We start from the raw sequence: 1,099,172 nt of genomic DNA on the forward strand, positions 1-1,099,172 counted from the left end.
GCCTCAGCCTCCCAAGTAGCTGGGACTACAGGCGCCTGCCACCACGCCTGGCTAATTGTTTGTATTTTTAGTAGAGACCATGTTGGCTAGGATGGTCTGGATCTCTTGACCTTGTGATCTACCCCCTCAGCCTCCCAAAGTGCTGGGATTACAGGTATGAGCCACCGTGCCCAGCCTGTATATATTAAAATTTATACATTTTTAAGATATTAAAATTTCCAACTGAGATTTAGCTATTTTTCTTTTTGCTTATTTATTTTGAATTACAGTTCATGTGATCCTTCCATTGAATAATTTTAAAAACAATATTTTTCAGTTCTGGAATTTCCATTTATCTCTATTTTGAATAGGTTCCAGGTCTCTTGGAAAATGTACCATTTTTGAGTTTATTAACCATATCAACCATAGTTACTTTAAAGTCTCTGCCAGGAAGTTCTGGTATCTGGATTACTTGTTTATCTTTTTTTTTTTCTTTTATGCCATTGAGTTCTATTTTGTAACATGCCTTGTATATTTTTATCAAATCCAAGATGTTGCAGATGAAAAATTTTGAAGGCTCTTGGGGATATTTCTTTATCCAAAGAGGGTTAAATTTTCTTTTGGATCATTATTAGAGTACTGGTAACTCCCTCTGCCCCCACTGAAGGCTGGTTTTAGCTTCACTAAAGACTGCCCTATTTCTGTTTTCTCTTTACTTCTGGGCATAATCCTGGTCCTAGTGCGTGATTGATCCTTACTCCTAAGGCATGACCATTCCATGATTTCAACTGAAAGTCGGGGGTTCAAGAAGGCTCCTTACCTGTGGGGCTTGAACTCCATCCTCTGTCTCCCCAGCCTGGTGCTGCTGCTGAAATCACTGCTCAGCATTTTTGCCCTCCAGCCACTGTCATCTACCTGCCTGTACTCACTTGGAAGACTAGAAGTTCATACCCAGGCTTTCGCCCCTCTTCCTGGGTACACATAGTTAATTAAGGCAGCTGACAGTCAAAGATGAATACCCGGGGCGGATGCAGTGGTTCACACCTGTAATCCCAGCACTTTGGGAGGCAGAGGCGGGAGTTCACAAGGTCGGGAGATCGAGACCATCCTGGCTAACATGATGAAACCCCCATCTCTACTAAAAATACAAAAAATTAGCCAGGTGTGGTGGCAGGTGCCTGTAGTCCCAGCTACTCGGGAGACTGAGGCAGGAGAATCGCTTGAACCCAGGAGGCAGAGGTTGCAGTGAGCTGAGATCGCAACACTACACTCCAGTCTGGGTGACAGAGCAAGACTCAATCTCAAAAAAAAAAAAAAAAAAAAGAGAGAAATAAAAAGATGAATACCCAGGGAAAACATTTTAGATATCTGATGAGACCAGGAACAATGAAAGGAAGAAAGAAAATGGAACCTCCTATACCAGGAGAAGCAGAACTAGTGTAACTACTGGAGGGGTGAGGAGAAGAGCTGCCCAGGCATCTGGAGTTTCAGCTGGGGTTCAGCTCTGCCCCATCACCCCAGGCTGAGGCATTGCTTTCTTATGCATGACCATTATGGAAAGAACAACTATCCCCAGTCTAGGCTTTCAGGACATGGTTACATGTTTATGTGTGTTTAATGCTCTCCTTATTGGGGCTAAGCAAGTTGGGTATATATTGGAATGAAAAAAGTTGAAAGTTAGATTCTTTTAGGGTTGGGTTTTTTGTTTGTTTTGTTTTGGCCAGGTCACTAGGATTGAAGGTGGGAGAGACAAATGAATTGAAGAATTGGAAGAGTTATTGAAGACATAGGTCCTGGAATCTAAATTGGAAAGGAAACGAAGTTAGGAAAAGAATGATTTTAGATGTCAAGTGATGGGAATGTAAAATGGCTCTTGATCAAAGACCTCTGAAGCTTCACATCATATAACCAGTGCATCACCAGCTCCATACATCAATATCGCTCTACAGCAGTTTCTCTAGGACAATGGTCCCCAACCTTTTTGGCACCAAGGACCAGTTGCATAGAAGACAATTTTTCCACAGACCAGTGGCAGAGGGATGGTTTCAGGGTGATTCAAGCACATCACATTTATTGTGTACTTTATTTCTATTATTACATAGTAATATATAATGAAATAATTATACAACTCACCATAATGTAAAATCAGCAGGAGGCCTGAACTTGTGTTCCTGAAACTAGGCAATCCTATCTGGGGATGATGGGAGACAGTGACAGATCATCAGGCATTAGATTCTCAAAAGGAGCTTGCAGCCTAGATCCCTTACATACGTAGTTCACAATAGGGTTTGCGCTTCTATGAGAATCGAATGCCTCCGCTGATCTGATGGGAGGCAAAGCTCAGCTGGCAATGCAAGTGATGGGGAGCAGCTGTAAATACAGATGAAGCTTTGCTCGCTCACCGGCCGCTCACCTCCTGCTGTGTGATATGGTTCCTAACAGGCCATGGACCGGTACCAGTCCATGGCCTGGGGTTTGGGGGCCCCTGCTCTAGGACAAACCAAAATAAACTATACTTCCTCACTTGGAAAATGAAAATAATAATAGTGTCTTATTTATAGGGTAGTTGTGTATATGTGAAGTATTTAGAGCAGTTCTCAGCACATGGTAAGTACTCAGTAAAGACTAGATTTATTGGCCAGCCGGGTGCAGTGGCTCATGCTTGTAATCCCAGCACTTTGGGAGGCTAAGGCGGGTGGATCATGAGGTCAGGAGATTGAGAGCAGCCTGTCCAACATGGTGAAACCCCGTCTCTACTATTAAAAACACAAAAATTAGCTGGGTGTGGTGGCGGGCACCTATAGTTCCAGCTACTCTATTACTGAGACCAGCCTGACCAACATGGGTAAACCCCATCTCTACTAAAAATACTAAATTAGCCAGACGTGGTGGTGCATGCCTGTAATCCCAGCTACTCAAGAGGCTGAGGCAGGAGAATCACTTGAACCTGGGAGGTGGAGGTTACAGTGAGCCGAGATCGTGCCACTGCGATCCAGACTGCGCGGCAGAATGAGACTCCATCAAAAAAAAAAAAAAAAAAAAAAAGACTGGATTTATTATTACTATAGGAAACACAACTTTCTGCTCTGCCACCATCTGTGCTGAGTATCACCATAAGGCCAGCCTGCCAGTGACTATTTGGAAAAGCTGTAGCATCTAGCAATACTTCCAACGTGTCTTCTGTTTCCCAAATAGTAATACAAAATATGAAACAAAATGAACAGTAGAGGAAACATTTTGAACAGGAAACCATGTCTATCTCCTCTGTAAACCTGTCCATTTGAAATGTGGATTACTGCATCTTGGATTCATTCAAGGCAATGGAAATAACCAAACTTTCTGCCTTCAACTACCTGGTCCAAGGAAATCAATCCTGTCTTTCCTCTCTAATCTTAATCTTCCCACCTGGATCTTGTGGTTTTAAGCCTGCCTAGTCATAAAGGCCAACTGCAAATATTTCAGCTTTATTGGAACTCAAGAGCATTCTGGGTTTGTTCTTTGTGATTCTTCCCTTTTATTTCACTTCCACCTAACTTTTAACCTTTTTTTTTTTTTTTTTTTTGAGATGGAGGAGTGTCACTCTGTCACCCAAGCTGGACTGCAGTGACCCAATCTCGGCTCACTTGGCAACCTCCACTTCCCGAGTTCAAGCAATTCTCCTGCCTCAGCCTCTTGAGTATCTGGGACTACAGGCACCTGCTACCACACCTGGCTATTTTTTTTGTATTTTTGTTAGAGATAGGGTTTCACTATGTTGGTCAGGTTGGTCTTGAACTCCTGACCTCAAATGATCCACCTGCCTCTGCCTCCCAAAGTGCTGGGAATACAGGCGTAAGCCCCTGCGCCTGGCCGCTTTTAACGTTTGATGTTATATTCCATTTCCAGCATCTAGCTCTTAAATTTTGATATTATGTTCTATTTCCAGCTGTGTCCTTTTTTTTTTTTTTTTTGAGACAGAGTTTCACTCTTGTTGCCCAGGCTGGAGTGCAATGGTGTGATCTCGGCTCACTGCAACCTCTGCCTCCCAGGTTCAAGTAATTCTCCTGCCTCAGCCTCTCGAGTAGCTGGGATTACAGGCATGCACCACCACATCCAGCTAATTTTGTATTTTTAGTAGAGATGGGGTTTATCCATGTTGGTCAGGCTGGTCTCAAACTCCTGATCTCAGGTGATCCACCCACCTCGGCCTCCCAAGGTGCTGGGATTACAGGCGTGAGCCACCGCGCCCAGCCTACCTTTTTTATTCTTAAGAGTGGACTTAGTTTTACCAACTTTGATGATTTGAATTCTCTGAGGCCCATGTCTCCTCCTGCTCCTGACCAGCTCTTGTAGGTTCCCCCCTGATTCCAGCCCCCAAGAAGCTACTTTCAGCTTTGAAATTTATGTGCCAGCTTTGCCTACCCCCTGAGAAAGGGAGATTAGATCAGGTGCTTTGCATCTGGTATTTTGCAGTTTTACCAAAAGTGATGATTATGACCCCTCAGCGTAATTTCATAGCCACCAACAATGTTCTTAGGTTTGGATAGCAATCCAAATATACTTTAAGCTACCATCAGATTAAACTGTCTTAAGAAAGTAGAATTAACTGTCATTATTTGTGGATTCTGAATTTGTGAATTCAACAACTCACTAAAATTTATGTGTAACTCAAAATCAGTAACTGTTTCACTTTTGAGGTCATTTGCAGACATGCAGGGAGTGGCAAAAAATTTTGAGTTCTCCAAGGGTGGTTCCCAGCCTTGGCCAGGTCAAAGAAGATGACACCCTGTCCACCTTGTTTCAACCCTCATACTGCAAACAAGTATTCTTGACTTGATATAGTTAGTGCCTTTTTTTTTTTTTTTTTGCATCTTTGTTCTTTATGTTGGTGATTTTGTTGTTTAATGTCAGCCCCAGGCATAGTGCTGAAGTACTGTCTCATGTTCCTAAGTGCAAAAGGGCTATGATTATGTCTTTTTTTTTTTTTTTTTTTTTTTTTTTTGAGACAGATTCTTACTCTGTTGCCCATGCTGGAGTGCAATGGCGTGATCTCGGCTCACTGCAACCTCCACCTCCCCCAGCTCAAGCCATTCTCCTGTCTCAGCCTCCTGAGTAGATGAAACTACAGGCACACACCACTGCACCCAGCTACAGTTTTATATTTTAGGAGAGATGGGGTTTCACCAAGTTGGCCAGGCTGGTCTAGAACTCCTGATCTCAAGGGATCTGCCCACCTTGGCCTCCCAAAGCGCTGGGATTACAGGCATGATCCACTGTGCCTGGCCCTGATTATGTCTTTTGGAGAAAATATCTATGTTAGAGAAGCTTAATTCAGGCATGAGTTATACTGCTGCTGGCTGTGAGGTCAGTGTTAGTGAATCAACAGTATGTATTAAATAAGGTGTCTTTAAACGGAAACACCCCAAAAAACAGGTCGTGTATTGATCAATTGATGAAAATGTGACCAGAGGCTTGCAGGAACCTAGGAGTATTTTCCCTAGGAGTAATCTTTCAGTATTCCCTAACTCAAGTGTCTGTGATGACTTTATAGAACATAACCAAGAATGATGAAAATGGATGGTGTCCAGGATGGGAACATAACATGTACAGCATCAGCACTTTCATATGAAAGTCTCCCAACAGCACAGGTGCAGCTGTACGTTCCACCAGTACACAGGGCACATTCAGTTCAAGAGCTGAGGTCGATACGGTGTAGACTCTGTAATTATATGGAAGCCTCCACTTTTGTTTGCCAGAATTTGTGCAAAGTCCTACTTACTTTCTTCTCAAGTCAAGTGTAGTCTCTAGACGAGATATATGGCAGCAAACAATGTTGATGATGAGTTCCAGGCACTGCTAACATTCTGTATTTTTAAACTCAGCACATACCTAGGCACAGTGCTGCCAGAGAGTAAACTCATAGTTATCTTAGTGGGTACACCTGGGTCCAGGAAAATAGGATTTATGTTTGCTATTTACCCTTTCCTCACAATAATAAATCTGCAGGTTTTTTTTTTTTTTTTTTTTTTTGAGACAGAGTTTTGCAGTTGTCGCCCAGGCTAGAGTGCAGTGGTGCGATCTTGGCTCACTGCAACCTCTGCCTCCCAGTTTCAAGGATTCTCCTGCCTCAGCCTCCCAAGTAGCTAGGATTACAAGCATGCACCACCACGCCCAGCTAATTTTTTGTATTTTTTAGTAGAGATGGGGTTTCACCATGTTGGCCAGGCTGGTCTTGAACTCCTGGCCTCAAGTGGTCCACCCGCCTCTGCATCCCAAAGTGCTGGGATTACAGGTATGAGCCACCACACCTGGCCAAAATCTGCAGTTTTATATCAAAATGTATCATCAGTGACAGTCCCTAAGGGCAATTGCATGTTTTTCTGACACCATAGTTGTATCACAATATATCACAACTGTTAGCATTATGGACTAGAAAAGCAGTACATTTACTGTTTTTTCAAAACTAATTGGACTATCCTTGATACCTACCATCCCCAGCCTGTTTGAGATGCAGTAAGGGGCTCAGGTTGGTGCCAAAATATTGGGCACACCCTCAGCCATGAGTTACCATGATTAGCGGCAAGCGCAGATGAAGCCTTGTCCTGGTGTGTGCCCTTGGGTTCTTTGAAGCTGATGAGTGATTTAGAACATTGGCAGCCAAGTATAAGCTGGTCATATGGAGTCACACATGAAGCTGAGAGATGTCTGATTCATCTCATCATGAAAGCTGTTACTCTTATCAAAATTTCATCAACTTTGGGGAATGATTATGTTGCTGACTAGAGATCAACATGGAAATCTGGGTATAAAAAGCAGTCAGGGAGGCTGGATCCTTTCTTTCAGTGGCTGCCTCAAATCCAGCAGGCCCTTGAATAATGTCATTTTGTCCAACGTCATTTTGTTATAATTTTGATGGGAAAAAAGAAATTGATTCCCAGCCCGGGCTGTTGTCAGTGTGGAGCTTGCATGTTCTCTCCGTATCTGTGTGGGTTTTCTCTGGGCATTCCAATTTTCTCCTGCATCCCAAAGATGTGCACTTTAGGGGAATTGACGTGTTGACATTGTCCCAGTCTAAGTGAGTGTGAGGTGTGCGTGACTGTGCCCCGTGATGGCATTCATCCAGTCTAGGGTTGGTTCTTGCCTTGTGCCCTAAGCTGCAGGGACAGGCTCTGGCCCCCTGCGACCCTGAACTGGAATAACTATCTAAATCATTATTTTACTTGTGTTTGTTAATCTGTCTTAAATGTATATATGGCTCACATTATTTATTTCAGTGTTTAATATTAGAAGTGTTTTGGTATTTATTTAGATGTTTGGTGATGTTTTTCTGACCCCCGAAAAAAGAAAACAGTAATATACAATAAAAACTTAACTCTTTTTTTTTTTTTAATTTTTTTCAGAGACAAGGTCTTGCTCTGCTACCCAGGCTGGGGTGCAGTGGTGCAATCATAGCTCACTGTAATCTCAAACTCCTGGGCTCAAGTGTTCCTCCCACCTGAAGCTCCCAAGTAACCGGGATGACAGATGTGGGCCACTACTCCTGGGCTAATTTTTTTTTAATTTTGTAGAAATAGAGTCTCACCATGTTGGTCAGGCTGGTCTCAAACTCCTGGCCTCAAGCAGTCCCCCTGCCTCAGCCTCCCAAGTTCTGGGATTACAGACATGAGCCACCATGCTGGCCCTTAACTCTTGTTTATATCAATTAGATTATGGCAAAGTTAGTTTCGTTATACATCATTTCACTTAAAGTTACAGTTTCCAAGAACCTATTGATGATGATAAGTGAGGGCTTACAGTACATGTCTTGGAGATAAATCATTGTGAATGCACAGTCACCTCTCAGGCTAAATAAATATTAACTCAGGAACACCAGAATCCAGGTCAGTTCCAGAATCTGACCTCATTCTTCCCTCTTCCCTTTGGATAAAGGTGTTTCTTTGTTTATGAGAACTATAGGAATGCCTCATTTTTATGCAAATATAAAGCAAGTGCCCAACCACCGCATTCACCTAAATGCAGATGTTTTGGAGGCTCAAAACTCAAGGGTCTCCACCCAGGATCCCTACATACAGAAAAGACACTTGTCCAGGATGGGGGCTAAATCTTTGGAGTTGAGTGTTATGTTTTTATTTTGCTTTGTTTTTCATAGTTTTTTGTGCAAAAAATGAGTGGAGCAAAGTAGCTGAGGGAACTGACTGTATGCTAGTCTTTTTGAGATTCAGAACTAGTGATACGTTGGAGTCCAGGTGACAAGTGTGGCAGGGAGTGGAAACCCTGTTGAGAGACGGGGACTTGAGAAGCATGGAATAGTACCTTTGGTGAGGATGTTGATGTTCTCTCAAGCTATTCCATCTACATTGGCAATGATGAGGCTCCCGATGGAAGCTTTTGAGAATCAGACTATTGGGGATTTGCTGCAGGAAGAGTTGTGACAATCAAGCCATTTAAATCTGAGTAATAAAACCGCATGATATTTCATTTTCCCCTGCAGGCTTTTGAAGCCTTTGATATCCTGTTTACATCAAACACATTTACTCCTAAGAAAATCTTTAGTGTATACAATTCCACATACAGATATTTTAAATGACTAACTACTTTGGCTTAGAAGAGTACAAATGACACCCCAGTCTTTTAAAATTTCAATTAGATTAAGTTTAATCTAGGCTAAATTCATTGATTGATCACCTCAAATATTGAAACATAATTGCCTCAAATATTGAAACAATAAAGTAGTATTGTTCCTTAATTTCTTAGTATTTTCTCTACTAGAGATTCTCTTATTGTAGGATTTTGAATGAATTTCATGGATGGTTTCTTTTCTTTTCTTTTGAGTGGAGTTTTGCTCTTGCTGCCCAGGCTGGAATGTAATGGCGAGATCTCGGCTCACTGCAACCTCCGCCTCCCGGGTTCAAGCAATTCTCCTGTCTCAGCCTCCTGAGTAGCTAGGATTACAGGTGCCCTCCACTATGCCTGGCTAATTTTCGGTATTTTTAGTAGAGACGGGGTTTCACCACGTTGGCCAGGCTGGTCTTAAACTATTGACCTCAGGTGATCTGCTTGCCTCAGCCTCCCAAAGTGCTGGGATTACAGGCGTGTATTACGGGAAGTCAGGGACCCCGAACGGAGGGACCGGTTGAAGCCATGGCAGAAGAACGTGGATTGTGAAGATTTCATGACATTTATTAGTTCCCCAAATTAATACTTTTATACTTTCTTAATGCCTGTCTTTACTGCAGTCTCTAAACATAAATTGTGAAGATTTCATGGACACTTATCACTTCCCCAATGAATACCCTTGTGATCTCTTATGCCTGTCTTTAATCTCTTAATCCTGTCATCTCGTAAGCTGAGGAGAATGTATGTCGCCTCAGGACCCTGTGATGATTTTGTTAACTGCACAAATTGTAGAGCATGTGTGTTTGAATAGTATGAAATCTGGGCGCCTTGAAAAAAGAACAGGATAACAGCAATGTTCAGGGAACAAGAGAGATAACCTTAAACTCTGACTGCTGGTGAGCTGGGCAGAACAGAACCATGTTTCTCTTCTTTCAAAAACAAATGGGAGAAATATCACTGAATTCTTTTTCTCAGCAAGGAACATCCCTGAGAAAGAGAATGCCTGAGGGTAGGCCTCTAAAATGGCCCCCTTGGGTGTGGCCATCTTTTATGGTCTAGCTGTAGGGATGAAATAAGCCCCAGTCTCCCATAGTGCTCCCAGGCTTATTAGGATGAGGAAATTCCTGCCTAATAAATTTTAGTCAGACCAATTGCTCTCAAACCATGTCTCCTGTTAAGATGTTATCAATGACAATGGTGCCCGAAACTTCATTAGCAATTTTAATTTCGCCCCAGTCCTGTGGTCCTGTGATCTCACCCTGCCTCCATTTGCCTTGTGATATTCTATTACCTTGTGAAGCACAAGATCTCTGTGACCCACACCCTATTCGTACACTCCCTCCCCTTTGAAAATCACTAATAAAATCTTCCTGGTTTTGCGGCTTGTGGGGCATCACAGAACCTACCGACATGTGATGTATCCCCCGGATGCCCAGCTTTAAAATTTCTCTCTTTTGTACTCTGTCCCTTTATTTCTCAACCTGGCCGACGCTTAGGGAAAATAGAAAAGAACCTACGTGACTACTGGGGGCAGGTTCCCCAATAGGCGTGAGCCACCTCGCCCAGGCAGATCTGTTTTTTATTTCCCTTTAAGATGGAACTTCCCTTTTTTTGAAAAAATTTTACTTTAAGTTCTAGGGTACATGTGCACAATGTGCAGGTTTGATACATAGGTATACACATGCTATGCTGGTTTGCTGTACCCATCAACTCGTCATTTACATTAGATATTTCTCCTAATGCTATCACTCCCCCAGCCTACACCCCACGACAGCCCCCGGTGTGTGATGTTCCCCACCCTGTGTCCAAGTGATCTCATTGTTCAGTTCCCAGCTATGAGTGAGAACATGCAGTGTTTGGTTTTCTGTCCTTGTGATAGTTTGCTGAGAATGATGCTTTCCAGCTTCATCCATGTCCCTGCAAAGGACATGAACTCATACTTTTTTATGGCTGCATAGTATTCCATGGTGTATATGTGCCATATTTTCTTAATCCAGTCTATCATTGATGGACATTTGGGTTGGTTCCAAGTCTTTGCTATTGTGAATAGTGCTGCAATTCACATACGTGTGTATGTGTCTTTATAGTAGCATGATTTATAAACCTTTGGGTATATATCCAGTAATGGGATTGCTGAATCAAATGGTATTTCTAGTTCTAGATCCTTCAGGAATCACCACACTGTCTTCCACAATGGTTGAGATAATTTACATTCCCACCAACAGTGTAAAAGCATTCCTATTTCTCCACATCCTCTCCAGCATCTGTTATTTCCTGACTTTTTAATGATCGCCATTCTAACTGGTGTGAGATGGTATCTCATTGTGGTTTTGATTTGCATTTCTCTGATGACCAGTGATGATGAGCATTTTTTCATGTGTCTATTGGCTGCATAGATGTCTTCTTTTGAGAAGCATCTGTTCATATCCTTTGCCCACTTTTTGATGGGGTTGTTTATTTTTTCTTATAAATTTTTTTGAGTTCTTTGTAGATTCTGGATATTAGCCCTTTGGCAGATAGGTAGGTTGCAAAACTTTTCTCCCATTCTGTAGGTTGCTTGTTCACTCTGATGGTAGTTTCTTTTGCTGTGCAGAAGCTCTTTAGTTTAATTAGATCCCATTTGTCTATTTTGGCTTTTGTTGCCATTGCTTTTGGTGTTTTAGTCATGAAGTCCCTGCCCATGCCTATGTCCTGAATGGTATTGCCTAAGTTTTCTTCTAGGGTTTTTATGGTTTTAGGTCTAACATTTAAGTCTTTAATCCATCTTGAATTAATTTTTGTATAAGGTGTAAGGAAAGGATCCAGTTTCAGCTTTCTACCTATGGCTAGCCAGTTTTCCCAGCACCATTTATTAAACAGGGAATCCTTTCCCCATTTCTTGTTTTTGTCAGGTTTGTCAAAGATCAGATGGTTGTAGATGTGTGGTGTTATTTCTGAGGCCTCTGTTCTGTTCCATTAGTCTACATATCTGTTTTGGTGCCAGTACCATGCTGTTTGGCTACTGCAGCCTTGTAGTATAGTTTGAAGTCAGGTAGCATGATGCATCCAGCTTTGTTCTTTTGGCTTAGGACTGTCTCGGCGATGCGGGCTCTTTTTTGGTTCTATATGAACTGTAAAGTAGTTTTTTCCAATTCTGTGATGAAAGTCATTGGTAGCTTGATGGGGATGGTGTTGAATCTATAAATTACCTTGAGCAGTATGACCATTTTCACGATATTGTTTCTTCCTATCCATGAGCATGGAATGTTCTTCCATTTGTTTGTGTCCTCTTTTATTTCATTGAGCAGTGGTTTGTAGTTCTCCTTGAAGAGGTCCTTCACATCCCTTGTAAGTTGGATTCCTAGGTATTTTATTCTCTTTGAAGCAATTGTGAATGGGAGTTCACTCATGATTTGGCTCTCTGTTTGTCAGTTATTGGTGTATAGGAATGCTTGTGATTTTTTCACATTGATTTTGTATCCTGAGACTTTGCTGAAGTTGCTTATCAGCTTAAGGAGATTTTGGGCTGAGACAATAGGGTTTTCTAAATACACAATCATGTCATCTGCAAACAGGGACAATTTGACTTCCTCTTTTCCTAATTGAATACCCTTTATTTCTTTCTCTTGCCTGATTACCCTGGCCAGAACTTCCAACCCTATGTTGAATAGGAGTGGTGAGAGAGGGCATCCTTGTCTTGTGCCCGTTTTCAAAGGGAATGCTTCCAGTTTTTGCCCATTCAGTATGATATTGGCTGTGGGTTTGTCATAAATAGCTCTTATTTTTTTGAGGTACGTTCCGTCAATACCTAGTTTATTGAGAGTTTTTAGCATGAAGTACTGTTGAATTTTGTCAAACGCCTTTTCTCCATCTACTGAGATAATCATGTGGTTTTTGTCACTGGTTCTCTTTATGTGATGGATTATGTATATTGGTTTGCATATGCTGAACCAGCCTTGCATCCCAGGGATAAAGCCAAACTGATTGTGCTGGATACGCTTTTTGATGTGCTGCTGGATTTGGTTTGCCAGTATTTTACTGAGGATTTTCGCATTGATGTTCATCAGGGATATTGGTCTAAAATTCTCTTTTTTTGTTGTGTCTCTGCCAGGCTTTGGTATCAGGATGATGCTGGCCTCATAAAATGAGTTAGGGAGGAGTCCCTCTTTTTCTGTTGATTGGAATAGTTTCAGAAGGAATGGTACCAGCTCCTCTTTGTACCTCTGGTAGAATTCGGCTGTGAATCCATCTGGTCCTGGACTTTTTTTGGTTGGTAAGCTATTAATTATTGCCTCAATTTCAGAGCCTGTTATTGGTCTATTTAGGGATTCAACTTCTTCCTGGTTTAGTCTTGGGAGGGTGTATGTGTGCAGGAATGTATCCATTTCTTCTAGATTTTCTAGTTTATTTGCATAGAGGTGTTTATAGTATTCTCTGATGGTAGTTTGTATTTCTGTGGGATTAGTGGTGATATCCCCTTTATCATTTTTTATTGTGTCTATTTGATTCTTCTCTCTTTTCTTCTTTATTAGTCTTGCTAGTGGTCTATCAATTTTGTTGATCTTTTCAAAAAACCAGCTCCTGGATTCATTGATTTTTTGAAAGGTTTTTTGTGTCTCTATCTCCTTCAGTTCTGCTCTGATCTTAGTTATTTCTTGCCTTCTGCTAGCTTTTGAATGTGTTTGCTCTTGCTTGTCTAGTTCTTTTAATTGTGATGTTAGGGTGTCAATTTTAGATCTTTCCTGCGTTCTCTTGTGGGCATTTAGTGCTATAAATTTCCCTCTACACACTGCTTTAAATGTGTCCCAGAGATTCTGGTATGTGTGTCTTCATTCTCATTGGTTTCAAAGAACATCTTTATTTCTGCCTTCATTTTGTTATGTACCCAGTAGTCACTCAGGAGCAGCTTGTTCAGTTTCCACGTAGTTTGCAGTTTTTAGTGAGTTTCTTAATCCTGAGTTCTAATGTGATTGCCCTGTGGTCTGAGAGACAGTTTGTTGTGATTTCTATTCTTTTACATTTGCTGAGGAGTGCTTTACTTCCAATTATGTGGTCAATTTTGTAATAAGTACAATGTGGTGCTAAGAAGGATGTATAATCTGTTGATTTGGGGTGGAGAGTTCTGTAGATGTCTATTAGGTCTGCTTGGTGCAGAGCTGAGTTCAAGTCCTGGATATCCTTGTTAACCTTCTGTCTTGTTAATCTGTCTAATATTGACAGTGGGTTGTTAAAGTCTCTCATTATTATTGTGTGGGAGTCTAAGTTTCTTTGTAGGTCCCTAAGGACTTGCTCTATGAATCTAGGTGCTCCTGTATTGGGTGCATATATATTTAGGATAGTTAGCTCTTCTTGTTGAATTGATCCCTTTACCATTATGTAATGGCCTTCTTTGTCTCTTGTGATCTTTGTTGGTTTAAAGTCTGTTTTTTCAGAGACTAGGATTGCAACCCCTGCCTTTTTTTGTTTTCCATTTTCTTGGTAGATCTTCCTCCATCCCTTTATTTTGAGCCTATGTGTGTCTCTGCACATGAGATGGGTCTCCTGAATACAGCATACTGATGGGTCTTGACTGTTTATCCAATTTGCCAGTCTGTGTCTTTTAATTGGGACATTTAGCCCATTTACATTTAAGGTTAATATTGTGTGTGAATTTGATCCTGTCATTATGATGTTATTTTGCTCGTTAGTTGATGCAGTTTTTTCCTAGCACTGATGGTCTTTATAATTTGGCATGTTTTTGCAGTCGCTGGTACTGGTTGTTCCCTTCCATGTTTAGTGCTTCCTTCAGGAGCTCTTGTAAGGCAGGCCTGGTGGTGACAAAATCTCTCAGCATTTGCTTGTCAATAAAGGATTTTATTTCTCCTTCACTTATGAAGCTTAGTTTGGCTAGATATTAAATTCTTGGTTGAAAATTCTTTTCTTTAAGAATGTTGAATATTGGCCCCCACTCTCTTCTGGCTTATAGAGAGAGTTTCTGCGGAGAGTTTTGCTATTAGTCTGATGGGCTTCCCTTTGTGGGCAACCTGACCTTTGTTTCTGGCTGCCCTTAACATTCTTTCCTTCATTTCAACCTTGGTGAATCTGATAATTATGTGTCTTGGGGTTGCTCTTCTCAAGGAGTATCTTTTGGTGTTCTCTGTATTTCCTGAATTTGAATGTTGGCCTGCCTTGCTAGGTTGGGGAAGTTCTCCTGGATAACATCCTGAAGAGTGTTTTCCAACTTGGTGCCATTCTCCCCATCACTTTCAGATACACCAATCAAACGTAGATTTGCTCTTTTCACATAGTCCCATATTTCTTGGAGGCTTTGTTTGTTTCTTTTTACTCTTTTTTCTGTAAAGTTCTCTTCTTGCTTCATTTCATTCGATACTCAATCACTGATACCCTTTCTTCCACTTGAACGAATTCAGCTACTGAAGCTTGTGCATGTGTCACGTAGTTCTCGTGCCATGGTTTTCAGCTCCATCAGGTCATTTAAGGTCTCTACACTGTTTATTCTAGTTAGCCATTCATCTAATCTTTTTTCAAGGTTTTTAGCTTCCTTGCGATGGGTTCGAATGTCCTCCTTTAGCTCGGAGAAGTTTGTTATTACCAAGTTTTTGAAGCCTACTTCTGTCATCTCGTCAAAGTCATTCTCCGTCCAGCTTTGTTCCGTTGCTGGCGAGGAGCTACAGTCCTTTGGAGGAGAAGAGTCACTCTGATTTTTAGAATTTTCAGCTTTTCTGCTCTGGTTTCTCCCCATCTTTGTGGTTTTATCTACCTTTGGTCTTTGATGATGGTGACATACAGATGGGGTTTTGGTGTGGATGTCCTTTTTGTTGATGTTGATGCTATTCCTTTCTGTTTGTTAGTTTTCCTTCTAACAGTTAGGACCCTCAGCTGCAGGTCTGTTGGAGTTTGCTGGAGGTCCTCTCCAGACCCTGTTTGCCTGCGTGTCACCAGCGGAGGCTGCAGAACAGCAAATATTGCAGAACAGCAAATATTGCTGCCTGATCCTTCCTCTGGAAGCTTCATCTCAGAGGGGCACCCTGCTATATGAGGTGTCTGTAGGCCCCTACTGGGAGATGTCTCCCAGTTAGGCTACTGAGGAGGTCAGAGACCCACTTGAGGAGGCAGTCTGTCCATTTTTAGAGCTCAAACTCCATGCTGGGAGAACCACTGCTCTCTTCAGAGCTGTCAGACAGGGACATTTAAGTCTGCAGAAGTTTCTACTGCCTTTTGTTCAGCTAAGCCTTGCCCCCAGAGGTGGAGTCTACAGAGGCAGGCAGGCCTCGAGCTGTGGTGGGCTCCACCCAGTTCAAACTTCCCAGCCGCTTTGTTTACCTGGTCAAGCCTCAGCAATGGCAGACGCCCCTCCTGCAGCTTGGCTGCCACCTCACAGTTTGATCTCGGACTGCTGTGCTAGCAGTGAGCAATGCTCCGTGGGCATGGGACCTACTGAGCCATGTGTGGGATATAATCTCCTGGTGTGCCGTTTGCTAAGACTGTTGGAAAAGCACAGTGTTATGGCGGGAGTGTCCCGATATTCCAGGTACCGTCTGTCCATCTGTCACGGCTTCCCTTGGCTAGGAAAGGGAAATCCCCCAACCCCTTGCGCTTCCCAGGTGACGTGATGCCCTGCCCTGCTTTGGCTCACACTCCGTGAGCTGCACCCACTGTCCAACCAGTCCCAGTGAGATAAACCAAGTACCTCAGTTGGAAATTCAGAAATCACCCGTCTTCCGCATTGATCATGCTGGGAGCTGTAGACCGGAGCTGTTCCTATTTGGCCATCTTGGAATGATCCACCTGCCACATTTTCTTTATCCAGTCTATCCTTGATGGACATTTGCATTGGTTCCAAGTCTTCACTATTGTGAACAGTGCCTCAATAAACATACGTGTGCATGTGTCTTTATAGTAGAAGGATTTATAATCCTTTGGCTATATACCCAGTAATGGATCATTATTTCTGTTTTTTCAATGGCAATTGTCTCCTGATCTGTTGGCTTCAGTATACTTGAGTAATGATAAAATCTACATTTTAAAACACATGAGATGTTTTTAATGTATATTTGCCTTCGTTTCTTTCAGCAATATTTTGTGGTTTTTCTTGTGCAAATCTTTCGTCTCCATTGTTGTTTATTCCTAAGTATTGTATTCGTTTCCATGCTATTGTAAATAAGATTGTTTTCTTAATTTTCATTTTGGATTGTCTGTTGTTAGTATATAGAAATGCAAATAATTTTTGTGTGTTGATTTTGTATCCTACAATTTTGCTGAATTTATTTTTTGTGTGTAAGTATGACTAAGATCGTGTCATCTACAGAGATGTTTTTACTTCTTTCTTTCCAATTTGAATGGCTTTTATTTTTCTTGCCTAATTTTTCTGGCTAGAACTTAAATTTCTAGCCCATGGAAAAAGCAGGCATATTTGTCTTTCTCCTGATCATTGGTGAAAGACTATGATGTCAGCTGCAGATTTTTATATATGGCCTTTATTATGTTGAGGAAATGTCCTTCTATTTCTAGTGTATTGAGTATTTTATCATTTAAAAAAGTTAATATTTTTCTGCATTGATTGAGATGATTATGTGTTTTTTCCATTCTTCTCTGCATGTGGTGCATTAAATTAATTGATTTTGTTTGTTGAATCCTCTTTGTACTCAAGGAGTAAATCCTCCTTGGTCATGATATATAACCCTTTTAAAATGCTGGTGAATTTTAGTTGCTAATATTTCTGTTGAGGAACTTTTCATCAATATTCATAATCTTTCCTTGTCATGTTTTTGCCTGGCTTTGCTATCAGGGTAATCCTGGTCTCATAAAATGAGTTAGAAAGTGTTACCTCCATTTCAGTTTTCTGGAAGAGTTTGAAAAGGATTATTGTTTATTCTTCTTTAAATATTTGGTAGAATTCACTGGTAAAGCCCTCTGGTGCAGGATTGTTCTTTGCTGAGTGGTTTGATTACTGATTTTATGTCCTTACTAGTTATAAGTCAGTTCAGATTTTGTATTTCTCCATGACTCAGGCTTGGTAGTTGTATGTTCCTACAAATTCATTCGTTTCATCTATGTTATTCAATATTTTGGCATGCAGTTGTTCATAGTACTCTGAGATCATCCTTTTTATTTCTGTAAAATCATAAGTAATGCTCTCACTTTCATTTCTGGTTTTAGTTATTTGAGTCTTCTCAATTTTTCTTAGTCCGGCTAAAAGTTTGTCAATTTGTTGATCTTTTCAAATTATTAAGTTTTGGTTTTGTTGAATTTCTCTATTATTTACCTATTCTCTATTTATCTCAATTCCTTTTTTCTGCTAAATTTATGTATACTTTACTTGTCTAATTCCTTAAGGTGTAAAGTTAGGTTATTTATTTGAAATTTTTATTTTTCTTTAACGTAGGTATTTACAGCTATAAATTTCCCTCTGAGTACTGCTTTCACTGCATCTCACAAGTTTTAGTATGTTGTGGTTTTGTTTTTATTTGTCTCAAGGCAGTTGCTACATTTTCTTCTGATTTCTTCATTTATCTTTTGGTTGGTTAAGAGTGTTTTGCTTAATTTCCACATATTTATGTATTTTCCAGTTTTCCTTTTGCTATTGTTTTCTAGTTTTATTCCTTTGTGATAAGAAAATATACTTTGTATGATTTCAGTCTTTTTAAATGTAATAAAATTTGTTTTGTGGAGTAACATGGTTTACCCTGGATATGTTCTGTGCACACTTGAGAAAAATCTGTGTTCTGTTTTTGTTGGGTGGCATGCTCTGTGTATGTTAGGTTAAATGGGCTCTCTCTGTTTCCTTATTGATCTTGAACCCAGGAGGCGGAGGTTGCAGTGAGCCGAGATTGCACCACTGCACTCCAGCCTAGGTGACAGCAAGACTGTGTCTCAAAAAAAAAAAAAAAAAAGAAAAGAAAAAAGATATGCTTGTCAATCTATGTAAAATAACCACAGAGATTTTGAAAGGAATCGTATTCAATCTGTAGGACAAATTGAGGGGTATTACCATCTTAACAATATGGAGTCTTCTGATCATGTAAGTGAGGCATCTTTCCATTTACTATGATTTAATTTCTTTCCATTTCTTTCTTATAGTTTTCTGTGTAGAACTCTTGCACTTCTTTTGTTAAATATACTTTGTCATTTTAATTGTTCAATTAAAATTGAACAAATTGAAAAATTGTTTGTTAAGTCTGGTTCTAGCACTGATCCCTAGAAAACTTAAAAGAGACACTTTATCTCTCTATTTTTGTCCCCTATAAGTAATAACATGGTCCTGTATTCATTTTTTAAAACTTTGAAAAATATGCATTTCCAAAGATTCTCACATTCATTCATTCATTTATTCAGCAAACATTTATTAAACACCTTCTATGTGCCAGGCAGATACAGATATCTGCCCTTATACAGACTAAAGCCATAGAATTTAATATTGACATATCAATAAAACTCAGTAAAAATATTTAAAATAGCCTCTGAAAACTTATATCACTTATTTGAATCTTTTATCAGACTTATACATTATATTCAAGTTTTTTTGTTAAAACTTGAAATACCACATATATCTATAAACAACTACCTCTAAAGAAAATGGATAGTTCATAAAGATTATTGCTAAAATTTTGTGAGCTTTTTCTTCCTTTTTATCTTATTTTTAATGTTTGTTTCTAACCATTGTGAGTGAATTAAAATGTATTTAAATTTTTTAAATACCTTCTGGGTGAGTACATAAAAAGAAAAGAGATGTTAATATAAGTGGTTTATAGCTTCATTTAAGTGTTTTTCATGTCTTAACAATATAAGGTGAATTACTGGGGAGATGATCTCTGGGCTTTTAAGAATCACAGTACTGCCACTCACTAGCTGACTCATTTTGATGAAGCTTCTTGACTTTCTGAGCCCTGATTCTATCCTTTATGGATAGATTAATGGAGATGATAATACTCATTATTTAACCCATTTTAATTGTAGACGTTAAACTAGATAATATTTGTGAATGTATTCTGAAAACTCTAAGGCACTGTATGGATGTATTATTTTACATGATATTCGATTTCTGTCAACTCTCCCACAGGAGTACCAGCTCATGATAGGAGTCAGTAATTGGATGCTCTGGGCAGCCTATTTCTTCACGTTCCTCTCTTTGTATTTTATTATCATCATTTTTATGTGCATAATTTTCTTTGTCAAGGCAAGTGTCTATTTGGCTGCAGCATGTTGTGGATAAACTTTGAGAGGGAAAGTAGAAACATGGTGTGGGGCCAGATGGGCCTCGGGTTTCTAGGGGATGAAAATGTGGCTTTTGTTGACTTCACAGTGGAAACTCAGAGACTGCTTAGTCTCTCAGCAAACAAAACTTTAGACCTAGAGGGATGGGCCATCTGTAGGAAATAAATTGTTAACTCTCCATCTCACTAAGCAGAGTCATCAGTTTCACTAAGACTATTAAAACACTTATGGATGTTTCATTTTTCCTCTTTGGTTTTGGTGTGATACCGCTTACAGCATGACTAAACTGGTTTCCTAATTGTTTTGCTAGGTTGAACCTGCACCAGTCATCCAAAGCAGTGACCCAACGCTTATCTTTATCTTTTTGCTGTTTTATGCCATCGCCACAATATGCTTCAGCTTTATGGTTAGCACTTTCTTCAGTAGAGGTGAGTCTGAGATTCCAGTGGTGAAATATTCTCAGTAACTACACTTTAGCTGCCAACTCATCTACAGCCTCTGTTTACACACTCTAACCGAAAAGACAAATATCATGTACACGTGAAATGATTTGGAAGGGAATGAAGAGAGCAATGACAATTAATGTAGCACAGGATACATGTGAAAAAAGACAAAAACCAAAATAAGATCATGTCTGTGTGTTCTTTCTAACCTTTAGCTGCTACTTCATGTATGGTATTTGTCCAACCCTTCCAGCAGGAAGGGTTGAGATGGAGATGGCTTCTGTATATTCCATTGGAGGGACTGATGTATGCTAGTATCTGATGATGAGAGTGATATATGTGAAGAGAAAGAAAATGGCAGTGCTACTTCAATGAAAGAAAGGGTTCTTGCACTTAATTAATAGATCCTCATTGTGTGTCTTCTGTGTATTTGTGTGTTTTTGTTTTGCTTTCTTTTCTGTTTTGTTTGTTTGTTTTGAGACAGAGTCTCACTCTGTGGCCCAGGCTGGAGTGCAGTGGCTCAATCTCGGCTCACTGCCACCTCCACCTCCCGGGTTCAAGCGATTCTCCTGCCTCATCCTCCCGAGTAGCTGGGACTACAGGCGCCTGGCACCATGCCCGGCTAATTTTTGTATTTTTAGTAGAGACGGGGTTTCACCATGTTGGCCAGGCTGGTCTTGAACTCCTGACCTCAGGTGATCCACCTGTCTCAGCCCCACAAAGTGCTGGGATTACAGGCATGAGCCACCGTGCCCAGCCTATGTATCTGAAATATACTGTCTGCCCCACAGAGCTAATATTGACCTTGGGGACATGAATATTATATGCACAAAAAGTAGTTTATAAAATACATTAGTCAGGGTCACATGATTTGCAGAGTACAACTGGGGACCCAGGAAAACCAGTGGTATAATTCCAGTCTGACTCTGAAGGCCTGAGAACCAGGGGAGGTGGTGGTGTAAATCCCAGTTCAAAGGCTGGAACAGACTAATGTCCCAGTCAAGAAGGCAACAAGGAAGAAATGAGAGCAAATTCCCCCTTCCTCCACCCTTTTGTTCTTTTCAGGCCCTCAACAGATTGGATGATGCCTGCCCACATTGGGGAGGACCATCTGCTTTACTGAGTCCACTGATTCAAATGCTTATCTCATTTGGCAACCTCCTCACAGACACACCCAGAAATAATGTTTAATCTGTATACTCCATGGAGAGTCAAGTTGGCACATAAAATGAACCACCATAAGAAGACATGCAGAGAACAATGAAAATTAACAAAGCATAGTGTACACATTTAAAAAAAAAAAAATGGATTAAGATATTCCAGGTCGAGGCCGGGCGCGGTGGCTCATGCCTGTAATCCCAGCACTTTGGGAGGCCGAGGCGGGCAGATCACGAGGTCAGGAAATCGAGACCATCCTGGCTAACATGGTGAAACCTCGTCTCTACTAAAAATACAAAAAAAATTAGCCAGGCATGGTGGCGGGCGCCTGTAGTCCCAGCTACTCGGGAGGCTGAGGCAGGAGAATGGCGTGAACCCGGGAGGCGGAGCTTGCAGTGAGCCGAGATCACGCCACTGCACTCCAGCCTGGGGGACAGAGCGAGACAACATCAAAAAAAAAAAAAAAAAAAAAAAGATATTGCAGGTTGAGATAGGCCTGGAAATGCTATGCTTCAATCAAGGTAGGTTTGTGAAGGATTTGAAGATGGGAATGAATAGGAAGTCAAGTCAGTGGATGCAGCTATACATTCATTCATTTGTTAACATTTTTGGATATCTGTGACTGGGCATGGTGGCTCACACTTGTAATCCCAGCACTTTGGGAGGCTGAGGTGGGTGGATCACTTGAGGTCAGGACTTCGATACCAACCTGGCCAGCATGGTGAAACTCCGTCTCTATTGAAAATACAAAAATTAGCCATGTGTGGTGGTGGGCACCTGTAATCCCAGTTACTCAGGAGGCTGAGGCAGGAGAGTCACCTGAACCTGGGAGGTGGAGGTTGCAGTGACCCGAGATCGTGCCACTGCACTCCAGCCTGGGCAACAGAGTAAGAGTCCGTCTCAAAAAAAAAAAAAAGAAAAATGTGGATATCTGAACTTGTACCATGTCTAATATACAAAGACCAAGAAAAATCATTTCTTTTCCCATTGAGGGCTCACATGCAAAGTGTTTTATGAATTTACAGCCTCACTAGAAGGAGATGAGAATTCCTCATGCTCCATATTCTTGCCAATATTTAGAATTGCCAAGCTTTTAATTGTGCCAAATTAGGGATATGAAATGTTATCGCATAGCAATTTAAATCTACATTTCCCAATTGTTAATGAAGCTGTGTGTTACTAATATGAGTCATGTGTGTCTCCTCTTCTGTAACTGTTAGCGCATTCTGATTTTTTATAGTTATTGAAATTTTCTGACAATATTTTTACTTAAAGTCTATTTTGTCTGATATTCATATAACCACCCTGATCTCTTTTTGTTATTTTCATGGAGTATCTTTTTCCATCCTTTCACTTTCAACCAGTTTGTATATTTGAATCATTTTTAAAAAATCCATTCTGCCACCCTTGCCTTTTATTGAAGATAATAATACAGAACATTGGCCGGGCGTGGTGGCTCACACCTGTAATCCCAGCAGTTTGGGAGGCTGAGGCAGACACATCACAAGGTCAGGAGTTCGAGACCAGCCTGACCAACATGGTGAAACCCTGTCTTTACTAAAAATACAAAAATTAGCTGGGCGTGGTGATACGTGCCTGAAATCCCAGCTATTCAGGAGGCTGAGGCAGAAGAACTGCTTGAACCTGGGAGGCAGAGGTTGCAGTGAGCCAAGATCGTGCCACTGCATTCCAACCTGGGTGACAGAGCGAGACTCCATCTCAAAAAAAAAAAAAAAAATACAGAACTGACATCTGCCGTTTTGGTATTTGTTTTATATATGTCATATCTTTTTTCTCTCATAGCTTCCATTTTGAGTCCCATCTAATTTCCTTTTCTGTATATTTTCTAGTTCTTCTCTGAGGGGATAATTTGGATTTTACAATTAGTATCTTAAACAATTTAATTTGGGTTAATAACAATTTAGCTTTAATACTATACAAAAGCTCTTCTGTCAAGCTTCAGCCCCTCTTTGTGTTGGTATTTTTGCAAATTACATCTTTATATTGTGTGCCTATTAACATGTTTATCATTATTTTATGCATTTATCTTTTAAATCATATAGAAGGAAAAAGAAACCATTATCATAACACTGGCTTTTATATCTGCCTATGTAGTTACCTTCACTGGAGCTCTTTATTTTTTCATGTGACTTCATGTTACCATCTAATGTCCTTTCATTCAGCTGAAAGAACTATATTATAGGGCAGGTGTATTAGCAAATTTTCTTAGCTTTTGCTAATCTGGCAATTTCTAATATCTCCTAATTTTTTTTTTTTTTTTTTTTTTTTGAGACAGAGTCTTGCTATGTTGCTGAGGCTGGAGTACAGTGGCCTTTCTACTACAATGAGGAATTCTGCCTTGGGACTTGAGAGAGGTAGCAGTCCTAGGGTGTGGGTTAGGGGCATTCACTGAAATACCATGTAGCAGCGTAACCTGTGGCTATTGAAATGTGGCTGTAGGAATATTGCTCATGACTTGACTTCTGCTCTTGAATATTCATAGCTGGGCAGCAGAGAGCGATGTGAGGACTATACTTATGGCATGATACCATTTTTATTGCAAATATATAGGTATATGTGGAAGTTGATTAAAAATTTATGTGTGATCATTTTTACAGTGCCTATCTCTAGGTAGTAGGATAATTTTTATTTTTCCCTTTGTCTTTTATTGTAGTTTCTCAGTTATTTCCAATAAGCACTGCATTAATTTTATAGTTGTAAAAAATGTTGTTTAAAAGTCAGGGAGCCCAGGCGTGGTGGCTCATGCCTGTAATCCCAGCACTTTGGGAGGCTGAGGCAAACTGATCACCTGAGGTCAGCAGTTCGAGATCAGCCTGGACAACATGGTGAAACCCCGTCTCTACTAAAAATACAAAACTTAGCCAGGTGTGGTGGCACATGCCTCTAATCCCAGCTACTTGGGAGGCTGAGGCAGGAGAATTGCTTGAATCCAGGAGGTAGAGGTTGCAGTGAGCTGAGATTATGCCACCGCACTGTAGCCTGGGTGACAGAGCGAGACTATATCTCAAAAAAAAAAAAAAAAAAAAAAAAAGCCGGGTGCTGTGGCTCACATGTGTAATCCCAGCACTTTGGGAGGCCAAGGTGGGCAGATCAAGAGGTCAGGAGATCGAGACCATCCTGGCTAACACGGTAAAACCCCATCTCTACTAAAAATGTCAAAAAAATTAGCCGGGCGTGATGGCGGGCGCCTGTAGTCCCAGCTACTCGGGGGGCTGAGGCAGGAGAATGGCGTGAACCTGGGAGGCGGAGCTTACAGTGAGCCTAGATCACGCCACTGCACTCCAGCCTGGGCTACAGAGCAAGACTCTGTCTCAAAAAAAAAAAAAAAAAAAAAAAAAAAAGTCAAGGAGAGGAGATTTCTGTCAGGCACAATTTCTGTCAGGCACAGTAGCAGGAACCAGATTGAATTCTCTTGCCATTGAAATCTGGACAAAAATCTGTGAATCGGCTGTCCTAAGACATTAGACAAGCAACAGCACAGGACCGTGATCCTGAGAGAAGGAACATGAGAGGAGGGGACAGGGAGATGCCAGGCAGAGATAGCTACATCACTGCATGGAGGAGATGGGTTGGAGTTGAGAGAGGCTGAGGCAGCAGAAAGTTGTGGAATCAAGTTCTTAAGAGCAGAGGGTTACACGGGGACCTTCTTGGGTGTTTGGGGGATTCCAAGGCAGGCATGAGCTCAATGGCTCCTAAGCTCACCCCAGGCTGGGTGGTGGTTGGATTCCCACTAGCCAGAGTCCTCAGTGATCAGTCACTGCACTAGCTGGCCATGCCTACTGGCAGGCTAAACTGTCCCTAGAATAAAGGCAGAGCTTAAGAGAGCCTGAGAAAGATCACATTAAATCACAAGTAACAACACTTTTAAAAGAAAGACAGCAAAACCTAGACACCCAACAAAGTAAAATTCACAATCTCCGGTATCTAGTCCAGAGTACCAGGAAGCAGGAGATTGTGACCTATGATCAGAAAATCAGTAAATAGGAAGGGACCCTGTCTGGAATTAACTGACCAGGACATTGAAATCTATTAAAATTACATTCAGGAATTTAAAGGAAAAAAGGAACATAGCAAGGAGAGAAATAGAAGACATAAAAAAGAACCGTATGGAACTCCTAGACTCGAAGAGCGAGGAGAGTTGCTGCCAGGCTTGCCTTCCATGTGTTTCGGGTACGTGCATTTGGTAAGGTTAGCGGTCTGCTTCATCCAATGGGGAATCAAAACCCAAGTTAAATGACTTGCCAGGACCTTAGTGAGCAAGAAGCTGCTGTTATATAACCTGACGACTGCCAGATATGTTGGCCTGCGTCATTAGGATACCAGAATCTTGAAAGGGTAAATTTAATGAGCTGAAATTTCATAGCTGGAAATGTAGACTCAGAACATTTGCACAGTAGTAGACGGTGGTGTAACATTGTGTGAAGCCGAGTGTTTTGCTGGCTGCGCTGGTGTGCAGGAGCTTCCTCGGAGCCCTTGTGGTTGGAAGGTGCACTCTGTAGCACACCCATTCTTAGCTTGTCTACCCTGTGGCCCCAGTGGAGCGTTTTGGAGCTGCTGGGAGGAGCTGTCCAGGGACAGACTGTCATGGTGGCAGTGGGCTGGAAACTGTTGTCTTTGGGGAAACGGTTAGAAATTGAGATTTCACAAGGTTTGATAATGGTTAGATGCCTGGAGAAGCAGCACATAAGTGAAGAATTAGGCTGGTTTTGTAGGTGCTAAGAGGGTCAGTGGAGGAACAGCAGCTCCGCGGAGGTGGGCTTCAGCCCAGCTGGGATTTTGTCATTTTCTTCCTGGGGTGCACAAGGCTTGCTCGAGGACCTGTGGTGGTGAGTGCTCTGTAACTGCTCAGGCGGACAGGAAACCGCCGTGGAGCACGCAGCACTGCCTGGCGGTGGTTGCTTTGGGACATGACCCATCACTGGAGGTGCTCAGGTGGAGTCAGGGTCTTTGGCTGGAGCCAAGCTCTCCACATGCAGCATGCAGGTGGGCATGTTGAATCTCCTTTGAATCTCATGAATTTGAGATTCTGATTTAGTGTAGCTAGGCAATTTCTAGCATATTGCAAGTATCAACATTCTGTTATGTGGCTGGGCACAGTGGCTTACACCTATAATCCCAGCATTTTGGGAGGCCAAGGCAGGCGGATCATTTGAGGTCAGGAGTTCAAAACCAGCCTGGCCAACCTGGTGAAATCCCTTCTCTACAAAAAAATACAAAAAAAAAATTAGCCCAGCATGATGGTGGGTGCCTGTAATCCCAGCTACTTGGAAGGCTGAGGCAGGAGAATCGCTTGAACTTGAGAGGCGGAAGTTGCAGTGAGCCAAGGTCACACCACTACACTCCAGCCTGGGTGACAGAGCAAGACTCTGTCTCAAAAAAAAAAAAAAACCAACATTTTATTGTTACTTTAAAAAATGTATTCAGTGGAATCTATGTACTATGGCAATTTAATACCTACCATTAGCTATTGGTAAAAAATACATGGAAAGCTTTTCTCTCCCCTTCCCCTCTCCGCCCCTCCCCTTCCCCCTCTCCGCCCCTCCCCCTCCCCCTCTCCGCCCCTCCCCCTCCCCTCCCTCCTCCCCTCCCCCCTCCTTCCTTCCTCTCTCTTGCCCTCCCCTCTCTTGCCCCTCCCCGTCCCTTCCCCCGCTCACTCTGTTGCCTGGAGCTAAGTGCCATGGTGCCATCTCAGCTCACTGTAATCGCCTACTCCCAGGTTCAAGTGATTCTCCTACTTCAGCCTCCCAAGTAGTTGGGACTACAGATGCGTGCCGCCACACCTGGCTAATTTTTGTATTTTTAGTAGAGACAGGGTTCACCATGTTGGTCAAGCTGGTCTCGCACTCCTGACCTGAAGTGATCTTGCCTGCCTTGGCCTCCCAAAGTACTGGGATTACAAGCGTGAGCCACCACGCCTGGCCCGCTTCTCTTTAATAATCAGAAATTTTATGTCTTTCATTTTTCTCCTTTCATTCATATCAACATTCTACTTCTCTCACAGAATTTCATCTTTCTGCTTCCCTCCCCTGTCCCCTCGAGATGGAGTCTTGCTCTGTTGCCCAGGCTGGAGTGTAGTGGTGCCATTTTGACTCATTACAACCTCCGCCTCCCAGGTTTAAGTGATTCTCCTGCCTCAGCCTCCTGAGTGCCTGGGATTACAGACCCCCACCACCACACCTGTCTAATTTTTGTATTTTTAATAGAGATGGGGTTTCACCATGTTGGCCAGGCTGGTCTTGAACTCGTGACCTCAGGTGATCTGGCTGCCTTGGCCTCACAAAGTGCTGGGATTACAGGTGTGAGCCACCGTGCCCAGACTACATTTTTATGCTTAAAAGCTTTTTAAAATTAGTCATTATAATTCTCTGCAACAAAACTACGTGTATACAATGAAAATTAAAGTTTTTCTGTGCTCTTAATATTCTAAGAGTTTAAGAAAATTATGATTGAGACATCATTACAGTGAAAATTAATACACAGTACATCAAAGCAAATGTATCTCATTTTGATTAAACACAGCAAGTAAAATTTGTTGGAAATGTATCTTTAAGTGCGTGGATGAGACTTTTGCTCTATTAGTTTAATTACCCATGGACAAATATTGCCAGCCTGAAACAGCTTTTAATGTCCACTTTAAGAACTTCATTCATTTAAATAAGTTGGGACTAAAAGGGGTTTTGTCATAGCAGCATCACGCCACTCTCAGGCCCTTCTGCATTCCATGTCGGAAACCTCAGTTCCTAAGACTCACTCGTAGTGATCTCTGCAGAAGAGTGGAGATGCAGTGAGCCGAGGAAAAATGAAGCATTTCCTCTTCTCTGCTGTGGGAGTCGAGAGTGAGGGACGGGGGTGCACACATGCTGCACAAGGCAATGCCTAAGAAACTTCTCGTTCACCCCGTTCACACCTGTTGCCCCCACAGAGCCGATGATGAGCACCCCACCTCCTGCCAGAGAGCTCCTGCAGCCACAGCCGCAGCCGCAGGCCCTGCACTACGCGCTGGCCAACGTGCAGCAGGTGCAGATCCACCAGATCGGAGAAGACGGACAGGTGCAAGTAGTACGTACCCTCTCCACCTCGCACCTTGGGAAAGGGGGCTGCGGGGTGGGCCACGGCAGGGCCCTGGCGGCTTCCACCAGTTCCGCTGTGTTTCGGGAGCACAGTGATAGCTTGGGAGGAGGCACAAGGTTCCCATTTAAAGTAGAGGTCATCATGGCCATGAGCTCTTAACATTTCACAGGTGGGGGCGGCTGCTGCAGAGCCTAGGGATTGAAGCACATGGTGGGGTGGGGCGTTCAGTCAGCTCACCTCAGTCCTGCCAGCAGGCAGGCGGGCAGTCAGCTCCAAGGGTCAGGCTGTGCAGTGGTCCCTGCCCCAGCTCGTGCTCCTGGGAAGCATCGGAAATATTTCTCAGCTCAGAAGTGCAGGCGTCCTCTTACTGAGGGAAAGAGTAATTTCCTTCTAGGATCAGTGGCAAAAGCTTGAGGTCATTGTTCCCATGCAGCGTTTCCCTTGGAGTTACTCAGCACACCCAGGTTGGGCGGGCACTGTCCCAGCAGCAAGTCAATGTCCTGCCTTGCCCATGCGGAGTTCTCTGTTGGGGTTTTGTGACCCAAGCTGTGGTCAGTCTGATGCGCCTAGGGGCTCGCTCCCGGGTGAAGTCCCTCTACAAACACCTCCTGGATTCTGTGGCACGAGAGTAGGGGGCGGCTGAGAAGAAGACTTTTCTGGAAGCTTTGCTGAGTGACTAGAAATTTTACATGCACCACTAGACATCGCCTATGTTTTTAGTGGCACCAGCCCCCTTGGGCCCTCTGAAGACAGGTCATCGTGTGCCTCCGTGTTACCAGGGCTTTCTCCTGGAAACAAGGTCCTCCACTGTTGAGAGTGGGTCGTGGCTCTCATCTCAGTGTGGCTTCAGCGTGCTGTCTGGAAGAGGGAAGGCTTCCAGAAAATTCTGGGGCTTTTAGAGGGGGCATTACCCTTCCTCTTCCAAAGGAGATGAGACAGTTATGAATAGTGAATCTTATTTAATAAGCTTATTAATTTATTTGACATTCACAATGGCAGTTCCTCTCATCTTGTTAGTAAGAAGTTCTTTGAAAGCGTTCCAGAGTAGATAACTTTGTCATAAGGCTTACATAGAACATTCTACAGGAGTTTAAGATCCATTTCGACTAAGAGAGAATTTCAAATAAGATAAGTATTCATTTCATTTACAGGTTTATAGGAAATATTTGTCTGCCCATATGTATAAACAGTGGATTCTTTGATTTTTTTTGAATCACATTTGTTAGTGTTTCCTCAAACTGTTTAAATAGTCATATGAGTGTTTCTTTGATTTGAAAAATGTTGCCTGCCCTGTTGTGAGTGTAGGCACGCAAACAGCTCCCCTGCTTCAGCCATACACTGCTTGCGTAGCCTCCCAGCATCCCCAGAGAGCTGAACGTATCATTTGAAAAGAGGTGTCATTGTGATTTTCTATTTCCCCTCTTTTCTGTGTGTCATGCACATTTTAAAATTTACTTGTTTAGTAACATTTAAAGATGTATATATCTTTCCTGGGACCTATTGCTCCTTTGTGAAGTACTGGAACATGTTCTGTGTTACACAGTACCCCCCCTTACCCATGCTTCCACTTTCCTAGGTTTTAATTACCCATAGTCAACTGTGATCTGAAAATATTAGATGAGAAACTCCAGAAATAAACAATTTGTAAGTTTCAGATTGCATACTCTTCTGGGTAGTAGCATGATGAAGTCTGATCGTCCTGCTGTGTCCAGCCTGGGACGTGAGTCATTCCTTTGTCCAGCATGTCCAAGCTGTGTGGCACGTATGGGCAGGAAAAAGCATAGCATATACGGGGTTCCGCACCATCCACGGTTTCTGACGTCCACGTGGTGGGGGGAGGGGGCGCTTCTTGAAACCCTCATGGATGAGGGGGACTACTGTGAACCAAAAGCTTAATTTAAAGAGGTGACCACAGACTATATTGCACTATTCAGGATTTAGTTATCTTTTTGAATTGTAAACAGATAATCAAGAACAAACATTCCGGAAGATGTTTCTTGTTTCCTTTGCTTTTTATTTTCTTCTGATGCTTCTTGGTGTCTTTTCTTGCTGCGGATCCCACAGGGACACCTCCACATCGCCAAGGTGCCGCAGGGGGAGCAAGTCCAGATCACGCAGGACAGCGAGGTGAGTCATCTCTCGCTGCAGCCCTGTCCCTGCAGGCACTGTGCCCGCATGCTCCTGACCTTCATCGGTGTCACAGTGCGAGGGCAGCAGGGAGCCCCCAGGATGGGGAACATGGGCGAGGGCTGCAGGACTCCGCTTCCAGGGTGCACATAGCAGGCCTGCAGTCTCTGTGGCCTCACTGCCTCCCCCTCCTGTCCGTTGGTCTCCACAGCTTCTGGTCTGTCTTGGCAAAGATCTCCTGGGTAGATGTTTCTGCTTCTGGCTCGAAGTGCCCTCTGAGTACCCTTCTCTCCCTGTCTGGCCCTGCCCTTCCTGCCAGGGGAGGGCCCCAGTGTGGCCGAGATGGGGTCTGCCCCTGCACAGGTGACCTGACATACCCCCTCACCTGCCATGTGGCCCCAGCTTCCTGGTGGCCTCTACGGGATTAGTGCCGATTTCATAGGATGGTGGGGAATCCCACAAGGTGATGCTGCCAGTCCTGAGAGCTGGTCATAGCCCTGACGCACCTGCCATGTCTGTGATTGTCTCAGTTTCTGGAGCTCTACCCAGCCACGCGCTCAGAAGTGCGGGCTCAGCTGCTGTTGGGGTCTGGAATGTGAAGGCGGGAGTGACAGTCTGAGTTCTTGGAAAGCCGAGGCCGGCCGGTTGCGATGCTCCGTGTTTGCGTGCCAGAGCAGGACTGTCTTCCGGGTGGCTGGTGACCATCCTTCGACTCTGGGCTGTTTCCTGCAGCACAGGCAGCAGCAGGCACAGGGCAGTAAGCAGCGCACACGTGCTGTACTGAGTGACCGTGGTGCGCTCTGGGGGATGAGGAACATGGCTGTTTCTAGGTCGTGCCAATGGCACCAGCTTTGTGTTTGGTGTATAGTAGTGTATCGCTACGAAGATCTCAGGCTTCCCCACACACACCAGCAGCAGAGACTAGGAAGCCCGGGTGCTGAGGTCAAGGGGACTCATGGAGATGTTGGCGTGCGAGGGCTCCCGGGAGCTCATGCTGGGTGCAGGTGCTGTGGGGGAGCAGAGGAGAGAGAAGCCCTGCCATCGGGGACTCATAGCGGGCGCAGAGCCTCCTGCCCAAGTGCCCATGAGCAAGACTGTGGACACATGCATGCCGTGGCACGTGGAGCACCAGGGACTTGGGCGTGTCTGCTGGCAGTGGCTTTAATTTGGACACCAGCAGTTCCCAGTGGGTTATTCTGAGAGGGGAGCACATGCATAAGGGTTCCGGGGCGGAATGAGGAAGAGGTGAAAGGGGAGGAATGAATTCATATGGGGGCCATGAGCGACTGGGAATGAGTGGGCTCATCCACACAGCGACATGACCAGGTCACTAAGAAACATATGGTCAGATGGATGGATGGAAGGAAGCACCAGGGCGGGGAGCAGGTAGGGGACGGTCCCAGGAGGCCAGAGTGTCCAGGAAGGGGCAGGGCCTGGTTCTGTGTCTGTGGGTGGGCCAGGGACCATCTCCCTGGAGATGTCGGGAGATGCGCCTGTCAGCTCAGCAAGGTCAGGTGCAGGAGTTGGGGGCCTGAGTGGCTGCGAGGTGCAGGATCCCAGCAGCACCTTCCAGTGCAGGAGCTGCCTTTGAGGGGCAGGGGAAGGTTGGCTTCTCAAGGCACAGACAGGTGGGGGCTGGGAGGCTAAGCTCACTGCCAGAGACCTCAGCCAGAGTTCTTGAATACCTGGAAGCCTATGAAGTTCGTCGGAATGCTTAATTTCCTTAGAGTCATTGAAAATGCAGGAAAATTGAAACGGCAGCAAAAGAAAAAAATCAACACACATTTGCTTTTTATAGTTTATGCTAAAAAATCTTGACTACTGGAATTTCAATTTTTTATTATTAGTTTTATCCTTCAGTTTTCAAAACTGAATCCATCTTGTATAGGTGATTGTCTTTCATTTTCATTAGGAATTGAATGCAGTAAGTTAGAAATTGCTAATAATACTAACGATGGCTTTGTGATAAGTGACAGTATGCAGTCTCCTCACCATAAATTCATACCATGTTCATTTAAAATTATTTTGTTAAAACAGGATATCTGCAAATAAACATTTAGCAGGGTCTAACAGACATAAAACAGTTCCTTTTTACAACAAATGAAAATGAATTTCTAACTGGAGAGCTCTTAGTAGCTCTGTGGTTGAGTGAGTTGGTTCCTTGCGTGCAGCCCGTGACCTGGCGTGGTGATGCCGCACAGCTCAGCAAGGCGTCCCCCTTTGGGGAAGCTGGGTGACATGCACATAGCACCTCTCTCTGCTACTTTCTGTACTTTTTGTGAGTCAGATTCTTTCAAAATAAAAAATGAAGTAAAAATGACATTTTCATTTGGGGTCAGGGTGGGGGAATGGGTACAGTGCTTTTTGAGTTGTTTGTTCATCTTTAAAATAATAAATAGTACCTAGAAATCTAAATATTTTGTTTTGGGGCTTTTGTTGCTACTGGAGGTTGAATTTTTGCAGAACTAGTGTTTTTCTTGTTATTCTCAAGTGGCCTGTGATGTGTCTTGGCGTGTTTGCCGTGTCTGCGGGTGTCTTGGCGTGTTTGCCGTGTCTGCGGGTGTCTTGGTGTGTTTGCCGTGTCTGCGGGTGTCTTGGCGTGTTTGCCGTGTCTGCGGGTGTCTTGGTGTGTTTCTACTCATGACCGTTCCTCCTCTCGTTCTTTGTAGGGCAACCTCCAGATCCATCACGTGGGGCAGGATGGTCAGGTGAGTGTCCCAGTCCCCATGCACATGCGGGCATTGCGCTGCCAAGGGGTGGGGTTCTCAGGGGAGGGGGTGGGACGGTCAGGTGAGTGCCCTGGTCCCCATGTACATGTGGGCATTGTGCTGCCGAGGGGTGGGGCTCTCATGGGAAGGGGGCGGATGGTCAGGTGAGTGCCACAGTCCCCCTCTCACATATAGGCCATTGTGCTGCCAAGGAATGGGGGCTCTCATGGGAGGAAGCGAGGGTGCAAAGGCCTCTCAGTGTGAGCCCCAGAGCAGGACTGGCTTTCCTCACCATGGCAATGCACAGGCCTGGAAGGGGGAGGGCGGGGCTTGGGGGTTACATTTGCTGCTCTGTAGGATTTCAGCAGCTTTTGCATTATGGCGGAAACATGCCCTCCCACCCCCACCACCCCACCCCCTTCAGATGGTTATTTTCTGCACACGCATGCGTATGTTGATGGTGGTCATATCTGCACAGATAACTCTGTTAGAAAAAGGTGGTTTCGCTCCTGTGTATTGCCATCAAACTCACAAACTTGCCTGCTTTCTAATCCTTGACAAAAAGAGTGACCATTGGTTGAACACCCCAGTACGAATGGTCTTTACAAAATGATGTGCTCCGACGGTGCGGGTCCTGGGGAGGGTGTTGCTGTGCAGGACAGAGTCAACTCTCTGGTGGTTTTGAGGCTGTGTGTTCCTAGGTCCTGGTGAAGACCCTTTCTGTTCAGGAGATGGCTGTCACCTCTGGATCATTGAAGAATCTGGGTGATCTTCCCATTTCATAAAACAGAAGCTGGGAAGTTGACAGTGAGAACCATAAACAGAACTCACTGTGTAGAAAGATAATACTAATTTTTCAAAACCACAGCACACTGTCCTTCGAGAAACCTGCATGTGTTCCCTTTGTCAAGGCCAGGCCCTGCAGATCTCTGACCCGACTGAGCCTGGGGCACCCCCAGAGTGAGGTGCTTAACACAGAGGGGGACAGAAGGGCATGTGCTCCCGTGGGCTTTCCGTTGACCCCTCAGAGGCACCTTGGGAGAAGGGCTGCAGACCCTCCAAAACTGGTTTATGTCAGAGTTTCTTAGTTGGAAAGTTTCATCTTAAAGATCAGCACGAGGTTTTCTCAGGTAGTCCTGCAGCATCGCTCGTCTGTAAGTATGAAATTGCTGCTCTGGAAAAGAGCCAAAGGAATGCGCAGCTTTTAAATCCACAGTTGTGGCTTTGCGCTCACTCCACTGGGGTAATGAGGCTGCGGTCGGCGCAGTGCAGGTCAGTTCTCCGCGCCTTTGTCCCCCGTGGTTCTCACGGTCACGGGGGCAGCAGAGGACAGGGCTCATAGCTGGCGGTCCGTCTTAGTTTTCTGCAACATAGTGGTTTATGGTTCTGCTGGTAGTGGAACTGTATCATAGTTGAAACGCTGCTGGACGTTTAATTCCTAGGAAAAGTAAGGCACGTCACCTTCGATATTCCCTTGTTCCTGTCTCTACCCCTGAACAAAATCCACTTGGAATTTTAAAGATAGAACCAGGCTTTTACACTGTATCACTGCAGTGCTTCTGTTTGTGATTGTAGACAGAATTCTCCCAACTCTACTGTGGGGACAGAGATTCCAGCTTTTCTCAGCAGGCATGGAGGCCCATTGGCTCCAGCACAGATCTGAGTTCAGGAAGGACTCAGGGCTGATGTCGGAGGAGTTGCTGTCTGGATTTCTCTGAACAAGATTCCGTTCTGGTGTCTCTCGTTCCTCCGTCACTGCTGCCGCCCCACGTGCCTTTGCACTGCAAGCAGGGTCGCAACTGCTGCTCATTCCCGCCTCTTCCGTGGCCCCTCCGAGTTCCCACTGTCTCTAAGTGGCCTCACCGCAGAATGAATAAAGCTGCCGTACTACCACTTTTTATGTGAAACAAATAATAATTTATAAATCACCTTTTTTTTTTCCCCTTGTGAACTCTCATACGCTCCTGATTCCTATTATCGGTCACATTTCTGGGACCTCAAATCAAAGACGGCTTCAGGAGAGGCCGGTGCTGCACTCAGGGTAACGGGCGGAATCTTGGTACACGGTCCCTGCTTCTCTTGGGAAGGAAACTGCTGTGTGATTTAAAGAAACCGCTGTGTTCAACTGAAGCTGCCTTTTCTGGTAAATCTGTGTAGTGAACCCCCTCATTTTCCATTTGTGGAAATTCTTTTTTTTTCCCATCATTTGGCCAGTTCTCATTCCTGCTGAGCTACACCCTGCTCATGCAGGCTTTGTCCTCCGGGCTGGCCACACGTTTGGGAGACAGAAGGATGTTTCAGAAAGCACAGAGAAGCCCACTCACCTCGATGTTGTTGACTGGGCTAAGAAGCCCCAAGCCGTGGTGGGGGTCACACAGCCCATTCGCTCTCCTCCCCGTCCCCATTGCCTACAGAAGCCCCGAGCAGTGCGGGGGACACACGGCCCATTCGCTCTCCTCCCCGTCCCCGTGCCTACAGAAGCCCTGAGCTGTGGGGGCGGTCACATGGCCCATTCACTCTCCTCCCCATCCCCATTGCCTACAGAAGCCCCGAGCAGTGCGGGGGACACACGGCCCATTCCCTCTCCTCCCCACCCCCATGCCCACAGGAGGATAGTGCATGCAGGTCTAGGGCTCTCTCTTCTCCAGCCAGACTTGATCTCAGAAGCATCCTTCATGTGACACTGCAGATGGCTCAGCTCCCCGTCCTGTCCCAGAGGCCCTTGGCCTGCCCTGGTGTGAGCACTGGCTTGATTGACGGGAGACCCTGCAGCCCACGCTTGTTCCAGGTAGTTGGGGGAAGGCGAGGAACAGCACCCCAACTGGAGTAAGAGAACACAAAGAAATGGACGCGGCTGCTTTAAGTTCCTAGATCACTGAGGATTGGCTTAGTATTCCCTTCTGATTCCCTAGTTCCAACTGTCATTTAGGAGTGGTTATGTGGCAGTAGACTCAGAATCTGACAGAGCAGCTAGAAATCCTCTTGGGAGGGTGGCCAGGCCTCCCCTCTTCCGGCCGTCCGTTTTCCATCCTGGGGCTGGGGCCTGTGCCCTGCGCCCTGCACCCCACATCCTGCACACCACCCCCTTTCCTTGTGCTGGGCTCACACTTGTTGCTGTTCTCCTCCTATTCCACTTCTGAGATGATTGTTGCTATTACTTCTTGTAGTTAATTGATTATTTTCAGAATTAGTGGACAGCTTCTCTGAAAATAGCCTCCATTCTTAGTTCCACGGAGGGAGGGATGTGCGCTGTGCTTGTGGATTGCTGCTGGGGCGACGGGTTTGAGGCCACGTCTGCGGCCAGCAGCAATGTCAGTTCCAGGAGGACCTTGGTGGCTGCGGTGCTGGGAAGTGCCATTGTGCTGCGTTGGTGTGACCCTGTGGCACCTGCTGCCAGGGGACCATTCTTTTTGAGTCATGTTTTCTTCAAATTAAATATTGAGAGATTCTAGTCACATCCCACAGTTGCCATTTGCTGTCTGAGTAGAAAATATGAAGAATCGCCTGATTTGAAGCTATGTGGTCAGTTTCATGTCCATAGCAGCCTTGCTTTTCTTCCTTGCTGAGAGATGGAATGCCCCGTCTCACGCTCTTTCTGCCATTATGTCTCTGTCTGCTCTGATACTGAGGTTCCAGGAGGGCTGCCTTGGCCTCCTTTCCCTGTAGCCCACGACCCCCGCATTCTCTGGCTTCTTTGCCGACAGTTGTGGTGTGCGCTTACATCTGGTGCTGGGTTGCAGGCAGGGTGGGACTCACAGCTGTTCGTTGACTCTGGGAGGGCTCCCCTGGCTGAGGCTGTCTGCTGACAGGTGCTCTTCAGGTGAGCGTGAGCCTGCACTAAGGAATGCTGATTAGAGTCCATTTCAGGCCCTGTTGGGCACACTGGGAGTGCGCAAGAGCCACAGAGCCTGAGAGACACAGTAGGAGGGTGGGAGATGCAGTAGGAGGGTGAGAGATGCAGTAGGAGCATGGGAGATGCAGTAGGAGGGTGGGAGACACAGTAGGAGGGTGAGAGACACAGTAGGAGGGGTCGGGAGAGCCACCTGCACCAAGGCCTCAGGACAGCGAATGGCACAGCCATGGGGAGGGTGACTGCCTGTGCAAGGCTGGAGGCCATGGGCACCCAGGTCCAGTGAGGTCGGATGGAGCCCCCGGTGCTCAGCCTCCTGTGACCAGTGTTGGGGGGTAGCAGTAGCGGATGGTGCATCCCAAATGTGGGCAAGAAGTTTGGAAAGATTGGTGGAGCACCAGAGGCTTCATAAAGAGCCATTTGGGAAGACAAGGTTCAGGGGATGGTGGTGGGTGCACATGTGTGGGGACGCACTGGCTGCATGGTGCCCGCTTCCTCTTCCCCGAGCCGTGCTCTCCAGCGCTGTGTCTCAGCCTCCCCTCCAGGAGCGCTCACTTCCTCTCAGCTCTGGGCCCCTGTGGCCTCTGCTTTGCCAGCTGCCCAGCCGTGATGACTAGTTTCCACTCCAGTGCTATCTCTGTCTTTATTGTTCTTTTTGACCTCTAGGTGCACATGCTGTCGTGCCCCAGTGTTCCAGCATCGCTGACTGGGAGAGGGAAGAAGAGGTGAGGGAGAGGGAAGAAGAGGTGAAGGGCTTTCTTAGAACACTGACATTGAAATTGCAGCTGAATCTTTAAAAAAAAAATGTTTTGTGCTGGCTCACATCTGTAATCCCAGTACTTTGGGGAGGCAGAGGTGGGAGGATCGCTTGAGCCCAGGAGTTTGATGCCAGCCTGGGCAACATAGCAAGACCCTGTCTCTACAGAAAAAAAAAAAATTAGCCACATCTGGTGGCATGCACTTGTAGTCCCAAGCTACTCATGAGGCTGAGGCAGGAGGATTGCTTGAGCCCAGGAGACCCAGGCTGCGGTGAGCCATGATTGTGCCACTGCATTCCAGCCTGGGCAACAGAGCAAGACCCTGTCTCAAAATAAATGAAGTGTACAATTCAATGGTTTTTCAAAAAATTAAAATACTTAAAAAATTATTTGGAACCACTTTGGCTGGTTTCAAAGGTTGTGTATTATCTTTCCTCCTGAATAACAACTTTACATAAGAACAAGCATTCAGTTCACTGTGGGAGGTGCCTAAGTGAGAGTCTCAGTCTCGGGCTTTGTAGAGCTGAGCCCCTGTGTGTGTGTGGACGTGTGCTGCCCTCCTCGCCTCCTGCCCTCCACCGCGTCCTCATCATGCACCTAATCTGCTGCCTTCCAGGGAAGCCAAACAGCCACTGCTGTTGGAGTTGAAATTAAAATGCAGTGGCTGGTTCTGGTCATGGCTCCAGGCATGGGTAGCTCCTTCGGGTGAGCTGTGTAGAGCTGAGCCTGGGTCTTTGGCTGTTTAGATGCATTTGTGGCTGTGTTCTGGGTGCTTCTTCGTTGAGAGTGGAGTTGTGGAGAAATGGCTCCTTCATCAGCTGAATACACTGTGCTGATTTCTTTTGTCCCTGCCTCACTGGGGGTGTGAGGCATCCGGGCAGCATTTTCCTTTACTGGACAATCCCCTAGTGTTGGCTTTGTTGCTCAGTGAGTATTTGAAATTAATTATTTGCTGCCCTGGGCATGAAGATCAAATGATATCATAGCAGAAATTCGGAATGATTTAAGTAGAGGTGTTATTGTATTGCCCATATGGTTAACTTAAGGGATTGCAGAATTGGTTTGAGTAGAGGACAGGCCTTGTATGGTAAATTAGACCAGAATCAGGGGCATCTGGAATTCCCTGAAATTCCCTGGAGCAGGGAGAGGCAGTCTGGTGTGCCAGCGATTCACAGAGCGAGAGAGTACGTTCAGACAGATGGTGCCAGGAGTGTAAAATAATTTATTGTCTAAGGAATTTCAATTTTCAGTTAGTGGTAAGGATAATAGAATCTTTAATTTGGTGCAGATTTTCAGAAGATTCTGAAAAACAAAAAAAGCCCTTAAAAATTAAGAGTTGTAAGGATTGAAATTTGCAGGGAGGTGGATGACTTTATTTTTGAGTGCATTTTAAATGAAAATTGATGGGTTTTTTATGAGGTCATGGGAACTTTTGCATGAGGTGGATAGACCAGTTGGCCACTTCAGGGGGCTGGCAGGGGAACCGCTGGTTGGTCATACCCGCATCTTGGTGCAGCTGCTTTGCTGCCGTGGGTACCCTGAGCCAGTGCTGCGTGACCTGGGCAGACTCCCTATAAAGGTGAACTCGCATTCTGCGGCGATGCTGCCTCTGGAGTGATGAGTGCACGCGAGCTGCATGGCTGGACTCTACCAGCATCTGCGCAAGCCACAGCAGGAAGCAGCTTTCCATCGCGGTTCTAGAACCCTCCTCTCTCACTCATGCGTGTGCACACACACAGTCGGAACAGGTCCACAGGACAACAGGCCACAGCGAGAAGGCAGCTTTCCATTGTGGTTCCAGAGCCCTCCTCCCTCACTCACGTGTGTGCACTTACACGGTCCGAACAGGTCCACAGAATGGTATTACTGTGTGCTGATTGCACTAATATTTTTTATTCTGTTTTCTGTTCTGCTTTTCTGTTTCTCTTCCTTTTTGTCTCTTTGAAAACTGGCTATGACACATTGCATTGATTTTGCAACCCACACTTTGAAAAATACTGGAATAGATGATCGCTAATGTCTCTTTCGTAAGAGTTTGTAGTTCTAAAAGTTGTAATTGAGTAGCTGGGACTATAGGTGTGCACCACTGCATCTGTGTAATTAAGTAATTTTTAAAAATTTACAACTATATAGGCCGGGCACGGTGGCTCACGCCTGTAATCCCAGCACTTTGGGAGGCCGAAGTGGGTGGATCACGAGGTCAGGAGATCGAGACCATGCTGGCTAACACAGTGAAACCCCATCTCTACTAAAAATACAAAAAATTAGCTGGGCATGGTGGCGGGCGCCTGTAGTCCCAGCTACTCGGAAGGCTGAGGCAGGAGAATGGCTTGAACCCGGGAGGCAGAGCTTGCAGTGAGCTGAGATCGCGGCACTGCACTCCAGCCTGGGCGACAGAGCGAGACTCCCTCTCAAAAAAAAAAAAATTTACAACTATATAAAGTTTACACTGCAAATATTAATATTCTTCCTCTCATATTTTGATAAATCAAAAGATAATTGTTCTTGAATTGGGAAGCTTTTTAAAAAATCACATTCAATCTAAGAAAAATGATTATAAATGTGCTAGTTAAAAAAATGTTTAGCGTGCTTCTCAGGGCTTTTCATCTAGATCAGGAAAATTAGGATTATCCGTGTCACTTGGGCATTAGAGTGAAGTTTCCCTGCTTTTCATCTAGATCAGGAAAATTAGGATTATCCGTGTCACTTGGGCATTAGAATGAAGTTTTCCTGAGAACTGCAGTCAGGTTTTTGGCATGGCTGGCCTTCTGTTGGTCATATGTTAGGCATGGAATGGAAGATGGCTCGATGTTTGCTGCGGCTGTCCATGCCCCTCTACGCCATCCACAAGCCTCTGACCGAGTTATCCGTGCATGCATTTGAGCGTTTCTTGCAGGAGAGGCCGGGGCCAAAGGAACGCTTCAGTTGCGCTGGGCTGTGCCAAGGGGCCTCAGCAGGAGCAACCCTTGGGGGCCAGAGCCCAGGCTCTTCCAGCAACAGGAAGGACCTTTCTTCCCTCTGCAGCACCTGTCGAACAAAACATGCTGGACTCCCTCATTCATTCCCGGCAGAGAAGCACTCCCCTCACCCCCCACAGAGCCCTGCTATGCCGGGCACTCAGACCAGCCAGAGGTGGGGGAGCCTGTGAGTAAAGTGGAGAATTGGAGGTGTGGTGCCACCCTGACCACAGCACCTTTCTTCTCCCTGAGGCCACCTCCTCAAATACTCTTCTTGGCCACAGATGAGGGCCCAGCTGTGGTTGGCAGATCTTTTGGGAGATAACTGGATGTGTGGGGGTGGGAGAGTTGCCATGGGTCCCAGTCTCAGGGCGGCCGCTCCCTCAGTGTCTGTCGTCTTGGGATGCGGCAGTGTCGCTTCCTCGTGCTTCAGTGCCCTCTTCACTGCGGTGGGGTGGCAGCAGCACCTGCTCAGGAAGTTGGTGGGCTTTGCTGGGTGCACACGGCCCACGTGGCACTCACCAGCCTCTGGGCTGCCCTTGGCAGGTGCCGTCCACACTCCAGCACTCAGGGAGGGGCGGTGCAAATCCTCAAAAACTGACCACACAGGCACTGGCACCCAGGTGGTGAGTAGGCAGGCTGTGGTCTGCAGACAGAAGCTTTACCCTGTATACGTACGAGGAGTAACAGCTGCTCATTTGAGTGAAGTCACTGGACTGCGGCCCTTAGAGCCTCCTGACGCGGAGGTGGGCCTTTCACTTCTGCCTTTTGCATGTGTGGAATGTGTGTGTGTGTGTGTGTGTGTGTGTGTGTGTGTGTGTGATTTTAGAGATACTGTTTTAAAACTGTGTACTCAAAGCATTAGTTAATTAACTAGGAAGTTTTGTCTTGTGAAAATGATGACCAGGACTGAACCTTTTAAAACAGATCATCTGAACCTCATCGCTGTAAAGCAATCTGGACTACAAAGTTCATTCTTTCACGTGAATTAAATGGTTTGGTAAAGAAATACTGAGCGTAACATGGACGTGCTCTAGTGATCTTAGGGAGCTGTGAGCTCGTGCAGTCTTGGGTGGGAGTTGGCATTGTTTATGTTCTTTTTTAAATTTTTTAAAAATGTTTTTAATTTTTATATTTTTGAGATGGAGTCTTGCTCTGTTGCCCAGCCTGGAGTGCAATGGCACCTTCTTGGCTCAATGCAACCTCCGCTTCCTGGGTTCAGGTGATTCTCCTGCCTCAGCCTCCCGAGTAGCTGGGATTACAGGTGCCCACCACCATGCCCGGCTAATTTGTGTATTTTTAGTAGAGACAGGTTTCACCATGTTGGCCAGGCTGGTCTCGAACTCCTGACCTTGTGATCTGCTCACTTCGGCCTTCCAAAGTGCTGGGATTATAGGTGTGAGCCACTGTGCCTGGCCTTGGTACTTGTGATATTTTGATACATGCCTAGAATGTGTAATGACTTTGAACAGATGTTTGCTTTTTTTTTTTCTTTCTTTGAGCAGTCTCCCGGGGCTAGGGTAAGTTCAGAGAGGCTCCTAGATCTTTGTTTCTTGTTTATTTCACCAGTTACTCATTTTCAGAAATGAATCAAAGATCTAGGAGCCTGAGCCTACTCTAGCCCCCGGAGACTGCCCAAAGAAAGAAAAAAAGAAGCAAAGATCTGTTGAAAGTCATTACACATTCTAGGCATGTATCAAAGTACCACAGGTACCCTATAAATATGTACAAATATTATGTATCAATAAAATAATTTTAATAATTTTTTTTAAAAAAAAGATCTGTTGGAGCCAGGCATGGTGACTCACATTTAGAATTGCTTGAACCCGGGAGGCGGAGGTTGCAGTGAGCTGAGATCGTGCCACTGCACTCCAGCCTGGGTGACAGAGAGAGACTCCGTCTCACCAAAAAAAAAAAAAAAAAAAAAAAAAAGGATTCCTGTCCCTGTTGAATTTTCTGCCATGCTTCTGTGCTCCTTCAACAGCCAGGGACGGAGGGATCCAGTCTGAGAAAAGCCAGCATCAGGGACTACTTCAGTCCTCATAGAAATCACTGCCAATGGCTTTGGCTACCTCCTGTGTCCTGGATTATGTCTCTGCAGCTTCCCGTCTCCCGGACGCCTCCCTGAGTCCCTGTGTATGAGTGACTTAGTGTTACAGGCTGGGTGAGGAGCTTTGCAGGGATTTAGCTTTTCTCAGGGCCACCTGCCCTCAGGCTTCCTGGGCCCTCATACTTCTTCTTGTTTATATCTTATCTGCCTTTGGGGGAATGACCTTAGAGGAATTGGTGTGAGTAAGCCATGAGGTTCTTGGTCCACTTCCATCCAGCCAAGGGCAGCTGGCAGCTGGGCACTTACATCCAGCAAGGCAGAAGCAACCCTGGCTTTGAAGTCAGACTGCTAGGGTGAGTCTGAATGGCCTCGGGGAAAGTTCCCTCTGAGCCTTCGTTTTTTTCACTTGCGAAGGCGATAGTCTCGCCTAGCTTGAGGGTTTGTCAGGGGGATTCAGTGAGAACCTCATTTGAAGCAGCTGCTTTAGTTCCTAACACCTAATAAATGTTTAACCACTTACCCTCCTCTCCCACCACCCTTTCAACTTTGAACCTCTTCCTCCATGTCATCCCTTCTTAAGGCGCTGACCTTTTGGCCACAAAGAATGGCTCTTTTTGTTCCCATCAGGACTAGAATTCTTATCTTTTTGTTGCTTGGCCCTGGTAATCAAAGAACCACCAACACATTTGCAAGGCATCTCCAGCCTTCTCGTTCTGGCCGCCCCTCTCTGTCTTAGGGAGAGTGCTATACCGGTATGGTGATGAGATGAACGAAAGGGCAGTCTCTGGCTGTTTTCTGCTGATGAGGATGTGCTGAGCAGCCTCCTGCAAATGACAAGCAGGGAAAAGACCAAACTAGCTTAGCTCATTAGCTGGGCATGGTGGTGCCCGCTTGTAATTGCAGCTACTTGGGAGGCTGAGGCAGGAGAATTGTTTGAACCCGGGAGACTGAGGTTGCAGTGAGCTGAGATCGTGCCACTGCACTCCAGCCTGGGCGACAGAGCGAGATGCCATCTCAAAAAAAAAAAAAAAAAAAAAAAAAAAAAAAAAAAAAAGACAAGCTTGACTGCCTTTGTCTTACAGAACAAAGGACAGGAGATTCCACTTTACCCCCTCATTGTCACACCATATTCAGTTTTCTGTATATCCCACAAAGTAGCATGCTTTTTTGAAAGCAGGACACCGTGTTTACTTTCTCTTGACACCTAGCATAGTGTCTGCCACTACACAGGTTGTTCAATAAAATTATGTTCACTAAACAAATACATCTTGGTTGGAAGGAAGGGCATTATTCATTGCGTGCAGTACTGTATTTCATGGTTCCTGAGGTACCATATACCAGGATCACTACAGTTTGCTACAGGGAAAGTGATTAATTTTTAAGGAACAAAGCAAAAGTTAATGAAAAGCAACCCAGAGCTCTACACAGACTTGGCTTGCTGTCTTTGTAGCCACTGGAAACCCAAGTAGCCAGTACAGAATACAGTATGGAAAAATGAATTATTTTCCATTCCACTTGGGAAAGGAGAAAGAACCACTGTCGTTACTGGCGTTTGATGCATTTGATGGCATGACCTTGGAATTTGATTTTTTTTTTTTTTAGATGGAGCCTCACTCTGTTGCCCAGTCTGGAGTGCAGTGGCATGATCTCAGCTCACTGTGACCTCTGCCTCCCAGGTGCAAGTGGTTCTCCAGCCTCAGCCACCTGAGTAGCTGGGACTATAGCTGTGTGCCACCATGCCTGGCTAATTTTTGTATTTTTAGTAGCGATGGAGTTTCACCATGTTGGCCAGGCTGGTCTCGAACTCCTGACTTCAGGTAATCCGCCAACCTCGGCTTCCCAAAGTGCTGGGATTACAGGCATGAGCCGCCACGCCCGGCTGGAATTTGATGTTCTTTTAATCACTGATATATCATCATCAGGTTATGGATTGGCAGTCAATTACAAGGTGATCGGGGCCATTCAGAATATACCAGAGACACAGTTACTGTTGCTGAGCTGCCTGTAAAATTGAAGCCTAATCTTCCCTTTCTGTTGGGCAGCCTTGGGCATCGAGGATCTTCTGACTTTGAAACACTGGCTTCCCTTGCTTTCTGTGATGCCATAGCCTATTGGCACACTTTCTTCTTTTCTGATCCTTGTTGGCATATCACTTCCATACCCTCAAATATTATTCATCCTTGGATTCATTGTTGGCTCTTGTTTCTATGCATACTGTTTGGATTCCTTGGTGAAGTTGCTCTGTATGTGCCTGTCATTCTTAGTCATACCCACAGCCCGGAGCACTTCCTCAAACTCTGTCTCATGAATGTCTCTATTTGGTGTACAGCACGGGCTTGTCAGTCTCCAAAACTGAATTCTGATCTTCATCCATATGTGTTCCTGTGTTTCTTGCTTAGTAAATGGCTCTGCCCTTTACCCAGGTCCCCTGGACAGCTCTTGGGCTTCCTCCCAGCCTTCTCCTTCTCCCTTTCCTCTGCCCCAAAACCAGTCCCACAAAGAGCACTGTTTTCTGTCTCTCACATGGGTCCCTGAGCCACTCGCGTTTCCTCCATCATCAGTGAGTTCTCTTCTTTCTCCCCGACTTGTGTTTTCCTGCCTTCAGTCTTGATCAGCTCTGATGCACTTTGCATATCATGGAGTGGTCTTCTTTAATTACCATCCCACTCCCCCACTTATTCCCCGTAACCCACTAACTTAAAGCTCTTCCATGGGTCTCTTGTAGAATTGGGACAAAGTATCGAGTGCTTGATATGGCTTCTTGGGCTCTCTTCGGTGCTGGCTGTGTCTGTCTCTGTTCTACCTCTTATGCCGTGCCGTACGCCAGGGCTGACAGGCAGCGGCAGGTCCAACATCACAACTCTTTCATCCAGTTTGCAAATAAATGATGGCCTGAGTCCCACAAGCTCCCCTCCTGCCACACCCCTGCCTTGGGACTCTTGAGACCTCTCCATAATTCAGCAGCTAAAGCACTAATGCCAGATCCTGTGTGGGGCAGGGCCTTCAGTGCCACTGCCTGTGCTTTGCTTGGTGCCTCTCAGTAATTTAGATGATTCAGTTCTGTTTTTTTTGTTTGTTTGTTTGTTTTTTTTGAGACAGTGTCTTGCTCTGTTGCCCAGGCTAGAGTGCAGTGGTGCGATCTCGGCTCATTGTAGCCTCTGCCTTCTGGGTTCAAGTGATTCTCATGTCTTGGCCTCCTGAGTAGCTGGCACTACAGGTGTGTACCACCATGCTGCCTAATTTTTGTATTTTTGGCAGAGATGGGTTTTCCTCATGTTGGCTAGGCTGGTCTCGAACTCCTGGCCTCATGTGATCCACCTGCCTCAGCCTCCCAAAGTGCTGGGATTACAGGCGTTAGCCGCTGTTCCTGGCCCAATCCTGTATTTTGAACAGCTCTCCTGGTTTCTATTGTCTTGAAACTCTTCAAGTCTGGCAGTTCTTTCCCTTCTGCTACCTTCCTTCCTTCCCCAGCTCTCACCCAAGCTCCTACTGGCCAAACTTCTATTCTCTCTTAAAAAAAAATATGGCCGGGCATGGTGGCTCATGCCTGTAATCCCAGCACTTTGGGAGGCTGAGGCGGGTGGATCATGAGGTCAGGAGATTGAGACCATCCTAGCTAACACGGTGAAACCCATCTCTACTAAAAATACAAAAAATTAGCCGGGCGTGGTGGCGGGTGCCTATAGTCCCAGCTACTTGGGAGGCTGAGGCTGGAGAATGGCATGAACCCGGGAGGCGGAGCTTGCAGTGAGCCGAGATCGTGGCACTGCACTCCAGCCTGGGCAACAGAGTGAGACTCCATCTCAAAACAAAACAAAACAAAACGAACAAAAAAAACTGGTAAAATATACATAATGAAATTTACCATTTCAGCCATTTGAAGTGTACAATTCAGTGTGAGTGTACTTAATGTACATTCACATGTCATACAGTAATCATTACCACCATTCATCTCAGAACCTTTCCATTTTTACAAACTGAAACTGTGTACTCGTTAAACAGTAACACTCACTCCCTCCAGACCCCTGCCTCTGGCAGCCAGCATTCTACTTTCTGCCTCAGTGCATTCTACTACTTTAGGTTCCTTGTACCAATGGAATCATGCAATATTTGTTCTTTTTTTGTCTGGCTTTATTTAGCATAACATCTTCAAGGATCGTCCGTGTTGTAGTATGTGTCAGAATTTCCTTCTTCTTCTTTTTTTTGATGGAGCCTTGCTCTGTTGCCCAGTTTGCTAGAGTACAGTAAGTAGCGCTATCTCAGCTCACCACAACCTCTGCCTCCTGGGTTCAAGTGATTCTCCTGCCTCAGCCTCCCAAGTAGCTGGGACTATAGGCAGGCGCCACCATGCCCGGCTAATTTTTGTATTTTTAGTAGAGACGTGGTTTCACTATGTTGGCCAGGCTGGTCTCGAACCCCTGACCTCGTGATCCGCCTGCCTCGGCCTCCCAAAGTGCTGCAATTACAGGCATGAGCAACCGCGCCTGGCCCAGAATTTTCTTCCTTTTAAAGGCTGAACAATATTTTTGAGGGTATGTAGAGCCCATATTTTGTTTATTCCCATGACAGTTGGGTGTCTTCCACTTATGGGCTATTGCGAATGGTACTGCTGTGAATATGAAGATACAAATACTTGTTTTTTCCACTTTTAGTTCTTTTGGGGCATATACCCACAAGGACAGTGCTGGATCATATGGTAATTCTATGTTTAATTGTTTTTTAGAAACCATCAGAGGGTTTTCCATAGAGGCTATACCCTGTTGCATTCCCACTAGCAATGCACACGAGGTCCATTTTCTCCACCATCCTTCCACATCCTTGCCAACTCCACAGCCTTGCCAGTGCTGGCTTTTTATTTATTTTTTGAGATAGAATCTCGCTTTGTCACCCAGGCTGGAGTGCAGCAGTGTGATCTTGGCTCACTGCAGCCTCCACCTCCCAGGTTCAAGTGATTCTCCTGCCTCAGCTTCCCAAGTAGCTGGGATTACAGGCATGCGACACTGTGCCTGGCTAATTTTTGTATGTTTAGTAGAGGCAGGGTTTCACCATGTTGGCCAGGCTGGTCTTGAGCTCCTGGCCTCAAGTGATCTGCCTGCCTTGGCCTCCCAAAGTGCTGGGATTACAGGCGTGAGCCACTGTGCCCGGCCAATGCTGGCTTTTTAAATTAGAGAAAAGGTATACAGCTTTAATTGTATACATGGGGAGAACCAGAGAGTGATTACCACCCCCTTTTTTCATATATATATATATACACACACATATATACATATATATATATATGTATAGTAATTTTATTATTTTTTGTAGGGACAGTATCTTACTATCTTGCCCAGGCTGGTCTCGAATTCCTTGCCCTAAGTGATCCTCTCACCTTGGCCTCTCAAAGTGCTGGGATTACAGGCCTGAGTCACCGTGCCTGGCCTCCTTTTTTCTGTTTTCATAATTGCCATCTTAATGGGTGTGAAGTGGTGTCTCATGTGGTTTTGTTCTCTTCTCTCTTGAAGTTTCAGAATTGTTTTCAAAAAGCCATTCATGAGCTCCCTACATGGTTCAGCTGGACTGTGCCCCTCCTATAGTCCTGAGTTCTTCTTCCATCAAACCTATGTATGGAACTACTTGTTTTCTTTTTTCTTTTCTTTTTTTTTTTTTTTTTTTTTGAGATGGAGTCTGCTCTGTTGCCCATGCTGGAGTGCAGTGGCGCAATCTTGGCCCACTGCAGCCTATGCCTCCTGGGTTCAAGTGATTCTCCTGCTTCAGCCTCCTGAGTAGCTGCGATTACAGGTGCACATCACCATGCCTGGCTAAGTTTTATATTTTTAGTACAGACGGGGTTTCATCATATTGGGCAGGCTGGTCTCGAACTACTGACTTCGGGTGATCCACCTGCCTTGGCCTCCCAAAGTGTTAGGATTACAGGCTCATCCTTGTAGCTCTAGTGTCTTGCAAGGTACCTGGCCACCTGCACAGTAGAGGCCACCAAAGGACTGCATTCAAAATAACCACTTGAAGACCCTGACTTCATAACATGCTGCTCATTTTCCCGGGAAGCCAAACCCCTACTCTCAGTGGTCTGTATGCATCTTTAGTCAGTGGGAAGCGGTGATAATATCCCCACAACTGTAAAACGAGAGAGACCGACTTCCTTGATCTTCAGTGGGGATTTTTGAAAATGGTTGATTGCACTCAAAGCAGAATTTGTATTTTGCTTCATTGGGTCACCTTGGGCAACAATTTCATTTCTGTAGAAAATTAATTTTGGAGGAAGCTGCATGTGCCAGGGGAGCCCTGGGTCCATCCTTTTGATGGTGAGGGGAAGTCCAGTTCCTCACTCGCCCATCCCTGCTTTTGGTTCCCTGTTGGTGATTTTCTTTTGTATTCCTGCACGTGCAAATCAGCTGCTTTTGGTAAGGGAAGCCTTGGAAGGATGTCTGCTGAAGGTGCAGAGAAAATGCAGAGCTCCGTTCAAGGTGAAAAAAGTGGTTGACAACTGGCAGAAAGAAGCTGGCCTTAGGGAGGAAGTCAGAAGCCAGGGTGCTGTACCCCTTGGGCTGTGTGTTAACTCCTGGGTCACTGGATCATGGGGATGTCCACAGGGTCCCTCGGGGGTGGGTTCTTGACACCCAGGGTGGCAGGGACCTGGGCCGGTGGCTATTTACTAAGGGGTATGAATGTGTCCCAGCATGTTAAGATCTAGTGGAGCTGGACTGATACCTATTGGCCGAATGTGACCTCTGCCTGTTTCAAAGGTGTTTAATCCTGATGTCTCATAAATTAAGACTCAGGCCTGTAATCCCAGCACTTTGGGAGGCCGAGGTGGGTGGATCACTTGAGGTCTGGAGTTCGAGACCAGCCTGGCCAACATGGTGAAACCCTGTCTCCATTAAAAATACAAAAATTAGCTGGGCATGGTGGTAGGCACCTGTAATTCCAGCTACTTGGGAGGCTGAGGCAGGAGAATTGCTTGAACCCAGGAGGCGGAGGTTGCAGTGAGCTGAGACCATGCCCTGGCACTCCAGCCTGGGCGACAGAGCAAGACTCCACCTCAAAAAAAAAAAAAGTAAAAAAGACTCAGTTTGGCCTCTGAGTTGTCAGTTTTTAGATCACAGTTATCCAGCCTGAGTTCCGTGGGTCCTTTGCTTTGCTCCTTTCAGAATGTAAATGACTCTTCAGCTCATGATGGCGTATGCCCCTAAAAGGAAGTGAGATACAAGTTTTAGAAGTCCTTCTTAGAAATTTTCCTTTTTTTTTTTTTTTTTTTTTTTTTTTAAATAAGAGACAGGGTCTTGCTCTGTTGCCAGGCTAGAGTGCAGTGGTGCAATCATGGCTCTCTGCAGCCTTGAACTTCCTGGCTCAAGCGATCCTCCCACTTCAGCCTCTCAAGTAGCTGGGACTGCACATGCATGCCACTGTGCCTGGTTAATTTATTTCCTACTCTTTAATAAAGGAGGTGGTATGCTGTAAACTCTTGTAGGATGCGGGTGTGTTATGCTGAGCCCTGGTTCTGGAAGGCAGTCTTGTGGCTAGTTGGAAGATGGTAGAGTGACAGAGCTCAGCCCCTTGTTGGCACTCTGCTCTGCCAATCCATTTGTGCCTTGCAGTCAGGCTGGCTCAGTTTGGGATGTGACAGATTTAGGAGCACTTGTATTCACTGAGTTCTCAGGCTGGCACATGAGTGAACTTGGTTTACCTTTGTTCCTGGCATGGCTGATACCATGTGTGGCTGATTCTGTTAGAGTGTGCCCTCAGATTCATCCCTCTGTCTTCTTTGGCTTTGATAGAACCCAGATTTTGCTTGAGGCTGTGGTATGTACTCCTTTATCTCGGTGAGGGATTAAGCCAGTTTTGAGTTTTGTTCTTTGCTTTCTTTGCTCCCTTGTGATTTTCTGGGATTACTTGTTCTTTCCTGATAAAAGGGGCGATAAAGCTGGCTTCATCCCATTCCCTTTCTTCCTGCTCAATTGTAAATGAGATGCCCAAAGTTAGGACAGTCCTCTGTGACAGCGAGGTCAAAAGGTTGGAGGTTTTGGCCTGACATAGCCTTTGTATCACTGGCCTATTTCCAGACTAGCCCAGCTCCATGGGGTTGGATTTTCTTTGTGTGTGGGTTTTTTTGTTTTGTTTTGTTTTTAGAGACAGGGCCTTGCTCTGTTAACTAGGCTGGAGTGCAGTAGTGCAATCATAGCTCATTACAGCCTCAAACTCCTGGGGTCCAGCCATCCTCCTGCCTCTGCCTCCCAAGTAGCTGGGACTACAGGTGTGTGCTGCCACACTCGGCTCCTTGTAGTTGGGTTTTCTGTTTCCTTTTTTTAGAGATGGGTTCTTACTATGTTGCCCAGGCTGGTCTTGGGTTTTCTGTTTTTTTCTTTTTTTTTTTTTTTTGAGACAGAGTCTTGCTCCATTGCCCAGGCTGGAGTGCAGTGGCACCATCTCGGCTCACTGCCAGCTCCGCCTCCCGGATTCACACCATTCTCCTGCCTCTGCCTCCCAAGTAGCTGGGAGTACAGGCGCCCACCACCACACCTGGCTAATTTTTTGTATTTTTAGTAGAGATGGCGTTTCACCGTGTTAGCCAGGATGGTCTCGATTTCCTGACCTCGTGATCCACCTGCCTCAGCTTCCCAAAGTGCTGGGATTACAGGCGTGAGCCACCGTGCCCGGCGGGTTTTCTGTTTTTTTTGTTGTTGTTGAGCAATGCTTTGTTTTGGGGCAGTGTTGTCACATTGATGAGACACCCCTCACCCCCCATGGCTGTGGAGCACAGGTGTTGCTCAGCACTTGGTGTGTTCTTGGTCTTCTATAGATGATTGTCAGATGACTGAAGAACATGCCCTGTCTCACTGCATTATTTCCTGTGGTTGCAAATGATAGAAAATTCTTTAGATTGATTTAAGAAAAAAAAAGATGAAGGACATTTATTTATTGACTCAAGTATCTAAGAAATCATCTTGGAGTTGAGCTGGATTCAGGGGGCCTGCCCTTCTCCCAAATCTGTCTCCATCTGTCATCCCTCAGCACCGCTTCTCTGTGGTTGGGTGTCTTTCCAGGTGGGGGGTCTCTACATGATGGGGTGGAAAATGGCCCCAAGTAGCTCCAGGTTTCCAGGATGATGAGAGATCCTACTTCTAGGACGGGGTCGGCACACTCCCTCCTTATGGGTCATATTATAGGGTTTGTGAGCCATGCAATCTCCATCGCAGTGACTCAGCTCTGCCACTGGAGCAGAAACTCAGCCACAGACCATATGGGAGCAAATGGGTGTGGCTGCGTTCCAAGACCACTGTGCTTACAAAAACAGTTTGGAGGCCAAATTTGACCCCCAGGCCATTGTTTGCTGACCTCAGCTCCTGGAGGAGACAAGGCCTCTTTTCTGGTGGCTCTGGTAGAACTTGTGCGAAGGGACCCTGTGGTCCAGGGCTGAGACTGGGGTGAGGTTAGTGACACACTCACTTTGGCCACAAAATTGAAGGCGGTACCAAAAAACTTATCAATCAAGATAAATACTATTTTTATGTAATATTAAAAAAAAATGAAAGTTGCATATGCCATGGTTCCGGCCAGTTAATTGCCTGCCCTGGGTTAGCTGTCCACCCCTGCAGTAGGGGGAGGTTAGGATAGTGCTGAAGGATCCCAGTGGAATGTGTTTCCCATAGGAAAGAGGGGTGGTCTTACTAGAAGAAAGGGAAAGGGACCAGGCTCGGTGGCTTACGCCTATAATCCCAGTGCTTTGGGAGGCCGATGCTGGATGATCATTTGATTCTAGGAGTTCAAGACCAGCTTGAGTAACATAGTAAGACCCTTGTCTCTACAGAAAAAAATAAATTAGCCGTGTATGGTGGTGTACACCTGTAGTCCCAGCTACTCATGAGCCTGAGATGGGAAGATCGCTTGAGCCCAGGAGTTCAAGACTGCAGTGAACTATGATCGTGCCACTGTGCTCTAGCCTGGGCGACAGAGTGAGACCTTGTCCGCACCCCACCCCTCAAAAACAAAACAAAACAAAACAAAACCCCAAACAAGGAAAAGGAATGCTGTTTGGTGCACGTGTAGTAGTGATATTAATAGTTGGTTTTCGTTGAGCACCAATTATATGCCAGGTATGTTAATAACTATGGCTAACATTTATTCACTGCATTTATTGGATACACTTTACATGTATTCCTTTTTCTCATTTTTCCCTCATAGCAATCCATACACATAGGTACTGTTCTCCCCACTGTACAGATGAAGAAAGTAGAGGACAAAATAAGTTTCCCAAGGTCACACAGTGCCTGAACTAGAATTTGGGACAAGGTTTTTGTCTTCCTTGTGGTCCCCAAGGAATGAATTCTTGGGCATCGGTGATAGTTAAGTCTTGATAGAAACTTTCCCAAAAGCCTGGTGCTGTTAGTCATCCTCTGTTAATAGGTGTCCCGGGGCAGCTCTTCTCAACACCCCTTCCTGGCACTTGTTCTTGTTGGCATTCGGCTTTCAGGTGTTTGGAGAACCAGAAGCCCTTGCCCGCTTTTTGACTTAACCCCATGTTTCAAAGCAGATCAGTGTATATCCCTAAATTAAATTACGGACACCGCAGGCGCTAATTGGCAGGTGAGCTGCCCTTTAAATAGACCACATTAACTCTGGCAGTGGAAGCGGAACCCTGCTGGGATAATTCTTATCATCAGCAGCATCACCCTGACAAGCTTTAAAAGGATTCTGTAGCAGTAAGCAATTTTGCAGAATTGAAAGGTGAAAACACACTTTAAAGCGTTCATGTAGATTCAAGGTCGGAGGGAGGTGACTGCATTTTTCAAGACAGGCTGCAAGTGAGAGTCACTTGACTGGAAATGTGATGGACGTACCGACAATGGTCTGGGGTATTTTGAAATACGTTGTTGGCCGGCTGGCCCAGGGCGTTGTTGTCGCCAGATTCCCCGTCCTGGTTTCTGAGTGAGGCGGAGAGTGGAAGGAAGGCTGTTTTGTACAGTTGTGTGGATTAGACTGATCGGATGAGCTTGGGAAGTGGATTAGTTTGACATTTAGGGATTGAGACAGAAGACAGTCTTGAGGGACCTGCCCTCTTGCTGGTTTTTGTTATTCCTGGGAAGTTTATCCTAAATGATCCCAGTGATTGTCTTGATCCACAAATACTTATGCACGCTCATACGGATGTATACATTTAGATGCTGCTAACACAAAAAGGAACCCACGCGAATGCCCTCTGCTATGAAGAGAATTAATTATTAAGCAAATGCTGATTGGTCATCATGGACTGGGCACTGTGCTCGGTGCTTTCCTTCCCTTTCTAGTTACCCCAGTAACCCTGGGCGATTCTGCACTTTTGTGTTGATTTTATGGGAGAGGATTTTCAGGCTTAGCATGGTTGAGTGACTTGCTCAAGGTCATTTGGTTGAATGGACTTTTTCTCTGTTGTCCTGCCTGCTAGACTGGAAGCCCCTTAGGGACGAGTTCTTGTTGTCTCTAGCTGGTGACACATAGCCTAGCTTGGTTCACAGCTCCCAGGAAGAATGCAGTGGATCCTAGTGAAGTTGAATTGAAACATTAGAGTGAACTTAACTAGCCTGCCATGCAGTTTCTGGAGATGGGTGTACTTGCCTCCTTCTGGAAGGCAGGTTCAAAGCCTTTGTCACATTTCAGAGGGGACTGTGAGCCTGTTTAGCTCCTAGATTGGAAGCCAGGTCCGACTGCAAAGACTCAGCTTCCCCCACTTGGAATATTAAACAGTTGTGAACGTGATCATTTTGAAGAGGGCCAAGTCCCCTCATTTTGCAGGGCAGTGTGATTTAGTGGTTTGCAGTGAGCTCTGGGGTCCCTTTCTGCCATACTGTTTACTAACTGTGTTGCTGGGCGAGTCACTTCACTTGTCCTGGCTTCAGACCTTGTCTTTCACATGGAGATGGCCTTGGTTGTGATGATGTCAGATGTAAAGTGTTTACTGCAATGGCTGGTGCATAGTTAATGCTCAGTAAATAGTAGTTGCTGTTGCTGCTGTTATTATTATTGCCAGCATGAAAAAATGTTAAAGAGCCAATGTTAAGTGAAGAAAATTGATCACAAAATTATGTATACACTAGCATTACAACTATGAAAATATCTGGGGTTGGGCAAGGTGGCTCCTGACTGTAATCCTAGCATTTTGGGAATCTCAGGCAAGAGGATCGCTTGAAGCCAGGAGTTTGGTACCAGCCTGCACAACATAGCAGAATCTCATCTCTACAAATAAATAAAAATTAAAAAATTAGCTGGGCATGGGGGTGCGTGCCTGTGTCTCAGCTACATGGGAGGCCGAGACAGGAGGATCACTTGAGCCCAGGACGTTGAGGCTGCAGTGAGCTCCAGCCTGGGTGACAGAGGGAGAGGCCCTGTCTCAAAAATAAATAAATAATAATTAACTTAAAATGTATATAAAAAATTTTAAAAATCTGTGTACATGTGGATAAAAAGTGGTGGGATGTGAGGAGATACAAGTAGTTGTAGGAATGACCGTCTTATGGATAAAAACAAACTTTCTTAGGTTTCCCATAACGCCTTAAATCTGTTCCTATCCTCAGACTGAGTAATTTGACATGTGGAAATCTTTCCTAAGGAACTAGGAATGAGGACAATTATTTATGTATAGGGGTGTTCTTTACTGTACAGAGGGAAAGTTGGCCATGTGCCATGCCCTTAGCAGTATGGAAATAGTTGTTTTACTGGAAAGCCATCAAAAATCATCTTTGAAAGACTTTTAATTGTAATAGGAAAATGTTCATGCTCTAGACAAGAAAATAAATGAATCAGGATACAAAATTACACATACAAATATGTATGCGTATACACTCATACAATATGATGTGGTTTTATTTATTTATTTTTTGAGACAGAGTGGAGTATAGGGGCATGATCTTGGCTCTCTGCAACCTCCGCCTCCTGGGTTCAAGTGATTCTCCTGCCTCAGCCTCCCAAGTAGCTGGGACTACAGGCGTGTGCCACCATGCCCAGCTAATTTTTGTATTTTTAGTGGAGACATGGTTTCACCATTTTGTCCAGGATGGTCTCGATCTCTTGACCTCGTGATCTGCCTGCCTTGGCCTCCCGAAGTGCTGGGATTACAGGCGTGAGCTACCGCGCCAGCCTGTTTTTTTTTTTTGAGACAGAGTCTTGCTCTGTCGACCAGGCTGGAGTACAGTGGTGCGATCTCGGCTCACTGCAACCTCTGCCTCCTGGGTTCAAGTGATTCTCCTGCCTCAGCCTCCTGTGTAGCTGGGATTACAGGCACCTGCCACCATGCCTGGCTCATTATTGTATTTTTAGTAGAGATGGGGTTTCACCATGTTGGCCAGGCTGGTCTCGAGCCCCTGACCTCAGATGATCCGCTCGCATCGGCCTCCTGGAGTGCTGGGATTACAGACATGAGCCACTGTGCCTGGCCTGATGTGTTCTTTTCTTCTGGCTGCTGTAACAAAGTAATACACAGTTGGTGGCTTTTAAACACTATAATTTATTCTCCCACAGTTCTGGAGGCCAGAAGTCCCCAATCCATTTCACTGGGCTAAAGTCAAGGTGACAGCAGGGCTGCTTCCTTCCAGAGGCTTCAGGGCCGAATCCGTTTCTGGCCCTTCCAGAGTCTGCTCGCTGCCCACCTTCCTTGGCTATGGCTGCCCCATTCTAGTCTTTGCTTCTCTGGCCACATCATGTCCTCCTCTTCTGTGTCAAGTTTCTCTCTGCCTGCCTCTTATGAAGATCTTGTGATTACATCAGCCTCACAGGGATTATGCAAGATAACCTCCCAGTTTCCAGATCCTAACACAGTTGCACAGACTCTTTTACTATATAAGGTAATATTCAGAGAATTCTGGAGCTTATGACGTCGATATCTTTGAGGATTATAATTCAGCCTACAGCAAATGTTGATTTTTTTTATAAAAAAGAAAAGTGCAGTAAAAAAGACTGAAAATTCTTGAAAATGTCAATATTGGTCTTTTCTGGATGAGAGGTTTTAGAGTCATTTTTATTTTTGATATACTCTTCTGTATCTCCCACCTTTTTTTCTTATTTCATTATTGTTTTTGAGGCTGAGTCTTGTTCTGTCACCAGGCCAGAGTGCAGTGGTGCAATCTCAGCTCACTGCAACCTCCGTCTCCTGGTTTTAAGTGATTCTCCTGCCTCAGCCTGCCCGGTAGGTGGGATTACAGGTGTGCGCCACCATGCCCAGCTAATTTTTGCATTTTTAGTAGAGATGGGGTTTTACTGTGTTGGCCAGGCTGGTCTTGAACTCCGAGCCTCAAGTGATCCACCACATCAGCCTCCCAAGTACTGCGATTACAGGCATGAGCCACCGTTCCCAGCCTCAATTTTTATTTTAGATTCAGGGTGTACATGTGCAGGTTTGTTACCTGGGTACATTGTGTGATGCCGAGGTTCAGGGCACGATTGAACCCATCTCCCAGGTAGTGAACATAGTACCTGGTAGGTAGTTTTTCCGTCCGTGCTCTCCTCCCTCTCTACTCTCTCTAGCAGCCCCCAGTGTCTGTTGTTTGCCATCTTTATGTCTGTGTGTACCCAGTGTTAAGCTTCCATTTATAAGTGAGACTATCCACTATTTCGTTTTCTATTTCTGTGTGATTCGCTTAGGATAATGGCCTCCAGTCATCCATGTTGCTGCATAGGACACAATTTTGTTCTTTTTCATGGCTGCATAGTATTCCTTTGTGTAAATGTACCACATTTTGTTTATCTAGTCCACTATTGATGAGTATCTGGGTTGATACCATGTCTTTGGTGTTATCTCCTACCTTTTCCATGCTAAGGGGATACTCTGTTACAATCTCCAACATTGCCTAGAGGCTTTGTGTGTTCCTCTCCCAGTGCTGAGTGCCCCAGGCCGAGTGCCAGGCGCCTGCACCCTCTCTCCGTAGAGCCCGTGTTCTGGTACTACGTGAAGGAGGTCCTCAACAAGCACGAGCTGCAAGCGCTTCTACTCCCTGCGCCACATCGCCTCAGACGTGGGCTGGGGCCGCGCCTGGCTGCGCTGTGCCCTCAACGAACACTCCCTGGAGTGCTACCTGCACATGCTCCTGGCCGACCGCTGCAGGCTCAGGTACGTGGCCGGGATGGGACCTGGAATGGGATGGAGCAAGGGGTGAAGATCTTGGAGTCTGTAGTCAGACCACCTGGATTTTCATCCTAGTTCCCCGATCTGGGGCAAGTGGGCCTCCCTCTGACAGCTCCGGAGTGTTCTGCTGAGCTGTGGAGAAACTTGGGGGAGAATCATTGAGAGACTGCCTGTAACGGGCTCGGCATGGCACTTGCATACAGCCAGCTTGGATGTGGAGAGAGCTGTTGTCCTAGGACATAGCTTCCTCTTCACTTTCTGGATTTTTTTTTTTTTTTTTTTTTTTTTAAAGACAGGGTCTTGCTTTGTTTCCCAAGTTGGAGTGCAGTGGCATGAACACGGGTCACTGTAGCCTGGACCTCCCTGGCTCAAGCAATCCTCCCACCTCAGCCTCCTGAGCAGCTAGGACCCTAAGTGTATGCCACCCTGCCTGGCTAATTTAAAAAATTGTTTTGTAGCGATGGGGTCTCAGTGTGTTGCCCAGGCTGGCCTCGAACTCCTAGGTTCAAGTAATCTTCCCGCCTCAGCCTCCCAAAGTGCTGGGATTACAGGTATGAGCTACCATGACAGGTGCAGAATTTTAATTTGGGATTCTTGCATTCATTCAATCCCAAACTGAAAAACACATGGAAATTTTACATTGGGGAAGGAAGTCATTTTTGTTTGTTTGTTTGTTTTTGAGACGGAGCCTCACTCTGTTGCCCAGGCTGGAGTGCACTGCTGCTATCTGGGCTCACTGCAACCTCCATCTCCCCAGTTCGAGTGATTCTCCTGCCTCAGCCTCCTGAGTAGCTGGGATTACAGGCGTGTACCACCATACCCAGCTGATTTTTTGTATTTTTAGTGCGTACGGGGTTTAATCATGTTGGCCAGGCTGGTCTCGAACTCCAGACCTCAGGTGATCCGCCTAGGCCTCCCAAAGTGCTGGGGTTACAGGCGTGAGCTACTGTGCCTGGCCGTGGCCATTACTTTTGCTCTGAGAATGGTGGACTAGACAAGTTGTTTTGTGTCCTTGAGTGATACGGAGTGACCCTGATGAATCCTGTTCTGGTTCCTTAAGTAACTTCCTGATCAGCACCGCCCAGATCTTCAACAGTGAAATTTCACTGAATTCAATAAGTGGGCAGTTTGTGAGTAGTGTGGCATGTTCCCTTGATTTTATATCTTGCCCTGTGTTCCCTAGTTTAGGTCTCCTCTTCTGCTTTATCTACTGCTGTGGTCACCTCTCTACTGGTAATGTCTCAGATCTTCTGGGATTGTGCACTGGGGCTCTTAAAAATACCCTTAAAGTTCTCTGTTGCCTGTGGCTCCTTGTTCAATTGTATGGCAAGACTCTATGTGTCCAAAATGGGAGGGCTTGGGAGCCAGGAGGACTGACACTGACGACACCTGTGTACTGCTCACGGTCGGAGTTCGGAGGCTGAGAATGTCTGGACCTCTAGGGCATTAACCAGCTTTAGTTAAGGAAAACACACTCCTGTTTCTTTCTTTCCTTTTTTTGGAGAAGAAGTCTCGCTTTTTTGCCTAGACTGGAGTGTAGTGGTGCGATCTTGGCTCACTGTAACCTCTGCCTCCTGGGTTCAAGCGATACTCCTTGCCTCAGCCTCCCTAGTAGCTGGGTCTACCAGTGCCCGCCACCATGCCTGGTTAATTTTTGGTATTTTTAGTAGAGACGGGGTTTCACCATGTTAGCCAGGATGGTCTCAATCTCCTGACCTCGTGATCCTCCCACCTCGGCCTCCCAAAGTGCTGGGATTACAGGTGTGAGCTACTGTGTCTGACCTACTCCTTTTTTTTGAAGTGAGTTTCTGTGAAGCTCCTTCCAGCATATCATTTACGGGTAGTTCAGAGTTACATACTCAGTCTCAAAGTTGAAGTGACCAACAAGGAGAAGTCAGTCCAGCAGGTAAGAATCACAGTTGACTTTACCTGGATCACCAGCCACTTCCCTAGCTGGATGTTGGGAAAACACATTCATTTAGATGCGTGAAAACGGGCTCAGATTTTTAAAGGATTATGATTTTAGGAATCAGGTGCAGTCAGAATGTCAGCTTGAGCATGTGGTTTGTACGTCTACTAACATTTTCTGGGAAAGTATATTGGAAATGCTCCTCTTCTTTCTTTCTGTCAGTTGTATTCAGTCACTTCAGTGGCTAATTTTTCCAGTCTCTCACCCAACTACAGGTCATGTATCCCTGACTTTGCTTTAGTGAAATTGACTTTTTCCTTGATTAATTTAGAATTCAATGACCTGGCGGGGAAGTTATGGCACTGGGGATTTTTGGTTTCCATTGCTTAACAGGAAGTCAGAGAGAGCTTGGAAGCTGGACTCGGGAGACCTGCTTTTAAGCCCTGGCTGGACCATTTATTGGCTAGATGACCTTGGACAGGCCCTGTAGGCTTCCTTGACACCCCTACCCCAACTGCCATCTAGATTTGTGGGGCATTTTTAGCCTCCTAGCCTTTTCCAAGGATAATGTGGGCTTTCAGGCCTGTAACCTAGGCAGGCATTATATTATTATTATTATTATTATTATTATTATTATTATTATTATTATTATTATTTTGAGGTGGAGTCTCGCTCTTTCGCCCAAGCTGGAGTACAGTGGCGCAATCTCTGCTTACCAAGCCTCTGGGTTCAAGCGACTCTCCTGCCTCAGCCTCCCGAGTAGCTGGGATTACAAGCACCTGCCACCATGCCCAGCTAATTTTTTATATTTTTAGTAGAGATGGGGTTTCACTGTGTTGGCCAGGCTGGTCTTGAACTCCTGACCTCTAGTGATCCTCCCACCCTGGCCTCCCAAAGTGCTGGGATTACAGGTGTGAGCCACCGTGCCTGGCCAAGGCAGGCATTATATTAAATGCCCTGGTTGATGAAGCCATAGAGGCTCTGTAATTTCTGTCTGAAATGGTCTCTTCTTGTATTAGGCAAATCAGGCGAGCCCTGTTGGCAGGCTTGGATTTCCTGTCTGTCTCTTGGGGACATTGCTTGAGTGGAAGTCACCCACCTGACTGCTCCGTTCCACTTTGCTGCTTTATAAATACATTTACATATCATGTCTATTTTAGTACTCTAAAGCTGAGGGTCGGGGGGGACCAGCGAGGAAGTTGTAGGATGTATGTGTTCAATCTTCTGTTTGTAACCAGAAGCTTTAAACCAGCAGAGACCTCAGACAAATCATATCCCTCCTGGGGTGACCAGGTGCAGATCTTCCAGGGAGCCGTCTAATGGAATTTCCTGGTTAATGGACACAGAGAACCACTGCTAAGAACGATTTCCTTTTCTCTTTCAATCTGCAGTACTTTTTATGAAGACTGGTCTTTTGTGATGGATGAAGAGAGGTCCAGTATGCTTCCTACCATGGCAGCAGGTAAGCCTGGCCCAGATCAGGGCGCCAGGCCTTGTGACACATGGCAGAGGGGCTGCCTTGGGGCAGTTCCACAGCGCCATGGAATGTTGTGATTCTTCTGTCCCTCAACAACTCAATGAGTCACTTGCTGCTGTCCTTCTTTTACTAGCACTGAATGTTGGTTTTTAAATTTTTATTTCTTTAAAGAGAGAGCCTCACTCTGTCACCCAGGCTGGAGTGCAGTGATGCAACCTCAGCTCACTGCAACCTCCGCCTCCTGGGTTCAAGTCATTTTTCTATCTCAACCTTCCGAGAAGCTGGGATTACAGGCGCCTGCCACCACGCCCAGCTAATTTTTGTATTTTAATAGAGATAGAGTTTCACTATGCTGGTCAAGCTGGTCTCGAACTCTTGGGCTCAAGTGATCCACCCGCCTTGGCCTTCCAAAGCGTTGGGACTGCAGGTGTGAGCCACCATGCCCAACCACAGTGTTGGGTCCATTTATCTAGAATGTGAGACCCTGGCAGAGAAAGCGAAGATTTGAAGGTTTTTAGTTGGGCTTTGGAGATGTAATATGCATTGCGGGGAATTGGAGGTGGGAGACCTATCTTTGAATCCTGGCTTTACTCCTTGCTACCTGGTGACCTGGGGCAGATGCCGTAAGCTTTGCTGCCTTTTCTTTCCTCTCTGTGAGGTGGGAATCATGCTGTCTCAGCAGTCATCTTCATGGGGCTGTGAGAGAATCATGTGAGATCAGGAGTCGCACACACGACGAATCAACATGGAGAGACCCTGGGTTGATGTTAGTCGGTGGACTGTTACATTGTTCACCCTTTGACTCAAAGGGTGAAGGTGGAATCAGCTGGACTGAAGTGGGCAACTTGCTTCCTCTTTCCAAGTTCTTTGTTGCCTCCTTTTTGTTTTTCCTTGAAAATTTATACTAAACTCATATATCTGGGCTTATGTTAGTCCTGTCCATTGATGAGAAAAAGAATTTGACCATGATTTCCTTTGTAGATCATAAGATGCCCAGTGTAAGTTTCTGTCCACATTAATGATGATGATGTTACCAGTGCACATTTGATGGTTTATGGAGCTGAGTGTTTTGTGAGAGATTGCCTTTAATACTTACAATCCTGTGAGGAAGATAATATTGTCCCCATCTTACAGATAAGGCGACTGGAGTACAGGGAGATGATAAGTTGCTGGACCAAGGTCTTTTTTTTTTTTTTGAGACGGAGTTTCACTCTTGTTGCCCAGGCTGGAGTGCAATGGCATGATCTTGGCTCACCACAACCTCTGCCTCCTGGGTTCAAGCGATTCTCCTGCTGCAGTCTCCTGAGTAGCTGGGATTATAGGCATGCACCACCACGCCTGGCTAATTTTGTAGTTTTAGTAGAGATGGGGTTTCTCCATGTTGGTCAGGCTGGTCTCGAACTCCCGACCTCAGGTGATCCGCCTGTCTCAGCCTCCCAAAGTGCTGGGATTACAGGTGTGAGCCACCATGCCCAGCCTGGATCAAGGTCTTGTAGCTAGTAGGTGGCAGTGCTGGGATTTACCCCCAGGCAGCCTGATCCCGGGACTTGTGCCTTTACCTCCTCCCAGTTGAATTCTTATTCATATTCATCTTCCTGGCTGTTAGGGAGAGAATGTGGCATGACTCAACTCCCATGATAACGGATGTCTGCTGACCCCAGTTTCATGGGAGGTTGTTTTTTTTTTTTTTTTTGAAGCCGAGTCTTGCTCTGTCACCCAGGCTGGAGTGCAGTGGCACGATCTCGGCTCCCTGCAACCTCTGTGTGGCAGGTATTTTTATACCTATTTAAGATCAACGTGTCTCCTCTTCTGTAATCTGTTGTCTGCAGCTGTCTTCTCTTATTGGTGGTATGACTGCCCATCAGCAAGCACTCCAGACTTTTCCCTTTTTTTGGACAGGTCCGAACTCCATACTCTTTGCGATTAACATTGACAACAAGGATTTGAACGGGCAGAGTAAGTTTGCTCCCACCGTTTCAGACCTCTTAAAGGAGTCAACGCAGAATGTGACCTTGCTGAAGGAGTCCACGCAAGGAGTGAGCAGCGTGTTCAGGGAGATCACAGCCTCCTCTGCCATCTCCATCCTCATCAAACCTGAACAGGAGACCGACCCCTTGCCCGTCGTGTCCAGGAATGTCAGTGCTGGTGAGTGGGAACTGGTGCTCGAGGCGGAGCAGAGGGAATCAGAATGTGGCTGATGGGGTGGACATACCTCATCATCTGAAAGTCATTCCAAGGGGAATGGAGTCCAGTGCACTTGCGTTTTCCATTTGTGTTTCTGTTTCTCATCCTCATTCACTCTGAAAGGGCTCTGATGGCCTTACCTAGATGTGAGAATTGCTGGGTGGAAAAATGAACAGCTCAACCAGAGCGAATGGAAAGTGAGGGTGTGAGAGACACCGGGAGCCAGATGACGTTGATCCTCATTCATTCATTCCTTTATTTGTTCCTTCATCGTATTCTGTGTGTTAGGCGGTGAGCCGAATAGGAAAGACAGATTGCCAGCAGGTAGCCTGCAGTCTCCTTTGGGATGGGTGTGGGTGGGTAGTTCATGACAAAATATATAATTTAGGATCCTTAGGATAAAAGGGATGAAAGCCAAGCATAGACTGCTATGGGGAACATCTGCCATTGGGCTTGCCTCTGATTGGGGATGGCATTTAAGGCCTCAGGAAAGAGAGGAGTTGTCAGGTTTGACTCTAGGCTCTGGGGAGGCAAAAGAGAGTTGATTCAGGCTGGGCATGGTGTCTCATGCCTGTAATCCTAGCACTTTGGGAGGCCGAGGCAGGAGGATCACTTGAGTTCAAGGGTTCTAGACCAGCCTGGGCAATGTAGTGAGACCCTGTCTCAATTTTTTAACTTTTTTTTTTTTTTTTTTTGAGACAGAGTCTCGCTCTATTGCCCGGGTTGGAGTGCAGTGGCATGATCTCAGCTCACTGCAACCTCCACCTCCTGGGTTCAAGCAATTCTCCTGCCTCAACCTCCCGAGTAGATGGGACTATAGGCATGTGCCAACATGCCTGGTTTCTTTTTGTATTTTTAGCAGAGACAGGGTTTCCCCATGTTGGCCAGGCTGGTCTTGAACTCCTGACCTCAGGTGATCTGCCTGCCCTGGCCTCTTAAAGTGCTAGGATTACAGGCGTGAGCCACTGTGTCCAGCCTGTTTTTAAAAAATTTTAATTAAAAAATTAAATATAAAAAAAGAAAGTTGATTCAGTTAAGATTAATTTGGTGAGAAGTTTTCAATACCCTTTGATTCCTTTGGGACATTAAGATGTTACTACAGCAAAATTGGAAATTTTGTTGTAGTATGTATGTGTATATATGTAGAGACAGGGTCTTGCCATGTTGCCCAGGCTGGTCTTGAACTCCTGGCCTCAAGTGATCCTCCTGCCTTGGCCTCCCAAAGTGCTGGGATTACAGGTGTGAGCCACTGCATCTGGTTGAAATTGGAAATTTTGGGCTTAAGTACTTAGTATTCTCAAATCTCTTAAACAAGGCAGTAACTGTGGCCATCCCTTTGGAATTATTGATGGTGACCCTGCATGAACCTTGTAGGAGATAGGGCTGTTGACAGCTTTGTGTAACAGACACTGAAATTTCTACACCCACAGGAGTAGCAGTCCCACCCATTTTTGGAACTGCTTTTGAGGTGATCTCAGAGTTGTGCTATACCAGTGAGGCCTCACCACATCACACATTGGTTTAGACAGATTGGGTTTTTGGAATTGGCTCAAAGTGTCTTACATCCAAGTGTGATGATTAAAATAGGGGCACAAAGTGTCTTCTGTGAGAGCTGGTCACTAAGGCAAGCTTGATTTCTTTTTCAGTTAGCATTTGCTATATAACAAGTGATTTAAAAATGTAGTGGCTTAAAACCACCGCAGTTCGTTACTTTTTTGTGTAGGTTGGCATGGTGGCTCTGCTGCTGGGCTCCTTCGGCTCACTCATGGGAGCTCGTGGTTAGATTGGAAGATCTAAGATGGCCCCATCCACATGTCTGGAATCAGTGCTGGGGCTGCTCAGATTCTACTCATGGACTCTCATCCTCCAGTCGGCTGAACTGGCTTCTTTATGTATGGGGTCAGGGCCACTGTCCAGGAGAGCAAAGGCAAAGCTGAGACCTTTTAACGCCTAGCTACTAGAACTCACACAGTGTTATTTCTGCCACTTTTTTTTTTTTTTTTTTTTTTTGAGACAGAGTCTTGCTCTGTCACCCAGACTGGAGTGCAATGGCGCAGTCTCAGCTCACTGCAACCTCTGCCTCCCATGTTCAAGAAATTCTCCTGCCTCAGCCTCCCAAGTAGCTGGGATTACAGGCACCTGCCACCACGCCCAACTAATTTTTTTTTTTTTTTGTATTTTTAATAGAGACGGGGTTTCACCGTGTTTGCCAGGCTGGTCTTGAACTCCTGACCTCAGGTGATCCACCCGCCTTGACCTCCCAAAGTGCTGGGATTATAGGCATGAGCCACCGCACCCGGCCCTTTCTGCCACATTCTTTTGGTAAAAGCAGGGCATGGTGGCTCATGCCTATAATCCCAGCAATTTAGGAGGCTGAGGTGGGAGTATTGCTTGAGGCCAGGAGTTTTGAGACTAGCTTGGGAAGCACAGCAAGACCTCATCTCTACAAATAATAATAAAATTAGCTGGGTGTTGTGGCATGCACCTGTAGTCCCAGCTACTCGGGAGGCTGAGGGCAGAGGATTGTTTGATCCCAGGAATTTGAGGTTACAGTGAGCTATGATTGCACCAATATACTCCAGCCTGGGCAATAGAGCGAGATGCCCCAACTCTTAAAAAAAAAAAAAAAAAGGCAGAGCACTACGCCAGCCAGATTCAAGAGGGTGCAGAAATAGACATCACCTCTGGCTGGGAGGAGCCACAAAGACCCATTGCAAAGGGGCATGGCACAGGAATGGCAGGAATTTGAGGCTGCTCAACACTTGACTACACCCCCCAGCTGGTTCTCCTGGTCTCATCTACCAGCTATGAGAATATTTTCCAAAGTGAAGCATTGAAGATCATTTTGGTAATGGTAGCATCCTTCACATCAAAGTGACTGCTTGGAAGGAACAGTTTCAAGGTGTGCTCTGTGGTGTGTTTATTTAAATCAGTGGGAGAGGCCTGCATCCATTCTGCTCAATCTTCTGTACACAGATTTTCACTGAGGATTTTAAAAAGTCTGAATTCATGTTACAGTGTATTTCTCACTAGAATAGTATTTTCCACAACCTGGAAGTGAGTTGGTTTCATCATCCTTTTGTCTTGCCTACTTTTTCTTATACTGTATCTTTTCTTTTTTTTCTTTTTTTTTTTTTGCCAGATGCCAAATGCAAAAAGGAGCGGAAGAAGAAAAAGCAAGTGACCAACATTAACTCATTTGATGATGAGGAAGATGAGCAGAACTCTGGGGACATGTTTAAAAAGACACCTGGGGCAGGGGAGAGCTCAGAGGACAACTCCGACCGCTCCTCTGTCAATATCATGTCCGCCTTTGAAAGCCCCTTCGGGCCAAACTCCAATGGAAGTCAGAGCAGCAACTCGTGGAAAATTGATTCCCTGTCTTTGAACAGGGAGTTTGGGTACCAGAAGCTTGATGTGAAAAGCATCGATGATGAAGATGTGGATGAAAACGAAGATGACGTGTATGGAAACTCATCAGGACGGAAGCACAGGGGCCACTCAGAGTCGCCCGAGAAGTAAGTTCCCCTCACGCTTCTGTGTGTGTGTGTGTGTGTGTGTGTGTGTTTGTATGTAAGATGGAGTCTCACCGTCCCCCAGGCTGGAGTGCCGTGGCGTGATCTCAGCTCACTGCAACCTCCACCTCCCGGGTTCAAGCGATTCTCCTGCCTCAGCCTCCCGAGTAGCTGGGATTGCAGGCACCTGACACCACACCCAGCTAATTTTTGTATTTTTAGTAGAGATGGGGTTTCACCATATTGGCCAGGCTGGTCTCAAACTCCTGACCTCAAGTGATCCGCCTGCCTTGGCCTCCCAAAGTGCTAGGTTTACAGGCATGAGCCACCAAGCCCAGCCTCCCCTTGTGCTTTTAATGAGGGGGTTAAGTTCACCGTTTTCTCTTTCTATGGTATTGGGTGAAATAGGTCTGCAAGTTTTATATTTGCCCAGGGTATCATTCATTCTTCAGGTGTTGATTTAGGAGTGTTATTTGGAAGGAGTGTTATTTGCTCTTCCCTTGAGAACTGAAAGAGGGGAAGAGAGTACATTTGAGGGCACTTAATACAAAGTTAATGTCAGAATGTGTGCCTTGAAATTCTTGCTTTATACATACATCTGTAATTTTCATTTCACAGGGTTCACAGGGTTTCACAGTCTGATGAGACTGTGCCTGTTATTGTTTTTTATTTTTACTCTGGATTTTCCTTGCATCTGACTTGCCACTAGCACAGGAAGCTCAGGACGAAGGCAGCGTTAGGAGAATAGTTGTGGTATGGTGACTTCTGTGTTTATCTGCAGGGGTGTGAATAGCTGTAATATCCACTGCACCTGCTGCCTTAACAGTGGAGTTGGCCAGGCGCAGTGGCTCACACCTGTAATCCCAGCACTTTGGGACACCAAGTTGGGTGGGTCACCTGAGGTCAGGAGTTTGAGACCAGCCTGACCAATATGGTGAAACCCCTTCTCTACTAAAAAAATACAAAATTAGCCAGGCATGGTGGTGCATGCCTGTAACTCCAGATACTTGGGATGCTGAGGCAGGAGAATCGCTTGAATATGGGAGGCAGAGCCAAGATGACACCATTGCACTCCAGCCTGGGCAACAAGAGAGAAGGTCCTTCTCAAAAAAAAAAAAAAAAAAAAAATTCCCAAAATACCCCAAATAAGCTAGTTACCTCTTAGGCTTTGTGGTGCACAGTGCCCTCCTAATCATGACTACTGCAAAATCCAGTCCATTAAAGTGTAAAATGAGGCCAGGTGCAGTGGTTCATGCCTGTAATCCCAGCACTTTGGGAGGCTGAGTTGGGAGGATTGCTTAAGGCCAGGAGTTTGATACCAGCCTGGGCAACATAGCAAGAACTCCGTCTCTACAAAAAATAAAAAGTGTAAAATGAATATACAGAAATGTATCTCTCTATTTGACCTAAATCTTATGGATCGCACCATTGCACTCCAGCCTGGGCAACAAGAGTGAAACTCCGTCTCAAAAATAAAAAATAAAAAAAACATTAAACTTCAAGTCCGGGTGCAGTGGCTCACACCCGTAATCCCAGCACTTCAGGAAGCTGAGGGGGGTAGATCACTTGAGGTCAGGAGTTTGAGACCAGCCTGGCCAACATGGTGAAACCCCATCTCTACTAAAACTACAAAATTAGCCAGGCATAGTGGCAGGCACCTGTAATCCCAGCTACTGGGGAGGCTGAAGCAGGAGAATCACTTGAACCCAGGAGGTGGAGGTTGCAGTGAGCCGAGATCACACCATTGCATTCCAGCCTGGGTGATAGAGCAAAGCTCCATCTCAAAAAATTAAAATAAATAAAATAAAATAATAAAATAAATTAAACTTCAGAAGGAAAGAGAGTTGTAGCCTTGATTCCTTTTTTCCCAAGACACTCCTTGAGGCCTATGCAAATTTTCCCAACTCCTCAGCAGTCACAGCTAAGTGGGCCAAAGCAAGGGCTAGTGGAAGGAGTGATCGCAGACCCCATGACACCCTTCACACAGAGCCATAGATGACTACTCAACTTACGGTCACGTCACCATGGGAGAGTCACCAAACAGCATCTCTCTCTCTGAAATGTCAACATCTATACACCCATCTAGTGTCTGGTTTAGGGTGGAAATGTGGGTGTAAGAAAAGTAATTTAGAGGTAATTACTGGCAGCTGAGGGGAGGAGACTGTTCCTCACCCAGCCTTGGGTTAGTGGAGATTTGGTGCAATGGACAAAAACAGAGGTTTTGATTTGGAGGCGAAGAAAGGGGGCAATGGCTCCAGAGGCCAAGAGCAGAGAAGGACAGCCAGGAAGTGGGCTGAGCATGGTGGACTCAGGAGATGGGGAGCCCCATCTTGGGATGCCTCAGAGACATTGTGGAGGGGGCCTGGTTTTCCTTTTTGAACATTTTTTATTGTTATTATTAATTAATTAATTTATTTATTTTTTATTTTTATTATTATTTTTTGAGATGGAGTCTCACTCTGTCATCCAGGCTGGAGTGCAGTGGCATGATCTTGGCTCACTGCAACCTCCGACTCCTACGTTCAAGCAATTCTTCTGCCTCAGCCTCCCGAGTAGCTGGGACTACAGGTGCACGTCACCACACCCAGCTAATTTTTGTATTTTTAGTAGAGACGGGGTTTCACCATATTGGCCAGGCTGGTCTTGAACTCCTGACCTCGTGATCCACCTGCCTCGGCCTCTCAAAGTGCTGGGATTACAGGCATGAACTACTGCACCCGGCCCTTTTCTTTTTTTCTTTGAGACAGAGTTTCACTCTTGTTGCCCAGGTTGGAGTGCAATGGCACAATCTCAGCTCACCGCAACCTCCACCTCTTGGGCTCAAGCGATTCTCCTGCCTCAGCCTCTTGAGTAGCTGGAATTACAGGCATGTGCCACCATGCCCTGCTAATTTTGTATTTTTGTAGTAGAGACGGGTTTCTCCATGTTTGTCAGGCTGGTCTCAAACTCCTGACCTCAGGTGATCTGCCCGCCTCAGCCTCCCAAAGTGCTTGGATTACAGGGGTGAGCCACCGTGCCTGGCCTACAAACTGGTCTATCAGCAAGGTCTTTATGACCTGTATCTTGTGCCAACCTCCTGTCTCATCCTGTGACTTAGAATGCCTTAACCTCCTGGGAATGCAGCCAAGCAGGTCTTAGCCTTATTTTACCCAGCCCCTATTCAAGATAGAGTCGCTCAGGTTCAAATGCCTCTGACACTCCTGCCTCAGCCTTTGAGACAGCTGGGACTATAGGCACACACCACCAGGCCTGGCTAATGTCTTCATTTCTATTTTGTAGGGACAGGGTCTTGCTATGTTGCCCAGACTAGTCTCAAACTCCTGGCCTCAAGCCATCCTCCCACTACAGCCTTGTAGAGTGCTGGGATTACAGGCATGAGCCACCACGCCAGGCCTTGGTTTTTCTTAGTATGTGGGCTAAAGTCATTCAATGTTGATGGTAAAGGAAAATGGGGCCGGGCACCGTGGCTCACACCTATAATCCTAGCACTTTGGGAGGCCCAGGGGGGCGGATCACCTGAGGTCAGGAATTCAAGACCAGCCTGGCCAACATGTCAAAACCCCATCTCTGCTAAAAATACAAAAATTAGCTGAACACGTTGGCTCATGCCTGTCATCCCAGCACTTTGGGAGGCCGAGCTGGGTGGATCACTTGAGGTCAGGGGTTTGAGACCAGCCTGGCTAACATGTACTAAAACTACAAACATTAGCCGGGCACAATGGTGGCTGCCTGTAATCCCAGCTACTCAGGAGGCTGAGACAGGAAAATCACTTGAACCCGGGAGGCGGAGGTTGTAGTGAGCCAAGATCGCACCACTGCACTCCAGCCTGGGCGACAATATAATAATAATAATTATTTTTTTTTGACAGAGACAAAAAATAATAATGATACTTTTTTTAAAAAAAGGAAAATGGGAGGTGATTGTAGAAGGTAGAGGATTTGGAGTGATAGTTCATTACAATTGTAATAAGGACCACAAGATGCTAAGAGTAATGAGATGTAGCGGACGTCTGCTATTTTTGCCTGTTCAGCATCCACTCGTTCTGCTTTGTGTGATAGCACCCCAAGCTTCCTTTGAACCAGTCCTTCCTTCAGCGGAGGCCGACCCCACCCCTTCACTCTGTGGGGTGGCCACATGACCCAGGTCTAGCCAATCAGCACATTCCATCCCGGAGCAGCAGCTGTGTGCCCCTAGCCCAAGCTAGGCTGCTCCTGGCTTTGTGTACCTATTAGGGGAAAATGTGTTCTCTTTTCACTGCAGTTGCTAAGCATGTGGGATGTAAGCCTGGACTTGCTGGTGGCTGCCTTTGCCACCGCTTAGGGAGATTCTGGCCAGGCATGAAGCCGGCACAGAGTAAATGAAGCAGGGCCAGGAGATGAGGAGAGATGGATTCTGATTGCATTATATGAGTACTAGGATCTGTGTCTGAAATCCAAATGGCTTTTTCTTTTCTTTTCTTTTCTTTCTTTTTCGAAACGGAGCACACTCTGTCACCCAGGCTGGAGTGCAATGGCACGATCTCAGCTCACTACAACCTCTGCCTCCCGGGTTCAAGTGATTCTACTGCCTCAGCCTCCCGTGTAGCTGGGATTACAGGCGCGCACCAACACACCCGACTAATTTTTGTATTTTTAGTAAAGACAGGGTTTCACCATGTTGGCCAGGCTGGTCTTGCACTCCTGACCTCACGTGATCTGCCCCACCTTGGCCTCCCAAAGTGCTGGGATTACAGGTGTGAACCACTGCGCCCAGCCCCAAGTGGCTTTTTCAATTACATGAGCCAACATATTCTCACAAGTCCATTCGAGTTTGGTGTCTGTTACTTGCAAATAAGGGAGTTCTGATTGGTTCCCAGTGAAACCTCATCTGTAAGACCTCTGAGCCACCAGTATCCACGGGGCTTGTCCTATAACAGCTCCTGTGCAATCCAGTAACCTTGAACACTGGAAGCCACTGAGCCCTTCTGTGAGTAGATGCACACCTCTGAGGCTAAGATTACTGGTGTACTCATTGGGACCAGTTTGGTCTCAGTGACTGAAAACTCAACCCAAACTTGTTCATTTGGAAAGGAAAAGTCAACCAGGCACAGTGGCTCATGCCTGTAGTTCCAGCGCTTTGGGAGGCTGAGGTGGACAGATCGCTTGAGCCCAGGGGTTCAAGACCAATCTGGGCAACATAGCAAAACCCTGCCTCTACAAAAAAAAAAAAAAATTCTTTTTTTTTCGAGACAGAGTCTCGCACTGTCGCCCAGGCTGGAGTGCAGTGGTGCAATCTTGGCTCACTGCAATCTCTGCCTCCCGGGCTCAAGCGATTCTCCTGCCTCAGCCTCCCGAGTAGCTGGACTACAGGCGTGCACCAACAGGGCCAGCCAATTTTTGTATTTTTAGTAGAGACAGGGTTTCACAATGTTGGCCAGGATGGTCTCGATTTCTTGACCTCGTGATCTGCCTGCCTCGGCTTCCCAAAGTGCCGGGATTACAGGCATGAGCCACCGGTGCCTGGCCTCTACAAAAAATATTTTAAATTAGCAGGCATGATGGTGCATGCCTGTAGTCCCAAATGGGCAAAGTTGTTCTCTGATTGGCTGAGGTCTTTGTCACCTGCTCCACCCCTGAGCTGGAGCCCCACCCAAAGTAATTGACTGAAAGGGGGTGTTCTCCAGTGGGAAATTAGGTAAGGTTTACATTATTTGGCCCTAACTCTTCACCCTTCCCCCTACCCATGCCCTTGGCCATGTAATTTTGCAGTGCCCTCCTGTCACAGGCAGGATGACCTGATGCCTCTTTTTTCTTTTTTGAGATGGAGTCTCACTCTGTCGCCCAGGCTGGAGTGCAATGGTGCAATCTCAGCTCTCTGCAACCTCCACTTCCTGGGTTCAAGAGATTCTCCTGCCTCAGCCTCCCAAGTAGCTGGGATTACAGGCGCCTGCCACCACACCCAGCTAATTTTTGCATTTTTAGTAGAGAAAGGGTTTCGCCATGTTGGCCAGGCTGGTCTTGAACTCCTGACTTCAGGTGATCCTCCTCGCCTGCCTTGCCTCCCAAAGTGCTGGGATTACAGGCATGAGCCACCACGCCCGGCCCTGCCTCTTGAGCTGGGGAGTTCAAGACCAGCCTGGGCAACATAATGAGATTTCAGCTCTATTAAAAATAATAATAATTAAAAAAAAAAAAGAATGGCCCTACCTTTCACTGGCAGGGAAGGGTGGAGGGCCCTCCTGTCATCTCCAAATCATAGTACTGTCCCCACCAGCCATAGCTGATCATTTTAGGAGTGGTTCCAAGGAGTCCCAAGCTGGGCCCATTACAGCCTCTCCTGGAGGGTTACAATTGGATGAGAAGCCAATCGATATCCTCTATAATTAAAAATATAAGAACTTAGGAGTCATGGGGCAGCTGTGTTTAGTTGAAAGCCTAGAGAAGCAGAGAGAGTCCATGTGTTTGTTACTTACGGTAATGCTGGCTGCTGGAACAGATAAGCCCCGAAATCTCTGTGGCTTAACATCACAGAAGTTTATTACCTGCTCAGATAACAGTCTAAGGCAGATGTGCCACATGGCGATTCAGGGACTGCTACCTTGTGGTTCTGCTGTCTCTCGGGGCCTCGGCTGGTAGATAGCAAACAATGCAGACAGGAGAAGACAGATCCATGATCTTAACCATCTCAGCCCCAGACAGGGGACCGCGTCATTTCCACCCACCTTCCATCAGCAAGAACCAGTCACATGAGCACATCTAACAGCAATGAAGGCTGGGAAATACGTGCCCAGGAAGGGAGGAATCAGTTTCTTTGCAGAGGAGAGAGGGAACAGAAGAGAGGGAAAGGGGGAAAATAGAGAGACGGAGGGAGAGAAAGAGAGAAGAACTAATGAGCACAGAACTAAGAAAGCCCAGGCACAGTGGCTCACATCAGTAATTCTAGGGCCTTGGGAGGCAAGACAAGAGAATCACTTGAGGCCATGAGTTCAAGGGCAGCCTAGGCAACATAGTGGGACCCTATCTCCACAAAAATAATAATATTATTATTATTAAATAAAATAAAAGGAAGAGACAGCCATGAAGATAACTAGCTGAGGCCAGGTACAGTGGCTCATGCCTATAATCCCAACACTTTGGGAGGTTGAGGTGGACAGATTGCTTGAGGTCAGAAGTTCCAGACCAGACTGAATAACATAGCAAAACCCCATCCCTACTAAAAATACAAAAATTAGCTGGGCGTGGTGGCAGGCACCTGTAGTCCCAGCTACTCGGGAGGCTGAGGCAGGAGAATCACCTGAACCTGGGAGGCGGAGGATGCAGTGCGCTGAGATCATGCCACTGCACTCCAGCCTGGGTGACAGAGCGAGACCCTGTCTCAAAAAAAAAAAAAAAAAAAATCACCTGGCTTGTTAAAACAGATTCCTGGACCCCACCCCAGAATTTGATTCAGGTTGGGAGTGAGGCCTGTGAAGTTGCATTTCTAGCAAATTCCCAGGTGATGCTCATGCCGCTGGTCCCAAACCACACTGTGAAGTGCCAGTTCCAGACTAGGAGACTCCAAAGAGACACTGGAGCCAACCACAATGTGCAAACCTGATTGGGTCCTGATTTGGAAATTAAACATCTTTAAAATGCATTCAGGGAATAATTGGGTTCATTTGAACGTGGACTCAATATTAGAAAATTTCTATTGATTTTCTTGGGTAGGGTGGTGACATGTGGCTGGCTATAAGGGAAGATGTCTTTATTTTTAGGAGATTCACATTGAAGTCATTATAGGGGTCAAGTGACATGATATCTACAGCTAACTTTTATTTCACTTATTTATTATTATTATTATTTTAGAGACAGGGTCTTGCTCTGTCACCCAGGCTGGAGTGCAGTGGCATGATCGTAGCTCACTGCAGCCTCAAACTCCTGAGATCAAGCGATCCTCCTGCCTCAGCCTCTCCAATAGCTGGGACTACAGGCCCACACCACCATGCCTGGCTTACAACTAACTTTTAAATGTTGGCCAGGCGCAGTGGCTCACGCCTGAAATCCAAGCACTTTGGGAGGCCGAGGCAGGCGGATCACTTGAGGTCAGGAGTTCAAGACCAGTCTCGCCAACATGATGAAACCTCGTCTCTACAAAAAATACAAAAAATTAGCTGGGCATGGTGGCAGGTGCCTATAATTCCAGCTACTCAAGAGGCTGAGGCAGGAGGATCACTTGAACCCAGGAGGCGGAGGTTGCAGTGGGCCAAGATCATGCCACTGCACTCCAGCCTGAGCATTAGAGCGAGACTCCATCTCAAATAAATAAATTAATTAACATTTCAGCAAAATACACACATGCACACAGACAAAGAAAATATGACAAAATGGTAATTATTGAATTTCAGGATAGGTGTATGAGTGACAATTATACCACTTTTTCAACTCTTCTATGTTTAGATGCTTTAAATATTTAAAGCTAGGGGCTGGGTGCAGTAGCTCATGCTTGTAATCATCATATTTTGAGGGGCTGAGGTGGGAGCATAGCTTGAGCCCAGCAGTTCGAGGCTGCAGTGAGCTATGATCACACCACTGCCCTCCGGGCTGGGCAGCAGAGCAAGACCCTGTCTCAAAAAAATATAAAATAAAATGAAATAAATCTGGGGAGCACGTGGGGGAGGGACTAGTGCATCACAGCCTAATTGAACGAGCAGGAGACTGCCATGGGATGAGGCCAGGCCCAACTGTGTCAGTCCCTCTGGGTCATTCTAAGGACTTCGGATTCTATCCTGAATGCATGAGGAAACCCTTGAAGGCCTTAAGCAGAGAGTGACATGGTCTGATTTTCTTTTAAGCTGTAGCTTTGTTTTTGAGATGGGGTCTTGCTAAATTGCCCAGGCTAGTCTCGAACTCCTGGGCTCAAGTGATTCTCCTGCCCCAGCCTCCCAAGTAGCTGAGATTACAGATAAGTGCCACCACGCCCAGCTAATTTTTGTATTTTTAGTAGAGACGGGGTTTCACCATGTTGGCCAGACTGGTCTCAAACTCCTGACCTCAAGTGATTCGCTTGCCTCAGCTTCCCAAAGTGCTGGGATGACAGGTGAGAGCCACTGTGCCCAGCCAATTGTACATTTTTAAATAACTCAAAGAGTGTAATTGAATTGTTTGTAACACAAAGGATAAATGCTTGATGTAATGGATCCCCATTTACCCTGATGTGATTATTATGCATTGCATGCCTGTATTAAAACATCTCATGCACCCCATACATATATATGCCTACTATCTACCCACAAAAATTAAAAAATGAAAACATTATCCTTTTGATGCTTGGCCACATGGAGGACACAGCAAACGGTTCATGGCCAAGCACAAGAGAGCCACTAATGTCTGCACCAGGAAGGGATAATTATCCAATTATAACCCAGAGGCAGCCTCTGGTGTCAATAGCTGATTGTTCTGAACAAGTCCAGATTCTATGCTTCCCCAAAGCTGTGTGAAATTTAAAAATTCATAATCATTGGCAAATGATAATCGTAATACACATGCCAAGGCACTACCCAGACCAAGGAAATCCAATTCCCTTGGCACCAGGATCAAATCCAAGATCCCCAGGGGATTCTTTCTTTCTTTATTTTGAGACGGATTCTGCTCTGTCACCCAGGCTAGAGTGCAGTGACGCAATCTCAGCTCACTGCAACCTCCACTTCCGGGTTCAAGCACTTCTCCTGCCTCAGCCTCCTGAGTAGCTGGGATTACAGGCACCCGCCACCACGCCTGGCTAATTCTGTATTTCTAGTAGAGACGGAGTTTTAGCACGTTGGCTAGGCTAGTCTCGAACTCCTGGTCTCAGGTGATCTGCCCACCTAAGCCTCCCGAAGTGCTGGGATCACAGGCGTGAGCCACCACACCTGGCCTCAGGGGATTCTTGATTGCAGCCAGGCAGAGCCTGCAGTCCCAGGGTGGGGAGTTCCAGCAGTCCTATGAAGGACTGGCTCCAGGGTCCCTGAGCACAAGGTTGCAAGGCCATGTTGTCACACTCTGGACCTCTTGTTTGTTTGTTTGTTTTTTGAGACGGAGTCTCGCTCTTTCGCCCAGGACGGACTGCAGTGGCACGATCTCGGCTCACTGCAAGCTCCGCCTCCTAGGTTCATGCCATTCTCATGCCTCAGCCTCCTGAGTAGCTGGGACTACAGGCGCCCGCCACCGCGCCCAGCTAAATTTTTTGTATTTTTAGTAGAGACGGGGTTTCACCATGTTAGCCAGGATGGTCTCGATCTCCTGACCTCGTGATCCACTTGTCTAAGCCTCCCGAAGTGCTGGGATTACAGACGTGAGCCACTGCGCCCAGCCAACAGATAGGTACAGTCTTTATCTGTTCGTGTGGCTATAAGAAAGTACCAGAGACTGGGTTATTTATAAAAAATGGAAATTTTGGCCAGGCACAGTGGCTCACGCCTTTAATCCCAGCATGCTGGGAGGCCAGGGCAGGTGGATCGTGTGACCTTAGGAGTTCGAGATCAGCCTGGGCAACATGACGAAACCCTATCTGTACAACGCTAAGAAAAAAAAAAAAAAGCAGGGTGTGGTGGTGCATACCTGTAATCCCAGCTACTCGGGAGGCTGAGGTGGGAGAATCACTTGAACCCAGGAGGCAGAGGTTGCAGTGAGCTGAGATCGTGCCACTGCACTCCAGCCGAGGTGACAGAGACCCTGTCTCATACATACAAACAAACAAAACCCAGAAATTTCTTTCTCACAGTTCTGGAGGCTAGGAAGGCCAAGATTAAGTTACCAGCAGGTTGGTATCTGGTGAGGGCATGGTGGCCATTTCCAATATGGCACCTTGCTGCTATGTCCTCCCGGGGGGACCAGTGCTGTGTCTTCAAGTGACAGAGGGATGTAAGGGCAATGAAAGGGCCTAGCTCGTTCCTGCCAACCTTTTTATGAGGTTACTAATCCCATGCCCTCATGACTTAATGATGCCCCACCTCTTAATACTACCAGACTGGTGGTTAAGTTTTAACATATGAATCTTGGGGAACACATTCAGACCACAGCAGATATATTGTAGAAAAGAATAGTCCGTAAATTCCCAGCAGTAACACTTCGCATATTTTGCCTCTTATTACTTGGAGTATACTGTGTTTCATATGGCTTTTTAAACTTTGTAAAAACTGCAGCAAGTGCCTGATTACTTAGGGCTTCTTTATCTAGTGACAGACTATTTAGTCCATTAATTTTGTGCTGTACAACAGGAAAGAGAGAGAAAATGACTTCTGCAGAGACTGAATCATCTTTATGTCCTCTATGGTAGTTGGCACTTAGTAGATATTGAATAAAAAACAGGCTGGGCAAGATGGCTCATGCCTGTAATCCCAGTACTTTGGGAGGCTGAAGCAGGTGGATCACTTGAGCTCAGGAGTTCAAGACCAGCCTGGGCAACATGGTAAAATCCTATCTCTACAAAAACTATAAAAAGTAGCGGGATGTGGTGGCATGTGCCCATAGACCCAGCTACTTGGAAGGCTGAAGTGGGAGGATTGCTTGAGCCCGGGGGGTGGAAGTTGGACTGAGCCAAGGTCCAGCTCCAGCCTGGGCCACAGAGGGAGACCCTGTCTCAAAACAAACAAATCTCTTTAACTCCCAAAATGGAAAGTTCTCCAAGATATATGTTAAGTGATTAAAAAAAAAAAAAAAAAAAAGGGCCAGCCTGGCATGCTGGCTCATGCCTGTAATCCCAGCACTTTGGGAGGCCGAGGAAGGCAGATCACCTGACGTCAGGAGTTCGAGACTAGCCTGACCAACATGGGGAAACCCCGTCTCTACTAAAAATACAAAATTAGCCAGGTGCGGTGGCGCATGCCTGTAATCCCAGCTACTCGGGAGGCTGAGGAGGAGAATCGCTTGAACCCAGGAGGCGGAGGCTGTGGTGAACCGAGATAGCACCACTGCACTCCAGCCTAGGCAACAAGAGCGAAACTCCATCTCAAAAAAAAAAAAAAAAACCGCATCTCTACTAACAATACAAAAATTAGCTGGGCAAGGAGCTAGGTGATTATAGTACCAGCTACTCAAGAGGCTGATGCAGGAGAATCACTAAACCGCATCTCTACTAAAAATACAAAACTTAGCCAGGCAAGGAGCCGGGTGACTATAGTACCAGCTACTCAAGAGGCTGATGCAGGAGAAACACTTGAACCCGGGAGGTGGAGTTTGCAGTGAGTTGAGATTGCACCACTGCATTCCAACCTGGGCAACAGTGCGAGACCCTGTCTCAAAAGAAAAAAATAATATAAAGTGACCAGGTGTGGTGACTCACACCTGTTATCCCACCACTTTGGGTGGAAGCAGGAGGATCACTGGAGCCCAGGAGTTTGAAACCAGCCTAGGCAACATAGTGAGACCCTGTCTCTATATTAAACACACACACACATGCACACACACACACACACACAAAGGCAGCCAGACTATGCACTAGGAACTGCCCTGGGAATCCCTTTGCGTTCTCACAACAATCCCATTTCACAGATGAAGAAACCAAGGCACAGAAATATTAAGTAATGTGTCCAGGTGCGGTGGCTCACGCCTATAATCCCAGTACTTTGGGAGGCTGAGGCAGGCAGATCACGAGGTCAGGAGTTCGAGACCATCCTGGCCAACATGGTGAAACCCTGTCTCTACTAAAAATACAAAAATTAGCTGGATGTGGTGGCAGGTTCCTGTAATTCCAGCTACTCAGGAAGCTGAGGCAGGAGAATTGCTTGAACCCGGGAGGTGGAGGTTGCAGTGAGCCGAGATCACACCACTGCACTCCAGCCTGGGTGACAGAGCAAAACTCCGTCTGAAAAAAAAAAAAAAAAAGAAGAAGAAGAAATACTAAGTAACTTGTCTGAGGCCACTTAGTTACCAAGACGTGGGAGCTGGGACTTGAACCCAGGCAGTCTGCAGTCTGACTGGATTCATGCCTGCAGCCTCTGCACTCCTGCTACTTACTGTGTGAGAAGCGCCTGTTCTGTGGAAGGTTGTGGGCTGAGATCTTTCCATGAGTTCCACTCATTTACCCCCAAGGCTGTTCTTAAAGACAGGCATGACAGTTATGCCCATTTTACAGATGCGGCCCTGAGGCTCACAAGGGCACGCCACTCGCCCATTTCCACAAAGCTATAGCTCGTTAGCGGAGGGCAGAATTCGGCCGCCTCTCCCCTAGCTCGAAGGCTGTGATTGACACAGAGGTTTTTGTTGTTGTTGCTGTTGTTTGTTCTTTTTTCTTTTTTTTTTTTTTTTTGAGACAGGGTCTTGCTCTGTCATCCCGGCTGGAGTGCAGTGGTGCGATCTCAGCTCACTGCAAACTCTGCCTCCAAGATGCAAATGATTCTCGTGCCTCAGCCTCCCAAGTAGCTGGAATTACAGGTGTGCACTACCACGCCCAGCCGTTTTTTGTAGAGATGGGGTTAGTAGAGATTTGTTTAATAGAGATGGGGTTTCACCATGGTCTCTACTAAACCCTGTCTCTACTAAAAATACAAAAATTACCCAGACGTGGTGGCACATGCCTGTAGTCCCAGCTACTCAAGAGGCTGAGGCAGGAGAATCACTTGAACCTGGGAGGTGGAGGTTGCAGTGACCCAAAATCATGCACTCTAGCCTGGGGTCTCGCTTTTGCCCAGGTTAGAGTGCAGTGGCACAATCACAGTGGCTCACTGCAGCCTCAAACTCCTGGGCTGAAGGGAATCCTCCCACCTCAGCCTCCCAAGTAGTTAGGACTATAGGCATGTGCCATCCTGGCGAGTTAATTTTTTGTGTGTTTTTATTCTCTCGAGACAGAGTCTTGCTCTGTTGCTCAGGCTGGACTGCAATGGCGTGATCTTGGCTCACCGCAACCTCCACCTCCGGGGTTCAAGCAATTCTCCTACCTCAGCCTCCCGAGTAGCTGGGATTACAGGTGCGTGCCACCATGCCTGGCTAATTTTGTATGTTTAGTAGAGACAGGTTTCGCCGTGTTGGTCAGGCTGCTCTCGAACTCCTGACCTCGTGATCCACCTGCCTCGGCCTCTCAAAGTGTTGGGATTACAGGCATGAGCCACTGAGCCTGGCCTGGTGAGCTAATTTTTAAATTTGTTATAGAGACAAGAGAGACAAGAGTCTCTCTTATGTTGCCCAGGCTGGTCTCGACCCCCTGGCCTCAAGTGATCCTCCCACCTCAGCCTCCCAAAGTGCTGGGATTACAGATGGGTGTCACCGCACCTGGCCTCTGAGGAGGATTTCATTATAAACCTGCCCTGAAGGGAGGGAATCCAATTTTACGAGAGGGTGTAGCCTGGTGAGGCCTGGATGACCTCCGGAGGCAGGGGCTTGTGCCTGGGCTGAGGCCTAAGGGACAATGGGCAGACATGAAGTTGCCCCAGGCAGAGGGTACAGTGTGGGCAAAGTCAGGAAGTGGCAGGGCTTGGATCACTCCAGGAAGAGAGAGGAGTCATGTGTCACAGGAGCTCGAGACCCAGAGAGGGAGGCAGGCAGGCAGGCAGGGACCAAGCTTGGGCACAGCCAGGAAGGCAGGACAGGGCATGGTGGGGCCAATGGAATCATTACCCAAGACGGGGATTTTCAGGGAAACAGCTTAGATAAGGCCAGGCGTACAGTAGCTCCCACCTGTAATCCCAGCATTTGGGGAGGCTGAGGTAGGAGGACTGCTGAGCCTGGGAGCTCGAGACCAGCCTAGGCAACATAGTGAGACCCCATATCCATAAAAAATTTAAAAAAGGAGTTTGTGTTCCTGTAGTAGCAGACTTGGGAGGTTGAGGTGGCAGTATCACTTGAGCCCGGGAGTTCAAGGCTAAAGTGAGCTGATTGAGCCATTGCACTCCAGCCTGAGCAACAGAGAGATACGCTGTCTCAAAGGAAATACAAATTAAAAAACCAGCCGGGCATGCTGGCGTGTGCCTGTAGTCTCAGCTACTTGGGACACTGAAGTGGGAGGATCGCTTGAGCCCAGGAGTTCAAGGCTGCCGTGAGCTATGATTGTGCCTCTGCAGTCCAGCCTGGGCGACAGAGAAAGACCCTGTCTCTTAAAAAAAAAAAAATCTTAGATAAGAGGATGCTGTGCCTCCCTGGGGGTCTTCAGTCACCCATAGTCCTGGCAAGAGAGGAGGGCCAGGAGAGAGCTTCACCCACCTGCTGTCCTGCCCATATGACATCCGCAGGTGCTGCCATGGCCACGACTGATGTTACACTCGAGCTGAGGAGGCCGGCTGCAGCCCCAAGACAGAGCGCTACTCCTGGCAGTGCGTCAATCAGAGCGTCCTGTGCGGTGAGTCCCCAGCACCACCATGCCACCCACCCCGAGTATCTCCTGGGCATCCTGGCATAGCCAGATGACTTCCGTGCCCCTGTTGCAATAACCACTGCTTCCAAGTCTCTATAGACCACCCCTTGGGTATATCTAATGTAAGTGATATTTATTTTATTTATTTTTTGAGTCAGTCTCGCTCTGTCACCCAGGCTAGAGTGTGCTGATGTGATCTCGGCTCACTACAACCTCTGCCTCCTGGGTTCAAGCGATTCTCGTGCCTCAGCCTCCCAAGTGGCTGGGACTACAGGCATGCACCATGACGCGCAGCTAATTTTTGTATTTTTTTCAGTAGAGGTGGGGTTTCCCCAAGTTGGCTGGGCTGGTCTCAAACTCCCCACCTCAAGTGCTTTGCCCGCCTCGGGCTCCCAAAGTGCTGGGATTACAGGCATGAGCCGTGGTGTGTGGCCCTAATGTGAGTGATCTTTAACACTGAGCACTTGAAAAAGAAAACCCTGAAGAAACCTAATTCTTTGATGTCTGGACGACAAGGAAGAAGATAGAAATGGCATCAGATAATAAACAGTGTAAATGTTTATCAGAAAGAGGCTGGTGGTCGGGACAAGTAGGAGGATCGCTTGAGTCCAGGAGTGCATCTCTACAAAAAAGTTAAAGGATTTTTTAACATTGGCCAGGCGTGGTGGCACACATCTGTGATCCCAGCTACTTGGGAGGCTGGGGCAGGAGGATTGCTTGAAGCCCAGGAGGTTGAGGCTGCAGTGAGCTGTGATCGAGCCACTGCACTCCAGCCTGGATGACACAGCAAAATCCAGTCTCAAAAAAAATAATAATAATATTTTACATAACCAACCACTTCTAAAGATTAAAAAAAAACCCCTATGATTAAAAACCTCAGGTCCCTCAGGCAATCATACCAGATATCGAAACAAAGCAATAACATAAGGACTGCAGTATTTATTTTATTTTTATATTATTTATTTATTCTTTGTTAGTTTTTGGAGTGTGGGTTTTGTTTTGTTTTTTGAATTTTTTATTTTGTTCTACTCGGTTTTATTCTTATTGCTCAGGCTTGAGTGCACTGGCCTCTTCTCAGCTCAACCTCCGCCTCTTGGGTTCGGGTAATGATGGTTCCACGTCAGCGGCCCTCCGCCTCTTGGGTTTGCGTGACGGTTCCACGTCACCGACCCTCCGCCTCTTGGGTTCGGGTGATGATGGTTCCACGTCAGCGGCCCTCCGCCTCTTGGGTTTGCGTGACGGTTCCACATCACCGACCCTCCGCCTCTTGGGTTCGGGTGATGATGGTTCCACGTCAGCGGCCCTCCGCCTCTTGGGTTTGCGTGACGGTTCCACGTCACCGACCCTCCGCCTCTTGGGTTCGGGAGGTGGTTCCATCTCAGCCGCCCTCTGCCTCTTGGGTTTGCGTGGTTTTTCTGCCTCAGCCTCCTGAGTAGCTAAGGGAGGTGTCTTGAGATTATCATCGGCTGAGGGTGGAAGCGGCCCCCGCAGACGCTCGGCAGGTGTCTTGATATTATCATCTGCTGAGGGTGGAGCTGAGGGTGGAAGGGGAGTGAGCTGACGCTCGGAAGGTGTCTTGAGATTATCATCCGCTGAGGGTGGAAGCGGCCCCCGCAGACGCTCAGCAGGTGTCTTGATATTATCATCTGCTGAGGGTGGAGCTGAGGGTGGAAGGGGAGTGAGCTGACGCTCGGAAGGTGTCTTGAGATTATCATCCGCTGAGGGTGGAAGCGGCCCCCGCAGACGCTCGGCAGGTGTCTTGATATTATCATCTGCTGAGGGTGGAGCTGAGGGTGGAAGGGGAGTGAGCTGACGCTCGGAAGGTGTCTTGAGATTATCATCCGCTGAGGGTGGAAGCGGCCCCCGCAGACGCTCGGCAGGTGTCTTGATATTATCATCTGCTGAGGGTGGAGCTGAGGGTGGAAGGGGAGTGAGCTGACGCTCGGAAGGTGTCTTGAGATTATCATCCGCTGAGGGTGGAAGCGGCCCCCGCAGACGCTCGGCAGGTGTCTTGATATTATCATCTGCTGAGGGTGGAGCTGAGGGTGGAAGGGGAGTGAGCTGACGCTCGGAAGGTGTCTTGAGATTATCATCCGCTGAGGGTGGAAGCGGCCCCCGCAGACGCTCCCCGCAGACGCTCGGCAGGTGTCTTGATATTATCATCTGCTGAGGGTGGAGCTGAGGGTGGAAAGGGAGTGAGCTGACGCTCGGAAGGTGTCTTGAGATTATCATCCGCTGAGGGTGGAAGCGGCCCCCGCAGACGCTCGGCAGGTGTCTTGATATTATCATCTGCTGAGGGTGGAGCTGAGGGTGGAAGGGGAGTGAGCTGACGCTCGGAAGGTGTCTTGAGATTATCATCTGCTGAGGGTGGAAGCGGCCCCCGCAGACGCTCGGCAGGTGTCTTGATATTATCATCTGCTGAGGGTGGAGCTGAGGGTGGAAGGGGAGTGAGCTGACGCTCGGAAGGTGTCTTGAGATTATCATCCGCTGAGGGTGGAAGCGGCCCCCGCAGACGCTCGGCAGGTGTCTTGATATTATCATCTGCTGAGGGTGGAGCTGAGGGTGGAAGGGGAGTGAGCTGACGCTCGGAAGGTGTCTTGAGATTATCATCCGCTCAGGGTGGAAGCGGCCCCCGCAGACGCTCAGCAGGTGTCTTGATATTATCATCTGCTGAGGGTGGAGCTGAGGGTGGAAGGGGAGTGAGCTGACGCTCGGAAGGTGTCTTGAGATTATCATCGGCTGATGGTGGAAGCGGAATCCGCAGACGCTCAGCAGGTATCTTGATATTATCATCTGCTGAGGGTGGAGCTGAGGGTGGAAGGGGAGTGAGCTGACGCTCGGAAGGTGTCTTGAGATCATCCGCTGAGGGTGGAAGGCAGGTGTCTTGATATTATCATCTGCTGAGGGTGGAGCTGAGGGTGGAAGGGGAGTGAGCTGACGCTCGGAAGGTGTCTTGAGATTATCATCCGCTGAGGGTGGAAGCGGCCCCCGCAGACGCTCGGCAGGTGTCTTGATATTATCATCTGCCTGAGGGTGGAGCTGAGGGTGGAAGGGGAGTGAGCTGACGCTCGGAAGGTGTCTTGAGATTATCATCCGCTGAGGGTGGAAGCGGCCCCCGCAGACGCTCGGCAGGTGTATTGATATTATCATCTGCTGAGGGTGGAAGGGCATGATATGACGCTCGGAAGGTGTCTTGAGATTATCATCCGCTGAGGGTGGAAGCGGCCCCCGCAGACGCTCGGCAGGTGTCTTGATATTATCATCTGCTGAGGGTGGAGCTGAGGGTGGAAGGGGAGTACGGACGCTCGGAAGGTGTCTTGAGATTATCATCCGCTGAGGGTGGAAGCGGCCCCCGCAGACGCTCGGCAGGTGTCTTGATATTATCATCTGCTGAGGGTGGAGCTGAGGGTGGAAGGGGAGTGAGCTGACGCTCGGAAGGTGTCTTGAGATTATCATCCGCTGAGGGTGGAAGCGGCCCCCGCAGACGCTCGGCAGGTGTCTTGATATTATCATCTGCTGAGGGTGGAGCTGAGGGTGGAAGGGGAGTGAGCTGACGCTCGGAAGGTGTCTTGAGATTATCATCCGCTGAGGGTGGAAGGGGATGGAGCAGACACTCGGCACGTGTCTTGAGATTATCATCCGCTGAGGGTGGAGCTGAGGGTAGAGCTGAGGGTGGAAGGGGAGTGAGTAGACACTCGGGAGGTGTCTTGAGATTATCATCCGCTGAGGGTGGAAGGGGAGTGAGCAGACACTCAGGAGGTGTCTTGAGATTATCATCCGCTGAGGGTGGAAGGGGAGTGAGCACACACTCGGGAGGTGTCTTGAGATTATCATCCGCTGAGGGTGGAAGGGGAGTGAGCACACACTCGGGAGGTGTCTTGAGATTATCATCCGCTGAGGGTGGAAGGGGAGTGAGCAGACACTCGGGAGGTGTCTTGAGGCTCAGGGAGTTATCAGTTATAGAATGTTGTTGAGTTGGAGGAGGTGGCTGGTGGCCCATCCTGTTTTTTAAAGTTTCAGCTGTGAGGTAGGGCCAGTAGGGCAATCCTGAAGAATGACGATGCTCCGCTGCCGCCATTCTGACCTGTAGGGCCAAAGGAGGGAATGTTTTCACACATATTCATTTGATGGACAAAATTACCGCCACCAACACAGTCTGCACCTTCTGTTGCTGGTGATAGATTTTTGCACCTTTCCATCCTCCAGGTTTCAAAATAGCAGTATCAGTGTCATAATATCACCCTTCCACTGAGTACTGCCGACAGCTGGAGGGTAAAGGAAAGTCATTGGGACACACTGTTGTCTCCACATGCCACTGTGTCTGTCTGCAAATGTAGGCAGGCTGGGGTCCTGCCCCAGGGAAGACAGAGTCATAACAGAGTAATAAAGAAGCATGTTTGAGACACAGGAGTGTCTATGTCTATCCTCATTCCTCCCTCACAGCCATCACCAGAGCATGTTTCTTGCACCAGGTCAACAGACAGTAAGAGACAGTAAGAGAGGCATGAAAAGCCCACTGTCCACACATGTTGCAGCTTCTTTTTGGAGAATGTTTTCCAGGCCTTTTATGTTCTGTCTCTGATTCTCAGAACTCTGCAAGGTCAGTGTGACCACCCTGCTCCAAATCTAAGAAAACAGAGGTTTCCAGAGGAAGGAGAAATTGTGCCCAGGGTCACACAGCTTGCAAGAGGCAGAGTGGAAGTTGATTCCAGCTCTGCCTGCAGGACCCTCTCATTTCCCCTCTGTTTCCCTTCTTGACAAAGGATCTTCTTCACTCTGGAGGTGCCACCCATGAGAACAAAGAGCTCTGGAGAGATGTGGATTCCTGAAGAGCTGCAGGGGAACTGGGAGAGGGTTTTCTGACAGAACAATCTCACCTCAAGAAGTCACTTAGGCATGGCTGTAATATTTCTTTTCACTCCCAGGTAATACCAAATTGTAAGTGCACTAGGACATAAAGAATACTTTTGTCCATGGAAAAATGAGGTGGGAATTCTAAACAAAGCAAGTTTTAAAACTGTGTTTCACTTCAAGTGTACAAGTCCCATCACGTGTAATCATAGGACTCGGCAGCTTTTGAAGGTACAGAGGCCACACAAGAACCAGCTTAGCTGAGCATCATTTAAGGCCTTCATTTGGAATTGTCCCTGTGGGTAATAAGTTACATTCACTCTTCACTAGTTTACAGTCAGGGCCCATCTGCTATTACAAATACGGAACCTCTGACACTTAGAATATTAGATCAGGGGCCCCACTGGGTGGGGATGAAGGTGTTTTTGCGCAACACGGTTACCAACAGGGATGGGACTGTGATGCTTGTAGGCAGCCTTTCTCTCTGCCATCTCCCTCTGCAGGGCTTGAGCACAGAGCTGTAGGGAGAAAAATGTATCCATGTCCTGACCTGGCAGACTATGTCCAAAAGCAAGGAAAACAAGCAAACTTACCCAGTTGCAAAGAGCCTTTCTTGCAGAAGGGGGGATCTGAAAAAGCCAACACATGAGAAATTGAATGTTGAGAGAGTCTAAGGGCCGTGGCATCATCTGCATCAGCACTGAACTATCCTGCAACTGCAGGGAGGAAGCTCCTTACTTTGCATTTGTGGTAGTCCTCTGCTCGCCGCCGCAACTCTTGCGCACGTTGAAACATTTTCCTATGGATTACAATCACTTTCATCAGATAAAGCACCACTTTCAGGATGATTTTAAATAATCTGCCATGTTTCTGTTATCCTCACAACTGTACCCTTACACAATCTATCTCTACCTAGAAAACGTATTTCAGATGGCTAGAAGAGTACAGTCTGAGCCGGTCACGGTGGCTGACGCCTGTAATCCCAGCACTCTGGGAGGGCGGGGCGGATGGATCACGAGGTCAGGAGATTGAGACCATTGTGGCTAATATGGTGAAACCCCTTCTCTACTAAAAATACAAAAAATTAGCCAGGCGTGGTGGCAGGCACCTGTAATCCCAGCTACTCGGGAGGCTGAGGCAGGGGAATCACTTGAACCTGGGAGGCGGAGGTTGCAGTGAGCCAAGATCACGTCATTGCACTCCAGCCTGGGTGACACAGCGAGACTCCATCTCAGAAAAACAAAAACAAAAACAAAAAAACTGTACAGTCTGATCCAAACTGTTGCTGTATTGATTCCTCCTCTTGCTTACTGCCTGCTGACTTCTGAGATGATAGTTTCCTTCCCCATTCTCAGTACATCCCTAATTCATCCTTCATTGAGCATCTTTTATCATAAAGCTGTATTCTCTTTGTATTAATATCCTTACCGTGTTTCACAGGGCAGAAACAGCTGGGCTTATAAACAGGCATAGTCCTTTTGAAGGATGTGGTTGATCCTACAACAACACACTTTCCTAAGGATGACAACAACTCACCCCACCCCTAGAATGGCTGGTATGAACCGAGTTTCCACACAGTCTAGCTGGCAATGGGGTCAGGAGACGTTTTGCTACTTCACATCTTTTGGTCACTGGTAAATATTAAGGTACTTTGTTTTCTGTTTTGTGAACTCTCTCTCGCTCTCTCTCACGATATGTCTTCTGACCGTTTGTTTCTATTTCTGCATTTACTGGGTCTAAATACTGTACAAAGGTTAAAAACAACACTCCAATGGGCGTTTCCCAAGAGGGTGGGGTACAGTTTCTGAACTCACTTGTAGGTGTGTATTTCTTTCATATCCAATTTCCCATTTTCCTCTGCCTCTGATACCTGCCTCTCCTTTTCTGCATGCTCACATTCTTTCACGCTTAGTTTCCTCAGATTAGAAGGGAGAGAAATGCACACACATGATCCACCAGCCCGTGTGGGATTCCCTCTGCCCTTCTGGCATCTGAAGGCTGTGATTCAAAGATCCCCCCTGCAACCTTCCCACAAATGAACCAACTGATTCTCACAACCGAAGGGAGAATTGACACCTCCCATTGAGGGACAAAAAAAAGTCACACTCTGGCCTGCTGGCAAGTCACCTGTCATTTCCAGCTCATCTTCATAGTTCCATAGTTAGTCCTATTCTTTAGTAAATATAAAGACTATTAAAAGCTTCTATGAGGTGCACTATGTGTGTCTCTGGGGTCAGTCTTGTGCTTGACACAGCGAAAGCTCATTTTAGTTCAGTGTGAAAAACCAGACCTCACCAATTCATCACAACTAACTCCATCGGAAGCAGAGGATTGCTCCTCATCTGACTCCTCCTGTGTGAGACCTGATTCTCAGTCAGAGGCTGATGCCGGAACTGAGACCATCAGCCATAGAGAGATCCTTCCAGAATAACCCCGCAGTTCACTACTGCACTTTGCCATGATTCAGGACTGGAACTCTTGTCATCGACTTTAAAGATCCTGGTTGAGAGAAAAGGCAATCTGAATGCTGGGCGCATCTATTGAATTAGAAATGATCGGAATGGCTCCTAAGTCAGGGTGTTATGTCCTGAAAATAGGTGACAACGGCAAACCATCCACCCTGGTGTTGACTGACTTTAACAAGGTTCAGTTCACAGAGATTGAGGGCAGAAAAAGGAAACGGCCTCAAAAGGGTAAGTTTGCTGTGTTGCCCTCACACCACTTGATTCATGGTCCTGATCCTAAGGATCTCACCTGATACTTGGCTTTATAGGAAGGATGTGTAAAATTCCCAGAACGCTAGGAAACAGGGGCGAAAACACTTCAAAGAGAAAGTTAATGAACTTGTTTCTGACCACAAGGCATCCTTCAGCACATGCTGTCTGGAGTGGCCTCAAACAAGGAGTGTGTGGTGTGGTGCTGAGAATGCAATGGGAGCAGGGTCCTGTCCCCACGCTAAAGAAGCTCACAGCTTAATGCAAATGAGAAGCCAGTGAGGACATCACTACTCCTGCTGTGCACTTGGGAACTAGAAACACAAAACCTGACTCTGGAGGGAAGCTAAGGAAGCATTCTACTCTTGAGTTGACATAAGTGCATCTGAAGCTTCTGATCTCCGATGAGAACAATGGGGGACACCAAACAGAATATAAAACCCATGATTGAATACATCAAATTGCTAACATGGCAGTAAACAGACATGAGGTGAAGATGGAGAAGAAGGAAACCCAGGACGAAAGTCAGCCTCGCATTTGGAACCCATTTCCCTGAGTTTCATTGCTGAATTCCAGAAGGAACTACTGAGATGCAAAGAAGCACAGCAGCTTTTGCACACATGCGTGGGATTAGATGGAAAACAAGTGGATTGAGGGTCTGCCAATGAAAGCGACCCATACTGAAGTCCACTGGCTCTGGTTGAGACCCAGAAGAGTCATGCATCAGAATAAAGGTGGACAGGAAATACCCTGGCCTTTGTAGGGACTGAGCCTGCACCGATGACTTCAATTGCAGCCTGTATGGAGGACCCCTGACCATCCCCCAGAAGTAGACTCCCATCTCTTCTGCAGCAAGATAACATGCTACTAGGCCTCAATTCATTGCTAAACATTTTTTAACAAGTATCTCACATTTAACAAAAAAAGATCAGTCATATGGCAGCAAAATACAATGTCATATGACCAAAACATGAAAGACTGTGAAAATGAATCTGGAGGTGACCCAAGCATTGAATTCAACAATCCAGGCTGGGTGCGGTGGCTCACACTGGGAGGCTGAGGTAGGCAGATCACCTGAGGTCAGGAGTTCAAGACTAGCCTGGCCAACATGGTGAACCCCTGTCTCTACTAAAAATACAAAAATTGGGCCGGGCACGGTGGCTCACGCCTGTAATCCCAGCACATTGGGAGGCCGAGGTGTGCGGATCATGTCAGGAGTTCTAGACCAGCTTGGCCAATATGGTGAAACCCCGCCTCTACTAAAAATACAAAAATTATCCGGGCATGGTGGCATATGCCTGTAGTCCCAGCTACTCAAGAGGCTGAGGGATAAGAATCGCTTGAACCTGGGAGGTGGAGGTTGCAGTGAGCCAAGATCATGCCACTGCACTCTAGCCTGGGTGACAGAGTGAGACTCTGTCTCAAAAAAAAAAAAAAAAAAAAAATTGGTCAAATGTGGTGGCACACACCTGTAATCCAAGCTACTCGGGAAGCTGAGGCAGAATTGCTTCAAACTGGGAGGCAGAGGTTGCAGTGAGCCAAGATTGCACCATAGCACTCCAGCCTGGGCGACAGAGCGAGACTCTATCGCAAAATTAAAAAAAAAAAAAAAAAAAAAAAGGCTGGCTGTGGTGGCTCACGCCTCTAATCCCAGCACTTTGGGAGGCTGAGGCAGGTGGATTACCTGAGGTCAGAAGTTCGAGACCAGCCTGGACAACATGGTGAAACCCCATCTCTAGTAAAAATACAAAAATTAGCTGGGCGTGGTGGTGGGCACCTGTAATCCCAGCTACTTGGGAGGCTGAGGCAGGAGAATTGCTTGAACCCAAAAGGCAGTGAGCTGAGATTGTGCCATTGCACTACAGCCTGGGCAACAACAGCAAAGCTCCATCTCAGGAAAAAAAAAAAAAAAAAAAAAGAGAAAGGAAAACCAATGCCAGTACTAGCAACTCCTCTTCCTCCGAAAAAATGAAAACAAGAATGTAGGAAGGGAAAGGAATTATACAGCTTAAACTAATGAAGCAGAAAGGACAAACTCAATTTTGAACCCACTGAATTTGCCACAAATATTGTAGAAAATATTCTCAAGGACTTTACAGTTGTCTACTTTGATTGGCACATGGTTCATACAACAGTATTTGTGTCAAGGCACATCTTACTGTTTTCTGGCGGTCTTCCTCTTTCCATTGATTTTGTCATGATGGTTGATTTTCGTTGTCACCTTCCTCTTACGGATTTTAGCTCTAACTTTTGTTTCCACATGTCTCCGTAGAGTAATGACGTCTTTCAGGCCAATTTTATTTCCTCGAAAGGAAGAAACTCTTTTCTTTGTGTGCATACAAATGGACCTCAGCCCTTGGTGAGAGTGAGGAGAGGAGAAGGTGAGAAACCTGAGGGCAAGAAGCTGTTCTTTCCCTTTCCAGGGCAAACTCATTTCCACACTATGCGGATTCCAACAGAGCCATACCTTCCTGTCTACGGCGGTTGGACCTCCAGGCTCTCTGCTGTACATCCGTGGATCCATCATGTCCATTTCGAGACCAGAAGATAGTCTTCAGGAGAGACACCTAGGAAATAATAATATAAGAATGACGGCTGGGCACGGTGGCTCATGCGTATAATCCCAGTACTTCGGGAGGCCGAGGCAGGTGGATCACGGGGTCAGGAGTTCAAGACCAGCCTGGCCAAGATGGTGAAACCCCGTCTCTACTAAAAATACAAAAATTAGCCGGGCATGGCAGCGGGCGCCTGTAATCCAAGCTACTCGGGAGGCTGAGGCAGAGAACCGTTTGAAGCTGGGAGGCGGAGGTTGCAGTGAGCCGAGATCACACCACTGCACTCCAGCCTGAGCGACAGAATGAGACTCTGTCACATACACACACACACACACAAGAATGACATGAGGCTGGCACGGTGGCTCACTCCTGTAATCCCAGCACTTTGGGAGGCCGAGGCAGGCGGATCACCTGAGGTCGGGAGTTTGAGACCAGCCTCACCAACATGGAGAAACGCTGTCTCTGCTAAAAATACAAAATTAGCCAGGCATGGTGGTGCATGCCTGTAATCCCAGCTAGTCGGGAGGCTGAGGCAGGAGAATCACTTGAACCCAGCAGGAAAAGCTTGTGGTGAGCTGAGATTGTGCCATTGCACTCCAACCTGGGCAACAAAATTGAAACTCTGTCTCAAAAAAAAAAAAAAAAAAAAAAAAAAAATAGGCCAGATGCGGTAGCTCACGCCTGTAATCCCAGCACTTTGGGAGGCCGAGGCGGGTGAATCACAAGGTCAAGAGATGGAGACCATCCTGGGCAACATGGTGAAACCCCGTCTCTACTAAAAATACAAAAATTAGCTGAGCATGGTGATGCACGCCTGTAGTCCCAGCTACTCGGGAGGCTGAGGCAGGAGAACTGCTTGAACCCAGGAGGCAGAGGTTGCAGTGAGCCAAGATCCCACCACTGCACTCCAGCCTGGTGACAGAGTGAGACTTCGTCTCAAAAAAAAAAAAAAAAAAAAAATGACATGAATATACTTCACACAACTGAACTGTACACTTCAACACGGTTAGATGGTAATTATCATCTTATAAGTATTTTACCACAGGTTAACATGTTTCACAACTTGAAAAGGAAGTAATTACCTTCAGCTCTCTGAGTTCTAGAATTTGTAACATTTCATCCCCTGCTCCTTCCTGATCTGCACTGGAGCATCTTCCTTCTGTCCCTGCTCTACTCAGAGTTCACTTTCCCTTCCCTCACATCAGCTTCATTGAGGCTGGTTTGAACTTAACGCAAAACATTCTCACTAATGACTGAATTCCCACCAAGATTTCCATATTATCACAGTATGCTTTTAATCTTCTAAGATATTAAATATTTCTTCTCATCATAGCTAAAATGCAATGCAAATCCCATCTCAGATGTGGGTCAGATACCTATGAATCTCCTGAGGTGGTCATTGAAATGACTTTTTTCTTGAGACAGAGTGTCACTCTCAACCGTGCTGAAGTGCAGTGGCGCTACCTTGGCTCACGGCAACCTCCACCTCCCAGATTCAAGCGATTCTTGTGCCTCAGCCTCCCAAGTAGCTGGGATTACAGGTGCCTGCTACCATGCCTGGCTAATTTTTGTCTTTTTAGTAGAGATGGGGTGTCACCATGTTGGCCCATCTGGTCTTGAACTCCTGACCTCAAATGATCCATCTGCTTCAGCCTCCCAAAGTGCTGGGATTACAGGCATGAGCCACCACACCTGGCCTGAAATAATATCTTTCAAATTCTTTGTAGAATTTGTTTTTTCCTGATTTCTGCACATAGGATAAAAAAAAAATCATGTACTAGGATTTCGAGAGAAGCAATGGGTAATCTAAAAAGATGAAAAGAGCAACCACGTCAATCCCACAGCTACTGCTAGATTTCATAGGAAAGGTAGCTGGCCCAGTTTGGAGCTAGGGGAAATGTCAAACACATGAAGAAATGAGAAGCCAAGAAATGCCATCACGCATGAATGCTTCATGGCACCCATGATGTCCCTGCTAAGGAGGTAATGGTATAGATGACTAGATGACAAGGACAAAGATGAGAGGTGCGAAGTTGTCCAAGTCCAACAGCTCAACTGAACTTTCCTAAGTGGAATTGTTAAAAAGTGGTAAATTTAAAAACTTCCCCTGGCTCACGTGGTGGCTCACGCTTGTAATCCCAGCACTTTGGGAGGCTGAGGTGGGTGGATCATTTGAGGTCGGGTTTTGAGACTAGCCTGGCCAACATGGTAAAACCCCGACTCTACTAAAAATACAAAAATTAGCTGGGCATGGTGGTGGGCACCTGTAATCCCAGCTACTTGAGAGGCTGAGGCAGGGGAATCACTTGAAGCCAGGAGGTGGAGGTTGCAGTGAGCCGAGGTCACACCATTATACTCCAGCCTGGGCAACAGAAGGAGACTCGTCTTCGGGGTGAGAAAAGAAAAAAAAAAAAGAAAAAAGCTTCCTCCAATTTATACCGAAAATTCTCTGTTCAGGACTAAGTGGCATAGAGAATGTTAAATGTGCCTAGATATCTTCATAACTCATATATTTTCTGTTTTCTACATATCTTGAAAGGCAGTGCCAAATGACGTGTAATTATCTAGGTGGTAAAACTGAAACATACTTCCTCTTCCCTTGAATATAAAAAAGCATTGTGGTATTAGTACTTTTATCTTGGATCATTGTTCAGAAGGAGGTTCAGCCCCCAGACAACCACATTTTTACTGTCATGAATGGCAAGACAAAATGTAGAGCTCAACTTACCCAAAGGAAAAAAGGCTCAAAAGACAAATTATGGCACAACTTAGCAGCCAAATTCTTACCAAGTACAGACTTTTGACATACTGATCTCTCTCCAGTTCCAAGTCGGAACATGCACTTTGAATGATGTCATTCAAAATTACCCTGCCCAGACACACTTTTCATTGATTCTCTTGGAGGGCAGTTCTAAGAGTCTCTGGGGCTTTCTCTGCATCATGAGACGCAGTGCAGTTCTGCCCTTCACCTTCCGGCAGTTTGTCACCTCGTCCCTATGACCTCACAGGAACTTTGTCTCAGGCCAATTGTTTGTTCCTTGGCCTCTTTCATTTCCCCTAAAAATCATTTGCTGCCCCTCTAAATGGCCTACATCTCCATCTATCTCCCTCTCCCCTCAGAAGAGGGTGCTCTTTAAGCATCAGCCATCCGGCCCTTCTAGCAGTCTCATTTTTCAGCTGGTTCCCATGTTTATGCCTGTTCTATGTTTTTCTTTTCCTGTTAAGCTGTCTGTTGTCAGCTCATTTCTGCAGTGAATCTTCAGAGAGGAGATTGGAAGCTTTCCTTCCACCCATACGATAGAACTATAAAGCAGAAGAGTTTAGAAAGAATTTCCTATTTAAGTGACGAAACCTCATACTCCATTTGTGATAAATAGCACAAAGGTTAAAAAAACTTATTTTTGACCAAAAGCTCTGTTGACATTCTATTAAACAAACACCGACCTATTTAATTTTCATAATGCAAATGGCAGATGTTTTCATAATTCTTATACTAATAAATCATTTCCCTGATTTTTTGGGTAAAACCACATATTCATAATGAAGTCCAGAAATGTGAATTGTTTTATATAATTTATTCTTATTTGTGATTACAAGTATACCTCTACAGAAAGTTAGTATACTCACCCAAAGGTAAACTATCCAGAGGGTAATGACAACTTTATAACTTGTCGGAAACGCAATAATGACATGTAACCAAGGACTTCCACCAAAGTCAGTCCCACGATGATGATGGTCAGCCAGAGTATTGATAACCTGGAATAATAATAGTTGAAATAATGAAAAGGTCAATGACACTGACAATATTTCACTCAGAAAGAATCATCCTTAGAAACCGTCAACCTCCTCCAAAAGGTAACCACATCCCTCAGATATCACCGTGGGATTCCACTGCTACAAAAAAGAACAGAAGTTAGAAGTCACATGTTTTTCAGATGGCTGGTAGTGTTTTCAGGCATTGCAAATGTGGGGTGTTGTCTTTCTTGGTATAAAGCAGGGATATCCAATCTTTTGACTTCCCTGCCTATATTAAAAGAAGCAAAGTTGTCTTGAGCCACACATAACATACACTAACACTAACAATAGCTGATGATCTAAAAAAAACCTCTTTTTTTTTTTTGAGACAGAGTTCCGCTCCACTCAGTCGCCCAGGCTGGAGTGCAGTGGTGCAATCTCGGCTCACTGCAACCTCCAGCTCCTGGGCTCAAGCCATTCTCCTGCCTCAGCCTCCCGAGTAGCTGAGATTACAGGTCTCTGCCACCATGCCCGACTCATTTTTGTATTTTTAGTAGAGATGAGGTTTCACCACGTTGGCCAGTCTGGCCTTGAACTCCTGACAGGCGATCTGCCTACCTCGGCCTCCCAAAGTGCTGGGATTACAGGTGTGAGCCACCGTGCCCAGCCATTTTTTTGTTTTTGTTTTTGTTTGTTGTTTTTGAGATGGGGTCTCACTCTGTCACCCAGGCTGGAGTGCAGTGGTGTGCTCCCGGCTCACTGCAACCTCTGCCTCTCAGGTTCAAGTGATTCTCCTGCCTCAGCCTCCTGAGTAGCTGGGAGTACAGGTGCCTGACAGTGCACTCAGCAAATTTTTGTATTTTTTGTGGAGATGGGGTTTTGCCATGTTGGTCAGGGTGGTCTCGAACTCCTGACCTCAGGTAATCTGCCCGCCTCAGCCTCCCAAAGTGCTGGGATTACACGCATGAGCCACTGTACCTGGCCAAAATCTCCTAATGTTTTAAGAAAGTTTACAAATTTGTGTTGAACTGCATTCAAAACTGTCCTGGGCCACATGCAGCCCGTCACTCATGGGTAAGACAAGCTAAGTATAAAGTAATTATCTTATCTTTTCTTTTCTTTTTGTTTTGAGACAAAGTTTTGCTCTGTCACCCAGGCTAGATTGCAGTGGCATGATCTCAACTCACTGCAACCTCCGCCTCCCGGGTTCAAGCGATTCTCCTGCCTCAGCTACTGAGTAACTGGGATTACAGGCGCCTGCCACCACGCTCGGCTAATTTTTGTATTTTTAGTAGAAACAGGGTTTCACCATCTTGGCCAGGCTGGTCTCCAACTCCTGACCTCATGATCCACCTGCCTTGGCCTCCCAAAGTGCTGGGAATACAGGTGTGAGCCACTGCACCTGGCCAGTAGTTATCTTTTCTTTAAAGTTATTTACTTGTTTTTTAAATTGATGTATAACATTGGATGCATTTATTATATATCACATGGTAAAAGAATCCCTCTAAATAATACTTCTCTCTTGGATTATATGAATCTTTGTCATTTAAATCTCAGCATAAGTAAAAAAAAAAAAAATACAATGAAGAGATTACTTCATTCACAAATAAGTATCAAATTTTAGTGCTTAAAAATTAACAAGGTGGGCTGGGCGTGGTGGCTCACGCCTGCAATCCCAGCACTTTGGGAAGCCGAGGTGGGTGGACCACGAGATCAGGAGATTGAGACCATCCTAGCTAACACGGTGAAACCCGTCTCTACTAAAAATACAAAAAATTAGCAGGGCATGGTGGCACGTGCCTATAGTTCCAGCTACTTGGGAGGCTGAGGCAGAAGAATCACTTGAACCCGGGAGGCAGAGGTTGCAGTGAGCCGAGATCGCACCACTGCACTTCAGCCTGGGTGACAGAGCGAGACTCTGTCTCAAAAAAAAAAAAAAAAAAAAAAAAAAAAAAAAAAAAAAATTATCAAGGTGGAGATCATGAAAATGGCATGAATAGTGTGGGATTTCTCTAAGATTGTTGATATTAATTCCATTAGACTCTTATGTGAGTGAAGACGAAGACTTCCCCTGAGTAAGTTCAGACAGCTTGTGATAACATTTCTACGTCGATTCCTCAGGATTTAACTATATATTCTTGAAAACATCTCAATTTTAAATGTTTCTTTCAAGATGGTGAATTAAACAGAGATAGCCCTTCAACAGGTTGAACTCAGCATATGCTGAGTCTGAAATGGAAATGATGAAGTTAGAGAACCATACAACAATGGTAATGATTTCAGAAACATGGTGTTGAGCAGAACAAAGCAGACACAAAAGAGTACCTATGGCATGGCATGCATCTGTATACGCGAAATTCCAGAATAAGCAAGCTAACCTATGATAAGAAAGAGACTGGCTGGGAAGACTGAGAGTTCACTTTCTGGGGTGACATAATAGTGTAGATCTTGGCTGGGCATGGTGGTTCACGCCTGTAATCCCAACGCTTTGGGAGGCCGAGGCGGGCGGATCACCTGAGGTCGGGAGTTCAAAACCAGCCTGACCAACATGGAGAAACCCTATCTCTACTAAAAATACAAAATTAGCTGGGAGTGGTGCCACATGTCTGTAATCCCAGCCACTCGGGAGGCTGAGGCAGGAGAATCGCTCGAACCTGGGAAGCAGAGGTTGCGGTGAGCTGATATTGCCCCATTGCACTCCAGCCTGGGCAACAAGGGAGAAACTGTCTCAAAATAAATAAATAAATAAATAAATAAATAAATAAAATAATGTAGATCTTGAAAGGGGGTTGGTTTATGCTGGTGTATGTACTTTCCAAAGTTAGTAAACTTACACTTAAGGTTATATATTTTGGCCAGGCGCGGTGGCTCACGCCTGTAATCCCAGCACTGGGAGGCTGAGGCAGGCAGATCACGAGGTCAAGAGATGGAGACTATCCTGGCGAACATGGTGAAACCCCGTCTCTACTAAAAATACAAAAAATTAGCCGGGCGTAGTGGCGGGCGCCTATAGTCCCAGCTACTTGGGAGGCTGAGGCAGGAGAATGGCGTGAACCCGGGAGGCGGAGCTTGCAGTGAGCCGAGGTCCCGCCACTGCACTCCAGCCTGGGCGACAGAGCGAGACTCCGTCTCAAAAAAAAAAAAAAAAAAAAAAAAAAAAAAAATTAGCCAGGCGTGGTGGTCTACTAAAAATACAAAAATTAGCCAGGCGTTGTAATCTGAGCTACTCAGGAGGCTGAGGCAGGACAATTGCTTGAACCCCAGAAGCGGAGGTTGCAGTGAGCCGAGATCTTGCCACTGCACTCCAGCCTGGGCGACAGAGTGAGACTCTGTCTAAAAAAAAAAAAAAAAAAAAAAAAAGTCATCAAACCAGATGACACAAATCAAATGACATTTCACTTTGTTTTGGTCCATTTTCTTTGTTAAAAACAAGAGTGCAGCGGGGCCATCTCGGCTCACTGCAACGTCCAGCTCCTGGGCCCAAGCGATCCTCCCACCTCAGCCTCTCCAGTAACTGGGATAACAGGTACGCACCACCAGGCCCGACTAATCTTTATTGGAATTTTTTGTAGAGATGGGGTTTCGCTATGATGCCCTGGCTAGTCTTCAACTCCTGGACTCAAGTGATCTGCCCACCTCGGCCCCCTAAAGTGCTGGGATTACAGGCCTGAGCTGTGTAATTTCATGCCACGTGATACAGCCCAGTAAAAAGGAAGAAACCCCACGGGTCCAGCGTCTACTCACAGAGATGCACTGATGGCTGATAAATTCCAGTAGGAGCCCAAAGAGGAGCCAAAAGAGCATCCACCGCACCCGCATGTCCTGGTCCTTTCAGGGCGCCCTGAGGCGGCCAGGACAGAGGTGGAGGTGGCTTAGGGCAGGGGGGAGGGAAGGGGACGGGGACCGGGGCCGGATCTGAGTTGGGGAGGGGGAGGGGGAGGGGAGGGGGAGGGGAAGGGGAGGGGAAGGGGGGAAGTAAGGGAAGGGAAAGGAGGAGAAGGGGGCTGTTGGGCACCTGGAGGAGGTGGAGGAGGAGGAGGAGAAGAAGAAAGGGGTCTGGGAAAGGATCCGGTTCAAATTAAGTTCTCAAGCGCTGGTGGAAGGTTTAGCTACAGGTCACGGAGAAGATCAGGGAAGCAACAGGACACGCGGGGCAAGGGAGCGTGAGGCTTAGGAGCAATCAGAGGGAGACAAAAAGGTTCTGCTATCCACCAAACCTTCTTCGGTCTGGGCCCTCCCTTACCAACCCTGGGGCTTTATACTCCCTCTCCACCAATCCCTGATGACCCCGGTGGTGCCTCACAATGGACAGTGCCTCACAATGGACAATGCCAAGTAGCGCCCGCATCATTCCAATGACCCCTCCCCCATCTCAGTCTCCCACACTCCTCCCAAAGACAGGTCCTCTCTGGAACCTTCACAAACCTGATTTCTGGTCCTCCCCAACCAGCTCCCTGTCCCTGCTTCTGGGCGCTCCTTCCTTCCTGAGCTCCCAGGGTTCCTCAAGGTCACTTATGGCGACAAAACATAAAAAACAAATGATGGCAGGATGGCAGGAAGAACCTCATACCCAAGCAGAGTGCCAGGTTTTACAGCCTCCGCTCAGCCATTCATATCCTAAGCAACAAAACATCAGCAGGGTGCGGAAGGTCCCGATAGTAAACCATCTCCATCACATCCATGTAGCCATCCGTCCATCAACCTGTATCTCAGGAACAAATGTAGATACATTCATTTTAAGCATGCCTGGTACATTTACAAAAATTAACCTGACTTATTTTGTTCCAGCAAATCTCAATATATTTGAGAGCAATCAAATCACACAGCATGTTTCTGATCATATAACTGTGCTAGAAGTCAATGATTAAAAGCTAATTCAAAATTATTATTTGCTTGGAAATTCAAAGTGCCCTTATAAGACATAAACATAAGAAAGAATCCAAAATGAAACAAGATTGCCTTTCAACTCAATAATGAGATCATAACATGGCAATAAAATGTCTCCCTCTGGCCTGGGAATTCCTCTTTGTGGCACAAGGTTGTGTGATCTCAAATCACCGCTAACCCACCTAGACATTTTAACATCCGAAACCGAGTGATGACGTCCTTATCTATATCATCTTACTGCCTGTGTGTGTGGACTTTAAATTCTGAACCCAAATGAGGGGGAGAAAACCAAGTTGACTTTCATGACTGAGCTCTCAGGGACGTCCAAGGAATCTGTGCATTTCAAGAAACAAAGTTCATCAGCTTCTCTCCTAAGGTATTTGCCCACAATACCCAGAGGGCTTGGCAGCATCATGTGTGATGGGTGGGGAGCTCCAAGCAGGTGGGCAGGACCCAGGGGCCTGGTGACCAGGACAGACCCCCACTGTCCATCACCTTTCCTGGCCCTGTCCTCTGCTAAACTTCCCACAGGCCTTCTGCCCGATCACACAGAGTATGCCCAAACTCTCTCAGGCCTCTGGCAGCTGAAAACCACTGCTTTAAATCCCTTTACCATTTACTATGACATAAGGTTATTGTAAACAGGAAATATTCTATTGATGCTACAAATGGAAAGCCAATGCCTTTACCATAAATAGAAAAACAACCCTAAGAAGCAAGCAAAACAAAAACAAAACAGGGGCTGGGTGTGGTGGCTCACGCCTGTAATCCCAGCACTTTGGGAGGCCGAGGTGGGCGGATCACAAGGTCAGGAGTTCCAGACCAGCCTGGCCAATATGGTGAAACCCTGTCTCTAATAAAATACAAAAATTAGCCGGGTGTGGTGGTGGGCGCCTGTAGTCCCACCTACTTGGGAGGCTGAGGCAGGAGAATAGTTTGAACCCGGGAGGCAGAGTCTGCAGTGAGCCGAGATTGCACCACTGCACTCCAGCCTAGGCGACAGAGCGAGACTCTGTCTCAAAAACAGCAACAACTACAAACAAACAAAAAACAGGGTTAACAAAAGTATGGAATTCAATTCTTTTTATATGCTGCAGCCATGTTCCTGCCCTAGATTTGGCTGGGCATGGTGGCTCACGCCTGTAATCCCAGCACTTTGGGAGGCTGAGGCAGGCGGATCACGAGGTTAGGAGTTCGAGACCAGCCTGACCAACATGGTGAAACCCCGTCTCTACTAAAAATACAAAAATTAGCCAGGCATGGTGGCACACGCCTGTAATCCCAGCTACTCAGGAGGCTGAGGCAGGACAATCCCTTGGACCCGGGAGGCGGAGGTTGCAGTGAGCCGAGATCGTACCATTGCACTCCAGCCTGGGTGACAGAATGGAATGAGACTCTGTCTCAAAAAAAAAAAAAAAAAAAAAAGCAGCCCTAGATTTCGGTTGTGGTGGTTGTAAAAGGAGAGACCAAGTAAGTGGGGGTTGAAGTCAGATTAGAGCAAAAGTGAATGGCAGAGAGTACTATAATGTCCATGAAGGGCTGCTAGAGTCACCGTGATCATAGCCCAAGCAGAGATAGGGAAAGGAAGATGTGAGCAGAGTTTGGGGTCTCGAACAATGGAGGTTATTCGTGCAGCCCAGGAAAGGCTCCCCAAAGCCAGGATCAACCTCCCTTGGAGGCGGTCCCTCATGGAGGCATGGTCAGGCACCTTAGATTTGAGACCAGCTATGTTGCTGCTGACCAGCTGTGTGACCCTGGGCTGGTTTCCTTCCACACAATGGGAGTGCCAATGGCTGCATGCATGCAAAGACCGTCTGAGGATAGGAGGAAGCAATCTGCTGAGCACCCGTGTACCTGAGTGTCATCACCTCCCAAGGGCATCCTTCGTTCCAGAGCTGGCACCTTGGAAGGCCCTTGGTCACTGAAGGCAGTGATGATGGTAACAGCAGTAAATCATCATTTACGGCTGATGAGGGAAGGCCAGGGGTAGGGCTCCTAGGTCCTGGATAAGAATGAGGGTCTGGGCACTCCTGGGGACAGCTGAGTGGTAGGACTCCTGGGTCCCCAGGGGGCAGGTCCATCTTCAGTGGCATTGGGCCTAGGCTGGGATGCTGAGTTATCCACTGGAGCATCAGCAGTACAGGCAGGCACAGAGGCAGTGGATCCATCGGAGGTGGCAGGTGTAGGATCGTCTGGTGAGCAAGTAGAGTCACCAAATCTGGCTGACCACTACCCCCACTACCCCCACTATCCCCACAGACGATGCCCTGTCCCTTGCCTCATGCTCCGGCAGGGTACAGGCTCGCACCTGGGGCCTCAAGGAGCATCTCTCTAAGACCTCTGTGTCCTGGTCATTGAATGGGCACTTGAGTCACCCAGGGCCATTGGAACAAAGAGGAAGAATCAGGCCCCACGATGTTTTGGGAGAGTGTTTAGCACAGGAAAATGCGCAGAATACACGCACGACACGGGGGCACTGTCAGTGTGGGAGCAATGGTTTACAACCTCCAGCCCTAATCTGAGCACTCTCACCTGTGCAATCTGAAAGGAACAGGAGACTTGCAGGAAAGACAGTGCCTGGATTTAACTTAAAGGAACTAAAAATGTTGGAATTTTTACTCTTGATATCCTTCCAAATCAACTCTCTCAATGTTCCCATCCTCAAAACTATCATATGGGGTAACTGAGGCAGTCAGAGATTTACTGACTCAATGTCACTCAATTGATTCTGAGTTCACTGCTGATTACATCCGACCAAACTGCTTTTTCTGAAGTCTACTCCGTTTAATCATGCTGGTGATGATTTTGTGCGGCTCTGGGACAAACTCCACCTGGCTGAAGATAAAGCAAATCTGCGGTGACTTAGTCCTCCTGTCATTTCCCATCAGTTCCCCACTCTCCTCCTCTGCCCCTCCACAGTCTCCCATGCAGGCTGACACCATATGACGGCCTTAATGGAGTCCACCGAGTATTTCAGGTTCTCTCCTGGGCCACTTGAAAGTGGATGTACCCATGGGATTTGCTTTGACCCAGGAGATGTGCGTGGAAGTGAAGCGTGTCACCTCGAGGCAGAAGAGTTGGGAGCCATTGAGACGGGCCACTCTCTCCTTCATCTCTTAGAGCAGCTGACAGCTCCCATATGGAGGCTGCTCCTTTATTCTCGTGGCAGGATGAGGGCATGTGGGGCACAGGGCACAGGAGAGCCATGGAGGATGTGCAGCATGGGCAGGAAAAGAGCCTTCAGTGGTGTACATTTCCATAGTTTGGGGCTGTTTCTTACCTACAGTGATACCTAGCCCATCCTAGCAGGCATGCACCATCTACTCCACACTCTGTGATGCAGACTAGCCTGCCGTCAGAACACGAACTGGTGGTCAGACACAGGTAGGTTTCAGTTCCAGCTCTGCCTCTTATTGACTGCAACCTCAGGCTTAACTTTCAGTCTCTGAGCCTCAGTTTCAACTCTGTAAAATGAGGTGGCTATACCATCTCAGGTTGCAGAGAGAATTAAATGAAATATAAGTGCATGTAGAGCATTGAACCCAGGGCCTGGCACACACAGTGAGTACACAATGTTAGCCAGGTAGCTTCATAATGCATACTGATTGTCAATATTCAGACAATGCAGTAAAGTGTTACCAAAAATAAAAGTAAACTTATTTGCATATGTATTCTTTCAATCTTTATTTTTAAACAGGGTAAAACTATGCATATTCTTTCATAGCCAGTGTTTTTCTCTTCATAGTATATTGTTAAAATAATTTTACTTGGACCGGGTGCAGCGGCTCACACCTATAGTCCCAGCACTTTGGGAGGCCGCGGTGGGCAGATCACGAGGTCAGGAGTTGACACGAGCCTGGCCAATATGGTGAAACCCCATCTCTACTAAGAATACAAAAATTAGCTGGGCATGGTGGCACACACCTGTAGTCCCAGCTACTCAGAGGCTGAGGCAGAGGAATTGCTTGAACCCGGGAGACAGAGGTTGCAGTGAGCCAAGATTGTGCCATTGCACTCCAGCCTGGGGGACAGAGTGAAACTCTGTCTCAAAAAATATGTGTGTGTGTGTGTGTGTGTGTGTGTGTGTGTGTGTGTGTGTGTGTGTGTGTGTGTATCTATATAAATCTCAAAAATAAAAGATCATTTTTGAGATTATCATTTTAAAAGACAAGATAATGTTCAACTTAATGACTAATTTAATTATTACTATTGGACTTTTTGTAGACTGCACAGAGCATTCAAAACAAATGAAGGAGAATAAAAAATATGTATTACATGTTATAAAATAAATGTGATGTGGTTAACTCTTTTATTCAAAGTTATAGAACATACATATGTACTATAGAATGTATTATTATGAGTCATGTTAAAAAGTAGTTTAGAAGCTGTTGATTTGAATTTCCTTTTCAAATTTTGCAGGATAATTTTTTTTTTTTTTTTTTGACAGAGTCTCGCTCTGTCGCACAGTCTGGAGTGCAATGGCGTGATCTCGGCCCACTAAAACCCCCACCTCCTGAATCTAAGCAATTCTCCTGTCTCAGCCTCCTGAGTAGCTGGGACTACAGGCTCACACCACCATGCCCGGCTAATTTTTGTATTTTTAGTAGGGACGAGGTTTTGCCATATTGGTCAGGCTGGTCTCAAAGTCCTGGCCTCCGGTGATCCACCAGCCTCAGCCTCCCAAAATGCTGGGATTAGAGGCATGAGTCACCATGCCCAGCCTAAACTTGGCAAGCTAATAAATCACCTTTTTAAGTGTCGTTGGGCACTTGTCTGGTTGTTTTTCTTTAGGTTACCATGCCAGCAATGATTCCTTTTGAGTTTCTGACAGAAGATAGTGGTTTTCATCCAAATAAGTCAACTACTCTACCCCATCCCTAAGCCACTTGTATGGAAAGAAAAAGAGGAAGAAGCCAGTACTGTGACTGCGTAAGCTTCCCCCAGCATCACCGGCTATGAGATGTGTGGCAGCTGAGACCCGGGAACTGCTCAAGGGCACCAGGCCCCATCTGTCTGCACTCACTCACCTTCCTCAGGTACTCGCATGGGCATGTCACTGACTTTACATGCTGCTGCAGCTCCTTGGTGAGCTGGCCCTGGTCATGGGACAGGAACTGTGGGGTCAGGACAATAGAGAGCTTCACCATTTGCAGAATGAGAACAGGGGCTCATGATGAGTGCCAACCTATTAGATAATTTAAAAAAAAAAGTGTTGAATGAGTGGAAAAACAAGGTGATGTTTGAGTCTATAGTGGTCAAGGGCTTCAGAAAAGGACAGAACCAAGTTCAAATTCCTGTACTTTGAATTTCTACTTCATGCCATGCAAAATTACTTTACCCCTTTTAACCTCAGTTTTCTTCTGTGTGAAACAGGAACAATAGTTTCATTCGTCATTCAGTTTCTCTCAAGATTTCACGAGATCATACCTATAAAACATCCAAGTCATTTAAATGTATCATCATTTCTGTCATAATTAGTGGGATCCATTTCACTATTATTGGATATACAGTTCTGTGCCTGAAACCTACAAAAAAACAAAATGTTAAGTCTAAAAAGCATTAGTGATTTCTCATTTTTATATTACTAATTATAACCCTATTTAATCACACAAGGCCTTGTCCGCGGCAGGTGCTCAATAAACACTTGTCGAATCAATGCATGTGGGCTCCGGAGCCACACTGTTTAGATTCTATTCTGCCTCCACCACTTATCAGCTGTGTGATCTGGGTAAGATAATTCACCTCTTTATGTCTGCACTTCCCTCTCCATAAACTATATATAATGAGAATCCTTAGCTCATTCGGTTGTGGTGAGGGGTGAATGATTTGGCACACAGGAGGGGCTTGTTAAACATTAGCTGTGATGATCTCCTTCCAAATCTTCATTTTCAGAGCCACAGATGAGGCCATAGTGCAACCAGGTGACCTTAGAGTGTAAGTACACATGATCGCCAGCTATGCTCTATCTCCACCATAGGTCCAAGACTGGGTAGTTCTGGCCTGGAGGTTTCTGCTGCATCTGCCTTCTCAGTGTTCACCTAAGGACTTTTGTATTTTCCTCCTCGCATCCCCACAGATGGGGTTCAGGCTGCCGGACACAGCTGGGTGATGCCAGGGCAGTGGTCACCTGTGCCAGCCCCGTGAGGTAGCTGGAGGATCATTGTTCCTTCCTTCTCGGGCTCTGGGCAGATGCCAGGGCTGGGGTGACCCATGCCCTCAAGTTTCTTGCTTTGGTGGGCCACATTTTCCCTTGGCAAAGAGGGTAAAGGTCACAGGATGCCGGAGAGCTGTGACTTCTCTGTGCCCTGGGCCCAAACTATGAAGACCTGACACACTATGCTAAAAGTCCAACGCTGGGTGCTCCCCAGAGCTTCTTGCCTCACCGCTTCTGCTGAGGGAGGAATGAATACTATGTCCTCCCAGAGCTTTGGGAGCTTGTAGCAAGCAGCCTCCCCAGCGCAAAATCTCTTGGAAACCTCTAACTGTGTCTGAAACATTAGTGCAAATGTTGCATCCTATTTCCCATATGTCCGCATGTTTTAGAAAAAAACCCTCAATTTCCTAAATATGCAAGAAAAATCGGTATTGTAGGACAATGTGACTTTTTAAAAAATGTTATTTAAAAATCTTCCCCACCTCCTTTTCTGCCCTCCAAGACTGCCAAATACTTGTTGAACATATATTATTAAATGCCTACTACATGCCAGCCATGATTCATGGTCTTGGGGACACAGCAGAGAACGAACTGACAGGACTCCTCTCTTATGTAACTCACATTCTTATATGATAATGATAAGGGTTAACATTAATTAAGCTGTCACTGCATGTTAGTCACGGTGCAGTCATTCCCACACATTATTACACTTAAACCTGCTAGCAAGCTTGCAAGGTAGTTAGTTGTTTTTCCTTTAAAAACTGAGTCTCGGAATGATGAAGCACTCTGTCCAATGTCACACAGCTAGTAAGTGTGGAGACCTTGCATCCAATCAATGCCCGTCTCATTCTAAAGGCCATGTTATGTGTTCTCCAGCCCATGGAGAATAATTTTAACACAGTCAATGAAATTTCTACACAACAATGTTCTTGTCTCAAGTCCAAGAATGCCTCCTACACCTCCTATAATACTGGCTTTCTGGTGAGTAAAGATGCCATTCTCATGTGTAATCAGGTGGCAAATGGAGATATGACCAAAGTAACCACCTGCCTACACTCATAACCCTGTACACACTCTTCCTGTGTCGATTCAATTCAAGTACCCCTTTTGATCACTTAGCAAATCTGACCTTTAAAAGGGTTAGGGTTTTTATATCCATGTAAGTTTCTGTATTGCTTTGGAAGTCTCTGGTTAAATTAATACTCTTTTAATAGTGACCTGTGATTCTGTTTTGATCAAGTGTTTTCAAACTTGACATCTTTGATGGGTTTCTCCAGTGTCAAAATCCTAAATCAAGTCTTTTTGGCTTAAAACTAACTTTGGGATTTTTTTCAGCTGCATCCCTTGGGGAGTCTAAAGAATGTATCTCTCATCTTGTAGAGGTATTAAGTGATTCGATTTATTTGGTAGATTAAATGGGCAGGCATTGTCAAATGTGGCGATACTGCATGGGAGGGCACTGTCAAGTGAGGTGACATTAGATCTCATCTCAGTTATATTTATGGGTATGTTGTTGATATGCGTGTTCCAAAAATTGCATACATTTATACAAATTTAATATGATTTGTAATTTTGATAGTTATGCTAAATATTTGCTAAAGTTATATTTGTATAAACATGTCACGAATGGCTGGGCACCGTCACTCATGCCTGTAATCCCAGCACTTTGGGAGACAAAGGCACGTGGATCACCTGAGGTCGGGAGTTCCAGACCAGCCTAATAGAGTGAAACCCTGTCTCCACTAAAAATACAAAAATTAGCCATGCCTGGTGGCACATGCCTGTAATCTCAGCTACTCGGGAGGCTGAGACAGGAGAACTGCTTGAACCCAGGATGCGGAGGTTGTAGTGAGCCGAGATCATGCCACTGCACTCCCGCCTGGGTGACAAAGGTAGAATCTATCCAAAAAAAAAAAAAAAAGTTATTATTTCTGAAGATTGTATGAAATTTATAAAAGTCTGCTGGCCCTGATATGATGCTGTCAGTCATGATTCTGATTACTGTCTTAAAATGCTGCACATAAGTAATTAAATTTCCTTGTGAACTGGGAAGTTTCATCAGACTTTTATCATAACTATTGTTTCCATCATCCACAGTTACTGTTTTGAATTCTTCTCTAAAAATATTTGTAATTGGCAATAGTCCAAATTTTCTTTTGTTTTCTTTCCTGTTTTTGAGACACAGTCTGGCTCTGTCGCCTAAGCTGGAGTGCAGTGGTGGGATCTCGGCTCACTGCAAACTCTGCCTCCCGGGTTCACGCCATTCTCCTGCCTCAGCCACCCAAGTAGCTGGGACTACAAGTGCTGCCACCACATCCAGCTAATTTTTTGTATTTTTAGTAGAGACAGGGTTTCACTGTGTTAGCCAGGATGGTCTCAATCTCCTGATCTCGTGATCTCCGCGCCTCGGCCTCCCAAAGTGCTGGGATTACAGGTGTGAGCCACCGTGCCCAGCCTAATTTTTGCATTTTTAGTAGAGAGGAGGTTTCACCATGTTGGCCAGGGTGGTCTCGATCTCCTGACCTTGTAATCCGCCTGCCTCAGCCTCCCAAAGTGCTGGGATTACAGGCGTGAGCCACTGCAACTGACTTTTTTTCTTTTTCTTTTTTTTTTTTTTTTGAGACAGAGACTCACTCTGTCACCCAGGCTGGAGTGCAGTGGCATGATTTTGGCTCACTGCAACCTCCACCTCCTGAGTTCAAACAATTATCCTGCCTCATCCTTCGGAGTACCTGGGATTACAGGTGCGTGCCACCGTGCCCGGCTCATTTTTGTATTCTTAGTAGAGACGGCATTTCACCATGTTGGCCAGGCTGGTCTCAAACTCCTGGCCTCAACTGATCCACTCTCATTGGCCTTCCAAGGTGCTGGGATTATAGGCGTGAGCCACCACAACTGGCTCAGTAAATACATTTTTTATTATCAAAAAAGAGTAGTGTATGGTTGGCGTATTCTGTGTAGAATGTATTTTATTGATGTCTGCTATTTTTATAATTTCTGAGTTAAGTACTTTTTAATTAATGCTTTTTAGTTTTGGGCAGATTCAGTTGACTAAAGCACCTCATTTCCCAGATACATGAAATAAAATATTTGGCTTCTTTTCCAATTTCACACTGATGTTATTTTGTGAAAATCAGTGCTTTAAGATAAATCGTTATACGTTAAGATAAACATGAGAAACTTGATCTAATATTTAATATTTATTCAGTTCTACACTTTATTAACTTCTACACCAGCAGATTTAGACATTATGTAACCATCTCAAGAAGTTTCACTTGGATGTAATGCTTCACGCTTGTAATCCCAGCACTTTAGGAGGCTGAGGTGGGAGGACTGCTTAAGGCAAGGAGTCTGAGACCAGCCTGGGCAATACAGCAAGATCCCATCTCTATTTTAAAGAAAAGTTTCACTTTGGGAGGCCAAGGCGGGTGGATCACAAGGTCAGGAGATCGAGACCATCCTGGCTAACATAGTAAAACCCCATCTCTACTAAAAATATAAAAAATTAGCCGGGCGTGGCGGTGGGCGCCTGTAGTCCCAGCTACTCGGGAGGCTGAGGCAGAAGAATGGCGTGAACCCGGGAGGCAGAGCTTGCAGTGAGCTGAGATTGCGCCACTGCACTCCAGCCTGGGCGACAGAGCGACACTCCATCTCAAAAAAAAAAAAAAAAAAAGTTTCGGCAAATTCCATCTAAGAATTCCACCAGAGTTCTGTTGTCTCCAATGTCATCTTCCACAGATTTCAAGTTGTGAAGCCCTGAACTGTTAATTTATCTTGAGAATGTATATTTAAGCTTAATTTAAGACTATATACCTAAAAATTGAGCATATAATTTCTATAATTTGTTTATGTAAGTTTCTGTAAGTCATAAGTATGTGGTTTCCAAGTGTATAATTTATCTGAATGTAATAGGCATTAATATATTTTTACATTACTGGGACCATAGTACAGAAATTTCTAAATGGTTTGTAAAATAACTTGTTATTTGTGTTGTTGTAAAAGCAGTTAATACAATGGAAAAACTCGTAATAAGAAGATACAGTTTAACATCAAAAAGTTTACCCAAGGTAATTATGAGTACTACCTGGCAAAACTTCACGGAAGCTGTGGTATCACTTTTATGATGGAAGAATGGTGTTTGCATTTTGTGTAAAAGTACTTGCGGCTGGGCGTGGTGGCTCATGTCCCAGTGCTTTGGGAGGCGAAGGCAGGTGGATCATCTGAGCCCAGGAGTTTGAGACCAGCCTAGGCAACGTGGCAAGAGCCTGTCTCTCCAAAACCTACAAAATTTAGCCAAGCTTGGTGGTGTGAGCCTGTAGTCCCAGCTACTTGGGAGACTCACGCTGGAGGATCTCTCGAGCCCAGGAGGCAGAAGATGAATAAATAAATGGAAGCAACTGAATGGGATGAGGTCTCTCTTGAAGGAGAGAGCAAAAGAGATTTAAATAGTAACAATTATAATAAGGCTGGGCGCTGTGGCTCACGCTTGTAATCCCAGAACTTTGGGAGGCCAAGGCAGGCGGATCGGTTGAGGTCAGGAGTTCAAGACCAGCATGGCCAACACGGTGAAACCCTGTCTCTATTAAAAATACAAAATTAGCCGGACATGGTAGTGCGTGCCTGTGGTCTCGGCTACTCAGGTGGCTGAGACAGGAGAATCGCTTGAACCTGGTAGGCACAGGTTGTAGTGAGCCGATAAATATAAAAAGTATTAGAGTACTAACAGAGGAAAGTTTCCACTGATCACCTTTTAGCTTTAAATAATGCAGAAGCATTTGCCCAGTTTACTTGTAATTAAAAATCATGCATCATTCACAATTTATATCTTTTTTGTTTGTACAAAAATGAACACAAGTTATTCTCTTTTATCTGTATTGTGATTGGTTTGGTGAGAGGGAATTAGGCCACTTGAGAGTTTGTGTGTGTTTACAATTTTCTGGCCAGGCACGGTGGCTCATGCCTGTAATCCCAGCACTTTGGGAGGCCAAGGCGGGCGGATCACTTGAGCTCAGGAGTTCGAGACCAAATTGGGCAACATGGTGAAACCCTATCTCTACGAAAAATACAAAAATTAGCTGAGTGCCGTGGCTTGCGCCTGTCCTCCCAGCTACTTGGGGGGCTGAGGCAGTAGGATCGCTCAAGCCCAGGAGGTGGAGGTTGCAGTGAGCCAAGATCACGTCACTGCACTCCAGGAAGGGCAACAGAGCAAGACTCCTTCTAAAAAAAAAAAAAAAGAAAGAAAGAAAAGAAAATTAACTTTGGTATTTCAGGTTGTATTTAAATGGAGACTTAACATGAACTATGTTCATAACACTTGACCAAATTAAGTGTAGATCGTCTCTTTAATAAAGAGATCATCTGGAACTGCAATTTCTAACTCATACATCATTGCTACAAACCTTATTTGTTTACTGTTTCTCTTCCAAGGACCATCAGTCATCCTTTAAAATTCATTTCAAGCTCTGAAAAGATATTTTTTGTTACATGGGCAATTTACTTTTAGTACAGTAAAATGTTATGTGAATTTCTACAGTATGTTTGCCAAAATGAATTATATCTAGAATACGCTTAACAATATATTCTGGAGGCAGCTTTCATTTGAAATTAGGTTCACCTTCTGAGAGTATGAAAAAGTTAATGGGTTTTTGTGCCTGAAGATTTTGATGTTGCATTTGGCTACATTTAATCCACTTTCACCCATAAGTTTTAGCATCTAAAAAAATTAAATCACTGCTAATGCAATTAAAATGCATTATGAAATGCATTTCTGTCCAGGCTGGAGTGCAGTGGCACAATCTCGGCTCACTGCAAGCTCCGCCTCCCTGGTTCACACCATTCTCCTGCCTCAGCCTCCCTAGTAGCTGGGACTACATGTGCCCGCCACCACGCCCGGCTAATTTTTTTTTTTTTTTTTTTTTTTAATGAGGCGGAGTCTCGCTCTGTTGACCAGGCTGGAGTGCAATGGCATGATCCTGGCTCACTGCAACCTCTGCTTCCTGGGTTCAAGTGATTCGCCTGCCTTGCTGGGATGACAGACGTGCACCACAATGTCCGGCTAATTTTGTATTTTTAGTAGAGACATGGCTTCACCATACTGGCCAGGCTGGTCTTGAACTTCTGACCTCAGGTGATCCCACCTTGGCCTCCCAAAGTGCTGGGATTATAGGCATGAGCCACTGTGCCCAGCTTAAGATCTCTGTTTTAATGTTAATGCTGGTCAGTTGTGTCTGGATTCCAGAGGGAGGAAGGTAGAATGAGGCATGTTGACACCTCCCCTTCCCATCATGGCCTAAGCTGGTCTTTTCAGTTTACTTTGGAATGTCCTTGCTCAACAGGAAGGGTCCATTCAGTCGGACTGGGTGGCTTAGAATTTTATTTTTGGTTTACATCTCAACTATCACAGCAGCCGGGCGCGGTGGCTTCACAGCTGTAATCCCAGCACATTGGGAGGCTGAGGCAGGGGTATCACCTGAGGTCTGGAGTTCTAGACCAGCCTGACCAACATGGAGAAACCCCCCGTCTCTACTAAAAATACAAAATTACCCGGGCGTGGTGGTACATGCCTGTAATCCCAGCTACTCGGGAGGCTGAGGCAGGAGAATCGCTTGAACCTGGGAGGCGGAGGTTGTGGTGAGCTGAGATCGTGCCACTGCACTCCAGCCTGGGCAACAAGAGCGAAACTCTGTCTTAAATAAATAAATAAATAAACAAACAAACAAACAAACAAACTATCACAGCATAAAGTAGGAATATTTCGTTACTGTCTAGTTAAACTGGTTAATGCAGAAAGGAAGTCTGGTAATTCCAGTTTTAAAGTAAAATTTTGGACATTGTAGGATTGATTATTTGGCATAGTTGTGATGTTTGTTCCTGCGTTATGGTTTTGTTGGCAGGGCAGCCTTTAAGGACCTGTATATTTTCTTCTAGACTCTATATATTCCCTGTGAGTATTAGTTGTATGGTCAAACTGGCAAATTTTACCATAGGTATAAATAATAGAGAATGTGGAAGAATAGTGAATAGTGTCAGAGATAGTTAAAAGTCCATACAATAGTAGAGAAGGTAGTAAGTAATAGTGGCTTGGACTAAATATTTGTTGAATAAATGTTTTAAAAAACAGGCTACCTACAATTTGTGTTGAAGATATGAATGAATGAAGTTTCCACACCTTTATGTGGAGACCTGATAAGTAAGCAACAATAAGGAAGGGTCCCCAGGTTGGGGAGAGCCCCAAGTTGAGAACAATAATGAACAATTATTGTATGAACAATTGTTAGAGACAGCTAATCACAAACAACCTGCGGGCACAATGACCTCATTCCACACGTAGCACCCTTCAGCAGGACCCTATAAAACTTTCCTCCAGCCCTTGCCTCTTTGCAGGTAGCCCCTTCTCTGCTGAGCTGCCCACTGCAACATATTTTCACAATTTCTCTAATAAATCTGCCCTTCTTTACCTACAACTATCTTGGTAAATGGCTTTACCACCTGCAAAACTGACCCTAGGTTGTTGCTACCCGATATGGTTTGGCTGCGTCCCCACCCAAATTTCATCTTGAATTGTAGTTCCCATAATCCCCATGTGTCGTGGGAGGGACCCGGTAGGAGGTAATCGAATCATGGGGGCAGGTTTTTCCCATACTGTTCTCGTGATAGTGAATACATCTCACTAAATCTGATGGTTTTATAAAGGGCAGTTTCCCTGCACGTGCTCTCTTGCCTGCTGCCATGGAAGACATACCTTTTTGCTCCTTCTTTGCCTTCCACCATGATTCTGAGGCCTCTCCAGCCTTGTGGAACTGTGAGTACATTAAACCTCTTTTTCTTTATAAATTACCCAGTTTCCAGTATTTCTTCATAGCAGTATGAAAAGTAACTAATACACTACCCGAGACATCTTAGGAGATTTGTAATAGCTGTAATGCCAGGTCCACCATATTTTTAGCATAAAGCAAATGTTTACGCGTGATATGACTGCACGGGCTTTCTTTCAGCTGGAGCCATAGCAACTCAAGTAGTAACCCTATCTTAGTCTGATTAAAAGTAAATATTAGTCTGGGCATGGTGGGACATGCCTGTAATCCCAGTACTTTGGGAGGCTGAGACAGAAGGATTGCTTGAGCCCAGGAGTTTGAGACCAGCCTGGGCAACATGGAAAAACACCATCTCTACAAAAAATACAAAAATTAGCTGAGCTGGTGGCACACACCTGTAGTCCCAGCACCTTGGGAGGGTGAGGCAGGAGGATCTCTTGAACCCGGGAGGTGGAAGCCGCAGTGGGCAATGATCATGTCAGAGGTGTGTGAACCAGAGCAACTCCATCTTAAATAGGAGCCGGGAAAAATGAGGCTGAAACTACTGGGCTGCATTCCCTGATGGTTAAGGCATTCTAAGTCACAGGATGACATAGAAGGTCAGCACAAAATACCAGTCATAAAGACCTTGCTGATAAAACAGGTTGCAGTGAAGGAGCTGGCCAAAACCCACCAAAACCAAAATAGAGACAAGACTGACCTCCCATCATCCTCCCTGCTACACTCCTACCAGCACCATGACAGTTTACAAATGCCACGGCAACATCAAGAAGTTACCCTATATGGTCTAAAAAGAGGAGGCATGAAAAATCCACTCCTTGTTTAGCATATCATCAACAAATAACCATAAAAATGGGCAACCAGCAGCCCTCACGGCTGCTCCGTCTATGGGGTAGCCATTCTTTTATTCCTTTACTTTCTCTCTTTTTTTTTTGAGATGGAGTCTCCCTCTGTCACCCAGGCTGGAGTGCAGTGGCGCGATCTCGGCTTACTGCAAGCTTCGCCTCCCGGGTTCATCCCATTCTCCTGCCTCAGCCTCCAGAGTAGGTGGGACTACAGGCACCCGCCACCACACTTGGCTAATTTTTTTGTATTTTTAGTAGAGATGAGGTTTCACCGTGTTAACCAGGATGGTCTTGATCTCCTGACCTCGTGATCCACCTGTCTCGGCCTCCCAAAGTGCTGCGATTACAGGAGTGAGCCACCGTGCCCCTCCTCCTTTACTTTCTTAATAAACTTGCTTTCACTTCACACTGTGGCATCACCCTGAATTCTTTCTTGCACAAGATCCAAGAACCCTCTCTTGGGGTCTAGATTGGGACCCCTTTCCTGTAACTATCATGCTACTGCACTCCAGCCTGGGCAACAGAGCAAGGCCCTGTCTCAAAAAAAAAAAAAAAAAAAAAAAAGGAACATGACTTAATACATTCATTTTGGAGGGTAAGTCTCTCAAAATAGGCCTTTCACTGGGGGAAAATGGTAAAAATACTCCCTGGTAATTCAAGAATTGGAGACTCCTGAGATGCTGCTCATATTAGCTGAGCACTTATCAATACTTCACTTTTTTCCATATATACTCAAGGAACAAGTGCTATTTAAAGTGTTTCACTCCACTGTGCTAGGTGCAAGACTATAAAGAGGTGTGAGGATCAACACTTTTATGAAAACCAGTGTCATTCTGGATATAGTTTCAGATGCTAGTGCAAAGGAAGCTCTTGGTATACGGAAAAAGTATTCAACAATAAATTAGGCATGGTTGCTTCCATTTTCTGCCTCACATACTTTTTTTTTCGTGGTTGAAGTGATATAATGTCTATGATATTTTAGATTGGCAGTTGCAAACTAGTGGTCCTCAGCGTGCTTTTTATGACACCTACAAGGTCTGAAGACTTTGATTTCATATTAAAAATCTGGGTTTCAGGCTGGGTGTGGTGTTGCATGCCTGTAATCCCAGCACTTTGGGAGGCTGAGGCAGGAGAATCGCTTGAACCAGGGAGGTGGAGGTTGCAGTGAGCCAAGATCGCGCCACTGCACTCAAGCTTAGGCAATAGAGCAAGACTCCATCTCAAAAAATGAATAAATAAATAAATAAAATCTGGGTTTCAGGCCAGGTGTGGTGGTGCACTCCTGCAATCCCAGCACTTTGGGAGGCTGAGATGGGCAGACAGCTTGACCTCAGGAATTCCAGACTAGCCTGGGCAACATGGCGAAACCCCATGTCTACAAATAATACAAAAAAATTAGCTGGGTGTAGTGGAGTGTGCCTGTAATCCCAGCAACGTGGGAGGCTGAAGTGAGAGGATTGCTTGAGCCTGGGAGGTTGATGTTACAGTGAGCTGAGATCGCCCTCCTACACTCCAACCTGGGCAACAGAGCCAGACCTTGTCTTAAAAAAAAAAAAAAAAAAAAAAAAAAAAAAAAATTCTGGGTTTCTGGCATCTCAAAAAAAAAAAAAAAAAAAAAAAAAAGGAAAGGTCAGGGCACATGGCTGCTACAGTCCTCTATTAAGCAATGTGCCACAGCAGGGGTGCCTGACCCCTGGGCCATGGACATGTACTGGTCTGTGGCCTGTTAGGAACTGGGCCACAGAGCAGGAGGTGAATGGTGGGTAACAATTGAAGCTTCGTCTGTATTTCTGGCTGCTCCCCATTGCTTGCATTGCTGCCTGAGCTCTGCCTCCTGTCAGATCAGCAGCATCATTAGATTCTTACAGGAGCATGAACCCTGTTGTGAATTGCACACACGAGGGATCCAGGTTGCATATTCCTTATGAGAATCTAATTCCTGATGATTTGTGGTGGAACAGTTTCATCCCAAGACCATTACCATCCTGCGCCCCATCCCTTGCCGCCTGTGGAAAAATTGTCTTCCACAAAGCCGGTCCCTGGTGCCAAAAATGTTGGGGACTGCTGTGCTTTAGAATCTGCCATGAATCTGCAGCCTCTATTATATAGCTCCCTATAGACTTTGCTTCCTACCGTCTTACGTTCTGCCTTATAGGCATTTGACTTTGCAACCCTTGTTTTTGTTAGTATGCTACGCTGGTGACATTGACCAAATTGACCACACATTAATTATAAGCTTAGTTGGTGATGACCTCAACGGAATAACGTGACATAAGTATTGTGACAATACTTCTTGCATGTATCTGCAGGTGGAATTGTAAACCTGGTGGTCCGAGATGGTCTAATTCCATCTTCCTATGTATCTCCTTATATTAATAGTGGTAACATTTGTGGTGGTGATTCAGCATTTCAATGCCTCTTCTCATGGCAACAACAAACGTTTTCCTTCTGAATCAACATTAACCTAGATGTTACTGCGGATCAAAATTAGACTCTACATTTTCAACCACAGAAATACCGGGCAGTAAAAATTTTTCTTAATATTGATTGCCTACATAGGTTGTGTAATTAGCATATGTTTACAGTTCTATGATTTCTGCGTGGCTGCTACAGAGCTGGAGGGGGTAAAGCAACAGTATTTTCTCAGTTGTGCGAGCAGCATTACATTATAATAAATAGGTAATATTAAACTGGGCTGATGAGAGTTGCAAAAGACTACTTTAATGTTCATATGGAACCAAAAAAGAGCCCGCATTGCCAAGACAATCCTAAGCCCAATGAACAAAGCTGGAGGCATCATGCTACCTGACTTCAAACTATACTACAAGGCTACAGTAACCAAAACAGCCTGGTACTGGTACCAAAACAGACATATAGACCAATGGAACAGAACAGAGCCCTCAGAAATAATACCACACATCTACAACCATCTGATCTTTGACAAACCTGACAAAAACAAGAAATGCGGAAAGGATTCCCTACTTAATAAATAGTGCTGGGAAAACTGGCTAGCCCTATGTAGAAAGCTGAAACTGGATCCCTTCCTTACACCTTATACAAAAATTAATTCAAGATGGATTAAAGACTTAAATGTTAGACCTAAAGCCGTGAAAACCCTAGAAGAAAACCTAGGCAATACCATTCAGGACATAGGGATGGGCAAGGACTTCATGTCTAAAACACCAAAAGCAATGGCAACAGAAGCCAAAACTGACAAATGGGATCTAATTAAACTAAAGAGCTTCTGCACAGCAAAAGAAACTAGGATCAGTGTGAACAGGCAACCTAGAGAATGGGAGAAAATTTTTGCCATCTACTTATCTGACAAAAGGCTAATATCCAGAATCTACAAAGAACACCAACAAATTTACAAGAAAAAAAACAAACCCCATCAAAAAGTGGGCAAAGCATATGAACAGACACTTCTCAAAAGAAGACATTTATGCAGCCAACAGACACATGAAAAAATGCTCATCATCACTGGCCATCAGAGAAATGCAAATCAAAACCGCAATGAGATATCATCTCACACCAGTTAGAATGGCGATCATTAAAAAGTCAGGAAACAACAGGTGCTGGAGAGGATGTGGAGAAATAGGAACACTTTTACACTGTTGGTGGGACTGTAAACTGGTTCAACCATTGTGGAAGACAGTGTGGCGATTCCTCAGGGATCTAGAACTAGAAATACCATTTGACCCAGCCATCCCATTACTGGATACATACCCAAAGGATTATAAATCATGCTGCTATAAAGACACATGCACACATATGTTTATCGCGGCAATATTCACGATAGTGAAGACTTGGAACCAACACAAATGTCCATCAATGATAGACTGGATTAAGAAAATGTGGCACAGATACACCATGGAGTACTATGCAGCCATAAAAAAGGATGAGTTCATGTCCTTTGTAGAGACATGGATGAAGCTGGAAACGATCACTCTCAGCAAACTATCACAAGGACAAAAAACCAAACACCGCATGTTCTCACTCACAGATGGGAATTGAACAATGAGAACACTTGGACACAGGAAGGGGAACATCACACACTGGGGCCTCTTGTGTGGTGGGGGAGGGGGAAGGGATAGCAGTAGGAGATACACCTAATGTAAATGACGAGTTAATGGGTGCAGTACACCAACATGGCACATGTATACATATGTAACAAACCTGCACATTGTGTACATGTACCCTATAACTTAAAGTATAATTTAAAAAAATAAGTAAATAAATAAATAAAAAAAGAAACAATTGCTGGCTTTGCAATTCTCTTTCCTCCAAAATCGCCAAGGCCTCAATTTACTCATTGCTGAAAAAGGACGACTCTGTATATTTTTAAATGAAGAGTGTTGTTTTTACCTAAATCAATCTGGCCTGGTATATGACAACATAAAAAAACTCAAGGATAGAGTCCAAAAACTTGCCAACCAAGCAAATAATTATGCTGAACCCCCTTGGGCACTCTCTTAATTGGATGTCCTGGGTCCTCCCAATTCTTAGTCCTTTAATACCTGTTTTTCTCCTTCTCTTATTCGGACCGTGTGTCTTCTGTTTAGTTTCTCAATTCATACAAAACCATATTCAGGCCATCACCAATAATTCTATATGACAAATGCTCCTTCTAACAACCCCACAGTATCAGCCCTTACCCCAAAATCTTTCTTCAGTTGAATCTCTCCCACTGTAGGTTCCCATGCCGCCCCTAATCCCACTCGAAGCAGCCCTGAGAAACATCGCCCATTATCTCTCCATATCACCCCCAAAAATTTTCGCCACCCCAACACTTTACCACTATTTTGTTTTATTTTTCTTATTAACATAAGAAGACAGGAATGTCAGGCCTCTGAGTCCAAGCTAAGCCATCATATCCCAGTGACCTGCACGTATACATCCAGATGGCCTGAAGCAACTGAAGATCCACAGAAGTGAAAACAGCCTTAACTGAAGACATTCCACCATTGTCATTTGTTTCTGCCCCACCCTAACTGATCAATGTACTTTGTAATCTGCCCCACTCTTAAGAAGGTTCTTTATCATCTCCCCCACCCTTAAGAAGTTTCTTTGTAATTCTCCTCACCTTTGACAATGTACTTTATGAGATCCACCTCCTGCCCCCAAAACACTGCTCTTAACTCCACCGCCTATCCCCAAATCTATAAGAACCAGTGATAATCACACCACCCTTTGTTGACTCCTTTTTCGGACTCAGCCCGCCTGCACCCAGGTGAAATAAACAGCCATGTTGCTCACACAAAGCATGTTTGGTGGTCTCTTCACACAGACACGTGAGACAGGAGTTCGAGACCAGCCTGGCCAATCTGGTGAAACTCTATGTCTCTACTAAAAATACAAAAATTAGCTGGGCATGGTGGCGGGCACCTGTAATCCCAGCTACTCGGGAAGCTGAGGCACAAAAATTGCTTGAACCCAGGAGGCAGAGTTTGCAGTGAGCCAAGATCACACTGTCAGGCCTCTGAGCCCAAGCCAAGCCATTGCATCCCCTGTGACTTGCACGTATACATCCAGATGGCCTGAAGTAACTGAAGATCCACACAAGAAGTAAAAATAGCCTTAACTGATGACATTCCACCATTGTGATTTGTTTCTGCCCCACCCTAACTCTTCAATGTACTTTGTAATCTCCCCCACCCTTAAGAAGGTACTTTGTAATCTCCCCAACCCTTAAGAAGGTTCTTTGTAATTCTCCCCACCCTTGAGAATGTACTTTGTGAGATCCACCCCTGCCTGCAAAACATGGCTCTTCACCCCCTATCCCAAAACCTGTAAGAACTAATGATAATCCACCACCCTTTGCTGACTCTCTTTTCGGACTCAGCCCGCCTGCACCCAGGTGAAATAAACAGCCATGTTGCTCACACAAAGCCTGTTTGGTGGTCTCTTCACACGGACGCGCATGAAACACACGACTGCACTTCAGGCTGGGCGACAGAGCTAGATTCCATCTCAAAAAAAATAAAATAAAAAGGAGTCACCTCCCCCGAGAGGCCTCTGGACCACCCCATCTGAGCAGGCCACTCTTCCTTCTCTATCTTACCATCTTGTTTCTGTCCCAGTAGTTAGGGCTACCTCCAGTAATCCTATTTGTCCCTTTACTGTTTAGTGCGTCTCGCTTGACTAGAAGCTCCATGAAAGCAAGAGACCCTACCTGCCTCCTTCGCCACTAGACCCCCAGGGCCTGGTATGTGGTGATCGCTCAGGGCCCATTTTCTTCCTTTCCTCCTCCTCCAAGGGTGGGGAAAGAGCATCAGAAGGTCTAGGTGGCCCCAGGCCCAAACAATGCTCCTTTAAAAGGAAACTAGATTGTTACAAAGGTCAGAGGCTGAAAAGTTATTTCCGCCTTTTATCCCTCTAAATTCTTCACTTCCTGAAAAAACAAACAAACAAAAAAGCCACTGAGGGCCCTTGGACTAAATCCAGGCCTGAGTTGCTGGGCAGAGGTCAGTCTTGTCCAGACATGGGAAAAAAATAACTCGAGTCAGACAGGTGGGTCACCACAGAACTAATCCAGCCTGCAAATGGCCTGTGCAATCTTCAGCTCTGTCCAGACCTGCCTCCCTCTGGGGATGCCTTTAAAGGTGATGAATGATCTGGATGAATGGGCTTAGAAGATAAGAGGGAAAAACAAATATCACAGGTCAAATCGTTATTTGTCTTCAAGTTTAACACCGTCTACTGGACTAAAAGATGTCCAAAGAATAGTTGTTCAACTATGTAAATTCCTTTTTTTTTTTTTTTTGAGACAGAGTCTCGCTCTGTTGCCCAGGCTGCAGTGCAATGGTATGATCTTGGCTCACTGCAAGCAACCTCTGATTTTAGTATTATTAGTAGAGACAGGGTTTCACCATGTTGACCAGGCTGGTCTCGAACTCCTGACCTCAGGTGATCCACCTGCCTCGGCATCCCAGAGTGCTGGGATTACAGGCGTGAGCCACCGTGCCCGGCCAACTACATAAATTCCTAACAACGTATCTCCAGAAAGTATAGGCACAACAGCACATGCAGTCATTCCTGTAATTAAGTGCTCCGGGAGGCCAAGGCAAGAAGATCCCTTGAGCCCAGGAGTTTGAGACCAGCCTGGACAACATAGCAAGACTGTGTCTCTACAAAATATACAAAAATTGGGCTGGGGATGGTGGCTCACGCCTGTAGGCCCAGCACTTTGGGAGACCAAGGCAGGAAGATCGATTGAACTCAGGAGCTCGGGACCAGCCTGGACAACATAACGAGACCCAGTCTCTACTAAAACTCAAGAAAATTAGCCAGACGTGGTTGCATGTGCCTGTAGTCCCAGCACTTTGGGAGGCCAAGGTGGGTGGATCACCTGAGGTCAGGAGGTCGAGACCAGCCTGGCCAACATGGTGAAGTCTCATCCCTACTAAAAATACAAAAATTAGCCAGGCACGGTGGCACACACCTGTAGTCCCAGCTACTTGGGAGGCTGAGGCAGGAGAATGGATTGAACCCGGGAGGCAGAGGTTGCAGTGAGCCGAGATGGCACCATTGCACTCCAGCCTGGGCAACAGAACAAGACTCCATCAAAAAAAAAAAAAAGAAAAGAAAGAAGAGAAGAAAATTAGCCAGGTGTGGTTGCATGCACCTGTAGTCCCAGCACTTTGGGAGGCCAAGGCAGGAGGATCAATCAAGGCTAGGAGATTGAGACTGCAGAAGGAAACCCTGTCTCTAAAAACAAGGTCCAGCTAAAATCAGGGTCCAGCTCCACCACAAGCGCAGCTCCAGGGGCTGTTGAGTTTTGCCTCTACCATTCCAAGTAGTCTCTGCTCCAGACCAAGTCCCACCATCTGGCAGTCATGTCAGTCCAACCACAGTCATATCAGGGCACTTCCAGTCATTGAGTGCCCCTTGAGGAGGCTGGAGGAGAGGCCAATGACATTTGCACTTGAGACTCCAGAGTCTAGATTTATAACCACTATGTTACGGCTGCCAGTGTGGCTGCAAGGACACTTCTTTCATTCATTCATTTACAATAGATGTAGCATCTGCTGTGTGCCAGATGCCATTCTAGGTTCTAGGGAAACAAGGCAGAGCCCCTGTTTTCCAAGGCATCCACATTCTAGGAAAGACTGCTACCAGCCTGGCGTGGTGGCTCATGCCTGTAATCCCAGTACTTTGGGAGGCCGAGGTGGGCGGATCACTTGATGTCAGGAGTTCAAGACCAGCCAACATAGTGAAACCCCGTTTCTACTAAAAGTACAAAAATCAGCTGGGCATGGTGGCACGTGCCTGTAGTCCCAGCTACTCAGGAAGCTAAGGCAGGAGAATCGCTTGAACCTGGGAGGCAGAGGTTCTGGTGAGCCGAGATCATGCTACTGCACTCCAGCCTGGGCAACAGAGTGAGACTCCATCAAAAAATAATAATGATAATAAAATAAAGACTGCTACTAAACAATAAAATAACCAAACCAGATAGATGACTTCAGGTGGTGGTAAGAGCTTTGAAAGAATAAGCAAGGTAACTAACTGGTCAGAGGAAGGGAGATGGGTGCATTCCCTCAGATAGACCGCCCCAGAGGTCTGCCTCTCTGACATGACATTTGAGCAGAGACCCAACAGGAAAAGGAAGAGGCTGCTCTATGGCCGGGTACGGTGGCTCACACCTGTAATCCCAGCACTTTGGGAGGCCCAGGCGGGCGGATCACGAGGTCAGGAGATCGAGACCATCCTGGCTAAGACGGTGAAACCGTCTCTACTAAAAATACAAAAAAATTAGCCGGGCGTGGTGGCGGATGCCTGTAGTCCCAGCTACTCGGAAGGCTGAGGCAGGAGAATGGCATGAACCTGGGAGACGGAGCTTGCAGTGAGCCGAGATCGCGCCACTGCACTTCAGCCTGGGCGACAGAGTGAGACTCCATCTCAAAGAACAAAAAAAAAAAGAACCAAGAGGTGTCCAGGCGAAGAGAACAGCAGATGCAAAGGCCCTGTGGCAGAAACAATCTTGGTATGCTGGAGGAATAGGAAGGCAGCCAGTGCAGCTGGAGCAGGATAGGTTAAGGGAGGATCAAGGTGATGAGGGCCTGGAAAGAGGGGCTGGGGTCGAATCACCAGATCCTGTTGGTTGCAATGGAAGAGCCTGGAGTTTATTCTCAGAGCAGTGAGAAGCCACTGGAAAGTTGTTTTTTTGTTTTTCTGTTTTTGAGACAGAGTCTAGCTCTGTCACCCAGGCAGACTGCAGTGGTGCAATCTTGGCTCACTGTAACCTCTGCCTCCCAGGTTCAAGCGATTCTCCTGCCTCAGGCTCCCCAGTAGCTGGGATTACAGGCACATGCCACCACACCCATCTAATTTTTCTTTTTCTTTTTTTTTTTTTTTTTGAGACAGAGTCTCTGTCACCCAGGCTGGAGTGCAGTGGCGCAATCTCAGCTCACTGCAACCTCCACCTCCCTGGTTCAAGCGATTCTCCTGCCTCAGCCTCCCGAGTAGCTGGGACTACAGGTGCATGCCACCATACCTGGGTTAATTTTTTGTGTTTTTAGTAGAGACAAGATTTCACCACGTTAGCCAGGATGGTCTCGATTTCCTGACCTCGTGATCTGCCCACCACGGCCTCCCAAAGTGCTGGGATTACAGGCGTGAGCCACCGTGCCTGGCCAGCCACCGGAAAGTTTTATGTAAGCAGGGGAGTGATCTGTTTTATCATTTAGAAGGATACACACCTCTTCTTCTTTTTTTAGAGACAGGGTCTAGTTCTGTCACCCAGGCTGGAGCCCAGTGGCACAATCATAGCTTACTGTAACCTCAAACTCCTGGGCTCAAGTGATCCTCCTGCCTCAGCATCCCAAAGTGCTGGATTACAGGCATGAGTCACCATGCCTGGTCACACTTCTCATTCTTTAAACCAGACCTCATTTGTCCATCTCCCCCATCCCCCGCCCCACCCCACGGACTGTCCTATAATGCCCATACAACAGGTCACTGTTTAGAAAGTGCTACAAAGTTACAAACACAGTCCCTTCTGAGCCTCCCACCAATGTTGGTGGGTACAAGGTCAAAAAAAAAAATCTCATCTATCTAAGGGGCATAGGAGACTTTTTAGTTAGAGGGCCCAATTATAGTCCTCCTGAAAAGATGCCAAAAGTCCCCTTCAACACTTAGCAAAGATTCAAGAAAGATGAATCTCACATTCTTTGTATGGGAAATGAGGAACTTGACATCTTCAATATAATGGATTCCACTAAAATAAGATGACGATCAATAGGAACCAACTAAAAAAATACTTGACTAGCTGTTATTGAAAGGCTGAAATTCAGCTGACATAAGCAGTATTAATATTGAGCTAGAAAATAATTCGCATTGAATTCAGCCCAACTTTTGTTTTCTGATTTGGGTCTCTTCTAAATTTTTTTTTTCTTCTGGACATTGAGAACAATCCAATTTGAAGGCCTCAATGCCCAAATCTACACTCTTGTTTTATTCTATATCCTTGGTTTCTTCTTTTTTTTTGAGATGGAGTCTCATTCTGTCGCCCAGGCTGGAGTGCAGTGGCGTGATCTTGGCTCAATGCAAGATCCGCCTCCCGGGTTCATGCCATTCTCCTGCTGCAGCCTCCCGAGTAATTGGGACTACAGATGCCCGCCCCCACGCCCGGCTAATTTTTTTGTATTTTTAGTAGAGACGGGGTTTCTCCGTGTTATCCAGGATGGTCTCGATCTCCTGACCTCGTGATCCACCTGCCTCAGCATCTCAAAGTGCTGGGATTACAGGCGTTAGCCACCGTGCCCGGCCCACACCTAGGTGATTTTTAAAGTTCTTCTAGTAGAGACAGGGTCTCACTATGTCGGGTCGCCGTGTTTGATGTCAGTTTTCCCTGCCAGAATCTACAATCTCCTTGATCACCATTATATCCCAACGAAGAGCTCAGTACCTGGTACAAAGCACATTTGATCAATACTTGCTGAATAAAGAAATAAAAATGAAGAGGCACTCCAGCCTGGGCAACAGAGTGAGATGGTCTCAAAAAAACAAAAACAAAAACAAAAAACGACTGGAAAGGAGATGAGGGTACTTGTGAAGCCATATTATATGACACGCTCTGTGCTAGGACTTTTATATACCTTGTCTCATCTCTTCATCTCATATAATCCTTACAAGGATCTCAAAAGTGGGGAAATCCCCATATAACTGAAGACGAAGGCAGTTCAGAAGTTCACTGATTTGCCCTAAGGTTCCTCAATTTGCAAACGTCAGGCCAATGATCCAACCCCAGGTATGTTTGGCAGTGAAGGACCAGTTGAGTCACAGCTGCAAGTAACCACCCTGCAGTGGTCCCTATCTTGGCCGTTAGCTTACATTGACATTTAACACTCAAATTTACTCAGTAACACCAGCTATCATGTTTTCCACTAAAACTCCACAGCATTCTGGCAACTTTTCTATTTTAGAGCAATAAAGTAAATTGTTAGCATCCCTTTGACATATAAATATTTCTACAAATAGTAATTCTCTAGCCATTCATTTGGAGTATTTAAAACTCAACATTCATAGCACATTTTATGTGACAAAGAACTTATGTTCAGAACACAAAAATAAGTCGTACGTCTTCATTAAAAACAGGTGAAGAATTTGAACAAACATTTGCAAACTAAAATACAAATGAAATACACTCAACATCATTAAACAAGAAAATAAAATTATGAGATAATCACTAATAATCACTACATATGCACCACAGTGATTAAAATTTTTTTAAGTTAAGCCACGTGACCCAACAAGGTGCATTCACTCAAGAGAAACGCAAATATATGTCCACTCAAAGACTTGCACATGAATGTTGAGAGCAGGTTTATACTGAATAGCGCAATGTGAAAAAACCCCAAAATCTAGCAAAGGATGAAGGGAGAAATAAACTGTGGTATATACATACAATAGAACACTACTCAATAATAAAAAGGATTATATTCCTGATACATGCAATATGGGTGAACCGTAAAAATATCATGCTGAGCAAGAGAAGCCAAACACAAGAGAACATGTTGTTATGATTTCACGTACATGAAACTTTAGTAAAGACAAGTCTAATCCATAGTGACAGAAAGCAAATCAGTAACTGCTGACAGGGGCAAATGAGGAGATGATCCCAAGGGAACCTTCTGGGGTAAGACGCTGTTCTCTATCTCGATCGTATTGGTGGTCACACAAGTGAAGACATGTTAGAACTCATCAAACCATACACTTAGAATGTGTAATATAAACCTCAATAAAGCAAAATTTAAAAAAAAAAAACCACCTTTAATTTTCTCTTACAAAAAAAAAAAAAGGAAAACCACTTAACTTTAATTTTCTCCAACAACTGATTCTGGTACACAGTATACCTTAATGCCTGCATCCACGGCCTCACGTCATGCTGTTTACATGAACGTAAAGCTTCGCCGAAGAGTGGAATAAGACAGTCCTGCCAGAGAAAAACCAAAATTACTCAACGTAAAACAGGCTGTTGATATGTTTGCAGATATATAGCAAGTCTTAAGTCCAAGACTGCAATATAGTTTGGCTACTTCAGATTGATTGCAGTAGTTTTATCTATTACACTATACCCTTACATCATTTATCTTCTACTCACAAGAGGCAAGCACACAGTAAGAGAAAGCCTTTTGTTTTGAAGGGAAATCTTCTTCAGAATATTAAGTCTAATTTATCAATATACTTAATAAAGCACATTACAAAAAAAAAAGTCACAGCACATTTACTATAAAGCAGACTGCAGAAAAACATTACAACTAATGCTTTATTATGAAGTTCTCGAAGATCACCATTCATTCAGAAGCCCCCATCTCTGGTCGAACTTTACCCCATTTAGGATGAAGAGGAGAGATCTTTGTTTGCAGCAAATCTAAAATTTACGTGATCTGCCTAAAGGAACTGTCTTTACATACACCACCTCCCACCCCAAAAATAGAAGAAAAAACTGAGCAATTTGCCATCCTTGCGATTATCTCAGGTTCTTCCATCTGCCCCATGTACTTCCCAAATGAAAGACTGCCTGAAAACAGCATGTTAGATTTCTGGATTTACCAGCTTGCCCAACTACAAATCCTATTCCAAAAAACTCAAAAAATAAGGTCTTTGTTCTACAGTAATGACCATTAATAGTCATAAGAGTGTGCTTGTAAAAATATACAGACCTCTGTTGAAAGTCTGTTAGAAACTGTGGTCTCCAAAGCAGACGAGCAATACAGCTGCAAGGTACTTAGAACTGGCAAAGACTGTGAAACTGTTAAAGTAGAAAGTCTCAGAGGTCCAATAGCGATGCGGGATGTTTGCTTCAAGTACTTTACCACATTTCTGAAACAAAATATTTACTGTCAATTAATAAAAATTACAATTCATAACCACTCAAAGAATAAAGCAATTGATAAGATGCTATCAAATTGACATCCAAAGTTAGGGGGCAGTAAGAGGAGCAGCCTGCTCTATAATAAAATGGTATCAGCAAGTCAAGACATTTGCTTTTGGGGATTTTTACATTTTATTTCATTTCAACCTCAGTTTTTGTTGGCAAGCAGCATTCATATATCATATGACTTCTACAACTAAAATGAAGCTATTAGCACTAGTATTTAGTAATCTAGTAACTCTCCTTCCAGCCCTCTTCACCCCATGTATGTTTATCACATGATATACACAATGTACATTTACCTCCGTAAGAGTAAACTTACTCAGTTATAGACTGCCACTTCTGATCTTGTTCTATCGGGTTTAAAGCAGTTGCCAAACAAACAGAACTTCTTAACAATGGAACTTCAATGGATTTCTGAGGTTCCCTTGGATCTGGACTTCACATGTTACGAAGCAGTTTTTTCATGTCTACAGAAGTTAAATGAAATGTCATTAAGTTAATGTGCTTTTATTATAAATTTTGATTTATGTTTGGCATTATTAAAAACTAATCACCAATGAACAGCTCCTTTAATATTTCAGGCAGTTAAACACTATAAGCATTACTGAGAGCTATATAAAAATCATACTTCATACAAAATTACTGTACCTCAGACCCCTAAAAAGCAGTTGCCTTCAAAGGCTCAAAAATCAGTAAGTCGAGGTCAGGCGTGGTGGCTCACGCCTGTAATCCCGGCACTTTGGGAGGCCAAGGTGGGTGGATCACGAAGTCAGGAGTTCAAGACCAGCCTGGCCACGATGATGAAACCCCGTCTCTACTAAAAATACAAAAAATTAGCTGGGCACGGTGGCAGACACCTGTAATCCCAGCTACTCAGGAGGCTGAGGCAGGAGAATCGCTTGAACTCAGAGGGCGGCGGAGGTTGCAGTGAGCCGAAATCGCGCCACTGCACTCCAGCCTGGGCAACAGAGTGAGACTCTGTCTCAACAAAAAAGAAAATCGGTAAGTCAATCTACTATTTAAGGGGACAAATCTAGACCTGCATTAGCAAATCTTGCTCAATCCAGAATACTCATTAAACTTTTTAATAACATCTTATCAAGTGTTCCATTTGTGATAAAGAACTTAATTAACGAGCCACATCAAGATGAAAATCAAGAAAAATATTTAGCTGAAACACTACTTTGTCCTTTATCAAACAAAATGGCTAGATAAATCTCAAAGTATTAAGGTGGTCATTTTTTTTATTTGACTTAATTTTAAGTGCTTTTCATTTCCCAAATCAAACATAAATAGGGCAGCCCTAAATTTGTTGCTTCACATGGGATTCTGCCCCCACAAAAATGTAAAATAACTTCCAGATTTTCCAGTAAAATATACTAAGCCAAACATTTTGAGCAACTTGTCCACTAAAATAACTTTAAAACTATTTTCTCAAATACCTACCTATTTTTTCTTTTGATCCTCCAGCAAGTAGATTGATATTTTCTCCTGGTAACAATTCTAATTGCTCGGTACATTCGACAAATTTTCCAGACTCAAAGCTGCTTAATGATCTGTAATTAAAATATTGGTTAGCTTGTATTCCTATGCAGCCTGTGGAACCATTAAAAAAAACAAACAAACAAAAACAGAACAAATCCTAGGAAGACAGCAAAGTACACAGCACTTTTCTGACAAAATTCCTTCCACGAGGATGCCATTATTTTGGTTTTTATGTTGAAGATGTGACTACCACTTAATTAGTACTCAAATTGGAGTGGCAAACCAGAAAGTCACAGCTACAGACTTTCAGTGGAGCTGACTCGCCCCTGTGTCTCCTTCCTGTTTTCATGTGTTGCAGCCTGTTCTCTTCAGAGCCTGACACACTGACAGTAGACCTCTGCAGGACAACTTTGACACCCAGTTCTCTCCAAGCTGCCAGTGAGCTCCCTGTGCAGCCTCACTCCTCACCTACAGCATGAGCCCTTGCACAGCTCTCCCAGCATCACAATCTTGTATCTCAGTCCTGGCTTCTTTCACTGCTGGCATCCCTCCGTCTCTCCCTTTTTCACCTACTTTTCTTTTTTCAAAGAATTCTTCTCTTTCATCTGCTTATATGAAAAATAATGACACCTCTGAAATTCTTTCCTGTAGTTCTGCAGCATCAATGCCAGGAAGACAGGCCTCATCCTCCCAGCTTCTATGCTGCTCCTTTCAGATCCCTTACCCTGTCCCCATTTTCATGACACGGGCTCTCCAGCCAGGAAGAAGACACTGTTTCTCACTCTCTCTCTTTTCCATCTTTGCCTGTCCCTCTCGCTGTGTAACTTCCCTTATAACTCAGCCTGAGGCCAGTGCTAGAAAGGCACATCACCTGACTTATTCTGTGCCTGATTCTACCTAGATCAGTGCAACCACTGGCTTCTCAGGGGGACCCTTGAGTACTGGGCACTGATGAACTGCTGCCAACACAGTCATCATTTCTGCCATTAAAAGGTCCTAAGTCCTCTCCAGTGGCAGGTTCCCCAAGTCCCCACTATGCTCTATAATGCCCTATGCTTTCAGCTAATGACTCAGTCCTCAGAAAAAACAAACAAATAAACAAAAAAACACAGGCTTTAATTTCCTCTACCCCTACCCCCAATCCACCATACACTGCCGAAATTCTGTCTATACCAACTTTGACTGCTTTCCTTGAGGCAGAGAAAAGGTGAGGGCCAGTTAATCTATCAATGTTCTTTCTCCTGTTTCTTCAACCTCTGCTTTCTAGTGGCTCCTTCCCCTTGGCCAAAAGAACATAATCTCTCCAACATTTAAAATAAACATCTCATATTTCCCTCCAGCAACAGCTTCCTATCCTCGACTTCAAGAAAAACTCACTGACCAAATAACTTACCTCAAGCTTTTCATTTTCAAATGTCTCTACCACTCAATACTATTCAATCTAGCTTCTTCTGTCTCTCTACAAAACTCTTTTTCCTTATAATCCCTAGAGCATCTGACAAGGCTGACTACTCCCATCTGGATGTCCTATATCTAGGGCACTTCCCTTCTCAATGTCCCTGTATTTTTTTGAATGGCTTCCTCTTCTATCCTTTCACAAAAATGCTAAACTAGGATTCTGACCCAGGCCTTCCTTCCTCTTCACTCACTATTCTCCAGAGGCTTCTCTCTGGTTTGGTTGCTTACAAAGGCTCTAGAGTATAGAGACTGAAAAGGAAAGAGGGCCTTTTCTGTGTACTAATCATCTGCAAATCTCTCAAGCTTAGACTGTCTCCTTAGTTCAAAATCCAATTCTTAACAGCTTACCCAACAATCTCATCTGCACATTTCATTAGAAATCTTAAAACATGGCTTGTTCTCTGTGTGCTCCTACTCCAGTTAATAGCATTGTTTCTCTTCCCTCTACCATTGCCCCCATAAATTAATGGTCTCCATGCTTCCATACTTGCCCCGCACCTCCAGTCTCTTCACCACAGCAGAATGAACCAAGTCAGATCACAACACAACTCTGTTCAAATCCCACCTGAAATTTTCAGTCTTACTAGAATAACAGCCAAAGTTCTTTTCTCAGTTCCCAGCTACTTCTCTGCCCTTATATCCTACTGTTTAAGGCGCTCCTAAACACACAGGCCTCCCAGCTATTTCCAGAACACTCCAAGCCCATCATTCTCACATCAGGTCTAGGCCCAAAGGGCATCCTGATGGGCATGTCTTGACCTTGTGTCTTCCCTCCAAAGAAGGTCAGCTTTACCTAACTGCTTTCCTTATGGCACAGAAAAGGTGAGTGAGGTCCAATTAGTCCTTCTATCAATAATCTTTATCTAATCTTTGCTTTAAAAGGTTGGAATTTGTGTCTGTTTTATGTGCTGCCTGGGTCACAGCACATGCTCAGTGAAGCAATTACACATTAACCCATTTAGCAGTAGAAGGCAAGGGTATCAGACAAAGTCTAATGACCTTTATCTTCCCAGCCAAGTGTCTGCAACAGAGTGAGTGCTCAGTTTTGAATTACAGAATTAATAAAAGCACAGAGGAATGAGAAGAAAGTTTAATTTACAGATGTTCACAAACTCTGTCCTCATTAGAATAAATGTTTTTGATATATTCAGACCTCATTTCGAAACAAAGCCATCAAATGTGATTCTTTCTAAAGCAGTACAAATTTTTCTTTATATTCACTCTGGCATAATCTTCAAACTGTATTAAGGTTTTAGAACGACAGGTTCTGAAAATTAATACCAAATGACTATCTCAGCAGTGTTTTCCCATTATACAAATACCTTCCCTCATCTCTGATGTCAGTTTCCTGTTGTCATTTTCATAATGGCAGTAAGTTAGAAATATAACCATTTTGAGTATTACTGCATATGACCAATTTTAATATTTTTTTTGCCATAGGAAAAACATCATAGTTATTGGAAATTTGTTTTATAACTGGAAACAGAAAGCCTTACTTTATATAGTTGAAGTCAGCTTTCAGGTTGAGGGAAGTGCTACTGGTACTCTTTTTCAAGTCATGGATAGCGTTCTGCCATTCCTGCACAGCAGCCCAATCGGCAGTTGAGATGTAGCACTCACATGCTTTGTTTCCTAAATAATTTATAACCTCAGGGGAAGAGTCAGTCGGTTTGGACAGCACACTTTTTCTGGATTCACCTGAAAGTATTTTATAAAATAAGAAGAGAGAGATTCAGATCAATTAGAAATATTTCAAAGAGCACAGAAACCTAAAAACATGATAAGATCATCAGTACGAAATATATTACTATAACTTTTGCTTTATTTAAAAATGCTGAACGCTCACCATTCAGACAATGTTTCAGGCTGGCACTCTTACACCCAGCACTGGCTAAGGTGAGCACCGATTTGTCAAAGCTGGAGATGCAGCAATCAACACCTGTCATGGCACACAGGTGTTCCTGGTACTCCACAGAGGCCTTTTCAAACCTGAAAAGCAAATTGAAGCAGTCTTATTTCTTTATTTATCTAACTACTTACTTTTTTTTTTGAGATGAAGTTTTGCTCTTCTTGCCCAGGCTGGAGTGCAATGGCACTGTCTCAGCTCAGTGCAACCTCTGCCTCCCGTGTACAAGCGATTCTCCTGCCTCAGCCTCCTGAGTAGCTGGGATTACAGGCACTCGCCACCATGCCCGGCTAATTTTCTTGTATTTTTAGTAGAGACGGGGTTTCACCATGTTGGCCAGGCTGGTCTTGAACTCCTGACCTCAGGTGATCCGCCTGCCTCGGCCTCCCAAAGTGCTGGGAATACAGATGTAAGCCACCGAACCCAGCCTACCTAACATGGCAAATTTTGTTTTTTTAAATATTGAGTGGGAAAAACAGATCATAAAACCATGTGCCTATGTACGCTGATGTTTTGGTGAAGAATGGAGAAAACGACATGAAAGAAAAAAGAATTACAAAGCGTATGGATATGGAAATATGGGACTACAAAAGGACACACAACAGAAGTTACTACAAAGATATGGAAGTATGAGCAGTTCTTTTATTTTCCTAAGTTCGCAAGATTTCATTAAACTAACATAAATGGACACAGAATATTATGGTACAAGCTCCTCTACCCGGAGGAAGCAATGAGTCTGAATGTAGAGTTCACAGGACTAACGAGCAAATACTCTGACAATAAAGGGTAATTTGTATCAGACTCTGAGGGGGAAGGAGCTCAACTAGGGATCAAGTTCAAAAGCATTTATAAAACAACTGACAGGTCTTGTTTTACAGTGTGATTTGCCACTAATTCTTAAATAAGAAAGGCACTCCAGTATTGCTGCTAACTGAAGAACAAACTGAAGATGCCTCCTGGTGAAGGGATTTATAGCAAGCTTCAATGCTGAAAGCAAACAAAGCTGTTTTAAGATTTGGCTACAATGTCAGTGAGTAATACAAAGAACTTAAACATAAAGTAATTCTATCACCCATTTCCTTCCCTCCAACCTACCTCCCTTCAGCCTGTTGAGCCACTGAGTTAATCCACAGAAGATGTTTTCCAACAATAGATGATGACCAGACAGCAATTCCCTGTATAGCTTCAGGACAATGAAGTTCACATAGTGCTTCTACCACCATCATAATGCTTACTTCCAATTCATTCCCCTGAAAACGCATTCAGAAAAGTTAGTCACCCAATACCATTAAAACATAAATCCCTATAAAATTTACAACTGATCACAGTCTGTGCCTGCTTAAAGCCAAATGTATTTAACAATTATTGTCACAATTTTCACATTATTTAGCTCAGAATTCTTTAAAATGTTACATATAAAATAGCCACAAAGGGTGACTAACAGAACCTTAGCAGCACATGGATGTTTGTACCCCCACCCCAAAGTTACCCAAAAACATTTAACCTGTGACCTCTGTAGGAATAACACATGGAGTAAAAAGAAAGCAAAAATGAAATATAAATAAACAGGAATTAAGGAATGATTAACTTCATGTGTTTGAATACTGCTTGACATTACCTGAATTGCTAAACATTTTGTTATTTTTGGATTCCAGTTATTTATTGTGAGCCCACTTTCAATCCAGGAATTACTCAAGCATTTGTCATACGTTATAAAAACAATTTCTCCTGGCCAGGTGCAATGGCTCATGCCTGTAATCCCAGCACTTTGGAAGGCCGAGGTGGGCGGATCACTTGTGGTCAGGAGTTCGAGACCAGCCTGGCCAACATGGTGAAACCCTGTCTCTACTAAAAATACAAAACTTAGCCGGGTATGGTGGTGGGTGCCTGTAATCCCAGGGACTGAGGCAAGAAGAGGCTTGAACCCGAGAGGCGGAGCTTACAGTGAGCCGAGATCGCACAACTGCACTCCAGCCTGGGCGACAGAGTGAAACTGTGTCTCAAAAAAATAAATAAATAAATAAAAATTTTCCCCCATAAACAAATTTTCAGAATTACCTTTAAAGTTCTAAACTTTGCACGGAAGAAATAGAGTTTTAACGTGTTCTAACATGAATATTGTTTTAACATGAACAAAAACATGAACATTATTTTGACTTCTAACACTGTTTTAACACGAATAAAATAGGTAACTCTGGCAGTTGTTGCTTTTACAAAATACAGGATCAAAACCTTTGAAAATGAATCCAAGCTTTAACTTATTTTATCCATAGATTAAATCATACCAAAGGAATTAAACCATGTTTTTCTTATTAACAGACTTAAAATGAATTTCAAACACACCACTTTACCTGAGATAGGCTGGTTGTTTTCATCTCTGTAAGCAAGTCAAAGCCATGTCTCACTGTCACTGCAGGCTGGCCTGCCAACAATCCTACCCTCATGATGGAGAGTCGAATCCGCGTTAGCCAGTCCTGACAAGTTTGGCGATTGGTATACAAAAAAGTTCTAATGACCTTTACGATAAGAGAAAGAAAAGCTCAGGACTGGTTCAATTTGTAGGTAAGGATGTCTCACCTATATATAAACCAAATACACAAGTCTATTGTGATTTCAGCTCTGCACATACTGCCAGCTGTGACCATTAAACTGCTATAAAACAACACTATCTCCCGGAAACCAACCTTGGGAGGTGAAGTTAAGGCATTAGCACATCCCTCGTATGCATTATACATTAATTTCTCCAGATTTTCCAGATACTGCAGAAGAAGAACAAGTCTAAGTTGGTTGTTACCATGGCCTTCATCACTGTCTGCAGTTGTCCACTGACTAACATCCTGATCAGGGTTTAATGTGTGACCTGCGAGACTTCGAATGATACCTGAAAGCAAAGACAACATTCTGAATTTTTAAAAATCTTAAAAGTTCCTAGAATAAGTGTGAGTTTTTTATGACCAATTCACATTTATCAAGTATCCTCTGTCTACCCATCATTTAAAAATAAAAAATCCCAACATGAAAGATCTTTCATTTTAGGGGAAAAAAATATATATTTTTTCCACACAACTCCCATAAGTTTTGGAAAAAAAACAAACATATTTCCAATGCAATTATTCAATGAAAGCTTATTCTAACAAACAAACCTGAAAATTATTGACTTTTTTCAAAAAAAATCATATACCCTCAAATCTTTAACAAAGATTTAAAAATCCATTATTTCTCAATAAGGCTTTGAAAGTATTCACATCATAAAGCTTGAGCGAGTTACCTTCAATTGTCTGGAAGGTGTCTTGAGCTCTGCCCAGTGGGGTTCTCAGCTTAGAAAGAACAGTGAATTGTGCAGCTTCCCATATGGCCCACTGCCAAAGGATAGCATCTGTCTTCAGGAGATTGCGTGGAATTGTTGACTGGTCACGCTTATCCAGTCTCTGGCAGCTATAGAACAGTCTTTCCAACCAATTGTCCTTCCTGGGAAAAGTAGTTTCATATTTAAAAGACAATGACAACTTCATTTTAATAATGAAAAAAAAATGCAAGGGGAATGGGAATAAGGAACTGTAATTTTCCCTACTCCAAAAAAAGGCAAAACCTATGAAATTGAGAAGCATTATGTCCCCCCCTCTCATTTTGAGGTCTTGTATAGTTAACAGGATGAGGTACAGTGTGGAAGGATGATTAGGGTAAACGGCTCATGCCAGTCAGGAATGAAACTCATTCAATGCAACTAAGCATCTCTAGAATATCTCCACCCCCACCCCACTCCCCAAAGTGTTAATGACATCACATCAGTTAACTGTTAACCACATTTCATTACTCAATTTCAAAGCCCATTTTTGTTTCTACAGATGCTATCTTCAAAGCAATTTTCCTATTGATGAAAACTGAAATAACCCATATGAGAAGAATGTTACTTGATACTCTGCCACCCCCAAACATATTTTCTCTTCAAAACTGCATGTAAAGTCAAGGGAATCTTAAAATTTTCTTTCCCAGATAAAATAGTCAAAGAAATGTCTTACCCTGTTCTATGAGAGTTCCCATACAAAATAAAACTAATAACATCAGAGAAATCTTGGGGGTGGAATGTATTACTTGGTGCTTTACTCATGTGACTTCTTAATGCTAAAGAAATTTCTTGAATTTCTGTGTGATTGTTATCGCTGTAGACAGAAAATAAAGTTGTTGTTATGCAAAATATTTTAGCTTAAAAGGTTAGCACATACTGTAAGTGGATTATTTACTTATTAACTCACTGGAGGTAAAAATATAGTAAAATTGAGACTTTCAAATGGATACAGAGATGTGATTACAACTTTAGATCCTTTTTTTATTCACCTCAGATGGGTCATGTGCCGACATCATAAGAGGATTTGAGGGAGGCATATCAAACATGTGAACATAAAAACCCAATCATTATGCTTATCTATTACAAAAGGATCAAGTTTAGGCTCTTAAAAGCTCCCAAATCAACTTGATCAAAAACAATAAAAGATTACTGTTTAGTTTTTCAAATATCTGAGCTACTAAGAAACATATTTTGGCACTACATGAGTTATTCTATACTAATTATTGTGAGCCTATAAAGCTCATTAAAAATTTTTAATTTTCTTGCAGACCTGCAAAATTTGGTTATTTGACATCACTTCAATCACTGACAAGCAGGGCCATAAAAGATGTGTCATTAATGCTCTAATAGGTGATCTGTCTTCTCCTAAAGTAGACAACCAGTAGAGGCTGTAAATATCACAGAACGTCTTTGCTTCAAAACAACTGTTATACCTTAGGAAAACACCTAAAGGAATTGATTTCAACAGTTTTCCAAATGCTTGTCGAATACAAGTTCCACGGTGCACTAGTTGGACACGGCAAACATCAACACATCTATGAAAGAACGAAATAGACAAAGCAGGTGTGTTAACAGTTCCAGGTTATTAGGGTTAATGTCAAAAGACATGATCTTAATTTCATACCTCTGTAAAAGATCATCTGGCAAGGAAGAGGATAGAGCATGTAGACTGCTGCATGCCTGCAGACAGATATTCACATCTTCAACGAGAGCTATTAAACATTAAAAGACAGTTACTTTCAGCTGGCCAAAAGAAATTATATCCCAGTTTGTCATAATTATCTGAATCCATTCATTCATTCAACAAAGAGTGAGTGCCTACTATAGACTAGGCACTGTTCTTGTCCAGAATCCTCATTGACTGTCACATTTGGAAAAATGACACATTCAACAAAACCCACGTAATGTAACTGATGGGTCATCACACAAAACTTTTTCTGAGAGAAAATGTAAAAGTATATGTAAACTATAAACATTCACGTTAGCTTAAAAATGTGACAATCACTTCAAAACATTTTTCTAATACTAAGAATGAAAAAAAATCAAGACTGTGTATCTGTCATTAAAATGAGGATTACACATCTTCAGGTCAGGAAAAGAGCTCGATTCATGACCATCTCCCATTACCAAAGACCCTTTTAAGGACTGATAAACAAAATAGAAAAAAAAAACCAGAGTCTTACTGTCGGCTAAAAGGCCTTTGCAAAATTTATGGAAAGACGGAAGACAGAATAAAGGTGCATATGTTTCGGACTTCTTCATTACAACAGCTACTTCCAAAGCCCAAGTCATTAACAGTTTCCTGAAACACAAAATATACAGTTGACTGTACATTAAAAAAAAAAAACAACAAAAACAAAAAAAAGTTAAAAGCCTAGTCTTCTTACATTGGTTTTCTCTTGGTTTTTCAAACATCTCAAACAATAAAAAATAAAAATAAAAAATGAAACTATAGAAATTACTGTCAAAATTGTTGTGTGCCTTTTAAGAAAACCTCCCAACGCAGCATGATAATAGCAAAGAGGCCGGGCGTGGTGGCTTACCTGAGGTCAGGAGTTCAAGACCAGCCTGGCCAACAACATGGTGAAACACCATCTCTACTAAAAATACAAAAATTATTGAGGAACTGCCAAACTGTTTTCCACATCAGCTGCACCATTTCACATTCCTATTGCTAACTTATAAAGATTTCAATTTCCCCATATCCTCAACAACACTTGTTATTTTCCATTTTTTAATAATAGTCATCATAGTAAGTGTGAAGTGATAGCTTGGAGTTTTAATTTGTATGTCTCCATTGACTAATGATGTTGACATCTTTTCAAGTGCTTATTGGCCATTTGTTTATCTTCTTTGGAGAAATGTTTATTCAAGCCTTTTGTCCATTGTAAGATGGACAAAAATGGTTGTCTTTTTGTTGTTTGTTTACAACCATTTTGTTTTAAAATGTTTTGTCTTTTTGTTGTTGAATTGTAGAAGTTTTTTATATACTTTGGGTATTAAACCTTAACATATATACAAAAAAAAAAAAAAAAAAAATACAAAAATTAGCCAGGTGTGGTGGCGGGCACCTGTAATCGCGGCTACTTGGGAGGCTGAGGCAGGAGAATTGCTTGAACCTGGGAGGCAGAGGTTACAGTGAGCAAAACTCCGTCTTAAAAAAAAAAAAGCAAAGAATATTAAAAATCTATATATATTCTTCTATGAAACACTGGGCGTGGGGGATTGAGGTTTTTCATGTATTTCTTTTCAGAAAGAATAAGAAAGCCTAGATTAAATAATAAAACCAAATTATAAGGTGTTTGACAATAAAGAAGCTGCTCTACCTCACCTCTATAATCCACATTTTTTTAAATTTTTTGTAATCCACATTTCTTCTTCTCAAATTATAAAGGCAAATTAACAAAGTTAGGAATGGTTAATACTATATAATATCTGTTACCTCGTGTCCTGGTTATCTTTCTTAAGTAACATTCCCAGAAGATTTAATATAATTGAGAAATGTTTCTTTGTGGCCATAGTTACAGTGCCAATCACAGCTCCATCAAACAAAGAAGGAGAGGAAGAACTGAGGCTACTAAAGATAAAGTGATCATGCCTGAAAGACAAAGCATAGATTATCTTTTCATCTTTAATCAAAGAAAGCAAGCAAGTCCAAAGTTAAATCAACATACATCTTCAAAATCTATCCATTAAAAAAATAAAATGTTTTGTGGGGTTCTTTTCTTAAGAAAAATTTGTGAATACAGTACCTGGTACAATGAGGATACAATGTGTAGAGCACAGCATACTGAATGGCAGGGAAGTGAACAGCCAGGTCACTGTGCACAATCATCAGATTCTTACTCAGAAGTGCAAAGACAGTTGGAGATAGCGCCCACATCTGATCATGTACAAAACAAAGTAAGTTTATGGCTTCTCCAAAATAAGCACAAGCATACAGAGTTTATCCTTCAAAACAGGGGTATTTGGACATTTTTAAATTAAAATTACAGATTGGAAGGGATCTAGTACACTACACCTGGGACAAATACTTTTTTGTGAAGTCAGTAAAGCCTTTGCGTGCAATATAGCATCTCTATGCAATGCAGCAACTCCTCGTCTATCGCTACAGTAAGAAAACAGCCACAGGTCAGGTGTTGTGGCTCACACCTGTAATCCTAGCACTTTGGGAGGCTAAGGTGGGCAGATCACTTGAGCCCAGGAGTTTGAAACCAGCCTGGGCAACACAGCGGGACCCCATCTCTACTAAAATTACAAAAAGTAGCTGGGCATGGTGGCGCACACTTGTAATCCCAGCTACTCGGGAGGCTGAGGCAGGAGAATCGCTTGAACCTGGGAGGCAGAGGTTGCAGTGACCCGAGATCATACCAATGCACTCCAGCCTAGATGACAAAGTTAAGACTCTCTCTCTCAAAACAAAACACCAGCCACACACAAAACACAGGAATGAGAGTACCTGTGTTCCAAGAAAACTTTCTTGAGTCGGAGTCTCTCGCTCTGTCGCCCAGGCTGGAGTGCAATGGGGCGATCTCAGCTCACTGCAACCTCTACCTCCGGGGTTCAAGCAATTCTCCCTGCCTCAGTCTCCCAAGTAGCTGAGATTACAGGTGCCCATCACCACGCCCTGCTAACTTTTGTATTTTTTTAGTAGAGATAGGGTTTCACCATGTTGGCCAGGCTGGTCTTGAACTCCTGAGCTTGGGTGATCTGCCTGTCTCAGTCTCCCGAGGGATTACAGGCGTGAACCACTGCGCCCAGCCCAACAAGAACTTTCTTTACAAAAACAGGCACTAGTGTTGTGATGGTTGTACACTTCTGTGAATATAGTAAAAATCAGTGAATTATACACTTAAAATAACAGACAAAAAACAGGTGCTGGGCTGTATTTGGCCCACAGACCATAGTTTGCTGATCTCTGGTCTAAACAGAGCCCTTTGTATGTGCCTTTTGCGGAAGTAGACTGTATTTCCTCAATTTTCCATATACTGCAAATGGCAAGGTGCCCTGTTCAATAAGGAAACAGAGGCACACCCTGCCACCCTACACCTTTTCCATCCATCTTTTTCCTTTACACTGCCAAGACACTCCACTCCACCTGACTGCCCCATCCCCACCCACTTTCTCCTTATTTCTAGAGTACAGGACATAAACATCTTTGAATCTGTAAATAATGTGAATAATTTTCCTCAAAAATCAAGCTTTCATGTTTGAAGAAGAGTTTATTGTGACTTCAAACATAAACTGTAACTGGTAATAAGCGAAGCAGCTATGGAATTATACAAGGCAATCCAATCAAACAACACGGAGCACATTGAAGCGCAAACATCAAATTTTACCTTCTTCCTCCTAAAAACTTTATTCCCTAATTACATCCATTTCTTTCTTTGTTTCTTTCTTTTTTTTTTTTTTTCTTTTGAGACAGAGTCTGGCTCTGTAGCCCAGGCTGGAGTGCGGTGGTGTGATCTCAGCTCACTGCAACCTCCACTTCCTGGGTTCAAGCAATTCTCCTACCTCACCCTCCAAAGTAGCTAGGATTACAGGTGTGCACCACCACCCCTGGCTAATTTTTCTATTTTTAGTAGAGGCGAGCTTTCACCATGTTGGCCAGGCTGGTCTCAAACTCCTGACCACAGGTGATCAGCCTGACTTGGCCTCCCAGAGTGCTGGGTTTACAGGTGTCAGCAACCGTGCCCAGCCTACACCTATTATTTTCTATTAAAAATGATGTTTTTCAACTCTGTGTGGTCCAATAGGAAGAAGAAATACACAAACCATAAACAATAAATACAAATCAAGAGCAGGGCCATGTCGAATTACTTAAAAAAAAAAAAACCACACGGGCTGGGCGCGGTGGCTCATGCCTGTAATTCCAGCACTTTGGGAGGCTGAGGCAGGTGGATCACCTGAGGTCAGGAGTTTGAGACCAGCCTGACCAACATGGTGAAACCAAGTCTCTACTAAAAATACAAAAATTAGCCCGTCGTAGTGGCAAGTGTCTGTAATCTTAGCTACTCGGGAGGCTGAGGCAGGAGAATTGCTGGAACCCGGGAGGCAGAGGTGGCAGTGAGCCGAGATTGCACCACTGCACTCCAGCCCAGTTGACAACAGCATGACTCTGTCTCCCCCCCAAAAAAAAAAAAAAAAAAAAAAAAAAAAAAAAAAAGTCCCCCCACCACCACCAAAAGGAAGACTACAGGTTCAGTATCCCTTATTCAAAATGCTTGGGACCAGAAGTGTTTCAGACTTTGTATATGTTTGGATTTGAGAATACTTGCATATATATAAAATGAGATATGTGGGGGATGGGACCCAAGTCTAAAGACGAAATTCACTTATGTTTCATAGACACCTTCTATTCATAGCCTGAAGGTCATTTTATGCAATATTTTAAATAATTTTGGGCATACAACAGTTTGGACTCATCACATGAGGTCGGGTGTGGGATTTTCCACTTGGGGCATCATACTGGTGCTCAAAAAGTTTCAAATTTTGGAGCATTTTAGATTTAGGATTTTCAGATTAGGGATGCTCACCAGTAAGTGTTATGAAAATATTCCAAACTCCGGCTGGGCATGGTGGTGCCCACCTGTAATCCCAGCATTTTGGGAGGCCAAGGCAGGTGGATCACCTGAGGTCAGGAGTTCACAACCAGCCTGGCTAACATGGTGAAAACCCATCTCTACTAAATACAAAAAAATTAGCCAGGGGTGGTGGTGCATGCCTGTAATCCGAGCTACCTGGGAGGCTGAAACAGGAGAATCGCTTGTACCCGGGAGGCGGAGGTTGCAGCGAGCCAAGATCGCGCCATTGCACTCCAGCCTGGGCAACAAGAGTAAAAACACTATCTCCAAAAAAAAAAAAAAAGTATTCCAAAATCCAAAATCGAAAACACTTCCAGTCCCAAGTATTTCAGATAAGGAATATTCAACCTGTATGAATGTTCCTAGGGAAAAACAGACAGCCAAAATATAAGACCATGTATAAGAACTAACTTCAGTACACAGAAAGAAAAAAGTACCAGGGGAAGAAGAAAGAGACCGCATTTTAAAACAACTATACAAATTTGAGCTGTAAGAAACACTGACATTTTCTGTAAGCATGCTAGAGCAAATAGGAGAAATTCATAAGACATTTTCTAGAAAATAAAACTAATATAAAAAAACTTATCAAGATTTGTCAAGGAAAAAGAAGAAAAGTTAAATATAATGGCAAGAAAACATTCCTACCAATTTTATTTATCCAGGCATGTCTTAAATATGGCTGTTTGTTACATACAGTGATTCTGCAGACATGTTGACATAACAGTGAAATACATAAATATGTAATGTGGATAAAACAAAGTCATTACAATTAAAGACTCACCCCTATTAGTGAGTTTTTGGCATTTCCAATTGTAGTCAAATTTAACTACAAATTTTGTAGTCAATTGAGGTCAAATTTAACTACAAATTTTGCATTGTCTACATTGAACACATGATTCTTAAAAGCCTCATGTTTTATTTCAGAACAGGACTCAGGAAGCTGCAGACTGTGCAGGAGGTTGTTTAGGGCACAAGTCATTTCTCCCAATATTAACTTATAGGCAGTCTCCAAAACAGGAATATTCTTCAAGCTGAGCACTGCTTGATAAACAGCACGGGCTACAGCAACAACCTGAAAAACAAAAAATTCAAGGAAGTGATAAATGGAAAATAAATCTTCTAAAATTATATGGAAAATAAATCACTATCTGTATTAGTGCTGATGATACAAATAAATTTAAGATCGATCAATTCACTGTCTGTAGCATTTAATATTTTAATTTTTTAAAAACCAATCAGAAAACTGACACAGATCAGTATGCTATTTCAAATCTATTAAGTTTTATCACAAATAAAGAGTACTATAAATGAAAACTGTCAATAGGAAATTTCCAAAATGGCCGTTTTTGTTTTTTTTTTTTAATAATCAACATCAAAAGACATATGCAAACAGCAGTTTAAGACTGGGTTTCTTAAATCTACCAGGAAAGTCTGTGGTGGATTTGACTAGGGGGTGGTTGAAAAGCCAGTCATTTTTGTTTACCAAATATACAGTACTTCTTAATTTATAACTTTATAAATGTGTCAACTTGTTTTACCCTTATGAAAATTTAATAAATTTAATAACAGCAAAAGATGCATAGTCTGAAAAGAGTATCTGGCACACCATTCATGAAAGTATTCAGTATGATTATCAAGAAATATAAATTTAAAAGAACAAATACAATCACTATATTCTAAATCAAACATTTCACATTTCACTCAATTTCACTTATATAGCCTGGGGTAAGCAACATTAGGTCCAACTCTTCAGTGACTCAAGTTGTCAAAATTCATTATCAGTGTATTACTTACCTCTTTTTCTTTATGATAACGCAAGAATAGTAGTTTAGATGATGGTATAAACAGTTTTTCTACAAATGATGATGGCAGTTTCGTATTTATCTGTTCAACAATCTAAAAGAATAAAATTTTTAAAAAATGAGCTTCTCAAATTACAAAAAGACATGGAGAAACCTTAAAGGCACACTGGTAAGTGAAAGAAGCCAACTGAAAAGGCTACATACTATATGACTCCAACTACATGGCATTCTGGAAAAGGCAAAACGATGGAGACAGTAAAAAGATCAGGGGTTGCCATGGGCTTAAGATGGGGGGAGGGAGGAGTGGGGAGAGGGAACGAGGAAGGAGTGGGTAGAACATAAAAGATTTTTAGGGAAGTGAAACTATCCTGTATGATACTGGTAATAGGGGAAACATGTCATTACACATGTTAAAGTCCATAGAATACATAACACAAAGTAAACTATAAAATTAGTTAATAATAATATATCAATATTCACTCCTTTGTAATAAATGTACCACACTAACACAATATGTTAATGAGGGGGAAACTGTTGGGATGAAGAAGGTATATGGGAACTCACTGTTTTCTGCTCAATTTTCTGTATATCTAAAAAATGAAGTCTTTTAATTTAGAAAAATATATCTAAGCTATATTTTAAGGCCTTAATACTGTGACATTAAAGTGTTTAGACACCTAAATAGGACACACGTATTTTACAGTTATCATGGGCATTTTTTCACATTAGCAAAGAGAGGTGTAATTCTGGCAGAAATGCTCAGCAGAATGTCATCTAGAATTTGCTTTAAAATAATCCAGTTGGAGATGAAAGGATAGCAAAGAGGCCTAGATGAAACCAGATGGGCCATTTGTTTCTAATTATAGAAGCTGAGTGTTAAATATGTACAAATTTATTATACTATGCTCCCTATTTTTATGTGCTTCAGAACGTCCATAATAAAAGTGGGGGGAGGATATTTATGGTTAAGAAATTAAAGGAGGCCGGCCGGGCGCGGTGGCTCACGCCTGTAATCCCAGCACTTTGGGAGGCCAAGGCAGGCAGATCACGAGGTCAGGAGATCGAGACCATCCTGGCTAACATGGTGAAACCCCGTCTCTACTAAAAATACAATTGTGCCACTGCACTCCAGCCTGGGCAAAAGAGCGAGACTCCGTCTCAAAAAAAAAAAAAAAAAAAAAAAAAAAAAATTAAAGGAGGCCAGGCATGATTGCTCACACCTGTAATCCCAGCACTTTGGGAGGGCAAGGCAGGAGGATTACTTGAGACCAAGAATTTAAGGCCAGCCTAGACAATGTAGCGAGACCCCTTCTCTCCAAAAAATATAAAGGTTAGCCAGGCATGGTGGCATGCATCTGTAGTCCCAGATAGTCGGGAGGCTGAGTGGGAGGATCACTTGAGCCCAGGAGTTTGAGGCTGCAGTGAGCTCTGATTGTACCGCTGCACTCCAGCCAGGGGAATACAGCAAGATCCTGTGACCAAAAAAAAAAGAAAGAAAAGAAAAGAAAAAAAGAAAGAATCTGGTGCGTAGAGCAATGTTTCCTCAGAAAAAACGAGTAAAGCTACAATGAGACTAGCTATCAACCACTAAAAATAGAGGCCTGGCAGAGTGGCTCATGCCTATAATCCCAGTACTTTGGGAGGCCAAGGCAGGTGGATTGCTTGAGCCCAAGAATTCAAGACCAGCCTGGGCAACATGGCAAAACTCCATCTCTACAAAATAATATAAAAAATTAGCCAGGTGTGGTGGTGCACGCCTGTAGTCCTAGCTACCTGGGGGGCTGAGGTGGGAGGATCACCTGAACCCAAGAGGTCAAGGCTACAGTGAGCCAAAATCATGCCACTGCACTTCATCCTGTGCAACGGAGTGAGACCCTGTCTCAAAAAAAAAATTGCATTAAAAATAAAAGTAAATAGACACTAAAATGAAAGCACAGATTATAAGACTGATGAATGTACTCTAAAAAAATTATATAATAAAGCAAAGCCCTTATTTTTTTTCTTTTTTGGAGACAGGTCCTTTTTTGTCACCTTGGCTGAGTGCAGTGGCACAATCAGAGCTCACTTCAACCTCAAGTTCCTGGGCTTAATCGATCCTCCTCCATCAGCCTCCCGAGTAGCTAGGACTGCAGGTGCACACCACTACACCAAGCTAATTTTTGACTTTTTGTACAGATGGGGTCTCACTACATTGCCCAAGCTGTGCCAGAATTCCTGGATGCAAGCAACCCTTCTGCTTTGGCCTCCCAAAGCGCTGGGATTACAAGCATGAGCCACCATACCCAGACAAAGCCCTTAATTTCTTACATATCCATTTAAGGGCCTGAATAAACCAACACATTAAAAAGGAAAAGAATAATTCACATACCAGCGTGAGTAAATTCAAGACTGAGATGATATAATCGGTACCACAAGTCTGGCAATTCTCCAGTTGGTCTAATCCATATGTAATGACCATGTCACAATGTATAGTCATGCTAGGATCCAAGCTGCCGAGCAAAACACCAACACGCTCATTAGCAGCTGTCAACACAGCCTCAGAAAAAAACACCTGGTTTGCAGCCGTCACACATCTCATTACTCTGTACAGAACCTGTAAATGGGGAAAACCAGCAGCTTTTTAAAAAAATTCACGTGCTTCCACAAAGCAAGAAAATACTTTCTATTTAATGCAATTTCAACTGAAAATTAACTGCTTGCCTTGCCAGCAGTCTCTTAATATTCTAGTTCTCAGTAGCTGAATAATAATGATGCCTTTACTACAATATGTAAACATGATCTTGGCTAAAAAATCCTAAAGTGCTACTATGACAGGAAATGGAAGCTGCCATCCTCTATTTCCCACATACCCAACTTCGTTTCTCCCAATGTCACTAAATGGCTGAAGCTCAGAATCTTTATCATGAAATACACCACGACAGTAATGGTATTGACAGCATGGGAATAGCCTGCCCACACATACTACAAGCTAGCTCTTGGGCTTTTGGGAATCAATCTTTCAAAACTGAACATACAAGTCACTTTAAGCTTATTAAAGTTTCTATCTACTGATGGTCTCTTTTGAAAGATAAGCACTCTCATGCTTGCCACATAATATCTTCAAAAATCATATTATTTCCAATACACACACACACAAAATCCCCCACTTAACTATAATGGCCAATAATTGTGTACTAAATTTCTAATAAAATAGGGGAGAAAACAGAGCAAATGTTAAAAAATATTTCTATAATATTTAACAACCAATACATACAGGATTTTATTTAGTCTACCCATAGTTTTCATTAAAAGTATCCTTAGAGGTTGGGCATAGTGACTCACATCTATCATCCTAGCACTTTGAGAGGATTAGCTGGAAGGTTCTCTTGAGTCCAGGAGTTTGAGACCAGCCATGTCAACATAACAACACCTCATCTCTACCAAATTTGTTTCTAAATTAGTTGGGTGTGGTGGCTCACACCAGTAGTCCCACCAACTACTTGAGAGGCTGAGGTGGGAGGATCACTTAAGCCTGGGAGGTCAAGGCTGCAGTGAGCCAAGATCGTGCCACTGCACTCCAGCCTGGGCAACAGAGACCATGTCTCCAAAAAAAAAAGAGTGGGGGGGAGAGGGCGGAGGGGGAAGCATTCTTGGCCATGCATGCACAGTGGCTCATGTCTATAATCCCAACACTTTGGGAGGCTGAGGTGGGAAGACTGCTTGAGGCCAAAAGTTCAAGACCAGCCTGGGAAACACTGAGACCCCATCTCTACAAAAATAAAAAATTAGCAGGAGCTATGCTGGGAGGATCACTTGAGCCCAAGAGATAGAGGCTGCACTGAGTCGTGATGGCACCACCCCACTTTAAAAAGGAAAAAAAAAAAAAAGCTGGGTATGGTGACACCCGCTTGTAGGGCTGAGTGAGGTGGGAAGTTCACCTGGGCCCAAGAGTTCAAGACTACAGTGAGCTATGATTGAACTACTACACTCCAGCCTGGGTGACAGAGTGAGGTTCCAGCTCCAAAAATAAATAAAAAAAATAAAAACCCCACCATTCTACCATTCTCAAAGGCCTAAAAGATCCTCATAAATCAATATACACCTATCCTATAAATTATGTCCCCTTTATTTTATGTCTGAATTAACGGCTTTTTATTTCAACTCTGTACAGTCTTCAAACAACCACCTTTTAGACATTAAAAATGAAGCAAAGATATTAAACCATTTTGAAACCATATTGGTTTAAAATACCGATATGCTGGTTTCATTTATCTTTAAGTTCTGACATTTCTGCTCAAGTACACAACTTACTATATAATCAGTATCCTATTTTATTTAGCAACATGTTCAGCAAAAGTATATGCTCCTAAAAGCAAGTTTTATCCTAACGGTAAAATTTTCATCAGTTAGATTAAATTTTTTATGACGGTATCACACATGCTTCTTTCTCCTTATTCAAAGCAGAGTACAATGCCTGGGGTTCATTTCTTGTGTCTTTTCCACTGAACCCTCACTGGATGTGCTATATACAGTGCAGCTAATGTCTGAGGCTGCTGAAGTGTGGCAATCTAGCTACCTCATTTTTAATTTGTTTATGTTCTTTGATATCAGGCTATCAAAGAATATAAAGATACACAAGTTTTCATATGAGTTCCATCTTATGCTCAGAGAAGATTACTTTCTGAGGCTTCTCCTATAGTGTGCTATTCGTAATATGTTGAAAAACTAAAAGGAAACCCAATAATTTAAAAGTAAAATTATAAGAAATATTATTTAAAAATGAAAGAATGAGATTTAAAAATTCAGAGTGGCCTTTTGTCATGGGAGGGTAGGGGAGTTGGATGAAAGGAGGATGAGCTATAACAGGATTCCCTGCTTTTCTGGTTGTTTAAGAAAGCAGTCAGACAATATATACATATATACATACATACATACATGCTAAACAAATGAAGGATTAATAACAGTTCACCTGGTAAAGAGAAGCATTTACAATGTAAAACAATTTTATTTTTGAATGACACTTCAAATGCCCAAAAGCACTTACATCTGTTACGTATGCCTCAGTAATTGGAGGGCCCGAATTGGGCTGAGGCTTTCCCCAGTGCTCCTCACCACAGTACTAAATACCCGGAGAAGCGCAGCCAGCTTTGGTAATGACACTGATGGAGGAGGGACGTCTTCATCCACTGATTCCCCAGAGGCCACATGGCTGAGGTCCTAGATGTGAATTCACAGCATTCTTAATAAGTAGTACATTGTTTAAAAAAACAAAACAAAAAAAAAAAAAACTCTAAAATATTTCAATCAATTCATTTTAGAATAGATTTTTAGGCTTTTAGAAAGAGAACTGTGGCCCATGAGAATATTCATGACTCTGAATATAAAAATGGGTTTTACCTAATTATTTCAAAAAGCCAACATTAAACCCAATAGACAACAAATTAAGGAAATAATCTCTTAAATCAACTCAGAAAGCTGTTGGGGAAAAATAAATTCTAGCACATATGCTCTAGTTATATGTAGGTATAAATGAAGACGGAAGCTTTTGCCACTCCTGAATTAGTTTTTGGCTAAAAATCTCATTCTAGGTATTCTTTGAGCCACTCAGCTCAACAGTAAGTCCTCCAAACCAAGAGCATGCACATGAAGAGCAAAGGGAGATTACAAGACCTGGTCTACAGATGTGTAACTGAAGAAGTACGATATATGAAAAGGACAAGATTCGCAAAAACTAGGATACCAGAACCAATGTATACATCTACCTAAAATTAAGCACCAAAATAACAGAAGAGAATGAGATCTTAAGGATAACAAGGGGAAGCATCTCTACAAACTAGAATGTGTGGCTTATGAGAGGTAGATCAGCTTTAAACGTGGGCTGTGAAAAAAGACATTCTAGGTGTGGGGGCAAAGAAAAAACAACGCAGAAGCAAAACATTTCCTTGCTTTTCTAGGAAAGAGTAAACACATCAGTACAGCTAAAGGTACTGAATTCCTGTTGACTACAAGCAGCAAAGATGAAAAAAACAAGATGAGGCCAAAATCTTTATGGGAGCCTTGACTGGTTGATCTGAATAGGGGAGAAACACAAAGAGATTCAGATAAGAGATGGCACAGAGTTAAGCCATGACAGTGGGGCCAGAAAAGCCAAGTACCAGTAACAGAGGCTTCAGCAGCGCTCTTAAAGCTCCTATGCTATATTCGTACAGCCACAAAAGCTGGCTGAAGCCAAGGCTTGTCCTCCAAAGTACGATTCAAGATCTCCTGTACATATGTAAGAGGAAAATCTTTAGGAGCTTTTGGTGTTTTGTGTTTTTTTATAACACAACATCAATTTGCTTTAAGACTCTGAAGACTGGGAACAAAAAATAAAAATAAATAACAAAATATGTCTTTAGAAAAATACCAGCTACCGAGAGTATGTAAAGCTTTGCGAAATACGAAGCTTGCAACGTTTCTTTTAGTCTCTCCAGTAATTCTCCTGGTAACTTAAACACATCTGAAATAAATGTTTAAAATACTGACTGGGCACGGGGGCTCATGCCTATAATCCCAGCACTTTGGGAGGCCGACGCGGCTGGATCACCAGTGGTCAGGAGTTTGAGACCAGCCTGGCCAACATGGTGAAACCCCGTCTCTACTAAAAATACAAAAATTAGCTGGGCGTAGTGGCGGGCACCTGTAATTCCAGCTACTCGGGAGGCTGAGGCAGGAGAATCATTTGAACCCAGGAGGTGGAGGTTGCAGTGAGCTGAGATCGTGCCATTGCACTCCAGCCTGAGTGACAGAGCGAGACTCCGTCTCAAAAAGAAAAAATTTTTCAAAATATTGCAATGGGCTTGTAATTTCTGCTTAAATGTCAGGAGGTCTGAGCCATTTTAAAATAAATCTAGCACAATTTAAGATTTTTTCTTAACCAAAATTTTAAGAAACAGCTTTCTATATACTCACCTCAGCATATGCTTCCATGTCTTCTAGAAACTGACCAAGTAGAGGCGTAGAAAATGCAAGATCAGCTACCCAAAATGGCTCCAAACTCTGCAACCACCCTTGGAATCGCGTAAGAAATTGTGAAAGGGTAGGGGGGAGAAAAAACACCAAAAAATCCAAATTAAAAAAAATAAGAGGCTTCTTTTAAAAAGTATCTGGTTTTCAAGCAGCATACCCTAAAACATGTCCTATATCATAAAATTAAGACTGCTAAACATGCTGATCACGATTAACCAATACCTCTTTAATTAATACCTCCTTAATTTCTGCAGAAATTAACAGGTAAATGTTATTTCCTTACTTTTTCAGTAAATTTCATATCTATATTGTCACTACACATGACTTAAGACTAAAATGCCACAATCTACCATTGGCCCGGCTAATCCCAGGGCCACATCTAACCATTAAAGGTGTATACTCATCTCCTCAGTGAAAATGAAACAGACCACTATCACCTGAATATCTTATTTTCAAAAGTTTATTACACCAAGTAAGTTACGAGAAACTATGACACTTGAAACAAGCTGAAATGTGCAAATGAGCCACGCTAGTCATTCACTTAACTCCAAAAAAGTGGGAAACAAAACCACTTCTCATTTATGACAATTCTCCAAATTAACCCTATATTTCCTTTTTTAAAAAAATAACCAGAAAAACAATAAAATGTGACAAATAACTTGGATCTTCCATTGTCCACTTCAGGGTATTGCCACTGCAATATATTCTTACCATATACTTTCCTACCAGTACAAACTACAAATAACTTGGGTAAGTCCTGTCTGTACTTACTCTACCCACCTACTAGTAATTTCCTCTGAAAATATATATTTAGCTAACAAGTCATGTTCATTTACAATAAAACATTTCTCTGAATTAGTTTTCTTGCATTATTAAAGAAATGGTATTGATAGATGGTCACTGGGGGACCACTGCTCCTCCCCGACAGTATTTAAATAACTGGTATAGGCTGCAAGACTTACCAGATACCTGCTGCGTGAGCGAAGGTTTCTGAGTATGATCTCTATGCCATCCAACTAATATACCAACTGTATCCTTGATGGAAACAAAGAGAGAGGGGGCCAATCATTTTAAGATATTACTGCAATCCACCTGTGGACCATTTCACAGCAAAAGATCCTAAAAGGAGCATCTATGTTCTACCTACTTGACATTCTAGAAACTTAGAAAGGGGAGAGGGGCAGGAAAATAAAAGAACTACATTTCTGACAACAATGAAATAGTTTATTTTCTTCAAATATTTTAAGGTACGAACGTCAGAAAGAAAAATGCGGCATTTAACCCTGGAACCTCAAATATCACTGATTATATTCAAAGGAGCAGAGGCACTGTTTTCCATCTGATTCCTCAGTTCCTCACACACACAACCATCCCCCTCACCCCATGATCTGAACAGCGGAATGAGGAACTCACCCTAAAATTAGTGCTGAAAATATGAGGGTAACATCGAGCCACCAAAAGAATGCACTTAACACATTTGCAAAGCAATTCTGGTGTATCCACATTTTCAAGAATTGACTGCAGGCTGGTCATTACAAGCTTAAAAATAAAAGTTACAAACCGTGAACATTCAACAAAATAGGGAGAAAACAAGCAAATTAGGTTCATTATTTACGAAGTGCCTACATAAAAACCTGAGTATGAGACCAAGAAAAATAGATTCTGTAGTTTTAGTTAAAAAAAAAAAGAATTGACTTGTAAATCCCAACTGCTTGGGAGGCTGAGACACAAGAATTGCTTGAACCCAGGAGGCAGAGGTTGCAGTGAGCTGAGATTGCACCGCTGCACTCCAGCCTGGGAAATACAGCCAGACTCCATCTCAAAAAAAAAAAAAAAAATTAATAAATAAATAAAATAAATAAACTGAAAATATTTCGCTCCACTAAGCTGTTAAGCTAAAAACAGATACTGTTTTCTCTTCTTCAATGTTTGTTAATATTAGTCCTTTGACATCAGTTAACATTAGTCCTTAATAACATCTGTTTACAATATCCCTAAATGCTCTCTTTAAGATTCTACCTGTGATTAAATTTCAAATACAAAAAAGTAAAATGGATTTGGGAAACTTTTCTATAAAGTACAACAATTACTTTGCAATCCAAAATATAAAGCAAATTTTATATAATTTATGCTTTAGTATATTAGTACTTGCTTCATATTAAAATTAAGGAAGATCAGTATGGCACCACACATGAATAACATGCAGGCTCAGGTTACCATTATACATAAATTTTTAAAATAAATATATGGCAAAAATAAAATAATAAATAACTATTTGTCATTCCATTGAAAGAATATTTATTTTGCAGCTGTTAAAAAACATTTTTCCCTAAAAAAGGAAAAGCTGTGCTTTACATAGCAATCTTATCAAAGAAATGCTAGAATCAGAAAACCATCATTTTAGGCTGGGTGCAGTGGCTCACACCTGTAACCCCAGCACTTTGGGAGGACGAGGCAGGTGGATCACCTGAGGTCAGGAGTTCAAGACCAGCCTGGCCAGCATGATGAAACTCCGTCTCTACTAAAAATATAAAAATTAGCAGAGCACAGTGGCACATGCCTGTAATCCCAGCTACTCAGGAGGCTGAAGCAAGAGAACTGCTTGAACCTGGGAGGCGGAGGTTGCAGTGAGCCGAGATCGTGCCACTGCCCTCCAGCTTGGACAACAGAGCAAGATTACGTCTCAAAAAAAAAAAAAGAGAAAAAGAAAACCATTATTTTGCAATAGCCAATGTTATAATCTACACAGGCACAGACTATCAATGCTAAAAATCATTTAAAAGACATCTTGGGGTAATTACAGAAATTTGAATATAGAACACATATGTAATAAAATTCATTTTCTTAGGTATGATTACAATATTCTTGTTATACAGAAGAAAAACCTTATTCTTGGGAGATGCATACTAAAACATTATGGGGTGAACTGTCATCATGTGTATGGTTTTCAGATGCTCAACAAAAGTGTGTGAGAAAATAAAACTGTGGCAAAATATTAGTAACTGGTAAATCTAGGTGAAGCATATATTGTGAAATTATTATCGTATTTACAGGTATTTATTTTACTGGTGCATCTATCTTTCTATGAATGTGAGAATTTTCACAAGAGCTGGGAAAATGTTCATAATTATGCATGCAGAATAAGCCCAAGCTGGTGGCATTCTGTTCAGTTACAGGTAATTTTCTGAATCTTCCCTCAAATTTTTCTCAAACCTCTATAATCAAGGGGAAAATGTTTCATTTTGTTTTGCTTTTTTGAGACAGGGTTGCCTATAATGGAGTGCAGTAGCTTGACCATAGCTCACTGTAGCTTCAACCTCCCAGGCACAAGCGATCCTCCTGCCTCAGCCTCCAAGTAGCTGCGATTACAGGTGCATGCCACCATGCCCAACTTATTTTTTTTCCTTTTTTTTTTTTTTTTGTTTGATAGAAACAGGGTTTCACCATGTTGCTCAGGCTGGTCTCAAACTCCTGGACTCAGGCAATTCACCAGCCTCAGCCTCCCACAGTGCTGGGGTTACAGGAGTGAGCCACCATGCCCAGTTAAAAATACATTTTTTATTAAAAAAAAAAAAAAAGAATATTCCTTATATTTCCTTTATATTTTTTAAACTACATACCCAAAATAAAGCATATCAAAAACTGTAAAAAAAAAAAAAAAAAAAAAAAAAAAAAACCCTAATATCAGATATTCCAAACACAACAATACCATAATTTAATCACTTAAAATCTTACTCAAAACTAAATCAATGATCTTTTAGGCCAGGTGTGGTGACTCATGACACTAATCACAGTACTTTGGGAGGCCGAGGCAGGAGGATCACTTGAGGTCAGGAGTTGAAGACCAGCATGGCCAACACAATGAAACCCCATCTCTACTAAAAATACAAAAATTAGCCAGGCTAATGGCACACTCCTGCAATACCAGCTACTCGGGAGGCTGAGGCAGGAGAATCACTTGAACCTGGGAGGCAGAGGTTGCAGTGAGCCGAGATTATGCCACTGCACTCCAGGCTGGACAACAGAGCAAGACACTGCATAAAAAAAAAAAAAAGAATGATATTTTAATATATTCAGATACACAAATATGAAATACAACTAAGTAGAGCCGGTATTCATTTACACATAATTATCTTATACCATTTGGAATAAGAATTTGGGGCACGTTAGCAAACCAAAAGGCTCAGAAAGAAGTTGTGATATTTAGTTCTTGTCTCCCTCTACAAATGTGAAGCACTCTTCTATCCGGCATTACTAGTGGAGTTCCTATTTTCAACTTTGCAAATTCTGGTCCTAAGCAATCTCAAAAAAAACATTTCTAAAAACCAAAGGGGAAAAAAATCTTTTTTTTTTTTTTTTTTTTTTTGAGACAGAGTCTGGCTCTGTCTCCCAGGCAATGGTGCGATCTCGGCTCACTGCAACCTCGGCCTCCCAGGTTCAAGCCATTCTCCTGCCTCAGCCTCCTGAGTAGCTGGGACTACAGGCGCGTGCCACCACGCTCGGCTAATTTTTGTATTGTTAGTAGAGACGGGGTTTCACCATGTTGGCCAGGATGGTTTCGATCTCTTGACCTCATGATCCGCCTGCCTCAGCCTCCCAAAGTGCTGGGATTACAGGCGTGAGCCACCACGCCTGGCGTGTAAGCCAATTTTTTAGAAGAAATCTCTCCCTCTCTCTCCACATATATGCATATATGTATGTAGCACTGATCCTTGAACAGTGTATCCTTTACTCAAACTGAGAAAGAGGAATTTTTAAAACATATTTCCTATCAGTAGATAACCCCTATTCTATGATTCCCTTCTTCAAGCTCCCCTCCAAGGACATGTGTTAAAGGGACAATTTTCTTCCCAAGTATATCATGCATTTTTTCCCCCTTCATTCTTACCTGCATTACAGATGAAAAGGCTTTCTTTTCTCCTACAGTCTCTAGTGCTTTGTAGGTGGCACATAAGTAGAGGAGTTTAACTTCATCTTTTGCAGATGAGCTAAATTTGCTAAAAATCCACTTGAAGATCTTCTCAGCCTCATAGCTCAGAGAAGCACAAAGAAGGCCGAGACAGCAAGCTCCCTCCTGTCTCAACTCCTGAAGCAATTTGCTACTGTGTTTATTTTAATGCAAACAAAAAACACACACAAAAGGCTTAAGTTTTCTATGATGACACGAGTAATACATCTTACAAAAGAATGTCTTAAGTGGTTTTTTAAATTTCTATTCAAACTACATAAAAGGTTGAAATTTTCTCCACTCTAAATACTACATTCTGTCTAGCCTGCATTGCCCTCAAGTATCTGTCTGACATCACTTTCTTTTTACAAAATCAATTATTTACAAACAGTGAGGGAAGGCCCAAAAATGCTAAATTCCATCTCAAACTGTATTAAATAACTCTCAGAAAAGGGCAGCAACAAATAAGTAGATAAAACACTCTATACATAACTACATTCTACATAATATCCAATATGTAATGACTATAAAATAAAAAATGGTAATAGTTAAATACAGAAACTTAAAAGGATAACAGTAATGATTTACATAGAACTTTAATAAGTAACTCTATAAAACAAAACCATCAAAAGGCACTAAGGTTTATGACCAGCTGAGATAAATTTTGGGTACTTGCCAACACTGCAAATCTTTGGGAATCACCATAACAAAAAATGACCACACACCTCTGGAGACTCTAATAGCCAGAGAATATATGGTTTGGATCCACTCTTACCCAAAGAAGGAAATTCCTTTTTACCTCTATTCTCTAAGCAGTTTCAAATTCTCTTGTTTACAAAAACTAATTTTATTCTTCATGCCTGCATCAAGAGTTTATGCCATTCCATAAGTCAAGACTCAGTTATCCAGTGAGACTAGCAAATTAAAAAAATAAAATATTCCAGCCAGGCACGGTGGCTCATGCCTGTAATCCCAACACTTTGGAAGGCTAAGGTGGGTGGATCACCTGAGGTCAGGAGTTCCAGACCAGCCTGGCCAACATGGTGAAACCCTGTCTCTACTAAAAATACAAAAATTAGCTGGCAGTTGTGGTGCACGCCTGTAGTCCCAGCTACTCGGGAGGCTGAGGCAGGAGAATCACTTGAACCCGGGAGGTGGAGGTTGCAGTGAGCTGAGATCGCACCACTGCACTCCAGCCTGAGCGACAGGGTGAGACTCCGGCTCAAAAAATAAATATTCTTTTCAAGTGGATTCCATTTGTATTCAACCGTAATTAACACATAATTAATGCAGATAAAAATGACAAGACCCACTGTAATGTCAATAAATGTTCATAAACAAAGCCAGTGGGTTTGTCTTCTTGTGTATTGTTAAGTAATTTCTAAAAATATATTTTAAAGTCATTTAAACCGAACCATTATTAGTTACTTACCTTTCATTAAGCACATCATGTACAGCAGCCAAGATATCCAATTGTTTAACTAGTACCTTTAAAAGAAAACACATTTATAAAAACTTCAAATTCCTATACTTTTAAGAATAGCATTGTGTACTTTTTTATTTGTCTTCCCTCCAAATTCTAATTCAACAGTACTTTACTTTCTTTATTATTCCCACTCCCCAATGAGCATGTATCAGGAATGTCATGTTTCCTTTCAGCCTATGAAAGAAATTCACCCACTGGAAACATAGAGCTGTGATCATCAACAAAAAAATAAACTCAAAAAGCTTGTTTCATTTACTTTGAAATCCATTTGAAAAATTGACTGACGGATGGAGGGATAGATGGAGAGATATGTGACAAGGCAGTATTTAGGGTAAAATGTTAACGACAAAAATTAGATGATGGGTTTAACAGATTCAATGTCAAATTCTTTCAACTTGCTATATATTTGAAACTACTCATAATAAAATTTGGAAGGAGGAGAAACTTGCTTTGATCCAAGTGTCATCTGCCTCACTAGACCATTTTCATTAATTTTCTCCTGCTCATTGTCAAGTTCTTTTTTTTTTTTTAAGATGGAGTTTCACTCTTTTCGCCCAGGCTGGAGTGCAATGGCGTGATCTCAGCTCACTGCAACCTCCGTCTCCTGGGTTCAAGCGATTCTCCTGCCACAGCCTCCCATGTAGCTGGAATTACGGTCATGTGCCACCACACCCAGCTAATTTTGTATTTTTAGTAGAGATGGGGGCTTCACTATGTTGGGCAGGCTGGTATCGAACTCCTGAACTCAGGTGATCCACCCACCTTGGCCTCCCAAAATGCTGGGATTACATGCATGAGCCACCACACCTGGCCCATATCAAGTTCTTAATTGGTGTAAAGAAAGTGAAGAAAAAAATTTAACCCTTCCTATACTTTGTTACATTTCTGTTGTTGTTTTAAGAGACAAGGACTCCCTCTGTCGCCCAGGTTGACATGCAGAGGTGTGATCATATCTCACTGCAACCCTGAATTCCTGGGCTCAAGTGATTCTTCCACCTCAGCCAGGTGTAGTGGCACATGCCTGAAGTCCCAGCTACTCAGGAGGCCACAGCGGGAGGATAGCTTGAATCCAGGAGTTTGAGACTGCAGTGAGCTATGATTGTGCCACTGCACTCCAGCCTGGGCGACAGAGCAAGATCTTGTCTTTAAGAAGAAAAAGAAATTACATATTAGAGAGCATTAAGTTCTTGATCATCATAATACAGACTTTCCCCATTCTTAAACTACTCAAGGTAGCATTACCTAGTTTATTATGGAAACACAAAAATCCTCATATTTCCAAACATACTATACTTACCAGCTTATTTTCTGGTTGCTGAATAAATTCTTTCAACTGCTTTACAGTAGCCAATCTTCGGTCTCGGTCGTTTTCCCGGGTGATCCTCTGAAGAAGATTTGACAGTCGAGACTCATCACAATAAGACATTGATCTCTCTGTGAATATATAAACATTTTGTTGTCCACTGAGTATAAATAAGCAAAGGAAATTTTAAATTTTAAAATAATTTTAAAATTTTTAAAATTAAAAATTATTTAAATAATAATTAAATTATTATGGGGGCTCATGCCTGTAATCCCAGTACTTTGGAAGGCGGGTAGATCACATGAGTTCAGGAGTTTGAGACCACCCTGGGCAACATGGTGAAACCCTGTCTCCACAGACACACAAAAAATTACATAAACTAGCCAGCCAAGGTGGGGTGCACCTGTAGTCCCAGCTACTCGGGAGGCTGAGGCAGGAGAATCACTGGAGCCCGTGAGGCGGAGGTTGCAGTGAGCCAAGATCACCCCATTGCACTCCAGCCTGGGTGACAGAGCAAGACCCTCTCTCAAAAATAAAATTACATCAAAAGTCACAGTCCACTGGTCAATAAAAGCTCAGGGAATATAGGTCCTATCGCTCTTTTGTTCAACTCTGTATTCCAAATCCCAGCAGAGTGCCTGGCACATAACAGACCCTCAAAAAAATATTTGCTGAAGGAAACAAGAAATGAATAACCCTAGGCCAACTGAACACCTCATTCCAGAGGACTGGCTGGGAGAGAAAAAAGAAAGGCCTTAGTAACAACTTTCTTTGGGTCCATTCCAAACTGTTTTCAACATGCAGGTAAAGAGCCCGGGTGTAGGTAAATTAAACAACTTCCAAGGGGTATGGATAAAGTCTCAATCGAGTAAAAACAGGATATAGGCTTCTACTTATCATCTAGGTATCCCACTGGAGGAAAGCCTCTTATTCACATTATCATCATTTCCCTGGGATGAAGTTTTGGGGAGCCATAATCACACATTTAGTTCAACAAATGTCTAATTATCATCTACCACATGCAAGGCATGCCTCCACTAGAAAGGTAGCAAACCACAACTTTTCTCCCTTTATTTTTTAATCACAAGAACAAGCAAACAATAGTGAATACTATTAGTATATTAACGATGCCTTTAAAAACTAGATTTTTGCTGGGCGAGGTGGCTCTTGCCTGTAATTACCCAGCACTTTGGAAGGCCAAGGCAGGCAGATCACTTGAGCACAGGAGTTCGAGACCAGCCTTGGCAACATGGTACAACCCCATCTCTACGAAAAATACAAAAATTAGCTGGGCACAGTGGCACATGCCTGTAATCCCAGCTACTCAGGAGGCTGAGGTGGGAGGATCGCTTTAGCCTGGGAAGCAAAGGTTGCAGTGAAATCACACTAGCGCATTCCAGCCTGGGTGACAGAGCGAGACTGTCTCAAAAAACAAAACAAAACAAAAAACTCAATTTTTGCAAAACATTTTCAACTGTGCTATTTACCATAATTAGCCAATACATACGTAAACAACAAATCACAAAGGGTCTGACAGTTTCATTTCTAAGGTATGAGAAAAAATTGATAATAAAAGAAACCAGAAGGCTGGGCATGGTGGCTCACACCTGTAATCCCAGCACTTTGGGAGGCCGAGGAGGGCAGATCACGGGGTCAGGAGTTGGAGACCTGCCTGGCCAACATGGTGGAACCTCGTCTCTACTAAAGATACAAAAAATTAGCCGGGGCCGGGCGCGGTGGCTCACGCCTGTAATCCCAGCACTTTGGGAGGCCGAGGCGGGCGGATCACGAGGTCAGGAGATCGAGACCATCCTGGCTAACAAGGTGAAACCCCGTCTCTACTAAAAATACAAAAAATTAGCCGGGCGTAGTGGCGGGCGCCTGTAGTCCCAGCTACTTGGGAGGCTGAGGCAGGAGAATGGCGTGAACCCGGGAGGCGGAGCTTGCAGTGAGCCGAGATCCCGCCACTGCACTCCAGCCTGGGCGACAGAGCGAGACTCCGTCTCAAAAAAAAAAAAAAAAAAAAAAAAAAAATTAGCCGGGCGTGGTGGCACGCTCCTGTAATCCCAGCTACTCGGGAGGCTGAGGCAGGAGAATCACTTTAATCTGGGAGGTGGAGGCTGCAGTGACCTGAGATCGCGCCATTGCACTCCAGCCTGGGTGACAGGGAGATACTCCATCTCATAAATAAATAAATAACTACAAGGGGGAACAACACACACTGGATCCTTTTGGAGGGTGGGGGGTGGGAGGAAGGAGAGGATCAAGAGAAACAACCAATGGGTACCAGGCTTAATACCTGGGTGATAAAATAATCTATACTACAAACCCTCATGACACAAGTTTACCACTGTAACAAATCTGCACTTGTATCCTGAATTTAAGTTAAAAAAAAAAAAGAAACTACAATGACTGAGAGAAGAATAGGATTTTTACAAATCCGTAGCCCATAGAGTATTTCAATAAGGACAGATACCAAATATGTCATCAAGTTACCAGCTGGGAAATTAGGCTCTACTTACAATTCTGTCACTAGCAAACTACATGACCCTGAGCCTTTGAAGAAGAGGAATTCTCTACTGAACTACTTTAGAGTCGCTGTTTAGCTTCTATAATATCATAAGTCTAAGGCTTCAAACACTCTATTTTAACAAACAGCATACATAGCCTTTGAATTCATTCCACTTGTGAAAACATAAAAAGAAATCAGTTTTTTAAAAGTTATATACCAACAATAAAAGCTACAGGCACAAAGATTTTCACCAAGATACACGAAGCACACACACAGTATAAAAAATAAAAAAAAAAAGTCAAAAACTAAACGTCCAAAAAGTAATTACATCTGACAAAGCCCATAACTCAGCTTTACCGATAAGTTTCTCTTTAAGGAAAAAAATTATCATTACCTCTAATCCTCTGAACTTTCTTTTTTGTTGTTGTTGTTTTGAGACGGAGTCTCGCTCTGTCGCCCAGGCTGGAGTGCAGTGGCGCACTCAGCTCACTGCAAGCTCTGCCTCCCGGGTTCACACCATTCTCCTGCCTCAGCCTCCCGAGTAGCTGGGACTACAGGCGCCCGCCACCGCGCCCAGCTAATTTTTTGTATTTTCAGTAGAGACAGGGTTTCACCGTGTTAGCCAGGATGGTCTCGATCTCCTGACCTCGTGATCTGCCCGTCTCGGCCTCCCAAAGTGCTGGGATTACAGGCGTGAGCCGCTGCACCCGGCCAATCCTCTGAACTTCCAAGGCACTCACCTATACAGTGAGGCTATGTCATAAGGCAGAAATGCTATCAGTGTATTTAACTTTAGAAAAGTGCCCACTCAAGGCAGGGCCCGGTGGCTCACGCCTGTAATGAGCACGTGTGATCACTTGAGGTCAGGAGTTCGAGACCAGCCTGGCCAACATGGTGAAACCCTGTCTCCACTAAAAATGCAAAAATCAGCTGGGTATGGTGGTATGCACCTGTAATCCCAGCTACTTGGGAGGCTGAGGCATGAGAATCACTTGAACCTGGGAGGCGGAGGTTGCAGTGAGCAGAGATTGCAGCACTGCGCTCCAGCCTGGGTGACAGAGCAAGACTCTGTCTCAAAAAAATATATTGAAAACAACAACAACAAAAAAACCAGAAAAGTACCCACTCTAGGGGGCGGGGGGAAGGAGAGCATCAGCAAGAATAGCTTAATGGATGCTGGGTTTAATACCTAGATGATGAGATGATCTGTGCAGCAAACTACCATGGCACACGTTTACCTACATAACAAACCTGTACATCCTGCACATGTACCCTGAACTTAAAAGAGAGAAAAAAAAAAAAAAAGACAGAAAAGTACCCCCTCTCTACATATATCTATATCCTCCACAGGCCCAAGAGTTCAAGGACTTGCTGTAGTAGGAGCCTACTATGCACTATACATTCAATATCCACGATAATTGGGTAAACCTTTTCTGTAAGATCTTATCCAGTCTTCTAATCTTGTTTTAAGAGAATTCTCTTTTAAAATGTACTATAGCCTTTCTAGTGGGAAATTAACAATTCACAGGAAAAGAATGTAAACAATTTTTACCTGCACAGTAGACTAATCAACTTATGCCTTTGCAAGGCATTAGTAAGAGGCATCCAGAATAAGAGGAGATACAAGTCTTTGGAAGGTGTATGTGATTGGTCCCCGTTTTCCCAGCCTTACCCTGTGATTTCCTCATGTCTTTGGTGGCTAAAGCACAACTGCCATGCTGAACACTGGTGAACTCAGGGCTGGTCACATTGTTAACCCTCAGCTCTTGCCCCAATGACTTCCGACCATAAGTATTTTCCCCAGATCCCCCATTGACACCGTAGCCACCTACAAACAGCCATGTGTACGTCATTTAAATATGATTGTTCGTTTCATTCAGTCAATTTCCTGATAGCTCAGGATCTTATGACTCAATCTGCAGCTCAACCAGCCTTTGCTTCTCCTACCTTTTTCCTGTACTGTCTGCCTTGAAAATCATTTTCATTTCTTTTAATACACCTTTGAAGTTAAATTAATTTTATTTTGATCCCTTCATTGGAAAATAAGCAAAGAAATGAAAACTAAATTAAATCAAATTTTGCACCTTGTTTTAAAACTTTCTTGAAGTTTAGAGACAGTAGCCAAGAGGAACTTCAACCTTAGCTAAATATTTTTGAAAATAAAAACAAAAATAGTATTGTATCTTTTTTGTAAGAAAACTGCATTGATGAATTATGTATGGAAAAATTTTAAATTTTAAAAATAATAAAGTGGATAAACGTCCTATGAAGTTTTCAGAAATAACACTGCATTTGTTATTCATATTTTAAATATATTAGAAGAAAGTGAGAAAGTTGGGGGTGTAAGAAGGCAGGAAGGTGGGATAGGTAGGTTCAAAAAACATGCTTGTAGCAATAAGAAAATATATATACCCTTTTCGTCATTCTGTATGTCAGCGTGGACTCTGGTATCATCGTGCCTTTGCCGAGACACCACAGCTGAATTTGAAGGTTGCAGTCCGTAAGAGGAAGAACCACCTCTATCTCTGGATGAAGAATATTTTAAATTACCTGGGTCGGCTGATGCACTATCAGTTCTATAAAAAGAGAAAAGTTTAAGATTAGAACTTTAAATAACATAAATAAATCTTTCTTTAAACAAGCCTCTCTTCTCCCAAATTTTACATTTAACCATTACTATTGTATTTAGTGTAATATGCACTATATATTATATGTAAGCACTCAGCCGTCTAATAAGAAGTCTTTCACTGGGAAGAGAGTCTCAATGGATGAAATGCCAACTTTTCACTCTCTTCTACTGTTCTAAAGACCCATTCAGAAATATGAATAACTACTGGGATTAGGGTGACTTTGCTGGTTTTAGCATTGAAAGTCTCCTGTCCCAGGCAAAACAGGACAATTGGTTACTCTGGTCCAGTGTTCTCCTCACATGACTTGATAATAAGAATAATTCTTTCTAAATTCTCCCCCATGGAGACGGTTAATCAGTCAAAACATTTCAGCCTTTCCTGTCATAAAAATAAAAAACACTGGCAGCATGTCAGGGACGGGCAATGTCTTACCAAGTTATTTTCTAAGTACTGATTAGGTACTGTAGTATTGAAGACCCCATTGAAGATGCCTTAATTGTAAAGAGTAGCAATCAAAATTTTAAAAAGTAAAAAAGAAGACATTTTAAGAAAATAAAAGGTATCAGAAATGCAATAAAGTTATATCAGAAAGTTGTAGTTCGTAATCTATTTAAAATTCAGGTACTGTTTAGAATAATACCTGATGCTTATTAGTAAACAAGTAGGGTACAGCCAAGGGTAAAAGTGTGTCCTCATCTAAGTATCTGCTCTATGCTTCAACTGCCTCATAAGTAAAACAGAGCTGAGTTACAAGACTTCTCATGAGTGTTACTCTTTCAGCCATCAATCATAAACTATCAAGAAAGAAGACAACAAAATAATCTGTTATAGCATATGAAAAATCCAAGTAAGTTCTTCCCCTACTGATTTTCTCCTGAGAGGAACAATTTTGAGGAAAAAAAAAAAGAAAAAGAAAAAGAAAATCACTTCTATGATATTTACTAAAAATGCTTTCTCAACCTTTTAGAACCTGAATCTTTTAGAAAAGTTTAGGACACTGGCAAGGCCAGAAACTAACCTATTCCTCTACGCTTTGCCCCTCCCTCTATGGTGTAAAAGTGACAGCAGTGTTTGTATACTGTATATATTTCGTTTAGAGTTTATTAGTCTTTCCTTGCTCCCAAAAATACTAAACATAAAACTTTGCATGAGCTCAATCAGTTGGACACCTTGATCTGCACTTACTGCAATCACTGTTAATACAGAATGCAGACAATAGGTCCAATTAAACTTGGATATCTAACTGGTACAAGTCATTACTTATAAAGGATCTCAATCTGAAACTTCATGAAATTCAAAACCTAGCATACTAAAATGACTAAGGCTCCATAAGGAGTATCTTCTAATATTCAGAGTTCACTTATTCATAAAGCTAAGTACTTCGAACATAAGGGAAAATAAAATCTATGGAATTTCAAGAAAAATGTATGAGAATATTTTCTGAGTATACTAAGTCTATAAGCATTAAAATATTAACTCAATGGACCATAACTTTTTTAAACTAATGAAAAGACATTCCTTATGTACCTAAAAATAGCACACTTAACATGCGTCTATATAAATCATAGCATACCATTACTTTCTGAAAGGAGACTGAAACGTTAAGAGAGCTTATAATCTTTTCTGACAGGGTTTGAACTTTATATGTATGCCACAGTAAGCTCTTATTAGATGAGCGAATAAAATAAGCACTTGACTAATTCAGAAACACAAAGATAACTGAAGTCTGCCAATATTTAAACGTATCTTCACTTCCTGTTTTCATCATGTTTACTTATCTCCTACACTACCTTTACTATTAAGAGTTAAATGTTTGTATCATTTTCTGGTGACACAGTAGTACCATAAGGCAGCAGAGAATACAAGTTAAAAAAAGATCTGGGCTCAAATCCCAGCTCCAGCACTGAAAAGTATGTGTGCTTTTGCACAAATTACTTGATCTCCAAGCCTTGGTTGTCTCTTGCATAAAATGAGGATGATACCTATCTAACATGTAAGGTTGTTGTGAGGCTGAAATAAGATAATGAATTATAAAGAAACACTTAGTTTGCAGGGTATGTTAAAAGTTGTTATGACCATAATACAAAATAAACTCAAAGTTTCCAGTCTAAAAGACAATGTACAAACAGTTCATGAGTATATGAATATAATCAAAACAAGTTTTTACAGTCAATATAGAGCAACTTAAATACTTCACTGAAGAAAGCAGGTAATCTGTTGCTACCAACAATGTGTTTCCAACTAGGAAGCATCTGATTTCAAACTAAACTGTAAAACCAGGAGCAGCTTCCCCGTTGGTTAGAAATAAGGTTTCTAAATCCCCTAAGTTATGAACACTGAGATTTTTTTCCCAAAAAAAATCTGTTTTCAGAAATATAACAAAAAAAACTGGAATAGAGCCACCGTCTCAGAAATACCTCAAAACTCCCTAGTTGCCAAATTATTTTAATACAAATTGATCAAAGCATCCCCAACCAGAACTCAGGTTGTAAGCATTCTGAACCTAAAAGCACAAAATGGTTTAGCATTTATAAGAAATTTCTATTTTTATACAATCTTGACTGCTTTGGTTTCAAAAAATGTCAATGTCAGGCTGTTAGCACCAACAAGATCATCCCAGTCCAATAAATAGAGAACTGTTAAAGAAGGGAAATGAGCACTTAAAATGAGGCAATCAAAGCCACAAAATAGAAACTGCAGATTTGAACTCCAAGAAGCAGGCATGAATGTTAAGACTAGTTAGTTAGAAGAGCTGAAAGGGATATCATCTGCCAGAATTAGTGTCTCAATTTAGTGAAAAAAGAAAATCTATCTGTTAAGTCTAAGAATCCTAGCAAGGATCCAAAAATACCTCTACAGCCCCTTTAATATTCTAAAAATATCATGGAGAGAAAAAAAAAGAAATGCATAAATTTCCCCAAAACGATCAAACTGAAGTTAAAGCCTGATGTACATGCCACATGAGAGGTAAGTTTCTAAAGCTCATACCTCAAAAATCGCCTTTGTGATGTTGTGCATCAAGTCAATCTGTAAGACAGTAGTTACAATATTAGTGAAGACAGTGGGTTAAAACATTTGTTGTTCAAACATGGAGCAAATATCATTCATGAGTTAGGTGCCTTTAGTTGAACTATGGTCCCATTAGGGTTCATACATTAAAGCAAAAATTGAGGTGGAAAGACACTCTGTGCCTTACAGGATAAAGAGGCTTACTGTGGCAACCAAAAAAATTTTAGTACATAAGAGAATTTAAATGTTAACTATAACATACAAATCACATGCAAATATAGTTACCACTTATTTTAGTTACCTATTCTCAATATACAGAAAAATGCCACAAATCTAGGAGGCCATTCGTTTCAAATGACCGGAATCCTTAGACCTCACACCAACAAGCCACCATGTGCTGGGGATGGTATCGCCTGACTAAATGTAGCCTTGCAGTCCATTCTTGTAAGTATTAGAGAGAAAAAGAGAGAGAGCGTCGTCTCTGGAAAGTGTGAAGTCAGGGAATTCCCTACTAGGAAGCAATTCCATAAAGCACCCCAAAATGACTTGATGCAAACACCACACCTAGTGGTGACACTGGAATAAGCATCATATTACTTCAAATTGCTTTTACCTAGGTTTATTAAGGGATTTTGCTCTCATGGTGAGATCTAATTTGTAATGGATATAAACCAGGAAATGAGATTTGCACTAAAGCCAATGAAGTAGGAATGTACTTATTCTCTAAAGCAGCAAAGATAGTCTCACTGTCACAGAGCAGTTATAGGATATGTTGCTTTCCATACTAATGGTTAATACCACTTGGAAATGATTTACCCTTCAAAAATAAATTCAAGGTTTTCCCCTGTAATGCCTCTTACCTGGATTCAAACATGCTTTAATGAGGAATAAGAGAAAGGGTGAAACTATGAATAACCCTGGGCCTTGTATCATTACATTAGAAACACTGCTCTAAATATGAGTCTATGGCTAAAATATTAATTTGGGAGGCTCAGGGAATTTATTATACAAATCTCTTCTTGCAGAGAACTTTAAGTTCAAATTTAATAAAACAAAACAGAACCATTCCATGTCAAAATTGTAAATGAGTATGCATCAGTTTTGCAATACTGAAATATTAAATTACTATAATTTATTGGTAAAACTACCTTAGCTACCTAAGTATTAAGTGTCTATAATAACCAAATCTTAATTATCCATTTATGGGTGATTTGTTTCCTTTTTTGAGACAGGGTCTCACTCTGTCACCCAGGCTGGAGTGCACTGGCATGACCATAGCTCACTGCAGCCTCGACCTCATGGGTGCAGCCTCGACCTCATGGGTTCAGCCTCTCAAACAGCTGGGACCACAGGTGCATGCCACTCCATTTAGCTAATTTTTTATTTTTATGTTTTTTGGAGACAGGTGTCTGATTATGTTGCTCAGGCTGCTCTCAAATTCCTGGACTCAAGCAATCCTCCCACCTCAGCCTCCCAAAATGCTAGGATTAGAAGCATGAGTGACCACATCTGGACTGTCACCAATTTTTAACTGTCTGTCAACTAAACAGCCAATATAGACTGATAAAATATATTTAACTATTGTAAAATTGTAAAGAATTGTATCTTCACCAAGGAGAGGTCTGGCTTTTACCTGTGAATTCTGGAAGGTAATCTCTAAACTCTTGAAATGTCATACCTAATAAGAGGGTCCTGGCCAGGAGCAGTGGCTCACACCTGTAATCCCAGCACTTTGGGAGGCCAAGGCGGGCAGATCGCTTGAGGTCAGGATTCTGAGACCAGCCTGGCCAGCATGGTGAAACCTGTCTCTACTAAAAATACAAAAATTAGCCAGGCATGGTGACGGGCACCTGTAATAATCCCAGCTACTCAGGAGGCTGAGGTTTCAGTGAGCTGAGATCATGCCACTGCACTCCAGCCTGGGCAACAGAGCAAGACTATCTCCAAAAAAAAAGGGGGGGGGGCGGCGGTGGGGGAAAGTGTCCTTGTTCATCTGGGGGCTTTAGGCCACAGCACAGTCTAATAATGTGGCTTATGGTGGGGGCTTTGAGTCACATGGATCAGCTTGGCCTCCAGTGGGGCTGGAGACTAAGGTTAGCCACATGGGCATGCAACCATGGAACCCCAGTAAAAACGCTGGACATAAAAAATAGAGTGAGCTTCCCTGGTTGGCAATAATCCATGAGTATGGTCGCACACCAGTGCCACCAGGAAGGTGTCATTTTTCACAACTCTACAGGGACAGGACAATTAGAAACTCCAACATTTGGAACTTCCCCGAACTCTGCCCTATGCACCTCTACCCTTGGCTCGTTCTAATCTGAATCCCTAAACTGCAATAAACTCTAACCACGGGTATGAGAGCTTTCAATGAGTTCTAGTGAGTCCTCCTGGCAAATCATCCAACCTAAGAGTGGTCTTGGCCAGGCACAGTGACTCAAGCCTGTAATCCCAGCACTTCGGGAGGCCCAGGCAGGCGGATCACTTCAGCTCAGGAGTTTGAGACCAGCCTGGCAATATGGTGAAACTGTCTCTAAAAAATATAGAAAAACTAGCCAGGCGAGGTGGTGTGTGCCCACAGATCCAGCAACTCAGGTGGCTGAGGTAGGAGGACTGCCTGAACCTGGGAGGGAGGAGTTCAGGGCGCAGTGAGCCGTGATCATGCCACTGCACTCTCACCGGGGTGACAGAGAGAGGCCCTGTCTCAAAAAAAAAAAAGAGTGGTCTTGGGAACCCCCAAACTTGCAACTAGTATTAGAAGCAAGGGTCATCTTATGGACTGGACTCCCTCTTACTCTGCACTCATATTTAAAACCATTAAATATACTGTAGCTCAAAAAAAGTTGCTTGTTTGTTTTGAAAAAGGGTCTCACACTGTCGCCCAGGCTAGAGTGCAGTGGTGCAATCCGAGCTCAAGCAAACCTCCCACATCAGCCTCCCAAGTAGTTGAGACCACAGGCTTACTCCACCACGCCCAGCAACTTTTGTATTTTTTTGTCCCATTCTCTACAACATTCCCAAAATGTTGCCCAAGCTGGTCTCGCACTCCTGAGCTCAAGTGATCCACTCACCTCAGCCTCCCAAAGGGTTGGGATTACAGGCATAAGCCACTGCACCCGGCCATAAATTTTGTTTTTTAATAACATTTCCAGCAAACATGATAAAGATTTGACTTCAGTGTTGCTTATTTTCCTTCCAAGGAACCTCTAATATTCTCTACTTTCAGAACTCCAATCAAATTAGCCAGAAAGAGCAAACGAAGCCAATAAATCCAGGAGGGCAATAGATCTGATTTTAACCCTTGTTTCACATGCACAATTGTCTTCAGAGAAAAGCTGAAGAAAGTACCCCCTCACCTCCATGCCCCAATGCTCCTTTTCTCTGACTTCAAGTGGGCCTCTGATGCTGCCCACATTTCCCTCACCAGGTTTCTTTCCTTTCCAAAACATCTGTAAAACTTTCTGCACCTTTTTCCTTCTCCCACCACTACCAGTGGATGACCTTATAGATTTCTGCTCCATGAGAAACAGAAGCCATTTGACAGCACCCTCAGCAAGAGCTAACATTTTAGCTCCTAACAAGAGCTAGTGGGCAACTGATCCAAGCAGTTTACATATGTTTATCATGTCATTTCGTGTTCAACACAATCCTATTAGTTATAACTTGATAACTAAGGTTTCATAACTGGCCTATGGTTGCACAGCTTGCAAAAGGCAGAGTCAGAACTCAGACCCAGTACTGTCTAATGTTTGAGCTCTTCAACACTCCATCACTGCCTGTCATCTTCCTTCTAATATATCCACAAATTCACCTGCATCTGCACATACAGCTTTTCTTCCCATCATCTTCGCATAATGGAACAAATAAACCTCCTATCCATAGAAATCATCTGTCTATTCCCCCCATTTTCCAAGGTATGTCTTGTCTTTTTTTTTTTGAGATGTAGTCTCGCTCTGTCGCCCAGGCTGAAGTGCAGTGGCGTGATCTCGACTCGCTGCCTCCCGGATTCACGCCATTCTCCTGCCTCAGCCTCCCGAGTAGCTGGGACTACAGGCGCCCACCACCACGCCCGGCTAATTTTTTGTATTTTTAGTAGAGACGGGGTTTCACCATGTTAGCCAGGATGGTCTCGATCTCCTGACCTCGTGATCCGCCCACCTTGGCCTCCCCAAAGTGCTGGGATTACAGGCTTGAGCCACTGCACCCGGCCTGTTTCTTTTGTACGTTGCAAAATCTCCCATTTTACTACTGCTTATCACATCATCAACATATGAGCACTCTCAAAAGTCTTACTTTAAAAAAAACAAAAACAAAAACAAAAAATGGCCGGGCACGGTGGCTCATGCCTGTAATCCCAGCACTTTGGGAGGCGAAGGCAGGCAGATCATAAGGTCAGGAGATTGAGACCACCCTGGCCAACACGGTGAAACCCCGTCTCTACTAAAATAGAAAAAATAAAATTACCTGTGCGTGGTGGCACGCACCTGTAGTCCCAGCTACTTGGGAGGCTGAGGCAGGGGAATCATTTGAACCCGGGAGGCAGAGCTTGCAGTGAGCCAAGATCGTGCCACTACACTCCAGCCTGGTGACAGAGCGAGACTCCGTCTCAAAAAAAAAAACTAAAGGCCGGGTGCGGTGGCTCACGCTGGTAATCCCAGCACTTTGGGAGGCCAAGGTGGGTGGATCATGAGGTCAGGAGTTCAAGACCAGCCTGCCCAATGTAGTGAAACCCCGTCTCTACTAAATATACAAATATCAGCCAGGCGTGGTGGCGGGCGCCTGCAATCCCAGCTACTCAGGAGGCTGAGGCAGGAGAATCGCTCGAATCCGGGAGGCAGAGGTTGCAGTGAGCCGAGATTGCACCATTGCGCTTCAGCCTGGGCGGCAGAGAGACTCCATCTCAAAAATAATCATAATAATAATAAAATAAATTTAAAAATTAAGAAAATAAGGCCGGGCACGGTGGCTCACGCCTGTAATCCCAGCACTTTGGGAGGGCGAGGCAGGCAGATCATGAGGTCAGGAGTTTGAGACCAGCCTGGGCAACATAGTGAAACCCCGTCTCTACTAAAAATACAAAAAATTAGCCGGGTGTGGTGGTGGGCGCCTGTATTCCCAGCTAGTTGGGAGGCTGAGGCAGGAGAACTACTTGAACCCCGGAGGCGGAGGTTGCAGTGAGCCGAGGTCACGCCATTGCACTCCAGACCGGGCAACAGTGTGAGACTCTGACTCAAAAAAAACAAAAAACAAAAAAACCCTTTAACTGCCTTTCTCCCTCTATCAATCTAATAGCCTGGACTCTTCACAGACAAACCTGTTGAAAAATTTATCTTCCTTGCCTTCATTTACTTTTTAACCCACTTTAATCTGGGTTCCACCTGCAACACACCACTGAAGCTATTCCTACTAAGGTAGGAACTGCCACTCAAGGCCTTCTTGGCTCTAAAATCCCATGAGCCTTTTTCAGTTCACCCTACAATTTCTCAATACCACTCTAAAGTTTATGAGTTTTTTAGTTAACTTTAATCCAGTGACTCTTTCTACTTTATCCCAATCCAAGTATTCTCCTCCTTCTTCACTTCATTTTTTTTTTTTTTTTTTGAGACAGACTCTGACTTTGTTGCCCAGGCTGGAGTATAGTGGTGCAATACTGGCTCACTGCAACCTCCACCTCCAGGTTCAAGCGATTCTCCTGCCTCAGCCTCCCAAGTAGCTGAGATTACAGGCCCCTGCTACCACACCCGGCTAATTTTTGTATTTTTAGTAGAGACGGGGTTTCACCATGTTGGCCAGGCTGGTCTCGAACTCCTGACCTCAAGGGATCCACCCGCCTCGGCCTCCCAAAGTGTTGGAATTACAGGCGTGAGCCAACGTGCCCGGCCCCTTCTTCACTTCTTTAACCAGCTTAGATTTCATTGTGTATCATTTCAACAACACTCTTGCCTATACCCTTAACTCTTAAGATTCTCATCACACCCATCTGGCAAAACCCCAATCCTGGATAAACCCAACGATCCATCAATAAGCACCACACTCCCAGGTCCTCCAGTGTTTACTTCCCATTCTATACATGCACTATCCAGACATTCCCATTCTCTTCAAATTCCAAAATATCCTATCACCTCCCCTCCCCATACACACATTCTACTTCACCAACAAGAAAAAAGGTACCAGCTGGGCACAGTGGCTCACGCCTGTAATCCCCGCACTTTGGGAGGCCAAGGCGGGTGGATCACTTGATGTCAGGAGTTGGACACCAGCCTGGCCAAAATGGTGAAACCTCATCTCTACTAAAAATACAAAAATTAGCTGGGTGTGGTGGTGCGCACCTGTAATCTCAGCTACATGGGAGACTGAGGCAGGAGAATCGCTTGAACCCAGGAGGTGGAGGTTGCAGTGAGCCAAGACTGCACCACTGCACTCCAGAGCCTGGGCAATAATAAGAGCGAAACTCCGTCTCGGGGTGGGGTGAGGAAGATACCATAAAATACCTGTACCCGATTCTAGACCTTACTGAGGATTCCATCTACTTCCACCTTACTGTAACTTTTCAAATACTTTTCCCACTGAACTAAATCCCCCCCATAAACATGCAACACTTTCTAATGTATTCCATTGAAAAATACAAAAACATATAAAAAGGAAAAACTCCATCAATCCCACATGTCCCTCCATCAAACAATCTGCCTTTACTTGCTGCAGCCAAACTAAAGTTGTCTAGATTCCCCTCTCCCATTTCTTCACTTCTTCTAGCTCCTTAACACACACTGGTCCAATTTCTGCCCCATCACTCTTGGCAAAATCCATTATGACCTCCAGGCTGCTAAATCCAAGATACAGTTCAGGCCTCAATCTGCTCATCCTTTCAGCAGCTTTCACAGGGCTTCTGAGTAGGGTTGAGCAGTTTTGCCCTGCACACAGGTGCCCTGCAGAGGAATGAGGTGGGCTGAATGAAACTCCTTTTTTAAAAATTCTTGGCTGGCATAGTGGCTCACGCCTGTAATCCCAGCACTTTGGGAGGCTGAGGTGGACGGATCACTTGAGGTCAGGAGTTCAAGGTCAGCCTGGCCAATATGGCAAAACCCCATCTGTTAAAAATACAAAAATTAGCTGGCCGTGGTGGCGGGCACCTGTAATCCCAGCTACTCGGGAGGCTGAGGCAGGAGAATCACTTGAACCCAGGAGGCAGAGGTTTCAGTGAGCCGAGACTGCCCCACTGCACTCCAGCCTGGGCAACAAGAGAGAAACTCCATCTCAAAAAAAAAAATTGTTTATGCCAACTAATTGTACACCTAAATGCACCAAGTTCCTGACTTTCTCCTTGCATTTATTTGTTTATTTATTTATTTATTTATTTATTAGGTCTCACTCTATGTTGCCCACGTTGTAGTGCAGTGTGTGATTACAGCTCACTGCAGCCTTGAACTCCTGGGCTCAAGAGATTCCTCTGGTCTTAGCCTCCCCAGTAGCTAGAACTACAGGTATGGAGTGGCTCTCTGCCTTTATTTCTAACCCAAGCTACCTTACAACCTTAAAAAGAGACGCTGCTTCGCCGGGCACAGTGGCTCTCACCTGTAATCCCAGCACTTTGGGAGGCCGAGGCGGGCGGATCACGAGGTCAGGAGATCGAGACCATCCTGGCTAACACGGTGAAACCCTATCTCTACTAAAAATACAAAAAATTAGCCAGGCGTGGTGGCGGGCACCTGCAATCCCAGCTACTCGGGAGGCTGAGGCAGGAGAATGGCGTGAACCCAGGAGGTGGAGCTGGCAGTGAGCCGAGATTGCACCACTGCACTCTAGCCTGGGCGACAGAGTGACACTCCATCCTAAAAAAAAAAAAAAAAATTTATTATATACATACACACACACACACACACACACATACACACACACACACACACACATCTCCCCAGAAGCATCAATATTTACTGAATTAGAGTATTTCATTACCTGTTATAAAAAACAAACAAAAAAACCTTCCATTATACTAATTTATAAAGGAATCAAAACAAAATGGGTTGGCGGGTCCAGGCACGGTGTCTCACTTCTGTAATCCCAGCACTTTGAGAAGCCAAGGTGGGAACTCGAGGTCAGGAGTTCGAGACCAGCCTGGCCAACATGGCGAAACCCTGTCTCTAATACAAAAATTAGACGGGCCTGGTGACATGCGCCTGTAGTCCCAGCTACTCGGGAGGCAGAGGCACATGAATCACTTGAACCCAGGAGGTGGAGGTTGTACTGAGCCAAGATTGTGCCACTGCACTCCACCCTGGGAGACAGAGTGAAACTATGTCTTTAAAAAAAAAGGCGGGGTGCAGTGGCACACACCTGTAATCCCAGCACTTTGGGAGGCCGAGGCAGGTGGATCACCTGAGGTCAGGAGTTCACGACCAGCCTAACATGGTGAAACCCCATCTCTACTAAATATAAAAAAATTAGCCGGGTGTGGTGGCACATGCCTGTAATCTGATCTACTTGGGAGGCTGAGACAGGAAAACAGCTTGTACCTGGGAGGCGGAGGATGCAGTGAGCCGAGATTGCACCATTGCGCTCCAGCCTGGACAACAAGAGCAAAACTCTGTCTCAAAAAAAAAAAAAAAAAAAAAAAAAAAAAAAAAGTTGGGGTGAGGGGAAGGTTCAACTTAAAGATACAATTACTAAGTGTTTCATAAGGAATGACTTATTTCATAATGGAGTAGGAGTTTGACACCAGCATGGGCAACATGGGGAGGCCCCATCTCTACAAAAAAGTAAAAATAAAAAATTAGCGTGCCAAGCATGGTGGGTCACACCTGTAATCCTGGCACTTTGGGAGGCCAAGGAGGAAGGATCACTTGAGCCTAGGTATTCAAGACCAGCCCAGGCAGCATGGCAAAACCCCGTCTCTACAGAAAACAAAAAAAAAATAAAGTAGCTGGGGGTGGTAACATGCACCTGTGGTCCCAGCTATTGGGAGGGTGAGGTAGGAGGACTTATTGAGCCTGGGAGGTGGAGGCTGCAGTGAGCTGAGATGGTTCCACTGCACTCCAACCTGGGCAATGGAGCGAGACTCTGTTTCAGAAAAAGAGAGAGGAAGCCAGGCGTGGTGGCTCACGCCTGTAATCCCAGCACTTTGGGAGGCCGAAGCGGGTGGATCACCTGAGGTCAGCAGTTCAAGACCAGCCTGGCCAACATGGTGAAATCCCATCTCCACTAAAAACACAAAAATTAGCCGGGCATAGTGGCATGCACCTGTATTCCCAGCTACTTGGGAGGCTGAGACAGGAGAATCACTTGAACCAGGAGGCGGAGGTTGCAAGTGAGCTGAGATTGTGCCACTATACTCCAGCCTGGGCGACAAAGTAAAGCTCTGTCTCAAAAAAAAAAGAGAGAGAGAGAGGAAAAATAAATTAGCCAGGTGTGGTGGTATGCACCTGTGGTCCCAGCTACTCAGGAGGCTAAGGCGGGAGGATTCCCAGAGCCCAGGAAGTCAAGGCTGCAGTGAGCAGTGATTGCACCACTGCACTCCAGCCTGGGCAACAGAGCAAGAGCATATCTCAAAAAAGAGGAAAGAAAAGAAAAGAAAAACATAAAAACAAATGTTCCTTTAGTTTTAATTTTTATTTTTTAGTTTATTATGGCTGTTTTACTCTCCCCCAAGTAAAACAGCCATACACAATTTGCTGAAATTTTCCTTAGTGTACTTTGAAATCTGTGGAACAGAACTGGCAATCGCTAAATTCTATTTGACTCTAGTTCCATTTAATATTAGACTGGTGTGGAAGTAACTGCGGTTTTTGCCAAAACCGCAATTACTTTTGCACCTACCTAATAGGTATAAAATATGTAACTTCACTTAATTTTATCCTTTATGTATCTCCCTATATTATGTACCTATGGACATCAAACTTAGTACAGACTGATAAAAGGCTGAATAGACAACTCTGGTTTCAAAAATCCAGCTTCTCACAACATCAGACATACTAGTATACAGCTTTTCTAATTTCACAACACATTTCCATTTTTTGGTCTTTCACAATAGAGAAGATGTGTGTACTTTTGAATACTCTGATCTGTCTACAATCTACCAAAATTGGAAGGTGTTTTTATTATACAGTTTCATCCTTTTAGAAATATAGAAAGATCCTAAGTTTGGGCACAGTAAGACACTCAATATAGATCTACTACTAAACAAGTAAGACCAATTACACAATTAATGTCCTAATACCCCGAGTGGAGAAGTAAAATCTACTTGTTTTCTGTTGACTTGAATGCCTTCTCTTCTTTGTTGAATTAATCAATCTATTTGACTCCAATGTCAAATTAATCAATGTCACTTTAGAATATTAAAATGTACAATTATGAATTACACATTTAATTTTAAAACACATCATTCTGATCTCTGTCTTGATTGATACTAGAAGATTATCTTCCAAACTAAGGTGGAAAAAATGACAGACTTTAGCTATTGGCAATGATAGGTCATTTTTTTAGGGAAGAGGAGTAAAGAGGGCCACCTCCATAGGTCAGATATCCCTTTGTTCTAAGAAGCCACCACCCCTGTTTCTTCATATGAAAAAAACCAGAGGCATCCAGTGGTTCCCAAAACCTTCTCAACTTTACGCTTGAGGAACCCACAGATTTCAAATAATACAACTGACCTAAAACACTCATTTGTTTAACCATTCTTTTTTTAACTTTTTATTTTTTTTGAGAAGGAGTCTTGCTCTGCTGCCCAGGCTGGAGTGCAGTGGTGTGATGTCGCTCACTACAACCTCTGCCTCTCAGGTTCAAGTGATTCTCCTGCCTCAGCCTCCCGAGTAACTGGGATTACAGGCATGCACCACCACATCCCGCTAATTTATTTATTTATTTTTTTTTAGTAGAGACGGGGGTTTCACCATGTCGGTTGGCCAGGCTGGTCTCGAACTCCTGACCTCAGGTGATCCACCCACCTCAGCCTCCCAAAGTGCTGGGATTACAGGCGTGAGCCACTGCCCCCGGCCTGCTTAACCATTCTTAAATGTCGGGTGCAGTGGCTCACACCTGTAATCTCAACACTTTGGGAGGCTGAAGGTGGGCAGATTGCTTGCGTTCAGGGGTTCAAGACCAGCCTGGGCAACGTGGTGAAAACCCCATCTCTACAAAAAATACAAAAATGAGCCGGGCTGTTGGCAAGCGCCTGTAGCCCCAGCTACTTGTGGATGCTGAGGCAGGAGGCTTGAGCCTGGGAGGTCGAGACTGCAGTAAGCCAAGTATCTGTGCCGCTGCACTCCAGCCTGGGTGACACAGCAAGACCGTCTCAAAAAAATTGACAGAAGAGTTGACTGAGAGCACAGTGAATGAAAAGGAAGACTATAAGCCAGTGCCATATAAATGCTTACTGTTGGAGGTATGCTTCTATGGAACACGGGTTTGCTCTCTTGCCATATGACATTCACATATTCAGCCACCTGGAACACTTCCTGTCAGTATGTGTGAAGTATCATGTGTGGTCAAAATTGTCTCAACAGTCATTTTCCACACCAACTGGCAAACTAACACTAAAAGAAATCAACAAGTATTGCTTTTTCAAAAGCCTAAATCGGCTGAGTGCGATGACTTACACCTGTAATCCCAGCACTTTGGGAGGCCAAAGCAGGCGGATCACCTGAGTCAGGAGTCCGAGAACAGGCCGGCCAACATGGTGGAATCTCGTCTCTACTAAAAATACAAAAATTAGCTGGACGCCTGTAATCCCAGCTACTCAGGAGGCTGAGGCAGGAGAATTTTTCCCTGTAACCGGGAGGCAGGGGCTGCAGTGAGTCGAGATTACACCACTGCACTCCAGCCTGGGAGACAGAGCAAGACTCCATCTCAGGAAGACAAAAAAAAAAAAAAAAAAAAAGCCTACATCAAGGAAAACAGAACCAAAACACCAGGGACAAAATGGTACATAAGAGGCAAAAAAATTTTCACCAAAATTATTCAGATGAACAATAATAAATGTGCCTGCATCTGAAGATGTTCTAAACCTTCATTTAAGCAAGAAGCAAGATCAAGATCTGTTCCGTCAGTTACCTGGAGTCTGTCATCTTTCTGAATAGGGGACAGAATCACCTCAAATTTAACTAATAAAAATTTATGACTTGGCAAACACCCCAGGTATTTTTATTGACTAACAAATCAGCTATGACAATCTTAGCAACAAATCAAGTTATGCTATGGGGTATGTCCACACTTCCCTGTTCCCTCTACAACAGGAGAAAATCAAATTTTTCCAACATCCTAACAAACTGTTATTGCCTGTAACCAAATGTATCACAGTATCGTCTACCAAGGCGTTACATCCTGAAACTTTCCTACAAAAAGCACAGCTTCAAAGAAACCTTGCAAGCTTTCTTGTAAGCTCCTCCCTTCCCCCATCGCCCCTCCCCAGAGCCAAGAAATAAAGCACTTGAAAGAAACAACATGGATAATATTTATTAATAGCTCATGTACATATTCCATAACTACATAAGCCATTTGGCTTCATACCTGTCAGCAATGAAGTCAGCTGGCCCTAGCACGTGGCTGCGACTCTTCTCTATTTATTTAGAACTACAAACTACAATTTACACTTTTCCAAAAGCTGTAGGACTATTTGGGAAGGGCACTTTATTCTTCTAAAAGGTTACTAAATTCTCTTATATACTTATACTGATCACAATACTGAAAAATAATAGAAAATCCATTGTCATTCATTTACCACCTAATTTGTTAGATGCCAGAAAATCAAATTTCACACATTTCAATAAAAAGGCAAAACTAAGCATGTCAATCATAGGAAAAAAAATACTTAATCAACTAATTTTATTTAAAGCACTCACAAACTCTTAAGTGGTACAAGACAAGTCAACGCTGTTTATCGAACAATATTTTTTTTTACGACTAAACATCTCAATTCTAGACTCAGGCACTAATTATTAAAGTCATCTAGTTATATACACCAATTCTCAACAGACACAGTTTTTTTTGGAAAGGCATATTAAACAGACTAAGATGTGTACTACCCATTAGCCAAAGATAATTTTATTGATTTTTCTAACGAGTCTTCAAATGTTACATTCTAACATCTTAGCAAATTATTTCCAAATACTGCTGGAATTACATGTAACTATCAGGAAACAAAAGGGCTTCTCAACAACTTGTGCGTTCTACATTATCTGGCCAGTTTCCGGACAATTATAATACAATTGTGCTCCAAAGTAGGAGAGTTCCATGAATCAATTACCCCTAAAATATATTTCTGTATATTTAAGGAGTTCTAAGCATTGGGTTAAATTCCAAACAGACTCTGAATACAAGCATTTATTTAGTAAGAGAGGTTAGAATAAATCAATCCTAAATTAGGCACAGCTGCCCTCCCCCCATTGATCAAAAAGACAGGAAATTACATTTATTTAAAAAGTTAATGTTCCTAATATATTCAAATCTAACTAAGCCCCAAAACGGTCTGACATCAAATCCTCCATAAAAGAGGAAATTCTCTAGACTTCTAAGTGGGTGCCCAGAGTTCACTCAAGTGTCCAGGTATGAATTACGATTCACCAGAGTAACCGGCCTTGCACTTAGGGAAAACTTCCATCGCCCAAGACCAGAGTAGGTCGATCCCATCAACAGTCACACAATCTCATCTCACGCTCCACTAATGAATGTTCTGCCTAAAGTCAGAGCAATGCCTTAGCTGGAGTTTTGTTTTGGTTTTTTCAATATTACCACGTGGGGGTCACAGAAAGGAACAGAGGTTAGAAGAGCTCTCACGTGGCGGCTGAAAGACTGGGGAACCGAGAAAGTGAATGAGTAACAGGGAGGGTCCTGTACTCTCAGAATCTCCCAACTCGGGGTCAGGGGGAAGCGGTAAGTGGAATGCCCCCCGCCCCCCCACCCCCGCCTCTTTCTCACCTCCTGGTCCCGACCCTAGGCCAGTGCCACCGCCGGGAGCCCCGGGTCTCGGCTTCAGCCCCGGGCTGAACAAGCAGGGAGGGGAGAGGCACTTAGGCCTCGCCTCCCCGCGGCCTTCCTCCCCCAGCCGGGGCGGAGGAGACCCAGGAAGCCGCGCCCGGCTCCCGGGGGTGGAGGGCCTAGGCCGCGCCTCCCAGCCCCGCGGCCCTAGGCCTCCGCCCGCCCGAGGCGGAGCCCGGGAGGTCGGGGCGGGGTCCCGGGCCGGTCACCCACCTGGGTTGCCAGTCATTCCAGCTCCGCGAATAGTTGGTGCCGTTGGTGCCGCCGCCGCCGCCGCCGCCGCCGCCGCCGCTCAGCCGAGACCCCGGGGCTCTGCGGCTCATTACCTTCCCCGACACGATATGGCCAAGCGCCGCCGCCCAGAGAAGCGCGAGTCGCCACCCGAACCGGCCGCCGCCAACACCCCGCTCCGGCCCGGGGCTGAGAAGGAAGCCGAGAAGGAGGAGGAGGAGGAGGCGGCGGCGGGCGGGGGAAGAGGACGACCGTTTCGGGTTCCGCCTGAGCCCGCAGCACAGGACGAGGAGGCGGGAGCGGCGCGGTGAGAGAGAGGCGGATGAAGGGGAGGCGACGTCTCTTCCAGGGCCCTGCGCGGCCCACGTCGCCGGGGCCCCCGAGGAGGAGGACGACGAGGAACAGGCGGTGGCGGCAGCTCCTCACGCTCACACGGCCACTGCTTCCCCGCCTCCCGGCTCCGCTCGCCGCGCCGCCGCTGTCGCACGGCATGCTGGGAGCGAGAGGCGGGGTCGGCCCCGCCGTGCCTGCGGAGAGAGGCGGGTCCTGTCGGCGGGGCGGGGCCGATAGCAGGCCGCCCCGCCCCCCACGGCCCCAGGCTCTTGGACGGCGAAGAGGTCTGGGCGTAGCGGTGACGAATCCTAAGACGGGATCTCCACTACTGCGGCCACACACTTTTCTCCCAAATGCTTCCCGGAAAGCACCGGAGGGCCAGGCAGTCAGGTGTAAACAGGCGTCCAATCAAGGACCTGCGGTGGGGGGGGGGGGGGGGGGCGGGCTGTTGCCCTGGGGTGCGCGCGCACACAGGCGCGCCCTTGGATTCACGTGTGCCAGTTTTCCCACTTTCTACGGGGCGGGGTGGAAAGTGAAAATAGTCAGATCGACAGGTGGATATCCACCTTCCCAACCTCCACCTGAAATGTGCCCATCGAGTCCTAGCACCTTTTACCATTTCTTCCCAATGAAAAAAACTAAACGATGGAAGGGAAGGGAGTACCCACGACCACCAAACCCTGTCCTCTGCAATGTGAAATGTGCTTTGAAGTCCTCTCACCCTGAGGCTTGCCCGCCTTCTGCTGGTGAAAGAAGCTGGGGGCTAGGCGCGGTGGGTCACGCCTGTAATCCCAGCACTTTGGGAGGCCGAGGTGGGCGGATCATCTGAGGTGAGGAGTTCCAGACCAGCCTGGCCAACATGGAGAAACCCCGCCTCTACTAAAAATACAAAAATTAGCCGGGCATGGTGGAGGGCGCCTGTAATCCCAGCTACTTGGGAGGCTGAGGCAGGGGAATCGCTTGAACCCAATAGGCCGAGGTTGCAGTGAGCCAAGATCAGACCATTGCAGTCCAGCCTGGAGAACAAGAGTGAAACTCTGTCTCAAAAAAATATAAGAGAGAGAGAGAGAGAAAGCAGGGAGGGAAGAAAAAGGAAGGAAGGAAGGAAACGAGGGAGGGAGGGAAGGAGGGAGGGAGGAAGGAAGGAAAGGAGGGAGGAAAGGAAAGAAAAGGAGAAAAGAAAGAGAGAAGGCCGGGCGCGGTGGATCACACCTGTAATCCCAGCACTTTGGGAGGCCGAGGCGGGCAGATCTCGAGGTCAGGAGATCGAGACCATCCTGGCTAACACAGTGAAACCCCGTCTCTACTAAAAATACAAAAAATTAGCCGGGCGTGGTGGCGGGCGCCTGTAGTCCCAGCTACTCCGGAGGCTGAGGCAGGAGAATAGCGTAAACCCGGGAGGCGGAGCTCCCAGTGAGCAGAGATCGCTCCACTGCACTCCAGCCTGGGCGACAGAGCAAGACTCCATCTCCAAAAAAAAAGAGAATCAGCTGGGTAGAGGAGACGTACCTGACTGTCTACCCCATGACATGCCCCATGCCCCAGGGAAAAAAATTCCCTAAAGCATCTGATGCATAACGTGAATGCATACACATTTTTTAAAAGGTGGGCCAGGATGCTCCTTAAACAAGTGCCTAAACCTTATCTGCATAAGGAGTCTTAACCTATCATTTTATGTTGCAAAGAAAACGTCTTTATATATCGCTTGTGCAATTAAAAATTGTTACCAAAAGTACTTGAAGATTACGAGGAGTTGACACCTCCACACACATGCATATCCCCTCCACCTTGGGCTCCTTGCTTATGGCCACCAATCCCTCACTAAGGGAGGATCTTGCCAGTTCTAAATGATGGGGACTACAAAAATTACAAAAATTACCCGGCGTGGTAGCGCGTGCCTGTGGTCCCAGGAACTCAGGAGGGTGAGGCAGGAGGATGACTTGAGTCCAGCGGGTGGAGGCTGCAGTGACCTATGATCCTGCCACTGCACTCCAGGCTGGGCTGCGGAGGGTAGGGAGGGAGGGAGAAGAAGAAAGAGAAAACGCGGGGCACCATGGATGGCTGACTCCTGTAATCCCAGCACTTTGGGAGGCCGAGGTGGGTGGATCACTTGAGGTCAAGAGACCAGCCTGACAAATATGGTGAAACCCCGTCTCTACAAAAAAATACAAAAATTAACCAGGCATGGTGGCGCACGCCTGTAGTCCCAGCTATTTGGGGAAGCTGAGGCATGAGGATTGCTTGAACCCAGGAGCCAGAGGTTGTAGTGAGCCGAGATCGTGCCACTGAACTCCGGCCTGGGTGACAGAGCAAGACTGTCTCAAAAAAAAAAAAAAAAATCATTTAGATGAAGTGATTCATGCCTGTAATTCCAGTGATGGGAGGCTGAGACTGGAAGATCCTTGAGCCTGGGAGTTATAGGCCAGCCTGAGCAACATAGTGAGACCCCCATCTCTACAAAAAAAATATTAAATTTTTTTTTTCAGACGGAGTTTCACTCTTGTGGCCCAGGCTGGAGTGCAATGGTGTGATTTCAGCTCACTGCAACCTCTGCCTTCCAGGTTCAAGTGAGTCTCCTGCCTCAGCCTCCCAAGTAGCTAAGATTACAGACACATGCCACCATGCCCGGCTAATTTTGTATAAAAATTTAAAAATTTTTAAAATTAGACAAGTTAGAAATTGCTTGAGCAACTGGACACAATCTCTGGTACTACCTTTCTTTTTCTTTTTTATTTTTTTATTTTATTATTATTATTTTTTGAGAAGGAGTCTCGCTCTGTCGCCCAGGCTAGAGTGCAGTGGCGCAATCTCGGCTCACTGCAAGCTCTGCCTCCCGGGTTTAAGCCATTCTCCCGCCTCAGCCTCCCGAGTAGCTGGGATTACAGGCGCCCGCCACCAAGCCCGGCTAATTTTGTTTTTTTGTATTTTTAGTGGAGACGGGGTTTCACCGTGTTAGCCAGGATGGTCTCAATCTCCTGACCTCGTGATCCGCCCGCCTCGGCCTCCCAAAGTGATGGGATTACAGGCGTGAGCCACCGCGCCTGGCCCTCTTTTTCTTTATTGGTCAAAATATTATCCAACTAGGCATATGGATGTGGAGGCATGCCTGTGATCCCAATTACTTGGGAGGCTGAGGTGGGAGAATCGCTTGAGCCCACGAGTTTCAGGCTGTGGTGAGCCATAATGGTGCCTCTGCACTCCAGCCTGGGCAACAGGATGAGACCATTTCTTAAGGGGACGGAAAAAATCACTCTGGCTGTGGCAGATTTCCTTAGGATAGATTCCGAGAAGTGGAGTTATTGGGGAAAAGGCTGTTAATGATTTTAAGTCTTTGGATACAGACTGTTAAGTTGCTTTCCAGGAAGTTTCTGCCAATGATAGTGTGATACTTTCTGTGTCCTCACACCACCCTTTGTCAACACTGAGTGTTTTTGAGGGTTAATTATTTCTATGAGAGAAGTTAAAAAAAAAAAAGACAACAAAGAAATTGCTTCAGGTGGGGCATGGTGGCTCACGCCTGTAATCCCAGCACTTTGGGAGGCTGAGATGAGAGAATCACTTAAGCCTAGGAGGTGGAGGTTGCAGTGAGCCTAGATCGTGCCACTACACTCCAGCCTGGGCAACAGAGTGAGACTCCATTTCAATAAAATAAATCAAATGAATCAAACGTGAGCAACTCTCATAACTTCCAACATTTTTTTCTTCTTCCTGTTGGTGGTTCTGCCTCTCTGGCTCCATTAGGATTTCCCTACTCCATTTCAGTCATGGGAGCCGAGTTTCTGTTCCTGAAACACACCAGGCCTTTCTGGCCTCTGGATTTTTGTACTTGCTGTTCCCGCCATCTGGAATGCCTTCCCTGCATTTGTTCCCATCAGGGTTGGGACTAGCAAAGTGACAGGTGATGGAGTTGCTGAGGGTGCAAAATTTAAGGAGGCACCTACTCCCAGGGTCATGCAAAAGCCAACTTTGCATTTGCACAATCCTGTGAGTGAGTCCCTCCTTAAATTTGAGGCTGTACTGTAATCCCAGCTACTCAGGAAGCTGGGGCAGGAGAATTGCTTGAACCTGGGAGGCAGAGGTTGCAGTGGGCCGAGATCCTGCCATTGCACTCCAGCCTGGGCAACAGGGCGAGAATCCGTCTAAAAAAAAAAATGAGGCTCTAGGCACCACATTTGCCCTACTCTGGCCCCTGCCCTGATTTTCCTGGCCTGTCTCATCTCCAGACAGGTTTGCTTTGACCTCCCTGCCCATAAAAGCTGGCCAGTGCCCTTTCCAGGTACTCTGTCATATACCCTATTTCTTTCCTTGGTAGTACCCAGCACCATCTGCAAGTATTGGGTTTCTTTGCACATTTAGCATCTGTCCAACCCTTAGTATATCAGCTTTGCAAGAGCAAAGGTCACATCTATCTCAGCCTACCTCCTCCATACTCAGCACACAGCACAGCACCTGACCATAGGAAGCACTCAAGAAATGGGAGGAATGAAATGGAAATTATCTAAAATAAGGATCAAGATTGATACAGAAGTATTCATCTCAGTTTTACTTATTAATAGCAAAACAAAAACAAAACACCTGGAAACTATACTAATGCTCAACAATAGGAAACTGATTAGGATGCAGTACATTCAGAGCTGAAATTTTCTGCAGCCATTACAAATTATATTTGTGAAGATTTTTTTTTTTTTTTTTGAGATGGAGTTTTGCTCTTGTTGCCCAGGCTGGAGGGCAATGTCTCGATCTCGGCTCACTGCAACTTCCGCCTCCCGGGTTCAAGCGATTGGTCTGTCATTTTCAGACCCCACAGAAACACAGGTGCTCCTGCCAGGCCCCCGGGGACTGCCTCCAGGAGTCATTTGTAATGACAGGGTGCGTTCTGCGCACGGTTTCAGAGTCTGTCCAAAGGGCCAATGCTGGGGCTGGGGCAGAAACGGTCCAAGGCCTGTGAGCTGTGCAGCTTTATAGGCAAATGAAGATCGTTTACCCAGAATTGCCTGCTGGAGAGAGCATAGAGGAAGTGGCGGCAGCTTCACCAGTTCCAGGAAGCCCAGGCAGCCTGGTCCCCCAGGGTGCACCTGGCACAGCAGTTCGCACAGGGCCAGAGAGCGGCAGCTGACCGCTGCAACTACAGCTGGCCTGACACCGGGCACAGGTACCAGCCCAGCCCAGTCCCGCCCAGCGCAGCCTGCGGCCCCTAGCGGAGCCAGCACCTGGCAAACCTGACACCCAGCCTTGGAGCTTGGGCCCCCCTCTGCAGCTGGCTGGGGCTCCTGAGACAGCTTCTTTGTCGGAATCCACTCGGTACACACACGGTCCCTAACTTAGTGGCTGCCCAGTGAACATGGGGCTTAGTAGAACCAGTACCTTCCTCCCTGGCCCCTTCAAGTCTAAATATCCCCTGCTCTGAGTACAAGCTTCCACCTTCTCCACCGACAGACAGCCCCCACCATCTCCACCGACAGACAGCCCCCACCATCTCCACCGACAGACAGCCCCCACCATCTCCACCGACAGACAGCCCCCACCATCTCCACTGACAGATAGCCCCCACCATCTCCACTGACAGACAGCCCCCACCTTCTCCACTGATAGACAGCCCCCACCTTCTCCACTGATAGACAGCCCCCACCTTATCCACTGATAGACAGCCTCCACCATCTCCCGTGTCATCCCCTGGGGGGACTTGTAAAAGCAGTGGTGGGGGAGTGGGATGGAAACCCAGAGCTTCTGATCAGGCAGGTCGGGGGAGAGGGAGACAACACATCTGCACAGAACAAGGTCCCAGGGAGGCCGGCGCTGCTGGTCCAGGGAGCACCCCCCAGCACAGGCGCGTGCTTCCCTGATGGACACGTCACCGCCCTGGGCTCCAGAAAATGAATGTCTGACCCAGTGACCCCTGTCCTCACCCAAGGCCAACCTCACCCCAGAATGGGCTGGAATGCTGAGCCTGCCCATGCCGGCTCCAGATCCACCCGCCTCCCCACCATTGCTGGCCACAGAGAGAGGTCAAAATGGTCCGGAAACCCCAAGGAAAATGAAGCAGTTCCAGGGCAGGGAAGCAAAGGCAGTGTTTCCTTTTTTTTTTGAGACGAAGTCTCCCTCTTGTCGCCCAGGCTGGAGTGCAATGGTGCGATCTTGGCTCACTGCAACCTCCACCTCCTGAGTTCAAGCCATTCTCTCACCTCTACTTCCCGAGTAGCTGCAGCCTCTGCCTCCGGGGATCAAGTGATTCTCCTGCCTCCTGCCTCAGCCTCCTGCCTCAGTAGCTGGGATTACCGACACCTGCCACCACGCCCACCTAATTTTTGTATTTTTAGTTGAGACAAGGGTTCACCATGTTGGCCGGGCTGGTCTCGAACTCCTGACCTCAGGCGATCCACCAACCTTGGCCTCCCAAAGTGTTGGGATTACCGGAGTGAGCCACCGTGCCTGGCCAGGATGGTCTGCTTATAATGGCTCAATTTTGATGTCCAGTCTCTGCAGAGCACAAGGCCCCCGCTTTGGGCCAGACATACAGATGTCCCTGGGCAAGCACAGAGATGATCCCAAGGCCCTGGCCCCACCTGTCTGCTCAGTGTTGAATCAGGTTTCTGTGAAAACAAATTACTAACAGGCTGGTGTCACATTTTCAAATTCTGTCACCAGGCCTTGAACACATGTCTTTGTACTTTTTTCCATTTTTAACCGGGGCTGAGTTACGCCCAACCACACTGTCCTGGCTGGCACGGGGGAAGAGGTGTCAGCTGCTGTCCAGAATGGGGCTGACACATTCATTTTAAACAGGCCAGGAAGATGCAGATTTGGCAAGCTCTGAAATTTGCCGACACCCCAAGTCGAGGGTAAGCAGGAGAACCAGAAAAGGGCAGCTTCTCATGTGGTCAGGTTCTCCTGATGCAAGCGTCCTGGTGGATTTGGGTTTCCCAAGGGTCCTGACTCCAGGAGACCCCCAGGACCGACAGGAAGGGCCACCCCTCCCTCTGAAACTCTGAAGCCAGGCCACCCGGTGCTGAAATGCTGTGTGAACTCGGGAAAGTTCCTTCGCAGGGACTGAGCCTCCCTTTCCTGTCTCCAACAGACTGGAACACTGCCTCCCATTGTATGGGTGAAATACCTCGCGGACATGTCTTACGGCGCCCCATGAAAGCATCACCATTAATCTGACCAGTCACCGCAGCATTAGTATCTTCAGGGCACAGATGAAGCCGTGGGCACCAGTGATAAGGAGTTGCCACTGCTGGCTAAGTGCGGAGCCTCACACATCTGTGGCCCAGAAACCCACACCCCACTCCAAACCCTCTATAGCTCCAACAGTTATGCTAACAAGAAAAAGGAGTGAAAACCCGCTCCAGTTACGGTATTGTGGAGGTGGAGGACACTTGTGGCAGCCAATCCAACACCTCCATTTTATAGCTGGTGTAAACATAGTTCAGAAAGGTTGTCCCACTTGCTGAAAGTCACACAGCAGTTCCTGGGCGGCAAAGTGAGGACATCCAGGTCTCCTAAATCTCACCCTCGTGCTCTGCCCACTTGACTGGGCTTTTCAATCCTGGCTGTCAAAGAGAAGCACCAAGTCCACTTGGGCTCCTGGCCAGCATCCAGGCCAGTCCAACTCAACAGCAAGCGGAAGCAAATACCACACAATGAACTCGTTGAACAGACTCTGCGCTCAGGCTTAACCAGTGCACAGCCTGCACACCCGACAGGCGGATACAGCTGTTCCAAGCTAAGGCCAGGGCCTCTCCCCAATCCCAATGGGCTCTGCAGGTGCAGTGATGGAAGAATCCCTGGTGACAGGGAGCCCTTAGCTCTGAGCAGGACCTGAAGCCATCTCAGGGCTTGCACCGGTCCAGATGCTGCTGCACAAGTGCTACAGGGGCTCCTGCCCTGCCCTCCTCACCTGCCCCCTCACCTGTCAGGGATGTTTGATTCCTGGCTGGCCCCTCCCCTACCTGACCCCTGCCAAAGACCTACGCCACCCCAGGCTCCCAGCTCTGAAGCAAACGCCAGAGAAGTCAAGCGCCTGGCTGCGGGCCACACAGCTTGAGGGACTCAGAGCTCCAGGGACAGTGCCCGGGCCCTGCTCAGGCCTTCTGCAGAGGCTCTGGGCTCTTCCAGTTGACTCAGCTCACAGGGCCCCTACACGGTACCAGGTGAAGACACAGCCCCAAGAACTCCCAGGCTCTGAAGCCACACATGTGAGCTGTGGGCAGAATCCTGCATTGGCCTCCAGCAGCTCGAGAGCACAGGGACAAAGCTGGACTGGCCCCAGGGTCACCGTGGCCTTGGTTTTGTAGCAGCTGCAGTTTGAGCACGTACACCAAAAATAAAATTCTAAGCCCCCTAACTGACTGAAGGGACCCCTCCTATTGGCCAAAGGGATATTCCAAAGTTAACCTGAAAAACGAGCTCAGGTCATGATGGGAAGAAGGGTCACACAGGCCTTGTTATACCCCCTCCCTCTGGAATTCAGGTACAGCTGACCAGCACTAACATTCAAACACAGATCTTGGCCTGGCTCAGTGCCTCATGCCTGTAATCTCAGCACTTTGGGAGGCTGAGGTGGGCAGATCACGAGGTCAGGAGTTCGAGACCAGGCCGACCGACATGGAGAAACCCCATCTCTACTAAAAATACAAAATTAGCTAGGCATGGTGGTGGCAGGCACCTGCAATCCCAGCTACTTGGGAGGCTGAGGCAGGAGAATCGCTTGAACCAGGTTGCAGTGAGCCGAGATCATGCCACTGCACTCCAGCCTGGGTGACAAAAACAAAACAAAACAAAACACAATATTGGTCTCCACAACCTCCTGTCTTACCCAGATACTCCTTTCTATTGATTCCAGGTCTTTAGCTAATAACTCTTTCAACCAATTGTGAATCAGAAAATCTTTTGCCAGGCACGGTGGCCCATGCCTGTAATCCCAGCACTTTGGGAAGCCAAGGTGGGCGGATCACCTGAGATTAGGAGTTCAAAACCAGCCTGACCAACATGGTGAAACCCCTGTCTCTACTAAAAACACAAAATTAGCTGGGCATGGTGGTGCATGCCTGTAGTTCCAGCTACTCGGGAAGCTAAGGCAGGAGAATCACTTGAACCCAGGAGGCGGAGGTTGCAGTGAACTGAGATCACGCCACTGCACTCCAGCCTGAGTAACAAAAGCATCTCAAAAAAAAAAAAAATATATATATATATATATATAAAGAATAAAGAAATCTTTGAACCCACTTGTGACCAGGAAGCCCATCCCCACCTTGGAGTTGTCCCGCCTTTCTCGGCAGAACCAACAAATACCTTTCACATACTGACTGATGTCTGCCTGTAACTTCTGTCCTTGTACAAGGTATGAACTCCAGCTGTGGCCCACCCCCTGGGGCACATGTCCTCAGGGCCTCCAGGCCTTGGTCCTCACATTTAACTCCGGATAAATCTCTTCAAATATTTTACAGAGTCTAGCTTTCTCGTTAACAAGCAGCTCACACATATAGTGTCTCAGCAGTGACAGATGCTGGCCCACCCCGAGGTCAGGATGACTCAGCAGGGATCGAGTTTGCGGGCGTCACGCTCCAAGGCCCGGAATAGGAGGTTGGTGCTCATTCCTCACATAGTGGGCAAATCCTAGGGCAGGGGAGGGGCGGGCAATGCCAGAGAATGGTCCCCACCTGGGGCGGTCTGACGGCCAGGGATGCAGAGAAAGAGACGCCTCCCACGCTCCCGGAGGGCACGAGCTGTGGCCACCCCGGAGGGTCCGCCTTCCAGAGGGAGAGTTCAGGATTTGGCCACAATCAGGGAAGGAGACGCTGCGGGGGGGCCCTCCTGTTGGAAAAGGGCAGCGGCAGGAAGGGGGTGCTGCCACAGGGCCTCTGGGGAGCGCGCGGGCACACAGTACCAATCTGCGTGCATACACATGCCCTGTCCCTGCAGACGGGCCAGGCAAGGCCTGCCCATGGCCAGCCATCCAGGTGATGCTCCAGGGAGGGCCAGGCCTACTGGGGAGCAGAACCCTGTGGCTGTCCAGGATACCTGGATGTGAGTCTGGGAAGGATGGAGAAGGGTGGAGGAGCGCGAAGAGCCCCTAGGGGTTGCTGGGGAACACAGATGAGCCTCTGACCCACCTGTGTCCTTACCTGGGCCGACTGGGCCACCCAGTCTTGCTGACACCTCCCCAGACCCCTGGCACCCACCAGACTCCCCAGGCGTGGCTGTGTGCTCCCCTATGCCTGAAGACAAACGGTGGCCTCAGTGTAGAGGTGGGCACTGTGGCCCCTGGCTCCTGGCTTGCTCCTGCCTCAGTTTCCCCAGCTGTAAATTGGGGATTATCACTGGCTTCAAAGGCTGGAGTGGAAAGTGGTGGCCAAGAGGTGCCAAGAGGTGGTGCAAGCGTGTGCCCTACCTTGGACACCCCTCTCCAGGGGGTGGCTCTCACCCTGGCCTGGGCCCTCGGGGGTCTGCACAGCCCACCCTTCTGTGTGAAGGCGGCTGGTACACATTCCTGGGCAAGATTCTGCACATTCTGCTGGATTATGAAAGAGGTCTGTGACCCAAGGAAAAAGGGTCAGAAGTGCCCGTTAGGCTCTCCTGTGTGGCTCAGGTCATGTGCTTCTGTGAACTCGCCCTAGGGCCTTGCCCCGAATCCCGTGATGCAGCGTGACCTGCCCAGGCGCTGGCGGCACTTTCATGTCTGGCTGGGAAAGTCGGATTTCAGCACTAATCACTGGCTGCCGCCTGCAATGAGCCCACGGCTTGAGCTCTGGGGCCCACCCAGCTCCTTAAACACGCAGAACCTTTGCTAGCTGAGCCAGGGTCCCAGCTGTGGGGGGTTGGGGATGGAGGGGTGCAGGGATCCCAAAACCCAACCCGGGGCCAGGTTTTACACAGGCCTGGACTGAGAAGTGGGGCTACAGGCTACAGGTGCTTGATACCCCGGGGGGGCCCTGGAACAGGCCTGGACTGAGAAGCGGGGCTACAGGTTACAGGTGCTGGATACCCCAGGGGGGTGCTGGACACACCAGGGGGGCGGATAGAGGCAGCCAGGCAGCCTGAAGACCCTGGGGCAAAACACACACAGGCCCCCTCTGCTCTCTGGTCACTGCTAACTGGCCAACTGGCCTTTGAGTCCACTGACCACAGCTAAGCCCACAGCCATCAAAACCCACCCCTTACACCCTTCACCCTTTAGGGAGGGGCTCAGAGACAGTTGTGGCGATTCCTACTTCCACCCACAGCCCCCCGACCCTGGGCCTGTGCCGAGTGTGGGTGGGTGACATCATCTTGCACCCAGAGCTCCAGACTAAAGGAAACCCTGGCTCCTGTCTCTGGCTCTTCCCTCCCTCTCTTTGTTCCCTTGCTCCTTTCTTTTTGCCAAAGGAGAAGACAGTGAGGCTGAGGGCTGCTCAACATGCACAGTGAGCAGGAGATACAAGCACGTGGAGGGACGGTCACAGCCCGTGCAACTGGCACCTTCACACACGGAGGCCTGTGATTCCCAGACACCTGGCGCTGGGGCAAATCCCATTCCACAGCCAGAAACAGGCTCGGCAGGGCCAGGTGGATTTCTCAAAGCCTTGGTTGCTTTTGGCCTGACGCTAGCTGGACAATGTCTCAGCTCACAGGTTCCTAAACGCACACCCGCCCACACCAATCTGCTGAGGAGTGACAGCCATGGGGAGGAGACCCACCTCACTCCAGGGACCCTGGCACCGTCTCCCATGAGGCCAGGTGTCCTCAGCCACCCGCAGCCAGAGTCCCGCGAGACCGATGGACGGCCTGCCCCTGCGTGACGGCACGCCTGGGACTGTCCCAGCAGGCTCCCATGCTTCACCCAACTGGGACAGGGAAACAGGAGGGGGCTACTTCTGCTTTCAAGGCATGGAGGAGCTGTCTGCAGGCCACTTCCCGAACACCTATGCGCTTGGGGAACTGACTGAGACTGAGCCGGGGTATCTTCTCCACGATGTGGTGAGCCCATCAGGCCCTTCTTCTGAGAGCACCTCCCTGGAGGTGGAAGCCCCTGAGGCCCACAGCATCTTCTGAACCTGTGAGTTCCCACTTACTGAGAGCTCGCCTGGGCCAGTGCCAGTCCACGGCTGTGGCCGGGACTTTGAGTAGATGCTACCCTACTTGCTATGCAGAGCCAGCTGGGGCCCAGGGAGGTCAGATAAACTGCCCAAACCAAATCCAGGCCCAGCCAGAATCTCAACTCCAGCCTTTGCGCCTTCTGATAAAACCCAGCATTGCTTGAATTTCCAGTACACGCTGCCAAGTCTTCATCAAGCAATAAATAACCCACACAACCCTACTGTCATGCCAAGTTCCATATGGCCATCCAGAAAGAGACACATGGAGCTGGTTCCTCTCATCTTTATGACCCGTGAAAAGCGCACCAACACGAAGACACGCGTGAAAGGACCTCATCTCCTAACCAGACTGACAAGCAAGGGATTTTTTCCACTCACCGTCAGTGGGATGGTTCTAAGCACCGAGGCCAACCCATTTCACACGATTATTTCACAAAAAGAAACTTTCTGTGGGACGTGCCTGGGCGACTGAAAAGACAGCCAGCAAAACTGAGAACCTTGTTCGCAAATCCGTACCCTCTCCCAAGGCAGCCTCAGAGGCCCGAGGGCTGAGGATCCAGACCCGAAAGCCACTGTACCTTCTGTAGGATCAGGCTCAAGGACTAAGGGGGTAAAAGGTGCCCTTTCCCTTCCTAAGCAGAAAATTCTGGAACCCAACCTTATGTGTGATCATTTAAAAAAAAAAAAAATCAGCTGGGTACACTGGCTCACGCCTGTAATCCCAGCACTTTGGGAGGCCGAGGTGGGCGGATCACCTGAGGTCAGGAGTTCGAGACCAGTCTGGCCAACATGGAGAAACCCTGTCTCTACTAAAAAATGCAAAATTAACCAGGCATGGTGGTGCATGCCTGTAATCCCAGCTACTCGGGAGGCTGAGGCAGGAGAGTCACTTGAACCCGGGAGGCAGAGGTTGCAGTGAGCCGAGATCGTGCCATTGCACTCCAGCCTGGGCAAAAAGAGCGAAATTCCATCTCAAAATAAATAAATAAATAAATAAATAAATAAATAAATAAATAAAATAAATCACTTTCTATGGCTTTTCACTGCTCCAGGAACAATGTCCACAGATCAAACGCCGAGCCTCTCCTTCACACCCTGGAGCGCCCATCCTGCCCACTGGTCCGGGCTCCAGGCTGCCCCCTGCACCTGTCAGAAGTCCCCCTACAAGGGCAGGGTCTCCCTTCCTGGGACATCCACTGCCCTTCTCCGAGCTGAAGTCAGAACGACCTGAGAATCAGCTTGGAGTTCTACCAGACTCAGCCAAGCCCACCTCTGCGACAGCACTCCTTTCAAGGGGGCACCAGCTGCAGGGAGTCTGTCCCTTACAGACCCGTGACCCCGTGACAGATGAATAAAGTACAGACACACAGATATTCTGCTCTGCCAGTCCAGCTGAGTGTTCCAGCCGCTTATAGGCTCCCTGCTGAGTCCTGTAAACAGTTGCTACTTGGCCCTGATCAGCTAGTCAGACGCGCATTTATTCAGTATGATTAATTAACAAAAGCTTGAGTCAACACCATTAGAGTGTAACAGACATTGTGGACTTACCGGGTAAAAAGCATTTAAGCACCCAGGGTCTTAAGATTATATGAGTAAACAAGCTAGCTAGGTAAACTACTCTGCCTTTCTTTTATTTCTATGTTTATTTGTTTAACTAAAGGTAAAGGGATCAGGCCGCCTTCAGCCAGAGCTAATTACCAAAGTTATGCCAACTTCTCGGCCTTCCAAGATTTGTGTCTATTTCTATAACTACCTCTAATATCTTTCCCACCAGAATGATTGAACCCCAACACACCTCCCTCTCTCAGCAGGGTCTGCCTGTTCAGAGAACACAACTTCTCCTTCTCGCCTTACACACAGGGGCAAGAATAGATTCACTCTTGCAGAGAGCACATCCCTTTCTGTTACTGAAAATCACTTTCCAAAAAAAAAAAAAAAGCAACACATACACACATACTCACCACATACACAGGTGGGTCAGAGAAAAAAAACAAGTACAAATGGCTTAGGGACATGAGAAGTGTGGCCCTAACTTTCGCTGAAAGGGATCCTATTAACATTAACCCTCACCTCTGGGTCAGAAGGGTTGGCACTCTAGAGCCTGCCTTGAGGCTTTACCTACTGGGACCAAAAGGACTGCTGGAAAGCTATTTTAGGCCGGGTGCGGTGGCTCAAGCCTGTAATCCCAGCACTTTGGGAGGCAGAGGCGGGTGGATCACCTGAGGTCAGGAGTTCAAGACAAGCCTGGCCAACATGGTGAAGTCCTGTCTCTGCTAAAAATACAAAAAATTAGCTGGGCATGGTGGGCACCTGTAGTCCCAGCTACTTGGGAGGCTGAGGCAGGAGAGTCACTTGAACCCGGGAGGTGGAGGTTGTAGTGAGCCGAGATCGCGCCATTGTACTCCAGCCTGGGTAAGAGCAAAACTCCATCTCAAACATAAAATAAAATAAAAATAAATAAATAAAAATACTTTTTAAAGCCCTATTACCACAAAATAAATCCAGGAACGTGTGACTTGGTACAGCCTCTTTGGAAGGCACATTAGCTATTACATTAGAATCCACACCCCGCCGGGTGCGATGGCTCATGCCTGTAATCCTAGCAAATTGGGAGGCTGAGGCACATGCCTGTAATCTAAGCTCCCGGAGGTTGAGGCAGGAGAATTGCTTAAAACCAGGAAGCAGAGGTTGCAGTGAGCAACGAGCCTGGGCGACAGAGACAGACTCTGTCTCAAAACAAAAACAAAAACAAAAAACAAAAAACCACATAACCTTTTCCCATTTGCACAAAGCTGGGAAACCCCAAATGCCCTCCACAGGGGTCTACGGGGGGTCGGGGGGTGGGGGCGGTGAGCACACTTGTTCCTGCCGACACAGGGAAGTCTTCTTAGCAGCTAAAGAGGGCAGCCTCTGCGTACTGCCTGGGAACATGGCAAAACCATTTTAGGCTTAAAAAAAAGGTGGAGAACAAGTTGTACATTATGATCTTTTAAATAAATAGGCCAGCGATATATTTGTAACAGAAGCAGCTCTGGAAGCGTACACTGTCAGCCACAGAAACTCTGGGGCTGGGGGGTGGTAAAGGAGGAGAAATGTGTCACCCAGGCAGGAGCTTAGTGGCACCATCTTGGCTCCCAAGTTCAAGCAGTTCTCCTGCCTCAGCCTCCGAGTAGCTGGGACTACAGGTGTGCGCCGTCACGCCCAGCTGATTTTTGCTTTTTTTTTTTGAGACAGAGTTTCGCCTTGTTGCCCAAGCTGGAGTGCAGTGGTGCGATCTCAGCTCACTGCAACCTCCACCTCCTGGGTTCTAGTGATTCTCCTGCCACAGCTTCCCGAGTAGCTGGGATTACAGGCATCTGCCACCACGCCTGGCTAATTTTTTGTATTTTTAGTAGAGATGGGGTTTCCCCATGTTGGCCAGGCTGGTCTCGAACTCCTGACTTCAGGTGATCCGCCTGCCTCGGCCTCCCAAAGTGCTGGGATTACAGGCATGAGCCACAGTGCCTGGCTGGTTTGAATTTTTAAATGATGATGAATTCATGTATGACTGATGTGATTTTTATTAGAAAGAGAAAACTAGGCAGCGCCCCATCCTATGTCTCCTTCCTGGTGGCCAATGAAGCATTTCCCACAACTCACTCCTGGCACCAACAGGAAGTCAGACACTCAGCACCCAGGGGCTGCTTTTTTTTTTTTTTTTTTTTTTTTTGAGACAGGCTTGCTCTGTCACCCAGGCTGGAGTGCAGTGGCAGGATCTCAACTCACTGCAAACTCCACGTCCCGGAGCATGCCTCAGACTCATAAGTAGCTGGGATTACAGGCGTGAGCCACTATGCTCAGCTAATTTTTGTATTTTTAGTAGAGATGGGGTTTCACCATGTTGGTCAGGCTGGTCTCGGACTCCTGACCTCGGTAGATCTGCCTGTCTTGGCCTCCCATAGTGCTGGGATTATAGACGTGGGCCATCACACCCAGCCAACAGGGATTCATTTTTTAAAGGTAAGAGTGCAGGCTGCATAAGCTATTATCCATGTCGTTACATACCAGGCGGGCATGTACCTAGGCGAGAGGGAGACTGAACCAGTGAAATTCTAATGACAAAAAAAAGAAATCAGTCATCCCCTACATTCACATGTCCAACGCCCAGCTGGAAGCCACAGGCTCTCCCCACTCCTGTCCTACGATTTTTCCCGGCTTTGACCTGCATGGTGGTGCGGCTGCTCCGCTCAGAGCCTCAGAGAAACCACACAGAGCCCTGCTGAGTCTTGCCCTCGGGGCATTCTCACATTTATGAAGAAATGCCTCCCCCTCCCCCTTCTCCCCAAAGTACGGTGTGGCAGAAAACAGCGCCAACAGGTCCTGCCAGTCAGAAGCCACTCCCCTGATTTCATGGCTCAAGACCCCAACTATAAATTAACCCTTCCCACCTTGAATGTGTACACACACTACTGAGATCCAGGCCGATCCTTGCCATGGGATGAACCTGAGAATTGCCAAGACCCGCCTTCCCACGCCACCCAACCAAATCATGTGGTATCTGGTACAAGTCATTTTCCCCCTGAAATCCCACAAGAAAACTATTTTGAGGCCGGGCACGGCGGCTCACGCCTGTAATCCCAGCACTTTGGGAGGCCGAGGCGGGCGGATCACAAGGTCAGGAGATCGAGACCATCCTGGCTAACACGGTGAAACCCCGTCTCTACTAAAAATACAAAAAAAATTAGCCGGGCGTAGTGGCGGGCGCCTGTAGCCCCAGCTACTCGGAAGGCTGAGGCAGGAGAATGGCGTGAACCCGGGAGGCGGGGCTTGCAGTGAGCCGAGATCGCGCCACTGCACTCCAGCCAGGGCGACAGAGTGAGACTCCATCTCAAAAAAAAAAAGAAAAGAAAAGAAAACTATTTTGAAAAGCAGTTCTCTCTGGCCTGGTGAAGAACACACCAGCACCATGCCCACCAAAATAGGAGCCCCATGGCTGTTTCCCAGAGTAACCTGGGACCCGAACCTCCATTCACTGTAACACAGACTGAATCTGCAGCCAAGCTCCGCTCTCTCACTACTGGGCAACCCTCAGGGGGGATCCCTTAGCCTAAACCAGCACCAGTCACTACCCGCACACGATTTTATTACTACTGTTTTCTTATGAGTCAGCCCGTGTCACTGATTCCTGACGAGCTGGTGTGGAGAGCAGAAATGAATAATTTTCTTTTTAACTGCAATTTCGTTTTCACCAACCAGTCAGCAATCGGAGCTTTAACAATAAACCGGTTGCTCAGTTACTCCACGTGGGTGCCACGCAAGAGGCTGGGAGTATTGCTCAGCGGGGCCAACGGGAGGCTGGCACTTGCCTGAACCGCTTAAGTGGGGGAATGAAATGCCCACCGAAGGGCAGGGCAGGGACCCTGCTGTCCCGTCACTGAAGATATTCCCAGCCTGTGGGGAGAAGTGTAAAAGAATGAATGAAAGAAACGCACTTGGTTTCTGGGACCAATGACCTTAGCCTAGAACTGCCGGGACGGTCCAGGAACGCAAAAATGTAGAGATGTGGGAGCCAGGGGCGTAGTGATGCAAGGATGCAGGGACCCAGGGACTACGACCTCCCAACCCCCGGCCCGCGCCCCGTACTCACGCACGGAGTGGCAGGCTACGAGCTTGGCTGCCTCCTCGGGCACCGGGCAGGTGGGGAAGAGCGGCTTGAGCAGGTAGGTGGCGAAGACCAGGGCCACGATGTACTGCGATGAAGGCCGGATGATGAGCAGCTCGATCCAGAGCTTGAGGAAGGCGGGCAGCGAGCCGTAGACGTCCAGCATGTAGGCGTAGTCGCCGCCCGATTTGGAGATGGTGGTGCCCAGCTCCGCGTAGCAGAGCGCGCCCACGATGGAGAAGACGCCGCACGCGGCCCACACCACCAGCGCCAGCCCCGGCGAGCCTGCCTCCTTGAGCACGCCCGTGGGCGTCACGAAGATGCCCGAGCTCATGATGGCGACCACGATGACGGCCACGCCCTTGAGTAGCGTGATGTTCCCCTGCAGGGTCACGCCCTCGCCCTCGCCTGCCGGCGCCGCGCCGTCCGCGCGCTTGGCGGCCATCATCTTCTCCCGCGCCTCTTCCTTCTCCTCGGCCACCGGGGCCGCTAGCGCGCGCCGCTTCGGGCCCGCACCCGCCATGCTCTGCTTACCGGCCGGGCCTGGGACACCCGGGAGCCGCAGCCGAGCGAGGATTGTGCGCGCCGCTCGCCGCCCGCCGCCCGCAGCTGCGTCAGGAACCCCGCCCGCGCCGCCTTTTAGGCCCCGGCCCACTGGCCCCGCCCACCGTCCGCGGCTCCTCCCCGACCCGTGGCCCGGCCGCGGCCCTCAGCCCCGCCCCCTCGACCCAGCTCGGAGCACGTGCGTCGTCCGGCCTAGCCTGGCAGGCGATTCCCAGGCCCGCGTGGTCCTCGAAGGCCCCCGTACTCCTGCGCCATGGAGACCCCGGCCTCGCGACCTACCCCCCCGGCGCCCGCGTCATCCCAGCCCGTCCTCCCGGGTGCGCCTGGGCGGGGCCTGGCAGTCAGGGCGAGCCCCTTCACCCACTGGCCCGCAGCCTCTCGTCAAGCCTGGGAGCGGGCAGTGCACCAGGGCTGGCCTGAGGCCAAGGATGGGGTTTGGGGTACCCCCCGAAGGGAACCTAGGCTCCTGTCCCGGATGGGCCGAGGGGATGGAACCGCCCCCACAACCAGCTCCTGGGGCACGGGGGAGGGATGAGAAGATGACCTGAGGGGAAGCTCCTGCAGCCTCCTTCCAGCCTGGGGGCTGCATCAATGTGGCTGGTGAGCCGCGAACTGAGACGAGGGAAGAACCGAACCGAGGCCACCCAGTAATTCCCATTGTATCCCAAAAGAATCTTGCCAAAGATGGCGATCCGGTGCCCGTAGCTTTGAGAAGCAGTAATAACACAGGCTTTGGGAAGCCAGCACTCTGCCTGAGCTCAATTTAATCAACAGAACCGGGGGTTCACCGGGAGCCATAAGACCCCCACCCCCAAATCTAGCTGGGAAATTCAAAGGCAGGCTTCAGTGTGAAGGGGCTTTAAAGCTTGTTATTCCTGGGGAATGCGAGAGGCATCTTAGCTAAAAAGGGTTGAGAGGTAATTTCAGTTAGAGGCGAGAGCAGGATGCCAAGGCTCCTAGGCCTGGAAACGGGAAGGAATATAAATACTGCCCCGAGATTGACCAGACTGGTGAGCAGCCAAAGACCTGTTCAAAGGGTGTGTGTGGGTCAGGGAGGAAGCTCCTCGGTATCCCCCCAACCCGGGGTTCCTTGGCGTGTGTCCTAACGAGTACTTGGAAGCTCACAGCAGGCATGTGGGGAGGCCTTTGTTCTGGGTGAGCGTTCAGCCTCCCAGGGCAAACACGCAAACACCGGTTGCAGAGCTGGGTGTTCACAGCAAGACAGTCTGCTGGGCAGATGCCTCTGGAATCCACAGAATTCTGAACAATAGCCGTGGTGGAGGGGGGGTCAGAATCCCTGTCGTGCTGGGACCTCTAGCTGCAGCCAGGAATGTCCAGGCCCCACCCCGGGGAGGAGGCGGCTGAGGAATGCCACGGCTTGTCATTCTGGACCTTGCTCGCCCCCCGGTATGGCAGGCATTCCTCTGCAGTGATAAAACCAAGCGAAATCTCAGCAGCCCAGGCAGCCACCGGCAGGGGAGTGCGGAGGTCGCACAGATACTAACTTGTAATCTGCCGTCCACGCTGCGGGCTGTGGAAGGTGCAGAGAGCCCTCCATCCACCCTATTCTTCCCGCTGTGCCTGCAGAGGGAAGGAGACAGTACCACCATGGCTGGACAAACTCACCGAGTGCTCACTGAGTCCTCCCCTAGATAGCTTCTTGTGCAATAGGGTAGGTGCCAGTTAGGAGCAAGGTTAGAGATTATAGGGCCAGATTTTTTGCTTAGGTTCAACTACGCAAAATAAAAATAGACTTTGCATGCATTTCAGGCACTGGGCTGACGACCGGCCACCAGGGAGGCTCCGCCCCACTTCTTAGCTTTGGCCCCAACGTTAGTCTTGTTGCTGCTCTCAGGCGTGCTCTGCGTGTGAAAGATGACTTGGAGGCTGGGCGCGGTGGCTCACGCCTGTAATGCCAGCCCTTTGGGAGACCAAGGTGGGAAAATCTCTTGAGCCCAGGAGTTCAAGACCAGCCTGGGCAACATAGGGAGACCCCGTCTCTACAAAAAATACAAAAACTAGCCCAGCGTGGTGGTGGTGCACCTGTAGTCCCAGCTGCTGGGGAGGCTGAGGTAGAAGGATCACCTGAGCTGGGGAAGGTTGAGGCTGCAGTGAGCTGAGATCACGCCACTGCACTCCAGCCTAGGCGACAGAATGAGACCGGTCTTTTTTTTTTTTTTTTTTTTTTTTTTTTGAGACGGAGTCTCGCTCTGTTACCCAGGCTGGAGTGCAGTGGCGCGATCTCGGCTTACTGCAAGCTCCGCCTCCTGGGTTCACACCATTCTCCTGCCTCAGCCTCCCAAGTAGCTGGGACTACAGGCGCTCACCACCATGCCCGGCTAATTTTTTGTATTTTTAGCAGAGACGGGGTTTCACGGTGTTAGCCAGGATGGTCTTGATCTCCTGACCTTGTGATCCCCCCGCCTCGGCCTCCCAAAGTGCTGGGATTACAGGCGTGAGCCACTGCGCCCGGCGAGACTGGTCTTGAAAAAAAAAAAAAAGATGACATGGAAGCAACAGTAGGAGCCGGGGTCAGAGTTCAGGCCCGTCCATCCGTGGATGATGGATAAACCCAGCGTAGTCCGCCATCCCTTGGAGAGTCATTCAGCTGCACACAGGAAGACGCGCTGCAATGTGCAGGACCCCTGAAAACACTGGGCTGCGTGAAAGGGTCAGTGACCACGGGTTGTATGATTCCGAGTGCACGAATGTTCAGGACAGGAGGATCCAGAGAGACGGACGAGATTCGTGGCTGCTTAGGGCGGGGGGAAGGGGCGATGGAGAGTGAGGGCTGAGTGGATGGGGTCTCTCTTTGGGGTGATAAAATGTCTTGGAACTAGATGATGGGGATGGTTGCCCAACACTGGGAGTGACTTAAACACCACGGATTTGTACGTGTTTAAATGACTAACGGTTAATGTTATGTTATGTGTGAACTATACATCCAAAAGATAAAAGCAGTTCAGGCCTAGAATCGAACGGTCCTGGGTTCAGATCTCACCTCTACCACTTGCTGGTTAATGTGGCACCAGGCGAGTGACTCGGCTCAGCTTTCAAAGTCTCAGTTTCCTCTTCTGTGAAGCAGGGAGACACCTGCGCCCGCCTCCTGGGGACCAGCAGGTAGAAGACCCTGAGCCGCTGGCATTGCCATCACTGCAGAACTGTGCTCCCAGGGCTGGCAGGTGGAGGACCCTGAGCCTCTGGTGTCATCCTCACTGCAGAACTGTGCTCCCGGGGCTGGCGGGTGGAGGACCCTGAGCTGCTGGTGTTGCCGTCACTGCCGAACTGTGCTCCCAGGGCTGGCCGAATGCCTGGCTTCCACCCTCAGACTTTCTTTCCAATGTGTGCAGAGGGAACACGGAGGGACAGCAGTTGCAGCAGCCCACACTTGCTGTGTCGGGCATGGTCTCAGTGGCTGGAGCGTGAAGATGGAGGCGGGGATGGGAGTGGGCGGCTCTGAGTCAAGGGACACCTGGAGCCCCCAGAAGCTGGAAGAGGCAGGAGGGGTCCTGGAGCCCCCGAGGGAGTCTGGCCCTGCCACCACCTTGATGTTGGCCTCTGGCCTCCGGGACTGTGAGAGAAGAAAGGGCTGTTGTCCTAAGCCCCTGTTTGCAGACAAAGGGAATAATCTCAACATTGAAAAAATATGGCCTTAATCTTTAGTGCGTAGGTGGCAAACTTACCTTCAGGATGGCAGAGACAGATCTTTTTTTCCTGTTGACAGGCATTTTAACATTTCCAGAGACACAGGAGCCAGGTTCTCCTGCTTGGCCTCTGCAGTATGAGCCAAACCTGCCTATTGTTAAGTGATTGAATGAGTTGATGCTCACCTTGAACTTTCTTCCACTCTACCCTGGATTACAAGAAGAATTCATTGCTCAGCCCACGTCCCAGCATGAGGCTGGAAGCAGCTGTGAATTTTGTAGAGACTGGAGGGCCCTGCACTCTTTGCAGCTGCCAGCTTCAGCGCTGCTTTCTTCGGCTACTTTGCCCCGCCTCTCAGTTTTGGGGACAGTGGCTGCAGGGCAGATGCCATTCAACCAGGTCAAATTTCCATGTGAGGATGGAAATTTGTAGGTTATAATTCAATTCTCTATTTTGAAAAATATCCAGGTGGATATTGTTTACCACCAAAACAATGACTTCTATTGTGTGGGCCCGAAAACCAGGCTGATGCATGCTACGGCATGGGTGTGTGGTGCCTGCTCCGTGTGTGAACCATGCTGCTCCGTGTGTGAACTGTGTCTGTTCCATGTGTGAACTGTGTCTGTTCCATGTGTGATCCATGCTGCTCCATGTGTGAACCATGTCTGTTCCATGTGTGAACTATCTGTTCCATGTGTGAACCATGTCTGTTCCATGTGTGAACCATGTCTGTTCCATGTGTGAACCATGTCTGTTCCATGTGTGATTCATGCTGCTCCATATGTGATTCATGCTGCTCCATGTGTGATCCATGCTGTTCCATGTGTGAGCCGTGTATGTTCCATGTGTGATCTGTGTCTGTTCCATGTATGGTCCATGCTGTTCCATGTGTGAACTGTGTCTGTTCCATGTGTGAACCATGTCTGTTCCATGTGTGAACTATCTGTTCCATGTGTGAACTATCTGTTCCATGTGTGAACCATGTCTGTTCCATCTGTGAACCATGTATGTTCCGTGTGTGAACCATGTCTGTTCCATGTGTGATTCATGCTGCTCCATATGTGATTCATGCTGTTCCATGTGTGAGCCGTGTATGTTCCATGTGTGATCTGTGTCTGTTCCATGTATGGTCCATGCTGTTCCATGTGTGAACTGTGTCTGTTCCATGTGTGAACCGTGTCTGTTCCACATGTGGTCCATGCTGCTCCATGTGTGAGCCATGTCTGTTCCATGTGTGATCCATGTCTGCTCCATGTCTGATCACACCTGCTCCCTGTCACTCATTTTGTCTAGACTTCTCAATGATGACAGCCCCCAGTTAACTGGATTTAAGGTAGTTTCTAAACATTTGTAGCCAGATCCATCTAGTATCCTGCAATTCATTCATTGACTCAGCAAACATTTCACAATAGCTAGACATACGCCTGGCTTTGTGAGAATGCATGTCCTCATGACACCCCAGCCTGCGGGTGACCCTTTCATGTGCACCCCTGTGATAACGTGGGATGTGCAGGAGCCTGGGTGTGGGGGGAGGGGATGCTGCTGCCTGGGGCTGGCACTGACGAAGGAGGATGAGCCCAGGAGAGGGAGCAGCGCCTGGAGGCCCAGGGGCAGTGCACAGCAGTCCCCGAGCTTACAAGTGGGAGCACTGCAGCCCATGGCGCCTGACCGCGTTTATTCTGTGCCATGGGCAAGCAGAATGGTTGAGGATCCCGCCCCTGGGGGCTCACATTCCAGAGGAGGATGCAAGCATCATGCAGCAACACATGCCTGATGCCAACAGCTGGGGAGGGGACACAGGGAGACCGTGGTTGGGACAAGTGTCTGAAAGCTGGTTGAGGATGGAAAGGAGTGACTGTGAAGCAGCCGTGGGGACAGCAACCCCAGCCAGAGGCCCACACACACAAGGTGACGTGGAAGAGGGCCAGGCTGCGAATCTTGCTGGGAGAAGCTCGTGCTCGATCCCAAGCCTAGTGGAAAGCCTCAGTTTTGAACAGGGCAGCAGAATGGCCAAGTGTCGGTTTCTCAAAAAAACCCACTGTTAAAAGAAAAAGGGATTTGAGGGAAGAGGGGAAGAGGCTGGAAAGGAAGTGGCTAAACTGGAAGCCCAGCTTGTCACTCAGGCTGCAGCAGAAGGGACAGAGAAAAGTGGACGGACTTGGAATAGGCAGCAGTTTGAGGGTCCTCCAGCAGAGCGTGCTGCTGCCCTGGGTGCAAGGAGTGAGGGGAGAGGAGGGCCCAAGGGGGCTCCCGAGATTGCCTGTGGCGTCGGGTGGATGGAGGAACCATTTATCAAGACGGGGTTGGTGGGCACAGAGTTGGGGATGCAGCAGTGCATGGACAGCCCACCTTTCAGCAGGAGGGACAAGTGTCAAAAAATGACAGCTCCGTTACTGCTGGGCACCGCTGTGTGCCAGGTGCCATCTGGGGGCTCAGCTCAGGCTGAGGGAACAGGAGGAGCAGGTGTTGAGCAGGTGGTGTGGGGCGGGCGGGGAAGGGTGCCCTCAGGTCCATCAGAACAGCCACAAGAGCCCTGGGGTGGGAGGGGGCCGATATTCTGGTCGGCACAGAGTGGGCTGCCAGGAGAGGGTGGGGGCGGAGGGGCAGGAATGTGGATTCTGTCTCAGGGGGGCAAGGCTGAGGGGATGTAGCTGGGCACATGGCCTGCTCTGAATTGAGCTTGGTTCTCTGGAGGGTCGATGGGAAGGATGTGCTGGGGATGGGGAGGAAGCGGAGGAGGAGGAGGCGGTGGCAGCTGTGAACAGGCAATGCTTCTCACACAGGTGTATCTTTATTAAACAAGAAAATAACATAAAAGCAAAGGGAGGAAGCCTTGAACCTTAAAAGCTGGGCCAGAAATTCTACAATACAATCAGAAGCCACAATCTGGTCACAGTGAGAGCCCTTCCCGCAGAGCCGCAGACATTGGCCGCTGCCCCTGGGGCGGGAGGGAAGCCTCCTGTTTGTTTTTTGTCCCGTTGCTTTGAGGGCTGGAATCAATGTCATTTTCTCTCGGAGTGTTTCTGGTTTCATCTCAGTGTGTCCAGGCTCGGATGTCTTCCTGGGAGTATCTCCGTGTCTCAGGATTAACACCAGTTTTTAAAAATAACTGACAAAGGCCATTTTTCAGGAGACAAAGATGTTGGTGCGTGCAGAGGGCCCCCTGTGTTGATATGGAAAATGAAGGTCAGCCACTCCCTGCTTCTCTTGGTATCTTGTTGGACACGATGTCAATGTGGGGCTGGTAGAACTGGAGCCCAGGGCCCCTCTGGCCGCTTGGGCCTTTCTCTGTCTCCAGGTCCCCATGGAAATGGGCAGCCCATGGAGAATGGCTGAATAGCTGCTGTCTGCCCCCATCCCAAGCTCCAGGTTCAGACACCACCCCCTCCATTGACTGTGTCACCCCTTCCCCACCAGAGGAGCGGGCTATTCTCACAGCGCTGCAGGAAGCCCAGCCAAGTGCCTTCCTCTGGCTGCTGCTTCCATCAGCGTGAACTGCCCGGCATTGTAGGATAAGTTTTCTCCTGGGTTTTAAGGTTCAGGACTCTCTCTTTGCTGCACTTTTTCCTTGACTAATTGCACAAATAAGAGAAGGCAAGAGTGAAATGCTGCGTATCCCTTGGCCTAGCGGGTCAGCGACAACTTTCTCAACTTGTCAAGTGAGCCTCAGTTTCCTTATTAAAAACCAGGGATGATTTTGTAGAACTTGTCGCAACTCAGTGGGAGTGCCGTGGCCCTTATGCCCAATGACACCATCCTGTCACTTCAGGAGTTTCTCATAAAACACCATTCCCCAGACCAATGGCGCTGCGAGCTTCTGGGGCGTGGGCTGGGCCCAGCATGTCAGTGCGACCCACAGCGGGGCTGGAGCTGCTGAATGTGCACAACACACTTCACCCCGGGCCTGGTTCAGGAGCGGGCAAGGCAGCTGTACACCCTGTCCTTCAGCAAACTCCTCTTGATCGATGGAATCGAAGTCAGGAGCATCACCTTAGACGCAGAACAGAAACGTGCCCATTTCCCAGCTTGGTGCTTTCCCACTTCTACTTTGACTCCTTCAACCCAATCCTCTTTCACCCGCATCACCACCAAGTGTGATCTCCTTTAAAGAGCCAGACACTTTATTTTGGGGGGGCATGGAGGGGTGGAGTCTCACTCTGTTGCCCAGGCTAGAGGGCAGTGGCACAATCTCAGCTTATTGCAACCTCCACCTCCTGGGTTCAAGCGATTTCTGGCTAGATTTTGTTTTGTTTTGTTTTGAGACGGAGTCTCGCTCTGTCACCCAGGCTAGAGTGCGGTGGCCGCCATCTCGGCTCACTGCAAGCTCCGTCTCCCAGGTTCAAGCGATTCTCCTGCCTCAGCCTCCACAGTAGCTGGGATTATAGGTGCATGCCAACACGCCCGGCTAATTTTTCTTTGTATTTTTAGAAAAGACAGGGTTTCACAATATTGCCCAGGCTCGTCTCAAACTCCTGACCTCATGATCTGCCCACCTCAGCCTTCCAAAGTGCTGGGATTACAGGCGTGAGCCACCGTGCCTAGCCTTAGTTTTTTTTTTTTTTTCTTTTTGAGATGGAGTCTCACTCTGTTGCCCAGGCTGGAGTACAGTGGCACGATCTCGGCTCACTGCAACCTCCACCTCCTGGGTTCAAGCAATTCTCCCTGCCTCAGTCTCCCGAGTAGCTGGGACTACAGGTACATGCCAGCACACCCGGCTAGTTTTTTGTACTTTTAGTAGAGACGGGGTTTCACCGTGTTAGCCAGGATGGTCTTGATCTCCTGACCTCATGATCTACCTGCCTCAGCCTTCCAAAGTGCTGGGATTACAGGCGTGAGCCTAGTTTTTGTATTTTTTTTTTTTTGGAGGCGGAGTCTCACTCTGTCGCCCAGACTGGAGTGCAGTGGCACAATCTTGGCTCATTGCAACCTCTGCATCCCGGGTTCAAGCAATTCTCCTGCCTCAGCCTCCCAAGTAGCTGGGATTACAGGTGCCTGCCACCATGCCCGACTAATTTTTTGCGTTTTTTTTTTTTTTTTAGTAGAGACGGGGCTTCACCATGTTGCCCAGGCTGGTCTTGAACTCCTGACCTCAGGTGATCTGCCCACCTCAGCCTCCCAAAGTGCGGGGATTACAGGCGTGAGCCACCGCGCCTGACCTAACCTACTTATTCTTTATCTCCCCGGAATGAAACGGCTTTTATCACCTTGGGAAACAGATTAGCATCTGCTTATTTTTCTGTGCTTATCTGACTGTAAGGTGACATTGGAAGATAATTTAATTAGGTTGATTGTAAAACTTTCTCTCTTCTGGGAGGAATATTTTTTAATGCTATGAAAATAAAAATACTGGGCCAGGCACGGTGGCTCATGCCTGTAATCCCAGAACTTTGGGAGGCCAAGGTAGGCAGATCACCTGAGGTCAGGAGTTCGAGACCAGCCTGACCAACATGGTGAAACCAAATCTCTACTAAAAATGCAAAAAAAAAAAAAAAAAAAAAATAGGCTGGGCGCAGTGGCTTGCGTCTGTAATCCCAGTACTTTGGGAGGCTGAGGCGGGCGGATCACCTGAGGTTGAGAGTTCAAGACCAGCCTGACCAACATGGAGAAACCCCATCTCTAGTAAAAATACAAAATTAGCCAGGCGTGGTGGCCCATGCCTGTAATCTCAGCTAATTGGGAGGCTGAGGCAGGAGAATTGCTTGAACCTGGGAGGCAGAGGTTGTGGTGAACCAAGATGGCATCAATGCACTCCAGCCTAGGCGACAAGAGCAAAACTCTGTCTCAAAGAAAAAAAAAAAATTTGCTGGGCATGGTGGCGGGTGCCTGTAATCCCCGCTACTCGGGAGGCTGAGGCAGGAGAATTGCTTGAACCCGGGAGGCAGAGGTTGCAGTGAGCTGAGATCATGACATTGCACTCCAGCCTGGGTGACAGAGCGACACTCCATCTAAAAAAAAGGAAAAGAAAAACACTGTACTGATTTTGGATTTTTTCCAAGCAAGTAATAGGTAAAAAGAAACCCAAACTGGCTTACATGAAAGGGCACCTATTGGCTTGTGTAACTGATCAGGTGCAACCATTGCTATAAGCTTGATCCAGACCCGACGCGGTGACTCATGCCAGTAATCTCAGCACTTTGGGAGGACGAGGCAGGCGGATCGCCTGAGGTCGGGAGATCGAGACCAGCCTGACCAACATGGAGAAACCCCGTCTCTGCTAAAAATACAAAATTAGCCAGGCACAGTGGTGTACGCCTGTAATCCCAGCTACTTGTGAGGCTGAGGCAGGAGAATCACCTGAACCCGGGAGGTGGAGGTTGCAGTGAGCCAAGATTGCGCCACTGCACTCCAGCCTGGGTGACAAAGCAAGACTCCATCTCAAAAACAAAACAAAACAAAAAACAACAAAAAAAAAGAGGGTGAAAGGCAGCCCCAGAGTGGGAGAAGAGATTTGTAAAATGGACAAAGGCCTTATAATTGGAATATATAAAGAACTCCTAAAAATCACTAAGAAAACCACAGACAGCCCAAGAGAAAAATGGGCAAATGGCTCAAGTAGGTATCTGGTGAAAGAGGATATGCAGATGGCCAATGAATCTGCACAAAGTGCTCCACATCATTAATCATTAGGGAAGTGCAAATTAAATCCACAGGAGACACCTGGGCACACCCTCCAGAAAGCACACAATGACCTGCTGGCAAGGACAGGAACGACCACTTTGGAAAACTCTTTGGCAGCACAGCCAAACTGAGCCTTTCCACTCGAAAATGCCCTTTGCTCAGAACCCAGCAGCAGCTCCAAAGTCTCCACCCAGCCTATGGGGCCCCAGTACCCACCCTTGCCTCCCATGCCTCTCTCCTCACCCCTGCACTTGGCTGCCCTCACCCTCGGGCTGCACCTTGAACACCAGAAGGGTGCTCCTGCCTCCAGCCTCTGCCTGGAATTCTCTGCCCTCGGGTAGCCATGTGGTTCACTCCTCCTTTGGTCTCTGCCCAAATGGCCCCTGTAGAAGAGACCTCCCCACCCAGCCATGTCCTCTCCCTGTGACTTACCACCCCAGACTTTCTGTGTTGATGCATCATGGTCTACCTCCTTCCATCAGAACGTGAGCTCCGAGGCAAAGGCTCTTCAGACCTGAAACAGTCTAGGCTCTGTCCCCAGAGTCTAGAATAGAGCCTGCCACGTAATTGGCACTCAATAAATGTTACATGAATTAATGGAAACCATCCTGGCACAAGTGGTAGCTCTCTTTCCACAAAAAGAATGAGCTTGCCAAGAGAGAGACAACATCACGAAAGAGAGACAGAAAAGCCACACTCAGACCCAACATTGAGTTCTGGATCAAGTCTTTTTTTTTTTTTTTTTTTTTTTGAGACAAAGTTTTGCTCTTGTTTCCCAGGCTGGAATGCAATGGCGCGATCTCGGCTCACTACAACCTCTGCCTCGCGGGTTCAAGCAATTCTCCTGCCTCAGCCTCCCGAGTAGCTGGGATTACAGGCATGCACCACCAAGCTCGGCTAATTTTGTATTTTTAGTAGAGATGGGGTTTCTCCATGTTGGTCAGGCTAGTCTGGAACTTGGCCTCCCAAAGTGCTGGGTTTACAGGCGTGAGCCACAGCGCCTGGCTCCTATGTTATTTTTTAGGAGCTTTATTGTTTTACCTTTCCTATTTAGATCTATAGTCTGTCAGGAATTAATTTTTGTGTGTGCTGTGAGGTAGGGGTGTGAGGTATGGTGAGAAAAAAGATTCATGGTTCCCCATTTGGATATCCCGTTGGCTCGGTGGGGTGGCTCATGCCTGTAATCCCAGCACTTTGGGAGGTCAAAGCAGGAGAACTATTGGAGCTCAGGGGTTCAGGACCAACCTGGGCAACATAGTGAGACCCTGTGGATCGACAGATGAATTGATCGATCAATCAATACATAGATAGATAAGTATCCAAATGATCCAAAACTATTCACAGAAAAGCCCATCCATTCCCTACAGCATGACTCAGGGATCACAAATGTGTGGAACCTTCTAGACATGCTATTCTTTTTCATTGGTTGATTTGTCCTTCTCTGACAGGTACCACATTATCTTAATTAATATAGCTTTTTATTTTTATTTATTTATTTATTTTATATGGAGTCTCGCTCTGTCGCCCAGGCTGGAGTGCAGTGGCATGATCTCAGCTCACTGCAAGTTCTGCCTCCCAGATTCAAGCGATTCTCCTGCCTCAGTCTCCTGAGTAGCTGGGATTACAGGCATGAGCCACCGCACCTAGCTAATTTTTGTATTTTTAGCAGAGACAGGGTTTCGCCATGTTGGCCAGGCTGGTGTCGAACTTCTGACCTCAGGTGATCTTCCCACCTCGGCCTCCCAAAGTGCTGGGATTACAGGCATGAGCCACTGCGCCTGGCCTACTATAGCTTTTGAAATAGGTCTTGACATCAAATTGTGTATGTTTTCTGGTTTTATCCTGCCAGATTACTTTTGGTTGTATTTTTGGTAGAGACGGAGTTTCACCATGTTGGCCAGGCTGGTCTCAAACTTCTGACCTCAAGTGATCCACCTGCCTCAGCCTCCCAAAGTGCTGGGATTACAGGCGTGAACCACTGTGCCTGGCCTCACAAGAATTCCTTTTTATTTTGAGACGGAGTTTTGCTCTTGTTGCCCAGGCTGGAGTGCAATAGTGCAATCTTGGCTCACTGCAACCTCTGCCTCCCGGGTTCAAGCAATTCTCCTGCCTCAGCCTCCCAAGTAGCTGGGATTACAGGCACGCACCCAGCTAATGTTTGTGTTTTTTATAGAGACAGGTTTTCACCGTGTTGGCCAGGATGGTCTCGATCTCCTGGGTAACAACGCTTCCTTCCTTCAAAGTCAGTTCTGCTATTCATGTGGACCTAATGTCTCTAGGATCTTGTGCCCTCATTAGTGGCCTGGAAGGACGCCCAGACCTTCCAGTTCATCAGGGGTTGAAGTGGGCGATAGTTGTTCACCATCATCTTCTTCTCTTCACCAAGTGCAGAAAACAGGAGAGTACGAAATGCAGAGAGCTGGAATAGAGGGCAGCCAGGGTGAGCTTGGTATGAGTGCAGGGTGAGCCAGCCCCCGGGTGTCCCTCAGGCCTTGTGTGGTCTCCTCCCATGCTGAATCAGGATGGCCTGAAATGACCAGTAAAGATGGTGGAAGTGATGGTGTGTGCAGGGCCAGGTTATAAAAGGCATTGCCGCTTCCGCCTTGGTCTTTAGGATCACTTGCTCTGGGGGGAAGCTGGTCACCATATTGGGAGGGTACTCAAGCAGCCCCGAGGAGAGGCCCACAGGGAAAGGAGCTGAGGCTCCCAGCCAACTGCCAGCGCCAACTTGCCATCCACTTGAGAGGGCCAACCTTGGAATGAATCCTCTAGCCCTAGTTGAGCTTTCAGATCGCTACAGTCCCAGCTGACACTGGGCTACAATTCATGAAAGATGGTAAGCCAGAGCCACCCAAATTCACAACCCAAGGAAACTATGGGAGATAATAAATGATTGGTTTTTGTTGTCGTTGTTGTTGTTTGAGACAGTGTTTCGCTCTTGTTTCCCAGGCTGGAGTGTCATTGGCAAGATCTCAGCTCGCTGCAACCTCCGCCTCCCAGGTTCAAGCGATTCTCCTGCCTCGGCCTCCCGAGTAATTGGGATCACAGGCATGAGCCACCATGCCCGGCTAATTTTTTTTTTTTTTTTTTGAGATGGAATTTTGCTCCTGTTGCCCAGACTGGAGTGCAATGGTGTGATCTTTGCTCACCGCAACCTCCGCCTCCTGGGTTCAAGGGATTCTCCTGCCTCAGCCTCCTGAGTAGCTGGGCTTACAGGCATGCACCACCACGCCCGGCTAATTTTGTATTTTTAGTAGAGATGGGGTTTCTCCATGTTGGTCAGGCTGCTCTCAAACTCCTGACCTCAGGTTATCCACCTGCCTCGGCCTCCCAAAGTACTGGGATTATAGGCGTTAGCCACTGTGCTCAGCCTAATTTTGTATTTTTAGTAGAGACAGGGTTTCACCATGTTGGTCAGGCTGGTCTTGAACTCCTGACCTCAGGCGATCCACTCGCCTCGGCCCCCAAAGTGCTGGGATTACAGGCATGAGCTACTGCACCCGGCCCAAATGATTGTTTTCTAAAGCCACTATGTTTTGGAGCTATTTGTTACACAGCAATAGATAACTAACACCTATAATGTAAATGCTAAAGTAACATTTGAATTTACTTTTCACTCAAGGAACTAAAAGACTACTTTTTATGGCTGGATGCAGTGCCTCATGCCTGTAATCCCAGCACTTTGGGAGGCCAAGGTGGGTGAATCACCTGAGGTCAGGAGTTTGAGACCAGCCTGGCCAACATGGAGAATCCCCATCCCTACTAAAAATACAAAATTAGCCAGATGTGGTGGCTCATGCTTGTAATCCAGCTCCTCGGGAGGGTGAGGCAGGAGAAGCGCTTTAACCTGGGAGGTGGAGCTTGTGGTGAGCGAGATCACGCCATTGCACTCCAGCCTGGGCAACAGGGAAACTCTGTCTCAAAATAAATAAATAAATGAAAAATAAAAAAAGACTTTTTATGTATTATCTCACTTGTTCACAGAATATACTTATGAACTCTGTGAGGCAACTCACGCATTTAATTAAATTCAGAAGTGAGATTATGTCTACATGCTGACAGCATACTGGGCCAGTTAGCCCTGCATGATGATCCAGCGCCCCCTAGAATTGCGCGCGCATGGTGCACGTGGCCTCCTGGGCCATGACCACAGTGTGCTCATCCACATTTGTGGTCTGCACATTTGTTGACTGTCTCAGAAAGGCAGCCTTTCTCCTCCCCTGGAAAACTCCCCGCCTTCCAGGACATGTGCCTCCCTGGCTCCCCTGCTCAGGATAAGGAGCTCCTGCCCTGCATTTTTATATGACACCGGCCACCCTGGCTTAATACTATTGGCTTCGTTTCTACTTTCCTGCCAGACAGCAGTATTCTGAGACGAATGCCCTGTTCCTGTGCCGCCCCTCCACACCTGCCCCCCTCCCACCCTCTCTTGGTGGCACAGACCCAGAATGGGCACTTGTCACATATATGCTTGTTGAGTAGCATAAGGGCCTTGCTGACAAGGGGCCACCTTCAACAAAAGCCTTCCCCATGTCCAACAGCTCTGGTTTGGAGGTAGGCAGATATTCTGCATCCCACATCTCCACGTGCAAATGACATCATGCCATGGTTTGTATATAAGGGAATATTTTCACAGGCCCAGGAGACTGAAAGACCCTCTAAGAGCTCACCTGGAGCCCTCAGAAAGAGATGAGCCAGAGATGCTAAGTCCTGCTGCGACTGCTGAGAAACGTCTGCCGGGCGGGGGCGGGGCATAGGCAGCATGCCTGTGGCTCTGAACTGCCTTGGACAGACAGAATTGCTATAGATTCTTAAGATTTCCAGAAAAAAATGATAGTATAACTTTTATTTATTTTTTATTTTATTTTTTTGAGACAGTCTCACTCTGTCGCCCAGGTTGGAGTGCAGTGGTGCCATCTCAGCTCACTGCAACCTCCGCCTTCCAGGTTCAAGTGATTCTCCTACCTCAGCCTCCCAAGTAGCTGGCACTACAGGCACACGCCACCATGCCTGGCTAATTTTTGTATTTTTATTTATTTATTTATTTGAGATGGAGTTTTGCTCTTGTTGTCCAGGCTGGAGTGCAGTGGTGCGATCTCGGCTCACTGCAGCCTCCACCTCCCGGCTTCAAGTTATTCTCTTGCCCCAGCTTCCCAAGTAGCTGATATTACAGGCGTGCACCACCACGCCTGGCTAATTTTGTAGATTTAGTAGAGACGGGGTTTCACCATGTTGGTCAGGCTGGTCTCGAACTCCTGGCCTCAAGTGATCTGCCTGTCTCAGCCTTCTAAAGTGCTAAAATTATAGGCATGAGCCATGACGCCCAGCCCAATAGTATAACTTTTAAAAATGTATACAAGGATTATTAACTAATTTTCGAAAAAAAAAAAAAGCAATGAAACTATTTAGATAAGAAAAAGGAGGCCGGGCTCGGTGGCTCATGCCTGGAATCCCAGCACTTTGGGAGGCCAAGGTGGGCAGATCACCTGAGTTCAAGACCAGCTTGGCCAACATGGTGAAACCCCGTCTCTACTAAAAATACAAAAATTAGCCAGGCGTGGTGATGGGTGCCTGTAATCCCAGCTACTCGAGAGGCTGAGGCAGGAGAATTGCTTGAACCCAGGAGGTGGAGGTAGTAGTGAGCTGAGATCGAGCCACTGCACTGCAGCCTGGGCGACAGAGCGAGACTCTGTCTCAAAAAAAAAAAAAGGAAAGAAAAGAAAAAGGAAGAAAACAAAAACCATGCAGACCCATGACGCTGGGACAACTCCCATGGATGCCTTGTGTGTCTGTGTGTGATAGATTAGGGCGTTGCTCAGAACATGCTCGCTGTGATCACTGGAACCGCTGTCCAATCTCAACAAGCTCCTACTTCAATTGGAACTTTCTTCTTGTGTAAGAACACCCCAAATGCATGAAAGAATATATATAACTCCTCAAGGCTCTTATGCAGCATCTTAGTGACGCTGCCAAGCAAGAGAGACGCCTTCCATGAAGCGCCATCATGCCAGTTACGGGCACGGCTCACTTGGCTTGGGGCCACTTCAACGGGCTCCTTCTGGATGATCCAGGTGACCGACTCGGTCAGCGGCGGGGTGGTGAGCGAGCCCACATAGGTCCAGTAATCCCAGCAGGTGGGCAGCAGAGCGGAGGGGTCGAAGGGGCGCATGGCCGCCTGCGCGTCCTGAGAGACCGAGAAGCACAGGCCGTATCAGTCCTCAGGTGGGACTAGGAGCTTCCATCTTGTCTCAGCACGGGAGGCCTTCATGGTGCTTGGAAGGAAGTGCTTTCCCCGAGATAAGGCCATGAGGCCACTGCTGTCACACTTGGAAGCAGTGATAAGAAAATGTGAGCCTTCTATACAGAGCAAGGATTCCTGCCAACTTACATTGGTGGGAATTACATTACATTACACCAGCTTATGTTGGTGCTTACATTTTTCCTTTTGAAGTCATTTCTTGGGGCGCAGTAGCTCACCCCTGTAATCTCAGCACTTTGGGAGGCCGAGGCGGGTGGATCACTTGAGGTCAGGAGTTCGAGACCAGCCTGGTCAACATGATGAAACCCTGTCTCTACTAAAAATACAAAAATTATCCAGATGTGGTGGTGGGCGCCTGTAGTCCCAGCTACTCAGGAGGCTGAGGCAAGAGAATTGCTTGAGCCCAGGAGGCAGAGGTTGCAGTGAGCTGAGATCACGCCACTGCACTCCAGCCTGGGCAACAGAGTGAGACTCTGTCTCAAATAATAATAATAATTAATAAATAAATAATAAAAAATTAAAAAGCCATTTCTTTTAGCATACCTTGGCTGCAAAAAATATTACTTTTTATTGTGATAAAATATACATAACATAAAATTTACCGTCTTAACCTTTTTTTTTTTTTGAGATGCAGTTTTGCTCTTGTTGCCCAGGCTGGGGTGCAATGGTGCGATCTTGGCTCACTGCAACCCTTCGCCTCCCAGGCTCAAGTGATTCTCCTGCCTCAACCTCCTGAGTAGCTGGGATTACAGGCACCCGCCACCACATCTGCTAATTTTGTATTTTTAGTAGAGACGGGGTTTCTTCATGTTGGTCAGGCTGGTTTTGAACTCCCAATCTCAGGTGATTCACCTGCCTCAGCCTCCCACAGCGCTGGGATGAGAGGCATGAGCCACCATGCCCGGCCCATCTTAACCATTTTGAAGTGTAAAATTTGATGGCGTTAAATGCAGTCACATTGTGGTGCAACCATCTCCACCATCCGTCTCCAGAACTTTTCCATCATCCCAAACTCAAATTCTGTCCTGACCCCACTAAACACTATGTCCAGCTTCCTCCCCCAGGCCTGGCACCCACCATTCTGCTTCCATCTCTCTGAATCTGAGGACTCTGGGGACCTGATGTGGGTGGGATCCTGTGGTTTTTGTCTTTTGTGTCTGGCTTATTTCACTGGGCATAATGTCCTTCAGGTTTATCCACATTGGAGCATGTGTCAGGAGTCCCTGCATTGTTGCTTTTTTTTTTTTTTTTTTGAGACAGAGTCTCGCTGTGTCACCCAGGCTGGCGTGCAGTGGTGTGATCTCGGCTCACTGCAAGCTCCGCCTCCTGGAGTTCAAGACCAGCTTGAACTCCTGGGTTCATGCCATTATCCTGCCTCAGCCTCCCCAGTAGCTGGGACTATAGGCACCCGCCACCACGCTCGGCAAATTTTTTGTATTTTTAGTAGAGACGGGGTTTCACCATGTTAGACAGGATGGTCTCGATCTCCTGACCTCGTGATCCGCCCACCTCGGCCTCCCAAAATGTTGGGATTACAGGCATGAGCCACCGTGCCTGGCTTGCCTGGAGACATTTCTACTGCTACCTTACCGATCAGGGTATCCAGTATCTCCGTGATTACCTTCATCTGTCCCTGGAAACTGTGCCTGCCACCCTACGCTGCAGCCGTCCAGGGACTGGCAGGCCTCGGCCTAAAGGTCTGGAGGGTGGGCGACCTGCAAGACTCACAAGAGGGGAAGCCGACAGACATACCTACAGACGGAGTGCTGTGCCCCTGGTGCCGATAAGAAAGCTGAGGCTCGGGCTGGGTCAGCAACCGAATTCCAGTTTAGAGGCAGATTTGGTCGTGGACATGGCCAGCCACCTCCGTAAAATTAGAGAGGATTATTTTGCATTGAATACACTCACAGCCAAAAAACAAAAAAAAAAGAGTCAGGGTCTTACTTTGTCAACTAGGCAGGAGTGCAATGATGCCATCATAGCTCACTGCAGTCTCTAATTCCTGGGCTCAAGTGATCCCCCCGCGTCAGTCTCCCAAGTAGCTAGGACACCATACCAGGGTTTAAAATTAATTGTTTGTAGCCAGGGGGTCTTGCCATCTTGCCCAAGCTGTTCTCCAACTCCTGGGCTCCAGTGATCCTCCTGCCTTGGCCTCTCAAAATATTGGGATTACAGGCATAAGCCACTGTGCCCAGCCAGCTCTTTTGGATATATACCCAGAAGTGTGTGATTGCTGAATCATAGGGTAGTTCTATTTATAACTTTTTATTTTTTTTATTTTTTTGAGGCAGAGTCTCACTCTGTCTTCCAGGCTGGAGTGCCGTGGCATGATCTCGGCTCATGGTGGTTGGGCCTGGCCGCAACACAGCCCTCATCAGCGTCCCATGCCAACCAAGCACAACTCTGCACCTGTCCCTGGCCAGCACTGTGGGACAAGAGTCCAGTCCAAAGTGACAGAGTCTCTGTCTGGAAGGAAGATGGCCTCCCTGCTCAGCCACATCACATCACCTTGACTTTGCTGGGCCCTGGCCTTCCAAGGTGGAAGCCAGCAACCTAGATGCCTTGGGCTTGTCTCCTAACATCAAGCAGTGAGGGTCAGGGTCAAGAGAGGCGGCTGAGCTACCAGAAGGAAGCCCAGGAGTGTCCACGCCGGCAGACACATGCATCAGTTCTGTGCACACGTGTTCACGTTTATAATTATCCAGTTAATTAAAAAAAAAAAACAGCATTATAGGCTGGGCACAGTGGCTCATGCCTGTAATTGCAGCACTTTGGGAGGCCAAGGCAGGCAGATCACCTGAAGTCAGGAGTTCAAGACCAGCCTGACCAACATGGCGAAACCCCGTCTCTACTAAAAATACAAAAATTAGCCAGGCATGGTGGCAGGTGCCTGTCATCCCAGCTACTCGGGAGTCTGAGACACAAGAATTGCTTTAGCACAGGAGGCAGAGGTTGCAGTGAGCCAAGACTGCACCATTGCACTCCAGTCTGGGCAACAGAGAGAGACTCGGTCTCAAACAACAACAACAGCAACAAAACCCACAGCATTATTGTGATAGAATTCACATACCATGCAACTCTCCCATCTAAAGTGTACAACCTGGTTGGGCGCGATGGATCATGCCTGTAATCCCAGCACTTTGGGAGGCCGATGTGGGAGGACTGCTTGAGGCCAGGAGTTTGAGACCAGCCTAAGCAACATAACAAGAATCTGACTCTACAAAAAACACAAAAACTAGCCAGGTGCAGTGGTACATGCCTGTGGTCCCAGGTAGTTGGGAGGTTGAGGTGGGAGGATGGCTTGAGCCCCGGAGGTTGAGGCTGCAGTGAGCTGTGATCATACCAGTGCACTCTAGCCTGGGTGACAGAGTGAGATCCTTTCTTAAAATAAGTAAATAGGCCGGGCACAGTGGCTCATGCCTGTAATCCCAGCACTTTGGGAGGCCAAGGCGGGTGGATCACCTGAAGTCGGGAGTTCGAGACCAGCCTGACCAACATGGCGAAACTGCGTCTCTACTAAAAATACAAAATTGGCCAGGCGTGGTGGTGCATGCCTGTAATCCCAGCTACTCGGGAGGCTGAGGCAGGAGAATCGCTTGAACCTGGGAGGCAGAGGTTGCAGTGAGCTGAGATCATGCCATTGCACTCCAGCCTGGGCAACAAGAGTGAAACTCCATCTCAAAAAAAAAAAAAAAAAAAAACCAGAAAAAGTAAATAAAAATTGAAGTGTACAATTCTATGGTTTTGGGTATATTCACAGTTGTGCAGCCATCCCAAGTCAATTTTAGAACATTTTCAGCACCTCAAGGAGGAAGCTTGGTACTTTTTAGCTCTTCTCCCCACCCCCGCCGTGCTGCTTCTGTCTCTGTGGGTTTCATAGGAACTGAGTCATGTAACATGTGGAACATTTGTGTCTTGCGTCTGTCACTTAGTACGGTGCTTTTGAGGCTCACCCACACCGCAGCGTGAGTTAGAGCTGTGTCCTTTCTGATTGCCAAGTAATATCTCATTGCATGGTCTAGCTGGGTTGACATCCCATTGCACACTCTAGCTGGGCTGTGAAGGAGCAGGCTGCTTGTGCACATGGGTAACAGATGGATGTACAGTGAGACGTCAGTCTGTGCACATGGGTAACAGGTGGGTGCACCGTGAGGTGTTGGTCTATGCACATGGGTAACAGGCGGGTGTGCAGTGAGACGTCAGTCTGTGCACATGGGTAACAGGTGGGTGCACAGTGAGGTGTTAGTCTGTGCACATGGGTAACAGGCGGGTGTGCAGTGAGATGTCAGTCTGGTGCGCGTGGGTAACAGGCAGGTGTGCAGTGAGGCGTCAGTCTGGTGCACGTGGGTAACAAGTGGGTGTGCAGTGAGGCGTCAGTCTGTACACGTGGGTAACAGGTGGATGTGCAGTGAGGTGTCAGTCTGGTGCACGTGGGTAACAGGCGGGTGTGCAGTGAGATGTCAGTCTGTGCACATGGGTAACAGGTCGGTGTGCAGTGAGACGTTGGTCTGTGCACATGGGTAACAGGCAGGTGTGCAGTGAGATGTCCTCTCCTCCTGCCGGCCACACGTCCCCGCTCCCAGGGCACAGATGTGCCAGTCACTTTCTGAGCAACTACTTCAAATCTTCAGAACAACCCTTCAAGAAGTATTTCTAGTTTACTGATGAAGATAGACAGACAGATATAAACAACTTGCCCAAAGCCACGTTGCCAGTCAGGGCCACTGAGGCCTGGCCCGTTCCAAGGTGCGGGCTCATCTCTCCCTCCCCAGGACTGCAGGAATCAGTCGGGGGAGCGGCAGGCCCCAGCCATTCCACTGCGTGCAGGTTTCCTGCCAATTAAGCTTTCCAGCCTTGGGCTGAGAAGAGGATGCCTGTGTGTTGCCTCATCGTCCCCAGGAGTTCCTGTCCTGTCTCTAAGATGCATGAGGGCTGGAGCAGCCATGTGGTTACAGAAAGCTGCTCCCCCTCAGGGCCCCCAGAGGAAGTCAGGGCCCTTCCTTTATGCGTGTGGTGAGCCCCAGGCAGCTAGAATGGGACACCGGTGAGCACACCAATGAGGCTGAAGACCATCACATCCATTATCTGAGCACGGATGGCCCAGCTACCTGTGGAAAGCACCACAAGCCTTTGCTGGCGGAAGTGGGTTGGTGACTTGTTCCACTTTTCTCTTATTTATTTATTTATTTTGAGACGGAGTTTCGCTCTTGTTGCCCAGGCTGGAGTGCAATGGCACGATCTCGGCTCACCACAACCTCCACCTCCCGGGTTCAAGCGATTCTCCTGCCTCAGCCTCCCTAGCAGCTGGGATTACACGCATGCACCATCACGCCTGGCTAATTTTGTATTTGTAATAGAGATGGGGTTTCTCTATGTTGGTCAGGCTCGTCTCAAACTCCTGACCTCAGGTAATCCACCCGCCTCAGCCTCCCACAGTGCTGGGATTATAGGCGTGAGCCACCGCTCTGTTCCTGGTTTTGTCTTCTTTCTCTTAAACAGGACCCCGCATTTTATGAGCGTCAAGCCTCACCCAGCCTAACTCCGCCCTTGGTTTGTCCTCTTAGAGTCTCAGTTTCCCCAGGTGTACGACAGGCAGTGTGGTGGCTGTAATGGGCTTCCATCAGTGCCTGCCACATGGGCGTGGGGCTCGGTAGGTGCTGCCGCTGCTGCTGCCAAAGCTAGAAGAGCCCCCACAGGGCATAGAGCCATTCCCTGGATCCCCTGGACCTGGTGGGCTGTTTCCAGCTCCACAAGGCAGCCAATTCCCCGGTAGCCCTGACTCTTGCGAAGGCAGGGAGGAGGGGGGGCCCCAGCAGCCTGAGGAGCTTGCAGCTTGTCCAGGCATGGAGGGTGGGGACCCTCTGTGGGCAGTTTTTGCCAAAACTTCTGGCTATGGTGAGAGGGTCAAAGGCGAAGCCTCGAGGTCTCCATTCTGGGAGTGTCTGCCCAGGGTCACCGGGGCCACACTGGGGCTGGGCCTGCGTGCTGGGAGCTGAGTGCATAGTGACAGGTCAGCACTGGTAGGGGCCTGTGCAGATGGGACGGCGCTGGGGGTGGGGGTGGGGGTCCGGGCTTCCAGGCGGCGCCTAATGTGGTTTTGGTTATAGACACTGCCTGTGTTTCCCTCTAAGCTGCTGAAAAGCTCAGAAATGTGCAGCAGGGCCTGGAGCTCAGCCTGGGTTCTGACTGCATGTGGGAGGTGGGCGCTGGGACGACTGGGAGTTCAGGCTGCATGGAGCCACTTCCTGGGTTTAAAAACGGGCTCTTCACCTGCCACCTGTGTGCCCGGGCAAGGCCTTCTCTGCCTCTCTGAGCTTTGGTTTCCCTGTGTGTGCAAGACAGATGAATCACAGGCCCTGCCCCATGGAGTGATTGGAAGATTCAGTGTGATGATTTATATGGAGGGCTGTCGCTTCTTTGAACCCTTCCCACCGAGGTGTGGGGTGATGTCGCCTTGCCCTGAGCCTGGGCAGGTGCTCCTGGTGGGAGTGGTGAACAGGATGCCGCAGGAGCAGTGCTTTGTGACTCTGGAAGCCAGGGCAGAAAAGACATCGTGTCCATCTGGCTCTTTCTGGAAATGCACCCTTGGAGCCCTGAGCACTGCATAGAAGCCAGCTGGGTCCCCAGGGAATGACCGTGGCAGGCATTCCTGGAGGGTCTCTGCCGAGTCAGTCCCACATCAGGGCCCGGACCAGCCTGGAACTAGGAGAGATGATGGGGACTACGTGACTCTGGTCTTTCCTGCCCTAGTTCAGGACAGCTTGTTCCTTAACTGGAGGAAACCAGGAAAGCAGCCCAGAAGCTGCAGATGAGCCCATCCCTGGGTGAGGACTGCTGAGTCCGAGGGGGTGAGAGGCAGAGCTGGGATTTGAAGCCAAGGCCATCTGCCCTTGAGCCTGAGGCCACCACGGCCCCGTCCTGCCCTGCACTGCCCACCAATCAGGAGTTAGATTCAACCACACTTCTAGCATTTTCCATCAGAAGGCCATCATTCTAAAGTTTCATGGACTCCCAAAAGGTAATAGCTCTCTCTGGGAACCAGCTGACTGAAAGCACCCGCAGCAACAAAAAGCGACTTTAACCTTAGTGATTGGGCTGGTGGATTTTCGTTTCGTGACAGGCAGCAGCAGCCTGTGCATTCCACAGCAGACGTGTGTGTGTGAGTGTTGGCCACAGCTGGGCCTTAAACTCAACTGCACATTTCACCAAGAACCAGACATGCTCCTTATTCCATTACATGGTGAGAATGCTGCTCTAGTGTGGATTTTTTTTTTTTTTGGAGACGGATTCTCGAGCTGTCACCCAGACTGGAGTGCAGTGGCATGATCTCGGCTCACTGCAACCTCCATCTCCTGGGTTCAAGCGATTCTCCTGCCTCAGCCTCCTGAGTAGCTGGGATTACAGGAGTGTGCCACCACACCCAGCTAATTTTTGTATTTTTAGTAGAGATGGGGTTTTGCCATGTTGGCCAGGCTGGTCTTGAACTCCTGACCTCAGGTGATCTACCCACCTCGGCCTCCCTAAGTGCTGGGATTACAGGTGTGAGCCACCGCGCCCGGGCTACTGTGGATGTTTAACATCTCCATTTCACAGGCGAGGAAGCTGAGGCTCAGAGGTGCGCAGCTCAGGAGTGGTGGATCAGGGCTCTGGACCCAGGAGTCCAACTGTGGGGCTCTCTGATACACTGTGCTATGGGAGAAGCTCCCAGAAGTCCTAGGCTAGGAGCCTCTAGGCGAGAGGGTTGTTCAAGTCTCTTCCCATTCCCTGACCCGTGAAGCATAGACTCTTGCCCCCAAGGCTGGGTCTTTTACCTCCTAAGGTCTTTTTTTTTTTTTTTTTTTTTGAGATGAGTCTCGCTGTGTCACTCGGCCTGGAGTGCAGTGGCACAATCTCAGCTCACTGCAACCTCCATCTCCCAGATTCAAGCAATTCTCCCGCCTCAGCCTCCCGAGTAGCTGGGATTACAGGCACCCGCCACCATGCCTGGCTAATTTTTGTAGTTTTAGTAGAGATAGGCTTTCACCATGTTGGCCAGGCTGGTCTTGAACTCCTGACCTAAGGTGGTCTGCCTGCTTTGGCCTCCCAAAGTGTTAGGATTACAGGCTTGAGCCACCGCACTCAGCCTCTTAAGGTCTTTTAATTTCTCAAAGGTCTAACTCGGCCAGGCGCGGTGGTTCACGCCTGTAATCCCAGCAATTTGGGAGGCCAAGGTGGGCGGATCACTTGAGGTCAGGAGTTTGAGATCAGCCTGGCCAACATGGTGAAACCCCGTCTCTACTAAAAATACAAAAATTAGCCAGGCATGGTGGTGGGCGCCGGTACTTCCAGCTACTCAGGAGGTTGAGGCAGGAGAATCAATTGAACCTGGAAGGCGGAGGTTGCAGTGAGCCGAGGTCGCGCCATTGCACTCCAGCCTGGGCAACAGAGCGAGATTCTATCTCAAAAAAAAAAAAAAAAAAAGAGTCTAACTCTTTATTTTCAGCTGAGGGGATGAGCCCAGAGATCAGCATCAGGACCAGAGCTCAGTCCGCGGTGGCACTTCCTCCCCTGTCCCGGGCATCATTCCTCCCCTGTGGTTTGCCTAGAAAATTCTGACTTACCCCATGGGGAAGAAATGCTCCAGAACCTTCCCCAGGAGGAAAACAGCCCTTGGGTAAAGGGTCCTTCACAGCCAGCTCTTTTCTTTCCCACCAAGAGGTGGGACCACCTGGTGTGGAAGGTGGAGGCTGGCTGGGAAAACAACCCCTCCCCAGGTTTCCTCTGGCTGTGGAGCCGCGCGGAGGAAGAGGATGGGGCGTCAGAGCTCTCAGAACCGTGGCCTTGTGAAGTTTCTGAGCAGGCAGATGGGGCGGCGGGGGGTGATCTGGTCCCAGTCCCAGGAGGCCGCCCCGAAGCCAGCATCAAGGCGAAGGCCACGTACAGATCAAACGGCTCCTTGAACCGCGAGGAAGGGCTTGCCCCAGCTCCATCTGGACCAGCCCGCACCATTGTTAACACAGGTTGAAGCCTCATCCTTCCGCACATCTGAGGCTTGCGTTGACTCCTTCTGCCCTGGAATTCTTTTGTTTGCTGCTGAATAAATAAACTACATTTCTTTGGAATTTCTCCTTCTCCCTCAAAGCCTTTTCTCAGCTGATCTTGGAGAAAGGCGACACTCTTGTCCCCGTCATCTTTTCGAGCTGTGCTGGATGCAGGGAAGCGTATGGAGAGCTGGGCGCTGGATGCAGGGAAGCGTGTGGAGAGCTGGGCGCTGGATGCAGGGAAGCGTGTGGAGAGCTGGGCCGGAGAGCCGCGGTTTGGGCAGGTTTCTCTCTGCCCTTGGGCTTGGGGTCGGACAGGGACGTTCAAGGAGATGCTGGGTGGTACATGAGTCAACATTCTTAAATGTTATTAGTTAGGGATTTGAGGTTTTTGTTTCAATCTGTTTTCAAACAAACATTATCATTAGTGAATATCATCACCCAGGACAAGGCTAAAAATTTTTCGAGCTAATCAATTTAAAGAAAAATATTAAGTAGGCTGGGCGCGGTGATTCACGCCTGTAATCCCAGCACCTTGGGAGGCCAAGGCGGGCGGATCACCTGAAGTCCCCAGTTTGAGACCAGCCTGGCCAACATGGTGAAACCCCGTCTCTACTAAAAATACAAAAATTAGCTGGGTGTGGTGGCGCACACCTATTGTCCCAACTGCATGGGAGGCTGAGGCAAGAGAATTGCTTGAACCCGGGAGGCGGAGGTTGCAGTGAGCCGAGATCGCGCCACTGCATTCCAGCCTGAGTGACAGAGGGAGACTCCTCGAAAAAATAAAAAAGAAAAGAAAAATATTCAGTAGAAAGTTGTCCCATTGGCAGGCAGATACGTCAAAGTCTTCAGGATCTTGCCTGCATGACTGAATTTTGGGAACTTCCATTGAGCCCAACACCCTTATTTTATGGAGGAGGAAACAGGGTCCCAGAGCAGTGGTGACGCATTCAAAGTCAGAGAGAGCTAGCTGTGGACACACGAGCATCAACCCTGCAGAATCCTGTTTCCAGAACTGGAATCACAGCGCCTCGGCGGGGCTCTTTCCACTATGAGATTTCTTTTTCCTTGCAAATGAATCGCTGCACTAAACAATTTTGCTTGTCAAATTATGCTGATTTCTTTCTTTTCTTTTTTTTTTTTTTTGAGATAGGATTTCACTCTTGTCACCCAGGCTGGAGTGCAACAGCGCAATCTCAGCTCACTGCAACCTCCACCTCTGGGTTCAAACGATTCTCCTGCCTCAGCCTCCCGAGTAGCTGGGATTGCAGGCATGTGCCACGACACCCTGCTAATTTTGTATTTTTAGTGGAGGCGGGATTTCTCCATGTTGGTCAGGCTGGTCTCGAACTCCCGACCTCAGGTGATCCACCTGCCTCAGCCTCCCAAAGTGCTGGGATCACAGGCGTGAGCCTCCGCGCCCGGCCTGCTGATTTCAAATATGCAGCTTACCTTATGTTTTACTTCCAGCAAGATGTCCACCAGCCTCTGCAGCATCTGATGATGGGCCCCGAGCTGCGTGGCAGACACACAAGGGGTTAGCTGAAAAGGCAATGGGTGGCGGGGGGAAGCTCACTCCACTGTAAATACACCACGTTTTAAAAGCAATCCTAGGCCAGGCACGGTGGCTCACGCCTGTGATCCCAGCACTTTGGGAGGCCGAGGTGGGCAGATACCTAAGGTCAGGAGTTTGAAACCAGCCTGGCCAATATGGTGAAACCCTGTCTCTACTAAAAATACAAAAATTAGCTGGGTGTGGTGGCACACTCCTATAGTCCCAGCTACTGGGGAGGCTGAGGCAGGAGAATCACTTGAACCCAGGAGGTGGAGGTTGCAATGAGCCGAGACCACGCCACTGCACTCCAGCCTGTGTGACACAGCGAGTCCTGTCTCAAAAAAAAAAAGCAATCCTAATGATGGATCACCACTTTCTTCATTAGATCTACACCCCAGCAAGTGATTACCTTTAAAAACACGCCTATCACAGAAAGCATTCTCTCCCACGACAGCTTCCTTGTAATTTTGGTATTTCACAGAATTCCAGTGAACTAAATGCAGCTGAAACACAATGGAAAGAGAACTTAAATTGATCAGCAAGAAATAAGACAGTCACTTCCCCTTCTGAATGGCTGACCTATGTGTCCACTTAATCATAATGAAATGGCCAGGCGTGGTGGCTCACACCTGTAATCCCAGCACCTTGGGAGGCCGAGGTGGGTGGATCACGAGGTCAGGAGATCAAGACCATCCTGGCTAACATGGTGAAACCCCGTCTCTACTAAAAATACAAAAAAAAAAAATTAGCCGGGCATGGTGATGGGCGCCTGTAGTCCCAGCTACTCAGGAGGCTGAGGCAGGAGAATGGCATGAACCCAGGAGGTAGAGCTTGCAGTGAGCTGAGATTGTGCCTCTGCGCTCCAGCCTGGGTGACAGAGCGAGACTCCGTCTCAAAAAAAAAAAAAAAGAACTAAGTTGTTGCAGCCAGATGTGTAAGATCCCAGCACCAGCAGCACCTCTGAGCTCCCAGGCACTTGACGAAGCCATGGGAAGGAAGAGCCTCAGTCTTCCTGGTGGTGGGAAAAAGGAGAGGATCATGTTAACCTCATCCAATAGAAATGGGTGGTTTCATTATTTTCTACTTCCTAGTTATCCTTGGACAAGGATTACCAGAAAAAACTCAGGCCTCGGCTGGGCGTGGTGGCTCACGCCTGTAATCCCAGCACTCTGGGAGGCCGAGGCGAGTGGATCACGAGGACAGGAGTTCAAGACCCGCCTGGCCAAGATGGTGAAACCCCGTCTCTACTAAAACTACAAAAATTAGCTGGGCGCGGTGGCAGGTGCCTGTAATCCCAGCTACTCAGGAGGCTGAGGCAGGAGAATCACTTGAACCTGGGCAGCAGAGGTTGCAGTGAGCCAAGATCGCGAGATCATGCGATCGCGCCACTGCACTCCAGCCTGGGGAACAGAGTGATACTCAGTCTCAAAAATAAATAAATAAATAAAATATCTGTTCATCAAAAACAAAGTTGCAGATAGAGATACTAAAATAAAAGGCATGTTGTTAAATGAAAGGAAGCACACAGAAGCCATTGTTGTGCTCATTCTTGGAACTATTTATAAATATGTGTATGATGATGACAATAGATATCACTCCCTATTTATAAAATGTCCAGAGGTCACCTCTGGGTGTGCGATTACAAGCAATTTTCATTTTTTGGTTTGGGTGCACTCTAGTTCCACATTAACTGCAGCATTACTTTCATAACAACAACAAGTTCAAAAAACAGAAAGAGTCCTCAACTTGAAAAAGCATCAAGAAGTCAGGTGAGTGGGTGAGCAGAGGTGTGATAAAGTGAATATGGCAAAAATGATCATCACAGGACTGAGACGTCAAACTCATAGATTCTTCTCGTTCATTTCTTTTCATTTTTTCATATGTTGCAAAAATTTCATAATAAAATATTTGGGGAAATCTATAAGGCATCACTTATCACCCAAAAAAACTACAAAAACCAATTCCCAGCATTGATCCGCACTCATTTTCTCTACTGACTCCCACTTTGGAATGTTGAAAATAAGACTGCTTTAAGAAGATGATCTTGGCTGGGTGCAGTGGCTCACGCCTGTTATCCTAGCATTTTGGGAAGCTGAGGTGGGTGGATCACTTGAGGTCAGGAGTTCGAGACTAGCCTGGCCAACATGGCAAAACCACATCTCTACTAAAAATACAAAAATTAGCAGGGCCTGGTGGCACGCACCTGTAATCCCAGCTACTCGGAAGGCTGAGGCAGGAGAATCGCTTGAGCCTGGGAGACGGAGGTTGTGGTGAGCCAAGATTGCACCAATGCACTCCAGTCTGGGTGACAGAGTGAACCCTGTTTCAAAAAAACAAAAAACAAACAAACAAAAGAAGATGATCTCTATTGCAAAGATGTTCAGCTTCTCAGCGGAGGGCCTTGTGGATTTGCTAGTCCCTACAGCTGCAAGCACACAGCTGAGTGAAGCGTGGCAAAGAGCTCAAGCTCTGACTTTGAATCCCAGCTGTCTGGCTTTGGCAAGTTCCGTAACCATTCAGAACCTCAGTCTCTTCTTCCGTTAAATGAGAGAACTTAAAGTGCCTTCTTCGTAGGAGAGGAGTGTGACTAAACGGGTGGGGCGGCCGACGGTTCTGGTTTGAGCACTGACAGTCCCAGGCCCCAGGAAATCCTTCACATCTGAGCGGCAGGCATGGCTTGTTCGCCCCCCACCATAGAGCCGGAGACATGGAAAGCGTCCAGATATGTGCCGTTAGGCCACGTCTACAAACCTCTGCGGGGTACACGTGGCCGTCCACTGTGTGCTCTGAGCCCCCCTCATTCACTGCTCCCCAGTGGAAGTGAAATTGCTTCAGTCTGTAGTGGTTTTCCAAGGGCCCGCCACTAATTCCTGGAAATAAAGGCAGCGAGACGTGTGTGTCATTTTGTCTGTTTGTTGAGCTGTGGTGTTACCTGAGGCATTGTCTACATTAGGGTTATATGAGTTCACTCGCAAGGGGTTGCTGTATGGTTGAAGTGACAAGCCAAAGGTGGGCTCCGTGAAAGGTGGGCTCTGTCTGTCCCATTCACTCTGCCCCCCGCCAGCCCAGCGCCTGCCCAGAGGTTCACAGTAAATGTGGAATGAAGGCAGGGTCCCAGTGCTGCCACTGGGTGGTGGTGAGGGCCTCATCTCCCTGCAGGCAGAAATCGATAAAGAAAGTTTCTGAGATGCCTGCCTGTCCTATAAGATTTCCAGACTTTAATTTAAAAAAAAAAGATGTCTTCCAAATATTTTTTAAAAGCAGCTTAAATCCTATCACCAAATAACATTATAAAATAACACAATGAGCAAAGTTTTTGTTTTGTTTTATTTTAAGACAGAATCTTACTCTATCGCCCAGGCTGGAGTACAATGGCATGATCTCAGCTCACTGCAACCTCCACCTCTGGGTTCTAGCGATTCTCCTGCCCCAGCCTCCTGAGTAGCTGGGATTACAGGCATGTGCCACCAGGCCAAGCCAATTTTTGTATTTTAAGTAGAGACAGGGTTTCACCATGTTGGCCAGGCTGGTCTCAAACTCCTGATCTCAGGTGATCCACTCGCCTCTGCCTCCCAAAGTGCTGGGATGACAGGTGTGAGCCACCGCTCCTGGGTGAGCAAGGTTTTTAAATAAGCAGACCCTGAGCTATAGCATCAGTCCTGATCTCTGGCAGTCCCTGCTTAATCTAGGCCCACCACAGGGCCAGCTTTTATTGGAACACTCCTTCCGTCCTAAGTCACCCTAAACACTCGCCTTGGAGTCAGCGCTCTCCACCTGCAGGACTTGGGGTGCCCCTCTCCATGGCACAGTGCCAGGTGCAGCCTCCCAGGAGCTTCCTTCTCCTGACACGTGGGGCTCAGCCATAAGCATCGCTCACTGAGGCCTCTGGCTCTGCCTCACAGAGTCATGGCTGCCATCCCCAGGTCCAGGTAGTGCTGGGAGTCTGCCTTTTAACGAGCTCCCCAGGGGTTCTGATGTGGGTGGCTTCTCCTGTGTCTAAGCACTTTGTCACTAACAGATTTCCATCAACAGCTGCTACAAATGTGGTACCTATTCCACACGTTTTCATTGAAAGGAGCACAGTGTGCTCCTGGGATGGCTGGGCAAGGCTGGAAGGCGCCAGCAGAACTGGAGCACTGATCACGAATTCGCGGTGGCCCGAGTGCCTCCCGTAGCTGTGGAGGAGCCTCGTGTCACCCGCCTTGCTCATGTCACCTCCCGCTGTGGCAAAAGCCAGGAAAGCACTGAGCGCATGACGAATGCCTTGGGGAGCTTGACACTGCTGACTCCTGGTGGTTTCCTGACACCAAAAGTACTTGGGCTGGGCGTGGTGGCTCACACCTGTAGTCCTAGCACTTTGGGAGGCCGAGACGGGTGGATCACTTGAGGTCAGGAGTTAGAGACCAGCCTGGCCAACGTGGTGAAACCCATCTCTACTAAAAATACAAAAATTAGCTGGGTGTGGTGGCGGGCGCCTGTACTCCCAGCTACTCAGGAGGCTGAGGCAGGAGAATTGCTTGAACCTGGGAGGTGGAGGTTGCAGTGAGCTGAGAACGTGCCACTGCACTCCAGCCTGGGCGACAGAGTGAGACTCAGTCTCAAAAAAAAAAAAAAAAAAGTACTCATAGTTGGAGGCACCAAGGTGTAAACTGGAAAATGGAAAATGGATTTGGCTTTGGTCCAGTCAGGGGCTAGGCAAGTGCTGGACCAAGCCACAGAGCTGCTCACTGCCCCTCTTCACTCAAAATCTCAGTGTTGGTCTGGAGCAACCTCGGAGTCATATGTAGTTTTAAAATTCTACCATTATGAGCAAGTCTTCTATTCTCCTTAAATATACACAGATGAATTACATCTCAATTTTTAAAAATACACAGAAAGAGTGCTTCACACAATCAGCACATAAAATCACTTTGTTAGGCCAGGCACAGTGGCTCACGCCTGTAATCCTAGCACTTTGGGAGGCCAAGGCAGTTGTATCACTTGAGATCAGGTGTTCAAAACCAGCCTGGCCAACATGCTAAAACCTTGTCTTTACTAAAAATACAAAAAATTAGCCAGGTGTGTTGGTGGGTGCCTGTAATCCCAGCTACTTGGGAGGCTGAGGCAGGAGAATCGCTTGAACCTGGGAGGTGGAGGTTGCAGTGAGCCGAGATCGTGCCAATGCACTCCAGCCTGGGCGATAGAGCGAGACTCTGTCTCAAAAACAAAACACAGGCGTGAGCCACTGTGCCTGGCCTCCAAAACACAATGTAAGGAACTTACAGAACCACAAAATGCAAGCACGGTGAGCTCTGTGCTCGCTTCGCCTCGGCCTGTGTCCGTGGTAGAAAGGGGGTTTGCAGCCTACCAGCCCCAGCGGCATCAAAGTGCATTGATGGGTGGCTGAGGGTGGAGCCTGCCAGGGGGTCTGCCTCTCGCTCTTGGGATGGGCTCACTCATGATAAGTTTACTGTGTGGAAATTCATGCATGTCTGTATCATCTCTTCTAGAATAGAAATGCCTAGAAGGCAGGGATGATGGATGCTTCATGGACAAGTTAGACTGGACCCAGCCTGGTAGATGTCATTTGTAAGACTGAGTTAAGTCCCATCCAGTTGCACTCTTAGGACAGAGGCTGTTTCTGGGCTGGGCATGGTGGCTCACGCCTGTAATCCCAGCACTTTGGGAGGCCAAGGTGGGAGGATCACCCAAGGTCAGGAATTCAAGACCAGCCTGACCAACATGGTCAAATCCCACCTCTACTAAAAATACAAAAAATTAGCCACGTGTGGTGGCAGGTGCCTGTAATCCCAGCTACTTGGGAGGCTGAGGCAGGAGAATTGCTTGAACCTGGTAGGCGGAGGTTAAAGTGAGCCAAGATCGCGCCACTGCACTCCAGCCTGGGCAACAAGAGCGAAACTCAGTCTCAAAAAAAACCAAAAACAAACAAACAAAAATGGCTGTTTCCGTCTGGACCATCACTGTATCAACACGACTTAGTGCAGGAAGGGGTCATTGAAGGCACACAACGAACCCTCACGGGATGAATGAATACAGGAATGAATGGGATTAGTCAGTTCATTGATTTATTCATCGAATCACTCGGTCGGTAAGCAGCTCTGTGTGTTACAGTGGAATCGAGCCTTTCCCACGGCAGTTTGGGAACCGCCTGGGATTTCTAGGAAAGTCCACAGAACACAGAAATAGTTAAAGACCTGGATTTGCAACTCAGCTCTGCTTCTAACTTGCTGTGTGACCCTGGGCAAGTAGCTTAGCCTCTCTGAGCCTAAGCCTCTCTACCTGTTAAACGAGAAGAGCGGGAAGGATAAATGGAGACAAGGCAGGAGGCATTTTGTAAAGTGTTGTCTGATGATGGCAGTGGTGGTGATTGTGCATCGCACACCATTCAGGGGCTCCGCAGCTTCATCTGTGTAAAGAGAGTTACTACACGTTTCTCCTGGTCCCAGCTCAAGCACTCTAGGGTTCTACGTAGGCACATAAATAGGGTTCCAAAGAGCGACGCCAACTGCATAAGGCATAAGTCCACTGACAGCCGATGCCTGCCAGACCCCCACCCACAAAACCTAGTAGAAAAGTCACCCTCCAGAATGTGGCCAACCAACAAGGGCCAGGAACAGGAGCTGCTGGGACCAGAAGGGACTTGTGAGCCCTGAGCCTCTGCAGGGTAAGGTGCTGTGCTAACTCTGGGGCTAGAAGACTTTCCCAAGGGTTTCCAGCAGGGCTGGAGCCCACAGGCATCTCTTCACCTTTCCCGACCCCGAGCTGTCCCAGAATTCTTCTTCTTCTTTTTTTTTTTTTTTTTTTTTGAGACGGAGTTTCACTCTGTCGCCCAGGCTGGAATGCAGTGGCGTGATCTCAGCTCACTGCAACCTCCGCCTCCCGGGTTCAAGAGATTCTCCTGCCTCAGCCTCCCAAGTAGCTGGTACTACAGGTGGGCACCACCACACCCGGCTATTTTTTTTTTTTTTTGTATTTTTAGTAAAGACGGGGTTTCACCATGTTGGCCAGGATGATCTCGATCTCCTGACCTCATGATCCGCCCCCCTTGGCTTCCCAAAGTGCTGGGATTACAGGCGTGAGCCACCGTACCCAGCCTGTCACAGAATTCTTTACTGCGGCAGCCTCTGATGGGCTGGATCCTCCGCCTCTCTACTCATTGGAGTAAGAGACAAGTCAGCCCTTTCCAATCTGCCTCCTGAGGGGAACCATGGGGCCCTCGGGACATGCGGCCCCTCCTCAGGCTGGCTCGGGGCATCTGCACCCCTGTACCTGAGCAAGGGACTTGCTTGAAACGGCGGCCACCCTGGGCTGGGGACCAAGCACGCTCAGGGGAAAACCCAAAAAGGCTACTGTGTCTCACTGGCTCTATGATACGCAAATGAGGAGGGAAGCGAAACGTTCGTTCTTCTAAGAGGGTAACTGCAAAGGAAGTCTGGGCCGCTGCGTTTTCGGGAACAGCAGGTGCGGTGGCCGATGGATAACTCGGGCTGGGCTGGAGCGGCCCCTGGTGGCAGTTCGGTGAAGAGGCACCCGGAACCTGGCAACGTGGCCCGCGCGGGGCGCACGCATATCAGGAAGACACAGAGGCCTTTTTACTGAAAATGCCAGCGGGTGCGGATTCCACAGGCTCCTCTTCAGCATCAGTCTAGTGTGGGATTCATACACCTTGAGCCTCTTTCAAGGTGAAACAGAGAATCTCACTGAAAACTTTAAATCCCACTGTAAATTCCAAAATTAGACCTGCGCCGCGAAGACCGCCCACCAGCAAAATGCCAAGCGTATTTCTTTAAAAACTGGAAAGCCGTGTTTCGCTGCTCTTCCTGTAGACAATACAGCATGGGGGCAGGAGTGGGGTCTGGAGTCGGACGCACGTTCAGAGGCTGGGGTCACTTCTCCCAAACCGTGTGCAGTCGGACGCACGTTCAGAAGCTGGGGCCGCCACTCCCAAACTGTGTGCTCTAGGTCCAGCTTTTGCACCCCTCCTAGCCTCAGTTTCCCCATCTGTAAAGTGGGGATGATCCTTGAACCCCCACCATAGGACTGCTGTTACGATTAAGTCACATGGGAAATACGAAGTCCTTAGCACAACGCTTGACATAAAGGAAGCACTCTAAAACAAACAAACAAACAAACAAAAAACAACGAACTGGAAGCCACTGAAGCCTTCATGGGGTGAAACAGCTGATTAAGGGGCAAAGGCTCTCGCTGGCCAGGTTCTGGCGTGTCCCGGGCACCACGCATCCTGTCCATGAGCTCACGTCGTTGTCGTGATGGAGAAGGCTTGGTGCATACCAGAGTGCGGCGGAGGAGCTGGCCTTCACTGGGCACCTGCTACCTGCTGGGCATTGCGAGGTAACTTTATGTTCCTCCCAGGATGAACTCCTCACAATGGCCCTACAGAGCAGGTCCTGTGAGTCCAACTTTGAGATGAGGAAATTGAGACGCAGAGAGGTTCGGTCACCTGCCCCATTTTAGCCGGCAACCTCACCCAGGTCTGACGGTCCAGGCCCTCAGCTTTTGTAGTAGGGTTCAGGCCAAACTCTGCTACTTGCCTTGCCAGTAAAGTTAGGGACCCAATTTAAGGCTGCAGACCTGGATAAAATAATCTCAAAGTGACTTCTTTTTTTTTTAGGTGGAGTCTCACTCTGTCACCCAGGCTGGAGTGCGGTAGGGTGCTCTCGGCTCACTGCAACCTCTGCCTCCCAGGTTCCAGTGATTCTCCTGCCTCAGCCTCCTGAGTTGCTGGGACTACAGACAAGTGTTACCACACCCCACTAAATTTTGTTTTTGTTTTTGTTTCTTTGAGATGGAGCCTTGCTCTGTCACCTGGGCTGGAGTGCAATGGCCAGATCTTGGCTCACTGCAACCTCCACCTCCTGAGCTCAAGCGATTCTCTCACCTCTGCTTCCCGAGTAGCTGGGATTATAAGCACCCACCAGCATGCCCAGCTAATTTTTGTATTTTTAGTAGAGGCAGGGTTTCACCATGTTGGCCAGGCTGGCCTTGAACTCTTGACCTCAGGGGATCTGCTGCTTCAGCCTCCCAAAATGCTGGGATTACAAGCATAAGCCACTGTGCCAAGCCTAAAGTGACTTTTCGTAATGACAATACAATGTCAGGATATTCTCCTTAATCAAAAAAAAAAAAAAAAAGGCAAGCCCAATTCACGAAAAGGGGTCTTTAAGCTGCCAGCCCCCATCCCCCAGACTCTGCTATCGGCAGGGCTGGTCCACCGGGCAGCACTGGCCACTGTTGCCTCAGCGTTCTGTGCAAGCAGGTGCGTCAGAACCGGCTCATGGAGATATAATTGAACGATTGCCTCAGCGCGTGCCAGACTCTCCAAACATAATAACAGATGACGTTTGGGGTCGGCTCCAGGCGGTGACGTGCTGGCCCCAGAGAATATTGTCTCTGCTATTACAACAGATGCTGTTAATAGCTATCTATTTGTAGTTCGGGGCTTTTACCAAGATGAGCAGGCTTTTGGCAGGCACGGGTTGTTTGAAGGCTTAAAATTAGTACAAGAGAAGTTTGAGATGTTCTAATTACTGGAAATTTCAAATAACACGATGCCGCAAGGGACCGGTCTGCTTCCGGTGCCACTCTCGGGGGTAATGCACGTTCCCAAGCTGTAAATGGGGAAGGCTGAGGGCTTCTGTGTGCCACCTCCCCAGGCAGGCAGGGGCCGCAGCCACTGCAAGCCCCTGCCCACAGAACTCGGCGATGACGGAACCTAGACTGCTCCCTGGAAGTTAGCCTCTGAGACCATCACATATTGGCACTGGTTTGAAAGCCAGGCAAATGTGGGCTCCAATCCTGGCTTCACACGGTGGGGCTTTGCAAGTTGTTTTATAGGTCTGTGGCCCAGACTAGACATTTGTAAAAGGATAATGATGCCTATGGCAAGGATTGAGTACTGTGATGCTTACAAAGTACCTCCCTAACAGTCCCTGGCATGCAGTGAGAGCTCAAATAATGGTAGCCACTTACTATTATTATGACTGGTGTTATTGTTATTATTAAAATTACTGTCATCGCCCAGGCACGGTGGCTCACACCTGTAATCCCAGCACTTTGGGAGGCTGAGGCGGGCAGATCACTTGAGGTCAGACGTTTGAGACCAGCCTGGGCAACATGGTGAAACCCGGTCTCTACTAAAAATACAAAAATTAGCCGGGGGTGGTGGCACGCGACTGTAGTCCCAACTACTTGGGAGGCGGAGGTGAGAGAATCGCTTGAAGCCGGGAGGTGTGGAGGTTGCGTCACTGCACTCCAGCCTGGGCGACAGAGGGAGACTCCATCTCAATAAATAAATAAACAATAAAATAAAATAAAATTGCTATCATCACTGGCATCGTCATCATCTCACTACAGCAGAGATCCGCAGTTCCCCGAAACAAATACCACGAGTCTCAAGGTAAGACCTGCACGTAAGGATGTCGAAAGATAAATATGTCTTAAGAACATGTCCATGAGAAGGGGCTTTGCCAGCCATGCAAGCATAAAAGAAGAAAAGTCCCTCATTCATCCAAAAACACCCGCTGAGTTTCTCCCGCGTGCCGGGCACCACGCTCAGTACGGGGGACAGAGGGAGGAGGCTCTAGGCTCTGACTTGCCCTTGCAGAGCTTGGAATCCAGGAGTGTCAGACGGTGGTAGAGATAAAAAGCTGTGTGTCTGAGAGGTGAGGGCGTGGGCTTTGGGGCCCTAAACTTGCTTGGGACGCCCGGGAGGGCCCCCGTGGAAGCGGCGTTTCAGTGGAGCCCTGAAGATGGGTTTCTATTTGTCAGGTGAAGATAATGGCAGCTCCAGGCAGAAAGGGACGACCAGCGGAAAGGACCCTGGTGAGAGCAGCCACCACGACGGAACAGGCAGAAGCACCAGCTGGCAAAGGCACTGTCAGGGGCAGCGGGAGATGGGATTGGAAGGGCAACAGGGTTGGCGCCCGTGGTGGCAAAAGGAAGGGGGGCCTTCGCCAACAAACCCCAACAGGGTTTTTTTTTTTTTTTTTTTTTTTTGAGACAGAGTCTTGCTCTGTCACCCAGGCTGGATGCAGTGGTACAATCTTGGCTCACTGCAGCCTCTGCCTCCTAGGTTCAAGCTATTCTCCTGCCTCAGCCTCCTGTAGCTGGGATTACAGGCACGCACCACCACAACTGGCTAATTTTTGTATATTTAGTAGAGACAGGGTTTCACCATGTTGGCCAGTCTGGTCTCAAACTCCTGACCTCAGGTGATCCACCTGCCTCGGCCTCCCAAAGTGCTGGAATTATAGGCGTGAGCCACCACAACCTGGGGAGGTCAATGCTGCAGTGAGCTGTGACGCAGCACTGTAGTCCAGCCTGGGTGACACAGTGAGATCTTGTCTCAAAAAAAAAAGTATTCAGCAAAATATATATTTGAAATAAATTTCATACCTACGAGTAAGTTTTCTAATATCCAATTATTATTTTACTGTTAACATGCTCAGAACTGTATAGCTCAGGGGTATGATTCTTCCCACTGACATTTTCAAAAGATGGTTTATGATTCCTTGATACAGTTACAGAAATGTTGGTTCTGCAGGGAAGATTATTTTACTACATTTTATAGATTTATTTATTTAATAGTGACCCAAAGATATACTATCCAGCAGCCAGTGAATGTAATGGTTAAGTTTGTTGTTAATGGAGATCTATAACTGGGGTAATTAATTGGGCAAGAAAACCAACATATGATCTCTTCTAGTTATCTGGGATAAGGTACTTCATGTAGTAAAGTTAGAAATGGGTTGTCTTAATTGTTTTATACATCCAACTCATATTAAAATTTGTGCCTGGGTGCAGTGGCTCATGCCTGTAATTCCAGCACTTTGGGAGGCCTAGGCGGGCAGATGACTTGAGCCCAGGAGTTTGAGACCAGCCTGGGCAACATGGTGAGACCCCATCTCTACAAAAATACAAAAATTAGCCAGGTGCAGTGGCGCCCGCCTGTAGTCCCAGCTACTCAGGAGGCTGAGGCTGGAAAATCACGAGCCCAGGAAGCAGAGGTTGCGATGAGTCAAGATCATGTCACTGTGCCCAGGCTGGGTGACAGTGAGACCTTGTCTCAAAAAAAAAAAAAAAAAAAAAAAACTTGCAACACAAGTCCACATTTTGCACAAAGAAGAAACAATGACAATGAAGTTCTAGTATATGAAAGGAAAAGGGCTATTCCTTCCACTCAGCCCACTAAGCATGCTTGCATTCTTTCTTCAGCAAACATTTTTGAGTGCCTACTGGTATTAGCACTGAGCTGGGAACTGGGATACAAAGAGTCCTAATATATATATATATATATATATATTTTAAGAGACTTGCGGTATTGCCCAGGCTGGGATGCACTGGCATGACATGATCATACCTCACTGCAGTCTCTTGGGCTCAAGCGATCCTCCCACTTCAGTCTCCCAGGTAGCTAGGACACGGGTGCATACCACCATGCCTGGCTAATTTTTTTTTTTTTTTCAGATGGAGTCTCACTCTGTCACTCAGGCTGGAGTGCAGTGGCGTGACCTTGGCTCACTGCAACCTCCACCTCCTGGGTTCAAGAAATTCTCCTGCCTCAGCCTCCTGAGTAGCTGGGATTACAGGTGTGTGCCACCACGCCCAGCTAATTTTTGTATTTTTTGTAGAGACAGGATCTCACCATGTTGCCCAGGCTGGTCTTGAACTCCTGGGCTCAAGTCATCCACCAGCCTCAGCCTCCCAAAGTGCTGGGATTATAGGCATGAGGCACCCCACCCAGCTCTTAAAACTAATTTTAAAACTGCTTTTTGAAAACAAGTGCTTTCCATATTTACTAAAGCAACAACCTGGAAATTCTCAGGCAAGAACTGGCTCCTGCTTGTTTAATGACCTCTTTTCATATTAGGACTAAATTGGTGGTTTTATGCCATGTTAAAGATTAGGCTACTTAGGGAGAAACGAGCTAATCTTATGTATTATACTTGGGGCTGGTGGACTTTGTTCTTTCAAAGTATCAATTCTGTATCATACTCTTGATTCTGCTGTAGCTCTGAAATGCTCCATTGTAAGTTTCTTATTCTTTTTCTTTGTTTGTTTTTTCTTTTTAAAGGCATGGCCTCACTGTGTTGCCCAGGCTAGAGTGCAGTGTCAGATCATAGCTCACTGCAGCCATGACTTCCGGGGCTCAAGCAATCCTCTCCTCTCAGCCTACTGAGTAGCTGGGACTATGGGAACATGCCACCATTTCCAGCTAATTATTATTATTATTATTTTTTGGTAGAGACAGGTCTCACTATGTTGCCCAGGCTGGTCTGAAACTCGTGGGTTTAAGCAATCCTCCCTCCTTGGCCTCCCAAAGTGTTGGGATTGTAGGCGTGAACCACTATGCCCAGCTGTAAATTTTTGTATTAATGTTTTTCCATATTATTGACCTATAAAGCCATTGAAGCATAGTGCCTTGAAAGGAAAGCAAAAAAGTAAAAATAATAATAATTTAAAAAACCCTCCTCTGAATTGCTCATGTAGCCTACTATTGGGTCAACTAGAAGAGTGAGAAATAGCCAGCAGTTAGAACATTCCACATATTCTGAGTGTCAAATTTTATTACTTTGGTGAGACATGACTTCCCGCTTTCAGCACTATGGGTTTTTTGTTTGTTTGTTTTCAAGATGAAGTCTTGCTCTGTCACCCAGGCTGGAGTGCAGTGGCGCGATGTTGGCTCACTGCAACCTCTGCCTCCCAGGTTCAAGTGATTCTCCTGCCTCAGCCTCCTGAGTAACAGGGATTACAGGCGCATACCACCACACCCAGCTAATTTTTGTATTTTAGTCGAGACCGGGTTTCACCATGTTGGCCAGGCTGGTCTCGAACTCCTAACCTCAAGTGATCTGCCTGCTTCGGCCTCCCAAAGTGCTGGGATTATAGGTGTTAGCCACTGTGCCCGGCCAGCACTATGTATTTTAGAAGACAATATTAAAAAACATGCACAAATTACAACTCCAAAAAATTGTGTACATATAATCGTATTCATTTGTTAGGATTGCTGAAATGAACATTGGGATAATCACTGTGTCTTTGACAAGGTTCTTTAAATTAAGTCCAGTTGCTAACTGTAATGAACATGAGTACTTGTGGCATTCTAAATTATTAAAAATATTTGGCCCAAAAGATTATGGCTCATGCCTGTAATCCCAGCACTTTGGGAGGCTGAGGCAGGAGTGTCGCTTGAGCCCAGGGGTTTGAGACCAGCCTGGGAAACATTTTTTGTAGAAACAAGGTCTCACAGTTGCCCAGGCAGGTCTTGAACTATTAGATACTTGATGGGATTTGTCAGAGGCGATCCCTTCCAGTTGAGAGTGTCTTAACTCATTTCTACTAAAAGCATATGACCATCTTCTTAGAAACTGAGGTTTTTCCTTCTGATAAATTTGTATTAGAGACACCATTTTATTTATTTTTATTTTATTTTATTTTTGAGACAGAGTCTCGCTGTTTCACCCAGGCTGGAGTGCAGTGGTGTGATCTCAGCTCGCTGCAGCCTCTGCCTCCTGGGTTCAAGTGATTCTCCTGCCTCAGCCTCCCAAGTAGCTGGGACTACATGCATGAGCCTTAATGCCCAGCTAATTTTTTTTTTTTTGTACTTTTAGTAGAGACAGAGTTTCACCATGTTGGCCAGGCTGGTCTCAAACTCCCGACCTCAAGTAATATGCCTGCCTTGGCCTCCCAAAGTGCTGGGATTACAGGCATGAGCCACCGCGCACTGCCACCATTTTATCTTGAAGAGATTTTTAGTTCATATCTAAGTAAAAAATCCTCAGCTCCAAACTCACTAGCTGTGTAACTTTGGCCAATTTAATTAACCTGTCTAAGCCTCAGTGTCTTCTTCAGGGGTGTTGTGAAATTAGTAGCAATGAGGGAAATGTTCCAACAGGGTGCTATGGATTAAATTTTGTCTTCCCCAAATTCATATGTTGAAGCCTTAAACCCTAAAGAGATGCTGTTTTGAGATGAGGCCTTTGGAGGTGATTAGGTTTAGTTGAGGTGATGAGGGTGGGCCTGCATGATGGGATTAGTGTCCTCATAAGAAGAGACATGAGGCTGAGCACAGTGGCTCATGCCTGTAATCCCAGTGCTTTGGAAGGCTGAGGCGGGTGGGTCACAAGGTCAGGAGATGGAGACCATCCTGGCCAACATGGTGAAACCCTGTATCTACTAAAAGTACAAAAATTATCTGGGCGTGGTGGGGTGTGCCTGTAGTCCCAGCTACTCAGCAGGCTGAGGCAGGAGAATATCTTGAACCCGGGAGGTGGAGGTTGCAGTGAGCTGAGATCGCACCACTGCACTCCAGCCTGAGGGACAGAGCGAGACTCTGTCTCAAAAAAAAAAAAAAGAAGAGACATGAGAGAGCTCCCTTTCTCTCTCTTTCTCCCCCCATTCCCCTTCCTTCTCCCTCTCCCTCCTTCTCCCTCCCTCTCCCTTATCCTCTTCCCTCCTTTTCTCTCTCCCATACAAGAAGCTAGTTTCCTGTCTACAAGCCAGGTAGACAGTCTTCACTAGAATCCAACCATGCTGGCACCCTGATCTCAGACTTCCCAGCCTTCATAACTGTGAGAAATAAATGTCTGTTGTTTAAGCCACCTAGGCCGGGTCTTGGGGCTCACAATATAATCCTGGCGGTTTGGAAGGCCAAGGTGGGAGGAGGCTGAAGCCCAGAGTTCAAGACCCGCCTGGGCAACGGTGAGACCTTGTTTCTACAAAAAAAAGTTTAAAAAAATTAGCTGGGCTTGGTGGTGTGTTCTTGTAGTCCTAGCTGTTTGGGAGGCTGAGATGGAAGGCTCACTTGAGTCTGGGAGATTGAGGCTACAGTGAGCTATGATTGGTCTACTGCACTCTAGCCTGGGTGACAGAGCAAGGCCCTCTTAATAAATAAATATATAAATAGCTACCCAACCTGTACTATGATATTTTGTTATGGCAGCCCAAGCTAAGACATAGAGCCAGGCAAATAGTAAGCCTTCGATGCATCTCACACCATTATTCTTAAAAGGGACATGTCAGGCTGAGCCCAGAAAGGAGAAATTCCCTCTCTATTCTTGAAGTAGCAACAGTTTATAGGGACTCAAGTTTTCTTTTCACGAATTCGAAAGAAACTATACGGACACATTCACCTTACTGAGGTTTCTCTGGCCTTGTCCATTCTGAGCTCCTGTTTTTTCTGCAGAGGTGCTCATTGATACTGACTTGGTGATCTTGAAAGGATTCTCTGTATTTCTCTTTTTTTAAATAGAGATAGGGTCAGTCTTGCCATGTTTACCAGGCTGGTCTGAAACTCTTGGCCTCAAGTGATCCACCTGCCTCAGCCTCCCAAAGTGTTGGGATTACAGGTATGGACCACTGCGCTGGGCCAGGGTTGTCTGTTTTTATATGAATGACCATAAAGTTATTTCACTGATGCCATCAGGAAGCAACCTTATTAATTTTATGTATTTTTGAGCTGATGTTGATAGCAGAAGAGTGGAAAGGAGTCAGACTTTGCTTTAGTCTCGTGATGTAGAAGATCCTAAAGATAGGATTCAAGGTGAGAGTATGATCATTTATATGGCCCTCTTCACCTCACAGAGCTGAATTTACCAATAATTTGGCAGGTATAAGCTAGGAAAATGAAGTAAAAGGGTCCAGACAGTAATATTTTAGAATTCTGTTACCTGCGGGTGGATACTTTCTTCTTTTGAGAATAGAAGATTAGGCTGGGTGCAGTGGCTCATGCCTGTAATCCCAGCACCTTAGAAGGCTGAGGCAGGCAGATCACTTGAGTCTAGGAGTTTGAGACCAGCCTGGGCATCATAGCAAGACCCCGTCTCTACTAAAAATACAAAAAAAAAAAAGTAGCTGGCTGTGGTGGTGTGTGCCTGTAATACCAACTACTCAGGAGGCTGAGGTAAGAGAATCACTTGAACCCAGGAGGTGGAGGTTGCAGTGAGCCAAGATTGTGCCACTGCACTCCAGCCTGAGTGACAGAGCAAGACTCTGTCAGAAAAAAGAAAGAAAAGAGAGAGAGAGAAAGGAAGAGGGGAAGGGAAGGAAGGGAAGGAAGGAAGAGAGAGAGGAAGGAAGGAAGAGAGAGAGAGGAAGGAAGGAAGGAAAAGGAAGGAAGGAAGGGAACAGAAGATTAGTTGAGCATAGTGGCTCAGTGCCTGTAATCCCAGCACTTTGGGAGGCCGAGGTAGGCAGATCATTTGAGCCTAGGAGTTCAAGACCAGCCTGGGAAACATGGCAAAATCCCATCTCTACAAAAAATAGAAAAATTAGCTGGGCATTGTGGCATGCATCTGTAGTCCCAGCTACTTGTGGGGCTGATGCAGGAGGGTCACTTGAGCCCAGGAGGCAGAGGTTGCAGTGAAGTATGATTATGCCACTGCACTCCAGCCTAGGTGGCAGAGTGAGACTCTGTCTCAAAAAAAAAAAAAAAAAAAAGAAGATTGTGAGCAAAAATTGAATGCAATTTTTTTCATAAGCAGAGGTGTAATGGTTATTATTACAAAAGATGATATTAAATTTATTTATGTATTATCTCTTTGCCTCCACCAGAATGTAAGCTTTGTTGAAGGCAAGGATCATTGTTGATTTATTTACTCTGTATCCCAGGCATCTAAAACAGTAAGTGTGCAATAAATATTTGTTGAATGAATCAAAGCATAAGCAAGGCTTCAGATTCATTTTTCTATCAGAGATTCATTTAAAAATGTTAAGGAAATGAGAGGTGAAGACATCCTAAAGGCATAATACTCAAAGTAGTCAGTAGGTTCATTGATAACCCAGAGGAAAATATATAATATTATAGAGGAAAAGAAATTCTCTGAAATCATGGCATCTCTCCTAGCTTGGGATAACATTTTAGCAGAAAGACCGAAGAACTCTTCCAAGAAACATCAAGCAATTAAATGAAGTAGTAGAAAAATCACCAGTACTTTAAAGTAGATGAAGCCATTAAAATAGTTGCAGCTTCAGTAATCACCATGTAAGCCTGTAAGTGGTGGGTCTTAGACCACAACATGGTAGTTATCAAATTGCTTTATTCATCGAAATGTTCATTCTCCTGGCTGCCCTTGAACTTCCAGCCTAAGGCTTTCTCTCTGCAGGGTTGTCAGCATGCTCATGCAAGGCTTTGCCTCTGCAGATTATCAGAGGTGTACTCCATGCCCCTCTCACCATGAAAAAAGGGAGAAAAAGACAATTTCGTCTCAGAGATAGAAAATCTCCCAGAGAGAACCCCTGGCAGCTGGAATCCATTTTTTTCCCCCTGAAGCTGGAATCTGTTATAACTACAGAACACTGAAGGATAATGAGGTTCTGCTGCTAAGCAAATGCTGGGACAAAAAGCACAGAGGTGCTGCAGCCAGGCAGAGACTGGGCTTTTCATGAAACCCTGTGTCTCTGAGCACATATTGCAATAATTCTCTGACTAGCTGCTCAAGGCCTTGGCTTCGTGGCTTTTTACTCCGTTTAAAGGTCTTGATCAGGCCACTTCCGTTTTTAATGTTTGAGAAATGTCTGATTTATGCTGCTTCAAAGTGGAACTTGGGTTTCTATTACCTTTTTGGCACCTTGCACCCATTGTTGGCCTAATTCTGCTGTCTCGTCTATCTTGTGGTTCCTATCAGTAAACAAAGTCCAGGAGAGGCGTCATGCTTGTGAACACCTCCAACATCAAGTTCAAAAGTACAATCATGACCTTGTCCTGTCGTTCTCAGAATCTGGGCTCAGCTATTTCAAACCTCCCATGTCTTCACTGGTAGTGGTCAATTAGAAATCACTGAATCCTTTCCCTAGAGTGGTCAGAGACAGCCAGTTTATGGTAATTTGGGCACAAGTGCCAATTGGAAAGGTGCATTATTCAAACCACTTTGGCTACAAGTGACAGAAATTCAATGCAGGTTAGCTTAAATAAAAAAGGAATTCGGGCTGGGAACAGTGGCTCATGCCTATAATCCCAGCATTTTGGGAGGCCGAGGCGGGTGGATCACCTAAGGTCAGAAGTTCTAAACCAGCCCGGGCAACACGGTGAAACCCTGCCTGTACTATAAATACAAAAAATTAGCCAGGCATGGTAGTGCACGCCTGTAGTCCCAGCTACTCTGGAGGCTGAGGCAGAAGAATCACTTGAACCCGGGAGGTGGAAGTTGCAGTGAGCCAAGATCACGCCACTGTACTCCAGCCTGGGCGACAGTGAGACTCTGTCTCAAAAAAAAAGAAAAAAAGAAAAAAAAGGGAATTTATTGGCTTCTGTAGCTGAAAAGTCAGGCAGATTTGGATCTCAAATTATGTCATTAACTAGTTTCTCTGACTTACCCTCTGCGTTGTGTATAAGCTTTTCATCGCATGGCAGCAAGATACCTCCATGTTCACATAGGGCTAACAGCCCAAGATGGTGAGGAAACATGCACTTTTGTTCCAGTAGCACAGAAAAAGTCCCCAGGTGGACGCTAATGGGCACTGTATGAGTCAAGTGCTCATGGCTGAGGCAGTAGTTGTACCTTGACACATGAAGTCCTCTGACCAGATCTGGGCATGTACCTGACCTTGGGGATGGAAGTGAGGCAGTCCAGCTCCACCAACTCGTAAGGACTGAGACAGTTTACTAGGGAAGAGGGGAAAGCGTGTTTCTTACAGGAAGAAATGCGGGCAGACAAAACACCATATACCCCTTAAATTAGGTTTTCCACAGATAATTGAGGTGGAGCAGAAGGGTAACCACATTTTGACAGCATCATCAGTATGTGGTGAGTGGCCCAGCATTTGACCCTGGCCTCTGTGGTCATCTCAGAGCCCAGAAAGTAGCAGCAGAAGAGCAGAGCATGGGTAGGTAACCATCAGTTCTTGGATAACTGAAGGGTGATCTTGAGGAGCAGTGAGTCTGTGGGATGGCCATGCCTAACAAATGTCATCCAGTTCAGAGCACCAAGGACATTCCCAGCTATGGCTTTTATCTTTTATCTTCTTCTTCTTCTGGTTTTGCTCTGTCACCCAGGCTGGAGTGTAGTGGCATGATCTCGGCTCACTGCAACCTCTGCCTCCCAGGTTCAAGCAATCCTCCCACCTCAGCCCCCTGCGTAGCTGGGACTGCAGCTGAGCGCCACTACACCCAGCTAATTTTTGTATGTTTTGTAGAGATGGGGTTTCACCATGTTGATCATGCTGGTCTTGAAGTCCTAGGCTCAAGCAATCTGCCTGCCTTGGGCTCCCACAATGTTGGGATTACAGGCATAAGCCACCATGCCTGGCTCCAGCTGTGGCTTTTAGAGGAGGAGGTAGTGGTGGCCGGAGGTTTTGCACATGATTCTAGGCAGAACCCTCCTAGTTAATGCCTACTTGTCCTTTAGAACTCAGCTCAAATATTTCCTCTGGGGAGCATTCTCTGGCCTCCACTTGCCCAGCATGAGCCAGACCCTCTAACAATGAGCTCTCATTTAATACCTTGTTTTTCTATCATAGCACTTTCTACAGTCATCTTATATAATCATGTGTAAATCAAACTTATGACTATTTAAATAAGACCTATCTCGCACACTAGGAGGTAGGTAGGCTCCATGAAGATAGAGACTTTAGCAGTTTCACCTACCATTGAATACCCAGTATTTAGTCCAGTGCCTAGCACATTAATAATCACATGGGACCTATTTTTTTTAGATGAATAAGTTATATACAGAGGTTCTGGTAATAGCCATTGGTTCTAGTATGAAAATGTAACAAACTGCCTCCTCTTCTTCTATCATATAGTTTGACTTTTTCACATCTTTCCTCAATTGGTAGAATTAATAAGGTGCTATTTTAGATAACCCATGTCACCAAAAAGAAGCTGCAGACTGGACAATCAGCCTCTAAGTAATCAAGGGCCCCCTTTTACTGTGCATGATTTAAATGAAAAATACAATCTATCTGGAATGTAACTGAGAACCATAGGAATCTTTGGGCTTCGTGAAAGTTCTTAGCAGAAAATCAGGCCATGTCACTTCTGAATAATATTATTAACCCTGGTTTCCTCTTGTAACCTCTAAGTGTGTTGAATGGAAGTAAGTTTAGTACTAGAAAGGAATGCACAGATCCTACCACTTTGTTTAAAACCTGTTGGATGGGCCAGATGCAGTGACTCACCCCTGTCATCCCAGCACTTTGAGACGCGAAGGCGGGGGAATTGCTTGAGGCCACAAGTTTGAGACCAGCCTGGGCAACATAGCGAGACCCTGTCTCTACAAAAAATAAAAAAATTAGCTGGGTGTGGTGGCACGTGCCTGTAGTCCTAGCTATTTGGGAGGCTAAGGTGGGAGGATCACTGGAGCCCAGGAGTTCAAGGCTGCAGTGAGCCATGATTGTGCCACTGCACTCCAGCCTGGGCAACAGAGAAAGACTCAGACTCTAAAAAAAAAATAAAAACCTGTTGGATGGTAATTTCAAGATAAATTATTACAAGTACACACATGTACGTGCCTATCCTTTGTGCCTTTGTCCCCATCCTTGGTCCTCTGTTGTAGCTGTTGCATTTTTCACCAGGCATTGTGATCACAGGTTGACATGTCAGCTTCCTCTGGTATGAGCAACTGGAAGGTAGGGGTGACTCAGCTATCCATAATTTGAAAGAATCAAAACTGTTTGATAAAATATCTTACTTTTTTTTTTCTTTTTGAGACTGAGTCTTACTCTGTCACCCAGGCTAGAGTGCAGTGGCACAATCTTGGCTCACTGCAATCTCCACCTCCTGGGTTCAAGCAATTCTTCTGCCTCAGCCTCTGGAGTAGCTGGGATTACAGGTGGCTGCCACCACACCCGGCTAATTTTTATATTTTTAGTAGAGACGGGGTTTTACCATGTTGGCCAGGCTGGTCTCGAACTCCTGACCTCAAGTGATCCATCCGCCTTGGCCTCCCAAAGTGTTGGGATTACAGGCATGAGCCACTGTGCCTGGCCAAAATCTCTTACTTTTTAAATGGTTTCATAGATAAAACTTTTCCGAATCCTTTGTTAAACAAATTTGAATTAATAAGAAGCCATTGGAGAAACTATGTTCTCTATCTTCTTTCCCCCCTAGTGCAGTTTTAGATCTTCATGATGCTATGTTTAGTTTGATTTGCCTGGTCCCACTGGGCATTGCAATAATTCATATTCTGGCGTGGAGCCCATTTTCAGTCAGAAACAAGACAGACTACATGGGGACTCTTCAAGGCCAACACCGGCTGTTATGGGATTCAAACAAAACTTCAAGTGTTTGTTCTTATAGAGTTTACATCGTACCAGAAGGCAAAACTGTTCATTTTAACCTCTAATTTGTTTAGAAAACAAAGCAAATAAAACAAAAAAGAAATCCTACAAGTTTTAGAGCTTTTTGACTCTAAATTAGAAAGTTAAATATCAGGTGTAAGGCCTGTCCGTTGGCTATTTCCAAGCAGTCTTGTAGCTTGGACACAGCTGTAACTCTTCATCAATGAATTTCCATATGTGGATTGGTTTGGGTTTCCCAGAGCCCACTGGGAAAACCAACCACATGGGCTGTGCATGCCACTTCCTTTTATTTTATTTATTTTTTTATTATTTATTTATTTTGAGACAGAGTTTCACTCTTGTGGCCCAGGCTGGAGTACAATGGCGAGATCTTGTCTCACTTCAACCTCCGCCTCCCAGGTTCAAGCAATTCTCCTGTCTCAGCCTCCCGAGTAGCTGGGATTACAGGTGCCGGCCACTACGCCTGGCTAATTTTTGTATTCTTAGTAGAGACGGGGTTTCACCATGTTGGCCAGGCTGGTTTTGAACTCCTGACCTCAGGTGATCCACCCACCTTGGCCTCTCAAAGTGCTGGGATTACAGGCATGAGCCACTGCACCCACCCTATTTTTTATTTTTTTGAGAAAGAGTCTTGCTCTGTCACCCAGGCTAGAGTGCAGTGGCACAATCTTGGCTCACCGCAACCTCTGCCTCCCAGGTTGAAGCAGTTTTCATGCCTCAGCCTCCCGAGTAGCTGGGACCACAGGGGTGTGCCACCACAACTGGCTAATTTTTTAAAATTATTCTTCTATTTTTAAAATTTTTATTTTATTAATTTATTTTTCAGAGACAAGGTCTCGTGCTGTTGCCCAGGCTGGAGTGCAGTGGTGCGATCACAGCTCACTGCAGCCTCAATTTCCCGGGTTCAAGAGATCCTCCCACCTCAGCATCACAAAGTGCTGGCATTATAGGCATGAGCCACCATGCCCAGCCCCTTTTATTTTTTAAACCTCATGTTGCTTCTCTGACCAATTTTATTAGTGAGACAACAGTTTTTTGTTTTTCATTAATGCTGCATCATCATCATCTGTAGATTCACCTGTGATTTTATAGCGGAGAAGGTCACCACACAACGTGATTTCAAAATAAATTATAAACTATTGTAATCAAGACAGCATCGTGCTGACATAAAAACAGACCAGTGGGCTGGGTGCTGTGGTTCACACCTATAATCCCAACACTTTGGGAGGCCGAGGTGGGTGGATCACCTGAGGTCAGGAGTTTGAGACCAGCCTGGCCAACGTGGTGAAACCCCATCTCTAATAAACATACAAAAAATTAGCCAGGTGTGGTGGTGCATGCCTGTAATCCCAGCTACTGGGGAGGCCGAGGCAGGAGAATTGCTTGAACCTGGGAGATGGAGGTTGCAGTGAGCAGAGATCATGCCATTGCACTCCAGCCTGGGCAACAAGAGCAAAAACGCCATCTCAAAAAAACAAAAACAAAAACAAAAATGAAAAACAAACAACAACAACAACAACAACAACAAAACCCCAGACCAATGGAATAGGATAGAAAGCCCAGAAAAAAACACAGGCATTTACAGTCAATTGATTTTCAACAAAGGTGTCATGAACACACAACAGGGAAAGGACAGTCTCTTCAATAAATGGTGACGGGAAAACTGGATATCCACATCCAGAATGAAATTGGACCCTTTGGCCAGGCACAGTGGCTCATGCCTGTAATCCTAACACTTTGGGAGGCTGAGGCGGGCAGATCATGAGGTCAAGAGATCGAGAGCATCCTGGCCAACATGGTGAAACCTCGTCTCTACTAACAATACAAAAATTAGCCGGGCGTGGTGGTGCATGTTTGTAGTCCCAGCTACTCGGGAGGCTGAGGCAGGAGAATCACTTGAACCCAGGAGGCAGAGGTTGCAGTGAGCCAAGATCACGCTACTGCACTCCAGCCTGGTGACAGAGGGAGACTCTGTCTCAAAAACAAACAAACAAACAAAAAAACCCCAGAAATTAAACCCTTAGCTCTCACCGTATATAAAAATCAACTCAAAATGAAGTAACAACTTAAACATAAAGCCTGAAACTGTAAAACTGCCAGAAAAAAACAAAAGAGAAAGCTGCAGAACATTGGTCTGGTCAATTATTTCTTGGGTAGGACTCCAAAAGCATAAGCAGCTAAAGCAAAAATAGACAAAAGAGATTAGGTCAAACTAAAGAGCTTCTGCACAGCAAAGGAAATAATTAACAAAGTGAAGAGACAATCCACAGAGTAGGGTAAAATATTTGCAAACTATATATCTGACAAGGGGCTAATATCCACAATATATAAGGAACTCAAAAGAACTCAATAGTGAGAAAACATGACTAAAAAATGAGCAAAGGATGTGAACAGATTTTCTATTTCTCAACAGAAGACATATGAATGGCCAACAGATATATGAAAAAAATGTTCCACATCGCTAATTATCAAGGAAATACAAATTAAAACCACAATGGAGGCCAGGTGTGGTGGCTCATGCCTATAATCCCAGCACTTTGGTAGGCTGAGGGCAGGCGGATCAACTGAGGTCAGGAGTTCTAGACCAGCCTGGCCAATGTGGTGAAACCCCCGTGTCTACTAAAAATATAAAAATTAGCCAGGCGTGGTGGCGGGCACCTGTAATCCCAGCTATTCAGGAGGCTGAGGCAGGAGAATTGCTTGAACCCGGGAGGTGGAGGTTGCATGAGCCGAGATCATGCCATTGTACTCCAGCCTGGGTGACAGAGAAAGACTCCATCTCAAAAATAAATAAATAAATAAATAAATAAATAAATAAATAAATAAATAAGTCCACAATGAGGTATCACGTCACACCTATTAGAACGGCTATTTTGGCTGGGCGCAGTGGCTCACGCCTGTAATCCCAACACTTTGGGAGGCCAAGGCAGGCGGATCATGAGGTCAGGAGATTGAGACCATCCTGGCCAACATAGTGAAACCCTGTCTCTACTAAAATACAAAAAATTAGCTGGGTGTAGTGGCAGATGCTGTAATCCCAGCTACTCAGGAGGCTGAGGCAGAGGAATCGCTTGAACTAAGGAGGCAGAGATTGCAGTGAGCCAAGCTCATGCCACTGCACTCCAGCCTAGGTGGCAGAGCAAGACTCCGTCTTAAAAAGAAATGGCTATTATCAAAAAAGTAAGAGGTCAGCATGGTGCCTACGCCTGTAATTTCAGCACTGGAAGGCTGAGGTGGGCAAATCTGCTTGAGGCCAGGAGGTCAAGACCAGCCTGGGCAAAATTACTAAACCCAGTCTCTACAAAAAGAAATAATAATACAAAAAATTGGCCAGGCATGGTGGTCCATGCCTGTAGTCCCAGCTACTCAAGAGGGTGAGTGGGAGGATCACCCAAACCCAGGAGTTCGAGGCTGCAGTGAGTTGTGATCAAGCCACTGTGCTCTAGCCTGGGCCACAGAGTGAGACTTCTACCATGGTCAGTTTCAAGATATCAATGTGATATCACTGAACACAAATTTGGAAATTGATGAGTAGTCACATACCATTATAAAGTATTTCCACCACGCTGTCTCAAAAGAAAAAAAAAATGACAGGCCAGGCGCGGTGGCCCATGTCTATAATCCCAGCACTTTGGGAGGCCAAGGTGGGTAGATCACTTGAGGTCAGGAGTTCAAGACCAGCCTGGCTCACACCTGTAATCCCAGCATTTTGGGAGGCCAAGGTGGGAGGATCACTTGAACTCAGGAGTTCAAGATCTCAGCCTGGGCAACATGGTGAAACTCCATCTGTACAAAAAATACAAAAATTGGCCAGGCACGGTTGGTCATGCCTGCAATCCTAGCACTTTGGGAGGCCAAGGTAGGTGGATTGCCTGAGCTCGGGAGTTCAAAACCAGCCTGGGCAACAGCGCGAAACTTCATCTCTGGTAAAAACACAAAAAATTAGCCAGGCGTGGTGGTGGGCACCTGTAATCCCAGTTACTCAGGAGGCTGAGGCAGAAGAATCGCTTGAACCTGGGAGGCAGAGGTTGCGGTGAGCCAAGATCGTGCCATTGCACTCTAGCCTGGGCAACAAGAGTGAAACTCCAACTCAAAAAAAAAAAAAAAAAAATTAGCCGGGCATGGTAGTGCACATCTGTAGTCCCAGCTACTCTGGAGGCTGAGGCAGGAGGATTACTTGAACCCAGGAGACCGAGGTTGCAGTGATTGGAGATCACGCCACTGCACCCTAGCCTGGGCAAGTGAGACTCCGTCTCAAAAAAAAAGAAAAAAAAGAAAAAGATCAGATTTGGGAAATTCAAGACCAGAATTAGAGAATAACCCAGATTTATATGGCACACTCTTAGGGTCAAGAAAAGGGAATTCAATTTCAGTGATTTTAAAGAGGTTTTTTGGAAGTATATAGTAGGCAAACTCATAGGCATCCAGGAACAGGAAATCATGGTTAAGCTATACAAAGACTGGAGTGGGAAAGCAGGGACTGAGGTGACTTTTGCTGTTTCTGACACCTCTGCTTCATTTCTCTGTCTCTCTTTTTCTTCTTCTCCCATTTTTTTTTCTTTTTTTTTTTTTTTGATAGAGTCTCACTCTATTGCCCAGGCTGGATGAAGTGGCATAATCTAGGCTCAATGCAACCTCTGCCTCCTGGGTTCAAGCCATTCTCCCACCTTAGCCTCCCAAGTAGCTGGGATACATGTGTGCAATTGACCACATCCAGCTAATTCTTTTGTATCTTTAGTAGAGATGGGGCTTCACCATGCTGGCCAGGCTGGTCTCGAACTCCTGGCCTCGAATGATCCACCCACCTCACCCTCCCAAAGTGTTGGGATTACAGGCATGAGCCACTGCACCTGGCCCCTTCCCCCACCCCACCAACACACGAGTTCAGTCGCCCACCTTCATCTAACTGATTCAGATTCTCTGTGCCTGTTCAGATTTTCTTAGCCAAGAGTGATCATCAGCTCAGATGGACATGTGTAGACATTGGTGTGCTGGAAATGCTTAAAACTGACTCTTCGAAAAAAAAATATTATGCATTCTATACATATGTAACTTACTATAAATTTTACGAATCAACAGAGTCACAAAATCCAGACTGAATAAATGCTTGATTACTATTCAAGTTACTCCTGTCATTGACCAAGGAGTGTAGTTCCAACCTAAATGTTGTTTTATATTTTTGTTTATCTTAATGAGTAAGACAAAAGTGAAACAATGAAGACCCACTTCAGAACTTCACTTGGTCACTAGTGATGTGAGCAACTTCTTTGCTGAATTAAATGATAGGTTTTGAATACTGGGAAGAATATTTCCTTAATTAGTTGTGCATTTGCAGTGTAATGGCTAAAGAAATGACAGTTTTGGGTTCAGTCTTTACAAGCATCTTTTTTACTACTTTCTTAAGTCTAGACCCGGGGTAGGCAAACTATAGCCTGTGGGCCAAATCCAACCCATGGCCTGTTTTTTTGTACAGCCTGAGATCTAACCACCAAAGAAGCAGAGACTGTACATGGCTCACAAAGCCTAAAATATTATCTGGCTCTTTATAGAAAAGGTTTGCTGACCCCCTTGTTCAGTCAATTAATAAACCAACACAATAATTTATACTGATTTCCATTGTATAAATACTTCTACCATGGCCAGTTTCAAGATATCAATGTGATATCACTGAACACAAATTTGGAAATTGATGAACAGTCACATACCATTATAAAATATTTCCACCAGGCTGGGCATGGTGGCTCATGCTTGTAATCAAGGAGTTCAAGACCAGCCTGGGCAGCGTAGTGAGAACTCTACAAATAAATACATAAATAAAAATTAGCGGGGTGTGGTGGCATGCATCTGTAGGCCCAGCTACTTGGGAGGCTGAGGCAGGAGGATTGCTTGAGTCAGGAGTTCAAAGTTGCAGTGAGCTGTGATCACACCACTGCACGTCAACATATATATATCAGATATTAATAACCTTTAAGAGCATAAATAGGCCAGGCACAGTGGCTCATGCCTGTCTATAATCCCAGCACTTTGGGAGGCCGAGGCGGGTGGATCACTTGAGGTCAGGAGTTCAAGATCAGCCTGACCTATATGGTGAAACCTCATCTCTATTTAAAAAAATACAAACATTAGCCAGGTGTTGTGGCGGGTGCCTGTAATCTCAGCTACTTGGGAGGCTGAAGCAGGAGAATCACTTGGACCCGGGAGGCGGCGGGTGCAATGAGCCAAGATCGCACCACTGCACTCTAGCCAGGGTAACAGAGCAAGACTCCGTCTCAAAAAAAAAAAAAAAAAAGATATAGACATGTTGGCTGGGCGTGATATCTCACGCCTGTAATCCCAGCACTTTGGGAAGCCAAGGTGGGTGAATCATTTGAGGTCAGGAGTTCCAGACCAGCCTGGCCAACATAGTGAAACCCCCATCTCTACTAAAAATACAAAAATTAGCCAGGGGTGGTGGCAGGCACCTGTAGTACCAGCTACTTGGGAGGCTGAGGCAGGAGAGTTGTTTCAACCCAGGAGGTAGAAGTTGCAGTAAACCAAGAGTGTGCCACTGCACTCCAGCCTGGGTGACAGAGCAAGACTCCATCTCAAAAAAAAAAAGAAAAAAGAAAAAAAAAAGAAAAATATAGACATGTTATCAGGCACAGTGGCTCATACCTGTAATCCCAGCACTTAGGGAGGCGGAGGTGAGAGGATTACTTGAGCCCAGGGGTTGGAGACCTGCCTGGGCAACATAGCAGGACCCTGTTCTCCCAAAAGGAAAATAAATAAATAAATAAATAAATAAATAAATAAATAAATAAAGATATAGACATGTTAAAAGTAAAAAGACTTAGGTTGGGTCCAGTGGCTAATGCCTGCAATCCCAGCACTTTGGGAGGCCGAGGTGGGCAGATCACTTGAGGTCAGGAGTTTGAGACCAGCCTGGCCAACATGGTAAAACCTCATCTCTACTAAAAATACAAAAACTAGCCGGGTATGATAGCAGGCTGCTGTAATCCCAGCTACTTGGGAGGCTGAGGCAGGAGAATTGCTTGAACCTGGGAGGCAGAGGTGCAGTGAGCCGAGATTGCGCCACTGAACTCCAGCCTGGGCAATAGAGTGAGACTCAGTCTCAAAAAAAAAAAAAAGTGAAAAGACTTTAAAAAAATAACAGGCAAGGTCGGGCACGGTGGCTCACGCCTGTAATCCCAGCACTTTGGGAAGCCGAGGCGGGCCTATCACAAGGTCAGGAGTTTGAGACCAGCCTGGCCAATTGGTGAAACCCCCTCTCTAATAAAAATACAAAAATTAGCTGGGCACTGTGGCAGGCGCCTATAGTCCCAGCTACTCCAGAGGCTGAGGTGGGAGAATCTCTTGGACCTGGGAGGCAGAGGTTGCAGCGAGCCGAGATCATGCCATTGCACTCCAGCCTAGCGACAGAGCGACACTCTGTCTAAAAAAAACAAAAACAGAAACAAACAAAAAACAGGCAAACGCACTAAGCAAAGTTGCAGTAACTGTATTCATAGTAGACAAAGTAGACTTCAGAAGAAGGAATGTTATCAATGATAAAGAGGAAGACCATATTATGAAAAATGGGTCAATTAATCAAGAAGATAAAATAATCCTAAACATGTATGTGCATAACAACAGAGCTTCAAAATTCATGAAGCAAAAGCTGATAGAAGAGAATGGAGAAATAGACAAATCCACAATTACAGGTGGAGATTTCAATACTTCTCTTTTAGAAATTAACAGAAAACACTGGGCAGGGTGGCTCACATCTGTAATCCCAGCACTTTGGGAGGCCGAGGTGGGATGATAGTGTGAGCTCAAGAGTTAGAGACCAGCTAGGGCAACATAGTGAGATCCTGTCTCTACTAAAAACAACAACAACAGCAACAACAAATTAGTCAGACATGGTGGCATGTGCCTATAGTCCCAGCTACTTGGGAGGCTGAGGCAAGAGAATCATTTGAGCCCAGGAGGTTGAGGCTGCAGTAAGCAGTGATCATGTCACTGCACTCCAACCTGGGCAACAGAGCAAGACCCTGTCTCAAAAAAAAAAAAAGAAAAAACCCCACAAAGACAAAACACCAAAATCAAACAAACAAAAAAATAAATCAACGGAACAAGTAGAGAGAAAACCAATAAGTATATAGAAGATGTAAGCAATACTCTAACAAAACTTGGACCAATTGACATTTATAGAACACACTGCCCAACCACAAGAGAATACATGTTCTTTTTCAGTCAAATGGAACATTTACCAAGATAGACCATCTTCTGGGAAATAAAGCAAACCATAACAAATGTAAAAGAATAGTAACCATATAAAGTATCTCCTTTGATCACGATGGAATTGAATTAGAAACCAATAAGAAATATACTTGGGAAATTCTCAAATATCTAGAAGTTTTAATATACACTTAGAAATAACTCATAAATCAAAGAGGAACTCACAAAGGAAATTAGAAAATGTTTTGAATTGAACAGAAGTAAAAACTTCTGTTCAAAATTCATGGGATGTAACAAAAACAGTGCACAGAGGGAAATGTTTGGCATAAAATGCTAATATTAGAAAAGGGTCTTGGCCAGGTGCAGTGGCTCATGCCTGTAATCCTAGCACTTTGGGAGGCCGAGGCAGGAGGATCACTTGAGCCCAGGAGTTTGAGACCAGCTTGGGAAACATGGCGAAACCACATCTCTACAAAAAATACAAAAATTAGCCGGACATGGCGGTGTGTGCCTGTAGTCTCAGCTACTTGGGAGACTGAGGTGGGAGGACCACCTGAGCCCGGGAAGGTCAAGGCTGCAGTGAGCTGTGATCATGCCACTGCATTGCAGCCTAGGTGACAGGCAAGACCCTGTGTGAAAAAAGAAAAAGAAGAAGCAAAACAAGAAGAAAGGGGCTCAAATCAATGATCTGTGCTTTTATTAAGAAGTTAGAAAAATGAGAAAAAGAGCAAATCAAACCCAATTTAAACAGAAGGAGGAAATAATAAGATCAGAAACCAATAACATTTAAAAAACAAAATCAATTATGCCAAAACTGTTTCTTTGAAAACACCAATAAAAGCGATAAACGTCTTGCTAGACTAGTCAAGAAAAAAAGAAGACATGAATTTCCAGTATCAGAAATGAAAAACAAGGCATCAGTCCAGATTCTGCAGATATATAAAGGATAATACGGAAATATTATGAAATCTTTATATCAATAAATCTGACAACTTAGATCTTTTCCAAGAAAACTCCAGACCCAGATGGTTTTACTGGTAAATTCTACCAAATATTTAAGAAAGAAATAATACCAATTTAACACAAACTCTTTCAGAAGATTGAAGAGAACACTTCCTAGTTCATCTTATCAGTATTACCCTGATACTTTAATCAAAGACATAAGAAAACATAGACCAGTATTCTTCATGAATATAGATACAAAAGTCTTCAACAGAATATCAGCAAATCTAATCTAGCTAATATGAAAAGGAAAATAAATACAACTAAATGGGGCTAATTGTGGAATGCAGTGTTGATTCAACACTCAATGTTGAAATCAATCAGTGTAATTTACCATATCAACAGAAAAAGAATAAAAGCCCCATGACCATCTTACGTGATGTAGGAAAAGCATTTGATGAAATGCAACATCCACTCACGCTAAAAACTGTCAGCCCACTAAGAGTAGAAGTGCAATTCCTCAACCTGACAAAGTCCTCTACGAAAAAATGTGTGGCTGATATCCTGCAGAGGTGATATTACTGAATGCTTCTGTCCTAAGATTGGGAAAAAGGCAAGGATGTTTGTTTTTTCTACTTCTATTACAAATTATACTGGAGATCCTAGCCAGTAAAATAAGACAAGAAAAATAGATTAAAGGCATACAAATTGGAAAGGAAGAAATAAAACTCTATTAGGAAATGTTTAGCAAAGTCACAAGATACAAGGTCAATATATAAAAATCAATTGTATTTCTATATACTGGGAATGAACAACTGGAAATTTATATTCGTTATTTATTTATTTGAGACGGAGTTTTGCTCTTGTTGCACAGGCAATGTCTGTCTGGGCAATTGTCGTGCAATGGCGTGATCTCGGCTCACTGCAACCTCTGCCTCCCGGGTTCGAGTGATTCTCCTGCCTCAGCCTCCCAAGTAGCTGGGATTATAGGCATGTGCCACCACACCCAGCTAATTTGTATTTTTAGTAGAGATGGGGTTTCTCTATATTGATCAGGCTGGTCTCGAACTCCCTACCTCAGGTGATCTGCCTGCCGAGACAGTATCTTGCTCTGCTACTCAGGCTGGAATGCAGTGGTGCAATCATAGCTCACTGCAGCCTCAATCTCCTGGGCTCAAGTAATCCTCCCACCTCAGCCTCGTGAGTAGCTGGGATTACAGGTGCATGCCACCATGCCCAGCTAATTAAAAAAAAATTTTTTTTTTGTAGAAATGGAGTCTCACTATGTTGCCCAGGCTGGTCTCAAACTCCTTGCCTCTGGCCAGGCGCGGTGGCTCATACCTGTAATCCCAACACTTTGGGAGGCCGAGGTGGGCAGATCATCTGAGACCAGTGGCTCAAGACCAGCCTGGCCAACATGGTGAAACTCTGTCTCTACTAAAAATACAAAAAAATTAGCAGGGAGTGTTGGTGCACGCCTGTAGTCCCAGCTACTCAGGAGGCTGAGGCAGAATTGCTTGAACCTAGGAGACTAAGGCTGCAGTGAGCCGAGATCATCCCACTGCACCCCGGCCTGGGCCACAGAGAGAGACTTAGTCCCTGCTCCAAGAAAAGAACAAAAATGAATCTCAACCCATACCTTGCACCAATGGATTTTAGACCTAAATGTAATATTTAAAACCATACATCTTTTAGAATAAAACATAGGAAAAAATCTTTGTGACTCTGGAATGAGAAAATTTTCTTAAATATGATACCCAATTGCAAATCATAAGTGAAAAAATTAGTAAGTTTGATTTCAAAATTTAAAACCTCTGATCTTTGAGAGACATGGTTAAGAAAATGAAAAATGTGAACCACAGACTGGAAGAAAATATTTACAAAACAAAATGCCTATTCGATAAAAACTTCTATGTAGAATATGTGAAGAACTGTCACAATTCAATTATAAAATGACAATCAACCTAACTTAAAAAATGGTGGTCTGGGCACAGTGGCTCTTGCCTGTAGTCCCAGTACTTTGGGAGGCTGAGGTGGGAGGATCACTTGAGGCTCAGAGTTCAAGACCAGCCTGGGCAATGTAGGGAGACATCATCTCTACAAAAAATTAACAATTAGCTAGGTATTGTGGCATACACCTGTAATCCCAGTGACTCAGGACGCTGAAGTGGGAGGACTACCTGAGCCCAGGAGTTCAAGGTTGCAGTGAGCTATGATGATCATGTCACAGAACTCCAGCCTGGGTGACAGAGGAAGATCTAGTCAAAAAAATAATAATAATAAAAATAAAGGCAAAGTTTGTAATTAGGCTTTGTTTCCCTACCCAAATCTCATCTTGAATTGTAATCCCCATAATCCCCATGTGTCAAGGGCAGACTAGGTGGAGGTATTTGGATCATGAGGACAGTTTCCCCTATACGGTTCTCATGATAGTGAGTGAGTCTCAGGAGATCCGCTGGTTTTATAACCATCTGGCATTCCCTGTGCTTGCACTCACTCCATCCTGCTGCCCTGTGAAGAAGGTGCCTACTTCTCCTTTGCCTTCTGCCATGATTGTAAGTTTCCTAAGGCCTCCCCAGCAATGTGGAACTGTGAGTCAATTAAACTTTTTCCTTTATAAGTGACCCAGTCTCGGGTATTTCTTCATAGCAGTGTGAGACCCAACTAATACAGTTTGTATTCCATGGATGACTTGAAAAAACAAAATAAAAATGGGCAAAGATTTGAACAGACACTTCACCAAAGAAGATATACAAATGGAAAGTAAGTCCATGAAAAGATGCTCAACATTATTGGTCATTAGGAAAATGTAAATTAAAGCCCTAATGAGTCACCCGTACATAACAATTAGAATAGCTAAAATAAAAACTGAATACCAAGTGCTGACAAAGGATGTGGAGCATCCAGAACTCTCATACATTCTTGGTAGGAATTAAAATGATACATCTACTTTAAAAAACAGTTTGGCAGTTTCTTTTAAAGTTAAATATACAGCTGACATATGATCCAGAAATCCCACTGCTAGCTTTTTTCCCAAGAGAAACAAAAACTTATGGCCGGGCGTGGTGGCTCACGCCTGTATTCCCATTTGAGATCAGCCTGGCCAACACGGTGAAACCCTGTCTCTACTCAAAATACAAAAATTAGCCAGGCCTGGTGGCGCATGCCTGTAGTCCCAGCTACTAGGGAGGCTGAGGCAGGAGAACAGCTTGAACCTGCGAGGCAGAGGTTGCAGTGAGCCGAGATCGTGCCACTGCACTCCAGCCTGGGTGACAGAGCGAGTCTCCGTCTCAAAAACAAACAAACAAACTAACTAACTAACAAAAACAAATGGAACAGAATAGAGAGTCCAGACATATATGAAAAATTAATATGAAATGTGACTTTCTTTTAGGTTATCTCAACATATTATTTAAAAATAATTATTTTTGGGAGGCTGAGGTGAGCAGACCACGAGTTCAAGAGATCAAGACCATCCTGGCCAACATGGTGAAACCCCGTCTCTACTAAAAAATACAAAAATTAGCTGGGCGTGGTGGTGCATGCCCAGCTACTCTGGAGGCTGACGCAGGAGAATCGCTTGAACCCGGGAGGTGGAGGTTGCAGTGAGCTGAGATTGCGCCACTGCACTCCAGCCTGGCAACAGAGTGAGACTCTGTCTCTAAATAAATAAATAAATATCTCATTAAAAATAATTTTAAGACGTTTAAGGCCAGGCGCGGTGGCTCACGCCTGTAATCCCAGCACTTTGGGAGGCTGAGGTGGGTGGATCACGAGGTCAGGAGATCGAGACCATCCTGGCTAGCACGGTGAAACCCCGTCTCTACCAAAAATACAAAAAAATTAGCCGGGCGTGGCAGCGGGGGCCTGTAGTCCCAGCTACTCGGGAGGCTGAGGCAGGAGAATGGCGTGAACCTGGGAGGCGGAACTTGTAGTGAGCCGAGATTGCGCCACTGCACTCCAGCCTGGGCGACAGAGCTAGACTCCGTCTCAAAAAATAAATATATAAAAAATTAAAAAAAAGACGTTTAAGTACTTTTTAATTATATAAATTACATATTACTTTTGCTGAAGATTCTGAATCAGTATACCTGGGATAGCCAAGGAAGCTGCATTTTAACCAGCACCACAGGTGATCCTGACGCTAGTGATCTGAGGCCTGTTTTGAAAAACACTAATGCGCTGGCCAACATGGTGAAATCCCGTCTCTACTAAAAATACAAAAATTAGCTGGGTATGGTCGCGAGCGCCTGTAATCCCAGCTACTTGGGAGGCTGAGGCAGGAGAATCACTTGAACCCAGGAGGCAGACGTTGCAGTGAACCGAGATTGTGCCACTGTACTCCAGCCTGGGTGACAAGAGCTAAACTGCATTTCAAACCAAACCAAACGAAACCAAACCAAAAAAACCACTAAGGCGGCTGGGCACAAGAAGAATTGTCTTGGGCCGCACATAGAATACACTAACACTTGCTGGGCATGGTGACTCACGCCTGTAATCCCAGCACTTTGGGAGGCCAAGGTGGGCGGATCACCCGAGGTCGGGAGTTCGAGACCAGCCTGACCAACATGGAGAAACCGCGTCTCTACTAAAAATACAAAATTAGCCAGGCATGGTGGTGCATCCCTGTAGTCCCAGCTACTCGGGAGGCTGAGGCAGGAGAATTGCTTGAACCCAGGAGGCGGAGTTTGTGGTGAGCTGAGATCACATCATTGCACTCCAGCCTGGGCAACAAGAGCGAAACTCCATCTCCAAAACAAAACAAAACAAAACAAAAACCTCTAAGATCAGACGCAATGGCTCATGCCTGTAATCCTGATACTTTGGGAGACTGAGGCAAAAGGATCCCTTGAGGCCAGGAGTTTCAGATCAGCCTGGGCAACGAGGCAAGACCATCTCTGCAAAAATATCTTTTTTTTTTTTTTTGAGATGGAGTTTCACTCTTGTTGCTCAGGGTGGAGTGCAATGGCACAATCTTGGCTCACTGCAACCTCCACCTCCTGGGTTCAACCAATTCTCCTGCCTCAGCCTCCTGAGTAGCTGGGATTACAGGCACGCACGTGCCAACACGCCTGGCTAATTTTTTGTATTTTTAGTAGAGACGGGGTTTCACCATGTTGGCCAGGCTCGAACTCCTGACCTCAGGTTATCCACCCGCCTCGGCCTCCCAAAGTGCTGGGATTACAGGGGTGAGCCACTGTGCCCGGCTTGCAAAAAAAAATTTTACAAAAGTAAATAAACACTAGGAGGCGGTAAAGCATTGTGGTGAAGAATGAGGGTTCTGCAACCCGACTGCCTAGTTTAAAATCCTGCTTCGGCCAGGCACGGTGCTGTAATTCCAGCACTTTGGGAGGCTGAGGTGGAAAGATCACTTGAGCCCAGGAATTCGAGACCAGTCTGTGCAATGTAGCAAAACCCGGTCTCTACAAAAAATACAAAAATTAGTTGGGCATGCCTGGGTATGGGTGCGTGCCTGACGTCCCAGCTGCTCAGGAGGCTGAGGTGGGAAGATCACTTGAGCCCGGGAGGTAGTGGTTGCAGGGAACAGAGATCATGCCACTGCACTCCAGCCTGGGTGACAAAGACCCTGTCTCACAAAAAAAAAAAAAAATTCCTGCCTCAACCACTTATTTATTTATTCACTGTAAAAGCAATGGAAGCTTTCTCTGCCTTAGATTATTTTCTATAAAAAGCTGGTAATAATAGTATCCACCTCATTTGATTGTTAGGAGGATTAAAAGAGATGGCAGACCAGGCGTGCTGGCTCACGCCTGTAATCCCAGCACTTTGTGAGGCCAAGGCAGGTGGATCACTTGAGGTCAGGAGTTTGAGACCAGCCTGGCCAACATGGTGAACCCCCGTCTCTGCTAAAAATGCAAAAGTTAACCAAGCGTGGTGGTGCACGCCTATAATCCCAGCTACCCAGGAGGCTGAGGCAGGAGAATCGCTTGAACCCTGGAGGCGGAGGAGGTTGCATGAGCTGAGATCGAGCCATTGCACTGCGGCCTGGGTGACAAAGTGAGACTCTGTCTCAAAAAAAAAAAAAAAAAAGATGGCATATGGAAAGCACTAGCACAATGTCTGGCGCTTAGTGGTGCTGTCACTGTTCTAAGTGACATGCGGTACCCTTGCAGTGCTGTTGTAGGAGGCTTTCTTTCATGGAGAGTAGGCTGTGGCCCAGATCTAGAATGTCATGGAGTAAAAATATATCTATTTCCATTTCATTTCTAGAGTTGTTTTTTTTTTTCCCTCCCAGGTACTTCACAGTAGACCGGGCAAGCCTTACAGTATGAAACAGAGCAGGTGTGTGTGTGTGTGTGTGTGTGTGTGTGTGTGTGTGTGTGTGTGATGAACATACAGGGGTAAGAAAGGCAAGGATTTTTATTTCAGGTCATAAGAAGGTGATAATTTGTCAAGCACATAGTTCTCAAAGGAAAAGATCATCTCCCTTTATAAACATTGTCACAGGTATGGTACTATTTATAATAAATTCTTGTTTTACGGAGGATTATGGAACTCTGAATTTGTGAGACTTGGTTTTTTAAAGAAAACAAAGAAAATTATACCACTTCTGTTGCATTACTAAGTACAGATGTATTTATATTAGAATTTGGAAAAAATTCACATAATTCATAATTCACCAAAGAAAGTAAGCAGGTGATGGTCCATACCTTTACGCATGGGTGGTCTTGATTGATTAGTATTTATTTATTTACTTACTTTCTTTTTATTTTTTGAGACAGAGCTTCGCTCTCTCACCCAGACTGGAGTGCAGTGGCATGATCTCAGCTCACTGCAAACTCCCCTTCTGGGTTCAAGCGATTCTCCTGCCTCAGCCTCCCGAGTAGCTGGGACTACAGGTGCGTACCACCACACCCGGTTAATATTTGTATTTTTAGTAGAAACAGGGTTTCGCCATGTTGGCCAGGCTGGTCTCGAACTCCTGACCTCAAGTGATCCACCCACCTCGGCCTCCCAAAGTGCTGGGATTGTAGGCGTGAGCCACCACTTCTGGCCAATTGATTACTATTTTTAAAGACAAGGTAGTTGGGATTATGTGATTTTTCCAAAATCACGTGGAAAGTGTAAAGGAAATACTAGAATGTGGGCTTCCTGCCTCTTGATATAAATCAAGCATGTCCAACCCATGGCCTGTGGGCCACATGCGGCCCGGGATGGCTTTGAATGCAGCCCCACACAAATTTGTAATCTTAAAACTTCATGAGATTTTGGCCCGGCGAGGTGGCTCACACCTGTAATCCTAGCACTTTGGGAGGGCGAGGTGGGCAGATCACCTGAGGTCAGGAGTTCCAACTCCTGACCAATATGGCAAAACCCCGTCTCTACTAAAAATGCAGTGCATGGTGGTAACGTGCCTGTAATCCCAGCTACTCGGGAGGTTGAGGCAGGAGAATCACTTAAGCCTGGGAGGCGGAGGGCAGAAGTTGCAGTGAGCCCTGATTGTGCCACTGCACTCCGCCTGGGCAATTGTCTCAAAACTGTCTCAAAACAAACAAAACCACATTATGAGTCTTTTGCATTTTTTTTTTATGAGAAGGAGTCCCTCTCTGTCACCCAGGCTGCAGTGCAGTGGTGTGATCTTGGCTCCCTGCAACCTCCACCTCCCAGGCTCAACCAATTCTCCTGCCTCAGCTTCCCGAGTAGCTGGGACTACAGGCGTGTGCCACCATGCCTGGCTAATTTTTGTATTTTTAATAGAGACAAGTTTTCACCATGTTGCCCAGGCTGCTCTTGAACTCCTGGCCTCATGTGATCCACCTGCCTTGGCCTCCCAAAGTGCTGGGATTACAGGCATGAGCCACCATGCCCAGCAAGTGTTAGTATATTCTGTGTGTGGCCCAAGACAATTCTTCTTCTTCCAATGTGGCCCAGGGAAGCCAAAAGATTGGATACCCCTGACCCCTGATGTAAATGTTTACTCCAATGTTGATGGTAAAGATAGAGCTGGTGGCCAGGCACAGTGGCTCACACCTGTAATCTCAGCACTGGGAGGCCAAAGTAGGCCGATTGCTTGAAACCAGGAGTGTGAGACCAGCCTGGGCAACATGGCAAGACTCCATCTCTATGAAAAAATACAAAAATTACCCAGGCGTGGTGGCATGTGCCTGTGGTCCCAGCTACTCGGGAGGCTGAGGTGGGAGGATCACCTGAGCTTGGGGAAGTGGAGGCTGCAGTGGGCCAAGATCACACCATTGCACTCCAACTTGGGTGACAGAGTGAGAACCAGTCTCAAAAAAAAAAAAAAAAAATATATATATATATATATATATATCTCCCCATATGTGTATATACACACCACATATATACATCATGGAGCCATATATGTATACATACGTATATGTGTGTGTACAATAAATTTGGAGGGCTAGGCGCAGTGGCTCACACCTGTAATCCCAGCACTTTGGGAGGCCGAGGCGGGGGGATCACCTGAGGTTGGGAGTTTGAGACCAGCCTGACCAACATGGGAAACCCCATCTCTACTAAAAATACAAAATTAGCTGGGCGTGGTGGCACATGCCTGTAATCCCAGCTACTTGGGAGGCTGAGGCAAGAGAATCGCTTGAACCTGGGAGGTGGAGGTTGCAGTGAGCCAAGATCACGCCGTTGCACTCCAGCCTGGGCAACAAGAGTGAAACTCCATCTCAAAAAAAAAAAAAAAAAAAAAGATTTGAGCAAAGACATGCAAAGTCACCTTTAAAAAAGGCAGGTCCCCCAGCAGCCCATTTTTTTTTTCCTCCCATCACATTTAAGTCATGTGTATGGGATCATGAAGGAGGTGATAATTTGGGGTTTTGTCAGTGTATGTTTCTGAGAGTGAATGGTTCACAGCTGACGAGTATCCAACAGAACCAGTTACACAGGAGATTGAGGAGTGGCTGTCATGGCTGTGACAGTGCATGATCTCAAGTTTTCAATCTGAGACCTCCTAAGGAAAAAAGGAAAAAAAAAAAAAAAAAGGCAGGCCTCAAGCCAAGACTTGACTTCAAATTGACTGAAGTATAACATAATTGTAGAAATAACAGCTCATTGCGGTTGGAGGGTGAGGAGGAGGTTGGTCAGCCATAAAAACATAATTTTTGTAATTTTTTGTAGAGACAGGATTTTACCATATTGCTCAGGCTGGTCTCAAACTCCTGGGCCTAAGCAATCCACCTGTGTCGGCCTCCCAAAGTGCTAGGATTACAGGCATGAGCCACCATGCCCAGCCTATATGTATGTTTTAAAGTGTGGTTCTCAGACAGCAATTTTATTTCTCTATTTCCAGAGATTTTTCAGGGCGATTTTATGATTAACTCCATATACAGCTTAATATGTCAAAAAGACCTGACTTAAATTTTTTTCTTGAAACAGCCTTTAACATATGTCAAAAATATAATATATTCCTGATACTTGTGTCCAAGCAGATATAAGTTCTAAATAGGGCAAAGGATCTAATGAATGCTTGATGTCCTCAAATGTGCTATGATTTACCATCTGTCAAGATGAAAATACACCCATGTATATGCAGCTATTTAAAGTATCATAGGCTGGGTGCAGTGGCTCACACCTATAATCCCAGTACTTTGGAAGGCTGAGGTGGGTGGATCACTTGAGGTCAGGAGTTTGAGACCAGCCTGGCAAACATGGCAAAACCCCATCTCTACTAAAAATACAAAAATTAGCTGGGTGTGGTGGTACATGCCTGTAATCCCAGCTACTTGGGAGGCTTAGGCAGAATTGCTTTAACTCAGGAGGCGGAGGTTGCAGTGAGCCGAGATGGCACCACTGCACTCCGGCCTGGGAGACAGAGCAAGAAAGAAAGAAAAGAACGGAAAGAAATAAAAGAAAGAAATAAAGGAAAGGAAGGAAGGAAGGATAGAGAAAGAAGGAAGGAAGGGAAGAAAGAGAGAGAAAGAAAGAAAAGAAAGAATCATAATGGGGTCAGGCGTGGTGGCTCATGCCTTGTAATCCCAGCACTTTGGGAGGCTGAGGTGGGTGGATCATGTGAGGTCAGGAGTTGGAGACCAGCCTGGCCAACATGGTGAAACTCTGTCTCTACTAAAAATACAAAAATTAGCTGGGTGTGGTCGTGGGTGCCTGTAATCCCAGCTACTGGGCTGAGGCAGGAGAATTGCTTGAACCAGGAGGCGGAGGTTGTAGTGAGCCAAGATTGTGCCATTGCACTCCAGCCCGGGTGACAAAGCAAGACTCCATCTCAAAAAAGAAAAATAAATAAAATAAAGTATCATAATGGGCTGGGAATAGTGGCTCACGCTTGTAATCCCAGCACTTTGGGAGGCCGTGGTAGAAGTATCACTTGAGGACAGGAGTTAATGTTGTCCTGAAAAGATGGGCTTCAGAGGGAATTGAAGGAGAGGAAGTTGAAGAGGAAGCACTAGTCCACATAGCAAGATCCCATCTCTGTGAGAAAAAAAAAAAAGTATAATAATGGAGAAATTCCAGCACATGAATCAAACAGGATGTTGCAGATTCTAAACATGAATCCAATGTACTGTCAAAACTGTACAAGGATAACTTAGATTTTTTTTCCTGAAGCCTTCCTTCATTGAATAATTATAATGAACATTGTAGATGTGGTAATTATCTGTAAATATGTCTCCTTATGAAAGCAAAAACTGGATATAATGAACCTAAAGCAATTTGTTTAACTTGTAAGATGTCTGTCCAAAAAGTAGCAAATTTGGCTCCACTGTCATTTATAGTTTTGGTTATAAAAATGGATTTATGTTGGACGGAGAACAGCATGCTCTACATTCACACATAACAAACTACACTTTATTGTGGTTCCTGAGCAAAGCCAGCTTCTCCATGCCCTCTGGGGTGGTGTGAGAGGGGGAAGCTGGAATCTGAATGGGAAAAATTCTTCATGGTGGGGGAGAGCTGCTAGCCTCTGATGCCTGCTGCTGTCACATCTCAAACTTCTCCAAAAGACTTGAGCGTAGAAAGCTAATGAACTTAGGCCGGGCACGGTGGCTCACACCTATAATCCCAGCACTTTGGGAGGCTGAGGCAGGTAGATCAGTTGAGCTCAGGAGTTTGAGACCAGCCTGGGCAACGTGACGATACCCTATCTCTCAAAGAAATACAAAAATTAGCTGAGTGTGGTGGCATGTACCTGTAGTTCCAGCTACTCAGGAGGCTGAAGCAGGAGGACAGATTCAGCCCAGGGGGGCTGCAGTTAGCTGTGATCATACCACTGCACTCCAGCCTGGGAGACAGAACATTACACTGGTCTGAAAAAAAAAAAAAAAGAAAAGAAAAGCTAATGAACTTAGAAATAAAGTTTCTATTGTAGAAAAACTTAATAGCTGTTATCAGTATTGACTTTGTCAATTTCAAGAAACTGTATAGCACAAAGAATTCTTGGTAAGAGGAGACCATAAAGGGAGATGAAAACTGTAGCGGGAGTCTTACAATGCCACAGTTTTGGTGATCTGATAGCCAAATGCCTTTCCTCTGATTGAATGAGTTGTGCACACAATAAATTTGAGGAAGATCCTGGGCTAACTTGTAAAACAAGCTCAGATTAGCTGTGGCTATTAAAAAATCAGTCATAGTTTTCACTAGAGAAGGGAGATATTTCTGTCTGATTTTCAGGATGGTTGATTACTCAAGTATCCTCTTTCGTAAATGTATTCTTCCTCATTTTCTGATCAGTTTTGGTTGTGCAAAAAGAAAACAGTGGTTTTATTTCATGCCAGCAGAAATGTGGTTATTTTGTGGTATGTTTTACAAACACTTTAAGATCACTTATGTTTATGTATATACACATTTGGTCTATCGTAAAAAATTTACATTTTAAGTTTTAAAAGATTTCTCATAATACAGGACACTTCCCCCATGTATTTCATATAAACCATAAGTTTTAATGTTTCATATTTATAAAATAAGAAGCCTTTATAATTTCAAAATAAATACCCACGGTGAATTTGGTGGAGAGGAAGCAGTCATTTAGAAGAGCAAGCCCACATACATGCAAAAGAAAGCAATTAAGAGGCCAAGGACAGGGTTGTTTCGAAAGGATATTTAAAACTAGATGAAAGATATTTGGACCTTCAAAAATGCCCTAGAAACTGAATGAAAGCAACAGCCTTCTGTCTTTTGTCAGAGCTCTGACTCATAGACCTGTTATTGGAAGGACATTATTTAGTTGAAATATATATTTAAAAATACTTATATTCCTTTAAGTAGCTTATACTGTATGTGAAGATGTCTTTTAAGGATTCAGAAGCACAGGCAGAAGGATCTGTATAAATACAGAAGTGGGCTGGGCGTGGTGGCTCACGCCTGTAATCCCAGCACTTTGGGAGGCTGAGGCGGGGTGGATCACCTGAGGTTGGGAGTTCGAGACCAGCCTGACCTACATGGAGAAACCGCCTCTCTACTAAAAATACAAAAAAAATCAGCCAGGCATGGTGGCGCATGCCTGTAATCCCAGCTACTCAGGAGGCTGAGGCAGGAGAATCGCTTGAACCCGGGAGGCGGAGCTTGCAGTGAGCCGAGATCCCGCCATTGCACTCCAGCCTGGGTAACAAGAGTGAAAGTCCATCTTGAAAAAATAAAAATAAAAAAAAAGCACAACTTAGGTGGTACAAAACATGTGTATTAAAATGCCTAATTTAGAGGCCAGGCATGGTAGCTCATGCCTGTAATCCTGGCACTTTGGGAGGTCGAGGCAGGCAGATCACTTGAGTCCAGGAGTTCAAGACCAGCCTGGGCAACATGGCGAACTGTGTCTCTATAAGATAACATAAAAAACTAGCCGGGCATGGTGGTGTGTGCCTGTAGCCCCAGCTACTTGGGGGGCTGAGGTGGGAGGATCGCTTGAGCTAGGAGGCGGAGGTTGCAGTGAGCTGAGATTGTGCAACTGCACTCCAGCCTGGGCAACAGAGACCCTGTCTCAAAAAATAATAATTAAATAAAATAAAATGCCTAATTCACACAGTTCTGTTGGAGAAACTGATTCATTTGGTGGAGCCCAGGATTTAGGTTGAAGGACTCTCCCTAATTAATTTGTCTTATAGTAGACTAAGTTTAAAGTAGATGGCTGTTCATCTCTTGGACTGCTTAAGTAACTTGTCCAAGGAGAGCTAGGTTTACATCTGCCTTATGATTCCATAATAACCACCACAGCTACTATCTGAGAGCTGACTATATATATAGGGGATTGTGCTGACAGCTGCCCAGACAACTCATTTCGTTTTCTCCAGGACTCTGTGAGTGTATGTGAGGGACACTGGGATTCCTCACATTCTAGAAGGCTCTGATGAGCAGTCGGAGGTAGCAGGTGGGACTCTACTCCAGAGGTTGAGCTCGGACACTGGAGTGGACACTGGACCAGATTAAGAACTAGCCAAAACAGGGCCTGGGCGAAAGTAGTTTTAATCAGACATGCTCACCAGTGTGCCATGTCGATTTACCACTGCCATGGCAACACTCGACAGTTACTGTCACTTTCCATGGCAGTGATCCAATGACCTAGGAGTTACTGCCCATTCCCTAGAAATTTCTGCATAAACAGCTCTTTAATCTACATGCAATTATTTATTTATTTATTTATTTTTTGAGACAGAGTCCTGCTCCATTGCCCAGGCTGGAGTGCAGTGACATGCGATCTCGGCTCACTGCAACCTCTGCCGCCCGGGTTCAAGCGACTCCTGCCTCAGCCTCCTGTGTAGCTGGGATTACAGGCGCCTGCCACCACACCTGGCTATTTTTTGTATGTTTAGTAGAGATGGGGTTTCACCATGTTGGCCAGGCTGGTCTCGAACATCTGACCTCATGATCCACCCACCTCAACCTTCCAAAGTGCAGGGATTATAGGCATGAGCCACCATGCCCAGCCTCCCACTTTTAGTTTCAAGTACAGGCTGGGTACAGTGGCTCTCGCCTATAATCCCAGCACTTTGGGAGGTCGAGGCAGGCAGATCATGAGGTCAGGAATTCGAGACCGCCTGGCCAACATGGTGAAACCCCGTCTCTACTCAACATAGAAAAATTAGTTGGATGTGGTGGCGCATGCCTGTAGTCCCAGCTACTCAGGAGGCTGAGGCAGGAGAGTCACTTGAACCTGGGAGGCGGAGGTTGCAGTGAGCTGAGATCGTGCCACTGCACTCCAGCCTGGCGACAGAGCGAGACTCCATCTCAAAAAAAAAAAAAAAAAAGTGGGTATAAATATGGCTACAGAACTGAACTACCCTCAGCTGCTACTCTCTCCCTATGGGGTAGCCCTGCTCTGCAGGAGCAGTCATGGAGCTGTAACACAGCCTCTTCAATATAGCTGTTTTCTTCTACCTCTGGCTTGCCTTTGAATTCCTTCCTGATAAAGCCAAGAACCCAGAGGGCTAAGCACCACTTTGGGACTTGCCTGTCCTGCACTATCTCCATTTCTGTTGTCACAATTATTGGGGATACCTGTAGTCCAGGAGGAACTTGGGAAATCTGGAAGCTTTCAAGTTTGGCAAGGGGATGTCAAAATGACCACAAAGCACATTTCCTCAAGGCAGCTTTCCCTGAACACTCTCCTTCCCTCATGCCCTCCACGCCTAATTAAGTCAGATCTGTCCAAGTTCTCGTAACAGTATACAAATCCTTTCTCGCTCTCAGCAGTTTGTAATTATGTATTCGGGTCAGTCTCCTTACTAGACGGTAAGCTCTATGAAGGTGAGACATTGTGTTTATTTTGCTTTCTATTCCCGTAAATCCAGGGCCTGGTATATTCCATGTACCCAATAAATATTTATTGCATATGTGAAAGTGGCATTTCTTTGTCTTTTGGTTAATATTGCTGACATAAACAAACAGATGTGCGAATGATGAGGGAGGAAATCATGGGAGTTCAAAAGGTTCTGTAAGCAGGTGAAATGCCCTGGCGGGTACAGACTGGGTACATAGGTGAGCCAGCTGGGAAGAATTTTATATATCAGAGGGGAAAAGACTTTCCTACTAAAAAGACAGGCATCTTTGACAAGTAGGTAACTTGAGTTTACTCCCTGAGTTTTATTTTATTTTTTGAGACATGGTCTTGTGCTGTCACCCAGGCTGGAGTGCAGTGCTGTGGTCATGGCTCACTGTAGCCTCGACCTCCCAGGCTCAGTTGATGCTCCTGCCTCAGCCTTCTGAGTAGCTGGGTGTATAGGCACACACCACCTCACCTGACTAATTTTTGTAGTTTTTTTTTTTTTTTTTTTTTTTTTTGGGTAGACACAGGATTTTGTCATGTTGCCCAGGCTGGTGTGGAACTCCTGGGCTCAAGCCATCTGCCTGCCTCAGGCTCCCAAAGTGCTGGGATTGTAGACATGAGCCACTGTGCCCAGCTGATTTTGCTTTTAGGTTTGAATTTTTTTTTTATAGTTCTGTGTTTATTTGTTTTACTTTGTTTTTGGAGACAGACTTTTGCTCTGTCAGCCAAGCTGGAGTGCAGTGGTGCGATCTCAGATCATTGCAACCTCTGCCTCCTGGGTGCAAGTGATTCTCATGCCTCAGCCTACCAAGTACCTGCACAACCACACCCAGCTAATTTTTGTATTTTTAGTAGAGATGGGGTTTCAACATGTTGTCCAGGCTGGTCTTGGATTCCTGGCCTCAAATGATCTTCCCACCTCAGCCTAGTTTTGTGTTTTATATTCTTTTCCCCACTCAGTTTGAAATGTCATGAGGATAGACACATGTGTGAAGATAGACACATTATTAAGAGATGCTATCGTCATGGGTTCTAAGAGAATGTTTTACAGAGAGTAGCTTTGCAGAGACCAAAGTCTCTGACAGATCATCAGACATTAGATTCTTACAGGATGGCCACCTAGATCCCTCACGTGGGCATTTTACATTAGGACTGAGCATCTTTATTATGATAACTTTGGTTGATGTTTTGCAGTTTAAAAAACTCTCAGATCATCTAATTCTCACACACGTCTTGTGAAGCAGACAGCTCAGAACCATGGCTCTTAGTTTACAGATGAGGAAAGAGAGGCTCAGATGAGGTTGATTTACCCAAGTTAAAGTGAAAACAAATTAACATTTTTTGAGTGTTTACTAAATGTTGAGGCACTTATTAAGCCCTTTATATTTATAGTATATAACATGATATTCACTGCATCCTTATGAAATAGGTAACCATTATTATTATTTCCATTTTACAGATGAGGAAACAGACATGTAGAGGTCAAATAATTTGCCTCAAATTGCATAATCAAGAAGCATAGAGCCCAGCTTAAAACCCAGATAGTCTGGCTCAAAGTGCAGATGATAAACTACCATGCTAATGAGTAGCACTGGGAGTTCTCCAATGAAGCACACGATGTTACTTGTATTTGCTACTAACGTCTTCTTTTTTTTGAGATGGAGTCTCACTCTGTCACCCAGGCTGGAGTGCAGTGGTGTGATCTCAGCTCACTGCAACTTCCACCTCTCAGGTTCAAGCAATTCTCCTGCATCAGCCTCATGAGCAGCTGGGATTGCAGGTGCAGGCCATCACCCCTGGCTAATTTTTTTTGTATTTTTAGTAGAGACCGGGTTTCACCATGTTGGCCAGGCTGGTCTCAAACTCCTGACCTTGTGATCCACCCACCTCAATCTCCCAAAGTGCTGGGATTACAGGTGTGAGCCACCGCACCTGGCCAACTACTAACATCTTCTAACCCCTGGTTCAATTCTGCTACTTGAGGCTTTTTTTTTTTTTTTTTTTTTTGAGATGGAGTTTCACTGTGTTGCCCAGCCTGGAGTACAGTGGCATGATCTCAGCTCACTGCGGCCTCTGCCTCCTGGGTTCAAGCGATTCTCCTGTGTCAGCCTCCTGAGTAGCTGGGATTACAAGCATGAGCCATGGTGCCTGGCCTAGGCTACTAATTTTTTTTTTTTCAAAGCTGTCTGCAGTTTTGCCTTGACTTAGAATTCATCAACTGGAGCCCACAGTGATATCATTGCACAGGATTGAAGTTGTATCAACTAAATTCAGATAAAGATCTCCTACGTTAATTAATTAAACAAATTGTTGAGTACATTTGCTAATTTTGTTAGAGGTGCTCATTGCTTAATAACTACAGGACACATTCTATTGAATATACTGGGAAAAAGCTGTATCTTTCTCTGAAGGTATACAAAACAATATTAAGAAGCATAAAAAATATCTGTCCATAAAAACATGATTATGGCCAGGTGCAGTGGCTCACGCCTGTAATCCTAGCACTTTGGGAGGCTGCAGCAGGCGGATCACGAGGTCAGGAGTTTGAGACCAGCCTGGCCAACATGGTGAAACCCCATCTCTACTAAAAATACAAAAAATAGCCAGGCGTGGTGGCAGGTGCCTATAATCCCAGCTACTCAGGAGGCTGAGGCAGGAGAATTGCTTGAACCCGAGAGGCAGAGGTTGCAGCAAGCCGAGATCGTGCCACTGCACTCCAGCCTGGGCAACAGAGCAAGACTCCATCTCGGGAAAAAAAAAGTGATTATATGAGTTATTTTTATTTTTATTTTTTGATACAGGGTCACCCAAGCTGGAGTGCAGTGGCACAATCTCAGTTCACTGCAGCCTCAGCCTCCCAGGCTCAGGTGATCCTCCCACCTCAGCCTCCTGAGTAGATGGGTCTACAGGTGCATGTCACCACGCCTGTCTTATTTTTGTATTTTTTGTAGACACGGGGTTTCTCCATGTTGCCCAGGCTGGCCTTGAACTCCTGGGCTCAAGCCATCCACCTGCCTTGGCTTCCCAAAGTGCTGGGATTACAAGCATGAGCCACCCTGCCTGGTCTATATGAGTTCTTTTTAAATCATTATCTCTTCAAGGAGATAACAATCATCAATAGGTTTTGTACAGATCCAAACTCTCTGCTTGTGGATTCTCTTAACATGATACTTTGTAATTGAAAAGAGAATATGAAAATGCCAAGCTTTGTAACTTCAAAGAACAACAATAACAAAAAGCCTTTGCCTAGAGATCTAGATAGGAAAGTGATCCCGCCAAAATTTTGGGCCTGTGTACAGGGCTGTGACCCAAGTGGGACACCTGGGGTCAATGAGCAGAGTTCGGTGCAGAGGGTCATTTGTGTATCTTTTGAATATTACTAACTGCATCTCAAGATCATGTTAGAACGAGTATTGGCTATTTGGCTTTTTGTGTCATCTTGCCCCTTCCCGTCTCCATTATGGAGAATTGAGGTTTTAATATACGGTAGTGACATTCTAGTAGATGAAGGAAGGGGGCTGTCCCCAGTGGGCAATCTGAACTTCTGCTTCGTATATTTACTCTTGCTGTTTTCGTTTCTCCTCATTTGTAATTCAGGAGGCTCTCTGAGAAGAGACAGCAAAGCTTCTTAGATGGATCGAAAGACCACGAGCTGGGATACCAAGTTCTATGAAAAGGTCAGCTATTGAATTTACTCTGCTACCTTCAGGCAAATCATTTGATCATCGGATGCTCTGGTTTCTTCCTGTGCCTGCTAAATGTAAATAGCATGGGTTTGAGTGTTTGGTGGTTATTATAGAGTATTTTAAATGTATGAGTGATTTATTTTTCTAGGCCAGCTGCTCAGATATAAAACAAAATCTGCTCCTTTGAGCTGTTAGGCTTCGTGGCAGTCAACTGACCCCAAAATCCTTCTGACTACAGCAGCCATCTACTTGCTTGTTCATCTGATAACATTTTGCAGTCTCTCAGCTACAGCTATGTGGTCTCACTCTATAGCTGGGGCATACCTTTTTGTCTCCTTTGTCTTCAGAAAGGAAATATGCCATTTTATGCACTCCTGCTGCTTTCACCCCCACTTTAAAAAGATGAAGGCTTCCTTTTGTGACAGAGTTGCTTTGTCTGTTACACTGATCCTAAGAGACAGGAAGGAGAGGTGTCATAGTAAATAAACAGTTATTGGACTTGCTACCATAGTTCCTTTTTGATGACTTGGGCCAGGACCACTAGAGGTTTGAACTAGATTTAGTAAGGCTTGGGCTTTTCGGGGTTTTGGCAGGAAGCAGTCAGGGAGTATATTGGAAAGAGAGAACACAAAATACCGAACCCCACCCACCCTGTGCCTTTTTGTTTGTTGTTACAGCCTGTTACATTAGGCAACAAGATATCCTTGTTAGCCAAAGGTGCCAAGCTGAGATTCTTAAAAGCTAATGAAAGAGCTGTTGGGCCAGGTGCGGTGGCTCACGCCTGTAATCCCAGCACTTTGGGAGGCCGAGGCAGGCGGATCACGAGGTCAAGAGATGGAGACCATCCTGGCCAACATGGTGAAATCCCGTCTCTACGAAAAACACAAAAATTAGCTGGGCATGGTGGCGCGCACCCGTAGTCCCAGCTGCTCGGGAGGCTGAGGCAGAAGAATTGCTTGAACCCGGGAGGCGGAGTTTGAAGTGAGCCGAGATCGAGCCACTGCACTCCAGCCTGGAGACAGAGCGAGACTCCACTCCGTTTCAAAAAAAAAAAAAAAAAAAAGCTGTTGGGTAAGGAATGATTTTGTTCCCCATCTGTGGCTCACCACCCCACTGTTTCATAAATGAAAATCTCTGATGTGCAACGCTGAATTAACCAAAAGGCTTACTTCTTTTGTTTTGAACTTAGACACATTTACATTATTTCTGGTGCAGTTAAATTAAAAGCACTTTCCAAACAAACCTAGGAAAGTATTAAAGTTAGGGACTCCCACGAAATGTTACTCCTTAATTGTGGCTTGGATAATAGCAGGAAGAACTGCAGACAGGAACACAGTGTAACTAACCCTTCAGTTCTGAAATGTTGCTAGGTCTCCTCGTGTTATAAATGATCAAATAAATATCCGGGTTAAACACTGCTCCCAGAGCTGAGTTCACTCTTAAGAGTGTTGGGTCCAACTTCCCTGTGCTAATTCAAGGAAACAAGGCAGCCAAGGAGTCTAACTTGAGGTCTTCATTCTTGGGCAGGGCCATCAATACATCTAAAACATTACTTGTGGGTACCCCAGCTGCGGTAGCTTCCCCAAAAGGCAGAATTTTCACTCATTCTTTATAGAAACACGTAGCCAGCAACTTCTCAGGCTTGGGGAACGGGGCAGGCGGGTCGTGGTGGTGGGGAGAGTAGAGGAGGGAGTCTGGCAGGTCGGTTCTAAATGTAAACTGGAAACTACGCATCCGAGCGGGCAACCATCACTGGCACCATTCGTCTCCGGGAAGAACCTGTGTGTGTCAGGATGCACGAAAGGAATGACTCCCCTCTTTGCGCCCCCGGGGTTAACTGCACGACCCTGTCAAAGTCCCGCCGTGGAGTGGGATGAGGGTCGAGAGGTAACCCTGTCAAAGTCCCGCCGTGGAGTGGGATGAGGCGAGGAAAGACTGGAGGTCCTTCCAGCACCACCTTGGAGGGGCAGGGAGGCTGCAGTTACCGCCTTCGGAAGTGATCTCCTCAGCCCTCAAAAAAATTAAAACCACCTCCGCCATTTACTAGAGGCCAAGGCAGGGCCGGGACACGAGAACGCGCTCCGGGCGGATGCGCGCTCCCTTTGTCCCGCCTCCCAGCGGCCCGCTCATTGGACGGAGGGAGGGCGCCGGGGGAGAAAGCGACGCGGCCGCTCGTAAGTGCTCCGGATGGAAACTGGTGCAGGGGGCAGCGGCGTTCCGCGGCCGGAAGGGAAGGGGGAGGTGCCGAGGCTGCGCGCCGGCTGCTCCTCCCCACCCCCAGCCTTTGCCCTGAAGGGGGCTGGATGGGCAAGGCGGCCGCGATGGCTCGAGCTCGGGCGGTGGCGGCGGTGGCCGGAGGCGGCGGTGCCTCCTCCTCCTCGCCCCGGCGCCGGCGGTGATCCGAGCGAGCGGCCGCGGCCCCCGATGAGACTGCTGGCGGGCTGGCTGTGCCTGAGCCTGGCGTCCGTGTGGCTGGCGCGGAGGATGTGGACGCTGCGGAGCCCGCTCACCCGCTCCCTGTACGTGAACATGACTAGCGGCCCGGGTGGGCCGGCGGCGGCCGCGGGCGGCAGGAAGGAGAACCACCAGGTACGGGCTGGGGCCGGGGCCGGGGCGGGGGCGTGGCGGCCCGGCCTTCCCGCGCTGGGCCCGGCTATTGTGCGGGACGGCTCCGCGAGGGGGCGGCCCGGCCCTCGCCCCTCCGCCTCGGCCCCTTGGAAAGTTTTCCCCGCGCCTTCCCCGCCGGGCGTCGACTCCGCGAGCCCCGGGCACCCGGCCGCGGCCCCGCGAGCGCCTTTTGTTCCGCAGCGCAGGCGGGGCATGGCCTCCCGGGCCCGATCGTGAGCGGCCCGGAGCCCCGCATTGTTCCTGGGTCCCGGGCGGTGACTGCGGACGCCCGGCAGCGGGACTGGGGAACTTTGGGGCCAGAGCGTGGCTGGGGGCGCCCGCCTGGCACCGAGGCCTGAGACTGAAGAGACCCGGCCAGATCCATTACCCCGAGAAACAAAACGAAAAGCCAGCCCCTCTTGTTGTCTCGTTGAATCCCAGAACGTACAAAGGGTCGTGAAGAAATGTAACTGTACATCGCAAGCCATTGAACTCTCCAGGCTGATTGGGGTGACATTTCTCCCTAAGCACTTAAAAAATGGGTTTGACAGGTTGTCGCTCCCATCCTACGGAACCTTCCCCTCCTACCTAGCAGAGATCTCCTTTAAACTTGGATTTAGTCAGCCTGCTAGAAAGATTGTGTGTGATGAGGAGGAAGATTATGCAAGTTTTACAGGAAGGGTTTTTAAAACAGAACGGGACGGGAGGGAGTTTTAGTTATGCATCGTGAGCGTTACGCTGTGACCGGGTAGGTAGGCTTTTCATTAGCTCAGTCTTGCGCCACTTAAACGTGTACAGGTTAACTGTAGAATTAAGTGAGATATTTCGTATATGACCTTAACATAGTTTGCAGTTAATGTTAAATTCATTGAAAAGAGGCTTTTGAACTCTGCCAGAGTGTTGGCTTGTCATAGCTAGCATTTATAATACATTTTGCTTTTCCATAGAGTATTAATTATTCCCTATATCATCTTGTGTCTCATCATTTTCATATATTTCTCATTTTCCTACATTACTTTTTTATTATGCCAGGTGTTCAGAGAATTTACACCCAGGTTGATTTCATGTGTTTTAATGAGGGTAGAGAATTGTCTAAGAAGGAGATAGAGCAATTTAGAAAAGTAGCATTTAGTCTTTAGTAATATGTATATTGGGCTTTTTTCTATTGTTAAAGGAATCCTAAATTTCTGTAAATTTTTTTGAAAGCCTCCAGCCATTGCAGTTTGTTAGGTGCAATATCAGTATCATTGATCACTTGTATGATATGGTTAGGAATGTATGTAAACTTAAATTGCAAAACCACATTTATTCCTATGGATTATTTGCTTACACTAGTTCATTCTTATAGAGACAACTCAAAGGTACTGTACCGTTGACTGTACAGTTACCAGAATGTCACATATGGAACAATGGGGTAGACAATGAATTAGAAATGTCATTTTTAACATTTTTAAGCAGTTGATAGAAATAAGGTCCTGGATAGGAGAAAAAGCGATTTATCTCCATTGATGGGGGATTATGGTTGAGTCTCTTAGCTATTGGTATTTATAACACTTATCATGATTACCCCTACTGCAGCCACTTGGTAGGTTTTTAGTGCTCATAAAAGAATTGCACTTATTTTAAAATTGAAACACTATTTCAACACTGTGATGTGTATGGAGGCGGAATTGCAGCTGTAGACATAGCCTCAGAATATCTCCCAGCAGAGGATACTTTCTGACTGTACCTTTTAAAAGCTGAATCTGTTAAGTTCTAATGAAAACTAATACTGGTTTCAGATACGTTTATTTCAGATACCGTATTTATATTCTGTGTGTGTGTGTGTGTGTGTGTGTGTGTGTGTACCCCTTCACTAACAATTCAGCAGATAATTTCTTTAGGGTGAAGACTTAATATGGTGTTTTCTGAATATTTGGGGGATGGGTCAACTCTTTTCCTTAGAATAATGAATCCAGACATTATTTTGACATGAATACATTCATATTATGAAAATAATCGTGCATGAATAAAGATTAAAAGGAACAGAAGAAAGGTGTGTAGAAACCACCATGAGATAAAGTAGGAAACTGTCCTTTCTGCACTGTGGCTGGAGTTGATAATTTGTTTTCCACTTAATATTCCAGGATCCTGGGTTTGCCTTATAACTTCGTTGCTTGTGAAGTAACTGTAACTGTTTTTCCTCCTTCAGATTAATAGTTTTATACAAGGTCTTCTAAGTGTTCAGTTGGGTGTGTGAGTTCCATAGCCAGCCACATCTGGGCCTTTTGGAGTTGCATAAAAGTAGGGTTGTGGATTTGATTGAACCATACTTAGCAAAAGTGTTCCTTCTGGTTATTTTATTAAGGAATTATGATGGAGGATTCTGTGGTTAAAAGAGAGATCTTGGGCAATGTTTATTCGTTAAAAATGGCTATTTTGTTAGTATAGTTTGGAGAGGCAAGGCTCCTTTGGGCTAAAGCTGCTCTAAAACTGTAGTAGCAGTGCCATTTTAGTAACTTGGTTTGGTGTGCTAGCTTCAAAACTGGGATTATGTTTCACTTTGGGCAAGCAAGAAGCAGGGTTTCACTTAGAGCAGGGAAGTGGCTGGGAGGCCAGACTGGTCTCACAGACTTATTTTACAGCCTATGAAATAAGAATAGTTTTATATTTTTAAATGGTTACCAAGAAAATATCAAAATAACATTTTGTAATACATGAAGTTTCATTTATGGAATTCAAATTTATTTCAGTGTCTACAAATAAAGTGTTTTTTTTTTGAGATGGAGTCTCGCTTCGTCACCCAGGCTGGAGCGCAGTGGCCCAATTTTGGTTCACTGCAACCTCTGCCTCCCAGGTTCAAGCAATTCTGATGTCTCAGCCTCCCGAGTAGCTGGGATTACAGGTGAACACCACCACGCCCAGATAATTTTTGTAGTTTTCAGTAGAGATGGGGTTTCACTATGTTGGTTAGGCTGGTCTCAAACTCCTGACCTCAAGTGATCCTTCTTCCTGGGCCTCCCAAAGTGCTGGGATTACAGGCGTGAGGTACTACACCCAGCCCACAAATAAAGTTTTATTGAAAGAGAACTACCACATTCATTTACCTGTGGTCTATGAGCTCCCTGGCTACAATAGCAGCATATTTGCTACTGTATGGCCTGCAAGCCTAAAACATTTACTACGTGGCTTCTTACAGAATAAAGACTTTTTCCAAGAGAAATTCCCAGCTTCCTTAACAAACAGCTTTTTTTTTTTTTTGGAGACAGGGTCTCACTGTGTCACCCAGGCTGGAGTGTAGTGGCACAATCTCAGCTCACTGCATCCTCGACCTCCTGGGTTCAAGCGGTTCTCATGCCTCAGCCTCTCCATAGCTGGGATTACAGGCACGTGCCAGCACACCTGGTTAATTTTTGTAGTTTTAGTAGAGACAGGGCTTCACCATGTTGGCCAGGCTGGTCTTGAACTCCTGGCCTCAAGTGATCTTCCCACATCGGCTTCCCAAAGTGCTGGAATTACAGGAGTGAGCCACTGCAACCAGCCTCCAACAGCATATTCTTAATCACAGGTTGCAGGGTGGGTAGATTGACTCACTGGGAAGAAATAGAGGCAGGCAGTGAGAAACTAGTAGATATTGTCACTTTGCAATGTTGGCAGACTCAGAATTTAAAAAGACAACAACAAAAAACTTAGGATCTATTCTTTTTGATGCATTGCACCTAGTGCTTAAAGTTAATGCAACTATTATGGAGCTACTGAAACTTTGAAAGGACCCTTAGGCCCCAGGTTCTTGGTAATAATAGCGGTTCAGTAGCTTCTCAATTGATGGAGTGAAAAAATTGTTATAGAACTCGCTGAACCAAACCACAACGATTTCTCCGGGTGACATACTGCAAGGTTTTTTAAAAGCACAGATAACATTCAATATCTGGAATTATTAAGTTGTAACTTAAAATTGCAAGTATGTGTATATTTTTGTGACTTATTTTTTCACTTTCTTATATAAGCTCAGAACTGCGCTATGCCACAAGTGATGAAGAATTCAAGAAAGAATTAAAATCCTTTTTTTTCCCCCAAATGAAAAAATACTTGGACAGCATAGCCAGAGCCAAACACTGTGCTAAAGGACAGAGTGTTTCCTGTCCCTTTACCCCTCACTTACCCTGTGGAGGCAGACTGGAGTCAGGCATGAGTTAACAATGCTTCAAGGATAGTCAGCCAGCTAAGCCGGACAGACACTGATGGATTGGCGTCCTTCTCTGAACTGCCTTCGAGAGTCTGGAGGCCTTTGCAGCTGAATACCAAAGAGACTTCAGAAAGGATTTCTTTGCTTCCTCATAATCTGTGTTGAAACCCCAAGTGTTTGCTTCAGTTTCACAGAACACTAGAATCTCTTTCTTGTGCTGGATATACCAGGAGTCTTTATGTTTCTCTTTGAAGGTGCCCTAGAAGACCCTAATAGCTTCCAGTAAAAAGCTCTGTTGTGTAGACCCTCTGAAGCTTTGTTAAAATTTTAGGATTATCCTGTCCTATGGGGAGTGAGTATTTAGTATTTGCAATGAGGATTGCCAGTAATTGGTTATTAAATCAAAGCTGAAGCCATTTAATCTGTTTTAATTGATTCCCCTCATGGATATGAGGGTGCCTGTCACTGTACACATTGAAATCTCACATAAAGAGGTTATTGGGTTGAGTTTATATTGTTTGTGGGAAAATGGTGAATGGTCTGAATATTTACGCCTATGCTGTGCTTAAATGCAAGGTGTGCATGGTGAAATGTCTGGACTGAGTTGACTGCATTGTAAAATCTTAGAATGTGAATTTTGAATCCTTAGCTGTCAAGCTCTGTTGATGGAGTTGGTCTGGCCAACTTAGAAAAGATTCTGTGTTCATAGATCCTGAGCAGTGGAGCTTTTCTGATTGTTTTTGGTAGCCCTGAATGCCTTGGGTCTTTGATTACCCATTTCTTTTGAGAATGGCTGGATGCCTAGACCTACAGTTTGGTTTTTAGGCATTCCCTTGAACTGTACTTCTCCTCTGACCAGCCCTTGCCTTGGAGAGAAAGGGGAAGGAAATATGAAGAGCTACTGGCCTTCTATTGTGTGCCAGGCACTTCAAATATATTATCCCCAGTAGTCCACATAGAACTCTTGGAGGTTGGTGGTATCATCCGCACTTTACATACAGAAAAGTGAGGGTGAGAGAGAGAAGAGACTTGCTCACCAGCACAGAGTTAATGGATGATAGAGTTGGGCTTTGCACCCAGCTTTGGTTTCAAGGCAACACATTTTCTGCTGCTTTATGATGCCCCTCCTGGTAAACCTTGTGTTGTCTGAGGGGTGGTAAAAATAGGCTTGCCTTCTTTTTTTTTTTTTTTTTTTTTTTTTTTTTTTTTTTTTTTGAGAAACAAGTTCTTACTCTGTCACCCAAGTTGGAATGCAGTGGCCTGATCATATCTCACTGCAGCCTCAAACTCCTGGCCTCAGTACATCCTCCTGCCTCGGCCTCCTGAGTAGCTTCTAAATCTTTTGTAGAGGCAGGGTCTTGCCATGTTGTTCAGGCTGGTCTCAAACTCCTGGCCTCAAGCAGTCCTCCTGCCTCAGTCTCCCAAAGTGCTGGGATTACAGGCGTGAGCCACTGCTCCTGGCCTAGGCTTGCCTTCTGAATAGGAAACTGCCCTCATTCTAGTGAGGCCTCTGTGTAGACACTGAAGTTAGGTAGCTGTGTGCACAATACTTGTTGAAGATTTTGTAGTTTGTGAATTAGATGAGAATAAGACAGCTGCTTGAAGTTCTGGCCTTTATCTGGTTTGTGCATGCTTTTTTTAAGGCTTAAAGTTGAAAAAAGATTCTTACATGTATTGTCATTTTTTCCTGACATCAGCCATTCTCTAATTTTCCATCACCAAGTGGGTGTTTAATTGTTCAATCCTGTTCTGACATTAACTACCTGGAGTTAGGGTCACGCTTTACAGAGTTAAGAGCTCAGTCCCACAAGACTGCCCTCACTTCAGAGGCCAGCTGGAAGTCCTGGGTTCCCAGGCTGCCAGTGCTTTTGTCCACCTTGAACAAATTTGGGAGTTCCCACAACTCTACCTTCACCCTACCCCACCCCACCCCCTAATTTCCTATAATAGAATGACTCATAGAACTTAGGAAAACACAGGTGCGGTGGCTCACGCCTGTAATCCCGGCACTATGGGAGGCTGAGGTGGGTGGATCACGAGGTCAGGAGATCAAGACCATCCCGGCTAACAGGGTGAAACCTGGTCTCTACTAAAAATACAAAAAAATTAGCTGGGCGTGGTGGCACGTGCCTGTAATCCCAGCTACTGGGGAGGCTGAGGCAGGAGAATCGCTTGAACCGTGGAGGCGGAGGTTGCAGTGAGCTGAGATTGCGCCACTGCACTCCAGCCTGAGCGACAGAGCGAGACTCCGTCTCAAAATAATAATAATAATAATAATAAACCACTTAGGTTTACTGGTTTATTACAAAGGATACAATTGGGGAACGGCCAAGTGGAAGAGGTGCATAGGGTGAGGTGTGGGAGGTGGTGTAGAGTTTCTCTTTCCTCTGATGAGCCACCCAACCATCATATCAATGTATTCAGCAAACTAAAAGCTCCCAGGACCCCATAGTTTAGGGGTGTCATTACATAGGCATGATTAGACTCAGTCTTCAACTCCTTTCTCATCCTTGGAGATTGGAAGGTGGGGCTGAAAGTTTGAACCTTATACCCACATCCTGGTCCCCATCCTGAAGCTGTCTGGGTCTCCCACCCCTATCAGGAGTCATCCTGTTAGCATACAAAAGATACTCTTATTACCCTGAGATTCCCGAAGGGTTTTAGGAACTCTCTATCAGGAACCTGGGACAAAGATCAAATATGTATTTTTTATTATACCACATCATCTAAAATCAGTCAGTTTTTAAAATTACTTTCTGACTCTGCTAGTGTGCTTAAATCCTTTGTATTTTGGGAATGTTGTATTTTGGATATGTTGTATATCACATGTTTGATTAGTTGATAAACTCCAAAAATAATTTCAGAAAAACTTTTAACCATATTTGGTCTGATTAGCAAATCTAATTTTATAGGAAAATTGCATTCCTACTTTGAACGAGTGATTCATCAACCAAGGTTATATATAAATATTAGGAGGAGTTCATGGGCTTAATGAGAAATTTTTTTTTTTTTTTTGACAGTCTTGCTTTGTCGCCCAGGCTGGAGTGCAGTGGCACACTCTGGGCTCACTACAACCTCTGCCTCTCTGGTTCAAGTGATTCTTTTGCCTTAGCCTCCCAAGTAGCTGGAATTATAGGTTCCTGCCACCACGCCTGGCTAATTTTTGTATTTTTAGTAGAGACGGGGTTTCACCATGTTGGCCAGGCTGGTCTTGAACTCTTGACTTCAAGTGATCTGCCCACCTGGGCCTCCAAATTGCTGGGATTACAGGTGTGAGCCATCGTAGCCAGCCAGGAAATTTTTAAGACAGTATGACCTAATATTTAATAACTTCGGTTGGCGAATACTGTCAGACATGCATTCAAAACGCGTGGCAGCCACCTGATTTGGCTGTTTACTGCCTGGCCAATTATTAGTATCTTTGCAGTTGTGTTGCCAGTAGGGAGAATATTGCTATTTACTGTAATTTTTAGATATCACATCCTGTTCTGTACTTGGCATCAGCAGATGACTGAATGGAATCATTCTCATTTGATTAGAATTTGTCATTTAAAAGATTCCCTTGTTTATTTAGATGAAACAACATTTGAGTGAGCTTTAAAGGCAGATGCTAATAAGATGCTTTTTCAGACATGGTAGGCTCCAGCCAAGGAGTCCAGCCTCACAGTAGAGTGGGCGTGTAGTCCTGTCAGTGTGTGAATTTAACGGGCATAGTACTTTGTTCTTGCCTGTGCACCTTTGTCTCTGTAGTCTTTAAGGAGCACACATTTAAAGAACTCACCTGCGGCTGGGCGCAGCGGCTCACGCCTGTAATCCTAGCACTTTGCGAGGCCGAGGCAGGCAGATCACCTGAGGTCAGGAGATCAAGACCAGCCTGGCCAACATGGTGAAACCCCATCTCTACTAAAAATACAAAAATTAGCCAGGCGGGGTGGTAGGTGCCTGTAATCCCAGCTGCTTGGGAGGCTCAGGCGAGAGAATCACTTGAACCCGGCAGGCAGAGGTTGCAGAGAGCCTAGATCACACCACTGCACTCCATCCTGGGCGACAGAGCAAGACTCCGTCTCAAAAAAAACAAAGAACTCACCTGCTTGAAAGTACACAGGAGCATACAGACAAGCCACCCAGTGCTGCGAGCTTAGCGTAGCTTTTTATCTAAGCTGGTTGTTTGGAGAGAGGTGAAACCAGGAGTCCTGCCCATTGGGTTAAAGGGGTTCCTGCAGATTTTTTCTCTCCTTGGTCCTTGGTATTTCACCTTAAGGGCAAGGTGACTGCTCCTTTAAGGCTCTGAAGCTCCTCGCCAAGATCATAGTCACATTACTTGTTTCCCTTGGTTTCTGATTTTATTTTCACTCTGGAATGTAAGTTCTCTGAGGCCAGCGAGTCCATCTTTTAATTCAGTCAGCTGGAGTCCCTAGACCATAGTTAGGCTGGGATAGTGGGAAACACTACTGGAGAGTCAGTACAGTGACATTTTGTGGGTAAGGCCATGTATGGGTTCTCAAGCAGTGGCAGTTTTGCCTCCCAGGGGACATTTGGCAATGCCTGGGACATTTTGGGCTGTCATTTGGGGTAGTGCCACTGTAACCTGATGGATAGGCACTAGGAATGCTGCTGAACATCCTACAATGTGCAGGTCAGCCCCTATAACAAAGGATCATTTAGCTCCAAATGTCAGTAGTGTGAAGGCTGAGAAACCCTGGCTTACAGGACTTTAGTTACTATCTAGACCAGATTATCTTTTCTCTACACACATGTAGTTCAGTTTAATTGGCAGGATAGTCCTGCTTTCTTTTCTTTAGCAGACACACTGGGTAGAGTTAAGTGAAGAGAAGCTTCTTTGAAAGAAACGCTTATAAAACAACACGTACCTGGAGCAGGAGCTTGAATCAGCTGGAGCTGCTTAGGGACCCTATGCTTCCCATTTATTCAGAAATTGCAAGGTGGTAAATGAAATGTAAAGCACATGGCTTGGTGCCTGGTGCATGATAGGTGCTCAGTTGGTGTCTTCCTTCATTGCTTGCTTCCTTGCTTGTGGTAATGCAATTTTGTGGTGAGTGGGTAGCTGTAACCACTGGTTGCAAAATTAGGTTTAAGCAAGGCCTTGCAGAGTTTGAGAAATTGACAGAAACCCCATGGCAGCGATCTCTGTGGTTATCCTTATGTTTCCTCTAGGATTTTGTTAGAAACTCCAAATTCTGTTTAGGCTGCCTGTTGATGAACATTTATTGTTTGTCTGTATCTGTGCCAGGCACTGAAGCCATTCATTTTCTCTGCCTTTATGAAGCTCTCAGTCTACCTGGGAAGATAGGCACTGAACATGCGATTGTCTACAATTATTCAATTCAGAGATTGTAAATATTACCAAAGGGACAAATGGGATGTATGAAAGGGTATTAGAACAGGGGGCCTAGCCTAGCCTTTCGTAGGTATATTTTCCTTTGAAAAGAAAATATACCTAGGAAATATTTAGGCTGAAGTTGAACGAACCAGGTGAAGAGAGAGTGGGTTAGGTGGTGGGAAATGTTGGGGGGCAGAGCAAATACCATGTGAGACAGCCACGGGAAAGGGGCCTTCCAGAAAAAAGAAGGAAGGGGTGGAGCTGTGTGATGGAGTGAGGGTCCAGGGGTCATGGGTTGGTAGGGAATGTCATGAGGTGAGGCTGGAGACACAGAATGAACAAAAATCGTGCAGGGCCTTATAAGCCATATTAAGCATTTTGGATGTTATCCTAAGATTCCTGTTAAGCAGGGTAGTGATGTGATCAGATTTGCATTTAAAATTTGCATTTTAAGAGGTTTTCTAGGTTACTTATGTTTTCAGGCCACTTTTAATTTCTGGAAGATCTAACTGCCACCTGCATATTTAGGGAGGGGTGTGTGTGTGTGTTTAAAAAACAGCTTTATTGGGATATAATTCACATACCATGAAATTTATCCTTTTAAAGAGTACAATTCATTGATTTTTAGTATAATCACAGAATTATGCAGCCATCACCAGTATTAATTTTGGAACATTTCATCACCCCAAAAAGAAACCTCATGTCCATTAGCAGCCACTCCACATTGTCCCAGCTCCCCAGCCCCTGGCAGCCACAATCTACTATCTACTTTCTATCTCTGGATTTGCATATTCAAGACATTTCACGTAAGTGGAATTACACAGTATGTGGTCTTTTGTGACTGACTTATTTCACTTAGCATAATGTTGTCAAGGTTCATCCATGCTGGAGCATGAAGCAGTGCTTCATTCCTTTGTATGGCAGAACATGCTATTATTTTATATGAATCTATTATCACATCTTGCTTATCCACCATTTGATGGACATTTGACTTGTTTGCAGTTTCTGACATTGCTGCTGTGAAATCGACATTTGTGTCATGCAAATGGTCAGAAAGGACATACGTTTCACCTTTCTTTTTAAAGAGAAGAGCTTTGCTCTATTTTTGTTCTGTAGCACATTCTGTTCAATAAGCAGTTTCTTTCCAGAAAGACCTGTGTGACAGTAAGGGTTCAACCACACGTGTTAATGTTGATGAATTGAGAAAAATGCTATTAAAAACTTGAGTTTTCCTCTTGGTGCTTGAAAGCACTATTTGCAGCTAATGGTGCCAGTTCCTGCTTGGTTCTAGAAGTCAGAATCTATTGTTGTTCTAGTCCATTTACAAGTGGATGCCAAGGAATTCTTAGCTCCTCTGTTTCACTTGAATGACTTCTCATCCACATTAATAAAATGTACCTGATTGCCTATTATCAAGGTGATGGCTTTCATCTTGATTAGCCATTTCAGAGAATAAAAAATAAATAAAAGTCAGAGTGGCCTCCATATTACAGAGTTCAGAACGTGCACCAGGAGGTCATGAGTATAATAAAAAACGGTTTATGACCTGCACTGGAGCATAACTTCAGGCACAATAAGTATTAAGAATTAGAAAATCATTAAGCAAGAACATTTTCAGACCAAGGGAAAAAATGTAGGCAGTGAATGTAAAAAGCTTCATAGCTTGTCATATAGAGTAGGAAAAATAAAAACAGTTTTATATATAAAGTCCAAGCAGTTTTGATAACTGTGATGAAATGGCAAATTAGCACAAATTAGTCCACAACTGGAAAGGTTTGGTTTACCCAGTTTAGGGAACAGAGTTTGTAAAATGATTAATCTCTGAAATTTAACGTGCCTGTTTGTTTGTGTTGATTTGTAACTAGTTCCTTTTAACGTTAGCATCAGGAATGTTACTTAAGATTTCACTGAACATTAGTAAGCTTAGGATGACTGTAAAGCTGGTCTACCAATTGTGCAAGCACTTATGGGACGTCTACTGCTGATAAAAGGTCGTATTTGTCAAGGGGAAGCAAATTACTCTTGGCCAATTGACTGGGAAAAATTTGTGTTTCATGGCAGATAATGGGTTAATAATAATTGATATACTTTGTAGTTTCATCACTGTACTTAAGGGGCTTATTCTTATTTCTCAGGCTATGTTAGAGGAATCTCACTGCTATTATTATTGTAGGATTCTCACTACGTGCTTTGTATTATGTTGAGGACTTGCCTGCATTATCTTGTTTAATCCTCATCGTACCCTGCCAGGATATATAGACCCCAGTGACATCTCTAGTCTACAAATGAATGGAGGCTGAGAGATTTAAGTGATTTGTCTGAGCTCACATAGGAAGGGCAGAGCCGGGACTTGATTGTGGGGCTGACGCTAAAGCTGATGTACAGTCTGCTTCCCCACCTCTCTGGTATGCTGACTCATTTATTATGAAAGATTAAATTTCATCTACAGGTGAAGCTTTTTGAATTTTGTTCTAGAATGTGGATTCTGGGTAGAGCCAATTCCTGGAAATCTGGTTCTTAGCATGTTACTATTTGGTCTTCTCGTTGATTGCAGTATGACCTTAAGTAACTTCTTAATCTTTCTTGAGCACATGTTGCCTCTGTAAGAATGTCATATGACCTATTTGTAAAGCATACCTCAAGATTTCTAAAGATCTCTTTTACATAGTCCACAAGAGGAAAGGCAACTTAATCTGGTCACTGGAGTGTTAAATTCTGTTGCTTACTTTGCTATTTGGGTTTGTTTGGTGATTTTGAGTTAAGGCATTGGATTATGTGACTGTTTTCTTGTCTAAAAACAAGGATGCTGCTAGCTGTTTGCCTTCTGATGTTGAATCTCAGTGAAAGAGAGGCCAGCAGAGCTTTCTAAATCTCGGGTACAGTGACTGAAGCACTGGGCTGGGAGTCCGAGTGCCTGAGCTGTGGTCTGGTTCTGCTGCCTACTAAGCTGAATGACCCAAAAGCCTCTCCACCCTTCCCTCACCCACTCTACCTACCTTGAGGGCTGTAAGAGAATTAAATGAGAAGTCATGTCTGAAGAAGTACTTTATATTTTATAGGTTATATGAGTATACGAAATGATTATTCTCAGAGTATCATGAGATGGTAATATTTGGAAATCTTAGATGTGATTTAGTCTTCTGGTTTTTTGTTTTTGGATTTCTTAGGTGACACTTCGGTTGTGTGTTTTAATTTTTGTTCTTTTTTTTTTTTTTTTTTTAGTGGTATGTGTGCAACAGAGAGAAATTATGCGAATCACTCCAGGCTGTCTTTGTTCAGAGTTACCTTGATCAAGGAACACAGATCTTCTTAAACAACAGCATTGAGAAATCGGGCTGGCTATTTATCCAATTATATCATTCTTTTGTGTCATCTGTTTTTAGCCTGTTTATGTCTAGAACATCTATCAATGGGTAAGTGAATCTTGGACATTTATTTTTTTCTTTATCCTTAGGTTTACAAAAGGAAAAACACAAAAAGAAAAGTTATCTTGTTCAGCATGTTGACTACCTGAGCTACAATACTTCTACTAGTCAGAACCTTGGCAGTTGGTCCAGCGTTCTATCTTTCTGTGGTTCTGCCCTTTAAATTCACCATAACGTGACAGCCTCATTAGTATGTTTATTCATAGCGGGAGTTACTTACGGTAGTGCTTCTTGGCTTTGATGTACATAGGAATCACCTGGGGGTCTTGTTAAAATGCAGATTATGAGTTAGTACATCAGGGGCTAGGTCTGAGAGTCTGCTTTTTTTTTTTTTTTTTTTTTTTTTTTTTTTTTTTTAAAGACAGTCCTGCTCTGTTTCCCAGACTGGAGTGCAGTGGCAATCTGGGCTCACTGCAGCCTCCGCCTCCCGGGTTTAAGTAATTCTCATGCCTCAGCCTCCCAAGTAGCTGGGATTACAGGTGTGCACCACCACACCTGTCTAATTTTTGTATTTTTAGTAGAGACGAGGTTTCTATGTTGGCCAGGCTGGTCTCTAACTGACCTCAAGTGATCCATCCACCTTTGCCTCCCAAAGTGCTGGGATTATGGGTGGGAGCCACTGCACCTGGAGAGTCTGCATTTTTAACAAGCTCTTAGACGATGCCAGTGATGCTGAATGCTGCTGGTTCTGGACCACAAAGTAGCAAGACTCCTGGAACCAAGCCCTGAAGCTGAGGGCTTTACGCCCTTAGGCTGAAAAGTAAGATCTTTGCCTTAAACATACTTCGCAGTGGCAAATTTTTTTTGGGAGATATAATTAGTCAGCCCAACAGTGGATGATGGCTTATTTTGAGTGAAGAGTCCTGCATCTGTTCTTAAATAATGTCTAGGTTCACCAGAATTTTATGAACTTATTGTGGAATTCTCTGTCCCCAGAGTGGTTCCCTCATATAAATCCATAGAAAAAGCTTTAGGAGTTTTTTTTGTTTTTTTTTTTTTTCAATCCTTTCTTGGCCATGTTTTCAAGCATTCCTAAGGACCTAGAATCTAAAATGCCAAAGAGAAAAGCAACAGGCTCAATGGTTAAGAAGCCTCATTGGACCACTCAAACCACTGGTTGGGCCCACTTTTCTTTTCCCTTGAGGTTTGGAGCAGTTTCTACTGACTGACTGGATCCCCAGTGTATCATCTGGTCCTAAGTCTTCAGGCACCGCAAGCCATTTCTCAAGATTTCTCAGTTGATTTTCTTCATTGTTTATGTGAAATTGCCATACGTTTGCTTTGGCAAACAGTTGTTATTTTTATATGGGTGGTTGAGTTGATACAACTTGGTCTGACATTTTGTTCCTTAAATTGGTTATATTGAATTTCTGTTCTATACCATTTATTCTTCCTTTGGAATTCAGATGAGTCACTGTAGCAGAGATTCTTATCCTTTCTGGGGTCCTGTAGCTCTTTGAAAGTGATAAAGGTAGGAATCCTCTCTTCAAAAAGTGCTTACATTCAACATTTTGTGTATGATTTTGGGGGCTTCAAACTTTTATTTCCCCTTTCCTCTACCCATAAGACCCTGGTTAAAATTCCGTGCTCTAGAATTTCACAGTTTGATCAAAGAGGCAATGCAGTTAATAAACCCCTTTTGGCTTCCCTTACTTAAAACTCTTCTGCTTTTTCCTTCTGATACCCACCCTGCTTTCAGTCCTTCTTGCCTTGTGTCCCATTCTCAGCTAAAAACTAAATTTTAGGGCCCATCAGTACTTTCCGGTCATGGCAGTGGGAGATAATTACTACAGGTGGCCATCTCTCACAGAAATCATTACTGTAGTACTGTCTTGTATTACCTTAGGATACTTATCAAACTTCCTTTATTTTGGAAAGGAGAAGGCCAAGTAAGGAAAGACTTAGTAGATGTTCCAGAGTTTATTTTATAAGGAAGAGGTGCATCTCTCCGTAGACTCTTAAGTCTAGAGAGAACTTAGATTGTGATCAGAGAACCTAGGATGGTTATTAAACACTAAAGTTAAACCCAAATTAGAGGGTCATATCTCTTCATGGTTTGTGTTTATGGGAAACTTTGTATTGGGCTCAGTATTTTAGGTGATACTGTTTTTCATTGTGCGAGACTGCCCCCCACACTGCAGGAAGTCTAACTTTTCTGGCCTTGCCCACTAAATGGCAGTAGTACCCCCAGGTCCTTGTGATTACTGGAAACTCTCCTGTCTACTCCCATTGCCCCCTAGAGGGCAAAATCAATCCTGGTTGATAAACACTGGGCTTGATGGATTTTGATTTATTTTTTGACAGTGTTAATCTTTTTGTAGAGCCCCTGTTGCTAATGTTCTTTCGAAATAGGACAATGCTTCCCCTCTTTCTCTAGTGCCTTCTTTCTTTCTTTTTTGGAGACAGGGTCTCGCTCTGTTGCCTAGGCTGGAGTGCAGTGTCACAATCATGGCTCACTGCAGCCTTGACCTCCTCAGGCTCAGGCAGTCCTCCTGCCTCAGTCTCCCAGGTAGCTGGGACTAGAGGCTCATGCCACCGTGCCTGGCTAATTTTTGTATTTTTTATAGAGACGGGGTTTCACCATGTTGCCCAGCTGGTCTCAAACACCTGGTTTCAAGAGATCCTCCCACCTCGGCCTCCCAAAATGCTGGGATTACAGACGTGAGCCACCATGCCCAGCCTCTAGTGCCTATAAATGTAGACCAGTCAGATGAACTTGTGAGCTCTGAGCTCAGGTGACCTCTTGTTCTAGAATTTTATAATTATCATGTCAAGATTCCTCACATCCCAAGGAGATGGCTTGGGAAGCACGCTCTGGGAAAATTTAAGCAAAATAACTATTTTGTGACTTACTTTTGGTCCTGTGGCAAGTCAGCATCAGTATTTGAAATTCGCCTCCCCTCAGCCATGCTGCCAGTAGCCTCTTTCTGCTGTGACTGGTTTCTGTGTTAAATTTTGTACAGCTACTTCAGCAAGTTCAGATTTGCTTATTTTCTTACTGTAATATATGAACAATTGAGGATTAAAACAACTTGTCTTTTATGAGACGTGATTTTCTTTGGTAAGCAGTTGTAGTCGGTAGCATCACGTTTAGTGGTCTCTGAGGTCTTTCTCCAAATTTTTAGCATTTCTATGGGGGCAGAAGATTTACTGTAAACTTGGTTAAACTCTCCTATGGCCTTAATGGGAAAAGGAAGGGGGACTTTGTTACATGAACTCCATTATTTGTATTTTTTCCTAAAACTGGTCTTACCTTGGGCACCGTGTTGCATGCATCTTTCCAGTCACTGTATAGCAGCAAACATTCTGTACCTTATGATTGTTTCCAGAGAGCAGCAGTACAGAACAGGTTTCCCTGCCACTTCCTGGACCAGTGGTCCCCAAACTGTTTTCTAGGGTCTGAGGAGGAAGTGCCTCAGGAACTGCTTCAGGCTGCAGAGAAAGGCCTAGAAGTGGGCTGGCCACAGCTCCTGGGCTCCCAACCTCATTCGAACAGCAGCAGCTCTCTTAGGATCTTATGTTATCTGTGAGTTCCACTTCATTTAAAGAAAGGGTTCTGCTGCTTAAAGGAGGGTTGAGAATCCCTGTCCTAGATAAACTAGAATTTCAGAGCTAGAAAACAAGTCCTAAATAGGGATTGCGCTTTATTTCCCAGAGTGATGCTTCCATGAGACTTGGCTGGACCTATAGTTGCTTTTCTGAGGGTTCTCTTCAATCTCCAGTTAAACTCCCCTCAGTCTCTTTTTTCAAAGGCATCACTATGGTTTTGAGTGTTTTCTAGGACCTTTAGAAATAATAGGACCCAGACAGTTGTAACCATATAAACTGACATAAGTACGAATCTACTTTAATGCATATTAACCGACATCACAAGGACCACTCTTTTCCCTCTTTTCTCTAGTGTCTCTTAAAAATCTGTTATACTAAAGCTCTTTTTTCCTGATCCATGGTTTAGTTCCATATTTGAAATCACTTTTTTTTCCTATTTGGTTTCTCTGCTACTGTGGTCTGGCTGTGTTAGCTTGTCATCTTTTTCAACTGATAAACATGTTTTCTGTTACTCCTTCCACTTTTCCTTCCTATTTTGACTTAAGTTCTTCACATTCATCTCTTACTTATTTCTTCTTCCTTCCCCTGTCATCCTTTCCACTTTCCACCTTTTATTTCCCTCCTCCCATGCTTTTTTGGGGCATTATTTGCAACTCCAAAGACAAATGGTATCTGGAGGCATTTTCTTATTTTATTAACTTTGTCTTCTAATCATAGAAATGACATAAAAGATAATATCTTTGCTGGGCACGGTGGCTCATGCCTGTAATCCCAGCACTTTGGAGGCAGAGGCGGGTGGATCACGAGGGCAGGAGATCGAGACCATCCTGGCTAACATGGTGAAACCCCTTCTCTACTAAAAATCCAAAAAATTAGTCAGGTGTGGTGGCGGGCGCCTGTAGTCCCAGCTACTCAGGAGGCTGAGGCAGGAGAATGGCATGAACCTGGGAGGCGGAGCTTGCAGTGAGCAGAGATCGTGCCACTGCACTCCAGTCTGGGCGACGGCAGAGCGAGACTCTGTCTCAAAAAAAAAAAGAAAAAAAAAATTAGGCCAGGCGCAGTGGCCCATGCCTGTAATCCCAGCACTTTGGGAGGCCGAGGCGGGTAGATCACCTGAGGTCAGGAGTTCGAGACCAACCTGGCCGACATGGTGAAACCCTGTCTCCACTAAAAATACAAAAAATAAGCCGGGTGTGGTGGTGCATGCCTGTAATCCCAGCTACTCAGGAGGCTGGGACAGGAGAATCGCTTGAACCCAGGAGGCGAAGGTTGCAGTGAGCCGAGATCATGCCACTGCACTCCAGCCTGAGTGACAGAGTGAGACCTTGTCTAAAAAAAAAAAAAATCTTAACCATGTAATAAGTGATTATGGTTGTTGGTGCTGAGTCACTATATTCACTTTGTGTGTGTATGTGAGGGGTGCTTAATTTGCATAGACACTTCCATTTTTGTCCTTTTTTTCTTTCAGGTTGCTAGGAAGAGGCTCAATGTTTGTGTTTTCACCAGATCAGTTTCAGAGACTGCTTAAAATTAATCCAGACTGGAAAACCCACAGACTTCTTGATTTAGGTGCTGGAGATGGAGAAGTCACAAAAATCATGAGCCCTCATTTTGAAGAAATCTATGCCACTGAGCTTTCTGAAACTATGATATGGCAGCTTCAGAAAAAGAAATACAGGTATAATTTTCTTGGTTTTAGATGCATTTCTTCTTGAAAGTATATTATTTAAAGGATATGAATAAAAAATGATCTTCCATGATTAGAAATTTAAAAAATCATCTCATACATAATTAACTGGAAATGTAGAGAAATAATCTTCTGGTAGCAGTATTTTTCTGGAGCGGAGGGGTTGGCACTATAGGTAAGAAAAGCACTAGCGAGAGACAACTTGGAAAAGGCAGATCAGAAGAAGGGACTTCTTCCCTAATCAGAATGTGGCATTCTCAAAAAAAATTTTTTTAAGTAGTGGTAAAATACACATAGCATAGAATTTACTGTTGTAACTATTTTTAAGTGTACAGTTCAGTGGTATTAAGTACATTTACATTGTTGCATAATCATCACCACTATTCATCTCCAGAAATTTTTGTCTTCCGAAACGGAAACTCTGTACCCAATAAACAATAACTCCCCATTTTTCCCTCCTCGTAACCCCTGACAACCACCATTCTACTTTGTCTATGAATTTGACTATTCTGGGTATTTCGTATAAGAGGAATTATATACATTAGCTCCTTGTGACTGGCTTATCGCATGTAGCATAATGTCTTCAAGGTTTACTCATGTTGTACCATGGGCCAAAATTTTCTTTTCTTTTCTTTTCTTTTTTTTTTTGAGATGGAGTCTTGCTCTGTCACCCAGGCTGGAGTGCAGTGGCACGATCTCGGCTCACTACAACCTCTACCTCTCAGGTTCAAGCAATTCTCCTGCCTCAGCCTCCCAAGTAGCTGGGATTACAGGCATATGCCACCATGCCTGGCTAATTTTTTTGTAGTTTTAGTAGGGATAGGGTTTCACTATTTGGCCAGGCTGGTCTCGAACTCCTGACCTCAAGTAATCCAAAGTGCTGGGATTACAGGTGTGAGCCACTGCGCCTGGCCCAAAATTTTCTTTAAGGATGAATGATAATTCGCTGTATGCATGTACCACATTTTGTTTACCCATTTATCTGTCAGTAGATATTTGGGTTGTTTCTACCATTTGGCTGTTGTGAATAATGCTGCTATGAACATGGGTGTACAGATACCGACTTGAGCCCCTACTTTTACTTCTTTTGGGTATAGACCCAGAAGTGGAGTTGCTGGATCACATGGCTAAGTCTGGGTTTAATTTTTTGAGGAATTGCAATACTTTTCCATTGCTGCTGCACCATTTTACATTCCCACCAGCAATGTAGTACAAGGGTTTCAGTTTCTCCACTCCTTGACAATACTTGCTATTTTCTGTTTTGTTTTGCTTTTAGTTTATAGTCATCAGTGTTAATCTTGGTTTTAAGGTCATCTGGAGTTTGAAAGACTAGGAAGAAGGGCCTTTTTTTTTTTTCTGGAGATGAAGTTTCACTTGCCCAAGCTGGAGTGCGGTGGCGTGATCTCAGCTCACTGAAACCTCCACCTCCTGGATTCAGGCAATTCTACTGCCTCAGCCTCCTGAGTAGCTGGGACTACAGGCACATGCCACTATGCCCGGCTAATTTTTTTTTTTTTTTTTTTTTTGTATTTTTAGTAGAGACAGGGTTTCACTATGTTGGCCAGGCTGGTCTCAAACTGCTGACCTCGTGATCTGCCTGCCTTGGCCTCCCAAAGTGTTGGGATTACAGGCGTGAGCCACTGCACCCGGCTGGAAGAAGGGTATTCTTATTTCAGTATGATTTATTGATTGGGAGATTTCTATATATTGGCTCAGTGCAGAATCAGGGAGGTAGAGCTGGAGTCAGCCTTTCTCTGTGATATTTTTGGAAGTCTGGTTAGCCTTAGAAAGAAAGGAGAAGAAATTATGTAATCACTCACTTTCCTATCCACATGTTTCTACTTTTACAGATTAATCCTAGAGATAGAGCATCAGTGTAGCTTTTGGAGCAGGACTGGTTTGAGCATTTGCAAAACATGGAGATTTTTAGCCTGGAGAAGGGAAGATTTCTGTGAACAGATACGCTGTGGGATTTTTATATGGAAGGAAAGGAATAGGTATAGTCTCTGGTGTAATCAGGCACAGCTACGCCTTAGAAGTTGAGTTACAGCTTAGGGAGATCGACCTTCCTAGCTTGAACTGTTTAAGTCCTTATCACTGTCAGTGTTTAAATTGCTGTTAGGGTTGTTATAGGAAGAGACATAAGGAAGGTGTGAGTTTGAACTGAGTGATTTGAAAGCCCCTTAGCTTTAGCAAGCTGTCTCAGATAAGGTTCTGGTGGGTCTGCATGGTGATAATTGACATGTTTTCCTTCAGTTAGAGATTAATTCGGCATTTCAAAACTTAGAATGCTTTGACCTTTGTTATAACAGTGGCTTAAGTCAGGCTGAATTCCTAATCTGATTCCACCTCCCCCCCTTAAAAAAATCCATGCTTTGAAGTGGGTCGAAGAGGAAGGTGTTAAACCCATCTTCAGATGATTGACCGCCCCAGCCTTCTTTTGCTTTGATGCTAAGTGCCTAAATGGAATTTTCAGGGAAACTTCAGATGTTTGAAATTAGTAATATATCTGGAGTGTACATGGTATGTAAAGATATCTACCACATAAAAAATACTTGGTTTAATTTTTTCCCTAATATACAGCACATAAGCCAAAAATCTGCAGTTTGACCTGCATGGGAAATTCATACTGATTGGCATTCCTTTCATAATATTAGTATGAAGTGAAAACATTTTCACAAAAGTGGTAAATTTTGTGACTATTGGTGCAGTTTGAGGTTTTAATGAGGAAGTAGTATCTTTATTTCCTAAGATTAGAGGTCACCCAATCCAAGATGGCAAGGCAGACTTTCAGCTGAATTTTACATTTTTTTCTTCCTTTTGAGATTAGAGCTATTTTCTATTTCTCTTCAATATCTGGGCCATGAAAAACAGGCTTTTTATTAATTTATATATATATATTTTTAGAGACGGGTCTCTCTCTGTCACCTGGGCTAGAGCATGTGGCGTGATTATAGCTCACTGTAGCCTTGAACTTCCGGGCTCAAGTGATCCTCTCACCTCAGCCTCCTCAGTAGCTGGGACTACAGGTGCCTGCTACCATATCTGGCTAATTTGAGAGAGAGAGTGTGTGTGTGTGTGTGTGTGTGTGTTTTTGTGTGTTGTGTGTGTAGAGACAGGAGTTTCATTATGTTGACCAGGCCAGTCTTGAACTCCTGGCCTCAAACAGTCCTCCTGCCTTGGCTTCCCAGAGTGCTGAGATTACAGGCATGAGCAAAACACACCTTTTTAAATAAAGGTTCTGTAATTTTTTTTTTTTTTGAGACAAAGTCTCGCTCCATCACCAGGCTGGAGTGCAGTGGCACAATCTCAGCTCACTGCAACCTCTACCTCCCAGGTTCAAGTGATTAGCCTGCCTCAGCCTCCCAAGTAGCTGGGATTACAGGCGCATGCCGCCACACCCAGCTAAATTTTTTGTATTTTAGCAGAGATAAGGTTTCACTGTGTTGCCCAGGCTGGTCTCGAACTCCTGAACTCAGGCAATCCGCCCGCCTTGGCCTCCCAAAGTGCTGGGATTATAGGTGTGAGTCACTGCGCCCAGCCAAAGTTTCTGCATTTCAAAAATAGGTCAATAAACAGAAAATGGCCAGGTTTTTCCTTTGTATTCGCAAGTTGTCATTGTTTATGCCAGAAAACCCAATTGTAAAACTAAAGGATGTGGTTTTGATTTTTACAGCAAGACAGTTTTCTTTATATTGTTAGTGTTTCATTTTTTATTTAGGAATTATCAAAATACAGATTGCTTATTTCCTAAGTTTAGAGCTCTCCCAACCCGAGATGGCAAGGCATCTTTTTTTTTGGGAGACGGAATCTCTCCCTGTTGCCCAGGCTGGAGTGCAGTGGTGCCATCTCGGCTTACTGTGCAGCCTCCGCCTCAGCCTCCCGAGTAGCTGGGACTACAGGCGCATGCTGCCACGCCCAGCTAAGTTTTTGTATTTTAGTAGAGATGGGGTTTCACTGTGTTGCCCAGCTGGTCTTGAACTCCTGAGCTCAGGCAATCTGCCCGCTTTGGCCTCCCAAAGTGCTAGGATTATAGGTGTGAGCCACCATGCCTGGCCTTTTTTTTTTTTTTTTTTTTTGAGACAGGATCTTGCTTTGTCGTCCAGGCTGGAGTGCAGTGACACAATCATAGCTCACTGTAACCTCAAACTCTTGTGTTCAAGCCATCCTCCTGCCTCAGCTGCCCAAGTAGCTTAGCTAGGACTACAGGTGTGTGCCACCATCCTTGGCTATTTTTAATTTTTTATAGAGATGGGGTCTTGTTGTGTTGCCCCAGCTGGTCTCAAACTCCTAGGCTCAAGCGATCCTCCCAAAGTGCTGGAATTACAGATGTTAGCTACTGCACCTGACTGCTTTATCATTCTCTAAGGAGAAATATATTTTACATCCTTCTGGAAGTATTAACTCATTTTCTTGAAAATAATAATCACTTGAATAGATACCCTCATTCTAGGTTTAGAAATACTGTTTTAGAAAAAGGAAAATTCTGACAACTTGTTAGGATTCCTGGGCTAATACGCAGTTTTAGTGGGGCTAAGCAATTTGTCTTCATCAGTGGAACTGAGTGAGTTTACAAATAAAAATCACAAAACAGAAGTAAGAATGCACTTGAGCTTCTATAGGTATAGATTTAACTGTCTTAGTGTTAGTCACCTTTTTGTGTTATGAGCATATATTTCTCTTCCAAAATTACCAACACAGAGGCTACCTATCTGAAACTCATTCTGAGGTAGGTTTAGTGAGATTATTCTAGATTAGAACATGCTGATGATGTTTGGCTTCTGCTTCATTGCAGATAGACATCAGATTTTTTTTGTTGTTTTGTTTTTAAAAATCAAATATATAATTTGTGTTTTACAATTTGTGTCTTTAAATTGGCTGCTTAGCTAAGGCGTTAATATATACAAATAGTCCTTTCTTTATTCATTTCCATTTTTTAGAATGGGAATTGATGACATTTTTGTTCTGAAAGTAGTCTTCTTAGTAATGTTTGGAAACTCTTGGAATGAGCTAAATTGAATTTCCAAAATTGCTATTACAGTTGACTTAGTACAACAAAGTGATTTTAAAGCCTGAATGCTCTACTTATTTCAAACAGTATTTAGTGCAATGAAACACCTGCACCAGTAAGGAATCTGACTAGTCCCTGGAAGTTTGTTAGGCTGCTATTTGGAAGAGGCTTTAGTTTGACAAAAATATAGATTGAAAAGAAAATGCAGCTAAGTGCTTTGTGTTTTTAAAATTCTGCTATTCAGAAATGCTCTAAATATCATTATGCTAATGAGGTTTTCAAAACAACCCTCATTATACTTTTAGAATTTTCTGAGCTATCTTACTGTATCTGCTCAACATTACTAAAGACTTGTTTACCAAAGATCCTTTTTTTATGTTTCCTTTTTTACCTGTCTCTATCATAACATATCTCACCTACCACATTCTGATTGGTATAACCAAGCAGGAGTAAGTAATTTGTAAAATTGCCTAATTGTGTGGCTAACAAAGACTCTTGATATAAAAACTCCCCCTTTCTAGAGATAACAACATTGTAGAGGACTGAAAATGTTCTCTGTGTTCTGTGTACGTGTGTATGAAAGTGAGAGATTGAGGATCGAGAGTGGTTTTTTTTTAAACCATGCTCTTAATGTTAATAGGATGTCCTGGGCTTTATCTTTTCTGTATAGTTTTTGTTTTGTTTTGTTTTGTTTTGAGATGGAGTCTGGCTCTGTCCTCAGGCTGGAGTGCAGTGATGTGATCTCGGCTCACTGCAGCCTCCGCCTCCCTGATTCAAGCGATTCTCCTACCTCAGCCTCCCGGGTAGCTGGGATTACAGGCACGCGCCACCACACCCAGCTAATTTTTGTATTTTTAGTAGAGACAGTGTTTCACCATGTTGGCCTGGATGGTCTCAATCTCCTGACCTCATGATCCGCCTGCCTTGGCCTCCCAAAGTGCTAGGATTACAGGCGTGAGCCACCGTGCCCGGTCCTTTTCTGTATAGTTATTCAGATATGAAGATTCTCAAGTATGAAATATGTCTTTCCTGGGAACGGAAATGTGCTCAAAGGTCATAAGTTATCAATGGAAATTATTTTATACCACTCCCAGCCATTTTTAAGAATAGAAGGGATCCTAGGAATAGAAAACATTAATTATATGATGCATTTTTTGATTAAGTTCCAATGAATGGTAAAAAGCTGGACTCTTGTTCATTAACTGATATTCAAAAGAATTTGATGTTTTAGTTTCATAACTTTGTCAGGTTACATCTTCATACTTATTAAACATGATTAGTTCTTGTAAAGGAAACTTCGTATGTGTTGAGATTTGGAAATAGGTGAAATGCTAAATTTAAAGAAATATGGGCCAGTCGTGGTAGCTCACACCTGTAATCCCAGCACTTTGGGAGGCCGAGGCAGTCGGATCGCTTGAGGTGAGGAGTTCAAGATCAGCTTAGCCAATGTGGTAAAACCCCGTCTCTACTAAAAACACAAAAATTAGCCGGGCATGGTGGCAACTGCCTGTAATCTCAGTTACTGGGGAGGCGGAGGCAGGAGAATCACTTGAACCTGGGAGGCAGAGGTTGCAGTGAGCCGAGATTGCTCTACTGTACTCCAGCCTGGGCAACAGAGTGAGGCTGTGTCTCAAAAAAGAAAAAATTAAAAAAAAAAAAAAATGGTTGCTATTTTTCTCTTCCTTGGCCATGTCATTATTGCAAACATAAATTATAACAGAAGATTTTGAACTTAATTTAGAAGACAAAGTTAAAGCCTTTATTGTCATCTCAGTTATTTTTAAAGATGTCTTTAGAGGGACTTTATGTTAATACAGTTATTTCTGATTTTTCTAGAGTCCTTGGTATAAATGAATGGCAGAATACGGGGTTCCAGTATGATGTCATCAGCTGCCTGAACTTGCTGGACCGCTGTGATCAGCCCCTGACTTTGTTAAAAGATATCAGAAGTGTCTTGGAGCCAACTAGAGGCAGGGTCATCCTTGCCCTTGTCCTCCCCTTTCATCCCTATGTGGAAAACGGTAAGTGTGGTCAGTCAGGCTAGCTCTTACTGAGGATAGCTGTTTATTGGTATTTGTGATTTTGTGCTGTGTACAATTAAATATTGTCTAGTATGTCTTATAATAGCCTGCAGTTTAAAGTAATCCAGTTAATCCATGTAAAACACCATCTTGGTTAATGTTCACCTTAAGGTGGACTTTATAGAGGTCTAGCATTCCCCTTGCAGTGGTAATAATTAATATTTAGCTGGGTCTGACTGCTTGAGATTGAAAGCTAAAAATGCAACTGTATCTCTGGTTTTAAATGGAGCTTGAACCATTTATTTATTAGCTTTACAACTGAATCGAGCAATAAACAGTGCCTTTAAATCTGGTCGTATATACTTGCTGAATGTCATGGCTGTTTTGTTTTCCGTTTTGCATCTCTTGTGCCAGACTCTAAAAATGATAAATGCTTTTATCTGTTTTTTTCTCTTTTGAAGACCATGTGTGTTGTTGCAGCATGTATCATTTCTTTCTGTAACATTTGATTTTTTGATTGCATGGTCTTGCTCTTCAGCAATATTGAATGAAGAATATGTTAGAAGAAACGGGTTGATTTCATATCACTTCATAGTTACTGTGACTTCTGGCCATTCTGACTTAATGCCACATTAAGTTATAGTTTTAGTTTGTGTGGTTTGCATTTTAGGTCATCTTGAAAGTTATGATTTTAAGTCTCCTGCATTTTCATAAGTTAATGTACATTAATATAAAATTATTTATTTTATGAATAATACAAGTTACTATTTAAAAATCTTCAGTGTTTCATTTATTTTTTTGAGACAGAGCCTTGCTCTGTCGCCCAGGCTGGAGTGCAGTGGTGCGATCTTGGCTCACTGCAACCTCTACCTCGTGGGTTCAGGCATTCTCCGGCCTCAGCCTTCTGAGTCCCAAGTAACTGGGACTTCAGGCACATGCCACTATGCCTGGCTAATTTTTGTATTTTCAGTAGAGATGGGGTTTCGCCATGTTGACCAGGCTGGTCTCTAACTCCTGATCTCAGGTGATCCTCCTGTCTCTGCCTCCCAAAATGCTGAGATTACAGGTGCGAGCCACCATCCCTGGCTGAAAAATCTTCAGATTTTCTATTTCACTGCCTCGATTGACCTTGACTTCAGAAACTCTTAAGAGCTCACAGACATTTTGAAGAAATCTATTAGGATTTTGCAAATGTCATTATTATCAAATATGAAAATCTATGTCTTAAGGAATAATGCCCGTTTCATATAACCATTGGATTCTGTGTGGATTTGTGGTGTCACAAATTAATTTAATTTCTTGTATGTGTTTTTTCTCCCCAGATCTTAGTGCCTTCAGATTTAATGCTTGTCTTAATATTTACCAAATGGTTTCAGATTTGTGTTGATAATGGGGAAAATGGGGAATTCTTTCGATATAGAAGGGTGTGGAAAAGAGCAGAGAGAACAGATCTCCCCTTTCCCATCTTAGATCTCCATTTTTATGTTCCTGTTGTCGAGTGGTTTGTCATGGTAAAGAAAAAATGCTTTTAAATGTGAGTGTATATATATCATCTATATGTTGCAAAATGTCCTCCTTCGTGATTCAGCAACCTGATCTTACTTCAGTGCTACTCCTTCCTGTGTAATTAAGCCTCAGCTCCAGCTCTCTGTATTGCACTCACTAGTCATCAGGTTGGAAGGTCCTGGGTTCCTGTGTCCTGTTGGGCAACCGCATGATAGAACTTTAATGCTACTTCCTGGCATAGCAGGAGATGAAAGAGCAGGGGGAAGAAACATCAATCTAACCACGAATTTTATTTCCTTGTGTTTCTGATGCTAAAAATGGAGAGGAAGTCAAACTAGACAAGAGGGAAGTCTCCATGAAGTGTGGAAAACAAGCTCCTTGATTGTGGATGTGCAGAGCTGCCTGTTGAGTCTGAGGAGTCTGGCATGTGACACACTGCAGACCTGAGACAAGAAGCCTTGTTGCTATGGGTGACTTTTAGTGACCTATAAATTTTGCAGGCGCGCCACGGCACTCTATTATTGCTTTCTTTCTCTGAGTCACTAATTAGATCCTGATGATTTCCATGTGAAACCATGAGGACTGGGAGATGCAAAATGGTTTTGCTGTGTAGATTCATGAATGCTGGACTGTTGGAGGATATCTGAGTGTGCTTTGCATACTTGGCTTAATTTGTTTTTTTTTAACTAAAAGTAGTTGTAGGTGAAATGATTACTTAGGTAATTGTTTTGGTAAATGGCTTGAAGTTGAACCACAGCAGTTTTGCTATTTGGAAAAAAAATGAAAAAAATACCATTCTAATTTCAGTTTATTTGGTTTACTGACCCAGTTTTGGCTAGGGGTTATTGAATCTAGTGAGAATTATTTTAAGCACCCCCCAAAGAAGGAAAGATATGAAGTCAAGAGAAGGATAATTATATTGTAAAAATAAAAATTTAATGATGTTTAATTTTTCAAAATTGTAATTTTTATTAAAAAGTAATTCAGTAATTAAAAAAAAATACTTCAAGCAACTTACTAGAGGGTTTACAATAAAAAGTTTCTGGGCTGTGCGTGGTGGCTCATGCTTGTAATCCCAGCACTTTGGGAGGCCAAGGCAGGCAGATCATGAGGTCAGGAGATCGAGACCATCCTGAGTTAACACAGTGAAACACCATCTCTGCTAAAAATATAAAAACAAAATTAGCCGGGTGTGGTGGTGGGCGCCTGTAGTTCCAGCTACTGGGGAGGCTGAGGTGGGAGAACGGCGTGAACCCAGGAGGCGGAGCTTGCCGTGAGCCGAGATTGCACCACTGCACTCCAGCCTGGGTGACAGAGCCAGACTCCATCTCAAAAAACAAACAAAACAAAAAAAGTTTCTCATCCAGTCCAGTTCCACAATCTTGTTCAGGTTTCTTGAATATTCTTTAAAAGATAGTCTATGTAAATGTAAGTCTGTATGTACATTAAAAAAATTATACAGGCAGTTCCCAATTATAAATAACTTCTGTTGCCTTTTTCCACTTAAATGTATCTAGGAAAGTAGTTCTTACCAGCACATATGTCTCCACATGGTTGTCTACATGTAAGCTGTAGATGCTGGAGCTGGCGTGGACTGGTTCATGAGAGCTGATTGTTGTTTTGGTAGGAATTTAAGTGAACTGGTTGTTAAACATGGCCATTATTGAAATTGACCATGATGGGAGTATTTACACTATAGAAATTGGCAAACACTGCAAATAGCCATTTTCTTCTCCAAGCTGGTAGTTACACATTTACCAGCACACCACTAGATGTATAACTTTACTAGAGGAGGTCTCTAGATAGCAATTTGCTTAGTAATGTTTAAAAACAAAACACCCTCCCCTGTCCTCCCCCACTTTTTTTTCTTTCTTTCTTTTTCTTTCTTTTCTGAAAGGGACTTGCTCTGTTGCCCAGACGGGAGTGCAGTGGTGCTGTCACAGCTCACTGCAGCCTTGACCTCCTGGGCTCAAGCTATTCTCCCACCTCAGCCTCCTGAGTAGCTGGGACTACAGGTGCATACCACCACACCCATCTAACTTTTGTATTTTTTTGGTAGAGAGGGCGTCTGGCGGCGTTGTCCAGGCTGGTCTTGAACTCTTGGAATCAAGTGATTGGCCTGCCTTCGCCTCCCAGCGTGTTGGGATTATAGATGTGAGCCACTGCACCTGGCCTTGTTTCTAACTTTAATGAAAATATTACTACTTTAAATATGATGCTAATTTTTTTTTTTTTTACTTGAAGTTGCTGTTGTTTGGCTTGAGATGTTTCTTTTTTTTTTTTTTGGAGATGGAGTCTCACTCTGTCACCGAGGATGGAATGTGGTGGCACGATCTTGGCTTACTCACTGCAACCTCCGCCTCCTGGGTTCAAGTGATTTTCCTGACTCAGCCTGCTGAGTAGCTGGGGTTATAGATGTGTGCCACCACACCCGGCTCATTTTTGTATTTTTAGTAGAGACAGGGTTTCGCTATGTTGGCCAGGCTGATCTTGAACTCCTGACCTCAAGTGATGCCCCCTCAGTCTCCCAAAGTGCTGTGATTACATTTCCCTCTTAAAGTTGTGTTATAGACTGCGTGTTTGTTTGTGTTCCTCCCAGATATATATTTTGAGGCCCCCACCCCCCATCGTGATGGTATTAGGAAGGGGTCTTTAGGAGGTGATTAGGATTAGATGAGATCATGAGAGCAGAGCCTTCCTGAATGGGATGAATGCCCTTTTAAGAGTTCCGAGAGACCTTGCTTCTCTCTACCTTCTGCCATGCAAGGATACAACAAGAGGTCAGCAGCCTGTACCTAGAAAGAGGGTCCTCACCAGAACTCATAAATTTCTATTGTTCTGTGTCTGGAATTGGTGGGTTCTTGGTCTCTCTGACTTCAGGAATGAAGCTACAAACCTTTGCGGTGAGTGTTACAGTTCATAAAGGCGGCCTGTCTGGAGGTGTTAGTTCCTTCTGGTGGGTTCCTGGTCTTGCTGGCCTCAGGAGTGAAGCTGCAGACCTTTGCGGTGAGTGTTACAGCTCTTAAAGGTGGCACGGACCCAAAGCGTGAGCAGCAGTAAGATTTATTGCAAAGAACGAAAGAACAAAGCTTCCTCAGCATGGATGGGGACCCAGCAGGTTGGTGCTGCTGGCTTGGGTGGCCTGCTTTTATTCCCTTATCTGGCCCCACCCACAGCCTGCTGATTGGTCCATTTTACAGAGAGCTGATTGGTCCATTTTACAGAGAGCTGATTGGTCCGTTTTGACAGAGCGCTGATTGGTGCGTTTACACCTTTAGTTAGACACAGAGTGCTGATTGGTGCGTTTACAATCCCTTAGCAAGACACAAAAGTTCTCCAAGTCCCCTACCTGATTAGCTAGACACAGAACGCTGACTGGTGCGTTTACAAACCATTAGCTAGACACAGAGTGCTGATTGGTGTGTTTACAAACTTTTAGGTAGACACAGAGTGCTGATTGGTACATTTACAAACCTTTAGCTAGACAGAAAAGTTCTCCAGGTCCCCACCCGACCCAGAAGCCCAGCTGGCTTCACCTCTCAATGGCACTGGCTGCGGGACTTTGCGGCACCTAGCCTGGGCACTCCGACAGCCCAGTGGGAGCTTGTCCCCCGATCAAGCCCAGCAGGCGCTGGCTGGTGGCGCCAAGTGCGGGGCCTGCCGAGCCTGCGCCCACCCGGAACCCACGCTGGCTCCCGCCTGCACCTCTCCCTTCACACCTCCCTGTGAGCAGAGGGAGCCGGCTCTGGCCTCGGCCAGCCCCAGAGAGGAGGCCCCTACAGTGCAGCCGTGGGCTGAAGGGCTCCTCGAGCACAGCCAGAGCCGACGCCGTGGCCGAGGGGGCGCCGAGAGCGAGCGAGGGCTGCTAGCACGTTGTCACCTCTCAATCCCCCGTCTAAACAGGATACCCCCAACTGCTGTTGGGAATTTGGCTGATGACCACTCTAGCTACTTCCTGCTGGATAGGGGCGAAGAAGGGGCCCTGCAGTTGTAGTGTCCTCCAGAGGGGAACTCTTTAGGCCAGTGGAAGGGCCAGCGGGTTGGTCCAGGGGTCCTCGGTAGAAGTTGTTAGTTGAGCTCATTTGGGGTTCCATTTGTAAGACCATCTATAGCTTGATGGCCTCCATTCTAGAGGAAACAAATTTGACAAGAAGGTTAAAATTACAGGGCCCAAAGGTGAGTAACAGCAAGATGGCTGCCACAGGACCTAGAAAGGGGAGAAGCCATGTTGCCCAACTCCAGAGGTTGGTACAAGAGTTTGAAAGGTGGTGTCTGATTTCAGAAGCCTTTTCCTGTAAACGCTGGGCGGCATCTCGTACTATCCCTGCCTGGTTAGTGTAAAAACAACACTCTTCTCCTAAGAAGGTGCAGAGTCCTCCCTTCTCAGCAGTGAGGAGGTCTACGCCTCAGGGGTTTTGGAGAGTCACTATTGCCAGAGAGTCTATTTGGGATTGTAGAGTATGGATAGATTTTGTTATTTCTTGCAAACTATCTGAGAAATCCTTTGATAGTGTGTAATAGTAGGATAATGAAGTAGATAAACTGGCTATTCCGGTTCCTGTAGCAGTAGCCATTCCTAACCCTATAAATAGGGGTATTAGTTGTATGGCTCTGTGCTGACGGACTTGAGCTTTGAAGAGTATTGATAGGGTCTGATTTCCACAAGATTAGAAGTTAGGATAATATATGTTTACACTGTTAACTTTTAGCAAACTTTACTTTTGTTGAAAACCTTTTAAGTTTGGGATTTCAATTATTCTTTGCTATTAATAAGACCTCGTTTAGTGTATATTAACTTAGAATTGGTATAGATGGCTCCTTCCTGATTCTGTAAGTACTTTAAGGCTCAGCTGAGTGCAAACAGCTTGCAAGTTTGAGCAGACCAATTATTAGGCAATTTTCCTAACTCTGTTTCTACAAGAGTTTCCTTATCATTTACTGAATACTCATTGTGTCGTTTTTCCTTAATCGCCCGGGAGGAACCATCTATCGTCCTGTCCTGAAGGGAGTTCCTCCTATGTCTGATTGGACCTTTGTATGGTGATTAAGATTTAGATCCCCTGTTAGGAAACCTGCTGGGTTAAGGATTTTTGATAGGAAGGCTATGGGTTGTCAGTGGCCTCAGTGCTTTCGCGCTACGCCCTTGTTTACACTGACAACAAGGTGGTATTGGAGTGTTACAGGGTTACAGAGAAGACCTTCAATTATCAATTATAGGTTTTAACTTTACCCTGGCTTTTAAAGGAATAGGGTACACTGTTTTTTCTTTACTACTTCCATCTCTCTTTCTCTTTGACTTTTTCTTTGTCTCTCTCTCTCACTGACTCCCTCTTTGTCTCTGTCTCTTTGACTTTGTCTCTTTCTTTCTTTCTCTCTGACTCCCTCTGTCTCTTCCTCTCTTCCCTTTCTGCTGGTTTTTCCCTGCCTCTGCCAGCCACTTATCCTGCTGTTCTCCCCTCTCCTTCCCCTTTTGATGGCTTTGGCAGTGTAAGACTGCCGCCTCCTTGGGTTTTTGCACTGCATGCAAAAACTCCATAATTGCCTTGTGGTATTTAATGGGGGTTCCCCCCAGAGGTTAGGAACTCCCTTTCTTTCCATATTGCAGCATTGGCATGTAGGATTACATAAGCATACTTGCTATCTGTATACACATTTATTCTTTTTCCCTTTTCCAGTTCTAAGGCTCAGGTAAGTGCCACTAGTTATGCTAACTGGGCACTGGTCCCTGGGGGAAGAGGCTTACTTTCAAGTACGGTTACATCATGAACTATGGCATAATCTGCCCTTTGTATCCCATTCTCCACAAATGAACTTCCATCGGTATATAGGTTAAGGTCAGGATTAGCTAGGGGGCCTTCTAAGAGATCATCTCGGGCCACATAAGTCTGGACTATAATTTATTGGTAGTCATGCTCGATTGGTTCCTCATCCTCTGGGAGAAAAGTGGCAGGGTTGAGGGCCACGCACATACGTATTTGAAGCACTGGTCCCTCAAGGAGTAGTGCCTGGTATCTAAGCAGGTGGTTGTCTGATAGCCATAAACTTCCTTTGGCACCTAGTATGCCACTTACATCATGAGTAGTCCAGACAGTGAGATCCTTTCCTTGTATTATTTTGATAGCCTCTGACACTAAGATGGCCACCGCCGCAACTACCCGTAAACAGGCCAGCCTTTTGCTACTACATCAATTTCCTTACTTAGGTATGCCACTGGTTGTGGGGTCATCCCACAAGTCTGAGTAAGGACTCCAAGAGCTATCCCTGCTCTCTCTGTGATGTATAAAGAGAAGTTTTGTTCTGTGGGAAGGCTTAAAGTCAGAGCTTATACTAGGGCCTGCTTTAAGGTTTTGAAGGCTATTTCTGCCTCTGGTTCCCCTTCTACTAGATGAGTATTTGCTCTCTGGGTCTCCTCGATTAGAGTATAGAGGGGCCTGGCTATCTCGCTGTATCTGGGGATCCATAGTCAGCAAAAGCCCGTGATTCCAAGGAACCCCCGCAACTGTTTTAATGTCTTAGGGCAAGGATAAGCCAGTATAGGCTGTATTTGTTCCTTGCTGAGGGCCCTCATTCCTTGCTGAGGGCCCTGGTCCCTCTGGCTAAGATTAGGTCTGGATATTTGACCTGCTGTAGGCAAAGCTGGGCCTTTGACCTAGACACCTTGTACCTTTGATTAGCTAGAACGTTCAAGAGATCTAGAGCAGCCTGCTGGCACGAGGCTTCTGAACTGGTAGCCAAAAGTAAATCATCCAAATACTGAAGGATCAGAGTGTCTGGACTTGAGAAGTGTCCTAGATCTTGGGCCAGTGTCTGACCAAACAGGTGAGGGCTATCCCTAAACCCTTGGGGCAAGACTGTCCACGTAAATTGGGATGTGTGGTCTGTGGGATCCTCAAAGGCAAAGAGAAACTGGGAGTCAGTGTGCAGGGTAATACAGAAGAAGGCATCCTTGAGGTCCAGAACAGTGCACCATTCTGCCTCCTCTGGTATTTAAGAGAGCAGGGTATAGGGGTTGGGTACAACTGGATATAGAGGAATTACTGCCTCATTGATGAGTCTAAGATCTTGCACTAGTCTCCACTGACCGTTCAGTTTCTGTATTCCTAGAATTGAGGTGTTTCAGGGACTGCTGCATTTCCATACTAAGCCTTGAGCTTTTAAATGTTTAACAGTATCCTGTAATCCTTTATGAGCTTTAGGCCTTAAGGGATAGTGCCTTTGATAAGGAAAAGTGGTGGGGTCTTTTAGCCTGATTTGGACTGGGCGGGCATTTTTTTGCCCTTCCAAATTGTCCTTCCAATGCCCAGACTTCAGGGCTGATTCCCTCTTCAAGTAGGGGACAACAGATGGGTAACTTGTTCCCCATATTCATGTAGATAATAGCTCCAGCTTTGGCTAATATACCCCTCCCTAATAAGGATGTGGGACTTTCAGGCTTAACAAGAAAGGCAAGTGAAAAGAGCAAAGTTTCCAATTACAACTGAGGAGGTGGGAGAAATACCTGGTTACAGGCTGTCCCAGGATTCCTCGGATGGTAACGGACCTTGAGGACAGTCATCTGGACAGGAGATTAACACTGAGAAGGCCACACCAGTGTCCATGAGGAAGTCAATCCTGGCACTCAATAGTTAAGCATACCTGGGGCTCAGTGAGTATGATGACATGAGCTGGCGCTTGCCCCGGGCACCCTCAATCCTGTTGTTGGATCATCCGGTTGGGGGCTTCTGACCCAGAGAACCTTTGTCTTCTGGGGCAGTGCACCTTCCAGTGATTGCCCCAGCATAGTGGACATGGATGAGGGGGCGGCTTATTTCTCATTGGACAATCTTTCTTAAAGTGTCCTTGTAAACCACATTGATAACAAGCCCTACCGGGTGATTGACCTGCCCCATTTTCTGTCCTCTCTGAACCACCAAGGTTTGTTTGTCTGAAGGCTATGACTAAGGCTGTGGCCTTTCTCTGATCTCACTTTTCCTTTTGGGCCTGTCCCTATTATAGAACACCGAGGTTGCCAGGTTAATAATGCCTCCAGATTTTGTTCAGGGCCCAGGGCTTGCTTTTGGAGCTTTCTCCTGATATCTGCAGCCGATTGGGTAATAAACTTACCTTTTAGGATCAATTGACCCTTGAGTGATTTGGGCGACGGGAGTATATTTTCTTAAGGCCTCCTGTAGCTGCTCAAGGAAGGCAGAAGGATTTTCTTCCTTTCCCTGAGTTACGGTGGACAGCATTGAATAATTCATGGGCTTTTTCCTAATTCTCCTTAGTCCTTCTAGAACACAGGTCAACAGATGTTTACGACTCCAGTCCCCATGATCTGCATCAAGGTCCCAGTGGGGATCTGTACTGGGGACGGCTGGCTGACCAGTAGGGAATTTATCCCTTTCTTCGGCTGTCATTTACTTGACTAGGATACCAGGTATCTCCAAACTCTCGGGCTGCAGCTAAAGCCGTATTCTTTTCATTAAAGGCCAGGGTTTGATCTAACAGTAGCATGACATCTCTCCAAGCGAGGTTGAAGGTTTGCCCTAGACCCTGTAGGACATCTGTGTACCTATCATGATCATCTGAAAACTTCCCCAGGTCTGCCTTGATCTGCTTTAAATCAGAGAGGGAGAAGGGGACATGTACTCAGGTTGGGCCAAATTCCCCTCCCCCTACAGCTTGAAGGGAACATAACCGATAGCCTGGGGAGGTTTGTGGTCCTTTGGAGATTTCTTTGCTTATTTCCTTCTGGGCAGGGGAGATTAGAGGAGGATTATCATTAATAGGAGGGGGAGCTATAGGGAGGCTAGGATATGGGGGGTAAGCTGAGCGGTCCTCCTGTGGGATGTAAATTGCAAGCTCTGTATAGTTGTGTATTCTCGTGTATTCTCCTTCAATGAAAAGAAAGCTTGGACATAAGGTATTTCACTCCATTTGCCTTCCTTCTTACAGAAAAGGTCAAGCTGCAGGATAGTATTGTAATTTCTACTTCCCTCAGGTGGCCATTTTTCCCCATCAGAGAGAGAATATTGGGGCTAGGCCATAGTGCAGAAAAAAATGAGCCGCTTCTTTTTCAGGGTTTGTGGGTCAAATTGGTCCCAGTGGCTTAGGATGCATTTCAAGGGTGAGCCTGTTGATGCCTGTTTCCCATCTGAAAGACAAAACCGCCTGTGTTTTTGGTTTGTTTTGTTTCTCCCCCTGCCCAAGAACCTGCAGCAGTCCCCGGACCCTGCTAATTGGAATAGTTGCGCTCACCGAAGCAGCAGCAGAAACGGTAGTTTTCCTCCCAGACCACAAGGAGGACTGAGGAAGGCCGGATTTAGTGGCCCTTACTGACGCATTCTCGAAAACCTGCACCCTTGCCTGTCCTCGTAGACCACAAAGACTGAGAAAAATTGGATTTAGTGGCCTTTACTGATGCATTCTCAAAAACCTGTTAGAGTCCTAAGCATTCTCCTGTTAGTATTGGGACCTTACCTGTGTCCTATAAAGATGTTGTGCCTCAAAAATGAAGTGGAGGGCCATACCCTGAGGGAGGGAAGGGATCTCCAGGGTTGGAAGAGTGACACCTTTTGTCCTCACTTATATGAATAGGAAGGATACAATTTCTGAGGCTCCCCATATCCTAGCTTCAGGAATAGCATTTGTTAGGCCTGCTTTTCTAAGGAGGGATCCTAAAATTCCAGAGTTCCCCCTATGACGGGGCTTTGGGCAAAAATTATGTCTTTCTGATTGGTGAGCCCAGGTGCCTAAAGAAGGGAGTAGACTCCTGGAGTTTATACTAGAAATCATCCTCATAGGAGAAACTGGAAAAGCACCAGAGACAGGGAGTGATTTTGAGAAGTGGGACTAGCCTCAGAGACTCCAAGAGGTGAGAGGAAGTTTGTCTGACAGGCGTTAGGACCCAGGAGGCAAGGGTCAGGGTAGATAGAATAGATGGGCTAGTCTCGCTTGGGCGACATTGAGAGTTCTGCTCATGGCCGCAGGGTCAACCAACTTCTTGTTGGGACCCCGGAGCTGAATGGCTTTCCTCTCTGTCGACCCTCGGTTCAGCCCAGAAGTACTGGAAAGGCGGAAGCTGGTTCCAGGCCAACCACCGCTCCCAACTCTGAAGAGTCGGGGGTTGTTAGCCCTTTCCCAGAAAGCCTGACACCCATGTCTTTAGCCCGGTGGCTGCGCTAATCACTTTTAACTGGCTGACAGGTGCCCAGTATTTAGCCCCCGAACTCTAAGGAAAAATAGGACAGAATAGCAAGTGAAAAGGGTCCGATGGTACTTACCGCTTGGCGATAGGCGATAGTCTCACCACTTGGCGATAGGTGATAGTCCCATCTGGGTCGCCAAAATGTGTCTGGAATTGGTGGGTTCTTGGTCTCGCTGACTTCAGGAGTGAAGCTGCAGACCTTTGCAGTGAGTATTACAGCTCTTAAAGGTGGCACGGACCCAAAGAGTGAGCAGCAGCAAGATTTATTGCGAAGAGTGAAAAAACAAAGCTTCCACAGTATGGAAGGGGACCCGAGCGGGTTGCTGCTGCTGGCTCTGTTGGCCTGCTTTTATTCCCTTATCTGGCCCCACCAACATCCTGCTGATTGGTCCATTTTACAGAGAGCTGATTGGTCCATTTTACAGAGCACTGATTCGTCCGTTTTGACAGAGCGCTGATTTGTGTGTTTACAAACCTTTAGCTAGACACAGAGTGCTGATTGGTGCGTTTAGAATCCTTTAGCTAGACACAAGTTCTCCAAGTCTGCTACCCGGCTAGCTAGACACAGAGCGCTGATTGGTGTATTTATAAACCATTAGCTAGACACAGAGCACTGATTGGTGCGTTTACAAACCTTTAAGTAGACACAGAGTGCTGATTGGTGCATTTACAAACCTTTAGCTAGACAGAAAAGTTCTCCAGGTCCCCACCCGACTCAGAAGCCCAGCCAGCTTCACCTCTCAATGGCACTGGCTGCGGGACTTTGTGGCACCTAGCCTGGGCACTCCAGCAGCCCAGAGGGAGCTTGTCCCCTGATTAAGCCCAGCAGGCACCAGCCAGTGGCACCGAGTGCTGGGCCTGCTGAGCCCGTACACACCCGGAACCTGTGCTGGCCCGCGTGCGCTGCGCGCAGCCCGGCTCCTGCCCGTGCCTCTCCCTCCACACTTCCCCGCGAGCAGAGAGCCAGTCCGGCCTCGGCCAGCCACAGAGAGGGGTCCCCACAGCACAGCGGCGGGCTGAAGTGCTCCTTGAGTGCGGTCAGAGCGGACACCGAGGCCGAGGAGGCGCTGAGAGCGAGCGAGGGCTGCTAGCACATTGTCACCTCTCAATAAGCCACTCAGTCTATGGTAATTTGTTTTTGCAGCTCGAAGTAAAACAAGTTGTTTCAGTATTAATTCTTTTTTAATTGTCATAGGAAACCCAAATCTAAACAGAAAGTTACAGCTTAGGCTGGGTGCGGTGGCTTATGCCTGTAATCCTAGCATTTTGGGAGGCCAAGGTGGGCAGATCACCTGAGGTCAGGAGTTTGAGACCAGCCTGGCCAACAGAGTGAAACCCCATCTCTACTAAAAATACAAAAATTAGCCAGGCATGGTGGCAGATGCCTATAATCCCAGCTACTCAGGAGGCTGAGGCAGGAGAATCACTTGAACCCTGGAGGCAGAGGTTGCAGTGAGCCGAGATCACGCCATTGTACTCCAGCCTGAGCGTCAAGAGCAAAACTCCATCTCAAGAAGAAAGAAAAAGTTGCAGTTTAATTCTTTTCTGGATGCTCAGATAGCAGGACAATTAGTACTGTTGGGGTTTGTTGAATGGTCTTTATGGAAAGGGGTGAAGCTTCATGGTGAGGGACTGAAGTATGCTACATATCTCAATTTAAATGCTGAAGGAACATTTTTCTATAGAAACATTGTTCAATTGCATTTATAGAAGGCATTTGAGGGCCTACTGTGTACCAAGTGGAAATATAAAGATAAATGAGAATCACGCTTTTGCTCTTAAAACACAGAATAGTACACAATATAGATAGAAACAGATAATGGCAGGAAATTGTGGTAAGAAATATGTCAAACTAAGTACTGAAGAATTAGAGACGAATAGATCTGTTAGCCTGTGGGTGAGTTAGGGAAGGTTTCATGTTGAGGTGAGCTGTGTTTGTAGTCTGAAGCATTTTACCAGGCTGAGGGGAACAGCATGTGCAAAAGCATGAAGGTGTGAGTAAGGTTTGTGTGGGGGTGGAGCAAGTTCAGTATGACCCGAGGATAGTTTGCAAAAGAGGCCTTTGATTGTATAGTGTAGCACTCAGTAAATAGTGTTGGCGCCTGAAATCAATGACTGTACATCCCAAACTAATCTCAAAGCTATTTCCTTTTGGTGTGGGTTTGGTTTTGTTGTTAATTTTGAAATATACTTTTGAACACTGAAATCTCTGAAACTGCTAAGATCTCTAGAAGTGTAATTGGGAAAGAAACTTGCTTGTAGCTTTAACAAAATAAGAAACTCTTCCCAAATAAAACTTATTTTGAAGTTTGAAAATATATACTTTTGGTGAGATAGATGAATAAATGAATGAATACTGTGTATACACCAGATATTCTTATATAAGACCTAGAGGAATGGAACTCTTTGCGAAAGTATATTCCGTATTTCAGCTTCAAAATCAATCTTTGAAACACGGTCCTTGCTTACATGGGAAAGGCATATTGTGAGTCAAATACTAGTTTATCTGAGGGATTTTGTCTCCTGGTTAGACAATGAACAGTGTATTTTCAGTCCTGGAATTCAGTACCAAAATGTAATGACTCCCAGAAATGAAAAGCAAATGATCGAATTCAACACTTCTGTTCATTTCGATGGTATTAGTGCTTGCCCTTTTTTGCAGTCTGGCTTAGAAGCTCATTACTTTACCTGAGCTAGTGGTCTCAGAGTGGGGAAGTACACACTGCAGAGTACACAAGACAGTTTATTTTGGAATATGGCAGGAAAGTATTAGCATTTTTTATTTATATTGCTGCTTATGCCATTGTTTAATTTGTTTTTGTGTATAAGGTACAAAGGTACATTTTCATGCATATACCGTATACAAAACACATGTGGCCCCACACATATACACATGTGCACTCACGTGTACACACAGATACACACAAAAAAATGAGGTTCCATGCTGCCTCCTTTCCCCTGCCCATTTTTCTGGGCACATAGGATCAGGAAAGTTTGATATCACTGATTTAAACCATCAATGCAAAAACACTTTCAAAGGAATCTTAAAATATTTAACAATTCTAAGTTTTATAAAGAATACACCTTAGGCAATACCAGTTTAAAAGAAACACTTTATTTTATTTATTTATTTATTTATTTATTTATTTTTGAGACAGTCTTGCTCTGTCACCTAGGCTGGGGTGCAGTGGCGTGATCTCAGCTCACTGCAACCTCCGCATCCTGGGTTCAAGTGATCTCCTGCCTCAGCCTCCCAAATAGCTGGGATTACAGGTGTGTGCCACCAAACCCCGCTAAATTTTTTTGTATTTTTAGTAGAGACGGGTTTCATCATGTTGTTCAGGCTGGTCTCGAACTCCTGATCTCATGATTCACCTGCCTCAGCCTCCCAAAGTGTTGGGATTACAGGCGTGAGCCACCACACCCGGCCTAAAAGAGACACTTTAATGAAATAAACATAGTAGGTTGTAAGGTTGTAATTTGTGTCTAATAATGAATGCATACTTATGGGCACTTTAGATTTTTTTATACCAAAGTAGCTTTCAAAGGACAATTTATATCATGTTTTCTTAGTGAAGTGGTAATGAATTCCATAAATATCCTTGTACCATGCCTCCTATCTGACATTTCCCTCCTAAATTGGTTAAAAATCAGTATTATAGACTGTGCGCGGTGGCTCACGCCTGTAATCCCAGCACTTTGGGAGGCCATTTCAGGCAGATCATCTGAGGTCTTGAGTTTGAGACCAGCCTGGCCAACATGGTGAAACCCCGTCTCTACTAAAAATACAAAAAAAAAAAAAAAAAAAAATTAGCCGGGCGTGGTGGTGCGTACCTGTAATCCCAGCTACTTGGGAAACTGAGGCAGAAGAATGGCATGAACCCGGGAGGTGGAGGTTGTAGTGAGCCGAGATTGCACCACTGCACTCCACCCTGGGCAACAGAACGAGACTCTGTCTCAAAAAAAAAAAAAAAAGAAAAGAAAAAAAATCAGTATTACAAACGTGCTTGTAAAGTAGATGTGTTGCCCACATCTTCCCTGGTGCTGTTATTTGGCACAACACTGACATCTAGAGTCCGTTGTGGCTTATTTGTTCTGAAGTTACCTCTGTTTAACCTTCAGCTTTGGATTTTCTGTATTTTGGCTTTTATGGTCTTACTCTAGCCACTATATTATTCTCATTTTGCTGATAGCATGATGTAAGTTACTTTGCATACCCTGGCAGGCAAATGTGCGTTACCCCACTGCCCCATTACAACATCAGAGGAAATAACTTTACTAAGGTGCTTTTCAAAATGAATGTCTCTAACTCAAATTTTGTCACGTTGTCCCTCCCAACTTATTTTAATTGTGCCATGATTTCCACAAACCATAAAGGTGATTCTTCCACTCAAGACTGAGGCACATGGTTTGGCTTCAGATCTTCAGGATGGCAGTCATCACACATCTCATGTTGAATGAAACAGACTCAGGATACAAGTTTAAAATAGAATTTTTTTTCTTGGCAAATTTGGAAGGTATTTTTCAGTTGCATTTTGTTGGGTTTTAGTATTTTGGTAATGACTATTAGTTATAGTTTCCTTACATTCTGACATCCTTCTTTGTAGCCAGTTGTCTTTTCAGTTTACCTTTATTTTTTTTTAAGACCTGATGATATATGTTCATTAACACTGCCATAGCTCCTGGAGTTGGATTTTCAGTGACTTCATTGAAAATTAAAACGTTTCTATGGCCTTTCATAGTTGGAAAGTACTCTTCTGTTTTCATAAGTGTTGTTATCTTTCTCCTGCAATAATAAATAAATAGAAAGCCATGTTTAAGGTTATGTAACCAATGAAGCCAACTGCCAAGGAACATGCAAACCACTGGGCCATCTTGGATTCTGGGTCCTAAGTGTCCATATGGTAATCTTAAAGGCCAGATTACCGTTTTCCCCATCCGTATTTAGAGTAGGATGTGGGAACTGAAAAATACTTTTTTTTTTTGTTTGGATGCTACTGTCAAAATCGTGGCTGGGAGCTTTACAATTCTCACTTCTAAGACTGCTTTCAGGCCACATACCTCGGCCTTGTTGTTGAAAACATGTCCCAGCCTCAGAAAGAAAAATGATTTGTAATTACTCAGCATGGCATCTTAGTAATTAGACCACCTATCTTTATGTATTCATATATACACTGTAGGATGAAACGACTACTTAGACAATATTCTTTCCTTGGCAAAAATCCTTTGTGAAAGTTAGATTTTTAGCGCTTGCTTTGGCAGCACATACACTAAAATTGGAACAATATAGAGAAGATTAGCATGGCCCCTGGGCAAGGATGACACACAAGTTCGTGAAGCGTTCCATATTTTTTTAAAAAGAAAACAATTAAAGTAAAAGTTGGACTTAAAAAAATCGCCTTATTTCAGTCTCCTGATGCATTTGCCCTCTTGGCTGCTGTTTAAGAGGAAAATATCTTTACTAGTTTATCAGTTCAGCTTATTTTGTGCTCGCTTTGGCAGCACTTACACTAAAATTGGAATGATACAGAGAAGATTAGCATGGCCCCTACACAAAGATGACATGCAAATTTGTGAAGCATTCCATAAATTTTAAAAAATAAATAAAAATAAATTAACCTTATTTTGTATACATTTTAGCTTATTTGAGCTATCTCATCATGCATCATGGAAACAAAGTATCTGTTCTATTGGCATTAAGATAATATTTTGTTTGAAGAACCTGTTTATATAAGACTTTAAAGGAATACTTTCAGGATGTATTATAGATATACATGTATTCTTTTCAGTTCAACTCCAGACACTGGAGAAATACTTGTTTTTTAATATCATTAGCTGCATCTTTTCTAATGTGAATTTATTTTTGCCTTATAAGTAACAAGTAATTTTTTTTCATAATTTGACCCACAAACATTTGCAGTATCTACTGAACGCCTACCACTGCATGCAGGATACTGTACAGAGTAGCTTTTAATCTATCCTTTTAAAGCATCATTGTCTGTATTGAAAACATTGCTCGTGTCTAATGTGTTTCTGAAAGTTTCCATGTCACTAAGATGCCAGCCTGGGGCTATTTAATATTGTATCAGATGTCTTTTGTTATGTATTTATTAAAACAGGTTCTATATAAAAATACATTCTTGTGAAAGTTCTCTTTCAGACTCTTCTGAAGGAAAACATGGTTCTTGACAGCTCCTTGGCAGCTTAGTTTTTTCAAACGTGCTTTATATCTGTATTTACATTTTTTTTTGACATTTTACACTTACAGATTGCTGATTTGTTTCCACATGTCTCTTATGGTATAGTTCTTGAGCAATTTCCTGAAAAATACGCCGAGCACTCTTCTTCTATAAAGACAAATGAGAAAAAAAAATTCTCTTTTGGGAATATAAGCGATGATAACGACGCATCATCAGAACTTTTCTTGCTCTATTGCCACCGGTCCCAAAAACTACCCCCTCCCCCAACACATATGTGCCTACAGTTAACTCTTTTGTATTTGAGAACTTTAAATATAATTTATGGTTGAGAACTGTCCAATTTAAGTCACAGTTTACCCCTTGAGATTATTTTGTCATTGAGTTTCTCAACAATAGGAAATAGTGTCTGCAGTTGAAAGTTACCTTGATATTCTGTTTAAACTTAACATTTAAATATTTAAAAGCTAAAAAATATTTCAGTTTTGAAATCGTTACAACCAGCCACAATTTAAAAAATATTTTTCAAGTGTTGGTCTGTACCTTTTGTGAGTCTTCTTTTATTTCTTTGTTTCTTAGAGGGTTGGATTTTGACTGCCAAGAAGAGAAGGAAAGTCTATGAAACATTTTATGTACTCATAACAATGGTGGCAGATATCTCATGCCCTAATAAGATTAAACTAACTTAATATTTAAGTGATATACAATGAGACTTAATTTTTACATCATTTTTGAGATGCTTTTACTCCATTAAAAACTAATTGAACAAACTGACGTTGATTGTAGGATTTATAGTAATCCTAACACAATGGTATACATCTCCCTTCTTATACACATAGCCAAAAGGTATTCTTTTTTAATAACTTTAGCCCTTTTTGAAGATTTTAAGGCGGCTTTTAGTTTCTTCATCAACCCATTTTTGTTCTTAAAGACTGTTCTTAAGGCTTTCGTAGATAACAGTAATATCTCGCCCTCCACCTGCCCACACCTCACCCCTACAGCAGAAAGATAGCATAGTGGATGGCTCTCTTCTTAATCCCATGCTACTGGGCTTTAAAGAGAAAACAGCAAACTATGTCCCCTGGCTAATAATTTCAGTGATGAGAATGTATGATGCCTTCTTCCAAAGACCTCTTCTGCAGGTGGTGTTCCCTGCAGATGCACAGGAAAATGTTAATTAGGGAGCTCTTGCTGAGGCCCATAACTTGTGGAGAGATAGAAATTATTTTTCTTTTGATAATATTCAAGGATATAGGGACATTCCATGCAAGAGGATTTGACTTACTTTGGAGAGGAGTATGAAGGCCACGCACACACCGGTCACATAGACAGAGAGCAGTGATACAAGAGCTGTCAGGAAGCTCCGCAGTTCCTTGCTGAGCAGCTTAATTTCTTAATGACAAAAACAGAAAGAAGCACATTGACTATTAAAGCCTATTCTTTCAAATACATGTGTAAAGTATCCTTCACACTGCGTTTTAGAGGTGAAACGTGAACTTACTCTGCTTGCCTATTCGTATAAAAACTAGACCTCAAAAGGTACTCAAGTATGTAATAGTTAAAGCCAGTTCATCAGTTCTTTAAATGTGTTAAACCAAAAATGTTACTCGTTTTTAAACATTAAAAAAATTCAACCAACCATTTGTCATATTGCTAAGCATCACTTTTTAGATAAAGGATTATTTGAAGTTAGATAAACATTTCCAGACAGTTTGTTCAAGGGCATCTAAAATCTCTTTTGGTAGAAACGGTTTACCAGTATCATCAAGAGTCTGCCTATGTGGTTAAGATATTTTCATATGTATTTGTTAAGGGTGATATTTATAGCCTTGGAACTAGTACACATAGCTGAAGAGTCCCATCTGTGAAAGAACCTGGGAAGGCCATACATTGAGGAGCGCAGTGCTCACTGCGTGCTTGAAAGACAGGCACTTTTGCCAAATGTGCTCTTCTTTCTTTATGATAAAATTCTGGAAATAGAGTTATTGAATCCATTTTCACATTCGGAATTTCTCTCTCCTTGCAGAAATTGTCTTGTGCTCTGGGTAGGGATTAAGTAACATGCCATGTCTTCAATTACCTGACTATTTGGAGTACAAAATACAATTAGATTTGTACTTACTGTCTGAATAGCCTGTACTTTCCAACTAAATATCCCATAGATGAGACTGAGTGTGATGGCTCATGCCTGTAATCCCAGCACTTTGAGAGGCCGAGGTGGGCAGATCACTTGAGATCAGGAGTTTGACACCAGCCTGGCCAACATGGCGAAACCCCATCTCTACTAAAAATACCAAAATTAGCTGGGCGTGGTCGCACATGCCTGTAATCCCAGCTACTCAGGAGGTTGAGGCAGGAGAATCGCTTGAACCCGGAAGGTGGAGGTTGGTTGCAGTGAGCTGAGATCACGCCACGGCACTCCAGCCCGGGCGACAGAGCAAGACTCTTGTCTTAAAAAAAAAGAAAGAAAAATCCCATAGATGCTTATCCTGTGAATGCAGTTTATGCAGCATACATTTTTATTTGTGAAACTAACAAATTAACCACATCTATACAACTAAAATAAAAAAGCTTCAGTGTGAAAATAGGAGTTCTGTAGAAGAGACAGGAAGTTGCCATGTCTGCCTTAACACTTTCAATTCTGCCTTTCACTTTCACTTCACTTTATATAAGCCTTGCAGCTTTGAGACCTTCATCTTTTTACAAGCCATTTTTCCCTTTGACTAACATGTTTTTAGAAGGCTAATGCAGTGAGACATACAAATCTCTAAAGCTGTGTGTGTTTTCATATCAGTAGCTAACATTTGTTATTTGCTATATGCCAGGCACTATTAAAAATGCTTTAAGTGCCTTAACTTATTTATAATTTAGCTGACAGATGAGAATAAACTAAGGTTAAATGACATTTGAATATCAAAAGCCCATTAGAACCCTCGTAGTTTAAAAGCACAGGTTATAATACTGGATGGTCTCCCTTCCTCAGAGTCCTATTTTGAAATCGAAGGGCTGGTTGATTTTGAGTTCATGTTTTAACAATCTCTGCTCATCATACCAGGGTCCTTCCTAAGGGAAGAGACCCCAACAAGGCGAGGAGTTGCTGCTGTTCTCTTTTTTCCTTCAGAATCATGTAAAGCTTTTTCTCTGAAATTCCCCCTTTTTTTTTCTCGGGAATGTCTTAATCTCAGTTTACTCAAGGGAATGACTTGGTGAAATTACTGATAGGATTTAGCTATGTTTGATGTCCTCGCTCGGCTGAGGAATTGTCATGGGTTTTATCAAATCTCAGGAAGTGAGAGTCATCACTTTCCGTTCACTGATGTCCAGGCAGAATGGGAAGGGTCAGGGATCCCTGAGTAGCTTCTCTCCAAATCTGTGCTTATTCTCCATGTTGCATAGTTTCTGTGGGTCCAATTTATTGATCTTTTACACTTCTCTAGTGCTTTGTTCTAGGTGGTGCATTACCAGACTAGTTCCTGAGAAAGCTGATAGTTACTCACCACAAGGTTCCCTTTGGACATGGTACTTTACACTAAATCACTGTAATATACAAAAGAGGTGAACATGGTTGGTTAAACATCACCATGTAGGGAGAATAGAGCACCCAGCAAATCACTGACTTTGTGTTAGTGGATGTTCGAGATGGATTGGAGTAGTTCTTTTGTTTTTCTGAGATGGAGTCTTGCTTTGTTGCCCAGACTGGAGTGCAGTAGTGCGATCTCGGTTCACTGCAACCTTCGCCTCCTGGGTTACAAGCGATTCTCCTGCCTCAACCTCCCAAGCAGCTGGGACTACAGGTGCATGCCACCATGCGCGGCTAATTTTTGTATTTTGAGTAGAGATGGGGTTTCACCATGTTGGCCAGGCTAGTCTTGAACTCCTGACCTCAAGTGATTCGTCCACCTCAGCCTCAAAGTGCTGGGATTACAGGTGTGAGCCACCACGCCCAGCCAGTTGGAGTAGTTCTTTAGTCCAAACCTCATGGTGACTTGTGTTCAGATCACACCCATCACTGGCTAGGGTATTAACTTAGCAAATTTATCTCCTGATTTCTACATGTGAGTGAGGTAATGATTTTACAGGCCTGAACAAGATGCAATGATGCACTGAAATAAAGCCTCGCTGACTGACCTCTTACCACCAGTGTGGTCCCTCCTCCTGTCTGTTTAGCTCTCGCTTCCGGCACACTGGGGAATGCTATTCCACAGATGTAAATTGCACTGTCATTTGAAGTCACTCTGTTTACAGTGAGGGAAACTTGGTTTTCTTTGAGGGCCTCCCTCACTGTGAACTTGTCTGCCTCACTTTTGCACCCGTCCAAGCACAGGTTCTCAGGCTGGTGAGCACCGTAGCGAAACCACAGGCATGTTGGTTGCTCAGAAGGGCATCCGGTTGCGGAGAAGGTACACTTTATGGTGACGGCCTCATGAGTGTAGTCCACTTCTAGGTACCACGGTTGTGTGACAGAGAGAGTACAGGCGCCCACAGCACCTGTGGGAGGAAGCAGATGAGTGGGTTAATGGGCCTGCCACCTCACTTTGTGCTTTTATTATATTTTTGAGGTAGGAAACCCAGCCATTCTGTTATTTTTCTTACCTTAATCCCAATATAAATAAGACTAAAAATAAACACCAGTGGTCCTCACTTGCCCCAACTCCTCCTGTTTTCTGACCTTGACCTGCTGGGTCACATGATGTCTGTTCACTGGAGGCCAGCCCTAGAGAGGCTTCAGGGGAACAGAGTCCCTGTGCAGGAGGCCTGCATAGAGGTGGCACCGTATTGGACTCAGAAGTTTGGGGTCCATCTGTGACTCTTGCTCCTTACAAGCTTTCCTTCGATCCAATCACTTAATCTCCTGCCTGCTTTCTTGTCCGCACCCTGGCCTCCCCAGAGTGCTGTGTTCAGTGTGGTAACCTGTGTCCCCAGACGAACGTTGCTGCCGCTGATGGAGCCTATGAGCAGCAGCGATGTTTGTGCTTTGTGGGAGTTGAGATCGCCAGGAATTCATGGCCATTCACAATTGTTTCTTTGTGAGCCTGGTGTCCCTTTGGGAAACATGATAAAAGGCAACATGTACACCTGTGGAAATGCAGCCCTGGCTTAGCCTACCATGTCTTTGATTACTGAGCAGGGACCATATGAGCTCGCCAGGCCATAGCTAAGCAGATTTGGTTTCTCCCTGGCGTGTGTGCTGCTTTGTAGGCCCTTGTAGCATTTATCTTATTTAATTAACAATATTGTGATAAAGAGCACAGACTTGAGTTCAAATCCTAGCTCTGCCTGTTCCCAGCATTATAATCTCAGTATCTCAGTTTCCTCATTAGAAAATGGGGATAGTATTGTTGACCTCATGCAGTTAGTGTGACGTTCAAGATGATGCCTAGGAAGTGTTTACCTGCCTAAGCTATAGTAAGTATTAAATACAAGGGAGCGATTGCTGCTGCAGCCGCCACTGCTACTGTTCCCACAGTGTCAGATGGCTGTTGGAGAGATGGTTGTGGACGTCTAGCCACAAGGTGTTCACAGAGCTGGGATTAGTCACCCACTCCAGTGTACTGTCCACCATGTGGTGCTCTTCCAAGTTATGAGGATTGAGTCCCCCACCTTGGCCTTTATATCCCAGGCATGTGAAGCTGGAAAGCCACTCGAGTGCACAAATGGAAAGACCCGCCCTAAACCCTTCTTTTGCGGCAGGGGAGGCCATAGGTAAAATAGTATTGGTTGAGACAAATTGGAATTTGTCAAGTTTTTGGTCTGAGTTCCGCCTGGTCATATATTCCCAAATGGTCCTATTTGTGTGAGTTTGTCCTTTGCTACTGTAAATGAAACTGAAAAGTCATCCAAGTGGTCTGATGCTTAATTTTCAGACAGGGGCTTTTTTCTCTTAGCGTTTCTCTTATGGATCCCCATTCATAACAGCAGAGGAATTAAAGTTAGAATCATGGCGTTTGTGATGCGAGTCTCTTCTCACCATGTTTTTTTGTTTTTGTTTTCATTTTTGTTATTGTTTTTGGACAGAGTCTCTGTCTCCCAGGCTGGAGTGCAATGGTGCAATCACGGCACACTGCAACTGTGACCTCCCAGGTTCAAGCCATCATCCTGCCTTAGCTTCTCAAAAGTAGCTGGGACTGTAGGCCTGCAGCACTGTGCCCAGCTAATTTTTGTATTTTTTGTAGAGACAGGGTTTCACCTTGTTACCTAGGCTGATCTTGCACCCCTAAACTCAAGCGACCCGCTTGCCTCGGCCTTCCAAAGTGCTGGGATTACAGGTGTGAGCCACTGCGCCTTGCTCTCTTCTCATCATGTTATATTTTAGTATTTGTGCAACATGAGATGAGCTGGGAGCTCTGTGGTGACCTGATAAATGCAAACCAGACAAGAGGGTGCAGTCACCTGGAGGAGGCCTGCAAGCTTCTCTGAGCTTCGTGTCTGTGGGAGGCCCAGCTCAGCTCCATCTCCAGCCAAGGGGATTGGATTCCCTCTCAAGTCTGAGAAATACAACCTCATGTCTCCTGCCCAGACTCAAGCACCTTACAAGTACAGTGAAACATTTTATAGTATATACTGAGTGGAAATTTAAAATGGAATTGGGTCTGCCAAAACTTAGCAAAGTTAAGCACTGTCTCAGTCTCAAGTCATCTTTCAGATAATGTTTTTATTTTTATTTGTAAAATTATTTTTAAAAAGTGGACGATTCCATTATTTACACATTTTTATTTTTGAGATAGGGTCCCACTGTGTCGCCCAAACTGGAATGCAGTGGTGTGATCTTGGCTAACTTACTGTAGCCTTTGTCTTCTGGGCTCAAGCAATCCTCTCACTGCAGCCTCTGGAGTAGCTGAGACTATAGGTGTGCACCACCACGCCTGGCTAATTTTTTTATTTTTAGTAGAGACAGGGTTTTGCGATGTTGGCCAGCCTGGTCTTAAACTCCTGGGCTCAAGCAATCCACTCGCCTCAGCCTTCCAAATTGGGTAGTGTTTTTAAAAGGGAAGCCAAAGAGCCAGGCGTGGTGGTGTGGCCATTAGTCACAGCTACTCAGGAGGCTGAGACCGGAGGCTGATTGAGCCCAGGAATTCCAGGCTGCAGTGAGCTGTGATGGCACCACTGCACTCCAGCCTGGGCAGCATTGTGAGTCCCTGTCTCTATTAAAGGAATAGAGTCTGGACGTGCACTCCAGCCTGGGCAGCATTGTGAGATCCTGTCTCTATAAAAGGAATAGAGGCTGGGCATGGTGGCTCACGCCTGTAATCCCAGCACTTTGGGATGCCGAGGCGGGCAGATCACCTGAGGTCAGGCGTTCGAGACTAGCCTGGCCAACATGGTAAAACCCCATCTTTACTAAAAATACAAAAAATTAGCCAGGTGTGGTGGTGGACGCCTGTAATCCCAGCTACTTGGGAGGCTGAAGCAGGAGAATCGCTTGAACGTAGGAGGTGGAGGTTGCAGTGAGCTGAGATTGTGCCACTGCACTCTAGCCTGGGTGACAGAGTGAGACTCTTGTCTCAAAAAAAAAAAAAAAAAAAATAGAGGTTGGGGTGGCGGGGATAGCTGACTTTCAACACTTTTCTTTAAAAACTAGTAGTATAGGATAAAAACAGGTATTTGTAACTTTGGAATTTCATATCTCTACTTATTTCCACCTTCTTCCCAATTAGGCTATGTGTGGGAGAAAACCAATTGTAATGATTTCCTCTGTGAGCAGGAACTTGTGATGAAACTGTGGTTCCCTCCCCCAACCAGTTAGGCAACCTATTAACAAAAAAGAGAAGTTTGGATATGTCACACCACAGCCTGCTTCTGTGAATGATTTCTTTTAAGAATCCTCATATTCTAGGAATTGTTTTTTAAACACAGTATCCAATGAAAAGGTTGAAGATTTATTTCCTCCATGGAGGGAATAGAAAGATTATTCTTATTATTTTAAAAAACCATATTGAGGCTGGGCATGGTGGCTCATGCCTGTAATCCCAGCATTATGGGAGGCCGAGGCGGGCGGATCACGAGGTCAGGAGATCGAGACCATCCTGGCTAACACGGTGAAACGCTGTCTCTACTAAAAATACAAAAAATTAGCCGGGTGTGGTGGCAGATGCCTGTAGTCCCAGCTACTCGGGAGGCTGAGGCAGGAGAATGGCGTGAACCCGGGAGGCGGAGCTTGCAGTGAGCCGAGATCTTGCCACTGCACTCCAGCCTGGGTGACAGAGCGAGACTCCGTCTCAAACAAACAAAAAAGCCATATTGAAAGTAGGAAGAGAACTAATTCTTGACATTTAAACAAAGCTGTCTCTCTATCTAGTAAGTAAGAAGTAAGTAAATGTCTTGCTCTGTTGCCCAGGCTGGAGTGCAGTGGCACAATCACAGCTCCCTATAGCCTGAAAGTCCTGGGCTCAAGTGATCCTCCTGCCTCAGCCTCCCAGGTGGGTGGGACTGCAGGTGCAGTGCAGGTGCCATCACGCCCAGCTATTTTTTTTTCTTGTGTAGAAATGGGGGTCTCATTATGTTGTTCATGCTGGTCTTGAACTCCTGAGCTCAAGTGATCCTCTCACCTTGGCCCCCAAAGTGCTGGGATTACAGGCATGAACCACCACGCCCAGCCCAAAGCTTTATTATATTAGATTTCAAATTTCTAACATATCAAAGTAGCGAAGTAGTACAGTCAACCCCCTGCCATCACATGGCTTCGACCCAATCTTGTTTCTTTTCTCCTCCCACCTACTCCCTCACTCCCATATTATTTTAGAGCAAATCCCAGCCATTTTATCTGCATCTTTCAGAATATATCTCTAAAAGACAGGAATTCTTCTTTAAAATAATGCTAATTAAAATAGTCTATGAAAGTAATATATACTTATTAGCAAAAAACAGGTTATTAAAAGTAGAAGCAAAAAGTCACCCATAGTCCTTTTGCCTGAAATAACTCCCATTAACATTTTGATATATTTCTTCACAGATGAGAAAAAATTAAGAACTTTCCCCCCTTCCCTGCCCTATAATCCAAATTGTGTGGGCAAATCTGAGATTACTAGATGTATTGGAAATCCTTTCTCTTTCATAGATAAAAAAACAGAAGTAGACAGAATTTTAAAAATAGATATACTATGGGATGGCTATTGGAGTCATGGCAGTTTTTTTTTTCTTAAATGAAAAGTACTTTTATAGAAATTGTTCTTTGAAAATATTCAGCAAATAATCATTTATTGCTTTCTATGTGCAGATCAAGTTTGTATGATAATTAAATTATTGATAACTTATACCTACGATTTTAAGAATATTTTCAACCCTTTGGTCAGATTGTCTCCAATTAGCATAATAGCAAAGAGACTTTTCAAGGTTAATATGAAACTTTTTCTCAGCTATTTTTTTATTGTCTATTTCTCAGGGGAAAAAGGAAACTTATCCTCTTAGGCAGTTTTCATAATGTTATACATTTAAAAATTAATCTGAAGGAGCTTAAAATATAAATGCATTAGGTGAAAAATAGCAGTTGATTTAAATAAAATGAAGGAGGAGAAGAAAAAGAACCTTACCGACACAAAATAGAATGAGATTGGTTTGCAGATGGCGAGCGATGTTGCTTCTGCTCGCAGTCCCCATTTCTGTGTATGCCGGGGCGGGTTGGGGTGTGTATTTGAAAGGAAAGTTGGCTTTCTTTTTTCAGAAGGGAAGAAGAGCTGAAGAGAGGAACCTCTTATGAAGGAACCATAATCAGGAACTTTTTGAAATTGTGCAAGGATGGCTTCACCATTTAACATTGAGATTTTGGCCTGGAGCACATTTAGAAATGTGCATATCTTTTTTTTTTCCATGGATTTTACAGTTGTCATAGGTGTTAGATGTTTCTGGGTGAGATTTTGATTTACACCTAGCACATATTTCCAGGAAGGAGTATTGTTTGACAAATAATTCGTACTTGGATTTTTCAGAACAGTTCAGTCACTGTCTAGGGTACCTGCTCTGGGTGCCACTCTGGGCCAGTAACTGCTGGGAACAAAGAACAGCAGAAGGAGAAGTGGCTTTGTGTAGAGATGAGAAAAGTTAGTAAACAACACATTCTAATGCAGCGAATAAATAAATTGTCTGTTATTAACTTTTTGTACTCCAGTTTTGAATCCAAAGACACCTGCCTTCCCCCCTTTTTTGACAGGGTCTCTATCACCCAGGCTGGAATGCAGTGGCAAGATTGCAGGTCATTGCAGCCTCAGCTTCCTGAGTAGCTGGGACTACAGGCATGCACCACCACCCCTGGCTAATTTTTTTTTTTTTTTGTAGATTCTGTGTTGTCTAGGCTAGTCCTGCCCTCAAGCGATCCCCCTGCCTTGGCCTCCCAAAGTGTTAGGATTACAGGTGTGAGCCACCATGCCTGGCCCAAAGACCCCCTTTTAATGTGTTGAGAAACAAATATGTGGGCCCTCTGTCCTCTGTGTCCTCTCCCCCAGCACTTAGTGGTGATTCAGTAAGGGTCTTCTTTGTAAAGCAGCAGAAACAGACTCAGGCTGACTTAAAAGGAAATTTATGCAAACATTTGAAGGTAGATCCTAGAGTCACTGGGAGGGCTAGTGAATCTTGTGTGGGGTCCACAGCCAGGAAGAATGCCTCAAATCACACCATAAACAGGTCTGAAGAGGATGCTACTGCCACTGCCAAACACTAGGTGCCATCAGCCCTGTTGTCAGCATCGCTCAACCACTGCCCCAGCCCCTTGGTCTCACTGCCATTGCTCCACCCCCAGAGAAGGAGAAGCTCACATCCCCACTACTCTGGGTCACTGGCTCTCCATTCCAGGGCATGGGCAAGTGTGCCTGGCTTAGGCTGCGTGCCAGTGCCTCAGCTGCACGGCAGGCCAGGAAAGCGGCTCCCAGGCCTTGTGTCTCTCCCAGACTCTGGGCAGGCAATTCCCCAGACATGGGAAGAGCGTCATCTGCACCACTGAAAATTATGAAAAATCTCCCCACCATGATATGATGTCTGTGCCCTTGGCATCTGCTCATGATATATTTTCTCATTAACAGAAAGTTATTCTCAGTCTGTTTTGTTTTTTTTTTTTTTTTTTTTTTTGAGACAGAGTCTCGCTCTGTCGCCCAGGCTGGAGTGCAGTGGCACGATCTTGGCTCGCTGCAAGCTCCGCCTCCCGGGTTCACACCATTCTCCTGCCTCAGCCTCCCAAGTAGCTGGGACTACAGGTGCATGTTGCCATGCCCAGCTAATTTTTTTGTATTTTTTTTAGTAGAGACGGGGTTTCACTGTGTTAGTCAGGATGGTCTTGATCTCCTGACCTCGTGATCCGCCCACCTCGGCCTCCCAAAGTGCTGGGATTACAGGCATGTGCCACCACGCCCGGCCTCAATCTGGTTTTAACACTTCAACAGATGTATGTAGTTTTTGTATCACCATAGCACCTAAAAAGTACCCCCAAAGTTAAATATACTGTCATCTCTGTGTGTGTGTCTGTAGTCAGTGCCAGGTTTGTATGTGAATTTGAGGACCTTCCCTAGTCCCCTTGTCCCCCAGGCATCTCCTGCTCATAGGTTTGGAAATGACTGATAGAGGCTTCATCTCTAGTCCAAGAAATGCTGGACGGTGTATCCATCCTACTGTTCCATCTCTCTCTGGTCCTGGAGCTTAATGTTTATGAAATTGTTCTGAAAAGGCAAAGAATGAGTCAACTTCCCTAGAAAAACTCCCCAATGATCTGCTTTTCTAAATTAAAATCCTTCATGAGCCTGTTTTTATTTTCAGCCTAATAAATCTCTCTAGGTAGTAAGTTGCATAAGTTTACTATGCCAGTGGTATTTTCTTGCATTTGTCCAAAACTGTCCTTCAGATATTACATGTTGCTCTCTGTTTCAGTATTCCAGCATTTAATGACCAGTTTTCCAAACCCATTAACCATTACACCCTGCAGTCAGTCTATTGGCAGATACTACCCAAAACTGTCAGAGAAGATAACAGTGTGGGGCCTTGGATCCAGACAAACCTGGGCTTACATTTCCATACTGACACTCATTAACCTTGCAAGCGTGGGCAAGTTCTTCACCCCTTCTGAGTCTGTTCTTTATCTGCCCACCTGTCTCAAAGAGTACCTGGGAAGTACAAAAGAGGTAACTCATGAAGCCCTCAGGCTTGGAACGTACCAAGTCCTTGGTAGATATGGCTCCTCCCTGCTTCCCTCTTTAAATCACTTGTTTGTTCAAGAATTTAACTGAATGTTCTTATTTGTATTAGTAGGTGGCAAGTGGGAGAAACCATCAGAAATTTTGGAAATCAAAGGACAGAACTGGGAAGAACAAGTGAATAGTCTGCCTGAAGTTTTCAGAAAAGCTGGTTTTGTTATCGAAGCTTTCACCAGACTACCATACCTGTGTGAAGGCGACATGTATAATGACTACTACGTTCTGGATGACGCTGTCTTTGTTCTCAAACCAGTATAAACACGTGGAGGTCGAAGTCTTCAGAGTCCGCACCCTCCGGGATGTGCCCTTGGAAGAGGGTCTGTGTTCACAATTACGTGAAGGGAGGACCCTTGGGGACCGCCATTCTAAATATCATGTAGGAATTTAAAAAGCCAAAATACTAATTATTTCTTTGTAGTGTGTAAAGGAATGTTTTTAAAAGACAAAAACCCAACTCTTTGTGGATTTTTATCAACTCTTTACTCAGAGCCACTCTCCAATGCAGGTCACACTCCAATTATGATGGAAGATATTTTTTATACTTAATTGCAGTAGGGACTCATTCCCAGACAAAGCAATAGTCACGACTTCATGGAACCAATCAATGGATTGTTTTTTGAAGACTGGCAATAAAGCTGTCCATTCAATTCCAAATACTGGTTTTAAGGTATAGCCACTGATATTCTTTCATGTTTAGAAATTCTTTCTGTTATTATTCAAGAAAATGTTTTTAATCATGCTAATAAACTTTTTTGGAGATGACTTTGGCATCATGTTTGAATTCATATAAAGCTCCCCTAGCATTTTTTATTGGTTTGGCTTCAGGAGTACCCAAATAGTAGCATTATGAGAATGACGCAGACAATTTGAATAGGGGGGAAGGAAGGCTTCAGACTTGGGGGAAGGGGAGATTATTGCAAATTGCAGTGAACACTGAGTCAGTAAAAAAAAAAAACAGAAACAAAAACCCAGCCTCATTCAGATACAGAACTTCAGGGACCCCTCCCCCCACCCCCCCAGTTAATGCTGCTGTGAAAAATGCAAAATAACCTGGTTCTGACTTTGTGATCACTCATGTCCCATACACTGAACTTTGTTTTTTTCTGGACAATCTCAGGTTCTCAGAATTGAAACATTCAGTTTTGTCTACTGACAAAATGCAACTAAAAATGTTTTAATTCAACTTCTTACTCTACACTTATATACCTCTCTCCCAGAGCTTGGCTCTTCCCTGAAATCCTTAAAGGAGTTTATTATTTGCCAAGAATATGGTTTGATGAAGACCGTGTCAGACTCATGCATTCTGGAATCCGTGAGTGCCTCCAACCATAAACCCAGAAATGCTGCCATAGAGGAACCCATTAGCAAGATCAATAACCATCGTGGATATTCCAAAGAGCAGAGCATTTAACCCAGAATCTGAAATCTCAGTAATAACAGAAATGTCAATATGAGATTGTGGTTATTAACAATATGTTATCCTCACTACTTTATTTCTTTTTTCATCCAGGTGTTTCATTAAGTATTCTCATTTATATGCTCATAGAAGTCATCAGATCAACACATTCACTCCAACACCTGGGTATAAAGGCGAATTAAAACCTGAAGAATTACTTTATTATTCATTAAGAACTGCATTCCCACATCCTCACACCAATATCTTCCACTGTTACTGTGCAGTCATAATAAGAGTTGGGTTATGTGATTTATGCAAAATTGTTATTGGTGTGTTCTAATGATTTTTTTCCAGGAATTCAAGTAAGTGAAGTACAAATACTTAGCACCATAGATTGTAAAAATAGAAAGAGGAAATGAGAAAACTTAATGTCGTTCTTGTACAGTTGAGTTTTGCTTCTTTATAAACTGTCTGTTAAAATCAGGGGTTGCTGTTAGACTGTCAAGCAGAAGTGATGGATGTTCAAGGAGGCAGGTTGCCCCAAAGTGTTTTCTAACTTTCAAGTAGAGAACTTTATGCTCTAATAAGAAAAATACAACTCATTCTTAACCACCCCCCCAAAACAGAGAAAACACATACATTTATGCATTTTAAAGATAAAAAGTAGTTTCTCAAAAAAATCTGAAGTTCTCTGAAAACCAGCTTATTAAAAGTGCTGTTTTGTGGTGAAAATTGAAACCAAATCCACTCACATTTCCTATCGGGTCTTGAAATTCTTGGTGGTGTGTCACCATTCCACTAGATGGCAGTGTTGCTTACTGAGTGTCAATGGCTTTTTTCCCCGTAAATGGAATCATGTTTTTCTCCCCCAAAGTACAATAAAGCTGCCTTGTCTGCACCATTCCTCGTGTAAGTGCTTCATATCAAGTTAAGACTGTACTAGAGAAATTAAGAAGAGCTTTATTTGTGGTAAAAGCAAGCTAACCAATTGACCTTAAAGGTTGAAATGCAAGCCACACCTCTGATTCCTAGCTCCCTGCACCTGCATTTTAAGCTCCTAAAGTGCTCAGACCACTGATCTCAGAGAAGGGGAGGAAAGGAGGTACAGTGCCCTTAGTCATTTATCCCTTGTACAGAGTAGTTAAAAGCAGTACTGTATTTTCTGCCATCCAGTGTGACCTGTCATCAGTTTTTACATGGTTGGCTTTTAACAGAAAAAAGTTGAGTTGGAAAATAAAGTGTAGATGTTTCAAGTCTTCCTGAGCAAAGCTTTGTTTTCACTTGGTTCTGAGTATAGTATTAATAGGCTATACTGCGTATGTTATTTACAGTATTAATGAAGCAAGATGTTTTCATTAATTGCTTCCCACTACTTGGTTACTGATGGAGGTGTTACATGATCCTTTTTCTCCAGCAATGTCAGTATAGTATCATGGGCTTCCAGTGACTAAAGTGACCTACCATGTTAGTGCAGATGCTTAAGCACCCCCAGTTACCTTATATCCAGTGCTTCCGCCGGCTAGAAGATAGTGCATGGAATCAGGGCAGCCTGGACTGAGTTGTACTGTCTAGGAGTGCACTGAGCACAAAACTGGGCTCATAAGTAACTTGAGACAAATCAGGACTATGTTGCCTAGGCTGGTCTTAAACTCCTGGCCTCAAGTGATCCTTCTACCTTGGCCTCCCAAAGTGTTGGGACTGCAGGTGTTAGCCACTGTCCCTGGCCTAGCACTCCCTTTATCTTGCAAAACTGAAACTATGTTCATAAACACAACTCTCCATTGTCTCCACCCCACCCTCTAGCAACTATCATTCTACTTTCTGTCCCTTTGACTACTCTAGGTAGTCATGATCCGCCCCATGATCCAGTCACCTCCCATATAATTGGAATTACACAGTATTTGCCTTTTTGTGACCGGCTTATTCTTCTTTTTTTTTTTTTCCTGAGACAGAGTCTCACTCTGTTGCCCAGGCTGGAGTGCAGTGATGCAATCTCAGCTCACTTCAACCTTTGCCTCCTGGGTTCAATCAATCCTGCCTTAGCCTCCTGAGTAGCTAGGATTACAGGCGTGCACCACCACTCCTGGCTAATTTTGTATTTTTAGTAGAGATGGGGTTTCGCCATGTTGGCCAGATTGGTCTCGAACTCCTGGCCTTGTGATCCGGCCTCCTAAAGTGCCAGGATTACAGGCGTGAGCCACCGCGCCCGGCCCATGACTGGCTTATTTCACTTAGCACAGTGCCCTCAGGGTTCACCGATGTAGAGGGTGTCAGAGTTTCCTTCCTCTCTTTTTTTTTTTTTTTTTTTTTTTTGAGACGGAGTCTCTTTCTGTCCCCCAGGCTGGAGTTCAGTGGTGTGATCTCGGCTCACTGCAGCCTCTGGCTGCTGGGTTCAAGCCATTCTCCTGCCTCAGCCTCCTGAGTAGCTGAGATTACAGGCGCCTGCCACCATGCTTGGCTAATTTTTGTATTTTTAGTAGAGACGGTTACACCATGTTGGCCAGGCTGGTCTCAAAACTCCTGACCTCAGGTGATCTACCTGCCTCGGCTTCCCAAAGTGCTGGGATTATAGGCGTGAGCCACCGCACCGGCCAGAATTTCCTTCCTTTTTAAGGCTGAATAATCTATTGTATGGATAGACCATAGTTTGCTTATCCATTAGTCTGTTGGTGAACTCTTGGATTGCTACTACCTTTTAGCTGTCTGAATAACCCTGCTGTGAACATGAGTATACAAGTATCTTGTGACCCTGCTTTTAATTCCTTTGGGTATATAACCAGAAGTGAAATTACTGGATCATGTGGTAATTCTATTTTTAATTATTTGAGGAACCACAATGCTGTTTTCTGCACCATTTAACATTTTTGCCAACAGTTCACAACCGTTCCAATGTCTCCACATCTTCACCAACATTATCTTGTTTTGTTTTGGGATGGAGTCTTGCTCTGTTGCCCAGGCTGGAGCGCAGGGCATGATCTCGGCTCACTGCAAACTCCATCTCTTGGGTTCAAGTGATTCTCCTGCCTCAGCCTCCCGAGTAGCTGGGATTACAGGCACCTACCATTACACTTGGCTAATTTTTATATTTTTGGTGGAGATGGGGTTTTGGGGTTTCGCCATGTTGGCCAGGCTGGTCTCGAACTCCTGACCTCAGGTGATCTGCCTGCCTTGGCCTCCCAAAGTGCTGGGATTACAGGTGTGAGCCACCATGTCCAGCCTGTTTTGTTTTTTTAGTAGTAGCCATCCTAATCGGTGTAAGGTGGTAGCTTGTGGTTTTGATTTGCATTTCCCTAATGACTAGTGCATCATTTGTTTTTATAATACAACTTGTATGGCATTTGGCTTCATTTACTAGTAAATTGTGCTTTGTAGCTTGCTATCTATATCAGTATCACTGAATTGGACTCAGTATTCAGTGATAACAAAATACTTCTTTTTCACTGTGAAATTGTATACTTTTGGAGAACAGGGAGAATATTATTACATAACCGAACTTAAGAATTCCCTCTGGATTTGGGTCAGTATGCTGTATTCACATGAATTAAATAATATGCTTTTGTTAGAAAGTCACTTTAAAATTACTTTCAATACATGTAAAATGAAAAGTAAGTATTTTTTCTCTCAAGTAAATGCCCATGTAAATTGGGATGTCTTATATACCTGTACTTCTTAAGTTCTGGAAAATAAGAACAGATAGAGTGCCCAAATGCTATTTTCTTATATCCTGTTTAGGATTCAACACAGAACGCTGGTTTTAAACGACTGTGAACTCTCAACACTTTTCCAAATGCTAGAGTTCAAGTGAATACATTGGCAATTCTTTTTTTTTTTTTTTTTTTTTTTGAGTTGGAGCCTTCCTCTGTCGCCCAGGCTGGAGTGCAGTGGTGCAATCTTGGCTCACTGCAACCTCCACCTCCCAGGTTCAAGTGATTCTCCTGCCTCAACCTCTCAAGTAGCTGGGATTATAGGCATGTGCCACTATGCCCTGCTAATTTTTCTATTTTTAGTAGAGATGGGGTTTTGCCATGTTGGTCAGGCTGGTCTCAGACTCTTGACCTCAGGTCATCCACCCGCCTCAGCCTCCCAAAGTGCTGGGATTATAGGTGTGAGCCACCTCGCCCAGCCTCCATCTTGTTTTTATTATTTATAGGGTGGCCATGACTGATCGTAAAGCCCTACTGGTTTTTCCATTATAAGTAACACGTTTGTATTAGTCCTTTCTCACACTGCTATAAAAACACACTTAAGACTGGGTAATTTATAAAGAAAAGAGGTTTAATTGGCTCATGGTTCTGCAGGCTGTATAGGCTTCTGCTTCTAGGGAGGCCTCAGGAAACTTACAATCATGGTGGAAAGTGAAGGGGAAGCCTGCATGTCTTACATGGTGGAAGGAGAACTAAGAGAGAACCAAGGAGAAGGTACCACACACTTTTAAACAACTGAGCACTCACTCACTATCACGAAAGCAGTATTGAGGGGGAAGTCAGCCCCATGATCCAATCACCTCCCACCAGACCCCTCCCCCAACACTGGGATTACAATTCCACACAAGATTTGGGTGGGGACACAAAGCCAAACCATATCAACGTTCATCGCAGAAAAAGTATAAAATGAAAATTAACTTTACTTACCCCATAAACTTGAGAGAACCACTACTGACAGTTTGGTTTATGCCTTCCAGACTTTTTTTTTTCTGTGCATGTATATATACACACATTTATAAATGTTTAAACATTAAAATATGTAAAAATGAAAAGGTCCTTTTATTGTTCTGAGATGAGTCATGTGAGACTCCTAGACACCTATATTCTAAATCAAAAATTGACAAAGGATGGAAGCCATTTCCTGTCATTTAAAGCTTGAGGTTAAGCTTTTTTTTTTTTTTTTTTTTTTTTGAGAAAGAGTCTCACTGTGTCACCCAGGCTGGAGTGGTGGCATGATCTTGGCTCACTGCAAGCTCTGCCTCCCGGGTTCATACCATTCTCCTGCCTCAGCCTTCTGAGTAGCTGGGACTACAGGCGCCCGTCACCACGCCTGGCTAATTTTTTGTATTTTTAGTAGAGACGGGGTTTCACTGTATTAGCCAGATGGTCTCGATCTCCTAACCTTGTGATCTGCCCGTCTCAGCCTCCCAAAGTGCTGGGATTGCAAGCATGAGCCACTGTGCCCGGCTGAGGTTAAGCTTTTTATTTAAAGGATTAAACAAAGACCCTGGGGATAAAAGGATGTTTTTGAGGATGCTGGACATTAGCATTATATAAATTACTATCAGATGGGCAGCAGAATGCTGCAATTGGTCATTTCTGAAGATAATGTTTTAATTGTGCCACTGACAAACTAATGTTAGCGTTGGGCATTTCAATGATTACTTTGAAATATTACGGGTATTAGATGTGTTTCGTTAAATGTGAAGGATTGCAAGGAAACTTCTTGAGTCCACAACTATTTTCATTAGGAAAGATGCAAAACAGTTATGCATAATCCTATCATGCAAAGCTAATATTTTAATGCATTGCCTACCAGATTTTTTTTAATTTTTTTTTTTGAGGCAGAGTCTCATTCTCTTGCCCAGGCTGGAGTGCAGTGGCATGATCTCAGCTCACTGCAGCCTCTGCCTCTCGGGTTCAAGGGATTCTCCTACCTTAGCCTCCTGAGTAGCTGGGATTACAGGACGTGCGCCACCATGCAAGCTCATTTTTGTATTTTTAGTAGAGATGGGGTTTTGCCCTGTTGGCCAGGCTGGTCTCAAACTCTTGACCTCAAGTGATCCACCCACCTCAGCCTCCCAAAGTGTTGGAATTAGAGGTCTGAGCCACCCCACCCAGCCTTGCCTTCTAGTTTTTTGTTTTGTTTTGCTTTGTTTTTGAGATGGAGTCTTGCTCTGTTGTCCAGGTGGGAGGGCAGTGGTGCCATCTCAGATCACTGCAACTGCCACCTCCCCAGCTCATGCAATTCTCCTGCCTCAGCCTCCCAAGTAACAGGGATTACAGGTGCCCACGACCATGCCTGGCTAATTTTTGTAATTTTAGTAGAGACGAGGTTTCACCATGTTGGCCAGGCTGGTCTCAAACTCTTGACCTCAAGTGATCAGCCTGCCTTGGCCTCCCAAAGTGCTGGGATTACAGGTGTGAGGCTCCACACCCAGCCCCTAGCTTCTAGGTTCAATAAAAGTTCAAATACATCTATTTCTTACCATTGGCTTTTTTGTTTTGGATATAAAATTATTTCCTTGTGCTAATTATGTGGTCTTTGTTAAGAACAATTTTAATGACTGTGTAATCCACAGCGTTTATGTATCCATTTATTTAAGCATTTCATTATTGGTGGACATTTAGGATGAATTTTTTTCTACCACTCTGTGTATGTATACATCTATTATAGGTCATACTATTATTTTTATTATGGAAAATTCCAAGTACATAAAAAAGAAAGGTAATAATGAATCCTCCCCAACCAGCCTCAGCAATTATCAACACATGGCCCACCTTGTTTCATCCCTACTCCCACTACTCCTTGGTTCCACTATTGCCAAGCAAATCCCAGATGTCTCATTTCAGTTTTGTAAATATATAACTGTAAAAGATAACCACTCTGAAAAGATAGCCACATTACAATTATTCATTAAGAAACCCGGCAGGGTGCGATGGCTCACGCCTGTAATCCCAGCACTTTGGGAGGCCGAGGCCGGCGGATCACCTGAGGTCAGGAGTTTGAGACCAGCCTAGCCAACATGGAGAAACCCGGCCTCTGCTAAAAATACAAAAAAATAAGCGGGGCGTAGTGATGGGCGCTTGTAATCCTCTTTACTTGGGAGGCTGAAGCGGGAGAATCGCTTGAACCTGGGGGCGGAGGTTCCAGTGAGCCGAGATCGCGCCATTGCACTCCAGCCTGGGCGACAGAGCGAGACTGTCTCAAAAAAAAAGAAAAAAGAAATGAAAGAAACCCAGCCATTAAATATCCAGCGACCACATTGCTCCAATTTTCTTATAATTTTTTTTTTTTTTTTTTTTTTTTTGAGACGGAGTCTTGCTCTGTCGCCCAGGCTGGAGTGCAATGGCACGATCTCGGCTCACTGCAACCTCCCCCTCCCGGGTTCAAGCGATTCTCCTGCCTCAGCCTCCCAAGTAGTTGGGATTACAGGCGCCCGCCACCGCGCCTGGCTAATCTTTGTATTTTTAGTAGAGCCGGGGTTTCGCCCTGTTGGCGAGGCTAGTCTCGAACTCCTGGCCTCAAGTGATCCGCCCGCCTTGGCTTCCCAAAAGTGCTGGGATTACAGGCGTGAGCCACCGTGCCCGTCCTATAACTTCTTTTAACGGTTTGAATTCAGATCTAAATAAAGGTCCCATGTAGCGATTGGTGGATAGCTCTCTAGTGCTCCCCATCCTCGCTTCCTAGCTGCCGCCCCGAAGAGTGGCTGGGGAGCAGGCATTTGTGCGTCTTGCAAGCTTCGACAGATAGGAAGTCCCAGGCGGGGACTGTGACCCCCGCCGCTGCCCTGGCTGAGTTCCCACCTGGGCCGCTGCAGGGAGGAGGTCGCAGAGCTGCCGGCTGGCGCCGCCCCGCCGCTCTCCTGCCTGCCCGCTCCCCGCATGAGCCCCGCGGCCCCGCCCTGCGCCACCCGCCCGCCCGTGGGACTCAGTGCGGCCAAGCCGGGCTCCGCAGGTGAGGCGCGCGCGGGGGCCTGGGCGGAGGACTCACGGGGCAAAGCGCTGGGGGAGCGGGTGGGCGCCCACCGCTGGGCCTCCCTAGGGAAGGGGTGCAGGTGATGGATGGCGTGGGGGACAGACCGAGAGAAAGAGGGTGGGCAAAGTGTGGGTGCAGCGGCTTTAAGGGCTCCTGGGATTGGAGGGCACTTGGAGGGGGGGGACGATGAAACTTCGAGAAAAGGGATCCAAAACTACTTAGTAATATAATAACAGCGATGACAACTGTTGCAATAACTATCACAATGATTATTTGTTATAATAATATAGCAGCAGTAAAAACAATAGCATTAGTAATAATAGCTACGATTCATTGCATTCTTATATGTGCCAGTGCTGGGCTTAGTTCTTTATGTATTTTATGTATAAAGTAATGCCTACCTCATAACAGTTGTGTGGAAGAAATGGAAAAATGCAGGTAAAGGCCGGGGCTCACACCTGTAATCCCAGCACTTTGGGAGGCTGAGGCAGGAGAATCACTTGAGGCCAGGAGTTCGAGACCAGCCTGGCCAAAGTGGTGAAATTCCATCTCTACTAAAAATACAAATATTAGCCAGGTGTGGTGGCGGGCGCCTGTAATCTCAGCTACTCCGGAGGCTGAGGCAGGAGAATCGCATCAATCCGGCAGGTGGAGGTTGCAGTGAGCCGAGATCAGGCCACTGCCCTCCATTCTGGGCGACACAGGGAGACTCTGTCTCATGAATGAATAAATAAATAAATAAATAAATAAATAAATAAATAAACAAATAAAGTTGATAGTTTTTTGCCAGGGAGGTATGAGTGCCATGCCTACTATGCAGAGGAGGAAATGCAAGCCTATAGAGGTTAAGGAATTTGCCCAATAGCACACAGCTGGTTAAGGTTTGGTTCAGGTTAAAGCTGGGGTCTTATCCCTGGGGTGGCACCTGCCACCTGGAGTTTTAGGTTCAGGGCTGCTGAGCTGACACTGGAGAGCAAAGCCAGTGAGCGTTGGAATCATTTAGCTCTGGGTTTGCCACCTGGCTGTGCATGCATAGCTGTGTGACCTTGGGCAGGTCACTTGACCTCTCAGAACCCATTTGCTCATCTGTGAAGTAGAGATAATGGTAATGCTTGCCTCAAAGATTCTACAAGAATTAAGCGAGACAATGTATGTTAGAGAGGCGTGTACTTAGTTCTGTCTCATTAAATGACTGCTGGGATTAAGGTTACTAGGGAGCCCCACAGCCCTGCATCATAACCCCCTCCCTGCCATTCGCTTGCTGTGTGATCGTTCATGTGCACTGAACTCATCTGTGAAACTGAGTACGGTAACCCTTCAAGGCTGGTGGAAAGAGTAAATGGCAGGGAGGAGGGTTTGGTGTGATGCCCGGCTCATAGAGGATGCTCAGTGAGACCAGTTTCTTCCTTTCTTTCCTTCTTTTCCTCATTGAATCCAAAGCCATTTGTTCTCCGGAGACTTAGGAGAGAAGAAGGGGAATAGCTGTGCCTAAAATCTCACTATTAGTGGCAGGGCTGGGACAGGAACTCAAGTCTGGGCATCTCTAGTCCACCAAGCTCCCATCCCCTTGACTGCTTGAATTTTTTTTTTTTCCAGCCAGGGTTTTGCTCTGTCACCCAGGCTGGAATGTAGTGACATGTGATCGCGGCTCACTGTGGCCTCGACCTCCCAGGCTCAGGCAATTCTCCTGCCTCAACCTCCTGAGTAGCTAGGGCTACAAGCATGCACCCAGCTAATTTTTAAATTATTTGTAGAAATGGAGTCTCCCTATGTTGCCCAGGCTGGTTTTGAACTTCTGGACTCAAGTGATCCTCCCACCTTGGCCTCCCAAAGTGCTGGGGTTACAGGAGTGAGCCACAAAGCCTGGGCCTACTGGACTTCTACAACCACTGTGAGCTGGGCCATTCCAACACCAAGCATTTGTAATCAGGCTGGTATTCTATAAGCCAGACACATTTACCTATTTTGGATTAATAGTCATGAAATGGCATTTTTTTTTTTTTTTTTTGGTGGAAAATCTCCCAGCTAGTGTCAGTATGCCTAGAGTTATGTGTTCATGACCCAGAGCTTAAATGGAGCAGCCTTGCAGACAGTGAAACTCCATGTAATTGTGAATTAATGGTTTGTGTCTGGGCTGGGGTGTCCCAGCAGGAGGGGAACCTCCTAGCATCTTTGCAAATTTCACAGAAGATGAAGTGACTCTGATCCATGGGTTGACCAACTCCTCCGGGTTTGCCTGTGACTTTCTGGTTTCAAAATGGAAAGTTTTGAGTCCTGGGAAACCTTTTGGTCCCGGGCAACTGGGAAAGTTGATCACCTTGCACATCCAAACATTCATAGTTTCTCAGGAAATTGTCTTCATTTCAGGTTTGTGGTTATTGTTGCTGTTTTCGAGTAGTTTTCACCACAGGGATCCTTGCCTGACTGATTTCCTCCAGTCTGCAGTGGGGGAATCTTTCAGTGGGGAAGGGGTATGGCCCATAGAGAAAGCTATCGACCTCCAAATCATCATCGCCCTGCCCAGTCCTTTCAGTCCTTTTGACCAATCTGCTAAAAAAGTGACCCAAAGTGCCTTTAATGAAAACCAGATCCTGATGGGCTGCAGTTTCTCGCTGGAAAAAGGACATTATGCACAGCAGAAAGCAAGGCGTCTGTTTCAGTAACCTGAAACCTCTCTGTAGGGTTAATAGAGGGGCCCGAGCAAAGAGCACAAGAAGCCACATTGTCTGGGAAACTGGAGAATTGTGAATGGGGCCAATGTCCCAGGGCAGCTGCCCAAAGGGAAGGGAGAAAAAAGGGTCAAAGGTTCCCCAAAGCCCCAAATGACCCAAACCAGGAAGACTTCTAATTGGAGTTGAGCATTCCAGTTACAGGATGGTGATGGTGGGCCAACACACCTACAAAGTGCTTTGGGATCAGGTTTGCTCAAAACCTGTTAGAATGCAGGGCTTTTGGTGTCTGGGAACTTCAAAAGTTTTACTGTTTTTGTCCTGGGCAGTAAAGTAAGCATAATTGTTTTCAAAGCTGGTTGTGGAGGTCCCCTTGGGGGAAAAATAATCCATTTGCATAACAAGTTAGACAATACGAGGGAAATCTGTATTAAAGAATGCTGGGATGGCGGCTGGGCGCGGTGGCTCACGCCTGTAATCCCAGCACTTTGGGAGGCCGAGGCGGGCAGATCACAAGATCAGGAGATCGAGACCATCCTGGCTAACACGGCGAAACCCTGTCTCTACTAAAAATACAAAAAATTAGCCGGGCGTAGTGGCGGGCGCCTGTAGTCCCAGCTACTTGGGAGGCTGAGGCATGGTAACCCCAGCGTGGGTAACAGAGAGAGACTCTGTCTTAAAAAAAAAAAAACAATTAAATAAATACATAAAATAAAAGAAGGGCTGGCAAGCTTTTTCAGTAAGGGAACATGGAATACATATTTTGAGCTTTGGAGGCCGTGTGGTCCCTGTCCCAAGTACTCAACTCTGCTATGGTAGCAGGAAGCTGCCATGGACAATAGGCCAATGAATGGGCATGGACATGTGCCAATAAAACTTTATTTATAGACACTTAAATTTAAATTTCACACAGGAAATTTTCATATGTCAATAAATATTATTCTTTTGGTTTTAAAAAACTATTTAAACAACCTAAAAAATCATTTTAAGCTCATGAGCCACGCAAAATCAGGTGGCCATTTCCATTTGGTCCGTGGGTGGTACTTTACTAACCCCTCCTTGAAACAATAAGGACTCCTTTAAAAATATAACCACAGTTTCATTATCAAACTTAAAACTATTAACAATAATTCTTTAAAATCTTCAAATATCTAATCAGGGGTTCAAATTTCCTCAATTGTCTCACAATTTTTTGGGTTTTTTTGAGACAGGATCTTGTTCTGTCACTCAGGCTGGAGTGCTGTGGCATGATCATAGCTCACTGCAGCCTTGAATTCTGGAGCTCAAGAGATCCTCCCATCTCAGCCTCCTGAGTGGCTAGGACTACAGGTGTGCATCACCACGCCAGGCTAAATTTTAAATGTTTTTATAGAGATGGAGTCATGCTGTGTTGCCCAGGCTGGTCTCAAACTCCTGGCCTCAAACAATCCTCCGCCTTGGCCTCCCAAAACACTGGGATTAGGTGTGAGCCACTGTGCCTGGCCTAATTTTTTATTTTATTTTATGGTATTTTTTGTTTGTTTGCTTTGTTTCTTTCTTTTTTTTTTTTTTTTTGGAGACAGAGTTTCACTCTTGTCATCCAGGTTGGAGTGCAATGGGATGATCTCGGGTCACTGCAACCTCTGCCTCCCGGGTTCAAGAGATTCTCCTGCCTCAGCCTCCCGAGTAGCTGGGATTATTAGCATGCGCCACCATGCCCAGCTAAGTTTTTGTATCTTTAGTAGAGATGGGTTTTCACCATGTTGGTCAGGCTGGTCTCAAACTCCTGACCTCAAGTGATCTGCCCGCCTCGGCCTCCCAAAGTGCTGGGATTACAGGTGTGAGCCACCGTGCCCAGACATGACGTGTTTGAATCAGGATCCAAATAAAGTCTAGATTCTACAAGTGATCAATCTTTTGTTTTTGAGTTAATAGGTTCTCTTTCTCTCTCTCTCTGTAATATATTGGCTAAAGAAACTAGGTTGTTTGTTTTGGGGAGTTTTCCACAGTCTTGATTTCTCTGGCTGCACCTAGTCTACTCAACGTCTTGGCAATGGGGGTGCCATGGGTCTCAGTCCTTAAAACTCACCTAATTTCTCCGTAAATTTACTTTCTTGGTGATATCATTCAGGGTTTAAATACATGCTGACTATCTGGGGCCGGGTGCAGTGGGATTACATGCCTGTAATCCCAGCACTTTGGGAGCCTGTGTCAGGTGGATCCCTTGAGGTCATGAGTTTGAGACCAGCCTGGCCAACATGGTGAAACCCCGTCTCTACTAAAAATACAAAAATTAGCCGGTGCGGTGGCACAAGCCTGTAATCCCAGCTACTCGGGAGGTTGAGACACAAGAATCACTTGAACCTGGGAGGCAGAGGTTGCAGTGAGCTGAGATCGTGCCACTGCACTCCAGCGTGCGTGACAGAGTGAGACTCTGTCCCCCACCCCAAAAAAACCCCCAAAACAGAAGAACAAACAAAAAAGCAAACACAAAAAACCACTGACTATCTCTGTTTAGATAGCTGCTTCTGACAGCACCTCTCCCCTAACCTGCAGGCTCAAACATCAAACTGCCTACTTGCTATGCTATCTGCACTCTAAAAGGCTTCTCAAGCTTAGTATGTCCAAAACTGAGCTCCAGGGATCCTTCCCTAAACTTGGAACTCCTATGGTTTTCCCATCTCCCTCTCTACATGCTCAGGCCAAATCCTTGGCGTTGTCTTTGACCTGTCTATTTCTTTTATTCCCTACATTCGATCTTTTGGTTCCGCCTTCCAAATACCTCCAAAATCCAACCACTTCTCACCACCTTCACTGCTATCAATGACCAAGTTATTGTCATCTCTTTCCTAGATTGGTCTGCCTGCTACAGCCATTGTTCCACTCCAGGGTATTCTCAACACAGCAATCAATGTGCTTGATCCAGTTAAAATAAAAGTCAGGGCCAGGCACAGTGGCTCACACCTGTCATCCCAGAGCTTTGGGAGGCTGAGGTGGGTGGATCACTTGAGCTTAGGAGTTCGAGACCAGCCTGGCCAACAGGGTGAAATCTCGTCTCTACCAAAAATATAAAAATTAGCTGGGTGTGGTGGTGGGCACCTATAATCCCAGCTACTTGAGAGGCTGAGGCAGGAGAATCACTTGAGCCGGGGAGGCAGAGGTTGCAGTGAGCTGAGATTGTGCCACTGCACTCTAGCCTGGGCGACAGAGTGAGACACCATCTCAAACAAAACAAAACAAAAACAAAAACAAGTCAGAGCATCCATCCTGGCTAATATCCCTTCAGTGGCTCCCACCTCCCTCCAAGTAAAAGTCAGAGCGCTCACAATGGCCTGAAAGACCCTACTCACTCTGGCCCTGATACCTCTCCAACCCCATGTCCTACTGTTATATCCTCTTCGTGCAATTTACTGAAGAACATGCAAATTATGCTCCTAATATCAAAGCCTTTGCACTGTCATTTTCTTTTCTTTCTGGAACTTTCTTTCTCCAGATATTCCCGTGGTTCATTCCTTCACTTCCTGAGGTCTCTGCTTAAATGTCACCTCCTCAGGTCTTCCCTGACCAAACTGTCTATAATAGTACCTGCTCCTTCTTTGGCTCCTTTTTCCTACCCTGTTGTATTTTTCTCCATGGCACTCATCACTCCCTGACATAATATAGTTATTTGATTATCTATTTTCTGCCTGGTTCATTCCAACACACCAGCAGGGAGTTAGTTTTGTAAACTGCTGTATTCTCAGAGCATAGAATAATGCCTGGCTCACAGCACTACTCAACAAATATTTGAAGAATGAAAGCATGAAATAATTACACAAACATAAATATGTATTATAGCTGTGCTTGGTGCTATAAAAGAGAAGTATTGGCCTTTTCTTCTGGCTAATTGCTTTGGCCTGGTCAGAGAATTCAGGGAAGGCTTCATTGAAGACTTGAAATTTACAATGAATTGATCTTAGCCGGGCAAAGAGGAAGGGGAAGAATCCTCTGGGCCGAGGAACAGCCTGTGAGAGGGTCTTAATCTGGGGAGGATAGCACCTTGGAGGGACAGACAGATGGCCCGGGCAGGAACCTTGGGGAATGAGGGGCAAAGAGGAGGGTGATACAGCCACTGGAAAAGCTTTGGGCTTTATCTTGAGGGTAATGGGGAGAGGCGGAGGGTGACATGAGTTTATTGAGATGGTGTTTTTCAAAACAGCATCTGTTTGAAAACAGCAATCTGGTTTCTTTGCTTATTTAATAAACTTGTATACAGAGCTGACTTTGTGTCAAGCCCTGTTTGAAGTGATTCACTATTAACAACTCATTTTACCCTCATACGACACAGTGATGCTGGTACCATCATTAATCTCATTTTACAGACGAGAAAATTGGAGTGCAGAGAGATTAAGAAACTCGTCCAAGGCCGGGCTCAGTGGCTCACACCTGTAATCTCAGCACTTTGGGAGGCCAAAGTGGGTGGATCACTTGAGGTCAGGAGTTCGAGATCAGCCTGGCCAACATGGTGGGAGCCTGTCTCTACTAAAAATACAAAACTTAGCCTGGTGTGGTGGTGGGTACCTGTAATCCTAGCTACTCAGGAGGCTGAGGCAGAAGAATCGCTTGAACCTGGGAAGCAGAGGTTGCAGTGAGCCTACATTGCACCACTGCACTCCAGCCTGGGCAAGAGAGTAAGACTCCATATCAAAAAAAAAAAAAAGAAAAAAGAAAAAAGAAAAAAAAAAAGAAAGAAATATGTCCAACATTGCACAGCTAGTAAGTGGCGGAGACGTGATTCAGAACAGGTGACTGGCTCCACAGTCCATGCTTTTCCATTTCTGTTTGATACTGACTTTTGTGAGGTATAAATTTACAGGCAATACAATGCACACTAAGTGTACAGTTCAGTGAGATCTGATAAATGTATGTATCTGTGTGACAACCACCACAATCAAGATACAAAAAATGGGGGCTGGGTGCAATGGCATCCACCTGTAATCCCAGTACTTTGGGAAGCTCGAAGGGAGGATTGCTTGAAACCAGGAGTTTGAGACCAGCTTGGGCACTATAGTGAGACCCTATATCTACAAAAAAAATTTTTCCATCACTCCAAGAAGTTCCCTTGTGCCCTGTTGCAATAAACTTTTCCCATTGTACCCTAATAATGCCCCAGACCAATCCTAATTTGTTTCCTGTCACTGAAGATTATTCTAGGTAACCTAGATAACCTAGAATCTAGATATTCTAGATAACTTAGAGTTTCACAGAAATGGAATCATATGTTATGTGGTCTTTTTTGACTGGCTTCTTTTGCTCAGCATAAGCATAATGTTTCTGAGGTTCATCTGTGTTGTTGCCTATATCAGTAGTGTATTCCTTTTCCTATGCATATAATATGGGTTTTTTCCCTTTGGGTGCTTAAAAATTTATTATTTTATTTATTTAAAAAATTGACATATACGCCGGGCACGGTGGCTCACGCCAGCAATCCCAGCACTTTGGGAGGCTGAAGTGGGCTGATCACCAGAGGTCAGGAGTTCCAGACCAGCCTGACCAACATGGCGAAACCCCATCTCTACTAAAAATACAAAAATTAGCTGGGTGTGGTGGCGCATGCCTGTTATCCCAGCTACTCAGGAGGCTGAGGCAGGAGAATCGCTTGCACCTGGGAGGCGGAGGTTGCAGTGAGCCGAGATTGCGCCACTACACTCCAGCCTGGGTGACAGAGTGAGACTCCATCTCAAAAAAAAAAAAAAAAATTGACATATAATAATTGTACATATTTATGGGGTACATAAAGATGTTTTGATGTGTATAATGTATGGTGATCAGTCAGGGTAATTAGCATGTCTACCATCTCAAACATTTCTCATTTCTTTCTGTTCAGTATCTTCCTTCTAGCTATTTGAAACTATATATTATTGTTAACTATTGTCATCCTACAGTGGTACAGACTACTATAACTAAATTAAAAAACAATTGTGTGGCCAGGGATGGTGGCCCATGCCTGTATTCCTAGCACTTTGGGAGGCCGAGATGGGAGGATTGCTTGAGGCCAGGAGTTTGAGATCAGCCTGGGAAACATAGCAAGAACCCATTTCTACAAGAACTAAAAGAATTAGCTGGGCATGGTAGTGCATGCCTGTAGTCTCAGCTTCTCAGGAGGCTGAGACCAGAGGATCACTTGAACACAGGAGTTCAAGGCTGCAGTGAGCCATGATCATGCCACTGCACTGCAGGCTGGGTGACAGAGAAAGACTCTGTCTCTCAAGAAAATAAAAAAGAATTTGAAATAACTACAGATTCATAGGAAGTTGCAAAAGAAATATCCTGTGTACTCTTCACCCAGTTTCCCCCATTGGTTACATGTTATGTAACAATAGTACCATATAAAATTCAGGAAATCATGGTACAAATTCAGGGCTTATTCAGATTTCACTAGTTTTACATGCACTCCTTTGTGTGTATATTTTATATCGTTTTCTTCAATTTTGTGACATGTGTAGACTAATGTATCAGCTACCCTAATCAGGACCCAGAACTCTCCTGGTGATCACAAGCCTCTTTCATGCATCCCTTGACAGCCTTATCTCCCTCTCCCCATGGCAAATACCAATCTAGTCTGCATTTCTATAATTTTATTTCAAGAATGCTTTATAATTGGAATCATTAGTATATAACTTTCAGTGATTGGCTTTCTTCCCTCTGCATAATTCCCTTTAGGTGCATCAAAGTTGTTGCCTGTATCAATAGTTCATTCCTTTTCATTGCTGAGTAGTATTCAATGGCGTGGACATACCACACACAGTGAGTTTAACCATTCACCTACGGAATGACATTTAGATTGGTTCAATTTTTCAGCTACTATGAATAAAGATGCTATGAACATTTGTGTACAGGTTTTGTTTGTTTGTTTGTTTGTTTTTTGAGTTGGAGTCTCACACTGTCACCCAGGCTGGAATGCAGTGGCGTGATCTTGGCTCACTGCATCACTGCAAGCTCTGTCTCCTGGGTTCATGCCATTCTCCTGCCTCAGCCTCCCAAGTAGCTGGGACTACAGGCGCCCACCACCACGCCTAGCTAATTTTTTGTATTTTTAGTAGAGATGGGGTTTCACCATGTTAGCCAGGATGGTCTTGATCTCCTGACCTCGTGATCCACCCGCCTCAGCCTCCCAAAGTGCTGGGATTATAGGCGTGAGCCACCATGCCCAGCCTGTGTACAGGTTTTTATGTGAACATAAATTTTCATTTTTCTGGGATAAATGCCCAAGAGTGTAATTGTTGGGCTGTACGTTAAGTACACATTTAATTTTATAAGAAACAACAAAACTATTTTCCAGAATAGCTGTACCACCTTATATTCTCATCAGCAATGTGTGAGTGATCCAGTTTCTCCTCATTCTTTCTAGTTAATGGCATTATGGTTACATTTATTTATTTATTTTTGAGTTGAAGTCTCACTCTGTTGCCCAGGCTGGAGTGCAGTGGTGCAATCTTGGCTCACTGCAACCTCTGCCTCCCAGTCACTGCAACCTCCGCCTCCTCGGTTCAAGCAATTCTCCTGCCTCAGCCTCCTGAGTAGCTGGGACTACAGGCATGAGCCACCATGCCCGGCTAATATTTGTATTTTTAGTAGAGATGGGGTTTCACCATGTTGGCCAGGCTGGTCTCAAACTCCTGATCTCAGGTGATTCACCCACCTCGGCCTTCCAAAGTGCTGGGATTACAGGCATGATTCACTGCGCCTGGCTTCATTATGGTTTTTTTTTTTTTATTTTAGCCATCTGATAGGCCTATAATTATACTGTGGTTTCAGTGGTCATTTTCCTAATGGCTAACAGTGCTGAGTATCTTCCCATGTGTTTATTTGCTATCTGTATATATACTTTGATGATATATCTGCACATATCTTCTGCTCGTTTTCTGATTGGATTGCTTATTTATTTTTTAGTTTTAAGAGTTTTTCAATATAGTCTAGATGCAACTCCTTTTTGCTGGATTTTTTTTAAAAATCTTTTTTTTTTTTTTTTTTTTTTTTTTAGCAATTTGATTATTATATGCCTTGGCGTGGCTTTATTCATGATTCCTCTGCTTGGGGTTGGTTGAGCTTCTTGGATCTGTGGATCTGTAGTTCTATCAAACTTTACACAAATTTGGTCATGAGGTCATGTTTTCTTTCTGTCTTTCTTTCTTTCTTTCTTTCTTTCTTTCTTTCTTTCTTTCTTTCTTTCTTTTTCTTTCTCTCTTTCTTTCCTTCTTTCTTTTTCTTTCTCTCTCTCTCTTTTTTTTTTCAGTCTCATTCTGTCACCTAGGCTGGAGTGCAGTGGTGCAATCTTGGCTCACTACAACTTCCGCCTCCCAGGTTCAAGTGATTTTTGTGCCCAGCCTCCTGAGTAGCTGGGATTACAGCCACCACACCTGGCTATTTTTTTTTTTTTTTTTTTTTTTTTTTTTTATAGAGATGGGGCTTCACCATGTTGGCCAGGCTGGTTTTGAACTCTTGGCCTCAAGTGATTTGCCCACCTCAACCTTCCAAAATGTGGGATTACAGGCGTGAGCCACTGTGCCCTGCTAATGATTTATTCAGATATTTTTGTGCCACCCCCTCCTTTCCTGGGACTCCAGTTACACATATTTCAAATAGTTTCATATTGCTCCAGAGCCCTCTTAATTTTTTCAGTCTTTTTCCCCCTGCATTTTACTTTGGATAATTTATTTTGCTATGACTTCAAGTTCACTAATTTTTCTTCTGCAGTGTCTAATATGCTGTTAACTCTATCCCGTGTATTTTCCATTTCAGATATTGTATTTTTATCTCTAGAAGTTCCTCTTGGGGTTTTTTTCGCACCTACCATGTCTCTCCCTTTAACATGCTCGCAGTTTTCCCTACTTTCTTGAACTTCCAGAGTGTATTTATAATAAACATCCTTGTCCATTAATTGGATCTTCTGTGTCATTTCTGGATCTGTTCTATTGATTGGATTTTTCTCCTGATAATCAGCCATATTTTCCTGCTTCCTAGTATGCCTGGTAATTTTTATTTATTTATTAAAAAATTTCTTTGAGACAGGTTCTCGCTCTGTCACCCTGGCTGGAGTGCAGTGGCATAATCATGGCTCATTGCAGCCTCAACTTTCCAGGCTTCAGTGACCCTCCCACCTCAGCCTCCTGAGTAGTTGGGCACCTGCCACATCCCTGGCAAAGTTTTGCATTTTTGGTAAAGACAGAGTTTCACCATGTTGCCCAGGCTGGTCACAAACTCCTGAGCTCAGACAATTCACCTTCCTTGGCCTCCCAAAGGGCTGGGATTATAGGCATGAGCCACTGTGCTTGGCCTGCCTGATAATTTTTGATTAGATCTGGACACTTCGGATTTTACATTGCTGGATTTTTTTTTTCTTTTTTTTCTTTCTCCATCTTCTGGTTTTCTGAAGTTTCTGGGTTTTATGATACTGCTTTAAATATTGTTGGGTTTTGTTCTGGAATGCAATTCAGTTACTTGGAATCAATTAGATCCTTCCAAGACTTGCTTTTGAGATTTGTTAGGGCAGATCTGGAATAAACTTTAGCCTAGGGCTAATTTGGCCTATCATGGAGGCAATTGTTCTTTGATGATTGACCCTGATGCCCAATGTGTTTGGAGGTTTTTCCATTGCAGCTTGCAGGAGCTATTCTCATTCCCCTGTGAGGTCCAAGGATTGTTCTGCCTACTGGTGGTTCATTCTCCAGCCTCAGGAGGTTTCTTACATGCAAAGGTAGATAAATATTCAGCCAAAGTCTCAAAAGACCCTTCTTCAGATCTCCAGAACTTTCTCTCTGTGCAACTTCCTCCTCTCCAAGTATTCTTCTTATGGATTCTAGCTGCCTTGATTTCCCTGAAGTTCCACTCCGTCTCTTCTGCTCAGTGAGACCTGTAGGCTCTGTTTGGATTCTCCCTCCTTGTGCTGTTGGATGGAGACTCCAGGCAGTGAGCAGGAGCAATTATAGAGCTCAGCTTGTTTGCCTTCCTTGCTCAGGGATCTCAGTCTTGTGCTACCTGCTGCCCAATGTCTGAAAAACCTTTGGATGCACATATTTCAGCCAGCTTTTTAATTGTTTAAGGCAGGACGGTTTATCCATTGCCAATTACTCCATCATAGCTAGAATAAAATTATGATGAATTTCTTTTTATTGTTATTACTGAATGGTATCCCACTGAATGGAGATCCATGTTTAACCTTTCACCTGTTATTGGATATGTGATTGTTTCCAATATCTGGCTACTATGAATGAAGCTATATAAATCTTTGTGTAGACATGTTTTCATTTCTCTTGCTTAAATACCTAGGGGTGGCATTTCTTGATCATAGGGTATTGTATATTTAACTCTGTAAGACACTGTCAAACAGTTTTTCCAAGCAGCTGTATCAGAGTTCCTGTTGTTCCATATCATCACCAACATTTGATAGTCAGTCTTTGAAATTTTTGCCCATTCTAGTGACTTTGTAGTGGTCTCGTTGTGAGTTTAATTTGCTAGTTCTTGTTAGCTAATGTGATAATCATTTGTGTGCTTATTGGCCATTTTTACATCTGTTTTTATGAAGTTTAGCTTCATATCTTTTTTTTTTTTTTTTTTTTGAGACGGAGTCTTGCTCTGTCGCCCAGGCTGGAGTGCAGTGGCGTGATCTCGGCTCACTGCAAGCTCCGCATCCAGGGTTCACGCCATTCTTCTTCCTCAGCCTCCTGAGTAGCTGGGACTACAGGCGCCCGCCACCACGCCCGTCTAATTTTTTTGTATTTTTATTAGAGACGGGGTTTCACCGTGTTAGCCAGGATGGTCTGGATCTCCTGACCTCATGATCCGCCCACCTCAGCCTCCCAAAGTGCTGGGATTACAGGCGTGAGCCACTGCGCCTGGCCAACTTCATATCTTTTTAACATTTTTTCCCCTTGGCTTGTCTATCTTCTTATTGAATTATAAGAGTAGTTTTTGTATTCTGGATATAAATTTCTTGCAGATAAAATAGAGTCTATACTTTTTTTTTTCCAGAGTCTCGCTCTGTTGCCCAGGCTGGAGTGCAGTGGCACAATCTTGGCTCACTGCAACCTCTACCTCACAGATTCAGGCACTTCTCCTGTCTTAGCCTCCCAAGTAGCTGGGACTACAGACATGCACCACCATACCCAGTTAATTTTTTATTTTTAGTAGAGACAGGGTTTCACTATGTTGGCCAGGCTGGTCTCGAACTCCTGACCTCAAGAGATCCACCCACCTTGGCCATGCAAAGTGCTGGGATTACAGGTGTGAGCCACCATGCTTGGCCCAGAGTCTACTTTTGACTATACCTTTTTGCTGGATTGAGAGGAGTTGGGGGTAGTGGTAAGATAAACAGGCCATTGTAGTCACCAAGGAGAGAGATGATAGTGTCTTAGACAAGAATGGGGGTTTAGATGGAGGAAAGTAGGTGAGTTTTAAAATTATTTTTAAAAAAGACTTCAAGGGATTCTGGGTGTACTTGGTTTTTCCTTTTGTCTTCTGAATGTCCATATATATATATATGTTTATATACATGTATATATATGTGTGTGTGTGTATATATATATATATTAAAAAAACATGAATCACTTCTATGCTTAAATTAACTACAGGAGAATGTCTCAGGAACCTACGACATACTCCCTTTTCCTATTCCTTTTTCTGAGCCATGGAGTGTCGAGTTATACAGTGCCAAATTCCAGGCAGGGTAAGTCCTGAGGGAAGAATCACCCTTTGTGGTTTCCACACAGTTTAGGGAATGAGGTGGGATAGATACATTAGGTACATGATGCTGTAAGTTGTTTTTGGGCTGTGTGTGTGTGCATGTATGATTTTTCAGGATTATTCTAAGAGGATTTTTCAAGCCACGGTTTTCTCAGAGTGGACAGTTATAATTAAAATTCACTAAAAATTTCCTTCATGAGTGGCTTTCTGGGGCTTTTCCTCTAACCCATATTTGTAGTTTTGAAGGTCACACAATTCAATTCTAGTTATACATTCAATGGCTTTCTTACAGATTTGCATCCATTGTTGCAAAACATGGCGGTGAGTATTCTATTTTCTGTTAATCAGAGTCCCCTCTACTGGAATTGCCAACTTTTGGTTGTTATACTTGATGTTATCTCTTTGCCTTTTAGGAAGAAATAATAGATGGAAGCTATCTGAATGGTAATGTGCCCCCTTGATCTCCACTTGCTTCTTCTAAGAATTTCAAACAGAATGTAGCTGTGATCTCTCTGGAATGATTCCTTTTAAAGATGTCTTTTCATTTTACTCCCATTGTAGCACTGCTGGATCTCATACAGTTTCAAAGGTAAAATGCCCTAGAGGAGAGGGGAAGGGATGGTATAGATTTTTAATAAAAATTCTTAATGGAAGTCTCTTAATTGTAAAAAGTAATATGTGCTCATTACAAAAAATGTCAATCAATGCACAATGTGTTAAAAGTCAACAAACACCCTTGCTCCACGGGCATCATTCCTCCTCACTCTAGCATAAGGGCCAATTTTTTTTCTTTTTTTGAATGGAGTTTCGCTCTTGTTGCCCAGGATGGAGTGCAGTGGTGCTATCTTGGCTCACTACTGCAACCTCTGCCTCCGGGGTTCAAGCAATTTTCCTGCCTCAGCCTCCTGAGTAGCTGGGGTAACAGGTACCTGTCACCATGCCCGGCTAATTTTTGTATTTTTAGTAGAGATGGGTTTTCACCATGTTGGCCAGGCTGGTCTCAAACTCCTGACCTCAGGTGATCTGCCGGCCTCAGCCTCCCAAAGTGCTGGGATTACAGGTGTGAGCCACCGCAACCGGCCTAAGAGCTGAAATTTATTGAGTGCTTTCTATGTAGTGGGTATTCTACTAAGCGCTTGGTATAGAAACAATCTAATCCTCACAAGTGCCACACAATGTAGTTCCCATTGTTATCCCATTGCACACAATGGTGAAACTGAGGTCCAGGAAGGGTAAATCAAGGACACACAACTGGGATGTGAACCAGTGGCCTGGCTCCAGGACCCATTCCCTTTACTGTTGCATTATAAGCTGCATACAGACAGATACCAGGGACATGGGGCAGGGAACTAGGTAGTGTGGAAACGCCAATATTAATAAACAATTCTAATATGATGAGTACTATGATCGATAAGAAATAGGGGTCTTGGGGCCTCATATCAGGGATACCCAGTTATGTTAAAGTGAAAGACTCCCATAACCACTCCTTTCCCTAAGATAACACCAATGGGTACTTTTGGATATATTCTTTCAGTCTAAGTATTTTATTTGTTTATTAATTTATCCATCCATCCATCCATCCATCCATCCATCTCTTTATAAGATTACAGGCCGGGCGCGGTGGCTCATGCCTATAATTCCAGGACTTTGAGAGGCCAAGGTGGGCGGATCATGAAGTCAGGAGTTCGGGACCAGCCTGGCCAACATAGTGAAACCCTGTCCCTACTAAAAGTACAAAAGAATTAGCTAGGCATGGTGGTGCATACCTGTAGTCCCAGCTACTCAGGAGGCTGAGGCAGGAGGATCACTTGAACGCGGGAGGCTGAGGTTGTGATAAGCCAAGATTGAGCCACTGCACTCCAGCCTGGGCAACAGAGTGAGACTCCATCGCAAAACAAACAAACAAACAAACAAAGAAGCAAACGTAAGATTACAAAAGGCTTTTCATAGGCTGGGCATGGTGGCTTATCCTGTAATCCCAGCACTTTGGGAGGCCAAGGTAGGAGGATCGCTTAAGGCCAGGAGTTCCAGCCCAGCCCGGCCAACATGGCAAAACTCAGTATCTACTAAAAATAGAAAAATGAGCTGGATGTGGTGGTGCACGCCTGTAATTCCAGCTACTTGGAAGGCTGAGGCAGGAGAATCGCTTGAACCTGGGAGGCGGAGGTTGCAGTGAGCTGAGATTGCACCACTGCACTCCAGCCTGGGTAACAGAGTGAGACTCTGTCTCCAAAAAAAAAAAAAAAAATGAGAAAAGGCTATTCATGGGCATTTACTGTGTGTTGGGCACAGTCTTACGCAATTTTCATGTGTGAACAAATTTTAATCTCACAGTTGTTAACCATATTTCATATAAAGGGAAACTGAGGCACAAGAAAATTTATCAAATTGTCTCAAGCCACACAACTAAGTGATGGAACTAGGATTCAAATCCAGTTTGGAGCCCACACTCCTAACTATGCTATTCCAGCCTCTCATGGTGTACCTAGCGTCTGCTTTTAAATGTACATCTTTCTAACACAATCAGTTTGGATTGTAGTCAATCTAAGCAGATTGTTACGGGAATTAGAATATTGCATACAGCTTAGAAATTTGGGAATTGGCTTTGAGAGAATGGGATCCAGGCAGATTCCTAGAATTGGAAACTATCCTATCACTGTGCCTGGTTAAGAAATTTTTTACTTCAGGCTGGGTGCAGCAGCTCACTCCTGTAATCCCAGTACTTTGGGAGGCAGAGGTGGGAGGATTGCTTGAGCCCAGGAGTTTGAGACCAGCCTGGGCAACATAGTGAGACCCCATCTCTACAAAAAATTAGCTGGGTGTTGTGGCATGCACCTGTGATCCCAGCTGCTTGGGTGGCTGAGGTTGGAAGATCACTTGGGCTGGGGAGATTGAGGCTGCAGTGAGCCGTGATCGCGCAACAGAGCAAGACCCTGTTTCAAAAAAAGAGAAAAGAAAAAAGGAAAGAAAAGAAAAGAGAAACCTCCCACTTCCAAGTACAAAGTCCTAACACCCCTGGTCCATCCCTACCTGTCCCCTGGGCACTTAGCTAGTACAGTAGTGCTTGTAGGAGAATCTGTCATTGTGATCTTTTCCTGTCTGTCTTCAACTGAAGCTCCCACGTGTGGACGGATGACCTGTCCCACAGAGTCCTGGCCTATCTGAATTCCCGGAATGTTGCCTTCACCATCCCCAGCCTGCAGGTGTGTACCTGAGACCCATCTATATGTTCCCATCTCAGTGCTCAGGGATTGCAAACTCAGGGGCCAGGTAAGTTGGAGAAGTGGGCTGGATGTAGAGATAGTCTTTGCTTCTGCAAGGAAAAGGGTTCTGTCCAGTTTTTCTTGAAACATGATATAAGCTATTTTGTCTTTCTTTCATTTTCCCACCTTTGATGGAGACATGGTATATTAGGATATAGGCTGAGCTGCTATAACAAAAAGACCCCCAGATGACAGCAGCTCAAACAATTTAGTTTATTTCTTTCTCGTACAATAGTCCAGAGCTAAGTGGGAAAGCCACAGAGAAAAGGCAGCTCTATTCCATGAGGTTATCCAAGGACCCAGGTTCCTTTTATCTTTTTGCTTTGTCATCTCCTGGGGAGTTATTGCCCATGTGGTGGAAACACCTCTTCCTTTCTCCAATCCAGGGGATGGGTGGGAAGAAGAAGACAAGGGTAGCATCTTCTCTTCTGAGGATATGACGCAAGTTACACAATTCCCTCTGCACACATTAGATTGGCTCACACACCATAGTCACATCTTACTGCAAAGGAGCCATGTACCCAACTAAAAGTTGAAGGGTTCAATTGATAAAGAGCAGTGAGAGAGTGGATATTTGGATATAGTGATCAGTCTTTCTACCATGGGTCCAAGAAATGTACTACTGTAATGAAAACAATAGCACAAGCGTGTTGATAGGTGGCAAAGGATATTTGCCTTAAGGGGCAATAGGGCTCGTGCCTGTGGTGGTGACTGCGGTGAACTGCACAGCACCTGCCTGACTGTTAGCCTAGTGTGGCATGTTGTGTCTTTATCATCACACTGTGGATAACACAGAAAATTGGAGAAAAATTCTTTCAGTATTGAGAAAGTTATTCAGTTTAGCAAAAGACCATTTATGTCATTAATTAATGAATAAAGTTCTGACATATGTCTTCATTGTTTCCATTTTTACTTATGTTTGAATGAAAATGGAAACATCAACCAACATTGATATCACAAATATACTCAGAGAGCTTGTTGTCTGCCAGGTCCCAGGACAGCCACTAGCTGGAGGTGGCTGTTGGCCCCACATGGCATCTGCTTTTCTTTTCTTCTTCATCAGTCAGGGAAACTGAAAGAGAAGCAATGCTTGCCACTTTTCTCTCTAGCAGTAATGGATACTCATGAGATGTATCCACTTTAATCTGATACGTTTCTTCCTGTGTATATACCATATTTATTTATTCATTTAATATCTACTGAGTTAACATCTGCTTTCTGCCAGGCATAGCTCTAGACACTGAGGACTCAGTAGGGAACAAGGCAGTCATGATACTACCCACAAGGACCTTTCATTTTAGGGGTGAGGCTTTAATTAAGCCATTATTCACCTTGGTCAAGATAGAGAATAATAGCTGGCACTATTGAGCACTTACTGTGTGCTAGCAACTATTGAAAACACTTTACACACTGAATCCTCGTAATAACTCTATGTGGTAAGTCCTTTTATTGCCTCCATTTTGCAGATAAGAAAACTGAGGCCCAGAAGAAATGTTGCTGATTTAGCAAATAAAAATACAGATGTGACTCTGCGTGGTGGCTCATGCCTGTAATCCCAGCACTTTGAGAGGCATAGGTGGGAGGATTGCTTGATACCAGGAGTTGGAGACAAGCCTTGCCAACATAGCGAGACCTTGTCTCTACAAAAACAAACAAACAAACAAACAAAAAATTAGCTGAGTGTGGTGGTGTGGCCTGTAGTCCCAGCTACTTGGAAGGCTGAGGCAGGAGGATTGCTTGAGCCCAGGAGTTTGAGGTTACGGTGAGCTATGATCATACCACTGCATTTCAGCCTGGGCAACAGAGCAAGACCCCGTCTCTAAAACAAAAACAAAAACAAAAAACAGATGTCCAATTTCGTTTGAATTTCAGATAAATAATGAGTGATTTTTTTTTTTTTTGAGACAGAGTCTTGCTCTGTTGCCCAGGCTGGAGTGCAGTGGTGCCACCTCAGCTCACCACAACCTCCTCCTCCCAGGTTCAAGCAATTCTCCTGCCTCAGCCTCCTGAGTAGCTGGGACTACAGGTGCATGCCATCATGCCTGGCTAATTTGTGTATTTTTAGTAGAGATGGGGTTTCACTATGTTGGCCAGGCTGGTCTCAAACTCCTGACCTCATGATCCGCCTGTCTTGGCCTCCCAAAGTGCTGGGATTACAGGTGTGGGCCACCTTGCCTGGCAAACAATGAGTGATTTTTTAAGTTAAGTATGTCCTATGCAACATTTGAGACATACTTATACTAAAAAAAAAAAAATGTGTAGTTTTTCCCGAAATTCAAATTTAACTGAGCATCCTGTATTTTACCCAGCAACCCTAGTTAAGTAACTCGTCCAAGCCACACAGCTAGTAAGTGTCAAGGTGGGGATTTGCATGTGGCTTGTCTGGGTCTAGAGTTCACCTTTTGCCCATGACATCACACTGGGCATGTCTGTTTAACGGAGATTTAGAGAACAATTCCCCAGACAGCAGAGGAAATCTCTTTCAGGAGAGGCTGATGGCTTCTGCTCCTTGCCCTGTAGGGGGCGCCACAGAGTATGTTCATTTCGCCTGTATTTTGCTCCTGCGCTGGTAGCTTGGGTTTGGGCACAGTGCCATCTGGGGTTCTAAACTTCCTGGACAAAGGCCAGCTGCTGCTGATGGGAAACTCAATCACCTACAGGGACCAGGCAGGCCATGGAATGGGGGAATCGGGCTGGCTGGGCCTGAGAGTTACTTCAACAAGCAGCTGTCCCTTGGCTTGCCAATTATTGCCTAAAAGGGGATGTGCGCCCGGTGTTGCCAAACCTTTACTTTTTCAAGAGAAGTTGGAAATCTTGATCTTGTGAGGAATCCCCTTATTATTATTATTATTATTATTATTATTATTATTATTATTATTATTTTTTAGGTGGAGTCTCGCTCTGTCACCAGGCTGGAGTGCAGTGGCGTGATCTCGGCTCACTGCAACCTCCGCCTCCCGGGTTTAAGCGATTCTCCTGCCTCAGCCTCCCAAGTAGCTGGGACTACAGGCGTGCGCCACCACACCCAGCTAATTTTTGTATTTTTAGTAGAGACGGGGTTTCACCATGTTGGCCAGGATGGTCTTGATCTCTTCACCTCGTGATCCACCCGCCTCGGCCTCCCAAAGTGCTGGGATTACAGGCATGAGCCACCGCGCCCGGCCCCTCATTTTTAAATGTTGGCGGCTAATGAGGAAATTTGGAGGTGGCCAAACCAGACTGCTGGCCACTAGTTGTGGTCTCTGCAGGGAATGAGGGGGCCGGGCTGGGCCGCTGGCCATGGTGCTGACCATGTGCTCCTGCTCTTTCTGTTCTCACCGACTCTCCCAACACCCCAAATACAGGCAGCCGTGGAAAACCACCTGGAGCAGCGTCTGCACCAGCCCCAGAAGCTGCTGGAGGACCTGAGGAAGACAGACGCCCAGCAGTTCCGCACTGCCATGAAATGCCTCTTAGAAGACAAGAAGGACGGCTTGGTGAGGAGCCCTTGGCATCCCGGGGATAGAGGAAGTCCAGCACCACGTGGTGTTTGTTGAATTGAATAAATGGAGCCTGACTTAGGCCTTGGCACTTCATTGTCTCTTCCTCTCTCCTTCTGCCTCCTCCAACCCCCTGGGGGCTTTAGGACCTAAGTTTTCTCACTTACTTTCTCCAAAGTTAAAATGAAGAGCCTTACAATTTTTTATTTTATTTTTGTTTTAGAGTCTCACTCTGTCACTCAGGCTGGAGTGCAGTGGCACAATCTCAGCTCACTGTAACTTCTGCCTCCTGGGTTTAAGTGATTCTTGTGCCTCAGCCTCCCAAGTAGCTGGGATTACAAGTGTGCACCACCATGCCTGGCTAATTTTTGTATTTTTAGTAGAGACGAGATTTTGCCAGGCTGGTCTCAAACTCCTGGCCTCAAGTGATTTGCCTGCCTCGGCATCCCAAAGTGCTGGGATTACAGGTGTGAGCCACCATGCCTGGCCTAATTCATATTTTTGTCAGTACTAAGAAATGACGGGTCCTAATTAAGGATCTGAGAATCTCCTGGTTGTTTGGGTCAATAAACATCCACTAGTAAAAATTACTATGCACCAGTGGACACAGAGATCCTCCTGCACTCAAGGAGCTCACGGTCTGGAGGGGAGACAAAAAACAGGAACAGTTAATTTCCACAAAATGAGTTTAGTGATCCAAGAATATCACAAAGCAAGGCCTCTGAGACCTTAAAAACTGGGACTTAAAAAAGGTAAGTCATTTGCTCAGGACACACAGATAATGGAGGCCCTGGGACTGGAACCTGGGAATGCCTGACCCTAGTACCCATGGGGCTTAACCGGTAGGATTGTCATGAGAATTAATCAGATGATGCGTTTGCTCCAAGCTTGGCACAGTAGAGTCAATGCTCAGTAAAATGGAGGCTTTTTTTTTTTTTCTTAGAGACAGGGGCTTGCTCTGTCATCCAGGCTGGAGTGCAGTGGTATAATTATAGCTCACTGCAGCCTTGATATCCTGAGCCCAAGTGATCCTCCCACCTCAGCCTCTCAAGCAGCTAGGACTACAGGTGCGCATTAGCACACCCAGCTAATTTTAAAAAATTTATTTTTTAGGGACGGGGTCTCCCTGTGTTGCCTAGGCTGGTCTCAAACTCCTAGGCTCAAGCGATCAACCTGCCTCAGCCTCCCAACATGCTGGGGTTATAGATGTGAGCCACTGTTCCAGGCCAATCAGTCCTTTTCAAAATCTCCCCAGATGGGCTGGGCATGGTGGCTCATACCTGTAACCCTAGCACTTTGGGAGGTTGTGGGCAGATTGCTTGAGCCCAGTAGTTTGAGACCAGCCTGGACAACATGGCAAAACTCCATCTCTACAAAAAACAGCTGAGCATGGTGGTGTGTGCCTGTAGTCCCAGCTACTTGGGAGGCTGAGGTGGGAGGATCGCTCAATCCCAGGAGGTTGAGGCTGCAGTGAGCTATAATCACACCACTGCACTGCGGACTGGGTGACAGAGCGAGACCCTGTCTCAAAAATAAAATAAAACTTTAAAAAAGCTCCCCAGGTGATTCTGATGTGCACCCAGAGATGAGAACCACGGGCTTGGAGGAAAGACGCATGAGTCCCTTTAATGCATTATAGAGTTTGGTTCAAGATGCCCTGGGGCCACATAAGGGAGGGAAATCTGATCTGAAGTAGGAAGTTGGAGGGATCAGAGACTTCACGAAGGTGATGGCAATGGAGCCCAGACTTAAAGGATGAGCTAGATTTCACCAGAAAAAGGAAAGATGCAGAATTCCAGGTAGACCAAGGGCCTGATGTATGCTGGTCAGGTGTATCTGGAGAGTGGGGAGGCTCCACAGTGAGTGGAGCAGGTAAAGGCCTTGACTTTGTTCTGCAGGGAATGGAAAGTTCTAGAAGTTTCAACATAGCAGCATGGTGTTAAACAGTGATCCTGACTTTCCCCACTGTTGCAATGTGTGGTCCCTCCCAGGGCTTCCAAATTGAGAGGCAGCTCTCAAACTGACCCTGGCTTCTGTCATTGCTTTAGGACCTGAAAGACATCATCATCGACTTAGGAGAGATTCGAGAACGAGCCTTGCAGAGCCCTGGCGTGAACCGCAGCCTGTTTCTCATCACACTGGAGAGGTGTTTCCAGATGCTGAACTCCCTGGAGTGTGTGGAGATCCTGGGCAAGGTGCTGAGGGGGTCCTCAGGGAGCTTTCTCCAGCCAGACATCACAGAGCGGCTCCCTCGGGACCTGCGCGAGGATGCCTTTAAGAACCTGTGAGTGGTTCCTCCGAACTTTTTTTTTTTTTTTTTTGAGATGGAGTTTCACTCTGTCGCCCAGGTTGGAGTGCAGTGGTGCAGTCTCGGCTCACTGCAACCTCTGCCTCCCAGGTTCAAGTGATTCTCCTGCCTCAATTCCAAGTAGCTGGGACTACAGGGGCGCCTACCACACCCGACTAATTTTTGTATTTTTGTACAGATGGAGTTTCACCATGTTGGCCAGGCTGGTTTCGAACTCCTGACATCAAGTGATCCACCTGCCTTGGCCTCCCAAAGTGCTTGGATTACGGGCATGAGCCACTGCACCCAGCCACTCCCACCTTCTTAACTCATCACAGTATCCTTCAGGGGCTGCCGTGAGAATGCAAAGAGATCTCACCTGGCAGCAGGGAGAAGACAAGTGGGGACAGGTTGATATGCACGTTTTGGAGCAAAAGCTTAACATCTGTAGAGTTAGGCTGGGTGTGGTAGCTCACACCTGTGATCCCAGCACTTTGGGAAGCAGAGGTGGGTGGATCATGATGTCAGCAGTTCGAGACCAGCCTGGCCAACATAATGAAACCACGTCTCTACTAAAAATACAAAAATTAGTTGGGCATGGTGGTGGGCGCCTGTAATCTCAGCTACTTGGGAGGCTTGAGGCAGGAGAATTGCTTGAACCTGGGAGGTGGAGGTTGCAGTGAGCTGGGATCATGCCACTGCACTCCAACCTGGGCGACAGAGTGAGACTCCATCTCAAAAACAAAAACAAACAAACAAAAAACAAAAACAAAAAAACCCACATAAATAAATACAGTGGGAAAAAAAGTGTTACTAAATCCTAGCTAGATATGTTGCTTGCTTAAGTGTGTTAGTCAGATTGGGCTGCTGTAACAAAAATACCATAGACTGTGTGGCTAGTAAACAAGAAGCATTTATTTCTCATGGTTCTGGAGGCTGGGAAGTCCAAGATCAAGGTGCTGACAGACTTGGTGTCTGGTGAGGGCTCGCTTTCTGGTTTATAGGTGGCACCTTCTCGCTGTGTCCCCTTGTGGTGGAAGGGGTGGGCAAGCCCTCTGGGATCTCTTTTATAAGGGCACTAATCCCATTCATGAGGTATCCAGCCTCATGACCTAATCACCTCCTCAAAACTCCACCTCTTAATACCTTCATGTTGGGAATTAGGATTTCAACACATGAAATTTGGGGAAACGCAAACATTCAGTCCACAGCACAAAGGCTCTGAGCCTGGGTCTTGTTCCATTGATTTAAAAACAATCTGAGTGTGTTTTAAAGATTCACTGGCACTAAACTGAGACTTTGTTCTTGAGGGACAACAGAAGGAGTGACAGAGCACTGAAAAAGGAGGACTTCTCCTTTTGAGATGCCATGCCAGCTTAGATTGGTTACACCTAGCCCTGCATGAAATTGCGCTTTGATGTAAACCAAATTCGAGGATTGTGTCTAGGACTTGAAGGGCCATAGGCATTGCAACCACCGCCAACTCCCTCCTTTTACTAATCGTAGTGCTTTATGGCCATAAAGCACTCTTTCTAAATCTAAAAATGATTTAGAAGAAGGAAAAGACCAATATGATGATAACAATGTGGGAGATTCCTTTTATCTTTTGTAGCCAAATGACAGTAAGGAAAACAGACAGTATGCTGACCTCATCGTTTCTCTAGGTTGCCAGTTTTTTTCACTAAGATGTATATAAATGAAACCCTTTTGCTCTGCAGGCTATTATACTATTCCTTTTAAATTCAGCATCTCTTCCCTCCTCCGTTCATGCAGATTGTGGAAGAGAACATCATTGGGAGAGAGAGTTTATTGGTTACTGCTCACCTGAGTAAGCAGTAAGCCCAAGTGGCAGAAAAACCCATTCAAACTGGCTTGAAGCAAAAAGGGAATTATTGGAACATGTAATTGAATAGTTTTAGGTGTAGGGCTGACTTCAGACGCAGCTGGATCCAGAGACTCAAATGATGCCATCAGAAACATCTTTGGCTCTTTGTCTTATATGCTGAAAACCACTGAATTGTGCACTTTATTTATGTAATTTTTTTTTTTTTGAGACAGAGTTTCACTCTTGTTGCCCAGGCTGGAGTGCAATGGCCCCATCTCGGCTCACTGCAACCTCCACCTCCCAGGTTCAAGTGATTCTCCTGTCTCAGCCTCCCAAGTAGCTGGGATTACAGGTGCATGCCACCACGCCTGGCTACTTTTTGTATTTTTAGTAGAGACAGAGTTTCATCATATTGGTCAGGCTGGTCTCAAACTCCTGACCTCAGGTGATCCGCCTGCCTTGGCTTCCCAAAGTGCTGGGATTACAGGTGTGAGCCACTGCACCCGGCCCAATTGTGTACTTTAAATGGGTGAATTGTAAGGTGTGGGAATTATATCTCAACAGAGCTGCCCCCACTTCCCCAAAAAAGGACCAAGAGGTGAGGAAGTGGAGACAATATGTATGGAATATTCTTTGGAAGGTGTTTAGCTGTGAAGGGGAAGAGGAAAATGGGAAAAATAGTTACATATACCTAAGGAGTGTGTTTGGGGGTATTTTTTGTTTTTAAGTTCTGGGGTACACGTGCAGGATGTGCAGGTTTGTTACATAGGTAAACGTGTACCATGGTGGTTTGCTGTACCTATCAACCCACCACCTAGGTATCAAGCCCAGCATGCATTAGATATTTTTCCTAATGCTCTCCCTCCCCCACCCCACCCCCACAATAGGACCCAGTGTGTGTTGTTCCCCTCCCTGTGTCCATGTGATCTCATCGTTCAGCTTCCACTTACAAGTGAGAACATGGGGTGTTTCATTTTCTGTTCCTGCGTTAGTTTGCTGAGGATAATGGCTTCCAGGTCCATTCATGTCCCTGCAAAAGACATAATCTTGTTCATTTTTATGGCTGCATAGTATTCCATGGTATATATGTACCACATTTTCTTTATCCAGTCTATTATTGATGGGCATTTGGGTTGACTACATGTCTTTACTATTGTGATTAGTGCTGCAATGATCATGTGTGCATTTATCTTTGTGACAGAATGATTTATATATTTTTGGGTATATACCCGATAATGGGATTGCTGGGTCAAATGGTATTTCTAGTTCTAGATCTCTGAGGAATCGCTACACTGTCTTCCACAATGGTTGAACCAATTTACATTCAAGAAAGGGAAGGTTTTTTTTTTTTAAATATACTTTAAGTTCTAGGGTACATGTGCACAACGTGCAGGTTTGATACATAGGTATACATGTGCCATGTTGGTTTGCTGCACCCATCAACTCATCATTTACATTAGGTATATCTCCTAATGCTATCCCCACCCCCTCCCCCCACCCCCCAACAGGCCCCGGTGTGTGATGTTCCCCTTGCTGTGCCCAAGTGATCTCATTGTTCAATTCCCACCTATGAGTGAGAACATGCGGTGTTTGGTTTTCTGTCCTTGTGATAGTTTGCTGAGAATGGTGGTTTCCAGCTTCATCCATGTCCCTGCAAAGGACACGAACTCATCCTTTTTTAGGGCTGCATAGTATTCCATGGTGTATATGTGTCACATTTTCTTAATCCAGTCCATCATTGGAGGACATTTGGGTTGGTTCCAAGTCTTTGCTATTGTGAATAGTGCCACAATAAACATACGTGTGCATGTGTCTTTATAGTAGCATGATTTATAATCCTTTGGGTACATACCCAGAAATGGGATTGCTGGGTCAAATGGTAATTCTAGTCCTAGATTCTTGAGGAATCACCACGCTGTCTTCCACAATGGTTGAATCAATTTACATTCCAACCAACAGTGTAAAAGCGTTTCTATTTCTCCACATCCAGGAGAGGGAAGGGTTTTAACACAAGACAGCTTTGGGTCACATTTGCTGTTGTGACTCCCTTTTTAATGCAGCCCCCACCTGCTTGTTATTAGCTGATGCCTGTGTTTGTGTCATTTAGATCTGCAGTGTTCAAAGATCTCTACGACAAAACCTCGGCTCATTCCCAGAGAGCTCTCTATTCCTGGATGACTGGAATACTGCAGACATCCTCCAATGCCACTGGTGAGCCTGTACTTGGAGGTGGGGTCACTTTTTGGGGGAAGAATATCTTCAGAAGAGGTGTTTCATCTCTGAAAACATGGATTTGATGTTGTTCTCTTCTGATTTTTACCACCTCCCACTGCTTCGAAAAACAGTTTGATGTGGCTTATGGAGTAAAACACATACTCCATTTCGTCAATGCAATTCGCACATGTGGAAGTCTGAAATAATGATGTGTTTGTATTTCATAATCTATGTTGTGTCCTAGTTTTTCAGTGGAATATAAATAATGATGGTAACTTAGATTCAATGTGAACCTTGAGTAGGGGTACAAGTTCAAAATCTGTATAAAAAAATCTATATTAAAATGAGAGAAGAGGCTGGGCGTGGTGGCTCACGCCTGTAATCCCAGCACTTTGGGAGGCCAAGGCAGGAGGATTGCCGGAGGTCAGGAGTTTGAGACCAGCCTGACCGACATGGTGAAACCACATCTCTACTAAAAATACAAAGATTAACCGGGCGTGGTGGCGGGCACCTGTAATCCCAGCTACTCAGGAGGTTGAGGCAGGAGAATCGCTTCAACTGGGGAGGCAGAGATTGCAGTGAGCTGAGATTGCACCACTGCACTCCGGCCTGGGTGACAGAGCGAGACTCCGTCTCGAAAAAAAAAAAAAGAGAGAGAGACAGAAGAGAATTTTATTAGGAAATCTAGGCAATAAAACACAGAAATTTAACTCTGAGCGTCCTGGCTACCAAAGCAGGTAGGTCAGGATTTATTTATTTGATGGATGTTGCTTAAAGCCTCCTTGTGTCCTAGAGCAGTCAAATTCATAGAGACAGAAATTAGAATGGTGGTACAGTTTCGATTTTGCAAGGTTCAAAATATTCTGGATATGGCTGGTAGTGACGGTTGCACAATAGTGTGGATGTGAATGTACTTACTCCCGCTCAACTCTACACTTAAAAATGGGGCCAGGTGGGCCGGGCATGGTGGCTCATGCCTACAATCCAGCACTTTGGGAGGCTGAGTCAGGCAGATCAACTGAGGTCAGGAGTTCGAGACCAGCCTGGCCAACATGGTGAACCCCCTTCTCTACTAAAAATACAAAAAATTAGCCTGGCGTGGTGGTTCATGTCTGTAATCCCAGCTATTTGGGAGGCAGAGGCAGGAGAATCACTTGAACCCAGGAGGTGGAGGTTACAGTGAACTGAGATCATGCAATTGCACTGCATCCTGGGTGACAGAGTGAGACTCTGTCTCAAAAAAAAAAAAAAAAAAGAAAGAAAGAAAAGAAAAGAAAATTGGGGCCAAGTGCGGTGGCTTACACCTGTAATCCCAGCACTTTGGGAGGCTGAGACGGGCAGATCACTTGAGGTTAGGAGTTTGAGACCAGCCTGGCCAACATGGCAAAACTCTGTCTTTACCAAAACAAACAAACAAAAAAACAAAAGCCAGGTGTGGTGGCGTGCGCCTGTGGTCCCAGCTACTCAGGAGGCTGAGGTGGGAGAATCACTTGAGCCCGGGAGGCAGAACTTGCAGTGAGCTGGGATTGTGCCACTGCATTCCAGCCTGAGTGATGTAGTGAGACCTTGTCGCAAAACAAGCAAACAAACAAACAAACAAACAAAACAGCGATAGAAAAGAATGGCTATATAGATTAGCAATACAAACAATTTCTCAGATAGCTTCAATTTGTTAAACCTTTAATGTCAGTAATGTAAACAGAATAAACTTTTTAAAAGCCCATTATGTATCAATAGCTGAAGATAGAGAAGGAAACAAAACAAAGTCTCTGCTCTTACGGCCCTATTGTTTTATTGTGGGAGTGTTGGTGGAGACAATTTTTTTAAACATGTAAGTAAATAAAGAGAGAGAGAGAACTTAGAAATTTAGATACTGGTAGCGGCTATGAAGAAAATAAAATAGTTTGTTGAGACGGAGTCTTACTCTGTCACCCAGGCTGGAGTGCAGTGGCACAATCTCGGCTCACTGCAACCTCTGCCTCCAGAGTTCAAGTGATTCTCTCAGCTCCTGAATAGCTGAGAGTATAGGTGCCTGCCACCATGTCCAGCTGATTTTTGTATTTTTAGTAGAGATGTGATTCCTCCATGTTGGCCAGGCTGGTCTCAAACTCCTGACCTCAACAGATCCACCTGGCTTGGCCTCCCAAAGTGCTGGGATTACAGGCATAAACCACTGCACCCAGGCAGAAAGGATATTACAGGTACTTTAGACTAGAAGAGCGCTTGGCAAATGTTTTCTGTAAAGGACCAGGTAAATATTTTAGGCTTTGTAAGCCTACCATCTCTGCCTCAACTATTCAGCTCTGACACTGCAGCTTGAAGACAGCTGTAGACAATAGATGAATGAGCATGCCTGTGTCCCAGTAAAGCTTTACTAATGGATGCTGAAATTTGCATAATTTTCATGTGTCACCAAATAGGATTCTTCTTTTGATTTTCCTTTCAGCTATTAAAAAAGGTAAAAAGCAGGCAGGGTGCAGTGGCTCATGCTTGTAATCCCAGCACTTTGGGAGGCCCAGGCAGGAGGATTACTTGAAGCCAAAAGTTCAAGACCAGCCTGGGCAACATAGCAAGACCCCATTTCTTAAAAAATTTTTTAAAAAATAGCCGGTGTCCTGGTACATGCCTGTAGTCCCAGCTACCCTGGAGGCTGAGGGGGGGAGGATCCCTTGAACCTAGGAGTTTGAGACTGCAGTGAGCCGTGATGGAGCCACTGGACTCCAGCCTGGGTGACAGAGCGAGACCTTGTCTCTAAAAAAAAGTCCAAAATAATAAATGTAAAAACCACTTTTGGCTCATGGGCTGTATAAAAACAGGTGATGGGCTGAGTTTGCCCCATGGATTGTAGTTTGCCAACTCTTGGACTAAGGAATCAGGGAAGACCTCTCAAGTGGGTGACATTTGAATCAAGACCAAAATGAGGAGATGGAACCAGTCACGTAAGGCTCTGGAGAAAGGGCATCCCAGAGAGAAATCCCAGGAAATACAAAGGCCCTGAGATGGGAATGAGCTCGGTGTGGGGAAAACATAAGGAAAGCAGATGGGGCTGGAGGATGGGGAATGCCAATCAATCTTTTCCTGGAATTCAGCTCTGAGATTTGTGCATAATGAACATTAAACAACATCATAATCAAAGTCTCAAATGCATAGTAGAATTCCCTCTGCCTGGTGCATAATTGTGGTCTCCAGGAATCAGAGTCTCACACTGGGTAACCATGAGAAAGCCTCTCTACCTTCAGACTTCTCTGTCTTTATTGCCAGAGTTTAATTAGGCACAGACTTTCCTTCTAAAATTCTTATACGGTGCGCTTCATTATTAAACTACAGTGAGTTAAAATTAATTCTGTTTGGACTTAAATTGTTTTTTCATGAAGGCCCTTGAGGGAACTGGAAATACTTTGGCTGTTAAAAATATCCCAACCTTGCTGGCCAGGTGTGGTCGCTTACACCTCTAATCCTAGCATTTTGGAAGGCTGAGGAAGGAGGATTGCTTGAGGCCAGGAGTTCAAGGCCAGCCTGGGCAATGTAGTGAGACCCCCCCCCCCCATACAAAAAAATTAAAAGATTAGCCTGATGTGGTGATGTGTGCCTGTAGTCCTAGCTACTAGGGAGGCTGAGGCAGGAGTTTGAGGCTTCAGTGAGCTATGATCATCCAACTGCACTCCAGCCTGGACAACAGAGGAAGAAAAAAAAAAATCCCAAGCTTGGGGATGATTGATCTACAGAAATACAGTTTATGCTTAGTAATAAGTTAAAAAATAAACAACTAAGCTTGGTTCTTTGTGAATGTGTGGTTCTAGCCTCAAAAGTTTCCAGCCCTCTATATAGGCAAGGCAAATGTCCAGGGTCCCCATCTAGAGGATCGTAGGAGTCTGCCTGTGTCACCCCAACATCTTTGATTCCTGGTTTGGGAGAGGCACTCCATATTTTCTTGTGAATCAGTCTATATAAAAGTTGATTTCTCCATCTTGTTTTGGCATCTGTCATTGCCCACGGCTTCTGCAAATAGCTCTTGATGTTAGAGTCACTGCACCCTGTAAATGCTCCCCACTTCCTTCATTTTCCCCAAATGCCTCCAATACAATATCGTGTGTAAATGTCTTTTGCTAAAGAGCTGGGGAGCATTGGCAGCCACTTCCAGCTCAGTGAAACTTGAAGTCTGATCCTAGACTTGAGATATATATATATATATATATATATATTTTTTTTTTTTTTTTTTTCTGAGATGGAGTCTGGCTCTGTCACTCAGGCTGGAGTGCAGTGGTATGATCTCAGCTCACTGCAACTTCTGCCTCCCGGGTTCAAGTGATTCTCCTGCCTCAGCTTCCTGAGTAGCTGGGACTACAGGCGTGCGCTACCACGCCTGGCTAATTTTTGTAGTTTTATTAGAGATGGGGTTTCGCCATGTTGACCAGTATGCTCTCGATCTCCTGACCTTGTGATCCACCTGCCTCGGCCTCCCAAAGTTCTGGGATTACAGGCTTGAGCCACCGCACCTGGCTGACTTGATGGTTTTTAAAATTCCACTGACATCTCAGTGATGGGGAATTTCAAAAGCCAGAACGGGGTGTCAGAGAGAGTCCTCTGGGAATTCAGTGGAGGGAGAAAGTACTTCTCGTGAAGGAGATAAGAGAAGGCTTTAAGGGAGAGGAAAATTTGAGCTTGATCTTAAAGTAGGATTTGGATGCAGAAGGGGTAAGGAAAAGCATTGTAGGTGGTGAGCAGGGCCAAGGCCAGCCAAGATTTGGAGAATGTTTTGGGGAGGTACAAGTAGTTTGCTTTGGTTCAAGTATAGTAACATGGTGATAATCAGTGAGGATGATCCTTACTAGTGGTAGTGATGCAAGACAGTCAAACATATTTCATGTTGCCAGATTATTATCATTATTATTATTATTAGACAGAGTCTCGCTCTGTCACCTAGGCTGGAATGCAGTGATGTGATCCCGGCTCACTGCCACCTCCACCTCCCGGGCTCAAGAGATTCTCCTGCCTCAGCCTCCCAAGTAGCTGGGATTACACCTGGCTAATTTTTCTTTGTATTTTTAGTAGAGACGGGATTTCGTGATTACAGGTGTGAGCCACCACATCTGGCCTCATGTTTCCAGATTATTTAGTAACCAATCGAATGAAAAAATAAAACTACATTTTGTGGGTTTTAAGTATTAAAAATAACCTGCATTTCTTATTTATTTATTTATTTTTAATTATTATTACTTTTTTAAAGAGACAGGGTCTCACTCTGTTGCCCAGGCTGGAGTGCAGTAGAGTGAGCTGTAGCCTCAAATTCCTGGTTTCAAGCAATCCTCCCTTCTCAGTTTCCTGAGTAGCTGGGACTACAGCTGGCTTTTTTTTTTTTTTTTTTTTTTTTGTAGCGATGAGGGTCTTGATATATTGCTCAGGCTGGTCTCAAACTCCTGGCCTCAAGCAATCCTCCTGCCTCAGCCTCCCAAAATGCTGAGATTACAGGTGCCTGGCCAGAAAGAATAATCTGTATTTCTAACAAGTGGCCAGGTGACACAGATGTTGCAATTCCAAAGACCACACTATTGAGTAACAAGGTCTGAGGTGGTGCGAATCTGTGTTCACATCCTACGTGTGATCTCACAGGTAGGCCCTACGTATATGATTGTTGAATGAGTTAATAACAAATTAATGTGGCTGGGCATGGTGGCTCATGCCTGTAATCCCAGCACTTGGGGAGGCAAGAGGCGGGCAGATCACCTGAGGTCAGGAGTTTGAGACCAGCCTGACCAACATGGTGAAACTCTGTCTCTACTAAAAATACAAAAATTAGCTGGGCATGGTGGTGGGTGCCTGTAATCCCAGCTACTTGGGAGACTGAGGCAGGAGAATCGCTTGAACCGGCAGGCGGAGGTTGAGATGAGCTGAGATCACACCACTGCACTCCAACCTAGGCAACAGAGTGAGATTCTGTCTCAAAAAACCCCGAAAAACAAAATAACGAATTAATGAATGCAAGAAGTAGGTCTTGACAGCAAAGATGCTGTTGACTATCACATACCAGTGTAAAGGCTTTTATTTATGTATGTACTCATTTATTCATTTCTTTATTTTTTGTAGATGACTCTGCTTCATGGGTCAGTGCGGAACACTTATGGGTTTTGGGCAGATACATGGTTCACCTATCGTTTGAAGAAATTACGAAAATTAGTCCTATAGAAGTAAGTTGGAAAAGTACATTTATATGTCACCATTACTAATACACTTGGGGTAAGGTGTATTCTCAAACTCTAATGTTCATCCAGCCAGTCAAGGTGCCTTGGAAATTGTGTACCCTCCTCAGCCCAATAGACCTTGGGCCTCTGAAGAAAACTATTGGAAGAAAGTTTCAAGTGGGCAGTCATGGGATTGTTTTAGTGTGGAAGGGCTAAGAAAAGAAAAAGAATTGTGGACAACTAAGATCACATCTCTGATGTGAGCAAACATGATTTAAAGGGATTGTTGGCTATGAACCAAAAATCATTTAAGGGTATTTTTGTACTGGAGAAGGCCAAGGACAAAAGATATAAAGTTTCCCATCCTTGGGATCATGAACTCAAAGCAAAAGCAAAATGGATTAATAGCTACTTCTATTTATAGCTACTTCTGTTAATAGCTACTTGAGCATGAGCAATGGTTAGATTTTAATTCTAGAGTTTACAGTGGAGAAATACACACATTCTAGGATTACTTAACTCACTAGTCAACCTGTCCCTCTCCTTTTGATGTTGACCCAATGACACTAAAATCCCTTGGGCATCATGATTCTTGAATGCGGTCTCCAAAGAATGCTGCCAACACAAAGGGATTCATGAAGAGACTGTGGGCCTTGCTTCCAATTTTTCTTCTTCTTCTTCTTCTTTTTTAAGTCATATGTGCCCTGACTCTTCTGGCCAGTGAGAGAAGTGTTTGCATCAAATGACTGGCCTGTTCAAGGACCCATTGACCCAGCAATGTGTGGTTATTATGAAACCAGAGGCAGAACGAGCTTTCTCTCTTTTACCTAGGGGGCTGGGAGTATTTCAAGTGTCTTCCGATTTTTATAACCCGCAGTCCTAGAATTAACCCCGCACCCCACTGCCATTTACTCTCTCAATGTAGAGTTGCTTTGAGTAGGTAACAGCTTAAATTCTTAGAAAGCTGAGCCCCCTAGAGGAAATTTCTAAGGTCAAGCACTCATTTGCAACTTTTTATTCGCTAAAAATGTAGAGAAGGGAGAAGTCAAGAATAACACTGCTAAAAGGGAATTTTATTTTATTTTATTTGTTTATTTATGAAATGGAGTCTCGTTCTGTCGTCCAGGCTAAAGTGCAGTGGCGTGATCTCAGCTCACTGCAACCTCCTTCTCCCAGATTCAATTGATTCTCCTGCCTCAGCCTCTTGAGTAGCTGGGATTACAGGCACATGCCACCATGCCTGGCTAATTTTTATATTTTTAGCAGAGACGAGGTTTCACCATGTTGGCCAGGCTGGTCTTGAACTCTTGACCTCAGGTGATCTGCCTTGCCTCAGCCTCCCAAAGTGCTGGTATTACAGGTGTGAGACACCGCACCCAGCCTAAAAAGGAATTTTATATGGACAAAGAGTACGATCCACAAAGGAGAGACAACTTTATGAGCCCCTTTGAGCACAGCATAATACTGTCTCAAAATATAGAATGTGCCGGCTGCCGTGGCCCATGCCAGTAATCCCAGCACTTTGGGAGGCCAAGGCGGGAGGATCACTTGAGCCCAGAAGTGCAAGACCAGCCTGGGCAACATAGTGAAACCTCATCTCTACAAAAAAATTTAAAAATTAGCCAGGTGTAGTGGTGTGTGCCTGAGGTCTCAGCTACTTGGGAGGCTGAGGTGGGAGGATCACTTGAGCCCAGGAGGTCGAGGCTGCAATAAGCCATGATCACACCACTGCACCCAAGCCTGGGTAAAAGAGTGAGACTGTGTCTTGGCCGGGCGCAGTGGCTCACGCCTCTACTCCCAGCACTTTGGGAGGCTGAGGCGGGTGGATCATGTGAGGTCAGGTGTTCAAGACCAGCCTGGCCAACATGGCGAAACCCCGTCTCTACTAAAAATACAAAAATTAGCCGGGCATGTTTGCACATGCCTGTAATCCCAGCTACTCAGGAGGCTGAGGCAGGAGTATCACTTGAACCCGGGAGGCTGAAGTTGCAGTGAGCTGAGATTGTGCCACTGCACTCCAGCCTGGGTGACAGAGCGAGACTCCATCTCAAAAAAATAAAAATAAAAATAAAAATAAAAACAAAAATAAAATAAAAAGAGTGAGTCAGTGTCCCCCCAAAATTATATATATAATTTATAATCTGCTAGAAATACAAGGAAGAATAGATAGATATGAGTCCTGTAGTAGTAGAAGACTTGCACGTGGCACCCTTGGACATGTGGGCCAAAAAGGAACAAGAATGTTGGGAATCTGAATAGTATATTTAATAAGTTGAATATATATGCACCAAACTTTGTGTCTTACAAAGAGAACACATACTCTTTTCCATCACCCAAGGGCCATTTATAAACTCATTCATCTATTAAAAAAATTCTGATTCTTCAAAGCAGAAAGTTTGTGGACCACATTCTCTGACCTCCATATAACAAATCTAGAAATAAATGTGCAAAGATTAGCTTTTAAAAAGCCCAGTTTCTCAGATATTAAAAAATAATTCTTTCCTAAAGAATAGTTAGGTTGAGGAGGAAACTAAAGTAGCAGTTACAGACCACTAAGAAATCAATGACAATGAGGCCAGGCATGGTGGCTTACGCCTGTAATCCCAGCACTTTGGGAGGCCGAGGCGGGTGGATCACTTGATGCTGGGAGTTCGAGACCAGCCTGGACAACATGGTGAATCCCCATATCTACTAAAAATACAAATATTAGCCAAGCGTGGTGGTGGGCACCTGTAGTCCCAGCTACTCCGGAGGCTGAGGCAGGAGAATTGCTTGAACTCAGGAGGTGGAGGTTGCAGTGAACTGAGATCATGTCACTGCACTCCAGCCTGGGCGACAGAGTGAGACTCCATCTCAAAAAAAAAAAAAAAGAAAAGAAAAAAAGACATCAATGACAATGAGAACCAGGAGGTGTATCCAAGTGTCCATGATGGGGCACAGTGCAGACCACCAGGGTGGGGCCACACTGGGCCACTTCCACCCTCCTCACTGATATTCTCGTCCTTGTCCACCAACTAGATTGGGCTGTTTATCAGCTATGACAACGCCACCAAGCAGCTGGACATGGTCTATGACATCACACCTGAGCTGGCCCAGGCGTTTCTGGAGAGGATCAGCTCCTCCAACTTTAACATGAGGAATACCTCCACCATCCACAGGCAAGCGCATGAGCTCTGGGCCTTGGAGCCCTTTCCCAAGATGTGATCTAAGCATCAGAATTCTCTGAGCAGCAAAACACCCAGGGAGGGAAGGGAGGTGGCTGGTCCATCTCTTTGAATAGTCCCATATTTCTCTGTGCATGTGAGGAGAGGTGTCTGCAACTTTTTTTATGAAGAGGTTATGAAGCTGGGTGAAAGGATAAATGCTTTCTGAGCATCTCCTGTGTGCCAGGCATTTTATGCAACCTTATCAAGTGCTAATTCTGTCTCTCAGCACAGAAATGAAACATTTTAAATACTCAGGACTGGGTCCTGTTCCAAAGTGAATGTGTGATTTCCGTTTAAGTTGAGTCAAGTGTTGGAAATAACTCATGGGTCCCCATATATGAGAACCGCTTGTTATCAGACTCTTAGCTGGGGAGCCCCTGGATGAGATCAGCTCTAGAATTTAGTGACTGTAATGTGATCCTCCCTAAAACCATTCCCAGCAGGGGAGGAGGGACAGGAACTCTACATTCCAGGGGTGTCAGGAAGGGAGTGGGCAATGGGAAGGAGGTGGTGAGTACAGCTCAATACTCCCTCCTTTTCCTTTTATTTATTTATTTTTTTGAGACAGAGTCTTGTCCTGTCACCCAGGCTGGAGTGCAGTGATGTGACCTTGGCTCACTGCAACCTCCACCTCCTGGGTTCAAGCAATCCTCATGCCTCAGCCTCCAGAGTAGCTGGGACTACAGATGTGTGCCACCATGCCCAGCTAAATTTTTTGTATTTTCAGTAGAGATGGGGTTTTGCCATGTTGGTCAGGCTGGTCTCAAACTCCTGACCTCTTGAACTGCTGACCTCAGGTGGTCTGCCTGCCTTGGCCTCCCAAACTGCTGGGATTACAGGCATGAGCCACCACGCCTGGCCCATTCAATCCTGTTTTTTTTTTTTTTTTTTTTGAGACAGAGTCTCACTTTGTTGTCCAGGCTGGAGGGCAGTGGTGCAATACCAGCTCACTACAACCTCCACCTCCAGATTCAAGAGATCCTCCTGCCTCAGCCTCCCAAGTAGCTGGGATTACAGGCGTGTGCCACCACACCCAGCTAATTTTTGTATTTTTAGTGGAGACTGGGTTTCGCCATGTTGGCCAGGCTGGTCTCAAACTCCTGACCTCAAGTGATCCACCCATCTTGGACTTCCAAAGTGCTGAGATTACAGGCGTGAGCCACTGTGCTGGGCCATCATTCAATCCTCTTGTGTCCGTCTCTCAAGGTCTTATTATTGCCACACTGCTCCCATCCCATATTACCTTAAGGTTTTTCAAATGAGCCACTCTTAGGGAATGTACTCATAGGAAACAATTACATCTGTTTCACCTACCTTTAGTAATTTTCACTTATTAGCATGTGTCTCATTTTTCTATGGTTTCACACACACAAAAATAGCCTCATGATTAAGAACATGGGACCTCGAGCCAGACTTCGTGGCTTAATCCTTCCCTGCTGCTTACTAATGGTGTGATCTTTGCTATTTTTACATCACCTCTCTATACTTCCGCTTCCCCATCTGTAAAATGGGAGATAAAAATATGCCTACTGCATTAAGGTCTTTGTAGGGATTTGCACACTTGACACATAGTAAGTGCTCAATGAATAATATTTTTTCTTTTTATTTATTTATTTATTGAGACGGAGTCTCACTCTGTCGCCAGGCTGGAGTGCAGTAGCACAATCTCGGCTTACTGCAACCTCTGCCTCCTGGGTTCAAGTGATTCTCCTGCCTCAGCCTCCCAAGTAGCTGGGACTACAGGCACACGCCACCACGCCCAGCTAATTTCTGTATTTTTAGTAGAGACGGGGTTTCACCATGTTGGCCAGGATGGTCTTGATCTCTTGACCTTGTGATCCGCCCGCCTCGGCCTCCCAAAGTGCTGGGATTAGAGGCATGAACTACCACGCCAAGCCTATTTTTCTTTTATAATTTATTTTTTTAAATTGATAAATAAAAATTATATCTATGGTGTGCAACATGTTTTGAGATATATATTCATTGTGGAATGGCTAAATCAAGCTAATTAAGTTATCATTACCTCACATACTTTTTTTGCGGTGAGAACACTTAAAATCTACTCTTAGCAATTTTTGAGTATATGATACATTGTTATTAACTGTAGTCAGCATGTACAATAGATCTCCAGAACCTATTTTCCTATTTAACTGAAACATTGTGTCCTTTGTCCAAGTCTCTCCAACTCCCTTCCCACCTCCAGCCCCTGGTACCAACCATTCTAAGGCTCTGCTTCCATGAGTATGACGTTTGTTTATTTGTTTTTCAGATTCATAATATAAATGAGGTCATACAGTATTTGTCTTTCTGTGCCTAGCTTATTGCACTTAGCATAAGATCCTCCAAGTTCATCCATGGGGTCCCATATGATAGAATTTCCTTCTTTTTCAAAGCTGAAGAGCATTCCATTGTGTATCCACCAAATTAAAAAAAAAATCCATTCATCCACTGACGTGTTGGACACTTAGGATGATTCCATGTCTTGGCTGTTGTGAATAGTTATTCTCAACGTGGTTATTAACGTTCAGCCCTCACTTCCCCTGAGTCTTCTTTACTCGAAGTTAAGCAGATCTCTTTTCCTCATGAGACACACTTTCAAATCTTTTCCCTGGACCTGGCAGCTCTCCTGTGGGCATGTCTGAATATGTCAATATCGCTCTGAGAGGGTGGAGCCAGGCTGACTGTGGTCAACTAGGTAGTCTTCATTCTAACTCTAAGAGCATTCATTAATGAATGAGTGCTTGGTTTCCACCAGGATGTATGCAAATCAGTTGGTATACCACTTCTCATTTAACTTTCACAATCATCCTCTTTCTTTCACTCATGTTTATTATGATGTGCTACGATGAACAAAGAAAACCTCCCATTTATTAGAGGCTCAGAGAGGGAGAGGCACCCTGTCTCTGTACAGTATGGGAGTACAGAGTGTGCACTGCAGAACTGTGTATAGCGGCCTCACAGAGAAGTTAAGTAACTTGGTGGAGAGCAAACATCTCACAGAGCTGGGCTTCAAACTGCAGTAGGCCTGAATCAATGCTCTTAATGATTAGAAACATTGCTCTCAGTTATACCAGGGTTCCAATCTCACTTCTGCCCTTCCATTGTTTTCCTCCAGTCTTTTTTGTTTTCCTTCTGAAATCTTTGCATCATCTGGGTGGGTACCAGAAGGCATCCTAGAAACAGATCTCTGCCTCAGAGAATCCCTCAGGGTGAGATCAGCTCTAGAATTTAGTGATTGTAATGTGGAAAATGGGGAGTTTTCTGTGGCTACCGGCACCTTTCTTTCCTTATTCCCTTTATTCATCCCAGGTGGAGAGATGGCATAGGTGGATGGATCTACATTTAAGTCCCAGCTCCACCGACTTGCCTTGGACAAATCAAATCTCAGTTTCCCCATCTGTGAAATGGGGCTAATGAGAGCACCTGCCTTGTAGGGTTGCTGTAATGAGATAATGCAGGTAAACGGCTCAGTGCAAGACCTGATAAGTGGTAGCTGCTATTAATATAATCAAGACCCCATTGGTTTGGACTGGGGAGGGGGTGTCGTGTCCACCAGCTCTCAGCGCTCTGTTATGGAACCAAACTGGGTCTGTTTGCCCATGCGCAATGGAAAACCAAACACTGAAGCACTAGGTTTTTGTAGAGAGAAACGGTTACTGTGAATCAACTGCCAAGGAGACAGAAGACAGTGCTCAAATCTGTGTCTCTGAGCTGGGGACTGGGGCAGGTTTTATAGGCGGAGGGTAATGAGACTTGATCTGATTGGGTCTTGCTACAAGGTGATGCTGGGAGGTGTGATCTGATTGGATCATGCCATGAGGTGATGCCAGGACTCATTCTGATTGGATCGTGGACCATGCCATGTGGTGTCCACTTCATAATTCAGCCCCCATTCCTTGGTCTCGTCTGAGCAGTTAGGTTCCGCCTGTGGTTGCACATTTGGTTCATCTGAGGATGTTCAGGTTATGTGACCTTCAACCTGGGAGTCCGTGGCAACTGAAAAACAACTCACCATTTTATTACACAAAATTGAACCAGAATGGGCTGGTTCTGCGGTTACACCTCCACCACCATCCCTCCTCTTCTCACACAGGCTGGGGCTGCTGGTTTGTTTCTACAATGACCTGGAATTGCTGGATGCCACTGTGGCTCAAGTCCTGCTTTACCAGATGATCAAGTGCAGCCACCTGAGGGGCTTCCAGGCTGGCGTCCAGAAGGTACAGCTGGGGTGCAAGGCCCTGAGGCCTCTGCCTCAGTGTCACTAGCCAGAGAAATGGGGAGAACAGCCTAGCTTAGCCTTTGGGAGAAAACACACAGCATTAGTCGGGATTTAAGTCCAGTCACAGCAGATGGCATCTCAAATACTGAGGTAAGTGTAACATCGAAGCCCAGACAGAAAATAGCAAAGGAACAGACCCTGGGGAGATCAAAATTTAATCAGAAAGCTGTCTCAGCCAGGCGCGGTGGCTCATGCCTGTAATCCCAGCACTTTGGGAGGCCAAGATGGGAGGATCATTTGAGGCCAGGAGTTTGATACCAGCCTGGTCAACATCATGAGACCCTTGTCTCTGCAAAAAATACAAAAAAATGGCTGGGCACGGTGGTTCACACCTGTAATCCCAGCACTTTGGGAGGCCAAGGCAGGCAGATCACCTGAGGTCAGTTTGAGACCAGCATGGCCAACATGGTAAAACCCTGTCTCTACTAAAAATACAAAAACAGGCGTGGTGGCATGCGCCTGTAATCCCAGCTACTCAGGAGGCTGAGGCAGGAGAATTGCTTGAGCCTGGGAGGCAGAGGTTGTGGCGAGCTGAGATCGTGCCACTGCACTCCAGCCTGGGTGACAGAGTGAGACTCTGTCTCAAAAGAAAAAAAAAAAAGCCATGTGCCTATAGTGCCAGCTACTTGGGAGGCTGAGGTAGGAGGATCGCTTGAGCCCAGGAGTGCCAGCCTGCAGTGAGCTATGATAGTGACTTTGCACTCTAGTTGGATGACAGAGCAAGACCCTATCTAAAAAAAAGAACAGAAAAGAAAAGAAAGGGACAGCTACTTCGAACTTAAATATGCATACAGATCACCTGGGGATCTTAAATGCAGATTCTGATTCAGGAGCTCTTGGTTGAGGCCCAGGACTCCCATCTTCCTCTTCTTCCTCCTTCTTCCCTTGGCCTCCCAAAGTGTTTGGATTACAGGTGTGAGCCATTGCGCCCAGCTGACGCTGCACTTCCAACAAGCTTCCAGGTGATTCTGGAACCGCTGCTCTGGTGAGCACACCTGGAGCGGCAGGAGATAAAGCAGTGGTTCTCAAACCTGCCTCTAGATTAGTAACATCCCTGCCAGGTGCCACCCTCAGAGAATCTGATGTTATTGTTCTGGGGTGTGGCCTGAGGTATGGCCTGATTTTAATGCTTCTCAGGTGATTTCAATGCAGCCAGGATTGAGAACACTGGATTGCAGGGTGGTTATGAGTTCCCAAGACCAGATGAGCAAACACGCTCTCTCTCATTTTCCTTCCTCTCCATCTCTCTCTTCTTCCTTCCAGTCAAGTCTCAATTCTACCCCCTTCCATTCCACTTTTTGTGGCCCTTTTCAATTTGCTTAAAATCGAAACGATGACATGAAAATAATATTAAATGAAATTTTGATAAAGCCATCAATAATTTCACAGCAGTTTCCCACACATCACCATAAAGTCCCCAAACACATTTGACATTTGAGAGTGTGGTCATCTATTTTGGTCAGCGCATCTTTTTTTTTTTTTTTATAAGATTCATTTTTTTTTTTTTTTGAGTTTCATTCTGTCACCCAGGCTGGAATGCAGTGGCATAATCTCAGCTCACTGCAACCTCCACCTTCCGGGTTCAAGTGGCACAATTTCAGCTCATTGCAACCTTCGCCTTGCCTCAGCCTCTGGAGTAGCTGGGACTACAGGTGCATGCCACCATGCCCGGCTAATTTTTTGTGTTTTTAGTAGAGATGGGGTTTTACCATGTTGACTAGGCTGGTCTTGAACTCCTGACCTCAAGTGATCCACCTGCCTTGGCCTCCCAAAGTACTGGGATTACAGGCGTCAGCCACCGAGCCTAGCCTGTGAATGCATATTTTTGTTTCCAAGGAAAAGAATCCGTCCTAAGCAAGCTCAAGCAAAAATAAGAAGATAAATGTATTTTAAGGCCCAGGGGTCTCAACATGTGGCAGCCCTGACCAAGGAGAAGGTGGCATGCAATTAGATACGAGGGAGCCCTTTGGGATCATCTAGCTCAGTTGTTCTCAAACTGGAGGGTGCATCTAAATCACAGGGAGGGCCTGTTCAAATACAGCTTGTGGCAGCGCTCCAGTTTTGTGGAAGACAATTTTTTGGCATCAGGGACCGGTTTTGTGGAAGACAATTTTTTTCCGTGGACTGGGGCCGGGGGATTGTTTCAGGATGATTCAAGTGCATGACATTTATTGTGCTCTTCCTTCCTTCCCTCCCTTCCTCCCTCCCTCCCTCCCTCCCTACCTTCCTTCTCCTTCCTTTTCTTTCTTTCTTTCTTTCTTTCTTTCTTTCTTTCTTTCTTTCTTTCTTTCTTTCTTTCTTTCTCTTTCTTTCTCTTTCTGTCTCTCTCTTTCTTTCTTCCCTCCTTCCTTCCTTTCTTTCTTCTCTTTCTCACTCTCTCTCTTTCTTTCTTTCCTCCTTCCCTCCCTCCCTCCCCCTCCCCCCCCCATCCCTTTCCCCTTCCCCTCTCCTCTCCTTTCTTGATGGAGTGTCGCTCTGTTGCCAGGCTGGAGTGCGGTAGCACGATCTTGGCTCACTGCAACCTCTGCCTCCCAGGTTCAAGCAATTCTCTGCCTCAGCCTCCTGAGTAGCTGGGACTACAGGTGCACGCCACCACGCCCAGCTATTTATTGTATTTGTAGTAGAGACGGGGTTTCACCATGTGGCCAGGATGATCTCATTCTCTTAACCTCGTGATCCGCCTGCCATGGCCTCTTAAAGTACTGGGACTACAGGCGTGAGCCACCACGCCCGGTCTGTGCACTTTATTTCTATTATTACATTGTAATATATAATGAAATAACTATAGAACTCACCATAATGTGAAATCAGTGGGAGCTCTGAGCTTGTTTTCCTGCAACTAGACGGTCCCATCTGGGGGTGATGAGAGACAGTGACAGATCATCAGGCATTAGATTCTCATAAAGAGCGCACAGACTAGGTCCCTTGCATGCACAGTGCACAATAGGGTTTGCTCTTAGGAGAATCTAATGCCGCTTCTGATCTGGCAGGAGGCAGAGCTCAGGCGGTAATGCTCACTGGCCTGCTGCTCACCTCCTGCTGTGGCTGGTTCCTAACAGGCCAGGGTCCCGGTGGTCCCCATCTGTGACCCGGAGTCTGGGGATCCCTGGATTTCGGAGCCCCACCCAGTCTCTGATTCAGGAGGTCCGGGAGCAGCCTGGCAATCTGCGTTTCTAACAAGTTCCCAGGTGTTGCAGATGCCGCTGGGTGTGCTCCACACTTTGGGAGCTGCCACTGTAGTCCACCCCTTCGTTTTACAGATGTGGAAACTGATTTCTAGGTAAGGCAGTTGCCGAACTTAGAGAACCCAGGCGCTTTGACAGTTGTTTCTTCTACTTCACTCTGCTGCCCCCCAGTGGCTATTTCAATATTGCCAGAAACCCGTTTTGTGCACCTGCCTGAAATGACTACGTTATTACGTAAATTCGGGTGTTAAAATATGAACCATTCTTGTTTTTTGTTACAGAGCTCATTGTATAGTAGGTGACTTTATCACATTCCTTACCGAAAGCAGCTGTAACGCACACTTTACTATCATTAGGCAGGCATATTGCAATAAAATAATTATTAAAATGATCATAGAAATGTGCAAAGAGGTGCAAGAGATAATTTTAAGAAGAGTAAATTGTGCTTCTGTTCATATTACAACTCTGTAAAAACTATGTAGTGTCTCTATATTTATAAAGGTATAAGAAATCTTGGAAGCATATACACCCAATTGCTAATCATGGTTATTTTTATGTGGTAGGATGTTCAGGAGACTTTTACTTTCTTGTACTGTGAAGAGTTATTTTTGGCTGGATGTGGTGGCTCATGCCTCTAATCCCAGCACTTTGGGAGGCTGAGGCATGTGGATTACATTAGGTCAGGAGTTTGAGACCAGCCTGGCCAACATGGTGAAACCCTGTCTCTACTAAAAATACAAACATTAGTGTGGTGGTGGGTGCCTGTAATCCCAGCTACTCAGAAGACTGAGGCAGGAGAATCGCTTGAACCCGGAAGGTGGAGGTTGCAGTGTTGCAGTGAGCCAAGACCACACCATTATACTCCAGCCTGGGTGACAAGAGCAAAACTCTGTCTTAAGAAAAAAAAAAAAGTTATTTTTACACAGATTATAAATTATCGTGAAAAGGCCCCTGGCTATTTAATGAAAGGAAAACAGCCTGTATATATGGATATAGAGTTCAAGGTCACCAGAGGACAACAGATGCTATAAGAGTGTGGTGTAGTTATAAAAGGAACATTTCTTTCTGACATGGATTAAGGTTGATTTAATAACAAATTAATATTTAAATGAAGTACAAAGGGAATTTTTGGCACATGAAAGCTAAGGCCAGAAGAGGTGTCCTCCGTGTGGTGTCTCACTGTCTGGGCATGGCAGGAGTCCCTTTCCTTCATCGTTTCTGAGCCCAAAAGCTTTGATGGAACAGGGTCAAGGGAGGTGCTGTGGAGTCCTAATAGCCCTGGATATGGTCAGAGGGAGCCACCGCCCTGCTTCCTGTCAACACTCATTCCAGTTTGCTCTCCTTCCAGCTCAAAGCAGAACTCCTGGACATTGCCATGGAGAACCAGACCCTCAATGAGACCCTGGGTTCTTTGTCGGATGCAGTTGTAGGTTTGACCTACAGCCAACTGGAATCCCTCTCCCCCGAGGCTGTGCACGGAGCCATCTCCACCCTCAACCAGGTCTCAGGTTGGGCCAAGAGCCAGGTCATCATCTTGTCTGCCAAATACTTGGCCCATGAGAAGGTCAGCTGGAGTTTTAAACTCTTTTTTATTCCCCTAAGATGACCTAAGTGTATTAGACCTGCCAGGCTGCCATAAAAATATACTGTAGATTGAGTGACGTAAACAACATAAATTTATTTCTCACAGTTCTGGAGACTGGGAAGTCCAACATCGAGGTGTCAGAAAGGTAGGTTTCATTCTGAGGCCTCTTCTCTTGGCCTGTAGGTGGCCGCCATCTTGCTGTGTGCTCACCTGACCACATGAGAGCAAGCTCTCTGGTGTTGCGTCTTACAAGGAAACTAATCCCATTGGATCAGGGCCCCACCTGACCCTCATTATCTCATGACCTCATCTAACCCTTAAAGGCCTCTTAAAGGTCTCACCTCCCAATGCCATCACATTAGGGGTTAGGACTTTGACATATGAATTCTTGGGAGACACAAATATTTAATCCATAACAATCAGTTATACACACACAGCAGGGGGCAACCAATCAGTAAGAAGATGATGCTGAGGAGGACTGCCTGGGTTCAAATCCTTGCTCTGCCATTTACTAGCTGTGTGACACTAGGCAATTTGCTATTTTCACTTTGACTCAGTTTCTCTATTTGTAATATGTGGACAACAATAGCACTTACTGCCGGGCAAGGTGGCTCACACCTGCAATCCCAGCACTTTGGAAGGCTGAGGTGGGAGGATCACCTGACGCCAGGAGTTTGGGACCAGCCTGATCAACATGGTGAAATCCCGTCTCTACTAAAAATACAAAAATTAGCTGGGCGTGGTGGTGCATGCCTGTACTTCCAGCTACTTGGGAGGCTGAGGCAGGAGGATGGCTTGAACCTGGGAGGCAGAGGTTGCAGTGAGCAGAGATTGTGCCACCACACTCCAGCCTGGGCGACAGAGCAAGACTCCATTTCAAAAAAAATTAAACAACAACAACAACAAATCAGTAGCACTTATCCTGTAGCATTGCTGCGAATATTATGTGAGTTGGTACACATGAAGAAGCTAGACCACCAGGTGACACCACAGAGTAGGAGCTCAAGGGGCATTAGCCATCCCTGAGTGGGATCAACGTGTGGGACTCATCCCAGGATTTTCCTGCCTGCTGTTAAGCTGCTATTAGGTTGATGCAAAAAGTAATTGCGGTTTTTGCCATTACTTTGGGATTAGGGATGATGCTATTTTATTCCAATCTTGGGCTGCAGAGAGGGAACTGTCAGGCAGACAGTCCTCTTTGGTGGGGACAGGAGTCTTAATCTGTGTTCTTGCTGCTCCTGGGGTGGAAAATGGACATTCTTTTGGGGACAATTAATGTCCCTGGGTTGGGTCCAGTCCAGAGGGCTCCAAATCTGGGAGACTTGAGTTCTAAGCATTTTGGTGTCATCTAATTTTTTTTTTGATACGGAGTCTTGCCCTTGTCGCCCATGCTGGAATGCAATGGCACAACCTCAGCTCATTGCAACCTCCGCCTCCGGGTTCAAGCAATTCTCCTGCCTCAGCCTTCCGAGTAGCTGGGATTATAGGCACCCACCACCACACCCAGCGAATTTTTGTGTTTTTAGTAGAGACGAGGTTTCGCCATGTTGGCCAGGCTGGTCTCGAACTCCAGACCTTGTAATCCGCCTGCCTCAGCCTCCCAAAGTGCTGGGATTACAGGCATTAGCCACCGTGCCTGGCTTTTGGTGTCCTTCTCGTTTAGTCCACACTCCTGGCCACTTCCCAGGATGCAAACTGGCTCACAAGGATTGGATTAGGACCCATTCCAATCAAATAATAATAACAAACATTTGTTTATTTTTGGCTTCTGGATATTAATTTTAATTACTTTGAAACAACATAATTTACTACCAGATGTTTAACAAGCACCCATTATAATTGCTAAACTGTGAATTTAGTTTTAACTGTGTCTGACCAACTATACAAAACTCATCAATTTTTATTTTGACAAAAGGTAGTAGGCTGGGCATGGTGGCTTATGCCTGTAATCCCAGCACTTTGGGAGGCCAAGATGAATGGATCACTTGAGGCTAGGGGTTTGAGACCAGCTGGACAACATGGTGAAACCCTGTCTCTACTAAAAATAGAAAAATTAGCTGGCCATGATGGTGCACACCCGTAATTTCAGCTACTTGGAAGGCCGAAGCAGAAGAATTACTTGAACCCAGGAGGCAGAGGAGGTTGCAGTGAGCCGAGATCATGCCACTGTACTCCAGACTGGGCTGAGCTACAGAGCAAGACTCTGTCTTAAAAAAAAAAAAGAAAAAAGTAGTAGGAATCCCAAAGAATAAAGGAGAGACTACTCCTTAAAGGTCATGTTTACTAACCTAGCACCGTAATTCTAGTGTTAGTACCTCCCATGCAGCTTGAAGGAGGATATGGGAAGAGGTGAAGATGTTGAAAATGTAAGGGGCCCCATTTTGCTTGTTCTAAAGCAAAATACCACAGTGTCTCACAAGGAAGAAAATCACTAGGCCAGGCACGATGGCTCACGCCTGTAATCCCAGCACTTTGGGAGGCCGAGACAGGCAGATCACGAGGTCAGGAGATCAAGACCATCCTGGCTAACACGGTGAAACCATGTCTCTACTAAAAATAAAAAAAAAAAAATTAGCTGGGCATGGTGGCGGGTGCCTGTAGTCCCAGCTACTCGGGAGGCTGAGGCAGGAGAATGGCGTGAACCTGGGAGGCGGTGCTTGCAGTGAGCCGAGATCGCATCACTGAGGTTGGAAATGAAAACAAAAGCTTTTGATTCAGGTGGTAAAATGAAAACAAAAGCTTTTGATTCAGGCGGTAAAGGGGTTTAAGAGTTATAGAGTAGAATCCATGCATCCAGAAGGCAGTGCTGGAGTCGGCCTCAGGAACTGGGGGGTTTCTTCTTCTTTTTTTGTTTTTTGAGACAGGTTCTCACTATGTTGCCCAGGCTGGAGTGAAGTGATCTGATCTTGGCTCACTTCAGCCTTGACCCCCCAGGCTCAGGTGATCCTCCCACCTCAGCCTCCTGAGTAGCTGGGACCACAGGCACATGCCACTACGCCGGGCTGATTTTTGTATTTTTTTGTAGAGATGGGATTTTGCAATGTTGCCCAGGCAGATCTCAAACTCCTGGGCTCAAGCAATCTACTCGCCTTGGCCTCCCAAAGAGAAGGAGTAGGGAATTTCTTCTTGGCATCCAAGTCTTTTTAAATTTCTTCAAGTTTTTAAAGCTGGGTTTGGTATGTCATGGTTCTGAGCCAGATATATTCCAACCACATTCCCCAAAGTAAATCCAAGTGGGAACTGGAGCAGGATGTCGGTAGAGAGGGCGAGGGAGGGATGAAGGGCAGCTGCAGCTCCGAGGGCTGGTCCTAGCCTGCTTCCTCCATCGCGGGGCCAAGGGAGGGAGGGTGTGGAATAACAAACATTTACTGAACACTTACTATGTGCCAGGTTGTGTTCTAAGTGAATTAATAACTTAATCCAACAATCCTCTGAAGTCAGTAGTGCTGTAGTCTTCATTTTCCAGTTCATTCTTGTGAGGTACAGAGTGTGTAAGGGAACTGGAAAAGGCCACGTGAAAGTTACGCAGCTGGGATTGAACCCAGGGCACCTGGCCTCAGAGCCATCTTGTTTAACTCCTGTGCTCACTGTCTCCATTATGGCACCATGACCAATGCCCACGCACTCCCACTTTCTGACTCAGGTACCAGGCCAGCCCATTCATCTGGTCTCTTCTAGCCTCGTGGTGACTTTATGTTGAAGGCTTTGAATCCTTGTTTCTGGACCTTGACTGGGGCTCCATGGGTCCACCTTGACAGTCCTCTCTGAATTTGATTTTAGGGAGTTGAGGGAGACGGTTTTGTTCCCTCCCAGCCCAGGACAAAGTGGTTTGTCTCTTTCCTAATACCCAACTCTTCCTACTGAGGGGTGAGGCCACTTTTACTCAGAAGGCAAGAGGTCAAAAGGTCTTGCCTTCTTTGAAGACAGCATGAGATCACCCATTATACACAGAATAACTAAAGGAACCCACTCAGCTGTCTTTTCATAGAACCAAAGCATGTCCTTGATTATATGGAAAACTATCTAGCATCTTCACTCTAAAGGAAGGAAAAAAAACCCAAGTATAATTTCTTTCTTTCTTTCTCTTTCTTTCTCTCTCTCTCTTTCTTTCTTTCCTTTCTTTCTTTTTTCTTTCTTTCTTTCTTTCTTTCCTCCTTCCTTTCTTTCTTTTCCTTTCTTCCTTCCTTCCTTCCTTCCTTCCTTCCTTCCTTTCTTTCTTTCTTTCTTTCCTTCTCTCTTTCTTTCTCTCTCTTTCTCTCTTTCTCTCTTTCTTTCTCTTTCTTTCTCTTTCTTTCTTTCCTTTCTTTCTCTCTTTCTTTCTTTCTCTCTCTCTCTCTTCTTTCTTTCTTTCTTTCCTCTCCCTCTCTCTCTCTCTCTTTCTTTCTTTCTTTCTTTCTTTTCTTTCTGACAGAGTTTTGCTCTTGTTGCCCAGTCTGGAGTGCAATGGTACAATCTCAGCTCACTGCAACCTCTGCCTCCTGGGTTCAAGCAATTCTCCTGCCTCAGCCTCCCAAGTAGCTGGGATTACAGGAACCTGCTACCATGCCTGGCTAATTTTTGTATTTTTAGTAGAGATGGGGTTGCACCATGTTGGCCAGGTGGTCTCGAACTCTTGACCTCAGGTGATCCACCCGCCTGGCCTCTCAAAGTGCTGGGATTACAGGCGTGAGCCACCATGCCTGGCCAACTCTCTTTCTTGATAGAAGGAAGGAAGGCCTGTGGAGGCAGCATCTGTCTGGCTCACTGCTGTGCCCCTAAGGTGTCACCCATCCCTATACTTGGCACATAGATGGGCTGAGTGCACGTTGGAGAGGTGAAAGGCGGGAGCAGAGCCTGACTGCGCAGCCGCTCCTCTTCCAGGTGCTGTCTTTCTACAATGTCAGCCAGATGGGCGCACTGCTGGCTGGGGTCAGCACCCAGGCCTTCTGCAGCATGAAACGCAAGGACATCTCGCAGGTCCTGAGAAGTGCCGTCTCCCAGTATGTATCCGACTTGTCACCTGCCCAGCAGCAAGGTATCCTCAGCAAGGTGAGAGGAAGATGTCTGGTGCTCAGCCACATGTCACAGGGGGTATGTTTTTGGGGTTGGTGAGTGGGCTGTGACTTTGGGCCATGAACCCAGGGCTGGGATTGTCTCAGCTGTTGGTGTCTGGGGTGGCTCTGCCTTCTCCTGGTGGCACACCTTCCTTCCTTTCCAGACGGAGCCCTTCAGTCATGCTGTCATTCTTCCCAGACCCCTTTGTTCTGCCAGACAGTCTAATCTGGAAGACTTTTCTTAAATCAGGTTTCCTGATCTTATAACACTTCAGGTTCAAGTTTGTTTTTTTTTTTTGAGACAGTCTTTCTGTGTTGCCCAGGCTGGAGTACAGTGGTATGATCATAGCTCACCACAGTCTCCTGGGCTCAAGCAATCCTCCTGCCTCAACCTCCTGAGTAGCTGGGACCACAGGCATACATCACCATGCCTGGCTAATTTTTTTAACTTTTTGTAGAGACATGGTCTTGCTATGTTGCGCAGGCTAGTCTCAAACTCCTGGCCTCAAGCCACCATGTCTGGCTAATTTATTAATTTTTTGTAGAGATGGAGTATTGCTATGTTGCCCAGGCTGGTCTCCAACTCCTGGCCTCAAATAATCCTTCTGCTTCGGCCTCCCAAAGTGCTGGGATTATAGGTGTGAGCCACTGTGCCTGGCCTAAAATTTGTTTTTCAAATCTAAAAATAAACCCAAAGTCCTAGGGTGCATCTGAAAGCCCTTTTCATGGTCCACAGCCATGTCCGTATTCTGTTTTTTTGTTTGTTTGTTTAGATAGGGTCTTGCTCTATTACCCCAGCCAGCATGCAGTGGCGTGATCTTGGTTCACTGCAGCCTCCACCTCTGGGGCTCAAGGGATCCTCCCACCTCAGCCTCCCAAGTAGCTGGGACTACAGGCCTGTGCTGCTCACTAATTTTTGTTTTTCTAGAGATGGGGTCTTGCCATGTTGCCCAGGCTGGTCTCAAACTCCTGGGCTCAAGTGATCTACCTGCCCCGGCCTCCTACAGTGCTGGGATTACAGGTGTGAGCCACCATGCCTGGCCCCTTTTTTACTTGTCAGGGAGTCTTTTGACATCTTGCTCTATCAGGTCCGTTCTGTCCAATGGCAAAATCTGTTAAGAAACCAAAACTTGGCCAGGTGAGGTGGCTCACGCCTGTAATCGCAGCACTTTGGTAGGCCAAGGTGGGCGGATCATGAGGTTAGGAGATTGAGACCAGCCTGGCCAACATGGTGAAACCCCGTCTCTACTAAAAATACGAAAAATTAGCCGGGTGTGGTAGTGCACTTCTGTAGTCCCAGCTACTCGGGAGGCTGAGGCAGGGAAATTGCTTGAACCCAGGAGGCGGAGACTGCAGCGAGCCAATATCATGCCACTGAATTCCAGCCTGGCGACAGAGGGAGATTCCCATCTCAAAAAAAGAAAAAAACCCTAAAACCTAAGGGGTTTGGCCTAAAACACCAATACCTTGCAGATAGCAAGTAGCCCATACAGTTAAAATAAAGAAATAAGGAGCACGGGTTTTGGAATCAGACAGACTTGGGCTTGAATGTCACTTACTGACTTTCAACTCATCACACTTTAAGTCTCTGTTTCCTCACCTGTGAAATGGGGATGATGCTACTCTCCACTTCCTAGGGTTGCTGAGCGGGTCTGATGGATTTTATTGCCTGTGATGTAGTGCCTGGCCCTTCCTCAAAGCTCAATGCATTTTTTACAATGTTGTTTTGTTGCTTCTCGCTTCTGGCAGATGGTCCAAGCGGAAGACACTGCCCCAGGCATCGTGGAGATACAAGGGGCTTTCTTTAAGGAAGTGTCTCTCTTTGATTTAAGGAGGCAACCTGGATTCAACTCTACAGTCCTGAAGGATAAGGAACTTGGAAGGAGCCAGGTATTACCATGAAACACAGATCGATCCTGTATTTCTGACTATCTGTCTTGTGAGAATGAATGGTCTGTTTTAAGGTTAATTTGATAAAAGAAATTTATTTCTGTGGGATTAGTATAGGAGGCAGAATAGTATAGTGTTAAGAATTTGGACAGGCTGAGGCAGGAGGATCGCTTGACGCCAGGAGTTCGAGACCAGCCTGGGCAACATAGCAAGCAAGATCCTGTCTCTACAAAAAGTTAAAAAATTAGCCAGGCATGGTGATGCATGTCTGTGGTCCCAGCTACTCAGGAGGCTGAGACAGGAGGATCACATGAGCATGGGAGTTCCGCAATGCAGTGAGTTATGGTCATGCTACTCCACTCCAGTCTGGGCGACAGAGCGAGACCCTGTCTCTTAAAAAAAAAGTTAGACAAGACCTGAGCATGAATTCTGGCTCCCACTTATTTATTAGCTTTGGAGAAGTTCCTTATATGGCCTCAGTTTTCTCATGTGCGAAATGGGGATAATTTTGATAATAAAATGAGGGTCACTGATACATGCCACCTGGGCTGTGTACTGTAAGTATTCGCGGCTATTATGTGTATTATTAAATGCTGTGAGCATTGAGGCCGCTTGGGGGGATGGTGCTGTTGAAGTGGATGCTCTGCCTTAGTACCATCGTTGACTACCTTTGTATTCAGTCAGTCTTCATTACATGCATCCAGCAAATGTTTATCAAGCACAGCCCAACAGTGCGCCAGGCACTGCTCACAGTGCTGAGTGTGCAAAAGTGAATGAAACGACACAAATCCCTGTCTGTTCCAGGCGCTCTTGCTCAGGGTCTCTCATGAGGCTGGATGATGTCCCGCTGATCTATTGCTGTGTCACAAACCACCTCTAAATTTAGTGACAGTGGCAACCGTTTTATTTTATTCTGTTTTATTTTTTGAGACAGAGTCTCTCTCGGTCACCCAGGCTGGGGTGCAGTGGCACAATCTTGGCTCACTGTAACCTCCTCCTCCTGAGTTCAAGCAATCCTCATGGCTCCACCTCCTGAAGTAGCTGGGATTACAGGCACACACCATCATGCCCGGCTAATTTTTGTATTTTTTATAGAGACAGGGTTTCACCATGTTGGCCAGGCTGGTGTCGAACTCTTGACCTCAAGTGATCTGCCCGCCTTGGCCTCCCAAAGTCCTGGGATTACAGGCGTGAACCAGGGCACCCAGCCAATAGTTTTATTTTGGAAAATACATTCTGCCACCGAAGACTTCAAGATACTTTTGTCTCGGCCATTGAGCTGATGGGATTGCTGTTTCCTGAGATGGGGAAGACCATGGGAGGGTCCCAGAATTTGACCCTGAGCCCAGGAAAATCTCTGGGGCCACAAACAGTGTCCAGAACTTTCCTCCATCGTCCATTCCTTTTGCCTGGGCTTTTGTGCTGCTTTTTGGCTCTCAGCTACCATGTCTAATGCTAGCTCATAATTTATTCTGTCTGGGGAATGATACTCAAAGTTTCAGAGTCTATAAAATAGACAAATGTAGTACTTGATTGCGTCTGCAAGTTAGGGATTCTGTAAAATTATGTTCCTTAAAACAAATGACTCCCCTGTCTACTAGGCATTGTTCTAGAGTGCTCATTGGGGGGTGGTTTGAAGACAGTGCATGCTGCTAGCTGCAGGTACTTTATTGCTGGTGCTTTCTAGCCCATCCTGGTTTATTCTGGGATGCCTGGTGTTCAGAACCTGGCAGGTGCACATGTGAATAGGAGACACAGGGAGTTCTCAACTGGTCAGCAGCTTCCTAAAGCACAGGAAGTAAAACTCCAGCCCTGCCACCAATGTCTTTGCCTCTCATCTGCCTCATGGGGTGTAGAGAATCATCTGGAGTGTGAGAGTGGGGCTCTGGAATTACCTTGACACTGGTTCAAATCCAGGCACTGCCACTTAGCAATGGTCTAGTCCTAGGTAACTCACATAGCCTGTTAAGCCTCCATTTCCCCATCTGTAAAATGGGATTGTGGAATGCCTTCCTGATAGGGCCTCACAGTGTTGGGCACACGCTGAGTGTGCCATCAGTGCTAACGATCATTCTCTTCTCGCAGGCTCTGTTCCTGTATGAGCTTCTGTTAAAGACCACCAGAAGGCCTGAGGAGCTTTTGAGGTAGGAAAATGTAACTCGGCCTGGGTGCTGAACAGGCCTTTCAGAGCCTTCTGCCAGAGCAGCCTACTTTTCCAGGTGGGAGAGTTAGGCAGTCACATCTGTAGCTTGTATCTGATCATATCTGCCTTCTCTCGCTCTTTCTTTCCTCTCCTCCTCACTTCCTTCCTCTCCCGAGTGCCTTGTTTTGTTTTCTAGTGCTGGGCAGCTGGTCAAAGGCGTGACCTGCTCACACATTGATGCCATGAGCACTGACTTCTTTCTGGCCCATTTCCAGGATTTTCAGAACAACTTCGCCCTGCTTTCACCCTATCAGGTACCGTTAAAGCATTTTCCAGCTTCTAATTCTCTCTCCCTACCCCAGTCACTGGGCCTGGATTGGCTGTGGCATCTAAAGATCTTTATGCCAGAATCATTCAGACGCAAGTGATGACTTAGGGCCAAAGATTGAGCCAGGTTTTTTCCAGTTTCTTTTTAAACAGCTCCAAATACCCACATCACTACAGCCAAAGAATCAACAGATTGGTTATTCCATACTCAAATTTAAGCCTTAAAATATATTCATAAGGGACAGTATTTTGTGTGTTCATAATTATGTTCCCGTGGGATGGAAGGTACTCCTTCAGCTAATATTCCAACACTTTCCAGGAGTAGCTGTGAATGCAAACAGTACTCTGAGAACATTTTCTTTCTCACTTAAAACTTCATTTTCTAAAAGGTTATGGAGGCTATTTAACCTTTGGGGAGACTAGAAGCAGTAACTGATTTCTTTTTTTTTTTTTTTTGAGACACAGTCTTGCCCTGTCACCCAGGCTGGAGTACAGTGGCATAATCATGGTTCATTGCAGCCTCAACCTCCTGGGCTCAAGAGATCCTTCCGTCTCAACTTCTTGAGTAGCTGGAACTAAAGGCACACACCACCATGCCTGGCTAATTTATTTATTTTTTGCAGAGATAGGGTCTTGATATGTTGCCCAGGCTGGTCTCAAATTCCTGGGCTCAAGTGATCCTCCTGCCTCAGCCTCTCAAAGTGCTGGGATGACAGGCATGAGCCACTTCACCCAGCCAGTGACTGATTTTTCAGTGTCTAAGCTAGTAAACACAGGCCTTACAGCATTTGAACTTTTGGTGTGAACCGCTGGCTTACAGACTCCTGTAATGGATATTAAAAAGCACCTTCTCAACTCTGGCCTTGTGTTTCAGACCAGAATGAAGAATTTCCAAAGAGTAAATTATCTCCCAGAAAACCAGGAAGCATAGAGTGCTTGGTGTATAATCCTTCAAGATCATTACAGGAATATGCAAAGTTTTAATGAAGCTCTCTCATTCCCTTGGACTGTTAATTCTGTTAGTGATTCTCAAAGTTGAGCTTGCATCAGCATTGTGTGGAAGGCTGTAAAAACACAAATTGGGGGCCCCACTCCCAGAGTTTTACATATAGTAGGTAAGGGGTGAGGCCTAATACTTTGCATTTCTAATCAGTTTGCTGGTACAAACCACTGAACTATATTAAAAGACCTGCCCAGGTGGGCAAGCCAATAACTGAGCAAATGGATGGAAGCTAGACCTGCTTTGAGGAAGACCTACATGTTCGAGCAGGAAGAGTTGCCCCAGTGAAGGTGCTTTCCTAGGCTTCCAGCTCTCAGAGCCTTCAAATACCAGTTAATTAGAAAATTTGCCTTTCTCGTTTATATTTTTACTAAAACACATTATTATTATTATTATTATTATTATCATTATTATTATTATTGAGACAGGACCTTGCTCTGTTGCCCAGGCTGGAATGCAGTGGTTCAATCTCACTGCAACCTCCGCCCCTGGGTTCAAGTGATTCTCCTGCCTCAGTCTCCTGTCTAACTGGGATTCTAGGTGCGCACCACCACACCTGGCTAATTTTTGTATTTTTAGTAGGGACGGGGTTTCATCATGTTGGCCAGGCTGGTCTTGAACTCCTGACCTCCAGTGATCCACCAGCCTCAGCCTCCTAAAGTGCTGGGATTACAGGCATGAGCCACCACGCCCATTCTGAAAACACATAATTATTACACACACACACACACACACACACACACACACACACACACACACACAAACAACCAATACAGAGAAAGTAAAATTTCCCCAAATTTTCCCCAGAGCAGTTGTTCTCAACAGAGTACTGTTTTGCCCTCTTAGGGGACTTTTGGCCATGTCTGCAAACATTTTTGGTTGTCACAACCGGAGCAGAGCTACTGGCCTCTAGTGGGTAGAGGCCAGGGGTGGAGCTCAACATCCTACAATGCGTAGGACAGCACCACTACACAGAGGTACCTGGTCGAAAATGTCAATAATACTGAGGTGAGCAACTGTGTTTCAGAGGTAACTATAAAGAACAGTTTGCTATTACTTTTGAGAGTTTTCTTTTATATATAAAATATAGGCCGGTCACAATGACTCATGCCTGTAATTCTAGCACTTTGGGAGGCTGAAGTGGGAGGTTCATTTGAGGATAGGACTTTGAAACCAACCTGGGAAACATACAGCAAGACTCTAACTCTACAAAAAAATACAAAAATTAGCCAAATATGGTGGCACATGCCTGTAGTCCTAGCTACTTGGGAAACTGAGGCAGGAGGATCACTTGAACCTGGGAGTTCAAGGTGGCAGTGAGTTATGATGGAGTCACTGCATTTCAGCCTGGGTGACAGAGTGAGACTCTATCTCTAAACCAAATTTTAAAAAAGTATCTATATGTAATATAAAAACCACAAGTGGGCCGGGCACAGTGGCTCACGCCAGTAATCTTAGCACTTTAGGAGGCCGAGATGGGTGGATTACTTGAGGTTAGGAGTTCGAAACCAGCCTGGCCAACCTAAAAAAATTTTTAAAAAATACAAAAAAAAAACCCCAAAAAAACCCACTAAAAATACAAAAAAAAAAAAAAATTAGCCGTGCATGGTGGGGGGTGCCTGTAATCCTAGCTACTCGGGAGGCTGACGCAGGAGAACTGCTTGAACCTGGAAGGCGGAGGTTGCAGTGAGCTGAGATTACACCACTGTACTACAGCCTAGGTGACAGAGTGAGACTGTCTCAAAAAAAAAACAAAAAAAAAAAACACAAGTGAGCTCATACTATACATGCTGTTCTGTTTATATATATAGCTAAGATATATATATGTATAAAACTATATATATAGTTAAGCTATATATAACTATATGTATAGTTAAGCTATATATAACTATATGTATAGTTAAGCTATATATATAGTTTAACAGAATTGTGTGTACAATATGAGCCCATTTGTGGTTTTTACATTATATATAATATAACTATATATATGCACATGCATAAAATAGCACAGACATCATTTAGTGTTAATATATATATAAATCTACCTTATTAAAACAAAGTAGGTGCACTATTCCATTGTATGTATATACCATAATTTACTTAACCAATCCCCTGCTGAGGAACATTAAAATTATATCTCCCTTTCTTGCAGATATAAGCAAAATTGCGATGAGCATTCTCACACTTAAATGTCCGTGTTCATGTTTGTTATTACCTCAGCGTTCTCATCCATAAACTGGGCACAGTAGTGGTACTTACATCATAGGGTGCTCTATTGCATAAATGAACACGTATGAAGCACTTAGAATAGTACCTGGCACATGGAAAGCACTGTGTTTGTTCTTCTTCTTACTGCATTAAATCCCCAGAACTGCTTAATCTTTCAGGTTAATTGTTTGGCGTGGAAATACTGGGAAGTTTCCAGATTGTCTATGCCACCTTTCCTCTTGGCTGCACTCCCGTAAGTGAACATCAGCCCCCACCTTCTGGCTCATCAGTGAGATCGGTGGGAATCACTGAAGTCAAAATGATTCTCTCCCCACTGGGTTTTCTTCAGGAACCAGAGGCAGAGTGGAGGATGCCTTAGAGAGTTAAGCCCTTGAGATCCAGGATTTCAATTCTGAGTATCACACAGACATTTGAGACAGACCTTCTTGCTTTTCCTGTTATCTAAAAACCAAGCCAAAGCAACCCAAGCCTGAATGAGTGTCAGTGAGGCAGGTCCCATCTGGCCTGGCTTTGCGGCTGTGCCAGGCTCCAGGGGAATCAGAGTTGAGGGGAGCAGTAGGCGTTTCTCCTGGCATGTGTGAGCTTTTGGGCCTGCAGGGTGGCCCTGCTTTTCAAACATGATCTGGACATTGTTTCTCTCCTTCTCTCCTTCTTTATTTCCCTCTACCTTTTTTTGCTCTTATTGTCTTCGTTCATTCAAAAAAAAAAAAAAGTTCATTGAGTACTTGCTGTGTGCTAGTTCTCAGATAGCTAAATTTTCTATCTGAAGATTTAGAAATTCCTATTAATTTATAAGACCTTATAATCTCATGGTGGGAGAGGGAATAGACAAACATGAAGCCAATTATATCAGGTTGATATTTGGTTGAAAGCAACAGAACTGAAACTGAAACTGGCTTATGCAATAAAAGGGAATTTTTTGTTCAGGTAACTGGAAAGTTCAGAGAGGGACTTCAGGCATGGCTCGATCTAGGGGTGCAAATGATGTCATTTGTCTCTTGTCCCAGCTTTTCTCTGTTGGCTTCACTATCAGGCAAGTTGTTCCTCTGTGGGAACCCTGGAAGATCTAAGGTTAAATTTTCCCAGTTTCATATTCAGGGAAAATAGAAAAATGTTCTCTTCCCATCATTCTCAATACACATCTTGGGTTTGACTCTCATTGACCTTAATTGGGCGAATTTGTTTTCCTTGAACCAATCAGTGAGGTTGGGAGGATGGGTAACTTTGACTGACTTCAATCTGTATTGCACCCCTGGAGCTGGAGAGAAACCACAAGGACTTAGAGTGAGGGAGATGGTTCTCCAAGAAAAACTAGGTGCTTTCCAAGAAAGCCAGGTGCTGTTACACACCTCTGTTAGGACAGAGGTGGAAGAACATGTTTGGGGGAAGATGTTGAATCTGGTTCTTGAACAGTCAAGTGGTGGGTTTGACTAGGCCAGATGGGTTTCATGCAGCCTTTCTCAACTTTTTTATTGCCTTCCAAAGGAGAGGCAAAGGGGAGGGATAATGAGGACTGGACATAGAGGAGGGAATATCACCCATAGACTGGAGAGACAGGGGAGACCGAACTAATGCTGGATAGAGAGTTTAAGATGGACATTCCAGGCAGTGGAATGGGGATGTCCGGTTCAGCAGTGGGTAAGAAAAGCCAATCACTCTGGGAACACATGGGGGTATATCTGCAGAGTAGATAGGGGAGAGAAGGCCAGAGAGTTAAGGGACATCAGATCATGGGGGCTTTGTAAAGTGAGGTGTTTCACACATATTCTGTGTGCAGCCATCAGATTTATATTTCAGAAAGATCATAGCCACTACCCACATAGAGGATAGAATGCAGGGAGGCTGAATGGAAAGAAGGGAGACAGCTGAAGATTATTTCAGTAACCCAGATCTTGGCATGGCACTTCTACCACTCATTCATGTCTCAGCTCAAATGGAACTGCCTTAGAAGGGGCTCGTTTGATTATCCCCATTGTCATTCTCTTTTACAGAGCCATTTTATTTTCTTCCTTACATTAATTAATTAATTAATTAATTTATTTATTTTTGAGACAGAGTCTCCCTCTGTCACCCAGGCTGGAGTGCAGTGGTGTAATCTTGGCTCATTGCAACCTCCGCCACCTGGGTTCAAGAGATTCTCCTACCTCAGCCTCCCCAGTAGCTGGGATTACAGGTGTGCGCCACCACGCCTGGCTAATTTTTGTATTTTTTGGTAGAGACAGGGTTTCACCGTGATGGCCAGGCTGGTCTCAAACTCCTGACCTCAGATGATCTGCTTGCCTCGGCCTCCCAAAGTGCTGGGATTACAGGCGTGAGCCACCATGCCAGCTATTAATAGCTCAAATGTCTTGTTTTGTTCACTGGTTTCTGTGTTTCTTCTCTCTGCTAGAATTAAGGACCACTTGTGTCTTGTTCATTGTTATATTTGGTGCCTAGAACAGTGCCTGGCTTACTGTAGTTGCTTTGTAGATATTTGCTGGATGAATGAAGAAATAAATAAGACAGTGGTACTGGGAATGGAGAAGTTAGAATAGATTTTTTTGTTGTTGTTGTTTTGAGACGGGGTCCCATTCTGTCACCCAGGTTGGAGTGCAGTGGTGCGATCTCAGCTCACTGCAACCTCTGTCTCCCAGGTTCAAGTGATTCTTCCACTTCAGCCTCTAGAGTAGTTGAAACCCCAGGTGTGCATGCCACCATGCCCAGCTAATTTTTTGAATTTTTGGTAGAGATGGGATTTCACCATGTCGCTCAGGCTGGTCTCAAACTCCTGATCTCAGGTGACCCACCTTGGCCTCCCAAAGTGCTGGGATTATAGCTGTGAGCCACCACACCTGGCCAGAAGTAAGAACAGATTGGGATAATGCTAAGGAGATAGCAATGACAGGCTTGGGATAAAGAAAAAAAGGAGTGTGGGATAGCATAGAGGCGGAAGAACATGTTTGGGGGAAGACGTTGTATCTGGTTTTGGAACAGTGAAGTGGTGGGGTTGAGTAGGCCGGATGGGTTTCATGCAGACTTTCTCAACTTTTGTTAATGCCTTCCAAAGGAGAAAATTTTAATTTCTCCTGAATGAAAGAAATTATACACTGAGGAAAAATATTTTGAGTAGGAATGAGCTTCAGTGGGTTACAGATCGTTGTCATAACAGTCTTTTTTATCTCCATCCAAACCAGTTTCTCCTTCTTGAGGGTGACTTTGACCCTGTTGAGAATACATTGTCAAGAGCTGAAGGATCAAGAGTGGAAGGCAGAGTTCTGGACTGGAGATGACAGAATTTCTCTTTCCACTCTTTTTCTTATCTTTCTTTCTCACTTTCTAGTTATTCTCTCTCCTCGTTGTCTCTTTTTTCATCTACTTTTTCCTTTCTTTTTCATCTCCCCTCAACCAGTCCATCAATCAACATGTCTATTTACGAGAACCCATTCTCTGATCAATGCTCTGGGGCATAGAAGAGGAGCATGATGGGAAGTTTGTTCCCACCCACAGAAGAGGGTCATGATGGGAAGTTTGTTCCCACCCATAGAAGAGAGCATGATGGGAAGTTTGTTGCCCATTCATGGAAGAGGAGCATGATGGGAAGTTTGTTCCCACCCATAGAAGAGGAGCATGATGGGTGGGAAGCTTGCTACCTGCTGCAGGGAGCCAAAGCATCACTGGGAAGAACAAACATTTAAAGAATGTCTTTGGGATGAGCTCTTGGGCAGGCGGACCCTGATTTTAGGGGCCAACAGGAGCAGCCATGTGTTCCTCCTCTTGTTCTCCCCATCTCTCTCCAGGGCCCGCTACCTGGCTTCTGTCCCAGCCTCCCAGTGTGTGCCCTTTCTGATCAGCCTGGGGAAGAGCTGGTTGGACTCCTTGGTTTTAGATTCCCACAAAAAGACTTCAGTCCTCAGGAAAGTGCAGCAGTGCCTGGTAAGAAAACTCTTCCTGGGTGTCCCCTCCCTCTGGGTATCTGTGGCCATCTTGGGGAGCCCTGTGAGGGATCTGGCTAGGATCTTGAGCCTGCTGTGATGGCCAGAAGTCTGACTGGTGGGTCTTGAAGCTTACTCTAAAGTTGCTGGTTGGAACAATCTTTTCCATTGGTTCTGGAGACTTCTGCCCCACGGCCCAAAGGAGGGGAGGCTACTCTGGAGGAATGGAAAGAGCACAGTACCCAGAGACTGGGTGCCAGTGATTGGTTATGTGGCTTTGGGTGAATCACCTTTCCTCCCTGAGCCTCAGTCTTCTCATCTGTAAGGTGGGGGGAGTAGCACATCCCCCTTAGAGTTTTTTTTTTTTTTTTTTTTTTGGGACAGAGTCTCACTCTGTCACCCAGGCTGGAGTGCAGTAGCACGATCTCAGCTCACTGCAACCTCTGCCTCCCAGGTTCAACTGATTCTCCTGCCTCAGCCTCCCAAGTAGCTGGGACTACAGGTGTGTACCACTACACCCGGTTATTTTTTGTATTTTTAGTAGAGACAGGGTTTCACCATGTTGGCCAGGATGGTCTCAAACTCCTGACATCAGGTGATCCATCCACCTCGGCCTCCCAAAGTGTTGGGATTACAGACATGAGCCACCATACCTAGTCTCCTCATAGAGTATTGAAAACATGACATGGGCAATGTATTATTTAATGTAAAGGCTCAAAGGCCAGATTGTCTGGGTGTGAATCCTAGCCTTGCCACTAGCTGGCAGTTTCTTTTTCTTTAAAAAATGGATAATAGTAGTACTTACTTCTTACAGTTACTTTGAAGATGACTAGATTGAGACCCACAGATACTCAGGACGGTGCCCGCACATAGGAAACACACAATAAATGTGAACTATTTTTGTCATTTTGTGAAAGTGCAAAAGAGCTTTGAAGGCTTTCAAGTGGCATACAAACTTTGAAGTGCTGTTTTCATTGTTGTGGTGCCAATAGTATAATGGTGGTTGAAGTCTGGAATATTCTCAGAGCAATAACAGTGACAGCAGCGCTCAATTACTGAGTGCTCCTGGTGTGCCAAGCCAGGGTTTTCCAGATTTCTGAGGCCTGCATCCCTGGGGAAGATCAGGTCCTGTTCCATCTCTAGGAATCCATGGCAGGGTAGGCAGTTAAGATCCTGGAATCTTTAAGAAGTTTGGGATCGGAACTTTTTTTTTTTTTTTTTTGAGACAGAGTTTTCCTCTGTCACCCAGGCTGGAGTGCAATGGCATGATCATCTAGGCTCACTGCGACCTCTGCCTCCCGGGTTCAAGCAATTCTTGTGCCTCAGCCTCTCGAGTAGCTGGGACTACAGGCATGTGCCACAATGCCTGGCTAATTTTTGTATTTTTAGTATAGATGGGGTTTCACCATGTTGGCCAGGCTGATTTCGAACTCCTGGCCTCAAATGATCTGTCTGCCTCGGCCTCCCAGAGTGCTGGGATTATAGGCATAAGCCACAGTGCCCACCCCACAGGATGTGTTTCTAATGGCTCACGATCTTATGCTCTGTTGGAACTGCCCATTGGCTCCACTTTTTGGGTTCAGGACGACTCCATTGCTGATGAGTACACTGTGGACATCATGGGGAACCTGCTGTGTCACTTGCCGGCAGCCATCATCGACAGGGGGATCTCCCCCAGGGCTTGGGCGACTGCTCTACACGGCCTCAGAGACTGCCCAGACCTCAACCCTGAGCAAAAGGCTGCAGTGAGGCTCAAGCTCCTGGGACAGTATGGGTGAGGAGCGGCTGGGTTTGGCTTTTGGTGGTGTGGTATGCTCTGTGGAGGGACACTCAACCTTGGCTCTCCTGCCCTGCAAACAGAGTCTCTGGCTTAGGATGAGATAAAATTCTTATGCTTATTTTGGAAATGTGACCTTTCTTCTTTTGGCTTCAGATTTTTTTTTTTTTTCTTAGACGGAGTCTCGCTCTGTGGCCAGGCTGGAGTACAGTGGCACGACCTTGGCTCACTGCAACTTCTGACTCCCTGGTTCAAGCGATTCTCCTGCCTCAGCCTCCCGAGTAGCTGGGATTACAGGCATGTGCCACCACGCCCAGCTATTTTTTGCATTTTTAGTAGAGACTGGGTTTCACCATGTTGGCCAGGATGGTCTTGATCTCCTGACCTCGTAATCCACCCACCTCGGCCTCCCAAAGTTCTGGGATTACAGGCGTGAGTCACCGCGCCTGGCCTTGGCTTCAGATTTGCTGTAAAGTGGAATCAATAGTAGCTGCCCTAAAAATCTCAAAGAGTTGTTTCTTACACAGCTTGGCATATGAAGGGGAAATTTGGAAAAGGTGGCCCTTTACAGATGCAAGGTAGTGGTATTATTATTAGTTTAAAGACTATTTTTTTTTTAAATGGGGTCTCGCTCTGTCACCCAGGCTGGAGTGCTGTGGCACAGTAATGGCTCACTGCAGCCTCAACCTCCCTGGGCTCAGGTGATCCTCCCACCTGAGCCTCCCAAGTAGCTGGGACCACAGGTGCACATCACTGTACCCAGCTAATTTTTGTATTTTTTTTTAAGGGATGGAATTTCACCATGTTGCCTAGGTGGGTCTTGAACTCCTGGGCTCAAGGGATTCACCCACCTAAGCCTCCCACAGTGTTGGGATTATAGGTATGGGCCACCATGCCTGACCCTAGAGACTATTTTTAATACTAGTTTTAGGTTCTCAGAAAAATGGAGAAGATAGAGATTTCCCATATCTCTCTGACCCCGTACACGCATAAGCTCCCCATGATCAATATCCCCCACCAAAGTTGTACATTTGTTAGAACTGATGAACCTATGTTGACATTATCGTCATTGGATTCTCATTATCATCCATAGTCCATATTTTACATTAGGATTCACTCTTGGTGCTTTACATTCTATGGGTTCAGACAAGTATATAATAACATGTATTCACCATTATAGTATCATACGGAGTATTTTCACTGCCCTAAAAATCCTTCCGGGCTTTGCCTGTTCATTCCTCTCTCACTCCTAATTCCTGGCAACCACTGATACTTTTGCCTTTTCTAGAATATCATATATTTGGAATCATACAGTAGATAGCCTTTTCAGATAGACTTCTTTCACTTAGTAATATGCACTTAAGTTTTCTCCAGGTCTTTTTTTGGCTTGATAGCTCATTTCTTTTTAGTGCTGAATCATATTTCATTGTCTTAATGAACCACAGTTTATTTAGCCATTCACCTACAGAAGGACATTTGGTTGCTTCCAAGTTTTGGCAATTATGGATAAAGCTGCTATCAACATCCATATACAGGTTTTCATGTAGACGTAAGTTTTCAACTCCTTTGTGTAAATACCAAAGAGTGTGTTTGCTGGGTTATATGGCAAAAACATGTTTGCTTTTGTAAGAAACCAACAAAATGTCTTCCAAAGTGGCTGTATGATTTTGCATTCCCACCAGCTGTCACTGCTAATTGGGCAGACCTCCTTTAGAGATGTCGCCAAAGATAGTGTAATGCTCTTCACTGTAGGCATTTATGATCTATACAAGAATAACAGTGGATTCTGGGTCAGTGCCTTTATTTTATCCTGCCAAGTTCAAGAGAAAGGTTTTTTCTTATTCTAAGAGAAGACTGTTATGGTAAAGTAAAAGGAAGAAATATATAATTACTCTTCTATTGAGGAGGGAGAAGAAGGACACACTGTGATGTAAATGGCAGAAATTCAATAATTTAATTCAAACTAAAGAGAACGGGAATGTATTGAATTCAGGAATGGAATGTAACGGGAAACTCCACTGGTGGTCTTCAGGCATGGCTGAATCCCGTGTCTCAAATGATATCTTCAGGAATATGTTCCTCCCATCCCTCAGCTCTGTGTTCCTTGGTGTGGTCTTTACTTTTTCCACTTGGTAATATGAATGTCCTCCAATATCCTCCCCTACTGCCAGAGATACCAGAGAAAGGAGAGCTTCTCTGATAGTTCCATCAAAACTCCCAGGGATGACTCTGATTGGTCAGCCTGCATCACATGCCAATTTTCTTGGTCAAGGAAGTGGGACCATGTGATTGACATGAGTATAAGACAATCTATTCCTGAAAGAAAAGGGTGCTGGGGGAAAAGGCAACAGATGTCCACCACAGCATGTTTTTTCACTTTACTGGTTATTATCTCTTTTTAGACTCCCTCAGCACTGGACAGCCGAGACCACGAAGGACTTGGGACCCTTTCTAGTACTTTTCTCAGGAGATGAATTAAGCTCTATAGCCACAAAGGTAATGTTGTGCTCCATCTTAAGAAGGCTGAAGGAGTTTGAAGGGGAGAGAAAGTGTGGTCAGTTATACAGCATTGGGTTTACTGCTGTCTATGGTTCTGGAAGCTTCCTCCCTGCCTCCAAGGGCTAAGATGTTTCCAGCTCCATTCCAGGATGTGCAAGGTTCTGGAAAAGGGAGTGAGTCCACAGCTAAATGAACTCAGGCCCTTTTGTGTGGCCCCCCAGGCAGATGTGTGCAGACAGATATTACTTAGCTACCACTCTGCTATTAGTGTGCATCTCACACGCACGTCTGTTCTGGCTCTCACACTGGCTGGTGCCCTATGCACATGCACATGTATGTCCAGTGTATGCAATCACATGTGCAAGCACATTTAATCCAATAACAAGTCTTTATTGATCATTACATTTGGGCATGACGCTTTTCTAGGAGTAAGGCTCCAGAAGTTAGACAGTCTAGACCAAGGGGCATGCAAAATAAGCATGAATTAGTCATTTGTGCTGCATAACAAAGCCACACAATCTCAAGGGCATAGAACAATTCGCATATGTTCCTTGCTGCCTGATTTGTGGGTCGCTGGGGCAGCCCTGCTCTAGAACTTGTTTTTCTTACCATGAAGGTATGAAACTACCAAAAAAGGGAAGGGATAAGTACAATTCTCCTTAAGTCCTAGGTTGGAAGTTGGCACGCTGTCACTTCTGCCACACTCCAATGGCCAAAGTAAGTTACATGACCAAGACCAACTTTAATGGGGCAGGAAGGAGTCTCCTTCCATGGAGGTGGAGGGCAGGAAAGGAGTGAATGTTTGCTGAATGACAATCAGATCCCCCACAAAGCACATCCACACACTCTCATACCTGCACTTGCAGGCACAAGGTGCACATGGTCACACATGCTCAGCAGGGCCTGAACACACACAACTTCACCTAGGATCACACGCAGCACATTCTGAAGTCCAGTCACAGTAAAATCATATTCTGGATGTCTGAATATATAGTTATAAGCAGTTGATGCACACATGTTTATTTTTATTTTATTATTTTATTTTATTTTGCGATGGAGTCTCCCTCTGTTGCCCAGGCTGGAGTGTAGTGATGCAATCTCGGCTCACTGCAACCTCTGCTTCCTGGGTTCAAGTGATTCTCCTGCCTCAGCCTCCCGAGTAGCTGGGATTACAGGCCCCTGCCACTATGCCCAGCTAATTTTTATATTTTTAGTAGATATGGGGCTTCACCATGTTGGCCAGCCTGGTCTTGAACTCCTGACCTCAAGTGATCTGCCCGCCTCGGCCTCCCAAGTGCTGGGATTACAGGCGTGAGCCACCATGCCCGGCCCTGATGCACAAATGTTATATATCCATCTATTTTTTTTCCTTCCTTGTTTTTCTTATGTTTAGATGTTTATTATTATTTTTATTTTTCCATAAGGTATTGGGGTACAGGTGGTGTTTGGTTACATGAGTAAGTTCTTTAGTGGTGATTTGTGAGATTTTGGTGCACCCATCACCTGAACAGTATACACTGCAACATATTTGTAGTCTTTTATCCCTTGGCCCCTCCCACTCTTCCATCCAAGTCCCCAAAGCCCATTGTATCATTCTTATGCCTTTGGGTCCTCATAGTTTAGCTCCCACATATCAGTGAGAACATCCATATATCTATCTAATCTTAAAAAAATCAACTTCTGAAATTGAAAAAGTCTTGCATCAACACTGTGAAATCTCAAAAACACAGTGTAGAGTTAAAAAAAAACCCAGATTGCAAAAGAATATCTATAGTAGGATACAAAGTAAATAAATAAATAGTAGCTGAATTAATTTAAAGCAAATGTAAGCCAAGTTTATATGTAAGAGAAGTGTAAAAGTGAATGCCAAATTCAGAGTGACAGTTACTTCTGGGGAAGGAGGAAGGCAAAGAGTGAAGGAGGGACTTATTATTTATATTGTGATGTTTTATTTCTTAAGTTGGGTTGTGAGGACATGGGTGTTTTGTTGTATTATTCTGTATACTCTTTTTTTAAATACTGGAAATGTTTAATAAAGCAAGTAATACATGCTCCTGGTTAACAAATCCCAATCGCACCAAAGGTAATAGGATGAGAAGCAAGTCTCCCTCCCACCCCAGACTTCTAGTTCCCTAGCCTCCCTCTTCAGAGGCAATTGCTGTCCCCAATCTCTTCTGCATCCTTTCAGAAATATCCTGAATATCTATATAACAAGTTTTATATAGGTATAAAAATACCTATATAACAAGCCTCGCCAACATGGCGAAACCCTGTCTCTACTAAAAACACAAGAGCATATACACACTCTTCTTTAGAAAATACAAAATGGAAAATGCCATTCACTCCGCTATGCATATTGCTTTCTAAAAGTTAACTGTCTTAGAGTGGTTGCCTTCAGCCTCAGCTGCACATTAGAATCACCTGGGGAGATTCCAAGAGGGACCAATCCATGGTATCCAGCCCAGCCCGACTGAGTCAGAATCTTTAGGGGCTGGCTCTGGGTGTCCCAGGTGACTCTTAGGTACAGCCAGGGTTGAAGAACTGCTGGCTTAGACTGTGACTCTAATTCTGAAGATGAGACTAGAAAGGGGAGCTACATAGGCTGAGAGGCTTGCTCTCTGGGTGAGCCGGGACCCAGTGAGGCATAGCTGTTTGTAGAGCCTGATGGATTATCTGGGCCCATGGGCAGGCCTTCTAATAAAATCCCAAGTCTTGACAAAGTGTATTCGTTCTAGATGAGAAATGGCACTTTCTCCAAGGCAACCCAAAGTCCCCTAAGTCCCCTCATTGCTAGTCTCCACCCAGGATGTTGAGACAACCCTTCTTCACCTCCTTTTCATGACAAATGTTGTGTTAGGCAATTCTTTTTTTCTTTCTCTTTTTTGAGATGGAGTCTAGCTGTGTTGCCCAGGCCGGAATGCAGTGGCACGATTTCGGCTCACTGCAACCTCCACCTCCTGGGTTCAAGTGATTCTCCTGCCTCAGCCTCCTGAGTAGCAGGGATTATAGGCATACACCACCATGCCGAGTGAATTTTTGTATTTTTTGTAGAAACGGGGTTTCACCGTGTTGGCCAGGCTGGTCTTGAACCCTTGACCTCAGGTGATCTGCCTGCTTGGGCCTCCCAAGTGCTAGGATTACAGGTGTGAGCCACCGCACCTGACCTGTGTTAGGCAATTCTTGCATTGCTATAAAGAAATACCTGAGACTGGGTAATTTATAAAGAAAGGAGGTTTACATGGAATACTATGTGGCCATAAAAAAGAATGAGATCGTGTTCTTTGCAGGGACATGGATGGAGCTGGAGGCCATCATCCTTAGCAAACTAATGCAGAAACAGAAAACCAAATACCGCATGTTCTTACTTATAAGTGGGAGCTAAATGATGAGAACACGTTGTCACATAGAATGGAACAGCAGATACTGGGGCCTATTGGAGAGTGAAAGGTGGGAGGAGGGAGAAGATCAGCAAAAATAACTAATGGGTACTAGGCTTAATACCTGGGTGATTAAATAATTTGTACAACAAACCTCCATGACACAAGCTTACCTATATAACAAACCTGCCATGTACCCCTGAACTTAAAATAAAAGTTAAATTAAAAAAAATAAAATAAAAAGGGCCAGGTGCAGTGGCTCATGCCTGCAATCCCAGCAGTTTGGGAGGCCGAGGCGGGCAGATCACGAGGTCAGGAGATTGAGACCGTCCTGGCTAAGAGGGTGAAACCCCGTCTCTACTAAAAAATACAAAAAATTAGCCGGGCGTGGTGGTGGGCACATGTAGTCCCAGCTACTCGGGAGGCTGAGGTAGGAGAACGGCGTGAACCCAGGGGGCAGAGCTTGCAGTGAGCCGAGATCGTGCCCTGCACTCCAGCCTGGGTGATAGAGCGAGACTCCGTCTAAACAAACAAACAAACAAACACTGCCAGGCACAGTGGCTCACATCTGTAATCCCAGCACTTTGGGAGGCCGAGGTGGGCGAATCACTTGAGGCCAGGAGTTTGAGACCAGCCAGGCCAAGATAGTGAAACCTTGTCTACAATAAAAATAAAAAAAAATTAGCCTGGCTTGGTGCTGCATGCATGTAATCCCAGCTACTCAGGAGGCTCAGGCACGAGAATTACTTGAGCCTGGGAGGTGGAGGTTGCAGTGAGTGGAGATCACACCACTGTATTCCAGCTTGAGCAACAGAACAAGACTCTGAAAAAAAAAAAAAAAAAAAGAGACAAGAAAAGAGGATTGATTGGCTCATGGCTCTGCCGACTGTACAGGAAGCATGATGCTGGCATCTGCCCAGCTTCTGGGAAGGCCTCAGGAAACTTACAATCATGGCGGAAGGCGAAGGGGGAGCAGACACATCTTACTTGGCCGACACAGGAGCAAGAGCGTGATGGGGGAGGTGCTACATGCATTTAAACAACAAGATCTCGAGAGAACGCACGCACTATTGTGAGGACAGTACCAAGGGGATTGTATTTAACCATTCATGAGAAATCTGCCCCCATGATCCAATCACCTCTCACTGGGCCCCACCTCCAACACTGGGGATTACATTTCAATAAGATTTGGGTGGGGTACACATCCAAACTATGTCAAATATAAAGTTTAGTAAAAACTTAGAAATAGCACCAAACCAAAAAAGGGGTAGGTACACATACATTTTTTTTGTTTTTTTCTGAGACAGGGTTGTACTCCCATCACCCAGGCTGGAGTGCAGTGGCATGCTCTCGACTCACTACAACCTCAGCCTCCTGGGCTCTGGTGATCCTTCTGTCTCAGCCTCCTAAGTAGCTGGGATGACAGGCTCATGCCACCACGACTGACTAATTTTTGTATTTTTAGTAGAGATGGGGTTTCACCATGTTGGCCAGGCCAGTCTTGAGCTCCTGACCTCAAGTGATTTGCCTGCCTCGACCTCCCAAAATGCTGGGATTACAGGTATGAGCCACCACACCTCGCCTAACCTACATTTTTTGTCGATATTACCAGATTGCTCTGCTAATAGTGCACAGTTTGACAGTCCCACGGAAAAATGAATGTGCCCAGCATTAAGTATTAGCACTTCATTTTATTTTTGACAATCTGATGGGTGAAAAGTGATTTACTTATGTTTTTTAGACTTTATTGGATTTTTATTGAAGTTGAGTATCATTTTATAGGATTCTTTATAGAGACCACATTAGTGGGACTAGGGAATAGATTTATATGAGAAGTTGCTATAACAAAGAATGAAGGCAGTAAGTAGTGTGACAGTTTCAACTCTAATTTCAATCTGTATTTAAGGGGTTTTAATTATTATTCCTCTTCTTTCATCTTCTTTCACACAGTTTCCTGAGATCCTTCTGCAAGCAGCTTCCAAGATGGCCAGGACCCTGCCCACTAAAGAATTCCTCTGGGCTGTCTTTCAGTCTGTTCGGAACAGCAGTGATAAGATCCCCAGCTATGACCCTATGCCTGGTGAGTGTTTTCAGGGTATCTGAGCCATTGCTGACATAGTAATTAATGTTTTGGGCAGGGTCCCTGACATCAAGAGGCCTCCTTATGCAGGGAACTGGATGAAATGTCTGCAAAGCAATAGAATGACAAAATCTATAAGCAAAAGAATTACACTTTTGGTTCAGGTGCGGTTGCTCAAGCCTGTAATCCTAGCACTTTGTGAGGTTGAGGCAGGCAGATCACTTGAGGTCAGGAGTTCGAGACCAGCCTGGCCAACATGGCGAAACCCTGTCTCTACTAGAAACACAAAAATTAGCCGGGTGTGGTGGTGCATACCTGTAGTCTCAGCTACTCAGGAGGCTGAGACACGAGGATTGCTTGAACCCAGGAGGTGAAGGTTGCAGTGAGCTGAGATGGCACCACTGCACTCCAGCCTGGGTGACAGCGAGACTCTGTCTCAAAAAAAAAAGAGTTACACTTTTGTAAAGTGACCTGGAATCATGTCCCATACTCCATACCCAGGCTAGTAGGTTTAATGCGTGAATATGTGTAACAAACATTTCAGTAGGATTGACTTAGAGGACCAACATGGATTAGTGGTTTAACATAGCAGTGACAGGGCCGGGCTGGCTACATTTCACTCCTGAGTCTGCCACTTACTGGCTGTGTGGCTTTGGGTAAGCTCTTTAACCTCTGTGTGCCTCAGTTTTCATCCTTTATCAAATGGGGATAATGAAAGTCTCTACCTCACTGGGTTATTGTGAGAATTAATGGGTTTAAACCCAGAAACATGTTTACCGGAATGCCTGGCATGTAGCAGATCTTTAATAAGTATTATATATTTTTAAAATTTGATTTTTTTTATTTTTTGAGATGGAGTCTTGCTGGAGTGTCACCCAGGCTGGAGTATAGTGGCATGATCTCGGCCCACTGCAACCTCCACCTCCCAGATTACAGCAACTCTCCTGCCTCAGCCTCCTGACTAGCTGGGATTATAGGCATGTGCCACCACGCCTGGCTAAGTTTTGTATTATTAGTAAAGACGGGGTTTCACAATGTTGGCCAGGCTGGTCTTGAACGCTGGCCTCAGGTGATCCACCTGCCTTGGCCTCCCGAAATACTGGGATTACAGGCGTGAGCCACTGCCCCCGGCCTAAAATTTGATTTTATAGAGGCAGGGCCTCGCTCTACCACCCAGGCTGGAGTGCAGCAATCATGGTTCACTACAGCCTCGACCTCCTGGACTCAAGGGATCCTCCCACCTCAGCTTCACAAGTAGTTGGGACTACAGGCATGAACCACCACATCTGGATAATTTTTTATTTTTTTGTAGAGATAGGGTCTTACTGTGTTGCCCAGGCTGATCTTGAACTCTGAGCCTCAAGTGATCCTCCTGCCTTGGTCTCCCATAGTGCTGGGATTATAGATGTGAGCTACCATGCCTGTCCAAGTGTTAGATATTTTATTATTATTACCATGCACCTACTAAGTGCAGACTGGGGCCAGGCATGAGGAGACAAAGTTAATCACCCCCAGTGATAGTAGTTGACAGTCAGTGCTTGCTTTCATCCACCCAACAAATATTCGTTAAGCACCAATTTTGTAAATAAAGAGCTTACTTTCAAATGGAGGGTAGCAAGACAATAAATTTCCATACATAAGTAAAATATATGGTATATTGTATGAAAAGTGCCAAGAAGGAAAATAAAGCAAGGGAATGCACCACGAGTGTTGAGAGGGGACTGTCATGTGAAAAGAGAATCATGAAGGAACATCTTATTGAGAAGGTGACATTTGAATGAAGACCCAAGGGAGAGTGGGCCATGTGGATATTTTCAATTAGAGTCTTCCAGGCAGAGAGTGCAACAGGACCACTTCCATGAGTGGGAGGTAAGGGCCAGTGTGTTTGGAGGGGAGTGAGAGACAAGGCCAGCCATGTAGTGACTGTTAAAGGAAACCCTAATGACTTTGGCTTTTACTCTGGGTGGAGGCATCGTGTGACATCGAGCAAAGAAGTATCACAATTGGATTTGTGTCTACCTTGGGTGATTATCCCTCCATGCATTATCTTGTTCTCCCGTTTTTTTTTTTTCTTGGTGAATGTGGGGTTTTATTGGGTAATGGAGGTGGCTCTCGGTGGGATGGATGGGGAGCTAGAAAGGGGATGGAGTGGGAAGATGATCTTCCCCTGGAGTTTGGCTGTCCTGTGACCAATCTCCTCTCCAACTGTCCCCAGCCAAACTCTTCTTGGCCTTCAGATGCTCCTTTCTCTGCCATGCTGCTCTTCTGCTCCTCTTCTCTTCTGTTCATCTGCTCATCTGCTTGTATGCTCATGGAGCCTGGGGTTTGGGGTTTATATGGGTACAGGATAGTGGGATGTGGCAGGCCAAAACCTAACATTTGGGCGTGAAAACAGGAATGCCTATTCCCATTTAGGGCTGCAGATTTCCAGGCTTGGGTGTTCTCTTGTTTTTTAAATGAAGGAAACTGGGGCTTAGGAGACTAAGGGACTTGTCTAAAGTCACAGAGTTAGTAAATGGCAGTTCTTGGATTTGTACCCAAAGTTGGTGGTGACCACCACTGGCTCCCACTGCCCTCAAGGTCTAGCAGTCCATGTCATCATATTGCAGAGCTCTTACTGTGTGCATGTGGTACACAAAATAAGGCTTTCCATGCTCAGGGGAAGGAAGCTCTGGTATCAGTGCATAGTTTGAGTGTTCTTTAGTTGGTTCTGGGTATTAATTGCTGCTGTGCTTTAGTGATTGATGGATTAGCAGAATTACCGCTTGGTTTTATATTAATTTGTGTGTGTGTGTTCACTCACTCCACAGATATTTGCTGAACACCTACGATGTACCAGGCTCTATTCTAAGCCCTGGACAGACACAGTGATAAGACCAAGTTCCTGATATACTAGTCAACCATTCTGCCCTCTCTAGTTCTGTGCTATCACTGATGTTGTTTTCACTAGAGGGTGGGCTGGGGGTTGGCCTAGGGAGGGATGGGTCTTTAGTCCTCTCCAAGTGGCTTATGATAAAGATGTTTGAGGACCACAACTGGCATCTTTGATCTGGTCTACTTTTGCCTCGTGATTGGAATGCAGTGAATTTCCATTGAAGGTGCAATGAGAAGAGAGAGGCCATGGGGCTCGGGAAATACCCTGGCCTTGGGTGGGGTTGGTGCATCTGTCAGCATCAGTGGTGGTCTGCGGCTAAGATAAGAAATCCAGGGTTGCTCTTAAGGATCCTAGAGTTTTCTCCCAGGTTGGGCACATCAGATCCAGCAAAGACAATATCTCACTTGCATGTTGGTTGGTAGCTGGTTTGAGTAGGTAAGGTTCACATTATTCAAAGACCGAAATGGATGTTTTTCCTGTTGCCAAGAGAAATGCAATAGGCTCATTTCTCTTTTCTCTTGGGATGGGAAAGCCACAACCCCCACTATGATTTTCATGGACAGCAACTCATCTTCCTGGTTTTTATTTTTTATTTTATTTTGACACAGGGTCTCACCGTTACCCAGGCTGGAGAATAGGTGTGATCACGGCTCACTGCAATCTTGACCTCCCAGGCTCAGGTGATCCTCCCACCTCAGCCTGCTGGGTAGCTGGGACTACAGGCATGTGCCACCATGCCTAGCTAATATTTTGTAGTTTTTTTTTTTTTAGAGGTGAGGTCTTACCATGCTGCCCAGGCTGGTCTTGAATTCCTGGGCTCAAGTGATCCTTCTGCCTTGGCCTCCCAAAGTGCTGGGATTAAAGACATGCGCCACCGCACAGCCCATCTTCCCATTTTTATAGGAAGGCTGCTGCATAATTTTGGAATCTTTATGCTGGGCTGCAAACTCAAAGGCATAGGGGGTAAGATAGGCAACAGAAATTGTGTATCGAGTGCTTACTGTATGCGTGGCACTGTTCTAAGTGCTTTACATATAACACATTTAGTTTTCACAACCATCCTATGAGGCGATTTTATTTCCATTTTATAGACAAGAAAACTGAAATACAGAGAGGTTAAATAGCCTTGGATTTGAATCGAAAGTCAGGACTGTTCACCACCAGCTCTTACTGCCCTCAAGGAATTTGTAGTTTAATTGTAATGTTGCACCGCTCCTAGTTTGTGCATGTGGATGTGCAAAAAGCTGGCATTTCCATGACTTTGTTACCCAGTAATTAGCAAGAAATGGCAGAAGTGGGATTCAAACTGGTCCCTGCCTCCTGCTCTCTGCTTTTACTCTGTAGTCCCTTCCATGCATAAATCTGACTGGCAAAGAATGTTACTCATTTCAATACACTAACATTTCCTGAAATTCTCTTTCCTCTTCTCCTTCCCTGCATCTCTCCTTTCTTCAGGTTGCCATGGAGTCGTGGCCCCCTCTTCTGATGACATCTTCAAGTTGGCCGAAGCCAACGCCTGCTGGGCCCTGGAGGACCTGCGGTGCATGGAGGAAGACACATTCATCAGGACCGTGGAACTGCTGGGAGCTGTCCAGGGTTTCAGCCGGCCTCAGCTGATGACCCTGAAGGAGAAAGCAATACAGGTGAAGCCCACCTCAGGGAGGAAACATTAAACAGAGGAAAAAAGAAAAACACCAAAACCAGTTCAGCATTTCTGCACATAGAACCCTCCTCGAGCAGTTTTCCCATACATCATCTTGAAATTTTACTGCATCAGCTCAGTGATATTGTGATCTCCTTATCTGAGAAAGGAGGAAATTTCCAGTTCCTCCCTCTTAGGGCTGTGGCAGAGAATGGGATGAGATGTGTCTTGGCATCTAGCAGATGCTCAGTGAATCAAGTTCTGTGGATGTCCCAGTGCCTCTGACCAAGGCGGTTTGCAGGAATTAGGCTTTATTCCTTCACCTGGAGAGCCCCAGCTGCTGCTCACAGCAGGTTTTCTCAGAATCATTTGCAAATTTGTCTGAAAATATAACAGAAAGGAGTAAAAAGAGGACTGGAAGTAGCTTTCCATCTTTAAAAAGGTCCCTTTGTTGGCTGGGTGCAGTGGCTTATGCCTGTAATCCCAACACTTTGGGAGGCCGAGGCGGGCGGATCACGGGAGGTCAGGAGTTCGAGACCAGGCTGGCCAACATGGTGAAACCCTGTCTCTACTCAAAATGCAAACATTAGCCAGGCGTGGTGTCATGTGCCTGTAGTTCCAGCTACTCAGGAGGCTGAGGCAGGAGAATGGCTTGAACCCGGGAGGTGGAGGTTGCAGTAAGCCAAGATTGCGCCAGTGCACTCTAGCCTAGGCGTCAGAGCTGATACCTTGTCTCAAAAATAAATAAAAATAGGCTGGGTGCAGTGGCTCATGCCTATAATCCCAGCACTTTGGGAGGCGGATCACGAGGTCAAGAGATCGAGACCAGCCTGGCCCACATGGTGAAACCCCATCTCTACAGGTGGCATGCACCTGTAGTTCCAGCTACTCGGGAGGCTGAGGCAGGAGAATTGCTTGAACCCGGGAGGCGGAGGCTGCCATGAGCCGAGATTGCGTCACTACACTCCAGCCTGGTGATAGAGCGAGACTCTGTCTCAAATAAATAAATAAAAGGAAAAGGTCCCTTTGTGGCCTGTTTTAGCTTTTCTTTCTTTTTTTTTTCTTTTTCTTTTAAGACAGAGTCTTGCTCTGTCGTACAGGCTGGAGGGCAGCAGCGCGATCTGTGGTTCACTGCAAACTCTGCCTCCCGGGTTCAAGTGATTCTTGTGTCTCAGCCACCTGAGTAGCTGGGACTACAGGCACAAGCCACCATGCCTGGCTAATAATTGTATTTTAGTAGAGACGGGGTTTGTTTGGCCAGGCTTGTCTCAAACCCCTAGCCTCAAGAGATCTGCTCACCTTGGCCTCCCACAGTGCTGGGATTACAGGCATGAGCCACTGCACCCAGCCCTGTTTTAGCTCTTTACATGGTTGTGGAATATCTAGTTACCCTCAAGGGTTAAACAATTCAATGTCTTAAAATTATAAATATAACTGTATTTATGTATTATATGAGTACTTCAAGTTTATTGTAGAAAAGTCAGAAAATAATAAAGAAGAAAATCAGTGATAATCTTTTACTCACTGTTGATATTTTGATAAGCACTGTTCAGCAGATAAGCACTGTTGATATTTTGGTATATTCACTTGAAGCTTACCAGACTCCAAAACTATGTATATAAAAAATATTATTTTATATATTTCATACATATATCTCATGTTTTACAAAAATGATATTATACTTACCTACTATTCAATAACTTGCTTTCTACACCCAACAGTACAGACTGCATATTTTTTCATATCCAAAATGTACATCTATGTCAGTATTTTATTTATTTATTTATTTTTTGAGATGGAGTTTTGTTCTTGTTGCCCAGGCTGGAGTACAATAGTGTGGTCTTGGCTTACTGCAACTTCTGCCTCCCAGGTTCAAGCAATTCTCCTGCCTCATCCTCCCAAGTAGCTGAGATTACAGGCATCCGCCACCATGCCCGGCTAATTTTTGTATTTTTAGTAGAGATGGGGTTTCACAATGTTGGCCAGGCTGGTCTCGAACTCCTGACCTCAAGTGATCTGTCTGCCTGGCCTCCCAAAGTGTTGGGATTACAGGCGTAAGCCACAGCATCTAGCCTATATCAGTATTTTAAATAGCTTTGTAATACAATTAGCCTTCCATATCAGTGGGTTCCACATCTGCAGATTCAACCAACCTCAGGTAGAATGTATTTAGAAAAAATGATCCAAATAACAATATAACAATAAAAAACAATACACATAAAAATACAGTAGCATTTTTGACATAACATTTTGTACATATTTACATAGCACTTATATTGCATCAGGTATTATAACTAATCTAGAGATGATTTAAAGTATACATGAGGATGTGCATAGATTATATGCAAATACTACACTATTTTATATAAGGGACTTGAATATCCATGGATTTTGGTATCTTTAAGAAGTCCTGGAACCAATCCTTGGTGGAGGTATCCACAGGGGCAACTTCATTTTATTTATGGTTAGTTCTTATTTATTTAGCTAATTGTTAGACTTTCAGGTTGCATTAAAAAAATGCCTCAATGTATGCCTTTATACATATACTGTTGGGTACTTGTCTCATTTACTCAGGCTAAATTCCCAGAGGTGGAATTTCTGGGTCAAAGAATATAAATACTTTAAAAGCTTTTGATACAGATAGCCAAATTGCCCTCTCAAGAGTATGTACCAACTTATATTCTCAACTACAACAAATGAGGGTATCCCTTACCTTGTATCTTTCCAGTATCGTAAATGGTGATAAGTCTTTATACTTCTTGACATGTGATGAATCAACATGGTCTGATTGTTTTTAATGTATATTTCTTTAATTATGACTGAGAATAAAGTTTTCCCCATACATTTAATTTTTCTTTTGTGAATTCCTTGTTGATGTCTTTTGTCTATCTTTTTTTTAAAACAAATATAGTCATGTTTTTATTATTGATTTAAAAGAGAGCTTTATATTAAGATTTACCCTATGTCTTTTTAATTTTTATTTATTTTTTATTAAGGGATAGTTGACAAATACAAATTATATATATTTATGGTGTATACATATATACAATATGATGTTTTGATGTATGTATACATTGGGGAATGGTTAAAGCAAGCTAACATGTCAATCACCTTTCATACTTGTCCGTTGTCAGTTTTTGTTGTGAGAATATTTAACATCTACTCTCTTCACAATTTTCAACCATTCAACACATTATTATCAACTGTGGTCACCATGCTGCACAATAGGTTTCCCTATGTCTGTTTTATTTTTATTTCTTTGAGACAGGGTCTCGCTCTGTCACCCAGGCTGGAGTACAGTGGCACCATCTTGGCTAACTGCAACTTCTGCAAGTGAGTCTTGTGCCTCAGCCACCCAAGTGGCTGGGATTACAGATGTGCGCCACCATGCACAGCTAATTTTTTTTTTTTGTATTTTTAGTAGAGGCAGGGTTTCGTTATGTTGGCCAGGCTGGTCTTGAACTCCTGGCCTCATGTGATCTGCATGCCTTGGCCTCCAAAAATGCTGAGATTCCAAGTGTGAGCCACCGCACCTAGCCTCCTTATGTCTATTTTAGATACTGCCTTTGTCCATTCAGGCTGCTATAACAAAATATCATAGACTGGTAACTTATAAACAGAAATTTATTTCTCACAGTTCTGGGGGGTGAGAAATCAAAAATTGAAGCACTGGCAGATCCAGTATCTGGTAAGGACTTGTTTTTCATAGATGGTGCTTTCTCACTGTGTCCTCACATGGTGGAAAGGGACTAGCTTGTAGCTAGCTCTCTGGGGTCTCTTTTACAAGGGCACTAATCCCACTCATGAGGGCTCCACCCTTATGACCTAATCATCTCCCAAGGCCCAACCTTCCAATACTATCACATTGGAGATTAGGTTTTAACATATGCATTTTAGAGGGGCACAAACATTCAAATCATTGTAAATACCATCACAGTGTTCAGTCTAATCTATTTTCTTTTTTTGCCTAAAGGTTTGGGACATGCCATCTTACTGGAGAGAACACCATATCGTCTCCCTGGGGCGCATTGCTCTGGCTCTTAATGAGAGTGAGCTGGAGCAGCTGGACCTCAGCTCCATAGACACTGTGGCTTCCCTAAGCTGGCAAACAGAATGGACCCCGGGACAGGTGGGTGGATGTTTCTGGGTCTTTTAACTATTCCATATTTATAAGAGCTGCCTTCATATCCTTACTGTTAATTTCCTCATGATGGTCATTTTTGAGTCTGTTTCTGTTGACTGATTTTTCTCTTAGTTATGAGTCATATTTTCTTTTTTTGTTTGCAAGCCTAGCAATTTTGATTGGGTGATGAGCATTGTGGATTTTACATTGTTGAGTATTTGATTTAGTTGTATTTCTTTGAAGAGTATTGGGCTTTGTTCTGTCATACACTTAAGTTACTTTCAAATCAGCTTGATCCTTTTGATGCTTCCTTTTGAGTTTTGTTAGGGTAAAACCAGAGTGACCTTTATTCTGTTGTTAATTTATCATCATTACTGTGACATGATTCCTTTGAGGATGTTACCTAATGCTCCATGTATTTCAAGATCTCTCTACTTTGGCTGGTGAGAATGTGAACTATTTCCAGCTCCATATGAGCTCTGGAAGTTGCTCAGCCTAATCCTTTCTGATTACTGATGACTCTTTTCCTGCCTATGTGGAGTTTCACTCTTTGCATGTGCAAAATAGCAGTCAGTACTAGACATCTCTGCAGCTTTCTGGAACCCTCTGCAGTTTCCTCCTCTCCAATACTTTGCCCAAGTGATAAGTGCCGTGGCCTCTCTGAACTTGGATATCTGTATCCTCAACTCAGCTGGGCCACTGGGCTTGTTTTGGTTCCTCTTCCTGATCCATGTCTTGGAAACTGCTTTTTGGCAGTAAGTGAGGGTAATTTTAAGGCTCATCTTGTTTGTTTTTCTTCTTCTGGGATTATGATTCTGTTGTTCCATATCCGGATGCAGTTGTCTGATGTATTTTGTTAAATTTTCTAGTTGTTTATGGTGGGTGGCCAATTCCTATGTTAATTAATCCTTCATGGGCTAAAGAAGAAGTTCTTCCCAGAATTTTAATTGTTTTGATTGGGAGAGGAGTTTAGGGTGTCTAATCCACTGTACTGCTGGAAAGGGAAGTGTTAGCCCTTCCATGTTATCTTCGTTCTTAGGCAGCTCTCTCAGTGGTCATTTTCAGCACTAGGCTTATATACAACCTAATTAACAAGCCCATAAAAATGTGCCTCTTCTTTATTAGTTTTTGGAAAAGCCTCAGCATTGACTCCACTCATGTAGTTGCCCGCCCCTGAGCAACCACTCTGGTCAGGGGTTGAATATGTTGGTTGGCGAGGCCTGCATCAGGGAGCGGAGTCCATCTTATCAGCATCTCATGACCACATGAGCCGAGTGGGGAAGGATATGTGGTGGGCTGATTAAGGTCCCCGAAAGATGTCCATGTCTGAACCCCTGGAAGCTGTGACTATGTTAACTTATGGAGCAAAAGGGACTTTGAAGATGCGATTAAGGATCTTGAGATGAGGAGGTTATCTTGGATTATTTGGGTGGGCCCAATGTAATCACAAGGGTCCTTTTAAGAAGGAGCAAGGAGGGTCATAGATAGAGAAGGTGACATGATAATGGAAGCAGAGGGACCTAGAAAGAGATCTGAAGGTGCTCTGCTGCTGATTTTGGAGATGGAGGATGGGGCTATGAGCCAAGGAAATGCAGGTGGCCTCTTGAAGCTAGAAAAAGCAAGAAAATGAATTCTTCTTAGAACTCCCAGAAGGAACCCATCCTTCTAGTCCATTTTAGGACATACAGTCTCCAGAACTATAAGAGAATAAACGTGTAGTTTTAAAGCCACTATGTTTGGGGTAATTTGGTAGAGTAGCAATAGGAAGCTAATGGAGGGTAATTTTCCAAAGAAAAAGTGTGGACGCTGAGCAGCCAAAACCAATGAATGTCCCCCTACTCTTTTGAGCTTTTTGTAATCACGGTGGCCATGTTTCATAACTCTGAGTGGCACCATTCAAACAGAATACACTGTGAATGGTGCACCCCTGGAGCTGGGCAACATGCAGATCCTGGCCATGAAGATTACATGAGTTAATACTTGAAAACATTTTGAACAATGTCTGGTACATAGTAGTCAATAAAAATTAGCTGTTTTTATGTTGATATTGACATCATTGCATTGTCATCATCAACATTATCATCATTACAGCCCCTTTCTCTGGGTTAGTCTCCTCCTTTGCAAGATGAGAGGGTTAGCCCCAACAATCTGAGGTTCCTTCCAGTCTGATATTCTATAATCCCATGGTTCTTTGACTCTAAAACTGGTTTTGACTAGTTTGAGAAGTGCCACATCACACTGTGCTATTAAAATCATTCTATTTGCAGGCTCGGAGAAACAGAAAAATACATGCAGAAACTAGGGTATCTCCTTCCCTTCGCACCGATTTTAATTCTCATGGATGGCAGTGAGATTTATCAATATGTTTGAAGAGGATATGAAAACCTAACATTTGCATGTATCATTTGTAGTCAGTTCTTCAACTTTAGCTCCCAATCAACCTTAAATGCAGGTTTCTAGATTAATAGTCAGACCTGACGGAACTACATTAACAGATAGTTCAGCTCAAAAACCAATATAAGGGAAAAAACTATTATAGAAGCCAGAGGGATGAACAGAGAGATTGAAATCTTAAAGCTATTCATTTTTCAACAGTTAATATTGCCTAAAAGTGTTGGTATTAATTGTCTTGGAATCATTACATATACACTGGTCTCGTCACTCAAGGAAATTTATTTTAACTTATCACCTTGCAGGCTGAGCTTGCATTTTCCGGGTTTCAGTGGCAAGGACAATTTAATACCATATCTTCAAAGTAATTTTATTTAAATTGTATTTTTGCACTTTCATTTTAAAGTGAGCGTGCCTGATAGTTGAGGAGCCCAAATTGCTCTGAGTCAACTAGTGAAACCTGATTATGAAGACTTAATAAGAAAAATTTGAAAACTAACTTGAATCTCCATCTTTTCTCCATAGCCAAACACCTTCACTGGCTAAGAGTATGGGCCCTGGAATCAGACTGCCTGGGTTTTGATCCTAGAACCATCATTTTCTTTTCTCTTTCTTCTTCTTCTTTTTTTTTTTTAGAATGAGTTTTGCTCTTGTTGCCCAGGCTGGAGTGTAATCTCCACTCACTGCAACCTCTGCCTCCCGGGTTCAAGCAATTCTCCTGCCTCAGCCTCCTGAGTAACTGGGATTACAGGCATGCATCATCACACCCTGCTTATTTTGTATTTTTAGTAGAGACGGGGTTTCTCCATGTTGGTCAGGCTGGTCTCCAACTCCCGACCTCAGGTGATCTGCCCGCCTTTGTCTCCCAAAGTGCTGGGATTACGGGCAGGAGCTACGGCGCCTGGCCAGAACGATCATTTTCTAGCTGTGTGATCTTGGCCTAGTTACTTAACCTCTCCTTGCCTCAGTTTGCTCATCTGCAAACTAGGGATACTATTAATACTTACCTCATAGTGTTATTTAGGAGGATTAGATGAGATAGTATGTGTAAAGTGGTCAAAGTGGTGCCAGCACACAGTATGCACTCAAGAAATGTTAGCTACAATAAATGTTAGCTATTACCACTTTGGATATACAGTCCCATTAAGTCAAAGACATATAAGTCTAAGCATGGTGTTACTGCATCCCCCGCCCCCATAGTAGCTGTGAGCTTTGTAATCATGGAGGACAACTTGATGAGGACACTGACCAGTCCGATTTTCAGAAACATGAGAAATCTTCCTGAAGCCAGTCTATTACATGAAGGCAGCAAAATGAAGCATGTCAAATAATATATATTGCCCACGACTTTTGTAAGTCACTCACTCAGATGTTGTTTCATTCATTCATTCATTCACTCATTCATTTACTTACTCAAGAAGTACTTATTGAACTCCTACTCTGTGGCAGGCATTATGCTAGGTGCTGGGGACTCATTGGTAAACTACCTGGATATGGTCCTTTTCTTTTGGGAGCCTACTTGGTGATACAGACAAAAAAGTGAGTAATCAAAGTGAAAAATTTGAAAAATCACGATAAGTGATGCGGAAAATGGACAAGGTGCTCATGGGAATAGTGGGAAGAAGGGCTGTTTGAGATGAAAGAGTCCAGAGGGCAGTTTTCTCTGAGTAGGTAGCATTTAAACACACCTGAGGGGTGGGAAGCACCAGCCCATGAAGACGGAATTTCATTGCAACATTTCACAATCTTCCTCAACACTTTCTCTCAACACCTTAATGATCTATATTGTGTGATGGGGATGACTAACATTAAACGGAGATGGGGGTCGGGCATGGTGGCTCATGCCTGTGATCCCAGCACTTTGGGAGGCTGAGGTGGGTAGATCACTTGAGGCCAGGAGTTTGAGACCAGCCTGGCCAAAATGGTGAAACCCTGTCTCTACTAAAAACACAAAAAATTAGTTGGGTGTGGTGGCGGGCGCCTGTAATCCCAGCTACTTGGGAGTCAGAGGCATAAGAATTACTTGAACCCTGGGGGATGGAGGTTGCAGTAAGCCAAGATCATGTCACTGCACTCCAGCCTGGGTGACACAGTGAGACGCTGTCTCAAAAAAAAAAAACAAAAAAAAGCAAAGAGAGTTGGGAAGATTGACTATAGCCTGTGATTTTCGCTTCCACTTAGGGGTCTCTCCTTGGATGTCTCCTCATCTTTGCCTTGTGAGGTCTTATAATCTCTTTTACTTGCTCCCATGAGCACTGAAGGAACCAGACTTTATTTTGTGAGACAGAGTCTCCCTCTGTCACCCAGGCTGGAGTGCAGTGGCACAATCTTGGATCACTGCAACTTCCACCTCCCAGGCTCAAGCAATCCTCCCACCTCAGCCTCCCAAGTAGCTGGGACCACAGGCACGTGCCACCATGCCTGGCTAATTTTTGTATTTTTTGGTAGAGACAAGCTTTCACCATGTCAGCCAGGCTGGTCTCAAACTCCTGACTTTAAGTGATCCTCCTGCTTCGGCCTCCCAAAGTGCTGGGATTACAGGTGTGAGCCACCGTGCCCAGCCCAGACTTTATTTTGTAGCTGATCTTCATAGGATTGGCTTGGATGCCTCCTCAGGTCCTACATAGGTAGATAAAATGAATCAGCACATGTTTAGTTACAAGTGGCAGAAAACCCAACACAAACTGGCTTGAACAAATAAAGGGGCTGGGTGCACTGTGCAGTGGCTCATACCTGTAGTCCTAGAACTTTGGGAGGCTGAAACGGGCAGATCACTTGAGGTCAGGAGTTTGAGACCAGCCTGGCCAACAGTGAAACTACTTCTCTACTAAAAATACAAAAATCAGCCAGGCATGTTCATGCCTGCCTGTAATCCCAGCTACTGGGGAGGCTGAGGCATGAGAATCGCTTGAACCTGGGAGAGGGAGGTTGTAGTGAGCAGAGATCATGCCGCTGCACTCCAGGCTGGGTGACAGAGTGAGACCTTGTCTCAAAAAAAAAAAAAAAAAAAGGAATTTATTGACTCCCATTACTGGAAAGTTCAGGGGTAGTGTTCAGATACAGCTGGATCCAGGATCTTCAACACTCTGGGTGGGAATCTGTCTCTTATCATGTTTTTGAACTTTGCTTTTCTTTGTGTTGGCTTCATTGAGAGACAGGCTCTATGCCTGCATGTGGTAGGTTCCAGCAGATCCTTGTGTATATCCTTCTAAGTTCAAGTCCAGAGTAAAGAAAGCTCTTCCCCTAATGCTCCACTCAAAGTTCTGGTTGACTCTGGTTAAATCACATGTCCAATCCAGAACCAGTGACTGCAGCTAGGCTAAGGTATGAATTGAAATTCATCACTCCTGGAACTTGGTGCAGTTAGCTTTGACTGAACCACATGAAGCAGGAATACAAGAGAGGTGGTTCTCCAGAGGAAGTTATGAATGATGAATAGCCACTGTGCTAGAATTATGGAGACTTATGTGTCAGCCGCCTTAAATCAAGGCTTAGTTTAAAATAGTTTAACACCAAAGCATTTTGTGTGCTACTCTTGGAATTGAAGAGTAAACATTGGAATTGAAGGGGTGAACATATTTCTGTAGGACCACAGAGGAAGAAAAAATCATTAAGGGGTAAACATATTTCTGTAGGACCATAGAGGAAGAAAAAATCATTCTGGCTGAAACCTCATGAAGAAGGTGACATTTGAGTTGAACCAAAGAAAAAAAAAAAAGAATGTCTGCACTTGGAAGTGCAGAAGGGCATTTCAGATGAAAGGACTGGTTTGAACAAAGGCAAAGAGACAGGAAATTATAAGGTTTTGTTGGAGGTTGTGGAAAGGCTGGGTGCGGTGGCTCATGCCTATAATCCCAGCACTTTGGGAGGCCGAGGTGGGTGGATCACTTGAGGTCAGGAGTTTGATACCAGCCTGGGCAACATGGTGAAACCCCGTCTCTACAAAAAATACAAAAAGCCAGATGTGGTGATGTGCACCTGTAATTCTAGCTACTTGGGTGGCTAAAGCACGAGAATTGCTTGAACCTGGGGAGGTGGAGGTTGCAGCGAGCTGTGCCACTGCACTCCAGCCTGGGTGACAGAGCAAGACTCCGTCTCCAAAAAACGAAAAAAAAAAAAAAAAGGGAGAAGAAACGTTGTGGAAAAAGATGCTGGAAAAGTTTGGATCCTGATGCAGAAGAAGTTGTATGTCCAAACTGTCTGAGGGTCATAAGAGTGACTGAAGGAAATAAGCAGCAGACACACAGGACACAAGTGCCTTTAATATTGGTGAAGGATGTAAGAGATTCATTGCCTGAAGACACTTTCATAGATTAGGGGACATACTCAGTTGAAGTAGTATCTTAAGGACATGAACTTGGATGCAGAGGCCAGGATGGTTTGGAGTGGGGATTCCAGAGGAGTAGGATGGGAGATCAGTCAGGAGACTACAGCAACAGCTTATTTATCCCCTCAGGCCTGGGGACCTTGATCATTCCTGGATGGTTTATCTTTTATTCTTACTATTTTTTAGGCTGAATCCATTTTGCAAGGGTACCTGGATGATTCAGGATACAGTATCCAGGACCTGAAGAGCTTTCATTTGGTAGGACTTGGTGCAACCCTGTGTGCTATAAACATCACTGAAATCCCACTTATAAAGATCTCAGAATTCAGGTAACTAAAATATGAATGTGCAAAATGGCAAATGGGTTAATTCATCCATCCATCCATCCATCCATCCATCCATCCATCCATCCATCCATCCAGATATTCCACCTCCTGACACTTGGCACCTTTCTGGGCTAAAATCCCACTGGGCTAATGGGATAAGCTGGATCTGCTGTCCCTGCTGAGCCTACTGTGCAGTGTGTGTGTGTATGTGTGTGTGTGTGTGTGTGTGTTTGTTTGTTTTTGGCTGAAGAGTCCAAGCTCATATTATATCCCTCCCTCTTTAACCACTACCAGGGTGGTAGTGGCCAGAATTGGGACCCTGCTCTGCAGCACACATGTCTTAGCCGAGTTTAAGAGGAAGGCTGAAGTTGTGTTTGGGGATCCCACTGAGTGGACCAGTTCTGTCTTGCAGGAGCTTGGGACCATTGCAGGTAAGACTCACCCTGAGCATACCTTTCTCTCTCTTTCCAAACTTAAATGTGGGGACACAAAATAAAACATTATCCTTGGCCATGTGTAGCAAACATCAGTGGCGTTACAGTAGAACCTACATTTCATGATTTGAAGTTGCAGAGGGTGGGTCTGCAAATCTGCTTTTAAAACAAGCTCTTTTGGAGATTCTTGTGTACACTAAAGTTTGGAAAACCGCTAGTTTAGAATGTGATTTAATTGGCCCCTAAGTAGGTTTATACAAAATTTGAAAGTGTGTAAATTGAAGTTCCTTCTGGGCATGCGTTTCACTGTAGGAGGCCAATCAGGGCTAATGTGACCCACATTTTTTTTTTCTGAGTTGATGAAGGAACTTGATTCCCCAGTGTGATTTCCAGGGCCTTTTGTAAGGAATGATGCCTGCCTAGAACACTCAGATCTGAACATTATGCAGCACCATTAATAAAACAAGCGGAGTTCTGATGGCTTGAACTAAACCCCCGTGATTCCTTTTTCTCCCCAGCTGGATTAACTAAGGCAGAGCTCCGGATGCTTGACAAGGATTTGATGCCATATTTCCAGCCATCAGCAATAAAATGCCTTCCTGATGAGATATTCAAAGTAGGTGCTCAGTTCTTCAAGGAGAAATGGGAGCTTGACCCCATTTCAAATCACACAGGGAAACAGGTGATGGGCCTTGGAATTTAGAGGCTTGTGACCAGGCTCTGCTGATGGGGTCAGAGGAGATCTGTGTGAGTTTAGGTGTTTTTAAAAAACATTTTTCTTAAAATTACAATATGTAGTTTAATTATATTTATTTTTACGGTCATCTTCTCTTCTTCTAGCAGGTGGTACTGATTTTCTACTTATGGTGGTATGACAGGTTCATAAACCCTTACGAAAACCCCTGGGGACAGATATAGTTCAGAATTCAGAATTTCTCAGATTTTGAAAAGATCACCCTGTACATTTACTGTATGTAACTTCATACCCCCAGCAGTGTCTGGGGAAGCACCTTGTAAGCAAACACATTAATATTTCTGTGAAGAAATCTGTGACAAGCCACACTAATTGGAATAAATAGAGACTATAAATAAATAGCCTCACATTACTTCAGGTCAAGTTTTGCTGATAAATAAGTTTGACTTAAACTTTGGGGGAAAACTTGCAGTTTTCAGATTATTTTTGGACTTTGGAATTGCAGATGAGGGATTGTGGACCTCTGTAACATTTCCTTTTAAGATATAATTAAATAAAAATATTTTAGTTGATTTAGGTCAGGCATGGTGGCTCACACCTGTAATCCCAACATTTTGGGAGGCTGAGACAGGCCAATCACCTGAGGTCAGGAGTCTGAGACCAGCCTGGCCAATGTGGTGAAACCCCATCTCTATGAAAAATACAAAATTAGCTGGGCGTGGTGGTGGATGCCTGTAATCCCAGTTACTTGGGAGGCTGAGGCAGGAGAATCACTTGAACCCGGGAGACAGAGGTTGCAATGAGCCAAGACCACACCATTGCACTCCAGCCTGGGCAACAAGAGCGAAACCATCTCTCTCTCTCTATATATATATATTTTTTTCTATATATATATATTTTTAGTTGATTTAAAGAAAAGTATTAGGAAAATCACAAGAGGACAGGTGAAAAACTGCTATGAAAAAATTGAGAGGGTGAAATTGGATCATTTGAAGGAAGGGAAGCAGGGTATCTAATGACAGGTCCTTTTTTTCTGTCTGTATACAAGATTAGGGGAGTGTTTGGTGGGAATAGTCTGCTCTGATGAGGAGGCAGTCATTCTGGTGTTCCTGTTTGCTGCGTAATGTGGGAACACATTTTGTCCAGCACTTCTGGATAAAACACACAAACCAGGCTCGACAAACTCCCCCAGTGCCACATCACTTGTTCATTTCAAGAAAGATAGCTGAGGCCGGGTGCAGTGGCTCACACCTGTAATCCCAGCACTTTGGGAGGCCGAGGAGGGTGGATCACCAGGTCAGGAGATTGAGACCATCGTGGCTAACATGGTAAAACCCTGTCTCTACTAAAAATACAAAAAAATTAGCTGGGGTGGTCACATGTGCCTGTAGTCCCAGCTACTCAGAAGGCTGAGGCAGGAGAATGGTGTGAACCCGGGGGGCGGAGCTTGCAGTGAGCCAAGATCGCTCCACTACACTCTAGCCTGGGCGACAGAGCGAGACTCTGTCTCAAAAAAAAAAAAAGAAAGCCAACCTTCAATCACTTCAGCATCCTGGACAGTTCCGAGCACATTGCAGGCATAATAGCTGTTTGAGGGCAATAAATAGCAGTCCTCAAAGCCATTGAGCAAATACCTGCTTCCCCTCTGGGGCACTCTGCATGGGACAAGCAGCTTGGTCTTGGATGCTGGCATTTTGCTAAGCACTTTCTCTTGGTCTTGTTTGGAGTGCTGTTGTGCTGCTTCCTTGTACAGGTATTTATCTATTCCAGAAATCCCTACTGATCACCTACATTGTGGCAGGCTCCAGGGTAGGTGCACCTAAGGATGCACAGGTGAAGGGGTTATCACATAGTGCCTTCAGGGGCCTAAAAGGTAACATAAGGTGCAGTAGGCTGGGTAGAGACCGAAGTGAACTGGAGAGCCTTGTCTAAATGTGGAGGCTGCTTCTCATTCCTAGCACATTCATGCAGTGTGGCCATGTGGGCCCAAGATTGCTGAATTTTCCTTTTCACTTTTTTCGAGAAGAAGTCAGAAATCTTCATTTTCATATGGAATTGCTTGATAATTAAATGTTGGCAGCCAATCTGAATTTATTTTTGAAAACACAGTGCCGTAGGCCTAGAGATTCAATCTGGCCTGTGGGTCGCAAGTCAGCAACATTGATAAAAGAGATAATTTTTAGAATACAGACTCTGTGTTAATGGTATATGGAAGCCAAAAAAGTACCTCTCTGACCACCCCACCGTGTGTGTGTGTGTGTGTGTGTGTGTGTGTGTGTGTGTGTGTGTAGTGAGAGGAGAGGAGGTGATGCTGAATTTTAATTTTTTTGAGACAAAGTCTCACTCTGTTGCCCAAGGGAGTGCAGTGGCACAATGATGGCTCACTGCACCCTTGATCCCCTGGGCTCAAGCAATCCTCTCACGTCAGCCTAAGTAACTAGGACTACACACTTGGCTAATTAAAAAAACTTTTTGTAGAGAAGGGGGGTCTCACTGTGTTGCCCAGGCTGGTCTCGAACTCCTGAGCTCCGTTAATCATTCTGCCTCAGCCTCCTAAAGTGCTGGGATTGTAGGCATGAGCCATGGCGCTTGACCGACCAGATGCTGAATCTTGGAGAACAGCTGGCGATGAAGAAGAAACAGTGTTCCAGGCAGAAAGAGGTGCACAGGAAGATGCTGCCTCTAGGGAACTGTAAATATTGGCACCCACTCTCCTGGAGTGAAGAATGCCATGTGTGAGGCTGGAGAGGTGGGCAGAGTTTTTTCCAGGAGCCTGAACTGTGTTCTGGAGTGGGGTTCCTGGAAGGGCTTTACACAGAGGGATATGATTCCAGGGAAGTATCTACCTGGACAAAAGAGGAGGAGAGGGTGACTGACAGGAGAGGAAGGGATGAGGGAGCATAAGCATCTTTCCCAGATTCTTCAGGGCCTTTAGAAAATAAACATGATGATATAGAGTCCCCTTCGTATTCCAGTCCCATTGGAACGAGTCACCAAGTCCTTTGATCTGGAAGTGACTTCAGAAGACACCTTGTTCACAGTCCTTGAAGACATAGTCTGGCTGGCAGAATTTCCAACTCATGTTGTCCATAGCAGATATCACCAATAGATGACTGCATTTTCCCTCCATGGAGCCCTCACAGAGCTCATCACATGGTGCTCAGGCAGTCAAACCAAAGGATCAGAATCAGTCAGCAGAGGAGATGAGTTCTCTATGCCGTCTCACATTTATCCCCAAAGCCCACGGAGGCTGTGTAATTTGTTCAAGGTGACACAGCAAGTATGTGGCAGAGCAGGGGCTCGAATTCAGGCCTCTGATCTTTAAGGCCTGTGTTTCCCCCTCCACATCAGTGTTTCAGGAGGTGGAAGACTTGAAGCACTGGGAAGCTGTCCTGCATTGCATTAAACAACATTGCCACATAGGGAGGAAATCATGCTTCCCTTTTCAACTCTCCATTAGTACTTCTAAATACCTCAAGAAGGAAGTGTCAATTTAACCCTGTATAGTACATTTTATATTCTCTCTCTCTCTCTTTTTTTTCCAAGAGGCCAGGGGTTCAGATATTGTTGGCGGACAAATCTAGCTAGGATTCAACAATATTGTTTTATTTTTATTTTGCGGCTCCTATTTAATGCTTGCTTATGGCAAGTCTGCCGGCTTTCCATTTTTGGAAACTTCCATTTTAAATTTTCTATTTTTAAATGCATTTACTTTGGTAGTGCAAGAGTGATCTAATTTTAAGGAAATATCTTAAAGAGGACCACACATGATACACACAAGGGGATGGCAAAGTTGTGTGCATCCTGCGCGGACGCCCGAGATGTGGGAAATCCGGGGAGGGGCCCCGTGTGAGGGTGCTGCCCCTTTGCCTCCTGCAGGAGCTGTCCGCGGAGCAGATCGCCTCCCTGGGTCCGGAGAACGCCGCGGCGGTGACCCACGCCCAGCGCCGGCGGCTCAGTCCACTGCAGCTGCAGAGCCTCCAGCAGGCGCTAGATGGCGCCAAGACTCACTCCTGGCAGGACGCGCCCGCTAGCGCCGGTCCCACTAGAACCTCATCCTCGCGTTCTCCCGCAGGTGAGCAGAGCCGCCCTCTGCCCCGCGTCCCAGCCCCACTCTCCTTCCTTGTCCTCCCTGTCAGGCCTGGGGTGGGGAGGTTCTTAAGATTCAGAGCGAGGTCTCTGACAGTCACTGGGGATTCTGCCCTCAGTGAAAAACCCAAAGTCCCTATCAAGCTTCCCTACCAAGCTTCAGAATTAGTGATTCTCAACTATGGCTGCCCTTGGGTGGGGGGCATTAAACATCTTCCAGTTCTCCCGCCCCTACCCAGAACGCATAACATCAGAAACTCAGGACTAATTTCATTTTAGCCGCTCCTTTGCAAACTCCCTCCTCACTATCCAATAATAATGAACTATTATTATTATTATTATTTTGACTCAGAGTCTCGCCCTGTCGCCCAGGCTGGAGTGCAGTGCCGCGATCTCGGCTCACTGCAACCTCCACCTCCCAGGCTCAAGCGATCCTCCCACCTCAGCCTCCCAGTAGCTAGGATCACAGGTGTGTGCCACCACACCTGGTTAATTTTTGTATTTTTAGTAGAGATGGGGCTTCACCATGTTGGCCAAGCTGGTCTTGAACTCCTGACCTCAGGTCATCTGCCCACCTCAGCCTCCCAAAGTGTTGGGATTACAGGCGCGAGCCACCAAGCCTGGCCTGTCCAATATTAATTAATTCAACCCATGTTTACTGGGCACCTACTATGTTCCAAGTCCGCAGTAGGGGCTGGGAATACAGAGGTGACCAAGATAGATAAGGCCCTCTTGTAAATGAAGAAGATATTTCAAATCTGACAAGACCAGGGAGGGTGATAGTGACTGAGGGCTGAGCTAAGATAGAGAAGCCTCCCCAGGGAGTGGCATTGGATCCTGGGAACATGGCCTTCTTTCCTTTTTCTCCCCCATGCCTTTCTTACAGCTCTCCCCATTTCCCCTTCACTTTCTCACTTCTTTGTGATAACTTCTGTTCTTAACACCACATTTGGACCATGCTCTGGGGAGATAGCTTCTAACAAGATGGGGAACAGAGATGTTCCCTGCCCTCATTGAGCTCTCAGTGCAGCCTGGCGGGGAGGGAAGACATGTACCCTGGTGAACATGAGGCAGGTGCTGGGTGCTGAGATGGGGAACACACATGGGTCAGGAAACCTCCTAAAGTCAGTGATGTCTCAGGTGAGACACAAGGTGAGAAGAAGATGGGCTTAGCGAGGTAGACAGTGTCTCAGGAGTAGGTACCGGCATGGGCAAGTGCCCAGAGAAGTCAGAGGACTTGGTGCTTGACTAAAACCTCCACTCCACCTTTTCCTGACTTGAATGTCTCCCTGTCCTGCCTTCACATAGGGATGGTGAATTGGAGTATTCCCCATTTCTACAGCCACAAGTGGCCAGAGGTGGCACTTGAAAACATAAATCATGCCTTTTGATGTATTATATTATTACTTTAAAACACTTTTCATTGAGGCTGGGCACATTGGCTCATGCCTGTAATCCTAGCACTTTGGGAGGCCGAGGTGGGCGGATCACCTGAGGTCAGGAGTTTTGAGACCAGCCTGGCCAACATGGCAAAACCCCGTCTCTACTAAAAATACAAAAATTAGCCGGGTGTGGTGGGGGGCACCTGTAATCCCAGCTATTCGGGAGGCTAAGGCAGGAGAGTTGCTTGAACACTGGGGGCAGAGGTTGCAGTGAGCTGAGATCATGCCAGTTCACTCCAGCCTGGGCAAAAGAGCAAAACTCCATCACAAACAAACAAACAGCAACAAAAAAAACTTTCCATTGAAATATGATATGCATATATTTGAAAGTTATTTGTAAATGTTATAGCGTTTTGCATGAATAGATAATATGTGCAATAGATAATGCACAGGGTTCCGAATATATAAAGTCTGCAAGGCATGTGGTGAAATCTTTTCCTCCAGCCCCTGTCCCCCAGCCACCCTGTTCCCTCCCCAGAGGCAACCAATGTTAGCAGCTTCTTGTGTATTTGTCCAGAGATATTCTATGCATACACAGCAAATCAAATATAGATGATCTCTGCACTTTTCACAAAAGCTTATTATACACCTTATTCTGCACCTTGTATTTTTCACCTAACAATATACTTTGGAGGGAGTTCTGTATCTGTGCACAGGAGCTGTGCCATTGTTGGTTTTATGGCTATGCCGTAACTGTATTCAACCAGAGGTCTGTAGATGGACCTTGCAGTTGTTTCTATTTTTTTTTTTTTTTTGCTGTTATGAACAATGCTGCAGCTCCTGACCTGATATAATTTGCATCTGTGCAAGTATGTCTGTAGGATAAACTCTTCAAAGTGAGATTGCTAGATCACAGGGTCTGCATTTATAATTTTGATGGATGTTGGTCGGATGTGGCAGCTTATGCCTGTAATCCCAGCACTTTGGGAGGCTGAGGCAGGTGGATCACTTGGGGTTAGAAATTTGAGATGAGCCTGGCCAATATGGTGAAACCCCGTCTCTACTAAAAATGCAAAAATTAGCCAGGTGTGGTGGCACATGCCTTAGTCCCAGTTACTAGGGAAGCTGAGGCAGAGGAATCGCTTGAACCTGGGAGACAGAGGCTACAGTGAGCCGAGATGGCGCCATTGCACTCCATCCTGGGTGACAGGGCGAGACTCTGTCTTAAATTTTTTTTTTTAATGGATGTTGTCAAATCCCCTGCAGAAAGGTGTGACCAGTTTTCCCTTGAAACAGCAGTGTCAGAAAGTGATGAGGGCCCCTTAAAAAGATGTTTCCTGCATGTCCCTGGCTGGGCAAGATCCTGGATGCCCCTCCTTCATTCACCCCAAGGGCCTAAGTGAGGGCTGCCATTGGATGAACCCTTCCTATGGACCAGAGCCCTAATCTTTTCTTTCCTAAAGTTGCTTAATTATCAGAATCACCTGGGAGAGATGCTTAAAATACAAATTCCTGGGTCTCCTGGCAGACTTGCTAAATCAGAATCTCCAGGGGATCCTGGAATTGGTGTTTCTAACAAGCTCCCTAGTACATGCTGACTGACACAATCTCATTTAATTCTCACTCCCCCACCCCTCCTCCTCTTTGGGGATCATTGTTCCCATTTAAGAGACGAACAAATCAAGGCTCTGCATCAAGTGGCCCCAGAGAGAGACTCGGGGAGTTGGACATCATGTGTCTACCTTCTGCTTGCTGCCAGAACTTCATGTGTACTCTTATTTTGTATTTGCTTTTAGGAGCTCTCCAGTCGTGGGGTCTTTGGCTTGGTTGTCCCCTGCTGGTTCTAATGGCCAAGCTCCTGTGGTGAGTGGCCTGAGCGCATCGTCCTGTGTTGCCCCAAGCAGCTGGCCAACATGTGTAGAGACAGGATGCTCCAGATGGTGGGACACCCTTCCCTGGATCCAGACCCTCATCTAGGGCAGGGAAACCCTGGGGCCTTGATGGTGAAAATGCACCCCAAATGAAAAATAATTATTAAAAATGATCTTGCAAATTATTTTTAATTTTTTTAAATTTTAATTTTCATTAGTACATAGTAGGTATATATATTTATGGGGTACATGAGATGTTTTGATACAGGCATGCGATGTGTAATAATCACATCATGTAAAATGGGGTATCCATTACCTCAAACCTTTATCCTTTGTGTTACAAACAATCCAATTGTACTCTTTTAGTTATTTTAAAATGTGCGATTAAATTATTATTGACTATAGGGTCGGGTGCAGTGGCTCATGCCTGTAATCCCAGCACTGTGGGAGGCCGAAGCAGGTGGATCACCTGAGGTCAGGAGTTCAAGACCAGCCTGGCCAACATGGTGAAACCCCATCTCTATAAAAATACAAAAATTAGCTGGACATGGTGGTGTGCGCCTGTAATTCCAGCTACTCGGGAGGCTGAGGCAGGAGAATCGCTTGAACTGAGGAGCCAGAAGTTGCAGTGGGCAGAGACCATGCCACTGCTCTCTAGCCTGGGTGACAGAGTGACGTTATCTCAAAAAAAAAAAAAATTACTGTTGACTATAGTCATCCTGTTGTGCTATGGAAAAGTAGGTCTTACTCATCTTTCTGTTTTTTTTGTACCCGTTAACCATCTGCCTCCTCCCCACCAACTCTCCCATTACCCTTCCCAGCCTCTGTTCACTCTCCTTCTACTCTATCTCCATGGGTTTAATTGTTTTGATTTTTGATCTTGCAAATTCTTAAGCCCACTCATCTCCTCAGCAGGAAGCCCTTCTCTGTCCCATTGCAGCCTCTTTTGTTTTCCAGCTTGGAGACAGAGAACCTGTGGGGAAGGAAGGGTGTTTTCTGTTAACAGCACGAGACCCTTACAATCAAGTTGCTGCCCTCACTTTAGAGAGATACCAGAGAGAGGCAGTGCAAGAAAAGGCACCATTTTAGCCAGGGCCTCATCTAGTTTCTACTTGGGCTTAATTTCACTTTCTTGAAGCTACAGGCTACATTGGATTTCTCCTCTACGATATTTAGCAGAGCTGAAATAAATGAATCCCTGAGCAGAAGCCAATATTCTTGCCTGATTGCTGGGACTAATTGATGTTTTGGTGGGCATTGCATTGGTTGGAAGTTAAAACATTTAACATGGCTCAACGTTAAATCAATTTAAAAATACATTTTTCAGGTGTCTTCCATTTCCTTGGGACTCAGCTGAATGGATGGCTGTGAAGTTATCATTAAACTCTCAAAATATTCCCTGTTTTTGGTGGAGATGGTGGTGGCTCTTCTGGTTTTAAGTTGCTCTGGGCTTTGGGGAATTGGTTGAAATAAAAAATAAAAGTACATTGGGTAAGTCAGTCACTGATGTGATCCTGGCGGGCTGAGAAAACTCCACCCACTGGCTCGATCCTGCTAGAATGAAGTTACTTCCGGGAATTGCCAGGATGCTTTTAGCCTTAGGTTTAGGAAGTCAGGGCTCAGGGAAGGGGGGCAGCAGTGGTGTTTGCAAACACCTTCTCGAAGACAGCATCACAGCTGCTTGTCAGGGCGTTTCCCTGGTGGCATCCTAGGTGCTTCTGTTCTGCCATCAGCACACCTTGGGTTCTCCTCCTAGTCACCTATCCACAGTAGACATCTCATCTGGAGGTAAGAAAACTGCATGTTTCCGAAAATCTTGGTGTCCCTAAAAGGCGGTGGATTTTACAAAGCGTCATGAGTAGGTGTTGCAGAGGCTGGAGTGTATTTTCAGAGGTCACGTGGTTTTATAGAAAACTAAGACTGCAGTGTGAAAGGTGTGATCCTGTGATCCTGCACGTGTTATTTAATGTCTGACTTGGTTTTCCTTCATCCTGGCAGGGAAGTAGCAGCAAATGGGTGCTCCTCAGGTACAGAACATTAATTTTTTTTGTTTTTGTTTTTGAGATGGAGCCTCACTCTGTCACCCAGGCTGGAGTGCAGTGGCATGATCTTGGTTCGCTGCAACATCCACCTCCCGGGTTCAAGTGATTCTCCTGCCTCAGCCTCCTGAGTAGCTGGGATTACAGGCATGCGCCACCATGCCCAGCTAAGTTTTGCATTTTTGGTGGAGACGGGATTTCACCACGTTGGCCAGGCTGGTCTTGAACTCCTGGCCTCAAGTGATCCGCCTGCCTTGGCCTCCTAAAGTGCTGAGATTACAGGCATGAGCCACCGTGCTTGGCCCAGAGCATTAATTTTCTTACAAACAGCAGCCCCCAGTTTAGCTGGGCTGGACCAGCTGCTTGGAGAGGGGTTCTTGATGAAAACGTGTCTGCACAGACTCCCATGAGGATGTCCTTGGATCTCAATCGGTATTCTCACTTTCTGCCAGTCTTGGATTATCCTGGACAAGAAAAAGCAAACAGTAACAAAATCCACTCTCCTGCGAGTCAGGCTTCACACTGCCGACTTCATGTAGCTTTTGTATTTCATCTCTCTTTCTGGTCATTTGTTTCTGATCTAATTCCTGTTTCTTTCCTCCCATCTTGAATAATGACTCCCATTACAGAGGGCTGACTCTGGGTCAGGCTGTCTAAGGGCTTTCACTGTGTCATTAGCTCATTTCATTGTGGCCATGCTCCTGCCAGGTAGGCACTGTTAGGATTCCCATTTTCCAGATGAGGGGACTGAGTGTGAGAGAGGTTAAGGAGCTCTTGTCTAAGCTTCCCAGATAGGACAAATTTGAATCCTGACTTCTTTATCTCTGCACTGTGCTGCCTCCTGGACAGGTGTCCTTTAACTTCTCTAATAAGTCAGATCAGAGAGAGATTCTGTAAATCCCTTCACCTCCTCCTCTGGTGGGAGGACAGTTTGCCTCACAGCACATATAATTGGTGATCGCCCCAGGCAGGAAGACAAATCTAGCTGATGCCCTGCAGGAACCCCAGGGTCTCAGGTTGAAATGCACAGTCCTTTGCATGCAGGAAAGCAGCAGGTCACGCTGGCAGGTGCTGCTCCCATTCACCTTTCAATGTCAGCTCTCCTGATGGATTTCTAGCCTCCATCCTTCACAGCCCTCCTCAGCTGGAGGCAGGGATCACTGGCACTTGTATGCAGATCACAGCATGTTGGCTCTGGTTCTTATCAGTCAGGACCTGTGCCATTCTGGCTTCTAAATTTTTTGAATATCACCCCAGTTAGATCCTTTTGCAGAATCTCTACCTTCAGGCCCGCTCCAGACACCAAGCCTGGCTTGATGGGGGCTGCAACTTCAGCCTAACATCCAGTGGAACTTACAATGAAGTTATCCTCTCTAGTCCTGGTACCCAGGGGTTCAGCCACAGCTGCTTGTGATGGGCTGTACTACCAAACAGAGGTTACTGTGTCTTGGGGCATGTGTGTGCTTACTCTGCTTTACTGAAGTCATGGAAGAGAGTTACAACACAGTAAACAACTTAATATTCAATACTAGGCATTTTTTGTCCTTAAAAGTCCTTTGCCCACTTTTGCCTCTTGAGGGGCCTTTAGAAATATTGGGCCAGGCGTGGTGGCTCATACCTATAATCTTAGCACTTTGGGAGGCTGAGGCAGGAGGATCACTTGAGGCCAGGAGTTCATGTCCAGCATGGGCAACATAGGGAAATCCTGTCCCTACCAAAAAAAAAAAAAAAAAAAAAAAAAAAAAAAAAGGCTGGGGGCAGTGGGTGGGTCACTCCTGTAATCCCAGTATTTTAGGAGGCTGAGGCGGGCAGGTATCTGAGCTCAGGAGTTCAAGACCAGCCTGGGCAACATGGTGAAACCTCGTCTCTAGTAAAATACAAAAAATTAGCTGGGAGTGGTTGCACGTGCCTGTAGTCCCAGCTACTTGGGAGGCTAAGCAGGAGAACTGCTTGAACCTGGGAGGTGGAGGTTGCAGTGAGCTGAGATTGCACCACTACATCTGAGTCTGGGCAACAGAGTGAGACTCTGTCTCCAAAAAAAGAAAAATTAGCCCCCGCCTGGTGGCACACACCTGTAGTCCCAGCCACTCAGGAGGCTGAAGTGGGAGGATCGGTTGAGCCCAGAATTTTGAGGCTGCAATGAACTATGATTGTGCCACTGCACTCCAGCCTGGGTGATGGAATGATCTATATCTATCTGTGTATGAGATATATATCTCATATACAGAAAAGCGTAATACAAACTACCTATGGTATTGGAAGAATCCCAGGAATCGTTGGAGGTCTTGAATGAATTTGAAGAGGGTACTCGTTCAAGACTAGTTTAAGACACACATTTTGTAGATGTCCCAACTAGACACTGTGTGGCCTGGGAATATAGATGTAGATAGATATCTATATCTATCTATATATGAGATATATAGCTCTCATATCTTATATATATGAGATATATTTCATATATATAAGAAAATAATATATATGAGATACGTATAACTCATGTATATGATAATATATCATATGTATAAGATAATATATGAGATATATATCAAAGATTATATTTAGATATATAATATATCTAGATTATATATAGATATATAAGCTATATATAATCTTATATATGATATATATTTCTTATAAATATATTATAACATAATATAATTGAAAAAAAGTAAACATTGCAGAATTCCCAGGCCACACAGTATCTAGTTGGGACATCTACAAAGTGTGTGTCTTAAAGTAGTCTTGAACTGAGTACCCTCTTCAAATTCATTCAAGACCTCCAACGATTCCTGGGATTCTTCCAATACCATAGGTAGTTTGTATTACGCTTTTCTGTGGTCGCTTCCCCGATTACTGATTGTTTCAGAAAGAGACATGGGCTTGGCTGATCCATGGAGATATCTGCAGCTTGCCAGCAGCTGAAGTCTTTATTTGCCTTTATCTCCGTTGTGGCCTCTGATGAGCCAGACTACAGAGATGCTGATGAAATCTGGGAGGCAATGGTGGAGGCTGTAGTTTCCCAGGAGAACTCTGGCCCTGGGGAATTCCTTCCAGTCTCTGAGTCCCTGTGGCACATCTCCATGTGTGGCGGACTAGGTGATTGCTCCTAGTGATTCTGCTTAGTTCCTTTATTAGAATTATAAGCTTTTTGCCATGTGACTTTGTAGTACATCTCAATAGGTAGAGTCTAATTCCTTGCCCTTCTAACTTTGGGCTTTGGTCATTGGAATGTGAGCAGACACATTTTCCCCCAGCAGAAGTTTTAAATGTGCTGCATGATTTGACTTGACCTCTTGGCAATTGCTTCTCATGTGAAGGGACATGTGGAGCAGACCTGAACTCAACCCAAACCTTGGAGCCAAGCTGAGCTCAGCAGAACCTAGCTGAGCTCAGCCAAGCCAAACCCAGTGTAATCACAGCCAATCTGAAGACTCAGAAGCAAGAAACAAATATTTGTTATAGGGATCTATTGGGATTTGAGAGCTATTTCTCTTTTTTTAAGTTATTGTTATTTTTTGAGATGGAGTCTCACTTTGTCACCCAGGCTGGAGTGCAGTGGAGTGATCTCGGCTCACTGCAACCTCTGCCTCCTGGGTTCAAGCACCACTAGTGCCTCAGCCTCCCGAGTATCTGGGATTACAGGCAGTGCCACCTTGCTTGGCTAATTTTTGTATTTTTTGGTAGAGACAGGGTTTCGCCATGATGGCCAGGCTGGTCTCAAACTCCTGACCTCAGGTAATCCACCCGCCTTAGCCTCCCAAAGTGCTGGGGTTATAGGCATGAGCCACCGTGCCAGGCCTAGGGAGTTCCTTGTTATTGTAGCAAAAGCTGTCTTATATATCATGTCATTAACATGCCCACCTTACACAGTGCTGGTCCCATTCTGATGACAGGAAGATGATACATTTTATCCTTTACCCTTACCATCATTTACTATGTACACTATGCCCATTTGTCAAGCTCTTCTGCCTCCAAAAAGTGCTATGGTACTTGATACCCGATAATAGTCTTTAACTTCTGTCATGCACCCATTTATTTCCCATCTTCAAGACCAAGGGTCGTAGAAATCACAGGAAAGCTGGGGTCAGAACTTATACTCATAACATGGTTGTTCCACCTACTTTGCCATGGCAGACTTTGTATCTCATGGCTCACTTAACTACTTCCCTTGAGCACTCACTGTTCTAACACTCATTTCCCCCAAATCTACAACTTAGCTTCTCTCCCTGGTGCAGTCAAGGCCCTTTTACCTGGAGTCTCCCAGAAGGATTTTCAGGTCATGTGCTATATTAGCTCATCCTTAGGGAAGAACGTTCCAATTGAAGAAGCCATCTGACTCTCCCCCAGGTGTGTGGTCATCTTCTCTGCTCATGCTGGAAGATGGAAGACCCTTTGAAGTAACTTAGTTCAACAAATCTGCCCTTAAGTTGTCTTCCCCCTGGGGATCTGCCCCATCTTCGTCTTCTCCCTGCCACACCAGGTTCATTGAGAGCTCACTCTCCCCCACGGTCCTCTCTCATGCTCCCTGGCATCTTGCAACAGGGAACTTGAGATGCTGATGGGCAGTTGGGTGGATTCTCAATGGTGGCCAGTCCAGCTCCAGGACCTGCCATACTGGCAAGGGTTTTGGGTTGGAGGAATCGGCATGACAACTCACCAGCCTGTATTCCACCCGAATGTAAGCTTCTGTGGGCAGGAGGCTCATCTGTCTTGTTCGCTGCCATGTTGCTACTGCCAAGCAGTCCCCAGTAGGCTGGTCATGGCTGGTGTCCATTACATATTTGTGCAGCATATGGGTGAACATACACACGTCCTTTCTGAAACAAAATTGAACTCAGTAGGACACTCACTCAGGCAAAGATTGGGAAGCTTTAGATCCATTCTGGAGGAGGGGGAGATAGAATCAGAATATATTCATTTAACAAACATTTATGGGGAACCTACTTTTTTGGCAGACCTCATGCTACAGAAACAACAGTACACAAAGCCCTGCTTTCATGAAGCTTACAGTCTACCGGGGACTGGGAGAGGCGGACCATAAACACACACATGCACACATATACATGTTCACATCCACACACCCCTGTATCAGATAGTGATAAATATTATGGAGCAAAGAAATCTGGAGGAAAGGATCGAGAGCTCCAGATGGTGATGGTAGGGATAGGGGTGGTGCAGAACAAGCTTTAATAAAACATTAGGTGGTCAGTAAAGGCTCTGCCCTCAAGAGGGATACAATCGCTTCTTAAAGGTCCCACCTCTCAATGCTCCCACTTTTGGGATTCAGTTTCAACATGAGTTTTGGGGGGTCATTTGAATCAAAGCACATGGTGTCCACCATCAGCTCTAAGTTTACAGCCTAACACTTCCGCAATAACAAGAAAGAGAGAGAGAGAGAGAGAGAGAGAGAGAGAGAGAGAGATCTTTCCTAGTTACTTCAGCAAAAGTCCCCAGGTTAGGTCTGATTGGGCTTGCTTGAGGCAGGTGCCCATTTCTGATCTGACCACTGTGGCCCAGACAATGGTTACACCAATTGGCCAAGGCTAGGTCTGATTACCCTAAATCCTACCACAAATAACATTGACTGAGCAGGAAAGGACTGATTCCAGAAGAGATCAATTACTAACATGTGGTAGGCAGAATTCTGAGATGGCCCCCAAGATCCCTGCTCCCTGGTGTGCACAATCTGTGCAATCTCCTCCTCTCCAGTGCTGCACAATTAGAGGATGTGATGGAATAGCCCTGCCCTGACTGGGCTACTAGTTAGTTGATTTTGAGTTAATCAAAAGGGAGAGCATCTGGGTGGGCCTGACCTAATCAGGTGCACCTTTAAAAGGGACTAGGCCCTTCCTGAAGTCAGAGATGCTCAAAGTGTGAGAAAGCCTATGGAGAGGCCACAGGGCAAGGACCTAGGTTTGTCTTTAGGAGGTGAGAGAGGTCTCTGGTCGATAGCCAGCAAGAAAAAAGACCTCAGTCATATTGATGCAGGGTAGATGAACTCCAAACTGGGGCTTAGCCTGTGAGGGTTCTTGGCCTTGCCCAGGAAAGAATTCAAGGGCAAGCTGGAGGTAGAAGAAAACAGCTTTACTGAAGCGGTGGTGTTACAGCTCCTGCAGTGTTACAGCTCCATGACGGCTCCTGCAGAGCAGGGCTACCCTGTAACCAGAGAGTGGCATCTCTGGGCAGTTTTGCAGTCATATTTATACCTGCTTTTAATTATATGCAGATTCAAGGGTGGTTTCTGCAGAACTTTCTAGAGAAGGGGTAGTAACTTTAGGTCATCAGGTCATTGCCATGGAAAGGGGTGGTAACTCCCAGGTATTGCCGTGTCAATGGTAAACTGACCTGGCACACTGGTGGGTGTGTCTTAGGGAAAGCTGCTTCCCTCCCAGCTCTGTTTTAGTTAGTCCTGAACTTGGTCCGGTGTCCAAGCCCCACCTCCAGAGTCAAGTCCTGCCTCCTATCTCAAGATAATCAGAAGGAGCGGAAGTCTGAAAACAACCAATCATCCTGGAAGAAGACCCTGAGCTTTAGATAAGACTACAGCTCCAGCTGACACCTTGATTTCAGCCCCATGAGACCCTGAGCAGAGAATCCGGTTGAGCCGTGCTTGGATTTTGACCTATAGAGCTGTGAGATAATACATTTGTGTTGCTTTAGTTGATGCACTTCTGTCAATTTGTTACACAGCAATGAGAACTGAATAAGGGAGAAACAAATGCTGGGTAGACAGAAGCGACGGATGTGCATGAGGAGCTGAGACAGACAGCTGCCTGGAATTGAGCCTTACTTAACCTGGAAGGTATGACTATGTCTGTGAATCCTCATTGGAAGAAGTTTTATTGGTCAGACATCCTGTTCCATGTCAGCCTCTCCCTCTAGGATCTTTTGCTTCCTGCAAGGAGTGGGGCCTGGTATGTTTATCTTTTGCATTTGTCATTCATAGTGACTCAGCATCAATTCATCCTTTCCCACAGTATTGTGAATTTCCTTTGGGGAAGCACACTTTTGGTACTCTCCAGTGGATTAGGTGGCATTAGCCCCACCTTCACTCCAGTGCTGGGCCCTGATTCCCTTAAGTCAATTAGCATACTCCATTCCCCAGGCCATAATGACTGATTCAGGGATGGACCAAAGAGAGCCAGGCTTTGGATTTTTTATTCAACTGTCAGAGTAAAGAGAAAGAACTTCTCTTTCCTCTGCACATGAATTGGGCAGCCATCTTGAAATAGTAAGAAGAGAAGCTTTATAAAGGAATGAAATTAAGAAATGGAGTGAGAAGAATGGAGTTAAGAAATGGTGTGAGGTCAGGCATGGTGGCTGACACCTGTAATCCCAGAACTTTGGGAGGCTTAGGTGGGTGGGAGGATTACATGAGCCCAGGAGTTCGAGACCAGCCCTGGCAACATAGTGAGACTCCCTGTTTCTATAAATAATGAAAAGAATTAGCTGGGCATTGTGGTGCATGCCTGTGGTCCTAGCCACTCAGGAGGCTGAGGTGGGAGGATTGCTTGAGCCTGGGAGGTTGAGGCTATAGTGAGCTGAGATTGCACCATTGCACTCCAGCTTGGGTGACAGAGTGAGATCCTGTTAAAAAAAAAAAAGAGAAAGAAGGAAAGACAAAAAGAAAAAGAAAGAAAGAAGGAAAGAAAAAAAGAAAAAAGAAAGGGTGTGAGAAACACTGGGTCCTGGCAAAAGATGTTGGCACCTGCATCAAACCATACCTGCAGGTTTGCCCCTGGACCTTTCAGTTATATGAACAAATATGGGTTGGATTTCCTTATACTTACAAGTAGTTGGGTTGCTTTCTTTTTTCCTGTTTATTTTTCTTGCTCATGAGATGCACACAAATTGTTTTTTATTATGGGTATAAGTGATCACAAAGTGCCCATTTTCTCTATAACCTGAACAGAGAGAGTATGGGCATCTCAGCTTCACTGGGCCACAGCATCAATCTTTACCCTGAATTCAGCTTTGATGCACCTGAGTGCCTGATGAGCTACAGGGATCCTGTTTCTGAAAACTTTACGTGGGTGACAAAATAGCAAAATAGTGTGTGAGGCCTTTGCCTTGAGACCTGGGTTTGTTCCGGAGACAACTCTAATGGAGGAGAGAGATTTGCTCCTCCCACTCTCCTCGCTGACATTTGGCCTCAGGGGACTGAGTCATACCCGACTGACTCCATGTATATAAGTGTGAATGGCAGTCTGGTAGTCCAACCAGGTGATGCTTCCTGTCCCCGGAGGGTAGCCAATATCATCTCCTGCTTTTCTTCCTTCTGATTTAGCATCACTCAGGGCAGGAATTCTGGGCTGGAGGAGAGGGGCCTATAGTTCTCTTGTATGGTCTGAGTTTGCTCACACAGCAACCTGCTCTTATCTAGTCTGATTTTTTTCAACAGCATCCTGTTGTACCTTGTCATCTGGCTCTGTGGACAGGCCTTTCTGGTCTTCACACTGATGCAGGTTTGTTAGTTTTTTTCCTCCTTGTTAATGTATAGTCAGGAATTTAACATCCTTGACTGTCCTCATCATCGGACACCCTCACTAGTCTTGTCAAGTCTTAGCTATACAAATGAAAGCATGGAAGCTTGGAGGTGATATGTCATGATGCTGAATCCTAGGACTGAGCCCCGTGAATATGCTGTTAAGGTTCTTCAATCCCCACTTGCCTTCTGGGCCTGCCGCTCTTGCAACATCCTTGTGTCATGCTCAAAGACCTTTGCAGTGCCCAGTTCTGTGTTTCCTAACAGCGTCTTTGTTTTGGGTGCATTCTTTGATATTGGATGCTTGAAATGGACTAATCAGGTCCTGGCAGGCAATGGATGCACATTAAAATCAATTACTTGAGGAGAGTTTAGCAAAGAGAGTATTTACAGAAGCATGGACTGGGTTAAATGAAACAAAGGATGTGAGGAACTCTGGAACTGTCAACAGCACAGAGCCCTTACCAACCAGGTCTAAAAGGGAAGGGGAGAGAGACTCCTGGAATCCAGAAAGAACTGTAGTGTGATTACTCAACCTTCCTACCCACTGCATAGACAAAACCAGTTTGCTGAGACTGTGGTATTGCAGTGAAGAAAGAGTTTAATTAACTTGAGGCTGGCCATGTGGAAGAACTGGAGTTATCACTCAAATCAGTCTCCCCAAAAACTTGGAGGTTGTGGTTTTTCTTTTCTTTTCTTTTTGAGGTGGAGTTTTGCTCTTGTTGCCTGGGCTGGTGTGCAATGGTGTGCTCTTGGCTCACCACAACCTCCGCCCCCCGGGTTCAAGTGATTCTCCTGCTTCAGCCTCCCAAGTAGCTGGGATTACAGGCATGTGCCACCATGCCCGGCTAATTTTGTATTTTCGGTAGAGACAGGTTTTCTCCATGTTGGTCAGGCTGGTCTCGAACTCCTGACCTCAGGTGATCCCCTCACCTTGGCCTCCCAAAGTGCTGAGATTACAGGTATGAGCCACCGCACCCAGCCTGTGGTTTTTCAAAAATAGTTTGGTGGGCAGAGGACTAGGCAATGGATGCTGCTGATTAGTTGGGGATGCAATAGAGGTGTGGGAAATGGTCCTGGTGCTCTGAGTCCACCTCTGGGTAGGGGCCACAGGACCAGTTGAGTCATGAGTTACAAGTCCAGGTGGGGTCAGTTATTTGCCAGAATGCAAAGTCTGAAAAACATCTCAAAAGACCAATCCTAGGTTCTATAATAGTGATGTTATCTATAGGAGCAATTGGGGAAGTCACAAATCTTGTGACTTATAGAACAATGGCTGGTTCTAAAACTATGCCTAAGACTATGCCTCCATTTTAGCAGAATTCAGGCCCCTCCCTAATCTTGTGGCCTTTCCTTAGTTTTACAAAGGTGGTTTCAGCCCTGAAACAATGAGGGAATCAGTTTTAGTGGAACACTATTATCATCCTTGCTTTCAAATTAAACTATAAACTAAATACCTATCCAGGTGCAGTAGCTCACACCTGCAATCTCAGCACTTTGGGATGCCAAGGCAGGCAGATCGCTTGAGCCCAGGAGTTCAAGACCAGACTGGGCAACATGGCGAAGCCCCATCTCCACAAAAAATACAAAAAAATTAACATGCGCCTGCAGTCCTAGCTACTCTGGAGGCTGAGGTGGGAGGACCACCCTGAGACCAGGGAGTTCGAGGCTGTGGTGAGCCGTGATCATGCCACTGCACTCCATCCTGGGCGACAGAGTGAGGCCTTGTCTCAAAAAGCAAATAAATAAAATAAAAAAATTCATCTCATGATTAACTTGGCCTATGCCCAGGAATGAGTGAGGACAGTTAGCCTGTGAGGCTAGAAACAAGATGGAGTCAGCAACACCAGATTCTCTCACTGTCATAATCTTTGCAAAGGCAGCTTCAGTAGCTGTGAGAAAGAGCCGCCCAACAAGGGCTGTAGCAGCTTTTCCCAGTGGCGCCAATGCTTCCCTAGTCCAGGCTCTGGGGAATTCTCTCTTGGAAGACGCAGCAGGCTGGAGTTGAGGGTGGGGACTTTAATCCTCCTCTGCACATTGCCAGGAACCACCTTTTCCCTTCCAGAGCAGACTTTCATTTTAAAAGCTATTTTGTGTTCATCTTCTGAAAGCCCATGTGTTTGCTCATTTCCAGGAGAATTTTTATGACTTCTACACTTTTAAAAAGCTCATGTGAAGCTGCCTGGCTTTCTGTCTAGGTTTTGGATACTTTCTTCTTGCGCCTCCAAATCCGCTGTCCGTTCTTCTCAACTCTGGTGTGCCCAGGGAGCCAGACTGGCCAGTGGGGACCCAGTAGGAGATTGGAGGGTGGAAGGGGAGGTCAGGGTATTTATTCCTTTGGCTTCTTTCCTTCCGGGCTGAGAGTTTGCAGTAGCTCAGTTTCTCCCTAAAGGCCACAGTTCCTGTTGGGCAGTTCTGTCTTACAGCGACAGCTCTCTCTGGGTTCCAGGATTCTCTCTCTCTCTCTCCTTCCCTTTTAGACCCCACTGTTGATAATACCAGCGTGCTCCACATCCTTGTTTTCTCTTAATCCTGTCCACACTTCTGTAAATAATCTCTTTCCTAAACTGTCCTCAATTACCCCATTGGAGTGTGCATCTGTTTTTTGCTGGGGCCTTGATTGCTCCATTTCAAACACCCAGTGTCAAAGAATTCACCCCTGAAGGCTGCAAGGGGAACCTCAGGGAAGCTTCTGCAATGTCTCTCTGTTTCCAGGTGGTAGTCCACCTCCGGCGTAGCCTGAACCAGGTCAATTAATGCTGCCTATTTTATATGATCAAGTTTGTCATTGAGGTCGTGAAGATGCATACCTCTTACTTCTGGCTTGGGGACAGTTGGGCACTGCCCCGTAGTTAATGACTGTGGATACAGTTCTCAAATTAATCTGGGTGTCAGCTGAGTCCATCAGCCAGTGAGTAGCCCCTGATTGCATGGCCAAGGAAAACCAAAACTTCACCAGGGTTTCTGCAAATGACTGTCTCAGGACTCCTTCTGGTTGCATGCTATCGATGTACCTCCTTGCCCCAGGTGTGAATCCTCTGAAATAATTCATAGTGGAACATTGTGGTAGACAGCTTCTAAGATGACCCCAAATGATCCCTGCCACCTCATATTCACGTCCTTTTGTGACCCCTTGCCCTGACTGTGGGCTGGACCTAGTGACTAGCTTTTATTTTTTTATTTTCACTTAAAAAATAATTTCTCGGCCAGGTACGGTGGCTCACGCCTGTAATCCTAGCACTATGGGAGGCTGAGGCGGGCGGATCACGAGGTCAGGAGTTCAAGACCAGCCTGGCCAACATAGTGAAACCTTGTCTCTACTAAAAAAAAAAAATGCAAAAATTAGCTGGGTATGGTGGTGCGCTCTTGTAGTCCCAGCTACTTGGGAGGCTGAGGCAGGAGAATCGCTTGAATCCAGGAGGTGGGGGTTGCAGTGAGCTGACAGTGAGCTGTCTCTTTTTTTGAGACAGGGTCTTGCTCTGTGGCCCAGGATGAGTACAGTGACACAATCACGGCTCACTGCAGCCTTGAACTCCTGGGCTCAAGCAATCCTCCCACCTCAGCCTTCCAAGTAGTTGGGACCACAGGTGCACATCACAATGCCTGGCTAATTTTTAATTTTATTGTAGAGAGGAAGTCTCCCTATGTTGCCCAGGCTGGTCTTGATTTCCTAGGCTCAAGTGATCCTTCTGCCCCAGCCTCCCAAAGTGCTGGGGTTACTGGCATGAGCCACTGCGAACAGCCTATAATTTCAACTTTTATTTTAGATGTAGGGGATACATGTGCAGGTTTGTTACATGGGTATGTTGTCTGTTGCTGATGTTTGGGGTATGACTGGTTCTGTCATCCAAATAGTGAGCATAGTTTGTCAGCCCTTTTGTCTCTCCCTTTCTCTCTCATCTAGCAGTCCCCGTTTTTTTTTTTTTTTTTTTTTTTTTTTTTTTTTTTGAGACAGAGTCTTGCTCTGTTGCCCAGGCTGGAGTGCAGTGGCATGATCTTGGCTCACTGCAACCTCCACCTTCCAAATTCAAGTGATCCTCATGCCTCAGCCTCCTGAGTAGCTGGGATTACAGGTGCTTGCCACCACGCCCTGCTAATTTTTGTATTTTTAGTAGAGACAGGGTTTTGCCATGTTGGCCAGGCTGGTCTTGAACTCCTGACCTCAAGTGATCCGCCCAGCTTGGCCTCCCAAAGTGCTGGGATTATAGGTGTGAGCCACCATGCCCAGCTGTAGTCCCCAGTTTTTATTGTTCATATGTTTATATCCATGTGTACCCAACGTTTAGCTCTTGCTTATAAATGAGAACATGCAGTATTTGGTTTTCCATTCCTACGTTAATTCACCTAGGAAAATGGCTGCCAGCTGCATCTATGTAGCTGCAAAGGGTATGATTTTGTTCCTTTTTATGGATGTGTAGTATTCCATGGTATATATGTACCACATTTTCTTTTTCCAATTCTCCATTGATGGGCACCTAGGTTGATTCAATGTCTTTGCTTTTGTGAATAGTGCTGCAATGAACATATGGGTGACTAGCTTTTAATCAGTAGAACACAGCAAAGGTGATGGCATTTCAGTTTGAGATTAGGTTACCAAACACACGGACTTCTGTCTTGCTAGCACACACTCTGTCTTGCCTTCTTGCTGATACTGAACCTAACTTGGGTCCCCCTGCCCAGCACAGCAAAACCAAACATTGATATTGGGATTGTAGCAAGAGGAAGTAGGGTATTTATTGGAGGGGCACCAAGCAAAGATAATTAGTTAATGCTTAAGTCCCAAGCTCCCGGATGGCTTATAGGTAAGGATTTGTAATTGCAGGAAGGCAGAGGTTACATGCAAAGTTATAAATCAATATATGGGAGGCTCTACATTGGTTTGACCTAAAAAGGCAGGACGTCTCAAAGTGGGAACCCATGGGTCAAAGGTAGATTTAAAGATGTTTTGATTTGTAATTGGCTTAGGAGGAGAAGCCTTGTCTAAAAATTTGAGATCAGTGGAATGTTAGTTCTGGCCTGGGGTGTGACTTCCTCTACTCCCCTTAGGAAGAAATTTAGAACTGAGAAAAGTGTTAAGAGTTTAGCCTTCAGGTCCCCCTTATCTGAGTTGTGTTGCTGGACCTTGTGTGTTGCTGGACCCATTTAGTGGGGAGTCCTCATTTTTGAAAAACAATCTATGAACATTAGTTTTTATAGGGAAGCCAAACATCCCATGATTTTAACTTTTTTGCCCATTATTCTAAGCTACTATTATCTTCTTGCTTATTAAGTTGTTTATTGATGTATTTATTTATTTCTGAGACAGAGTCTTTCTCCATTGCCCAGGCTGGAGTGCAATGGCATGATCTCGGCTCACTGCAACCTCCACCTCCTGGGTTCAAGTAATTCTCCTGCTTCAGCCTCCTGAGTAGCTGGGACTACAGGCATGCGCCACCACTCCTGGCTAATTTTGTATTTTCAGTAGAGATGGGGTTTTGTCATGTTGGCCAAGCTGTTCTTGAACTCCTGACTTCAAGTGATCCAACTGCCTCGGCTTCCCAAAGTGCTAGGATTACAGGCATGAGCCCCCGTGCCCGGCCTTATTTATTTTTTAAGGGCTAGCTAAGTGCCTGGAATTTTTCTTAAAGGAACTTAAGATTTTTCTTTATTTCTATGTTTGAGGGTGGGAGTGCTGCATGTCCCTAAGAGAGGTCCCTGTTCTGCCTCATTGCCTGCTTGCTCTGATAAATCAAGCTGTTGTGTTGTGAGCTGCCCTTCGGAGAGGCCCACGTGGCAAGGATCTGAAAGCGGCTTCTGACAACAGTTCATGGGAAACGAATCCTGCCAATAATCATGTGGGTGCACTTGGAAGTGGATCCTGCCCCAGTTGAGTCTTGAGATGAGACCTAGCTTACACCTAGATAGCAACCCATGGGAGACCCTGAAGCAGGGGGCCCATCTTCGAATTCCTAACCCACAGAAACTGTGAGATAATAAATGTGTTGTTTTAAGCCACTGAGTTTTGGAATAATTTGTTACACAGCAATAGATAGCCGATATAGCAGTGTAGACTTTAGTTGATGATTCCGGTGGGGAGACCAAAGTGAAATTTACATTGCACACTTCACAAAAAGTAACTAACTAACCAACCCATCAGTCATTTCTGTGCTTCCTCAGCCCTCTCAATGCTGAGGGCTCCTCTTTCTTGCTCTTGTTCTCTCTCAATATCATTTTCTAATTTGGCCATGTCTAGCTTCATTGCATATTATCTTTCTCTGGATTGTCAGTTTTTTCTGTGTCCATTTTGGCAGAGAATTTTAGTTTTTTATGATTTTTTTTCTTTAGAGATGGAGTCTCACTCTGTTGCCCAGGCTGGCCTCAAAGTCCTGGGCTTAAGCAATCCTCCCCACTTGGCCTCCCAGAGTGCTGGGATTACAGGCATGAGCCATCACACCTGGCCCTTTCTACTTCTACTCCCAAACGTGTTGGCCAACTCCTCAAGGTATTCAGCAGGAAAAAATCCTCTCTATTAATGCAGCGCACATTTCCTGGGCAGCAGTGTGGGTTATAGATACATGAAATATCTATTACATAAGTCTCTCAGCTTCTTCCTGCATATATTGCTATTCAACTGCTTAAAGCTATTGAAAAATTCATGCAAACAAAATTTTAATCTAACAGAGAAAATATCTTTGTGACATTGTTCAAATCAAGTTATATCATGTATGAAGGAGAAGCACATTCCACCGAGAAAAGCTTTTTAAACCCTCTGCTTTTTGACATTTTAACCAGTATGTTAGATAAGAAGGCTGGTATGGAAATATAGTTAGCAACATTGTTGGAAAATATAGGCTAGAAAAGAGTTCAAGAATATGTATCCATTGAACTTGATGAAATAATTTTAGAAGCTGAGGCTGTGAAATCTTGACAGCAAAACTGAAGAGACACTGTAGAGTTCCCATTTTGCAGATTTATATTTGGTTGGTTCATGCAGGCAGACTCCAGGAGAACTAAGACTTTGTTAAGTACCTAACACATACCCAGTAAGAAGGATAAATGTAGGTGTTCACATCAGGGTTTTAAACACGTGATCCAATAAATCAGCAAAAAGGCAGCAAAGCAATTGTAGTAATGGTTAAAAAAAAAAAAAAAGGAGTGGGGAAGACTTCAGGAGCAGGAATTGTATAAAAATACATCCAAATGTGGCTATTTCTGACTACTTCATTTAAATGTGAGCCTCTATCCGTTCTCACCTGGATTCCAGCAAGAACTTCCTAGCAGTTTTCTCTGTTTGAGATTTGCTTTCTTGGGGTCTATTTTCAACAAGGCAACTGGAATAATACTTAAAAAAAAAAGTATCAGGCTGGGCACGGGGGCTCATGCCTGTAATCTTGGTACTTTGGGAGGCTGAGGTAGGAAGGATCACTTGAGGTCAGGAGTTTGAGACCAGCCTGGGCAACATAGCTAGACTCTGTCTTTACAATACATAAATAAATAAGTAAATACATACATTAGTCAGGTGTGGTGGCACATGCGTGTAGTCCCAGCTGCTTGGGAGGCTGAGGTGGGAGGATCACTTGAGCCTGGGAGGTTGAGGCTGCAGGGAGATGTGTCCCTGCCACTGCATTCCAGCCTGAGTGACAGAGTGAGACCCTGTCTCCAATCTCTCTCTCTCTCTTCTATCTTCTATTTAATTTATCTATCTATCTATACACACACACGAAGTATCAGAACATTATTCATGATAGCCAAAAGGTTAAAAAAACCCCAAATGTCCATTAGCTGAATGGATAGTTAAATTGTTGTACAGTATATCCATACAATGAAACATTACTTGGCAATTTAAAAAATGAAGTATGAGTAGTCATATTTATAGAGACAGAAAGTACAATGGTGGTTGCCATACCAGGGACTGGGGTGGGGTGGGGAATGGGAATTGTTGTTTAATGGGTACAGAGTTTCAGTTTGGAGAGGTGACAAGAGTTCTGGAGATGGATGGTGGGTATGGTTACACAACAGTGTGAATATACTTACTGCCATGAAACGATACACTTGAAAATGGTAAAGATTGTTAAAAAAAAACTCAAAAGGACTGAAGTGCTGATATATGCTACAACATAGACGAACCTTGAAAATCTTATTCTAAGAAGCCAGATGCAAAATGTCACATGTAGTATGATTCCATTGATATGAAATGTTCAGAATAGGCAAATGTATAGAAAGTAGATTAGTGGTTGCCCAAGGCTGGGTAGGGGTTTTGCGGGAAGGGTTGAGAAAATGGGGAGTGATGGCTAATGGGTAAAGACTTAAATGGGTGATGGGATGATAAAAAGTTCTAACGTAGATTACGGGCAGGTGCTGTGGCTCATGCCTGTAATCCCAGCACTTTGGACCCGAGGCAGGTGGATCACTTGAAGCCAGGAGTTTGAGACAAGCGTGGCCAACGTGGTGAAACCCCATCTCTACTAAAAATACAAAACTTAGCCAGGCGTGATGGCACATGCCTGTAATCCTAGTTACTTGGGAGGCCAAAGTGGGAGGATCGCTTGAACTCAGGAGATGGAGGTTGCAGTGAGCTGAGATCACGCCACTGCACTCCAGCTCTGGACAATAGAGCTAGACTCTGTCTAAAAAAAAAAAAAAAATTATAATGATGGTTGTACTACATTGTGAATATATAAAAATCCATTGAATTGTAAACTTTAAATGGGTGAATTTTATGTCAATTAAAGCTATTTTTTAAAAAAGACCTATATGAAAAACTTGAATTTTGGGGAGTTAGTTGTATTAACCAGGCCCTATCCAGTCTTTTTTTCAAAATTAGAGATGGGGGTCTCACTCTGTCACCCAGGCTGGGGTGCAGTGGCGTGATCATAGCTCACTTCAGCTTCCCAAAGAGCTGGGATTACAGGCGGATGCCACAATGTCTGGCTAACTAAAAAAAAATTTTTAAGAGATGAGGGGTCTCACTATGTTGCCCAGGCTGGTCTTCAACTCCTGGCCTCAAGTGATCCTCTCGCCTCAGCTCACAGGCGTGAGCCACCATACCTGGCTTATCTAAGAAAGCCACCATACCTGGCTTATCTTTCTCTCATCTTGAGAAAGAATGAATTCAGTTTGGTTACTGCACATTGAAGAGTAAGCTATCCTCAACATCCAGTAACACACCATAGCCTTTCCAAAGGTAGAAATGGTGATAGGGTCAAATAAGTATTTGTTTCACAGCATTTGAAGAAAAAAAGGCAGATTATGTTATTCCTTTGCTCAAAACCTTCCAGTGGTTTTCCATGTTAATGAGTGGAAACTAAAGTTCTTAAAATTGCCTACAAGGTCCAATACACTCAGTTTCCCACCTGCGACTTGTTTGAGCTTACCCCCTACTTCCTTCAGCCATGCTGACCTTCTCCCCATCCGTCCCATGCCCTGGACCCACTCCTGCCCCAGGCCTTTGCACCTGCTGGCTGTGACCTCCGCCTCCGAAATTGTTTTGCCAAATTCCCTCATAGCTTGCTCACTTATACCTTCTTTAGTTCAAATGTCACTTCTTGGCCACCTGTCTGGCCACCCGCCACGGAAGTGCATTCCTGACATTTTCTGCTTTTCCGCTTTTCTTCCCTCCTTCATTTTTTTCCCATGACACACCTGCACAATACACAGTTTGTTCATTCTTTGGTTCATTGTCTCCTCACACCCACTCAAGAATGTAGTACAAAGGCAGGGATTTTTGTCCATCTTGTTCACCGCTGTATCCTCAGTACCTTTATAATGGTGTTTGGCACATAGTAGTAACTCAATAAGTATTTGTTAAATGAACAAATGAAAAGCTGCCATGTGTTCAAGAAGTCATTGTGTGTTGCATAGGAAAACAGTAGCTGTTAAGGAGATACCAGCATCCTACAAATAGTGGAGGAAAATGCCATGCAAGTTGCCAAATTGATTAAAGTGTGCCTTTTAACTTGTAGACTCCGGAGGGTAGCTTACACAAATATGAACAATTGTTCCCTTATATGTACAATTTGCCCCTGATTTTTCATTCCAGCTGTCACACAATTGCCTGGAGGATATTTTTTTTTTTTTTTTGAGACGGCCGTCACCCAGGCTGGAGTGCAGTGGCATGATCTCGGCTCACTGCAAACTCCACCTCCCAGGTTCACACCATTCTCCTGCCTCAGCCTCCTGGGTAGCTGGGACTACAGGTGCCCGACACCACGCCCGGCTAATTTTTTTGTATTTTTAGTAGAGAGAGGGTTTCACCTTGTTAGCCAGGATGGTCTCGATCTCCTGACCTCATGATCCGCCCACCTCGGCCTCCCAAAGTGCTGGGATTATAGGCGTGAGCCACCGCGCCCGGCCGAGGATTGTTAAACATCATTTAATAAGTGGGTCTTTGCTGCCCTTCTCCCAGGAATAGAGTGTATAGAGTTGCCCATGTGAGAAGCAGCCAAAGCCCAGGTCAGCACCTGCAATGAGGAGTGGCTGCCTGGTTGAATGGAGCGGGGCTTCTGTTTGAAACCTCACTGGTTTTCTCTGTTGACAGCATCTTGATATATATGGCATGTGTCTCCTGACCTTAGTGGCCTCTCACAAAACTCTGGAGCATAACAGTGCATCTCTTTGAGATTCTCTTAGCAGCATAGTCCATAGGTGAATTCTCTATGGACTATGTGTCTTATATTTTAAACCAATTTAAACCAAACCCATCACAAAAGTACCCTCCAACTTTGGTGAAAACCTGTCCAGCCATTTTCTTATGATATTGTAAGACAGAAACTTAATTTTTTTTTTGGAGACAGTCTTGCCTTGTTGCCCAGGCTGGAGTGCAGTGGTGAGATTTCAGCTCACTGCAACCTCTGCCTCCTGGTTTCAAGCGATTCTTATGCCTCAGCTACCTGAGTAGCTGGGACTGTCGGCACACACCACCACACCCGGATGATTTTTGTATTTTTAGTAGAGACAGGGGTTTCACCATGTTGCCCAGGCTGGTCTTAAACTCCTGGCCTCAAGCAATCCACCCACCTTGGCCTCCCAAAGTGCTAGGATTACAGGCATGAGCCACCACGCCCAGCCTGTATTTTAATCTCCAGGTAAAATAAGAACCAGAAAGACTGGGTCTTGTGTTTGCAGTATGTGGAACTGCAAATTAAGACTTTCAAATAAGGTTGAAGCCCGAGAGACAATGGTAGGTAAGGGATGGGTCTGTGGAGGGCTCTGGACAAAAACCTATGTCTACCCACAATTGGTATGCAGATTATCTTGAGTAGTTGGGATTACAGGTGCCTGTCACCATGCCTGGCTAAGTTTTGTATTTTTAGTAGAGATAGGGTTTCACCATGTGGCCAAGCTGTTCTCAAACTCCTGACCTCAAGTGATCCACCTGCCTTAGCCTCCCAAAGTGCTGGGATTACAGGCATGAGCCACCACATCAGGCCTAGAAATGGTATTTAAGGTTTACTTATCTGATAACCTGATTTCCTCCCTAGAGAAAGAATTAAATTGTTTTTAGCTGATTGAATGGGGGCTTGGGTGACATTTCAGGAGAGTTAGAAAGTGTACGTGTATATTTAAAGACTGATTTGTAAGTTGACACTTGAATATATGTAAGAGTAGTCAACTTGGTTTGAAACAGTCTTTTTTATTCTTTTTGGTTTATTGGTAACTGTGAGTTGATTTATCCCTAAAATAGTTCAAAGCCTTTTCTGTTTTAGCTCTGGGAATAATGTTTTTCTTCTTTTCAAAGATGTAATATTTCTGTTAACACTATAGAAAGATAAGAAAGATAAGAACCTTCAGGGCTCTTTGAAGACAAAATTGTATTCTGAATTGGGCATTCATTAGACTGAGCGGATAAATCTCTAAATCTGGGTTTTATGATTTTAGGTTTGTTTGTTTAATGGATTTCTTTGCTTAAACTTCAGGTGCATGCATGATAATTTTGAAGAGCAGAGAGATGGACAAATGTGATTTGATTTATAAGTCTTTTCAAAGGCATTTGAAAATGTATTTCAGGTTTAGTTAAGCTTATTTTTCACACTCTTAGTTGAAGGCAGGAGTGATTGTTTTCCTCCCTCCACACCTCGAAAGATGGAATGGTTTTTCACTTATAAATTTTTCCATCTCAGAAAAGGAGGAGCAGAGGTTTTCTAGAAGGGTTAAGAATAAAGGTGGGGAAGGCAAGCCCTTGTTACCATAAGAGCAGGAATCCATACGGAAGAGTGGCTGGTTTAGATTTGCTGGCTTGAGAGTGGATTATTTTATCCAACTCTTGATCAGTGTTGTGAGAATTAAGTAAGATAATGGATTTAAGGGGCTTAGAAGTGTCCAATCAATGTTAGCTACTGTTGTTATTCTCAGTACTACCTGTAGGCTTGATGGATATATTTGGAGACATTTGTACCAAGGGTTATGGGGCAATAAGTGCGTGGTTCACCATTTGGCCCAGTGAACTTTTCAGGACTTAGGATGAGGAAGGCGGGAAAAGCCCTGGGGCTGGCAGGTTTAGAGGGAGACTCTTGCATTATGGTCCTGAGAGCCCCAGGATAGGAGATGACCTTTATCACAAGATCTGAGAACTGCTGCTATCTCGGGCTTCTGGGATAATGAGCTGGAAGCTCACACTCTGACAATGGAGGGATTTTTTTTTTTTTTTGATGGAGTCTTGCTCTGTCACCCAGGCTGGAGTGCAGTGGCGTGATCTCGGCTCACTGCAAGCTCCGCCTCCCGGGTTCTTGCCATTCTCCTGCCTCAGCTTCCCGAGTAGCTGGGACTGCAGGTGCCCGCCACCATGCCTGGCTAATTTTTTGTATTTTTAGTAGAGACGGGGTTTCACTGTGTTAGTCAGGATGGTCTCAATCTCCTGACCTCGTGATCCACCCTCCCCGGCCTCCCAAAGTGCTGGGATTACAGGCATGAGCCACCGTGCCCGGCCCAATGGAGGGATTTTTTATAGCATTATGTCTACCTGGCTTTTCATATGACTTGTGTCCTGCTCATGCAGCTTTGATGACTTCTGAAGTACAGATGTTCCTTGACTTACAATGAGGTTGCATCTCAATAAACCCACTGTAACTTGAAAATATCTTAAGTAAAACTTGCTTTAATACACCTAACCTACTGAACATCATAGCTTAGCCTAGCCTACCTTAAACATGCTTAGAACACTTACATTAGCCTAAGGTTGGGCAAAATCATCTAAAATAAAGCCTGTTTTATAATAAAGTGTTGAATATCTCACATAATTCATTGAACATTGTACTGAAGGGGCAAACCAGAATGGTTGTATGGGTACTTGAAGTACAGTTTCTACTGAATGCACATTGTTTTTGCACCATTGTAAAGCTGAAAAATTGTAGATTTAACCAATGTAAGTTGGAGACCATCTGTGTTTTGTTCCTCCTTAAAGCATACAAAAGTGTAGCCAAAGAGTGTTTCAAAGCTGGATTACATAATGAATTATTATTATTTTTTTTTGAGATGAAGTCTCGCTTTGTTGCCCAGGCTGGAATACAGTGGCGTGAGCTCGCCTGACTGCAACCTCCGTCTCCTGGGTTCAAGCGATTCTCCTGCCTCAGCCTCCCGAGTAGCTGGGATTACAGGCATGCCTGGAATTACAGGCACACGTCACCACACCCAGCTAATTTTTGTATTTCTAGTAGAGACAGGGTTTCGTCATGTTGGTCAGGCTGGTCTCAAACTCCTGACCTCAAATGATCTACCCGCCTTGGCCTCCCAAAGTGCTGGGTTTACAGGTGTGAGCCACTGCACCTGGCTGAAAATCCAGATTTTTGTCCAAGATTGCAGAATAAATTGCCTGGGACAAGTCAATGAGTGAGGAGAGATAAGTCAATGGACTGAGAAGGGGTAAACTCAGTCTTGCATAAACAGAATACAGAGGGGATTTGGGTGGATGGGGAGCAGTGAGTGAATGGGCAAAGATAGGACAAAACCAAGCCCACTTAAAGAACAATAATATTACAAAGGACAAAGTTGAGAATAAGAGGCAAAGGGAGGAAATTTAAAAAGCACATTTTTGAGCACTGACTAGTGATGCTTTCCCTGCATAATCTCATTTAACCAGTTTAACAACCTTAAAAAGGAAGTAGTAGTGTTCTTATTTCATAGATGAGGAAACTGAGGCTTGGAGACAGGAGAAATGTTCAGAGAAGACTGTTTCTAAAAGGGTATGTGGTTAGCTATATTCTAAACATTCTTGATACCTCCCCCAACCCCCCTGCCCTTGAATAGTCACTGTCTTCCCAGCCATCATCTATTCTACCTTCAAAACATATCCCCAGTTCATCCACTGCTTCCCATTTCCTGCATTGTCACCCTAGACTACCACTGCGTCTCAACATATACAGCCTCTCGATTCTCCTATTTCCTAATCTGCCTTCTGCTTAAATTGTTCTTTCAACAAAATCCAGAGAAACCCCAAACAAGTGCACATCTGATAAAGATACTGCCCTCATTAAAACCCTCAAAGGCTCCCTTGCAATTACTTTAAGAATCTCAAGTGCTCATGCTGGCCTGCAAGACCCAGCATGACCTTGTCCCTGCCAGCCTTTCTGGTTACATCTTCTTCATCATCTCCTTCATCCCGGTGCCCCACCAATGCAGTCCTTTCATGTCTCTAACTGCATCCTCGCTTTCCTTCTCCGTGGTCTTTACTCATGCTCTCCTTGCTACTTAAAATACTTTCTTTCCACTTTGCACTGACAAAGTGACTTGTCTTACAGTTCTCACTTTAAACATCACTTTTCTAACTTTCCAAATTAAGCCTCCTGTACTTATTAAGAGTGGCATATTTTTCTTTGGGACACTTCACAATATAGAATTATGTACTTGTTTGTGTGATAATTTTTTTTTTTTTTTGAGTTGGAGTTTCGCTCTTGTTGCCCAGGCTGGAGTGCAATGGTGCGATCTCAGCTCATTGCAACCTCTGCCTCCCCGGTTCAAGCAATTCTCCTGCCTCAGCCTCCCAAGTAGCTTGGATCACAGGCATGCACCACCATGCCTAGCTAATTTTGTATTTTTAGTAAAGATGGGGTTTCACCATGTTAGTCAGCCTGGTCTTGAACTCCTACTCCTGACCTCAGGTGATCCACCTGCCTCGGCCTCCCAAAGTGCTGGGATTACAGGTGTGAGCCACCATGCCCGGCCTGTGTGATAATTTGTTTAACATCTATATCTCCCTAGTAGACTATAGCTCCACCTGGTGAAGGAGTGTGTTTTTATTGCTCACTATTGTATTTCCAGGGCCTCATGAAGTGCTGCCAGGTAAATAGGCCCTCCATAAATATTTATTGAATGAATACGTGAATGAATGAATGAATGAACTGCACCTAGGATTGCTGACAATTCTGGCTTTTGGGACTTTAGTGTCATTTTTCATTTACTTTCTTAAAGAGCAGTAAGTTTAAACTTATACTTTCACCTAGAAGACAGAAGAGTTTTTGAAGCAAAACCTTGAAGCTCGTGACGTGTGCCACGTAATGAATGGATGTCCACCCAATTCAAAGTCCCTGTGTTGTGATCTGACATGACCTCTGAGCTTGCCACAATGAACTTGACCACAAAGACACTGCGTGCACTGCCAACCACAACTAGCAATTGAGTAGCAAGCAGTGGTGTCAATCTTAAAAGCCTAAGATATTCTTAGATGCTTATTTTTATAATCAGTTTTATTATAGAGTTGCTAAAATGGGCCCAAACCATATGTCTCTCCATCGAGAAAAGTCAGCACTGACTGCATGAAACAAAACACTTGCAGAGACATTGAAAAGCCACTTGTTTGACTTTGGAAATAGAGCGCTAGTATTTTTTGCAACTCAAAAGACAAGCCTTGTCTTGGAGCAGTACAAGGAGAAGTGCAATCAAACCAATAGATAAAAAATCATTTGTCTCTTCATTCGAGGTCGGTTTAGAATCACTATGAAAGGTATATGCAATAATAGAAAGCCTGGTGAAGCCCGGAGCTGCAGAAAAGGGTTGAAATTATTTTGGGTCAAAAAGAGGCAGCCAAGTTGAAAAAGGTGCCCTTATTGAGTGACACCATCAAATGGGTTCAAAAGACGTGCTTGAAAATTGGTGGAGAGTCCCAGAGGCAGCTAGTTCTTTACATTTTGATGAAAGGGGGAGACATCCATGACTTGGCTATTTTGCCATCTTTAAAATAATGAAGTCTAAGAAGGTATGCTGATTTTCCCAATGCTGAATGGTATAGCAGCTGGTGAATTTTCAATAAGATACACTTTTCTCCTGTTCTAGCAAGTTTTGATATTTGCCATTTGGTTCCAGAAACTTATTGTGTCTATGTTCCTAAAGCACTTTGACTCTGAGAGAGAGGACAAACTGAACCTGATATATGATGTTTGTGCCCCTTGACGGAGGCTGAATTTTCTGAACTTGAATGATCAATACAACAGTGTCTTGCTAAAAATTGTCTCGCAGAAAATTTTTCATTCATTTTTCTTGATGGCAAGTAATGTATTCCTTCATCAGAACAATTAAACATCTTTAATGATTTTTAAAGACAGGGTGTAATTACATGCACATGATAAAAATTTAAGCAGCACCAAGGGCGTACAGTGAAAATTAAGTCTCTTTCCTGACTGGAGATCATAGTATGAGTGTTTCATGGCTCCTTTCAGAGAGATTCCATGTCTAGCATTTATACATGCACATAAATTCATTTCCTTTTTAAAATTAACACAAATGACAGCATGCTGTATTCTCTCTCTTTTAAAACATTGAGATGGGGTCAGGCGCGGTGGCTCACGCCTGTAATCCCACACTTTGGGAGGCCGAGGCAGGCAGATCTCCTGAGATCGGGAGTTCAAGACCAGCCTGACTAACATGGAGAAACCCCGTCTCTACTAAAAATACAAAATTAGCCGGGCGTGGTGGCACGCACCTGTAATCCCAGCTACTCAAGAGGCTGAGGCAGGAGAATTGCTTGAACCCAGGAGGCGGAGGTTGTGGTGAGCCGAGACTTTGCCATTGCACTCCAGCTTGGACAACAAGAGTGAAACACCATCTCAAAAAAAAAAAAAAAAATTGAGGTGAAATTCACATAGCAAAATTAGCCACTTTAAAGTGTACAATTCGGTGACATTTTACTCCATTCACACTGTTGTTCGGTTATCACTTCTGCCTAGTCCCAAAACGTTATGTTCTCTTTTGCAATTTACTATTGCTCTTTCACTTAAAAATCTATCATGGAGATTGTTCCATACTAATACATATAGATTCATGTCTTCCATCTTCATCCTATGGGTAACCCTTGTGCCAGACCTGGAGATGAGCTGCTCAGATCCTCCTTAAACAAAGGCTCTCTGTCCAGCTGTGGGGAGTGAGGAGCTGATAGCCTTAACCTGGCAGCTCTTTCAGGGTCCCCTTAGCTGTTAAGTCATGGTCATGCTCTTCTTGGAGTGGCTCCCATCCAGTGACTGAGGGTACAAGGGCCTGACCATTTCTCTAACAGGCAATCTTTGCTGCCTTCTGAAATGGTGGTAGCTCTAAATTGTGCTCTAATGGCCCCTCCTGCCCAATCCTATCTCTTCTGCTTTTCTGGCAGAGGTGTTACTCCCTAATGAATCTTTTGCATTCTATCCGGGCATGCGCTTCTCGGAGAACCCAACCAACATGTACAGTATCTCATGTACACAGTCTTCTAAGGATTGACACTGAGGTTGCTTCTGGATTTTTGCAATTACAGATAGTGCTGGATACAAATCTTTGCAAATATACCTTGCACGCATGCATGAGAATATCTGGAGAATAAATTCCTAGGGTCTAATTGTGGGTCTATTTAAATTTTGCATAAAAATTTGATACATGTTTTCTAACCACCTGCTCCTCCCAAGAGGTTGCACCAGCTTACAGTCCCACCAATCAGGGAAGAGGGATTTTTTTTTTTTTTTTTTTTTTTTTGGGACAGGGTCCGGTCCTGCCACCCAGGCTAGAATACAGTGGCGTGATCATGGCTCATGGCAACCTGGTCTTCCCCAGTTCAAGCAATCCTCCCGCCTCAGCCTCCCCAGTAGCTGGGATGATAGCCGCATGCCACCACACCCAGCTAATTTATATTTTACTTTTTGTAGAGACAGAGTCTCACTATGTTGCCTAGGTGGATCTTGAATTCCTGAGCTCAAGCGATCCTCCCACTTTAGCCTCCCAAAGCTCTGGGATGACAGGTGTGAGCCACCATGCCCTGCCTGAGAATTGTCTTCTCACACCCTTGTTAATAGAACTATTATCACATTTTAAAATGTTCTCAATTTTGTAGGTGAAAATATGTCATAGTAGTTTTAATTTGCTTTTATTTTATGATGAGTGAGGTTGATTGTATTTTCAACTCCTTAAAAATGATGACAAGCAAATGAAAACTATTTCATACTAAAACAAGCAGAGAAGATAAACATTTGCCATGGAATCTTGAGATAAAACACAATGCTTTAAAGAAATCCTCCGCTTGTAGAGGGCTACTTTGTGCTAAATTTCCATACATCTTTTGGCACAAATTCTCCTTCCTATTAAGAAAACTGTGATAGAAAAATTTGAGAAGTCCCGCATATTGATGTAAGATTTTCTTAAAGTACAGGAGGAAAGGTGTCTACCTGTATAAGGGATTTCCTGAGTACTGAATCTATTAGGTTTGGACATTAAGCATGTCATAATTTAATATGTATAATGAGTTAAAATGATTTTTTTCGGGAGTTGTTGTGAGTTGGCAATTAGAATGTTTTAATTCCTACCATTGGTTACACTCTGTCAGGCTCCATGAGATAAAGGTAATGGCAGAAATAATTACGTTTCCTGTTTTCCCAAATGAGTCTAAGGAGGAACCAGGGCAGGGAAGGCTAAGCTCCCATTTCAAATGTAACAGCTGTGAGTGCAAAGGACCAGTGGGGAATTTGTCCTGTCTGATGACAGGGGCAAGTTGAGGTGACATAGGAAAGGAATATCATAACATTCTGAGCTTTGGTCACAGACCAAGGCTATATCTATTAATTAATGGTCTATTTATTTTTATTTTTATTTATTTTTTTGAGACAGAGTCTCACTCTGTTACCCAGGCTGGAGTGCAGTGGCATGATCTCGGCTCACTGCAACCTCCCCCTCCTGGGTTCAAGCAATTCTCCCGGCTTAGCCTCGTGGGTAGGTGGGATTACAGGTGCACAACACCACGTCCGGCTAATTTTTGTATTTTTAGTGGAGACAGGGTTTTGCCATGTTGGCCAGGTTGGTCTCAAACTCCTGACCTCAAGTGATCCACCCGCCTTGGGCACCCACAGTGTTGGGATTACAGGTCTGTATCTATTCCATTTGGATGATGTTTTGAGACTCATTTTGCTTCTTTGTCTCCCTTAGGAGCAGGAGACTTGGTGAGGTATATTGATTAGACTAGAGGGTAGGCTGCTGTCACAAAGAAGCCCTAAAATGCAGTGCTTCAAAAATATGATTAGGACTTATGTTTTTCTCATGTTATAATCCAGGTGGGCCCAGGGTTGGATAGGTAGCTTGGTTCTGTGAACTCGTCTAGGGACTTGGGTTCCTTCTGTCTTATTGCTTAGTCATCTCCTGGAGTTTGTTTTTATTCATGTGACTGAAGCTGACTCACCAGCATCACATGCATGTTCTGGCTCATTGGAAGGGTGAAAGAGAGGAAGTGGAGGACCAGCAGTTCCCTTTTTAGGAAAGTGATGAAGATACTGACACATCACTTGCACTCACATTCTGTTCATGAGAATTTAGTCACAAGGCCACATCCAGTTGCAAGGGAAGCTGAGAAGTGAGATCCCAGTAGGGTGACCACATGCCCTGTTAAAACTCCATGGGAGGGTATAAATGGAAGAAGAGAGGATAAATTTTGGAGGACAATTAGCCATCGATGCCACATGGACTCAGAGCCTGGCAGAATTATGATCCAAGAAAGGCAATAGGTCTACGTCTATCATTAGCCACATCCATTCCAAACCTCCTGAACTGGCACCACAAGTGGGCAAGATAGTGGCAGGGGAGAAGGTAGCACCACTTTCTTCTTTGATCCTTCAAATAGGCCAGAATCTGTTATCAAGGGTGCCCAGTTAACTAACTTGGAAGCCATTCAGTCATTCGACAGATAATTAATGGAGCATCTGCTATGTGTCTGGCATTGCCTAGGCACTGGGTGCAGGGATGTCCTTGTGGAGTTTCTAGGAGAGTGGAGGAGGTAGATGTTTAACAACAAAGAACTTTGCTAGATATATAATTACAAATTATGACAAATGCCATGAAGGAAAGAGTAGAGGATTCTGTGAAGAACTTGAGATATGGATTTCATTCATATTAGAGATAGAGGGAGGTCTTGGAGGGAGTATTTAAGCTGAGATCTAAAAGATGTGCTGGAATTGGCTGGTGGATGATGAAAGGGAAATAATGGTCTAGGTAGACTGTCTTAGTCCATTCAGGCTGCCGTAACAAAATGCCATAGGCTGGGTAGCTTATAAACAATAGAAACTTACTGCTCACAGTTCTGGAGGCTGGGAATTCCAAGATCAAGGCATTGGCAAACTCGTATCTGGCAAGGGCCTGCTTCTTTTTTCACTGTATCTTCACATGGCAGAAGCAGCAAATGAGCTCTCTGGGTTCTCTTTTATAAGGTTACTAATCCCATTCATGAGGGCTCCACCCTCATGACCTGATCACCTACCAAAGATTTACCTTCTAATACCATTACCTTGGAGATTAGGATTTTGACATGAATTTTGGGACACAGACTATAACACAGAGGAATTAGAATAGTAAATGAGAAGAGAAAGAAATTGTGTGGCTGGAGAGAGAGGCAGCATAGTTTTTCTATAGACTTGTAGGCCTATATGTATCAGAGAGCTATTGTTGCATATCAAATTCCCCCAAAAGGTAGTGACTTAAAACAATAGTCCCTTATTACTTCATGATTTGGCAGGCTGGCAGTCTAGGCTAGACTCAGCTGGGAGGCGTTCTGGATCTAGGCTGAGCTCCCTTATGCATCTGGAGTCAGCTGTGGGTCAGCAGATGCCTCTGCTTCTGGGGTAGGCTGGTTGTTGGCTGGGGCACCTCAGCTCTCTTCCACATGGTCTCTCATCCTCCATTAGGCTAGCCCAGGCAGGATTGTTCACATGGTGGCAGGGTTCTAAGAGAAAGTTGCTGCATGCAAAGCCTCTTGAGACTCATGCTTAGAACTGTCACGCCATAATTTCTGCCACATCTATTGGCCAAAGCAAGTCCCATGGCCAGCCTAGATTCAAGGGGTGAGGAAATAGATTTTAACTCTTGATGGGAGGAGCTGCCAAGCCACATTGTAAAGGGGGCAAGATAGAGGGAGGGGTGAATTATCAAGGGCATTTTTGCAACCAGGTAGGAAATTTGTGTGGTTGGAAGTCACAGGAGATTTTTAAGCAGGGACCAGCAATAACAGGGCACATAGCCAAGGTCATTTGTGCTGCACTGTGATGGAAACTTTCAAGAGCTTGTGTCTTACCTTGCCGTTGTGGTTATGAGTTCTTAGGATGCAAAGTCTGCGATGTCCTTTCCCAAGGCTGGACACAGTGCCCATCTGCCAACTCAACTCCCTTGGTTGCAAACAAGAATTGAAAGCTCTGTTTTCAGCACCTCCAGGTTTGCCAGTGAGGTGTTGTTGAGGAGATTTCACACAGACAGCTTAACTTGTTTGGAGTTGTGAAGCTAATACCATCACCACAAGCTGAGCTGTGAAGAATCCCAGACTTGTCTAAATTATAATTTGTTTGTTGGGCCTTAAGGGGGTCTGAAAAGCCTGTTCCAAATTCTTTCTCTCCAACACAAAAGCATATTTACCCAAACTGGCATTTCCCCTTTTGAGCATGTTTTTTTTTCAATGATAGTGTTTTGCCAACTATGGTGTGCTGGTTGTTAAGCTATTGTCTCTCGATGAACCCATGAACCCATCCTTCTAGACTTTTCTCTGCAGTAGCCTCTCTGCTTTCTCTCTCTCTCTCTCTCTTTCTTTCTTTTTCTTTTTTTTGACAGAGTTTCGCTCTTTTTGCCCAGGCTGGAGTGCAATGGTGCGATCTTGGCTCACTGAAACCTCTGCCTCCCAGGTTCAAGTGATTCTCCTGCCTCAGCCTCCCAAGTAGCTGGGATTACAGGCATGCACCACCATGCCTGGCTAATTTTGTGTTTTTAGTAGGGACGAGGTTTCTCCATGTTGGTCAGGCTGGTCTCGAACTCCTGACCTCAGTTGATCCACCCGCCCTGGCCTCCCAAAGTGCTGGGATTACATGTGATAGTTTTTCTATAGCCTTGTAGGCCTATATGGATCAGATAGCTATTGCTGCATACTGAATTCCCTTAAAGGTAGTGGCTTAAAACAATAGTCACTTATTAGTTCATGATTTGGCAGGTTGGCAATTTAGGCTAGACTCAGCTGGGAGGCGTTTGTGTGACCTAGGCTGAGCTTCCTCATCTGCAGTCAGCTGTGGGTCAGCAGATGCCCGTGTGATGTTGGGGTGGTGCTCTGTGGAGCACCTTTTCCCGTCACCAGCCAGATGCTCTGTCATGAGGGAGACTGGAAGGAAGGAAGAAGGGGAAGGGACACCCTCCTTTTTGTTTGCTTGCTTTTCCAGTAGCATCTCTTCAGCAGTGATTCTTTACCCTGGCAAGGGTCATTGATTACAGAGGAAATTGTTCCAGTTTCCAGTTTCTTTCCCTACACTGCTAGAATCAGCCTCAGGAGCTCCCTTAGAGACACCAGCATTGTCAGGGGCCAACCCTCTCCTCATAGGGTCCCAGCTCCTGGTGGTTCCAAACTTCTAGGTTCTAATAACCCCATGCTCTTCCCTTTATTCCTTCAGGACAGTAACTGCTTTACGTAGTTCTTATCTCCTTGTTAACTCAAGGGTTCCCTTTTTTACTTTTTTAGTTCTCCCATACCGTTTAAAAAATTCTGATAAAATAAACTCATGCAGTTTCTGTTGTGTTGCCCAAACCTTGGCTGTTATATATAGTATATAAGATTATTTTAAATGATACCCACTTGAGCACTCAAACAAAAATTTGAATGGGCATTTATTAGTATAATATATATTATGGAAAAATATAATGAATACACAAAACTCATTAGTTCTTGAATATTATTGCTTAAGATTAAAACAATAAATTAAGAATGGGTTAACTTAAAGAACAATATTATGCAAATAGGACGAGTGGAACACAAGCAAAATAGCTGTGGGTGTAGGCTAGCTGCTGGCTGGGGCACTTCAGCTCTCCTCCACGTGGTCTCTCATCCTCCATTAGGCTAGCTTTCGTAGGCTTGTTCACATTGTAGTAGAAAGCATATGCATGCCGGAGAAAGCATATGCATGCAAGAAATTTTGAGAGTACGCTAGTGAGGTATGTCTACCCTGCCCATTACTGTAATAAAATGACCTTTTAGAAGGAAAATCATCTTGATTCCAAAAAAGGATCCCGATAGAGAGATTAGAAAAGTCATAAATTCAGATTTCCTACGTTTCTTTACATTCCCAGGTCCATATATGATGTCACCAGGGTTCCCAACGTAGCAGCCAACCGTGGTCATTCCCCAGCACCTGAACTCTATCCTATAGCTGACTGTTTGCTGGGTTTGAAGGCTGAACTTTACATATTCAGATCAACCAACAGTTGAGAGGGTTGGCTGCCATTTTGAAAGTCATATATAGAAAGAGCTGCACAAAAGCAACCAGTGGAGTCTCCAAAGTTGGGGGCCCACATATTTGTGTTTCATCATCATGGTGTTGCTGAGCTCTGAGTTGCTTTCTGGGCGGCAGTCTGGAGGTCAAATACCAGACCTGGGAAGACTGTGTAGCGAGGTTGGAGAGGGAGTTGGGGAGGCTTGAGGAGCCACTCAAATATCTTACCTGTAGCTGACAAGGCACAACCCGTAATGACATCCTGTTCTCAGAACTCTAATGCTATTTTTTTTTTGCTTTCATGACAAGGAGTTGAGGTAGTTATCTTTGTTCCAAGCAACTCCAGATGGGTGAAAGTCAACCCACACAGTCTGGAAAGGATACTAATCCTTCAAATCAGAGACTTCACAAGAAGCACAGAGGTGGCCAGGCCTAATGAGGTTACCCCAGTGGAAACTGTGAACCCAAAATGTGACTTCTGGATTATGTGCAAATGAGTAGAAAAGTGCAGCCCACTAAGTGGGGACCTGGCATTAGACAGTTGTCTCTGGAAACACTTCAGCAAAGGCTAAGTGGGGAACGTGTCCCTCCATGACTGACACTCAGTGTCATAGCTTTAATTTTATTTCACTTCTGAGAGGAAAGTTGACATAGGTGAGCTACAGATGGAAAGGAAGGGGATATGAAGAACGATTTCTCTTTTACCTAAATGTGACAGCAAAAATTTTTCAATTTATACATTCAGTCCTTCACAGAGACTTCTTAATCTTCAGAGAGATTGTGATGTGCTGAAATTTTCTGGTTGAATGTTTTCCTTTAGGAATGGTGGTTCAGAGATAGAGGCAAAACCAATTGAGAACCACAATTTTTCTAAGATAGCTAACAGTTCCACTTGAAATGATCAATATGATATAGAAAAAAATGGTTCTTTGGTTTCTGCACTGATTTTAATCTTTTTGGAATTTTTTTATACACAGTGTCTTAAAAAGGACCAGGTTTGCTATTTATTGATAGATCTTCCTGAATGTCTCATCACCAAAACTTTTTTTAAAACATTGTTTCCTTAATCACTAAAGTTTGCCAAGTGTAGGAATGAAGTATATCAAGGCAACTTGCTTGTTCTTGATTTCTGAATTATTTTTGACTTGTTCCTTTTCTCTGCCTATATCCAATCACTTCCCAAGCCCCACACACTGGGGCCATTCACTCATTCATTCATTCGACAAATATTTATTGAGCACCCGATATGTGCAACCTTCTTCCTCAACCTGGAGATATTTATCCTCAAAATTTTCATTCAACGCTTTTTATTGTGGACCCTTAGCATCTGGTGACATGAGGTATCTGCCATTGGCCCAGAAAGTGTTCTGACATCTTTGGCATCACAAGCATCACTTAGATTAGTTTATTGCCTCTCTTGTGTCAAGGCATAAGTATGATAATGATCAGGTTTGCATATATCCATCAATTTAAATAGAGAAATAAATATAACAGAGACAAGGCGCGGTGGCTCACGCCTGTAAGTGAGGTCAAGGTGGGTGGATCATCTGAGGTCAGGAGTTCGAGACCAGTCTGGCTAACGTGGTGAAACCCCATCCCTACTAAAAATACAAAATTAGCCAGGTGTGGTGGCGCATGCCTGTAATCTCAGCTCCTTGGGAGGCTGAGGCAGGAGAATCACTTGAACCCGGGAGGTGGAGGTTGCAGTGAGCCAAGATCGCACCACTACACCCCAGCCTAGGAAAAAAGAGTGAAATTTCATCTCAAAAAATAAAATAAAATAAATATGACAGTAATCTCTGTTTATTAAACACATAATGTGCCAGGTACTATTGTGGTCACCCTGCAAAGACATGGACCCCACCACCCAAAATTTGTTTTAGATGTCAAGACTGATGATACACCACATGCACCAAGAGGGTAGGAAAAGGTTTATTGCTCATATAATGAAGCTTTCTGAGAGAGCAGGGCAGATTCCCAAGCAGGTCCAAAAATGGTTTCAGAAAACCAGGCAAGGAAACTCCCTTAGCATTTATGGTGGTTAGGGATGGGGATGGGGATGGGGATGCGATGGGGATGGGGATGAAATGTGGGTCTGGTGGGAGGGCTAGGGCTTGTTGGGTATGAATTTCCAGCTGGTGCCAGAGGAGAGAGCAGCAGGCTTTCTTAGCTTGCCCAGATGTGGGGCAGAGGGGGAGAGGGAGGGTGGAAGATGTTAGCAGTCCCATATCAAAAGTGGAGGCAGACTGTTTTTCCCTCTACAATTTTTTTTATTATGGTAAAATACACAACATAAAACTTACCATCTTAACCATTTTGAAGTGCACGGTTCAGTGGTATAAAATAAATTGATATTGTTGTGCAACCATCACCACCATCCATATCCACAAGTCTTCATCCTGTAAAATGAAAACTCTGTACCCATTAAACAATAATTTCCCCACTCTGTCTTTCTGCAGCCGCTGGGGACCACCATTCTACTTTCTGTCTCTCTAATTTTGACAACTCTATGGGCTTCCTTTAAGTAGAACCATACAGTATTTGTTTTTCTGTGACTGGCTTATTTTACTTAGCGTAATGTCCTACAAAATCATTCATGTTGTAGCGTATTGCAGAAATTCCTTTTTTTTTTTTTTTTTTTTGATGGAGTCTTGCCCTTGTCACCCAGGCTGGAGTGCAATGGCACGATCTCAGCTCACTGCAACCTCTGCCTCCTGGGTTCAAGTGATTCTCCTACCTCAGCCTCCTGAGTAGTTGGGACTACAGGCACAGGCAACCACACCCAGCTAATTTTTAAAATTTTTTTATAGAGATAGGGTCTCACTATGTTGCTCAAGCTGGTCTTTTAACTCCTGGCCTCAAGCAATCCTCCCACCTCAGCCTCCCAAAATGTTGAGATTACAGGCGTCAGCCACCACGCCTGGCCTTTTATAATGTTACTAATTTCATAGAAATTTAACAGACTCTTACAATACTAGAGAAACATAAATAAAAATATTTTAAATAACTCCCATCAAGAAAGCATAAATAACTTACTTTGTGATTGCAGCAAAAAAGTTAACCACTGAGGGCAGGCAAATCTTCAGGGGATTTAGCTGGCTCATCACTATCCGCTCAAAATTCAGACTCTGAGGATACTGCAAACCTTTGGTTTAAAAAAAAAAAAGATTTTTAAAGGTACAAATAAGTGAAAAGTGTAAGATATCTTTAAAAGCACAAATTATCACACATTTAAAAAAAACTTAAAAAAATTATTTGCAGAAATGCTTTCAATAAAGGTCCATGCAGATAGTCACACAGTATATGGCCCAGAAGAGTATCACTAGGCTAACCACATTCATTGGTCACCAAGGCAGCTTCTCTAAAGGAAACTTAGGAAGTAGCAGGCTGTAAGATTCCACGACAACGTGAAGTTCATACGTTTGTAAGCTCAGTGTATGCTGAGCTAATACAGAGGGAGAAAAAGACCTTGTGATTTGGTTTCAGCTAACAATCACGACAGGCAACAAAACAAAACAGCAATTTGATTCTAGCTTGCATGTCTCGTTAGTGAAGCTGAGTGCTGTTTTCAGGTGCACAGTAGTCATCTGTAGTTTTTTTTCTAAACAAGAAAACTCCAAATTTGCCTTCTACCTCAACGGACGGCAAATTTAGACAGAAGCCACTTTCTTAGACTTAGTGAATACAATTCTTTCCTACATGAGTAAAATAAAGACATCACATTTATTTTAAGAGGCAAGCTGACCAACTTGTACTTAAGTATATTTTCTTAGGAGTTTCTTTGATGCATATTTCAATAAAAATTACCTAAATGGGATGTCACTGCTTACAAAAACAAGATATTTAATTCAGATTCCTGGCATTAATTTATACAAAGAAAAGCAGAGCTTGTATTTACTTACCTTGTGATAAAACCTCATCCTACTAGTTCATACAACATCTTTTAGAAGCATGTAGGATGTAGGTAAACATATATAATGCAACACGTACAACTGTCAGTTTAGAGCTGTGGCTGTTAACCTAAGGAGACTGCAACCCCCACAGAGGACACCTGGCAGTGTCTGGAGACACTTTTAGTTGTCACAGCTGGGGGTGGTCAGGGACTGCTGTTGGCAGCTAGTAGGTGGAGGCTGTTAAACATCCTACAGTGCAGAGGACAGCCCCCGACGATGAAGGATGATGCAGCCCAAATGGCAATCATGCAGGGTTGACAGACCCTGGTTTAGAGGAAGTGACCCACAAAACCATATGAATTATTCATAAACATAAACAGAACAATTTACAATGACTTATAAACACTGTTCTTGGAGACTCTCTTCAACTAAAATACGCTAATCTAGTAAGTTTCAACTGATAGATTTGAATTATAAGTAACTCTTAGAAATTAGCAAAACAATACTGGTCAATTAAGTCTCAAGGCTTCAGGCAGAGTGTAATCTATATAAACTCAAACTTTAGGGTCAGCTGAACCTGGCTTCAGTTTTCTAATCCTGCCAGTAACCATGTGATCTTGGGAAAATGACTTCCCCGTGCTTTGGTGCTGTCTGTAAAGGGAGAATACCTGCCATTTACTGGGCTGTTACAAGGACAACAAAGAGAAGGTGCATCCAACTGAAGCTTTGTACAGGGCGCTGGCACAGCCCAGGGCTCAGCCTCACCTCTGGAGACATCTTCACATTTCAAACCTTCAAAGGCAGAAACCTCTTTCTTAACCTCAAATCCATCTTAAGGGGTTTGTAGGGTTCTCAAGCTCAAATCTATCTTAAGGGGTTTGTAGGGGCCTATGAGCTGCTTGAAATTATTATTAGAAGTTTGAGTGTACATGCAGTTTTCTGAATCCAGTTTTTATAAAAATCTCAAAAAAGTAATGAATCACCATTCTGAAGGGTGACAAGAACACAAGGAAAATCCAGTCCAGCACTCCCACAACACTGACCTTCTTTCAGGTTTCCGCTCAAAAGCTGCTTGTGTCTAAAAACAAAGGTGTAGAACACAGCTTGGCAGGCTGAGTAAAATGGTCCATGGAGAGCAACATCGCAGAATGCCTTTGTTCCCGAATCCTGGTTATTAAGGTATATGTGCAGCCAGTTAACCAAAAGATCTAGGCATGGTTTTACAGTACTAGAGAAAAGAAAAATTCAAGTCAACTTTACACTTCATAAAAAAACCAGAATAACATAAAAACACACAACTGCCTTTCATTACAAACCATGCTAAGTAAGTTCATAGGTTTCTTTAAATAATACCCATGGGTACAGAGGAAAAGCAAAGAAAGGAAGGATAAGGATGGGTGCGTAGGAAGACAACCTTCCAATTACAAGGCAGAGTAGCTCTGACCTTCTAGGAACAGGTGAGCCCCTAAGAACGTCCCAAGGGATGGAAAGCAGGTTCTCCTAACCATCTCAAAGGCACCCCTCTTAGGGTGATTGGCCAAATAGGACATGTTCACCAACACGTCTCAAGAGAAAGACAGTCTGGTGGACTTCAGTATTCCCTGATGCATCCAGTCAAGTCCTATGGGTGAATAATTTTGTTCTTGGGGAAGGGTTTCAACAGCATCCTTGTCCAAAGATATCTTCATGGGCCACTGAAAGAAACTGGCCTCCTAGATAGGTCTATTACCTTTAAAAGGGTTTTTCTTCAGCTTTAACAGATACAATAGATTTGGAATGCAAATGAAAAAAATGACAAACCTACAAAAAGAATCAAAACAGTATACAACACTGTCCTCTATCCACAAAACAAATGGATCTTTAAGTGCAACCACACAAAAGAGATGACAAAAGCCTTACATACAGGGTTTTATATATAAAAAAGGAGACACTTTATTCTAAAATCACCACTTAGAAATATAAACATCTTGCACAGAGTAGGAATTTTATTCACTTTAAAAACATGCCAAAAACATATGGGAGATATTTCTGACTTGAGACAATGCTATACTCTTTTTAAAGCATGATATTAAAAAGTACTCGGCAAATTAGGCTACTTACATAAGAGAAATAAATTTAGCTCTTGCCAAAAAGCTTCCAATATAATTTCCAGCAGCCTGCCTGATGATGGCAGGATTACTTGGATCCTGCAAGTTTTTCCAAAGATGTTCCAAAAATGCCTCTGCGAATCCCTATAAAAAGAGAGGGCATCGGTGTGATATTTTTTAATGCCTAAGATAATCTGACTATCAAAATCCCAAGATTTTTACTTCACCAATGTAGGGAAAAGTTCTACTATCTCATAACTATCTCATGGGCTTCATTTTTAAAACACGTTGAGAGAATATCATTAGAAACAAAAGGCACCTCGGGTGTTAAATAATCCAATGGATCCCAAACCTAGCTAAGCATCAAAATCAACCCAGGGCCAGGCACAGTGGCTCACGCCTGTAAATGTAATCCCAGCACTTTGGGAGGCCGAGGCGGGTGGATCACCCAAGGTCAGGAGCTCGAGACCAGACTGGCCAACATGGAGAAACCCTCTCTCTACTAAAAATACAAAAATTAGCCAGGCGTGGTGGCAGGTGCCTGTAATCCCAGCTACTTGGGAGGTTGAGGCAGGAGAATCACTTGAACCCAGGAGGCAGAGGTTGCAGTGAGCTGAGATCATGCCACTACACTCCAGCCTGGGTGACAGAGTGAGACTCCATCTCAAAAAACAAACAAACAAAAAACAACAAAAAATTCAACCTGGGAGGTACAAATTCAATAGGTTTGTGACAGGGCTTTGGAATCCACATATTATAAAAACTCTTCAAGTGATTCCAATGTCAGCCAGAACTAGTGACCAACAATAATTCACATCCCATGGAGCTCCACATGGGCACTCCTGTGAGTGCAAAGCACCTTCCGGTCTCTGGACACACTGAACTCAACCATGAACAGAAATACGGACTAATGTACAGCTGGTATTTGAGTTAATTATGCCAATCATGGAAAAAAACAGACACAGCTTCTCACCAAAGGGTGTAACTTCCAACTTCTCCTAAATAGCGCTGTTCTAAAGCTAGGCACGCCCATGTGGGCAGACTGAATTCAACCTTCTTTCCCATGACCAACACTCTCCTGACCTCTAGGAAGCCACAAAATCGTTGCAGAGAAGGAAAAGCCTTCTATATTCTTTCCCCCACCAAAAAAAAAAAGAAGAAGAAGAAGAAAAGTCAAAGCCTAAAGTTTTTAAAATTCTAGATTAATAAGTTGGTTTGGGCTAGTTACAACTCAACCCTTGGAAAGAATAAAGGAAATACTGTTAATTACCCCATATGAGATTTTAATAGAGAAAGGCTTAAGGGAAGACCACCACCTAGTGACCAAAGGCAGGATGACATTTTCAGAGCACCTAGCTGGGCTGGCAGGCAGCAATCTGTTTTCTCTCCAAGTGTACTGAGAAGGGAACGTGGGCCAGGCACAGTTGTTCACACCTGTAATCCCAACGCTTTGCGGGGCAGGAGGCGGGCAGATCACTTGCGGTCAGGAGTTCACAACCAGTCTGGCCAACATGGTGAAACCCCGCCTCTTCTAAAAACACAAAAATTAGCCAGGCATGGTAATCTGTGGTCCCAGCTACTCGTAAGAAGTAATGCTATAAAGTGTACAAGTGGTAAAATGCAGAAATTAAACAGTTATGCTTTTCCATTAGCCACGCCCTCACAGACAGCATCTGGCTTACAAAAACAAACACTGAAAGTTACAACAACAAAAGTGAAACATACTTCACCAAACCCAAATTCAAAGCCTTGGAAATAGACCAATTATGCTAAGTGCTAAATGACATGGCAGCAAATTACTCATATAAGGAATCGTTTTCAAGTTTGCTAAACTATTTTAATTCTTTCAATCTAAAGCCTTAACAAAGATGAGCAGCACTAGCTGTTTCCACCCTTTGATTATGATAAACTTCATCTCCACTTTCATTAATAAACTGCTAACCATATTAAACAATCCTTCCGTGGAATCTGTCCCACCACAAGTTTGATTTGCTGTTTCTTCAGCATCTTCAATACCCTGCCGGGATGCATTCACCTATAACAAAGGGGGGGGAAAAAAGAATAAAAGGATTTAAAAAATACAACTATGTTATTTTGGGATGGAAATTCATCTGATATACACACGTTCAAGGTGTCCAGATTAGTGCCTTATATCACACCCCAACACAATACACAATTATGGTGCAAGCCTGTAAACTGACCTAGGTCATGAAGGAATTTAAATATAATAAACCAAGCCCCTTTTACTACATACTTATATAAAATCGACAACTATCACATGATGCTCTATGTCAGGTAGCCTCAACAAATTCAACATTTATTCTAGCTCTGATATGGTCTGGCTCTGTGTCCCCACCCAAATCTCACTTTTTTTTTTTTTTTTTTTTGAGGCAGAGTTTTGCTCTTGTTGCCCAGGCTGGAATACAATGGCAAGATCTTGGCTCACCGCAAACTCCGCCCCCCAGGTTCAAGAGATTCTCCTGCCTCAGCCTCCTGAGTAGCTGGGATTACAGGCATGTGCCACTGTGCCCAGCTAATTTTGTATTTTTAGTAGAGATGGGGTTACTCCATGTTAGTCAGGCTGGTCTCGAACTCCTGACCTCAGGTGATCCACCGGCCTCAGCTTCCCAAAGTGCTGGAATTACAGGCATGAGCCACCACGCCTGGCCCCAAATCTCATCTTGAATTGTACTCCTGTAAGTCCCACATGTTGTTGGGGGGGGGACTGGTGGGAGATAATTTGAATCATAGGGTAGGTTTCCCCCATACTGTTCTCATGATAGTGAATAAGTCTCACGAGATCTGATGGTTTTATCAGGGGTTTCCACTTTTACATCTTCCTCATTTTCTCTTGCCGCCACCATGTAAGAAGTGCCTTTCACCTCCCGCCATGATTCTGAGGGCTCCCCAGCCATGTGGAACTGTAAGTCCAATTAAACCTCTTTTTTGGCCAGGTGCAGTGGCTCACGCCTGTAATCCCAGCACTTTGGGAGGCCGAGGTGGATGGATCATGAGGTCAGGAGATTGAGACCATCCTGGCTAACACAGTGAAACCCCATCTCTACTAAAAATACAAAAAATTAGCCGGGCATGGTGGCACGTGCCTGTAATCCCAGCTAATCAGGAGGCTGAGGCAGGAGAACTGCTTGAACCCGGGAGGTGGAGGTTGCAGTGAGCCGAGATCGCACCACTGCACTCCAGCCTGGGCAACAGAGCGAGACACCATCTCAAACAAACAAACAAAAACATCTCTTTTTCTTCCCAGGCTCAGCTATGTCTTTATCAGCAGTGTGAAAATGGACTAATACAATCTCTATGCACAAGACACTCACAGACACATTGTGTAATAAACATATCGTCAATCAATTGAGCAGAAAAATGATGAACTGCAAGCCAAATGTGCATGATGCAATATTTATTTTGGTATATCACCATTCAAATATCTTAACATACCACTCAAACCATGCCATTTTTTATTAACTATGCCTGACCTTCTTTGTAAACATTCTAAAATGTTCCTTAAGTATATACCAGAGAAAGACTATAAAGAGTACATATACAGTTGGCCAGAGAGGTGCAACTCCAAGGGAGCACTGCACCAGTGAGCCCAAGCTCCAGCTCTTCTAAGACCTTGTTCCATCTTCCTGCTTTCCTATAGCATCAATGTTTTCCTCCACCAAAGCTCCTCTCCCCTCAGTCCACAAACCTGCTCACATCTCCCCACTCCTAAACCACGCCTCTTAGCCCTGCTCCATCCCCTCCTTCCACCACAACCCTGCACCAAGGTCTCTAACAGCCCCAATTCTGCTTCCCCACCATCCACATCCTCTCCCGAAATGCAGTTTCTGCGTCTTCACTGACATGGTCCTCCAGAAAGCAACAAAGACTACCTTCTAACCACTAAATCCAAGGACTGTTGCTCTTTTCATCTTTCTAAAAAATGACAGCAGTATCTGATGCTGCTGACCAAACTCCTCCTTCCAGCGGATTCTTCCTGAGCATCCAGACTCTTGGTTTTCCCCATACTTCTGATCACCCTTCTCCTCCCCTGTCCTAAACTGCATCTTTCCAAAGGTTTATGCTCAGGTCCCCATCTGCAGCCACGACTGCCTGTGAGTATTCTCTGGTAGGCTGCCCACCAGCAACTGAACCTGGCCAAGATGGAACTACTCTTCCAACTGCCTCCTCTTCATATTTTTTTTTTCTTTTTTTTTGAGACAGAGTCTTGCTCTGTCACCCAGGCTGGAGCAGAGTGGCACAATCTGGGCTCACTGCAAGCTCCACCTCCCAGGTTCACACCATTCTCCTGCCTCAGCCTCCCGAGTAGCTGGGACTATAGGTGCCCACCACCATACCCGGCCAATTTTTTATATTTTTAGTGAGACAGAGTTTCACCATGTTAGCCAGGATGGTCTCGATCTCCTGACCTCGTGATCCGCCCGCCTCGGCCTCCCAAAGTGCTGGGATTACATGCGTGAGCCACCACACCCAGCCTCCTCTTCATATTTCTAACTACCATTAATGGCAACACCAAGATTCGATTCCACAGGGAGCAACTATTGAAGGATTCCTTTCCCTTACTGTCTGCCTCCCCTCCTCCAAACCAGTCTCAAGGACCAGTTCACCTTTCCTCACAATGTCACTAGAATCTACCACTTCCTTTCATTCCCACTGCACCTTAGTGCGGGCCTCCTTAAACAAAGTTTTAACTGTTTATAATTATAATCTGCCCTTAAGAAAGGCCAAACAGGAAAAATCACTTCCGTAGGAATCCCTTCCTGACCCCACTGTGATTCTATCAGGTTCTCTAACTCATAATGTATGTTTCATTCATGGCATTTTCCACAACCATACTTTTACATTTGGATAACTATGTATTTAACGCCTTGTTCTCCAATCATGAGAAGGAACTGTCTACAACTCCCAGCACATGCACAGATGGAGTTCAAGACACATTCAAAGAAAGGAAGCAAAGAATGGTGCTAGTGGTTTCTTTTCTTTTCTTTTCTTTTTTTTTTTTTGAGATGGAGTCTCGCTCTGTCGCCCAGGCTGGAGTGCAGTGGCACGATCTCAGCTCACTGCAAGATCTGCCTCCCGGATTCAAGCAATTCTCCCACCTCAGCCTCCTGAGTAGCTGGGATTACAGGCACCCACCATCATGCCTGGCTAATTTTTTTTTTTTTTTTTTATAGAGACGGGGTTTCGCCATGTTGGCCAGGCTGGTCTTGAACTCCTGACCTCAGGTGATCTGCCTGCCTCGGCCTCCCAAAGTGCTGGGAATAAAGGCATGAGCCACCATGCCTGGCCAAGTGGATTCTTTTCTATCACTGACTATTGTTTCCACATACTGTGATTATAACAAATTCAAGTCAGTAAATGAAAATAAAAAAATAAAAAATAAAAAAAAGAAAATAAAAATAGATTACTCAATACTTACATCCAGCTTGAGTAGTTTTTCAATAATAAGCTCCAGAATTTCATGCCTCAAGGTTGGAAAATATACACTAATCCTTAGTAAGTTATGAACGTAACATTCCTAAAGGAGAAAACGTAAGATAAAACATTTCAACAGAGAATAAATATTTCACAGTTATGTAAGAAAAACATCAATTACATGACCTTTAGTTTCAAATATTGAAAAAGAAAAAAACAGACTATCCAGCAATACAAAAACTATACTGTTTCTACATGTATTATGTTCGGTATAATCATTTCAATTATCCCCAGTAAATGAAATTTTTAATTTGCATAACTATAGGTTTTTAAGTAGCTGTATTGATAAAACTCATATATCATACAATCACCAACTTAAAGTATACAATTTAAGTTTTTAATATATTCAGTTATGTGACCGTCAACATAATCAATTTCAGAACATTTATTTTTCTTTTAGAGACAGGGTCTTGCTCTCTCTCTCAGGATGAGGTACAGTGGGTGCAATCATAGCTCACTGCAACCTTGAATTCCCGGGATAAGCAATCCTTCCTCCTCAGCCTCCCTAGTAGCTAGAACTACAGGTGCACACCACCACATGAGGTTAATTCTTCCTTTTAGGGAGACATTTTCTCACTATGTTGCCCAGGCTGGTCTTCAACTCCTGGATCTTCCCACTTCAGCCTCCCGAAGTGCTGTGATTATGGGCATAAGCCACTGCACCCAGCCAGCAATTTTGTAACATTTTAATCACTCTAAAAAGAAATCCTACATCCATTAGTGCACCCCTAAAAAATGAAGACCTTGGCAACCACTAGTCTTTCTATGAATCTGCCTCTTTGAGACATTTCATATAAATGGAGTCATATAATACATGTTTTTAGGGTTCAATCATGTTGTAACATGTAAACCATTCCTCTCATATCAATGGAGTCATACACAGTTTGTGGCATGTTTTTAAGGTTCAATCATGTTGTAACATGTAAACCATTCCTTTCCTATCAATGGAGTCATATAATACACAGCCTTTTGGCATGTTTTTAGGGTCCAATCATGTTGTAACATATAAAGCATTCCTTTTCATTGCTGAGTAATATTCCATTGTACCATGTTTTGTCATCTGTTCATCAGTTGACAGACATTTGAGTTGCTTCTACTTGAGGCTATTATGGATGCTGCTGCTATGAACATCCATGTACAAGTTTTTCTGTGGACATATATTTTCATTTCTCTTGGGTATAAACCCAGAAATGGAACTGCTGAGTCACGTGTTAATTCTACATTTAACCTTGAAGAAATGCCAGGCTATTTTCCAAAACGGCTGCACCATTTTACATTCTCACAGCAACATATGACAGTTCCAACGTTCCCATTTCTCCATATCCTTGTGAACACTTGTTACTGTCTTCTCGTTCTGATTATAGCCATCCTTGTGGGCATTAAGTGAAATCATTTCCCTGATGGCTAATGATGTTGAGCTTCTTTTCATGTGTTTTGCAGAAATGCCTATTCAGATCCTTTGCCCTCTTCAGTTGGGCTATTTGCCCTTTTATTATTCAATTATAAGAGTTCTTTACATATACAAGTCCATTACCAGACATAAAATTTAGAAATATTTCCTCCCATTATTTGGGGATTCTTTTCATCTTCTTGAAGATGTCCTATGAAGCATAACAACGTTTAATTTTGAAGTACAATTGATGCATTTTTTCTTTGGTTGCTTGTGCTTAGGCATCAAATCTGGAAATTACTGCCTAATCCAACATTATGAAAATGTACTCGTTTTCTTCTCAGAGTTTTACAGTTTTTACACTTCATGTAGGGCTTTTATTGAGTTCATTTTTGTATATGGATATCCATATGCTTCACTCTTTTGCATGTTCATATCCACTTCTGCCAGCAGCATTTGTTGAAATGACTATTCTCCCCTATTCAATTGTCTTGAACAACTGGTTAGTGTATGTTAGTCTTCTGTCCCGTAACCATGCTGAACTCATTTATTATCTCTAAAATTTCTTGTGTGTGTGTAAACTTCTTAGAATGACATATAAAATCACCATGCAAAAGAGAGTTTACGCCTTCCTTTCCATCTGGATGCTTTTAATTCTTTTTCTTGCCTAACTGCCTTGGCTAGACAAGCAGCAAGAGCGGAAATCCTTGTTTTGTTCTTTGTCTTAGGAAAAAACTTTTGGTCTTTCACCACTGAATATGATGTTAGCTGTGGGTTTTTCAGATGCCCTTTATCAGGTTGAGAAAATTTCCTTCTGTTTTTCTCATAAAGGGATATTGGTGTTTGTCACACACTTCTGCATCTACTGAGATGATTATGTGGTTTTTGTCCTTTGTTCTATTGCTACAAAATATTTTATTAATTCATTTTCAGGTACTAACTCAATCTCAGCCGGTCACGGTGGTTCACGCCTCTAATCCCAACACTTTGCGAGGTGGAGACGGGTAGATCGCTTGAGGTCAGGAGTTCAAGACCAGTCTGGCCAACATGGCAAAACCCCATCTCTACCAAAAACACAAAAATTAGTGGGGTGTGGTGCCCCATGTCTATAGTCCCACCTACTTGGGAAGCTGAGGTGGGAGAGTCACTTGAACCCTGGAGGCAGAGGCTGCAGTGAGCTGAGATGGTGCCACTGCACTCCAGCCTGGGTGACAGACAGAGACTGTCCCCCCACCCCCGAAAAAAAAAATCAATCTTGCATTCCTAACATCAGTCGCACTTGGTCATGGTACGTAATTCTTTTTGTATGCTACTAGATTCGGTTTTCTACTAAGGCAACCACTATTAATTATTAAAAACTGCACAGATGATCTGAACATTGTACAAAAACTTAAGCAGAATTCTTCTATGGAAGGCTTTGTTTTCAGGTTAAAATAAGGCATGTTCACAATTAGTAATACATGAACTATTATCTTCTAGTAATTCTTGCCCGTATGAGCATAAAGCCACTACAGATATTCCGGAAATGAACTCAGACCTTGACTTGCACATAGTAATAACAGAAAAAGGCACTGCGAATCCCCAATAGCCGCTTTATAAGAAAGGAATCTGAGTCAAATTCTTAGACATCAGTTTAAAGTCTAGAAGACAAAGTAACCTTTAAGAAAAAGACCTAACATCAGCCGGGCACGGTGGTTCACCAATCCCAGCACTTTGGGAGGCCGAGGCAGGCAGATCACAAGGTCAGGCGTTCGATAACAGTGTGGCCAATATGGTGAAACCTTGTCTCTACTAAAAATACAAAAATTAGCTGGGCATGGTGGTAGGTGCCTGCAGTCCCAGCTAATGGGGAGGCTGAGGCAGGAGAATTGCTTGAACCCGAGAGGCAGAGGTTGCAGTGAGCCAAGATGACGCCATTGCACTCCAGCTTGGGCGATAGAGTGAGACTCGGTCTCAAAAAAGAAAAATAAAAATAAAGACAGAAAAAGAAAGAAAAAGACCTAATATCATCTAAAATGAAATCATACAAACAACTTTTCCATGATGTTCTCAATGAAAAGATTTCTTACCAGTGTTCTCTCTGATTTTCGAACAAATGGAAATTTTTCCACCAGTATTGGCATGAGAAACCACGGTGCCCTATTTTTAAAAAATTAAATCAATCCATGTTGACTTTACTTTCTAGAAAAGGAATAAAAAGGAAAACTACCATTCTAAAAGCAAATATCGATAGACATAGGAGGCAAACAGGAACCCTTACCTCAAAGAACTGGAACTTTTTTTGTTTTTTGAGACGGAGTTTCGCTCTTGTTGCCCAGGCTGGAGTGCAGTGGCACAATCTCGGCTCACTGTAACCTCTGCCTCCCGGGTTCAAGCGATTCTCCTGCCTCAGCCCCCCAAACAGCTGGGATTACAGGCATGCGCCACCACGCCCACCTAATTTTGTATTTTTAGTAGAGACGGGGTTTCTCCATGTTGGTCAGGCTAGTCTCGAACTCCCGACCTCAGGTGATCCGCCCGCCTCAGCCTCCCAAAGTGCTGGGATTACAGGTGTGAGCCACCGCGCCCGGCCAGAACTGGAACTTACAATGTATAGCTTCTGAGAAAGTCTATAACAACTTAGAGAAAATAAGCTTCTGTTAACTCTGATATCAACAGCAAATCAAAGAGGGAGCTTCTCTCCCACAGAAACATAACAGCACTTTTGCTGACATTTCCCACTACACATGTATATTATTTTTAAAAGAAGAAAAAATAATCAAGTTGGATTTTTTTAAGTTAACAAATAATCAACAGACAGAGGGAACTAGAAATCCACCCCTCCAAAAGAAACCCACAAACCTGAAAAGCTTTTCTTAGAAGTGCAATTTTTATTCATATGGCATGACACAAACACACCCAGGGGTTTCTCACTGAAAAATTTTGGATAGCATATCTGTTGAAGATAAAAACAAAATTCCAACCACCATACAAAATTGGGGGAGAATCTGCATACGAACTTTGAAAAACAATTAAAGAGAATAAATAGAAAATGGAAATGCCACTTTTTGTAGAATGTAATGTTTCCTCAAGTGGATACAAAAAAAAAAATGCAATGTAAGACTCAAGCTTTAATACTATTAACATTTTATAATTTTTACTAATTGATTACAATTTTCTTGAGAATTAAACATTCAAAATAAGGAAAAGTATACTCATGATGGTACATATCTTGCTATTATTTGCAAGGCTCTGTGATATGTGTCAAAATTTGCAGGAAGATCTGAAAGAAGAAAAGTTCAGAGTATGAGCATCAAAACAAAACTGAAGGGCGACATGCTTGAAACTAAAAATAAATGCTGGCCGGGCACAGTGGCTCACGCCTGTAATCCCAGCACTCTGGGAGGCCGAGGTGGGTGGATCACCTGAGGTCAGGAGTTCGAGACCAGCCTGACCAATATGGTGAAACCCCATCTCTACTAAAAATACAAAAATTAGCCGGGCATGGTGGCAAACGCCTGTAGTCCCATCTACTCAGGAGGCTGAAGCAGGAGAATCACTTGAACCTAGGAGGTGAAGGCTGCAGCGAACCAAGATCACACCACTGTACTCCAGCCTGGGCAACAGAGCGAGACTCTGTCTCAAAAAACAAACAAACAAACAAAAAGTGACATACTTGAAGCTAAAAACACATGCTAACCAAAACGGAATAATTTATCAGAGAAATAATAATTTCAAGACTTTTCTCCACCAGCATCAATGAAAATTAAATGGACTAATTATATAAATAATGCATTCAGGACAACTGACTGCATATCAATGGTAAATATAACAAAAAGATTACATCAAAAGTTGTCATTTGTTGCAGTCTACTTATTAGAATAGATGCCAGGTATTCTGTGCTTTACTTTTTTTTTTTTAAAGAAGACAGAGTCTTGCCACCAGGCAGAGCTTGAACTCCTGGGCTCAAGCAATCCACCCACTTAAGCCTCCCAGGTAGCTGTGACTAAAGACACACACTACCCTGCCTAGTTCTACTTTAAGCCTTTTTTAAGAAAATATTTGAAAAAAAATGTTTTTTTGCAGAGACAAGGTCTCACTATGTTGCCCAGGCTGGTCTCAAACTCTTGGCCTCAAGTGATCCTCCCATCTTGGCCTCCCAAAATGCTGGGATTATGGGTGTAAGCTACTGTGCCCAGGCTTTAAACCTTTTTATACTTACTATCATCTTCATCATCAGAATCTGAAACATCTACATCGCCTTCCTTAATGATCACTCAGGCTTTTGAGGGAAAAAGAAAATATGTTGTTCTGTCATTGATCTAGACAATGAATGGCTATACAAAAAAAGTTATTGACCTAGACAATGAACAGCTATAAAAAAAGTTATTTTTCCATAATCCAAAGTTAGCCCAATGATTAATTAAATGCACAATCTGAAAAAAAGTAATGCAACTTTATAGTTTTTAAATGGCTAAAAATTCCTAGATTTCACCAGGAGTTCAATAAAGCAAGTTATAATTCATCAAACTCACAGCAACAAATGAATCTAGACACCTCCATAGGGGTCATTACGGGGAATATATGTCTACCAGACCTGGTGCCAATATGCATCTGGAATCTTCCATGGTAGCAGTCTCTCATATATAAGGGGAAGGTGGTATTTTAACAAAGAAGTATTAAAAAGAAAAGAAAAGAAAATTCCAAGCAAGCAAAGAGTAATGACTTACGAGGCACAAAATGGGAAGCAATCATGCTGAGACACGGTCTGAGGAAAACAGTCTATGCTGATACAAGATTACCAAGAAAAGCCAAATACTCTTCCACTACTGTTTGACTTCTATTCAACCAAGGCAATCTCTAGAGTGGGGGAAGAAAGATAAAAGCAGCATGTTATTAATATAACATATACTATTACCAAAGTTCTGAATTACATACTTGACAGTAAAATAAATGGTGAACTTACCAATATAATACTGATAAGTTGCTCAAAGTCTTTTGTCAAGTACATGACAGAAGAACGGAATTCTAGCAGCCAGTTGATGATCTGGTCATCCTTAAGTTAAACAAAGAGTACTTTCAAAATCACAAATCCTCTAAGATAACAGAAATTTACAGCTATCTTATATCAATCATTTATCAAGAATAGGTTGGGGGGAAAAGGTCACAAACTTGGAAGGAAATCAAAACTGGGTATTAAAACAGAAAAAGATGTCACAATAAACTTAATCGTTTTAAGAAAGTAATCTAGTAACTCTAATACACAGGAGAAAGACTTAAATGCAATACTTCAGCCTGATCACTTTTGTTTGCCCTGAAAAAGTGAAATCACCTCAAATGTTGACACCTGGGACTTTTAAAAACTGCAGAATTCTAGCAGATTGAAATATTAGAAGATCACAAAGGAACAATAGCTACCTCTATTTCCTCTATATTCAAGCTGACCAGGAAGCATGCTGATAAAATTCAGTCTAGGCTGATCAATTGGGGTCATGAATAAACATAACTTTTCTAAACCAAATCTGTGGCTGAGTTTAAATATATTATGATGTGTTTGTTCTGTATAAATGATAGCCCCATTCCTCCATGAAATATTTTTCAGGCAATCAAATTACTGTTCATAGTAATTGTTAGTGACATGAGAAGAACTGCTAAATTTGAAACGCAAGGTATAAAATACAGTGTCAATTATGTAAAATATTACTATATTAATTATATTCATGCATATATACTGCACAGGACAAAAACCATTAAGAAAAAGCCCCTAATTTGTGGAAGGCTTAGACATATAAATAAAAGCAACACAAGGTCATCATACCTACAGGGATATTCATATGGAGTTATCATTTAGTGAGAATACACCATATGCCAGGCATGGTGCCTGACACTCCGCATATATATCTTCTTCTAATCCTAAGAACTCTGCAAGATGTTTAGTTATTCCCATTTTGCTGTTCAGGAAGCTGAGGCTAAGAACGATTAATAAGCAATCTGCCCAACCAAGAGGCCAGTAAAGAAGCAGGTCCAAACCCATCTGTCTCGGTCAAGGCTATCCTCTGTCCACCATCCCACATGCCTCCCTATATGCGGAGAAGAAGCTGTCCCCTTTTCCCCACCTTAATTCAGCTACTGAGTGCTTACTATGCCATATCCATGTGTCAAACTCCCACAGATCAACCATTTTCTGATGAAATCCCAAGTAGCCTGGCAGTAAAATAAAGTAAAACCACAACTCATTTGTACTATGGTAATTTCATATGTCCAAAACTGTTAAGGATAACATTAACGGTAGCTCACTAAGGCCAAAGGCATGTAGAAAACAAGCTAAGTTAGTGTGTAAATAAAATAATCTATCCTATCTCTTTTCCACTAAAAAGACTGCAACAAAACTATAAGGATAACATTTAAACTGTACCATTTTTAAAAGTAAATCAGGCTGGGGGTGGTGGCTCACACCTGTAATCCCAACACTTTGGGAGGCCGAGGTGGGTGGATCACCTGAGGTTGGGAGTTCGAGACGAGCCTAACCAACATGGAGAAACCCCGTCTCTACTAAAAATACAAAATTAGCTGGGCGTGGTGGTGCATGCCCATAATCCCAGCTACTCGGGAGGCTGAGGCAGGAGAATTACTTAAAAAACTCGGAGGCAGAGGTTGCAGTGAGCCAAGATCATGCCACTGCACTCCAGCCTGGGCAACAAGAGCAAAACTATGTCTCAAAAAGAAAAAAAAAAAAGTAAATCAGTTGCAGACTTTGATGCTTTAGTACTGAACTATTATTATTTCTACTAGCAGGCAGGAACAGTGGCTCATGCCTGTAATCCCAGCACTTTTCGGAGGCCAAGGCAGGAGGAAACTGCTTGAGCCCAGGAATTTGAGACCAGCCTGGGCAACATAGGGAGACCTCGTCTCTAGAAAAATTAGCCAGGCATGGTAGCACATGCTTGTGGTCCCAGGTGCTCGGGAGCCTGAGGTGGGAAGATTGCTTGAGCCTGGGAGGTTGAGGCTGCAGTGAGCCATGATCGGGCCCATTACACTCCAGCCTGGGTGACACAGCGAGACCCTGTCTCAAGACGAAAAAAGTTCTACTTGCAACACTCCACACAACTAGTGCAATTCTTGGTATGTCAAAATACCAAGAATGAGAACTGCTGATACAAAATACAGTGGAACACAAAGAAAATGTCCCTTTGTATCTGGGAAAGGAGGCAGGGGTCAGGAAAAGCTTTAAAGAGAAAGTGATGCTTCAGCTGTCTTTAAACAGTAACACAGTTGAGTCTTTTCTGGAAGTTCTGCTTCTTACAGAAGGAAAAGTATGTTTTCAGAAAACTGAAAAATGTTCAGTATGGCTGGCATGTATAGTGACCAAGCCAACAGATAATAAATCTGGGGAACAAAGAAGCACCAAATAGACCATGGAGGGCCTTGTAAACCAGATCTGTAACTAGAGAGATCTGGAAGTGTGGGAAATAGACTCAATGAAGGAACAACCATGTGCTTAGAGAGAACCAGGGAAAGCTCCATGAAAGATGGAGCCCAGCCAAGAGTGGACATGATAAGTTTGGAGCATCTATGATGATTCTGGGTAAATGCATCTAACAGACAGTTAAGAAACAAGTCTAGGCCGGGTGCAGTGGCTCACGTCTATAATCCCAGCACTTTGGGAGGCTGAGGCGGGTGGATCACTTGAGGTCAGGAGTTCGAGACCAGCCTGGCCAGCATGGTGAAACCCCAAATCTACTGAAAATACAAAAAAATTAGCTGGGCGTGGTGGCACAGCTACTCAGGAGGCTGAGGTGGGAGGATGGCTTGAACCCAGGAGGCAGAGGTTGCAGTGAGCCAAGATCATCCCACTACACTACAGCCTAGGTGACAGAGCAAGACTCTGTTCTGCCCATCCCCAAAAATGAAAATGAAATAAGTCTGGAGCCCACAAGAGCAATCTTGGCTACAGACACAAATATATTAGGACACAGGTAGATTTCAAAGCCATGAAGGGAGATGAGGAGATCACACAGAAGAATCAACAGAGTGAGAAAAGAGTCAAGTTTTGAAGCCCAATCAACACCAAATTTAAGATCAAGAACCTATCGAGAGATACTAGAGCTTAAAGGATCACTGGCCGGGTGTGGTGGCTCACACCTCTAATCCTAGCACTTTGGGAGTCCAAGGCGGGTGGATCACGAGGTCAGAAGATCGATACCATCCTGGCTAACATGGTGAAACCCCATCTCTACTAAAAATACAAAAAATTAGCTGGGGGTGGTGGCGGGCGCGTGTAGTCCCAGCTACTCGGGAGGCTGAGGTAGGAGAATCACTTGAACTCGGGAGGTGGAGCTTGCAGTGAGCCAAGATTGCGTCATTGCACTCCAGCCTGGGCGACAGAGCAAAAAAAAAAAAAAAAAAAAAAAGAGAGAGATTAAAGGATCAGAAGACAGGAGGATCAGAAACACTGAAGTTTTAAGAAGTGGGTGGCCAACAGTGTCGGCTGATACAAGGAATACAAGGCTTAAAAAAGTAAGTCCACTGAGGCTGGGCTCAGTGGCTCACACTTGTAATCCCAGCACTTTGGGAGGCCGAGGCAGGCAGGTCACCTGAGGTCAGGAGTTCAAGACCAGCCTGGCCAACATGGTGAAACCCCGTTTCTACTAAAAATAAAAAAATTAACCAGGCATGGTGGCGGGTGCCTGTAATCTCAGCTATTTGGGAGGCTGAGGCAGGAGAATTGCTTGAACCCAGGAGGCAAAGGTTGCAGGGAGCCCATATCACACCACTGCACTCCAGCCTGGGTGACAAGAAGGAGACTTTGTCTCAAAAAAAGTCCACTGAAATCAGCATGTAAAAAAAAAACATGGGTAATCTGTCAGGGTAATTACTACAGTGATAAGAACAGTGGACTTAAATGTGAGTGAGAAATGATACAGCACAGTCAGCTGGAACAAAAACAACAGATGACAATTACTGCCCTTACTTTGAGTCAGAGACTGTTCTAAGTGCTTCTTGCATATTAGCTCATTGAATCCTTGTTAAGTATTTCCATGTTTAAAGCCAGGCACAGTGGCATGCACCTATAGTCCCAGCTTTTTAGAAGGCTGAAGAGAAAGGATCATTTGAGGCCAGGAGTTCAAGGCTGTAGTGCACTATGATCACACCTGTGAATAGCTAGAGCAACACAGCAAGACCACATCTCTTAAAAAACAAAACACTCCATATTTTTTAAATCTCTATTGTTTTCTTGGTTTCACACAGTGGAAAATAGAGGCAGAGAGGTTAAAACAATTTGCTCAAGATCACACACTGGATAATAAAATTGGAATTTCATTCCAGGCAATCTAACTACCACTGCCATGGTAATAAACCATTCTCTTCAAAACTGGGCAGTAAAGGAAGAATGGTGAAACAAAATGTATTAAGGTTTTACTACATGATAGGTGTATCTCGAACCTGGAAATGCTGAAACAGTGGTTTGTTTTTTTTTTTTGGTTTGTTTTAGCTTTAAAGAGACAAAAGAGTTGCATGCAGCATGGAGGAAAGAGGTAGTAATCTAATAGAAAGGAAGCATTAGAGCAGGGTTTCCCAGCCTCAACACTGTTGTCATTTGGGGCTGGATCACTCTTGGTTATGGGAGGCTGCCCTGTGCACTGTGAGATGTTTAGCAGCATCTCTGTCATTCACCCACTAGATGCCAGTAGCACCCTTTCCTCCCAGTTGTGACAAAAATATCTGCAGCCATCACCAAATGTCTTCTAGGGGGTAAAACTGTCCCTGGTTGAGAACCACCAGATTAAAGTAAGGGAGGACCATGGAGAGAGCAAGTTCTGCAGAACAGAATGGGACCCAAAGAGCAAACTATGTCTGTATAAAGTGGCAATAATTTTGCTAATGATCAAACACAAAATTAATTACCTTTATGTCTGGATCTAACAGCTGGTTCTTCAACAACTCAAAGTCATTTGTTTCACCCTTAACAAGAAGGGGAAAGAATTAAGTTATGCTTTTGTTTCCTGTTTAGTATCAACAGCAAGACTTTTAACCGTACTTTAACATCAGATGAAATTATAAAAGGAACACTAACTTTCACATGTCAATTGCGGATTATAAAATCATGACTACAAAAATTTAAACACTCATGTTAGTGCAGCCAGAGGGCTTGGAAAAAGGAAAATGATAAACTACATTTAGCTATACTTCTGTATTGACATTTGAATATAATAGTTGATACTCCTGCGAATTCTCAAAAAGCATGAGGGGAAAAAACAGCCAGCTCTAATGATCTAATTCAGGAGGATCTAAAAAAGTATTCACTCAAATATGGATACAAATGGATATTTCATATAAACATACGGTTACTTAACATTTTCCCTCTACTGCTGAGATATAGTAGAAATGCTTCTAAACTACCACAAAAACAAAAATCCCTATTCAGAGAACCGGTTTACTGTCCCAAAGTAATGCTTAGGTAAGTTCCTCAAAAAATAAAATGCTGTAGGCCAGGCATGGTGGCTCACATCTGTAATCCCAGCACTTTGGGAGGCCAAGGCGGGTGGATCACAAGCTCAGGAGTTTGAGACCAGCCAGGCCAACATGGTGAAACCCCGTCTCTATTAAAAAAATTAAAAAATTAGCCAGGTGTGGTGGTGCGTGCCTGTAACCCCAGCTATTCAGAAGACTGAGGCAGGAGAATTGCTTGAACCTGGGAGGTGGAGGATGCAGTGAGCTGAGGTCACGCCACTGCACTCCAGCCTGGGTGACAGAGGAAGACTCCAGCACAAATAAATAAATAAATAAAATGCTGTAATTGTTTTTAATTCTAGCACTTGCTAAAGTTAAAAGATGCTTTGTAAATAAAGCATTTGAAGAGGTGAAACCTCAGTAAAGACATTATTACTCTCTCATTATTACCTGTGAAATGGGCCAAGGTGGGGGAAAAAAAGGACACTATTACTCTAATTTTGCACTGACGGCATCATGCTATTATTAAATATTTGATTTCAACTGGTATCTTAATTAATCTTGCTATTTCTATTGGTCTTTAGTATAACAGCAATAGTTGTATTCTGACCTGACCAAAAGCAAACCTCACACATTATCTCCTCTTACCTTTTTGTACTTCAGCAAGACTTCTGTCACAGTTCCACCAAACCGAACAGTTTTTCTTGGGGGAGAATTGAAAAAATCATTCTCTAATGCACGCATATTTGAAATCCTGTGGAACCAAGATTAACAAGCTATTAAGTTCATGAAAATAATAAAAATTATAATAGCCAACCTTTATTGAACCAACATAATTCAGTGGGACTATTGTTAAGGCCTCTTTACTGGTCTCCCTGCTTCCACTCTTAACCAACAATCCCTCCTTTGCTCAGCAACCAATAACTGTCTTCCCACTGCACTTACAGTAACAATCCAAATCTCTCAGTGTGGTCTTTAAAATCCTACATTAATCTGGCCCCCGCCTACCTCTCTCACCTCATCTCCAACAACTTGTTTTACTACAGCCATCATGTCTTTTCTGCTCTTCAAACAAGCCAAGCTGTTTCTCATTTCACTTACTGTTCACTCTATTGGAAATACTCTTTTCCCAAATCTCTACGTGGCTGGATTTTTTTTTTTTTTTGAGATGGAGTCTTGCTCTGCTGCCCAGGCTGGAGTGCAGTGGTGTGATCTCAGCTTAACTGCAACCTCCATCTCCGGGTTCAAGCAATTCTCCTGCCTCAGCCTCCTGAGTAGCTGGGATTACAGGCACCTGCCACCACGCCTGGCTAATTTTTATATTTTCAGTAGAGACGAGGTTTCGCATGTTGGCCAGGCTGGTCTCGAACTCCTGACTTCAGGTGATCCGCCCACCTCGGCCTCCCAAAGTGCTGGGATTACAGGCGTGAGCAACCGCGCCCGGCCTAGATTTTTGTCTTCATTCAAGTAGAAGCTGAAATGACAGATGTCTTCCCAATGAGAAATCTCGAACACTCCTTCTCTCCCTTCTCCCTCCCCCATTACCTTGTTGTATAACTGAAATCATCGTGTTCGTTTATTTATTGGCCTGTGTACTGCCTTCCCACCCTATGCTGTAAGCTCTGTAGAAAGCAGGGACATTAGTGTCTTTGGATAAACCACTGTCCCCAGTGTTTAACACAGTAAGCAGGAGCTCGATAAATATTAGGAATCATATTACGCTAATTGTTTTACAAGGTTTGCTTCACTTACACGTAGTAAATTAATGAAAAAACATAGCATCCTAATGACTCTGAAAGTTAAACGCCAAGAGTGCTATGGGGGTTAGGGATTTTAAAAGTGGAGCAAAATAAAGACTGCGAAACAAATACGTGTGTCGAAACAAATTTCAAACAAAAAAGATGTAATATTCAATTTGCCATGAGTGACAACGTTCGGCTGATAACCCACATAGCCCAGGGAAATCCCTTCCAAATTTGGACGAAGAAGAGGGAAGGAAGAGGGGTCAAGGCGCAGAAGGCAGTACCCAGGCCTGGGAAATCACGAAGAGACACAGTCGGGAAAGTGGGCCTCCAGAACAGAGAACATACTCACTTTTCCAGGCCCCACCCATGTCTATTACCCAGTTAGGAGGAATGAGCTCATTTCTGTGAACGTGAGATGACCCTCGACCCCGTGCTCCTATCACACGCCATTAGCTTTGTCCCACATCCTTTCAATCCGCTCCTCTAAGCGCGGTCCTGAGCTTTGGTCCCAGACGCGCAGAAGGAAGCGGCCTGAATCTTACCCAGTCCTCGACGCGCCCAGCGTCTTGACTGCAGAGGACGAAGCGGCCGCATCTCCCGACAAACAACGTGTGAAGCAGCGGTGCCGCCATTGGGCCGAACTAACGCGACCGCTGCGCCTCAGGCCGGATGCCCAGCTCCTTCCAGCCACAGCCTCTGTCCCGGAAGTTGCGCGTGCCAGCGCAACCTTCAGACAATCAGGGGCCCCGTGTGGGGAGGGCGTATGCTCTCGGCGGGCTAGAGCGCCGCTAAAACGCGCTCTTCGTTCTACTTGGAGGACTTGTTCCAGCCAGCGTGAGTGCGCGAGTGTAAGGAGAGACGGGAAGGATCGGCTCCATCCAGCCCTGAGGATCCCAAAGAAAGGGTGGAAACACCCTGGATGTGCTAAGCTGTGGCCAGGTACACTCAAGTGTTAATTTTTTGGAGTCAAAGCCTCCCTCAGTCAGATCGAAGAAACTGAAGCACTTGTGACTGACCCAGATCTTCACGGAGGAAAGGGGATTCGAACCCGGCTGACCCAGGAGCCTGGGCTCTATACTCAGTGCAGCATTCTCACAGACACCCAAGATAACGTTATCCTCATGGAAACGAGCTCGACGAAGTGACCTACCCCAGAGCCTCAAGGCTGTGATGATGCTGGCATGAGAAACAACAGGAGAGTTACCAAGAGGTGTTACCCCCTTGACTTTATTTATTTATTTATTTATTTATTTATTTATTTATTTATTTTCTTTTGAGACCGAGTCTTGCCCTGTTGCCCAGGTGGAGTGCAGTGGCGTGATCTCAGCTCACTGCAACCTCCGCCTCCCCAGTTCAAGCAATTCTCTTGCCTCAGCCTCCCAAGTAGCTGGGATTACAGGCGCATGCCACCACACCCGGCTAATTTTCGTATTTTTAGTGGAGACGGGGTTGCACTGTGTTGGCCAGGCTGGTCTTGAACTCATGACCTCAGGTCATCCACCCGCCTCGGACTCCCAAAGTGCTGGGATTACAAGCGTGAGCCACCGCACCCGGCCAAACTTAAATTTTTAAAAGAGGAACAGAAGTCAGCCAGACCAACAAAAGAGCGACTGGTGTTCCAAGCATAGGAAACAGAGGAAACAGAGGCCAAAACCTCGGGACTGTGGAGGATGTAGAGGGAGAGCCGGGGCTGCCCCTACTCTCAGGGAGGGGGAAAGGTTGCAACTTTGGAAACTGTACAGGCCTATCAAAAATACAAAAATATCCAGCCTGGGTGACACGGTGAAACTCCATCTCTACAAAAAATTTAAAAAATAAAAATAATAAAAATTATCTGGGTGTGATGGCACACACCTGTAGTCCCAGCTACTCGGGAGGCTGAGGATTGCTTGAGCCTGGGAGATAGCACCACTGCACTCCTGCTTGGGCAACAGAGTGAGACCCTGTCTCGAAATAAATAAATAAATTTTTTAAAATGCATATGTATGGGCCCGGCGCAGTGGCTCATGCCTGTTATCCCAACACTTTGGGAGGCCGAGGCAAGTGGATCACCTGAGGCCAGAAGTTTGAGACCAGCCTGGCCAACATGACAAAACCCTGTCTCTACTAAAAATACAAAATTAGCCAGGCATGGTGGCAGTGCCTTACTAATCCCAGCTACTTGGGAGGCCGAGGCAGGATAATAGCTTGAACCCAGGAGGCAGAGGTTGCAATGAGCCAAGATTGTGCCATTGCACTCCAGCCTGGGTGACGAGCGAAACTGTGTCTCAAAAAAAAAAAAAAAGTGTGTGTGTGTGTGTGTGTGTGTGTGTGTGTGTGTGTGTGTATGTATCTCTCTCCAGGAGTTCAAGACCAGCCTGGGCAGCATATGGTGGTGCATACCTGTAGTCTCAGCTACTTGAAAACTGAGGAGGGAGGATCGATTGAGCCCTGGAGGTCAAGGCTGCAGTGAGCTGTGATTGCACCCCTGCACTCCAGCCTGGACAACAGAGCTAGACCCTATTTCACAAAATAAAATACAGCAATTTGGTTTTTTTGTTTTTTGTGTTTTTTTTGAGACAGTCTCGCTCCGTCACCCAGGATGGAGTACAGTGTCGTGATCTCGGCTCACTGCATCCTCCGATTCCCAGGTTCAAGCGATTCTTGTGCCTCACCCTCCCCAGTAGCTAGGATTACAGGCATGCACCACCATGCCCTGCTAATTTTTGTATTTTTAGTAGAGACAGGGTTTCACCATGTTGGCCAGGCTGGTCTCGAACTCTTGACCTCAAGTGATCCACCCACCTTGGCATCCCAAAGTGCTGGGATTACAGACATGAGCCACCACGCCCCACCAGCAGTTTGTTAAACATAAACCATAGCTCTGTTTTGCAACAGTGTAAAATCAGTAACTGTCTTTCCTGAGTCTCTATTTGGTCCTTACTGAGTTCCTTGGGAATGTTGGACAGGAATCATCTGTGTCTCAAGGACAGAGGAAATAATTGCACCCTAGTTCACAAAGATACTTCAAGATAACTGTTTAAATGAGAATCTCTTCTTCACTTCCAAGGCAAAGCGAAGCAAAAACAAAAAGCAACAATAGCAAAACAGCAATTTGACAATTATCTGTTTTGTTTTGTTTTGGTTTGAGACAGGATCTCATTGTCTAGCCCAAGTTAGAGCGCAATGGCGCGATCACAGCTCGTTGCAGCCTCGGGCTCCTACAGCTTATGCAATCCTCTCACCTCAGCCTCCCAAACCCACACCACCAAGCCCAGCTAATTTTTTGTATTTTTGGTAAATACGAGGTCTCACTTTGTTGCCCAGACTGGTCTTGAACCCCCGGCCCAAGTGATCCTCCCACCTTGGCCTCCCAAAGTGTGTCTCCCCACCTACACTCCCATTCTTTCCCTTAAAAAAAGTCTGAGTCTGGGTGCAGTGGCTCACACCTGTAATGCCAGAGCTTTGGGAGGCTGAGGCAGGAGGATACCTTGAAGCCAGGAGTTTGAGACCAGCCCAGGCAACACAGCCAGACTCCGTCTCTACAAATAACACTTTTAAAAAACTTACCCAGGATACCCAAAGGACTATAAATCATGCTGTTTTAAAGACACATGCACACATATGTTTATTGCGGCATTATTCACAATAGCAAAGACTTGGAACCAACCCAAATGTCCAACAATGATAGACTGGATTAAGAAAATGTGGCACATATATGCCATGGAATACTATGCAGCCATAAAAAATGATGAGTTCACATCCTTTGTAGGGACATGGATGAAATTGGAAATCATCATTCTCAGTAAACTATCGCAAGAACAAAAAACCAAACACTGCATATTCTCACTCATAGGTGGGAATTGAACAATGAGAACACATGGACACAGGAAGGGGAACATCACACTCTGGGGACTGTTGTGGGGTGGGGGGAGGGGGGAGGGATAGCATTCGGAGATATACCTAATGCTAGATGACGAGTTAGTGGGTGCAGCGCACCAGCATGGCACATGTATACATATGTAACTAACCTGCACATTGTGCACATGTACCCTAAATCTTAAAGTATAATAATAAATAAAAAATTAAAAAAAAAAACTTACCCAGGCATGGTGGCACATGCCTGTAGTTCCAATTATTTGGCAGACAGAGGTGGGAGAATCACTTGAACCCAGGAGTTGGAGGCTGCTGTGAGCTATGACTGCACCACGACACTCTCTGGCCTGGGTGACAAAGCAAAATCTCATCTCTTAAAAAAAAAAAAGGGAAAAAAAGCTTGACATATATAAAATAATATGTTAATGTAAGTTATAAGAACATAATGGGCTGGGCGCAGCGGCTCCCGCCTGTAATCCCAGCACTTTGGGAGGCCGAGGCAGGTGGATCACGAGGTCAGGAGATCGAGACCATCCTGGCTAACACGGTGAAACCCCGTCTCTACTAAAAATACAAAAAAAAAAAAAATTAGCCGGGTGTGGTGGCGGGCACCTGTAGTCCCAGCTACTTGGGAAGCTGAGGCAGGAGAATGGCATGAACCCAAGAGGTGGAGCTTGCAGTGAGCCGAGATCGCACCACTGCACCCCAGCCTGGGCAACAGAGTCAGACTCCGTCTCAAAAAAAAAAAAAAAAAAAAGAACATAATGAACACCTGTGAACATATCACCCAATTTAAGAAGCCGAACATTAACTAGGACAATTGACACTTACTGTGTGCTGCTCTCAGATCCCACCTTCTACCTGCTTTCCTCCCAAAAATAGTCACCATCATGATTTTTAAAAGTCATTTTAGTTTTCTTTGCATAATTACCATATTTATACTCCTAAACAATGCACTATATTTACTTTTATTTGTCTTTGCATTTTATAAAGTTATCTCCATGCTGTATTATACTGCTGTTTGTTTTCAACATTATGCTTTTTTTTTTTTTTTTTTTTGAGACGGAGTCTCCCTCTGTTGCCCAGGCTGGAGCGCAGTGGCATGATCTCTCGCCGTCCTCCCACCTCGGCCTCCCAAAATGCTGAGATTATAGGCAAGCCACCGCGACCAGCCTGAATATTCTTGTATCGTTTCCTGATGTATGTGTACAAGTGTTTTTCTAGGGTGGAACTGTTGGGTTGGAGGGGGCACAAAAAGCTTTTAGGAAAGGAGAAAGGAACAAATTGGATATCTACGATTTTTTTTTTTTTTTTTTGAGACAGAGTCTCTCTCTGTTGCCCAGGCTGGAGTACAGTGGCACAAGCTCAGCTCACTGCAACCTCTGCCTCCCGGGTTTAAGTGATTCTCCTGCCTCAGCCTCCTGAGTAGCTGGGACTACACATGCCCGCCACCACACCTGGCTAATTTTTGTATTTTTAGTAGACATGGGGTTTCTCCGTGTTGCCCAGGCTGGTCTCAAATGCCTGACATCAGGTGATCTGCCTGCCTCGACCTCCTAAAATGCTGGGATTACAGGTGTGAGCCATCGTGTCTGGCTATTAGTTTTCCTATTTAGAAATTGTTCATCTGGATCCTCCCTACCTTTCAGCCATTTGCAATACATTTGTTGAGCATAAAGAGTGACCTTCTTGGCTGGGCGTGGTGGCTCACGCCTGTAATCCCAGCACTTTTGGAGGCCAACATGGGTGGATCACCTGAGGTCGGGAGTTCGAGACCAGCCTGACCAACATGGAAAAACCCTGTCTCTACTAAAAATACAAAATTAGCCTGGCATGGTGGCACATTCCTGTAATCCCAGCTACTCGGGAGGCTGAGGCAGGAGAATCACTTGAACCTGGGAGGCAGAGGTTGCAGTGAGCCGACATCACTGCCATTGCACTCCAGCCTAGGCATCAAAACTCCCTCTCAAAGAAAAAGAGCAACTTTCTCAAAGAAAAAGAGCAACTTTCTTGTCCACAGCAAAGAATCACTGGAAGCCATTTGATGCAATATGACCTCATCTCTCTAGCCAGTGTCGATTGGGTTACAGGAGGGCACCAAGAAGCTTCGAAGGCTGTGCCAATGTACACTTCCAGCAATATCTTCTTAAGCTTGAGTGCAGCTCCTTATTTTCCCAAAGCACAGCTAAGACTAAGGCTGCCAAGTTTTTAAAAAGATTTAAAGGAAACTCTGAGCATTATACAAGAAAAATACTGGCCAGGCCCTGTGGCTCATGCCTGTAATCCCTGTACTTTGGGAGGCTGAGGCGGGTGGATCACTTGAGACCAGGAGTTCAAGACCAGCCGGGCCAACATGGTGAAACCCCATCTCTACCAAAAATACGAATTAGCCAGGTGTGGTGGCAGGTACCTGTAATCCCAGCTACTCGGGAGGCTGAGGCTGGAGAATCGCTTGGACCCGGGAGGCAGAGGTTGCAGTGAGCTGAGATCGCAACACTGCACTCCAGCCTGGGCAACAGAGCAAGACTCGGTCTCAAAAAAAAAAAAAAAAAAAGGAGAAAAAGGAAGCCTTAAAACTAAATGCATAATTTCCTGTTGTAATTCTTTGGCCATGTCCGTTCTTTGTGGAGCCTCTATTCAGTCAAATTGTCCTGTGGGCCAACTCATCTTGGCAGGATAAAAGCCTCCTTATCCAGTCTTGCCTTCCCCAGAGAAAATAAAGGGGGTGGGGGAGGGCCAAAGAAAATTAAGACCCTCCCCCTCCAAAAAGAGAAACAACAAAAAGCATGCAAGGATTAACATGCTATCTGCAAAGTCACCACCCTGCCCACAGTGTGGCCTTTCACTTCACTGAGTAATATATTGTTTGTAATACAACAATGTAATCAGCTTCTTCATTCCAGAACAAAATTTTGCTTTACTATCGTCATATACCCAGAAGACCCATTAAACTGTGTTTTCAAAAGAGCAGCCTTTCCTTAGAGATAAATTTTACAGCTACCCCTAGAGTAGTTCTGTTGGCCAAAGCCTCTTAGCTTGCTAGTGAAAGAAATGAAGTCAAGCCAGCTTAAGCAGAAAGGAGAATTTGTTCTGAGGATACAAATATATAGTAAGGTACCAAAAAAGAATTTATCATTGGCCAATTTGGATAAGGTGCCCTCCTGTAACCCTCCTGTAATCTAATCAACACTGGTAGAGAGATGAGGTGACAGTATACCAAATGGCTTTTGATGAATCTTTGCTGTGAACTAGAAGGGATTAAGTTATGCTCAACTAATGGTTTGCAAATGGCTGAATGGTAGGGAGGATCCACACGAACAATTTCTAAATAACAAAACCAATAGCATGTATCTCATTTGTCCTTTTTCCTTTCCAAAGAGTCAACAATTAATGTATGAGTCAATTATCTTTATAAAAACTACATTCATTAACACAAATGCAAGATCTCAACTATATATCTTTAGTTATATACATGTATACACATATATGTGTATGTATGCATACATTATCCTCAAAGACAACTAATTTAGAGCGTTCCTCATCCCAGTATCTCAGAGAAATACAAAGCAGTTTCTTAGACTTGGCATCATTGAGATTTTGGGCCAACCAGATACTTCTCTGTTGGGTGGGGAGGAGGCTGTTCTGTGCATTGTGGGATGTTCAGCAGCATCCCTTGCCTCTACGCAGTAGGTGACAGTAGCATTCCCCTCCTCCCCACTGTAACATTCAAAAACATCTCCAGATGTTGCCAAATGTCCCCGGGGTACAAAACTCTTCCAATTAAGAACCACTGGTATAAACAAGTCAGCTGGGAGTGGTGGCACACACCTGCGGTCCCAGCTATATGGGAGGGTGAGGCAGGAGAATTGCTTGAGCCCAGGAGTTTGAGACCAGCCTAGCCAGAATCTCTGCCTAGCCTAGGCAGACCTCTACAGAAAAATACAAGAATTAGCCATAGTGTTGGTGTGCACCTGTAGTCCCGGCTACTCAGGAGGCTGAGACGTGAGGATCAGTTGAGCCCAGGAGGTCGAGACTGCAGTGAGCTATGATCTCCCCACTGCATCCCACAACAGGGACCCTATCTCAAATAATTAATTAATTAATGGAAGAAAGAAAGAAATCCTAGCTTTGTCATTTACTCTATTACTTTGGGCAATTGCCTTATGTTTCCAGAACTTCAATTTTCTTATGTACAAAATGGGAATAACTTTTTGAGCTATTTTAGAGCTATCGTAAGGATCAGAGCACATAATCACAAACCACAAAATATGTCACAGTGTACAGGACAGGGCAGGTTCTCTGTAAATGACAGTATTTGCCCATTTATTTTTCTGTAAATATGAAATATACTAGGATACTTGATGTGGTTACAATCAGGTGGAAACTGACCTATGAGGGAGACAGACAGAAAAGCACGGTCTTTTTTGTTTGTTTGTTTGTTTGTTTGTTTTTTGAGACGGAGTCTCGCTCTTTCGCCCAGGACGGACTGCAGTGGCATGATCTCGGCTCACTGCAAGCTCCGCCTCCCGGGTTCATGCCATTCTCGTGCCTCAGCCTCCTGAGTAGCTGGGACTACAGGCGCCCGCCACCGAGCCCAGCTAAATTTTTTGTATTTTTAGTAGAGACGGGGTTTCACCATATTAGCCAGGATGGTCTCGATCTCCTCACCTCGTGATCCACCTGTCTAAGCCTCCCGAAGTGCTGGGATTACAGACGTGAGCCACTGCGCCCAGTCAACAGATAGGTACAGTCTTTATCTGTTCGTGCGGCTATAAGAAAGTACCAGAGACTGGGTTATTTATAAAAAACGGAAATTTTGGCCAGGCACAGTGGCTCACGCCTTTAATCCCAGCATGCTGGGAGGCCAGGGCAGGTGGATCGTGTGACCTTAGGAGTTCGAGATCAGCCTGGGCAACATGACGAAACCCTATCTGTACAACGCTATGAAAAAAAAAAAAAGCTGGGTGTGGTGGTGCATACCTGTAATCCCAGCTACTCGGGAGGCTGAGGTGGGAGAATCACTTGAACCCAGGAGGCAGAGGTTGCAGTGAGCCGAGATCGTGCCACTGCACTCCAGCCTAGGTGACAGAGACCCTGTCTCATACAAACAAACAAAACCCAGAAATTTCTTTCTCACAGTTCTGGAGGCTAGGAAGGCCAAGATTAAGTTACCAGCAGGTTGGTATCTGGTGAGGGCATGGTGGCCATTTCCAATACGGCACCTTGCTGCTATGTCCTCCCGGGGGGACCAGTGCTGTGTCTTCAAGTGACAGAGGGATGTAAGGGCAATGAAAGGGCCTAGCTCGTTCCCGCCAACCTTTTTATGAGGTTACTAATCCCATGCCCTCATGACTTAATGATGCCCCACCTCTTAATACTACCAGACTGGTGGTTAAGTTTTAACATATGAATCTTGGGGAACACATTCAGACCACAGCAGATATATTGTAGAAAAGAATAGTCCGTAAATTCCCCAGCAGTAACACTTCACATATTTTGCCTCTTATTACTTGGAGTATACTGTGTTTCATATGGCTTTTTAAACTTTGTAAAAACTGCAGCAAGTGCCTGATTACTTAGGGCTTCTTTATCTAGTGACAGACTATTTAGTCCATTAATTTTGTGCTGTACAACAGGAAAGAGAAAGAAAATGACTTCTGCAGAGACTGAATCATCTTTATGTCCTCTATGGTAGTTGGCACTTAGTAGATATTAAATAAAAAACAGGCTGGGCAAGATGGCTCATGCCTGTAATCCCAGTAATTTGGGAGGCTGAAGCAGGTGGATCACTTGAGCTCAGGAGTTCAAGACCAGCCTGGGCAACATGGTAAAATCCTATCTCTACAAAAACTATAAAAAGTAGCGGGATGTGGTGGCATGTGCCCATAGACCCAGCTACTTGGAAGGCTGAAGTGGGAGGATTGCTTGAGCCCGGGGGGTGGAAGTTGGACTGAGCCAAGGTCCAGCTCCAGCCTGGGCCACAGAGGGAGACCCTGTCTCAAAACAAACAAACAAACAAATCTCTTTAACTCCCAAAATGGAAAGTTCTCCAAGATATATGTTAAGTGATTAAAAAAAAAAAAAAAAGGGCCAGCCTGGCATGCTGGCTCATGCCTGTAATCCCAGCACTTTGGGAGGCCAAGGAAGGCAGATCACCTGACATCAGGAGTTCGAGACTAGCCTGACCAACATGGGGAAACCCCGTCTCTACTAAAAATACAAAATTAGCCAGGTGCGGTGGCACATGCCTGTAATCCCAGCTACTCGGGAGGCTGAGGAGGAGAATCGCTTGAACCCAGGAGGCGGAGGCTGTGGTGAACCGAGATAGCACCACTGCACTCCAGCCTAGGCAACAAGAGCGAAACTCCATCTCAAAAAAAAAAAAAAAAAAGGAAACCGCATCTCTACTAACAATACAAAAATTAGCTGGGCAAGGAGCTAAGTGATTATAGTACCAGCTACTCAAGAGGCTGATGCAGGAGAATCACTAAACCGCATCTCTACTAAAAATACAAAACTTAGCCAGGCAAGGAGCCCGGTGACTATAGTACCAGCTACTCAAGAGGCTGATGCAGGAGAAACACTTGAACCCGGGAGGCGGAGTTTGCAGTGAGTTGAGATTGCACCACTGCATTCCAACCTCGGCAACAGTGCGAGACCCTGTCTCAAAAGAAAAAAATAATATAAAGTGACCAGGTGTGGTGACTCACACCTGTTATCCCACCACTTTGGGTGGAAGCAGGAGGATCACTGGAGCCCAGGAGTTTGAAACCAGCCTAGGCAACATAGTGAGACCCTGTCTCTATATTAAACACACACACACATGCACACACACACACACACACACAAAGGCAGCCAGACTATGCACTAGGAACTGCCCTGGGAATCCCTTTGCATTCTCACAACAATCCCATTTCACAGATGAAGAAACCAAGGCACAGAAATATTAAGTAATGTGTCCAGGTGCGGTGGCTCACGCCTATAATCCCAGTACTTTGGGAGGCTGAGGCAGGCAGATCACGAGGTCAGGAGTTCGAGACCATCCTGGCCAATATGGTGAAACCCTGTCTCTACTAAAAATACAAAAATTAGCTGGATGTGGTGGCAGGTGCCTGTAATTCCAGCTACTCAGGAAGCTGAGGCAGGAGAATTGCTTGAACCCGGGAGGCGGAGGTTGCAGTGAGCCGAGATCACACCACTGCACTCCAGCCTGGGTGACAGAGCAAAACTCCGTCTGAAAAAAAAAAAAAAAGAAGAAGAAGAAATACTAAGTAACTTGTCTGAGGCCACTTAGTTACCAAGACGTGGGAGCTGGGACTTGAACCCAGGCAGTCTGCAGTCTGACTGGATTCATGCCTGCAGCCTCTGCACTCCTGCTACTTACTGTGTGAGAAGCGCCTGTTCTGTGGAAGGTTGTGGGCTGAGATCTTTCCATTAGTTCCACTCATTTACCCCCAAGGCTGTTCTTAAAGACAGGCATGACAGTTATGCCCATTTTACAGATGCGGCCCTGAGGCTCACAAGGGCACGCCACTCGCCCATTTCCACAAAGCTATAGCTCGTTAGCGGAGGGCAGAATTCGGCCGCCTCTCCCCTAGCTCGAAGGCTGTGATTGACACAGAGGTTTTTTTGTTGTTGTTGCTGTTGTTTGTTCTTTTTTCTTTTTTTTTTTTTTTTTTTTTTTTTGAGACGGAGTCTCGCTCTGTCGCCCAGGCTGGAGTGCAGTGGCGCGATCTCGGCTCACTGCAAGCTCCGCCTCCCAGGTTCACGCCATTCTCCTGCCTCAGCCTCCCGAGTAGCTGGGACTACAGGCGCCCGCCACCACGCCCGGCTAATTTTTTGTATTTTTAGTAGAGACGGGGTTTCACCGTGTTAGCCAGGATGGTCTCGATCTCCTGACCTCGTGATCCGCCCGCCTCGGCCTCCCAAAGTGCTGGGATTACAGGCGTGAGCCACCGCGCCCGGCCCTTTTTTTTTTTTTGAGACAGGGTCTTGCTCTGTCATCCCGGCTGGAGTGCAGTGGTGCGATCTCAGCTCACTGCAAACTCTGCCTCCAAGATGCAAATGATTCTCGTGCCTCAGCCTCCCAAGTAGCTGGAATTACAGGTGTGCACTACCACGCCCAGCTGTTTTTTGTAGAGATGGGGTTAGTAGAGATTTGTTTAATAGAGATGGGGTTTCACCATGGTCTCTACTAAACCCTGTCTCTACTAAAAATACAAAAATTACCCAGACGTGGTGGCACATGCCTGTAGTCCCAGCTACTCAAGAGGCTGAGGCAGGAGAATCACTTGAACCTGGGAGGTGGAGGTTGCAGTGACCCAAAATCATGCACTCTAGCCTGGGGTCTCGCTTTTGCCCAGGTTAGAGTGCAGTGGCACAATCACAGTGGCTCACTGCAGCCTCAAACTCCTGGGCTGAAGGGAATCCTCCCACCTCAGCCTCCCAAGTAGTTAGGACTATAGGCATGTGCCATCCTGGCGAGTTAATTTTTTGTGTGTTTTTATTCTCTCGAGACAGAGTCTTGCTCTGTTGCTCAGGCTGGACTGCAATGGCGTGATCTTGGCTCACCGCAACCTCCACCTCCGGGGTTCAAGCAATTCTCCTACCTCAGCCTCCCGAGTAGCTGGGATTACAGGTGCGTGCCACCATGCCTGGCTAATTTTGTATGTTTAGTAGAGACAGGGTTTCGCCGTGTTGGTCAGGCTGCTCTCGAACTCCTGACCTCGTGATCCACCTGCCTCGGCCTCTCAAAGTGTTGGGATTACAGGCATGAGCCACTGAGCCTGGCCTGGTGAGCTAATTTTTAAATTTGTTATAGAGACAAGAGAGACAAGAGTCTCTCTTATGTTGCCCAGGCTGGTCTCGACCCCCTGGCCTCAAGTGATCCTCCCACCTCAGCCTCCCAAAGTGCTGGGATTACAGATGGGTGTCACCGCACCTGGCCTCTGAGGAGGATTTCATTATAAACCTGCCCTGAAGGGAGGGAATCCAATTTTACGAGAGGGTGTAGCCTGGTGAGGCCTGGATGACCTCCGGAGGCAGGGGCTTGTGCCTGGGCTGAGGCCTAAGGGACAATGGGCAGACATGAAGTTGCCCCAGGCAGAGGGTACAGTGTGGGCAAAGTCAGGAAGTGGCAGGGCTTGGATCACTCCAGGAAGAGAGAGGAGTCATGTGTCACAGGAGCTCGAGACCCAGAGAGTGAGGCAGGCAGGCAGGGACCAAGCTTGGGCACAGCCAGGAAGGCAGGACAGGGCATGGTGGGGCCAATGGAATCATTACCCAAGACGGGCATTTTCAGGGAAACAGCTTAGATAAGGCCAGGCGTACAGTAGCTCCCACCTGTAATCCCAGCATTTGGGGAGGCTGAGGTAGGACTGCTTGAGCCTGGGAGTTCAAGACCAGCCTAGGCAACATAGTGAGACCCCATATCCACAAAAAATTTAAAAAAGGAGTTTGTGTTCCTGTAGTAGCATACTTGGGAAGTTGAGGTGGCAGTATCACTTGAGCCCGGGAGTTCAAGGCTAAAGTGAGCTGATTGAGCCATTGCACCCCAGCCTGAGCGACAGAGAGATATGCTGTCTCAAAGGAAATACAAACTAAAAAACCAGCCGGACATGCTGGCGTGTGCCTGTAGTCTCAGCTACTTGGGACACTGAAGTGGGAGGATCGCTTGAGCCCAGGAGTTCAAGGCTGCCGTGAGCTATGATTGTGCCTCTGCAGTCCAGCCTGGGCGACTGCAGACTGCAGGACTTTTTTAAAGACCCTGTCTCTTAAAAAAAAAAAAATCTTAGATAAGAGGATGCTGTGCCTCCCTGGGGGTCTTCAGTCACCCATGGTCCTGGCAAGAGAGGAGGGCCAGGAGAGAGCTTCACCCACCTGCTGTCCTGCCCATGTGACATCCGCAGGTGCTGCCATGGCCACGACTGATGTTACACTCGAGCTGAGGAGGCCGGCTGCAGCCCCAAGACAGAGCGCTACTCCTGGCAGTGCGTCAATCAGAGCGTCCTGTGCGATGAGTCCCCAGCAGCACCATGCCACCCACCCCGAGTATCCCCTGGGCACCCTGGCATAGCCAGATGACTTCCGTGCCCCTGTTGCAATAACCACTGCTTCCAAGTCTCTGTAGACCACCCCTTGGGTATATCTCATGTAAGTGATATTTATTTTATTTATTTTTTGAGTCAGAGTCTCACTCTGTCACCCAGGCTAGAGTGTGCTGACGTGATCTTGGCTCACTACAACCTCTGCCTCCTGGGTTCAAGCGATTCTCATGCCTCAGCCTCCCAAGTGGCTAGGACTACAGACATGCACCATCACGCCCAGCTAATTTTTGTATTTTTTTCAGTAGAGGTGGGGTTTCCCCAAGTTGGCCGGGCTGGTCTCAAACTCCCCACCTCAAGTGCTCTGCCCGCCTCGGCCTCCCAAAGTGCTGGGATTACAGGCATGAGCCATGGTGTCTGGCCCTAATGTGAGTGATCTTTAACACTGAGCACTTGAAAAAGAAAACCCTGAAGAAACCTAATTATTCGATGTCTGGACGACAAGGAAGAAGATAGAAATGGCATCAGATAATAAACAGTGTAAATGTTTGTTTATCAGAAAGGGGCTGGTGGTCGGGACAAGTAGGAGGATCGCTTGAGTCCAGGAGTGCATCTCTACAAAAAAGTTAAAGGATTTTTTAACATTGGCCAGGCGTGGTGGCACATATCTGTGATCCCAGCTACTTGGGAGGCTGAGGCAGGAGGATTGCTTGAAGCCCAGGAGGTTGAGGCTGCAGTGAGCTGTGATCGAGCCACTGCACTCCAGCCTGGGTGACACAGCAAAATCCAGTCTCAAAAAAAAAAATAATAATATTTTACATAACCAACCACTTCTAAAGATTAAAAAAAAACCCCTATGATTAAAAACCTCAGGTCCCTCAGGCAATCATACCAGATATCGAAACAAAGCAATAACATAAGGACTGCAGTATTTATTTTATTTTTATATTATTTATTTATTCTTTGTTAGTTTTTGGAGTGTGGGTTTTGTTTTGTTTTTTGAATTTTTTATTTTGTTCTACTCGGTTTTATTCTTATTGCTCAGGCTTGAGTGCACTGGCCTCTTCTCAGCTCAACCTCCGCCTCTTGGGTTCGGGTAATGATGGTTCCACGTCAGCGGCCCTCCGCCTCTTGGGTTTGCGTGACGGTTCCACGTCACCGACCCTCCGCCTCTTGGGTTCGGGTGATGATGGTTCCACGTCAGCGGCCCTCCGCCTCTTGGGTTTGCGTGACGGTTCCACATCACCGACCCTCCGCCTCTTGGGTTCGGGTGATGATGGTTCCACGTCAGCGGCCCTCCGCCTCTTGGGTTTGCGTGACGGTTCCACGTCACCGACCCTCCGCCTCTTGGGTTCGGGAGGTGGTTCCATCTCAGCCGCCCTCTGCCTCTTGGGTTTGCGTGGTTTTTCTGCCTCAGCCTCCTGAGTAGCTAAGGGAGGTGTCTTGAGATTATCATCGGCTGAGGGTGGAAGCGGCCCCCGCAGACGCTCGGCAGGTGTCTTGATATTATCATCTGCTGAGGGTGGAGCTGAGGGTGGAAGGGGAGTGAGCTGACGCTCGGAAGGTGTCTTGAGATTATCATCCGCTGAGGGTGGAAGCGGCCCCCGCAGACGCTCGGCAGGTGTCTTGATATTATCATCTGCTGAGGGTGGAGCTGAGGGTGGAAGGGGAGTGAGCTGACGCTCGGAAGGTGTCTTGAGATTATCATCCGCTGAGGGTGGAAGCGGCCCCCGCAGACGCTCGGCAGGTGTCTTGATATTATCATCTGCTGAGGGTGGAGCTGAGGGTGGAAGGGGAGTGAGCTGACGCTCGGAAGGTGTCTTGAGATTATCATCCGCTGAGGGTGGAAGCGGCCCCCGCAGACGCTCGGCAGGTGTCTTGATATTATCATCTGCTGAGGGTGGAGCTGAGGGTGGAAGGGGAGTGAGCTGACGCTCGGAAGGTGTCTTGAGATTATCATCCGCTGAGGGTGGAAGCGGCCCCCGCAGACGCTCGGCAGGTGTCTTGATATTATCATCTGCTGAGGGTGGAGCTGAGGGTGGAAGGGGAGTGAGCTGACGCTCGGAAGGTGTCTTGAGATTATCATCCGCTGAGGGTGGAAGCGGCCCCCGCAGACGCTCGGCAGGTGTCTTGATATTATCATCTGCTGAGGGTGGAGCTGAGGGTGGAAGGGGAGTGAGCTGACGCTCGGAAGGTGTCTTGAGATTATCATCCGCTGAGGGTGGAAGCGGCCCCCGCAGACGCTCCCCGCAGACGCTCGGCAGGTGTCTTGATATTATCATCTGCTGAGGGTGGAGCTGAGTGTGGAAGGGGAGTGAGCTGACGCTCGGAAGGTGTCTTGAGATTATCATCCGCTGAGGGTGGAAGCGGCCCCCGCAGACGCTCGGCAGGTGTCTTGATATTATCATCTGCTGAGGGTGGAGCTGAGGGTGGAAGGGGAGTGAGCTGACGCTCGGAAGGTGTCTTGAGATTATCATCCGCTGAGGGTGGAAGCGGCCCCCGCAGACGCTCGGCAGGTGTCTTGATATTATCATCTGCTGAGGGTGGAGCTGAGGGTGGAAGGGGAGTGAGCTGACGCTCGGAAGGTGTCTTGAGATTATCATCCGCTGAGGGTGGAAGCGGCCCCCGCAGACGCTCGGCAGGTGTCTTGATATTATCATCTGCTGAGGGTGGAGCTGAGGGTGGAAGGGGAGTGAGCTGACGCTCGGAAGGTGTCTTGAGATTATCATCGGCTGATGGTGGAAGCGGAATCCGCAGACGCTCAGCAGGTATCTTGATATTATCATCTGCTGAGGGTGGAGCTGAGGGTGGAAGGGGAGTGAGCTGACGCTCGGAAGGTGTCTTGAGATTATCATCCGCTGAGGGTGGAAGGCAGGTGTCTTGATGTTATCATCTGCTGAGGGTGGAGCTGAGGGTGGAAGGGGAGTGAGCTGACGCTCGGAAGGTGTCTTGAGATTATCATCCGCTGAGGGTGGAAGCGGCCCCCGCAGACGCTCGGCAGGTGTCTTGATATTATCATCTGCTGAGGGTGGAGCTGAGGGTGGAAGGGGAGTGAGCTGACGCTCGGAAGGTGTCTTGAGATTATCATCCGCTGAGGGTGGAAGCGGCCCCCGCAGACGCTCGGCAGGTGTCTTGATATTATCATCTGCTGAGGGTGGAGCTGAGGGTGGAAGGGGAGTGAGCTGACGCTCGGAAGGTGTCTTGAGATTATCATCCGCTGAGGGTGGAAGCGGCCCCCGCAGACGCTCGGCAGGTGTCTTGATATTATCATCTGCTGAGGGTGGAGCTGAGGGTGGAAGGGGAGTGAGCTGACGCTCGGAAGGTGTCTTGAGATTATCATCCGCTGAGGGTGGAAGCGGCCCCCGCAGACGCTCAGCAGGTGTCTTGATATTATCATCTGCTGAGGGTGGAGCTGAGGGTGGAAGGGGAGTGAGCTGACGCTCGGAAGGTGTCTTGAGATTATCATCCGCTGAGGGTGGAAGCGGCCCCCGCAGACGCTCGGCAGGTGTCTTGATATTATCATCTGCTGAGGGTGGAGCTGAGGGTGGAAGGGGAGTGAGCTGACGCTCGGAAGGTGTCTTGAGATTATCATCCGCTGAGGGTGGAAGGGGATGGAGCAGACACTCGGCACGTGTCTTGAGATTATCATCCGCTGAGGGTGGAGCTGAGGGTAGAGCTGAGGGTGGAAGGGGAGTGAGCAGACACTCGGGAGGTGTCTTGAGTTTATCATCCGCTGAGGGTGGAAGGGGAGTGAGGAGACACTCAGGAGGTGTCTTGAGATTATCATCCGCTGAGGGTGGAAGGGGAGTGAGCACACACTCGGGAGGTGTCTTGAGATTATCATCCGCTGAGGGTGGAAGGGGAGTGAGCACACACTCGGGAGGTGTCTTGAGATTATCATCCGCTGAGGGTGGAAGGGGAGTGAGCAGACACTCGGGAGGTGTCTTGAGGCTCAGGGAGTTATCAGTTATAGAATGTTGTTGAGTTGGAGGAGGTGGCTGGTGGCCCATCCTGTTTTTTAAAGTTTCAGCTGTGAGGTAGGGCCAGTAGGGCAATCCTGAAGAATGACGATGCTCCGCTGCCGCCATTCTGACCTGTAGGGCCAAAGGAGGGAATGTTTTCACACATATTCATTTGATGGACAAAATTACCGCCACCAACACAGTCTGCACCTTCTGTTGCTGGTGATAGATTTTTGCACCTTTCCATCCTCCAGGTTTCAAAATAGAAGTATCAGTGTCATAATATCACCCTTCCACTGAGTACTGCCAACAGCTGGAGGGTAAAGGAAAGTCATTGGGACACACTGTTGTCTCCACATGCCACTGTGTCTGTCTGCAAATGTAGGCAGGCTGGGGTCCTGCCCCAGGGAAGACAGAGTCATAACAGAGTAATAAAGAAGCATGTTTGAGACACAGGAGTGTCTATGTCTATCCTCATTCCTCCCTCACAGCCATCACCAGAGCATGTTTCTTGCACCAGGTCAACAGACAGTAAGAGACAGTAAGAGAGGCATGAAAAGCCCACTGTCCACACATGTTGCAGCTTCTTTTTGGAGAATGTTTTCCAGGCCTTTTATGTTCTGTCTCTGATTCTCAGAACTCTGCAAGGTCAGTGTGACCACCCTGCTCCAAATCTAAGAAAACAGAGGTTTCCAGAGGAAGGAGAAATTGTGCCCAGGGTCACACAGCTTGCAAGAGGCAGAGTGGAAGTTGATTCCAGCTCTGCCTGCAGGACCCTCTCATTTCCCCTCTGTTTCCCTTCTTGACAAAGGATCTTCTTCACTCTGGAGGTGCCACCCATGAGAACAAAGAGCTCTGGAGAGATGTGGATTCCTGAAGAGCTGCAGGGGAACTGGGAGAGGGTTTTCTGACAGAACAATCTCACCTCAAGAAGTCACTTAGGCATGGCTGTAATATTTCTTTTCACTCCCAGGTAATACCAAATTGTAAGTGCACTAGGACATAAAGAATACTTTTGTCCATGGAAAAATGAGGTGGGAATTCTAAACAAAGCAAGTTTTAAAACTGTGTTTCACTTCAAGTGTACAAGTCCCATCACGTGTAATCATAGGACTCGGCAGCTTTTGAAGGTACAGAGGCCACACAAGAACCAGCTTAGCTGAGCATCATTTAAGGCCTTCATTTGGAATTGTCCCTGTGGGTAATAAGTTACATTCACTCTTCACTAGTTTACAGTCAGGGCCCATCTGCTATTACAAATACGGAACCTCTGACACTTAGAATATTAGATCAGGGGCCCCACTGGGTGGGGATGAAGGTGTTTTTGCGCAACACGGTTACCAACAGGGATGGGACTGTGATGCTTGTAGGCAGCCTTTCTCTCTGCCATCTCCCTCTGCAGGGCTTGAGCACAGAGCTGTAGGGAGAAAAATGTATCCATGTCCTGACCTGGCAGACTATGTCCAAAAGCAAGGAAAACAAGCAAACTTACCCAGTTGCAAAGAGCCTTTCTTGCAGAAGGGGGGATCTGAAAAAGCCAACACATGAGAAATTGAATGTTGAGAGAGTCTAAGGGCCGTGGCATCATCTGCATCAGCACTGAACTATCCTGCAACTGCAGGGAGGAAGCTCCTTACTTTGCATTTGTGGTAGTCCTCTGCTCGCCGCCGCAACTCTTGCGCACGTTGAAACATTTTCCTATGGATTACAATCACTTTCATCAGATAAAGCACCACTTTCAGGATGATTTTAAATAATCTGCCATGTTTCTGTTATCCTCACAACTGTACCCTTACACAATCTATCTCTACCTAGAAAACGTATTTCAGATGGCTAGAAGAGTACAGTCTGAGCCGGTCACGGTGGCTGACGCCTGTAATCCCAGCACTCTGGGAGGGCGGGGCGGATGGATCACGAGGTCAGGAGATTGAGACCATTGTGGCTAATATGGTGAAACCCCTTCTCTACTAAAAATACAAAAAATTAGCCAGGCGTGGTGGCAGGCACCTGTAATCCCAGCTACTCGGGAGGCTGAGGCAGGGGAATCACTTGAACCTGGGAGGCGGAGGTTGCAGTGAGCCAAGATCACGTCATTGCACTCCAGCCTGGGTGACACAGCGAGACTCCATCTCAGAAAAACAAAAACAAAAACAAAAAAACTGTACAGTCTGATCCAAACTGTTGCTGTATTGATTCCTCCTCTTGCTTACTGCCTGCTGACTTCTGAGATGATAGTTTCCTTCCCCATTCTCAGTACATCCCTAATTCATCCTTCATTGAGCATCTTTTATCATAAAGCTGTATTCTCTTTGTATTAATATCCTTACCGTGTTTCACAGGGCAGAAACAGCTGGGCTTATAAACAGGCATAGTCCTTTTGAAGGATGTGGTTGATCCTACAACAACACACTTTCCTAAGGATGACAACAACTCACCCCACCCCTAGAATGGCTGGTATGAACCGAGTTTCCACACAGTCTAGCTGGCAATGGGGTCAGGAGACGTTTTGCTACTTCACATCTTTTGGTCACTGGTAAATATTAAGGTACTTTGTTTTCTGTTTTGTGAACTCTCTCTCGCTCTCTCTCACGATATGTCTTCTGACCGTTTGTTTCTATTTCTGCATTTACTGGGTCTAAATACTGTACAAAGGTTAAAAACAACACTCCAATGGGCGTTTCCCAAGAGGGTGGGGTACAGTTTCTGAACTCACTTGTAGGTGTGTATTTCTTTCATATCCAATTTCCCATTTTCCTCTGCCTCTGATACCTGCCTCTCCTTTTCTGCATGCTCACATTCTTTCACGCTTAGTTTCCTCAGATTAGAAGGGAGAGAAATGCACACACATGATCCACCAGCCCGTGTGGGATTCCCTCTGCCCTTCTGGCATCTGAAGGCTGTGATTCAAAGATTCCCCCCTGCAACCTTCCCACAAATGAACCAACTGATTCTCACAACCGAAGGGAGAATTGACACCTCCCATTGAGGGACAAAAAAAAGTCACACTCTGGCCTGCTGGCAAGTCACCTGTCATTTCCAGCTCATCTTCATAGTTCCATAGTTAGTCCTATTCTTTAGTAAATATAAAGACTATTAAAAGCTTCTATGAGGTGCACTATGTGTGTCTCTGGGGTCAGTCTTGTGCTTGACACAGCGAAAGCTCATTTTAGTTCAGTGTGAAAAACCAGACCTCACCAATTCATCACAACTAACTCCATCGGAAGCAGAGGATTGCTCCTCATCTGACTCCTCCTGTGTGAGACCTGATTCTCAGTCAGAGGCTGATGCCGGAACTGAGACCATCAGCCATAGAGAGATCCTTCCAGAATAACCCCGCAGTTCACTACTGCACTTTGCCATGATTCAGGACTGGAACTCTTGTCATCAACTTTAAAGATCCTGGTTGAGAGAAAAGGCAATCTGAATGCTGGGCGCATCTATTGAATTAGAAATGATCGGAATGGCTCCTAAGTCAGGGTGTTATGTCCTGAAAATAGGTGACAACGGCAAACCATCCACCCTGGTGTTGACTGACTTTAACAAGGTTCAGTTCACAGAGATTGAGGGCAGAAAAAGGAAACGGCCTAAAAAGGGTAAGTTTGCTGTGTTGCCCTCACACCACTTGATTCATGGTCCTGATCCTAAGGATCTCACCTGATACTTGGCTTTATAGGAAGGATGTGTAAAATTCCCAGAACGCTAGGAAACAGGGGCGAAAACACTTCAAAGAGAAAGTTAATGAACTTGTTTCTGACCACAAGGCATCCTTCAGCACATGCTGTCTGGAGTGGCCTCAAACAAGGAGTGTGTGGTGTGGTGCTGAGAATGCAATGGGAGCAGGGTCCTGTCCCCACGCTAAAGAAGCTCACAGCTTAATGCAAATGAGAAGCCAGTGAGGACATCACTACTCCTGCTGTGCACTTGGGAACTAGAAACACAAAACCTGACTCTGGAGGGAAGCTAAGGAAGCATTCTACTCTTGAGTTGACATAAGTGCATCTGAAGCTTCTGATCTCCAATGAGAACAATGGGGGACACCAAACAGAATATAAAACCCATGATTGAATACATCAAATTGCTAACATGGCAGTAAACAGACATGAGGTGAAGATGGAGAAGAAGGAAACCCAGGACGAAAGTCAGCCTCGCATTTGGAACCCATTTCCCTGAGTTTCATTGCTGAATTCCAGAAGGAACTACTGAGATGCAAAGAAGCACAGCAGCTTTTGCACACATGCGTGGGATTAGATGGAAAACAAGTGGATTGAGGGTCTGCCAATGAAAGCGACCCATACTGAAGTCCGCTGGCTCTGGTTGAGACCCAGAAGAGTCATGCATCAGAATAAAGGTGGACAGGAAATACCCTGGCCTTTGTAGGGACTGAGCCTGCACCGACGACTTCAATTGCAGCTTGTATGGAGGACCCCTGACCATCCCCCAGAAGTAGACTCCCATCTCTTCTGCAGCAAGATAACATGCTACTAGGCCTCAATTCATTGCTAAACATTTTTTAACAAGTATCTCACATTTAACAAAAAAAGATCAGTCATATGGCAGCAAAATACAATGTCATATGACCAAAACATGAAAGACTGTGAAAATGAATCTGGAGGTGACCCAAGCATTGAATTCAACAATCCAGGCTGGGTGCGGTGGCTCACACTGGGAGGCTGAGGTAGGCAGATCACCTGAGGTCAGGAGTTCAAGACTAGCCTGGCCAACATGGTGAACCCCTGTCTCTACTAAAAATACAAAAATTGGGCCGGGCACGGTGGCTCACGCCTGTAATCCCAGCACATTGGGAGGCCGAGGTGTGCGGATCATGTCAGGAGTTCTAGACCAGCTTGGCCAATATGGTGAAACCCCGCCTCTACTAAAAATACAAAAATTATCCGGGCATGGTGGCATATGCCTGTAGTCCCAGCTACTCAAGAGGCTGAGGGATAAGAATCGCTTGAACCTGGGAGGTGGAGGTTGCAGTGAGCCAAGATCATGCCACTGCACTCTAGCCTGGGTGACAGAGTGAGACTCTGTCTCAAAAAAAAAAAAAAAAAAAAAAATTGGTCAAATGTGGTGGCACACACCTGTAATCCAAGCTACTCGGGAAGCTGAGGCAGAATTGCTTCAAACTGGGAGGCAGAGGTTGCAGTGAGCCAAGATTGCACCATAGCACTCCAGCCTGGGCGACAGAGCGAGACTCTATCGCAAAATTAAAAAAAAAAAAAAAAAAAAAAAAGGCTGGCTGTGGTGGCTCACGCCTCTAATCCCAGCACTTTGGGAGGCTGAGGCAGGTGGATTACCTGAGGTCAGAAGTTCGAGACCAGCCTGGACAACATGGTGAAACCCCATCTCTAGTAAAAATACAAAAATTAGCTGGGCGTGGTGGTGGGCACCTGTAATCCCAGCTACTTGGGAGGCTGAGGCAGGAGAATTGCTTGAACCCAAAAGGCAGTGAGCTGAGATTGTGCCATTGCACTACAGCCTGGGCAACAACAGCAAAGCTCCATCTCAGGAAAAAAAAAAAAAAAAAAAGAGAAAGGAAAACCAATGCCAGTACTAGCAACTCCTCTTCCTCCGAAAAAATGAAAACAAGAATGTAGGAAGGGAAAGGAATTATACAGCTTAAACTAATGAAGCAGAAAGGACAAACTCAATTTTGAACCCACTGAATTTGCCACAAATATTGTAGAAAATATTCTCAAGGACTTTACAGTTGTCTACTTTGATTGGCACATGGTTCATACAACAGTATTTGTGTCAAGGCACATCTTACTGTTTTCTGGCGGTCTTCCTCTTTCCATTGATTTTGTCATGATGGTTGATTTTCGTTGTCACCTTCCTCTTACGGATTTTAGCTCTAACTTTTGTTTCCACATGTCTCCGTAGAGTAATGACGTCTTTCAGGACAATTTTATTTCCTCGAAAGGAAGAAACTCTTTTCTTTGTGTGCATACAAATGGACCTCAGCCCTTGGTGAGAGTGAGGAGAAGAGAAGGTGAGAAACCTGAGGGCAAGAAGCTGTTCTTTCCCTTTCCAGGGCAAACTCATTTCCACACTATGCGGATTCCAACAGAGCCATACCTTCCTGTCTACGGCGGTTGGACCTCCAGGCTCTCTGCTGTACATCCGTGGATCCATCATGTCCATTTCGAGACCAGAAGATAGTCTTCAGGAGAGACACCTAGGAAATAATAATATAAGAATGACGGCTGGGCACGGTGGCTCATGCGTATAATCCCAGTACTTCGGGAGGCCGAGGCAGGTGGATCACGGGGTCAGGAGTTCAAGACCAGCCTGGCCAAGATGGTGAAACCCCGTCTCTACTAAAAATACAAAAATTAGCCGGGCATGGCAGCGGGCGCCTGTAATCCAAGCTACTCGGGAGGCTGAGGCAGAGAACCGTTTGAAGCTGGGAGGCGGAGGTTGCAGTGAGCCGAGATCACACCACTGCACTCCAGCCTGAGCGACAGAATGAGACTCTGTCACATACACACACACACACACAAGAATGACATGAGGCTGGCACGGTGGCTCACTCCTGTAATCCCAGCACTTTGGGAGGCCGAGGCAGGCGGATCACCTGAGGTCGGGAGTTTGAGACCAGCCTCACCAACATGGAGAAACGCTGTCTCTGCTAAAAATACAAAATTAGCCAGGCATGGTGGTGCATGCCTGTAATCCCAGCTAGTCGGGAGGCTGAGGCAGGAGAATCACTTGAACCCAGCAGGAAAAGCTTGTGGTGAGCTGAGATTGTGCCATTGCACTCCAACCTGGGCAACAAAATTGAAACTCTGTCTCAAAAAAAAAAAAAAAAAAAAAAAAAAAAAAATAGGCCAGATGCGGTAGCTCACGCCTGTAATCCCAGCACTTTGGGAGGCCGAGGCGGGTGAATCACAAGGTCAAGAGATGGAGACCATCCTGGGCAACATGGTGAAACCCCGTCTCTACTAAAAATACAAAAATTAGCTGAGCATGGTGATGCACGCCTGTAGTCCCAGCTACTCGGGAGGCTGAGGCAGGAGAACTGCTTGAACCCAGGAGGCAGAGGTTGCAGTGAGCCAAGATCCCACCACTGCACTCCAGCCTGGTGACAGAGTGAGACTTCGTCTCAAAAAAAAAAAAAAAAAAAAAAATGACATGAATATACTTCACACAACTGAACTGTACACTTCAACACGGTTAGATGGTAATTATCATCTTATAAGTATTTTACCACAGGTTAACATGTTTCACAACTTGAAAAGGAAGTAATTACCTTCAGCTCTCTGAGTTCTAGAATTTGTAACATTTCATCCCCTGCTCCTTCCTGATCTGCACTGGAGCATCTTCCTTCTGTCCCTGCTCTACTCAGAGTTCACTTTCCCTTCCCTCACATCAGCTTCATTGAGGCTGGTTTGAACTTAACGCAAAACATTCTCACTAATGACTGAATTCCCACCAAGATTTCCATATTATCACAGTATGCTTTTAATCTTCTAAGATATTAAATATTTCTTCTCATCATAGCTAAAATGCAATGCAAATCCCATCTCAGATGTGGGTCAGATACCTATGAATCTCCTGAGGTGGTCATTGAAATGACTTTTTTCTTGAGACAGAGTGTCACTCTCAACCGTGCTGAAGTGCAGTGGCGCTACCTTGGCTCACGGCAACCTCCACCTCCCAGATTCAAGCGATTCTTGTGCCTCAGCCTCCCAAGTAGCTGGGATTACAGGTGCCTGCTACCATGCCTGGCTAATTTTTGTCTTTTTAGTAGAGATGGGGTGTCACCATGTTGGCCCATCTGGTCTTGAACTCCTGACCTCAAATGATCCATCTGCTTCAGCCTCCCAAAGTGCTGGGATTACAGGCATGAGCCACCACACCTGGCCTGAAATAATATCTTTCAAATTCTTTGTAGAATTTGTTTTTTCCTGATTTCTGCACATAGGATAAAAAAAAAATCATGTACTAGGATTTCGAGAGAAGCAATGGGTAATCTAAAAAGATGAAAAGAGCAACCACGTCAATCCCACAGCTACTGCTAGATTTCATAGGAAAGGTAGCTGGCCCAGTTTGGAGCTAGGGGAAATGTCAAACACATGAAGAAATGAGAAGCCAAGAAATGCCATCACGCATGAATGCTTCATGGCACCCATGATGTCCCTGCTAAGGAGGTAATGGTATAGATGACTAGATGACAAGGACAAAGATGAGAGGTGCGAAGTTGTCCAAGTCCAACAGCTCAACTGAACTTTCCTAAGTGGAATTGTTAAAAAGTGGTAAATTTAAAAACTTCCCCTGGCTCACGTGGTGGCTCACGCTTGTAATCCCAGCACTTTGGGAGGCTGAGGTTGGTGGATCATTTGAGGTCGGGTTTTGAGACTAGCCTGGCCAACATGGTAAAACCCCGACTCTACTAAAAATACAAAAATTAGCTGGGCATGGTGGTGGGCACCTGCAATCCCAGCTACTTGAGAGGCTGAGGCAGGGGAATCACTTGAAGCCAGGAGGTGGAGGTTGCAGTGAGCCGAGGTCACACCATTATACTCCAGCCTGGGCAACAGAAGGAGACTCGTCTTCGGGGTGAGAAAAGAAAAAAAAAAAAGAAAAAAGCTTCCTCCAATTTATACCGAAAATTCTCTGTTCAGGACTAAGTGGCATAGAGAATGTTAAATGTGCCTAGATATCTTCATAACTCATATATTTTCTGTTTTCTACATATCTTGAAAGGCAGTGCCAAATGACGTGTAATTATCTAGGTGGTAAAACTGAAACATACTTCCTCTTCCCTTGAATATAAAAAAGCATTGTGGTATTAGTACTTTTATCTTGGATCATTGTTCAGAAGGAGGTTCAGCCCCCAGACAACCACATTTTTACTGTCATGAATGGCAAGACAAAATGTAGAGCTCAACTTACCCAAAGGAAAAAAGGCTCAAAAGACAAATTATGGCACAACTTAGCAGCCAAATTCTTACCAAGTACAGACTTTTGACATACTGATCTCTCTCCAGTTCCAAGTCGGAACATGCACTTTGAATGATGTCATTCAAAATTACCCTGCCCAGACACACTTTTCATTGATTCTCTTGGAGGGCAGTTCTAAGAGTCTCTGGGGCTTTCTCTGCATCATGAGACGCAGTGCAGTTCTGCCCTTCACCTTCCGGCAGTTTGTCACCTCGTCCCTATGACCTCACAGGAACTTTGTCTCAGGCCAATTGTTTGTTCCTTGGCCTCTTTCATTTCCCCTAAAAATCATTTGCTGCCCCTCTAAATGGCCTACATCTCCATCTATCTCCCTCTCCCCTCAGAAGAGGGTGCTCTTTAAGCATCAGCCATCCGGCCCTTCTAGCAGTCTCATTTTTCAGCTGGTTCCCATGTTTATGCCTGTTCTATGTTTTTCTTTTCCTGTTAAGCTGTCTGTTGTCAGCTCATTTCTGCAGTGAATCTTCAGAGAGGAGATTGGAAGCTTTCCTTCCACCCATACGATAGAACTATAAAGCAGAAGAGTTTAGAAAGAATTTCCTATTTAAGTGACGAAACCTCATACTCCATTTGTGATAAATAGCACAAAGGTTAAAAAAACTTATTTTTGACCAAAAGCTCTGTTGACATTCTATTAAACAAACACCGACCTATTTAATTTTCATAATGCAAATGGCAGATGTTTTCATAATTCTTATACTAATAAATCATTTCCCTGATTTTTTGGGTAAAACCACATATTCATAATGAAGTCCAGAAATGTGAATTGTTTTATATAATTTATTCTTATTTGTGATTACAAGTATACCTCTACAGAAAGTTAGTATACTCACCCAAAGGTAAACTATCCAGAGGGTAATGACAACTTTATAACTTGTCGGAAATGCAATAATGACATGTAACCAAGGACTTCCACCAAAGTCAGTCCCACGATGATGATGGTCAGCCAGAGTATTGATAACCTGGAATAATAATAGTTGAAATAATGAAAAGGTCAATGACACTGACAATATTTCACTCAGAAAGAATCATCCTTAGAAACCGTCAACCTCCTCCAAAAGGTAACCACATCCCTCAGATATCACCGTGGGATTCCACTGCTACAAAAAAGAACAGAAGTTAGAAGTCACATGTTTTTCAGATGGCTGGTAGTGTTTTCAGGCATTGCAAATGTGGGGTGTTGTCTTTCTTGGTATAAAGCAGGGATATCCAATCTTTTGACTTCCCTGCCTATATTAAAAGAAGCAAAGTTGTCTTGAGCCACACATAACATACACTAACACTAACAATAGCTGATGATCTAAAAAAAACCTCTTTTTTTTTTTTGAGACAGAGTTCCGCTCCACTCAGTCGCCCAGGCTGGAGTGCAGTGGTGCAATCTCGGCTCACTGCAACCTCCAGCTCCTGGGCTCAAGCCATTCTCCTGCCTCAGCCTCCCGAGTAGCTGAGATTACAGGTCTCTGCCACCATGCCCGACTCATTTTTGTATTTTTAGTAGAGATGAGGTTTCACCATGTTGGCCAGTCTGGCCTTGAACTCCTGACAGGCGATCTGCCTGCCTCGGCCTCCCAAAGTGCTGGGATTACAGGTGTGAGCCACCGTGCCCAGCCATTTTTTTGTTTTTGTTTTTGTTTGTTGTTTTTGAGATGGGGTCTCACTCTGTCACCCAGGCTGGAGTGCAGTGGTGTGCTCCCGGCTCACTGCAACCTCTGCCTCTCAGGTTCAAGTGATTCTCCTGCCTCAGCCTCCTGAGTAGCTGGGAGTACAGGTGCCTGACAGTGCACTCAGCAAATTTTTGTATTTTTTGTGGAGATGGGGTTTTGCCATGTTGGTCAGGGTGGTCTCGAACTCCTGACCTCAGGTAATCTGCCCGCCTCAGCCTCCCAAAGTGCTGGGATTACACGCATGAGCCACTGTACCTGGCCAAAATCTCCTAATGTTTTAAGAAAGTTTACAAATTTGTGTTGAACTGCATTCAAAACTGTCCTGGGCCACATGCAGCCCGTCACTCATGGGTAAGACAAGCTAAGTATAAAGTAATTATCTTATCTTTTCTTTTCTTTTTGTTTTGAGACAAAGTTTTGCTCTGTCACCCAGGCTAGATTGCAGTGGCATGATCTCAACTCACTGCAACCTCCGCCTCCCGGGTTCAAGCGATTCTCCTGCCTCAGCTACTGAGTAACTGGGATTACAGGCGCCTGCCACCACGCTCGGCTAATTTTTGTATTTTTAGTAGAAACAGGGTTTCACCATCTTGGCCAGGCTGGTCTCCAACTCCTGACCTCATGATCCACCTGCCTTGGCCTCCCAAAGTGCTGGGAATACAGGTGTGAGCCACTGCACCTGGCCAGTAGTTATCTTTTCTTTAAAGTTATTTACTTGTTTTTTAAATTGATGTATAACATTGGATGCATTTATTATATATCACATGGTAAAAGAATCCCTCTAAATAATACTTCTCTCTTGGATTATATGAATCTTTGTCATTTAAATCTCAGCATAAGTAAAAAAAAAAAAAAATACAATGAAGAGATTACTTCATTCACAAATAAGTATCAAATTTTAGTGCTTAAAAATTAACAAGGTGGGCTGGGCGTGGTGGCTCACGCCTGCAATCCCAGCACTTTGGGAAGCCGAGGTGGGTGGACCACGAGATCAGGAGATTGAGACCATCCTAGCTAACACGGTGAAACCCGTCTCTACTAAAAATACAAAAAATTAGCAGGGCATGGTGGCACATGCCTATAGTTCCAGCTACTTGGGAGGCTGAGGCAGAAGAATCACTTGAACCCGGGAGGCAGAGGTTGCAGTGAGCCGAGATCGCACCACTGCACTTCAGCCTGGGTGACAGAGCGAGACTCTGTCTCAAAAAAAAAAAAAAAAAAAAAAAAAAAAAAAAAAAAAAAAAAAAAAATTATCAAGGTGGAGATCATGAAAATGGCATGAATAGTGTGGGATTTCTCTAAGATTGTTGATATTAATTCCATTAGACTCTTATGTGAGTGAAGACGAAGACTTCCCCTGAGTAAGTTCAGACAGCTTGTGATAACATTTCTACGTCGATTCCTCAGGATTTAACTATATATTCTTGAAAACATCTCAATTTTAAATGTTTCTTTCAAGATGGTGAATTAAACAGAGATAGCCCTTCAACAGGTTGAACTCAGCATATGCTGAGTCTGAAATGGAAATGATGAAGTTAGAGAACCATACAACAATGGTAATGATTTCAGAAACATGGTGTTGAGCAGAACAAAGCAGACACAAAAGAGTACCTATGGCATGGCATGCATCTGTATACGCGAAATTCCAGAATAAGCAAGCTAACCTATGATAAGAAAGAGACTGGCTGGGAAGACTGAGAGTTCACTTTCTGGGGTGACATAATAGTGTAGATCTTGGCTGGGCATGGTGGTTCACGCCTGTAATCCCAACGCTTTGGGAGGCCGAGGCGGGCGGATCACCTGAGGTCGGGAGTTCAAAACCAGCCTGACCAACATGGAGAAACCCTATCTCTACTAAAAATACAAAATTAGCTGGGAGTGGTGCCACATGTCTGTAATCCCAGCCACTCGGGAGGCTGAGGCAGGAGAATCGCTCGAACCTGGGAAGCAGAGGTTGCGGTGAGCTGATATTGCCCCATTGCACTCCAGCCTGGGCAACAAGGGAGAAACTGTCTCAAAATAAATAAATAAATAAATAAAATAATGTAGATCTTGAAAGGGGGTTGGTTTATGCTGGTGTATGTACTTTCCAAAGTTAGTAAACTTACACTTAAGGTTATATATTTTGGCCAGGCGCGGTGGCTCACGCCTGTAATCCCAGCACTGGGAGGCTGAGGCAGGCAGATCACGAGGTCAAGAGATGGAGACTATCCTGGCGAACATGGTGAAACCCCATCTCTACTAAAAACACAAAAATTAGCCAGGCGTGGTGGTCTACTAAAAATACAAAAATTAGCCAGGCGTTGTAATCTGAGCTACTCAGGAGGCTGAGGCAGGACAATTGCTTGAACCCCAGAAGCGGAGGTTGCAGTGAGCCGAGATCTTGCCACTGCACTCCAGCCTGGGCGACAGAGTGAGACTCTGTCTAAAAAAAAAAAAAAAAAAAAAAAAGTCATCAAACCAGATGACACAAATCAAATGACATTTCACTTTGTTTTGGTCCATTTTCTTTGTTAAAAACAAGAGTGCAGCGGGGCCATCTCGGCTCACTGCAACGTCCAGCTCCTGGGCCCAAGCGATCCTCCCACCTCAGCCTCTCCAGTAACTGGGATAACAGGTACGCACCACCAGGCCCGACTAATCTTTATTGGAATTTTTTGTAGAGATGGGGTTTCGCTATGATGCCCTGGCTAGTCTTCAACTCCTGGACTCAAGTGATCTGCCCACCTCGGCCCCCTAAAGTGCTGGGATTACAGGCCTGAGCTGTGTAATTTCATGCCACGTGATACAGCCCAGTAAAAAGGAAGAAACCCCACGGGTCCAGCGTCTACTCACAGAGATGCACTGATGGCTGATAAATTCCAGTAGGAGCCCAAAGAGGAGCCAAAAGAGCATCCACCGCACCCGCATGTCCTGGTCCTTTCAGGGCGCCCTGAGGCGGCCAGGACAGAGGTGGAGGTGGCTTAGGGCAGGGGGGAGGGAAGGGGACGGGGACCGGGGCCGGATCTGAGTTGGGGAGGGGAGGGGGAGGGGAGGGGGAGGGGAGGGGGAGGGGAAGGGGAGGGGAAGGGGGGAAGTAAGGGAAGGGAAAGGAGGAGAAGGGGGCTGTTGGGCACCTGGAGGAGGTGGAGGAGGAGGAGGAGAAGAAGAAAGGGGTCTGGGAAAGGATCCGGTTCAAATTAAGTTCTCAAGCGCTGGTGGAAGGTTTAGCTACAGGTCACGGAGAAGATCAGGGAAGCAACAGGACACGCGGGGCAAGGGAGCGTGAGGCTTAGGAGCAATCAGAGGGAGACAAAAAGGTTCTGCTATCCACCAAACCTTCTTCGGTCTGGGCCCTCCCTTACCAACCCTGGGGCTTTATACTCCCTCTCCACCAATCCCTGATGACCCCGGTGGTGCCTCACAATGGACAGTGCCTCACAATGGACAATGCCAAGTAGCGCCCGCATCATTCCAATGACCCCTCCCCCATCTCAGTCTCCCACACTCCTCCCAAAGACAGGTCCTCTCTGGAACCTTCACAAACCTGATTTCTGGTCCTCCCCAACCAGCTCCCTGTCCCTGCTTCTGGGCGCTCCTTCCTTCCTGAGCTCCCAGGGTTCCTCAAGGTCACTTATGGCGACAAAACATAAAAAACAAATGATGGCAGGATGGCAGGAAGAACCTCATACCCAAGCAGAGTGCCAGGTTTTACAGCCTCCGCTCAGCCATTCATATCCTAAGCAACAAAACATCAGCAGGGTGCGGAAGGTCCCGATAGTAAACCATCTCCATCACATCCATGTAGCCATCCGTCCATCAACCTGTATCTCGGGAACAAATGTAGATACATTCATTTTAAGCATGCCTGGTACATTTACAAAAATTAACCTGACTTATTTTGTTCCAGCAAATCTCAATATATTTGAGAGCAATCAAATCACACAGCATGTTTCTGATCATATAACTGTGCTAGAAGTCAATGATTAAAAGCTAATTCAAAATTATTATTTGCTTGGAAATTCAAAGTGCCCTTATAAGACATAAACATAAGAAAGAATCCAAAATGAAACAAGATTGCCTTTCAACTCAATGATGAGATCATAACATGGCAATAAAATGTCTCCCTCTGGCCTGGGAATTCCTCTTTGTGGCACAAGGTTGTGTGATCTCAAATCACCGCTAACCCACCTAGACATTTTAACATCCGAAACCGAGTGATGACGTCCTTATCTATATCATCTTACTGCCTGTGTGTGTGGACTTTAAATTCTGAACCCAAATGAGGGGGAGAAAACCAAGTTGACTTTCATGACTGAGCTCTCAGGGACGTCCAAGGAATCTGTGCATTTCAAGAAACAAAGTTCATCAGCTTCTCTCCTAAGGTATTTGCCCACAATACCCAGAGGGCTTGGCAGCATCATGTGTGATGGGTGGGGAGCTCCAAGCAGGTGGGCAGGACCCAGGGGCCTGGTGACCAGGACAGACCCCCACTGTCCATCACCTTTCCTGGCCCTGTCCTCTGCTAAACTTCCCACAGGCCTTCTGCCCGATCACACAGAGTATGCCCAAACTCTCTCAGGCCTCTGGCAGCTGAAAACCACTGCTTTAAATCCCTTTACCATTTACTATGACATAAGGTTATTGTAAACAGGAAATATTCTATTGATGCTACAAATGGAAAGCCAATGCCTTTACCATAAATAGAAAAACAACCCTAAGAAGCAAGCAAAACAAAAACAAAACAGGGGCTGGGTGTGGTGGCTCACGCCTGTAATCCCAGCACTTTGGGAGGCCGAGGTGGGCGGATCACAAGGTCAGGAGTTCCAGACCAGCCTGGCCAATATGGTGAAACCCTGTCTCTAATAAAATACAAAAATTAGCCGGGTGTGGTGGTGGGCGCCTGTAGTCCCACCTACTTGGGAGGCTGAGGCAGGAGAATAGTTTGAACCCGGGAGGCAGAGTCTGCAGTGAGCCGAGATTGCACCACTGCACTCCAGCCTAGGCGACAGAGCGAGACTCTGTCTCAAAAACAGCAACAACTACAAACAAACAAAAAACAGGGTTAACAAAAGTATGGAATTCAATTCTTTTTATATGCTGCAGCCATGTTCCTGCCCTAGATTTGGCTGGGCATGGTGGCTCACGCCTGTAATCCCAGCACTTTGGGAGGCTGAGGCAGGCGGATCACGAGGTTAGGAGTTCGAGACCAGCCTGACCAACATGGTGAAACCCCGTCTCTACTAAAAATACAAAAATTAGCCAGGCATGGTGGCACACGCCTGTAATCCCAGCTACTCAGGAGGCTGAGGCAGGACAATCCCTTGGACCCGGGAGGCGGAGGTTGCAGTGAGCCGAGATCGTACCATTGCACTCCAGCCTGGGTGACAGAATGGAATGAGACTCTGTCTCAAAAAAAAAAAAAAAAAAAAGCAGCCCTAGATTTCGGTTGTGGTGGTTGTAAAAGGAGAGACCAAGTAAGTGGGGGTTGAAGTCAGATTAGAGCAAAAGTGAATGGCAGAGAGTACTATAATGTCCATGAAGGGCTGCTAGAGTCACCGTGATCATAGCCCAAGCAGAGATAGGGAAAGGAAGATGTGAGCAGAGTTTGGGGTCTCGAACAATGGAGGTTATTCGTGCAGCCCAGGAAAGGCTCCCCAAAGCCAGGATCAACCTCCCTTGGAGGCGGTCCCTCATGGAGGCATGGTCAGGCACCTTAGATTTGAGACCAGCTATGTTGCTGCTGACCAGCTGTGTGACCCTGGGCTGGTTTCCTTCCACACAATGGGAGTGCCAATGGCTGCATGCATGCAAAGACCGTCTGAGGATAGGAGGAAGCAATCTGTTGAGCACCCGTGTACCTGAGTGTCATCACCTCCCAAGGGCATCCTTCGTTCCAGAGCTGGCACCTTGGAAGGCCCTTGGTCACTGAAGGCAGTGATGATGGTAACAGCAGTAAATCATCATTTACGGCTGATGAGGGAAGGCCAGGGGTAGGGCTCCTAGGTCCTGGATAAGAATGAGGGTCTGGGCACTCCTGGGGACAGCTGAGTGGTAGGACTCCTGGGTCCCCAGGGGGCAGGTCCATCTTCAGTGGCATTGGGCCTAGGCTGGGATGCTGAGTTATCCACTGGAGCATCAGCAGTACAGGCAGGCACAGAGGCAGTGGATCCATCGGAGGTGGCAGGTGTAGGATCGTCTGGTGAGCAAGTAGAGTCACCAAATCTGGCTGACCACTACCCCCACTACCCCCACTATCCCCACAGACGATGCCCTGTCCCTTGCCTCATGCTCCGGCAGGGTACAGGCTCGCACCTGGGGCCTCAAGGAGCATCTCTCTAAGACCTCTGTGTCCTGGTCATTGAATGGGCACTTGAGTCACCCAGGGCCATTGGAACAAAGAGGAAGAATCAGGCCCCACGATGTTTTGGGAGAGTGTTTAGCACAGGAAAATGCGCAGAATACACGCACGACACGGGGGCACTGTCAGTGTGGGAGCAATGGTTTACAACCTCCAGCCCTAATCTGAGCACTCTCACCTGTGCAATCTGAAAGGAACAGGAGACTTGCAGGAAAGACAGTGCCTGGATTTAACTTAAAGGAACTAAAAATGTTGGAATTTTTACTCTTGATATCCTTCCAAATCAACTCTCTCAATGTTCCCATCCTCAAAACTATCATATGGGGTAACTGAGGCAGTCAGAGATTTACTGACTCAATGTCACTCAATTGATTCTGAGTTCACTGCTGATTACATCCGACCAAACTGCTTTTTCTGAAGTCTACTCCGTTTAATCATGCTGGTGATGATTTTGTGCGGCTCTGGGACAAACTCCACCTGGCTGAAGATAAAGCAAATCTGCGGTGACTTAGTCCTCCTGTCATTTCCCATCAGTTCCCCACTCTCCTCCTCTGCCCCTCCACAGTCTCCCATGCAGGCTGACACCATATGACGGCCTTAATGGAGTCCACCGAGTATTTCAGGTTCTCTCCTGGGCCACTTGAAAGTGGATGTACCCATGGGATTTGCTTTGACCCAGGAGATGTGCGTGGAAGTGAAGCGTGTCACCTCGAGGCAAAAGAGTTGGGAGCCATTGAGACGGGCCACTCTCTCCTTCATCTCTTAGAGCAGCTGACAGCTCCCATATGGAGGCTGCTCCTTTATTCTCGTGGCAGGATGAGGGCATGTGGGGCACAGGGCACAGGAGAGCCATGGAGGATGTGCAGCATGGGCAGGAAAAGAGCCTTCAGTGGTGTACATTTCCATAGTTTGGGGCTGTTTCTTACCTACAGTGATACCTAGCCCATCCTAGCAGGCATGCACCATCTACTCCACACTCTGTGATGCAGACTAGCCTGCCGTCAGAACACGAACTGGTGGTCAGACACAGGTAGGTTTCAGTTCCAGCTCTGCCTCTTATTGACTGCAACCTCAGGCTTAACTTTCAGTCTCTGAGCCTCAGTTTCAACTCTGTAAAATGAGGTGGCTATACCATCTCAGGTTGCAGAGAGAATTAAATGAAATATAAGTGCATGTAGAGCATTGAACCCAGGGCCTGGCACACACAGTGAGTACACAATGTTAGCCAGGTAGCTTCATAATGCATACTGATTGTCAATATTCAGACAATGCAGTAAAGTGTTACCAAAAATAAAAGTAAACTTATTTGCATATGTATTCTTTCAATCTTTATTTTTAAACAGGGTAAAACTATGCATATTCTTTCATAGCCAGTGTTTTTCTCTTCATAGTATATTGTTAAAATAATTTTACTTGGACCGGGTGCAGCGGCTCACACCTATAGTCCCAGCACTTTGGGAGGCCGCGGTGGGCAGATCACGAGGTCAGGAGTTGACACGAGCCTGGCCAATATGGTGAAACCCCATCTCTACTAAGAATACAAAAATTAGCTGGGCATGGTGGCACACACCTGTAGTCCCAGCTACTCAGAGGCTGAGGCAGAGGAATTGCTTGAACCCGGGAGACAGAGGTTGCAGTGAGCCAAGATTGTGCCATTGCACTCCAGCCTGGGGGACAGAGTGAAACTCTGTCTCAAAAAATATGTGTGTGTGTGTGTGTGTGTGTGTGTGTGTGTGTGTGTGTGTGTGTGTGTGTGTGTGTATCTATATAAATCTCAAAAATAAAAGATCATTTTTGAGATTATCATTTTAAAAGACAAGATAATGTTCAACTTAATGACTAATTTAATTATTACTATTGGACTTTTTGTAGACTGCACAGAGCATTCAAAACAAATGAAGGAGAATAAAAAATATGTATTACATGTTATAAAATAAATGTGATGTGGTTAACTCTTTTATTCAAAGTTATAGAACATACATATGTACTATAGAATGTATTATTATGAGTCATGTTAAAAAGTAGTTTAGAAGCTGTTGATTTGAATTTCCTTTTCAAATTTTGCAGGATAATTTTTTTTTTTTTTTTTTGACAGAGTCTCGCTCTGTCGCACAGTCTGGAGTGCAATGGCGTGATCTCGGCCCACTAAAACCCCCACCTCCTGAATCTAAGCAATTCTCCTGTCTCAGCCTCCTGAGTAGCTGGGACTACAGGCTCACACCACCATGCCCGGCTAATTTTTGTATTTTTAGTAGGGACGAGGTTTTGCCATATTGGTCAGGCTGGTCTCAAAGTCCTGGCCTCCGGTGATCCACCAGCCTCAGCCTCCCAAAATGCTGGGATTAGAGGCATGAGTCACCATGCCCAGCCTAAACTTGGCAAGATAATAAATCACCTTTTTAAGTGTCGTTGGGCACTTGTCTGGTTGTTTTTCTTTAGGTTACCATGCCAGCAATGATTCCTTTTGAGTTTCTGACAGAAGATAGTGGTTTTCATCCAAATAAGTCAACTACTCTACCCCATCCCTAAGCCACTTGTATGGAAAGAAAAAGAGGAAGAAGCCAGTACTGTGACTGCGTAAGCTTCCCCCAGCATCACCGGCTATGAGATGTGTGGCAGCTGAGACCCGGGAACTGCTCAAGGGCACCAGGCCCCATCTGTCTGCACTCACTCACCTTCCTCAGGTACTCGCATGGGCATGTCACTGACTTTACATGCTGCTGCAGCTCCTTGGTGAGCTGGCCCTGGTCATGGGACAGGAACTGTGGGGTCAGGACAATAGAGAGCTTCACCATTTGCAGAATGAGAACAGGGGCTCATGATGAGTGCCAACCTATTAGATAATTTAAAAAAAAAAGTGTTGAATGAGTGGAAAAACAAGGTGATGTTTGAGTCTATAGTGGTCAAGGGCTTCAGAAAAGGACAGAACCAAGTTCAAATTCCTGTACTTTGAATTTCTACTTCATGCCATGCAAAATTACTTTACCCCTTTTAACCTCAGTTTTCTTCTGTGTGAAACAGGAACAATAGTTTCATTCGTCATTCAGTTTCTCTCAAGATTTCACGAGATCATACCTATAAAACATCCAAGTCATTTAAATGTATCATCATTTCTGTCATAATTAGTGGGATCCATTTCACTATTATTGGATATACAGTTCTGTGCCTGAAACCTACAAAAAAACAAAATGTTAAGTCTAAAAAGCATTAGTGATTTCTCATTTTTATATTACTAATTATAACCCTATTTAATCACACAAGGCCTTGTCCGCGGCAGGTGCTCAATAAACACTTGTCGAATCAATGCATGTGGGCTCCGGAGCCACACTGTTTAGATTCTATTCTGCCTCCACCACTTATCAGCTGTGTGATCTGGGTAAGATAATTCACCTCTTTATGTCTGCACTTCCCTCTCCATAAACTATATATAATGAGAATCCTTAGCTCATTCGGTTGTGGTGAGGGGTGAATGATTTGGCACACAGGAGGGGCTTGTTAAACATTAGCTGTGATGATCTCCTTCCAAATCTTCATTTTCAGAGCCACAGATGAGGCCATAGTGCAACCAGGTGACCTTAGAGTGTAAGTACACATGATCGCCAGCTATGCTCTATCTCCACCATAGGTCCAAGACTGGGTAGTTCTGGCCTGGAGGTTTCTGCTGCATCTGCCTTCTCAGTGTTCACCTAAGGACTTTTGTATTTTCCTCCTCGCATCCCCACAGATGGGGTTCAGGCTGCCGGACACAGCTGGGTGATGCCAGGGCAGTGGTCACCTGTGCCAGCCCCGTGAGGTAGCTGGAGGATCATTGTTCCTTCCTTCTCGGGCTCTGGGCAGATGCCAGGGCTGGGGTGACCCATGCCCTCAAGTTTCTTGCTTTGGTGGGCCACATTTTCCCTTGGCAAAGAGGGTAAAGGTCACAGGATGCCGGAGAGCTGTGACTTCTCTGTGCCCTGGGCCCAAACTATGAAGACCTGACACACTATGCTAAAAGTCCAACGCTGGGTGCTCCCCAGAGCTTCTTGCCTCACCGCTTCTGCTGAGGGAGGAATGAATACTATGTCCTCCCAGAGCTTTGGGAGCTTGTAGCAAGCAGCCTCCCCAGCGCAAAATCTCTTGGAAACCTCTAACTGTGTCTGAAACATTAGTGCAAATGTTGCATCCTATTTCCCATATGTCCGCATGTTTTAGAAAAAAACCCTCAATTTCCTAAATATGCAAGAAAAATCGGTATTGTAGGACAATGTGACTTTTTAAAGAATGTTATTTAAAAATCTTCCCCACCTCCTTTTCTGCCCTCCAAGACTGCCAAATACTTGTTGAACATATATTATTAAATGCCTACTACATGCCAGCCATGATTCATGGTCTTGGGGACACAGCAGAGAACGAACTGACAGGACTCCTCTCTTATGTAACTCACATTCTTATATGATAATGATAAGGGTTAACATTAATTAAGCTGTCACTGCATGTTAGTCACGGTGCAGTCATTCCCACACATTATTACACTTAAACCTGCTAGCAAGCTTGCAAGGTAGTTAGTTGTTTTTCCTTTAAAAACTGAGTCTCGGAATGATGAAGCACTCTGTCCAATGTCACACAGCTAGTAAGTGTGGAGACCTTGCATCCAATCAATGCCCGTCTCATTCTAAAGGCCATGTTATGTGTTCTCCAGCCCATGGAGAATAATTTTAACACAGTCAATGAAATTTCTACACAACAATGTTCTTGTCTCAAGTCCAAGAATGCCTCCTACACCTCCTATAATACTGGCTTTCTGGTGAGTAAAGATGCCATTCTCATGTGTAATCAGGTGGCAAATGGAGATATGACCAAAGTAACCACCTGCCTACACTCATAACCCTGTACACACTCTTCCTGTGTCGATTCAATTCAAGTACCCCTTTTGATCACTTAGCAAATCTGACCTTTAAAAGGGTTAGGGTTTTTATATCCATGTAAGTTTCTGTATTGCTTTGGAAGTCTCTGGTTAAATTAATACTCTTTTAATAGTGACCTGTGATTCTGTTTTGATCAAGTGTTTTCAAACTTGACATCTTTGATGGGTTTCTCCAGTGTCAAAATCCTAAATCAAGTCTTTTTGGCTTAAAACTAACTTTGGGATTTTTTTCAGCTGCATCCCTTGGGGAGTCTAAAGAATGTATCTCTCATCTTGTAGAGGTATTAAGTGATTCGATTTATTTGGTAGATTAAATGGGCAGGCATTGTCAAATGTGGCGATACTGCATGGGAGGGCACTGTCAAGTGAGGTGACATTAGATCTCATCTCAGTTATATTTATGGGTATGTTGTTGATATGCGTGTTCCAAAAATTGCATACATTTATACAAATTTAATATGATTTGTAATTTTGATAGTTATGCTAAATATTTGCTAAAGTTATATTTGTATAAACATGTCACGAATGGCTGGGCACTGTCACTCATGCCTGTAATCCCAGCACTTTGGGAGACAAAGGCACGTGGATCACCTGAGGTCGGGAGTTCCAGACCAGCCTAATAGAGTGAAACCCTGTCTCCACTAAAAATACAAAAATTAGCCATGCCTGGTGGCACATGCCTGTAATCTCAGCTACTCGGGAGGCTGAGACAGGAGAACTGCTTGAACCCAGGATGCGGAGGTTGTAGTGAGCCGAGATCATGCCACTGCACTCCCGCCTGGGTGACAAAGGTAGAATCTATCCAAAAAAAAAAAAAAAAGTTATTATTTCTGAAGATTGTATGAAATTTATAAAAGTCTGCTGGCCCTGATATGATGCTGTCAGTCATGATTCTGATTACTGTCTTAAAATGCTGCACATAAGTAATTAAATTTCCTTGTGAACTGGGAAGTTTCATCAGACTTTTATCATAACTATTGTTTCCATCATCCACAGTTACTGTTTTGAATTCTTCTCTAAAAATATTTGTAATTGGCAATAGTCCAAATTTTCTTTTGTTTTCTTTCCTGTTTTTGAGACACAGTCTGGCTCTGTCGCCTAAGCTGGAGTGCAGTGGTGGGATCTCGGCTCACTGCAAACTCTGCCTCCCGGGTTCACGCCATTCTCCTGCCTCAGCCACCCAAGTAGCTGGGACTACAAGTGCTGCCACCACATCCAGCTAATTTTTTGTATTTTTAGTAGAGACAGGGTTTCACTGTGTTAGCCAGGATGGTCTCAATCTCCTGACCTCGTGATCTCCGCGCCTCGGCCTCCCAAAGTGCTGGGATTACAGGTGTGAGCCACCGTGCCCAGCCTAATTTTTGCATTTTTAGTAGAGAGGAGGTTTCACCATGTTGGCCAGGGTGGTCTCGATCTCCTGACCTTGTAATCCGCCTGCCTCAGCCTCCCAAAGTGCTGGGATTACAGGCGTGAGCCACTGCAACTGACTTTTTTTCTTTTTTTTTTTTTTTTTTTTGAGACAGAGACTCACTCTGTCACCCAGGCTGGAGTGCAGTGGCATGATTTTGGCTCACTGCAACCTCCACCTCCTGAGTTCAAACAATTATCCTGCCTCATCCTTCGGAGTACCTGGGATTACAGGTGCGTGCCACCGTGCCCGGCTCATTTTTGTATTCTTAGTAGAGACGGCATTTCACCATGTTGGCCAGGCTGGTCTCAAACTCCTGGCCTCAACTGATCCACTCTCATTGGCCTTCCAAGGTGCTGGGATTATAGGCGTGAGCCACCACAACTGGCTCAGTAAATACATTTTTTATTATCAAAAAAGAGTAGTGTATGGTTGGCGTATTCTGTGTAGAATGTATTTTATTGATGTCTCCTATTTTTATAATTTCTGAGTTAAGTACTTTTTAATTAATGCTTTTTAGTTTTGGGCAGATTCAGTTGACTAAAGCACCTCATTTCCCAGATACATGAAATAAAATATTTGGCTTCTTTTCCAATTTCACACTGATGTTATTTTGTGAAAATCAGTGCTTTAAGATAAATCGTTATACGTTAAGATAAACATGAGAAACTTGATCTAATATTTAATAGTTATTCAGTTCTACACTTTATTAACTTCTACACCAGCAGATTTAGACATTATGTAACCATCTCAAGAAGTTTCACTTGGATGTAATGCTTCACGCTTGTAATCCCAGCACTTTAGGAGGCTGAGGTGGGAGGACTGCTTAAGGCAAGGAGTCTGAGACCAGCCTGGGCAATACAGCAAGATCCCATCTCTATTTTAAAGAAAAGTTTCACTTTGGGAGGCCAAGGCGGGTAGATCACAAGGTCAAGAGATCGAGACCATCCTGGCTAACATAGTAAAACCCCATCTCTACTAAAAATATAAAAAATTAGCCGGGCGTGGCGGTGGGCGCCTGTAGTCCCAGCTACTCGGGAGGCTGAGGCAGAAGAATGGCGTGAACCCGGGAGGCAGAGCTTGCAGTGAGCTGAGATTGCGCCACTGCACTCCAGCCTGGGCGACAGAGCGACACTCCATCTCAAAAAAAAAAAAAAAAAAAAGTTTCGGCAAATTCCATCTAAGAATTCCACCAGAGTTCTGTTGTCTCCAATGTCATCTTCCACAGATTTCAAGTTGTGAAGCCCTGAACTGTTAATTTATCTTGAGAATGTATATTTAAGCTTAATTTAAGACTATATACCTAAAAATTGAGCATGTAATTTCTATAATTTGTTTATGTAAGTTTCTGTAAGTCATAAGTATGTGGTTTCCAAGTGTATAATTTATCTGAATGTAATAGGCATTAATATATTTTACATTACTGGGACCATAGTACAGAAATTTCTAAATGGTTTGTAAAATAACTTGTTATTTGTGTTGTTGTAAAAGCAGTTAATACAATGGAAAAACTCGTAATAAGAAGATACAGTTTAACATCAAAAAGTTTACCCAAGGTAATTATGAGTACTACCTGGCAAAACTTCACGGAAGCTGTGGTATCACTTTTATGATGGAAGAATGGTGTTTGCATTTTGTGTAAAAGTACTTGCGGCTGGGCGTGGTGGCTCATGTCCCAGTGCTTTGGGAGGCGAAGGCAGGTGGATCATCTGAGCCCAGGAGTTTGAGACCAGCCTAGGCAACGTGGCAAGAGCCTGTCTCTCCAAAACCTACAAAATTTAGCCAAGCTTGGTGGTGTGAGCCTGTAGTCCCAGCTACTTGGGAGACTCACGCTGGAGGATCTCTCGAGCCCAGGAGGCAGAAGATGAATAAATAAATGGAAGCAACTGAATGGGATGAGGTCTCTCTTGAAGGAGAGAGCAAAAGAGATTTAAATAGTAACAATTATAATAAGGCTGGGCGCTGTGGCTCACGCTTGTAATCCCAGAACTTTGGGAGGCCAAGGCAGGCGGATCGGTTGAGGTCAGGAGTTCAAGACCAGCATGGCCAACACGGTGAAACCCTGTCTCTATTAAAAATACAAAATTAGCCGGACATGGTAGTGCGTGCCTGTGGTCTCGGCTACTCAGGTGGCTGAGACAGGAGAATCGCTTGAACCTGGTAGGCACAGGTTGTAGTGAGCCGATAAATATAAAAAGTATTAGAGTACTAACAGAGGAAAGTTTCCACTGATCACCTTTTAGCTTTAAATAATGCAGAAGCATTTGCCCAGTTTACTTGTAATTAAAAATCATGCATCATTCACAATTTATATCTTTTTTGTTTGTACAAAAATGAACACAAGTTATTCTCTTTTATCTGTATTGTGATTGGTTTGGTGAGAGGGAATTAGGCCACTTGAGAGTTTGTGTGTGTTTACAATTTTCTGGCCAGGCACGGTGGCTCATGCCTGTAATCCCAGCACTTTGGGAGGCCAAGGCGGGCGGATCACTTGAGCTCAGGAGTTCGAGACCAAATTGGGCAACATGGTGAAACCCTATCTCTACGAAAAATACAAAAATTAGCTGAGTGCCGTGGCTTGCGCCTGTCCTCCCAGCTACTTGGGGGGCTGACGCAGTAGGATCGCTCAAGCCCAGGAGGTGGAGGTTGCAGTGAGCCAAGATCACGTCACTGCACTCCAGGAAGGGCAACAGAGCAAGACTCCTTCTAAAAAAAAAAAAAAAGAAAGAAAGAAAAGAAAATTAACTTTGGTATTTCAGGTTGTATTTAAATGGAGACTTAACATGAACTATGTTCATAACACTTGATCAAATTAAGTGTAGATCGTCTCTTTAATAAAGAGATCATCTGGAACTGCAATTTCTAACTCATACATCATTGCTACAAACCTTATTTGTTTACTGTTTCTCTTCCAGGGACCATCAGTCATCCTTTAAAATTCATTTCAAGCTCTGAAAAGATATTTTTTGTTACATGGGCAATTTACTTTTAGTACAGTAAAATGTTATGTGAATTTCTACAGTATGTTTGCCAAAATGAATTATATCTAGAATACGCTTAACAATATATTCTGGAGGCAGCTTTCATTTGAAATTAGGTTCACCTTCTGAGAGTATGAAAAAGTTAATGGGTTTTTGTGCCTGAAGATTTTGATGTTGCATTTGGCTACATTTAATCCACTTTCACCCATAAGTTTTAGCATCTAAAAAAATTAAATCACTGCTAATGCAATTAAAATGCATTATGAAATGCACTTCTGTCCAGGCTGGAGTGCAGTGGCACAATCTCGGCTCACTGCAAGCTCCGCCTCCCTGGTTCACACCATTCTCCTGCCTCAGCCTCCCTAGTAGCTGGGACTACATGTGCCCGCCACCACGCCCGGCTAATTTTTTTTTTTTTTTTTTTTTAATGAGGCGGAGTCTCGCTCTGTTGACCAGGCTGGAGTGCAATGGCATGATCCTGGCTCACTGCAACCTCTGCTTCCTGGGTTCAAGTGATTCGCCTGCCTTGCTGGGATGACAGACGTGCACCACAATGTCCGGCTAATTTTGTATTTTTAGTAGAGACATGGCTTCACCATACTGGCCAGGCTGGTCTTGAACTTCTGACCTCAGGTGATCCCACCTTGGCCTCCCAAAGTGCTGGGATTACAGGCATGAGCCACTGTGCCCAGCTTAAGATCTCTGTTTTAATGTTAATGCTGGTCAGTTGTGTCTGGATTCCAGAGGGAGGAAGGTAGAATGAGGCATGTTGACACCTCCCCTTCCCATCATGGCCTAAGCTGGTCTTTTCAGTTTACTTTGGAATGTCCTTGCTCAACAGGAAGGGTCCATTCAGTCGGATTGGGTGGCTTAGAATTTTATTTTTGGTTTACATCTCAACTATCACAGCAGCCGGGCGCGGTGGCTTCACAGCTGTAATCCCAGCACATTGGGAGGCTGAGGCAGGGGTATCACCTGAGGTCTGGAGTTCTAGACCAGCCTGACCAACATGGAGAAACCCCCCGTCTCTACTAAAAATACAAAATTACCCGGGCGTGGTGGTACATGCCTGTAATCCCAGCTACTCGGGAGGCTGAGGCAGGAGAATCGCTTGAACCTGGGAGGCGGAGGTTGTGGTGAGCTGAGATCGTGCCACTGCACTCCAGCCTGGGCAACAAGAGCGAAACTCTGTCTTAAATAAATAAATAAATAAATAAACAAACAAACAAACAAACAAACTATCACAGCATAAAGTAGGAATATTTCGTTACTGTCTAGTTAAACTGGTTAATGCAGAAAGGAAGTCTGGTAATTCCAGTTTTAAAGTAAAATTTTGGACATTGTAGGATTGATTATTTGGCATAGTTGTGATGTTTGTTCCTGCGTTATGGTTTTGTTGGCAGGGCAGCCTTTAAGGACCTGTATATTTTCTTCTAGACTCTATATATTCCCTGTGAGTATTAGTTGTATGGTCAAACTGGCAAATTTTACCATAGGTATAAATAATAGAGAATGTGGAAGAATAGTGAATAGTGTCAGAGATAGTTAAAAGTCCATACAATAGTAGAGAAGGTAGTAAGTAATAGTGGCTTGGACTAAATATTTGTTGAATAAATGTTTTAAAAAACAGGCTACCTACAATTTGTGTTGAAGATATGAATGAATGAAGTTTCCACACCTTTATGTGGAGACCTGATAAGTAAGCAACAATAAGGAAGGGTCCCCAGGTTGGGGAGAGCCCCAAGTTGAGAACAATAATGAACAATTATTGTATGAACAATTGTTAGAGACAGCTAATCACAAACAACCTGCGGGCACAATGACCTCATTCCACACGTAGCACCCTTCAGCAGGACCCTATAAAACTTTCCTCCAGCCCTTGCCTCTTTGCAGGTAGCCCCTTCTCTGCTGAGCTGCCCACTGCAACATATTTTCACAATTTCTCTAATAAATCTGCCCTTCTTTACCCACAACTATCTTGGTAAATGGCTTTACCACCTGCAAAACTGACCCTAGGTTGTTGCTACCCGATATGGTTTGGCTGCGTCCCCACCCAAATTTCATCTTGAATTGTAGTTCCCATAATCCCCATGTGTCGTGGGAGGGACCCGGTAGGAGGTAATCGAATCATGGGGGCAGGTTTTTCCCATACTGTTCTCGTGATAGTGAATACATCTCACTAAATCTGATGGTTTTATAAAGGGCAGTTTCCCTGCACGTGCTCTCTTGCCTGCTGCCATGGAAGACATACCTTTTTGCTCCTTCTTTGCCTTCCACCATGATTCTGAGGCCTCTCCAGCCTTGTGGAACTGTGAGTACATTAAACCTCTTTTTCTTTATAAATTACCCAGTTTCCAGTATTTCTTCATAGCAGTATGAAAAGTAACTAATACACTACCCGAGACATCTTAGGAGATTTGTAATAGCTGTAATGCCAGGTCCACCATATTTTTAGCATAAAGCAAATGTTTACGCGTGATATGACTGCACGGGCTTTCTTTCAGCTGGAGCCATAGCAACTCAAGTAGTAACCCTATCTTAGTCTGATTAAAAGTAAATATTAGTCTGGGCATGGTGGGACATGCCTGTAATCCCAGTACTTTGGGAGGCTGAGACAGAAGGATTGCTTGAGCCCAGGAGTTTGAGACCAGCCTGGGCAACATGGAAAAACACCATCTCTACAAAAAATACAAAAATTAGCTGAGCTGGTGGCACACACCTGTAGTCCCAGCACCTTGGGAGGGTGAGGCAGGAGGATCTCTTGAACCCGGGAGGTGGAAGCCGCAGTGGGCAATGATCATGTCAGAGGTGTGTGAACCAGAGCAACTCCATCTTAAATAGGAGCCGGGAAAAATGAGGCTGAAACTACTGGGCTGCATTCCCTGATGGTTAAGGCATTCTAAGTCACAGGATGACATAGAAGGTCAGCACAAAATACCAGTCATAAAGACCTTGCTGATAAAACAGGTTGCAGTGAAGGAGCTGGCCAAAACCCACCAAAACCAAAATAGAGACAAGACTGACCTCCCATCATCCTCCCTGCTACACTCCTACCAGCACCATGACAGTTTACAAATGCCACGGCAACATCAAGAAGTTACCCTATATGGTCTAAAAAGAGGAGGCATGAAAAATCCACTCCTTGTTTAGCATATCATCAACAAATAACCATAAAAATGGGCAACCAGCAGCCCTCACGGCTGCTCCGTCTATGGGGTAGCCATTCTTTTATTCCTTTACTTTCTCTCTTTTTTTTTTGAGATGGAGTCTCCCTCTGTCACCCAGGCTGGAGTGCAGTGGCGCGATCTCGGCTTACTGCAAGCTTCGCCTCCCGGGTTCATCCCATTCTCCTGCCTCAGCCTCCAGAGTAGGTGGGACTACAGGCACCCGCCACCACACTTGGCTAATTTTTTTGTATTTTTAGTAGAGATGAGGTTTCACCGTGTTAACCAGGATGGTCTTGATCTCCTGACCTCGTGATCCACCTGTCTCGGCCTCCCAAAGTGCTGGGATTACAGGAGTGAGCCACCGTGCCCCTCCTCCTTTACTTTCTTAATAAACTTGCTTTCACTTCACACTGTGGCATCACCCTGAATTCTTTCTTGCACAAGATCCAAGAACCCTCTCTTGGGGTCTAGATTGGGACCCCTTTCCTGTAACTATCATGCTACTGCACTCCAGCCTGGGCAACAGAGCAAGGCCCTGTCTCAAAAAAAAAAAAAAAAAAGGAACATGACTTAATACATTCATTTTGGAGGGTAAGTCTCTCAAAATAGGCCTTTCACTGGGGGAAAATGGTAAAAATACTCCCTGGTAATTCAAGAATTGGAGACTCCTGAGATGCTGCTCATATTAGCTGAGCACTTATCAATACTTCACTTTTTTCCATATATACTCAAGGAACAAGTGCTATTTAAAGTGTTTCACTCCACTGTGCTAGGTGCAAGACTATAAAGAGGTGTGAGGATCAACACTTTTATGAAAACCAGTGTCATTCTGGATATAGTTTCAGATGCTAGTGCAAAGGAAGCTCTTGGTATACGGAAAAAGTATTCAACAATAAATTAGGCATGGTTGCTTCCATTTTCTGCCTCACATACTTTTTTTTTCGTGGTTGAAGTGATATAATGTCTATGATATTTTAGATTGGCAGTTGCAAACTAGTGGTCCTCAGCGTGCTTTTTATGACACCTACAAGGTCTGAAGACTTTGATTTCATATTAAAAATCTGGGTTTCAGGCTGGGTGTGGTGTTGCATGCCTGTAATCCCAGCACTTTGGGAGGCTGAGGCAGGAGAATCGCTTGAACCAGGGAGGTGGAGGTTGCAGTGAGCCAAGATCGCGCCACTGCACTCAAGCTTAGGCAATAGAGCAAGACTCCATCTCAAAAAATGAATAAATAAATAAATAAAATCTGGGTTTCAGGCCAGGTGTGGTGGTGCACTCCTGCAATCCCAGCACTTTGGGAGGCTGAGATGGGCAGACAGCTTGACCTCAGGAATTCCAGACTAGCCTGGGCAACGTGGCGAAACCCCATGTCTACAAATAATACAAAAAAATTAGCTGGGTGTAGTGGAGTGTGCCTGTAATCCCAGCAACGTGGGAGGCTGAAGTGAGAGGATTGCTTGAGCCTGGGAGGTTGATGTTACAGTGAGCTGAGATCGCCCTCCTACACTCCAACCTGGGCAACAGAGCCAGACCTTGTCTTAAAAAAAAAAAAAAAAAAAAAAAAAAATTCTGGGTTTCTGGCATCTCAAAAAAAAAAAAAAAAAAAAAAAAAAGGAAAGGTCAGGGCACATGGCTGCTACAGTCCTCTATTAAGCAATGTGCCACAGCAGGGGTCCCTGACCCCTGGGCCATGGACATGTACTGGTCTGTGGCCTGTTAGGAACTGGGCCACAGAGCAGGAGGTGAATGGTGGGTAACAACTGAAGCTTCGTCTGTATTTCTGGCTGCTCCCCATTGCTTGCATTGCTGCCTGAGCTCTGCCTCCTGTCAGATCAGCAGCATCATTAGATTCTTACAGGAGCATGAACCCTGTTGTGAATTGCACACACGAGGGATCCAGGTTGCATATTCCTTATGAGAATCTAATTCCTGATGATTTGTGGTGGAACAGTTTCATCCCAAGACCATTACCATCCTGCGCCCCATCCCTTGCCGCCTGTGGAAAAATTGTCTTCCACAAAGCCGGTCCCTGGTGCCAAAAATGTTGGGGACTGCTGTGCTTTAGAATCTGCCATGAATCTGCAGCCTCTATTATATAGCTCCCTATAGACTTTGCTTCCTACCGTCTTACGTTCTGCCTTATAGGCATTTGACTTTGCAACCCTTGTTTTTGTTAGTATGCTACGCTGGTGACATTGACCAAATTGACCACACATTAATTATAAGCTTAGTTGGTGATGACCTCAACGGAATAACGTGACATAAGTATTGTGACAATACTTCTTGCATGTATCTGCAGGTGGAATTGTAAACCTGGTGGTCCGAGATGGTCTAATTCCATCTTCCTATGTATCTCCTTATATTAATAGTGGTAACATTTGTGGTGGTGATTCAGCATTTCAATGCCTCTTCTCATGGCAACAACAAACGTTTTCCTTCTGAATCAACATTAACCTAGATGTTACTGCGGATCAAAATTAGACTCTACATTTTCAACCACAGAAATACCGGGCAGTAAAAATTTTTCTTAATATTGATTGCCTACATAGGTTGTGTAATTAGCATATGTTTACAGTTCTATGATTTCTGCGTGGCTGCTACAGAGCTGGAGGGGGTAAAGCAACAGTATTTTCTCAGTTGTGCGAGCAGCATTACATTATAATAAATAGGTAATATTAAACTGGGCTGATGAGAGTTGCAAAAGACTACTTTAATGTTCATATGGAACCAAAAAAGAGCCCGCATTGCCAAGACAATCCTAAGCCCAATGAACAAAGCTGGAGGCATCATGCTACCTGACTTCAAACTATACTACAAGGCTACAGTAACCAAAACAGCCTGGTACTGGTACCAAAACAGACATATAGACCAATGGAACAGAACAGAGCCCTCAGAAATAATACCACACATCTACAACCATCTGATCTTTGACAAACCTGACAAAAACAAGAAATGCGGAAAGGATTCCCTACTTAATAAATAGTGCTGGGAAAACTGGCTAGCCCTATGTAGAAAGCTGAAACTGGATCCCTTCCTTACACCTTATACAAAAATTAATTCAAGATGGATTAAAGACTTAAATGTTAGACCTAAAGCCGTAAAAACCCTAGAAGAAAACCTAGGCAATACCATTCAGGACATAGGGATGGGCAAGGACTTCATGTCTAAAACACCAAAAGCAATGGCAACAGAAGCCAAAACTGACAAATGGGATCTAATTAAACTAAAGAGCTTCTGCACAGCAAAAGAAACTAGGATCAGTGTGAACAGGCAACCTAGAGAATGGGAGAAAATTTTTGCCATCTACTTATCTGACAAAAGGCTAATATCCAGAATCTACAAAGAACACCAACAAATTTACAAGAAAAAAAACAAACCCCATCAAAAAGTGGGCAAAGCATATGAACAGACACTTCTCAAAAGAAGACATTTATGCAGCCAACAGACACATGAAAAAATGCTCATCATCACTGGCCATCAGAGAAATGCAAATCAAAACCGCAATGAGATATCATCTCACACCAGTTAGAATGGCGATCATTAAAAAGTCAGGAAACAACAGGTGCTGGAGAGGATGTGGAGAAATAGGAACACTTTTACACTGTTGGTGGGACTGTAAACTGGTTCAACCATTGTGGAAGACAGTGTGGCGATTCCTCAGGGATCTAGAACTAGAAATACCATTTGACCCAGCCATCCCATTACTGGATACATACCCAAAGGATTATAAATCATGCTGCTATAAAGACACATGCACACGTATGTTTATCGCGGCAATATTCACGATAGTGAAGACTTGGAACCAACACAAATGTCCATCAATGATAGACTGGATTAAGAAAATGTGGCACAGATACACCATGGAGTACTATGCAGCCATAAAAAAGGATGAGTTCATGTCCTTTGTAGAGACATGGATGAAGCTGGAAACGATCACTCTCAGCAAACTATCACAAGGACAAAAAACCAAACACCGCATGTTCTCACTCACAGATGGGAATTGAACAATGAGAACACTTGGACACAGGAAGGGGAACATCACACACTGGGGCCTCTTGTGTGGTGGGGGAGGGGGAAGGGATAGCAGTAGGAGATACACCTAATGTAAATGACGAGTTAATGGGTGCAGTACACCAACATGGCACATGTATACATATGTAACAAACCTGCACATTGTGTACATGTACCCTATAACTTAAAGTATAATTTAAAAAAATAAGTAAATAAATAAATAAAAAAAGAAACAATTGCTGGCTTTGCAATTCTCTTTCCTCCAAAATCGCCAAGGCCTCAATTTACTCATTGCTGAAAAAGGACGACTCTGTATATTTTTAAATGAAGAGTGTTGTTTTTACCTAAATCAATCTGGCCTGGTATATGACAACATAAAAAAACTCAAGGATAGAGTCCAAAAACTTGCCAACCAAGCAAATAATTATGCTGAACCCCCTTGGGCACTCTCTTAATTGGATGTCCTGGGTCCTCCCAATTCTTAGTCCTTTAATACCTGTTTTTCTCCTTCTCTTATTCGGACCGTGTGTCTTCTGTTTAGTTTCTCAATTCATACAAAACCATATTCAGGCCATCACCAATAATTCTATATGACAAATGCTCCTTCTAACAACCCCACAGTATCAGCCCTTACCCCAAAATCTTTCTTCAGTTGAATCTCTCCCACTGTAGGTTCCCATGCCGCCCCTAATCCCACTCGAAGCAGCCCTGAGAAACATCGCCCATTATCTCTCCATATCACCCCCAAAAATTTTCGCCACCCCAACACTTTACCACTATTTTGTTTTATTTTTCTTATTAACATAAGAAGACAGGAATGTCAGGCCTCTGAGTCCAAGCTAAGCCATCATATCCCAGTGACCTGCACGTATACATCCAGATGGCCTGAAGCAACTGAAGATCCACAGAAGTGAAAACAGCCTTAACTGAAGACATTCCACCATTGTCATTTGTTTCTGCCCCACCCTAACTGATCAATGTACTTTGTAATCTGCCCCACTCTTAAGAAGGTTCTTTATCATCTCCCCCACCCTTAAGAAGTTTCTTTGTAATTCTCCTCACCTTTGACAATGTACTTTATGAGATCCACCTCCTGCCCCCAAAACACTGCTCTTAACTCCACCGCCTATCCCCAAATCTATAAGAACCAGTGATAATCACACCACCCTTTGTTGACTCCTTTTTCGGACTCAGCCCGCCTGCACCCAGGTGAAATAAACAGCCATGTTGCTCACACAAAGCATGTTTGGTGGTCTCTTCACACAGACACGTGAGACAGGAGTTCGAGACCAGCCTGGCCAATCTGGTGAAACTCTATGTCTCTACTAAAAATACAAAAATTAGCTGGGCATGGTGGCGGGCACCTGTAATCCCAGCTACTCGGGAAGCTGAGGCACAAAAATTGCTTGAACCCAGGAGGCAGAGTTTGCAGTGAGCCAAGATCACACTGTCAGGCCTCTGAGCCCAAGCCAAGCCATTGCATCCCCTGTGACTTGCACGTATACATCCAGATGGCCTGAAGTAACTGAAGATCCACACAAGAAGTAAAAATAGCCTTAACTGATGACATTCCACCATTGTGATTTGTTTCTGCCCCACCCTAACTCTTCAATGTACTTTGTAATCTCCCCCACCCTTAAGAAGGTACTTTGTAATCTCCCCAACCCTTAAGAAGGTTCTTTGTAATTCTCCCCACCCTTGAGAATGTACTTTGTGAGATCCACCCCTGCCTGCAAAACATGGCTCTTCACCCCCTATCCCAAAACCTGTAAGAACTAATGATAATCCACCACCCTTTGCTGACTCTCTTTTCGGACTCAGCCCGCCTGCACCCAGGTGAAATAAACAGCCATGTTGCTCACACAAAGCCTGTTTGGTGGTCTCTTCACACGGACGCGCATGAAACACACGACTGCACTTCAGGCTGGGCGACAGAGCTAGATTCCATCTCAAAAAAAATAAAATAAAAAGGAGTCACCTCCCCCGAGAGGCCTCTGGACCACCCCATCTGAGCAGGCCACTCTTCCTTCTCTATCTTACCATCTTGTTTCTGTCCCAGTAGTTAGGGCTACCTCCAGTAATCCTATTTGTCCCTTTACTGTTTAGTGCGTCTCGCTTGACTAGAAGCTCCATGAAAGCAAGAGACCCTACCTGCCTCCTTCGCCACTAGACCCCCAGGGCCTGGTATGTGGTGATCGCTCAGGGCCCATTTTCTTCCTTTCCTCCTCCTCCAAGGGTGGGGAAAGAGCATCAGAAGGTCTAGGTGGCCCCAGGCCCAAACAATGCTCCTTTAAAAGGAAACTAGATTGTTACAAAGGTCAGAGGCTGAAAAGTTATTTCCGCCTTTTATCCCTCTAAATTCTTCACTTCCTGAAAAAACAAACAAACAAGCCACTGAGGGCCCTTGGACTAAATCCAGGCCTGAGTTGCTGGGCAGAGGTCAGTCTTGTCCAGACATGGGAAAAAAATAACTCGAGTCAGACAGGTGGGTCACCACAGAACTAATCCAGCCTGCAAATGGCCTGTGCAATCTTCAGCTCTGTCCAGACCTGCCTCCCTCTGGGGATGCCTTTAAAGGTGATGAATGATCTGGATGAATGGGCTTAGAAGATAAGAGGGAAAAACAAATATCACAGGTCAAATCGTTATTTGTCTTCAAGTTTAACACCGTCTACTGGACTAAAAGATGTCCAAAGAATAGTTGTTCAACTATGTAAATTCCTTTTTTTTTTTTTTTGAGACAGAGTCTCGCTCTGTTGCCCAGGCTGCAGTGCAATGGTATGATCTTGGCTCACTGCAAGCAACCTCTGATTTTAGTATTATTAGTAGAGACAGGGTTTCACCATGTTGACCAGGCTGGTCTCGAACTCCTGACCTCAGGTGATCCACCTGCCTCGGCATCCCAGAGTGCTGGGATTACAGGCGTGAGCCACCGTGCCCGGCCAACTACATAAATTCCTAACAACGTATCTCCAGAAAGTATAGGCACAACAGCACATGCAGTCATTCCTGTAATTAAGTGCTCCGGGAGGCCAAGGCAAGAAGATCCCTTGAGCCCAGGAGTTTGAGACCAGCCTGGACAACATAGCAAGACTGTGTCTCTACAAAATATACAAAAATTGGGCTGGGGATGGTGGCTCATGCCTGTAGGCCCAGCACTTTGGGAGACCAAGGCAGGAAGATCGATTGAACTCAGGAGCTCGGGACCAGCCTGGACAACATAACGAGACCCAGTCTCTACTAAAACTCAAGAAAATTAGCCAGACGTGGTTGCATGTGCCTGTAGTCCCAGCACTTTGGGAGGCCAAGGTGGGTGGATCACCTGAGGTCAGGAGGTCGAGACCAGCCTGGCCAACATGGTGAAGTCTCATCCCTACTAAAAATACAAAAATTAGCCAGGCACGGTGGCACACACCTGTAGTCCCAGCTACTTGGGAGGCTGAGGCAGGAGAATGGATTGAACCCGGGAGGCAGAGGTTGCAGTGAGCCGAGATGGCACCATTGCACTCCAGCCTGGGCAACAGAACAAGACTCCATCAAAAAAAAAAAAAAAAAGAAAGAAGAGAAGAAAATTAGCCAGGTGTGGTTGCATGCACCTGTAGTCCCAGCACTTTGGGAGGCCAAGGCAGGAGGATCAATCAAGGCTAGGAGATTGAGACTGCAGAAGGAAACCCTGTCTCTAAAAACAAGGTCCAGCTAAAATCAGGGTCCAGCTCCACCACAAGCGCAGCTCCAGGGGCTGTTGAGTTTTGCCTCTACCATTCCAAGTAGTCTCTGCTCCAGACCAAGTCCCACCATCTGGCAGTCATGTCAGTCCAACCACAGTCATATCAGGGCGCTTCCAGTCATTGAGTGCCCCTTGAGGAGGCTGGAGGAGAGGCCAATGACATTTGCACTTGAGACTCCAGAGTCTAGATTTATAACCACTATGTTACGGCTGCCAGTGTGGCTGCAAGGACACTTCTTTCATTCATTCATTTACAATAGATGTAGCATCTGCTGTGTGCCAGATGCCATTCTAGGTTCTAGGGAAACAAGGCAGAGCCCCTGTTTTCCAAGGCATCCACATTCTAGGAAAGACTGCTACCAGCCTGGCGTGGTGGCTCATGCCTGTAATCCCAGTACTTTGGGAGGCCGAGGTGGGCGGATCACTTGATGTCAGGAGTTCAAGACCAGCCAACATAGTGAAACCCCGTTTCTACTAAAAGTACAAAAATCAGCTGGGCATGGTGGCACGTGCCTGTAGTCCCAGCTACTCAGGAAGCTAAGGCAGGAGAATCGCTTGAACCTGGGAGGCAGAGGTTCTGGTGAGCCGAGATCATGCTACTGCACTCCAGCCTGGGCAACAGAGTGAGACTCCATCAAAAAATAATAATAATAATAAAATAAAGACTGCTACTAAACAATAAAATAACCAAACCAGATAGATGACTTCAGGTGGTGGTAAGAGCTTTGAAAGAATAAGCAAGGTAACTAACTGGTCAGAGGAAGGGAGATGGGTGCATTCCCTCAGATAGACCGCCCCAGAGGTCTGCCTCTCTGACATGACATCTGAGCAGAGACCCAACAGGAAAAGGAAGAGGCTGCTCTATGGCCGGGTACGGTGGCTCACACCTGTAATCCCAGCACTTTGGGAGGCCCAGGCGGGCGGATCACGAGGTCAGGAGATCGAGACCATCCTGGCTAAGACGGTGAAACCGTCTCTACTAAAAATACAAAAAAATTAGCCGGGCGTGGTGGCGGATGCCTGTAGTCCCAGCTACTCGGAAGGCTGAGGCAGGAGAATGGCATGAACCTGGGAGACGGAGCTTGCAGTGAGCCGAGATCGCGCCACTGCACTTCAGCCTGGGCGACAGAGTGAGACTCCATCTCAAAGAAAAAAAAAAAAAAGAACCAAGAGGTGTCCAGGCGAAGAGAACAGCAGATGCAAAGGCCCTGTGGCAGAAACAATCTTGGTATGCTGGAGGAATAGGAAGGCAGCCAGTGCAGCTGGAGCAGGATAGGTTAAGGGAGGATCAAGGTGATGAGGGCCTGGAAAGAGGGGCTGGGGTCGAATCACCAGATCCTGTTGGTTGCAATGGAAGAGCCTGGAGTTTATTCTCAGAGCAGTGAGAAGCCACTGGAAAGTTGTTTTTTTGTTTTTCTGTTTTTGAGACAGAGTCTAGCTCTGTGACCCAGGCAGACTGCAGTGGTGCAATCTTGGCTCACTGTAACCTCTGCCTCCCAGGTTCAAGCGATTCTCCTGCCTCAGGCTCCCCAGTAGCTGGGATTACAGGCACATGCCACCACACCCATCTAATTTTTCTTTTTCTTTTTTTTTTTTTTTTTTGAGACAGAGTCTCTGTCACCCAGGCTGGAGTGCAGTGGCGCAATCTCAGCTCACTGCAACCTCCACCTCCCTGGTTCAAGCGATTCTCCTGCCTCAGCCTCCCGAGTAGCTGGGACTACAGGTGCATGCCACCATACCTGGGTTAATTTTTTGTGTTTTTAGTAGAGACAAGATTTCACCACGTTAGCCAGGATGGTCTCGATTTCCTGACCTCGTGATCTGCCCACCACGGCCTCCCAAAGTGCTGGGATTACAGTCGTGAGCCACCGTGCCTGGCCAGCCACCGGAAAGTTTTATGTAAGCAGGGGAGTGATCTGTTTTATCATTTAGAAGGATACACACCTCTTCTTCTTTTTTTAGAGACAGGGTCTAGTTCTGTCACCCAGGCTGGAGCCCAGTGGCACAATCATAGCTTACTGTAACCTCAAACTCCTGGGCTCAAGTGATCCTCCTGCCTCAGCATCCCAAAGTGCTGGATTACAGGCATGAGTCACCATGCCTGGTCACACTTCTCATTCTTTAAACCAGACCTCATTTGTCCATCTCCCCCATCCCCCGCCCCACCCCACGGACTGTCCTATAATGCCCATACAACAGGTCACTGTTTAGAAAGTGCTACAAAGTTACAAACACAGTCCCTTCTGAGCCTCCCACCAATGTTGGTGGGTACAAGGTCAAAAAAAAAAATCTCATCTATCTAAGGGGCATAGGAGACTTTTTAGTTAGAGGGCCCAATTATAGTCCTCCTGAAAAGATGCCAAAAGTCCCCTTCAACACTTAGCAAAGATTCAAGAAAGATGAATCTCACATTCTTTGTATGGGAAATGAGGAACTTGACATCTTCAATATAATGGATTCCACTAAAATAAGATGACGATCAATAGGAACCAACTAAAAAAATACTTGACTAGCTGTTATTGAAAGGCTGAAATTCAGCTGACATAAGCAGTATTAATATTGAGCTAGAAAATAATTCGCATTGAATTCAGCCCAACTTTTGTTTTCTGATTTGGGTCTCTTCTAAATTTTTTTTTTCTTCTGGACATTGAGAACAATCCAATTTGAAGGCCTCAATGCCCAAATCTACACTCTTGTTTTATTCTATATCCTTGGTTTCTTCTTTTTTTTTGAGATGGAGTCTCATTCTGTCGCCCAGGCTGGAGTGCAGTGGCGTGATCTTGGCTCAATGCAAGATCCGCCTCCCGGGTTCATGCCATTCTCCTGCTGCAGCCTCCCGAGTAATTGGGACTACAGATGCCCGCCCCCACGCCCGGCTAATTTTTTTGTATTTTTAGTAGAGACGGGGTTTCTCCGTGTTATCCAGGATGGTCTCGATCTCCTGACCTCGTGATCCACCTGCCTCAGCATCTCAAAGTGCTGGGATTACAGGCGTTAGCCACCGTGCCCGGCCCACACCTAGGTGATTTTTAAAGTTCTTCTAGTAGAGACAGGGTCTCACTATGTCGGGTCGCCGTGTTTGATGTCAGTTTTCCCTGCCAGAATCTACAATCTCCTTGATCACCATTATATCCCAACGAAGAGCTCAGTACCTGGTACAAAGCACATTTGATCAATACTTGCTGAATAAAGAAATAAAAATGAAGAGGCACTCCAGCCTGGGCAACAGAGTGAGATGGTCTCAAAAAAACAAAAACAAAAACAAAAAACGACTGGAAAGGAGATGAGGGTACTTGTGAAGCCATATTATATGACACGCTCTGTGCTAGGACTTTTATATACCTTGTCTCATCTCTTCATCTCATATAATCCTTACAAGTACCTCAAAAGTGGGGAAATCCCCATATAACTGAAGACGAAGGCAGTTCAGAAGTTCATTGATTTGCCCTAAGGTTCCTCAATTTGCAAACGTCAGGCCAATGATCCAACCCCAGGTATGTTTGGCAGTGAAGGACCAGTTGAGTCACAGCTGCAAGTAACCACCCTGCAGTGGTCCCTATCTTGGCCGTTAGCTTACATTGACATTTAACACTCAAATTTACTCAGTAACACCAGCTATCATGTTTTCCACTAAAACTCCACAGCATTCTGGCAACTTTTCTATTTTAGAGCAATAAAGTAAATTGTTAGCATCCCTTTGACATATAAATATTTCTACAAATAGTAATTCTCTAGCCATTCATTTGGAGTATTTAAAACTCAACATTCATAGCACATTTTATGTGACAAAGAACTTATGTTCAGAACACAAAAATAAGTCGTACGTCTTCATTAAAAACAGGTGAAGAATTTGAACAAACATTTGCAAACTAAAATACAAATGAAATACACTCAACATCATTAAACAAGAAAATAAAATTATGAGATAATCACTAATAATCACTACATATGCACCACAGTGATTAAAATTTTTTTAAGTTAAGCCACGTGACCCAACAAGGTGCATTCACTCAAGAGAAACGCAAATATATGTCCACTCAAAGACTTGCACATGAATGTTGAGAGCAGGTTTATACTGAATAGCGCAATGTGAAAAAACCCCAAAATCTAGCAAAGGATGAAGGGAGAAATAAACTGTGGTAAATACATACAATAGAACACTACTCAATAATAAAAAGGATTATATTCCTGATACATGCAATATGGGTGAACCGTAAAAATATCATGCTGAGCAAGAGAAGCCAAACACAAGAGAACATGTTGTTATGATTTCACGTACATGAAACTTTAGTAAAGACAAGTCTAATCCATAGTGACAGAAAGCAAATCAGTAACTGCTGACAGGGGCAAATGAGGAGATGATCCCAAGGGAACCTTCTGGGGTAAGACGCTGTTCTCTATCTCGATCGTATTGGTGGTCACACAAGTGAAGACATGTTAGAACTCATCAAACCATACACTTAGAATGTGTAATATAAACCTCAATAAAGCAAAATTTAAAAAAAAAAACCACCTTTAATTTTCTCTTACAAAAAAAAAAAAGGAAAACCACTTAACTTTAATTTTCTCCAACAACTGATTCTGGTACACAGTATACCTTAATGCCTGCATCCACGGCCTCACGTCATGCTGTTTACATGAACGTAAAGCTTCGCCGAAGAGTGGAATAAGACAGTCCTGCCAGAGAAAAACCAAAATTACTCAACGTAAAACAGGCTGTTGATATGTTTGCAGATATATAGCAAGTCTTAAGTCCAAGACTGCAATATAGTTTGGCTACTTCAGATTGATTGCAGTAGTTTTATCTATTACACTATACCCTTACATCATTTATCTTCTACTCACAAGAGGCAAGCACACAGTAAGAGAAAGCCTTTTGTTTTGAAGGGAAATCTTCTTCAGAATATTAAGTCTAATTTATCAATATACTTAATAAAGCACATTACAAAAAAAAAAGTCACAGCACATTTACTATAAAGCAGACTGCAGAAAAACATTACAACTAATGCTTTATTATGAAGTTCTCGAAGATCACCATTCATTCAGAAGCCCCCATCTCTGGTCGAACTTTACCCCATTTAGGATGAAGAGGAGAGATCTTTGTTTGCAGCAAATCTAAAATTTACGTGATCTGCCTAAAGGAACTGTCTTTACATACACCACCTCCCACCCCAAAAATAGAAGAAAAAACTGAGCAATTTGCCATCCTTGCGATTATCTCAGGTTCTTCCATCTGCCCCATGTACTTCCCAAATGAAAGACTGCCTGAAAACAGCATGTTAGATTTCTGGATTTACCAGCTTGCCCAACTACAAATCCTATTCCAAAAAACTCAAAAAATAAGGTCTTTGTTCTACAGTAATGACCATTAATAGTCATAAGAGTGTGCTTGTAAAAATATACAGACCTCTGTTGAAAGTCTGTTAGAAACTGTGGTCTCCAAAGCAGACGAGCAATACAGCTGCAAGGTACTTAGAACTGGCAAAGACTGTGAAACTGTTAAAGTAGAAAGTCTCAGAGGTCCAATAGCGATGCGGGATGTTTGCTTCAAGTACTTTACCACATTTCTGAAACAAAATATTTACTGTCAATTAATAAAAATTACAATTCATAACCACTCAAAGAATAAAGCAATTGATAAGATGCTATCAAATTGACATCCAAAGTTAGGGGGCAGTAAGAGGAGCAGCCTGCTCTATAATAAAATGGTATCAGCAAGTCAAGACATTTGCTTTTGGGGATTTTTACATTTTATTTCATTTCAACCTCAGTTTTTGTTGGCAAGCAGCATTCATATATCATATGACTTCTACAACTAAAATGAAGCTATTAGCACTAGTATTTAGTAATCTAGTAACTCTCCTTCCAGCCCTCTTCACCCCATGTATGTTTATCACATGATATACACAATGTACATTTACCTCCGTAAGAGTAAACTTACTCAGTTATAGACTGCCACTTCTGATCTTGTTCTATCGGGTTTAAAGCAGTTGCCAAACAAACAGAACTTCTTAACAATGGAACTTCAATGGATTTCTGAGGTTCCCTTGGATCTGGACTTCACATGTTACGAAGCAGTTTTTTCATGTCTACAGAAGTTAAATGAAATGTCATTAAGTTAATGTGCTTTTATTATAAATTTTGATTTATGTTTGGCATTATTAAAAACTAATCACCAATGAACAGCTCCTTTAATATTTCAGGCAGTTAAACACTATAAGCATTACTGAGAGCTATATAAAAATCATACTTCATACAAAATTACTGTACCTCAGACCCCTAAAAAGCAGTTGCCTTCAAAGGCTCAAAAATCAGTAAGTCGAGGTCAGGCGTGGTGGCTCACGCCTGTAATCCCGGCACTTTGGGAGGCCAAGGTGGGTGGATCACGAAGTCAGGAGTTCAAGACCAGCCTGGCCACGATGATGAAACCCCGTCTCTACTAAAAATACAAAAAATTAGCTTGGCACGGTGGCAGACACCTGTAATCCCAGCTACTCAGGAGGCTGAGGCAGGAGAATCGCTTGAACTCAGAGGGCGGAGGTTGCAGTGAGCCGAAATCGCGCCACTGCACTCCAGCCTGGGCAACAGAGTGAGACTCTGTCTCAACAAAAAAGAAAATCGGTAAGTCAATCTACTATTTAAGGGGACAAATCTAGACCTGCATTAGCAAATCTTGCTCAATCCAGAATACTCATTAAACTTTTTAATAACATCTTATCAAGTGTTCCATTTGTGATAAAGAACTTAATGAGCCACATCAAGATGAAAATCAAGAAAAATATTTAGCTGAAACACTACTTTGTCCTTTATCAAACAAAATGGCTAGATAAATCTCAAAGTATTAAGGTGGTCATTTTTTTTATTTGACTTAATTTTAAGTGCTTTTCATTTCCCAAATCAAACATAAATAGGGCAGCCCTAAATTTGTTGCTTCACATGGGATTCTGCCCCCACAAAAATGTAAAATAACTTCCAGATTTTCCAGTAAAATATACTAAGCCAAACATTTTGAGCAACTTGTCCACTAAAATAACTTTAAAACTATTTTCTCAAGTACCTACCTATTTTTTCTTTTGATCCTCCAGCAAGTAGATTGATATTTTCTCCTGGTAACAATTCTAATTGCTCGGTACATTTGACAAATTTTCCAGACTCAAAGCTGCTTAATGATCTGTAATTAAAATATTGGTTAGCTTGTATTCCTATGCAGCCTGTGGAACCATTAAAAAAAACAAACAAACAAAAACAGAACAAATCCTAGGAAGACAGCAAAGTACACAGCACTTTTCTGACAAAATTCCTTCCACGAGGATGCCATTATTTTGGTTTTTATGTTGCAGATGTGACTACCACTTAATTAGTACTCAAATTGGAGTGGCAAACCAGAAAGTCACAGCTACAGACTTTCAGTGGAGCTGACTCGCCCGTGTCTCCTTCCTGTTTTCATGTGTTGCAGCCTGTTCTCTTCAGAGCCTGACACACTGACAGTAGACCTCTGCAGGACAACTTTGACACCCAGTTCTCTCCAAGCTGCCAGTGAGCTCCCTGTGCAGCCTCACTCCTCACCTACAGCATGAGCCCTTGCAGCTCTCCCAGCATCACAATCTTGTATCTCAGTCCTGGCTTCTTTCACTGCTGGCATCCCTCCGTCTCTCCCTTTTTCACCTACTTTTCTTTTTTCAAAGAATTCTTCTCTTTCATCTGCTTATATGAAAAATAATGACACCTCTGAAATTCTTTCCTGTAGTTCTGCAGCATCAATGCCAGGAAGACAGGCCTCATCCTCCCAGCTTCTATGCTGCTCCTTTCAGATCCCTTACCCTGTCCCCATTTTCATGACACGGGCTCTCCAGCCAGGAAGAAGACACTGTTTCTCACTCTCTCTCTTTTCCATCTTTGCCTGTCCCTCTCGCTGTGTAACTTCCCTTATAACTCAGCCTGAGGCCAGTGCTAGAAAGGCACATCACCTGACTTATTCTGTGCCTGATTCTACCTAGATCAGTGCAACCACTGGCTTCTCAGGGGGACCCTTGAGTACTGGGCACTGATGAACTGCTGCCAACACAGTCATCATTTCTGCCATTAAAAGGTCCTAAGTCCTCTCCAGTGGCAGGTTCCCCAAGTCCCCACTATGCTCTATAATGCCCTATGCTTTCAGCTAATGACTCAGTCCTCAGAAAAAACAAACAAACAAAAAAACACAGGCTTTAATTTCCTCTACCCCTACCCCCAATCCACCATACACTGCCGAAATTCTGTCTATACCAACTTTGACTGCTTTCCTTGAGGCAGAGAAAAGGTGAGGGCCAGTTAATCTATCAATGTTCTTTCTCCTGTTTCTTCAACCTCTGCTTTCTAGTGGCTCCTTCCCCTTGGCCAAAAGAACATAATCTCTCCAACATTTAAAATAAACATCTCATATTTCCCTCCAGCAACAGCTTCCTATCCTCGACTTCAAGAAAAACTCACTGACCAAATAACTTACCTCAAGCTTTTCATTTTCAAATGTCTCTACCACTCAATACTATTCAATCTAGCTTCTTCTGTCTCTCTACAAAACTCTTTTTCCTTATAATCCCTAGAGCATCTGACAAGGCTGACTACTCCCATCTGGATGTCCTATATCTAGGGCACTTCCCTTCTCAATGTCCCTGTATTTTTTTGAATGGCTTCCTCTTCTATCCTTTCACAAAAATGCTAAACTAGGATTCTGACCCAGGCCTTCCTTCCTCTTCACTCACTATTCTCCAGAGGCTTCTCTCTGGTTTGGTTGCTTACAAAGGCTCTAGAGTATAGAGACTGAAAAGGAAAGAGGGCCTTTTCTGTGTACTAATCATCTGCAAATCTCTCAAGCTTAGACTGTCTCCTTAGTTCAAAATCCAATTCTTAACAGCTTACCCAACAATCTCATCTGCACATTTCATTAGAAATCTTAAAACAGGGCTTGTTCTCTGTGTGCTCCTACTCCAGTTAATAGCATTGTTTCTCTTCCCTCTACCATTGCCCCCATAAATTAATGGTCTCCATGCTTCCATACTTGCCCCGCACCTCCAGTCTCTTCACCACAGCAGAATGAACCAAGTCAGATCACAACACATCTCTGTTCAAATCCCACCTGAAATTTTCAGTCTTACTAGAATAACAGCCAAAGTTCTTTTCTCAGTTCCCAGCTACTTCTCTGCCCTTATATCCTACTGTTTAAGGCGCTCCTAAACACACAGGCCTCCCAGCTATTTCCAGAACACTCCAAGCCCATCATTCTCACATCAGGTCTAGGCCCAAAGGGCATCCTGATGGGCATGTCTTGACCTTGTGTCTTCCCTCCAAAGAAGGTCAGCTTTACCTAACTGCTTTCCTTATGGCACAGAAAAGGTGAGTGAGGTCCAATTAGTCCTTCTATCAATAATCTTTATCTAATCTTTGCTTTAAAAGGTTGGAATTTGTGTCTGTTTTATGTGCTGCCTGGGTCACAGCACATGCTCAGTGAAGCAATTACACATTAACCCATTTAGCAGTAGAAGGCAAGGGTATCAGACAAAGTCTAATGACCTTTATCTTCCCAGCCAAGTGTCTGCAACAGAGTGAGTGCTCAGTTTTGAATTACAGAATTAATAAAAGCACAGAGGAATGAGAAGAAAGTTTAATTTACAGATGTTCACAAACTCTGTCCTCATTAGAATAAATGTTTTTGATATATTCAGACCTCATTTCGAAACAAAGCCATCAAATGTGATTCTTTCTAAAGCAGTACAAATTTTTCTTTATATTCACTCTGGCATAATCTTCAAACTGTATTAAGGTTTTAGAACGACAGGTTCTGAAAATTAATACCAAATGACTATCTCAGCAGTGTTTTCCCATTATACAAATACCTTCCCTCATCTCTGATGTCAGTTTCCTGTTGTCATTTTCATAATGGCAGTAAGTTAGAAATATAACCATTTTGTATTACTACATATGACCAATTTTAATATTTTTTTGCCATAGGAAAAACATCATAGTTATTGGAAATTTGTTTTATAACTGGAAACAGAAAGCCTTACTTTATATAGTTGAAGTCAGCTTTCAGGTTGAGGGAAGTGCTACTGGTACTCTTTTTCAAGTCATGGATAGCGTTCTGCCATTCCTGCACAGCAGCCCAATCGGCAGTTGAGATGTAGCACTCACATGCTTTGTTTCCTAAATAATTTATAACCTCAGGGGAAGAGTCAGTCGGTTTGGACAGCACACTTTTTCTGGATTCACCTGAAAGTATTTTATAAAATAAGAAGAGAGAGATTCAGATCAATTAGAAATATTTCAAAGAGCACAGAAACCTAAAAACATGATAAGAACATCAGTACGAAATATATTACTATAACTTTTGCTTTATTTAAAAATACTGAATGCTCACCATTCAGACAATGTTTCAGGCTGGCACTCTTACACCCAGCACTGGCTAAGGTGAGCACCGATTTGTCAAAGCTGGAGATGCAGCAATCAACACCTGTCATGGCACACAGGTGTTCCTGGTACTCCACAGAGGCCTTTTCAAACCTGAAAAGCAAATTGAAGCAGTCTTATTTCTTTATTTATCTAACTACTTACTTTTTTTTTTTGAGATGAAGTTTTGCTCTTCTTGCCCAGGCTGGAGTGCAATGGCACTGTCTCAGCTCAGTGCAACCTCTGCCTCCCGTGTACAAGCGATTCTCCTGCCTCAGCCTCCTGAGTAGCTGGGATTACAGGCGCTCGCCACCATGCCCGGCTAATTTTCTTGTATTTTTAGTAGAGACGGGGTTTCACCATGTTGGCCAGGCTGGTCTTGAACTCCTGACCTCAGGTGATCCACCTGCCTCGGCCTCCCAAAGTGCTGGGAATACAGATGTAAGCCACCGAACCCAGCCTACCTAACATGGCAAATTTTGTTTTTTTAAATATTGAGTGGGAAAAACAGATCATAAAACCATGTGCCTATGTACGCTGATGTTTTGGTGAAGAATGGAGGAAACGACATGAAAGAAAAAAGAATTACAAAGCGTATGGATATGGAAATATGGGACTACAAAAGGACACACAACAGAAGTTACTACAAAGATATGGAAGTATGAGCAGTTCTTTTATTTTCCTAAGTTCGCAAGATTTCATTAAACTAACATAAATGGACACAGAATATTATGGTACAAGCTCCTCTACCTGGAGGAAGCAATGAGTCTGAATGTAGAGTTCACTGGACTAACGAGCAAATACTCTGACAATAAAGGGTAATTTGTATCAGACTCTGAGGGGGAAGGAGCTCAACTAGGGATCAAGTTCAAAAGCATTTATAAAACAACTGACAGGTCTTGTTTTACAGTGTGATTTGCCACTAATTCTTAAATAAGAAAGGCACTCCAGTATTGCTGCTAACTAAAGAACAAACTGAAGATGCCTCCTGGTGAAGGGATTTATAGCAAGCTTCAATGCTGAAAGCAAACAAAGCTGTTTTAAGATTTGGCTACAATGTCAGTGAGTAATACAAAGAATTTAAACATAAAGTAATTCTATCACCCATTTCCTTCCCTCCAACCTACCTCCCTTCAGCCTGTTGAGCCACTGAGTTAATCCACAGAAGATGTTTTCCAACAATAGATGATGACCAGACAGCAATTCCCTGTATAGCTTCAGGACAATGAAGTTCACATAGTGCTTCTACCACCATCATAATGCTTACTTCCAATTCATTCCCCTGAAAACGCATTCAGAAAAGTTAGTCACCCAATACCATTAAAACATAAATCCCTATAAAATTTACAACTGATCAGTCTGTGCCTGCTTAAAGCCAAATGTATTTAACAATTATTGTCACAATTTTCACATTATTTAGCTCAGAATTCTTTAAAATGTTACATATAAAATAGCCACAAAGGGTGACTAACAGAACCTTAGCAGCACATGGATGTTTGTACCCCCACCCCAAAGTTACCCAAAAACATTTAACCTGTGACCTCTGTAGGAATAACACATGGAGTAAAAAGAAAGCAAAAATGAAATATAAATAAACAGGAATTAAGGAATGATTAACTTCATGTGTTTGAAAACTGCTTGACATTACCTGAATTGCTAAACATTTTGTTATTTTTGGATTCCAGTTATTTATTGTGAGCCCACTTTCAAGCCAGGAATTACTCAAGCATTTGTCATACGTTATAAAAACAATTTCTCCTGGCCAGGTGCAGTGGCTCATGCCTGTAATCCCAGCACTTTGGAAGGCCGAGGTGGGCGGATCACTTGTGGTCAGGAGTTCGAGACCAGCCTGGCCAACATGGTGAAACCCTGTCTCTACTAAAAATACAAAACTTAGCCGGGTATGGTGGTGGGTGCCTGTAATCCCAGGGACTGAGGCAAGAAGAGGCTTGAACCCGAGAGGCGGAGCTTACAGTGAGCCGAGATCGCACAACTGCACTCCAGCCTGGGCGACAGAGTGAAACTGTGTCTCAAAAAAATAAATAAATAAATAAAAATTTTCCCCCATAAACAAATTTTCAGAATTACCTTTAAAGTTCTAAACTTTGCACGGAAGAAATAGAGTTTTAACGTGTTCTAACATGAATATTGTTTTAACATGAACAAAAACATGAACATTATTTTGACTTCTAACACTGTTTTAACACGAATAAAATAGGTAACTCTGGCAGTTGTTGCTTTTACAAAATACAGGATCAAAACCTTTGAAAATGAATCCAAGCTTTAACTTATTTTATCCATAGATTAAATCATACCAAAGGAATTAAACCATGTTTTTCTTATTAACAGACTTAAAATGAATTTCAAACACACCACTTTACCTGAGATAGGCTGGTTGTTTTCATCTCTGTAAGCAAGTCAAAGCCATGTCTCACTGTCACTGCAGGCTGGCCTGCCAACAATCCTACCCTCATGATGGAGAGTCGAATCCGCGTTAGCCAGTCCTGACAAGTTTGGCGATTGGTATACAAAAAAGTTCTAATGACCTTTACGATAAGAGAAAGAAAAGCTCAGGACTGGTTCAATTTGTAGGTAAGGATGTCTCACCTATATATAAACCAAATACACAAGTCTATTGTGATTTCAGCTCTGCACATACTGCCAGCTGTGACCATTAAACTGCTATAAAACAACACTATCTCCCGGAAACCAACCTTGGGAGGTGAAGTTAAGGCATTAGCACATCCCTCGTATGCATTATACATTAATTTCTCCAGATTTTCCAGATACTGCAGAAGAAGAACAAGTCTAAGTTGGTTGTTACCATGGCCTTCATCACTGTCTGCAGTTGTCCACTGACTAACATCCTGATCAGGGTTTAATGTGTGACCTGCGAGACTTCGAATGATACCTGAAAGCAAAGACAACATTCTGAATTTTTAAAAATCTTAAAAGTTCCTAGAATAAGTGTGAGTTTTTTATGACCAATTCACATTTATCAAGTATCCTCTGTCTACCCATCATTTAAAAATAAAAAATCCCAACATGAAAGATCTTTCATTTTAGGGGAAAAAAATATATATTTTTTCCACACAACTCCCATAAGTTTTGGAAAAAAAACAAACATATTTCCAATGCAATTATTCAATGAAAGCTTATTCTAACAAACAAACCTGAAAATTATTGACTTTTTTCAAAAAAAATCATATACCCTCAAATCTTTAACAAAGATTTAAAAATCCATTATTTCTCAATAAGGCTTTGAAAGTATTCACATCATAAAGCTTGAGCGAGTTACCTTCAATTGTCTGGAAGGTGTCTTGAGCTCTGCCCAGTGGGGTTCTCAGCTTAGAAAGAACAGTGAATTGTGCAGCTTCCCATATGGCCCACTGCCAAAGGATAGCATCTGTCTTCAGGAGATTGCGTGGAATTGTTGACTGGTCACGCTTATCCAGTCTCTGGCAGCTATAGAACAGTCTTTCCAACCAATTGTCCTTCCTGGGAAAAGTAGTTTCATATTTAAAAGACAATGACAACTTCATTTTAATAATGAAAAAAAAATGCAAGGGGAATGGGAATAAGGAACTGTAATTTTCCCTACTCCAAAAAAAGGCAAAACCTATGAAATTGAGAAGCATTATGTCCCCCCCTCTCATTTTGAGGTCTTGTATAGTTAACAGGATGAGGTACAGTGTGGAAGGATGATTAGGGTAAACGGCTCATGCCAGTCAGGAATGAAACTCATTCAATGCAACTAAGCATCTCTAGAATATCTCCACCCCCACCCCACTCCCCAAAGTGTTAATGACATCACATCAGTTAACTGTTAACCACATTTCATTACTCAATTTCAAAGCCCATTTTTGTTTCTACAGATGCTATCTTCAAAGCAATTTTCCTATTGATGAAAACTGAAATAACCCATATGAGAAGAATGTTACTTGATACTCTGCCACCCCCAAACATATTTTCTCTTCAAAACTGCATGTAAAGTCAAGGGAATCTTAAAATTTTCTTTCCCAGATAAAATAGTCAAAGAAATGTCTTACCCTGTTCTATGAGAGTTCCCATACAAAATAAAACTAATAACATCAGAGAAATCTTGGGGGTGGAATGTATTACTTGGTGCTTTACTCATGTGACTTCTTAATGCTAAAGAAATTTCTTGAATTTCTGTGTGATTGTTATCGCTGTAGACAGAAAATAAAGTTGTTGTTATGCAAAATATTTTAGCTTAAAAGGTTAGCACATACTGTAAGTGGATTATTTACTTATTAACTCACTGGAGGTAAAAATATAGTAAAATTGAGACTTTCAAATGGATACAGAGATGTGATTACAACTTTAGATCCTTTTTTTATTCACCTCAGATGGGTCATGTGCCGACATCATAAGAGGATTTGAGGGAGGCATATCAAACATGTGAACATAAAAACCCAATCATTATGCTTATCTATTACAAAAGGATCAAGTTTAGGCTCTTAAAAGCTCCCAAATCAACTTGATCAAAAACAATAAAAGATTACTGTTTAGTTTTTCAAATATCTGAGCTACTAAGAAACATATTTTGGCACTACATGAGTTATTCTATACTAATTATTGTGAGCCTATAAAGCTCATTAAAAATTTTTAATTTTCTTGCAGACCTGCAAAATTTGATTATTTGACATCACTTCAATCACTGACAAGCAGGGCCATAAAAGATGTGTCATTAATGCTCTAATAGGTGATGTGTCTTCTCCTAAAGTAGACAACCAGTAGAGGCTGTAAATATCACAGAATGTCTTTGCTCCAAAACAACTGTTATACCTTAGGACAACACCTAAAGGAATTGATTTCAACAGTTTTCCAAATGCTTGTCGAATACAAGTTCCACGGTGCACTAGTTGAACACGGCAAACATCAACACATCTATGAAAGAACGAAATAGACAAAGCAGGTGTGTTAACAGTTCCAGGTTATTAGGGTTAATGTCAAAAGACATGATCTTAATTTCATACCTCTGTAAAAGATCATCTGGCAAGGAAGAGGATAGAGCATGTAGACTGCTGCATGCCTGCAGACAGATATTCACATCTTCAACGAGAGCTATTAAACATTAAAAGACAGTTACTTTCAGCTGGCCAAAAGAAATTATATCCCAGTTTGTCATAATTATCTGAATCCATTCATTCATTCAACAAAGAGTGAGTGCCTACTATAGACTAGGCACTGTTCTTGTCCAGAATCCTCATTGACTGTCACATTTGGAAAAATGACACATTCAACAAAACCCACGTAATGTAACTGATGGGTCATCACACAAAACTTTTTCTGAGAGAAAATGTAAAAGTATATGTAAACTATAAACATTCACGTTAGCTTAAAAATGTGACAATCACTTCAAAACATTTTTCTAATACTAAGAATGAAAAAAAATCAAGACTGTGTATCTGTCATTAAAATGAGGATTACACATCTTCAGGTCAGGAAAAGAGCTCGATTCATGACCATCTCCCATTACCAAAGACCCTTTTAAGGACTGATAAACAAAATAGAAAAAAAAAAAAACAGAGTCTTACTGTCAGCTAAAAGGCCTTTGCAAAATTTATGGAAAGACGGAAGACAGAATAAAGGTGCATATGTTTCGGACTTCTTCATTACAACAGCTACTTCCAAAGCCCAAGTCATTAACAGTTTCCTGAAACACAAAATATACAGTTGACTGTACATTAAAAAAAAAAAAACAACAAAAACAAAAAAAGTTAAAAGCCTAGTCTTCTTACATTGGTTTTCTCTTGGTTTTTCAAACATCTCAAACAATAAAAAATAAAAATAAAAAATGAAACTATAGAAATTACTGTCAAAATTGTTGTGTGCCTTTTAAGAAAACCTCCCAACGCAGCATGATAATAGCAAAGAGGCCGGGCGTGGTGGCTTACCTGAGGTCAGGAGTTCAAGACCAGCCTGGCCAACGACATGGTGAAACACCATCTCTACTAAAAATACAAAAATTAGCTGGGTGTGGTGGCGGGCACCTGTAATCGCGGCTACTTGGGAGGCTGAGGCAGGAGAATTGCTTGAACCTGGAAGGCAGAGGTTGCAGTGAGCAAAACTCCGTCTCAAAAAAAAAAAAAGCAAAGAATATTAAAAATCTATATATATTCTTCTATGAAACACTGGGGGTGGGGGATTGAGGTTTTTCATGTATTTCTTTTCAGAAAGAATAAGAAAGCCTAGATTAAATAATAAAACCAAATTATAAGGTGTTTGACAATAAAGAAGCTGCTCTACCTCACCTCTATAATCCACATTTTTTTAAATTTTTTGTAATCCACATTTCTTCTTCTCAAATTATAAAGGCAAATTAACAAAGTTAGGAATGGTTAATACTATATAATATCTGTTACCTCGTGTCCTGGTTATCTTTCTTAAGTAACATTCCCAGAAGATTTAATATAATTGAGAAATGTTTCTTTGTGGCCGTAGTTACAGTGCCAATCACAGCTCCATCAAACAAAGAAGGAGAGGAAGAACTGAGGCTACTAAAGATAAAGTGATCATGCCTGAAAGACAAAGCATAGATTATCTTTTCATCTTTAATCAAAGAAAGCAAGCAAGTCCAAAGTTAAATCAACATACATCTTTAAAATCTATCCATTAAAAAAATAAAATGTTTTGTGGGGTTCTTTTCTTAAGAAAAATTTGTGAATACAGTACCTGGTACAATGAGGATACAATGTGTAGAGCACAGCATACTGAATGGCAGGGAAGTGAACAGCCAGGTCACTGTGCACAATCATCAGATTCTTACTCAGAAGTGCAAAGACAGTTGGAGATAGCGCCCACATCTGATCACGTACAAAACAAAGTAAGTTTATGGCTTCTCCAAAATAAGCACAAGCATACAGAGTTTATCCTTCAAAACAGGGGTATTTGGACATTTTTAAATTAAAATTACAGATTGGAAGGGATCTAGTACACTACACCTGGGACAAATACTTTTTTGTGAAGTCAGTAAAGCCTTTGCGTGCAATATAGCATCTCTATGCAATGCAGCAACTCCTCGTCTATCGCTACAGTAAGAAAACAGCCACAGGTCAGGTGTTGTGGCTCACACCTGTAATCCTAGCACTTTGGGAGGCTAAGGTGGGCAGATCACTTGAGCCCAGGAGTTTGAAACCAGCCTGGGCAACACAGCGGGACCCCATCTCTACTAAAATTACAAAAAGTAGCTGGGCATGGTGGCGCACACTTGTAATCCCAGCTACTCGGGAGGCTGAGGCAGGAGAATCGCTTGAACCTGGGAGGCAGAGGTTGCAGTGACCCGAGATCATACCAATGCACTCCAGCCTAGATGACAAAGTTAAGACTCTCTCTCTCAAAACAAAACACCAGCCACACACAAAACACAGGAATGAGAGTACCTGTGTTCCAAGAAAACTTTCTTGAGTCGGAGTCTCTCGCTCTGTCGCCCAGGCTGGAGTGCAATGGGGCGATCTCAGCTCACTGCAACCTCTACCTCCGGGGTTCAAGCAATTCTCCCTGCCTCAGTCTCCCAAGTAGCTGAGATTACAGGTGCCCATCACCACGCCCTGCTAACTTTTGTATTTTTTTAGTAGAGATAGGGTTTCACCATGTTGGCCAGGCTGGTCTTGAACTCCTGAGCTTGGGTGATCTGCCTGTCTCAGTCTCCCGAGGGATTACAGGCGTGAACCACTGCGCCCAGCCCAACAAGAACTTTCTTTACAAAAACAGGCACTAGTGTTGTGATGGTTGTACACTTCTGTGAATATAGTAAAAATCAGTGAATTATACACTTAAAATAACAGACAAAAAACAGGTGCTGGGCTGTATTTGGCCCACAGACCATAGTTTGCTGATCTCTGGTCTAAACAGAGCCCTTTGTATGTGCCTTTTGCGGAAGTAGACTGTATTTCCTCAATTTTCCATATACTGCAAATGGCAAGGTGCCCTGTTCAATAAGGAAACAGAGGCACACCCTGCCACCCTACACCTTTTCCATCCATCTTTTTCCTTTACACTGCCAAGACACTCCACTCCACCTGACTGCCCCATCCCCACCCACTTTCTCCTTATTTCTAGAGTACAGGACATAAACATCTTTGAATCTGTAAATAATGTGAATAATTTTCCTCAAAAATCAAGCTTTCATGTTTGAAGAAGAGTTTATTGTGACTTCAAACATAAACTGTAACTGGTAATAAGCGAAGCAGCTATGGAATTATACAAGGCAATCCAATCTAACAACACGGAGCACATTGAAGCGCAAACATCAAATTTTACCTTCTTCCTCCTAAAAACTTTATTCCCTAATTACATCCATTTCTTTCTTTGTTTCTTTCTTTTTTTTTTTTCTTTTGAGACAGAGTCTGGCTCTGTAGCCCAGGCTGGAGTGCGGTGGTGTGATCTCAGCTCACTGCAACCTCCACTTCCTGGGTTCAAGCAATTCTCCTACCTCACCCTCCAAAGTAGCTAGGATTACAGGTGTGCACCACCACCCCTGGCTAATTTTTCTATTTTTAGTAGAGGCGAGCTTTCACCATGTTGGCCAGGCTGGTCTCAAACTCCTGACCACAGGTGATCAGCCTGACTTGGCCTCCCAGAGTGCTGGGTTTACAGGTGTCAGCAACCGTGCCCAGCCTACACCTATTATTTTCTATTAAAAATGATGTTTTTCAACTCTGTGTGGTCCAATAGGAAGAAGAAATACACAAACCATAAACAATAAATACAAATCAAGAGCAGGGCCACGTCAAATTACTTAAAAAAAAAAAACACACGGGCTGGGCGCGGTGGCTCATGCCTGTAATTCCAGCACTTTGGGAGGCTGAGGCAGGTGGATCACCTGAGGTCAGGAGTTTGAGACCAGCCTGACCAACATGGTGAAACCAAGTCTCTACTAAAAATACAAAAATTAGCCCGTCGTAGTGGCAAGTGTCTGTAATCTTAGCTACTCGGGAGGCTGAGGCAGGAGAATTGCTGGAACCCGGGAGGCAGAGGTGGCAGTGAGCCGAGATTGCACCACTGCACTCCAGCCCAGTTGACAACAGCATGACTCTGTCTCCCCAAAAAAAAAATAAAATAAAATAAAAAAAAAAAAAAGTCCCCCCACCACCACCAAAAGGAAGACTACAGGTTCAGTATCCCTTATTCAAAATGCTTGGGACCAGAAGTGTTTCAGACTTTGTATATGTTTGGATTTGAGAATACTTGCATATATATAAAATGAGATATGTGGGGGATGGGACCCAAGTCTAAAGACGAAATTCACTTATGTTTCATAGACACCTTCTATTCATAGCCTGAAGGTCATTTTATGCAATATTTTAAATAATTTTGGGCATACAACAGTTTGGACTCATCACATGAGGTTGAGTGTGGGATTTTCCACTTGGGGCATCATACTGGTGCTCAAAAAGTTTCAAATTTTGGAGCATTTTAGATTTAGGATTTTCAGATTAGGGATGCTCACCAGTAAGTGTTATGAAAATATTCCAAACTCCGGCTGGGCATGGTGGTGCCCACCTGTAATCCCAGCATTTTGGGAGGCCAAGGCAGGTGGATCACCTGAGGTCAGGAGTTCACAACCAGCCTGGCTAACATGGTGAAAACCCATCTCTACTAAATACAAAAAAATTAGCCAGGGGTGGTGGTGCATGCCTGTAATCCGAGCTACCTGGGAGGCTGAAACAGGAGAATCGCTTGTACCCGGGAGGCGGAGGTTGCAGCGAGCCAAGATCGCGCCATTGCACTCCAGCCTGGGCAACAAGAGTAAAAACACTATCTCCAAAAAAAAAAAAAAAGTATTCCAAAATCCAAAATCGAAAACACTTCCAGTCCCAAGTATTTCAGATAAGGAATATTCAACCTGTATGAATGTTCCTAGGGAAAAAGAGACAGCCAAAATATAAGACCATGTATAAGAACTAACTTCAGTACACAGAAAGAAAAAAGTACCAGGGGAAGAAGAAAGAGACCGCATTTTAAAACAACTATACAAATTTGAGCTGTAAGAAACACTGACATTTTCTGTAAGCATGCTAGAGCAAATAGGAGAAATTCATAAGACATTTTCTAGAAAATAAAACTAATATAAAAAAACTTATCAAGATTTGTCAAGGAAAAAGAAGAAAAGTTAAATATAATGGCAAGAAAACATTCCTACCAATTTTATTTATCCAGGCATGTCTTAAATATGGCTGTTTGTTACATACAGTGATTCTGCAGACATGTTGACATAACAGTGAAATACATAAATATGTAATGAGAAAAGGCTTAACTGTTGATAAAACAAAGTCATTACAATTAAAGGCTCACCCCTATTAGTGAGTTTTTGGCATTTCCAATTGTAGTCAGGGCACTGAGGTCAAATTTAACTACAAATTTTGCATTGTCTACATTGAACACATGATTCTTAAAAGCCTCATGTTTTATTTCAGAACAGGACTCAGGAAGTTGCAGACTGTGCAGGAGGTTGTTTAGGGCACAAGTCATTTCTCCCAATATTAACTTATAGGCAGTCTCCAAAACAGGAATATTCTTCAAGCTGAGCACTGCTTGATAAACAGCACGGGCTACAGCAACAACCTGAAAAACAAAAAATTCAAGGAAGTGATAAATGGAAAATAAATCTTCTAAAATTATATGGAAAATAAATCACTATCTGTATTAGTGCTGATGATACAAATAAATTTAAGATCGATCAATTCACTGTCTGTAGCATTTAATATTTTAATTTTTTAAAAACCAATCAGAAAACTGACACAGATCAGTATGCTATTTCAAATCTATTAAGTTTTATCACAAATAAAGAGTACTATAAATGAAAACTGTCAATAGGAAATTTCCAAAATGGCCGTTTTTGTTTTTTTTTTTTAATAATCAACATCAAAAGACATATGCAAACAGCAGTTTAAGACTGGGTTTCTTAAATCTACCAGGAAAGTCTGTGGTGGATTTGACTAGGGGGTGGTTGAAAAGCCAGTCATTTTTGTTTACCAAATATACAGTACTTCTTAATTTATAACTTTATAAATGTGTCAACTTGTTTTACCCTTATGAAAATTTAATAAATTTAATAACAGCAAAAGATGCATAGTCTGAAAAGAGTATCTGGCACACCATTCATGAAAGTATTCAGTATGATTATCAAGAAATATAAATTTAAAAGAACAAATACAATCACTATATTCTAAATCAAACATTTCACATTTCACTCAATTTCACTTATATAGCCTGGGGTAAGCAACATTAGGTCCAACTCTTCAGTGACTCAAGTTGTCAAAATTCATTATCAGTGTATTACTTACCTCTTTTTCTTTATGATAACGCAAGAATAGTAGTTTAGATGATGGTATAAACAGTTTTTCTACAAATGATGATGGCAGTTTCGTATTTATCTGTTCAACAATCTAAAAGAATAAAATTTTTAAAAAATGAGCTTCTCAAATTACAAAAAGACATGGAGAAACCTTAAAGGCACACTGGTAAGTGAAAGAAGCCAACTGAAAAGGCTACATACTATATGACTCCAACTACATGGCATTCTGGAAAAGGCAAAACGATGGAGACAGTAAAAAGATCAGGGGTTGCCATGGGCTTAAGATGGGGGGAGGGAGGAGTGGGGAGAGGGAACGAGGAAGGAGTGGGTAGAACATAAAAGATTTTTAGGGAAGTGAAACTATCCTGTATGATACTGGTAATAGGGGAAACATGTCATTACACATGTTAAAGTCCATAGAATACATAACACAAAGTAAACTATAAAATTAGTTAATAATAATATATCAATATTCACTCCTTTGTAATAAATGTACCACACTAACACAATATGTTAATGAGGGGGAAACTGTTGGGATGAAGAAGGTATATGGGAACTCACTGTTTTCTGCTCAATTTTCTGTATATCTAAAAAATGAAGTCTTTTAATTTAGAAAAATATATCTAAGCTATATTTTAAGGCCTTAATACTGTGACATTAAAGTGTTTAGACACCTAAATAGGACACACGTATTTTACAGTTATCATGGGCATTTTTTCACATTAGCAAAGAGAGGTGTAATTCTGGCAGAAATGCTCAGCAGAATGTCATCTAGAATTTGCTGTAAAATAATCTAGTTGGAGATGAAAGGATAGCAAAGAGGCCTAGATGAAACCAGATGGGCCATTTGTTTCTAATTATAGAAGCTGAGTGTTAAATATGTACAAATTTATTATACTATGCTCCCTATTTTTATGTGCTTCAGAACGTCCATAATAAAAGTGGGGGGAGGATATTTATGGTTAAGAAATTAAAGGAGGCCGGCCGGGCGCGGTGGCTCACGCCTGTAATCCCAGCACTTTGGGAGGCCAAGGCAGGCAGATCACGAGGTCAGGAGATCGAGACCATCCTGGCTAACATGGTGAAACCCCGTCTCTACTAAAAATACAATTGTGCCACTGCACTCCAGCCTGGGCAAAAGAGCGAGACTCCGTCTCAAAAAAAAAAAAAAAAAAAAAAAAAATTAAAGGAGGCCAGGCATGATTGCTCACACCTGTAATCCCAGCACTTTGGGAGGGCAAGGCAGGAGGATTACTTGAGACCAAGAATTTAAGGCCAGCCTAGACAATGTAGCGAGACCCCTTCTCTCCAAAAAATATAAAGGTTAGCCAGGCATGGTGGCATGCATCTGTAGTCCCAGATAGTCGGGAGGCTGAGTGGGAGGATCACTTGAGCCCAGGAGTTTGAGGCTGCAGTGAGCTCTGATTGTACCGCTGCACTCCAGCCAGGGGAATACAGCAAGATCCTGTGACCAAAAAAAAAAGAAAGAAAAGAAAAGAAAAAAAGAAAGAATCTGGTGCGTAGAGCAATGTTTCCTCAGAAAAAACGAGTAAAGCTACACTGAGACTAGCTATCAACCACTAAAAATAGAGGCCTGGCAGAGTGGCTCATGCCTATAATCCCAGTACTTTGGGAGGCCAAGGCAGGTGGATTGCTTGAGCCCAAGAATTCAAGACCAGCCTGGGCAACATGGCAAAACTCCATCTCTACAAAATAATATAAAAAATTAGCCAGGTGTGGTGGTGCACGCCTGTAGTCCTAGCTACCTGGGGGGCTGAGGTGGGAGGATCACCTGAACCCAAGAGGTCAAGGCTACAGTGAGCCAAAATCATGCCACTGCACTTCATCCTGTGCAACGGAGTGAGACCCTGTCTCAAAAAAAAAATTGCATTAAAAATAAAAGTAAATAGACACTAAAATGAAAGCATAGATTATAAGACTGATGAATGTACTCTAAAAAAATTATATAATAAAGCAAAGCCCTTATTTTTTTTCTTTTTTGGAGACAGGGCCTTTTTTGTCACCTTGGCTGAGTGCAGTGGCACAATCAGAGCTCACTTCAACCTCAAGTTCCTGGGCTTAATCGATCCTCCTCCATCAGCCTCCCGAGTAGCTAGGACTGCAGGTGCACACCACTACACCAAGCTAATTTTTGACTTTTTGTACAGATGGGGTCTCACTACATTGCCCAAGCTGTGCCAGAATTCCTGGATGCAAGCAACCCTTCTGCTTTGGCCTCCCAAAGCGCTGGGATTACAAGCATGAGCCACCATACCCAGACAAAGCCCTTAATTTCTTACATATCCATTTAAGGGCCTGAATAAACCAACACATTAAAAAGGAAAAGAATAATTCACATACCAGCGTGAGTAAATTCAAGACTGAGATGATATAATCGGTACCACAAGTCTGGCAATTCTCCAGTTGGTCTAATCCATATGTAATGACCATGTCACAATGTATAGTCATGCTAGGATCCAAGCTGCCGAGCAAAACACCAACACGCTCATTAGCAGCTGTCAACACAGCCTCAGAAAAAAACACCTGGTTTGCAGCCGTCACACATCTCATTACTCTGTACAGCACCTGTAAATGGGGAAAACCAGCAGCTTTTTAAAAAAATTCACGTGCTTCCACAAAGCAAGAAAATACTTTTTATTTAATGCAATTTCAACTGAAAATTAACTGCTTGCCTTGCCAGCAGTCTCTTAATATTCTAGTTCTCAGTAGCTGAATAATGATGATACCTTTACTACAATATGTAAACATGATCTTGGCTAAAAAATCCTAAAGTGCTACTATGACAGGAAATGGAATCTGCCATCCTCTATTTCCCACATACCCAACTTCGTTTCTCCCAATGTCACTAAATGGCTGAAGCTCAGAATCTTTATCATGAAATACACCACGACAGTAATGGTATTGACAGCATGGGAATAGCCTGCCCACACATACTACAAGCTAGCTCTTGGGCTTTTGGGAATCAATCTTTCAAAACTGAACATACAAGTCACTTTAAGCTTATTAAAGTTTCTATCTACTGATGGTCTCTTTTGAAAGATAAGCACTCTCATGCTTGCCACATAATATCTTCAAAAATCATATTATTTCCAATACACACACACACAAAATCCCCCACTTAACTATAATAGCCAATAATTGTGTACTAAATTTCTAATAAAATAGGGGAGAAAACAGAGCAAATGTTAAAAAATATTTCTATAATATTTAACAACCAATACATACAGGATTTTATTTAGTCTACCCATAGTTTTCATTAAAAGTATCCTTAGAGGTTGGGCATAGTGACTCACATCTATCATCCTAGCACTTTGAGAGGATTAGCTGGAAGGTTCTCTTGAGTCCAGGAGTTTGAGACCAGCCATGTCAACATAACAACACCTCATCTCTACCAAATTTGTTTCTAAATTAGTTGGGTGTGGTGGCTCACACCAGTAGTCCCACCAACTACTTGAGAGGCTGAGGTGGGAGGATCACTTAAGCCTGGGAGGTCAAGGCTGCAGTGAGCCAAGATCGTGCCACTGCACTCCAGCCTGGGCAACAGAGACCATGTCTCCAAAAAAAAAAGAGTTGGGGGGAGAGGGCGGAGGGGGAAGCATTCTTGGCCATGCATGCACAGTGGCTCATGTCTATAATCCCAACACTTTGGGAGGCTGAGGTGGGAAGACTGCTTGAGGCCAAAAGTTCAAGACCAGCCTGGGAAACACTGAGACCCCATCTCTACAAAAATAAAAAATTAGCAGGAGCTATGCTGGGAGGATCACTTGAGCCCAAGAGATAGAGGCTGCACTGAGTCGTGATGGCACCACCCCACTTTAAAAAGGAAAAAAAAAAAAAAGCTGGGTATGGTGACACCCGCTTGTAGGGCTGAGTGAGGTGGGAAGTTCACCTGGGCCCAAGAGTTCAAGACTACAGTGAGCTATGATTGAACTACTACACTCCAGCCTGGGTGACAGAGTGAGGTTCCAGCTCCAAAAATAAATAAAAAAAATAAAAACCCCACCATTCTACCATTCTCAAAGGCCTAAAAGATCCTCATAAATCAATATACACCTATCCTATAAATTATGTCCCCTTTATTTTATGTCTGAATTAACGGCTTTTTATTTCAACTCTGTACAGTCTTCAAACAACCACCTTTTAGACATTAAAAATGAAGCAAAGATATTAAACCATTTTGAAACCATATTGGTTTAAAATACCGATATGCCGGTTTCATTTATCTTTAAGTTCTGACATTTCTGCTCAAGTACACAACTTACTATATAATCAATATCCTATTTTATTTAGCAACATGTTCAGCAAAAGTATATGCTCCTAAAAGCAAGTTTTATCCTAACGGTAAAATTTTCATCAGTTAGATTAAATTTTTTATGACTGTATCACACATGCTTCTTTCTCCTTATTCAAAGCAGAGTACAATGCCTGGGGTTCATTTCTTGTGTCTTTTCCACTGAACCCTCACTGGATGTGCTATATACAGTGCAGCTAATGTCTGAGGCTGCTGAAGTGTGGCAATCTAGCTACCTCATTTTTAATTTGTTTATGTTCTTTGATATCAGGCTATCAAAGAATATAAAGATACACAAGTTTTCATATGAGTTCCATCTTATGCTCAGAGAAGATTACTTTCTGAGGCTTCTCCTATAGTGTGCTATTCGTAATATGTTGAAAAACTAAAAGGAAACCCAATAATTTAAAAGTAAAATTATAAGAAATATTATTTAAAAATGAAAGAATGAGATTTAAAAATTCAGAGTGGCCTTTTGTCATGGGAGGGTAGGGGAGTTGGATGAAAGGAGGATGAGCTATAACAGGATTCCCTGCTTTTCTGGTTGTTTAAGAAAGCAGTCAGACAATATATACATATATACATACATACATACATGCTAAACAAATGAAGGATTAATAACAGTTCACCTGGTAAAGAGAAGCATTTACAATGTAAAACAATTTTATTTTTGAATGACACTTCAAATGCCCAAAAGCACTTACATCTGTTACGTATGCCTCAGTAATTGGAGGGCCCGAATTGGGCTGAGGCTTTCCCCAGTGCTCCTCACCACAGTACTAAATACCCGGAGAAGCGCAGCCAGCTTTGGTAATGACACTGATGGAGGAGGGACGTCTTCATCCACTGATTCCCCAGAGGCCACATGGCTGAGGTCCTAGATGTGAATTCACAGCATTCTTAATAAGTAGTACATTGTTTAAAAAAACAAAACAAAACAAAAAAAAACTCTAAAATATTTCAATCAATTCATTTTAGAATAGATTTTTAGGCTTTTAGAAAGAGAACTGTGGCCCATGAGAATATTCATGACTCTGAATATAAAAATGGGTTTTACCTAATTATTTCAAAAAGCCAACATTAAACCCAATAGACAACAAATTAAGGAAATAATCTCTTAAATCAACTCAGAAAGCTGTTGGGGAAAAATAAATTCTAGCACATATGCTCTAGTTATATGTAGGTATAAATGAAGACGGAAGCTTTTGCCACTCCTGAATTAGTTTTTGGCTAAAAATCTCATTCTAGGTATTCTTTGAGCCACTCAGCTCAACAGTAAGTCCTCCAAACCAAGAGCATGCACATGAAGAGCAAAGGGAGATTACAAGACCTGGTCTACAGATGTGTAACTGAAGAAGTACGATATATGAAAAGGACAAGATTCGCAAAAACTAGGATACCAGAACCAATGTATACATCTACCTAAAATTAAGCACCAAAATAACAGAAGAGAATGAGATCTTAAGGATAACAAGGGGAAGCATCTCTACAAACTAGAATGTGTGGCTTATGAGAGGTAGATCAGCTTTAAACGTGGGCTGTGAAAAAAGACATTCTAGGTGTGGGGGCAAAGAAAAAACAACGCAGAAGCAAAACATTTCCTTGCTTTTCTAGGAAAGAGTAAACACATCAGTACAGCTAAAGGTACTGAATTCCTGTTGACTACAAGCAGCAAAGATGAAAAAAACAAGATGAGGCCAAAATCTTTATGGGAGCCTTGACTGGTTGATCTGAATAGGGGAGAAACACAAAGAGATTCAGATAAGAGATGGCACAGAGTTAAGCCATGACAGTGGGGCCAGAAAAGCCAAGTACCAGTAACAGAGGCTTCAGCAGCGCTCTTAAAGCTCCTATGCTATATTCGTACAGCCACAAAAGCTGGCTGAAGCCAAGGCTTGTCCTCCAAAGTACGATTCAAGATCTCCTGTACATATGTAAGAGGAAAATCTTTAGGAGCTTTTGGTGTTTTGTGTTTTTTTATAACACAACATCAATTTGCTTTAAGACTCTGAAGACTGGGAACAAAAAATAAAAATAAATAACAAAATATGTCTTTAGAAAAATACCAGCTACCGAGAGTATGTAAAGCTTTGCGAAATACGAAGCTTGCAACGTTTCTTTTAGTCTCTCCAGTAATTCTCCTGGTAACTTAAACACATCTGAAATAAATGTTTAAAATACTGACTGGGCACGGGGGCTCATGCCTATAATCCCAGCACTTTGGGAGGCCGACGCGGCTGGATCACCAGTGGTCAGGAGTTTGAGACCAGCCTGGCCAACATGGTGAAACCCCGTCTCTACTAAAAATACAAAAATTAGCTGGGCGTAGTGGCGGGCACCTGTAATTCCAGCTACTCGGGAGGCTGAGGCAGGAGAATCATTTGAACCCAGGAGGTGGAGGTTGCAGTGAGCTGAGATCGTGCCATTGCACTCCAGCCTGAGTGACAGAGCGAGACTCCGTCTCAAAAAGAAAAAATTTTTCAAAATATTGCAATGGGCTTGTAATTTCTGCTTAAATGTCAGGAGGTCTGAGCCATTTTAAAATAAATCTAGCACAATTTAAGATTTTTTCTTAACCAAAATTTTAAGAAACAGCTTTCTATATACTCACCTCAGCATATGCTTCCATGTCTTCTAGAAACTGACCAAGTAGAGGCGTAGAAAATGCAAGATCAGCTACCCAAAATGGCTCCAAACTCTGCAACCACCCTTGGAATCGCGTAAGAAATTGTGAAAGGGTAGGGGGGAGAAAAAACACCAAAAAATCCAAATTAAAAAATATAAGAGGCTTCTTTTAAAAAGTATCTGGTTTTCAAGCAGCATACCCTAAAACATGTCCTATATCATAAAATTAAGACTGCTAAACATGCTGATCACGATTAACCAATACCTCTTTAATTAATACCTCCTTAATTTCTGCAGAAATTAACAGGTAAATGTTATTTCCTTACTTTTTCAGTAAATTTCATATCTATATTGTCACTACACATGACTTAAGACTAAAATGCCACAATCTACCATTGGCCCGGCTAATCCCAGGGCCACATCTAACCATTAAAGGTGTATACTCATCTCCTCAGTGAAAATGAAACAGACCACTATCACCTGAATATCTTATTTTCAAAAGTTTATTACACCAAGTAAGTTACGAGAAACTATGACACTTGAAACAAGCTGAAATGTGCAAATGAGCCACGCTAGTCATTCACTTAACTCCAAAAAAGTGGGAAACAAAACCACTTCTCATTTATGACAATTCTCCAAATTAACCCTATATTTCCTTTTTTAAAAAAATAACCAGAAAAACAATAAAATGTGACAAATAACTTGGATCTTCCATTGTCCACTTCAGGGTATTGCCACTGCAATATATTCTTACCATATACTTTCCTACCAGTACAAACTACAAATAACTTGGGTAAGTCCTGTCTGTACTTACTCTACCCACCTACTAGTAATTTCCTCTGAAAATATATATTTAGCTAACAAGTCATGTTCATTTACAATAAAACATTTCTCTGAATTAGTTTTCTTGCATTATTAAAGAAATGGTATTGATAGATGGTCACTGGGGGACCACTGCTCCTCCCCGACAGTATTTAAATAACTGGTATAGGCTGCAAGACTTACCAGATACCTGCTGCGTGAGCGAAGGTTTCTGAGTATGATCTCTATGCCATCCAACTAATATACCAACTGTATCCTTGATGGAAACAAAGAGAGAGGGGGCCAATCATTTTAAGATATTACTGCAATCCACCTGTGGACCATTTCACAGCAAAAGATCCTAAAAGGAGCATCTATGTTCTACCTACTTGACATTCTAGAAACTTAGAAAGGGGAGAGGGGCAGGAAAATAAAAGAACTACATTTCTGACAGCAATGAAATAGTTTATTTTCTTCAAATATTTTAAGGTACGAACGTCAGAAAGAAAAATGCGGCATTTAACCCTGGAACCTCAAATATCACTGATTATATTCAAAGGAGCAGAGGCACTGTTTTCCATCTGATTCCTCAGTTCCTCACACACACAACCATCCCCCTCACCCCATGATCTGAACAGCGGAATGAGGAACTCACCCTAAAATTAGTGCTGAAAATATGAGGGTAACATCGAGCCACCAAAAGAATGCACTTAACACATTTGCAAAGCAATTCTGGTGTATCCACATTTTCAAGAATTGACTGCAGGCTGGTCATTACAAGCTTAAAAATAAAAGTTACAAACCGTGAACATTCAACAAAATAGGGAGAAAACAAGCAAATTAGGTTCATTATTTACGAAGTGCCTACATAAAAACCTGAGTATGAGACCAAGAAAAATAGATTCTGTAGTTTTAGTTAAAAAAAAAAAAGAATTGACTTGTAAATCCCAACTGCTTGGGAGGCTGAGACACAAGAATTGCTTGAACCCAGGAGGCAGAGGTTGCAGTGAGCTGAGATTGCACCGCTGCACTCCAGCCTGGGAAATACAGCCAGACTCCATCTCAAAAAAAAAAAAAAAAATTAATAAATAAATAAAATAAATAAACTGAAAATATTTCGCTCCACTAAGCTGTTAAGCTAAAAACAGATACTGTTTTCTCTTCTTCAATGTTTGTTAATATTAGTCCTTTGACATCAGTTAACATTAGTCCTTAATAACATCTGTTTACAATATCCCTAAATGCTCTCTTTAAGATTCTACCTGTGATTAAATTTCAAATACAAAAAAGTAAAATGGATTTGGGAAACTTTTCTATAAAGTACAACAATTACTTTGCAATCCAAAATATAAAGCAAATTTTATATAATTTATGCTTTAGTATATTAGTACTTGCTTCATATTAAAATTAAGGAAGATCAGTATGGCACCACACATGAATAACATGCAGGCTCAGGTTACCATTATACATAAATTTTTAAAATAAATATATGGCAAAAATAAAATAATAAATAACTATTTGTCATTCCATTGAAAGAATATTTATTTTGCAGCTGTTAAAAAACATTTTTCCCTAAAAAAGGAAAAGCTGTGCTTTACATAGCAATCTTATCAAAGAAATGCTAGAATCAGAAAACCATCATTTTAGGCTGGGTGCAGTGGCTCACACCTGTAACCCCAGCACTTTGGGAGGACGAGGCAGGTGGATCACCTGAGGTCAGGAGTTCAAGACCAGCCTGGCCAGCATGATGAAACTCCGTCTCTACTAAAAATATAAAAATTAGCAGAGCACAGTGGCACATGCCTGTAATCCCAGCTACTCAGGAGGCTGAAGCAAGAGAACTGCTTGAACCTGGGAGGCGGAGGTTGCAGTGAGCCGAGATCGTGCCACTGCCCTCCAGCTTGGACAACAGAGCAAGATTACGTCTCAAAAAAAAAAAAAGAGAAAAAGAAAACCATTATTTTGCAATAGCCAATGTTATAATCTACACAGGCACAGACTATCAATGCTAAAAATCATTTAAAAGACATCTTGGGGTAATTACAGAAATTTGAATATAGAACACATATGTAATAAAATTCATTTTCTTAGGTATGATTACAATATTCTTGTTATACAGAAGAAAAACCTTATTCTTGGGAGATGCATACTAAAACATTATGGGGTGAACTGTCATCATGTGTATGGTTTTCAGATGCTCAACAAAAGTGTGTGAGAAAATAAAACTGTGGCAAAATATTAGTAACTGGTAAATCTAGGTGAAGCATATATTATGAAATTATTATCGTATTTACAGGTATTTATTTTACTGGTGCATCTATCTTTCTATGAATGTGAGAATTTTCACAAGAGCTGGGAAAATGTTCATAATTATGCATGCAGAATAAGCCCAAGCTGGTGGCATTCTGTTCAGTTACAGGTAATTTTCTGAATCTTCCCTCAAATTTTTCTCAAACCTCTATAATCAAGGGGAAAATGTTTCATTTTGTTTTGCTTTTTTGAGACAGGGTTGCCTATAATGGAGTGCAGTAGCTTGACCATAGCTCACTGTAGCTTCAACCTCCCAGGCACAAGCGATCCTCCTGCCTCAGCCTCCAAGTAGCTGCGATTACAGGTGCATGCCACCATGCCCAACTTATTTTTTTTCCTTTTTTTTTTTTTTTTGTTTGATAGAAACAGGGTTTCACCATGTTGCTCAGGCTGGTCTCAAACTCCTGGACTCAGGCAATTCACCAGCCTCAGCCTCCCACAGTGCTGGGGTTACAGGAGTGAGCCACCATGCCCAGTTAAAAATACATTTTTTATTAAAAAAAAAAAAAAGAATATTCCTTATATTTCCTTTATATTTTTTAAACTACATACCCAAAATAAAGCATATCAAAAACTGTAAAAAAAAAAAAAAAAAAAAAAAAAACCCTAATATCAGATATTCCAAACACAACAATACCATAATTTAATCACTTAAAATCTTACTCAAAACTAAATCAATGATCTTTTAGGCCAGGTGTGGTGACTCATGACACTAATCACAGTACTTTGGGAGGCCGAGGCAGGAGGATCACTTGAGGTCAGGAGTTGAAGACCAGCATGGCCAACACAATGAAACCCCATCTCTACTAAAAATACAAAAATTAGCCAGGCTAATGGCACACTCCTGCAATACCAGCTACTCGGGAGGCTGAGGCAGGAGAATCACTTGAACCTGGGAGGCAGAGGTTGCAGTGAGCCGAGATTATGCCACTGCACTCCACGCTGGACAACAGAGCAAGACTCTGCATAAAAAAAAAAAAAAAAGAATGATATTTTAATATATTCAGATACACAAATATGAAATACAACTAAGTAGAGCCGGTATTCATTTACACATAATTATCTTATACCATTTGGAATAAGAATTTGGGGCACGTTAGCAAACCAAAAGGCTCAGAAAGAAGTTGTGATATTTAGTTCTTGTCTCCCTCTACAAATGTGAAGCACTCTTCTATCCGGCATTACTAGTGGAGTTCCTATTTTCAACTTTGCAAATTCTGGTCCTAAGCAATCTCAAAAAAAACATTTCTAAAAACCAAAGGGGAAAAAAATCTTTTTTTTTTTTTTTTTTTTTTTGAGACAGAGTCTGGCTCTGTCTCCCAGGCAATGGTGCGATCTTGGCTCACTGCAACCTCGGCCTCCCGGGTTCAAGCCATTCTCCTGCCTCAGCCTCCTGAGTAGCTGGGACTACAGGCGCGTGCCACCACGCCCGGCTAATTTTTGTATTGTTAGTAGAGACGGGGTTTCACCATGTTGGCCAGGATGGTTTCGATCTCTTGACCTCATGATCCGCCTGCCTCAGCCTCCCAAAGTGCTGGGATTACAGGCGTGAGCCACCACGCCTGGCGTGTAAGCCAATTTTTTAGAAGAAATCTCTCCCTCTCTCTCCACATATATGCATATATGTATGTAGCACTGATCCTTGAACAGTGTATCCTTTACTCAAACTGAGAAAGAGGAATTTTTAAAACATATTTCCTATCAGTAGATAACCCCTATTCTATGATTCCCTTCTTCAAGCTCCCCTCCAAGGACATGTGTTAAAGGGACAATTTTCTTCCCAAGTATATCATGCATTTTTTCCCCCTTCATTCTTACCTGCATTACAGATGAAAAGGCTTTCTTTTCTCCTACAGTCTCTAGTGCTTTGTAGGTGGCACATAAGTAGAGGAGTTTAACTTCATCTTTTGCAGATGAGCTAAATTTGCTAAAAATCCACTTGAAGATCTTCTCAGCCTCATAGCTCAGAGAAGCACAAAGAAGGCCGAGACAGCAAGCTCCCTCCTGTCTCAACTCCTGAAGCAATTTGCTACTGTGTTTATTTTAATGCAAACAAAAAACACACACAAAAGGCTTAAGTTTTCTATGATGACACGAGTAATACATCTTACAAAAGAATGTCTTAAGTGGTTTTTTAAATTTCTATTCAAACTACATAAAAGGTTGAAATTTTCTCCACTCTAAATACTACATTCTGTCTAGCCTGCATTGCCCTCAAGTATCTGTCTGACATCACTTTCTTTTTACAAAATCAATTATTTACAAACAGTGAGGGAAGGCCCAAAAATGCTAAATTCCATCTCAAACTGTATTAAATAACTCTCAGAAAAGGGCAGCAACAAATAAGTAGATAAAACACTCTATACATAACTACATTCTACATAATATCCAATATGTAATGACTATAAAATAAAAAATGGTAATAGTTAAATACAGAAACTTAAAAGGATAACAGTAATGATTTACATAGAACTTTAATAAGTAACTCTATAAAACAAAACCATCAAAAGGCACTAAGGTTTATGACCAGCTGAGATAAATTTTGGGTACTTGCCAACACTGCAAATCTTTGGGAATCACCATAACAAAAAATGACCACACACCTCTGGAGACTCTAATAGCCAGAGAATATATGGTTTGGATCCACTCTTACCCAAAGAAGGAAATTCCTTTTTACCTCTATTCTCTAAGCAGTTTCAAATTCTCTTGTTTACAAAAACTAATTTTATTCTTCATGCCTGCATCAAGAGTTTATGCCATTCCATAAGTCAAGACTCAGTTATCCAGTGAGACTAGCAAATTAAAAAAATAAAATATTCCAGCCAGGCACGGTGGCTCATGCCTGTAATCCCAACACTTTGGAAGGCTAAGGTGGGTGGATCACCTGAGGTCAGGAGTTCCAGACCAGCCTGGCCAACATGGTGAAACCCTGTCTCTACTAAAAATACAAAAATTAGCTGGCAGTTGTGGTGCACGCCTGTAGTCCCAGCTACTCGGGAGGCTGAGGCAGGAGAATCACTTGAACCCGGGAGGTGGAGGTTGCAGTGAGCTGAGATCGCACCACTGCACTCCAGCCTGGGCGACAGGGTGAGACTCCGGCTCAAAAAATAAATATTCTTTTCAAGTGGATTCCATTTGTATTCAACCGTAATTAACACATAATTAATGCAGATAAAAATGACAAGACCCACTGAAATGTCAATAAATGTTCATAAACAAAGCCAGTGGGTTTGTCTTCTTGTGTATTGTTAAGTAATTTCTAAAAATATATTTTAAAGTCATTTAAACCGAACCATTATTAGTTACTTACCTTTCATTAAGCACATCATGTACAGCAGCCAAGATATCCAATTGTTTAACTAGTACCTTTAAAAGAAAACACATTTATAAAAACTTCAAATTCCTATACTTTTAAGAATAGCATTGTGTACTTTTTTATTTGTCTTCCCTCCAAATTCTAATTCAACAGTACTTTACTTTCTTTATTATTCCCACTCCCCAATGAGCATGTATCAGGAATGTCATGTTTCCTTTCAGCCTATGAAAGAAATTCACCCACTGGAAACATAGAGCTGTGACCATCAACAAAAAAATAAACTCAAAAAGCTTGTTTCATTTACTTTGAAATCCATTTGAAAAATTGACTGACGGATGGAGGGATAGATGGAGAGATATGTGACAAGGCAGTATTTAGGGTAAAATGTTAACGACAAAAATTAGATGATGGGTTTAACAGATTCAATGTCAAATTCTTTCAACTTGCTATATATTTGAAACTACTCATAATAAAATTTGGAAGGAGGAGAAACTTGCTTTGATCCAAGTGTCATCTGCCTCACTAGACCATTTTCATTAATTTTCTCCTGCTCATTGTCAAGTTCTTTTTTTTTTTTTAAGATGGAGTTTCACTCTTTTCGCCCAGGCTGGAGTGCAATGGCGTGATCTCAGCTCACTGCAACCTCCGTCTCCTGGGTTCAAGCGATTCTCCTGCCACAGCCTCCCATGTAGCTGGAATTACGGTCATGTGCCACCACACCCAGCTAATTTTGTATTTTTAGTAGAGATGGGGGCTTCACTATGTTGGGCAGGCTGGTATCGAACTCCTGAACTCAGGTGATCCACCCACCTTGGCCTCCCAAAATGCTGGGATTACATGCATGAGCCACCACACCTGGCCCATATCAAGTTCTTAATTGGTGTAAAGAAAGTGAAGAAAAAAATTTAACCCTTCCTATACTTTGTTACATTTCTGTTGTTGTTTTAAGAGACAAGGACTCCCTCTGTCGCCCAGGTTGACATGCAGAGGTGTGATCATATCTCACTGCAACCCTGAATTCCTGGGCTCAAGTGATTCTTCCACCTCAGCCAGGTGTAGTGGCACATGCCTGAAGTCCCAGCTACTCAGGAGGCCACAGCGGGAGGATAGCTTGAATCCAGGAGTTTGAGACTGCAGTGAGCTATGACTGTGCCACTGCACTCCAGCCTGGGCGACAGAGCAAGATCTTGTCTTTAAGAAGAAAAAGAAATTACATATTAGAGAGCATTAAGTTCTTGATCATCATAATACAGACTTTCCCCATTCTTAAACTACTCAAGGTAGCATTACCTAGTTTATTATGGAAACACAAAAATCCTCATATTTCCAAACATACTATACTTACCAGCTTATTTTCTGGTTGCTGAATAAATTCTTTCAACTGCTTTACAGTAGCCAATCTTCGGTCTCGGTCGTTTTCCCGGGTGATCCTCCGAAGAAGATATGACAGTCGAGACTCATCACAATAAGACATCGATCTCTCTGTGAATATATAAACATTTTGTTGTCCACTGAGTATAAATAAGCAAAGGAAATTTTAAATTTTAAAATAATTTTAAAATTTTTAAAATTAAAAATTATTTAAATAATAATTAAATTATTATGGGGGCTCATGCCTGTAATCCCAGTACTTTGGAAGGTGGGTAGATCACATGAGTTCAGGAGTTTGAGACCAGCCTGGGCAACATGGTGAAACCCTGTCTCCACAGACACACAAAAAATTACATAAACTAGCCAGCCAAGGTGGTGTGCACCTGTAGTCCCAGCTACTCGGGAGGCTGAGGCAGGAGAATCACTGGAGCCCGTGAGGCGGAGGTTGCAGTGAGCCAAGATCACCCCATTGCACTCCAGCCTGGGTGACAGAGCAAGACCCTCTCTCAAAAATAAAATTACATCAAAAGTCACAGTCCACTGGTCAATAAAAGCTCAGGGAATATAGGTCCTATCGCTCTTTTGTTCAACTCTGTATTCCAAATCCCAGCAGAGTGCCTGGCACATAACAGACCCTCAAAAAAATATTTGCTGAAGGAAACAAGAAATGAATAACCCTAGGCCAACTGAACACCTCATTCCAGAGGACTGGCTGGGAGAGAAAAAAGAAAGGCCTTAGTAACAACTTTCTTTGGGTCCATTCCAAACTGTTTTCAACATGCAGGTAAAGAGCCCGGGTGTAGGTAAATTAAACAACTTCCAAGGGGTATGGATAAAGTCTCAATCGAGTAAAAACAGGATATAGGCTTCTACTTATCATCTAGGTATCCCACTGGAGGAAAGCCTCTTATTCACATTATCATCATTTCCCTGGGATGAAGTTTTGGGGAGCCATAATCACACATTTAGTTCAACAAATGTCTAATTATCATCTACCACATGCAAGGCATGCCTCCACTAGAAAGGTAGCAAACCACAACTTTTCTCCCTTTATTTTTTAATCACAAGAACAAGCAAACAATAGTGAATACTATTAGTATATTAACGATGCCTTTAAAAACTAGATTTTTGCTGGGCGAGGTGGCTCTTGCCTGTAATTACCCAGCACTTTGGAAGGCCAAGGCAGGCAGATCACTTGAGCACAGGAGTTCGAGACCAGCCTTGGCAACATGGTACAACCCCATCTCTACGAAAAATACAAAAATTAGCTGGGCACAGTGGCACATGCCTGTAATCCCAGCTACTCAGGAGGCTGAGGTGGGAGGATCGCTTTAGCCTGGGAAGCAAAGGTTGCAGTGAAATCACACTAGCGCATTCCAGCCTGGGTGACAGAGCGAGACTGTCTCAAAAAACAAAACAAAACAAAAAACTCAATTTTTGCAAAACATTTTCAACTGTGCTATTTACCATAATTAGCCAATACATACGTAAACAACAAATCACAAAGGGTCTGACAGTTTCATTTCTAAGGTATGAGAAAAAATTGATAATAAAAGAAACCAGAAGGCTGGGCATGGTGGCTCACACCTGTAATCCCAGCACTTTGGGAGGCCGAGGAGGGCAGATCACGGGGTCAGGAGTTGGAGACCTGCCTGGCCAACATGGTGGAACCTCGTCTCTACTAAAGATACAAAAAATTAGCCGGGCGTGGTGGCACGCTCCTGTAATCCCAGCTACTCGGGAGGCTGAGGCAGGAGAATCACTTTAATCTGGGAGGTGGAGGCTGCAGTGACCTGAGATCGCGCCATTGCACTCCAGCCTGGGTGACAGGGAGATACTCCATCTCATAAATAAATAAATAACTACAAGGGGGAACAACACACACTGGATCCTTTTGGAGGGTGGGGGGTGGGAGGAAGGAGAGGATCAAGAGAAACAACCAATGGGTACCAGGCTTAATACCTGGGTGATAAAATAATCTATACTACAAACCCTCATGACACAAGTTTACCACTGTAACAAATCTGCACTTGTATCCTGAATTTAAGTTAAAAAAAAAAAAAAAAAAAAAAAAGAAACTACAATGACTGAGAGAAGAATAGGATTTTTACAAATCCGTAGCCCATAGAGTATTTCAATAAGGACAGATACCAAATATGTCATCAAGTTACCAGCTGGGAAATTAGGCTCTACTTACAATTCTGTCACTAGCAAACTACATGACCCTGAGCCTTTGAAGAAGAGGAATTCTCTACTGAACTACTTTAGAATCGCTGTTTAGCTTCTATAATATCATAAGTCTAAGGCTTCAAACACTCTATTTTAACAAACAGCATACATAGCCTTTGAATTCATTCCACTTGTGAAAACATAAAAAGAAATCAGTTTTTTAAAAGTTATATACCAACAATAAAAGCTACAGGCACAAAGATTTTCACCAAGATACACGAAGCACACACACAGTATAAAAAATAAAAAAAAAAAGTCAAAAACTAAACGTCCAAAAAGTAATTACATCTGACAAAGCCCATAACTCAGCTTTACCGATAAGTTTCTCTTTAAGGAAAAAAATTATCATTACCTCTAATCCTCTGAACTTTCTTTTTTGTTGTTGTTTTTTTGAGACGGAGTCTCGCTCTGTCGCCCAGGCTGGAGTGCAGTGGCGCACTCAGCTCACTGCAAGCTCTGCCTCCCGGGTTCACACCATTCTCCTGCCTCAGCCTCCCGAGTAGCTGGGACTACAGGCGCCCGCCACCGCGCCCAGCTAATTTTTTGTATTTTCAGTAGAGACAGGGTTTCACCGTGTTAGCCAGGATGGTCTCGATCTCCTGACCTCGTGATCTGCCCGTCTCGGCCTCCCAAAGTGCTGGGATTACAGGCGTGAGCCGCTGCACCCGGCCAATCCTCTGAACTTCCAAGGCACTCACCTATACAGTGAGGCTATGTCATAAGGCAGAAATGCTATCAGTGTATTTAACTTTAGAAAAGTGCCCACTCAAGGCAGGGCCCGGTGGCTCACGCCTGTAATGAGCACGTGTGATCACTTGAGGTCAGGAGTTCGAGACCAGCCTGGCCAACATGGTGAAACCCTGTCTCCACTAAAAATGCAAAAATCAGCTGGGTATGGTGGTATGCACCTGTAATCCCAGCTACTTGGGAGGCTGAGGCATGAGAATCACTTGAACCTGGGAGGCGGAGGTTGCAGTGAGCAGAGATTGCAGCACTGCGCTCCAGCCTGGGTGACAGAGCAAGACTCTGTCTCAAAAAAATATATTGAAAACAACAACAACAAAAAAACCAGAAAAGTACCCACTCTAGGGGGCGGGGGGAAGGAGAGCATCAGCAAGAATAGCTTAATGGATGCTGGGTTTAATACCTAGATGATGAGATGATCTGTGCAGCAAACTACCATGGCACACGTTTACCTACATAACAAACCTGTACATCCTGCACATGTACCCTGAACTTAAAAGAGAGAAAAAAAAAAAAAAAAGACAGAAAAGTACCCCCTCTCTACATATATCTATATCCTCCACAGGCCCAAGAGTTCAAGGACTTGCTGTAGTAGGAGCCTACTATGCACTATACATTCAATATCCACGATAATTGGGTAAACCTTTTCTGTAAGATCTTATCCAGTCTTCTAATCTTGTTTTAAGAGAATTCTCTTTTAAAATGTACTATAGCCTTTCTAGTGGGAAATTAACAATTCACAGGAAAAGAATGTAAACAATTTTTACCTGCACAGTAGACTAATCAACTTATGCCTTTGCAAGGCATTAGTAAGAGGCATCCAGAATAAGAGGAGATACAAGTCTTTGGAAGGTGTATGTGATTGGTCCCCGTTTTCCCAGCCTTACCCTGTGATTTCCTCATGTCTTTGGTGGCTAAAGCACAACTGCCATGCTGAACACTGGTGAACTCAGGGCTGGTCACATTGTTAACCCTCAGCTCTTGCCCCAATGACTTCCGACCATAAGTATTTTCCCCAGATCCCCCATTGACACCGTAGCCACCTACAAACAGCCATGTGTACGTCATTTAAATATGATTGTTCGTTTCATTCAGTCAATTTCCTGATAGCTCAGGATCTTATGACTCAATCTGCAGCTCAACCAGCCTTTGCTTCTCCTACCTTTTTCCTGTACTGTCTGCCTTGAAAATCATTTTCATTTCTTTTAATACACCTTTGAAGTTAAATTAATTTTATTTTGATCCCTTCATTGGAAAATAAGCAAAGAAATGAAAACTAAATTAAATCAAATTTTGCACCTTGTTTTAAAACTTTCTTGAAGTTTAGAGACAGTAGCCAAGAGGAACTTCAACCTTAGCTAAATATTTTTGAAAATAAAAACAAAAATAGTATTGTATCTTTTTTGTAAGAAAACTGCATTGATGAATTATGTATGGAAAAATTTTAAATTTTAAAAATAATAAAGTGGATAAACGTCCTATGAAGTTTTCAGAAATAACACTGCATTTGTTATTCATATTTTAAATATATTAGAAGAAAGTGAGAAAGTTGGGGGTGTAAGAAGGCAGGAAGGTGGGATAGGTAGGTTCAAAAAACATGCTTGTAGCAATAAGAAAATATATATACCCTTTTCGTCATTCTGTATGTCAGCGTGGACTCTGGTATCATCGTGCCTTTGCCGAGACACCACAGCTGAATTTGAAGGTTGCAGTCCGTAAGAGGAAGAACCACCTCTATCTCTGGATGAAGAATATTTTAAATTACCTGGGTCGGCTGATGCACTATCAGTTCTATAAAAAGAGAAAAGTTTAAGATTAGAACTTTAAATAACATAAATAAATCTTTCTTTAAACAAGCCTCTCTTCTCCCAAATTTTACATTTAACCATTACTATTGTATTTAGTGTAATATGCACTATATATTATATGTAAGCACTCAGCCGTCTAATAAGAAGTCTTTCACTGGGAAGAGAGTCTCAATGGATGAAATGCCAACTTTTCACTCTCTTCTACTGTTCTAAAGACCCATTCAGAAATATGAATAACTACTGGGATTAGGGTGACTTTGCTGGTTTTAGCATTGAAAGTCTCCTGTTCCAGGCAAAACAGGACAATTGGTTACTCTGGTCCAGTGTTCTCCTCACATGACTTGATAATAAGAATAATTCTTTCTAATTCTCCCCCATGGAGACGGTTAATCAGTCAAAACATTTCAGCCTTTCCTGTCATAAAAATAAAAAACACTGGCAGCATGTCAGGGACGGGCAATGTCTTACCAAGTTATTTTCTAAGTACTGATTAGGTACTGTAGTATTGAAGACCCCATTGAAGATGCCTTAATTGTAAAGAGTAGCAATCAAAATTTTAAAAAGTAAAAAAGAAGACATTTTAAGAAAATAAAAGGTATCAGAAATGCAATAAAGTTATATCAGAAAGTTGTAGTTCGTAATCTATTTAAAATTCAGGTACTGTTTAGAATAATACCTGATGCTTATTAGTAAACAAGTAGGGTACAGCCAAGGGTAAAAGTGTGTCCTCATCTAAGTATCTGCTCTATGCTTCAACTGCCTCATAAGTAAAACAGAGCTGAGTTACAAGACTTCTCATGAGTGTTACTCTTTCAGCCATCAATCATAAACTATCAAGAAAGAAGACAACAAAATAATCTGTTATAGCATATGAAAAATCCAAGTAAGTTCTTCCCCTACTGATTTTCTCCTGAGAGGAACAATTTTGAGGAAAAGAAAAAGAAAAAGAAAAAGAAAATCACTTCTATGATATTTACTAAAAATGCTTTCTCAACCTTTTAGAACCTGAATCTTTTAGAAAAGTTTAGGACACTGGCAAGGCCAGAAACTAACCTATTCCTCTACGCTTTGCCCCTCCCTCTATGGTGTAAAAGTGACAGCAGTGTTTGTATACTGTATATATTTCGTTTAGAGTTTATTAGTCTTTCCTTGCTCCCAAAAATACTAAACATAAAACTTTGCATGAGCTCAATCAGTTGGACACCTTGATCTGCACTTACTGCAATCACTGTTAATACAGAATGCAGACAATAGGTCCAATTAAACTTGGATATCTAACTGGTACAAGTCATTACTTATAAAGGATCTCAATCTGAAACTTCATGAAATTCAAAACCTAGCATACTAAAATGACTAAGGCTCCATAAGGAGTATCTTCTAATATTCAGAGTTCACTTATTCATAAAGCTAAGTACTTCGAACATAAGGGAAAATAAAATCTATGGAATTTCAAGAAAAATGTATGAGAATATTTTCTGAGTATACTAAGTCTATAAGCATTAAAATATTAACTCAATGGACCATAACTTTTTTAAACTAATGAAAAGACATTCCTTATGTACCTAAAAATAGCACATTTAACATGCGTCTATATAAATCATAGCATACCATTACTTTCTGAAAGGAGACTGAAACGTAAGAGAGCTTATAATCTTTTCTGACAGGGTTTGAACTTTATATGTATGCCACAGTAAGCTCTTATTAGATGAGCGAATAAAATAAGCACTTGACTAATTCAGAAACACAAAGATAACTGAAGTCTGCCAATATTTAAACGTATCTTCACTTCCTGTTTTCATCATGTTTACTTATCTCCTACACTACCTTTACTATTAAGAGTTAAATGTTTGTATCATTTTCTGGTGACACAGTAGTACCATAAGGCAGCAGAGAATACAAGTTAAAAAAAGATCTGGGCTCAAATCCCAGCTCCAGCACTGAAAAGTATGTGTGCTTTTGCACAAATTACTTGATCTCCAAGCCTTGGTTGTCTCTTGCATAAAATGAGGATGATACCTATCTAACATGTAAGGTTGTTGTGAGGCTAAAATAAGATAATGAATTATAAAGAAACACTTAGTTTGCAGGGTATGTTAAAAGTTGTTATGACCATAATACAAAATAAACTCAAAGTTTCCAGTCTAAAAGACAATGTACAAACAGTTCATGAGTATATGAATATAATCAAAACAAGTTTTTACAGTCAATATAGAGCAACTTAAATACTTCACTGAAGAAAGCAGGTAATCTGTTGCTACCAACAATGTGTTTCCAACTAGGAAGCATCTGATTTCAAACTAAACTGTAAAACCAGGAGCAGCTTCCCCGTTGGTTAGAAATAAGGTTTCTAAATCCCCTAAGTTATGAACACTGAGATTTTTTTCCCAAAAAAAATCTGTGTTTTCAGAAATATAACAAAAAAAACTGGAATAGAGCCACCGTCTCAGAAATACCTCAAAACTCCCTAGTTGCCAAATTATTTTAATACAAATTGATCAAAGCATCCCCAACCAGAACTCAGGTTGTAAGCATTCTGAACCTAAAAGCACAAAATGGTTTAGCATTTATAAGAAATTTCTATTTTTATACAATCTTGACTGCTTAGGTTTCAAAAAATGTCAATGTCAGGCTGTTAGCACCAACAAGATCATCCCAGTCCAATAAATAGAGAACTGTTGAAGAACGGAAATGAGCACTTAAAATGAGGCAATCAAAGCCACAAAATAGAAACTGCAGATTTGAACTCCAAGAAGCAGGCATGAATGTTAGGCTAGTTAGTTAGAAGAGCTGAAAGGGATATCATCTGCCAGAATTAGTGTCTCAATTTAGTGAAAAAAGAAAATCTATCTGTTAAGTCTAAGAATCCTAGCAAGGAACCAAAAATACCTCTACAGCCCCTTTAATATTCTAAAAATATCATGGAGAGAAAAAAAAAGAAATGCATAAATTTCCCCAAAACGATCAAACTGAAGTTAAAGCCTGATGTACATGCCACATGAGAGGTAAGTTTCTAAAGCTCATACCTCAAAAATCGCCTTTGTGATGTTGTGCATCAAGTCAATCTGTAAGACAGTAGTTACAATATTAGTGAAGACAGTGGGTTAAAACATTTGTTGTTCAAACATGGAGCAAATATCATTCATGAGTTAGGTGCCTTTAGTTGAACTATGGTCCCATTAGGGTTCATACATTAAAGCAAAAATTGAGGTGGAAAGACACTCTGTGCCTTACAGGATAAAGAGGCTTAATGTGGCAACCAAAAAAATTTTAGTACATAAGAGAATTTAAATGTTAACTATCACATACAAATCACATGCAAATACAGTTACCACTTATTTTAGTTACCTATTCTCAATATACAGAAAAATGCCACAAATCTAGGAGGCCATTCGTTTCAAATGACCGGAATCCTTAGACCTCACACCAACAAGCCACCATGTGCTGGGGATGGTATCGCCTGACTAAATGTAGCCTTGCAGTCCATTCTTGTAAGTATTAGAGAGAAAAAGAGAGAGAGCGTCATCTCTGGAAAGTGTGAAGTCAGGGAATTCCCTACTAGGAAGCATTTCCATAAAGCACCCCAAAATGACTTGATGCAAACACCACACCTAGTGGTGTCACTGGAGTAAGCATCATATTACTTCAAATTGCTTTTACCTAGGTTTATTAAGGGATTTTGCTCTCATGGTGAGATCTAATTTGTAATGGATATAAACCAGGAAATGAGATTTGCACTAAAGCCAATGAAGTAGGAATGTACTTATTCTCTAAAGCAGCAAAGATAGTCTCACTGTCACAGAGCAGTTATAGGATATGTTGCTTTCCATACTAATGGTTAATACCACTTGGAAATGATTTACCCTTCAAAAATAAATTCAAGGTTTTCCCCTGTAATGCCTCTTGCCTGGATTCAAACATGCTTTAATGAGGAATAAGAGAAACGGTGAAACTATGAATAACCCTGGGCCTTGTATCATTACATTAGAAACACTGCTCTAAATATGAGTCTATGGCTAAAATATTAATTTGAGAGGCTCAGGGAATTTATTATACAAATCTCTTCTTGCAGAGAACTTTTAAGTTCAAATTTAATAAAACAAAACAGAACCATTCCATGTCAAAATTGTAAATGAGTATGCATCAGTTTTGCAATACTGAAATATTAAATTAATATAATTTATTGGTAAAACTACCTTAGCTACCTAAGTATTAAGTGTCTATAATAACCAAATCTTAATTATCCATTTATGGGTGATTTGTTTCCTTTTTTGAGACAGGGTCTCACTCTGTCACCCAGGCTGGAGTGCACTGGCATGACCATAGCTCACTGCAGCCTCGACCTCATGGGTGCAGCCTCGACCTCATGGGTTCAGCCTCTCAAACAGCTGGGACCACAGGTGCATGCCACTCCATTTAGCTAATTTTTTATTTTTATGTTTTTTGGAGACAGGTGTCTGATTATGTTGCTCAGGCTGCTCTCAAATTCCTGGACTCAAGCAATCCTCCCACCTCAGCCTCCCAAAATGCTAGGATTAGAAGCATGAGTGACCACATCTGGACTGTCACCAATTTTTAACTGTCTGTCAACTAAACAGCCAATATAGACTGATAAAATATATTTAACTATTGTAAAATTGTAAAGAATTGTATCTTCACCAAGGAGAGGTCTGGCTTTTACCTGTGAATTCTGGAAGGTAATCTCTAAACTCTTGAAATGTCATACCTAATAAGAGGGTCCTGGCCAGGAGCAGTGGCTCACACCTGTAATCCCAGCACTTTGGGAGGCCAAGGCGGGCAGATCGCTTGAGGTCAGGATTCTGAGACCAGCCTGGCCAGCATGGTGAAACCTGTCTCTACTAAAAATACAAAAATTAGCCAGGCATGGTGACGGGCACCTGTAATAATCCCAGCTACTCAGGAGGCTGAGGTTTCAGTGAGCTGAGATCATGCCACTGCACTCCAGCCTGGGCAACAGAGCAAGACTATCTCCAAAAAAAAAGGGGGGGGGGGGCGGCGGTGGGGGAAAGTGTCCTTGTTCATCTGGGGGCTTTAGGCCACAGCACAGTCTAATAATGTGGCTTATGGTGGGGGCTTTGAGTCACATGGATCAGCTTGGCCTCCAGTGGGGCTGGAGACTAAGGTTAGCCACATGGGCATGCAACCATGGAACCCCAGTAAAAACGCTGGACATAAAAAATAGAGTGAGCTTCCCTGGTTGGCAATAATCCATGAGTATGGTCGCACACCAGTGCCACCAGGAAGGTGTCATTTTTCACAACTCTACAGGGACAGGACAATTAGAAACTCCAACATTTGGAACTTCCCCGAACTCTGCCCTATGCACCTCTACCCTTGGCTCGTTCTAATCTGAATCCCTAAACTGCAATAAACTCTAACCATGGGTATGAGAGCTTTCAATGAGTTCTAGTGAGTCCTCCTGGCAAATCATCCAACCTAAGAGTGGTCTTGGCCAGGCACAGTGACTCAAGCCTGTAATCCCAGCACTTCGGGAGGCCCAGGCAGGCGGATCACTTCAGCTCAGGAGTTTGAGACCAGCCTGGCAATATGGTGAAACTGTCTCTAAAAAATATAGAAAAACTAGCCAGGCGAGGTGGTGTGTGCCCACAGATCCAGCAACTCAGGTGGCTGAGGTAGGAGGACTGCCTGAACCTGGGAGGGAGGAGTTCAGGGCGCAGTGAGCCGTGATCATGCCACTGCACTCTCACCGGGGTGACAGAGAGAGGCCCTGTCTCAAAAAAAAAAAAGAGTGGTCTTGGGAACCCCCAAACTTGCAACTAGTATTAGAAGCAAGGGTCATCTTATGGACTGGACTCCCTCTTACTCTGCACTCATATTTAAAACCATTAAATATACTGTAGCTCAAAAAAAGTTGCTTGTTTGTTTTGAAAAAGGGTCTCACACTGTCGCCCAGGCTAGAGTGCAGTGGTGCAATCCGAGCTCAAGCAAACCTCCCACATCAGCCTCCCAAGTAGTTGAGACCACAGGCTTACTCCACCACGCCCAGCAACTTTTGTATTTTTTTGTCCCATTCTCTACAACATTCCCAAAATGTTGCCCAAGCTGGTCTCGCACTCCTGAGCTCAAGTGATCCACTCACCTCAGCCTCCCAAAGGGTTGGGATTACAGGCATAAGCCACTGCACCCGGCCATAAATTTTGTTTTTTAATAACATTTCCAGCAAACATGATAAAGATTTGACTTCAGTGTTGCTTATTTTCCTTCCAAGGAACCTCTAATATTCTCTACTTTCAGAACTCCAATCAAATTAGCCAGAAAGAGCAAACGAAGCCAATAAATCCAGGAGGGCAATAGATCTGATTTTAACCCTTGTTTCACATGCACAATTGTCTTCAGAGAAAAGCTGAAGAAAGTACCCCCTCACCTCCATGCCCCAATGCTCCTTTTCTCTGACTTCAAGTGGGCCTCTGATGCTGCCCACATTTCCCTCACCAGGTTTCTTTCCTTTCCAAAACATCTGTAAAACTTTCTGCACCTTTTTCCTTCTCCCACCACTACCAGTGGATGACCTTATAGATTTCTGCTCCATGAGAAACAGAAGCCATTTGACAGCACCCTCAGCAAGAGCTAACATTTTAGCTCCTAACAAGAGCTAGTGGGCAACTGATCCAAGCAGTTTACATATGTTTATCATGTCATTTCGTGTTCAACACAATCCTATTAGTTATAACTTGATAACTAAGGTTTCATAACTGGCCTATGGTTGCACAGCTTGCAAAAGGCAGAGTCAGAACTCAGACCCAGTACTGTCTAATGTTTGAGCTCTTCAACACTCCATCACTGCCTGTCATCTTCCTTCTAATATATCCACAAATTCACCTGCATCTGCACATACAGCTTTTCTTCCCATCATCTTCGCATAATGGAACAAATAAACCTCCTATCCATAGAAATCATCTGTCTATTCCCCCCATTTTCCAAGGTATGTCTTGTCTTTTTTTTTTTGCGATGTAGTCTCGCTCTGTCGCCCAGGCTGAAGTGCAGTGGCGTGATCTCGACTCGCTGCCTCCCGGATTCACGCCATTCTCCTGCCTCAGCCTCCCGAGTAGCTGGGACTACAGGCGCCCACCACCACGCCCGGCTAATTTTTTGTATTTTTAGTAGAGACGGGGTTTCACCATGTTAGCCAGGATGGTCTCGATCTCCTGACCTCGTGATCCGCCCACCTTGGCCTCCCCAAAGTGCTGGGATTACAGGCTTGAGCCACTGCACCCGGCCTGTTTCTTTTGTACGTTGCAAAATCTCCCATTTTACTACTGCTTATCACATCATCAACATATGAGCACTCTCAAAAGTCTTACTTTAAAAAAAACAAAAACAAAAACAAAAAATGGCCGGGCACGGTGGCTCATGCCTGTAATCCCAGCACTTTGGGAGGCGAAGGCAGGCAGATCATAAGGTCAGGAGATTGAGACCACCCTGGCCAACACGGTGAAACCCCGTCTCTACTAAAATAGAAAAAATAAAATTACCTGTGCGTGGTGGCACGCACCTGTAGTCCCAGCTACTTGGGAGGCTGAGGCAGGGGAATCATTTGAACCCGGGAGGCAGAGCTTGCAGTGAGCCAAGATCGTGCCACTACACTCCAGCCTGGTGACAGAGCGAGACTCCGTCTCAAAAAAAAAAACTAAAGGCCGGGTGCGGTGGCTCACGCTGGTAATCCCAGCACTTTGGGAGGCCAAGGTGGGTGGATCATGAGGTCAGGAGTTCAAGACCAGCCTGCCCAATGTAGTGAAACCCCGTCTCTACTAAATATACAAATATCAGCCAGGCGTGGTGGCGGGCGCCTGCAATCCCAGCTACTCAGGAGGCTGAGGCAGGAGAATCGCTCGAATCCGGGAGGCAGAGGTTGCAGTGAGCCGAGATTGCACCATTGCGCTTCAGCCTGGGCGGCAGAGAGACTCCATCTCAAAAATAATCATAATAATAATAAAATAAATTTAAAAATTAAGAAAATAAGGCCGGGCACGGTGGCTCACGCCTGTAATCCCAGCACTTTGGGAGGGCGAGGCAGGCAGATCATGAGGTCAGGAGTTTGAGACCAGCCTGGGCAACATAGTGAAACCCCGTCTCTACTAAAAATACAAAAAATTAGCCGGGTGTGGTGGTGGGCGCCTGTATTCCCAGCTAGTTGGGAGGCTGAGGCAGGAGAACTACTTGAACCCCGGAGGCGGAGGTTGCAGTGAGCCGAGGTCACGCCATTGCACTCCAGACCGGGCAACAGTGTGAGACTCTGACTCAAAAAAAACAAAAAACAAAAAAACCCTTTAACTGCCTTTCTCCCTCTATCAATCTAATAGCCTGGACTCTTCACAGACAAACCTGTTGAAAAATTTATCTTCCTTGCCTTCATTTACTTTTTAACCCACTTTAATCTGGGTTCCACCTGCAACACACCACTGAAGCTATTCCTACTAAGGTAGGAACTGCCACTCAAGGCCTTCTTGGCTCTAAAATCCCATGAGCCTTTTTCAGTTCACCCTACAATTTCTCAATACCACTCTAAAGTTTATGAGTTTTTTAGTTAACTTTAATCCAGTGACTCTTTCTACTTTATCCCAATCCAAGTATTCTCCTCCTTCTTCACTTCATTTTTTTTTTTTTTTTTTGAGACAGACTCTGACTTTGTTGCCCAGGCTGGAGTATAGTGGTGCAATACTGGCTCACTGCAACCTCCACCTCCAGGTTCAAGCGATTCTCCTGCCTCAGCCTCCCAAGTAGCTGAGATTACAGGCCCCTGCTACCACACCCGGCTAATTTTTGTATTTTTAGTAGAGACGGGGTTTCACCATGTTGGCCAGGCTGGTCTCGAACTCCTGACCTCAAGGGATCCACCCGCCTCGGCCTCCCAAAGTGTTGGAATTACAGGCGTGAGCCAACGTGCCCGGCCCCTTCTTCACTTCTTTAACCAGCTTAGATTTCATTGTGTATCATTTCAACAACACTCTTGCCTATACCCTTAACTCTTAAGATTCTCATCACACCCATCTGGCAAAACCCCAATCCTGGATAAACCCAACGATCCATCAATAAGCACCACACTCCCAGGTCCTCCAGTGTTTACTTCCCATTCTATACATGCACTATCCAGACATTCCCATTCTCTTCAAATTCCAAAATATCCTATCACCTCCCCTCCCCATACACACATTCTACTTCACCAACAAGAAAAAAGGTACCAGCTGGGCACAGTGGCTCACGCCTGTAATCCCCGCACTTTGGGAGGCCAAGGCGGGTGGATCACTTGATGTCAGGAGTTGGACACCAGCCTGGCCAAAATGGTGAAACCTCATCTCTACTAAAAATACAAAAATTAGCTGGGTGTGGTGGTGCGCACCTGTAATCTCAGCTACATGGGAGACTGAGGCAGGAGAATCGCTTGAACCCAGGAGGTGGAGGTTGCAGTGAGCCAAGACTGCACCACTGCACTCCAGAGCCTGGGCAATAATAAGAGCGAAACTCCGTCTCGGGGTGGGGTGAGGAAGATACCATAAAATACCTGTACCCGATTCTAGACCTTACTGAGGATTCCATCTACTTCCACCTTACTGTAGCTTTTCAAATACTTTTCCCACTGAACTAAATCCCCCCCATAAACATGCAACACTTTCTAATGTATTCCATTGAAAAATACAAAAACATATAAAAAGGAAAAACTCCATCAATCCCACACGTCCCTCCATCAAACAATCTGCCTTTACTTGCTGCAGCCAAACTAAAGTTGTCTAGATTCCCCTCTCCCATTTCTTCACTTCTTCTAGCTCCTTAACACACACTGGTCCAATTTCTGCCCCATCACTCTTGGCAAAATCCATTATGACCTCCAGGCTGCTAAATCCAAGATACAGTTCAGGCCTCAATCTGCTCATCCTTTCAGCAGCTTTCACAGGGCTTCTGAGTAGGGTTGAGCAGTTTTGCCCTGCACACAGGTGCCCTGCAGAGGAATGAGGTGGGCTGAATGAAACTCCTTTTTTAAAAATTCTTGGCTGGCATAGTGGCTCACGCCTGTAATCCCAGCACTTTGGGAGGCTGAGGCGGACGGATCACTTGAGGTCAGGAGTTCAAGGTCAGCCTGGCCAATATGGCAAAACCCCATCTGTTAAAAATACAAAAATTAGCTGGCCGTGGTGGCGGGCACCTGTAATCCCAGCTACTCGGGAGGCTGAGGCAGGAGAATCACTTGAACCCAGGAGGCAGAGGTTTCAGTGAGCCGAGACTGCCCCACTGCACTCCAGCCTGGGCAACAAGAGAGAAACTCCATCTCAAAAAAAAAAATTGTTTATGCCAACTAATTGTACACCTAAATGCACCAAGTTCCTGACTTTCTCCTTGCATTTATTTATTTATTTATTTATTTATTTATTTATTTATTAGGTCTCACTCTATGTTGCCCACGTTGTAGTGCAGTGTGTGATTACAGCTCACTGCAGCCTTGAACTCCTGGGCTCAAGAGATTCCTCTGGTCTTAGCCTCCCCAGTAGCTAGAACTACAGGTATGGAGTGGCTCTCTGCCTTTATTTCTAACCCAAGCTACCTTACAACCTTAAAAAGAGACGCTGCTTCGCCGGGCACAGTGGCTCTCACCTGTAATCCCAGCACTTTGGGAGGCCGAGGCGGGCGGATCACGAGGTCAGGAGATCGAGACCATCCTGGCTAACACGGTGAAACCCTATCTCTACTAAAAATACAAAAAATTAGCCAGGCGTGGTGGCGGGCACCTGCAATCCCAGCTACTCGGGAGGCTGAGGCAGGAGAATGGCGTGAACCCAGGAGGTGGAGCTGGCAGTGAGCCGAGATTGCACCACTGCACTCTAGCCTGGGCGACAGAGTGACACTCCATCCTAAAAAAAAAAAAAAAAATTTATTATATACATACACACACACACACACACACACACACACACACATACACACACACACACACACATCTCCCCAGAAGCATCAATATTTACTGAATTAGAGTATTTCATTACCTGTTATAAAAAACAAACAAAAAAACCTTCCATTATACTAATTTATAAAGGAATCAAAACAAAATGGGTTGGCGGGTCCAGGCACGGTGTCTCACTTCTGTAATCCCAGCACTTTGAGAAGCCAAGGTGGGAACTCGAGGTCAGGAGTTCGAGACCAGCCTGGCCAACATGGCGAAACCCTGTCTCTAATACAAAAATTAGACGGGCCTGGTGACATGCGCCTGTAGTCCCAGCTACTCGGGAGGCAGAGGCACATGAATCACTTGAACCCAGGAGTGGAGGTTGTACTGAGCCAAGATCGTGCCACTGCACTCCACCCTGGGAGACAGAGTGAAACTATGTCTTTAAAAAAAAAGGCGGGGTGCAGTGGCACACACCTGTAATCCCAGCACTTTGGGAGGCCGAGGCAGGTGGATCACCTGAGGTCAGGAGTTCACGACCAGCCTAACATGGTGAAACCCCATCTCTACTAAATATAAAAAAATTAGCCGGGTGTGGTGGCACATGCCTGTAATCTGATCTACTTGGGAGGCTGAGACAGGAAAACAGCTTGTACCTGGGAGGCGGAGGATGCAGTGAGCCGAGATTGCACCATTGCGCTCCAGCCTGGACAACAAGAGCAAAACTCTGTCTCAAAAAAAAAAAAAAAAAAAAAAAAAAAAAAAAAAGTTGGGGTGAGGGGAAGGTTCAACTTAAAGATACAATTACTAAGTGTTTCATAAGGAATGACTTATTTCATAATGGAGTAGGAGTTTGACACCAGCATGGGCAACATGGGGAGGCCCCATCTCTACAAAAAAGTAAAAATAAAAAATTAGCGTGCCAAGCATGGTGGGTCACACCTGTAATCCTGGCACTTTGGGAGGCCAAGGAGGAAGGATCACTTGAGCCTAGGTATTCAAGACCAGCCCAGGCAGCATGGCAAAACCCCGTCTCTACAGAAAACAAAAAAAAAATAAAGTAGCTGGGGGTGGTAACATGCACCTGTGGTCCCAGCTATTGGGAGGGTGAGGTAGGAGGACTTATTGAGCCTGGGAGGTGGAGGCTGCAGTGAGCTGAGATGGTTCCACTGCACTCCAACCTGGGCAATGGAGCGAGACTCTGTTTCAGAAAAAGAGAGAGGAAGCCAGGCGTGGTGGCTCACGCCTGTAATCCCAGCACTTTGGGAGGCCGAAGCGGGTGGATCACCTGAGGTCAGCAGTTCAAGACCAGCCTGGCCAACATGGTGAAATCCCATCTCCACTAAAAACACAAAAATTAGCCGGGCATAGTGGCATGCACCTGTATTCCCAGCTACTTGGGAGGCTGAGACAGGAGAATCACTTGAACCAGGAGGCGGAGGTTGCAAGTGAGCTGAGATTGTGCCACTATACTCCAGCCTGGGCGACAAAGTAAAGCTCTGTCTCAAAAAAAAAAGAGAGAGAGAGAGGAAAAATAAATTAGCCAGGTGTGGTGGTATGCACCTGTGGTCCCAGCTACTCAGGAGGCTAAGGCGGGAGGATTCCCAGAGCCCAGGAAGTCAAGGCTGCAGTGAGCAGTGATTGCACCACTGCACTCCAGCCTGGGCAACAGAGCAAGAGCATATCTCAAAAAAGAGGAAAGAAAAGAAAAGAAAAACATAAAAACAAATGTTCCTTTAGTTTTAATTTTTATTTTTTAGTTTATTATGGCTGTTTTACTCTCCCCCAAGTAAAACAGCCATACACAATTTGCTGAAATTTTCCTTAGTGTACTTTGAAATCTGTGGAACAGAACTGGCAATCGCTAAATTCTATTTGACTCTAGTTCCATTTAATATTAGACTGGTGTGGAAGTAACTGCGGTTTTTGCCAAAACCGCAATTACTTTTGCACCTACCTAATAGGTATAAAATATGTAACTTCACTTAATTTTATCCTTTATGTATCTCCCTATATTATGTACCTATGGACATCAAACTTAGTACAGACTGATAAAAGGCTGAATAGACAACTCTGGTTTCAAAAATCCAGCTTCTCACAACATCAGACATACTAGTATACAGCTTTTCTAATTTCACAACACATTTCCATTTTTTGGTCTTTCACAATAGAGAAGATGTGTGTACTTTTGAATACTCTGATCTGTCTACAATCTACCAAAATTGGAAGGTGTTTTTATTATACAGTTTCATCCTTTTAGAAATATAGAAAGATCCTAAGTTTGGGCACAGTAAGACACTCAATATAGATCTACTACTAAACAAGTAAGACCAATTACACAATTAATGTCCTAATACCCCGAGTGGAGAAGTAAAATCTACTTGTTTTCTGTTGACTTGAACGCCTTCTCTTCTTTGTTGAATTAATCAATCTATTTGACTCCAATGTCAAATTAATCAATGTCACTTTAGAATATTAAAATGTACAATTATGAATTACACATTTAATTTTAAAACACATCATTCTGATCTCTGTCTTGATTGATACTAGAAGATTATCTTCCAAACTAAGGTGGAAAAAATGACAGACTTTAGCTATTGGCAATGATAGGTCATTTTTTTAGGGAAGAGGAGTAAAGAGGGCCACCTCCATAGGTCAGATATCCCTTTGTTCTAAGAAGCCACCACCCCTGTTTCTTCATATGAAAAAAACCAGAGGCATCCAGTGGTTCCCAAAACCTTCTCAACTTTACGCTTGAGGAACCCACAGATTTCAAATAATACAACTGACCTAAGACACTCATTTGTTTAACCATTCTTTTTTTAACTTTTTATTTTTTTTGAGAAGGAGTCTTGCTCTGCTGCCCAGGCTGGAGTGCAGTGGTGTGATGTCGCTCACTACAACCTCTGCCTCTCAGGTTCAAGTGATTCTCCTGCCTCAGCCTCCCGAGTAACTGGGATTACAGGCATGCACCACCACATCCCGCTAATTTATTTATTTATTTTTTTTTAGTAGAGACAGGGGTTTCACCATGTCGGTTGGCCAGGCTGGTCTCGAACTCCTGACCTCAGGTGATCCACCCACCTCAGCCTCCCAAAGTGCTGGGATTACAGGCGTGAGCCACTGCCCCCGGCCTGCTTAACCATTCTTAAATGTCGGGTGCAGTGGCTCACACCTGTAATCTCAACACTTTGGGAGGCTGAAGGTGGGCAGATTGCTTGCGTTCAGGGGTTCAAGACCAGCCTGGGCAACGTGGTGAAAACCCCATCTCTACAAAAAATACAAAAATGAGCCGGGCTGTTGGCAAGCGCCTGTAGCCCCAGCTACTTGTGGATGCTGAGGCAGGAGGCTTGAGCCTGGGAGGTCGAGACTGCAGTAAGCCAAGTATCTGTGCCGCTGCACTCCAGCCTGGGTGACACAGCAAGACCGTCTCAAAAAAATTGACAGAAGAGTTGACTGAGAGCACAGTGAATGAAAAGGAAGACTATAAGCCAGTGCCATATAAATGCTTACTGTTGGAGGTATGCTTCTATGGAACACGGGTTTGCTCTCTTGCCATATGACATTCACATATTCAGCCACCTGGAACACTTCCTGTCAGTATGTGTGAAGTATCATGTGTGGTCAAAATTGTCTCAACAGTCATTTTCCACACCAACTGGCAAACTAACACTAAAAGAAATCAACAAGTATTGCTTTTTCAAAAGCCTAAATCGGCTGAGTGCGATGACTTACACCTGTAATCCCAGCACTTTGGGAGGCCAAAGCAGGCGGATCACCTGAGTCAGGAGTCCAAGAACAGGCCGGCCAACATGGTGGAATCTCGTCTCTACTAAAAATACAAAAATTAGCTGGACGCCTGTAATCCCAGCTACTCAGGAGGCTGAGGCAGGAGAATTTTTCCCTGTAACCGGGAGGCAGGGGCTGCAGTGAGTCGAGATTACACCACTGCACTCCAGCCTGGGAGACAGAGCAAGACTCCATCTCAGGAAGACAAAAAAAAAAAAAAGCCTACATCAAGGAAAACAGAACCAAAACACCAGGGACAAAATGGTACATAAGAGGCAAAAAAATTTTCACCAAAATTATTCAGATGAACAATAATAAATGTGCCTGCATCTGAAGATGTTCTAAACCTTCATTTAAGCAAGAAGCAAGATCAAGATCTGTTCCGTCAGTTACCTGGAGTCTGTCATCTTTCTGAATAGGGGACAGAATCACCTCAAATTTAACTAATAAAAATTTATGACTTGGCAAACACCCCAGGTATTTTTATTGACTAACAAATCAGCTATGACAATCTTAGCAACAAATCAAGTTATGCTATGGGGTATGTCCACACTTCCCTGTTCCCTCTACAACAGGAGAAAATCAAATTTTTCCAACATCCTAACAAACTGTTACTGCCTGTAACCAAATGTATCACAGTATCGTCTACCAAGGCGTTACATCCTGAAACTTTCCTACAAAAAGCACAGCTTCAAAGAAACCTTGCAAGCTTTCTTGTAAGCTCCTCCCTTCCCCCATCGCCCCTCCCCAGAGCCAAGAAATAAAGCACTTGAAAGAAACAACATGGATAATATTTATTAATAGCTCATGTACATATTCCATAACTACATAAGCCATTTGGCTTCATACCTGTCAGCAATGAAGTCAGCTGGCCCTAGCACGTGGCTGCGACTCTTCTCTATTTATTTAGAACTACAAACTACAATTTACACTTTTCCAAAAGCTGTAGGACTATTTGGGAAGGGCACTTTATTCTTCTAAAAGGTTACTAAATTCTCTTATATACTTATACTGATCACAATACTGAAAAATAATAGAAAATCCATTGTCATTCATTTACCACCTAATTTGTTAAGATGCCAGAAAACCAAATTTTACACATTTCAATAAAAAGGCAAAACTAAGCATGTCAATCATAGGAAAAAAATACTTAATCAACTAATTTTATTTAAAGCACTCACAAACTCTTAAGTGGTACAAGACAAGTCAACGCTGTTTATCGAACAATATTTTTTTTTACGACTAAACATCTCAATTCTAGACTCAGGCACTAATTATTAAAGTCATCTAGTTATATACACCAATTCTCAACAGACACAGTTTTTTTTGGAAAGGCATATTAAACAGACTAAGATGTGTACTACCCATTAGCCAAAGATAATTTTATTGATTTTTCTAACGAGTCTTCAAATGTTACATTCTAACATCTTAGCAAATTATTTCCAAATACTGCTGGAATTACATGTAACTATCAGGAAACAAAAGGGCTTCTCTTTTTTTTTTTTTCTTTTTTTTTTTTTTTGAGACGGAGTCTCGCTCTGTCGCCCAGGCCGGACTGCGGACTGCAGTGGCGCAATCTCGGCTCACTGCAAGCTCCGCCTCCCCGGTTCAGGCCATTCTGCCTCAGCCTCCTGAGTAGCTGGGACTACAGGCGTCCGCCACCACACCCGGCTAATTTTTTGTATTTTTAGTAGAGATGGGGTTTCACCGTGTTAGCCAGGATGGTCTTGATCTCCTGACCTCATGATCTGCCCACCTCAGCCTCCCAAAGTGCTGGGATTACAGGCGTGAGCCACTGCGCCCAGCCAGGTTTTTTTTAATGTAATTATTTAAGCTGTAGTTTTCACTTCTTGGTTTTGGGTAATAGATCTTGTGAGAAAAGATCCAAACCAATTTTGACTTCTGCTGAAGTATTTAACTTGACTTTGAAATGTGATCTTTGTTGACAGGTCAAAGAAATTCATTGATCCTATTTATCAGGTATGGGAAGGCATGAGTGCTGAAGAGCTACAGGAGTTCAAGAAACCCATGAAAAAGGTCAGTTTGTGATTGATTGAGCACACTCTCGGAATCTCCTTTCTGGTTCCAGGTCACAGTCAGATAGTAAGTGGCAAGTTGCTCGTGCGTGTAATCCCCACACTTTAGGGGGTCAAGGCCAGAGGATTGCTGGAGACCAGCCTGGGCAACACAGTGACACCCTGTTTCTACAAAAATTTTTTAAATTAGCTGGGCGTGGTGGTGCACACCTGTAATCCCAGCTCCTCTGGAAGCTGAGGTGGGAGGTCAAGGCTGCAGTGAGCTGTAAATGCAGCATGGCATTTCATCCTGGGCAACAGAGCAAGACCCTGTTTTCTTTAAAAAAGCACACCGAAACCGTGTCTTACTCATTCTGCCTTTATAAAATTCCAGGCCCAGGTTTTGTTGTTATTTAAAGAGTCTATGGCTTTTTTGGATAAATTGCTTAAACCAGACACTTCACATACTGACATGTGAGAAGCGAAGGTTAATTACAAATTAGCTGAACAAATTTAGATCTTTGCCACTTGCGCATTCTCACCAAGTAACAATCTCCAGTTGACTCATGTTGAAATTGCCCCAGCAGTTTACATTAGTTTTATAGATCTTCATGAATGGGTGGTGAAGACGCAGGTTGCAACATACCCTCCAGGTCACATGAAGTGGAGCTGAGACAGTTACAGTTAGAGAGGAAAGTTAGAATCCAGTAATAAAGAATTTCGCTGCTCTGTTGCTTGGGAGCACATTTGTTTTCTCATTAAAAGCAGCTTCAAGATGGCTTTTTTGTTGTTGTTGTTTTTCATAAGTAATCATTAATAAGTAATCATTGGAAAGCCCCACCACACCCAACCAATTAGCTTCGTGTGGTGGCAGGCATCTGTAATCTCAGTTACTCAGGAGACTGAGGCAAGAGAATTGCTTGAACCTGGGAGGCGGAGTTTGCAGTGAGTTGAGATTGCACCGCTGTATTCCAACCTGGGCGACAGCGCCAGACCCTGTCTCAAAAGAAAAAAATAATAATATAAAGTGACCAGGTGTGTTGACTCACGCCTGTAATCCCACCACTTTGGGTGGAAGCAGGAGGATCACTGGAGCCCAGGAGTTTGAAACCAGCCTAGGCAACATAGTGAGACCCTGTCTCTATATTAAACACACACACACACACAAAGGCAGCCAGACTATGCACTAGGAACTGCCCTGGGAATCCCTTTGTGTTCTCACAACAATCCCATTTCACAGATGAAGAAACCAAGGCACAGAAATATTAAGTAACGTGTCCAGGTGCGGTGGCTCACACCTGTAATCCCAGTACTTTGGGAGGCTGAGGCAGGCAGATCACAAGGTCAGGAGTTCGAGACCATCCTGGCCAATATGGTGAAACCCTGTCTCTACTAAAAATACAAAAGTCCTAGGGGTAGTCAGCCCCTCTCACCCCACCCTCATCCTCTCACACAAGAGTCATTTACTGTCCCTCCAGTTATGCCCAGTCACGCAGACACTCTGCTGCTCAAATGCCCTCACCCCATCCTCAGCCTGCTCCCAGGCCACCTCCCTCCAGAATCCACCTTGCCTGCCAGGTGGCCATAGGGACCCTCGCCATACTGTCTGCTTGTGGCAGTGCCCTCCAGCCTGGGGGGTCTTCCAGAGCAGATCTCTGGCCAAGCGCAGTGGCTCATGCCTGTAATCTCAGCACCTTCAGAGGCCAAGGCAGGTGGATCACCTGAGGTCAGGAGTTCGAGACCAGCCTTGCTAACATGGTGAAACCCCGTCTCTACTAAAAATACAAAAATTAGCCAGGTGTGGTAGTGGTGCATGCCTGTAGTCCCAGCTACTCAGGAGGCTGAGGCAGGAGAATCTCTTGGACCCGGGAGGTGGAGGTTGCAGTGAGCTGAAATGGTGCCACTGCACTCCAGCCTGGGCAACAGTGAGACTCTGTCTTTAAAAAAAAAAAAAAAAAAGAGAGCGGAGTTCTGATATAAGCTGCCCTGGCACATAGTGAGCCTCCAGAAATGGTCCCTTGACCTCTAAATGCACCAAGACCCAGGGAACACGCCCTCTCTGAGCACCCTGACAATGTCCCAGTCCCAACACGGTACCCTGAAGCTGTCCCCAAAGTTTCCCCTGCCACACTCCCTGACCACTCTCTGGTATCTCAGAGCCCTAGCAACAGCCCTATAGAGGGAGGGTTCTAGGCATGGGGCAGGCATGAGCACTGTGCTTATAACCAAGCAAAACACTCCCTCTGTGCCAACATAGGTGGGGCAGGTCACGCTGGGGTCTGTTTGCCCTGTCTGCCCGCTGCAGCCTCCTCGGGGAGGGCCAGGGTTGTCTGTGCATCCTGTGAGCCCCAGGGTCTATGTGCACATATGTGTGTCTGTGCCTTTCTCTCTCTCTCTGTGTGTGTGTGTGTGTGTGTGTGTGTGTGTGTGTGTGTACACGGCGCATCTGAATTGTCCTGAGTGCCGTCTCGGGTATCCTTGAGCTGTGTGTGCATGTGTCCCCCTAGCGGTAAGTCTCCTCGGAATAAGGGAAGAAAAGGTGCTCTTTTGATGTTATTATTCCCCCAGCCCCTCCCCCGCTCACCTAATCCCATGTGTACAGTGTCATGGAACCTTACCATGTTGTGTGTGTAATCCCCTGTGTGCAGTGTCATGGAACCTTACCATGTTGTGTGTGTAATCCCGTGTGCGGTGTCATGGAACCTTACCATGTGTTGTGTGTTATCCCCTGGGTGCAGTGTCATGGAACCTTACCATGTGGTGTGTGTAATCCCCTGTGTGTGGCATCATGGAACCTTACCATGTTGTGTGTGTAATCCCCTGTGTGCAGTGTCATGGAACTTTACCATGTTGTGTGTGTAAGTCTGCTCTGTTAGCAACTCCGCAGGATTCATTCACAGGTGCCCCCTCCACAGTTGACTCTTCTCTTTCAGAGGGTTCCTGGCATAGTCTGTCTGATTTTTCCTTTATACACAACCCTATAGGGAAGATCCTTGCATATATGTCTTGGCAAATAGATAAGTTCCTGGAAGTAGAATTGCTACATGTGTTTAAAAGTTTGTTAAGACGGTAACAGGTTTTCTAGAAATGTTTTACTAATTCTTCCACGGACAGTGCTTGAGAACAAGTTTTTTCTACACCTTTGCTAAGGCTGGTAATTTTTAAAAATGGTGTTAAAGGCACATGTCTACTTTGAAATCATAACTGTTTGTTTGTTTAAAGGAGACCCTTGAGAAATGAAACCCTAAATTTCAGGAACTTCATCTCTTCATCTGTGAAAACACTTTGTCCACACTTATTGTTTTAAAAAGATTTTTTTTTTTTGGCCATAAAGTAGTATATGTTCTATTGTTCTGTTAAGTTTGAAGTGACCAGCCCACCACAGTTAGGTCACTGAGTGTTTTGGTTGCCTGGTTATTCTTTCAGGAATGTTTGAATCGAAATGCTCACAATTTATTTCCCCAGAAGAGAGAATTTTCAGAAATCTCCTAAGAAAGTCTGATGTCCGTTCATATGATCTGTTTGCTTTGTTAGTAGAGAAAACTACCTTTGGAGACTAGTTGTAGCATGGAAGGGGAAGGCAGTAGAAATAGTTTTGGGGTGAGGCGAGCAGTCCCAGGGGAACACGAAGGCAGCGTTTCAGGAGTGCTGCTGGTTAGTTTTCCACGCCATCACTGCACATTATTTTACAAATCCCTGTTTCTAGTTCAGAAGGCAAATGACAGTTTCTTTAGAAAATGTAACACTGTAATCTTGTAAAATGAAAGTGTTCCAGTTACATCATTTTCGGTTATTTCAGAACCATTAAAGTTCTGACAGCCTACTTCCCCAATCTCTTTGTAGACTGTGGCCCAAAGAAGGCTTAGAGAAATAATTTTGAATCTTGATTTTGTTCCAACTCTGTTCCTTAAATGCCTAAGAACTGTGATTTTTTGAGTATTTGTTAAAAGCCTACTGTGTCAGCCAGGCATGGTGGCTCATGCCTGTAATCCCAGCACCTTGGGAGGCTGAGGCGGGCGGATCACGATGTCAGGGGATCGAGACCATCCTGGCAAACACGGTGAAGTCTCTACTATAAATACAAAAAAATACAAAAAATTAGCTGGGCGTGGTGGTGGATGCCTGTAGTCCCAGCTGCTCAGGAGGCTGAGGCAGGAGAATGGTGTGAACCCGGGAGGCGGAGCTTGCAGTGAGCTGAGATCGTGCCACTGCACTCCAGCCTGGGCGACAGAGCAAGACTCGGTCTCAAAAAAAAAAGCAAAACCTACTGTGCACAGAGCTCCGAGGCCTGCCCCAGTACAAAGCCTGCAGTCTCTGACCCAGGAGAAAGTGTGCACAGCTGCAGGTACCTTGATGTGTCAAACACCATTGCCTCTGGCTGCCGAAGCTTCTGATATCTGCTGATAGTCTTCAGAGACTTTTTTAAAACGTGATACATGGCTTCTGTCTTCCTGATTTCAAGATTCTCTCTCTGTCTTTGGCTTTTGCTGAATTGATAATAACATGTCTTGGTGTGGGTCTCTTTGAGTTCATTTTCCTTAGAGTTCATTGGGCTCTTGGATGTTTATATTCATGAAATTGGGAAAGTTTTCAATCATTATTTCTTCAAATTATCTCTCTGCCCTTGTCTTTCTTCTCCTTCTTAAATACCACAATGTATATATTAGTCCACTTGATGGTGTTCCAAAAGTCCCTTAGGCTCTGTTTACATTTCTTTGATCTTTCCTTTTTTTTTTTCCTTTTTTCAATCTTTTTACTTCCTGTTCCTCAGACTCAATAATTGCCATTGTCCTATATTCAAGTTAAGTAATTTTTTCTTCTGCCTATTCAAACATGACTTTCAATCCTACTAGTTAATATTTTATTTCAGTTATTGTACTTTTCCACTCTAGAATTTTTTTGTTTCCTTTTAAAGTTTTCTACCTCCTTATTGATATTGCTGTTTTGTTTGTACATCATTTTCTTGACTTCCTCCACATCTTCCTCTAGTTTTTAAAGCATCATTAAGACAGTATTTTAAAGTATTTTTCTAGTATATCTGCCATCATGTCTTTTTCAGTACAGTTTCCATTCATTTTTTTTTCCTTTGATCCTTTGATGGGCCATAATTTCCTGTTTCTTTGTATGCTTCTGAGTTTTATTAAAAACTGGACATTTGACTCTAATAAAGTGGTAATTCTGGAAATTATATTTTCGTCATTCTCTTAGGTTTGCTGTTGTTTGTTACTTTTTATTTATTGTTTTTGTTTTTTGGATTGTTGTAGGCTGTCTCGGTGCTTAGGATCAGCCTGGGGTGTGAAACTAAGTTCTTCTCAGGCATTTTCTGAGCCTGTGTCTTTCCCTGAGCATGTGTGGTTACTTTATATTTTTCTTTATATATACAGTTGTGTTTTAATGCCCTAATACTTAATATATGAATCCCAAAAGAGGAAAATGAGAAAAATGAAGGATGGTGTGTAAAGGGAGCTAGTCCTTTAAAGCCCCTGTCACTTCAAATAGAGGGGCAGGAGCTTGTGCCATGCCAGGAGTTTAGGGGGCATTAATAGTTTGGAAACACTGTAAATTAATTAGTAATTTAATTTAATTTAAATTGACAGCCTTTTCTCTGTCTGTTAGGCTATGTGCACCTCAATGTAAATCAACAGAAGGGTTTGACTAATTGGTGAAGCAACATTTATTGCAGTCTCTGGTTTGGGGATGAATGCAGAAAGGCTTTGCTTCTGGTTCAGCCTTACCCTGGAACAAGATATACATATGGCTCTACAGGTTAAACAAAGCCAAAACATCATGGTTTCCATGCTCCTTAGAGTTCCTGATTAATGAGAAGAGCATCTCATATTCCAATACTCCTCCAAATTGTGTGGCTCTAGAATTTTATTTCTAACTTCTTTATCCCCAAGATCATTAAAACTGAATTACAGAAGCTATTATCCCAGTGTCCTACAATAGGTCTGACAGCTGTAATTCTGTAGCCCTTTAGGAAAAAAACAGTCTTGGTAGGACTCTTAGAAGCATGGCTTGGAGGACTGCAGGTTTGCCATCTCATCCATGGATGTAGAGTGGGATGGATGACTTGGCTCTTTACTCAAGGCAATTTTTGTTATTAGGTGAGGTCAAGAATTGGCTACTGTCCTCAATTTGATGCCTTGCTGGAATATATGACTGCTCAGGAAATAATGATTATGTATGCCAGAATATGGGGAGTCTCTGAGCCCCAGATTGGGCTGTATGTGAACAAATGTTTGAATTCACTGGAACTGGAGTCTCATGCTGCCAGGCTTATCAACACCTACAGGTAAGTCACTATGCTACTGCTCTTTTCTGTTGATGCTGCTAATATTGAGGTTCTTGCTGTTTGAAATGAAGCTTACAGCTCCACCTAAGCTCCTCTTCCCACAATTACCTACTTGTGAAACTATCTAATGTTCTGCTAGGCTTCAGATGCCAGTAACAAGGCAAATCAATACAGTTCCACATCTTCCCTTTTCAGAGATGAAACGCAAAGTCTTGGTTCTATTTGAACTATATCCTCTGAACCTCAAAAAAAGGAGTGTCTTCTCTTCCTAGTGTCCCTATAGTTCTTTGTCTACCAAGTAAGGAGGAATGTAGGCCCTTTGAATTATGATGTGATTTATGTGTCTTGGAAACCATAACACTCTAAGAACATGCCACTGATAATGCTGCCAAAATTAATTACATAAAAGTCACTCCTCGATATCTCAAATTAAAATGAATTGATATAGACGCCTGTAATTGGGCCTGCTACCTAATCAAAGTCACATATAATCAGCATTGGGACATCCATGTTAAGTGTTTGCTGGGACTCTCAGCATTTGGGAAATTTGTACTAACTCTTTCCTATACATAGCTGATATGTATAGCCATTTTTTCTCTCACTTTTTCTCTCCTTCTTTGGCCATGAAGTGAAGGAAACAAACGTAGGCTGAGTACTGCTATTGCCCTAATGGGAAGGTCTTCAGTCATCTTCCTGGATGAGCCATCAACTGGCATGGACCCAGTAGCCAGACGCCTGCTCTGGAACATGGTGACAAAGACACGTGAAAGTGGAAAAGCCATCGTTATGACCTCCCACAGGTATGGCTCATTGGGAGGCTTGGTTGAAGGCTAGCAAGAGTTTTAGTGGCTATAAGAAGGAATTATTTAGGCCCAGTGGATAATATTGGACACTAAACTTGCCTGAGTATGTTAGCTCCTCATCAGGAATTAGGATTCATGTTAATCCTAATAAATCAAATGGCCAAAAATCCTCACTGAGTTTAAAAAAAAAGTGAGGAAAAGACAGGACTTCAGAAGATGTTCTATTTGAAAATTGAGCGCTGTGTTCTTTTTCGTTTGAAAAATTCCCACTTCCCATCTATGTGCTTTATGATTGGAAAAATACAAATTCTGATTGAAAATAGGGTCACAAAATTCTGGCTCTGATTGAACTACACAATGTCTTCCAAAAGAGAACTTTTTATTTTTACCCTTACAACATTCTGCCCTTTTGTTTTCCAAGTATGGAGGAATGTGACGCCCTCTGTACCAGTCTAGCCATCATGGTGCAAGGGAAGTTCACTTGCTTGGGCAGCCCTCAGCATCTCAAGAGCAAGTTTGGCAACATTTACATCCTGAAGGTCAAGGTCAAGACTGAAGATAAATTAGAGGATTTTAAATGTTATGTTGCAACAACATTTCCAGGTAAATTAAGTTGTGCTACCTTTGTCAGAAATGTATTAAATTGGCCGGGCGCACTGGTTCACGCCTGTAATCCCAGCACTTTTGGGAGGCTGAGGTGGGCAGGTCATTTGAGCTCAGGAGTTTGAGAAATGTGTTAAATCATATTTGTTGTTCTCACCATCCATATGATTTATGTCTTCAATACCAGTTTTCTGTGAGTTATTGATAGGTATTGATTTTCTATAATGTTCCTTTGGCAATGTTTGATATTATAGTCTCTTATGCCAGATTATGCTAAGTTTCACAAAAAGCAGAAGTCCTCACAAACTCTTACATCACCTAACAAGGCACTTTTATGTTTGTGCTGTCCATATAAATTAGTTGGGCGCAGTAGCTCATGCCTGTAATTCCAGCAACTTGGAAGGCTGAGGCCAGAGAATTGCTTGAGCCCCAGGGTTTAAGGCTGCAATGAGCTATGATTGTGCCATTGCACTCCAGCCTGGCAAGACCCCATCTCTAAAAAAATTAATGATAATAAATAAAAACTAAAAATAAATTATATATCTAAAGTCCTATTTTAGCATAATTCTCAATTATTTTTACAGATTATTCATGCCAAATTTTAAGGTTTTTTCCTTCACACTGCTCATGCAACTTTATGCTTTTGCTGTCTCAGCTAGGATATGGTATTGAAATGCAAATAAGAACTGGTATTTCTCTCCTTTCAAGAGTAGTTTGGTTTCTGAGTGCCGTTTCTTCATGCTAAATTCAGTAAGCACCTCTCCGCCTACATGGAACAGTACAAGAGAGAGCATGCATTTCGATCTCTTATCTCTCTTTCCTTAACCTAAAGCATGGGCAATGGCAAGGCTTTTAATAATTCTGGTTTTTCATCTTAGTTTCCACTTTGTTAGGCTGAGCAAAATACCGCAGAAGTTCCCGTTGTGTGTTAGGCTAAGGGGTTGAAAATTTGTCTCCTAGGCAATGGAAAATAGCAAAATTGATTACACAGTAAGAATGAAAATCAGGGCCGGGCACAGTGGCTCATGCTTGTAATCCCAGCACTTTGGGAGGCTGAGGTGGGCGGATCACCTGAGGTCAGGAGTTTGAGACCAGCCTGGCCAACATGATGAATCCCCATATCCATTAAAAATACAAAAATTAGCTGTACATGGTAGCACACACCTGTGGTCTCAGTTACTCAGGAGGCTGAGGCAGGAGAATTGCTTGAACCGGGGAGGCGGAGGTTCCAGTGAACAGAGGTCATGCCATTGCACTTTAGCCTGGGTGACAGAGAGAGACTCTGTCTCAAAAAAGCAAAAAGAGAAGAAAATCAGAAAATAGATACGAAATGGATGGTCAAGCATATGTGGAGAACGAGCTGTGTAGAAAAATTATCACCTCGGTGTTGGTCATAGTGTTTATGGTGTGCCCTTGACACATGTAGATGGATATGTCCATTAAGAAGTTGAATATTCATTTATGCATTCATGTGGCAAATATTTTTGAGGACTTATTGTGTCAAGAGTTCTATTTGATGTGATCAATAAATCACTTTAGGAAAGCTCTATAGGCTGGGCACAGTGGCTCACGTCTGTAATCCCAGCACTTTGGGAGGCCAAGGCAGGTGGATCACGAGGTCGGGAGTTTGAGACCAGCCTGGCCAATATTGTGAAACCCCATCTCTACCAAAAATACAAAAATTAGCCGGGCATGGTGGTGGGTGCCTGTAATCCCAGCTACTTGGGAGACTGAGGCAGGAGAATCGCTTGAACCCAGAAGGTGGATGTTGCGGTGAGCCGAGATCGTGCCACTGGACTCCAGCCTGGGCAACAGAGTGAGACTCCATCTTAAAAACAAAAACGAAAACAAAAAGCTCTGCACACTTCAAGATAACACAGAAAAACAATTCAACAAAATCGGGTAAACAATAAATGACCCAGACTAGTAACTTAATAGAGAAATTGAAATTACTTTTTAAAAAATCAAACAGAAATCATGGATATGTAATATACAGTGAATAAAATGAATAATGCAGTAGAAAGCATTAACAGCAGAGTTTATCAAGCAGAGAAAAATATCTCAACTCAAAATAGGTTTTTTGAAAATATACAGTTAGATGATTAAAAGAAAAATTAAGAGGAATGAAGAAAGCTCATGGGATTTATAGAACAGCATCAAAAGAGCCAGTGTTTACATTATTAGAGTTTGTGAGGAAGAAGAAAAAACAAATTGTTGGAAAGCTTAAAGAAATAAAAGCAGAAGATTTTCCAAATACTAAGAAAAACATAAATATCCAGGTACAAGAGGGTCACATATCTGCATTCGGATTCAATACAAACAAGGCTACATCAAGACATTATAATTAAATGGTCAAAAATCAAGCACAAAGAGAGGATCTGAAAGCAGCAAGAGAAAAAAAAAGCAAATAACATATAAGGGAGATTCCATAAGGCTAGCTATAGGTGTCTCAACCAGGACCTCATAGGCAAGGAGAGAGTAGGATGACATGTTCAAAGTACTGAAGAGAAAAAAACCCTGCCAACCAAGATACTGTATCCAATACTATGTTGAATAGGAGTGGTAAGAGAGGACATTCTTGTGCCAGTTGTTCTTGTGCCAGTTTTCAAGGGGAATGCTTCCAGCTTTTGCCCATTCAGTATGATATTGGCGGTGGGTTTGTCATATGTCATGTCATGGCTCTTATTAGTTTGAGGTATGTCCTTTGAATATCTAGTGTATTGAGAACTTTTAACATGAAGGGATGTTGAATTTTATCGAAGGCCTTTTCTGCATCTATTGAGCTAATCATGTGGTTTTTGTCTTCAGTTCTGTTTACGTGGTGAATCACATTTATTAATTTGCATATGTTGAACCAACCTTGCATCCTAGGGATGAAGCCAACTTGATCATGGTGGACAAGCTTTTTGATGTGTGGGTGGATTCAGTTTGCCAGTATTTTATTGAGAATTTTTGCATTGATGTTCATCAAGGATATTGGCCTGAAGTTTTCTTTTTTTGTTGTATCTCTGCCAGGTTTTGGTATCAGGATGATGCTGGCCTCATAGAATGAGTTAGGGAGGAGTCCCTCCTTTGGTCACCAGCCTACATGTACCTGTAGGAGGTAGCTAGAGACCCCTATTGGGAGGTCTCACTCAGTCAGGAGGAAAGGGATCAGGGACCCACCCAAAGCAGCAGTCTGGCTGCTTATTGGTAGAGCAGGTGTGCTGTGTTGTGTGGGACCTTTCCTTGTTCGGACTGCCTGTATTCTTCAAAGCTGACAGACTGAAGCAGCTGAGTTGACCAAACCACAGAGATGGCAGCTGCGCCTCCTCCAGGAACTTGGACCCATCTCAGGGAGACTCTAACTCACTGCCATTTGTTGGCTGGGATTCCAAACCAGTAGGTCTTAACTCGTGATGTGACGTGGAAGTGGGGCCTGCAGAATGACACTGCTTGGCTCCCTGGATTCAGCTTCCTTCCTAGGGATATGTACAGATGGACCTCTCACCTTGCCAGGGATCCCAAGGCTAGAGTATATAAAACTCCTGGGTCTCTGTGTGTGCCTGAGTGGATGCTCTGTCAAGACTTCACACAGCTCTGTGTATCAGACCCAAGGCCCTGGTGGTGTGGGCTCATGGGGGGATCTCTTGATCTGTGGATTGCAAAGATCCATGGGAAAAGCGTGGTTTCCTGGGCAAGGTCTCACCATCACTCACTGCTTCTCTTGTCTAGGGGTGGTGGTTCCTTTGGCTCCGTGTAGCTCCTTGGTGGGCCATCTCCACTCCCTGCTCTTCTTTGTTCTCCATGGGTCGAGTTTTTAGCCTAGTTGGTCCCAATGCGAGAACCTGGATATGTCAGTCAAAGGTACTAAATTCACTCACCCCTCTCCGTTCCTCTCCATGAGTGCTGTGAACCGCAGCTACTTCTAATAGGCCATCATGGATCAGGTCCCTCTGCAAACATTAGACTTTTAGAAGGCTCAGTTTTCTTACATTGGGCATGTCAGCTGATAATTTATTGTACCTCAAATCCTGCCCTCAATAATTGCTATGAACTCCACATAATAAGATGATTTCATGAGGAATAAATCTGAAAGCATGAACCGTGTCATGGATACCAAAAAGAGTGGGTTAGCGGGTTATATCTCCTTTCGTATTGACCTCCTCTATTCACCCCTCCACAGTATATAATTAAGTAAATTCCATTATTACTCCATATCCATCAAGAGAATGGGAACAGAGAATGGCTTCCTCTCACTTTCTCAATTCTCTGTTCTTCCACCTTCTCACCTCTCCCTTCTGTGCCTTTTGTCCTCCAACATACACTTGATAGGAATTGGGGGAGTGGAGGAGAGGCTTATCTGAGTTGGGGGCTGAAGGGGAGATTGCAATGGTAACTGTGTTTTTGTTGCTGTTGTTAAAGGTGTTTGGCATTTTGGAGGAAGCTAAAGAGCAATTCGATTTAGAAGACTATTCTGTCAGTCAGATCACACTGGAACAGGTCTTCCTGACCTTTGCTAACCCAGAGAAAGCATCCAGTGATGATGAAAACGAGGTGCCATGAGATTCAGTTACAACCAGTGACCCTTGTGTCTCTCATAGATGACACCTGGATGCATGGGGGACCTTCCTGTGCATGTATATCTTGGTGTACATATATTTATGTAATAAAGCTTTTCCCAAAGAAGAAAGTTTGTCCCCTTCATTGCAGATTTAGATGAGCGGCCTGTGTATCCAGCATGCTCAAATCCAAAGACATTTGGTGAAATTCCCATTTTCTCTCCTTGAGATATGAAAGAGCAGCATTTATCAGGGTTGGGACAGGAACCTGTTCCTGAGTGTTCTGGACATTTGAACAGAAAGATCCAGTAATGATGGAGCTGTCAGATGGGACAGCCCAAAGAACAAGAGCTTTATGTTTCAGCAGTTGAGTTATGGATAAGAAGCGCATAAGGCCTGGATCACATCAGCTTTCCTATGGATACACACACACACACATTCACACTCACACACGCGTGCAGATATACATGCATATACACATATATCTAATATAAATTCATCAATGTTGGAGGGCTGAGTTGGGTTACTATTTCAGACATCCAAAATAAAGTTCATATGCTTCAGTTGAAAGAGAATTTTTGCACCAAGAACATTTGGGATCCATGACCAGAAAAAAAAGGATTATTTAAAAATAGTGTGTTTTCTTTTCTACAATTATCTCACCTCTAATAAAGAAGAAGGAGAAATAAAGTGGAGAGAGAGGGACACAGAGATATTTTCTTCTGATTCTTGCCTAGGTAGATAGATGGAGTCCCCCATAAATAATATGAGAAATCTAATCACCTTTTCAGGATTCATAGACAACTAGGATGGTTCTTGCAGAATTGCAAGATGAAGAGAGTCTATAAAGGTGCTCTATTTTGGGGTGGCTTGTTCAATGTTTTCAAATCCTTAATTGGATATTGTTTATTATAAAGTGACACCCACCAGATGCTTACTGTTCTTTTTTTTGTTGTTGTTAGATAAAGAGGGAATTTGAGTTTGTTTCTATGAAGTGTCTAGGAGCATACGAAGTCTCCAATTAAAACAAAATTGAGCCGGGCGCGGTGGCTCATGCTTGTAATCCCAGCACTTTGGGAGGTTGAGGCGGGTGGATCACCTGAGTTCGGGAGTTCGAGACCAGCCTGACCAACATGGAGAAACCCCGTCTCTGCTAAAAATACAGAATTAGCCAGGCGTAGTGGCACATGCCTGTAATCCCAGCTACTAGGGAGGCTGAGGCAGGAGAATTGCTTGAACCTGGGAGGCAGAGGTTGTGGTGAGCTGAGATCGTGCCATTGCACTCCAGCCTGGGCAACAAGAGTGAAACTCTGTCTCAAAAATAATAATAATAATAATAATAGAATATAGCTCTTTCTCTGGTTCATAGGCTATGCTCACCTGAGTGTAAATCAACAGAGGTGTTTGACTAATTGCTAAAACAATACTCATTGCAGTCTCCAGGTTGGCAGGGTGGGGAAAGGCTTTGGTTCTGGTTCAGCCTTTATATGGACAAGATGTTGTACAGGTTTAACAGTGCAAATACCTCCATGGCGGCCATTCCCCCTGGAGTTCTTGATTAATGAGAAGACCATGTCATAATCTAGTACTCCTCCAAAATGAGTAGGCTGTGGAATTTCATTTCTAACTTCTTTATCCCCAAGATCATTAAAACTGAATTATGGAGCCTACTATTCCAATGTCCTACAATAGATCTGACAGCTATAATTTTGTAGCCCTTTAGAAAAAAAATATCTTGGTAGGACTCTTAAAAGTATGGCCTGGAAGACTGCAGGTTTGCCATCTTATCCATGGTTGTCTAGTGGGATAGATGACTTGGGTCTTTACTTAATGCAATTCTTGTAATTAGGTTAAGGTCAAGAATTGGTTATTGTCCTGAATTTGATGTCTTGCTAGAATATATGACTGCTCAGGAAATAATGATCATGTATGCCAGATTATGGGGAGTCCCTAAGCCCCAGATTCAACTGTATGTGAAGAAATGGTTGAATTCACTTGAACTGGAGCCTCATGCTGATGAGCTTATCAACACCTACAGGTGAGTCATTATGCTGCTGCACTTTTTGTTGATGCTGCTAATGTTGAGGTGCTTTCTTTTGTCCCTGCTGTTTGAAATGAAGCCCATAGCTCCACCTATGCTCCTTTTCCCACAATTACCTAATTACGAAACTGTCTAATGTTCTACTAGGTTTCAGATACGAGTAGTAAGGCAGATCAATGTAGCTTCACGTCGTCCTTTTGCAGAAATGGAACAATAAATCTTAGGTTTTTTTGAACTGTAGCTTCTGAACCTCAAAAGGGATCAATTAAGAGGGAGTTTAGGATTGCTAAAGCAGCTAGAATTTGAAGAGCAGGGTGATGATAAAGACGAAGCGGGGGCCCAGAAATTTGAATGGGGTTTGCTGTGAGTCATGAGCTGGCCTGTGCCATGTGCAAAGGGAGAGATGCTGTGAGGCCTATCAGAGAATGGCACCTGCTAGACTGAGAACTGAATGTGTTACCGGTGGACGATATCTGAGTTACTGGCGGTGAATCTGTGTACATCTGCAGCTACCTCAATTCTTGCCTCCTCAGAAGAAAGAAATCAACAGAGGGGCATAAGGCAGAAAAAGAGACCAAGGCAAGTTTCAGAGCAGGAGTGGAAGTTTATTTAAAAGGCTTTAGAACAGGATAAAAAAGGAAAGGAAAGTATGCTTGGAAGAGACCCAACCAGGCACTGAGGTCAAGCGCTCTGTTTAACAGTAATCTTTATAGGCTGGCCCCTTTCTCATGATTCTTCCCTTAGGGTGGGCTGCCCGCATGCCTGGTACCCCCCTCACCCGTTGGAGGTGAGCATGCGCAGCGTGTTTAAGAAGTTGTACCCATGCCCATCTGAGACTTTCTTCCCTATTCTGGTGGAGTAACCCTGGAAAGTCATACTCCGCCATTTTGTCTCTTAATGCACATGCCCAGGAAGTTGCTTCTCCCTGGTGTCTGCATTCAATTAACACTGTTAATTTAGTGCAACGGGTGTGGACTATCAGGAAATGGCCTCTCCAATTTATCTTTTTTTTTTTTTTTTTGAGGCAGAATTTCGCTCTTGTTGCCCAGGCTGGAGTGCAGTGGCGCGATCTCGGCTCACCCAAACCTCCGCCTCCTGGGTTCAAGTGATTCTCCTGCCTTAGCCTCCCGAGTAGCTGGGATTACAGGCACCCGCCACCATCCCTGGCTAATTTTGTATCTTTAGTAGAGATGGGGTTTCTCCATGTTGTTCAGGCTGGTCTCAAACTCCCGACCTCAGGTGATCCGCCCGCCTTGGCCTCCCAAAGTGTTGGGATTGCAGGTCTGAGCCACCGCGCCTGGCCCAATTTATCACTTAGAGAGGCAATGTGATAACTGCCAAATCATCACCCGACATTCCTGGTGGATGGGGGGAGAGCCCTCTCCTGTCCCGCTCATACCTGTCTAACTACCTGTAACAAAGGTAGACCCAGAGTTTACATAGTGCAGAAAATGTCGGAATTCTTACTGAGAGCCACAGTAGAGATACCTTACTGAGCACCCCTTACAGTTATAACTCCAGAAAAGCCATGCCTTAGAAGTAAAGATCATGTCCTAGAATAAGATCAAAAACCTAAATAGACCCACCCTAATAAAGAATAAAATAAAAGCCTGACAGAATCAAAGGGAGCACGCAAAATATACGAAAGCTGGGAAAAGACGTTTACTTCTGTGAACCAAAAGTATCTGAGACAGGTCTCAATCAATGTGGAAAGTTTCCATTGCCAAGGTTAAGGATAAGCGCCTGAGAGGTATGTCTATGCCTTTCTCCAAAGATGATTTCAAGGGCTTCAATATTTAAGGAGAAAGGATTGATATGGGTGAAAAGGAAGAAAATTTGAAATCTTAATTCCAGCTCTTTGGGAGGCCAGTCCAGTGGACTGCCTGAGGTCAGGAGTTTGAGACCAGCCTGAGCAACATGGCAAAACCCCATCTCTATCAAAAATACAAAAATTAGCCAGATGTGGTGGCATATGCCTGTGGTCCCAGCTACTCAGGAGACTGAAGTGGGAGGACTACTTGAGCCCAGGAAGTACTGGAAGCACTCAAGCGTGAGTGACAGATCAAGACCGTCTCAAAAAAAAAAAAAAAAAAAGAAAAAATTTAAAAATGTGTGGGTATACAAGAGACAAAGGGTTGCATCCCCTTGAGTCTTTGATCAGCCTTTCACTGAATATACAATTTACATGTGAGAGGATGGGCAGAGGAATACTCACTTATGTCATTGTCTGGCTCAGAGAATCTTCATTTTTTTTACATAATACAATGTAAACAATAGGGCAGAGGAAGCCATCAGATACACATTTGTTTAAGATGGACTTTGAGTTCTGTCCTTTGTCCTGCACCTGTGAAAATAAGCTATCAGGCCTGGTGCGGTGGCTCACACCTGTAATCCCAGCACTTTGGGAGGCCGAGGTGGGTGCATCACCTGAGGTCAGGAGTTCGAGACCAGCCTGGCCAACATAGTGAAACCCTGTCTCTACTAAAAATGCAAAATTAGCCAGGCATCATGGCACATGCCTGTAATCTCAGCTACTCAGGAGGCTGAGGTGGGAAAATCTGCTTGAAACCAGGAGGTGGAGGTTGTAGTGAGCTCAGATCATGCCATTCCACTCCAGCCTGGGCAACAAGAGTGAAACTCTCCAAAAAAAAAAAAAAAAAAAAAAAAAAGAGGGAGGAGGGAGGGAGGAAGGGAGGGAGAGAGAGAAACAGAGAAAGAGAGACAGAGAGAGAGAGAGAAAGGAAAGGAAGAAAAGGAAAGGAAGGAAGGAAGACAGCTATCAATTTACATTGCCAGGGTGAAATTCAACAAAACTGTTTTAGGGTAAAGATCCTCAGATCCACATGGAATTGCCCTGTGGGCAAATTGTAAGGTAAGTTATGTAGCTTTTTATCCTTATAGCTATCTTATTTAGGAATAAAACGGGAGGCAGGTTTGTCTGACATCATTCCCAGCTTGAATTTTCCCTTTGGCTTAGTGATTTGGAGGCCCTGAGATTTTTTTTCCTTTCACACTTCCTAACTCATTTTATCTATGACAGAAAAATGCATGAATGGGGGGAATGAAAGTGAAAGTTAAAGCCAGTATCACTCTGGAACATAAATGCACAAATCCTAAACAAATAAGTAGCAAATTAGGTCTAGCAATATATTAAAAGAATAAAACATCCAGACCAAGTTGGGTTTATAACAGGAATGAAAGGTTTATTTATAATTTGAATCAATCAATATAACTTAACACAGAATAAGACCAATCTGTTCACCTCAATACATGGAAAAAGTATATGTGACCAAAAACAATAATTATAGAATATTAGAAATTGATATGAACTTTTTTTTCCCCCCCGAGACAGAGTCTCGCTGTGTCGCCTAGGCTGGAGTACAATGGCAGTGATCTCGGCTCACTGCAACTTCCGCCTCCCAGGTTCAAGCAATTCTCCCTGCCTCAGCCTCCCGAGTATCTAAGATTTCAGTCAACTGCCACCATGCCCGGCTAATTTTTGTATTTTTTTTTCAGTAGAGACAGGGTTTTGCCACGTTGGCCAGGCTGGTCTTGAACTCCTGACCTCAGGTGATCCACCCACCTTGGCCTCCCATAGTGCTGGGATTACAGGCATGAGCCACTGTGCCTGGCCCAGGGAATATTTCATCAGAGATAATACCTGACAGGGTAGGATTCTGAAAGGAATGGGGAAGGAAATGCCAACATCGAAATTATGCATTGGGGAAGCCATGATTAATGCCTCTGGCCCTAAGATGGCAAGGTAATGTTGTTCCCAAGTATAAACCCACATCACCTTCCTCTGGTGTGTTTTACTCCTACTGTTGCCTGCTTTCTCTTTACATTCTCCCACCCCATACTCACCGCGAGCGCTCAGGCTAGGTAGTTAGGCTCCATAGAGTCAAATTGGACCCCACATTAACGAAACTAACAATTCGAGCTTTCCAGCAATGAACTCATCTGCTCTTCCATGTCTACTCTTTTCCTGTCTGCTGGTTTCCTCTCCCAGGGCTTTCAGTGTGTTCTACGCAGAAACCAGTTCAAGGACTGGGTTTTCTTCTGCAATAAAATGCTGGAGTTGTGGCAGAGACCTCCACAGTGAGAACAGCCACGGAGTTGGCTAGGAGGTGACATGATGTGGAAGTGGTGGATGTGTCCACAAGATGGCACTCCTAATTTGTAGCTTAATGCTTAATAGGACATTTTGCAATTGACAAACTTGGGATTTTATGATTTATGTAGCTGATATCATGAATTATGTTTCAAATCCTGCCACATTTTGAACAGAATTTATTTTTGCCCCTTTCTGATATTGGGTCATAACCTAAGAATGAGAGGACATTATAAGCAGGTGTGGGTGTGTGTGTGTGTGTGTGTGTGTGTGCACTTGAGTGTGGAGACTTTTGTGTTCCTCCTACCTGACCTGAACTGTTGAATGATGAAGTTACAATGATTGGACTCAGGGGTGCAGCTAGCTAACTTGGGAATTGGGGTTTTGAAGTACTGGAGACAGCTTTGTATGCCATGTTAATGAATTTGAATTTTATCCTGAAAAACGTGGCTGTCGTTGAAGAATTTTAAGCAGGCAGGTGGCTTGATCAGAGCACTGCTTCCCAGATTTCACTCAATGGTACCTGTATAACACATTCATGATTTTTGCTGTATCTCCGTATCATCAAGTTACTTAACGTTTTTACACCAACTTTTATTATTTTATAAATGTACTTAAAGAGGAAATTCACTACTAGCATTGCTTGCCATAATCAAAATAAATATATTATTAAAATGGAACAGTGCTAAATAAGGTGTACACATGGACATAGAGTGTGGAATGACAGACAATGGAGACTCCGAAAGGTGGAGGGGTGGGAGAGAGGTGAACGATGAGAAAGTACTTAATGGGTACCATGTACATTATTCGGGTGATGGGTACACTAAAAGCCCAGACTTCACCATTACTGCAATATATCCATATAACATAACTGTACTTGCGCCCCTTAAATTTATACAAATTTTTAAAAGGAAAAAATGGAAGTGTTCATCTATGTACCAACTTAAAATCATCTCACGCACCACTAGTGTTAAATCTACCACATGTGGGGAAACTGTGTGGTATGAATTGGGTTGAGGGCGTCCCCAGCAGGCACAGAAATTGGGTTGGTGCCAGGTTCTTAATGCCCAGATCTTAATTAGAGAGCCCAAGTCCGTTGTAGGCCTGGAGCAATTCAGACACAAGGCAAAAAGAAAGTACATTTGCCTATGCCTTGTAACGTCTACACCACCAGCCTTTCTGAAACTATTGTGCATACGAAGTCATCCCAGGATCTTGTAAAAACACCGATTCGGATCCAATATGGGACCTGGAGTTCATACATTTCTAATCAACTCCTAAATGATATTGATGCTGATACTGTCGGTTTCCCAACCAAGCAACGTAGCAAGGTACGAAACTCTAAAGTCCCTAAAGGGCAGGGACCACGCCTCTCGCGTTGGCATAGTGCCTAGCTCAAGGCACTTTCTGGGTTAACACTCGCTGAGGACCGGAGTGAACGCCCCCGCCCCAAGTCGTCACGTGACTGACTTTCTCCAACTGCCGGTTTCGGCTCACATAACACACCTACTATCCAAAACATTTCTATTTTCCTAACACAAAAACTATAGCTAAGTTTTTATATTCTATGTAGCCCCAGCCTAGGACGTAAATTCCACGAGACCAAAAGCCTTGTGATGATTCCCCGAGGTTGCTGACCCTCCCGGTGTGTCCCGGGCCTGCTCTGGGGGACACAGCGGCGAATACGTTGAACGAGGCCCCTGTTTCACGGAGCTAAAGATCCAGTAAGGACTTCACCCAGCGAGAGGCAACTACGCCGGGCTTCGATACCCAATACCTCTGCAGAAAGGTGGAGTGGCAGGAATCTCCTGAAGCCTCCAACGTCCAGGAACGCGGAAACCCAGGGCCTCCAGTGCAGGTGTCATCCCGGAGGGCGCATGCGGAGTCCCAAGAGAGGCGCGTCCCATTGGACAATGCTGAGCGGAAGAGCCCAAGATAGCGGGGGGAGTTGTGACAGGCTGCTGCAGACGTACTTAGAAAAGGGGTGCATACTGGATATTCAGGCTAGGAGAAGAACGCAAAAAGCAGTGACGTACATTATTCTCTGCATATATTTACTTGGGAAATTGTGCGTCTCCCTATTCTGAGTCTTGGAGGAATTGGACTGGTCCAACCTTATAAAGAGAGCAGTAGAGCGCGGCAGTATAGAGAGTACCTCACGAAGGGGACGTGGGAAAGTGTTAGCGGGGAACGCTGGGAAACTCCCGGCCTCCGCCACCATCTTGCTTTCCTTTAATCCGGCAGTGACCGTGTGTCAGAACAATCTTGAATCATGAAGCTACTAACCAGAGCCGGCTCTTTCTCGGTGAGCTCAGGTGGCGGGTTTGGGAAAGGGCTGGGGAGCAGTGTGTCGACAAGGTGATACGAGGCGGAGGTGTCTGGTCTGGGGTCTGGGCCTTGGGATTCGGTCTGCCCTTCAGCTGAACCCTGCGGGCCAAGTGGGCTGCAGACTGGGTCAGGCTTTGGAGGCCCAGCTCATGCTGTGAGCACAAGAGACCTAACACCGGGAAACCTGAAGAGAGGGGCAGGACGTGAGAGCGGAGTTGAAGCGAGTCCTTGGAGAGACTTCTGAAGGTCACTCCGGTACTCAAGTGCTGGAGAAAGAGACCGTGAAACCCAGGGGGAGCGGGAGGACGGCGCACTTAGCCCCCCACCTTCACTTTATCCGCTGCAGCCTCTGCTCCTTGGTTTATCACGGAGCGTCAGTTTCCCCAGCGAATAAAAGTATAAGAAAGGAGCTAATGCAGATAGAACACTTATTACAGTACCTGGAACTTCATTGTTAAATACTATGGTGTCTTAGTAGTCTAACGTTGCTTTTCTTGATCGTATGTTAGACGGTTCCTCCAAGACGTCTCTGTTTGTCCTCAAAAGCTCCTTAATTAAGTTTCCCCTTCAAGCCTAAATTAAACATAGCTGTCACTTGGGGAAAACTCACACATCAGGGTTATATCACTGTGGGACAGTGGTTATTAAGAGGGGTAAGGGGGAACACTTAAAAAATCATAGCGAGGGACAGAATGCCCCCAGGGAACCGGTGGCGATGTTTGGAGACATATTTAGTTGCAACAACTTGTAAGGAGGGTGCTATTGGCATGGAGAGGCCAGGGATGCTGCTAAACTTCGCCTTACAGCAAAGAATTATCTAGCCCCAAGTGCCAGTAGTAGTACCTGTGTTGAGAAACCCCCCTAGATGGAGATGCAGAAGACCAGACCTGGGCATGGAATGTTCTTATGCTTTATGTTTACATAAATGTGCTGTGGGCTATATCGATTTAGGCTGTAATTGCATTAACCTTCCAGGTATACCTAGACACACCAGTGATTACCCTTGGAGGGAAGCACGGTTAGATTGGCAAAAGACCCCAACATTTCCTTCTCCATTCTATTTTGCAACAGAAAAAGCTCAGAGAAAACAGTTGGAGAGGCCCAAAGTAAACAAATTGCAGTAAACTTGAAAGCAATTATTTATGTGTCTAATTTTAGCACTTTATATAGGAGAATAAACTTAGATATATCTTGTTATTAGAACAAAATAATTTAGAAGATTGCATGACAGTTACTAGGATAATTTGCTGATTTGAATGGGACGATTAAGAAGCACATTACCGGCGGAGCGCGATGGCTCACACCTGTAATCCTAGCACTTTGGGAGTCAGAGGCAGGCGGATCACTTGAGATGAGGAGTTCGAAACCAGTCTGGCCATCATGGTGAAACCCCGTCTCTACTAAAAATACAAAAAAAAAAAAAATAGCCGGGCGTGGTGGTGGTGGGCGCCTCTAATCCCAGCTACTCAGGAGGCTGAGGCAGGAGAATCTCTTGAACCCAGGAGGCGGAGGTTGCAGTGAGCCGAGATCGCACCGCTGCACTCCAGCCTAGACGACAGAGCGAGACTCCGTCTCAAAAAAAAAAAAAAAAAAAAATTACCAACAAAGAGTTACTATTTGGGCACATTTGGTTGGAAAACACCTAAAATCTCACTTGGTAACGGAATTATAGATTATTCATATTTGAATTGCTATGCCCATATATCTTAAAAGTTTACTTTTTGGAAAATTATAGGCCAAAATTACAAAGAAGGTTAACTATACCATACCCAGCAAACTAAATTGATGACGATAAAGTAAAGCTAATTGTAATTCATAACTGAAAAGCAGTACTAAAAGCAAGTGATAACCAGCAGCCAACCTAGTACAGCACTAATGATGTACAACAAACAGCCTTCTGGACAGCACAGAGTGGAGGCATTGCAGACTGTGCAGGGATGTCCGGGAAACTCCAGTGAGGAGGTGTTCATTGGGTCTTGGGAGCACCAAATTTTATTCACTCATCATCTCCTCTAATAACCTCATGAACTTTAGTCATAATCAGAATGATTTGTATGGCATTGTATAACATTTGCCAAAACAAACTGAATAAAATGAATGCATTTTGGGTCCATTATCTAATATTTAATGGGACCCTTTCACCCTACCAGTAACTGCATTTTATATATTGAGAATCTGATGTGGATGAAGCCATTATTAATCTCAGGATGACATACATGTCATAAATGTTTTATTTAGTCAAAAAAACTAAGACCTTTGGTTGTGTGGTCTTAATACAGCACACAAGAGTGAAGATACAATGGAAAATATTGAGGGCTTGGAGGAAGTTGGTATATACTTTGTCTTTTTCTTTTTTTTTTCTTGAGACGGAGTTTTGCTCTTGTTGCCCAGGCTAGACTGCAATGGCACAATCTCGGCTCACTGCAACCTCCGCCTCCCGGATTCAAGTGATTCTCCTGCCTCAGCCTCCCCAGTAGCTGGGATTACAGGCATGCATCACCACGCCCCGCTTATTTTGTGTTTTTATTAGAGATGGGGTTTCTCCATGTTTGTCAGGCTAGTCTCGAGCTCCTGACCTCAGGTGATCCGCCCACCTTGGCCTCCCAAAGTGCTGGGATTACAGGCGTGAGCCACCGCACCCGGCTAGTTTGTCTTTTTTAAAGGTTACTAAGATGATTAAGGAGATGAAACCATTTCAATTGGAAATTAGACTGAACGGATGACATTCATTGGGCAGATAAAAGAAGCAAGAAGCTGAAACCTATAAAAGGTTGTGGACACAGGCCAGGTGTGGTGGCTCCCACCTGTAATTCTAGCACTTTGTGAGGCCGAGGCGGGTGGATTGCCTGAGCTCAGGAGTTTGAGACCAGCCTGAGCTATGGGGTGAAACGCCATCTCTACTAAAATACAAAAAATTAGCCAGGCGTGGCAGCATGTACCTGTAATCCCAGCTACTTGGGAGGCTGAGACAGGAGAATCGCTTGAATCCAGGAGGCAGACATTGCAATGACCCGAGATCGCACTGTTGCACTCCAGCGTGGGACACAGAGCACGACTCCAACTCAACAAAAAAGGTTGTGGATGGGGTGATCTGACACTTTTTCAAAAAATGCCAAAGCTTTAGAACTACACAGAACCATGAAACTTTTATAAGGTAACTGAAAGATAAGAAAATACAGTGATTCTTTACATCATTTAAAAAATAAGCATCAAGAACTCTATAAATCACTAATAAATAGAGGTTTAAGAATGGCTTGGGTAAACTGGTGGGTTAGTAAGTCCATAATAAGTTATGCAGCTAGGCGGGGTGCAGTGGCTCACGCCTGTAATTCCAACACTTTGGGAGACCAAGGTGGGCAGATCACTTAAGATCAGGAGTTCAAGACCAGCTTGGCCAACACAGTGAAACCCCATCTCTACTAAAAAATACAAAACAAAAACTAGCTGGACATGGTGGCACGCACCTGTAATTCCAGCTATTTGGGAGGCTAAGGCAGGAGAATGGCTTGAACCCAGGAGGTAGAGGTTGCAGTGAGCTGAGATTGCGCCACTGCACTCCAGCCTGAGCGACAGAGAGACACTCTGTCTCAAAAAAAAAAAAAAAATGTTATGCAGGTAAATCCTCCCATGGAGGTGGTTATTGCTCCTTCCACCCCCGAACACCCTCTGTCGCTTGGGTACCCTAAGATACCATGCTTTTATATAAAGCACTGTTCTTGTGAGAAATACGTGTAACCTGTGTTTTTTATGTTTAGAGATTTTATTCCCTCAAAGTTGCCCCCAAAGTTAAAGCCACAGCTGCGCCTGCAGGAGCACCGCCACAACCTCAGGACCTTGAGGTTAGTCCCACTAACTTGCTCGCTGGAAGCTATACATGCCTTACTCTCCTTGGTAATACGAAGACATTCATTATATCTCTACTTTATTTTAAATACAGTTTACCAAGTTACCAAATGGCTTGGTGATTGCTTCTTTGGAAAACTATTCTCCTGTATCAAGAATTGGTTTGTTCATTAAAGCAGGCAGTAGATATGAGGACTTCAGCAATTTAGGAACCACCCATTTGCTGCGTCTTACATCCAGTCTGGTGAGTATCTTCACTTCCTCAAGTGTTTGGAAATGCTGTGGTATCTTGGTCCTGTGAAAAAGAAAAACTAAGATCAATGTCTTTATATTTTGATTCCTTGACCTGCCATAACAAATTACCACGGACTGGGTAGCTTAAACCAAATAAGTTTATCCTGTTACAGTTCTAGAGGCTAGAAGTCCAAGTCAAGGTGTCTAAGCCAAGCCAAGATATCAGCAGGGCTGTGATCCCTCTAAAGGTTCTAGGAAGGCACAAATCCTCCCCTGCCTGTTCCTAGCTTCCAGCAGTTGCCCACAACCCTTCATGTTCCTTGACCTGCAACTGCATCACTGCAGTCTCTGCCTTTGTTGTCACATGGCCTTCCTTCTGTCTGTGTCCACATTTCCTCCTGATAAGGATACCAGTTACATTAGATTTAGTGCCCACTATAATTCAATATGATGTCATCTTAAGTACTTAAATCTGCAGAGACCTTATTACCAAATAAAGTAACATGCAAATATTCTGGCTGGACATAAATTTGGGGGGGAACACTGTTAAACCCAGTACTGTCCCCTAATGTAAAATGAGAAACCACAAGATATTTGCCACAGAGAAGCACTAAATTAGTATCCATATGAATGTTGATGTTAGAGCATAAGAAATCAGTAAACAAATTTTTAACAGGAAGTGCCGCAAATTGAAAGAAAATTAACTCTTTTTTTCCCATATACAAGTCTCTTTCAGAATAGACTAATGAATCCAGTAAGCTTGTATTTGACAGTGGAAATTTTACATGAATGTACTTAATGTAAAAATGTATACTTAAGCTTTTTGTTGAGCCTTGTTTTATAATTCTTAACTAAAAAGGATGCAGGAATTTAGTAAAATTCTTTTTAAATCTGCTCACAACAGATTTTGATATAGTGTGATGTTTGGCAAACTTGGCATTGAAAAGCTACAAAGATAATCATTCTTTCTTTTTCAAGACGACAAAAGGAGCTTCATCTTTCAAGATAACCCGTGGAATTGAAGCAGTTGGTGGCAAATTAAGGTTTGTTAAATAAGTAATAGAAAATAGTGAAAATGCCAGAAAATATTCAATTTTAAGGGAACTTTTCTCTGTTATCAAGGAGGTTGAGGATTTCTTAAGCAACATAAGAAGGAAAAGACTGATGAATTTGAGTATATCAAACTGTAAAACATCTTTATGTCTTAAAGTAAAAATTTAAGTAACTGTCTGGGAGTAGATATCTGCAATATATAGGCATACCTCAGAGATGTTGCAGGTTCTGTTCCAGACCACCACAATGAAGGGAATATTGCAGCAAAGCAAGTCATAGGAATTTTGTGGTTTCCCAGTGCATATAAAAGTTATGTTTACACTATACTGTGGTCTACTAAGTGTACAATGACATTTTGTCTTGGAAAAAAAGTACATAACCTTAATTTTAAAATATTTTATTGCTTTAAAAATGTTAACAGTTATCTGAATCTTCAGCAAGTCATAATCTTTGCTGGTGGAGGGTCTTGCCTCCACGTTAATGGCTGATGACTGATCAAGGTGGTGGTTGCTGAAGGTGGTGGTGACTGATAATTTCTTAAAATCAGACAACAGTGAAGTTTGCTGCATTGATTGACTCTTCCTTTTGTGAAAGACTTCTCTGTAGCATGAGATGTTGTTTTTAGCCGTTTACCCACAGAACTTCTTTCAAAATTAGTCAGTCATCTCAAACCTTACCACTTTTTTATCAACCAAGATTATGTAATATTCTTTTTTATCATTTCGACAGTGTTCACAGCATCTTCAACCAGGAGCAGATTCTATCTCAAGAAACCACTTTGTTTGCTCATCCATAAGAAGCATCTCCTCATCTGTTCAAGCTTTATCATAAGATTGCAGCCATTCAGTCACATCTTCAGGCCCCACTTCTAGTTCTCTTGCTACTCCCACCATAGTTGCAGTTTCTTCCCCCTCTGAAGTCTTGCCTCTCAGAGTCATCCATAAGGGTTGGAATTGGCTTCTTCCAAACTCACGTTAATGTTGATACTTTGACATCCTCCCATGAGTCACAAATGTTCTTAATGGTGTCTAGAATGGTGAATTCTTTCCAGAAAGTTTTTTAATTTACTTTGCCCAGATCCATCAGCGTCTTCACTATCTGTGGTAGCTGTAGCCTTACAAAATGTATTTCTTAAATAATAAGACTTGAAAATAAAAATTACTCCTTGATCCATGGGGTGCAGAAGGGATGTTCTATTAGCAGGCATGAAAACAGTGTCAATCTCCTTGTACATCTGCATCAGAGCTCTTGGCATTGTTGCAGTAATAATTTGAAAGGAATCTTTTTTCTGAGCAATGGGCTTAAAATATTCAGTCAACCATGCTATAAACAGATGTACTATCATCCAGGCTTTTTTGTTCATTTACAGAGCATAGGCAGAGTAGATTTAGCATAATTCCTAAGGGCTCTAGGATTTTGAGAATGGTAAATGACCTCATCCTAAAGTCACCAGCTGCATTAGTCCCCAACAAGAGTCAGCTTGTCGTTTGAAGCTTTGACGCCAGGCATTGACTTCTCTAGCTACGAATGTCCTGGACGGCATCTTCCAATGTAAGGCTGTTTTGTCAGCATTGAAAATCTGTGGTTTAGTGTAGCCACCTTCATCGATGATCTTATGTAGATCTTCTGGATAACGTGCTGCAGCTTCTATATTAGCATTTGCTGCTTCACTGTGTACTATTATATTAAGAAGATGGCTTCTTTCCTTAAAGCTCATGAACTAACCACGGCTAGCTTCAGACTTTTCTTCTGCATCTCACCTCTCTCAGCCTTCATATAATTGAAGAGAGTTAGGGCATTGCTCTGGATTAAGCTTTGACTTAAGGGAATACAGTTTGATCTAATCCAGACCAGTAAAACTCTGTATTATCAGCAATAAGTCTGTCTTGCTTTCATATCATTTATGTGTTCAGTGGAGTAGCACTATTAGTTTTCTTCAAGAACTGCACTGGTGCAAGAGGCCTAGCTTTTGACCTGTATCCGTTTTTAACATGCCTTCCTGACTTCCTTAGAAGCTTAATCCTTTCTAGCTTCTGATTTAAAGTGAGAGACATGAGACTCTTCCTTTCACTTGTATACTTAGGGGCCATTGTCGGGTTATTCATTAGCTTAATTTCAATATTGTTGTGTCTCAGGAGTAGGAATATCCAAAGAGAGGGAGAAAGACTTGGGGAGCAGCTGGTCAGTGGAACACTCAGGACAGAAACAGCATTTCTTTTTTTTTAATTAATTTATATTAAAGACAGGGTCTTGCTCTGTTTCCCAGGCTGGAGTGGAGTGGTGCAGACATACCTTATTGCAGCCTTGAACTCCTGGGCCCAAGCGATTCTTCTCCCTCCGCTTCCCAAGTAGCTAGGACTATAGGCACATGACTCCATGCCTGGCTAATTTTTTATTTTTTGTACAAATGGAGGTCTCACTATGTTGCCCAGACTGGTCTTGAACTCCTGGCCTCAGGTGATCCTCTCACCTCAGCCCAGCATGCTGGGATTGCAGATGTGAGCCACTGCACCCAGCCCAGATTTTTTATATATTGTGTTGTCAGTGGTAAAGATGATAGAGAATGTCTCATTCTGCTGATAGGAGTATAAATTGATACAACCACTTAGGAAAGAATCAAGGAATATCTGGTAATATTGAAAAACCCCACAGTTTTTAATCACATTCACAAAGGTATTCTTTATAAAGACTGGAAACGATCTAAGTGTCCATCTTTAGGGAAATGGGTAAAGTATGACAGAGTCATGATGAGACCACTATACAGCCATTACGGAATGAACTAGATCCATACGTCAACATAGCACAACTGAAGGGCAAAATAGAGTGTGAACAAGCAAGTTTCAAGATTTCTTTAAGGTATTTTAATTTTTTAAGCAGAAAAATACTATGTAGTGCTTATGATTGTGGTTTCCAGAGTGGGAGAGAGTGAGGGAATTGGTCTTGGAAGGGTACGAAAAGATCTTCAACTTTATTTGCCATTTTAAAAAATTGTGGTCAAATGTATATAACATAAAATTTATATATATATATATATATATATATATATATATATATATATATTTTAGACAGTCTCGCTGTGTCGCCCAGGCTGGAGTGCAGTGGCATGATCTTGGCTCACTGTAACCTCCGCCTCTTGGGTTCAAGCGATTCTCCTGCCTCAGCCTCCGTGGTAGCTGGGATTACAGGCGTGCGCCACCATGCTTGGCTAATTTTTGTATTTTCAGTAGAGACCATGGTTTCACCCTGTTGGCCAGGCTGGTCTCAAACTCCTGACCTCAAGTGATCCGCCCACCTCGGCCTCCCAAAGTGCTGGGATTACAGGTGTGAGCCACTGCGCCCGGCCCAAATTTATCATTTTCTTAAGTGTGCAGTTAAGTGGCATTCAGCAACCATCACCAACATTCAGCTCCGGAACTTTTCTATCTTCTCCCACCTGAAATTCTGTACCTGTTAAACAATGGCTGCTCATTCTCCCCTCCCCTCAGCCTTTGGCAACTGCCATTCTCTTTTCAGTCTCTACAAATTTGACTACTCCAGGTACCTCATAAGTAGAATCATACAATATTTGTCCCTTTGTGACTGGCTTATTATCCTTAGCATAATGTCCTCAGGGTTCATCTGTGTTGTAACATGTGACCAGATTTCACTCCTTTTAAGGTTGAATTATTTGCTGGTTTTTAAAAAAATTTTGAATTTTAGTTGGTTAATATGTGGAGTTTTGTTATATTATTGTTCGCACCTTTTATACTTCAGAAATTTTCTTTCCAAAGGAATTGGTTGATAGAAGATTATAAGGGAAAGCTTACTATCCTGATTCAGATGATTTACTCTAGTTTATTTTCCGATTCAGTGTGACCGCAACAAGGGAAAACATGGCTTATACTGTGGAATGCCTGCGGGGTGATGTGTAAGTACCTGTGTGTGTTTAGGACTTCTGCTTTGAAAGAAATACTAAGCTGCTCACTTCTGGTCTTTGTAATGCGTCATTATGACCTCTGACTTCCATTTTGGATTATTGTTCATAAACTGCTCAAAAACACTGCTTACCACAAGACCTAAAGTTTCACATTGAGAGCATTACAGCTATGTAGAATCTCAAATGTTGGCTTTACATTTTTGACTCATAATTCTTATCTCGATGTCTTCTGTAGTGATATTCTAATGGAGTTCCTGCTCAATGTCACCACAGCACCAGAATTTCGTCGTTGGGAAGTAGCTGACCTTCAGCCTCAGCTAAAGATTGACAAAGCTGTGGCCTTTCAGAATCCGCAGACTCGTAAGTACATTTCCAGATCACATTTGATTCTAAGATACTGGGTTTTTTAGAAGATCAATTTATAGAAGAAAAAAAATTGCTGTCAAAATTTTTATTTTTATTTTTATTTATTTATTGTTTTGAGACAGAGTCTCACTCTGTCACCCAGGCTGGAGTGCAGTGGCACGATCTTGGCTCACTGCAACCTCCAGCTCCCGGGTTCAAGCAATTCTCCTGCCTCAGCCTCCTGAGCAGCTGGAATTATAGGTGTGCACCACCACACCTGGCTAATTTTTTGTATTTTTAGTAGAAACAGGGTTTTGCCATGTTGGTCAGACTGGAGTTCAGTCTTGAATTCCTGGCCTCAAGTGATCCACCCACCTCAGCCTCCCAAAGTGCTGGTGTTACAGGTGTGAGCCACCATGCCTGGCCAAATGTTTTACTCCTTGAATTTGAAAATATCTTTTTCAAAAATTTGTTATTTAGATTTATTATTCTTTTGTTTCTAAACATTTATAATCATTTTTCATGTTTGATGGTAAGTAAATTGTTTGTAAGATCCTAGAAGTTTTTCCTGTTTCCTTCCCAATGTTTTGTTTTTGTTTGTTTGTTTGTTTGTTTTTGAGACAGGGTGTTGCTTGTTGCCCAGGCTGGAGTGCAGTGGCACAATCTCACTGCAGCCTGAACCTTCTGGACTCAGGTGATCCTCCTACCTCAGCCTCCTGAGTAGCTGGGACTACAGGCACACACCACCGCACCCTGCTAATTTTTATTTTTATTTTTTTATAGAGATGAGGTCTCACTCTATTGCCCAGGCTGGTCTCGAACTCCTGGGCTGAAGTGATCCTCCCACCTCAGCTTCCCAAAGTGCTGGGATTACAGGCGTGAGCCACTGTGCCTGACCCCTAGTGATTTTTAAGAGTTGTTTTGCTTACCCCAAATCCTACACCAGTTTATTGCTGCTGCTATTATTGCTTACTATTGTATTGCTATTATTGTTTAGCCATCTCCTCTTTATTGAGTCTTTCCAAAGTAAGTAACTTAATTTTTTTAATAGGAATCTTTTTTGCATTCATATTTTATGTTTATATAATGTCTAATTATATAATCTTGACAAGTACAACTGGTAATACAAGTCTGTAAGCAAGCGCCGCTGACTCTTGGGAGTCATACAACTTCTGGTGGGAGCAGAAATGTGCAGGAAGAGCAGAAATAGCTCAACTCAGTGGTTCAGCATGGGACAGGCTCCCCTCCACATGCAGGCCTGGGGACTGATGTTATTTCATGATGATGCTTGGTGTCACAGAGGAGCATTATCTTTGTTGCTCAGGATTTCTACTGAAGAAATAGATAGAATAGTACAATTTTAGAAAAGATGACCTATGTGTCCAGAGTGGCTTCTTCCCCACTGGCGGCAGTGAGGCACCAGCCTGCATCTATTCTGCCTGAACAGTTACTGTGTAGTCTCCTGGCTGGTGTCAGCCTCCAGGTTTACGTCTTGAGTCCATCTCCCACACGGCCATTACAGTGATCCTTCTGACGTGAAAGTAAGCCTTCTTATTATCTATGGGATAAAGTCCAAACAGCATATACGTATATGGCCTTGCGTGATCTTACCCCAGCCCACTTCTCTTACTTTATGCTCTACCCTCTTCTCCTTCCAGCTGCAATTCCCATTTGAATCAAATTATTGTTATACTTTATGCCTTTGTTTTGTCTGCTTCCTGTGCCTAAAATGCTGTTCCCAAATGATTTCCCCTGGGAAACACCAGCTCATTCTGTAAGATGGATCCCACATATTACTTGTATTAATTGTTTTCCAATTCCCACTGCCCTTGCCTTGTACCTCTACTGCACTTTTGACACACTGCCGACATTGCACCCATAATACTTTATTTCACAGTTTTTCCTCTTAAAATTTGAGGGCAGGCATTGTATGTTCCACATCTCTGTATTTCTAGCACCTAGCACAGTGCCTCGCATAGGCAAGTTGCCAGGTAATGAGCAACTGAAGGAAATACTGCAGGCAAAAAGGCATTGAAGCAAGAAAGCAGGGAAAGCACCAAGCACCACAGAGGAGTAAGTCCCAGTGGAAGCTCCCATTGGTCCCCTGAAAGCTACCTGACAATCTCCTTATTACCTAGAGAGGAAACCTAGGAGTAAGTAAAATTCAGATTAAATGACTTGTCCAAGGTCACATGGCAAGATGGCGGCAGAACCATAACTAGATGGGGACTTCCCAAAACCCAGGCCAGTATACCTTCCAAGTGATACCAGCTAGGTTAAAGTTAGAAAAGTGGTTTAGGTGGACTCCAGTATATAGAAGCTGCTGCCATGTAATCTTTTTTATTTTTTTCTCAGCACATTCTACTGGCAGAAACTGGCAGTTACTAGAGGTTAAATAATAATAAATTTTAAGTCCTCTTAACATATGAATGCCAGAAGATGACCAAATTTGTATAGGCTTGTTGCTTTCTAGGTTTTAAAAATGTTGTCTTTACTGAAAGTGCATTTCCCTAAATGCTTCTTCACTTATCTCACAGATGTCATTGAAAATTTGCATGCAGCAGCTTACCGGAATGCCTTGGCTAATCCCTTGTATTGTCCTGACTATAGGATTGGAAAAGTGACATCAGAGGAGGTACCAATAAAACATATTTTGAAATGTGCTTGTTTTTCACATTAAATTGAACATCTCCCATTTCAGGTTTGTTTGTTAATTTTTCCTTTTATCTTCTAACTTTAAGAAATTCAGCGTGCTAGCTTTTTCATCCACCTGCTTTTTAACTAAAATTTTATCTGAACAATTTTTGTGTCTCCTTTAAGAAATGTTTTCATGACTAAAGGGACATGATCATTACAGAAAAATTAAAAAGTAAAATCAAACAAAATGAAGGGAAAGAAAACATCTCACATACCTAAAGGCACTCAGTGTTAATACCTGGTATATTTTCTTCTAAACCGTTTTCTGTGTGTATGTATCTTTTTTGTTTGTTTGTTTTAAATACGGGGTCTTGCTGTGTTGCCTAGGCTGGTCTTGAACTCTTAAGCTCAAGCAGTCCTTCTGCCTATGCCTCTCAAAGTGCTGGGATTACAGGCATGAGCCATTGCACCCAGCCTGTGTATCTTTTTTAAACAGTATTTAAATGTTTAAGTATCATAATAGGGGCTGGGCCCAGTGGCTCATGCGTGTAATCTCAGCACTTTGGGAGGCCAAGACAGAGGGATCACTTGAGGCCAGGAGTTCAAGACCAGCCTGGGCAACATAGCAAGACCCTGTCTCTACAAAAAAAAAATATATATATATGTGTGTGTGTATACATATATATAAAATAGGTCCTTTGACTAAAACTCTTTGGTCTCTCTGAATTTGTAAATAAGACTTGAGCCCACTTCCTTAGCTCCTGTTCCATCCTCGCTCACTCATTCACGTTCTTCAGCACACCAGCCTCCGTTTGCTGGCTATAGGGGTTTGTCACATGCCACAGCCATATGTGCATCTTAGAACTTTGTTTCCAAAACATGAAACATTGAATGCTAAATCTACAAGTGTAGATATGTGCGTATAATCTTAATTTCCTATTCCTACCACCCAGACCCAAAAACAAATTTTATCAAAAGACATTAAGAGAAAAATTTGTAATTATCAACACCTTCAAAGTATATCTGACTCAAAAATTCAAGGTTTTTATTCTCGTTTTATTCTTAGTTAGCTGTTACAGAAAACTAAACTGTATCCCTTGCTCTTTTTGACTTATCAATTAACAGTTTGATGCCTTTCATTCATATGGCACTTTTATTTAGAAATTTTAACTTACATCATCCAACTTGAACAGGCAGCCGTTTTCATAAGACTGGACTCTAATGAGTTTTGAAATTTTTCAGAAATCAAATTCACCCTCATGAAGATGTGTCATTAAGTTAGCTAAAACTTAGCAAAAGTTTATCTACAAGGATGGCTATTGTAATACTAGTTTATAATTGTGAAAAATTAGAAACAAGTTAATATCCAGCATTAGGGAACTAGTTAAATAACTTATAGAATGGAACAGTATTCAACCATTCAAAAATATTAGTTGATACATAAAACTCCACAGCATGTTGTCACATAAAGCAATTTATGGATTAGGACATACCAAAAGGTCCCTTTTTTTTAATAAAAGGTATGTATGTATGCATTATAGACAAATATCAAGATGTTAACTGTGATAACTTGGTTATCTCAAAGTTAATAGTATTTTTTAAATGTGTCCCTAGGCTAAAGGAAACTCTAAAGAAATTGGCGCTAGAATACTTGGAGCAATGGCAGCATCAATAGAAAAACATCAATAGAAAAAGAGTATGACTTTCCAAGGTTACTCCATAGGTACAGACACCATTCATTTTAGGGCACGGATTATGATAAATTGATTAAAAGTTCAGTTTCATTACTTTAGCCCAGTGATTCTCAAAACGTTATCACTTTCCTTCCTGAGGAGCCTTTCTAGCCATTTTTTTCTAAACCTCTTACTTTTAATACCACAGATAGAGTTTATGTGCTGTATATTTGTACTTTTTACATAGAAGTCGTAAGTTTTTTTTTTTTCTTAGTTACCCCAAACCAATTTTCACCCATCTGGAAAGGATAGCATTTCTGTTGAAAGTACATGTTTTAGCCCTACTTTTGTATATTAAGCCTAAGGTGGTAATATAAACCAGTGATAACCAAGTCTCACCAATCTTCAGATCGCCTGAGTGGTTGATTGGATGGATGGGTAGTTGGTCGGTTTTAAATAAGGATTCTAGGATTCCACATTTAATATTTTATATCAGTCTGTAGGGTAAGTCCCAAGAATGGGGGACAGTGACCGTTTTTGTTTTTCAAGCTGAGTAATTGTGATCTTACAGTTTCGACACCCTGGTATAGACAATGACTTCATGGTCAGAAAAGCTTTATAGAGATTGGCTTCAAAGATGGACGAGAAGGGTGTTGTGGTAAAACTCTGTTAGCCCTGTTATAGAATGTTAATAGTGCTTCATTACTACTTATATAAACACAAAAGAAACCTGACATACTACGTAAGCTACATTATAATAAAAATCATAGTCCACGTTTTCAAGTTTAGGCCAGTGTATGCTCTAATTTCTTTTTATTCCTTTTTTTTTTTTTTTTTTTGAGACAGAGTCTTGCTGTGTCGCCCAGGCCAGAGTGCAATGACACGATCTCAGCTCACTGCAACCTCTGCCTCCTGGATTCAAACAATTCTCGTGCCTCAGCCACCCATGTAGCTGGGATTACAGGCGTGCACCACCATGCCTGGCTAATTTTTGCATTTTTAGTAGAGTCAGGATTTCGCTGTGTTGCCCAGGCTGGTCTCAAACTCGTGGCCTCAAATGATCCGCCAGCCTTGGCCTCCCAGAGTGCTGGGATTACAGACATGAGCTACTGCACCCAGCCTCTTTTTATTCCTTTTATAAATAACAGCTTTGTTGAGATGTAATTCACCATACTATACAACCTATTTAAAGTGTACACAATTCAGTGGTTTTCATTATATTCACAGAGTTGTGCAACCATGACCACAATTAGGTTCTAGTTCTTTTAAGCAATAGTTTTTATAATAAAATCCCAGGGTAATTCACCTCAGTTAGTACCTTGTAGTTCATTACAGCAACTTATAAGGCCTTATAAGTATTTATTTTCTTCCAAACTGTACTTTTATGTTTTTACAGCTTTTTATATTTATGCTAATATAACCTAATAAGTGTTTTTAACTTCCTCAGTTACATTACTTCGTTCAGAACCATTTCACAAGTGCAAGAATGGCTTTGATTGGACTTGGTAAGTTTAGAGTATTGCCTGCCTGTCAGTTTGCTTCCTTAAGAGCAGTTCCTTAAACTGTAATTACGTGAACATAGGATTGAACAAAATTTGAAAACTTCGGCCTTCTATTTATGTCAGACAGGCAATATATCATAGGATTTTAATTGCTAGTCATTTGTTTTGGAAAGCAGAATCCAACATTTAAATTTGTAAACCACTGGCTTTAAATTCTTTACAGTATTTGTAAAACCTGTGACAAAGGTGAATTTCTCAAAGCAAAGAGCTTTTACAAACTTTTTTAAAAGGAAGTACAGCTTACTAGAAAAACAGGCAAAGGGCATGAACAGACAGTTCATGGGAGAAATATGTTTGTATATGTGTAGCCAACTATCTTTGTTTTAAATGATCAGCCTCACTAATAATTAAGAAAATTTTAATCTGTGATGTTGGCAAAATTAAAAGATGGACTCTGCCCAGAATTAACCAGGGTATGGAGAAATAGGCACTCTCACAAATTGTTAGTAGGAATATAAACTAGTACAACATTTTGGGAGATCTTTTTGAACATATCTGTTAAAATTCTAGGCTGGGCATGGTGGCTCATGCCTGTAATCCTAGCACTTTGGGAGGCTGAGGCGGGCGGATCACCTGAGGTCAGGAGTTCAAGACCAGCCTAGCCAACATGGCGAAACCCCGTCTCTACTAAAAATACAAAAATTAGTCGGGCATGGTGACACATGCCTGTAATCCCAGCTATCGGGGGGCTGAGGAGGAGAATCGCTTGAACCCAGGAGGCAGTGATTGCAGTGAGCTGAGATCGTGCCACTGCACTCCAGCAAGGGCGACAGAGTGAGACTCTGTCTCAAAAAAATACAATTCCAAATGTTTACACTCATAGACCCAGTGACTTTTAAGAATTTGTCTTACAGAAACATTAGGTCAAGTTTACAAAGTAGTTGCATGAGAATATCATTTGTAATATTTTTTGTTTTGTTTTGCAAATTACAGCTTAAGATATAATTTACATGCTATAAAATTCACCCTTTTGAAGTGAATAGTTCTGTGGTTTTTAACAGATTCAACTATTACCACTACCTAATTTCAGGGTGTGTTCATCATCCCCCCAAAAGCCCCATACCCATTAGCAGTCACTCCCCATTCTCATCTTCCCCCTGCCTGTGGCATCCACTAATCTACTTTGTTTTTGTTTTTTTTTTTAAAGAGATGGAGGTCTCATTCTGTTGCCCAAGCTGGAGCACAGTGGCACAATCATAGCTCACTGCCTTGAACTCCTAGGCTCAGGTGATCCTCCCACCTCAGCCTCCTAAGTAGCAATAATCTACTTTGTCTCTATAGATTTGACTATTCTGGACATTTCCTATAAATGGAGTCATACGATATGTGGCCTTTTGTAACTGGCTTTTCTTACTTAGCATAATGTTTTCAAGGTCCGTCCATATTGTAGCATGTGTCAATTCAATGTCTTATTCCCTTTTATGGCTCAAGAATACTCCATTACCACATTTTGTTTATTCATTGATTGGCATTTGGGTTGTTTCTACCTTTTGGCTGTCGTAAATATAAACATTCACGTGTACATTTTTCTTAGGAAACCTGTTTTTAGTTCTTTTGGTTATGTCTAAGAACAGAATTGCCAGGACATATGGTAACTCTGTTTAACCATTTGGGGAACTGCCAGACTGTTTTCCAAAGTAGCTGCACCATTTTACATTCCCACCAGCAATGCACAAAGGTTTTGATTTCTCCACATCCTCACCAACACTTATCGTCTGTCTTTCTGATTATGAACAACCTACTGGGTGGGAAGTGGTCATTGTAGTTTTGATTTGTATTTCCCTAATGACAAATGACATTGAACATATTTTCATGTGCTTTTTGTCCATTTGTATAACTTTTTTTGTTTGTTTGTTTTTTTGAGACAGAGGCTTGCTCTGTTGCCCAGGCTGGAGTGCAGTGGCGCAATCTCAGCTCACTGCAACCTCCACTTCCCAGGTTCAAGCAATTCTCCGGCCTCAGCCTCCCGAGTAGCTGGGATTACAGGTGCATGCCACCATTCCTGGCTAATTTTTGTAATTTTAATAGAGATGGGGTTTCACCATGTTGGCTGGACTGGTCTCGAACTCCTGAGCTCAGGTGATCCACTTGCCTCGGCCTCCCAAACTGTTGGGATTACAGATGTGAGCCACCGTGCCCAGTCAACTTTGGAGAAATGTCTATTCAAGTCTTTGCCCATTTTTAAGTTTTTTTTTTTAATTGTTGAGTTGTAAAGGTTCTTTATATATTTTGGTTACTCAAGCTGTTAGCAGATATATTATCTGCAAATATTTTCCTGCATTTCATGGGTCCTCTTTTTACTTTCTTGATACAGTGTTCTTTGATGGACAATGCAATGTTGTTTTAAGAGCTAACTATTAGAAACATGCTAGCGTCCATTAGGAGGGGATTGATCAAATAAATGGTGGTAGAGCCATAGAAAGGGATTCTTTATAACCATTAAATATTTGATGTAGACTACTCACTTAGAAATTTGTAAATTATGAAAGATAAGTTAGAAACAATATCAATAGAATGATACCATTTTAGAAATAAATTGAAGATAATATTAACTACACAGAAAATTCTAGATGAATAGTAATACTAAGTATATAGTAAATAGTTTAGTAATAGTAAACTGTAATTGGGTATCTCTGGGAGAGTGGCATTATGGCAGGAAGACTCTTATTTATTTTGTAGTGTTAGGATTTTACAATCGTATTTTTAAAACAAGGAAAAAATATTTTACGATTGTGTTTTAGTAATTGTGGTTCTAGCTTTGTTTTTGCTTCTGTTGAAACAGGTGTGAGTCATCCTGTTCTAAAGCAAGTTGCTGAACAGTTTCTCAACATGAGGGGTGGGCTTGGTTTATCTGGTGCAAAGGCCAACTACCGTGGAGGTAAGCATTTCATTCTATTAGGGTTAATTTATCAGAAGGGCGTTTCCCCACTAGAATAGCATATTGAGGTGGAATAGGCCTGAATATTTACTACTGAACAGTCTCGGCATAGAATTGGATGGCTTGGGTGTTGTATTTTGAGCATATGTTTTGTGTGTGTTTGGGGACAGGATGGCATGGGGAAAGCACCGAGCTGCAGAAAAGACTCGTGGGTTAATACTGTGTTGTAGGAAATACTGGAGAATGAAACCAATGGTGAACAAGCCATTTTCTTCTTCCCTCTATCCTTAATCTGGCCCCAGGTGAAATCCGAGAACAGAATGGAGACAGTCTTGTCCATGCTGCTTTTGTAGCAGAAAGTGCTGTCGCGGGAAGTGCAGAGGCAAATGCATTTAGTGTTCTTCAGCATGTCCTCGGTGCTGGGCCACATGTCAAGAGGGGCAGCAACACCACCAGCCATCTGCACCAGGCTGTTGCCAAGGCAACTCAGCAGCCATTTGATGTGAGTCTGAACAGTTGGTATCTCTCTTTTTGCTTTCAAAGGCTCAGTATTTAAGATATAATTCTGATAATCTACTCTTAAAATGTAAGACAAACACACAGAAAATCTTTGTACAATTGAAGAGATAGCCAGGCTTGATTTTAGTATCTTTGAAGGCCTATCAAAAACTCACTGGCTTTTCCACTTTGTCTATTACTTGTCATTAGTAATATAAAAAGAGGAATTGAATGCTTAGAAATAAAGGGAATCCACACATCCGTTCCCTTTAGAATAAAGTTGTAGATATTAAACTTTCCCCTAGATTCTAACTAGTCTTTTTTTCTAGATTTTCTTCTGTCCGCTTCTGTTCTTTTGGTTACTTCCTGAATCTCACTATTTGTTTTCCAACCAAGTGGACAAGATGAACACCAAGAAATTGTTTACAGACTCACTCATTCAGCTTGAGATTAAATTTGAAAAGAAAAATGAGAGGCTGGGCACAGTGGCTCACAACTAAAATCCCAGCACTCTGAGAGGCCGAGGTGGGCGGATCACTGGAGGTCAGGAGTTCGAGACCAGCCTGGCCAACGTGGTGAAACCCCCATCTCTCCTAATCCAATGAAGTAATTTAATAGAAATTCCTAGTTCAGAACTCAGCCAGAAATTTAGAGTATAAATAGGATGGCCTCAGAATTATAATTAAAGAAATTGAAGTCCAGGCCAGGCACAGTGGCTCACGCCTGTAATCCCAGCACTTTGGGAGGCCAAGTTGGGCGGATCACAAGGTCAGGAGATCAAGACCATCCTGGCTAACACAGTGAAACCCTGTCTCTACTAAAAATACAAAAATTGTCTGGGCGTGGTGGCGCACGCCTGTAGTCCCAGCTACTTGGGAGGCTGAGGCAGAAGAATCACTTGAACCCAGGAGGCGGAGGATTCAGTAAGCTGAGATCGTGCCACTGCACTCCAGCCTGGGTGACAGAGCAAGACTCTGTCTCAAAAATATATATAAATAAATAAATAAAAGAAATTGAAGTGCCTTCTTATGCTTTACGTGGACTGAGCCAATGGTTCTCCAAGTTTATTGTACATAAGAATTACCTGGAACACTTGTTAAAAATCTGGGCTTCCAGGCTGCATCCACAGGGACCTGAGTCAGTAGGTCCATTTTGGGAATCTGAAAGTTTGTATTTTTAATAAGAACTTAGATAATTTTTATGTAAATGGTCCACATAAACACTGCAAATCGGGTTCACCCTAGAGAGCTAAAAGCTCTGCTCAAACTAGATAACAATATCCCTGTTATTCAGAGGTTAAACTCTTGATAGCTTGGACATCTGGATAATGACCACTAAGCAGAAATTTTTCTCTAACTTTCTGACATGAGTGTATAAGAGAAATGAAAGTAAATTGGTGAAAAAGTCCCTACCAACAGCAGAGAGAAGAAACCTGGTCTGCCTAATGCCAAAGCCTATCTATATTATAATAATAATGTTTGCAGATTAGTGTTTGCATAAACCTTTAATCATCTAAAGCAGGTTAGAAAATACCCAGCATAAAGGAAAGGGAGCAGTCATTTTAGAAATATTTAAATGAAAAAACAAAGCCGTGATAGTTCTGAAAGAGGTAACCTATTTACAGAATACTTCAGTTCGTGACAGAACTGGCTAAGTAAAATATTAATCTATTTTGTTTATACCGTGAAGGTCCAAGTTTTTTCTAGGCAAACTTAAAGAAATCGTGCCCTGTTTTACTTGGTAGAATATCATACAGTAAAGTCTCATTATCTTTCAGGTTTCTGCATTTAATGCCAGTTACTCAGATTCTGGACTCTTTGGGATTTATACTATCTCCCAGGCCACAGCTGCTGGAGATGTAAGTTGCAAACTCACCAAACTTCTTTCATGAACAAGTTATTTCTCCCCCCCGCCATAAACATGTTTTCGGTTAAAATATGGAATGTTTGAATGCAGTGCAATGACTTATCAGAGCTCTGTATAGTATGATGTCATTGAAGCATTATCTGCTATAGGGAAATTTACACATGTATACTAATGCTTCCAGGAAAGAGGAGAGAATTGCCTCCTTCATGTTTTGGTTCTGGTTGGACAAGTTGCATTGAGTTGGCTCTGAGACATCTAAATTGAGAACCCAGGAGAGGGGAAGACCAGGAGGTTTATTTGCAAGTCTTCAGTGTAGAGATTGTGTTGAAATCAGGGATATGTGTGAATGATTGTAGGAAAAGAAAACTAAAGCTCAATTTCTGGGAAACAACACCATTTAAGGAGCAAGTGGCTAAGAAAAATGGCCCAGGTAAACAGAAAGAAAAAGAGAAGCTGATATATTTGAAGGATAGGAAAGAGAGTATGTTTAACACCATTTTGACCCACAGTGAAATAACATTCATTACCACTGAGAAGTCTGGTAGTTTCAGCAAGCTAGGACATCATGGGTGATCTTAACAGTTTTGACTAGAGTAGTGGAAATTGGGTAAAATGTGTAGTGATTAAGGAATGAATGACAAGTAAGAAATGAGAGGTTGGTGTGGGCTAGTGGAGCTTAGACATTCAAGGAGCAAGTTGTTTTAGGAGAGTTTACACTGAGAGATTAGGTTGAAAGAGACATACTGAGCAAAAAGATCGGAGCAGATATCGGAGATAGAAAATTATAAATGGCTCAAGTCTGAGAAAGGAATACTTGGGATCCAGCACACAAGTGGACCTTTTAGCCTTACAGACAGGCTAATATTGGAAGATATTGGGAAGATGGGGAAGTACCTCCTCAGTGAGACAGGAGGCTAAGTCATGTTTTGACAGACGTGAGAGGAAAGTTTAAAGAAAGTAGTGAAGTTTGGGACAGACAAATAGTGAGGTACACAAAAAGTGGGTATTCGCTGTAGTGTAGATGTATCCTTGAAATCAGCGACCACAAATTCATAGTACAGTCAGTCAGCACTGTCATGTAATTTTTCTTCAGTTGCATTCAGAAGCCTAATAGAGAAATGGAGGAGGTAGGTATTAGGGTTAATCCCAGGTTGGAATCCTGCAAAGTGGGCAGGTGAGAAGTATGAGGAGATAGCAAGGGAGTTGGGAGCATTGGCAAGAGTGATTAAAAGGATGATTCAGGGATCTAGGCTCAATAGAGAAGTGAAGCCAGAGGGGGCCTGATAAATTGAAAGACTGGACAAGTCAAGGAACTAGAGATCTTGATAAAGTGGAAGAATAAGGATAGTGAGATTAAAGACTGAGGTCGGGGTCTTAGAATTGAGGGCTTCAGAGGTATGCAAATTTAGGCTATGATCAGGTCTGGGGTGTGGCTCTGAAAATGGGCAGCTAAAATGAAGGGGAAACAGAGGTCCTAGAATTTAGGTGATCAGAGGGAAAAATAAGTAGCAGACCCAGCCAGCACTGGGATGGAGAAAATCATGGTCAGATTTATTTATTTATTCAACAAATATTTACCAAGTACCCACATCCCCGGAACTTTATTCTTTCTTTCTTTTTTTAAATACCATACAAGGATTCAGATTCCTTCTTGACCCTGGCTTACAAAGTATGGACAAGCCTTACAAATTGGCTGTGTATGGATTACTACTCTCTTCTTAGTGAATAGTAAGAGATAGCAGTATTAATGGCATGACACTGCAAGAGTCTGGGGAAGTTTTAAAGGTGCTTATTCTTTATGGGTGATTAGAAATCCATGTGTTTGGCCGGGTGTGGTGGCTCACACCTATAATCCCAACACTTTGGGAGGTTAAGGTGGGAGGATCACTTGAGCCCACACATCTCTACAAAAAAAGCTAAAAAATTAGCCAGGCCTGGTAGCATGCACCTGTAGTCCCAGCTTCTTGGGAGGCTGGGGCAGGAGGATTGTGTATAAACAGCTGCTTTATGAACATAGGAAGAATAAGGAACCCATAGTGATGACAGCATTCCGCATGGACACTGTGCTGTTTGTCTGGAACTAACCTTCCATCTGTGTTTTTGCCTCAGTAAAGAAGTGTGTCAGTGCTGCAGGAGACTCTGGTACTGACCACAGATGACCAACTTTTCTTATCTGTCCTAGGTTATCAAGGCTGCCTATAATCAAGTAAAAACAATAGCTCAAGGAAACCTTTCCAACACAGATGTCCAAGCTGCCAAGTAAGTCTCAGTATTAACTGTGTTTTATGTTTTTGTTATTTGAAAGTTGTATTCTTTTCAGATTATAACAATATTACAATCTATGCTCATAAGGACTGAGAAGTACAGAAAAGCGTAAAAAGGGAAACATACCCATATCCTACCACCTAAAGATATAATTGTTAACATTTTGGCCAGGCACAGTGGCTCACTAATCCCAGCACTTTGGGAGGCCAAGGCAGGTGGTTCATTTGAGACCAGGAGTTTGAGACCAGCTTGGGCAACATAGCAAGACCTCGTCTCCACCAAAATTAGAGAATAATTGTTAACATTTTTCTTAGTTTATTGATCATGCATTTTTAAACATAATTGTTAATATTGTATATATAGATGCTGCTTGACTTACACTGGGGTTACGTCCTGAGAAATGCGCATATCGAAAATGCATTTAATACCCTAATAACCCAGTCATCCAGCCAAACAAACATAAGTCAAACCATCATAAGTTAAGTTAGGGACCATCTGTATACTTTTTTATCTTATTTAAATAGCATCCTTATTATAGAAGTTTGAAAATTACAAATAAAAGACAAAAATGATCTCTGATTTCCCTAGCAATGATTCTGTTTCCATTGATTCAAATTACTAAAAATTTAAACAATATTCATTGGTGTGTCAAAATACACTTGTGCATTTTCTGCAGTTATAAAGATATCTTTGGGCTTAAAATATTTTTGTGTTTCGTATTACTTTCTTGGTGTAGATTCCCAACTAAGTTAAGAGTTATAAACATAACGAAAGACTCCATGTTAGAGTGTGTGTATGTGTGTATGTTTAAATAATACATTTGACTAGGCGCAGTTGCTCATACCTGTAATCCCAGGACTTTGGGAGGCTGGGGCAGGAGGATCACTTGAGGCCAGGAGTTCAACCAGCCTGGGTAATGTGGCAAGACACTGTCTTTACAAAAAGATATTTAAAACTAGCCAGGTGTGGTAGTGTGTGCCTGTAGCCTCAGCTACTCAGGAGGCTGAAGAGGGGGGATTGCTTGAGCCCACGAGTTTGAGGCTGCAGTGAACTAAGATCACGCCATTGCACACTAGCCTGGGCAACAGAGCAAGACCCTGTCTCTTAAAAAAAAAAAATGTATTTCTAAGTCACAAATCTAAAGAGATTGTACCAGTTTATAATCATACCACCAGTATATAAGAGTACCTATTCTACAATAGTTTCTTTCTTCATAACTAATTTATACCCAAAAAAGATCTGATTTTGTTTTGTTTTATAAGAAAGACTAAAATACTTGTCTGCTATTTGGCAATTTATAAATCCCCACTGTCCAGATTGAAAGTGCTATCAACACTCCTAATTCATTAGTAGTTCGAGGGTTTCTCTAAAAGAGACAGACTTGGGACAAAGTTGGAAATCAACCTGCATTTTCATACAGCCGCTTAAGACATTTAAGTTTGACTCCATCTACTTAGAACAATTCAAAATGTGAATCTTGCAACTCCAGTGGTCGTTATGATCATTTAGTATTGCCCACAGGGGAAGCAGAATTACAACCCAGGATGGAACAACCTTTTGGTCATTTCTGTTCCCATTAGTATTGTTAGTTTTGTTATGCTGAGCACACTACAAAGTTGCATCTCTTGTATAAGTACAACACAATTTATTAAATATTGTATACATAGAACCAAGAATCGATAGGATGCAGGGCTGCTTGATTGTACCAGAAACAAAACATGATGAGAATACATTGAAACACTGGATTTACTTAAGAAAAACCTAAGTTTTTCAAATCTAATTTATTTAAGAAAACGTATTTTCTTAATAAGTGTAACACAGTTCTTACAAGGTATGGTAATAAGCAGAAAGTAGAATTTTGAATATTAATGTCAAAGTATGTTTTCTGCCATTTTGATGGAGTTGATACTTTTTCTTGTAAGTTCTTCCTGTAGTGAAAGAGAGAAAGTGAGGTGTCATTGCCGAAAGGACACACTAATAACCTCTTGGTAGTTTATTGCAGGTAAAATCATTTTTTAATTAAGCTGACAACGTGGTAAAACTGCAGCATTAAATTGTAATTATGTTTAAATGGAAGTCTTTCTGTAGAGTGTTAAAGGATGATAAACGTTTGAGGTTCAAATAACTCGACTGTCTTATCAAACACCATGTCTATAAGTAATAAGTTTCTGGGAGAATTGTGAATTGGATTTTGTTTTATTTCAAGTGGATGCTTTTGTGCCCATATTTAAGCTGCCGTTGCTTACAAGACCTGTACTGCCCTTCCCCACCTGCCTTTTCCATCATACCCTATGCTCACAGACAAATCTCAGCAAGAGGCAGGAGTTGCTTCACTAATCAAAACCTTACATTAAAATAGTTTTACCTAGATCTAAGTTCTAGTCCCAAATCAAAAAGCAATCTGTGGAGTTTTCAGTATAATTTCGTACTGACAGCTTTCCAAATAGTAACGTAAACGGTTCACGTACTTGGTGAACTGAAGAAATAGAATGGAGGCCATTAGCACTGTAAGTTGTTAGTTTGCCTGTTTACCAAAAATATGTTGAGTTTCGGGGCACATACCTTAAAATTGCCCTGTTTCACTGTGTAAGAGGAACTGGCTTGACTACTTCACCCTTGGTGAAAACAAACAGGCCCTAAAAGAGGCAGCAACAGCTGAAGTGGATATCACAGAAATAAACAGACAGCAGAAGCTCTTCAGACACCCCCGAAACCTGCCAAAACTCACAGGTAATACAAGTGAAACGATAGCATAAGAAGAAAATAAACATGAGAATCTTCAAACTACAAGCATTGAACGGTATCCTCCATCCAAGAAGAGAACCCACTTCATACAAGGAAAAGGCAAAAGGAAAAGGTCAAGACTGTGACCTTTATAACACTGTGACCCCAGCTGTGGGCCAGGTGGAGTTGTCTGTGGTGACACCAAGTACAGGCCTGACACCCTGGTTTGACAGAAGGCTCTTCAAGATCCCTGGTCTTCACACTGTAGCAGCCAAAAGGTAGGTTTACAATATACACTGTCCCCAACTTGCCATGGATCAATTATAATTTTTCAACTTGACTATGGAGGAAAACCATCGCAATTTCAGCTTCCAGTCATGGGTCACATAACGATGGGGATACATTCTGAGAAATGTGGTGTTAGGTGGTTTCATCACTGTGTGAACCTCAGTGTTCAGACAAATCTAGATGGTATAGCCTACTACACACATGGGCTCTATGGTATAGTCTATTGCTCTTAGGCTACAAACCTGTATAGCATGTACTATAGTACTGAATACTGTAGGCAGTTATAACACAAAGGTAAGTATTTGTGCATCTAAACATAGGAAAGGTACAGTAAAAATACAGCACAAAAGATAAAAAAATGGTATGCCATTTTTATGGCATAGCTCCTGCTTTCGAGTGAGTCAGTGAGTGAGTGGTGAGTAAATGGGAAGGGCTGGGACATTACTGTGCACTGCTGTAGATACTAAACACTGTAAACATAGGCTACGCTAAATTTATTTTTTTAAAATTGCACTACAACATTATGTTGTCAGTAAGTAATAGGAATCTTTCAGCTCCCTAATAATCTTAACGGGACCACCATCATATATGTGGTCCATCATTGACCAAAAACATCATTATGTAGTACATGACTATACCTTGAATTTCGATCTTTTCCTAGGCTAGTGATATGCAGTACATGAGATAATCAATGCTTCCTTACAAAATGGGCTTATGTTAGAAGACTTTTGCCCAGCTGCAGGCTATTGTAAGTGTTCTGAGCACATATGAGATAACCTGGGCCAAGCTATGATGTTCGATACGTTAGGTGTATTAAATGCACTTTTGACTGCCATCTCAGTGGATGACAGCCTTCTCACTGACAGCAGAGAGATCTTCCTCACTGTGCCAGTGGGCAGGAGAAAGAGCATGCTGCGACTGGCCAGTGACATGCAGAGGATCCAGATTGCACAACCGGATCCAGAGGCCTTGGGAAGCATTAGGGAGCTCTCCAGCTGTCTCACTCAAATCTGTAGCAGCATATGGACCCACAAATGGAGGCCAAAGTGGGCCCTCAATTGGACACTTTGGCAACCCTGAAGAGACTTCTTCCCTTCAGACTTACTGTTTTAGTATGTTCCAGAGAAGGGAGTGGCATTCTTCTTGGGGAATTCAGGAAGAGGGAGACACGCTGTTACTCTATCCATTAAATAAAGCTTTGATGTTCACAGCCCCCCGCCACCACTCAGAAAAAAAAAATAATTGCCTTGCTCTCTAAAACTGACTTCTGCCTTTTATTGGACAGGAACAAGCTGAAAGCTGGATACCTAATGTCAGTGGAGTCTTCTGAGTGTTTCCTGGAAGAAGTCGGGTCCCAGGCTCTAGTTGCTGGTTCTTACATGCCACCATCCACAGTCCTTCAGCAGATTGATTCAGTGGCTAATGCTGATATCATAAATGTAAGTAAATGAAAACTTAACGATTTAACAACAGAGAACTTAACCTTAATGATCCAATTTCAGAAGGATGCATAAGCGTCCTTGGGCAGTGTATTATTCTTATGTTTGGTGCTCATCTACTTAATGTGGAGGCAGGAGGGCTCATTCCCATAAGATCCGCAACAAGCTTCCCTGTCAGCTCGAGTATATGTATCTTCCTCCTTCAAATAAACTACCATTAGGTTAAACTGTGATGTCAGTAAGAGGGCTGCCATCCACTGAGATGGCAGTCAAAAGTGCATTTAATACACCTAACGTATCAAACGTTAGGTTAAACTAATGGTAGTTTATAAAATGGGCTTATGTTAGATGACTAGAAGTAAAGAAGAGTCAAATATTAGCAGTTTCATATGATCCAACCTAAATAGTGAAGTTTGCTATTTTTCCTCTTCAGTCCTAGCAATATTTCACCATCTAGCATCTTAAGATTTTCTTTACTCTTCTCAGCCTAGGACATTCTCTTGTTCTTGCTAATTTTTTTTTCACATATATTATTGTTCCCTACAATATTGAGCTGTTTTGAGGGCAAGGACTATGTCATGTACTTCTTTGTGTTCCCTGCTGTGCCTAACAAGCACATGACCTACAGAATTAATCCAAAGTAAGTGGGTTTTCCCCATTTTCTACATTAAACTTGCCAACTTGCTTTCTACTGTAGATGTCTCGGCCATCTTCTCACCAACAGGTCTACCTTGTATAGGGACAGTGGGGATAAGAAAAAATAAAAAACTAAGCTGGGTGCAGTGGCTCATTCCTGTAATCCCAGCACTTTGGAAGGCTGAGGTGGGCAGATTGCTTGAGCCCAGGAGTTCAATACCAGACTGGGCAATGTAGCAAAACCCCATCTCTACAAAAAAGTACAAAAATTAGCTAGGCTTGGTGGCATGCGCCTGTAGTCCCAGCTACTCAGGAGCTCATGGGGCTGAGGTGGGAAGGTGGCTTGAGCCTGGGAGGCAGAGGTTGCAGCGAGCCGAGATCATGCCACTGTACTCCAGGCTGGGCAACAGAGTGAGACCCTGTCTCAAATAAAAAAGAGACAAGGCTATTTTAAGATAGTAACCCTGACTTGATTTCACTTCGCCCCAATCGTCATTTCATACTCTTCTTTTTTTTTTTTTTGAGACGGAGTCTTGCTCTGTTGCCCAGGCTGGAGTGCAGTGGCGCGATCTCGGCTCAGTACAACCTCCGCCTCCCGGGTTCACGCCATTTTCCTGCCTCAGCCTTCCTAGTAACTGGGACTACAGGTGCCCACCACCACGGCCGGCTAATTTTTTGTATTTTTAGTAGAGACGGGGTTTTACCATGTTAGCCAGGATGGTCTCGATCTCCTGACCTCGTGATCCACCCGCCTCAGCCTTCCAAAGTGCTGGGATTACAGGTGTGAATCAACGCGCCCAGCCCATTTGGTACTCTTTTAAATGGCTGTCTTCATCTTATATCCTATCATTATGTGCGTCCCAACCCGACTGCTTCCACCACCACCTCTCCTTCATAGTAATAAGATAAGCTGGCCTGACAGAATATGGGGGCTGCTGCTCCACCTACACCTGACTCATGATACTACACTTAACCAGCCTTTGAACTTGGAAGTAGTGGCATAAAGAATCCTCTAGGGTATCAAGTTTTACTTTTAAGTTAACAATCAATGTATTTTTATTGACCCAGACTATTTGCCATTGTAATACCGAAACAGGAAAGTATATCCCTGCCTGAAGCCACACTACTCTATTTGACAGTGTCAGTGTTGTTTTCCTTATCTCTCTTTGAACAGCTACCCTCTTACCAGTGTTGCTCTTGCTTGGTTCATTACACATACAATGGGACTTTCAGAGAAACAGCTAAGCTTTTCCTCCCACACTGTCCCAAATTAAAGCACCAGCCATCTCCTAGTTAATTTTCACAACAGCTATTATAGTAATTGCTGGCTTAGAATGTCCTATCGAAGGCCAGGTTGGTGGCTCACGCCTGTAATCCCAGCACTTTGGGAGGTTAAGGTGAGTGGATCACTTGAGGCTAGGAGTTTGAGACCAGCCTGGCCAACATGGCGAAATCCCGTCTCTACTAAAAATACAAAAATTAGCTGGGCATAGTGATACATGCCTGTAATCCCAGCTCCTTGGGAGGGTGAGGCAGAGAATTGCTTGAACCTGGGAGGCGGAGGCTGCAGTGAGCCAAGATCGCAGCACTGCACTCCACACTGGGTGACAGAGCGAGACTCCACCTCAAAAAAAAAAAAAAAAAAAAGAATGTCCTATCCATAAATTCTTGAAATGACAAAATAAGTTCGCCTGCTTGATGATATATATTTTTATTTTTGTTAATTTTGTCTTTTGTTTGTTTCTTTAAAGGCGGCAAAGAAGTTTGTTTCTGGCCAGAAGTCAATGGCAGCAAGTGGAAATTTGGGACATACACCTTTTGTTGATGAGTTGTAATACTGATGCACACATTACAGGAGAGAGCTGAACGTTCTCTCAGCCCAGAGCAGCAAACACATGAAAGTCAGAAGTCTCTAATATATCATTTGTCTTTTTTCCAGTGAGGTAAAATAAGGCATAAATGCAGGTAATTATTCCCAGCTGACCTAAAGTCAATAAAACATTCTGTTTAAGTGTTTTTCTTACGTTTTTCTCAATGAGTTAATCAACAAGTATTTATTATGTGCTGATATCTTTGTTTTAGATGCTTTAAAGGAGACAGGAATATAATTATTGAGTATAGAAGCATCAGAAACTATTAAAATTAAGGCTAAGTGGCTATCGGGGTAAATAGTGCCAGATTACTATTGGTGGCGTTTAAGATGAAAGCAAGTTCAAAATTTGTCATTTTGGGTGTCAACAGCTAAATGGTCTGGTTTTTACCCCTGTTTTGCCTTTTTTGCAATAAAATTATTTCCAAAAAACATACATTTCCTATCAATCATATCCTATATTCCCATTCATTCATTTTTTTATGTCTGATTTATCTTCATTGACAGAGTTTTGTTTTTCTCTCATCTCCTGTCTCTCCCTTATCTGTTACTATCCTGTCTCTTCCAAATAATTAACTCTCAATTCAACATTTACAGTAAAAGAAGGGCTAAAAAGGGGAAAAAAAAAGAATTCTAATGTGAATAACTAGCCAAAGAATTATGTCTCTTAGTTATTTTAATTATAGTACTTGAAGTTTACCAAAAAAAAGAGAGAAACTAAATATTTAAAGAAAAATGTAGTGTTTACATAAAGTGACATTCTCTACTATGTTCAGACATTCTGATATTGGATTTCTCTACGGCATTTTCTAAAAGAAAGAAATTCTTCTCAAAAAGGAGGGTCTTATTCTGAAAATAAGATTTGTGAGGCCTGCAAGAACCCAAGGAAGTCTTTAGATAATCCTGTTGAAGAACATCTCTAAAGGCTTTATAACGCAGTCATAAGAGAAGAGAATTGGTGAGTCTACAGACAGTCCTTGATAAGTACAGCAAACTTGTGCCTGGTGAGGCACAAAACTTGGGTGTCTGCAAGATAAATGCTCATATGACCACAGATTTGCTAACCAACCTTTGATACCAGTTGGGCTTTACCCTCTTCAACTTGGGCACAATCTTCCAGCCAAAATGCATCTGAGGTAGAGGAGGTAGAGGAGGAAGAGCTTTCATTGTCTTGCTTCACCATTATCCAGTATGGAGAAGGGGCCCTCACTTCTTTCTTGTCGTCTCTGTGAATCATCACGTCACAATTAATGTCTTTTCCTACACTAATAGTATGGTTCTTCTTCTTATATCCATGCCAGTCTCTGGAGATGGATATTGGTCTCCTTGCAGGGTGATGCACAGTTGACCACGGATATCTATAATATTGAAGTCTTTTATCTAAATCTACATTTTCATTATCATCACTGCTTGTGAAAGATTCATCTTTTGCCAGCTCAATTTTCTTTGGTGTGCTGAAATGAAAAGAATAGTGAATAAAATAGATTCTTCATGTCTAAACATTTATGGTCCCCTAACAAGATGCCTTATAACTTGCTTTGACTCATAAAAGATACAATTTAGCTTTAGCATTACCTTTCTGTGTCATTGAAATGTTTCTCTTTTTTAAATCGTCTTGAAATCTTTTTCCATTTCTAAATGGAAATCAAATTCTGCCTTAAATTACTTCACCATACCTTAAAAAGTTTTGCACAGACTTATACTAGACTACTGACCAGAATATTAGGAGGTGTTAAAGGGTAGGTTAATTTCACTGCAGCTAAAGTGACGGATTCAACCTGGCCATCTCCTGAGAACTCTATTCTTGTGGCTCACGTGGCATTAACACAACATTACTGATTTCCAGAGGAGTCAGGAAGTCAGGAAATAGTGGGCCTTAAGGATCTTCAACATCCTAGTCATTAGTAAGTCTTAGAGTCTTTTTTTTAGAGAGGGTCTTGCTCTGTCACCCTTGCTGGAGTGCAGTGGTACAATCATAGCTCACTGCAACCTTGAATTCCTGGGCTCAAGTGACCCTCTGGCCTCTGCTTCCAAAGTAGTTGAGACTACAGGTGTGTATGCTGTATGCCACCGCACCTGGCTAATTTTTATTTATTTTTATTTATTTATTTATTTTTAAAACAGGATCTCCCTATGTTGCCCATGCCTGTCTCAAACTCCTGGCCTCAAGCAATCTTTACTTTGGCCTCCAAAGTGCTAGGATTACAGGCATGAGCCACTGTGCCCAGCCAGGTTTTTGTTGTTGTTGTTGTTGTTGTTTTTAACTTTCTCCAATTATTGACTTTCTTGATTGTTGAAACTAGGTGGTGCTTGCCTGCTAGCACCTCCAGGTCTCTGAACTTTCCTAATGCCTACAGTACCTGTGCTTGCTTTAACTTTCCAGAATGAATGCTCTGTCACCTGCTTTCCCTCATCCTGGTGCTATTGCCCAGCAGAACCAAAACTAGATCTTTGTGATTACAAATCTCTGGTACATTCTGCCCTGCTAAAAGGAAATAGGTTTCTTCCCTGCCAACCTGTTAAGACTTCTGGTGTTATCACTAATAACCTTGGCAGTCTGCCTGTTGTATTTGCTTCCAATAATTTGAATGGCTTTTCCAAAAGTTTATCTCTTCCAGTAATAAACAGTTGATAATGAGTAATTTTTACTGAGAGCCACTAGTCTTAAATACTGATTTTCTTTGTCTGATTTGCCTTCAGACACACCTAGGTCTTCCTGAACAGCACATGAATTTTTTTTTTAAATCCAAGTATTAGTAACTTTTTTTTTTCAGACTGCAGGGGGAATCCTTGGCAACTCTGATGGTTAGGTAACCATAAAGGACAGGTAAATTGTCATTAGGTAATAAAGCCACAACCCTGCAGAGGTCAGGATTGGCTAGAAACAAACTTTCTATACCACTTGGCCTACCCAGAGCGTTACATGGAGAATTTCTCCAGTGTGTATACCCAGTGCCATTTTCTCCTGGAAAAGTTTATACTAGCTTTGTGAAAGCATCTTTTTCCTTCTTCTTTCCCTGCCGCGTTATACATAAGTTACTAAAATGCCTCAGATATGGGTACTTTGCCTAATTAAGAAAGGGAATCAGCAGGTGCTTGGTATTGTTTGTGGGTTTTCGCCTCTTACTTAAGTTGTACTGTTCTATCTTTTCTTTGCTTTTGAATGGTCAGTCTACCATCCTTAGAATTTAATATTCTGGATCTCAAAACTCCTCCATGTAATGAAAATGCTTAGAACATAGTTGTTATGTAATCACATGAGCCCAGGCTTTTAGAGTCGTGCCCTCCAGTGTAGGAGTCGCTGAGTAGGATTTGATTGTGAGTTGTGATCGTGCTACTACACTCCAGCCTGAGTGACAGAGTGAGACCCTGTCTCAAAAATAAGACTTTTAAAATTAAAAATTAAAAACAAGTGAACCACTGACCACATGAAAGTCCTAGGGCAATTTTAGCAAAACAAGACAGACTCAGTCCCTGCCTTGATGGAGTTCACATTCTCCCAGGGAAACACAGTGAACAACTGATTACACAGATTATTTCATTAAAATTGGGATAAATGTGAAGGAGCGAGCTGTGAGAGCATATGTCAGGTGGACCTGTTTCTAGGAAGACCCCTTGGAGAAGTTACACTGGAGCCTTCAAGGGTGACTACTGAAGAGCAAAGTTACAAACATGTTGCACACAGAGAAGAGCAAGTGCAAAGACCCTGAGGCAAAACAAAAGGCAGAGAGCTGGAAGCTAAAGGGGGCTAGAGAAGGATGGGGAAAGCAGTATGAGTTGAAGTTGGAATGGTTTGCAGAGGCCAGCTGAACCCCATAGAGCATCATTGGCCAATGTGAGGATTTTGACATTTATCCAAAGAACAAAAAGTCTTAAGAGATTTTTTGCAGGAACATGCCAGGATCAGATTTGCATTACAAAAAGATCATTCTGGCCAGGCTTGGTGGCTCATGCCTGTAATCCAACACTTTGAGAGGCCGAGGCAGGCAGATCACCTGAGGTCAGGAGTTCGAAACCAGCCTGGCCAACGTGGTGAAACTTCGTCTCTATTAAAAATACAAAAATTAGCTGGGTGTGTTGGCATGCGCCTGTAATCCCAGCTACCCTGGAGGCTGAGGCAGGAGAATCACTTGAACCCGAGAGGCAGAGGTTGCAGTGAGCCAAGGTCACGCCACTACACTCCAGCCTGGGTGACAAGAGCAAAACCTCGTCTCCAAGAAAAAAAAAATACAGTTTTGGTGATAATACAGTTTGAAAGTAATTAGCATGTGGATAGTCATAGAAACCACAGGCATCAATGAAACTGGCTAGGAGAAAGGACACCAAGAGGAAATGGCCAGAGGTAACAGGAAAATCAGGGGAGTGTGGTGTCACAGAAGCCTGGGAAGTGCTATTTCAAGAAGAGAGTGGGTGGAAATTGTTAAGTGTCTAATGCTGCTCAGAAGCCAAGCAAGATAAAGACAGAAGAATCTAGTGGGATCAGAAGTGTGAAGGCTATGGGTGGCCCTGGGAAAAGGACTCAGCCAAGGGATGAAAGCAAAGCCTAGATTGAAGTGGGTGGAGGAGTGTCTGGGAAGTGGCGTCTTTCGAGGAAACAGAGGTGTCTAATACAGCTTTTAGCAAGTTGGGAGTGGATGCAAAAGACTCCAGTGGCTAAAGAGGGTAGGGAGAGGAGAGTGGACTGAAGATAGGATTTGCCAAGATGGGAGAAGTTTAAAAAGGCTTAGATGTTATTGGGAAGGACCCAGAGAACAAAAAGTTGAATACGGAAAAGAAAATAGGATTTGCAAGAAGCACTTTTTTTTTTTTTTTTTTTTTTTGAGACAAAGTCTCGCTCTATCTCCAGGCTGGAGTGCAGTGGTGCGATCTCGGCTCACTGCAACCTCCGACTCCCTGATTCGAGCGATTCTCCTGCCTCAGCCTCCCGAATAGCTGGAATTACAGGCACGCGCCACCACATCCAGCTAATTTTTGTAATTTACTAGTAGAGACGGGGTTTCACCATGTTGGCCAGGATGGTCTCGATTTCGTGACCTCATGATCCACCCGCCTCAGCCTCCCAAAGTGCTGGGATTACAGGCATGATTCACCACACCTGGCCCACAAGAAGCATTTTTAAGGGCTGACTCGGGAAAGAGGGGCACCATACAGGTAGGCATGGGGACAAAATTCCCAACCGATGACTTGTTTTTTAACTCCAGGTTGACTTCATCGTGCTTTCTCATATTAGATCCTACAGATCTAATACCAGAAACCCAGGAAATTACTCTGACAGTGTCACCAGTCCTCCTGTCATGATCCTTATCATTTGATAATTGTCACATTAAACCATCTATGCCTCACAGGCCCTGGGATTCTGTATTATAACAAAGAGTTCCTAAAATGAACTATTTACCTTGTTACTGGGAATTTGGCCTCAGGGATTAAATCATATATTTCTTGCCATTCTTCAGGAATGTTAATAAAATCTCGGTAAACCTTGATTTGTAGCACTGTTCCAATAGTGATATGTTGCAAAAGCTGTAAAAATTCTCGAAGAGTATATCCTAACACATTGGCATGGCCAACACTAATCAGAACATCACCTGAAGAGGGAAAAAATTATGTATCAGTAAAACTAGAGGTTTAAAGGGACTATATTGATTTCTGGCTTTATTGTGAGGTATTTCATTTTATGGGTTCATATTGTTGATTCTTTTTGAACCAAAACCAGGCTTCAGCCTTTTTTTTTTTTTTTTTTTTGAGATGAAGTCTAACTGTCACCCATGCTGGAGTGCAGTGGCATGATCTCAGCTCACTGCAAGCTCCGCCTCCCAGGTTCAAGTGGTTCTCCTGCCTCAGCCTCCCAAGTAGCTAGGATTATGGGCATGTGCCATCAAGCCTGGCTAATTTTGTTTTTTTTTTTTAGTAGAGATGGGGTTTCACCATGTTGGCCAGGCTGGTCTCAAACTCCTGACCTCAGGTGATCTGTCCACCTCGGCCTGCCAAAGTGCTAGGATTACAGGCATGAGCCACCGTACCCGGCCCAGCCTTTATTTAATAAAGATGTTCATGTCCATGATATGAATGTCCTTTGCATACTGAAGAATGTATGCAAGATGTTTCTTAATAGCAGTATATTGGTAGACATTATATGATGTTTTTGAGACGTTTCTGAAGTTCTTGGTGTGACAGAGGCTAAAAAACATTTATAATCGGAACCAGCTGTTAGGATTCTAAAAATAGATTAGTTTCAGATAAAATGAATGGCTATTACTAGAAAAGAAAAAACCACTTACACTAAGTGGTGAATAAATGACCTACTTTCTATTATACCTGCCTGGCAATTTCCAGTGCCCTCCACAGTTAATAGACCATATTAAACATAAAGCCTTTCATTTTAATTCTCTACCCTTGTGCAGTATTAGTTGAGCAAATAATTCTGTATAAAACATTGGGCAATTAGGCATGCTTTAACTGTAAGATGTGTATGCAGTGAGTATGTTGGTTTAAAGGGATTTGACAGCTAGGTTTCCCTACCTTAGGGCAACGCAGGATAAGGAAAGAAACAAGATGGGCAACCATGCAGCTTCCGAGTCCCTGGCAGGTGGGAAGAGGACTACATCTTGAGCACTAACCCCCGAAACCCCCAAATTGAAGGAAGCTAAAAAGACCAATTTTTCACTTGCTCCAACCTCCCCCATGTCCCCACCTCCAGCAGCTAGGTCATGGACCTGTGAGTGAGATCCAGCTACTTGACACTCCCACCTGGGTCACTGAACCTGGAGGAGGAGATGCAAAAGAGTGACAGGAGCTTCTAGTTGCTAGGGGTAGTTACACACAGCTCTTGGTTCTCTCACCATTTTCCAAGCCTGCTTCTCCAGCCTTTTGGGAGATTCTGTCAGACTCAGTATCCCAAATTCAGTGCATTAACAGAAGTGTTTTCTGTTTTTTGCAATGAGGAACCCTGGCTGCTACAACGGCATTCAGCAAGACTTCAGAAAGGAATACAAAGGATTTGCTTTTTAAGGACCAGCTCACATTGGGCAAAATCTTAAGTCTTCAGATCTTACTAGTACTGACCTTCTGGAGACCCTCAATCAGCCTCATTCTAAGACAGCTGAAGCCTAACCTCAAAGAAGAAAAGGGTCAAGAAGTGCCTTCTCTGATGCATGCACTGGGCTTCAATCAGGAATTACACTGATCCCAAAAGAAGCCTCTAAGGATGCCAAGGACAAATGTCCATAGCTCTAGATCCTATCAGAAACAAAAGTTCCCAGAATTCCAGAAAACAAATACTTACAAGGGTGGAGAAAAACCTTCTACTTTGGTCTTAAGCAGTAGCTGGGGGTAATACAATCAACCATGTATCTGAAGCTCACTTCAGAATGAAACAAGGCTACCTGCAGCTTGAGCAATATGAAACAGCTGCTCATCCTACTGAGGTTAATTACAATGGCAAAACAAAACAAAACAAAACAAAAACAAAACCCTCCCCGGATGAGCTTACTTACCTAATGTTAAAAGCAGTGTTTATAGCTGAAAGCTATGGCTTGGCATTCTGCTTAATTATGTTGTAAAAGTGTGACTTTTATCAAGAGGGCAGAAAATAAACAGCTTAATTTCCTGACCGTTCTGGCTGTAAACCAAACATGTCAGCATGTGAATGTGATTACTCTAGCAATAGATATTAACATTGCCCTTCATACAGAAACACCAATTTCGTACTTATGAACACCAACCTCATTACACCTTTTTTTTTCTGTTTTAATGGGCTATAGGATGACATTATATAAACTTTGTCTCGATTACCTACAGTAAATCAACTTTGCAGCAGCCAAGCCACTACTGAAAAATATTTTATCTTTTTCATCTCTCCCAACTAGGCTGGAAGTTCCTTAAGTTCCTCAAGGCTAAGGACCATGTCTGTGCCGTTCACCACTACACCCCCAGTGCCTAGCTGGGTGTCTGCACACACCAGGCCTTTAGGAACTGCTTAGGCAGTAGCCAGTCCATGACTTGTATTTACTGTTGAAGCTACATTAATTTCTTTTTTTTTTTTTCTCCTGAGACAGGGTCTCACTTTGTCACCCAGGCTGGAATGCAGGGATACAAATACAGCTCACTGCAGCCTCGACCTCCAGGGCTCAAGCAACCCTCCTGCCTCAGCCCCTGGAGGAGCTGGGACTGCAAGCGCATATGCCCACCATGTTGGGCTAGTTTTTGTATTTTTTATTGAAATGGGGTTTTGTCATGTTGCCCCAGCTGGTCTCGAACTCCTGAGCTCAATTTGCCCGCCTCAGCTTCTCAAAGTGCTGAGATTCCAGGTGTGTGCTATCGCACCCGGCCTACATTAATTTCTCAAGACTTAGAATGTCAGAATCTGTTAAGGCCATACTGCCCAAAAGGAACTAAAAGTTTAGCCAGAATAAACTAACACTAAACTAAATTAGGAAATCAAGGTGAAACCCTATCCTGAAACACCAAAGGAGAGAAATTTCAGCACATAGATAAAAGATAATGGGGCTGGGAGGAAACGGGGTCAAAGAAATAGCATGTTTCTACAATTATCATCTCTCGAGATCTTATCATCATTGTCTAAAACCACTGAGTTACAGATTTTAAAGCCTAGAATGATGCCGAGGAGAACTGGCAGGCTTGTCACGAAGAGATTTGGGGCTCTGGACTTCCTCTGTATTCAAATCTCATTTCTAGTTGTTAGGCAATTGACTAGAAAGGTATGGGCTTTCTAGGCACACATCGGTTCAAATCCCAGCTCTGAACACAGACTCAGTTGTGTAACTAAGATGAACAAGTTATTTCATCTCTCTACGCCTCTGTATTTCATTATCTACATTTCAGGAGTGTTGCAAACTTTAAATTAGATAACACGTGGGGCCAGGTGAAGTGGCTCATGCCTGTAATCCCAGCACTTTGGGAGACTGAGGCAGGAGGATTGCTTGAGCCCAGGGGTTCGAGGCTGCAGTGAGCTATGATTGCGCCACTGCACTCCTGCACTCCAGCCTGTGTGACAGTGAGACCATGTCTCTTATTCAAATAAAATTAAAAATTGGAGTTAAAAAAAGATAATAGATGGGGAAATATCTCCCACAATGCCTAGGACAAATATTTATTATTTATTTATTAAGCAAAGACATAACAAATGAGCCACTACTTTAGGTGTGACGGTTAATATTGTCAACTTGATCGGTTCAAAGGATGCAAAGTATTGTTTCTGGGTGTGTCTGTGAAGGTGTTGCCAGAAAAGATTAACATTTGAGTCAATGGACTTGGAGAGGCAGACCCAACCCTCAATCTGGGTAGGCACCATCCAATCAGCTACCAGCAAGGCTAGAAAAAGCAGGTGGAAAAAGGTGGAATGAGCAGACTTGCTGAGTCTTCCAGCCTTCATCTTTCTCCTGTGCTGGATGCTTCCTGCCCTCGAACATCAGACTCAAGTTCTTTGGCTTTTGGACTCTTGGACTTACACCAGTGTTTTGCCAGGGTTTCTCAGGCCTTCAGCCACAGACTGGAGGCTACACTGTCGGCTTCCCAACTTTTGAGGTTTTGGGACTCGGACTGAGCCACTATTGGCTTCCCTGCTCTTCAGCTTGCAGATGGAGGGGCAGAACAATATGGTTTGGTTCTGTGTCCCCATCCAAATGTCATTGCCGATTGTAATCCCCACCTGTGGAGGGAGGGAGGTGATTGGATCACGGGGGTGGTTTCCCCCATGCTGTCATGATAGTGAGTGAGTTCTCATGAGATCTGATGGTTTTATGAGTGTTTGACAGCTCCTCCTTCACACACTCACACTCCCTCCTGCCGCCTTGTGAAGAAAATGCCTGATTCCTCTTCCACTATGATTGTAAGTTTCCTGAGGCCACCCCAGCCGTACGGAACTGTGAGTCAATTAAACCTCCTTCATTTATAAATTATCCAGTCTCAGGCAGTATCTTTACAGCAGTGTAAGAATGCACTAATACAGTAGGTGAGTCCTGGATTTAAAAGATGAAATTCAAGACTGCTTCTAACCTCAAAGAGCCCACTAACTATAGCCGTGCCATGAGATTCTCTGTTGCCCACCTAAAAGCATACTCCTGTCCCACTCTAGCACCCTGGAGTATGCACCCGGATCATCACCCAGCATCTGTCACCTGACCTTGAAGAAGCTGAGAAGCAGCAGCTTCCCCATGGGACCTGTCCTGGAGTTCTTTTGTTCTGGTAAGTCCAGAACTCTCCACCGGCCGCCGTTTATTCTCCACCACCAAGTAGTGATGTGTGGGGAAAATGCTTTGGATTTTAAGGTATAGCAAACTGTTTCATAAAACCATTATGTATCTGCTTTCTTCTTTAATCCATTGCTTGGAACCCTTAGCTGCAAATTAGAATCACCTGAGGAGCTTTTAAAACATAAACTGCCCTGTCCCAGTCCAAGAACGATTGAATCAAAAACCTGTAGGGAGATAGGGACCAGGCATCTTGGTTTTAAAAACTTCCCAGATGATTCTAACAGGTAACCAGAGTTGCAAACCAGTGGCTTAATCCACTGGGACCCCCATACAGCCATCATTTTTTATTAAAACACACACATGCAAAAGTCTAGAGAATCTGTAAGAACAGCCTAAGAGATGATTGCCAATATTTCTGTAGCACTTCAGTTTTAAAAGCACTTTCATAAAAATTATTTCATCAGGTTGGGCTCAATGGCTCACACCTGTAATCCCAGTACTTTTGGAGGCCACATGGGAGGATTGCTTGAGGCCAGGAGTTTGAGACCAGCCTGGACAACATAGTGAGACACCACCCACCCACCACCTCCATTGCCCATGTCTACAAAAAAATAAAAAATAAAATAAAAATTAGCTGGGCATGGTGGTGCACGCCTGAGTCCCAGCTACTGAGGAGGCTGAAGCAGGAGGATCACTTGAGCCAAGGAGTTTAAGGCTGCAGTGAGCCATGATCAAGCCACTGCACTCCAGCATGGGTGACAGAGTGATACCCCATCTATCAAACAAACATGCATTATTTCATCAAATCTGCGCAACCTCTGACAAACACAGGAATATCCCAATTCAAAGATGAGGTGACTAAGGCCTGAAAGGTTAAGTGGCTTTGCCCAGGGTCACAGAACTAAAAAGTGTCAGACCCTGAGCCTGAATCAGGACAGCTAACACAATGTTTTTTCTTTCTCACCATGGCGCCAGCCCATTCTGCCTCCCCAACTCCTGGGCACAGTACTAGGCCCAGGCCAGGCACTGAGAAAACACCTCTTGAACTGCATGGAAAATTCATTCACCCAAAGACACGAGGAGCAGGGCAGTATTGGTAAAGCCCTTAGGCTCTGAAGTCTGACAGAGAAGGTTCAAATCCCAGCTCCTCAGAGTGACCATGGGAGAGTTACTAAACATCTGATTCCTTGTCTGCAAGGTGGTTTCATGCAGAATCTAGCTCAGGGATTGTGAGAGTGAAATGAGATCGTGCAGCTAAGTGTTAGCAATGCTTAATACTGCCTACGAAAGAAAATATCTTTACGCACTGAGAGCCATAGCTCTGGAGTAACATGGTCCCTGAATCCCCACTTAGGAGAAACAGGTGACCTGGACAAGGAACTCAATCTCACTGACCCTCATTAAGTAAATTTAATTTTTTTTTTTTTTTTAGAGGTAGGGTCTCACTCTGTTACCCAGGTTGGCATGCAGTGGCACAATCATAGCTCACTACAGCCTCGGCCTCCTGCACTCAAGTGATCCTCCCACCTCAGCCTCCTGAGTAGCTAGGATTACGGGCACGCACCATGCCGGGCTGCTTTCGTTTTGTTGTAGAAATGGTGATATGGTTTGGATTTGTGTCCCCGCCCACATCTCATGTTCAACTGTAGTCCCCGGTGTTGGAGGAGGGGCCTGGGGGGAGGTGACTGGATCACAAGGGCAGATTTCCCCCTTCCTGTTCTCGTGATAGCGAGTGAGTTCTTATGAGATCTGGTTGTTTAAACGTGTGTAGCACCTCCCCCTACTCTCTCTTCCTCCCGCTCCAACCATGTAAGACATACCTCCTTCCTCTTCACCTTCTGCCATGATTGTAAGTTTCCTGAGGCCTCCCCAGCCATGCTTCCTGTACAGCCTGCAGAACCATGAGCCAATTAAACCTCTTTTCTTATAAATGACCCAGTTTCAGGTATTTCTTTATAGCAGTGCAAGAACGGACTAATATAGACAGCATCTCACTGTGTTGCTCAGGCTGGCCTTGAATTCCTGGCATCAACGGATCCTCCCACCTTGGCTTCCCAAAGTGCTGGAATTACAGGTGTAAGCCACTGTACCCAGCCAGAATTAAATGAATTAATATGCCCAACAGTGATAGTTATATAAGTGATAGCCATTGGCTGGCCCATAGAAAGTTCTCAACTAATGTCATATCCTTTTTTTTTGAGACAGAGTCTCACTCTGTCACCCAGGCTGGAGTACAGTGCTGCCATCTCAGCTCACTGCAACCTCCGCCTCCCGGGTTCAAGAGATTCTCCTGCCTGAGCCTCCTGAGTAGCTGGGACTACAGGCGCCCGCCACTAGGCCCAGCTAATTTTTGTATTTGTATTTATTTTATTTATTTATTTATTTAATTATTTTTTGAGACGGAGTCTCTGTCACTCAGGCTGGAGTGCAGTGGCGCGATCTCAGCTCACTGCAACCTCCACTTCCTGGGTACAAGCGATTCTCCTGCCTCAGCCTCTCAAGTAGCTGGCATTACAGGCATGTGCCACCACGCCTGGCTAATTTTTGTATTTTTAATAGAGACAGGGTTTCACCATGTTGGCCAGGCTGGTCTCGAACTCCCTACCTCAGGATCCACCCACCTCAGCCTCCCAAAGTGCTGGGATTACAGGCATGAGCCACTGCTCCCAGCCAGTTTTTGTATTTTTAGTAGAGACAAAGTTTTACCATGTTGGCCAGGCTGGTCTCAAACTCCTGACCTTAAGTGATCCACCCCGCCTTGGCCTCCCAAAGTGCTGGGATTACAGGCATGAGCCAGCATGCCCGTCATATCCTTATAGTTACACTGAAACCCGGTGACCCGAGTCACCCTGCAGGCAGATGGGCAGGATGGGTGGTTGGGAAGCATGGCGAAAGGGCAATCACCTGGCTGGAGTTTCCCGTCGTTGGCTGCAGCCCCCTTCCTGATGAGGTGGGTGATCTGGAGGTAGGGTCCATGCTGGATGATGATGAGGCCTAATCCCAGGCTACCCACAGTGAGTTTGGTCTGCTGTGTTTTGCTCAAGTTGTGTACAGATGTTTTGACCTTGTTGCTGACTCCTCTTTCTAACCAAAAGAGGGGAACTTATTTCAGTCCTTCACCAAGACAGAAGCATGGCCATACCTACTGGGGTTCTGAAGCCAGATCCCTGGGACAGTTATTTAATCCCTGTTCCTCAGATTCCTTGTCAGTAAAATGAGGATAAAAATGTTCACCTTGGAGAGCTCTTCTGAAAATTAAATGGGTGCATTAAAGGGCTTTTGCAGAGTCTGGCATATTGTGAGTGCTTAATCAATATTAGTTAGTATTATCTGTTCACTTAACAAATATTTATTGATACAGTGTGCTAGGCCCTGGGTTTACCATGGTGAGCAAAACAGATGTGTTGGGTTTTTTGGTTTTAACAGACAATGTCTCACTCTGTTGCCCAGGCTGGAGTGCAGCAGCATTATCAGGGCTCACTGCAGCCTCGATCTCCTGGGCTCAAGGGCTCCTCCCACCTCAGCCTCCTAAGTAGCTGGGACTACTGGCATGTGCTACTATACACGGCTAATTTTTATTGTTTTTGTAGAGACAGGGTCTCACTATATTGGCCAGGCTAGTCTTGAACTCCTGGACTCAAGCAATCCTCCCACCTCAGCCTCCCAAAGTGCTGGCATTACAGGTGTGAGCCACCGTGCCTGGCCCACATGTGTTTCTTGTCCTCATGAATTTTACAGCCTAGTGGAGGGGACAGATATCAATCAGTCATGTAAATATATGTTGGATAACAAACTGTAACTCATGCTATGAAAGAAAAGGACGGAGGGCTCTGAGAATGAGTAACAGAGGGCCAAAGTCTCATCTGGGGATGGCGGGTCAAGCTTCCAGCAGGGCTAAAATTTGAATTAAGGCCAAAAGGACCAATAGGAAATATTTAGGCAAAGAAAGGTGGATCCGGAGCAAATTGTGTTAAGGTCTGAGAAAGGAAGGAACAGTCCCTGTCAGAGGAGGGGGAGGCAGGAGGAGCGAGGACCAACCAGACAGAGGCTGCTTCTCAGACTTCCTTAGTGAAAAGGCTCCGAAGTGAGTAAAGCTGGACATGGTTAGATGAAATGAAATGACATGAAAATGACAGGGTCCTGGCACATGTCATGGCAGTGACAGCGGAAATGAGCAGTGGATGGATCCAAAAAGCACATGGGGGAAAATCCGAAGGCCTTGGAGACAAGGGGTAGTGGGAGAGGTTGAAATATGTTTTCTACAGAACCAAATCTCACAAGAAAAATTTCAGGGACTAAAAGGACATTCAAAACAACAAGTTAATTTCCCAAGAGGAAGTTGCTAGGAAACTCCTTTTCGGTACACAGGAAGCTCCTGGGGAGATCTGTTTTCAGCACACTTTTCCAGCATTTCACACACAACTCCTTTCCATAAGGACAGGTGACACACAAGCTTGCCAAGTCCATGTGACTGTGGTGTTTTCAGGGCCACTGCTGAGGGAGAGGCTCCCCCAGCTCCCTACCTCTGGCTGTGGGGAGCTGGAGGGGTTCATGGCCCTTTCCTCTAAAGCAAATGTCCTTGCCCATCTCCAACCTCACCTTCCCCCAAACCACAGATGCTCTCTGTTTGGGAAAATAAAATAGCATAATATAAACAAGATACCATCTTCAGAGACCTTTCAGGGTTCTGGGAGCAACTGGGGGCAGGATACGCCCTGCCTGAGCCTCTGGTTCCTGAGCAAACAGAGAAGTCACATCTTGGGCAAGGTCCAGTGGTTCCTATCTCAGTTTGTAAATTCAATATGCTTATAAGGTAAGCTACCAGGAGCCCACTTTTAAAAGTCAGCAGGGTTAAGTAAAAGAAGCCAGACTCAAAAGGCTCCTTACAGAAGAAGGACATGTCTCAGGAGTTTGATCCAGACCTCTATAAGCAAATGCAGAAGTTCGGGAAGGCAAGAAACACAAGTACATCTTGAAAAAAAAACAAAAAAAACTTTGTGCAAGGCACGGTAGCTCACGCCTGTAATCCCAGCACTTTAGGAGGCCAAGGCGGGTAGATCACGAGATCAGGAGTTCGAGACCAGCCTGGCCAACATGGCGAAACCTGTCTCTAAGTTACAAAAAATTAGCTGGGCATGGTGGCGCGGGCCTGTAATCCCAGCTACTTGGGAGGCTGAGGCACGAGAATCGCTTGAACCCAGGAGGCAGAGGTTGCAGTGAGCTGAGATGGCGCCATTGTACTCCAGCCTGGGTGACAGGGCGAGACTCTGTCTCAAAAACAAAAAAAAATTATCTGGGCATGTTGGTGCATGCCTGTAATCCCAGCTACAAGCCTGGGTGACAGAGCAAGACTCCATCTCAAAAAAAAAAAAAAAAAAAAAAAAAGAGAGAGAAAAAAACCTTGACAAAGTGAAGTTGGATGTAGATTTTCTTGGAGCAAGTAAATACATGCAATCTCCTGTCTCAAATGCTAGCAACATACCAGACCACTCTGCTTCATTTTGGAGAGAAGACTTCTCACACTATGGCAGCCATCCATGAGAGCTTCACAGGTTATCAGCCATATGAAGTCACTACTTTAAAGCACTTACAAAACCCTCTGAAAAAACTAGTTGAGAAAGAAGAAAAGAAGCTCACCCAGCAGGAAAGCACAGATGTAACAGTGCAGGAGCTGAGTCAATTAATTTCATTAGAGGATGAAAACCACGACAAGGAAAACACTGAAGATGGAAAAGGTATTTTATGTGTTTTAGGCAAAGGCTCTTCACACAGTGCATGCTCAGGATGAACTATTAGACATGAAACCTGAGGAAAGTGCTCGCTAGGGCCCAGTGGCAGGGACCCTGGAACCCGAAGGTACTGACAAAGATGATCCTACTGCTGTTGAAAGTGAGATCTTCAATGCTTCCTCCCTGGAAAAGGGTGAGCTCAGAAAAGAGTGAGCTGCTGTGTTTGGGGACAACCAGGTGGAGGAGGCAGCACTATGGTCCTCGGAGAGCCAGACCCCAAGCACCAGACTAAAATATGAAAGACTTACAGGTTTTGCTACAAGGCTAGTCAGACAGCAATGTCAACCTTCCCAAGGACAAGCAGTCCAAATGACAACAGCCCTGCAGTGAAAAAGCCTAAGGCTGTCTGGCACCTGCCTGCCTAGTTCAGCCTCTTTGCCAACCTCAAGTCTTATCAAATCCTGATGCTGTGCGGAAAAAAGCCATAAAGAACAAGAATTGCTCAGTGCAGGAGTCTGCATCCTTCAGTAAGCCCACCTGGGGGCTAGCAGAAGTATAAAGTGATTAGAGCCTGGGCAACATAGTGACACCTCATCTCTTCTATTTAGGCTGGGCATGGTGGCTCACACCTGTAATCCCAGCACTTTGGGAGGCCGAGGGTGGGCGGATCACTTGGGGTCAGGAGTTCGAGACCAGCCTGGCCAGCATGGTGAAACACCGTTGCTACTGAAAACACAAAAATCAGCCAGGCGTGGTGGTTCACGCCTGTAATCCAAGCTACTCTGGAGGCTGAGGGGCAAGAATCGCTTGAACCCGCCTGGAAGGCGGGGGTTGCAGTAAGCCAAGATCATGCCGCTGCACTCTAGCCTGGGTCACAGAGCAAGACTCTGTCTCAAAAAAAAAAAAAAAATTAGCTGAATGTGGTGGTGCATGCCTACAGTCCCAGCTATGGGAGGCTGATGCAGGAGGATTGCTTGAGCCCAAGAATTGGAGGCTGCAGTGAGCCAGGAGCATACCACTGCACTCCAGCCTGAGCGACAGAACAAGACTCTGTCTCTAAAAATAAAATACAGTGACCCATATGCTATTTTAAGATTTATGTGCCCTTTTAATAAAAATGAAAGGGCCAAAGTCCCTATTTACATTGGTATAATTTTTTAAAGGCTCCTTACTATGTGATTTCATTTTTATGATGTTCTCCATGGAAAAGGCAAAAAAAAAAAAACGCTGTAAAAAACAGATGGGGGTGTGAGGAGCTGCAGTGGGGTGGGGTTTGGCTGCAACTGGGCATTGCAAAGTAATTTTAGGGAGTGGTGGAACTGTTCCCTATCTTGATGGAGGGGGTGGTTCAACGTGGGTATAGCTTGTCAAAACGGTAGCTGTACTTTTAAAAGGGGGGATCTTACTGCATGGAAATTATACCTTGATAAAAATAACGATGGCCAAGGCGGGCGGATCACTTGAGGTCAGGAGTTTGAGACCAGCCTGGCCAACATGGTGAAATCCCATCTCTACTAAAAATAAAAAATTAGCTGGGCATGGTGGCAGGCACCTGTAATCCCAGCTACTCGGGAGGCTAAGGCAGAGGAATCACTTGAGCCTGGGAGGCAGAGGTTGCAGTGAGCTGAGATCGCGCCACTGCACTCCAGCCTGGGGGACAAAGCAAGACTCCTTCTCAAATGATGATGATGATGATGATGATGATGATGATGATGATGATGATGATGATAATGATGATGATGATAACAACAACGATGGAGAGAGGTTATCTCCCAGGCCAAGAGTGCACCGTTGCCATTTTACAGAGGAGGAACATTGACGAAGGCTTGGTCCCCAGGGCTTCTTCACCCGCTTCCTTCTCCCCAGTTACCTTTTTTGTTTTTGTGGGAGGCCTTCTGCATGGTCCCGGGAGGTCAGGCAGCCCGGGAGGGCCTCCCGGAGCAGAGGCTGGAGTCAGTCCCAATGCCAACAGTTTCGAACCTTGCCCGCGGGCACTGCCCTCGGGATGGCCGCCAGGGGGCGCTGCGCCGCCACTGCCCAGAAATTGGGCGGCAGTGAGGTCGCCGCAAGGCTTCCCGTGGACCCTGCAAAACGTGGCGTGGGCATTGCACACCATTGTACTGTATGGAAACTTCTGCAGAGGTTAGCACCGTGCCTGACCCACGGTGGTTTCTTCATTCCTTCTTTTCTTTTTCTTTTTTTAAGAGACGGGCAGGGGGTGGGGGTCTCACTATGTTGCTCAGGCTCAACACAACTGTTGCACTATGGGCTCAAGCGATCTGCCCGCCTCAGCCTCCCAAAGTGCTGGGATTACAGGCATGAGCCACCGCGCTTGGCTTCTTCATTCATTCTTGGTGAACCTAAGAAATAGGGAGGGGGAGAAGGCACAGAGGAGGGTGTCTCAAAGATGTGAGGTGGTCTGCAGAGGAAGATCACAGCCAGAAGATCACAGGAGATCACAGAATACCTAGAAGATCAGAGAATCCCCCGCTGCACTTCTAATAATGGTATTTTAAAAAAATTGTTACATCAGTAGCTCCAATGCTTTGGAACTGCACTTTTTTTCATGAATGTTTTGAATAAGAAAAGGCCCCAGGGTGGCCTAAAAAAAAATGAGTCACTATTAGGAGAGGCACTATTAATGCTTCCTTCTTTTTTCCAAGATAATTCTTCCTCCCACACACATTCACTCATACAACAAGTATTTACAGGGAGCTGTTCTGTCATTTACTGATACTGGGGACACAACAGTAAGCAAGACAAACACAGAAACACAGGCTCTATCCTCTTGAAACCTGTACTTAAAAAACAGATGAAGTGGACAATTTTAGGAAAATATAAATTATTAAAAATAAATTCTAGGCCAGGTGTGGTGTCTAACACCTGTAATCCTAGGTACTCAGGAGACTGAGGCAGGAGGACTGCTTGAGCCCAGGAGTTTGAGATCAGCCTGGGCAACATAGTGAGACCCTTTCTCTATAAAAAAAATTTAAAAATTAGCTGGGCATGGTGGTGCACATCTGTAGTCCTAGCTACTCAGGAGGCTGAGATGGGAGGATCACTTGAGCCCAGGATTCAAGGCTGCAGTGAGCTATGATTGAGTCACCACCTTCCAGCCTGGGTGATGGAGCAAGATCCTGTCTCAAAAAATAAAAATGAATAAATGAGTTAGTAAATTCTAGAAGAAAGAGAAAACCTAATGAGGTAGGCCCTGGTGTTATCCCCGGTCTGATGAAACTGAGAGGCTAAGCACCTTGCCCCATCCCTTCAACAAACAGTCATTAACCACCTATTAGGTGTCAGGCACTGTGCAAAGATTTCCATGGTAGATCTGGTTATGTCCAAGCTTATTCTGTTGTTTCTGTGGCTCTACACAGACAATAAGCCAGGGCAGATTCCTCTTTAGGTTCCTTTTTTTTTTTTTTTTTTTTGAGATGGGGTCTCATTCTGTCACCCAGGCTGGAGTGCAGTGACAAAATCTCAGCTCACTGCAACCTCCGCCTTCCAGGCCCAAGCGATCCTTCCACCTCAGCCACCAGAGTAGCTGGGACCACAAGCCTGTGTCACCACGCCCAGCTAATTTTTGTATTTTTAGTAGAGACAGGGTTTTGCCATGTTGGCCAGACTGGTCTCCAACTCCTGAGCTCAGGGTGATCCACCCGCCTTGGCCTCCCAAAGTGCTGGGATTACAGGCGTGAGCGCCAGGACAGATTTCTCATTAGATAAAACCTGTGTCGTAGAGACCAGTACAAAGGGCTATTCTCCACCTCAAGTCTCCTGTGGGTGACTTCTTGTGACAGGTCACCTTTCCTCTTCCAAACAGTCTGGCAGGGGTCTACATAGATACCAACTTAATTCTATCATAAAATACATCTTTTTCCTCCATCTTCCTACCAGCAGGGGAAGGGTAAGAGTTTGTGGGAATAGAGCCCATCAGCATATATGGTTCTGTGATGGAGCATATCAGTGCCTGGCCTCCCCTTAGTCTTCCCTCCACCCCAGGCTAAAAAGTGTCTTTAAAGCGGAGGTCTCTACACTCCACCAAGCCAAGTAAGCCAAGGTCACACTGATTGGTGGAACTGCAGGATACAAACTGTCCTGGGTGCTGTGCTGCCCAGATCCCCCTTCAGGGCTGAAAGACTTACACTTCCCACCCTCACTACTACTACTGGCTGGAAAGAACGCCTTGCCCAAGATCTCACCTTCCTAGATTAACTAGCATCTGGTGACTGGTCAATGCAGGGCCATCCCAGGTTCAGAACTCCCCACGTGGTCCACTGCAGCCTTACTTTTCCCTCTGCCCTGTCCTGCTTCATTCCTTTTTTTTTTTTTTTTTTTTCAGAGAGAGTCTCACTCTGTTGCCTAGGATGGAGTGCAGTGGAGTGATCTCGGCTTACTGCAACCTCCACTGCCCAGGTTCAAGCAATTCTCGTGCCTCAGCCTCCTGAGTAGCTGGGATTACAGGCACCCACCACCATGCCCAGCTAATTTTTGTATTTTTAGTACAGACAGGGGTTTCACCATGTTGACCAGGCTGGTCTCAAACTCCTGACCTCAGGTAATCTGCCCGCCTCAGCCTCCCAAAGTGCTGGGATTACAGGCATGAGCCACCACGCCCGGACCCTGCTTTATTCCTTCTTCCAAAGAGTAGATGCTAGGATGGATCACCTAATACCCAGGTAATAATGAGGTGCCCATCCCTGGTACAGGAGGAGCATAGCTAGCCTCTGGCAGAGGGAAACTCTAAGATGGCTAATTTTTTACAGGCAGTAAATGGGATGGTATACCAGGGGGAGAAAGCAGACAAGAGTATTCAATTACCGGGAAGGAATCAGGCTGAGACTTCACATCAGGGCAGGGAGGAACATTGGGCACCCACGTGATCTATTTAGGTGTCTCTTAGTACTCCTTTGCCCTATTTGGACAGTAAATGGACAAATGCAGCAACCACTGCCTGAGAAGTGCACAGCAACTAGGTGCTCAGGCTCTCTAAGGATGGAGGTCTAGACCACCCCATCACGCAGGCCACCTAGATCATCTGAGGTGCTGGCAGAAGGGAAGAGGTTTCTAGGATGGATAGAAGAGGGGACTGAAGGGTATGTTCGTTATGCCTCTAGATGAGCTGTAGCGGCGGCAGGAGCTGTAGTTCCCACTAACCCTCCTCTATATGTTTCCCACAGGAAAAGATTCCCCAGGGTCCTGAAAGTGCTGCTCTCCAAACTTAAGTAGCAAATGAGAGGCACAGCACCATGTGGGCACTATTGCAAATGCTGCACTACACTGCCTCGGTCAGGACTGAAGGACTATTCCCCGCCTACCGGGTGGGTGGTAGGTTGACAGATCTCAGCTGTCAGCCCTCTTGAGGAATTGTCTTTGTCTAAAGAGAGCTGCCCTCCAAGCTCCATGGCAGGTCAGTGCAGGGATGAAAAGACTTGGCCCATTTACTCCAACTCAGGCCAACTCAGCAGCTATCCTAGTTTCAGAACTCCCCTGGGGGTCTGCCAAAGCCTCCCATGACTGCAGCACAGACTGACTTCTCCCTCTTCCCACCCCTGCTTCCCTTTCCCCATAGGACTTGATTCTCAAAGGCTCTCTAATAAACTTTCTGCACTAATCAATAATCGCATTTCTGAGTCAGCTCAAAGGGAACCAATCCATGAAACAAACTGAGATTTGAGCCCGGGCGCAAGCTGCTAACTCTGGATTTAGTTTCTTGTGTCTTCTCTAACCCCAGAAACCCCAGGTACATGTGTGGTGCGTCCACCATGCTCTTGGCCCACGAAACCTAACCCCTAGGGAGACAGTGTGTTTATTGTCAGGCTGAAGATACTCCTTAAAGAGAAGAGTGATCACACAGTCCCTTCCACAGCTTTGCCCGTGGTCCCATCTGGATTCAGCCTCTTCTGGCCAAGGCCTGCCATCCATCACAATAGAGCATGCCATGTTCATGGCCCTTTAACAGCTGCAGAATGGCTGTTTATGACTTCAGGCTGCACAGCATATCTCCCTCCTGGAAGCCTTCTATGTTCTTCTGGGTCCCCAAGGCTTTCTGCCATAAGGAGTCTTGTGGCTCATTTCTGAAAAGTCCCAGCTGCTCTGCTTAGGGGTGGGTGAGAGGATGGGACGCTTCTGTCACCGAGGCCAGGAGTCTTGTTAGGCCAGATGGGGGTAAAAGGCCCAGAGAGGTGACATGGCTTTCCCAAGGTCAAGTCAGGAGCAGGGCAGGAACTAGAACATAGTTCTGTATTCTCTCTGCTTCACTCCATCACCTCTCCCAAACCCTTAGGGTTTGCCTCTGCTAAAATCTAGACTGAGATACAGAGAGAAGGGGACTGATCTGTCCTGCAGACCTCAGAGACTGGGGACTCTGAAACACCAGCCAGGCACAGTGGTGTGGGCCTGTAGTCCCAGCTACTTGGGAGGCTGAGGTGGGAGGATCACTTAAGGCCAGAAGTTGAAATCCAGCGTGGACAACATAGTGAGACCCTATCTCTGACAAAAAAAAAAAAAAAAGGAAAGAAAGAAAAGAAAAGAGCTATAGGGATAAAAAGAGGGATTAATGGGAAATCTGTAAACAGTTTGGCCCCTGCCAACCCCACCTCCCATTCTGGATGGTAGGAAGGTTTGGGATAGGTGACTATTCTCTGTACTGATGTGCAGCCATTAGTATGATAAAAATGTTTTAAATTCTTTTAACTCAATACTGGTTGTTCTTGTGCTTTAATCTTAGACCCAGAACCATTTGTAAAGGGTAAAAGGAAGAACTGTATTATTTATTTATTTTATTTATTAGAGACAGGGGTCTCACTGTGTTGTCCAGGCTGGTCTTGAACTGCTGGACTCAAGTGATCCTCCCACCTCAGCTTCTGGAGTAGCTGGGATTATAGGTGCAAACCACCACGCTTGGCTACTTGTATTTATTGTAAACACAAGAACCCAATCATCATCATTCTATTCAGCTGGAGTTAGAATATGTGCAAACTGTTCAAACATTCAGCCCTAGGATTCTTCTAAGCTGGCCAGTAGAGAACATCAGTGGATATTATCTGGGAATTTAGTCCTGTATAGTTACAGTTTCTTCTATCACTGGGCAATAGAAAACCCCAACAAGAAGCCAAATATGACTCAATTAAATTTCTCCAGTACTTATTTAAAAAAAGAAGAAAAGAAAAAAGAAACTGAAGACTATTGCAGTAATGTGATATGCATTATATCTGGATCCTTGGAGTATATGAATTATCTTGTGTCAATTTCTGTGGCAGAGGAAAAATAAATTGTATAATAACAAAAAAAAAAAACCTTTCCCCCAAGAGACCAATGTTTGGACAGAAAAGTCAATATAGACCAGCAATCAAACCCTTCCTTCTCCCAGCTATGTAGTGACACTGATACTCTGTTGCACATTTCTGCAAGGCTGTTGGATTTGGTGGAATTTGAAACCTCCTGAATTTTGTGGACATGTAAGCATTCCAAAAATAGAGACAGATGTCACTCTTCTAGGTCCTTCTAGAGACGACCTATGTGGCATTTAAGGAGAAAATGAGTGTTTCATCTCCATCTGCTGCACGGAGTACCATTAGGGAGAGCTGGATCAAACGTCAGGGTTAGTGGTGATTCGGCCCATGAGCTGTGGAAGAAAAGAAAACCTCCACCATAGCATATGCTGACAAATTATGCAAATGCCTTATTTTCCTGTTTATTCATCCAACTTAAGACGCTGCACACACAACTCAGTAAACGGGATCATAACACCTGGTTGCTCAGGTCAAAAACTTATTCTTGAGTTCTCTTTCAACTCCTTCCCCATTATCAGCAGGTCCTTCCCTCTATCTACAAAACATCCAAATCTGTCCATTCCTCTCCATCTTCACTACTCTCACCCTAGCCAAAGCTACACTTCTCTCTCGTGGACTACTTGGCCTCTTAACTGGCGTCCCTGTTGTCATCTTTGCCTTTCCCCCATACAAGCTACACTATGGATCTTCACAGATTAAGTAAGATCATGGGATTCTGCAAACACCCTCCATTGCCTTCTCATTGCACTCAGAACAAAATCCAAGGCCCCCAAAGCCCTACACCTAGCCTCTGCCTACCTCTTGTCATACTACTCTCCTGCCACACAGGCCATTTTGCAATTCCTTGGACACGCTGATCTCTTTCTGCCCCCCTCCCCTAATGATCTTTGCATTGGCTGTTCCCTCTGTCTGGTCTTGCGCCAGGTCTTCAAAGTGCAGATCTTTACGATCGTGATGGTCTCAGCGGAAATGCATCCTTCCCTATCGCAGGTATCGCTCCGACTCCCATCACACTGACCTCCATTGAATTCAGGGATCTGCACCTGAAATTATCTTTATTTTACAGATAGGTTCTTAATGTGTTTCTGTCTCTTCCCACCAGAACGTGAGCTCCCCAAGAGCGGGCGCCTTGCCTCTGTCCACTCCAGCACCTCTGCACCTACAACGTCTGACGAAGAGGGGTTGTCGAAAGCTATTTGCTAAATGGGGCAATCCTGGGAGCTGACGGCCGCGGAACGGGCAATGAGAATACAAGGTGACAGGGACCGCGCGGGGCCCGGAGTCGCTCGGCGGGAGTCGGGGCCCGCCTCCTGCTGGAAGACGGGCAGCTCCCCACTCTCATTCCAGTTTTGCTTCTGAGGGGCTCAGGAGGGGCCGCAGCCTGTGCCCAGTCATCAACATCAACAATCTTATTAGTGGGCAGAAAGCCAAGAGGTGGCGTGGCCTGCCAGAAGAGACCGGGACCCGGGCAGGGACCGGAGCCGGGCCGGTCGGGTCCGGGTCCAGAACGTAGAGGCGGGCGGTGCGGGGAGGGGCCCAGGGCGGCCGGCCGAGCCGGGAGGACGGAGCTGGGGCGCGGCGGCTGGGGAGCCGGGACCGGCCTCGCCAACGCCGCGGCTTCGCTTCCGGGTGAGGGGCGGGCGGGCCGAGCAGTTCCGGGGCGGGCGGCGGTTCCGTCTGTGCGGGCCGCGCCGCGGCTGCTGGTCCCGGGCGCGCGGAGGGCGCGAGCGGCGCGCGGGGGCCGAGGGGGCGCGAGGCAGCGGCGCGGGGACTCCGGGCCCCGGCGGCGGCCCATGGGGCGGGAGGCGTGAGGCCGCTGCCTGTCCGGGGCTCGGGGGGTGGGGGGAGCGGGGCGGGGAGATGGATAAACTGACCATCATCTCAGGATGTCTCTTTCTGGCCGCCGATATCTTCGCCATCGCCAGCATCGCCAACCCGGACTGGATCAACACCGGGGAGTCTGCGGGTGAGCCGCTGGCGCGCCGGGCCGGGCGGGGGATTGGCTGAGGGCGACGCGAGAGAGGGGAGACCCGGACTGAGGAGAGGACGGGGTGGAGGGTCCCGGCCGGAGGCTAGCCTGAGGAGACCGGGGGCGGAGGGGAGACCCGGGCCGCGGAGGAAAGGGATGGAGGAGAGGAAGCCGCCGGGCGCCAGCGGGACCCCCGGGCTGAGGGGAGAGGCGCCCCAGGCCGGGTGAAAAGTGGCCGAGGAGACCTGGGCTGGGCTGGCAAGTCCCGGACCGGGGAGGAGGGGAGCAGCCCTCCGATGTGAGGGATCGCAGAGGAATGAGCTTCGTTCTGGATTAAAAAAAAAAAAAAAAAAGTCAAGGTGGGAGACGGGAGGAAACTGAGGCTCCTGCAAGGGAATTAGAAACCAGGCGGAGAGGCTAGGGCTGAGAGTGAGGCAGCCTGCGGGGCAGTGCGGGAGCCACTAGAGAGCTGGTGGGCGAGGGGAGGCCGAGAGGGATCAGGTCCGACCCCAGACCCTCCACCACCAGAGGAAGCTGCGGCCGGGGGCGAGCCCGGGCTGCGGGCGCTGACCCCACCAGGCAGGGTGAATGGTGGGTGCTGGGAGAGCTGGTGGGGTTGGTGGGAGTGGGGGGCGCCGGATTGGAGCCCCTCTGCACCGCCGCCCCCGCCCATCCCCTGCCCGCTTGGCAATGTTTGAGAAGCTTGTGGCTTCGGATTTTCCCTTTGAAGTGTGTATGTGGTTATAATTCTGCTTTATTTTAGGCCCGGGAGCTATAATACTACTAATAATAAACCTCATTTTATGGAGCGTCTTTCATTCCAGCGCATCACAAAAACGCTGGAGAGCTCTTAATAGTAGTTACAAAATTAAATAACACATTACAGTTGCAGGCAGCCCGGCAGCGGGAGCAGTGCTTGCTGTACCACCACGGAGCTGTGGGCGGGAGAGGCAAGGTGGTGCCCTCGGGAAAGAGGCGGGCATCTTTCTGAAGGGTACCCCAGGTGAATGCGCTTCCAAGATTTTTCTCAGCTTGGGCCACTTCTTTCCCTGTTACCTCTTCTCCCTCCCCTCTTCCCCCGCCTCTCTTTCTCCCTCTCTCCCAGACCTGTGAGACCAAACCTTAATTAATGTAAACAGCTGTCAGGAGAGCTGCTCCGATTTAAGGAATGGTCTTGTTTTTTAACTGCTTGTTCAGTGCAGGTGAAGGAACTTTTGGAGGGTTGGGAATGTCAAGCTCCCTCCATGGATAATTTCTTATAAAAATGCGGCCGGGCGCGGTGGCTCACGCCTGTAATCCCAGCACTTTGGGAGGCCGAGGCGGGCGGATCAGGAGGTCAGGATTTCGAAACTAGCCTGACCAACATGGCGAAACCCCGTCTCTACTAAAAATACAAAAAAAAAAAAAAAAAAAAAAAAAAAAAAAAAGAGAATTAGCCGGGCATGGTGGCGTGCACCTGTAATCCCAGCTACTCAGGAGGTGAGGCAGGAGAATCGCTTGAACCCGGGAGGCAGAGGTTGCAGTGAGCTGAGATTGCGCTACTGCACTCCAGCCTGGGCGACAGAGCGAGACTCTGTCTCAAAAAAAAGAAAAAGAAAAGCATCACTGTGCTGTCAAAACTTAATTTTTAAGTATTACTTATGGTTCTGTATTTATCCTGCAATATTTTTAGCTCTTAGAAAAAAAGTGGTAGCTGGGACATTTGTTGCTTCCTCCTCCCTCCCTTCTCTCCCCCAATCTAGACCTAGTAACACAAAATCATGCTGTCATATTCACTGGTTATTAAAATAACACTCTAAAAATTCTGCTACTTTTCTTGCCCATAGAGTTTTAGCAGAACTCTTAATTGTAAAAGATATGAAGAATCAGGATGGTTTCGAATTTGGTGGTACTATGGGCTTTGTTTATGAAAATATTGTTGCTGCCCGACAACTTAACACGGTTACATGTATGACATCCAGTTCGTGACCTGTTGATGTTTTTATCCTACTTACATGTGTATTGACTCCTTTTATGAGACTTTCAGGCTTCACGTACTTAGGGGAAAAGGGGTTTCGGTGCTGTAGCAGAAGGAATCTTTTTACAAAGAAGTTTTAGATAGAATCCCAATAGATAAAATAGACTAAATGACCATGCAAAAGATATAGTTGAAAGAGAAGAATTGTTACATATAAAAGAGAAGAAAGATAAGTGATAGCATAACGTTCCTAAGATGGAAAAGGGCATAGCCGGGCGTGGTGGCTCATGCCTGTAATCCCAGCACTTTGGGAGGCCAAGGCGGACGGATCACCTGAGGACAGGAGTTTGAGACCATCCTGGCCAACATGATGAAACCCTGTCTCTACTAAAAATACAAAGAAGTTAGCCGGGCGCGGTGGTGCATGCCTGTCATCCCAGCTACTCGGGAGGCTGAGGCAAGAGAATTGCTTGAACTTGGGAGGCGGAGGTTGCAGTGAGCCAAGATCACGCTACTGCACTCTGGCCTGGGCGACAGAATGGTACTCCGTCTTAAAAAGAAAACAGAAAAAAAAAAAAAAAGGGCAAGCTCCTCTTGTATTCAGAAGAAAGCAAGGATAGAATGAGTATAACTCTTTAAAATTTGGAGGCAAAATTGGCTGTGAGTTGCCATGGAGATAGGAGCAATGGATGTCCAAGGTCTGAGGAAATAGAAACTGTTCGAAATAATTGCAGAGAAAGCTTGCCAACGGTGATAAGTAGGTTTGTCTAGCAGCACTGATGCGTCGTGGAAGTTGATGGTCATGAACATACAGTGTGATAACCTATCTGCCCTCTTGACCTTTTCTAGTAGTGCTATGTCATTTTGGTACTAAGGTAGGTGAATTTTCCAAGTGTTCTTGGAAATAAGGAAACATCAAGAATAATGTAAAAGCCTCATATACAATAATGAATAATAAAGAATAATGTGAAGGCTTCATTCAAGGTTGGGGTTTGCCAGATACATTGCAACAAAATGACAGAGCAGCCAAGGTATTTAGGATAGTGGCCAAAGTATTGTAATGATGGCTTATGGAGTGTCAGCTGGATAAAGAGTGAAAATGAATAAAAACTAATGGATTGTTCAGTCGAATAGCAGATGGTACAATGGTACATGGCCAGTAGAATAGGGGACCCAATAAAATTGAAGACCAGTCAGAGTGGGAGTGATCAATCCAGCAAAGTGGAATGGCAGGGGATCGTAGGCACAAGGTCCAGAGTGTAACAGTGACAATGTGTGGCTGATGTGGGATCGAGGAAGTGATTGTTTTTTTTCTAAAAGTTTTCCTTGCCATCTCAGGATACCACTCCGTTAAATATTATGGCTAGAAAGAGGAATAAGAGATACTAGGAACATAGGAAATTTTTAAAATTCTTATCTAGCATGTATTTCTTACCTTACATATGTCAGGCAGTAAACCCCCCAAAACATAAAACGAATGGGACAGTATGTTCCTTGGTTTACCGTTGTGCTTGAGCTTGTATGCTGTACAGTCTCACCTGAGCAGGCAGATGTAGTCCTGAGTTAAAAAAAAAAAAAAAAAAAGTGCAGAGTTACACCTTCCAAATCAATGAAACATTTACAAGAAGTTCAAGTAAGATCTCAGTGGTGACAGGTCTAGCTTATTTCAAGAGCTGCACAAAAGCCACTTAACCTGGCAACAAAAAGTTAATGTGTTGGTTCCCTTTGGTGTATTATATTCAGTCTATTAAAGTTTTGATTGTGATGTTTTCATTGCAGTTTTTATACCGGATAAAATGTATTTTAGAAGTAGAACTTTTGGAGCTGAAATAGTCTGCAGAATGTAGCTTGAAAACCACGGCAGTGAACTACTAAGGGAAAGTTTCAGAATTCAAGTCTAGACTTCATCACTTCGTAGCTCTGTAGCTTTAGGGCAGGTTCTTTAGCCTCTCTTTGTCTCCGTTTCCTCCTGTGTAAAGTAGGGATAATAAAAGTATCCATCTCACTGGGATATTTTGATAATTAACTGAGTTAACCCATGTCAAACATTTAGAACAGTACCTGACACACAGTAAATGCTCAATAAAAATTACATATTGTTATATTGCTGTTCTAGTTTATAAGAACAGGTGTCAGAATCCAGTTTTGAAATGAAAGCCCAGAACTGTGAGAAATGATGTTTTTCTCTATTAGATGTTCTAGGAAATAAGGAAACATCAAGAATAATACAGCCATGCTTAGAACAAGTTAAATATATGTCCCTCTTGGCTTTGGACTTTCTCTGTCACTTCCGTGCTGTTCTTCCTCTTCCAGTCTCTCCATACTCTAATCTCTGTTCTCAGCTTCTACTTGAACTACCATAGAAGGAATAGAAAAAAAAAAAAAAAAAAGAGTAACTTCCTGAAGTCCCTATTGATAAACTGTTACTATAAGATTATGGACCATACTTTGGACAGCAGAGTTTTTCATGTTTTTATTGTCTTGGTCTAGATACAGAGAAAGTACATCCCTTTTATTTTCACCTGTGTGATTAACATTTCATCTACTTCTTGTAATGGCTTGTGGATTATGCACAAACTTTTGAAGATCTGAAACATATTGTATGTATGGGGGAAGGCACTCTAATGAAGACTGTTTGTGTTAGTGTAACCAGAAATATTAAATGTAGATGAATACAGTGGCAAAATTACATAATTCTGCTATGCTAAGGTCAAATTTCTGCTGGTTACTGGAACTCAACACCAATAGGAATATCTTTGATTTTATATAATGCTTCATAGTTTTTGAAGCACTTTGACATCCATTACTTGATCTGATTCCTTAGGATGTTTATATTTGGCCAATGTAAAATAGTCATTTTCACATTTTCCCCCACATGGTAGTGCTTTGCATGTGAGATTTGAGTTTCAGTGCTGCAAAGATTCCATTGAAGAAAATTCTTCACTGAAGTATTACCTATATGTTATTTATGCACACCTTTTACTTATCTTAAATGAAATTAAAATTCTTCAGTGGCTGGAGGTTTTCCCAGATTACAGAAGAGGGAAAGAAGGAGACTTGGGGGTCTTTGCTTTGTACAAGCTTCTTAATTTCACTGTCACTCTCTTCTCACCCCTGAAGAGACTTTTTGTCAGGGGGAAAAATTAGTGTTAGTTAATTTTAACAAGATAAACAGTTAAGTAAAGCTGCGTCTCTGATAAATATAAATGGTCTGCAGATCCCTTTAGTGAGGAAGGCATTATCCCCTCACAGCAAGGATTTCAGTGACCGTAATCCTAATCATCCTAGATAGATTTGCCTTATGTTCTTTATGAAGATTTCCAGATGTTCCCCAAAAGTCTCTTTCAAGTAGCTGAAAGAACTTCTCCCTTATGTCTCGTCAAAATTTCCCTAAAGTGGTTATCATATTCATGTTATAGTTTGTCATAACGAAGTTAAGGTTAGTGTATTCATTTCTGAAGATATTTTCATTCTTGTTGTTTTTAAAATTGTCTAGATGGGATGTTACTGTTTGGGGGGGGGGAATCTCAAAAACTGACATGTTTTTCCCTGCTTGTATTCTGAACTAGTTGAGGGGCAAAAAAGAAATAAGGTATTTAGGGGCTAAAATATTATTTTATTACTAAGAAAGAGGATATTGGAGAATGTCACTTACATTTGGGGGCACGTGACGTCCTACTCCTGGACCTTAAAATTGAGCAGACTTAACAATCCAGTCCCAGACAGAACTGGGGGAACTGCCCCTATAACACTTCCAGCATGACAGAGGAGAGATGAGTGCTTCCAAAGACAAAATGTTGGATCACATATGCCCATTTTCTCCTAAACTACCAGTCAGATGAAGTCAGTCCTTGTGACCTGACAAGGATTGAGTGAGGAGACACAAATGAGCTAAAAGTATTATGCCAACAGGATTCTGTCCTCTCCCCCGGTCTCCATTGCTCATGGATAATAAAATCGGGAATAAGGAGAAAGCCTTATGTGTTTAAAACCCACTATATGTCTAGCATTTTGTGAGGAAGAGTTTTCATTTTCTTCAGGTCTAAAGATTGGCAGGTGTTCAGGGAAGTGAAAGCCTTGGTGAGGGGTATCATTTCCTATTCTGCTACCTCCTACCTACTTCATAGGAAAATCTGGTAAACCTCAGATAAGGGACTGTGGTGCTTGACATCTATCTCATAAGGGTTCAAGATCTACAGGTAGATCCCAGCCTATGCACTGGGGATCCTCAGTTTAAAACACTAAAATTACAAGTTGCTCAAGCAGACCTGTTTATTAAGTAATAGAAAATGATTAAATCATTAGTCCTTTCCCTGGAACTGTAACAACTTCAAAGGTCACAAAGGTACTTTGACATGAAAGAACTCTGTAACATCAGTTGTTAAACAAACCTATCTCAAACTTTATTTTATTAATCACTTTGGACATGATTTATAGAGGACAGGATTTGGTTACCTAAAAGGGCAAACATTTTGAGATTGTGTTGTCCTTGAATTTAAAAAGCATTAATAATATTTCTTCATTGGCCTTTTGAGCCTATTTCCAGTAAATTTTTTTTAAAGAGCTTTATTGAGATGTAATTCACATAATACTAAAATTCATCCATTTAAAGTATACAAATAAAGTATTTAAAGTATACAAATCAGTGGCTTTTAGTATCTTCATAAAGTTGTGTGCTACCATCACCATAGTCCATTTCAGAACATTTTCATTACTCCAAGACCAGGCTAAGAGGTGCCTCTTAGCCTCCTAGGCAACCCCTAATATGCTTTCTGTCTGTTGATTTGCCTATTCTGGACATTTCCAATCATAGAATCTATGTGATCCTTTGTGACAGGCTTCTTAAACTTAGCATAATGTTCTCAAAGTTCATACATGTTATGACTTTTTTTTTTCTTTAAGAGACAGGCTCTTGCTGTGTTTCCCAGGCTCAAACTCCTGGGATCAAGCAATCCTCCAGCCTCAGCCTCCCAAGTAGCTGGGACTATAGATGCACGCTGCCACACCTAGCTATGTATTTCTTTTTTATTGCCAAGTATTCCATTATATGGATAGACCACATTTATTTAGCCATTCATCAGTTGGTGGACATTTGGACCACTCAGTTTTTTACTTCCAAGCATAAAAGTCTATGAAGATAAAGTGATTAAAGATGTTTTTTAAATGTGATTTTTTAAAAAGTGACATTATCAGTATAATCTATTTCAGCATATCAAGTAATAATTATCAATAAAAATTCAAAAACCGGTCTTTTTACAGTACTCACAGGACATGCTTAAAGCTTGAGATCATTTATGATACTGTGAATTCCCAGAGTGGACTAGATTTTCCAATAGGAAATTAGATCTCCTGAACAAAGCATTAATATTTCCTTTACAACCTTAGTTCCAAACATCATCTCTTTTATCATTACCAACAGAGATGGAGCCACTTCAGAATTAAGACTATAAATAAGCCTAAATGTTTTTGGAGAAGGGGAATTTAGGATGAAGAACATGAACAGCAGGCATGAGTAAATGGAAATCACTAAAAGAAGGAAATTCAGAAGAAAAAAAATTAGAGTAAAGACTGCTGATGCATTTGTTAGATTGGCCATACTTATTGAGTCCTTCCTTATTTGGCTGCCAGAACCCCTTTCAAATTTTGCATAGTAATAGTTACATATATCAGTTCTCCACTGTTCTGCTTAGTGTGACCAAAAACATCATTGTTTAATCCCTTTCCTGGTAAATACTGAGTTTGTATTGGAGTTGCAGTATAGTAAAATGGTTCTGTAGGATTTGGAGTCAGGCATATCTCTATTTGATTCTTGGATTCCTTTTTTATTAGCTTTATGATTTGGGGCATGTAATTTGATTTTTCAGCTATAAAATGGAGACAATACATTTACCTCAAAGGATAGTTGTGAGGAGATAAAATGTGGCATATAAGAGATTAGCACATTGTCCGATACTTAGTAAATGCTCAAATGTTAGTCATTTATTACATAAAAGCTCAAAACATCTGGATTTTTAGTGTTTCCCTTTTGTACTGTCTGTCTTATTTATTTACTTATACCTGCCTTGTTCCAGAAAGAGATTTAAGGCAACATAATGTGTCTGTATTTGAATGTTCGTGAACCCAGCTGGGTCCAATCTGGGAAGAGAGACTGCATAGTCAGTTGTTGTGGTAATACACACTTATGGGACACATGTAACTACCAAAACCAAGGAGTACTTGGGTTTTTATGTTTCTGGAACAGATTGAAGAGGTTTTCTAAGTGAAAGACAGCCTAGCATAGTGGAAATGGCACACGGGCTTTGGGGCAAACCAACATGTAGCCAAGTCCCTGTCCTACTATTTACGAGCCGTGTAATTGATCTTAGACAAGTTGCAGTTGAGGGTTTTTATTAATGAAAATTATATCATTCAGACCTGATTAATACCTCTTTCAGCACTTCCAATAGTTATGCAGGTTTAGACTCCAACTTTGTTCTCCTGTGGGTTAAAGAATATTAACCACAGTGTATTGTTAAGATCATTTAGTTCAGAGGTTAGTTTTAAAGGAATTTAAGAGCTGGTAGTACAGTTGGAGTATCAAGTCAATTTTTCTCACCTCAAAGTGTGAAAATAAGTTTGAAATATATGAGATAGTTGGTTCTTTATAGAAACCTGGCAAGCGATATAGCTGAAGATTTAGTTTATGGAATAAATTTTTTTCTAGTTACTAGCTTCTGTAATGCAACTGTGAGTTCATTTTTTCCATAACCCATTTCAATGCATACTTAGGTGGTGGGCCATATTGCATAATCTTATAGGGGAAATTTAGACATGTAATGAAGTGTTCCTGTTTATGAAATTGTCACCATTGAATTATAAATAAGAACTTGTTCGTGCAACCTGAATGCATAATTATTTACATAGTGACCGTGTTTGATATGCTTCTCTAAGAGACCCAGGAAATTAGGTTGTACGGTGACAGCAGTGACAAGTATATAGGTATAAATTTCATATTTACAGCTTTACCTTTGTGATGGTTTATATAACATGACATTCATGTCTTTTTGGTTGTCAGAATGTTGTATTTTCAAGTTCTGAAGCTACACCTTTTTTTCCAAGTACTTTCTAGAATTCCCCGCCCAACTAAGCAGCTAGCAGCTTTATAATTAGAAAACCTGATCCGATTGATAACAACAGATTGAAAGTAGCAGTTATTTCATCCTTTATCAACTACAAACTGATGAAAAAGTAATGTTGGGAAAGCTGTTGTAGAAATCCTAAAGAGGCTTAGATAAGAGCCATGAGGAAACCTGAAGATCTTTGAATATCAGGATACCTAAAAATAGGTACCTGGATTAAAACCATTTTTCAATAATATACCCTTACTGTGTATTTCACCTAAATTTACTGTGTTTGTAAACTTTACTGTGCATTCTCTTGTTAACTGCAAATTACACGGAGGAGAATTCTTGCCAAATATGCAATGAGCAAGTAGAATGTGACGTTCCTTTGGGGTTTATTGCTTTAGAGTTGACAAAAAAAAAGAGCATTTGGGTTTGGGTGTTGCTATCAATGGTACTTACATGTATTTGTGAATATGTACCAACTAACATGTATAGTTTGCTTAAGGGAAGTTTCAGTGTGTGACTCCAGTTCACTTTTGAAGCAAACTGACAAATCTTTGAATCACTGCTTTTTTTTTTAATTAGCAAAAGGCTGCACTTTGTGTGTCTCATTATACTAGCTTTGCTATAAATAAAATATCACATTTGGCATTTTGACACTTGCCGTTGTATATATTGAGCAAAAAGGCAGCTGTTGACTTTTAATATAGATCTGTTCAACTAGGGACCATATTCTACTATAGTTAGAGATTAAACAGGAGTAGAAAAAAATGCAGTTGGGTGGGTCAAGTAAGAAAAAGGAAGAACAAAATTTCATTATTGCAATATATTCACAGTAAGTTGTTTACCTGGAACATGGTTGGGTCCAATTTCAGCCATAATAATAGAAGTTCTTTTCAAAAATAGGCCATGTTCAGATCAGTTCTGCTGACCAGGCCACTGACCTCCAAAGACAAAAATCTTTAAGGCCACTTAGACTGTCAAAGAGATATGACCATTTGATTTATAAGGTACCATCATTTTGATAAAAGAAATCTTTAATTTACTATGAATATTTTAAAAATCTTCCCATAGATATTCCCTATGCGATTGGACTTCATTCCAGACCATCTTGCAACAAATGCTATTGACGTATTTGTGGTCTGTAAGGAATCTGTACTGAAATAATCAGAGAGATTATGTTTAAGCAAATGAAAAAAGTCCTTGAGGTACCCTATACCCTGGGAAGATAAAATTGTATCTTGCATGTCTTACATCTTGTGAGTATGTACCAACATATGCATAGGATCAGGCAATCAGAGAGGAGGTGGAATTTGAGCTTAACAGATGATACATTTAATAATGAGTAATAAGGAAGACTTGGGTGGTTCTTGTTCTTGAAAAGGGAATGGCATGAGTAAAGGTAGAGAGGAGGCAGTGAAATTTCTATTCCAGTCCATTTCTCTGTATTGCAACTTACTTTATCTTTCTAAAGAACAAATAGAATAATAAATACTTGTATAGCATTTACTTTGTGACAGATTCTTTTCTAGACACTTTACATGTGTTAATTGATCCCCACAATGCCCCTGTGTAAGTGCTGTTATTTAGACAGCCTCATGAAAATACAGAGAAGTCACTTGCCTAATGTCACACAGTGGATCCTGGCTCTTAACTATTGCATGTGCTTGTACCAGAAACCTTCAGTGACTTCATCTTCCACAGGACAAAAGACACTCAAGGATTTTCACAATCTGGCTCCAACTTATAATACTTTCTGGCCTTAGATCCTGCTTTTTTCCCCGCATGAATGTACATTCTAGCCCCTCTGTATTACTTTCTGTTTCCTGTGTGTAATCTGTATTCTCATCTGTAATTCTTTGGTCCTCTCACTCTCTCCAGTCCCTGTTTTATCAGTATCCTACCCATCTTCCGAGCATATCAGTTGCTATCTTCATAAAACCTTTTTTGATCCCTTACCTAAAGTGATTTTCCAACCCCTTGGTAACACTTTGCACATTTTTTATGGTAGCATATCTGTGTCATGGTTATTTGTGTGGTACTTGCCCTATTTTCTAGTATAATTTTTTTGTAGTATAGATTTTTTTAAAGTTCTTTGAGAGCAGGGAATATGATTTGTTGATCTTTGTATCTTAGGCAGCATTCAGTCTAAGCTTGCACAGGGCAGGAAAGAGGAAATGTTATGGTTAACACTAAGATTTTGAACCTGGGCTAGGGAATAAAATTGGGAATTTAGAGAGTGAGGTGATTGTAAAAAGTGAGGAGTTGATTTAGACATGTTCTGTTTGAGGTGATAGTAGGATATGCAAGAAGAAAGGGACTAGAGCTCAGAAGACAGGAATATTTGGCACTCCCAGTCTTATCTCATTTTCACAAGTATGATACTTAAATTGCTACATATCAAATTAGCTGCATATCCATAGAATTCAGGCTTCTTTTTTTTAAAAAATGTATCAGTTGGGGCCAGGTGCGGTGGCTCACGCCTGTAATCTCAGCACTTTGGGAGGCCGAGGCGGGCAGATCAGCTGAGGTCGGGAGTTCAAGACCAGCCTGACCAACATAGAGAAACCCCATCTCTACTAAAAATACAAAATTAGCCAGGCGTGGTGGCACATGCCTGTAATCCCAGCTACTCAGGAGGCTGAGGCAGGAGAATCGCTTGAACCCAGGAGGCGGAGGTTGCAGTGAGCCAAGATCGTGTCATTGCACTCCAGCCTGGGCAACAAGAGCGAAAACTCCATCTCCAAAAAAAAAAAAAGTATCAGTTGGTTTTTATTTAGAAAATGAAGTCCAGCTACTATATAATCATTCCTGACTTTAATTTTTTTTTTTTTTTTTTTTGAGATGGAGTTTTGCTCTTGTTGCCCAGGCTGGAGTGCAATGGCTTGATCTCGGATCACTGCAACCTCCGCCTCCCGGGTTCAAGTGATTCTCCTGCCTCAGCCTCTCAAGTAGCTGGGATTACAGGCATGCGCCACCACGCCCAGCTAATTTTTGTATTTTTAGTAGAGACAGGGTTTCTTCATGTTGGTCAGGCTGGTCTTGAACTCCCGACCTCGGGTGATCCACCCGCATCGGCCTCCCAAAGTGCTGGGATTACAGGCGTGAGCCACCGCGCCCAGCCCTGACTTTAATATTATAAGATGAAACTTAATTTGTAGGTTGTTTTGTTGATTCTCTGGGTCAATACGGAAGTTAGATTTCTAGGCTAGCCCACAAGTCCATGTTGTAGTTGAAATACTTACTTCTGCAACAACAAAATAGTAGAAAGCAATACAGTTGCTTTACTATTTGCATTTTCAAAAGATAAAAAGGAACAAGAAAGTGCAGCTTATTTTTCTTATTCTTGATCGGTTTGACTTCAAAGCTTACAGCATTCCTCCTATGTGATATAGTTGTTCACTGAGATTCTTCTTATATATGTCAACAGTGTTTTGGGTTTTCTGGCCCTATCAGAGGAATTACGGAGATTGTATGTGTAAGAGGTTTCCTGAAGTGGAATAACCTGTGGTAGAGTTAACTCAGTAGAGCTGAGGAAGATACGTATGAGTGAATGCAAGTGCATATGATATGTGTAGTTTGCTGTGGTGGGGGTGGGTAGGGGATGGTGAGGAACTTGTAATGGGTAAATAATCTCTCCCATGAGGAAGCAAGATGAAATGGAAGAGGTTGGATCCAATGTTCCTCATCTGAGCCCACGGGAAGGGCCATTGGTCTGGTCTAGAATGGTTACTGCTCGTTGAGGGGACCTCTATGGTTGGATAGAGTAAGGAGAAAAACAGTATTTTGTATGCCAGTTTAAGTATGATAAGGTGCAGATTAAGTCTTTTATGTTGAAATCTGGGTTCTGATTCTGGCTTTCCCATGGTTGTTTTGTTTGTGCTTGAAAATTTACCTAAATTTTGTTATTCTGTATTTTCCCCCAACTGAAAAATAGTTCCTGTCCCCCTTCATCTTCATGAATATCCTCTTACTTGAAAATAAAAGTGAGTGTATATGATATGTTAAATTCTTAGGAAAGTATTTTATTCAGAAAGTTAAAAGAGTATGGGGGCTGGGCTCACACCTGTAATCCCAACACTCTGGGAGGCCGAGATGGGCAGATCGCTTGAGCTCAAGGAGTTCGAGACCAGCCTGGGCAACATGATGAAACCCTGTGTCTACAAAAAATACAAAAATTAACCCGGCGTGATGGCGTGTTCCTGTAGTCCCAGCTACTCAGGAGGCGTAGGTGGGAGGATCTCATGAGCCTGGGAGGTGGAGGTGGCAGTGAGCCGAGACTGGACCACTGCACTCCAGCCTGGGTGACAGAGTGAGACCCTGTCTCAAAAAAAAAATATATATATATAGGGGAGAAGTCAGAACTCAGTTCAAATTCTGGTTCTGTTGTTTACCAGCTGAGGGGCTTTGAGCATGTTTCTTGGCCTCGGAGCTATAGCTTTTTCATGTATAAATGGGGATAATACTTCTTACCTTGAAGGGTGGTTGTAAGAATTAAAGTTAATATATCTGAAACATCTACCACAGTACAGGCACACATGGTAACTGCTGTTATTGTGGTTAAGCAACTAAATGGATTAATCTCTTATCACATTTGATACATGGAACATAAACATTGCAGTTGATTGTTTGCCCACTATACAGTTACTGAAGGCAATCTGATGTTTTTAAAGTAGGATATATCATTGTTTTATCCTTGGCTGCCCGTATCACTTTTTTTTTTTTTCCATTAAAAAAAGTAGTCTCGCTATGTTGCCCAGGCTGGTTTCAAACTCCTCCTGAACTCAAGCAGTTCTCCCGCCCTGACCTCCCAAAGTGCTGGGATTACAGGCATGAGCCACTGCCCAGGCCCTGCCGGTATCACTTTCACGATGTACATTCTAACCATGCCCCTGATACCTGGATTGCTATCTTCTTCCAGCTCAGTGCACTAAGAGTATCAGACAGCCTATCCAAATGTTTATATGCAGGTGCTGTGCTGCATATCAAAGGTAATGTGTATTTGGGGATTTTTCAAGTGTGATGACAGATTGTACTAAGCCACTAGCATCCTTCAACCTTCCTACACTAGCCAACATTTGCTAACTGGGTTATGGATGTAATCTGTAGTCCTAGGGTAGATTTCCCTGACTGGCTAGGTATGTAAACCATAACCCTAACCTCATTAGTTGAGGTTAGTCACTATCATGGACTGAATGCACCCCTCCTTCCAAATTCACATGTTGAAATCCTGACCCCCGATATGGTAGTATTAGGCAGAGGGGATTTGGGGAGGTGATTAAAAAGAGGTCTAGCCCACTTTGTGCTATATGAAGATACAGTGAGAATTTACCAGTTTGCAACCTAGAAGACCCTCACCAGAACCGGACCTTGCTGGCACCCTGATCTCAGATTTCCAGCCTCCAAAAATGTAAGAAATGAATTTTAATTGCTTTTAAGCCACCTGGTCCTTTGTTACAGCAGCCCAAATGGACTAAGACAGTAACCAAGTGTCAGTCAAGGGTTGTAAATGTAAAGGATGATTGATAATCACAGGTAGCCTACAAGATAATTTATGGTATAATCTTATTCATCTTCTTATGATGAAACGTAAAATGTGAGACTCTGTTTTTTTATTCTGTAGACAAAATACTTTGGGTTTAAAAATTTTTTAAATTGAGTCACTTAAGAAACCATAGCAAAGAATCTTACTAAGACAAATGTAGACAGTCATATATCAGCCTACTAAATCACCTTTTAGACTCCCACTCTGGATAAGATTTAGTGGATTAGGATTAGAAGACAAACCCTTTTATGTTGATATGTTGCTAATATAGGACTAATCCTAGAAACCTCATACTCTTTCTGAGGTTCTTACCATTCAGTAGGTAGCTATTATCGTGTAACCATTTAGAATTGCACCATTAGTTAAGTAAGATGTTGGCTTTAAGTGGACCACCCTGTATTGAAGATTTAATTATCCTTTATTGTGACTATCTTGACAGTTATCAGGGATGTTGGATACATTATGGGTTTTCCCTACTGTGCTATTTCTTTTATTTTTTGCCTCTGTAAGTTGCTGGGCACTGCTTTTTTTCTCTTTTTATTAGCCTAGAATTAACTAAAAGATTGTATCTCTTATCCATCACCTCCTACTGTGCTCTGCCCTTCCTCTCTAGGAGCCTCTTGTGGCAAATCTCCAACTTGGCCATTCAAGCAGTTCATACCCAGATGAAAAAGTTCAAGGTACAGATATCAGCCATTCTCAGTGGTCAGTTTCCATTGTCTTTACCAATAGCTCTCTGCTGTGCTCAGCTCCTGTTTCTCTGAGCTTGGGGTTTTACTGAGTTTTTTTTAGAAAATCCGTCAACTTATCTAATGAAGAAGACTCTTGTCTTTTGACTGTATTGATACAGGCTACAGAGGTACTTACTCCTTTTCTGTGAACCTGTTTTCTCTTGTATAGATTCAAGAAATTCTTCAGTGATTCTGCTTTGTTGATGGTATTCTTGTCATTTTCTCATGCTGCTATAGAATTTTGTACAAATTATATATATATATATATATTTTCTTAAGAAACTTAGTTTATCCAACAAAAGGACTATAACACTATTTTACATTCTTAATTCTGATATAAAGCACATTTTCAAATTAGTTGCCAACCTTTGTTTTAAAATTATATTGAAATCCTGGATCTAGATCTTCTAGACAGTTTCTTTGGTATATTATATTGGTCATTTCAGTGGGGTTTGGAGAAGACAGGAGAATAAATTGACTCACTTTACCTCCCAGCAATGTTTAATGAATGTTGATTGAATGAGTGAAATTAGTGGTTAGGTAGAGCAGTTGATTTGGCCTAAATAATATTTACAAATATGTATAGGAGATTTAGTCTACAGCAGTTGATTATCTTTGAAAACTTTTTTTTTTTTTTGAGACGGAGTCTTGTTCTGTCACCAGGCTGGAGAGCAGTGGTATGATCTCGGCTCACTGCCACCTCCACCTCCAGGGTTCAAGTGATTCTCCTGCCTCAGCCTCCTGAGTAGCTGGGACTATATAGGCTTATGCCACCACACCCAGCTAATTTTCGTATTTTTAGCAGAGACGGGGTTTCACCATGTTGGCCAGGATGGTCTCGATCTCTTGACCTTGTGATCTGCCCACCTCAGCCTCCCGAAGTGCTGGAATTACAGGCATGAGCCACTGCGCCTGGCCGAAAACATTTTTAATAGTGGGAAAGTTATGATACAATAATTTTCTTAAGGTCACACATTTAAGTAACCAGAAAAGGTTTAAGTTTTATGGCTCCTATTTATGGCAGGGACATATGTGTAATCAGTTAGAATGCAGGAGACATTATATTAAAGTGGCTAACAGGACAGACTGTAGAGCCTAGGTTCAAATTCTACCTGTTCTGTCTGGACATGACGGTTCATGTGCCTGTAATCTGAGCACTTTGGGAGGCTGAGATGGGAGGATCGCCTGAGCCCAGGAGTTTGAGACCAACCTGGGCAACATAGCAAGACTTCATCTCTACAAACATTTTTTTTTTTAATTGCTAGTCATGATGATGTGTGCCTGTAGTCCTAGCTACTCGGGAGGCTGAGGCAGAAGGATCGCTTGAGCCTAGGAGTTCAAGGCTGCAGTGAGATATGATTGTGCCACTGTACTCCAGCCTGGGCAATGGAACAAGACTCTGTCTAAAAAAAAAAAAAAAATTCTATCTGTTCAGCTTACTAGCAGCATGATTTTGGGCAACATACCTCAGAGGTCTGTTTCATGTATATAAAACACTTACAGTGCTTGGCACATAGCACTATGTAAGTGTCAACTAAAGTTAATCAGACTAACTTTTGAAGATCCTTAGCTATAGTCTTTTCGGGAGCCATAGGCAGTTATCTTAAAAATTGATCATAAATACTTTATTGTAATAAATATTAAGTTGTAGATATAAATGTTACCATACCGATTCTACTGTTTACATATAAATTCTAGTCCATGGACAACTGGCCACAGTGTTTACCTCATATGAATAGTACCACTACTGTAAAGAAGAGTAGTCTTACTGTTGAAAAAAGTAAATTTCAATATTGAATACAAATTGAAATCAGTGAGCCTAACTGTACATCAAATTAATCATGTAACCATCAAGGAAAAAAGGAATTATCAAGTAACTTTTCAACATAAAACTCTGACTGTGCTCTCTTAATGATGGGATATAACCTAAGGACAAAAAGAACTGCAAAGAAATACTGATCTTAGTAGGTAACAAACCCCCTACAACAGCTCTGCAGGGGAAATGTCCCCATTTTGCTGTTGAAGAAGCATATTCAAAGAAGGGAATGATTTACCTGGCATTAAATGATGCTGGAGTCATACCACACTGCTGTTTTTATAGTGTGCTGTTTCTGATGAGTCCTGTTTTAACCATCCTGGTTTGTTTAGTACCTCTCTCTTATTAACACCCTCTGTAATTATTAGAACCACATTTTCAAGAACTTAGTAACCATTTGAACCCCCTTTTTTCAATAATTTCATTCCATGTAATCAGGCCTAGTTTTTTGAAATCTGCTTTCCTAAGGGGTATTTGACCTACCCATTCTTTACAAATTCTGAGATGACCTAGATGACCTAACAGCTTTTTTCCTAATTCCTCCTGCTTCACCAATAACTAGTTCCTGGAATATTAGCTAGTGTCCAAGTCACAATTATTTATGGTCTGTATGATAACTAAGTCTGGAAGTTGGATATGAGAGAATTGCATTCTTTTTTTTTTTTTTTTTTTTGGAGACAGGATCTCACTCTGTCGCCCAGGCTGGAGTGCTGTGGTGCGATTTTGGCTCACTGCAACCTCCACCTTCCGGGTTGCAGTGATCCTCCTGACTCAGCCTCCTGAGTAGCTGGGATGACAGGCACGTGCTACCAAGCCCAGCTAATTTTTGTATTTTTAGTAGAGACAGGGTTTTACCATGTTGGTCAAGTTGATCTCAAACTCCTGACCTCAGGTGATCCGCCCACCTCGGCCTCCCAAAGAGCTGGGATTACAGGCATGAGCCACCGCGCCCAGCCTGAGAATTGCATTCTTAAAGACATTAATCTGTTTGTAATTTAGGATGTCTTATAGTGATTTGGTGGTGAGACATACGGGAAGGGGTGGTAAAGAGTGCAATTGTTGGACCTGTGCTTTTTACGTGAAATAGCGGAAATGAGTATTACTTTACAAACTGGTTTTGGAAATGATTCATTCATTAAAGAAAGCAAATAAAAATAGCAATAAAACTAGGACATAATAACTGGTTGTTAAATGAACTCTATGTCCTTTGAAAAGGAGATGATTAAGGAAGAAAATATGTAAATAACTTGGGTACACAAGCTGCTATTTGAAATTCTGCTGAGTAAAAATGATAGGAGGAGTTAAACTGTTCAGGAATTTAGCTCTTGCTTAAAGTATTCGTGTAGCAAGTCTCTGTTTTTTTTAAATTACAGTGTTTGAAGATCCTCTTCTTGAATTAACAGAATCAAAGTGAAATTCCATTTTTTAAATCACTCCTAAACTGTCTTTAGTGTGTGGCTTTAAAATATAATTCTATGTAATATACTAGAGAAATTCTCAAGAAAATCTAGGACTAGGATTTCAATATAATTTTAAAAGGAAGTAAGGTGGGCAATCAGATTAATTTGAAAAAGTGCTTTATATCACTAGTAAGAATGCAAAACTGTGTTATAGTGCTTTCATTAGGTTAACTGCGTTTCTAAACACCTGGAGAAAATTATTTTAGTATTTTCTGTCCAAAATAGCGGTTTGTGGAAAATGCGCCACTTGTCTGGGGAAATCAGTGTTTATGAGACATCTTTGTTAATGTTTCTAAAGTTTTAACTCTCTGGACAAACATTCAAGAAAAATTTAACCGTTATACAAAAATATTCCTACATAGTAAACTTTGAGCACACCTGTGGAATTAGACTTGGTTCATGTTCTAACCAACTCCTTCTAGCTGGTACCTTGTCATTTAGCCTGTTACTGAGTTTCCTTATTGAATTGTTTTGAGAATTAACTTGAGCACACATAAAGCACTTAATACTACACCCAGCACTAAGAAAGCACTCAAAATATAGTGGCAGCTATTATTATTTATCCTTCTTCCTCTCCGTTTTCTCCTCCAGATTTATGAGTGATAGGGACAGAAAATTTCTTATCAGAGTGCCCTTTATTTTAATCTCAAGGTTTTGAAGTAGAATTTAGGACAAAAATAGATTTTTCTGAACCAAAACACTGAAGATTCTGTTTGGGAAGTGAGAAAGCAAGCTGCTAAACACCTACTCTACTTGTGCAGTGACAAGAAAATTGAATTTCTCATTCGTTTCCTGCCCCTAGCCCTTGCCTTCAGTTTCTCTGCCTCAGTATGAAAGTATCTGTATTCCTTTGGGGACAGTTGCCTCACTGAAGCCACAAAGAGCAGTCTCCAGGAGTTGTGTGGCAAGCTAACTATAACCTTTTGGAAGAACATCTGGATACAGTTTTCATTTTTAAAATGTATCGTTTTTTAGGTCATTAGATTTATATAGTTCAAATTTATTGGTGTCAGTTCTCTTCCTAGGTTGTACCATCCATTTTGAAAAGATGTATGTCTTTTATCCAGAAGATGTAAAGTATATAGGGTCATAATCAATAAAAATCTCTATCTTCAGTTAAACTACTGGAGTTTTCCCTTCTTCAAGTTTTCAGAATATAATCATTATACCAAACACACGTGTGCGTATGCATATATATCCATCCATACAAATATAACTTTCCTTTATTATGATTACTCAGTTGCAAGCAGTGTAGAAGTTATAATATTTGTTTTATTATAATCATTTCAGCAATATGGATAGGGCTACTGGACCCTGGAATTTGAAAAGAGAGGATCTTTTTTATGTTTTTTTTTTTTAATTTTGATAAAATATGCATAACGAAATTTACCATCTTAACCATTTTTAAGTGTACAGTTCAGTGGCATTAAGTTTATTCACATTGTTTTACCACCGTCACCCCGATCCATCTGTAAAGCTCTTTTCATCTTGCAAAACCAAAACTCTACACCCATTAAACAACTTAAAAAGAGAGGATCTTAACATCAGAATCACATAATTACTACTCTATAAACATCTGATGGGTGTTTACTTCTAAAACAACTGCTTTCTTTTTTAATTGACCTTTCACTATACTTAGCCTCTTCTAGGAATTATTATATGTAATCTACTCAGTCATATTTTCTTTAATTTTTCTCTTTCTACAACTTTACTTTTCCAAAGGTGATGTAAATTACATGTTTTATGTTCTCCCATGTTTATACTCTACTTAACCTTCCCTCACTCCCATAGGCTTGATGAGTGTATATTGTCAGAGCATTATTTCCTGTACCCACTGCTATGTTTGTTTGTTTGTTTATTTATTTTGAGATGGAGTTTTGCTCTTGTTGCCCAGGCTGGAGTACAATGGTGCAGTCTTGGTTCACTGCAACCTCCACCTCCCAGGTTCAAGCGATTCTCCTGCCTCAGCCTCCTGAGTAGCTGGGATTATAGGCACCTGCCACCATGCCCGGCTAATTTTTGTGTTTTTAGTAGAGACGGGGGTTCACCATGTTGGCCAGGCTGGTCTCGAACTCCTGACCTCGTTATCTGCCTGCCTCTGCCTCCCAAAGTGCTGAGATTACAGGTGTGAGCCACCACGCCTGGCTATGTTTATATTTTTAAAAGTCCTAAAAGTCAGATGGTTTAATGTACATACATTCTTGACATTTTAAATACCTCCAATTTTGAAAGCATTCTTTCTCTGGGCTGTTAGATACATGTATGATTCATAAAATGAAATAGGGTTGCCTGTAGTTATTTCTTGAGTTGCCATTTAGAGTCTTCTGGCCTTGTCATCTGTCTAGGGAAGAAATCCAGCATACCTTACTGTCATGTATGTCATTGTAGATCTTATAGCTTCAGAAAATTCTCTTTCCTTTTCTTCAGAATTCACCAGTTTTAAAGCTTTTTCCTCTCCTTCAATTTTGTCACCAAAATGTGGCTTTGCAGTCACTTGACCTGTAACTTTACACACTTAAGTCTGCTAGACAGAAAAATGCTGTTGCATTCTTAAAAGCTTTTAAGCAGTTATTTGGACTTTTAGTAGAATTAATTAACTAATTTATTTATTTATTTATTTAGAGACAGGGTTTCTCCCTGTTGCCCAGCCTGGAGTACAGTGGTGCAATCATAGCTCACCACAGCCTTGACGCCCTAGGCTCAAGTGATCCTCCCATCTCAGCCTCTCCCATAGCTGGGACTACAGGCATGGACACTACCATGCCCAGCTAATTATTTTGCTTTTTGTAGAGGTGGGGTTTCACCATGTTGTCCAGGCTGCTCTCAAACTCCTGGGCTCAAACAGTCTTCCTGCCTTGACCTCCCGAAGTGCTGCGATTACAGGCGTGAGCCATGGCATCTGGCCAGAATTTCTGAGTTACCAGATTGCTAAACAACTTCACAGAAAAATTAATAATAGTCTCAAAATATTGTTTTCTTCTGACTCCTCTCACCATAAATTCATGCTTCTCCACTCTACTCTCCCCAGCAGATTCTGGAAGTTTCCTAGCAAAATTGCATATTGAAGCACATTCAAACTTAAGGTTGAAGAAATCTACACAAAGGACATCATTGTGTTATTTTAGACTCTAGGTGGAGTCTGTACTATTTGTTCTACCTTCACCCTTATTTAGAATTGATAAGAATGCACTGAGCCTTAGTACTCTCTGGGGTCTGACTCTGCAGGCAGATAGATATTCACTGGGATCCAGAACCTATCATACATCACTGTAGAAAAAGATTCAAATACAGTCAACGTATTTGAAAATCAAAACCGTATTTTCCAAACAGTCAAGTTAAAAGTGTATGTCTGCACAAAGCCTATCCAGTTAAGACAGTGTGTGTCACTATTTTTCCTTTTGCAAACTTCCTTAGTGTCTGAACATTAAGTGCATATTTCTTAGGCAAATTATGCATCAGTACTTTTCTCTTCACAATTAAATATTTCCAGCAGTTTGGGACTCATTTTTAACTATTCCTCTCCCTGTTTTTTGAGACAGAGTCTCACCCTGTTGCCCAGGCTGGATTGAAGTGGCGCAATCTCGGCTCACTGCGACCTCTGCCTCCCAGGTTCAGGTGATTCTCAACCTCCCAAGTAGCTGGTATTACAGGCATGCTCACCACACCTGGCTAATTCTTCTATTTTTAGTAGAGACGGAGTTTTGCCATGTGGGCCAGGCTGGTCTTGAACTCCAGGCTTCAAGTGATATGCCCACCTTGGCCTCCCAAAGTGCTGGGATTACAGGCATGAGCCACTGCACCCAGTCTTTTTTTATTATTATTATTTTAAGCATTCTTCTGAGCTGACAAATGATTATCAAAGTGATTCTGATTTATGATTAGTTTATCCCATTTTTTGAAAAGTATGTTTTACCTTCTCTAGGCCAACCTGCAATAAATAAGACCCAGTTTTAGTGGGAGATACAATTAAACAGTTGACCGGAAGTCAGTAAGAAGAGTGCTAAAATAGTAGTTAAGTGCATATTGCAGTTGAAGCATATTAGATGTGCCTCTAACTCAGGCATGGAAGGTTAGAAACGACTACATAGAGGAATGACATCTAAGCCAAGATGTAAAGAACAGATAGGATTTGGCTAGAGAAGGAAGGGCCGTAAGAATGTTCCAGGTAGAAGGAAGCCTCAGAGGTTTAAAAGAATATATTACATGTAGGGGTCCTGGAAGCTCAGTGTAACAGGAGGAGTTTGAGGGAAGGAGAGGCATCAGATGACTCTGGATGGGGAAACAGGGACTAGGTAATGAAGAGCTATAATGAAATATAATTCCACTTTTCTTTTTAAAACAGATTTATTGAGGTATAATTCACATCATACAGTTTACCCCTTTAAAGTGTACATTTCATTGTTTCTTTAGCATATTCACAGTTATACAATCATCACCACAGTTGATTTTAAAACATTTTTGTCACCTCAAAAAGAAAACCTGTACCTTTTAGCTAGCACCCCTCCAACTACCCTAGTCCTAAGTAACTACTAATCTACTTTCTGTTTCATACAGTTTACCTATTTGGATATTTCATATAAAGGAAATGATAACGTGGTCTTTTGTGACTGGCTTCTGTCACTTAGCATAATGTCAAGGTTCATACATATTGCAACATGTATCAGTACTTCATTTTTATTACCAAATGATATTTCATTGTATAGATATACCACATTTTATTTTTCCATTCATCAGTAAGTAGACATTTGGGTCCTTTCTACTTTTTGTGACTATTACAAATAACGCCTCTGTGAACCATGTACAGGTTTTTGCATGGACATACATTTTCATTTCCCTTGCATATATACTTAGCAATGAAATTGCTGAGTCATACAGTCATTGTATCTTTAACTTTTTGAGGAACTATCAGACTGTTTTCCAAAGTGGTTGTACCATTTTCCATTTCTGTTACCAGTATAGGAGGGTTCCAGTTTCTCCACATCCTCACCAGTACTTGTTATTTGTGTTTTTGATTCTAGCCATCCTGTTGGGTATGAAGTAGTTTCTCTTTTGGTTTTGATGCGCATTTCCCTGATTACTAATGATGTAGCGCATCTTTCCATATGCTTATTGGCCATTTCTGTATCTTCTTTGGATAAAAGTCTATTCTGATCCTCTACCCTTTTCTTTTTTTTTTTTTTTTTTGGTGAGAGATTCTCACTCTGTCACCCTGGCTAGAGTGCAGTGGAGCAATCTCGGCTCACTGCAATCTCTGCCTCCCAGCTTCAAGTGATTCTTGTGCTTTAAGCCTCCGGAGTAGGTGGGATTACAGGTGCATGCCACCATGTCCAAGCTAATTTTTGTGTTTTTAGTAGAGATGGCTTTTTGCCATGTTGGCCAGGCTGGTCTCGAACTCCTGGCCTCAAGTGATCCACTCGCCTTGGCCTCCCAAAGTGCTGGAATTACAGGCATGAGCCACTGCACCTGGCCCTCTACCCATTTTTAAATTGGATTACTTGTCTTTAATATTGAATTGTAACAGTTCTCTTTTCTTTTGTTTTTGAGACTAGGTATCACTCTGTTGCCCAGGCTGGAGTGCAGTGACCCCAATCATAGCTCACTGCAGCCTCGAATTCCTGGGCTCAAGGTATCCTGCTACCTCAGCCTCCCAAGTAGCTGGGACTACAGGTGCACATTACTCTGCCCATCTAACTTTTTAATTTTTTTATAGAGATGGGGTCTTGCCATCTTGCCCAGGCCAGTCTTGAACTCATGGCCTCAAGCAGTCCTCTTACCTCGACCTCCCAAAGTCTCGGCATTACAGGTGTGAGCCACCTTGCTTGGCCTGAGTTAATTTTATATATGGTGTGGGTAGGGGTCCAAACTCATTCTTTTGCATGTGAATATCCAATTGTCCCACTGCTACTTATCAAAAATACTATTCTTTCCCAATTGAATAGTCATGTCACCCTTGTTGAAAATCAACTGATCATAAATGTGAGAGTTTATTTCTGGAATCTCAAGTTTTTTTCCATTGATCTATGTCCTTATACCAGTGCTACATTATCTTGATTACTATAGCTTTGTAGTATTATAGGTTTTGAAATTGAGAAGTTTGAATCCTCCAACTTTTCTCTCTTTAAAAAATTCTATGGCTATTCTGAGTCCCTTGCATTTCCATATAAATTTTAGGATCAGCTTATCAATTTCTGCAACAACAATGACAAAAACCCAGCTGGGCTTTTGGTAAGGATTGCATTGAATCTGTAGATCAACTTGGAAGTATCGTCTAAGTCTTCTAATCTATGAGTATGAAATGTCTTTCTATTTATTAAATCTTTAGTTTCAGCAACATTTTATAGTGTTCAGTGTACAAGTCTTGTACTTTTTTTGTTTGTTTTTTTGAGAGGGAGTCTCACTCTGTCGCCCAGGCTAGAGTGCAGTGGCACGCTCTTGGCTCACTGCAACCTCGGCCTCCTGGGTTCAGGCAATTCTCCTGCCTCAGCCTCCTGAGTAGCTGAGATTACAGGCACCCGCCATGATGCCCAGCTCACGCCTGTAATCCCAGCACTTTGGGAAGCCGAGGCGGGCAGATCACGAGGTCAGGAGATCGAGACCATCCTGACTAACCTTGAAACCCCGTCTCTACTAAAAAAAAAATACAAAAAATCACCCGGGCATGGTGGCAGGTGCCTGTAGTCCCAGCCACTTGGGAGGCTGAGGCAGGAGAATGGCATGAACCCAGGAGGCGGAGCTTGCAGTGAGCCGAGATGCACCACTGCAGTACAGCCTGGGCGGCAGAGCGAGACTCCATCTCAAAAAAATAAAATAAAATAAAAAACATGCTCACAATACTTACATTAGCCTATAGTTGGGCAAAATCATCTAACACAAGGCTATTTTATAATAAAGTGTTGAATATCTCTTGTAATTTATTGAATATGGCACCAAATGTGAAAAACGAACTGGTTTTATAGGTACTCCAGTACATACTGGTTTTGCACGATGGTCAAGTTGAAAAACTGTAAGTCACGGACCACGGGGACACTCTATGTACATTTAGAACTAATCTAAGTTCACTTTCAAATGACACTATACCACTTAACAAGTAGTACAATTACTTTATAACAGAATATTCCCAATTCCTTTGTCCTCTTCCTTATTGCTGTCATTCATTTTACTTATCCATAAGCTGTAATCACTGACACATTGTTGCTATTATTTGTTTTGAACAAACTGTTGTCTGTCAGTTAGGAATAAGAAAAAGATTTTATTTTGCCTTCATTTATTCCTTCTGTAATGTGCTTTCTTTCCTTATGTAGGTCCAAATTTCTGACTGAAATCATTTTCTTTCTCTCTAAAGATTATCTGTTATCATTTCTAGCAAGACAAACTTTCTGGTGAAGAATTCTCTCAATTTTTGTTTGAGAAAGTCTTTATTTCTGTTTCATTTTTGAAAGATAATTTTACTGGATACAGAAGTCTAGGTTCATGTTATTTTTCTTTCAACACTTAAAATATTTCACTCCTCTCTCCTTGCTCGTGTGATTCCTGATGAGAAGTCTCATGTAATTCTTATCTTTGCTCTTCTGTAGGTAAGGTAGTTTTTTCTCTGGCTTTTTTCAGTATTTCCTCTTTATCTTTGATTTTCTACAATTTGAATATGATATACCTGTGTGTAGATTTTATCTCCCTTGATGTCTTTGGGGTTTAGAAACTGTTTTTTTTGTTTGTTTTTTTGGGTTTTTTTTTTTTTTTTTTTTTTTTTTTTTTAAAGACAGGGTCTCACTCTGTTGCCCAGGGCGGAGTACAGTGGTTGCCCAGTCTCAGGTGATTCTCCCACCTCAGCCTCCCAGGTAGCTGAGACTACAGGCATGCGCCACCATACCCAGCTAATTTTGTTTGTATTTTTTGTAGAGACGGGGTTTTGTCATGTTGCCCAGGCTGGTCTCAAACTCCTGGCCTCAGGTGATCCATCCTCCTTGACCTCCCAAAGTGCTGGGATTACAGGTGTGAGCCACGGCGCCTGGCCTAGACTTCTTAAATAAGGCCTGAGATCTGCAGTTCTTTGAGTTATATTCCCCTTTGATCATACAGGAGTCCTGTCAATATGAATGACGGTAAGGTACATGGGGAGGGGAAGAGTTCTATAATCCTATGAGGAGATCTCAGTCTTTGAGTGAGCCTGTGCCCTGGGCTGTGATCTTCACAAGTGCTTCTTGGTGCCTTGCCCCACTTAGGTGAGACAGGAAAGCTAGAGAGGGCTGGAGTTGGGTATTCAGTTCAGCTCCGGTGAAATAGTTTCTTTTCAGGCACGCCTTGTTGAAAACAGTGTGCTCTGGGCTTATTTCAAAATGACTTATTTCCCCTTTCCCCTGCCAGAAGCAGGAGGGGATTTTTTTTTTTTTTTTTTAATCTTCACTGTGAGGACCTCATAGGGCTCCTAGAGATAAAATGCAAAAATGTGCCCTCACTCTCCTTGCTCAAGCCTGGGCCCCTCTGGAATTTTTAACTCTCAGATTTAATCATACTGAGCCTCAGGAATTCCTCTTACAGGTTAGATTTTCCTACCTTCATTCAGGTTTCTGTGGAGGTTTTGAGGTTTCCGCACCTATAACTTGTGATTTTTTGTATCTACCTGTTTGTCTTTCCAATTTTGCAGGCAGCGGTTTGCCCTGTGTCTTCAGTTCTCTGATGGATTTAAGAAGAGTTGTTTATACTGATTTTGTTCAGCATTTTTCTTATTCCATGAATGAGGATGACAACTTGTAACCTCCTTACATGCCTGACTGGAAATCGGAAGTTACCTGCTTAGTTAAATTTATTCCTAGATTTCTTGTTTTGGGGTTTTGTTGTAGTTGTTACTTTTTTGTAGTTGTTTGCTTGCTGTTATATTATAAATGCATTGCCTTCTTAGTTTTTGGATTTCTCACTGCTAGTGTATAGGAATACAATTAATTTTTATATATTGGTCTTGTATCCTGCAATCTTTCTAAGCTTATTAGTTCTAATAATGTTTTAAAGAATTTGTTTTTGCGCTTAATTGCTCTAGATGTTACCTCCAGTACATGTCGAATAGAATTTGGAAAAGTAGAAATCCTTGTCTTTTAAATTTTATTTATTTATTTACTTATTTATTTTTTGAGACAGAGTCTCGCTCTCTCTCCCAGGCTACAGTGCAGTGGCCCAATCATGGCTCACCGCAGCCTTGACATCCTGGGCCAAGTGATCCGCTTACCTCAGCCTCTCGAGTAGCTGGGAACCATAGGTGCACACCACCATGCCTGGCTAATTTTTGTATTTTTGTGGAGACAGGGTCTCCTGATATTGCCCAGACTGGTCACAAACTCCTGGGCTCAGGAGATCCTCCCGCCTCAGCCTCCCAAAGTGCTGGGATTACAGGCATGAGCCACTGCGCCTGGCCTAAAATTTTTATTTGTTTTTTGGTTTTTAGGGTTTTTTTAGAGGCAGGGTCCTGCTCTGTCACTCAGGCTGGAGTGCAGTGGTCCAATCACAGCTAATTGTAGCCTTGAACTTCTGTGCTCAAGTGATGCTCCTATCTCCGCCCCACGAGTAGCTCGGACTACAGGTGTGCACTACCGTGCCCAGCTAAGTTTTAAATTTTTGTAGAGACAGCATCTCACTGTGTTGCCTAGGCTGATCTCCAGCTACTGGCATCAAGGTATTCCCCCACCCCCACTTGGCCTCCCAAAGCACTGGAATTACAGGTGTAATTCTATACCCAGCCACAAATTTAGTGTTTAACAAACTGCCAAATTGTTTTCTGAAGGGCCTTTTACACTGTGTTAAGAATTTGGACCCCATTGTAAGGGCAGTAGGAGGCTATTTTAATATGAATCCTGAATTTAATATTTTGAATTTGAAGAGGTTGTCAAACCAGAGAATCTGCCTAGTGGGCAGGTGAAACTCATAAGTCAGACTAGGATTGGAGATACAGAATGAAAAGTCATCAGCCTATGACTGATTTTGGAAGCTATTGTAGGAATATTTTCCAGGGAGAGTAAGAAGAGTAAGGAGAAACAAGAGAACCCAGGAAAGAACCCTGAAGGTCACCAGCATTTTAAGGATGCTGAGAAAAAGCTAGACTCAAGAGGAAAACCAGCCAGGCATGTTGGCTCGTGCCTATAGTCCTAGCTACTGGAAAGGCTGAGGTGGGAGGATCACTTGAACCCAGGTGTTCAAGGTTGCAGTGAGCTATGGACTACACCACTGCACTCCAGTCTGGGTGACAGAATGAGACTTGGTCTCTAAAAAGGAAAACGAAACAAAAATTTGATACTATAGAAGCCACGGGAAAATGTATTTGCAAGAAGAAAGAAGTGGTTGGCAGTCTTGGCCAAAAAGGAATTAAGGTATGAAATCAGTTTCTCCAACTATGCTCTCACAACACGGAAAACTTCTGTGACCAAGTGTGTGTTTTTCCTGCACTCACCAAGCAATTCTACGGCAAGTATCAGCTGGGTGTCCTGTAATTCAACTCAGTTCTGTTGCCATCTACCTGGCATATAGATCCCATAGATTGAGGGGTCAAACCTACAAGCTGCCCCCAATCCTAAGCCAGTTGCAAGCCTCGGGTTGTTTTTACCTGTGCTTCTGATCAACTGGTTAGAAATCAACTTTCCCATCACCTCCTCCTCAGTTTCAACTACTTTGCTGGGACAGCTCACAGAACTCAGGGAAATACTTACTTACCTTTACTGGTTTATTATGAAGGATACTACAAAGAATACAGATGAAGAGATGAATAGGGCAAGGCATGTGGGAAGGGGCGGGAAGCTTCCGTGCCCTCTCCTGGCATACCACCCTCCAGGAAGCTCCATGTGTTTAGCTACCCAGAAGCTCTTTGAGCCCAATCCTTTTGGGGTCTTGTGGAAGCTTCATTACATAGGCATGATTGATTAAATCCTTGGCCATTGACGAGCAATTCAACCTTTAGCCCCTCTCCCTTACCTGGATGTTGGCAAGGTGGGACTGAAAGTCCCAGTCTTCTAATCATGCCTTGATCTTTCCCATGACCAGCCCCCATCCTGAAGCTACATAGGGGCTGCCAGCCACCAGCCATCTCATTAGCTACAAAAGAAACTCTCATCACTCTGGAAATCCCAGGGATCTCAGGGGCTGTGTTGGGAAGCCTGATGAAAATCAAATATTTATTTCACAGTATAACAAGATGAAATTGAAAAGTACATTAGTCTTAAAGAGATTGTTAATAGCCTTGGAGAGAGACGTTTCAGAGAAGTGGTAAAGTAGGAGCCTCATTCACAGTGGGTTGCAAAATAACTAGTAGGGAGAGTAAGACAACAGTGAAGATGGAATTTTGCCTGTGCAAGGGATAGTGAGGTTAGTCAACATCCATCGTAATGAGAAGGAGCCAGCAGAGAGGGAGGGATTGATAATGCACCAAAGTTGATAGATCAAGGACCCTAATAGTACCAGAGTGGTAAAGCATAACAGAGGGATAGATTTTAGGAGACAAGAAACACTTTGTGACATGAGGAAAGGAAGTGAGGACCAATGAAGATGAAGTTAGGTTACAGATAATGGTGGTAGGAAATTGAGGGAGTCCACCTCTGTGACTTATAGAGATAACAAGAAGGGTCACTTGCTAGGAGTGAAATGGGAGTGATAATACTGGTAGGAAGTTTGAAAAGAGTATATATTTTAAAAATGGTTGAAAAGCTACTGTACAGAATAAGAGAGAGCCAGCTAAAAAAACAGATTTCTGGGTTGTATTGAGGGGCTAGTTGGGTCCATAAAGCATAAATTTTTTAATGATGCCAATCTTACAGTTATGTACTTTTATCCAGCAGAGTTTAGTAGTCTGGGTAGAGATGTGGGAAAGGAGACCATTGTGTTCATCCAAAACTGACATGGGAGAAAGCAATGACATGGGAGAAAGCAATGAATGAACTAAGCATAGTGCTCTGTAATAGACATTGAAGTCAGGTCTCAGGTCTAATCTTGACTGCTTAGTGAGTTAGGCAGATTACTTAACCTTCTCTCAGCTTCAGTTTCCTAATAATCATACTGAATCATATCAGTTTTCTAATCATAATCATCTATTCAGGCAGATTATTCAACCTTCTCTAAGCTTCAGTTTCCTAACAATAATCATACTGAATCATATCAGTTTTCTAATGATAATAATCTGTTCTCAGTGATGGGAATTAAATGGACAAGTGAACTCCTTAACGCATAGTTTGGGATACATGATACATGTCAATAAGTAGCAGTTTTTAACATTATTTGTGACCCAATTCTGTCACTTATAAGCTAGGTGACCTTAGGCAAGTTTCTTTCCTTTTTATCTATAAAAAGGAAATTATAATACTTGTTAGGGATTTTCAGCTGGGTATATTTTGAGGAAAAGATGTCAAGCTCTACGCCTGATACAGCCTTTAACAACTCAGTAAATGCTAGTTGAAGCAGAATCTGTAAGGAATTTTTTAGAAAATTAGGTTGGAAAGTTAGGTTTGGAATTTTGGCCTTTGTCTTATCATTAGTAGGGTATCTTTAAAAGTTCATGAGCAGGCTGGGCATGGTGGCTCATACATGTCCTAGCACTTTGGGGGGCCAAGGTGGGAGGATTGCTTGAGGCCAGGAGTTCGAGACCAGCCTGGCCAACATAATGAGTCCTTGTCTCTTACAAAAAAAGAATTCATGAGCCAGGAGATAACATAAAAGTGGTATTTTAGAAATATGCATTTATAAGTAGTGTGGTAGGATCTATGTCTCAGCTGGATATCTCCTTTTCAGACAGGCCTTCCCTAACCACCCTGAATCTAAGATAGCAGCACTCCCTCCTCCTATCTAATGCCTTACCCTGTATGATTTTTCTTATGGCATTTATGACTGCAATTACCTTGCTTATTAATATGTTCACTTTTTTACTGGCTCCCTCCACTAGAATATATGCTTCATGAGAAAAGAAATATTATCTGTCTTACTACTGCTATATCTCAGCACCCAGAATGTGCCTAGCACATGGAAGGCATTGGATCTGTTTGTTGAATGAATGAAATATAGTAGGAACTGGAAGTAGAGAAACTAGTTAAGAAATTATTGGAATGATTTCAACATTAGGACATAAAGATCTGGACAGGAATAATGATAGCAATGGAAACAGAAGGAACAAATAAGAAAAATTGAAAACCAAATACATCATGTTCTCACTTATAAGTGGGAGCTAAATGGTGAGAACACATGGACACATAAGAGGGGAACAACACACACTAGGGCCTATCCGAGGGTGGAAGAAGGGAGAGGATCAGGAAAAAATAACTAATAGGTACTAGGCTTAATACCTGGATGATGAAATGATCTGTACAACCAACCCCCATAACACAAGTTTACCTATGTAACCTGCACATGTACCCCTGAACTTAAAAGTATTTTAAAAATTACAAAGAAGGATGATTTTTGACATATTAGAGGGCATAATAAGAAGCAGGCAATAAGAATGATACCAAGATTTCCAAACTGGGTGATTGATGGAGTGACAGTATTGTCATTGAAGGTATCTGCCTTCAATAACTTTTTATGACCAGATTTAGAAGAAACAGTGCCTGGCATACACTGATGGGCAGTAAATATCTGAATGAATGAAACAAAATGGGGGAAGTCAGAAGGTTACATGTAAGATACATTATATGTTTAAAGAAGCAATAGAACATCTAAGCAGATGGAGAAGAAGGCTAAAATTCTAGAAAGAATAAAGGGCCTTGGGATTTACAACATTCAACAGAAAAGCTGCAGCCCTAGAGATAGGCAAGCAGCAGGATTATGGTTTTAAGAAAGTAAAGACACAAAGACACGCCTATAGTCCCAGCTACCCAGGAGGCTGAGGCAGGAGAATCGCTTGAACCTTGGAGGCGGAGGTTACAGTGAGCCAAGATCGCGCTACTGCACTCCAGCCTGGGCAACAGATTGAGACTCTATCTCCAAAAAACAAACAAACGAACAAACAAAAAAGGTAAGTAAAGACATTTAGTTCCAGGAAGGGAAGAGATAGCTACGAATATTACATGCTTCAGAAAACTGAAGAAAATGGGGACTAGGGAAGATCTTTGGATTTAGAGATTTAGAGGACATGATCTGGGAAAGAACAATTTAAATACAGTAATGAAGTGAAAGTCATATTACAAAAGGTGTGAAGAATGAGTGGACAGTGAGATAAATTTCACCCACAGAGGTAATGAGAAGAGAGACACTGTGGTGATCTGAGGTGGAGTCATTTAAGGGAAGCTTAGCTTGCCTTGTTTTGTTTTTTTATGAATACAGAAGCATAGTTTAGAGAGAGAGCAGAAAGATCCATAGCCTAAGACAATTGTCAATTTTTAATATGCACAAGAATAACATGGGAATTTTGTTTAAAATGCAGATTGCTAGCACCACTTACAGAGAATCCGATTCAGCAGGTCTGCAGAGCAGGACATTTTTAAACAAATAACCCTCATCACCACCAACCCCCAACCTGCACCCAGGTTACAACTGTAGTTAAGTATTTAGACCGTACTTTGACTAACACTAGTTCAGGGAGTAATTGAAGTAAAAATAAATGGATGAGAAGGGAATTTGATTTTTAAAAACCAAAGTAAAGGGTTAAGCTTCAGGAAAGAGAAGAAGTTCATCTTCTTTATTTTTTAATTTTAACTTTAATTTTTTTTTTTTATTTTGGAGACACGGCCTCACTTTGTTGCCCAGGCTGGGCAGTTGCTCAGTCATGGCTCACTGCAGCCTTGAACTGGGCTCAAGCATTCCTCCCACCTCATATTCCTTAGTAGCTGGGACTACAGGCACATACCACCATGCCTGCCTACTTTTTTTCTATTTTTATTTTTGTAGAGACAAGGTCTCACTATGTTTGTTGCCCAGCTTGGTCTTGAACTCCTGGCCTCGAGCGATCCTCCCATCTTGACTTCGCTAAGTGCTAGGATAACAGGTGTGAGCCACTATGCCTATTCATCTTCTTTAAAACAAACGGAAAAAGAAGATGGTATAAGAGAAATTTTGAGATGTTCGGAACTGAGTTTCCAGGAGATTTTTCAGGTGGAGGAGGGCAAATAAGGTTTGCTTCATTTGTATGACCTTGATTTTTTTCCTTTGAGTGGGAAGAAAGGTTATCTACTTTGGGCAGATATGAGAGAACTAAGAGTGTGAAGAGGTTTGGAACAGCTGCTCTGGGGGCTGCAACAGTCAACAAAGGATGAACATAAGCATCGCTGAGCAGCATTAAGATTCTGCTAAGTAGGTGGCATATGAGTTTTTGGTGGACCCAGTCGGCAGTTATTTGACACCTTTTCTAGGCAAGGAATAGTCCTAAAAACATGTATCTTCTAATAATTCATCCTGGCTCCATCACCTGGAGTTTACTTAAACCTTTTTGGATGCTTTCAGCCTACGCCACTTCCTACAATAATGAACTTTATATATTTACTGTATAAAGTATCTAAAAGTTACCTTTCAACTCAAAAGATACTTCCTTTGATTTGCTAGAACATATTTACATTTGTTCTCTCCATACTGTTTAAATTTTTCTGGATTTGATCACAAGACATGTAATGCTTGCCATCATTTCACCAACTGTTATTTCTAAGACCAGCCCTGTTGGAGGTATATATTTTCACACGGGCACCAGAAGTTACCACCCAGTGCTCTATTACCATAGCTGTCACCAAGCGAATTCAGTACTCTGGGTTAGGGCAAAGGAAACCAACCTGCTGAGTTTTCTCCAGGCTCGCAAAAACGGGAGTCCGTTCAGATGAAGAGGGGGCGAAGCACCTGGGCACTGTGTTGTTATTCTACTCTTAATATATGCAACAACTCTGAGATAGATAACGGAATCTCCCCATTTACAATGGAGAAACTGAGACTCACATGCCTGAAGTGCTTCAGGTCATAGAGGAAAGAAGCTGGAGAGCTGAAAGTCACACCCACCTCTGTCTTATTCCATACCCCATACTCCTTTTTATATCATGCTGCATTTGGTGGGATACTGTCCAGCCACTTTTATTTTTATGCATAAATTAACAGTGGGACTATTGACTAATTAACAGTTTATAATTGGGAGCAACTTCTTACCCTGTAAAGATCAACAATTAAAGACATGCAGCATTGGGAATTTAACATATGGAAAATTTTTCATCTGTTTCTGTGATCTTTTAACTGTCTTAGGCCATTAGGTTGCTAGCATGACACATAGAAACTGTATATTCTTCATGAGGACAGATAAGCATTATGAATAGCAAGAATTTTAAAGTTTTCTGCTTTTTTTCATTAAATTCTGATGGTACCCAGCATTTTAGTCTTTTAGTCACAGCAGTACATTTCCATTTCTGACATAACTATCATTTGACACATATAGGGATTATTTTTCCTTAAATATGTATCTTTACATTGCTCACATGGATGCTTATCATCTGACTATTCACACACTCTTGCCTCATCTTCCTATATTTTATCAGTGAATATTTATTGAGCACCTCTTTTATTCTAGCCATTTTGCTAGGTATCCCAAGGAAAGCCTACTGTGTTCTGAAAAATTGGAATTCATTAATTAAATTAAACAGGACTAACATACTATACTTTTCCATCCAGAGAAATGCAAAATTATACCTTGATTCAAGACAAAATAGTTTGTCCCTCCCAGCCATAGAGAAAGCTGAGTTGTTTGTTACTTTTAGATCTTAGGTACAGAATCTGATAAAGTCTAGGTGGTTCTGTATACCAGCAGTTGAATTTATAATCGTAGAGACTTGCCTTAAATATATGATCAGTTTAGGTAAGTTCGAGAAATTCTGAAGTGTCAATTATGTTGTATTAGTCCGTTTTCATGCTGCTGATAAAGACATACCCAAGACTGGGTAATTTATAAAGAAAAAGAGGTTTAATGGACTCACAGTTCCACGTGACTGGGGAGGCCTCACAATCATGGCAGAAGGTGAAAGGCCTGTCTTACATGGCTGCAGGCAAGAGAGAATGAGAGAGCCAAGTGTAAGGGGAAACTCCTTATAAAACCATCAGATCTCATGAGACTTATTCACTACCATGAGAACAGTATGGGAGGGAACCCCCCGCCCCCATGATTCAATTATCTCCCACCAGGTCCCTCCCACAACCCGTGGGAATTATAGGAGTTTCAATCAAGATGAGATTTGGGTGGGGATAGAGCCAAACCACACCATATATAAAAATAGTATAGATAATAGTTATATGGAGTACTACCCACTGAAGGGATACATGTTTACCTGTTCCCCCAAGTTAGGTAGCCAGAAGTGTTGTGTTTGCATTGTTGGCACAACCTGTCAACATTAATAATAACTAATTTATTAAGTACTTCTGTGTGCCAGGGATTGTTCCTAAGCTTCCTACAAGAATAAATTTATTTAATCTTCCTAAGAATCCTGTGAAGTGGGTACAGTTGAGCATCCCAAATCCCAAATGCTCCAGAATCCAAAACTTTTTGAGCACTGACATGATGCTCAAAGGAAATGCTCACTGAAGCATTTTGGATTTTTGGATTGGGGATGCTCAACCGTAAGTATAATTAATGCAGATATTCTAAAATCTGAAAAATCCTGATATCTGAAACACTTCTGGTCCCAATCATTTTGGATAAGGGATACTCAACCTGTACTACTTACTCTCTCCATTTCACAGATGAAGAAAGTGAGGTAGGGAAAAAGATAAGTAACTTGCCCAAGGTTACAGAGCTGGTAAGTGGCAGATCCCCAGGCAGCCTTGCTGTATAGCTTACTGTCTCCTAACCATTATTCTATGCTACCTTTCATGGGCCCTCATGTTAAGAGTAACTCTTCAGTTTAGCAAATTATTCTGCATTATATGATGAGCTTACATATAATAGCAATAATAGACCAGAAGCGGTGGCTCACACATGTAATCCCAACACTTTGGGAGACCAGGGTGGGCAGATTGCTTGAGTTCATGTGTTCAAGACCAGCCTGGACAACTTAGCAAAACTCCATCTCTACAAAAAATACAAAAAAAAAAAAAATTAGCCAGGTATGGTGGTACATGCCTGTAGTCCCGGCTACTCGTGAGGCTGAGGTGGGAGGATTGCTTGAGCCCAGGAGTTGGAGGTTGCAGTGAGCCAAGATCGTGACACTGCACTCCAGCCTGGGCAATAGAACCAGACATTGTCTCAAAAAAAAAAAAAAGGCAATAATGTAACTAGGTGAAAGGAGAGATTCAGTTCTTCTCTGTGGTTTCTTATACACAATCAAGATTCTAATATGTTCATAGTTAATTCATAGTGTAAAGTTTGGGTATTTTAGAAAAATGTGATGTTTTCTGATGTGACTTTACAGGAGTGGGAAAGGCATAGAAAGGCAGCGCTGGGGCTAGAGCACCATAGTCTTTATAAATAAAATGTATTGTGTTATCAGTATTGGCTCTGGGCCTTGATGGGTAGTAAAATATTTAGGAACTGAGAAAAATGATTAGGTATTAGATCCTGAAAATAAAAATTTGCTTTTTGCATTTCTTAAAAAGATTTCCTACGCTAAAAGGGTGGCAGTAAGTTTAAAAAGGTTTTAGTTACTGTTTTAAAAAAATAATTGCATAGCATATTTCATTTACTCAATAGCCACATGTGGATTTTTGGATTTGGGATGCTCAACTGTAAGTATAATTAATGCATATATTCTATGGATCATTTATGGATCCATAAAATATTCTAAAATACTTATGGATAATTTCTGGGGAAAAATTGCAAGTCTTTTTGAATGAATTTAGGTGTCAGTAGTAACTCATTTTGATTTCTTTAATTCTCTTTGGGGGCCTTGTCAAGAAAAATTTGAGTTAAGAGATATATATTTTTTTCTTTCTTCACTAGAACTCTTTTTTTTTTTTATACTTTAAGTTTTAGGGTGCATGTGCACAACGTGCAGGTTAGTTACATATGTATACATGTGCCATGGTGGTGTGCCGCACCCAGTAACTCGTCATTTAACATTAGGTATATCTCCAAATGCTATCTCTCCCCCCTCCCCCCACCCCACAACAGGCCCGGGTGTGTGCTGTTCCCCTTCCTGTGTCCATGTGTTCTCATTGTTCAATTCCTGGCCATATCATCACCATGAAAAGCAGGCAGCTGAGGAATGTGGGATTTGAGTGCACAGGAAAGCTAAAGGGACACTTCAACCCCTATTAATGGCTTTATTGCTCTATTTAAAGACTAGAGCTATTGCTCTGGCCAACATGGTTCTTTTTTGTTTTTTAAACTTTAGTAATACAGTCGATTCTCATGTGGTAGTTATGTTCTGTAAAGTCACTGCAAACATTGAATTAGTGAATACTGGATCATTGCCCCTGGGGGAAATAGGGTTAGGTTCCTGCAGGTCTCTGGTCACATTTCATCAACTGATCAATACATAACCTCATTGTATGTCTCTGTTTTAGGACATATTATTTAATATGTATTGATTCAATTACATTAATATTATATATTAATAATCCTGTACAAGAATATATGTCAACAGTATTGTGCCAGAAGCACTGTAACTCATGCCTGAACGAAGTTTCCCTAACACACATATTTTCTCTGAAAGGGAAAATCCTTCTTGCACTTAGGAACACTAGACGGCACTTGAGCACTATAATTGGGACCATTTTAAACAGTGAAATCATCAGTAAAAGGCACAAAAATGTGAAAGACGTGGCGCTGAAGAGACCACAGAAAAGACATGCACTTACTATAGGAGAACTGAGACAACAGAGCATTGCCATGCTAAGCTGCATATGGGAACATGGCTGTCATGTGACTCAAATTTTTTTGCCACTCTACACGTGGATTACGTCCTCAGATGACCACAAAAGTGCCACAACTATTGATTTGGAGCTTGCAGATAAATTTTAGTGAGTAGGCATATTTGCAAGTATGGAATCCCTGAATAATGAGGATCGACTATATATATTAATGCATTCTACATTTTAAAATGAAAAGTTAAAATATAGGACTCGCTCATCCCTACCTTTTTCACCCCCTCCTGGCATCTTTCCTTTCTGGAACTACTATCAGTTTTCTACATATTTATAAATATGTGGACTTACAGAAATATATATAATTTTTTAATAAATGGATCTCATGATATATACTATTGTGTGGTTTGCTTTTTTCTCATGTGTTAGAGATCTTTCCACGTCAATATACACAGAATTATTTCCTTTTAGTATTCTATACTGTTTATGCACCATAATTTTTTTTTTTTTTTTTTTTTTTTTAGACGGAGTCTTGCTCTGTCGCCAAGGCTGGAGTGCAGTGGCACAATCTCGGCTCACTGCAAGCTCCGCCTCCCAGGTTCATGCCATTCTCCTGTCTCAGCCTCCGGAGTAGCTGGGACTACAGGCGCCCGTCACCACGCCCGGCTAATTTTTTGTATTTTTAGTAGAGACGGGGTTTCACCATGTTAGCCAGGATGGTCTTGATCTCCTGACCTTGTGATCCGCCCGCCTCGGCCTCCCAAAGTGCTGGGATTACAGGCTTGAGCCACCGCGCCTGGCCTATGCACCATAATTTAACCATTCCTGTATTGATAGATATTTAGTAATAGTGCTATTATAAGTAATAGTGCGGTGAACATCTTTGTACCTGTTTCTTTTTCCCTATATGCAGGTTTTTCTGTGGGTTGCATATGTAAAAATGAAATTGCTAAGCTGAAAGGTGTATGCACTTGAAGTTTCCTTAGAAAGGCAGTTGTGTCAGGTCCTCTGGGAAGCTGACACTGAGACAGAGTTAGGACTGCAAATAGTTCACTGAGTACCTGTGAAAGATAGGCAGTCAGAAGCTGAAGGAAGGGAAAGAGCTCAGACTGATTTACATCTAACAGTTACAGCCTATTCAGTGGGGCACTCTGGAGTGAAGATTGCCTATTAGAAGGATAGTACTACCAGTTGGTTAGAAATAGCCAGGCCCTGGTACTCCCATGTATTCAGTTATTGACCTGTGACTGCCAGGGAAGAAAGTGGCCTGATCTTGAAAGACGAGGGAGTTAAGTCCTAAAGGCACATCAGAACTGAACTGCAAGGTATCTTCAAGGGAGATCTTGAGCAGTGTACTTCCATGGTTGCTACTGCAGTGTAGGACTGTGTAGCATAGCAAATAACACAGATTATAGAGCCAAATTCCCAAATCCAACATCTCTGTGTAAGAAAGATGTTACTCTACATCTGTGTGCCTCAGGTTCTTTATCCGTACATCTGTAAAATGGAGAAATAACAGTACCTCCCTCATAGGGTTGTGAACGATTAAATGAGCTGCTGTATACAAAGGACTTAGGATACTGGGATATGTTAACACTGTATAAGAGTTAACTGATGCTGCTGCTGCAACATCAACATCAACCCAAAAGGTGCACCAGTTTTTCTTCCAACCCTCTCAACAATGTGTAAAAGTATATTCATTTCTCCGTATCTTTTCCAGTGCTGGATAGTATAAATCTTTTTAGCTTTTGAAAATTTGATGGCCCCAAAAATGGTATTTTGTCTTAATTTGCATTTCTTTATTAAGTTGAACATCTTTTCATGTTACTGGCCACATATTTAATCTTTTGAGGTTTTAAATTTTTTCTTATTAATGTTTGGTACCTAGTCATGTATTCCAGATATTGTTATATAGTTGTGAATATTTTCTCCCAGTCTCACGTTGTTTTTCAAATTTATTTTTCATTATTATTTATGGTTTCTTTTGACAAAGATGTTTAAAATTTTGTGGATCAGTTTTTTTCTTTATGGGTTCAGGGTTTTCTTTCTTACATTGAAAAGACTTTCCTACTCCACGTTTATAGTTCTCTTTTTTATGTTTAGCTTTGTAAAGCCTCTTGAATTTATTTTTGTTCATAATTTGAAATAAGTATCTAGCTTTATGTTTTCCTCACTATAACCGGTTGCCCCCGTGTTCTTCATTAACTAGCCCTTTTTCTCCCCTGATATTTCTTGATGCTATCTCTGCTGTATTCTAAATTCCTATATATATACTGGGTGGGAGGATATTAACATTTTTAAAGGTTTTAATATGTGTTGCCAAATTGCGCTGAGGAAATACATATAGAAATTTATGTTTTTACTGGAGAGTATTTTGTTGAGCTCCCCAACCTGTGTTTCTTGCTGTTGTTTTTAGTTTTTGCCACGTTAATAGTCAAAATATAGAAGTTTTCTTGGTTTGCTTTAAAAAAACAAACAAACCAGGTTCTCATTCTGTAGCCCAGGCTGAAGTGCTGTGGCATGATCATGGCTCACTATAACCTTAATCTCCTGGGCTCAAGTGACCTTCTTGCCTCAGCCTTCTGAGTAACCTCCGTCTTACATGGTGGTATGCGCCACCATGCCTAGCTAATTAAAAATCCTTTTATAGAAATAGGGTCTTGCTATGTTGCCCAGGCTGGTGGTTTTCATTTCTTTGGTTACTGGAAAGACTGAATTTTTAAAAATGTATATACTTTTGATGTTCTGTATGCCATCTTATATGAATTGCTTATTCATATTTTTCTCCATTTTTCAATTTTGATTTTAGGTTTCTTGTTGATTTGAAAGGTATCACATATAAAGACTATTACCCCTTCATGTGTATTGCACAGAGGTTATTGTTTACCTTTAAATTTATGGTATTTTTCTTTATAGTCTGACTTTGTATGTATACCTAGAAAAGTTTTCCCTATTCCTAAGACCACAAAGTCAACTAGAATATTTTCCTTTTTATGATTTTAATTTTTATATTAATTTGCCATCTTATTTTGCTGCATGGTAATAAGTGGGAATCTTAATTCTTTTATAAATGTTAAGCCAGTTACCTAAAACAGTTTACTGAATAATCCATTCTTTCCTCTGATTTGTAATGCCATCTTATATATCCTAGCTCTCTTGGGGTGTTTGATTCCGTATTGTTGATTGATGTATCTATTCCTGCACCATTACTACACACTCTTCATTATCGTGGCTGTTGTATCCATGCCATGGTTGGAGAGCTCACCTTGGAAAGTAAGCACTCTGTGGAAGTATCATTTCAAAACTGACTTTAATTTTGGAAATTAAAAGGAAAACCCTTCTTAAGCTAGAGTAAGTGGAGTGAATTGACTTGGATCCTGCCTGGGTTCCTCTGTCAACATTCTGTTTTGTGGTCTTTAAATAACATACTTGATTAATTCCATTGGACATGAGGTAATGGCTGCTCTTAAGCTATTCTAAAGCTAGAGACAGAACTGTACAAAAGAATTGTCAGCACCAAGTACTTTAATTTAAAATATTAAACTAAAAAAAATAGTTCCAATGTTTTAGAGATACCTTTCAGGTTAAATACAATTGGTTAGGTCTGATCATTTCTATGAATAGAAGGAAGTATTGAAGGTAAACCTGTTTCTAGAGCAGAGATTCTCAACTAGGGACAGTTTTGGCCACTCCATCTCCCAGGGACATTTGACAATGTCTCAAGACATGTTGATTATCACAGCTGTTAGAGGGAGAGAGTGCTACTGACTTCTAGTGAGTAAAGGCCAGGGATACTGCTACACATCCTACAGTGCCCAAGACAACCCCAGCAACAAGTAATTATTTGGTCCAAAATGTTAGTAGTGGGCCAGGTGTGGTGGCTTATGTCTTTAATCCCAGCTACTTGGGAGGCTGAGGCAGGAGGATCACTTGAGGCCAGGGGTTTGAAATCATCATAGGGGGACCCCATCTCCTTAAAAAAATTTTTTTAAGTAGATGGATGTGGTGGTACATGCCTGTGTCAGGATTGTCTAAGTCTTAGCTACTTGGGAGGATGAGGTAGGAGGATCACTTGAGCCCAGAAGTTTGAGACTACAGTGAGCTATGATCCAGCCTGGGTGACAAAGTGAGACTCTGTCTCTTAAGAAAAAAAAAAAAAAAAAAGTGAATGCTGCTGAGGTTGAGAAACCTACTGTAGAGAAAACTCAAACTGAGAGTTCATTTTTTAGTGCAGTCCAGTCTGACAACTGCTGTGTTTAATATATGCACAAGTAATTTACTATTGAAGTAAGAGAAGACCTTTCCAAAAGTATGGTACAAAACCTAGAAGCTATAAAAGACATGATTATTAAATTTGACTCTATGGCTGGGCGCGATGGCTCATACCTGCAATCCCGGCACTTTGGGAGGCCAAGACAGGTGAGTCACTTGAGGTCAGGAATTCAAGACCAGCCTGGCAACATGTTGAAACCCCATCTCTAATTAAAAATACAAAAATTAGCCGAGCATGGTGGTGCACACTTGTAATCCCAGCTATTCAGGAGGCCAAGGCAGGAGGATCACTTGAACCTGGGAGGTAGAAGTTGCAGTGAGCCAAGATGGTGCCTGCACTCCAGCCTGGGCGACAGAGCAAGACTCCATCTCCAAAAAAAAAAGGACTCTACAGAAAAATAAAATTTCTACATACAAAAAAAATCTACCATAAACAAAAGAAAAATAACAAACTAGGCTAAAATATCAATAGGTCAAACCACAGACAAATGGCTAATTTCCTTAATATTTAAAGAGTTCTTGTACTTCATTAAGGGAAGTACCAACAACAGCTCCATGCCCCTTCCCCCATACCTCACCCTACACATCTCTTCATCTATATCCTTTGTAGTATCCTTTATATTAATAATAAATCAATAAGCATAAGTGATTCACTGAGTTGTGTGACTTGTTCCAGCAAGTTAATTAAACCCAAAAAGGGGATTGTGGGAACCCCAACTTGAAGCCAGTCAGAAGTTTTGGAGGCCCCGGCTTGTGACTGACTGGTGTCTGGGATGGGGTGGGTGGCAGTCTTGGGGACTGAGCCATCAACCCATGGGATCTGATACTATCTCCAGGTAGACAGTGTCAGAATTGAATTGGAGGACACCTGGCTGGTGTCCACTGCTTGGTGTGTGGGGGAGAAACCCCACGCATTTGGTCACAAAAGCCTTCTGTGTTGCTGTGGTGTGACAGAAAAAAACATGGTTTGAGAGTTTTTTTCCTATATATATGTGGAATAATTTGGCAATATCTGTGAACATTTTAAATGCATATACTCTTTAACCCAGAAATTTTATTTCTAGGAATTTATTCTACGGATATAGTTTCATGTGTGAAATGAATTTCGTAACGATAAATTAGGCTGTCCATTGTTATTGTTTGAAATAACAAAAGACTGGAAATAATCCATTAAAGGGAAATATTGGAGAGTTGCCTCAATAGACAACTGTACAAATACAGTATATCTATATGCTAGAATACTATGAAGCCCTTTAGACAGGATGAGGCAGCCCTGTATATGCTAATATGTAAGATTCTCTATTATATGTTATTAAGTAAAATTGCCAGGCACAGACAGTATCAGGTATTGGCAAGAATATGTAGAGCAAGTGGGACCCTTATACACTGCTGGGAGAAAAGTGAATTCGGACATAACCCCTTTGGAAAACAATTTGGTATTATCTAATAAAATTTAAAGATGTGTATGAACCTTATAACCTACCAGTTTTACTTATTAACAGATTCTAGAGGAATTCTTGCTCATTTCCCCAGGTGACAGAAATGTTCATAGTGCCATTTATAAGAAAACAAAACAGCAACAAACTTCTAGAAATCTGTGTCCAGAGTAGAATAAATAAATGTTGAGAACACTATACAGCCATGAAAAATAAATAAATTATAACAATCTGAATCTTAAACAGTCATGTTGAGCAAGAGAAACAAACTGTGGAAACATACATGTAATAAGATTGGATTCCATTTATATGAAGTTTAATATAATTCATTAAACTGTATGAAACATTAAACATGTTGTTTAGGGGGAAAAAAAATTGTAAAACTACAAGCAAGGAATTAATAAGCACAAAATCAAGGAGAGTGGTTACCTCAGGAGAGAAAACGAGATTAGAGAGGGCACATGGGGGATTCAAAAAGTAATAGTAATATTCTCTCATCTTCTTTTTTTTTTTTTTTTTTTTTGAGACGGAGTCTCACTCTGTTGCCCAGGCTGGAGTACAGTGGCTTGATCTCTGCTCACTGTAACCTCCACTTCCCAGGTTCAAGCGATTCTCTTGCCTCAGACTCCCAAGTAGCTGGTACCACAGGCACCCGCCACCACGCCCAGCTAATTTTTTTTTTTTTGTATTTTTAGTAGCGATGGGGTTTTGTCATGTTGGTCTGGCATGTCTCCAACTCCTGGCCTCAAGTGATCCACCCACCTCCACCTCCCAACGTGCTGGGATTACAGGCATGAGCCACCGCACACCCAGCCTATTCTTCCTTCTTAAACTGGCATGTGGATGCATGGGGGTTCATGATATGATAGTTTTGTTTAACCTTATGCAATTTTAGAAATATTTTATATTTACTAATTATTAAAAATAAGTTTTGGAAAGTAGGTATTGAACATTATATATGTTACTGTGACTGCATGGGTCATTTAAAAAATAATACACAGACACACACTCATGCTCTTGTATATGCGTACATTATCCCTCCTGTAAAGATACACAAGAAGTGGTGCTTGCAGCCAGGCACGGGGGCTCATGCCTGTAATACCAGCACTTTGGGATGCCAAGGCGGGCAAATCACTTGAGGTCAGGAGTTCGAGACCAGCCTGGCCAACATGGTGAAACCCTTTCTCTACTAAAAATACAAACATTAGCTGGGTATTGTGGCGGGCACCTGTAATCCCAGCTACTCAGGAGGCTGAGGCAGGAGAATCACTTGAACCCAGGAGGTGGAGGTTGCAGTGATCTGATATCATGCCACTGCACTCCAGCCTGGGCAACAGAGGGAGACTCCGTCTCAAAAAAAAAGAAGTGGTTATTGCTTCAAGGAAAAGAAACGGAGTAGTTGGAGGCCCATTGTTGAAAGGAAATGTACTTATCACTTTATGCTATACTCTTTTTGTCTTTGAATTTTTGTAGCAAATGTATATAGTACATATTCAAATTTTAGTTTTAAAAATGTGTGTATAGAGAGAAAGGAGAGTCATTTATCATTTGCGAGAGACAGCTGGGGAAATTCCAGTATCATTTCTAACCTTGATGACTTTGCAGGTTTTGCCAAACCATATAAGAAATAAAAAGAAGACACTTTTTTTTTTTTGTTTCATTTTGAGCCAAAGTGTCCCTCTGTTGCCCAGGCTAGAGTGCAGTGGTGGGATCTTAGCTCACTGCAGTCTCGATCCCCAGGGCTTAGGTCATCTTTGTGCCTTAGCCTCCCTAGTAACTGGGACTACAGGCACATGCCACCACACTTGGCTGATTTTTAAATTTTCTGCAAAGACAGGGTCTCACTCTGTTGCCCAGGCTAGTCTCGAACACCTGGGCTCAGGCGATCCTCCTTCCTTGGCCTCCCAAAGTGCTGGACATACAGGCATGAGCCACCACACCCAGCCAGGAAGACAAATTTTTGTTGAGAAGGTATTTCACCTCTCATGCCAATTTTTCCTTGAAAGTTAGATTCCATGGAATATAATTTATCAAATATCAGTGATACTCTACTCTTAGCCCTTATCCAAAGCCTTACCAACCTTACCTCTCTCTTTATATTGTTTACTAAGGAGTCTCTGGAATTTTGTTCATGTTTTTTAACATCTTTTTGAGGAAAAATAACTTTCTTAATTCTCTTCATAAGTTCTCTTCAATTCTTAGTAATCAGTACTTATATTAGAGCAATGCTGAACAATTTAAATGCACAAGTATCTCACCAAAACCTTTATTCAGGCCCTACCTGTGATAGGAAACAAAAGTCAGTGTCTGTACCCACTATCTTGACTATTTAGAAAGAGAATCTACTAATTGGACACCTTTCTTTTTCCTTAAGACTGTTCACAGATTTTTTTTTCACATTTTCATTTTAGAGTAATAATTTGGGTCTTATTACTAAATTAAAATTATTTAAACATGTCAAAGGCATTTATCTCCATAAAGTGTTTAATCCATTCTAGTTTGTAAAGATAGGGGTTTTTTTTTTTTCTTTACATTTATTATGTCTGGTATAGATGATTAAAACTTTGTAAGCGTAACCTGTATTTAGCTGAGTCAGGAATTCTCTTAATAGTGTAAGTCTCTAGCCCACTGAAAAGTCTTGCCTTCTCTCCATTTGTTTTTGAGGGTCAACAAGTCTGGTCAGCTTCTGTGCAACATCATACATCAGTGTATTACCAACGGCCACTGCAAGGATTGATGCTGTTTCCACTGGGTAGCATGGCATCCGCCTGGTCACCTTAGTCAACACACTCCTTCTGCTTCTGTGTGTGTGAAGGAGTCAACACACTCCTTCTGTGTGTGTTAGTCAACACACACCTTAGTCAACACACTGCTTCTGGGTACTGCTACATCCACACCACTGTTTCCTCTAGGTTAAGTGTTGATATACTGTTATCTCCCAATGACAGGACGCTGAAATGAACTACATTATGCTCTACTGAAATAGTTTCATTTTATGTTACACCCTGACATTTACAGTACCACAACAGGATTGCCACTTCCTCCAGTATCTTGCAAACTTTTAAAGGAACTAGCTATTTTTCCTACTACCCTTGCATCCTCCTTGTGCTTAGATACAAATCCACCGGAGGCAAATACAAGTGACACCATGCAGTACTCAGAATCACTCCTTCTTTATGATGGATGGTAAAGACTTCATTACTAGCTTAACTTTGCTTCCTAGACTTTTTCTCTCATGAAAGTAAATTCTTTCCAGAACAATCATCAGTCTTTAATGCAAATAAGTTGCTTGAAAAAGATTTATCCTTGCAGCTCAAGTCCCAAAAATTCTATCCCATATCAGGTTTTGTAATGGAAAGTGGATCAGTAGGTGTTGCTCACATAGCAAGCTGATACTTGTAGTCATATCAACCTTTAGCCATCACTTTAGGGTGGAAAAGAAATGACTTTTCATTATGCCTCTCTTATATGCCTGTGTTTTTCACTAACTTTAGAGGAAGAGTAGTTAGGCAGCCTTACTGACTTGAATAGTACAAAGCATGCCAAAACTGTGAAGCTGTTTGGTGATATGTCCTCCACACTGTGGTCCCAAAAGACCAGTAAACCTAAAGGGACTAATATGGGCCGGCAGGGGGCGAGGCAGGGTAGAACCTTGGGGTATATTCCTGCTTTCAGAGAGGTGGCAAAAGTAAGCCTGGATACCCTGTGCTAGACTTTGTAGCTTTGCCCGGAAGCCCTCTCTATTTGGGGACTAGGCTTATTTAGTTCTCTTTCTAAAACGTTTTGACAAATATAACTTATATTCTAGGACATCTGCCACTGACGCCTGAGTTCAGACATTAATTGTCAATTCTGTAGTCTTTTTTTCCTTCAAGTTTCTCTTGTCGCTTCCTTTTCTCCCTCCTTTCTTTCTTTCTTTTTTTTTTTTTTTTTTTTTTTTTGAGACAGTTTCGCTCTTGTCGCCCAGGCTGGAGTGCAATGGCGCGATCTCAGCTCAACGCAACCTCCGCCTCCCAGGTCAAGCAATTCTCCTGCCTCAGGCTCCTGAGTAGCTGGGATTACAGGCATGCACTACCACACCCGGTTAATTTTATATATATATATATTTTTTTTTGGTAGAGACGGGGTTTCTCCATGTTGGTCAGGCTGGTCTCAAGCTCCCGACCTTAGGTGATCCGCCTGCCTCGGCCTCCCAAAGTGCTGGGATTACAGGCATGAGCCACTGTGCCCGGCCTTCTCCCTCCTTTCAAATTAGACAAACAAAAATATTTTAGTGTCTCTCTGATTTCTCTATGTTTACATTTCACTGTCCCAGGAACCAGCCTAGTCCGTTAGGAACCAACATACTCCCCAAGACACATCTCAAATGACAGTTTGCTGGCCATGTTAAAAATGCATTTCTGATTCTATTTAGGGATACCTTTAGTCCATGAAATAAATGAGAACATTATCAGGATTCATAATTATTATCTGGATATGTCCCTAAAATATAGCATGTTTTGCTGACTTACTGAAATACATATTTGTTTCTAGTTTTTTCTATTTCCCTTCCTCTCAAATAGTTAATTAAATAGTATCAGTGACCTAGGAAAGTCACTGTTCAAACAATTCCTTCCTTAAAATGAAGAATTATCGACTATTCTCTAACTTAGTATTTTAGAGAGAGAGAGAGAGTATAATGTGAAAAAATGTGGTGTCTTTATTCATTTTTTGTTGCTATAACAATACCTAAGACTGGGTACTTTATAAAGAGCAGAAATTATTTCTCACAGTTCTGGAGGCTGGGAAGTCCAAGATCAAAGTGCCAGCAGCTTAGGTGTCTGGTGAAGGACCAATCTCTGCTTTCAAGATGGGTCCTTGATGCTGCATCCTCCTGAGGGAGGAACACTGTTCTAACATGGCGGAAGAGAGTGAATTCATTCTCACAAGCTCTTTTTATGGCAGCATGAATCTGCTTATAAGAGTGGAGTCCTCATGACCTGAACACCTTCCATTAGGCTCCACCTCCCAACACAGTTGCATTGCCGATTGTTTCCAACACATGAATTTTGGGTTGCACATTGAATCACAGCATGTGAGTTCTCAAATAACAGACACAAAAGTTACATAGAAGAGATTGATAGTTCATTCACTTAATATTTATTGCAGACATTATATGTCAGGAACTCTGCTAGGCATTAGATATATATTGGAAAATAAGATAGATACTGGCCATATAGAGAACTTATCTAGCAGTTAACAGACAACAAAAAAATAAAAATAAATATAATTGTCATAGTGCTATAAAGGGAGAAATGTAGTTTTAACAGGAACCTATTAACAGGAAGAATTTACGAGGGAAGTCCTCCCTAGGAAAATGACATGTAAACTGGAAATGAAAGGAAGTGCAGGAGTTAGCAAGAACATGAGCAGGGAATAGTTCTGCCAGCAAAAAGAATAATGTGCAAAAGGCCCTGAAGTGGAAAAGAGTTTGGTGCTTTTAGGAGCTGAAGAAAACCAATGAGGCTAACTTGTGTAGAGCCAAGTGGGGGGAGTGAGATTAGATCTGTCTGAAAAAAAAGGCATAGTTCAGGTAATACAGGACCTGGTAGGCCATTGTAGAGATTTTGTTCTTTATCCTAACAGTGATGGAAGCCATTAAAATGTTTAAGGTAATGTGACAAAAATCAGATTGCATGTTAGAAACAGTTGTTCTAGGCCGGGTGTGGTGGCTCACACCCATAATCCCAGCACTTTGGGAGGCCAAGGCGGGTAGATCACAAGGTCAGGCGTTTAGGACCAGCCTAGCCAACATGGTGAAACCCCATCTCTACTAAAAATACAAAAATTAGCCGGGCGTGATGGCGTGCTCCTGTAATCCCAGCTACTTGGGGGGCTGAGGCAGGAGAATCACTTGAATCCAGGAGGCGGAGGTTGCAGTGAGCCGAGATCGCGCCACTGCTCTCTAGCCTGGGTGACAGAGCGAGACTCCGTCTCAAAAAAAAAAAAAAAAAAGAAAGAAACAATTGCTTTGCAGTATGAAGAAGAAAGGATTGGAAGGGATAAGAAATGAGTGCTGAGAATTTACTTTGACTTGGGTTGGGATGTTGGACATGTAGACAGAGAGGACAGGATAGACTTTTGTTTAGGAGGTAAATTCCACTTGACTTAGTGATTTCAGAGTGGGAACCTATGGGGGAAAGAAGGGGAAGGAGTTAAGAATAACTGACCTGTGCAACTGGATGAATAGTGGTGCCATTGAGAAGGACACTGGGAGGTTTAAATGGAGGATAAGTTCGTTTTCGTATTTGTTGAGCTTGAGATGCCTATGAGGCATCCAAGTGGAAATATTAAGTAAGCAATAAGCAGGAATCTGGAGCTTAAGAGAGATGTCTTAGCTAGAGATCAATTTGTGAGTCATTGTCTTTTAGGTGATAATTGAATCAGTGAACCCAGCTGAGATTGCCTAGGAAGAATATGGAGTGAGAAGAAAAGGGCAGCTTGGGAACAAACTTGACAACTCTTTGGTGACGTTCTGTATAATTTTTATTCTGAACAGACTTTGGTTTTATAAGAATTGTACTTTGAAATAACCTTGGTTGTTTTAACTGAGACTTTCTGTTGTGATGTAGTAACCCTCTCTCTCTCGCCAGATATATTGTCATCTTTTTATTTTTTGTATATAATCTATTATTTATTCAAACAGTGAATAGACTTGGCCATTCATTGATCATCCAGAGGTAATATAAGTGATGTTTTCTAAGCATCTGGGTTAAACAGTTTTGTCTAGATACAGTAGTAAGAACCATTCTTACTATATTCTTGTCCTATAAATGGTTGAGGTGACAGAATGTTTAGCTGTCTGTTCAGATGTAATAAGGAAGGTTGAATTCTCCTTGGCAGCCTTTTTTCATGAGTTGTTGGGCATCTCTCAGAGACAGCTCTAGAGATAATAAACGTTTATTATTCTGGTGTCCTGACTGATGTCATCTCTTATTGCCTAAGCCTCAGTCTGGGATTAAGATGGTGGGTGTATTAGTCCATTCTCACACTGCTATAAAGAAATACCTGAGACTGGGTAATTTATAAAGAAAAGAGGTTTAATGATTCACAGTTCAGCATGGCTGGGAAGGTCTCAGGAAACTTATAATCATGGCAGAAGGTGAAGGGGAAGCAAGGCACCTTCTTCACAAGGTGGCAGGAAGGAGAATGAACGCAGGAGGAACTACCAAACACTTATAAAACCATCAGATCTTGTGAGAACTCACTATCACGAGAACAGCATGGGGGAAATCACCCCCATGATTCAGTTTCCTCTACCTGGTCTCTCTTTCAACATGTGGGGATTATGGGGATTATAATTCAAGATGAGATTTTGGGAGGGGACACAGCCAAACCATATCAATGGGGTTTTCCCCCTTTGCCACTAAGTAGCCACAGAAGGCAGGATAAGAAATTGACAAATTGGCCAGGTATGGTGGCTCATGCCTGTAACCCCAACACTTTGGGAGGCTGAGGCAGGTGGATCACTTGAGCTCAGGAGTTCGAGACCAGGCTGGGCAATATGGTGAAAATGTGTCTCTACCAAAAATACAAAAATCAGCAACGCGTGGTGGCACATGTCTGTGGTCCCAGCTACTCAGGAGGCTGAGACAGTAGGATCGCTTGATCCCAGGAGGCTGGGGTTGCAGTGAGCCGAGATTGCGCCACTGCACTCCAGCCTGGGTGACAGAGTGAGACTCTGTCTCAAAAAAAAATTGAAAAATTGGACTCAAAATATAAAACATTTGTCCTTCAAGAGCCATTGCTAAGAAAATTTAAAAGCAAGGCTATGGGGGAAATATTGGTAAAACACATGTCAGAAGATGGACTTGTATTCAGAATATTTGGAATATATAAAGAACTCTTTAATCATTGGACAACTTGACTTTTTTAATTGATAAAGATTTTAACAGGCCAGAGATGGCAAGTAAATACATGAACATATGTTCTATATCATTAAACATTAGGGAAATAAAACCACAGTAAGAGACCTCTACATGCCTACCTCTACATTTTTAGAATGGCTAAAACTAGAAAGATTGAAAATACAAAGTGTTGATGAGTATGGTGAACAACTAGATTTTTAGATATTGCTGCTGGGAATGTAAAATAGTACAGCTGGCCGGGCACGGTGGCTCACACCTGTAATCCCAGCACTTTGGGAGGCCGAAGCAGTCCAGTCAGTTGAACTCAGGAGTTCAAGACTAGTCTGGCCAACATGGTGATACTCCATCTCTACTAAAAATACAAAAGTTAGCTGGGCTTTATGGCGCATGCCTGTAATCCCAGCAACTCCAGAGGCTGAGGCAGGAAAATCACTTGAAACCAGCAGGCGGAGGTTGCAGTGAGCCGAGATCGCATCATTGCACTCTAGCCTGGGCAACAGGAGCAAAACTCTGTCTCAAAAAAAGAAAAAAAAAAAAGAAAAGTACAGCTACTTTAGCAAACAGTTGGGTAGTTTCTTATAAATTTAAACATACACTTACCATATGACTAAGCTTTTCACTCCTAGGTATTAACACAGGAAAAATGAAAACGGGTCTTTACAAAGACCTGTATGCAAATGTTTATAGTAGCCTTATTCATGATTGCATATGATTTCATTTATATAAAATTCTACAAGAGGCAAAACTACACTGTTAGAATGTAGATCTACCTTGGGAGCTTGGGGGAGGAGGCTAACTGCAAAGGAGTCTGGGAACTTTTTATGGTGATGCACACATTCTATATCATGGTTGAAATGGCTACATATATTTGTCAGAACTCATTGAATTGTACATTTTAAAATGTGAATTTTATTGTATCTAAACTCGACCTCAGTAAACCTAATGTCAGCATTTGTGAAGGGTTATCAGAAGCCTTTTAGGATATCACTTGTAAAATGGGACAGTAGACCAAAAGACAATGAAGCTTTTTGCTCAAAATTCCATGAGTAGTGGTGCCTGTGGATAGAATGCTTATGTTCAGATTCTTAATCCCACACGACTGCACAATTCCCTTGGCATTAACTCACACCCTCCTATGTATTGTGCTTTTTAACTTTCTGTGGATGTGTGTCTGGCTGTGTGTATGGAAGTTCTGGAAACACAGGGGTCATGTCTTCATGTGTCCTTCATACATCCTACAGTGTATTGCACAGATCTTGTGCTCAGTATTTGCGGAATGAATGAAAGCTTGGTATAGCACGCTTGTGCCCACTAGACTTGGACAGAAAAGTCAGGCATAGCTCATGGTGTGGTGCTAGGCTTCTCAAGATCATGAGAAACCTTCTCTAAAGTATGGTTTTTCTAGACCACCATCTCTTTGCTTAGGAGATCATGGCTACCACAAATGTAAGCTAATTAATGAGGGATTGATTTTATATATTTCTGCAAAAGCTTAGGTAGTGTTTTCAGAAGTTGAAAATTGGGGAGATATCACCTTACATTTTTAATCTTATGCTGAATTTAACTACAATGAGAAAACAAGCTCCTCTTAAAGATTAAATGGAAGAAGAGATGTCAGAACTAGAACTTTTGTCATTCTCCAAAGCTCTCCACTCTTAAATCTATCCACTTTATAATTGAGGCATCACACTGATGGCACAGAGAAACACTTGTCTCAGTGTTAAACTTGCTTTCCTCATATTTGTGAGGCTCTAAACTTTTACAGTTCTGACTCATTTAAAAACAAGTGGATCTACATAAATTGGACATGAATTCATGATTTTTCTTCTAAGTCTAAAAAAGCAAGAGACTCAGAGGTACTATGAGACAACAATAAATTTAAGAGAATACTAAAATAAAAAATATATAAAAAAGAGAAAGATAGAATCCCAAACTATGTTTCTCTTATTTCTTTTTTTTCTTTTCTTATATTTAATTTATTTATTTTAGAGAGAGGGTCTCTGTCACCCAGGATGGAGTACAGTAACATGTTCATAGCTCACTGCAGCCTCAAACTTCTGAGCTCAAGCAATCCTCCCACCTCAGCCTCTTGAGTAGCTTGAACCACAGGTGCACATCACGATGCCCGGCTGATTTTTTTAGTTTTTGTAGAGATAAAGTCCCAGTGTGTTGCCCAGGCTCAAACTCTTGGCCTTAAGTGATCCTCCTGCCTCTGTCTCCCAAAGGGCTGGGATTACAGATGTGAGCTGAGCCATAGCACCTGGCCTATTTCCTTTTTTAAAAGTATATCGACATAGCAACACATTATTGATAATATTTAACATCTATCAAGTTCTTACTCTGTGCCAGGCATTTGTTCTGAGTGCTCTGTATACATTCTCTCTCTTAATACACACAATACTGGGAGGTCATTCTGCATTTACTGAGGAAGCTGAGGTACACAGAGGTTAATTAACTTGCCCAAAATCTCACAGCCAGTAAGTGGTAGACCTGGATTTCGGTCTTTTTTCTTTTGAGATGAAGTCTTTCTCTGTCGCCCAGGCTGGGGTGCCATGACGCGATCTCGGCTCACTGCAACCTCTGCCTCCCAGGTTCAAGCGATTCTTCTGCCTCAGCCTTCTGAGTAGCTGGGATTACAGGCACATGCCACCATTCCCAGCTAATTTTTTTTATTTATAGTAGAGGTGGGGTTTCACCATGTTGGCCAGGCTGGTCTCGAACTCCTGACCTCAGGTGATCCACCCGCCTCAGCCTCCCAAAGTGCTGGGATTACAGGCGTGAGCCACCGCGCCTTTTTTGAGAGGCCAGATTTGAGTCTTAATCCAGAACCTGAACTCGAACTGCTGATATGCTATCTACCTGTGAAGACAACACATACATGACTAAATGGTTTAGAATTTGATTTAATGTCAGAGAATTACTGTACTCATGTAAATTGTTAAGGAAGTACAATTTAGTAGAGAAATGATTTAAAGTTGTTTAATACCGGAATATCAACTAGTTGAAAAAGAGCAGTTACTTTAACAGACCTGGAGATCATAAATGGATCCTTTGCTCTTGTGACTTTATAAATTCCTGAGAAGGTAGTAGTGCACATTTTCTGGTCGATGCAAATAGGTAAGACAAATGTGAGTGTTCATTTTGATGTCTGAGAGTAGACTATAAATAGCCAAGTTTCCTTGGAGATAGGATAAGAGCCTAAAGTTGATGTAGGGAATCCTTTTGTTCTTCAGACAAAGATATTGGGATGTTTCTTTAAGGAGAATAAACCGAGAGCAGGGTGTTCCTTGAACGTTTATGAGAAATAGTGGCTAGTGTAGGAAGAGGTTACATTTTATAAGGAACAAAACCCAGGGGAGCCTCTCCTGTGAACTGACAAGAGGAACCCAAAGATGACATCTCCCTCTATATATATGTTTTTTTACCTCCCATGAAAGTCCTTAGATGCACTATCACTGTGCTTACAAAATTGTGATTAAGTCTGTTCTGATAGAAGTCTGAATGTTCCTGGAGGTATTTTTAGGAATACTGTTCATTTTCTTTACTCAATGAATGGTGTTCAGGGAAGTTAGCATCATGTGCTAGGAAGTTTTGAAGTGGGTAATTCAAAACCTGGGTTTTAGTCTCAGCGCTGCTAATTAACTTTGTATCCTTGGATTAATCATCTAATCTCTCTGGGCTTCAGTATTTTCTAAACCCTAATTTGGGGAGATTAGAACAGATGATCTCTGAGATCCCTGCCAGCTCTAAATTCTCTAATTTTATGACTGCTTTTGGCCAGGAGCTTTACTTGAGAGCTGCTATTGTCTGCTCATTGCTTGCTTGTTTCTTGATCATTGTCCACAGGCAGTCCTTTTCTGTGAGGCTATGGGGTCATTAATGTTTAGTCTTTTTGTTAAAATACTTTTACAGATAATTCCACAGTACTTTTCTGGCCACAAGAATTAACCTACCAAATTTAACTTTCATTCTCTTTACCAGTCTCACCTTAATCCAGCTCAGTTCTGTGTACAAACCATGGAGGTTATTCATTCAGGTGAAATAAATGGGTTACTTCTGCCAGATTAATCTGGGAAGAAACAGTAAGTATCCTTGAATGGAATTCTTCCATGGGAGTTTCTCTTGATACCCTAATTGAAATGGAATAGAAAATGCAGACATTGTAATTTAAATTCCATTTTAACCTTCTACCTGACTCACTTTGGTTTATGCTAATTTCTTTGGCATACTCTTAATTTCTTTTAGATCCAGAGCATGTGCTTAAATTCATACATGATTGAAAGATTTCATAGTGTGTAATGTAAATGCAATTAGCACACTTAAATTTAATGTGTAATATCGTATAAACATTTTAGAATTTTAAAATTTAAAGCAAACATTCTTTTTTTTTCCAAAGACAGAATTGTATGGATTTATCTACACTTAGATAAGACAGAGTAAAAATACAAAGGTTCTCACCCCCTCTCCCCACGTCACCTCCAGTTCTCTTCAACCAGAGTAGGCTACTCTTGGCAGTATGACAAATATCCTTCCACATATTTTCTATACATTATATGGATAGTTTAAACATTGTGGTAAGCTTTTCTTTAATGAATTCTTCATGCACTATATGTTAAGAGCTTCAATAATTGGCAGAGTCATAGTGCCATAGTGAGGACAGATTCTGGTAGCATGTTGTACTTGTCAATAAAGCAGATTTTAAACTAGAGATTTGCTGCTAGTTAGTATTTAATGTCTTTATGGGATTAAACCTAAGGTCACTTTAGGGAGCAAGAGCTAATAAGCTGTAATGTGAGGGCAGTGTTGGGTATGATTTAGTCAACTGTAAAATAAGGCCTCCAAACTACAGTCATGCTTACAAACAGGTGGTAATAGTTGTCTTTTAAATCGGGATAGAGGGAACAGCCAACAGGATGCAAGGAAAAAGAAAATCAAACTTAAAGGCTAATGATCATTTTTTACTTGTTATATAACAAACATTTTGTTATTTCATTATAATAGCAAAGCTTTCTCAATCTCCAGGCTTCCGGCATTGGTATTACAATAAAATCCATCCCCAGAGCTTCTATTTCAGCAAGCCTGAACTTGCCTTGTGTGTGGTCATCAATCTGAATAATATACTAAAAAGTTGAACAGGGAAGTAATGTCCTGACTACTTTTTATGACCAATAGCCTTAGCACCCTTTTTATGTTGGAATGCAAGTTTCATGAGTACACTACTGTGTTAAATTGGTGTGTCTTGTACTGTCCTGTGTATGTTTTAACAAAAAAAAAATATATCTAATTTCTTTTCCTGAAAACTATTATTCAGTGCTTACAGTTCTGATTGCCTTCCAGGTGTTATCTCATTATCTTGTTTAATTCTCACACAGACCTAAATGGTGGTTGTACTATTTTTTTGCTGAAGCAGGCTTGGAAAGATTAACTGACTTGCCCAAATTAGTGACAAAACTGAAATTCAAATTGTGACCTGTTGTTGAGTTTAATTTCTGGAATGGCAAAGTAAGGACCTCCAAAAATCTGCTCCTCTATAAAAGCAACAAGTACACTGGCAAAATTATTAGGTCAACCTTTTCAGAACTCTGGAAATTAAAGCTTGCAACAATTGAAGGAGCATTCGAGAAAATTGCCTGTATTTGGGTAAGAAAAGCAAACTTTGTGGCAGTTTCAATTGTGCTAATTCCATCTACCTGTCCCCAGTACCCTTGAAAACCAGTAGCCTCACAGCTATAGTAGCTGTGAAAACTAGCAGCTTAGCAACCAATTGAGAGGGCAGGGGGTTTGGTACTTTTTAAAGCCCCATCCCCAGAGAATTGTCACTATTTGATCGGTCTGGCAGCTCACTGAAAATTTCAATTTTTAGGGCTTATCTTTGTTTGATCAGATTCAGAGTTTGCTCTGTTCTATTCCTAGGCATTTGTTAAAAACAGTCAGCAGTTGTTCAGCATCACAGGTTCCTGAGGTATTGGGGTAACAAAAGACTGACAGGCAAACATAAAGGAAAATTTGAGGAATAGAATGTCCATAGGAGTCTTTGAAAAGCTCCAACTTATTTCTGGGAACCTGAAGGGCCACACACATGTTTGGGACTGTCCACATACCCAGGCAACAACTGGGAAGGCCCTACTCTCTCACCTCTACCTGATTTAGGACTCAATGCAAGCAGGAAGTGAGGGCCAAGGCAGAGTTGTAAATTGTCTGCTGCAGCATTGATGATGTGCCACAGCACAGAGAGAGACCCCCTCAGCAAAGGCTGAGAGTCTTATTGGTTCAAAGAATGTAAAGAAACCTTATTCTAACCATTAGCTGACTACTAAACTAATCTAATAGATGAGGCCACACGCAACAAAGGATACAGACTTTACAGAATGATTCCAGGAAGGTTAGTAAACAGTAACAACAACAAATCCTGGGGAAGGAAGGAATTTGATTTCCATAGTTGTCACATTATATTATTCAAATGTCCAGTTTTCAACTAAAAATTACAAGACACACACAGAAACAGGAAAGTGTGGCCTATACACAGGAAAAATAAAAGCGTTCAATAGAAACTGCTCCTGATGAAGCCCAGACATTGGACTTACTAGACAGAGTTTAAATCAGCTGTTGTAATTATAAATATGTTCCCCAAAATAACAAAGAATTAAAGGAAAGTTTGAAAACAGTGGCTTACCACATAGAGAATATCTAATAAAGAGATAGAAATTATTTTCAGAAATAAAATAGAAATTCAGGAGTTGAAAAGTTAAATAGCTAAAACAAATCAGAAGTAGAAAGAATCATCAAACTTAAAGACACATCAATTGAGATTATTGCATATGAGGAACAGAAAGAAGAAATAATGAAAAGTGAAGAGAACATAAGAAATGTGGGACATTATCAGGTATATCAACATACACATAACGGGAATTCCTGAAGAAGAGAGAAAAAGGAGCGGAAAGAATGTCTAGAAAAACAATGGCTAAAAACTCCCCAAATTTGATGAAAAACTATACATTGAAAAATCTAAGAGATTCTAAGTAGGATAGACTCAAAGTAATATACATTCAGAAACATCATAGTTGAAAGACAAAGACATAAGAGAATCTTGAAGGGAGCAGGAAAACAGTGAATCCTCATATGCAAGGGATCTTCAATACTATTAACAGCTGACTTCTCATCAAAAACTATTAGGCCAGGGAACAGCGGGACATGTTCAAAGTGCTGTATCACTCTCGGCTGGATGTGTTATGGTGGCTCACGCCTGTAATCCCAGCACTTTGGGAGGCCAAGGCAGGCAGATCACTTGAGGTCAGGAGTTTGAGACCAGCCTGGTCAACATGGTGAAGCATGTTGTTTAGTAGAGAAACATCTCTACTAAAAATACAAAAAAATTAGCTGGACGTGGTGGCACATGCCTGTAATCCCAGCTACTCAGGAGGCTGAGGTAGGAGGATCGCTTGAAACCTGGTAGGCAGAGGTTGCAGTGAGCCAAGATCGTGCCACTGCCTTCTGCCTGGACAACAGAATGAGACTCTGTCTCTAAAAAGAAAGAAAAAAAAAAAAAATCACTGTCAATCAGTAATTCTATATCCAGCAAAGCTATCCATCAAAACTGAAGGAGAAATGTAGACATTTCAAGATAAACAGAAATGGAGACAATTCATCACAAGTAGACATGTTCTATAGGAAATACTAAAGTGTGTCCACAGGCTGAAATAAAAGGATACTAGTCAATATTTTGGATCCACATAAAGAAATAAAGAGCACTGGTAAAGGTAACTATGTAGGTAAATGTAAAAGTCAGTACAAATATATTTTTGCTTATAACTTTTTTATTTTAAATCAATAATTATAAAAGTGTGTTAGGCTTATAGTGTATACATATAATTTGCATAATAATAGTTCAAAGACAAGGGAGAGAATGGAGCTATATTGGAGTAAAGTTTCCGTATGCTACTGAATTTAAGTTGGTATTTAAATGATTGTTGGATTTCTTTTGAGGTAATATTCACCATTTTAAAGTGTACAACTTATGAAGTCCTTAAAATGGCCTAAAAAATAAAATGTACAACATAGTGGTTTTTCATACATTCACATATATGGATTTTCTTATAGTATTGTGCAACTATCACCAATGTCTAATTCCAGAATATTTGTAACATTCCAAGAAAAAGAAACCCTGTACTTCCCAATTTCTTTTTCCCCCATCCTCTGGCAACCACTAGTCTATTTTCTGCCTCTTTGGATTTGCCTATTCTGGACATTTCACATAAACGGAATCATACAATATGTGGTCTTTTGTGTCTGGCTGCTTTCACAAAGCATTGTGTTTTCAAGGTTTATCCATGTTGTAACATGTATTAGTAGTTCTTTTTTTTAATTGCTGAAAAATTCATTGTATGGCTATTTTGTTTTTTATTCATCAGTTGATGGACATTTGTATTGCTTCTACTTTTTGGCTATTATGAATAATACTGCTATGAACATTCATATATAAGTTTTTGTGTAAAGATATGTAGTCTCTTCCAACCCCAAGTTGGTGCACTGCAGGACAATTCAATTCTGACACTAATCACCTGGAGTTAGTGCAGACCTCACAAATTAAGGACTCAGTTCTCCACAAATTCAGATGCTGCCCCCAATGCAGATGCTATCCACAAGGTCAGGGGGTCCCCAGGCTACCTCTGCTTCTCACTGGCTACAACTTTAGGGGTTCCCATGATCTCTTCAGGTTCAGTAAGGAGATACAGTGCTTTGATAGGAGCCCAGAGGACAAGCACTCAACTCAGGATGGGAGTGTAAGAGCTTGTCAAGGAAGATAGCCCAGGAGCAACTTCTAAGCTGCAACTGGAATTTCTAGTCATAGGTACTAGCCAGGAAAAGAGGTTTGATAGAGTATTGTAGGCAGAGGGAACAGCATATATGAGGGCCTGGGGTGTGTATAATATAAGGAGATATATGAATTAGGAATTAATCTAAGAATTAGAGCATCAAGTATGAAAAGAAATGAAAGACTAGAAGCAGTATAATCCAGACCTTTACAGCCCATTTTAAAGAGTTTGGATTTAGGACAGAGAGTCACTATAGAAGAGCCAGATCCAAGAAAGATCCCTAAAGAACACAAAATTTTAACAAATGGGAAAGAAAAAAGTGTGTATGAAAGGAGGAGAAACTAAAGAGGCAGGAGGAAACCCAGTAGATATGGAGGGAGTTACCAAAACCAAAGGAAATGTGTTTGAAGAAGCTATATCAAATGCTGCTAAAATGTTTTTAGTCCAGGACTTTAAATGTTAAGCATCCATTAGAGTTGGTGTTATGGAGTGAGTGAGCTTCACAAGAGCTCTATCAAAATGGTAGTTGGGGCAAAAGCCAACCTTCAGTAGGTTGAAGAGTGAATGAGACTCTGGGAAGTGAAGGCAGCAGAGGAGGAGGAAATCTGGCCATGGCTGGGGGCACGGGAGGTTAGACAAAGCAAGACAGAAACAGAAAGCATGATGCCCCTGGAGGACGTGTTGGCATATGGGATAGTTTTGTTTTATGGTAGGGGAGACTTAAACACATTCAAACATTTTTGAGATCCAGAAGAGGATAGATATGAAAAGAGAAAATAATGTATTGGGCAAGATCCCAAAGAAGGGGAGGATGGGATCCAAAACACAAGGAGAAAGGATTGTGAGAATGAAAGAATGAATGTGTTCAGATACATTTGTAAGTTTGATGGTAGACAGTTGAGGATTTGCTGTCTGATGGCCTCTACTTTTTTCTGAGAAATAATAGAGACTGATACCTACTGAATATGAAGGAAGTGGTAGATTTTTTAAAGGAGAGTGCAGGAGTCTTGGAACAGCCTCAGCAAAGAACAGTGAAGCACGGAATTAGTGAGACCTAATTAGTTTCTAGACAGAGATGACGGCCCTGAGATTAAAATTTAGAAATTTACAGCAGCACCCGTCTGCTCTGATGTGATTTTCTCCATCAGCATTCCACAGCCTGAAGGTTAGTACAAGAAGGAAGAAATTTCTATTGAGTCAGGGCTATCATTTTTGCCAGGTGGGTGCATGAAAAGATAAAAGGTGGTAACATAATGGATCAAGGACTCTAGGCTGGGTAGGGAAAGACATGAAGGCAAGAGGAAAGTGAGAGACTGGGAGAAACTGTAAGGATGGGTGACTGTAAACTCCCGGGAGGGTAAGAACAGGTGAAAGTCACAGGAAGGCATACTACAGTGGAGAGTAGGGCTCAGCCCCAGCCTATTATGTTACTCAGGTTTTCAGACACTGTCCATGTGTGGCTCATTAAGTTTCTTTGATTTACCTGTTCACTCTTTTTTTTTGGCCAGTTTGCTATTTATAAGCACCTATATCCTAAAATACAATTTAGAAATCATAGCAGATAAAAATCATCACCACTAGCTATGTTTCTAGAGGAAAAAATTAGGTGTGTGACGTTTTTAAGTTACCCGTAGGCTGTTGTTTTGTTTTTGTGCTTCTACTCATTCAGAGGGCGAGCTGCCAGCGTCTGACTTACCCAGGGAGGTGCACAGGGCTGTGTACACTGGGGTCTTTCCCCTTCCTGCTCCCCATCTTCACGTGCAATCCAATTCTAAATTTCTTCAGCCAGCCCATTGCTAAAACATGAAACTCCGTAATTTCAGTTCAATTGGGATACTACCCCTCGCTCAAATACAAATGCTCTTGGGAAAGGCAGTATGTTAAGCTTTTATCAATCATTAAGACATTTGTGGTAGAGTATTTTTTGGCCTGTGTAACCAGTGAAACAGCTTGCCAAGAACAGATTTTATTTCCCCAAGGAGGAAGTAGAGCAAGAGATCCACATCTGTGGTAGGGATTGGGCACTCCAAATCATAGTACCTAGAGCTGACAGGGAGAGCCCCGTGAGAGGAGGAGAGCATTGTCCGGAGGAGGAAAACGTAACAGGGAGATGGAAGAAGATAATAGCTAATGTTAACTTCGCTATTTTTGCTCAAATCCAACCCTGTATGGGAAAACGCTCTCTCTGGCCAGGTTGGCAAGCACTCCACATGATTTGCTCTGACAGACTGGTGGCCGTGCGCCTTTCTGCCTTACAGCCCCTGTGTTACAGATTTTCTGTGACACTGCTTTTACATGTAGTGATGACATACCTTATAATCATCCTCACTGTGGCAACAGACATGCTCAGACTGGCTGTATTAAATCGTTTTAACAGTGTCTGGATTTACAGATGATGAGCGTCGAAGCTTCTTAAGATGCCCCCACTTAATGGAGTAAGACTCAGGATGACTTTCCTTTTGTGTGTTATGCTGCACAGGTGAGATGCTGAGAGGCATGTGGGATGCTGTAGTTTCTAGTTCCATTTCCTTTTTCCTATTGTGTACAAGTCTTTTATTTGGCTGGGTTAGTTACCTAGGAAACAGCTGCAGGGTACAGATGGATTGGCTGTTTGGGGAATGGAATTACAGGCCCCTTCAAGAGGCAAAAAGACCTGTTGGATAAAACAAAAATTCGTGAATGGCTGAGCTTGTATTTAATAAGTGTGCAGAAACCACATTAAGATAGCTCTACAGTAGAGAACTTATTTAATGCAGTGCGATTTTAAATTTAGCTTGTTTTTAATACATTTAAACTCACTTAATGCTTATGAATTCCACTACTGCAGGCCATTTTGGGGTTTCCAGTGGAGTGGAAGGTGCAGTTCCCTCCTCTGAAAAGCTCATGTCCTGTTTGGGGATAAAAAGAAGCTACCTTAAAGTAAGTGCATGGTTGTATGATACAGACTAAATGTGTTAAGGGAATTTAGAAGAAGTAAAAGATCTTGACTATTAATGTGGGTGATGAGTCTGAAGCTCAAGGAGGTAATTCCTTGAGGTAAAATATTAAATTTGAAGGCCTGGTGAAAGTTCGGGTACTAACAGACCTGAATTTATAAGATTTAATAGTAACAGCACAGTTAGCCTTGCAAATTCCCCCAGTCAGCTTACAGAAAATATATGACTGTGTTATAAATGTTGTCAACTTAGAGTCTCACTCAAGAAAATGAACTTTAACAATGTTGACTGACCACTGTTTGCATTAGCCCTTGCATATTTAAGGAAAGTCTATTTTTACTGAATGTGTGAGCATATTAGTTGTTGAATCTCTGACTGCTACTATGCTGAGCACGAGAGAGACTCAGCAAAATATTTGTGTATTGGCTGGGTGCGGTGGCTCACGCCTGTAATCCCAGCAGTTTGGGAGGCCGAGACGGGCGGATCACGAGGTCAGGAGATCGAGACGATCTTGGCTAACACGGTGAAACCCCGTCTCTACTAAAAATACAAAAAAATTAGCCGGGCGTAGTCGTGGGCGCCTGTCGTCCCAGCAGCTCGGGAGGCTGAGGCAGGAGAATGGCGTGAACCCGGGAGGCGGAGCTTGCCGTGATATCGCGCCACTGCACTCCAGCCTGGGTGACAGAGCGAGACTCCATCTCAAAAAAAAAAAAAAAAAGTGTATTGATTTTCTTATATACAGTATGCCTTCTGTTTGTCGATTAGCATTAGCTTTTTTTCTTCTAGAATAGAGCTGCTATTTGGTTTTGATTTATTGTGATAAGGAATTTGATAAATACAGGACTATAGCTATTCTTTTAAAGCTAAACCGTGGTCAGATTATTTGCAGTTTTATAGAAGGTGTTGAAATTTTCGTGCTTGTTCTGTTTGTAGTCACTTGGTGTGGTGTGCTAGACAGAGGAGGAGGAAAGCAATTCCACTCAGAATCTACAGGCACAGGAGGTTAAGTTAAATTTCATTTCTAACGCTGAGAGAGTAAGAAAGTCAACATAAGGATACTCAAATATTTAGAAGGAAAGTTCAGTTATGATGTACTGAACCTACAATTTTTAATGTTTACCAGCAAAAAAAATCAAATGTAAATCTAAGTTCACTAGGTATGTAGTTACCTTTGTAACTGTACAGACTTTGTATGTTAAATTGAGAAGAAAGTTGCTAATATAATAATTCATAATATTGCATTTTGTCAGAGGGTCTTTCATTGCCAGCAGTTACATCTTTTATAAATGGAACAGTGACTAGAAAAGGATAATTTGTTAACGGTCTTTTGCTGAATGATCAGGAGGAGTTTCCTGTTAAGAGTTCTCGAGCACTGCTGTGAATGCCTTCTTTATTTCCAAAATTACAAGAAAATGCCTTATCATAAGACACTCCCTCAAGTTTTTTTTTTTTTGTTTTCAAGGAGACTTTTTAGTGTTTTTGTTTAAGAACAGTCATGCAATTCCCTGGTGCCTACTCACCTCTACCAAATCCTCTCTTCTGGTTTCAAGCAATTACCGTGAAACTTAAAAGGTTAGCAATAAATAGTGTGACAATTTTTTTTTTTTACTGATTTACTTCTCTTTGGCCTATGAAGTCAATCAGCTCCAAGTAGAAGGTGGTGTGTGGCATAGTGTGTGGCATTTTTGTGAAGATTTGTGTACTTTCTGTCCGGTCTGCCTTCCTCCTGCCTGTGATAACCCCATAAGTATAATGTTGCTTGCACCTGGGCAGGGATCACCAGATGGGTATAGTTATTAGATGACTTGGGAGAAAAAGTACAGCTTGTTTATTTTCTTCTCTGCTTAACAGTTAGCATTTGGGGGAGGACTCAAACTCAACTTTGAGAGAACTGATTTCTTGTTTCATTTTATTTCAACAAGTTGCTTTATTTCTAAAAATACATCAATGGCCAAACTCAAGTTGCAGAAAAGCACCCTCCTTCCAGCAGCCCCACCTAGCCACACGTGCACGTGCACACACAAGTCCAGCCCTGCTCTGTCTTCCCACCAGGGCAGCTTCCCAAAATGCCACTAGGAATTTCACCAGTTCCCTTCACAGAAGACATTTGTTCGTGGCAAGTGCTATGATTTCGAGGTCAATGTCTTTTTTATTTTTGTGTTCATATTGAGAAAATAATGCTGGCCAGGCACAGTGGCTCACACCTGTAATCTCAGCACACTGGAAGGCCAAGGCGGGAGGATCGCTTGAGACCAGGAGTTCTAGACCAGCCTGGGAAACATAGACCCCATCTCTATAAATAAAAGAATGTAGACCAAAAAAATCCCCCCAAAATGCAAAAATCTGTTATGTTTCTAATAGCTCCAGAAATTTCCATTCCTATATTTTTGGTAACTTTTCCCATTTGCCATTGCTCTTGGAAGGGGAAACAAGTAGTTTTTATTGAGAAGTACCATTGAAAACATTCTTCTTATTGGGGAAGAAGATCAAATAATTGCTCTGTCACCTTTCTAATCTAAGTTTTTATAAATTACCCCAAATTTGATTGAGGGAGGGCCCTTGGGTTTGACATGAGAACATCCTTATGGAAAAATAATGCTTGATGTTTTACCAAAATCACTTTTATTTGAATGGGGAGAGACACTTTAAGAATTACCTTCATAATTTGCCTTTGTGATTTTCTGTGAAGCATGCCAGCCATGGTTTGGCAGTGTGAACACTTGTAAACTCTACAAAAATTGGTGAATATACCAAGTTTGGGACAGAGGGCCCTCCTAGTTTTTCCAACATTTTCTTGAGTTTAATGGAAAACTACTTATACTGTAATATTCTTAGACCTTATACCTTTCATAAACATATTGCTTCTGGCATTTAATCTATTATTTAATTTTATTTCTATATTACAATTAGGCATATTTCAGGTTTGTCTTCAATTTCCTGAAAAGTGATTTTCTTTTCAGCCAAAATGAAGTCATATACAATGAGTCTTGGATCTAGGAATCAAAAAATACCAGTTCTTTCTGCCAGCATGCAGGCTCAGTGAGGGCAGGAACCTCATCCTGTCTGCTGTTATTTCCCTGGAGCCTAGAAAAATACCTGACACAATTACTCAGAAAAGTATTTATTTAATGAATGCCTGAGTGAACTGCCTGTTATGACTTTTCTGAGGTCATTTGTTATTTTTTTAGGTTCACTTTGTATGTTAAACTAAGTATTACTACGTTATGAACTACAGCAGATGCTGAAGAGTAGGACTTAGGATGTGCTTGAATGACCCACGAAGAGATAAATGAGATTTAAGAACTAAAGGGGTGGTGGTGAGGAATATTCCCTGGACAGGCCAAACCCACTAAAGTATTCCCACCATTTGCATCTCCCCAGGAGCACTCACTGTGGGCCTCGTGCGACAGTGTCAAACAATCCATGGACGAGACCGGACGTGCATCCCTCCCCGGCTTCCCCCGGAGTGGGTCACCACACTGTTTTTTATCATCATGGGAATCATTTCATTGACTGTCACATGTGGTTTGCTGGTGGCTTCCCACTGGCGAAGAGAAGCTACAAAATATGCTCGATGGATAGCATTCACTGGAAGTAAGTAACCTGTGCTTACTAAATTTGTCTAGAAGGCACCCACCCACACTGGTATTTTTATGAAGATAATCAAGAATCAGTAATAAGGACTTCATAATCATCAAAGAGCACCACTTGTGTATGGCCGTGAGATAGACTCTACACAGTCCCATCATTTCTTCAAAACTCTTTCTGCAAGACCAGGACATCCACAACTTTAATCACTTTGTATGAAATGCTATTTTAATGAATTTTATTTTTGCTCAGATTGTGACATAAGTGTTCCAGGTTTGTGACTCAGAGTTACCAGTAGCCTGAGTCTTTTCCTCTTCTTGAAGCTATTGGTATCATCTATCAAAATAAAGATAAGTATAGAACAAATACATAAAAATATAAATTAGATGAAGGTGGAAATATTTTTTAATATTGATTTTGAGTTTCTGCTGTATGTTGTAACCATTGAAAAATCAACACATTTTGTTATTTAATAATTGTTTATCAATATTTCTTACTCCATTAAGCTCTGCCCAAGGGTATAAGCTTATATATTACACATTCTCTTGTACTTTGCAAAATTGGTTTAATTTCACAACACATCAGAGATTTATCTCAAGTTAAACAGAAGAAACAAAAATGCACAAAGAAAAGACATTTCTGCAATTCTGCTTTCGTGCTTCTTTTTCTCCAAAGCAATTTTGCACCCCAGGGGTTATTTAACAATATCTGAAAACATTTTTGGTAGTCACAACTAGGGGGATGCTGGTGGGTAGAGGCAGGGAGGCTGCTAAACGTCCTACAAATACATAGGACAGCCCCCCACAACAAAGAATTATCTGGTTCCAAGTAGCAGTAGAGCCACTGTTTAGAAATCCTGCTCTAAAGAAACAGGAGAACAATACCTATGCAAATGAGACTTTTAATTCAGTGCCTTAAAATAATCTCAGGTTTGCATACATTTTTAAAAATAAATATAACAGCTGACTTTCTCTTGATATTTTCATTTAGAACGCATATAATTGGGATAAGGGATAATCCCTTGTATCCCTATTAATGTTAAAACTCAGTTTATCCTAAAGGGCTGCAGGAGAGTGATATTCCTTCATGAGCCTCTGTTTCTTCCTGTATTCTCTGAAATTGATACTCTTTAATGTGTATGTTTCTGACTCTGTTTATCTATATTGCCCTTAATTTTTAAATTTAGATCAAGTTGCCTTTTATATAAAAAAGGTTCTCCATCCTTGTTAAGCAGAGTGAAACAAGTTGGTGACCTTTCCCCTGTCCAACAGACCTCCTGAGACAATTCTTTTCTGGAGAGAGGGTCCAGAAGCAATCGTAGAAACAGTGCGGCTAAAGTTAAGGATATTGATGAGAAATTTAAAGAGAATCTGCTTCTTTATCTTTTACTCACAGATTCACTAATCCAGATAGAAATCACTCTTCAAGGAGTGAAATAATATCAAAGAAGGATTTAGTTTCTGGATTTAGTTGAAATTTGGGAATGCATATGCCTTGAATACCAAAAACCTAAAATATGATTTAGCAAGGTAGTGTGAGTCGAAACGTTATATGCTCTCATGAGCTATAGATTCTTATGACCCAATAAAGGGAAAGAACTAGGATTATCTGTTTTCCATTCCCCTTAAGCAGAGAATATTTAAGTATGTGTAGTTGCCCCCAAATGCAATGTATTTTTTTCTTTATTTTTTAAATAATTTAACTTTTTGAAATAATATGTGCATATGATGCATAATTCAAAATCTCTGAAAGGGTAACCATGTGAAATCATATTTGGCCCTGTCACCCAGCCATCCCATTAACCCCTTTCCTGGAGGCAACCATTTTTACCAGTTTCTGGGGTTTCCTACTAGAGGTATTCAGTGCACAGAAACATATCTATTATGTGTGTGTTCCATACATACATATTTATGTAAAATTTTTTCTACTGTTCTGTATCTTGGTTTTTAAACGTAATATATCTTTGAGCTAATTTCATTTAAGCAAGCATAGAGCTCCCCCATATCCCGTGACAGCCCCACCGAGGACCTCCTGGGGCTCCCTAGTCAAACAGGTTAATGAGTCTAATGGCTCAAGGCTTCTGAGAACCTCCCTGGTGCATGAGGACCTTGAGGGTGAGGATAAGGGCTGCCTTGCTTTTAGCTTCCTTAAATACATTGTTTTTGGTACCAGAACGAGTGGCTGGGGTGACAGTTCTGAGAGGGATTGGGCGCCCCCTAGTGTTTCCACTCCACCCCTGAAAAATGTACTTTATTATGTGTATTTCTATTCCCGTTAAGCTATAGTTTTCATAATAATGTAAGGGTGATATCTTCTGATGGCCGTGCACAGTGGGGAAATATGTCTCAGAGAAGAGCCCCCACATGATGGGGGTTCCCTATGGGGGCAAGAGAAACCAAGATGAGTCGTCCTGTTCTTCAAGTTTGGCCCTTGTTCTTTCCTTTGCCACCCTGATTTCCACCCTCACCTACCAGTGCACCTGATTTCTGACTCTCGCCACCAAGAAATCTGTGCCATGGAGGATATGAAATTGTGTCTTTACAAACTTATTTAGGATCCAAAGCTCAGCCTTCAAAGTTTGATATTATCAGCATTAATAATATTTTAAGATCTAAAGTAACTTAATAGTTCACAATAGCTTAAAAGAAAAACTCATCCACCTGCATTAAATCTGCTCCCAGGAAGTATAGAGAACCTGCTTCCTTGGATTTAAAACTAAGGTTAAACAGGACTTCATTGTTCCCTTAAAATTTAAGCCTTTTCTAACAAATTTGGAAAATATTTAACTCTTGAAAATGTTAAACTCTTTGGTTGCAGAATGATTACTCCATTATAAAGGATAGATCTTTTTTAGAGTAGAAAATAGGAAATGATAGGAACAAAGTTGGCATGTCAACATAATGAACAAATTTAACATCTGCATATTCCTAAAGTACTTTTCTAAATTACTTGTTTCTTGAGATTAGTCAACATTAAGAAAAAAATTGTTTTACAACAATAATTTTGCCCCATTGTTTTTTAAATTAGATTGTGTATAGTTACCTAAATTGTGGTTTCATTTTACTCACCAGACCATATTAAGCTGTGGAACCATTAGAAATTGGTGACAGACAACACTGATAAGTGGGCATTGGCAGCACTAATAGTTATTTGTTGCTGACTATGCAACAAAAAAGCTAAAAGCTATAAAACATAATGCCTGAATTTTTCATTTGTTCTATAGTAGCTATCTAAAAAAATCCAAGTTTGCTTATGTAATATTATTTGGTGTGGTCATTTGCCCAAAATGAAATAAGCTGTAAGTTTGTATAATATAAAATAATCTACCTAAATCGTACAAGTAAGAGTGCTGTTGTTTCTTAAGCTGATGTATTACTTAAGCAAATGTTTTTTCTCATTGTATTGCTGGAGTTATTCCTTCTGGAAGGGGTTCCTAATTGACTTTTTTAAAACTCTGAAAGTTTTGTTGATTGGTTAACACACAAAAAAATGTAGAGACGAGTGTCAGCTGAAATGTTTATCCAGGACTCTGTTAGTATTGCTGGGGGATAGTTTTCACCTGGAGGTGAAAACGCATTCAGTTAATAATGGAAGGTCCAACTCTTCATGTACAGTGCCTAGTAATCTGTCCTCACATTACACTGAAGAAGTATTTCTGCCTCCAGAGAAAGTTGAAGGACAATGAACACTTGAGCAATATGCTTTCAAAAAGCAAAAATATTTTCTTGGAAAAGCTAGCCTATCTGTAAATAGTTTGTGTTCACTAAGAAGACCATTTCTTTGGTAGCACAAGGGAGCAGGCCATTTGCTGAAACACTGGACTGTGGAATCACTTTTACCCGGACATTGGGTTTTCTGATATCCTTTTAAAAACATTTTAACAAATAATATACTCCTTTGTGTTTACATGCAAAACTCAAAGAAGGTTACCTATCCTCCCTGACTTTAACCTACCTCTCTGGGTATTCAGAAACCAGACAGAGATTTTATTTTTTGGAATATTATCCATGATAAGAGATAACCACTGTGACACTTTACTAATCCCAGAGATCTGAGGTTATTTCTACTAGCTGGTTTTATTTTATTTTTATTTATTTATTTTTGTATTGAGACAGAGTCTCAGTCTGTTGCCCAGGCTGGAGTGCAGTGGCACAATCTTGGCTCACTACAACCTCCACCACCCAGGTTCAAGTGATTCTCCTGCCTCAGCCTCCTGAGTAGCTGGGATTACAGGCTTGCACCTCTACGCCTGACTAATTTTTGTATTATTAGTAGAGACAGGGTTTCACCATGTTGGCCAGGCTGGTCTCAAACTCATGACCTCAGGTTATCCGCCCGCCTCGGCCCCCCAAAGTGCTGGGATTACAGACATGAGCCACCATGCCCAGCCTCTACTAGCTGATTTTAAATCAGAGTAAGATAAGTGATGCTTATTTATATGTACCTTTTCTCCAATTCCTTCTCACTAACACTGAGAGGAACAGAGAATTGTCAGAATAGTAACTATTGTGATAATGGTATGCAGCACTCATTCAGCACTTACTGTTACCTGGCACTGTGTCAGGGACTAGACATTATTTTATTTATCCTTCTAGTATTTCCCCCATTTTCAGAAGGGAACCAGAGGCTTAAGATTACACAGCTAGTAGGCAATAGAGCTGGAATTGAGCCCCTATCTGACTCTAGCTAGTGCCCTTAATTACTATTGTAAATGGCTAGGAATCGTATTTGTGAGGATTTGGTAGGTTTGGAAAAGGACTTTCTTAATCCTGATATTCAGAATTGTCCTAAAACTTACATAAAAGCCTAACCTAGCTTTTACTGTATTGTTAGGCTTCAGGGATACTATGTGACCTGAAATATATACACATTTTTAACAAGTGGTCCATGTTTTAACAGGTTTGGCCAGCCCTTCTTACAAGCTTCCTTTGTGCCAAATTTTCATTGTTTTTTGAAATCACCAAACCATGTTACTAATGTTGTGTTTTGGTTTGTTTTACAGTGATCCTTTTCTGTATGGCTGCCCTAATATTTCCAATAGGATTTTACATCAATGAAGTCGGAGGTCAACCTTATAAATTACCCAACAACACAGTAGTTGGGTCATCATATGTACTTTTTGTCTTATCAATTTTCTTTACAATAGTAGGACTTCTATTTGCTGGCAAAGTTTGTTTACCAGGCTGATGAATGTCTAAATTGCTTGACTCTTATTATTTTTTATTTTATTTTATTTTTTTATTTTTGGAGGGTGGAGAGGACAAAGGCGAGGCATCTGAGCAGGCCTCTCATGGGAAGATGCTCAGATGAAACTGATGCTGAGAAGGAAAAAAAAATGCTTTGGTTTGTTCTCACTATGCACTTTGGATTTAAAAAAAAAAAAAAAAAGGAGAGCCTTTTCCATAACCAAATACAGACAATATTGACTAAATCTCCTGAGCATATTCAGGCAGTCAGGTCTGCACTGTGATAGCAACCTAGAGAAGGAGAATGCTTTATACCGAAAAGCATGTGGCCCTTTGTGACTCTGTTATTCCGTTTTTAATGTCTAATGATTCATTAGAGGAAAAAAAAAAGTCTAAGTATTTATGTGTCATGGTGGACCAGAGGGATGCAAGAGAAGTTCATGTGGGGCTGGCCTCACCTCCTAAGAAATTAGTGTTCACAACTTCCTTGTAATAGTATGAGCCTTTGGCACCAGAATGGATTGCCGTTGCATTACTGCACCAAGAAGCCAATAGATCAAAACTTGTTTGCTAAAATGTATGTAAAAATTCTGAAATTCCCTCTCTCTGTGTACAAAAAAAAAAAAAAATCAAACACTAAGACACATGTTTTGGGTGGGTGGGTGGGGGAAATCTTCCTTATATTTATATAAATATATATAATATATATATTTTGCTGATGCAGTATACAGTGTGTATATATGTGTGTGTGTGTGTGTGTGTATGTGTGTGTAAATTTATATACACACACATGCAAACAGTTCCTGGAAGAGAATTCTGAATGCTTTGCTAGCAAAACACTGTGGTGTGCAAACCTAGAACCCAATAGAAAAAAAAGCCATTTATCTGAAGGCTGCATAGTGGAGAGAGTCTTCAGTTTACCTCATTCTTTGTAGCAGCCCTTGATTTTAACAGGTTTTTGTAATAGGTACAGATAATCCCATACCTTTCTAGGTGCGATTTTAAGTTAAGCTAAAAATTATTTGTAGGGTTAATTTATTTGTATATGATAGTAGAAGGTAAGATCATGTCAAACCTTATAATTTGGGGAATCTGACACTATTTAAATTATTGGCAACTGTTGTCTGTTGTACAGAGATTCTTTTTCTACTGGCTCAGTCTGTTACATTAATAATGCATTTTATATGTTCAGGCACACTTTACATAAATACAAAGTTCGCTAGTAAATATCTGGCTATTTTGGCTATTTACAACACTAATTTCATTATTTTTATCTGTAAGCATTATTAATACATCTTTACCAAAACCTGAGCAATACAATATTTTCTTTATATGTTATATGCCTTTGTTTGCTAAAAGCTAATATTTTTGCATTTACTTTAAAGGGCTGTACTAAACCCACAGCTTTAAGTTCTTCCCTAAAAGAAGCATTGCAGCTAACCCTTGAACTCACAGTTTTAAAATACAGTATTTCTCTTCTCCACATCTCCATGCCTTCGCATCAATGCTTGTTTTTCCTGGTGAACACTATAGATAATCTCCTGTTTGAAATGTGGGACAGGGTGTTTCATGGCAGTGGAGCTAAGTTTCTCCTCTTTATAGTGAACTGGTGACCCAAATGTCCCTGTCATTTATAGTGAACTGATGACCCAAATGACTCCCTGTCAGTAGAGTCCCATGTGGCCCATGCTTCACACAAGCAGAAATGAACGCACTGTTTTTAAGGCTAGATTATCAGTTCTAGAATGATTACTTCAAAGATGGGAGCTACCTCCTCAGATATTCACACTATGAAATGGAGGTGCTTGATGTGTTTCACACTGGCTTGTTTGACAGTCTTCTATCTTACTGTTAATTCAGCAGTATTTTATTGTGAAAGAAAACCCCAGTGTTTGAGCTCACTCAGGAATTGGGGAGAGAGATGGACCACCACTGTGGTGCATTTCTTAAGTGTTCTGGGAGAATGTCATACTTTTCCTTCCCAGAGTAAAAGAAACCTTTGGGAGATCCTGAGGGAGACTGTTTCTCCCCAAGTATGATGATGTCTAGTCAAGTCTAAGAATACCACTGGACATGTTCTATGGACATTTGGGATTGCAGTTGCTATTCTGATTTGATTGGTCCTCAGTCAAATGGATCACTTTGAAGGAAAGCTTTGGTTGTCACCGTTATATACCACTGAGATAAAGTGTTAGCAAAGTATGGTTCAAATTAACTTATGACATGACCAAGAGCTTTTCTCTTCCAAAAGATGAATTGTATTGTAAATAGTTTCTCAAAATATTTTTAACTGGATCATGAGCATGGGGAGAGAAAGTTTCTCAGCTGCTAAGAATTTCCCCACTGTTTACTTCTTTCACTTATGGTGGTATTGCATTTAAGATTACAAAATTTAAGGTTTTATTTGTATCTATTACCCAAACCATTAAATTGTCTTTAATTTCATTGTTGTCTTGGAGGTCCAGTGCATACAGGGCTGATGGGGGAAAACTCCCTCTAGCCAGTCAGCACTCTAACCCAGGATTAAACCATCCCATCAAGTAGTATGTGAAGTCAAGTCTTCGTACTCTTGCAGACCAGACATTGAAATGGATTCATTCATATAGATTTCTATAAATCCTATAAGTGAAAAGATAGACAACTGTCCGCAGTTGCTTTTAAAAAAGGTCACTATAATAAGTACTATATAGTACAGTATTAATTTATAGCAGGAAATCGTATCTTGTAAACTGTATATAAAACACTGTTTTATGGTGCAATCATTTGTCAAACTTTTGTCTGTTTCATTGTTTTTAGAGTGTGTGCATTCTTCTCATACCTAAGAATATCACTGTAAAATCTGCTGAAAACTATTTTTAGGTTTTATTTGCACAAGACTGAATTAGTTTGACATTTTTGGAAGCTCCTATTGAACATACCCAAACATCTGTAAACATGAAAAATCTTCAATTTATTAAAAGCAAACATTTCAGTATGATTCTTTCCAAAGGTAATCCATGTTCTATGTTGTTAATGTGTGTATGTAATTTTTCTGACTCTTCCACCTCTTATAAACCTATTTTCTGTTTCATTTGTTTTGTTTTTGAAGGATGGCTCTTTTTTCTTTTTAATGTTCTAGATGACCAAAACACTATTGGTTTTTACCCTTTTGCCTAAAGCTTTGATATCCCCACTTGATGTTCTGTGAATTCACTGTTTAATCTATTAAGTGAAATAATAAATAGTCCTGGTGACAAACAATCTGTTGATTTAGAGGAAAGGCCCTGAAAAATACAGTATTGGAAACTAACTTTGCATATGCTGTTAGCTATTATTTTGCATCATGGGCTTCATGGGAAGAACATGTTGCATTTATTTTGTCTTTATTAAAAGACTACTAGCCACAAGTTACTCTGATTATAGTAACTGTTTTATCAACCCACTTCATCTTTAAAAAATTAAATTTACATTCACAATTCAAAACAGTAAGCTGTCTTTCAGAAAATTTTTGAAGGATAAAAACATGAAGGAAAAAAGTGGCCCGTGTAGGTAGGATTCCCTACACAGGACTTTTAGTTGTATCACCTCAAGAGATTTTGAAGTTTGTGATCAAGGTCTGTATATTATCCCAAACTTTATTAAGAATTGTTTTCTAATTGGTTATAACATTTTTCAATTAATAGTTTCAAAACAAATTGTTAATACAACTGTATAAAATGAACATAATTTTCCTCACTTGTATTTTTGTTATTGAGCAAGTTTATCAAAATAAATTGTCTACTAAAGAAACTAAAAAGGCTTCTATTACTTTGAAATAAGCTTCATTTAAAAAATTGATTTCTTATGGAGGTTTCACATATTCACAAGTGCCACTTCCATGCCTCTTGGGTTGGTTTTTTGTTGTTGGCATTGGGGGGTGAGGGCGGTCTTTCCCTATCTTCTTCCACTCCCACTCTTTGCTCACCGCTAGAGAAGAGATGCCATTAATATTCCAGGACGTGGATTAGGCCATGATTACCCAAGAGTCACTCAGCAATAAAAGACCACATACATGTGGCTTTCCCTTCTGCGTCATGCTTCCATGAGCTAGGAGAGAGAAACCAAGCCAAAGCCCTCAAGCCAACTATCTTTCTATTCTTTCTTCCTTGCACATAGACCCAAGTCCATCTTTGCTTCAGTCTTCTGTTTCTACTTTACTCCAGGCCAAAAGATCTTAGCTTTTAAAATCTTAAAGTATGGGCTGGAGGAGCAAATACAGAGGCCTTTAGGCCCTGTCACAGCTTAACTATAGCTCTCTCTGGGGGTGTCAAGATTAGCCCAACCGAATAATAATAATAAAATATTTACAGTTTGCTGCTGATTCTTCCTTGTGTGGCCTTTTGAGGAGCCTCCTGGGGAATTGGAGGATTAAGACATGGTAAGATTTAGATGTTCTTGGGTTCTAAGATTAAGGGGTTTCCTTGGAGGTGAGACTTGAAGTACTATGTCTGGGAAAGTTCCAGGCAAACTAGGATAAGTTGGTCACCCTACCCTATCTTCACATCATCTAAATCTTCTCCTGATTTGTAACACAGATTAGAGGTTTTTGGGGGGTTATTTTCTATAAACATTAATGAATAGGTCAATTGGAAATTGTAATGGTAGATTTATGCTGAGCTGCTATGGTGGAGGGGACACTTTTTCTATTTGGTAATACCTTAGGAAAAGGTAACACAGTGGCTTTGAAAACAACATGGGTTCAAAAATACTTTATTTTGACTTATTCTTCTATCATCTCTATTCTAGCCACTATGAGAAGATTATAGGAAAAACACCAAGACTAGAGGACTCTGGGTTCCTTTTATGCAAAGTCAACTCTTCTGGGTCACAGTTACCCAGCAACAAAAATAAAGGTAGTTATTTATAAATGGTATTAAAGATAGAAAGCACAATGTATATTTTTTAAGAGTTTTGGTTCTTTTCCCAGGAGAAGAAAACACTGTGGGTTGGTATTTTCAAGCACATTCAAGGGTTTTACAAATCAGCCCCAGTTCCAGTCACACACAATCTAAGACCACCCAAGATAACATTTCAAGAAGAGATTTTTCACAAGACTATAAAATTTCAGTGCTGGATGAAATGTCAAAGAGCATGTCCAGTGTTTTCACTTTCCAGGTGAGGAAATCGAGGCCTCAGACTTTTCCAAAGTCACTCAACTAGATATCAGCAGAGCACTCGTCTTTGACATGTGGGCCTTGGACTTAAGACCAACATTCATATTCTCTAGCCATTGAACCAGTCTTCCTTCAACTGGTCTCCATTCACTCTGATCCATCCAAATCAATTCTGCCAAGATACTCATAACACAAAAGAAAGCATATTATTTCCATGTTCACATTTCTGTCATTCCCATTGTCTACAGAATGAAATCCAAACTCCTTTAGCATAGCTTTGACAAGCTTTCGTGATCTGGCTTCAAGCTCTCTGTTCAGTCATTTCCCACCTCTCTCTCTCGTCACTTCTTACTGACAACCAGCCTGTTCTCCATTCTAGATTCACTACAACCTGCTCCCTGCCCCGGTTGTGTCTGTACCACCTCCTCTCAGTTTTAAAGTCCTCCCATATTTGAAATATATCTAATCTTTTGTGCTTTGTGTCTCTTTTTCTTATGCTTCTGTAACAGAACTTGCTAAACAGGCATAGACTGCCTGGATTAAATCTCAATTCCACCATTCCAGTTGTGTGACCCTTAGTAAATCATGTAACTTACGTGAGCCTTGGTTTTTTCATCTGTAGAATGGGACTAATAATATTACCCACTTAATGGGGCTATTGTTGGTTTAAAGGAGATAAAGTTCCAAGCACATAGTAAGCATTCAAATGTTAGTTGCTGATATTGTCATTAGTAAGTGCTTTTGTATAACTATATAAACTCTTGAATGCAAAGAGTATGGCTTCCTCATTGTGTACTCACTAGAAACCTGGCACAGTGCTTTACACACTGAATTATGAAAATTAAAGTTGGGGCTAGGTGATAAAGAAAAATTATGAAACCATATTTCCTGGAGATTTGAAAGACAGAGTCATCAATCTGCCAGGTTTGTTTCAGTGAACTTCCTCCTGAAGGCAGAGGCTTGCCTAAATCAGCCTTTATAAGGATGGTTACTTTATTAATAAGTATTTGGCTATATAATATATCAGTTCCATTGATCTCCTTAGAATTTCCCCATGGACTCCAGATCCTTTACTACTGAACTCACAGGGCTGTAACACTGTTACTGTACAGAGAGGACCAGGACGATGCCAGCACCCCGTTTATCCTGAGTGAACTCTCCGGAGGCCTCTTCAAGCTTGTGGGTTCTCTGCTGTCTTGAAGCCATCCATCCATTTGATAGGTTTTGCAAAGACTTGGTCCTGCCAAGATGGTTTTAATCATTTCTGCTAAAAGGAATGGACTCGAGGATTTGATCTCATTTTAGATGCAGTTGTCCTCACTTGGCCATTTTACAGCACTTTAGTAAATATGGCCAGTGTATTTGGTCACTATTAAATCAATCCCCATTCATTATCTGTCAGGGCAACTCAGTGAACTAAATACTATGTTCTGACCTCTGGCACTCTTTCTCATGTTGTTTAAATATTTAATATTGTCTAAGGCAATTCAAGTATTTTCTTAAATAAAAAATATGAAAACTCACTCTTTTCCATTCCTTTGTTTTCTATGACAAATGCAAAGAAGTTGAAGAACCAAAATCCTTTCCATTTTCCATAATAAATTGCTCTTTAAAAACTGACATATCTAAGAAGGCTTTTGACTACCTCATCTTCTAAATGTTTTACTAAGATAGGTAGTAAGCAGCAAAATGAACTTATTTGGTGCAGTCCCACCCTTACATGCACCACTCCAATACTTTACCTAATTTCTGCCTTCAGGGTTATCAGTAACTTTTTCCTGCCTTATGTGCTATTGTGGAGAAAGAAATTATGACCTTGAGCCGGGACACAAATTTTCTTTTTACAATAACATGTATCTGTAGATTTTTTTAAAAAACACAAAAATAATATAGGAAACAAAAAGTTCCCTCCTCCACAATCCACCTTCCAGAGATAACCATTGTTAACAGTTTATTGGGTATTTTAACAGACATTTTACTGATCAGTTTAACAAAAGCAAGATATTATCTATACCTGCCACTGCTTTTTTTTTTTGAGACAGGGTCTTGCTCTGTCACCCAGACTGGAGTAAGTGCAATGGCACAATCCTCAGCCTCAAATTCCTGGGCTCAAGCGATTCACCCACCTCAGCCTCCCAAGTAGCTGGGACTACAGGTGCATGCCACCACGGCCTGCTAATTAAAAAAAAAATTTTTTTTTATAGAGATGGGGGTCTCAGTATGTTGACCAGGGTCGTCTCCCAGTCTCCTCCTGCCTTGGCCTCCCAAAGTGCTGGGAGCCACCATGCATGCCCTGTGGCTTTCTTTTTTGACTTAATTTGTGATGTAGATTTTTCTGTGTCAGTAAATATAGAGCTTCCTCATTTTAAATGCATAGTATTCCATTTGATACATATCAAATATGTGTCTTCCCATTTTGATGTACATGAGGTTGCTTCCAGATTTTTGTTATTGCAGATAATGCTGCTGTGAACTTAGGCCTTGGATAACAAAAACTTCTCAAATGTCATAATAACCTGACATTCTAACTGAAGCGTATCAACTATTAAAGGAATTCCTATTTTCAAAAGCACTGTGGTTAAATAATAGTGGCATTCTCTACGTTTAGAGAAGGAAACTAACAGTAAATTCATGTGTTATGTGCTTTCCCATATGTCATCTTAATCCTCTACCTGTGAAGTACAGGGTGGTGTTTTATAGACTACAAAACCAAGGATCAAAAGGCTGAACACCTTACTCCAGGTTCTGTAACTAGCAACTGGTGAATCTGGGTTTCACAGCCAGGCTCCCTGACTTCAGATCTAGGACTCCTGCTGTCCTGCATTGCCAGTGTGGCTGATCTAAAGGGAATAAAAATAACTTGTCCCGCTTGCATGATTCCTTGGCTCAAACATGAGCAGCTAAATCTATGGTTTGCTTCTTCTGGATGTGGAATGCAAACAACCATAAAAGGTGGTCCCTATTTAGAAACACTTTCCACTTTGTTGAGAGAAAAAAAAAAAAAAGTAAGAAAAACCTCCCACTTATTAAGTTGTTTGTGTCAAATCTTCCATCATTCCCCTCTCATTGTTGAGCTTTCTCTTTGTAATCATTGTTCACTGGTTTTTGGGTTTGGTTTGGTTTTTGGCTGCTCACTGCAGCCTCGACCTCCTGGGCCACCATCTTCCCACCTCAGCTTCCCAAGTAGCTGGGACCACAGGCACGCACCACCATTTCTGGCTAATTTTAAAATTTTTTGTAGAGATGGGGTCTCACTTTGTTGCCCAGACTGGTCCTGAACTCCTGGCCTCAAGCAGTCCTCCAGCCTCGACCTCCAAAGTGCTGGGATTACAGGCATGAGCCACCATGCCCCAGCCTGTTGGTATTTTATAGTGCCGACTTCCTTGATGGATGAAGCTAGATGAGGGCATTGATTTTACTGGGGCCCTTTCAGGATTCCAGCACCCAGGGAAATTTTCCCAAACCAGCTGCTCCTCACCCCTACTCCCAAAGCACTTAAAACTCAACTGGATCCCTTCTACTGGACTGGTAGGAATTTACTGGTTATTGGAGTACTCTAAGTTGTGCAGAGGTTCGTGGTTCAAACATTTGGAAGTCCCTCACCCCACCCCACCCCCCGCCACCACCCACTAGTTGATCATCTGTCTACATGTTACTGCTGAGACATCAGTTGTCCCAGGCTAAATGAGGCAGTAGTTTTACTGTGTTCGTCTCACACTTGGGGAATGACAAACTTTGGTGAGCTAGGAACTCCTGTGTCTGGACTCTTCCCTGAATGCACCAAGGACCCACTTTCTCTTAGATATTGCCATCTTACCAAAGTATTGCCACCAAACATGGAACAAGTTTCTACTCCCTCTGATTTTTAGATCTCTGATTTTTTTTTTAATCTGTCTGGGAGAATATCATCTCCCCTTTGGCTTTCCTGAGAGGCATGTTTGCCTAATACCATGGTCCCTTTGGTTTCAAAAAAAAAGGCTCTTTCTTTTTGGAAAATCGTTCCTTTCCTACCTTCGGGCCATGTGGTTTCATGGGGCCAATTTCACGTTCTGGCTTCAGAGCTCGACAGAAGCCAGACTTGGACAGAGTCATGGTGACAGATTCAGAAATTAGCATGGCATGTGACTAGCCTGGGACTTTGCTGGAATAGAGTTGCTAAGTTGTAAGGAAAAGTTTGGTACTGCTGGCAGCCACACCTGAAGAGCCTCCTGATCAAGCCATCCTAGAAGAAAGGAAGCTGAGAAAGGAAGACAGTTCTGTTAACATCACTTTAGCTTTTGGATCAAGTCATCCCTGAAGCCAGAACTATCTCTGGATTCTTGTGTTATTTAAGCAAATAAATTCTTTTTTTTCCTTAAACCAGTTTGAGTTGGGTTTCTATCTCTTTTAACTGAAATAAGCTTTACACTCCCACTTTCCTCATGACATTAAACACATTCCTCACCTCCCCTGCTTTGGCATGTCACTTTAATCTTTTCGTTAGCTTAGGCTTTTACAAAAGACAGAAAAAACAGTTACTTCAGGCTACTGCTTCTCAACACAACCCAAAGCACCTGCTCCTGGTTTGAAATGGGGGAAAGAAAGAAAACAAAACAAATTAATATCTGAAATATATATCCCACCATATTCCTGGATGGGACCACGCTAGAGCTCCTAAATAAAAGACCAGAGATGAGCTGACCCTGATCCATTTCCAAGAGCCTAAGGTAGGAGAAATGTCTGTTGTGCTCTGATGCTTTCCATGGATGCCATCATGATCTGCATCCCGAAGGGAGCCAAGAAAGATGGTACCCACACAGCTTTCCTCTTGATGAGTCATACAGTCTGAAAGCCTTACTCTGCTTTATCCACCTGGCAGAGATCTATTGAGAATGTGTGTTGTGTAGGCTCAAGTACAAGAAAGCAGGAACAAAGAGTTTCCAGTGTTGGACTTTACTTCTATGCACAGTGTTGAAAACCCATGTATGCAGGAAGCAAAGAAAGGTGTGAGGGTGGTAGACGACCTGCTTGGGGCTCCCGTGCCTAAAAAAAAAAAAATGTTGTCAAAATTAGCCAGCCCCTTCCACCCAAAATTTCCATCAAGATGGGCACAAGGACCCTCATCTCTTGTTCACCGAGTAGCCATTGGTTGCTCACAGCCACTTATGACCTTCTTACCTCTTTCTGATCTTCCTCATTTTCTGCCTTATTGGTGCTGGCCACATAACAAATGCTGTGGTCTTATACATGGTGCTCTCAACCCCAGTGACCAGTGGTTGATAAGGAGTTTCTATTTTGAGCACGTTGGTTGTTTCTGACCTGGCCTATAGGCATGGCTGCTGGGGTCAACATCTGAAGGGTGTTCCCTACCATATGATGACTACCACAAGTGGCATATGTTCTTTATTTTTGAGACAGGGTCTTGCTCTGTAGCCCAGGCTGGAGTGCAGTGGTGCGATCATAGCTCGCTGTAGCCTTGAACTCTTGGGCTCAAGCGATCCTCCCACCTCAGCCTTCCAAGTAGCTGGGACTACAAGCACAAGCCACTGTACCTGACTAATTTTTATTTTATTTTATTTTTGTAGAGACAGAGTCTCACTGTGTTGCCCAAGCTGATCTCAAATTCCTGGCCTCAAGCAGTCCTCCCGCCTCAGCCTCCCAAAGTGCTGGGATTACAGACATGAGCCACCACCCAACCTCATGTTCTAACTGATAAAACTTACAAGTTTATAAAACTTATAAAATTCTCAGAAAGTGAAAACTGATTTGAGAAATGACCTGGATATGAAAAACTAAGTACAGATCCTTTAGCGACTTACAAGTTGGTTGACTTTGGTGACATCACTTTGTCTCTCTTGACCACTATAAAAGAAGGGTTTGGAGAGATTCCCAGCTATGGGCCAAGGACTAGTTACATCATAATCACCTGGGGCCATTGTTAAAAAGTCACATTCCCACACCTTTTCACAGTTCTGAATCAATCTCCTGAATGGGAATGTTTTCCTAGCAAACAATCCAGGTGATTCTCATGGGCATCCGGGCTTAGGAACCACTGTGGCAGATGATCTCTTCTGATGCGAAGAGGTCACTGAGCTTGGCTGTGTTAGCCAGGTTTAGGTGGGGCTGGACCGGGTAGGGATAGGGGACTGTCTGACCTCTCCCAGGGACTGTGTTCAGGGAACCCAAGGGAATCTGAGAAGGAAGAGAAAGTTACCACCTTTGACACATGTGGCAGAGTTCTCTGGAACCTCTCCTCTGTTCCTACCACAGGAAGGCCACAGGCACGCACCAGGGCTGTACTGGCCTAAACCATAGTTCTGTGCTGACTGAGAGGTTCTGAAATTAGAAAAGAGGTCTAAATCCTGCTTCCAGGTTTTTGTGAGGTGGAGAAAAGCAGAGTGACCTGGGAGAAGTGGTTATCAACAACACAGCTGGTGACTTCTTCCCTGGGGTGAGGAAGGTTTTCCCTTTCCCTGCCCCGAGCTGCAGTGGTGCAGTCTGTTACCTTGGAGACCAGCTAACACATTCCCGCAGGGCAAGCTTCGCTGCTGAGTTGCTTGGAGGAGCTTGGAGAAACCAGAAGTGAGATCCAGGAGAAGTAAGGCCCTGGAGTGCCAGGAGCCCTTCTCCCAAAGATGGAGAAATAAATGAAGAAATACAGGTGAGGGTGAGCATCACAAGGGTTGACAGGGGTGGTGAGAGGGTGTCGGGGAGGCCAGATACTAAGCTCTGGACTGAGTGAGAAGATCGAGGGAGCTTGGGGTGTGAAGTGTCCACTCCCTACATGCCGAGCATTGGGCTAAATGCTGGGGTGCCAGTAGACAAGGAAGTCATGGAGCCGGTCTAGGAGACAGGCCATGACAACTCCATATGACCAAGTGAAGGGGCAGCGACAGGAGGACTTCCACAGGAGGAGTGGTTTCCTCCCTGGGGACAGCAAATGGGATTCAGGAAAGACTCCTATTATTATTATTATTATTTTCACCCAATAATCAAGGTTCCCTCTCTCCCTTGGACCAAAATGCCATCTGCCATGGCCTGGTTGTTCTTTTCCTCTCCTGCAATCACCTCCCAGGGTAATTCAGCTCACCTTTGCCTAAACTCTGGACCTGCTCTGAGTGCATTTATTCAACAAATGTTTTTTGAGCAGCTACTGTGTTCTAAACTCTATTTTATGCAAAAATGTCCTAGCTGTGAACATTACTAAGTCCCGGCCCAAATGGATCTACTTCTAGTATGTTTATGTAGGAGGGGTGCGCGGGGGTTCAGACAGTAAATAACTAAATATATAGAAAATTTAAAACAAGTAGATAAGCAAATATATAGAATGTATTTACTGTTAAGTAAATAAGTGAATATATATAGTGAAACATGCTGTGGGGAAAGACAAAGCCAGGTGGAGGAGGTGCTGTTTGAGTTAAGGTACTCACAGAAGACCTCTCTAATAAGATTTCATTTGAGCAAAGGCCTGAGGGAAAGGGCTGCGTCCTGTTCATGTCTATCTCCCCAGCACCCGTTCTCTCTGGCACGCAGTGAGTGCTCTATAAATGTTCATGAAACACATGATTGTTTTTGTGTCATATGCTGAAGTGCTTGAAGATGCAGCCCATATTTTATGGTATTCTACATTTGTATAGTACTTCATATTTCACAAAGCAGTTCTACTTTCTCAATTTCATTTGATCCTCTTGATAACAGCATTGAAGTAGGCAGGTCAGTTACTGTTATCCCCATTCCATTCTAAAGATGAAGAAACCAAAGGTTCAGCACTTTTTTGTTTGTTCGTTTGTTTGAGACAGAGTCTCACTCCAACACCCAGGCTGGAGTGCAGCGATGCGATCACAGCTCACCGCAGCCTCAAACTCCTGGGCTCAAGTGACCTGCCCACCCCATCCTCCCTAGTAGCTGGGACTACAGGTGCGCACTGCCATGCCCAGCTAATTTTTGTATTTTTTTTTTTTTTATATAGAGACGGGGTCTCGTTATGTTGGCTAGGCTACTCTCAAACTCCTGGCTCAAGCAATCTCCCTGCCTCAGCCTCCCAATGTGCTGGGATTGCAGGCATGAGCCATTGCACCCGGCCCCGTGCTTTTTCTGGAGCACTATTTTGTTTTGTTTATTTTATGCAGTTCAACCCCTTCTCCATCAGCCTGCACCAGTCACCCCAGAATCTAGCCATGCAGTCCTCTGAATTCATTAAGAGCTGTTAATCACTGGCTGGAAAGAGGGAAGTGAGACACTATGGGGCGGCCAGTGTTCATGAGGCATTTCTATTTCAACAGTCTCTGCCATTAGAGTCTCCCAGGAAAGCTTGCTGAAGTAAAGCCAGTTTTTTTTTTTTTTTTAAAGCATTGCCACATTATCCTGGTGCTTCCCAGAAAACAAAGCATCCTCTGAATAAAAGATTAAAGACTTGAAAGAGAAAAGCAAGTTGCCAAACCATTATTAGGCTGTTTAATTTAATGATTTCACAAGAACACACACTCTAAGTTGCAACTTTATTCAGAGTCTCTCACTTGCTGTGTCTTAGCTGGTATTTTTTTGGTTGCAAATAACAGAAAGCTAAAGGAGCTAGCTGAAGCAAAAAAAAAAGGTAGAGAATTCTAAGAAACAGGGTATCTCATGGAACCCAAGAACAGAAAGGTCTCACACGTGCCTGGGATATATAATTAGAAATTCAAGAACCAAGGCAGGTTGGGCGTGGTGGCTCAACACCTGTAATCCCAGCACTTTGGGAGGCCAAGGCAAGTGGATCACCTGAGGTCAAGAGTTTGAGACCGGCCTGGCCAACATGGTGAAACCCCGTCTCTACAAAAAATACAAAAATTAGCTGGGCATGGTGGTGGGCGCCTCTTAATCCCAGCTATGTGGGAGGCTAAGGCAGGAGAATCACTTGAACCTGGGAGGTGGAGATTGCAGTGAGCCAAGATCATGCCACTGCACTCCAGCCTGGGTGACAAGAGCAAGACTCCGTCTCAAAAAAAAAAAAAAAAAACCAAGGGAGTCTTTCAACCTCCTGCCCCTTCACCTTCCCTTCTCAAAATATTTATCGAGTGTCTGCCAGTCCCTGCTCTTACATAACTTACAGTGTAAGGGGACAGACACACAAATTTTAAAAAATCCCTCTAATGAATGTATCGTTCCAAATTAAGATACCTGCCCTAAAAGAGCATGGTTCTATGAAAGTCTGTATAAAACAAAGGAAACTGAAATATAATGGGATGCTGGAGATTTCCTGAAGGAAGTGATATTCAAGCTGAAATGTCAAGATGATTAGGGTAGGGGAGAAGAAGAACGTTCCAGAGCAAAGACAGCAGCACATGAAAAGTCCCTGTGGTTAAAGGAACTATAGAGAATTCCAGAAACTGGAAAGGGAGGCCCTTGTGGAACACAGAGGAGAGCAGTGGTGAAGTGGGAAATCTAGAGGGGTAGGTGGGAGCAGCCAGACCTTGAGAGTCCTCAGATGCCATCTGAAGGATCTCAGTCTTCATCCTAGAAATAGAGAAGGCTTTGATCAGTTTTAAGCAGGAGGGAGAAAAGGGGGTGTAACATTGGATTTGGGTGTGGATTTTTGTTTATTTTTTAGAAACAGAATCTCCCTCTATTGCCCAGGATTGAGTGCAGTGGCATGATCATAGCTCACTGCAGCCTTGAACTCCTGGGCTCAAGCGATCCTCCTGCCTCAGCCTCCCAAGTAGATGGGACTACAGGCACATACCACCACACCTGGCTAATTTATCTTTATTATGTTTATAGAGATGGGGTCTCGCTGGTTTGCCAAGGCTGGTCTTGAACTCCTGGCCTCAAGTGACCTCCTGCCTCAGCCTGCCTCCCAAAGTGCTGGGATTATAGGTGTGAGCTACCATGCCTGGCCCCTTGATTACTTTCTATTATCCTTTTAGTTCTTTCCACACTTTCCACAATTTGTAATTATTTTATTTAGTTTTTTAATATCAGTCTCCCCCTCTAGAATATAAGCGCTGGGAGGACAAGGACAAAGTCTATCTTAGTGGTTTACAACTAGGGACAATTCTGCTGTCCATGAGACATTAAGCAATGTCTAGAGACATTTCTGGTTGTCACATTGGGAAAAAGTGAGGAGGGATGCTACTGATATCTAATAGGTAGAGGCCAGGATGCTGCTAAACATCCTGCAATGCATAGGACGGCCCCCACAGCAAAGAATGATCCGGTCCAAGAGTCAAAGTGTTGAAGTTGAGAAAGCTTTATCTTGTTCACCATTGTATCCTCAGCACCAAGCACAATGCCTGATACCTGGCAGGTGTTCAATAAGTATTTACTGAATGAATTAATTAAAGAAGAGTTGGCTGAGCACAGTGGCTCACTCTTATAATCCCATGACTTAGGGAGGCTGAGGAGGATCTCTTGAGGCCAGGAGTTCGAGGCTGCCATAAGTTATGTTAGCACCACATTACTTCAGCTTTGGTGACAGAGCAAGACCTTGTCAATAAAATTTTAAAAATGGCCGGGCGTGGTGACTCACATCTCTAATCCCAGCCTAGGTGGGAGGATCACTTGAGCCCTAGAGTTCGAGACCATCCAAAGCAACATAGTGAGACCCCGTCTCTACAGTAAACAGAAAGATTAGCTGGGCATAGTGGCTTGTGCCTGTAGTCCCAGCTACTTGGGAGATTGAGGTGGGAGGATTGCTTGAGCCTGGGAGGTCAAGGCTACAGTGAGCCATGATTGGGCCACTGTACTCCAGCCTGGGCAACTAAGTGAGACCCTATCTCAAAAAAAAATTAAACATGTAGAAAAAGAAGCATTGTGCTGAATATAGATACCCCCCAAAACTATTGTCTGTATGCCACATTTATCCTGTTTTCTGGTATTCTTTTCTTCTTTAGGAAAATAAGCATTGGGTGTTTTGCAATGGCTACACAAACTAGTCATGTCTTCCATGGTCAAGAAAATATGTTTCTGGAAAACCATTGGTAAGCATAGTTCTCTGATTTTTTTTTTTTTTTTTTTTGAGGCAGATTCTCGCACTGTCTCCCAGGCTGGAGTGCAGTGGCACAATCTAGGCTCACTGCAAGCTCTGCCCTCCGGGTTCATGCCATTCCCCTGCCTCAGCCTCCCGAGTAGCTGGGACTACAGGTGCCCACCATCATACCCAGCTGATTTTGTGTATTTTTAGTAGAGACAGGGTTTCACCGTGTTAACCAGGATGGTCTCGATCCCCTGACCTCATGATCCGCCCGTCTCGGCCTCCCAAAGTGCTGGGATTACAAGCGTGAGCCACCGTGCCTGGGCTAGTTCTCTGATTTTGCAAACGAAAACAGCAACAGCATTTTGCTCATGGGAGCTGAGGGTGAGACTGGGTAAATGGTCATTGAATCTTCTTATAGCCACCTGAGGGCTTTAGTTATCTAAATAATAAAATATCTCATGGAACTGGAGTCCACATTTTATCAGGACTCTGCAGGAATCCTTCTCAGTTACTGCACAGAAAAATGTTTCTAGAATCCTTGTAGGGACTAGGGCAAAGAGAGGAGGCACTGGGGGTATCAAACCTATGCCCAGTGCTGGGGCATTGATCAAATTACTTTATGTTTTGTAGCATTAGGAGAAACACTGGCAGAGATTCAAAGAAGCCACTAAAGCAGAAGAATATGAATGGACTTGGGCAAAATTCGGACAATGGATTATTGGTTACACATGTTAACCAGACACAGGACTTACTGGTAAAGACCATGGCACTTTAACTGGGTCGTGATACTACAAATCATTCAGAGAATGCACAGTGTGTTAAATTCTGGGGATTTCTTCCTTCTCATAGGATTCTAGGACTGAAAAAGGAGTAATTAAGCATTTATCTCTAATCCTCTGCCTTCAGAAATGACTGAAGAATCTCTATACTGTTTATATAGAAATTGTTTAGCCTATTTGGCCATGTCACTAAATATTCAGGAGCATGTGAAGACTCTGATCATGTTATCAAGGCCTGAAGTCTTAAGCATTTGATTCTAAAATTCCCCTTCCTGAGATTTGCTTTGCTTTTGAGATTCCCTGAAATCGAGATTCAGAAATCCATTTCAGGAAGTGCTGTTGGACAAATGGGGTATGATAGGAGAATAAACCTCTGACCAGACTACGATTTTAGGCTGACCTTCAATGTGCCTTCCCAAGAGGGTGAGTGGATTGTCTAGAACTCAGAATTCATTCTACCAGGGACACAGTGGCAATCAGTGGTTGCCATGTTCAAGCAAGGCTAGTGCACAACCATGTACCTAACCCACACTAGAGTTTAAATATGATACCTTTGAAATGATAGTCAAAAACAATACAGGTATAATGCTGGCAATTAAACAATCAGAAAAATACTCATGATTTACTTAGGTTCTGGCACTTACAGGAAAGCAAGCTTAATTAAAGGAGACGAGGAAAGGTTGATAGAGTTTTGAGATTCTGAAGAAGTCTTGTAATGGGTTCAGATGTTGATGACATGCATCTTTCCTCTAATTTTATATGAAAATGCATGACTTCCCAGGTGTAGACAGGATCATTCTTATATTTATCAGCCACAGCTGGGGCCTCCTTTGCCTTGCAGATGAACCTGAAGGAAAGAGGGAAAGGATTGCTCCAACACGAAGATCTTACCATTCTCTATGCAAATGAACTAGTAGAGTTACATAATTAGCATGGCCTAAAGTCAAAATCCATAATGTGTTTAATAGTGTATCTTCAAGTATGAATAATACAAAATCTGTGTCCTAAAACATGACATCATTTGAAAAGCAACACAGATGGAAGAAAGGTGAATTATTAAGTCCACCATGCTCACCAGGCACGGTCGTTCACATCTGTAATCTCAGCACTTTGGGAGGCCTAGATGAGAGGATCGCTTGAGTCCCGAAGTTTGAGGCCAGCCTGGGCAACATGGTGAAACCCTGTTTCCACAAAAAAAAAAAAAAAAAAAAAAAAAAATACACAAATTAGTGAGGTGTGGTGGCACGTGCCTATAGTCCCAGCTAATTGGGAGGTCTAGGAAGGAGGATCACTTGAGCCTGGGAAGCTGAGGCTGCAGTAAGCTGAGATTGTGGCACTGCACTCCAGCATGGGCAATAAAATGAGACCCTGTCTCAAAAGAAAAAAAAAAAAGTACCATGCTCGGTGTTTCCAACCAGGGGGAGGGTTGAGTCTGAAAGGTGAGAAGAGTGACATCTAGTGTCCATGTGATAGAGAGCTGTATTTCCCTAGATATGCGACAGGGACCTATGATTTTAGGTGCCTTTCAAGGGCAGGACATTTGTTAGCACAGAATCACATAATGAGAAAGTAATCTTGCCCGTCAGTCCTCTCACTCCTTCATGGAGGTGGTCACAGTTTGGTGCTAGTTTAGAGGGACAACATAGTGCCATGGTTAGAAGCATGACTTGAGCTTTACAGCCTGGGTTTGAATTCCACATCTGCCACTTTCTAGCTGGATGACCTTGGACTGATTACCTAAATTATCTGTACCTCAGTTCCCTGGTCAGCAAGATGGGGTTATCATAATGGAACCCACTTTGTAAAATTAAATGAGTTAACGTACGGAAAGTGCTTAACATGTAATAAGTGCTATCTAAGTATTTGCAGTAATTATGAGAGTGTTTTTCACACTTCTTCAACACTTGCTAATTTCCCTTTGAGACAGACAGCCCAGCAGGCCTCAGGCACAGAACTTAAGTCAAGGTCGCTTGAGCCCAGAACTTCGAAGCTGCAGTGAGCTATGATCACACCGCTGCACTCCAGCCTGGGTGACAGAGTGAGGCCCTGTCTCTAACACGGACAAACCAGGGGGCTGGGTACAGCAGCCCATGCCTGTAATCCCAGCACTTTGGGAGGCCAAGGCTGGTGGATCACTTGAGGTCAGGAGTTTGAGACCAGCCTGGCCAAAATGCCAAAACCCTGTCTCTACTAAAAATACAAAAATTAGCCAAGCGTGGTGGTGCATGCCTGTAATCCCAGCTACTCGGGAGGCAGAGGCAGGAGAATCACTTGAACCTGGGAGGCAGAGGTTGCAGTGAGCCAAGATCATTCCACTGCACTCTAGCCTTGGTGACAAGAGCGAAACTCCGTCTCAAAAAAAAAAAAAGATAGGGTCAGTCTGAGTTGGCGCCCGTTGGGTATCTGTGTGAAGGGAACCTCTTCCTTCCCTCTCTTTCCACTTCACGGTTTGACTCTGGCTTTTGTCTTGCAGAGGCTGCAGGGGAGTGAGACCCAGTCTTCAGATTGGGAGGACTCTGAAGACTGGCTTTCGGCTCACAGTTTAAAATGTCAGAAACTCACCTTGGCTGACCTGATAAGCCAGGGCACAGAAGTGCTGTAAGTCTGAAGCTGTTCCCCGCACCCCCCACAGCTGCAGTGACACATGCAACCCCCTGGGCCCGAGAGATCCCCTCATAAGGCTTTGCTTCTTCAGGGAGGAGGGCACCAATGTCGTGCAGAAAATATGTTTCTCCACCCAGATCATCCGCCATTTTGAGTCAAAGCTTTCTGAGTAAGTATGTTTCTCACTGTCCTCCCAACACCACAGAACTCAAGAATTATGTCATTTCAGTCCGGGCATGGTGGCTTATACCTGTAATCCCAGTACTTTGGGAGGCCGAGGCAGGTGGATCACTTGAGGTCAAGAGTTTGAAACCAGGCTGGCCAACATGGTGAAATCCTGTCTCTACTAAAAATATTTTTTTAAAAAATTAGCCAGTCCTGGTGGTGCATGCCTGTATCCCAGCTACCCTGTAGTCTGAGGCAGGAGAATCGCTTGAACTCGGGAGGTGGAGGTTCCAGTGAGCTAAGAACACACCATTGCACTCCAGCCTGGGCAACAAGAGCATAACTCTGTCTCAAAAAAAAAAAAAAGAAAGGAAAAAGAAAAAGAAAGAATTATGTCATTTCAGTAGCCTGGAAGTAACTTTGTTCAAACAGCAATCTCTGTGGGACCTTGGGCAATAGAGTGGGACCCTGTCTCAAAAAAAAAAAAAAAAAAAAGGAAAAACTACCACTCAGGGAGATGAGCATGTCTCTTCCCACTTCTAGCCCCAATTTCCCCTTTTCTCAAATAGAAAGGTTGGACCAGATCAGTGTCTCTCAGCCTTTTCAAATCCATAGTCTAGGGCCAGGCATGGTGGTCCATGCCTATAATCCTAGCGCTTTGAGAGACCAAGGTGGGAGGATCACTTGAGCCCAGAAGTTCGAGGCTGCAGTGAGCTATGATCACACCACTGCACTCTAGCCTGGGCAACAAAATAAGACCCTATCTCTAAAAAAATATAAAATGAAATCCATAGTCCCTTGGATGACACAGCTTCATCTGGTGTTTAATGGTTAAGAGTAATGACTTTCAATGTCAAATTGATTGCGTTCATAACTTTGCAAATATATGCCAAAAACATGCATGCATCCCCACTCCTAAACCAGATTTTGATAGCACATGTGTATTAGTCCATTTTCATGCTGCTGATAAAGACATACCCGAGACTGGGCAATTTACAGAAGAAAGAGGTTTAATGGACTCACAGTTCCACATGGCTGGGGAGGCCTCACATTCATGGCAGAAGATGAAGGAAGAGCAAAGGGACATCTTACAAGGCAGCCAGGAAAGAGAGAATGAGAATCAAGAGAAAGGGGTTTCCCCTTATAAAACCATCACTCTCAAGCCAGTTAACCAAAAGTCAATTGCTGAATGGCCATTCATGGAATGACCAGTTGCTCAAATTTCTCAAAACCATTTAACTGTAGAATTTATAGTAACTTTTATTAGGTTGGAAGCTTAAACAGGTTTTAAAGAATTCTGCAATGTCTTGGTTTATCAGTTTTAATTGTGAATCCAGTATTTTAAGGAATGTTCAAGTCTATTTAGCTAACTGGTCATTTGGCAAATTGATTTTCAGAGGACTGGCTTTCAGTAAATTGACTTTTAGCAAATTGACTTGGATAGAATCCTGTTGTTACCTTCATGTTGGAGATGGTGAAACTGGGGCTCAGAAAGGTTACCACACCTGTCCAAGGTCACACAGCTAGTAGATGGCAGAGCTGTATCTCAAACACAAACATATTTTATTATAAAGCTCATCTTCAGCTGGGCACAAGTGGCTCACACCTGTAATCACTTTGGGAGGTCAAGGCAGGAGGATCGCTTGAGTTCAGGAGTTCAAGACCAGCCTGGGAAAAATGATGAAACCCCAACTCTACAAAAAATATAAAAATTAGCCAGGTGTGGTGGTGTGCATCTATAGTTCCAGCTACTTAAAGGCTGAGGTGAGAGGATCACCTGAGCCAAGGGAGGTTGAAGCTGCAGTGAGCCATGATCGTACCACTGCACTCCAGCCTGGGCAACAGAGTGAGACCCTGTCTCAAATAAAAAGAAGAAGAAGATAAAAATAAAGCTCATCTTCTTAGCTCTATTCATAACTCATGTATCCCTTATGACTCTATCTACCACCCACTGCCCCATGATCTCATTTCCAAAGACCTTTTTTGTCCCTCTCTAGGCCCCCAAATCTCACCTGCCCCCAGTAAGAACAAGTCAATTAAATTAAAGTGACCTAGTCCTTACCTTGTGCATATGATATATGCTAGTCTTCAACCAGTCATTGCAAGCCAGGCATGCAATAAGGCAAGTTCAAGAAGGTCCCCCAGCTACTTTTCAGAAACTAGGTTTTTTGTTAATCAATCCAGTAGAAACGATTGCTTAACTGCCTCTGTTGTGCCTTTATGATCAGTTTCCAGGAGACTAGGAACAATTCCTTCTGAGAAGACACAGATTTGAGCAAGTGCAAGGGTGGTCTTCCAACTTTCTCGTAAGAACACCCTCCCCCACCCTCCACAGACCTGCCCTCACCGGGCAGAGTGAGCACAGAGTGAGTGAGCTATGTGGAGAAAGGAGACGAGGTTACATGAGCAGGTTGAAGTCTGGGAGGGCCTGATTCCACCCCTTGATCCACCAAACCGTTGTCATTTATCCTGTGCACTGTGTCACCAATAGAGCAGCACCTATACACTCGATCCCTTTCACAATCTCCTTATACCTAGTGCCCTGGCAAACAAGTATCTTCAGTTTTGTCTTTCCTCGATTGTGCCCAGGCTTGAGTGCAGTGGAACAATCATAACTCCATGCAGCCTTGAACTCCTGGGCTCAAGTGATCCTCCCACCTCAGCCTCCTGAGTAGCTGGGACTACAGGCATGCACCACCATACCCAGCAAATTTTTTTATTTTTTGTAGAGACAGGGTTTCACTAGGTTGCTTAAGCTGGTCTTGAACTCCTGGCCTCAAGTGATCCTCCCACGTCAGGCTCCTGAGTAGCCACGACTACAGGCGTGCACTACAGTGCACCTAAAAGGTTCACCACCTTCTTCCAAGAACCTATGCACATTAAAAAAAAAAACAATTATTCATACCTGCCTTTTGTGTATGTAAGTGGCTGTTGCTCAGTGATGACGCTGGCCTTGGGTGATGAGTCTTTCTGATGTCTTGACAGCACTATTGAAGTCTATCAAGAGAGAATTCAGTGGCTCACAGAAAACAGCAAGAAGGTAACGGGCATAGATTTCATTCTTTGCCCCCTTTCACTCATTCCATTTGTATTTGTTAGAACCCTTTCAGTTGCAAATGTAGACCTCCAATATAAATTGCTTAAGCTAAAAAAAGGCATTTACTAACCTAAGTAAATGAAAACCCCAGCCACAGCTGGATCCAGGTGCTCAGATGATGTCACCTCTATGCCTGTGGGCTCTGCTTTCCTGAGTTGGTTTTATTCTCAGGACATCTCTCTTCAGGCATAGGAAGGTGGTGATCAGCAGCTCCAGTAAAAAGGAACTTCACTTCCTGTTCCCTGCACAACTTCCAAATCCTGGGACTGACTCTCATTGACCAATTTACACCAATCATCATAGCCAAGGAGATGAAATATACTATCACTATTTGACTAGGCCTGGAACTAGTGCTGACTTCTGGGGCAAAAATAAAATAAAATAAAAGACAGGGGGGAAGGGGAAAGAGACTGGATTAGCCCCCCAGCCCTCATGGACTGAAAAAGAGAGACAGATGGTTGCATGTGGAAGGCCAGAGCACTGTTACCAGAAGGGGGAATGGGTGCTGGGCAGGTGAGAATGCAGATGTGCACTGGGCATTTGACTTTAGACCCGCAATGAGATTTAGAAGACTAAGGCTGATCATCTGGATATCACTTTTCTTAAAAGTTTGATTAAGGGCTGGGCATGGTGGCTCAGGCCTGTAATCCCAGCACATTGAGAGGCCTAGGTAGGTGGATCACCTGAGGTTGGGAGTTCAAGAGCAGCCTGGCCAACATGGTGAAACCTCATCTCTACTAAAAATACAAAAAATTACCTGGGCGTGGTCGTGCAAGCCTGCAATCCCAGCTATGCAGGAGGCTGAGGCAGGAAAATCGCTTGAACTCAGGAGGTGGAGTTTGCAGTGAGCCGAGATCACGCCATTGCACTCTAGCCTGGGAGACACAGTGAGACTCCCTCTCAAAACAAACAAACGAAAAGAAAACCCACAAAAGTTTGATTAAGGGCTAGGCATAGTGGTGCACACCTGTAGTCCCAGCTACTTGAGAGGCTGAGGCAGAAGGATTTCTTGAGCCCAGGAGCCTCAAGGCTGCAGTGAGCTATGATTTTGCCACTGCACTCCAGCCTGGGCAACAGAGCAAGACTTGTCTTTTAAAAAAAAAAAATTTTTTTTAATTAAATGTTTTTCTCAGAACCCAAGGGTAGAAGAGTGACCATGGGCAAATGAACACTTTGATTTGCTTTCTTGTTTGTTTTAGCTTAATTGCCATCAACTGGCACTTTTCTGGCTTCCCGTTTGCTTCCACCTTAGGCACAATCTTCAGCTCTTGCCTTAAACCCTGGGAAAAGCAGATGCTAAAAGTCATGCTCCCTACTCCCAGTCCCCACCTCTACCCAGATGCAGATGCTAAAAGTCATGCTCCCTACTCCCAATCCCCACCTCTACCCAAGACTAGTGGGTAACAACATAGTGCTAAGCCTGCCTGTCCCGCCAATTCCAGGCTGTGGTCTTCACCTCAGATCCAGAACCTCCTTCACTTGCTTGGACGAGTTGAGTCAACAGATGCTTGTCTGCAGCTATAGCTGGACCCCTCTGGTTGCCCATGGTAACAGGCAGAGAGACCCCACGGGAATGAAATCCTCCCATACTCCATAGGCATCCACGTAGGGCATGCTGCTCTCACCCCCCGACCTCCACTACCCCATCCTCGCACCTTTGTCAAAGTGGGCGGGGATTGATAGCCCCTTCATCCTGCCACCCCTTTCTGACGGAGCTACAGAGAAACCATGGAAGAGCCCAGGGAAACGATCACCTGTAAATCAGCTTACCAGGTCCCTGGGTGTTGAGGCAGGCAGCCTGAGGTGATGGCCAGATAATCGCTGGTCCCTGTTCCTGTTCTGCTCTGTCACTAAGGCCCTAGAAAGTGGCCTCGCTTCTCTGGATCTGTGTCTGCAGAGGATAAAAGGAGAAGTTATAAACTAGTGGCATGCAGGCCAAATCTGGCCCACAGCCATTCTGTTTAGGCTCCCTAATTTTAACTATTTTTCAAATTAGTTGCCAAGATTTTTTAAATCCTGGTATTTCACTTTTATGTCTGCTATCAGACTTCTCTTGAAAAATGAGAATATCTGGTATTACCAGGCTCCAATTGCCTCTTATGTACTTGTCCAGTTATTTCTATGGAATAAATGTCTAGAACTTCAATGGCTAGGTTTAGGGAATGAATGTTTTCAATTCCAAAAGCTGTAAAGCCCTCATGGCAGCTTGTTTTTAATTTAAAAAAATAGAACTGGCTCTAGATTTCAACTTCTTGCCTCCAGATTGGCAATACCCTAGAATATTTGGGTCATGAATTCAACAAACATGTATTGAGTGATTATTGTATATCAGGCACTGTTCTAGGATTGAGACTACCAACATGACCAGTACTTGCTGAAGGAATGGTTCGCTGTCGGGGGAAAAAACATGACCAATACTAAGGTCCTGCCTTCATGGAGCTTACGTGCTGTAAAAAGAAACAAAGCTGAGTAAGGGAACAGAGGGTGGAACAGGACTATTTAAATGGAATGGTTGAGGCCGGGCGTGGTGGTGCACACCTGTAATCCCAGCACTTTGGGAGGCCGAGGCAGATGGATCACTTGAGGTCAGTAGTTTGAGACCAGCCTGGCCAAAATGCTGAAACCCCGTCTCTACTAAAAACACAAAAATTAGCCAGGCGTGGTGATGGGCGCCTGTAATCCCAGCTACTAGAGAGGCTGAAGCAGAAGAATTGCTTGAACCCAGGAGGCAGAGGTTGCAGTGAGCCGAGATCGTGCCACTGCACTCCAGTCTGGGAGACAGAGTGAGACTCCCTCTCAAAAATAAAATAAAAAATAAATAAATGGAATGGTTGAAGATACTCACTCTGAAGAGGAGGCATTTGAACAGGCACCTAAAGAAAGTGTGGGGGTAAGCCCTACCAATATCTTGGGGAGAATGTTCCAAGCAGAGGAGACAGCAAGTCCAAAAGTCTTGAGGCAGGAACGAGCTTGGTATGTTCCAGAAGCAGCACATGGGCCAGTGCAGCAAGCACAGAGTGAGCTATGTGGAGAAAGGAGATGAGCTTAGATGAGCAGGTTGAAGTCCGGGAGGGCCTGATTCCAAAGCTGAGGGCTTTAATAAAGCAGGGGAGTGACCTGATCCAACAAGTTTCAAAAGAATCACGCTGGCTGCTGCATAACTTGACTGCACAGGGGGTAAAAGTGGAAACAGGACAACCGCTCTGGGCGAGAACGATGGAGGCTTGGACTCAAGCTCTAGGGTCGACAGAATGAGATATGGTAGATTCAATGCATGGCTGGAAGGTAGGACCAGCAGAACTTGCTGATGGATTGGATAGGTCTGGGGCCAGAGTGCCTGGGCCAGTGTTGAATGGCATTTACTAAGATGGGGAAGGCTGAGGGAGAAACAGTCTTGAAGAAAACTGAGAGGTCTTGTTTTGGACATGTGAGGCCTGAGGGACTTAGCAGACATCCAGACAGAGAAGCGGAGCAGGATGTTGGGTGCACAGGTCTGAAGTTCCAAGAGAAATCTGTTTGAAGATGGACCTCAGATAATCATTTAGCATTCAGATGGTATTCAAAGTCATGACACTCAGATCACTTAGAGAGTGATCAAAGAACAGTGGTTCTCCACCAGGGGTGATTTTGCCCCACGGGAACATTTAGCAATGTCTGGAGACATTTTAGGTTGTCATTGCTGAAGGAGAGGGGTTGTTACCTACATCTAGTTTATCAGCAGCCAGGGATGCTGCTCACCATCCTGAAATGCACAGGACAGCTCCCTACAACAGATAATTATCCAGCCCAAATGTCAATAGTGCCAAATGCCAATAGTGCCAAATGTCAATAGTGCCAAAGTTGGCAAACCCTGGGGTAGATAAAGAAGAGAGTGGCCAGGCACGATGGCTCATGGCTGCAATCTCAGCACTTTGGGAGGCTGAGGCTGAAGGATCTCTTGAGGCCAGGAGTTCAAGACCAGCCTGGGCAATGCAGTAAGACCCTATCTCTACAAAAAATTTTAAAAAAAAATAGCCAGGTGTGGTGGCACACACCTATAGTCCCAGCTACTTAGGAGATTGAGGCAGGAGGATCACTTGAGCCCAGGAGTTCCAGGCTGCAGTGAGCTATGATTGTGCCACTGTGCACATGGAAGCTCTTGTTAAAATAAAGACTCTAATTAGGTAAGCCTGGAGTGGGACCTGAGACTCTGCATTTCTAACAAGCTGGGGGATGGTGATGCTGTCAGCCCATGACCCACACCTTCAGAAGCAAGTTCCTAGGGCACGCCAGTATTGTGACTTTGGAACAAGGAGGAGGGGCTCTCTAGGAAAGGAAATTAAGAAAATATGGCCAGTGAAGAGAGGGGAAAGTGGGAGAATATAGTGTCCTGGAAGACATGTGTACTAAGTGTTTTAATTTGTTAAATTCTTGACACAGTCAAACTGTGCTATATGCTACTCAGAGTTCGGGAAAGTCAAGAATTTGGATTTAACCCTTGGGCTTGGCAAGACAAAGGTCATTGATCACCTTGACATGTGTGGTTTCAGAGGAATAGGAAGGTGAGAACCTAACTTGAATGGGTCCCCGGGAGGTAAGGATGTGTGGCTAAGATGGAGAGCAGAAAAATTAAACAGCAGGAGGAAGAGGTAGCATACTGAGAGATCTATATCTTTTTTAAGATGGGCAATATTATAACCTGTTTGTATGGTGATGGAAATTGTACAATCAATAGGAATGGATGATCCAGGAGAAGGGATGATTACAGAAGCAGAGTTCCTATTTAGCAAGAGAAGATCCAGTAATGCAAGTCAAATGTTAGCCTAGACCATTGCTGGTTGGCCTTAGATGCATTTTAACTGGAAAAAGGTGAAGTATGTAGGGCTATGGGCTGGTAGGTCAGTAGACTCTGCATGGAAAGATTTTTTTTAATTCTCTCCAATTTGTTTTTGTTTTCTCAGCAAAATTGGAGGCAAAATCACTTGCTGGGAGAGTACAGAAAGGGAGTGCTGGAGGTGTGAGAGGAGATGTAAAATACTCTCTGAGAGCAGAAGAGTGAATTCAACAGGAAAATTAGATATCCAGTAAAGTAGGATTTAAGGAAAAACACCGAATGGAACCTACTGCCCCTAGAGAACTATCAATTTCATGTGAATGAAAGTTCCAATCCACAATGCAGCTATAACAAGATGAACATTTATGTGCAGAGTCAAACAGCATTGACAAGTAATACAGACAGTCCTTGACTTAGAATGGTTCAACTTAGGATTTTTCCACTTATGATGGGTTTATCAGGACGTGGCCCCATCATAAGTCAAGGAGTAATAACTGTAGAGTAATACCGTTTAGAAACATAATTAGAAATTTGGATGTGGTGGCACATGGTTGCTTGAGCCCAGGAGTTCGAGATCAACCTGGACAATATAGCAATATGCCATCTCAAAAAGAAGAAACAAGAAACATAATTAGCAACTCAGAGATACCATTGCAGCTGGCGAACCTAACACATCTGTCTTTGATTGATAGAGTAGGCAAAAAATAAATAAGGATATAGAGAAATTAAATCAGATAAGCTAATATAAATAGCCATCAAATTTTATATCTTCAAACAAAGGGTGCTTTTCTATAGTCTCCAGATTTTCTACAATGACCATGTATTACTTCATAAGATTAGACAATAAATATAAGGGGAAAAAACTTATAAAGAAGAGGCTGCCACAAAATAAGAGCAGATCATGCCCAGAGCTGAAGTCATGACATTGGGTTTTGCTTTTCCCTTATAAAATGAGGTTTCCATCTGCTGCTGCTTGTTAGGGGTGAGGAAAGTGTTTGCATCACTGCGTGGCACAGAGCAGCTCAGTGTAGGAGACACACAGACTTGCACTGGCTGTTTCCAAATGCCCTCTTTGGTTTTAGGCATTTGGCCTCATCAAAGGGGCCAGAGTCAGCATCCTCATAGATGTGTCAGCCATCAGCAGTGGCCCTCAGAAAGAAGAGTTCCAAAAGGACCTCATGGTAAGTCTGTCTGGCACAGAGAAACACCTGGAACCACCCACTACCCCCAGCCTTTCCTTCCTGAGCTTGCTGACGAGCTTGTTTATAGCAAATGCAAGATAGGGTGTCTTATAAAGAACAGTTCACACTTAATTAGCACCTGTGGTTAGAGAACTATGTTGAATTCTACAAAACCCAACCACAGAGTCATTTTCAGTTGTAGTGTGAACTTCCAGTATTCTCACCACGACAGTACCTGCCAACTAGTCTTTGACTCAAGAGCTCCCACGTTTCCCTGGAAGGAAGATGTGAAGTCTCCTGCATAGCATAGCACAGGGCTTCTGGCCTTTTCTGGATGGAAGAGCTATTCTGGTTTCTTTGGAGTTATGGTTCCCATTGGATACTCACCAGCTCTAGTTTGAGAGAAGTGAACAGGCTGGTGTTGCTCATTGCTCCATCCCCAACTCACATCCATAGCAGAGAAGCTAAGAACTAGAGTCAGATGGCTGGAGTCAAATCCCAGCCACCTCCACCAATTCCAGGCCATGTGACTGCGTTAACTAATCTCTCTGTGCCTTACTTACCTCCTCTGTAAAATGGGGATGATAACCCTAAGTGGCTACCTAGGGTTGCCATAAGGGTAAAAGGAGCTTGTGCAAGTGAAGTGCTTAGTGAGAAGTCTGGCCTAGAGAAAAAGCCTCTGCAGCGTGATGTGATGTGGACAGGCTATTTTCTTACGGGTACCATGGCAGCAATAGCCAGTTGTATTTTGTACAGGTCCTGCAGAGCCGTTATGAGGCTCAGTGTGGGGCTGTCCTCCAGACTTGTCCCCTGTTCCTGGTCTCAGTGGATGTCAGGGGACAGGTGTCAGAGCAGGCTCCCCCTTCATGACAAGTCCTCAGGACGGAGTTTCCAAAGATCCCCCAGGTGGAGTGGTCTACTATTAGCCAGGGCAGAGCTCATGGGGGTGGCATACAGGTGGAATTTCTAGCTGGCCAGGAAGAAGAGGGAGAAGTTATGGATACTCTCCAGCTCACATGCCTTAGAGAGAAACCTCTGTCCTCCCTCTCTGGGTGCCACAGGTAAGTGCCAAGGGTCCAGCAATAGCACATTCTGAGATGGCAGCCCAGATGCTCATCCCACCCACAGGAGGCCCGGCAGGCAGGAAGCAAATGTCGGCTTGGGGCTGGCTGCTAAGCCCAGCCTCGAGCAGCCCTATTCAGTACAGCTCACACCCAGCCCAGAGGGGCCAGCAAAGGCCAGAGAGGCAAAGCCAGGCTCCCGATTCCCCTGGCTGTGGGAGCCAGTGATGTCCTTTTGTCCAACAGAGCCTCATCGATGAGCAGCTGAGCCACAAGGAGAAGCTGTTTGTCCTGTCCTTTGGCACCAATGCCGGGTCCCTCTGGCCAGACCCCATGGAAGTCAGCGCCTCCACGTGAGTGGCTTTCCTACCTGACGGTGATGTTCACTTGTTCATTTTCCTCCCTAACCAGCAGAGTCTTTATTGAATAATTCAACTGCAAACCCCAGGACCCTACTAGATAAGTGAGTACAAAGAGACAACTCACAAAAGCAGAAACAATTTTTGGAAAGATGTCTACCCTCGTGAGCGGTTCATAAACTGACAGATAAGGTGACCACAAGACACTATTTTTATCCAGCAAAGTAGCAAAGATAGTTTTATTATTGTGAAAATAACACATGCATGTTTTTTAAAAATTCCAACAGTATGAAAGGATGATAAATAATAGCAAATGAGTCTCCCTCTTTTTTTTTTCAAGACAGGATCTCATTGTGTCTCCCAGCTTAGAGTGCAGTGGCACAATCATAGCTCATTGCAGCTTTGACATCCTGGGCTTAAGCAATCCTCCCACCTCAGCCTCCTGAGTAGTTGGGGCTACAGGCATGTGCCACCACACCCTGCTAAGTTTTTATTTATTTATTTAGACAGGGTCTCTGTTGCCTAGGCTGGAGTACAGTGGTATGATCTCGGCTCAATGCAACCTCCACCCCACGGGTTCAGGTGATTCTCATGCCTCAGCCTCCTGAGTAGCTGAGATTATAGGCATGCACTACCACGCCCAGCTAATTTTTGTATTTTTTGGTAGAGACAGGGTTTCACCATGTTGGCCAAGCTGGTCTCGAACTCCTGACCTCAAGTGATCCACCCACCTCAGCCTCCCAAAGTGTTGGGATTACAGGCACGAGCCACCACACCCAGTCAGTTTGTTTATTTTTGTAAAGATGGGATCTCGCTATGTTGTCCAGGCTGGTCCTGACCTTCTGGCCTCAAGTGCTCTTCCAGTCTTGGCCTCCCAAAGTGCTGGGACTACGGGTATGAGACACTGTGCCTGGCCCAAAACAGTTCCTTATATCCACTTCCACAAATAATCTTTGCACACACATGCATCTGTGTGTTTACCTTCTAATTTTCACATAAATAGGACCTACATAACACTGCTCTGTACCTTGGCTTTCTAGCTGGTCTTGAATTTCTTTCTCTGTCAGTGCATACAAATCTACCTCATTTGTTTTAATGGCTACATAGAATTCTACTGCAGGGATGTCTTTTAGCTGGGGGTTTCTAGCCTGGGGTTTTTTTGAGGGACAGGAGGGAGGTATGTAAGAATTTCTACTTATCCAGTGAGTAGAAATTTATTTTCCGTGAAGGGAATGTCCTCGATTGCCCACCATGTATTGGTTACCATACTAGGTACTTTGCATAGATGATTGTATTTAGTATATAATAGCCACCTCATGGAATAGGATTATTATCCTCATTTTGCTGATGAGGAAATGCAGACTCAGGTTAGGGAAGATGCCCAAAGTGGTAGAGCCACGATGGGATTCCAGATCCCAGGAAAAGGCACATGCTTTGGCCAGGGCCAGTTGCTCATGCCTGTAATCCCAGGACTTCGGGAGGCCAAGGTGGGAGGATCGCTTGAGCCCAGAAGTTTGAGACCAGCCTGGGCAACCCAGTGAGACCCCATCTCTACAAAAAATTTAAAAATTAGCCCAGTGTGATGGCATGTGCCTATAGTCCCAGCTACTCGGGAGGCTAAGGTGGGAGGTTTGATTGAACCTGAGAGGGAGGTCAAGGCTGCAGTGAGCTATGGTTGTGCTACTGTACTTCAGCCTGGGTGACAGAGAGAGACCCTGTCTCCAAAAGTAAAAAGTTAAAAAAAAAAGCATGTGCTTAGATTTCTAGGACGGAGGCCCCCTCACCAGCACTAGCTGTAAAGAGGGGCCCTTCCAGATAGAGAAATGCCCACTTCTGGCAGCTCTGGCTTTGAATCCCAACCCCAACAGTCACTACTGGGTGGTCTTGACAAGTCCCTTATAACTCTCTCATTTGCAGAACAAGGCCAATCCTACCCACTCTTCACAGGACTGTTATGAAGATGAAATGAAAACAAAGTACCTGGCTAGTGCCAGGTACTCAATGAACAAGAACGTTTTTTACTCTGATTTCCACTTTAGGTGGAGCAGTGACACCTGGGTTGTTATGGATGGCAGCCAAAAGTTCTGCATCTTCAGGAACTCCTGGAATTCTCTTGTCATAACCCTATGTCATATCTTTACCATGTGTACTATTGTTTATTTTATTTTTTATTTATTTGGTTTTTTTGTCTTTTTGTTTGTTTGTTTTTGAGATGGAGTCTTACTCTGTCACCCAGGCTGGAGTGCAGTGGTGTGATCTTGGCTCACCACAACATCTGCTTCCTGGGTTCAAGCAATCCTCCTGCCTCAGCCTCCCAAATAGCTGAGATTACAGGTGTGCTCCACAATGCCTGGCTAATTTTCTTTTTTTTTTTTTTTTTTTTTTTTTTTTTTTTTGTATTTTTAGTAGAGACAAGGTTTCACCATGTTGACCAGGCTGGTCTTGGACTCCTGACCTCAAGTGATCCGCCCTCCTTGGCCTCCCAAAGTGCTGGGATTACAGGCATGAGCCACTGTGCCCAGCCTACCATGTGTACTATTGTTGATTTTTCTTTACTTCAATTCTATTTATTATTGAAAGAAACTTTTTTGTTTGTTTGTTGTTTTTTGTTTTTTTGAGACAAGGTCTTGCTCTGTCACCCAGGCCGGAGTTCAGTGGTACAATCATAGCTTACTGCCATCTTAATCTCCTGAGCTCAAATGATCCTCCAGCCTCAGCCTCCCCAGTAGCAGGGACTACAAGGGTGTGCCCAGCTGATTTTTTTAATTTTTCCTTTTTTGTGGAGATGGGGTCTGGCTATGTTGACCAGACTGGTTTTGAATTCCTGGCCTCAAGTGGTCCTCCCGCCTCAGCCTCCCAAAGTGCTGGGATTGCCGGCATGAGCCACTGCTCCTGGCCTGAAGGAAACTTTCTATCAATACCATAACTGAGAAGCTCATATCACTTGCATGATTATACTTCTATAATCATGCAATTATATTTCTATAATTAGAAAGCAACCATATATCTTTCTTTAATGGCTTTGAGAAAAAAAAAAAAGAAAGCAGCCATATAAATAAATACGATGAGAGCAAAACAGTGGTTTTAAATTCCAGCTTAAATCTATTGGCTAGAGAAGGTGCTAGACCTGGGACTTATTCTCGCTGTTCAAAAGGGAGACTTGACAGTTATGATCATGAAAGATGAACTTATTAGCACCACACTGAGATTTTCTCTTTCAGATTTTTGATTTTTTGAAGTAGAAAGAACAGACCTCTTTCACTAGTGCTATGCAAAATTTTAGCCAAGAAAGAATCAAGTTATTTTTCTTCTCACCAGTTGTGTGTACCCCAACCCATGTGGGACATAGCCACACAGCCATAAAGCTTTCTCTTAGAGCCTTCTTAGGGTCGCGGAATTAACTCCATGCCTCCTGTTGAGGGCTGGCTCCCAAGAGAGTGGGTATGGGTAAGAAGGAACTCAGCCCCAGACCCTCACATAGCACAATTTCTAAAAGCTCAGATCTTAGAGTCAGACCTGGTTTGAAATCTCAGTTTTAACAGTTGCTTACAGTATCACCCTGGGCAAGTCCTAACTCAGTTTCCTCATCTACAAAATGGGAATAAAGGTACCACCTCAACAAGTTATCATTAGGTTTAAATGAGCTAATATTTGTCCTGGGCCTGGTACCTAATACTACAGGCCAGCTGCAGGGGCTCACACCTGTAATCCCAGCTGTCTGGGAGGCTAGGGAGGGGGACCTCTTGAGGCCAAGAGTTCAAGACCAACCTGGGCAACACAGTGAGACCCCTATCTCTCTATTTTTTTTTTTTTTTTTGAGATAGAGTCTCACTCTGTTGCCCAGGCTGGAGTGCAGTGGCAGTGGCACAATCTCAGCTCACTGCAACCTTCCGCCTCTGGAGTTCAAGCAGTTCTCCTGCTCAGCCTCCCAAGTAGCTGGGATTACAGGCATGTACCACCATACCTGGCTAATTTTTTTGTATTTTTAGTAGAGATGGGGTTCACCATTTTGGCCAGGCTGGTCTTGAATTCCTGACCTCAAGTGATCCACCCACCTCGGCCCCCAAAAGTGCTGGGATTACAGGCATGAACCACCATGCCCGGCCCTCTACAGAAAATATAAAAATTAGCCGGGCAGGATGCCACATACCTGCAGTCTCAGCTACGTGGGAGGCTGAGGCAGCAGGATCGCTTGGGCCCAGGAGTTCGAGGTTACAGTGAGCTATGATTGCACCACTGCACTTCAGCCTGGGTAACACAGCAAGCCCTTATCTCTAAAAAGAAATTAAAATGAAATTCAATACAAACAGTCTTATAATTAGGTTGCTGTTGTTGTCTCCTCCCAGCCTCCAGGAACTTAAGCTCTGGGTAAAGACGCTGCAGCCTGATGGAGGCAGCAACCTGCTACAAGCTCTGAAGAAGATCTTCACTCTCAAGGGACTGGATTCCCTGGTGGCCATCATGAGAAGCTGGTAGGTCTTCTTTCCTAAGCAGGTGACATACTACATGAAAAGGACTGAAAAACCAAACCACTTTTTGAGAAAAGATTGGCTTGTCACAGTGGCTCATGCCTGTAATCCCAGCACTTTGGGAGGCCGAGACAGGAGGATTGCTCGAAGCCAGGAGTTTGTGACCAGTCTGGGCAACACAGTGAGACCCTATCTCTTAAAAAAAAAAAAGACAAAAATTAGCTGGTCATGGTTGTGTGCACCTGTAGTCCCAGCTACTTGGGAGGCTGAGGCAGGAGGATTGATTAAGCCCAGGAGTTTAAGGCTGCAGTAAGCTATGATTGTTCCACTGCCCTGTAACCTGGGCAACAGAGTGAGACCCAGGGAAGGAAGGAAGGAAGGAAGGAAGGAAGGAAGGAAGGAAGGAAGGAAGGAAGGAAGGAAGGAAGGAAGGAAGGAAGGAAGGAAGGAAGGAAAGGAAAGGAAAGGAAGGGAGGAGGGGGTGGGGAGGGAGGGAGGGAGGGAGAGAGAGAGAGAGAGAGGAGAGAGAGAGAGAGATAAGAAAGAAGAAAGAGAAAAGATCATCAACCATGGCTCTTCACACATACATGAGGGAGGGATGGCAGTCACAGGCAGAAAGAAAGAGAGAAAGAAAGAAAGAAACAAGAAAAAAAGAAAGGAAGGAAAGAAAGGAGAGAGAAATAAAAAGGAAGAAAGAAAGAAACAAAGAATGAAAGAAGGAAAGAAAAGAGAAAGGAAAGAAGGAAGAGAAGGAAGGAAAGAGAAAGGAAAGAAGGAAAGATGGAAGAGAGAGAAAGAAAAAGAAAAGAAGAAGGAAGGAAAGAAGGAAGAGAGAAAAAAGAGAAAGGAAGGAAAGATGGAAGAGAGAGAAAGAAAAAAGAAAAGGAAGGAAAGAAGGAAGAGAGAAAAAAGAGGAAGGAAAGAAGGAAGAGAGAGAAAAACAAAGGAAAAAGGAAAGAGAGAGGAAGAGAGAGAGAGGAGAAGGAAGGAAAGAAGGAAGAGAGAGAAAGAAAAGAAAGAGAAGGAAAGAGAGAAAAGATCATCAACAATGACTCTTCACACACACACGAGGGAAGGACTACAGTCACAGGCCACCCACCCATCTGCAGAGGAGGCAGAGGGCAGACAGGCCTGCAGTCCACCTAGCCCTGCATGCCACATAGGTGACCTGTGACACAGGTGGCCAGTTAAGAATGGGTAGATGTTCCTTGGGAATTACCGTTTTGCTCTGGAATGTTCTCAAAGTGGTCTGACCTGGGATTTCCACTTCTCTTCTGCCTTCTCCACAGCCCAGATCAGCCTTCTGAAATCCTGTCTGACTACATCCAGCAGTCCACCATGGGAAGAGACCTCATCATCCACTTCATCACCTACAGATGCGATGATCAGATGCCCCCTGTGAGTGCCCGAGATTCTCTGAGGTGCCCCTTGGCTTTGGTGGTAGTGAGCTGGGCTGGCCTTTGAGGCCTCATGCTTGGACAGGCCCCCGAGCTGTGGACCAGAATGCACCTGTCCCTGTGCCTGGTTCTCCCTTTGGTAAAATGGGAAGCTTTGGATAATTGGGAGGTTCAGTCAAGGAGAAGGCTTACTGGAGTATTGGTGTTGCCCTAGTGAGGCCTGACCCTGGCCTCATCCCTGCAGGCTGTCCTGAAGAACCTTGCAGAAGCTGTTAGGGGCTACTACCACTGCTACAGCCCAAAGATGGAGGTAAGCCCTTCTGTCAACACATGGCCCCTCTTCTTCTCTCCTTGTCTGCCTCCAAGGTTGTACCCAGGAGATCTGGGCCAGGACCATACTATATACTTGTTTCTCCTTTTCTCCTTGTCCCCACCTGTATTCAATGAGGTTACACAGGTAAAATCAGGTTAGAATGAATATGTGGGAAGACCAGGGACAACCTGAAGTCACAAGAGATGCTTTGATCAGCCTGTATGATGCATTGATTGAATGCGTGGGAGCCCAGAGGCCTTTTAAAGCCCTGCCTGCAGAATCCTCAGTCTCACTCCAGTTGCCGTTAATATAGGCCCCAGCCTAGCTCTGCTCCCACCAAAGCACTAAGTCTGAATTGCCTCGATTTTCTCTCCTAGATCAACTCCTGCTACTGCAGGGAACCCACTGCAGAGCGAAATGAGCAATCCATTCTGTACCGATCCATCCATTACTGTCCTTGTCCCAGTTAATAACTAGACATCAGCCACCCTGTGTTCACAAGGGAGGCAACGATTAGCAAACATGTGTGTAGATCCATTTGGAAGATTAAGAATGCAATCATCTGGTTGCTCCCAGGCTGTGTCTTGCCTACCATTAATAACCATGAGTAAATGAGTGTTTGCATCTCACAAGTGAATTCAAAGGTCACAAGGTCCCTGCTTTTCATAGCAGGGAGCCAAGCTCAGGCAGCACTCTATCTTGATACCTCATCATCTAGACTCTCTCTGCAGGTGACTCAGACTACAGAGGTTAGAAAGGTAAAGTAAATGACTGAAACTGACTGGTTTAAGAAATATTTTATCTTAAAACCTGTGGCTTGACCAGGCATGGTGGCTCATGCCTGTAATCCTAGTGCTTTGGAAGGCCGAGACAGGAAGATCATTTGAGGCCACGAGTTTGAGACTAGCCTAGGCAATATAGTGACAGCCCATCTCTACAAAAAATTTAAAAATTAGTCTGGTGTGGTAGCACATGGCTATAGTCACAGCTACTCAGGAGGCTGACACAGGAGGATCACTTGAGCTCAGGAGTTTGAGGCTGCAGTGACCAATGATTGCACCACTGCACTCTAGCCTGAGTGACAGAGCAAGACCCTTTCTCTAAAAATAATAACAAAATAAATAAATTATTATTATTATTATAGCCATCCTAGTGCGTGTAAAGTGTTTCTTTACACTTTTACAGTTAGAAAACTCTTCAATTGTTTTAAAACACAGCAGGTCAGGATGGGTGCAGTGGCTCACACCTGTAATCCCAGCACTTTGGGAGGCCGAGGCGGGCAGATCACAAGGTCAGGAGATTGAGACCATCCTGGCTAACACGGTGAAACCCCGTCTCTACTAAAAATAACAAAAAATTAGCCGGGCGTGGTGGCGGGCGCCTGTAGTCCCAGCTACTGGGGAGGCTGAGGCAGGAGAATGGCGTGAACCCAGGAGGCGGAGCTTGCCGTGAGCCGATATTGTGCCACTGCACTCCAGCCTGGGTGACAGAGCGAGACTCCATCAAAACAAACAAACAAACAAAACACAACAGGCCAATTGCACAAACGGAGCACAGCATGTCTGCAGGCTCTGTCTGGCACATGGGTCCCAGTGTATAAGGCCTGGTGGAGAGAGTCTGACCCTCTGCCTGGGCATTGGCCTGGCTGCTTGCCCCTTCCTGGGTTGACCCCTGCAGGTAGTCAAGTGATTCCGGATGTCTGATTGCTCTTGCCACCCTCAGCACTACACCAGCCGGGACATGGATGAGCTCCTGGCAGAAATTCAGAAGGCCCAGAGCCTCCTCAGCCACGTGCAAGCCCTGCAGCACAGCAGCCCCTGTGAGGCGCTCACCTGCACCATGGAGGAGGTAGGTGGTGCGAGTGTCAATTCTGGGGCCTTCTCCCAGCAGCACTCAGCTGGCCTCGTTCCCCTTTCTCACCTGTTCATAGGGGGCACAGCTGCCAGTGCCTGTCACTTCCTAAAATCGAAACAAGGCAAGGCCCACCCTCCATTGCACCCCAGAGCTCTGAGTTGGGTGGGCTGGGTGGGCCCACCATGGTACCGGAAAGATTCTGGTGGATTTACTAACTGTAAAATTTATTTCAGAGAAAGACCAGCAGGCTCCTGCCACCCTCTCTATCCTGTCACTGTCCCCTCCCTTACCCCCAGTTTGGAGAATGATGAAAACCTCAACCACCCAGAATAGGCTGCCTTTAAGAGAGTCATTCTCACCTCAGCCATGGCTTACACCTGAAATCCCAGTGCTTTGGGAGGCCAAGGCCAGAGAATCGCTTGAGTCCAGGCATTCAAGACCAGCCTGAGCAACATGGCAAAACACCGTCTCTACAAAAGATTAAAAAATTAGCCAGGCACGATGGCATGTGCCTGTAGTTCCAGCTACTCAGGAGGCTGAGGTGGGAGGATGATTGAACCTGGGAGATTGAGGCTGCAGTGAGCCATGATGGCACTGCTGTGCTCCAGCCTGGGCAACAGAGCGAGGCCCTGTCTCAAAAAAGAATTTTAAAAATATACAAATACAATAATAACAATTAGTATTAGAATTATAATAGTTCTTGGCCAGGTGTGATGGCTCATGCCTGTAATCCCAACACTTTGTGAGGCTGAGGCAGGTGGATCGCTTGAGGTGAGGAGTTCAAGACCAGCCTGGCCAACATGGTGAAACCTCGTCTCTACTAAAAATACAAAACTTAGCGAGGCATGGTGGCAGGCACCTGTAATCCCAGCTACATGGGAGGCTGATTCAGGAGAATCTCTTGAACCCAGGAGGCAGAGGTTGCAGTGAGCCTAGATAGTCCCACTGCACTCCATCTTGGGTAACAGAACAAGACTCCCAAAAAAAAAAAAAAATTATAATAGTTCTCATTTATTAAGTCCTCATTATGAGATAGGCACAATGTTCAATTATTTAAATGCTTTATCTTAACACTCTGAGGTAAGTATGTTATTACTTTTTATAGATGAGGAAACCAAAGTTAAGAGGTTACATAACTTGCCTGAGATTGCAAAGATAGAAATAGATTGAGTTTGGATTGAACCCAGGTCTAAGGCCCAAAACCTTGCCAAGAGTTTCCCAAAATGAAGTGCATGTACTACTTGTAGTTTGCAAGATGATTTTAGGTGGTGCATGGATTAAATTATTTTTTAAATGGTATCTATTTAAAACTAGCTCATTATGGTCATCATAGATCTTCTTTCTAAAATTGTGAAAGGGATTGAATTTTTAAAATTAAAGAAAATTAATAACTAAAAAGCATTAATGTTACATATTGATTCTTAAAATATTAATAATAATACAGTAGCACTCAGATATAGCAAAATTCATGAAGGCAGTGCTCAAATCTCTGAAGTTTGGGACTTGCTGTTCTATTTTTACTTACACATTCGCTATGTAATTTAATCTCTCAGCGCCTCAGTTCTTTACTTTGTCAATGTGGCCACAGGGTGGCCAGGTGGGAGCTCACTAAGTGATTTGCTGCAGGAGTTTTTAGGGGTGACCTGTCACCTTGGAGTCCATGGTGCTGATCTTCATGGTAAGGTTAGGGAAGGAGCCAGGAGCATGGGCCACTGTGAGAGCGAGTTGCTGGGTACTCCTTCCTCTTCCCCTGGAAATTCCAGAAATCTGCAGAGAAGGGGAGGGGATGATGGAAGGGAAAGGCAAAACTGCCTTTAATCTACCAGGGAGTGTTTAAGAAGCTCCACTTGCATTGACTGGGTGGAGGGTGAAGACTGAGGACTTTTCAGCTCTAAAATATGATTATGTAATGAGGGCTTTCTCATTTAACTTAGATTTCCACAGAGATTACAAATGGGCCACTCATAAGCCTCTTGCCTAAACCCCCAAAGCATGACGCTCCTCTCACCATTGAGTTTCCAAACTTGGACAAGACTTCTGCAGAGTGGCTTAAGGTCAATGGTCTGAAAGGTAAATCTCCAAAGAGGGCAGAACCCAGGAAACAGGTGACTGACTAAAAGGCTTGAATCCGGCCGGGCACAGTGGCTCACACCTGCAATCCCAGCACTTTGGGAGGCCAAGAAGGAAGGATCAGTTGAGGCCAGGGATATGAGACCAACCTAGGCAACATAGCAAGACCCCATCTCTATAAAAAATAAAATTAGCTGGGTGTGGTGGCATGCACCTGCAGTCCCAGCTACTCAGGTAGGCTGAGGCAGGAGAATACCTTGAGCCCAGGAGTTTGAGGATGCAGTGAGTTATGATTGTGCCACTGCACTCTAGCCTGGGTGACAGAGCAAAACCCTGTCTCAAAAAAATAAAAGGCTTGAACCCTTTGGAGCTTCTCAGGCAGTGCCTCCAACCTCACACTTTTTTTTCAGCCAAGAAATTAAGTCTATATCAGGTCCTGGCACCCAATGCATTCTCTCCTGTGGAGGAATTTGTACCTATTCTCCAGAAAACAGTATCATCGACCATCCATGAGGTAATTCAGATTCATAATTCTCTCCAGTCCTCCACAGGAGAGCTCCCTTGTGGCTTTTCCTACCTTCATAAATGTTCTGGCAGTAAGAATCACCAGGGATTCAGGCTTCCCACCCAGGACCCTAGAATGCACATCAAATCCACTGTAGCTGTTGGTTTTCAAAGATCTGAAAATTGAACTTGGGAGATGAGGCAAGAGGGATAAATCAGGTACCACGGTCACCTCCTCCATGAAGGTTTTCTCCTCCCAACTCAGACAGGACAGACTTGCTTTCTTTATGTCCTCGCTGTACCTAATGCAGACTTCTGCAATTGCTCCCATAAAGGATTAATGCATGAATTTTTACATATTTAAATCCCCATCAAGTATGAAGTATAAAGAGGGCAAACTCTTCTCTAACTCTCTATCCTCCATGTTTAGTATAAGTAGGAAATCAATGCATGTTTACTGGATGGCTGAGAAGGTAGTTGGAAGAAAGGATGGCAAGAAGAAGGAAAAGAATGATGGATGGATGGATGGATGGATGGATGGATGGATAGGTAAATGGATGAATGGATGGATGAGTGGATGGATAGATAGATGGATGGATAGATGGATGGGTGGGGGGGTGGGTGGGTGGATGAATGGATGGATGGATGGATGAGTGGATGGATGGATGGATGGGTGGATGGATGGATGGATGGATGGATGGATGCATGGATGGATGGATGCATGGATGGGTGAATGGATAGAAATCTGAACAGGTGGAAGGGTAAAAGGGAAAATGGAAGGATAGATGACAAAATGGAATAAAGGACAAGTGAAAGAATGAAAGTAGAAATTAAAGTAAGGATGGATGGATGGAGGAGTGAAAGGATGGAGAAATGGAAGGAAGGAATAATAGGTGAATAGAAAGATGGCAGAAAGATGGAAGACTGAAAGGAAGAGAGAAGAGTAAGGGACATGTAGGTCTAGCAGTGCATGGATGAATGACTAGATGGATGGAGTGATAGATGGATATGTTCACTTGGTGGAGGATGAAAAAACAGGATGAACAAGTTGGATTTTCAAAGCATCTGTAAAGGCCTGTCTAGGTTCCCAAACCTAAGAAGCTATGGCCAGTATATTTTAAGGTCTCCAACTGTGCTCTCTATTACTAAAACCCTCCAACCATATCTTCATGACTCTGATGTTCAGAAAAGCCTCTCGGGAAAACAGCCTGAGAGGCTTGCTGTCAGGTATCGTCCATTCAGGGGATCACTCTCTCTAAGGCTCTCTACTTCCAGTTCCAGACAAGGCAATGACCTGGTGGTGGTGGTGGTATTGGGGTGTGTGTGTGGTGGAGATGTGGGAGGGAGTTCGATCCGACCTCAAATGTGTTCAGAGTCCACTTCACTCTCCTGCACCTGATTTGGAGAACCAGTGCCCAAATTAAACTACATGTACTTCTGTTCGCCTGCTCACCCTCCTGCCCATGCCTGAGTATAGAAGGCAATGATACAATTTGAATGGCACGACGGGACAGTGAAGAACATTCATGTGGACCCACCCTTCCTCTATAAGTACCAGGTCAGTGATGGGTTCAATCAGTCAGAAAATGGGGTGCAGAAAGTGGGGACGGGAGGAAGGTTCCCTGGGCTATGAAGTCACCAAGCCATTGACTCAACTCCCTCTTGTAAAGAGGGACTGTGTGCTCCACCTACAGGCCTCCTGAAGCTTTGGCCATCTCCTCCCCAAGCAGGGACCTCAATGCCTTTAAAAAAAAAAAAGGCTTCTAATCCTCTGGGGAAAGATCTGCTTCCTTCCCCATTTGATGCAATGAAATACCGTGTGACTCTTCCCTTCCTGTTCTTGTGGTGAATTTGTTCATGATTTAGTGGAATGATTATACTGCCTGGATTCCCAGGGACTTGACACACCATTCCCTGAAGCCCACCCAGGTACACGTACTTCCCCTCAGGCCCCTTGGTTGCTCAGCCTTTGAGCAGCCGCTCACTGTGGCCCACACTTCTGCAGCAACAGCTCAGCAGAGCTATGCGGATGTATGAGAGGCGGATTGAGTGGCTCTCCCTGGCCAGCAGAAGAATCTGGGGCACAGTCTGTGAAAAAAGGTACCTTTCTTAAGCAGGGTTCTTATCCTTCATGGGTCTGGTGTGTGACGTGACATTTATCCGCCTCATGAATTCCCTGTTGGTAGCATCAGAAGCCATCACTTAGATTAGGGATTAGGAATCTCTCAGCAGAACCCCCAGAGGAGGAAAAAGTCACCAACACCATCACTGATGTCAATAATGTCATCATTGTGTCACTGAGCATTTTTGCAATCCCAGCACTTGGGGAGGCCAAAGCGGGAGGATCGCTTGAGGCCAAAAGTTTGAGACCAGACTGGGCAACATAGTGAGACCCTGTCTCTACAAAAAATAAAATAATTAGCTGGGCATGGTGGTGTACACCTGTAGTCCCAGCCACTTAGGAGGCTGAGGCAGGGGCAGGCGGGTCGCTTGAGTCCAGGGGCTCAAGGCTGCAGTGGGCTATGATCGTGCCACTGTACTCAAGCGTGGGCAACAGAGCAAGTCCCTGTGTCTACCACAAAAAAAAAAAAAAAAAAAAAAAAATCACACCTCCTCCCTGGCCAGAGCAAATGGGTCATGGATGAATAGATCCTCCCACCCAGCCAGAGGTGTGATGTTCTGATTGGCCAGGGTCAAATGCCCATCCCTGGAGCTTGGAGTAGGCTCAGCTTCACACAACTCAAATTGACTGATAGAGGCAGAGGTGTTTCCCAAAGGAAAATCAGGATGCTGTTGCCAGATGAGGTAATGGATGCTGAGTTGGGAGAAACAATAGTTATCTATTATGGCCATTATTATGATTCCATACCTTGTTTGATGAATTAACATTTACAAAGTATTATATTTTGTAATACTATACATCTATTATTATTATTATTATTATTATTATTATTATTATTATTATTATTAGAGACAGAGTCTTGCTATGTTGCCCAGGCTGGTCTCAAACTCTTGGCCTCAAGCGATTCTGCTGCCTCAGCCTCCCATCATGTTAGGATTGCAGGCATGAGCCACCGCACCTGGCCACTATACATCTATTATGTAATTTTGTTCTTGAAGCAACCCTATGATGAGTCTTACAAGTAGTTTATGGTTAAACTACTTAAACAAAGATCAGAGAGGTTTTGTGACTTGCCTAAGGCCACACAGCTGGTAGGAAGCGGAACTTGAACCAAGGTCTTCTGACTGTAAATCCCATAGATTTTCTTTTGCTATCCATAGCTGTCTCAAAATGAGAATGGGGCAGAAGGTGGGAATATAAGTTTGAAGTTCTAAAATTAGAGAAAGAACAAATAAGGCTAGAGATCTTAAAACAGAAAGAGAGCAAACAAAAAGATAAAAATATTTTCCAAGAGGCCCAGATACACCTAATTCCTTATGTTACTTGCTCACCTGGTTTTCGTTTTCCCTACGAAGACCCCAACCTATGGCGGGCATAGTGGCTCATTCCTGTATTTCCAGTACTTTGAGAGGCCAAGGCAGGAGGATCACTTGAGGCCAGGAGTTCAAAACCAGCCTGAGCAACATGGGCAGACCTGGTCTCTACAAAAAAAAAAAAAAAATTTAAATTAGCCAGGCATGGTGATGTGTGCCTGTGGTCCCAGCAACTTGGGAAGCTGAGGCAGGAGGATCTCTTGAGCCCAGGAGGTTGAGGCTTCAGTGAGCCACGATCGCACCATTGCACTCCAGCCTGGGCAACAGAGAGAGACCGTCTAAATATATATATATTTGTTGTGTGTGTTTTGTTTTGTTTTGTTTTGTTTTGTTTTGTTTGAGACGGAATCTCGCTCTGTCACCCAGGCTAGAGTGCAGTGGCGCGATCTTGGCTCACTGCAAGCTCTGCCTCCCGGGTTCATGCCATTCTCCTGCCTCAGCCTCCCAAGTAGCTGGGACTACAGTCGCCCGCCACCACGCTCGGCTAATTTTTTTTATTTTTAGTAGAGACAGGGTTTCACCATGTTAGCCAGGATGGTCCCAATCTCCTGACCTTGTGATCCGCCCGCCTCGGCCTCCCAGAGTGCTGGGATTACAGGCGTGAGCCACCGCGCCCGGCCTTATATATTTGTTCTTGAAGCAACCTTATGATGAGTCTTACAAGTAGTTTATAGTTAAACTACTTAAACAAAGATCAGAGAGGATTTGTGACTTGCCTAAGGCAATATACATATATATTTTTTCATATTCTGACCTATAAAAATATTGAATGCTAATTCTTTAAAATAAATCTGTGAAAATCATTATATGAAGCGCCTACCACTTAAACCATCTCCACCATGAGGCTTTATTCCATTAAAGCACCTCCTGGGAGAGAAGGGGGGCTTCCATGACCCCCTTAATCTACCATTGTAAGCCCACATCCGTTGGCCTCAAACCACAGAGAAGATTTTGGCCAGCTATGAATTTGGCATGCAAAATTCCCCTGGAAAAAAACTTTAAATAGTAAAATGGAACAAAATAAACATTATCTCAGAGATTCGGTTCTCCTCTTAAAGCTCGTGTTTCCTTTTAGGGTGGTTGTACTGCTCGATATCTCTGCGACCAATTCCATGTACATTATTCATATCCAGCACTCCCTGCGGCTGCTGCTGGAGGAGCAGTTATCCAACAAGGACTGTTTCAACCTCATCGCGTATGTGTCTCCTGGCTCCTGGGGGCAAGGGTGGGTCGTGTGTGTTTGGATGCCGTCATTGGGCTGAGGCTTTGGACGTTGCTGGACGATAGATATTGACGTCATGGTCACCCGGCTTCCTAGGATAGCCATCGGTTTATCTGATTTGGATGATCTTGTTTGGGGCATTGAATAATTAAATAGTTGCAGGACTGTCCTACTGGGGCGAAGGTGGTAAGTGACCCCATAACACACTGCTTGATCAACCAGGATAAAGTAATTCAGCCCATTGGCCCATTTGGCTTCCAAGATGAAATAGGAAGAAGAGGAAAGGAAGGACCCCAGCCATGCCCTAGTGTCAGTCCTCAGCCTGTCTCCAGCAAGCCATACCTTTTCAAACATTTAGGATTCCAATTCTGAATTTAAATTAAAACTGTATATATAAATTTGGCCAGGTGCAGTGGCTCACGCCTGTAATCCCAGCACCTTGGGAGGCCGAGACAGGAGGATCGCTTGCATCCAGGAGTTTGAGACCAGCCTGGGCAACATAGTGAGACCCCATCTGTGTTTTAATAAATAAATAAAATTATATGTATACATTTAATTATGTGTATATATATATAAATGGTATGCAATTTTTAAAACTGTATAATTTAGAATTAAATACAACAAAGATCAGAGAGGTTTTGAAGATTTGAACTTACTTCAAAATTATATATAGTTTTAAAATTATATATAGTATATATAGTTTTAAAATGTTAATATAGTTTTAAAATTATATTTTATATATAATTAAATATAGTACATATCTAGCATTTTTAATTTAAAAACTATATATATAGTTTGTTTTTGGTTTTGTTTTTGTTTTGAGATGGAGTCTCGCTCTGTTGCCCTGACTGGAGTGCAGTGGCTTGATCTAAGTTCACTGCAGCCTCCTCCTCCCAGATTCAAGCAATTCTTCTGCCTCAGCCTCCCAAGTAGCTGGGTCTACAGGCACACACCACCACACCTGGCTAATCTTTGTATTTCTAGTAGAGATGGGGTTCACCATGTTGGCCAGGCTGATCTTGAACTCCTAACCTCAAGTAATCCGCCTGCCTCAGCCTCCTAAAGTGCTGGGATTACAGGCTTGAGCCACTGAGCTCAGCCATAAAAACTATATATATAGTTTTTTAAATTGCATACTATTTTAACTAATAAGGGAAGACAGAGAGAAAAGGAACCCACTTAAAGTGTAGGTTTTTATACAACCTCATACCAAATAGGGCATTTTCTAAACCTATTAAGTCAACAGTTAGTATTAGATATTATTCTGTACCAGAGCCCAGTCATTCCTTAATAAACTCTATATAAAAATATTTATGGTAACATTATAGATAAGGAATTTTATTTATTTATTTACCCATTCATTCATTCAGCAATGTTTCATTGACAATCTGCATGAACCAGTCCCTGTGCCAGGCACTGGGGAGATGGACATGAAGACACACAAAACTCATCCTCGAGGAACTCATGGCCTAACAGTGGGAGACAGGGATGTTAAGGAGTGCTGTTAAGCGTTTTCTATAGAAATGAGTAGATAGCTAGGTATGGGACTGCAAGGTATCAGTGGCAGGATCAGTCCATTCCACTTGGGTGGAGTAGGCTCAGGACATCTTCATGGAGCAAGTGCCCCTTTTGCTGAGTCTTGATGAATAAGTAGATGTTTGCCTAGCACCTGGGAATGATGGGGTCCTAGGGAGAAAGGGTGTTCCAGGTAGAGGCAACAGCATGAGCAGAGGTGTGACGTATGCTAGAACCTTAGGGACCATCAGGTAGTTCAGCATGGATATGGGGCTGAGAGGGAGAGATTGTGCATGACAGAAATACCAGGTGATGGAGGATTGATATAGGCCATGCTCACGAGTTTCCTGTGCTATAGGATATAAAGGCACTGGAGGATTGCAAGCAAGGTACAAATACAATCGGGTTTGCGTCTTCAAATGCTCAAGCAATGCTGTGAAGGAGGAACTGAAGGGATGTAATACTGGAGGGAAGAGACCAGTTTGACTATTGCAATTGCCTGCCCTAGTGTTGAGTGGGCTTGAGCCAAGGCAATGTGAATGGAAGAAAGAGTGCGTGGCCAGTAAGAATGCCATATTAAAGTCAAAAAATAACAGGTGCTGGCGAGGTAGCAGAGAAAAAGGAGCACTTACACACTTGGTGGGAGTGTAAATTAGTTCAACCATTGTGGAAAGCAGTGTGATGATTCCTCAAAGACCTAAAAACAGAACTACCATTCAAAGTAGCAATCCCATCCCTGGGTACATACCCAAAGGAATATAAGTCATTCTGTCATAAAGACAAATGCATGTATATGTGCATTGCAGCACTATTCACAATAGCAACAGATGGAATCAATGTAAATGCCCAGCAGTGGTAGACTGGATAAAGAAAATGTGGTATGCATATACCACGGAATACTATGCAGCCATAAAAAAGAATGAGATCATGTTCTTTGCAGGAACATGGATGGAGCTGGAGGCCATAATCCTTAGCAAACTAACACAGGAATAGAAAATCAAATACAGCATGTTCTCACTTATAAGTGGGAGCTAAATGATGAGAACACATGGACACATAAAGGGGAACAACACACACTGGAGCCTATTGGAGGGTGAGGGTGAGAGAAAGGAAATCAGGAAAAATAACTGATGGGTACTAGGCTTAATACCTGGGTGATGAAATAATCTATATAACAAACCCCCATGGCAGGAGTTTACCTATATAACAAACCTGCACACGTACCCCTGAGCCCAAAATAAAAGTTAATCAAGAAAGAGGTGCATGGAGGCTGGGTACAGTGGCTCACGCTTGTAATCCCAGCACTTTGAGAGGCCGAGGCGGGCGGATCACGAGGTCAGGAGATTGAGACCATCCTGGCTAACACGGTGAAACCCCATCTCTACTAAAAATACAAAAAATTAGCCAGGCGTGGTGGTGGGCACCTGTAGTCCCAGCTATTCGGGAGGCTGAGGTAGGAGAATGGCATGAACCTGGGAGGTGGAGCTTGCAGTGAGCCGAGATTGCGCCACTGCACTCCAGCCTGGGCGACACAGCGAGACTCCATCTCAAAAAAAAAAAAAAAAAGAAAGAAAGAAAGAAAGAAAGAGGTGCATGGAAGAGATTTTGGGGAGTTAGAATCTACAGAATGTCATCACTGGCTGTAGGGGGTGAAAGAATGGTGAAGAGAAGATGATGTCCCAAGAAGAACAGATCTCTGAAGGGAAAGATGGTTTTAAACATCCCGAGTCTGAGACACTCAAGAGTTTGGAGACATTAAGAGGAGGAGGAGCTCCAGTGAGGAGACCTAGCCAAGAAATAAGGGGTTTTGAGCCATCAGCATTTTGATTCTATGAATGAAATAAATGGTAGTGCAGGGATCGCACCTGTGGAGATGCGAAGAGGAGAGAGAAGACAATCAAAGGCAGCACTTGGAAGACACCAGCATTCGAAGGGTGGGCAGAAGAAGGGAACCACCAAAAGAACACAAGAAAGAAGAACCCAGAGAGGTGGGAGGAAAACAAGAGAGAAAGGTGTTGGGATGCTGTGTTAGTCCATTCCTGCACTGCTCTAAAGGAGTACCTGAAGGTCGGGCGCGGTGGCTCACCCCTGTAATCCCAGCACTTTGAGAGGATGAGGCATGTGGATCACTTGAGGCCAGGAGTTTGAGACCAGCCTGGCCGACGTGGTGAAACCCCGTCTCTACTAAAAATACAAAAATCAGTGGGTCTCAGCGGTGCAGGCCTGTAATCCCAGCTACTCAGGTGGCTGAGGCATAAGAATCACTTGACCCAGATTTATTATCCAACGATAATAGGGATATATTTCCACTGGTGGGGGAATGGAGGGCATTCTTTATCTCTACCAGGGAATGCCCCCAGGGTGGAAGTTTGACTGCAATAGGTTGAGGAGGTGAGGAAGTGGTGGTATACTGTGTTTCCAGGGAGCTTGTCCACAAGGGGAAAGAGAAAAGAGCGAAGTCACTCATAGAGTAGCTTCCCAGGGGAAGGAGGATGTTCTTGTTAAGTATAGAGAGTCTGAAACAGGTAGAGAGGCGCGGGGCAGAGGGAAGTGGAGAGAAGTTGGGAATGTGTGGATGTGAGGGAGGAACTGTGGGGCAAAGTCTCAGAAGAGATGGGTGATGAGGTCAAAGGCCAGGTGGAGGAATTAATCTCAAACTAGAGAGGGGACAACTTTTCCTTCATAAAGGGTATAAATCCTCTTCTCAAAGATCTTAAATTCTGTCTTACAGGACAAATGAGACAATGTGGGTTTTCTGGATTTGAGGATTTGTTTGTTTTTTGAGATGGGATCTCACTCCATTGCCCAGACTGGAGTGCAGTGGCACAATCATAGCTCACTACAGCCTCAGCCTCCTGGACTCAAGTGATCCTCCCACCTCAGCCTCCTAAGTAGCTAGGTTGACAGACATGTGCCACTATACCCAGCTAATTTTTTTTATTTTGTAGAAATGGGGTCTTGCTATACTGCCCAGGCTAGAGGTATATTTTTTTTCTTTGCCAAATCCTGTTGATTACATAGATGTGTATTTAAAAAAAAAAAACAAACTATAGTATGGATAGGGAGGGGAAATGTGCAGTGAGAGAAGCCATGCTAGGGGAGGTTAAAGAGGGGGCCACACGCCATAGCTCAATGCTTCAGAAAGGAAGCTGACCAAAGCTGGCTCACACTGTGTCTTGGCTGAAGTATGTTGGGACATATGACCCACAAGGAAATCTCATGGCTGGCCCAGGCCAGTGACATCCTCACATTTTAGGGGATCTCATCAGAATTTTGTCCCCACTAAAAGCCTGCAAAGCCCAAAGAGGTGGGCCACCAAGTGGACCTCCCCCAGCCTAAGAACGAACTCTCTTTGCTTCTTAAAGGTTTGGAAGCACAATTGAAAGCTGGAGGCCTGAGATGGTTCCCGTGAGTCACAACAATTTACAAAGTGCCTGGCGGTAGGTTATGGGCAGAGACTTCGTGGGGCTGTGTCTGAGGGAAGGTTTGCAGGCATTGTTTTCTCTGTCCCCCTCTCCACCAAGAAGTAGCTCTCTAGAGTCCCTGACCCCAAACAGCCATGGGCAGAAATCAGAAAACAGCTTCCTTCTGTCTGCTGCTCTCCCCACCTGGCCATCTTCACTTTATGAGAGTGATGACATCGACTCCATCACGTCTGAGATGGAAAAGGCTCTCAGCTACTCCCAAAAGGTATGCCCTGGGCATGGGCCAATGACCCTCAGCATGGCCATCTCTGCCTCCGCAGGTGGGCCCTGAACCTGCGGTGTCGGGGCAGCAGGAACGTTCTCAGCGCCCTGCGGAAGGCTGTGGAAGTAGACTTCAAGGACAAAGACAAACACCAATCGCAGGGAATCTACCTCTTCACTGGGGGCATCCCCGACCAGGACATGGTGGGTAGGCCACGTCCTGGGTGTCCATTATCCTTTGCGACCTCATCCGTCTTCCCCCAGGTGGATACCTTGCCAAGGTTTCTGCAGCATGATTTCTAAACCAGTGCTTCTCAAACTTTAATGTATAGACAAGCACCTAAGGATGCTGTTAAAATGCAGGCCCTGGAGACCAGCCTGGGCAATATAGTGAGACCACATTTCTGTAAAAATTTTTAAAATAACCTGCCATGGTGGCACATGCCTGTACTCCCAGCTACTCAGGAGGCTGGGGTGGGAGGATCTCTTGAGCCCAGGTGCTCGAGACCAGCCTGGACAACATAGCAACAAGACCCCATCTCTACAAAAATAAAATTTAAAAAATTAACCAGATGTAGCCAGGCACAGTGGCTCATGCATGTAATCCCAGCACTTTGGGAGGCTGAGGCAGGCAGATCACCTGAGGTCGGGAGTTTGAGGCCACCTTGACCAACATGGAGAAACTCCATCTCTACTAAAAATACAAAATTAGCTGGGCGTGGTGGCACATTCCTGTAATCCCAGCTACTCGGGAGGCTGAGGCAGGAGAATCGCTTGAACCTGGAGGGGGAGGTTGCGGTGAGCTGAGATCACACCATTGCACTCCAGCCTGGGCGACAAAAGCGAAACTCCATCTCAAAAAAAAAAAAAAAATTAACCAGGTGTGGTGACATGTGCCTGTAGTCACAGCTACTTAGGAGGCTGAGGCAGAAGGATTGCTTGAGCCCAGCAGGTCAAAGCTGCAGCAAGCTATGTTTATGACCCTGCACTCCAGCCTAGGCAACAGAGCGAGACCCTGTCTCTTTAAAATACATACATACATACATACATACCTACATAGTGCAGATCCTGGTTCAGTAGGTCTGGGGTGGAGCCTGGGAGTCTGCATTTCTGGCAGGCTTCCAGGGGATGTGGATGCTACTGGTCTAGAACATGCCTGGTATCAGGAGGCTCTCAGGTCCAGCTCCCCAACCACACTCTGTTAAAATATTGAGAGAAACTGCAACCCAGCCTCATCTCTTTCCATCCTTGTGCCAAGGACTGGACCAGGCACAGAGAAGGCCCTGGAGAAACATGGCCAGGCTGGGCTGCCCAGAGCCCCACAGCTTCAAGGCCCTCAGCTGCTGGCCCCTCCTACCTTCTCTTCCCCACCAGCCTACACTCAGTGCCTACATGGCTGAGGCCTGTGGCGGCTGCGACCTCCAGCTGAACGTGTGTCTCTTCTACGTGGGCGAGCCAAAGATGGACACCACACCCCCTGCCCGCTATGCCAGTCACACTGACACAGCCGCCGCCTACAAGGAGGTCACCCGGGCTGCAGGTGGCCGCTTCCACTGGTTTGGAGACACAGGTACATGACTGTTTCCTCATCCCTTCAGCTCATTCCAAACAGTTGTCTCAGCACCAGCATAGCTCCCTTAGACCACAGATGTATTCCAGAAAAGCAGCTTGTGAAAATCACATTTTAAAATGTAAAACTGTTCCTCTGAAGATAGATAGCAGTGATGGTTGAACAACAATGTGAATGCACTTAATGCCACTGAATTGTACAATTTTAAGTGATTGAAATAGTAAGTTTGATGTTATGTATATTTTACTGCAATTTTTTTAACTTAAAAGAAGTAGGCCAGGAACAGTGGCTCATACCCACAATCCCAGCAGTTTGAGAGGCCAACGTGGTCAGATCGCTTGAGATCAGGACTTTGAGAACAGCCTGGCCAACATGGTGAAACTCTATTAAAAATACAAAAAAATTAGCCGGGTGTGATGGCACATACCTGTAGTCCCAGCTACTCGGGAGGCTGAGGTACAAGAAAATCGCTTGAACCCAGGAAGCGGAGGTTGCAGTGAGCAGAGATCACACCACTACACTCCAGCCTGGGTGACAGAGCAAAACTCTGTCTCAAAAAAAAAAAAAAAAAAAGAAGAAGAAGAAGTAAAACTCTAAAAGTATATTATGAGTCAGGTGGTGGCTCACACCTGTAATCTCAGCACTTTGGAAAGTTGAGGCGAGCGGATTGCTTGAATCCAGTTCAAGACCATCCTGGGCAACATAGCAAGATTCTGCCTTTACAAAAAAATTAAAAATTAAAAAATATATAATTTAGAATGTCATAGAATGTCAGAGCTAGAAGGCACCCTGAACATCCCTTAGATTGTTTTTCAAAGGGTGGTGTGTTCACAGCACATGGTTGGCAAGATAGTTGTACATGGTACAAAAAGCAACATTTTTTTTAGAGACGGGGTCTCCCTCTGTCACCCAGGCTGGAGTGCAGTGGTGCCATCATACTTCACTGCAGCCTCAACCTCCTGGATTCAAGCAATCCTCCCACCCCAGCCTCCTGAGCAGCTGGGACTACAGGTGTCCACCACCACGCCCAGTTAATTTTTTAAATTTTTTTTTATAGAGAAGGGGTCTCACTATATTGCCCAGGCTGGTGTTGAACTCCCAACCTCAAGCAATCCTCCCTCCTCAGCCTCCCAAATGCTGGGATTACAGGAGTAAGCCACCATTCCCAGCCCTCAAGTCACCTCCAGGTGGCTTTCTAGTATCCAGATGATGGGGACGCTTGCCAGGATCCACACCCTGTCTCACCTTGCTCACGATGTGCTTTGTTTCCAGGCATTTATGAGAGCGATGACATCAACTCCATCATGTCTGAGATGGAAAAGGCTCTCAACTACTCCCAAAAGGTATGCCCTGGGCATGGGCCAATGACTGCACTGCCTTTTGTATTCATTTCCTGGGGCTACCATAACTGCCACAAACTGGGTGGCTTAAAATAACAACCATTGATTCTCTCACTTCCAGAGGCTGGAAGTCTGAAATCAAGGTGTCAGCAGGGCCAGGCTCCCTCTGAAGGCTTTGGGTAGAATCTTTCCTTGCCCCTCCCTGGCTTCTGGTGGCAATTGGTGTTTGTTTGTTTGTTTGTTTGTTTGTTTGTTTTTAATTGCACTGGTTGCTCTTTTAAAATGGCAAGGAAGACTTTACTTAAGACTATTGCAATAGGGGAGAGAGACTGAACTCAACTCTAAATAATAGCAAAGATAGCTGGAGATTTATAGCCAATGAGCAGTCAGTGGATGGAAAAATTACTAAGAGAACTGGATAGATAGGATAGATAAAAGGATTCTTGTTAAACAGGGCTCTTGCTAAAGGCAGACCAAAGGCTTAGATGTCAAAAATAGAACTGGGCACAGTGGATCCCACCTGTAATCCCAGCACTTTGGGAGGCCAAGGTGGGCTGATCGCTGGAGCCCAGGAGTTTGAGACCAGCCTCAGCAACACGGTGAAACCCTATCTCTGTTAAAGAATTTTTTTAAAATAATTTTTTTAAAAAAGGTATCTCAGATGGGAGATGAAGAACTTGCTTGGATATCAAGGATGGGACAGGTCTCACTAAACTGACTTAGCAAAATTCTTTGCCAAAACTGAGTTCGGCAGGCCAAGGTCAAGGCCTCATTGAGAAGATGGCTTAGAGGAGCCGGCTAAAGTTCGGTCAAGGAGGCAGTCCTTGTCACCAGCAATCTCTGGCATTCCTTGGCTTGAGGAGCATAACTCCAGTCTCTGCCTCTGTCTTTACATGGCTGTTTTCCCTCCAGGTGCATCCCTTCTCCTCTTACATGGACAACAATCAGATTAGATTAAGGACCTGCGCTACTCCAATATGCCTCACCGTAATTTGTATCTTAATTACATCTGCAAAGACCCTATTTCTATGTAAGGCCACATGCACAGGTCCTGAGGGTTCAGACTTCAACATATCCTTTTGGGGGACACACCTCATCCCATGTCAGCTTCCCTCTTCATGTCCTAATCCACTGAGACCCAAGGCTTCAGAAGAAATGAGTGTCTCCTAGAAGCCATTGGTTTTAGGTCTGTGTGCTGCACATTCTGGCCTCCTTTGAGTTCCTTAAACACGTCAAGGTTATTGCTAAACCCATTCCTAAGCTCAGGGCCTTTGCACCTGCTGTTTCCTCTGTCCTTCCCATCCCAGACCTTTCATGGCTTGCTCCTTATCATTAGTTAGGGTTTTGTTTTTTGTTTTTTGGGGGTTTTTTTGAGACAGAGTCTCACTCTGTCGCCCAGGCTGGAGTGCCATTGTGCAATCTCAGCTCACTGCAACCTCTGCCTCCTGAGTTCAAGCAATTCTCCTGTCTCAGCCTCCCAAGTAGCTGGGGCTACAGGCACCCGCCACCACGCCTGACTGATTTTTGTGTTTTTTAGTAGAGATGGGGTTTCACCATGTTGGCCAGGCTGGTCTCAAACTCCTGATCTCAGCTGATCTGCCTGCCTCAGCCTCCCAAAGTGCTGGGATCACAGGCGGGAGCCACCACACCTAGCCTATTAGTTAGTTTAGACACACTAAAATGTTACTTCCTCAGAGGAGTTGAGCAGGACAAGATACAATGAGAGAGGTAGCTAGGAGCCAGATCCCGTGAGGAGCAATGACTATCTAAGGAAGAATTCCCCGGACTTGCAAGTGATTGAACGGGCAGTGTGAAAGAGAAAACATACAAACTGACCCCCACGCTCCTCACTGGAGCACCCAGTAGACAGTGAGGCCATTGACCAAGATGTAGAAAACAGGAGGAAGAGCCCATGGAAGGACGGAGAGGTGCAGGGAAGGCGGGTCTGGGACAAGGGTGAGTTTGTGGAGCCTGTGAGATAACAAGTGAGGGTACCCTACAGGCAGGTGGGAAAAGACATGGCTGGAGATGGAGATTTAGGGCAGTTCAAGCCACAGTGACGGACAGAGGGCACTTAGCAAGGCTGTGGTCGAGGCAGTGGAGTGGAGGAGCCTGTGAAGGAGACTCCTGGACTCCACCACTTGCAGAAGGACTCACTTCCCAGACTGGATTGTGGACTCCTGGGAGGGCAGGGCCACGTCTCCATCTTCTATTCCTCTGTGGCCACTGGATCTGCAGATCTGTGGCTCCCCCTGCGTGCCTGTGCTGTCTTCCCCAAAAGGGACCCTTTTGGTGCTTTTAAAATATCTCTTCCCAGCTGGGCGTAGTGGCTCATGCCTGTAATCCCAGCATTTTGGGAGGCTGAGGCAGGCAGATCACAAGGTCAGGAGATCGAGACCATCCTGGCTAACATGGTGAAACCCCGTCTCTACTAAAAATACACACACACACACACACACGCACACACACACACACACACACACGCAAAATTAGCTGGGTGTGGTGGTGCGCACCTGTAATCCCAGCTATTTGGGAGGCTGAGGCAGGAGAATCCTTGAACCCGGGAGGCAGAGATTGCAGTGAGCCAAGATCATGCCACTGCACTCCAGCCTGGCAACAGAGTAAGACTCTGTCTCTAAATAAATAAATAAATAAATAAATAAATAAGTAAGTAAATAAATAAATATCCCTTACCCTCAGGTGCACATAGTCCCATTCCCTCATCAGATAAACTGATACATATGGTGTTAATGGGCAATGACCGCATAATTCACCTTTCCAGAGGATGCTTATTTACATTTGAATGGTGTCTTCTGGAGCTTTGATTGAGAATAATTGCTGGGGAACCAGTCAGGCTGTTGAGAAAATCGTAGGCAAAAGGCATTGAGTATTACACCATTAGTCTGCCAGCATCTGGAATCAGCCCTGGCATGCGGCAAGCTGACTGGCCCACAAGTGGAGGCCACAGTGTCTCATAATGGAAGGGTGCTGGCTTTGGAAACAGACCCACCTGGTTTGAATTGAAGTTTCTCTACACACTGATAAGGTGGTCTTAGATGAGAACCTTAAGCTCACAGAGCTGTAACTGTAATAGATCTGTGGCCAGATATGCATGGCAAGTCAATGCACAGAGACACTGGGTTGCAGCAGAGAAAAGAAGTTTAATTATAGGACTGCCAAACAAGGAGATGGGAGGGAACCTCAAATTTGGTGTTAAGGTTTTTAAGGGTTTTGCAGTGGGCTGAAGTATGGAGATCACTGACTAGTTGAGTGCAGGCTGGAGTCATGGGCAGGGGAGATGAAGAAGCTGTGTTCTCATGCTGTTCCTGTTCCTCTGGGGGTCTTCAAACTGTTGGCATCAGCTGCTTTGCTGGAATTCGGGTCTGAAAAACATCTTAAGCAATTCTTAAACAAAAGCCTTGTGATTCTGAAGTCAGAAATCCTATCTAGAGGAACAACGGGGATGCAAACAGCCAGGATCTGGTGCTATGTGACTTTAGGTTACAAAGAAGTGGGGCTATGTGCAGCCTGATCAGGGCTTCATGATAACTAGATTTTTGTCCAGAATTCTTGTTAACTCTGTGATGACAGCTTCAGAGCTTTGGTTTCCTCATCTGTAAAATGGGGAGACGACACACCTACCCTATCGGCATAGCTGATGTGACTTGTTGGCATGAGGGTTGGAGACCCCCAAGTATTCACTAGCCCAGAGCCTGTGCCTCCCAGGCCCCCATACCTGGTCTTACTGTTGTTCATAGGATTGGTCCATAGCACTTTCAGCCCCAGGTGGCTTTCTAGGGACAAAAAGAGGAGTCCAGGGGACATCAGAGGTTCCAGTGGATACAGTCCCTCCTGCTGTGTGTGTGTGTGTGTGTGTGTCCACAGTGGCTGGGGGTGCCACTGACCCTCCCAATCCCACTGCAGTGTGCCTTCCTCATGGCCTCCCTGAAGAACCATTCAGGAAAAGTACTGGGAAGTTCAGCCCTCCCGAAAGAAAAACCAAAGACACTTCAGCTAAGAAGTCAGCCCAAGAAGCTCTGCCCTCCCAGGCCCACCGTCCCCCTGGGGGCCAGAATGGTTTGACTCCCCTCCTAATAACACGCAGAAGATTTGGTTTCCTGTTTGTCTTCTGGTCTTTCCTGGGTCTTAAAATGGCTGGGGCCAGCAGGGATGGGGGTGGGTGCTTCAGTGGTGAGTGTCCTGTGGGTGCCTCTTGCCCAGGCCTCCAGGGGGAAAATCTCCCGCGGGGGGCCGGCTCCTCAGCTCTCGGGGTCCTCTGTCCTCCCCCAACCCACCCTTGGCTCTGTCAGCCTATCCCAGCCTTTTCCCTACCCTGGTACTGAGGATGCCACAGAATTGACACCCACCTGTTTCATCTGATGGCTTATCCTGGAGAGTCTCTCGGGGGCAAAGGAATTATGGTCTCTAAGGGCTCTTCCCGCTGCCACCCAAGACTTTGCAGAGGCTGATAGGAGCCTGAGGGTGGGCTGAGCCTGCTAGGGGCTTATCCTCATTCACAGCCTATCAATTCTGTCCTCCATAAAATACCCACCCACCTTGGCAATCAGAAGGGCTCTAGAGGACAGACCCCAGAGGCACCTGTGCTTGTGAGCAGACTGGGAGGGACACCTGTGAGTCCCTCAGCATTGCATGACTCAGACCCTGTGAGCACAGCCCATGTTCAGAATGTGGAAATCCATCCCAGACAGTAGGTAGCAGATTTCCAGCCAAAGGGCTGCCTTTCCAGGAGAGCCTGTGCAGCCGGGTTCTGCCCTCGTTCGGGGAACTCTGCCAGGTTTCAGGAGCCAGCTCAGGCACTTCGCCCCCTCCTCAGAGGCTGCCTCTTGAGCCTTCAGTGCTTCCTGAGTGCCTCCTGAAACCAGGCCGGGTGCTCCCCAGACAGTGACTGTTTAATGACCGCCACACTCCAGTCGTGGCTGAGAATGAAGGAACTCTTCCCTTAAAACTGAGGTGTCTGGGCCAGGTGCAGTGGCTCACACCTGTAATCCCAGCACTTTGGGAGGCCAAGGCAGGCGGATCATGAGGTCAAGAGATCAAGACCATCCTGGCCAACATGGTGAAACCCCCTCTCTATTAAAAATACAGAAATTAGCCGGGTGTGGTGGCGGGTGCCTGTAATCCCAGCTACTCGGGAAGCTGAGACAGGGAGAATTGCTTGAACCTGGGAGGCAGAGTTTGCAGTGAGTCGAGATCACGCCGCTGCACTCCAGCCTGGGTGACAGAGCCAGACTCCATCTCAAAAAAGAAAACAAACAAACAAAAAAAAACTGAGGTGCCTGATAAGGCACAGAAGTTACCTAAATTTCTGTTGTCATGCTGGAGGCCCAGACATCCCAGTCCATTAGGAAGAGGGGCAGGTGACTGATGAAAAAAATTCTGGCAAACCCCCATAGCTCTCTCACTAGCAGCTCTCTCACTCTCATCTCACACACACACACATGCATACATACACATATGCACATGCACACACATACATATACACTCCTACACACATGTACACACCCATACTTTTTCACCTCAAAACCCAGAGTCCCTTCTGAATCTGCTGCAGGAGAGGGGCCAAACCTGTCTGAGGAGTCCCCTCCCTTAGGCTCCTCCCTACAAAAGTTCCTGATTGACAAATTGAGGTCAGGGTAACTGGGATCCTGCGTGACACAGGGAACACTCCTCTGATGGGAAAGATTGCCTGTTTTCTAGAGCATTAAAGATGACCCTGACAGAGAGAAGAGCCCCCCGCTGAAATCTCTGAAATGGCGTCCACTCAGTAGCAGAGTTGGCATCTCACCAGGTAAGGCACCATCACGGTCAGGCAGGGTGGAGGGATGTCACGGTCACGGCTGAGGCATGGGTTAATAATGATAGTAACTAGAGCCACGTGTGGAAGCTCGTGCCTATAATCCCAGCACTTTTGGAGGCTGAGGTGGAAGGATCACTTGAGGTCAGGAGTTCAAGACAAGCCTTGACAACATAGCAAGACTCCATCTCTACCAAACAAAAAAGGAGCCAGATGTGGTGGTGCATGCCTGAAGTCCCCCAAGTACTCAGAGGCTGAGTTGGGAGGATTGCTTGAGCCCAGAAGTTCGAAGCTGCAGTGAGCTATCATTGCACCACTGCACTCTAACCTCAGTGACAGAGCAAGACCCTGTCTCTACTTTTTTTTTTTTTTTTTTTTGAGACAGAGTCTCGCTCTGTCACCCAGGCTGGAGTGCAGTCGTGTCATCTCAGCTCACTGCAACCTCCACCTCCTGGGTTCAAGCGATTCTTGTGCCTCAGCCTCCTGAATAGCTGGGACTACAGGTGTGTGCCACCACGCCTGGCTAACTTTTTGTATTTTTAGTAGAGACGGGGTTTCACCATGTTGCCCAGGCTGGTCTACAACTCCTGAGCTCAGGCAATTCATCTGCCTCGGCCTCCCAAAGTGCTGAGATTACAGGCGTGAGCCACCACGCCTGGCCACATCTCTTAAAATAATAATCATAATAGCAATAATGATAGTAACTAAAACGATCAATGATCCTGAGTCTTGATCATGTGCCAGCCCATCTGCTAAGATTGTCCCATTTAAAGCCTATAATGATCAATCCTTTGCATCTGTATTCTATCAGCTTCCTATTGTACTGACAAAGGAACTGAGGCTCAGGGGGGTAAGGATCATGTGCCACTAGTGGTAACAGGCCTTCACAATCTTAATGAAAGTACTCAGCTCGTAGAACCTAAGACCATGTATTTTATTTCTAATGTCAAAGGTATGGCAGAGTGGCTCAGAGCAGAGTTCTGGAGTCAGCAGGACCAGGTAGAATCATGCCCTGCCTCTTACTGGTGGATTCCCACTTACCTTATCTGTAAACTGGGGGACTGTGAGGATGAAGCAAGGCAGCATACTCAAAGCACTTAGCACAATGCCAGGGAAAGATCTGGACTCAGTAAATGGTAGCTATAGCTATTTCTGATCCAAGCAAAGCCAGAGACCTGGCGGGGGAGGACACAGGGTGCCTTGAAGCCATCTTGGAGCCCCATTTCCTGGGGTGGAGTATAGCTGAACTTGAGTGTCTCTAAGCCAAGCTGGACAGCTGTATTGCAAGAATGCATGCAGCTGCTCCAGCCAACAAGCCAAATGTTCCTCAGCTGCGGCCCAGCCAACGAAAGAAGGGATGATGGAACTGAGGAGGAAGACCAAGTCAAGGGAAGCAGAGACATCTCTTTTACTGTTCTACACAGAGAAAGGGAATGACGTGGGTAAGTTAGAGGCTATACAGGTGTCTGGACAGCCCCCTGGCCCTGGGGGAGCTGTAAGGGCAGCAGGTACCGTGGGAAGGAGACCCCTCCTGCTGTCCCAGGACCTAGGCACTGGTGCCTCTGGAGCAAGCCGTACTCAACTCAGTTCTCCCAGCCCTGGGAAATGGACATGCAAAGTTTTGACAACAACCAGGGAATGAGAGAAGTCAATATTGAAGATGAGACCTCCTGAGATTCTTGGGCACTCCAGCTCTGTCCACTAGGGGCAGTTTCCTTAGCTCTAAGGCAGATGGCAAGGGATGGAGATGATTCCCCTAGGCCAGCCTGATTCACTGCTGTGAAATGGTGCAGATCCCAAGAACAATTCATTGCTAGGCAGGAGGTCCCAAACAGCCTTTCCCCATCCACCCAACAGCTCCCTTTCTACCTCTCAGCAAATTGCACTAAGGACTTTTACAACTGACTTGATTGACAGAGAAATTGACATGAAAAAGGGAGCAGTGGGAGATTCAGGGGGAGGGAAGAGAGGTACACAGGGTGACCATCTTAGTTCATTTGTGCTTGGAATACCCAAGGCTAGGTGATTTATGAAGAAAATAGGTTTTTTTAGCTCAGGCTTATGCTGGCTGGAAGTTTGGGCATCTGGTGAGAGCTTCAGGCTGCTTCCACTCATGGTGGAAGGCGCTGGGGAGCTGGCATGTGCAGAGATCACATGGAGAGAGAGGAAACAAGAAAATGGGGAGGTGCCAGGCTTTTATTTAACAGCCAGCCCTTGCGGCAAGTAATAGAGGGAGAACTTACTCGCTCCCCACCCTCTCACCAGAGAGAGCATTGATCTATTCATGAGGGATCCGTTCCCATGACCCAAACACCTCCCATTAAGCCCCATCTCCAACACTGGGGATCACATTTCATGAGGTTTGCAGGGGCTCAACCATCCAAACTATAGCAATGACCTCACTCTGCTTCTTCTAGGCTCAGTGTACAAGAAGTACCCTCAAGGAAGGGGCTTGAGAAGGACTAGCTCTTCTATTGACTTACCCAGAAAGGATACAGTTTGCTCAAGCCAAGAGGTATTAAGTCACCCATACTAGCACATGCCCATTAAGCAATAGAGTAGTTCTGTCCACCAACCATTACTTCTAGGATGGGGGGGCATAATCAGAAATGAGAACAAGCCAGGCACAGTGACTCACACCTGTAATCCCAGCACTTTGGGAGGCTGAGGTGGGTGGATCACTTGAGGTCAGGAGTTCGAGACCACCTGGCCAACATGGTGAAACCCCATCTCTACTAAAAGTACAAAAATTAGCCAGGTGCAGTGGCACGCACCTGTACTCCCAGCTACTTGGGAGGCTACATCATGAGAATCACTTGAAACTGGGAGGTGGAGGTTGCAGTGAGCCAAGATTGTGCCGCTGCACTCCAGCCTGGGTGACAGAGCAAGACTCTGTCTCAAAAAAAAAAAAAAAAAGGACAAACCTGATAAGAACAATTGCTTACTGTGGCAGATGGGATAAGGGTTAAATAGACCTAAATTCAAAATCTAGGTCTGCCACTTCCTGCCTGGGTGACCTTGGGCAAATCACCTAGCTATACTCAATCTCACTGCCTTTGTAAAATAAGGACAATTGTGCCAGTCAAATAAGATTGATGTGAAGATTCTTTAAAGTGAAATCAACAGAAATCCCACTTCTTGTGCATAAGGGGATAGTTGTCCCACAGCTATTCAATAAAAGCCTGAGCATGGTTCTGATTGTGCCGATGGCAGATGCCATCCCTGGCTGCTTTGAGCCTGCCCATTCTTGTGTCCCTCATTGTGACAAGGAGACTGAGATTATCCTAATTGGCTTAGAGTCTAAGCTTTAGACCAATCAGGGCTTTCCACTCAAATATTGTAGGTGGGGTGCTCACTTCAGCAGCACATATACTAAAAAATGTTGTAGGTGGGGTTGAAATGGATGTTAGGGAAGTAACAGTGTCCACTAGACTAGGGTCTGGGAGGTGCGCGATAGATTTTGTTCTTCACCCCCACTATTTCTTTCTTTCTTTCTTTCTTTTTTTTTTTTTTTGAGACAGAGTTTCACTCTTGTTGCCCAGGCTGGAGTGCAGTAGCACTATCACTGCAACCTCCGCCTCCTGGGTTCAAACGATTCTCCTGCCTCAGCCTCCCAAGTAGCTGGGATTACAGGCATGCACCACCACTCCTGGCTAATTTTTTGTATTTAGTAGAGATGGGGTTTCACCATGTTGGCCAGGCTGTTCTCAAACTCCTGACCTCAGGAGTTTGAGAACCACCGCTGTCAGCCTCCCAAAGTGCTAGGATTACAGGCATGAGCCACCGCGTCCAGCCTGCACCCCCATATTTCTTGTGCATTTCTCCCCCAAAGCCAGGGAAGGAATCTGCATGGGATGGATGCTCTGTGAGGACCTGGGAATCCCACATTTCAAACATCATACAGGTTTCAAACATGAGGTTCTCATAGACCAGTCAGATGATCATTCAGTTGAGTCTGAATTGCCTAAGATAATAGTTCTTTCCTTTATTCTAAAGTGGGTGGCAAAATATGGGCTCAAAAAATTGAAGCTGGAGATTTCCAGATGCATGGGTCCCAACTGCACTCATCAAAAGTCAGGACAGAGGTCAGCATCCGCCAAACACTGCAGCATCTTCCCCAGCGTTGAGATCCATGTAAGTCACAATTTTCATCATCGTCTTTTTTTTCTCCCCCAACTCAGCTGCAAATGGCAGAGAGCAGTGTAGGGCACTGTGGCCTCTATTTCTGCTTGTAGGAACTGCCCTCCTCCCCAAAGTGGGACTCCCCTCACCAAATAGGAGATGCAAAATCCTGTTGGAAGAAAAGCCAACTTCCCAGAGGGCCTAAGATCCCATTCCAGGGTTAGATGAGCTCATTGGAATAAGAATTATAAACAATTGCCGAGGCCAGGTGCGGTGACTCCTGCCTGTAATACCAAGTGCTTTAGGAGGCTGAGGTGGGAGGATTGCTTGAGCCCAAGAGTTTGAGACCAGCCTGGGCAACATAGCAAGACCCCATCTCTGAAAAAAAATTAGATTAGCCAGGTGCAGCTGTGTGCCTGTAGTCCGAGCTACTTGGGAGGCTGAGGCGGGAGGATTAGTTGAGTCATGGAGTTCAAGGCTGCAGTGAGCCGTGATCACGCCACTGCACTCCAGCCTGGGCCATGGGGCAGGAGCCTGACTCTTAAAACATAAAAAGGAAAAGATAGGAAAAATAGCAATTGCTGAGAAGATTGGGCCGTGGCTGAAGTGTTCACCCATAAGAATGCTGTACCCCAATACTGATGATGGTTCTGTTATGGCAGCAAATAGGGGTTGTGATAGGAAGTGAAGGGTTCTCTTTTCTATTTTCTAATTTTGGGGTGATTTTTTATTGCTTTGACACTGGAACAAGTAAATTTAGTACAGAATGAAAATCTGATCATTTCTCTCCTTGCCCTCTTATCCTACATTGTCAAGATTAGGGGAAACTAAAAATAGCCACAAAATTCAAAATTATTCACTAGAGGAATATAGGGTCATTCTAGCATGTTGCCCCTCTCCACCTGAAGTCATCTTTCAGTTCAAAATTTATGAACTTCTTACCCCACCATTTAGAGTTTTCTATTTTAAAATTTAGAGATTATTGGCCAGACGCAGTGGCTCATGCCTGTAGTCCCAGAACTTTGGGAGGCCAAGGCGGGCGGATCACCTGAGGTCAGGAGTTCGAGACCACCCTGGCCAACACAGTGAAACCCCGTCTCTACTGTAAATACAAAAATTAGCCAGGCATGGTGCTGTGCACCTGTAATCCCAGCTACTCAGGAGGCTGAGGCAGGAAAATCGCTTGAACCCGGGAGGCAGAGGCTGAAGTGAGCCGAGATCGCACCACTGCACTACACAGCCTGGGCAACCGACTGAGACTCTGTCTCAAAAAAAAAAAAAAATCAGAAATTATTATGATTTTTATTAATATAGCAACTGCATTTACCAAAAAAAAAATCTTAATTCCCTACTCCTTTGTAGAACCATAAATCCACTAGTTTAATAGAAGAAAAAAAGGCTTTAAACAAAAAAAAAAAATACACTTAACAGATGGTTGTTTTTTGTGGGTTTTTGTTTGTTTGTTGAGACAGGATCTTGCTCTGTCATCCAGGCAGGAGTGCAGTGGTGCAATCACAGCTCACTGCAGCCTCTACCTCCCTGGGCTCAGGCAATCCTCCCACCTCAGCCTCCCCCAAGCAGCTGGGACCACAGACACATGCCACCACACCAGCTAAATTTTCTGTTTTTGGTAGAGATGAGGTCTCCCTATGTTACCCAGGCTGGTCTTGATCTCTTGGGCTCAAGCGATCCTCCTGCCTCGGCCTCCCAAAGCGCTGGGATTACAGGCATGAGCCACCGTGCCCAGCCAACAAATATTTTGAGAATTGTTAACCACAATGGAATAAACAATTTTAGGGGGTGATGGGGATATGAAGAAATGACTGATGGGGTGGGTGCTTGCCTCTGCTTGCCTTAACCCAGGGAGTGGTGAGACACATCCAGTGGACGCCCAGGGAGATGGAGGTGTACATCAGGCACTTGGAGAAGGTGTTAAGGCGCTATGTCCAGAGGCTGCAGTGGCTGCTGTCCGGTGAGCCTGCCCACTGCCCTGAAGGGTGGAGGAGCATGAGGGGATGTAGAAGGCTAGCCCCAGGGACCCCAGTGTCAGTCCTTCCAAAGCCAGGCCTTCAAGAACTGCAGATCAGAGGATTAGGCCAGGAACATCATCCACATACAACATGACACTGGGAGGCCGGGCGTGGTGGCTCATGCCTGTAATCTCTGCACTTTGGGAGGCCAAGGTGGGTGGATCACCAGTCAGTAGTTCGAAACCAGCCTGGCCAACATGATGAAACCCGTCTCTACTAAAAATACAAAAAATTAGCCAGGCATGGTGGCGGGCACCTGTAATCCCAGCTACTCAGGAGGCTGAGGCAGGAAAATCGCAGAGGTTGCAGTGAGCTGAGATCGCGCCACTGCACTCCATCCTGGGCAACAAGAGTGAAACTCTATCCAAAAAAAAAAAAAATGACAGTGGGTTCAGAGGACAGGCAAGGGGCTGGATAACAGGGAGGTGGAACATGGGCCAAAGAGCCCCAGCGGGAGCTCACACGCATCCCAGCCTGCTCTGCAAGGCCACCTGCCACACCTTGCCTTCCTGCAAGTGACAAGGGGCTCACTGTCAAAAGGTTTGCTTTAATATTGACTGCGCCCCAGCAAAACAGCCCCTGGAGATGCAGATGGTAAGGGGAACTGACAGAGCAGAAACCCTCTGTTTTGTTTTGTTTTAGAAACAGGGTCTTTCTCTGTCACCTAGTCTGGAGTCCAGTGGTGCAGTCATGGCTTACTGCAGCCTTGAACTGGGCACAAGCAATCCTCCCACCTCAACCTTGCAAGGACCTGAGACTACAGGCACGTGCCACCATGCCCAGCTTACTTTATTTATTTTTTTTAGATACAGAGTCTTTCTATGTTGCACAGGCTGGCCCCGAACTCCTAGGCTCAAGCTATCCTCCTGCCTCAGCCTCCCAAAGTCCTGGGGTTATAGGTGTGAGCTACTGTGTACCTCTTTACAGAGAGCACCAAGTCCCCTCCAGGAGAGGTGAATGGACAGGGTTGGGCTGTGGATTAAGAGACGGTCTGGAAGCATCAAGCCCAAGAAGACAGGCAGACAGCTAGAACTGGACAGGAGGGGATTCGGGCTATGGGGCCTGGAGGGTTTCTGGGGCATCAGGAGGAGGGAGGAAGGGAGTCCTATATAGAGATCCTACAGGTGGCTTTGTACGTGCCACTCAGGGTCCTGTGTAAATTCATTAGGTCCAGTCCTCTGCAGTAGGACCTGGTATAGACAGTCCATGGACAGGGGCGTCATGATGACTGCTGCTTCAGGTACAGTTGTCAGGTCAGAGGCTGAGCTGGGACAGAGAAGGCGTGAGCCTCTCTCCACCCTCGGTTCACATTACCCCTGGGAACGGTGACATAAAACCAGAGATCCAGCGATTTCTTTTGTAGTATGAATCCCCCAGCTCACATACCAGTACACACCCAAACACCATCTAATATTTTAAAACAATGTCATGGTACTATTTAATCCAATCACTTAACTTTAAGGATAAGGAAATTCAAGCCCAGGAGGTTATAACCGCTTGTGCAACTCATCACAGACAAAGCCAGAGCTGAAATCTCGATCTCCCAAAGCCCAAACCACTGACCAGGTCTGTCCTTGGACAATCGACCCCTCCCACAGCACCACAAAAGCCGTCTCTCAGTGGGGTGACATCCAATCAATGATCAGGCAGGCAACAGGTGTCACAAGACTTTATACTTGATAGATAGAGTGAGGGAAACCACCCAGGAGGAGGGACCCCTCACTCCCTCCCTGCCTCTTCCCCACCTGTCTCGGAGCAGGGAGCCGCCGACTGTTTGGCACCGTTTTGGAGAGCAAAGTATGCATATTGCTGGACACGTCAGGGTCCATGGGCCCCTACCTGCAGCAGGTGAAGACAGAGCTGGTTTTGCTGATTTGGGAACAGCTGCGGAAGTGCTGTGACAGGTAGGAGGCGAGGGCTGATCAGGAAGATCAAAGGGGCAGTTCCTGGGGCTTCCCTGGCCAAGCACGCCCCCTCTTCTCAGTGCCAACAGGCCTGGAGTTTCTGAGATGCTCTTCTGAGTAACGCGTTTGAGTAGGAAAGAGCACTGTATTCTGCTCTGCTGTGAAGGAAATCAGTTTTTAGAGGCCGGGTATGGTGGCTCATACCTGTAATCCCAGCAATTTTGGGGGCCAAGGCAGGAGGATCACTTGAGCTCAGGAATTCAAGACCAGTCTCAGCAACAAAGTGTCATCCCATCTCTTCAAAACATTTAAAAATTAGCTGGGTATGGTGGTGTGCACCTGTAGCCCCAACTACTTGGGAGGCTGAGAAGGGAGGATCACTTGAGCCCAGGAGGTTGAGGCTGCAGTGAGCTATGATTGCACCAGTGCACTCCTGCCTGGGCAACAGAGTAAGACCCTGTCTCAAAAAAAAAAGGAACGCAATTTTTAAAAATTAATTTCAGGCCTAGGGACAATTGCAAGCACAGCAAAGGAACTACCATGTGGCCTTGAAGTATGGCTTTCAGCTGAACTTGATTTGTTTTAAATTATTTAATGATTTAATTTTTTTAATTTTTGTGAACTTGATTTTTGAGTGGAGGAAGTTGTTTATTTTCCCCATCCAGAAGGGTTGACCCGAAGGGGACCCCAGGGGACTCTCATCGTAGACTAGGCCTCGTTCTTGCCTTAATCAGAGTATACATTTATTGAGCACTTTCTGTGCACCAGATGCTTTACACGCATCATTTCATCAACTCTCACAATGAGCCCGTGAGGTGTTGCTGTTATCGGCCCCCATTTTTCAGAAAAGGAAGCCAGGACTTCAAGAGGTTAAGACACTTGCTGAAGATCGGGTAACCAGTCACTGGCTGAGATAGGATTGTTTGGGTTGTTTGTTTGCTTGTTTGTTTTGAGACGGGGTCTCACTCTGTCTCCCAGGCTGGAGTGCAGTGGTGTGATCATAGCTCGCTGCAGCCTCAACGTCCTGGGCTCAAGTGATCTCCCACCTCAGCCTCCCAAGTAGCTTGGACTACAGGCGCACACCACCATGCCTGGCTAATTTTTTAAAAATCTTTTTCGTAGAGATGGGGGTCTCACTATGTTGCCCAGGCTGGTCTTGAACTCCTGGCCTCAAGCAATCCTCCCAGCTTGGCCTTCCAAAGTACTGGGATTACAGGCACAGGCCACTGTGTCTGGCTTGGGCTGGGATTTAAATCTATTTCTGTCTGCATTCAAATTGTCAGTGTGTACCCTCTCATTCTCAAGAGGCCCCACAGCCCTCTCCCTGAGGGGCCACAGGGCTCGTTGTAGGGGTCTTCAGTGACGAGCAAGAATAGTCCTCATGAGGGTAACTTATCTGAATTCAATCTAGACAGGCCTGTTCTAACCAATCTCTTTCTCCCCTTCTCTGCCCCTCACCTCCTCTTTTCCTCCTCCCCAGTTTTAACCTGCTCAGCTTTGCAGAGAGCTTTCAGTCATGGCAGGACACGCTGGTGGAGACCACAGATGCAGCGTGTCATGAGGCTATGCAATGGGTGACCCACCTGCAAGCTCAGGGCAGCACCTCCATCTTGCAAGCATTGCTGGCAAGTCCCACCACGGAGCCCGACCTTGACGCAAAACAAATACCATCATCCCCTATGCTGATGCTGCACGATGCTTTAGGATTTACAAAGGGCGCTTTATAATTTACAAAGCACTACATCATTTCATCTTCCCAACACCCGAGTGAGAAAAGGATTCTCAATGTTCTCACATTATAGATGAAGACACAGGCTGGGTGCGGTGGCTCACACCTGTAATCCCAGCACTTTGGGAGGGCAAGGCAGGTGGATCACCTGAGGTCAGGAGTTCAAGACCATCCTGACCAACATGGTGAAACCCCGTCTCTACTAAATACAAAAGATTAGCCGGGCGTGGTGGCACATGCCTGTAATCCCAACTACTTGGGAGGATGAAGCAGGAGAATTGCTTGAACCTGGGAGGCAGAGGTTGCAGTGAGCCGAGATTGCACCATTGCACTCCAGCCTGGGCAACAAGAACGAAACTCCATCTCAAAAAAATAAAAATTAAAAAAAATAGATGAAGACACAGAGGCTCAGAGAGGTTAAGTGACTTGCTTGGGATTAACCAGCTAGGCAGTGAACCATGCTATTTCTCCTAAACCTCAGCAGCTTCCTTAGTCTGTCTGAGGCTGAAAGAGAATCTCAGTCTTTTTGAACAGGTCAGTGGCATCCAATCAGATGCATTTTGGCAGAGGCGGCAGCAGGCACTACCTTTAGGCATTTGGTTCTTGTGTTCTGGGTGAGCCTCTCCCCTGAGCCTGACAGCCTTCCTGCGTTCTTTCAGAAAGCTTTCAGTTTCCATGATCTGGAAGGATTGTACCTCCTGACCGACGGAAAGCCAGACACAAGCTGCAGCCTTGTCCTAAATGAAGTCCAAAAACTCAGGGAGAAAAGAGATGTGAAAGTGCACACCATTTCCTTGAACTGCTCAGACAGGTGCGCAATATGGAGTCTGACTGAGTTTTATTCTTTTTCCACAGCCACACATCTCAGCAGGGAGATCCAAGCCCCTCACCTAATCTAGCTGCTCACTTAGACACGGGTTTCTCCTGGGCCCTAATCCTGTAAATCAGAAATTAGGAGAAGCGGCCGGGCATGCTGGCTCACGCCTGTAATCCCAGCATTTTGGGAGGTTGAGGCAGGTGGATCACTTGAGGTCAGGAGTTCAAGACCAGTCTGGCCAACATGGTGAAACCCTGTCTCTACTAAAAATACAAAAATTAGACAGGTGTGGTGGTAGGCGCCTGTAATCCCAGCTACTCAGGAGACTGAGACGTGAGAATCACTTGATCCAGGGAGGCAGAGGTTGCAGTCAGCGGAGGTTGCACCATGGCACTCTAGCCTGGGCAACAGAGTGAGACTGTCAAAAAAAAAAAAAAAGAAAGAAAAGAAAGAAGTTAGGAGAAGCATTGTTTTTCTAGACGGCCCAAGCCGGTGTCACACCACAGGGTGAAAACCCCTCTCTTTACCCAGATATTTCCCTCTGACTTCCTCCAGCCTGGAAACACATTTGCAAGGGATTCACACAGTCATTTTACAGTCTCCCTCCTACTCTTCCCTGGGATCACATTTGTGAATATTTAGGGGACATTTAGGGGAAAAGCCAGAGAGAAAAATATTAATGTAGCATTGTCATGGTTATTTTTTTTTATAAACGATCACTATAGACCATGTGCTATGACCGGGCACAATGGCTCATGCCTATAATCCCAGTGCTTTGGGAGACTGAGGTGGGAGGATCACTTGAGGCCAGGAGTTCGAGACCAGCCTGGATATCATAGCAAGATTCCATCTCTACAAAACAAAATAAAAATGTGAAAAAGAACACATGTCAGATAAGACATACTCAGCTCCTTCAAAAAAAAAAAAACTTTATTATTAGCAAAACAGACTGCATAGGGACACATTTTATCTCTTGGTCTAAACCATGAGCCCCATAAGTGTAATATGTGTGTCCTTTACAGGCCTAACACATAGTAGGCACTGGATAAATGTCCCATAAATAAATGGGGGCTAGGCTGAGCACGACGGCTCATGACTGTAATCCCAGCACTTTGGGAGGCCAAGGCAGGCAGATCACCTGAGGTCAGGAGTTCGAGACCAGCCTGGCCAACATGGCGAAACCCCGTCTCAACTAAAAACATACAAAAATGAGCCGGGCGTGGTGGCAGGTGCCTGTAGTCCCAGCTACTCAGGAGGCTGAGGCAGGGGAATCGCTTGAACCTGGGAGGCTGAGGTTGCAGTGAGCCAAGATTGTGCCACTGCACTCCAGCCTGGGTGACAGACTGAGACTCTGTCTCAGAAAAGAAAAGAAATGGGGGCTGGAGTGTGTGGGCTGTGTGGTTTCAGGGGGTCCAGGCTAAATGGTGACACTCACACGGGGACTCCTCTTCCCTCAAGCAGCAGCAGTTGCTATAGCTGTCCAGAAGCTGGTGGGGAAAGTGTCCTCTAATGGTGGTCTCCATGGGACAAGCCACGGCCCATTGCCAGGCTGATTTCTCTTAAGCCCCACGGACTTAAGTTCCCCATGGACGTGGGGAGTCACACGAACTTGCCTGGTCAGTCAGCCTTCCCACCAGCCCTCTGTCCCTTCCTTCCAGAGCGGCGGTTGAGTTCCTGAGAAAGCTGGCTTCCTTCACCGGCGGACGCTATCACTGCCCTGTGGGTGAGGACACACTCTCCAAAATTCACAGCCTGCTGACCAAAGGCTTCATCAATGAAAAGGTAGGTTGCAGAGCCACTGAGCATGAGGTCTGTTGAAACGGCTCGATAAAATATCAACAGGCATGGGGTTTTCCTTCTTGAACTCCTGGGCTCAAGTGAACCTCCCACCTCGGCCTCCCAAAATGTTGGGATTACAGGCATGAGCCACCACGCCCATCCTGGGTTTTCCTTCTGACGAAAAAGATCTCTGCTTTTCGTTGAGACAAAATATTAGCTGAAAAGGATTGGGTTTCCCTGCTGCTGTCCTTTTAGGCTGACTCTCCTCAAGGCTGGGAAAGAAGCAGGATTTGAGGGTGTTATATTTCCTGATGGTCAGGCCAGTTTGCCTTTGTTGGAAATTTATGTGGCTTTATGTAGATAACCTCTTTTAATATTATACCCATTTAACAGGTGAACGAGAGGGCCAGCAAGGTTTAAGAATACACCTAAAGCTGGGCACGGTGGTTCACACCTGTAATCCCATCACTTTGGGAGGCCGAGGTGGGTGGATCACTTGAGGTCAGGAGTTTGAGACCAGCCTGGCCAACATGGTGAAATGACGTCTGTACTAAAAATACAAAAATTAGCCAGGCATGGTGGCATGCACGTGTAATCCCAGTTACTCGGGAGGCTGAGGCAGAATTGCTTAAGCCTGGGAGACCCAGGTTGCAGTCAGCCGAGATTGCGCCACTGCACTTCAGCCTGAGTGTCAGAGCAAGACTCCGTCTCAAAACAAACAAACAACAACAATAAAAACTAGTCAGAGGAAGTGGTATAGCTAGAGCCCCAAGACACCCATGATCTTAAACTTTGTGCTTTAATTCCTGCATATTTGTGTCTTCTGGGGTTCAATTCATTGAAATACAGACATTCAAGTTATCTGTTAAGCAATAGATCTGGCAAAGTCATAGGTTATCTATTAAGTAATAAGTCTAGTAAAGTCATAGATTTCAATGATCCACTTCTGACTTAATAGGAAAATTCTGCACTTATTTATACCTTTTAGGAATGCAATGTTGTCAGTGATAACATTCCCAGCGCAACAAATTATCAAGTAAGACAACCAATCAGAATTCCAGATTTCTTTTCAGAGGTTAAAGGTTACTTTCACAGGACATGGCATAATTTTTTTTTTTTTTTTTTTGAGACAGGGTCTCATTCTGTTGCCCAGGCTAGAGTGCAGAGGAACAATCACAGCTCACCACAGCCTCCACCTCCTGGGCTCAGGCAATCTTTCCACCTCAGCCTGCAGAGTAGCTGGGATCACAGGTGTGCCACCACGCCCAGCTAATTTCTTTAATTTTTTGTAGAAACAGGATCTCACCATGTTGCCCAGGCTGATCTCAAACTCCTAGGATTAAGTAATCCTCCCGCCTGAGCTTCCCAAAGTGTTGGGATTACAGGTGTGAACCGTCAGGCTCGGCTGGCATAATCTTTGAAGCCTGGGTAGCCTTACATGACTCCTTTGGTTCAACTAGCTCTTCTAGGGACAAGTATTATAAATAATACAGAGAACTGAACAAATTGGTAAAAGTAATGAATATTCACCCAAGCGTCCTTATTACACAGGAAAACAAGTGATGATATGTTTAAGGCTCTCAGCTTAATTCCTTATCCAATCAGATTCTCTGAATTGTTTTTGCATGCAGAATGGGATTGCTGTGCTACTACTGCCAGGCAGAAGGGATGGCTTCCTCTTTTTTCTTTTTCTTTTTTTTTTTTTTTTTTTTTTTTGAGATGAAGTCTTGCTGTGTCACCAGGCTGGAGTGCAGTGGCATGATCTCAGCTCACTTCAGCCTCTGCCTCCTGGGTTCAAGTGATTCTCATGTCTCAGCCTCCCGAGTAGCTAGGATTACAGGTGCCTGCCACCACACCCAGCTAATTTTTATATTTTTAGTAGAGATGAGGTTTCATCATGTTGGCCAGGCTGGTCTCAAACTCCTGACTTCAAGTGATCCACCCGCCTCAGCCACCCAAAGCGCTGGGATTGGTAAGATGTATTTTTAAGGATAGGTGGCGAAATTTTATTAGTTAACATTTTTTTTAAAAAGCATGCCTCAGCCGGGCGCGGTGGCTCACGCCTGTAATCCCAGCACTTTGGGACGCCGAGGCGGGTGGATCATGAGGTCAGGAGATCGAGACCATCCTGGCTAACAAGGTGAAACCCCGTCTCTACTAAAAATACAAAAAATTAGCCGGGCGCGGTGGCGGGCGCCTGTAGTCCCAGCTGCTCGGGAGGCTGAGGCAGGAGAATGGCGTGAACCCGGGAAGCGGAGCTTGCAGTGAGCCGAGATTGCGCCACTGCAGTCCGCAGTCCGGCCTGGGCGACAGAGCGAGACTCCGTCTCAAAAAAAAAAAAAAAAAAAAAAAAAAAAAAAAAAAAAGCATGCCTCAGCCAGGTGTGGTGGCACATGCCTGTGGTCCTAGCTACTTGGGAGGCTGAAGTGGGAGGATAGCTTGAGCCCAGGAGGTCGAGGCTACAGTGAGCCGTGATCACGCCACTGCCCTGCAGCCAGGACAACAGAGCAAGGCTCTGTCTCTAAAATCAACCAAATAAAAAGCATACCTGTAAGTCTACTTCACTAGAAGAAATGCAAAAAATGGCTGAACAGATTCTACTGAATAGCGCTGAGATAAGGAAACGGTGTCATTTCTGTTCCACTGGACCAGAGTGGGGCCACTTTCACTCAGATTCTGACACCATCGTACTTTGCCACCGTCCCCTCCCTACACTGACTCTCAGACACCATATTTCAAAGTTTCCCCTTTGCAGAATGACTGTCTTGATAGGTAGTGAGCTTCCTGACCCTGGAGATATACAAGCAGAGGCTCACAAGATTTCCTGCACTGGATGGAAACCAGAACGTGATTAGCTCTAAAATGCTTTTCCTGAGATTTTGGATTTTCAGCTCCCATCCAGTCATAAACTTCACACTCATTTCCTCTTTTCAAGGATCCCACATTGCCACCATTTGAAGGAGATGATTTAAGGATCCTGGCCCAGGAGATCACCAAGGCCAGAAGCTTCCTCTGGCAGGCCCAATCCTTCAGGTATGCCCTTCACGCAGCCTCTCCGGCCTGCCATGTGGCTACAGCCCATGCAGACCCCGGACCCCATCGAGAAGGGCCGCACCCATGATGGTACCCTTGCTCCAAGGGTTCCTGCCCTGCTTCTCCCAGCCAGCCCAGAAATCTGGGCACCAGGGAGACCATCTTTCTTCATCTCCTGCCCACCAGATCCCAACTCCAGAAGAAAAATGATGCAGAACCAAAGGTCACTCTTTCCTAGAGAAGTGTTCTCAGGTAAGGGGAGGGGCTAGACCCCATACTACCTGAGTGTGCACTAAGCACCAAGTGGCATGCTCTATTTTGTGGTCAATAATAACTTTGGTTAAAAAATAATGATTCCTCTAAACAGAAAAGTCATCCTGCAAAGGACCACTCACTGAGCAAATCTCAGCCCCGAGGGCAGGATGGGATGAAATGCTGTGACCTGCAGGAAACATGATTCCTGGTACCAGGACTCTCTGGAAGCTGAGGAAGGAAAGACTTTGTCTTTTGTGTGAGGGGCCATTCCCGGGTCTTAATCTAACTCTCCAGCCCTGTCCCGCAGCGCACTCTACTCTCCAGCCACTAGATTGTCCCTCTCTGGGAAGCCCTAAACCAACCCCCTGCCTAAATGGTGGTGCTTCTTGCAAACCAACCCCCTGCCTGAACGGTGCTTCTTGCCCCCTCTGCCTGGAGACTCCTGCTCATCCATCAAGGCACAGCTCAAATGACATCAGCTCCCTGGGACCTATCTAGAGCGAGGGGCCTCCAGTCTTTCTCTTGCAGCATCCTGACCACGCAGACCTCTCGCACTCAGCACTCTATGTCACGCCACCTTGCTCGCTGATCTAACTCTTCTCCTTGATGGTGAGCTCCTTCGGGATGAGACTGGTGTCCCAGGATCTGCAGGTCCCCAGAAGCTGCCACATAGGAGACACATGGTGAACAGTGAGCAGGCGGCTGAGCTGTGAGAGCCTAGCTCTGGAAAGCAGCTGATGGGGTGGTCTCCACCCTGGTTCATAAGAGGCTAATGCAGAGTCACAGTCAGCCCATCCTGGGGGAAGAAGAAACAAGTGAGCCTCAGCACCACCCTCCATCCCTGCCCAACCAAACTGAAGTGAAGGCTGCTCATCTGGGTTCATTTTCTAAAATTAAAAACAATTAATTTTATTCTACTAATAGGATCAACATGACTTTAACTGTTTGAAGTGATCATTGGCGTGTGTGTGTGTGCATAAATTTTTAGTGACATAAAACTTTATTAAAAGACTCATACCATAATAAAGAATTTCAATAAGAAAAAGATAAACATCCATTTTTTTGTTTTTTTTGGAAACAGAGTCTCGCTCTGTTGCCCAGGCTGGAGTGCAGTGGTGCAATCTCGGCTCACTGCAACCTCCGCCTCCTGGGTTCAAGCAATTCTCCTGCCTCAGCCTCCTGAGCAGCTGGGACTACAGGGGCCTGCCACCACGTCTGGCTAATTTTTGTTTTAGTAGAGACAGGGTTTCATTATGTTGGCCAGGCTGGTCTTGAACTCCTGATCTCAGGGGATCTGCCCGCCTTGGCCTCTCAAAGTGCTGGGATTATAGGCGTGAGCCACTGTGCCTGGCCCATCTCAATTTTTTTTTTTTTTTTAGGCACAGTCTCACTCTTTTTGCCCAGGCTGGAGTGCAGTGGCACGATCTCAGCTCACTGCAACCTCCGCCTCCCAGGTTCAAGCGATTCTCCTGCCTCAGCCTCCCGAGTAGGGTAGCTGGGATTACAGGTGCCTGCCACCACGCCCAGCTAATTTTTTTTATTTTTATTTTTAGTGGAGACGGGGTTTCACCATGTTGGCCAGGCTGGTCTCAAACGCCTGACCTCAGGTGATCCGGCCCGACTGAGACTCCCAAAGTGCTGGGATTACAGGCATGAGTCACCGCGTCCAGCCCATCCAATTTTTAAAATGGACAATAGGTACATGAAAAGGTGCTCAACAGCCTTACCTGCCAGGGAAGTGTAAATTAAAACCACAGTGAGATGCCACTACACTCCCACTAGAATGGCTAAAATAAAAAAGACTGGGGTTGGGCACAGTGGCTCATGCCTCTAATCCCAACACTTTGCGAGGCTGAGATGGGAGGATTGCTTGATGCCAGGGGTTCAACACCAGCCTGGGCAACATAGCAAGACCCCATGTCTCCAAAAATTTAAAAGAAATTAGCCAGGCATGGTGGCCCAATGCATGTAGTTTTAGCTGCTCAGGAGGCTGAGGCATGAGGATCAGTTGAGCCCAGGAGTTTGAGACTACAGTTAGCTATGATTGTGCCATTGCACTCCAGCGTGGGCAACAGAGTAAGACCCTGTCTCTTAAAAACAAACAAACAAAAAGACAAGATGGCCAGGCATGGTGGCTCACACCTGTAATCCCAGCACTTTGGGAGGCCAAGGTGGGCGGATCACATGAAGTCAGAAGTTTGAGACCAGCATGGCCAACATAGTGAAACCCCGTCTCTACTAAAAACAACAAAAATTAGCTGGGCATGGTGGTGCACACCTGTAATTCCAGCTACTCAGGAGGCTGAGGCATGAGAATCGCTTGAACCCAGGAGGTGGAGATTGCAATGAGCTGAGACTGGGCCATTGCACTCCAGCCTGGGCAACAGAATGAGACCCTGTCTCTAAAAACAGAACAAAAAAAGAACTACAATATCAAGATGTGGAACAGTTGGAACACTCATATTCCAATTAGGGTAGGGGTTGGGGTAGGGACGTATAATTTGACTCAATAACTTTGGAAGACTATTTGGCAATTTCTACTAAAGTAAAACATATGCCTACTCTATGATCTAGTAATTCCACTCCAAGGGTAATGAGTGCATATGTTAGACAAAAGACATATAAGAATTTTTCCAGCAGCCTTATTCATTAGAGCTCAAAATTGGAAACTACCCAATGTCCATCAGTGGCAGAATGTGCAAATAAAATCTGATACATTTTACAGTGAAATATTATGCATCAATTTAAAAAGAATGAACGGCTCATGTGGTGGCTCACACCTGAAATCCCAGCACTTTGGGAGACCAAGGCAGGTAGATGGCTTGAGCCCAGGAGTTTGAGACTAGCCTAGGTAACATGGTGAGAACCCATCTTTACAAAAAAATACAAAAATTAGCCAGGCTTGGAGGCATATGCCTGTAGTGCCAGCTACTCAGGAGGCTGAGGTGCAAGGATCACCTGAGCCCAGGAGAGGTTGAGGCTGCAGTGAGCCTTGATCATGCCACTATACTCCAGCCTTGGCAATAGAGTGAGACCCTGCCTGCACCCCCAAAAAAGAATGATCTATACAGCTATATTCAACAAGATGCATCAGTCTCATAATATTGGGCAAAAGAAACCAGACACAAAGGAGTACATACTGTATAAAGTCATTTATATGAAGTTCAAGAACCAGCCAAACTCCTTATTGGTGATTGAAGTCAAAATACTAGTTACCCTGTGGGATGGGGGACACAAAGGGGACATCTGGTGTGATGAAAATATTCTATATATTGATAAAGGTAGGAGTTACATTGAGCTATACATAAGTAAAAATTCATCAAGTTGTTTAAAAACACTCAGTTGTGGCCAGGTGCGGTGGTTCACGCCTGTAATCCCAGCACTTAGGGAGACCAAGGCAGGCAGATGGCTCAAGGCCAGGAGTTCGAGACCAGCCTGGCCAACATGGAGAAACCCTGTCTCTACCAAAAATACAAAAATTAGCCAGGCATGGTGGTGGACGCCTGTAGTCCCAGCTACTCGGAGGCTGAGGCAGGAGAATCGCTTGAACCCGGGAGGTGGAGGTTGCAGTGAGCTGAGATCGTGCCACTGCACTCCAGCCTGGCAACAGAGACTCTGTCTCAAAAAAAACGAAACTCACTTGCTAAGGCTTGATGAGACCCTGCTTTGGCCAGGCTCTGTGCTGGGCCCAGGAAGGCAGTGGTGACCACAACCCCTGCCATGGTAAATCTCAGTCTGGTCCATCTTGCACAGCTGCCATTTTGGGTCACGTCTGTAAATACAGAGAAAAGGGCCTGTGGTGGTTGTATTCATTTGCTAGAGCTGTCATAACAAAGTACCACAAATTGAGTGGATGAAACAACAGAAATGTATTCTCTTATTGTTCTGGAAGCTGGAAATTCAAGATTAAGATGCCCTCAGGGCCATGCTCCCTCTGAAGACACTGGGAAGGATCCGTTCCAGACTTCTCTCCTCCATTCTGGTAGTTCCTTGGCTTTGGGCAGCATAACTACAGCCTTCACATGAAGCTCTGCCTATGTGCATGTCTCTGTTCAAATTTCCCCTCTTTATAAGAACACCAATCATACTGGAGTAGGGGCCCACCCTACTCCACTATGACCTTAACTCATTACATCTGCAGTGACTTTATTTGGAGAGTTAGGGTTAAGTACATGGGATTGGGACTTCCACATATGAATTTTGTGAAGAACACAATTCAACCCGTCACAGATGTAAGTTATGCTTCTCTTTGCAAGACAATATCAGCAGCTGGTACTGGGGAATATGAGTTCTCTGGCCCTGTTGGTGGGAGAAGAATAGGCTGGCCTTTGTGAATGGAAGGTTGAACCAAACACATGGCTTATGAAGTGGGGAAGGACAGGACCTAGGTTCAAATCCCAACCTCCCATGTAATGAGGAGAACAGCTACCATTGTTTGCACACTGATTGAGCCAGCACCATGCTCAACATTTTGCATAGAGCATGTTAGCCATAAACCTCACAGCATGACAACTATAAAGTGCACATCATTTGCAGTTTACAGATGAGGAAACTGAGCCTCGTAGCTGCTCAAAGACACACAGCAAGAAAGTGGCAAAGCCAAGATTTAAATCCAGGACTGACCCTATGGCTTTTCCCCACCACATTTGGAGCCCCTTTTCTGAACCTGTTTCCCTGTCTCTAAAATTGAGCTAAAACAGAGTTGTGAGGATTAAACAAGATCTCTTACCATCTGGCTCATAGAACATGCAGACTAAGATTTTGTTTTTCTCTTCCCCACACCTATGCCCACAGAGGGTGTTGTATGGGTGGAGGCTTTTTCAGTTGCCCTTTTCAGAGCAAAGTGACCAGCCCTTCCTGCTCTCAGCCCCTGTGGCTCCATTACAGCAGTTGTGAGCTCTTGGGCACATGCCTGACCCTCCAATACTGCCACTTGAACATGAGTTTTCTTTTACTGAGACAGGATCTCACTCCATTGCCTGAGCTCTCCAGCATGAGACTGCAGTGGCACAATCACAGCCCACCATAGCCTCCACCTCCCAGGCTCAGGTGATCCTCCTGCCTCAGCCTCCCAAGTAGCTGGGACTACAGGCACATGCCACCATGCCCGGCTAATTTTTTTTTGTAATTTTTTGTAGAGATGGGCTCTCACTATGTTGTCCAGGCTGGTCTTAAATGCCTAGGCTCAAGTGATCTGCCCACCCCAGCCTCCCAAAGTGCTGGGATTACAGGCATGAGCCACCACACCCAGCTGAACATGAGTTTTCAAAGGATGATATGATCCAGCACTGAAGAAGCACCCATCAAAATAGAATGATGTGATTGATGCATAAATCAACAGAGATAAGTGGAAGATTGCAAGACAGGGAGAGTAGATAGATGGGTAGAAGCAAGGAAAGAAAGATATATGTAATGAATTAGATGGGTGGAAGGTTGGATGGATGGAAATTTGGATGGATAGGTGGAAGGATAGATGATGGAAGGTTGGATGGACAGGTTTAAGAATGGATGGATGACAGGTTGTATGGATAGGTTGAAATACAGATGGATGGAAAGGACAGGTTGAAATAAAGATGGATGGAAAGCTGGATGGACAGGTAGAAGTACAGATGGATGGAAGGTTGGATGGATAAGCAGAAGGATGGTCAGGGAGAAGATTGGATGGATAAGTGGAAGGATGGATGATGGAAGGTTAGATGGATAGGTGGAAGGCTGGATGGATAGGTGGAAGGCTGGATGGATGGAAGGTTGGATGGATAGGTGGAAGGATGGATGGATGGAAGGTTGGATGGATAGGTGGAAGGATGGATGGATGGAAGGATGGATGGATAGGTGGAAGGATGGATGATGGAAGAACTTTTTTGGTTTTTTGTTTTTGTTTAAATATTTGCAAATCATTTATCTGATGAAGGATTTGTATCCAGAATATACAAAGAACTCTTAAAAGTCAACAAATAACTCAACTGAAAATGAGCAAAGGATTTGAACAGACACTTCTCCAAAGAAAACACATTAATGTGCCAATGAGCACATGAAAACATGTTCAGCAGCATTAGCTATCAGGAAATTCAAATGAAACCACAATGAGACACCACTTCACACCCAGTAGAATAGTTAAAATTTTAAACATAGATATAATAATAAGTGTTGGTAAGGATGCGGAAGTATTGGAACCCTATACACTGCTGGTAGGATTGTAAAATGGTACAGCTACTTTAGAAAACAGTTTGGCGGTTCTTCTCTAAACACAGAGTAATCATATGACCCAGCAATTCTGCTCCTACATATAGATGAAACCCTTTTTCTTGGGGTTCTAGGACGACTTGGCCTGCAGGACAGAGCCCGGCACGCAGGGCCTTTGCGTCTTTTCCCACAAGAAGCGTGGACCATTTCGCCCATCCCAGCCCTACTGGCTTCAGTTTCCCCTCTATGAGAGCCCGCGGGTCTCCACCTGAGAGAATGCAGGTGCTCCCGCGCCGGGAGTGGGCGGGCAGAAGAGCGGGCGGGGGGCGGTCCGGATGCCTCGTCCCGCCCCGCCCCGCCCCTTTCTGCCCTCCTCGGGAGAAGGAGGTGGCCCGGTGGCCCTGGCGGCGCGGAGACTGGCGCAGCGCGGGGAGCACGCAGCGCCGCGGGAGCCCGGGCCAGGTGAGCGAAGCCCGGACGCGGGCCAGGGAGGGACGCAGGTGCTGGAGGGACAGGGAGGGTGAGGGAGCCAAGAGGGGAGGGGACCCCCACCCTGGAGCTGCCCGCGAGCCCAGCGCTCTCAGGGTCAGTCCCTGATGCTCCCCACCCTTTTGCCAGTTCCTTCCACCAAACCCGCTTTTGGGGTCCCCATCGACCTGGATTCCGGCGGAGACACTGTCTGTGACTCCATCAAAGTTTCCTCATGTTCTCTGGGCCTCAGTTTCCACCTCTGGGTAATGGGAACCATAGCCTGTACTTCACTGAACTTCCAAAAGAATGAGTGAAGCCATGTCCAGGGTGGGTCTGGCGCGCGACCATAGCACAGCCAGATCCCGAACACGCCCCAGAGATTTTGTTCACCCAGCAGCATTTGCTGGCCGCCTGCTTTGCGCCAGGCACTGTTCTAGGTGCTGGGACACTCCAGGGAATGAAATCCTCCTGGAGCTTTGCAATCTAGCCTCGCAAGGCATTCTGGCGTCTGTTTTCTCATGACCACCCTGTGAGGAGCCAGAGCAGCCAGAAATATTTGGGTCCATTCGCGGTTGTGGGTACTAAGGTACAGTGAGGTTTTAAGGCCCTTACCCAAGGGCACACCCCAATAAGTGAGTATCCAAGGCTGAGTCCAGCCTTTGCCACAAAAGGCATCCTCTTAGGGTAGAAAGTCAGCTCTGGTCCCATAGACCCTTCCCCAGAACAGAGTCCTCTGGGCCTGAGTACAGGAGGAGGGCTCGCTGTGGGGCTGCATCCTCTCCTCTCCCTCTCGGGGATTTAGGCCCCTGCTCATGATGGTTTGCAGTCTCTCTCATTAAATCCATGAGTGGGCTGGGCGCAGTGGCTCACGCCTGTAATCCCAGCACTTTGGGAGGCTGAGGGTGGCAGATCACTTGAGACCAGGAGTTTGAGACCAGCCTGGCCAAAATGGTGAAACCCCCGTCTCTACTAAAAATACAAAAATTAACCAGGTGTGGTGGCGCGTGCCTGTAGTCCCAGCTACTCGGGAGGCTGAGGGAGGAGAATTGCTTGAACAAGGCAGGCGGAGGTTGCAGTGAGCCAAGATCACACCACTGCACTCCAGCCTGAGCAACAGAGTGAGACTCCTTCTCTAAATAAATAAATAAAGCCATGAGTGTTCGTGCTTATACGGGGCAGGACTGTATTCCTCACCCAGACATTTGGTGAGCAGGGCAGTAACAGAGGAAATTAAAAATACAGCCCCTCTAGCTGCCAGAGTCCCTGCCCTGTGACCACCACCAGCAAAAAAACATGGGGCTCATCAGTCCAGTCACTCAACAAATACCCGTTCTTTCATGCAGCCAGTATATGCCATGCAGGGCAGAGATGCACCTATCTGTATATGTAGGGCCTGGCGCACAGAGGTCCCTAGCACATGGTTGCTGTTGTTACGGTTAATGATCACCTAGCCCTGGTCATCCAGCCTCATCCTCAGGTGGAGAGGGAGGTCGGGAGGGGGGTGGGGGGATGGACGATGGTGACAGTGACTGACAGCCTGGCTTGCCCTGAGTCTAGACTGAGGGCTGGGCACAGTGGCTAACGCCTGTAATCTCAACACTTTGGGAGGCCAAGGCAGGAGAATTGCTTGAGTTCCAGGAGTTCACTACTAGCCTGGGCAACAGAGTGAGACTCTGTCTCAAAAATTAAAAAAAGATCTAGGGAGCTGGATGCGGTGGCTCACACCTGTAATCCCAGCACTTTGGGAGGCTGAGGTGGGAGGATCACTTGAGGTCAGGAGTTCAAGACCAGCCTGGCCAACATGGTGAAACCCCATCTCTACTAAAAATGCAAAAATTCACCAGGCATGGTAGCATGCACCTGTATTCCCAGCTGCTTGTGGGGCTAAGATGGAAGGATCGCTTGAGCACAGAAGTTTGAAGCTGCAGTGAGCTATGATTGTGCCACTGCACTCCAGCCTGGGCGACAGAGAAAAGAAAGTAGTCTGAGGCTGCAAAGAACAGGATCCTCAGTGCTGTCCCCCTAGGCCCATAGACCAGACCCTAAAGCCTGCAGAGGGATTGGGCAGAACGTGTGGTACCAGCCACCCACACTACTGTCGGACCTTGGAGGACCAGAGGCGTCAGGCATCAGGGTGGAGACAGGCACAGCACTTGGAGTCATGTGCAAGTTTCCAGGGTGCAGAGTCCTTTTGGATCCATGTGGATTCTCCTCCTCCTCCTCTTTCTCTTCCTCCTCTTCCAGAAGGCTCTCCCAATCTCCCCAGTCAGAAAGCAGCCACCTCCCAGTCTGGTGAGGTTCCCGCTGGATGATTTGCCCTGTCTTCCTTTGGTACTCCATGGAAACTGGAATTTTAAGGAACTGGTAGATAAGTCAGGAATGCTTAATGTCAACCTCAGTTACACAGCGTGACTTTGGGCCTCAATTTTCTTAGCTCTAAAATCCAAGTCTTGGCTGCCTTGTCTCTGACTCTGTGCAGAGGACAGCAGCCACACTGGAGTTTTTTGTTTGTTTGTTTGTTTGTTTGTTTTTGAGACTGAGTCTCATTCTATTGCCCAGACTGGGGTGCAGTGGCACCATCTCAGCTCACTGCAACCTCCGCCTTCCAGGTTCAAGCAATTCTTGTGCTTCAGTCTCCTGAGTAGCTGGGATTACAGGTGTGCCCCACTACACCCGGCTAATTTTTGTATTTTCAGTAGAGACAGGATTTCACCATGTTGGCCATGCTGATCTCCAACTCCTGGCCTCAAGTGATCCGCCCACCTCAGCCTCCCAAACTGCTGGGATTACAGACGTGAACCACCACGCCGGGCCCACACTGGAGATTCTTGAGATTCTGAAAGGGGCAGGTTCCCTGGGAACTCAGAGAATTTCTAATTTCCACCTGGAGTTCCCCTCAGTCCTAGAGGTCTAATAATTTATGTGACTTGAAACGATTCTAGAGCATTCTTTCTTCTATTTTTTTTCCCACAGGTGGTCGGTTTCTGGGTCTGCATGGCTCAGTAGAGGATGAAGTCCAACCCCCCACGCTCCTCCCTAGAGGCCTGCAAAGCTGCAGGCCAGGGTGAGAAGAGCTGCCCTGTCTGCCAGGCCTGTGGAGAGGTCTCAGGTCCAAGGTCTGGCTCAGGGTCTGAGTCAAGGCCTGCACCAAAGCCTGGTGCCATTCCAGGGCCTGGACTGGGGCCCAAAGCTATTCCAGGACCTCAGGCGGGTTCTGGTACTGTTCCGAGGCCTGGTGCTATTTCAGGGACTGGACCAGGTCTAGGGCCTGGGCCAGGAGCTGGGTCTGTACCTGGGCCAGGAGCTGGGTCCGTACCTGGTCTAGGAGCTAGGTCCGTACCTGGGCCAGGAGCTGGGTCCGTACCTGGGCCAGGAGCTGGGTCCGTACCTGGGCCAGGAGCTGGGTCTGTACCTGGACCAGGAGCTGGGTCGGGACCTGGTCTAGGAGGTGGGTTGGGACCTGGTGTAGGAGCTGGGCCAGGAGCTGGGTCTGTACCTGGGCCGGGAGCTGGATCGGTACCTGGGCCGGGAGCTGGATCGGTACCTGGGCCGGGAGCTGGATCAGTACCTGGGGCAGGAGCTGGGTCTACACCTGAGCCAGAGCTAGGGCCTGGGCTCAGACAGGGGTCTGGGACTGGGCCCAGACCCAGTGAGTCAACAACAACCCCAACACCAGCGCCGCAGCAGAAGACTCAAGCCAAACCTACAAAGGCTGCCAGGCAGAAGGTTCTAGTGACTGGAGGAGGAGGCTACCTGGGCTTCAGCCTGGGATCCCACCTAGCCAAGAGCGGCACTTCCGTCATTCTGCTTGACCGCCGCAGACCCCAGTGGGAACTGTCCCCGGAAACCAAGTTCATCCAGGTACAAGGAACAAGGGTCTTAATAGACTGGGGCAGTGGTGATGGTCAGGGGACAGTGTTTGATGTGAAACCTGTGGTGTGGAGTTTAGGGGCACACTGTTTGAAGCCAGACTGTTTGAGCTATAGCTCTGGCTCTGGTGCTACCAGCTGGGTAGCTATGGTCACAGAAAGGGGACAATAGTAACCAACACCTACTTCACAGGGTCTCATTGGGAGTTGATGAGACAGTGCACATAAACCTAGCACAGCCCCTGTCACCTACAGAGCGTGATGAATGAGCACGGGATGTTGCTCACGGTGCCCTGTAGAATCATTTAGTGAATCCTGCCCCACCAGCCTTTCCTGATGCTACAGAGGCTTGGCCTGGGCTGGGTCAGGGGGCCAGTTCTGAGACCAGGCAAGGTGCAGAGGTGTTATCTCTTGCCTTGGACTTGAACCCCCTGCCCTCATCTCTTCTTCCTCTGGTGCAGGCTGATGTCCGAGATGAAGAAGCCCTGTACCGTGCCTTCGAAGGGGTGGACTGTGTCTTCCACGTGGCTTCCTATGGAATGTCCGGGGCTGAGAAGGTGGGCTCCTCACACACAACACCTGGAGTTAGACAGAGTGGGGTTCCAGTCCTGGCTCTGCCCTCACACCCATGCATTCCCTATCATGCTTCACCTATTATAGGAGGGACTTGGGCTACTCCCACCCTGCATCCTGCATCCATGACACCAAATACCAGTTCTGCCATTTTTTTTTTTTTTTTTTTTTTTTTTTTTTTTTTTTTTGAGACTGAGTCTCACTCTGTCACCCAGGCTGGAGTGCAGTGGCACAATCTCAGCTCACTGCAACTTCCATCTCCCAGGTTCAAGTGGTTCTTCTGCCTCAGCCTCCTGAGTAGCTGGGATTACAGGTGCCACCAACACGCCCAGCTAATTTTTGTATTTTTAGTAGAAACAGGGTTTCACCATGTTGGCCAGGCTGGTCTCAAGCTCCTGACCTCAGGTGATCTGCCCGCCTTGGCCTCCCAAAGTGCTGGGATTACAGGCAGGAGCCACCGCACCCGGCCCCATTTCTGCCATTTTATAACTGTGTTATCTAGGGCAAGTTTATTTAACCTCTTTGATCCTCTTTCATCATCTGGAAAGTGAGGATATTACTATTGGTAATATCACAACCTCTTCAGAGAGCAATGTAATAGTATCCACCAAAACATATGTATACCCGTTGCCTCAGAAATTACACTCATTTGTGTATTTGCAGCATTGTTTTTAATAACAAAACACCAGAAATAACCTATCAGTTGAGGACTATTTAAATAAATTGTGTTTTACAGTCAAATTCTATGCAGCCATTCAAAAGAAAGAGGTAACTCAAAGTGTGCAGATTAAAAAAATAGTTTCCAAGGTGCAAAGCAGTGTTTGGCATTCTCCTGTTTGTTTCCAAAAAAAGCTAAAGAAACTATTTATTTCTATAGTCACACATGCTTATATGCTGATATTAATAAGAATAGATTATCTCGAGAAACACCGGAAATTTAACAGTGGCTGCCTCTGGGGAGGGAAAAGGAAGATTTGGAATCAGGAGTAGGAGGGAACCTTCTTTTTCACTATACACCCATTTTACTGTTTGAATTCTTTTTAACCTTGATCGTGTTGCCTATGAAACAAAAACAGCCACAACAAGAATAAATATAGAGCCAGGTGTGGTGGCTCACACCTGTAATCCCAGCACTTTGGGAGGCCAAGGTGGGAGGATTGCTTGAGCCCAGGAGTTCGAGACCAGCCTGGGCAACATAGTGAGACCCCTATCTCTATTTAAAAATAATAAAAGTAAATTTTATTATTTTTATTTATTTATTTATTTTTGAGACGGAGTTTCGCTCAGTCACCAAGGCTGGTGTGCAGTGATATGATCTCAGCTCACTGCAGCCTCCACCTCCCAGGCTCAAGCGATTCTTCTGCCTCAGACTCCTGAGTAGCTAAGATTACAGTTGCACGCCACCACACCTGGCTAATTTTTGTATTTTTAGTAGAGATGGGGTTTTGCCATGTTGCTCAAGCTGGTCTCAAACTCCTGACCTGAAGTGATCCGCCCACCTCGGCCTCCCAAAGTGCTGGGATTACAGGCATGAGATACCACACCTGGCCAAAAATTTTTAAAAGAATAAATATAGGCTGGAAGCAGTGGCTCATGCCTGTACCCCCAACATTTGGAGAGGCCAAGGCAGGTGGATCACCTGAGGTCAGGAGTTTGAGACCATCCTGACCAACATGATGAAACCCCATCTCTACTAAATACAAAAACATTAGCCAGGCATGGTGGTGCATGCCTGTAATCCCAGCTACTTGGGAGGCTGAGGCAGGAGAATCATTCAAACCCGGGAGGCAGAGGTTGCAGTGAGCCAAGATTGTACCACTACACTCCACCTTGGACAACAAGAGCTAAACTCGGTCTCAAAAAAATAATAATAATAAATATAGCTTAAAAATAAGCATGGAGCTCATCTCCTGGTGTGATGAGAATTAAATGAGATCATGGATCAGGAAGTTCTTGCCCTGTTCCTGGCCCACAGGAGCCCTCACAGCGGCCTAATTTTTGTTTTTCACATCCCAGCTCCCTCGTGAGGGCCCAGCCCATATTACCATGTTCACCTTACAGATAGGGAAACTGAGGCTTTGAGAGTAGGAAAATGACCCAACAGGTTCTGAGCCCATCTTCTGTGCCAGGCACTGTACCAGGTCCTCTCAAGTGTCTTATTGAGTCCCGCCCACCACCCAGGGGAGGAGGTTGGCCCTCACTTTACAAATGAGGTTGCTGAGGGACAGATGTGTGGGCAGAACCTCCTCTGGCCACCCAGGAAGATGGTGGCAGAGCCAGGCACCCACACTCCAGGTGGGCCTTCGGGATCCCTGCCTCTGAACTGAACATCCTGCTGCCCTGTCCCACCTGACCCCAAGCTCAGCCTTCCAGCCTCAGCAAGAAGGCATGGGTAGCACCATGACTTTCTCACCTGTCTTGTCTTTTAGCTGCAGAAAGAGCAGATTGAGTCTATAAATGTTGGAGGCACCAAACTAGTGATTGATGGTAGGTGCTCAGAGCCGGGTATGACCTGCTGTGCCTCTCCCCCTCTCTCCCTTCTCCTGCTGCAGGCCTGGCTCCCAGGGTGTAGGGTCAAAGGGAGGGCCTGTGGGCAGCGCATCCTTCGTGCACTGCAGACCTCCCCAGGGCCCTGCATGGGTGTGTCAGTGTGGCCTTAGCATGTCTGGGAACATGGGGACCAGAGTTACCTCTCAGGGCTTAGGGACTGGAAAAAGAAAAGTTGCCGAAGCTGGCTGGGCGTGGTGGCTCATGCCTGTAATCCCAGCACTTTGGGAGACCAACAGGGGTGGATCACCTGAGGTCAAGAGTTCGAGACCAGCCTGGCCAAAATGGTGAAACCCCACCTCTACTAAAAATACAAAAAATTAGCCAGGCGTGGTGGCGGGTGCCTGCAGTCCCACCTACCTAGGAGGCTGAGGCAGGAGAATCGCTTGAATCTGAGAGGCAGAGGTTGCAGTGAGCCGAGATCGTGCCACTGCTCTACAGCCTGGGTAACAAGAGCAAAACTCCATCTCAAAATAAATAAATAAATAAAATTTAAAAATAAATAAATAAGTCTGGGCGAGGTGGCTCACGCCTGTAATCCCAGCACTTTGGGAGGCCGAGGCAGGTGGATCACCTGAGGTCGGGAGTTCGGGGCTAGACTGACCAACACGAAGAGATCCCATCTCTACTAAAACTACAAAATTAGCGGGGCGTGGTGGCGCATGCCTGTAATCCCAGCTACTCGGGAGGCTGAGGCAGGAGAATCGCTTGAACCTGGGAGGGGGAAGTTGTGGTGAGCCGAGATCGCGCCATTGCACTCCAGCCTGGGCAACAAGAGTGAAACTCCGTCTCAATAAATAAATAAATAAATAAATAAACAAACAGATAAATAAAAAGTTACTAAAGCACCAAAATCGCAGACCCATGTGTGGGCTGCCTGGGCATGTCCTGCCTTATCCCGTATGTCTTTGATTCTAGAGTGTCTTTTTCTAAGTCTCCATCCAGTGAGACCTTCTTCTGACCTGTCTCTGGCAAGGTAGCCCAGGGGTCCAAGCCACAATGAGAAAGAATAAGGAGCAGACCTGGCTCCCAGGGGCCCACAGAGCAGGAACTTGACCTGCACCCTAAGTTAAGGGCAGGAGACTCTTCCCTCCTGAACAGCTGTAGATTCTGGGAGGGTCCTGGGGGTCCAAGTTGTGTGTTGAAAACTTGGTAGAGATCTGCATGACACCTCCTCAGCCGACTCTATGCTCACTTGTGTCCCGTGTGTGTCTGTGTCTTTGCATGTGTGTGTGTGTTTATTTGTTGCTATGTGCACCTGCTGCTGCAGTCTGTGTTCGCCGGCGGGTTCCAAGGCTCATCTATACCAGCACTGTCAATGTTGCATTTGGAGGGAAGCCCATAGAGCAGGGCGATGAGGACTCTGTGCCATATTTCCCATTGGACGAGGTACCTGTCTTCCGGGAGAGGTGGGCAGGACCCGCGGGCCCGGGACCCACAGCTCAGAGGGGAGGGATGGGTGGAAGCAGGGTTGGTTTCACAACTCAGGATACGTCCTAGCAGGAAGGGGCTCCCAAAACTGGGTGGCGTCAGCACTCTCCTGTTTCAGTTGGTCACACCTGCAGGGGCATTGAAATCAGACAGGTCTGGCCTTAGCCTCAACCTGGCCGCATTCTACCCATGTGACCCTGACCCTGAGCAAATCACTTAAGCCCTTTGAGCCTGTTTTTTTTTCTTTTCTTTTCTTTTGTTTTTTTGAGACAGAGTCTCACCCTGTCCCCAGGCTGGAGTGCAGTGGCGTGATTTTGGCTCACTGCAACCTCTGCCTCCTGGGTTCAATAGATTCTCCTGCCTCAGCCTCCCAAGTAGCTGGGATTATAGGTGCATGCCACCACAACCAGCCAATTTTTGTATTTTTAGTAGAGACAGGGTTTACCATGTTGGCCAGGATGGTCTCCATCTCTTGACCTCGTGATCTGCCAGCCTCAGCCTCCCAAAGTGCTGGGATTACAGGCGTGTTGTTTGTTTGTTTTGTTTTGTTTTGAGACAAGGTCTTGCTTTGCTCTGTCACTCAGACTGGAGTGCAGTGTCATGATCTCAGCTCACTGCAACCTCTGCCTCCCGGGTTCAAGTGATTCTCCTGCCTCAGCCTCCCCAGTAGCTGGGACTACAGTCGTGCGCCACCACGCCCAGCTAATTTTTGTATTTTTAGTGGATACAGGTTTCATTGAGTTGCCCAGGCTGGTCTCGAACTCCTGGGCTCAATCAATCCTCCCTCCTGCGGCTGTCAAAGTGCTGGAATTACAGGCATGAGCCACTGCACCCGGACAAGCCTCTGTTTCTTCAACCCAGTATGGTAACACTATCACCATGGGGTTGTGCAGAGCAGGAAATAAGATAACCGATGTGAAAATGCCATGTGAACACAAAAGAGCCATGTGTAGGTAATTCATCCAGCATGTGTCCAGCATCAGCCTTGCAAGGACAGGTGTCTGGGGCTGGCAGGAGCCTCCCTGAGTCGGCTGCCCCTGGTCATTGTTACTGCTCCGAACCCAGTGCTCCTCTGCTCCTGTGGCTCTGGAAGGAGATGCACTGTTCTCCCACCCAGGGGGAGAGGAAAGGCCATGGGGCTCAGGGCCTGGCCATATCCCAGTGGGAGTCCCCAGGGAAGGTGCAGCCCTGGGGCTGGGCAGGCATTGCCAGCAGCATTGCTGACCCTCTCTGGTGGTTCTGTTTTTCCTGGCCTCTGGCAGCACGTAGACCACTACTCCCGAACCAAAGCCATCGCCGACCAATTGACCCTCATGGCCAATGGGATGCCTCTCCCAGGTGAGTATCATGGGGCTCTGCTTGTACCAAATGCACCTGCCCACTGCTGCCTCCTCCAAAATACATGTGTGATTCATGCTAACATGTGTCTGAGGCCCACCTTCCTTCCAAAGGACGGTTTCCCAGGGCCTTGCCCATTCATCATTCAGCACATTCTGAGCACCTGCTGTGTGGCTGCACCCCACCAGGGATACAGCCCAGAAGAAGTCAGGCCCAGTGTCTGCCCTTACATAGCTCACAGCTAGGTGGGGAAGAGACTTGAGCAAACCCAAGTCTCTCTCTTTTCTCCTGCACAGGAGTTGATCCAGTTTTAGGGGCCCTCTTTAGACAAAAGAGTACCAAATTATGAGTGTGGAATGAGATATAACACTTTGGAAGGGCCTGGCAAGGGAGAGGCCCAAAAGCTCAAGCTTCAGCAACTTCCCAGTAGAGTCTACCTTGGCTGTCTTAGTTATTTATTTGTTTTAGAGATAGGGTCTTGCTCTGTTGCCCAGGCTGGAGTGCAATGGCACAATCATAGCTTACTGCAGCCTCAAACTCCTGGGCTTAAGTAATCCTCCTGCCTCAGCCTCCCAAGTGGCTGAAACTGCAGGTGTGTGCCACCATTCCAGGCTTATTTTAAATTTTTTTGTAGAGATGGGGTCTCACTATGTCATCCAGGCTGGTCTCAAACTCCTGGCCTCAAGTGATCTTCCTGCCTCGAACTCCCAAATGCTGGGATTACAGGCATGAGCCACCATGCCTGGCCTTGGCTGCCTTTTTATATTGCCTCTTCTGGTTATAGATGAGTAATAGTAGAAGGCAAATAGTCCGTATTTCTTGAGTGCACACTACATGCCAGGCCCTATTTTGCATGCTATTTTTTTCTTTCAAATACAATTATTAATCTCTTATTTTTTTTTCTTTGAGAAGGAGTATTGCTCTGTCACCCAGGCTGCAGTGAAATGGTGTGATTTTGGCTCACTGCAACCTCTGCCTCCTGGGTTCAATAGATTCTCCTGCCTCGGCCTCCCGAATAGCTGGGACTACAGGTGCATGCCACCACACCTGGCTAATTTTTGTATTTTTAGTAGAGATGGGGTTTCACCATGTTGGTCAGGCTAGTCTAGAACTGCTGACCTCAAGCGATCCACCTGCCTTGGCCTCCCAAAGTGCTGGGATTATAGGCATGGGAGTCTGTGAGCCACCACACCTGGCCCCATTCTTTATTCTACTTTTCCCTTTATTTTAATTTTATCTCATTTTTTTATGGATTCTCCTCCCACAGGTTGCTAACTTTATATGCAAAGGTCTGATTAACCCTTCACAGTACCCCTTTTAGGTAAAAACCATAGATATCCCTTGCTTTCTAAGCTTCAGAACCAAATTTATTCAAATAAATTTCGTGCTATCCAAATTATCACTATTTGGGCCGGTACAGTGGCTCACGCCTGTAATCTCAGCACTTTGGGAGGCGGAGGTGGGTGGATGGCTTGAGTTTAGGAGTTCGAGACCAGCCTGGAGAACATGGCAAAACCATGTCTGTACAAAATATATATATATGTATATGGGCTACGTATATATATGTGTGTGTGTATATATATATATATATATATATAGCTTTCTAAAATTCAGAACGTAAAAAGAATCAGATAACTTGGTTTCCCTTCACTATCAAAACTATCTAAACTTGAGAGCCAGGTGGATTTGGAGAGTCGGAGGCTTAAAAATTATAATCCTCACTGGGTGCGGTGGCTCACACTTGTAATCCCAGCACTTTGGGAGGCTGAGGCGGGCGGATCACAAGGTCAGGAGTTCAAGACCAGCCTAGCCAATATGGTGAAACCCCGTCTCTACTAAAAATACAAAAAAATTAGCTGGGCATGGCAATGCGTCCCTGTAATCCCAGCTACTCAGGAGGCTGAGGCAGGAGAATCCCTTGAACCCAGGGAGCAGAGGTTGCAGTGAGCCGAGATTGTGCCACTACACTCCAGCCTGGGAGACAGAGCGAGACTCCATCTCAATAATAATAATAATAATCCTCAATGTACAGGTGAGAAAACAGACAGATGAACTGACCTCACTCAAGATCATCCAGCTGTTAGGTGGTAGAGGTGGGATTTGAACCCCAGGAGAGTTTAACACCAGAGCCTGGGGCCTAATCACTGTGCAGTGCTGCAGCCCCAGCTGAGCAGGTCCCTGAGCATCAACTCTTTTCCCTAAAATCTTCCCCACCCCCAGCCCCCACCCTACTCCCCATCACCCTGGGCCAGTTAGGCCTGGACCCCTGATTCCAGTAGAAATATCCAGCTGTTCTCCCAGGAGTTTCAACCTTGTGCAGTTGAATAATATTTTCTCTACCTGGGGCCTCTGCCAGCCAGCCCAGTAGCCTGTACTCTAGACACCTAATCCTCCAGCCAAGAATTATTTATATGAGCATCTGCAGCTTTCCATGGTCAGGAGAGTCATGGATACCCTGGCCCTCCGTGAAGTAGCTGTTCAATGCCCCGCCTGCCAACGTCAGCTGCAACCCGACCTCCCCCCACTATGCCCAGGTGACCCAGAGTTTAAAATTAGCTGCAAGCTGTTTACAGGAAATCTCACCCAATATCTGCCTTCCAGGAGTCCCGCTGCAGTCACCTGGGGTCATTTCCACTCCCTACTATCCAAGCGGGTTCCTGAAACTGTTCTTCTGACTCGGCGCAGAGGTCCGTAGTCCTGGGAGCAGAGTCCTGAGGCGTGCAGATCCTAGCTCAGTGTTAATGCAGTTATGTCCTCCCGTCTTCTGTCTCTGGGTGTGTTAGTATCCTGTGGCAGCTGTGACAAATGATGCCACCCAAACTTGATGGCTTAAAACAATAGAAATGGGCCGGGCATGGTGGCTGACACCTGTAATCCCAGCACTTTGTGAGGCCAAGACGGGAGGACTGCTTGAGCTCAGGAGTTCAAGACCAGCCCGGGCAACATGGCAAAACTCCATCTCTACAAAAAAATACAAAAATGACCTGGTGTGGTGGTGCACACCTGTACTCCCAGCTACTCGGGAGGCAGAGGTGGGAGGATCACCTGAGCCCAGGGAGGTCAAGATGGCAGTAAGCTGTGACCCTCTCTCAAAAACAAATGAACAAAAGACAATCGTTTCTTCTCTCACCATCCTGGAGGCCAGAGTCTGAAATCAAGGTGTCTGCTGGGCTGTACTCCCAGAGGCTCAAGTAGGCTACACTCCTTCCTTTTTTTTTTTTTTTTTTAGTCTCCCAACCACTTGGGAGACTAAGGTAGGATGATTGCTTGAGCCTGGGAGGTTGAGGATGCAGTGAGCCATGACGCACCACTGCATTTCAGCCTGGGTGACAGAGTGAGACCCTGTCTCTAAAAATAATTAATTAAATAAGTCATTTTAGGCTGGGCACAGTGGCTTACGCCTGTAATCCCAGCACTTTGGGAGGCTGAGGTGGGTGGATCACCTGAGGTCAGGCATTCAAGACCAGCCTGGCCAACATAGCGAAGCCCCTCCTCTACTAAAAATACAAAAATTAGTGGGGCGTGGTGGCAGGTGCCTGTAATCCCAGCTACTCGGGAGGCTGAGGCAGGCGAATCACTTGAACCTGACAGGTAGAGGTTGCAGTGAGCCGAGATCGTGCCATTGCACTCCAGCCTGCGCGACAGAGCAAGACTCTATTAAAAAAAAAAAAAAGTCATTTTAAATATTTTCTAAAACTCTTTTTTAAAAATAGTTATAGTGTTCTATAGCACTATATAGTGACTATAATTAACAACTATTTATTGTGTATTTTCAAATAGCTAGAAGAGTGGATTTTTTTTCTTTGGGACAGGGTCTCGCTCTGTCGCCCAGGCTGAAGTGTAGTGGCGCTATCATGGCTCACTGCAGCCTCAAAGTCTTGGATTCAAGTGATTCCCCCACCCCAGCCTCCAAGAACATTGGGCCTGTAGGTGCACACCATGGTGCCTGGCTAATTTTTTTTTTCTTTGTCAGAGATGGGGGTCTCGTTTTATTGCCCAGGCAGTAGATGTGAATGTTCCCAAGACAAAGAAATGTATTAATAGATATGCTCATTACCCTGATTTGATCATTACACACTGTATGCATGTAGGTAAAAACCTTAGGTATCCCTTACGCTCTAAACTTCAGAGCCAAAACATCACACCTTACCCCACAAATATGTACAATTATTATATGGCAATAAAAATAAAAGAAAAATTTTTTAAATCTTAAACATGAATTATGAGGATAAACTGAATACTTTGTAGGTGTTATTTTATTTTATTTTTTAATAAATAGTAGAGACTCACTATGTTGCCCAGGCTGGTCTCGAACTCCTGGGCTCAAGCAATCCTCCTGCCTTGGCCTCCCAAAGTGCTGGGATTACAGGCGTGAGCCACTGCTCCCAGCTAGTAGTAGGTGTTCTTAAGACAAGACTGACATATGTCTGTGGCAGCCCTTCAGACTGTAACCCCAGACCGCCCCAGGAGATACATGTTCACCTGCTTCTGCCATTTGGGTCCCTCCAGTGGAGAATTTGGGAAGCCCTAGATTGAGCTCTGTCAGGGTCTGGGGAACTCCGCTGAGATAGAGCAGTGAAAGGGGTACAGACCCCGGCTCTTTCCTTTCTCCATTGATTGGAAAGTGTAGCAGCTGCTGCCACTTCCAAAGCACCCATTTTCCATGTGAGGAAACCAAGGCTGAGCTGGCTAAAAGACAGGGTTCACTGTTTGCCTTACTGCTGAGAAGCGGAGGTATTAGTGGAAACGGTGTGGACTTCAGGTCCCCATCTCAGCTCCACTGCGCTGATCTGTGTGACTGGAAGCAAATCACATCCCTTCTCTGAGCTGTGGTTCTTTTATCCATAGGCAGGGATTATAACATCTCCAACCTTGGCGTATCAGAGCACCAGGAACATAGAAGGACCTCTCTGAGAGTCCTTGTCTCTTAGATATCTATTATATAGTCCTTATCTATACATAAGGACCTCTCCTGGTCCTTATCCAACTGCTGATTAGAAAAAGGGAGAACAAGGCCGGGCGCGGTGGCTCATGCCTGTAATACTAGCACTTCAGGAGGCCAAGGCGGGTGGATCACCTGGGGTCAGGAGTTCAAGACCAGCCTGGCCAACATGGTGAAACCCCGTCTCTACTAAAAAATACAAAAATTAGCTGGGCATGGTTGTGGGCACCTGTAATCCCAGCTACTTGGGAGGCTAAGGCAGGAAAATTGCTTGAACCCGGGAGATGGAGGTTGCAGTGAGCCAAGATTGCGCCACTGCATTGCAGCCTGGGCGGCAGAGCAAGATTCCATCTCAAAAAAAAAGAAATAAAGAAAGAAAAAGAAAAAGGAAAAGGAAAAGGAAAAAGAGAGACCAAGAGCTATGGGCATGAGGGCATGTGCATCTATGTGCATCTGTAAAATGGGCACAGTAGTACTCTCAAGGGGCATCAAAGAAAATCACTCTGCCGAGTGCTTGGTAAACAGACCGGCCGTGCAGATGTTTGCATCTGGCTCTTACCTTTGTGACTGCACTGTGAGCAATGGGAGGGCAGGGACCATTTATTGGTCATCCTTACATTCTTCACAGGATCCATCCAGGGTGGGGGGCAGGGGGATTGGAGGTGGGAGTGAGACTCTGAATAGTGTCTGTTGAATGACTGACTAAGAGAATAATAAATTGAACGAGGAAGCCCCTGGGCCGGTCTTCCCCTCTAGCCTGTCCAGGTAAGCACCAACAGATGGAGGTGGCCTCTCTCTCCCTCTCCCTGTGGGCTGCTCCTCCCCTGACCCCTGACCACGCTTCCCTGTGTGCTAGGAGGAGGCACTCTTCGGACGTGTGTGCTCCGGCCTCCAGGGATCTACGGCCCTGAAGAGCAGAGGCACCTGCCCCGTGTGGCGGTACGTCATCCCCGCCTTCAGGACCCAAGTCAGAGAAGGATCCTGGCTGAGGTGTACACTGGTCGGGCCCTCCCAGCCCCTGGTCGCTGCATCAGTCTCGAGGCTAAGTGTCCTGAGCCTGGAACCCTCAGTTCTACAAGATGTTCCTGCCCCCACTGGTCCACAGGCCCCTTGGAGCTCCTGGCAGGAACAGAGCTCTCAGAGTGTACCAGCCAAGCCAAGGCACGGGTAGAGGAGCCATAGAGCTGTGACCCCAAAAAGGCAGAAGAGAGCCTGTTGCCCTCACTCCCATGTGGGCTCCCTGAAGCCTGGATGGTTTATTCCATGCTGAGAGCACAAGTGTCTTCATACAGAAAGCCTCTAAAGGGTCGGGTGCCAGAAATACAGCTACAAGGGGCTATAGGCCCTGTCCTCGAATTTCTCAGGGAGACAGACACCACAGTCACAGCTTCAATGTGGGGAGGGCTGTGGAGAGAGGAGCACAAGAAGATGGGCCTGGCAGGGGAAACCCAGGAGGGCTCCCTGGAGGAAGTGATGTCTGTGTTGTTTGAAAAAAGAAAAAGGAATTAACCAAGGAAATGAAGTGGTAGAGAGAAGATAGGCCAAACAGAGGGGACAGCTTGGGCACAAACCTGGAAGTGAGAAAGGTCATGATTGTTTTAGGAAGCAGCAAGAGGTCCCTGTGGCTGGATCTGATCTGGGAGTACGGGATTATGAGGAGCTAGAGTTATTGGCGGGGAGAAGTTCCAGTCTGCAGTTTCAGAACATTCCTCTGCTTGGCTATATGTCTTTTTGTTTATAGTCAGGGTCTCACTGTATCACCCAGGCAAGAGTGCAATGGTGTGATCATGGCTCACTGCAGCCTCCACCTCCTGGACTCAAGCGATCCTCCTGCCTTCTGAGTAGGTGTGACTATAAGTGTGCACAACCATGCCTGATTGACTATTTTTATTTTTTGTAGAGATAGGGTCTCCTTATGTTGCCCAAGCTGATCTCAAATTCCTGGCCTCAACCAATCCTCCTGCCTCAACCTCCCAAGTTGCTGGGATGACAGGCGTGAACTACTGGACCCAGCAATCATTTTTTTTCTTTTGAGTTAACTGGGTTCTTAAGGAATGTGGTCAACCCCAGTGACTCTCTCCCCATTCATTTATTCATTCATTCAACGAATACTTACGAACTCCTAGTATGTGCCCCGCACTGTTCTAGGTTTGAGGACAGATCAGTGAACAAAACAGATGATTCCTGTCCTTGTGGCGTTTATCTTCTCATATGAAGAGACAGATAATGAACATGTTAAATTATAAGGTATGTTCAGGCCAAGTGCGGTGGCTCATGCCTGTAATCCCAGCACTTTGGGAGGCCGACAGGGATGGATCAATTGAGGTCAGGAGTTCGAGACCAGCCTGGCCAGCATGGTGAAACCCTGTCTCTACTAAAAATACAAAAAATTAGCCAGACGTGGTGGTGGGCACCTGTAATCCCAGATACGCAGGAGGCTGAGGCAGGAGAATCGCTTGAACCTGGGATGGGGAGGTTGCAGTGAGCCGAGATTGTGCCATTGCACTCCAGCCTGGGCAACAAAAGCGAAACTTCATCTCAAAAAAAAAAAAAAAAAGAAGATTCCAGGCACTGTGGAGAAAAGGAAAAAGCGAGGTAGGGTGAGGGAATTGGGCTTGTCAGGTAGTCACGGGGGGGCTCATTTAGAAAGGGACATTTGAGCATCCACTTGACAGAGGTGACAAAGTCTGAAAGGCTCTTCCTCCAAATACCTTCCAGACAGTGGGAACAGCTCATCCAAAGCCCTGAGATGGGAACCTGCAGCAGTGTCCAGGAAGAGCAAAGGGGCGGTGCAGCTGTGGTGGAGCGAGTGAGGGGGTTTGGTAGGAGATGAAGTCACAGAGGAGCTGGGGCCAGATCAGGAAGGGTTTGACAGCCATTGTCAGGACTTCAGCTTCCAGCCTAGCAGGATGGGAGCCCCTGGAAGGTTCTGAGCCGTGGAACAACATGGTTGTACTTAGAATTTTTAAAGGTCCTCCTGGCTGGGCATGGGAGCACATGCCTATAATCTCAGCATTTTGGGAGGCTGAGATGGGAAGATCCCTTGAGCCCAGGATTTCAAGGCAGCAGTGAGCTATGATTGCACCACTGCACTCCAGCCTGGGTGACACAGGGAGACTCTATCTCTAAAAATAAAAGGATCCCTGGCTGAGCACGCTGGCTCATGTCTGTAATCCCAGCACTTTGGGAAGCCGAGGAGGGAAGATTGGTTGAGCCCAGGAGTTCAAGGCCAGCCTGGGCAACATAGTGAGATCCCCATTTCTACAAAAAAATTTAAAAAGTATCCAGGTGTGGTGGTATTCATCTATAGTCCCAGCTACTCGGGAGGCCAAGGCAGGAGGATCGCTTGAGCCCGGGAGTTCAAGGCTGCAGTGATTGCACCACTGAACTCTAGTGTGGGCAACAGAGCCCGACCCTGTCTCTAAAAAACTATGAAAGAATCAAAGGATCTGGCCCGGCATGGTGGCTCACACCTATAATCCCAGCACTTTGGGAGGCCGAGATGGGTGGATCACCTGAGGTCAGGAGTTTGAGACCAGCCTGGCCAACATGGTGAAACCCTGTCTCTACTAAAAATACAAAAATTAGCTGAGCATGGTGGTTTGTGCCTGTAATTCTAGCTCCTCAGGAGGCTGAGGCAGGAGAATTGCATGAACCCAGGGGATGGAGTTTGCAGTGACCAAGATCTTGCCACTGCACTCCAATCTGGATAACAGAGCAAGAATCTGTCTCAAAAAAAAGAAACAATCAAAGGATCTGCCTGGCTGGGCAGAGAACAGACTACAGGGGCTGAGGGTGGACAGAGGGGGACCAGTTAGGAAGCAACTGTGGCGTCCAGGTGAGAGGAGGGTGGCTGTCAGAGTAGCGAGAAGCTATCAGATTCTGGACAGATTTTAACAGTTGAACCAATTGGATTTGCAGGTGGGTTGGACATGGCGTTTAAGACAAGGGGGAGTCAAAGGTGGCTTTAGGGTTTTAACCTGAGTGGTAGAGTGAACTGACTGGTCCACTGGGAAGGGAGGGAGGAGCGGGGTGGGAGAGACGATCAGATGCTCGCTCCAGGAGCTGGTGAGTTTGAGTTTTCTGTTAGACAACCCGTTGCTGATATTCAGAGAGCATTGGATACATGAGCCTGGAGCAGAGGGGCCTGACCTGGAGCTAGAACCTGGGGAGTCATCAGCATCTAGACGGAATGTAAAGCCACACCGGACACAAGCCTGTTTATCACCCACTCCTCTCCACCAGGGCCACATCAAGAAGAGGCTGTTCATGTTCCGATTTGGGGACCACAAGGCACGGATGAACTGGGTCCACGTACACAATCTGGTGCAGGCACACGTGCTGGCGGCCGAGGCCCTCACCACGGCCAAGGGCTACGTGGCTGTGAGTCCCCTCTGATGCCCCCAACCACCTTCCCCACAGGGCTGCAGGCAGAGCGTCCCATCCCTAGGGGATTTCTGGATGGCACACAAGATTTCCCTCCAACTTAAGAAGGCTGGTGGGACTCTCAGCCCAGGGGAGCTTGGGGGAAGCAGGTAGGTGGGGTGTGGAGTTCTTTATAGAGCATCTTTAGCTCTTCTCTATGGCCATGTGAGGTTGGCGTTGTTGATCCCAGAATAACAGCTGCCAGATGCTAAGCCTCCACACATATTGTCGCATTTAATCTTCACAGTAGTCCAAGAAGGAGATCCCATTATTATCCTCCCATTTCTCAGATGAAGAAACTGAAGTACAGAGAGGTTAAGCAACTCCATGGAGGTCACACAGCTAGTCAGTGTGGTCGTCCTGGAATTCACAGGGAATAGTTCACGTGTGTCCTCAGGTATTGGAGCTGCTCCAGAGAACTCAGGGTTGGAGCAGCTGCTGGGAGCCATCTGGAAGGGTGGGGCAGGCTGCTGGGGAGAAGGCTGACCGTCCCCTCCCACATGTCCCCTTCAGAGTGGGCAGGCGTACTACATCAACGATGGGGAGAGCGTCAACCTCTTTGAGTGGATGGCCCCACTGGTAGGTGCACAGATGCCCACCCACCCCGAATGATCATTCTGGGATCCCTGACCTTCTCTTCCTTTTTATTTTTTTTTTTAATTTTTTGAGACAGAGTTTTGCTCTTGTCACCCAGGCTGGAGTCCAGTGGTACAATCTCAGCTCACTGCAACCTCCCCTCCCAGGTTCAAGCAATTCTCATGCCTCAGCCTCCCGAGTAGCTGGGATTACAGGCACACGCCACCACGCCCAGTTAATTTTTTGTATTTTTAGTAGAGATGGGGTTTCACCATGTTTGCCAGGCTGGTCTCAAACCCCTGACCTCAAGTGATCCACCCACCTCGACCTCCCAGAGTGCTGGGATTACAGGCATGAGCCACTGTGCTCGGCCTGCGGCCTTCTCTTCTTGTCCTTTTCGATTTCCAAAAAGCCAGAAGATTTCACGTCAAAAACCAACTCTTTGCCCAGTGAGGTGGCTCACATCTGTAAGCCCAGCACTTTGGGAGGCTAACACGGGAGGATCGCTTGAGGCCAGGAGTTTGAGACCAACCTGGGCAACAAAGCGAGGACCCCTGTCTCTGCAAAAATAAAAATTCAACTAGGCAGGCATGGTGTTGGCACACCTGTGGTCCCAGCTACTTGGGCAGCTGAGGCGGGAGGATCTCTTGAGCCCAGGAGTTCAAGGCTGCAGTGAGCTATGATTGCACCACTGCACTCCAGCCTGGGTAACAGAATAAGACCCTATCTCTAAAAATCAATTTTTTTAAAAAAACACCTCTGGCAACATTGGAACTGGCTGGAGCCCTTGAGGGGCGCCATGTGTTCCTCAGTTACCTGCAGTTCCCTTCCACCCTGCTTCCAGGCGTTTGTTTTGTTTCATTTTTTTGAGACAGTCTCACTCTGTCACCCAGGCTGGAGTGCAGTGGTGCGATCTCAGCTCACTGCAACCTCTGCCTCCTGGGTTCAAGCGATTCTCCTGCCGCAGCCTCCTGATAGCTGAGATTACAGGTGCACACCACCCTGCTCGGCTAATTTTTTGTATTTGGCTAATTTTCGTATTTTTAGTAGAGACAGGGTTTCACCATGTTGGCCAGGCTGATCTCGATGCTTCCAGATTTATGTTGGCTTCTAGCCCTGTGGAGTTTTGCTTGTGAGCCACCCATTATGTGTTGAGGCTCGGAAGGAGGCATGTGGAAGAGACAAAAGCGCAAGGGAGGTGTTTGGCTTTGGGGCCTCCCCACACGGCAGCCCGGGAACTCTGGTGTCCTCTCTGAGCAGCCCAGACTCCTAGCAGCCAGGCTTGCCTGGAAGGGGTAGACCAGAAAACCCAGGCTAAAGGACACAGGTTTCCTCTTGACCTGGAAAGTTTTTATGCCAGTGAAGAGTTCACCTTATCCCATGCCAGCCCATTTCTGCTGCATATCCTACCACCCTCCACAGAAAAGTCAATTCTGGAAAAATCAGATTCTACATAAATGCCTTAGAGTGTCTCTAGGTATAGACAGATGTAGGTGATAATTAAATGATGTGAATGATCCCAAGTTAAAAAGCTACCTGGCGGGTGTAATGGCTTATGCCTGTAATCCCAGCACTTTTGGGAGGCTGAGGCAGGAGGATCACATGAGGCCAGGAGTTCAAGACCAGCCTGAGCAACACATCAAGACCCCTGATTCTCTGCAAAAAAAAAAAAAAAAAATTTTAACTAACCCATGCTTTCAATTCCTCCTTGGGTTTTCTGGGTCAAGGTGCGGATTTCATTTCAATACTGGCACAGGCCTGGGGTTGGCTGCAGGGTCTGCCCCCTGGGGTGGGTTGGTGGGGAGACAGGAGGTACCTCTGCTGGTCCCCGGTAGAGGGAGCATGTGGTCTTTCCACACCAGCCCCTGAACCACTTGTTCTCACTCCAGGTCGTGTTTCTTTGCAGTTTGAGAAGCTGGGGTACAGCCAGCCCTGGATCCAGGTGCCTACTTCCTGGGTTTACCTGACAGGTAAGGAAAGGAGTGTGCGTAGTAAAGCCCTCCATGTGCCAGGTGTACCTTGCATTGCCTTAATTGAAACTCAGGGGCCAGGCACGGTGGCTCACGCCTGTAATCCTAGCACTTTGGGAGGCTGAGGCAGGCAGATCACCTGAGATCAGCAGTTCCAGACCAGTCTGGCCAACACAGTGAAACCCCATCTCTACTAAAAATACAAAAATCAGCCGGGTGTGGTGGCGCACGCCTGTATTCCCAGCTCCCTGGGAGGCTGAGGCAGGAGAATTGCTGTAACCCAGGAGGCAGAGGTTGCAGTGAGCCGAGATCCCGCCACTGCACTCCAGACTGGGTGACAGAGTGAGACTCTGTCTCAAAAGAAAAACAAGAAAAGAAAAAGAAACTCAGGCAGGACCAGGACTAGGGTGAGGACAGTGAGGCACTGTGGTCACAAAATTTAAGGAGGCCACGCAGCAGCTCCAAGCCTGAGTTTGCACTTGTCTGGTGCCGGAAGCAAGTGCCTCCTTAAATTCCACACCCTAGGTGTCTCACTTCCCTCACCCTAGTCCCACCTGCAAGGCAGCTATGATGGGCCCATTGTAAAGATGAGGTGACCCGAGGCTCTGAGAGGTTAGTGACTTTCTCAAAGTGCCACAGTGAGAATGCGGGAGAGGCGGAGAGGCGGAATTCACAACTGGGCTTGGTGGGCTCTTTGTGGTGCTGCTGGGAGGTCTCATGCCAGTCAGGAGGAGAGAGAACCCTGGGGCTGTTCTGTCCCCCAAGGTCACCCTGAAGTTAGGGCTACTTTAGGACAAACGGAGGCTCCATTTTGATCCTAGATTCTCCTCCTGTCCCTGAAGGTCAGTCTCTGCTCCCACCTCCACCCCCGACAATGCGTCTTGGCTGCTCCCCTTCCCTCTGTCCCCAGCACCCATACAATGGCCTCCTCCCAGCTGGAAGGCAGAGCAGCCTTCAGACATGGAGTGACCAGCCTGAGGGGATGGTGGCCCTCCAGTCCCAAATAGCTGTGTTCCAGGGACTCCTTGGCAGGATCTCTTGTGTTTTAAATGCATCGAGTGGCTTGCCATTAAAAGCAGGGGGTTGCAAATTTTTGTTCACCAGGGAACACATGCAGGGCAACTTCTCATGCACAGCATTGCCGCAGTGATTGGTACTCCCGGCCCTGAGCCACGGCCGATGGCACTTGGAGAGGATTGTAAAGGCGTTCCCAGTTCCCAGTGGGCTAACAGTAATTCAGTGCTTCTCAACCAGGGCTGCACTGCACAGTCACCTGGGAGCTTTTAAAATAGAGAAATGTCTCAGCCACACTACCGACCAATTAAATTGGGATTAGCAGGGAGGAAGTGGGAGGAAAGCATCAGTATTTTTTATTTTTTTAGAGTTAGGGTCTTGCACTGCCACCCAGGCTGGAGTGCAGTGGCATGATCATAACTCACTGCAGACTCAACCTCCTGGGCTCAAGCAATTCTCTGCCTCAGCCTCTCAAGCCTCTAGGACTACAGGCTCCTACCACCAGGCCCAGCTAATTTTTATACTTTAGTAGAGATGGGGGTCTTGCTATGTTACCCCAGCTGGTATCGAACTCCTGGCCTGAAGCGATCCTCCCACTTCAGCCTCCAGAGTAGTGGAGGTAACAGGCATGCACCTCCATGCCTGGCTATTTTCAAAAATTTTTTAGAGATGAGGGCGTCTCACTTTGTTGTCTAGGCTGGTCTTGAACTCCTGGCTCCAAGAGATCCTCCCTCCTCAGTCTCTTATGCTGGGATTACAGGCATGAGCCACCACACCTGGTTCTCACAAGTATTATTTTTAAATTGGTCCCACATGCAGCCCAGTTTGAGAACTGTTACTCCAACCTCTTTCTCTCCTACTCCAGAGAGCATTGGAGTAGAAGTGAGAGAGAGATTATTATATGGATAACTTTGAATCTGTTCAGATTTATTTAAAAACTTCAGTCGTTCAATTTTTTTTTTTTTTCTGACGGAGTCTTATTATGTTGCCCAGCCTGGAGTGCAGTGGTGCAATCTCAGCTCACTGCAATCTCTGCGTCCTGGGTACAAGCGATTCTCCTGCCTCAGCCTCCCCAGTAGCTGGGATTACAGGCATGTGCCACCACGCCCGGCTAATTTTTGTATTTGTAGTAGAGACAGGGTTTCACCATGTTGACCAGCCTGGTCTCGAACTCCTGATCTCAGGCAATCCGCCCGCCTCAGCCTCCCAAAGTGCTGGGATTACAGGCTTGAGCCACTGCACCCAGCCTGGTCATTTAATATTAAAAACAAGTTACTTGTGACATATTTCACAGCTAAACAAGGCACCCCAGCAAGGGCTGCTGATTTAAAGGAATCCAGTGACTTCTGCAAAGTGACCTCTAGCAAAGCAAATGGTGTCCCCCATTGATTTGTCCCCAAGGGCCTCCCTGGAGTTTGCATAATGTGAGGCCCCTGGTCACTGGCCCCCTCCTTCCCTGCAGCAGCAGTTATGGAGCGCCTCCATCTGGCCCTGAGACCCATCTGCAGCCTCCCACCGCTGCTCACTCGTAGTGAGGTAAGTGGGCTGCTGTTATGGGACCTAGGCCCTGCTCCCCATCCCTCCCTTCCTACCTCTCCCCACCATCCCCACTGCTGCCACTCCTTACCCCTTTGACACCATGATGACACATGCTTGTCTGAAGTCTCAGAACTTTCCATGTGGGCCCAAAGCTGGTGCTAGCTCTGTTATGATCACCCCAACCTCTGGGCTTTTGCTGAGGCTGTGCTTTCTGGGTCTGAAATGTGACAGCTCCAAGCCTATCCATCATCACTGTTTCTTCATTCATAAGCATCTTGTCTTTCCAGCCAGACTGGAGGTTCCCAAAGGCAAGTTTCAGGCCATTCACTTCTTTGAATGCTACCAATCCCACCAACTCTCAACACATACATACACACACACAACAGCCTGGTGGTCCTAGGCTCATAGTTCATGCTTACTGAATAATGAGTATATATTAAGTACCTACTACATACAGAATATAATTATTTTTATGAGACAGGGTCTCACTATATTGTCCAGGCTGGTTTCAAACTCCTGAGCTCAAGAGATCCTCTTGGCCAGGTGTGGTGGCTCGCACCTATAATCCCAGTGCTTTGGGAGGCTGAGACAGGAGGATCACTTGAGGCCAGGAGTTTGAGACCAGCCTGGGCAACATAGCAAGACCTCATCTCTACAAAAAATTTTAAAATTAGCCAGGCAAGGTGGTGCATGCCTTTAGTCCCAGCTCAGGTGGGGGATTACTTGAGCCCAGGAGTTCAAGGCTGCAGATTGCACCACTGTACTCCAGCCTAGGCAACAGATGGAGATCCTGCCCCTAAAAACCAAAAAAAAAAAAAAAGATTCTCCCCCCTCAGCCTTCTAAATAGCTGAGATTACAGGCATGCACCACCATGCCTGGCTCAGAATACTATTCTCATAATAATGATGATGCAGGTTTATATTTGCTTAGTTAAAAGAGAGGATGTTTTCATCACAGATTGTAAATAGCAAAGTAATCGGTGGTATTTGAGGTTATTTGCAAAAATCCTTCCAGTCCAGTCGGGCACGGTGGCTCACACTTGTTCCCAGCACTTTGGGAGGCTGAGGCGGGTGGATAACCTGAGGTCAGGAGTTTGAGACCAGCCTGGCCAACGCAGTGAAATCCTGTCTCTACTAAAAATACAAAAATTAGCTGGGTGTGGTGGCACATACCTGTAGTCCCAGCTACTCGGGATGCTGAGGCAGAAGAGTCGCTTGAACCTGGAAGGTGGAGGTTGCAGTGTGCTGAGACCACACCATTGTACTCCAGCCTGGGTGACAGCACAAGACTCCATCTAAAAAAAAAAAAAAAATTACTTCCAGTCCACTCTCGTTTTATTGTCTCTGATGCCCTGCTAAGTTAAAAAGGTCAAAAAAAAATCGTGATCTCCATTTTATGATGAAAAATTGAGCACTAGGAAAATTATTTGTCCAAGGCCACACCATACTGGAATTGGCTTCAGACTCCATGTTCAGTGCTCTTTAACAAGGGGAGTCAGAGGGGGAGAGTGGAGAATGGGCCACAGAAAGAAGTAGTCACCTATGGCTTCTCCTTTGAGCCATCCGGATCAGTGGAGGAGAGAATAAGATGATACTGACAATCTCTTGAGTTGTGACAGTATGCCAGGCACTGTGCTTTATCTCATTTAACTGAGTTGTAGACAACATTGTCCTCTCCATTTAGAGAGGAGGAAATGAGACACACAGTGAAATAACCTGCCCGTGATCACTCACTTAAATGGTAGAGCTGGGATTTGAACCCAGACCTCAGTGATTTCAAGCTTAACCATTAGCTTGTGAAAATGCATCAGGAATCACATCCACATAAAATAGCTGCCAGGGTGCAGCTGAATTGTGGTCAGGCAGGGACTTGGCTCCTCTCCCTCTTGTTTAACTTGGGGATTTCCTTGTTCAGCTCAGGGGCAATGTCCTTAACTGTGGAAGTTCCTTGGCTGTGGCTCGGGTACCCTCTGCTGGTCAATCTGTGACACATCAACCAGCCCTCCAGTTTGACTTTATAGCCTTTTATGCATTTAACATAAATGTTACCAGGCACTGTGCTGAGCAACGGAGGCAAGAAGACATAGTCCTTGCCCTTAGGGAGCTCCTAGTTCAAAGGGGAAGACAGCCCACTAACCAGGCAACTCAACACTGTAATTAGAGCCATTCTTGGGAAAATCGCGAGAAACTCCAGTGCACACAGAAGGGGCGCCTCAGCCAACTCTGAGGAAGTCAGAGAAAGCTTCCCAGAGGTGACATCTAGAGACATCTAGGTGTATTAGGGACCCTGCTTATCTAGCGTAACTCAACTCCTGTGCTCCCCAAAGCCCTGCACTTACTGACTAGGAAAAAAAGGGACAAATACTGGCCTCTCTCCTCACCCCCCATTAAGCATCCAAGACCACAGGTTTGACCCCAGGGGCTGTTTCAATGCCATGGGAGAATCCAGCAGCTGGTGGATTCTTCCCCAGGGTCCGGCTGAGGAAAAAGAGAGGAAGAAATGAGTCAGGTGGGAGAACATCTCCAGGTGCCAGCACAGCAGAGAAGAAATTAGGCTAGAACCTGGCTCCCCTGTGCGACCCCAGGCAAGTCACTCAACCTCTCTGACCTTTTTCCAAGTATGCACAGAACAGATAGTGCTAGTACCACCTGAGAGGATTAAATGAGGTAGGGCATAGAAAGGATTTAGTCCAGGCCAAATGCAGGGTGTGTGTTCCTTAACTGCTGATAGCTATCATTACTACCCTTCAAACCAGTGGGCCCCAAGCCATCTGGCAGCAGGGGAAACACAGCTTAGACCCTGGAGAGCAATCAGTTCTGCATAATCGAATTCCTCTCTTAGGGAAGCTTAGTTAATAAGCGAGGGCATGAAGGCTGCGACTGGGGCCCTCCTGGTCACAGTTGGTCTGGGGTTGGGGGCAGGAAGCCAAGGTCGTTTCCTGCAGATGTTTCTGGCAGGCGTTCACCTTCTCCTAGCGGATGCCTAAGAATGTATCAAGGGCCTCCTGAGTCCCAGCACCGTGCTAGGCCGGGAAGATGAGTGTAGGGGTGAGACCTTTGCTTCTTAGGGACCAAGGAGTTAAATAGGGTGCGAATTCAGCGGGGCTGGAGGGGGCGACGCAAAGGCGGCACCCTCCAATAAAAATGAACATGTAAGGAAGAAAGGAAGACCTCTCTAATGAGGGCATCGCAGGAGCAAGACGCTGCACTCGGGTCCTTTTAAATCACTATGTAATGGAGGGGAAATCCCTGCCCTCTCTTTTCCCTTTCCGTAAACAACGAAGTAGAGGATGTCCTCCTCCCACGAGGCCCGCCCTCGGATGCCCCGCCTGTCCCCGCAGGTGCGCAGCGTGGCCGTGACGCACACCTTCCAGATAGCCAAGGCCCGCGCCCAGCTCGGCTACGCGCCGGATAAGTTTAGGTTCGCCGACGCCGTGGAGCTATACGTGCAGTCCACGACCCGGCGGCCCCGCGGCTCCACGGCGCGGACCCTCCTGCGCCTGCTGCTCAGGCTGCTGCTGTTCCTCGGCTTGCTCGCCCTGGCCCTGCACTTCCTAGGCCTGCAGCCTCTGCACGCCGCCGTGGAGCGCCTGTGACCGTCCGCCGTCCGCCGCCCGCTAGGGTCGGCCCCGCTGCACCCTCGCCCACGCCCGGCTCCCTGGGCTTGTACCAGCCCCTGCCCCGCCTTCTGGGTTTGAGCGCGCCTCCGCTCCGCCCCTTGAATCCTGGTCACGCCCCCGAGCCGCTCTCCAGACCTAGCCCGGACCGCCGACTTCTGGCCACGCCCCTATCTACTCCCAGACCTTGCCTTGCGCCCTTCCTGTGTTTTGGCCCCGCCCCTGTCCTGTCCCGCCCCGCCCTCCGAAGTGGGCACGCTCCTGCTCCGCCCCCTGAATCCTGGCCACGTCCCTGGTCGGCCCAGACGCGTAGCCCCGAGTCTCTTTCCATGTTTTGACCACGCCCTTGACCCGCCCTTCAAATTGGGCACGCCTTCTTCCCCGCTCACTGATTTCCTGGCCTAGCCCCTGAGCAGACCTCCAGACCTAGCCCCGCCCCCGTTTTATAACCCCGCCCCTGCTTCACGGCTTGGGCACGCCTCTTCCCCGCCCCCTGACTTCAGAGCCTAGTCCTGAGCCGCTCTCCAGGCCTAACCCCGCCTTCATGTCATAGCCACGCCCCTTCCCGCCCTTCCATGTTTGGGCACGCCTTCTGAGTCCTGGTCACGCCTCTGTCCCGCCCCCTGAATCTTTCCTACGTCCATGACCCTCCCTCCAGGCCCTGGCCCTGCCCCTTTTTTCCTCCCTCCGGCCTGTCCGGTTTCTGATATGGGCCAAGGCTCACAGCTTCCTCCGCCTTCTGGACCTTCTCCTAGTCCCTGCCCAGTCCCGGCCCACCCCCAGATTCTCCCTCATTCTGGTTTCGCCCCCTTTCTGGTCCTCCCCGCGCGCTTGAGCCCACCCTTTGGCTTCTCCTTTTGGGTCTGTCCTTGCTCCTGCCTCTGGACCCGGTCCCGCCCTTCTCGCGTGTAATTGAGTCCTGGCCCCGCCCCCTCCCTCTCTGGCTTCACCCCTTTCCAGCTCCGCCTCCCGGGTAGGTTCTCCCCGGAACCAGGCTGCCGCGTCGCTATGGGCTAACGCAGGCTCGGGTGACGTTGGTATGAGTTTGCGCCGTCGGCTGCTGCTCTGTCTGGTAACATTGCATTCGATCCACCCCGACCCAATGTTCTGGGCTTCTCATTCACACAGATCTGTGTGTTGACAGCCAGGGTTTGGGGAAAAACCGAGACTCAAGCTTCTGCCGAGCCCGACTTGGCCTTTTTGGGTTCCTGTCTGAGGATGACAGCATAGTAAGCACAGGTTTTAGTACCAGAAAGAGCATGAAAAATTTAAAAAAAAAAACTCTTAAAATAATTGGATGTCTCGATGAAGTACCAATAAAGCTATAATGGGAAAAATAGAGTTTAGTTGGTTATATTTTATGATTTAGTACTGTTTCTATTTATTAATTAGAGGTAGTGGTAATCACCATAATCTTTAAAGTTTAAGGTCACGAAACTTCTTTATCTAGCCCTGCTCTCCACAGAAACTTCGCCTCCTATCATCTTGGTATCAGTTATCAGTTGTAAGTACCAAGACATCAGTGTGTAAATACAACCATGTATAGATCATAATATGCACACGTGGGACTGGCAGAGAAGAAAAGCACCACAAGCCTGAGGTGGATGGGATCGAAAGGGCTCATCAGAACCAACATGGCCACCGCAGTGTGTGTCCCACTCTGCTGAACAAGGTGAGCAGTTTGGGAAGGAGCTAAAAAAAAATGTATGCTCCTCTCTGCTAGGCTGAATTTTATGTGTGTATATAATTTTTGAAAGAATAATAATCCTATGTCTGTTTAATGCTTGACAGTGTAAAAGAGCTTTCATCTATGTGATCTTATTTAATTCTTACAGCTACTCTTAAATAGGGTTTATTACTCTCCTTTTATAGATGACGAAAACTGGGGCTTTGTCTCATTCCAAAGAGCAGAGGAGGGTGGGGGTTTCTGCTCTACAGCTGGGGGAATTTGGAGGAGCACCGCCTAAGCCGCCACTGGCCTAAACACAACACGTGGTAACTTCTACTCTTCTACACTCTGGCCATGCCAAGGCTTGCGGTTGAACTCTGGTCTCGTTCTCTCAGAGCCGCAAACCTCGGACCATTTGAAGCTGGCGGTCCTGGGGCTTCCTTTCCTCTCGATAACATGTTTACATCCAAACTCACTTCCTTCCTCTCTTTCTTCTCCCTGCTAATCCTGGGAAATCTGTTCTTCGAGCAGGAAAAACAATCTCACACTGCTCACGTTATTTTCTAGATCTTTTGACTAGTGCCAAACCTACTTTTGAAAATCCAAAAGCCAAGAATCAATTTATTTGTTTTCTGGATTTCTCCAACTCATCTATTTCCTAACACTCTGGAAGCAGAATGTGTAAACCCTGGGCATGGGGACAACATGGATCGCTATGTCAAAAAAGCTTTTTTCCTTTCAAGCATCTTTATCCAATGGAAAAGGAGGTGGCATCCCCACCCAACAGGAAAACTGAATCACTGTAAGAATTTTTGAGACTGCCCAGACCACTAGCCTCCATGAGGTTCTGAAAGGGCAAGTAGGAGGTTCTAGCTTACTTGGAGACGCTAAAGAGAAGCATCGCAAATGCAGAAAACAGAATTGTCACAGTGGGCAGCCCAAGGTGACATAGTCGATCTGAAGGGATTATCAAGACAAACTCATAGGCTTTCCATTATGGGTGCTGAAGCTATTCCCAGTTGTAAACCCAATGCCAGGCATCTAAAACATCCTCAAGTCTCTCTCATCTTGAAAATATCTTCCCAGCAGGGCACAGTGGCTCACACCTGTAATCCCAACATTTTGGGAGGCTAAGGCTGGAGGATTGCTTGAGGTCGGGAGTTCAAAACCACCCTGGGCGATTTGGTGAGAACCCTGCTTCTACATAAAAAAAAATTTTTTTTAATTAGCCAGGTGTGGTGGCACCCAGGAGGCTGAGGCAAGAGAATCACTTGAGTCCAGGAGTTTGAGTCTGCAGTAAGCTATGATTGCACCACTACACTCCAGCCTGGGCAACAGGGTGAGACCCCATCTTTAAAATTTAAAAAAATCCTCCTTTGATTCCCCCATTTTCCCTCCCACAACTGTTCCTTTTGCTCCTCCTTTTCAAAATCAAATTTTGTGATGAATTGACCATACTTATGTTTCCATTTCTTCTCCTCAACCCATTCCAAAATGGCTTTCAGATCATCAATGATCTTGTCCATAAATCTTAATAGATATTTTTCCGTCTTTATTTTGCCAATTATCTTAGCTGTGTTCAGCATAGTTGACTGCCCCCTCCTTCTTGATCCGCATTTCTTGGTCTCTATGAAACCACACCTGTTTTCCACGTATATTGCTGGCCAGTCCTTTCCCGTCTCTTTCGCATCTCTTTCACTGGCTTTTCTTCCACTGCCCTCCCTTTAAGATGATGTCTCTCGGGTCTCTGTCTTGGCCCCTCTTCTCCCTCTGTGGGATCTTTCTGGATGAGTTCATCCCTTCCCATGGCCTCAGTCTCTAATACCTCCCAAATCTGTATCATTTCCTTGGAGTGCTCTCTTGACCTCCAGAAATCTATGTCCAACCTCCTACTCAACCCCATATCCCACAAGAATCTCCAGCTCAATGAAAATCAAACTGAAGTCATCATCTCCCACAAACCTGCTTTCCATCTATCTTGTGTTCCCTCCCAGGAGAGGAGAGGCACCACCAGCCATCCAATGACCCAAGCCCAAATCCTGGGCGTCACTTTTGACGTGATCCTCTTCTTCTCGACATGCTCATCTGTGGATTCTGTCAAATCTATCTCTAAAATGTCTCCCTGACTCACTCCTTCTGTCCCGCACCCGGCCACTATTGTGGTACAAACCACTGTCCTTTCTCCTAGACAATTGCAATAGGCATTGAATGGGACCTCCTGTCCCTGCTGCCAGCGGGAACTTTCTTTTCTTTCTTTGTTTCTTTGTTTCTTTCTCTTTTTTTTGACACGGAGTTTCACTCAATCGCCCAGACTGGAGTGCAGTGGTGCGATCTCGGCTCACTGCAACCTCCGCCTCCCAGGTTCAAGCAATTCTCCTGTCTCAGCCTCCCAAATAGCTGGGATTACAGGTGCGTACCACCATGCCCAGCTAAATTTTGTATTTTTGGTAGAGACGGGGTTTCACCGTGTTGGCCAGGCTGGTCTCAAACTCCTAACCTCAGGTGACCCACCCGCCTCAGCCTCCCAAAGTGCTGGAATTACAGGTGTGAGCCACCGTGCCCAACCAGTGAACTTTCTAAATTCCAAATTGGAACATGCCACTCTCTAGCTCAAAAGCCTTCCATGGTTTCCCATTGCCCTTGGGAAGGGACCAAGTTCAAAGCCTTAACTCGGCATTCATGGCCCTCTTTGCCTGTCTCTTCGCCTCACCTATTGCCAATACTCCACCTCCACTCTCTGTGCAGCTGCCCTGAATTACCTTCACAGCGTCTCAGCCTTACCAGGCTCTTTAGGAGTTCCCTCTTGGAAATCCCCTCCCACGCCTTCACTTGGCTAATCTCAATTTCAGGCCCCAGCTAAATGTCACTTCCTTGCTTCTCAGGGGCCAGGTTAGCATGCTGTACTGCCTAACACTCCTCACAGGTGTAATTAATTAAAATGACAATGTCTGCAAAGTCGATGGGTTCAAAAACATGCCTGCCTTGTACACCACCACAGCCTCAGGACGAGCACGGTTTCTGGCACATAGTAGGCCCTTCATAAACAGCTCAACAACTGTTTATAAATGAAGGCCCCTAAATCAAGCCTGAAAACCAAGTAAGAGGTGAATCAATGAAGCAGAGACCTCAAGGTTGGCACCCCCACATAGGGCCAGACCCCTACTACTCCAGGGTCACCTGACAACAGAGGTTTATGGGGTCCCTGGAGCCCTCTAAAGTACACGGAGCAGGCCAGAAAGGGACCCCCGTCCCTAACTCAGGTCATGATTACAACCACCCCCAACTAACCCCAGGAAGACCCAGACAGGCTGTTGGGAACTTTTCAAGCTAGCTCAGATGCTTTCCCCTGGAAATGGGGAGATGTGTTTTGTTTTTTTGTTTTGTTTTGAGGGAGCTGGATGGGTAGGTGAAAGAGAGGTTTGTGTATTGGGCTAGACAGTGAAAGAGCCTGCACTGCAGTTTCTGCCTTTTCTCTTCCCTTCCCCCTTCCATTAAAAAAAATCCATTATAAGCAATCTAAAGCTTTAAAAAAGAAATACATCAGAAAGGAGAAAAAAGGAAGAGAAGTTGGCAAAGGACTACATAAAGAGATGGTTTATGGATAGAAAAGTGAGACCTTCTGAGGTGTGGCAGCGGTGGGATTCGAACCCACGCCATCGAAATGACTGGAGCCTAAATCCAGCGCCTTAGACCACTCGGCCACGCTACCTCCCGATCGTAGGGCTTCCTATGCCGGCATATTAGTGTGATGACGGAGGCGCCCCGCCCTCAAAGTTTGCGCATGCTCAATATAGAACCGCTGTCTCCTGCGTTGCTCACGGAGACTTGGAGTCACAGTGCTCTCGCGATCAGCAGCAGTAAACACACTAGGAACGCACTATTAAAATGAAGAGTGCCTACATATCAAAAATTAATATTTTTAATATTAAATCCTCACAAGTGTGTTTGGATTTGATTTTGAGTTTTCCTTGGGCGTGATCCTGCCTACAGCCACGTAGGGGCGCTCCCGTGCTGCCGCTTCCTCCCGGGTGGGCCGGGATCTTGCGTGGAGCCCCAGTTTGTATGTTGGGTCCCCAAGGTGCAGACGCTCTGTCCAGTTCAAGGCCCCTCTGTAGCCCTGAGTGGCCTCATGTCCTAGCCCTTGCCCTCGCGATGTAAGAATCAAGAGTTCAGGGAGGAAAACCATTGAACGTTGTTGCAGATTCTTTGCATGTGTGGGCTCCTAACATATCAAAAACTATTAAGCTTTCATAAGCTGTGCGACCCATTTTACAGAGGAGGAAAATAGAGATGCTAAGTAACTAGCCTCGGGTGCCCCAGCCAGCCGGCATTCCACAGCCTCCCAAGACGTTTGTTCGTACGTGCAGAGGATTTTAGTGCTTTTAGAAAAAAAAAAAAAAAGCAATAAATATAGAGTATAACCTAGCAAAATTCCATTTCCTATCATCTCGAATTATTACTAACATTTTGCATATTCGCTTCAATTTTTTTTTTTTTTTTTTTCCTGAGACTGAGTTTCGCTCCTGTTGCCCAGGCTGGAGTGCAATGGCGCGATCTCGGCTCACTGCAACCTCCATCTTCCAGGTTCAAGCGATTCTCCTGTCTCAGCCTCCCAAGTAGCTGGGATTACAGTCGCATGCCACCAACGCCCGGCTAATTTTTGCATTTTTAGTAGAGACGGGGTTTCATCATATTGGTCAGGCTGGTCTCGAACTCCTGACCTCAGGTGATCCGCCCGCCTCGGCCTCCCAAAGGGCTGGGATTACAGACGTGAGCCACCGCGCCTGGCCTGAAATTGTTTAAATTAAAATTAAAATTAACACTCTAGATAAAATTCAAGTCTCCTTTGATGTCCCCAAGTTCTATTCCCCCTTCCTTCTCTTTCAGGAGTTTCCCATCTTTTCAGTATGCATTTTCCTAATTTCACAATCACATAGGGTTGTCTATTTCCTTGCACGTTTAAGGAAAATGGCAAACAAAAATCCAAGGTTGTAGAGACAGTTGGGTAAGTGGGAGTGGCAGTCTGTATAATGACCCCTAAAGATGCCCACACTTGAACGTGTAAATATGTTACCTTCCGTGGCAAAAGGGACTTTTGCAGTTGTGATTAAATTAAGGATCTTCTGATGGGGAGAGGAGCCTGGATTATCCAGGTGGTCCCAATATAATCACAAAAGTCCTTATAAGAAAGAAACAGGTAGCCAGGCGCGATGGCTCATGCCTGTAATCCCAGCACTTTGGGAGGTTGAGGTGGGCAAATTGCTGGAGGTCAGGAGTTCGAGGCCAGCCTGGCCAACGTGGTGAAATGTCATCTCTACTAAAAATACAAAAAATTAGCCAGGCATGGTGGCATGTGCCTGTAATCCCAGCTATTCGGGAGGCTGAGGCAGGAGAAGCACCTGAACCCAGGAGGCGGAGGTTGCAGTGAGCTGAGATCGCGCAACCGCACTCCAGCCTGAGCGACAGAGCGAGATTCCATCTCAGAAAAGAAAAAGAAAGAGGCAGGAATTCAAGGAGGTATGAGGGTGAAAACAGAGGTCCCAGTGATGTAGCCACAAGCTACAGAATGTCGGCAGTCTCTAGAGGCTGGAAAAGGTAAGGAAATTGATTCACCCCTAGAGGCACCAAAAAGGGAACACAAGGTGTCTGACACCTTGATGTTAGCGTTTCCGACTTCCAGAACAGTACCACTATAAATCTGTGTTGCTTTAAGCCACTAAATTTGTGTTAATTTGTTACAGCAGCAATAAGAAACTAATCAAGTGGGTAAACCCATGGGCTTGGGAATGACACAGTCTAAACTCCCATGAGCTGTGTGATCTTGGAAAAGTCACTTCTCTCTGGGCCTCAGTTGCTCATCCCTGTAATGGAGTGATAATGATAGTATCTACCCCACAGGATTTGCTGTGAGGATTAAACTCATTCATTCTGCAAATGTTTCATGAGCACCTACAATGTGTCAGGCACTGCTCCGGTTATATCAGAGGATAAAGTCAATACAGATTAAATGTGGTAATTTGGCCAGGTATGGTGGCTCACGCCAGTAATCCCATCCCTTTGGGAGGTTGAGGTGGGAGGATTGCTTGAGGCCAGGAGTTTGAGGCTACAGTGAGCTATGATCATACCACTGCACTCTAGCCTGGGTGACAGAGAGAGATCTTGTGTCTAAACATGTGCCAAGCATTTAGATGAATCTCTGGCACATATGAGAAGGGTGACGGTGATGACTTTGTTCTCTCCTGGTATCTCAAGGGTTCCCACCACAAGGGTTCTTTTTGGTTTTTGTTTTCTTCTGTTTTGTTTTGTTTTGTTTTAAGACAGAGTTTCGTTCTTGTCGCCCAGGCTGGAGTGCAATGGCATGATCTTGGCTTACTGCAACCTCCGCCTCCCAGGTTCAAGCAATTCTCATGCCTCAGCCTCCCGAGTAGCTGGGATGACAGGCACCCGTCACCAAGCCCAGCTAATTGTTTTTGTTTTTTTGTATTTTCAGTAGAGACGGGGTTTTGCCATGTTGGCCAGGCTGGTCTCAAACTCCTTGACCTCAGGTGACCCACCGGCCTCAGCCTCCCAAAGTGCTGGGATTACAGGAGTGAGCCACCGTGGCCCAGCCACCACAAGGGTTCTTATACAGGCACTGGCCACTTGGTGGTATTCCACACACATCTCTCCAAACACCCTGTTTCAAGTAGGGGGTCTCTCCCAGGATGATACTGGGCCCTGCTAGGAGGTCAACTCCAGGAAGGCAGGTGATGGTGTCTTGTTCATCCACTGCTGTATCCTCAGGACCTAGAACACTGTTGGCAGCAGGAATATTCCTTGAAAAAAAATAGTTTTGCATTCTTGGTTAAGTCCACTCCATCTTGCCACATGAACTTAAGAGTCAGAGACAGATGCTTTCAGCTGGAGCTGCCCAATATAAGGGCTCAGAGAACTTTTGTCTGGACTTGAGTTTCAGCGAGGAACACCCATTACTTTTGCAAAAGTTATTTTGTGACTTGTGACTTGCCCTCTGTGGCCACAAGAAGGAAGCAGCGTCCTCTTTAGGTAAATTCCCCTACAATTGCTCAAAGCATCTTCTGGCAGTTAGTCCATCTGCCAACAGCATCATGTCCCCTAACTCTGTCTCTGATCATTTAATGCAAGTCAATACCTGTCCTGCACCTACTAGGCCTCATCAGGCAAAAAGCAGGCCTTGCGGGCTCGGGGAGGGGGATGAGAGCTGTTTCTGGAGTTGCTTAGAACCCTTGTGCTGGAGTTGCTTCTGTAACAGAATAAAAATCCAGTGGTGGAGCCAGACGCGGTGGCTCATGCCTGTGATCCCAGCACTTTGGGAGGCCGAGGCGGGCAGATCACCTGAGGTCAGGAGTTTGAGACCAGCCTGTCAACATGGTGAAACTCCGTCTCCACTAAAAATACAAAAATTAGCCGGGCGTGGTGGCACACTCCTGTAATCCCAGCTACTCAAGAGCCTGAGGCAGGAGAATCACTTGAACCCAGGAGGCGGAGGTTGCGGTGAGCAGAGATCGTGCCACTGCACTCCAGCCTGGGCACAAAGCAAGACTCCATTTAAAAAATAAAATAAAATCCAGTGTTGGACGCAAGGCCGCCAGTTCCTCTGCTCCACCCTGCATTTCTCCAGGCCCCGTCGCCCTGCTGGCCTCCCACAGTCCTGCTGACGAGGCGTCTCTGGTGATTCATGCCTTCAAGGGTGACGCTGCCAGGGCAGCTCATATGCAAAGCCCATGCAAAGCCCAGCCACAGCCAGGCAAGGGTGGGGAGGCCACAGGCGCCAGAGCAGCCGGGCTATGTTTGGTTTTTTATTTTTTATTTTTCTATGTGACATTTAAAAATAACTTTTGCAAAAGTAACCCATTTTCCTTGTTGAAACTCAAGCGAAGAAAGGAAAAGCACAAATAAAAAAATATCTTTTCATGTCTCCACCCAGTTAAACTCTGTCAATACTTTGGTAAGGGACCTGGGTTTTGTCTTTTTAAAATTTGTAATATAGGCCGGGCACGGTGGCTCACGCCTATAGTCCCAGCAATTTGGGAGGCCGAGGCTGGTGGATCACCTGAGGTCAGGAGTTCGAGACCAGGCTGACCAACAAGGTGAAACCCTGTCTCTACTAAAAATACAAAAATTAGCCAGGTATGGTGGCAGGCACCTGTAGCCCCAGCTACTCGGAAGGCTAAGGCAGGAGAATTGCTTGAGCCTGGGAGGCAGAGGTTGCAGCGAGCTGAGACTGCGCCACTGCACTCCAGCCTGGGCGACAGAGTGAGACTCTGTCTCAAAAAAAAAAGAAAAAAAATTGTAATGTAATGCATGCTCGTTGTACATTTTTTTTTAATGTCAAATCAAAAGAATAAGATAAAAAAAAGAAAAAAGTCAAATCACAGGCATCAAGTTAACAGGGAAATTCTCTCCCTCACCACAGCCCTCCTTCACAACCGAATCCCACAGCTCAGAAGTAACCATTATGAAGAGTACCAGTTTGGGCTGGGCACAGTGGCTCACGCCTGTGATCCCAGCACTTTGGGAAGCTGAGGCAGGCGGATCACCTGAGGTCACTGAGGTCAGGAGTTTGAGACCAGACTGGCCAACATGGCAAAACCCCATCTCTATTAAAAATACAAAAATTAGCTGGGCATGGTGGCGCCCTCCTGTAGTTCCAGCTTCTTGGGAGGCTGAGGCAGGAGAATCGCTTGAATCCAGGAGGCGGAGGTTACAGTGAGCCAAGATCATGCCACTGACCTCCAGCCTGGGTGACAGAGCCAGATTGTCTCAAAAAAAAAAAAAAAAAAGAAAAAGAAAAGAAAAAGAGAAAAAGCCGGGCATGGTGGCTCACACCTGTAATCCCAGCACTTTGGGAGGCTGAGGCAGGCAGATCACTTGAGGTCAGGAGTTTGAGACCAGCCTGACCAACATGGTGAAACCCCATCTCTACTACAATACAAAAATTAGCTGGGTGTAGTGGCGGACGCCTGTAATCTCAGATACTTGGGAGGTTGAGGCGGGAGAATTGCTTGAACCCTGGAGGCAGATGTTGCAGTAGGCTGAAACTGCGCCACTGCATTCCAGCCTGGGCAACAAGAGTGAAACTCCATCTTAAAGAAAAAAAAAGAAGAAAGAAAGTACTTTCCAGATCTTTTCCTGTGCAAATATATAGGTGAATGAAAACTCGAAGCCCTGATGTGTCCCACTCTCATCCTGGGGCTGGCTTTACACAGGGTAGGAGAGGAACATGCGATCTAAAAGAAGAGTGGGGGTCGAGTGTGGTGGCTCATGCCTATAATCCCCGGCACTTTGGGAGGCCAAGGCAGGTAGATCACCTGAAGCAGGAGTTCAAGACCAGCCTGGCCAACATGGTAAAACCCCGTCTATACTAAAAATACCAAAAATTAGCTGCGCTTGGTGGCAGGTGCCTGTAACCCAGCTACTTGGAAGGCTGAGGCAGGAGAATTGCTTGAACCTGAGAGGTGGAGGCTGCAGTGAACCAAGATTGTGCCACTGCACTCCAGCCTGGGTGACAGAGCAAGACTCTGTCTCAAAACAAATACACAAATAAATTAACTAAATTAAATAAATACAAGACGAGTGGTGTCTCATCACTTCCTTAAGTCTTTCAGTAGCTACAGGTGGGCCATCCAGATGGCTCTGTGTTGGGCATTTCTCATACCTAGTAGGCCCAGGACCTCTGAGCCAAAGAGGTGAAACACACAACCCAAGCCCACTGTGCACAGGGAATTTGGGCAGTTAACAGTTTGGAAACCAGACCCTTCCTGTGGTGCCTGCGGCCAGTGCAGCTCTTCAGCCCCACCCTGAGCAGATGGGAGGATTACACCTGTCTTGTTGCAGTTGGGAACAGCCACGTGACTGTGACTGTAAGACCTGGGGCTCTATCACCATGGTGAGATGGAAACACCATGAGTCTTTTTTGTTTTGTTTTGTGACAGCTTTATTGCTGTTATAATTGCTGATATAATTCACACACTTTTTTTTTTTTTTTTTTGAGACAGAGTCTTGCTCTGTCACCCAGGCTGGAGTGCAGTGGTATGATCTCAGCTCACTGCAACCTCCACCTCCCAAGTTCAAGCGAGTCTCTTGCCTCAGCCTCCCAAGTAGCTGGGACTACAGGCATCCACCACCACACCTGGCTAATTTTTGTATTTTTAGCAGAGACGGGGTTTTGCCATGTTGCCCAGACTAGTCTACAACTCCTGGGCTCAAGTGATCCACCTACCTCGGCGTCCCAAAGTGCTGGGATTACAGGTGTGAGCTACCGCGCCTGGCCCATACACCCATTAAAAAAGTATAATTCAGTGGTTTTTAGTGTATTCACAGAATTGTGCAACCATCAGCACAATCAATTTTAGGACATTTTCATCACCCCAAAGAAGAAACCCTACAACTATTAATAGTCACTCCCCCTCTCCCCAAGCTCCCTTCCCAGCCCCTGGCAACCACTAATCTACTTCTCTCTTTATGGATCGATTGTCCTATTCACTGATATAAATGAAATCACATAGTATGTTGTCTTTTGTGTCTGGCTCTTTTCACATAGCATATTTTTTAAGGTTCGTCCGTGTTGTAGCATGTATCAGCACTTCATTCCTTTTTGTTGCCAAATAGTATTTCATTGTATGAATCTACTGCCTTCTTTTCTTTTTTGAGATGGAGTCTCGCTCTGTCGCCCAGGCTGGAGTGCAGTGGTGTGACCTCGGCTCACTGCAACCTCTGCCTCCCAGGTTCAAGTGATTCTCCTGCCTCAGCCTCCCGAGTAGCTGGGATTTCAGGCACATGCCATCACACCTGGCTAATTTTTGTATTTTTAATAGAGACGGAGTTTCACCACGTTGTTGCCAGGAGTTCAAGACCAGCCTGGCCTCAAGTGATCCGCCCGCCTCGGCCTCTCAAAGTGCTGGGATTACAGGCATAAGCCACCGCCTGGCCTACTGCATTTTAATTATGCATTCATCAGTCATTTGGATTGTTTTCACCTTTTGCCTATTATGAATAATATTCCCATGAACATTTTGTATAAGTTTTTGTGTGGACATATGTTTTCATTTCTGCTAGGATTTGAATTGCTGGGTTATACGGTAACTTCATGTTTAATTTTTTTTAAGAATTGCCAAACTGCTTTCCATTCCTACCAGCAGTGTATGAGGGTTCTAGTTTCTCCACATCCTTGCCAACACTTGCTATTATCTGAGATTTTGATTATAGTCATGCTAGTGGGTAGTGGGTGTGTTTTGACTTGCTTTTTTTGGTCACCCACGCTGGAGTGCAGTGGTGCAATCATAGCTCACGGCAGCCTCCAACTCCTGGGCTCAAGCTATCCTCCCACCTCAGCCTGTCGAGTAGCTGGGACTACAGGCACACATCACCGAGCCTGGCTAATTTTTCTATTTTGTTTTTTTGTAGAGATGAGGGTCTTGTTATGTTGCCTTTGCTGATCTGGAGCTCTTGGGCTCACACCATCATCCCACCTTGGCCTCCCAAAGTGCTAGGATTACAGGCATGAGCCACCATGCCTGGCCTTGCATTTTCTTAGTGGCTAATGACGTTGAGCACCTTTTCATGTCCTTATTGGCCATTTGTATATCTTCTTTGGAGAAATGTCTATTCCAATCTTTGGCCCATGTTTAAATTGGAGTATTTATCTTTTATTATTGAGTTGTAACAATTCTTTATATATTCTAGCTGCAAATCCCTTATCAGATATGATTTGCAAATATTTTTTCCCCATTCTCTGATTGTCTTTTCACTTTCTTTTTTGTTTGTGGTTTGTTTTTGTTATTGTATTTTGAGAGAAGGTCTTACTCTGTCCCTCAGGCTAGAGTGTAGTGGCGGGATCTTGGCTCACTGCAAACTCTGCCTCCCAGGTCCAAGTGTTCTTCCCACCTCAGCCTCCTGAGTAGCTGGGACCATAGATGCAAGCCACCACATCTGGCTAATTTTTGTATTTTTTTATAAAGATGAGGTTTCGCTATGTTGCCCAGGCTGGTCTCAAATTCCTGAGCTCCAGCAATCTGCCTGCCTCCCAAAGTATTGTGATCACAGGCATGAGCCACTGAGCCTGGCCTTTTTCATTTATTTATTTAATTTTTACAGACAGGGTCTCACTCTGTTGCCCAGGCTGAAGTGCACTGCATGATCATAGCTCACTGCAGTTTCAAACTGCTGGGCCCAAGGGATCCTCCTGCCTCAGCCTCCTGAGTATCTGAGACTACAGGCACACACCACCATACCTGGGTTTTTTTTTTTTTTAATGTTTTATTTTAGAGACAGGGGTCTTGCTATGTTGCCCAGGATGGTTTTGAACTCCTGGCCCCATTGATCCTCCTGCCTTGGCCTCCCAAAGCTCTGACATTACATGTGTGAGCCACCTTGCCCGGCCTTGAGTAATTTTATTTTACCGCAGTAGACATCTCCTTGAAGGCAAATGTTTCCCCCAATTCCTAGCACCATATTTGGCACACAATAGGAGCTTAATAAAATTTGCCATAAGAATTAATGCTCAGAAACTCTACTATTACATCCTATCTGCTCAACTCCCTGGAAAAGAGACATTCTCTTTTTATGGTTACTATAAAAGGCCCAGATTAGTATTTCACTGGCCTAACTTGGATCACATGCTCATCCCTGAACCAATCAATGAGGCTGAAGGGATGAAATATGCTAATTGGCCAGGTCTGGTCATGTGTCCATTTTTGGAGCCAGGGGAGTGGGGAGGGCTATTTTCCTGAACTGAAATAGGGTGAACTGGTTCCCTGAAGACTAACCAAGACGCTAATGCAAAGAAGGACACTCCTGCTGGGCAGACAAAAATGACAGAGGCTCAGAGAAGTAAAATAACTTGCCCAAGGGCCATAGAGCTTTAAGCAGTAGCGTCTTTTTTTTTTTTCCAATCTTGCTTTGGGCTTGGACAGACTAGTTCAGCATCTTTGATCTTCCCTTCCTGCCTGACGGCCCCAGGGTCAGAATTCCAGGTGCAATTTTGTCTTGCCAAAAGCTGGAGTTTACTCTCTTTGGGGTTTATAAATAAGGAAAAAAGTTCTTTGGAGAGCCTGAACTTTGAAATCAGAGAAGTCTGGATTTACTGCTGGCTCTGCCTTTTCTAGCTGCCTCACCTGGGGCATGTCATTATCTCTATAAGCCTCAGTTTTGTTCTTTTTTCTTTTTTATTTTTTTGTTTTTGTTTTTTTGCGACGGAGTCTCATTCCTTCACCCAGGCTGGAGTGTAGTGGCGCGATCTCGGCTCACTGCAACCTCTGCCTCCAGGGTTCAAGCGATTCTCGTGCCTCAGCCTCCAGAGTAGCTGGGACTACAGGCGCGCCCGGCTGCTTTTTTGTATTTTTACTAAAGACAGGGTTTTACCGTTTTGGCCAGGCTGGTCTCGAACTCCTGACCTCAGGTGATCTGCCGGCCTCGGCCTCCCAAAGTGCTGGGAAGATGGAATGAGAGAAATCCCTCAAAACATGTCATTGTTACTACTTTTCTATCTAGAATGTGTGAAATTTCTAAAATTTCACTAACAAAGTATCTGGAAGGACCTAATATTAAAGTGTTCACAGTAGCTATTAGTTTTAATTCGTTTTCTTTTTTATACCTTAGCCACTCTACCACTCATGCCACAGGTATTTATTAAGCATCTACTGTGTGCCACCCAGGCCCTGTGTCAAGAGTTAGGAATAACTAAAGGAGATACTAATTTTAAAACTACACAAATAATTGCAATCGTCATACGTGCCTGTTTTTACAAAGCAGAAATCAGGAAAAACAAAGTATTTCCGATAAAAAATATTTTAAGGTTATGGATAGAGATACATACAAACAAGCGATGGGCTTGGATCACTAATGATTTTGGAAAGGACAGGAATACAGGAACTAAGCGAGAAGCAGGCGAGAATGGCGAGGCGCGGCGGGAGAGGACGGAAGTTGGTCACTCCCTCGAATTGCCCCCTCGCTGCCGGATGCTAGGCCAGCCTTGAGCAGGAGAACCGGACACTGTGTACTCAGCAGGGGGAGCCAAGACTTAGCGCTAACCATTGCACCTGGGGCTGGGAGCCAGCGCCGGAGCCAGGAGGCCCGCTAGGCGGCTGCAGGCGCTGTGATGGCCACCTGGGGGCGGCCACGTGAGCGCCACGCCGTGCGCCCGCCAGGCCAGCCCCGCCCCTGCCCGCCCGCTTCTGCTCAACCTAGACCAGCCCCAGCTTCAGCCTCAGCTCCCCTCCTTCCTGGATCGAGCGCCCGCACTCCCGGCCCTGCAGCCACCCGAGTCCCGCTCGCTGTCGCCTGCACGCGAGTCCCCCCTGGCACGCGCTCCCACATCCCGGGATCGTCCCAACGGCCCCTGCGCCCTTCCTGGGATCACTCCGACTGCCCCGCGCGCCCTGGGATCGGTCCATCTACCCCGCGTGGCCCCAGCTGCTTGCCCGGAGCGCCAGCTAGCGCTCCCCGCTCTCCGCTCCCCGGCACTCTCGGGGGGCCCGCCCGCCCTGCACCCTGGAGCTCCGGGCCGCGAGCCTCTGCCAACTCCTCTGGACCCTCGCGGCCGTGGGCAGCGGCTGCCGCGCCTGTCTGCCCGAGGGAGGTAGGTGTGGACCGCGGCCGGCAAGGCTGTGGGGGGCTGGGAGCCCGCGCTGCAGGCCTGTGCGCCCGGGTGCAGCTGGCGTCTGGAGCGTGCTGGGTCTGGGCTTGGGAATGGGGCCGGAGAAGGCATGGAAGGAGAGTGTGGGGGCGCTTCTCCTCTGGTTGTTAAACTCTCTGGGGCTAAGTGCTTGCTTTGGAGAAATGGGGAAGTTGTGCGGATTAAAGGCGATGTGGATATGGAAAGCAATTGGCAAGCAATGGGCGGTGATCTGGCTGCAAGTGACAGAGAGTTTGGGGGCCTCCCCCCTCGGGGCCCCTAGAGTGTGGGCGCATCGCTGCCTTCCTGTCCCCTGCAGGGCTCAGAGCCGCATCCCCCACCTTTCCCCTGAACTAGAGGCCTGCGTCAGCCCGAATTCCCGGAACCTCCAGGACTGTATAGACGCGCCCTTGCTGCATTGTTGGCTGCGGGAGTTTGTTGGCAGGCGCTGCTGACATGTGTGCCAAGGGGCTGGGCATTAATAAGCCGGTGGCCGCGCGGGGGTGGGGGCCTCCCGGGTAAGCCCCGGCCTAGATCCTTTTGCGCGCGCCTGGGGGATTTCGGGGAACCAGCCCAGCTGCGCCCTGAGTGTGACAGATGGGCCGCATGGGGAAGTGAGATCTGCCCAGGGGGACGGTCCCAGGGAGCCCGACCTCTGGGACCTCGGTGGTGGGTGCTTCTTCAGCCAGGAAAGCAGGAAACACTAGGGCTGGAGTCCTGGGTTGGAATTCTAGCTCATTTATGCTCTCTGGCCCTCGGTTTTCTCATCGGTAAAATGGGTACAGTATTAGTATCTACCACTTAGTATCCTTGGAAAGAGTAGATGAGTATGTATATGTCAGGTGCTTGGAACAGTGCCTGGCACACAGTGTCATAGTCTATGGCCCCGGGAGACATCTGATGGCCAAGAGCCCTGTGGTTGAGGGCCCTGGACAGGCTGTGAAGTCACAGCGAATTGAGTCACGTAGTCTATCCTAATGTTTTTAGCGAGGAGGAAACCGAGGGTCAGAGTGATCCCCAGGCCCACAGAAGCTCCCTAAGAGGAAGCCAGTCACATAAACAGATTCTAAAAAGCGAGATGGAGTAAATGGGAATACAGAGCAAGCAGGTGGGAGCTGAGAATGCCCACTGTGTGTGTAAAGGGGAGAGGGTTATGGGGGAAGGCTTCCTGTAGCAAGTGCTGTTTAAGCTGAGCTGGGGAAGAGGCAGGTGGAAGGAGGTAGAGTTCAGAGATGGCGTATGCAGGTGTCTTCCTTCTGTGTGGCCTCCACAGCACCCGATGTTCATTCCTTTGTTCAGCTATTAATTCAACAACTACAGTAAAACCTCTCAAGGACATGAATTTCAGTGTAACATGGCTGGGATTGGCGTCCGCCCTCCTCTCAGCCCCCATTCTCAAAGAAGGGGGTGGGGTCCGAAGTTCTTATCCTCTGCAGGGAATGGGGAGGCCAGAAGACAGAACTGAAGTGGTCACAGTTTACACATAATCATCGGTGTACATTCCAAGAGCTACCGGTGTTTTGGGCCAGGGGCGTGGTGGCTCAGGCCTTTAATCTCAGTACTTTGGGAGACTGAGGAAGGTGGATCACTTGAGGTCAGGAGTTTGAGACCAGCCTGGCCAACATAGGGAGCCCCCATCTCTACTAAAAATACAAAAATTAGCTGGGCATGTTGGCATGAGCCTGTAATCCCAGCTACTCGGGAGGCTGAGGCAGGAGAATCGAGAATCGTTTGAACCCAGGAGGTATAGTTTGCAGGGAGCTGAGATTGCACCACTGCACTCTAGACTGGGCAACAAAGCGAGACTCTGTCTCAAAAAATAAAAAAGATCCACCAATTTGTTTTTCTTGTGCTTTTTGTAACTGTACAGTACTTTTTGGCTGATTACGGATATATCACTGGCTGGGTGTGGTAGCTCACACCTGTAATCCCAGCCACTTTGGGGGTGCTGAGGCGGGAGGATTGCTTGACCCCAGGAGTTCAAGACCAGCCTGGCTGACGGGGTGAAACCCGGTCTCTATTTAAAAAAAAAAAAATCTCTGATTTGCTTTTAAAACATTTTACTGTATTATGTGGCAGAGAAAGCTATGGGTCACCAGTACCCATGTTCTCGTCCTCCTGGGGTGCTCCCTGGATGAATTTTCCTAGGCTTCCTTACCATTCGGTAGGGCCACACGGCTGAGTTTTGGCTGATGAAATGTGAGTGTGTCCATTTCAAGCCTCGACCCTAAAAACCTCTCACTCTTTCCTTATTTGTTGGACAAGTCAAGGCGACTTTGAAGGCCTAGAGGAGGGCAGAGCCACAAGCCAGAGGGAGTGTTTGTTGTTTTTGAGATGGAGTCTTGCTCTGTTGCCCAGGCTGGAGTGCAGTAGTGTGATCTCAGCTCACTGCAACCTCTGCCTCCCAGATTCAAGTGATTTTCCTGCCTCAGCCTCTTGAGTATGAGCTGGGACTACAGGCACATGCCACCGTGCCCAGCTAATTTTTGTATTTTTAGTAGAGATGGGATTTCACTGTGTTGGCCAGGCTGGTCTCAAACTCCTGACCTCAAGTGATCCACCCGCCTCCCAAAGTGCTGGGATTACAGGCATGAGCCACCATGCCCACCCGGGAAGGATGTCTTTAGGGTTGTTATCTTGCTGTGGGGAGAGTCCCCAAAGCAGTCTTGTCCAGTTTTTGGCAGGGTTGTCGTCTGGTTGCCGGGACTCTGGGAGCTGTGTGAAGAAAGCCAAGGGTGAACAGCAGAAGCTTGGACTTGTTCAAGCTCGTTCTCCGGGATTCACTATTTCTGGTCCAGTTCTTACACCTGAAGCAGAACAACTGAATGATCAGGGCTATAGACAAAGTAATAGCGGCAGGTTGAACTAATTTAAAAGAATCAGTGTTTTTTGTTGAGGGAGATTGGTTCTGCTGACCTGAAAGCTGCAGGTTATTACCCTGATGAACTGAGAAGGCTCCTAGAAGGTGGTTAGAGCGATGACCTTGTCTCCACCTGGGATGAAAGCGGCTTGGGCCTTAAAGTGTTGCTGGATCAAATTCTTGCAGCCAAGGCTGATGAGCACAAGCAAGGAGGCTTCTTTTTTGTTGTTGTTTTGAGACAGGGTCTTGCTCTGTCACCCAGGCTGCGGTGCAGTGGCACAGTCACAGCTCACTGCAGCCTGGAACTCCTCGGCTCAAGTGATCCTCCTGCCTCAGCCTCCCAAGTAGCTGGGACTACAGACATGAGCTACCACCATGGCTGGCTAACTTTTAATTTTAGTGTAGAGATGGGGTCTCACTCTGTTGCCCAGGCTGGGCTTGAACTCTGGGCTCAAGCGATTCTTCTGTCTGGGCCTCCCAAAGTGTTAGGATCACAGGCATGAGCCGTGCCCAACCATATAAGAAGGCTTCAGACAAAGGAAGGAGTGAGTCACTAACACGCTGATGATAAAGCAGAAAATAACAGTGCTCCCCACAACCCCCAAAGTCCCAGGGCTGTGGGACTCCTAGAGAAGCGTCTCAAATGGCTCCAGAGTCAGAAGGTGGATGGCGTTCTGTTCTCCAGCTGTGAAGCTTTCGAGCTCTAGCAAGGACTAGCAAGCCAGAGGAAGCACCCGGAAGTAGGTGGCTAAACTGCGGAAAATTGCCCTAGGCCAGCGTTTCTCTAACTTCAGTGCACATCAGCATCCCCAGCAGGACTTGCTTACACTTTGATTGCTGGACCCATCCCCAGAGTTTAATTTAGTAGGTCTGTAGTGAGGCTTGAGAATTTGCATTACCAGCAAGTTGCCAGGTGAGGCTGCTGCAGTGGCTGCTGCGGCAGCTGGTCCCATACTTTTAGAAGCGCTGGTTAAGGAAGTGATGACTGCATTGAAAGCTCTGGATTCAGCCCGCACCAGCTTCAAACCCAACTCTAGTCATGTGATTTGGGATAAGTCACATAACCTCTCTGTTCCTTAGTTTTCTCATCTGTAGAATGAAGCTAAGAGCGACTAACTCCTGGGGTTCAGGGGAGGCTTCATGAAGGAGGTGATATCTAAGCTGAGACCTGAGGGATGAGCAGTCAAGTTGGCCAGGGGATGAGTAGGGAGGACAGGCTGGGGTGTGTACCAGACAGAGGGCATAGCATGTTCAGAGCCCGAGGAGGAAGGAGTGCCTGCCTTCTAGGGAGCTGGGAGGAGTTATGTAGCAAGTGCTTTGTAAGTGATACTGAAATGCTACCAATCTGTTCTGGGCAGGATCACAGTGGAGAGGAAGCCAACCAGGGTATGGAAAATGGGCTGCTGGACGGGCTCAGAAATGGTACAAGTTATTTGTGCTCTTTCATTGGCCAGAATGCAGTCACATGACCTTACCTAGCTGCAAGGGATGCTGGGAAATGTCCGTGGCCAGGCAGGGGAGAAAGGATTCCTGGAGGAAAGCCAGCTCTCTGTGCCACCTGTGGTTTTCAGGCCCCCTCTCTCACTTCTTCTCCACCTTGCTCACTTTGCTCCACTCTGTTGAGTAGATGAATTTTACAGATGAAGAAGCTGAGGTTCAGAAGGTTAAGTAATTTCCCCCAGCATTCCTCAGCTGACTGTGGCAGGGCCAGGACTTGAATTCATCCCAAAGGCCTTGTTTGGCTAGATCTGGTTTTGGTGCTTATCAGGTCCTCCATGAGCCAGTCTTTCCCACTACGACCTCAGCCATGTCATTGGACTAAGTAACTCCTATGTAGTTACAACACAGTAGGTTGTTTTGTTTGTTTTTGTTTGTTTGTTTTTTCGGAGGTCTGGGGGCGGGGGGATAGAGTCTTGCCCTGCTGCCCAGGCTGGAGTGCAGTGGCACAATCTTGGCTTACTGCAACCTCTGTCTCCTTGGTTCAAGTGATTCTCATGCTTCAGCCTCTCAAGTAGCTGGGACTATACAGGTCGTGTGCCACCACACCTGGCTAATTTTTGTATTTTTGGTAGAGATGGGGTTTCTCCATGTTGCCCAGGCTGGTCTCGAACTCCTGGCCTCAAGTGATCTGCCTGCCTCGGTCTCCCAAAGTGCTGGGATTACAGGGGTCAACCACCGTGCCCAGCCACAACCCAAAAGTCCTTCTGTTTCTCCATTATATCAGCAGGAAACTGCCAGCTTTTCTTCACTTACTCGTTCATTCATGCAGCATGCACTTGTGCATTTATGGTGTGTGCCAGGCATTGTGCTTTGGGCTGGGAGCTGCAGAGGAACAAGACACACGGCCCCTTTTGTTCAAGACACTCACATGGTCTGGCCACCGAGAGGGCTGGGCACACAGTTCATGTGAGAAGTGAGACGTGCTGTATCCCTGAGCTGACCCACCAGGAGTAGAGTGTACCGTGGACATGCAGAGAGTGCCCAGCAAGTGATTAAACATTACAGTTCAAGCTCCCTTGTGCATTTTGCTAATCAAAGCTATAATTATATTTTGTGTTTCATATTCCAAAATGCATTTTTCAGATTCCTGAAACAATAAAATAGCCCTTGCATGATGACAGTTTTATATGCAGAAAACACAGTGTACTGCAATGATATTTTTACGAGCCTTTAGCAGAGCAAATGATGACGTATCTCTGGCTTCTGCAGCAGGTTGCTGTTTACATCGGTAAGTTGATTTCTCTGTCTCTTTCTTTTTTTTTTTTTGAGACAGAGTCTTGCTGTGTCACCCAGGCTGGAGTGCAGTGGCACGATCTTGGCTCACTGCAACCTCCGCCTCCCAGGTTCAAGCAATTCTTCTGCCTTGGCCTCCTAAAGTAGCTGGGATTACAGGTACACACCACCACACCCAGCTGGTTTTTGTATTTTTAGTAGAGATGGGGTTTTCACCATGTTGGTCAGGTCTCAAACTCCTGACCTCGTGATCCGCCTGCCTCGGCCTCCCAAAGTGCTGGGATTACAGTCGTGAGCCACCGCACCTGGCCTTCTCTGTCTCTTTATGGTATGTGGGGAGATTTGTTTTTAAAAGGAAAAGGGGAAGAGAGGGTTGGGGAGGGCTCCTTAAAATTACACCAGAGGCTGGACACAGTGGCTCACACCTGTAATTCCAACACTTTGGGAGGCTGTGGCTGGAGGATCACTTGAGTCCAGGAGTGGCAAGACACCATCTCTACAAAAAATTTTTTAAAATAAGCCAGGCATAGTGGCACAGGCCTGTAGTCCCAGCTACTCAGGAGGCTGAGGCGGGAGGATCCCTTAAGCCCAGGAGTTCAAGGATGCAGTGAGCTGTGATTATGCCACTGCACTCCAGCCTGGATGAGAGATCAAGACACCCACCCAGTCTCTTAAAAAAGAAAGAAAGAGGCCAGGCACAGTGGCTCACGCCTGTAATCCCAGCACTTTGGGAGGCGGAGATGGGTGGATCACCTGAGGTCAGGAGTTCAAGATCAGCCTGGGTGACATGGTGAAACCCTGTCTCTACTAAAAATACAAAAATGAGCCAGGCATGGTGGCACACACCTGTAATCCCAGCTACTCAGGAGGCTGAGGCACAAGAATCACTTGAACCTGGGAGATGGAGTTTGCAGTGAGCCAAGATGTAGTTGCTGCACTCCAGCCTGGGCGACAGAGTGAGACTCCATCTCAAAAAACAAAAGAAAGAAATTCCACCAGATTCATTCTAGAGCTGGGTTTCTCAGCCTCGGCACTGACATTGGGCCGGACCTTCTTCACTGCAGGGGACTGTTCTGTTTATTTTAGGATGTTTGGCAGCATCCCTGGCCTCTATCCACTAGATGCTAGTTGCACCCCTAGAGTTTCAACAACTGAAAATGTCTCTAGACATTGCCAAATGTCCCTTGAGGGAGCAAAATTGCCCAAGGTTGAGAGCTGCTCTTCAGGACTTCGTTAGTTTCCAATTGCTGCTGTAACAAATTGCTGCAATTACTTAGTGGCTTTAAAACAACACATTTATTATCTTATAGTTCCTGGGGATCAGAAGTTCTAAAATCTAGGTGTCAGCATGGCTGTGTTCCTTCTGGAGGCCCCAGGAGAAAATCGGTTTCTTTGCCTTCTCCAGATTCTAGGGGCTGTCCTCATTCCTTGGGCTCCTGGCCCCTCCCTTCCATCTTTGAAGCCAGCAGTGTGGCAACTTCACACCTTTCTGTCTTTGGTCACATCTCTTCCTCTAACTCTGACCCTTCTACCTCCTTTTTATAAGGATCCTTGTGATTACACTGGGCTCACAGGATAATCCATGACTGTCTCCCATCTTAAGATCCTTAATCACATCTGCAAAGTCCCTTTTGCCATATAAGGTAACATATTCACAGGTTCCAGGGATTAGGATGTAGCCATCTTAGGGGAGCCATGTTTCTGCCTGCCGCAGACAGTCTGGCCTCAGGTTATAATGAAATTTGCTTGTGGAGGGTTTGTAGGGAGCGAAGTGATTTAGGGAGTCGGGGACTGGAGGATTATTGGGACATAACAGCAGCTAGTACTTTTGAGAGTCAAGTCTATCCCAGACACCATGTGCCTAATCTCATTGTATCCTCAGAACAACCCCTGCAGGGGTACTGTTAGCTGACCCCTGTTTACAGAGGAGGGAACTATCCAAGGAAGGCTTTCTGGAGGCCAGGTGCAGTAGCTCATGCATGTAATCAACTTTGGGAGGTCGAGGCAAGAGGATCGCTTGAGGCCAGGAGTTCAGAGGCAAGAGGATCACTTGAGCTTGGGAGACTGAGGCTGCCGTGAGCCATGATTGCACCATTGCACTCCAGCCTGGGTGACAGAGTGAGACCCTGTCTCAAAAAAAAAAGAAAAGAGACCAGCCTGGGCAATGTAGGGAGACGCCCATCTCTATAAAAATAAAATAACATAATTAGCCAGATGTGGGTGGTATGCACCTGTAGTCCCAGGTACAATGGAGGCTGAGGTGGGAGGATCACTTGAGCCCAGGAGTTGGAGGCTGCAGTGAGCTATGATTGCACCACTGCACTCCAGCCTGGCCAACAGAGCCAGACTCTCTCAGCAACAACAACAACAACAAACCCAAAAGAAACAAACAAGGAAGGCTTTCTGGAGGAGGTCAACATTTGAGCTGCGTCTTGAAGAGATTAAAGGGTTTTGCTAGTGAGTGGGAAAGGGATTCCAGGCAGAGGTGTTACTGGTGGAGGGTGTCCAGGTTCTTGGCATTTTGAGCAAAGAATTGGACAAAACACACGAACAAAACAAGGAAAGAAAGCAACGAAAGCAAATATTTACAGAAAACAAAAGTACACTCCACAGGGTGGGAGTGGGCTTGAGCAGATTGCTTACAGAATTGCCTGGGGTTTAAAAACCCTCTAGAGGTTTCCCATTGGTTACTTGATGTACACCCTATGTAAATGAAGTAATGGCCTGGGATCAGTCTGATAGGTTGTGGAATGCGACCAATCAGAGGCTGAAGTGAAGTTACAAATGAAGACTCCTATACAAACGAGGACTTGGCCAGCACCAGCCTGATTGGTTGTGGGAAGGGACCAATCAGAGGTAACTTCAGTTTTTCATCTGCCACGCAGGTAAGTTGGGGGTTGCAAAGGGAGTAGCCTCTGGTCCTTTTGTTACTTGGGCTTGGAAAGTAGGGGTTTTCCTTTTGATTTAGTTCTAGGAAGTCAGCCTGAATCAGCCTTAGGTTCCCTGCCTCCAGACCCTATTCGCCTGCCTCAGAGGCACCTGCAGATAGATACAAGGGCAAGGAGGTGAGGAGAGTTTGGTGGTGCATGGAGATTGATTCTTGGACTTGGAAACTTGGGAAGCTGAGATGGCAGGGAGGAAGGGACGGATGGGCTGGACTCTGTAAATTGGTCCTTTCATTCTGATGTACTATTTCTCTCAATAGTTTAAATAAATGTTTATGAGCACCCATTATATGCTAGGGGTGCAGACATTAAGACACTGATGTGAACTCTTAGCTTGATGCTTGACTTAATCACTCCTAATGCTGCATCCCAGTAAATAAACACTGAGCAGCCAGACACGGTGACTCACACCTATAATCCCATCTCTTTGGGAGGCTGAGGCGGGTGGATCACTTGAGGTCAGGAGTTCAAGACTAGCCTGACCAACATGGTGAAACCCCGTCTCTACTAAAAATACAAAAATTATCCAGGTGTGGTGGCGGGTGCCTGTAATCCCAGCTACTCGGGAGGCCGAGGCAGAAGAATCACTTGAATCCGGGAGGCGGAGGTTGCAGTAAGCCGAGATCACGCCACTGCACTCCAGCCTGGGTAACAGAGGGAGACTCCATCTCAAAACAAAAGAAACACTAAACATAAGGGTATTTGAGTTCATGTTGAGCACCTGTGCACTGAAGGCAATACAAGGTATGGGGGGAGGGATGGAGACAGCAGTGCAGACCTTAGGATGTCACAGCCCACCTGACAAGTCTATTGTCTAGGAGAGGGTCCCAGCTCCTAATGGTGGGGCCCAGGATTCAAACCCTGGCCATGCGGCTGTAGAGGACAAGCTGTTAGCCACTGTATTGGGCTTTGGTTTTTGTTTCTTGTTTGAAGGAAACTCGGGACTCCAGCTAGGGTTTAAAATATCTTCAGAACAAGCCAGGTGCAGCCCTCAACAGCCTAGCGCTGTGTAGTTCCGCTCCCTTAAGGTTGCCTTTTCAGAGGTAGACTGTCACTTCTGGACCTAGCAGCTCCTGTCATTGTCAGAGGAGAGTCCAGTGTAGCACCTGGTGTGCAGTCAGTCTTTCACGTGCATTATTTGTCTTTCTTATTTCCATAGAAATTACGCCTTTTTGAGGTTGATAAGCTTTTGAGGTTGATAAGCAGATAAGTAGCTCTTCTGCTTACTTATCACTCATTCACAGCACAAAAGCCACACTCTCCCTTCTCTGAATTCGTGTTAAACTGTGAGAAACTCAGCTTCTTCTAGTTGGTGGAATAAGACAGTGTCCTTGGCATGGTATGTAAAGGAACCAGATGGCTGGGCACTGTGACTCATGCCTGTAATCTCAACATTTTGGGAGGTTGACGCGGGAGGATCACTTGAGACCAGGGGCTTGAGACTAGCCTAGGCAACACAGCAAGATGCCGTCTGTAATAAATAAATAAAGGAACCAGAAGAAGACCTACCAGTGTAGGGATAGGGTGGGGAAGGGAAGTAGTAAGGGGAAGTAGAGCTAAAGTCTCATTTATCATACCTGGAAATCAGAAGATAGGATGAAAATAGATAAATTAAGAAATAATCAGGGCCGGGTGCAGTGGCTCATGCCTGTAATCCCAGCCCTTTGGGAGGCTGAGATGGGTGGATCCCTTGAGTCCAGGAGTTTGAGACCAGCTGGGCACATGGTGAAATCCCATCTCAACAAAAATATACAAAAATTAGCTGGGTATGGTGACGCGTGCCTGTGGTCCCAGCTACTCCGGCGGCTTATATGGGAGGATCACTTGAGCCTAGGAAACAGAGGTTGCAGTGAGCCAAGATTGCGCCACTGGACTCCAGCCTGGGTGACAGAGCAAGACCCTGTCTCAAAAAAAAAAAAAAAAAAAAAAAGAATCAGGAAGCGTATTATTTAGTGATATATATAGATAGATAGATAGAGAGAGAGAGAGAGAGAGATGCGAAGGATAACACTGAGAATAGTTGGAAGTAGTTGCCTCTAGGGTTGGGAAGTAGGGCTGCCCGTGCAAAGTTGCAAAGGTTGTTCACTAGAGTTGAGCAGTACCCCACCTATATGATCATATACAGTGGCCCTAGTAAGAAAAAGGTGTTTAAAGCATTTTTAAAATTATATATAAATAATATACAATGGCCCAAACCCTGGCTGGGTTTGGACAGAGTCTCACTCTGTCGCCCAGGCTGGAGTACAGTGGCACGATCTTGGCTCACTGCAAACTCTGCTTCCCAGGTTCAAACAATTCTCCCACCTCAGCTTCCCGAGTAGCTGGGATTACTGGGATTACCGGCTCGTGCCACCATGCCCCGCTAATTTTTGTATTTTTAGTAGAGACGGGGTTTCACCATGTTGGCCAGGCTGGTCTCGAACTCCCGACCTCAGGTGATCCACCTGCCTTGGCCTTCCAAAGTGTTGAGATTACAGGCGTGAGCCACCGTGCCTGGCTGGTTTGGGGATTTTCATATTGCATGTGACAGAAAACCTATCTGTAACTAGCTAAATAGCCCTTTCCCCTACTGCCCCCCAAAAGGCGGGGTTTATTGTATCATCTGATTCAGAAATCTACGCTGGGCTTGGTAGTTTGGTTTCGGGAACATCTGGATTCCAGGTCTCAAATGACATCATCGCTATTCATTTTTCTCTTTCTCTGGTTCTGCCCTCCACCACGTATCAGCTTTGTTCTGTGTTGGCCTCAGCCCCATTCTCAAGTTCACATTCAGCATGAAAAGGCTGATCACCTCTTCCAGTCACTCAAGCAAAAAGCCCCAGGTTTGCTGCAATGGGCTAGAATAGTTTGACTGTAATCACATGACCACCTCTAAGCCAATCTCTGTGGCCAGGCACCCCAGTGGTTGGTTTAGGCCTGGATCTTGTGACACACTCCTGAACACATGACTCGAGGGTGGGGCAGAGGCAGATCCTCACACAGAAGCTGGTGCGTGATTCCAGGTGGCTGATCAATCACCTGTGTCCACTGTGGTTGTAGTCAAGGGCGTGTGGGTTGTGCTGTGCTGGGCGTACACTAGTGTGTGCATTGGCCAGCTCGGGGTGCCACGTTATTGGCTTTGGGATGCTGGTTCCCAGGAGTGGCGGTGGGAAGATTCCACCTGCTTTCTATGGTAGGAAGGCAGGTCCTGGGGTGAGGGTGAGCCCCGAGGGGGACCAGTGGCCACTGTGGCTTGACCCGCAGGCCTTGACCTGAGCATTGCAGGCATAGTTTCCTGCCCCTGTAACTGCCAGATCGAGACCCAGTGAGACAGTGGTTTCCGTCGCCAGAGACTGAAATAGTGTATTCCCTGAGGACCCCTGAAGAAGCTTGGCTTTGCTACGAGCCAGACGTCCAGGTCACAAGTCTGGCTGGGACCCAAGGCTCAGTCCCTTTATAATAGCTGTTGAGTTCACGGAGTGAGTACAATTATGCATCCCCACTGAGGCTCAAGAGGTGAAGTCACATAGCCAGTTAGTGGTAGAGATGGGGCTTGAACCTGGGTCTTCCTGACTCACTCAGCTACCTTTCCATAGAAATAGGGACTGGAGGCCGGGCGCAGTGGCTCATGCCTTTAATCCCCAGCACGTTGGAAGGCCGAAGAGGGTGGATCACTTGAGGGCAGGAGTTCAAACAAAAAAATTAAAAAAAAAAAAAAAAAGAGAAAAAAGAAAAGAAATAGGGACTGGGAGGAGAAGATGTGGATGCCTGAGTGAGGTAGAGAAAGCTTTCAAGAAAAATCCTGATGTCTTTCAGCTGGAGTCCTATTCTTATCACAGGAGTAGATCCTTTCTTTGGGCCAAGGGAACCCCAGGATAGATAGAGACCCCTAGGAGGCTGGGCATCTTGCCTGGTGTTAGAACAGGCCTCCTGGAACTGACTTAAAGGCTAAGGAAGGTTCCTTGCTTGTTTGGGGAAATCCAACATCCTCCAGGTACCCAGTCTTCATGTGCAAATGTAAGAGTATCTGCCAAGTTAGGACTATGGATTGAGGCCACAGTTTTCCCAGGTTGACCCTGCCCAGGCACCCATTTGTCATAAAGGTTGTGACCTTTAGGCCAGGTGCAGTGGCTCACGCCTGTCATCCCAACACTTCAGGAGGCCAAGGTGGGAGGATTGCTTAAGGCCAGGAGTTCGAGACTAGCCTGGGCAACATAGTGAAACTGTGTCTCTACAAAAATAAAAAATTAGGTGGGCATAGTGACACACACCTGTAGTCCCAGCTACTCAGGAGGCTGAGGTAGGAGAATCACTTGAGCCCAGAGATCAAGGCTGCAATGAGCTCTGATTGCACAATTTTACTCCAGCCTGGGCAGCAGAACAAGACCCTTTCTCAAAAAATAAAACTTTACAAAAAAGAGGATGTGACTTTTTATGATATGGGAGAGAAGGAGCTACTGTTACCAAATAAAATTAGCAAGTAGAAAGGAAAAAAGAAAATTACAGTAGATTATACAAGTTTAGCTATCAGAGTATGAAGTTTCTGAATCCAGGATTGTTATGCTGTCCCATGGTATAAGAGACCCAGGTTCTGTTTGTCTCATAGCTCTTCCAGCCTCAGCACAGGGCCATCCGCCTCATGGTCTAGGGTAGCTGCTTGAGCTCCGGCAATCACATGTGCATTTCAGCCAGCAGGTTGGAAGGAGAGCCAAGGGGCACACTCCCTTTAAGAACCCTTCCCTATGGTTGCACACAGTCCTTCTTATATCCCATTGACTAAAACTTGTTCACATGTTTATATCTATCTGCAAAGGAGTCTGGGAAATGTATCCTGAGTGGCCACGTGACATGCTTAGCCAAAACCCGGTGGTTCTCTTATCAAGGAAGAAAGAGTGAACAGCTATTGGGGGATAGTTTGCCACAGCTGCCTTAAGAGCAAATTTATGACAACTCAAAAGCCATAAAACAGATGACACTCACTTAGCTCTGGAATGCATATCAAGTGCCTGCTGTGTACAAGGCGCTGTGCCAGGCAGGGTCACAGCTGCTTGTCTTCATTTCCCAGGGCCGAGGAGAACGTCAGGTCTGTGGTGGGACATGGCCGAGGGCCGAGCTCCCCACACTGTAAGATGAGGGAGTCGGCTCCGTGAATTAATTGGGTAAGGAGCCAGATTTGCTCGCTAGCAGCCCAGATCCTGAATCTGAGCGTGCTTTTTTTTTTGTTTTTTGCTTATTTGAGATGAGGTCTTGCTCTGTTGCCCAGGCAGTGGCACAATCTCAATTCACTGCAGCCTCTGCCTCCCCAGATTCAAGTGATCCTCCCACTTCAGCCTCCTGAGTAGCTGGGACTACAGGCACACACCACCACGCCCGGCTAATTTTTGTATTTTTTCGTAGAGACAGGATTTCGCCATGTTCCCCAGGCTGGCCTCGAACTCCTGAGCTCAAGCGATCTGCCCACCTTGGCCTCCCAAAGTGCTGGGATTACGGGCATGAGCCATCACGCCTGGCCCTGGATCTGAGCTTTTAACCACCGAACTACACTGTCTGGAGGTCTGCAGCTTGGGGCTGTGGTTCTGGCCCTCCTCCTGGCACTGTCCTGGCCCCCAGTGGCCGCTGACTAGGCTGGGCCTGCTGGCAGCTCCTGGCACCACGCCGTGTTGGTCAGCAGGGATTCTGGCCAAGGGCTGACCAGGGCAGAGTAGGCGCTGGGGCTGGGAGCAGCTGACAGTGAGGAGAGGCCAGTCCAGGGCTCAGGGAAGATTCTGGTGACAAGCAGGATCAGGTGGCTCTGGCATTGGATCCAGGCCTGTGACTGTGTCTTGCCCAGAGGATAAGAAACAAACTCAGTAGTTCACGTTGGTTTTCAAACGGTGAGTATAGAAATCAATGTGTGGGTGGTGTGTTAAGGAAAAAGATTAAACAGAAAGAAAAAACAGAGGACTTAAGTAGAATAGAAAATAGCAAGAGTGGGCCAAACACAGTGGCTCACATCAGTAATCCTAGTGCTTTGGGAGGCCAAGGTGGGAGGATCACTTGAGGCTGGAAGTTCAAGACCAGCCTGGCCAACATAGTGAGACTCTGTCTGTACAAAAATAAAAAACTTTAGCCGGGCATGGTGGCATGGACTGCTCTGGAGGCTGAGGCGGGAGGATCACCTGAACCCAGCTGTTGGAGGCTACAGTGAGCTGTGATCACACCACTGCACTCCAGCCAGGGCAACCTGTCTCTAAAAATAACATTTAAAAAAAAAAAATAGCAAGAGCGCATTATACAAAGTAAGGCTAAGCACAATTTCTTGAAATTTTACTGTCCATTTTATAAGCATGTAGTGGGTTAGGATATAAATATATTTCCTGCTTCGGTAGCCAGAGTACCAAAGCCTTGGCTCTAGAAGACTGTGCACCTGATGGACAGCACTGTCAAAAAAATTGGAATTATTGGTTTGATGTAAAAAAATTTTTAAACTAATTTACTTACTATTTTGTGTCTAAAGCAATCCAGCTTTGTAAAAAAGTTAAAGCAGTATAGAAACATACAAAGTTTTAAAAAGCTGGCCAGGCTCAGTGGCTCATATCTGTAATTCTAGCACTTTGGGAGGCCAAGACGGGCAGATCACTTGAGGTCAGGAGTTCAAGGCCACTGTGGCCAACATGGTGAAACCCCGCCTCTACTAAAAATACAAAAATTAGCTGGGTGTGGTGGTGGGCTCCTGTAATCCCAGCTACTCGGGAGGCTGAGGCAGGAGAATCGCTTGAACCTGGGAGGCAGAGCTTGCAGTGAGCCAAGATTGTGCCACCCCACTCCAGCCTGGGCAACAGAGCAAGACTCTATCTCAAAAAAAATTAAAAAATTAAAAATAAAAAGTTTCCTCCAGCTCTACAGCTGCTTATTTCGAGTGCTGTACAGTTCCTGTGGATTTTTCAGGGAAGTTTTCATGCATGTACACAGGTCCTTTTTCTTTTCTTTTCTTTTTTTGGAGACAGGGTCTTGCTGTATTGCCCAGGCTGGAGTGTTGTGGTGCAATTTCAGCTCACTGCAGCCTCTGGGCTCACTTGAACCTCCTGGGCTCAAGTGATCTTCCCACCTCAACCACCTGAGTAGCTGGGACTACAGGCACGCACCATCACACCCAGCTAATTTTTTGTATTTTTTTTGTAAAGTCAGGGTCCCATTATGTTGCCCAGGCTGGTCTTAAACTTCTGGGCTCAAGCGATCCTCCCACCTCGGCCTCCCAAAGTGCTGGGATTACAGACATGAACCACCACATCCGACTTTCTTTTCTTTAAAACTTTGGCTTTCTTGAGATAAAATTCACATACCTTACAATCTGCTCATTTAAAATGTACGATTCTGGCTGGGAGCAGTGGCTCATGCCTGTAATCCCAGCACTTTGGGAGGCTGAGGTGGGCAGATCACAAGTTCAGGAGTTCGAGAACAGCCTGGCCAACATGGTGAAACCCCGTCCCTAAAAAAAAAAAAAAAAAAAAAAAATACAAAAATTAGCTGGGCACAGTGGTGCGTGTCTGTAGTCCCAGCTATTTGGGAGGCTGAGGCAGGAGAATCACTTGAACCTGGGGGTGGAGGTTACAGTGAGCCGAGATTGTGCCACTGCACTCCAGCCTGGGTGACAGGGTGAGACTCCATCTCAGATAGATAGATAGTACAATTCAATGGTATATTCATAGTCATATAGCCACAGTCAATTTTAGAACCTTTTCATCAACTCAAAAGAAACCCCATACCCATTAGCAATCATTCCCCATTTCCCCCAACCATTCCCACCACCACACCCTACCTCCATCCTCAGGCAACCATTAATCTATTTTCTATTGCTGTTGCTTTGCCTTCTCTGGAAGTTTCATATACAGAGAATTAGTCAATGTATATAGTCTTTTGTCACTGCCTTTCACCTCCCCTAGTGGTTGTAAGTTTCATCCATATTGTAGTGTATGTCAGCACCTAGGAGTGGAATTGCTGGATCATACGGTAACTCAGTGTTTAACTTTTTGAGATGTTGTTTTTTTCTGTTTTTTTTTTTTTTTTTTGGTTTTGTTTTGTTTTTAGACAAGGTCTCACTCTGTCACCCAGGCTGGAGTGCAATGGCACAGTCTCAGCTCACTGCAACCTCTGCCTCCCAGGCTCAGGCAATTCTCTCACCTCAGCCTCCCAAGTAGTTGGGATTATAGGCATGCACCACCACGCCTGGCTACCTTTTATATTTTTAGTAGAGACAGGGTTTCGCCATGTTGGCCAGGCTGGTGCCAGAGTGTTTTCTAATTTCTTAATTTTTGGGTATGGCGTAAGGAAGGGGATCAACTTCATTTTTTTGCATGTGGATATTCATTTATCCCAACACCATTTGTTGAAAAGATTCTTCCTTCCCTGTTGAATCATCTTGGCTTGTTGAAAATCAAGTGACTGTAAAACTGAGAGTGAATTATCTTGGCACCCTTGTTGAAAATCAGGTGGCTGTAAATGTGACAGTTCTATCCTACAATCTTCCTGAACTCTTTCTTGATTATTTTTGTGTGTTTGTGGGTATGGGACCGTCCCCTTTCTAACAGTCACGGAGTATTTCATGGTGTAGAGAGAAATACTGTAATCTGTATAATGAGCTTCTATTGGACATTTGGGGTTGTTGGGTTTTGTTTTGTTGCTGTTACTGATTGTGCTACAGAAAGTGCTTTTAGGCCAGGCGTGGTGGCTCACATCTGTAATCCCAGCACTTTGGGAGGCCGAGGCAGGCGGATCACCTGAGGTCAGGAGTCCAAGACTAGCCTGGCCAACATGGTGAAACCCCGTCTCTACTAAAAATACAAAAATTAGCCGCGCGTGGTAGTGGATGCCTGTAATCCCAGCTACTCAGGAGACTGAGGCAGGAGAATTGCTTGAACTCGGGAGGCGGAAGTTGCAGTGAGCCGAGATCATGCCACTGCACTCCACAGAGCCAGACTCTGTCTCAAAGAAAAACAAACAAACAAAAAATGCTTTTAGGGCCACTCCTTCATTCTGGGAAAGTGCATTGAGTGCCTTCTCTGTGCCAAACACTTTTGGAGGTATTGGGCATACAGACAATAACAAAGTAAACGGGGTGATTTCAGTTTGAGAAAAGCACAATGAAGAAATGAAGCATGCCTGTAATCCCAGCATTTTGGGAGGCCAAGGCAGGAGGATCACTTGAGCCCAGGAGATTGAGACCAGTCTGGGCAACATAGGGAGACCCTGTTTTTACAAAAAACAAAGAAAATTGGCCAGGCTTGGTGGCATACACCTGTGATCCTAGCTACTTGGGAGGTTTGAGTGGGAGGATTGCTTGGGCCTGTGAGGTCAAGCAGTGACCTAGGTGAGCTAGGATTGCACCACTGTACTCCAGCCTGGATGACAGAGCAAGATTCTGTCTCAAAAAAAAAAAGAAAAGAAAAGAAAAAGAAAAAAGTCCGGATGTGGTGGCTCACGCCTGTAATCCCAGCACTTTGGGAGGCCCAGGCAGGAGGATCACCTGGGGTCAGAAGTTCAAGACCAGCTTAGCCAACATGGTGAAATGCCATCTCTACTAAAAATGCAAAAATTAGCTAGTTGTGGTGGTAGGCACCTGGAATCCCAGCTACGCGCGAGGCTGAGGCAGCAGAATCGCTTGAACCTGGGAGGTGGAGGTTGCAGTGAGCCAAGATCGCACCATTGCACTCCAGCCTGGGTGACAAGAGTGAAACTCTGTCTCAGAAGAAAAAAAAAAAAGAACAAAGAAAGAAATGGAACGGGGTGATATGCAAGGGAGTGATTGGATATGCATGTTGGGTTAAGGGTTCTTTGATTTGGGGATTCACAGAAGATTTCACTGAAGAGGCATCTGTGAGCTGTGAGCTCAATGATGAGAAAGAACCCACTGTTAGAAAGGTTGTTCCAGGCACAAGGAACAGCAGGTACAAAGGCTCGGAGGTCGGAATGAACTTAATGTGTTCACAGAACAGAAAGAAACCCAGTGTACCTGGAGAGCAGCCAGGGCCGGAGGAGAAGTGGGCAGCACGCTAGATGAACGCAGCTCTTGCAGCCTTACCAAGGCATTTGGATTTTATTATGAATGTGAAAGGAAGCTGCCAGGGGTGGGCGTTAAGCAGAGGAGTGCCTCGATCTAATTGATGTGCTAAAAAGAGCACTCTGCTTAAGAAGCCATTCCTTTCCCAACCTGGTTCCAACATTTGCAAACACTGAGTTCTTAAAAGTGGAATGACGACTGGGTCAGCGGGTTTCGAATTTAAAATGTGCCTGGGTGCTGCCAACTGCCTCCCCAAAAGATAGCTCTAGGTTTTACCCCAAGGGTGCCAGCTCCTGCGATAGCCTGCAGCATTTGGGGTGAGGGTCGGGCGAATTCGCAGCCCTGGGCCCCAGCACCCACTCTCTGGCCCTTGCTTTCCTTGTAGGACCTTCGCCTCTGCATTTGTCCAGTAACTCTGGCTGTGCCGGATACTGCTTGGGTAAAACGGGCACCCCAGGAACATGGCAGACGAAGATCTCATCTTCCGCCTGGAAGGCGTTGATGGCGGCCAGTCCCCCCGAGCTGGCCATGATGGTGATTCTGATGGGGACAGCGACGATGAGGAAGGTTACTTCATCTGCCCCATCACGGATGACCCAAGCTCGAACCAGAATGTCAATTCCAAGGTTAATAAGTACTACAGCAACCTAACAAAAAGTGAGCGGTATAGCTCCAGCGGGTCCCCGGCAAACTCCTTCCACTTCAAGGTGAGTGAGCCACCTATTCCACCTTCCCCACCTGGCTTAGCTGCTGTAAGGGATGGAGGGTTGGAGTCGCTGGTTGGGGACTTCTTCGTATTTCCAAACCCTGGACAGTGCTCTAAACTCTGAGCTGAGGATATACTTGTTAAGCAGGGAGGGTATTATTGATTTAAAATAAATTTCATTACCTTGGAACTGGGTGTTTTTCAAATAGTAGCCCAGGACACACTACGGAGTTGTGAAAACCTTTTGCTGAGTTTTGTCCAATGTTTTGTTTTGTTTGTTTATTTATTTTAGCTTTCTTTAGAGACAGAGTTCTCCTCTGTCACCCAGGCTGGAGTGCAGAGGTGCTGTTCTTTTTTTTTTTTTTTTTTTTTTTTTAAAGAAATGGAACAGAACAGAATAAAACAGCAACTATTGGGGAACATTGCAAACTGTAAAGATCTTATTTCTTTGTAAAAACGTTTATTTATTTATGGCAATAGAAAATCCCCAAACTAAGGACCTTATTTCTCTTTCTCTCTTTTTCTTTCTTTTCCTTCTTCTTCTTTTTTTTTTTTTTTATAAACGTGGTCTCGCTTTGTTGCCCAGGCTGCAGTGCAATGGCACAATCATGGCTTACTGCAGCCTTGAATTCCTAGGCTCAAGCAAGCCTCCCACCTCAGCCTCCTGAGTAGCTAAGATTATAGGCTTGTACCACTATACCCGGCTCATTAAAAAAATTTTTTTTGTAGAAATGGGGTTTCCCAGGCTGGTCTTGAACTACCACGCCCAGCCACTTGTTGTTAATTTTTTGAAAGAATTTATTTAACAACATAATTTTAGGTCAGGCGTGGTGTCTCACACCTGTGATGCCAGCACTTTGAGAGGACAAAAGGGAGGATCACTTGAGCCTAGGAGACCAGCCTGGGCAACATAGTGAGACCCTGTCTCTCAAAAAATAAAATAGGCTGGGTGCAGTGGCTTACGCCTGTAATCCCAGCAGTTGGGGAGGCCAAGGCAAGTGGATCACCTGAGGTAGGAGTTCTAGAGCAGCCTGGCCAACATGGTGAAACTCCATCTCTACTAAAATACAAAAAATTAGCCGGGTGTGGTGGCGCACACCTGTAATCCCAGCTACTTGAGAGGCTGAGGCAGGAGAATCACTTGAACCTGGGAGGTGGAAGTTGCGGTGAACTGAGATTGCACCACTGCACTCCAGCCTGGACAGCAAGAGTGAAACTCCTTCTCAAAAAATTAAAATAAAATAAATACATTTATTATTCATTTTATTTTTTTGTATTCCACTCTGCTGCCCAGGCTGGAATACAGTGGTGGGATCTCGGCTCACTGAAACGTCCGCCTCCTGGGTTCAAGTGATTCTTGTGCCTCAGCCTCCTGAGTAGCTGATATAACAGGCATGTGCCACCACACCCAGCAAAAGTTTTGTATTTTCAGTAGAAACAGTTGCACTGTGTTGGCCAGGCTGGTCTCAAACTCCTGGCCTCAAGTGATCCACCTGCCTCAGGTTCCCAAAGTGCTGGGATTACAGGCATGAGCCACTGCACCCAGCCTAAAATAAATTTAAAAACATAATTTTATTGAAAACCGTTTGGTAGGTGCCAGCGTGGGTACTTGATTACATGAAATTTGCATTTATTTATTACATATTATATATCTGTCACCAGGCTATGCACTGAGTACAGACAGGCAAACAGCAATTGTTTACAGACTTAACAATCTCCCCATTTATCAGCAGAGACATTCAAGCGGAGAAACAAATATAATAACTATTAGTTACTTTGATAGAAACTTGTTTTAGGGACACTGAAAAAAATGATCTCATTTAACATTTATAGCTATCTTGGCTGGGCACAGTGGCTCAAGCCTGTAATCCCAGCGCTTTGGGAGGCCAAGATGGTAGGATCGCTTTAGGCCAAGAGTTTGAGACCAGCCTGGTCAACATAGGAACACCCCATCTTTATTAAAGAAAAAAAAAAAGAAAAAATGCTTACAGCCATCCTATGTAGTTACAGCTATGAAGGATAAACCAAATTCTTTTTTTTTTTTTTTTTTTTTTTTTGAGATGGAGTCTCACTCTGTCGCCCAGGCTGGAGTGCAGTGGCACAATCTCAGCTCACTGCAACCTCCACCTCCCAGGTTCAAGCAAGACTAAATTCTTATGAATCATTACTTTTGAAACAATACCTAGTATTGTGTGTCACACATTATAGGTGCTTAATAAGTGTTATTTCCCTCTCTGTTGCCACATTCCAGGAGTGTGGTCCTAATAATTTGTCACTGATTATGAGAATTAATATATTTTTTAAAACCTTTCCACAAATTAATTACCTTTTCCCAAATTTGTTTACTGATTAAAAGCTCATACTGTGGGCTGGGCGCGACGGCTCACACCCGTAATCCCAGCACTTTGGGAGGCTGAGGCGGACAGATCACAAGGTCAGGATTTCGAGACCAGCCTGGCCAACATAGTGAAACCCATCTCTACTAAAAATACAAAAATTAGCCGGGCATGGTGTTACAATAAAACTCCAGCCAAGGAAAAGACAAAGAGACCTTTGGAAACCAAAGAGAACTTTATTTAATTCAGGTACCCGGGCCGACAGCAGGCCCACGCCTAAAATGGCTGCCGACTGGGACACAGAAAGCAGGCTTGCTTATATGTCGTTTGAGGAGGGAAAACAAGGCAGGATACAGGTTTCAGACAAAGACAGTAAATTATTTAACACGTGACAATTCTGAGAAAACATATAATTTAGTTATCTTGACCAGTCAACTTTGAAGCTGGACAGCTCGAGCTTCGGGGTAAGGGAAAACAGGAATTACAGAAATACGCGGGGGTCTGGAGGCAGGCAATAAGCTTGGAAGATTGAGATAAGCTCATAGCTGCAACTTGTTAGCAATGCTGGGAGGGGCTGCTTAAATTTCTTAGCCTATGTATAACTTCTAAATAACCTATACTTAATGTTAACTATTACTTATGTTTATTATTTTTAACTTTATTATTACTTATTTTATTTTCCTTCCACAATGGTGGTGCATGCCTGTAGTCCCAGCTTCTCAGGAGGCTGAGGCAGAAGAATCCCTTGAACCCAGGAGGCAGAGGTTGTGGTGAGCCGAGATCGCACCACTGCACTCCAGCCTGGGCAACAGAGGAGACTCCATCTCAAAAACAAAAAACAAAAAACAAAAACCTCATACTGTGGAAGGTTTCCGTCTCAAGTGTCTTCTACATTTGTCCAATTTTGTGTTGAATATTTTGAAAGCACCCCTGCATATGCGTGTATGTGGGTACAGAGACATATGTGCAATGTGATCCTTCATGTTGGTTATCGTAAAAAAACAAACAAAAAAACACTTTTTAGAGTTGGACATCCTTCTCTGGACTGAGGAAAAGTGTACTTATTTTGGTAGGGATTTGTGTTCATACCATAGCAAAGCTGGTATAAAGAAGACGGGGAGAAGCCGGGCGCGGTGGCTCACGCCTGTAATCCCAGCACGGGCAGGCAGATCACCTGAGGTCAGGAGTTTGAGACCAGCCTGGCCAACATGGCGAAACCCCGTCTCTACGAAAACACAAAAATTAGCCGGGCGTGTTGGTGCCACCTGTGGTCCCAGCTACTCGGGAGGCTGAAGCATGAGAATCACTTGAACCCAGGAGGCGGAGGTTGCAGTGAGCCAAGATTGTGCCACTGCACTCCAGCCTGGGTGACAGAGCGAGACTCCATCTCAAAAAAAGAAGAGGGGGAAAGGCGAACATTATTGGACTTTTTATAATAACTGGTGGGGGTAAAAAATCAAAAGTGCAATACCATTACCCTTTCTTAATCAAATCCTCACAAACAGTTAAGTATCAGTACTGTAAACAAAATGCCTATTACCACTTGGGGATTTGAAATTAAAAATAATCTTCCATAACTTCTGAATTAATCTGTTTTTAGAAAATTAATAATTTTAGTTCTTGGAGATAGTTGGGTAATGTTTTCCCTTTAGGCCTAGAGTTCTAGCTGGAGTTACTCTGGGGCAGGCAGCTCCAGAAATAGCCCCGTGGGTCTCCTCTGGGGTCCGGGGGCCCCTGAAGGGGCAGGTTTCCACTGATCCTGTTTCCTGTCCTAAGGCAGCTTTGAAATGAACACCCACCCCGAGGAGGACAGCTCAAGTGTCCGCAAGAGGGGCTGATTTAAATTACAGGCATTGGTTCTCACAGAATGCTGTGTTTACGTTAGAACAAAGTGATGTTTCTTTCCTTCTTTTTTTTTTTCGAGACAGGGTCTCACTCTGTCGCCCAGGCTGGAGGGCAGTGGTGTGATCCTGGCTCACTGCAACCTCCACTTCCTAGGTTCAAGTGATTCTTGTGCCTCAGCCTCCCAAGTAGCTGGAACCACAGGTGCACGCCACTATGCCCTGCTAATTTTTGTATTTTTCGTAGAGATAGGGTCTCGCCATGTTGCCCAGGCTGGTCTTTAACTCTTGGCCTCAAGTGATCCGCCCGCCTCAGCTTCCCAAAGTACTGGGATTACAGGCATGAGCCGACATGCCCAGCCTTTTCTTCTTCTTTTCTTTTTTCTTAGAGACACGGTCTTACTCTGTCACCCAGGCTGGAGTGCAGTGACATGATCATAGCTCATTGCTGCCTTGAACTCCTGAGCTCAAGCAATCCTCACACCTCAGCCTTCTGAGTAGCTAGGACCACAGGTACATGCCACCATGCCTAGCTGATTTTTAAAAAAATTTTTTGTAGATATGAGGTCTTACTATGTTACCCAGGCTAGTCCAAAGATGAAGATGATTCTATGTGATTTGACCTTTTTTGTTGTTGTTATTGTTTTACATTTTTTTGTAGAGAGAGGGTCTCATACTATGTTGCTTAGGCTGGTCTTGAACTCCTGGGCTCAAACAATCATCCCACTTCAGCTTCCCAAAGGGGGATTACAGGAGTGAGCCACCACGCCTGGCCATGATTTCACTCTAAAACAGTGCCTACTATTACATATAGTATGTGTGTGTGCAAATCCATAAAGAGCCTTTGGCACAAGCCTGGTCCATAATAAAGTCAAAAAATGTTAGCATTTTTATATATGTAGTTAAGTTAAAAAGCAAGTTGAAATATAGTATGATGCTTTTTTTTTTCTTTTCTGAGACAGAGTCTTGCTCCATCACCCAGGCTGGAGTGCAGTGGTGCAATCTCGGCTCACTGCAACCTCTGCTTCCCAGGTTGAAGCAATTCTCCTGCCTCAGCCTTCCGAATAGCTGGGATTACAGCCGCCCGCCACCACGCCTTGCTAATTTTTTATTTGTTTATTTATTTATTTATTTTTTGTATATTTAGTAGAGACGGGGGTTTCACCACGTTGGCCAGGCTGGTCTTGAACTCCTGACCTCGTGATCCACCCACCTCGACCTCCCAAAGTGCTGGGATTACAGGCATGAGCCACCACGCCCGACCTGATCCTATTTTTATTAAAAATGTATATACATATATATTGGTATCTGCATAGCAAAAACCATTTGAAGGGGAAGTTTGCACCCAGCAGTTAGTGGCAGTTCTCTCTATGGGAGAGGTACCATTAAAGGGGGGCTTTGTATATTTTTTAAACATTTTAAACTTTTAAAGTTACACATATGTATCACTTATGTGGAGAAAAAGATGTTGTTAAGAAAAATAAAGTAAAATAACCAGGTAACTTCCTCTTCCTCAAATACATTGATAAATACCCCCTCCTCAAAACTCATCACTTCTGGCCGGGCACGGTGGCTCACACCTGTAATCCCAGCACTTTGGGAGGCTGGGGCAGGTGGATCACGAGGTCAGGAGTTTGAGACCAGCCTGACCTACATGGTGATACCCTGTCACTACTAAAAATACAAAAATTAGCCAGGCATGGTGGCACATGCCTGTAATCCCAGCTACTCAGGAGGCTGAGCCAGGAGAATCACTTGAACCTGGGAGGCTGAGGTTGCAGTGAGCCAAGATCGCGCCATTGCACTCCAGCCTGGGCAACGAGAGCGAAACTCTGTCTTAAACAAACAAAAAAAAAAAAAAAAAAAAAAGCTTCATCACCAGGATGGGAGTGTCTTCTAGGTCCCTCCGCTCCAGGACCTTTCTAGGCTCTGTTCATCCCCTCCACTCACACACATCTGGAAGCTCCTGGAATGGGCTTCCCTTTTTCACACCTCTGCCTTATAAAATTTCTTTCAACTGATGTCCTGGTCTATCAAAATTACAGTTCTGCCTCCTTCAGAACCCAGCTTTAATTTTTATTTTTTTAATTTTAAAGACAAGGTCTTGCTGTGTTGCCCAGGCTGGAGTACAGTGGCATGATCATAACTCACTGCAGCCTCTAACTCCTGGGCTTGAGCGATCCTCCCACCTCAGCCTCCTGAGTAGCTGAGACCACAGGCGTGCACCACCACACTTGGCCAACTTCTTAATTTTTTTTTGGAACGATGGGGTCTCATTACGTTGCCCAGGCTGGTCTTGAACTCCTGGCCTCAAGCAGTCCTCCTGCCTCAGCTTCCCAAAGTGTTGGGATTACAAGCATAAGCGATTGAGCCTGGCCCAGAGCCCAGATTGAAGACAACCTTTCCAGGCTTTCTGCTCTGCCTTCCGTGGGGCTCTTAGCAGACCTTTATGTGTGTGAGTCATTCTCCAGTGTCGTTCTTTGTTTGAGTCAGCACCTGACTGCAAGAGTAGGGTTGTGTCTGATGCGACCTCCATTCCCTTGGTCCTGCGTAGTAGGACTTGATAAAATGTTTGACTGTGTGTGGACGGGAGTTGGCACTTCATTGCTTACTTTCTAGGTTATCGAAAGCAGGCTCTGTTGGGTTAGTGTTGCCAGGGGTGGCTTCAGAGGGAGACAACAGCTCAGCTTTCCAACCTTTGTTCCCTCAGCATCCCATAAACCTAAGTGGTTTTTTTTTTAACGCACTGTGACCTGGAAACTTGGATTGTTTAACCAAAATGGCCCGCTGGCCTCCCTCCAAGGAACACACCCAGCAGGTATTGGGTGTGGATTGTGAAAGGTCAGATTCTATCGCTGTCAAGCCCAGCCTTCTGCCCAAGCTCCCGTGGAGACGTGGCAGAACCATTCAGGGGGCCGCCCTCTCCATAGAATATCAGGCAGTCATCCAAAGATGTTTATAGAGTTTATGATAACGTGGGAAAGTGCCTCTGCTCCAGAGTTAAATCTAAAAAGAATACAGCATGATTATAGCTCTGTGAAACTCGCACGTACACATACAGCCAAGGCCTGAGGGGAAGCACATCACCAGGGCAGCAGGAATTGTCTTTGGATTGGATTAGGAGGGACTGTGTTCCTTTTCTCCTTCTCTGTCATTTCTACATTTTCTAGAATAAGCATAGGGAGCAAATACATGTTTTTAATTTGTTATTAAGGTGGGAAATTTTATTTTTAAATATTATTTTCAGCCAGGTGCACTGGCTCATGTCTGTAATCCTAGGACTTTTGGCGGCCGAGGCAGGTAGATCACTTGAGGTCAGGAGTTCGAGACCACCCTGGCCAACATGGTGAAACCCCGTCTCTACTAAAAATACAAAAAAAAAAAAAATAGCCGGGCATGGAGGTGGGCACCTATAATCCCAGCTACTCCACAGGCTGAGGCAGGAGAATCACTTGAACCTGGGAGGCAGAGGCTGCAGTGAGAGATTGCACCACTGCCCTTTAGCCTAGGCAACAGAGCGAGACCCTCTCCCCTGCCCCCTGGCAAAAAAATATTTTCCTGATCTGAGAATATCTCAGAGCTCATTCCACATCAATACACATAGATCACCTTATTTAAAAAAATTTCTTTTGAGATAGGGTTGCCCAGGCAGAAGTGCAGTGGTGTGATCATAGCTCACTGCATTGAAATCCTGGGCTCAAGTGATCCTCCCACCTCAGCCTCCCGAGTAGCTGGGACCACAGGCATGCACCACCATGCCCAGCCTGTTGTTGGTTATTTAATGGCTGAATATCATTTCATTGTTGGAAGCACCATAATAAATGTAGCCAGCCCCTCCTTGTAGGGTATGTAGGTTATTTCCAGTCTTGTCCTGCCACAAACAGCACTTCCTTGTGCATGTGTCTTTGCACCCATGAATGGGCGTGCCCACCAGAGGACCCCCCCCAGAGGTGAACTGGCTAGGCAAAACGTTTGTGTGTTTAAACTGGGATAGGTGTTGTCGGTTGCTCCTCAAAGAGGTTACACCATCGTGTGTGCCCCCCATGATGGGTGGGTACACCTGCTTCCCATGCCCTTATTTGGCCAACTTTGGTGATTACACTCATACTTGTAACCCACTGAGGGCAGCTCTAACAGCATGATCAAAGAATAATGATTGCCTTGGGAGGCCGAGGCTGGTGGATCACCTGAGGTCAGGAGTTGGAGACCAGCCTGACCAATATGGTGAAACTTCATCTCTACTAAAAATACAAAAATTATCTGGGCGTGGTGGTGTGAGACTGTAGTCCCAGCTACTCAGGAGGCTGAGGCAGGGGAATCACTTGAACCCGGGAGGCGGAGGTTGCAGTGAGCCAAGATCGCACCACTGCACTCCAGCCTGGGCAACAGGAAAAAAAAAAAAAAATTTTAGCAGTTTTTGGAAATATAATTCACATGCCATACAATTTACCCATTTAAAATGTACTATTCAAAGCCTTTGAGTATATTCATAAAATTATGCATCCATCACCACAACCACTTTTAGAACATTTTACCCAAAAACTAAATTCTATACCCCTTAGCCATCACGCTCTAATATACACATCCCACCCAGCCCCAGGCAAACACCAGTCCACTTTCTGCCTCTCTGGACTTGCCTTTTCTGGACGTTTTACATAAATAGAATCATACAACATGTGGCCTTTTATGTCTGGCTTCTTTTGCTAAGCATAATGTTTTTTGTTGCTTTTTTTTTTTTTTTTTTTTTTAGGGGCGGTTTCACTCTGTTGCCCCTGCTGGAGTGCAGTGGTGCCATCTCTGCTCACTGCAACCTCTGCCTCCCAGGTTCAAGTGATTCTCTTGCCTCAGCCTCCTGAGTAGCTGGGATTACAGGCAACATGGTGAAACCCCATCTCTACTAAAAATACAAAAAATTAGCCGGGCATGGGGGCGCACACCTGTAGTCCCAGTTACTGGGGAGGCTGAGGCGCAAGAATTGTTTAAACCTGGGAGGCAGAGATTGCAGTGAGCTGAGATTGTACAACTGCACTCCAGCCTGGGAGACAGAGCAAGACTGTGTCTCAAAAAAAAAAAAGTGCAGATATTTTGCTATTAAGATCTTAGTGTATAGTTCAGACTTTACTGTATTTCACTTTAAATATACACAAATATGGACATTTTGTTGCTACTGTAGAATCATGCTATATATGTCTTCAGTAACCAGTTTTTTTCGGCAAGCAAGAAATCATCATGTCTTTTCAGATCAGTAAATATGGATGTAGTGTCTTGATGGCTCTGTCAGCCCATTGTATGGCTACACCACAGTTTCTTTAAGCATTGCCTCTTGTGGGATACTTAGGCAGTTTCCACGTTTGTTTGTTTTTGAGATGGAGTTTCGCTCTTGTTGCCCAGGCTGGAGTGCAATGGCACGATCTCAGCTCACTGGAACCTCTGCCTCTCGGGTTCAAGTGATTCTCCAGCTTCAGCCTCCCAAGTAGCTGGGATTACAGGCATGCACCACCACGCCTGACTAATTTTGCATTTTTTAGTGGAGATGGGGTTTCTCCATGTTGGTCAGGCTGGTCTCGAACTCCTGACGTCAGGTGATCTGCCTGCCTCAGCCTCCCAAAGTGTTGAGACTACAGGCGTGAGCCACCGCGTCTGGCCAGTTTGTTTGTTTTTTAAGAGATAGGGTCTCATGCTGTTGCCCAGGCTGGAGTGCAGTGGCACAATCATGGGTCACTGTAGCCTCGACCTCCTGAGCTCAAGTGATCCTCCCACCCCAGCTCCCCAGGTAGTTGGGACTAAAGGCATGCGCCATCACGCCTGGCTAATTTTTGTATTTTTTTTTTTGTAGAAATGGGGTCTTGCTATGCTGCCCAGGCTGCTCTGGAACTCCAAGTGTCAAGTGATCCTCCTGCCTTGGCCTCCCAAATTGCTGGGATCACAGGCATGACCACTGTGCCTGGTTTCCAGTTTTTTGCTGCTGTATTCCATGCTGGGTTCCACTGATAATTGTACCAAACCTCTAAGTGCATGTGGCATAGATTGTGGCCTCTACACACCACTGTTGGTCTCTTTCCATTCCAGAGCCTCACTGTGTTCCCCCACTTCTTCCCGCTTCTTTTATTTGAGCCCTTGAGTTTGGTTAAGCCCATTACTGCTCTGCAGGAGGGGAGAGTAGTTGGGCTGTCTCTGAGTTGTATTTCTTTTTTTTTTTTTTTGCCTCGACTTCCCAGGTTCAGGTGATCCTTCCACCTCAGCCTCCTGAGTAGCTATTACTACAGGCGCATGGCACCATGCCTGGCTAATTTTTTGTATTTGTAGTAGAGGCAGGGTTTCGCAATGTTGCCTAGACTTCTGAGCTGTATTTCATAAAGTCTGCAGAAGTGATGATGGGGAAAAAAATGATTTTATAACATGAAGTGACTGTAACAGGTGATAAAGGCTTGGGTGAGTCACTGGATGTGTCCTCAAGTAACCAGGGGCCTTGATTACTGTGATAATGGCAATAATAACAGTAATATAAAATTGGCAACAACAGTGATAACATCCCACGTGCCAAAACATTTGCAAACACATTGCCGGCACTCCACCCTCACTCCTGGCATACTCGATGAAGTAAATTATTATTACTATAGTAATCATTATTATTATTTCCATCTCCCTTTCCTGGTATATAATTATTATGATTTCACTATTATTTATTTTTATTTTGTACTCTCAGACTTTGAAGAACCACAGCCTTTCTATTCTGTAGCCAGAATTATGTTTTCCTTTTTTTATGAAATATCCACAGACCTCTTTTTTTTTTTTTTTTTTTTTTTTTTTTGAGACAGAGTCTTGCTCTGTCACCCAGGCTGTAGTGCAGTGGTGCAATCTCAGCTCATTGCAACCTCCACCTCCTGGGTTCAAGCGATTCTCATGCCTCAGCCTCCTGAGTAGCTGGGAGCACAGGCACACGTCACCACGCCCAGCTAATTTTTATATTTTTTGTAGAGAGGGGGTTTCACCATGTTCACCAGACTGGTCTCAAACTCCTGGCCTCAAGTGCTCCACCTATGTCGGCCTCCCAAAGTGCTAGGATTACAGGCATGAGCCACCACACCCGGCCCATAGCCCTCTGTTCTATGTAAGATTAATTAACCTACTCAACAACTGAGTTCCGGAATCCTTAGAAATAGAGGATATTAGAGCTGGCACGGCCTTAAGAATCATCTAACCTGGCCAGGCGCAGTGGCTTATGTCTGTAATCCCAGCACTTTGGGAGGCCAAGACAGGTGGATCACTTGAGTCCGGGAGTTTGAGACCAGCCTGGGCAACATGGTGAAACTCTGTCTCTACAAAAATACAAAAAATTAGCCAGGCGTGGTGGCGTGTGCCCATAGGCCCAGCTACCCGGGAGGTTGAGGTGGAGGTTGAGGTTTCAGTGAGCCATGATTCCATTACTGCACTGCAGGCTGCGCAACAGAGTGAAACCCTGTCTCAAAAAAAAAAAGAAAAGAAGAAAACTCGTCTAACCCAGTAATTTTTGTTTCTTAACTTTGATTTACACAGGCATTACCTAAATACATTCTCATTGTAAAAAGAATGCAAACAACATAGATAAACTGAGGTCTCTTTGAGCAACTTCTTATCCCTTTCTATTCCCAGAGATAAGAATTATATTAGTTTCATATAAATTACTTTTCAGACCTCTTTTTGTGCATTTGCATATAAGTATACATTTGTGTGTATGTCTACAGACACACACATCCTTAGAAAATCCATGGTATTGATTTGTGGGTTTCCGCCACCAGTAAGTGGTATCATAGTGTTTGTATTGTTCTGTAACTTGCTTTTTTCCCCCCTAAACAATAGGTCTTAGAAATTGCCCATGCTGGGTGCGGTGGCTCACGCCTGTAATCTCAGCACTTTGGGAGGCCAAGGTGAGTGGATCACCTGAGGCCAGGAGTTCAAGACCAGCCTGACCAATATGGTGAAACCTGATCTCTACTAAAAATACAAAAATTAGCCGGGTGTGGTGGCACTCACCTGTAATCCCAGATACTCAGGCAGCTGAGACAAAATTGCTTGAACCCAGGAGACGGAGGTTGCAGTGAGCAGAGATGGCGCCACTGCACTCCAGCCTGGACGACAGAGTGAGACCACGTCCCCCACTCCCTGCCCGGGGGGAATACAAAGATCACCCGTGCTAGCATCTTATTTTGAGTATACCAAGTGTATGTGATCATCCCCCTACAGATGGGCAGTTTGTACTGCCTGATCATTATGGCATTATAAGTGCTGACCTTGAGGCTAGAGTTCAAGACCACCCTGGACAACATAGAGAGACTGTCATCTCTACACACACACAATTTTTTAAATTAGCTGGGCATGATGGTGAGCACCCATAGTCCCAGCTACCTGGGAGGCTGAGTTGAGAAGATTCGTTGAGCCCAGGAGTTGGAGGCTTCAGTGAGCTATGATCCCACCACTGCACTTCAGCCTAGGCAACAAAGTAATAAATACCTGGTCTCAAAAAAAAAGAAAAAAGGAAAAAAAAAAAAAAAAAAAGCACTGATCATCCTTGGACCAGCTTACCTGGACACACCTGGGTAGGTGATAGGAATGGCTGGGTCAGAAGTCGGTGCAGAAGAAGGTTCATAGCCACTGCCAGGTGGCTCTCAAAGATGGCAGTACCTGCTTCCATTCCCCACCTGATGGTAACATTACTGGTGATTTGTAGCTCCAGCAGGAGTCACCCATAATAAGCACTGCCACCCCAGTGAGCCACTGTTTTTGGTGGGAGTGTGTCTACCCTGGGTGCAGGGGCCACAAAAAAGTGGACCACCAGCAGCCAAAACCTTCTTCATCCTTGTTTGTAAACAAGGAAATGGAGGTTCCCACAGCCAGTCAGTAAGCTGGAACCAGAGTCAGGGACATGAATGTTAGTACAGTACTTTTTATACTGTGCTTATTAAAAAAAAAAAAGTCAGTTGCATTAATCCCACCTGTTGCCAATAAGGTCTGGCATGACTCTGTTCTGGGTTTGGAAAAAAGGTAATTTTTATTCTATGAAATACCACACCCTCTAATTCTGCAGTACTTTCCTCCCTGTTTTGTGGTTGGTGCCACGGCATCCAGCCAGGAGGTAATTTCTGTTGCTAATCTTCACTGAATGGGGACGGTCCCTGTTAGTGGCTTACGGAGTGGCGGAGTCGTTTGAGAGAGGCACTGTCAGAGAATTGTGTGTCGTAGACAGAGAACAGGGCACCTGTACAGACATGCTTGGAAGGGTGGCCTGCTGAATTCTCAACCCTGCAGGCTCTCCTGACAGGTGGAGGTCGAAGGCTGTCCCTGCCATTTGTAGCAGCCGGAATATGAGCTGAGACTGGTGCTTTAAGTTACGGGGATTGGGCTGGGCGTGGTGGCTCATGCCTGTAATCCCAGTGCTTTGGAAGGACAAGGCAGGAGGATCACTTGAGCCCAGAAGTTTGAGAACAGCCTGGGCAACATACCGAGATCCTGTCTGTACAGAAATTTAAAAAATTAGCCAGGCATGATGGCAAGCGCCTGTCATCCCAGCTATTCGGGAAGCTGAAGCAGGAGGATCACTTGAACCCAGGAGTTTGAGGCTGCGGTGAGCTGTGATCATGCCACTGCATTCCAGCCTGAGTGACAGAGCAAGACCCTGTCTCTTTAAGAGAAAAAGTACAGGGGCCAGGCTCATGCCTGTAATCCCAGCACTTTGGGAGGCCGAGGCAGGCGGATCACAAGGTCAAGAGATCGAGACCATCCTGGCCAACATGGTGAAACCCTGTCTCTACTAAAAATACAATAATTAGCTGGGCGTGGTGGCGCAAGCCTGTAGTCCCAGCTGCTCAGGAGGCTGAGGCAGGAGAATCGCTTGAACCCAGGAGGCAGAGGTTGCAGTGAGCCGAGATCATGCCACTTCACTCCAGCCTGGTGACAGAGCCAGACTCCATCTCAAAAAAAAAAAAAAAAAAAAGGTACAGGGACCGAAATTCAGAAAAATGTTTTAGACATACACATGTCTGCTGTGGGGTTATTTACAACAGGGAGCAATCAGTGACAAGCTTGAAGTCTAACAGTGGAGAGCAACAGGTGAATAATCAAGTCAATAACAAAAAAGTTATACAGTAGATTATTATGCAACTATTAAAGCAGGATGCAAATAACTTATAAATTTTATAGTTATCTGATGTACTGTCTGTGCCAAAAGAATTTTAGTGATTTGTTTACTGCTTCTTGGAGTATAACTTGGGATAAATTTTTTGGCAGAGAACTCAGTCATTTCTAGATTTTAAATGTGATCCAGCAGTTACATTTCCCAAAAAATATGTACTACTGAGATCTTGCACAAGCGCCCAAGATTTGGATAGGAAGATGTTCACTTCAGCACTGTTTGTACTAGGAAATGTTGGAGGGAACCCAAACATTATTCAATTGGAGGTTAGGCAAATACCTTAAGGTACATTTATATAATTATATATCTGGTAGTTCTGGAAATGAAAGGAGGTTACCCCAGCCAGTCTGCACATATGACATGGAAAGATGTCCAAGATCTTACATTAAGAAAAGTCAGATGCACAACAGAACATGTGGTGTGGTCCAATTGCTCTTTCTTTTTATTTTGTTTTATTTTTATTTTTTTGAGATGGAGTCTCACTGTGTCGCCCAGGCTGGAGTGTAGTTGTGCTCTCTTGCCTCACTGCAACCTCCGCCTCCTGGGTTCAAGCGATTCTCCTGCCTCAGCCTCCCAAGTAGCTGGGATTACAGGCTCGTGCCACCATGCCCGGCTAATTTTTGTATTTTTAGTAGTGACAGGGTTTTACCATGTTGGCCAGGCTGGTATCAAACTCCTGACCTTGTGATCTGCCTGCCTCAGCCTCCCAAAGTGCTGGGATTACAGGTGTGAGCCACCGCGCCCGGCCTAAACTGCTCTTAAATATGTGTTTATGTTCACAGAGGCATAGGAAAAAATTTTGCAGAATGTCTACATCAACTGTCAGCTGTGGTTTTCAGAGGAAGTGGATTAGGGAGGACTTCCGCTTTCTAATTCAGAGTTCTATAGTGCTTGCAGTTTTTATGTGATGTGGATCATACTTTGGAATCAGAAAAAAAAATTGAGATCACTAAATAAAGCACAAAATCCCATTGACCCACTCTTCTGTAAGGAGGTGAATTATATTTTATGGTATGATACCAATCTTATTAAAAAATGCATGTAGGCCGGGCAAGGTGGCCACGCCTGTAATCCCAGCACTTTGGGAGGCCAAGGCGGGTGGATCACCTGAGGTCAGGAGTTCGAGACTAGCCTGGCCAACATGGTGAAACCCCGTCTCTACTAAAAATACAAAAATTAGCCAGGCATGTTGGCTCACGCCTGTAATCCCAGCTACTCAGGAGGCTGAGGCAGGAAAATTGCTTGAACCCAGGAGGTTGCAGTGAGCTGAGATCACCCCACTGCACTTTAGCCTGGGTGACAGAGGGAGACTGTCTCAAAAAAAAAAAAAAAAAAAAAAAAAACATATAGAAGATCTGGAAAAGAATTAGTCTACGGCATTGCTCCAGTGGATGGTATATGGTGGATTTGACTTTTGTCTTCTGTATTCTCCAACTTTTAAATTAAGTCTAAATTAGCTACCAAAATAGAAGAAAAGAATTACAGGCTTTATTTTTTGAACTCTGCAGAGGTAAAAAAGCCCCAGCAGGCTAGGTGCAGCAGCTCATCTCTGTAATCCTAGTTCCTTGGGAGGTTGAGGCAGGAGGATCACTTGAGGCCAGGAGTTCGAGACCAGCCTGGGCAACAAACGTAGTGCAACCCGGTCTCTGCAAAATAAAAATAAAAATAAAAAAATTAGCTGGGCATGGTGACACACAAGTGTAGTCCCAGCTACTCAGGAGGCTGAGGCAGGAAGATCGCTTGAGCCCAGGAGTTTTGAGGTTGCAGAGAGCTATGATCACACTACCACCACGTAGCCTGGACAACAGAGAGAGACCTTATTCCTATTTAAAAAACAAAACAAAAACCCAAAAACAAAAGAAAGCCCTAGAGAGAGTGAGAGGCCTGGGCTCTGTGTGTGTGTATTGGAAGGCCCAGCTCCACTGCCTGAGCTGCTTCTATTTTGAGCAGGACCCAGTGCTGGGGATGAGGTGAAGCCCTGTTTGGGCTGAGTCCTTGGGAAGCTGGACTCTTTTTTTTGGGTACAGAGTCTTGCTCTGTCACCCAGGCTGGAGTGCAGTGGCCTGATCTCCATTCACTGCAACCTCCACCTCCTGGTTCAAGCGATTTTCCTGCCTCAGCCTCCCGAGTATCTGGGATTACACGTATGCACCCAGCTTTTTTTTTTTTTAAAGTAGAGACGGGGTTTCACCACGTTGGCCAGGCTGGTCTCGAGCTCCTGACCTTGGATGATCCATCTGCCTCGGCCTCCCAAAGTGCTGGGATTACAGGCGTGAGCCACCATGCCTGGCTACTCTCAATAGGTTTTGATAGATTTGGGAGTTCTTTTGGGCCATCATAATGATGGGGTGGTGGGCACTGCTGGCATAGAGTTAGGGAAGGCCGGGAATGCCAGCAACCCTGAAACAGGGCTGTTCTGCACGATGAATTTTCCTGCATCCCACAAGATCTTGGAACAGCTCATGGGAATCGTTTCATAATTATCTGAGGCCAGAGTTAAATGCTATGTTATGTGTAAAGGCGGCGTATCCTTTGGGAGGCTGAGGTGGGAGGATCGCTTGAAGTTCAAGACCAGCCTGGGCAATATGGTGAGACCCTGTCCCTACAGAAAATTAAAAAATTAACCAGGTATGGTGGCTCAGCCTGGGGTCCTAGCTACTCAGGAGGCTGAGGCGAGAGGATCACCTGAGCCGTGATCATGCCACTGCACTCCGGCCTGGGGACAGGGTGAGACCCCGTCTCTTGAAAAAAAAATAAAAAATAAAAAAGGCAACATATCTTTGGCATGGTTCTAGCTCTGAGCTTAGAAATTTATGTTATCTATGAATTTCACATAGGGCAGTAAAATGGGGTGTTATATAATATTTATTATAAAAAGAGGTCATTGGGTCTGGTAAGGTCAAGAATCTCCACCAGAGATGCAGCCTATTTTTTTTTTTTTTTTTTTTCTGAGACAGGGTCTCCCTCTGTCACTCAGGCTGGAGTGCAATGGCACAATCTCGGCTCACTACAACCTCTGCCTCCTGGGTTCAAGCGATTCTCCTCTCTCAGCCTCCCAAGTAGCTGGGATTACAAGCGTGTGCCACCATGCCCAGCTAATTTTTGTATTTTTAGTAGAGACAGGGTTTCACCGTGTTGGCCACACTGGTCTCAAACTCTTGACCTCAGGTAAACCACCTGCCTCGGCCTCCCAAAATGCTGGGATTACAGGCACGAGCCACTGCACCCAGCCCAGCCTAGAAAAGTTTTATACCCCCGATGGTGTGTGAGGGTACCCGTTCCCTGATATCCGGGCCAGCACTCGCTAAAATGTTTCATCTCATTAAAATAATTGCCAGCCTGCTGTAATCCCAGCACTTTGGGAGGCCGAGGCTGGTGGATCACTTGAGGTCAGGAGTTTGACACCAGCCTGGCCAACATGACGAAACCCCGTCTCTACCAAAAAGTACAAAAATTAGCCAGGTATAGTGGTGTGCACCTGTAGGTCCAGCTACTCCCAAGGCTGAGGTGGGAGGATCGCTTGAATCCAGGAGGCAGAGGTTGCAGTGAGCCGAGATTGCACCACTGCACTCCAGCCTCGGCGACAAAGTAAGACCCTGTCTCAAAAAAAAAAAAAAAAAAAAAGAGGCCGGGCACAGTGGCTCACGCCTGTAATGTCAGCACTTTGGGAGGCCAAGGCGGGTGGATCACTTGAGGTCAGGAGTTCGAGACCAGCCAGGCCAATGTGGTGAAACCTTGTTTCTACCAAAAAATGCAAAAAGTAGCAGTGCGTGGTGGCGGGCGCCTATAATCTCAGCTACTTGGGAGGCTGAGGCATGAGAATTGCTTGAACCCGGGAGGTGGAGGTTGCAGCGAGCCAAGATCACATCACTGCACTCCAGCCTGGGTGACAGAGTGAGACTCTGTTTCTATATATATATATACGTTATATTCTGTTTCTATATATGTATTGTGTGTGTGTGTGTGTGTGTGTGTGTGTGTGTGTGTGTGTATATCCTATATAATATATATATAATGAAATGTTAGCCAACCTGAATGGGGGAATGGTATCCTATTTTCATTCTCAACTCTTTGATCCAAGCGTTGTGTAGTTAAGATGTGCCATTTCTGCCCACAGGGAGGCTGTGCCTGTGAGTGCAGATAGGTTCTTTTGGGGACTGTGTTCCTGAAAGGCTACTAGACAGGAGTCTCTCTCTGTCCTGATACTGTCTGCCTCTCCAGAGGAAATAACAGGGCAGGAGGAGTCCACGCTGTCCCCAAAGCCCCTGACCTGGGCCTGATGTTCCTACCTTCTCCTTTGCCTTCCACAGGAAGCCTGGAAGCACGCAATCCAGAAGGCCAAGCACATGCCCGACCCCTGGGCTGAGTTCCACCTGGAAGATATTGCCACCGAACGTGCTACTCGACACAGGTCAGCAGCTTGTGTGGGGTCTCGAGGAGTCCTGGGGGCTATACGTCCAGCTTCTGTTCCCAATCAGTGAGGCCTAAGTACTCTTGGGGGTCAGGGGAAGGGAGTAATCATAACAGCAGCTAATATTGGCATGCTAATGCGTGCTTAAGGCCCGGTGCATTACCTCACTGAATCCTTCTCGTGGTTCTCACAAGGTACCTATTAGACAGGCTAGACTGAGCTAGTTTTTTTAAATTGTTGCAGATCTCTGGCCGGGTGAGGTGGCTCTCACCTGTAATCCCAGCACTTTGGGAGGCTGAGGTGGGCAGATCACTTGAGGTCAGGAGTTCAAGACCAGCCTGGCCGACATGGTGAAACCCCATCTCTACTAAAAATACAAAAATTAGCCATAGCCAAGCGTGGTGGCTGGCACCTGTAATCCCAGCTACTCAGGAGGCTGAGGCAGGAGAATCGCTTGAACTCAGGAAGTGGAGGTTGCAGTGAGCTGATATAGCACTGCTGCACTCCAACCTGGGCGTCAGAGTAACACTCCATGTCAAAAATAAAATAAAATAAAATTGTTGCAAATCTCTGAAACATTTTCCAATATATTGATTGAAGAAAGTCCATTTATAAGTAGACCCACGCACTTCAAACCCATGTCATTCAAGCATCAACTATACTTGCCCTGGGCCGGTGCAAACTGTGCAGCTCTGGAGAGCTTTCCTCCCTCTGAGCCTAGGGGAGGTTAACCTGCCAGGCCTCTGCTTGTTTTTCCCGGTGGAGGCATCAGGCTCTGGGAAACCTGTTCTCACCGAGGGTGGGGTGTTCTGGAGTCTGCCCCGGCTGAGAGGTGCGCTAAGGGAAACCTCCAACTAGAGTTAAGAACACCTCAGCCCGGAGGGAGGTTTCAAACTTTAGGGATCCATTGAGCTGAGGAGATTTCCACCAGGCAAACTTGTGTGAGGCCTGGCCAGGCCCAGGGGCTGATTTACTCTGGGAAAGGAGAGATGGAAATGTTCCCTGAACCCTCTCCAAGCTCTCTCTGCCTTAGGTATGCACCTATCTGTGACAAAAACAAACTTAATTTAACCTACTGTACCCTTACAACACAGAATGCTTCTGTGAGCTCAAAATGTGTGGCGGTTTCTCCCCACCCACAAGCAAGTAATCAGCTCTGCAGTGGACACCAGCAGATGTGCGTCTAATTCTGTTCCTCTAATTGAAGGAATTAGAGGAGTTTTGAGTTGGGTATCCTATGATTCAATTCAATTCTGACACCATCTACCTGGAGATAGCATCAGATCCCACAGGTTGGAGGCTCAGTCCTACAAGACCGTCCCCGACTTTCACTGCTGATCGCAAGCCCGAAGTGGTTTCACCTGTGCTTCTGACCAGCTATAAATCAGGGTTCCCATGAACCCCTCCTTGGGTTTGATTAACTTGCTGGAGCAGCTCACGGAACTCAGGGAAACACTTACTCATATTTACTGGTTTATTATAAAGGATGTTACAAAGGGTACAGAAGAAGACTGGGCATGGTGGCTCATGCCTGTAATCCCAGCACTTTGGGAGGCCGAGGTGAGTGGATCACTTGAGGTCAGGAGTTCGAGACCAGCCTGACCAACATGGTGAAACCCCATCTCTTCTAAAAATTTAGCCGGGTGTGGTGGTAGGCGCCTGTAATCCCAGCTACTCAGGAGGCTGAGGCAGGAGACTTGCTTGAACCCTGGGAGACAGAGGTTGCAGTGAGCTGAGATCGTGCCACTACACTCCAGCCTGGGTGACAGAGTGAGACTCAGTCTTAAAAAAAAAAAAAAAAAAAAAAAAAGACGTCACTTTGGAGATTCCAAGGACTTTCAGAGTTGCATGCCAGGAAATGGAATCTAAAACAAAATATATATTTACCATCACACAACCTGGTACTGGGGCTCAGAAAATGATACCCCAAAGTGAAGGCTTCAGAAATAGCCCCTCTCTGATCATCTCCTGCCCTCCTGTCTCTCACCCCTTGTTGTCTCCTTAAGCAAGCCATTGAAACTAGAATTGGCCGGGTGCGATGGCTCACGCCTGTAATCCCAACACTTTGGGAGGCTGAGGCAGGCGGATCATGAGATCAGGAGTTTGAGACCAGCCTGGCCAATGTGATGAAACCCCATCTCTACTAAAAATACAAAAATTAGTTGGGCACGGTGGCATGCGCCTGTAATCCCAGCTACTCAGGAGGCTAAGGCAGGAGAATCGCTTGAACCCAGGAGACAGAGGTTGCAGTGAGCTGAGTTCGCCCCACTGCACTCCAGCCTGGGTGACAGAGCGAGACTCCATCTCAAAAAAAAAAAAAAAAAAAAAAAAAAAAAAGAAACTAGAATTGCCCTTGCCCACTACCAGTCATAGAAACTAGAACCCCTTTTTCCCAAAGCCAGCCATAAAGCTTAAAAATATTACTCTAGGCCAGGCGCAGTGGCTAACGCCTGTAATCCCAGCACTTTGGGAGGCTGAAGCAGGTGGATCACTTGAGGCCAGGAGTTCAAGATCAGCCTGGCCAACATGGTGAAACTCCATCTCTACAAAAATACAAAAAAAAAAATTAGCTGGGTATGGTGGCAGGCACACCTGTAATCCCAGCTACTCGGAAGGCTGGAGCAGGAGAACTGCTTGAACCCAAGAAGCGGAGGTTGTAGTGAGCCAAGATTGCTCCACTGCACTCCAGCCTGGGTGATGGGGAGATTCTGTGTCAAAAAAAAAAAAAAATTCTCTAACCTTACATGAATTTTCTGTGCAATAGCTGGCCATAAATAAATTATGGAATGAGACCCTCATTCCAAAGGGGTCCTACTCCATACACAAGAGAAGGAAATGCTATAACAGAGTGGCCAAGAAGAATCGCAACAGGCCTTGCTGGCCAACTCAGTCTGTTACCATTAGCTCATCTCCTTTTTGCCCAATCACATTGCTTCACGCCATCCCTGCTTCACTGAACCTCAGCATAAAATCGGATTGGTTCTTCTGTATCTTTGAGTCTTCATTCTGAAGGCTTCCGTGTCACATAAAACTGGTTGTCCATGACCCTTATGATGGGGAGGAAAGAGATCACTCCTTTCTACCCGTACACCGGCAGCCCTTCTCCTGTCTAGACTCAGAGACGGGACCCTTACCCTCCACTGTGTGCGGCTGTTACTTCTCGGGAGATGTGCCCAGCTGCCTGGCAAGATCGAGGGCACCACCACCACCTCCCCTCCCTGGGCCATGCCGTTTGTTACGGAGACCAGTTATGATCAGCATATTATTTATTCAGTCATTCATCCACCTTGTATATTTATTTTATGTATGTATTTATTTTTATTTTTATTTTTATTTTTATTTTTTATCTTTTGAGACAGAGTCTCGCTCTGTCACCCAGGCTGGAGTGCAATGGTGCAATCTCGGCTCACTGTGACCTCCGCCTCCCGGGTTCAAGCGATTCTCCTGCCTCAGCCTCCTGAGTAGCTGGGATTACAGGCATGCACCACCATGCTCGGCTAATTTTTGTATTTTTAGTGCAGGCAGAGTTTCACCTTGTTGGTCAGGCTGATCTCGAACTCCTGACCTCATGATCCGCCTGCCCCAGCCTCCCAAAGTGCTGGGATTACGGGCGTGAACCACCAAGTCCGGCCATGTATATTTATTAAGCATCCACACACACTGGGTCCTGGTGACTAAGACAGACATGGGTCTGCTTTTGTGGGGTTACAGTCCAGTGGGAGCCCCAGATGCAGAACAAGCCAGTAAACAGCACAGCAGTGAGTGCTGGGGATATGGAAATGGGGGACATGGTAGAGAGGGAACAGTGGGTTTGAGGAAAGGATTGAGACCAGTGTGTTGGGACGTGGGAGGGAGGGACAGTGTCTCCAACCCAACCCAGGAGGTTGGCTGGGCTATGGGCCAAGGTGGAGAGTGGGTTGGTTCTGAGGTCAGTGGGGAGCCCAGAAGGGTCTTTGACCTTTAGCCAGTGAGAAACAGGACCACGTGATGGACGCTGTGCCCCATGGTGGATGGGTCTCTGCAGGTACAACGCCGTCACCGGGGAATGGCTGGATGATGAAGTTCTGATCAAGATGGCATCTCAGGTGAGCAGAGCGTTGAGCCCCGTGGGGACAGGGCTGAGCAAAGACTTTCTGCAGCTAACTTTGGTCTGTGCACCCTTCTCTCCCACTCCCACTTTATTTAATTTTTGTAACTTCGGGGGATTCTTTGTTATTGTTTATTTATTGGTTGTAGCCAGCATTTTTTTTTTTTTTTTTTTGAGACAGGGTCTCACTCTATTGCCCAGGAGCACAGTGGCACAGTCACAGCTCACTGCAGCCTTGACCTCCTGGTCTCAAGCCATCCTCTCACCTTAGCCTCCCAAGTAGCCAGGACCACAAGTACACACCACCACTCCTGGCTAATTTTTTTATTTTTTATAGAGACATGGGTTCCACTATGTTGCCCAGGCTGGTCTCAAACTCCTGGGCTCAAATGATCCTCCTGCCTTGGCCGCCCAGAGTGCTGGGATTATAGGCGTAAGCCACCACACCCGTCTCTACTAAAAATACAAAAAAGGCTTTTGAAGAAAAAAAAAAAAAGATAAAAGACTAGAAAATAGAGTATTCCCTGCATATTGAAGTTAGGATTGCTTTATGAAACTTTGTTTTAGTGTAATATACAATATACACAGAAAAGTGTACAGCTTGCTGAGTTGTCACAAAATGAGCACACTGCCTTAACATCGGCCCGTATCAACAAACAGAAGGCAACCAGCCTGGCCAAGCCCCTCTCAGTCACTCCTCCCATACCCACAGGGTAAGCACCCCTCTGAATTCTATCACCCTAGATTACTTTTGCCTATTTTTTTGCTTCATATAAGTGGGGGCATACAACAGGTATTCTTTTTTAGAGACAGGGTCTTGCTCTGCTGCCCAGGCTGGGGTGTAGGGGTACATGATCTTGCCTTACTGCAGCCCTGAACTCCTGGGCTCAAGCAATTATCCCACCTCAGCCTCCCGAGTAGCTCAGACTACAGGGGTGCACCGTCACACCCAGTCAATTTTTAAAAATTTTTTTTTTTTTGGAGATAGAGTTTTGCTCTTGTTGCCCAGGCTGGAGTGCAATGGTGCGATCTTGGCTCATCGCAACCTCTGCCTCCTGGGTTCAAGCAATTCTCCTGCCTCAGCCTCCCAAGTAGCTAGGATTACAGGCATGCACCATCACGCCCAGCCAATTTTTCTATTTTTAGTAGAGACAGGGTTTCTCCATATTTGTCAGGCTGGTCTCGAACTCCCGACCTCAGGTGATCCACCCACCTCAGCCTCCTAAAGTGCTGGGATTACAGGCATGAACCACTGTGCCCAGCCTTAAAATATTTGTAGAGGGAGGTCTTGCTATGTTGCCCAGGCTGGTCTTGAACTCCTGGCCTCAAGTGATCCTCTTGCCTCAGCCTCCCAAAATTCTGGGATTACAGACATAAGCCGCTGCTCCTGGTGCTGCAGGTGTTCTTTTGGTCAACATTTTGCATTGGTTTTCATCGCTGCATGGTATTTCATTGAAGGAATACACCTGGTTGATTTTTCCAGTATATTGTTGCTGGACACGTAGGTTATCTCCACTTTTTTTCTCTTACAGTCAGGGCTGGGAAAACGTCCTCTGAGATGCACTGTCCCTCCCCCATCATCCTGCCCCCGTGGATTCTTCCCCTCAGCTGGGGTGGAGGAATGGGGGTTCCTTGTCATCCTGGCAGCCTCTGGGTTGGAAGGCCTCTATGGCTTTGGTGCTGAGACATAGAAGGGAGATCCCCAGGGATTTCAGGATTGAGATGAGGCCCAGGGCACCCATTTGATAGGTGGCATGTAAGGGGAGCACCTCCTGTCTTAGGGTCCCTTTTGGGTGGGGCATGGGGACTGATAACACTCTGTGTGGTGTCTTTCAGCCCTTCGGCCGAGGAGCAATGAGGGAGTGCTTCCGGACGTAAGTGACTCAGCCTGGCTCTTGGGGCCCTGCCCAGAGTCCCCCCAGGCTCCTAAGAGCTGAGGCATTGGGACATTTTCAGCCAAGGAATGGAGCCAGGGGCCTCTGCCTTCTTGTAGCCCAGGTTCCTGTCCATCTAGTCTCCCTCGGGCCACACATTGGGCCTGGCTGTGACGATGGGCTCAGGAAGAACAGGGAACACCCCACTTACCTCTGCCCTGGTGTTGGGAGGTCAAGGGAAATGGGATAGGAGACCTTTAACAGTGACCTTTAATCCCCCTGTCCCAGCTCTTTGAAGGATGCAGAGGGGTGGGGACGTCCTTCTTACCTCCTGCATTTTGTTCCTGCTGCCAGCCACCCAGCCACATCAGACAGGGTCTTGCTGTCCTGAGGACCAGGGCTGTGTCCCTGGTGAACCCCAGAGTACCCAGGTAGGCCCCCTGTTGCCTCTTCCCACAGGAAGAAGCTCTCCAACTTCTTGCATGCCCAGCAGTGGAAGGGCGCCTCCAACTACGTGGCGAAGCGCTACATCGAGCCCGTAGACCGGGATGTGTACTTTGAGGACGTGCGTCTACAGATGGAGGCCAAGCTCTGGGGGGAGGAGTATAATCGGCACAAGCCCCCCAAGCAGGTGCGTGGCCCCACTACCTGCCCCCTTTCCATGCCAGGGCAGCTGGGCACAGTGTCTGGGAAAGAGGGCCATGGTGAATCCCTATTTCACCTTCTTTTTTTTTTTTTTTGAGATGAAGTCTTGCTCTGTCACCCACCACCAAGGCTGGAGTGCAGTGGCATGATCTTGGCTCACTGCAACCTCCATCTCCCAGGTTCAAGCGATTCTCCTGCCTCAGCCACCCCAGTAGCTGGGATTACATACAGGTGCCTGCCACCACATCTGGCTAATTTTTGTATTTTTAGTAGAGATGTGGTTTCACCATGTTGGCCAGGCTGGTCTCGAACTCCTGACCTCAAGTGATCTGCCTGCCTTGGCCTCCCAAAGTGCTGGGATTACAGGTGTGAGCCACCATACCTGGCCTCTTTCACCTTCTTAATAGTAGCTAATAACAACCACTGTTTACTGAGCATGATGAACCAAGTCATTTATTTTATTTTTATTTTTTTTGAGACAGGATCTTTCTTGGTTGCCCAGGCCAGAGTGCAGTGGCATAATTACAGCTCACTGCAGCCTCAACCTCCTGGGCTTGAACAATCCTCCCAGCTTGGCCTCCTGAGTAGCTGGGACTACAGGGGTATGCCACCATGCCTAGCTAATTTTTGTATTTTCTGTAGAGAAAGGGTTTTGCCATGTTGCCCAGGCTGGTTTCAAACTCCTGGCCTCAAGCAATCCATCCACCTCGGCCTCCCAAAGGGCTGGGATTACAGGCGTGAGCCATTGCACTTGTTCCAGAGTCATTTATTCCTAAAAACAGAGCTCTGAGGTCGGAATGTTTTTATCCTCAATTACAGATGGGATCTATTAGTCAGGATTTTTGTTTGCAAATGACAGAAACCCACTCAAACTGCTTAATCCGAAAAGGGAATTCATTGCCTTATGTAACTGAAAAATAATGCTGCCACAGGCACGGCTGGATGCAGGATTAAACTGAGGTTGTCAGAATCTTCCTCCATCTCTGGCCTGGGTGTTCTTCTGGGTTGGCGTCATTCTCAGGCAGCCTCTGCACTAGTGGTAGCACTCTGGCCCCCAGCAGGCCCAAGTTCTTGTTGGAATGACAAAACCTATTTCCCCAGAAGTTCCAATAAAAGTCCCAGAGCTGCGTTTCATTGGCTCTGATTAAGTCAGATCCCTATTGCCGAGCCAATCACAGTGGCCAAGGGGCAGGAATATGCAGATTGGGCACACCCTAGCCATGTGCCTGCCCTTAGAGCTAGGAATGTAGGTGTTCCACCCAGACCACAGGGACTGAGACTGGAAAAGGTGAGATTCCCAAGAAAAAGCGGAAGAAAGAGCTGGGAATGTATATTAGTCCGTTTTCACACTTCTGATAAAGACATACCCAAGACTGGGTAATTTATAAAAGAAAAAGAGGTTTAATGGACAGATAGTTCCATGTGGCTGGGGAGGCCTCACAATCATGGCAGAAGGCAAAAGGCACATCTTACCTGGTGGCAGACAAGAGAGATTGAGGACCAAGCAAAGGGGGTTTCCCCTTATAAAACCATCAGATCTCGTGAGACTTATTCACTATCATGAGAACAGTATGGGGGAAACCACCCCCATGATTCAATTATCTCCTACCAGGTCCCTCCCACAACACGTGGGAATTATGGGAGCTACAATTCAAGATGAGCTTTGAGTGGGGACACAGCCAAACCATATCATAGTGGATACTATGTCTGCTCTTTGGGAAACCCTGGGCTCAAAGAGGCTAAATGACTTCCCCAACCAGGCAGAGCTGTAGCCAGGTCTCAAATGCAGGCTTTTCAACCCCCTGCTAGGTTGGCACCTTCATTTGAGCCCCTAGGGTGATGAGTGACTGAGGCCAAGCAGAATTCCCTGTTGCCTTTCGGCATTTGAGGAAGGATCCATGCCTCTGCCCTGCATGAGCCCACAGCTGAGATCTTCCACAGCTTGAGCATCTACTACATACAACGCACAGTCTCCTGGGTGTGCAGAATTTATTGAGCACCTGCTGTTTGCAGAGCCCTTGATGAAGCATACTTGAGGCAGGCGCAAGAAGCCACAGTCCCCACCCTGGGGGGCTGTGGCTTCCTCTGCAATTTGCGGCCTTCCAGCCTGGCCTCCTTTCTCTTCCTCCACAAGCTTGTTCCTGCCCCAAAACCTTGGCCCTGGCTGTGGGCTTGGCGGGCATCTTGTGTCACCGTAATTCTTGCATGGCTAGCTACTTCTTATAGTTCAGGTCTCAGATCCTGTGTCACCTCCTCAGCCAGCCCATCTCAGACAACCCTAAGAAGTGGTCCCTCTGCCCCAGTCACCTCTGTCACATCATTCTAACTTTTTTTTTTTTTCCTGTTCTTTGGAGCAGTTAGTATGTCATTCATTTAGTTAATATTTTAGGTGCTTCTCTCCCCTAAAGGCAGAGATTTTATTTTATCATGTTCACTGCTGTCTCCTAGTGCCTAGGTGTCCAGTAAATAATACTGTGGTAGGCCTGGCACAGTGGCTCATGCCTGTAATCCCAGCACTTTGGGAGGCTGAAGTGGGCGGATCACCTGAGGTCAGGAGTTCGAGACCAGCCTGGCCAACATGGTGAAACCCCCGCCTCTACTAAAAATACAAAATTAGCTGGGCATGGTGGTGCACGCCTGTAATCCCAGCTACTTGGGAGGCTGAGGCAGGAGAATCACTTGAACACGAGAGGCGGAGGCTGCAGTGAGCCGAGATTGGGCTACTGCACTCCGGCCTGGGTGACAGAGCAAGACTCCATCCCCAAATAGTAGTAGTAGTAGTAGTAGTAACAATAATAATAATAATAATAATAATGTGGTTGACTTAAGGGAGGGAGAGAGACGTGGTTGTTTGAGAAGGTGCTGGTTGTCCACTGTGGCTGTACCACTGCCCCTCGCCCAGGGAGCCCTCTGGCCCAGCAGGTGGCCCTGCTGTAAGTTTCCTTGTAGGGATGGGACCAGCCTTTGGGCAGAACCCTCTGAGAACCGCCGCTCCCTGCCTTCCCCTCAGGCCGGTTCTCAGAACCCATTGAAGCCTTGTTTGGGGCAAGTTCTCACCTCTCAGATCAGGACCCCTTCGGCCTCTGCATCTGTTGTCTGCATGTCTGGTGACCCACTCTCCATGGATGGTCGTTTCCTTGGGAAACCTGGACCTAATCCTCCCAGGAGGTGGCATTGAGGAGGACATGGGAACCAAGGATGAGTCCTTGTGTAACAGGGCAAGAGGTGCAAGCTAGAGTCCCTAATCTCCCCTACTCCACTTTACAAACCATATGCACTATTTATACATTTTCTTCTGTGTACAAAATTAAACATAGACTTTATAAAAACAAAAAAAATTCGGCAAGGAATGTCAAAGTTCCCTATAATTTCCCATTGCAGGGAGAAAACTGCTGTTTAGAGGTTGGTTTATATTTCTCTAGAATTGTAGCTCCTGATAAAAATGAGTTGCCAGGCACAGTGGCTCATGCTTGTAATCTCAGCACTTTGGAAAGCCCGGGGTGGGGGGGCGGATCACTTGAGGTCAGGAGTTCAAGACCAGCCTGGCCAACATGGTAAAACCCATCTCTACTAAAAATACAAAAATTAGGCAGGCATGGAGGCGGGTGCCTGTAGTCCCAGCTACTCAAGAGGCTGAGGCAGAGGAATTGCTTGAACCTGGGAGGCAGAGGTTGCAGTGAGCCAAGATCGTGCCACTGCAGTCCAGCCTGGGCAACAGCCTGGGCAATAAAATATAAAATAAAATGAAAGCAAACATTGCCTGGCTCCTTTTTGCATCAATAAGTTTAATTCACAGACTGAGCCTGAGACCCTCTTTATGCAGGTAAAGAAACTGAGGCACAGAGAGGTGAAATTCAGAAATGTTCCCAAATTCACAGTTTTACTGTAAGGCATAGTCTAAGTTGCTTAGCAAACAGACCCACAAAATATGTGTGGACACGAAATGGTTTCTTTTTCACTTGTGTGGAGGTCTTGCATTGGTGGGTGGCTTGGGGTAGGCTTGTTTGTGCCTCATCTCCTTGAAGCCATCTAGAGAACTCGTTCCTTTGGTCTTTTTTCTCTGCCATCCCCTCAGGGGTTTGCCATGGACCACATAATCAATTCTGGCTCCCAAGCAGAGTCCACCTTACAGGGCAGGCTGGAGTTACATCATTGCAATGCTCACTTCCCATTGGCTGGGCACAGTCATGTGGCCACACTTAGCTGCAAGGGAAGCTTAGCAATGTCATCCCTAGTGGGTGGCTGTGTACCCTTTTAAAACTCAAAGGAAAACAGAGCTGAGCACAGTGGCTGCAGCTTGTCATCCTAATGCTCTGGGAGGATGCTGGAAGACAAGAGGATTGCTTGAGGCCAGTTCTTGAGGCCAGTTCAAGACCAGCCTAGGCAACATAGTGAGACCTCGTCTCTATAAAAAAATTTAGATATGAGCCATGTGTAGTGACACACGCCTGTAGTCCTAGCTTCTCGGGAGGCTGAGGTGGGAGGATCACTTGAGCCCAGAAGTATGAGGCTGTAATGAGCCATGATTATGACACTGCACTCCAGCCTGGGCGACAGAGTGAGACCCTGTCTCTAAAATAAATTTTTTTTTTTTTAAGACGGAGTCTCACTCTGTCATCCAGGCTGGAGTGCAGTGACATGATCTTGGCTCACTGCAACCTCTGCCTCCTGGGTTAAAGTGATACTCCTGCCTCGACACCCTGAGTAGCTGGGATTTTTGGTACGCACAAGCACGCCCAGCTAATTTTTGTATTTTTATTTTATTAATTTTTTTTTTGAGACGGAGTTTTGCTCTTGTTGCTCAGGGCTGGAGTGCAGTGGTGCAATCTTGGCTCACTGCAACCTCTGCCTCCCAGGTTCAAGTGATTCTCCTGCCTCAGCCTCCAGAGTAGCTGGGATTACAGGCATGTGCCACCATGCCTGGCTAATTTTGTATTTTTGGTAGAGACAGGGTTTCACCATGTTGGCCACGGTTGGTCTCCAACTCCTGGCCTCAGGTGATCCACACACCTTGGCCTCCCAAAGGGCTGGGATTACAGGTGTGAGCCACCATGCCCAGCCTTAATTTTTGTATTTTTAGTAGAGGCAGGATTTCACCATGTTGGCCAGGCTGGTCTCGAACTCCTAACCTCAACTGATTCACCTGCCTCAGCCTCCCAAAGTGCTGGGATTACAGATGTAAGCCACCGTGCCCAGCCTAAAAATATATTTTTTTTAATTTTAAAAAAATTAAAGGAAAAGAGGAGATTAGATTCTGGGCATCATCAGGAGCTCCTACAATAGAGAGCTAGTAAGTCATGGAGCCAGGGTCTGAGCCCAGGCAGGCGAGTTCCTCTGAGCCCTCCCCTTGCCGCTTCTCAGAGGAGGTGCGCCTGGGCCCTCCCGCCTGAGCCCACTCCCCATCCCACCAGGTGGACATCATGCAGATGTGCATCATCGAGCTGAAGGACAGACCGGGCAAGCCCCTCTTCCACCTGGAGCACTACATCGAGGGCAAGTACATCAAGTACAACTCCAACTCTGGCTTTGTCCGCGATGACAACATCCGCCTGACGCCGCAGGTGAGGCCGAGCTCACCTCCACCCTCTGCCCACCACAGCCCTTGGGGTGAGATCCTGGCCAGGCTCAGCCCCTAAAGAGGAAGGTCCCTGTGGGCTTGGAGTCTCACCCCCAGAGAAGCCTCTTGGAGCATTCAGAAGGAGACCCGTCACCCCATGACAGCTTCTGTCACCTAAGGTGGCCACAGGACCTGCAGCCCAAGGTCCCTGCCCAACTGAAGAGGCCTTTTTCCTTTGTCTTTTCCTCTATATAACTCCTTGAAGAGAAAGCCCCTCAGCATGGGCAGAGGCGTGGCCAGTGCCTGCACAGACCTCAGCCTGTCTCTTGACATCTCGTTTTCCTTCCTGTCCCCTGTAGGCCTTCAGCCACTTCACTTTTGAGCGTTCCGGCCATCAGCTGATAGTGGTGGACATCCAGGGAGTTGGGGATCTCTACACTGACCCACAGATCCACACGGAGACGGGCACTGACTTTGGAGACGGCAACCTAGGTACGTGGGGAAAGCCAGCCTGTTTCTGCAGAAACCACGCTCCCTGCTAAAACCTCTGAGTTCTTCGTACAGCCAAGGAAACAGGCTGAGACACTGTACGCGCTTTTTCAAGATCATGGAGATGGGAGCCTGGATGTCTGATGCCTCCCAGCTTGGCACGTTTTATACCTGCCCTGGCCATATGTATGAGGCCCACCACTGCCTGTCCCCCGTCACAGAGCAAAGCAACACTCCAGACACCCCCGCTCTGTCCACAGGTGTCCGCGGGATGGCGCTCTTCTTCTACTCTCATGCCTGCAACCGGATTTGCGAGAGCATGGGCCTTGCTCCCTTTGACCTCTCGCCCCGGGAGAGGGATGCAGTGAATCAGAACACCAAGCTGCTGGTGGGTGCCCAGTGTGACCCTGCTTGGCCTGGCAGGCCCTTCTGCTACTTGCAAAGCAAGCCCTGCTCCCCTGTGTGGTGACAGCCAGGTCAAGCAGTGCTTAACTGATGAATACCAGGGCTGGAAGCATCTGTCCCATCCATGCCCCAGCCCGTCCCCTCCAGCTCAGTGCACAAAGCCCTCCTGAGCGTCCTTCCAATCGAGCAGCTGGTATCTGCTTAGGTTGGGCCCATTTTTTACCAGAGTGAGGGGAACAGGCACGTGGAGATAGTGAGAAGGCATGTGGTGTGTGTGTGTGTTTGTGTGATGTATTGACAAATGACTGAACTAGTCTTAGACCTGGCTCTCCAGGCACCTCACCAACATACCTCCCATCCTCCCATTGCTACTTGGACCAGGGACAAGAGAATGTTGCAAAGACCAGCTTGGGATGCTGGACATAGAGTGGAATGCTTTCTCCAGCTCTGGGCTGTGGAATGTGGTCAGTGCTTTAGGGGATACTGGCAGGTCCTCTGAGCCTCTGTTCCAGATGCCCTTTCTTGGAGGCCTTAGGTTTAATCCCTGACTGATTTTTTATTTTTTAAGACAATATATCAGCTCCTAAACAGGCATGTTTAGGAGCTGTGGATGAAGGGGTTTCAGGGTTAGAGGGAACAACAGGAAGAGCCCTTTAATTCCCAGAGGGTGTGTGCGTGACATGAGTATCCCTATTAATGTCCCTAGCAATCAGCCAAGACCATCTTGAGAGGAACAGAGGAAAAATGTGGGAGCCCCCAAGTAAGGACCCTCTCTGGGAGCCGGCCACCCCTGCTCCGTCCCCTTTCAGAGAACTCTGGAGACGAGAACATGAGCGACGTGACCTTCGACTCTCTCCCTTCTTCCCCATCTTCGGCCACACCACACAGCCAGAAGCTAGACCACCTCCGTGAGTGACGGTTCGGTCCCTAGTCACTGTGATTGGAGGGGACAGGTGGAGCAGAGCTAAACCAGCTTTCATTTATGTTAGAAAAATCAGACATGCTAATCGAAAAGGTTCATGGCCCCAGTGGTTTTATAGGTGAGTTTCATTGAGTGAACTTTCAAAACAGATCATCCAAATGCTATAAAAACAACCCCTATTGTAGGAAACAAAGTAACTTTTATCAGTGTGTTTTATGAAACCAGCAAAACCTATATAATAAATTTGACAAACTAAAAAAGAAAATTATATCCCAACCTTATTTAAAATTTGTATTTGTGTATAGAGAACAAAAAAAAAATCTAAATAGATATTAACAAATAAAAATAGTACTATGTTAAAAGGTTCACCTGTCACAGTTAAATAGGGATTTCACAGGAATCTGAGGGTTGTTCAATGTTAGAAAAGCTATGAATGTGATATTAATGGGTCAAAGGAGAAAAACAGAATCATTATTTCTGACACTGAAAGAGTGGAGTTTGCTGATGATTCAGATGAGAGTCTGTAGGAAAGGATAGAGGCAAGACTGACCCCAGGGTATTGGCCTAAAGAGCTGGAGGTCATGTATTCAGGGAAAGTGTGAGCGGGAGCAGGCTCAGAGCAGGAGAGCAAGATTTTATTGTTTAGTTTTTTAATTTTTCTCATTTTGATACCTTTGAAAGAGAGAAAGATTTTAGTGTCAAACATTAAAGAAGCCCTTTAGATGTTTCCACTGGAAGGTCTTTGGAATAGTCTGGAACAGGAGTCAACAGACTTTTTTAAAAGGTCAGAGAGTAAATATTTTAAGCTTTGCAGGTCATTCAGTCTCTGCATTTGGAGCATGAAAGCTACCATAGAAAATATTAAGTGAGTGGATGTGGCTGTGTTCCAATAAAACTCTATGGATGGTGAAATTTAATTTTTGTCATCCATTTAAAAATGTAAACACTGTTCTTACAAACTATAAAAACAGACAGATAGATTTGGCTGTAGAGGGCAGGAGACAGAGATAGGGAACCACCAGGAGATGGTTGGTGTTTTTTTTTTGTTTGTTTTGTTTTGAGACGGAATCTCTCTCTCTGTCACCCCGGCTGGAATGCGGTGGCGTGATCTTGGCTCATTGCAATCTCTACCTCCTGGGTTCAAGCGATTCTCCTGCCTCAGCCTCCCAAGTAGCTGGGATTACAGGTGCATGCCACCATACCCAGCTAATTTTTGTATTTTTAATAGAGATGGGGTTTCACTATGTTGGCCAGATTGGTCTTGAACTCCTGACCTCAGGTGATCCACCTGCCTCGGCCTCCCATAGTTCTGGGATTACAGGCATAAGACACCGTGCCCAGCTGAAGATGGTTTTGAAGCTATCTGAGGCCCACTTCTTGAGCCCCAAATGTATAAACGTCTGTTCTTCCTTCACAACTGCATTTTATTGAGGACCAAGTGGTGGCCAGGCACATATGCTAATAAACACATTACAAGGATAATTGCATTGTGACAACCCTGAGGACACACATAGGTGACACCACTTGGCCAGAATCATGTAGCTGGCAAACAGCAGACTTAGAATAAGTTCTCAAGGAAGAACTTTAGCCTCCAGGTGCTGATAACATTCTTCTCCTTTTTTGTGCCTTTCTTTAAAGCTTAAAAAAAAAAAAAGGCTTGGTGGCAGGTATGGACCGCCCTAGGCCGTGGGTTGGTCTTATGCATGTTCCAGTAGTGGAACCAGGACATGATGTCTGTTTCTCCCTGCCCAGATTGGCCAGTGTTCAGTGACCTCGATAACATGGCATCCAGAGACCATGATCATCTAGACAACCACCGGGTGAGTGTGAAGGGAGGGAGGCTGCAGGCTTCAGACCCCAGCAGGGGTAGGAGTGGATTCACTCCCAGAGTGAATCTTCAGCTTCGGAGGTGGGCAGCCTAGCCCAGGCACTGCCAGGAGGGCACAGAATGGGGGAATTAGGGAGGATGCAGATGAATGTCAGCCTCCAGTCCAAGGCTGAGCTTTCCTCTGAGAAAAGGTGGGTCCCTTGCAGTTCCCAGAGATGGTTAGGGAAGAGGGACTCCCAGTCAGCAACAATGCGATCTTGTAGTAAATGCCAGTCTCAGCTCCAGGTTTGGTTTGACCCCACATGTGTTGGTTGTCCTATAGAGCCCTAATACTGGGTCTTAGATGTGTAACACATAGCACAGTAAGCCATGTGTTCTAGCTCTTCACACCTAGCTCTCCAGTTAGATAAACAGAACATTTCCTGAAGCTTTGGGTTGACTTGGTGGTAAGAAACTGAAGGCATCTTATCTGCATTCTCACAAATGTATATTATGGCAAATTATAATACTCTCTATGCTTGTGTGTGTGTTTGAAATATTTCTTAGTAAAATTGGCCAGGCATGGTAGCTCATGCCTATAATCCCAGCACTTTGGGAGACCAAGGTGGGCAGATCACTTGAGCCCAAGAATTTGAAACTAGCCTGGGCAATATGACAAGACCCCCATCTCTACAAAAAAATACAAAAGTTAGCCAGGCATGGTGGCACATACCTGTAGTCCCAGCTACTCAGGAGGCTGAGGTAGGAGGATCTCTTGAGCCTGGGAGGCAGAGGCTGCAGTAAGCCATCATCACACCACTGCACTCCAGCCTGGGTGACAGCGAGATCTTGTCTCAAAAAAAAAGAAAAAACAAATACCTTTTAGTAGAGGCTGGGCGCAGTGGCTCACGCCTGTAATCCCAGCACTTTGGCAGGCCAAGGGGGGCAGATCACTTGAGGTCAGGAATTTGAAGACCAGCCTGACCAACATGCCAAAACCCCATGTCTACTAAAAATACAAAAATTAGCCGAGTATGGTGGCAGTTTCCTGTAATCCCAGCTACTCAGGAGGCTGAGGCACGAGAATTTCTTGAACCCAGGAGGCGGAGGTTGCAGTGAGCAGAGGTCGCACCACTGCACTCCAACCTGGGCGACAGAGCGAGACTCAGTCTCAAAAAAAAAAAAAAAGAAATACTTCTTAGTAGAGGCGGGGTGTGGTGGCTCACACCTGTAATCCCAGCACTATGGGAGGCTGAGGCAGGCAGACCACTTGAGGCCAGGAGTTTAAGACCAGTCTGGCCAACATGATGAAACCTCATCCCTACAAAAAATATAAAAATTAGCCAGGCATGGTGGCATGTGCCTGTAATTCCAGCTACTTAGGAGGCTGAGGCAAGAGAATTGCTTGAACCTGGGAGGTGGAGGTTGCAGTGAGCTGAGATCACGCCACTGCACTACAGCCTGGGTGACAACGTGAGACCCTGCCACACACACACACACACACACACACACACACACACAGAAAAGATACTTCTTAGAAGAATAAAGAAGGAAATAAAACTATTCCGTTACTAATTGTGCAGGTGACATGCAGAGAGAGCTATAATTCAATGTTGGTAGGTACATGGCTGAAGTTTTAGAGATTCTAAATTATACCAGATTCGCTTTCAGAACAGAACTCAGACCTGGGAGAATAAAAAATATGCCCAACTAGGCCAGGCACGGTGGCTCACGCCTGTAATCCCAACACTTTGGGAGTCCAAGGCAGGCGGATCACAAGTTCAGGAGTTTGAGACCAGCCTGGCCAATATGGTGAAACCTCGTCTCTACTAAAAATACAAAAATTAGCCAGGCGTGGTGGCAGGCGCCTGTAGTCCCAGCTACTTGGGAGGTTAAGACAGGACAATCACTTCAGCTCAAGAGGTAGAGGTTGCAGTGAGCTGAGATCGTGCCACTGCACTCCAGCCAGTGTGACAGAGCGAGACTCCATCTCAAAAAAAAAATAAAAATGTGTGGTTTTGGTTGAGGGCTTATTTGTATTAAATATTGTTCCCAATGCTATATTTTTGTCCGTGGGTCATAGCCCTTAACCAGCCTTTGTTTTTCTGCCTGTGAAGTGGGTGAGTCACTCTCAGTAAAGCACTTCCTGTGATCCACACTCTCAGAATGTAACAGTGCATTTCACCCACACAGCCCTTCGATGTAGGGGCTATAATGAATCCCATAACTAAGGACACTGATGCTCAGAGAAGTTAAGCAACTGCCCAAGGTCTCAGCTGGCAAGAAATAAAGCCAGGATTTGAGCCCAGGTCATTTGGCTGTAGAGCCCAAGGTCCTTACTGTTACCTTATACTGCTCCCTCGTTGGCCAGGCAGGTCTTGAACTTGTGTCCTCAAGTGATCTGCCTGCCTCGGCCTCCCAAAGTGCTGGGATTACAGGCATGAGCCACCACACCCGGCAAGGGACAGCAGGAGCAGGGTGTTAGGTAATGGGACAGAGGGGAGAAAGCTAACAGTTGGGGTGTTGAGATGTCATAACCATTTCCAGGTGCTCAGGGGACCACCAGGACCCTAAGGCCGTCTTCTCTCCACAGGAGTCTGAGAATAGTGGGGACAGCGGATACCCCAGTGAGAAGCGGGGTGAGCTGGATGACCCTGAGCCCCGAGAACATGTAAGGAACCCCCAGGAAATGAGACCGGTGTCACCTGTTGCCTTGTTTATCCTCCAGGAAAATGAAAACTCCCCTTCCTGGAGGGGGAATATGAGTGGGTCCTGAGAAGATAACAAGTAAATTAATAAAGAGTATTTCAGGCCGGTCATGGTGGCTCACGCCTGTAATCCCAGCACTTTGGGAGGCCAAGGCGGGTGGATCACCTGACATCAGGAGTTCGAGACCAGCCTGGCCAACATGGTGAAACCCCGTCTCTACTAACAATACAAAAATTAGCCTGGCATGGTGGTGCATGCCTGTAATCCCAGCTACTGGGGAAGCTGAGGCAGGAGAATCACTTTAACCCAGAAGACAGAGGTTGCAGTGAGCCAAGATTGTGCCACTGCACTCCAGCCTGGGTGACACAGTGAACTTTGTCTCAAAATAAAATAAAATAAAGAGTATTTCAGATAAAGATAAATGCAAAGAAGATAAAACAGGATCATGTGGACCAGTAACGGGGCAAGTGTGGAGGCTTAGATATAAGGCTGATAATGGCTGACAAATCTTATGGTGAAGTGGGAGTCCTGGGCTGCTGAGCAGAGAGGATCCTGGGTAATAGCTGGACCCACTCATAGGCAGGATCCTGTGAGGCCCCAGGGAGGAGGGCCTTGGAGGTCAGTTTCCTTGGGTAGCCTCCCAGCAGCATCCTGGTGAGGGCAACCTCAGACAGTATCTGCCATTTAGAGGTCTTACCCTGTGCTGAAATGGAGCCTGCACATCAAGGCCAGTCTTGCCAGGACACCTCTGATCTCAGCTTTATGATTGTGAATAAAGAACATGCTGGCCGGGCGTGGTGGCTTATGCCTGTAATCCCAGCACTTTGGGAGGCCGGGGCAGGCAGATCACTTGAGGCCAGAAGTTCAAGACCAGCCTGGCCAACGTGGTGACCCCATCTCAACTCAAAATACAAAAATTAGCCGGGTGCAGTGGTGCACTCCTCTAGTCCCAGCTACTCAGGAAGCCGAGGCATGAGAATCACTTGAGCCTGGGAGGTGGAGGTTGCAGTGAGCCAAGGTCATGCCGCTGCACTCCAGCCTGGACCACAGAGTGAGACTGTCTCAAAAAAAAAAAAAAAAAAAAAAAAAAAAGTAAAACAGCTGGGCCTGGTGGCTCACCTGCAATTCCAGCACTTTAGGAGGGCAATGTGAGAGGATTGCTTGAACCTGGGGAGTTGGAGGCAGCAGTGAGCTTTGATCACACTGCTGCACTCCAGCCTGGGCAACAGAGCAAGACCCATGTCTAAATTAAAATATAAACTAAACATGCAGTAGGAGCTCTGCCCGTTACCCCAGTGGCTTTGTGTTGGGATCCTGCACCATCAAGTCAGTTCCACCTGCTCACACACGGAGGGGGACAGCAAGGCTGTGACTGCACCAGCGTTGTCATCCCTGCCTGTGACCCAGCATCCCTTCTGCTTGGCAGAGAAGGGTTCCAGTGTCACCTGGGAACATAGGGCCAATTTTCTGAGATAAGGGTCACCTAGGAGGGCCAGGCTGGTTCCAGGGAGGAGGGCTGGACCAGCTCTCAGGAGAGGTTCCTGGGAAGAAGCTTGTCGCTTTGGATCAGTGTAATTTCTTCCTCCGTTCAGGGCCACTCATACAGTAATCGGAAGTACGAGTCTGACGAAGACAGCCTGGGCAGCTCTGGACGGGTAATGCGCCCTGAGGCACCCTTGTCTCTGCCTCTTCCCTGTCTCCTCCAGGCTCTGTTGCTGTTTCTCCTGTCTCATATCTCTGCTGCCTGCCCATCTGTCTTGCACATGTGCTAAAGGAAGATTTTGCAAAGCAGCAAATCTGGGCAAATGCTCTTTGAACCTCTGCAGGGCAGGATGCTGGGGGATTTGTGGGGAGGATTAGAGAAGAGCAGCTCAGCCCCATCCTGGAGGGGAAATCACCACAGGGACAGCTCCTGTCTTAAGTGCCTGCCATGAAGGCACTTCGCAGTAATCAGTTTCCTTCTTGCAACCACCCAGAGAGACAGGCTAATGTGACTCTCATCCCCATTTTATGTATGAGAAAACTGGGCTCTTAAGCAACTTTCCCCAGGTTACCCTCGCTTGTATGTCTAACAAGCATCAGCAAGTCTGGGAAAGACCAGCTCTGTGCCCCACCCACCCCTCTAAGTGATTCCCTCACACGCTTTGAACTGCCCATCTTTGGAGCCTTTACTAAGGCAAGTCTCTTTCCTACCTGCAAAGTCCTTTCTCTCCCTCTGTCATCTCTCTTCAAATCCTACCTGCTCTCCAAGCCTGGATCCCAGGGCCCCTCGTCCAGGAGCCTTCCCTGGCCTCCACCACAGGCATGACTCTGGCATCTCCCAGAACACTGATTATTTACCCTGTGGTATTTTGTAGCCAGATTAGGATCTTCTCAGTTAGGTATGGAACAGGGTTGCTCAAGCAAGGCACTACTGGCATTCTGGGCTGAATCGTTCCTTGTTGAGGGGGCTACCCTGTGCATTGCAAGATGTTTAGCATGCAAACGTGCACACGCACAGCTGCCTGGCTGTATCCTGCAAGAGCCTTTGGAGGGGGCATCTTTGGCCAGGAGAAATGATGTGTTTTTTAAACCCATTTCCTACAGCAACCTGCTGATGTTGCTCATGTCGTTGTGGTGCCTTGCAGAGGAAAGCAAGGGGATTTGCTGGAAGGTCTGAAGTGGGAGTCTTCTGGTGCCTTATATGGGGAGCTGGCGAAGGGGTTGGTTTAGAGTGAGACCCCCACCCCCAACCAAATCCAGATTGGTAAATGATGGGGAAGCGCTTCCTTGAGCTGCTGAAATCTGTTCCACTGGCTCTTGAATGCATGAGTTGATGGAATTTGAATGATTAAAATTGGAGCTGTATTAGCCGGGCATGGTGGTATGCACCTGTCGTCCCAGCTACTCGGGAAGCTGAGGCAGAAGAATCGCTTGAACCTGGGAGGTGGAGGTTGCAGTGAGCCGAGATTGTGCCATTGCACTCCAACCTGGGCAATAGAGTGAGACTCTGTCTCAAAAAAAAAAAAAAATTGGAGCCATGTTTTGCCAATAAACTTTGACATCGTGAGGGTTCACTCCCCATCTCCCTCCAGCCAGGCTCCTGTGTAGTAGGGGCTGCTGACAGCTGTGATGCTGCGTCCACCCCCAGCCCCTCGCTTCCCTGGCCGGTTCTTTCCCTTCAGGTATGTGTAGAGAAGTGGAATCTCCTCAACTCCTCCCGCCTCCACCTGCCGAGGGCTTCGGCCGTGGCCCTGGAAGTGCAAAGGCTTAATGCTCTGGACCTCGAAAAGAAAATCGGGAAGTCCATTTTGGGGAAGGTATCGGCGATGCCCATTTTGGAGCCCTGTCTGCACTAACCTGGAGCCCCCCAGCTCCAGCCTCTCCTCCGCTAATCACTTCCTCCCGCAGGCTGGCTGGGCGGTCTTGGGTGCGGCTTTGGCCCGCCAGACAGCCAGGCCGACACCGTAGTCTGTGTGGCAGGTCCATCTGGCCATGGTGCGCTACCACGAGGGTGGGCGCTTCTGCGAGAAGGGCGAGGAGTGGGACCAGGAGTCGGCTGTCTTCCACCTGGAGCACGCAGCCAACCTGGGCGAGCTGGAGGCCATCGTGGGCCTGGGACTCATGTACTCGCAGTTGCCTCATCACATCCTAGCCGATGTCTCTCTGAAGGTGAGCAGGTGGCGGGGACCCAGCTGCAGGTGGGGGTGGGACTTGGTCACCCTGTGGTTCACCTGCCTCCCATCCTGGAAGTCATGCATTCACCTGCCTTCTATCCTGAGGTTTATGCATGCCACAAAAATGTCCCAGGCACTGGTTTGGGGGCAGGCCCCTCCAAGTTAGTTGAAACTGGCAGAATCGATCTCTGTCTTTGGAGAGGGAGGGGAAGGTAAGTCACGTTTCCAGGTAATAACGACATGGTGTGATGGGGGAAGCAGAAGACACCAGTGGAAACATGTGAGGAAGGGCTGTAACTGGGGCCTGGAGGGGTTGGTTCAGGCTTCCTGCTCATCAGTTCTGTGTGTATCCCTAGTGGCTGGGGCCTGGCACTGAGTAGATGCTTGGTAGAGATTCGTAGAATGAACAGATGAAGGGATACCTACCTCAGGCCAGAGTGGTGGCTTAAACCTGTAATCTCAGCACTTTGGGAGGTTGAGGCGGGTGGATCACATGAGGCCAGGAGATCGAGACCAGCCTGGCCGACATGGTGAAACCCCGCCTCTACCAGAAAAATACAAAAGTTAGCCGGACGTGGTGGCACACACCTGTAATCCCACCTACTCGGGAGGCTGAGGTGGGAGAATCTCTTGAACCTGGGAGACAGAGGTTATAGTGAGCTGAGATCACACTACTGCACTCTAGCCTGGGCGACAGAGTGAGATCCTGTCTCCAAAAAAAAAAAAAATTGGGGGGGATATCTGCTTTCGACCTGAAGGCCCAAAGGGAGTGAGCCAGGCCAAGTGGGGGAGGTGAGCAGCTCAGGTAGAAGGAACAGCATGTGCTTAGGCCCAGAGGTGAGAGACAAGGTGCACCCGTGTAGCTAGAGGTGCAGGAGCTGAGGCAGAGCTGGAGCTGAAGCAGCAGGGTGTGGACCTGCAGGGAAATTGCGTAGGAGCCTGCTGCTGCTTCTGTCCCTGGTCCGTGAGCAGAGGGAGGAAAGGATTGAATGGGATCTGGCAAGGCCCAGGCAAAGTGATCTTTTCCCAGGAGAAGTTGAGAAGCCCTTGGCGGGCACATCCTCCCATCTGTTCCCATCCTCCCCATCACGTGGGCCAACGTTGCGCATGGACAGGTGGCCTAGGCTCATTGTGGGTGCAGGACATCAGCTCTCCTTGACGGGTTGGTTTGGCTGTGGCCCAGTGGGTGAATGGATCTCAGACTCGAGGGTGGGAAGATACTCCAAAGTCCTTTATTTATTTAGCTTTTTGAATTGGTAATTACATTCATGTGATTAAAAACTTATTTATTTATTGTTTTGTTTTTGTTTTTTTTGAGACAGAGTCTCGCTTTGTTGCCCAGGCTGGAGTGTAGTGGTGCGATCTCGGCTCAATGCAACCTCCACTTCCCAGGTTCAAGCAATTCTCCTGCCTCAGACTCCCGAGTAGCTGGGATTACAGGTGCCTGCCACCGCACCCAGCTAATTTTTAGTAGAGACAGAGCTTCACCATGTTGGCCAGACTGGTCTGGAACTCCTGACCTCAGGTGATCTGCCCACCTCAGCCTCCCAAAGTGCTGGGATTACAGGTGTGAGCCACCATGCCGGACTATTTATTTATTTTAGAGACAGGTTCTCACTCTGTCACCCAAGTTGGAGTGCAGTGGCATGACTGTAGCTCACTGTAGCCTTGACCTCCTGGGTTCAAGCGATCCTCCTGCCTCAGCCTCCTGAGTAGCTCGGACTATAGGCCTGAGCCACCATGCCCGACCAAAGAAGTTTTTTTTTTTAATTTTTAAATATAAAAAGCTTAACGATGGGTGCAGTGGCTCACACCTGTAATCCCAGCACTTTGGGAGATGGAGGCGGGTGGATCACCTCAGGTTAGGAGTTCACAACTAGCCTGCCCAACATAGCAAAACCCTATCTCTACCAAAAATATAACAAATTAGCCAGGTGTGGTGGCATGCGCCTGTAATCCCAGCTACTTGGGAGGCTGAGGCAGGAGAATCACTTGAACCTGGGAGACGGAGGTTGCAGTGAGCAGAGATCACGCCACTGCACTCCAGCCTGGGCAACAGAGCAAGACTCCATCTCAAAAAAAAAAAGCTTTACAGTGAAAAATCTGCCTTCCACCTTCCCCACATCCTCTCATTCTTTGAATAATAGGTAGCCATCATTATTAGTTACTTATATGTAATTCCAGAGTGTATTCACTTCCTAGGACTTCCTTAAGAAATTCCACAAACCAGTTGGCTTATAACAACAGAAATTTGTTCTCTCACAGTTTTGGAAGCTAGAAGTCCAGAAATCAAGGTGTCAGTAGAGCCATGCCTTCCTCTGAAGGCTTGAGGGGAGAATCCTTCCTTGTTTCTTCGGGCTTCTGGGGGTTGCTGGCAATCTTCAGCGTTCTTGGCTTGGCTCACTGAAATCTCTGTCTCCATCTTTCCCTCGTGTCCCTATCTCCCTGTTTCTTCTGCTCTTGTAAAGACAGCAGTCATATAGGATTTAGGGCCCACCTAACATCCAGTGTGACCTCATCTTAATATAACTATTTTTTTTTTTTCAGTCTTGCTCTGTCATCCAGGCTGGAGTGCACTGGCAGGATCTCAGCTCACTGCAACCTCCACCTCCCAGGTTCAAGCAATTCTCCTGCCTCAGTCTCCTGAGTAGCTGGGAATACAGGTGCCTGCCACCACACCTGGCTAATTTTTGTATTTTTAGTGGAGATGGGGTTTCACCATGTTGGCCAGGCTGGTCTTGAACTCTTGGCCTCAGGTGATTCACCCACCTCGGCCTCTCAAAATGCTGGGATTACAGGCATAAGCCACAGTGCCCAGCCAGTATAACTAATTATATCTTCAAGGACCCTATTTCCAAATCAGATCACATTCTGCATGGACGTGAATATTGGGAGGATATTGTTCGGCCCAGTACACGGTTTCCATATACAAATATGAAATAGGCTCCTATTTTCACCCTGCTTTTTCCTCCAAAGTTAGCATCCTACACACACACTCCTGAACCTAGTGTTTTTCACTTGACAGTGTCCTGTGGACATTTTACCTCAGTGGTATAGAGATAGCTTCCTGATTCTTTTTTTTTTTTTTTAATTTGAGACAGAATCTCGCTCTGTCACCCAGGCTGGAGTGCAATGGTACAATCTCAGCTCACTGCAACCTCCACCACCCGGTTCAAGCAATTCTCCTGCCTAAGCCTCCTGAGTAGCTGGGATTACAGGTGCCTGCCACCAAACCCGGCTACTTTTTTTTTTTTGAGATGAAGTCTTGCTCTTGTCCTCCAGGCTGGAGTGTGATGGCATGGTCTCACCTCACTGCAACCTCTGCTTCCTTGGTTCAAGCAATTCTCCTGCCTTGGCTCCCCGAGTAGCTGGTTTTACAGGCACCTGCCACCACGCCTGGCTAATTTTTGTATTTTTTTTTTTAGTTGAGACAGGGTTTTACCATGTTGGCCAGGCTGGTCTCGAACTCCTGACCTCATGTGATCCACCCACCTCAGCCTCCCAAAATGCTAGGATTACAGGTATGAGCCACCATGCCCAGCCTAATTTTTGTATGTTTAGTGCAGATGGGGTTTCGTCATGTTGTTCTCAAATTTTTGACCTCAAGTGATCTGCCTTCCTCAGCCTCCCAAAGTGCTGGATTACAGGTATAAGCCACCATGCCCAGCCAGCTCCCCGATTCTTTTTGACAGCTGCATAATGTTCTGTTATATGTGTGGGGCATACCTGTGAGCTATTGATGGACACTTGGGTTGGCTGTATTCTTTTGATATCACAAAAATTGCTGTAGTGACTGGCCTCCTGCATAATGGGTGGAACCTCATGAAACTGCTATTTTGGAAGGTCATAAATGGTAGAATATTGGCAGTTTCTTATGGTTCAGTCAGATTACATCATTTGACATGTGGGCAGGGCGTCGCCCACCAGTTTTTGTTTCATGATGGTGAGACAAAAACTTAGATGGTGAGGAGGAGGTTTGGTTGGAAGAGAGGATTTTTCACTTTTTTGTCTCTCTCTATAATCTCTCTCTCTATATATATGTGTGTATATATGTGTGTGTGTGTATATATATATACATATTTTGTTTTTCTTTTTTTTTTTTTTTTGAGACAGGCTCTCGCTCTGCTGCCCAGGCTGGAGTGCAGTGGCATGATCTTGGCTCACTGCAACCTCCGCCTCCCAGGTTCAAACGATTCTCCTGCCTCAGCCACCCAAGTAGCTGGGATTACAGATGTGCACCACCACGCCTGGCTAATTTTTGTATTTTTAGTAGAGAAGGGATTTCACCATGTGGGCCAGGCTGGTCTCGAACTACTGACCTCAGGTGATCTGCCCACCTCGGCCTCCCAAAGTGCTGGGATTACAGAGGTGAGCCACCACACCCGGCCTTTCTCTGGAATCTCTATGCTCATTCAGCCAGTGGTGTGCTGGGGAACATTTGACAATTGACTCTTGGAGGTGGGAAGGAAATGTGTGCCCACATATATGTAAATATATTAAATTTTGCTAATTTAAAGAATAAGTAGGCTGGGCATGGTGGCTCACACCTGTAACCCCAGCACTTTTGGAGGCCAAGGCAGGAGGATTGCTTGAGTCCAGGAGTTTCAGACCAGCCTGGGCAACATAGCAAAACTCCATCTCTACAAACCCCCCACCCCCAAAAAAACAAATTAGCCTGGTGTGGTGCACCTGCCTGTAGTCCCAGCTACTTGGGAGAGTGAGGCGGGAGGATAAAAACCATACACTACAGGAGTTTGAGGCTTCCGTGAGCTATGATGGAGCCACTGCACTCCAGCCTGGGCAAAAGATCAAGACCCTGTCTCAAAAAAAAAAACAAGAAAAAATAATATGTGGTATATGGTTTACAAATAACAATGAAAAGTAAATTTCATATCATCAACTCTCACACAATACTTGCACTGATTTTTGCAAACTCTTACACCCATAGCCAACCTATGGTTGCAATTGATGGAGAAGTGTAGTTCTGACATAAGTGAGATGAAAGTGAAATTAACAAAGACCTATGTTAGAACTGGAACTTCATTTGCCTCTGATGTGAGCGACCTCCTTCCTGAATCAGATGGTAGTTTTAAATACTGGAAGGATATTTCTTCAATTTGCTGTACTCGTCACAATAGAATAGCTACAGGCATGACCCGCTTGTTAGTTTCATCTGCAGTGTTCATGTTTTCCACGCCTTTCTTACAATAGAAAAAACAGTACATCAAACCCTGATTTGCAGCATTGTCTGCTTTCTACCAGGTAAGTTATATGTGACCCAGCAGTTTCACTCATAGCCATAAACCCAAAAGAATAAAAACACACTTTCACACAAAAACTTGTACACAAATCTTCATAGCAGCATTATTCATAATAGCCAAAAAATGGAAAACAACCCAAATGTCTGTCAGTGGATGAATGGATAAACGAAATGTGATACAGCCATACAATGGACTATTATTTGATCATAAAAAGGAATGAAATATTGATATGCGCTACAACACAGATGGACCGTGAAAGCACTGTGCTAAGTGAAAAGAGTCGCAAAGGACCACATATTGTATGACTATATTATTATGAAATGTCCAGATCCAGAATAGGCAATCCATAGAGACAGAAAGTAGACTAATGGAAGCCTAGTGCTGAGCAGGATGAGGAGAGTAGGGGTAGAGGGAGATTGACAGTTAAGCGGTATGAGATTTCTTTCTGGATTGGTGAAAGTATTCTGAAATTGACTGGTGATGGCCATACTGTTCTGTGAATATACTAAAAACTACGGATGTGTACTTTTTTTTTTTTTTTGAGACGGTGTCTCTGTCACCCAGGTTGCAGTGCAGTGGCTTGATCTCGGTTCACTGCAACCTCCGCTTCCTAGATTCAAGCAATTCTTGTGCCTCAGCCTCCTGAGTAGCTGAAATTACAGGTATGCATCACCACGCCTGGTTAATTTTTGTATTTTTAGTAGAGACGGGGTTTCACCATGTTGGCCAGGCTGGTCTCGAACTGCTGACCTCGAACTGCTGACCTCAGATGATCCACCCGCCTTGACCTCCCAGAGTGCTGGGATTACAGGCATGAGCCACCCAGCCCAGCTGTGATGTGTACTTATGATGTGTACTTCTGATGCAGGGCAGGCAGGCCCCACATTGGAGCTTAGCCCAGGAGGGTTTTTTGCTTCACCCAGAAAAGAATTCAAGGGTGAGCCAAATGTAGAAGAAAACAGCTTTATTGAAGTGTCAGTGTTATAGCTTAGGCAGTGGTACAGCTCCATGACTGCTTCTACGGAATAGGGCTGCCCCACAGGCAGTGTGCTGAGATTAGCAGCTTAGGGCAGTTCTGCAGTCAGATTTATACCTACTTTTAATTGCATGCATATTAAGAGGCGGTTTATGAAGACATGTCTAGGGAAAGGGTAGTAACTTCTAGGTTGTGGGGCCATAGCCATAGAAACAGGCAGTAACTCTCAAGTGTTGCCCTGACAATGGTAAACTGACATGTTGCACAGGTGGGCGTGTCTTATGAAAAGCTGTTTTCCCACCCCATCCCTGTTTTAGCTTGTCCTTGATTTGTTCCAGTGTCTGAGCCAAGCCTCTGGAGTCAAGTGCCCCCTCCTATCTCACTTCTATAGCCTCCCAACCCGGAGCTCTCAAAAAACAGGGTGAAGATTGAGTAGTGAGATCTTGGCAGCCCTCGAGTGTAAGCCTCATTCACTCTTCTTTCTCCCTCTTTGGTTTGTATCAACAGGAGACAGAAGAGAACAAAACCAAAGGATTTGATTACTTACTAAAGGCCGCTGAAGCTGGCGACAGGCAGTCCATGATCCTAGTGGCGCGAGCTTTTGACTCTGGCCAGAACCTCAGCCCGGACAGGTACTGCAGCTGTCACCCAGGAGGAGCTGGTAGGAACCTGGGCTGCAGGTGGGCGCTTGTCCTCGGTATCAGCACAGGCCTGGGTTCCAGTCTTGGCTGCCCCATGACCAGTCCAGCAACCATGGGCAACTTATTTTACCTCCCTGGCCTCAGTTTCTTCATATTGTAAACTGGGAGTAATTATAGCACCTGTATCCTGGGGTTGTCCCATGAAGGGTAAACGAGATGCTGACTGTAACCCTTGCGGTGCCTGGCACATAAAGCATGTGGTATGGCTGGGCGCGGTGGCTCATGCCTGTAATCCCAGTACTTTGGGAGGCCAAGGCGGGCAGATCACTTCAGGTCAGGGGTTCAAGACCAGGCTTGCCAACATGGTGAAACTCTGTCTCTACTGAAAATACAAAAATTAGGGCCGGGCATGGTGGCTCACGCATGTAATCTTAGCACTTTGGGAGGCCAAGGAGGGCAGATCATGAGGTCAGGAGTTCAAGACCAGCCTGACCAACATGGTGAAACCCCATCTCTACTAAAAATACAAAAAAAGAAAAGCTGGCCTGGTGGCACACACCTGTAATCCCAGCTACTCAGGAGGCTGAGGCAGGAGAATCGCTTGAACCCGGGAGGCGGAGATTGCCGTGAGCCAAGATCGAGTCACTGCACTCCAGCCTGGGGTACAGAGCAAGATTCCCTCTCAAAAAAAAAAAAAAAAAAGATAAAAGTCATGTGATACGAGGCAGCCATTCTAACCAGTATAGGTAATGATTTGCCTGAGAAAAAAATCTGAAAGACTATGCAGCATCCAGGTGAGAGTGGGTATCCCTAGATAGGATTATGGGTGATTTTAATTGACTTTTCCTACTTATTATTATATTTTAGAAACAGGGTCTCACTCTGTCACCCAGGCTGGAGGACAGTGGTGCCATCATAGCTCACTGCAGCCTCTACCTCCTGGGCTCAAGCAGTCCTCCCGCCTCAGCCTCCTGAGTAGGTGGGACTACAGGCATGTACCACCACACCCAGCTAAATTTTTAAATTTGTTGGAGAGATGGGGTCTCACTATGTTGTTCAGACTGGTCTCGAACTCCTGGGCTCAAGCAACCTTCCCTCCTCAGCCTCCCAATGGGATTACAGGTGTGAGCCACCACGCCTGACTAGGGCAGGTATTTTGGCTCTATTTTTTGGGTGACTAAACTAGTTCTGAGATGTAAAGGGGCTTGCCCATGGTCAAATATTTAGCAAGTGGCAGAGCCAACTTACATCTTCTCACCCCTCCTCTGATGTACTGTCTACTGGCATGGAGGAGAGGTAAACAAAAAAGACTGACATGATTGTATTAGGTCAAATGTCAGTGTATACATATGGTGCCCATTGAGTGCACTGGGGAAGCACATCATGCATGGGGCGGGGCCTGGAGCTGGGCACTGAGTATTTGCATCTGTGCTTTCTCTTCCTGGCCTTTGTCTACCTTTTATTTCCATTTGAGGTGATAAGTTTTTATTGACTTGTAAAAGTTCTTTATATATTAAAGCTATTAACCCTTTGGTATACTTTTCTCTTTATTTTTTATTTTTATTTTTTAATTATTATTATTTATTTATTTATTTATTTTTGAGATGGACTCTCACTCTGTCAAACAGGCTTGAATGCACTGGTGCAACCTCAGCTCACTGCAACCTCCACCTCCTGGGTTCAAGTGATTCTCCTGCCTCAGCCTCCCAAGTAGCTGGTATTACAGGTGCCTGCCACTGTACCCGGCTAATTTTTATATTTTAAATACAGACAAGATTTCACCATGTTGGCCAGGCTTGTCTCGAACTCCTAACCTCAGGCAGTCTACCTGCCTCTGCCTCCCAAAGTGCTGGAATTACAGACCTGAGCCACCACTCTCAGCCTTTTTATTTTATTTTTGAGACAGAGTCTTTCTCTGTATCCCAGGCTGGAGTGCAATGGCGCGATCTCGGCTCACTGCAATCTCCACCTCCCAGGTTCAAGTGATTCTCCTGCCTCAGCCTCCCCAGTAGCTGGAACTACAGATGTGCATCATGATACCCAGCTAAATTTTGTATTTTTAATAGAGACAGGGTTTCACCATGTTGGCCAGGCTTGACTTGAACTCCTGACCTCGGGTAATCCTGCCTGCCTCAGCCTCCCAAAGTGCTGGGATTACAGATGTGAGCCACCATGCCTGGCCTATTTTTTATCTATTTATTTATTTTTGAGACAGGGTCTCTCTGTCACCCAGGCTGGAGTGCAGTGGTGTGATCATAGCTAACTGCAGCTTTGACCTGGGCTCAAGTGATCCTCCTGCTTAAGCCTCCTGCGTAGCTGGGACCATAGGCATGTGCCACCCTACCTGGCTAATTTTTATAATTTTTTGTAGAGACAAGGGCTTGCTATGATGCCCAGGCTGGTCTCAAACTCCTGGCCTCAAGCAATCCTCCTACCTCAGCCTCCCAAAGTGCTGGTATTACAAGTGTGAGCCGCTGTACCTGGCCACATTTCATTTTAAAAGACATTTTTTTTTTCAGATATGTCTACCATAGATAGAGGGAGGGCACAGATGCCACATAATGACCATTGTTTACTGGGTTTGGGGACACACTGGTTTTTAATATTTATTTAGTTAAAATCTATCAAAAGTATTTCTTTATTGCTTCTGCTCTAGTCATTTCCTTATTCTTCTTCCTTATTCAAAGCAGTTCCAACCCCACCCATGCAAAGAACATTAATTAAGGGCCAGCTATGGGTAAGGCAGGGCTCTGTGCAGGCCCAAATTTGCGTTTAAGGGATTCAGGCCCCAGAAGTTACTATCCAATAGGCGAAGGAGAAGGTGCTAGAAACGCCAAGGAAGGATGGACGCCCTCGCCAATGGGATAGCATCGGGTTGGGGTGGACAGGGGTCAGCGATTAGGCCTTTCCCATATGTTTTCAGGCCAATTTTGCTTTGCCCTTTAAGACCAGGGAAGGTCAGAGCAGAAAGGAGATAAACAATCTAGTCTAGTGTCTCCTAGTCAGTGTTAAAACCGAGCCCAGCATGGTGGCTCATGCCTGTAATCCTAACACTTTGGGAGGCTGAGGCGGGTGGATCACGAGGTCAGGAGATTGAGACCAGACTGAACAACACTCTGAAACCCCATCTCTACTAAAAATACAAAATTAGCTGAGTGTGATGGCAGATGCTTGTAATCCCAGCTACTTCAGCTACTTGGGAGGTTGAGGGAGAAGAATCACTTAAACCCGGGAGGCAGAGGTTACAGTGAGCCAAGATCACATCATTCCACTCCAGCCTGGGCAACAAGCATGAAATGCCGTCTTAAAACAAAAACAAAAGTTTGTTGAGCATGTCACCAATAATTTTCAAATGGTCCATTTTTTAAATTTAACTTTTATTTATTTATTTATTTGAGACACAATCTTGCTCTGTCACCCAGGCTAGAGTGCGATGGTGTAATCATAGCTCACTGTAGTCTCAACCTCTCAGGCTCAGGCTATCCTCCCGCCTCAGCCTCTCGAGTAGCTGGGACCATAGCCATGCACCACCATACCCAACTAACTTGTATTTTTTGTAGAGCTGGGGTTTTGCCATGTTGCCCAGGCTGGCCTCAAACTCCTGGGCTCAAGAGATCCTCCAACCTAGGCCTCCCAAAGTGCTGGGATCACAGGCATGAGCCATATCTGGCCATTTTTTAATAAGATAAAATAAAGTCAAGATTATTTCCTGAGCACCATCCCAGCCAGCCACTTGCTTGCTTTTTTTCATTTACCAGACATTTATTGACACTATGCTGTTTGCCAGACCCTGGGAATGCAGTAGACAAATACAGCAAAATAGACAAGGGTCTCCTGCCTTCATGGGGCTTACCTTCTAGTCAAGGGACACCATGATAAACAAGTGAATAAGGAGAATTAAAGATTTTGGTAGTTGTAAGAAACAGTGTTTGGGGGCAGAATCTCTAAAGAGGTGATATGTGAGCTGAGATTGGAGGGATGATGAGTGTCTTAGCCTGTTCTGTGCTGGTAACAGAATATCTGAGGCTGAGGAATTTCTCATGAACAGAAATTTGCTGGCTCTTAGTTCTGGAGGCTGGGAAGTCTAATATCAGTATGCCAGCGTCTTGCATGGGCCTTCTTGCTGTGTCATCACCTGGCAGAAGAGAAGGAGAGGGAGAGCAGGTCAAGCACGGTGGCTTATGCCTGTAATCCCAGCACTTTGGGAGGCTGAGGCAGGAAAATCACTTGAGTCCAGGAGTTCAAGACCAGCTTGGGCAACCTGGTAAGAGTGTGTCTCTATAAAAAAATTTTAAAAATTAGCCAGGCGTGGTGACATGCCCCTGTCATCCCAGCTACTCAGGAGGTTAAAATGGGAGGATTGCTGGATCCCAGGACTTTGAGGCTGCAGTGAGCTATGATTGTGCCACTGCACTCCTGCCTGGGCAACAGAGTGAAACGCTATCTCAAGAAAAGAAAAAAGAGAGAGCAAAAGGGGGCTGAACTCGCCCTTTTATAACAAATCCACTTTCCTCATACTGGCAGAAATCCATTCATGAGGGCAGAACCATCAAAGCCCAATCACCTCTCAAAGATCCCAACTCCTAATACCTCACAATGGCAAGCAAATCTCAACATGGGTTTTGGAGGGGACACACGTTCCAACCAGAGCAAGGAGCCAGGTGCAGAAAGAGTTGGAGGAAGAATCTTCCAAGGTGAGGGAACAGCGGGTGCAAGGGCCACAGAGCAGGCAGGAGCAGGCATCGTTGGGGAATGGATGGCAGCCGGTGAGCCTGGTGCAAAGGTAGACAAACAGGAGACCGTCCTGGAGGGCAGCGCCTGTCAGACAGGGCCGCAGAGGGCACTGTGGCAGCAAGGCAGGGACAGCAAGTCATCAGACCTATTGCTTCTGGAATGTTTCACGAGACCCACAGGCCTTCTTACCTGTGTCGCTGTATTTGCTCTTTCCTGATATACTATAAATAGTTACTCACACGGATTACACCCAAAGAAAAAGAGCCCTCCGCCCTGTTTGCTGTGTATTCTGTGGTGCGTGGGTTTGGCTGGAAACTTTGTGTGCCCTGGCTGGTTTGGCCATACATGGGCTGCAGTAGGAGGAGTTGAGGGTCGACGGGCAGAGCTGGAAGTGGAGACTCAACTATTCTGGGGTGAGTTCTGCATTGTGCTGGAGGCAATTTTACATAACAAAATTCACAGCTGTCCCGCACAGCAGAGCATACGGTGATTGCCATTAGTGCAGATGGCTCTAGAGGCCTCTGCAGAGGACCCCGCCCCCAATCCACTTCTCTACAAGTCAGAGGGCAGCTTAGCTAGGACACTCAGGCATTGCTAATGCTAGCTCATGGCTGCCTCTGTGTAGACTGTAAAAATGGGCCCCTTCCTCAAGGGGGTGTCCTAGCTAAGCTGCCCTTTACTTTCATCTATGGGAAAATTGTTGTAATATACTGATTTTATTAAGGAAAGCAACTTGACTCCTCTTTTTTTTTTTTTTTTTTTAACACAGGGTTATACTCTATTGCCCAGGCTGGAGTGCAGTGGCATGATCATAGCTCACTGCAGCCTCTAACTCCTGGGCTCAAGCTATCCTCCCACCTCAGCCTCCGGAGTAGCTGGGACTACAGGTGTCCATCACCACACCCAGCTTTTTGTGTGTTTATTGTATTTTTTAATTTTTGTGGGTACATAGTAAGTGTGTATATGGGTTACATGAGCTATTTTGATATGGGCATGGAATGTGTAATAATCACATCAGGATAAATGGGATATCCATCATCTCAAGCATTTATTCATTGTGGTATAAACAATTTCTTTATACTCTTTTAGTTATTTTAAAATATACAATTACATTATTTTTGACTATAGTCACTGTTTTTTTGTTGTGTTTTTGTTTTTTTGTAGAGACACGGTCTCTCTACGTTGCCTGGGCTGGTCAACTGCTCTCTTAATAAATATTGGCCGAGCACAGTGGCTCATGCCTGTAATCTCAGCACTTTGGGAGGCCTAGGCATGTGGATCACTCGAGGTTAGGGGTTCGAGACCAGCCTGGCCAACGTGGTGAAATGCCGTCTTTACTAAAAATACAAAAAATTAGCTGGGTGTGGTGGCGTGCACCTGTAATCCTAGCTACTCAGGAGGCTGAGACAGGAGAATTGCTTGAACTTGAGAGGCGGAGGCTGCAGTGGGCCGAGATTGCACCACTGCACTCCAGCCTGGGCAACAGAGCAAGACTCTGTCTCAAAAATGAATGAATGAATGAGTGAATGAATATCACAGTATGAAGGTGCCTCATAGATGTATTGGCCTTGGACAAGATAGGTCGTGAACCATAGGTGGTGGCCCTGCTGGGATCCCTGACTTGCCCCTCCTGCTGGAAGGCCCTCCTCCTGCCACCCTGTTGCCATGGTAACCTCCACCTTTCCCTCTGTATCTCCTGGCAAGGTGCCAAGACTGGCTAGAGGCCCTGCACTGGTACAACACTGCCCTGGAGATGACGGACTGTGATGAGGGCGGTGAGTACGACGGAATGCAGGACGAGCCCCGGTACATGATGCTGGCCAGGGAGGCCGAGATGCTGTTCACAGGAGGCTACGGGCTGGAGAAGGACCCGCAGAGATCAGGTAGGGCCTGGCAGACCTGCCCCTGGGCTGCAACAGGGCTGGGCAGGGAGGAACCTAATTTCCATTCCACTGGGAGTTATTTATGACAAGATGACAGGCTGAATCTTCTTCCAGGGAGGGGAATTTATGGAGCTAGTATGAAGATGAACATTGTTATTTTAATGGTTATATATTACGGCTTTGTAGGGGGTTTTTGCAATTTTAAAAACTGAATTGAGATTTTCATAACAAAATTCACCATCTTAAAGTATATAGTTTAGTAGGGGGGTTTTCCTTTCCTTTCTTTCTTTTTTTTTTTTTTTTTTTGAGACGGAGTCTCGCTCTATAGCCCAGACTGGAGTGCAACGGCATAATCTTGGCTCACTGCAGCCTCCACCTCCCGAGTTCCAGCGATTCTCCTGCCTCAGCCTCCTGAGTAGCTGGGATTACAGGTGTGCCACCATGCACAGCTGATTTTTGTATTTTTAGTAGAGACAGGGTTTTGCCATGTTGGCCAGGCTGGTCTCGAACTCCTGACCTCAAGTGATCGGCCCACCTCGGCCTCCCAAAGTGCTGGATTACAGGCGTGAGCCACCACACCTGGCCCAGAGTTTCACTCTTGTAGCCCAGGCTGGAGTGGGCCATCTCTGCTCCCTGCAACCTTCACCTCCCAGGTTCAGGTGATTCTTGTGCCTCAGCCTCCTGCATAGCTGGGACTACAGGCACACACCCAGCTAATTTTTCTGTTTTTAGTAGAGATGGGGTTTCACCATGTTGGCCAGACTGGTCTTGAACTCCTGACCTCAGGTGATCTGCCCGCCTCAGCCTCCCAAAGTGCTGGGATTATACGTGTGAGCCACCATGCCTGGCCTCCTTTCCTTTTCTTTCTTTCTTTTTTCTTTGAAATAGAATCTCACTGTGTCACTCAGGCTGGAGTGCAGTGGCACAATCATAGCTCACTCCAGCCTGGAACTCCTATGCTCAAGCAATTCTCCTGCCTCAGCCTCCCAAGCAGCTGGGACTACAGGCACTTGCTTCCACACCCAGCCAATTTTTAAAAGTTCTTTGTAGTGACAGAGTCTTGCTATGTTGCCCAGGCTGGTCTTGAACTCCTAGCCTCAAGCAATCTGCTGCCTTGGCTTCCCAAAGTCTTTGGATTACAGATGTGAGCCACTGCACCTGGTCCTAGTGGGTTTTAGTATAGTCATAATGTTGTACAATCATCACTGCTATGTAATTCCAGAACATTTCCATCACCCCAAAAAGAAATCCCGTACCAGTTAGCAGTCCTCCCCGAACCTAGCAGCCACTATACTTTTTGTCCCTATAGATTTGCCTATTCTGGAGATTTTATATAACTGGGAGTATACAATTTGTGGCTTTTTGTATCTGCTTCTTTCATTTAGCATAACTTTTTCAAGATTCATCTGTGTTGAAGTGTGTTATCAGTACTTCATTCCTTCTTATTACTACATAATATTCCATTGTGTGGATATACAGCCTTTATCCATTCATCAGTTGATAGACAAGTTATATATATATTTTTTCTGTTACATAATGTATTAGTCTTCTTGGGCTGCCAAAACAAAATACTATAGAGTGGGTGGTTTAAACTAAAAAAATTGCTGGGCACAGTGGCTCATGCCTGTAATCCCAGCACTTTGGGAGGCCAAGATGGGAGGATCACTTGAGTCTAGGAGTTCAAGACCAGCCTGGGCAACATAGGTAAACCTCACCTCTACAAAAGAAATTGTTTTAATTAACTGAGTGTGGTGGCACACTCAGTGAGCTATGATCATACCACCGCACTTCAGCCTGGGCAACAGAGTGAGACCCTGTCTCAAAAAACAACAAAAAAAATTATTTCTCCCAGTTCTGGAGGCTGGGAATTCCAAGATCAAGGTGCTGGCCAGTTTGGTTTCTGGCTTGTAGAAAACAGCTTTCTCACTGTGTCCTCACATGACCTTTCTCCTGGATGCAAGTGGGGAGACAGCAAGAGAGCTCTGCTGTCTCTTTTGCTTCCTAAACGGGAATGAGCTCTGTGTGATTAGGGCCCTACCCTTATGACCTCATTTAAGCTTTATCACCTCCTCACAGGCTGCTAGAATATGAACGTCCCCTCCAAGTCTCATGTTGAACTGTAATCACCACTGTGAAGGTGTCAAGAGGTGGGACTGTTAAGAGGTGATTAATGTTGTTATCATGCAGATTGGTCAGTCATCACAAAAGTAGCTTTGTTATAAAAGCAAATTTGGCCCCCTCTTGCTCGCTTGCTTTCTACGTCTCTTGCTCTTTGCCTTCTGGCATGGGATGATACAGCACCAAGGCCTGTGCCAGATGCTGGTGCTATGCTCTTGGACTTGCCGGGCTCTAGAACTGTGAGCCAAATAAATTTCTTTTCATTATAAATTATCTAGTCTGTGGAATTCTGTCATAGCAACATAAAATGGACTAAGACACAGACTGTGTGTCTCCAAATACAGTGCAGTTACATCATGAATGAAGAGTTCAACATATGAATTTGTGGATGGGGAGCCCAGTGGGGACACAGCATTCAGTCCCTAACATATAATAAACATACTAAGTTCCTAATTTCACAGGTATAGGATGAGGCTAAGTTTTAAAAGTTTTTAAGTTATATTTTAAAAATTAACAAAGAATAATGCAAATCTAGGCTGGGCAGTGGCTCGCGCCTGTAATCCCAGCACTTTGGGAGGCCAAGGCAGGCAGATCACCTGCGGTCAGGAGATCGAGACCAGGCTGGGCAACATGATGAAACCCCATCCCTACTAAAAATACAAAAATTAGCTGGGCGTGGTGGCAGGTGCCTGTAATCCCAGCTACTCAGGAGGCTGAGGCAGGAGAATCGCTTGAACCCCAGAGGCAGTGGTGACAGTGAGCTAAGATTCCGCCACTGGACTCCAGCCTGGGTGACAGAGTGAGACTCCATCTCAAAAAAAAAAAAAAAAAAAAAAGAAGAAGAATGATGCAAATCTATAATCTTTTATTTGAAAATTTTAAATCCAAAAAGCTCCAAAAACCTGAAGTATATTTGTATGTTTTACACAAATTCACTTGGTAAAACCTGACCTAGCTGACATGAAGCTGTTTGTAAGTCGTTATTTCTTCCACTTTTGCACATCCCCACTTAGTTCTGCAAAAGTTCTCACCCTGATTCTCATTGGCTCAAATTAGTTCTCAGCCTGATTCTCATTGGCTCAAACTCAATCATCTACATACCCCAAACCAACAGTAGTTGTTTAGATGGCTTACTCTGATTGGCCATGACTAAATCTGGACCAATCGCTGTAGCTTGGTGGGGGATAGGAGGAGTGCTATTATTGGCTAGATTTTATCACAGGCCCACCTTTAGAGCCCCGCCCGGAACACCTGGAGGGAGAGGGCACACGGAGTAGTTTGAGTTCTTAAGGAAACGTCAGGGTGTTCTTCTGGGAGGGGTGATGGGGGACACTGGGCTGGCAAAAACAACAGGTGGTTCACCTCTTTTTGCCCCCCTTTGCTGTCTTTCAGGGGACTTGTATACCCAGGCAGCAGAGGCAGCGATGGAAGCCATGAAGGGCCGACTGGCCAACCAGTACTACCAAAAGGCTGAAGAGGCCTGGGCCCAGATGGAGGAGTAACCAGGAAAATCACTGCCGGCTAGTCCCAAGCAAACGGGCTAGGAGGAAAGATTAAAAAAACAACAACAACAACTTATTTAGTTTGGGGAGGGGAAGCATTTTTAAGTGTGTTGTAAAATCAAATTTTATATTTCATTTTTTGACTCTTGAAAAATGTCTTTGCTCCTTGGCAGCTACCAGCAGAGACTCTATAGCTGTCTCTTAGGGCAGTATTTTGGGGAAGTGGGGCTTGAAGAAGCAGCCTAATGAACCAACATACCGTTTTGTGTGTGGTTTTTTTTGTTTGTTTGTTTGTTTGTTTTGAGACAGAGTCTTGCTCTGTCACCCAGGCTGGAGTGCAGTGACATGATCTTAGCTCACTGCAACCTCCGCCTCCTGGGTTCAAGTGATTCTCCTGCCTCAGCCTCCCAAGTAGCTGGGATTACTGGTGCACACCACCACACTCAGCTAATTTTTGCATTTTTAGTAGAGATGGGGTTTCACCATGTTGGCCAGGCTGGTCTCGAACTCCTAACCTCAGGTGATCCACCTGCCTCAGCCTCCCAAAGTGCTGGGATTACAGGTGTGAGCCACCATGCCTGCCCATTTTGTGGTTCTATTTTCATTTTTATTTCTTTTTTTTTTTTTGTCACGAGATATAAGAAAGTGCTTTTTGCCTTGAATGGACAATTTTAGGGCTGTGCTCACTAGTCTTTTCAGGCTGGACTGAAATGTCGGGCCCATGGAGCCCTGTGTTTTGTGCATCGGGATGAGAAATGAAGCACTTCACGCTGGCTTTCCTAAGTCACGGGGCGTGTATTGCCGTGGCTTAGTGCAAAGCATTCTTTCTCAGAGCATTTAGAGGCATGCGTGGCATTTTTTCAGTGGGTGTGAGATTGCACAATACCCAGGCTCCCTTCTACTGTGGGGAAGGGCCTGCATGTTGGCTGTTTTTTAAACTTCTAGTTCAATTTCCTTCCATAATGCTACTGATTTTCTGGCATACAGCCGAATTCCATCTTTTAAGCATGCTTTCTACGGTGGGCTTTTCAAAACAGGTTTGAGTTTTGTATGCACACGTTTACTACCTCTAACTCCTACATCAGCTAGTGTGGAAGAGGGTGCACCTCAAAGCTTTTACACGTAAGGACAGCGGCTTGGAATGTGAGAGCCTTTTCTCCAAGCAGACCCACACTCTGCATCTCAGTGGCAGCTCCCACAACGTGACTGCAATGTCTCTTATACAGTATTCCTTGGTGTTTTCTTAGTGTCTGGATGTTCTTACGTGAAATCTGCTCCCCAGCCCTGGTCCTTGGCATTTTCTGCTTGAAGCTGGGCTGATTTTCTTGTAATTTACAGCAGGACGCTTTCAGCAGCAGTCTCTTGGGATTTTATCTAAGATGTTTGAGGATGAGAGGGCAAGAACTATAAACACTCATTAATTCTAGTAGTCTCCCCATGGCCAGACAATGGCGATTGTTATTTAATGAGCTTTTCCTTTCAATGGAATTCAGCTCTCACATTAGTATGATTTCATTTGATGTTTCAAATAGCAAAGATGCTAGGTGCGGTGGCTCCCGCCTGTAATCTCAGCACTTTGAGGAGGGCCAAGGTGGGAGGATTGCTTGAGCTCAGGACTTCAAGACCAGCCTGGGTAAACATGGCGAGACCCTGTCTCTACCAAAACAACAAAAAAAAGACAGACTGCTTTGATCAACCCTAAATGCAAAAGCAGCCTATTTTTCTTTGTTTAAAAGTCAAAACATAAAAAAGCAGAGTATAACATACAAACCATTCTTAACTATTCATTAAAATGGGTCCTTCAACACCTTAGTGGGGTTTGTTGTTGTTGCTTATGCAGAGAGATTATTTTCTTTTTATTATTTTATAATTTTTGAAATAGAGATGGGGTCTCACTGTGTTGCCCAGGCTGGTCTCGAACTCCTGGACTTAAGTGAGCCTCCCGCCTCAGTCTCCCAAAGCGCTGGGATTACAGGCAGGAGCCACTGAGCCCAGCCAAGACTTCAGTGTTGACTGCTTTGGAGGCACAAACCCATGCAAGCGTTAGTTCCAAAGTTCAGTGTGTACCCTTAAATGAACAATGAAGCAGGTAAAATTACCCTTGAAAAAAATCCCTTGGACCACCCATAAATGACAGTGACTTTTTCAATATGGACTCATCATAGCCAGTTTTCCTTTTGAAGTTGGAACTGATCACCCTTTTGTCATCTGTACCAGATCAGTAGTTGGCTTGTGTTACATTTTGTGTGTGTGTGTGCGTGTTTTAAACCAGTGCATATAAATTGTATGTTAAATGTAAGTAACTTTAAGTTGACTTATCTCTTCACAGTAATCAAGCCTCACGTAATTCATGCTTTTTAAATTCAGCCAGCCCCCCCTCTCTGAAATTTTATTATGTAAATAATTTGTGTTCCCTGATCACTCGTTTAAGTTCTTAGTTGTATGTCATCTCTTCTCTAGCAGGAATTGGCAAACTTTTTTGTAAAGGGGTAGAAAGTGAAGATTTTAGGCTTTGCAGGCCATATAGCCTCTGCTGCAAATGCTCAGCCCTGCTGTTGTAATGTAAAAGCTGCCACAGACACTACATGAACACGAATGAGTGTGGCTGGTGTTCCAATAAAACTTTATTTACACAAACGGGTGGCCCTTTTGGGCTGTAGTTTGTCAACCCTTGCTCTAACCCTTGACTGAGAGCTACTTTATTAAGCCCTGAGGGCAGGAGCTATCCCAATTTTGTGTTCCCCAGGGCACCAAAACACAGTGCTTTGGCATAGAGTAGGCACTCAACAAGTGTGTGAACAGATGGAGAGCCAGCCCTAGTCAGTGCACTCACCCTTTGAGGCTCTGGTTCCTCCAAACAATGATTCGTTGTCTGGATTGGCTGGAACTGTCACCCCCGCAATTCTACTCCCCACCCACCCATGTGACCTTAATGTCAGTTGCTGGTCTGTTGCTCTTCGGGGAGGGAGAGATGGCCTGGATACAGAGCTAAGCAAATGCTTCTTTAAGGGCCCTTAAAAGTGAAAAGTAACTTGCAAGAGGTTGAGATCCTTCTGAGCTAGGAGAACTTATTCCACCTTCAAAACCTAGTTTGGGCTGGGTGCAGTGGCTCACGCCACTTTGGGAGGCTGAGGTGGGCGGATCACCTGAAGTCAGCTACTCGGGAGGCTGAGGCAGGAGAATCGCTTGAACCCAGGAGGCAGAGGTTGCAGTGAGCCGAGATTGCGTCACTGCACTCCAGCCTGGGCGACAGAGTGAGACTCCGTCTCGAAACCAAAAACAAGAAAAACCCCTAGTTTTGTGCCTTCTGAAGATAGTTAGGACATCTTCTTTTTCCGCAAATGCTGGACATGCCAAAAACCTAACGCAAAACCCAGGACATTCCAGCCCAACTGGGACGATATCAGAGACCATCTTCAAGTGCAAGAAGCAGGTGAAAGCCCAGGAAATTGGCAGAGCCAGGATTATCATCCAGTACTTTCATTTCACAAATGGAGAAACCGAGGTTCTGCCAGCTAGATTTTTTTTCACAGTGTCACTGCTAGCAAGCCACTAAGCTGGAGCTGGGATTTGAGAGCTGCTGCTATTTAGAGGATCTTGGGAATAAAATTTAAACTGGAGTTTAATGGCCCTTTCAGTTTTGCTATAGGCAAGAGAATAAAATGAATGAATGGATAGGTGGCTTTATGGGTGTAAGAAAGAAGCGAAAAAAACTCCCAAACCCCAGTGTTCCTGAATATCTGTTCTCCCCCTGACCACTCTGGGAATTTATCAAATGCAGCTTTGACCTCCAAGCCAAGTAAACTGCTCTTGTTGCTATTTTAGTGGTTTTTGTTTTTTTAAGACACAAGGTCTCACTTTGTTACTCAGGCTGGAGTGCAGTGGCATGATCATAACTCATTGTAGGCTCAACCTCCTGGGCCCCAGTGATCCTCCTGCCTCAGCCTCTCAAGTAGCTAAAACTACAGATGTGCACCATCACATCTGGCTAATTTTTTTTTTTTTTTTTTTGAGGTGGAGTCTCGCTCTGTTGCCCAGATTCAAGTGCAATGGCACGTTTTGGCTCACTGCAACCTCTGCCTCCCAGGTTCAAGCGATTCTCCCTGTCTCGGCCTCCCGAGTAGCTGGGACTACAGGCACCTGCCACCACGCGCAGCTAATGTTTGTATTTTTAGTAGAGACGGGGGTTTCACCATGTTGGCCAGGCTGGTTTCAAACTCCTGACATTAGGTGATCCACCTGCCTCGGCCTCCCAAAGTGCTGGGATTACAGGCATGAGCCACCGTGCCAAGCCACGCCTGGCTAATTTTTTAAAATTATTTTTTGCAGAGACAGAGTTTCACTATGTTGCCCAGGCTGGTCTTGAACTCCTTGGCCTCAAGTGATCCTCCCACCTCAGCCTCCCAAAGCATTGGGGTTACAGGCGTGAGCCACTGCACCTGGCCCTGTTTTCATGGCTTTTATTTCCTTTCATCCCACACATTTGTCTGCAGTACTAGACATGTTTTACAAATCAACAAGTTTACACAAGTATATGCAGCTTGTTTTGGGGGGAAAGGAGACAAAATATGCATATTTTCTGTGTGGATTTGTGCCTCTTAATTGTGTTTCTAGTCTCTAAGGTGACCCTTTAACCTACTCAAGATGGGGCCCAGAGAAGTGGCCTGCGTTACAGATTTATTTTGGCATATGTACTAAGTTCCATTTTCTCTTTACAAATAAAGTGTTTTCTTTCTTTTCTGTCTCAGACTCAAATGTCTCCTGGTTTGGAAAAAAAAAAAAAATGGCCAGGCGTGGTGCCTCACGCCTGTAATCCCAGCACTTTGGGAGGCCGAGGCGGGCGGGATCACCTGAGGTCAAGAGTTCCAGACCAGCCTGGCCAACATGATGAAACCCTGTCTGTACTAAAAATACAAAAATTGGCCGGGCATGGTGGCGCACACCTGTAGTCCCATCTGCTCAGGAGGCTGAGACAGGAGAATTGCTTAAAGCCGGAAGATGGAGGTTGCAGTGAGCCCAGATCCTGTCATTGCACCCCAGCCTGGGCAACAAGAGCGAAACTCCATCTCAAAAAAAAAAGGTGGGGGATCGGGTGCGGTGGCTCACGCCTGTAATCCCAGCACTTTGGGAGGCTGAGGCAGGCGGATCACAAGGTCAGTAGATCGAGACCATCCTGACTGACATGGTGAAACCCCGTCTCTACTAAAAATACATTAAAAAAAAAAAAAAAAAAAAGCTGGGCGTGGTGGCAGGCGCCTGTAGTCCCAGCTACTCGAGAGGCTGAGGCAGGAGAAAGGCGTGAACCCGGGAGGTGGAGCTTGCAGTGAGCTGAGATCACGCCGCTGCACTCCAGCCTCGGCGACAGAGCAAGACTGTCTCAAATAAATAAATAAATAAATAAATAAATAAATAAAGCTGCTGCAGGCAGGGGTCAACGAGAAGGCTCATACCCCATCTGAAAGGGGCAGCCATGATTCAACTTCAAATGATTGCCACCATGGGAAGCGCGGGCTCAATGTTACCCTATTTTCCAATTTTTCAAGAGCTGCTGAAAACTTTTTTTTTTTTAATGCAAGGCCTTCTGTTCTTTAACATTTGTAATAAATTCTAATAACTTTTCAAAGCCTTCCAGATTTGGCTCGTCTGCTGTCAGTTTGCTTTAGAGAAAGTATTAGAACCTCTCGTTTCTTCATTTGCTCATCTATAAAACATAGAGTTTTTCTGTTTGTTTTTCAGACAGTCTCACTCTGTTGCCCAGGCTAGAGTGCAGTGGCAAGATCTTGGCTCACTGCAGCCTCTGCCTCCGAGGTTCAAGTTATCCTCCCACCTCAGCCTCCTCACGAGTAGCTGGGACTACAGGTGAGCACCACCGCGCCCGGCTAATTTTGAAGGGGGGCAGGTTGTGTTTCATCTTGTTTTTTCCTTTCTTCCAGTGGAGACAGGGTTTTGCCATCATGCCCAGGCTGGTCTCGAACTCCTGGGCTCAAGCAATGCACCGGCCTTGGCCTCCCAAACTGCTGGAATTGCAGGCGTGAGCCACCGTGCCCGGCCTGAAGAATAATTTTTACCATTACAGAGTTGTAAGCTTCAGAGAAGATAATACATGGTAAAGTGTTTTTTTTTATTTTTATTTATTTATTTTAAGATGGGGTCTCATTCTGTCACCCGGGCTGGAGTGCAGTGGTGCGATCTCAACTCACTGCAACCTCCGCCTCCCGGGTTCAAGCGATTCTCCCGCCTCGACCTCCCTAGTAGCTGGCATGGCAGTACAGGCGCACACCACCATGCCTGGCTAATTTCTGTATTTTTAGTAGAGGCAGGGTTTCACCATGTTGGCCAGGCTGGTATCAAACTCCTGGCTTCAGGTGATCTACTCACCTTGGCCTCCCAAAGTGCTGGGATTACAGGTGTGAGCCACCACGCCCAGCCTAAAGTGCTTTTTTAATTCCAAGCTTAAGAAAATCTTGGTTACCAGTTGATCTTTTGGTTTTAAGCTAATTTTTTTTAATTTTAAGAAATTTGAACATTAGTATAACTATGCATGGTAGGTTGAACATACATATTTAGGTCCACTTGTTCCTAAATCCCCACTGCAATGACAGGAAGTGGATTCTTTTGTTTGTTTTTTTGTTTGTTTGTTTGTTTTTAAATAGCATAAGCCGGTGAGGATGAAGAGAAAGAGGATTGAACAGCAAGTTTTGGGTGCTGGAAAGTAGGTAGACTGTAATTGAATTAACAGACCCAAGAAGTCTGGATCCTAGATCAGCAGTAGAGAAATCTGAGAAAAACCCAATTTTCATTGCTGAACAAGTCCTGCAAGGCTGAGAAATTGGCACGAGGAGGCCTGGCACCGTGGCTCACACCTGTAATCCCAGCACTTTGGGAGGCTGTGGTGGGCAGATCACTTGAGGTCAGGAGTTAGAGCCCAGCCTGGCCAACATGGTGAAACACCATCTCTACTAAAAATATAAAAATTAGCCAGGCTGAGGCGGGAGAATCACTTGAGCCCAGGAGGCAGAGGTTGCAGTCAGCCGAGATCACACCACTGTACTCCAGCCTGGGTGACAGAATGAGACTCCATTTCAAAAAAAAAAAAAAAGATTAGAGAGAAGTTAATAAAGAAAACTTTTCTGTTGGTTTTGTTACAGCATACGTCAAAATTTTATTACAGTCTTGACCGGGCGTGGTGGCTCACACCTGTAACCCTGGCACTTTGGGAGGCCAAGATGGGAGGATTGCTTGAGGCCAGGAGTTCAAGACCATCCTGGTCAACACAGTGAAAGCCCATATCTTAAAAAAAAAAAATCACAGTCTTGCTGCAAGTGTAAACCCACTGGGAATTCAAAGATTTATACTTGGTAGGGACATTTTCTAAAAATTTATTTTTTATTACAGTCTGCCTATGTAGATTAAACTGCACGCTCTTAAGTATACAGGTTGATGAATTTTTACATTTGTACACATCTGTGTCTTAACAACCCAATTCAAGATATTAGAACATTTGCAGGCCTACAGAAGCCCCCCTGGACCCCTTCCCAGGCAATACACCCTCTCTCCACCCCGAAAAATGTTGGCCACTCTTCTGACCTCTATCTTGATAGAGACATTTTCTAGGAGAAGAAAATGATTAGATAATCACTGTTAGACAAAATAGAAAAGAAAAGAATGTTCCGTTAAAGGTCACTGCACTCTTGACTGACAAATGACCATCAACTGAGTGAGTAGAAAGCTAGTTTCCCAGTGTAAATCTCAATGCTCTTAAATTTCAAAAGAAAAATGCTCAATGCTCGAGCATTTATCAGAAATGCTAGTTTCTTTCCAGAAGGAGGTTCTTACAGAAAGATATGGTCTCAGGCCAGGTTTGAGAGCATTTTCCTTTTATGGGAGCAAGGGAGGAAAGAATGGAGGGGATCCAGGACTGAGACCCCACACCCATTTCCACTATCCACAGCCTAGTGTTTATGATATAGGGACAGGCACACAAAGAATAGTCGGAGTTTCAGCCCATCCCTCCCTTGTCAGGCATCCCGCTGCTGAGACCTTGTAGGTCCAGGGGTTCTGATGCAACATTCTGCATCTCTTGCTCATTGATTTCATGTCTGATTGTCATGAGAAAACTGTGTAAGGGGCTGCTGGACTGTAAGAAACTCTCAAAAGGGTGCTGTGCCTTCCAGGATCAGCTGTTTCCCTGCAGGCTTCCTCTTAATTAAGCATCCTGCTCAGTATGTGTTTGTAGAAAGAGACAAGTTGCTCCAGAATGTTCTAGCAGAAATATCTCAGCCTTAGGAGTTCAAGACCGGTCCTGGCAACATAGCGAGACCCCTGTCTCTGTGAAAAAAAAAAAAATTTTAAGTAGCCAGGCATGGTGTCATGCTCCTGCAGTCCCAGCAACTAAGGAGACTAAGATGGGAGGATCATTTTAGCACAGAAGGTCAAGGCTGCAGTGAGCAATGATTGTGCCACTGCACTCCAGCCTGGGAAACAGAGCAAGAACTTGTCTCAAAAAAAAAAAAAAAAATTCTACACACACACACACACACACACACACACAAAGACACACACACAGCTTCATTTGAGCCTTTGCCTTGCAAGGGGGAGGGGGTTATTGTTTACAGTTGACAACTACCAAGTAGCACTGGGCTTTAGCAGAGAAAGGGAATTTATTACAGTGATAAAGGGATGCCTCCAAGAGTGGACAACCCACTGGGCCTTGGAAAGGGTCTGGAGCTGGAAGCCAGAAAACCATCAGGATTTCCCTGACTCTGCTCTTCTCACTCTCTCATTCCCTCTTTTTCTATACACTGGCTTTTGTCTACCTCTCCAACTCACCTCACAGAATATAGCCATGCGAAATCCCCCTTTCTTCCTAGTTTTAGCCAGCCTCAGAGACTAATTCCAACGCAACACGGTCAAATTAACAAATCGGGCCGGGTGCGGGGGCTCACGCCTGTAATCCTAACACTTTGGGAAGCTGAGGTGGGCAGATCACTTGAGGTCAGGAGTTCGAAACCAGCCTAGCCAACATGGTGAAGCCCCATCTCTAATAAAAACACAAAAAAATTAGCCCGGCATGGTGGCGTGCATCTGTAATCCCAACTACCTGGGAGGCTGAGGCAGGATAATTGTTTGAACTTGGGAGGCAGAGGTTGCAGTGAGCCGAGATCACGCCAGTGCACTCCAGCCTAGGCAATGGATCGAGACTCTGTCTCAAAACAAACAAACAAACAAAAAAAAAACAAAATCAGTAACTCACGGAGTCTCAGTTCACATTCTCAAGAGAGAATTTGATTGGTCCAACCTGAATCCTACGTCCACTGAAGAACGGTAGAACCCACTAGCCATGGCTGTGGGGGTGGGGCGTGCAGCACAAAGGTGGCTGCCAGGGACCCACTCTCTGGCTGGTCAGGCAGTTCCTAGAAAAATCAGACTGGGCAAAGATGCCAGCAATTATCCTTGACTGTGAGGATATTTCCTTTTGGAAAATCCAGTACCCAACTCACAAACAAAGTCCTTCCTGGTACTAAAATACCATGACAAACACTCCTATTGACTTAAAGGGGTTATTCCTCATTCAGCTTTGAACTCCCCACAATGCCTACCCTTTGTCTTCAATCCATGGCTGCTTCTGTATTTTTTTTTAATGTCTTGAAGAGCAACAAACTTTTCTAGCACAAGAAAATCTTTGCATATCATTACATATGTTAAAGGTAGATGGATGGCCAGGTGTGGTGGCTCACTCCTGTAATTCTAGCACTTTGGGAGGCTGAGGTGGGAGGATAGCTTGAGATCAGCCTAAGCAGCAAAGCAAGACCCCGTCTCTACAAAAATACAAAAGTTAGCCCAGTGTGGTGGCGCGTGGCTCTAGTCCCAGCTACTTGGGAGGCTGAGATGGGAGGATCATTTGAGCCCAGGATGTCAAGGCTGCAGTGAGCTGTGATCATACCACTGTACTCCAGCCTGGGCAACAAAGCAAGACCCCGTCTCTCTAAAAAAAAAAAAAAAAAAGGTGGTGGATGGAGGGGGAGAAAAGCCAGGCTAAGGAGGGATTGAAGAGGAAAGACATAAAATGCCCAAATGTTAGGGGTGTGTACCAACTGGATATTAGCCAGAAACTTGAATCATGGCCCTGAAAAGTCTAATACCAGTCAATGCAAAATGAGAATTCTACTTATAAAAGTGTGATTTATATAGTTTTTGATGTGTCTAAAGCATCACCAGCGTTCGTAGAGTTCCTGCCTAATTCCCCCATTCAGTCACCTTAAGCATTGACTCCACTCCCTGTGTTGAACAGAACTAATGGAGAAAGTAATCCACGTAAATGACAGAGGGAAAGAGAAACGATAGAGAATGATAGAGGACAAAACCTTAGATATGAGGGATATTTGAGATTTCTTACGCCAATAAATGTGAAAAATCAAGTAATGGGGCTTTGTTTTCCCAGAAAACGACAACTTGCCAAAGTTGACTCAGGAAGAAATAGAAAAAAAAAAAAAGTCATCAAAAGTCATATAATTTGGCAAAATGGAAAAATATATGCATATCTATATCTATATAGAGAGGGTCTCACTCTCTCACCCAGGCTGGAGTGCAGCACCTGAATCTCGGCTCACTGCAGACTTGACCTCCCTGGCTCAAAGGATCTTCCCACCTCGGCCTCCCAAGTAGCTGAGACTACAGGCACATGCCACCATGCCCGGCTAATTTCTTTTCTTTTGTTTTTTGGTAGAGACAAGGTTTCTCGATGTTGCTTAGGCTGGTCTTGAACTCCTGGCGTCAAGCAATCCTGCCACCTCAGTCTCCCAAAGTGCTAGGATTATAGGAGTGAGCCACTGAGACCAGCCTATTATTAATATTATTATTATATAATACTAGGGAAAGTATAAATATAGACCAGCAATTTCATTTCTAGTGTATACCCTAGAGAAATGTCCATACGTAAGACAAGGAGCCATGTGCAAGGATACTTCCTGCCATATTGTGTGTAATGACAAAAATTTAGTAACAACTTAAAAGTTGTACATGGCATGGAATGAATGAATTAGATCTATAGGCATCATAACAGACCTCAAAAACATAATGTTGGGCCTGGCACAGTCTCTCATGCCTGTAATCTTGGCTACTTGGGAAGCTGAGGTGGGAGGATGGCTTGAGCCCGGGAGGTCTAGGCTACAGTAAGCTATGATTGCACCACTGTACTCTAGCCTGGGTGACAGAGCAACACTCTCTTAAAATAATAATAATAATAATACTGTTGAAATGAGAAAAGCAAGTTTTAGGATATCAGTACAATGTGCTAACATTTATATAAGTGAAAAACATACAGATAACCATTTTAGATATTATTCATAAATTTTATAGTAAAAATGTAAGAAATTATTGGAAAGATACACATCAAATTCATGACAGTTATAGACAGGGGAGAATGGGAGGGGGACTTATTTCTATTTGCAATGGTCTAATAATTTCTATTTGTAATAGTGTGATCTATTTTTTATTTATTTATTTATTTATTTATTTATTTATTTATTTATTTATTTGAGACCGAGTTTCTCACTGTCGCCCAGGCTAGAGTGCAGTGGTGGGATCTCGGCTCGCTGCAACCTCCGCCTCCCGGGTTCAAGCAACTCTCCCGCCTCAGCCTCCCGAGTAGCTGGGATTACAGGCATGTGCCACCACGCCAGGCTAATTTTTGTATTTTTAGTAGAGACGCTTGAACCCAGGAGGCAGAGATTGCAGTGAGCGGAGATCGCACCACTGCACTCCAGCCTAGACAGCAAGAGCGAGACTCCACATCAAAAAAAAAAAAAAAAAAAAAAAAAAAAAAGAAAAGAAAAAAGAAAAGGAAAAAAATGCCACAATACTAAGTCATTAATTTAATGCCAGGTGGTGGCACTATGGATGATAATTTTTTTCTTTGTAATTTTTGTGCATTTTTGTTTTTAATATCTTTGCATATCCACACGGATAGGTATTTTAAAATACAGTCTGGTGAAAAATAACAGCCAATTGCAGATCTATATGAATAATGTGACAATATTTGTGTTCAAATCCATACACAATAAAAACAAAGCTATCTTCTATGGCTATATCTATATATATCCATATAGATATAAACATATAAATTCACAGCAAAAGATCTAGAAAGATATATAGTGTTTTAGTCCATTTTCTGTTGCTTATAACAGAATACCTGAAACTGGGTAATTTGTAAAGAAAAGGAAGTTATTTCTTACAGTTATGGAGTCTGAGAAGTCCAAGGTCAAGAGTGTGCATCTGGTGAGGGCCTTCTTGCTGGTGGGGGACACCTGCAGAGTTCCCAGGCAGTACAAGCCATCATATGGAGGGGGTGCTGAGCTGCTCCCTTGCTAGCTAAGGTCTCTCTCCCTCTTCTTATAAAGCCATCAGTCCCCCTCCCAAGATAACCCATTAATCCATTAACCCATTAATCCATGAATCCATGAAGAGATTAATCCATTCATAAGGGCTCCACCCTCATGATCTAATCACCTCTTAAAGGGCCCACCACACAATACTGCCACATTGGGGATTAAATTTCCAACACATGAAATTTGGGGGACACATTCAAACCATAGTTCATATTAAACAGATAATAATGGTTAGTTACCTCGGCGGAGGGGCCTAGGATGCGAGTCAAGGTCAAAGAGCATTTGTACCTTATCTGCAAAGTTTAAATATTTTGCAATAATTCGCGTGTTATTTGTGTAAGTAAAAATTTAAACATAATTTTTCAGAGACAACTGCCCAGACCAGCTCCAGGGTTTGGCCGTCAGATCCCCTGGTGCATGTTTCTGATCAGATCAATTTCTTCTCCCGGAGACACCCAATCCGGGTCGTATGGATTACCTGTGGGTTAACCAGGGGTCTCCGGGTTAACCATCCAACTCAGAGTAAAGTTTCTAAAAATGCGTTTTGCTCTAATACCTATTCGGAACCAACCTGGGTCTAAAGACTGGAGCAAGTGTTTATTTTCCAAAACACGGCTTTTTAAAATAATTCTATAGGGATCACCTTGAACACACGTTAAGCAAAAAAAAAACCTCAGCGAAAACGCCTCGCAATGTCCAGATTAAATGCAAAAGCAAAAGCATTAAGTAGCTTTCTGGCATAAACATATTGCAGCTGGGTAGCGTGGCCGAGCGGTCTAAGGCGCTGGATTAAGGCTCCAGTCTCTTCGGGGGCGTGGGTTCGAATCCCACCGCTGCCAGGGTTGCTGTCTTTTTGTCCCCGCTGCATACACTCCTGGCTCAGTTTTGCGCGTGCCATCAGCGCCCCCTGCTGCAGGGCGGGGCTCACGGCCTGCATGAATGGCGCGGCGGAGGGGGCGGAGCCGCGTGCACCGGGGCGGGGCATTGTGGGTAAGAGGAAACGCTGGGGCCGGCCCGCTCCCCCCCACGTGTCCGCCGGAGTTTCTCCACCAGCAACATGGCCGCCGCCTGAGAGGAGAGCCGGGCCGCCGCCGTCTCTGCAGCCCGCGGGTAACTGGGCCGTTGCCGCCGTCCGCGCTCGGCCCCCGCGGAGAGGTGAGTCCCGTCTTGGCAGTGCCCGAGCTGGGGCTTGAGCCGGACCGCACTCACGACGTGGGCCTGGGCTAGATTCCCGAGTAGGCCAAGGAGGCCCGCGCCGCGCTGTGCCTAGCAGCTGGAGGCCTCTCGGGACTCGGGCGGGGAGGAGGGGCAGCCGGCTCCAGGCCGACCCCGGACTCTGACTTCCTTGACCTGACACCTGGGAGTTGGGGAGGCCGCGGCCGACGCTGGCGGCGGTGACTCAGGGTCCAGCCGACCTGCCCTATCCGGGCCTGGGAGGCCTCCTACGGAAGAAACACCTGTCCGCGCGTCGGGTGTAGTGGCGGCTCGCGGCAGGGACTGCGTGGTGGGCGTGAGAAGGGGGGCCTGACCACCCGCGAGGGAGCAGAAACCCATTGGACAGCGAGGCTCGGGATCGGCGGCCCGCCCCGATGGGCAGGGAGGGCACCTGCGCCTGCCGGAGCCCCCACTTCGCAGCTGAACCGGATTAGCCTCTGCCCGGCGAGGCCAGGGATTCCTCATTCATTTATTCAGGCAACCATTCAGTGTTTACCGAGCCAACTCTGTGTTCCGGATACAGCCCTGACCATTCGGTCCGAGGAGGTGTCAGTAAACAAACAAGGTCGTTCCTTTGGGTTAGCTTTAGAATTCCTTGGGCTTGGAGGCGGAAAGAAGAGATCTTAGCGATCTCCACAGTTTCCTCATCTGTGAAATAGAGATAATAGAAATTCCTACCTCATAGGGTTGTGGTGACGGCTCAGTAGAAACCGGGTGACGCTCCTGCTTGCAGCGTTTGACTTGTGGCTTAGCGTCATTACCCGCTTACGTTGGCAGAAAACATGTTGTCAAGTAATAACAAACCTTCCCAGAGGTTACGTTTATTAGCGTCCTGTCCTTACTCCTTCCCCGCAGGGGTCTGGAGGTCGGTACTTAGTTTCCCTACTTTAGGGATGAAAATAGGGAGGAATACCAAACCCAGACAACTCAGGTGGGTCACAGATGCCAAGCAGCTGTGGTGGGATTTGAACCTGCACAGTTTTGTTCTCGGGTCCAAGCTCTTACCCACTTAACCATACTGCCGTTTATCAGAAAACCGTGCAGTATAGTGGTTAAGAATAAGAATAAGGATCTTTGACATAGCGAGACCCAAGTTTCTGTCCTCATTCCACCTTGGATGAGTTGCTTATATCTGAACCTCAGTCTCGTCATTTCCAAATTGAAGATGATAAATCTCTATTGATAGGGCTAATGAGAAGATTAAATATAAAGTATTCTTTGTACTATATTGAGTGTCAACTTCGTGCCAGGCACTGTTCTAGGTATTGAGAGAACCAGCACTGGATTTTTTTTTTAAAGTAATGCTCCCCATAACAGCTTTGATGAAGTAAAGTATGATTGTCTGCATTTCATAGTTGAGGAAACTGAAGCACTGAGAAGCCTTCATGGAGCTTACGTTCTATTGCAGAAGACAAACAACACCTGAGCAAATAGACCAGGTAGTTCCAGATTAAGATGAGACCCACCAAGGAAAGAAAACAGAGATGTGGTAGGGCCTGGGAGGAGGCTGGGGGAGGCTTTTAAAATAGGGTGGTCAGGGAACCTATCCTCTCCTGCAGGCGGTGATGATATTTAATAAAAAGGAGCAACCTTGGAAATCCCTGTGGGAGAATAGATGATGTGCAAAGGACCTGGGGTGGACTGGGGCTTGCCTTGTTGGAGGCCCAGCAAGTGGCTACCAGCCTGGATGGTGAGGGGAAGACAGAGACAAGATTATGTAGGGCCTTAGGTGGCTCATGGAAAGGAGTTTGGGTTTTATTTTATGTGACAGTGGCAGTTGACAGGTCTTAGGCAGGGAAATAATATGATTTACTTTTTTTTTTTTTTTTTTTTTGAGATGGAGTCTTGTTCCGTTGCCCAGACTAGAGTGCAGTGGCAAGATCTCGGCTCACTGCAACCTCTGCCTTCTGGGTTCAAGTGATTCTTCTGCCTCAGCCTCCCGAGTAGCTGGGATTACAGGCGTGCATCACCACGCCTGGCTAATTTTTGTATTTTAAGTAGAGACGGGGTTTCACCTTATTGGCCAGGCTTTTCTGGAACTCCTGACCTCAGGTGATCCGCCTGCCTCGGCCTCCCAAAGTGCTGGGATTACAGGTGTGAGCCACCGTGCCTGGCTTTGTTTTCCCCCCAGTAGAGATCGAGTCTCACACTGTGACCCAGGATGGAGCGCAGTGGTGTGATCATAGCTCACTGCAGCCTCAAACTCCTGGGTTCAACCAATCCTGCTGCCTCAGCTTCCCAAGTAGTTGGGACTGCAGGCCATGCCAGGCTAAAATTTTTTTTTAAAGAGAGACCGGGGGGCGGGGGGCGCCTCACTATGTTGCTCAGGCTGGTCTCGAACTCCTGGTCTCAAGCAGTCCTTCCACCTAAGCCTCCCAAAGTGTTGGGATTACCGGCATGAGCCACCATGCCAGCCTGATTTACTTCTTTCCAAAGACTCACTGTTGCTGGGAGACTTGGAGGTAGGTATAAGGAGCCGTAGGGAGACTTGGATGAGTGCTTTTCACATTGCAGGTTAAAATTTATTAGTGGGAAGTAAAATCAATTTAAGGGAATTGAAGCTAGCATTTTTTGTTTTGAATGAAGTAGAAAACATCACGGCCTGACATATAGTAGGGACAGTTATAGTTACGTGAAACCTTGTTTCAGTTATGCAACTGTATGTATGTTCTGGGTTATTTATATGAGATGGATTTCTTACTGTGGTGGATCTTAGGCTGAAAACTTTGAAAGCCACTGAGTTGGATCACCTCGGCCTGGAGGATGAAGGGAGGTGACACTCTTTGTATCAACCCAGATGTACTATCCAGAGGAAGGAGCTCCAGCTCTCTAGCTGACAGGGCACCTCAGCCTCCCTGATCCCTGGCAGGGCAGAGGCCAACAGGGCATAGCAATAGCCAAGAAAGAACAATTGCGTCTTGGGAACCTCCCAGGCCCCAGCCTCTCAGTTGTCCACTGCCCAGCTGCAGAGAAGGCAGGAGCTTGACATATCTGTGGCACTTGGCAGCCGGTGCAGATGGGGTGAGGCCTTGGGCTCTCCGCTCTACACTGCCCTCTGTCTGCACAGCAGACAGTCGAGATGCACTGAAACTGTCCAGATGCGACTCCTGATTTTCATTCCATCCTCCATCTCTGGGACTGTTACGATAGCTGTTTCCCTGAAGTTTCTCTTTCTACCCGCTCCATGTCTTCCTCTGCCCGAAATCCTTCTGTAGCTTCCTATTAAATAGCATTCCCATGGTTCATTTATTTAGACAACAAACATGTATTGAGTGCCTGCTGTGTACTAGGCACTTGGGGTACCACAAGGGACAAAATAGACCAAAATCTCTGCCTTCACATAGCTTACAGCTTAGTGGCAATAGAGATGGGCACAGATGCAGAGCTGTAAACTGTCACATGGTGATAGACACCTGCTATGGAGAAAACCAGAGCAGAGAAGGGAATTGAGGGGTGGGGGAGGCAGTTTGCAATGTGATTTGGAGAGGGAAGGTCTTAGCCACAAGGTGACATTTGAGCAAAAACCGGAAAGAGGTGAAGGGGGGACCATGAGGTTATCGGGGGGGTAGAGCAGCTACAAAGCCCCAGAAGTGGGTTTGGAGCAGAGAGGAGGGTAGGAGGCTTGTGGGAGATGAGGTCTGGCAGGTCAAGGGGCAGGAGATTGTTTAGGGTTTACATGGGATGATAAAGACTTTGGCTTTTGTCTAGGTGTGGTGGCTCATGCCTGTAATCCCAGCACTTTGGGAGGCCAACACAGGTGAATCACTTGAGGCCAGGAGTTCGAGACCAGCCTGGCCAATATGGCAAAGCCCCGTCTCTACTGAAAATACAAAAATTAGCTGAGCGGATGGTGCATGCCAATTATTGCAGCTACTTGGGAGGCTGAGGCAGGAGAATCACTTGAACCTAAGAAGCAGAGGTTGCAGTGAGTCAAAATCACGGCAGAGCACTTCAACCTGGGTGACAGAGCAAGACATGTCTTAAAAATAAATAAATATTAGATAGTTCAAATGTTAAGTAGATCAGACAAAAATCATGCTGGTCTCAGCCGGGCGCAGTGGCTCACGCCTGTAATCCCAGCACTTTGGGAAACCAAGGCGGGCAGATCACCTGAGGTCAGGAATTCAAGACTAACCTGGCCAACATGGCAAGTCCCTGTCTCTACTAAAAATAGAAAAATTAGCCGGGCCTGGTGGTGCATGCCTGTAATCCCAGCTACTTGGGAGGCTAAGGCAAGAATCGCTTGAACCCGGGAGGCAGAGGTTGCAGTGAGCCGATCGTACCACCGCACTCCAGCCTGGGTGACAGAGCAAGACTCCGTCTCAAGAAAAAAAAAAAAAAAAATTCATGCTAGTCTCACCCAAGAGCAGAGGTTTGGGAACTGCTGAGGCCTGGGGGTGCCTGAGTACCATCCTACCTATGACCACCCCTCTTCTCTTTGGGTATGTGAAGGGGCAGACCAGCTGAAATACTCAACCTGCCCCGTGGAGACCTACAGCCTTCCCTCTTCCTGGAATTTCTCCTCCCCTCTGTTGTCATGACTTGCCCAAAGCTCTCTCTTCTTCCAGGCGCACCTAACGTGCCTCCTCCCCAGCAGAAAGGCCTTTCCCGCCTCTCAACTCCCCTACCTGTACCTGTCACCTGAGGTCAGACAGCCTGGATTTGAAGTCCAGTTCATCATCCTGCTTGCTATGTGACTTTGGGTCAAAATGCACACAGTATCTCTGAGTTCCAGTCTGTTCATTATAAAACAGTGACAATCACCACACCTCATAGGGTCATTGTGTTGAATACAGGACAGAAGAGTGTGTGAAGAGGTCATTTTTAGACCAAAAACACAGAAGAGTCATCTCACTCAGGATTCGAGTTAAAGTCAGCTTGAAAATCAAATATCAGAGAGCTTTGGACTGTCTGTCTTCCTGTTCAACTTCTGGCTCCTCTTTAAAGCGTCCCCAGGGCCCTCAGTTCTCCAGTGTTTTAATCATGGCTGGGACCAGCCAACCTCTATCCTTCTGTCTGGCAGTGAATTCTCTGTGAGCAGAGAAGAAACCATTAAAGCCAGTCATTTGCCTTTCCCCGCAGGTGCAGCCCACACTTGTTGGCTTGGTCTACCCGCTTGCACCCGCTGCTTGAGTGTTTCTTTTTTTCTTTATTTCTTCTGGCTGATGGGGTATAGGGTTGGTCATCCATTGTTGACTTCAATGTAGATGTAGAAAGAAGGTCAGTTGGTTGGTTGTGGGCTCCCCCTCCCAGTGCAGGGCCTGTTGCAGAATAGGCACAAGGAAATGTTGGTTGAACGACTGATGGTCCCAGTCTCTCGCCCTCCTTTGCAGATCGAGCTGAAGGACTGCGCGGCTGGCTCTCCTCTAGTATGGCCAATGAAGAGGATGACCCAGTTGTACAGGAGGTAACTGCTGCTCTCTGTCCCCTGCCGCCGGGGCTACAGGCAGTGGAATTGGGTCCTTTCCATGTGTCCTCAGGCCAGTCTGGGACCTGTTGATGTTCTGGGACCCCTAACCCTTGCTGTTCCCTCTGCCTGGTCCCCTCTGCTGTCCCCCAGACCCCTGCGTGGCTGACCTCTCCCTTCCTTCAGGTCTCTGATCTGGCATCACCTCATCAGGGAGGCCTTCCCTGACTGCCCTTCCACACCCAGCTCCCCTCCTGCACCCTCCCGTGCCTCTCTCTGCCCTTACCTTGGCGGTAACTCATACTTGGCCTAGCCCCCGTCATCCCCTAGATATCAGTTGATTGCTTTCTTTCCCGTCCACTGCTGTGCCGCAAAGCCGAGTATAGTGCCTGGCACCCAGGTACCCGGCGACTATTTGGTGAATGAATGAATGAATAAATGGGCTCAGCAGTCCCTCCTTCCCAGGCTTACGCAGATGTAGTCATTCAGCAGCTGTTCACTGGACCACTGTGTGCTGGGGGCTGTGACACATCAGTGAGCAGGGCAGGGTCCCCTTCCCTGGGAAGCTAATGGGCTGTGGGCAAGACTGATGAGGCAGGAGTCTCCGGGTACAGGCAGTGGGAGGCAGATTTCCCTTTTTTTTTTTTTTTTTTGGAGACAGAGTCTTGCTCTGTTGCCCAGGCTGGAGTTCAGTGGTGCCATCTCGGCTCACTGCAACCTTCACCTCCCAGGTTCAAGCGATTCTCCTGCCTCAGCCTCCTGAGTAGCTGGGATCACAGGTGCCCATCACCACGCCCGACTAATTTTTTTTTTTTTTTTTTTTTTGAGGCGGAGTCTCACTCTGTCTCCCAGGCTGGAGTGCAGTAGTGTTATCTTGGCTCACCGCAGTCTCTGCCTCTGGGTTCAAACGATTCTTGTGCCTCAGCCTCCTGAGTAGCTGGGATTACGGGCGCCCGCCACTACACCTGGCTAATTTTTGTATTTTTAGTAGAGATGGGATTTCACCATGATAGCCAGGCTGGTCTCGATCTCCTGACCTCAAGTGATCACCCACCTTGGGCCTCCCAAAGTGCAGAGATTACAGGCATGAGCCACCATGGCCGGCACAGGTTTCCCTTCTTAGAGAAAGCTGTTGATAGTCAAACTCACCTTTCAGAATCCTTTTAACCCAGGACTTAGACCTTTGGAAGGCAAAAGGCAAAAAGTAACTGCATCTGCCTTCAGCCTCCTTATATGCGGAGCCTGACCTCCAGTGGGAAGGGCAGGGGCAAGGAGAAGGTCCTCGGAGATGAATAGAGGTGGTTTTTCCTTGCTTGGGGGATGTTGCTAAGTTATTAGATGTGAGTTATTTAGATGCATTTAAGCTGCATCTACACTGCAGTAGCAGGAGTTACAACAGGGGGGTTGGTGATGGGATAGAAGAGTCCAAGGGACTCCGAGGACAGAGGCAGTGCCCTCTGCAGCCAGGGGGCCTGGAATGCTTCCTGCCCAAGTTGTGCCTCAGCCAAGTCCTTGGAGGAGCGAGCAGTCAAGGCTCAGGGGAGGCATGTGTGAAGGGCTCTGTAGGTATAGGGAAAAGCATGTGCAAAGGCCCAGGGGTAGGAGAGCATGTGGTTTATAGGAGGAGTTAGGAAGCAGGAAGGTAAACTGCTGCGTGGCGGGGTGGGGGTGGTTAGTGTTGGGAAGAAAGGAAGTGGAGCCATCAGTCACAAAGGGCCTTGCAGACCCCTTAAGAAGGGGTGACAGGCTGGTCCAGGAGGGGCAGGTGGAGGGCCCAGCCAGGAGGCACAGGCCTAGGTGAGCCCTCGCCTGCCTGCCTCTCAGAAGAGCATTTGCCCAGGCTGTAGGACGTTTCCCGATCAGTGCAGCCCCAGGGAAGATGTGTGCTTACTGGGGGATTGTGAACTTGGGTGGGGGTACCAGGTGAACTCTTGCCCTGGTTCCCCTGGGAGCTTTCAGGAGGGATTCCTGAATATACCCAGTGTGCAGCCTTGGATCCGCTTGCTTTTAGCATGAGCTGAGCTATTTCCTCCTTCCCCAAACTGCTTCCCTGAGCCACTGCCCTTAACTGAAGCTGGAAGCGCTGGCATAGCCCGGGGAGGTCAGCACTGTGTCCAGTCTCCCGGTTAAGTCGTCTTCCCTTCTTCCCAGATCGATGTGTACTTGGCCAAGAGTCTGGCGGAAAAGCTGTATCTATTTCAGGTAATTATGGGACTTGAAGGTAAAGAGGGGAGAAGCAGGTGTGGGTGGGTGGTGTGGACTCAGGAACACGGGCAGGAAACGATGGGAAACCTCAGCTAGGGTTCTCGGTGTGGAGAGTGTCATGGGGTCTCTTTGCTTTCGTGGGTGGGTTAATATTGGTCTCATTTCAAAGATGGGAAAACTGAAGGAACACAGGAGAGGCAGAAGTGTGCAGCAGTTAAAGCTGGGGCTCTGGGGTCAGACCGGATTGAGATCCAACTCCATCACACCATAGCTGCGAGACCGTGGGCAAGTTTCTTAATCCTTCTGTGCCTCACTTTCCTCACTTGCAAAGTGGTGATGGTGATAATGCCTGCCTCATAGGTCCCCAGGAGGACAGGCTGAGTCCACAGTGAAGTGTTTAGGATGCCGCCTGGCAGAGAGTTGGTGCCAGTGATGATGGCCGCTGTTGTCATGGAGGCTCCAAGGGGCAGCTCCATGGCAGCGTCTGTGAGCCCTCAGTCCTGCCAGCTGCGAGGGCCCCGGGTTGCTACCTCTGCCCCCTCCCCTTGCTGCTGGGCCAGCAGCTTGTCATTGTGGCCAACATGTATTGAGCATTGACCGTATGCAGACTGTTGAAAGCATTTACCTCAGTTACCTCTTTAACCCCACAATAACCCTATGGTGGTGATTATTACATTTTATAACCGATATATTGAGATAGAATTTACACACCACACAGTTTCCCCATTTCAGTGTGTAATGCAATGGATTTTAGTCTACTCATGGGGCTGTGCAACCAGCGCCACAGTCTGTTTTGGGACAGTTTTGTCCCCCTTTAAAGGAACCCCTTGCCTATTAGCGATCAGTCTGTGCCCCCCATTCCCACCTCCAACCCCAGGCAACCATTCCCCTTATTTTCTGTTTATGGTTTTGCCTATTCCGGACTTTTCACATAGCTGGAATCATGCAGTATGTGGCCTGCTGTGATTGGCTGCTCTCACTTTGCATGATGTTTTCAGGGCTCATCCACATGGTAGCTATAGCCTGCATCAATATTTGAGCTTTTCTTTTTTTTGTTTGTTTGTTTTGAGACACAGTCTTGCTCTGTTGCCCAGGCTGGAGTGCAGTGGCTTGATTGCGGCTCACCACAACCTCTGCCTCCCAGGCTCAAGTGATTCTGCCTCAGCATCCTGAGTAGTTGGGACTACAGGCACGCGCCACAAGCCCGGCTAATTTTTGTATTTTTAGTAGAGATGGGGTTTCACTATGTTGGCCAGCCTGGTCTCGAACTCCTGACCTTGTGATCTGCCTGCCTCGGCCTCCCATAGTGCTGGGATTACAGGTGTGAGCCACCGCTCCCAGCCAATATTTGATCTTTTACTGATGAATAATGTTCCATTGTATGGGAGACCACAGTTTGTTTATCCATTCATCAGCTGATGGGTATTTGGGTTATTTCTACTTTTTGGCTATTATAAATAATGCCACTGTGGACATTCACATAGAAGTTTTTATGATGAACGTGAATTCTCATTTCTTCTAGGTATATGCCTGGTAGCAGAATTGCTGGGTCTGCGTTTAGCTTTTTGAGGCACTGCTGGGCTGCTCTGCCCCATGTTGCCTTCCCACAGTTAGAGTCAGTGTTCATATCCCATGATGCACATGAGAACGTGAGGCACAGGGAGGCCTTCACGGGCACGGAGGCCTGGGGCATGCCACAGCAGCAATGTTGTAAGCCTGTGCTGGGAGGGCCTGGCCTCCACTCCCTGGGGTTCACCCTTATGGGCCGTGGGAATGGGGCCTGTCCTGTGTGCCTGCTCACCCTGTTTCCTTGACTGGCTGCAAAGTGATGGTGGAGGTGCCAGTGACCCCCGTGTGTCCAGAGTTCCAAACCCTGAGCCACCATCGGCTCTGTTTGCCTCCTCCGTGCTCACAGCGGCCTTGGGAGGTGAGGATGCTTAGCCTCAGGGAGGCGAGGTGCCTGCCTGAGTCCACAGTTAGCAAGGGGAAGGATGAGGACTGGAAGCCAGGCCTGTGATTTCAGAACCTGCGCCCTTCAGCCTTCCCACCCCCAGTCAGGTGATCTCAGAACTGCCCCCAGCCCCAGCCCAGGAAGCAGGGAGGAGTCACGGCTTTGCTGTGTGAGTGAGCTTTTAGGAAATGACCGTCTCCTTGCGCTAGAATGTAGCTGATCTGAAAGGGCCTATTTTCCGCACTGCCATACCTCCACCAGGCTCATTCTACAGGCTGTCATGAGACCAGGCAGAGCTTTTGAGGAGGGGTCCAGACTTTGACTCCTTCACCTGAGAGAGAGAGGGACAGTGTACTGTGAGGACAGATGTGGACAGGAGCCCCTGCGTGTTGAGCGCATTGCTGTGTGAGCCATTCACATAAAGATAAGAGCGGGCCATGGCTGCCTGGCTCCCTTTTCCAGCATCTTGTGAGGAAGCTCACACAACCAGATAAGGAGAGCGAATGGATTCACGAATTCCCACCTGCCCGTCGTCTGGCCTCAGCAGTGAGCAGCACGTGCCGGTGTTGCTTTCACTCTTTGCTTCCTCATGGACTCCTTTTGGTCGTCCTTCTCTCCCCGGATGGCCTGTCCACTGGTAGTTAGGCCCTGGACCCCCATCCTCACCTCCCATGGCCGTGCTCTGTGGGTTCCTGGAGCAGCAGCGTGCCGGTTTGGGTTCCTGTGTGTAGACACGTCCCTCGGAAGTCAGAGACATCCTGCAGTGGCCCTTTGGAAGGAGGCCGTGGGGAGCTGATGAGAATAGGGCTGCGGGTGGAGACTGGCAGGGGTGCCTCATGGTAGGGCTGGGCAGCTTGTACCCTTGTGGTAGGGTAAGGCCAGTCTCTGCTTGGGGTGGGCTTGGAGATAGCTGTTGATTCTTGGCCAGGGCCCAGCTCTGGGCATGGCTGGGCAGAGTGGACTTAATGGCTCCCTTCCCCTCCCCAGTACCCTGTGCGTCCAGCCTCGATGACCTACGATGACATTCCGCACCTCTCAGCCAAGATCAAGCCCAAGCAGCAGAAGGTGGGGCTGCCCCCTGAGGGCAGTTGGGGCCGAAAGAGAGGGTGATGAGGGTGGGAGCTGGTGGAGGCGAGAAGCTCAGAGAAGGAGTCATTGGAGAAGTAGGAGAACCAGCAACTCCCAGGCCCTTGAAAGCTGAAGAAGGAAAGTGTCCAGAAAGACAGGGATGGGCAGCTCCAGAGAGGCCAGGGACGCATGAGGCTGATGAATGAGAGAATGGGGCCAGATGTGAGCTTAGGTTCCCAGGATAAGACGAGGGCGGGCGGGTGAACATGGAGTAGGTTTGATGGGAAGAGAATCTAGCGCCTATCCATGGAGGGTCTGCAGCTCTAGCCCCTCCAGCCACATGGAAGTGCCATCCCAGTATTGCCAGTTCTGCTGGCTTTTCAAGAGAAGTGGGAAATAAGGATTTTTATGAGAAATCTCTTGATTTTTAAATGTTGGCACCTAATTTAGGTCTTTGGGAGTGAAGTAGAGGACAAACAAGATTACAGGACTCTCCACTTCCTTCTGACATTTTTGTTGGAATTTGGGTTTGTGACCCTTGGTGTGGACTGAAGTCCAGGGGCCCTTGGGGACATGTGTCAGTCTCGCTTCCGGGCAGGGTCCTGGTTAGGAGGTGGCCATGGTGGGGTTGGGGTGTCCCTTGAGGAGCCATGCCTTGGGGTCCTCATAGCTGGTGGGGGTGCTTGGTGCCTCCAGGTAGAGCTTGAGATGGCCATCGACACCCTGAACCCCAACTATTGCCGCAGCAAAGGGGAGCAGATTGCGCTGAACGTGGACGGGGCCTGCGCCGACGAGACCAGCACGTATTCCTCGTGAGTTTCCGGCCCCAAGCCTGTCCGGTTTCCCTGCGTTCACACAGGAGCCTCCAAAAGACCTTAAAGACATTGACCCCCTTTGCCCCGTCACTGGGCTCCCCACCAGTGTCCCAGCCTTTGGAGGGCTGGGCCTGTCTCAGACTCTGCCCTCCTGAACTAGCTGGTCCCAGAGCTCCTACCCACTCCTCGTCTCTTGGTCTACAAACAAGGCCATGGGTTTTCTCATCCCCAGGCTGCCCTCCTGAGACCCGCGTAGGCTGCCCTGCGGCCTTGGTCCCTGGCTGTGGCACTTCAGAAAGTGTCTAGGGGGTGGGGTGCGCTGTGGCCACAGGCCCTGGCTCGGAGCTGCCTTCCCCTGTGACGTTGCTTCTCCCTGTGCTCCAGGAAGCTGATGGACAAGCAGACCTTCTGCTCTTCCCAGACCACCAGTAACACATCCCGTTATGCCGCTGCACTCTACAGGCAAGGTACCCGGGGCTGGGTGTCCCGCGGTGGGGACATGGCATTGGGGGGGGCTGGGCAGGGAGAGTACCTCCCCAGCCTGGTGTCCATCTCCCACCTGCCCTGAAAGCTAGACACCTGTGGGGGCCGGGCAGGTGTGGAAATAACAGAAATGACACATTGTCAGGGGACTGGAAGTGGCCACCTTTGTGGACTGCTGGCTGGACACTGCCTGACCAGATGGGGTGGGGCTCCAAGTTCATTTGTCCTCCCGGGACACAGATACATACAAGTAGCTAACATAAGTTTAGGGACAGAATTTTGTCTTTAAATATGAAGCTTATGACAGAGCAATTCCATTCCTAGGCAGCATCTATCCAAAAGAAATGAAAACATGTGTCCACACAAAACCATACACAGTTGTTCACAGTAGCATCTTCATGATAGCCAAAAAGTGGAAACAACCCAGATGCCCATCCGCTGGATTCATGGAGAAACAGAATGTGGTCCATTCACGCAATGGGATGTTATTTGACCATGGAAAAGAATGAAGCAGTGATGCTACCACGCAGATGAGCCTTGAGAACATTGTGCTAAGTGAAAGAAGCCACATGCTTCTTCACTCGCAGCTACGCGCTGTGTGATTACGTCTCAGTCAGCGACCGACCACATACTCAACGGTGGTCCCATAACATTATAATGGAGCTGAAGAATTGGCTTACCTAGTGATGTCTTAATGAGCCTGACCCTGTGTAAGCCTAGGCTAACTCGTATGTTTGTGTCTTAGGTTTTTGCTTGTTCGTTTGTTTTGTTTTGTTTTGAGACAGAGTCTCGCTCTGTTGCCTAGGCTGGAGTGCAGTGGCACAGTCTCGGCTCACTGCAACCTCTGCCTCCTGGGTTCAAGCGATTCTCCTGCCTCAGCCTCCCGAGTAGCTGGGATTACAGACATGCACCACCACACCTGGCTAATTTTTGTATCTTTAGTAGAGATGGGATTCTGCCACGTTGGCCAGGCTGATATCAAACTCCTGACCTCAGGTGACCTGCCCACCTCGGCCTCCCAAAGTGCTGGGATTACAGGTGTGAGCCACCATGCCCGGCCTGTGTCTTAGTTTTTAGTAGAAAGTTTAAAAAGTTTAAAAAAAAAAAAAAAAAGGTAAAAAGCATATAGCCGGGTGTGTTGCCTCCTACCTGTAATCCCAGTGCTTTGGGAGGCCGAGGCAGGCCCAGGAGTTCCAGACCAGCCTGGGCAACATAGTGAAATCCCTTCCCTACAAAAAATACAAACATTAGCTGGGCATGGTGGCACATCCCTTAGTCCCAGCTACTGAGGAAGCTGAGGTGGGAGGATTGCTTGAGCCTGGGAGGCGGAGGTTGCAGTAAGCTGAGATTCCGCCATTGCACTCCAGCCTGGGCAATAGAGCAAGACTCTGTCTTGAAAAAAAGCATATACAATAAAGATATATTTTTCATAAATTTATTTATTGATTTATTTTTTGGAGAGGGAGTCTCACTCTGTTGCCCAAGTTGGAGTGCAGTGGCTCAATCTTGGCTCACTGAAACCTCTGCCTTCCGGTTTCAAGCAGTTCTCCTGTCTCAGACTCCCGAGTAGCTGGGACTACAGGTGCACACACCACCATGCCCAGCTAATTTTTGTATTTTTAGTAGAGACAGGGTTTTTGCCATGTTGGCCAGGCTGGTCTCGAACTCCTGACCTCAGGTGATCCACCAGCCTTGGCCTCCCAGAGTGCTGGGATTATAGGCATGAGCCACTGTGCCCAGCCTTTTTTTTTTTTTTTTTTTTTTAATAAATTTAGTGTAGCCTAAGTGTGCAGTCTGTATGAAGTCTACAGTAGCGTGTAGTAATGTCATAGGCCTTCACATTCACTCACCACTCACTCATCCAGAGCAGCTTGTCCTATAAGCTGGTTTTAGTCTTTTATACTATACTTTTACTGTACCTTTTTTATGTTTAGGGTTTTTTGGGTGTGTTTTTTTGTTGTTGTTTGTTTTGGGGTTTTTTTTTTGGAGACCGGGTCTCACTCTGTCACCCAGGCTGGAGTACAGTGGTGATCATAGCTCACTGCAGCCTCTATCTCCTGAGCTCAAGCAATTGCCTTCCCTCAGTCTCCTGAGTAGCTAGGACTACAGGCCATGCCACCACATCTGGCTAATTTTTTAAAAAATTTTTTGTTGAGGTGGGGTCTTGCTATGTTGCCCAGGCTGGTCTCGAACTCCTGGGCTCAAGCGATCCTCTTGTCTCTGCCTCCCAGAGTTCTGGGATTACAGATATGAGCCACTGCACCCAGCCTAGGTATATTTAGATACACAAATACCATTCTGTTACAACTGCCTACAGTATTCAGGGGAGTAACATGCTGTACAGTGTGTAGCCTGGGAGCAATAGGCCATACCATAGAGCCGAGGCGTGTAGTAGGCTCTGCTATCTGGGTTTCTGTGAGTGCACTCTGCGATGTTTGCACAACGATGAAATCACCTAAGGATGAATTTCTCAGAACGTATCCCTATTGTTAAGTGATGTGTGGCTGTATGTGAAATGTCCAGAATAGGCAAATGTACAGAGGCAGAAAGTAGATTAGTGGCTACCAGGGACTAGTGGGAGAGTGGAGTGGGGACTGCCTGGTTCTTTTTGTGGTGATGAGAATGTTCTAAAATTGGTTGTGCTGGCTGCACAGCTTTGTGAATACGTTAAAATACATTGAATTATGGCCGGGAGTGGTGGCTCATGCCTGTAATCCCAGCACTTTTGGAGGCCGAAGTGGGCAGATCACCTGAGGTCAGGAGTTCGAGACCAGCCTGGCCAACATGATAAAATCTCATCTCTTCCAAAAAGTAGAAAAAATTAGCCAGGCGTGGTGGTGAGTGCCTGTAATCCCAGTTATGCAGGAGGCTGAGGCAGGAGAATCGCTTGAACTCAGGAGGCGGAGGTTGCAGTAAGCCGAGATCGCACCACTGAATATCCTGGGCAACAGAGTGAGACTCCATCTCAAAACAAAAATACATTGATTAGTATGCCTTAAATGAGTGGACTATATGGTACGTGAGTCTTGTCCCAAAGCTGGTAAAAAGTACAAGGCGCGGCCGGGCGCAGTGGCTCATACCTGTAATCCCAGGACTTTGGGAGGCCAAGACGGGCAGATCACAAGGTCAGGAGATCAAGACTATCCTGGCCAACATGGTGAAACACCATCTCTACTGAAATACAAAAAAATTTAGCTGGGCTTGGTGGCACACACCTGTAGTCCCAGCTACTTGGGAGGCTGAGGCAGGGGAATCACTTGAACCGGGGAGGTGGAGGTTGCACTGAGCCGAGATCATGGCACTGCACTCTGCACTCTGGCCTGGGTGACAGAGCGACACTCCATCTCAAAAAAAAAAAAAAAAAAAAAAAACAGTAAAGTGCTTAAGTATTTAGTCTCAAAAGCAATGAACGAAACTAATCTGAACACTTAGGAAACAAAATGGGATAGGATCAAAAGTAGTGTCATATAACTCGCGCGTTCTGTTTAGAACCCATGTCTCAAGCATGTAATTCTTGAAAGCCACATCCCTTGCAGCGGGAGGGAAAGTCATGATCTTTATCAGAGGCCATGTGGACACTCCACCCAGTTCTAGCAGGGCCTCTTCTCCAGCCACAGTGGCACTAGTGGACTTCCTAGTGGAACGGGTGGGATTTTGGCGGGAAAAGATGGAGGATAAGAAGGAGAGGAAATCCAGGTGTGTGGGGCGGGACAGTAAGGCTGAGCTGGCCGAGGCCTGGAGGGTAAACAGCAGGGCGAATTTGATGAGGATTAGCTGCCTAGTGTTGCAAAGCGAGCAGCTGGGGAGAGGGGCGTGGAACCAGACTGGGAGGTGGGACTGAAGGAAGTGGCTTCGAACAGAAGAGTCCAGGTTCCTGTCCTAGTCTGGGCTGTGTGCTTGCTGTGTCCAGCAGGCCAGGTGGAGGTGGGGATGGTCCCTGGCCTGGTGGTCCCAAGACTCTAGGATTGGGGGCTGCAGCGGGAATGGGAGGCGGTTTGATGGTGGGCCTAGGCCTTCACGGGACTTGGTGACTCTCTTGAGCCAAACTGGGTGGGTTTCTAGAGTTGAGTCCAAGCCCTTCTTCCTCCGCCAGGTGAGCTCCACCTGACACCTTTACATGGCATCCTGCAGCTGCGGCCCAGCTTCTCCTACCTGGATAAGGCTGACGCCAAGCACCGGGAGAGGGAGGCGGCCAACGAGGGTGAGCCCGGGATCCCCAGCCCTGCTGCCTGCCTGCCTTCATCCTGGTGGGATGGCTTGGTCCTGGGAAGAGGGATGGGATGATAGGATGTTTAGCAGGATCCCTGGCCTCTACCTACTAGATGCCAGAAGCACCCACCCCACAGTCGTGACAATCAAAAAGGTCACATTGCCCAGTATCCCCAGGGTAAAGGGGCAAAACTGTCCCCGATTGAGAACCACTGGCTTAGGCAGCTCCCTCTGCGAGGAGAACTCCCAGCACCCCGGCCTGAGGCTTCCCTGGCGGGTGGGGTTGAGAGAAGGGAGGTGGAGGCTCCCCAGGACTGCAGTCAGTGGCTTGTCTCTCTTGCAGCAGGGGACTCTTCACAGGATGAGGCGGAAGACGATGTTAAGCAGATCACGGTGAGCCCTGGCCCCTGGAGGAGGAGGGTGCTGCCTGGGCGGCAGCAGGACCAGAGACCAAGGGGTAGCGGGTCTTCACAGAATGCAGGTGGAGCAGACAGGGCCCATGCTTTTGAGCCTTCTTGCTGGGCTACCTGGAGGGAACAACCTGAGTTGTTCCAGCTATACACAAGATGGAAGCCCTGGCTGGATCCAGGAGATGTGTGCCTGGGGCTTGGCTAGAGTCACCTGGGAGCAGGAAGCTGGGGCCAGGAGCCCTGAGGACCCGCAGACCAGCTCTGCCATGAACCTGTATCTTAACAGAGCCAAAGTCAATTAACTGTGATTCTATCCTCTTTATGGGGCACGGATGAATAGTTTTCGTTTTAATAGTTATTCCTGAATTTTAAAGATTTTTCAAAGAATCTTAACCTTCCATTTATGGTTTGTAAAGTTTTCCCTATTTAAGCATATTTAGATTAAAATGAGTAGTACCAAAAGAAAAATGCTACACGTAGAATGATGATACACAAGTATGGCTAGAGAGTGGTGAGTGTTTGGAAGCCCTTGAGGACCGGGGAACACGGGCGTAATGGACATGGAGGTGGCGCAGGGAGCTCATCCTGTTCTCTCCGTAGCTTATTAGGACCTTAGAAACTCCCTTCCGCTCTGGGGAACTTAGAAAAGGCATCCTGGGCCTGTCTGCTTTAAGGACTCTGCTGGCTCTGGCGCCTGGGACTCTAATCCCCCTCAAGCCTCTGGGCTGGGCAGGCACGAGCAAGTATAAGCCGTTCCCTGGCGTGTGCAGGCAGCTCTGGGAGGGACACGGTTGGAACGGAATTTAAACGACCTGTGCTAGGAAAGGAAGGGAGAGTGGAAAACCCCTATACGGAGTTCTCTGGTCTTCTGGCAGGGGCTGAGACGGCAGTCCAGCAAGGGTCACAGGCCTGACGGTATGACCTCTTCCCCTTCCCACCGCAGGTGCGGTTCTCCCGGCCGGAGTCAGAGCAGGCCCGCCAGCGCCGTGTGCAGTCCTATGAGTTCCTGCAGAAGAAGCACGCAGAGGAGCCCTGGGTCCACCTGCATTACTATGGCCTGAGGGTGAGCGGGGCTTCGTGGGGTCCTGGGGGAAACACCTCGGTGCCCGGAAGGGTCATGGTGTGGCCTCCGTGTCTCACCTTGAACTTAAGTCAAATTCATGAGTCATAGCCACAGATAGAGGATCGAGTCCTGTGGGCAGTTTACACTTCACTCCAGCCGAGCCACTTAGCGTGGGCCCCAGGAGAGCAAGAGGAAAAGATGCGAGTCCTTGGTTCCCTGGGTGGGGTTTGGCCCCTGGGCATGGGCATCTTGCTGGGCTTGCAGTGGGGCTAGTGCCTGGTAACATATTTTCGCTGCAGCCCAGGCCCTAAACGCAGGCCAGATGCATTCTCCGGTTCTGTCCTAGAGGGTCGGTCATGTGTTGCCACCCCAGAGTTCCCAGCACCACCTGCCCAGGGGATTTTCTTACTGTGCTTGGTTTTCATCTGGTACGCTGACTTTATTTACTTTTATTTTTATTTATTTATTATTTATTTATTTATTGAGACAGTCTCATTCTGTCACCCAGGCTGGAGTGCAGTGGCTCGATCTCAGCTCACTGCAACCTCCGCCTCCCGGGTTCAAGTGATTCTTCTGCCTCAACCTCCCAGGTAGCTGGGACTACAGGCACCTGCTAATTTTTTTGTTTTTGTTTTTTTAGTAGAGATGGGGTTTTGCCATGTTGGCCAGGCTGGTCTCGAACTCCTGATTTCCAAGTGATCTGCCCACCTCAGGCTCCCTAAGTGCTGGGATTACAGGCGTGAGCCACGACCACCTGGCCCTGGTGCATTGATTTTAGAACCTAACCCTTGAAACTGTGTACTGAGTGAGGGATGCTTCCAAAGACACCATGGGCCAGGGCTCCCAATATTTTCTGGGGTGGGGAACAACTCCTGATTTCTCTGGAACCTTCTTGGAAGAGATTTGTGTTAACAGACCCTTAGACTCGGGGTCAAACTTCTAGACACTGCTGTTTCCTGCTGTGTGACCTTGGGCATGTTAGCTAACCTCTCTGAGCCTCAGTTTTCTTAATTATAAAATGAGAGTAGTAATAATAGTACCTACCTTGCCAAGTTATTTTGAGGGTGAGATGGGTTAGTATATTTACAGTCAGTGGAACAGAGTCCACCACATCCTAGATGCCCAGTGAATGTTAGCCATCATTTTGTCATTGCTGGTGGTGTACCTGTGTTACAGACAAGGCATCGAGGCTTGGGGGCTGGGGCTGGGCAGGTCATAAGGCCAGGAAGATGAGTGGCTGAGGCCACGTCAGAGGCCTTGGGTGCCGTGCTCAGGAGGTTGGATGTGGTCCTGTGGCTGGCCATGGAGTGGAAGACGGGAGGCCTTGGGGGAGGGGGCCCAGGCCAGGGCCATCAGCTGAGGCTCCTCTCACACCCTGCCCTCCTCCAACAGGACAGTCGCTCTGAGCATGAGCGTCAGTACCTGCTGTGCCCCGGCTCAAGCGGGGTGGAGAACACGGAGCTCGTCAAGTCACCCAGGTGGGATGGGCTGGGCCAGCATGCAAACTGGATGCCTGCCCAGGGTCCCCAGGGGTCCTTGGTGTGGATCCTCCCAGAGGACTGTGGCCCCTCCTGTAGCATGAGGGTGGAGCCCATTGTCCCCTGGAGAAGGCCAGGAGGGTGGGCCTGGAAAGAGATGGTCCACTTTTCTGCAGGGGCTCAGGGCTGCTGGGGGAGGGCGGGGGTGGGCTGTCTGCACCCTCTCCCCAGACCCTCACTTGGGTGGCTGGTGAGGAGGGTCCAGCCTGGATCAGCCCTGAGCCTCTGCCCCTGCCATGTCCCTGCAGTGAGTACCTGATGATGCTGATGCCACCCAGCCAGGAGGAGGAGAAGTGAGTAGAGGCGGCAGGACACCCTCTCCCTTTCCGGGCTGGCTGCCTCTAACCCGTCCCCTCTGCTTTTCCCAGAGACAAGCCTGTGGCCCCCAGCAACGTCCTGTCGATGGCCCAGCTGCGCACGCTGCCCCTGGCCGATCAGATCAAGATCCTGATGAAGAATGGTGGGTGCCTACCCCCTGCCCACCCGGGGGCCCCAGTCCCAGTGGCTCCTGAGGAATGGACTCTGTGGGACAGTGAGGACCAGGGGACAAGGCCAGAGGCCCCTGCTGCCCACAGCCTGCCCAGCTTTGCAGCTGCATCCTTGTCTGGAAAGATAACGCAGGACGGCAGTGCGGCCAGCTCCCGCAGGCAGCCCGGGTTCCCGTGAATGTAGGACAGTAGTGTGTCTGGCCCCCACAGGCGGGCTCGGGTTCCTGTGCCATGCTCACCACTTGTCTGCCATGCTCTTGGGCAGGTCATGAACCTTTCTGAGGCTTTGTTTGTTTTTCTGTGAAAAGAGACTAATGATAGTTCCTGGGGGCCAATGTGAGGAATCAGAGAGAGGAGGCTTCTAAAGTACAGGGCCTTGCAGGCGAACACGGACTAGGGGCTTTTTGTTGTTGTTGTTGTTGTTGTTGTTGTTTTTTTTTTTAAGGTTTTTTTAAAGGTTTTAAAGGTTTTTTTTAAAGGTTTTGCTGTGTAACTCCTGGGCCCAAGTGATCCTCCTGCCTCAGCCTTCCGAGTGGCTGGGCCTACAAGCAGACGCCATTCACTGCACCGGCTCAACTAGGGTCATTTTCATGACAATGTCTTCACTGGCATTGCTTCTGGGTACTCTTGCCAGACCTGGCACCATAAGGACTGGTCTCCTTTTCTCAGAGGACTCTGAGTGCCAGAACCTTTAGGGTACCCGTGGCTGGTGAACAACAGACCTGATCCTTGAGTTCAGAATGGAGCCGCAGAACCTGGGCTCGTCCTTTGAGATGCCACCATGAGCTCTTAGGAGTCTAAGGAGAGAGGGGAGCTCCATGATATGCTCGGGATTTTAGGCTTCCTTCCTGCAGAGGACTTCGAACTTTTTTTTTTTTTGAGACAGTCTTGCTCTGTCACCCAGGCTGGAGTGCAGTGGCACAATCTCGGCTCACTGCAACCTCCGCCTCCCGGGTTCAAGCAATTCTCATGCCTCAGCCTCTGGAGTAGCTGGGACTACAGGTGCCCGCCATCACGCCCAGCTAATTTTTGTATTTTTAGTAGAGATGGGGTTTCGCCTTGTTGGCCAGGCTAGTCTCAAATTCCTGGCCTCAAGTGATCTGCCTCCCTCGGCCTCCCAAAGTGCTGTGATTACAGGTGTGAGCCAAAGCGCCCAGCCAAATTTTGGACTTTCCCTGGGCCCTGCCCAGGGCTCACTTGGGCGGGAGCAGAGCACAGTGATTGAGGGTACCAAGTGGAGCCAAGTGGCTTGGGTTCACTTCCTGGCTCTGCTACTTCCTAGCCAAGAGATCATGGGTGAGCTTTGAAGCCTTTCCAGGTCTGAGTAGTAATAGACCCTTCCTCCTGAGGCACCCCTCAAGTCTTCCTTAAGGGGCACTTCATATAATCCTCAGATTTCATGAGGTGCCCAGTGCCTGGCATGTAGTGAGCAGCCTGAGAGTGTCAGCTGTTGGCTATGATGGGTGTCATTACTGTTAGTTATCACATTCTGGGGTTATTACATGAACTTGAAGCTATGCGGACTCTCGGTGGAGGGGAGGGAAGGGCCCGGCCCCTCTTCCTTGTCTGATGTCTCCTGCGTCCTCCTCAGTGAAGGTCATGCCTTTTGCCAACTTGATGAGCCTCCTGGGCCCCTCCATCGATTCCGTGGCTGTTCTGCGGGGCATCCAGAAGGTGGCGATGTTGGTCCAAGGGAACTGGGTGGTGAAGAGGTAAGTTGCTTTTTTTATTTTTTATTTTTATTTATTTTTTTCCTTGAGGCAGAGCTTCACTCTTGTTGCCCAGGCTGGTGTGTAGTGGCGCAATCTCGGCTCACTGTAACTTCTCCCTCCCAGGTCCAAGCAACTCTCCTGCCTCAGCCTCCTGAGTAGCTGGGATTATAGGTGCCCGCCACCATGCCCAGCTAATCTTTGTGTTTTTAGTAGACACGGGTTTCACCATGTTGGCCAGGCTGGTCTCGAATCCTGACCTCAAGTGATCCACCCACCTCGACCTCCCAATGTGTTAGGATTATAGGCGTGAGCCACCGGGCCCGGCCTACGCTGTATTCTCTTAATGGGAGCATTTGGTCCTTTTAAATTTAATGCAGTTACTAGTGCTTTGGGTTTAAATCTACAGTGCTTTCTATTTGTCCTGCCTACATTGCATTTAAACTGTTTTTTGTTTTTTTGTTTTTTTTTTTGAGACAGAGTCTCGCTCTGTCCCACAGGCTGGAGTGCAGTGGTGCGATCTCGGCTCACTGCAAGCTCTGCCTGCCGGGTTCACGCCATTCTCCTGCCTCAGCCTCCCGAGTAGCTGGGACTACAAGGCACCCGCCACCACGCCCAGCTAATTTTTTGTATTTTTAGTAGAGATGGGGTTTCACTGTGTTAGCCAAGATGGTCTCCATCTCCTGACCTCGTGATCTGCCCGCCTCGGCTTCCCAAAGTGCTGGGATTACAGGTGTGAGCCACTGTGCCTGGCCGCATTTAAACATTTTTTAAATTGACACATAATGTACATATTTATGGGGGCAGTGTGAAATCTAAATACATGTATACAATGTAATGATCAAATCAGGGCAATTAACATATCTATCCCCTCAAACATTTCTCATTTTTGTGTTGGGCACATTCAAACTTCACTTTTCTAGCTATTTAAAATTATACAATAAATTGTTCTTAATTATAGTCACCCTGTAGTACCCTTTGTCCTGCCTACATTGGATTTTTATATCATTCTTACCATCTGCTGGATTCATTTCTGTTTCTATTTTTTCCTGCTAACTTGGAAGTTACACTGTTTGGGCTCATATATTGATTACCCTACAGTTTTCAGCTTACATTCATGACTTAACACATTTTAATGTTAATTGCTGCTTTTTACCCCATTCCAATCTATTCAGAGATCTTAGAATATTTTATATCTATCCTCATACTTACACACTGCTAGATTGGTATATATATATTTTTTTACCTTTTTAATTTGCCAATCTTCTCTAGTGTTCCAATTTTAGTATATGTACTGCCGAAGAGAGCACAGGATTGGTGTATTTTTATTTTTTTTTTGAGATAGTCTCTCTCTCTTGCCCAGGCTGGGGTGCAGTGGCACAGTCTCAGCTCACTGCAACCTCTGTCTCCCGGGTTTAAGCGATTCTCCTGCCTCAGCCTCCCAAGTAACTGGGATTATAGGCGCTTGCCACCACGCCCGGCTAATTTTTGTATTTTTAGAAGAGGCAGGGTTTTGCTGTGTTGGCCAGCTGGTCTTGAACTCCTGACCTCAGGTGATGCACCCATCTCGGCCTCCCAAAGTGCTGGGATTACAGGCGTGAGCTACCGTGCCCGGCCTGGTGTATTTTAATTCTCTGTATGTTTTCAGCCCCATAAGACATTACTGTATCCAGTCAATCAATATTCTTTACTCGCATGTTTATAATTTAGTCATCATTTCTTTCTGCATCTCTAAGTTTCTATCTGGGATCATTTCGTTCTGCCTAAAGAATGCTATAGTATTTCCTTTAATGTGGGTCTGTTGGTGATGCATTTCCTTGGTTTTTGTGTGTCTGGAAATGTCTATTTCACCTTTGTTCTAGAATTCTAGATTGGTGGTTATTTTCCTTTCCACGCGTTGATATGATTTTGTTGTGTTCCGACTTCATTGTTTCTGTTGGCAGTTTTGTTCTTATTCCTTTGAAGGCAGCCTGCCTTTGTTTTCCTCTGGCTGCTTTTAGGAGTTTCTCTGTTTTTGGTTTTCTACGGGTTCGTTTAGATGTGTCTTTAAGTGTGAATTTTTTACATACTCTGCTGGGGATCACAGGTCTTGAGCGTGGGGCTTGATGCCTTTCAGTGGTTTCTCTTCGGCGAATCCTCCCCTAGACCATGTGCTGCCTCCACGAGACCATCAGTTTCAAGGGATTAGGGATGTCTGTTTTGACTCCTGCTTTATGTTCCCAGTACCCGGAATAATGCCTGGATATTACCAGTGCAGACCCTTGGTAAATAATGTGGCTACGTTTTACTTGAATTATATTGATTCTGAATGATGTAGCATTAATTGCATTAATAACTCACTTTTTAAGTAATGTAGTTTAAGGTGAGCAATGTGACAAAATGTGAAATGTTGAACATTTTAAGAAAATACAATGCCTTGAAAGCTCCTCATAGTTGTAGAGTATATTCGTGTTACTGCCACCTGGTGGCGCCCTTGCACTGCTCCACAGGTGCCCAGCGCAGTTTGTCAGCACCTTGCGGCTGTTGTCCTTTGTTACACGTTTTCATCATGGAAGGCTTTTGCAATGGCGCATCGCGTATTACATAGGACCACGTGTGTATATTTACACCATAAGTGAATGAAAGCCAAGAGGGGTCCTCCCGTCACACACCTGAGGACACTGGCCCAGAGAGGCATGGGACTTGCCAAAAGTCTTGCAGCAAGGCAGCCGCAGAGCCCTGTTAAAACCTAAGCCTCATGGCTCAGCCCTGGGCTCTGCACCCAGCACTGCATGTGTCCCCTGGAGGTGCTGCCCCTTTTAGTTTCGCCCTGTCCTGGGGACTGGAAGGTAGGGACTTGGGGACTGTGGGCATTTCACCTGCCCCGGCACTTCTGTAAGCCCTACTCTGCTGCTGCCCATGCTGCCATGTCAGGGGCCCCTGGGTGAGGGTCCTGTGTGTGCCTGTGAGGAGACAATGCAAAATCCATGCCTCCATTCAGTCACTATGGCTAGACTGCTCGTTCTGTGCCATGGACCGGGCTCTCATTCAGACACTGCCCCTGGGGATGGCGGCTGTTACATTTGAGCTCCCTGAATGCAGAGATCATGGCATGGACCAGGTTTGTTTGGTCAGCACACACTTAATAGGTACCTTCGCTGTGGTGGCAGCGATGAGCCACATCGGCAGAGTCCGTGTCCCCACAGAGCGTGGCCTTGCAGGATGAGTGACAGTTGGTTGCCAGGTGGACCTGAGCAGGGGGAGGAGGAGGGCTTGGCAGCAGAGGGAGGGACAGTCAGAGCACAGGTGCCGCAGCAGGGGCTGAGCCGGGGTTGCAGGGCCTGTGGCTGGAGCTGGGTCAGGGCTACACTCTGGAGATTCTCGTGCCCTGCTGTCCAAGGCCCCGGCCTTTCCTCTGAAGTTCCCTGAACCTTGAGTGCTGAGCCTGTTCTCTCCGAGGGCTAACATGCCTCCCCTGCCTCTGACCTCGGTTCATGCCCACCTGCCCCTTTCAGCAGGTGGCCAAGGGCTTGCAGATGGCTTCATCCCTGGTTCTCTTGGTGTCACGTGCAGGGACCAGTTGTCTTCCAGAGTCCTGGGCTCCTTGAGGTCCCGGGCTGTTCCTCACCTTGTCTGTCTCTGAGCCCGTGACCTCTCCCTGAATGTGCAGGGGTCTTAGGATGAGGCTGGTGTGCATGGCGGGTTGAGGGGTAATAAGAGGAAGAACTGGGGGGATGTGTGGGGTAGAGGGGTGCTTCTTTCCCATGTCTGTGTTCACAGATGTGGCTCCTAAGGGGAGGTCTTGGGGCTCAGGCCTGTACCCAGCCCACGGTGGAAAGAAGCATGGACTGGGGCTTGGCCGGGAGGGGTAGCGGTAGAGGGGGCTCAGGGCAGGGACTGACCTGCCATCCTCACCTGCATTGGCAGTGACATCCTATACCCCAAGGACTCGTCCAGCCCTCACAGCGGCGTGCCTGCTGAGGTGCTCTGCAGGGGCCGAGACTTCGTTGTAAGTACCTTGGGTTCTCTGGACTCACGGTGGGGGCGTGGGAAGAGGGGGGCAGCGGTGCAGGGCTTCTGAAGACCGGGGCCCGGCAGAGGCTCCAGGTGGAGGCGGGTGTGTGAGGAGGCCCTGGCCTCTGCCTTTCTCCTCCTTCCTCTCAGAAGCCTGGAGTCTCGGGCTGGAAAGAACCTTCCAGTTCCTCTAGCGCAGTCGGGGGGTGGGTCAAGAAGCACGTTTCATTCGGCCTGAGTGGTGGTTTAGAAATATTGCCTTGGTTGTCAGATTTTATAAATTGAAATTTTGATGTAAAAAAAATCTTGATGCTAGACAGATGTCTAGCTGTCAAGGGTAATTGGACTCCCTGACACCCCTGGGGCCACTTCCCCACAAGGCGCTGGCGGTCTCCAGTTCACCACAGTCCCAGGTGCCTTTGCCTCCCTTGTGCCTGTCCCTGGAGTTTGGGACTCCTGAGCTGGTGTCTCCCTTCTTCCCATCACCCCACCCATGGCCTCCCTCCCAAGGCCTGGAACTCCATGCAGCTGGGAGCCACAGTCTTCCTAGGCTTGGTGCTGGCTGAAACGTGCTGCCCAGGAGCTGTCCCACACCCCTTGGCACGCTGGTGTGCCGTCCCAGTCACAAGGCAGCCCTTAAGCTGAAGGAAGCATCTGCCTCTTCTCTTCCTGAAGGAGCCTCCCCAACTCCTCTGGGCAGTCGGTGTCCAGGTGCCCGAGCAGCATCTTTGCTCCTAGGGGTCAGCATGTAACAATCACCACTCCCAGGCTTGCCTCCCCAGATACAGTGCCGTTTGCCCCCAGCTGCCCCTGCCCGCCCCGCTCCAGTGTGTAGACACTGTCAGAACTGGCGGCTTGGTGGGGGTGTGGTCCAGTCTATGTTAGCGTAGGTGATAGTCATCCATTCCCTGTGTCTCTCAGCCAGCCACCCTTCTCTCTCCCAGTCACCCCACAAATCTAATCAGAGTGCAGGGGAGCTGTTGAGGCAGAGTGGGGGCTGCAGGGGGCTGAGAGCTTCTGGAAGGATGGGCGGCCTCCAACCAGCCATTAGCAGCCACCACTGTGAAGTGCCGCCTATGCAGACAGCGTGTGTCTGTGGGAGCCCCTCCCAGCCCGAGTCCTCATCGTATCCTCGGAGCTGGGCAGGGCATCCCCAGGGAGCGCTGTGGTCTAGGTGGGGTGGGATGGTCCCATGGTCCCCTTGGAAGAGATGGGCCTGGAGCTCCTTTATGGAGGAGAAAAGGAGGGAGGTGCAGAGCTGAAGGGACTGCCTGAGGCCACACTGTTGGGAAGAATCAAGGCCAGGAGCCTAGGACTGTCCCAGGCTCCAGCTCCCAGGCCTGCCAGGTGAGTTCCCGGGACAGTCCTGGGAGCAGTCCGTGGCCGCCCCTGGAATGTGCTGCTTCTTCTCCCTCAGATGTGGAAGTTCACGCAGAGCCGCTGGGTGGTTAGGAAAGAGGTGGCAACCGTGACCAAAGTAAGTGGCGTTTTTGTGGTCTGAGGCCCAGGCTGCTGCTGGAGGGGAGGGGGCTGGCTGTGCCTCACGCTGGGCCCCCTCCCCTCCAGCTCTGCGCCGAGGATGTGAAGGACTTCCTGGAGCACATGGCCGTGGTGAGGATCAACAAAGGCTGGGAGTTCATTCTGCCTTATGATGGGGAGTTCATCAAGAAGCACCCGGATGTGGTCCAGCGGCAGCACATGCTGTGGACGGGTATCCAGGCCAAGTAAGCACCCTGGGCCAGGGAGGGGCAGCCCGGTGATCCCAGCAACCCTGCATCCTGGGGAGCACTGTCAGGGTGGATCCGAGCAATCTCTAGAAACCCCACATCTGGGGAGAGCGCAGTTGGGCTGGATCTGGGTGTGAAGGGCAGGTGGGGGTCCGCAGGCCCCACGCTCCTCACCCACACTGATAGGCATTGCTGGCTGATCCCACCATCCTTTCAGCACAGGACACACAGCCAGTACCTGCTCATCAGGGTGGCCGTGCTCTGAGGGCTCAGGGAAGAGGGATGTGATGGAGAGAGGGAGCACTCAGGAGCAAGAGCTGGGGCCTGGGGACCAGAGGGGTGTTGGCAGAAGACTGATGGGGTCTGGGTGGTCCTGGGGCTGTGCACTCTGCCAGAAGAGGGACTCAGTAGGGCTGGCTGAGCTCCAAGCCTGCGCTGTCAGTAACCAGCGTGTCCTGGGGCCTAAGGGGTGGTTGTTTCTCTTGTGAAGCAGATGGTAGGGGACGTGGTTTAAAGTTAATGGGGTTACTCTTCTTTTCAGACTGGAAAAAGTCTATAATCTTGTAAAGGAAACCATGCCAAAGAAGCCGGATGCACAATCAGGTGTGTGAGGGGCTTTGGGCTGGGAGGCCCCGGCTCCTACACTGTGGCTCCGGAAGGGCTGCTGTGCTAGAGCTTGTCAGGCCCGGACCTGGAGAGGGTGGAGGGCTCTCACCGTTCACCCTTCACCCTCCTTCCTTTCCTGCCACCCACAGACCGCAGCTGGTCGCTTGCCCAGCAGCAGAGCCTCAGGGACGGAGGCTTGCGGATTCCAGGGCTGAGTCTGGGTTCCAGGTCTCTGAGGCTCACTCACCCTCTTGGGTCAACAAGCGGGCCCGGAAGAGCTGCTGGGGGGAGGAACTCAGCAGCACCCTTCCCCGCATGACTCTCGGCACGCTGGGACGGTTCTCTCTTCCACTGATGGGGTGGCTGATTTTCGAGAAAGGTTGGGGATGAGACCAGGACGGGACCACTTGCTGCAGCCCCGCGGTCCCCTGCTGGGCTTTTGGCTTCAGATCCCTGTGCCCTCCTGAGCAGTGCTGCCTCCCTCCCCGCAGGGCCTGCCGGGCTGGTCTGTGGGGACCAGCGGATCCAAGTAGCCAAAACCAAGGCCCAGCAGAACCACGCGTTGCTGGAGCGGGAGCTGCAGCGGCGGAAGGAGCAGCTGCGGGTGCCTGCGGTCCCGCCCGGTGTGCGGATCAAGGAGGAGCCCGTGAGCGAGGAGGGCGAGGAGGACGAGGAGCAGGAGGCGGAGGAGGAGCCCATGGACACTTCCCCCAGCGGCCTCCACAGCAAGCTGGCCAACGGGCTGCCTCTCGGGCGGGCTGCGGGCACAGACAGCTTCAACGGGCACCCGCCCCAGGGCTGCGCCAGCACCCCTGTGGCTCGGGAACTGAAGGCCTTCGTGGAGGCCACCTTTCAGAGACAGTTTGTGCTCACGCTGAGCGAACTCAAGCGCCTCTTCAATCTGCACTTGGCCAGCCTGCCCCCCGGCCACACACTCTTCAGCGGCATCTCGGACCGCATGCTACAGGACACGGTGCTGGCCGCCGGTTGCAAGCAGATACTGGTGCCTGTAAGTAGAGCCCTGCCTGCCAGGGGCATGGGGGGTGGGGGGTGGGGAGAACCAGCTGTTGGGAGGCCACGTGGGGACACGGGAGGCCATGCTTGGTGAGCATCTGCTCTCACGTGGGCCTAGGTGTGACATGGGCAAGTCAGCCTCTCTGAGGCTCTATTCTCATGAAATGGGATCATGTTGGGTTTTATGTCACAGGACTGTGGTAGGGGCTAAATACGGTGTCTGAAGGCCCGGCCTATTGCCTGGCCTGCAGCAGGGCCTAGTGAAACAGGGCCCCTGCCTGGTTTCTCACCCTGTCCCCCACCAAGAACACCTGTTTCCTACTAGCTTTGCCATTGTTTGGAATGATTTAACTTCTAAGATCGTTTGATCTTCTTTGCAATCTGCAGATGAAGAAACTGAGGCTCCAAGGAATGAAATGTACGTTTAAAGGTCACTACCTAGGAGGTAGTAGAGCTGGAATTTGGACCTCAGTATAGTGGCCTGGAGTTTTGAATCCTTTCTGCTCAGCTAAGATGAGCTGCTTCCCCACAGCTGCGCCACGCCCCAGCTTGGGCCTGGGTCCTGGCGGCCTCCCTGTGCATCAGAAGCAAGCTGACCAGCTCAGCGCTGTGCTCTCAGCACTTCCAGTGCCAGGCCTTGAGTGTGGTATTGCAAGCCTCCTGCCCCTTCCCCCTGGGCTGCTTTTCTGTCACTGGGAGGGGCCCTGACGGGGGAGCAGAGTGCTTGCTGGGGACCGTTTCCCTGCGCTGAGGATAGAGAGCGCCAGGTGCTGCCTGAGGCACGCCTTTCCCGTGCTCCTTTTCCACAAGGCTCTGCCCAGACCTGGCAGCAAAATGGGGTGAGGTGGGGCTGTGGTGGTCTCTAAGAAAGCATTGATGTTTTCATTGCCAAGGTCAGGAGCGGGCCTGCAGCCTTGGGTGATGATCTGAGGCCAAGGCCCATCCCTGTGTATGAGGAATAGAAACTAGGACAGGAGGCCTTGTGGAGCCTAGGCTGTCTCAGGGGATCGGCCCTGCTGGCAGGCAGCCCCCTGTGGGAGGTACTGGCAGAGTTCGGAGCTCCTGCCCACCCAGCACATGGGTCTGGGTCTCCACAAGCTCACCTTTCTTCATGAGCTGGGCCAGGACAGGCAGGACACCTGCCTGACATTAGTTGTTTTGGGCCGCTGGAGTGGACAGAGGTGAGGGGTGGGACATGGCCACCCTCAGACACCCTCACCCCTCCTTCCGGACCCCCTCTGTCCATGTTGCTTTGGGGTGGGGCCAGCGTCTCCAGGAGACACCATGGCCCTAACTGTAATGCTCTCCTTGCCATCCTGACAAGGAGACTGTATTGTAGTCACATCCAAGACGTAAGAGACCTCCGATCCCAGCCACCTCTGTGTTGTACATGAGGGAGCTGAGGTCCAGGGCAAGTGAATAGATCGAGAACTTGACTTGAACTCCTGGTTCTGCTGCTTATTAGCTGTGTGACCATGGACAGTGAGCAAACCTCTCTGAGCTTACTTTTCCCCATGTACTACCTCCCCAGTTTCTAATGCTCAAATGCAAATGTGTATTGGAGGCCTCACAGGGCTTTTACTGGTAGTAACCATTATTGCTACTTGTGTGATGGAACCAGGACTGGAAACTACCATCCCAGATGCCCCCTCCCCTGTCCCCTTCTCTCCAGGACCCAGGCCTGTGTCACACTTGTCCTGGTCTACCTTTGGACCAAGTGGCCTGGATTGCTTGGGAGTCAGGCAGTGCCTCTAACCCACACTGACATGGTACATGTGGGAAGCAGTTGAAAAGAACCCCCAGGGTACCCCAAGAGTTATGGGGAAGGGGGCGCCCCTCCATCAGGGTTGGCATCTTCAGGAGGGAGGACTCTGGGTGTTAAAGCACAGTTGAGTTGGTGCCAGGCTGATGGGAAACAGACGCAGCTTCCCCACTGTACGGAGGATATCTGCAGACTCGAAGCCGGGCATTTCACTGGGCCCATCACACTCCCCCTCTCGCTGAAGCCCTGTCAGGCCCTGGGGGGTGTGCTGGCCTCCTCCCCATGGTGAGGTGAGAGGCACAGGTTTGTGGCTGCCCAAGGCCCTCAGAGATGGTGAGTAGCAGAAGCTGGGATTGGAACCCATGTTCCTGCATCTGGGCTGGGGCAGACAGGGAGGGATGAGGCAAGCAAATGGATCCATGGGGTAGAGATGGACAAGCAACTCACCCCTGGGCCTTGGTCAGTTTCCCCCCCAGACTGCTGCTTCCCCGGATGAGCAGAAGGTGTTTGCCCTCTGGGAGTCTGGAGACATGAGTGATCAGGTGAGGTGAACTTTGCTGCCATCTTCCCGAAGAGCCAGGGGGGTTTCCTGCAGCGTTGGAGGCCTTGGGGGACATGTGCACCCAAAGTGCAGCCACACATTTCAGATTTTCTGGCACACTCGGTTTTAAATATCCTGCTCCAACTCTGTACGCTAACAAAATAAGCTGTATGTGCCAATAGTTTGAACCTAAACCAGTGGTTCCCAGATGCCAGTCTGTGAGCCAGCTCCATCAGAATCATCTTTTAAAAAATACAGGCTGGGCGTAGTGGCTCACGCCTGTAATCCCAGCACTTTGGGAGGCCAAGGTGGGTGGATCACCTGAGGTTGGGAGTTTGACACCAGCCTGACCAATATGGTGAAACCCCATCTCTACTAAAAATGCCCATAGTCGTGGGAGGCTGAGACAGAATTGCTTGAACCTGGGAGAGAGAGGTTGCAGTGAACCGAGATTGCACCACTGCACTCCAGACTGGGCGACAGAGCAAGACTGTGTCTCAGAAAGAAAAAAAAAAAAAACATAGATTCAGTTCTGTTCAGTAGGTATGCGGTACTGTCCTAGGTATCTGAATTTCTGTAAAGCTTCCTGAGCAACTCTGATCCAGCCAGGCTTATAGAGCACTGGTGAAGCACATTTCTCAGGCGGCCTCTGGCAGCAGGAATCAAAAGGATTCCTTGTCAGATGTCAGGTCCTGGACTTTTAGGTTAAAGAAATTGGTCATTTTGCCTCTAGTCATACTGTGATGGGGAGGGTCACAGGTGTCCAGTGCCCAGAAATGTGAGTGGAAGCAGCAGCGCCTTGCGTGTGTGTGGTGTAGTCATGGACCCTGCATCCCAGCTTTTCTTAGGCCGTGAACGTACCTAATTTGATGGTCGAAACGCCAGTCGGTCTGACCGTGTCTAGGCCCTGCTCCTAAGGTGTGGGGAGAAGGGAGTCAGCAGAAATCCCACTGAGCTCTCTGTCCCCAGCTGCCTCTTAGGGGAGCCAACTGGCAGGCTGAGGATCTAAGGGGCTGGGGCCTTTTCCTGAGCAAGCTTGAGTGCTTTTGTCCAGAATAGAGGGTATCTGAAATACTTTGATAACAAAAAGGCAAAAAAACAAAAGTCATAAATGCAGATTTTTAAACATCAAATCAGACTAGAAGTTTTAATAGGAAAGCTCTTGCACTGCTGGACCTGACTGCCACCCCTCAGAGGTGACCACTTTTATTACTACTTTTTTAATAGAAACAGGGTCTCACTATGTTGGCCAGGCTAGTCTTGAACTCCTGGCCTCAAGCAGTTCTCCTGCCTCAGCCTCCCAAAGTGCTAGGATCATAGGCATTTACATCACCAAAAGATACCACTAAAATAGCTGCCCCCATTTAAAAAAAAAAATCAGCCTGTCATTAGCAATGGGCTTCCCATTGTGGTGGATGAGATTTAGCTCTCAACTATTTTAGGAGACTGTAGAGATAGATATGTTACGCCAGTTTTTTTTTTTTTTTTGAGATAGATAGCGTCTTGCTCTTGCTCTTGCTCTGTCATCTAGGCCTGGAGTGCAGTGGTGCCATCTCAGCTCACGCCTCTTGCGTTCAAGCGATTCTTGTGCCTCAGCCACCCGGGTAGCTGGGATTACGGGCTTGTGCTGCCTCACCCAGCTAATTTTTGTATTTTTAGTAGAGATCGCGGTGGTAGGGGTCGGGGGGTGGTCCCACCATGTTGGCCAGGCTGGTCTCGAACTCCTGGCCTCAAATGATCTGCCTGCCTTGGCCTTCCAAAGTGCTGGGATTACAAGCGTGAGCCACCACACCAGGCCTTTACCTCTTTTTAATTGGCTATCATTGTTTATAGCATTGTCACAGAATGAACTGAAAATCTATCCATTGTAGAGCCAAACATCAGTAATATACTATGATTGCATTTCCTTGTTCACTGCTTCCTGTTTTCACTTGTGTAATTTTCTGAACACATGTGTACCGAGGGTGATACTTTGCTTAATTAAGCCTGGTTCCCGGGAAGCCTCTCCCTCTGCTTCTCCAGTGAGACTCGCTCTTCCCCATGTCTGTTGCTGAATTCTGGAATCTCTGCTTCTTCCTTGCTTTAGCTTCTGAAGAGACAGAGGAGTTGTCTGCATTCTTTCATGTCTTAAAATGGATTACAATACAGTATTACTGTTTGTCTGGGACTAGAATTTTAAGAGGCAAAGGATACTTCATGTAGCAGTCAGCTGTTTACATGAACCATAGCAAAAAAAAAGGAGAATCAAATCCATCTCCTCTTAATGTTTGCAGAAAGATGCAAACAAAACCAGCTAAGTATGGAACAATGTGTGAGGTTATCAAAGTTTCTATTTTTACGTGATCAAATGATTTGCCTCTCAAAATTCTAGTCCTAGACAAATAGTGATACATGAAGCATCCTTTTTTTTTTTTTTTTTTTTTTTTTTTTTTTTTTGAGACAGAGTCTCCCTCTGTCAGCCAGGCTGGAGTGCAATGGCACGATCTCGGCTCACTGCAACCTCCGCCTCAGCCTCCTGAGTAGCTGGGATTATAGGCGTGTGCCACCACGCGTGGCTGATTTTTGTATTTTTAGTAGAGACGGAGTTTCACCACGTTGGACAGGCTGGTCTCGAACTCCTGACCTCAGGTAATCCGCCTGCCTCGGTCTCCCCAAGTGCTGGGATTGCAGGCGTGAGCCTCTGCGCCCGGCATGAAGCATCTTTAAGAGAGTTTCCATTGTTTAAGTTTTCAGAGTTGTTGAAATTCCATAACATTCTCCTTCTTGGTCTTTTAAATTTGGCCTGTATTCTTTCCTTTATGCCAAACTGCAGAATTTTTCATTATTCTGTATATCAGTCAGTGCCATTTCAGCTGTGCCCTGGTGCGGGTCATTATTGTACTAGACAATTGAGTTCTTATAAAATCCTGTGAGTTGTTACTTTTTTTTGTTTTTTTCAGAATTCTTATGACAGATATTAGACATACTGAATCCAATCTTTTCCATTTTTATTTTGGGGTGTAACGTATTTTACGGCATCCTGTTTCATGGATGCAGTGGCATGTTTGTGCATTAAGACTTCACACCAATTTTGACACCCTCTTCTCATCTCCGTGCAGCTTAGATTGTCGCTTCACCTGCTTGCTAAGTCCGATGCACGCCTGCATTTTACCATGCAGAAATATGTTCAAGCCACTCATCCTCTCATGTCTCTTCACCAGTTCTTTTGTTATGCTGGCATATACCTTTGTTTTTATTTATATTCAAGTTTCCAGACATAGCATTAATGCCTTTACTTTTGTGTTTTTATTTCTGTACACTGTCTTGCTGGGTCTCTAGAGATGACTTGGCTCATCTTTAACCAGAGGTGCTGCGTGAGGGTTTTTATCAGAGACTGCAACACAAAGTCAGGTGCATGGCTTGGGTGTCTTGTTTGGGGATGTTTCTCTTTTTAGATCACTGTTTCCCATCATAACGTGTTTTTGCTACTAAAGCATCGACAGGTTTTGCTTGAAATTTTTTCCAAAAATTACCGGGTACGCCGAAACATGATCCAGTCTCGGTTGACTCAAGAGTGTGGAGAAGATCTCAGTAAACAGGAGGTGGATAAAGTACTAAAGGTACATCCATTTTGTGCATAACAAACAATATCAAAGGCTCTGGAAGGGGCTGACAGTGTGTAGAAGGGACTCTAGTGTCTTTGTGTATATGAAATCAGGCTTCCTTGGGACCACTCCCCAGTCAGTCTTGTCTTGAGCAACTGTTAATGATTGATTGATTGGCATTGGTTGGGGAAGGGGGTATGTGCCAGAGGACTGACCCCTTCAAACAATATAGTCACAGTGGTGTCCAAGGGAAAGAATACAGCCATGGATGCTTTGTTTCTCTTTCTGGTTGGGCCAGGCCAGTAATGCCCCTTTCATCCCTCTTCTCTGCTTGTCACTAGAGACAGAAACTAAAAACCATGGCTTCAGGCTGCTAAGAGCCTAAAACAATAGAACAACAAAAAAATATGGTAGGTTGGATGAGCTTGGCAGTGGGTAGGCGTCTTCTAAAATGATAGGGCCTAGTTGAGAATCCTCACTCTACTCTCCCTTGAATTTTGAACTATCTTCTGATTGTTGCCATAGCCACACACATGACTTTCAGTAGAATCCATTCTTAAATTTAGTTTAAAAAGGAATATGATCTGTTTACTATATGAAAGCACCTAATGTACAACCTATAATGCTTTTCTGAAGTGACTGTAGTACAAATACCAACCATATTTGCAGCAACACTGAGAGACAGAAAACTGATGACAATGTCTTGTTTTGATTAAACATCCAGAGCCATATAAGTAATACTGTTTTTTAAGCACCCTTGTTCTGGGCATGTCAGTATCTGTATTTCGTAGACCCCCTTTTTTTTTTTTTTTTTTTTTTTTGAGATGGAGTTTTGCTCTTGTTGCCCAGGCTAGAGTGCAGTAGCACAATCTCGGCTCACCGCAACCTCTACCTCCCAGTTTCAAGCAATTCTCCTGCCTCAGCCTCCTAAGTAGCTGGGATTACAGGTGTGAGCCACCATGCCTGGCCCACCCTCACTTTTAAAATGCCCCTGAGGAATGGCCAGGCGCGGTGGCTCACACCTGTAATCCCAGCGCTTTGGGAGGCTGAGGTGGGTGGGTCACTTGAGGTCAGGAGTTTGAGACCAGCCTGACCAACATGGAGAAACCCCATCTCTACTAAAAATACAAAATTAGCCAGGCGTAGTGGTACATGCCTGTAATCCCAGCTACTTGGGAGGCTGAGGCAGGAGAATCGCTTGAACCTGGGAGGCAGAGGCTGCAGTGAGCCAAGATCATGCCGTTGCACTCCAGCCTGGGTAACAAGAGCAAAACTCTGTTTCAAAAAAAAAAAAAAACACTACCCCTGAGGAAAGGGTGGCTGGTAGTAGCCATGGTGGTATGGTTAGGCAGTTTTTGATTTCCCATTTGTATTCTATTCACTAATCATAAATCGAGTGTTGACATTGTGGACAGAATGTAATTAGCTCCTTTTCCTGCAAAAATCTGTGCTTACCCTGTTTCTCTCTCATAGGACTGCTGTGTAAGCTATGGTGGCATGTGGTACCTTAAAGGGACAGTACAGTCTTGACAATAGTAGCAAACTACTAACCCAGCAAATCTAAGCCCAAGGAAGAAGGGCGGAACCAGAAGTAGGGCCTCGACTTGCTTCAGACGACACAGAGCAAGAGGAACTGACCATCTCATGACCTGTGGCATTGCACGGTGCAGTGGACAGAAGGGATTATCCTCAGCCAGTCGCAGGGTCAGCTTAAGTTAGTTAGATCACTCCCAGAAGAGACCAGCTGGGACCTTCTTTGCAGTACAATTTGAAATTCCTGATGTATTTTGCTTATTATTTGGTTTCATTCTCATAATAAAGAGAGTGTATACTGACATGGGCAGGATGATAAAAATCATGGTTTAATATTTTCTTTTGTAAACTTAATGCCAACAAGGTCTAAGTTATGTTTACAACATGAAGAAAACCTCAAAGTTCTTAATTTTTAAAATGCCTAGAAGACAATATTTAGTCTTGGATTATCTATCTGCTAAGACCTCCACCAATTTCATTAAACCAAATTGAATTATTCTATTCTTGGGATTCTGTGGCCACTTCACCTTTGACAACAACCTACTTTATGTAGCAGTCTCAACTGTTTACATGAACCATAGCAAAAAAATCAGAATCAAATCCATCTCCTTTTAATGTTTGCAGAAAGATGCAAACAAAACCAGGTAAGTATGGAACAATGTGTAAGTGAGGTTATCACACTTTGATGTAAAAATTTCTATTTTGTGTATTTTTAAAATAAATGCAAACACTAAACTAGCATCATGGTGCTATCTTCAAATGGTTACAGGAAGGCGATCTTGTTGGGCTCAGCGTTACGTGTATCTAGAGGGAACGGAGCTAATGGAGGAAGACAGAGCAGCACTGTCCACTAGAAAGAGGCGAGTCACGTACATAATTTTGAAAGTTTCTAGCAACCACATTAGTTTAAAAAGGTCATGTTAGCATATTATTTAGCTCAAAATATCTAAAACATCAACATAAGGTAAAAGTCTTCAAAATCTGGCATTTTACACTTTCCTCAACACTCAGTTTGGACTAGCCACATCATAAGTGCTCCGATGCCACATGGGGCTATTTGCGACAGTATTGGATAGCACAGCCCTAGAAACTGATGGAAAAAATAAGAGTAAGCTAGGTTGGATGACATGTGAATTTTGGTATCTAGATAAGGCTTTCGCCATCTTTTTTGTACAACACAGTCACTAATTGTCTGAAGGTTTAAATGACGGTCTATGCTATTTCCCCACTCCCCCCAAAATAAAACATCTAATATTTTAGCTATAGAATCACTAAGGCATTGATCAAGGATGTACTTTGCCAAATAAGTATTTGGTAACATCACTTAACAAGTTGATCGTGTATTGATTCTGTTAACATATGTGAACCTGAAAAGTAAAGTTACCAAAAGCGATTTGGAATATGTCTCAGCTTTTCCATCCTACTTCCTTCTCACTTTGAAAGGGGAAATGCTCATGTGGGACGGCACAGAATGTTAGTCCCATCACCTTGCAGAACTTAATTGGCTCAGTGGAGAAGTCAGAGCCTTAAATACTTTACATTGATAAAAAGAACTGGTTAAAACACCAAACTCAAATAGCAAGAAAAAGAAACAAGGAATATAGGAGGGAACTATTGTTTTAAAAAAAATTGAGGGAACTTGGGATGTCAGAATAGGACTTTCCAGCACTCATCCCCCTGCAGAAACATGAATTTAAACAACTGTCCACACACAAAAATACCTTCACAAGAGTTAAGGAACCTCTAGAGATTACAGCACCTTGGTGTACCACAGAAATAAGATGTACTAAAGAGGATAGGAGGGACAATTTTACATTACCTAGCTTACCCCCTCCCCAGCCCCAGGCAGCACAGGGTGGAGAGAGAGAGAGAGAGAGAGAGAGAGAGACCCTCTACTTGGAGGAAGGAGAACATTGGACCCCAAAATCATGCCAGCCCCAGACTCCAGGCCTGCGCCAGGAACACAGGCTCTAAGCATACCCACTGCCAGGCCTGCACCCATGAGCTCACACTCTAGCAGGCACCCCCTCCCCACCCTGGTCCAGCCCCATCTGAGTAAACCCCAGCACTGGGCTGGCCCTCACAGACTAGGCTCCAATATCCCCTGCAGCCCCAGGTTCTAGGCCAGCCCCCATGGCCCCAGGATCCAAGCGAGCCCTCAGAGACTAATCTCCAGGCCAGTATCTATATACCCCTGGCTCCAGGCTGATCTATATGCCCCCATGCCAGCACCCACAATCCCAGGCTCCAGTACAATACCCCTGGACCCAAGGTCCATGTGTGCCTCAGCACCAGGCTCCAGTGGACCCAGGTTCCAGGCACATACCTCAGTAAGCCTCAATGCCAGGCATGCCCTGGCGGACTGAGGCTCCAGAACAGTCCCTATGGACCCAGAACCTAGGCCCACCCCTGCAGGTTTTTAGGCTTCAGGTCAGCTCCCTGGATGCAGGCTCCAGGCCTGCCCTTGTGGACTCAGGCTCTGGTTGTACCCCTGCAGACCCAATCAACTGGCCCACTCCACTGGACCTACGTTCCAGGATTAATCCTATGCATGCAAGCACCAGGCTCATCCATCTGCTGACCTAGGTACTAGGTCAGCCTGCTCAAGGACTCCAGCAACAAGCCTGCCCACAGAAGACCACACCAGACAACTTGCCCAGAATCTCTGAATGGGCTCACTGGTAAACGGCTGTTCCAGGCAAAGTCAGACTGCAAAGATTAGAATCAGTCCTTACCACTTCATCCAATGTACAGACATCAACATATGACCACAAGGATCAAGAACAATCAGGGAGACATGCTATCACCAAAGTAACAAAATAAAGCACCAGAAATCTACCCTAAAGAAATGGAGATTTATGAACTGCCTGACAACTCAAAATAGTTTTAAGGAAGTTCAGCAAACTTCAAGAAAATACACAGATATAACTCAACAAAATAAAGAAAACCAAATCAAGAAACCTAATAGATTGAAGTTATATATTTTTTACAAACCATTCTGAAGCTGAAAAATAATATGAATGAAATGAAAAATGGAATAGTGAGCATCAACAGAATTGATCAAGCAGAGAATCTATGAACTCAAAGACAGATTATTTGAAAATATAGCCAGAAGAACAAAAAGAATGAAAAGGAATGAAGAAAGCTTAAGGGATTTATAGGACAGCATCAAAAGAGCAAATATTTGAGTTATAGAAGTTCAGTAAGGAGAAGAAAGAAATAAATCACAAAATAGTAGCAGAAAACCTTCCAGATCTGGAGAAAGATATAAATATCCAGGTATAAGAGTATCAAAAGTCTCCAATCAGATTCAGTATGAACAAAACTATACCACGACACATTATAATGAAATTGTCAAAAATCAAAAGACAAAGGGGAAGATCCTAAAAGCAGCTAGAGAAAAGAAGCAGATCACATATAAGGGAGTTCCAATAAGGCTAGCACTTCTCAGCAGAAACCTTACAGGCCAGGAGAGAGTAGGATGATATATTCAGAGTGCTAAAGGAGAACAAATTGCCAACCATGAATACTTTATCCAGCAAAACTTCAGAAATGGAGAAAAAGACATTCCCAGACAGACAAAAGCTGAAGCATTTCATCATCACCAGCTCTGTGTTTACAAAAAAATGTGAAAGGGAGTTCAAGCTGGTAGAAAAGGATGTTAATTAGTAACATGAAAACATATGAAAGTATAAACCTGGTAAAAGCATAATGTCAAACTCAAGAATACTCTAATACTGTAATGGTGGTATATATATTGCTTATCTTTAGTATAAAGGTTAAAAGATAAAACTATTAATAGCTAATTTGTTAAGGGATACAAAATATAAAACTTGTAAATTGTGACCTCAAAAACAAAATGTGGGAGAGAGAATAAAGTATAGTTTTTAATGCAATCAAAGTTATCTGCTTAAAATAGTCTGCTATCACTGTGTTTTACATAAGCTTCATGATAACCACAAAGCAAAAACCTATAGCAGATATGCAAAAGATAAAAAGGAATCAAAGCATACCTCTAAAGAAAATAAATCACAAAGGAAGACAGTAAGAGAGAAACAAAGGATCTACAAAACAACCAGAAAACAACAAAATTGCAGTAGTAACTCCTTACCTACCAACAGGGATAGGTAAGGAGTTACTACTGTGAATGTAAATGGATTAAATTCTCCAATCCATTTACTGTGAATGTAAATGGTTTAACTCTTCCATAATCCAAAAACGGAGTGGCTGGATTAAAAAAAAAAAAAAGATCTAACTATATGCTGCCAAAAAGTGTCTCATTTAACCTGTAAGGGACACATAGAGACTGAAAGTGAAGGAATGGAAAATGGCATTTCATGCAAATAGAAACCAAAAGAGAACAAGAGAGCTATACTTACATTAGATAAAACAAACTTTAAGTCAAAACTGTAAAATGAGACAAGGTCACAGTATAATGATAAAGGGGTCACTTAACAACTGTAAATATTCACTCAATATCTGAGCACCTAAATATAGAAAGCAAATATGAATAGCTCTGAATGGAGAGACAGACTGTAATACAATAATAGTAGGGGATTTCAATATCCCACTTTCAGTAATGGACAGATCAAGGCCAAAAAAAAAAAAAAAAATCAATAAGAAAGCATCAGATTTTACACATTAAACAAAATGGACCTACCATATACAGGAGATTCCATCCAACAGCAGAATACACATTCTTCTCGAGCATACATGGAATATTCTCCAGGACAGATCATATATTAGGGCGGTATCTTTTCTGACCACAATGGTATGAAACTAGAAATCAGTAACAGGAGGAATTTCAGAAAATTTACAAATACGTGGAAATTAAACATGCTCCTGAACAACAAATAGGCCAATGAAAAAAACTAAAAGGAAAAATTTTAAAAATATCTTGAGACAAAAATGGACACAAAACATGAAATACAACAAAAGCAGCTCTGAGACAGAAGTTTATAGCAATCCCCACCCACATCAGAAAGAAAAGACTTCAGATAAACAACCCAATGTTACACCTCAAGGCACCAGGAAAATAAAAAGAACTAGGCCCAGTTAATAAAAGGAAATAGGCCAGGTGAGGTGGCTCACACCTGTAATCCCAGCACTTTGGGAGGCCAAGGTGGGCAGATCACCTGAGGTCAGGGGTTTGAGACTAGCCTGACCAACATGGAAAAACCCCATCTCTACTAAAAATGCAAAAAAATTAGCCATGTATGGTGACACGCTCCTATAGTCCCAGCTACTCGGGAGGCTGAGGCAGAAGAATCGCTTGAACCTGGGAGACGGAGGTTGCAGTGAGATGAGATTACGCTACTGCACTCCAGCCTGGGTAACAGAGCAAGACTCCATCTCAAAAATACATACATATATACATAAATGGAAATAATAAAGACCAGAGCAAGACTACGTCTCAAAAATAAATAAAAGAAAGGAAATAGTAAAGACCAGAGCTGAAAAAAATGAAAAGATCAACAAAATTCAGTTGGTTTCTTGAAAAGATAAAATTGACAAACTTCTAGCTAAGAAAAAATAGAGAAGACTCTCATAGAATTAGAAATGGAAAAAGATAATCCCAGCACTTTGGGAGGCCAAGGCAGGTGGATCACCTGAGGTCAGGAGTTTGAGATCAGCCTGGTCAATATGGTGAACCCCATCTCTACTAAAAAATACAAAAATTTGCTGGGCATGGTGGCAGGCACCTGTAATCCCAGCTACTTGGGAGGCTGAGGTAGGAGAATCACTTGAGCCTGGGAAGGGAATGTTGTAGTGAGCTGAGATCCCACCACTGCACTCCAGCTTGGGCGATAAGAGTGAGACCTTGTAAGAAAGAAAGAAAGAAAGGAAAGAAGGGAGAGGGAGAAGGGAAGACATTACAACTGATTCCATAGAAATACAAAGGATCAGGCCAGGCACGGTGGCTCATGCCTGTAATCCCAGCACTTTGGGAGGCCAAGGTGGGCGGATCACTTGAGGTCAGGAGTTTGAGACCACCCTGGTCAAAGTGGTGAAACCCTGTCTCTACTAAAAATACAAAAAATTAGCCAGGCATGCTAGCAGGTTCCTGTAATCCCAGCTACTTGGGAGGCTGAGGCAGGAGAATCACTTGAACCCGGGAGGCAGAAGTTGCAGTGAGCCAAGACCATGCCATTGCACTCTAGCCTAGGCAACATGAGCAAAACTCCATCTCGAAAAAAAAAAATTAGCTGGGTGTGGTGGTACATGCCTGTAATCTCAGCTACTTGGGAGGCTTAGGTGGGAGAATTGCTGGAACCCGTGAGATGGAAGTTGCAGTGAGCCAAGATCACGCCACTACACACTCCAACCTGGGAGACAGAGCAAGACTCTCTGTCTCAAAAAAAAAAAAAAAAAAAAAAAAAAGAGAAAAGAAAAGAAATACAAAGGATCCTAAGAGACTACCATAAAAAATTACCAGCAAACTGGATAACCTACAAGAAATGGATGAGTTCCTAGACACATACAGCCTACCAAGACTGAATCACAAAGACACCGAAAATCTGACCAATGAGTAAGAAGGTTGAATCAATAATTTTAAAAAGTCTGCCATCAAAGAAAAGCCCAGGACCTGGTGGCATCATTGCCGAATTCAACTAAACATTTATGGAAAACTACTACCTATCTTTCTGAAACTTCCAAAAATTTGATGAAGAGGAATACTTTCAAACTAATTTTACAAGGCCAGCACTACCCTGATATCAAATCCAGACAAGGACACTATAAGAAAAGAAAATTAGGCCGAGCACAGTGGCTCATGCCTGTAATCCCAACACTGCGAGGCCAAGATGGGCAGATCACCTGAGGTCAGGAGTTTGAGAACATCCTGGCCAAAATGGTGAAACCCCGTCTCTACTAAAAATTAACCGAGAGTGGTGGCGCATGCCTGTAATACCAGCTACTCAGGAAGCTGAGGCCGGAGAATCGCTAGAACCTGGGTGGCGGAGGTTGCAGTGAGCCAAGATCGCGCCACTGCACTCCAGCCTGGGCGACAGAGCGAGACTCCACCTAAAAATATAAAGAAAGAAAGAAAGAAAGAAAATAAAAGCAAATTAGACCAATATCCTTATATCCTTGATGAACACAGCTGCAAAAACCTCACCAGAACTAGCAAACCAAATTCAGCACATTAAAAGGCTCATTCACCAGGATCAAGTGGGATTTATCCCAGTCTGGGCAATATAGCAAAACCCCATCTCTGCAAAAAAAAAAAAAAAAAAAAATTTTTTTTTTTTAATTAGCCAGGTGTGGTGCTGTGTGCCTATTGTCCCAGCTGCTTGGAAAGCTGAGGCAGGAGGACTGCTTGAGCCCAGGAGTTTGAGACTGCAGTGAGCTATGACCACCACTGCACTCCAGCCTGAGTGACAGAGTGAGACCCTGTCTCCAAAACAAAGTTGGATTTATCCCTGGGATGCAAGGATGGTTCAATGGTTCAACATATGCAAATCAATAATTGTGATACACCACATTAACAGAATGAAGGACAAAAACCATATAATCTTCTCAATAGATGCAGAAAAAGCATCTGAAAATTAACAACCATTCATGATTAAAAAATCAACAAACTAAGTATAGAAGGAATGCCCACTCTTACCTCTTCCATTCAACAAAACACTGGAAGTCCTAACTATAGCAATTGCACAGGAAAAATAAAAGGCTGGTGGCTCACGCCTGTCATCCCAGCACTTTGGGAGGCCGAGGCAGGCGGATCACCTGAGGTCAGGGGTTCGAGACCAGCCTGGCAAACATGGTGAAACCCCCACTCTACTAAAAATACAAAAATTGGCCAGGTGTGGTGGTGATAAGCCTGTAATCCCAGTTACTTGGGAGGCTGACGCAGGAGAATTGCTTGAACCCAGAAGGCAGAGGTTGCAGTGCGCTGAGATTGCGCCACTGCACTCCAGCCTGGGAGACAGAGTGAGACTCTGGAGAAAAAAAAAAAAAAAAAGGCATCCAAATCAGAAAGAAAGAAGTCAAATTGTTCCTGCTTGCAGATGACATGATTTTATACATAGAAAATGTGTGTATCTACATGCAAAAGAATGAAGTTGAACTCTTATCTTACACCTTACACAAAAATCAACTCAAAATGGATTAAAAACCTATTTTTAGGCTGGGCACAGTGGCTCACACCTGTAATCCCAGCACTTTGGGAGGCTGAGGCAAGCGGATCACTTTAGGTCAGGAGTTTGAGACCAGCCTGGCCAACATGGCAGAACCCCGACTCTACCAAAAATACAAAAAATTAGCAAGGCGTGGTGGAGCATGCCTATAATCCCAGCTACTCTGGAGGCTAAGGCAGGAGAATCACTAGAACCTAAGAGATGGAGGTTACAGTGAGCCAAGATCGCACCACAACTCCAGCCTGGAGGACAGAGCGAGACACCATCTCAAAAACAAAAACAAACTAACAAAAAAACCTATTTTAAGAACTGAAACCATAAAACCTTAAGAAAAAAAAATAGAGGAAAAGGTCTTTGACATTAACCTTGGCAATGATGTTTTGACTGGGACACCAAAAGCACAGACAACCAAAGCAAAAACACAACAGGACTACCTCAAACAAAAGCTTCTGTACAGCAAAGGAAACAACATGAAAAGGCAGCCTACGCACTGGGAGAAAATACTTGCAAACTATATATCTAATAAGGGGTTACTAACCAAAATATATAGGGAACTCAATAGCATTCAAATGAATAACCTGATTTTAAAATGGGCAAAGCATCTGAATAGACATTTCTTCAAAGACATAAAAATGGCCAGCAGGGATATAGCTGCTCAACATCACTAATCAAGAAAATGCAAATAAAAACCACAATGAGATATCTCACGTTAGGATAGCTTTTATCAAAAAGACAAGAAATAGCAAGTGGTGAAGTTGTAGAGAAAACTGAACATTTGTACACTGTTGATCAGAATGCAGATTGGTGCTGCACTGTGGAAAACAGTATGGATGCTCTTAAAGATAGAACTACCATATGATACAGCAATCCCTCTTCTGGGCACATGCCTAAAGGAAATGAAATCACCACCTTGTAAAGACAACTCTGTCCCCATGTTCATTGCAGCATTATTCACAGGAGCCAACATATGGAAACAACCAAGGTGTCCATCAACAGATGAATGGATAAAGAAATTATGCTATAATAATATACATACATACCATGGAACTTCAGCATTAAAAAGGGAGGTCCTGCCATTTGCAACAACAGGGATGAAGCTGGAGGAAGACATCATGTTAAATGAAATAAGCTAAACACAGGAAGAAAAATACTGCATGATCCCACTTATATGTAGAATCTTAAAAACAAACATCATCAACAACAACAAAAACAGTAAAATAGTGGTTACCAGGGGTGGGGGAAATGGGAAGAGGCAAGTCAACGTTGCAGTTATGTGGGATGGACAAGCCTAAGAGATCTAATAGACAACATGAGGGCTTCTAGTTAATAAAATTGTATCATATACTGGTAACTTGCCAAGAGAGTTGATTTTAGGTACTCTTATCACATACACGGGTATGTTATGATGGGTATGTTAATTTGCTTGATCTTAGTAATCACTGTATATATCAAGTATATCAAAACATTGAACATATTAAATATATACAATAAAAAGAACATAAGAGGATACAGACATGTATATAACAAAGGAAAGAGAAAAATGAAAATAAACAAGTTTTATTTGATGAAACAACAAAAATATGTATAGTTCTTTTTCTTTTTTTAGAGACAGGATCCCACTATATTGCCCAGGCTGGAGTACAGTGGCTATTCACAGGTGCGATAATAGTGCATCATAGCCTTGAACTCCTGGGCTCTAGTGATCCTCTTGCCTCAGCCTGCCAAATAGCTGGGACTATAGGTGCACACCACTGTGCCTGTCTCATTTTTGATATAAATTCTTAAAACAGGAATAGATGGATTCCTGATTAATTAAAAAAAATCCAACATTATGCTAAATCAAACAATGGACATATTGTTTAGGATTCAGACAAGCAATTTTACTCCCACCATATTTAATATTCTGGATATTTCAGAGCATTTAAACAAGAATAAGTGTAAAAATTAAGTAGCCAAACAATATTTTTCCAGGTATATCAAAAGAGTCAAATAAAAGATATTCCCCCATGATAATTCAACAAGATAGCTGAAATCAATAGCTTTTCTATACACAACTAGTTACAAAGTATAGCAGGAGAAGAATCCCACTTAAAACATCCAAGAGACAAACCTTTAAAAATATGCGAGACATAAATGGTAAAAATTTGAAAACTGAGACATACAAAGACCATTGGAACAAATGGAAAAACACATAACCGTTCATGACCAGCCTGGCCAACATGGTGAAACCCCGTCTCTACTAAAAATACAAAAATTAGCTGGGCATGGTGGTGGGAGCCTGTAATCCCAGCTACTCGGGAGGCAGAGGTTTCAGTGAGCCAAGAATGCACCACTGCACTTCAGCCTGGGTGACAGAGTGAGACCCCATCTCAAAAAAAAGACATATAGCCATGTTTTTGGATAGAAGCCTCCGTATGATTAAGCCTGTTCTTATTAATCTATTTATTTAACTTGATCTTGATAAAAGTACCAATTTCCCCTCAAGAACCAGACAAGCTAATTTTAAAGCTCATATGGGGAAAAAAAATGCAAAAAAAAAAAAAAAAAACCAGGAAAATCCTGAAAGAGTAATGAGAGTTTAACTTCCCCTTAGCAGTTATGAAAATATAAATATCCAAGTACAGCAACTTAAAACTACAAAATAAGACAATAAAAAATAAAAATTTAAAACTGCATTAGGTACATGAAAATCAGATCCTAGAAGAAATAGGTTAAAATTCATGTAGACATTTAGTACTAATATGGGTGGCATTTCAAGCGTTGGTGGATAGACTTCAGATGGATCAAAGAACTCTCAAACACAAAAAGAGACGTGTTAAAGATTCATATACATAAAAGTGTCCAGGTGTGGTGGCTCACACCTGTAGTCCTAGCACTTTGGGAGGCCAAGGCAGGCAGAACACTTGAGGCCAGGAGTTCGAGACCAGCCTGGCCAACACGGCAAAACCCCATCTCTATTAAAAATACAAAAAGTTAGCCAGGTATGGTGGCACGTGCCTGCAGTCCCAGCTATTCAACTTGGGAAGGCTGAGGCACGCGAATTACATGAACCCGGGAAGTGGAGGTTGCAGTGAGTTGAGATCGTGCCATTGCACTCCAGCCTGGGCAACAGAGTGAGATGCTGTCTGCCCCCGCTCTAAAAAAAAAAAAAAAAATTTTTTTTCATATACATAAAATTGTGCTTGGTGAAAAAAAAATGCCATTAACAAGGTAAAAACTGCTGGGTGTGGTGGCTCGTGCCTGTAATCCCAGGAGTTGCCTTTGGAGTTACCTTTGGGAGGCCAAGGCAGGGCAGATTGCTTGAGCCCAGGAGTTCGAGACCAGCCTGGGCAACAAGGCAAAACCCCATCTCTACCAAAAGTTAAAAAATTAGCTGGGCATGGTGGCACGCACCTCTGGTAGGAAGGCTGAGGTGGGAGGATTGCTTGGGCCCATAAGTCAAGGGCTGCAGTGAGCCGTGTTCATGCCACCACGCTCCAGCCTAGGCAACAGAGCAAGACCTTCTCAAAAAAACAAAAAACAAAAAAAAACCACACACAACAAAAAAATCAGATAAAAATTAAGATAATCTGGGACAAAACACTTTCAAACTTCTAACTGCAAAACTGCATATATAAATAGAGCTCTTTAAATAGGCAAAGGAGACTACAAATGGCTAACAGATTAAAAAATATTGTCTTATTAATAGAAATGCAAACTGTTTTTAAATAAGCTATACTATTCAAACATTAATAGTATAGTTTGAATAGTATAGTTTGAATAGTATAGTTTCTTTGCTATGGTTGATCAAATGTTTTGAGAATCAATTTGTCAAATGCTATTAATTCAGAACCAAGTCTGACATTTCTGAAATAGTGAAAATTACAGAGTATATAAATTTGAAAATGTTTGTCCAGAGTAGTTTTAATGAGCATTTAGCAATATGAGCAGAATTTGTGCTATTAAGTTACACAAATCCAAGGATTCCCTGTTTAAAATAGGAAAAAAAAAATCACTGCAAATCTTTCTCGCGATATTTGTTGGAAGAAAAAAAGTGAACAGTTGGTTATAAGAGCGAAATGGCTTATATTGAAAGTAAGACACAGATCCATCTGTTCATTTTCATAGGTAGCTTTATTTGGTTTTTAGAAAAATATATACAATAATCGGAACATCAGTTCTTAAATAGTTTTAAGTTAAAAGAATGCAAGTGAGAGGATGTTTCCACAGTCAGATCAATACTGCTTAATAAAGTAGATAGGAATTTCTGCAACAAGTCAAAACATTTACAGGAATGGTAAGAACTCTGCAAGAGCAGCTTGTGGCTGGCAAGTCAGCCAGCTCAGAAAACAGGTAGGAAGGGAAGGGGTTTGATCTTTCCCCTTTAGTTTGAATTTGAGAAAGTGATAAAAGATTTACATATTCACCTATCCTAAAGGCTAGAGCTTTGAGTAAAAACATTAGAATACAGGGATGGAGGCCCTCTAGGGCATATGCTAACAAGCTAACTTATATCAAACAAAAATTTGCCATCTCAATTTGGTATTCAGTTGGATTTGGATATATTAGGATTACCTGTCAGTCACAGTTCAACTAGTTCAGATATAACAAAACTCAAGGACTTGGAGTATTGGTTAATGACATTTCTTTTGGATTAGACCCCTGCTTTCTCTCGAACATTCTTCGTAATGAATTCACAGTATTCAAACTGTTTGCAAAGATATTTGAGTTTGACAGCCTTCTGACTTTCATCGTTTTGAGAAGTTGCGCAAGGAAGCAATAGGAATTGCCTTAGCTTTGTTCTAACTCGACCCTTTTCCCCCATACTGTAGTAACTCCAGGCCTACTTCTCCAGAAGTATAGCTCTTCCCTCCACTGGTCCTTTTCAGGAACTGAAGTCTAATCAGCGCGCCAGCCAGAGGCCAGTTTGTCATGGGATTTCCTGGGGAGCTTAAATGGAAGTGGATCAGAGAACTGATACCACTAGCCACCTCCTTTCCTCGTTGTATGCATTTGCTAAATAAGCAAAGCAATGAGGCAAACGTCATGAGTAACATTAGGCTTCAGAGTCTACAAACACTTGTCTGAATGGGAGAGAGAGGCGATAGGCAATAGGCAAATTAGTAGTAGAGCTAGAGGTTCAATTAAGAATGAGAGGAGAGTGATCGGTATTTTGTTCTCTGTTCATCTATTTCCTGCTTAGTTTTCTTGATGCAACTAAAGATCTCCTTAAACAACGCTTTGTATTCTGGAGGTGTTGTAGGGGAACTCACGGGCTCTGGGTTGACAGAGGCCAGTTCCCAGCCGCTGGCAACAGGCTCAGACTGGGCGTTCACTCCAGTCAGGTCCTTGGCTGCAGCCCTGGAGGTCTGCACAGCCTTGTGTGACAGGGAGTCCTGTTCCTCTTGGCACTTCTTCAGCAACTCTTCATACTTCACCTTCAGGGCGCTGTACTGCGTGTCCACTTCGTGCAGAAGGGAGATGCCCCTCTGTTTCACAGCCTTGGCCCTCCTGATGCAGGTCTCCTCGTGGCCCTTCACGATGTCACTCCCTGCCAAGCTGCTGAGGATCGTCTCACTGCTGCTGCGCTTGAGAGGCTTTCTATGTGATTCCGGCACAGTCAGGAACATCTCTTCCAGCAGGCTCTGGCTGGGCTCTTTGAAAGGAACATACAGAGAGTCTGGCACCAGCTTCTCAACTCCATTCACAAATGGATGCTCTGACTGCAACATCTGTCGCATCTCTGCCACCTCGGCCTCTAGTTCCAGCGCCCGTGCTCGGTAGGCACCTGTGGCCCCCAGCTGCTGCTCCAGTTCACTGTTCTCCTTTAACACGAGCCCATATTCCTCCTCCATAGTCACCCGCTTCTGCCGCTCCAGGCTCAGCTGGGCCTGCAACATTGTCACTGTTTTTTTCAAGTGCTCATTTTCCTCTTCATCAGGGCTTGGCTGACCTTGCAAGGAAGTGATCTTCTCAGCGAACACATGATCATACACGAAGTGTCTAGGGAAAAAAATATTGAAAGAATATATTACACAGGTCCACTGAAAATGACGAGAGGAAGACTGGTGATTTTTTTTCAACTAAATAAATTTGAGGAGCTGTGACAGTGACTAATTTTTTTTTCTTTTTTTTTGAGACGGAGTCTCACTTTGTCGCCAGGCTGGAGTGCAGTGAAGCGATCTCAGCTCATTGCAACCTCAGCCTCCCAGGTTCAAGCGATTCTCCTGCCTCAGCCTCCCGAGTAACTGGGATTTTAGACATGCGCCACCACGCCCAGCTAATTTTGTATTTTTAGTAGAGACGGGGTTTCTCCATGTTGGTCAGGCTGGTCTCGAACTCCCAACCTCAGGTGATCCTCCTGCCTTAGCCTCCCAAAGTGCTGGGATTACAGACGTAAGCCACCACACCCGGCCAACAGTGATTGGTTTTTAGCCACACTTGGAGCAGTGGCTAAAATGGAATTGTGTGAGGCTGGTAAATAAACACATGAAAGCAAACTCAATTTTTGTGACAAATCTTTTTTTAATGTTAAAAGTACTAGAGAACATCTATTCTAGCAGTATGACAATGACCTCACAAGGGAAACCTTAAAAAGTACTGGTGCCTGGGTCCCAACCCACAGATTCCAACCTAGTTGGTCTGCTACCTGGCCTGAGGGTTTCTAAAGGCTCTCCAAATGATTCATAATATGTAACTACGATTGAATCACTACAGCAAATTACTGTTGCTGTGGTGATTTTTAACCAGGAATGTTCATCAGAATTGCCTGGGCAGCTTTTTACCCGCACCTAGAAATTCTGATTTAGGCCTGAGGAAATGTGTTGGTATTTGCATTTTGAAAAACCCCACAGGTGATCTGATGTACAGCCAAGGTTGAGACCCACCAAATGAACCACCTGGTTTCTCCTGCTCAGTCTGAAGCACCTTGACTATTTATTTGTGTTTTTATTTGCTTATCTGCCGTTCCGTTAGACTGAAAGCTCACAGGGGTAGAAACTATTTTGCTCGCCAACCCTTGGGTCTAGCATACAGCTTGCCACACAAGTGTTCCATAAATACTTCTTAAAGATTCAGACTTATAACTCTAAATTATAAAGGTACTTCTTTAAGCAAAAAATCTCCTGTTCGCTTGAATTTTTGTTTTACCAGTATTTCTGTTTTTCTTCACTCTAATGTAAAACACAACTCCCAAATCTAGTCTATCAGAATTCATCTTAAACTATGATTTAATACATTAAAAACACTGAAATAAGTGTTCCAAGACTTTCAAAATGAGAACTACTAATATCTAAGAACTCTGTAATTTATATGTTTAAGTGATTTTGTTCAAACCAATGGTAGCTTAATAGCTAAGTGACTTTTCTTAAAATGGTACTTTCAATCTACTGGAAATCAGAATGTGCCAATGACATGAGACAGTCCCTGCTGTAACTCCACAGAAAGGCAGGCTCTTACTGGCGGAGGTCATACAGCTCCTTCAGACATGCAAAGCTGGGTGCCGGTTTCTCCTGGTCACACTTTCCCGGGCTCCTTCTCCCTTGGCCAGATGACTTCAGCTCCTCCACTTGGCTCTGGAGGTGATCAATGTTGGTTTGCAGGCATTCAATCGTTTCAGTCAGGCTGTGAGGAACAGACAGAAGCCACTGCTGCTTGTCATATTGAATCAAGGGCAAAAGCGGTGAGGAGAGATTAGGTGCAAACCACTCACACTGGGCTTTCTTAATTGGAAAGGATGTCTATTTAATCTCCATTCTCCAAAAAGAATTAAATTAAACCTTATCCCATATTGACCCAAACCCACTGCAGCCATGTTCTATTCTAGTTTATACTAAAGAACTTCCCCCTAGTCCTTCCTTGTCAGATTCTAGAAAATTTACCTCAGAATCTTTTGCTGTGAGGCCTTGCTGTCAGCAACTAGCTTTTGATTTGTTTCTTCCAGTTCCCTTGCTGTGACGTCTAATTGTTCATAAACCTTTGCATGTTGTTCGTTCATCTGCCGTAGAAGTTCCACTTGCTTCGTCAGATACTGTAAGAGAAGATCAGGACCAGGTGACACAAACAGATAAGATACCTGCTGTTTCTTGGCTGGCTGCGGTGGCTCACGCCTGTAATCCCAGCACTTTGGGAGGCCAAGACGTGTGGATCACCTGAGGTTAGGAATTCGAGACCAGCCTGACCAACATGCTGAAACCCCGTCTCCACTAAAAATACAAAAATTAGCCAGGTGTGGTGGCACACGCCTGTAATCCCAGCTACTTGGGAGGCTGAGGCAGGAAAATTGCTTGAACCTGGAAGACAGAGGTTGCAATGAGCCGAGATGGCGCCATTGCACTCCAGCCTGGGCAACAAGAATGAAACTCCATCTCAAAAAAAAAAAAAAGATACCTGCTGTTCTGCTGTTCCAACACCAATTCTCCGATTGTCAGCACCAACTCTTGTTGGGGTGGGGCTGACATAGAGTCTCCATCTCTGGGCTCACTGGCCTCCCAGCACTGCCCAGAAGCTCCTTTAGACCCATTTCAGTTTTCTCCAGGTCTTCTCTCACATCAGCATGATTGATTCAATTATTGGCCATTGGTGACTGAACTCAAGCTCCAACCCTTCCCTCTATCCAGAGGTTGTGGGGCTGGGACTGATAGATCTAACCCTCTAATCATGTGGTTGCCTTCTCTGGTGACCAGACCTCAACCTATCAGGAAATTCCAAGGGTTTTAGGAGTTCTATGCCAGAAACCAGGGACAAAGACCAAATATATAATTTTTATTATACCACAATACCATATGTTTATTTTAAGAAAAGAAGAAATTAAACTCCCTGTCTTCATAAGAAATGAGCACAGGCTGTCCTTTATATGCTTAGCTCCTCTAATGCTCACCAATACCCCAGTGCATTGTGAGGCTAATTTTCCAAAGCATATACCATGCATAAAATTAATATTCAACTAAAAAATCTAAAGTGAGACATAACAATCCCTTAAGACAAAAAACATGGAACATGTGATCAAAGTTTAAGCAAAAACATCATGTTTAACAGAAATAAAGCCTAACGTGGAGGATTTTTAAAAAAAATTATACTCTAAGTTCTAGGGTACATGTGCACAATGTGCAGGTTTGATACATAGGTATACATGTGACATGTTGGTTTGCTGCACCCATCAACTCATCATTTACATTAGGTATTTCTCCTAATGCTATCCCCACCCCGACAGGCCCCAGTGTGTGATGTTCCCCACCCTGTGCCCAAATGATCTCGTTGTTCAATTCCCACCTATGAGTGAGAACATGCAGTGTTTGGTTTTCTGTCCTTGTGATAGTTTGCTGAGAATGATGGTTTCCGGCTTCATCCATGTCCCTGCAAAGGACATGAACTCATCCTTTTTTATGGCTGCATAGTATTCCATGGTGTACATGTGCCACATTTTCTTAATCCAGTCTATCAACTGATGGACATTTGGGTTGGTTCCAAGTCTTTGCTATTGTGAATAGTGCCGCAATAAACATACGTGTGCATGCGTCTTTATAGCAGCATGATTTATGATACTTTGGGTACATACCCAGTAATGGGACTGCTGGGTCAAATGGTAATTCTAGTTCTAGATCCTTGAGGAATTGACACCCTGTCTTCCACAATGGTTGAACTAATTTACACTCCCACCAACAGTGTAAAACGTTCCTATTTCTATGTGGAGGATCTTAATTTGGAAAAAAAAATCAATCTCTTTCTCTGAATGAGGCATTCTGGACCAAAAAAAATGAAAAGTATGTTGCTTTGACGAGAAATATATTTTAGCTTAATATGCTTCAAAGACTCCTGTTATTTTTAATTTTATGAGAGTTTTATCACCATTATCCTCCTTATTCACGAGAAATTTATCAGATGATTTATTCTGGTCCTGCTAAGACTGCTTCCTAAATGGCCAAGGATAAAGGGGAATAATCCCAACCTTAATGCCGCAGTGTAAGTCACCTTGATTCCCTCCCTGCTCAGCTCTACCTGAAGACACTAAAACACAGTATATATTCCAAAGGAAAAAGTCACAGTATTTCCCTGGACAGAACCAGAAAGAGGGGAGAAATGGTTTGAAGCTTACTGATGATCAAACTGTAAAAGACTCAGAACTTGACTTTAAAAACACTCTTCTTGGCCAGGCATGGTGGCTCACACCTGTAATCCCAACACTTTGGGAGGCCAAAACAGGCAGATTGCTTAAGGCAGGCCAGGAGTTCAAGACCAGCCTGGCCAACATGACAAAAACCCACCTCTAATAAAAATACAAAAATTAGTCCGGCGTGGTGGCACGCGCCTGTAATCCCACGTACTCAGGAGGCTGAGGCATGAGAATCTTTTGAACGTGGGAGGTGAACGTTGCAGTGAACCGAGATCGTGCCACTGCACTACAGCCTGGGTGACAGAGACTGTCTCAAACACAACACAACACACTCTTCTTGAGGCTTTTTCTACAACTCTAGAAGGATTTGCAAGGCTAACAAACAATGGGCTAAATGACACTCAACGGGCCCTTAAAGTGTTGAAAAAAGCATATATGGCTTTTTTTTTTTCAAATCCATTTACATAACTCAGCAGCAAAGAGTTGAACAAACACTTAACCTAACTTCAACTTTCTCATCTGAAACTCTTGAAGTCAAAAGTGTTTTGGAAAATTCTTTAAATTTTAGAAAGACAACATGGCGCTCATACCTGACACACAGCTGACACCTTATAATACCTGTGAGGTCTGGGCAGCACCCTGTAATCAAGCATTAATATTTCTGCATCAAAAAGTATGAACTAAGACTATAAACAGCCTCACATCAGTTCAGGTAAAGATCTACTACCAAATGAATCTGTTGCAAATTTAAGGGGAAAAAAAAAATCTTGCTTTATAGAGCTTTTTGAGTTCGGAATTAGTAAGTGGATCTGTTAGTACCTACCATGTAGAACTGGCAGAATTAAATGAGAAAGGTGAGCACATGGCACGGTCTATAAAAGCCTGTGTGTAGTCTTCACTGCCTCAACTCCCACCAGCTTCTTCTGGTCCTTTGGAAATCAACCACTAATTCTCATGCGTGAAGCTTTCTCAGAACTAAAGGAGTAGGCCCTTAATCCTGCCCTCGGGCTAGTAATTCCATAGTAGGTTCTTGTCATTGATGGGAACATGTTCAATCTCTTAGGAATTGATGAGATTCCACAGGAGCGGAAAAAAGGCTTAGAATCACAAGAATATATATATAATAGCTGCAGAAATGTTTCAAGCTTCTTTATATCAAGTATAAATTATCAAGTATTCTTTAGGACTCAGAACTACCTTTAAAAAGGCTAATGCATAAGCCAGACATTAATTTATTAATATACAACAGGAACTGTTCCTGCCCAGTGACAAGAATATTCACATCCTCTATTAGGACACAGCTGCCCCACAAAGGGCATGTGAAAGGCCGATTCATGAATGAGAGTCTCTGGTAGACATGGGATCAGAGGAGTCTGATGGGAGGCAGTGGTATAGTAGCTAAGAGCACAGGCTTTGGAGTCAGAACCTGGTTTGAGGTCTTGCTTTGCTGTTTAGAACTGGGTAACCTACAGCAAGCACATTTTTCTAATGTGAGTTCTCCTCATCAACTACTTCATAAGGCTGTAAAGATAAATATGTGTGTGGGAGAGACTGGACTATGTCACCCCAAAGCATGCGTCTTTGGCATAAAAAGGTTCCTGCCTCCTCCCTCTCTACCAGGGAGAACAAAGGTTAACCACTAACAACTTTAGACCTTTATGGGCCAGAAGACAGCACCAGAGGAATCCACACTAACAAGCTTTGCTAACGGGCCTTTATCACCACTTACTTGCCTTCCCACAAGTTCTGCCCCTAGACAAAGTTCTTCCCCTTTGTCTTGTCACTTCTCTAAAAAATTACCATTCTTTGTTGAAGATACTACATAAGCTGGAATTCAAAGCCACCTCTGAGAATGACTCATCCCCTGGGTATCTCCCACACATATAAATGAAATAGATATGTTAGTAAGCTTGTTTTTCTCTTGTTAATCTGTCTTTTGTTGCAGGGGTCCTTTCCAACTAAGCACTCATGAAGGTTGAGGAAAAAAATATTTTTCCTCCCTGACATATACAAATATATAATTTACAAAAACGTTAATATATGTAGAGAGCTCAGCATGAGATCTGGCAGATGGTAAATTGCTCAATAAGGAGAAGCTACTGTCATCTTTATTTAAAGCTACAGTTTTCAAACTTTACATGTGCTAAGATTCACCTGGAAGAAGATTTATTAAAGTGTAAGAACCTGGGTCCCTTCCCCTCAAACGGCTGAGACTGGAGTAGAGCCAGGATTCTGCATTTTTAGCAACAAACCCAGGTGATATTAGTACAGGCAGTCCAGAGATCACACTTAGAGAAATGTTGATCTTGGACATGGAAAATCCTGGACGTCCCCTGCCCTGACCAATGTCCTTTTCTCTTGGGTCTAGGAGACACAGGCATTCACTGGATCAATGATGACTCTTCAGCTTAATGCTCACCGTCTCCCTGCATAGGGCTCAGCTTAGATGCAGTTATCCACTAAGATTAGGTTATATTTTAACTGTACCACAGCAGCATTCATCATCATAACGCTTCACTTTGGTATGTTCTTAACAATCATTAATTCCCTGAAATTACAAACTAGTTACCTTAACCTTGCTTGAGTGATCCTTCCTAACTTCTCAGTCCAAACAAATACTGAATTTCTACAGATGGCTAATCTTATCCACTGCATTTTAAAACTTTCTATTGTGGACCAGGTGTGGTGGCTCATGCCTGTAATCCCAGCACTTTGGGAGGCCAAGGCGGGTGGATCACTTGAGGACAGGAGTTCGAGACCAGCCTGGCCAACATGGTGAAACTCCATCTCTACTTAAAAAAAAAAAAAAAAAATTAGTTAGGCATGGTGGCACACGCCTGTAGTCCCAGCTACTTGGGAGGCTGAGGCATGAGAATCACTTGAACCCAGGAGGCAAAGGTTGCAGTGAGATAAGATCACACCATTGCACTCCAGCCTGGGCGACAGAGTGAGACTATGTCTAAAAATAAATAAATAAATAAAACTTTCTATTGTGGATAATCTCAAACATATATACATGCAGAGAAATGGTTTAATGAACTCCCACGTACCCATCAACCAGTTTCAACAATTATCAACATACAGCCAATCTTATTTCATCTCTACTCTCCTACTTTCCTCGTCCTCCAATCATTTTAAAGCTAATCCAAGGCATCTCAAGTATACATCTTCATACATTTCTAGGACGTTTTATTTTAACCACAATTCCTAAGGGAAAAAAACTCAATAATTCCTTAACATCTATTACGTTTCAGCATTAATATTTTCCCAATTGTCTCAAGTGGTTTTTCCAGCTTCATTTGTTAGCTATTGATTTTTTTAAAATTTCACACTTAGGGGAGATATCTTTGCCTTTTTTGGAGTTGCCCCACTGCAAGGCAAGTGCCTCCCTCCTCTAATGCCTTTACGATCCCCTATCCGGGGGGATGCAGTTCTCCTGGCTGCTCCACCTAAGCCAGCAGTTCTTAGCCTGGGGTCCATGGATAGACTTTAGAGGGTCTGTGAACATGGATGAATTTAAAGGGTCTGAACAGCTACATCTTCATTTTTGTTAACTTCTAAATGAAATTTGACATTTCTTTCAAGTACTAATAGATCTGTTAAAATTTATAGGAGACCACTGGTTTGGACTGAGTCCCTGCCCTAGGCCCAACAAACCAAACCAAAATGGAGTCACTTGTGCTAAAGTTCCATGTCAGCAAGCCAAAGCAAAGTTGTTCATCTGACTTCTGAGAAATTAGAAGAGATAATAGCCAAGCCCCCAAACATGCCAGTTTTAGCCAGCATAAGGGACTTCCCTCTGCTTTAACCTTTACAAATAAATTAACTTTGAAACCACCCATTTTTTGTTTTCTGTTTCTGCTTTCCTCAGCCCCTGTCTATAAAACCAACTTCCTCTGCTCAGCTCATTGAAACCCTCATTCTCTAAGAATGAGGTGTTGCCCAACTTTAGAATCTCAAATAAAAGCTAATTAAGATCTTTATACTATGTTTGTCGTAATTTTTTCTTTTGACAGAGGCAATAAACCACTAGTAGTATTAGGTTTATCTGTGACTTCATCATCAACAGAAATCACAGGTATTTTCATATTGCACTATAGTTGCAGAAATCTTGATTTACTGCCTACATTCATCACTATTTGAAATCATGGTAGTTTCTAGATCTTGTTATTAAATATGTTAATACGTATCTATATTACATCACAAATTTACTTTTTTCAATATTTGACAGGTATTTCATTCTAACAGGTTTCCTTTGTAATTCAATGAATTTTAAGAGGATTATCCTAGATCTCATTAGATAATCAAAGGGATCCATGGCACCAAAGAAAGATTATAAATTCCAGTTATCCTTCTGGCCTCATTTCAAACATAACCTCTTCAGAAGCCTTTTAAGACCACTTTGGCCAGGTGCTGTGGCTCATGGCTGTAATCCCAGCACTCTGGGAGGCCGAGGTGGGCAGATCACTTGAGGTCAGGAGTTCGAGACCAGCCTGGCCAACATGGCAAAACCCCGTCTCTACTAAAAATACAAAAATTTGCTGGGTGTGGTGGCTCATGCCTATAATCCCAGCACTTTGGGAGGCCGAGGCAGGTGGATCACCTGAGGTCAGGAGTTTGAGACCAGCCTGGCCAACATGGTGAAACCCCATCTCTACTAAAAATACAAAAATTCGCCGGGCATGATGGCAGGTGCCTGTAATCCCAGCTACTCAGGAGGCTGAGGCAGGAGAATCACTTGAACCCAGGAGGTGGAGGTTGCAGTGGGCCGAGATCACGCCACTGCACTCCAGCCTGGGGGACAAGAGCAAGACTTTGTCTAAAAAATAAAATAAAATAAATAAAAATACAAAAATTATCCAGGCAAGGTAGTGTATGCCTGTAATCCCAGCTACTCTACTGGGGAGGCTGAAGCAGGAGAATTGTTTGAACCTGCGAGGCAGAAGTTGCAGTGAGCCAAGATCATGCCACTGCACTCCAACCTCAGCAACAGAACAAGACTCCATCTCAAAAAAAAAAAAGAAAAAAAAAAAAAAAAAAGAAGACCACCTTAAAGCAGGTCTAAAGCGGCAGCATTCCCAAGGTACCCTAAATTGATTTCTCTCAAAACAATACAATAATATTCAATTTTTTGTTGTTGTTGAGATGGAGTCTCACTCTGTTGCCCAGGCTGGAGGCACGATCTCAGCTCACTGCAATCTTGGTCTCCCAGGTTCAAGTGATTCTGCTGCCTCAGCCTCCTGAGTAGCTGGGATTACAGGCTTGCACCACCACACCAGGCTAATTTTTGTATTTTTATTAGAGACTGGGTTTCACCATGTTGGCCGGGCTGGTCTTGAACTCCTGACCTCAGGAGATCCACCTGACTCGGCCTGCCAAAGTGAAGGGATTACAGGCATGAGCCACCGTGCCAGGCCAGTACTGTAGTCTTCTAAGAATGGAAGGCTCTTGTGTATCTAGTCCATTCCTGACACACAGTAGGGGACAAAAAAATACTGGCGAACTGGCAGTTTCTAGACTTTTCTTCACAACAGCTTATTGTGCTTGGCATGACTCAGACTGTGAGATGTCAAGGGGGATTTAACTGAAAGGTTTTGAGAAGGGCTTTGGCTTTAGCCCTCTTGGGAAAACAGCCTATTAACCATGAATTCTCTCCCCGCTTTTCCATTTATAGATTATTTCTCTGTATTTATTCCCATGGCAGCAATTGCCCCGGTAATCTGAGGGGGAGACTTTTACAGTTCCTACCAGATACCAGATGGGTCTCAAGTTGTTGTTCTCTTACAGATAGGATGTTCAAGTTAGAGTTGTGGCCAACATACAGGAAACAAGTCAATATGCAAATAAGTACAAACAGGCCATTTAAGAAACTATAGAAAGTTCCTTGTTTGATATATAAAAACCTGTGATACCTGTGATAACAACATAATGAAACCATTTAAGAACTTGTGATATTTTGGTTTTAGATGACTTGGCTTTAACAACAATCTAAAGAATGTCAAGGAGCTTGTTTTCACATGGTAGGAGCTTAATCTTATTATATAAAACCAAAATTAATCAGAAAAGCCCTTCACTTCTCCAAGATTCAGTTATAGGGGACCTACAGAAGAGTCTGACAAAACCAGTCAGCAACTTAAAGAAAAATGATGAGCTCTCTAAGTACGTACTGATGTAAGGCCAGACATCTAGGTCTATGGAGTCAGTGCTTCATTTTTTTTCTGAATCTAGAAGGAAATGGGTTAGCTTATTTCCTACCTCTCATCTCAAGGTACAGACATGCTGCTGACATGCTGGTTTTCTCTTTGATACACAGCCTCCAATGAATCTGACTGCCATAGTAAACAGGAAAGGGAGACATTTAAAGCAAAACAGTGGGGGAAGGGGGTCATGGGGTAGCAGAAATGTGGGCAAAAATGTCAACTTATAGCAAAATGCCTTGGGTTTATCTCACTGTCTAGGAATTTGCACAGACTGTCACCTCAACTATGAGTACAAGGTTCCAGTTATGCACAAAAGCTACAAACAGGCCACCTTTACAATTAAGGTAAATCTTTAAAAAACAAAGGCCAGCAGAATTACATAAATACCTATTTGCAATTGTGGAATCCTAACCTGGAACGCAGGGAAAGATAGAAACAAACGACCCCAAGTAAAAATGCATAGAAATGGAGTGGAAATCTGGCTTGTAAGCAGTGTTGGGATTATCCTGAAATTAAGGATTACAGCCTAAATCCTCTGAATTTACTATCAAAATGAACTTCCACAATAATAAAGAAATATTTCCTATTACTTTTGAAAAATCTCTTTCCCCTGATGAAATATATTTCCCCTGTAGAAATTTGGTGGCGGGAGGCATGAACATGAAAATAGAAACCACCTATAATCCCATTATTAAAATTGTGGGATTAGATTGTTTTTAAAGTCTATTTCCAGTAATTCTGGAAGATTTATTTTTTCAGAATTTAAGTTCTTTCATGACTATAGTTAACAATATCTTATTGTATACTTCAAAATAGCTAGAAAAGATACGCAATATTCCCAACACAAAGAAATGATAAATGTTGGAGGTCATGGTTATCTCAGTTTAGATTTCATCATTACACATTGTATGCTTGTATCAAAACGTCACAGGCGCCCCAGATATATGTAAAGCTGTTATATATCCATACAAATTTTTAAAGACTTTTTTCACTACTAAAATTCTTTTTTTTTTTGAGACGGAGTCTCGCTTTTTTGCTCAGGCTGGACTGCAGTGGCGCAATCTTGGCTCACTGCAACCTCCACCTCCCGGGTTCAAGCAATTCTCTGCCTCAGCCTCCTGAGTAGCTGGGATTACAGGCGCCCGCCACCACGCCCAGCTAATTTTTCTATTTTTAGCAGAGATGGGGTTTCGCCATCTTGGCCAGGCTTATCTTGAACTCCTGACCTCGTGATCTACCTGCCTCAGCCTCCCAAAGTGCTGGGATTACAGGAGTGAGCCACCGCCACCGGCTCACTACTAAAATTCTTAAAACATTGGTAAACTATGCAACGATTTATACCGTTCAAAATATATATGCTTCCATAATCTCATCCCCTCAGAAAAATCCTATACCAAAGTAACAATTTATACTGTTCAAAATATATATGCCTCCATAATCTCATCCCCTCAGAAAACTCCTACACCAAAGCAGTGTAAGCATTATCACCATTCCATAACGGAGCAAAGAGAATCTGAGGGGTAATTCATATGTCTAAATTCTCTAGCTATTTGCAATTAAAATTGAGGGTTTAAACCTGAATCTCCTAAAACAGAGGCCAGAGCCCCTTCTGCCTGCCTTAAAAATCTCCAGAGGTGGAAACCCAAAGTTTAGGAGTTATTAGAAGAGCTTTGTAAGCTGTTTCTCCTCTGTTAAAATACTGATTTCAACAAAGTATTGATTACCTAGTATGTGTGAAAGACCATGAATAAACACAACAGTGCTCACTGTTGCAATGGGAAATAAGGGGAAAGGAAAATAAAGCAAATCAATTAAGTATCATATGCAGTAGAATATTGATACATGCAGTAAAAGCAGCACAAAATATTTTTCCATTTCCAAAGAGGGCATGAACTCTTGAAAGAAGGGATGCCTTGAAGGCCAGACTACTTTGAGTGCTAGGCACAACTCCTGTAGGGGATAATGCAGGTGTCTAAGCAGGGAAGTAACCAAAACACAAGGCTGTAGGCTGCTTACACGGTTGTAGCAAAGTGTAAATGAATCCAATGGTGTCTGATCTCATTACTCTCCCAAGTAAGAGTTCTCTCCTCCCCTCCTTCCACCCAGAACAGAAAAAACTTGCTCTGGATTCTTAAAAAATTATCTAAGTTTTTCAAATTAGCACTGAAAAAAAGTAAGACAGGCTACAGGCTTCTCTGAAGCCAGTTTAACCATTATTTTGAATAGTTTAATCTTTTTTCGTTTTCACATAAAAGGAAATTTTTGTTTTTTTCGTTTTTACATTAAAAATGATGCCTACCAAAAATACTGATCAATTTTTAGGAGGATTGTTTGAAACCCTCCAAGAGTCTTTGAAAGAATATTTGTGGTTCTACTTACAAAATACCCTTTGGCAGTGTCCAAGTTGTCTATTTCCATAATAAGTCAGAATCTTAGGGATCTTGTCCTAGTATTTTCACCAGTTCTCTGCACTATTTTTCATTCGCTCAGATGAGTTTGTTCCCAGACCATTCTTCTGGACTGTCTCATTTTAAATTTCACTGGTGGTGGGATAGGAGCTGACTTTTTGTTCTTCAACTATATATTTTTCTGAATTAAAAAAATGATCTTTTTTTTTTTTTTTTTTTTTTTTTTTTGAGACGGAGTTTCACTCTTTCGCCCAGACTGGAGTGAAGTGGCAGGATCTCGGCTCACTGTGACCTCCGCCCTGCAGGTTCAAGGGATTCTCCTGCCTCAGCCTCCCGAGTAGCTGGGATTACAGGGATGCACCACCATGCCCAGCTACTTTTTGTATTTTTAGTAGAGACAGGGTTTCGCCATGTTGGCCAGGCTGGTCTCGAACTCCTGACCTCAGTGATCCATCCGCCTCAGCCTCCCAAAGTGCTAGGATTACAGGCGTGAGCCACTGCGCCAAGCTGTGTATTACTTTGTAATCTAATTCCCAATAAACATTCTAAACAGTTACTTTAAAACTTGTACAAGTGATTCCATTCACGTAAAGGTCAAAAACAAGCTAAACTTAGGATGCTAGCTCACCGGGTGGTGACCAGATGAGCTGATAATGCTCTCAACTCCTTATCTAGGAATAGGTTGCATGGGCATGTTTACTTTATGAAAATTCATCAAACTATACACTTAGGATTTATGCCCTTTTCTGTAATGTAGATTTCAATAAAAAGTTTAAGGGAAGGAGAAACACGTTGAAAAGGCTCAAATTAAGGAGAGGGCCCTTATAAAGTTTAGGGGGCCTCCTGAAGGTTGCAATAAGAGGAACATATGCAAGGGTCATTGTTTAGCAAGGAAGTAGGCTCTTTAGCTGCCTGGTTACTTTTACAAGAGCACATGGCATTCTTTTAGGCTATTAGAGAGACCTCAGAAATCTACATCGTGATCTCTACATCTGCCCAGGCACAGTTGTGATGGAGCAGGCAGCAAGGACAGTCTGTGGGAATCCCCTGGCTGGTAAGTGGGCTTAGCCATTACTGCCATCTCATCTCCCCTACTGAGACTGGAAACTTACTTTCATGAAGCAACTTATAAAAGGAAAGAAAAAAGAAAGTCAACTGTAATGGTGGTGAAGAAACCTAAGAGAGTAATTATTCTTAGCCAAAAACAGCTTTGGATAAAGAGTAAAATACTGCATTGTGCAATGCTCAGATCTAGGAACCAGTGGACTACATATTACAGGAACAAGAGACTCATGAATATGTTTCCCGAAATATTCCAAGCTAAATCTCCTGAATAGTTTTATACATGAATTTTATACTTTTTTTTTTTTTTTTTTTTTTGAGATGGAGTCTCGCTCTGTCACCCAGGCTGGAGTGCAGTGGCACGATCTCGGCTCACTGCAAGCTCCGCCTCCCGGGTTCACGCCAATCTCCTGCCTCAGCCTCCCAAGTAGCTGGGACTACAGGCGCCCGCCACCACGCCCGGCTAATTTTTTGTGTTTTTACTAGAGACGGGGTTTCACCACGTTAGCCAGGATGGTCTCGATTTCCTGACCTCGTGATCCACCCGCCTTGGCCTACCAAAGTGCTAGGATTACAGGCGTGAGCCACCGCACCCGGCTGAATTTTATACCTATTTAATCATGAAGGTCTGAACTGGATTATTTCATTTCCATGACGCTTTGCAATATCTTATGGATAATATTAGATAATAAAGTGTTATTTGTAGATTTAGAGAATCTCAGATATCTTTGGATACTTTCAGAATACCAATGATCTAGCTTAAATGTTTAATCATCCTCGATACCACAGAAAACAAAGCAGTTGTTTGTAATCTCCTATGCTAATCAATAGGCATCATTCTCCCAACTTACAAATATTTACACTTCTTTCAGCTACACTTGAAAGATATGCTAAAATAAGTACCAGTTATAGTGTTTTATAAATGCTCTAACAGGAAACATCAATACAATTTATTAACTATTAGCAATAATCAGGCCTCGGATAAACCTCATAGACTACGATAATACAATTAAGACTATGTCTCTACACAAATACAAACAGTGATGATCGTTTAGGACTATTCTGAAATCTCCCACTGAGTTAAAAAACAAAGTCTACGAAACAAAGTAGGAAAGAGTTCCTTGACCACGTAAAACATTTGGCTAGTTTAATAGTTTTGTTTTTAGACTAGAGACACGGTCTCACTTTGTGGCCCAGTCTGGTCTCAAACCCTAGCCTCAAGCAATTCTTCCACTTCGGCCTCCCAAAGTGCTGGGATTATAGGCGTTAGCCACCATGCCTAGCCTAGTTTAATAGTTTTTAAATGCCTAGTTTCTCTGCATTTTAGGTTTCTGGCAAACTCTACAGTAGGTCTTTTTTTTTTTTTTTTGAGATGGAGTCTTGCTCTGTTGCCTAGGCTGGAGTGCAACTGCACAATCTCAGCTCACTGCAACCTTCACCTCCCGGGTTCAAGTGATTCTCCTGCCTCAGTGTCCCAAGTAGCTGGGATTATGGGTGCTTGCCATATTTTTTGTATTTTTAGTACAGACAAAGTTTCACCACATTGGCCAGACTGGTCTCGAACTCCTGACCTCAAGTGATCTGCCTGCCTCTGCCTCCCAAAGTGCTGGGATTACAGGCTTGAGCCATCGCGCCCGGCCTACAGTAGGTCATTAAATTCAATTTAGTGTAAAACATATTGTACGCTCTTTTGATGTAGAATATGCTAAAAATGGTACCTGGTGACTTCAATATCATTGCAAGCCATACTTTCCTAGAATTATAAAAGTGTATTTCAGAAATCCTGCTCAAGGGGAGGGTCTACTGTATACACCTTTTATGTTACTAGGTAAAATTAATGGATACTGAGATTGCACATTTGCCTTTGTTTTGATGATAGATTTGTATTCAAAAGTTTAAAACTGTATGATGTGATCACTTCTAAGGAAGGACTGTGTAATTCTCCGCTTGTTTGAATTCCCAGCACCTGGTTCAGGAAATAATCAAAGCTTTAGTAAGTACTCATTATGATGAACTGCTTCACTGTTCTAGAGTCTTTTACATTTTTCTGTGCACAGACACAAAAGTCCTGGGTCTACTGTACCAATTTAAGGGGGAGGAGCTTATAATTTAAGTACAGACCCTTTTTGGGGGAAGCATGGGTTGGGACATGGAGAAAGGTGTTCTGATGGGACACTGGTTAATATCCGTGATTATCTTTACAGTCAAGTGGCCTACACATAACTGAACTACTTGAAGGGGACTATTTATAAGATTAGCAGCATAGAGGGCCATTTTAATGCCCTAGTCTAGCATCTTTCATTTTAGTTTGTTAAGCTGGGCAAAAGGTATTATATTATTATTATTTTTTTATTGAGACAAGGTCTCGCTCCCATCACCTAACCTGGAGTACAGTGGCACGGTCTTGGCTCACTGTAGCCTTGACTTCCCAGGTTCAGGTGATTCTTCCACCTCTGTCTCCCAAGTAAGCTGGGACTACAGGCACACGCCACCACACCAGCCTAATTTTTGTATTTTTTTTTGTAGAGATGGGGTTTTACCACGTTGCCCAGGCTGGTCTCGAATTCCTGAGCTTGGGCAATCTGTCTCCCTCGGCATCCTAAAGTGCTGAGATTATAGGCATAAGCCACCACACTCAGCCAAAAATGTAGCATTTTAATAAAATATCCAGCAAAAATGTAAACAAATCAAGATCACAGCAGAGAGAAAGCAACATGTATTTTATGATTATTTGAATGGAGCAAAACATCTGAACACACTGTGAAATCAGGAACTATGATTTTTTTTTTTCAAATTTAGGATATGGTTTGGTAGTAGGTGGGAGGGATATGTCACCAAGGAGGAGGTATAAGTTCCCTCTCCGGTGGGAAGTTCAAGAGTGTGGGCAGTCTTCTTTTTTAAGCTAGGTGGTGGATATATGGGTATTCACTGTATTGTTCTCTTACCCCATTCTGTATATCTTAAATATTGCATGTTTTAGGCCGGGTGTGGTGGCCCATGCCTGTAATCCCAGCACTTTGGGAGGCCAAGGCAGGTGGATCATCTGAGGACAGGAGTTCGAGACCAGCCTGGCTAACACAGTGAAACCCCATCTCTACCAAAAATACAAAAATTAGCCAGGCGTGGTGGCAGGCGCCTGTAATCCCAGCTACTCGGGAGGCGGTTCTCATTCTCAAAAAAGTTTGTGTTAAAAAATAAAATGCTGCATCTAATTGCAAGTGCTTTTTTACCAGTATGTGATTGGCATAACAGCAACACATCGAAGTGTCAAAAGTGTAACTCTCCTGCCAAGTGAATTACCTCAATTTCCTGTAACTGCTCCTGATTGGTTGTATACATCTGCTGAACAGAGTCCTCCAACTCTGTGTTCCGATCCAGTAATGTCTTCCCAAGCTCAGCAGCAAGTTGAAGATCTAGCACAACAAATGAATCTTAGAATAATACAAATGATCTCACATCAACAATTTATATAACCCAGTCCTTCAAAAAAGAACATGTAGTTTAAGTCACATCCCAATGGAAGGTGGAGTGGCACAGAAGGAAACCCGAGTTCTACTTAAAATTCAGTTAAACTGACGCCTCCAGCAGGTAATGTATTCTCTTATGTACCCATACTTGTAAGAAGTGAAAAATGGTCATCTACTTTATGGAGATGCAGTTATTTGTTCAGGAATGATCATTCCGCAGTGTTACTTCTAAAATCCTATTTGCTAGTACAATGAATGTATTCATATCCTGACAGTCTACTTTTTTGAATGGACCCTTGAGCCAAGGTATAGGTGGAGCTTTCAAAAATCTTTAAAGTTCCCATGAATTTGCCTGCTGTGAATACAACTGTTAAAGTTTATTGTCATATATCCTGGACTCCTAAGGGGACTAAAATTTATTAAGTCAAGAAAAGGAAAAATACATCAGCATTAAGAACACTGCCCCAGGTCACTCTACTTCTCTTCGTGTCCTTCTGTAAGATGAGCAACTAGAAAAGCAAAACAGAAATGTGGTTTTTGAGGTAATTACATGTCAGTAGCTCATACTTCCATTTAGCACAGAACCATATTTTATTTTAAACCTCATTTTTCAACTCTCTCTATTCTTAGGTATAATGCCCATAAAACAGGATTTGTTTATATTATACTCAACTCCCAGAAATGAAAATTTAGTTAACAATATAAGAAAGGACACTAGTTGTAACATACGTCATTGAAATACTTCTTTGCATAGTAAATCTTATGGAGCAGTCCTTTGATACAGTGGGAAATGCACTGCACTCTGGGCAGGTAAGTCTCAGGCCCAGTTCTATCATTTACCAGAACACTTTCAATATGGTGACTTTAAGGCCCCTATAGTTAGTATTCTTGTTTAGAGAGATGACTGTCTTATCAATATAAGATTGTGAAAATCAAATGAAATAATACATAAAGGAGTACTTTACAAACTAAGTTGCAATACGCACGCAAAGTACTATTAATAGTCATTGATTCACAAATGAATGTTTTTGTTGCCAGGCACTATGCTAAGCATTAGCTATAGAACAGTGAATAAAATGAAGTCCTGCTTTGCTGACATTCCCAGATTAGTGGAGGAAGCCAGACAAATGAGTAACTAAACTCACATACTGTGATAAACAGTATTCATGCATGCATGCATATACTCAATAATATCAGACACTATTCTAGGCACTGGGATGGTGCCCAGGAGCCATAAGGAACTCACATTAAAAAAATATCCCTGCCCTCATGGAGCTTATATTCTACTGGGAGAAACAGCACAATAAAACTTGATAGCGATAAATGCTAAAGAGAAAAAAATAAAGCAAGGAAGAAGTACAGGAGGAGTGTGGATGTGGGAGGCTGAAATTTAAGAACATGTGACCAGGGCCACATTAGAATCAATGTGTGAAGGAACAGAATAAGTGACCCATGTGTATCCATCAGGGAAACAGCACTCCAGGCAGAGGCAAGGCAAGTGCAAAGCACCTGGGAGGAAGCATGACTGAGTCATTAAGGAGGCTGAGGAGGGTGGAGCAGAATGTATTGGGCAGGGAGGGGAGGGGGAAGACTCAAATCAGAGGGGCTCCAAGATGGCCAGTTTGCGGAGGGCCTAACTAAAGAGGTCAAGAGTTTGGCCTTTACTCCAAATGAAGGAATCCAATGGAGGTTTAACAGGATCACTCCGGCTGCTGTTATACAGGGTGAATGGGACAAAGGTGGGAGCAGAGTGACAGAAAGATACTGCAATCGTCTGGGTGAGAGATGATGGTGGCTTGGACCAGGGTGGCAGAGATGAAGATGGGAGAGGAGGGGCAGAATTCTGACATGTTTTGAAAGTAAAGCTAAAGGATTTGTTGACCAATTCAATATAAAGTCTAAAAGATAAAGCGGGGGAGAAAAACCTGGATTTGGTGATAATGAACAAAGGGCTTTCTTTTTCTGTCTCTTTATTAGGCACGGTCTCGCTCTGTTGCCATGCTGGAGTGCAGTGGTGCACTCATGGCTGACTGTAGCCTTGGATTCCTGGGCTCAAGTGATCTTCCTGCCTCAGCCTGCCAAACAGCTGGGACTACAGGCATGCACTACCAAACCCAGCTTACTTACTTACTGATTTATTGTAGAGACAGGGTCTTACAATGCTGCCCAGGATGATCTCAAACTTCTGGCCTCAACACATCCTCCCACATCAGCCTCCCAAAATGTTGGGATTACAGGCATGAGCCACTGTGCCCAGCCTAGGGCCCAATTTAGAAAGGGAGGTCATAAGGAAGGTCTGACAAGACCTTTTAGCTGAAGCTTGAAGGATGAAGAACTTGCCATGAATTTGGCATATTCTACAACCTGACAAGCAGCCAGTATGATAGAAGCATGAGGGATCAGATCATATAGGATTTTATAGCCCATGGTAGGTAAAGTTTAAATTTTATTCTAGGTATGATGGAAAGTAGCCTCAGTTATTGTCATAAAAGTATTATGAAAAAAATTTATCATAAAAACAAGGAAACTCACTACATAATGATTTTTAAACTTAATTTTTAGAGGTTGACAAATAAGGCTTAATGGCTATCCACCACTACTCATAGTAAAACTTAGCATTGAGTAAATGGTAACAACAGCATTAGTTGTTGTAATGTCCACTCAAGTGCATAATTAGTATTCTACTTGGTTAGTTTTCACTCTGGAAAAAGCAGCAAAACCTACCACACCCAACTCCAGATCATTTAAAAACATTTTACACCCATTTAAAATAAAACAGTATACTGTTGGTAGATAGGTGCTAAAATACATTCTCTTGTGATTTCAAAACTAACAATGTCTATTAGTCATTACATTCATTAAGACTTTAGAGGCCAGGTGCAGTGGGTCATGCCTATAATCCCAGCATTTTGGGAGGGTGAACCAGATGGACTGCTTGAGCTCAGAAGTTCGAGACCAGCCAGGGCAACATGGTGAAATTACATCTCTACCAAAAATACAGTGAGGCCCTGTCTCAAAAATAAAAAAATAAAAAATAAAGACTTCCATTAAATCTATGAAATAACTTGTATTTACAAAACACAGAACTTTTACAAATAGCTCAAAGCATTTAAGAGACATTAGTCTTTTTCTTGTCATTATTTATTTATTTTTTTTGAGATGGAGTCTCTCACTCTTGTCACCCAGGCTGGAGGGCAGTGGTGCGATCTCGGCTCACTGCAACCTCTGCCTCCTGGATTCAAGTGATTCTCCTGCCTCAGCCTCCTGAGTAGCTGGGATTACAGGCACCCACCACCACACCTGGCTAATTTTTGTATTGTTAGTAGAGATGGGGTTTCACTATGCTGGCCAGGCTGGTCTCGAAATCCTGACCTCAAGTGATCCGCCCACCGCGGCCTCCCCAAGTGCTGGGGATTATAGGCATGAGCCACTGCCCCCAGCCTACTTTTTGTTTTCTAGAGACATTAGTCTTTATATCTTTAAAGGTATTTAGTCCAGTTTCTCAGATGAGACAGCCTGAAGCACAAAACTGTTAATTGACCTAATCAAGCTCCAAGGTGAGTCACAGATCAAACAGAAACTCTTAGGTCAACAGGTTCTCACTCTCACTCTCATCACGATTCTTTGTTATCTTCATCTGCAGAGTTTTAAGGCAATTGAAAGAGAGGTCCGCAGGCTTCTTTAAGGTAGAGAATACAAATGTTCCCCTTGTTGAGGTACTTAATTTCTTCTACTTGTTTTCACAGATTGCAATGAGAAATTAGAGTTCAACTATTTGGGTTTTTATTGCCTGCTCTGCTAGTGAAAGCACATACAACCCCAGGCAAGTTAATACCCTGTTTTCACCAAATGAAAAAGGAACTATGTATGGCTCAACATGTTCCAGAAAAAATGATTTTGTACTCACAGAGTGTGTAATGTGTATACATAGACCCATATGGAAGCTACCACACTGTATTAAAGACAAAGTATAAAAACATTACCTAGGTATTACTTAAGTCTTTCCTTCTTAAATGTGTGAAGTGGTAATTCCTCACTGGGAAGGCTCAGATTCACCAAAGATGCTCTTAACCAGCAATCAAAGCCTGAGCCAAGGACCGGGTGTGGTGGCTCACACCTGTAATCTCAGCACTTTGGGACGCCAAGGCAGGAGGACTGTTTGAGGCCAAGAGTTCGAGACCAGCATGGGCAACATAGCAAGACCTTGTCTCTTAGCAGGAAAAAAAAAAAAAAGAAAAAAAACAAAACCCAACTGGGCTGAAACCTCTCCCAGAATCCAGACTGTCTTGAGACTATCACCACTTTCATTCAGTTATGGAACTACCTGTGCTACTTAAGAGTAGCCAGGAACCTCTTCCCTGCTCCTGCAGAAAGAGATACCAAGGACAGCACTCTTTAGTAGATAGCAAACAAAAAAGAATTTGAGACTTGTCCTTATCTCAAACCTTATTTCCAGTAAAACAAAGCACCAGCCTGGCTCAGAAACCTGAAGTCTCGATCTCCTAAATATTTATAGGCTGTTAAGGATAGAATTTTAACAAGTCCCAACTACAAGAAAGCTCCTGTGAAGTCACACTGTATAACAGGATATTACTTCATCTGTTAGCTTAAAGACACCGGACTTTGTCTTTAAAAAAAGTTCATTTCCTGTTGAGTAGCAGCTGGCTTCCATAACCAAAAGAGGCCAAAAGCTGGCAGTAAGCCCAAGAAAGTTTTCTAAATAATTAGTGGAGGGAATAGAATATTGAATGTCCCTTATAGTTTTAATTAAGGCACAAAAGAAAAGGAAATAATATAGTTTCGAAGCCTTATACACCTGTTCATCTCTACAGGATTACAAAATGAATTTTCATTAAGAGGGTCTTCTCTAAATCCTATTGAACTGGCCTGGTTTAGGCAACTACTAAAAATACTGTAGATTTATTGCAGGCTTGAGAATTTCAACATATCAATACCTTCATATGTTGAATATTCTTTCACTAATGAGTCTTTGCAGGTAATAATATATTTTTAATGGTGTAAACTGTTAGCTTTAAACAGATACTCAGCTCTATGCTTTAGGCAAAAAATTAGTACTGGCAGCTGTAGTCTGTAGGAGTAATTCACTAACAGTAAGGCTGAAAGTTTTTCCTATTACAAAGTCAAATGCGTCATTTAGTGATGCTTCTGTTTAACTCCTGTTGCCAATGTTACTATAATTGGGAAAGCAGAAAACCTGAATATAAATATCAAGAAAAATGATGTTGTCAGTTTTAATAACCCTCCAAACAGTGATTCAGCAAAATAGTTGTACACAAGGAGGATGTACTCATCCTGCAATTTTAGGATTCCTTTAAACTAAGAGTTCATTTACTGATCCACATAACAGAAACCTGAATCCTTATTCTAAGTTTGCACAGCTCACCAAATGACAATAGCAGCTGGTTTAAAAGAAAATCCAGTCTCTGAAGTCTTTCCACCTTGTTCTCAGGGGCATGTTTCAAAGCAAGCACCATCATTACCTGCACTGAAGGCTCCTGCTGTCCCAGAAAAGATCTTACCCACAGAGATTATTGTCAGTATTCCTACTGAGCCAACTCAGCTCTCTGACAAAAGACAGTCTCTTCATCAAAGAGTTTTGTAACAGCAAAGGGTTTTCTCCTCCTGCCTACACAAAAGCTTTACATGTTTCTAACAAGGTATGAATAGTAGACCAGAGTTTACTGAGGTTAGAAATTTCCAGCAATTTCAATTTAAAAACGGATACCCTAGGAAACTTTGATACAAAGATTCAATCTATTCAGAGCATGGCTTACTACTGCTAAAGGAAAACATTCTATAGTTGTAAGATACTGAGAACAGGATCATTAAAAGTTGTTTTCCAGCCAGGTGCGGTGGTTCACGCCTGTAATCCCAGCACTTTGGGAGGCCGAGGCGGGTAAATCACGAGGTCAGGAGATTGAGACCATCCTGGCTAACATGGGGAAACCCCGTCTCTACTAAAAATACAAAAATTAGCTGGGTGTGGTGGCACGTGTCTGTAATCCCAGCTACTTGGGAGGCTGAGGCAGGAAAATGGCTTGAACGCGGGAGGCGGAGATTGCAGTGAGCCAAGAGCGTGCCACTGCACTCCAGCCTGGGGACAGAGCGAGACTCCACCTCAAAAAAAAAAAAAAAGTTTTAAGCAGTTCTCTCCAAATAAGCCTTGCTCAGTAATAATAATGAGGATGTTAAAAAACGGACAGATGCCTGCACATAAAATCCCACTAGACTTGCTGAATAATCTGTTTAACAGGACAGACCTGCTCCCAAACTTAATTCAGCAGCAAGTGTCTACTGAGGGCCTACAATGTACGAGGCGCTGTAGTGGGCACATCCCATGAGGCGGCACCTCCAGGCTTCTCTAGTGAACAGATTCCTGGAACATTCACTCTATGGGAGTAGGAATCCTACCTATCCACTCATGTGGGGAGGTGCTGTGGCCCCAGGGCCCAGGCGAATACCTGGCAAAGAGCAGATAATACATTTTTGAGAAATGAACAAGTTTTAAAATCTGTTAAAAGTTTAGGAGTTAACATATAACTTAGCAAAACTGGGGAAAGGATACCCTTTTATTCACACTGTAGCCTTTATTCTTTGACAGGCCATATTCACAAGTTACAATTGTTGGAATTTCACATCTTCTACTCGTACTCCATATAGTTGGTTATGACACAGAGGGTTAAGTCAAAGTCCACTGTGATAACGTAACAGCCCTTTGAAAAACACAGAAATGCAACTGGCAGTAAAGAGGTTCAGATATGTGTGTGTGTGTGTGTGTGTGTGTGTGTGTGTGTGTTTTGAGAGGGAGTTTCGTTCTTGTCATCCAGGCTGGAGTGCAATAGCACGATCTCAGCTCACTGCAACTCCGCCTCCCAGTTTCAAGCAATTCTCCTGCCTCAGCCTCCCGAGTAGCTGGGATTACAGGGGCCTGCCACCACACCCACCTAATTTTGTATTTTTAGTGGAGATGGAGTTTCACCATGTTGGCCAGGCTGGTCTCGAATTCCTGGCCTCAGGTTATATGCCCGCCTCGGCCTCCCAAAGTGCTAGGATTACAGGCATGAGTCACTGCGCCCAGCCCAGACCTGTGTTTTTAAGGTTAAACTTGAAGAGCTGATGACTTTATTTTGATCAGAGGTTAAAGAGAATTCCTCGTGTAACCCTGACACGTTGCACTTGCTGCTCGGTAGATTGAAGTGTTACAGCTGTTGTTCCTAACAACCTCCCACAGCGGGAGAATGCAGCGTGGACTAAGGCACCTGATGGAAGAGAGCCATGAAAACAATTCTGTGCGAGTGCTTCAGTGCAGTTCAACAAATATTAAAATCGAGCTTCCAGTATGTGCCAAGTATTATGCTAGATGCTGGAAACACAAGAAAAAAGAACCTGCCCCCTCTATGCCCTTAAAGATTAATGCTTCTTAAATACAGGAAAGAGAAATATTTAGTTGTGATGATACAAATTAAATTATAGGGAAGTACTGCAGTGGTACAGTGGTTGCCTCACAAATCCTGGAGAAACTATCAAACTAGGCCATCAATCCTTACGGGGAAATCTGAAAACAGGTTTGTTAATATGTATAATAAATTTGTCTCTTGGACATAAAGAAGATGGTGCCAAACACTGCACTGCAACCACTAAGTAGCTTGGACTCTGTAAGTGTAATAAAGGTGAATTACTTTGGTTAAAGTGATTGCATGTTAATTTAAGAAATTATCTTCCTCCAAAAGAGGTGCTCATTTTATTTTCCTTTTCTGAGTTATTCAGGTCTACATTCTTTTCTTCTGCCATGTTCAGTGGTTAGCATGAACAAGCAACATGATCATTTAATATTCAACTAAATGAGATGTTAATTTTCATTGCAAGATTAGAGCTGAGAGCATTTACACAGAATTGCAGAAACTGAAGATGCCTGGAAAAATTCCTGAGGATTGTTCAGTACTCAGTATAGCGGTTAAGAACGTTTGCTCTGGAGTCTTAAGGAGAACCCTAGCACTCCCCAACATTACTACCTCTATTGTGTTACTGGGAGAATTAAATGAGCAACTGTGTTATGGGCCTATCAGTGTTAGGCACATAAAAAGTGTTCCCCAACTGCTAGCTCCTGCTATTAGTATAAGAAAAACAGGGGCCCCACTGGCCCCAAAGAGTGGGCTACTCTACGATTGTTCTCTGGAGACACCATCGGCAGGCCTGTTTCTAAGTGAAAGCTGGCGTGCAAACTGAAGAAAAGTGGCAGAGATAGATGCGCTCTTTCTTCTGTCGTTTCAATTGGCATCTGGTGAACTATGCCTAACAGCTTAACGCCCAACTGAAAAAAACTGTAAACTAGGATGGTAAGGAAGAGATGGGGTTTGAGCAGTGACTACAACTCTTCTTCTGAGTGTGTGGGTTCAAAAAACACTCCCTCCCACACTTAGCTTTAGGCAAGCCACTTTACCGTTTTAATCTCCGCTTTCCTCATATGGAAAATGGGATAACAAAAGTGTGTAATTGGATTGTTTGTACCTCAATGGATAAATGCTGGGATGGACGCCCCGTTCTCCATCACGTGCTTATTTCACACTGCGTGCCTGTATCCAAACATCTCATGTACCCCACAAATATATACACCTACCATGTACCCTCAAACATTAATTTTTAAAAAGTTACTGTCTCCTGGAGTTACGGTGCGGAGCGCACAGCTCCCGCTACGCCGCAAAACAACTACCACCTGCAGCAGCCGGCCCTCCACGCTGGCCATGAAAGGCGCTGGGCTAGACAGCCTGCGACGGGGCGGCTTCTCGGGCTATGCCACTTACTGCGGGACACACTGGCTCACCCGGGTCTGCCTCGGAGGAATGCAGTGAGGATTAAACTAGCTAATCCACGGAAAGCGCTTAAAACGGTGCCTGGCTCGTCCCTGGCCCCCACGCGCCTCGGGGCTGATATTCAACTGCGCATTAGCAAGGCCGTGGGCCCCGTGCCGAGGCTTCCTGCGGGCGGGATCCGCGGGCACGGCCGGCCCAGCCGCCAGGTGAGCCTGAGCCCTTCCCGGCACCTGCATCCTCCGCCGCCACAAAAAGCAACTTTTTAACAGTTTCGCAGCGGGGGCCTCCCGGGCCAGGCCGCCGCCCGCCCGCGGGGCGCCCCCGCCCTCACCTTGCTGGAGGTCCTGGTGGTCGTACCACGGCTCGTCCTCCTTCATCTCAAACTCCTCTACCAGGTTTTCCGCCAGCATCTCGGCTGGGTCTTCTAGGGGCAGCGGCCCCCGCCGCCGTCCCGCCTCAGCCGCTGCCCCGGGCTCTTCCCCGGCCCCTCCGCCCTCAGCCAGAGCCGCCCTCGGGCGGGACGCGCCGCCGCCCAGACTCCGCTGCGCCGCCTCAGCCCCGTTCCCGCCGGCGGCCGCCGACCGGCCGGCTGCCTCGACTCGCCTCGCGCCTACCGACGGCCCCAACGGCCGGGCATTACGGTGCGAACGCCTGGAGCCGGAGTCTCACGCAGCCGCCAGTCTTCACGCCGCCGCCGGGCCCAACGTGGCACTTTGGCAGAACCCTCCCCGGCCGGGGATGCGATTCAAACCCCCGGCGGCGCCTCAACCAATCGCGAGCGGGCTGCTGGCCGAGCGGCAGGGACTTCGTCCAATCGCCTCTCTCCAAAGACCGGCGGCTCGCCCGGTATCGAGGGCAAGCAGCCAATGGTGGGTCCGGAATAAACAAAGAAGGCGGGGAAAGAGTGAAGGGGTGCGGCCGAAAGCCCGTCCCCTGATCTGCGCTGTGAGGCTCCTAGGAGGGCGTTCTGGGTTTCGGGCTGGGGAGCTGGCAGAGGCGCGTCTTACCCCTGTGGTGGGTGTCCCGAGGCCGGCGCGTCTGTGGACAGGCAACGCAGGCCGGAGGGCCTAGGACTCCGGCCTCTGAGAGGCGGGCGGTTGTCCAGGGGAGTCCTTCGTGCCGGCGGGAAGCGCAAGGGTGCCGGAAGCCTGAGGTCCGCCGCCCGGCCACCCCTTCTCGCATCTTGACTCTGAGATTTGCTCCGGGTCCGGCGGGGAGACTCGAGGTCGATCGGGAGTTTGGGTTGAGAAAACGCCCACTGAGCGGTAGCTCTTGTCTCCTTGACATCTGAGCCCTGGGAATTAAACTCACGCTACATAAAACGGTGGGCACCAGACCCCCTTGAGAATCTGGGGCGGTGAGGGATGCCCGAAGCTGTCCACTTGGAGGGCGAAAATTGTAAGCAGTGTTGCAACGATTTTTAAAAGGTACCCCTAGACCACAAGTTAAGCATCTGGGGACGTGACATTGCACCTGGAGGGGACAGGCTGCAGCTCCAGCACTTAGTAGCCAGCGAGGCAGAGCACGCTGTCCTCCACCGACATAACCCAGCAAATACTGCTCCTAGGTAAAGCTTTAAGCACCATCTTGCAGACAAAGCACGGAAACTCTTAAGCAGGATGACAGACCTGAAGGTCAATGTTCTCAACCTTGACGTAAAGGTAAAGGTGCAGCTGATGGAAGACAACAGGGCCAATATCTAACTAACTTTGAGCAACGAAACAAAAAAAAATCGAGGTTTAAGTATACAATTGAAAGATTATCTCTAGAACATGAGGTAATAAACTGTTAGAAATTCAGAGAGAGGGAAGAGGTGGAGAGGAGTGTTAAATCCTGATCTATTTTAGAAGTGAGTCGACAGATAATACCTTACATTGATAATCCAATGAATAGTTTCCACAAATATGGAGAGAGCTGCCAGAACTAAAAATGGGAAGCAATTAAGAGTTTTCCGAGGCTGGACACGGTGGCTCACGCCTGTAATCCCAGCATTTTGGGAGGCCGAGGCGGGCGGATCACCTGAGGTCGAGAGTTCGAGGCCAGCCTGACCAACATGGAGAAACCCCATCTCTACTAAAAATACAAAATTAGCTGGGCGTGGTGGCGCATGCCTGTAATCCCAACTACTTGGAAGGCTGAGGCAGGAGAATTGCTTGAAACCCGGGAGGTGGAAGTTGCAGTGAGCCGAGATTGCGCCATTGCACTCCAGCCTGGGCAAAAACTGCGTCTCAAAAACCAAACAAAAAAAAAAAGTTTTCCTAAGAGGAGGAGTGATTTGAGGCTGGGGACTTTGGCTTTTTGTTATAAACCCTTCTGTGATCTTGCTTTTTTAGTTACTTGCACATTAAAAATAAGGGAAATTGTAGGGAAGGAATTATAGACTCAAGCTACTTTTTTTGTCTTTCTGTATAAAAAAAGACTTGGGTAATTTGGAAGGGGGGAAAAACTCATCCTGAATAATTCTTGTGGGTAATAAAATTCAGGGTGTCTCTCTGCCTCCCATCTTTGCTCAAACCAGCATAACCTAACCTCACGCTGATGCTGTATCAAACAGCACTTGACTCCAGGGTTACCTTACACATAGGCTGTAGGCTACTCTGGAGAAGTCTTGCCAAGGACAAGACCTCCCACTGTGGAGTTGTTACCTGAAGTTTTACCCTTCAGTCCTTAAAGGAGACTGCTGAATAGAGTGGAAAGCACAAGGGACCTAGAGTGAGAAAACCTAGAGTTCTCGCCATACTCAGTACCAGCAGAGAAGCCTTTTAGCAAACAGTTTACAGGAAAGATGATTGTTTGCCTTGCTCACAGAGCTATCTGAATCAGAGAGACCCTGAAAGCAAGTATTTTGTGCTCATTTTAAATGTAAGGCTGTGTTCTTGTGACCTATACTGTAGAAGTGCAGGTACCCTTGAGGACCAATTATGAGCATCACAATAAATAATCATAGTAATGGATTATAACCCATTGAATAAAAAGGAAAGAATCCATGAGTCCATACTGACATAAATAAATGGGAGAGAAAAGAAAACTTTCTTACAGTAGGATGCCAAGCAAAAAATGTAGAAGGAATAACACTGTTAGAAAGTAATAATAATAATAAAAGAGGAATGGTAAACTCACAAATCCCTTTCTTCAAAAAGGCAAAATGTTACTGGCACACCTGTAGTCCCAGCTACTTGGGGGGCTGAGGTGAGAGAATTGCTTGAGTCCAGGAGTTTGAGGTTACGATGAGCTATGATAGGTGACAGCAGAGCAAGACCCTGTCTCAAAAAAAAAAAAAAAAAAAAAAAAAAAAAAGGCTGTGTACAGTGGCTCATGCCGTAATCCCAGCTCTTTGGGAGGCTGAGGCAGGCAGATCACCTGAGGTTGGGAGTTCAAGACCAGCCTGGCCAATAAGGTGGCCCATCTCTACTAAAAATACAAAAATTAGCCGGGAGTGGTGGTGCAAGCCTGTAATCCCAGCTACATGGGAGGCCAAGACACAAGAATCCTTTGAACCTTGGAGGCAGAGGTTGCAGTGATCCGAGACCGTGACACTGTACTCCAGCCTGGGCAATAGAGTGAGACTCTGTCTCAAAAAAAAAAAAAAAAAAAGAAAGAAAGAAAAGAAAGTGAGGTCCTGTAAAGCCTCTTCTACTGCCCTAGTTGTCCATCGAGATATTCAGAGTTGAAATAAGATCACTTCAAACAAACTATCTTAATCACTAAAGATAGAACCCTTTGGAAAGATAGCAAGTTGGATTTAGGAATAATTGGCAATGGTGATTTGTGGAAGCTAAAGGGCTAGAATCATGCAGGGGCATTTTTTTTTTTTTTTTTTTTGAGAGAGTCTCACGCTTGTCACCCAGGCTGGAGTGCGATGGCGTGATCTTGGCTCACTGCAACCTCCGCCTCCTGGGTTCAAGTGATTCTCCTGCCTCAGCCTCCCAAGTAGCTGGGATTAAAGGCGCCCACCACCACGCCTGGCTAATTTTTGAATTTTTAATAGAGATGGGGTTTCAGCATGTTGGCCAGGCTGGACTTGAACTCCTGACCTCAGGCAATCCACCAGCCTCAGCCTCCCAAAGTGCTAGGATTACAGGTGTGAGCCACCGTGCACGGCCCCCTTCACGATTCTTATCACTGATTCGCAAGGTTCAAAGTGCCCGCTGTTTGCTCCATCGAAAACAGAAGCTCATTTTGACTTCAAATGCATATTGAAATGTTCTTTAACAATTCTCCATTTTTTTTTTCTTTTTCAGAGTCTCACCATGTGGCCCAGGCTGGAGTGCAGTGACACCATCTCTGCTCACTGTCACCTCCACCTCCCTGGTTCAAGTGATTCTCGTGCCTCAGCCTCCTGAGTAGCTGGAATTACAGGCATGTGCCACCATATTCGGCTAGTTTTTGTGTTTCAAGTAGAGTCAGGGTTTAGCCATGTTGGCCAGGCTGATCTCAAACTCCTGGCCTCAAGTGATCCGCCTGCCTCAGCCTCCCAAAGTGCTAGGATTACAGGTGTGAGCCACCGCGCCCAGTCAACAATTCTCCTTTAAAAAAGAAAAGAAAAGAAAAGAAAGATATGGAGAATTAAAGTTTTTGAGGGTCAGGCGTGGTGGCTCACGCCTGTAATCTCAGCACTTTGGGAGGCCTAGGTGGGCAGATCACGAGGTCAGGAGTTTGAGACCAGCCTGGCCAACATGGTGAAACCACGTCTCTACTAAAAATACAAAAATTAGCTGGGCATGGTGGCGCATGCCTGGAATCCCAGCTACTTGGGAGGCCAAGGCAGGAGAATCACTTGAACCCGGGAGGCAGAGGTTGCAGTGAGCCGAGATCATGCCACCGCACTCCAGCCTGGGCAACAGAGTGAGACTTCCTCTCAAAAAAAATAAATAAGTGAATAAATAAAGTTATTGATAGTTTAAAAAAGCAAAAAAACCCACAAACTTTATGTCTTTTGGTGTGTTATTGGGTTGTTTTTAAGGACACTATTTAAGGAAACTTCTTTTCCCCTGGAAAATCTTGAACAAAAATTGCATTGAAAAACTGGTGTCAGTTTTCTGTGCTAAATTTGGTGAAGTTTCCATTGTTCTTTTAGAGTCTACTCAGTCATGGTTTAGAAGCAATCATAAGTAACCTCTTCAGTGACGTTAATATTATTTGGTTTAGTAGGTTAGTAAATAACCACCCAAGTTGATTCCAAAAGGAGAATTTATGGTGTTCATAATAATTCACCATTATTTAATGAACTTGCCCAGCCTAACTAACCATGGCACCATTTTGCTACTATTTAATTCTTTTTGTTTGTTTGTTTCTTCGTTTATTTTTGAGACAAGATGTCACTCTGTCACCCAGGCTGGAGTACAGTGGCGCTATCACAGCTCACTGAAGCTTCAACCTCCCAGGGCTCAGGTGATCCTCCTACCTCAGCCTCCCTAGTAGCTGGGACTACAGGCATGTGCGACCACATCTGGCTAATTTTTGTATTCTCTGTTGAGACAGGTTTTCACCATGTTGCCCAGGTTGGTCTTGAACTCCTGGGCTCAAACAATCTGCCTGTCTTGGCCTCCCAAAATGCTGGGATTGCAGGCCTGAGTCACCATGCCTGGCCAACTTTATAAGTTTTCTTTATAAAATATGTTGTGATAAATAAGATCAGATTCAGAAATCCTTTGTCTTCGGTTGTAAAGATAAAATGCTCTTGTTCTCTTTTGTTTTATTGCTATAGTAAAGTCATGTAAGGAGAGTTTTTAGGTAGCAATGGGGGCTTTAAAAAAATTGTAAGTGGTGATTTTCAGTTTGATACTTACAGAAATAAGTATTTACTATGATAACAGTAATCTATTTTTAAGGAAAATTTGTATTATTTTAATTATTTTTATGTACAGAAAACTTAACAGTGTACATTTAACCCAGTTTAGTGGCAAGTTCTTTAGCCTTTGCCCTTTCGAGCTTGGCGATACGAGCCACAGACTTAGGACCCAGGACGTTGCCGCCCCAGTGACGGTGGATCTCATAGTATCTGCCATTGTAATTGGGATGACAGTAATCTAAAGGAAAATATTAATGGCTCCTTTTGCAGAAGGAAATAAAGATTTCTACTTCACGCAATATGTAAAAACAAAGAGAAGTTCAGAATGTAGACTTTTTTAAATTTTTAATGTTTTAAATTTTTTTTTTTTTTTTTGAAACAGTGTCTCTGTTGCCCAGGCTAGAGCGCAGTGGCATGATCTTGGCTCATTGCAACCTCCACCTCTCAGTTTCAAGCATTCTCCTGCCTCAGCCTCCTGAGTAGCTGGGATTACCGGCACCTGCCACCACACCCGGCTAATTTTTGTATTTTTAGTAGAGATGGGGTTCCACCATGTTGGCCAGGCTGGTCTCAAACTCTTGACCTCAAGTGATCTGCCCACCTCGGCCTCCCAAAGTGCTGGGATTACAGGCGTGAGCCACTGTGCCTGGCCACGAAGTTCAGACCGTAGAGTTTTTCATAATGCAATTGAAACCTTATATTCTTATGTTTCGGACAGGCTGGGTACTTAACTTAAATCTTTGAAAAAAAAATTGAATTCAACTCTCAGAAAGCTTATGGCCTTTTGCAGAATTATAAGTTTACAAATACCTGCCATGCAACTTAGTGATAGATCAGATTAGAAAGGTGCAGCATGCTTCTTGTTTTAGCACGCCTGAAATAAAACTAAAAGAAACAAGAGTCCCTAGGTTTTGGTAGGCTAAATTTGTGTCTTGGCTTTTGATTCTACTGTCTCCCTTGTTTTTGACTCTTTTAGTAACCAAGCAACCTCTAGCCTCAGTCTTCATTCTCAGGGATGAACTCCTTAGAGTGAAGTCTTCACTGGTAGTTCCCAGCATTTTGAAATCTGAGAATTGCTTTTAAAGTAAAAAATGTTGGCTGGCCTCCACACAATAGTAGTTTTGAAGTGTTTGGGAACTGCATCATGATGAAAACAATCAGATTTGTATTTTTAATCATTATAGCAGAAGCTACAAACATTTTAAGAATACAAGTACACATGTGGACAAAACATTCTTTATTCTATAGACAATGCTTGGTATGCATATGGGTTTGATAACCCATTTTTGATAATTCTAGGACCCTGCCACTCATAGAATTAGAGTCTTCTTTTTTTTTTTTTTTTAATTTGAGACAGGGTCTTGTTCTGTTGCCCAGGCTAAAGCGCAGTGGCGAGATCATAGCTCATTGCAGCCTCAAACTCCTGGGCTCAACCAATCCACCCGCCTCAGCCTCCTGAATAGCTAGGACTACTGATCTGCACCACCACACGTAGCTGAATTATAATCATTCTTGGGTCTACTTGGTGCAAAGTGAAGTGTAGAGACCTTAAATAATTTGGTCATTTGAGCCAAATGCCAACTTCCTCCTTCTGACTTGCCCTCTTTTTCCCTAAGAAATTTGGCAGTGTAGACCGAACTGTCTGCTTAATTCTGTTCCTGGATCTACAAAGTTAAAGCGAGGCCCAAGGATTACTCAAGCAAGTAACATCCTTTGAGTTATCTGAATCTGTGTCTGTTTTCTGACTGAATAAGATGCAGAGACCTGGCTAAATATTCAAGTAAGCCAAGAATAGAACAGAAAGATCATGGTATTCTCTTTAAACTATAGTCAAGATTGAAAGGAAGATGAATCTATGCCTTCCTCTTGCTTGGTTAGCCTTTTCCTGTTTTCTACTTATAAAAATCAAAGGGTAAGACAGACAATAGGCTAGATTTAAGATAGGCCCATACAAGGATCTCAGCAAGGATCAGAATGTGTTATTTCTGTACCCATTGTAGTGATGTCCTTGCTGTCAAAGCTACAGAAGATCAAGAATAAGTCTTCAAATGCAAGTCTGTACTACTGAATGAACAACTTTAAACTAAGATGAGGGACTTATTTTCTTTTTGACTTGAGCAAAAGGCTGTCACCTTGTTGTTCTGTTTCTGTTGTACCCTACCAAGTAAGGAGGATAATAATGGCATAAACATATCTCCTTGACACTAGTTAATCATGTCCAAGCTCTTGGATGAATCCCACTTTATTTTATATATTTTTTTGAGGTGGAGTCTTGCTCTGTCGCCCAGGCTGGACTGTAGTAGTGCCATCTCAGTTCACTGCAACCTCTGCTTCTGGCGTTCAAGCAATTCTCCTGCCTCAGCCTCCCAAGTAGCTGGGACTACAGGTGCATGCCACCACACCCAGGTAATTTTTGTATTTTTGTGGAGATGAGGTTTTGCCCTGTTGGCCAGGCTGAAATCCCACTTTATAAGTTCGAAGAGATAGACAAAAATATAAGTGGAGTCATACTCTATGCAAACTAGGTTTCCTGGCGAGCATCTCAAAAAATATTGAGTGAATAGATAAGGAAGTAAGGTGTTAAATCTGGTGACATACTCACAGCTCGTAGGTTTGAACTCTTATTTGGCTAAAATAAGTACTGGCCAGCCATGTTTTGCCCCCCCATCCACTACTGTGTGCAGTGAATTTTAACCTTTTTTTTTTTTTTTAAACAAAGGGAAGAAGAGTTCCTCTGCATGGAAAATGACACTTTTAAATATCAAACCCATTGCTTGGGCATACTCTATGATGACATTAGGGACTGAAATGCTGAATTCTGTCTTTGGTTTCTACTATGTGAAACTTTTTCTACATCTGTACAAGATTTCAGAAGTGGCCTTTTATCAAGCCCAGGTGAGATGGAATCTTTACTGTCCTTTCACATAGGACAGATCTCCTTCCTTTGAGGGAAAGAGAGATTTTTATTTTTTATTTTACTTTATTTTCTTTTATTTATTTTTTTTGAGACGGAGTCTCACTCTGTTGCCCAGGCTGGAGTGCAGTGGCACGATCTCGGCTCACTGCAAGCTCCGCCTCCTGGGTTCACGCCATCCTTCTGCCTCAGCCTCTCGAGTAGCTGGGACTACAGGCACCCGCCACCACACCCGGCTAATTTTTTGTATTTTTTAGTACAGACAGGGTTTCACTGTGTTAGCCAGGATAGTCTCAATCTCCTGACCTCGTGATCCACCCGCCTCGGCCTCCCAAAGTGCTGGGATTACAGGCGTGAGCCACCGCGCCTGGCCTTTTATTTTATTTTTTGAGACAGAGTTTTGCTCTGTCACCCAGGCTGGAGTGCAGTGCACAATCTCGGTTCACTGCAACCTCCACCTCCCCAATTCAAGTGATTCGCCTGCCTCGGCCTCCCCAATAGCTGCGATTACAGGCCCATGCCACTACGCCCGGCGAATTGTTGTATTTTTAATAGAGACAGGGTTTTGCCATGTTGGCCAGGCTGGTCTCAAACCCATGACTTCAGGTGATCTACCCACTTTGGCCTCCCAAAGTGCTGGGATTACAGGTGTGAGCCATCGCGCCCAGCCGGAAAGAGAGATTTTTAAAAGATTGCTAGTTAAAATGTAAAGGCATTAGAATTTAAAGAATAAGCTTAGGTTGTCTGGAAAATTAATTTATATGGAAAAATCAGTATTATTACTAAGATATCCAGTCTCTGTCCCTCTCTTTTTTTTTTTTTTTTTTCTGAGACTGCTCTGTTGCCCAGGCTGGTATGCAGTGGTGCAATCATAGCTCACTGCAGGCTTGACCTCCCTAGGATCAAGCAATCCTCCTGGCTCAGCTTCCTGAGTAGGATGACAGGTGTGAGCCACCACACCTGGCTATTTTTTTTTTTTTTTTTTTTTAGAAATAGGGGTCTCACTATGTTGTCCAGGCTGGTCTCGAACTCCTGGGCTCAAGCAATCCTCCTGCCTCAGCCTCCCAAACTGTTGGGATTACAGGCATGAGCCACTGTGCCCAGTCCTAAAATATTCTGTTTTGAAAAGGCCCACAGTATTCACAAATTGTGTTGTAACTCATTACCAATTAGGTGGCAGGCTGGAAGAGTTCATGGTTTTAAAACCCTTATATTTTATAATGTTACTCATTTATTACCAGTAATAACATACTAATTAGATTTAATTTGAAATGCCAAACATTGATATTTTAACCTTTCCTAATGAAATTATGTAAAACTATGCCTTGGTGTAAACAGGCCATCAACCTTTGCAGAGGCATGGCCCTGTGTGCTGTTGTTGGAAGGCAGTCTAGCACAAGATTGAAAGCACATGCTATGGGGTCGTCTACCTTGGGTTAGACCCTGGCTCTGTTGTTTATTAGCTAGGCAAGTTGCTTAACTTCTCTGGCTCTCAGTTTTCTCATTTGTAAAGTCAGAGTAATACTTGCCTCAAAGGATTGTTTTTTGTTTGTGTGTTTGTTTGTGATGGGAGTCTTGCTCTGTCACCCAGACTGCAGTGCAGCGGTATGATCACGGTTCACTGCACCTCGACCTCCTAGGCTCAAGCAGTCCTCTTACCTCAGTCTCCAAGTAGCTGGGACTACAGGTGCACACCACCATGCCCAGCTAATTAAATAAAAAAAATTTTTTGGCCGGGCGTGGTGCCTCACGCCTGTAATCCCAGAACTTTGGGAGGCTGAGGTGGGTGGATCACCTGAGGTCAGGATTTGGAGACCAGCCTGGCCAACATGGTGAAACCCCGTCTCTACTCTAATACAAAAATTAGCCAGGCGTGGTGGCATGCGCTTGTAATCCCAGCTACCCAGGAGGCTGAGGCAGGAGAATCACTGGAACTCTGGAGGCAGAGGCCGCAGTGAGCCAAGATTGCTCCACTGCACTCCAGCCTGGGCAACAGAGCAAGACTCTGTCTCAAAAAAAGAGAATTTTTTTTTTTTAATTTTAGAGATAGGGTCTCGCTATGTTGCCCAGCCTGGTCTTGAACTCCTGGGCTCAAGCAATTCTCCTGCCTTGGCCTCCCAAAGTGCTGGGATTACAGACATGAGCCACTGTGCTCGGCTAGGGTTTTTAAGGATTTGATAAAATAATGCACATAAACACTTATACAATGCCTGAATACAAAGTGAATGCAAGCCGGGCGCAGTGGCTTATGCCTGTAATCCCAGCACTTTGGGAGGCCGAAGCCGGCAGATCACGAGGTCAAGAGATCAAGATCATCCTGGCCAACATGGTGAAACCCCGTCTCTACTAAAAATACAAAAATTATTTGGGCGTGGTGGTGCGTGCCTGTAGTCCCAGCTACTTGGGAGGCTGAGGCAGGAGAATCACTTGAACCCGGGAGGTGGAGGTTGCAGTGAGCCGAGATCGTGCCGCTGCACTCTGGGCTGGCGACAGAGCAAGACTCCGTCTAAAAAAAAAAAAAAAAAAAAAACAAAGTGAATGCACATTGGCTTTTGAGTAGTATTTGCTGTTATTAAATTTTTAAGTAGTTCTGAAAACAATGAGCTTTTCTACTGATCACCTTCGGTTACTTCACGTAAGTAAAAAAAAAAAAATCAGGGGTCATTTTTGTCTTGTACTGAGGGCAGTAATTTGTTCTACTACACTGAAACATCCTGTGTGTTTTTTTCTTCCTAAATAATTTTAATGATATGGAATGTTCTTAATGACCTGACTGGATATTTTCCCAACAACTCTAAAGCCAAATGCTGTTCAAGTCATCATATTTCTGTCTTGTACTGTGTCCCTTTCTATGCAGCAGCCTTCCTGCTCCCGTGGTTCCCTTGGAAATACTATCAAGAAGGTGACTGGCTTAGTGGACTTCACCTGGTGGTATCATTATGTGCATTTGATAGCATGCCCACCTGTGTCCAACAAGCCCAATGTAAACTGTTTGCAGAGATTTTCACTAGACATGAAAGTCGGCTTCAGCTTATTAAAATTAACCAAGTGGCATCACTTGTGGGCTCTACCAGTATCCTTTTCTATGGCCTGATCTCTAATAACATGGAAATTTTGCCCCATTTCCAGGCTGTTGCCATCGTCATTGCTTTCCTTGCTGCTGCCAGCCTTTACGCTGGGATGTATCACGTGAGGCGTTTCAAACCTAAAAGAAGCCCCAAAGAGAACCTCCTCTTGGAATCTAAACAGAATCTCGCCTGGACTCCTGTCATTTTATCCGTGAGATAGATCTTGCCCCAGAAATACTTTTACCTTTTTCTGATCATGAATTTCTTTCAAGTCTTTAATTTAACCTTTTTCAGCAACTTCATGATGATCTTTGCAGATATTCTCATTCCCAGAGATGTACTATCTTCTTCTATAAGGAGCATTATGTACGGGGCAGGCTTTATTTGCCCACAGGTATGTAATAGTTCTTTATGTTATTTACTATTATTATAATTATTATACTTATGTTCTCTATGATTTATAATTTGTGATAATTTTTCCTGCAGGGATTAGAGATTTAACTCTTAGCTGGATGATGATATTAGAAACCTGATTTCATCAGTAGTTTGAAAAAGTGACACACAGTTTTTTTTTGTTTGTTTGTTTGAGACAGTCTTGCTCTGTCACCCAAGATGGAGTGCAGTGGTGTGATCTCGGCTCACTGCAACCCTCGCCCTCCCAGGTTCAAGCAATTCTCCTGCCTCAGCCTCCTGAGTAGCTGGGATTATAGGTGCACGACACCACACCTGGCTAACTTTTGTATTTTTGGTAGAGACGGGGTTTCACCATGTTGTTCAGGCTGGTCTCAAACTCCTGACCTCGTGATCAGCCTGCCTCGGCCTCCCAGAGTGCTGGGATTTCAGGCATGAGCCACCGCACCTGGCCGACACACAGTTATTAAAAGACCCATAGATTCAGAGCTCCACATATCATACAAGATTCAGTAGAAACATAATGGAAAAAAGAGACAAGGTCAAGCCCACTGGCCCATGCCTATAATCCCAGCACTTTGGGAGGCCGAGGCGGGTGGATCACTAGAGGTCAGGAGTTCGAGACCAGCCTGGCCAACATGGTGAAACCTTGTCTCTACTAAAAATACAAAAATTAGCCGGGCTTGGTTGCGGGCACCTGTAATCCCAGCTACTCAGGAGGCTGAGGCAGGATAATCGCTTGAACCCAGGAGGCGGAGGTTGCAGTGAGCTGAGATCGCACCACCGTACTCCAGCCTGGGTGACAGAGTAAGACTCCATCTCAAAAAAAAAAAAAAAAAAAAGAGACAAAAGGAAAAAAGGAAAGAGTCCCCAATGAGAACCGAATAATGTGATATTTTAAACATTTTTGCTGTGGAATTTTGTTCCTCTCAGCTTTCTCCTTTAAGCCTCAGCAGAACTATGGAAGAAAACAGCTTCCTGTGAGCGTGTCGTTTTGCTTTATTTGGGTGTTTAAGACTTCTGTGACCATCACATGGAAGAACAGTTAGTTGATCAAGTTTCAAAACACTTGGCTAAAAGCCTGAGTCCTGGAATTTCAGAGCACTATTAAAATTCCATGGTCATGATCATTATTGTAGAGGTCATGTCCTCTTAAAAAAATATACTGGTCTGCTGCTTATACCATTTGGAGAGCTGATATGTTGTTCCCCTTAACCTAAATATGTCCTCTAAAAATATGACTTTATCTTGCCTATGATAAAGGTTTTTCCTGTTTTCACAAATGATAAGCAAAACATCTTAGCAATACTCTTCAGGGAAGAGGTTATTCTAGATAGACTAGTTTTTACTGTTTACCAGCTTTCAAAAATCGTTAAGCCATTTGGGATAGAAATAGTTCTAAAATGTTTTAAGTGTTGCCACAATTTCTTTATTTCTATTTATTTATTTATTTATTTATTTAGAGATGAAGTCTCGCTCTGTCGCCCAGGCTGGAGTGCAGTGGCGCAATCTCGGCTCACTGCAAGTTCCGCCCCCCGGGTTCATGCCATTCTCCTGCCTCAGCCTCCCGAGTAGCTGGGACTACAGGCGCCCGCCACCACGCCCAGCTAATTTCTTTGTATTTTTAGTAGAGATGGGGTTTCACTGTGTTTGCCAGGATGGTCTCAACCTCCTGACCTCGTGATCTGCCCAGCTTGGCCTCCCAAAGTGCTACGATTACAGGTGTGAGCCACCACGCCCGGCCTATCTCTTTATTTTTTTAGAGACAGTGTCATGCCCTGTCACCCAGGCTGGCGTGCAGTGGCACAATCATGGCTCACTGCAGCCTTGATCTCCTGGGCTCAAGCTTTCCTCCTACCTCTGCCTCCTGAGTAGCTGGGATCACAGGCGTGCACCACCATGCCCAGCTAAGTTTTTTATTTTTTGTAGAGACAGTGTTTTTCAAGACCAGCCATGTTGCCCAGGTTGGTCTTGAACTCCTGGTGTCAAGCAGTCCTCCCACCTTGGCTTCCCAAAGTGTTGGGATTGCAGGCATGAGCCACAGTGTCCGGCCCACCACAATTTCTTAAGCAAAGTATATAGAATAGAATTTGCCTGTCTGCTATTATCCCAATGTCTTTATAATTACTGTATGTGCCATAATAATGGTAATCCACAGTTTTGAGTGTTTACCCTGTGCCATGGACCATTGCCAAGTGCATTGTGTACATTACCTGACGTGATCCTCATAACAATCTTGGAGGAAGAGATTCTTATTCTTACAGACGAGAAAAGGGAGATGGTACCTTTAGAGCTGTGTACTTTAAGATTCTGTCTCTAAAATGTACTGTGCTTGCATCATTTATTTAGCAGAGTATATCAAATGGAATTTCATGTCTGGCTTATCAGTATAGTCCATGTACTGTGTATGCATGATAAAATGATGCTCTCCTTTCAAAGCAATTTGAAGTTTGTTTGCTCCTCTGTTTAACCACCCAGAATGGGAAGCTGTTTGAGTTCCTGTCTCTGCTTATTATTTGCTATCATATTCTAGGCTATATATGCTTTCTTACTTTAAATCATGTATAATACTTGCCTATAGTTTATCCTCTTCACCAGGTTAAAAAAAAAATTGTTAAACTCTTATGTAAGCCTGGGTGTGGTGGCTCATGCCTGTAATCCTGGCTTTTTGGGAGGACGAGGCAGGCAGATTGCTTAAGCCCAGGAGTTCAAGACTGGTCTGGGCAACATGGCGAAACCCTGTCTCTACAAAATATACAAAAATTAGCCAGACATACTGGTGTGCTCCTGTAGTCCCAGCTATTCAGGAGGCTGAGGTAGGAGGATCACCTGAGCCTGGGGAGGACAAGGCTGCAGTGAGCCGAAATCACACTTATACACTCCAGCACGGGCAACAGAGTGAGACCCTGTTTGTCTCAAAACCAACAAACAAAAACTCTCGTGTAAAGACAAAGAGTAGGCTGGGCGCAGTGGCTCACGCCTTTAATCCCAGCACTTTGGGAGGCCGAGGCGGGCGGATCACGAGGTCAGGAGATTGAGACCATCCTGGCTAACACGGTGAAACCCCGTCTCTACTAAAAATACAAAAAATTAGCCGAGCATGGTGGCGGGCGCCTGTAGTCCCAGCTACTCTGGAGGCTGAGGCAGGAGAATGGCATGAACCTGGGAGGCGGAGCTTGCAGTGAGCCGAGATCGTACCACTGCACTCCAGCCTGGGCGGCAGACCAGCCTGGGTGGCAGAGTGAGATCTCTGTCTCAAAAAAAAAAAAAAAAAAAAGTAGATTTTTTTTCTCTTAACTCAGCTCAAGAACAACCAGCAAAGGTAGATTTTTTAAAAACAGTTTTGTTGAAATGATTCACATACCATACCTCATTTAAAACATACAATTCAACAAATTTTAATATATTCATGGAGTTGAGCAACCAGCACTACAATCATTTTTAGAACATTTTTATCATTTTGAAAAGAACTAGTCAATTTTTGAGGAGTTGAAATTCTTGAAAGTACAATCTCATTGCACTTTCCCCTCATCCCTTGGTTACCATCAGTCTACATTTTGTCTCTATGGATTTGCTTGTTCTAGACTTTCATATAAATTGAATCATATAATATGTGGTCTTTTGTGACCAGCTTCCTTCACTTAGCATTTTTTTTACACTAGATGTAATTTGATGTACACTTAGCATGTTTTTAAGATTGTAGTATGAGTACTTCATTCCTTTTAATAACTTAATAAGTCATCATATGGCTATAACACATTTTGTTTATCCACTCCTCAGTTGATGAGCATTTGGGTTGTTTCTGCTTTTTGACTATTAACAAGTAATGCTGCCATGAACATTAATGTACAGGATTTTTGCACAGATATATATTTTCATTTCTTTTGGGCATATATCCAGGAGCGGAATAGTTGTGTCTCACATAGTAACTCTATGTTTCACATTTTGCGATACTGACAGACCATTTTCCACAATTGGTGCACTATTTTACATTCCTACCAATAATGTACAACGGGTCCAGTTTTTCCAAATCCTCACCAATACTTGTTATTATCTGTGTTTTTGATTATAGCCATCCTAGTGTGTGTGAATGACATCTCATTGTAGTTTTGATTTGCATTTGCCTGATAGTTAATGATGTTGTGCATCTTTTTATATGCTGTTGGTCATTTGTATATGTTCTTTAGAGAAATGTCTATTCAGGCCAGGCGCGGTGGCTCAAGCCTGTAATCCCAGCACTTTAGGAGACTGAGGCGGGTGGATCACTGGAGGTCAGGAGTTCAAGACCAGCCTGGCCAACATGGCGAAACCCCATCTCTACTAAAAAATACAAAAATTAGCTGGGCGTGGTGGTGGGCTCCTGTAATCCCAGCTACTCGGGTGGCTGAGGCAGGGAGAATTCCTTGAACCCTGGAGGTGGAAGTTGCAGTGAGCCGAGATCATGCCACTGCACTCCAGCCTGGGTGACAGAGTAAGACTGTCTCAAAAGAAAGAAAGAAATAAAGTAAAAGAGAGAAATGTCTATTCAGCCCATTTGCCCAGTTTTTAATAATTAGGTTGTCTTTTTATTTAGTTTACTAATACTCGAGTTGTAATAGTTCTTCATATTAATATATGTTTGATGCAATCTGTTATCAGATATTGTTTGCAAAATTTTTCTCCTGTGGGTTGTCTTTTCACTTTCTTTCTTGATGAGATTGAGAAGTATGAGTCTTCCTACTTTATTCTTCTTTTTCTTTTTTATTTAATTTAATTTTTTTTGAAACAAGAGTTTCAGTCTGTTGCCCAGGATGGAGTTCAGTGTCGCCTTGACCTACACTGCTCACTGTAGCCTCGACATCCTCAGCTGAACCAATCCTCCCACCTCAGCCTCCTGAGTAGCTGGGACTACAGGCATGCGCCACCACTCCCAGCTAATTTTTAAAAATTATTTTTTGTAGAGATGGGGCATCACTATGTTGCCCAGGTTGACCTCAAACTCCTGGTCTCAAGTGATCCTCCTGTCTTGGCCTCCCAAAGTGGTAGGATTATAGTCGTGAACCACTGCACCCAGCCTCGTTCTTCTTTTTCAAGATTGACTTGGCTATTCTGAGTCTCTTGCAAATCTATATACATTTTAGAATCAGTTTGTCAATTTCTACAAATAAGTCAGCTGGAATACTGATAGGGATTGCACTGAATTTGTAGATCAGCTTGAGTAGTATTGCCATATTAATGATGTTAAATCTTCTGATCCATGAACATGGGATGTTTTTCCATCTATTTAGATGTTTAGAAATTTCTTTCAATATTTTATAATTTTCCCCTTCTTTTGTTAAATTTATTCACAAGTATTTATTTGTTTATTTATTATTGATTTATTGAGATGGAGTCTCACTCTGTCTCCCAGGCTGGAGTGCAGTGGCGTGATCTCGGCTCACAGCAACCTCCGCCTCCCAGGTTCAAGCGATTCTCCTACCTCAGCCTCCCGAGTAGCTGGGACTACAGGCATGCACCACCAAGCCCAGCTAATTTTTGTATTTTTAGTAGATATGGGGTTTCACCATGTTGGCCAGGCTGGTCTTGAACTCTTGACCTCAAGTGATCCACCCGCCTCGGCCTCCCTAAGTGCTGAGATTACAGGTGTGAGCCACCATGCCTGGCCTTTTTTTTTTTTTTTTAATCTTTTAGAGACAAGGTCTCACTCTGTCCCCCAGGCTAGAGTGTAGTGGCATGATCATAGCTCACTGCAGCCTCAAACTCCTGGGCTCAAGGAATCCTCCCACCTCAGGTTACTGAGTAGCTAGGATTACAGGCATACACCACCATGCCTGGCTGACTTAATTTCTTGGTAAAGATGGAGTCTCGCTATATTGCTCAGGCTGGTTTTGAACTCCTGGTCTCAAGCAATCTTCCTGCCTCAGCCTCCCAAAGTGCTGGGATTACAGGTATGAGCCACTGTGCCTGGTCATTAACAGGTTTTAATATAAGCTTCTGTTTTTGTTTTTCATGCTTTATTTAATATTTGGAAAAATTTAAGAGTTGAAAGAAAGGCAGGATTTTTCTTGTAGCTTTATTGCAGTATGATTGACCTACAAAAAAAACTGCATGTATTTAAACTGTATAGTTTGATACATTCCAGCATATGTACACACCATGAAACCATCACCACAATTAAGATGGTTAACGTATCTATTATTCCCCAAAGTGCCTTTCTGCTTCTTTGTTAATCCCTTCCTTCCACCCTTCCCTAACCTCCCTAATTCTCAGGCAACTGTCGAGCTACTTTCTATCAGTATAGATTTGTTTACATTTTATAGGTTTTTATATAAGTGGAATCATACAGTAATGTACTATTTTTTGGTCTGGATTCTTTTGGTCATGTTGTGAGTATCCATATTTAATTCCTTTTTATTGCCAAGTAGTATTCTATTATGTGGGTATACCACAATTTGCTTTTTTTTTTTTTTTTAAATAATTCCTCCCCCTCCGCCCACGTTTTTTATCATTTCAACTTTTATTTTAGATTCAGGGAATATATGTGCAGGTTTGTTATGTGGGCGCATTGTGTGATGTTGAGGTTTGGGGTATGATTGATCCTGTCACTCAGGTAGTGAACATAGCACCCAATAGTTAGTTTTTTAACCCTTGCCCCCTGCCTTTCTAGTATTCCCCAGTGTCTATTGTTGCCATCTTTTTGCCATGAGTACCCAATGCTTATCTCCCACTTATAAGAGAGAACATGTGGTATTAGCTTGTCTGTTCCTGTGTTAATTTGCTTTGGATAATGGCCTCCAGCTGCATCCATGTTGCTGCAAAGGACATGATTTCATTCTTTTTATGGCTATGTGATAGTCCATGGTGTATATGTGCCACATTTTGTTTACCCAGTCCACCGTTGGTGGGCACCTAGGCTGATTCCATGTCTTCACTATTGTAAATAGTGCTACAATGAACAGGAGAGTGTATGTGTCTTTTTGGTAGAGCAATTTATTTCCTTTTGGATATAAACCCAGTAATGGGATTGCTGGGTCAAGTGGTAGTTCTGTGTTAGGTAGTTTGAGAAATCTCCAAACTGCTTTCCACAGTGGTTGAACTAATTTACATTGCCATCAACAGCGTATAAGTGTTCCCTTTTCTCTGCAGTCTATCTGTCTGTTGGTTTTTTTTTTTTTACTTTTAGCAATAGCCATTCTGATTAGTGTGAGATGGTATCTCATTGTGGTTTTGATTTGCAGTTCTCTGATGATTAGTGATGTTGAGCATTTTTTCATGATTGGCTGCTTATGTCTTTTTTTGAGATGTATCTGTTCATGTCTTTTGCCCACTTTTTAATGCAGTTGTTTGTTTATTGCTTGGTCAATTGCTTAGGTTCCTTATAGATTCTGGATATTAGACCTTTGTCAGGTGCATAGTTTGCAAGTATTTTCTCCCATTCTATAGGTTGTCTGCCTACTCTGTTGATAATTTCTTTTGCTGTGCATAAGCTCTTTGGTTTAATTAGGTCCCACTTGTCAATTTTTGTTTTTGTTGCAATTGCTTCTAAGGATTTAGCAATAAATTATTTCCCAAGGTTGATGTCCAGAATGGTGTTTCCTAGGTTTTCTTTTAGGATTCTTATAGTTTGAAGTCTTACATTCAAATCTTTAATCCATCTTGAGTTAATTTTTATATGTGGTGAAAGGTGCAGTTTCAGTCTTCTGCATATGGCTAGCCAGCTATCCCAGCACCATTTATTGAATAAGGAATCCTTTCCCCATTGCTTATTTTTGTTGATTTTATTGAAGATCAGATGGCTGCAAGAGTACAGCTTTATTTCTCAGTTCTCTGTTCTGTTCCATTGGTCTATGTGGCTGTTTTTGTACCAGTACCATGCTGTTTTGGTTACTGTAGCCTTATAGTACGATTTGAAGTCAGGTAATGTCACTGGCTTTGTTCTCTTTGCTTAGGCTTGCTTTGCTATTTGGGCTCTTTTTGGTTCCATATGAAATTGCAAATAGTTTATTCTAACTCTGTGAAAAATGATGTTGGTAGTTTGATAGGAATAGCATTGAATCTGTAGATTGCTGTGGGCAGTATGGACATTGTAACAATATTGATTCTTCCAATCCATGAGCATGGAATGTTTTTCCATTTGTGTCATATATGATTTTTTTCAGCAGTGTTTTATAGTTCTCCTTGTAGAGATCTTTCACCTCCTTGGTGAGATGAATTCCTAGGTATGTTAATTTTTTCTGTGGCTACTGTAAATAGGATCGCATTCTTGATTTGGTTCTCAGCTTGAACATTATTCATGTAAAGAAATGCCACAGATTTTTGTACATTGATTTTGTATCCTGAAACTTTACTGAAGTCATTTATCAGTTCCAGGAGTCCTTTGGTGGAGTCTTTAGGGTTTTCTATGTATAGAATCATATTGTCACCAAAGACAGATAGTTTGACTTCTTCTCTTCCTATTTGGATGTAATTTCTTTCTTTCTTTTGCTTGATTGCTCTGGCCAGGACTTCCTTCTTTCATCTCTTGATGGACATTTGGGTTGGATCTGGTTTTTGGCTGTTACAAATAAAGCTATGAGCATTTTGTGTCTTTGTATGGATATATGCTTTCCTTGCTCTTGAGTAAATACCTAGGAGTAGAATGGCTGGGTTGTATGGAAGGTAGATGTTTACCTTTCTCTTTACTTTTTTTTTCCTTTTTTTGTTTGAGACAGAGTCTCATTCTGTCGCCCAGGCTGGAGTGCAATGGCGCAATCTCGGCTCACTGCAAGCTCCGCCTCCTGGGTTCATGCCATTCTCCTGCCTCAGCCTCTCGAGTAGCTGAGACTACAGGCTCCCGCCACCACGCCTGGCTAATTTTTTGTATTTTTATTAGAGATGGGGTTTCACCATGTTAGCCAGGATGGTCTCGATCTCCTGACCTCGTGATCCGCCTGCCTCGGCCTCCCAAAGTGCTGGGATTACAGGCGTGAGCCACCACGCCTGGCCGGTATGTAGTATCTTACTGTGTTTTTGATTTACATTTTCCTAATGACTACTAATGATGTTGAGCATCTTTTCATATGCTTACTTGCCATCCATGTATCTTTTTGGTTATTTATTAAAATAATTTGTGTCTTTTTAAATTGAGTAATTAGTCTTCATATTATTGAGTTGTAGGAGTTATTTGTATATTCTAGGCACATGTCTTTTGTCAGATATATGATCAGTAAATACTTTCTCTTAGTCTCTCTTGGTTACTAGTTGTTAAGAGAAGTATAGCCAAAAGATTTTAACAGTCATTTTTCTTAAGCCCTCACAAAAACATAGGACTTTCTATTGATCTCAATAAAAAATTATTATAAAATGGAAATCCAGGTCTGGCCCAATGGCTAACACCTGTAATTCCAGCACTTTGGGAGGCTGAGGCAGGAGGATTGCTTGAAGCCAGGAGTTTGGGACCAGCCTGGGCAACACAGCGAAACCCTGTCTCTACAAAAAATAAAAGAAAATCCAAAGTTGCTTGAAATTTATTCTTAATTTCTAGAGAATTAACACGTGTAAATTATTGTGGTAAAAAATGACAGCTTGGCCAGGCGTGGTGGCTCACGCCTGTAATCCCAGCACTTTGGGAGGCTGAGGTGGGTGGATCATGAGGTCAGGAGTTCAAGACCAGCCTGCCAAGATGGTGAAACACTGTCTCTACTAAAAATACAAAAAATTAGCCGGGCGTGGTGGTGGGTGTCAGTAATCCCAGCTAGTTGGGAGGCTGAGGCAGAGAATTACTTGAACCTGGGAGGTGGAGGTTGCAGTTAGCCGAGACGGTGCCACTGCACTCCAGCCTGGGTGACAGACTCTGCCTCAGACAAAAAAAAAAAATAATGACAGCTCATTGGAATCTGTTGTTCTTGTTATTCATTTGGCTAAGTCTCTTTAACACTTTATTGGATAAAATAATGAAGGGTGAGCACTATGTTTTCATTTTCTCTTTCTCTCTCCGTCCTCCCTCCCTCCCTTTCTCCCTTCCTCTTTCTTTCTTTCTTTCTTCTTTCTTTCTTTCTTTCTTCTTTCTTTCTTTCCTTTTCTTTCTTTCTTACCTTTTCTTTCCTTTTCTTTCTTTCTTTTCTTTCTCTCTCTCTCTTTTTCTTGAGACAGTCTCTCTCTCTCTCTCTCTCTCTCTTTTTCTTGAGACAGTCTCGCTCTGCCACCCAGGCTGGAGTGTGATGGCATGGTCTCAGCTCACTGCAATCTCCGCCTCCCAGATTCAAGCAATTCTCCTGCCTCAACCTCCCAAGTAGCTGGGATTACGGGCATGTGCCACCATGCCTGGCTAATTTTTGTATTTTTAGTAGAAATGGGGTTTCACCATGTTGGCCAGGCTCGTCTCCCAACTACTGACCTCAAGTGATCCACCTGCCTCGGCCTTCCAAAGTGCTGGGATTACAGGCGTGAGCCACCGCACCCAGCCCTCAGGCTGGTTTTCTTTTTGAGGAGTTGAATAAATAAAGGAGAAAAGGATGAATAAATACTCTGTCTCCCTAATAACTGTTGGTATAGGTCTGTCACTCTTCCATATTACACTCCCCAGAGAGGCAGAGGAGTAACTGGGTTAAGAGCATGGATCTGCAGTCTGCCCAGGAGGAGCCTGGCTCTCCACTTACTAGCTGTGCAATCCTAGGTAAGTTACTCAACCTCTCTGTGCCTTAGTTTCCTCATCTGTAAAATGAGGATCAAAATAGTACCTACTGGTCTGGGCACAATGGCTCCCAGTACTTTGGGAGGCTAAGGTGGGAGGGTCACTTGAGCCCAGGAGTTTAAGACCACCCTGGGCAACATAGCGAGACCCTGTCTCTATAAAAAATTTAAAAAAATAGCCAGACATAGTGGCACACACCTGGAGTCCCAGCTACTTGGGAGGCTGAGGTGGGAAAATCGCTTGAGCCCAGGAGGTCAAAGCTGCAGGGAGCCGTGATTGTGCCACTGCACTCCAGCCTGGGTGACAGAGCAAGACCCTGTCTTAAAAAACAACAAAAAAATAGTGCCTACCTAAGGAAATTATTATGAGGGTTAAATGAATTAAAACATCCAAAGTACTTAAAACGGTTCCTGGCACAAAATAAACCCTCTAGAAATGTTAGCTCTTATTATGTACAGCCAACTCAGTGCAGCAGGTATCTATTAGACTTTCACTGTGAGCACAGCACTGCCTTTATCCCTCTGTCTTGATGTAGGCTCCTTTGCCACAGGTTTGCCAACACTTATGTTGGAACACACTGTTGAATGGGGAGCCAAAATCTTTCATCTGTAGAAGGCTTTATTTTAGTTAAAAAAAAAAAAAAAGGCGGTCTTTCTCTTTTCTTTCATGATTTTTGTGATACTACTCATCATTGGCTTATATCTTTTTATATATTGGACACAAGAAAAATAGCTACCAATTATTAAGTGCCTTATATGTTGAGTATGGTGCTAGGTAAGAGAAGAGAAATGGAAGAGAGCAAGAGTGAGAGAGAGAGAGAGAGAGAGAGAGAGAAAGTTTGTCTTGGTGGGGGAAATGCCTCTTAGGTAAAGTAACTTGTCTGTGAAGAAATAGCTGGTAAAAGTGGCAAAGCTGGAATTTAAACCTAGGGACATCTGATTTCAAAATCTTTCACTTTTTAGCCAGACGTGGTGGTGCATGCCTGTGGTCAGCTACTTGGGATGATTGCTTGAGCCCAGAAATTTGAGACCAGGCTGGGCAGCATAGTAAGACCTTGTCTGTAAAAAAAATCTTGCACATTCCACTCTACCACATATTTCTTACATTATTAACTTCTTGTATTTTGTATGTTTATGTACTAGAGATGGAGAAACAGCAGCTGCATTTCAATATGTGGAAATGTGTTCCTTTATAATATTATAATAATATTTAAGAATATAATTGGACTTGTTGGGGTATTTTATATACTTCCTCTTACAGAACTCTAAGAAATGCCTTGGACCACATCAATCACTGATCCATTGTTTTTTAGTATCCAGAAAATGAACTCTTGTTCCTTGAAAGTAGAAAAGTCAGTCAAAAAATCAGTCAGGGTAAAAAAAACCCTTATGTTTATTAAAGAACATCTGTATTCTACTTACATCATTCAAAATTCTCTTCTAACTATAATGCACATACTTTTGGTTAGTGAAAACTTATCAGGGATAAACAATGTGTGCTTTTTTATTGAAAACAAAGAGTATCTTCTGATCTTTGTTAATGTACATATGTATATTTAGCATAAACTTTTCAGTCTAGAACAATGAACTTTTTCACTGATAGCAAGAAATGCAAAAAACCTAAGTCTGAGCTCTTAAAATGAATCTGTTATAATGATAAAAACATATAAAGTTAGGCAGGGCACAGTTAGCAAGGAATGCTAACTCTTGTTTACCCTGATGCTTGATTTTAGGGTAAAAAGTACATTTCAGGCAAGATGTGGTGGCTCACGCCTGTAATCCTAACATTTTGGGAGGCCGAGGCAGACAGATCACTTGAGCCCGAGTTTGAGACCAGCCTGGCCAACATGGTGAAACACTGTCTCTACTAAAAATACAAAAGTTAGCCAGGCACAGTGGTGCTTGCCTGTCATCCCAGCTATTCAGGATGCTGAGGCATGAGAATTGCTTGAACCTGGGAGGCAAAGTTTGCAGTAAGCTAAGATCATGCCACTGCACTTCAACCTGGATGACAGATTTGAGACTCTGTCTCAAAAAAAAAAAAAAGTTACCATTCATAATCAATTTTTGGTATATATGGATAATAATGGCATATCTAAGCAAGATAGTTTTAATTGTGTGTTTCAATTGACACTATAATTCAGAAGCAAATTTATTTATTTATTACATATTTTTTGAGACAGGGTCTTGCTCTGTCACTCAGGTTGGGGTGCAGTGGGTGTGATCATAGATCATTATAGCCTCAACCTCCTGGGCTGAAGCAGTACTCCAACCTGAGCCTCCCTAGTAGCTGGGACTACAGCTGTACATCACCACACCTAGCTAATTTTTGTATTATTTGTAGAGATAGAATTTCACCATGTTGCCCAGGATGGTCATGAACTCCTGGGCTCAAGTGATCCTTCTACCTTGGCCTTCCAAAGTGTTGGGATTATAGGCATCAGCCACCACACCTGGCCAGCAATTTATTTTGCAATAAGAATGTTTATTTTGTCATCAGCAAGAGTAAGTAAGCTTAATAATGCGTGGAGTTCCATCTTAACACAATGCCATTCTGTTTCCATTTCAGTGCCTTGTACTTATCAGTCAGTCCTGGCTGAAAAAGTTTGATTACCATAAGATCATCTTAATTTCTTTCTATGTAGAAGGAACAGCCTCCATTGTAATGTTACTCCTGGGAAAGCAATACTATTACTGTTTGGCTCTTTATCTCACTATTATCATGTAAGTAAATGCTGGTTCCAGTCTCAAAATTACACTAAATTTTACTATTTGCCCTTTCAAGCAGTGACACATTTTTGATCCGGACTGAGTTTAATATTCATTTCTAGGCAAGGTCATTGTACCTTTTTGACAAATTGTCTGAATGTTAATGGCTTGTTTTATGAAGGAATTTCATACATTAAATTTTGTAGTAAACTTACTTTTTTTTAACCTATTAAAAAATTTACTTGGAAGGCTAAGGTTGGAGGATTGCTTAAGGCCAAGAGTTTGAGACTAGCCTGGGCAACAGAGTAAGACCGCATCTCTATAAAAAATTAAAAAATTTTTTGGTGGCACATGCCTGTAGTCCCAGCTACTCTAGTGGCTGAGGCAGGAGGATCATACTTGAGCCCACGAATTCAAGTCATAGTGAGCTACGACTGCACCACTGCACTCCATCCAGCCTAGGTGACAAGAGTGAGACCCTGTCTCAAAAATATATTTAGTAAATACTGCTGCCACGTATAAAAGACACTGAGCTTCTATTTCTCCTTCAACTCTTCCTCCTATTTCTGCAACCTCTCCTCCTCCCCCAAGCACCCACTTTGCCTCCATCACAGGCATGTCAAATTCTGCAGGTCCAAATCAAAGATCTTGCTGCCAAATCTGCTCTTTTGCCATTATTTGCCATCTCGGGAAATGGCTTTGCCATCTATCTGGTTGCCCAAGTCAGAGACCGAGAAGTTGTCTTTGCCTTTTCTCTCTTCTTTGACACCTAGGTCCAACACACTGTTAATTGTTAGCAGTTTTATCTCCCTAATGTGCCCTGAATCCATCTCTTCTCAGTTCCACTGACATTCCTATAGCTCATTTCTTACATGGAATAGGATACAGTCTTCCCATATGATCCCCTAGTTTATAGTCTCCAGTCTCTCCAACTCCCTCTCTCATATTGCTTCTAGAATAACATGCTCTTCCTTTGCTTAATAATCTTTTTTTTTTTTTTGAGATGGAATCTCACTGTGTCGCCCAGGCTGGAGTGCAGTGGCACGATCTTGGCTCACTGCAAGCTCCGCCTCCCGGGTTCACACGATTCTCCTACCTCAGCCTCCCAAGTACCTTTAATAATCTTAAGTGGCTTCTTATTGCTTTCAGGGTATTTCGAAATGATGACATTATGATGTCTTGTTATATAGTCCCTCTTTATCTTTTCGTCTTCATTTCTTTTTTTTTTTTTTTCTGAGACAGGGTCTTGCTCTGTTGCCCAGGCTAGAGTACAGTGGCACAAATATGGCCCACTCTAACCTCCACCTCCCAGGCTCAGGTGATCCTCCCACCTCATCCTCCTAAATAGCTGGGACTACAGATGTGTACTACCATGCCCAGCTTAATTTTTATTTTTTGTAGAGATGGGTTTTTGCCATGTTGCCCAGGCTGGTGTTGAACTCCTGGGCTCAAGCGATCTGCTCACCTTGGCATCCCAAAGTGCTGGGATTACAGGTGTGAGCCACTGTGCCCAGCCTTCATCTTCATTTCTTGTTACTCCTCAACTTACACTGTACTCTCTGCCATACAGAAATACTTTGCAGTTCCTGGTTCAGACACCTCTGTGTCTAGAAGATGCAGTTTCCTGTGCCTGGAAAGCTCTTCCCCATTTCTTGCTTGGCCCTGTCCTCACGTGTCTTAGGCCACAGTTCGGGCATGTGCTTCTCTGGGAAGCCTTCCCTGATTTCCTCATCTGGATTAGGTGGCCCTCCTATATGACTCCAGTGCCCTATGCTTACTTCTGCTGTGGTGCTTTTCCTCTACCTGCGACTATCTGTAGTCCCCACTGGATTGAGTTTATTGTGAATAGGGTCTAGTCTCTTACCACTGCGGCCCATTACCTACTGCAGTTCCTGCAAATAGTTGGTCCTTAGAAAATGTGTTTTGGGCCAGGCACAGTGGCTCATGCCTATACTTCCAGCACTTTGGGAGGCTGAGGTGGGAGGATCACTTGAGCCCAGGAGTTCAAGACCAGCCTGGGAAACATGGCAAAACCCTGTCTCTACACAAAATAAAAATTTAGCCAGGTGTGGTGGTGCACTCCTGTAGTCTCAGATATTCAGGAGGCTGAAGTGGGAGGATCACCTGAGCCCAAGAGGTGGAGGCTGCAGTGAGCTGAAATCATGCTACTGCACTCCAGCCTGGACAACAGAGTGAGTCCCTGTCTCAAAAAAGAAAAGAAAAGAAAAGATAATGTTTTTGTTTTTGTTTTTTGTTTTATTTGAGATGGAGTCTCACTCTGTTGTCCAGGAGTGCAGTGGCGTGATCTCGGCTCACTGCAACCTCCACCTCCCAGGTTCAAGCAATTCTCCTGCCTCAGCCTCCCGAGTAGCTGGGACTACAGGCACCAGCCACCATGCCTGGCTAATTTTTGTATTTTTAGTAGAGACGGGGTTTCACCATGTTGGCCAGGCTGGTCTTAAACTCCTGACTTCAAGTGATCCACCCACCTCGTCCTCCCAAAGTGTAGGATTACAGGCATGAGTCACTCATTTTGAGTGAATGAATTAATACATTCTATTCCAGGTCCCTGCTGGAACAACTTGAGAAAATTTTCATGAAGACATATTTGCATTTTGAACAAACTGGTAGTGGAGACTGTAATAATTGACTCAAATGATTGAATCCCTATGAAACTTCAAGACATTAGAACCCCATGCAGATAACTATTCTATAAGTCTGTAAGGGTGGCCCTGGCTGTATAATATGTAAAATGATAGTTTATAGTAATTTTTAGAATGAATATTTTTGCTTTTTCTTCACTTAAACCATCCCCCTCATTTTTATTCTTCTATCATAATTAAAATGCTATATGCCCTTTCTCAGTTCTTAATGTATCCTATTTCTGATATCAAGAGAAAGATGTCTGTGTGATTAATTTCCCTGGCACTTCCTGTCCTTTAGAATCTATTAATAATTTAAGCAGATTAAATGAGTTTAGTCATTTGGAATGAGGAAGAAGCATAAAAATCATTTTTAAAATTCCCAAGTGAAAGTAGTTATTTCACTTTTAAAAGAGAATTATATATTCATAGATATATAATATTTGGGAGGATAGAAGGGTATGCCTAATATAGCTTTACTTTTATAGTATATCATTTCCTTTTATCTTCTTGCAAATCAAATGTCAACTTTCATTTTATTCTTTTTTAACAAAAGCTGTGCCTCCTAGTTGTAAAATTTTCATATGTGTTTTAACATTTTTTCTAGGGTTATCGTGTGAGCTTCGGTTTCCTTGTTTACCCTGCCACTAGCTGACATGGTTGATGCAGATTTACTAAAGTTTAATCAGCAGTAAGTATACTTTTTCAAATGTTAGCTACAAAAATATCACATGTAGGCAGGACCTATCAGAGTCTCCATATCTCAGTTATATTGCCACTACAAATCACATATCTGAAAGACAATCATAAGAGGCATTGCTAGGAACCAGGGGACAGAATATAATCAGATATATTCATGCTTGTTTGCCCTGGGCAACTTTTCCCCATTTCTAAAACGACATCACAGTTTTTCATTTCTCAGGTTCACACAGCCAATATTACAACAGGGTTAAATATCAGAAAGCAAAGTGAAATCTCAGTTAGCTGTATGTTCTACATATGGCAATATGCTTTATTACATGGGACGATTAGGTAAAATGACCTTTACTCTGTGACATTGCAAGAATTAAAATTAAAAATCAAGGTCCATCTTATCCTTTCTTAGCTGAAAAAGCCTAAGCTGATGATGAGAGGTTCTGTTCTTTGGTATGATTGTAAGCACTTTAGATCAGCTATAAAGTGTATTTGATTGGCAAATATTTTCTCATACGTGTCCTATTTTGCAGATTAGAGAGAAATGTATTATTTTAAGACAGAGGCACATTGTTTTTTTTTTTTTTTTTAGATGGAGTCTTGCTCTGTCGCCCAGGCTGGAGTACAGTGGTGCAATCTTGGCTCACTGCCACCTCTGCCTCCCAGGTTCAAGCGATTGAGTAGCTGGGATTACAGGCACGTGCTACCACGCCTGGCTAATTTTTTTGTATTTTTAGTAGAGACGGGGTTTCATCATGTTGGTCAGGCTGGTCTCAAACTCCTGACCTGATGATCCACCCACCTTGGCCTCCCAAAGTGCTGGGATTACAGGCATGAGCTACTGCGCCCGGCCAGACAGAGGCACATTCTTTATTAGTTCTGTCAAAACATTTATGCTGCAAAACCTCTTTTGTTTGTTTGTTTGTTTTCAAGACAGGGTCTTGCTCTGTTGCTCAGGCTGAAGTGTGGTGGTGTGATCATAGCTCATTTCAGCCTCAAACTCCTGGGCTCAGGAGATCCTGCTGCCTCAGTCTCCTGAGTAGCTAGGACTATATAGGTGCACACTACCAGGCCCAGCTAATTTTTAAATATATATATGTTGTAGAGATGAGGATCTCGCTATGTTGCCAAAGCTAGTCCTGAACTCCTGGTCTCAATCGATCCTTCTGCTTGGCCTCCCAAAAGTGCTGGGATTATGGATGTGAACCACTTTTATTTTTAATGCAAATAATAAAATAGGGCGCCCAGCCCCCTCTTTTATTTTTAATGCAAATTAAATTGAGGAAAGATTTGCCAGCTACCTGGATTTCTCTAATTCCTTTCCTGTTGCAGAGTTTTGTTGCTAAGTTCATATTTGGGGTGATAGGCAAGGTGGTGAGCTCCTTACAGTCCAGGGCGCTATCTTCACTTTTGTCTCCTTTGTACCTGGAAAACTGACTGGCTCAAAACTCCTTCTGTTGAATGAATACATAAACAAGCAACAACTTCAGTAAACATTTTTCACCTTTCAAATTCCTTTTGAATTAGATAGGTTACAAATAAATAAAATGTCTTGAACAGTGAGAAAGGGAAAGGCATTAACATTTACCAAATGCCAATGTCCAAATGAGCTTGTATGACTGTTTGCTCATTCAGGTCTTGCAGCAGCCTTGAGTGGTAGACATTATGGACTTGACAAATATTTATCGATTTATTCTTTTGTGTCAGGCAATGTGGTAAATGCTGAGGATTCAATACAGTGGGTCTTGTAATGAACTCTCCAAGTTATCTGATGCTCTTCCTTCTCTCTAAAACAGGGGTCTCCAACCCCTAGGCTACAGGCCAGTACCGGTCTGTAATAATATTAGAAATAAAGTGCATAATAAATGTAATGCACTTGAATCATCTCAAAACCAACCCCCCTGGTCCGTGGAAAAATTGTCTTCCATGAAACTGGTCCCTGGTGCCAAAATGGTTGGAGACCATGGCTCTAAAATGTACTTATTCACATGTGCGCAGTAGGTTTGTGACCAAATGGCTACTCTTGAGGACACCTGTACTTTTCTACTCCCATGATTCAGTGTATCATTACCAAGGGTCAGTGTTTTTTAATTCAAATCTCTTAATGTCAGACGTACTTGTTACTGCAATTGCAAAATTTAATTGTACTTATATTTTATAAACAGGAAATATATACGTGAAATGAAAGTTACTTTTATGAAAATTAAGTTGAATGCTTTAGGAAGACTCGATATTGAGTTGTAGGGTCAAGCATTGTGGCTCACGCCTGTAATCCCAGCACTTTGAGAGGCTGAGACAGGAGGATTGCTCAAGGCCAGAAGTTTGAGACCAGCCTAGGCAACATACAAAAGAAGAAGGAGAAGGAGAAGAGAAAAAAATTGAGTTGTAAACAATTACTATCACGTTTGATACAGTGGAAACTAAATGTTTTGAGGGGAAAGTCAAAGAAGTCTAAAGATATTTTGTACTGAGTTTGCTTCATAAGTGACTTGAGGTTCTCTTTATAATTGACAGTAGAAACTGTCTATCATGTAATATGGATCCTGTTTATACAAGAAAGATGGCACAGCACTTTCTTTTTTTTTTCTTTTTTTTTTTTTTTTTTGAGATGGAGTCTTGCTCTGTGGCCCAGGCTGGAGTGCAGTGGCACGATCTCTGCTCACCGCAAGCTCCGCCTCCTGGGTTCACACCATTCTCCTGCCTCAGCCTCCCAAGTAGCTGGGACTACAGGTGCCCGCCACCATGCCCGGCTAATTTTTTGTATTTTTAGTAGAGACGGGGTTTCACCATGTTAGCCAGGATGTTCTCGATCTCCTGACCTCGTGATCCACCCGCCTCAGCCTCCCAAAGTGCTGGGATTACAGGCGTGAGCCACCGCGCCCAGCCGGCCCAGCACTTTCATCAGTGGACATATACTCAGCGAAAAACCCAAAGAAAAGATTTATGAATGAGTATAGTTAAGTTAAAATGGAATGGTTACTGTCTCTTCTTTTAAAAATGATTTTTTTGCTTGAGCCAACTGTCTCACTAATCATGTCAGAGAAGACAAAAACCAGTGAGCAAAACCGGACATAGCCTCTGTCCTTGTGGTACTTATAGTCTAGTTGGGGAGATAGACAGCAATTGTATTGTCAGACAATCAAAGTTATCCCCATTTTCAAGAAACTAAGACCTTGCAGAAATTAATGTTCCCAATGTTCTGGTTAATGTAACCAGCAGACTGAAGAACAGACAATCAAACCCAAGCTCTTACCATCAAATTAAATTTCCTCTAATTCTCAGACCTTGCCTCTCTTTTATTTTTTTCCCTCCCTTTCTTCTTTTTTCTCCTTCCTGTTTTCTTTTTTCTCTTCCTGAGTTGCAAGGTTTCCATCATTAGTTGATATGTGACAAGATTTCAGTTTATTCAGTCAATGCACTTGATTTATTTTATGTGACCTGATTATTTAAAAAAGTTATATGGAGGATTCTTATCAGGAATACATTAAAGTAGTCCTTAATAAAACTTGGTCAAAAAAACTTAGGCATGAATCCCAGTTTTACCATTTACTAGCTGTGTGACTGTGGATGAGTTAATCTGCTTTCCCATCTCTAAAACAGAGCTGGTAATATCTCACTCATGGGATTGTCATGGGATTTAGATGAAGTAATAAGAGCCCATAACAGAGTACAGGGCACAAATAGCGTTCACTGCATAGGCCTGTAAGAGGTGAGCTGTGTCTTCCCTTTGGATCTTAGTTTCTTCATCTAAGAGTTAGGTTCTGCTAGGTATGGTGTCTCACACCTATAATCCCAACACTTTGGGAGGCCAGGGTGGGAGGATCGTTTGAGTCCAGGAGATCGAGACCAGCCTGGGAAACGTAGAGAGACCCCATCCCGCCCAAAAATACAAAAATTAGCCAGGCATGGTGGTGCATGCCAGCAGTCCCAGCTGAGGCTGAGGTGGGAGGATCGCTTGGGCCTGGAAGTTCAAGGCTGCAGCAAGCTGAGATTGTGCTACTGCACTCCAGCCTGGGAGACAGAGTGAGACCCTGTCTTAAAAAAAAAAAAAAAAGTTAGGTTCTGGCTGGGCGCCATGGCTCATGACTATAATAATCCCAGTACTTTTGGGAGGCCAAGTTGGGAGGATGGCTTGAGGCCAAGAGTTCAAGACCAACCTGGGCAACATGGCAAGACCCTGTCTCTAAAAAAAAAAAAAAAAAAAAAGAGTTAAGTTTTTCCCACCATGGCACATGTATACCTGCGTAACAAACCTGCATGTTCAGCACATGTATCCCAGAACTTAAAGTAAAATAAAAAAAAATTTAAAAACAGTTAGGTTTTTCTAGTTTTATAATCCTTTATAACTAAAAGGTTAATATTTTATAATACTATACTATTTTTATTGTTGTCTACTTAGGATTAAGGAAGACTTCATACACAAAGAGATTCCTGATTCAAATTGTATATATGGATATATATATATATATACACACACACACGTAGTTCGTATGTGATATAGACCCATGCTATTTTTGTCTGTTCCAGGTCACCCCTTCCTTCAGTGGTTTTTGGCATTAATGCTTTGTTTACCAAATCTGCCCAGTCTTTAGCGCCCATGGTGATACTCTCTAGGCTAAACCAGTATGAATATGGAAACACAAATAGCAGGTAAAGTAAAAAAAAAAAAAAAAAAAAAAAGCTCTTGAAATAATGTAAAAGAAACATGAAAGCAAACACAGCCTTTTACGTTAATTACTAAGCAATTATCTTGACCTTTGTATATTATTAGTCACTAACTTGTATCTTGAGTAAGGTATAATAAAAAGTATTAGTATCAAATGGACTTTCATAGGAGTATCTTTAAGTATCTTCTTTAAATTATGTACATACTAAATGTCTTCACACTAAGCTACATATTAATTACTTTATCTGAGTTATTCATTCATTTACTATTTCATTTCACAAATGCTTTTGAGTACCTGCGATTATAGTCCAGGTACAAAAGTCCTTTGAATACAGGATGAATACAAACCTTCTAAGGGGCCATACAGATTACACAAAACTGTGATAAGGGACCACCAGAAGTATAATTGGACTGCAGTAATTCAGAGAAGAGATTCCTACCTGGTCTGCCTACGGTCAGAGTGTACTTCACAGAAGAGGGTTTCTTCAGCTGAGTTTTGGAGGCTGAGTGGGATTTTTCTCCTGAACATGGAGGAATGTCATTCCAAGTAAAGAAAACAGCACAGCAAATATCTGGAAGCATGTGTGAACTTGCCATAAGCTATTCATTTATTCATCCAATAAATATTGAGATCCTACCAAGTGCTGAGCTCTGTGATATGGCAGTGAGGCGTAGCAGTAAACAAAACAGCAAAAATCTCTGCCCTCACAGAGCTTACATTCTAATGGGAGGGAGGCAGACCAAGAAATGAAATAAGTAAAATATATAGTATGTTAGATGGTTATGAACTCTCTGGTAAGAAACAAAGCAAGAAAGAAAATAGGAAGGGTTGGGGGAAGCTGCATTTTTTTTTTTTTTTTTTAATTTAGAGACAGGGTCTCACTCTGTCGCCCAGGCTGGTGTGTAGTAGTGTGATCATAGCTCACTGCAGCCTTGAACTTCCAGGCTGAAGTGATCTCCTGCCTCAGCCTCCTAAGCAGCTGGGACTACAGGCACGTGCCTCCATGCCCTGCTAATTTTTAAAAGTTTTTAGGAGAGGCGTGGTCTCGCTGTGTTGCCCAGGCTTGTCTTGAACTCCTGGACTCAAGCGATCCTCCTGCCTTGGCCTCCCAAAGCACTAGGATTACAGGTGTGAGCCACTGTGCACAGCTAAAGCTGCATTTTTAATTAGAGTGATGGGGAAGACCTCACGAAGAAGGTGACATTTGAATAAAGACCTGAAGGAAGATGGCAGGGAACCAGGGAGGCTCTCTCAGGGAAGAATGTTCCTGGGAGAGAGCACAGCAAGTGCAAAGGCCCAGAGGTGCAGTGTGCCTGGCATTCTGGCTGGCAAGGAGGCCAGCATGGCTGGAGCAAAGTAAGCAGGAGGGAGGGAGGCAGGAATGGGGAAGGAGGCCAGATTGCATAGGGCCTTGCAGCCCTGTTTGTTACTTTGATTTCACCGTAAGGTGAAGGAGATGGTGAAATAGTGAAGGATTAACTGACTGACTTAATAGACTTTGTTTTTCAAAGCAGTTTTAGATTCACAATGAAATTGAGCAGAAAGTATACAGTTTCCATATACCCCTGTCCCCGCACATGCACAGCCTCCCCCATTGTCAACATCCCCCACCAGAGTGTTACCTTTGTTACAATCGAAGAACCTACACTGACACATTATTAGAACCCAAATTCCATAGTTCACATTATGGTTCATTCTTTGTGTTGTGCATTCTGTGGGTTTGGGCAAATGTATAATGACATGCATCTATGATTGTAGTATCATAAGGAATAGTTTCACTGCCCAAAATATCCCCTGTGCTCTACCTATTCATCCTTCCCTCCACACTGACCCCTGGCAACCAGTGATCTTTTTACTGTCTCCATAGTTTTGCCTTTTCTAAAATGTTATCTAGTTGAAATCATATAGTATGTTATCTTTTCATATAGGCTTCTTGCACTTAATAATATGCAATTTAAGTTTCTGGTAGGTCTTTTTATGCCTTGATAGCTCATTTCTTTTTAGTGATGAATAATATCCATTGTCTGGATGACCCACAGTTTATCCATTCACCTACTGAAGAGCATCTTGGTTGCTTCCAAATTTTGGCAGTTATGAATAAATCTGCTGTAAATATCTATGTACAGGTTTTTGTGTAGACATAAGATTTCATTTCATTTACGTAAATGCCAAGGAGCATGATGGCTGGATCACATGGTAAAAGTATGTTTGCTTTGGTAGGAAACTGCCAAACTGTCTTCCAAAGTGGCTATACTATTTTGCATTCCCACCATCAATGAATGAGAGTTCCTGTTGCTCCATATTTATGCCAGTATTTAATGTTGTCAATCTTTTGGGTTTGGGCCCATCTAATAGGTGTGTAGTGGTATGTCATTGTTTTAAATTTGTAATTCCCTGATGACATATGAGCATCTTTTCATATACTTATTTGCTATCTGTATATCTTCTTTGGTAAGGTGTCTATTCAGGTCTTTTGCCCTTTTTTAAACCAAGTTGTTTGTTTTCTTATTGTTGAACTTTAAGAATTTTTAGTATATTTTGGATAATAGTCCTTTTTCAGATCCTGCTTTTGCTAATAGTTTTTCCCATCTGTGGCTTGTCTTCTCGTTCTCTTGACAGTATCTTTCACAGAGCAGCAGTTTTTTTAAGTTTCGCTTATCAGTTCTTTCTTTCATTGACCATGCCTTTTGTGCTGCTGTATCTAAAAAGCCATCAACATCCCCAAGGTCACCTAGATTTTCTCCTGTGTTATTTTCTAGGAGTTTTCTAGTTTTGCATTTTATGTTTAGGTCTGTAATCCATTTTGACTTAATTTTTGTGAAGGGTATATGGTTTGGGTCTAGATTCATTTTTTTGGCATGTGGATATTCATTATTCCTGCACTCTTTGTTGGAGACTATCTTTCCTAATTGTATTGCCTCTGCTCCTTTGTCGAAGATCAGTTGACTATATTTTTATGGGTCTATTTTGAACAATAGAACTAAATAGTCCTATTGTTCTATTCTTTCATCAACACCACACTTCTTGATTACTGTAGCTTTATAGTAAGTGTTGAAGTTGGGTGTGTCAGTCTTCTGACTTTGTTCTTTTCTTTCCATATTGTCTTGGCTATTCTGGGTCTTTTGCCTCTCCATATAAACTGTAGAACAAATTTGTCAGTATCCAAAAAATAACTTATGGGGATTTTGACAGGGATTGCATTGAATATATAGATCAAAGAAGAGCTGATACATTAGAATATTGAGTCTTCTTATCTACGAACATGGACTATCTTTCCATTTATTTTGATCTTCTTTTATTTCTTTGATTTTTTTTTTTTTTTTTTTTTTTTAGACGGAGTTTCGCTCTTGTCACCCAGGCCGGAGTGCAATGGCATGATCTCAGCTCACCGCAACCTCTGCCTCCCGGGTTCAAGCAATTCTCCTGCCTCAGCCTCCCAAGTAGCTGGGACTACAGGCATGCGCCACCACACCTGGCTAATTTTTGTATTTTTAGTAGAGATGGGGTTTCACCATCTTGGCCAGGCTGGTTTCGAACTCCTGACCTCATGATCCACCCGCCTTGGCCTCCCAAAGTGCTGGGATTACAGGCGTGAGCCATTGCGCCTGGCCTGATTTCTTTGATTGATTGATTGATTTTTAGAGATAGGGCCTCATTCTATTGCCCACACTGGAGTGCACTGGTATGATCATAGCTTACTGCAACCTCAAGCTCCTGGGCTCAAGTGATCCTCCCATCTCAGCCTCCCAAGTAGCTGGGACCACAGGTGTGCACCACCATGCCCAGCTAAACTTTTTTTAGAGATGGGGTCTTGCTATGTTGCCGAGGCTGGTCTCAGACTCCTGGCCTCAAGTGTTCCTCCCACCTGAGCCTCCCAAAGCACTGGGATTACAAGCTTGAGCCATGCCCAGGCTGATTTCTTTAATTAGAATTTGTAGCTTTCCTTATATGGATCTTGTACTTATTTTGTTAGACTTATACTGAACTATTTCATTGGAGGGTGCTAATGTAAATGGTATTGTGTTTTTACTTTAAAATCTACTTGTTTATGGCTTGCATATAAGAAATAGATTGACCTTTGTATGTTAATCTTGTATTTTGCAACCTTGTTATAATTGCTTATTAGTTCCAGGAGAAAGTTTTTTTTTGTTTATTATTTTGGGTTTTCTACATAGAAAAGGATATTGTTTGTTTTTGAGACAGAGTCTTGCACTGTCACCCAGGTTGGAGTGCAGTGGTGTGATCTCAGCTCTGTACAACCTCTGCCTCCCGGGTTCAAGAGATTCTCTTGCCTCAGCCTCCCAAATAGCTGGAATTACAGGTGCCTGCCACCACACCCAGCTAATTTTTGTATTTTTAGTAGAGATGGGGTTTCACCATGTTGGCCAGGCTGATCTCAAACTCGTGACCTCAGATGAGGTAATCTGCCCACCTCAGCCTCCCAAAGTGCTGGGATTACAGGTGTGAGCCACTGCACCAAGCCAGATTTTTTTTTTAAGTTTTTCTTACAACTTTTCCTCCATTCTTTTATTTATGAACATTTTCTTTTCTTTTCTTTTCTTTTCTTTTTTTTTTTTTGAGACCGAGTTTCGCTTTTGTTGCCCAGGCTGGAGTGCAATGGCGCGATCTCGGCTCACCGCAACCTCTGCCTCCCAGGTTCAAGCAATTCTCCTGCCTCAGCCTCCTGAGTAGGTGGGATTACAGGCATGCGCCACCACATCTGGCTAATTTTGTATTTTTAATAGAGACGGGGTTTCTCCATGTTGGTCCGGCTGGTCTCGAACTCATGACCTCAGGTGATCCACCCACCTTGGCCTCCCAAAGTGCTGGGACTACAGGCGTGAGCCACCATGCTGGGCCAAACATTTTCAAATATACAAAAAAGTTTTAAAAGTTACACAGTAATCTACATTCAACTATTTATAACCTACTGTATTAATTTTATCATGTATTAATTAATGTATCCATCCTTCTGTCAATTAAACCATCTTATTTTCCTCACAACTTTTTATTATAAAATTTTCCAAATATAAAAAAAGTTTAAAGAAAATTACAGAGAAAATACATGCATATACCCACTTCTTAGATTCATCAATTGCTGACATTTTACCATATTTGGTTTATCTGTATCTCTGTGTGTATGCATATTCTGTTCTCTGGACTATTTATTTTTATTTTCTATTTTTATTTTTAGAGATGGGATTCTGCTTTGTCACCCAGGCTGAGAGTGAAGTGGTACAATCATAGCTCATTGCAGCCTCAAACTTATTTATTTACTTTTTTAGAGATGGGGTCTTGCTGTGTTGTTCAGGCTGATCTCCAACTTCTGGCCTCAAGTGATCCTCCCACCTCAGTCTCCCTAGTTGCTGGGATTACAGGTGTGAGCCACTGTGCCCGGCCACTTTATATGTTGAAGTTTGTGTCATGTCATGACATAAGGTGCTTTCTCATTCTTCCTTTTTTTTGAGACAGAGTCTTGCTCTGTCGCCCAGGCTGGAGTGCAGTGGCATGATCTCATCACACTGCAAACTCCACCTCCTGGGTTCAAGCGATTCTCATGTCTCAGCCTCCTGAGTAGCTAATTTTTATATTTTTAGTAAAGACAGGGTTTCACCACATTGGCCAGGCTGGTCTCAAACTCCTGACCTCAAATGATCCACTTGCCTTGGCCTCCCAAAGTGCTGGGATTACAGGTGTGAGCCATCACACCTAGCCTATATATCTTTTTTTTTTTTTTTTTTGGAGACAGGGTCTTGCTCTGTCTCCCAGGCTGAGTACGGTGGCTCAATAACAGCTCATTGCAGCTTTGAACTCTTGTGCTCAAGGGATCCTTCTGACTCAGCCTCCCTAGTAGCTGGGACTGCAGGTGCACGACACTGTGCCTGGCTAATTTTTAAAAATTTTTGTAGAGACAGGGTCTCACTAGATTGCCCAGGCTAGTTTGAAACTCCTGGGCGCAAGTGATCCTTCCTCCTTAGCCTCCCAAAGTGCTGGGATTACAGGCGTGAACCACCGCATCCAGCCTTCTCTGAACCATTTTAAGTTAAATTGCAGATCTAGTGGCATGTCACCCCTGATAGTTAACCATGCATCTCCTAGAAATTAAAAAAAAAAACAAAAAAACAGAAAAAATGGCGACTGGACAGTTTTTAGTTTTGAGCGGGGGTAATTACCTGATTTGACTTACCTTTTTTTTTTTTTTTTTTTTTTTTTTGAGACAGAGTCTCATTCTGTTCACCCAGGCTGGAGTACAGTGGTGCAGTCTCGGCTCACTGCAACCTCTGCCTCCTGGGTTCAAGTGATTCTCCTGCTTCAGCTTCCTGAGTAGCTAGGATTACAGGTGTGTGCCACCACATCCAGCTAATTTTTGTATTTTAGTAGAGACGAGGTTTCACCATGTTGGCGAGGATGGTCTCGAACTCCTGACCTCAGGTGATCCGCCTGCCTTGGCCTCCCAAAATGCTGAGATTAAGGTGTGAGCCACCACGCCCAGCCTTGACTTACTTTTTAACAGCCTCCCTTGGGGTGCCAGCCTCCCTTGGGGTGCTGTGTAACGAATAGACTGAAAGGAGTTAGGAGAAGTCACATGGAAGAACCTGTTGATTAGTGACATGAGTTACAGCACAATTGATGGCAGCTAGAGGGGGTGAAGTCGAAAAGTCAATCAGGGCTGATGATGTGAAGGATCTGTACACTGGATTTAGAAGATGTATGTGCTTTTAATCCTATACATTAGGGTTTCACAAATATGATGAATTTTTGACATTTGTTATATGAGTACTCTATGTACTAATATTTACTCAGTATTTTTCTTTAAATTTATTTTAAATCACTAACTTAAAACAAATCTTAACTGCCATAAGAAAAAGCAACCATAAAATCATTCATTTGGTAGGTTTCAATTTTTCTAACGCCAGTAAAATAAAAAGAAATGGCTGGTGGCTCACTCCTGCAATTCTAGCACTTTGGGAGGCCAAGGCATGATCACCTGAGGTCAGGAGTTCGAGACCAGCCTAACCAACATGGTGAACCCCCATCTCTACTAAAAATACAAAAGTTAGCCAGGTGTGGTGGTGGGCGCCTGTAGTCCCAGCTACTCGGGAGGCTTAGGTATGAGAATCGCTTGAACCCAGGAGGTGGAGGTTGCAGTGAGCCAAGATTGTGCCACTGCACTCCAGCCTGGGCTACAAGAGTGAAATTCCATCTCAAAAAATAAAAAATAAAAATAAAAAGAACTATTATGTATCATGTAAAAATTATCATGTGTGCCAGCAGGGGTCCAGATGCTGTACTTTGGGAAAGACCACTCTAGGTAAAGGGAAATCACTGAAGATTTGAATGCATGAGACAAACATCATCTGAGCCAGGCATAGTGGCTCACACCTGTAACCCAGCACTTTGAGAGGCCGAGGCAGGTGGATTGCTTGAGGCCAGGAGTTCAAGACCAGCCTAGCCAACATGGCAAAACTCCATCTCTACTAAAAATACAAAAATTAGCTGGGCGTGGTGGCATGCGCCTGTAGTCCCAGGTACTCGGGAGGCTGAGGCACAAGAATCGATTGAACCAGAGAGGCAGAGGTTGCAGTGAGCTGAGATGGTGCCACTGTACTCCAGCCTGGGCAACAAAGCAAGACTCTGTCTCAAAAAAAAAAAAAAAAAAAAGAAAGAAAGAAAAACATGATCTGAATTTTGTTTTAGAACAATCTGTTTATAGTGTAAAAGAAGCACTGAAGGCTTAATTACTAAATGGAAAAATGAAGGCTTAACTACTAGTTGCCTACTATATCATAAGTGCTCAGAATATGAAGATAAATAAAATAGGTTGCTGCAACTAGCTGTTTACAATCTAGTAAAGGAGACAGACATGAGGAGAGATTTTTGCAGCACGAAATAGTAGATACTATGATTAGAAGTATATATAAGATATAATGGTGGCTAAAAGGTGGGCATGATCATCACTGTCTTGGGAACCAAGTCCAGGAAGGCTTCACAGAAAAAAAAATGCTTCAGCCAGGTTTCAGTGGAGGCATAAATACTGTGCATGGGGCCAGGTGCCATTGCTGATGCCTGTAATCCCAGTGCTTTGGGAAGCTGAGGCAGGAGGATCCCTTGAGGCCAGGAGTTTGAGACCAGCCTGGGGAACATAGCAAGATCCCCTCTCTACAAAAAATTGAAAAATTTGCCGAGTATGGTGGTGCACAGCTGTAATCCTAGCTACTTGCTAGGCTGAGGTGGGAGGATTGTTTGGGCCTGGGAGTTGGAGGCTGTAGTGAGCTATGATTGTGCCACTGCACTCCAGCCTGTGTGACAGAGCAGGATCCTGTCTCAATAATAATTATAATAATAATACTGTGCATGGAGATTGGATGTATCCAGTGAAGAGAAACAGTATAGACATATGTGCAACGCATAGATGTGTAAAATGATACAGCATTCATTCAACAAATATTAACACCTACTACGTACCAGGTCCTGTGCTAAACCCAAAGGAAAAAGAGGAAAAGATGCAGCCCCCACTCTGAATAAGCTCACAGTCAATTATAGTGAGAATCTTAATGTTGGATGCTAGGTGCTATTACAGATGTAAGTGTGGGCTGTTGAGGGAGTGCCCACTGGCTTAGCATACAATTCAGACTGAGGAGAAAATAAATGATCTCTCTAATGAATTTTGAAAATTCATAGTAGCAGGGAGTCTGTGCAAGCACAGAGAGGCATGAGGTTGTAGGACATGATTGGAGGAATGGCTGATGGTTTAGTAGTAGAGCTTGAGAAGTGTAGACCTGATCCTAAAAGGAAAGGAGCATTATAATTATTAAACCAAGAAGTAATAATATCAGATTTGCCTTTTAAAAGATAACCCTGGGCTGGGCGTGATGGCTCACGCCTGTAATCTCAGCACGTTGGGAGGCCGAGGTGGGTAGATCTCTTGATCTCAGGAGTTCGAGACTAGCCTGGGCAACATGGTAAAAACCCATCTCCACAAAAAATGCAAACACTAGCCGGGCATGGTGGCATGCACCTGAAGTCCCAGCCACTTGGGAGGCTGAGGCAGAATAATTGCTTGAACTCGGGAGGTGGAGGTTGTAGTGAGCCAAGATTGCGCCACTGCACTCCAGCCTGGACGACAGAGCCAGACCCTGTCTCAAAAAATAAATAAGTAAAAATAAAACATTAGGCCGGGCGCGGTGGCTCACGCCTGTAATCCCAGCACTCTGGGAGGCTGAGGTGGGCGGATCACGAGGTCAGGAGATCGAGACCATCCTGGCTAACATGGTGAAACCCCGCTTCTACTAAAAATACAAAAAGTTAGCCGGGCATGGTGGTGGGCGCCTGTAGTCCCAGCAGCTCGGGAGGCTGAGGCAGGAGAATGGCGTGAACCCGGGAGGCAGAGCTTGCAGTGAGCTGAGATTGTGCCACTGCACTCCAGCCTGGGTGACAGAGCAAGACTCCGTCTCAAAAAAAAAAAATAAATAAATAAATAAAATAAATAAATAAAATAAAAGATTACCCTGAAGTGTGTTTTGAAGGGATGTTAGCTGGATTGCAAAGAACAGTTAGAAGGCTAACAAAGTGATTTTATATGAGGAATGCTGGTTCCACTGGTTAATATTGTGCATGGGGCCAGTGTGGTGGCTCACGCATGTAATCCAAGCCCTAAAGCAGTGGAAGACAGAAGGCAAGAGGAGACTGACATGAGAGATTAAGGAGTTAGAACCGCAGAACTCAGTGGTATCTCATTATAGAAGCATGGCTCAAAATTGGGTAATTGTGGCTAAGAAATGAGTATCTGAATGAAGGAAGTGAATGTGGACTGTCCTGGACCGCATTTCTTCTGTAGAATGTAATTCTTCCTCAGACTCATCTTCTCCATTTTCGAGGTGACTGTTTTCCACCTGAACTGGGGACATTGCTTGAAATCCAAGTAGCAGTAAAAGCCTCAAGCAATATTGTAGTAGAAAACCCTGGTGATGGTCAAGTGTGGTGGCTCTCATCTGTAGCTCTCATCTTCCAGCACTTTGGAAGGCCAGAGCAGGAGGATCACTTGAGGCCAGGAGTTTGAGACCAGTCTGGGTAACATAGCAAGACCCCATTCCTACAAAAAAAATTTTTTTTAATTACCTGGGACTGGCCGGGTGCAGTGGCTCATGCCTGCAATCCCAGCACTTTGGGAGGCCGAGGCAGGCAGATCACAAGGTCAGGAGATCGAGACCATCCTGGTTAACACAGTGAAACCCCATCTCTACTAAAAATACAAAAAAAATTAGCCAGGCATGGCGGCAGGTGCCTGTAGTCCCAGCTACTCGGGAGGCTGAGTCAGGAGAATGGCGTGAACCCGGGAGGCAGAGCTTGCAGTGAGCCAAGATTGCGCCACTGCACTCCAGCCTGGGTGACAGAGCCAGACTCTGTCTCAAAAAAAAAAAAAAAAATTAGCCGGGAGTGGTGGCACATGCCCATAGTCCCAGCTACTTGGGAGGCTGAGGTAGGAGTATCACTTGAGCCCAGGAATTCGAGGCTGTTGTGAGCTATGATCTCACTACTGTACTCCAGCCTGGGCAACAGAGTGAGAGCCT

The 1,099,172-nt window shown here is 44.7% G+C and overlaps 13 protein-coding genes, 11 long non-coding RNA genes, 5 other non-coding genes and 12 pseudogenes across 95 annotated transcripts, besides 100 other annotated features; 20 read left to right on the plus strand and 21 right to left on the minus strand.

The window, feature by feature from the left end:
* Window positions 28,451–29,010: an enhancer, noted in NCBI's record as "H3K4me1 hESC enhancer chr16:21358615-21359174 (GRCh37/hg19 assembly coordinates)". NCBI's record gives its function as "activates a minimal SCP1, AML or CMV promoter by ChIP-STARR-seq in primed H9 embryonic stem cells {active_cell/tissue: H9 hESC(primed)}" and the evidence as "EXISTENCE:reporter gene assay evidence [ECO:0000049][PMID:30033119]".
* Window positions 30,163–30,970: an enhancer, noted in NCBI's record as "H3K4me1 hESC enhancer chr16:21360327-21361134 (GRCh37/hg19 assembly coordinates)". NCBI's record gives its function as "activates a minimal SCP1, AML or CMV promoter by ChIP-STARR-seq in primed H9 embryonic stem cells {active_cell/tissue: H9 hESC(primed)}" and the evidence as "EXISTENCE:reporter gene assay evidence [ECO:0000049][PMID:30033119]".
* On the plus strand, window positions 30,520–67,090 carry SNX29P1 (sorting nexin 29 pseudogene 1; annotated as a pseudogene). The gene is made up of 6 exons (NR_045011.1): window positions 30,520–30,587; window positions 33,257–33,295; window positions 57,805–57,986; window positions 61,302–61,372; window positions 63,287–63,532; window positions 66,714–67,090. The product of NR_045011.1 is annotated as a sorting nexin 29 pseudogene 1 (transcript).
* Window positions 30,971–31,776: an enhancer, noted in NCBI's record as "H3K4me1 hESC enhancer chr16:21361135-21361940 (GRCh37/hg19 assembly coordinates)". NCBI's record gives its function as "activates a minimal SCP1, AML or CMV promoter by ChIP-STARR-seq in naive H9 embryonic stem cells {active_cell/tissue: H9 hESC(naive)}" and the evidence as "EXISTENCE:reporter gene assay evidence [ECO:0000049][PMID:30033119]".
* Window positions 31,331–31,495: a silencer, noted in NCBI's record as "fragment chr16:21361495-21361659 (GRCh37/hg19 assembly coordinates)". NCBI's record gives its function as "represses an EF-1alpha promoter that drives an FKBP-Casp9 reporter gene in an ReSE screen in HepG2 liver carcinoma cells and phorbol 12-myristate 13-acetate-treated (for megakaryocytic differentiation) K562 erythroleukemia cells {active_cell/tissue: HepG2 | K562(+PMA)}" and the evidence as "EXISTENCE:reporter gene assay evidence [ECO:0000049][PMID:32094911]".
* Window positions 35,336–35,836: an enhancer, noted in NCBI's record as "H3K4me1 hESC enhancer chr16:21365500-21366000 (GRCh37/hg19 assembly coordinates)". NCBI's record gives its function as "activates a minimal SCP1, AML or CMV promoter by ChIP-STARR-seq in primed H9 embryonic stem cells {active_cell/tissue: H9 hESC(primed)}" and the evidence as "EXISTENCE:reporter gene assay evidence [ECO:0000049][PMID:30033119]".
* Window positions 40,618–41,257: an enhancer, noted in NCBI's record as "H3K27ac-H3K4me1 hESC enhancer chr16:21370782-21371421 (GRCh37/hg19 assembly coordinates)". NCBI's record gives its function as "activates a minimal SCP1, AML or CMV promoter by ChIP-STARR-seq in naive H9 embryonic stem cells {active_cell/tissue: H9 hESC(naive)}" and the evidence as "EXISTENCE:reporter gene assay evidence [ECO:0000049][PMID:30033119]".
* Window positions 40,765–41,059: a silencer, noted in NCBI's record as "tiled region #150; K562 Repressive non-DNase unmatched - State 21:Repr". NCBI's record gives its function as "represses a minimal TATA promoter and a strong SV40 promoter by Sharpr-MPRA in K562 cells {active_cell/tissue: K562}" and the evidence as "EXISTENCE:reporter gene assay evidence [ECO:0000049][PMID:27701403]".
* Window positions 40,894–40,993: an enhancer, noted in NCBI's record as "active region_10554". NCBI's record gives its function as "activates an Ori minimal core promoter by ATAC-STARR-seq in GM12878 lymphoblastoid cells {active_cell/tissue: GM12878}" and the evidence as "EXISTENCE:reporter gene assay evidence [ECO:0000049][PMID:35858748]".
* Window positions 41,258–41,896: an enhancer, noted in NCBI's record as "H3K27ac-H3K4me1 hESC enhancer chr16:21371422-21372060 (GRCh37/hg19 assembly coordinates)". NCBI's record gives its function as "activates a minimal SCP1, AML or CMV promoter by ChIP-STARR-seq in naive H9 embryonic stem cells {active_cell/tissue: H9 hESC(naive)}" and the evidence as "EXISTENCE:reporter gene assay evidence [ECO:0000049][PMID:30033119]".
* Window positions 41,624–41,693: a silencer, noted in NCBI's record as "silent region_7251". NCBI's record gives its function as "represses an Ori minimal core promoter by ATAC-STARR-seq in GM12878 lymphoblastoid cells {active_cell/tissue: GM12878}" and the evidence as "EXISTENCE:reporter gene assay evidence [ECO:0000049][PMID:35858748]".
* Window positions 61,199–61,700: an enhancer, noted in NCBI's record as "H3K27ac hESC enhancer chr16:21391363-21391864 (GRCh37/hg19 assembly coordinates)". NCBI's record gives its function as "activates a minimal SCP1, AML or CMV promoter by ChIP-STARR-seq in naive H9 embryonic stem cells {active_cell/tissue: H9 hESC(naive)}" and the evidence as "EXISTENCE:reporter gene assay evidence [ECO:0000049][PMID:30033119]".
* A 16,195-nt stretch (window positions 67,091–83,285) lies between the features above and the next one.
* On the minus strand, window positions 83,286–106,535 carry NPIPB3 (nuclear pore complex interacting protein family member B3). The gene is given in 12 exon segments (NM_130464.3): window positions 83,286–84,138; window positions 84,391–85,392; window positions 85,394–85,536; window positions 85,539–85,663; window positions 85,665–86,450; window positions 87,811–87,846; window positions 87,956–88,016; window positions 92,091–92,286; window positions 92,399–92,498; window positions 96,114–96,242; window positions 106,136–106,293; window positions 106,457–106,535. Coding segments are annotated over 11 exon segments (3,396 nt in total). The 5' UTR covers window positions 106,256–106,293; window positions 106,457–106,535; the 3' UTR covers window positions 83,286–83,440.
* Window positions 106,536–113,159: 6,624 nt separating this feature from the next.
* LOC100190986 (uncharacterized) lies at window positions 113,160–115,612 on the minus strand. The gene has a single exon (NR_024456.1). It is a non-coding gene; the product is annotated as an uncharacterized LOC100190986 (long non-coding RNA).
* A 12,227-nt stretch (window positions 115,613–127,839) lies between these two features.
* Window positions 127,840–183,438, minus strand: SMG1P3 (SMG1 pseudogene 3; annotated as a pseudogene). The gene is made up of 29 exons (NR_027155.2): window positions 182,934–183,438; window positions 165,529–165,692; window positions 164,789–164,944; window positions 160,599–160,735; window positions 159,248–159,303; window positions 157,756–157,969; window positions 154,281–154,406; window positions 153,830–153,902; window positions 152,811–152,908; window positions 150,904–151,076; window positions 148,249–148,473; window positions 145,873–145,974; window positions 144,860–145,150; window positions 141,247–141,377; window positions 140,937–141,092; window positions 139,678–139,796; window positions 139,119–139,206; window positions 138,928–139,029; window positions 138,168–138,308; window positions 137,417–137,616; window positions 136,833–137,029; window positions 136,500–136,664; window positions 135,244–135,398; window positions 134,089–134,231; window positions 133,739–133,940; window positions 130,746–130,855; window positions 129,619–129,766; window positions 129,085–129,244; window positions 127,840–128,354 (listed from the first exon to the last, which is right to left on the minus strand). The product of NR_027155.2 is annotated as an SMG1 pseudogene 3 (transcript).
* Window positions 138,483–138,586, minus strand: LOC124903800 (small nucleolar RNA U13). Its single transcript, XR_007065245.1, has one exon. It is a non-coding gene; the product is annotated as a small nucleolar RNA U13 (small nucleolar RNA).
* Window positions 173,067–173,568: an enhancer, noted in NCBI's record as "H3K4me1 hESC enhancer chr16:21503231-21503732 (GRCh37/hg19 assembly coordinates)". NCBI's record gives its function as "activates a minimal SCP1, AML or CMV promoter by ChIP-STARR-seq in primed H9 embryonic stem cells {active_cell/tissue: H9 hESC(primed)}" and the evidence as "EXISTENCE:reporter gene assay evidence [ECO:0000049][PMID:30033119]".
* Window positions 182,623–183,139: an enhancer, noted in NCBI's record as "H3K27ac hESC enhancer chr16:21512787-21513303 (GRCh37/hg19 assembly coordinates)". NCBI's record gives its function as "activates a minimal SCP1, AML or CMV promoter by ChIP-STARR-seq in primed H9 embryonic stem cells {active_cell/tissue: H9 hESC(primed)}" and the evidence as "EXISTENCE:reporter gene assay evidence [ECO:0000049][PMID:30033119]".
* Window positions 182,688–182,997: a silencer, noted in NCBI's record as "silent region_7252". NCBI's record gives its function as "represses an Ori minimal core promoter by ATAC-STARR-seq in GM12878 lymphoblastoid cells {active_cell/tissue: GM12878}" and the evidence as "EXISTENCE:reporter gene assay evidence [ECO:0000049][PMID:35858748]".
* Window positions 183,088–183,137: a silencer, noted in NCBI's record as "silent region_7253". NCBI's record gives its function as "represses an Ori minimal core promoter by ATAC-STARR-seq in GM12878 lymphoblastoid cells {active_cell/tissue: GM12878}" and the evidence as "EXISTENCE:reporter gene assay evidence [ECO:0000049][PMID:35858748]".
* Window positions 183,140–183,655: an enhancer, noted in NCBI's record as "H3K27ac-H3K4me1 hESC enhancer chr16:21513304-21513819 (GRCh37/hg19 assembly coordinates)". NCBI's record gives its function as "activates a minimal SCP1, AML or CMV promoter by ChIP-STARR-seq in naive and primed H9 embryonic stem cells {active_cell/tissue: H9 hESC(naive and primed)}" and the evidence as "EXISTENCE:reporter gene assay evidence [ECO:0000049][PMID:30033119]".
* Window positions 183,140–183,667: a biological region, named in NCBI's record as "H3K27ac-H3K4me1 hESC enhancer GRCh37_chr16:21513304-21513819".
* Window positions 183,248–183,297: a silencer, noted in NCBI's record as "silent region_7254". NCBI's record gives its function as "represses an Ori minimal core promoter by ATAC-STARR-seq in GM12878 lymphoblastoid cells {active_cell/tissue: GM12878}" and the evidence as "EXISTENCE:reporter gene assay evidence [ECO:0000049][PMID:35858748]".
* Window positions 183,318–183,667: a silencer, noted in NCBI's record as "silent region_7255". NCBI's record gives its function as "represses an Ori minimal core promoter by ATAC-STARR-seq in GM12878 lymphoblastoid cells {active_cell/tissue: GM12878}" and the evidence as "EXISTENCE:reporter gene assay evidence [ECO:0000049][PMID:35858748]".
* LOC124903662 (uncharacterized) lies at window positions 183,468–191,628 on the plus strand. Its single transcript, XR_007065024.1, has 2 exons — window positions 183,468–183,674; window positions 190,360–191,628. It is a non-coding gene; the product is annotated as an uncharacterized LOC124903662 (long non-coding RNA).
* Window positions 183,656–184,172: an enhancer, noted in NCBI's record as "H3K27ac-H3K4me1 hESC enhancer chr16:21513820-21514336 (GRCh37/hg19 assembly coordinates)". NCBI's record gives its function as "activates a minimal SCP1, AML or CMV promoter by ChIP-STARR-seq in naive H9 embryonic stem cells {active_cell/tissue: H9 hESC(naive)}" and the evidence as "EXISTENCE:reporter gene assay evidence [ECO:0000049][PMID:30033119]".
* Window positions 187,206–187,292, minus strand: MIR3680-1 (microRNA 3680-1). The gene has a single exon (NR_037451.1). It is a non-coding gene; the product is annotated as a microRNA 3680-1 (primary transcript).
* Window positions 190,291–190,460: an enhancer, noted in NCBI's record as "experimental_43023 CRE fragment used in MPRA reporter constructs". NCBI's record gives its function as "activates a minimal promoter by MPRAs in K562 erythroleukemia cells, with activity observed for both the introgressed and non-introgressed 16:21520540 variant alleles {active_cell/tissue: K562}" and the evidence as "EXISTENCE:reporter gene assay evidence [ECO:0000049][PMID:34662402]".
* Window positions 190,439–190,989: an enhancer, noted in NCBI's record as "H3K27ac-H3K4me1 hESC enhancer chr16:21520603-21521153 (GRCh37/hg19 assembly coordinates)". NCBI's record gives its function as "activates a minimal SCP1, AML or CMV promoter by ChIP-STARR-seq in naive and primed H9 embryonic stem cells {active_cell/tissue: H9 hESC(naive and primed)}" and the evidence as "EXISTENCE:reporter gene assay evidence [ECO:0000049][PMID:30033119]".
* Window positions 192,594–193,430: an enhancer, noted in NCBI's record as "H3K27ac-H3K4me1 hESC enhancer chr16:21522758-21523594 (GRCh37/hg19 assembly coordinates)". NCBI's record gives its function as "activates a minimal SCP1, AML or CMV promoter by ChIP-STARR-seq in naive H9 embryonic stem cells {active_cell/tissue: H9 hESC(naive)}" and the evidence as "EXISTENCE:reporter gene assay evidence [ECO:0000049][PMID:30033119]".
* Window positions 192,971–193,050: an enhancer, noted in NCBI's record as "active region_10555". NCBI's record gives its function as "activates an Ori minimal core promoter by ATAC-STARR-seq in GM12878 lymphoblastoid cells {active_cell/tissue: GM12878}" and the evidence as "EXISTENCE:reporter gene assay evidence [ECO:0000049][PMID:35858748]".
* Window positions 193,431–194,266: an enhancer, noted in NCBI's record as "H3K27ac-H3K4me1 hESC enhancer chr16:21523595-21524430 (GRCh37/hg19 assembly coordinates)". NCBI's record gives its function as "activates a minimal SCP1, AML or CMV promoter by ChIP-STARR-seq in naive and primed H9 embryonic stem cells {active_cell/tissue: H9 hESC(naive and primed)}" and the evidence as "EXISTENCE:reporter gene assay evidence [ECO:0000049][PMID:30033119]".
* Window positions 195,181–195,270: an enhancer, noted in NCBI's record as "active region_10556". NCBI's record gives its function as "activates an Ori minimal core promoter by ATAC-STARR-seq in GM12878 lymphoblastoid cells {active_cell/tissue: GM12878}" and the evidence as "EXISTENCE:reporter gene assay evidence [ECO:0000049][PMID:35858748]".
* Window positions 196,492–197,000: an enhancer, noted in NCBI's record as "H3K4me1 hESC enhancer chr16:21526656-21527164 (GRCh37/hg19 assembly coordinates)". NCBI's record gives its function as "activates a minimal SCP1, AML or CMV promoter by ChIP-STARR-seq in naive H9 embryonic stem cells {active_cell/tissue: H9 hESC(naive)}" and the evidence as "EXISTENCE:reporter gene assay evidence [ECO:0000049][PMID:30033119]".
* Window positions 198,901–199,067: a silencer, noted in NCBI's record as "fragment chr16:21529065-21529231 (GRCh37/hg19 assembly coordinates)". NCBI's record gives its function as "represses an EF-1alpha promoter that drives an FKBP-Casp9 reporter gene in an ReSE screen in K562 erythroleukemia cells {active_cell/tissue: K562}" and the evidence as "EXISTENCE:reporter gene assay evidence [ECO:0000049][PMID:32094911]".
* SLC7A5P2 (solute carrier family 7 member 5 pseudogene 2) lies at window positions 199,050–201,601 on the minus strand (annotated as a pseudogene). The gene has a single exon (NR_002594.1). The product of NR_002594.1 is annotated as a solute carrier family 7 member 5 pseudogene 2 (transcript).
* Window positions 201,229–201,962: an enhancer, noted in NCBI's record as "H3K27ac-H3K4me1 hESC enhancer chr16:21531393-21532126 (GRCh37/hg19 assembly coordinates)". NCBI's record gives its function as "activates a minimal SCP1, AML or CMV promoter by ChIP-STARR-seq in naive H9 embryonic stem cells {active_cell/tissue: H9 hESC(naive)}" and the evidence as "EXISTENCE:reporter gene assay evidence [ECO:0000049][PMID:30033119]".
* Window positions 201,229–201,982: a biological region, named in NCBI's record as "H3K27ac-H3K4me1 hESC enhancer GRCh37_chr16:21531393-21532126".
* Window positions 201,323–201,982: a silencer, noted in NCBI's record as "silent region_7256". NCBI's record gives its function as "represses an Ori minimal core promoter by ATAC-STARR-seq in GM12878 lymphoblastoid cells {active_cell/tissue: GM12878}" and the evidence as "EXISTENCE:reporter gene assay evidence [ECO:0000049][PMID:35858748]".
* Window positions 201,963–202,695: an enhancer, noted in NCBI's record as "OCT4-NANOG-H3K27ac-H3K4me1 hESC enhancer chr16:21532127-21532859 (GRCh37/hg19 assembly coordinates)". NCBI's record gives its function as "activates a minimal SCP1, AML or CMV promoter by ChIP-STARR-seq in naive and primed H9 embryonic stem cells {active_cell/tissue: H9 hESC(naive and primed)}" and the evidence as "EXISTENCE:reporter gene assay evidence [ECO:0000049][PMID:30033119]".
* Window positions 202,696–203,430: an enhancer, noted in NCBI's record as "OCT4-NANOG-H3K27ac-H3K4me1 hESC enhancer chr16:21532860-21533594 (GRCh37/hg19 assembly coordinates)". NCBI's record gives its function as "activates a minimal SCP1, AML or CMV promoter by ChIP-STARR-seq in naive and primed H9 embryonic stem cells {active_cell/tissue: H9 hESC(naive and primed)}" and the evidence as "EXISTENCE:reporter gene assay evidence [ECO:0000049][PMID:30033119]".
* Window positions 204,898–205,630: an enhancer, noted in NCBI's record as "NANOG-H3K27ac-H3K4me1 hESC enhancer chr16:21535062-21535794 (GRCh37/hg19 assembly coordinates)". NCBI's record gives its function as "activates a minimal SCP1, AML or CMV promoter by ChIP-STARR-seq in naive H9 embryonic stem cells {active_cell/tissue: H9 hESC(naive)}" and the evidence as "EXISTENCE:reporter gene assay evidence [ECO:0000049][PMID:30033119]".
* Window positions 206,326–207,136: an enhancer, noted in NCBI's record as "H3K27ac-H3K4me1 hESC enhancer chr16:21536490-21537300 (GRCh37/hg19 assembly coordinates)". NCBI's record gives its function as "activates a minimal SCP1, AML or CMV promoter by ChIP-STARR-seq in naive H9 embryonic stem cells {active_cell/tissue: H9 hESC(naive)}" and the evidence as "EXISTENCE:reporter gene assay evidence [ECO:0000049][PMID:30033119]".
* Window positions 207,137–207,947: an enhancer, noted in NCBI's record as "H3K27ac-H3K4me1 hESC enhancer chr16:21537301-21538111 (GRCh37/hg19 assembly coordinates)". NCBI's record gives its function as "activates a minimal SCP1, AML or CMV promoter by ChIP-STARR-seq in naive H9 embryonic stem cells {active_cell/tissue: H9 hESC(naive)}" and the evidence as "EXISTENCE:reporter gene assay evidence [ECO:0000049][PMID:30033119]".
* Window positions 207,948–208,758: an enhancer, noted in NCBI's record as "H3K4me1 hESC enhancer chr16:21538112-21538922 (GRCh37/hg19 assembly coordinates)". NCBI's record gives its function as "activates a minimal SCP1, AML or CMV promoter by ChIP-STARR-seq in naive H9 embryonic stem cells {active_cell/tissue: H9 hESC(naive)}" and the evidence as "EXISTENCE:reporter gene assay evidence [ECO:0000049][PMID:30033119]".
* Window positions 209,015–209,184: an enhancer, noted in NCBI's record as "experimental_43111 CRE fragment used in MPRA reporter constructs". NCBI's record gives its function as "activates a minimal promoter by MPRAs in K562 erythroleukemia cells, with activity observed for both the introgressed and non-introgressed 16:21539264 variant alleles {active_cell/tissue: K562}" and the evidence as "EXISTENCE:reporter gene assay evidence [ECO:0000049][PMID:34662402]".
* On the minus strand, window positions 214,042–231,533 carry LOC646828 (carbonic anhydrase 5A pseudogene; annotated as a pseudogene).
* Window positions 219,161–219,662: an enhancer, noted in NCBI's record as "H3K4me1 hESC enhancer chr16:21549325-21549826 (GRCh37/hg19 assembly coordinates)". NCBI's record gives its function as "activates a minimal SCP1, AML or CMV promoter by ChIP-STARR-seq in naive H9 embryonic stem cells {active_cell/tissue: H9 hESC(naive)}" and the evidence as "EXISTENCE:reporter gene assay evidence [ECO:0000049][PMID:30033119]".
* Window positions 219,663–220,162: an enhancer, noted in NCBI's record as "H3K4me1 hESC enhancer chr16:21549827-21550326 (GRCh37/hg19 assembly coordinates)". NCBI's record gives its function as "activates a minimal SCP1, AML or CMV promoter by ChIP-STARR-seq in naive H9 embryonic stem cells {active_cell/tissue: H9 hESC(naive)}" and the evidence as "EXISTENCE:reporter gene assay evidence [ECO:0000049][PMID:30033119]".
* Window positions 222,169–222,907: an enhancer, noted in NCBI's record as "H3K27ac-H3K4me1 hESC enhancer chr16:21552333-21553071 (GRCh37/hg19 assembly coordinates)". NCBI's record gives its function as "activates a minimal SCP1, AML or CMV promoter by ChIP-STARR-seq in primed H9 embryonic stem cells {active_cell/tissue: H9 hESC(primed)}" and the evidence as "EXISTENCE:reporter gene assay evidence [ECO:0000049][PMID:30033119]".
* Window positions 222,980–223,029: an enhancer, noted in NCBI's record as "active region_10557". NCBI's record gives its function as "activates an Ori minimal core promoter by ATAC-STARR-seq in GM12878 lymphoblastoid cells {active_cell/tissue: GM12878}" and the evidence as "EXISTENCE:reporter gene assay evidence [ECO:0000049][PMID:35858748]".
* Window positions 230,954–231,454: an enhancer, noted in NCBI's record as "H3K4me1 hESC enhancer chr16:21561118-21561618 (GRCh37/hg19 assembly coordinates)". NCBI's record gives its function as "activates a minimal SCP1, AML or CMV promoter by ChIP-STARR-seq in primed H9 embryonic stem cells {active_cell/tissue: H9 hESC(primed)}" and the evidence as "EXISTENCE:reporter gene assay evidence [ECO:0000049][PMID:30033119]".
* Window positions 232,197–232,698: an enhancer, noted in NCBI's record as "H3K4me1 hESC enhancer chr16:21562361-21562862 (GRCh37/hg19 assembly coordinates)". NCBI's record gives its function as "activates a minimal SCP1, AML or CMV promoter by ChIP-STARR-seq in primed H9 embryonic stem cells {active_cell/tissue: H9 hESC(primed)}" and the evidence as "EXISTENCE:reporter gene assay evidence [ECO:0000049][PMID:30033119]".
* Window positions 235,440–236,250: an enhancer, noted in NCBI's record as "H3K4me1 hESC enhancer chr16:21565604-21566414 (GRCh37/hg19 assembly coordinates)". NCBI's record gives its function as "activates a minimal SCP1, AML or CMV promoter by ChIP-STARR-seq in naive H9 embryonic stem cells {active_cell/tissue: H9 hESC(naive)}" and the evidence as "EXISTENCE:reporter gene assay evidence [ECO:0000049][PMID:30033119]".
* LOC101927814 (uncharacterized) lies at window positions 270,855–280,542 on the minus strand. The gene is made up of 3 exons (NR_110930.1): window positions 279,813–280,542; window positions 278,791–278,916; window positions 270,855–271,331 (listed from the first exon to the last, which is right to left on the minus strand). It is a non-coding gene; the product is annotated as an uncharacterized LOC101927814 (long non-coding RNA).
* Window positions 278,365–338,628, plus strand: METTL9 (methyltransferase 9, His-X-His N1(pi)-histidine). 4 transcript variants are annotated; one of them, NM_001288659.2, is made up of 5 exons: window positions 278,365–278,457; window positions 293,802–293,992; window positions 299,022–299,231; window positions 306,088–306,272; window positions 336,384–338,628. In NM_001288659.2, exons 1-5 carry the CDS (start codon window positions 278,413–278,415, stop codon window positions 336,587–336,589), a joined length of 837 nt encoding a protein of 278 aa, NP_001275588.1. In that variant the 5' UTR covers window positions 278,365–278,412; the 3' UTR covers window positions 336,590–338,628. The 4 variants fall into 4 exon arrangements, with proteins under 4 accessions (NP_001275588.1, NP_001275589.1, NP_057109.3 ...); NM_001288660.2 differs by having other exon boundaries at window positions 336,387–338,628; NM_016025.5 differs by lacking the exon at window positions 278,365–278,457 and adding an exon at window positions 280,734–281,055.
* Window positions 280,721–281,340: a silencer, noted in NCBI's record as "silent region_7257". NCBI's record gives its function as "represses an Ori minimal core promoter by ATAC-STARR-seq in GM12878 lymphoblastoid cells {active_cell/tissue: GM12878}" and the evidence as "EXISTENCE:reporter gene assay evidence [ECO:0000049][PMID:35858748]".
* Window positions 281,449–282,013: an enhancer, noted in NCBI's record as "H3K27ac hESC enhancer chr16:21611613-21612177 (GRCh37/hg19 assembly coordinates)". NCBI's record gives its function as "activates a minimal SCP1, AML or CMV promoter by ChIP-STARR-seq in primed H9 embryonic stem cells {active_cell/tissue: H9 hESC(primed)}" and the evidence as "EXISTENCE:reporter gene assay evidence [ECO:0000049][PMID:30033119]".
* On the minus strand, window positions 320,707–333,765 carry IGSF6 (immunoglobulin superfamily member 6). Its single transcript, NM_005849.4, has 6 exons — window positions 333,689–333,765; window positions 328,290–328,649; window positions 325,447–325,553; window positions 324,705–324,755; window positions 324,231–324,311; window positions 320,707–322,750 (listed from the first exon to the last, which is right to left on the minus strand). The coding sequence occupies exons 1-6, from the start codon at window positions 333,753–333,755 to the stop codon at window positions 322,691–322,693; spliced, it is 726 nt and encodes a 241-aa protein (NP_005840.2). The 5' UTR covers window positions 333,756–333,765; the 3' UTR covers window positions 320,707–322,690.
* On the plus strand, window positions 323,211–323,317 carry RNU6-1005P (RNA, U6 small nuclear 1005, pseudogene; annotated as a pseudogene).
* On the plus strand, window positions 323,451–323,557 carry RNU6-196P (RNA, U6 small nuclear 196, pseudogene; annotated as a pseudogene).
* On the plus strand, window positions 325,553–328,624 carry LOC124903663 (uncharacterized). The gene is made up of 2 exons (XR_007065025.1): window positions 325,553–326,333; window positions 328,089–328,624. It is a non-coding gene; the product is annotated as an uncharacterized LOC124903663 (long non-coding RNA).
* Window positions 326,703–326,882: an enhancer, noted in NCBI's record as "active region_10558". NCBI's record gives its function as "activates an Ori minimal core promoter by ATAC-STARR-seq in GM12878 lymphoblastoid cells {active_cell/tissue: GM12878}" and the evidence as "EXISTENCE:reporter gene assay evidence [ECO:0000049][PMID:35858748]".
* Window positions 339,394–339,533: an enhancer, noted in NCBI's record as "active region_10559". NCBI's record gives its function as "activates an Ori minimal core promoter by ATAC-STARR-seq in GM12878 lymphoblastoid cells {active_cell/tissue: GM12878}" and the evidence as "EXISTENCE:reporter gene assay evidence [ECO:0000049][PMID:35858748]".
* OTOA (otoancorin) lies at window positions 345,125–441,886 on the plus strand. 5 transcript variants are annotated; one of them, NM_144672.4, is made up of 29 exons: window positions 345,125–345,389; window positions 359,668–359,762; window positions 360,072–360,100; window positions 360,193–360,223; window positions 360,341–360,368; window positions 362,895–362,982; window positions 366,387–366,518; window positions 368,570–368,805; window positions 372,741–372,844; window positions 378,932–379,032; window positions 382,045–382,184; window positions 386,326–386,449; window positions 391,045–391,260; window positions 396,142–396,309; window positions 398,064–398,204; window positions 400,290–400,348; window positions 400,544–400,661; window positions 404,062–404,135; window positions 407,680–407,815; window positions 409,398–409,588; window positions 411,994–412,087; window positions 417,418–417,547; window positions 421,878–422,065; window positions 426,038–426,193; window positions 433,092–433,234; window positions 433,526–433,662; window positions 434,184–434,281; window positions 438,239–438,434; window positions 441,627–441,886. In NM_144672.4, exons 2-29 carry the CDS (start codon window positions 359,672–359,674, stop codon window positions 441,695–441,697), a joined length of 3,420 nt encoding a protein of 1,139 aa, NP_653273.3. In that variant the 5' UTR covers window positions 345,125–345,389; window positions 359,668–359,671; the 3' UTR covers window positions 441,698–441,886. The 5 variants fall into 5 exon arrangements, 4 of the variants coding, with proteins under 4 accessions (NP_653273.3, NP_001155155.1, NP_733764.1 ...); NM_001161683.2 differs by lacking the exons at window positions 345,125–345,389; window positions 359,668–359,762; window positions 360,072–360,100; ... (1 more) ...; window positions 360,341–360,368; window positions 362,895–362,982 and adding an exon at window positions 365,586–365,709; NM_170664.3 differs by lacking the exons at window positions 345,125–345,389; window positions 359,668–359,762; window positions 360,072–360,100; ... (6 more) ...; window positions 378,932–379,032; window positions 382,045–382,184 and adding an exon at window positions 386,120–386,194.
* Window positions 385,119–385,208: an enhancer, noted in NCBI's record as "active region_10560". NCBI's record gives its function as "activates an Ori minimal core promoter by ATAC-STARR-seq in GM12878 lymphoblastoid cells {active_cell/tissue: GM12878}" and the evidence as "EXISTENCE:reporter gene assay evidence [ECO:0000049][PMID:35858748]".
* LOC105371126 (uncharacterized) lies at window positions 442,479–474,247 on the minus strand. 2 transcript variants are annotated; one of them, XR_002957908.2, is made up of 4 exons: window positions 472,706–474,247; window positions 448,398–448,557; window positions 447,991–448,113; window positions 442,479–442,674 (listed from the first exon to the last, which is right to left on the minus strand). It is a non-coding gene; the product is annotated as an uncharacterized LOC105371126 (long non-coding RNA). The 2 variants fall into 2 exon arrangements; XR_002957907.2 differs by lacking the exon at window positions 442,479–442,674 and adding an exon at window positions 444,142–444,204.
* Window positions 471,505–472,005: an enhancer, noted in NCBI's record as "H3K27ac hESC enhancer chr16:21801669-21802169 (GRCh37/hg19 assembly coordinates)". NCBI's record gives its function as "activates a minimal SCP1, AML or CMV promoter by ChIP-STARR-seq in naive H9 embryonic stem cells {active_cell/tissue: H9 hESC(naive)}" and the evidence as "EXISTENCE:reporter gene assay evidence [ECO:0000049][PMID:30033119]".
* A 3,539-nt stretch (window positions 474,248–477,786) lies between the features above and the next one.
* On the minus strand, window positions 477,787–500,331 carry RRN3P1 (RRN3 pseudogene 1; annotated as a pseudogene). Its single transcript, NR_003370.2, has 12 exons — window positions 500,266–500,331; window positions 499,813–499,918; window positions 498,619–498,675; window positions 493,679–493,768; window positions 493,443–493,572; window positions 492,935–492,994; window positions 487,288–487,386; window positions 483,793–483,885; window positions 481,864–481,994; window positions 480,807–480,991; window positions 478,907–479,015; window positions 477,787–478,269 (listed from the first exon to the last, which is right to left on the minus strand). The product of NR_003370.2 is annotated as an RRN3 pseudogene 1 (transcript).
* Window positions 500,826–501,631: an enhancer, noted in NCBI's record as "H3K27ac hESC enhancer chr16:21830990-21831795 (GRCh37/hg19 assembly coordinates)". NCBI's record gives its function as "activates a minimal SCP1, AML or CMV promoter by ChIP-STARR-seq in naive H9 embryonic stem cells {active_cell/tissue: H9 hESC(naive)}" and the evidence as "EXISTENCE:reporter gene assay evidence [ECO:0000049][PMID:30033119]".
* Window positions 501,420–501,529: an enhancer, noted in NCBI's record as "active region_10561". NCBI's record gives its function as "activates an Ori minimal core promoter by ATAC-STARR-seq in GM12878 lymphoblastoid cells {active_cell/tissue: GM12878}" and the evidence as "EXISTENCE:reporter gene assay evidence [ECO:0000049][PMID:35858748]".
* Window positions 501,632–502,436: an enhancer, noted in NCBI's record as "H3K27ac hESC enhancer chr16:21831796-21832600 (GRCh37/hg19 assembly coordinates)". NCBI's record gives its function as "activates a minimal SCP1, AML or CMV promoter by ChIP-STARR-seq in naive H9 embryonic stem cells {active_cell/tissue: H9 hESC(naive)}" and the evidence as "EXISTENCE:reporter gene assay evidence [ECO:0000049][PMID:30033119]".
* LOC112268174 (uncharacterized) lies at window positions 514,788–538,577 on the plus strand. Its single transcript, XR_002957909.2, has 2 exons — window positions 514,788–514,916; window positions 538,180–538,577. It is a non-coding gene; the product is annotated as an uncharacterized LOC112268174 (long non-coding RNA).
* NPIPB4 (nuclear pore complex interacting protein family member B4) lies at window positions 515,739–538,913 on the minus strand. 15 transcript variants are annotated; one of them, NM_001384981.1, is made up of 9 exons: window positions 538,737–538,913; window positions 538,416–538,573; window positions 532,927–533,012; window positions 528,570–528,698; window positions 524,851–524,950; window positions 524,543–524,738; window positions 520,407–520,467; window positions 520,262–520,297; window positions 515,739–518,901 (listed from the first exon to the last, which is right to left on the minus strand). In NM_001384981.1, exons 2-9 carry the CDS (start codon window positions 538,438–538,440, stop codon window positions 515,875–515,877), a joined length of 3,660 nt encoding a protein of 1,219 aa, NP_001371910.1. In that variant the 5' UTR covers window positions 538,441–538,573; window positions 538,737–538,913; the 3' UTR covers window positions 515,739–515,874. The 15 variants fall into 15 exon arrangements, with proteins under 15 accessions (NP_001371910.1, NP_001371911.1, XP_024306054.2 ...); NM_001384982.1 differs by lacking the exon at window positions 532,927–533,012 and adding an exon at window positions 533,072–533,203 and having other exon boundaries at window positions 538,727–538,913; XM_024450286.2 differs by lacking the exons at window positions 532,927–533,012; window positions 538,737–538,913 and adding exons at window positions 521,483–521,584; window positions 522,424–522,429 and having other exon boundaries at window positions 524,543–524,687; window positions 538,416–538,535.
* Window positions 545,488–546,172: an enhancer, noted in NCBI's record as "H3K27ac hESC enhancer chr16:21875652-21876336 (GRCh37/hg19 assembly coordinates)". NCBI's record gives its function as "activates a minimal SCP1, AML or CMV promoter by ChIP-STARR-seq in primed H9 embryonic stem cells {active_cell/tissue: H9 hESC(primed)}" and the evidence as "EXISTENCE:reporter gene assay evidence [ECO:0000049][PMID:30033119]".
* SMG1P4 (SMG1 pseudogene 4) lies at window positions 560,494–597,183 on the minus strand (annotated as a pseudogene).
* Window positions 570,724–570,827, minus strand: LOC124903801 (small nucleolar RNA U13). The gene has a single exon (XR_007065246.1). It is a non-coding gene; the product is annotated as a small nucleolar RNA U13 (small nucleolar RNA).
* Window positions 615,759–616,260: an enhancer, noted in NCBI's record as "H3K4me1 hESC enhancer chr16:21945923-21946424 (GRCh37/hg19 assembly coordinates)". NCBI's record gives its function as "activates a minimal SCP1, AML or CMV promoter by ChIP-STARR-seq in naive H9 embryonic stem cells {active_cell/tissue: H9 hESC(naive)}" and the evidence as "EXISTENCE:reporter gene assay evidence [ECO:0000049][PMID:30033119]".
* Window positions 616,261–616,760: an enhancer, noted in NCBI's record as "H3K4me1 hESC enhancer chr16:21946425-21946924 (GRCh37/hg19 assembly coordinates)". NCBI's record gives its function as "activates a minimal SCP1, AML or CMV promoter by ChIP-STARR-seq in naive H9 embryonic stem cells {active_cell/tissue: H9 hESC(naive)}" and the evidence as "EXISTENCE:reporter gene assay evidence [ECO:0000049][PMID:30033119]".
* Window positions 616,265–616,559: a silencer, noted in NCBI's record as "tiled region #9028; HepG2 Repressive DNase unmatched - State 5:Enh". NCBI's record gives its function as "represses a minimal TATA promoter and a strong SV40 promoter by Sharpr-MPRA in HepG2 cells {active_cell/tissue: HepG2}" and the evidence as "EXISTENCE:reporter gene assay evidence [ECO:0000049][PMID:27701403]".
* ABCA3P1 (ABCA3 pseudogene 1) lies at window positions 620,022–621,623 on the plus strand (annotated as a pseudogene).
* Window positions 633,851–634,310: an enhancer, noted in NCBI's record as "active region_10562". NCBI's record gives its function as "activates an Ori minimal core promoter by ATAC-STARR-seq in GM12878 lymphoblastoid cells {active_cell/tissue: GM12878}" and the evidence as "EXISTENCE:reporter gene assay evidence [ECO:0000049][PMID:35858748]".
* Window positions 634,399–635,116: an enhancer, noted in NCBI's record as "H3K27ac hESC enhancer chr16:21964563-21965280 (GRCh37/hg19 assembly coordinates)". NCBI's record gives its function as "activates a minimal SCP1, AML or CMV promoter by ChIP-STARR-seq in naive H9 embryonic stem cells {active_cell/tissue: H9 hESC(naive)}" and the evidence as "EXISTENCE:reporter gene assay evidence [ECO:0000049][PMID:30033119]".
* UQCRC2 (ubiquinol-cytochrome c reductase core protein 2) lies at window positions 634,518–664,817 on the plus strand. The gene is made up of 14 exons (NM_003366.4): window positions 634,518–634,613; window positions 638,392–638,475; window positions 638,574–638,723; window positions 639,692–639,756; window positions 643,617–643,673; window positions 643,918–644,042; window positions 646,565–646,662; window positions 649,785–649,842; window positions 652,682–652,777; window positions 653,080–653,279; window positions 655,053–655,133; window positions 657,324–657,400; window positions 661,704–661,857; window positions 664,245–664,817. Exons 1-14 carry the CDS (start codon window positions 634,581–634,583, stop codon window positions 664,326–664,328), a joined length of 1,362 nt encoding a protein of 453 aa, NP_003357.2. The 5' UTR covers window positions 634,518–634,580; the 3' UTR covers window positions 664,329–664,817.
* Window positions 634,631–634,800: an enhancer, noted in NCBI's record as "active region_10563". NCBI's record gives its function as "activates an Ori minimal core promoter by ATAC-STARR-seq in GM12878 lymphoblastoid cells {active_cell/tissue: GM12878}" and the evidence as "EXISTENCE:reporter gene assay evidence [ECO:0000049][PMID:35858748]".
* Window positions 634,811–634,860: an enhancer, noted in NCBI's record as "active region_10564". NCBI's record gives its function as "activates an Ori minimal core promoter by ATAC-STARR-seq in GM12878 lymphoblastoid cells {active_cell/tissue: GM12878}" and the evidence as "EXISTENCE:reporter gene assay evidence [ECO:0000049][PMID:35858748]".
* PDZD9 (PDZ domain containing 9) lies at window positions 638,697–682,273 on the minus strand. 5 transcript variants are annotated; one of them, NM_001370530.1, is made up of 5 exons: window positions 682,174–682,273; window positions 677,479–677,658; window positions 676,395–676,465; window positions 669,759–669,948; window positions 665,022–665,817 (listed from the first exon to the last, which is right to left on the minus strand). In NM_001370530.1, exons 3-5 carry the CDS (start codon window positions 676,417–676,419, stop codon window positions 665,424–665,426), a joined length of 609 nt encoding a protein of 202 aa, NP_001357459.1. In that variant the 5' UTR covers window positions 676,420–676,465; window positions 677,479–677,658; window positions 682,174–682,273; the 3' UTR covers window positions 665,022–665,423. The 5 variants fall into 5 exon arrangements, with proteins under 5 accessions (XP_016878598.1, XP_047289844.1, NP_001357459.1 ...); XM_017023109.2 differs by lacking the exons at window positions 676,395–676,465; window positions 677,479–677,658 and adding an exon at window positions 638,697–638,774 and having other exon boundaries at window positions 665,433–665,817; XM_047433888.1 differs by lacking the exons at window positions 677,479–677,658; window positions 682,174–682,273 and adding an exon at window positions 638,697–638,774 and having other exon boundaries at window positions 665,433–665,817; window positions 676,395–676,429.
* Window positions 661,252–661,635, plus strand: LOC100420644 (cell division cycle associated 8 pseudogene; annotated as a pseudogene).
* Window positions 679,965–680,592, plus strand: LOC100420536 (islet cell autoantigen 1, 69kDa pseudogene; annotated as a pseudogene).
* Window positions 682,419–682,468: an enhancer, noted in NCBI's record as "active region_10565". NCBI's record gives its function as "activates an Ori minimal core promoter by ATAC-STARR-seq in GM12878 lymphoblastoid cells {active_cell/tissue: GM12878}" and the evidence as "EXISTENCE:reporter gene assay evidence [ECO:0000049][PMID:35858748]".
* Window positions 689,060–689,299: a silencer, noted in NCBI's record as "silent region_7258". NCBI's record gives its function as "represses an Ori minimal core promoter by ATAC-STARR-seq in GM12878 lymphoblastoid cells {active_cell/tissue: GM12878}" and the evidence as "EXISTENCE:reporter gene assay evidence [ECO:0000049][PMID:35858748]".
* MOSMO (modulator of smoothened) lies at window positions 689,268–773,809 on the plus strand. 4 transcript variants are annotated; one of them, XR_007064906.1, is made up of 4 exons: window positions 689,268–689,564; window positions 756,644–756,856; window positions 766,801–766,907; window positions 768,214–768,691. XR_007064906.1 is itself a non-coding variant. In XM_047434583.1 (4 exons), the coding sequence occupies exons 1-4, from the start codon at window positions 689,485–689,487 to the stop codon at window positions 773,747–773,749; spliced, it is 468 nt and encodes a 155-aa protein (XP_047290539.1). In that variant the 5' UTR covers window positions 689,268–689,484; the 3' UTR covers window positions 773,750–773,809. The 4 variants fall into 4 exon arrangements, 2 of the variants coding, with proteins under 2 accessions (XP_047290539.1, NP_001158051.1); XR_007064907.1 differs by having other exon boundaries at window positions 768,281–768,691; XM_047434583.1 differs by lacking the exon at window positions 768,214–768,691 and adding an exon at window positions 773,682–773,809.
* Window positions 707,276–708,475: an enhancer, noted in NCBI's record as "MED14-independent group 3 enhancer chr16:22037440-22038639 (GRCh37/hg19 assembly coordinates)". NCBI's record gives its function as "activates an origin of replication core promoter dependent on BRD2, BRD4, P300/CBP and CDK7 cofactors, and independent of MED14, by STARR-seq in HCT116 cells {active_cell/tissue: HCT116}" and the evidence as "EXISTENCE:reporter gene assay evidence [ECO:0000049][PMID:35650434]".
* Window positions 708,871–709,030: a silencer, noted in NCBI's record as "silent region_7259". NCBI's record gives its function as "represses an Ori minimal core promoter by ATAC-STARR-seq in GM12878 lymphoblastoid cells {active_cell/tissue: GM12878}" and the evidence as "EXISTENCE:reporter gene assay evidence [ECO:0000049][PMID:35858748]".
* Window positions 735,125–735,314: an enhancer, noted in NCBI's record as "active region_10566". NCBI's record gives its function as "activates an Ori minimal core promoter by ATAC-STARR-seq in GM12878 lymphoblastoid cells {active_cell/tissue: GM12878}" and the evidence as "EXISTENCE:reporter gene assay evidence [ECO:0000049][PMID:35858748]".
* LOC124903665 (uncharacterized) lies at window positions 745,581–752,711 on the minus strand. The gene is made up of 3 exons (XR_007065027.1): window positions 752,639–752,711; window positions 752,023–752,122; window positions 745,581–745,643 (listed from the first exon to the last, which is right to left on the minus strand). It is a non-coding gene; the product is annotated as an uncharacterized LOC124903665 (long non-coding RNA).
* Window positions 751,965–752,259: a silencer, noted in NCBI's record as "tiled region #14412; K562 Repressive non-DNase unmatched - State 23:Low". NCBI's record gives its function as "represses a minimal TATA promoter and a strong SV40 promoter by Sharpr-MPRA in K562 cells {active_cell/tissue: K562}" and the evidence as "EXISTENCE:reporter gene assay evidence [ECO:0000049][PMID:27701403]".
* On the minus strand, window positions 766,952–773,388 carry LOC105371129 (uncharacterized). Its single transcript, NR_188624.1, has 4 exons — window positions 773,365–773,388; window positions 771,180–771,405; window positions 768,255–768,408; window positions 766,952–767,351 (listed from the first exon to the last, which is right to left on the minus strand). It is a non-coding gene; the product is annotated as an uncharacterized LOC105371129 (long non-coding RNA).
* On the plus strand, window positions 773,698–838,121 carry VWA3A (von Willebrand factor A domain containing 3A). Of its 18 annotated transcripts, XM_011545742.4 has the most exons (37): window positions 773,698–773,808; window positions 778,016–778,102; window positions 778,729–778,852; window positions 781,351–781,475; window positions 781,573–781,650; window positions 784,632–784,686; window positions 789,684–789,737; window positions 790,639–790,737; window positions 792,045–792,151; window positions 796,504–796,629; window positions 797,916–798,024; window positions 798,268–798,333; window positions 800,059–800,184; window positions 802,125–802,260; window positions 802,671–802,774; window positions 804,242–804,322; window positions 804,631–804,693; window positions 804,770–804,864; window positions 807,335–807,454; window positions 812,362–812,436; window positions 812,742–812,886; window positions 814,057–814,252; window positions 815,525–815,595; window positions 819,517–819,669; window positions 821,311–821,401; window positions 822,739–822,849; window positions 823,825–823,922; window positions 825,404–825,541; window positions 827,393–827,501; window positions 828,728–828,799; window positions 829,319–829,463; window positions 830,944–831,088; window positions 831,852–832,003; window positions 833,668–833,791; window positions 836,724–836,821; window positions 837,008–837,073; window positions 837,189–838,121. In XM_011545742.4, exons 1-36 carry the CDS (start codon window positions 773,795–773,797, stop codon window positions 837,057–837,059), a joined length of 3,744 nt encoding a protein of 1,247 aa, XP_011544044.1. In that variant the 5' UTR covers window positions 773,698–773,794; the 3' UTR covers window positions 837,060–837,073; window positions 837,189–838,121. The 18 variants fall into 18 exon arrangements, 15 of the variants coding, with proteins under 15 accessions (XP_011544044.1, XP_047289586.1, XP_047289589.1 ...); XM_047433630.1 differs by lacking the exon at window positions 828,728–828,799; XM_047433633.1 differs by lacking the exon at window positions 819,517–819,669.
* SDR42E2 (short chain dehydrogenase/reductase family 42E, member 2) lies at window positions 843,663–872,908 on the plus strand. Of its 7 annotated transcripts, NM_001394319.2 has the most exons (13): window positions 843,663–843,721; window positions 846,704–846,794; window positions 847,407–847,591; window positions 848,061–848,156; window positions 850,602–850,659; window positions 851,990–852,108; window positions 853,413–853,488; window positions 859,287–859,369; window positions 862,676–862,813; window positions 863,369–863,434; window positions 865,338–865,401; window positions 867,878–867,951; window positions 871,296–872,908. In NM_001394319.2, the coding sequence occupies exons 2-13, from the start codon at window positions 846,740–846,742 to the stop codon at window positions 871,548–871,550; spliced, it is 1,269 nt and encodes a 422-aa protein (NP_001381248.1). In that variant the 5' UTR covers window positions 843,663–843,721; window positions 846,704–846,739; the 3' UTR covers window positions 871,551–872,908. The 7 variants fall into 7 exon arrangements, with proteins under 7 accessions (NP_001381248.1, NP_001352217.1, XP_016879466.1 ...); NM_001365288.2 differs by having other exon boundaries at window positions 843,698–843,721; window positions 846,704–847,591; XM_017023977.2 differs by lacking the exon at window positions 843,663–843,721 and adding an exon at window positions 843,935–843,993 and having other exon boundaries at window positions 846,704–847,591.
* On the minus strand, window positions 863,065–869,169 carry LOC124903666 (uncharacterized). Its single transcript, XR_007065028.1, has 2 exons — window positions 869,128–869,169; window positions 863,065–863,304 (listed from the first exon to the last, which is right to left on the minus strand). It is a non-coding gene; the product is annotated as an uncharacterized LOC124903666 (long non-coding RNA).
* Window positions 866,387–866,886: an enhancer, noted in NCBI's record as "H3K27ac hESC enhancer chr16:22196551-22197050 (GRCh37/hg19 assembly coordinates)". NCBI's record gives its function as "activates a minimal SCP1, AML or CMV promoter by ChIP-STARR-seq in naive H9 embryonic stem cells {active_cell/tissue: H9 hESC(naive)}" and the evidence as "EXISTENCE:reporter gene assay evidence [ECO:0000049][PMID:30033119]".
* Window positions 871,294–871,383: a silencer, noted in NCBI's record as "silent region_7260". NCBI's record gives its function as "represses an Ori minimal core promoter by ATAC-STARR-seq in GM12878 lymphoblastoid cells {active_cell/tissue: GM12878}" and the evidence as "EXISTENCE:reporter gene assay evidence [ECO:0000049][PMID:35858748]".
* Window positions 871,469–871,968: an enhancer, noted in NCBI's record as "H3K4me1 hESC enhancer chr16:22201633-22202132 (GRCh37/hg19 assembly coordinates)". NCBI's record gives its function as "activates a minimal SCP1, AML or CMV promoter by ChIP-STARR-seq in naive H9 embryonic stem cells {active_cell/tissue: H9 hESC(naive)}" and the evidence as "EXISTENCE:reporter gene assay evidence [ECO:0000049][PMID:30033119]".
* Window positions 871,474–871,523: a silencer, noted in NCBI's record as "silent region_7261". NCBI's record gives its function as "represses an Ori minimal core promoter by ATAC-STARR-seq in GM12878 lymphoblastoid cells {active_cell/tissue: GM12878}" and the evidence as "EXISTENCE:reporter gene assay evidence [ECO:0000049][PMID:35858748]".
* Window positions 871,664–871,763: a silencer, noted in NCBI's record as "silent region_7262". NCBI's record gives its function as "represses an Ori minimal core promoter by ATAC-STARR-seq in GM12878 lymphoblastoid cells {active_cell/tissue: GM12878}" and the evidence as "EXISTENCE:reporter gene assay evidence [ECO:0000049][PMID:35858748]".
* Window positions 872,224–872,303: an enhancer, noted in NCBI's record as "active region_10567". NCBI's record gives its function as "activates an Ori minimal core promoter by ATAC-STARR-seq in GM12878 lymphoblastoid cells {active_cell/tissue: GM12878}" and the evidence as "EXISTENCE:reporter gene assay evidence [ECO:0000049][PMID:35858748]".
* Window positions 872,804–872,863: an enhancer, noted in NCBI's record as "active region_10568". NCBI's record gives its function as "activates an Ori minimal core promoter by ATAC-STARR-seq in GM12878 lymphoblastoid cells {active_cell/tissue: GM12878}" and the evidence as "EXISTENCE:reporter gene assay evidence [ECO:0000049][PMID:35858748]".
* Window positions 876,455–876,584: an enhancer, noted in NCBI's record as "active region_10569". NCBI's record gives its function as "activates an Ori minimal core promoter by ATAC-STARR-seq in GM12878 lymphoblastoid cells {active_cell/tissue: GM12878}" and the evidence as "EXISTENCE:reporter gene assay evidence [ECO:0000049][PMID:35858748]".
* Window positions 876,868–876,949, minus strand: TRL-TAG3-1 (tRNA-Leu (anticodon TAG) 3-1). The gene has a single exon. It is a non-coding gene; the product is annotated as a tRNA-Leu (tRNA).
* Window positions 877,335–877,414: a silencer, noted in NCBI's record as "silent region_7263". NCBI's record gives its function as "represses an Ori minimal core promoter by ATAC-STARR-seq in GM12878 lymphoblastoid cells {active_cell/tissue: GM12878}" and the evidence as "EXISTENCE:reporter gene assay evidence [ECO:0000049][PMID:35858748]".
* Window positions 887,206–887,505: a silencer, noted in NCBI's record as "silent region_7264". NCBI's record gives its function as "represses an Ori minimal core promoter by ATAC-STARR-seq in GM12878 lymphoblastoid cells {active_cell/tissue: GM12878}" and the evidence as "EXISTENCE:reporter gene assay evidence [ECO:0000049][PMID:35858748]".
* EEF2K (eukaryotic elongation factor 2 kinase) lies at window positions 887,435–969,895 on the plus strand. The gene is made up of 18 exons (NM_013302.5): window positions 887,435–887,836; window positions 906,811–907,132; window positions 925,787–925,887; window positions 929,912–929,972; window positions 931,811–931,848; window positions 932,308–932,479; window positions 937,905–938,054; window positions 938,410–938,542; window positions 938,800–938,927; window positions 939,651–939,852; window positions 941,619–941,686; window positions 944,267–944,344; window positions 945,975–946,037; window positions 947,547–947,681; window positions 947,845–948,033; window positions 954,783–954,907; window positions 961,355–961,533; window positions 965,044–969,895. Exons 2-18 carry the CDS (start codon window positions 906,887–906,889, stop codon window positions 965,151–965,153), a joined length of 2,178 nt encoding a protein of 725 aa, NP_037434.2. The 5' UTR covers window positions 887,435–887,836; window positions 906,811–906,886; the 3' UTR covers window positions 965,154–969,895.
* Window positions 887,666–887,935: a silencer, noted in NCBI's record as "silent region_7265". NCBI's record gives its function as "represses an Ori minimal core promoter by ATAC-STARR-seq in GM12878 lymphoblastoid cells {active_cell/tissue: GM12878}" and the evidence as "EXISTENCE:reporter gene assay evidence [ECO:0000049][PMID:35858748]".
* Window positions 891,097–891,597: an enhancer, noted in NCBI's record as "H3K4me1 hESC enhancer chr16:22221261-22221761 (GRCh37/hg19 assembly coordinates)". NCBI's record gives its function as "activates a minimal SCP1, AML or CMV promoter by ChIP-STARR-seq in primed H9 embryonic stem cells {active_cell/tissue: H9 hESC(primed)}" and the evidence as "EXISTENCE:reporter gene assay evidence [ECO:0000049][PMID:30033119]".
* Window positions 896,030–896,199: an enhancer, noted in NCBI's record as "experimental_43156 CRE fragment used in MPRA reporter constructs". NCBI's record gives its function as "activates a minimal promoter by MPRAs in K562 erythroleukemia cells, with activity observed for both the introgressed and non-introgressed 16:22226279 variant alleles {active_cell/tissue: K562}" and the evidence as "EXISTENCE:reporter gene assay evidence [ECO:0000049][PMID:34662402]".
* Window positions 897,574–897,718: an enhancer, noted in NCBI's record as "145 bp enhancer 198 fragment used in the MPRA reporter construct; PK_construct_4625". NCBI's record gives its function as "activates an SV40 promoter by MPRA in K562 cells {active_cell/tissue: K562}" and the evidence as "EXISTENCE:reporter gene assay evidence [ECO:0000049][PMID:23512712]".
* Window positions 897,637–897,654: a transcriptional cis regulatory region, noted in NCBI's record as "GATA motif; enhancer activity is reduced when this motif is scrambled". NCBI's record gives its function as "necessary for full MPRA enhancer 198 activity {active_cell/tissue: K562}" and the evidence as "EXISTENCE:site-directed mutagenesis evidence [ECO:0005528][PMID:23512712]".
* Window positions 899,545–900,044: an enhancer, noted in NCBI's record as "H3K4me1 hESC enhancer chr16:22229709-22230208 (GRCh37/hg19 assembly coordinates)". NCBI's record gives its function as "activates a minimal SCP1, AML or CMV promoter by ChIP-STARR-seq in naive H9 embryonic stem cells {active_cell/tissue: H9 hESC(naive)}" and the evidence as "EXISTENCE:reporter gene assay evidence [ECO:0000049][PMID:30033119]".
* Window positions 906,865–907,488: an enhancer, noted in NCBI's record as "H3K4me1 hESC enhancer chr16:22237029-22237652 (GRCh37/hg19 assembly coordinates)". NCBI's record gives its function as "activates a minimal SCP1, AML or CMV promoter by ChIP-STARR-seq in primed H9 embryonic stem cells {active_cell/tissue: H9 hESC(primed)}" and the evidence as "EXISTENCE:reporter gene assay evidence [ECO:0000049][PMID:30033119]".
* Window positions 963,445–963,739: an enhancer, noted in NCBI's record as "tiled region #4253; K562 Activating DNase matched - State 5:Enh". NCBI's record gives its function as "activates a minimal TATA promoter and a strong SV40 promoter by Sharpr-MPRA in K562 cells {active_cell/tissue: K562}" and the evidence as "EXISTENCE:reporter gene assay evidence [ECO:0000049][PMID:27701403]".
* Window positions 978,187–978,636: a silencer, noted in NCBI's record as "silent region_7266". NCBI's record gives its function as "represses an Ori minimal core promoter by ATAC-STARR-seq in GM12878 lymphoblastoid cells {active_cell/tissue: GM12878}" and the evidence as "EXISTENCE:reporter gene assay evidence [ECO:0000049][PMID:35858748]".
* Window positions 978,187–978,854: a biological region, named in NCBI's record as "H3K27ac hESC enhancer GRCh37_chr16:22308474-22309018".
* On the plus strand, window positions 978,297–978,378 carry TRL-AAG2-4 (tRNA-Leu (anticodon AAG) 2-4). Its single transcript has one exon. It is a non-coding gene; the product is annotated as a tRNA-Leu (tRNA).
* Window positions 978,310–978,854: an enhancer, noted in NCBI's record as "H3K27ac hESC enhancer chr16:22308474-22309018 (GRCh37/hg19 assembly coordinates)". NCBI's record gives its function as "activates a minimal SCP1, AML or CMV promoter by ChIP-STARR-seq in naive H9 embryonic stem cells {active_cell/tissue: H9 hESC(naive)}" and the evidence as "EXISTENCE:reporter gene assay evidence [ECO:0000049][PMID:30033119]".
* Window positions 978,566–1,016,253, plus strand: POLR3E (RNA polymerase III subunit E). 9 transcript variants are annotated; one of them, NR_047581.2, is made up of 21 exons: window positions 978,566–978,694; window positions 984,088–984,161; window positions 986,313–986,363; window positions 989,305–989,382; window positions 990,132–990,197; window positions 990,585–990,667; window positions 994,777–994,884; window positions 995,236–995,285; window positions 996,246–996,365; window positions 997,758–997,843; window positions 998,152–998,196; window positions 998,272–998,363; window positions 999,983–1,000,103; window positions 1,004,007–1,004,088; window positions 1,005,511–1,005,570; window positions 1,005,660–1,005,817; window positions 1,006,362–1,006,423; window positions 1,006,918–1,007,435; window positions 1,009,667–1,009,744; window positions 1,013,217–1,013,342; window positions 1,014,801–1,016,253. NR_047581.2 is itself a non-coding variant. In NM_018119.4 (21 exons), the coding sequence occupies exons 2-21, from the start codon at window positions 984,126–984,128 to the stop codon at window positions 1,014,855–1,014,857; spliced, it is 2,127 nt and encodes a 708-aa protein (NP_060589.1). In that variant the 5' UTR covers window positions 978,566–978,694; window positions 984,088–984,125; the 3' UTR covers window positions 1,014,858–1,016,253. The 9 variants fall into 9 exon arrangements, 8 of the variants coding, with proteins under 8 accessions (NP_060589.1, NP_001244962.1, XP_011544194.1 ...); NM_018119.4 differs by having other exon boundaries at window positions 990,082–990,197; NM_001258033.2 differs by having other exon boundaries at window positions 990,082–990,197; window positions 1,013,280–1,013,342.
* Window positions 979,297–979,436: an enhancer, noted in NCBI's record as "active region_10570". NCBI's record gives its function as "activates an Ori minimal core promoter by ATAC-STARR-seq in GM12878 lymphoblastoid cells {active_cell/tissue: GM12878}" and the evidence as "EXISTENCE:reporter gene assay evidence [ECO:0000049][PMID:35858748]".
* Window positions 979,647–979,786: a silencer, noted in NCBI's record as "silent region_7267". NCBI's record gives its function as "represses an Ori minimal core promoter by ATAC-STARR-seq in GM12878 lymphoblastoid cells {active_cell/tissue: GM12878}" and the evidence as "EXISTENCE:reporter gene assay evidence [ECO:0000049][PMID:35858748]".
* Window positions 981,645–981,939: a silencer, noted in NCBI's record as "tiled region #3906; HepG2 Repressive DNase matched - State 25:Art, and K562 Repressive DNase unmatched - State 25:Art". NCBI's record gives its function as "represses a minimal TATA promoter and a strong SV40 promoter by Sharpr-MPRA in HepG2 and K562 cells {active_cell/tissue: HepG2 | K562}" and the evidence as "EXISTENCE:reporter gene assay evidence [ECO:0000049][PMID:27701403]".
* Window positions 1,002,869–1,003,416: an enhancer, noted in NCBI's record as "H3K27ac-H3K4me1 hESC enhancer chr16:22333033-22333580 (GRCh37/hg19 assembly coordinates)". NCBI's record gives its function as "activates a minimal SCP1, AML or CMV promoter by ChIP-STARR-seq in naive H9 embryonic stem cells {active_cell/tissue: H9 hESC(naive)}" and the evidence as "EXISTENCE:reporter gene assay evidence [ECO:0000049][PMID:30033119]".
* Window positions 1,003,417–1,003,966: an enhancer, noted in NCBI's record as "H3K27ac-H3K4me1 hESC enhancer chr16:22333581-22334130 (GRCh37/hg19 assembly coordinates)". NCBI's record gives its function as "activates a minimal SCP1, AML or CMV promoter by ChIP-STARR-seq in primed H9 embryonic stem cells {active_cell/tissue: H9 hESC(primed)}" and the evidence as "EXISTENCE:reporter gene assay evidence [ECO:0000049][PMID:30033119]".
* LOC124903664 (uncharacterized) lies at window positions 1,015,067–1,025,912 on the minus strand. Its single transcript, XR_007065026.1, has 2 exons — window positions 1,024,039–1,025,912; window positions 1,015,067–1,019,639 (listed from the first exon to the last, which is right to left on the minus strand). It is a non-coding gene; the product is annotated as an uncharacterized LOC124903664 (long non-coding RNA).
* Window positions 1,025,913–1,027,092: 1,180 nt separating this feature from the next.
* On the minus strand, window positions 1,027,093–1,055,776 carry CDR2 (cerebellar degeneration related protein 2). Of its 2 annotated transcripts, NM_001802.2 has the most exons (5): window positions 1,055,388–1,055,776; window positions 1,046,059–1,046,171; window positions 1,030,858–1,031,006; window positions 1,030,436–1,030,600; window positions 1,027,093–1,028,980 (listed from the first exon to the last, which is right to left on the minus strand). In NM_001802.2, exons 1-5 carry the CDS (start codon window positions 1,055,464–1,055,466, stop codon window positions 1,028,122–1,028,124), a joined length of 1,365 nt encoding a protein of 454 aa, NP_001793.1. In that variant the 5' UTR covers window positions 1,055,467–1,055,776; the 3' UTR covers window positions 1,027,093–1,028,121. The 2 variants fall into 2 exon arrangements, with proteins under 2 accessions (NP_001793.1, XP_024305911.1); XM_024450143.2 differs by lacking the exon at window positions 1,046,059–1,046,171.
* Window positions 1,028,034–1,028,534: an enhancer, noted in NCBI's record as "H3K4me1 hESC enhancer chr16:22358198-22358698 (GRCh37/hg19 assembly coordinates)". NCBI's record gives its function as "activates a minimal SCP1, AML or CMV promoter by ChIP-STARR-seq in primed H9 embryonic stem cells {active_cell/tissue: H9 hESC(primed)}" and the evidence as "EXISTENCE:reporter gene assay evidence [ECO:0000049][PMID:30033119]".
* Window positions 1,038,428–1,038,507: an enhancer, noted in NCBI's record as "active region_10571". NCBI's record gives its function as "activates an Ori minimal core promoter by ATAC-STARR-seq in GM12878 lymphoblastoid cells {active_cell/tissue: GM12878}" and the evidence as "EXISTENCE:reporter gene assay evidence [ECO:0000049][PMID:35858748]".
* Window positions 1,039,378–1,039,447: a silencer, noted in NCBI's record as "silent region_7268". NCBI's record gives its function as "represses an Ori minimal core promoter by ATAC-STARR-seq in GM12878 lymphoblastoid cells {active_cell/tissue: GM12878}" and the evidence as "EXISTENCE:reporter gene assay evidence [ECO:0000049][PMID:35858748]".
* Window positions 1,055,309–1,055,538: a silencer, noted in NCBI's record as "silent region_7269". NCBI's record gives its function as "represses an Ori minimal core promoter by ATAC-STARR-seq in GM12878 lymphoblastoid cells {active_cell/tissue: GM12878}" and the evidence as "EXISTENCE:reporter gene assay evidence [ECO:0000049][PMID:35858748]".
* Window positions 1,056,044–1,059,337, plus strand: CDR2-DT (CDR2 divergent transcript). The gene is made up of 3 exons (NR_148970.1): window positions 1,056,044–1,056,380; window positions 1,056,484–1,056,717; window positions 1,059,298–1,059,337. It is a non-coding gene; the product is annotated as a CDR2 divergent transcript (long non-coding RNA).
* Window positions 1,056,079–1,056,158: an enhancer, noted in NCBI's record as "active region_10572". NCBI's record gives its function as "activates an Ori minimal core promoter by ATAC-STARR-seq in GM12878 lymphoblastoid cells {active_cell/tissue: GM12878}" and the evidence as "EXISTENCE:reporter gene assay evidence [ECO:0000049][PMID:35858748]".
* Window positions 1,056,499–1,056,548: an enhancer, noted in NCBI's record as "active region_10573". NCBI's record gives its function as "activates an Ori minimal core promoter by ATAC-STARR-seq in GM12878 lymphoblastoid cells {active_cell/tissue: GM12878}" and the evidence as "EXISTENCE:reporter gene assay evidence [ECO:0000049][PMID:35858748]".
* A 7,588-nt stretch (window positions 1,059,338–1,066,925) lies between the features above and the next one.
* On the plus strand, window positions 1,066,926–1,088,755 carry SLC68A2P (solute carrier family 68 member 2, pseudogene; annotated as a pseudogene). Its single transcript, NR_136333.1, has 4 exons — window positions 1,066,926–1,067,223; window positions 1,080,460–1,080,614; window positions 1,083,849–1,083,932; window positions 1,088,462–1,088,755. The product of NR_136333.1 is annotated as a solute carrier family 68 member 2, pseudogene (transcript).
* The last annotated feature ends 10,417 nt before the right edge of the window (window positions 1,088,756–1,099,172 follow it).

The sequence above is a fragment of the Homo sapiens genome, chromosome 16 (assembly GCF_000001405.40).
Source record: "Homo sapiens chromosome 16, GRCh38.p14 Primary Assembly".
Classification (NCBI taxonomy): domain Eukaryota; kingdom Metazoa; phylum Chordata; class Mammalia; order Primates; family Hominidae; genus Homo; species Homo sapiens.

What these genes read in the sequence shown, in the direction of transcription:
- METTL9 (NM_016025.5), top strand. Translation starts at nt 280,891, where the DNA reads ATGAGACTGCTGGCGGGCTGGCTGTGCCTGAGCCTGGCGTCCGTGTGG. An exon ending in GCAGGAAGGAGAACCACCAG is followed by an intron (nt 281,056 to 293,801) that starts GTACGGGCTGGG and finishes TTTTTTTTTTAG; the next exon opens with TGGTATGTGTGCAACAGAGA. An exon ending in TCATCCCTATGTGGAAAACG is followed by an intron (nt 306,273 to 336,383) that starts GTAAGTGTGGTC and finishes TATTTGTATTAG; the next exon opens with TAGGTGGCAAGTGGGAGAAA.
- IGSF6 (NM_005849.4), bottom strand. Translation starts at nt 333,755, where the DNA reads ATGGGGACTGCGAGCAGAAGCAACATCGCTCGCCATCTGCAAACCAAT. An exon ending in CCTTCATACTCCTCTCCAAA is followed by an intron (nt 324,756 to 325,446) that starts GTAAGTCAAATC and finishes TCTTCTTGGCAG; the next exon opens with TCAAAATCCAACCCTCTAAG. An exon ending in TAAAAGAAGACTCACAAAAG is followed by an intron (nt 324,312 to 324,704) that starts GTACAGACCAAC and finishes TTGTCTTTATAG; the next exon opens with AAGAAGAGTGCTCGGCGTAT.
- OTOA (NM_144672.4), top strand. Translation starts at nt 359,672, where the DNA reads ATGTCTCAGGAACCTACGACATACTCCCTTTTCCTATTCCTTTTTCTG. An exon ending in TCACCATCCCCAGCCTGCAG is followed by an intron (nt 362,983 to 366,386) that starts GTGTGTACCTGA and finishes CCCCAAATACAG; the next exon opens with GCAGCCGTGGAAAACCACCT. An exon ending in TGAAGGAGAAAGCAATACAG is followed by an intron (nt 422,066 to 426,037) that starts GTGAAGCCCACC and finishes TTTTGCCTAAAG; the next exon opens with GTTTGGGACATGCCATCTTA.
- NPIPB4 (XM_024450283.2), bottom strand. Translation starts at nt 538,535, where the DNA reads ATGGTGAAGCTCTCTATTGTCCTGACCCCACAGTTCCTGTCCCATGAC. An exon ending in TCTGGATAGTTTACCTTTGG is followed by an intron (nt 524,951 to 528,569) that starts GTGAGTATACTA and finishes ATTATTTCCTAG; the next exon opens with GTGTCTCTCCTGAAGACTAT. An exon ending in CAACCGCCGTAGACAGGAAG is followed by an intron (nt 524,739 to 524,850) that starts GTATGGCTCTGT and finishes ACTCTCACCAAG; the next exon opens with GGCTGAGGTCCATTTGTATG.
- UQCRC2 (NM_003366.4), top strand. Translation starts at nt 634,581, where the DNA reads ATGAAGCTACTAACCAGAGCCGGCTCTTTCTCG. An exon ending in CACAACCTCAGGACCTTGAG is followed by an intron (nt 638,476 to 638,573) that starts GTTAGTCCCACT and finishes TTTTAAATACAG; the next exon opens with TTTACCAAGTTACCAAATGG. An exon ending in TGCGTCTTACATCCAGTCTG is followed by an intron (nt 638,724 to 639,691) that starts GTGAGTATCTTC and finishes TTCTTTTTCAAG; the next exon opens with ACGACAAAAGGAGCTTCATC.
- PDZD9 (NM_001363519.1), bottom strand. Translation starts at nt 682,204, where the DNA reads ATGCAGAAGGCCTCCCACAAAAACAAAAAAG. An exon ending in CTCCCACAAAAACAAAAAAG is followed by an intron (nt 677,659 to 682,173) that starts GTAACTGGGGAG and finishes TCTTTTGGTTAG; the next exon opens with AAAGAGGAGTCAGCAACAAG. An exon ending in CGACGGGAAACTCCAGCCAG is followed by an intron (nt 669,949 to 677,478) that starts GTGATTGCCCTT and finishes TTCCCTCTTCAG; the next exon opens with GTGATGTTCTGATTAGTGTT.
- MOSMO (NM_001164579.2), top strand. Translation starts at nt 689,459, where the DNA reads ATGGATAAACTGACCATCATCTCAGGATGTCTCTTTCTGGCCGCCGAT. An exon ending in CAACACCGGGGAGTCTGCGG is followed by an intron (nt 689,565 to 756,643) that starts GTGAGCCGCTGG and finishes GCATCTCCCCAG; the next exon opens with GAGCACTCACTGTGGGCCTC. An exon ending in ATGGATAGCATTCACTGGAA is followed by an intron (nt 756,857 to 761,852) that starts GTAAGTAACCTG and finishes TTTGTTTTACAG; the next exon opens with TGATCCTTTTCTGTATGGCT.
- VWA3A (XM_011545742.4), top strand. An exon ending in AGTTCCAAAAGGACCTCATG is followed by an intron (nt 790,738 to 792,044) that starts GTAAGTCTGTCT and finishes TTTGTCCAACAG; the next exon opens with AGCCTCATCGATGAGCAGCT. An exon ending in CCACTGGTTTGGAGACACAG is followed by an intron (nt 814,253 to 815,524) that starts GTACATGACTGT and finishes CTTTGTTTCCAG; the next exon opens with GCATTTATGAGAGCGATGAC.
- SDR42E2 (NM_001365288.2), top strand. Translation starts at nt 846,740, where the DNA reads ATGAAGTCCAACCCCCCACGCTCCTCCCTAGAGGCCTGCAAAGCTGCA. An exon ending in CACCAAACTAGTGATTGATG is followed by an intron (nt 850,660 to 851,989) that starts GTAGGTGCTCAG and finishes CTGCTGCTGCAG; the next exon opens with TCTGTGTTCGCCGGCGGGTT. An exon ending in GGCACCTGCCCCGTGTGGCG is followed by an intron (nt 859,370 to 862,675) that starts GTACGTCATCCC and finishes CCTCTCCACCAG; the next exon opens with GGCCACATCAAGAAGAGGCT.
- EEF2K (NM_013302.5), top strand. Translation starts at nt 906,887, where the DNA reads ATGGCAGACGAAGATCTCATCTTCCGCCTGGAAGGCGTTGATGGCGGC. An exon ending in CAAACTCCTTCCACTTCAAG is followed by an intron (nt 907,133 to 925,786) that starts GTGAGTGAGCCA and finishes TGCCTTCCACAG; the next exon opens with GAAGCCTGGAAGCACGCAAT. An exon ending in ACCCTGAGCCCCGAGAACAT is followed by an intron (nt 944,345 to 945,974) that starts GTAAGGAACCCC and finishes TCCTCCGTTCAG; the next exon opens with GGCCACTCATACAGTAATCG.
- POLR3E (NM_018119.4), top strand. Translation starts at nt 984,126, where the DNA reads ATGGCCAATGAAGAGGATGACCCAGTTGTACAGGAG. An exon ending in GAGGGAGGCGGCCAACGAGG is followed by an intron (nt 994,885 to 995,235) that starts GTGAGCCCGGGA and finishes TCTCTCTTGCAG; the next exon opens with CAGGGGACTCTTCACAGGAT. An exon ending in AGGTGGATAAAGTACTAAAG is followed by an intron (nt 1,013,343 to 1,014,800) that starts GTACATCCATTT and finishes TCTCTCTCATAG; the next exon opens with GACTGCTGTGTAAGCTATGG.
- CDR2 (NM_001802.2), bottom strand. Translation starts at nt 1,055,466, where the DNA reads ATGCTGGCGGAAAACCTGGTAGAGGAGTTTGAGATGAAGGAGGACGAG. An exon ending in CCACCAGGACCTCCAGCAAG is followed by an intron (nt 1,046,172 to 1,055,387) that starts GTGAGGGCGGGG and finishes TTGTTGTGCTAG; the next exon opens with ATCTTCAACTTGCTGCTGAG. An exon ending in AGCAGTTACAGGAAATTGAG is followed by an intron (nt 1,031,007 to 1,046,058) that starts GTAATTCACTTG and finishes CTTCTCTTACAG; the next exon opens with TATCTGACGAAGCAAGTGGA.